This window comes from Pan troglodytes, chromosome 3 (assembly GCF_028858775.2).
Source record: "Pan troglodytes isolate AG18354 chromosome 3, NHGRI_mPanTro3-v2.0_pri, whole genome shotgun sequence".
Classification (NCBI taxonomy): Eukaryota; Metazoa; Chordata; class Mammalia; order Primates; family Hominidae; genus Pan; species Pan troglodytes.
This window is the reverse complement of record NC_072401.2, coordinates 177178379-178267425: the sequence shown is the minus strand read 5'-3', so window position 1 is coordinate 178267425 and position 1089047 is coordinate 177178379. Positions and strand designations below refer to the sequence as shown.

General features: G+C 36.4%; 5 protein-coding genes, 3 long non-coding RNA genes and 1 pseudogene across 29 annotated transcripts; 5 read left to right on the top strand and 4 right to left on the bottom strand.

Annotated features, from left to right (window-relative positions):
• Positions 1-295163: 295163 nt before the first annotated feature.
• SPCS3 (signal peptidase complex subunit 3) lies at positions 295164-308852 on the bottom strand. The gene is made up of 5 exons (XM_001159544.8): positions 307294-308852; positions 305263-305336; positions 303244-303320; positions 300136-300251; positions 295164-299214 (listed from the first exon to the last, which is right to left on the bottom strand). The coding sequence occupies exons 1-5, from the start codon at positions 307434-307436 to the stop codon at positions 299082-299084; spliced, it is 543 nt and encodes a 180-aa protein (XP_001159544.2). The 5' UTR covers positions 307437-308852; the 3' UTR covers positions 295164-299081.
• Positions 308853-318212: 9360 nt separating this feature from the next.
• Positions 318213-327492, top strand: LOC134809934 (uncharacterized). The gene is made up of 3 exons (XR_010156758.1): positions 318213-319763; positions 323879-324004; positions 327087-327492. It is a non-coding gene; the product is annotated as an uncharacterized LOC134809934 (long non-coding RNA).
• Positions 327493-350198: 22706 nt separating this feature from the next.
• Positions 350199-413776, top strand: ASB5 (ankyrin repeat and SOCS box containing 5). Of its 3 annotated transcripts, XM_009448600.4 has the most exons (9): positions 350199-350298; positions 351620-351730; positions 358957-359241; positions 403410-403489; positions 406328-406435; positions 407148-407298; positions 407459-407593; positions 410433-410624; positions 411715-413776. In XM_009448600.4, the coding sequence occupies exons 3-9, from the start codon at positions 359046-359048 to the stop codon at positions 411840-411842; spliced, it is 990 nt and encodes a 329-aa protein (XP_009446875.2). In that variant the 5' UTR covers positions 350199-350298; positions 351620-351730; positions 358957-359045; the 3' UTR covers positions 411843-413776. The 3 variants fall into 3 exon arrangements, with proteins under 3 accessions (XP_009446875.2, XP_054539481.2, XP_009446876.2); XM_054683506.2 differs by lacking the exons at positions 350199-350298; positions 351620-351730 and adding an exon at positions 354481-354534; XM_009448601.4 differs by lacking the exons at positions 350199-350298; positions 351620-351730; positions 358957-359241 and adding an exon at positions 397105-397617.
• Positions 413777-431733: 17957 nt separating this feature from the next.
• On the top strand, positions 431734-442787 carry SPATA4 (spermatogenesis associated 4). Of its 2 annotated transcripts, XM_016950964.3 has the most exons (7): positions 431766-432060; positions 433816-433945; positions 434322-434440; positions 434551-434771; positions 439184-439300; positions 441508-441578; positions 442533-442765. In XM_016950964.3, exons 1-7 carry the CDS (start codon positions 431843-431845, stop codon positions 442539-442541), a joined length of 885 nt encoding a protein of 294 aa, XP_016806453.1. In that variant the 5' UTR covers positions 431766-431842; the 3' UTR covers positions 442542-442765. The 2 variants fall into 2 exon arrangements, with proteins under 2 accessions (NP_001008990.1, XP_016806453.1); NM_001008990.1 differs by lacking the exon at positions 441508-441578 and having other exon boundaries at positions 431734-432060; positions 442533-442787.
• A 1-nt stretch (position 442788) lies between these two features.
• WDR17 (WD repeat domain 17) lies at positions 442789-561554 on the bottom strand. Of its 14 annotated transcripts, XR_010156754.1 has the most exons (33): positions 561316-561401; positions 529909-530031; positions 514786-514914; positions 510515-510698; positions 506398-506628; positions 501122-501373; positions 497617-497739; positions 494736-494920; positions 491755-491923; positions 489427-489518; positions 487066-487148; positions 484976-485062; positions 480882-481046; positions 478692-478894; positions 477071-477220; positions 476854-476984; positions 476437-476562; positions 475063-475218; positions 470895-470959; positions 466937-467069; positions 466055-466146; positions 464882-464981; positions 463763-463902; positions 460908-460928; positions 458586-458697; positions 454850-454991; positions 453997-454099; positions 452994-453170; positions 452648-452749; positions 450237-450335; positions 449739-449922; positions 447787-447958; positions 442789-443930 (listed from the first exon to the last, which is right to left on the bottom strand). XR_010156754.1 is itself a non-coding variant. In XM_009448593.5 (31 exons), exons 2-31 carry the CDS (start codon positions 529972-529974, stop codon positions 447839-447841), a joined length of 3945 nt encoding a protein of 1314 aa, XP_009446868.2. In that variant the 5' UTR covers positions 529975-530031; positions 561316-561554; the 3' UTR covers positions 444605-447838. The 14 variants fall into 14 exon arrangements, 6 of the variants coding, with proteins under 6 accessions (XP_009446868.2, XP_009446870.2, XP_003310622.2 ...); XR_679916.5 differs by lacking the exon at positions 452994-453170; XR_010156755.1 differs by lacking the exon at positions 460908-460928.
• Positions 528230-528352, bottom strand: LOC112209109 (small nucleolar RNA SNORA51; annotated as a pseudogene).
• A 78-nt stretch (positions 561555-561632) lies between the features above and the next one.
• On the top strand, positions 561633-612347 carry LOC107974487 (uncharacterized). The gene is made up of 2 exons (XR_001717299.4): positions 561633-561836; positions 611548-612347. It is a non-coding gene; the product is annotated as an uncharacterized LOC107974487 (long non-coding RNA).
• Positions 612348-615517: 3170 nt separating this feature from the next.
• GPM6A (glycoprotein M6A) lies at positions 615518-984949 on the top strand. Of its 4 annotated transcripts, none has more exons than XM_009448592.3 (7): positions 615518-615768; positions 916111-916303; positions 944008-944164; positions 965878-966031; positions 977025-977101; positions 977660-977725; positions 982828-984949. In XM_009448592.3, the coding sequence occupies exons 1-7, from the start codon at positions 615765-615767 to the stop codon at positions 982978-982980; spliced, it is 804 nt and encodes a 267-aa protein (XP_009446867.1). In that variant the 5' UTR covers positions 615518-615764; the 3' UTR covers positions 982981-984949. The 4 variants fall into 4 exon arrangements, with proteins under 4 accessions (XP_009446867.1, XP_009446866.2, XP_016808018.1 ...); XM_009448591.5 differs by lacking the exon at positions 615518-615768 and adding an exon at positions 617526-617548; XM_016952529.3 differs by lacking the exon at positions 615518-615768 and adding an exon at positions 725550-725797.
• On the bottom strand, positions 775670-827550 carry LOC107974486 (uncharacterized). Of its 3 annotated transcripts, none has more exons than XR_008547665.1 (7): positions 827418-827550; positions 821872-821964; positions 811943-812096; positions 811051-811157; positions 784094-784417; positions 782318-782354; positions 775670-775800 (listed from the first exon to the last, which is right to left on the bottom strand). It is a non-coding gene; the product is annotated as an uncharacterized LOC107974486 (long non-coding RNA). The 3 variants fall into 3 exon arrangements; XR_010156751.1 differs by lacking the exon at positions 827418-827550 and adding an exon at positions 823992-824402; XR_008547664.1 differs by lacking the exons at positions 775670-775800; positions 782318-782354; positions 784094-784417 and adding an exon at positions 805799-806157 and having other exon boundaries at positions 827418-827532.
• Positions 984950-1089047: the final 104098 nt, after the last annotated feature.

Here is a 1089047-nt window from a genome sequence, read left to right as displayed (position 1 = left end):
TGCCTCCACCCAACCTAAAGGCAATCAATATCCTGACACCCTTGTTTTTATGTGGCTTTATGATATATAGAGACATGCAAATAGGCTCCTAAATGGATATTTAAAAAGTATACTTATTTTTGGCTAGGCACCGTGGCTCACACCTGTAATCCCAGCACTTTGGGAGGCCAAAGCAGGTGGATGACCTGAGGCCAGGAGTTCGAGACTAGCCTGACCAACATGGTGAAACCCTGTCCCTACTAAATACAAAAAGGTAGCCCAGTGTGGTGGTACATGCCTGTAATCCCAGCTACTTGGGAGGCTGAGGCAGGAGAATCACTTGAACCCAGAGGTGGAGGTTTCAGGGAGCCGAGATTGCGCCACTGCACTCCAGCCTGGGAAACAGAGTGAAACTCAGTATCAAAACTAAAATAAAATAAAATAAAAATTACACTCATGTTTAACTTTTGACTTTAATAAGATACAGCTTAAGATGAATCCTTAGTATCAATGCCAGGCACTGTCTTTTTTTTCTGTGCTGCATAATTATCTTTTATGTGCTATTTATCCACTCTCCTGTTGAAGAACATCAGGCTGTTTCTAGGTTTGGGGTCTGTGTACAGCATTGCACATGCATGTCTTTTTTTTTTTTTTCCCCCATTCTATAAGATGCTGGTAATAGGTTGGGATTCTTTGTTAAGGAGAAGATGACATAAATTCTCTTTACACATTTTCTTTCCATGTAGGTTTTAAAAACACTTATTTTAATCCAAGTGATCTATCTTTTCACACTGATCATTGATCCTTAATTTACAAATTACCTGTGTTTATATAACATGAAAACAATATGTCATTTTGCCTAATTCAAACTATGGGTTAACTCAGTGGAAAATAAATCACTCCTACAAGTTATTTGGATTAACCAGTCTAATGAGTGCAAATAGCACATACAGAAGCCCCATAAATCCTCAATAATGGTAGGCTTGATTATTTCTTCCAACTCGTAGATAAGAAGCTGGTAGCTAAATGTACTCCTAAACCTTAAGACACCCTGATCTTGGAGAACACACTAATCTACAGTCAGTCAGCTAAAGCCAAAATCAATGATGCTAAATATACTCCTAACTATTCAGACTCTCTGAACTTGGAGAAGACACTAGTCCACAGTCAGTCAGCTAAAGCCGAAATCAAGGATGCACACCTGTTGCAAGAAGAAAAAATGTTGCTCATGTATTTTGAAGCATGAGCATTAGCATAGTCATTGCTATGCTGTGAGGATTTCTCCTCCAACACACCTCCCCAACGTCTTAAGCAATCAGACCCCTCTGTAGCCTTCCTGACCTGGCTGTATCTGTATCAGATACAACTGGACAATGCTGGTTGGGGTTATTGCCCAAGGGAATTGCACAGATTGGGAAATGAGGTCTTACATGCTTTCAACAAGATACCACCTTCAAATCTTGCAGACTTGACTAGCATTTCACAAGTGGCACGGAATCCAAAAGGATTTCACGAGTGGAGCCATTGATGTTTGGGCCCATTCACTACACTGGGAAGAAAGAAAGTAGGTGGGTATAGCTTTGGGGATGAGCATAAGCTCCATTGATTCCAGCTGACTTTATCAATCTTCTATTTCTAGAATTTCTGTCTCAACAAACTTTGAATAACAAATTCAAAGGGCTTTTTTTCTAATCTTTTCATTTTCTATAATCTCTCCAGGATTTTTTTCTCTCTTTTTTAGCAGATTATATAGCACCCATTTTATTCTCTCATTCGACAAGTAATTATTGAGTTAGAATTAGATGCCAGCTACTCTATTAGATACCAGAGACATAATGATAAGAAAAAGAGACTATGGGACTTGCCTTAAAGGAGTGTATTAGGTTGATGCAAAAGTAATTGCAGTTTTTGTCATCAAAAGTAATCAAAAGCTGCAATTACTTTTGCCCAAACCTAATAATTAATCACACTGTGATAAGTGTTATGAAGGAGAAGGTGGTGCTCACTGATTTATTCTGGGCAGCGTATGACAGAGAAATCCTTGGTAAGGAAGTGAAACTATGTTAAAGTGAGACCTGAATATGGGCCAGCAGCTATCTATGGAAAATGTATTTTCTATTCCACCTCCTCTTTCCATCTCTCCTGTTGCCACTCTCATTCAGAACATATCTGCCCTTTGAACACTTCATTGCCCAGATAGGAGCCCAGTTTTCCCTCTTCCAGCCTGCCCAGTCCAATCTATTCTTTTCTCAGATACCCTTCTAAGTACTTCACATATAGCCACTCATTTAATCTGCACAACAATCCTAGGCATGACTGTCATTCCTCTTTCACAGGTCAGCGAGCTGAGACACAGTTTCAATAACTTGTCTAGGGACAGAGCCAATAAGAGGCAGATCTAGGATCCATATCTAGGTATATTTGCTCTAAAATCTGTGTTATTAGCTAGTGCACTTGACTGCCTCTTGAAGATTAATCATGTGCCTCTTGTTTACACATGCTATCTCTTTAATCCTAACATCAACGCTGTGAGTTAAAAACTATTACAGAAAGAAGATAAGAAAACAAAGACAAATATACAGTGAGGAAACTGAAGCAAAATGATAAAGTGACATATGCAAGGTTACAACGCCAATTAGTAGAAGAAATCATTTTTCTAGTCAAATGTTTGACCCCTGAGCCAAATCTCTTTCAAATATTCCTCAACTATCTCCCTCCTGTGCGTGGACTGAATTCAGGTGGGTTCATCCAGCTGCAAAGCAAAGTTTCCAGTCAAAGATGAAACATAATCTCATATTTACAACATAATCAGGATCATGGAATTTTAGTGAGGTCGTATTTTTTCTATGCAAATTATATGTATGCAACAAAACTGGATGAATGACTCTTATGCAAGTAGCGTTACGTTTCTGCCTTCCTTTTCTTTTATTATTGTCAATGATAAAAATTTCTATGCCAGCCATTCATTTATAGTTCAGGACACTTACATGGTGATTTAATGAATATATAATAAAATATTGAAGCAGCTTATGTCATCTGGGGTGTAAACCCGTGGTTCATCGTCACGTGGTGGCCAAGAAAGAATTCAGAACATGGACACACAGGAGGAGTTTAAGACTGGAGGTTTAATAGGTAGAAGAGAAGAGAAAGAGAAACAGCTTCCTCTATAGCAGAAGGGGTCTCCCAGCAGAAAGGAGTGGCTGGCATCCAATGCCCCGAGTTTTATCGTCCAGTTTGAGGAGGTGGTGTCTAATTTACCTAGGGCTCACAGATTGGTTCAATCAGGTATGACCTTTATATAGTGCATGAGGAAGGCTGGTCGCCCCACCCTAATCTTTTTATGCAAATGGCCTTTCCAGTTGATGGGCGCCATCTTGTCTGCTCCTTACAATACATGTGGCTGGCGGAGAAGGGAAGATGGAGCCACCGTTTTGAAAATGTCTAGTCCTTAGTTCCTGCCAGCATTCACCAGTGCAAGCTCCCAGCTTGCAGGCTGCTATTTGTTAGAAAATGATTTGGGGCTGCTTATCATTAAAAAGAAAAAGCCTTACCGAGGACTCCTATGGTCCTTACTATCTAAGTACTTCCTTTTTAACTCCTGTATCCACATGTCTAACCCATTGGCTTAGGATATGCAAAACAGAAAGAAGATGATCTAGCTATACATTGCTGAGAATCTAAGCCTTAACTAGGCAAAGACTGAGCAGTCACCTGGGGCAGTTTAACAAGGCTTGTCATTAGCTAAAACCCATTCTACTGAGAGGTGACAGCGTGCTGGCAATCCTCACAGCCCTCGCTTGCTCTCGGCGCCTCCTCTGCCTGGGCTCCCACTTTGGCAGCACTTGAGCCCTTCAGCCCGCCACTGTGCTGTGGGAGCCCCTTTCTGGGCTGGCCAAGGCCGGAGCCGGCTCCCTCAGCTTGCAGGGAGGTGTGGAGGGAGAGGCGCGAGCAGGAACCGGGGCTGTGCTTGGCGCTTGCGGACCAGCTGGAGTTCCGGGTGGGCGTGGGCTTGGCGGGCCCGCACTCGGAGCACCCAGCCGGCCCTGTCGCCCCAGGCAATGAGGGGCTTAGCACCCGGGCCAGTGGCTGCGGAGGGTGTACCGGGTCCCCCAACAGTGCCAGCCCACCGGCGCTGTGCTCGATTTCTCACCGGGCCTTAGCTGCCTTTCCGCGGGGGAGGGCTCGGGACCTGCAGCCCGCCATGCCTGAGCCTCCCACCCCCTCCGTGGACTCCTTTGCGGCCCGAGCCTCCCTGATGAGTGCCGCCCCCTGCTCCAAGGCGCCCAGTCCCATCAACCACCCAAGGGCTGAGGGGTGCGGAGTCACGGCGCGGGACTGGCAGGCCAGCTCCACCTGCATCCCTGGTGTGGGATCCACGGGGTGAAGCAAGCTGGGCTCCTGAATCTGGTGGGGACATGGAGAACCTTTATGTCTAGCTCAGGGATTGTAAATACACCAATCAGCACCCTGTGTCTAGCTCAGGGTTTGTGAATGCACCAATAGCTACTCTGGTGGGGACGTGGAGAACCTTTATGTCTAGCTCAGGGATTGTAAATACACCAATCAGCACTCTGTATCTAGCTCAAGGTTTGTAAACACACCAATCAGCACCCTGTGTCTAGCTCAGGATTTGTGAATGCAACAATCGACACTCTGCATCTAGCTACTCTGGTGGGGACTTGGAGAACCTTAGTGTCCACACTCTGTATCTAATTAATCTGGTGGGGAAGTGGAGAACCTTTGTGTCTAGCTCAGGGATTATAAACGCACCAATCAGCGCCCTGTCAAAACAGACCACTCCACTCTACCAGTCAGCAGGACATGGGTGGGGCCAGATAACAGAATAAAAGCAGACTGCCTGAGCCAGCAGTGGCAACACGCTCGGGTCCCCTTCCACACTGTGGAAGCTTTGTTCTGTTACTATTTGCAATAAATCTTGCTGCTGCTCACTCTTTGGGTCCACACTGTTTTTATGAGCTGTAACACTCACCGCGAAGGTCTGCAGCTTCACTCCTGAAGCCAGCGAGACCACGAGCCCATCCGGAGGAAGGAACAACTCCAGACGCACCACCTTAAGAGCTGTAACACTCACCGCGAAGGTCTGCAGCTTCACTCCTGAGCCAGCGAGACCACGAACCCACCAGAAGGAAGAAATTCCAAACACATCCGAACATCAGAAGGAACAAACTCCAGACGCGCCACCTTAAGAGCTGTAACACTCACCACGAGGGTCCGAGGCTTCATTCTTGAAGTCAGCGAGACCAAGAACCCACCAATTCCGGACACACTGCTATTCTCCATACTTTTAGAATTCTCGTTTTGTGAATGGAAGGGGAGTAATCTTGTGAACCTGACTAAACAATCAGAAATCCCAAGCCCACCCCTACATGGCTTTAAGGCTGCTTAATCAGGAATGAAGGGCCCTCTGGTGCACGTTGCCTTTTCGTGAACGATGGTGTAAGCCAGCCATAGCAAATTCACCACTGATTAAAGAAACAAAGCAGATGATATTATTTGCTTCAGACGAGCCCCACATACACTGTTCCTCCTTATCTTTTTTATTTTTTCTACCATTTTCACTCTCTCTTTCTCTCTCTCTCTCTCTATATAAAATAATATATATATATTTGAGATGGAGTTTAACTCTTGTCACCTAGGCTGGAGTGCAATGGCGTGATCTTGGCTCACTGCAAACCTTTGCCTCCCAGGTTCAAGTGATTCTCCTGCCTCAGCCTCCCGCGTAGCTGAGATTACAGGCACCTGCCACCACACCCAGCTAATTTTTTTTTGTATTTTTAGTAGAGACGGGGTTTTGCCATGTTGGCCAGCCTGGTCTCCAACTCATGACTTCAGGTGATCCTCAGCCTCCCAAAGTGCTGGGATTAGAGGAGTGAGCCACCACACCTGGCCCACTGTCTATAATTTCTCCTAGAATTAACTCACATTCTATAGGTTGCTTTAATAATTCGAAATATTTCAAAGTACTGTTCAAATGTTTATGGATATACATTCATCTGCTTGTTTTAAAACAGTTCTTAGGCATGATTGTTGACTTAAAAACATATTTCTTTCAGATAATTACATATAATTATAAAGATGGGCTTGGTTTTGGACACTGTGCAATATAATATCTAATGCATTAAAAAAGACATTACAAATAATTAACATTAGCTAAATGGGCAGCTGTGAAGTGTATTTCTTAGCAGATATTTTTTTAATAGACTAGATTCCCATCTGCCCAGCACAGTTGCTGAGAAGCTGCCTAGATGCCTAGAAGCAAATACAAGAAAAAATATCTTTTAAAAATTCATATTCCGCTTGCTTCAAGGATAAGTAATCAGTCTGCTAGGACAAAACTTATATTTTCCAAAAGTTTTCTGGTTTCCTGAGGAAAGTCTAAGGAAGTTATGACAATAGAAAGCAATGCTGATTTTATAAATGTGAGTTTTCACTTAAAAACATGAGATTTGTTGAGGTTTGCCTGACAAATATTTCAGGTTATATCCTTGGAGAAGCTCTGATTCTCTACCTGCTGATGACACACATACTTAAACTTTGTTCAACCAATCCAGAAATAATGAGCCCACATCCTAGGGTGAGCTACAGAGTTTGACAGTAGCACAATGAAAACACACATTGGAAACATCCTTAAGGAAGAGGTCTGGACGGCTGGCAGAGCCTAAAGACAGTCTGTTAGTTGAAAAAGAGAAGGTCAAGCAGTATTATTTACATTGCACAATTCTCTCTTGTGTTTATCTTGGACAAATCCCTCAAATCCTCTATTTTCTTGTAGTATTGACTGACCAGATAGAAGCCTTTCTACTAAGGCTTGCAGTTTATTTTCAGTCCTGTCATCTTTTTTTAGTGGCTCCATAAAAGATATAAGCACAAGGTGCCAAAGAATATAATTCAGTGATTGCAACTCACCAAGGAGTTTACTCTGTTTCCCTATGGCGTATTCTGTAATTCTTTCTCTCTTTTAAGAAACTGATGGAGTTGTACCTGTCAGGAATAGCAGGCTGCTATGCTTGGCATTTCCCCAAGTTGTGCTAACAAGACCTTGAATTTGACTTTGTTATCTTAGCTTGAAATATTTCAACCCTACTATAAAATGGGACAAACCAGCCAAATAAGTGGGGAGAGGAGTATATATATGTTTTGGAAGAGGAAGATGGAGTCTTATCTTCTGCAATGTGTCACCAGCTAAGATTTTTAACTGAAAGTACAAAGTTTGAGTTCACGCCAGTCATTACTTCTTAAAATTTATGGCTTATTGATGCATAGAAAATGCCAACAACTTACAGAAACAATATTGCTTTTTATTTTTTGCTATCTCTTGGGTCTCATAGTTAGGAATATGTTTCCAAATTCCATAACTACGTGTATTATTAAACCATTCCTATACCCCTTTGAAATCATTAAAAGAGGTATGTAATAGAAATCACATTCCCTTATTACATAATAAATGCATTTTTTCAATATTTCTGCATGTTAATTCTGTGTGCAAGAGTTGTATTGACGAGAAACGACTTATCTGAAATGAATGTTGAAGGAGTTGCCTTTCCCTTCTGCATTGCAATAGATACTTCAGCTCTGAGAGCCAGTTGGAGGTTTTTTTCTAGGTAAGCATTGTTCCTGGCTGCATCCATTCAACACATTGGAACTCACAGAACCTCAGCTGAGAACATTCTGGGGCTAAGTTACAGGAAACCAAAAATTAACACAGATGTATTTGAAATTTTGTGAGCCAATGAACACTTGATAGACTAACTGCATACAATGAACCTTGTCTGTACAAAAAATTAAAGAGGGGCCAGGCATGGTGGCTCACACCTGTAATCCTAAGATTTTGGGAGGCAAAAGTGGGAGAATTGCTCAAGTTCAGGAGTTCAAGACCAGCCCTGGCAATACAGCGAGACTTTGTCTTTACAATTTTTTTATTTTTATTTTTTAATTGTACATGTAGGTAGTCCCAGTTACTTGGGAGGCAAGAGGCTGAGGTGGGAGGACTGCTTGAGCTTGGGAGGTCAAGGCTGCAGTGAGCCGTGGTCATGCCTCACTCACTGCATTCTAGCTTGAGCAACAGATCAATATCCTGTCTCAAAGAAAAAAAAAGTAAAAAAATAAAAATACGAAAATGAAAATAAAAATTTAGCTAGTCATGCTGGCTTACGCTACTCAGGAGGCTGAGGTGGAAGGATTGCTGGAGCCCAGGAGTTCAAGGCTTCAGTGAGGTATGATTGCATCACTGCACTCCAGCCTGGGTAACAGAGTCGAACTTTGTCTCTCCCAGAATAAAGTTTCTATACGAATGAAGTACCTAATAGTTTGGGAAGTTGTGAAGGAAGTTTAGCACTGGATGAATTAAAATCAAAGGGTACAATCAATGACTACATTGAGTACATCAAGGCAACTCTTTGAAAAATATTTTAAATTTGTGTCATTTTACTGTCAAATTTATTTTATTTCATTTTATTTTATTTTTTATTTACTTCAAATTTATTTTAAAACTTTTTTTTCAAATGACAAACATATAAGCTTTCTTTGCAACAAATTGAACTTCGATAGTAATTATAGTTGAGTAAATTTCAGTCACCATCTGTTTCACCTTACTGAAATGGATTTGGGTTCCACACAGCACCTATATTTGGGATTTGTTTTTCACCAAGTAATCTATAGCCTGACAGATTGCATAATTTGGCAGTAAAATGTATTGGTGTGTATGTGTATACCTACACAATATTCTCTTAAAATATACATTTGAATCATTTCCTGCTACTGTGTTATTTTAGTGTTGAGGTCTAACCAGGTCAATGTGCTCACTTAAAAAGCAACATTCACATTTTATTTCATTTTCCACTTGCAGGTTATTGTTACTCCCAAGTTACTGTTTCTAGGCTGGGGACGTAGTTTGGAAAAAAGCCTTCCCTTAGTTCTTTTGGATCAAGTGAGACTCACAAAGTAGCTTTCCTAACATATTTCTTCACGTCTCATAGAAAACTAACTACAAAGAATGGCATCAAGTCCTTATGCACCGCTATGCCACGACCAGGAATAAGAGAGTCACCCATTGCTGATGGTGCTGGCTTCCCAGCTTCATTGCCACTCAGGGGCATCAGAGTCTAAATGATGCTTTTTCTGTGTACTCATTCTTAGAACCCTGTGCGGAGGAAGGCTGCAGAAGAGGATACAAGATTGGGTGCCCCCTGGGGAGGAGGAGCTCAAGCTCCAGCCTGAGGAGCTAGTGGGGGTGGAGAGGGTGTTCTCAAGTGCCAGTCATTGAATTCCAAACTTCTAAGGAGGCAAGATAATAAAGCAATGGGGTTAAGTAACGAGAAATAAAAATGCAATTCTACACCCCCCCAACCAATGGAAAGAAGCCCCTCTTGGCCAAGGGGACCCCAGAAAAAACTTGAAAACTGAGTTTCCGGCCATGATAGGCACGTCTCACTATACCCTCACCCTCTCTAACCACCATTAGGCTTACTACCCCAAAGTCTAAAGAGAAGCCAGCCCTTTGGAAAGACTGGCTCCACCGCTGATTTCAACCAAAGGCCTGACTGCTGCTCTTCCCTTTTGTGGTTTCTGTACAACATCTGACCAGCATGCCTTTCTGGTAAGAGACCACCGACCATGGAGTGGTTCTGGCCAATCTAGGGAGGATGCAAAGACAGGGCTTTTATGTCCTCTGCTTCACTTTTTGACATCTGAGGGCTGAAAACTCCACCCTAGAATTATGCTAATGCCACCATTTTTTGGACATGGGTCCCACGAAGAGGCATGAAGCTGCATTGTGTATGTGTGTGCTCTTGCTTTATGAATATTCAGAACTCCCCCCAGTTCATTGAATATGTATAGTCACCCCACAAACACATGAATTCCTGTTCTCTTTGCCCCTCCCTCCAGGTGTCTGTTTTTGGCTTCTGACCAGAGGCTGTGCTTCCCAGCCTGTAAGAATGGCCACGCTGTAGGCTGCAATCCTTTATGAAAAATGAAGCTCTGTTTTCCAAATTTATGAACATTGCCATTCATCAGTGGACAATAAATTGGGAACAGTGAGGCTAACTGGGAATGGGAAAACAAATACATCTCTGAATTCAAGCACAGATAATTAAGAAACCAGTGCTACTCTATACCCAACTCTGTAGTCTCATACTGTGTTTCTACCCCTTTCTTCTTCTTTACATAAAGCTTCTATAGGCATCAAATTATTTGAGTTTCCAACACAACACTTGATAACTCTCCGGTTAAACCAGTCATCACTGGAATCCATCAGGACAATGGAAACAGGTATTGAGCTGATTCTCATTTACCATTTTGTGGCTACATGGGCTGTTTTGTTTGTTCCTCAAAGCAACCCAGTGAGACAGGTCCCATTATCTTCTTTGTCCAATTAGATTAGAGAATAAGAAGGATTAAGTAACTAGTCCAAAGACACAGCTATCAACTCCCAAGACAGTTTGACCCCAAACTTCATTCTTTCTTTTCTCTTTTCAGTTGTGGAATATTCACACAGAGTACCCAGGTGATCTCGATCCCACCTGAATTTCTGTTTGCCTTCAGAAGTGGCAAACTGGCAACCCCTAGATCCATTAATATTCAGACCACAGAATGACTCTGTGTGAAGCATTTGCAAATTTGGGATTAGTTGCAAATATTTAAAATGAAAGATAATAACATCAAAATATAAATTTCCAGCTTCTCTTGAAAAACTTCTATACCCATTCATAGACTGTAAATTAAGTCCCTGTTAGGAGTCCATAGAACTAAGGCTAATCCCCATCTAATAGCAACTTATGAATAGTACCTGGATATGCAAAGCCAAATAGAAAAATGTAGGTACCTAGAAGGAAAAATTATACTAACTAACTAGTATCTACTATAAACTGAGAGGGAGAGCAGACCTGATGGTGAAATGGGAGACAAGCTCTGAAATGGCTTAGGAGCTACTTAATCTTCACTTGACAAATACAATCTGAAGTGTTAGATATTGCTAAGCAGTCATTGCTGAAGTGTGGTCTTTAGAGTCTCTGTGTAATAACATTTATTACTTCTTCTGCCCAGGCAGCAAAATCCACCTGAGAGTCTCAAAGGTCTTTTCTATCTAAGATCTATGGGCTAAATCTATGCTTCTTACTGAGACAAAATACCCATTGAGCACTTCTGCACTTGGCAGAAGCTTTAAAATATGATTCTTTGGTTCCATAAATGTCCAAATGCTAGAACTTATCTGATGATTAAGAAGCTTGTCTCTGTGTCAAAGGGAGGTGCATTTTCTATAAGCAAACTTGGTGGGCAGGAAGGTATCATTTATAATCCTGTATTTAAGCATACAAAACTGAATAAATGTTGTAGGAGTGTCTACCGAATTAAAAATAAAGATGTTTCCTTTGGTCTGTCTGATAAGTGTTACGAATTATCTATAAATCCATGTTCTGACCCCACCTTCCATCTTTTTCTGTTGTTTATTTCTGTCTTCTGTTTTTTATATCCTGAACTTCTTTTTTTTTTTTCTTTTAGACAGAGTCTCACTCTGTCATCCAGGCTGGAGTGCAGTGGTGTGAGCAGAGCTCATTGCAGCCTCAACCTCCTGGGCTTAAGTTATCCTCCTGCCTTGATTTCCCATGTAGCTGTGGCCATTTTTATTTTTTATTTTGTATTTGTCATAAAAGATAAAAAAATATTATTTTTATTTTTGTAGAGATGAGATCTCACTTTGTTGTCCAGACTGGTCTTGAACTCCTAGGCTGAAGTGATCCTCACACCATGGCTTCCCAAAGTACTGGGATTACAGGTGTGAGCCACCACACCCAGCCATGAACCTCTGTGTTTCCTCAAGATTTCTTCCCAGTTTATTTCATGAAGCTCATGTTCCTCCCATAGGACATGATTTATTGGTATCCCTGAAATCTTTGTTCCTTTTCTTGCATTTAGTTATCAGAGGTGGAATGATGTAGTGTTTAAGAACCCTGGGTCTGAGGCAGACAAATCTGAGACTATTTTTAGCTGGGTGAATGTGGATAAACACCTTCCATATATGTGAGATGCCTGAATCTGTAAAATGGGAATAGCACTTACCTCATTTGTTTCTGGTGAAAATCAAATAAGATAACACATTAAAAAAAAAACTTGCCAGGTTGTCTGGAAACTGTTGCTCATTAAATGCTCTTTTATAACTATAAAGAATATATTGAGTTCTGTGATTCAAGTTGAAGTAGAAAATTAAAATTATAAAATTAAAAAAAGTTTGTCACTTACCTTACAGCAAAAGGCTCCTATTTTCTACCTCTTCAATTTTTATACAATAATGTGAAAAAACATACCAAAAAAATTAAGCACTGCTTTAGCTTTGTGTAAAATTTTCTTTGCCCTTTTTTCCTAACCTGTAAAATATTTTTAAAGTGAAATCAAAACTGAGTCTTTAAGAATCCAAGTTAAATAAAATATTTTGTGGATTACTACATTTAGTTCAATAGATTTTCTTCAATTTTTTTTTCAACAAAGCCTTCGGTGAAAGAGCTTATACTTGAGAAAATATCTGAAAAATAAAATAGAAGTTAGCATTACATACTCTACATGCTCTGAGTGAATAACTGAACCAAAATGAGAAGTAAATTACTCACAAACAACCCTTTGAGGAATCATAATTTACAGAAGTAGAAAGTTAAGGTGAAGAGGTTAAGTACTTGCCTGAGGCCATGCAATTAGTATTCTGTCAAGGTAAGCAGTTGAGGCAGGTTTAGAATCCAATCCTGTCTGGCTCCAAAGCTAGGGTTCTTTCCACTCTAGCACATTGTTTCTGCAATTTCCCACTGGATCTTAAAGACCCATGTCCTCTGTATCACAAAGTGAAATCTGAGGCAATGAACCAGAATGCAATTATTTTTAATTCACAACACACTACAAATATCTTCATATCTTTATTTTAAAATATCAATACTCTAGGGCAGTGCTTCTCAACTAAGGAGAATTGTGCTTCCCAGGGGCTAATTGGCAATGTCTGGAGACATTTTTTATTGTCATGATTGTGGGGGCGAGGAGGGTGCCACTGACATCTAGTTGGTAGAAGCCAGAGACATTGCTAAATGTCTACATTGCACAGTACAGTGCCCTCAAACAAAGAATTGTCCAGCCCAAAATGTTAATGGTACTAAGAATGCAAAACCCTGATCTAAGGACTTCTGACTCATGGCAAGGAAGATCATTTGAACTAACCTTCCCATTGAGGACAAATTTTATAAGTCAATAAAATATACATGATTAAAAAAAACACTGAAATAACAGTAAAGAATTGTGGGTCTGAAATCTGAAAAAAATGCAATACTCTTGAGATGTAAGCCTACTACATAAAAAAACTCTGTGCTGTGGACTTTTATTCATCAGGAGAAACAGCTACCAAGCTAACAGCTGGCTATGTTGGCCTTTCAGGAAGAATAGAACAAACGCCAGGCACCACTTAATGTGGAAAATCAATTTACATCCTCCTCCAATTTAAGCTAGGAGCCAATGACTATACACCCAGAGTTGCTCTGAACTAGAAATTAATTAGCTCTTGTGCAAACTTGCAGCCCAAGTGTGTGTCCTCTGGATAGTCCAGGGGACCTGAAGCTTTACTCTTTATTAAGATGTTCTCAGACTGGTAGTGCCCCAAGGTGCTTAGCAGAAGCTAATGCAAAATTTCTCTTAAAAAATGATACAGTTATATTAGGTCTCAAAGTTTCTTAAAAATAATTTTGTAACTACAATGACCATCACACCATCAAAAATAACCTGACACATAAGTAAACAAATCCCCGTGATAAAATGCTCTGGAAATCACAGCCAACAGAAACATCTGCAAGAACTGAACATGTTAGTATAAGTAGATACAAACTATAAGACCCCTGTGCTCACTACGGCTGGTGAGCATCCTACAGTCCACCAGTATCTGTGATGGATATCCTGCTTCCAGCATGGGAGAGGATCGCAGTTCTTCATCTCTGAATTCAGGCAAGGCCAATACCTTCTTTTTGTCATGGCTCTTTATAGTGCAGTTTCAGCTGTCTTTGCATCCAGAAATGTTGTTACAGACCCACTTCCACTTCACTTTAAAAATTACTATGGTAATCTGAAATAATTCCACCTTTGCATTCAGGGGCAATACACTATTAACCAGGTCATAAAGAAAATGACTTTATGGATAGGAGGTACTCTAGTTCTCAGATTGCCAGGGTGTTTAATCCTGGAAACACCAGGAAGTTATTCCTAGCCTCAGACCTGTCTGTCTTCAGGCACTCAGCTCATCTGCCTCACAGGATCTACAAACAACCTTGCATGTGGCTGAATAACATGACTGTACAGTTCTGGCACCAATATAATGTGATATTTTGATATTTGTATTTCTTATATCCTCAAACTATAACCCCACGAGCAGAAACTACTCATGGCTCAGGCTATTTATTCTATAGTTCTTGGCATGGTGCCCAGCCTCTCTTAGATAATATACATTGGAGGTGAGATTGTGGATAAGTGAACAAATCCTCAAAGAATTTATCACATAATGTTCCCAATAGTAATAATCCAACCATTTAGATAAATATTTGTAAGTTGACACTTTATGATAAAAACCAACACTACAGTTTTAGGGCCTCAAATATTTACCTCTATAGAGATTAAGGAAAGTGAGCCTCTTATATATAACCCCTATTTTGGGCCTTTGTTATTTAGTAGAAAGTCTTTGCCACTAAGAACATTATTAAAATGATAACATTCTCTTAAAAGTATCCTTAACCTTGGCCTGGCTTAGATCTCCATAGAAAAGAGTATTGTATAAATAGAGCTGAAAATGATCTGTTTTGTTTGACCAGATTTGTTCAGGGACATACACCTCATAGTGTGAAAAGAATATAGAACCATTTAGGGGAAGAAAACAAATGTTGTATCTTGAAATATTGTAACTGTGAATGTCTGCTTGAGAAATGTTCACTTATTGATGAAACTTTTCTTTTGAAATATATTTAAGAATCTTGTGTATATGCTGTCTTTCACGTGAACTTTCTCTCATTTAAAGGTGGGTTATTTTGCAGTTTAATGTGCTGAATGTATTAATTATATGAGGTTTAATTCATCTTGAATCATAGAAGATCACTATGCTTGGATAATTAGTGCCTCACTACAAATAATAGGGAATGATGTTGTATGTAATTAATATCTAGAAATAGAGATACTGCTAAATATATGAAATGTTGGACTCACTTTTTCCTTTCTCAGCTAGGGAAAGGCCTTACCATTTGTAAAAGAGAGATCTTTCCTTCAGGGTATGTGCTGGAATCAGGCATTGATACACATCTAGCTGCAGGGAAAAACTGCTCCTTGCTGAGAACAACCTAAGGGGCTTCCTGCATCAGAGCTTTTGCTAAAGGTACAGCAACCGTGCCTGGAGGTAGTCATCTTATCTTCTCCCTTGAGCCTTCTTTCCAGGAGGAATATCTGGAACAATGTAAAATGCGATAGCCATACATGGACAACACAGTGGTGGTTTGTCCATTGTCCAATGGTGGACACACAGTGGTAGTTTGGGGAAGGTCATTGATTTCTCCCTTTAACTTAAACTCATCTAAGACACTCCTGTATTAGTTTTTTTTTTAAGGCTGTTATAACAAAAGACTACAAACCGGGTGGCTTAAAGCCAGAAATGTATTGTTCCACAGTTCTGGAAGCTGGACATGTGAAATTAAGGTGTTGGCAGGGCCATGCTCTCTTCAAAGTCTCTAGGAGAGGAAACTTCCTTACCTCTTCCAGCTTCGGGTATCCCTAGGTGTTCCTTGACTTGTGGCAGCATCACTCCAATCTATGTCTCTGTCTTCATATCTTCATATGGAGTTCTCTGTGTCTCTTCCAAATTCCCCACTTCATAGAAGGACACTAGTCATATTGAATTAAGGGCCCATCCTACTCCAGCATGATCTCATGCAATTGCAGCCGAAGAGACCCCAATCCCAAATAAGGTCACATTCTGAGGTACCATGGGTTAAAATTTTAGCCCATCTTTCAGGGAGACACAATTCAACCCCAATACAGTAACAACTCCCAATTAATAGCAAAGCAGAGTCAGGCTGAATTGCCTTTGTTCTTTGAATTTTCTGAACATCAAAGAGTTCCTCTTTAATTTCCTCATAGAACTGGCTCATGCTTGGCTACAACCAGAGGGCAGAGAGGGAGCCACAGTTCAGTAGGACACTGAGGCCAACAGGAGAACACCTCTGTCCACCTTCAACTTGGGTGGAAAAAGCTTTCCACAGAGAGCAATTACCTGAAACAAATACAGGAGAAAAGTTCTTGAGGTGAAGGTGGCTCTAACCTTGAGAGAACAGAGACAGCTGCCCCAACCCATCCAAGCTGAGCTCTAACAGGCAAGCAAAAAGAGTTCTCATCCCAGCCCCAGCCACTTCTCTCATGCACAAACTCACAGGTATGCATACTTTCACTGCCCTCCATCATCCAGTCTACAGCATCCAGGGTTCCTTCTGGGATTTCATGCCTAGAAACTCCTCAGAGGCTCTGCCGTAATAGGGTTGCCTAAGTCTAATAGCAGAATAGGCAGATCAGAGGGAGACAGAGGTTGGTGGGGGATAATCTTCTCCCATAAAAATAGTCAAGCAAATGCCAAAGAGGTTAGAAGGGAAAATTCCATTCATTAAGGTATGGTTCATATGTTCTATCATTTAATTATCACAATAAGGAAGTTCACTTTAGGATTATACAATTTACCCAGTGGAATGGCCCTTGCACATATTGCAGGCAGTGTCTAACAGGAACTAATGGGCAGGTGCAGTGGTTCACGCCTGTAATCCCAGCACTTTGGGAGGCTGAGAAGGGTGGATTATGAGGTCAAGAGATCGAGACCATCCTGGCCAACATGGTGAAACCTCGTCTCTACCAAAAATACAAAAATTAGCTGGGTGTGGTGGTATGCACCTATAATCCCAGCTACTCAGGAGGCTGAGGCAGGAGAATCACTTGAACCCAGGAGGCGGAGATTGCAGTGAGCCAAGATCACACCACTGCACTCCAGCCTGGGCAACAGAGGGAGACTCTGTGTCAAACACACACACACACACACACACACACACACACACACACACACACACACACACAAACACACACAACCCCCCCCCAAAACAGAAACAAAAACAAAAGCAAAAACAAAACAAAGCAAAAAACAGGAATTACTATCCGGCTATTTATGGCCATTCTTGTCTCTACTGAAGTTTGGTGGAGGGTGTGTGGGATTGAAGGGTTGATTCATGCAGTAAACCTACTCAGTTAAAGAGAACATAGGAAACTGTGGTTTCAGAGACTTCCCAAATCTGGCTTTTTGCTACTAGGGCCAGTCACTGTGTAAGATGTGCAATGGCTTGCTTTAAGTGTCACATCAATGATTTGCACCCTTTCATTGCTTTTTTATGTTGTTGTTCTCCCAAAGGAGGACTGATCTATTGTTTTTATTCTCCTCTGTCATAATTCTTAATTTCACTTGCATATCTTTATTGAAAATGCTATTGCTTTGTCTTTGCTGGAGAGTCAGTTCAAATCCACCACTCCTCCACTTAAGTTTTGGATGAGTTACATGGAAACTTCCTTCTCAGAAGCATGTGCAAAGTGTGTTTGTAACATTCAAGTTCTGAAGAGCAAATGCATCAATGTCTTTTCTAGAACAACGACAACAAAAGAATAACTGGAAAAAAGAGCAAGTGTGGTAAAATATATTTTAATTTACTATGAATGACAAACGTTGCAATACTTTTAAGTTAGAGTACAGAATGAGTATGTTACTTGCCAGGTCACATTTAAATAGTTAGTTCATAGCTAGAGGATTATCCAAGCTATCACTGACATTGGCAATAAGACAAGAGTAACATTGTTTAAAAGGATTAAATGTTCTTGAAAAATATCTCAAAGGAATCAGATGTGGCTTCACTACTTTCATCATTATCCATATTTCTTTGCCTATTTCTCTTCTTCAGGCAAAAAATAGGGAGTCTTTCAAAATAAAAGTAGAAAAAATGTCATCTCTAATTCCATGTCTTGGATTACTGCTGGTACTTAATACAGTCATCATGGAAATAATTTTCTGAAGAAGTGCAAATATTTTATTTCTCTTTATGTCAAATGATAGCAAAAGACAGTAAATTAAGAACAGGGAAAGATGCAAAATTCTGAACTGAATCTAGATAGAAGTCAGATCCTTGGAACAATTGTGTGTGTGTGTGTTTATTTTAGTGTCAGGGATACCACAGACCAATCCTTATTCACACACACAAAAAAGATTTTATGAAATGAAATGAAACAATGAATCAGTCAATTACTCCATTAATGAATAAATGTATAAAGAAGAATATATAAAAAATAAAAATGCATTTAATGCTGTAATTTTTCCCTTTGTAGATTACATCCTAAGTTTTAGGGATTGAAATTTAATATTTTTAATGAAATAATGGCAATATCAGATGGTAGTTGCATTCTAAATATCATTTCCTGGAAGAATAAAAGCTTAGAAATTGTAAGGTCCCCATAGACATTTTTTGTTTGGTTTTGTTTTGTTTTCAACTGACAAGTTATTTGTGAAATTCAGGAAATCATGTGACTGTCATCAGTGAGTTGACTGCTCTGGGTCTTTGTTGATGTAGCCACTTTCATGAAAAAAGAAATGTAGTTTATTTTGCGCAAGAAATGTTATAGGTAATCACGAAGCAGATTGTAGACTGCTTTGCTACACTGAGCTCCATTCAGTTACTCAGAATGAATAATTGCTTTAAAGGAGGCTTATTTGAATAAATGAAGCCACTGGATGACCCTGAGTAGAAAAAATAAAAACAATGAGGCACAGAGATACTGTTTCAACCATTTGGATTGTGGAGATTACCATAGGATCTATACAAATTGGGAGACTTTACCTCATTATTGGGATTGTAGAAGGGTAAATAAAGGGTAGGAGAGCTTATGAAAATAAAGATGGATTCTTCAGATTAAATGTCTCCTTCAAGTGTCCCACAATACAAATTCATCCCAAAACTATATTTGCTGAATATTTATGGAGTTCCTATTATGGGCCAGACATGTTGCCACAAGGTGCCTGAAATCAGAAGTAAAAAAGCCAAGTCCTTGATTTTATAGAGTTTCTATCCCAGTGACTAAGAACAGCCTGGCACCTCCCTGTGAAATTTTAGCACATCAAGAATAAAGCAAAGATCCTAGATGATCCCCAAAAGGAAAAAAAAAAGGCAATCATCTCAATGGCTCCCAAATTCTTATCAACAACCCAGAGTGACAGAAGGTTTTGGAGAAATACCTTCAAAATTCTGAGGGAAAATTTTGAACTAAGAATTTATGACTAGCTAAAATATCAACGAAATGATAAACCTTGAAATTGGGAACACAAGGCACAAAATGTTTATTGTTCCTTTTTGTTGCCTTTCACATTCAGTCAGAGGGATTGCCTGTGATTGCCCCTAGAAAATACTAGAAAGTGATTTCCTAGGGCTTCCCTTTCACATATTAAAGAAGAGTCTCATCTTTGGGCATGAACATTTTCAGTCATATTGTGTTGTATCAAGCTTACAAACTTCTCTCTCCTCTATCCTCTTCCTACCCTCCAACACACACACACACACACATGCTGTATACACACACACACACATATACACACACAATTCATTTCTGACTCAGGTTTGGAGCTAGAAGTAGGAGGGGGAAGGAATAATATCTTCTTTTCCTCTCTTTCATTCTATCTCCTGCTCCAAACACTTCTACTGTATCTGGAAACGCTCAGTTGAGCAAAGATACCCTGAGTGGAGGGATATTGCCTGGTAAAAATACATGCAGCTGCCTGAATCCACACAGACTTTCCCTCTGTTCGCATAACTTAAGGTAACAATATTTACATATGTTATTATGAAGGGAATCAGATCATTCATTTTGTTTGACGAACTTAACTACTTTACCCCCACAACACGTCAGAACAACACTTTCTGGTGCTGGGCATTACGATTTAAAAGAGCGTTCCCATTTGCACTCTCATTTGAATTTTACATCCCTGTGAAATGCACAGGCCAGATATTTTCATTTCTATATTACGCAACAGACAACTGAGCTTTAGCAGGCTCTGTGGCCTGCTCATGGCCGCAGGTAAATAGCAGAGCAGAAATTTAGCTCTGCATTTTGGACTGCAAATTGTTCTTCGTATTTCATAAATTCCCTGTCTTTTCACTTCGTAGACACAGTATCACATCAATGTTTTCCTTTATTTTGGTGTATTAGGGACTCTCTAAGCAGGCTTACCACTTGCATTCAAATCCAAGAGAAAAGTAAACGTTCATCTCTGCCATCTTTCTTCTTTCCTAGTTTCAGTAAGTGCCTGAAAACCTCACGCCCATGCACTAGAGCATGACATGTTCTTCTAAGTGCAAAATGTGATTTTCATGTCATGTACTACCTGTTTGTGCTCTTATTCAATGTGTACTTGGGTGGCAACATTTATTGTGGTTACAAAGCACAGTTTTAAAAACTTTACCTGAGTAACTCATTAATCTTTACAATAAGAAACTGTATAAGGTACTATTAACATTCTCATCTTACAGATAAGACTGAGGTAAGATACAGAAGATAAGTAACATTCCCACAGTCACAAAACTAGTATGTGGCAGTGTCCACAGCCTAGTCTTAACTGGTTCCACTTAGTCAGGGCTTAGCTTGTGCCTTGCTAAGACTGTGTCTACACATTCAATTAGACAGCTGTGAAACCTATCTTGCTAATTCATCTGACTTGCTGATGGATTATTAAGGGACTTTGTGAAATTGTAAAATGAAGTTTGCTCTTTTGAATTTCCTTACATCTCCAGGCTCTTTACATCACTGTCACCTTTCCCCACTTGCCACTAACGCCAGAAACTCACAGAAACAGAGTCTGTGAGTCAAAGGGAATTAGAGACATTATTCAGCTCAACATCGTCCAATCGAATGAATCTTTACTGCAACTTTCCTATAACATTTGGCTGCTGCTGCTGTGGTGCTCCGGAAGCGCAGAGAGATCTCTCATTGCAGAGGTAGATTGTTTCCTGGCTAGACTGTGCTAATTATCAAAAAAATGTCCTAGAGTTGTCATTTTTCTCTCTGTAACTTCTACCACTCTTCCTAGTTCTATCCTTTGGATACGCAAAAATAAGTATATTCTGTTTTTCACCATACAATATAACAAATGAAGCCTATGATGGCCTAGCTTCCAGATGTTTTCATTTTCCTTTGAAATCTACCCAGTATGATCCTCAATGGCCAGGAAGCCCAATCAGCACCGTTCTCCAGATGTGATGAGATCTGTTTTGTGCAAAGTAACACCAGACTGTTATCTACCTAATTTTAGGTATTGGTTCTCAATTAAGATTCTAACATTAAGCTAGGCCAACCATGGTTGTAATTTCAAACTTGTAATTTCAGCACTTTTGGAGACTGAGGCGGGCATATCACTGGAGGCCAGGAGTTCGAGACCAGCCTGACCAACATGGCGAAATCCTGTTTCCATGAAAAATACAAAAATTAGCCGGGCACAGTGGCTCACGCTGTAATCCCATCTACTCAGGAGGCTAAGGCACGAGAATTACTTGACCCATGAGGCGAACGGTGTAGTGAGTTGAGATTGTGCCACTGCACTCCCACCTGGGTGGCAAAGTGAGATTCTGACTCAAAAAAAAAAAAAAAAAAAAAAAAATTCCAACATTAAGTTATTTAGTGGCCACAATTCCCCACTGACTAATGTCGGTCAATCTCAGGGTGTAGCTTTGAGAATGAAATGGTTTAATGACTTCTAAAGAATGATCTCAGCACCTAACAAATAATAAGCACTCAGTAACTAATAATGAATGTTATTATTACCTACATTTCATAATTTGGAATTTGGTCTATTAATGGTGATCCTTCAACATATTAGTTTGTTCTTGAGCTTTGTCATTCTTAAATTTCAAAAGTATGCTTTAATGGCTTTGTCTGAGGTCAAAATTAAAACGTTGAATGTGTCAGGGTTAATAAAACGCCAAGGCCTGCTCTCTGGGAGGAGTCTCACCGCACAGTGCTTCTGTTTTGCCAGCATCGTTGGTTATGTACCCTTCATTTCATTTTTGCATGTCCAATTTCTGCATGTCATGGGCACGTGTATTTCATTAGATAATTCAGCCCTGTCCTTCTCATTAGGATTGTTAATGATTATGTCAACATTTCATTTTATAAAGATTCCCATAGTTCCCTGTGAGATACCGATGGTCCTGGAAATACTATCTGGATCTTTACCTGTATCAGTTTTCTAGGGCTGTCATAAAAACTTATTACAAACTTTGTGGCTTAAAACCAAAGCGATGCATTTTCTCACAGTTCCAGAAGCCAGAAACCTGAAACCAAGGCGTCGGCGAGGAAATGCTCTGTGAGAAGGTGGAGCCTTTTCAACTTCTAGTGGCTGTCGCTGTTGTTCTGTGGCTGGTGGCTGCATAAATCCAGCCTCTCTCTCCATCTTCACATAGCCTTCGCTGTGTCTGTATCTTTTCCTCTTCTGTCGTTTAAGACAATTGTCATTGGGTTTAAGGCACGGGATAATCTAGATGATGTCACCTTAAGATCCTTAACTTAATTACATCTTCAAAGAGGCTTTTTTCCAAACAAGGTCCACATCCGCAGGTTCAGGAGTTGGAACAAGCCCCTTCCTTCCAGTGAAAGCCCTTCATCCTGTGACCCTCCCGCCGGTCCCCTCACCCGTATATCGGCATACCAAATCATCTCACCTCTTCTAGGCAGAACCACAATTAAATCATCCTTGGGAGAATCTTATCTATTTTATTTTAAAGGAGAAAAAGAGACTCTATAACATTTATCGATAAGACATTCCAATAAATTTCCTCAGTTGTTGTATTATTCCATTATTTAACTTAAATGTTCCAACTTTTTATTCAAATCCTTTCCAGTTGAAAAGTCTTCCGTGGCAGTAGCTCCAAAGGATCCTCTTTTCTTTGACTAAGAGGATATCTAGGTTACAGACCATTATTAAAATGCCTTATAATACTGTTATAAAAGAAAAATGAATACAGAATCCTTCAGAATTTCTTCATTTGTCTTATATTCTCACGTAAAGTTGTTATTTTAACCACTTCTGAACTCTTCACAGAATCTCCAGAAACCTTTGCATTACAAGACAATGTAATCTTAGAGTCAAATTTTCTAGGTTTAAATTTTGCCTACTCTGCCTGGTCTAGGACCTTGGGAAAGTCACAAAATCTTGCTCAGTTTTCTCATCTGTAAAATAAGAGTAGAAAATAATTCTGACCTCATACATTTCATGAGGACTGAACAGGGTGATGTCAGTAACATCCTTAGCACAGTATTTGGCACACTGAAGTGCTCAATAACAACTGGCTGTCCTTTTCATTACTATCGAATTCAGAAATAGACAGAATATCACCTGTCCAGGGACAAGTTCAATAGTCTAATTTGATGCTTAGCTAAAGGTTATTGCATTTTGTGCTATTAGAAATGTCTCCTATGACAGGCTTCTTCCTTTCTTCCTACATTCCTTTCTCCTTTTTCTTTTCTTCCCTCCTCCCTTCCTTCCTCCTTTTCTTCCCTCCTTACTGCGGAGCTCTATTGTTGGTTCCTGACCTGCTTATTATCCCAATATGATACCTTCGTTCTAATTGCCTCATTCTTTGATTCTAGAGAACTGGACTATTCCTTTTCATTTCCCCTGACAGGGGATTTTGTCCAGGCATCCGGTGCTTCAGAAAATTAACTGTCCTCTCTGACCCTGAAATAAAGTATCTCTATTCTCGTATACAGCTATCCCACGTGTGTGGTAGTGTTGTTGTACAATTTACTGGAAATACTTTGGTCAGAATAGTCAAAACAGTTATACCAACAGATTTTTCTAGGCATGTGAGATTAATTTTAGGCTTCTTTTCTGAGACCAGGCTGGTTTTAATAATACTTTCTTGCAGCATCTGGAACCGAGAGAAACTCAATATTTTACTCAGCTTAGCAATTGCCAATCATTTTTATGTATCAAAAACATAATTGTATGTTTTATAGAATTGGGGAAGCTTCCAGTTATGAACAAATTTGTGAACTAATATGAGCCATGTCCTCCAACCTTGGAACCCAATTGAAGAGATGTCACAGAAGCAAGAGGGAAGCTAATGCAACATCTGTCTTGACACAAAACAGCAGGAACCTCTGCGAGACACATAAACTAGTGGTTGTGTCCCTGCAAGAAAGAAGAACAGCATCCTGTAAAAAGAGAGGACCAGGACAAGGTGCCACAAATATGGGGCTCAGCTTGGGGAAGACATTCTAGTGGTGCATTAGTCTCCTTCACATTGTTCTGTTCCTAACATGTTATAAAGGATAGGCAGGATAGCAGCAGTGCCCACAGTGCCATGCACAGGGCTGGGTGATGTCTCTCCAGCACCAGAATCAGCTGTGCTAGAGACAGATATAATGTCTGGAAACAAGCTGGTCAATGCCTCGGTAATTTCTAACCAACTCCCACCTTCTGGGCCAGACAACTGCAGGTGACATTATCATCTCTTGGAAAAGAATGGTGACTGGAGCAGAGGAAACCACAGGTTTCCCGTAGAGCGTAACATTACCTGAGATGGGGTGCAATGGCAAAAGCTAAAGCTTCAATTTCAAGGCCAAGGCTTTCTGTCCTGAGACAGGCCTCCAACCCTTGCTCCTAAACTCATGAAAATGGGAACAAACTGGGGTTTTTACTTACTCCTCCTCCAGGCCTACAGACATGAAAGACAGACAACAAATTGAAGAGCCTCTTCAAAAAGAAGAATTTATAGTCCTGCAAAACAAGAAATTTAAGAAAGAATAATAAGTATTCTCAGATATGTAGGAGAAGATGATAAAAACATAGGAAAATGATTTAAGAAAAAATCAATGGAAGATATTGGGTTTGAAAGTGTAACTGCTAAAATAGAATCTAACATATGGGTTGCAGAGCAGACTACAACTGAGCCTTGAACAGCACAGGTTGGAGCTGCAAGGGTCCATTACACATGGATGTTTTTCAATACACGTTACACTGAGTGTGCCTGCCTCTTCTGCCTCCCCTTCCAACTCCTCCACCTCTTCTATCTCTGCCATTCCTGAGACAACAAGACCAACCCTTTCATTTCCTCCTCCTTCTCAGCCTACTCAACATGAAGACAATGAGGATGAAGACATTTATAATAATTCGCTTCCCCTTAATGAATACTAAATATTGTTGTTCTCCCTTAAGATTTTTTTTTTTTTGAGTCAGAGTCTCGCTCTGTCACCCAGGTTTGCTCACTGCAACCTCCGCCTCCCGGGTTCAAGTGATTCTCCTGCCTCAGCCTCCTGAGTAGTTGGGATTACAGGAGCCCACCACCATGCCTGGCTAATTTTTGTAGTTTTAGTAGAGACGGGGTTTCACCACATTGGCCAGGCTAGTCTTAAACTCTTGACATCAGGTGATCCACTCACCTTGGCCTCCCAAGGTGCTGGGATTACAGGCGTGAGCCACCATATCCAGCCAACCTTATTATTTTCTTAATAACGTTTTCTTTTCTATAGCTTGCTTTATTGTAAGAATATAGTATGTAATACAAACAACATACAAAATATAGTTAATCAAATGTTTGTATTATCAATAAGGCTTCCAGTGAGCTGTAGACTATTAGTTAAGTTTTGGGGGAGTCAAAAGTTAAATGTGTATTTTTGACTGTACAAGGCGTCAACCCCTACATTGTTCAAGGTTCAACTGTATGCACAGATTACAAACAAATCAGTAAGCTGGAATATTTGAGCAAAGATCTCTTCTAATGGGCACAGGAAATGTAAGAGATGAAAAAATAAGATGGAAAAGATATGAGTACAAGTATTTCACCCTTCTAAAACTAGTTCAAGAAGAAGAGGAAAAAGTAAAATGAAATTTAAAAAATAATGGAAGACAAAATAGTCCAGAATTTCTCATAATGAAAGAAAAGATGCAAGACTTCAGAATAAAATAGAATATTGAAAAAGAAACATAAACTTAGTGAAAATTTGGAAAGTATTTGCATATACTTGCAAGACATGGTTATTACAAGATCTAAATGACAGATGAGTGTTAATAAGAGTAATCTACAGACAAATAAAGATAGAAATTGTAACTCTCAAAACAAAAACCAAAAATTAATCTAGGAGATAGGGAAGGTAGGGAAGAAAAAAAAATCCTGATTGATATAAAACAGAAAACAAAATGGTAGAACAAAAACTGAAAAAAATGCCATTTTCAGTAAAAATATGATCTCATTGATCAAGACAGACTCTCAGCTTGGGTTTCCTTAATCCCTTTCAGGCCATAAGCGACTTATGAGAGACATGTTTTAAATGACCATTTTCTCATTTAAAATATTTTTTCTTTTGATACATGCTAATAATTGCCAACTGCTAAAGAAGACATAAAGTAAAAAAAAAAAAAGATAAAAAATATGCCAGGTAAATATAAACAAAGCTGTCTTTAAAAATATATTGAAATTTTAATATTAAAACCAGACATTTCATGTTAAAACACATTAAACAAATTTCTAAAGGACAATTATATGCTGGTAGAAAAGCACTCTTAAACCAAGTGGGTATACCTTATATACGTACATATACACATACCAATTTTAAATCAAAATATATAAAAATAATTAGAAAATTTATGAAGATAAAATTTAAATTGGCCTACTTTTTTTTTTTGAGATGGAGTCTCACTCTGTCGCCCAGGCTGGAGTGCAATGGCACGATCTCAGCTCACTGCAAGCTCCATCTCCCGGGTTCACGCCATTCTCCTGCCTCAGCCTCCCAAGTAGCTGGGACTACAGCCGTCCGTCACCACGCCCAGCTAATCTTTTTGTATTTTTAGTAGAGATGGGGTTTCACCGTGTTAGCCAAGATGGTCTCTATCTCCTGACCTCGTGATTTGCCTGCCTCGGCCTCCCAAAGTGCTGGGATTACAGGCGTGAGCCACTGCACCTGGCCCAAAATTGGCATATTTTAAGTATTCTTTAAAAAATTCTAAATTAAAATATAAAAATACACATAAACATACCAACTATTCTTTAAAAAATTCTAAATTGCATTATGAAAATACACATATACACATATATACATACCAATTTTAAGTCAAAATATATAAAAATAATTAGAAAATTTATGAAGAGAAATTTTTAAAATTGGCATATTTTAAGTATTCTTTAAAAAATTCAAAATTGAAATATAAAAATAGGCAAAGCCGTGAAAGATCTGAGCAATACAATAAATAAGCTTGAATTAGTATTCATATATATAGATTTACATTTAACAAAGGTATGATATCCTTTCTTTTAAGCCATAAAAAGCAAATTTATACTGGGTCACAAAGGAAGACTCTATAAATTCCAAAGAATCAACTTCATATAAACTATGATGCAAACCATAATGCTACAAAATTAGAAATTGATAACAAAAAGATAGCTAAAATATTCCCATATGTTTGCAAACTAAAAAAAAAAGGACTACTAAATTACTCATGGGTTAAAAAGGCATTTGCAAGGTAAATTGTAAGAAACACAGGCAGGGTTGAATGACTGTGAGACCACCACGTATTAAAATTTATGTGAAAAACCTAAAGCAATATTTGGAGAAAAATTTAGAGCTTTCAATATATGTGTATATGCCTATGGGTAAGTGTGTGTGTGTGTGTTTGTGTGTGTGTAGACATATTAGAAAGCAAAAAATATTGAAAACAAATGACCTAAGATTCAACTCAAAAGTTAGACGATAAGCAACAGAATAAACAAATAGAAAAAAGGAAAACAACAAAGAAAAAGACAAAGGGAATGAAATGGAATAAACAGAGATGAGAACTGGATCAGCCCGGCAGGCTCCCTGAGACACCAAGAAACTCTAAGTCTGCTTGCTTTCTTAATGGGGAGGTTTGTGGTCTGGGGCAAGTTCTCAGCCCTAGTCACCAGCTGCCTGGAAATAGACTAGATGCTGATGTGGGCGCATGGTGGGAGTGAGACCATCCTTTAGGACTGCGGGCTGCGTGGGAGCAGGGTAAGGACTGTGACTGCCGGTTTTCCCCGACTTCCCTGGTGACCGGTATGACTCAACAGAAATAGTCATAATCCCCCAGGGAATATAACTCCATTGGACTGGGAACCGCACCAGCATCCCCTACAGCAGCCGTAGCAAGCCGCACCCATGGAGAGGCTGAGCTCAGACATACTTATCCCTGGCCCTTCCTGGTGTCTTTCTCTACCTGCCCTGGTAGCTGAAGACAAAGGTCATAATCTCTTGGAAGCTCTATGGCCCTGCTCACTGCCTGAAGAACCTGAATACTTTACCAGGTGTCCCTAGGGCAAGTTTGCATCCTCCTTATAGGATCGTAGCTGATGTACTCTTGAAAGCACCACCTCCTGACTGGAGGTTAACCAACACAAAACCAATGCACTGAACAAAAACACAGCCAAGGATCCTCATAGAGTTTACTTCACTCCCCTGCTACCTCCACCAAAGCAGGTGCTGGTATCTATGGCTGCAAGACTTGAAGAGAAATCACATCTCAGGACTCTTTGCAGACACTCCCCAGTACCAGCCCAGAGCCTGGTAGCTCTGTGGGGTGGCTAGACCTAGAAGAGAAAAAACAATCACTACAGTTCGGTTCTCAGGAAGCCCTATTCTTAGGGGAACGAGGAGAACACCATATCAAGGGAGCACCCTGTGGGACAAAAGGATCTGAACAACAGCCCTTGAATCCTAAATCTTCCTTCTAACATAGTTTACCCAAATGAGAAGGGACCAGAAAAATGATTCTGGTAATATGACAAAACAAGGTTCTTTAACACCCCCAAAAGATCATACCAGTTCACCAGCAATGGACCCAAACCAAGATAAAATCTCTGAATTGCCAGAAAAACAATTCAGAAGGTGGATTATTAAGCTAATTAAGAAGCCATCAAAAAAAGGTGAAGTCCAACTTAAAGAAATAAAAAGCATGACAGGATATGAAAAGAAAATTCTTCAGTGAAATGGCATAAATAAAAAATAATAACAACTTCTGGAAATCAAGGACAGACTTAGAGAAATGCAAAATGCACTGGAAATTCTCACCAATAGAATCAACCAAGCAGAAGAAAGAACTTTAGAGTTTGAAGATAAGGCTTTTGAATTAACCCAATCTGTCAAAGACAAAGAAAAAAAAATTTTTTTAAATGAACAAAGGCTCCAAGAAATTTGGAACTATGGTGTCTATATATATATAGACACCATAGAATATATATATATCTATACACACACCATATATATATACACACATATATACACACATATATATACACATATATATACACACCATATATATATACACACACCATAGAATATATATATATATATATATATATATACACACACACACACACATACACACACACTATAGAATACTGGCATATATATATATACCATAAAATACTAGTCAGTCATAAAAAGAAATGAAATAATGACATTCACAGCAATCTGGATGGAACTGGAGACTATTATTCTAAGTGAAGTAACTCAGCAATGAAAAACCAAACATCATATGCTCTCACTCATATGTGGGAGCTAAGCTATGAGGATGCAAAGGTATAAGCGTCATACATTGGACTTTGGGGACTTGGGGTAATGGGTGAAAGGTGGCGAGGGATAAAAGACTACACATTAAGTATAGTGCACTTCTTAGGTGATGGGTGCACCAAAATCTCAGAAATCATCAATAAAGAACTTATTCATGTAACCAAACACTGCCTGTTCCCCAAAAACCTATTGAAATAAAAAATTAAAAATGAAAAACAAATATTAAAATAATACTATGTACGGCTATACACAAATGAATAGGGTAAATCAGATGAAATTGTTAAATATTAGTAACATAAATTGACAAAACTATCAAAATAGAACATTTTGTAAACAATAATCATTATGGAATCAAAAAGTAATTAATATTTCCCCTAAAAAAACCACAGAGATAATTTAACACATGACCTGTAACAAACTTCAAAGAAGCACGTTATCCCTAGTTTAAACATGGCTCATTCCAGAAAATGATTTTGAAAACCAGAAAACCTGTACAAGGTTTTATATATCTTTAATTCATTACCAGATAATACTAGTACAAAACAAGAAATTATATAGCTCAAAATTAAAATATGATTATTATATATTATAAATTATATTTGAAATTACATGAACCCTTAAACAAAATGCTATCTAATTTAATTCAGCTGTGTGTTAAAAATATAATACATCGTGATCAAGTAGTATTTACCCTAGGGTTATAAAATAATTTAGCGCAAGGAAATATATCAAGGTAAATCATCACAGATCTAAAAGAAAGATCACTGATCTTTTCAATAGTTGCAGAAAATGCCTTTGAAGTAAAAGCTCTTGTGAAACTAGAAAAGACAAGCCTGTCTTTAGTTTGTAAAGGCTATATGTTAAAACACTCACCATATAATACTCGAATAAACATTAGAAGTATTCCTTTTTAGTTCTGGGAAGAGTAATATGCCTCCCATCACTGCTATTTTCAGTGAAGTACAGGAAATTGTAGATAATGTAATAAGACAAGAGAAAGAATTAAGGAGTACATGCATTAACTAAAACAGTCATTATTTGCAAATAATCATTCCATGAGAACCAGAAGAAAAACTATAGCGTTAACAAGAGTTTTGAAATTTCCAAAGTTTGTGATCAAAATAAATTCCAGTTCCTCCTTCTGTGTCTCAATTATTCCTCCTTTTCTTCCAGACTTTCTAGTGTTAGAGCATTCCAGGGCTTACTTCTTATTCCTTTCCTCTATGAACAGTGGAAATTTCAAACTTTCTCGTGGCTTGAAATACTGCCTGTGTATACCCAAGTTTGTATCTCTATCCCACACCTGTCTCCCATCTCCTCCAACTCTGGAGACTATGTTTCCACTTGAAGTCTACTTGACATCCCAAACTTAAGACATTCAAAACTTAACTCATTTTCTTCCCTAAACCTACTTCACCAGCATCATCCTCATCTCAGTAAAAAGCAGTCACATTCTTGAAATTGCTCAAATAAAAATCCTTGAAGCTATCATTGTCTTCCATTTCTACATCCTACATCCAATCCATCTATACATCCTAGTGTCTCCTTCATTAGAAATTATTCAGAATATGATACCTTGAACCATTTCTATCACTACAGCCCTTTCTCAGGCAATAACACCAGTCCTTGGAATTAATGAAATAGCCTCCAAACATCTACTCTTACCTCTTCATAATCTATTGTCAGCATTATACCAGAGTTCTCCTTATAAACTATAGGTCAGATCATGCCACTCCTGTGCTCAAAGGTCCTCAATGTCTTCCCTTTCATTCATAGTAGAAGCTACAATCCTTACAAGGGTCTACAGGCCCTACATGATCTGCTCCCCCAAACCCTCAGCTCTTCAGAATTTTCTCCAATTGCTCTTTTCTCTTACTTAACTCCTTTCCAGCCCCACTGGCCTTTGTGCTGTTCTTTGGGTTTTGTGCTGCTTTGATTTATTTTTGCTGTTCTGTTTGCCTTTTTGTTGTTCTTGCTGAAGCTGTTCCTTCTCTCTAGAAATCTCTTTTACTTCCAGACACCTGTTTGTCTAGCTCTCCTTCCTCTTTCAAGTCTTTGTTCAAATCTCACTGCTTCAGTGAGGTTTATCTTGACCACCCTATTTAATCCTGCAAACTCTCCCCTCACAATACTCCTGATTCTCCTGACCACATTCTAATTTGTCTCTTGTCCATAGAAATTATCACTATATACAAAATAAAATTCCTATGAAAACTCAAGTAGAATTTTTAGAAGAAATTTAGGAAACTAATTCTAAATATATATTTAAAATATAGTTACATAAAATATACTTGTATATATAAGTATATAGTATTTATAAGTATATAAACAAGTATATATAGTATTTACATATAAATATTATATATTATGTAAGTATAAAAATATACATTGTATATATAGCACTGAATAAAATTACTTAAAAACCTAAGAAATTTTAGAATATAAAAACAAAGCCAAGTAAATGAACAAATGCCTAATTTTATTTAACTATAAATAGTGATGTTACAATTTTCCACTCAACAGTATGGTGAAAACTCAATATTCACTCACACGCATGGCAAAGCTAAGAAAATGCAGTGTAAGATCGGTAAACTGGGGCAGCCATCCTAGAAGTAATTTGCCAATGTTAGATAATTAATGTGTTTATATCCTTTATCAGCCCTCCTTCCCTGGATTTACCCAACATTTTGTTGGGTAAATTTCATCCAGGTCTATGAAGAGACTTGATAAAATTTCATCCAGGTCTATGAAGAGACTTGATAAAAGAAGTTCACCAGGGTGTTATTTAAGATACCGAGAGATGAAGTCAGCCTAAACTTGTAATAACTAGTGGGAATATGGTAGACTGATTGCTCTTCACCAATATCGGATTTCTCTCCCTACGACAGAAGCAAGGATTCACAGGCAGTCTGGAGAACCCACCTAAGAACTAGAGAGAAACAAATGGAACTTCCGTGGTTAATTCCAGAGCTGGGTCATATCACCAGATCAGCTTTGTTCCAAAGCTGCCATTGGCCCCACCACACTGGGCATTTAACCCAACACCACTGGATTCTTGTGTTTTGCTGCTGCCACTAGGCTTGCGAGAGCTCTGCTGGTGCCCTCTATACTTTCTCCAAATCTCCGGGTCATTTTTCATGTCTCCAAAAGTGAATGATAGTAGCTCCACATCCTCTTTGACTGCCTGGAGAGAGGGATAGGGGAAGGGGTGTCTTCCTATTTTGCTTTCTGCACGCTGAAAGATGGAAACTGCTTACACCAAATCTCACAATCTGTGGGGAAAGGGAGAGTTTCTTACACAAGGAGAAGGGACAGGTGCAGGACAGACTGCACATGACAAATGTCTAGTTACTCTGCCTTTATGACAGTTCATTATCCCATATCTGATTTATCCCATAGTTATGCTTCACAAAAATGGTTCCTGCCTGTAATACAATAATGTATTGCACTAAGACACAAACCACATTTACATCCTCTCACAGAGAGACAACTCCAAAATTGTGAGTTACTGCACCTGACTCAGATTCCACACAACTGCGTAATGTCAATTCCTCCTCAAATTCTGTTGCGTTCTCCTTTTGGTAATCTGCATTTTAGATTAATTGTATCATTTTTGTAATACTGAGGGAATTTAGAAGAAGTAAAAAGAAAAATAATTAAAATATGTAAATAAATATATATCTTAGCATGAAAAATAGGACGAGGATCTTATTTGTACAATTGACCATGAATTCTTTTATGCAAATAAGACCAGAATCATTTGCACAGTTGACCATGAACCCATTTATAACATCTCCTCACTCCCAATTCAAAATTCCCTTTGCCTATACCCAAAGCCTTAAGTTTTTGGAGGTACTTTAACTTATAGTATCACCTAAATATTCTCTCATAATGGATCTAAGCTCTTGTTTGTCCTGTCTTTATAGAATTGCATTAGACTTCCATTAACTGTTATGAATGATTTTGGTAACATGATGAGGAGTGTCCTTCCTTCCCCATATAATACAGAAAGGCCCATAAATACTGGGATTCTTTTTTTAGTGGTAAGAATAAACACACAAAAAAATCCTATTAGCCTGGAGGAGGTTAGCTTACATGCTAAATCTGACTGGATTTAGCATTGCGTTTTATACTGTTGTATTTTACTATTTTTATCTTCCGCTTGGTGGTATGTATGGCTCTTACCGAGGCATCTGGGATATCTATCACTTCCTGCTCTTTAGGGCATATCTATAGAATGCTATAAGTGCAGTGGAAGTCATGCTAAACCTTGAGATAATGAGATTATCAAGGTTCCTAAAGACTAAACAAAACTCAGAGCTAGAGGATTGGCACAGCCCTGAGATTAGATGGTGAAATTCTACATATGCCCTTTCATATGCAAAGATAACTGTTTCTGGTGCTCTTAGCTTGGTGGAATAGAGGAAAAAAATCCATGAGTTTCTAAGAGCTATGTTATTTTGCTCCTGTATTAAATTAATGCCTGTTATAATAACTGCAATTGAATGCAACATGTTTTTAATTACCTTCCTGCAAGATATGGTATTGATTTATAATTACAATTTTGGTTGAGAGAGCAGTCTTTATTCTAGAGATCAAATTATGTGTGTTTATGTGTATGTGTGTGTGTGTGTGTGTGTGTGTATAGACATAGATAGTTAGATAGATAGTAAGATAGACAGACAGATAGATAGATAGATAGATACAAGGATAGAGAGAGAGAGAGATGATAGATAGATGATAGGTAGGTAGATAGATAAATATGAATAACTAGATAGTTATAGATATTAAGATACATATTATATATATCTAAATCTTCATCTATATCTATATTTAGATATTTGTAGATAAGAACCTCTATTCTAAAATTTTACTCAGGTTCAGTAGTACAACTTGGACCAAAATCCGTCAGTCATTTGATCTTTGGAAACTCTCCCTCTGACCAATGGACTGAACAGTCTTTCTAGGTCCCCATATACTGTCTAAGTTCAAAGTCAATGTCCACTGAAACATTTGGGTAGATCTAATTTTCCAGGGCACAGATTGATGGGTAAAGAGATTAGTATTTCTTTGGAAAAGTCTAGGAGGAACACTGTTTATATGTAGTTATGATTTTTGTTACTGGGTCGCTCCTACAAGACAGGGCTTTCAGCCTGTTTGACATCATGGCATGCATAGAAAATAATATGTCTATGGTATACCAGAGTAAATGGAGAAGTCAGCAAAACTGGTTGTACTTGGCCTGGAATCTCTAGCTGCCCACATGCCATCCATTTATTTCAGGCTGAGGAAAACAGTTATCTCAGCAAGCTGTAACCCCTGCAGTCACACCAGTGTGTTGTGACCACCAATTAGGAGATTCTGCTCTGAAGTACCTGATCTACTCTTTATTCAGCTCTGGGTCTGTGAACCAGCTTAGATATGGAAATCAAATGTGCAAGTCATTCATGGTGACTTATGCTGGGCTTCTGCTCACTAGAAGGAGGGTGTTTTTAGGTTAAAAAATATTTTATTCACTTAATAGACTGCCCAATCTTTTCAAACACAGGGATCCCATGTAAATTAGCCACAATAAAAAACGTCGTCAGGCCAGACCCTTCTGATGAACACCCTGCCTTGCTGTTTATTTAGGGCAGCCACACCTGCTTTGCTCTTGATTTAGTTTCTACTACGTTGCTAGGATACCCTAAGATCACCCTGTGTCAGTCTGCTAGGACTGCTATAACAAAATACCATGTGCTGGGTGGTTTAAATAATAAACATTTGTTTCTCACAGTTCTGAAGGCTGGGAAGTCCAAGATCAAAATGCAGGCTAATTGGGTTTCTGGTGAGGGCTCTCTTCCTGGCTTGCAGATTGCCACCTTCTTGTTGTGTCCACACATGGTAGAGATAGAAAGAGAGAGAAAGCTCTCTGGTCTCTTCTTATAAAAACACTAATCTCACCATGAAGACCCTACCCTTAGGACCTCCTTTAAGCCTAATTACCTCGTAAAGACCCCTTTCCAAAAACCATCATGTTGGGGGTTAGAGCTTCAACAGATGAATTTTGGGAGGACATAATTCAATACATAACACTTCCCATGGTAGTTTTATTTAAGGAACTCATTCCCACTGTGAGGTCTCCTAACAGTCTCAATGCCTTTGAGGAACTTTCCAAGATACTGACCCTCCCCTTACCAGCATATTTCTCAAGGCCTGGATGAAGGGAAAATCTGTGCCCTCTTGAGAGAATATATTTAGGGAATAGGCAGGGAGTTCATACACACTAAATTCACTTTCAAGTTCATATCTCCCAAAGTATTTGGATTGTTTCCTTACTTTAACAGGGTAATTCTGCTATCTCAACTTTGTTTACGGTGGTCTGACATTGATTCCAGACTTCTGTCAGCTGTTTGAGTAAACAATTGAAACAAGACCCAGTTGCTCAAACCAGCACTCAAAATTCAGAATCTCTGATGAGTTCACACACATTGATAAATTGAGCCCGATTCTCTTTCCTTGGATAAATATCCTAAGAATCCATACCCTAAAGGATACACATTTTTGTTGATATAAGTGAACAAAGACCTGTAAAGTAATTTTGTATATTAAGTACATAAAGCTTAACTTGCTGAGACATGTTGAGCTCTGGCTTTAGTCATAAGTCTGGAAATGATGAGGTACATATGGAGAACTGGTTTAATATTACAAGGTAATGGAGATAGGTATGGCATATACCAGGGAGGGAGAAATAGATTTCTAAAAAGAGAAATAGGTGCTCCAGTTAGCAATGCAAATTCAGCTGAGATTGAGGGCTTGGGAAATTCTGATTACTCCAGATCTTACCATAAGTCTCCCAAACTATCATTTGTATCCTACTATTTCCCTCCTGCCACCCCCCACCCCAAATGCTCTGACATTCACTGTAAGAGATCCGGCATGGCTGTGAATCCAACTGACACTGTAATTTGGTAGCCAACAAAATCAAAGTATGTGTCTTGATTTTGGCTATATCAGTCTTTTGGTAGGATTTGTAAAGTCTATATGCTTGGTCTTAGAAGTTCCCTGGGACTGGATCTTTTCCTTGAGTTGAGAATTTAGGGATTTGAGCTATCCATTTTATTATTGTTGTCATTAAAATTATTTGAGACAGGGTCTTACTCTGTCACCCAGGCTGGAGTACAGTGGTGTGATTATGACTCACTGCAGCCTCAACTCCCTGAGCTCAAGTGATCCTCCCACTTCAGCCCTAAGTATCTGAGACTAAAGAAGCATGCCACCATGCCTGGCTAATTTTTAAAATTTTTGTAGATATGGGGTCTCACTATGCTTTCCAGGCTAATCCTGAACTCCTGGGCTCAAGTGGCCTCCCATCTTGGGCTCCCAAAGTGCTAGGATTACAGGTGTGAACCTCCATGCCCAGCCTCTATTCTTTTTCTTTATGTTATCCTGTACCATTGGAAATAGTCACTTTACATCAAGTGTTGGAATTCCTCATGTCCTTCATATTCTTCTATGACAGTAACAGTAGCTTCTCTCAAAAAGTTGCTTGAAGTGAGCACCTCACTCCAGATGATAATGTAAGTGGTGGTTTCACCTCAGTGTGTTATGTGCAGCAACATTTTCTTCCATAGCTAACAATATTTTTGTGGTTCTTTAGCCTCACCTAAGCTCCCTCAAGCCCCAAAATCTCAAGCCCCCCTGCCACCTTCATTGTCACCCTGAGGGATATTGCCTCTCCCTGCACTAGTTTCTATATTCAGAGCATTTGAGGTGTCAGAGCATTTGGGGTGGGGATAGTAGGATACAAATGACATATTCAACCCCACTCCCTGTACTAATTTCTATATTAGGCAGAATTCTTGTTACAAACTAAATAAAATAACTCTAGCTAATTTAAGCAAAAGTTGATTACTGGCATAATATCAGATCACTATGAAAAACTGGAAAATCAACCTTAAGTAATTGGCATGAACCAAGAGAGGACACAAAACCAAGATTACACCTCAGGAACAGTTTGATTGGAATGATAACCTTGTACACTCAAGGGCAGATCTCTGATTTTGTTGTTGTTGTTGTTCAGTTCATGTCTTTATCCCTTTGTTTTAGTCACCAAGGAAAAGGGGAAAAGTTGCTCTCCCTGCTTTGTCTGAATGGAGGATTTATGGACCCTGACTCCAAGCAAGATTCACACAAGTCTCTAAATATATAACAGGGGATTGAATGACAAAGACTATACCTGTATTTCTTCATTTAGTTTTGTACTGTACCAAAGTGTCACTGGAGTAAAGCTTATTTTCATGTAAGTATTCTCAGCTTCTCTACCCCCTTTCTGGGATATTTTTCTTTTCATCTTCTAGTTTCTTAGAGACTTGCTGAAGTCTCTTAGGTTAATAGCTGAAGGGAAGAATTTAAAGATGCCAAGAAGTAAATTGATTTGGTAAAGAAATAACTAAAGAGCTGATAAGAGACTTAATAGGCTGCTTTTTTTTTCCCCCTTTGGGAAATGTGTGAGAGAGAGAGATTTGATATTTTGGAAGAGAAAAAAAAAAGGCAACTAGCATGATAAAGAATCTTTAGCCTGCCTAGGATATATTTCCCCCTTTTCAAGAGACTGTATAAGTCAGTTATTTATTATGTTTTCTGTTTGTGCTGAGAATTGCAGTTATGTGTATTTTTATGAGATAACAATAGACCGAGTTTTATTAAGAATAAAATTTAAATACTCTTGGCTTGGTGGCTCATGTCCAGCATTTTGGGAGGCCAAGGCGTGTGGATCGCTTGAGGCCAGGAATTCGAGATCAGCCTGGCCAACATGGTGAAGCCCCATCTTTACAAAAAAAAAAAAAAAAAAAAAAAAAAAAGATACAAAAAATTAGCCGGGCTTGGTGGCATGTGCCTGGACTGTAATCCCAGCTAGTTGGAAGGCTGAGGCATGAGAATTGCCTGAACCCAGGAGGCAGAGGTTGCAGTGAGCTGAGATTTTGCCACTGCACTCCAGCCTGGGCAACAGAGCAAATATAAAAAGTAAAAATAAATGAATAAATAAATAAATATCAAAATAGAAAGTAAAATTTTTTATCAAACATAAAAAGTAAAACTAAATGAATGAATAACTAAATACTGTTAGTTCTATTTAATTCTTTTGGAGTTGATTTCTACGTCTGAAATTTTATTTTATTTTTACAGGTGTCATATCTTCTTGTATTCTATTGACATTTCCATAGCCTTTTCTGATTGATGGTATTTGTTTGTTCCAGAAGGATGCTATTCCTCTGGACTTTCAGGTTGCTGTTCAATTTCTATGGCAATATAGTACTTTTTATTGACCTGTTGTTTTGTTTCACTTTGTTCAGTCTCAAACCAAAGTAAATGTATCCACACTACAAACAAAGGTGAAACTTATACTACAATTGCTGTCTCAATTGGTGACAGTATGAACTAATAGAAGTCTTGAAAAAGCACAGTCCTCCACTTTACTGCTACTATCAGCCCCACCCGGAGAGTTTTCCTTATACAGACTATTATGTGCATGCAGTAAACTACAATCAATTATCATTTTATTTGACCTAATTTTGACAGTCGCATTTGCCAAATAATTTTTAAAAGAGAGCTGCATAGGAATGGGAAGGGGGCATTATCTGATGAGGAGCAAATATTGAAATTTTCTAATTACCTCAGTGTGCAGGCAGTGGTGGATAAATAAAAATTACACTAAACATTTTTAAAGCCAGGAAGTTCACTGTATTTCAAATTATAAAGCACTACAGCCCTCCAATCATACAGATCAATCCACCACTATTGAATTTATAGTTAATTGAAAAACCTTCAAGATTCTTACACTAGTTTGATTGCGATTTTTAGTTTTTGATACTATGAATTCTTTGTCTTCATAAGTAATTTAATCTATCTTCTTCATAAGTAATTTTCTTCAGAAGAGACTGCATTGGCTTCACTGATGAAATGGCTTCACTGATGATCTATTTACATGTCTCCCTTCCCTTAAATAGAAAGTGAACTCATTGAGGATCAGGATTGTATCGTATTTTTTGTTGCAGTTTCAGCTATAATAATATATGGCATATAGAGCATGTTCAATAAATATTTTAGTGTACACTAAACGTGTTCACCAGCAAATTTCTGAACAGAACTTTTCATTCTCCATTTCTCCACGTCGCTGTGAATCTTCCCACTACTACCTGATGTTGGTCCTTGCCTCTCCAATGGCACAGCTCTGAAAGGACACCAAGTGCCTTCCTCATTGCCAAATCCAGGATCCACTTCACAGCTCTCATGGACTTGAGGTTGCTGTAATGACTGAATTTGATGACTAGTCTCCACGTTCAAAGAACCTTTGCTTGGTTCTCCTTTTATCTCCCCTTTTCCCTCCAATGATATCTCTTCTTAGTCACTTAATCTTAGGGTTTCCTAGGATTTCATGCTTAGCCCACTTCTTCTTCTGCACTCCCTTCCTTCTGCTCTGTACTCTTTCCCCAGGTATTTTCTTCCCATGTCTTCAGCTCTTCTCAAGCAGAGGTTGTAATAGATGATAATAATCTTTCAAATCTGTATCTACAGGGTCTGTCTCTCTCCTTAACTCTAGACATGTATTTCTCATTTTTTAAAACTTATATGCTTCCTTAGAACTGCACGCTCAGTATGTCCAAAACCAAATGCATCCCTCTTTCTTTTTCTCCTCACCAATTTTCCAGAACTCCTTTCCTACAGATGTCCTCAAACCAATTAATGACATTTCTGCATTCCCATAGGTTTCTGAACTAGAAATTGAGATTATCTTTATTCCTTCCTCTTTCTCCTTCTACTAGCATCCCCACATTTAATTTACTTCTGAACTTAGTCAAGTGTACAAAGTTTTTCTCAGATAAGCTTCTTATATTTCCTCTCCACTCTTGCTGCTATCATTAAAACCCATCCATGTCTTTTATCTATGTGTATAATCCATCACTCTGTCAATCACATCCACTTTACGTGCCATCAAAACATGATTTTGATCATGTTTCCTCTCCTATAGCATGCAGTCTAAAACTTCTAGCATGACATCAAAAGCTGTTTATAATATCTTGCAATGTATCTGATATGGTTTGGCTTTGTGTCCCTACCCAAGCCTTATCTTGAATTGTAATCCCATAATCTCCACCTTTTGTGTGAGGGATGCGGTGGGAGGTAATTGAATCATGGGGGTGGTTTCCCCCATGCTGTTCTCGTGACAGTAAGTTCTCATGAGATCTGATGGGTTTATAAGCATCTGGCATTTCTCCTGCTGGCACTCAATCTCTCTCCTGGTGCCCTGTGAAGAGGTGCCTTCTGCCATGATTGTAAGTTTCCTGAGCCCTCCCCAGCCATGCGGAGCTGAGTCAATTAAACCTCTTTTCTTTATAAATTACCCAGTCTTGGGGAATTCTTCATAGCAGCATGAGAATGGACTAATACAATATCTTACCAACTTTCCCACTTCCTCTACCCTATTGGTCTCCAGTCTCACCCAGCTCTGCTTATTCTGTGTTTTTCAGTGTCCCAGTGGCTTGGCTAATACCATTTTCTCCACCTAAATGGACTTAATTTTGTCCCTTTTTTCCTCTACTCACTTGCATACCCAATCTGAAATTATTCTACAGCCTTGGCCTTGACCTCCCCCATAATTCATGATTTCTCCACATCTTGCTATCTTTTTTTAAAGTTGTTGGCAACGATTTCAACATGAGTCTGTATTTCCAGCATAGCATTGCAACATGCATCGTTCTGTGGCTAGCTCTGAAACACTGTGGGTATGTGAGAAAGTGAAGGAAGCATTGTAAAGATTTCAACACAGTAAATTTTTATAGCAATATTTGCCACAGCTCTACACCTTAATTTATTGACTGGACATTATTTCAGGGAAGAAAACAATTCTTATTAGAAGTTACACAGAGTACTTTCCTTAGAACTTTTAGTCTAACAATTCTTATGCAAAATGAAGAATGAACTCCATTGGGAACCCTGGATTCTAGACTTAAGTTTATCTTGATGTGGACTTCAGCCTTCTTGTCTAAAGAAAGTATGTTAATAATATCTCTTATTTGCCTCCACATGGAATCTTTCTTGGAGGAAATATACATACAAATGAATGGTATAATACACTAAAGCAAATACAATAATTATATTTAATGTTTACACCTGAAAAATAAAATCACAGACACACACTCATAGTATTTCAAGATACTATTCAAAATTCCTAAACTCCACCTAAAATTAATCATAGAATATCTGTGTCATATGAGTACTAAAAATTTTTAAGAGGTAATATACACTTTCAATCTGTGATTTCAAAAAGACTTTAAATGAAACTAACCTGGAAAATATGGCTTATTAATTTCATATTAATTTATAAATGGCTGGTCTTGAGTCCTTCCAGAGAACAGGTTTTAGTATAGAAAAGCAGAGAATGTGGGAGGGGTTGGGGTCATTGATATAGGTGGGGTGACTTGAGGGTAGAGAATATCCTATGAGAAGGAAATTAGGAGAATGCGCTTTGATCCAAAGAACTTCTGCTGTAGACCTTGTCATTATGTATGGCCAGTGGTTTTATCTACAGTGGCATAAACTCCAGGAGATTGAATGGAAAAGTTTCTGGCACATTCCCCACATTGACCACATCACTACCAGATGATAAGTTAAGACTGTCAGTAGGTGTTCCCTTTCTCATTCAGAGACTGTTCACAATTTTACAAATATGCCTAATGTCACTCTGAAACTCACCTGTTGGCTGCATCCACACAACACCAGTATCACCACACTGGATTTTAACTGGGTAAAAGTTAATTTTTGACAAGTGTTCTCCAAGAAAGGGAAAAAAATCCAATCTTTTCATTGTTTTATCATACTGGATAATATTTATCATAAGTTACATCCTAGTTCAATTATGACTCAACTTCTTCAGGCTTCGACAATGCATTGATACTAGTGTTTCTTCAATTCTGCTTAAGCTCAAAGCTCCAGTCTGGAAACTTGTAATCACTGGGTTTCCCAAAGTTTCCTTTTTTTCCCAAAAAAAGGATGCGTCTAAATTTAAAACGTAATGCTTCTTTGATAACTTTGACCCACAGGGAATCTCTAGCTTTTATAGTGTTGCCTAGGATTTAATTCAAATCCTAAGACTATTACAGGGTTAAAATAAGGGTCTCATAGATGAATGTGGGTCATACCACTCCTGCAGTTATCTTCTTAACACTTATTTTGGAAATACTAAAGCAATTAGCAAATCAGAAGACATTAAATTGTTAAGTTGGCTAAAGTTTCAAACCAGTCAATATTTGCCAGAAATCTATTGGTAGAGTCTATGCTCATTGTTTTTTATCTTAGTTGTTTTATATTACATAAGAAGAGTAAAGAAGACACAGACTGAATAAAATCTGAATATGCCACCTGTGAAGATTATCCAATCGATACTTAATTTAAACATTACTAGCAATATTTGCTATCTGGCAAGAGCAAATTCTATGCAGGCGATCTTTCTACTACCCCACGTATTCTAACATGTTGGCTGGAAGCAACCAATGTCCTTGTTTAGTATTTCATTGGATTTGAATCATTTCTTATTCATCTCATACTTTGATACAATTGGCTTTTAACTGGCATCTCATGTCTTCAAGGACCACTACAGCACTCTGTCTATAAGCTTTGAAATGACGAAGTAATTCGTTTCTTTTTCTTTTTGAAAATTATGTGGTTTGCTTATTTTCTAAACTTTAAAAATAATTCCAAAGAACTCTAATGTAATATCTATCTGTTAAATAATACTGCATTCTAGGCTTGTGAAAATGCAAAGTTAAATTGATATTATAACTTTGAAATAAACACTGCACAAATACGGCTTATTTTGTTTTAGTCTTCATGCTACAACAAAGGATAAAGATTTCTATCAACTAAAAAGAATGTATAATTTTTGTAGAGAAACACATTTACATTAACCATTGAAAATTAGTTCATGGTTTATGTTAAATATCTGTCTATCCATCTTTGGACACAATATCCATATGTTTTTCTTTCACTACATCTTATCTCTAAACTCCCATTCCAGAACCACACAATCTGAACACGGTATTTCCACAATAACCCAAATGGTTCACATTCCTCAACCTGCAGAAGAATAAGGCACTTTCGTGATCACTGAGCAGTCATTGTCTACACACACTTTCTCTTCCCATCAATCATCAGTGGTACTCCCTCTCCTAGTCAACAGAATAACCAAAGGTACGTGGGCTTGAAATGATGGGTGCTTATCAGGTGTAGTCAATGACTCTGTATCAGAAAAACTGGGTCCATTGGAAGCTAGTGAGGCATTAGTGTAACTCATACTTACACAGAAACACGGATCTCAGGTTCTAGTGAGCTCCACCACTTTAACTAAATGACTCTCTGATCAACCACTTAAATACTCTGGGCCTCAGCATAAAATGAGGAGTTTCGTATGATCAATGGTTCTTTATCATCATGGGTATTACTCAGAGAGCTATTCAATATATGCACATTAATAAATAAACAAACAGATCAATGGAATAAATGGAGGATGCATAAACAGACCCAAATAACTGCATGTGTTTATTTGATGAAATAAGCAGCATTGCCTAACAGTGGGGGAAAAGAGGGTATCTGATAAATTATATTTAGGTAATTGGTACCCTCTGAAAAAATTAAATTGCACCCCCAGCTTACTTCCTATGCCAAAATAAATTCCAGATGGGCCACAAATGTAAATACATAAAAAAGCAAAACCATAAAATTCTAGAGGAAAACATAAGAGAAGGATTTTATCACATCTCTATGAAGAAACCCTTTCTAAGTCACAAAACTACTATGATTTCATAGGACAGATTGATATATTTAATATATTAATTTTAAAATTCCTGAATAAAATCACAGATAAACTTGAAGACAAAATAAAGAAAAAATTGGGATAAACATTTGCTAAACTTATCATGTAGGGTTAATTTCTTTAACATATGAAGAGATCTGATAAATCAGTAAAAGTTAAGTACCTTATTTTTAAGTGGTTAAATATGAAGATACAGTATATAGAAAATAATATACGAATGATTTTAAAATACAAAATATACTCAATCTCACTGAAATTTTTAGACATCACCTTTGGAAATTAGAATTGAAGCACTATGATCTATTTTTAAAAGAGATTTCATTGATTGACTAACTTGAAAACCACTGAGCTAGATATTGCCTGAGATCCACTAATCTCTGAAGGTACCTGTGATCACCCTGTCTTTATCAATCTGTGATTCTAGCTATTGTCTCATGTCACTTTCCCTACCGTTGATAGGGAATAGTGCGGCATTTATAGTGCCATGCTTCCTGCAGCCACCCCACACTGCAGCAACCATATACACAGCCCTCTGCATTTCTTTAGCTAAGGGCCTGGGTGTGGGTAGGAGGAAATCATACACATATCGCATTGGGATGTTTTGAGAGTCATGCTTTCCCAATATGGGGCTTCAGTTATATTCTTCAAGACGTTTCTCATTGTTGGTCTTTCCCTCTCACATTCACTAAGCTGTATCATCCTGCAAAATTTCGACTTCCTTAGTCTTCTCACTGAGCTGCTGCTGCTTGTTCATTTTTACCAGATGACCTCATCTCATTAATTCAGAGGGAAAAAAAGTTATTTCTTCGTTTCTTGACCAATCTTCCAGACCACAGTGTGAATGTCCTAGCATTTCTGTGCTCTTTTTCTCTCTAATTTTGGAGTCAGAGGAAGATATGTCTGTTCTGTACAAAGGAAGCACCTTTATCTGTGATTTGGATCCCCGTGCCTCTGACTACTTCAGTGGATTCTGCATTATTTTTCCCTTCTCTGTCTTATATCTTCAATCTCTTCCATTTTCTTCTTGTCTAGTGTTTCTCAACCAGGAACAACGTGCCTCCCTCCCTCAGGAGATGTTTGGCGATGTCTGCAGATATTTTTGATTGTTGCGACTGGGGTGCTACTGAGTCCAGTGGGTAGAGGACATGCATCCTGAAAAACACCTACAATGGACAAGACACTCCCCGCATCCCATGCTCATTATCATGACGTATTACCTGGTTCCAAATGTCAGCAGTATCAAGGCTGAGAGACCTGTTAGCTTATAAACATGTGCCTGCCTTCCTTCTCTCTTCCCCATACACACCAATTATATTTTAAAAACCCTTTTCTTGACCCTTCATCCCCCTTTAGCTATTCTTACCTTTCCCTTCCTTCTTTTCCCAGCCAAAGCTTCTTGAGAAAAAAGAGCAAAACCCATTGTTCTCACTTGCTTTTATCTCAACTATATAAGGCAATGTGGTTTCAGCCCAGGCTATGCCACTGAAATCACCCTAAGAAGGGTCACCGAGAATTCGACGTTGCCATATCCTAAAACAAGACTCAGTCTTATCTCAGAATACTTCTCTGTGGCGTTTGGCTTTTTTCTTTCTTTTAACAAATGTCTCCTTAAAATTCTCTCATTCTCTGTCTTCCACACCTTGATTTATTAGATCTTGGAATGATAACTTTTTCATTCTCCTTTTTAGGATCCCATATCTTTATTTTAATACGATGATATTCCTTATTATTCTGTCTCTTGGAGTCTTCTAAGACTATACTATATCCTCTATGTCAAGCTTATGGTATCCACCACCTAAAAGCTGATGATTTGTAAATATATAACATTAAACAAAATAGTTCTATGGAAGTCAAGGTGAATATAATGGATCACCTGTGTTAGGGCCTCATCCTGTATATCTCCAAGGCACTTAAAATTTTATATACAAGAAACAAACATATTTACACTTCAAAATGACATTCATTCTCTTGTATTTCCTATCTCGTCATAAACACCATTATCCAACCAATCTTATAAACCAGAAGCCACACAGCTGGGAGTCATCTGTTCCATTCCGTTGCTATAACAAGTATTATTAAATCTGCATCATCTATACAAATGTTTTTTGACTTATGATGGGGTCATGTCCCAATAAATCCAACCTAACTTGAAAATATTCTAAGTTTAAAATGCACTTAATATACCTCAACTACTGAATGTCATATCTCAGCCCAACCCACCTTAGGCATGCTCAGAACACTTCAATTGGCCTATAGTTGAGCAAAAATCATCAACACAAAGCCTGTTTTATAATAAAGTGTTGAATACCTCACGTACTTTATTGAATACTGTACTGAAAGTCAAATCAGAATGGTTGTATGGTGCATTAGTCCATTCTCACACAGATATAAAGAATACCTGAGACTGGGTAATTTATAAAGAAAAGAGGTTTAATTGGCTCATGGTTCTGCAGGTTGTACAAGGAGTATAGTGGCTTCTGCTTCCACGGAGGCCTCAGAAAACTTACAATCATGGCAGAAGGTGAATGGAAACAGGCACGTGTTACATAGTCAGAGCAGGAGGAAGAGAGAGAGGTGGGAGGTACTGTACACTTTTAAACAACCAGAGCTCATGAAAACTCACTCACTATACAGTACCAAGGGGGGATGGTGCTAAACCATTCATGAGAACCCTGCCCCCTTTATCCAGTCACCTCCCACCAGGCCCCACCTCCAGCATTGGGGATTATATTTTAACATGAGATTTGGGTGGGGACACAGACGTAAACCATATCACATGGGTACCTGAAGTATGGTTTCTACTGAATGTGTTTGGCTTTTACACCATCATAAAGTCAAAAAATTATAATCAAAGTATCAGAAGTTGAGGACCATCTTATTTCAAATATGACTCCTCCCATCCAAATATGTCACCATGAGTGCCATGACTTAGTTACCCATCATGTCTCACTTGGATTGTTATAATACTTACTAATTGATGTCCCTATCACTAGCCTCTCTACACTGCTTCAAAGGTCAACTTTTAAGACCAGGTTTTATCACAGCTCTCCTCTTTTTAAAATCCTTTCAGAATTCTTTATTGCCTGAGCCAGATTCTGAGTTGTTTTACAAAGCACATAAAGCTTTAATAAAGTGACACTTGCCAAGCTCTTAAGCCTTATATCTTTCTCCTTTGCTCCTTCCACTTTATGTTCCAATAATATGGAACTGCTTAGACTTTCCCACACTCAACAAAATGTTCCCTATCTCCTCAGCTTTGACATTTTTAATCTTAGTGCCAGAATCAACCAGCATGTTCTGTCTAGCAAACTTCTATTCTGCTTTCAAGACTCAGATAGGTGTCTGTCAAGAAAACATTCCCTGGCACGCTTTGAAGATTAGTTGCTCTCTTTCATCCTCATTGCCTTTTTGCTTTGTATTTGTGTTCAAGGTTACATTTGCCCCATTGTATTGCAATTTAAAAATACATATTTACTTCCCCTACTTAATCATGACTTGTTTAGGAAGGATCTCTGTCTTAGTGGTCAATGATATAGCACCAGAGCCTAGAAAAATGCTTGGGACTTGGCACTCAGTGAATGTTTGTTAAAGAAAGGAGAAAAGAAAAGAGGTAAAGAATGAGGCAGCCATAAATTCTTTACTAATTGGCTACAAAAAAAGTTCTAAAAACCTTTAACTCCAGCATCCAAAGCATTTGTGAAACATCTCTATGTTCTTGGTAGTATACTGAGTACCATACAAAGCCAATTAATTTAATTGGTAAAATATGCTCTCAAACAAATATAAAACTACTAACTAATCCTTAATATGACTGAACCTGATGCAATTGTACCATTCCAGTAGCACACATGAGTGAATAACACTAGCTGCGAGGTTTCCTCACTTTAGTGTCTCAGTGAATATTTACTTTCTCAGTTAATTTTAATTCCTTAACAATAAAAACTAAATTTCTCAAAGTGTGTCCCAAGGAACCTGGTCCCTTGAGATTTTCTCACATAAAAGAGTCCTATGGTCCATCATGACTGTACAACATACATGTCATATCTCTCTACTCAAGCTGGAGAATGCTCTATTAAAAGTGGATTAAAAACTGTGAGAAAACATCATAGTAAGGAAGTCCATTTACATTTGCTGTATCTACCAACCCACAAACTCATTTAATCATGGAACCTTTTTCATGCCTTCCCTATAACATCTCATGATGCTAGTGTTCTGTAAAACAAACTTTAGGAAACACTGGTCAGAAGCGTAGTTTTAAAAGCATTAAAACTTTAGCCCTCCCTCACTCTACTGGCTCAGGTCAGGGATGAGGCTGGGAGTGACGCTGCAGGGATGGATATTCAACTGTGGAACCCCAAATCAATTTCATATTTATTCCAAATAGTTTCACCAAAAATTTTTTAAGTGGAAACTGTCCATTACTAAAAAACCTAACATCACTTTTCTGTAAAATTATTAATATATTATAGAACCAAAATTATATTACTATTTTGATATAAGAATTAGGATGCAAATAAAAGTAAAATTATAAAAGATCTTTCTTCAAAACAATTATCTGAAAATAAAACAAATAAAAAGGTGAAAGATCTTATTTCATAATTAGACAGTATGACATGAGCTTTTCCTATTTCATAAAAAATGTGTACTATAGTTACAAAGAATCATAGTGCTAAAAAAAAGATGTCGAGATTACTTAACCCAGTTGCTTAATTTTGCTAGTGAGGACTTTGAGGCCCAGAGATGACAAGTGACTTATCAAATATTACCTGAATACTTAGAGGGGTTGCAGACATAAGGCTCGTGATTTCCATTTCAGTGCTTCTCCATTTCCTGCTAATGGACTTAAGTCTAGGAATAGTGTTCAGGATTGGAATCAAATAAAATGTACATCAATACTAATCTGTTACATATTCAGTTCAACGTGGCTTGTAAAGTGCTCTTATTCATTGTCACAGTTGACAGTCACATCAGCATTGTAAGGTGAATTGGGCCGTCCTTACCTCCTTCATCACCGAGATTTGCAACCTAGTCCTAAGTGAAAAGTTCCCTGCGCCTGGGAGATAATACCTTGTTAAAAATGTAGAAAAACTCAGTTTTGCTTTCCAGAGACAGGTCCAGGAATAGCCCAGCAACAGCTTAGACTGAAGATGACATTGATACACTTTAGTGGAAACTAGAGTTCTGAGAAATCTGCAGCTAATCAGAGGTTGTATTTGTCTATGTTTTGCTGTTGGAATTTCAATCTCTTAAATGGTTAAAAATACACATTTTCAGGAATCCAAAGTGTTTAACTTGAATCAAATCTAAAGTAAAAGACAAACAGTCTGGTACATGGGGAGCTCTTCTAAAACCACTCTTCCGAAAACAAAAGAAAACAAGGTTGGTATTGAAGTGGAGCCATTTTCTAAATAGCTCTATCAACCAAAACTGAGGCCTCACTAAATACAAACGATTAGAGCGTCATGGAAGATTAGCAAACATTCTACTGCAAACAGCACTCCCAGATCCACAGAAACCAGGTCACTACTATGTAAACATTTTGCACCACTTCGTAAACAGATAAAAATATCAAGTCAGTTTGGTGTAAACAGACCAACAGCAGGAGAAGCCAGCATCCTTCTTAGATGGGACTCTGCCTACAAGCAGAGACACATTATCAACTGATTTAGGATTGCATTTCATGGTTTCCATTTAAGTAATTACGTTTTCTGAAATCTGGACCATTTGTTGAGAAGACAGTGACAGGGTAACAACAAATTCAGGGTGTCCCACTGCAGGCTCCAGATATTACTCCATAACTTATATCTCTGCTCATACCACTTCTGAAACCAACAACGATTTTATGCCATAATTTAAAATATGAGCTGAACATGGAAGATATGAAAATAACAAAAGACTGTGTGCTCATAGGCTGACTTTGAGGATAAGAGACAGGAAAACTAGGGGAGAGAAACAAGTCCTGCATGTGAGTTAACCCCATACATGGGGGCTGGGACACATAATTTACAAAGTATCTAGCATATTTTGGCAAAGTATTTAATTCTCTCTCATTCTACCGTAATATCCTACCTGGCCCATTCTAGCACCCATTGCTTCTTTCTGCCTTCACAACTATCAGAAGAAAAAGGAAAGTAAATAGTGAAGAGAGAAAGGGTTTAATCTCCTAAACATGTCTGACATTGAAAAAACCAAGCAGACTGGATTTACATTAGCTGTCTTTGAAGATCGTTTTCATGAACACCTTTACTAAATATTTATGGAGCTCCTTTTGTTGCCTGTCCCTCTACTACACATATGATGGTAAAATGGATAAAATATGGCTTCTGCTCTCAAAGAGCACATTTTATATATTCAAATATATTTTAAACTTGTGGGACATTTAAGAATATATGGCTATTTATAATCCCTTCAGGCAGATAAAATACATACTCAAATTAATACAGCATTCACCTTCACTAACCCATATGTGACTCAGGTGCTAAGCTTTTGACATTTTTTAAGAATTGTGGATCTGACACCTCTTGTGTCCTGCTCCAAGTTCCCTTGGCCTCACATTCAGCTCTGGGTGCAGTGACGAGTTCTATGTGGGCTGGCTTTGCACAGGTGTAACCTGGCAGTGCCTCATCCCAGGCATTTGCTGTTAACTCTAGTGTCCTTTCCAGTAATTTTTCTGACCAGGTGGCAAGGGAAACCTTCATGAACCATTAGCATTCATGAAGCACAACCCAAAATTATAGAAGAGCTACCACTTTGTGGGACAATCCTTGAAAAGTGAAGGAAAGAAATGGATAGAAAAGTGCTTTTCTCTTTCTTCCTTCAGATGGACAGTTCCGAGATGCATTCCACAAAGGTTCTCAGAAGGTCATGGTGAAATCAAGCATCTGTCATATGCAGACATAGGTGATCAGTTGCATAGCATACCTTGTTTTGATATTGCCTCCCTAATTTCACTCCCTTGGTCCCTGACTTCTACTCCCTGGGAATATGTTCAATATAAACTCCCTGCCTGCAAGCTTTATCTCAGGTCTGCTCTGGGGGAGACCATAAGACAATGTGAATTGTCCCTCAATGTGTGAGTTTTTTAATGATGTTCAATGCAACTGAAATTTTTTGCATTTCTTTTTGTGATTCTTCCTTTAGATGTAATTTTAGGAGTCTAACAAAGATTTCACCTACATATTAATCAGTATCTTTTTCAAAGCTTCTCCCTTAAATGACACCTTCATTATGTACAATGAGCTGTATCTAAGCATTGAGAAAGGAAGAAAGGAAAAAAAGAAAGAAAGGAAGGAAGAAAGGAAAAAAAGAAAGAAAGGAAGAAAGAAAGAAAGAAAAAAGAAAGAAAGAAAGAGAAAGAAATCAGAGCCGATTTTTAAACTGCTTGACAGAATCTGAGAATCCACGGCATTTGTGAAAGACCATTTCTAATGATTAAGTTTTTGCAACCACAAATAATGCCAATATGTTACCTATAATTCTACTTTGTTTATATATATATATTTTTTTTGTTGTCTCTTTTTCTAATTCCTAACATTCTTCTTTCTGGTCAATTGAGTGGTGGGAAATACAGCAGAGAATGTGCAATGATACAGAAGGAAGGTATTCAAGTCTGAGTCCATCTGAGAGATGACCCAGATATCCACTGTGGAGCAATGGACACAGAAAATAAAATTACAGCCACATGCTACAGAGAAAATAAGACTTTATCTTGTACACGATTAGAAAACTCATTAATGGAACACATACGATATATCCTGCAAATTCAAGTTTTCACTTGCTATTTATGAAACCTTTGCATATCTACTTTATTCTCTTGAAAAGCAAGCACATACTCCATCCTGTAAATATGCTACAATGTATTTGGTCATTTTTCCTACTGTTGGATATTTTACCCTCTTTGGATATACATCAAACTGACAGTAGTAATTTCTGGGAAAGGGACTAGGATTGGCTTGGTAATCAAAGGGGATTAACCTGCATCCATAAATTTTAATGCCTTAAAGGAGGGTATATTCATGTATTATTTGAAAAACTTGAAAGTAATAATTTTAGAAAATCTCCCATGTCTTAGTTTATATAAAAAGAAAGGCCAACAGGCTATAAAGGCAAATGCCATTTCTACTTTAATACACTCCACAGATCACTTGCTGTGCTTTTGTGACAATTCTCCCTTTCTTGTACCTCCCTTTGCGCCCAACATCTGTATCTCGTTTTTGATGTCAATTATATCCTGATTTTATGTGTGTCAAATGTTAATGGGGAAAACATCATTGCTTCTACCTGGGTGTCTATGTTGCTTATTTACCTGGTGCCTCTAGTTCCATGCCTGCCCCTCTCTGTTCTGCTTAGAGTTTCTGGGGCTGCTAGTCTGCAAGCTACATTTCCACACTCCCTTCCCTGTTGGCTTCTCATTCAGTTCTGTCATTTCAAAGTGCTGCCAGGAGATCAGAAAGTGGGAGAAACTGAGGCATTTCTTCCTTGTGGTTCAGATCCCAATGGCCATTGCTGACAGTTGTTGGTTGTTGCTACAAGAGCAGCAGGGAGGGGCTGCCTGAAGGCTCCACAGCCCCTGGAAGCAGTAGCCACTCACTTAGGTGCTGATTGCTCTAGAAATGTCAGAATTTCCAGAGAACGCTGAAGAAGCTGGTTCCAGGGAGCTTGGCTCAGGGGGATAGCACAAGAGTCTTAATCTCCACCCATCACTCCTTCCTTTTTTGGTCCCTTGATACTCCTTTCTCTTTTTCCTTGAGTTCCTCTAGTCCTTGTAGGTCCTTTGTATCCAATTTCCTTCTACCTAAAATGCTTAGCATGATTTTGTTTTCCTGACTGGTTGTTGACTGATCCACTACTTTTAGCTCTAACAATGTTCAAGGTTGCTTTTTGGTACAGAAGTATTTACCCAAACTACTTAATTTATCTTTTACTCCACTTCAAGCCTTGACTTAGACAAAGAGTAATACAGTCTCAATTCATTCAACCCCTGCCATAATACCTGAGGTTGATTGAACTTCAGAAAGCAATCATCCGGACTTCAAAGCAGAGAATCCGGTTTTATAAATGCACATAGTGAGCATGTCAGTAAAATGCTAAAACATCAAGACATCAAGTGGAGGTTTAAGTCCATCATCCAGAGGTTTCATACCAATGATGCAAAGCATCCAAGCATTAGAAAACACCTAGATGACTGTCTAAAACTTTCCAGGTAGCTTGACATTATGTAGCCAAAGCTTTGAAAGGCACTCAGACAGTTGCAACCATTTTTAACGTTGTGCTTTTAGCATATGAAAGCAAATTGCCTAAAATACAGCATATTCCCATCATGTGGATCTCTGTGGCTATCAGCCCATTACAATCCTTTTAAGGAGGACATTGATGAGTCCTCTGTGGTTTCAGAGATGAGAGGTCAGCAGCAGAGACTGTCAGAATCACATGGCACCAATAGTAGACAAATAAAGAATGTTCAGAATACATGTATTAATATGCCAGTTAATATTTCTGCACAGTTTGTTTTCTCAGCAGTATTTTGCTATCTAGGGACAAAAAAAAATGTGTTTTGCTTTACAAGTGTGACATGATTGATGCTTTACTAGGAGAGACTTTTCATAACAAAACAGATGTCTCCTGACAAGAAAGTTATTGGTACAAGCAAACTACATCATTGCAATAATGTTATGGTTCAGACTCAAGCAAAAGATAGTAAGAGAGTGTGGGGGAGGATGGTGGGGAGAAAGAGAAAGCAAGCATGAGGCAGTGAGATACAAGGGAGTGAGATATAGTTTGTTAGAAATCTATATCCTTAACCTACCACATGGGCTTGATCTGTGATGAATTGAGACAGGGTAGAGCTCTCAGAAGGCTAACATATGCAAGCTTTAAAAAGCCAATCTCTGCACGTATTCATTTGTCAATATCTTAGCAGTAAGCACTTCTGGTTTTCCAAAAACTCTTAAGTTTATGATATCAAAATGTCATTATGTGCAAATTAAAGGTGATAATGTCCTTAATCCATCATGACAGATTCACAGAATCATAAAATATATAGAATATTGGATCATTTGGAATTTTGTTCTAGTTTTTAATTTACTTGTAATGTTTTTCATTATTATCAATTCATATAGGACATAAGTCTATAGAATTAAGAGAACAGGTTTTAGATCTAACGGGCCTTCTGAAGAAAGGCAAAGGAGGGTAAAGCTATGTGTCTCCATAGGAAAGGAAAGTTTTATACTTAAAAACCAACCAAACAAAAAACAAACAAAACCTAAGAGTTCAGGATGTAAGCTAAAGTCACAGTTTTAAGTGGAATTTATTTTGTAAACTTGATTTAACAGTTTCATAATTTGCTTTTCTTCAACTTCCCAAACACAATTATTAAGATCCTTAATATCTAGCAATGAATCCTATTCAAGTATTTCACCTATATATGTATATGGTTTCAGTAGAAAAGATGATGATGTCTTCCATCATCTACGAAGCATTTTCCTTGGACTGTAAGCATTTTCAGAATATTTTTCAACAACCTAACACTGTTTGCATCTCTGACTTTTAGATTCATGCTCTGAAGATGCTCATGAAAAGTCATCTGTCCCCGACACCTTTTTTCCAGGTTGATTGTTACTTGCTACTGTTCTTTCTTAGTTACTTATCCATATTAAGTGTTTTTGAGGCTGCCTTTTAAGGAAACTTGAAAGCACTTTTTTCTTCACATCTGGCTTCCGACTATCTCACTTCTCATTACAGAGCAGAGCTTCAGGATAACCTGCTGTCAATCAGTCTTCTGCAGGTGTCCTGCCAGGCCAAGAAGCACATGACAAGGGTGGCTTCAGTGATACCTAGGTGGTCTTGTATTGCAATGCAATACTGAGTGATAAACATACTTGCCAAACAAACACATACAAATATTCCCATCAATGGTTTGATTAGGTGTTTTATAATCAAAACTATGCAGTCGTTTCATGGTTTAGACTTGCTCAATATTAATAGACATTCAGTTATCTGGGAAATAGATGTCAGAATCTCAGGCACTCAATAAGGCATTTGGAATCCATGATGTGTCTTTCTACTTTCGGGTTTATTAGAAGATTTTAGCAGAGATCTTGATGGTGAACTTGGATCTAGTTTCTCTTTTTTTTGGACATGAACTATTAATACATAGCAGATTCTGAAAATCTCTCAAGGAGTTTTTATAATTGTCGTAGGATATCGACTCAAGCATTTTTCCTCCTAGAGGAATGTAAATGTGATATACAACAAAATTTAGATAGATTAGAGAATAGATAGTAATGTTTCTTGCAGATGTCCTACTATGGACATGTGACTGGAACTTGCTTGTGTCTGTAAAATAAACAAATAACAAAAAACAATTGCACCTTTAAGACTTGGAAACATAAGCAATGTGCAGAATTAAAATACATAATCAAGCATTGCTCTTGTGATTCATAGGACATCAAGGTTCAGCTTTAGAAATAATGGTAAGCCACACTGTCATGAGCAAAAATGCAGGAAAAAAATGTAAAAATATGTCAGGGAGTCCCCGGAACCATATTGCTAACAGGAGGCACTTTAAATTGTGTAAAAGAGAAGGTACTTAATACAGTAGGATTTATTCTTGACAAATTGCACTTTGAGCCACGGGGAACTCTTCCTATGAGAAAATGCAGACTGTAACCTTCCTCTTTGCTTCAGTGAGACAGGCAATTCAAATAGAGCTAAGAATGAAGTTCACGGAGGCAGAGTCCTTGGACTACAGCCATTCCCATGATAACATTCCTGATCTGGCACCCAGTACTCTCCAGGGCACTTTAAATTTGTATAAAAAGTTATTTAAGACAGATTTAATATTTGAAGTTAACGTTGAACAACCGCATCAACAGAGATGGAAAATCTGAAAATAGTTCTAAGGACTCTGGGTGCTAGCAGGCTAGCATGTCAGTTGTGGAACACAGAGAAGAGCCAGTGGGACATGCGAGAAGATGCTAGCCCTGAACAGGGCTGTTCTCTCAGTCATGGGGACAAGTGCTAACACAAGTTCCCAGGAGGAGAAAATGCAAATGGAACCTTCTATCAGAATCATACAGTGTATCCATTTGGTTCTTTTTCTAGGGTGTACAGATATTCTCAATGTTTCTTCAAATATTTTTCCATAAGCCCATGTTTGAACCCTTTGAGTCAGGAACCTGAAAATACCTGTTCAGATAGATCCTGTGAGCCAGGGAGTGCCCTTTATGTCCTTGAGAGCATCTTTACCAAATAAAATACATTTTAGTTTAATTTGATTTCTAAAATTAATATTTGGTTTATTAAAATCAAATGTAAAAAATCTAAACTTTCCTAAATTTTTAAAATTCAACTAATACGTCATTTTTTTTCTATTCAGCAATCTGGTAAATTTTGGCAAGCATTGAGAGAGACGCTTTTAGTAAACATGTTAAATTTAGTAAATTGCATATATCAATTTACTGTATTTGATTTCTTTGAAATACTTCAAATGATTCTTACAACCAAAACCTAAGTACTTAACCATCCTTATAAGTCTATAATACTTTTGATTTACAAATACAGTGACTCACAAGTTTTTCTGAACTCCTAACACAGTTTACTATCAGTACTATTTCCTCATACTTTTTAACTTAAAATCATGAATCTAAATTAATTTTCTTTCTTTTTTTTTTTTTTGAGACGGGGTGTCTCTCTGTCACCCAGGCTGGAGTGCGGTGATGTGATCCTGGCTCACTGCAAGCTCCACCTCCCGGGTTCACGCCATTCTCCTGCATCAGCCTCCAGAGTAGCTGGGACCACAGGCGCCCGCCGCCACCTCACCCGGCTAAATTTTTTTTTTTTTTTTTTTTTGTATTTTTAGTAGAGACGGGGTTTCACTGTGTTAGCCAGGATGGTCTCAATCTCCTGACCTCATGATCCACCCGCCTCGGCCTCCCGAAGTGCTGGGATTACAGGCGTGAGCCACTGCACCCAGCCAATTAATTTTCAATTATATTATAAATTTGAACATAAGTCAAATCTCTTATACTCTCTAAAATGCCAAATTTATTACAAATACTGAAATATTACATAATTAAGATAATTTCCAAACAACAAAAACAAACTTTGAATTATTTTATTATTTCTATACTTATATCTGACTGGAGTTAAACTATATGGCCAACATATTAATTACACAATAGATAAAATTGATATTCAACTGGAATTCTCTAGAGTACGAGAAATTGTTGTTCACAGCTGGTTTCTAGTCTCACTATCTTAGCATTCATTCCGATTGGTTGGTTCCAGTGGGGGTGTGGTAAACCAGCTCTCCGGAACAAAATGCCCTGATTTGTAGCATATGCCAGCATTTAACAACTCATTCTCATGAGCCAGTTTGAGCAGACTTCTGAATACCATTGCTTGATCCCATATGTACCCATTGTTACAGGTTTTGCATATCACTCTGGTAGAGGCTTAGTTCCAGCAATAAAAGGAGTTGCAAACAAATTTGCTATATGTACACTATTCGTGGAAATGTGAAATGCAGCTACTTTGGAAAACAGTTGGGCAATTTCTCAACATGTTAAACATAGTTACCATGTGGCACTGCAATTTCACACCTAGGTATGTAGCCAAGAAAAATGAAGACACACATCCATGCAAAAGCTTGTATACTAATGTTCATGGTTCATAATAGCCCCAAACTGGAAGTAACCCAAATATCTATCAACGGATGAACGAATGAACAAAATGTGGCATGTCTATACAGTGGAATATTATTTGGCAGTAAAATGTGATAAAGTTATGATACATGCTACGAAATGGATGAACCTGAAAAACATGCTGCATGAAGGAAGCCAATCACAAAGGCCACATATTATACAATTTATATAAATATCCAGAATAGGCAAATCTATGGAGATAGAAAGTAGGTTAGTGGTTTTGCAGAACTGGAGAAGCGCTGCTGAATGAGGGCTTGGGGGTTAGGTAGTAACTACCAATGGATGCAGGGTTTCTGAGGGGAGTGATTCAAGTGTTTCTAAATTAAATTATGGCACAACCTTGCCAATATACTAAAAGCCATTGAATGGTTCACTTTAAAGAGGTGGCATGTAAATTATATCTCAATAAAGCTGTTAAAATATTCATATGCTTGAACAAGTTATAATTTTATTTCTTTCTCATGTAGGAGTTTAGGCCAGGCATGGTGGCTCACGCTTGTAACCCAGCACTTTGGCAGGCCGAGGCAGGTGGATCACCAGAGCTCAGGAGTTTGAGACCAGCCTGGCCAACATGGTGAAACCCCGTCTCTACTAAAAATACAAAAATTAGCTGGATGTGGTGGCATGTGCCTATAATCCCAGCTACTTGAGAGGCTGAGGCAGGAGAATCACTTGAACCTGGGAGGCAGAGGTTGCAGTGAGCTGAGATTGTGCCACTGCACTCCAGGCTGGGCAACAGAGTGAGACTCTGTCTCAAAAAAAAAAAGAAAGAAAGAAAGAAAGAAAGAAAGAAAGAAAGAAAGAAAGAAAGAAAGAAAGAAAGAAAGAAAGGGAGAGTTAAGAGGTAGGTGAGTAGTAGAATGTTTCTTCACCTACTCTGGATTGACTAGATGGATTTTTCCATCTCCAAAATGTCGCTTATATTTTCAAGTCCAAAGTCGTTACTTCCATATACACAATCTCCCACCCAACAGGAAGGAAGAAAAAGCCAGGGTAGTACACACTCAAATTATCTTAATGGAAAGACCAGGAGAGGGTGTAACAAACTTCTGTTTACAATGTAGTCATATGGCTACAACTATAGGGGAGTCTGACAAGTGTAATCTCTAGATGGATAGACATGTGCTCCACTCAATCTCAGCAGGTCCAATTATGAAAAAAAAGAGAAAATGTATATTTTGTTCACCAGGTGCATCTGCAGTACCGCTAATGAAGTAGCTCTACCTTTCCAAGATAATTTGGGGTAATTATCCTAAGAAAATTGGGATTAACTTCTCAGTAAATGAGGTTTCATTCTTATAGAGAGGTTTTTTTTGTGGGTTTGTTTGTTTTTCTGGATCAATAATATTTGAAAGTGCATACACCAGGACAGTTTTTCTTGGATCTTAAATAATGAGTTGAGCCTTTTAGTCAGCTGCAATGCCAGCAAGGACTCATGCCTTCTAAATGGGTGCTCTTGAAGGCTTTGTCTTTGGAGTCTGGTAACACATAATACCCTATTTTCTAGCATAATTTGAATCTGTAATCCTCTCATATAAATGACTTTACAGCCAGATTAGACTCAACTAATTTACTTATTGATTCTATTTAGAATTTGTATTCATCCTCCCTGGTTGTCCCTCAACTTTTATTTTGATATTTAAATAGCATTGAGTTTTGTTTCACATATCTCTAGGATCTGCATTTGGGTCTTCTGAGTGCAAATGATACGGTCACTCAAATAACAATGATTATCAGAGTCCAGATCTTATTCCCCAAGTGTGCAAAACCAGATAAGAAAGATCTTAGCAAGTGCTGGCTTGGAGCTTATGTTGTCCTCTGTAGGCTAGAGTCAAGATCTTTGTGTTTTCAGTAAGAACAAAACAAGTTAATTGACAAAAATCAAAATTAGTCATGCTTACCTGGTGCCTTCCTATCTTATCTTTGTCGCCAGTAGGTATGAAAAATCCTTTATAAGTACCTATAGTTTCTTCAAGAATTATTCCATCTCATTTATATCTACAGCTATAATGGGAAGTGTATGCATTACTGACAATATCCTCCTTCTTTTATTCTAGGATTGTGCAGTTACTAGAAAGCTGTTTATACTCTTTGTCCACTACTAATAATATGTTTGACCTGATTGCATCCTACTCCCCCAAGGCTTCCTCAGTCAAACGGAGAAAATAAGAGTATGACATAAGGTGGTTTTCAGTTTTAAGATATAAAATATTGAGCACACAGTAAATTCTCAAAAATGTTTGCAGTTACTATTTTAAGTGTCACTTTGCATAGTCTTAGACAACTATAAATATCTGTCAAATTACAGAAGGATTCATTTATCAAGAAAAAACACTCTCTTTTCAGAAAACCGACAAAAACTCTGATACATGATTTTTCTTCATATGTATAGTGATCCTTCCTCCATACAGAATAATTACATTTGTACTGTATGTGGCAATAACATCATCTTTATCTCAATTCCTGCCCTTTTTCCTGGTGTCCGATAATATGGCATTCATTTTCTCTGTGTGGAGTAGGGTTCTCCTAGTTCTTCTCCACTGACCATGGTTTGATAAAGGCAGAAGATGATTTAGGACATTTTTTAAATCTCTCTCTCATGTGAGTGACTACTGGGCCTGAGTAGGAAACAGGGACTTACAACATTGCAAGGCCTTCTGTGTCCAAAGTTGCACCGTGGTTGGCTGTATTTGGTGTGCTATCGGCAGAGGGCATGTGTTTTAGGACTCACCTGTAAGTAATCATACTTCTGGGGAGGTAATTTGCACATCAGATGAGATATTCTCTTGTGGCTTCTACATTAAAAAAGCCTGTCCTTTGCTCATCGCATATGTCAGTGTAGACCAAGGCAGCCCCATCAGCAGGACAAATGCTTTGCTCCATGAAAATCCCTGGTCTAGAGGGAATTATCTGAAAATTAACATGTGTGAGTGAGAGAATATCTATCATCTGCCTATTTATTTTCCTGTCTGTCTCCACATATATTCGCATATGTAAAACATACCTTTATTAGCACAAACATAAATGGATGTACATTTGTATATATAAGTGTAAGTGTGTATTTGATGCCTGGCTATAGGCAGACTTCAGGAGAAACTTTGAAAAGTTTTAAAGAAAATTAAGAACTATATTCTATTTTTCAGGGACTGAAGTCTAGGTGTTTTCCTGCTCTGCAGATTTTATGGTGTGTTTTTACCTTTATCCGTTAACTCTGTGTAGCTAGTCTGTCCTTTCCTTAATATCTGAAGAGTGAAAACATCAAAATAGTTTCAAACCAAGTAGACTGAATATGTGAACAAGAACTACAAATTTCCTTTAATCAGCAATACAATTTGATACAAATCCTACAGTTAAAACAAATTCAGAAACTCATCTCCCCCCCAGAATTGCTTTATCTCCCCAGTGTCAAACCCATGACTTAGTCAGCCAAGGAATGGGTTAGATTCGCATGAATTGGGATCTTGAAAGCTGACAAATCTGTGACTGTGAGAGACACAGACACCTAGGCTGCATGACGTCCTTCCAGAATTCGGGGAACCAATGTTAGAAGTTGGTCAGCAATGTCTGCAAAGCATCTGAAAAGTGGGAAGACCGTGGTGATGATGAGCAGGAAACATTACTCCAAAATATGACACTTTGGCATATTCAGTATGTTAAGCTGGAGGAAATTAACAAACGTGCAAAAGCAGAAAGGGCTCTCTGACCTTTTCTTTCTTTTTCCTGACCTTCTCCCACCTTTCTTACCTAACACCATAAAAATAATTGTATGACCTATCTCCTCTGGAAGTAAATCATAGGATGCTGACTCCAAAGAGGTCCTGCCCTACATTCTGAAGCCAAGAAGAATTGGAAGAAACTGGCCTTGCTAAGTTCCCCCCAGTTTATTACCATTAGCTCATACTCCCTTTGGTCCAACTACTTATTCTTTATCAAAACTAAGCATAAAAATATACAGCTTTTGCTTTGTCATTGAGTCTTCATTTCTAAAGTTTCCCATGTCATATAAAACTTAAATAAATTTGTTATACTTTTCTCTTGTTAATCTGTCTTTGTTTCAGGGGTATCAACCATAAGTCTTACAATGAGTGAGTTAAAATATTACTTTTCCTCCCATACAAGGGAAGCAGGTAAGAGGTAAAACTCTTATTATGTAAGCAGTGGAGATCCAGGTGGTTGTGTCTAGACTTTAGAGAAACAGCTGTAAGGTGTGAGATCCTGACTACGATGGTTAAATGTGGGATTGGGTCCTAATCCCCAGAAGTCCATGCTAAGGGAAGTAATATAAAGATTAGTCATCAGAACAGGAACTCTTACAAAGAAAAGCAATCTATGAACGAGTTACAGGAACTAGAATAAATGATCCTATTTGGACTTCGCATAAGACAAACACAAGGCTAAGGCTTTGTGTTCTGAATGAACAGTTGAGACATCTGGGGGTGGGTATGAGCCCTGCAATTTCAGCAATAGTACTTGGAAGACAATTTAAAGAAGTCAAGAGGCGGGTTATTGACAACCAAGAATCTGAATGTCCTTTTTGATTAAGCCAGAAATATAAATACAGTCAAATGGGTCATTTAATTAGCAATCTCAAAAAAACACACAGCCTAGTAAATTATGAATGAAAGATCAAATGCTGTTATTACATAGGTCATGGCTTTCTTATTTCATAATTTGTAAATATCAGAAGGGAAATCAACAAATGTCTAAAATAATGACTGCATATGCATATGGACACCAAAATAAATGTTGGAATTCTAATAGTGAGTAAAATCCATATTGCAGTCTGTATTTTCCTGATATGTTATATTCCACAATCTGCAAAAAAAGAAAATTATAACTGAAAAAGAGGTTAATGGACATGAATGCTAACTAGGGGAGCTCCAGTAAAGCAGAATTAGACCTGAACATGAAGTCAGGAAACCTGGGCTATAGATGCATCTATCCAATAAGTGACTATGTGACTGAGGAAAAGAAGAAAACTGGTATGTATGGAGCACTTTTTTACAACTCTCAGCAGGAGGCATTGTATATGCTATGCCATTTAATAATCACGAAACCTCTGTGTGTTAGATAAATTACTACTATTTTATAGCTGAAAAAGTGAGGCTCAGAAAGTTCACGTGGTTATTGTCTGTTTTGAAAGAGAATCAGTGAACAGATTTCTCAATTACTATATATTTTTTGATGAACATAAAATATTTTCATCTAGGGCCGGGCACAGTGGCTCATGCCTGTAATCCCAGCACTTTGGGAAGCCAAGGTGGGTGGATCCCTTGAGGCCAGGAGTTTGAGACCAACCTGGGCAACATGGTGAATCCCCGTCTCTACTAAAAACACAAAAATTTGTCTGGTGTGGTGGCACGTGCCTGTAATTCCAGCTGCTCTATAGGCTGTGGCATGAGAATTGCTTGAACCTGGGAGGCGGAGGTTGCAGTGAGCTGAGATCGCCCCACTGCACTCCAGCCTGGATGACAGAGTAAGACTCTGTCAAAAAAAAAAAAAAAAAAAAAAAAAGAAAGAAAGAAAGAAAGGAAGGAAGGAAGGAAGGAATTTTCATCTCAATCTTATCCAATAATGAGGTGTTTAATATTGTCATTTTATGATAATTTCTAATACATTGATGTCCATCTTGATCACAGACTTGCTAGAAACTAAAAAAGACAAATATATTTTATTTTTCATGTTGAAGTTAAAACTTACGTTAGGAATCTAGGTCCCTTGGAGAGTGGTGTGAAAATTGGTGTTTTAGATCTTTGATTTAGAAATTCTATGTGTAAGCAGAAAAATAACTGATGGAATGTTTTAAGATGAGATAATATATAAATGGCTCTTGGGCTATAAAACAAGGAAATATATTAATAGTGTTAGCAATTAGTAAATGTTCTCAAATCATTAAGATGCTTATTTTAAACTTCTAGGCAAATCAGAGTAGACACTTACGTGTCACACTAGGCTGTCTTCTGACCTGAGAATAAAGGTAAAATCAAATCACAATTATATAAACAGTCCTCTAAGATGCTGTGTCCTGTTTGCATTATCAGAATGACCTCTTATGTGAACCAATTCATTTCCAATGGCCTTTATGGGTCATCAGTTGTGTATGAGTCATAGATGGCATATTCAAAAGGGGTTATTTCAGAGAGTTTAATAACAGGACAGAGTTAAGGAAAACAGACAGTGAAACATCCAAAGTTATCACCCATGGCTTGAAGGAGCAAAGAAACGGAGCCAGATACCAGATACCTGTGGCCTTCTGGGGAAGAATACAGTTGGGCCAACTCATGACTTGGCTCAGATGGAGAAGGAAAAATAAATACCTCTACACTTTTTTTCTTATCTTCATATTTCTTGTGGTGCTTCCCATTGGCCACACCAGCTGGAGGCCAAGGGGCATGGCTGGTTGATGGAATCCACAGAGGTCTGCTTCTCATGGTTCGGAGCAATGTGATGGAACTTGGAGGGCAAACAGCGATATCCAGAACAAAAGCTTTTCTAACAGGAATTTATTTTTTCATTCTTTTATTCCTGCCTTGTATGCATATTGCTGAGCACCAATTACATTCAAGATGCAGTACTTCTTATAAAGGTTTCTAGAGGAAGGAAAAAGAGAAAATATGCATATGAATTTATCTGTGTTCTCAAGGTGCTTACAGTATAGTAAGAAAAGTATACAACAGTGCAAGGCAGAATATAATATGCATAAGAGAAATACAAAGAGTTGTTATGAGAATTAAGAGTAAAGAAGGAGGTTGGGCGCAGTAGCTCACGCCTGTAATCCCAACACTTTGAGAGGCCAAGGCGGGCGGATCACGAGGTCAGGAGATCGAGACCATCCTGGCTAACAAGGTGAAACCCCATCTCTACTAAAAATACATAAAATTAGTCTGGCATGGTGGCATGCACCTGTAGGCCCAGCTACTCGGGAGGCTGAAGCAGGAGAATCATTTGAACCTAGGAGGCGAAGGTTGCAGTGAGCCGAGATCGTGCCACTGCACTCCAGCCTGGGTGACAGAGCAAGACTCCATCTCAAAAAAAAAAAAAAAAGTAAACAAGGAATGATTGAGGTAATCAGAAAGGTTTCATGAAAGGCATGACATTCAAAATTGGTCTGATAGGCTAGGCAAGGTCTGGACAGAAACAGATGGTAGATCTATCTCACTTGGAGGAACAAAGTGTGGGAGACAAGATGGTGTGAAGATGGAAGCTGTGTCTAGGATTATTCCAGTCGCATTGGAACATAGTGCACCTGTAAGGAAATAATGGGAGATAAAAATCAGAAACAAATCAGATAAAACCAGAATACCTATCCCATATAAACACATGTAAGCATTCATGTTCTCACTGGCACACACATTTATTAAAACAATGTTGTCATAGCACAGAACTTCAGCAAATCATTTTTTCAGGTAAATATAAACGCTGCGAAAGTGAATCGTACACTGATATTAGTGTATCCCCTAGTGTAAGACAAAATTCCATATGCACACTGGGCTTTCCTTCATTCCAGCTTTGACACAAGCACTGTTTAAATGCGTGATTTTGCTGCTAGGATCACAGCACCATCTAGTGTGTTCTTTTTCGTTACGAAGCTCAAGGACTTCTGATCTGTTTCTAATCCTATTAGAATAATCATAAAGGTACAAAAAAACCCCACAAAAACCCGAACTGCCATCCATTTTTGTCTTTAAAACATGCAGTTTAATAGATGGAAATTTGTTGGGATTTATTTCTAAAGAATCCCCAGAGAGAAAATTGTTCCGTCTCCTCAGTAACTCAGATGAAGAATGTGTAAAAAGTAGTTTCTTGTCATGTTCCCGGTTTGCCAAATCTGGCTACTATAATGTAAAAAAAAAAGTTTTTTCCATTAAAGACAAATGCCAATATTATTTCTAAGTACATGTTTTAACACTTAAACAATGCATATCCTTACACATTAAACATCAATGATGACTGTGTAGTTATATAACATAAAACAACATAAAAACCATAAATACTGTTTACTTTAGTCATTGGAATATGACGATGAAGCTTTCAGCCATATATAATAAACCAACACGGAAAAATAATCAGATCATGCAACAGAGTAACTGACATGCCAGAGAATCAGTCTCATTTGTCTTGCTGTTGGCTGGCTTAACAGAAGACAAAGAGAATGATGGAAAGAGAAGAAGACAAGAGTCACCGAGTCACAGACAGAAGAGAAAGCAAAGAACAGGATGCAGAAAAGGGGAGTGGGAATTTGGGAAGAATGAAAACCACTCATTTTATTTCCCCACTTTCCATCTTTGAGAATTTTAAATTTCAACATCGGACTTGCAATCCTACCACGTTTTAAAATGAAGCCAATAATTTCCTATTTATCATTATCAAAAAGTGTAACAAAATGAAATAACTAAAAAGAATACGCCTAAGCAAATGATACTCAACAGGGACAATACTCATGCCTCTCCTAAGCGTATTGCAATGTACCCAGACAACATTTAAAGAGAGAATGCAGCCCACGCTTTGGTGCTGCAATTAAGCCACTTTCCTATTTAACTTTTTATCTGTTGATACATCTGAAAAGAGCTGATACTAGCTCAAATGAAAGCAAATCCAGCGTTTCCTGATTGGAATATTTCATGTGGAGAATATGTAGGTTGAATGTTAACAAAGAGCCAGTGTATTGAGACGATGTTTCCCATTGCTTTATACGTCGGTGCTTTCAGAACCACAGCTATGGGCAAGAACTTGCCCTTCAATTAGAGTCAGCTGCTACCCCGTAGGCGGTGGCTTGGCATGGTTATGGCCTCCTATGGCCATGTCTTGTTACAGGCTGAATTAACCGGGAGGAAATTTACACTATCTCCATCAAATATGCTCGAAGTAAATATGCTTTCAAGATCACAAAAACCTATATTAAACACATTTTTACTATAGGGGGTCTGGTTCTCCAGCTTCCGCAGACATAGCAATCTCCCGGGGTGTTTAGAAATGGATAGCCCAGCGACTCACCCTCAGGCCAACTGAATCAGAATTTCTCTGGGGAGGGTCAGGAATTTGGCATTTTCAACAAGCTCACCAGGTGATTTTGAGATGGATCATAAAAATAGGCTTTTATGAAAGCAACATGAATTCCCCTATATTTCTTATTGACCAATAGAAGGCTTTTCTCTGTATACTTTTCATAACCATTGTAGTTTGTCCTTTGAACAAGGGGTCGCATGTATTGATAGATTTATACTGCATCATGTTTTAGCAACTGTGATCCTTATAGTTTCTGATGCATCTACTCTAATTACAAGTTCGAAGTTTCACAATCTTGATCTTCCATTCAAAATTATGAAAGCATATTTTGTTTACTGAAGACTGAATAAAGTTTAAAGTTTACTGAAGATACAAAACAGTTTGTTCAAGGTCCACTATACACTTCTACAAGACACACTCTTTCATTTCCTTCCTTTTCATTCTCTTTCTTACTGGAAGCCCCTCATGATTACGTCTCATCCTCTGTCCCACCTTCTTGCTGACCCAATCACCAGGAAAAATGCTCCACCTGCTCTCAACATCTTATTTAATTCCTCTGTGTCTCTGTTCTTCTTTCTGCCTCTGAATGTTCCTTTTTCCTAGGAAACTTCAACATGTTTTTCAAGACACAGATTAAATGTCACTCCCTTGTGAATCCCTCTTCCACCTCATCGCCTCGCCTGCACTCTATGCACCTCACAACACACGGAACATTGAATCACGTCTCTGTGCTTACATGCCTCTCCACTGACCAAGCAGTAAGCCCTTTCAGAGAGGATAGTTTCTTACTTTACTGTCCAGACCCAACCCAGAGTACAGAGACAGTCAAAAATTGTTTATAGATTAAATGTGTGACCAGTTCTAAGCGCTTGTTCATCTGGAAATCTGGAGTAGATGCAAGTATTCTAAAGCAAGACTTTGAAGAAACATTTTAAATAGTTTGATATCATCAATAGTGAAATACCAAAGACCCCTTTTGCCCTCAACTTATTTTATTTGAGGGTAGTTCCTTATTTCTTAATCTACTCCACAGGAAAAAAAGGATATGTATTTGAGGTAAATAAAAATGTGTGTGGAATGATAGAGAATGTAGAGGCAGCAGTTATAAATACTGGTCTGAGACTCTTTGCGATGCTTTATTTTGTTTTTCCTCTGGCTAGATAATAAAGTAGTGTGTACAGAGGTGTTGCTATTTGGGAATAAGGACATCTGTGAAACACTATTCATCATTTCGCAGTCAGTTACAGAAACCCCCAGAATTCTTCAGTATTTCTTAGAAAAAGAGGACATAGGGAAGGGAACATATAACACGCAGGGGCCTGTCAGGGGGGTGGGGGACAAGGGGAGGGAGAGCATTAGGACTAACACCTAATGCATGAGGGACTGAAAACCTAGATGACGGACTGATGAGTGCAGCGAACCACCATGACACACGTATACCTATGTAACAAACCTGCACATTCTGCACATGTATCCTGGAACTTAAAAGTAAAATAAAAATTAAAAAATAACTATTTTTTAAAAAGAAAATAAGAGGAGCAGTCTATCAAGAGCATGAGTAGATCTCAACATGACGGGCCCGGCAGAGCACCTTCCATATCACAGGTTCTCAAGAGGGTTGTGAAATAAACCTAAAATCCTTGTGAAAGTGAAGGTGTATTTGTTACAGATTAGTGCCAGTAAGATTTTCTATACTGCAAAGCACCATGAGTACTCTTAGTAGAAAATGTAATCACTAACAAATACTAACCATTAATAAAAATAAACACTACTCAGATGATCTAACATACTGATGTACGCTACAATACCTTTCTATATTTGTAGGTACTACATGTTTATTTTAGTATTAGTATCAATTGAAAGAGAATTTTAAAACGCACATATCTTCCTTCATCTTTTAACACGGGAAATTCCATTGAGCAGAAAGTGAAAATATAGCTGTCTGCACCTTATATTTTGTCAAGAATAAAATGATTACCACTTTCTTAATTTCAGAATTGGACTTACTACAGCAAAAACATATGGACTCTATCATCTGTTTATCTCAAGATACACTTATACTCTATAACTGCAAATTAAGAACATACATCTGAAATAAAGATACCTGTTCCATAGAATTTTTTTAGTAGTACAGAAAAGTGTGCTATAATCACCAGTGGAATTCACACATATCTATGTTGAACAATCACTATAGAGCTTAATTTAATCAACGCTAATCAACTTAAAGAAAGAAAAGGTAAAGTTAGTAATTTTATGATGAATAAGGTTAGCATTCTGATGTTGTATTATTACTCTTCTGATGTTCTTAAAGGGAAATCTTTGGGAAAACATTCACATTTAGGATATGTGTACTGTAAATGTAGTTAGGTTAAAAGATTTTAAATCCATTTTTAGTGCTTCTTGATTGTGAACACATTGGAAAAATGTCCCATACACGAAAAAAGGAAGATTTGAAAAGAGTAATTCCTTGAATAAGAAGTGCATCAGTGACATTTATATTAGAAAATAACAGTCACAATTCAATAGCTGAAAAAGAACTATAGAGCAGTAAGACCAGTGGTTAAAAAGATATATACTTACATGTTTTTAAGTATGCAGAACATCATGTGCCTTCTTTATTTTTTTCACTTGCCTCTGATAAAGTGTATTACTTGAAGTTCTGCTTGTATGCATCATTACAGAGCACATATTTATCCCTACAACTCCAGTGGCCGGTTCTGACATCTGGTTTGTGAAGCTAGGTTTCCAGGTTAAGATTGGGTGAAAAGATGCAACAGATTTGTTTACTAGAGCAAGTGGGAGCAATTCAGGCCAGGGAAATCAGTGATGTTATGTTATTGAGCTCCTGAGTTCTTGTTTGATAAGTGAAGGACCTGAATCAAATCATAATTTATTGCTTCACAGCTGTTATTTTATATCCATAGTTGTGTGCCAATTCCCAACATGTTAGCAATAGACTATAGATTTCACTAAGGACTATCTGTTAAATAATTTGAATTCAATGGAGAATTATATATATAAGATAATGTTATCATAATAAAATATTTGGAAGTTTTTTTAAAAGTTCATTAGTTTTTTTTCTGTGAAATAGCTCCTATCACTAAACTTGTCCCCCAAATTAGTACCTTTATTTATTTATTTATTTATAAATTACAACTATAAATATTTGTCAGTAAGTATGAAAAGCAGTAAATCAATCAAATCAGATTGAAGCCAAATAGCCACAAACAGCTTTGTAATCAAAATTGAATGAGAGCCCACTTTTTATTCAAGATAAATCACATGCAGGCACATAATGAGCTCCAAGAATTCATTCCTAAGACAGAAGAGCTAAACTTTGAAACAGACGTTTAGTACAAGATAACACTTAAAATTATAAGTGACTTTGTGATACTCTAGGGTTAAAAAGAATGTATATCCTTTCAGAAAATTGGCTATTCTATTTATATGACAGTAAACTTAGGCTCGGATTCAAAATCTGTCTGCAGCTCCTGATTCCAACAAGTGTTTGGCAATTCCCAGGCCTGACAGTTTCCAAGTGCACTGTATTATAATGGTATGTTTCAGCCTAACCCAAACCAAAAATTTCCCATGTAAACTTAAATTTATGTTATTTGTCCTGATTTCATTTATAGACGCCAACTATCTTTTGAGCAAGAATTAGCATATCCACTTTATAAAAGACATTCATACATGATAAAATATAGCCTTCCACAGAAATTAGTCACAACGTTTAACATATCACTCTGACAGAGGATTATTCTTATCCATATGTCAAATGGTCCAATTTTGAACAAATTTTCTAATAGGACTTGGATTAAAGGAAAGGGTGAACAAAAGTCAATAATCTTGAGGTGCTGGAAACATCAACCTCTTTAAGATATTAATATTTGCCAGTACTTGATGAGGACACAGATTCATTCTTTATTAAAAATAAAAATATTTCATTTAGTAAACTCAGCTTTTAATTTAGAGATGAAAAAAGACATATCACATATGAAATACAGTTATTTGATATTTTAAGGTAATCGATTTTCTGAAAATTAATGAGAATTAAATTCAATAAAAATGTATTAAGCAATAACTTTTAGTTGCCAGTCATCTGGAATTAGGGATATACCAAAATAAACAAAACAAAGCAGTTCTCAAATTTCCTTCATTTAAAGGAAGAAAATTTGTCATATTGTCCCATACATTCCTAAGCCTTTGTTTTTCTTCATTGTTTTTCCTCATTGTTTTTTCTCTCTGTTGCTAAAATAAAATAATTTCTCTTTACCTGTAATCAAGTTTACTTACTCTTTTTTCCATCTTAAATCTGGTCTTAAGCCCTTAAAAGTCTTCTTATTTCTGTTACTGTATTTGTTTTATTTCAGCATTTTCAGTTGATTCTTATTTCATAGTTTTCATTTTTCTGTAGGGATCCCCATTCTCTCACTCATTAAGACTATAATTTCCCTTTTAAGATAAATTTATGTTAGTGGCTTTAAGGTCTTTCCCTGTTTAAGTTCAACAAGTAGGCCATCTAAGGTTTGGTTTCCATTAATCACTTTTTTCTTGACTAAGGATCAAATTTTTCTGTCTCTTTGATTGCCTTGTGATTTTTTTAAATGAAAATACTGGACATTTTGAATAATACATTGTTAAGCCTCTAGATTTTAAAAATCTTCTTCTGAAAACTGTTCGTTCTTGTTTTAGAAGGTAGGCTAATTATTGACTGATCATGTTGATCTTACTTGGACTTGAACTTTCGCTTCGCTAGTACAGATCTGGATGAAGCCCAGATATTGCTGGGGCCTCATTTTATGCTTTGCTAGGGTAGACCTATAGTAGAAATTAGGGAGATTGGTCCTCAAACCTAATGTGAAGATTTTATGGTGTCTAGCTAATGCCAGGGATTTCTTTCTATTGTGATAGCAGAATGCCAAAGGTAAGAAGGAGGTAGATGTCAAGACATACTCCAAAGTATGTCTAGACCTGCTCTTCTCCAGCACTGCTCATTTTATAGTATTTCTATTGCACTGTTAATCCCGTAGTACTTTAACCTGGTAAGCACCATGTGGTCTTTCCCTATCTGTGGACAACCCATCCCCTAACCACTGAGGATGACTCGGCATTGTTGTGCATAAGCTTTTGGAGTCACCTCTCTTGCCAATTTCCCTTGTCTTTCATGCCCTACTCTATCCTGCCTAAGCTGCCCTCAACTCTGATCTCTGTCTCTTCGGTTTCTCTCAGTACCACATTCTCTCCTCAGACTGGGGCTCCTTGCACCATAGTCAGGGAATTGGCTGTCAGAAAGCTGGGCAATCATGGGAGCATAGGGAGAGATTCCCTTCTGTCAGTGTGCACAGTCTTGCACTGCTGTTGGCTGCTGCCTGAAAATGTTTGCTTCACATATTTTTCCAGTTTTAAAGTTGTTTATGGCAGGACTGCTGGTATATTACCAGTCACCCCATCTAACACATATTATTTTATTCATTTACATTTACACACTGAATTTATATAACTCATTTCATTTTTCTAGGTATGTTCATGCTAAATAACTTTTTATTTAAAAACAAACAAACAAAACACTTTTAACAGTTTCCCACAAGGGTCTTTTAAGACATTTTCAATCATTAATTATAGAGTCCTAAAATAAAAATATGACAGTTTATCTCTTTTTAAAAGTAATTTTCCTTTGCATTGTGTTGTTAATAGATATATTATTTCCAGGTTTATTGAAAACCCACAATGAAAAAGATGCTACAGAGATTATGAAGAGAAATCAGATAAAGAATATTTTTTAAGGAATTTATAAGCAGATAAAAAGTTACTTAAAGTACCATGATACAATGTCAAAAGGAACAGGGGCATTGAAGCATCAGATAAAATATTAGGAGTATGTGGAAGAGAGAGAATATTTCAGAGGGGAGGAATGTAAAACAAAAGTTTAAGAAGCCAACACTTGAGATAGGTCTTGAACTAGTCGTATTCGTTTATGAATAAATGAGTAAGGAATGAATACCTCCACATTAAGGACACAAGGATTAACAAAAGCAACAAGGTTAGAAAACTACGGGTAGCTACAAGAAACGATAAGCACGTCAATTTGTTTGGAGTTTAAGGTAAGCTAAGAAGAAATAAAGGAAAATTTTAAAAGTACTCTAGAGGCAAGTCTTAGAGCATGAATACCAAGAAGGGGTTTGTACTTTATTCTTCAGAGAGTAGAAAATCTTTGAAGATTGTTTAGGCAGAAAATGTTTACAATGAATGAATGTTAATGTGTTATGAATGAATACGTACCTTCAAATGATTCAGAATATTATCTAATCTGCCATGAAAGCTTAACACATTTGACAGCTATTTATTCTTAGAGCAGTCTAAACATAGTATATTTTGCAGCTATCAGTAATTATTAGTTTTGACTTAAAATCTTAGAAGTCAAAGGAAATTCTAGCTCATTAAAAAAAAATTAAAATTCAAAGGGGAAACCTATAAACAAAATAAGTTTACTCATTTGTAAACTTAACTGTTGTTCTGAAATGTGAAATAATTAGATCAATTATTATTTCTTTGCCAGAGATCAAACTTAAGAGCTGATGATATGTGCAAAGTGATTTTCCTCCAGAGGAAAGACAGACTGGTTAAAGCAAAAAAACCTGGCTTCTGATCTGGTCTCTGCCTTTAATGAGTGTGTCTCAGTACTTTTGTATGTAAATTAAATAGGCTATTTTTCAAAGTCCCTTGCAGCTCTAAAATTCTATACAGAGAAGTGCTTGCTACTATCTTGGTAAAAGTTTCCAAGTCATCTTTTCTAATTATTGAAAAGTGATATGAGCTAGAAAGAATTTCTCCTGTCCAAACAATATTGGTATTCTCTTTTAAAAATTTATTTGTTTGTATTGAACAAATTTTTACTGAGCACTTACTATGTGTAAAGAAATATAATGAGCTCTTGAGATGTACTGTTGACTAAGCCAGACAAGATCCCTACCTCCAAAAAAGGTGTGAGCCCAAGTCTGTATCAGATTGCAGGGGAATCACTGAAGAAGTTACACCAAACTTTATATGACAGACTTCTTTTCTGAGGAGCAGGTTAACCGGAAATGCAAATGAAAGAATGTCAGCACTGTGGACTTACTAGCACCTTCCAGCTCTGTCAGAACACTGTTTCTACCATGGGTCAGCGGTGTTGTTCCTGAAAATTTGAGAAAATCAACCACAGTCTTCAAAACATGTTGTTTCCAAGAATGCCTATCTCTGTTAGCGGGAAAGAGAAGAAATTAGAAAGGAATAATTCCAATGAGCAAGCCCCTAATTTGGGCATTTATAGAGATTCAAGTTTAAAACAGTAGGAATTTTCTTAATTACTTTCCTATTTAGGAGCCACATGATTTCGCTCTTCCCCTACAGTATCAACCCCTCCACAGACAAAGACAAAAATAGTGACCTATTAAGGCATTAGAAGATTTACAGGTAATTCAATAACAGAAATAAACAGTGAAATAATTTTGGCCAATAAAATACAAGCAACACTTAAAAATGAAAATACTCATTTTCAACATGGATGAAGCATAAGAGATTCCATTAACATGCTATAAAAATATGACTTGAGGCCGGGCGCGGTGGCTCACGCCTGTAATCCCAGCACTTTGGGAGGCCGAGGCGGGCGGATCACGAGGTCAGGAGGTTGAGACCATCCTGGCTAACACGGTGAAACCCCGTCTCTACTAAAAACACAAAAAATTAGCCGGGCGTGGTGGCGGGCGCCTGTAATCCCAGCTACTCTGGAGGCTGAGGCAGGAGAATGGCGTGAAACAGAGAGGCGGAGCTTGCAGTGAGCCGAGATCGCACCACTGCACTCCAGCCTGGGCGACAGAGCAAGATTCCGTCTCAACAACAACAACAACAAAAATATGACTTGATACAAGACTTTGGGATAGCAATTTTATAAGGCTTATGAAGAAACACAAATATTCATATCTGTATCGGTAAATATGGTGGGAAGATCTAACTTTGTATTGTAGTAAAAAATCACATAACGAGATCTACCTTCTTATAAAAATGTTTAAGTGTGCAATATGATATTGTTATATTATCATATAACAAGTGTGCAATATTATATTAACTATAGCACAATGTTGTATAGCAGATCACTAGATGTTTTTTCATCTTGCATGACTGAAACTTTATACCCATTAAACAGAAGTTTCCCATTTCCAGCTCCCTCAACCCTCAAAATAGCACACACCATTCTATTTTCTGCTTTGATGAGTTTAAAGATACCTCTTATAAATGGAATCATGCAGCATTTGTTTTTCTTTGACTGACATTTCATGTAGCATAATGTCCCAAGTTTCATCCATGTAGCATATTACAGAATTTCCTTCTTCATTCTGGCGGAGTAATATTCATTCTATGTTTATACACATATTCTTTCATCCATTCAGCTGTTGATGGGCATTTAGGTTGTTTCCACCTCTTGGCAATCGTGAATAAAATTGCAATGAACATGGGAGTGCAAATATTTCTTTGAGATCCTGATTTTAATTATTTTTAATAAGTACCCAATAGTGGAATTGCTGGATTATATAGTAGTTCTATATTTAATTATTTGACAAACCTCCATATTGATTTCCATAGTGGCTGCACCATTTTACATTTCCACCAACAGTGTACAAGGATTCCAATTTCTTCACATCATCACCTACACTTGTTATTTTCTGTTTTTGTTTTTATAATGGCCATCCAAACAGGTATGAGGTAATACATCATTGTGGTTTTGATTTGCATTTCCTTAATGGCTAATGATGTTGAGAATCTTCCCATATACTTGGCCATGTGTATGTCATCTTTGGAGAAATATCTGTTCAAGCCCCTTGCCATTTTTAAATTGGATTACTCATTTTGTTTGTTGTTGAGTTGTTTGAATTTCTTATATATTTTGGATATTAACTCCTCATCAGCTATATAGTGTGCAAAAATTTTATCCTATTCAGTAGGTAATCTTTTCATTCTGTTGGTTGCCTTTTTATTCCTCTGTTGTGTAGATGCTTTTTAGTTTGATGCAGCCCCACTTGTCTACTTTTGCTTTTGTTGCCTGTGCTTTTGATGTCATATTCAAAAAATTATTGCCAAGTCCAACGTCAGGAAGACGCTCCTATGTTTTTTTCCTAAAAGTTTAACAGTTACAGGTCTTATGTGTAAGCCTGTAATCCATTTTGAGTTGATTTTTTGTGTATGATATAAAGTCAGGGTTCAATTTCATTTTTTTGTGCATGGATATCCTGTTTTCCTAACCCTATTTGTTGATGAGATGAGATTATCCTTTCTCCGTCATATATTCTGTGCACCCTTATTGAAGATCAGCTGCCCATATATGCATGAGTTTATTTCTGGGCTTTCGATTGTATTGCTTTGATCTATATATCTACCCTTATGCCAGCATCATACCCTTTTGATTACTGTAGCTTTGTAATATATTTTGAATTCAGCAAATTTGTAAGGCTTCCAGCTTTGTTCTTTGTCAAGATTGTTTTGGCTCTTCCAGGCCCTTTGTGGTTCCACATAAATTTTAGAATTTTTTTCTATATCTTTAGGATTTTGGTGGGGATTCTATTGAATCTGTATATTGCTTTGGGTATTCTGGCCATTTTAACAATATTGAGTTTTCCCATCCATGAACACGAAATGCCTTTCTATTTATTTGTGCCTTCTTCAATTTCTTTTAGCAGTTTTACAGTTTACAATGCACAAGTCTCTCACCTCTTTGGTTATTTCCTAAATATTGTATTCTTTTAATGCTATCACAAATAAAATTATCTTATTAGAGTGTTTGTTCTTAGTGTATAGAAATGCAATTAATTTTGTATGGTGATTTTATGTTCTGTAACTTTACTGAATTAATTTATTAGTGGAAACATTTTTTGTATGGAATTTTTAGGGTTTTCTACATGCAAGACTATGTTATTTATGAACACAGATAATTTTACTTTTTCTTTTCCAATTTAGGTGCTTCTTTTCTTTTCTTATCTAATGGCTCTGACTAGTACTTCCACTACTATTTTGAATAGAAGTGACAAGAGTGGCCATCCTTGTCTTAGAGAAAAAGCTTTCAGTTTTTCACTATTAAGTGTAATGTTAGCTGTGGGCTTTTCATATGTGGTCTTTATTATGTTGAGGTAATTTCCTTTTATTCCTGGTTTGTTGAGTGTTTTTATCATGAAAGGGTACTGAATTTTGTGAAATGTTTTTCTGCATCTATTTGTACAACCATTTGATTTTTATCCTTAATTCTGTTGATGCGGTGTATTAAATTGATTGATTCTCTGTGTTGAACCATCCTTACACAGAGATAATTCCCACTTGGTCATGGTCTACGATCCTTTAAATGTGCTCTTGGAATCTGTTTTTGAGTATTTTGTTAAGGATTTTTGAATCAAAATCTATCAGAGATATTGGCCTATAGATTTATTTCTCCATTTCTACATGAAAGCTTTTCTGAATTCCTTTTCAGGTAATTCGTTTACCTCCATTTCTAAATTATCAGTTTCTGGAGATTGTTATTGTTTCTTTCTTTGATTGGGCCATACTTTCTATTTCTTTGTGTTCCTCATAACTTTGTGTTAGTGTCTATGCATTTGATGTATATGCTGGTGTTGTGGTAGGGGGAGGGACTATGGCAAAAGAGTTTTCTCTTTAATTTTTCTGCCAGCTTTGATGCAGTTGGTTTTGTGTTTGCCTAGGGTACAAGAGCATCTTAACTGGTCCCTGGATTTTTCGCAAAGGGAATTGATCTGTGCGCTGTTGTTAAATCAGTGTTTCCGAGAGGAAAGAAGGTCTGGGGTTTCCTATTCAGCTATCTTGCTGACATCCTGAGGAGATTTCATTTTTATTAGTTGGCATGGTCTCAGGCTTGCAATAGTATTCAAACTGAAACTAGCGTAAGCTAAAATAACTAAAAAACTAGAGCAAATACCTGAAAAGTTAGTGACATGGAGTACATTTTAGGCAAGGCAAAACTTAAATGATGTAGTTCAAAGCTCTTTTTGTCCATTATTCAGGCAGATTCCCTCAAACAATGAACAAAATTACTAGTTTAGCAGCTTGAATGAAAATTCCAGCCAAAGAGTCCTGGAAAAGACTGATTGTCCTGGCTTAGGTCATATGCCTTTCTCTGAGCCATTGACAGTTTCCAGAAAAATGTAGTACTCTGAAGATCATGCCCACATGTGCTCCACTGCATGGCTAATATTGATTTCAATAAGGTAATGGAATGCAATCCCCTCAGGAAGTGGGAATCTGTTTCTGTGAGCTAGGAGAACATGCAGACAGCAAAAACAATAGATTTTCTCTCCCTATCCTACTCATGAAGAAAAGTTTTTGGAAACAAAGCTTAAGAAATTATTAATCATAGCTTAAACCTTAACACAAAGAATAAGGGAATGGTTAATGTGATGATATATCCACATGATGAACTATTTTGAAACTGATAAATGTTATTTATAAAAGATTTATTTACATGAAAAATTTGTTATAATGTTAAATGACAAAATAAGGACACAACTCTCTAGTGCCCTATTTATCTGATCATAACTATAAAAAGTTTGTAAAACACATAGAAAAAATCTAGGAATGTTACAATATGAACAACAGGTCTTTGGGGATGATAAAATAATTTTTTCCTCTTTTTTGTATTTTTAAATTTTTATATAATGAGAAGGGATTTCATATTTTGAAAATAATCACAATTTTATTTGAAATAGTAACAGAAAGTCTCATCTTTGCTAGCATTTATATTTGGGGGTAGGTCTTACAATGAGGACATCAGAAGCAGAGGAGAAAGTATGGGTATACTAGCTGTGTAAGATCAGAGATTTAAATGGACAAATTGTGCTTTAACCAAGTGGATAGAGTTTTCATTTATTTTGAGGCACTTGGAACAGTTCGGATACATGACACTGAGATGCCTTCCTTAATTTTCTCCAAAAGTCGTGTAGGGCATATTGGCACCTTGCTTAAGAATCTGAGAAGTGTTCACTGTGAAATAGCCTACAGTCAAGTTTTACTAAAGCTAGAAAAGGATGCTTTTGTTCATTAACTTAACAGGGCTCACATTGGGCCTAAAACTTCAATAAAGCCAAGAAATAAATGAGACTGTGAAACAGAACCCCATGAACACTATCTGTTGATTACCTGTACTAAATAAAGTAGGGTTTCTTTTAACTGTACCTGTCTCTAAGAAAAGTTGGAACTGATGATTCTCAGGGTATGTGAGACCTATAGTAATTTCAGAAAACGCTGTCCATCTGGACTCTTGCTGTAACTGTTCTTGCTACTTTAATTAAAAAATCTTATGTTGATCTATTTACTTATTATAACTAGCAGTTACATTTCAGATTTAATTTTTAACATTTTAATTACACCACTGTCACCGTATTGCCTCCCACATTTTCTCTGTTCTTCATGGGCAAGCTAACATGGCCAGCTGCTGTTAACAGGCCATGGATTTCCTTGCACAGTACCATCGAAATATTAAAGAGGCAAATACTTATCAAAACATAAGCTAACTTGGTGAAAGAGTAGAATCCACAATCTTAAAACCCTAACTTAGAAGGTTATTAGAGTTACAAGTTCATTTCCTTATGTGTTTTCTAATCATCCACTATGGCCATACTAGATATGGTGACTAAGTTCGAAGAATTAGTCATGGTCCCTGCTTTTAAGGAGCTTAAAACGTTGTTGCAGGCATGAACACGTAAACCACTGTTATGAGGTTAAATATAAATATTATGTATATACATGAATGTATACACGCACGAGGACAGTAAGATAAAATTTGTCAATCAAGTAGAAAAGAAAAGAATTTTCGTTCATATTTGCAGCATGAAAAGCTTAGAGAATTTCAGGCTGAGAGTTTTTTTTTCCTTTTCTTTTTTTGCCAAAAAGTCATGTGTGTATGAAAGTGCACTCAGGGACAGTGAAAAGTCCAGCATGCCTGCAGCCTAAGTGTGTGAGCAAGAAAGCAAGTTGTAAGCATATTATTAAAAGCCCTGGCTACCATGCTAGGGACTGAACATTATTTTGTGGACTAACAGGAGCCACTAGGGTATTAAAGCAGCAGAGTGTGGCATGAATAGGTCTGGGCTATCATAAGGTAAAGTTTGTGACAGTAGAAATGATGGATTTAAAGGGTGAGAAACTATAAACAAAGAAACTAGTCAGATGCAATAATTCACATGAGGAAAGGAAATAAATTAAGGTAATGGCAGCAGATATAAAAGAAGGGCACATAATTTAAAGACAATCCAGAGTTACAACAAACACTGTAATAACAGGTAAATATCAGATTTCTCTGCGTCCACCGGTGTATTAAGGACTCCATGCACATTTATCTCATTAAATCTTCCTTAACAGCCCTGTGAGGTGCATTCTGCTTACTATGTCTGTTTTACAGATAAGGGAAGGGATGGGAATTCGGTAGCTTGCTGAAGATCACATAGCTGGTAATTGCAGAGCTGGGCCTGAACCTAGATCTAACTAATTCCAGAGCATGACAAATCTCTAAGATAGGCTTCAATGTGACTATGTGACCAGGCAATTTCTGACCTCAGTGACTTAAGAATGAGGATCTGATTGACTGAGGAAATTAATATATAAAGGAAAGCAGGTTCTGATAAAAAAAAATTAGTGTTGGACATATTTACTTTGAATATTGAAAATACATGTATGTTCTGTAGAAAGTTGAGAGTTTCATTTACGGCCGAGTTACTTTCATGGGGATTGTTGTAGAAACCACGGCCAAAAGTACATTGCCAAGGTAAAAAGTCTACAACTAGATGCCAACAGAGCTGGGGGCAGACACCTAAGGAATTACTTTGTTCAAGGAGTGCACAAAGGATGATGTCTTAGAGGAGGAGAAAGGAGAGGAGCTTTCAGAGGTCCAGCTAACGACCCTGGAGAATGCAGGGTTAAGGAAGCCAAGGAAGATGAGAGTTTTGAAAAAGAGGCATTGAAAACGATTTCCAAAAGCATAGTTTCAGATATCAAAGAGCAATCACGTTGGAGGAGAACTGGGAAATGTTTGCTGGATTTGGCCCTCAGGAGATCGCTGTTGACATTGAAGAAAGATGGTTTAGGGAAGGAAAGGGGTCTGAAGTCAGATCACTGTGAGGTGCACTGCAGAGGGCAGGTGTGGAGGAAGAGCAGATTCCTCTAACAAAATTCTCTCTGTCCTGGTGAACGTGTTTATCTCTTCCCCAAATTCCACAGTGGAAATATTTTAGTGTTACATAGCAATAGCTACACTTGCACAAGAATACTCAACCTTCTCCTAGGGTAAAAAATGCTTTGCTCCTTTAAGTCTCCGTTATAAGCCTAAAAGAGCCTCTCAGTCACGTAGCTAAAAGACAAAACTTTCTCCTCACTCCTGATGTTTTCTTTCTATGGAGGGTATTCAATTAGTGTAACGTACTCCGCACTTCTTCCTGCACTTTCCCTAAATCAAACACAACCACATTGGAGTATCTTTTCTAGTTGGTAAGTTTGGGAAGATAAATGGGGCGTGTTCAGCTCAGCTGCTTTCCGTTCATCTCCTTGGGGCTCAGCCTTTGGCAGAAAGAGCACAGTCACCACTGCTTTCTGCAGGTAGGTCTGCCATCATTAGGGGGACCTGCAATTTTGAGGGATTACCTTAAAGGAAACAACATTTGGTGTATTTTGATGGGAATACTGCCAAATAAGATGCAATGAGCAAAGCTGAGGAGAAAAAGAAAATAACACATGGAGAGACTTTTAATTGGGGCAAAGACATGTGGTTTGGAGTCTTCATCGGGTTTTGCAGCAGAATATTTTGAAGTTTGTTATGGCATATACTGAACCAGCTTTTAAATATCATGGCAAGGGCCAGCACCTTTAAGACGCAGGGCACCCAATATTCTGATCTGGATCTATGAATATAGATTATGGTGTATTTCTCTATGACAAAATATTTCTCTATGACTTATGGAGCTAAGTCTAGAAGGTCCTTGACAAAGATGCTCAAGGCAGTGAAAGCCTTTCACAGGCACAGGCAGCCTGGAGCTTGTTGCTTCCTGACCCTGAAATACAGTTGCATATGTTATGTAGACAGCAAAAACCACAACAGATGTCAGTGGCTGCAGAGGTCTTAGAGCTCAAGGGCAGCTGAGGCAAGAATTAAACTATAAAGAGAACAAGTTTTTCTGTACAATTGTAGACCTTGATATCGTTGTTTTTAAACTACAAGGCAGCTGGGTTTCGTGTGTGCTCTGTGCTACTTCTGACATTCTGTCTTTAAATGGTTAGTGTCAGGCTTGGGTAGGCAGCAATAGATCAGCAATTAACAGCCCCTAATTACTCTCTCTATTCGGGGCCAAGAAAATGATGGTGAATTTATGAGACTCATTCAGAGACTCAAGTGGAAACTGCTCAAAAGAAATACTAGATGTGTTTCAAGGTGATACAGTTGTTGTAGGGGAACTTTCACTGGTTTCCTTTATTATGAAGGAAACTGACTGAGAAACTTTAGACTTCACAAGCAGTGAAGAGACAGTGCCCTGAGGAGCACACGGAAGGGATCTTGGGCCACATCACAGCCCAAGGAACACTGGCTTCAGAACCACCTATGCTAGTTTCATCTCAGGAATATGTTGCAAAAGTTTTTCTGGTTGAAATAGATATGGAGACAAGATAAAAACCATCACTAAAAAGCAAATTTCTTAGGTCTAAGCAGTTCTCTAATAAGAGGCCGTGGAATTAGCTACGATGGCACGGGAATAAAAATGCCTTTCTACAAGATACGAGGTAGCTATGTGACCCAACAGAGCTCGTTGCCTATACAGAGCAGAAGTACCCAGAACACAGAGGTCCCAGAGGAGATGGACACTAAAAGCTGTGCGTGGGCAGATTTTTCTCTAAGAGATGGTAGTGAACTGTACTAAACTTTTTGCTGAAGATTTCCCTCTATTAAATTTAAATGATCAAATCATAGATTCTGCTTAATTTGTACCAACCAACCAGTGGCATCCTGGTGAGGGTAAAAATTACGATTTTTTTTGCCATCACCTCTTTTGGAAGCCAGTCCCTAAGATGGTCCCCAGGGTTCCTTGCCTCTAGGTATTTAAGCCCTTGTGTAATGCTTTCCATTGAAGGTATCATGGGACTTAGTGACGCATTCCTAAGAACTAGAGGAAGGCAGAAGAAATGGTGTATGACTCAGAAACTAGGACATAAATGACAGCGTGACATCACTGTTTTGCTTTCCTTCTCTCTCAAATCACTGCTATGAGGGAAGCCAGCTGCCATGCCATGAGAAGTCAAGAGTCTCACGTGTTAAGGAACTGAGGTCTCTCTCCAATGGTGAAAAACTGTAGGCTGCCTACATGGGTAAGGGTGGGAATGAACCTTACAGGTGTCAGATGACAACAGCCCTTGAGGACAACTGGACTGCGATCCCAGGAGGGACCCTGAACGAGAACCAACCAGAAAAAAAACGTGCTCCCCAATTCCTAAAATACAGAAAATGCAAGAGAATATATGCTTGTTTTATTAAGCTAAGAAATTTTGGGGTGCTGCATCACACAGCAGTAGAGAATTAATATGCCTTCTTTTACTTAGAAATATAACTGAGCTTTTACTACAGTTTCAGTCAATATTAAATAATGGCTTCAGGAATTTTTACCTGGGAAATTGTCCTAAACCCTTTTTTGTAAAGTTGGTATATGTGGGGACAGTGTCGTTATAATCTCCTGTGTCCCGTTAATTCTTTGGATTCTAAAAAGAGAGACTTATCAGATACCTGTGTTAAAATAATAAAATGTATGAGGTCCTAAAGAAATATCAGCCATTCTTATGCATCTAAATAATTGAGAAAACCTCTAGTATAGACTAAGCAGAATTTTCTAAAAATGAGAATTTCTTTAATTTCTAACTTTTAACTCATATTATCTAAAAATGAATTTTAAACATTAATTTCCTTTAAATGTTAATAGGCATAGCCTTTACTTTCTCCCTCTGAATCTGACAGCAGAAGAGGGCTTCTATGAAAGTTTTCTGGCATTTTATTATTATAGAATTTATGTATTTTATTCTATTCACTAATGTCATTAAATCTTATTACAGGATCAATGACATGTTACACAGGAAAGCATGCTTGGACATAATTTGGGATGGGAAAGAGAATAGGGAGTAAATTTGGAAGCTTAAGTAAAGTAGCGCTGGAGTAAATTTAATTAATGGAGTAGAAGACTCATTTCAGAGTCTTCTTGGGGCAACATGTGTCTTTCCCATGAGAGGTTCCAAGAGTCTCCTAAAGGGCTAGTTTTTCATCCTTGCGGGGAGGCAAGCAATCCCCCTGTGCATGTGGTAGGCAGTCTGTCCTGGACTGCTGATCTCCCACAGAGGGAGATCTAACCAGAGGCTTGGAAGCTACACCCAGCGAGGTACAAGAGAATGTGAGAAAGAGAGCTGAAATTTTCTTCTTCTGAAGGCAGTTCTATTGCTGTAAAACCCACCCTTTCTTCACCCCTTTACTCTGCTCTCTGGGAGTGAGGTGATTTATCTGATCGACACATTTCAAAAAAAAGAGCCGGGTACCATTTTCCTTGTGAGAGCTCTTGGCTCTGGGGTATAGACTTTACCTGTTGTTCTTGGGAGCAGGCTGTTCCCAACACTGGTGGCTGCCAGTGCCTTGACCAGGTAAGTTAAGTCTGACTAATTCTGTGGTTTATTTACCAAACCTCTTTGGCCCTCACAACTTGGCCTTTATTAGTTAAAACAACAACAACAACAACAACAACGACAACATTTTCTGTTTTCCATATACCTTACCCTCCATCTTATTTCTCAACTTGTTTAGGACCTGCACAAGAAGAAGTGTGTTACATCCCAGGGGAACCAATACTTCTATCAAAAATCAAGTAACTGCAAGGATTTAGTCTGAAGTATCCAAAGGAATTCATACAAAATTTTTCCTTTTAATTGTACACTTTTGTCATGAATAATTCGATATGTGATTCAAGTGTTGATAAGATGCCCCCTTGGGATATATATTTTCTTGGTTAATGGAACAACAAATAACATGAGAAAAGGTATAACTAATAAGCAAATGTATCCTGGGCTCAAAAAATTGAGTTTTTGTAGCCAAGCAGATATGGATTCTAATCCCAAGTCTAGCAAATCACTTAACTTCATTGGGGGCTGTTTCTTCATTCGTTTCTTCACCTTCATTTGTATAATTAGGAGTAGCAGCAATGATGGAGGGCTAATGTATGGATCAAGTGGGATAACGCAGGCAAGGTGAAGCACAGCATCTGATATCGGTGGGAACCCAGTGTACAGAAACTGTTAATATTGGGTCCTAAAGTCTATTTTGTTTTACTGTGTAATAGTTGATTAGGTGTAGAATTTCACACTATGTTTTACCCACAAGATAGCTACATCATAAAGAAATTTCCTTAAGATATTTTTATTCCCATGAACAATTTTTCTGTCAAGCTTGCAATTAGTGAGTATATTACTTTAGGCAAGTGTCGGGTCATCTTCTCGCCTACTTTAAATTCAGAATATGCCATTTTAAGGTAATTCAAACGTCTTGTCAGCTTTCACTACTTAATTTGTGTGAATTTTGGATCTAGGGGCAAAGTGAAGTCAAGGAATAAAGGTCCCTGTGGACGCTGTTGTTTAAAAAAAAAAAAAACCTCAACATTCTTATTAGATTTGCTTGTAGAATGTCCGTGGTACAATTTAATAAATTCTGGTTTTATCGCCTTAGAAAAAAGTTTCTTATATCAGTCCTTAAGGAATTATTTTGGACTCTCTTTCTTGGTTAAATTATCCCATTAACTGAAGTGTCCACTGTTGAGGGACTCAGTTTTGCAAATAGAACTTCAATAACTTTAAGTGTCTGCAATGGATCTTTCTCCGAGCATTTAGCTGTACTCCTGCCAAGCTGTAAAAGATCCTTACCCCATATCATATGCTCCAGGGGATTATTTTAAGCTCAACTTTCCAAACTGGCTCACAGATACTCTGTAAGAAACTTTACTTGGGCTTCTGTGTGTGCCCTGTCTAATTTTATAGACTTACCTTTTCAGACATTTCCTAGCTTCCAGCCTATGCTCCTTTTACCCTCAGATCTCTGTTTCTCTTTGTTCTGGGCCCCAAATCCTCAGGCAACACCAATCACTTCCAAGACTAGTTACAGTTCCCTGGGACCACATTCAATGTGGATGGAGAACTGCTTGTAGAAACCATAAAAGCAGTTACTAATGAAAAAAAGATTGTGTTTCTATCAACATAATTTCAGTATAGTACACTTAAAAATGACAATAGTATTCAAACATAGATTCTATTTTAATGGAGTAGCTTGTATTTGTATATTTTTTAATTTCAAAAAATTATTGTTATGTGGAATATAACAATAATTACATCTATAACTTTAGGAGATGAACATTCTCTTTTCAAGAAGGAAAATCAAAAAAAGGTTAAACATTAAACAGAATGTTTAAAAGGAAGCATACCTGAGTACTATAATTTTAGGGCATTTCTTACATTCAGTTCACTATAACACAAACAAATTCAATACTTCCCTAGCAAAAGTAACGAAATGTGTTTGGACACTGAGAACAACTCATTGCCAGAGATAAACTTACTCATTGGTAGGAACTGGCTATGTAATTATACCTAATATTTAAAGGAAGCATTTATTAACAGAGCTGAGAATACTGAAACTTCAGTTTAAATTTCATTTAATAGCTAAAATAAGATATGGTTATAAATGTTGATATGAAGGGTATGCTAATCGTCCAAGTTCTGTTTTCTTTTCTTTTTTTTCTTTTTTTTTGGACATACCAGGTGACCCAAACAATAGGAATAGTAGATTGCTTATAGAGACAGGGTGATTAAGGTGAGGAGGAGTCCTGGGTCCAGTTTATATTTCTATTTACTAACTATGTGACCAGAAGCAAACGGCAACTTCTCAGTTTTCTCATTACTAAAAGAGAATTAAAAATAATTTCTATCTTGTTAGGTTGCTGTGAAAATTAACAAAGAAAACGCGCAACGTAATTCGTGCAATAGCTGGGCTATAGAAAAAGGGCTCCGTAAACATTAGCTCTTATCATCAGAGAAAAGGAATGAATACATATTCAATAAAAGTTTCTGATATAGACATTCTGTTCTAACTGTCTAATATACTCATGTATTGGCTATATTAAAAGAATTTTTTCTCAGTTTAATATCCATTTAACACAGTTAGTCTACAAGCTCAAACATGTACAGTGAATTCTTTCTGACATTTTATTTAACGTTACATTCCTTGGGCTACACAGCAGGTTTTTAATCTCAGAGAGTTCTTCTTTTCTCAATCACCTTAAAATACTTACTGAAACTAGAATAAAGAAACGAATGTAGCAACCCTAACATGCTTTAGATCAAGGATTTCACCCCACGCAATATGGGAAAATTTTTTTTATCAGACCATGTTCTCCCCAAGGTAAAGTTGGAAGCACATTGATTTATTTTGGAGCAGTCCGAACAGTTTCTTTGATAATAAATTCAATCTGCGCTCAACTTTTTAAACAGTAATCAATGACACTATCAATGTTTCACTAGTACTTTACGAATATTTTAATTCTAACCACTTTTTAGTGCTCAAAATCTTGGGCCCCACAGGAAAAAAAAATTTGTTTTATGTTTTGGGGTGTGTGTATGTGTGTGTGTATTGTTTTGTTGTTTTTCTTTGCTTTTATTTCAAACAACTACTCTTTCTTCCCTGTGAAATAGACATCCATTTTAATTTTAGTATTTCTCTTATCTTCATTCAGGAATTCTTTAATTTCATAAAAGAAGTCCTTTTATATACTCTCCTTTTAATTTTTAAGTAATCAGAACCCACCACTCTTGTCAACCTACCAGAAGATTCATTCATTAGTCTTTTCTCTCAACTCCAAGTAAATGTGAATTACCTTGTGAAGTATTGTCACTGTCACTGTAATCTATTACCACTTTAGAAGTGAATCATTTCCTTTTAGGTTTCCTCTCTATGTTCCTCTTCAATCTACCAGCAGAGAATAATTACCATCACTTTATATTTCTGGAGTGCTTTATTTAAATCTCTAAATAAGCTCCTAATACCTATGATCTAGTATTACAATTATTGAATCCAAGCTCCTAGCACATGGTTTGAACATAATAAGCATTTATTTAATGTTAATTGAATTGAATTGCCTCTTTGAAATGATTATTAGTGATTCAGTCACTTATATTTCTTGGCCAACATTGTGCCAACCACTCTGACGCCTAACAGTGGTGCTCCCACAGTGGACTTGCAGGCGTCAACAAAACAGGGATGTTCATTGACCTCACATAGCTGAGTGGGCTTCTACTCTATGCCTGTCTTTATTCAAAGTATTATTGCAATTTTGATAAGTGACTTAAATAATTAAAAGAATTATATCAGGGATTATACAGTCCAATTTTGCTTCTGCCAAAAATATTCCACTCTATTTCTTTTTTTTTTTTTTTTTTTTGAGACAGAGTCTCATTCTGTTGCCAGGCTGGAGTGCAGTGGCACGATCTCGGCTTATTGCAACCTCCACCTCACAGGTTCAAGCGATTCTCCTGACTCAGCCTCCTGAGTAGCTGGGATTACAGGTACCCGCCACTAGGCCCAGCTAATTTTTTGTATTTTTAGTAGAGAGGGGATTTCACCATGTTGGCCAGGCTGGTCTTGAACTCCTGACCTCGTGATTCGCCCACCTCGGCCTCCCAAAGTGCTGAGCCACTGCGCTCGACCGTCCCACTCTATTTCTAGTCTTTTTTTGTAGCTAAGACTGGTCGTATGGTACAATTCTAGATAGGAAATATAAGTTGATAGATGCAGGGGAGAGTCTATACATTCTTGAAAAAAAAATTAGTTATTAATGATACCATTTCTTTACTCCATCACCAGGCTTGAACAAAGATGTGATACCTGGAGCTGTGGCAGATAATCTGGTAAAGTGGAGGAAAGGAGACAAAACTCTCAGGGCAGCCGGCCCTGTTAGCTGGAGTGCTGAACCGATGCCAAGGCTGACCAGCTCCTGACTTCTAGTTATGCTACAAAACTAAACCCTTGCATCTTTATGCTACTCTTTCTTGAAGCTCATTCCTCTTTCACAGAAGGGCACTCTTTTCCTGTTTTTTTTTTTTTTTAAAAAAAGAAAAGAAAAAAGTGACTCAGAGCAGCTAATGTGCCCAAGGCCAATCATTTGTTATATGGTGTTAGCAAAGCTTAAGAAATGCAGTTTGACTTCTCCACAAACCTCTCTATTCAAGTGTTCTAGATGATAAGACTGATACTCTGAACACTATGTATACATGTCTACCCGTTGTAGTTTTTGTAGGCAATGGACGTCATAATCACTCTTACTATTCAGTCTTACCTTTAAATCTTTCACTTGTAATGTTATTATATTTTATTTCTTGCTAACTTTTAAAATAATGTGGCTAAGCAATGAGTATTAGAAATGAATTTCTTTCACTTTGCATATTGTTTGTCCTAGTTAAAATAAAGGCAAAGTGGAAAGCTGACCCACTAATGGAAAATCATGATGCTTGTTCTGGAAACTTCCCTTTCAAATAGCAAAAACCAATGTGTTAAAACAAAGGGTGGACATAACTCCGTAGATAAGGCCTTGCTATACAAAATGCTGTGCACTAATTTATCTGCAGCCAAAATGTTGGTTTTCACTCTTGAAAATGCTGCCCCAAATTCCAATCATCTGAAAAACAATTAACCTGTCAAGTTTAAAGTTTTCATTCATAATTTGGACTGTATCCTGCCATTGATATTTATTTTAATCTTCTATTGATTTCTGTGGGAATTCTTCACGTAGAATGAAGGCAGGATATAGCCCTAAAGGAATTTCTGTAAGAAGGTTCCCACTTTCATCTCTTTGTGTTTGATTTTTATTAAGTTTAGGACATGACGTTTTACAGCTAAAAATAGCTCTACAGTCTAAAACTGTGACAAAGTCTTCTATTTTTTTTTTTTTTTTTTGCATTCAGGCTGAAAGGTCAATGAGAATGGTAAAGTCTCACAGAGAAGAATTATATTATAAATGATTTTTAACCCTATGTTTTTGTTGCCTTTTCTATAAAAAGGAAAGTCATTTTATTACTAAAAAAAAGTCTTTTTTACTTCCCCAAATGCCTGTGTACCAGGAAATTCATTTTTAAAAAAATACCCATTCAAACCATGTTTAAAGTATCTTTTAAGACACCAGATATCATATAATACAGTCGTTTAAAATTAAAGTAATGATGACTATGGAATTCCGTGGATCTTGGAAAATTCTTTGGGAGGCTGTTAAGTTTAAAAAGGCAAAACTGAAAATAATGTATACAAATATTTTTCTACTGGGGAAGAATTGTCCTGACTCTATTCTTAGAAACTGCCTCATCATTCTATTTCATTACCAGGCCACACTTTTTCAGGATGACCTCAGGTGATGACTGAGCAAGGCTGAGGTACAAACTCTTCTCTATTTCTTCCCAACTCAGAACCTCTCTAACAGGTCGACCTTGCCCTGGAGCTCCTCATTGGTCTGGCAAACATTTTGTCCTATCTGCCTCATAGGCTAACAATTCCTTCCACACAATCCTGCTTCCTTCCTTTTCCTTTCACAAAAATCTTTTTTCAGTTTTTTATCCCTGGCCCAGTATCTGTTTCCCAGAGAACACAACCGACACCAATAGTAGTCCGAGAAATTAGGCAGTAAAGATGCAGTTCCAGGACTGAATTTCTGGCCACTCCTCTGATGATGAAGACATCATTCCATGTGGTATGTGAGTCATGAATAGTCAGTCCCTGGCACAAGGAGGCAGAGTCATTTCTAGCCATTCACTGGTAGCCACTTGGGAAACTATTCTTATAGAAGGAAACAATTTGGTGCTTCTAAAAGTACAGAAACAATGCATAGAGAGTGGAACTGGCTTGCTGTCATTAAGTCATATCAATGCTCTTCCTAATGAAAACTTAATGGCCCTTAATAAACAATTGAAATCCAAGTGTAAAGGGCAGAGTGCCTCCTTCGTAGCAGAAAAGAAGTCCTTCTTCTATCATGGGCGAGCCAAAAAATTTAAGACAAAACTTAGGTTGTAGAATTATAGTAACTAATCTTTAAAGACAACTGAAGGCTTAGCTGAAGCCAGTTTGTTCTGTCAACCTCAGGGCCCTGGTTGTGGACCCTGACACTTGCAATGCAGAAATGTTGGTAGATACCCCTTAAGATTTTGATTCCCCAGGCTCTTTTTTATTAATAAACTTTATTTTTTAGAGTAGTTTTGGACTCACAGCAAAATTGAGCAGTCACTACAAAGTTCCCATATACCAACTGTCCCCACACACAGGCAATGTCCTTCCCTATAGGGGACCCCCTGTTAAGAGTGGAAGCCTATAAGGTTCAAGTAATAAATGAAGGTGTGGACAAAATCCAGGTTACAGTGGGACTGCTTGGTCTTGCTTGGTCTTGCTTGGTCTATAGATCCCCACAATGGTCTTTTTCAAAGTTCGCAAATGTATAATTATGATTGACTTACTTGAAAATTGGGCTCTTGGCCTGTATGGTCATTGTCCCCCTCCAAATCTGGCAATTAAATAGAAAATATTATATGCCAGAAAGGATGACAGAGATTAATAACACTCTTAAAGATCTAAATAGGCTGGGCACAGTGGCTCATGCCTATAATCTCAGCACCTGGGGAGGCCGAGGCAGAAGGATCACTTGAGCTCAGTGTGGGTGACAAAGCAACACGCTGTCTGAAAAAAAAATGTTTCTAAATAATAGAGGGTTGGTGGTGTGTCTATTATAGCTCCAATATATTTGTGAGTCTGGCCCCTGCCAGAAATGACTAGACTTGAAGGATGAGTATAGATGACTTCAAGTAGCAGGCTGATCAGCTGCCATGATAGAGGTGGTATCCTTGCTAGAGCAGATACATATGGCTGCAGCTACATGGCATTACAGCTAGTTATTTATCTAGCACATACTTCTCTTTCCCCGTTAACAAAGACAATCAGAAACCACTGGTCTTCACTTAGAAAGGAAATCAATACACATTCCCAGTTTGCCCAGGGCTTTCTTAAATATCTCACTCTCAGTTGTAATATCTCAATCTCAGTTGTAATATAGTCTCCAAAGAGATCTGGACTGTCTATGCATTCCACAAAGCATCGCACTGATCCACTTTATGCATGGGATCATGCTAATCTGGCAGAATGAGCAGGAAGGCCCTGTTAAGACTATGAAGATACCTAGACCTGCCACTTCAGGAGGGGTTTTACAGCTCCAGCTTCGAGGATATGCTGGAACTCTCCCTTCAGAGTAGAAGGCAAATTATTGCATCTTGAGTTCCCTATCACAGAGAGGAAAGCACAATTCTTGGCAGCTCTCAAGGTTATGGAGACAACACATTCCATACACTGGGAAAACTGCTCTGACCCATCCATGCAGTGAATGAGGACTAGATCAGGAAGGTGTTCTGCAAGCATTGGAATAAACAACAGAAAGCACAGCTTAAGTGCCAGCTCGAGAGTAATAATACTCTGTGAGGATGGGAACCCATCTTCCAGGATGCATTATATAAAATGAATTAGAAAATTTTATATGGTACTATGGCCTCTAGTATGAAGAATACATCAATTTGGGTGCAGTAGAAGCAGGAGTGAATCATCATCATTCCTAATCATCCATCAGGAGACTTTGTGCTTCCTGGCCCTGCAGCTCTGGGTTCTGCAGGGTTACAGGTCCTGTTCCACAAAGGACAGATTCTATTGTTCTAAAAAGAACGATAGCCCTAAATAAAATAAGCATTACTAAGTGCCAGACACTACATGCACTAATCCATTGAATGCCCTAACGACATTGAGAGATATTTATTATCATTAACCTCTAGTTAATGTGGAAACAAAAACCAGAAAAGAAACTTACTGGCTGGGTGCAGTGGCTCATGTCTATAATCCCAGCACTTTGGGAGGCCAAGGTGGGAAGATTGCTTGAAGCCAGGAGTTCAAGACCAGCCTGGGCAACATAGTGAGACCCCCATCTCTACAAAAACTATTTTTTAAAAAATTAGCCAGGCATGGTAGTGCATATTTGCAGTACTAGCTACTCAGGATGCTAAGGTAGGAGGATCACTTGAGCCCAGGAGTTCGAGGCAGCAGTGAGCTATGATTGTACCGCTGCATTCCAGCTTGGGCAATAAAGTGAGACCCTGTTTCAAAAAAGGGAAGGGAAGGGAAGAAACTTATCCAAGTTCACATATTTACTAAACATAAAACTAAACCACTACATATATCAGAATTTATAACACAATGAGTCAGATAATATTGAGTTGACATTGGACAGCTATGGTCTCATGGTCATGTGAGATCTTTGACTTAAGCATTCACTGTTTGTTGATTCTATTTCTTTCAAAACTAAGGTGATCTTCTAAAAATTTCATTTTGAAGGGGACATACTTAGATCACGAGACCGTTATCAACCTTGTGGAAGTACAGCTTCCTGCACCTTTGGAGCATTTGTTTTCCAGACCACTGCATCTGGTTGTCTTATCAAGGTAATAGGGACTCTGCTGTGTTTTCTGTCTACATGGTGTCATTAGCAAAGTGTCCAGTGTATTGTCCTGGGTGTTCACACATAGTTACTTGACCCTGATGAATGACATGCGGACACAGAACTGGAGAGTTGAAATAACCCAGAGGCAAGTGAGTGAAGATGTACTACTATCTCTCACACATGAAAAACAAACTTCCCATGCTATTTCCTGCTTTGGGGGACAGATCAAAGGGCATTTTTCAAATCAATGTATACTTACCAAGGGCTATATGATTTGCTCCAATGAAAAGACTACATCTTCTACAAAACTGCAATATTGAATATCTACTTAATTATACTTCTGCTAATCTCTTGTCATTCTCTGTGGTAACTCTGTCTTTCATCGCCAGCCAAACTGAGCAATATATTAACTCACCTAACCTCACAACAGCCCTAAGAGGTAGACGATATTATCATTCAACTTTATGTGGTCAAGGAACCGATGTGAATTTCTGTCTTTTGATGGAAACATCTACAGTCGATGCCCGTTATTTGTGGTAGTTCTGTTTCATAAAGTGCCAACACCAAATTATTGGAGATTGAATAATTGCTCTTAGGGAAAATATGCATGTACGTATCTAACAGAGATTATAATCTTAAATTCTAGAAACAACTCATCCTGATAGATTCTGTTGTCTTTATTTTACAAAAGCAAAAACAAGGTTTAAAACTAAGAGACTTGCCTAAGACAACAGGTTACAGAGTTGAGATACAAACTTTCAACTAACTGTCCCCAGAGACATAGCTTCTGGCACTACTCTGCCCTGCCCCCCACCATCTCCACCATCTGGTCAACTCTGTATGAGCTCAAATAAGGAGGCAGAGCATCAGCTGGTCAGACCACAGCTGGGAATGTGCGTGATGGGTGACTCAATTTTTTGCTGCTCTGCAAATCCATGAGTGACCACGAAAATCCTGCCAGTATTGATTTCCAAGTTACAAATAAATTTTAGTAAGCAGAAAATTTGCAATACAGATCTTTGACTAGTAAGGATTGGCTGTATTTTAATTTTGCATTCAGTAACTGATAAAATAATTATGAGCTAGATTGTCAACTCTTGTCAAAATTCTATTATCACATGACCCTCATTAACTCCACTCATGTTAGACCTGTAATCACTGGAGTTCTGTATCTCAGGGATTAGTAAAAAGCAAGTATTGGATAAACCATTGTCAAACAAGTAAGGGCAAAGGATCTAATAGCATATATACTAGGTCTTCTGAGATGGCATTTATTGGAGAAATGCACAGAGACAAAAGCAAGTGTATGATCATCTGTGGCTCTTTTAATTCTAGAACAATGCAGATGGACCTTTTAGGATGCAACATTTGACTCAGAGAAGCATCCTAACCTTTGGCTTTCAAGACTTTTAAGCTGCATGATTGGAGAATTGCCACCTCCTCCCCTGGGATGATCAAAAATTAAGGGTCAAGTCTTACATTTAAACTAGTAAAACAAAGCAAATTCTTGGTCTCCAAGTTTTTCCTCTAGTTTGATCAGGGGCTTGGAATCAAGAACCTGTATCCTAAGTACACTCTCTCAGTATTCTACTGGCCTTGAATGTTTATTATAAACATGTGGCTATAGCAGTTTCTACGGAGATTTGCAGTCAGCTAGCCTGAAGGAAGAAACCTTAGGCACATTAAAACTAATCTTTTGACCGTAAAGGTCTGAGTGTTTCCCTTTCCCTTTGCATAGTCATTAAAAAATAATAATAATAACCACAGAGCCCAGAGAACATTATTGGGCTGCTATTGCAATTTTTTTCCCTTATATCTGGACTCTTCTTCACTCAAAAGGCTTTGGAAATTGAATGAGGGGTTACCACTATTGCAGTGTCCAAAGCAGACCTTTATTCACCTGACTTGTCCTTTCCTAGTTATACAAATCAAGTAGGACATTAATGGGCTCACCATCTGTTTTCATCCTAGAGATCCCAAATTGTCTATCCACCATAAAAGGTCTTGCAGATCAGAACAGACCTCTCTGATTATGACACGGTGCCTCATGTCAATTGTAACAATCACATCCATCTTGCTTTTGGTGATAGAGTGTAATCACTTGGCTTCTGTCACCCCAGGAACTTCCCTTATCCATTGAAATCAGGGAGTCATTTCAACTGCAACATCTCCTCCAGCAGCTCTAGCTCATAAACAGCCAGGAAAGATCTCTGACATGCTGGCACTTCTCTCAGCAGGATAGTTATCATGGCATTGATGAATGTTCTGTCTTCAGGGCCCTCTCTGGGTCAAAGTGAGGGTTAGGGGGAGAAGTCAACCACATATGTTAAATTTACTCCATCACATTTTATCTCCCAATATCTTTGGATTCCTTTACTGGTGTTATGCCAAAAAGCTTTTGCCTTCCCAGTTGGACTTAGCAAGAGCCACCTGAGACCATATTTTAGTCACTGAACCAAACAATTATCATTACTTCCAGCTGTTGAAGTCACATTGAACCCAGAATTCTGGCTCTCATCTAGATAAATTCAGCCCAATTTAAAATCACGGTGTTTTTTTCCTTTTTGCTCTAGAAAGCACAGCTATATTCCCCAGATTTTTGCTGATATGAATTAGAAAATTACTCCAGTTCTTTTGGTGGGTAAGTCATATCCTACTAGTCTTGACTTTGTAATTTCTCTCCCCCACCCCCACCCCCAGAGTATTATGAGATCTAATTTAGTTATAGATTTGGATACAAAACATTATGATGGGGTTAACAGGTTTCCCACTGAAATGTAATTCCCTCCAGCCAGTGATATTATGAGTCTGTAAGCAAGGCAAGAACAGCTCCTTAGAAAGTGGAAAGGGGTTACTTTAGCTGACATAGAAAGTTCCCTGGAGTTAAATAACTGGGTTACTTTTAGTCCTCTATGTCATCCTAAGTAACTCCATTCCAGTTCTGAGAGTTCTGTTATTACCAACCGTTGCCCTAACTTTTTCATAAGTTTTCTGCTGAGGTTATAAAGTCATTTGGTGTGGAAATCCACACTCCGCAGAAACATAAAGTACATTTGCTTTTTAGCTATTTCAATTCTGCAATTGAAAAGATGAGGATTCATTTAGCAGTCATAGGAAGCGCTTGATGTTTAGTCTGTCCAAGCTCATTGTGGTCTCTAATCTATTCAGTGTGAACAGAAGCAGCTATCTATCCCATGAACTTTAGGCTGTTCCTTGGCAGTGGCTACTCAGTCCCTTCAGCCCTTGCTTTTGACTGATACCTTGGATGATATTTGATTTAGCTGTTTCCTGTGGCATGCCATGGACAGCTATACCCCCATACCTCAATACTATATGGATGCTACTGCTTCAACTCCAGATGACCAAATCATCTATCTCAAATACCTTCCAGTTTCCTGGGAGCTTTAACTGAACCTACTGTTAATATCAATTTCTATTCCATTAACATATTTGTGTCTAAAAGAAACAGGAACCCCTATAACATTGGTTCATGGTATCTCAAATACAAGAAAACCCATGGGGAGTACAGGCTTCAGAATCATTTAATCTCACAAAACAAAGATGTCTGTAAGGTCTGAGATGATTTGTGTTTCTTTTGCTTTACACTGTGTTGGATTCATCCTAATGTGATTTCACCTCAAGGCTCTAGGAAGGACAACAATAAACGCAGGTCAAGTGGGAGAAACAGGGTTGCTTTCCATGACTGTGTCATGAGCTAGGAATATCTCCTGGAAGCCTCTAGCAGATTTATTTATGTCTTTTTGCCATGTGAATGACTTTAAGCCTTTAATGTACATTCATAATTGTGGGTTCTGCTTAAAAATAATATTTTATATTTGAAACAACATCCTGGAGTAGGAATTTCTATCTCTTTTCTTTCTCAATTCTTTACTTTGTTATTATCACACAGCCAAGTTAGAGTAAGCCTCATTAAGGCAGGCACTTGACTTTATAATTTTTTTCATTGTGATATTTCTAGTGTTCAGTAGATACTCAATAAGTACAGATGGAATGAATGACAAAAACTACTGCTTGAGAATCTGGCCCTTTTAGCACCCAGAAATGCCAAAGGATGGATCATTCAAGCTGATATCTGCTATCCTCTTGATTTTAGAGTATAAAACGTCCTCATTCTCTTGGTGTAATTTTTGTTAGGTTTATTTCCTTTGCCTCTTGTGATCCGAGTGGGTTGTTGGTGGCCAAGGTTTGAATGTAGATGAAAAGGAAGGAGTAAATAGAGACTACTTTAAGTCTAGACCTTATTCTGCCTCATCTGCACAAATGAAGTTACCTTGACTCTCGTGTTTTTAGCAAGTGAGAAGTCGATCCTATATGGGAGGGCTATTAAGAGAAAGACTCCAAGATGCCCCAAATCCCCTGATTCCTGCCTTGCCTGGCAACACTTCCTCCTCAAAAGGCCCTGTATACACAATTGTGGCTGAGTACAAAATATAGTATTTTTCTGTTAGCTGGGTTTTGTGCCAAAGCAGAACTCCAATGAGCTAGGTTGCACCATGTGGAAGGATTTTATTTTTCTGTGGTAGTTAGATCTAAATATTCCTCAATCAGGGAAGCTGTAATGCCTGCTCTTTTTCTCCCAAAGCTCAAACCAGGTCTTGGAAATCACCATAGAATGAAATGTAAAGTCTCACCTGCCCAGATCAAAAACGGAGAATGTTTCTTCACATATAAGTCACTACCCCTAGCAAAAGTGGCTTCAATTAGCACTCTGGAATCTGAACAATCCCAACCCTTGCCTTTCTTCCTTAGGGAAAAGATGAGAGTGAAGAAAATAAAAGGGTATCTATCTACCAGAAGCCAGCACAGCTCAGCTGACAAGATCCAAGAGCTCCACACAGGATTCGAGGCCAAAGACCCAAGATAATTAACACAATTTTTTGTATTGTTTCTTCTTTATATTTTGGTGCACTCAGAACTACTTTGGGCAACTGATAGAGAATTTAGAGTTTCAGGGTGCCAGCCATACATCTTTTCTCTTTCTTTGTGGAGTCACATCTAATAGGAGATATAAATGCCCATTAAAATGAGTGTAAAAACACATGGTCATATATTTGGAAATAGAATGAAATAGCTTAAGATAACAATTAAATGCCATGTAGTTTATCTATCTCCCTGCTTCTGAGAGAACACCCCTCAAGTCACTTTAAAAGCATTTTTACATATAATTTTTGCTACAGCTCTTCAGAAGAGGAGAGTGTTTTAGTTTAGGGTTTGGCCAGAAACAGAAACTGAGAAAAGGATGAAAAGGGAAAGTTGTGGATTTGGGAGGTGATCTCAGGAAAGAACTGTAAAGCATAGAGAAATGAAACAGAAAACGGAAAGATGTTAATATAGGGCATGATAATAAAAAAGTTACTTCTTCAGACCTCTGGGAGACAGTATAAAAAAGTGGAGAAAAGGGAATGCTTACACACTCTTGGTAGATTGTAAATTAGTTAAGTCACTATGGAGAACTATATGGAGGTTCCTCAAAAAATTAAAAGTAGATCCTCAATATAATCCAGCAATCTTACTGTTGGGTATACACCCAAAGGAAATGAAATCAGTATGTTGAAAAACTATTTGTACTTTCATATTTATTGCTTCACTCTTCACAATAGCCAAGATATGGAATCAACCAAAGAGTCCAACAATGAAAACATGAATAAAGAAAATGTGGTATATATACAAAATGGAACACTATTCAGCCACAGTAAATTATGAAATAATAATGAAATCCTGCCATCTGTGACAATATAGATAGAACTGAAATAAATCAGGCACTATCATACCACTTTATCTCACTTGTATATGGACTGTGAAAAAAAAATTGGTATCATAGAAACTGAGAGTAGAACAGTGGTTACCAGAGAGATGAGGGAGGAGAGGATGAAGAGAGGTTGATCAATGGGTACAAAGTTTCAATTAGATAGAATCTGGCATTCTATTGCACAGTTGGGTAAAGATGATTAACAGTGAGGTATACTGCAACATTGCTAGAAAAGGGGCTTTTGAATGTTCTCACCACAAAGAAATGATACATTTGATTTGATCATTATATAACATAGATGTCAAAATATCAAACTGTACCCTATAAATATGTACATTATAATATAATCATTTTTAAAAAGTAATTAATTTATAAAAGAAAGAAATGAACATAAATGATTTTATGCCAGAGATGAGGAAGCTGGATTATTTATTCCAATCTCCTATCCATCATCACCTAGGGTCTGCTCCAGGGGCATCAGCTATCCAGACCTAGACATGCCAGTAAAAGCCTTTGCGCAGAGATTCTCATGAGACCATGGTAGGAAGGCTCCAAGACGTAGGTAGGAACTCCAGTAGCTCCTGCTGCAATATATAAACCACCTTTTGGTAAAGTTATCTTGGATTAACACTCTACCAGGAGAACATCTCCCTAAGATCTAACTTAAGTCCTTTTTGATAACTTTATGAGAGCATCTCCCTAAGATCTAACTTAAGTCCTTTTTGATAACTTTATAAGACTCTTAAAATGAAAGTTATGTTTTTCAGTTTCATCAATAGATATAGTAACATTTCTTTATATACAGTTCTTGAAGAATATTATAAAGTCTGTCATCCTTGAAACATATATAAACTATGTAATAAGGACCATGTTTTTTCTTGCACCTGTATTATTTTAAAACAGTTTTTGGAAGTATGCCATGTTTCTATCCCCTTTTTTGGAAAAAAGTATTAGATAACATAAATTGAAAGTTTACTATGTTCCCGGTACTAAGTGCATCAATCATTTTAATCACTAAATCATAACAATAATCTTGTCAAGTAGGCACTATTACTATACCTAGTTTACTGATGAGGAAAACAAGGATATGAGGGGCTAATTCACTTGGCCTTGGCCACGGAGCAGGTAAAGCAGAGAACCCATCCAGACAGGCTGGCCTCAGAGCCTGCAGTCTTATTCTCTGGGCTATACTGCCAATAGAGGCATAGTGCTACACAGTTTGCACCCTATTCTTTGTATCAAGTGTTCCAGTAGGAGTATTTTTTTGTTACTCCCCAAAATTGCAAATTAGCCTTTCCGTGAATGTGGGCCACAGAGACCTGTATCTTCTGCTGACCGTGAAGCTTCAGCCCTGACACTGATTGTATTTGTGCAGCTTGGTGCACAGCAATTGACCTTTCACTTGTTCTTTTTGATCTGTATTCTGTTTATATTTGCCAAGATCGTCACCACCCAATCTCTTTCAGCTGACTTAAAAAAAAAGTTACACATTAGGTCTTTCTGTTCTGTGATAAAAAATTAACAGGACTGGAGAGTCTTCTCTCACTATATTAAGTGCTCTTAGAATGCATAGTGCTGATATCTTGGCCCATTTCCTTTAGATGATAAGAGGGGTGCAATATTTACCAAATTGCTATTTCGTTCTTATGGATAAGTCCCAGGATTAGAAATGGTTTAGGGATCCACGGGAAATAAAAAGCATTATAAATCCCCACATTCAAAGAAAGATAATTGATACAAGACACAATATCATGATCTAAAAAGTTTTTGAACTATTGCATATGAAAAACTGGGATTGCATATAAAAAATCAAGGTGTCACCAATAATATATAGAGAGTTTCTCCTCAGGAATCGTGTGCTCATTATATTTCATAAAATTTATTTTTTTTCTTGATCATATTACTCATACTATATCAAAAAACAAAATTGAATGTTTGAAAAATCAAGTTTAATTTAAAATGTATATGATCCTATCCACTAATCTATTTCTGCATTCTAATAATAAAATTTGTAAACGTTATGGGAAGTACCAGGATTTTCAAATTTCAAATCTTTTCATGGGATGCCTTTGAAGCATTCTAAAATACTAAATACTGTCAGCATCCTTTTGTTTCCAAATGTTTTTGTTTGGCCTCCCTTTTAGACCAAAGAAGTTTATTAAAACCGATCACTCTTTTACTTTTTTAACAAAATGAGAAAATTTTAAAAGTTTTAATGGTTATGGAACAGAGTAGTAGTACAGTATTTTTCCTTTTGTGACCATTTTCTAAGTATAACTGGAATCAAATTTCTGTTAATTATGGAAAAGAAAATGTGTCAAAAACAATTGCGGTTTGTCTTGGGGAGGAAATCAAGTAAAATTCTGAAAATTAGGGCAGCAACTGCATTTTCAAAATGAACAGTCAAATATCTAGTCAATTTCATTCAGAAATCTTCTGAGAAACTTTCTAATACCACATACTGCTTTGATGAAACAAGTACAAGACAGCTAGGTTTACATACTAAGGTGATTGATTCTCCAAGTTGCAACCTACTGGCAGATCAATTTACACACCAGGTTTGGTTTTGACACAATTGTCTTTGGTGTAGTTCAAGTCTTCTAAATTACCAGCAATTCTTCAGCTGTTCATTAGCTATGATTCATATAATTTATGTTATCATAATTTTCCTTTGTTCTACTTCTAGTAAGTATTTTCACTATTTTCCATTTTAATTTTACCACTCATTTGGACAATTTGTTGTATTTAAAATGACAAGACCCCTAACAATGTTAGTACTAAGAATGATTTCTATAAGGTAGGCAAAGTCTGGAAGAAAGTTTTACCCTCATGGGTAACTCTTCAAATCCCAAGGTCAGCAAGCCAAAGAGCATTCATCAGTACATCTGGAAGGGAACAGGAACCTCCACCCACTAGTGTTTGACAGCCATGAATGAATAAATGGGCAACCGGACAAAGGAGAAACTTGCGCAGCCATCCTCGTTACAAACCCGTGAAATCTGAGAACATGACAGATTTTATAACCCTGACAAGCAAAGAACTTGAGATGTCAGTAGAAGGAAGGCAAATGGGAACAAGGATTTACTCCCTCCTCCACTTCAAGCATCCTGTAAATATTTTGGTGTAATTTTCATACAGTGTTTAGTTTGTTTCTGTACCCAGAGGACAAGAAGATATTTGGTAATATTAGATCTTGTTCATAGCAAATATCAAAACCTCAGTAATTGATTTAGAATCTAATGACATATAGAGAAAAGGCTTTTATTTCCTCTTGATAATTCTTCTCAATAAAAATAAATTGACTCATCTATCTACCTGTCTGCATTGTTTAGCACTTTATTGCCACATTTTTATTAAGATTTGTTTCCAACCAACCAACATTTTTTTTAGTTGGTTTTAGGTTTTCTGGCAGTGGGAGATAGCCTCCTTTACTTTTTTTTCTGGTTTCATTTTGTAAGACATTGCATCGCTCCAAGTCAAAATAAAAAATAAACTTATTTAGAGAATTCTAGCTGCCATCCCTGCCTCTTAATCCCTGTTTTCTCCCTCCCCACATAGGTGAATATTTTTATTAGCTTTTGGATTGACTGTCTATTGTTTCTTTCTGACAATATAAGCAAGTTTACATACTCAAATATGTGTACACACAGATACATATAAACTGATTACATCATAAATACTATTCTGAACTCTGCTTTTTCTCATTAACAATGCATCTTGCAATTCCACATAGCAGTATATAAAGATATCCTTTATTCCATTTTATAACTGCTTAGTACACCACTGCGTGGATGCATCATAATTTATTCAGCCATTCTCATAATATAGATATTTGGGTTGTTTCTTGTATTTTGCTATTATCATTTATACTGCAAAGAATAGCCTGTGCATGTTATATTTTCCATTAATTTTCTGCCAGTTCTGACTTCTTTTAAAGAGATAAACACCAATTCACATGAAAACCAGGTGATTTGCAATTTATCTATCAGAATGACCTCCACAAACCTAATGGAAACATTTCGGGACTGGGGGAAGGGATTTCGTGTGAAGCCACAGAAGGCCTGTCCCACATGAGAAAAGTGAAAACAATGAACCAAGTGTAGGAAAGTAACCAAACTCTGCATGGTTTTCCTTGCTGGATAATAAACCCTGTGAAAAATGCATCATTGATAGCAAGCTGAACACTCTGAAGATCAAATAAGCAGTAAAAATAAGTATGCCAACGCAGATGCTGAAAAGCCGTGTTGTAATATGATTTTTTTTAAATTCACCTCACAGCAAAAATTGGGAAGTCAAACTGTGGTTTCTCTGATATAATGAAAACTAGATCGAGAGTATGGATTTAGGGAAGAGTGGTGATTTTTAGGACAGACTTTCAGTAGACCCATTTCATCATCATGTTTCATTTTTACTCAGTACCACATAAAATAGTCTTTCAAAGAAAATAACATGAACCTAGATGGTGCTGCTGGCTCTGTGTTTGGAACTCTCTAAAGCTTTTGCTTTAATTTCAGGCCTTATGCATTTTAAAGGATGGAGATTTTAAAATGTTAAATGACATCTAATAACTTGGTTTTAAAAGCTTTGGAAAATGCTATAAATTGTTCTCTCCACTCCATTTCTCTGCTTCCTTTATTTTTAATGTCATGTGTTTGTCATTCAAGAGAATATATGCGTGTAAAATGGCAACAGATTACACAAGCAGGACAGCTATGAAAAGCTGTGTAGTAATTAAACACAACTTATAGATGAGCCAATCTGCCCCATAATTTCTGTGAGTCAATACAGTGGAAAAATTATGAGCGTGGGCTCTCGAGCAGTAGTTACTGACGTCTCAAGGTGAAGACCTCCAATCACAATTTGAGTGACCTTTACCAAGTTACTTAACATTTTGGTATCTCAGTTTCCTCATCTATAAAATGAAAATAATAGTAGTGCTACCTCATGTTTGTTTTGGCAGTTAAATGCGCTAATATTTAAAGCATTTGTTCTTGGCACATAGAAAGTGCTCAATAGATTTTAGCTACTGGGATGTCTACATTATTATTATGCTTAGGCTCACATAGGAAACAGAAATTGGTAGGTTCAATTATGATCTTTATAGCTTCCCACCTTTCAGCATTTCCTGGTGGAAACAATAGTCCCCAATACCAAGGTAGGCATGTAGACGGCTAAAGACATAATGAGAAATTTCCTCAGGAAATAGTGCCAGAACATAACAATGCATTTTTGAAAAGAAAATAGATGCTACAGACTCTTTTAAATTGCCCAACACATAAGATAGCCAAAATTACTTTGGGCCAGAAAATTATAAAACAGTGGTTTTGAATAACAAAGAAATCAAATGGAACTGCCATAATAAATTAACAATAAAAATAGATTAAGTATCCTTCGGTAACCTTTTTTTCTACTATTTCCCTCTACACCCCCTCCTACAAACTTAACAAATTTTTCTATTACGTAATTCAGCATCAATGCACTTATAATATCATTTTATCAGTGCTCTGGTGATACTATTTTTATTTCTCATTCTTCTTTTCTGGATTAAAAGATCAATGAAAACAGAAATATTTATTTAGCTCACCAGTATTTTCTTCATTTTCTATTACCTACAGCAGTTATCAAATAAAAGACTTGATATCGACCAATGTAATTTTGGAGAATGTTTACAAAAAAGGGGCTTGGAGTTATCAAATAATTATTATTCAAGTATTTTTTGCTGACAATATTTAAATACTAGGATCAATTTTATTTTGTGACCCATCTGGATTTGTGATGATAAAATTGTATCATCAAAATAATGGACAACCTAATTACCTGTTCTTTGGATACACGTGGAAAATATTTAAAAGGCATCTAATAATTAATATAACTTCATAAAATAAAGGAATCAGAAAATGCTTTTTAAAAAAATAAATCAAATCTGATGTCAAATTATTAAGAGAATTTCTCTTGTCAGCTGTGACTCCTGGTGATACTAAGTAAAGAATTCTTGTTAAGCTCATGGGGTTGATACATTACATAATTTACAGAATAAAAAGGAAAATTATAGAAAATTCAAATTAAGCTGCAAATGTCCTTTTTCTGATAAATATAATCAGATAGTATTCTATAATATTAATTTCTGCACAAAATTATAGTTTAGCAGTGTTCAATAATGTGGCTATTCCTGAAGCATGTCTGCTTTTAGTGTAAAATATTAGACTAAGAAAATAAGACCTGCAATATATTATTATATATTAATGTATAGTGTATTAAATGAGACTTTTCCTGTCTTAGAATTGCATCTGAGGATAACACATGTTTAAGCACATCATAGTCTTACAAAGATTGCTAAACCTATCTGCAAGATTTTCTTAAAAAGAGCAAAAAGTTACATAATCTATACCCTACCTCCAGGATAGGTACCATTAGCTACTTTTAGTTTCTATGCAAGAAATGGATCTGATGTGAGGAAGACAGCTATTGATTGATTGTGTAAAGCTGCTTATTTAACCCCCTTCCCCATGTAAGGGGAGCATGAGCGAAATCACTCAGCCAGTGGATTTGCTACTGCAGGATTTGTCACGTCCCTGGGTGGATACTTGCTGAACTAGAGTAGCAAGGAGGTCTTGTGCTGTGCAGAAGCAGAGTGAGCTGTGAGTTCTTTTTTCTTTTTCTTTTTTGGTTACAGTTGTATTGAGTCGTAATTCGCATATCATAAAATTCACCTATTTAGACAGTACCACTTAATGACATTTTTAGAGTTGTGCAACTATCACCACACAATTTTAGAACATGTTATCACCTCAAAAAGGAGTCGCACAACCTTTCCCTGTCACACTCCAAGCTCCCCATATCCCCAGGCTTAAGCAACCAAGAATCTACTTCCGTATCTATATATTTGTCTATTCTGGACATTTCATACAAATGGCATTATATGTGGCTTTTTTGAGACTGGTTTCTTTCATTTCACTTACTGTTTTCAAAATTCATTCATATTGTAGTATGTGCTAGCACTTCATTCCTTTTTATGGCTGAATAATATTCCATTGAAGGGATATAATACATTTTGCTTCTCCATTCATTGTTGATGGACACTTGGGTTCTTTGCATCTGTTGGCTATCGTGAAATATGCTGCAATGAACATTGGTGCAAAAGTGTCTATGTGGGTACCAGTTTCCATTATTTGGGATATATACCTAGGAGTGGAAATTCTAGGTCATATAGTGGCTCTGTTTAACTTTTTGAGAACTGCCAGAGTGTTTTCCAAAGTGGCTGCACTGTTTTCCATTCCCACGAACACAGTATGAGGGTTCTGATTTTCTACATTCTCACTAACACTTGCGATTCTCTGAATGTTTTATTATGGCCACCAAAGGGGTGGGCAGTGGTATCTAATTACTTTGATTTACATTTTCTTGAATACTAATGATGTTGGGCATCTTTTCATGTGCTAATTATACATTTATGTATCTTATTTGAAAAATGTCTATTTAATTCTTTTGAAAAATGCATTAAGATTTTTAACTGGGGCGTCCTTGTATTATTGAGTAGTAATGGTTCTTTATATATTCTAGATGCAAGTCTTTTATGATATATACAATTTGCAAATATTTTCTCCCAATCCGTGGGTTGTCTTTTCACTTTTTTGATAGTTTTCTTTGAAGCACATATGTTTTTAATGTTGATAAAGTACAATTTATCCAATTTTAATTTGTTGCTTATGTTTATAGTATCATAGTTAAGAATCTATCACCAATTCAGAGGTCATGAAGATTTATCTGTATGTTTTCTTTTAAGAGTTTTATAATTTGGGCTCTTACTTTTAGATCTTTGATCCATTTTGAGTTAATTTTTCACATGGCTTGAGGTGGGGTCCAACTTCCTTCTTGGCTATCTAGTCTTCCCATCATGGTACAAGTTCTTGAGTGAACTTGAACCATATATTCCTAAGGGTTTGAGAATAGAGTTTATTCCTGATTGCCATCTGGAAAAGTCTAAAGATAACTGTCTGGCATGAAGAACTGTGAAGTATCTGAGATTTTACCCAGCTTGCAAACTAACAGTCTAGCCCGCCTCAGCTTAATAGATTCTGGCAAAAGACAGAACACTTCTGGGTTGGTGACAAAGAACTTTATTACTTATGGAATACAAGACAGCATGACCTTCATAACCTTCATGACTGCACCAGTTCTCAGTTCTCCATGCCCACAAATCCCACAAGGATGATGAAGAGCCAAGGAACCCAGAGCATATAAAATCCAGTCTTTTCTAGTGGGGTGCAGGCAAATAGGCCCACCCTTTTCCCTCTAGGAAGGTATCTATATTACACTGACCAGAAGACAAATTTCTCCTCTGCTCTGGTGGGAGACACCATGTCTACCCTTCAGTGCTGTTCACCATATGAATATCCTTGGAAAGATAGTCTGAAGCAAAGATCGTTAGAGCCTCTCCTCACAACAAATGCAGGAACACAAGAGACTCGAGGACAGTTGTCTCCCAACAGCTGAATGGTGTTGTCCCTCATGCAGGAGGAGGTGTCAAAAGCTGAGAAGTCAAAAAATGTTTAATTTTGATTGTCAGGATCAAGACAAAGCAGACATTGAATATGTTTAGCATGAAGTTGATTTTCCTAAGTGGTACGAGTTGTATCATTTCCAATTCCTGCATTAAAGATACAAAGCTTCCCAAAGATGGCCTGTTCTCCAGTTTCCAATAGGAGATATGAGAAAATGGAAGATTGTGGCAGTGGTTTTATTTTCAAGCCAATATAAAAGGATCTTTTTCTACCAAAATATTTCTTTGATAAACAATTTAAAGCTTCATTCTACAAGATTTGAAACATCAACAGGCAATTCTCTTAGTTGAGTTTTTTGGATTTGAGATATCTCTCTGAGAGACAGAAAGGAAATCTTTGATTTTTATTATTTTTAGAGACAGGGTCTCACTCTGTCACCCAGGCTGGAGTGCAATCATAGCTCACTGCTCCCTCGAACTCCTGGGCTCAAGCGATCCTCCCACCCCTGCCTCCCAAGTGACTAGTACTGCAGGTGCATGCCACCACACCCAGCTAATTTTTAAAAATTTTTTGTTGACACAGGGTGTTGCTATGTTGCCCGAGCTGGTCTCAAACTCCTTGCTTCAAGCAATTTTCCTGCCTTAATCTCTCAAAGTGCTGGGATTACAGGCCTGAGCCACTGGGGAAATATTTGAAAGAAGGATAATGTGATGGAAACCCATTTTGAAATGCAGAACAGCTGAGAGAAAGCCATGGGTGATATGAGGGCCCTGGGCACTAAAGGGCCAAGGGAAGACAGGAAACAGGGAGAGACCCACTGCAAACCAGGCAAGATTTTTGTTTGTTTGTTTGTTTGTTTTTTGCTACCTCTTGGCCTTTCCTTTTCTTTTTCCAAAGACAATGAACAATTCCATCCCAAGCAAGAGCAGTTACTCAGTTTTATTTTCAGGTCCTTAGCAAAAAGTGAGGAAAGTGAAAATTTAGTCCATATAGACGTTGTGGCGCCAGTCCTTTATCTACACCCATAAGGTGGCTTGTTAGTGATGCTAAACTGGTTTTCCATGAACCTGAAAAACAAACATTATCACTGGAGTTTATAGAAAACTTTTCAGAATTAACTGTGTCATAGCAGACCTCTGTCTGAGGCTAATTTATAGTATGCCCAAGTGTGCACACACACACACACACACACACACACACACACACTGGAAGACCCTAAGCTCCTTTCATCTGGCCTCCATGAAAAGTGTTGTTTCTTTCAGATGTGATTCCTTCATCAGCAACCCCTATTTTTTGAAACAAAACAGCTTTTTACTTGTTACAGCTCATGCCTTTCTTGTCACGTATACTAAGTCTAGGATAATCCTGCTTGCTGTCTCTTTTCGTGTGTCTTACATGAGGACAATTGCTGCGAATGTGAGGTGTAGCCTCAGGTCTCACACTTGGACAAACACCAAGACCACAGGAACAAGCAAGATGCAGGACAGAATTCCTCAAATACTTCCTTCTGAAAAAGAGAAGGTAAAAAGAAAAGGAGAATAGAAAAAATGTAAAGGAAAATGTATGGTGTTTTGAGGGAAGGAGGAATATATGTTAATGGCAGAAGGAAATTTGCTAGTAATCGAGGAATTATATTTCACATTTCATATTTGTATACAGAGTTCATGATAGATGCAACTGCAAAATTTAATAAAAGAGGTAACTTGATTCATGCACTCAGAGTTCCTAATCTAGTTGAAAAGCAAGCTTTGTTTTTATTTATTTATTTATTTATTTATTTATTTATTTATGTAGAAAAGGGGTCTCACTCTGTCGCCCAGGCTGGTCTTGAACTTGACTCAAGCAAACCTCCCACCTCAGTCTCAAGTAGATGGGACTATAGGAATGAGCCACCATGCCCAGCTGAAAGGCAAACTTTTGATACACGCAATTTCCATAAATAGACTCAAATCACCGAGAATCAAACCCACAAGCTCTGTTGAAAGAAAATAGGGTCAGACACCTTTAATCAAATAAATATTTTTGAAAAATATACACTTCACATGGCTCCAGAAAAGCATGAAATTGGAATCTGAATTTAGAAATGAATTGGAAACAATTTCAAGTGGTAGGAAATTCCTAAGTGCAGAAAAGCTCTGACTTAAGAGTACCCCTCTGACTTTCATCATCTCTGTTTCCCTCTAATTGTTCCCTAAATAGCTGTGCATACCTGACAATACCACCTGGCTGTTCAGGGATTACAAGCAAAATGCAATCATTTCCTCCTTTATAAGTGTATTCACAGAATTTTAGATAATTTTTGCTTAATATGTTATATGTCTCAACTTCCGCTTCTGCTTTTTATGTGGTCTTCTGAAGACAATTTGTCTTTTAGGTGAACCTAATGGAAGGATTACAGCATGGGGCCAGGCTGATAGGAACTGTGTCTCAGAAGGCAGGATGGAGTACATCTCCCATTTCACCTCTTCTGCCTGTGTGTGGTCAACCTCTGAGGTTATGATTGTACATAAATGGGATCAGGCAATTATAACAACATGTGCTTATTGAAAATCAAAGCCAACCATTAAGTAAATATTAGTAGAAATGTTAACAAATCATTCTATGAAAAATGGAGAAAACAAACAGTCAAAATTTAGATGATCTCACCTTTTTTCCAACATGTTTAAAATGTATCTTATTGGAATATTATAGTTTAAATTGTAACAACCATGAATATTAGATAACAATGACCATTTCTCTTGGGACACTGAGGGTGTCCTCTGTTATCACTCTCATGTTAACAAAAGCATAATTTCAACTTTCATCATGATGAAAAAACAAAGCTAAGACAACCCTAGCTCCCAGATCCGTAATGGACCTTTGAATTAACTTAATAATCAAGTCACAAAAATTGACCCTTATAGAAAGCCAAGTCTTCTTAGCATTACAATTCAATTTTGCCTGCTTTGTTCTTCATTTAAGTGGAGTTTACTTTTTGACATTTTACCCTCAAAACTTTCTTTAGGGAAATTGTTTTTCTGATATTGTATACACTGTTATTGTCACTACAGGAATATACTACATAGATATAAATCATCATCCTATGCAAACATTACTTACACTCAGCTCTGTCAAGAGAAGAGTTCCCAAGTCAAATACTTCAATAGTAGCAGGTAAGAGTTGATTAAATGTGTAGTAGAAGTAGTAAATTTGTACCTATCCTCCTGATATAACCTCACTGGCTAAACTCATCTCACTGATGAGAGAGGGGGAATCACAACTCCCAGTGGACACATTCTCTGAGCGTCAAATATCCATTATAATTTGGAATCATGTTTTCAAGCAATGTATATTAGAAAAAAACATTCACCTACATTTTCAGGATATCCATACCTAGAATAGTTTTTCTTTCAAGTCCACTATATTATACAATCAAAATCAAAATCAAATTAGGATTCAATCTATTTTTAGTTAAAGATGCTTACAATGTGTTCATGAAGATATTGGTCTTTCTATTGTTATGTCTTGATCAGGTTTAATATTAGAGTTATGTTGGGCTCCATGCAATCAACTGGTGAATGTTCTCTTTTCCTCTGTTTTCTCAAAAAGTTTATGTAGTATGGGTATTGTTTTCTTCTAGCATGTTTAATAGAATTCACCAGTCAGTGAAGCTATCATGGCCTGAAGTTCATTGTGGAACTGTTTTTATTTATGAATTCAATTGATTTCATGGATATAGGCTTTCTCTGATTTTTCATTTCTTTATGTCACAATTTTGTCTTTCAAAGAATTTGTCAATGTTTTCTAAGTCATCATATTTATTGATATAAAGTTGCTTATAATATTTTCTTATTTTCTTTCTATAGAACTGGTATTATCTATTGCTGAATAAACAAAACCTTAGATGTTTAACAAATATTTAAAAGCTCAGTCAATGCGTCAGGAACTGAAGGGTAGATTATATGAGTGGTCTGGCTCAGGATCACTCATGAAGTTGTCATCAAGATGTCAGCTAGGGCTGCAGTCATCTGAAGGGCTGACTGGAAGGAGGGTCAGCTAGGGCTGCAGCCATCTGAAGGGCTGACTGGAAGAAGCCTTAGCTTCTTGTTTGTGGTAAGGACATGACAGTTGGCTTCTCCCAGAGTGAGTGATCCAGTGGAAAACATCTTTAAGGCCTAATGTTGGAAGCGACACTTGGTTATTTCCACAGTATCTTTTTGGTTATATTTCTTCTCTCTCTCAATGTGGAGTGGAATACACAAAGGCATGCATACCAAGAAGTGGGAATCACTGAGGTCATCTTAGCTACCACAGAATCTACAGTGATGTCCACTTCTCTCATTCCTGATATTTGTAATTTGTGCTTTGTGTGTGTGTGTGTGTGTGTGTGTGCTTAACTGGTCTAGTTAAAAGTATTTTTAATTTTATTGATGTTTGGAATGAGACATATTTTAGCTTTATTAATTTTCTCTATGGTTTATCTGTTTTCTATTTTACTGATTTCTTTTCTTTATTACTTTTATGTTTATTTCAGCTGCTTTGTCTAACTTTTTTAGATGGCAATGTACATCACTGATTTGAGAACTTTCTTATTTTCTAATATACACATTCAAAATTCTAAATTGTTTTAAGGATGCTTTAGCTGCATCCCCCAAATTTTGTCATGCTGTGTCTTTATGCTCATTCACTTCAAAATATATTCTGATTTTCCTTATTATTAGTTAACTGATTTATTGGTTATTTAAAAATGTATTACTCAATGTCCAAATATTTGGGGATTTTTACAGATATCTTTTTATTATTTATTTCCAATTTAATTTCATTGTAGTCAGAAAACAGTCTGTAATATTTAAGTCATTAGATTTCTAGAGACTTGGTGAATTTACCATGTACACCTGAAAAGAATACATATTCTACTCTTGTTGAGTAACTTGTTCTATAAACATCACATGTCAAGTTGTTTGATAGTATTGTTTAGGTCTTTTATATTCTTCCTGGTATTTTTGGCCACTTGTATCATTTACTAAAAGAGGATTGTTGAAATCTCCAGTTATAATTGTTGATTTTCTATATTTTCAGTTGATGTATTTTGAAGCTCTGTTATTTAGCACATACTTATTTAGGAGTTGTTACTGCTTCTTAATGAATTGACTCATTTATCATTATGAAATGTCCCACTTTATGTCTGGCAATAATGCTTGTCCTGGGCCTACATTTTCTGGATGCTAATATAGCCACTCCTATTTCTTCATAAATAGTCCTTGCCTGCTACATCTTTTTCTATCTTTTAAATATGTCTTTATATTTAAGTAGGTTTCTTATGGACAGAAATAGTGAGTTCTTTTTTTCCAGTCTGACAACCTCTGGATTTTATTCAATTAGAGCCATGTCTTTATTAAAGAAAGATAGAGGCCAGGTGCAGTGGCTCACACCTGTAATCTCAGCACTTTGGGAGGCTAAGGTGGGCGGATCACTTGAGGCCAAGAGTTCGAGGTCAGTATAGGCAACATGGCAAAACCCTATCTCTACTGAAAACACAAAAATTAGCCGGATATGGTGATGCGGCCTGTAATTCCAGCTACTCGGGAGGCTGAGGCACGAGGATCACTTGCACCCAGGAGGTGGAGGTTGCAGTGAGCCGAGATCATACTGTAATTTCAGCTACTCAGGATGCTGAGGCAGGAGGATCACTTGCACCCAGGAGGTGGAAGCTGCAGTGTAGTGAGCCGAGATCATACCACTACACTCCAGCCTGGGTGACAGAGCAAGACTCTTTCTCAGAAAGAGAGAGAGAGAGTGAGAGAGAGAGAGGAGCTAAACTTGCAAACTTGGCAAACAAGAAGCAAAATGCTGCCCACATGGGGGCTCTGCCTCAAGAGATTTAGGAGCGGGCTGATGGTCCAAGAGAAGTCAAGGAGGTCAGGACCTTGCAACATCTCAAAAGGGTTTAATGTGAGATTTCAGGCCCTGAGCCACCAGCAGCTTGGCAAAGGGTGCAGCAAGTGTGGAGATGCCCCAGGGTTTCCTTGAGGCAACTTTTTTTCCTTCCCTCTATACCAGGAAGCTGCAAATTTTTCTGTAAAGGGCCAGAGAGTAAACATCTTAGATTTTATGGGCTGGATTGGACCCATGGAACCTAGTTACTGACACCTGTCCTAGATTATTCCCTGGTCCTGGCCCAGTTATTGGCCTTCCCTGTCTACTGTATTATCTTCTCCCTCATCAAGAGATTCATTATAATTGTTCATCTTATGCATATCTTGCATATTGCAAATCCTCCTTGCAAACCTTATAACCTTCACCATCTATTTCCTCCCTATCACTGTAATACTTACTGGTGGTACTGGTAGTTCCAGTGGTGCTTGTGACGCGGTAGAGAACTTGTAAATCCTGCAGATCTCCCTTCACAATGGGCTTTTTAATAGACATGACATTACTATTTCTACAAATCTCTAAAGCCAGGTTGGTGGCTGCTATTTCTCCTACTGTAGCTCTGTCTCATGCACTTAAATTTGATTCAGATTAAACCACAGCATATCAGTGATATGAGGGAAAAGTGGGGAAAACAAAGTTAATATGACTCCTGGAGCTCTGGGAGATAATACAGTCTACGGCAGTTACCTATCTGCCTTTTAACTATAGTATTTAGGCCATTTATATTTAATTGATTATCAGTATGGTTGGACTTCAATCTATTATCTTGCTATTTATTTTCTATTTGTCACGCTTTTTATTTGTTTCTTGTGCTTCTGCCTTTTTTGCGTTCAGCATATTTGCATATTATATTATACTTTTTCTCCATCATTGAATTATTAGCTGTTCTATTTCTAATTTTTGTAGTGATTGCTTTAGAGTTCACAATAAGCATCTTTAACTTATAACTGCCTGCATTCAAATAATATCATACCACATTATGTGTAATAAAAAAGCTTTACAACAAAATACTTTCATTTTTCATCTTCTATCCTTGTGTTAGTGCTTCTAGCGCATACTTTTACTTCTACATGTGTTATAAATTTCAACATACTTTTTAAAATTTAGACATTTAATTATATATTTTTAAATGTCAATATTTACCCACATATTTACTATTTGTGGTGGCCTTCCAAGTTTCTATTTGTTCTTATTTTTCTTCTACCTGAGGAAAACTTTAATATTTCTTACAGTACACATTACTGACAGTAAATCTCTCAGGTTTCTTTGTCTGAAAATATTTATTTCTCCCTTATTTCTAAAAAATATTTTTATTAGATGTAGAATTTCACATTGAATTTTTTTATTTCAGAACTTTAAAATTATTACTTCACTAAACTCTGGCTTCCATTGTTTTCTTAAGAGCATGTGGTTAATTTTAACTTTACTTGCCTGTAGGTAATATGTCCATCTTTTTTACTCTGCTTCTTTAAGATTGTCTCTTATCTCTAGTTTTTAGCCTTTTGATTGTGATGTGACTCACTGTTATTTTATTTCCTTATTATATTTGAGATTATTTAGCTTCATGGGACTATAAGCTTGCAGTTATTATTTCTTCAATTTTTTTTCAATTCCACTTTACTTCTGGATCTCTTTTTTTTGTTTGTTTGTTTTTTTGTTTTTGTTTTGGTTTTTTGACACAGAGTCTCACTCTGTTGCCCAAGCTGGAATGCAGTGGTGCAACCTCGGCTTACTTCAACCTCCACCTTCTGGGTTTAAGCGATTCTCCTGCCTCAGCCTCTGGAGTAGCTGGGACTACAGGTGCATGCCACCACACCTGGCTAATTTTTTGTATTTTCAGTACAGATAGTGTTTCCCCCCATGTTGGCCAGGCTGGTATCAAACTCCAGACTGCAAGTGATCCACCTGCCTTGGCCTCCCAAAGTGCTGGGATTACAGGCGTGATCCACTGCGCCTGGCCTGTGGATCTCCATGTTCTACCATTTGATGTCACAAGTCATCGAGACTTAGTCACTTTTTTAAAATCTGTTTCTCTCTGTTTTCATTTCAGAATTATTCTCTTGTCATATCTTCAGTTTTACTGTTTTTTACTTTTCCAATGTCTAATCTTCTATGAAGCCAATACAATTAATTTTTCATTTCAAACATTGTGTTTTTCTTTTCTAGAAATTCCACTGATTTAAAACGATGTCTTTCATTTCTCTTCTTATCTGTATTTTTTTTCTGGAAATCCTTAACCATATTGTAATATTGTGATATTATATATATATATATATATTTGGTTTCTGCCCCCAGTTCCTGACATAGAGCTTCAAAAACCCTTGTCGATAGGGGTGCTAGGACAATCTTTTGTTTTAATATTTGGTCTTTGATTCCAGTTCCTGATGCAGAGCTCCTAAATCCCTTGAAATTTGCTGGGTGATAGAAGCATCTTTTGTTCTAATGAGGTGACTTTTGGCAGGCTCCAGGATAGCTCAGAATAGGGCCTGACCTCTGGGGAAGAGAGAATGGCTGAAGGTTAGGTTGATAACTCACGTTAGTGATGTAACCAATTACATCCATGCAATTAAACCTCCATAAAAACCCAAAAGGGGCCGGGTGCGCTGGCTCACGCCCGTAATCCCAGCACTTTGGGAGCCCAAGGCGGGAGGATCACAAGGTCAGGAGATCATCCTGGCTAACACGGTGAAACCCCGTCTCTACTAAAAATACAAAAAATTAGCCGGGCGTGGTGGCGGGCACCTGTAGTCCCAGCTACTCTGGAGGCTGAGCCAGGAGAATGGCGTGAACCCGGGAGGCTGAGCTTGCAGTGAGCCGAGATCGCGCCACTGCACTTTAGCCTGGGAGACAGAGCGAGACTTGGTCTCAAAAAAAAAAAAAAAAAGAGTGGGGTTTGGGGAGCCTCTGGACAGCTGAACACTTGGAGGTGTCTGGAGGGTGGCGCACCTAGAGAGGGCTTGTAAGTTCTGGGTCCCTTCCCACATGTCTTGTCCTATGGATCTTTTCCCTCTAGCTGTTCTTCCGTATCCTTTGTAACATCCCTTGTAATACATCAGTAAACATAAGTGAAGTCTTTCCCTAAATTTTGTGAGGCACTCTAGCAAAGTAATTGAACCCAAGAAGCGGTTTCTGGGAACGCAAAGGTTATGGATGGCTTGTGATTGGCATCTGAAGTAGGGACAGTTTTGTGGAACCAAAACCTTCACCTGTGGAATCTGACACAGTCTCCAGGTAGGTAGTATCAGAATTGAATTAAATTATAGGACATCCGGTTAGTGTCCGCTGGAGAATTGCTTGGTGTGTAGGGAGAACTCCCAACACGTATTTTGATGACCAGAGGGGAAGTATTGTATTGAGTGGTGCAGGACATTTGTTTTTCTTCTTTTATTTGTGCACAATAGCTCTTGTAAAGTCCCTGTCTGCCACTTCCTGTATCTCTGTTATCTCGGGACCTGTTTCTGCAGAATTTTTCTCCTGATTATGGTTCATATTTTCCTTCTTCTGTACATGTCTAGACAATTTTGATTGAATTATATGTATTATTGGTAAAATAATAGTGGGAATCTAATTTTTTTAGTCTTTTTTAAAGTGTGATGAATTTCATATTGCAGGCCAATGAGTGCTTTTGAGCAGAAAGCAGGAGGAATTGTTGAGCATACCTCATTTGTCCTTTTCTCAGATCACAGATACTATCCATTGTCGAATATCTAAAAAACAGCTCTTTTTTCTATATTTTTTCCAGTTTTCTAGTTGCTTGTGGTGGGAGGTCAAGTCCTATACCAGTCACTTTACTATAGTCCAAAGCAAAAGTCCTAAATCCACGATTGAATTACAATATGAGAAAATAAAACCAATCTAGAAGTCTGGCTTAATATTTATATATATATTTACATATACATATATATACACACACTCTGAAGTTTGAAGATACTGCTTCATGATTTTTTAAAATCTGTATGCAATGAGAATTAAAAGTTCCATTTGTGTCTTGTAACTTCCATTCAGTCAGCTATATGGCAACAATGGCACAATGGTTAAGCATATAACTTTTGAGCCAGGGCATCTTGGTTAGAGACCCATTTCTGGCACTTATTACCTGCATGACCTTGCTTAAATTACTTAATTTCTCTATGCTCTAGTTTTCCATCTGTTAGCCTGGAATAATTATAGCGCATATTTCAAAGAATCGTTTTGAGAATTAACAATGTCATGGGGATGAGTGTCAACATACAAAGTGGCTAGGAAGATTAAAAGCTTCATATCTTAGTCACCCATCTGTGAAACTGTGATATCATATTACCTATATCATAGGGGTATGTTGAGGGTTAAATTTTACTTATTAAAAGCATTCATATTTCTTGGAACTTTGTGAGTCTTTTCCAATTTGAGAATTTATTTATTCAATTCTGAGATGAATTTTTCTCTCTTCTGGTATTTCTGATAGTATAACTTTGGGGTCTATTTTTACATCTCATTAACCTTTATCCTACTGTCTTCTTTTTAAAGTTTTTCCGTAATTTGTTTTCTAAAAACTTATGCTTAGTCTTCTAGGTCACTAACTTACTCTTCAGTGGTATCCATCCTCCTTTTCCAGCTCTTTGGTGCTTTTGTATTCTTTAACTCCCCACTTACATATTTCTAAGCTCCAATTTGGTGGGGTCATGATGCTCAGGGTTCAGATTGGATGATCTGCTTCTCAGAAGATGGCATTAGGAAGCAATGATAACAAAGAACCAGACCGACATACTCTCCTACTCTCTGCCCACTGTCTCTATGTTATATATTCCCCTGTACCCGTTGCCTATTACCAAAATAACATTGCATAGCAAATAACCATAAGCTCTCCATGGATACAATGATAAACATCTATTGTTTACTTTTTTCTGGACTTTTTTTTACTTGTCTTGAAATCAGCTGGCTGTGAGTTGAAGCACCGGAGGTGACTTGGCTCTGTTTCACATGTTTCTTATTTTCTACTGTTTCTACTGCCATGAGAATATGGCTGAGTAGCAGAGGAAGAAGAGAGGATAAGCCTAGTCACTTGAGGACTTTCCATTTCTTTCTGTCATGTCTGCTAATATCCCACTGATCAAAAAAGTCACAGAGCTGTGTCCGGAGGAGAAATACACGCCATCACAGTCGGAAATACGCTGTAAAGTTATATGGCAGAGGGCAAGGATACAGAAAGGGTGAAGAGTTAGAACCATGGTTATCAATCTAGCATAGCCTTGAGAACAATGATTAAACTATCAAATAAAGAAGAGGACAAACTTTGAATTGGCTCTTTTTCTAAAACTAAACAGGATTCTGCAAACAGGAAAAAGAAAATACAAGGGAGAATTTAATTCGGTTATAGAAAGAAAAGAAAATTAATTCTTGAACACCTTGATATGAAAATTGACAAAGACATATCTGTTCCTATTGAATATGTACAGCTCTTGTCTATAGAGGGTATCAGTTAAGAGCGTGGGCTGTAAAAATCAGAATGTATGGTTTCAAATCCATATTGCTCATGTGACATTGAGAACTTAAAGTATTTAATGTTTAAGCTACAATTTTTAATCTCCAAAATGTGGGTAATATGGTAGTTACCACAATGGACGTTGGTACACTAACTACAGTAGTGTTCAAAAAGTGTTTACTTCCATGTATGCGACATTAATGTAGGCTACATACCTACTGTCCTAGCTATAGGGACATTTATGTAAAGTAACAGATATAAAATATTTCACACTTTGGAAGCCATAGGGTCTCGGTCTCTGTTGTAACTATTTAACACTGCTGTTGAAGTGTAAAAGCAGGCACAGACAACATATAAATGAATGGGCAGGGCTGTGCTCCAATCAAACTTTATTCACAAAAACAGGCAGTGGGCTAGATTTGGTTCGTGGGCCATAATTTGACAACCCATTCTTAACAATAATTCGTGTATCTATCACCTCCAATTCCATTTTACGTTCCTGGAGTTCAGAAACCATGTCCTTATTTTCCTTGTATTTCGTATCTCCTAACCAGTGCTTAGCATATATTAGGTCCTTACTAAATGATTTTTTAAGAATAAAATTATATATTGAACTCCTATCAAGCACCAAAGCACCAGTATAATGCCTTGCTTATCTACTGAGGTCATTTCTGCCCACTCTTGCTTTTCTGCTCAAAGAGTCAAAAGGAAATGCTACCTATGAGTTAGAAAAGAATGAGCCTGTTATTATAATATAAACAATCCTTCTGCTACTAAGCTGTGTTTTCTTCTAGGATTTGGATCATTCATGTTTCCTTTGCACCTTGCAGTAGTACTTTAACCTCTTCACAGTGCCACCAGGCCATTTTTTAATCTTCATTATCCGGCTACATTATCTATCTAGACAGGACATTACAAGTTTCCTTGTGTAATCATTTTCCTTTGAACCTAATGGAAGGGTGGGTTCAGTTTATGGTCCTCTAAGTGTCTGGGCCAGGATAATTTGTGTGACTCTGCCACGATAATGATGAGAAAAGCAATGTATAATGTTGATGAAGAGGATATCCTGCCCTGCCCTGTCCCCTTCTCTGCCTTCACACACCCAGCACGCAACTCTGCTTACCTCAATGCATACACCCCAACAGAATTTATGTTCCCAGGGTTCAACCTTTATCATAGGCTTCTATTAAGTTCTTCACCAGGACGTTTTAGAGGGCATAGTAGAAAGTTATCCTCATATTTAATTCTCCTTACAGATCAAGTAAGGTAATTATCATCTTATATAACGATCTTATTACGCAAGTCAGGAGAAAGAAGGCGTCAACGCAAAACACCAAATTAGTTCCATTACTATCCTTGCCAATAAAGCAAAGGCTTTTTAACCCACAGAAATTTTTCTGTGCATGTTCCTTAGGGGAAAAAATATAGATGCCTACATCACAAACACTAAAGGCCCAGTGTCTAGAAGTGTGTGTGTTTGCTTGTGCATGAGAGTGAGAGAAGCTAGAATATAAACACACTTAAAAACCAACCCATTTAAATTGAGGCAGGGCTGGCACCCTTTAACTGATTTGGACCACATGGTAAAAATGACTGCTTGCCTTGTTTAAAGTCAGCGCTTCTGATACTGGCTGTCGATGCAGATTCCACCCCAAGAAGCCAAAACAATGACCTGACAGCTGAGACATTAGGGATGGGTGTTGATGGGAAGATTTCCTTGTATTATTTTCATTAGGTTTCCTGCTTGCCTCATCAATGCTTGACAGATTTGGATGCCAAAAAGTAGAGATTACTTTTATGGAGCATCTCGTAGATTTATTTCCTCTAAAACTTGATGAGGTTTCACCTCAGTGATATAACAGATCCTGGTCTTTATTGCAATTAGCAACAGATGGGCCGGGATGTGCGTAATCACCAAATGCCCTGGGGAAGGTAGTTTGAGGCAAGCTGAGATAAGCTCCTGATCATCTGTGGTCATTGTCTTCCAAGTTCACGCACGATGCCACCCACCACTGTGTTGATATTCCTGTTATCCGTGTTCCGAAGATAGCAATCTTTGTTCCAGGATGTGAATAGGACTTTTTTCTCTTTCATATGGGTAGCCCATGTCTTCAAGTTCTCTCTGTTTGAGCTGTGCTTTTTACTCTTGCCCTCATCCTGACACCTGTGCAGATCTATGTGTTAGAGCTCAACCTCAGCATTTCTGACATTTGAGCCAGACAATTTTTCGTTGTGGTGGTGGTTCATGCCTGTAATCCCAGCTAATCAGGAGGGAGGCTGAGGCAAGAGAATTGCTTGAACCCGGGAGGTGGAGGTTGCAGTGAGCCGAGATGGCGCCATTGCACTCCAGCTTGGGCAACAAGAGTGAAACTCCGTATCAAAAACAAAACAAAACAAAACAAAACAAAACAAAACAAAACAAAACAAAATGTTAACATATTTAAAGCACTAAGAATAGTTCCTACAATCACTACAAGATGTTATCAGTTAGATTATTGGCTTAAAATGATCATTCTTACTGCTGAGTATGGAATAGATTGGCAGAGGGGATGCAATGATAGAAACAGAAAAGATAGGAATCTGTTACAATAATGCGGAATCTTGGGCCACGACGTTAAAAAAGAGGTTTGGAGAAAGGGCCTGAGTATTCTGGATATAGTTTAAAGACAACATCAATACAATTACAGATTGCTTGGATGTGGGGTTTAAGAGAAAAATGAAAAGACAAGGATGACAACAAGTTCTTTAACCTAAATACTAGAAGAACAGAATCACCAATAACTAAGTTCGGAAAGACTAGGAAAGTAACTAGTTTGGGGTATTAAGGATGAATGTTTGAAATCCAGATAAAGATGTTGAATAACCATTTTGGTTTGTAAACCAGAGGTTGGAGGTCAGAAGAGAAAACTGAGCTGGACATAAAATTTTGGAAGTTATCAGCACACAAAAATTCTTTTAAACCATGAAACAAGGTGTAATGAGTGTGGATAGAAGAGGAGGGTGGGGAATGAGCCTAATAAATCAGCATTTATAAGTTAGCAAGATAAGGAGAAGCTGCAAAGGAGAGAGAGAGAGAAAGGGGTAAGGTAAGAGCTTTGAAAAAGTGGACCGCATGTTCTCACTCAAAGGTGGGAATTGAACAATGAGAACACTTGGACACAGGAAGGGGAACATCACACACCAGGGCCTGTCGTGGAGTTGGGGGAGCGGGGAGGGATAGCATTAGGAGATGTATCTAATGTAAATGATGAGTTAATGGGTGCAGCACACCAACATGGCACATGTATACATGTGTAACAAACCTGCATGTTGTGCACAAGTACCCTAGAACTTAAAGTAAAAAAAAAAAAAAAGAAAGAAAGAAAAAGTGAAGTGCTTCTCTAGAGCTCAACAGAAGAAAGAGTCCCAAGGCCTGCAAGGACTTCAAATTCTAATGGTAGACTACACGTGTAAATGAGAACAACCTTACCTCTGAGAAAAACTCAAAAGATAAAACAAAACAAAACTAACAAACAAACAAAACTGTCTTCTTGGGCATCAAAAAGCTAAAATGAAAAGGATAATTGTTTAATCTGAATAGATACTTGGAGTCTCATTGTATTCTTCTTTTTCATTCTGAATGTTGGAATCTTTTTTTTAAATTACTGAACCATAGTCTGGGAAGAGACAAGAACCCTAAATAATGAGCCCAGAAGCTGAGACTTCTTTTATCCTGGGAATATGTGCAGATTCTGGAGAAGGTGGCTGAGAGGTTAAAAAGCTGAATAGAATAGAATTATTGGAAATTTACATGCCTAGTAAGATACAAGCAGGAGTTCAGAGCTATACATATGGGAATCAGGATGCAGAGAGAGTCTCCGTGTTTAGACTGGCATCCAATGAGCCACATTCTAAAAGTTAGTATGAACCTCCACCAGGAATTTTCTCAATTTCTAAGACAACTCTCAATTTATTGTTATATTTAAAAAATACCATATTTGGCACACAATAAAAAATAACCTAGTTCCTGAAAGTATAACATTTTATAAAGAGCAGAATTAAATGACAGTAGAAACAGACCCATGGTGGTTGTGATACCGAATTTAAAGTAATTATGCTTCTTATGTTCCAGTAAACAAAAGATAGAAATGAGAGAATAGACAGATAATGGAAACATATAAAGAAGGGAAGGCAGAACGAAAAAGAAACCATAATAGCAATACTAAGAAACTAATAGATGAGTTAATAGCAGATTAGTAAGAGTTAGAATTAGTGAATCAAAGGATAGTTCAGAAGAAACTATCCAGGAGGAAACACAAAGACACAAAAGATTGAAAGTATGGAAGAGAAGGTAGCAGACATAGAGAATACAGTGAATAGGTCTAATGAATAGATATGGTAATTCCAGTGGGGAAGGAGAGAATAAAGCAGAAGAAATTTTGAAAATAAAATGTCTAAAAATTCCAAAACTGATGAAACACATAAAAGAGATTCAAGCAGGAAACACATATACAAGTTTTTTTATGTATGTATAGGAATATTACACAATTTTTAAAATAGGATACAAATTATCCTATTTTTATTGTATTTATTAAAATATTAAAAGCAGCATGAGAAAAAAATTGTCTTTTTTATTTTATCCTTTTGAAAAAGGATAAAATATTCAAGGCAGCATGAGAAAAAAAGGCAATTTACCTTCAAACGAGCAAAAGTTAAACCAAGAGCTGACTTCTCAAAAGACAAAATAAAAGCCAGAGAAAGAAGCAATGCTGAAATTAAATGACTGACAACCCATAACTTTTCAGTGAAGAAATCCTTCAAGAATAAGGATAAGTAAATACAGAGAATTTATCACCAGTGAAGGAAGTACACTAAAGTAATACTAAAATGAATTAATCAAGAGAAAAAGAAAATATAAGAAAGAATACAGAACAAGTCAAAGAATAATTATGTTGTAAATAACAATATTAATTGTATAAAACACTAATTGTAATATGTTGTAGAGTTTTATACGTGTATTATTAAAATACTCTTTTAAATGTGTACAATTTGGAAGCAGTAAATGAAATCAAAGACACGAAAAGTCCTACCTTGTGCACAAAAGGGGTAAAAATACAAGTGGAATTTCACTTTGATTAGTCAGGAATGTATCTTGTAGTCTCTAGGTGGCCCTAAGAAATAATTAAATATTATATAACTGAGATTTTTACCTAATGAAAAATTTTAAAACGAAACTATTCCCCCACTTCCCCAATCTTCCATTTCCTAGCCAATTCTCACTCAACCTTTCCACTAATAAAAGTGTTTCCAAAAGAAAGTTGTGATCAACTGTTCCAGATTAGGCAACTGTGTGAGTAGATAAAGATCAAGAAATGACCATTGGATCTGATAATTTAGAAGTCACTGACAGGAGCTGTTTTAATGGCATAGTGGGTGCTAAAATTTTAATCGGAGTGTATTCAAGAGAGAATGGAAGGAAAGACAAAGGATGCCACAGATGCAGACAACTTTTGAGGGGAAATTTCTCAGAAAAGGGGAAAAACATGAAAATATAGCTAGAGTTGAATGCCAGATCAATGAAATTATTTCTTTATTTTTGCTGTGGGGGACACTGCAGTATGTTTTTGTATTGACAAAAATGCTTCTACAGAGAGAAAACTTAATTAGATGGAGAGGGTGGGAGGGGGAATTTCTGAGCAATGACTTTGATTATGAGCAGCGATGTAATGGAGTTCACAAGGAAAAGGCTCAGCCTTGGATAGGAAGAGACAACTCATCCATCAAAACTGGAGTGAAGACAGATGGCTGAAGAGACAAGCAAGTTAGCAGAAGTGGGTGGTACCATGGATGTTCTTTTCTGCCTGTTTTTATTTTTGTGGTCAAATAGAAAGGAAACAAGCAGAATTGTTAGCTAGCACTAAAGGTTCATCAATATAGAGTAAGGCAAGCCAACAATATCACATGTTTTTCAACAGCCTGAATGCAGGTGTAGCAGAGAGGTGGCATTAAGCAGGTTTGGAATTATTTCTCACAGAAGGGAAAGGATGGAATGGCTATATTATATAATATAAGGTAGGCAAGAAGAGAAGTGAGAACATCAGAGTGGTGATGGATGATGAAAGGCTGGTAGAATCAATAGATTATTGATCCTGATGACATCAAAGATCACTGGGGTGCAGGTGCTTAAAGTAATTACCCAGAAACATATGAAGTGATGCAGGGATAGTAGGACCCTTAATAGGAAACTATAGCAAGAATGTAGCTAATCCTAACGCTAGAGGTGGAGTATGGGAATCAGTAGGTGGCAAATCAATCAATCAATCACTCGCAGAATTAATCAACTCATATTCATTTAACAGGTTTCAAATCATTGTAAAATTCAAACTTGATCATGCCATTATTGAAAATCCTTTAAACTCTACTTCTCCCAATCCCTGCACTAATGTTCAACATAAAATTCAACCACAAGAAAACAGCATGAACATCCTTTTATTATCTGCTTTGTTATTCTTTCTCCAGCATCAGAAATAACTTCATCACCCACATACCCTTTGAGTATTTACTCTTAGCAAAGTGTATCTCAGAAGCTGCTTTCACTAAAACAAAAACCTGACAACCACACCCCATTAAATTGGGGTTAGAAAGAAGATCTGAGTTTGAATATTTATATCTACGATTGCACTTATGTTGCAATTTCATTATTTAGTGGCTTCCCACAATGTGGAAACTCTTTGAAGATGTGTAATTATTAATCTGTAACCCCGGATCTCTTTGCAAAAAAAAAAAAAAGATTTACTATTTCTTTGTTTCTTCAAGAAAAATGGAGAAAATGAGAAATACAGACTCCACTATCGCTTTTGTATATATGTAATTGAATTATTACATGAATGATTACATAAATGAATTAATAAATGTGCCTCGTACCTGAGGCAGAAACCAAGCTAACAACTTAGTCTTGAGGCTCCAGTTAGAGACATAGATTATATGGTGAGGAGGTGTCTATGAAAGAAAAATAATCACACTTGTAGGAAGAAAATAACTTATCAGTGAATCCTTTTTCTTAAGAACGTAGTAAATAACATGTTAGTAACCCAAGACCAGTGAATACAATTGAAAATTTATGGGTTAATTTCAAAAAAATTTTACACTTCAAGTTAAAGAAGAGCTAGAAGATGGTTTCAGGATGGAGATTCTGTACAAATGCCAGTCATCTCTGATAGCTGTGCCAACAACTGGATGATTTAACACTTCTGTTAATTTTTTCCTTAATCTTAAAATGGCTGTATTATCATCTCAGTTGTTTATATAAAAAAAGTCATTAATACTTGACAAGTAGCTGGAAACAATGACGCTCAGTTGTAGCTTTAGTTAAGTTCTGCTAAACAACTTTGGTTTCTATGTTCAGCTGTTTATTGGTATCTAGGTACTTATTTAATTAGCTACTTGTTTAATGAAGTCATTTATTACTGTCAAGATAGCCATAATCAAGAGTATAATACAAATAAAGTATTAAAAAGATTAAAATAGATTCATCAGCCAAATACAAGCTTCTATACAATAGAGACACATAATTGTTTCAGGTCTGGTACTGAGATTAGCCTGATTGACTTTCTGGCTTTGATTCAATAATCTATTATCTCATTTTGAAATGAAATAAGTCTGGTAACAAATAGTCATTGTATCATGTGTTGTGCAGGCACAATCAAAGAAAGGTATGTTCATTTACCTACCACATCACCTGGCAAAACAAAATACTGAAGCAAGATAGATTGTACTATTGTTTTTACTCATTAAGCTTCATTCTATACTAAGTGTCTGTGCATCCAGGTTTTAGGAAGTGCAGACTTTGTCTGAGAATGTTACTTAGATACAAGGTGATTTCCTTTACATTATGGCACACCCTAGAAAACCATGATGCTTTGGAAAATGCTTACCTATAAGTTGCAGGAGTAAGATTTACTCTTTTTTTTTTTTTTTTTTCAAAAAGTAAAGACAGAAATACACTGAAAAGTTGCAGGAGTAAGATTTACTCTTTTTTTTTCCAAAAAATAAAGATGGAAATACACTGAAATAAATTAAAATATTACAGTTTTTTTGTCTTTTACAAGACTCAAACTAATATAGCACACAAACAATCATGATGCCTATATTTAAATAACGGATACTTTAGCAAATAATTTTAAAGTTAAAGCAAAGTTATTTCTATATCTCTGGCTTCCCATCACCTGCAAGATAAAGTCAGACCTCCTTCCCATGACATCGGTGCTTGTGTTTCTTTTCAACAATCCTTCTCAATATTTTTGCCCCTCTGGGCATGCAAAGCACTCCAAACCCTCCATCCCGTGTCAGGCATCTTCTACGACAGGACTGGCTTCTACTTCCCCCACTCAGAATCTAAGTCAGTTTTTAAGAAGAAAATGCCGTTCCTAAGGAAGAAAAGCATATGAGTGGTAGCAGAAGTAATTAAGAAATAGAAGTACATGTGGAGAAATGATTCGCACACGCTTTAGTTGGAAACTAAATGGCAAAACTCAAAGGCGTTTAATTTGATTTTAGGAAATTTTATTTTATGTCATTTTCTTAATCAGAAAAATTTGATACCTGGATATATAGTGTTATAAAAATCAAATTATGTAGCATAACCTAAGGCTTGGTGAACTCAGAGCGACTATTTTTCACATATATAGAAAACTGTTGTCTTTTTATCTATTGCAAATGTAGGTAGACAATTAAGTGTTCACCCCATGTATAGTTAGATTAGTTTGCTAAATTTAGTGTAAAATAATGTCACTTATTTGGAGATGATTGGGTTTTCCTGGTGGTAATTTTCAGTAAACTGTTAGACCAAGGCATAAGTCTAACCAGATGATTGGATTGACAGTGTTGAATCTCAGGCTTTTATTTTCTGGTAATGGTCTTGGAAATGAAGAATATTCCACAAATTCTGTCAGGAAAATTTGTAGCAGATTGATACCTTTACATGGCATGTTTTTATAATCATAGTCTCACACAGCTGCTATAAAAGTGAGGCAGCTCACCGTTTTATGTCTTTCTAGCCCATTTAAGCCATTTTCAAAACTCAAGTAACTGAATTTCATTCAAAATATAATATGTGTTACCAGAAAATCTCATTTATTCAGATATATTGTTGTATGACAACTTAGTAGGTGAGGATAGGCAAACCTATATTTTCCATAAAAACCATTGAACAAAATAGAAAAGTAATTGATTTTTATATTTGACTTTTACATTTAAGATAATTTATTTCACAGTCATTTAAGTTTTCATTGATACTTACCAGCTGAGAAAGCTGCCCCAAAGTAAGTGCTGCAAAGTTTTGCTACAGAAGTACTTCAATTACATCCAACTAGACTTTATGGAGCAACTGTTTTGTGCTGAGCCCAGCGCAGGATACTCTGGAACAATACTAGAAAAATCACAAGCCTGGCTCCCACCCTCAAAGATTTGTTATCTAATTGGAAAGACAAAAACACATATATGTAGCTGGGCATGGTGGCTCACACCTATAATCTCAGCACTTTGGGATTATAGGTGGGCGGATCACCTGAGATCAGGAGTTCAAGACCAGCCTGGCCAACCTGGTGGAACCCCGTCTCTACTAAAAATACAAAAATTAGCTGGGCGTGGTGGTGGGTGTCTGTAATCCCAGCTACTCGAGTGGCTGAGGCAGGAGAATCGCTTGAACCCGGACAGCAGAGGTTTCAGTGAGCCACGATAGCCCCAGTGCAGTCCAGCCTAGGCAAAAATGAAATAAATTAAAAAATATATGTATATGTATATATATATATATGTGTGTGTGTGTGTGTGTGATTATATTTTGTATGTTTTATGTATTCGGCACCACGTATGCTGCTGTAACATAAATTCATGTAATGCTATGCTTCAATGGAGGGTAAATGGACAGGAATTAATTTAAACCTGGGGGAATTGTTAACCGAAGAAAAGAGAGTTATGATTATTAAAAATATAAACCATAAAATAAAGTGCTCTATTTTTCAAAATTATAAGAGATTAGTCAAAACCAAAATAAAACTAGTCAAGAAAATGGCATGGCAGCTCCAGAAATTAAGAACATGCCACCAAAATAAATTTGTATATGTCAGCACATGAGGGTAAAATTATGGGTGTAATAAAATCATGCATTACTGATCTTGAGATGGGTAAATCTGAAAAATATATACGATCTTAACTATTAGGAGAAAGAAAGTTTATTTTGGAAAACAAAACACGGAGGATTGCATCATTTTACTATGCTATGATTTGCACTCATAAAACATGCTGAAAAAATGTTGCTTCTCTTAAAAATCCCTTTGTTTCCACTCACTAAGTAAGAATGTCATATTTCAGTGACTTTATTTGATGAGTCAGAATGAGATGTCCTATAAATGATTGTTTTTAGAAAAAGAGGCAAAAGAACACCCAGAGATCCTAGTTGTTTGGAGAATTGAAAAGATGTTATAGAAGGGAAAGAAATATATGGCCAAATACAGACTTATTAAATCAGAAAATTCAGAGTTTTCAACTTAGACTCATAGGTATAATAATAATAATGTCTATTATTATTCTCATATATATGATTCTAATATTCTATTACATATTTACTATTTTTTCTATAATATACAATTTATAAGATTTATGTCAGGAAATAATTTTAATGAATAATGAATTAATACATTTAATCCTAAATATTATATTAACATTGTATATTAATCTAGTTAATCAGTAATATATTATTTTATCATTATGAATGTATACTATCTACACTGTAACTCTCTGAGATAAGTCTTACACTTACCCCATTTACAGTGAGGGAATGAAGCCTAGAAATGAGAAGCGAAGTGCCCAAGGTTACACGGCTGGTGAGTGGTGGAGCTGGGATTGGAATCCAGGCAATCTGGCTCCAGAAAATGTGCTTTTAACATGTGCAGTCTCTCTCTCTGCACAGCAAACAGTCTCTGATAAAATGATCATTCTCACCAGCTTGCATCATGAAGTCAATGATACTCATGCCCTTCCTCTTACCGGAACTGTGGGCCCAACCCCGTTTATCACCAATTGACATCTATTTATTTTTCATATCTCAGGTCAAGTTTCATGTCAGGCATTCCCCAAACCCCGGTCTAAGCCTCTTTCCTCTGTTATATCTTACATAGTCAATTATTTTTCCTCCGAACACAGATCAGCTCATAGTAAGTCATGTGATCATTTGAATAATGTCTGTCTTCAACTCCAGATTCCATGATCCACTTGGGTAGCTCCTACCAACATAACTGGTACATAGTAGGAATCCCAAAGTATTTGTTCAATAAATCAATGGAAGAATAAATAAATAATGCATAGATTAAACAGAGTAACTGAGCATACTTAAGTCCACTCATTCTTTAAAGTTTTGTAACTTTTCCAGGATGCTCTCTGTGGTTTCCCCAGTTGGAATCGATCATGTGGTCTCTCCTGAGCCCTCATTGCCCTTGTACCTGTATTTCCATTGTTCTCAGAGTCTGCTTTCTAGGACCTTTAATTCATCCATGTCCACCTCCCTTACAATAATATAAACCTCTGGAAGTCATGAGTGATGTCTTACTTGCCTTTCCGTTTTCCACAATGTCTACCTGGTATATTGAACACCAAAAATACTGAGATTTTTACCGAACTGAATTAGATAAGACTGAATTAGCATTACATGGTACCCTTCCTGTTTAATCTATCCCTTTTGGAGCCCAAACTTGGAAAGAGCTATGCTGGAGTGCCTAGAAAGAACTTTGTGCTTTGTTATAGCCAATTCAAAACAATGAAGTTCTGAATGTGCTTTGCCTGCACATGCTGTTCTACCATGTCAAATGTCCCATTTAACAGGGAAAATCTCTAAGGAAAAAGTGTTCAGATATACAGACTAAATGCACTGTCTTATGTCTCTAAAATACAAACCACATGCTTTTTATGTTCTAACAGACTCTGGACTCCATCAGCAACTTTCAATACAGTGAACTTAAGTACCCTCAGTTTTGGAATTTAAAATTCATTGTTGCTCATATGCATGTCTTGATCCATACTAGGAATTCTGCTTTACCAGGAGCGATGAAGGGGTTTCATGATTAGTCTACACCTTCTCACCTCATCCCTTTGTGGGTAAAAGCATCTGGGAGATAACCATTTAGTTGTGCCTGCAGCCTGTGGCCATGGAACAAAAGTACCATCTACTGTTCCACTTGCAGGCAGAGGCCAAACCCACCCCCTGGGTCTCATTAGCACCATGTCCTTAACAACTGGACCAACCCATCCACACTTAGTTTATTCTGCTATCAACACCAAATACCATGTTGGAACATAAGCTCCTTGAAATCCCAAAAGGAGGCTGGAAATTATTGGCAGACCCTAATTTAAAATTACAATTTGAAATTATGGAATTAAGATAGCAAATGGTATGCCATATGCTGTTAAAAGTAGTGTTTTCAAAAGATAACTTCTTTTTCATTTTAATATCTAATTGCATAACATCAAAAATGAAAGCGGCTTGGTCATTGAATGCCTACTATCCAAGGAGCCAAGGACCACAGCCTGCACTAAGTCCCTTGTTGTTTCAGAGCCTTTTGGATGGAATCCACTGGTGGATTCATCCTCAAGTGCTATGACTGAGAGAATTTCATCCCATTCATTTCATTGCAATCTGTGATCCCATATTCTCTTTTTTTTTAGATTTTTATTTATTTTTCTTCTCTATTACATTTTTTTTTATTATTATACTTTAAGTTCTGGGATACATGTGCAGAATGTGCAGGTTTGTTACATAGGTATACACATGCCATGGTGGTTTGCTGCACCCATCAACCTATCATCTACATTAAGTATTTCTCCTAATGCTATCCCTCCCCTAGCCCCGATCCCCTTACAGGCCCTGGTGTGTGATGTTCACCTCTCTGTGTCCATGTGTTCTCACTGTTCAACTCTCACTTATGAGTGACAACATGCAGTGTTTGGTTTTCTGTTCTTGTGTTAGTTTGCTGAGAATGGTGGTTTCCAGTTTTATCCATGTCCCTGCAAAGGAAATAAACTCATCCTTTTTCAAGGCTACATAGTATTCCATGGTATATATGTGTCACATTTTCTTTATCCAGTCTATCATTGATGTGCATTTGGATTGGTTCCAAGTCTTTGCTGTTGTGAACAGTGCTGCAATAAACGTATGTGTGCATGTGTCTTTACAGTAGAATGATTTCTAATCCTTTGGGTATATACCCAGAAATGAGATTGCTGGGTCAAATGGTATTTCTGCTTCTAGATCCTTGAGGAATCACCACACTGTCTTCCACAATGGTTAAACTAATTTATACTCCCACCAACAGCGCAAAAGGATTCCTATTTCTCCACATCCTCTCCAGCATCTGTTGTTTCTTGTCTTTTTAATGATTACCCTTCTAACTGGAGTGAAATGGTATCTCATTGTGGTTTTGATTTGCATTTCTCTAATGACCAGTGATGATGACCGTTTTTTCATGTTTGTTGGCTGCATAAATGTCTTCTTTTGAGAAGTGTCTGTTCATATCCTTTGCCCACTTTTTGATGGGGTTGTTTGTTTTTTCTTGTAAATTTGTTTCAGTTCCTTGTAGATTCTGGATATTAGCCCTTTGTCAGATGAGTAGATTGCAAAAATTTTCTCCCATTCTGTAGGTTGCCTGTTCACTCTAATGATAGTTTCTTTTGCTGTGCAGAAGCTCTTCAGTTTAATTAGATCCCATTTGTCAATTTTGGCTTTTGTTGCCATTGCTTTTGGTGTTTTAGTCATGAAGCCTTTGCCCATGCCTATGTCTTGAATGGTATTGCCTAGGTTTTCTTCTAGAGTTTTTATGGTTTTAGGTCTTACATTTAAGTCTTTAATCCATCTTGAGTTAATGTTTGTGTAAGGTGTAAGGAAGGGGACCAGTTTCCGCTTTCTGTATATGGCTAGCCAGTTTTCCCAACATCATATATTAAATAGATCCTTTCCTCATGGCTTGTTTTTGTCAGGTTTGTCAAAGATCAGATGGTTGTAGATGTGTGGCATTATTTCTGAGGCCTCTCTTCTGTTCCATTGGTCTATATATTTGTTTTGATACTAGTACCATGCTGTTTTGGTTACTGTAGCCTTCTAGTATAGTTTGAAGTTAGGTAGCATAATGCCTCCAGCTTTGTTCTTTTTGCTCAGGATTATCTTGGCTATATGGGCTCTTTTTTGGTTCCATATGAAATTTAAAGTAGTCTTTTTCTAATTCTGTGAAGAAAGTCAATGGTAGCTTGGTGGGGAGAGCATTGAATCTATAAATTACTTTGGGCAGTATGGCCATTTTCACAATATTGATTCTTCCTATCCATGAGCATAAGTGTTTTCCCATTTGTTTGTGTCCTCTCTTATTTCCTTGAGCAGTTGTTTGTAGTTCTCTTTGAAGAGGTCCTTCACATCCCTTGTAAGTTTTCTTCCTAGGTATATTATTCTCTTTGTAGTGATATGTGTATTGCCTCAACGGTCGTGATGGCATCATGAGTTTGGCACATGTTCAAACTCATTAGATATATGCACTAAATATGTCTAGTTCTGTGTATTTCAATTATACTTCAATAAAGCAACTAAAATAAAAAATAACTAAAATTAAAAATAAATTAAAATTATTAATGGCATCAGTTTTCTTGAACAAGGTTTATCTTTAGGCTTAAAAGTTTTTAGATTTCAGTGTTACTAGGATTCAGATAAACTGGATACAATTTTCTGATACTGCTTGTAGGAGCAAAAAATGTGTGGCAAATACATCTTTTTTTAAAGTTTAAAAGTGCTCATAGTATTTGAATAATTGTACTTTCCATTAGCTATATTTATATTAGTTGCAATGTAGCATTGCCTTTAGTGAGTCCTGGCTGGCAAACAAAAGATATTCAAGTTACATTTTTAAATTCTCACCAACGATGTACAAGGGTCTCAATCTCTAGCAGATACCAAGTGGGAGAACAGGGCTCAGAACTCAGATTTTTCTCATTCCTGGACTCCCTGTTAAAACTGTGCTACTTTTTGTAACATGTTTACATAAGTAACTGCCTAGTAAATAAAAATCAAGTGAACTTCTGAGCATTTACTAATAATATAGAAAGATATATTGTTTTCAGCTGGCTTTATAGTTGAGGAAAAACAAAATTCCATGAGGCACTAAACCTATCACCTTATTCCTGTGGGCAGCATTCCTAACTCTCTTTGCAAAAGGAAACACCAGACAGGCCTCCATTTTTCCCATCTTTTCTTTTCCTTATGGAAGTTGTAAAACAATAAAGATAGAGCAAAGAGTTTTGATAAAAGAAAAACTTCAGCTGAATTAAATTTAAAGGCGTCTAATTGAGCAATGAACTATTTGTAGATGGGTCAGCCCCCAGAATCACAGCAGATTCAGAGAGACTCCAGAGCAGCCACATGGTGGAAGAAGATTTATGGACAGCAAAAGGAAAATGAGGTACAGAAACAGCTGGAGTGGTTACAGCTCAGCATTTGCCTTATTTGAACACGGTTCTAAGGGTTGGCTACATTTGATTGGCCAAAACTCAGTGACTGGCACAGGTGTAGGCTACAGTGGGTTACATCTCCACTTGTTATAGTTCACCATGTACAGAATAAACTTTAGGTCGAACTTAAATATGTAAGGAGGCAGCTTTAGGCTAAACTTGATTTAACAAATTTGTAGGACAATTTGGTAATTTAGGAAATCCTCCTTAAGGATTATGTTCTGCTTTCTGGTTCTCCTCTCTTCTTTCTTCAATGGTTCTAAGGCACACCTAACTTTTCCTCTTTTTTTGGTAATACTCATGAAATAAGCAAACAAAAAAAACAAAGAAAAAAGATGTAAAGGAGGAGAGGGAAATAGAATATAATACACAAATATTTCTGTGCTCATTTTCTTTTTTAATCAAGCGTAAGCACAAGAGGTAGTCTGTGTTTTCACCATATTAGCACAACTTGTTCAAAGTGAAAATTTCAATCACATAATTCACATAACACACACAAGTGGTCTGGTTGGTTTTTGTTTTGTGCTTTTTGTTTCTTTGTTTGTTTTGAGACAAAGTTTTACTCTGTCACCCAGGCTAGAGTGCAGTGGCGCGATCTCAGCTCATTGCAATCTCCATCTCCCAGGCTCAAGCAATTGCTCGTCCTCCCCAGTAGCTGAGACTACAGGTGTGCACCACCATGCCTGGCTAGTTTTGGTATTCTTTGTAGAGATGGTGTTTTGCCATGCTATTTTTAATCTAACTAACCAGTGGATTTTCCTGTGTTCCCCATGTATTTTTCTACAGGGATACATAATAAGCTGTCACTATTAATAATTTACAATGTTGAATTACTTTTTTCATTATGTTACTTTTCCTGGAGTTCACTTTATCTTTACTTGGCTACATATTTTTTTCTCTCTTTCTGTTTTAAATTCCTCACCACAAATATAACCCTACTTATAACAATAGGTAGAGTTTATTCTATTTGACAAATTTCACCATGGTCGAATCAGGCAAAACTATTTTTGTTTATTTATAAATATGTCAATAATTGATGTTGGTCTGATTCATTTTGAAAAAAAATCATATTACTATAAAAAAATTGTTATGTGTTATCACTTTGGCATAAAACTCACCCAATTGGGAAATTGCTTATGATGTCATAGATTCTTTAATCTATTAATTCAGCAAGAACAATTCCTACTTGTTACACATCCAACATTTGAACATACTTCTTTTTGAGGCTTGAGAAAGATAAAAGTAATCAAACTTCTTTGAGTTTAAAAAAAAAGGAAAGCCATGTCAGTACATTTAGATAGTGAAAGCAATTAGTAACAAATTGTCACTCTGCAGTGGAGCAGGAAGGTGAAACTGAAAACAGCCTTTATAAACACTCTATGGACACATTGCTGAGAACTTTTCAAGCTTTACTGGTCACGTTGCTATTTAAAGTAAATCTGCCCTTAACATTGACTCAAACATCTAAAAAAAAAGGGGGGGGGACAATTCTTCATAACATCAAATCATCCTGATTTTTAAAACAAAAGTTGCCATTGTAATTTCTCCTTAAGCAACGGAGTAGAGATAACACTGAAAATCTTTTCCAAAGAAATGAGATTTCCTCTTATTGTGAGGATGAAACACTCCCTCTTAGTCACAGTGAGTGGAGGAAAAAAATCAGTCATTTGATTGTTTCTTGGTTTTAGGTGTGCCTTCTAAATTGGATGACATTCACAGACACTCAGGATGCAAGACAAGGACTTTCCCTAAACAGTTCATAAATACTAAGCTAATGTAGATCTCAGAACTCACATTGGGTCCTACTGAATTAAAAGATTTATGGACATAAACTACACCCACAGTCAGAATCAATGCTTCCAGTTCATTACAAATTCACTCCCAAAATGAAACATAGTTCTGGATACATGTGTTGGGAGAATCAACCCGCATACCTGAATGTTCTCCAAATTACTTTCCGCAGAGAATACAATTCCTTATTAAAGAAGACATTTAGAAACTGCTAAGACACCTCCCTATTTTATTACAACTCAACAGTAACTGTATCAATTTTTCAGAACTTAGAGCATAATTTTTTGCACAAGATGACTTTTATCACAGATAGTATCTAACACTGCTTGTGTTTGGTGATAATAAAAAGTAGACTCAAAAAAAAAGATTTATGGTAAGGAGTAATAAGATGTAAAGTGGCTCCTGATTGTTCATAAGAGAAATCAGCTAATACAACTAGTCCCAAATGACCAAACTGAATTTTAGTATTCTAAGGAAGTAAGCTAAGTGACAGTATCAGTAAACTAGCATTTTAGTTTTAAAATAAGGTACAAGGTATCTTTGAAGTAGAAAGGGAATTTCTTTCAGAATACAAATAAGTGCTCTAATGGCAGTGGAGAAATATCTCAATTTTAAAGAATAAATGATACAAGTATCATTTCCTAAGCACAAAACTCTAGGTTTACTTTCTGAAGAATCACAGAATATGCTTTAGAAGTGTTTAATCTTAGATATCTGTTCATTTGATGAAGAGTTGAGATGAAATGGCAAGATATGATTCTGTTTCAAACTTTAGAAAACTGGAACACCTGAGAAAGTTCAAGTATATATTTTGTTTTTCTAAAATAACAATTTTTTTCCTAACTCACAACATTGAGCAGTATAGACTCGTTAAAAATAGGGACCATTGATTAACAGCAGCTTAGTGATCAATTTTAAGTGGTAATATTTATTTTACCTATTAGATGATTTGAAATAATCATATTCTCCAGTTTTTGAAAGGCAGCCTAGAGTCATTGAGAGAACATCAATTTATGTGGCAGAAGCCCTGAATCCTGGATGTGGCTCTCCTGCTTATTAGCTGTGTAACCTTGGGCAAGTCCGTAACAACTCGGTGTCAATCTATTGAGCTACCCAATGAGTCTAACTACACATGCCTGACTTGTTCTGAGGAGCAAATGGCATACATGTGGAGAAATTTTTGAGCTAGTCCAACTTCACAGGCTTATCCAGGTTCAAAGACTGCTAGAAATAATAACTTGGATTTGTCTAAAGTTACTTTCCTTTTGATTTACCATGAAGCCGCAAACCAAAAGACCTAGATGACAAGGATGAGATCAAGAATGCACAGTGGTGTGATTGGATGAGGCAGGATCTTAACAGCCTTCCTGGAATGAGGGATCCACCATATCAGAGAATCACAGAGCTGTGGACCAGAACCAGAGGATGGCAGAGGTAACCAGGGATATATATATCAACATTCAAGGCTCTATCTCAAAACCATTAAGAATTTTTACTGTTCCTCACTAATATATTAATGCATCATGTCTTATTTCTCCCTGTATAATTAGGGCCATTCAGTGTTTCAGTGATGACTGCTGCAACATTGAAAATTATAACGCGATCGCACAATATTTACCAATAAGTGGCAAATAAGAGCTACTAAGTGATTCTCAATGGATTTAATTCTATCATTTTCAAGAAATTCTGTATACTTGTTTTTCAATCTATGGGGTTTTCTAACAATTAGCACTTTTTCCAACACTGCTAGAGGTTGCCCTATAATATATTCATTATATTTTTCTTACTTCTTAATATAATGAAGGGAGTCACATGAAGGAATTCAATGATCTATCTATCCATCCATCCATCTATTCATTCAGGAAATAGAGTACCTACATATATTAGATACTCTATATTATATATTATCGCCTCTGCCTGTGTTACAGAAAAAACATTTGTGCCTAAACTCCTTTGAAGAAATGTTAACGTGAAAGGGAAGTTTCTTCCACAATGTTAGGGATAAAAAATAAATCAGAAACCGACTAAGAAGAAGTAAGTGTCCCAGCCATGCTTGAGCCTTGGTTACACAAAAATAGGGATATAAATTGTGCGTTAGATTTCTTCTTTACCTTAAATATCTGAATGTGGGAATAACCAATTCTTGAGACAGTTGGAATATTTTCTTTTTTCAACACAGGACTTTTTATATGAAATATTTAAATTATATAAGGCATATAACAGTTTTTAAATCTATCTTGATGGTTTTATTCTTATCGTTTTCTCTGTATGAAATTAATTTTTCCTACATATTTATTGGTCATACATACTTTAAATCCTAATTCCATGTCCATCTGGGAAAGCAACCCAGACAGTGCCAGTGCCTACCCTAATGCTTTGTACATAGGCTGTGTATTATATACATCCCGTCCCCAACACCCCATGACAATTCAACTTAAGTATAAAGTCCTTGAAGGCAGGGAGGGAAATATACTATATTTCTTTGGTATCTCCGTAGCAGACCCACCCCTTTTTACAGGTGCAGGAAGTACCCTTTACATGTATTCTCTGTTAATTGTTCTTCCTGAATTGTGCCATATATAGTCTGAACAGCCATACATGGCAGCCTGAGCACATGTTAGGGAAATTGTTCTTAATGAAAAGAAAGATCTTATCAAGAAAATGATACCTTCTGTGATCTGCCTTTATTTTGCATATCATCTTCCTATTGAAAGATACTTCATATAACAGAAAATTCACCCTTTTAAATAAGTAATTTAGTGTTTTATTGTATTCATAAAGTTGTACAATAATGACTGCTATTAATATATTGTTCTAGAGTATTTTTAGCCCCTAATAAGGAAACCGCATACCCATTAGTAGTCACTCCCTGTGATAGGCAGAATAACAGCCTCCCAGAGACACCCATGTCCTGATCCCTGGAACTTGTGAATATGTGGCTTTACATGGAATTAAAGAATTAAAATAACAGATGTAATTAAGATTACTAGTCAGTGACCTTAAAGTAAGGGGATTGTTCTGGACTATCCAAGTGGGCCCAATGTAATCACCACAAATGTTAAATGCAAAATGGAGAAGCAGAAGAGTCAGTGCCAGAGTGGTGCAATGGGAAAAAGACTAAACCAGTCATGGGTGATCTAATGATGGCAAAGCGGGCCACGGACCAAGGAATGCAGCCCCTAGAAGATGGTAAAGGGAAGAAAGTGGATCTCCCTAGAATGTGGTCCTGCTGACATATTGACTTTAGCCCACTCAGACCTATCTCAGACCTTGAAACTTCAGAGCTGTAAGATAATAAATGTGTGCTCTTTTAAGCCATGAAGTTTATAATAATTTGTTACAGCAGAAATAGAAAACTAATACACTGTCAATTCTCTCCCTACCCCCAGGCCCTGGCTACTTTCTATCCCTATGGATTTGCCCATTGGGAACATTTCAGGTAGATGGAATCATGCAATCTGTAGCCCTTTGTGTCCAACCTCTTTCACTTAGAATAATGTTTTCAAGGCTCAAGCATGTTGTAGCATGTATTAGTACTTCATTCCTTTTAATGGATGAACGGCCTTTCATTGTATGGATAGACCACATTTTTGTTCACTCATTCAGTTGGCGGATATTTAGGTTGTTTCTATTTTTTGGCTATTAGGATTAATGCTTCTATAAACATTTGTGTACAAGTTGTTGTGTGGATCTATGCTTTCAGTTCTTTTAGATATATGTTTAGGAGTGAAATTACTGGGTCAAAGGTTGGTTCTCTGTTTAATTTTTTGAGAAATTGCCAAACTACAGATGCTTCTTGATTTAGGTTGGAGTTACACCTGGATAACCCCATTGTAAAATCCAAAAATTACAAGTTGAACCATCATAAGTCAAGGGCCATCTGTATTTTCTGAACTGGCAGCACCATTTTACGTTTCCACTAGAAGATCCCAATTTCTCAACAGTCTTACAAATACCTTTTATTGTCTGTCTTTTTGATTATAGACATCCTGGTATGTGTGAAGTGTTGTCTCACATTCGCTTTTATTTGCAGTTCACTGTTGACTAATTGTGAGCATCTTTTCACATACTTCTTGGCCATTTGTAAATCCCTTTGGAAAAAATGTCTATTCAAATCATTTGTCATTTTTTAATTGGGTTATTGTTTTTTAGTATTGAGTCATTAAAAGTTCTTTACATATTCTGATGCAAACCTTTAATCAGTTATATAATTTGCAAGTATTTTCTCTAATTTGTGGGTTGCCTTTCCACTTTTTTGGTAATGTCATTTGAAATGACAAAAGTTTTTAATTTTAATGAAGTTCAGTTTATCCATTTTTGTGTTTTGTTGCTTGTATTATTAGTGTCATATCTAAGAAGCCATTGCTAAATCCAAGGTCATGCAAATTTACATGTGTGCTCTCTTCTGTGAGTTTTATAGCTTTAGGTTTTACATTAAAATTTTTTGTTAATTTTTGTATATGGTGTGAGATAGGGACCAATATTCATTCTTTCAGTGTGGATATCCAGTTGTATCAGGATCTTTTGTTAGGCTCTTCTTTCCCTATTGAATGATCTTGCTTCGTGTTGAAAATCAGTTGATCATAGATGTATGGGTTTATTTCTGAACTCCCAACGCTATCCATTGACATATGTTTAGGCTTCTGCCAGTGCTATACAGTCTTGATTTACTTAGTTTTGTAGCCAGCTTTGAAATCAAGAACTGTAATTTCTCTAACTTTGTGCTGCATTTTCAACATTGTTTTCATTATTGTGGATCCCTTACATTCTGATATAAATTTTAGAAGCAGTTTGTCAATTTCTGCAAAAAAAAAAAAGCAGCTGCAATTTTGGTATGGACTGCTTTGAATCTATATCAATTTGTGAATTCAAGTGATCAATTTGAAGATTATTGCTCTGTTAATAATATAAAATCTTCCAATCCATGAACACAGGATGACTTTCCATTTATTTAGATCTTCTTTCATTTCCTTCAACAATGCTTAGTATTTTTCCATATATAAGACTTGCAGGTCTTTGATTTATTGTTTCCTAATTATTTAATCCTTTCTTTTTTTTCTGAGACAGGGTCTCGCTCTGTCTCCCAGGCTGGAGTGCCATGGCAAGATCTCAGCTTACTGAAACCTCTACCTCCTGGGTTTAAGCGATTCTTGTGCCTTAGCCTCCCAGGTAGCTGGGATTACAGGTGTGTGCCGCCATGCTCAGCTAATTTTTAGTAGATACAGGGTTTTGCCATGTTGGCCAGGTTGGTCTCTAACTCCTGGCCTCAAGCAATCCACCCACCTCAATCTCCCAAAGTGCTGGGATACAAGTATGAGCCACTGAGCCCAGTCTATTTTATTCTATTTAATAATATATAAAGACAGAAGAGTGTTTAATTTTATTTTTGGATTGTTCATTGCTAACATACAGGAATGCAATTGATTTTTTACATTGATCTTATATTCTGCAACCTTGCTAAACTCATTTCTTAGATTTCATAATTGTGTGTGTGTGTGTGTGTGCATGTGTGTGTATTATTATACTTAGGATTGTCTATATACAAGATAAATGTCTTCTCTCCTTTTTTGCCTGATCAGTCTACCTAAAAGTTTGTTGATGTTGTTAACCTTTTCAAAGAACAAACTTTTGAGTTAATTTTTGTATATAGTGTAAGAGAGGTTTTCTGCACTATTTTTCTATTCTTCATCTTATTAGTTTCTATTCTAATATTTATTATTTCTTTTGTTGGGTTAGTTCATTATTCTCATTTTAGTTTCATTTTTTCTTTTCCTTTTTTTTTTTTTTTTTTTTTTGAGATGGAGTTTCACTGTATCTCCCAGGCTGGAGTTCATGCAGTGGCCCGATCTCGGCTTACTAAAACCTGTGCCACCCGGGTTCAAGCGATTCTCCTGCCTCAGCCTCCCGAGTAGCTGGGATTACAGGTACGCACCATCATGCCTGGCTAATTTTGTATTTTTAGTGGAGACAGGGTTTCACCATGTTAGCCAGGCTGGTCTCGAACTCCTAACCTCTGGTGATCCACCCACCTCGGCCTCCCAAAGTGCTGGGATTACAGGCGTGAGCCACCATGCCCAGCCCAATGTCTACAAATTTTTGATTTCCCAAATATTCTTCTGTTGATGATTTCTAATTTAATTCCATTGTAGTCAGAAAACATACTTTGTATGCTTTCAATCTTTATGCATTTTTTAAACTTTTTTATGGCCTAACATATCATGATCCTGGACAATGATTCATGTGCACTTGAAGAGAATGTGGATTCTGTTGTCAGGTGCAGAGCTTTATAGATCTTTATTAGTCTGAGCACTTCTCTGAATATATGTTAGATTTTCATAAAAAACAAAAATTTAAGAGCAAGAAAGGAGACAACACTGGTATTTCAATATTCAGAAAAATGTTTAATCTTGTTAATAAAAAATGAAAATTTAAACTAGATAACTATTCTTGCCTTTTAATTAGCAAGATTTTTGCTAATTTCATAAGAAAACTCAGTCCTGCTGGAGTCCAGCAAAACAGTCACACTCACACATTGCTGGTGGAAGTACCTTGGTACAAGTCTTACAAAAATAAAATTTGACGCCCAATAGTTTTACTTTGGGTACAAAAATATATTAGAGTGTATTTTATAAAAGCAAAAAATAGAAATAATCATTATTAACCATTTACAGTGATGTTTATGAAAAGTTCACAAACCATCGAAAGTAGTCAACAACTTATTTCAAAAGAAACCAATGAATGAAGAAAACAAAGAATTAGAAAATACACTCACACACACATAAATGCACAACAATTAAATAGAGTTCACTGGAAATGTAATGATACCTCAACTTCAGAAATCCTCTCCATATAACTTACCGTACTGAAGACTGGCATTACTATGACAGAATATTTTTAAATGCTTAAATATTTAATTTTAGTGAACTTGACTTGTGACATAATGTACCAAGAGAAATGGATGGTCTAATAATTTCCCTCTCCTTGGGGCCTAAACTACATATTGAGCAAGGTCATTGAGCCGATAAAGTAGGGTTGTGGTCCAACCTACGCTTATGTGCATGCGTACTCATTCTTTCTTGCATAAAGCCTTAGCAAATAACAGTCACGCACATGGCCTTAAATAACCTTTAAGGCCATGATGCGTAAAAAGCATTTGACGAATCTCTCTGCGTACTTATCATTTTAAAAAAGCTCGGAATAGAAACGTGTTTGGTTATATTGATACTTCAGTACTCCTGGTAGATACTGCAAATTGGCTCACTTAACATCTATTCAAATCCATTCTAGTAGAACTCTTTGAACTTTCAAGGTAAGAAAGCTGAAAACTACATTGTCTGTATTTTTATTACAGCTAGGATTCTGTGTGAGACCAGGTTTGAGCCAATCAGACATACTTAACGCGAGACTGGAGATAGAATGGTAGAGAGATGGGCTTGTGGTATTGGAGATATGGTTCTTCTGAGGAAGCTAAGGCAGATTTCAGAGCATCTGGTCTCAAAATACATAGGTGCCGAGTGGCAGCAGCAACAGTGCTGGGTGAGGTCAGAAACTTCCCATTATAGATCTCTTCCTGATTATGTAGTATCCAAGTATGGATGTCTGACTTTCTTGGAGATAATACATTCTTTAAATACAAAATCTTTCTCTGCTTAAATCAGCTAGAGTCAAATCTATGATCTGTCACAGAGAACTATAAATAACCTAGTAATTAATCAAAAACATCAGCAAACAACATAATTAATGGAAGAATATTAGGCTTAGCCAATTTTAATACTGGATGTATACTAAGCAACAACAAAATAGCCCTAAACAGAAAAAGTGAAAAAGAAATGGAAAATAGTAAAACGTTGATAAAGACTTGTAGTCATCTATGTAAACTAAAAATTCATAGACATACACACAGGCACAAACACAATTTCATTATGACACATACTTTCAGCGGCGTATATCAAGTATGTCACCAACTGAAGGAGGTAGGGAGAATGTGATTTCACAAGAATAAAAACAAATGGATAGGTAAATGAGAGAAAGGCAGAGAGGGCATCAGTCACCTCTTTGGTGCCTCTTCGGGTCCTCTCAGCCTTACGAGTTTGGGGGCTTTGGGTCACTTTGTTCTGCCCCTGGTGCTGCTGCAGAGTTTGACTGTGTGACACACTGACCACCCTCACACAGGCACAGCCTGCTAGTTCCTCGTGGCATGTCCACCATGCGCATCTCTAAACTCCTGTCAACACATAGCCAAACAAAATGTTGCAAAACCCAAGGAAGGGTGTAACACCACAGAGGATAAATCTTTGACCCATGGGAAATGTGAACCGGGGGATCAGATCTTTCCTTTGTTCCCCCACATGAAACGTCCTGAGAAGTAACCAATTACACAGCGCCTTGGAAGATATATTCTACAAGATCAACCAGTCAGCCTCCCTTGATATGGATTCTTCCTCCTTTCCTGCCTCATTCCCCTTTATTCTGACTTCTGTTCCTAGAGATTGCATATGTTAATAACATTTTAGTGCAATGCCTTTTCCTCAGGCCCTGTTTTCTGGAGAACCTGGCAAGACAGGCAGATGAACAAAGGAGACTTGTGAGGCTCAGTGTTCATGTGTGCATTGACCTCAGAAACACAATGAACTCTATTCCTTGAATGGAGTTAAAAAATATTGCCAAAACAAAAGGCTTTGTCTTTCAAAAAACTAACAAGATAAACAAATCTCTAGCAAGACAGATAAATAAAAGAAAAAAAGAAAATGGAATAAATAATGACATATAAAACAGTTATTTTTAACATTTAAAAAGTTATTGCACATAACTACACACCCCTAAATTTGAAAGTTCAAATAAAAAGAATGCCATCTCTGAAAAGACTTTTAAAATATCAATAATCTAAAGAAGAAAGAGAAAAGTTGAACTCAAAATAATTATTAAGTAAATGGAAATAAAAATTAAAAATGTCTACTGTTTACACATACCCCAAAATGACCTCTAAATCCAGATAAGAGTTCTGTAATTGGTCACTAACATTTGAGAACAACAACAAAAAAAAAATCCCTAACTTATAGAAATAAAGAATACAAGGGGAAAAAGAGAATTCCCTTTATCAATCCATGAGGTTAGTACAGCTTTCATAACAATACAGATAATACAAACACACACACAAAAATAACATTAATTTATCTCATTTGAAATCAAAATCCTAAGTAAGTTGTTAATTATGCAACTTAAATAATATTTGAAGTGTAATATATTAATTTAGTTATTTTTATGTTAAATAAAGAGATTTAGTAGCAGAAAATTTGCCAATGCAATTTACTGCTTAATTGACTAAATGAGAACAACTATGTTACCATCTAAATACTGAAAAGAAATGTGTTTGATAAAATTCAGTACCCATTTATGATAACAATTCTAACAAATAGACACAGAAGGGAACTTTCTTTCCTTGCTGTAGACTATGTGCAAAGTGAATCACGAAATATCACCATATTCAATGAAAAAACTTTTAATCATTTTTCTTTAAGGTCAAGATCAAATCAGAAACACCAGTTATCACTGTTATTGCACAATACATTATTGGATATCTTGGATAATGATTGAGGGCAAGGAAACATAGAAATGTGATTTGATTTAGTTAGAAAAAGATTGAATTGTCCTATTTCAAGTGATGTCATTGCCAAAGAAATTACACACACTCCTGAGTTTTTCAACAAATAAACTTTTAGATTTAATTAATGTAATAAACAGTTTAACTGCAATTTTTGATGTTTGAGTGCTGACAACTTCTGTTTTTAGTATTATTCTTAATTGGCAAATAATTGGTTGCAAGGTGACATTTTGCTATATGTCTACAATGTGGAATGAATAAATCAGGCTAACTTTTAAATCCATCACCTGACATAGTGTACTTGTCATTTTGCCTAACCCCCAGCCTTTTTCCCTTGTGCCCACTTATAGATATTATTTCTGTAATAATTGCTAAATTAATATATTTCATTTCTAATATTATTTAAATTGCATAATTAAGAAATACAATAAAGCCTGGTACTCCCTCCTTGGGTGCTGGTGGGAGATCCAAATCAAGCAAGCCCCTGCCCATGTGTGAGAACCTTCAACCCAATCCCACCCCTTAAACACAATTATTAAAACCCTAGCCAGCCTCCTTCCCTTGCTTTCTCTATCCCTATTGGAGCTGCTCATAAAGCCTGCCTTGCTTTCCCCAGAGACCTTGATTTCATCTTCTCTTGCTGTGTATATGGTATTATCAGTCTAGGCATTTGAACCAAATTTGGAGTGAAGGGTCCATCTTATATCTTGAAAGTGGTCACAATAAGTGAGATTGACAAATACAAGATCATTTTACTAAAATTAATAGTGACCCTTTGCACCAGCAACTGTAGATAATGAAACAGAAAATAAGATGAACAAAAAAAGTATAGAATATCAATCAATTAAATTTAAAGGATGCATACAATTTTTGAAGAAAATACAAAAAATCTTTTTTTTTTTTTTTTTGAGACAGAGTCTCACTCTGTCACGAGGCTGGAGTGCAATGGCGTGATCTCGGCTCACTGCAACCTCTGCCTCCCGGGTTCAAGCAATTCTCCTGCCTCAGCCGCCCTAGTAGCTGGGACTACAGGCATGTGCCACCACACCCAGCTAATTTTTGTATTTTTAGAAGAGATGGGGTTTCACCATGTTGGCCAGGATGGTCTCGATCTCTTGACCTTGTGATCCGCCCACCTCGGCCTCCCAAAGTGTTGGGATTACAGGCGTGAGCCACTGCACCTGGCTGAAATTTCTTTTTAAAATATAAAAGATCATGGTATACGGATAAGTACTTTTTGTTTGGTGCCATTCTATTTGCCTAATCGTAACAGGTGTTACCCCTACCACATGCAATGTGAATGCTGCTCCATAGAGGTGGGTTAAGTGTGAGTCCTGATCCTGTTCATAGATGAGATTAAAGATATTAATTCTTACTAAATCTAGAAATTAAATGCAATTCACATAAAAATCCCTGCAGGATATTGAGGAGGGATATAATGAAATTATCGCAAATTTAATGTGGGAAAATAAAACTACAAATGGAAGTCTGGGACTGCATAAAATGGGACACTGCCATTATAATTAAAATGGCAGAAGAGTTCTTCCATTTCAGCTCAAGATAGAGTAACAGAGAACAAATTTAGCTTTCTGCCTGACACAAGTATAAAAGGCAAAATATATGAAATAGTGGTTTTCACATCATTGGACATCAGGCACTAAATCTCTAAGAGTTGGCAACAAATTAACACTAATTTCTCCAGCTTACTGTCCTGAGAGTGTCCAGTCCAGGGTAAAAGGAAGGGTAGCCCCGGTTGAGCCCAGCATTCTTCAGATTGAGAACACAGAGCTGGGAGTCCCAGAGGCCAAGGCAGCTGGCATTTCAGGGCATAATACCAGAAAGGAGAATGCTACACAGATAGAACTCCCAAGTTCTGCAAAGCATTGCCTTTCATATTCAGCTCAGTAAGTAACATCCTGTTTGTGTGAGGAAGCTCTCTAAATCCAGGGAAAGATCATCCAATGGAATTAGAAGGAACCATACCTGGGGCTGGAGGCAGAGCCTATTCTCATCAGCCCGAATGGAAACTTCATAATTCATAGGGTTTTCAGGAGAGAACTCAAAAGAGTCTTGCCTAAGTAGCAGGAAATCATTAGCCCTAGACTAAATGTCACTCTGCTTCCACCCAAAATATTATAAAAGCAAGGCCTGAAAAAGGTCACTTTCTGCTAACTTAGCTACATTCCATAAAAAAGGGTAAAAAATTGATATCAGGGAAGAGGACTTTCTAATACTAATGAGAATTAGATTTATCCCATTAGTCCCAGAATTCAATTTATCCCATTAGTCACCAGCAAGCCTGGAACATTGCAACTTCCGAGGTACACACAGTAGCTCTTCCACAACCTAGAGCAGTATCTTAGACCTAGCCTGCATAAGAATCACCTTAAACATTCGCAAATCATTACACTGCCCAGTATTCTGGCATTACACCAATATTCTGGCTCAGTAGACTTTTGGTGGGGCCCCCAGGTGTGGATTTTTATCAAGATTGGTAGTGCTAATGCTGCCTTCAGCAGAGCACTCTTTGAGAAGCACTGGACATTTTCTCTAAGCTAGCAGCTGTGACCCTAACCAGACATGCAGGTAAAGGGCCAGGATGGCTATGGGCACTTTTTCCTTCCAAATGCTTCTATCTAGGGTGAGAGAGAAGTTAGTGAGTGCAGGGAGAAAGGCCATGCAAACAGTTCTTTCTTTGTGAAAGAGAACGACAAAATTGGAAAAGAAGTGTCATTTAAACATGATCCAGCTTTTGGTTCTCTTAATCCTTTTGGCTTCACCATTAAGCTGATGGCCAATCTGAAGCAAGACTTTCTCGCACATGGGATGGAAATAGCTGCCCATTAAGACTGCCCCCACCCACCCACCCCCAGCAAGTGGATTTCCTGACACCATACTGATTCATATATTCTCCAGACGTGTTTCATTTAAAAAAGAAAAAGAATCCGCATTTTGCCCAAACAGGACTCTAGAATGCGTCAGAACAGTATGTCCAGTAAATTCACTTCAAATCCAATCTGTTTCCCAAACCAAAAGGTCATTCCCTCTGTTATGTCCAAAGTATGTACAGCCACATTTTCCAGCATAACCTTTCAGAAAGGGTAACCAATCGTTTCAGTTTGCCTGGGACTGACAGTTTCTGAAATGTGGGGCTTTCCATTTTAAAACCAGGGCAGTCCCAGGTAAACTGGGACAAATTAGTCACCTTCTGCAATATAGCAAATGACAACAGTAAAATGAACATGCCTCTAATTTGAATATAAATCTGCTCAATCAACATGGAGGAAAAATTTAAGTCAAAAAATGAAATTAGTTGTTAGGGCCTACAGAAAGTGCAAAGTAAAAAAAAAAACAGGCTGAAATAATAATAATTCTTCTTCTTCCTCTTCTTCTTCTTCTTCCTCTTCCTCCTCTTCCTCCTATTCCTCTTTCTCTTCTTCCTTCACAAGTTAAAAGTTTAAGAAAACTAAAATTCAAAAGGTATCTCTACCAAAATTTCATTCTGCCCCAGGCTGAAATTTCATTTCAGCCAGAGGAGTTCTCAGTGAAGCTGTCATTTCCTCAGTAAATATATGCTGGGAAGCCTCCCACTGGAAAGAATGCTCTTCTTTCAGGGCTTCAGAAGTCATAGTATTAGTTCTGTGCTAAGGCTCTCCTGAGGCTCACTTGTAAGGAATCCAGAGTTACTGGGATTCACATGATTCTTCATAAGTATCATAACTATCACCTCACACCTATAACATTTAGAAAATGAGATAATCCTCAGACTCAAAAACAATTATCCAAATAAAAAATCATATTCCCAGAACCCATGATATTTCTTTGATGAACACCATAGCAGAATCCCAGGCTTACTCTAGGCAAGCATTAAAGCCAAGCCCACTCTGTGGGACCGCATAAAGGAAGGTATATGAAGAAAATCTCAGTTTTAGTTATTCCAGAAGGCCAGTCATTCTACATCAGCTGCCCAGAATCCATGATCTGTGAACTTTAACTTTACATGGAGGACTCTCTGAGCAAGAGGAAAATTCTGGCAGTCTATCCTGATCATCTCCCTAGGTTAAAATCTACATATGCTTACTGCCTTCCCTCTCAGAACAAAGGAGGCCATTGCTGCCATCTTGAAAAGTTTAGAAATTTACAAAGGAGGAAGTACAGTCACCTGTTCTTATTTGAGGGACCTTTCTTTCACATGCATTGCATTAAAAATTGCTTAATTTCAGTTTCCCTCCGAGTCCAATGTTTCTGGCACCCCAATGGTATCAGCATCCACATTCTTCTTACAGTATTTTTCAGACCTGTGCCATATGAGCTATTTGCACTGCCTCATGGTGCTATTGCTGAAGCCTAAGCAAGCTGTCTTTGGGATGATTACTCCCTCACATGCAATCCATTGTCTATCTTTAATTTGAGAGCACACAACAAGGCCTGACTCTAGAGCCACTGTGTAGCCACACGAAGCTGATGCTTTCTTCTTCACAGCCCCCTCCCTGACCCTACGTGCAGAATACATTTTGTTACAGCTAATCTGGCACTGCTTACCTAAACCTGGCTCTGGTAATTTAAAACTAAAACCTCACAAAGGCTTTGTTCCGTGAAGGTCTGGTTTCTGCAGTTCTCTCTGTAAAACAGACACTTTCCTGTGGACAAAGCTGTCATAAACTGCAGTCACTTGCCAAGATCAAAATCTTACATAGCTTCGGAATGAAAACCATGCACCCAGGCTTCTGCTTACAAGAAGCCAATCTCAGCACTGCAGATACAAAGTTGCACTGCAGAGAAATGCACTCCAGTAAAACCCCTGGTTCAGCACTCAGTCCAGGCCAATGCCCCGGGCTACTTTGCTCCCTGATTTCCTCCCATCTACTTCTCCAGGTCTCCTGCCCCAAATCCAGGAAATCCTACCAGTTTCCTGAATTGAATATACCCCTCAAAAAGCTGTGAGCTCACCCAGAGTGTCTATCACTGTGAAGTTTACTGCTTAGAGAAGCAGAGCAGAACCAGGAAAGAAAAGGTGCAAAAATATTTTATTGACCTCAAATGGAAAAGTATTTCTTTCAAATGACCCAGACTGTCACCTGAGGAAAGTGAAAAGAGAATTTAAGGAGGGGAAAAAAACAACGAAGGAGCTACATCTTTTTTCCCCCAACTTCATTGAAAAAATTGACAATTAAAAGTTATATATATTCAAGGTATACAATATGGTGTTTTTATATTTATATATACATTGTGAAATGGTTACCAAAATCAAGCTGATTAGCATATCTAACACTTCCTTTAGCTACTGTGCCGTGTGTTTGTGTGTGTGTGTGTGTGTGTGTGTGTGGTGAGAAGACTTAAGATCTACCCTCTTATCAAATTTCAAGTATATAATGTTAACCATATTCACATTGTTGTACATTAGATATCCAGAGATTATTTATCTTCTATATCTAAAACTTGCACCTCTTAACCAACATCTCCTCACATCCCCTTCCCCAGCTCCTGGTAGCTACCATTCTACTCTTCAGTTCTATGAGTTTGACATTTTTAGATTCCACATATAAGTGAGATCATGCAGTATTTATCCTTCGATGTCTGGCTTATTTCGCTAAGCATAATGTCCTCCAGGTTTATCCATGCTGTCTCAAATAGCAGGATTTCTTTCTTTTTAAAGTCTGAATAATATTCCATAGAGTGTGTGTGTGTGTGTATATATGTGTAATATATGGAATATTATATGTATATATACACTACAGCTTCTTTATTCATTCATTAATATTTAGGTTGTTTCCATATCTTGGCTATTGTTAATAGTGCTGAAATGAGCATAGGAGTGCAGGTATTTCTTCGAGATACTGATTTCAATTCCTTTGGATAAATACTCAGAAGTGGCATTGCAGGACTGTGGGCCCTTGGTAGTCCTATTTTTAGGTCTAGTTTGAAGGAACCATTTTTAGTTTCACATGGTTTCACATAATAGCTGTATCAATTTATATTCCCACCAACAGCATATACAAATTTCTTTTTCTCTACATTCCAGACAACACGTTATCTTTTGTCTTTCTGATCACAGCCATCTTAACAGGTGTGAGGTGATGTTTCATTGTGGAATTGATTTGCACTTTTGTGGTGAGTAGTGAAAGTGAGAGATGAAGCCAGCTGGACTTCCTGGGTCTAGTACTTGGAGAACTTTTCTGCCTAGCTAAAGGATTGTAAATGCACCAATCAGCGCTCTGTGTCTAGCTAAAGGATTGTAAATGCACCAATCAGCACCCTGTAAAAACGCACCAATCGGAACTCTGTGTCTAGCTAAAGGATTGTAAACACACCAATGAGCACTGTGTAAAAACGCACCAATCAGCAGTCTGTGTCTAGCTAAAGGATTGTAAACGCACCAATCAGAACTCTGTGTCTAGCTAAAGGATTGTAAATGCACCAATCAGCACTATTTGTCTAGCTAAAGGATTGTAAATGCACCAATCAGCACTCTGTAAAAACGCACCAATCAGCGCTCTGTGTCTAGCTAAAGGATTGTAAATGCACCAATCAGCGCTCTGTAAAATGGACCAATCAGCACTCTGTAAAATGGACCAATCAGCTCTCTGTAAAATGGACCAATCAGCAGGATGTGGGCAGGGCCAAATAAGGGAATAAAAGCTGGCCACCTGAGCCAGCAGCAGCAATCCGCTGGAGTCCCCTTACGCACTGTGGAAGCTTTGTTCTTTCGCTCTTATAAATCTTGCTGCTGCTCACTCTTTAGGTTTGTACTACCTTTATGAGCTGTAACACTCACTGCGAGGGTCTCCCGCATCACTCCTGAAGTCAGCAAGACCACAAAACCACCTGGAGGAACAAACAACTCCGGACACACCATCTTTAAGAGCTTTAACACTCACTGTGAAGGTCTGTGGCTTCACTCCTGAAGTCAGCGAGACCACAAACCCATGGAAGGAAGCAACCCCAGACACATCTGAACATTTCAAGGAACAAATTCCAGACACATCATTTTTAAGAACTGTAACACTCACTGTGAGGGTTTGCGGCTTCATTCTTGAAGTCAGCGAGACCAAGAACCAAACGGAAGGAATAAATTCCAGACACAAAAGCATCTTTTCCCATACCTATTAGCAATTTGCATGCCTTCTTTTGAGAACTGTCTATTCAGGTCCTTAACCTATTTTTTCATTGGGTTATTTGTTGCTTTTTTTCTTTTTTACTATGAAGTTGCAGGAGTTACTCACGTACTTTACGTATTAGTCCCTTTTCAGATATATACTGTTGGAGAAAATGTTTGCCCATCCCATAGGTTGTCTTTTCATTCTGCTTATTGTTTCCTTTGTGGTGCAGAAGCTTTTCAGTTTGGTGCAATCTTATATGTCTATTTTTGCTTTTGTTTCGTGTGCTTTGGGGGTCATATCCAAAAAAATCATTGCCTAGACCAGTGTCATAAAACTTTTTGTATATTATCTTCCATTAGTTTTATGATTTTAGGTCTTTAAGTCTTTTTAGTTGATTTTTGTAAATGTTGTATGATGCATGTATATGGTATGAGATAAGGGTTCAATTTAATTCCTCTGCATATGGCTATCTGGTTTTCCCATCACTGTTTACCAAAGAGACTCTCTTTCCACATTATGTGTTTTTGGCATTCTTGTTGAAAATCAGTTGACCATAGATGTGTGGATTTATTCCTGGCCTCTCCGTTATCTTTGATCTACATAACTGTTTTTATGCCAGGAGCATACTGTTTTGAATACTGTAGCTGTGTAATAGATTTTGAAATCCGAGACTAGGATGTGTCCAGTTTTGTTGTTCTTGCTCAAAATAGCTTTGGCTAATTGAGGTCTTTTGTGGTTCCATATCCCATACGAATCTGAGGACTAGTTTCAGTAAAGAATACCATGGTGGTTTTCATAGGGATTACATCAAATCTGCTGATCACTTTGGGTAATATGAACAATTTAATGGTATTAATTATTCCAATCCATGAACATGAAATTTCTTTCCATTTATTTATGTCTTCTTTAATATCCTTCATCAATGTCTTACAATTTTCAGTATACCTCTTTGGTTTAGGTTCTACCTCTTTGGTCTAAATATTTGATTATTTTGTTGCTGTTATGAATAATATTGTTTTCTTGATTTCCTTTTTGAATAGTTCATTGTTTGTGTATGGAAATGTGACTTATTTGACTCACACCTGTAATCTAAGCACTTTGGGAGGCCAAGGCAGGCGAATCACCAAGTCAAGAAATCGAGACCATCCTGGCCAACATGGTGAAACCCCATCTCTACTAAAAATACGAAACTCAGCTGGGCATGGTGGTGTGTGCCTGTAGTCCCAGCTACTCAGGAGGCTGAGGCAGGAGAATTGCTTGAACCTGGGAGGTGGAGGTTGCAGTGAGCCAAGATTGTGCCACTGTACTCCAGCCTGGGCAAAAGAGTGAGACCCCATCTCAAGAAAAAAAAAAGAAATGTGATTTTTTATGTAGATTTTTTTAATCCTGCAAATTTACTAAACTTGTTTATTCTAATAGGCATTTTGTTGTTGTTGAGTCTTTAGGGTTTTCTATGTATCTGATCATATCATCTGCAAATAGACTTAATTTTACTTCTTCCTTTCTGATTTGGATTCCTTTTATTTCTTTTTCTTGTCTAATAGCTCTGATTAGGATTTCCAGTAGTATGTTAAAGAAATGGCAAGAGTGGGCACCCTTGCCTTTTATCAGATCTTAGAAGAAAATCTTTCAGGTGTTCTTCAGTGATTATGATGTTAGCTGTGGACTTGTCATATATGACTTTTATTGTATTGAGACTTTAATCATGAATGAATGTCAAACTTTGACAAATGGTATTTCTGCATCTACTGAGATACTCATGAGTTTTTCTGAATTATATATTTTGTTAAAATAACAGTAAATTGTTAATGTAAGCTTTTTAAAATGCAGACTTACATTAAGCTTACTTAGAAGTGATAATTAAAATACCTAAACATCTTCAGTTTATTGATCAAATGATTAAAGCATAAAAGAATGAATATATATATATATATATATCTTATGTTGACTGGAAAATGATAATCTGAATTCAACTGAGCAGAGTTTAGTTGGCTTTATATGTGTTTCAATAACTGGAAAGAATGGGGAAATAATCTAAATGAGAAAGACTGGTCTGACGCCTATCATTTCTCTCAGAAGATGAACAACAAGAATAGTTATCAGGGTCTAGATTGACCAGAATTAGATGAAGCAGGCAATAATTTACAAGTCATTGAGAGAAGAAAAGGAAGAAGAAAAAAGCCTACAATGGAATAAAGAACAATGGCATCTTTAGGGTTTGGATTAAGAAAGCTTCATGGCAACATTCCAAAATTGAAAGAATTTATGAGTTAATAGTTCTAAAGATAATGTTTTTGCCCCTTTACCAGTGTTAACCCAATTTAAAACTGTGTCTTACAGGACTCTACTCCAGCCTATGAGTAGCTTTGTCTAGGGCAGTCTTACGTCATCTGAGGCAATAACCATCGGCATGAACATTTTTCACATGTGTATGAAGCAGTGGTAGAATAGGCAATGGAAACAATAAATGTATTAAATAAAAATATTTCACTGAACTTCTTTTGATAGCATAGATTTTGAAATGTTGTAAAGCTCTTAGCATAGAACAAACAGGTAAGAACTATTTTCCCTTTTTCAGTAGAAAAAATAATTAATTTTAGGTCTTGGGACACTGGATAAAATACTGAAACAAACTGTTTAATTGGCTGACATCTTAATCTCTTTTACTGCTATACCTCTGTGATGTCTTCAGAATTGATCTACCAAGTTTTATTTTTTTTAATTTCTTATTGCTGTACTTTATTGATCACTTGTCAATGTTCCAGGCATACATGAGCTTGTACTAGAGAATGCCCTGAATTGGATGGCTTTGAAAGCTGTATGCTTGCTAATGTTTATCTTTTAAAGTAAACATGCCTTTTGAACATGGAACCATATACAATACATATTCTAGAAAGGGAGCAACTGAGAATAGGAAATGGGATTAGGCAAGAAATAGAGCTGAAACAATTGACTGTTAATAAGGAAAAAAATTAAATACCTACATCACACCATAGATGTGATGGTTAATATGGAGTGTCAACTTGACTGGATTGAAGGATACAAAGTATTGATCCTGGGTGTGTCTGAAAGTGTATTACCAAAGGGGATTAACATTTGAGACAGTGGGCTGGGAAAGTCAGACCTACCCTTCATCTGGGTGGGCACTATCTAATCAGCTGCCAGTGTGGCCAGGATATAAAAGAGGCAGAAAAACGTGGAAAGACTAGATTGGCCTAGCTTCTCAGCCTACATCTTTCTCCTGTGCTGGATGCTTGCTGCCTTCAAACATCAGACTCAAAGTCCTTCAGTTTTGGGACTTGGACTGGCTCTGCTCACTCCACAGCTTGCAGACGGCCTATTGTGGGACCTTGTGATTATGTGAGTTAATACTTAATAAACTCTGCTTTATATAAATATATATAATATAAATAAATAAATATATATATATATATATATATATATATATATATATATATCTCCTATTAGTTCTGTCCCTCTAGGGAACCCTAATACAATACGCAAAATAAATCCCAGGGAAACTAAAGACTTAAATGCACAAAGCAAAATTGAAATATTTTAAAATATAGGACAGTATTGTCATTCTTTAAAAGAAAGATTTATTAGATAAGATATGACATTTTAAATGAAAAAAAGACGAGTAAATCTGATTAAGTCTTTAAAATTTTAAAAATTGCCACACATATAGCTGACGAAATATTGACAACTAAAATTATTAAGCTGTGAATACTAAAATTTAAAAATACAAGTGAAAAGAGAAAACTTTTAAAGGCTATAAACAGAGATGCTATAGAAGAGGAAACCCAAATGGCCAATAAACATATAAACAGATGCTCCAATTTGGAAAATACCAAATACTGGCAAAAAATGGGGGAAAGGAACTCACAGACAACTGGCAAAGTGTGAATTGGTATAACTATTTAGGGAAGCCAATTTTTAGTATTCTTAATTAAAATTTTAAAATTTTCATTCAGTAAAGTTGAAGACATAGGTCCCCTAGAACCTAGAAACCCACTTCTTCAACTATACACTCTAGAGAAATTAGATATATGTGCCAAAGGGAATATGTAGGAAGATGTTCAATACAACATAATTTCTGTGAAAAAAATGGGAGAAAATTAAATAGCCATCAATAGAAAATAAATAAACATATATTTATACAATGCTACTCTCTATAATGAATTTTTGCTTTCTGTAGCTATAAAAATTAAACTGATTTACCCCTATTGATAACCAACTTGGCTAGATTTCTCTAGAATAGTGTTGAGTTAAAAAAAAAAAAGTTGCCAAATGAAACATTCAGTACAATACCTATTTAAATTGCAATCTGCAAACAATAACTTTTATTTATGTATATAAATTATTAATAGTACTAAAACATAAATATGAAGATATTAACTTTAGAATAATTATTTCTAGTGAGGAACTGCTGAAAATATAATTAGAGAAGTGCAAAAGTTTTATTTAATCAATAAAGTATTATTTTTTAAATTATAGGTTCAAAACAAAAAAAGATAGATTAATGATTACTAAATATGGGTGTTCAATATATGCATATATCTTTACTATATGCTCGAATTTTTAGGGTATTTTAAAATTCTCATACTAAAAAGAGTGGATGTTGAAATTCTAACAATTCTATGGTGCTTTAATCTTAATGGGAAAAAGCAGGACATTGAGTATATTGTATGATCTCAACAATGTAAAACAGCAATGGTCAACTGGCTGCCAACGGTCTGATAAGGACCCCAGCCTGTTTTGTTTGGCCGTGCTATAAAGTTGGCCCACATACTGTTTAAAAAAAACAAAAGTGAAGGATTTACTAGCACTTAAAAATTGGGATATAGCAGAGAAAAATCCTTATTTCTGGCTTCTCTTGCAAAATCAAGATATCTGGCAACATGGGCACCGCAACTGTGTAGGGTAAAATGGATGGAGCTGCCAGCTCCTGTGAATGGGGCAAGTGTTGTCCAGTGACTGCCTCCAGCACTGCCCACTCAGGACCTAATCGGAGTCTTTGCTGTGATTTACCATTGCACTTGCTCTTTTCTCTTAGACCAAGAGGAAAGCTAAATATTTCACCTGGCCTACTTCATTCATTTTCATTATCTGCCTGCTTTTTTTGCCATCTAAGTTTATAATCTCTGAATTTTTTTTTTTTTTTTTTGAGAGGGTCTTGCTCTGTCGCCCAGGCTGGAGTGCAGTGGTGCGATCTCGGCTCACTGCAAACTCCGCCTCCCGGGTTCCCGCCATTCTCCTGCCTCAGCCTCCTGAGTAGCTGGGACTACAGGCGCCCGCCACCACTCCCGGCTAATTTTTTGTATTTTTAGTAGAGATGAGGTTTCATCGTGTTAGCCAGGATGGTCTGGATCTCCTGACCTTGTGATCCGCCCACCTCGGCCTCCCAAAGTGCTGGGATTACAGGCGTGAGTCACCGCGCCCGGCCTATAATCCCTGATTTTTAAAAATAATTATTTGAAAAGGATTGGAAGGAAATTAAAAAATATATTTTTCCCTGCTGCCTGTGGGTTATTGGATGGTCAGTGTTCAAAGGTTAAAAAGCAATGTGTAAAACTGCAAAAAGAGCTAAACTAAAAAGAATCTTCCATATTACTATGTCAGGTGCTTCTAGGATTATTCTGTGCTCCAACCTTTAACTACTTGCAGCTCTTATCATAGCAAAGTTCCTGTCATAGTTCCCAAGTACATAAACCTTTTAAGATCCACAGCTTTTTTTTCTGAGGCCATTTCTTTAAAAATAATTCCTATCCTTCATTTCTATAATTCGAGCACCTACTCATCTTTCAAATATTTTACTTGTAAGTTCAAAACCTAAGTCCTCTGTGAGGCTTTTCCTGGTTTCCTCCAATTATAAAATGTTTCTCTTTGCTCACACACCCAGTAATTCTTTCTGTCTCTTGCAGCAATTACCAATGGGCACAAACATCATCTATTTGTCTGTGTCACTATACAGAGGGGAGGACAGATCTCACACACCTCTTCCTTAAAAGGCAGAGACCAGAAAATATTAGACACTCAAAAATATTAAATGAAATACAATTTTTAAATCATCGTTCTAGATATACTATATTTATGAAATAGAGGCAACTAAGTTGAATCCACACTTTCTATGATATGTCATGAAAGTTTCTTTTTTGATTAAACAATAGCATGTACTTGTTTATTACATAAATCCAAGTAATGTAAAAAATAAGATCATAATGAAGTAAACATGAAAATATTCTTACTCTATAGTTTCCAGACAAGTGAAATTTATTTCATTGTATTGCATTTTCAATTTTTTTACCATATTTATTTATTTATTTTATTATACTTTAAGTTCTAGGGTACATGTGCACAACCTGCAGGTTTGTTACATATGTATACATGTACCATGCTGGTGTGCTGCACACATTAACTTCTCATTTGCATTAGGTGTATCTCCTAATGCTATCCCTCACCCCTCCCCCCACCCCATGACAGGCCATAGTGTGCGATGTTCCCCTTCCTGTGTCCATGTGTTCTCATTGTTCAATTCCCACCTATGAGTGAGAACATGTGGAGTCTGGTTTTCTGTCCTTGCAATAGTTTGCTGAGAATGATGGTTTCCAGCTTCATCCATGTCCCTACAAAGGACATGAACTTATCCTTTTTAGGGCTGCATAGTATACCATAGTGTGTATGTGACACATTTTCTTAATCCAGTCTATCATTGATGGACATTTGGGTTGGTTCCAGGTCTTTGCTATTGTGAATAGTGCAGCAATAAACATACGTGTGCACGTGTCTTTACAGCAGCATGATTTATAATCCTCTGGGTATATACCCAGTAATGAGATGGCTAGGTCAAATGGTATTTCTAGTTCTAGATCCTTGAGGAATCGCCACACTGACTTCCACAATGGTTGAACTAGTTTACAGTCCCACCAACAGTGTAAAAGTGTTCCTATTTCTCCACATCCTCTCCAGCACCTGTTGTTTCCTGACTTTTTAATGATTGCCATTCTAACTGGTGTGAGATGGTATCTCATTGTGGTTTTGATTTGCATTTCTCTGATGGCCAGTGATGATGAGCATTTTTCTAAGTGTCTGTTGGTTGCATAAATGTCTTCTTTTGAGAAGTGTCTGTTCATATCCTTTGCCCACTTTTTGATGTGATTGTTTGATTTTTTTCTTGTAAATTTGTTTAAGTTATTTGTAGATTCTGGATATTAGCCCTTTGTCAGATGGGTAGATTGAAAAATTTTCTCCTATTCTGTAGATTGCCTGTTCACTCTGATGGTAGTTTCTTTTGTTGTGCAGACTCTCTTTAGTTTAATTAGATCCCATTTGTCAATTTTGGCTTTTGTTGCCATTGCTTTTGGTGTTTTAGACATGAAGTCCTTGCCCATGTCTATGTCCTGAATGGTATTGCTCAGGTTTTCTTCTAAGGTTTTTATGGTTTTAGGTCTAACATTTAAGTCTTTAATCCATCTTGAATTAGTTTTTGTATAAGGTGTAAGGAAGAGATCCAGTTTCAGCTTTCTTCAATCTAGTAAAAGGTATTTACTCTAATTTCTTTAAATTCTCATTAAGGGCTTCTAAATTTATAAAGTTGGACATACTATGGAGTGAAAATTAGATTACTTCTTGCCCACCGTATTCAGTGAGTTTTAAGAAAACTGCCCAAGTGAAATATACAGCAACACATATTTCAGCATCTATAGTTTTTCCAAATCTCTTTTAGATGCAACTTAAAGGACTGATTTCTGTACATTTTCCTACCATGAGGCAGTTTCTTCTAATTGCCCTTCATGAAGATTAAAGAGTGCCATTTTATGTACTCTCTAAACTCAAATAACCTGTCATGGAATTCTCTCTCCACCTAGTATCAGTGGCTGTTGTCACTACTGACTTCTTTTTAATAGCTGAGTTGTTTCAGTTTCTCAAGACACATTTTACAGAGAATTTATCTGTTTAGCAAGCAATGTGGACAAGAAGGGATAGAAGACTGGATAAAAACCAGTAAAACTACAGTTTTATCTTTGACCACATGGGAATGATGGCACTTTCCCCTTCCTTTTCGTATCATCGGAGGCTTGACAGACATGGACTCTTACCTTTAAGTTTACGTTATTTAAAACCTTTAGAATTTAATACTAAGCAACTTTCATTACAGTTGCTTTAAATCTGGCAAAGGAAAAATAAGACCTATTTAATTCTCACTGATTGCCTACCAGTATAAAGACATTTTGCTCACATTTTGCAGCTCTCAGGAATTCATTGTAAAGCAACCTTACCGGAACATGGCAGATGCCTTGCTAATGAGCATTCTTCTTGAAACCGGATTCTAAAATGTTACAAATATAGCTAGAAGAATGCTATGCCTGACCTCAAAAGCCAAAGATGATCACTATGCGGGCCAAAAATTGTAGAACTAGCATCTATGTTGCATGAACCAAGTATGGTCCCTGGCGAGCATCCCAGGGTAAAATTCTCTACCATGACTGAAGCAAAACATAGAGTAACTCAAAACCTGGAGCATTTGTTATTAAAGGAGGGAAAAACGCATTTCACCAAATGTGGCAACGACACTGATGAATGATTTACACTCAAACATCTTCTAATCTGAAATACCATCTTCATACCAACAAGAGTGAGGGGGAAAACACAGTCATTCAGGGATCGCTCTTGCAAGTTACTGACTTTTAAATAACATGTTGGGTACACAGACTATGCTGATTCAAAATTTTTCAACTAACTTTTTGATATTTTTTTCCTATATTTATTGAGTTATCATTGACATACAAAATTGTATATATTCTAGGTGACTTTATATATGCATGTATTGTATAGTGACTACCAGAGTCAAATTAATTAACATATCCCTCATCACCCATGGTTACCATGGGACAGTCTTGTGGGGAGGGAGCTGAGGACACTTAAAATAGGCTTTCATCAAATTTCCAGTAAACAATACAGTACCGTAGTATTAACTGTAGTCACAGTGCTATACATTAGGTCCCCAAAACTTATTTATTTTCTAACTGAAAGTAAAACTTCTTTTTGAAAGTGTGATAATTCTTAGTTGTCCTCCAAAAATGGGGTGCTGTTAGTTAATAACACTCTTGATAATCTTAACTATCTAAAAGTTATATGAAATATCATGCAGCTGGCATGCTTTTTACATTGGCAGCATTCTCTTGTCTTCTGTTTAATATACTAGGGCAGAAGTGCCTAGTGAACAAATACATATGAACAAGTGATATGGACCACAGGACATCTGAAAACCAACAGTCTCATATTCGTAGAGTATTCAGAAGACAGTGAGAACTAACAGCTCAGTTCTGGAACCAGATTCCTTGGTTTCAAATTCTGGTTCTGATACTTCTTTGCTGTGCTGTCTTAAGCGAGTTATGTGTTTGGCACAACATCAAAATAAACAAATGTTCAATTGAATCCTATACAAATAATAGGCTAAAATTATGTATTTTAAAATATAAAACTCAAAAATATGTCATAAGCTAAAAAATGTTTGAGATTTAGATTCTTTTCATTTATAAAAAAATTATATTGATACAAAAATTTCTAATAAATAATCATAAATTTTATCAAATATGATATATATTTTTATATATTATATTTATTTCATCTATTGCTTAGCTGGTCATATAAAATATATAACTTAGCTGGTCATATATTAAATAAAATCCTGACACCAAATAATTTTATAAACAAATTTTAAGACTATTCCACAGCAGAAATATTGCTTTTAATGTAGGATATGGAAATATTTCAATATGGTTTGGTTTATATGATGGGAATTATGGACTCTAAAATTAAGCCTGCCTAAAGCTTATGAATGTCTTACAATGGTTTGAGGGAAGATTCGTTGAAAAATAGTTGCAGGAATCCAGGTGAGAATGATAGTTACTGGCCAAAGGTGATGATGACAGAGAGAAAGAATTCAACAGGTGAAGATATATTTTGGATATAGAAACACGGAATTTCATTAATGCTGCACTGAATTTCAGGAGTAAAGGAAATGCTAAATGAAATATGAATTCCTCATTTCCAGACAAGGCAATAAGTAGACAGGGATGCCATTTACTGGAAACAGAGAAAACTAGGATGAAAGACAAGTTCCGTTTGAGATGAATTGTCTGCAGTTCATAAAATTTCCAAAGCAAAGGTCAAGTGGGGAGTGAAAAATGGGAATCTGATGCCTAGAAGAGGAACCTGAGCAAGACTTGGAGATCAACAGCCTATGGATGTAGCATAAAATGATGGAGTTAATAAAATCATGTAGGGAGAGAACAAAGAGAGAAGAAGGTAAATGCATTAATAACTATGTAAGGAAGATTAAATCTGAGGCAGAAAAGGAGCTGCTAGGGAAGAAGGCCGAGGAGGAGCTAATGAGGTAACAGTATTTCAAAAAGGAAGAGTAGTCAAAAGTTTTACTGTTGATAAAGAGGAACACTATGAAAACAGAAATTAACTTCAGATTAACCAACGTGAATATTAGTTTTAGACTTTTAACAATGGCAGTTTCCACTGAGTGAAGGGCTCAGAGCAAGATTAAAGAGATTTGGAGAATAAATTGGTTATAAAGAATTTGCAACACCTGTAGGCAACTCTTCAGCAGTATCAGTGTAAGAGGGAACAGAGAAAAGAGGGGGTGGTTGCAAGGCGATCTGAGGTCCTGATAAGTAATTTCTGTTTCATTTTGTTTTAAGGTGAGAAGTATTACAGTACTTTTGGTTCTAATATCTTTAAGCAAATGTAACTAAAAATTTAAGTTTTCATGCCTTCAGATGAGAGGTGAAAACAAAAACTATATTGTCCAGCTGCTACATGGCTGTTCAGTCCTAAGACTTTAAATTCCATTAGGACAGAAACTTTTATTTTGCCTTCCTTTATATACCCTCAATTTAGTAAAATTTTGAGAATAGAATAAATGCTTAATTAATAAAATATAGGTTTTATAAGTATTAAGAACATAATGCAGTGATACTTGTGAATAGTCAAGATCAGCCTACAAAGCTCCCATACCTAATCTCTGAGAACCTTCTAGGGCAGGAGTCCCTAACCCCTAGAAACCGGGCCACACAGCAAGAGGTGAGCAGAAGGCAGGTGAGCATTGCTGCCTCGACTCCACCTCCCGTCACATCAGCATTAGATTCTCATAGGAACACGAACTCTATTGTGAACTGTACCTGCAAAAGATCTAGGCTGTGCACTCCTTATGAGAATCTAATAATGCCTCATGATCTGAGGGGGAGCAGTTTCATCCCGAAACCATCCTCCTGCTCCCACATCTGGGGGAAAATTGTCTTCCAAGAAACTGGTCCCTGGTGCCACAAAGGTTGGGGACCGCTGTTCTAGGGTGTGAAAGAAATACCTAGAACTCCAAAAAGAAATAATGGCAAGTAGAGAGAAGCATTTTATCACTGAATTTTAAAAACTAACTAAATCCGTAATTAATTCAGTTTTCCTAGGTTTTTACGGTATATGCTTTTTCTGTTAAATGTTCCCACTCAAGAAACCATATCACATTTAGTCGGTATGTCGTCTTAGGCAACTCTTGCCTGTGATGGTCTCTCAGCCATTCCTTGTTTTTCCTTTCCTCATTTTACCTTGTGTCAGCCTTTCAAGGCCTTGGCAGTTTTTGAGGACTACTGGTCAGGCATTTTGTAGAATTTCTATTGAGATTTGTTTGATCATGATTAGACAGGGGTATGGGTTTGGGGGAGAGGATACCAGAGGTAAAAATGCCATTTTCATCACATATTAAAGGTATATATCATCAACATGACCAGTCAATTTCGATGTTGACAAAGATCAACTGGCTGAGGTGTTTGTCAGTTCTCTTAGTCTTTTTCCCGCGTTTTCACACTGTAGTCTTTAGAAGGAAGTCACTATGTTCAGCCCACATGTAAGGAGTTGGGAATTATACTCCACTTTCTAGAGGGTTGAGTATCTACAAAAAATATTTGGAATTCTTCTGCAAAAGAGATGTTCCACTCTCCCCCAATTTGTAAGAACATACATTTCCAAGTCAGGTGGATAATTACCTAGGAACATGATTGCTGGATATACGGTAAGACTATGTTTACCTTTATAAGAAACAGCCAAACTGTCTTCCAGACAGCCTGTACCACTTTGTGTCCTATCAGCAATGAATTATAACAGCGGCTGCTGCCTCCCAACCTCACCACCAATTGATATTGTCATTATTTTTCCCATTTTAGCCCTGCGACACACTTGCATCTTAATTAATTTTTAATTTAAAAATCTCATTGTTGGCCGGGCGCAGTGGCTTATGCCTGTAATCCCAGCACTTTGGGAGGCCGAGGCGGGCGGATCACGAGGTCAGGAGATCCAGACCATCCTGGCTAACACGATGAAACCCCGTCTCTACTAAAAATACAAAAAAATTAGCCCGGCATGGTGGTGGGCACCTGTAGTCCCAGCTACTCCGGAGGCTGAGGCAGGAGAATGGCGTGAATCCAGGAGGTTGAACTTGTAGTGAGCCGAGATCGCGCCACTGCACTCCAGCCTGGGCGACAGAGCGAGACTCCGTCTTTAAAAAAAAAGAAAAAAAAATCTCATTGTTGTTTTAATTTGTAATTCTCTAATGAGAAATGTTTAGCATCTTTTCATATGATTATCTTCCATTTGTAGTATTTAATAAGGTGTCTGTTCAGATCATTTGCCCATTTTTTAATTCAGTTGTTTGCTTTCCTTTTGTTCAGTGTTAAGACTTCTTTGGATATTTTGGACACAAGTTCTTTATCAGATACGTGTTTTGCAAATATTTTCTCCCAATCTCTGGCTTGCCTTTTTATTCTCTTAACAGTTTCTTTAATGGAGAAAAACAGTTTTTAATTTTTATGTAGTCCAACATACCGATTTTTCTTTCATTGTGCTTTTGCTGTCATCACTAAAAATCATCACCAGATGCAAGTCATGTCAAATTCATGCTGTATCTTTTTTAAAATTTTTATTATAGGTTCAGGGTGTATGTGTGCAGATTTGTTACAAAGGCATATTATGTGATGCTGAGGTTTGCAGTACAATCCATCTCCCAGGTAGTGAGCATAGTAGTACCCAATAGATAGTTTTTCAGCCCTTGGTCCCCTCTTCTCCCTCCTCCGTCTTGCATGTCCCGGTGTCTATTGTTCTCATCTTGGTGTCCTGTGTATTCAGTATTTAGTTCCCACTTGTAAGTGAGAACATGCAGTATTTGGTTTTCTGTTTCCGCATTGATTCGCTAAGTATAATGACCACCAGTTGCATCCATATTGCTGCAAAGTACATGATTTCATTCTTTCTCATGGCTACGTAGTATTCCAGGGTGTATATGTACATATTTTCTTTTCTTTTCTTTTCTTTTTTTTTTTTTGAGACAGAGTCTCACTCTGCGGCCCAGGCTGGAGTGCGGTGGCGCGATCTCAGCTCACTGCAAGCTCCGCCTCCCAGGTTCACGCCATTCTCCCGCCTCAGCCTCCCCAGTAGCTGGGACTACAGGCACCTGCCACCACGCCGGGCTAATTTTTTTAATTTTTTAGTAGAGACAGGGTTTCACCGTGTTAGCCAGGATGGTCTCGATCTCCTGACCTCGTGATGCCCCCGCCTCGGCCTCCCAAAGTGCTAGGATTATAGGCGTGAGCCACCGCGCCCGGCCTATATGTACCATATTTTCGTATCCAATTCAGAGTTGATGGGCACCTGGGTTGATTTCATGTCTTTGCTATTGTGAATAGTGCTGCGATGAACATACAGATGCATGTGTCTTTTTGGTAGAATAAATTCTTTTCCTTTGGCCACATACCTAGTTATGGAATTGCTAGGTTGAATGGTAATGCAGCTTTTCGTTCTTTGAGAAATCTCCAAACTGCTCTGCACAGTGAGTGGACTAATTTACATTCTCACCAGCAGTGCATAAATGTTTCCCTTTCTCCACAGCCTCATCAGCATCTGTTGTTTTTATACTTTTTACTGAAGGCGGTTTTTGACTGGTGTGAAATGGTATCTCATTGTGGTTTTGATTTGAATTTCTCTGATTAGTACTGATAAGCATTTTTATATATTTGTTAGCTGCATGTATGTCTTCCTTTGAGAAGTGTCTGTTATGTCTTTGGCCCATTTTTTAATGCAGTTGCTTTTTGCTTGTTGATTTGTTTGTAAGTTCCTTATAGATTCTGGATACTAGACCTTTGTTGGATGCACAGTTTGCTAATATTTTCTTTAATCCTATAGGTTGCCTCTGTTGATAGTGTCTTTCGCTGTGCAGAATCTCTTTAGTTTAATTAAGTCCCATTTGTCAATTTTTGTTTTTGTTGCAATTGCTTTTGAGGACTTGGCCATAAATTATTTGCCAAGACTGATATTGAAAACGGTACTTTATAAGTTTTCTTCTAGGATTTTTATAGTTTAAGGTCAAACATTTAAGTCTGTAATCCATTTTGCGTTAACTTTTATACATGGTGATAGGTAGGGGTGCCATTTCATTCTGCATATGACTAGCCAGTTGTCCCAGCACCATTTATTGAATATGGAGTCTTTCTATATTGCTTATTTTTGTTGACTTTGTTGAAGATCTGACGCTTGCAGGTGTGTGGCTTAATTTCTGTGTTCTCTATTCTGTTCCACTTGTCTACATGTTTGTTTTTGTAGCAGGATTATACTGTTTTAGTTGCAGTAGCCTTGTAGTATATTTCGAAGGCAGGTAATGTGATGCCTCCAGATTTGTTCTTTTTGCTTAGGATGGCTTTGGCTATTCCTGCCTCTTTTTTGGCTCCATTTGAATTTTAGAATAATGTCTTTTTAAATCTGTGAAAAAAAGACAATGGGTACTGATAGCAATAGCACTGAAACTGTACATTGTTTTCAGCACTGTGGCCATTTTAACAATATTGATTATTTGTATCTATGAGCATGGGATTTTTTTTCATTTGTTTGTGTCATCTCTGATTTCTTTCAGCAGTGTTTTATAATTCTCCTTGTAGAGCACTTTCATCTTCTTGGTTAGCTGTTTTCTTAGGTATTTCATTTTTCTGTGTGGCTATTGTAAATAGGATTGTGTTCTTGATTTGGCTCTCAGTTTGAATGTTATTGGTATATAGAAATGCTACTGATTCTTTGCATTGATTTTGTATCCTGAAACTTTACTAAACTTATTTATCAGTTCTAAAAGTTTTATAGTGGTCCATTTTAAATTTAAGTCTATGATATATTGTCATGTGTAAGGTCTGTGTCTAGGTTCATTTTTTCTGGGACGTACAATTTTCCTAGCACCATTTGTTGAAAATTCTATCCTTTCTCCATTAAATTGCCATTTCTTCTTGGTCAGAGATCATTTGATTCTGTTCCACTGATAAATTCTCTGTTCTTTCATCAGTACTACACTATCTTGATTACTCTTGCTTTACAATAAGTCTTGAAATTGGGTAGTGTGTCTTCCAACTTTGTTCATTTTCATCAGTATTGTGTTGACTATTCTAGGTCTTTTGACTTTCCATATAAAATTTAGAATTTGTTTTTTAACATCTATAAGAAAGCTAAGCTGTTATTGTGGTTGGGATTGCATTGAATTTCTTCATTAATTTCAGAAGAATTGGCATCTTAACATTTTGACTCTACTGATTCAGGTAAAAGGAAAATACTTCCATTTATTTAGATGTTTTAAAATTTATTTCATCAGAGTTTTGTACTTTCCCACATATAGATACTGTACATATGCATCTAGATTTATATCTAAGTATGTCATCTTGGGGGATGCTATTGCAAAGTGCATTGTTTTAATTTCAAATTCCAATTGTTTGCTGCAGGTATATAGAAAAACAATTGACTTCTGTATATTAACCTTGTATCCTGTGACCTTCCTATACTTACTTGTTAGTTTGAGGAAATTTTTTATTTGTAGATTTGTTCAAATTTTCTACATAGATAATTTTTTTGCCATCTGTCAATAAAAACCATTTCATTTCTTCCTTTTCAATCTGCACAAATTACAATTCCTGTTGTAGTACAGTAGCTAAGACTTCCAGTATGATGTTGAATAGAAGTAGTGAGAAAGGACATACTTGCCTTATTCCAGGTTTTAGGAGAAAATATCTAGTCCTCATTTCTATGTCTATGTGTAGCTGTTGATTTCTTGTAGATGATCTGTATTAAGTTAACGATGTTTCCCTCTATTGCTAATTTGCTGTGAGATTTTAAAACGAATGGGTGTTGGATTTTTTTCAAATGCTCTTTCTACATCAGTTGATATGATTACATGTTTTGTCTCTTTTAGGATAGAGATGTGGTGGATTACATGATTGATTTCAAGTTTTGAATCAGCCTCGCATACCTGGAATGAATCCCACTTAATTGTGGTGTAAAATTATTTTCATGCATTCTTGAGCTTGATTTGCTAATATTTTGTTGAGGATTTTTGCATCTATGTTGATAGATATTTGTCTTTAGTTTTCTGTTCTTGTACTACCTTTATCTGATTTTGGTATTAGGAGAATGCTATTCTCATAACACTTAAAGTCAACTGTATCCTTATCAGTTTTCTAATTCTCAATCTATCAATTATTGAAAGAGGAGTGTTGAAGTCTCCAACTAGGGCAGTGGATTTGTTTCTTTTCCTTTCAGTTCCATAAGTTTTTCCTTATGTATTTTGACACCTATTATTAGGTGAATATGCTTTAAGGATTGTTGTGTCTTCTTGGAAAATTAACAGTTCTATCATTATGTAATTCTTCTCTTTAACCTTTGATAATTTTCCCTCTTCTGAAGTCTGCTTTTTGTTAAACTGATACAGCTACTTCATCCTTTTTTAATTAGCGTTAGTAAGGTATACCTTTTTTGCTTTTTATAACCTGAGTTATGCTTAAGTTGGATTTCCTATAGAAAATATATAATTAGTCTTTTATCTAACCCCATTTTGATATTCTCTGACTTTTAATTTATATATTAAGACAGTTAACATTAAAAGTGACTATAAAAACACTTGGTTTAATATCTACCAGATTTGCAACTATTTCTTTTTCTTTATTTTTTCCTTCCCCTCTCTATTTCTGCCTTCTGTAGTTTTAATTGAATATTTTATAAAATTCTATTTTAATTATGTCATATCAATTATACTTCTTTCATTAAGAGTTTTTAGTGGTTGCCCTACATTTTCCAATATATCTTTAATCTAAGTCAAACTTCAGGTAACACTCTACTGCTTCAATTGTAGTGCCATTCACTTGGAGTATTTCTATTTCCTTCCTCCTGTCTTCTATTATGTTACTGTCATTTATTTGATTTATCCATAATTCACAATCACAAACCCATTGTTAATGCCATTACTTTATATAAACATTTTCTTTTAAGTCGATTAAGAGTTTAAAAAGTGACATTATTTTGCCTTCATGTATTTCTTCTCTAATTCTATTTGTTTCTTTATGTGGATCTGAGTTTCTCACTTATATAATTTTCATTCTTCCTGAAGAACTTTTTCTAACATTTCTTTTAGGGAAGGCCTCTGGCAAAGTTTCTCAGTTTTTTGTATATTTGAGAAGGTTTTTGTTCTCCTTCTGTTTTAAAGGATAATTTCACTGTATATTGAATTCTAGTTAGTGAGTTCTTTTCTTTCAATACTTTAAATATTTCTCACCACTCTCTTCTTGCTTGCATAGTTTCTGACAGTAACTCCACTAGAAATCTTGTTCTTGTTTCTATATAAATAAGGTGATTTTTCTCCCTCTGGCTTCTCTTAAGATTTTCTCTTTGTTTTTTGCAGTTTGAATATGATATACCTGGTGTCATTGCTTTTTGTTGTTGTTTGTGTGTGTGTTTTATTATCCTGCTTTTTGTTCTCTGGCTTCCTGGATCTGTGGTTTTATACCTCGTAATTTTAGAATGTTCTTGGTTATAAGTATTTCAAATATTTCTGCTGCTACTTTCATTCTTCTCCTTCTAGTACTCCAATTACATCTGTATTATAAGCTTGGTAACTTATCTGAGTTCTTTTCCACTTTTTTCATTATTGTTTCCTATGTATTTCAGTTGGAATGTTTCTATTGATCTCTCTTCAGATGATTTTAGTGATTCTTTCCTCAGCTGTGTCTGGTCTGCTGATGAGCCTATCAAAGGTATTCTTCAATTATGTTACAATTACTTTTTAAATTTTCTAGTATTTTCTCTTTTTAAATTTTTTATTTTAGTTTAGATTTAGGAGGTGCATGTATGTTTGTTACATGCATATGTTGCATAATGGTGAATTTGGGGCTTCTAGTATATCCATCACCCAAATAATGAACATTGTACCTAATAGATAATTTTTCAACCTTCACTCCCCTCAAGACTTCCCCCTTTTTAGAGTCCCTATTGTCATTTATTTCTATTTTTATGTCTATGTGTACCTATTGTTTAGCTCCCACTTATAGGTGAGAACATGTGATATTTGATTTTCTGTTTCTGAGTTATATATTCTAGGATAGTGAACTCCAGTTCCATCCATGCTGCTGCAAAAGACATGATTTTATTCTTTTTATGGCTGTGTAGTATTCCATGGTGTATATATAGTACATTTTCCTTATCCAATCAATTGTTGATGGACACAGGTTGGTTCCATAACACTGCTAATTTGAATAGTGCTGTAATAAACGTAAGAGTCCAGGTGTTTTTTTATGTATGATTTTTTTTCCTTTGGGATTCCTGAGTCGAATGGTAGCTCAATTTTTAGTTCTTTGATAAATTTTCATACCTTTTTCCATTGAAATTAAACTAATTTAGGTTCCCACCAACAGTGTATAAACAGTCCATTTTCTCTGTATCCACGCCAATGTCTATTGTTTTTTTGACTTTTTAATAATAGCCATTCTGACAGATGTGAGATGGTATCTCATTGTGGTTTTAATTTGCATTTCTCTGATGATGAATGATGTTGAACATTTTTTCATTTGTTTTTTGGCTTTTTGTATGTCTTCTTTTGAGAAATGACTTTTTGCCTTTACCCACTTTTTAATGAGGTTGTTTTTTTTCTTTCTGAACTGTTTGAGCTCCTTATAGATTCTGGGTATTAGTTCTTTGTTCAAAACATAATTTGCAAATATTTTCTCCTATTCTGTTCATTGTCTGTCTACTCTGGTGATTATATTTTTGGTGTGCAGAAGCTTTTTAGTTTAAGTTCTATTTGCCGGTTTTTGTTTTTGTTGCATTAACTTTTGAGGTCTTAGACATAAATCATTTGCCTAGGTCAATGTCCAAAAGTGTTTTTTTTTCTAAGTTTTTGTCTAGATTTTTTATATTATCAGGTCTGATGTTTAAATCTTTAATCCATCTTGAATTAATTTTTCTATATGGTGAGAGATAGGTGTCCAGTTTCACTCTTCTACATATGGCTAGCCAATTTTCACAGCACCATTTGTTGAATAGGGAGTCCTTTCCCCATTGCTTATTTTTGTTGACTTTGTTGAAGATCAATTGGTTGTAGGAATGTGGTTTTATTTCTGGGTTTTCTATTCTGTTCCATTGATCTATGTGTCTACTTTTGTCAAAGTACCATAACGTTTTAGTTACTATAGCCTTGTAAAATAATTTGAAGTCAGGTAATGTGATGTCCCCAGATTTGTTCTTTTTGCTTAGGATTACTTTGGCTATTCCAGGCTCTTCTTTTATTCCATGTGAACTTCAAGATTGTTTCTTCTAATTCTGTGAAAAGTGATGTTAGTACTTTGATAGGAATTGCACTGAATCCATAAATTGCTTTGGGAAATATGGACATTTTAATTATATTGATTCTTTTAGTTCTCCTTGTAGAGACCGTTCACCTCATTGGGTAAATGTGCTCCTAGATACACTTTTGTGGCTATTGTAAATGGGATTAAGTTCCCGATTGGATTCTCATTACTGTTACTGGTATTTAGAAACGCTACTTATTTTGTACACTGATTTTATACCCTGAAGGTTTACTGAAGTTGATTATCAAGTCTAGGAGTCTTTTGGAGTGGTTTTATGGGTTTTATAGATATACAATCATGCCATCAGCAAACAAAGATAATTTGACTTCCTCTTTTCCAATGTGAATGCCATATATTTCTTTCTGTTGCCTGATTACTCTGGATTTTCACTCCTAGGATTCTCACTTCTATGTTGAACAAGAGTGGTGAGAGTGTACCTTCTTGTCCTGTCTTAGCTCATAGGGGGAATGCTTTCAACTTTGTCCTAGGTGGCTCTTATTATTTAGAGGTATGTTCCTTCGATGTCTAGTTTGTTGAGGTTTTTTATCATGAAGGGGTGTTGCATTTTATCAGTTTTTTCCCACATCTATTGAGATAATCATATGGTTTCTGTTTTCAGTTCTGTTAACGTGGTGAATCATATTTATAGATTTGTGTGTGTTGAACCATTTTTGCATCCCCGGGTTAAAACCCACTGGATAGTGATAGTTATCTTCTTGATATGCTGTTGGATGGGATTTGTTGGTATTGCATTGAGGCTTTTTCCAGTTGTATGCACCAGGGATATTGGCCTGTAGTTTTCTTTTTTTGTTGTGTTCTTGTTTGATTTTGGTAGCAAGGTGATACTAGTTTCATAAAATGCTTTAAGGAGGAATCCCTCATCTTCGGTTTTTTGAAATAGTTTCAGTAATATTGGTACCAGCTCTTCTTTGTATATCTGGTGAAATTTAGCTATGAATCTCTCTGGTCCTGGGCTTTTTTTGTTGTTGTTATTTTTGTTAGAAGACTTTATTACTGATTTGATTTTATTACTCATTATTGGTCTGTTGAGGATTTTTATTTCTTCCTGGTTCAATCAGGGGAGGTTGTATGTTTCCAGGAATTTTTCCAGTTCCTCTAGGTTTTCTAGTTCAGGAGCATAAAGATATTCATAGCAGTCTCTAATAATCTTTTGTATTTCTGTGATATCAGTTATAAGGTCACCTTTATCATTTCTGATTGTGCTTATTTGAATCTTCCCTCTTGTTTTCTTGGTTAATCTACCTAGTAGTCTACCAATTTTGTTTATTCTTTCAAGGAATTAACTTTTTATTTCATTTATCGTCTGTAGTATTTTTGGGGGTCTCTATCTGATTTAGTTTTTCTCTCATTTTGTTATTTCTTTTCTTCTGCTACCTTTGTGTTTGGTTTGTTCTTGTTTTTCTAGCTCCTTTATGTGTGATGTTAGGTTTTTAATTTGATATTTTCTTATCTTTCTGATATAGGCATTTACTGCTATAAATTTTCCTCCTTGCATTGCCTTCACAGAGGTTTGGGTATGTTGTGTCTCCATTTTCATTCATCTTAGATAATTTTTTATTTCTGCCCTAATTTTATTGTTTACCTAAAAGTCATTCCAGAGCAAGTTGTTTAGTTTCCATGTATTTGTATAATTCTAAGAGTTTATCTTGGTTTTGATTTCTAATTGTATTCCACTGTGGTCTGAAAAGACACTTGATATAATTTCAATTTTTTCCAGTTTGTTGACACTTGCTTTATGGTCAATTCTGGAGGTTGTTCTATGCACAGATGAAAAAAATGTATATTTACAGTTGTTGGTAACATGTTCTATAAATGTCTATTAGGTCCATTTGGTCTAGAGTCCAGTTTAAGTCCAGAGTTTCTTTGTTTATTTTCTACCTCAATGATCTGCCTAGTGTTGTAAGTGGAGTCCTTCTCTTCAAACATTATTTAACTTTTCTTGAATGTTCTTTACCATAGTTATGTAAATTTTCTTGCCTTACAATTCCAACACTTGTGTTCTGAGTCTGGTTCTAGTGCTTACATGGTTTCTTCAGATTATGGGGTTTTCTTCCATTTATCATGCTTTACAATTTGACGCATTGGGTAATTAAAACTGAGGTAAATGGGCCTTTAATGTGAAGATTTACATTCATGTGGCTAGAAGCTGGGCTTTGTTTAATGTTTGCTGTTGTTCTGGTGCCAGAGGCTGCAGCTATTATCCTTGATTTTGTCTCTCCTCTTGCTTTGGGCTCCTCTAAAAACCCTTCCTTAGACAGACTGCGTGTCTTCCAACTCTTTCAGCTGTAATTCATTCTTATTATTCATTCATATATTATGTTGGTGCGGTGGTCAGGTGAGTTGTGGGGGAAGCATTCTATAATCTTATGATTAAATCTCAATCTGTCTGCATCTCTGGGCTGTGACCTTCACAAGTGTTTTTCCAGTAATATATCTTGTTTTCCCAACTGACATGAGACTGAAGGCTAGAAAGAGTAAGAGTAGGAGGAAAGTCCTTCTCTGTGGGATGAGACTTAGGTAAAGTTTTTTTCTCCTGGAGAGTAGGTCTGCTTTATACAGAACATTCTGGGAGCATTTCACAATGTTTTCTCTTCCCCTTCCCCTGCCAAAACTGTAACAGGAATTTTTTTGGATTATCATCATGAGAAGCTGACAAAATTTCTAGAAGTAAACCTAGGACAGTTTGGGAGTTTCCTCAGATTGTAGCCCCCAGGAGTTTCTCACTCTCAAGTTAGTCTACTCTTGGCCTCCAGCAATTCATTAGAAATGCCATTTCAGTGTTCCTCCCAGCTTATGGATCTGGCTGCTTCTGCTCTGTGTAAATAGATCTCACCTGTGACTCTCTAGACTTACTGCTTTCTCTGGTTTTCAAAGTAGCAATTTGCCCTGCAAATCCAATTCTCTACTAAGGCCAAGAAAAGCCATTGATTTTCCTTTGTTCAATTTTTTTCTTGTTTTAAGTATGGAAGTGACAACTTCCAAGCTCTTTAAGTGTTGGGACTGAAACTGGATGTCTCCATTCAATGTTTTAGAGAAAATTTTCAACACCAATTTGACCAACATAGTTTTGTTTTGTTTTTGAGACAGACTCTGGCTCTGTCGCCCAGGCTGGAGTGCAATGGCATGATCTCGGTGCTCTGCAACCTCCGCCTCCTGGGTTCAAGTGATTCTCCTGCCTCAGCCTCCTGAGTAGTTGGGATTACAAGTGTGCACCACCAGGCCTGGCTAATTTTTGTATTTTTAGTAGAGACGGGGTTTTGCCATGTTAGCCAGGCTGGTCTCGAACTCCTGACCTCAGTTGATCTGCCTCCCTCAGCCTCCCAAAGTGCTGGAATTACAGGCATGAGCCACTGAGCCTGGCCTGACCAATGTCTTCTTAACCTGTAGTCCATAGATCATCTGAAACTGCAAGCAAATTTGTACAGCATACATATGTGTATTTCTCATAGGTGTCTAGAACTTTTATTAGATTCTCAAAGTAGCTGATGACTTTAGAAAGCTGAGAACAATGTAATAGAAAATAATCCTTTTGTTCTGTGTGTAAAAATACAGCTCAAGTCCCCAAGACAGGAGTAACAAGTAGACATAAGGCACATCACTTATGCTTTCACTAGGATATCTTTGATTAATGAATGTAAATTCTAAAATAAAAGGCAGTATCTGCCCTACATGTTTAGCTTGTGAAAAGTTACCTTTTCATCAAATAATTTTAACAGTACAATTTGCAATTTTGTTTTAAGTAAATTTATCCGAACAGAGGCAAAATATGTTTTTTTAAGATATGGCATTTGAAAAGCAAACTTGTGTAGATGTAGGACTAATGCATGATCTAAGACAAAGAACGATGATTTTTAAAGAACCTTTCTAAGAGACAAAGACTTAGCTGCTTCTGTTCACATAACAGAGGAAGCTAACAATTAATTTCAGATTTGATGCTGGAAGTATCTCTCATGCTATATGCTATATGCTATACAAATACTATTAGCAATAAAGCATCAAGATAAAAGATTACTTTTAATTTTGTACCACTGTGTAAATCATTGTACTTATTTTCCAGGCTGATTAGATAGCATTGTGAGAGAAGGTGAAAAAGAAGCCTATAGGTGAACATTAAATTAAAGTAACTTTTTTTGTAAAAAGAACATTATGGTGGTAATATTACATCCCCAACTGTGCTCTGTCATCTCTAGCAGATAAAAAGGAAAAGAAGTCCCACTGTTTACAGGGAGAAGATCCTGTGGATAGTCCATCACTATTTTGCTTTTGCTTAGTATTTTACATTATCATCAGACTTCCTAACAGTAGTTTCTGAAAGATGAAAGTGGACTCTCACTGAGAATTTCACACAAATGGATTAATTTGCGCCGCCATTTTTGGCACGTTGCCATGGATACAGCCATCCGAAGGCCTCAGTGCAGCTGCGAGTTGATTGACGGTCCATTCACAGTGTAAGGCTTTACAAAACCAGTCACATAAAAGGACACTCATTAGTGGACAAAGCCCTTATATACACATTTTGGTGATGCTTCCAAGGCTGAACATTACCTCTCAGTAAATCTGACTTTCATATCAATATCACCAATGAAAGTTGGAACTATACCATGAAAAATATATATTCAAAAATACTGTGGAGTTAACATATTTATTCAATACATAGCTTTATTTTGCTTTCATTCAAATCTAGCTAAAAGAAGGTGGAACAAAACACAAACCAAAAAGGGTTTGTCTTATAAATTCTATATTTTGTTTTAAAAAAATCAAAGAACAAAAAGTTATTTCTCATTATGAACCTACAGACTGGTGTATGCTTAGATTAACAAAGGGAATAATTTCTGCTATTTACTATGGAATGGGAAAAAAAAGAACAGGCTTTTGACTTCTTTCTGCCTTCTGCATGGCATAGTCCATTGGGAAGTATAATGTTGACATTTTACATTGTCACACACCCAAGTGTGTAAAGATATAACTTTATTCCTCTGTACTTAAACTTAGCCCATGAGACTGTTGGTAATAAAATACCTTCTTCTTATTTATTCAAGGTAATTCTGTCAACTCTGGTAGAACACTCTGGGGTATCTCCTCTACCAATTCAGGATGCATCCCACCTTGTACCTCTGATTTTCTTCTCCCTGGTTGTAATCTGAGTTCCTCAGGTGCCTTACACATTGTTTTGCTATCAAAGTAGAGAAGACTGTCTTCTATGGTCACCGCTGACCCACTGGCCCCTACAAACCTGTTTCTCTGGCCTTGAGCAGTGGCCCCGGTCTTGTTGCATCTTCTGCTGATAGTGATATCCCCACACGGCATCCAGCTGTTAGGTCCATGCTCCGCTGTGATCCTCTGCCTCCATGCCAGACCTCGTGTCTGTCTGCTCAGCCACTTTTCTGCACCTCTCAGAGTGTTCAGGACACCTGTGTGCTTTTCCCCGAAACTCTGGGAGGCTAACCTCAGACTTGCCTGCATAGACATCTCAGCACCTGGGAACAGAGAAAGAAGGCTTTTAGCTAAGTGGACACAGAGAAATTTTGTCAAACTCCACTGAATCATGACTAGCTTTGACTCTTCATATTGTGTCTCACCCAATGAGTAAACTACATGTGAAGTCGATTTTGAGACTTTGGTGTTACTTTAGCTATGAGTCTCTCTTTACTTCTATCAAAGGACCAGAAATAACAACTCTTTCAGAACTCTCATCATTCAAGATTCCTGCTGTTTTCCTTGAATCCAAATCAAAAGACATTGTTTGGCACATAACCCGTGTATAATAAAAGCTAATCCATCAATCTGACAGCATAAATGGAAATGAGACCCTACTGTCCTCTCCATTGCTGATAGATTCAGGAGGATTTACTATTCTTCCTTCTCTTTTTCAGTTAAGTTGGGCCAAAAAATTTTTTAAAAAATCAAAATTTCAAAATTTTGGAACTGCTTACTTAGAAATATTTTAAGACAAGTCAAAATCAAAATTTTAGAACTGCTTACTTAGAAATTTTATGTGAATTAAAACTTTAGCACCTAAACGAATCAGAACACCAATGAACTGTGGAATGAGGAAATATTTGCACACGTTTGTACAGGTGCATCCTACATGGAAATGTTCTTTGTTAACACAGTCTGGTTAATCTCTCCTAAAGCAATGAAACTGGGGAAAAATACAGTGCATTACATATGGGAATAAGTTGTGCAGGTAATATGCGCGGCTGGATGGGATCGTGTCATAAAATAAATCATCACATAAAATCTTTACATTTTGTGTCTATTTTCCATGTCATTATTTGCAAATTATCTATGCTAATTACTTGGGGGTACAGAAAGACCCTGTGAAAGGGCTGAGGGGACACAGCCTAGGAATGTAAGCCATGTAAGCTAGAAGGAAGAACAACTAATAAGGAAAAAATAACAGAGAGCCCCTCAAATGGCAAAATAAAGAAAGATACTTTGTCAAAAGAGAGCAATTACCAGGCAGTTCAGAGAAGTATAGAACTTAGTTTTTAATTGTCTTATTTGTATCTGTTGTAAAGGCCTTTCTAGTTTCCTTTTGGATAATAAAGATAATATTAGATTGACTTTTCTCTATATTTGTATTTGAAATTTAATTGTAGCTAATTTTCAGATGATGCTTTGATCAGGAAGTAATAGAAGTGCCTTTGTATTCAGTTTTCTGTGAAGTCTCAACTCAAAACCTTCAAAAATGAAAAGTAGACAGAAAAAAAATCTAAATTCTCAAGCCTTAAAAGTATTAAATGACAATAAATAAAGGAAAGAATAAGCAAACATCCGTTTGGAAAAAGTCATTTCATTGACAAGAAGTGTTGTTATAGATGGAGCGGTAGTGGCACAGGGCGTTTCTTGGGTCTTATTTGGGCAAATATATGCAATTAGGAAATGAACAAATAACCAAATTGTTCTTAGAAAAGGATTAAGCAGTCTTTCATCTTAGTAAACCCACAGTTTGAAAACATCTATGTGTATCTTTTTAAAATCTTGGTTCCTTTTTCTTTAGTTCTTTTCTTTTATTTTCTTTGGAGACAGCTCTCACTCTTCACTCCTGTCACCAGGCTGGAATGCAGTGGCGCAGTCATGGCTCACTACAGTCTCAACTTCCCCAGGCTCAGGTGATCCTCCCACTTCAGCCTCTCAAGTACCTGAGACTACAGGCATGGGTCACTACACCCAGCTAATTTTTTAAATTTTTTGTAGATACAGGGTTTCACATGTTGCCCAGGCTGGTCTTGATCTCCTGGGTTCAAGTGATTCACCTGCCTTGGCCTCCCAAAATGTTAGGATTATAGGTGAAAGCCACTGCACCCAACAGTCTTAGTTCATTTTTCTATTTAAGCCATAAAAACACTTCAAGCAAAATAATTAAAAAAAAATAAAGTCCTGGGGGAAATGTTACACATTAAAGATAGAAATATATTGATCTAGATTATTGTAAGCATGTGGGTATATAAATACTGATTTTACTTTTGGAAATCTCTGATTCATTTCACCCCCAGTAAAGCAAGATTTTAGTAAATATGTTTTTAGATCTATTTTTCCAAATGAAAGTTATGATACCTCTTTTTCTAAGACCCTGTGTGTCATTTATTAATATAAAACTTATTGGTATCTGGTTGCACTCTCAATCTTGACTCTTCAGCATCATTAATTTATTAAGAATGAACATAACCATGTTACTGGCTGTCATTATAATTTTAGAGAAAATTATAAAATGTTAGCCTGGCTAGATGGCAATACACTCATAATTTAACAGCAAAGTCTAAAAATTTGTGTCAATAATACAATACATTGTAAATTAGCTAATACCACTTTATGGTAACCAATTTTTGTGAAAATCTTTAAGTTAAAAAATTAAAAATAGCGATATTAAAATGCCTTCAGCCTTAAAAAGTTAAGAACAACAAAATCTTCTCAGAAATGCCAAATTTATATTTCAGAGTACAATAATATATACACAACACATATAAGTGGAAAATTTGACATTGATCATTTAAATGTAATTATCTGTAAATAATTTGAATATTTATCTTGGAGTTTATGTTCTATATATAATTCTATTATCTGCCACAATTTATTCTTAATTATTTGGCTTTATAACATTGAATTACATCGTTTATTTTTTTCTATACCAGCTCTGTTTTACTTCTTATTGATACAGTAATTAAAAAACAAACCAGCAAATATATTTAGTCCAGGTATAGTAATATGAGTTAACTTCTCCAGAGTGGTTCCCATATAGCAAGCACTTTGCTACATGCTTTATATTCTTTATCTCATTTAAACCTCACAGCACAACTGTAACTAGGCACTGTTAAGTACCATTTTGCAAATATGCAAACTGAGGTAATAGGTTAAATAATTTTCCCAATGTCTCAAGGCTAATAAATGGCAGCATAAAGACATTAATCCAATTTTGATTATACTCACCACTTTCAGACAGTATTTTTCAATGTTTTTAGAACCTTCTTGTATTTTTTATTTTGTTAATATGGGTTTATTGCTTTTTGATGAAGTTTCCATAAATCTGATTTAGACTAAACTAAATATGAAAGTTGTTTTCTAGTCAATTAAGATCAAAAGGCAGCAAGGAGAATTTTTAAAGAGGTATCAAGTATTTAGGAGCTGAAATTAGAAGAAACGTAAGTGTATAACACTTGGGCTGAGAGTGAACTAAATGACAATGAAGGAAACAAGAGCTTTAAGCTTCTCAGACAAGTTATGTACTGCCTTATGTTACTCGAATCCAGCAAAATTCTTATACCAACCCTCACTGAAGGAACTCTATGACAGTTTGCCCTAAGAAAATAGATACAAAAAAACACAAACATGATGTCAGCCAATAGAAAGTAATAAAATATTTTTAATCATAATAGCAAAAGAAGAGAATGTATTCCAGGAATAAAAAGATAATTCAATACACTAACCTAATTTTGAAAATAGTAACAAAATCAAAAGAAAAAACTCTAGAAGATCATCTTCACAGATTTCACAGAATAAGCCACTGAGAAAATGTAATATTTTCTCATAAAAACTATTAGTAAACAAATTTTAAAAATTTCTGAACATGATTTTTAAAATCTATCTCAAAGCAGCAGAACTATTTTTCTTAAAAATAGAATCCAAGGAATGATGCCATTGAAGTATGAAAAAGACAAGGACCATCACTATACTCACTCTTACCTTAAATTACTCACAATACGCTGGCCAATGCAGAATCAGGAAAAATAAAGGTCACATAAATATTTGAAAGAAGGTGATAAAAAGTATCATCATGTGCGTATTATATTATGTGCTGCCAGGAAAACTCAAGAGAACCCATTGAAAAACTTTCATAAATAACTAAAGAGATTAGCGACCAACAAAAAATTGCATAGAAGTGAATTTTTTTATGCTAATTTATTTAAAAATTGTTCTAAAAATTTAATGGCAAATAGTCCTGATAAAAGTAGTGCCTTAGTTCAATCGAGCTTGTATAACAACATGCCTTAGACTGAGTAATATATAAACAACAGCAATCTATTGCTCACAGTTCTGGTGGCTGGGAAGTCCAAGATCAAGGTGTCAGCAGATGTATTGTCTGATGACAATACGTCTTTTTTGTAGTGACAGGGTTTTCCTGTGTTACCCAGGCTGGTCTCAAACTCCTGGGCTCAAGTGATCCACCCACCTCGGCCTCCGAAAGTGCCGGGATTCAGGTATGTTGTGAGCCATCATGGCCAGCAGTCTTAGTTCATTTTTCTGTCTAAGGTGTCAAAAGTACTTCAAGGAAAAGAATAATTAAAAAACATAAAGTCCTAGAGGAAAAGTTACACCATGTTTTCTCACATATCAGAAGAGAAAAACAAGCTCCCTCAGTCCTCTTTTGTAAGAACACTAATCCCATTCACGAAGGTTCTGCCCTCATGACCTAGTACTCTCCCAAAGACCCCCCACCTCTTAATACCAACATTGGAGATTAGATTTCAACATGAATTTTGGAGGGACACAAGCATTCAGACCATAGCAAGTAGCAACAAGAGATGAAATACGTAAGTAGAAATGTGTAGGACTTAGATGAAGAAAATTAACTTTATGGAGGGATGAAAAATGCATTGAGTAAATAGAAAGACCATGTTTATAAAAAGACAGATCATGTTTATATGTGAAAATATTCAACAGTATAAAAAGGTATGATTCTAGAATTGTAATGCAGTATATGAACTATTAACCTGAGGGTTTTCTGGTATTTTCGTTTGTTTTTGTTTCCTTTCTTTTTATGCCAATTAAAAACACTTGATAATTCTTTGTGGAAGAAATAATTGGACATACATTTATGTGAACTGCTATACAAGAGACTGAGAATAAAATAATAAATAGAAAACATACAGTCCCAGCTCGTGGAGTTTTTCTTTATGGTGTGAGAGAGAAAAATTTAAAAGTATACCAAAAACTTACAGAATGTAATGCATAATGAGATTTCTATTCTAATAGGCCAAATCTAATTAGATAATTAAGGTCTCTCCGGGAAGTAATCCTTAAGCTATAACAAAGACATTTTAAAGATAGATGCCTACATCTGAAAGACTGAAAATCTGCATAACATGAGTGATGAAGGGGATTGATAATGTTTTCCTCTTTAGTCTACATGTATTATTTAAAATTTCTATAATAAAGATATAAATTTCTAAGAAAATAACACATTAAATTAGTTTTTAAAGCAACTTGAAATTAAGGACCATAGCTTAAACATTGGTGAATTTTTCTAGAATGCCCTATATGTATTTAAGCCCTGGGCTTAATCATCTGTGCATTTCTCCAGTGTGAAAAATGTATTCAGTCAGTGAATGAATATAGATAAAGACAATTGAAACATATTTTCTCATAGTCTATGATTAATGTTCCTTTGTTCTTTATTCACAAACATATCCAGAGTACTTTGAGTAAAGAAATAGCTACAATCTTTATTTCAGCAATTTATATAATCATGTTTTATTTATATATAAATGGGATGAAAAATGCAGAACATTACTACTTATCTGACTTTTACAAAATGTTCTATATAACTGCTTGATGTTAGTCCAAAAGTGGTCTCTGATTCAGTCTGCCAGCAGAAGAAATGAGTCAGATTGCTCTCATAATTATAGATAGCTTTTTAAATAAATGTCTGCTGGATAGCATTCCTACTTATGAAGCCACAAACATGCATAGAAAACCTTTTGAATTCATTTCTCTAAAATTTCAGGAAGATATGGTCAGTGGAATAAGCCTTTCACAAATTTGAATACATTAAAAATGAGTATTTATTTCTAATTTTTTGACCAATATGCCCATTTATCTATTTTTTTCCTTTTAAAATATGGAGAATTGAACATATTTCCATGCAAGAAATGAAGATAATTTTAATAAGACTTTTGATACTTAAATATACTTCATACTTTAAAGCTTTACAATGAGTAATCTTAAAATCAGTGTAACTATCAATAGTTTTTTACAATTTACTTAATACACAAAAACATCCTAAATCTGAAAAATATACTTTTGTAAATATTGTATTCTAATGCCCTTCAAAAGGTGTAGTTAAGTGATCGTTTTTACAGATGGTGAATTATTTAGATTTTCATATTATATTAACTCTTCAAATATAATCTCCCATTAAACAGCACATAATGCTTCTAAATGAATTTGGTGGGTAAAATCCGTGAGACGCTACAGATCAAATGAATTTCAGCATTAGAAATGCGCAAGCCCATCAAAGTTCTACTTCAAGGACTGTTCTTAAGAGCAATAATTGGCAAGTGGTATGAAAGTCAATTAGAAGCTTCATGAGCAACTAGGAGCCAAAGCCTTGTGGTTTTGGCTCAGATATCTCCCAATGGAATGTCCATTCCAATCCATCATGAGCAGGATTCAGTTTGTTTTACCTGACACTTGTATACTTCATCAAGGGAAGTGCTAATGAGCAAGCAATCGCTTTTATTTCAAAATCTAATGCTTATAAAGGGTCAGTCACTGGTAGCTCTTCCAAATGATCTCCAGTACACGAAAAGAGAAGCCAGAATAAGCAATACAAACCTGTTGCCCCTCCAATGACCTCTATCTTGAGTTAGAGTTACTTCCTGATGTAGATGTTGGAGATGGCTCAGTTTGTATGTGACTTTAATCCAAACCAGCTCCCTAAAATGAGGTGAAAAAAATGACGCTTTAGATCCCAAAGAACCAAAGGAGGGGTAAGATAGAATGTGTGCTGCTGCTCAATGTGACTCACTAGTACCTTGTGTGGAATTTTAGTTTTCCTCTCTTGTATATCATGGGCTCACCTTCTGATAGTGAAGTAGAGGAAAAGACTACATGCCCTTTATATCCAGAGTCAAATATCTTCCATTCACACTGGCAGTAAGAAAGCTGAACAAGGAGCAACTATTTTAGTGGACAAAAGAATTTTATATATGAAAAATTTACTGCCAGCAGTTATCCCTTAAGGTCTGGAACAAAATGTGTCTTTAAAAATCTTGGTGCCAAATGGGATAGAAGGAAATAGCTGGCAAAATGAGATCACGAGCATACAAGAACTTGCTTGGGGTGTGTTATTAAATTTAGTGATACCTTGGTTTTCATCTATGATATAGATGCCAGCTAGCCTATCTTAGCCAGTGTCCAAATAAATAGATTCTCTGACGGTCCTGGCATACAACTTGTACCTCATCTGCCTAAGCTTTCCAGAACACTGGGAAATTCGACACTAAGCCTTCAACCACAAAGATTCATAGAGGGTGTGAACATAACAGTCATGTCACAGGTATTTGTTCAGTAAATTTGGACCCAAGTTTGTCCCCATTCTATTTTTCATTTCCTCAAAGATCTGATGCAAAAAAAAGAATGGGGATAGGAAAAAATCTCTAGGGGCATTCATTTGAATCATCAAAAATGCTAAGATAATGGAGAAAAATACAAAAATTATAAACCTATCTCAGTCTTTTTTTTAGAAAAAGAAAGGTTTATCACAGTTATTTTATTAAGTGACATATTTTCAAAAGCTATATTCTGAAAGAAGTCACAATTTCTCTTCCTATCCTACATGACAGAAGACTAGCTGTATAGGATAATGAAGAAGTAAATGCTTTGCAAGTATTGTAAAGAACACTTGTAAGCCTGAGAGAAGGTTTCAAAGCAAGAGATGAGTGCTTTCAAAAAATAGCCAGTGAATCCATTTTGATAAAGGAAGGATAGACAAATGTGGACAAGAGTAGTAAAACAGTACAGAGAGCTTGAGGAAAATTTAGAAAGAATGAGAAGCTCTTTAGTAAGTACTATAATAGAAAGTATTAGAGGTTTGTGGAATTTGAGCATTCTCTTAAAAACAACTGAGGAATCGAACTAGATGAATCTGCATTGATCCCTTTCTGTATGCCAGCTGCTCTGCTAGTGTCCATCCCCATGAGGTGTGGATTACTTATTAACCCACCCCGTGAGATGTGGATTTAATTTTCACAACCTCACCGTGATATATGAATTTGTAACCCATTTTACATGTGAGCAGATCAATATTCAGAGTCAGTATCTTGCCAAAAATCATTGTTATTAAAGATTAGATTGATAACCATGTCAGTAATGGCCAAACAAAGCAGTATGGATCCAGAAGAAAGGAAGGTTAAGAAAAATGTGAAGGAGTAGAAGCAGCACCAAAATTTGAATTAAATTAAGGTACTGGGCTCCAATTCAAGTCATGCTGAATTCCCTTCCTTCTCAAGAAAGCACTGTGCTTTCTGGCTTCCGGACTCTCCCTCAGGATTGCTCACCTTGCCTGGAAACCCTGCACCTTGCCACTTTCTCCCATGCAGTTGTCTTTGCCTACTAACTCATACTCACCACTTTCTTCAGAAGGCCTAAGCCAGCGCCCTGAGTAACGTGGAGTTCCCTTAGGCTCCCCCAGCACTCTCTCTATGCTTGTCTCAATCGCCACACTCACGACTCCATGGCTTCATGTCTCCTATGTGTCTATTTATCCCTCTGGGCCATGAGCTTCTTGAGATCAAGAATTGTCTTTTTCACTTTTTTAACTGTGAAGCTTAATGGGGCACCTGGGACATTTCCTCCATGGTTTCCTGGTAACACGATGGCTTTGCCCTTTGAAGGGGAATGGAAAAATATGAAGAAACCAACAGTTCAGGCAAGTTATATTGGGGGCTTGATGACACGGTGAGGTAAGTGAAGAAGTTTTTGAAAGACTGACTGACTGTGCCTCTTAGATCTTATTCATTTGGAAGGGACTTTCCATTACACTTGAAATGAAATCCAAGTTTCTTACCTCCCCTATCTAGCCCTATGTGATCTAGCCCCTGCCTGTCTCTCCAGCCTTATCTACTATTTCTCTTCCTCTCATTATCTGTCTTCCAATCCCAGTGGCCTCCTGGCTATTTCTGGGACATACCAAACTTTTTCCTACCTCAGGCCTTTATAGGGCTGACTTCATTTTAACATTTAGGTTACTGTGTCTCCCAGGAGGAATCCAACAATGACAACAAGTGAAGCGTCTCCTGCCCACCTTCAAGCATTTTCCTGCTCTTTCAATGTCTATTAGTCTCTAAATTTACACCGCTGTTTGTGTGATGATTTACTTTCTTTCATCTCAGTATTGGAATTTTAAGCACTGTGAGGGGAGGTTATGGTCTTTTTACTTTGGAATCCCCAATATCTGGCACATAGTACATGCTCAATAAATATTCCTGAATAAGTGAATACATTGATCAACCACACTGTGCTTTTGCTATGCATTATCAGTGGGAACGGATAAACATGAAAATAATAGCTAATATAATAGTTAATATATATTAATTTACTGTATTCTTAGCACTTTCCTAAGTGTTTCATATGTACTAATATATTTAGTCTTCAGAAAAACCTATCATTATACCAATTTTACACTTAAAAAACTAAGGCACAGATAATCTATGTTGTATAATATGCCATACAATGTAATACAGATAAAATATAATGTGAAGATACATAAATAACAGCCTTTGGTCTTCTAGTTTGTCATCTAGCATATGATGTCATTTCTGAAATTAATTCCCTTTTACTTCCTTTTAGCCTCTCATCTTGTAGGAAATTCTTACTCTTCCTTCTGGATTTAGTGTACATCTTGCAACCACTGAGTAGTTCATGTAAAGTGTCACCTACAATATTAGATGTGCAACCTCGTTGCCCCCACAGAGCTTTCTACATAATTGTGTTAAAGCTCATAGCACATTTAAATTAAAAATGTGTATTTACTTGGCTGTCTCTCTGATTAGACAGAGCTCTTTGAAGGGAGGAATATTGTCTTTCTGCTTCCACTATCATTAATGCCTATCACAGCATCTAATATAGAGTAGATTCTCAGAAACTGTTTATTAAATTAATTGCTACCATTGTTCATATGCTGAGAAATTTTTTAAATTGCTTGTTCCTCTGAGCTTAAGAATCCAAGTTTTTACCAGTTAAATAGGTTTTTTAAATAATTCATCTTGAAATAAATATAGCTTGGTAAAATAATCAGATTAATTCAGACACATGTTTCATATTTTAATCCTGTCAGAAACAAGTGTCCTGCAAACCGTCTATCGGCCTTAGAAATGTACATAAACTCAACTTGTCCTTAGCCATGTTATGAAGACATACCAATTGGGTTTTGGATTCCCTTCACATATAAGCAGTAGCTCACTTGCCTACTACTTAGGTCACTCTGTAATATTCACTTAGTTCATTCTAGATAAGAAAACCTCTAGCAGTTCAGCGTTGGGATTTAATTAAGCAGATAATCTAAAACATTGGATGTTTTATTCAATCTTAACTGAATAATCCCAACCTCTGGAGTCTACTATATATATTGGACTCAAAACTTAGCAGGAGAGGTAGTCTCATAATATTTTTCAACACAATTTCTTTCTGCCTTTAGCCAAAAATAATGTGAAAGAGATCTGTTGACAAATTAAGGTCCAAGCTTGGAGATGAAAAAAAAAAAAAGACAAAGGGGAAAAATAGAAGTCTGAAATTTTAAAAAGTTCCAATTCGGGCTCACAGTTAAAACAACACAACAATAAAACCACAACAAATGTGGTAAACACATTGGATAGTCATGCTTTATTTTAGTATACTATGGTGTGGTTCCCATTCAAATATGAACAGAGCTCGTTCAGTTTTCCCTGCCTCTGGCAAATTCACCTCAACTAAAAGGACTCAGAGATGATGAGAAGATAAGAGTTCCAAGGAGGGCAGCCTATCATAAGAAACACAATAACAGGAAATAGGTGGTGGTCACAGGCATTAAAATGTGCCTTAAGTGTGAACTTAGGGAAAAAAAGTGCAAACAAAGCAATGACTGAAGCCAAGAAGCAGAACAGTGCTTTTGCTATGGAAGAAAGCTTCGCCTGCATCTTAGAATAGGTTGATTTTTCACTGTCAGGCAACTTTAATTGAATCCATGCTCTAGGAGAAGCGCCCCTCCGCCCCCCAAAAAATGTAAGGTACCACCTGGGCTTGAATTTAGAACAAGTTTGCCCACCTGAAGATAATTTAACATTTCCAGAAGCATTTCAAATATTTAATTTATTAATACAGGAGGTTTTTTCTGTTTTTTATTTTCTTCTAGTATTCTTCTGAGGAAAAGCACAATGTAATTATCTTAATTAACTACATTTGATGTAATCAAATACTTGTTTGAAGTGGACCAGAATTCCAGGACGCTTGTGAGATCCAGCTCCAGCTGCACTATTCAGGTACATAATTCCAGGTAAATGAGAGGACAAATAAAAACACAATACATATAGCCTCTATGAGAAAAGAAAAAAGCATGCCAATCTAGAGTCAACCTCTTAAAAGAGTCATTTTCAGAGATTACGGTATTTATTAGCCTTCACATGCTGCAACGTAAAATCCATTTGGAGAAAATCTTTTCCATTTCCATTTATTTTTTTCAACTAAATTGATATCATCTACCATAATCATCTACCTTATTCATTGGGCTATTTCTGTCCTTTGGGCAGCCCCCTAAATTTAAAGTTCACCCTCAAAGAGCAAACTTCTATCACCACAGAAAATATTCAAGACTCAAAGTAATTTTTAAAATGCAGCTCAAAAATCACCTGAGTAGAACAAAATGCATAATATTCCAAGGCAGAGAAGGAGAGTAAAATAACTCTAGAATGTTGCTAGTGAGTGTTTTTATTTTAATTTTTCTTAATCCTCCATATTCACTTTATAATTGTAATGTGGTGTTTATCCCCTCCATTTCTAAATAATTTATTTTCCAGAGTTCCTGAAAATATTTCAAAATGAAACCGAATACAGTTACAAAATGTGCATCTGCACAACTCACGGGCCCATTTGTGAAATATGGTGCTCATTACTGATAGTGGAACTGGTGGGGAATTTGAAACCCATTTAGAAATGTTAGGAATTATCTCAGGAGGAGTAAGAACCTTATTTGGACTGAAGCTGTCTGCAAAAATATGAAAAGAAAGACTCAAAGGCTAGGCTGCTATTTGTGCATCTTAATGTGCTCCAGTCACAGCACAGTTGGGTGGAGATGGCTCATTCTCTTCTCACTGAGGGGAACAAGCAAAAGTTAATTGAGAACAGTGCAGAAATGTTCTACCAGCTGCCTGCCTTTCTTTTCCAGGAGCAGCAGAGAAGGTTAAAAAACCTATTTATGGTTGACGATTCCTTCCCATTCACACTGTACTACAGTTATGGATCCCACAGAAGGGTCGACTGCCATCTTATTTTGAATCCTAGGAGAGTTGGATACAAGAATGAAAGACAAAGACCTATTCCATTGAAGACAGTGAGAAATTTCGGAGATACGGTGCTGCATGGAGCTACTTTCCAAATGTTCAGATCCCTTATTTAAGCAACAGTTAACAAACTAGAGTTTGGGAACTGCTTGAGAGTTCAGGCTGCCATCATGCCAAACCCATGGAAACTGGATATGTTTCTGTGGTGACTTTAATCTGGACCACACATAGGAACAGGTTAAGCCAGATTATATTGGCCATCTGTCCAAGTCACACTAGGATGTGAGGCATCCACTATTTCCTGACCTAACAACAGTTTGGAGATCCCCAGATTGAAAAGTATGTCATTGCAGTCTTGTGGTGTAGACCAAGGCTTAGGACCACCTGACTAATCCATAGCAATCTTTGGACTTTCCCTTTGCTAGAATTGAAGTACCTCTGGGAAGCCTTCCCTAATGGTCATGGTTGTTAAGCCTCACAATGGACAGCGACTGCTCACTTTTCTGAACTTCTGAACCTATTGTGTTCCTCTGGGAATACAATGGTAAGTAAAATCAAGCCAGGACCCTGCACCCAGGGGATGTGAAAGGGAAGGTGAAAGAAAAGGTGAAGGCAAGATGTTAAATAACATCCAGATAATTAATTTCATTACAATTGCAATAAAAGCTACCAAAAAAGGAAGTACAGGATACTGGGACAACAAAGATCATATATTCTCTATCACTCATTCAGCACTTTGTGTCCAACTCTTGCTTGCTTTCTATGGGCAATCTATCACTCTGGTTCTGGTATATCTCTCTAACCTTTCTGGGTAGGTCGTAAGCTCAGGTTAGTCAGGGACACGACCCGAGAGAACACTTATCTAGCAGAAATCGTTGTCAACAGCCATTTAAAAATACATGATGGCTAATTTTTGGGTAATTGAGTCATATCAAAGAACACACTTACGTAGCAAAGGGGAAGGGAGATCATCGCCAAGCTCACCGTGGCTGATGCTTGTGTCGGGTGGGGTTGATGAGGAAGAGAAATTCCTAAATTTCTATGCCATGTTCAGCTACTATCTGAAACCTGTGGGAAAGGAAAATGGAAAGACTCAACTTTCAAATCCTCCCCCTTCTATACCTCCAAAGGTTAGGACATAGAGTGGATAGCTCATTGTGAGGCAGAAACCATTTGTGAGTCTTCAGTGATGCAAAGGTAGCTATGGAGCCAAGAAGAAGGTAGAAAGTTAAATTTTTCGTCAAAATTAAGTGGAGGGAATTAAGTTGGGATCAAGGAATGCTGGAGATGTAGAGAAAGAAGACTTAGTATCCCCACTCTGTATGCTAAACACTGTATGTTTAAGTGATGCTTTGAAGGAAAACAGGATGTGGTTAACATCTAGGGAGTTTCCGTGAAACAAAAATATCCAGATGGCACAATGATGCTGTACACTCCTTACTTCGGTGGAAGTAGGAACTGAGTCAAGGCCGAATTCATCCCACAGTCATGTACGTGGCCCTCCCCTGTGGCCCTCCCTGCTAGCTCCACTGGATCTCCTCACTTAGTCCTGGCCCATCTTTGTACTCTTAACCAAAACTGGCCTCTGTGAGTACCATTCATTCAAGATCCCACTTTCTGAGACTTTATCTGATAAGCTGACTGTTGCTAAGGTAGCAGTGACTAATACACCTCCCAGATAACTCATTTTCATGTTAATAGGAGCATGTCAGATCTTATCTCAGAGGAATGACTATAATGTGATGGATACTGGAAGTGTGGTATTTGATCATGAAGACCTTCTTACACATTCTCAAGTCGTATCACATAAGCCAACACCTGCTCCATCTATAAAATGCCAGCTCTGTCTCATTCACCAAAACTCTGCACTGACATTCCCAGGTTCATGCGGAGCATCTTGGCAAGGCCCCAAATGGTACCTTAAATCCCTGAGCCATCCCAGCTGCTAGAAATAATGCTTCACGTCTCTTCTCCCACAGCATAAAGAAAATTCAGTTCAGGAATCACTGTCAGTGAATACTAACACTTCATGCAAATCAGCCAAATTTATTCTTCACTTTGCTGCTTCTTCAAAAAAACATGACAACCACGACAAGAATTTTCCATTATTCTGCATACAGAGCTCTCCAGAAATAGAGTATCTATTAAGTTGGCTTTCGGAATGTAATATTAGAAAGATCAAGTCTTTTTAAAACCACAAAGATAATAAAGTTGCAGAGTTTGGGATTGTCAGGGCAGACCTCCAGACTCCCCACAAGGTTCAGCCCTGTAGTAATAGTTGTTCTCCTTTTCCAACTTGGCTCAACACTACTAAGACCTTTGCTGAGCACATAATGTTTATCGTTTTTCTCCCCCACTGTTATTCATGATTGAAACTGCTCTAGAAGGCAGGTGTGGGAAATGAAATATTATTGAAATATAAGGTGATGATAACCATTAGATTTCAAGCTAAATTTTCTAACCAGGAATTAAATCATTTAAACTTCATATAATTTTAGAGATCATTTTTTTTTTCTTAAGAGAAAAAGAAAACACCTGGTACATTATTTGGCAGATTCAAACTGAAGGAGCCAGAGGAAATTATCATTGACTGGCCGCAAAGATAAGTGGTTATATATTTTAACTGTGGGATATGACTATTCCTTGTAAATCCTGAATGGCAACTGCTCTCATCTCCCACCATCTTCTGGTAGTCTCTCTCTCGCTCTCTGTCTCTGTCTTTTATGCCCAGATTTAAAAAAATAGAACATATTTCAGTTCTAGCTTGACTTTCTTGGATATAAAATAGAATATAACTATCCCTTGACACACCATCATTACTTGTTAGATAAAATTGGAACAAATGGTTAAGAGTTCCCTGGATGGTTGTGCAAAATAATGGTAACTCTTAGAACATCAATGTCCTCTTTAGTGAGATAAAAATGAACAGGAACACAGAGCAGAAAAACTGAGACCAAGACAGCCAAAGATCTCATTAAAGTAAGAATGTGATCCGTTTGCTTACTTCTTCTCAAAGTAGAGTATCATCTAGAAAGCGAATCAATGTCAGTGAAATAGGATGACCTTGTACACCAAGAACCTGATCATGGCAATCCTAGGTACATTTATGATGGCAGCTACTTAACGTGCATTATTTCTTTGTGGAATCATAGGTTATTAGAAAGAGAAGGAAAATATCAATGGATTTCAAACTGTGCTCTAGGACAACTGCCAGGTTCCAGGCATAGTCCAAGAAGACAAGGTTCCTGCTACTCAATTCTATTTTCACCACATCATCATCTGCTTTGATCCACTTTATATTTCATGCACCAGCACCTTGAACAGTGTCCAGCACATTGTTGGTCCTCAATAAATATTTCTCAAATTACACAATGAATGAATATTTGTGAAAATTTGAAATTCTTAAGGTCACATATTTAAAAGACCACCGCTTTAAAAAAGATGGAAGGAAGGAAGAAAGGAAAGAAGCAAGAAAGGAAGGAAGGAAGGGACGGAGGGAGGGAGGGAGGGAGGAAGGAAGGAAGATAGGAAGGAAGGGAGGGAGGGAGGGAGGGAACAAGGAAGGAAAGGAGGAAGGAAGGAAGGAATGAAAGAAGGAAGGAAGAAGAAAAATAAAAAGCTAGAAGCACTCCAACGGAGTTCAATAGCTGGAGGGGTGAAATATTTTGCCCAAGATGTATAAGAAGTTGCTGTCTAAACTTAATTCCTAATTCCTCTCTCCTTATCCTCAGTTGTTTACAGCAAACCCAGTTGTCCTTCATCTTCTCTTCACATGGCTATAGCTCAGATAATTACAACCCTCTGTCACCTTTGTTTTGCTAAGAAAGCTCCAGATATGCCTATACTGAAATCTGCCAAACTTTGACTCAAGTTGTGTTAAGTTAGTAGGCAAAGAAAGTACCTAAATACAGTTTTTATATATGGCTGTTTGAGGATTATAATCCATAAACTTTTAGTTTACATGAAGCAAGAAGCTCTGAAAAATTAAAATCAGGATTTAACCACATTTCTCTTGTTTTAGCTTCTTTTATCTCTTGATTCTCTAAGTTGTGGAAGCATGGGGCTAAATCCCCAAAAACAGAGCATATCGGGGATATTTTCATCCTGACTCAAACAGGAAATTCCAGAAAAATCATGATGGAGATGGTCCCTGAGAGATTTCTAGCCCAGGTGCCATATCCTAGAGATCAAAATGTGTGGAAAATACTCAGAAGAAAATGAATGATAAATTATGGGGTTTTACTCAAATACATTCCTTTCAAAATAGTTCATTACTAATATTTGGATTTCAGTTAAAAACTATTTGCAATAAACCCTATATCTTTCATTTCTCTATCTCATTTAAAAAAAAATACTTCCTAGTCTTGATTGGGCCATCATTCTTACTAAATGATCTTAAAGTGATTACCACTATACTAATGTAAAATTAGTCATTAATTTGCATAAATTGTTATTAGTGTAATTAGTAACCCATATTGAACATGCTTTTCCTTGGTTACATCTCAAGTTATCACAATGCCAATGCAATTATTAGCAATTGACTTTAATGATTCTAAGAGAAATTGTGTTAAAAAGAAAAAGTTGTCATGACTCTTAAAACTAGAAATTAAGCATTTTTTTAACTGCTAGGAGGTTTAAATGCAGCAATATTTCTTCACAAATGTAATTTTTTTAAAAAAAGGGTCTACTCATGCAAGAAACACTCGCTTTAGTTGGTGCTTCCCAGATTTCTAAATATTCTACAATAAAATAAATTACCCTAGTCTGTAGTTGAAATTATATGAAAATAATATAAAATAGAAATAATGGTAAATATGAATGGGAGCCTAAAAGAAGTAAGGTTTTGGTACTTCAGGACATGAGAAAACAAGTTACTGTCTGAGTATGCACTTCACCAGTGTTCTCATCAAATTCCTCTTGTTCATAGATTGTGTACCTTGGCTAGAAAACTTTTGAGAAAAGGAAACTCCATTTTACCTCTGGATCCAATTTTCCGGTATAATGCGTTAGTACAAAGTATACCAATGTTGACCTCACTCAGTGCCAAGAAGTTAAAATTATGCTATTAAGGTTATGGCAGAAACATTTGAAATTGCTTAGCAAAGGATTCACTTGTTTCTCTTTTTCTTTTCTCAGCAGGAATGAGTACTGCTTCTTGCAAGCTGTTCTCTGAGTTTTTATTAAATATCAACAGAAGTGCAACAATATGAGACAGAACTTCAAACGTAATCACTGCTGTTAGCTAGAATAACAGGAACAACCCAGGAGCTAGACAATAGTTCCCGTGCCAGGTCCTCAAGTAATCTTGATGCAGAGCAGACTGCATGAATATCAGGACAATTACCTCACTGAAAGTTAATATACTTTACCTCTTCAACCCCATCACACACACACAAACAACACACACACGCACAAACACACACGTGCATGCACACACAGTTTGCTTCATTTCCACAGGACTATGAGAACTGAAAGAATTATAAACTCATCTGCAATGAGAAGTTTCTAATATTGATTAACTAAGCATTCCTCAAACAGGCTTATGCTAAGTGCTACAGATATAATAGTGAATAAGGCAGAGTCCAGCCCTTAGACAACCTAGAGTTCTCTCTGTGTGGATGAAATGAGGTTTGTGGGAGAGGGATGCACACTTAATAGTGCAGGGGTAATTCTAGTAAGAGAACAAAGTTACTCAGTTCTAGTTCTAAGAAGAAAGATGGGTGCATGGTAGCATGCGCATGGATTGGAACACTCCACAGGAATGCAACAGCCTAAGAGAGGGTCGAAGGCTAAGAGAAAGCATAGAATTGAAAGTAGCTTAATATGACTACAGGTAGAATAACGCGTATGTGAGAATGTGCTTTGGGAAGGGGAGGAGGACAAAAATACTGACGTGGGAATCAGGGAGCTGCGTGAGTGAGGGCCTTGAATGTTATTTAGGGAGAGTATAGACTTTGTCTTTGGGACTATGAGGTCATTTGTAAGAAAGAAGGATGGCCACATCCGTGTTTGAAAAGATAATTCTAGAGGCAGTATAAGCAAAGATTTGTCTTGCCTATGAGGCCCATTAGGAAACAATTAGGAGAGTGATAATCATTTAGGTAAAGTAAGGTCGAGATAGAAATTTTTAAGAATGGGCCAGTTTAAGATAGACTAAAGATGCATATTCTGACAGAATTTCAGATTACCTGGACATACGGATGATAAAGAAAGAAGGTTAAAGGATAATACCTTAATATATTTCCCAGGCTACCATGCAGATGGGGGTGCCATTCAATGAGATGATGAACATAGGAAAAAGAGCAAATTTGTGGCACAGGAAGTGACAGAAAAGTGGTAGAAAGTGACACATATAAAAGGGCAATTGACACCTTTAGAAAATATGGATAGGATTTAGAGAAATTGCTAAGTCTTTGCTGTCGGTAGAGCAGACAGAGCACATTCATAGTTAAATATTCTAGTCATTTTAATAGTTATAGTCAATTTCTTAAGAACAACGATTTGTTCATAATAAATACTGTTTTCCCCACCTTCACTTTGTTCTTATTTCTATATTCTCAGCACTAATCACTTTGGATCTTTCCTATCATTCCATGATATCTTAAGATCCTCAAAACTCCAGCATAATCACCTGTTCAGATATGCAGAAATATATCATATATTTTGGCTTCTAAAATGTTTCAAAGGGTTACATTTATGCAAAATAGAATGGTGTGGTCAATAATTTTCTTGTCTTATATCTTAGCATCCATTGAAATCTTCTTGCCTCAGTAGTGGGCTACTGACTAGAGAGACAGAATCTATTACATAGGGGTTTAGGAAGAAACCAAGCCTAGTAAACTTCAGTTGTTACTAGCATCATGTATAAGCACAGTGCTAGGTCCTCTGGAAAACGAGGCATGAGAAGCAATCTCTAAATAATCAGGGTCTACTATCTTTTTATGGATCAAGATAGATATAGATAAGATATAGATACATATCAAAAGACAACAATACAAGTTAGAAGCTTTTTAGTGCCTACAAGTTACATAGTGATATGTAAAACACATTTCATGCAACTAGAGAGGAAGTCACTATCTCACTTAGGAGAGTTTGTTCCATTCTCCCACCCATGGTAATAAATTTTAAAATGTATATAAGCAACATATTCAATTTAAATAATATACATATATAGAATGTTTGTTATGTAACAGAGATTCTTCCGGCATGTATGATAAGGAAGAGACATGATTTTGATGTCCATTAAAAATTCAGTGCAGCTGCTACTAACAGGTACCCAGTTTGAGATCTCATGTAAAAGCAGTCCAGGAGTAGGCTTGCCAGGGCAGACCGCACACTCAAAAGAATCTTCCATTGCCCAGGCTTTTTTCTGTATCTTCTCTTCTATCCCTGAAGTCATTGGTTTTCCACTGGAGCTACAGACTTAACATCTGATTTCCAGCCAGGAATAAGGAGAAGGACAAGTGACAAATGTGACACTTCACCCAGCTAAGTCACCTTCTTTCAAGAGTTTCATGAAGTTTAAGGGAGAACTATCCCAGGTTTCTGCTAACGTCTCACTGGCCCTTCCTGTCTGTAACAGCCATGGAGACAAGCTGGTAGGGGAATAACACTTTTAAAATACTAAACAAAAAGAAGCACCCGTGCAAATTCTGAAGTTAGCAAAAATATTATGTAGAAAATCTTAGATGAAGGAAAACTCGGAGACTGTTTCCAACAACCATGCTCTAAAGAAATGGGAAATATCAAAGGGAAATGATACCAAGGGGAAACCTGGACCTTCAGGAATTATGTCAGTCTTTTGGGGCTGCTATCACAAAATATCATGGACTAGGCGGCTTATAAACAAGAGCAATTTATTTCTCACACTTCTGGAGGTTGGAAATCCAAGATCAATGTGCCGTCAGATTCAGTGTCTGCTGAGGACTCGCTTTTGGGCTCGTAGAAGGTGTCTTCTCAATGCACCCTCACCTGGCAGAAGGGAAAAGGCATTTCTCTGGGCTCTCTGAGGTCTCTTTTATTAGGCCACCAACCCCATTCATGAGGGTTCCACCTCCATGACCTAATCACCTTCAAAAGTCCTCAGCTCCTACCGCCATCACATTGGATCTGAGGAGGACACAGCATTCAGCTCAAAGCAGAAATGAAGAAATCACCACAGAAATGATAAATATCTGCATAAATATAACAAATTTTCACTTTTTGGTTCTTTAAAATATGTATGATGATTGAAAACAAAAACTGTAACACTGTCTGATGGAGTTTTCTATGTATATAGTTGTAACACATTTGGCAACTACAACATGAAAGACAGAAGGTAAGGAGCCTACGTGGTGGAAAGACTTCCATAGTCGAGTGCTGAAAAATTAATTCTAAGTAGATTGGGAAAGTCACATGTGTAAAACCCCAATAGAAACAACTAAAACAGTAAATATCTTAATAGATAAATTAAAATGAAGTCCCTGAAAAATATTAAGTTTAGTTTATATTATGTATTGTTTTGTCTTCTGAAATATTTGGTGAAATTCTTTTTGTATTCTCTAGTGTCTGGTCAAATTTGGGTTTTGAGCTGAATGAAAGTAGGCTAACCTCTACTTAAACAAGTTCAAACTAAATTATGCATACAGCAAAGAAGTTAATGGAGTTCAAGGGGTCATTCCTTATAACTAAGGTTTACAACCTGTGTTACCCAGAACTGGATCCATGTTTCTGCCTATTTTCATACATGACTGTAGCAAAGAAAATATGATTGATGCATTTGGTATTTGGTTGATTTGTTTTCTCATGGCATAGCTCTAAAATTCTACATAATTTGGGGAATCACAGATATTAAGCCTATTACTGATGGAATAATCTTAATAAGCTCCAGAAATCGGTTCAATGAAATGCTCCATCTTCTAAGGATGCCTTCTCCATGCCTTTCCTCCTTCTCAAACTGACTCTCATCCTGTAACTCCTAGCTAGAACATGTTAAATCCTCAGTGATTCTTTCCTAATCCTATCCCAATATCAGGGCCTTTTGTTGGTAGAATGCATTCTTATTGCTAATCGTAATTATTGGGTTTACTTTTCTAGGATCTTCATTTTAATCTGACTTTTACTAGAATAAAAGATCCATTAGAACAGGAACCAAGTATGTCTTTTTCTCCCTTTATCCTGAAACAACACAGAGGGTAGCACTTAGTAACACATATATTTGCCAAAAAAAAAAAAAAAACTCATTGAATTTTAACATTAAAATATGGATCTGACATTCTTTTACATGGAATTATTATAATCATATTAATCACTATGCTTTTAACTTTATATAAATTAGATATTCTTGCTAATAAGGCATTTCCTTCATTCTCAAACAAGTTAACAAATTTATTTTTCCTAAGATTAAAAAAAATTTATTGAACTCTAAGATATTCAATGGCACAAACTGTGTTTTATTTGTCTCTTTTCAAAGTTTGAAACAGCATCTGACACATAATAGATATGCAATAAACATTTATTAAAAAGACAAAAAACTGCCAAGATGGATTTTAGTTGTACTTCGTTTACTAAGGGTATATTATAGGAAAAAATTTTTTATTTTAGTGACTTATTGATAATTAAAGAATTAATCATTAAAAATACCATTTAATAATGACCAACTAAGCTTTTACTTATAGGGGATTTTTAATCACCAACAATATTTGGATGGGGAAAAATGTGTTTCTGTGCTCAAATGATGACAAAACAATGTTGACATGCTCACAATCAAACAAAAGGTAACTCATGAAAAATAGTGTTCTACTTTCTCTTATTTTATTTTCAAAGAGGTGACATTTCTTAGTATTGAAATGCCTGTCACATTATTTTCAGGATCATTTTAAACTGTTTTGCAATGTTTATCCTCAATTCTTTATTAACCTTTGTCACTAAGCCATTGAAACGCATTTTGGATGCTGAGAGTTAATCCGGCTCTCACAGACTATAACCTACAGTGTCTAATATAGCTTGGAAGTGAGATATCAAATGAAAACATCAATCTTAAGTATCCTCAGGCTCAGTAAATTGGTGCCTCGTTGTCTGCACCTTATGTCAAATTAGGCTGAACATATTGAACTTAACATATGTAGTGAGAAGAGATTCTAGAAAAACGGCACTTTTCTTTACCTAAATCCTTAGAATACCAAAATAACAGTAACGATCACGAAATAATTGTTTATGGCACAATAAATGATAATAAATCCACTTTTGTTATGCTTTAAATTAAGGATTTCAAAGAAATTTACAAAGCCTACGATAATAGCTGTTTTAAGACTGAAAGTTGCGGCCGGGCACAGTGGCTCACGCCTGTAATCTCAGCACTTTGGGAGGCCGAGGCAGGTGGATCACTTGAGGTCAGGAGTTTGAGACCAGCCTGGTCAACATGGTGAAACCTTGTCTTTACTAAAAATACAAAAAATTAGCCAGGCATGGTGGCACGAGCCTGTAATCCCAGCAACTTGGGAAGCTGAGGCAGGAGAATTGCTTGAACCCAGGATTGCGCCACTGCACTCCAGCCTGGGAGACAGAATGAGACCCTGTCTCAGAAAAAAAAACAAAAAACAAAACAAAACTGAAAGTTGCACAGGATCTTCATATTTTAATGAAATCGTGTAGGCAAAGGACTTTGTAAATTATAAATCAAAGTATATTTTATAGTTATCATTTTTACCTCCATTGAGTTTTGAAGGTAAATTTAAGTGTGTACATCTTTATATATCTCTGCCAGAAATTTAGTTTACAATATATTATAATTTCAATTGTGAAGCTAATTAATTGAAGGAATGACATTCTAAATATAGTGAGTTACAGGTCATTACATTTTTCCCCCTGTGGAAAAAAGGATATGTAAATTAACTAATGTACTAATTGGTTTTATCTAAGAATATATTTTTGTAGGCAACTGTATTAATATTGATGTAGCTTACAGTAGCTTGAATTGAAACAAATTAAATTAATTTACTCGGCTTGAGTGGGGCTAGAATAAGTACATGCTGGTGAAGTGAACGTATGTCTCGTGAGTGAAGGAGACTTTCTCTCCTTAAATAATGATTTGGGCTCAACGTCAACAGAGAGGAGTAAGTAAGAAAACTGTACCTTACAAAAGATATGCCACAAAATAGTAGAGTATCATTTTACAAACAGCAAACAGAAGCTGGGAAATTAAATGATTTCCTCAAAGCCACACCTGGTAGAAACAAACTGCCAGAGCTCCTGGCGTCTAGTCGTTTATTTTTCCTTAAGGGAATACCCAGGTTAGAGAATGTTCCATCTGAGAGCCATTAGAAAGGGAAAGGCTGGCACATTTGATCTAATGCTTTCTCCTGGGTCAGTGCATGCCAATTTTTACTGAGGATAGAAAGCACACCGAGATCTTGTCATACAGCAGATTCTAATCCAGTAGGTCTCAGGTAAGGCCTTGAGTTCTGCATCTTGGAGGAGCTCGCAAATAATACAGATGTTGCCTCTCTGTGGAATGTACTTTGAGGGTGAAGTGCCAAGTGAAAGGGAGAGGAAGTCCTATTTCCTCTTTCACAGGTTTCCTTCAATTCCCCGGCTCCCTTTCACTCCCTCAGAGCAGCAGATCAGTAAAGACAACTTCACAATGGCCTAAACACAGAAAAACTTTTGAAAAGGAGGTATAAGATTGACTCCAAGGTGATTCCCAAAGGGAGAATGGAGGTTTATTTTAAAAAACAAAGCACACTCATTGAGACTAAAATAAAAGCACAGCCAGTCTTTTCAGTTAAGCAGTCTGCCTAGCAAAAAATAGCCACCAATTCTATCAGAAGGCAAAACGGCACTGTACCTCAGGTTTGGACTTAATCTTCTTACATCTTGGTGGAGTCCATTTCAGGAGAATACGGTATGATGAAGAATCCTGTTCAAGCCTGAACCCTACCCTCTACCTCCTTCTCTAAATGGTTATTATAACCCTTTCTTTTTTTATTGTTTTTTTATTATTATACTTTAAGTTTTAGGGTACATGTGCACAATGTGCAGGTTAGTTACATATGTATACATGTGACATGCTGGTGCGCTGCACCCACTAACTCGTCATCTAGCATTAGGTATATCTCCCAATGCTATCCCTCCCTCCTCCCCCCACCCCACAACACTCCCCAGAGTGTGATGTTCCCCTTCCTGTGTCCATGTGTTCTCATTGTTCAATTCCCACCTATGAGTGAGAATATGCGGTGTTTGGTTTTTTGTTCTTGTGCTAGTTTACTGAGACTGATGATTTCCAATTTCATCCATGTCCCTACAAAGGACATGAACTCATCATTTTTTATGGCTGCATAATATTCCATGGTGTATATGTGCCACATTTTCTTAATCCAGTCTATCATTGTTGGACATTTGGGTTGGTTCCAAGTCTTTGCTATTGTGAATAATGCCGCAATAAACATACGTGTGCATGTGTCTTTATAGCAGCATGATTTATAGTCCTTTGGGTATATACCCAGTAATGAGATGGCTGGGTCAAGTGGTATTTCTAGCTCTAGCCAAAATTGACAAATGGGATCTAATTAAACTAAAGAGCTTCTGCACAGCAAAAGAAACTACCATCAGAGGGAACAGGCAACCTACAAAATGGGAGAAAATTTTCGCAACCTACTCATCTGACAAAGGGCTAATATCCAGAATCTACAATGAACTCAAACAAATTTACAAGAAAAAAACAACCCCATCAAAAAGTGGGCGAAGGACATGAACAGACACTTCTCAAAAGAAGACATTTATGCAGCCGAAAAACACATGAAAAAATGGCTCATCATCACTGGCCATCAGAGAAATGCAAATCAAAACCACAATGAGATACCATCTCACACCAGTTAGAATGACAATCATTAAAAAGTCAGGAAACAACAGGTGCTGGAGAGGATGTGGAGAAATAGGAACACTTTTACACTGTTGGTGGGACTGTAAACTAGTTCAACCATTGTGGAAGTCAGTGTAACCCTTTCTTATAATCTGAATTTGTATTGCCCAATACTTGCATTCTCTGGAAAGGAAATTCTTCTATTTGATGATCTGTCAAGATTAAAAATTTACTTAGGCATGGAACATGCCAGGATGATACATAGTTATATCAGAACGAATCCTTTGTTGCAGCTGTTTCAAAGTAGTAATGAATACCAGGGACATTTAATTCACACATTTTCCATTGGGTGATGCTTGTTACTTGAAATACGAAAGTAATATTCATTATGCATCATTATTCTTTAAAAGTGTTTTTAAAATCAATTTTCAGACCCTCTTCAAGCCTGCATGTGCAGGTGTTGGATTCCTGGTAGGTAAGCAGATGTATCATGAAGTTCTAAGGTAAATAATTTAATTGAGGATGAACAAAACATGTGCATATTTCCTCAAACAAAATAAAAATCTGATGTGCCATGAATAGTTATATACAAATACTTTTATTTAGACAATTGCAGCAAAAGAAATGTGTGCAATGTAAAAATAAATTGCAGATTGAAGCCATACTTAAGAATTTTATGAAAAAGAGTTTTTATTGCTGTTTCATTACCTTATCTAGCCTATATTTTTAATAGGGGGAAAATGACATAAATTTCTCTGTATGTTGGTCTTTTTAATTTATGTGAACAGTATTCAAAATTCAGAAGAATACCAGGAAATACTAATAGATTTAGCATTTGGTAGGTAGGAAAGCAGACACGCTCGGTAATCACTCCTATGTACCTTAATGTCTGAGCAAGCATTAGACGATGTTTACTTTTTCAGTCAAGTAATTAGGAATCTATTACATGAGGGCATTTTAGAAATGGGAAATTAAGAGTTGTTTTCCTTGCAAGTGGTAGTAAAAAGCACATAGTCAACTGCTGTTGATTAAAGAATCCATAATGATTTTGTCCCCCTTCTTCTAAAAAGTTATCTCAAAGAGATGGCAGGCAACAAGAGCAAAGAATGCCACTTGCTAGATTAACTTGCAGAATGAATCTGGAAAATTTCCAGACCTTAAAAATCACCTGCAACCCTATAAAAACAATATTGATTTCATTAACTTCCATGTAAAAGTTGATAATCACAAATTTCAAAAGAACTATTTAAAGTCTATACTTTCTGACATTAGATGGTGTCCAAAAAATTGAAGTAGACTAAGAATTACTCCATCATATGTTTTAAGATGTTCTGTTCAGCATAACTATTTACAAAGAAAATGTAAAATGAACATCTTGTCTCAGTTATAAATTGCTGTACAACAAAGCACCACAAACTTAAGTGGTTTAGAACAATAATCATTTTGTTTGCTCAGAATTATGAGGGTCAGTAATTTAGGCTGGCTTATGTGGTGGTTTTTCTGCTGTTCTCACCTGGGTTCACTCAAGTAGCTACTGTGATCTCGCTGCTCAGCTGGAACTAAAGTGGCTTTCTTGTCCTATCTGTGGTTGATGGTGGCTATTAGCTGAGTTTTTCATGCCACAAAGTATCTCACCCTCAAGAAAACTGTCCTGGGCTTCTTTATAGTGATCTCAGAGTTCAAACAGGGCAGAGCAGAAGTTCAGTCTTCAGACTGAAAGTGACACAGCAATCCTTCTGCTACATTCTCTTGATCTGAACAAGTCACAAATCCCACACAGATTCAGAAGGTGAGAAATGGACTTCACCTCTTGACAAGAGGACAGACAACATCACATTGCAAAGGGGCACGCATCCAGGGATGAGAGGAGTTACCATATTCGTCCTTGAAAAATTCACAAATATGCCACACAAGAAAGCAACAAATGTTCATGTGTGTATAGTGTGTTTGTGTGTATATATCTCTTGTAAATAATAATTTGAGATGTATGAATTATATGAAGTGGTGGTAGGGAGACATATATATGGTAGGGAATTAGCAAAGCAATTTAGGACAACCCCATAAATTGTATTCATTGCTTCTTTGCTTTGTGTTGGAGAATCTAAGTCAAAATAGAATTCTATTGTACACTCGGTTACAGCATAAGTTATAAGGTAGAGCATAAGTACTCTCTTTCCGAGAGTGATATTTTGTAGCAAGCTATTTGTATTCGTAGCAGGTGCGCGCACACACACACACACACACGCACACGCACACAGAGCCTTTGAAAGAACTGATGAGGTAAGATACCAACTGAATGCTTATGGGCTAATGCTTCTTCCCATAATATGCCCTCTGCCTTTCCAATCTCCAGTTGTTATTAATTTTTCTTTTTTCTTCCTACATATTAAAAGTGGGTGTAGAGCGATGGCCAAGTAAGGAGATCAGCAAATCCTTTTCAAAAAGCAACTATAAAGCGGGACAAAACTGATCCATTGTATGTATGTTGTTTTCATACAACAATCAGAGAAGGATTTATGCTTGAAAAACTGTTGAACTTCAGGTAAAAACAGTAGAGTTCTGTGACATTCTTTCCTGGGGCTTCTCCCGTCTCAGGGCAGAACTTCTGCCAGGATGGAGCAAACCATGAGGACCAGCCTCTTTGCTGTTAAAGAAACTCAGTGTGAAACACAGCAGCATTGTTAACGAAAGTGGCTTCTCGGAGGCTCTGAGTTGAGACAAGCCAAATGCTCTTACCCCAAGGTTGCAGCTGGTTAGGGCAGGCATACTCCTGGCTGAGAAGAGAAAGGCCGCAAGCTATCCACACATTACATACATCCTTAAATTTGCACCAGAACACCTAGCCCCAGGTAAGAACTGATCTGCTTTCTGTCTCTGAAAATTTGCCTTTTCTGGACTTTTCATTAAGTGGAATCATACAATATGTAATCTTTTACATAGATCTCCTTTCACTTAGCATAATGGTTTCTAAGTTCTTCCACATTGTACCATGAGGTGGGAGTTTGTTCTTTTCAATCACTAAATGATTTTCTATTGCATGGGTTATATCACATTTTCTTAATCCATTTACCAATTGATATTCATTTGGAATATTTACAGATTTTTCACTATTATTAATAATGCTTCCATCAAAATTCACATATAAGTCTTTATATGTACATATGTTTGCATTTTTTCCTGATTAGACATTAAGGAGTAGAATTCTTGAGGCATGTAGTAATTCTGTATAATTCCTTTTGAGCAACAGCCAAACTCTTTTTCAAAGTGGCTGTACATTTTACATTCCCACTAGCAATGTGTGAGGATTCCCATTTCTCCACATTCTTGTCACCACTTGTTATTATCCATCTTTTATTCCATTCTAGTGTGTGTATAACGATATCTCATTGTGGTTTTAATTTTCATTTTCCTGAAGACTAATGATACTGAGCATTTTTTTCATGTGCTTCTTGGCCACATATACCTTTTTTGAATGAACTGTCTATTCAAATATTTTGCCCTCTAATTTTTTCATCTTATGACTTAGTGTTAAGTGTGTTTATATATTTTGAAGTCCTTTATTAGACATGTGATTTGCAAATACATTTTTCTGTCTAACACTTGCCTTTCATTTTCTTATCATTGTCTTTTGAAGTGTTAAACTTTTAACTTTTTATGAAGTCCAATGTATCACATTTCTTAAAAAGTGAATTGTGCTTTTCGTATTGTGTCTAAGAATTCTTTGCCCAACCAAAGGTAAGGATTTTCTCCTGTGTTTTCTTCTTGAAATGGTACAGTAATAATTATTACATTTAGGCCTATGATTTATTTAGAGTTTTTTTGTGTGTAGTAGGAGGTAAGGGCTGAAGTTCAAGTTTTTTGTTTGTTTGTTGCATGTGGATACACAATTATTCTAGTGCTAACTGTTGTGAAGGCTATCTTTTTTTGCCTTGATTCGTTTTGATCACTTTGTAAAAAAAAAAAAATCAATTGACTGTAAATATAAGAATTGATTCCTAGATTCTCATTTACGTTCAGTTGAGTCAACTGATCTATCTGCCTATATTTGTGCCAATACCACACTGTCTTGATTACTCTGGACTTTTAGTAAGTTTCAAATTTAAGTGGTATAACTCTTCCACCATTTTTCTTCTTTTTAACAATTGTTTTGGCTATGCTAGCTCCATTGAATTTCCATACTACACATCTATTTCATGCTAGATATTTTCCCACAGGTCTCTGAGGGTCTGTTTATTTTTCTGCAATCTTCTCTCTCTGTGTTCTTCCGACTAGATCATTTCTATTGATCTATTTTCAAGTTTCCTGATTCTTCGATCTGTCCTCTTCAATTTTCACTTATGTACCCTAGTGAAATTTCCATATATAAATTTTTACATATACATACAAATGCATATAATCACTTACTGTGTGTTTTACCCAGCCTACTTTTCACTTTTTATATTTCTTCTCACTATCATTATTCCATATATTCATCTTTAGGTAGTAGTTTTTTTCTCACTTTTTTCATAATCTCCATTGTCTTTGAAATAACAAACTTCTCTTTTATAATACTTTAAGCTTCCTTTCTGAGATTCTTTCCAAATAAACATTTCTTTTGCTTTTATTGTTTAGATGTATACAGCATGATTGCTTTGATATATTTATGCATAGTGAAATTGTTATTATGATCAAGTAAATTAACAAATATTCAGCATCTACCACAATTTCTCTATTCCCCCATCGTCTGTTGACAGACACTAAGGTTGTTTCTATGTCTTGGCTATTGTGAATAATGCCACAATGAACATGGGAGTGCAGGGACCTCTAGAAGGTGCTGATACTACCAGAAAAGGGCTTGTTGTGTCATACAGTAGTTCTATTTTTCATTTTTCAATCTTCTTCCATACTGTTTTCTGTAATGGCTGTACCAGTTTACATTAAAACAGTATAATACTAACATAAAACAGTTACATAGACCAATGAAATAGAAAAAGCAGCCCAGAAATAAACCCAAGCACATAGGGCCAATTAATTTTTGAGAAGGACAGCAAGAAGATACATGGGGAAAAGACAGTCTCCTCAATGAATGATGGGGAAACTGGATTTCCATGTGCAAAAGAATGAAATTGGACCCTTATCTTACATCATACACAAAAATCAGCTCAAAGGCCTAAACACAAGGACTAAGCCCACAACATTTATAGAATAATCCACAGGGGACGAGCTTCTCGACATTAGTATTGGCAAGGATATTTTTTGGATATTACACCAAAAGCTCAAGCAACCAAAGTAAACATTAACAATTTGGACGACATCAACCTAAAAAGCTTCTGCACAGCAAAGGAAACAATCCACAAAGTGAAAAGGTGACCTACAGATTTGGAGAAAATATTTGCAAACCATATTTCTCATCAACAGTTAGCATAGAAATGTATAAGAAGTTCATGCAACTCAATAACAACAACAAAAATAACCTGATTGAAAAATGGGCCGAGGACTTGAATCAACATTGTTTCCTCTGCACTTCCTGATGGACACTTCAGATTTCCAAACCTGCCAAATAAATCTCATCTATCTCGGGAAATAAGCTTACATTTTTGCCATTAATAAGGTTTATTAAAGTATAATACATCAAACTGATGGGGGTCACTAAACATTTTCTAAGGTCTGTAAATGCATTGTTGCCTAATGACTCCACAACTAACAAAAGAACACACAATATGAAATATAATCCTTAATGTTAAAGTAAAAGCAATTTACTATCAATAAGACCACATTTGCTTTGCAATGAGTAAGGAGTTGAGCACTGATAGAAATTTTCAAATGATCTTAATTTGGGACTTAATTTTGTGCACTTCTAGACTCTTGGCACAATGATTCTGTATTGATTCTTCATTGGGAAGCTACTCCCTTTGAGATACTGAGATTCACTGCTGTCTGACCAGCATATGCTAAAAGAGCATTTTCAGATAAGTTTATAGTGAGTGTAATAAAGACATTCTGATGATATCCACATTTTTCTTATTACTTTGAAATAGATTATCTAATTTTGAGATACATGAGTCTAAAAAGCTAATTTATCAAAATTAATATATTTTCCCTTTCTCTATTAACAGCACTTAAAATTCTCACATCTCTCTTTCATTTACTTAAATATTTTCTCAAATTTTCTGTCTTGATGACCAACAATATTTTCTATTTGATGTTTTTGAAATAGGTGATCATTTTTTAACGCTAAAAAATTTAATCATGTAGTATTCCTTTAAAGTTCATTTGCCAATTGTGGAATTGAGTTGTTAGACTGGAAGAAAATATGAAATGCCAGAATTTCTGCAGCCTACCTCCCAAAACATTCATTAGCTAGCACTTTAACTGTACCTGCTCAGATCCTTCTGCAAGTCACAGCTGAATGAATAAGGTTGTCCAATTAAACATCTTTATATCCTATGAAAAACAAAACAAAACACAGTTTTATACCACTCAGCAACTCTTGCACTCAGACACAAGCACTCTAACTTTCATTTTGTATTGCTGAAGTTTGTATTTCTAAAAATCAAAGTGTCAGGGAGGTGCTACACAGAGAACCAGAGAAGCAGCCTGACCCTGAGGAAGCATACCAGGACTCACATGAAGAAAAGCTGACAGACTGTGAGAAAAGCAAGCCTAATAAGCAAACGAACAGACAAGCAGAGTGTTTTTGAAGACTTGCAAAAGGAGTGCATTTGAATAGTAGTCAAAATGGACATATTTAACTATAGCTAAAAATAAGTGAATCATGAGTTCATTAGAAATGTGCTTCTTACTCTATAGTCATATTTAGACAATATCAAATCAATAAAACAGTAGCAACAGCATAGTTTGTGAGAGTCTAAAATTCCTTTATAAATATGGAGAAGGAAAATGGTATAGGAAAATTTTTAGGGGACCGGGTGCGGTGGCTCACACCTGTAACCCCAGCACTTTGGGAGGCCGAGGGGGCAGATCACCTGAGGTCAGGAGTTCAAGACCAGCCTGGCCAACATGGTGAAACCTCATCGCTACTAAAAATACAAAAATTAGCCAAGCATGGTGGCAGGTGCCCATAATTCCAGCTACTATGTAGGCTGAGGTAGGAGAATTGCTTGAACCCAGGAGGCAGAGGTTGCAGTTAATCGAGATCGTGCCACTGCACTCCAGCCTGGGTGACAGAGTGAGATGCCATCTCATTAAAAAAAAGAAAAAAAGAAAAAAATTTTAGAGGACAATATTATCAACAAAACCAGGTAACAAAATATCCCCCTCAAACCCCAGAATATGCATAAATAGAATCAGACTGGGGCTATAGGCTATATGATCAGCAGCTATGCAGAAATAGAAAAATGAAAAGAAATTCAATATTTCAGAAGAAAGGAGTTCTGATGAACCTCTGAGACAGAGTTCAAAAATTGCTTTAAAATATTCATCTCTAAAAGAAAAGGACCACAATCTGAGTCGGAATTTCAGCAAGCAGATTATAGAACCAAATGGTGAAAATGGTAGAAATCTGCACCGACTCCAAATTATGGATTAGTACAAGATCGCAAGATCTCAGAAAAGAAAAGGCTACAGCAAGATCAGAGGATGCCCAAATTCTCAGTAATTAGAAACATACGAGAAAATCATCCTTTCATTAAGACAGTGCCCCTTCTAAGGAAATATCGCTGAAAATGGAATCCAAATTGGGCAAGCAAGAACCCTGGCAGTACAGAAGAGAAAAGGCTTACACACTAGTGAGGGGGAGTTCAGAGGAAGTTGACCTCAGAATGCTTTTTTAGAGGTAGTTACAAAGACTGACATTATTATTCATACTTCATAGGACCCATGATGAGGGAAATTTCGAACACTGAAGGTCAAAATGCATACTGGTTCACTCACAACCATAGATACTAATGCTTCTTTCTAAATATACAGGAAAACCCATCTTATTTAAACACGAGCAACAGAAAATGTTTGTAATTGATTGCTATTCAATGAGAGTGTAAAAATAAACACTCAACCTACCAAAAAAGGATGACCCCAGAAAAATGTATAACTTAGTATTTCAAAATTGGCTCAAAGGAGCTAAGAAATTACAGAAGCTACAAATAAACAGTATGAAGCACAAAAAAGGAAATTCCAAAAATAATAGAACTAGACAAAGGGAGGATATTAAAGAATAGTGGAGAGAGATCAGGAAAGGAATAAAATCACAAATAAAAGCTAGACTAGGCCAGGAGTAGTGTGGCTCACGCCTGTAATCCCAGCACTTTGGGAGGCCGAGGAGGGTGGATCACAAAGTCAGAAGTTCAAGACCAGCCTGACCAAGATGGTGAAACCACGTCTGTACTAAAAATAGAAAAACTAGCTGGATGTGGTGGTGAGTGCCTGTAATCCCAGCTATTTGGGAGGCTGAGGCACAGAATTGCTTGAACCCAGGAGGCGGAGGTTGCAGTGAGCCAAGATTGCGCCACTGCACTCCACCCTGGGCAACAGAGCAAGACTCATTCTCAAAAAGAAAAAAAAAAGACTAGGAGAAACACAAAAACCGAGAAACACTAGAGAGAACACAGTAAGAAAAATGAAACGTAAATAGGAACACATTTTTAAAAAATCAAAAGTATAAGGAAAAACATAGGAAAGGGTTTGTTCAGAAAAAGGTAAATATGGAAGAGAGGCCATGAAGAGACAACATATGTGTAAAAGAAAACTGAAGAATAAAGACGAAGTGCAATAAAGTGAGAAAAGGACACTCTAACCTGGGAAAATCAACTCAGAATCATCAACACCAAGACATTTCAAGTAAATTAATTCAACTTCAGAGAAAGAGAAAGAATCCTTTAGACATCCAAATAAAAAGAACATTAACTTGTAAAAAGAAAATCAGAATAGCCTCACACTGTTTGATATGAACACTTTGTACCAAATGACAATCAAGAAGCATTTTTAAATTCTCAAGGGAAAAAAAAAACACCAAAAACATGGACTTATGATTTTGTAAAAAGCTAACTGACCTTCAATTCTAAATGCCAAAGAAAAATAGTTATAAACGTGCAATAAATTATGGTATATGCACACAATGCTATTAACAGCAGTAAGCAGCAACAAGACAGATAAATCTTAGAACATAAGACGGAGTGGAAAAAGCAAATTGCAATATACTTTAGAAAGTCTGAATCCAGATTTATAAAGCTCAAGAATAAGCAAAACTAAAATATGTTGTGTAGGGATACACATATGTGATAAAGCTACCAAAAGCAACAACAACGAAAATAAGAGAAGAGGAAAAAAACAGTGGTTTCTTCCTATGGGGATGGAGAAAGATGACACAGCAGTGGGGTGGCCAAGTTCTAGCTCTTCACAGCTGGCCATTTTGTTATTGTTTTTGAGGGTTATTGTTCTTTATAGTCTTCCTAAGAAATATGTAGAAAACAAGCCTTATATGGGCAATAAATAACTATAAAAAATACATCATAGACCAGGCATGATGGATCATGCCTGTAATCCCAGCGCTTTGGGAGGCCAAAGCAGGTGGATCGCCTGAGGTCAGAAGTTTGAGGCCAGCCTGCCCAACATGGCAAAACCTCGTCTCTACTAAAAATACAAAAATTAGCCAGGCATGGTGGTGTGCACCTGTAATCCCAGCTACTCGGAAGGCTGAGGCAGGAGAATTGCTTGAACCTGGGAGGCGGAGGTTGCAGTGAGCTGAGATTGTGCCACTGCACTCCAGCCTGGATGACAGAGTGAGACTCCATCTCAAAACAAACAAACAAACAAAAAGGATCATAAACACAGCCTTGAATATATGTAATTTCAGAACATAGATTAATTTGGGAGATAAGGGCAAAATATTTTAAAATTGTACATGCTTTAACAGTGTATATACAACAAAACTAACAAAAATGGAACTCGTGGAGAATACGTAAAGGGTAGAATAAGCTTGGTAATTGCCTCATAAGAATTAGGAGAAATTTTTAAAAATCATATACAAATCAGATAATGGGAGGAAAGAAAAGAATGAGGAATAGGAAGTCACTGGGCATTATCAATATTGATTATTACAGGGAACCAGTAAAGAGTATCTAAAAGAGATGCAACTAAGGATATTATGTAAATGTGTTAGTATAAAAGTAACCATTAGGCAAAAAACCTCATAACTCCAAAATAAGTACAAAAAAGGTAAATTACAAAGAAAATAAACTTATGGTGAAAGGCTTTATATGTCTCTATATTTTACAACTAACATTTAGAAATGTAAACTAAAACCATATAACAAAACTAAGGTCACAGATATAAGTTATATGATTGTATGATCTTATGACCAAGTTTTGTGAGCTGTCATATTAATAACAATATGGTTCTCACTCCTCTATTAAATGAAGGTGAATTTCAGATTAGCCAACAATGTAAACTTCAACTCTATGTTCTTACAAAACAGGTCCATAAAACAGAGACTGAGAAAGGCTAAAAATAAAAGGACAAAGATATACCTGGCAAAAAGCAAATAAAAAAATTAAAAAGCATTAATCAAATGAGGGAGTACCTATTTCAATGTTAAAGGCTGTAATTCATAATAATAATATAATAAAATGTAAGAATGAACCAAGAAAAAGAAAACTTAGAATTCAGGAAACAGGAGATCAAAGCCAGAAGAGAAGAGTATTGCCTGAGTAGCGGTGAAATAATGTCCCAGAATGACGAAGTTGCAGCAGACGTAAAAGGTAATGAGGGAAGATAGAGGAAGACAGAAAAAACATGAAACTGGTACCTACCCTACCTCAATATACAGAATTATATTTGGAGGGAATTTATAATTTAAAGTATTTGGAAATATTTGGGAATACATACTTAGAAAAGTTAGCAAATGAAAAAATTAGGCAATGAAGTCCTTGAGAAGAAAAATATATATACACACACACATATATATATACACACAAGACTGAAAATGTGATCACAGTGCACTAGATGTCTCTCCTATGAAAAATACTGACAGTCACAGTAATGTGAAAATTTAATATTCATTCATCATAAACGGTACTGTAACTAAAATGAGAATATGGGCAGATAGAAAATGTGAGTATGGCAGTGAGGAGTGAAAACATAAGGGACTGTATCATGTCACAGGAGAAAATCAAAATATTGCATAAAATTGATTTTAAAAAGAAATAGCAGCTTAAGCATATGACTTAGAAAGTCAATGAAGTACAATTTTACAGTTCTTTGGGGTTGACTTGTTCCAGCTTTATTCCAATCCCTGGAATAGTGAGTAACAGAGAAGTCCCAGCCTGCATACAGCTAACTTTCTTGCGGGGCAGACAGGCAATAAATAAATAAAAATTAAATGTATAGAATGATAGTTTTATGTGTCAACATGGCTAGACTGTTAATTCAGTAATAGTCCCCAGGTATTGAATTAACCACTAATTATCGGTTTTGCTGTGCAGGTATTTCTTAGATGAACTAAAGTACATGTCAGTTGGCTAAGTGAGGAATGTCACCCTAGATAATCTGATTCAATCAGGTGAAAGGCCTTAAGAGCATAACTGAGGCATCCCTGAGGAAGAAGAAATCCCCCTGTGGACTGCAGGCTTCAGCACCAGCCCCAGAGTAGCAACCTAACCTTCCTGGAGCCTTCCTGTGGACTTCTAGCCTGCTTGGCCATCCTCCCCAATCACATAAGACAACTCTGCAATAAATGTCAACATATATCTCCTAGTGGTTCAGTTTCTCGATTGAACCATGACTGACACATATAAGGATGCCAGATACAGATATAAAAGCAACGCTGGATAAGAGTGATAAGAATGTGTGTGAGGGGAGGATGCTGTTTTATATTGGGTGGTCAGGAAGGACTCACTGAAAGGATGCTTGGCTGATTGATGGCATCACTGCTCTCATTCTTCACTCCTCTTTTATCCAGGCCTTTTGCCATGGGACTTTGCATCACTTTTCACCAAAAGCAGGATCTATTTCTTTTCAACTGCTAAATCTAGACAGATTCAGAGGCATGTGAAATCGTGGCAGGACTTTCTCAAGCTTCTGTGTGAGCCTCATCTATCAATATCTCACTTCCCCAAAACAAGCTTTTTTACAGATGAGGCTCATGCAGAAGCTTGAGAAAATCATAAAGCTTTTTTGAGAAAGTCCTCCCACAATTTCACATGCGTCTTGTTCCTTGACCACAACCATAAGAATATGCCAGGGCTAGCCTGCTGGAGGGTGAACGAGATGACAGCTCCAGTCATCCCTGCTGAGGCTATACTGGATCATCCAGTACCCAGCTGACCCTCAGATATATCAGTCTGGCCATTCAAGATCAGCAAGAGGTGACTTGCTGACCCACAGCTGAAGGTGGACATATGAGTGAGCCCATACATGACCAGCCAAGTCCTGCCCAGCTTAGCTGAAACTCATCACTAAATATTTATTCTTGGAGTGCCACTGATGTTTGGCCATTGCTTGCTCTGCAGCTTTGTTGTAGCAATAGGTAACTGTATGGAATAGGCCTGAAAGAAGCAGAGGACCAGGCTATACTAAAGGAACAACACTGCTGCAGTGGAAAGGACAGGCTCAAATGCGCTAAGGCAGGAGTATGCTTGGCATGCCTACGGGGCAGCAAATGGGCTTGTGTGGCAGGAGTACAAAGAGATGGAAGGGTATCAGGAGGCAAAATAAGTTGAGTGGCAGCAGATGAAACATGTAAGGCCTTGTAAACCACAATAAGGATGGAGTGACACAGGAACTCAATGGATGCTTTCAAACCAATTAGTATAAGGACTCTTGAACATGCACATTGGCTGCTGTATGAAGAATGAGCTCCAGGGAGGCAACTGCAAAGTAGGAAGGCTGTTCCATCCTCCAGTAAAAGTTCTCAGTGAAAATGGAAAGTGATTGTTGCTTTGATCAGGTTACAGCAGAAGAGGTGGTAAGAAGTGTTCAGATTCTGCATATTTTGTTAATAGAATGCCAAAAGGATTTTTAGATGGATGGGATATGAAAGAAAGAAAAACATTAAAGGATGATTCCAAAGCTTTGGTTTGAACAATTGAAGAACAGAGTTGCCATTTATTTAGTTGAGGAAAAATTTTGGAGGAGCAGGTTTGGGGATAGGTAGCAGGAGTTGAGTTTTGAACATGTTAATTTTGAAATGGCACTAGGTACACAAGTGAAGATGTTGTGTGATCAATTATACAGAGATAGAGACAGAAATATGAATCTGGGAATCACTTATAAGAGACATATAGCACAAAATTGAAATCCCAGAAGGAATTTCTAGCAAAACATAAATGATCCAAATTGAACCAAGAAAAATAATGCAAGACTTTAATACACCAATTAAAAAAGAAAAGTTTGGAGAGTGATTAAAGACCTACCATTGAAAAAGGCACACAGACCAATGGTTTCAGCAACCAAGCTAACCAAGTGTGCTGCAGAATACCATAAGAAACAGTTTAGAGAATTGAAAGTGACCTTCTCTGGAAAGTGGAAATTAGGGGTTGGTAGAATTGAGACAGGGAGCTGCTGTTTTTCCTTTTAAAATTTGTACTTCTGTATAACGATTTAAATTGCATATAGGTATTGTATTGACTAAACTTATTGAAATAATATGGCAGGGAGGCGCAAAAATAGAACCAGCGGTTGTAGACAAATCTTCCCAGATATTTGGTTATGTGTAGGGAGCAGAGGAATGGGCCAGTGTTATGGTTAGGTAGTGGGAAGTAGAAGGGCTATGAAAGTTTAAACGTGGGTTCCCATAGAGATGAAATGACCAAACAAAGTCAGATGAATGATAGAGTGAGGAAGAACTGAAAGAACATAGCTTTCCCCAGGCGAGAATGGTTACAATATAGAATACAAATGAAAGGACTGTTCATGGCCGGGCTCAGTGGTAATCCCAGCACTTTGGGAGGCCGAGGCGGGCGGATCACGAGGTCAGAAGATCGAGACCATCCTGGCTAACATGGTGAAAACCCGTCTCTACTAAAACAAAAAACCAAACAAAAAAAAATACAAAAAATTAGTTCGGCGTGGTGGCGGGAGCCTGTAGTCCCAGCTACTCGGGAGGTTGAGGCAGGAGAATGGTGTGAACCCGGGAGGCGGAGGTTGCGGTGAGCCGAGATCGCGCCACTGCACTCCAGCCTGGGCGACAGAGCGAGACTCCGTCTCAAAAAAAAAAAAAAAAAGGAAAGAAAGAAAGAAAGGACTGTTCTTTGTTAAAAGAAGGTGTCTTAGTCAGTTCAGGCTGTATAACATGCTACCATAGACTAGTGGCTTATCGACAGCAGAAAGTGATTTCTCACTGTTCTGGAAGCTGGAAGTTCAAGATCCCCGAGGGTATCAGCATCATCTGGTTCTGGCGGGGGCCCTCTCCCTAGGTGAAGACTACCATCTTGTATTGTATTCTCACACAGCTGAAAAAGAGCTAGCTAGCTCTCCGGTCTCTAAAAGGCACTAATCTCATTCACAAACTCCAACCCATTCACCAACTCCAATCATGACTTAGTTACCTCCCGAAGACTCCACGTCCTAACACCACCACCGTGGAATGAGGGTGCCAACATGAACGGTGAGCAGTTACAGTCAGTCCATGACAGCGGGATTGTTGCCTTTGCTTGAAGGGAAGAGAAGGAAAATGGATCCTGTTGCTGAGAGGTTTGTGGATTTGGTGACAGAAACGGAGAGGGAATTGCCGCCGAATGGTTTCTGGTTTTGGAGTATTTCTAACACTTTTCTTTTTTCTAACACTGTTTGGGTTTCAGTGAAGTAGGAAAGGAGGTTTTTTGATGAAAACAGGAGTTAGAGAAGGTTCCAAGAGAGGAAAGAGTACATGAAAAGTCATCTTTGGTATAGAGGGAAGAGAGTATGAGAGAGACACAAATCAGCAAACAATGTTTTGCTGCAGTGTTGAGGGCTCTTCGAAATTTGTATTTATGAATTTAAAAGATCTCCATAGAATCGCACCCACCTGGGCACTGCATCCATCAGGAGTGGCTGTGGGTGTCATCAGTGACCCACACGAGGAGCAGGGGAGCAGGCTGGAGTTTAGGGAAGAAAGTGAGATGCCCTTGAGTGATTTCCTGGACTATTTTGGAGAGGTAAGAAGGAGACGTCTACAAATTTTGCAGGTTGGAACTGAACCGAAGAGAATATTTTACTATTGAAACCCTGTTATATTCCACAAGCTGGGATGGAGTTGAGAAGAGGGGGTGGGAGTACATCTTCTTATTTGATATTTGACAGTGTGAAGAATGTGTAACTATTGGGATTATTCCCATTTTACAGTTGAGAAGATGAGTCATTGGAAAGTGAGTTGTGAGGACAGAATTGGAATATGGAACTCCTATCTTCTGTTAAGAAAGCAAAATTTGACCTCTGCCTTGTTAGGATTTTTGGTTGGGCCTAAGAATTACATTGACATAAGATACATTAACAAGAGAAAGCATACAAGTTTGTAAAAGTTTCATGTGACATGGGAGACTTTATAAGGAAATAAGGACCTGAAGAAGTGGCAAAATCTAAATGCTTTTATACTAGGTTGAACAAAGGGAGGCATTTGTGGAAAAGCAACCACATTTTGTAGGGAGGCTAATGGAAGATAATAATTCTTTTAAAAAGGTCTGTCTGTACAGACCTCTCCTACAGAATTCTCTTGGCTATGACTCCCTGTTGAAGAATGTGGGTTTTTTTGTTTTTCTTTTTTTTTTTTTTTTCCTCTGGGGCTGGGAGGGCATCTCTCACATGGGAATTTTCATCTCCTGTTTCCAAGAAGAAAAAGGGGAGAATAGAGTATCCCTCTTGTATCTGTTGTTTTTAAATGCCTTTAGCTCAAAATTGTCCCTCTGCCAAAGTGGCCTATTTTGGAGTGTTCTGCCACACTCCACTTCCAATTTTTCTTTTCATTTTGCTTTACTGTACTGTCATATTGTCTCAAATCTAGTAGGGAGATATTTGAAATGGATTCTTATTTTAGCTCATGCTGTACCTTTCGCACATAAAATCTGAATGTCTGCCATCTTTACCAAAGAAGAGACAATCTATGGCACTGATTTTAGATTCTCCAACATCAATTAAAGGCAATTTGGAAAATTCTGTGTCCCCTATAAAAGACCAAGAGTTATATTATTCAGCTTCACCCACTTAGAAGTGAAAGGCCTTGGAAAGAAAAGGCAGTTATTTTTTAAATCATAAATTTTTCCAAATCTGAATTCTAAAAAACTTTTTTAACTTAGACAATTTTCCTTCCTGGCTCCACCTTCAATGAAGTCCTGCCAGTTTTTACACTAAGGACAATCCATTGAAGTGTGATTCTTGAAAAAGTTGACATATTCCAGGAGAATTAGCAGCTCATTTTTATCAATACTTAAATATTTAATTCAATACCACAAAGCCCTAAAGGGTTGTTGCAGGAAGATATTAAAACCTGAAACCCAAAATTTGCTTTGAATATTACTCAGCCACTGAAAAAGAATTTTCAATAAACTCTAAGGATACTTAAATTAACAATTACTTATCAATTCTGGTAATTGGACACCCGATCCTACTTATGCTGCTGGCATTCCTGACAGATCGGAGCTGCCACTCACCGTCTTTTTCTGAAATCTTACTCTACAGCTAAAAAGCATGGTATTTCTCATAAAGACCTTTTAAAATTCTCTCAGGAAGTAGCTATCAGCAGAAACATTCGTTAAATTTGGTTGTCCATTTTCCTGTCACTTATCCAGGAAGATTATTTTAACTCTCAGATTTTCAGCCTAACAGAAAATGGCTGACTATACTGTGGTCCCAGAGGAAATTTCTTCTGGAAGAAATAGAAGGCGAACTCTAATGTCAGAGCAGACATTACCCTCACCAGTGGGTGAACAACACCAGTAGGGCTTCAACTCTTGAAATCCAGAATCAGTTCTTGAAACCCAAAATGGATGAATACAATCTTACATCTTTATTTTTCAACTTAAGTGTCACTGTAAGCCAATCATTTACAGTTTCTTGGAAAATAACTTTGGCCTAGTTAAATAAATTATTTCTTTAAAAAAATGTGTAAGGTTTTGTAGGGCCAGTCCTTTAAAGCATGTTAACATGCTTCATACTAAAATATCTTTAACTGCATCCTCTTCAAGTTTACCTATAATCACAGTACACTTAAATTGCTAGAAAATCCTTATAAGTATTTACACATGCCAACCTAATGTTATTTTTATCTAAGTAGATTTCTATTTAATCAAGGAAGTTATCTGCCATCTAGTGCATAAACCCTCTGCTTTTTAAATTTAAGCTGGTTTTTTAAATAAAAATTAAGTAAAACTGTTATGTGTATACAAGTTAGTGTTTATGAAACTCTTTTAATTGCTAAACCACTTGAAGTAACTTCAAAATAAGGCAAAGTTTAGTTTAGTAGGTATGTCTTTATTTATTCTTAGAGATTATATGTGTCTTTTTGAGAAAACCAGAGAAAAGAGACTTTAAGTTGGAAAAGATTAGTTAATGAAAACTAATGGATTGTCTGATATTCTTAGGTAAAAAACAAACATTAAATAATAAAAAATAATGTAAGGGCCATTTCAGGAAAAACAGGCAAACTAATCCAGAGTGTTGCTAAGAATTCTTAGGTAAATTTAATTTTGAGCGGGTGGCGGGAAGGGATCAACTCATACCTGGCAATATTATGACCACATGGTGGCATTCATTAACTGACAGCTTCTGATATATGGGACTCTATATGGGAAATTAAGCCAGATAAATGGATTCTTTGTATTTAGCACTCACACAAATAGCCAAACATCCATTTTTTGGACTTCAAGGGCAAAAACGATCTTGGGTTTCAAGAGTTGAAGCATTTTGTTGTGGCCTTATGAATATTGTCTGACTTGGCCCTTTCAAACACAGACTTGATGTGATAGGCTCACAAGTATTAGAGATGGCTCTTTGGGAGCAACTCCTAGACATTTTTAATTTCTGAATCTTAACACTGTCAAAGACTTTAAGGATTCTTTACCAGTTACCTAAAAACATACCACTTACATTTAATTCTAACTGTAGGCCATCCGAGAGCAAACAGTGTTAGTGTTGTGTGTTTTCTTATCTCAGCCCCTTGTTTAAGATATGTAAGAACATAGATTTTCATGGACAAAACTGTCTGAATCACCTTAAAGTTATAACCTAGTTATTGATATGAAGTTGGAAATAATTGATCTATGGGCAACGCTGTCTTTAAAAAATCAAATGATATAGTTACCATCCTTACAGTATAAGTAATTTCAATGAACGAAGGCAGTTGCTTTATTATTTAATTAGTTCTAAGCAAAAATACTACTTGAAACAATATAAAGGAAATAATCTTTAAAGTAGTTTTAGAGTGTCAGCCTTCATTTTGATGCATTAGATGGATTCATTTCCAAAAATTATTACTAAAGCAAATATTTTTGCAATGTCAGCTCTAAATCTGATGTCCCTTTCTTTCCTTTTGAAGTTAATGAATATTTTTGTTTTTGTATGTTTGTTTCTTTTGTTTTGTTTCTTTGCACAGTTTGGGCTAGGTGTACTGTAGCAGCAAATAAGACTATGACATTTTGTGTGTATGTGTGCGTATGTTTATCTCTGTGTCTACATGCATACACAGGAAAAGCAGGGAAGCAAATGTGCAAGAAATAAATAAAAGAACTATTATAAATGAACATTAATAATATTTACTTTTAATTTTCATTCTGAAAAATAATTTTAATCAATAGAGGCTTTGGTCTTAAATAGATTTAATTATTACCATTTTATTTCAAAAGATTGCTGTAAGACTTGAAGAACATGTGTTATTCGCTTACAGTTTATCATTTGTATTTAATAGTGTAGTGGTGCTAAGTGGTCAATAACTATCAAAGTAGGGATTAACAGAGGTACTGCAGGGATCAGCAAGTTTTTTTTCTGTAGAGTCACATATAGAAACAAGTTGCAGGGCTGGTGCAGGGCAAAGGACGTTAAGTACAGCAAGCCACAGCTCTGAGTTTGAGCTCTCCACTGCTACTAAGTGAGGTTGCTTCCTGGCCTTTGCTTCTTCAGCTATAAAACGAGGGAGTTGAAAAGTCCCTTTCAGTTTTAACATCCAGTGATTTTGGTGGGGTCATCACCCCGCAGTGATAATTATTATTATTGATAAGATATACAATGATATTTTGTAGTTTGCAAAGTGCATTTGTATATTATCCCATTTAATCATGAAGATTTTCTGTGAGATGGGATAATTTTGCCAAGTTTTTGGAAAAGAAAACTGAGGACCTGAGTGTTTAAAAAGTATTCCTAAGGTTAGCCAGGTGCAGTGGCTCACACCTGTAATCCCAGCACTCTGGGAGGCCAAGGCGGGTGGATCATGAGGTCAGGAGATCGAGACCATCCTGGCTAACACAGTGAAACCCTGTCTCTACCAAAAATACAAAAAAAAAAATTAGCCGGGTGTGGTGGCGGGCACCTGTAGTCCGAGCTACTTGGGAGGCTGAGGCAGGAGAATGATGTGAACCCGGGAGGCAGAGTTTGCAGTAAGCTGAGATCGCACCACTGCACTCCAGCCTGGGTGACAGAGTGAGACTTTGTCTCAAAAAAAAAAAAATTCCTGAGGTCACACAGCTATCAACAACAAACTCTCATCCAGAACCTAAATGATCAGACCACATCAAGTTCCCATCACATTTCTAATACTTTGAGAAAGTTATCCTTAAAAATAACTCTTTAAAATATTTAATGCTCATGTTCTCAGTATTTTGATCACTGTGAAAACCTAATTGAAAAGCTTTCAACCAAAATTACCACACTTGTCTTATCTTCCCCAAGATACAGGCTATAATTCTGAGAAGCAGCTAATGATGTCTATGGAAAGAAAGGGAAAATTAACTGGAATAGGTAATAGAACATCTGTGTCTCTTCTACATATCTTGTAAAGTTGAGAAACTGGTGGCTGACACTTACATTTCAAGGTAATAAGCATTACGTTTAATTTTATACCCTCATAAATGCAATGCCTATTTTCAATTTGCCTACCAACATAATGGGCTATATTCTTTATGTAAAGATGGTATCATCACTACACAGAAATATCAAGTCTCTAAGAATTTATTACTGAGTTGACTAAAGAAAATCTTCATTTTAGACCCTTCCTCCATCCTTGATCCTTCTTCGACCTTCAAAAACTTACAAACTTTCTGTAGGCCTTTGTTCAGTCACTAAATTCTAAGAATAAAAGAAATTTTTAAAATATTTTAATAATTTGGGATGTGGATCTAGAATAACTGAAGAAAGTAAACTAATAATATCTCAAATTTCTCATGATATAAAGAGTAGATCATGTCGCCTTTACAGAATTATGTACATTCATTCAGAAATCATTTTGAGTGACTATTGTGTGCCAAGTACTTTTCCGGGCCTTAGGGATACAGCAATGAACAAAACACAATTTATTCCCTTGTGAAGCTCACATTTAGTTGAAGGAGACAGATACACAAATAAATAAATGAATATGTCATTTTTCTGGGTGCGAATTAGGGATATAATGAAAATCAAAATAGAATAAAAAAGAAAAGACTGATAGAGGGGGTGCTTGACAGAGAGGTCATAGAAGACCAGGTACAGAGGTCTGGAGGCACAGTAGGCTGAGTTGGTTCAAGGCACAGCAAAGAGGCCCATATGGCTGGATCAGAGGGAGCAGAGAGGCCAGTAAAAGGAAATGAGGCCGGAGATTGTTCACCCTGATTGTGGTGAAGAGCCCTGAAGTCTTTTCTACAGAAAAGAGTCATGATCTGACTTATGTTTCAAAAGGATCACTCTGTTATGTGTGAAGAATTCTCTGTTAGGGAGCAAGATGAGAAGCAAAGATAATAAGAAACAATAGCAAAAGTCCAAGTAAGAACATGTGAGTTGGGAAAGGGTCATAGTAGTGTAATAAGTGGTGGTCAGACTCTTCTAGACATATGTCAAAGGAAAAGCTATCAGAGTTTACGGATGTTTTCCTGTGAAGAGTGAGAGGAGTCAAGGATAACTGAGAATTTTTCCCTGAGAAACTAGAGGATGAATGGGCCTTTCAATAAGATGTCGAGAGGGTGAGTGTATCAGACTAATGTAAGTGGGGGTGTGTGTGCAGACTGAGCTTGTTTGGGACATGTTAAATTTACAAAGCTTATTAAATATCCAGATGGATGTCAACTAAGTACTTCGATGTGTGAGGTCTGAGTTCAGCAGAGGCTGGAGGTATCAACTTGGCCATTAAATGACTAGTCCACCTAGGAAGTAGGGGAAGCTAGAGAAGAGATACAAGGGTTACCTCCTGTGGTTTCCACAAATGTTGGAAAGGTGAGGAGAAGAGCAAAAGAGACTGAAAAGAGGAATTCAAGGAGCAGTAGGAGGACAGAGAAAGAAGTGTTCTGGAAGCCGGGTAAAGAAAATGTTTTAAAAAGCGCACGCACTATGTCAAATGCTGCTTGTAGGCTGCGGTAGATGACAACAAAAATGAAAATATTGACCAGGGAGCTGGTCATGCAAATGCAACTCTTAAACTATTATGAGCTGTTTCAGTGCAGTGATCAAGACAAGAACTTTATTGGGGCTGCTTCAAGAGGAAAGAGGAGTAAAGGAAGTGGATAGCCTGGGTATAGTTAACACTCTTGAGGAGATTGCTGCAAAGAGATCAGAGAATTGGGGCAGTAAGTATAAGGGCTCTTGGTATCATCAGAGGGTAATTTTAAGATGGAAGCAATTCTAATGTGGTTGTATAGCAAAAAATGTTAATGCAGGAATGATGGGGAGAAATTTAAAGAAAGCGATTCTAGAGCAGATGATAGAGATGGGACACAATGCATAAGAAGGGTGGAGGTGGCCAAGATGACAGACAGTTCAATCATGGTAATAAGAAAGAAGATGATAAGGTGCTGATAGAGATAGATTGGCAGATGTGGTGGTGAGAACATGTGGAAGATCTCTTCTGATTGCTTCAAATTCCTCAGAAAAATAGGGAGCAAGGTCATCAGTAGAGACTAATTGGGGAAGTTTTGGAAAGATAAGTTATGGACTAACGGCCTAACATAATAAGGGAACAGAGGAATTAAGGAAATGTAATATTTTTCCTGGCAATATCGAGTTGACTTAGGATTAGTCACAATTCATATATTTTTTAAAGCAGTCATGATTGTGTACTTTCTTCCAACTACAGTCAGCTTCCTAGGTCCAAGCTACAGGAAGATTTAAGAAAGCATTGACGGTTTTCTGGGAGAGCATTATAGAGGTGGTAGAGTCAGTGAATTGGAGATGCCTATGAGACCGAGTTGTTTGTGTCTTAGACATTTAGAGGAAATAAATAGGAAAGATAAGATACAGTTTTCATAGAATGGGATACTTGTAGTAGAGATTAAGACAGGTGATAAAGATGTTGGTAATAACAAATTCTGTGCTGTGACCATGTGTGTGGGTGACTGAGAAATGATGGAGAAACAGATTGTTGAAGATCGAGGAACTGAGAGTCTACGTCTCTCCAGTGATATCTAGGGCAGTGCCACGGCTGGCAGACAGGAGATGTCACCAGGAGTAAGGAAAATCTGTGGAATTCTTCATCTGTCCTACTAATCATATGAGGCCCTGCAGAGAGAGTTACTGTCATGTCAATAGCAGATTCAGACACATGGAACCCTGTGGATAGCTCCTGACAGCTGCAGCAATGGGAGTAAATCTATAGTTAAAATGGAAAAATACACTGTATCCTAGCTATACAACTCTGTACCTTAAGATGGCCCAAAAAATTCTCTCCTCTGACACATTTGGTGGCCTTTCTCAGGGAAAAGCCATGGTATGCATTATGGTCATCAAAGACACACAATAATGTCAGAAGAGGGTCAACATTGCCTCTACTTCCTGATACTTTATTTCCCTTGCCCGCTTTAGAACAATAAAGTCAGTCTGGATGTTCCTGCAGTACTGCAGCCTTCATTTCCAGAATTACACACAGAGCTAGGTTGAAATGTGAGGGAAAAGCAGGAAATGGACTGCTCAGAAAAAAGTATACTCTATACGTTAGGGAATAGGAGAAAAAGTTTCTCCTGTGCAGCCTACCTCCTGGGGTAGGTAACCTAGTTAAAAGTTAGAACTGAGATCATTTTGGATGTCTTTCAGACGCTCCTGTCTTTATTTAACATGATGCCATAAGTTGTTTTGTTAAGGCAAAATAACTTGGAAATATATCATTTTAATTATTATGGTATGTCATAATTTGGTCCTACTACAACAGACATAATCAATTCTCTTATCATAAACTATTGAAGTTTAATTTCATTATTATAAATGACACTGAAGAGAGAAACATATTTACATCAGTAGGCATCTATCGCTCATCATTTGTGTTGGATCAATTCTGGAAGGAAAGAAAATTAACTATTTTAATGAGCTTTTTCTCTCTAACACACACAGACACACACACACACACACACACACACAGAGAGAGAGAGAGGGACTCAAATTTGCTCTCCAATCAGACTATGGCGTTAACAGTATTTCATCAGAAATATATAAGAAATATCTCTTCACTATTTTGATATACCTGTAACAACCCCAAATTTTAATTTAAAAGATATATTTTGGTTTTTAAGAGTGTAGAACTTCAATTTAAAAAAACAGGTATGGTGAGTTGGAAGTTAGTGGGTGTAATTATACATCCATTAGAAAGTAATGAAGTTATGTGAGAAAGCAAAATATTACAGTTCATTTGGGTAAAGCTAAAAGAAGGGAGAAGCAGATGATAAAGCTGACACAGAATTAATATATAGCAGGGATGGGAAACTTCATCCCTTCAAAGAGCTAACAAAACTCATTAGCTTAAAGTAGAACACCTGTCAAGTTTTGACCTTGCCGATATTTTCACTGATCTGAAATTAGAAGCAGGGAAAAAGACTGTCACACCAGAATTAATTCCAATCAACAGGGAGGAATACATTGGCAATGAAAAAACTATTGTCAGAAAAAAAATGAGTAAGTAATACTAGAAATGGAGAAAACTTCCTTTGTATAATTCTTTGAGACAGACTTTAAATACAAAGGCAAGGATTTCATTCTATTTTCTGGATCTCTCTTAACAAAGATGGATTAAGAGAGTTTGAAAGCTCTAAAAATGTAATTATCTAGGCAATAACTAATTATTCCAACGAGGTAGAAAAATGAAGGGCAAATTAAGAAATAAATGAGTTCCACAGAGTGTTCTCAGTGAATTTAGATGGTAATAGATGTGTACAACAGCAGGAAGAATGAGCACACAGCCAAGGACAGATGTAGGATGCTGGCTTGGATGAATCATGAAGGTGAAATCCATAAGTCAGCCGAGGGCTTCCTAATAAACAGTAAGGAAAAACCAAACAAAGAAACAAGAAAGGGAAAGACCCCATTTGAGATGGATGTTTGAATGTTAACAGACGGTGGGAAGAAATTAAAAACACTATGCTAGATTTTTATTTTATTCGCCTGTTCTCTCACTTTGATAATGACATTCAGACTGAAAATAACAAAAAAAAAATTAATTTATTCAAGCATACACGCTAAAACCATTAGGTTGAGAGATGTTGGAAAACAGGATATTTGCAAATTTCCAAGGGTTGACACAGGTTATTCACTAACTCAAAGGGGAAAACTACATTTATATTTAAGAGATCTAGTATTCAGGCCTTAACAAAGAGACTGATTTTAGTATTGTGGGACATCCTGATATTATGTGTCTAATGATATGTTCAATAAAAAGTATTCTTGTCAAAAATGTTTAACCTGAATCTAATTAAAGTTTTAGACCTAATTTTCAATTAACAGAAAGTACTAGGGTGAAATGCAAGAAGGCAGAATAGGAAGCTCTAGGGTCATACTCTCTACCAAAGAAACTGTTAAGCTGGAAAGGGCAATTGAAATCAATTAATTTGGAACACTAAAACCTAATTGGACATGTATGGCAACCAGGGGAGTGCTTGATAAAGGGAGAGGCTGCTACATTTTCTAAGTGAGCTACATATGCAAAACAATGATCACCTGCCCCATTCTTCAGCCCCATTACAGCTGCGGGGGTTGCAGCCCGTGTTCTTGAAGCAGATGTCTGGTACCAGGTGGGCAATGGAGACTTTGGTCTCCAAAAATTTTATGTAATGTGATTGGTTGGTCTGGCAGTGCACCGAGAGACAGGCATATGTGCTTGCCTTGGTTTCAGTCCTTTCAGTAGCAAAGAGATTCCACTGAAAAAGTGAAAGCACAGAATGTTTTCCCCGTTTCTTTGAAGGCAGACATTTTAAGGAAATCTTTATCAGGTCACTGAATGACTGCAGAGATAATGGAACAGAAATTTCAGTAACCACACACAACAAAGAATAGATACTTTGCAAAAATAGTGTGGAAATGTCTCAGATGGATGTCTCTAGCCCTCAAAAAGCAAAAATCAGCAATCCCTGAGAAGTGGGAGAGTCAGATTTCCAGAGTCACCACATTATAATACTAAGAATGTCAGGTTCTCAATTAAAAAAACTAAAATATACAAAGAAACAGGAAAGGATAGCCTACTCATAGGAAAAAGAATTTGACAGGAGCCATCCCTGAAGAAGCCTGGATATTGGAATTACTAGCCAAAGATATTAAATCAACTGTTTTGAATATGTTCAATGAGCTAAAAGAAGCCATTGACAAAGAACTAAAAGAATTCAGGAAAACAAACAAAATGAGAATATTGGAACCCAGGAGTTTGAGAGCAGCCTGGGCAACATAGCAAGACCTCATTTCTTTAAAAAAAAAAATCAATAAAGAGCTATAAATTATATAAAGAAACCAATCAATAATTCTGGAGCTGAAAAGAACAATAACTTAAGACAAAAGTTCACCGGGGCACCAGAGGATTCAACAGCAGATTTGAGCAGGCAGATAAACAAAATATGACATATGCATCTGTGCATGTGTGTGTGTCTACACACACGCATATACGCACACACACATTCAGTCATAAAAATAGTTCTGATACATACTGGAAGACATACATACATCTGATATGTAACTGAAAGAACCTTGAAAAAGTATGCTAAGTAAAATAAGACAAACACAAAAGGACAAATGTTGCATGATTTCCCTTATAGGAGATGCCTAAAACAGGCAAATTCATAGAGACAGGAAGTAGAATACAGTTTGCGTATACCTTATCTGAAATGCTTGGGAATAGAAGTGCTTTGAATTTCAAATCATTTTGGATTTTGTAATATTTGCATGTATATAATGAGATATCTTGGGGATGGGACCCAAAATAAACACAACATTTATTTATGTTTCATATGCATCTTACAGACACAGCCTGAAGGTAATTTTATACAATATTTTTAATAATTGTATGCATGAAGCAACGCTGGTGTACATAAGGTCAGATGTGGAATTTTCCACTTGTGGCATCATGTCAGAGCTCAAAAAATTTTGGATTTTGGAGCATTTCAGATTTTAGATTTTCAAATTAGAGATGCTCAACTTGTAGAGGATACCAGGAGCTCTGGGTAGGGAGAAATGGTAACTTATTACTTCAGTGGTATAGAGTTTCTGTTTGGAATGATAAAAAAGTTCTGAAAATAGTAGTGGTGATTGAGTAATACTGTAAATGTACTTAATACCACTAAATTGCGTACTTTAAAATGGTTAAAATTGTAAGTGTTATGTATATTTTACCATAACAAAAAATAAAAGTTTAAAACATTTTTAAATTAGTTTGATATTTTTGAAAATGAGCTATATGTTAGGTCATATTAAAATTAATGTTCTTAACTGTAACAATTATAATTTCATTAGGGAGAAAATCATTGGTGTGAAGAGTCATGAAATTTCAGCTTTCAAATGGTTCAGGCAAAAATACATACGTCAACAAACAGATAAAAAGATAAATCAAATATAGCAAATTATTAATAACCATGGAATACAAGTATTAGGTATATCTGAAAATGTTATATTAAAAGTTAGAAAAAATACTAACTGAAATCCAAAGTACATGAGATAGTATTATACAACTTAGATGTTAAAATTATCAAGCCTTCTCATTCTAATTAATTAGTTCCTAATATGTTCATGAAACAACTAGTGCTCTTTGAGGAATCAAGAAAAATACCAAGGAAAGATAGAAGTTAAAACATGTAGTTTCAATTGCCCAAAAGTGAGGGCGCAAGGGAGGAGTTAATGTCTGTAAACTATGTACTACCAAATTGACATGGATCTTGATCACTTCACAAAATGAGTGATAAAGGGTAAAACAGAAATACTTTAAAGAAGTGATGATAACCAAGACTCAACAGTTCCACTAAAAAGAGGTGTGTCAAATCAATCATTTCTGATTTTGACAGATTAATAGATTATGAAGTTGATTAAGAAAGTTCTGTAGATATACTATATCTGAATTTAAGTAGGGCATTTGATAAAGATTTATCATTCTAATTTTGTAGACCCTGGGTTGGTAAACTAAATCCAGCTGCCACCGTTTTTGAAAATAAAGTTTTAGTAGAATGCTCCCTGCTTCATTTATTTATGTATCATCTGTGTCTACTTTTGTGCTACAACACTAGAGTTTAGCCCTAGTTGCAACAGAGACCAAAATATTTATCTTTGTTCCTTTACCGAAAAAGTTTTCTCATTTCTGTTGTGGCCAAGTGGGGAATTATAGACTATAGATAAAAATATAGTATATAATTAAGCATATCAATTATTAATTTACCATAATGGAGATAACATTATGAGATTAATAAGAACTTTAATGAAAAGATATTCAAGCATACCTCAGAGATATTGTGGGTTCAGTTCCAGATCACTGCAATAATGTGAGTCACACAAATTTTTTGGTTTCCCAGTGCATATAAAAGTTCTGTTTACACTATATTGTCATCGACTAAGTATGAAATAGCATTACATCTAAAAAATGTACATAACTTAATTTTTAAAAATGTTCTTCCTAAAAATTGCTAATGGACATGTGAGCCTTCAGTGGGTCCAAATCTTTTTGCTGATGGAGAGTCTTACCTTGAAGTTGATGGCTCCTGACTAACTACTGTGATAGTTGCTGAAGGCTGGGGTAGTTGTGGCAATTTCTTAAAATAAGACAATAAAGGTTGCTGCATCAACTGACTCATCTTTTCACAGAAGATTTTTCTTGTGGCATGTAATGCTGTTTGATAGCATTTTACCCACAGTAGAACTTCTTCAAAAGTGGAGGCCATCCTGTTAACCCTTGCTGCTGCTTCATTAACTAAGTATATGTAATATTCTAAATCCTTTGTTGTCATTTCAACAATTTTCACAGCATTTTCACCAGGAGTAAATTCCATCTTAAGAAACCACTTCCTTTGTTCATCCACAAGCAGCAATTGAGATTGCAGCAATTCAGTCGCTTCTTCGGGCTCTACTTCTAGTTCTAGTTCTCTTGCTATTTCCATCACATCTTCAGTTACTTTCTCCCTTGAAGTCTTAAAGTCCTCAAAGTCATCCATGAGGGTTGGAAACAACATCTTCCAAACTCCTGTTAATGTTGATATTTTGACCTCCTCCCATGAATCATGAATGTTCTTAATGACATGTAGAATGGTGAATCCTTTACAGAAGATTTTCGATTTACTTTACTAAGATCCATCAGAGGAATAATTATCTATGGCTGCTATAGTTTTGTGAAATATATCTCTTAAATAAGAAGACCTGAAAGTCAGAATTACTCCTTGATCCATAGGGCTGCAGAATGAATGTTGTTAGCAGACATGAAAACAACACTAATCTCGTATATCTCCTTCAGAGCTCTTGGGTGATCAGGTGCATTGTCAATGAATATATTTTGAAAGCAGTCTTTTATTCTGAGCAGTAGGTCTCAGCAGTGGGCTCAAAATATTCAGTCAATCATGCTGTAGTAAATGTGTTGTCACCCAGGCTTTGCTGTTCCATTCCTAGAGCACTGGCAGTTTATTTAGCATGATTCTTTAGCATGATTCTCAAGGTCTCTAGGATTTTTGGAATGGTAAAGGAGCAGTGGCTTCAACTTCAAGTTAACAAAAGCCCCTAACTAGGCCCCTAACAAGAGTCAGCCTAGCCTTTGAAAATTTGAAGGCAGACATTGACTTTTCCTCTCTAGCTATGAAGGCCCTAGATGGCATCTTCTTCCAATAGAAGCCTGTTGTCCTACACTGAAAATCAGTTGTTTCACATGGCCACATTCATCAAATCTCTTAGCTAGATCTTCTGGATAACTTGCCATCAGCACTTGCCTCTTCACATTACACTGTTATGTTATGGCAATGGCTTCTTAAACTTCAAGAACCAATCTCTGTTAGCTTCACACTTTTCTTCCGCAGCTTTCTCACCTCTCTCAGGCTTCACAGAATTGAACAGAGTTAGGGCCTTGCTCTGGATTAGGCTCTGACTTAAGGAAATGTGGTGGCTGGCTTGATATTCTATCCAGACCACTAAATTATTTTCCATGTCAGTAATAAAGTGGTTTCACTTTCTTATCATTCGTGGCTTCACTGGAGTAGCACTTTCTATTTTCTTCAATAACTTTTCCTTTGCATTCATAACTTGGCTATCTGTTTTGCACAAGAGGTCTACCTTTCAGCCTCTTTTGGCTTTGGACCTGCCTTTCTAAGATTAATTATTTCTAGCTTTAGATTTAAAGTGAGAGTGGTGTGACTCTTCCTTTCATTTGAACACTTAGAGGCCAATGTAGGGTTATTAGCTGGCTTATGTTCAATATTGTTTTTCAGAGAAGGCCCAAAGAGAGAAAGAGAGACTGGGGAATGGGTGGTCAATGGAGCAGTCAGAACACACATAACATTTATGGATTAAGTTCATCATTTCATGTAAGTGTGGTTCATGGCACGCAAAACAATTACATTAGTAACAACAAAGATCACTGATCACAGATGACCATAGCAGATATAATAATAATGAATCATCAAATGTGACACAGAGACACAAAGTGAGCACATGCTGTTGGAAAAATGGCACCGATAGACTTGGCTTCACGCAAGGTTGCCACAAGCCTTCAATTTGTAAAAAGCATATTGTGAAAGGCAATAAAGCAAAGCACAATGAAATGAGGTATGCCTGTAATTTATGTAATGGAAATCAGTGTTTACTGTGCTCCAATATGATGTGTTCATCAATTATTTCAGAAGATGTATTATAGTTGAAATATTTATTAAAATTGCAATTACGATGAATTTGGAAGTGATAAATATAAACTGGCGCCGAAAATATGAAAAGAGGCTGGGCACAGTGGCTCATGCCTATAATCCAAGCACTTTGGGAAGCCGAGGAGGGTGGATCACCTGAGGTCAGTAGTTCGAGACCAGCCTGGCCAGCATGGTGAAACCCTGTCTTTACTAAAAATACAAAAATTAGCTGGGCGTGGTGGTGGGTGCCTGTAACTCAAGCTACTTGGGAAGCTGAGGCAAGACAATCGCTTGAACCCAGGAGGCGGAGGTTGCAGTGAGCTGAGATCGTGCCACTGCACTCCAGCCTGGGTGACAGAGACTCCATCTCAAATAAAAAGAAAATATGAAAAGAGATGGACAAACTCATTAATAATTAAAACATGCAAATTAAAATCTGAGATATTTTACAATCACAGATTGGCCAAATTTAAAAGCCTGAAAATACTAAATACTGACAAGGAGGTAAAGCAATAGAAACTCATAAGCTGAAGTGAATGTTTAGATTGGTACAAACACTTTGGCAAACAATTTTTCTCTAGCAAAATTAAAGATGTACATGCCCTAACTGGCAATGATTCCACTCCTTAGAGAACGTTACATAAATTTGTAACCAAATGTGTCCAGAAATATTTACAGTAACATTGTTCATAAGAGTTCAGAGAATAGAAGGAAGTGAAGGACAGAGTCCTAGGACACTCTAGCATTTAGAAATCCAACAGAAGCAGAGATACCAGCTAAAGAATCCAAAAAGGAGTATTGCATGGATTAAAAAAAAAAAAAAGTAAAAAGAGTCATGGAAGAAGCAAAGAATTTCAAGTAGGAGAGTGGAGAACAATTGTTTCAAAAGCTCCTGAAAAGGCTTGTAAGATGCAAATAAGAGTCAAATTAATAAAGATTTCCAAGATGGTGGTCATTGGTGACCTTAATATAAACCATTTCTCCAGAGTGGTAAGATCAATTGTCCAAGAGTAATGGGTTGAAGTGAGATGAGAAAGGAAAGAGGAGAAGTAGAGATAAATATAAATAACTCCTTTAAAGCATTGACCTAAAAACAAACGGATTTGGGGAAGAACTATTTTTAGTATTGGTTTTTTTGGTAAGTGTACTTGAGGAATGTTAACATGCTAATGGAAATGATTCATTAGAGACAGAGAAATCAATGCTGTCAATTAGAAAGGGAATGAGTATAGGAACAAAGTCCATATAAGCCAAGAAGGAATGGGATGCAGAATGTGAAAGGAGAATTTAATATAAATACCAATTGTACCAAGAAGGAAGGCAGAGCATGAGGGAAAGGACAAATGTATGTTGGTGGGTTTAGTAATGGGAAGATAAGAGTTTTAAATCGTATTTATTTTTTAAGTAAGCATGAAACTAAGTCCTTAGTTTAAAATGGGGAAAGAGGATAGAAGTAATTGAATGTGAGAGGGAAACTAAAGAAGTTGTCAAATAATTGTCTCAGAGAGCGGGAAAGTTAATTTAATAGATAAATATAATGGCCTTGTTGGGTGCTTATTTGAAATTTTTGTTCATATATTTAAATTAAGATGTGGGCATGCAGATGTATAATTCCCTTCCATCCCTTCACTCAACACATAACTACTGATAATCATCTCCTACCTTTCAGGCACTGTAAATAAAGCAGTAAAGAAAACTGAAAATATTCCTTGTTCTTATGGAGTTTTCATTACAGTGGGAAAAAGGAAAAAAACAGGCAAAATAAATAAGTAAACAATACATATGTAACAAGTGTTTAAGTAATAAGGAAAAAAGGGTTTCGGAATGGAGATAATGAATATAACTATGAGTAAGGTAAGCAGCTCAAGCTTCACTTAGAAGATGTGATGTGACCGAGGCTGGCAGAGCATGAGGTCAGGAGATCGAGACCATCCTGGCCAACATGGTGAAACCCCGTCTCTACTAAAAATACAAAAATTAGCTGGGTATAGTGGTGTGTGCTATAATCCCAGCTACTTGGGAGGCTGAGGAAGGAGAATCGCTTGAGCCCAGGAGGCAGAGGCTGCAGTAAGCCAAGATGGTGCCACTGCACTCCAGCCTGGAGACAGAGCAAGACTCTGTCTCAAAAAAAAAAAAAAAAAGATGTGACGTGAGCAGAGACTTGCAGGTGAGAAAGCCACATAGATAGTTGGGAAGTGCATTCCCAGAAGAGGGCAAAGCCAGTGCAAAGACCCTGAGGTAGAAATAAGTCTGGTATGGTCAAGGAGCAATGTGGAGGTCAGTGTGAAAGCAGAGCAAAGAAGGGGAAGGCTAGGAGAAGATGAGTGACTTCAGTGCTGGAGCAGCACAGACAAATCTTTGACCAGGTAGTTTGGCAACAAGAACAATGCAGAAAGGGACAGGTGGGAATGAGTTAAGTACTGAGCTATGGAAGCTAAGCATGTAAGGAGCAGGGTGATACCATCATGGAAATGAAATACAGTAAAACAGTGGTTGGAACAAAGAATTGGAGACTCCTATAGGGCTGAAGAATAGACAGCGTAGGATAACAGAATAAATGGGGCCGGGCACAGTGGCTCATGCCTGTAATCCCAGCACTTTGGGAGGCTGAGACAGGTGGATCTCCTGAGGTTGGGAGTTCGAGACCAGCCTGACCAACATGGAGAAACCCCGTCTCTACTAATGGTGCACCATTGCACTCCAGCCTGGGCAACAAGAGTGAAACTCCATCTCAAAAAAAAAAAAAAAAGAATAAATGAAAAAAATGAATGGGGAAGCATAGCAATTAACAGACAGGTAATGAAATGTTTAAAACTGAGAGTTTGGAGGTGGCACAGTTGTTGGTGTTGATAATGTCTGTGATTGAGTCACTGAGCTGGTGCAGAGGAGAAAATTGTTAGAGTCGAAGAGATCAAGGTACTAAGAAGCTAGGATAAATAATATGTATGGATGTTGAAGATACCAGGAATGATGACAGGAGAAGTTGGTGGGGAAAACAAAAGGGTGAGCCAGATACTAAAGGTATAAAAGAGTATAAAGTTATCAAAAATTTATAGTTATGTATAAGAAGATATATTAAAAAAAGATTTACAAAGTTATAAAAGGCAGTGTTAGAGGCTTTCCACTTCCAGGCATGATGGAGTAACAGATGCTAGACTAGCCCTCCTGCCATAAGGAATTTTGAAGCCAGACCAAATATATGAGGTAACTGTGTTCAGTCATTGAACAAGAGGCATGCAAAACTGAAATTTCTGAGAGAAGAGAAATCCATCAGATAGGCCCCACAATTACCTCTACTATTTGCCTGGGGACAATTTCCCAATCATAATGCACAGATTAAAGAGCAAAAAGAGCATGGTGGTCCCACAGAACTGAGAGCAAAGCAAAACTACCTTCATATCCATGGTGAAATAAAATGCATTTACAAATAAACAAAAGTCAAGAGAATTTGTTGCCAGCCTACCTGCCCTACAAGGTATGCCAAAGGATGTTTTTCAGGCTGAAGGGAGATGGTACCAGATGAAAATTTGGGTCTAGATGATAAAGGAATGAAGATCACATGAAATGGTAAATAAGTAAGCAAATATAAAAGATTCTTTTTCCTTCTTAATTTCTTTAAAAGACAAGCATGTTTACAAGAAGAGTCACATCTGGAAGATAGCAAGATAGTGGATGCTAAAGATTAATCACATTAATGTCAAAGGAACGGTAGTTTTGAAAGAGAAGTAACAAAAATTGACTTGGAATTTACAATGAGGAAAAGAAGAGTAGCTCTATCTGCTTTTCCAATAGAAAGCTTTGCTAGTGCTGGGCGCGGTGGCTCATGCCTGTAATCCCAGCACTTTGGGAGGCCAAGGCAGGTGGATCACAAGGTCAGGAGTTCAAGATCAGCTTGGCCAAGATGGTGAAACCCCATCTCTACTAAAAATACAAACATTAGCCAGGCATGGTGGCGGGCTCCTGTAATCCCAGCTACTCAGGAGGCTGAGGCACAGAATGGCTTGAACCCGGGAGGCGGAGGTTGCAGTGAGCCAAGATCATGCCACTGCACTCCAGCCTGGGCGGCAGAGCAAGACTCTGTCTCAAAAAAAAGCTTTGTTAGTGCCAGTGGGTGCTTTCACTAATGTTATTAGAGACATTATTACACCACAAAACACTGAGTAAATAAAGTCTCAAATTTAGAGCTAACCCAGACTTGATAATCAAATACAAGTAAACTAGTTCAACCATTGTGGAAGTCAGTGTGGCGATTCCTCAGGGATCTAGAACTAGAAATACCATTTGACCCAGCCATCCCATTACTGGGTATATACCCAAATGACTATAAATCATGCTGCTATAAAGACACATGCACACGTATGTTTATTGTGGCACTATTCACAATAGCAAAGACTTGGAACCAACCCAAATATCCAACAATGATAGACTGGATTAAGAAAATGTGGCACATATACACCATGGAATACTATGCAGCCATAAAAAATGATGAGTTCATGTCCTTTGTAGGGACATGGATGAAATTGGAAATCATCATTCTCAGTAAACTATCGCAAGAACAAAAAACCAAACACCGCATATTCTCACTCATAGGTGGGAGTTGAACAATGAGATCACATGGACACAGGAAGGGGAATATCACACTCTGGGGACTGTTGTGGGGTGGGGGGAGGGGGGAGGGATAGCATTGGGAGATATACCTAATGCTAGATGACGAGTTAGTGGGTGCAGCGCACCAGCATGGCACATGTATACATATGTAACTAACCTGCACAATGTGCACATGTACCCTAAAACTTAAAGTATAATAAAAAAATTAAAAAAACTAGATATTTATGTAATATTTAAACAACAAAATCTCTACCTTCAATTTTTACATGATATAGGAATAGAGAGAATAATAGACTTTAAAGTGAATATTGAATAGTATAGTATGGAAGCTGTTTTTTTCCTTAAATTCGGAAATAATTTAGCTTAAATACACTAGCCATAGAGCCATTTTAAGTGCATTTCCCCTCCCTAAATTTTCCAATTTCTTTAATGATTATCATTTTACTTAAATTTTTCCTTTGTCTTTAGTCAATCATGATAATTTGTTTTTTCTCTAAAATTAACTGTTGAATCAAAGTTTTCAAATGGATTACATTCAACTTTATGTTACCCTTATTTTCCATTTTTTTATTTCAGGTTTTTCTCCTTTTTGTTTCTTTTTAGATATTTCTTATTTACTTTTTCAAGAACTTCCTTCTTAATTAGATATTCTTGATTGTCATTTTCGAAGAGCCTGATCTTAGATTGACTTATAAATTCTGCTCTGAAAAATCTTTTTAATTTTTTTATTTGTTTTTTTCTTTAATGTTTTCTTCCCCTTGCTTTCCTCAGATTTGCTCTTTTTTGTTTATTTAAAATATTTGATTTAAATGCTTAGCTTAATTATTTTTGTTCGTATTTATGAACGCTTGTGATAAATTTACTTCTTAACAGAGCTATGGCAATATTTCACCCATTTTCTTATATACTGTTGAAATCTGTATCTGCTGCCAAGATGGAATGATAGGTGGATAGAAAACACAAAGATGTTAGTAATGGTTATTGCCATGTAGATAGGATTATGGCCTCTTTTAATAGTGCTGTCCTTTCACCACAGCATACCAGGGTGTGGGGTGGTGCTCACCAAACACAGGCAGCAGGGACCTGCCTGGGCTTCTAGGCTGCTGTGGGGCCCTGACAATGGCTGGTGCTTGTGGTGGAGGCGGGAAGATCCTAGTTGTCACTCTATTCTGTACAGTCCCTCCTGGTTCACAAAGCCCGCTGACAATCCTTTCATTACATTCCTTCCTGCTCTCGTCCTCTCAGATTTAGAGGATTCTTTCTAGTCTGGGATGGGAGGAGATGTTTTGTGAATTTTATTCTTATTTATTAGAATTCTCCCACATCTGTTATTTTAGCCCCTGAGAGCCAGACTTCTGAAGTATAAAAGTCAGTAATTTAATCCTGTTGTTTATACTTTCACTGTACTCAATGTATTCAATGGGGAAGGGCTAAATGGAGGAATAAAATACTGTAAACAAAAAAATACATTGGTTAACATTGCAGCTACCTTTCCTAACCACACTATTTTAAGTCACCTCCCCAATTGGATGTCACAGGCTACAGCTTTGAATATAGTATTTCACAGCTTGTTGAATTCAGAACTTTTGTTTCATAACACTTACAGTATTTTAACTGTTTGTAGAACTTTACCACTTTGCAATCTGTTTGGTTTACAAAGGCATCGTAGTTGGAAGTCTCTCAATGATGAAAATGGTATTTTTATAGAATTAAGACTCTCTGAAGCACAGGATGAAAATAATTTCTGATTCTCATAATCCAGTTCAACAAATTTAGGTAAATACCCAGCATTCGTCAATTACATCTTCCTTTATGATATCATTTAGGAAGTGTTAAAACCTTTTAAAATCTTCTATAGTCGCCTAAGCTTAACAGGTGAATTTCCTTGTCTTTGAGGTGTGCTCTAATATATGCAGATGCCAAGGAGTTTTCAAAAATTTGAGAGGCTTAACTTTATTGAACAAGGAACAAATTTTACTTCACAAATTATAATTCTATTGTATCTACTTTTCCTCATACGTACTTTCCTTAACACTATAATCTATCAGACACCCACAAACAGCTCTCTGTACCTTTCTCTACCTGGGCTTAGGACTTGGCCTCAATGTGACATTATAACTGATCTTGTATAACAAAAGTCTCCATAAGTTAAAGGGCAAATGATGGACTGGAAGAAAATATTTGCAATGTATGTACTTAGTACACTAACTTGCACTTATAGTACCCTCAAAAATATTTGACGATGTTATATCAAGAATGAAATTGGAAATCATCATTCTCAGTAAACTATCGCAAGAACAAAAAACCAAACACCGCATATTCTCACTCATAGGTGGGAATTGAACAATGAGATCACATGGACACAGGAAGGGGAACATCACACTCTGGGGCCTGTGGTGGGGTGGGGGGAGGGGGGAGGGATAGCATTGGGAGATATACCTAATGCTAGATGACGAGTTAGTGGGTGCAGCGCACCAGCATGGCACATGTATACATATGTAACTAACCTGCACAATGTGCACATGTACCCTAAAACTTAAAGTATAATAAAAAATTAATTAATTAATTTAAAAAAAAGAATTGCATTCTTAAGAACCTGCACCTACAGCAAGTCCATTTAAATGTTATACGGAATGTATTTTTAATGTATTTCAAAATGGGAAAAGATAAAAGTCCAAACAGAAACAAACATAGCAGTTCATCCTTTCAATAACATTTGAATGTGGGGGTTCCAAAGCGAAGAAGCTTTGCGTTAAGGAGATAATACTATAGCAGCAAATGCAAGGTACATTTTCTTTATAGTTACTGGATCAAAGAAGATGCAATCAGCCTATCAGCTGAAGGCTGATTTTTTTGTTTCCCCACACGCGGAAGGTGGTTTCTAGGCTGCAAACACCACTCTCAGTCTTTAGAATTAACTGGTTCCCATATTCATGAGTTGCAGATCATTAAAGTTATCTTCCTTTATTAATGACAAATTATCAGATTAGTAGAAAGTCACCTAACAATATTCTCTTGGTTAAAATTTGGCCATCTACCCACTCTTCCATCTTTTACCCAATAAATAAATACCAAATTCCTTAGTTTGGTATATATGGCCCTCCAGGGTTTGGCCCCATTTGCCACAACTTCCTAATATCCACTCTAGTCCCAGTATCCCGTCAATATCACCTTCTCTTTTGACCTTTATATATAGCTTCTTCTGCCTGAAATGGCTTGGTCTTCCCATGCCTCCTTCAAGCGCAACTTAATTACTGCTGATGTGAAGCCTTTCCTTACCCGCTTGCCTTGCCTTTATCAAGGTATAGTCACTAACAATAGTTATAATAATGGTGTAATGTGCTCTTACTATGTGTCAGGAAATGTACTTTTCCTTAGAAGGAAGTAAAGAATAGTGGTTAAAATTAGAAATGCTGGAGTCAAACTACTTGGGTTGTGATCTTAGTTCCATTATTCCCTATGAATAAGGTACTTTCAGTACTTTAAGTAATCTCCCTGTGCTTTCAGTTCCCTCTGTACAGTGGAGCTAATAATAGTTCCTCATGATGTTGTCATTACATCCAAAGAGCTTGCACATAGTAAGGGCTACACTAACATATGTGTTTTCTCAATACAATCTGCTTCCCAGATAAAATAAATTAAGGCTTATGAGTAAGTAACTGAAACTAGTAAGTGGTAGAATTGGGAATTAAACAGAGATCTCTGAATACGAAGCCCATCCACTTAACCACTGCATTATCCTGCATCCAGAAATTTGTTCAATTCTTTCAGATACCAAAGTGTCTCAAATGTTTCTTTATTAGCACTTACCATAAGCCATGAAATTATGTCCTTAAATATGGAGCACCTTGAGAATGGGATCTGTTCTCTTTTATCTCTTTGGTGAACTGCCCAGCACCCAGCATGATACCTGGCACAATACAGATGCCCCATAATTGTGTGCTGAGGAAGAATTAACTTGTTATTAAGGATATAGAGGCAATATCTAAAAAAATTCTCTACTTTGTTTGCCAGAGCCTCAAAAGCAGTAATTAACTTGAAAGCTGAATATGGCCTGCAGATGGAATTGATATTTGGGACAGGATATCTTGCTCCTAAATAACATCATTTGTGTAGCCATTTATTATGTCTATTTCATTTAGATTCCCAAATTAAAAGTGATTTAAGCAGCACCCTTACCTTATGACTGTTACTTTGTTTTTGTATATTCCCAACTATTCTCAACACAGACTGTGATACAAGTAACAAGGATTCAAGTAACTAGTACCCTGTCCTGGGCCCTGTGTTTCCCTGGCCATGTCTTCACAAGAACTGAGGAGCTCATATGACCAAGGAGACATTATCCCCTCCCCACATGGAGCCCACACTAACCCTTCAAGACTTTGCTATCGATATACCAGTCCCCCAACTCCCTGCCCACATAGCTCTAAGCCTGTTTCCAGGATTGTTTTGGACTCTTCCCTCCAAAGGTGAGTATGCGTAGGTGTCTGCACTCTTAGGCCCTAGGGGTGGCCAAGCAGCCGCCGTTTGTTGAATGAGGGAGGTATGGATGGAGCTTAGAAACGCATCTAGGCGGCCAGGCGCGGTGGCTCATGCCTATAATTCCAGCACTTTGGGAGGCCAAGGCGGGTGGATCACCTGAGGTCGGAAGTTCAAGACCAGTCTGACCAACATAGAGAAACCCTTTCTCTACTAAAAATACAAAATTAGCCAGGTGTGGTGCTGCATGCCTGTAATCCCAGCTACTCAGGAGGGTGAAGCAGGAGAATCGCTTGAACCCAGGAGGCAGAGGCTGTGGTGAGCTGAGATCGTGCCATTGCACTCCAGCCTGGGTGATAGAGTGAGACTCCATCTCAAAAATAAATAAATAAATAAAAAATAAAGAAAGAAATGCATCCAGGCTGGGCGTCCACACCTGTGCATGTGGGGCCTCTCATGGCGAGGGGCAGAGCTGAGGGTGGGAAAGGAAAATGTCAAGTCATATGCCTGAAGCCAGCTCCAAGTCTACCAGCACATCCCAGCTCAGGACTTGGAATGGTCCAGGAAGTTTGAATTCAGACCTATACTTCCAAGTCATCATGAAAAGAAATGTGTTAAGATAGGAAAATAGGACAGATTTTTTAAACTTTCTGTTGGCTTGATTTATAATTGCTAGATATTTAGCCAAATATTATGGGGTTTACATTTGTACTTTTGCTCCAGATCCTGCTAAGGTTAGTGGCAGGTTCGCAAACAATAATATGCTTACGGTTAAAACCACAGTCATTTCTCTCTTTTCCTAGAAAGAATTAAGGAGTTTAGTAAGAAAGCATCAACATATTAATGAGAAAATGCCTGGGTACATCTGTTTCCTTCTTGATGGTAGATTTAACCAATGTGGATAGGCAGCCTTGCTTGTAAGTCTCCGTAATCACCAACAAATGACTAACATGAGATTATTTTTGAAAACCTCTACTTTTTAGCATGACGGTTACGATATTTATTAGAAAATAAATGTCTCCAATGTTATGATTTTTCCTAACGAGATCCACATGCAAAAAGGAGAGAAGGTTAGCAATAGAAAAAAAGAAATATGTTTGTCAAAATCTAGATTCCCAAGAAGAAAGCCTCTTTTCATTTTATAGCAGAGGGAAGTTTTCACTTTATCATCAGTAAAAATGCTTGTTAGCCAGATTAAAATTTCAGAGACTTGATGGTGGAAAACCCTCGTAAACAGAATGTGCAGCTGTGTTTCCAAAGCAGTGAGGAAAAGCCACCTGCCAGTGTAAACTCAGGCTACATTGTTTTAAAGCAGTGGCTGCCTCTCTTATCAGAAATGTGCACGTCAGAGAAGAAAGTGGGGAGGTCTCAGAAGCCCACCTAAGTTCAGCACATCAAACGCCGTGTCAGACTGGTTCCCGTTATTAGGATGGACATTGTGAGTTATAGTAAATCCAAGAGGTACCTTTGCTTTTTAAGGAAAGGAAAGGAAAGGGAACTGTGGGACTTTGTAGGAAAGGAAACTGCCAGTGAATCCAATCTACACAGAAATCAATTTCACACGGCCATAATTCAAGGAAATGGGGCAGTATGTAATGACGTGGACATTCATTTTGCTTTTTAAAATTCAAACATTCTTCTTGGCTACTACAGTATTTTTGAAAACAGCTTGGGCTTTTTTCCCTCTCATCTCCCTCTACAAGCATTTTTGCTGTACATGGGAATCTATGAAACAGAGCCTTGCACTGTGACTCAACCCATTGTTTCTTTTAACTTTTCTCACCATCTCCTCCTGCATCATTTCCCTTTCTCAGGACTAAAAAACAGTCACGGAAAAAAATCAATGTTTTAAAATATACATTCAACAAATAGTGGGAAATATAATAAAATGAATTCACTAATTTGGCTTTGACTTTCACTAGTGCATACTTTGAAGTTCATACACAACTCACATTCTAGGACAGAATTGTATTCCTTGCATCATAACATAATTGGTAAATTTATATTTCTTTTTCCCCTTCTTGTCGGGCTGGGGAAAGAGGGCTATAACTTTGTTCTAATTTCTACCTCTACTGAAGGTATGTTCTTGAGTATTTGTGTATGATATCTGCTATGAAGATAATGTTTTAACACATTTTAAATAACAATGGTAATAATAGCATTAATATATTTAAAAATATGTCCAGGACCTGAAGAGATGGAAATTTGTTTATTTGACTCCATACATTATGACAGCTATGACTTGAAGACTGGCCAATAAATAATGATGCTCAGGTTAGATTTTTTTTTAAATAAAGATACTAATACTGTAATGTCACCTTTTAAAAAAAATTCAGAGGCAAAGACATGGCACTTTAAACCATATGATGGAAAACAGAGAAAAAGTGTCATATTCTAGTTATCTCTAACAGAAGGAGGACATCATGATGGGAAGTAGCTATATACAGTTTATATTGGGGAGGAAGAATTGAGTACATTGTAGAAAACAAACTCGGAGTGCAGTAATTAAAAAAAGGCATAGAATCCAGCCCCCACCATTGCCAACATGGACTTCAGAAATCAGCAATCTGATAATCTCATCTGCCAAATGAGGAGGCCAACACTCAAGGTTTGTGGCATCTCAACCAGGTCACACCAAAAGGGCAAGATTTCTTAGACGAAATCTCAAGATTCCAAATAAAAGACCTGTGTCTCTTACTCCCTGCCTTTAATGCTAATAACACCTTCATCCAGAATCAATTTTTTAACAACAAAAACTTAGAGTTAATAACTTTACTAATGATGCTGAATAGATACACTTTTTCTTGAGGTAGAGAATATATAAACATAAACTAGCATTGAGTCTCATTCATTGATCCTGTCACTATTGTGTTTCCAGCATAATGGCAGCATCTTGTAGAAGAAAATAAGCATGGACATTGGCGCAAGAAAGATCTCACGACTGCCAATGTACTGGTCTTTTATGCATGACAAAATTACTCCAACTTTCTGAGATTCATTTTTATCTTGTATACCTCATGATAAATACTGCATGACTCACGAGCCTTTGTGAAAGTTAAATTATATGACATAAATGAAAATACCAAGTATTCTGCCTGCCACCTAGGAAACGCAGAATATAATACCTGATGAAGAAGGATTAATACCTAAAAATTAGATGGGGATACAATTGAACCCTTTTTTTTTAAGAAAAAATAAATAACTAGAGAATAATTCGAAGTTGTTTGTTGAACAAGTATTTATATTTTAGTAGTGTGACAGACAAAAGCAATGAAATAGGGGCTGAAGAATTCATGAACCAGCAAGAACAACAGCAAAAAGAATCGGTGTGAGGGGCAGGGCAGTGGCTGCACAGAGACGATATCTTTAGCTGAGTTTGAAAAGAAAAAGAATAGCTTGATAGGTGGAGTTGACAGTCAAAGATGTTCTAAGAACAGTATGAAAGGCTGGAGCTGAGAAGGAACTGTCATGTACAAAAGATATAGAGCAGGAGTGTCCAATCTTTTGGTTTCTGTATTCCACACTGGAAGAAGAAAAATTTTCTTGGGCCAACATAAAATACACTAACGATAGCTGATGATCTAAAAAACAAAACGGCAAAAAAATCTCATAATGTTTTAAGAAAGTTTACAAATTTGTGTTGAGCCACATTCAAAGCCACCCCGGGCCTCATGTGGCCATGGGCCTTGGGTTGTACAAGCTTGATTGAGCATCATTGGCTTAGGAAAATCCGAGAAAACTTTGTAAGAAATAGTAAAATATGGATAAATAAACTGAAGCCCATCAAACAAAGGCCTTACATGCTCACCTGAGTGGCTCGAGTTTGTTATAAAAATAATACATACTAGATTCCAAAGTAGAGGAACGATACAGTGATTTAGTGATCTAGTGATTTCGAAGCAAGCAATCTGGCAATGAAGAGCATGATGGATCATGCTGGAAAGAAACTTCAGAGAAGTGAAGAGCATGGATAAAAGTACTTTTAATAATACCAAAATGAGGTGATGGAGGCCTGAAAGGAGACAGTGGTGAGGAGTCCAGCTCCTAGCCAAAAACCTATAATCATCTTTCAAACCCTACCACAGACAATTGCAAAGGATTTACCTGGCAGGCTTCACAGGGGAAAATTGTCCTCCCCACACCAGACTGTGCGCAGCCAGTAAACTGCAGTCTCTGAAGGGAGCTGCAGTCAAGGGCTCAGGCACTCCAACCTCAGCACCATGCGCTTACGCATATCTGCATCTCTAGCCCTCCCTGCATTCAGAGAGAGGAGGTCTCTTCATCGGGCCATTGTGCGGAGGCCTCCTCACTGGGGAGGACACTTGAAGCCTCTTTTTTCTCTCTGACTCAATATTCACTGTTTCCCACACCTAGTCCTCCCCTCTCCAGCTCACCCCCATCCCCACCCCTGGGTCCATAAAATGGCCAGAGCCTTTTGTTCGGGCTCCCGTACGTAGGTGGTGAGATAATTCCCCGCCCCACTCCCCCGTGTGCACTGATACATTGGACCTTCACCCAGTGACCTTCTGTGGAGAAAAAAGGAACATTAAAATGGTTAAGCTTTTTCCTCTTGCCTATTCTACTACCTTAGAAAGTCATTAAAGGCTTGGCTGTTACTTTCACTTTGGCTTGTTGTCTTAATTGACCACTCCAACTACGGGCATCTCAGCTCTCTCCAGCTCAGCTCAGCTCTTGACAGGTGGCAGAGCGAATTTTGAAAAATGTTGAATATAGTAGACACCCTAGTTCTGATCTCCATTATTGTTTTAAGAAAATCTCCTACACTCTCAGTCCTCAGAACTATAAACTACAATTGTAAAACATTTCTAAGAGAAAAACTTATAATATTTAAATACTAGTTTTAAATTATTTAAACAAAGATCATGACAGTGTTTCAATTTCAAATTTACAATATAATATGCTAAAAGTCCATACTTCATGGTCTAGACTAATTTGAATGAAATTTTTGTATCACCAGCATTTGTAATGTAAATCCAAGAGTCGAGAGATCTTTAAATTATTGCATTTCAAAAACATTACTGGAAAATGATAAACTATAGGGACCTAAAGTCTCAAACAACTATGATAGTGATTGAATACCTGACAATCTTTAAAAGTAGGGATGTGAGGAAATGAGAAGGAGACGATTTATTTGCCTCCATTGTACTCATCTCTAACATTAAATATTCAAGTTCATGGAAAAAGCAATGTGTTTATTTTACGGTGCTCTGATACTGTGATAACTACTGTGACTTCTTATGGGAATATTGCTGCATAGCAATTGCCAGAGAAGCTCATCAATCTGTGTTTCTCAAATGTGAGCAGCTCATTAGTACAATCTCCACCCAGGGAACACACAGAGCTCCCTTCTCTGCTTCATCCTGCGATTTCCATCATGTCCCTGGACCATCATTACTATTTGTATTTGTAAAATCCTTCTCTTGCCTCTTCCTTTCTGTTATCATTTGATCACTTTACCCTAAAAGCTGGATAACTGAGTACTCGGTCACTTCTTTTTTTTTTTGAGATGGAGTCTTGCTCTGTTGCCCAGGCTGGAGTGCAGTGGCATGATCTCCACTCACTGCAACTTCTGCCTCCCAGGTTCAAGCGATTCTCCTGCCTCAGCCTCCCAAGTAGCTGGGATTACAGGCGTCTGCCACAATGCCTGGCTAATTTTTGTATTTTTAGTAGAGAAGGGGTTTTGCCATGTTGGCCAGGCTGGTCTAGAACTCCTGACCTCAGGTGATCCACCTGCCTCAGCCTCCCAAAGTGTTGGGATTACAGGCGTGAGCCACCACCTTCTCAGTCACATCTAAAGGGGACAATGTGTGAATCAATGACAGACATGAGTATTGCTCTCTTCTTTTACTTTGTAAATTCCTATATATGCATTCCTATATATGCGTTGATAATAAAACATTTAAGGTTTTACAGAGGTTTTTGAGGAAAAGGCCTAGTACAAAAAGTTTTAAATCTAGTATAGAAACTACCGTTAAGTTAGAAAACTAAGAGTTTTCTGCATACAAGATTTTCAAAATGATAGCATATTTCCCTTCTCAAATATTAAACTGTACTGTTTTTCTTAAAATTATTAAATAGTTGTTTAGTATTAAACTATGTTTCTTCTTTTCCTAGCTTTTCTCTAGTATGGTATCTTTTGTCCTGACAAATAACCACTGTTTAATATACATTCCTTAAAACTAGCTTTTGTATTTAAAAGGTATGTAAATTATATACAAAGTCAAAAAATCTTCAATAAATAAAATAAAGAGAAACATGGTAATTTTTATTTCGCCTGGTTGCAAATGGCCTGCAGACAATGAGGATCTATCTAAGGGGCAGGAGCAGGTTAAGGTGCGATCCCTGACAAGCATTCTAGCTCTATGTCCCTCCTTCAGCAAGAGCCACCAGATATGAGCAGAAATTTCTATACTTAAATACAGCACTCAGCCAGGCTGTTTCAATGAACTGATTTGAAATACAAGAATCACAAAACAAATGAAGAGACATCATCAGTTTCCCCACAATGAATTCGAGATTTGTTGAGAAAAACTGGTACTATTGTTCCCTTTTAAGGAACTATTCCTTGAGGATAAATGATTAATTCCTATTAAAAGGAGAAAGTAGATTTAAAACACAAAGATAGTTTGAGAAACATCCAAGGATTCATTGACTTTTGCATTTACTACATTTTCTTTAAAAAGGTACTCTCTCACTTTTAGAAAAAACTCAATTTACGCAAATTAAGCTTGTTTTACCCAGGTTTTATAAAATCTGCCCTTACCTGACAAGCCCTGTGCTAGGATCAATGGCTAGACATAATGATTGTTTGTGATTGTAGCAGGAATGATTAAAAAGCACATTGTTTCACCCACATCTGCATGAATATATATCATACTACATGACATTTTAAAATTCTAAACTATGAGTAAAATCATAACCGTACATTGACATCAAGGAGTGATTTGTCTTCTCCTACGCAAGTGCAGATTATTTTACCACAAGTGCAAATTTAAATTCTCTGCATGTCTTCTCTGGCTTCTCATTTATTTTCTAGTTACACATTTTGGAAACTGAGATGGAGATTTTTTAAATAATTAAATGAGATAATAAAAATTCATCATTGTTTGAATGCAAAATGGCTCAAGTCCCTGATAGGTTAATAGGGAGCATTATTATTGTTACAGTTCAACAAACATGTCACTTTGACATAACTAAAGGTGATTTCCCTTCAGCTGGTCATAGGCAGGTGAGAATAAATGGAGATTATTTAAAGAGAATGACTGACATCTGCTGGAATACAAGAGAAATGAAAAGAAAACAATGCAAGCATATAAATGCTTACAGTTAACAGTTTCAGAATACATCAATGTTTACAATCTGTAACAGAACAATGTTAGCATAAATCCTCAAAAACAGGAATAATGGGGTGTAATGGAAAGGGGCATCTTGTGTAATTCTGTTCTGTTGCACTATGCTGAGTCCAGTCAAGATGGCTTCACCCTAGAGCAGTTATACAATCTCTAAAAATAGTGCATTTCTGTTGCCTGTGATTTTTCTACATGTTATCGTTGATTTCTATAGGCTGTGGGTTCCTGTACCTTGACTCTGGCCACGTCTGTGCAATCAACTAAACGGGCTTTACAAATCTACAACCAAGGAATTAATTAGAATTGATCATTTGGAGGGTCAGAACACAATTTAGCCCCAAAATAGACAGATCCATGCCATCAAACATTGCTGATCTATGCCTTAAATTGGGCTTTAACGTAGTTCCCATTTTAAAAATGATTTCTTAATGAGGCAAGGGGAGAATGATTTCTTGAGAGCTTACTAAGTTATTCCATTTAGGATATCCTATAATTTCACGTGGTAGGTATTTTTAACTCCATTTTGTAAATGAGAAGATTTAATGCAGAGAGGTGCAGAAATGGGCCCAACGTTACACAGATTGTAAGTGACAGAGCTGAAATTCATTACTTAATTCTACCTGATTCCACGGTTGGTGCTTTTCACCATACAATTTAATTCAAGGTACTTTTGTATTTTCCAGTGTCAATACCATTTTATGCTACTTTTTAACTGTATACCTTTCTAATGAAAAATATTAGGGACTGTCCTGAAGAGTATCATGATCTGGTCCTGCTTTTGGATATTCTCTGCAAGCAAGTAATTGGTAAAGATCTGTAAATCAGTAAGAGAGTACTCAACAGAGTCAATGGAACCCATCTTTCCTTTTTTTCTCCAGAACAGTTTAAAAAGCAGTCACAGTCCTCAGTTTCTTCATTAGTACAATGATGGAGATGGACTAGATAACTCCTAATATATCTTCCAGGGGTGCATCTGGTTAGGAATACAGCAAAGGAAAACAGGTTCATTCAGTTCATTATTATTCTGCAATAACACACTAACATAATCAGGGCAATTAGCTACATATTGTACTCATCATTCATTAATTGCAAAAGTGTTTTTTTTTAAATTTTTGTCTTTGTTTATAATGCCTCATGGAAATTGAAGTGAAAATATGTACTCGAAGATAGTCTATTTTTACACACAAACACACCTGCTCAAGAGCCTATCTTTCCTGACAGAAATATTTGAAAAAATATATATTTTCATGTCATTTTTCTCTTACTCTTTCCACAGACTAAAAACGAAATCTACATTTTGCCTGAAAAAGAAAATGACTATGATCAGAATTTAAAACACATGCAAAAATTATTTAAAAAGCAGTTTCATAATAAAAGATTATTTCTATGAATTACAATACAATATATCTAATATTGCACCAGCTTCTTAAGAAGTTTTCAAATTTCCAGAAGTTGTTTTTTAAAAAAATTCCAACATGCATAAACATAGTCTGAATATGGTTTCAAATGTTAACATAGATGGTAAAAGTAACACAATACAAATGTCTTCTGTAATTTATCAAATTTCTGCATTAAAATATATAGCAGGTTGAATCTTGAATTCAATACTACCATCTAGTGGAAATCAACCAAAAATGCAGCAGATAATGCTACTTTTGTTTTTTCACAAGCACAACTGCTATTCTTCCCATTGTCTTGCAATAACTAATCCAGTGGTCAAAGGACTGATGAGAACCTCTTTGAAATAAGTATTTTCTTGTAACAAAAACATTATTTGTTTTATTAGGTAACACGCTTATGGAATATACTAAACAATCTGACTGATTATAAAAATATAAATATAAAGTATCTAATCATGAGCTTATTCTTGACAACCAATCTCTCATACAAGACGTTTATATATATATATATATATATACACATGTGCTTTTACATAAACATGTGTAAGACATTTTATATATATAATATATTATCTATTATATATGACATTTATGTATATTGATTGTGCTTTTGGATGCAATTTCCTAGTAATTTTTGAGGATTTTTGCATGTATATCCATCAGGGGTATACATATAATTATATATTATATATATTACAATATATTTTATATATATAATTTTAAGGAAAAGCAGAGAGTTTATTCAGTGATTTAACTTCCTTAAAGCAAGCCCTTTTGAAATTCTTTTTGCTTTGTAAATACATAAACCAGTAAGACAGTTGCTTATTATCATTATAAAGCATCATGTACTTTACATAATTTTATTTATATTTAGGAAATACAGGTGCAAGTATCTTATGTGCATATATTGCCCTGTGGTGAAGTCTGGGCTCTTAGTGTACCGTCACCCAAACAGTGAACATTGTACCCAATAGGTAATTTTTCAACTCTTACTCCCTGACCCCTCCCCATGTTTGGAGTCCCCAGTGCCTGTTATACTCATCTGTATGTTTATGTGTACCCATTGTTTAGCTCCCACTTATAAGTGAAAACATGCAATTTTTTACTCTCTGTTTCTCAGTTATTTCCCTTACGATAGTGGCCTCCAGTTCCAACTATCCATACTGCTGCAAAAGACATAGTTTCTTTCTTTTTTTTGGCTAAGTAGTATTCCATGGTGTATATATACCACATTTTCTTCATCCATTCCTCCATTGATTGAGACTTAGGTTGATTTCATGTCTTTAATATTGAGAGTAGTGCTGTGATAAACATATGAGTATAGCTGTTTTTTTAAATACAGTGATTTATTTTCCTTTAGGTAGAAACCTACAAGAAGAAGGATTGCTGGACTGAATGATAGCTCTTTTTTAGTTCTTTGAGAGCTCTCCATACTGTTTTCCATAGAGTTTGTACTAATTTACATTCTGACCAAGAGCATTTAAGTGTTCCCTTTTCTCCTCATCCATGCCAACATCTGCTAGTTTTTGACTTTTTAATAACAGCCATTCTAACTAAGGTAAGATGATATCTCATTGTGGTTTAAATTTGCATTTCTCTGATGATCAGTAATGTTGATAATTTTATAATATGTTTGTTGGCTGCTTGTATGTCTTTTTTTTGAAAAATTTCTGTTCATGTCCTTTGCCACTTTTTAGTGGGGTTGTTTTTCTTGTTAATTTGTTTGAGTTTCTTATAGAATCTGCAACTTAGTCTTTTTCAGATGCAGACTTTGCAAATATTTTCCCTCTTTCTGTAGGATATCTGTTTACTCTGTTGATTGCTTCTTTTGCTGTGCCGAAGCTTTTTAGTTTAATTAAGTCCTCTTTGTTTATTTTTGGTTTTTTATTTTGCATTTGCTTTTGAGGACTTGGTCATAAATTATGTATCTAGGCCAATGTCCAGAAGAGTTTTTTCTAAGTTTTCTTCCAGAGTTTTTATGGTTTTGGTTCTTACATTTAAGTCTAATCCATTTTGAGTTAATTGCTGTATTTGGTGAGAGGTATGAGTCCAGTTTCATCCTTCTACATATGGCTATCCAATGTGCCCAGCACCATTTATGGAATAGGATGTCATTTCCCCAGTGTATATTTTTGCAGACTTTGTCAAATATCAGTTGGTTTTAAGTATACAGCTTTATTTCTGAACTCTTCTGTTCCATTGATCTATGTGTTTATTTTCATATCAGTACCATGCTGTTTTGGTTACTATAGCCTTATAGTATAGTTTGAAGTCAGGCAATGTGATGCCTAAGCCTTTGTTCTGTTTCCTTAGGATTGCTTTAGTTATTTGAGCTCTTTTTTGATTCCATATAAATGTTATGATTCATTTTTCTAATTCTGTGAAAAATGGTATTCCTAATTTGATAGGGATTGCACTGAATCTATAGGTTGCTTTGGGCAATATGGTCATTTTACCAATACTGATTCTTCCAATCCTTGAGCATGGGATGTGTTTCCCTTTGGTTGTATCATCTATGATTTCTTTCCTCTGTGTTTTGTAGTTCTCTTTACATAAATTATTCTCCTCCGTGGTTAAATATATTCCTATGTATTTTTTTGGTATTGTAAATGGGATTGAATTCTTGATTGGGGCCTCAGCTAGATTATTATGGATGTATAGTAATGCTACTAATTTCTGTACATTAATTTTGTATCCTAAAACTTTACTAAATTTGCTTATCAAATCTAAGTGTTTTGGTGCAATAGTTTTCTAGATATAAGATCATATCATCCATGAACAGACATAATTTGAATTTCTCTTTTCCAATTTGGATGCCTTTTATTTTTCTTCTCTTGTCTGATTGCTCTGGTGAGGACTTCCAGTACTATGCTGAATAAGAATGGTTAAAGTGGGCATCCTTGTCTTGCCCCAGTTGTTAGAGGAAAGGCTTTCAACTTTTCCACATTAAGTGTGATGTTGGCTGTAGGCTTGTTGTATATGGTCTTTATTATGTTGAGATATGTTCCTTCTATGCCTAGTTTGTGGAGGATTTTTATCATGGAGTGATGCTGAATGTTATTGAATGCTTATTCTGCATCTACTGAAATGATCACATGGTTTTATCCTTAATTTGGTTGAAGTTGTATATGTTAAACGTCATTGGCTGGGTGCAGTGGCTCACGCCTGTAATCCTAGCACTTTGGGAGGCCAAGGCGGGTGTATCACAAGGCCAGGCTTTCAAGACCAGCCTGGCCAACATAGTGAAACCTTGTCTCCACTAAAATTACAAAAAATTAGCCAGGCGTGGTGGCAGGCACCTGTAATCCCAGCTACTCAGGAGGCTGAGGCAGGAGAATTGCTTGAACCTGGTAGCCAGAGGTTACAGTGAGCTGAGATCACGCCATTGCACTCCAGTCCATGTGACAGTGCAAGGCTCTGTCTCAAAAAAAAAATCCTTGCATCCCTTGGATAAATCCCAGCTGATCATGATGTGTTATCTTTTGGGGGTGATTTTGGATGTGATTTGCCAGTATTTTGTTGAGGATTTTTCAATGTATATTCATCAACGATATTGGTCTGTAGTTTTCTTTTTTTGTTATGTCCTTGTCTGGTTTTGGTATCAAGGTGATACTGGCCTTGTAGAAAGAATTAAGGACAATTCCCTCCTCCTCAAAATTTTTTGGAATAGTTTCAGGAGGATTGGTATTAGTTCTTTATCGTGTGTTTTGTAGAATTTGGCTATGAATGCATTTGGTCCTGGGCGTCTTTTTGTTGGGGGATTATTATTGATTCAATCTTGCTACTCTTTATTGGTCTGGTTGAGAGTTCTGTTTCTCTCTTGTTCAATCTTAGGAACTTGTGTGTTTCCAGGACTTTATCCATTCCCTCTAAGTTTTCTAGTGTGTGACTCTATAATTGTTCATAATAGTCTCTGACGATCTTTTGTACTTCTGTAGTATCAGTTGTAATGTCCTTTTTTCATTTCTGATTATGTTTATTTGGACCTTCTCTCTTCTTCTCTTGGGTAGTCTAACTAGTGGTTCATCAAAACACCTTACCCCTAAAGACACAAATAGTAAAGGGATGGAGAAGATATTCCATGCAAACAGAAACCAAAAGCAAGCAGGAATAGCCTGTACTTACATTAGATAAAACAGATTTTAAATAAAAAACATTAAAAAAAAAGACAAGATCGTTATATAATGATAACAGGATCAATTCAGCAAGAGGATATAACAATCCTAACTACATATGCACCCAATATCAAAGCACCCAAATTCACAAAACAAAAATTACTAGACCTAAAGAAATAGACAACAATTCAATAATAGTGAGAGACTTTAACATCCCATTCACAGCACTAGACAAGACATCATCAAGATAGAAAATTAACAAAGAAACATTGGACTTAAATTGAACTTTAAATGGACTTAACAGACATTTACAGAACATTTTACCCAAAAATTACAGAATATACACTCTTTTCATCAGCACATGAAACATTCTCCAATACACCACATATTAGTCCACAAAACTAGTGTTAACAAATTTTTTAAAATCAAAATCACGTCAAGGATCTTCTCAGACCATGTTGAGAAAAAGCTAGAAGTCAATACCAAGAGAAACCTTGGAAACTATATAAATACATGGAAATTGAACAGCATGCTCTTGAACAACCACTGGATCAATGAAGCAATTAAGACAGAAATTAAACATTTTTTGAAATGAATGAAAATGAAAGCATCTCATACCAGAACCTGTGGGATATCATAAAAGCAGTGCTAAGAGGAAAGTTTATAGCATTAAATATCTACATCAAAAAGGTAGAAAGATCACGAATTAACACCCTAACATCACACCTCAAGGAACTAAAAAACTAAGAGCAAATAAACCCAAAGTTAGCAGGAGAAAAAGAAATAACAAAGATCAGAGTGGAACTAAATGATATATGTTATTTAGCTAAGAAGTGGCCTAGATGAAATAATACCTCTCAGTAAAAAATAGAAAGACCATGATCTATAGAATCAAATATATTTGGACTGGCATCTCAGCACCATCACTTACTAGCCAAGAAACACTGGGTTTCAGTTCTCTCATCTGAAATATAAAATAGTACTTAATTCTGGGGGGAGGTTATAAAGAGTTAAATTGTATATATGTGTGCACACATGTGTATGTGTTTGTGTGTATCACACATTCACTCACTTATTAGCAATTGTTCTTATTCTTAATTCCTAATTTCTTTTATTTTGTACTTCTGCCACTATGTGTATATCCATGGTAGTCTTGCATAAACTCCTGTAGTCTGCTTAATCTTCTGTTGATAGACACTAAACTAAATCCCTGTGTTACACCAACTTCCTCTGACTATTTCTACTAGTGTCACTTTCTAAATTATCCTGGCCACCTGATTCTTGCTGTACTTACTTCTATACAGTCCTATTCTTGATACTGTATTAAAAAGATGCCCCCTTTTTGCAGGGTAGTTGTGAAATTCTCTTCTAGTTAATTCTGGGCAATGGTAAAGTCAAGTTAGTGAAGGTTAAATAACTGGTTTTTTGGTAGAAAGTCACCAGAAAGAACACTTCCTCCAGGAAGAAACAGACTTGTTATTTATTCCTGACCGCAACCATTGTCAAGATAAAAGAGAATATAGGCCTATGGATGTTTCAGAACTGAAAGATGGCTGATAATCCTGCACTGTTCTCATTGTGTAGATTATAAATAGTCTTTCTACTCAAAGATGATCTAAAAGGCTGGCATTGTCTGATTCACCATACTCTTTTTAAAATTTTTAATGTATTTTCCAGCTTCAGAAATCCTGGAAGTTTGTGCTGAGATTGAGTCTCCAGTTGCCTAGATCAGGGGTTCTGATTACAAAGGTCAGAGCCTCTGCAAACGTCTTAGACATGTATCACAAGTAACAAAATAAACATGTACTGTTATTAAGCCATTGAAATTTAGAGACTCTTCACATTTGCAGCACAACCCAGCTAATTCTGATGAAAAAAATTGGTTAGTTAAATGTAAAATATATAAAGCAACTCATAAATCCATTTAGCTGAATGCAGAGAACTACATTTTAATAGGCTGAAAGCAAACAAGTGAGGTTATTCCCCAGTCCCTCTGCATTTTCGATTCCTACATTCTCTGAGGATAGTGTATATGTTTTATGTGACCTCTGACTTGCTGACATCAATTGAACAAAGATCCCAGGGTCAGGATATTTACCCTCTCTGTTCACAACTGCTTCACCTGTAAAATGATGTTAATACTTCTTGCCTGCCTAAAAGTAGCCATAATGACTATCAGGGTCCCTTTCAACCATAAAATTTATAATTCTATAGACAAAATGGTAGGTAAATTTCCTCACTATTAATGCATGGCCATGATAGAGCTGTTTCTCTATGATAGAAGGCACATGAAGTGGGTTCCCAAGAGGACAAAGCCATCTAAGGAATTCATGGCTAAAGAAATAGGGTGCTGGGGTTAAATCCTGATTTGATTCTGCTAAACTGCTCGGAGGATACAAACCATTTAATTTCAACCTTTTCAGTTACTTCCTCCTAAGATCCTTGGTGGTCCTCTTCTTTCATCTTTGTCTCACCATCACCCAACTCTACAGGCCCCAAATCTGAGTGGTAACTTACTGCAGAGTTTCCCAAGTGTTTAGCTACAGACATGGGATGTAGGGAAGTGAAGTAGGAATGGTAGAAAGGAAACATTAGTTGAACAGCTATATATCAGACACTCTGATCGAAAATTTAAATATATTATTTTTCTTAATCTTCATAATAATATTATATAGTGGGTATTATCATTGTAAAAAAAATAAGAAAACTGAGACTATGATTAATTCATAAGTAATAAGTGCAAAATCCCAAGATATTTTCCAATATATAAGAGGAAAAGAACAATTTTTTTTTTTAATTTAAACAAAAGGGTTTTTTTTTCCAAGATGGTGGATTTAGAGGCTTTTGATGTTCCTCAGCCACTTGGAAATAGCAAGATAGTACATAGATATCAACTCTGTGAGCTTCAATTCAAGAAAGAAAATGGGAATCCACTAAATTGTGAAGGACACCCCAGATCCTAGGGAGAAGACCATGGGGCAAACAGTCTCTGTGACAGTGTCCAGTGATAAAAGTAAGTGAAGTCCCAGTATGTGAGAAGGCCAGAGACCCTCCCTCTGTGACTCAACTTTTCACCAGGAATCTGAGCAATTCACGCACTTTGTTTCTCCCAAGCCCTGGAGCTAACTTGGGGAGCGGCTTGGAGACACTGAGAGAGAAAGACACCAGGAAAAAGCTGCAGGCAATTTCCCAGACCCGGGACTGAGAGCAAGACACTATTTTTAATGTCAGCACATACAAAGTCATTCTTTGGCCACCTGGCACTGTGGCCATGCAGGCATTTCAGTCTCAGGCCACATTTTGGAGGTCATGCTCTGGAGCAGGGTAGGGGCCTCCACAGCCAGAATTGTAGAAAGCACCTCAGCAGTAGGCACTGGAATTGTGCTCTCCTCCATCGCAGGCCTGGGGTGGGAGGAGATCTGCTATAACAATGGTTTCTACGAGGGACAACACTTGCAGGCAGGGCCAGCTTGGTGACCTGGAAGTGGTCTGCATGTGCTATTGCAGAGTGCCCCAGAGCCTGCCTCCCCTGAGATCGTGGTGTAGCGGGAACCTCTCCACTCCACCTGCAGGCATATCTCCAGGCATTTGGAGCACCCACTTGCCCAGATTGGCAGCCTGAGTTGCTCCATCCTTCCTGTGGAGAGATCTAAGTGCAGGGAGGCCCTCTCTGCTTCATGCCCAGGAAGATTTCCAGGTATCTGAAGCACCTGCTCACCTGGTTCAAAAGCCTGAGTTGCCCACCCTTTCTGTGCAGGGATCACAGTACAGCTAGGTCATCTCTGCTCCATGCCCAGGCATAAGTCCACGCATTCAGGAGCACATGCTTGCCCAGACCAGCAGCCTGACTTGCCTCACCCTTCCTACACGGAGATAGCGCCTCTCCACTCCATGCCCTGGCAGATCTCCAGGTATTCAGAGCACCTGTTTGCCTGAATTAACATCCTGAGCATTTCCACCCTTCCTCTGCAGAGATTGTGGTGCTGGGGAGCCGTCTACACAGCACACCCAGGCAGATCTCCTGACATCTGGAGCACTCACTCTCCTGGATTAGGAGTTTAGGCCAGCACCTTCAAAACCCTCTCCCTCCCCCACCGCATGGAGAACTTGGGGCTGAGGAGGTTTCCCAGTTCCATGCCTAGGCACGCAGCTGGTGCTTGGTGGCCACCCATTGAATTTTCCTTTGGTGCTGGTTCTTGTGCCTACCACTGGGAGACTTGCAGGCAGGCAGGCCTGCCCAGTCTGGCCCCACCCATTTGGCTCCCTGCTAGGACTAAGCAGGGAGCTCAGATCACTGTGCACTCCATGATCAGCCCATTGCCTGAGACAATAGGAGCTTCTCCCAGTAAACAAGGATCTAGTACATACCTGGCCACATTGGCCACTGCCAGCTCTCACCCATAAGTGTTAGCTACTGGCTTGTCAGTCAAACTGCACAGTGCAAAATAAAACCTCCCAACTGAAATGTGTAAAGCTGTGGAAGCAAAGCAAAAAGATTCCACCGAACATTTGCTACAGTCACACCCCCTAGAAATGGGGGAAAAGGGCAGGAGAAAAAACAATAATGTTATAGGGAAAGAAAGAAAGAAAAATTCTGTCTGCACTAAAATTACAAAAATTAGAAATGCCAGAACCTTCAGATGTTAAGGAACCTGTGTAAGAATTCTGATTACCATGAAAGATCCGAATGTATTGACATCACCAAAGGATAACACTAGGTCTCCAGCAATGGTCATTAAACAAAATGGAAATTTAGTAATGACAGATAAAGAATTCAAAGCATGGATTGCAAAGAACCTCAGTGAGATCCAAGAAAGGTTGAAAATCAATACAAAGAAACTTCTAAAGGAATCCAGGAAATGAAAGAAAAGATAAACATCTTAAAAAGAAATCAATCACAGCTTCTGGAGTTGAAAACCTCACTTAAGAAACTTCAAAATACAATTAAAAGCTTAATCAATAGACTAGACCAATCAGAAGAAAGAATATCAGAGCTTGAAGACTGGATTTTTGAACTAACACAGTCAGACAAAAATAAAGAGTTTTTTTTAAAAAAATGAACACACACTTCAAGAAATATGGTATTATGTAAAGCAAGCAAACCAATGAATTATTTACATTCCTGAGAGAGAAGGAGAAAAAGTAAACAAACTGGAAAATATATTTGAGAGGAGAATTTGAGAAAATTTCCCTAACCTTGCTAGAGATGTGAATATCAAGATAAAGAAAACCCAAAGAACACCTGTAAGATACTATACAAAAAGAACATCACCAAGATGTAAAGTCAGCAAACTGTCCAAAGTCAATGCTAAAGAAAAGGCAGCCAGAGAAAAAGGTCAGATCACATATGAAGGGAACCCTATCAGGCTAACTGCAGACTTAAAAGCTAGGAGAGATTGGGGCCGTATTTTCAGGCTTCTTAAAGAAAAGAAATTCCAACCAAGAATTTAATATCCTGCCAAGCTAAGCTTCATAAGCAAAGGAGAAATAAAATATTTTCCAGACAAGAAAGCACTAAGGGAATTCATTACCACTATATCAGCCTTACGAGAGACTCTTAAGGGAGTTCTAAACATGGAAATGAAAGAATGATACCTATTACCACAAAAACACACTTAAGTACATAGCCCACACATCCTATAAAGTAATTATACAATTGAACTCCAAAGCAACCAGCTAACAACTTCACAATAGAATCAAAACCTCACATATCAATATTGACCTTGAATGTAAACAGTCTAAATCCTCAACTTAAAAGACAGAGAGCAGCAAGTTGAAGAGAAAAACAAGACCCGTCCGTCTGCTGTCTTCATGAGACCCACCTCACATGTGACAACACTCACAGGCTCAAAGTAAAGGGATGGAGAGAGATCTATCACACAAACAGGAAACAAAAGAAAGCAGGGGTCACTATACTTACATCAGATAAAACAGACTTTAAAGCAATAACAGTAAAAAAGGAGAAAGAAAGGCCTTTACCATTACATAATGATAAAGTGTTCAACATGAAGATTTAACTTCCTAAATATATATGGAACCAACATTGGAGCACCCAGAAACAAATACTTCTAGAGCTGTGAGAAGGCATAGACAGCCACGCAATAATCATGGGTGACTTCAATATCCCATTGAAAACATTAGACAGATTATCGAAGCAGAAAACTAACAAAGAAATTCTGGACTTGTATTCAATGCTTGATCAATTGAACCTAGTAAACATCTACAGAATTCTCTATTCATCAATCTCTGAATATATATTCTTCTAATCTGCACATGGAATATAACTCTAAGATCAACCACATGCCCAGCCATAAAGTAAATCTCAATAAATTTTTTTAAAAAATCAAAATCATGCCAAACATATTACTGGACTGCAGTGGAATGAAAACAGAAATCAATACCAAGAGGATCTCTCTAAACCACACAGTTACATGAAAAATTAAATGACTTGCTCCTGAATAACTTTTGTGCAAACAATAAAATTAAGGCAGAAATCAAAAAGTTCTCTAAATAAATGAAATCAGAGACACAGCATGCCAAAATCTCTGGGATACAGCAAAAACAGTGTTAAGAGTAAAGTTTATAGTGCTATATGCCTACATAAAAAAATTAGAAAGATCTTATATTCATGATCTAACCTCACACCTAGAGGAGCTGGAAAAACAAGAACATACTAATCCCAAAGCCAGCAGAAGAAAATAAATAACTAAAATCAAAGCAGAACTGAATGAAATGGAGACTCAAAAATCCATACAAAGAATCAACAAGCCCAAAATTTAGTTCTCTGAAAGGGTAAACAAAATTGATAGAACACTAGCTGGAGTAACAAAGGAAAAAAGAGAGACGATCCAAATAAGCACAATCAAAAATGACAAAGGTCACAATACAACTGATCCTGCAGAAATACAAAAGATCCTCAGAGACTATTATGAACAGCTGTATACAAAAACTAGAAAATTTAGAGGAAATGGATAAATTCCCAGAAACATACATCCTCCCAAGATTGAATCACGAAGAAACTGAAAACCTGAGTAGACCAATATTAAGTTCTGAAACTGAATCAGTAATAAGAAAACCTACCAATCCAAAAAAAGCCACAGACCAGATGGATTCATGGCTGAATTCTACTAGATGTACAAGGAGGAGGTGGCACCAATTCTACTAGAACTATTCTGAAAAATCAAGGAGGAGGACTCCACTTCATTCTATAAGGCCAGCATCACCTTGATACCAAAACCTGGCAAAGACGCACCAGAAACAACTGAACAAAAACTATAGGCCAATATCCCTGATGAACATAGATGCAAATATCCTCAGCAAAATACTGTTTACCATGATCACGTAGGCTTTACTCCTGGGATGCAAGGTTGGTTCAACATATGCAAATCAGAAAATATGATTCACCACATAAACAGAATTAAAAACAAAAAGCATATGATCATCTCAATAGATGTAGAAAAAGCTTCGGATAAAATCCAACAACGTTTCCTGGCAAAATCTCTCAAGAAACTAGGAATTGAATAAACATACCACAAAATAATGGGAGCCATCTATGACAAACTCACAGCCAACATCATACTGAACAGGGAAAAGCTGCACACATTCCACTTAAGAATCAGGACAAAACAAGGATGCCCACTCTTGCCACTCCCATTCAACATAGTCCTCGCTACAGTAATCCCACAAGGGAAAAAATTAAAAGGCATCAAAAGAGGAAAAGAAGAAATCAAATTATCTCTCTTAACTGCCAATATGATTCTATATCTGAAAAATCCTAAAAACTCTGCCAGAAGGCTCCTAGAACTGATAAATGACTTTAGAAAAGTTTCAGGATACAAAATCTAAGTACAAAAATCGGTAGCATTTCTATACACCTATAATGTTCAAGCTGAGAGCCAAATCAAGAATGTGATGTCAATTACAATGTGCACAAAAAATAAAATAAAATATCTAGGAATACACCTAACCAAAGAGGTAAAAGATCCCTACAAGGAGAACTACAACACACTGCTGAAAGAAATTATAGATGGCACAAACAAATGGAAAAACATTCCATGCACATGGATTGGAAGAATCACTATCATTAAAATGGCCATACGCCCAAAGCAATCTAAAGATTCAACACCATTCCATTCAAACTACCAATGTCATTTTTCACAGAATTAAAAAAATCTATTCCAAGATTCATATGGAATAAAAAACAGAGCCATAAAGGCAAAGGAATCATAAGCAATAAGAACAAAGTAGGAGGTATCATATTATCCATTTTTCAACTGTACTTCAAGGCTACAGTAAGCAAAACAGCACGATACTAGTTCAAAAGCAGACACATAGATCAATGGAACAGAAGAGAGAATGCAGAAATAAAGCTATACACCTGCAGTCATCTGATGTTTGACAAAGTTGACAAAAAATAAGCAATGGGGAAATAATTCATTAGCCACATGCAGAAGAATGAAACTGGAGCCCTGCCTTTCACCATATATACAGATTATATCAAGACAGATTACAGATTTAAATGTAAGACCTTAAATAAGAATCCTGAAAGAAAATCTAGTAAATTGTGGACATCTGCCTTGGAGAAGAATTCATGACTAAATCCTCAAAAGCAATTGCACCAAACAAAAATTGGGAAGTGGGACCTAATTAAAGAGCTTCTGCACAGCAACAGAAACTACCAACAGAGTAAACAGACAACCTGCAGAAGGGCAGAAGATACTTGAAAACTATGCCTCTGCCAAAGGTCTGATATCCAACATCTATAAGGATCTTAAAGAATTCAACAAGCAAAAAACAAATTACCCCATTAAAAAGTGGGCAAAAGACATGACAGACACTTCTCAAGAGAAGACATTTAAGCAGCCAATAAACAAATGAAAAAATGCTCAATCTCACTAAGCATCAGAGAAATGCAAATCAAAACCACAAGAAGATATCAACTCACTCCGGTCAGAATGGCTATTGTTAAAAAGTCAAAAAAGAACAGATTGCTGGTGAGACTGCAGAGAAAAGGAAATGCTTATATAGTATTGGTAGGAATGTAAATTAGTTCAGCCCCTGTGGAAAGCAGCTTAGAGATTTCTCAAATAACTACCATTTAACCCAGCAGTCTCATTAATCAGTATATACTCAAAGTAAAAGAAATCCCTCTACCAAATGAGTACTTGTATGTTCATCACAGCACTATTCACAAGAGTAAAGACATGGAATCAAGCTAGATGCCCATCAACAGTGGACTGGATGAAGAAAATGTAGTGCATATACCCTGAGGCACTACATGGCCATAAAAAAGAACAAAATCATGTCCATTACAACAACATGGACTGACCTGGAGCTCATTATTCTAAGCGAATTACCGCAGAAACAGAAAACAAAATACCACATGTTCTCACTTGTAAGTGAGAGCTAAGCACTGGGTACACATAAATATAAACATGACAACAGACACTGGGGACTACTAGAGAGGGGAGAAGGAGAAGGGAGATAGGGCTAAGAAACTACTTGTTAGGTACTAAGCCCAAACCTCAGTATTACACAATAGGCTCATTTAACAAGTCTTCACATGTCTCCCCTGAATCTAAAATTAGTTGAAATTATTTTTAAGGCCAGACGCAGTGGCTCACACCTGTAATCCCAGCACTTTGGGAGGCCAAGGCGGGCGGGTCACAAGGTCAGGAGATCCAGACCATGCTGGTTAACACGGTGAAACCTCATCTCTACTAAAAAAATACAAAAAATTAGCTGGGCATGGTGGCGGGTGCCTGTAGTCCCAGCTACTTGGGAGGTTGAGGCAGGAGAATGGCGTGAAGCCGGGAGGCAGAGCTTGCAGTGAGCTGAGATCGTGCCACTGCACTCCAGCCTGGGCGACAGAGTGGGACTCCATCTCAAAAAAAAAAAAATTTTTTTTTAAAAAGAAAAAGATTTTAAGATCATGGGACAATATTAGTAAATGACATGATAAAGCAATTTACCAAGAAGAAACGCAAAGAGAAAAGAAACATTAAATCATTTCAATCTCAAAAGAATCAAACATATAAAATTTAAAATTAGGTAAATGTTTTTTCACCAACAAATTGGAAATTTTTAAGAAAATAATAAAATCTAGTTTTGGTGAGCTTTCAAAGACATGGAAACCCCCATAAATTGTCAGGTGACTTAAAAAATGCCCTAACCCCTTCAGAAGTCAGTCTGGCAATACATAATACAAAAAATTCATAAAATATTCAGCTGGGTGCGGTGGCTCATACTTGTAATCCTAGCACTTTGGGAGGCTGAGGCGGGCAGATCACCTGAGGTGTGGAGCTCAAGACCAGCCTGGCCAATATGGCGAAACCCTATCTCTACTAAAAAATACAAAAATTAGCTGGGTGTGGTGGCAGTTGCCTGTAATCCCAGCTACTCGGAAGACGGAGGCAGGGAGAATTGCTTGAACCCAGAAGGCGGAGGTTGCAGTGAGCCGAGATCACACCACTGCACTCCAACCTGGGAGACAGAGCAAGACTCCATCTCAAAAAAAAAAAAAAAAAAAAAAAAAATTCTATTAACCCATCAATTTCTGTGTAGGGATTTTCCTAGGGAAATCATCAAAAATATATGCTAACATATGCAAATACTTATAGCTAAGATACTTGTTGAAATGTTTTTAATATTAGACTTCAAAAATCTCAGATGTCAAACAATAGACTGATTTAGTTCATATTGGTAATTATAAATTGATGTTGTAGAAGAATATTTAACAACAGTAAAATTTTCATTATGTAGAATAAAATACAGGCTAGAAAATATTAAATTTTTAATATATCTAGAATACATATCTACATAAAATTTTAAATTTATATTTTATGGAAGCATAAACTATAACATAATAGACAGTATAAATATGCATGTGTGTTTGTATATGTGTGTATCCAAATGATAAATTCTCCATTCTCTGACAATCAATTTTGGGGGAGTGGGATTAGGCCATAACATGCCTCCTCAGGATCAAGCTGTTCACTATTGCTCTTCCAGGTTGCACAGTGGGTACCACTTCCAGGTATTTCTGGTTATAACCTGGAGATCATGAACTGTAGTTACTTTTAAAACAAGGTTCATACACATAGCAACCTTGTTTTAGAAGTAACCACAGTTCATGTGCTTCAGGTGAACTCATTTATCTTTAGAGGCCAATCTCTCATCTCTTGACAATACTGGATTAGAGTATCTGTCAGTAACTGTGTACAGTCCCATATATAATATTGTCCAGTGTTTGGTGTTTTTCATTTCAAACAATGTAATCTGCTCTACTTTAGGAGAAAGGGATTATAAAGGGCTATCTAAATAGTACACAGAACTGGTGGATGAGTTAAAAGAAGTCTTTAGGCTAAGTTTGCAGAAACAATTTCCCAAATGACACCATCAAACTGGACAAAGAATGAAGTTTTTGTCTCTGCCATGGTCAGAGTGCCAGTGCTATAGCAGTTAATTCAGAAATACATCTTAATTTGCTGACATAATTCGTGTCAGGAAAATGGGTGCCCCACATTTTGCCTCTGTCCTCTGGTGACTCATGTTCTGAATCAATCTCAAATGAGTACATTTGCTTTGTGGAACCTAAATCACTAGCTGCAATATCTTATTTTTCTTTGATAATTAAGGCAAATGTACTAGTCAAAGGAGTCTGCAGAAAGGCATGGGGGGAGGGTGGGGAGATTTGGAACTCCCATGTTAAGCCACAGCCTCTGGAAACATTTAATGTTTCCAGGTCAGAACAACAAACTGGGCCGAGGCAGAGCAAATGCAAATTCTTGTTAGAAAAGTCACCAGTTTCAGCACTCAGCCTTTTTACTATAAGTCATACCAGATGTAGGCTCCCAATGTTTTTTAAATCACCAATACACAAGAAATAAACTATTGTAAATGATAGTCGGCAGGTAAAATAAAAGGTCTTTAGATACAAGAATGATAAGAATTTTCAGATACAAAATTTTTCTAGGGCAATGTATAAAATGTTCAAAAATAAAACTTGGAACTAAATTAATAGGCAAGGACCAAGAAAGTCAAAAAAGTTCATGAAAATTTTAAGAGAATCAAGTAGAATTTTAAGAACTAATAGAATAATAATTGTACGGGAGGATTAAGCAAAAACTAAGAGCACTACCACCAGACATTATTCATCGAAGAAGTATTTAATATGTGGACTTCAAAAAAGACATGGAAAGCAAGAAGTAATGGTGAGTTAAGAAAATGGTAAATATTTAAGTAAATCTCAACAAAGACGTTTGCTTGTAGTGATTATGACGATGTGAAAGGAAAATAAATCTTGGGGCCTTAAAATCACCAAGCTAAAGGGAAAAGTCAAGCTGGGAACTGCTTAGGGCAAACCTGCTTCCTATTCTGTTTAAAGTCAACCCTCTGCTCACTGAGATAAATGCATACCTGATTGCCTCCTTTGGAGAGGCTAATCAGAAACTCAACAGAATGCAGCCATTTGTCTCTTATCTACCTATGACCTGGAAGCCCCCTCCCCAATTCAAGTTGTCCCAACTTTGCTTTGAGTTGTCCCACCTTTGCTTTGAGTTGTCCCGCCTTTCCCAATCAAACCAATGTTTGTCTTATGTATATTGATTGATGTCTGTCTCCCTAAAATGTATAAAACCAAGCTGTGCTCGGATCACCTTGGGCACATGTTGTCAGGACCCCTGAGGCTGTGTCCTTAACTTTGGGTATGCATCCTTAACTTTGGCAAAATAAACTTCCTAAATTGACTGAGATCTGTCTCAGATATTCAGGGTTCATATTTTGGTAACCATGAAGGGATTCTGAGTGGAGATACCCCTGACCTTTGACAAATCTCCTATCAGTGCTTGGTACCAGCTCGAGTTATCTTTATGGCTCAAACCAACAGGACAATTTGCTGAGGCCTGGAAGCCTCTCCCTCCAGAGGATCCCTGGTCTCCCCAAATTTGTTTGAGATATGAAGTTTATTTTGCTGTACAACTGTTTTTTTTTTTTTTTTTTGAGTTTTACTGACTTCCAACAAGGAGGGAGGGCAAGTTGTCCTGCTTCCATGGTGATGGAAGGCAGGTAACTCCTTTCTGGAGTTTGAAATCACTCCCAACAGGGAAAGCAAGTTTGAATTTTTTTCCTGCTTCTAGGAAGATAGAGAGCAATCTTCAGCCTGAGACCCACCCCAAGGTAAGTAACTGAATTGGGGTTTGTCTTGGCTAAAGTTAAGATTAACAACCAGCTGGTCTTAATTTTTCCTTACCATTAGAGAGCTCAGTAATGGTATAAGTTGTGCAATCATTTGTTTGTTTTGCTTAACTGCTTTTTCGTTGTTTGTTTTGTTCCTGTTTTTGTTGTTGTTTCAGTCTTTTCCCTATTGGGTTTGACCAGCTCTATCCAATTTGATCAAATCTAAAGGAAAGTTCCAAATTATGGGAAACAAGGCCTCTGAAGTGGCTAAATTGCTACAAAAACAAAAACAAACAACAACAACAAAAAGGTGTGGTGGGGGAGAAAAACAACCACTAAAAAGAAAAAAAAAAGTAAAGTTTTTTTTTATTTTGACTACTTAAGGAGCTTTATTTACATAACAATGCCACCTTTTTGCTCTTTCAGGTCAAACTGAAAGAGCAATGGTTGTGGCCCTATGCTGCAGTTCCATAGCTAAGTTTCTGCCTTCTTTTTTTTCACTATGACAGCCTGGGTTTTGTTTCTAAATCAAGCCCTTTCTGGTTTGATGCTTGATGTCAGAGGTGTTTGAATCAGAGCAACTCCATCCTGAATAGGGGCTGTGTGAAATGAGGCTGAGTACTGGGCTGCATTCCTAGACGTTCTAAATCACTGGATGAGATAGGAGGTCAACACAAGATACAGGTCATAAAGACCTTGCTAATAAAACAGCATCCAGTAAAAAGCCGGCCAAAACCCACCAAAATCAAAATGCCAATGAGAATGACCTCTGGTTGTCCTCACTGCTACACTCATGACAGTTTACACAAGCCACGGCAACATCAGGAAGTTGCTCCATATGGTTTAATAAGGGGAAGCATGAATCAGATCTACCCCTTGTTTCACATGTAATCAAGAAATAACTATCAGCAGCCATCAGGAGGGCTGCTCTGCCTATGGAGTAGCCAGCCATTCTTTTGTTTCTTAACTTCTCTAATAAACTTGCCTTCACTTTACTGTATGGATTCTCCTTGAATTCTTTCTTGTGTGAAATCCAAAAACCCTCTATTGGGGTCTGGATCAGGACTCCTTTCCATTAATATTTGTACTTCTAAAATAGCAGCAATTTGACCTCGCTGAAATATGGTAATAAGACTTTAAAAGATTTTTTTAAAGGAGTTCAATGGTTAAAAGTCAACTTAATTGAAAGCTAACATCCAAGCTGTGTTTGTGTATGTCTATGTGTGCGTGTATTTGTATTTAAAAGGCGTGTTTTGTTTTGTTTTTCTCTCTCCTAGGACCTTGTCTTTTTTGAGCAAAAGTTTTTTTCTTCTCAGTTGACTGAATTCTGTTTTCTTCATTTACGTCTGCTGTCTCTCCTTTCTCTTGAACCCTGTGCTGCATGAGGGACCTAAAATAGTTTATAATAGCCTGGGGTTCTTTAAAGAAAATGGAGAAGGTGCCAGACTTCCTTGTGGGAAAAAGCCACTGTTTTTCCTTATGGAACTCCAAGAGTGTAAACAGGCAAGTTCGTCTCAGCTCTTAAACTCCTTGCTTTTGTACTGTGTTACCTGATTTTTTGACTAAAATAGTTACTGCAACAGAGGCTACTCTTGGGTTTTTAAGGAAGAATGTCTTTGTTTAAAAAATGAAATGTCTTTGTTTAAAAAAAATTTTTTTTAGTGCACTGTACAAGCATCGCATGTTCTAGCCTCATAATAATTCTCCCTTTTTGGAGACCCAAGATTCTGTATGGGCTCTGCCCAGAGCTCAGAGATCTAGTTAAGTGACAAGTAGTCCCTATCTAAATTAAATTAGTCTCCTTATACAATACTATGATAGATTTCTGTATATTTTTACGTTTGATTTGGCATCCATCTTTAATTTCCCTCTAGCACCAACAGACATTTTCCCTCTGTACCTTGGGTTGTAAACTTTGCTATTTGATTTTTCACCTAAGAGTTGTTTCCTTCAATACGCAGATTTAGGGCTATTTACCTGACAACTGCCAGCATAATGAAACAGGTTTTCAAGAATTTGCATGTCTTAAATAGGGGGAAAAAAGGAGGTGTTATGAATCTATAAGGTGTACTTTTATTGATATGCCTAATGCATCTATGTATTTATGTGTTGTGTACACAATGTTTCACTATTAAAAATATATGAAAGAGCTCTAAGTAATTGGCTTAAAGAAAAATAAAAGTGCTTAAATCAAATACTTTATTAGAAAAAAGGAAAGACTAGTCAAATGCTTTTTCAAATTCAAGTTTTTCAAGACCTAAGTAAAATCATTAATAAATAAGCTAACTTTAAAATTTTGGGTAAAGTAATATTAGAAATGTCTTAAGAGTTTCCAGCATACATTTTTGTTTGTATTTATTAATCAAGCATTTTCATACTTACCCCTGCCAAATACTATCAGTTCTCAAAATTTGGCATAGGGGTTACAAAACTGTAAAGCCCAGTGCAAAACAGAATGATCTTTGTTTATGTAGCTTTTGATAAATAAGACGTTAATATTGGTTTAATGACAATAGCTAAATCTTGAATTATTTAGTAAAATAACCATAACTTCTAATCTTCTAGCTTTAGGCAGTTTAGTCCCCAGGCAGGAAGGGGGTTTGTTTTGGGAGAGGACTGTTATTGTCTTTGTTTCAAAGCTAAATTATAACCTAAATTCCTCCAAAAGTTAGTTCGGCCCATGCCCAGGAATGAACAAGGACAGCTTGGAGATTAGAAGCAAGATGGAGTCAGTTAGGTCAGATGATTTTCACTGTCTCAATTATAATTTTGCAATGGCAGTTTCATAACTTTAAGTGATGACTATTGCAGTTTTCATAATCTAGGTAAACAATTAAAATGAAATAATTAGGTAAATGTATGGGGTAAATACTTGTAGACAAACTTTTCATAATTTAGAATCTAAAGTTATATTAAATAATAGCTATTTCATTACTTGGGTATTTTCCAATTAAAATATATTGTAGGAAAACATTCTTTCTAAAAATACAATATGTGTCCTTTTTAAAAAGGTGAATAATTTTTGTCTAATTCAAAGCTTATTTCAAGGTTATGTATAAAACAAGGTAAAAGATACCAGGAAATAAACAGAGATGTAAAGAAAGTTATAGAAATAAAGAGGTATTTTTTGGTAAGAAGGTTAAAGAGAAATAATTTTATATGAGAAGGAATCTTGTATGGTAAACTTTGTCCTAAAATAAAACGTCTGGTTGTTTAAAAAAGAGGGATGCTCATGACAAACAAGAATGTCCAAGCATGTTGTGAATGGTCTGTGTAAGACACAATAAGAGGATTTATTTAAAAGGAAAACTTTTTTATGATCATTTTGTCTATAATTTTAATTATCAATTATCTAGAGATTGTGTTTAATTATTTAAAAAAACTACTTATACCCTAAATAATTGGTTCAAAGTATGCCATGTTCTTAAGTTGTTGCTTTACTCTTTTTTGTTTTGTTTTTTTTTTTTTTGACACACAGTCTCACTCTATCACCAAAGCTGGAGTGCAGTGGCATGATCTCATCTCACTGTAAACTCCGCCTCCTTGATTCAAGTGATTCTGCTGCCTCAGGCTCCTGAGTAGCTGGGATTACAGGTGTGCGCCACCATGCCCAGCTAATTTTTGTATTTTTAGGAGAGATGAGGTTTCACCATGTTGGCCAAGCTTGTCTTGAACTGCTAACCTCAAGTGATCCACCCACCTTGACCTCCCAAAGTGCTGGGATTACAGACGTGAGCCACCATGCCCAGCTCTAATTGCTTTACTCATAATAAATTAAAAGACATTATAATTTTTTATGCAAAGTCCAACTTTTATTGCATTTTGCTGTTTTTGGCTTTCTCTCCCTTTTTAAAAGGCTTGAAATAATAACTCTATGTTCAACTCATTTTTAGCTCCTGCAAGTTAATTTTTTTCCAGTTCTAACTGTTGTGGCCTGATGCAAAAACAAAACAAAACAAAAAACAATTTCATCTTAAAGGTCTAAAGGAAATGTTTCCTTCCAACAGAATATTCCCCATAGGGAACAGCAGTCACATTGCAGAAGATCTTTTCTCTTGCCTTGGGTAACTGGCCTAATAAACAGATCTTGTGCTTCACTGAAATAATTCCTATATCATTATTACTATGTCTGGTTTACTTAGAAAAAAACTGAGATTAAAAACAATTTTTTAAAACTACACTTACTACATCCTTATAACTTTCTGTTATGTGCTTTTAAAGTCCTTGTGCCAATAAGATACAGGGCTTTGACTCCTGGGTCTAAAAGGACACCAAGTTCTGCTGAATCTTATCACTGACAGCAATTAAAGCCTCTCTTCAGACGCCATAGAAGATACCAATCAAAATAAACTGTGTTTGTGAGACACAGGGCCAGAAATTAAAGCCATTCAACTCCTCAAGGCCCAGGAATTATTGTGGAAGTGGCCAGCACATGAGATTGTAAGGGCCAATTTTGAGAGATAAAGTAAGTTCAGTTTCTCTATAAAGTAACCATTAATGTCAAAGGCACATTGATGCAAGCACAGCATATGGGCCCCAGTATCAGATTTACAAGGTTTTCCTGAAGCATTAGCCAACTCCTTAATAAAGGTTATAAAAGACTTACGGAAATTATATCTTACGTCAAGATGATTAAAATTTTATAGATTGTTTATAAAATTTTGAAAACAAATTTAACTGGCTTCACGATGTTTTATTGTACTTATTTTTTGAAAAAGTAAGTCTCCTCTCTCAAAGAATGAAGATTTTCATCTTTTTTTGAAATCCTTATTACTTTGGTTAAATGAATGACTTATTTTACAACGACCTGTGATCCTATTTTGTAATATCAACTGTTTTAAACTTTTGATATTTGACCAACTTTCCAAAATCAAATTATAAATTATGTCTTTTTCTGACCTAATTAATCTTTCATGGTATTAGGTTCACTAAAGTCAAAAAATGACATATTTGGCTTACTTGGCATAAAAATCATACAGGAAGCATTGTCAAATATGAAATGTTATTTGGCCTTCTTTGGGCTATAGTCCTATAAATATGCTACTGGTAGGAGTTCCAACATTATGGGAAACTGCTATAATTCTGGTATGACTTAGTGCACATTATCAGTCATAACTATAATTGTTATGTTAAATTATCGTGTGCCACAGAGGTAAAAAATTTCCTTGTCAAGTGTGTCTTTGACTATGGCTGCCTTAAAACTTTTTGTCATTGATAAACAATTGTCTTGTTTTGGTCCTTTTTAGAAGGTGGCTTTATAATCATCTATAAAACTCTAACAGGTGTTCTTCAACACAGGTTTATGATAACTTTGGAGATTGTGACATTAAAATAGAGGAAAACTTTCAGGACTCTTATGGTGAGATGGAATGTCCATGAATATCATGCAGAACAGGAGCTAACTGTATGGACTGAACTAATAGAAGACTGAATTAATCTTTTGACTTTTTGCTTAAAACATTGCTGATCCTTTGTTTTGTTTTTCAGAAACAAGAAAACTTTTCCTTTGAGCTATTTACAGTTTGTAGCAATTGAGTAAAGTATACTCCTGTGAACAAAATTTGGAGCATATCTGTTTCTACCTGAATTCTCCAGAATTTGTAAACTTTTGTGAGTATTCTTAATTTACAGCAATATAGTTATTTGCATAAGTGCAAATAATACTTTCTTTTGCAACAGGACATCATTGGATAAACTGGTTATTTTACCAAGGCTTTGACTGGAATGGTGTGCTTTCCTTTAAGGAATCAAGCTTGACTTATAGAACCAATAAAAGCCTCTTGGGAAAACTGGCCTCATACCTTGCCTACACAGTTTCTGTACAGGGTTCCTGACCTGTGGTAAGTAAAGAATGTCACTTTCTGACAGGAGCAGGAGTCCCAAGTTTTCTTGGGACCTCAAGAGGAGAGGAATTTACCCAACTCATAGATATTTGATGGTACAAATCCATGGCTGGGCTTTTAAAAAGTCTTATCTGAGATTCTTTCTATGAAACAAAGCTCCATTTAATTAATAAATTGATGATTAATGATTAATTATAATTAATAATAAATTATTAATTAACAAAGCAAAATTAAAAAGCCTTTGTGAAAAATAATTATTCCTGCTGCATGTTGTACAAATAATCTGGCCAAGTATAATAAAACAAATCACTCCTACCATGATTTGTCTTTGGTAAAAATGGCAAACTGGAGAGAGAAAAATTCAAAAACTATAGTACACCCATTGTTAGATTCTAGTCTAGCCTAATGTTTTTCTATTTTTATTATTTTCTACAGTTTGGACTGAATTATATTTTTTCCTGGCTATAATGAATAATGTCTCCAAAATAATGTTTTCAATGTGTTTCTTCTTTCTTTTCCTTTTTACCCCTATTTTTCCCAAGTTGAAATTGTTGAAAACTAAGCTGTGTTTACTTAAAGCCCTGTGAACTAAAGCTAGGCAACTTAAACTTCAGAAGAAAATAACAGAAACCTATTTACATACATAAGCCACTTTCATACCTGCCTACTAATGTATGGACTTCAGAGTAATGTGGCCTATATCGATCTTCCAGGATTGCTCTTTTGTTTGTTGTTTTCTCCCTTCTTCCCCCTATTTTCTCTTCATAGGACATGAGACTTCACCACCTGTTAAAATGAGCTTTCCTAATAACTCAGGACCTTCCTGTCTAGGAATAAACCATCCTAGCCATGAGAGATCAGACAAAACCTGAGACCAAAGATTCATTTTCTTTTAAAATACTTCCTCCAAAAAGATTTTTAAAAGAAAAACAGGGGAAATGTGAAAGAAAAATAAGTCTTCGGGTCTTACAATCACTAAGCTAAAGGGAAAAGTCCAGCTGGGAACTGCTTAGGGCAAACGTGCCTCCTACTCTATTCAAAGTCATCCTTCTGCTCACTGAGATAAATGCATATCTGATTGCCTCCTTTGGAAAAACTAATCAGAAATTCAAAAGAATGCAAACATTTGTCTCTTATCTACCTATGACCTGGAAGCCCCCTTCCCACTTCAAGTTGTCCCACCTTTCTTTGAGGTGTCCCACCTTTTCAGACCAAATCAATGTTCATTTTACATATATTGATTGATGTCTCATGTCTCCCTAAAATGTACAAAACCAAGCTGTGTTTGGATCACCTTGGGCACATGGTATCAAAACCTCCTGAGGCTTTCTCACGGGTGTGCATCCTTAACTTTGACAAAATAAACTTCCTAAATTGGCTGAGACATGTCTCAGATATTCAGGGTTCACAATGAGAATGATGTCCAACTTTTGTTAAGTCTAAGGAAGAAGTAAAATAATGGACAACAGCAGCATTAGGTCATGAGCAGGTGAATGTGGCTAAGATGTTCTGAGGTGCATTTATTGCCCAGAAGTTTTCTAGGTGCTGGTGATGGCAGCAGTGGCCCATCTGGAGCAGCCACTGTGAAAACACCAGCTGCAGTGGGGGAGGCGTGGACAGGGCTCTGTGCTCCACAGATCCAGCAGGAGCCAGGAACAGGCAGAAGGCTCGCCCACTTCTGATTTTGAGGAGTAGGAGCCCCTCCCTCCAGGGTGCAGCTGCAGCTGCTCAGCCAGGGCTGCGGACCCAGGCATCCCTGTGTGCCGAGACCAGCTCAGTCATGGAGACCCTAACCCAGTGGTGCTAGAGGAATTATAAAGACACACATACAGAAACATAGCACGTGGAGTGGGAAATCAGGGGTCTCGCAGCCTTCAAAGCTGAGAGCCTTGAACAGAGATTTACCCACATATTTATTGACAACAAGCCAGTGATAAACATTGTTTCTATAGATTATAGATTAACTAACAGTATTCCTTATGGGAAAGAAAGGGATGGGCTGAAATAAAGGGATGGGTCTGGCTAGTTATCTGCAGCAGGAACATGTCCTTAAGGCACAGATCGCTCATGCTATTGCTTGTGGTTTAAGAATGCCTTTAAGTGGTTTTCCGCCCTGGGTGGGCCAGGTGTTCTTTGCCCTCATTTCAGTAAACCCACAACCTTCAGCATGGGCATCATGGCCAAGATGAACAGGTCACAGTGCTGCAGAGATTTTGTTTATGGCCAGTTTTGGGGCCAGTTTATGGCCAGATTTTGGGGGCCTGTTCCCAACATGTCCCCATTCTTTGTTTTGTAAAGCGATAAAAGCAAAGGCAGCTTTGTCCCAATGAGCTAATTCTCACAGGAATCGGGATCCTCATCTGCAGACTATACAAAGACAAAAAACACAGATTAAAAGCACAATCATCACTGAAATCACAGAGCTTCCAAGTGTTTTTATCCATTTTAATGAGTTACTAGCTGCTAATCTGTCTGCAGCTCCTTCAAGCACTCCAGTTCCTGGCATTTAGGTCAGGTGTGACTGGGATGCTTTAAATATTTGTTCTTTTAATTTTGCAATATTCAAAGACAAGTTTGTAGAGTGTCCTTCTAGATGCTTTTTTATTCTTTCATAAATTTTGATCTTATTAAGAGCTATTAATAGTTTCCACAAATCCTTATGTTTAGCTCCTAGAGCGGGCCATATCATTTGAGATTGAGGTGCCACTATACCGCCATGTTTCCACATAATAGGAACTCTTGCCATATTTCTTACTATTTCTACCATCTGATCATTTTGTTCAGACCAGCTAAACATAGTGTGGCCGTGGCATGCAGACTGAGAGGTGCAATTCAAGCTAAACGTCCCCTTAGGGGACCAATTAATAATGATTCCATAGGAATTGTTGCATAGCACCTCTGTATGTTCTGCAATGCAATCTTCCCAAACAAGTACGTTCATTACTTCTGGCCAGGTCCAATCCTGTTTACAAATAGGTTTTTGAGGGTTGTATGCCTCAATTATAGGAGCAGATTTATTATAGTAAACACTAAGATCAGAAAGCATGTGTAACTGTGTCATAGAGTGATTACATCCAGGCATTATTGCCAGCCAAGATTGATAAATATGCCCAGTATGTATAATTGCTCTCTGTGTCAGCCCTTGTTGAAGGAATACTCACAGCAATGGTGATCACCACTATCATAGCTACCATTAAATTACTCATTGTGACTGGCTGTCCGGCTTTCCTCAGGTTTTCTTCCGCCATCTGTGATAGCTTCTTGATCTGTCCCCAGGTGGGTGGCTGTGTTCAATGGGTGTTGCCCGTAACAGTTGGGGTCCTCCTCAGCATCAGTCTTGACATGGCTGCAATTGGGGGGGTCCTCGGGATCCTCCCAGAATCTCTTCCTCGGCATCTGGCTCATTATAAGGTTTCAGGTGTCTTCATGGTATCCAAATCAGCTGTTGATTTGGTCCTGGAGGAACACAAGCATAACCTCTACCCCAAGTTGTTGTTTTACCTATTTCCCAACTTTTTGTTATCAGATCTCTCCACCAAACCAGTTGTTCTGCTTCTGTCTTTGTAGCTGATTTCTGTAGATGCTGTTCAGCTGCTGATAACATCTGGCCTTTAGGCAGGCTCAAAAAACTTAAAGTTAATAATGCTAGATTCAGTTGCATATGGGGTGTCCTGTAGTCCCTGTTTCTCTCCCTTTTTTTGTTTTTGCCACTGCTGTTTCAGGGAGAGATTCATTCTTTCCACTATGGCTTGTCCTTGAGAATTATATGGGATATCAGTAATGTGTTTAATATTCCATATGGAGAAAAATGTAGCTAGAGCTTGGCTAGTATAGCCTGGGGCATTATCTGTTTTAACAGAAGCTGGAATGTCCATCACCACAAAACACTGCAAAAGGTGACATTTATCACAGGCAGAAGACTATCCTGATTGGCATGTAGCCCAGAAAAAGTGAGTAAAGGTGTCCACACATACATGTACATAAGCTAGTCTCCCAAACGAGGGAACATGTGTGAGATCCATTTGCCAAGGAGAATTAGGTTCCAATCCTCAAGGATTAACTCCTCCAGTAAAAGATGAGGAATGCACCATTTGGCAAATTGGGCATCGCTGGATAATAGCTTTAGCTTCTTTCCAGGTAATGTTGTATCTGCGTTTGAGACCAGAGGCATTAACATGGGTTAAATTGTTAAAGCGTCTAGCATTAGATATTGCATTAGCAACTGGTGATCAGCCATTTGATTCCCTGCAGTCAAAGGTCCTGGAAGAGGTATATGAGCCCTAATGTGAGTGATGTAAAAGGAGTACATTCTACTCCTAACCGCTGTTTGCAATTGCATAAATAAAGTCATCAGTTGTTCATCTGTATGAAATCGTAACTGAGCACTTTCAATTAATCGTGTGGAATGAACCACGTATGAAGAATCAGGAATTGCATTAATAGGCATAATAAAAGCATTCAATGTCTGAAGTACAGCTATAAGCTCCACTTTTTGAGCTGAAGTATAAGGCATCTGAAAAACTTTACCTTTCAAGCCAGAATAAGCTTTACCATTACCAGACCCATCTGTAAAAACATTCTCAGCACCTTCAATTGGTTTAAATTTAGTTATCTTAGCGAGAATTCAATTAGTTAATTTCAAAAATGGAAACAGTTTCATTTTAGGAAAATGATTATCGAGAATACCCACAAAGTCAGCTAAATGGGTTTTCCAAGTAAGACTATTTATAAAAGCTTACTGTATTTGTGCCTTTGTGAGAGGGATAATAATTTTTTCCAGGATCATATCCATGTAATTTAACAATCCAAGTTCTCTCATTTCCTATCATAGTAGCGATTTGATCCAAATAAAGAGGTAGAGTCTGTGAATTAGTATGTGGAAGAAAAAGCCATTCTACTAAGCCCTGTTCTTGGACAATAACACCAGTAGGTGAATGCTGAGTTGGAAAAATTAGCAAATCTAGAGTCTTCTCTGGATCTATTCTATTTATTTGAGCTTTAAGGACTTGCTTTTCGATTAGCTGCAGCTCTGCCTTAGCTTCTTTTGTTAATTGCCAAGGGCTAGTGAGACTAGGATCTCCTCTAAGGATAGAAAATAGATAACTCATGGCATAGGTAGGAATGCCTACAGCAGGTTGTATCCAATTAATGTCCCCTAGTAATTTTTGAAAGTCATTTAATGTTTTCAATTGATCCCTACGTATGGCTACCTTCTGAGGCACAATGGTAATGTCATTTACTAAGGTCTCCAAGTAGGAGTAAGGAGTAGTCTGAATTTTGTCAGGAGCTATAATTAAACTAGCACAAGAAATCTAACTTTGCAAGTGATCATTACATTGAAGTAATATTTCTCCAGTGGGGGCAGCACAAAGTATATCATCCATATAATGAATAATGTAACACTGTGAAAATTTTTTACGAGTAGGTTCAATTGCTTCCCCTACCTACGTCTGGCAAATTGTTGGACTGTTTAACATGCCTTGTGGCAACACTTTCCAGTGAAAATACTTAGCAGGCTGCAGGATGTTTACTGCAGGAATTGTAAATGCAAACCATTCATAGTCCTGCTCAGCTAAGGGGATAGTAAAAAAAAAAAAAAAAAAAGTCTTTTAAATCTATGACTATTAAAGGCCAGTTTTTTGGAATCATGGCAGGAGAAGGCAATCCTGGCTGTAATGCTCCCATAGGTTGTATAACTGAATTAACGGAGCTCTTAAATCAGTTAACATTCTCCATTTACCTGATTTTTTCTTAATTATGAAAACTGCAGAATTGCAAGGGGAAAATGTTGGAGCTATGTGTCCTTTTTCTAATTGTTCAGTAATGAAGTCCTCTAAAGCCTCCAGTTTCTCTTTACTCAGCGGCCATTGTTCTATCCAAATTGGCTTATCTGTTAACCATTTTAAAGGTATAGGTTCTGGAGGCTTAACAATGGCCACCATCAAATCCTAAACCTTGGAGGGAACTTTGTCTTTCTGCTTGAAGCGGTTCCTTCAAAACTTGCAAATGTTTTCCTAGTCCCATACCAGGGACATACCCGATTTCATCCATCATATATTGACTTTGAGGGTTAAATAATTATTCTGGAATTAGAATTTGTGCTCCTCATTGTTGTAATAAATCTCTTCCCCATAAATTTATAGGTACAGAAGTTATAATTGGTTGAATAGTCCCAGGTTGTCCATCGGGCCCTTCACAATGCAAAATATAACTACTTTGATATACTTCAGGGGCTTTACCAACTCCAACTATGTTAAATTGAGCAGATGGAATTGGCCACATGGATGGCCAGTGCTGTAGAGAAATGATTGAAATGTCCACTCCTGTAACTACTAAACCTTTAAATTTCTTTCCCTGAATAGTTATTTCACAGGTAGGACATTTATCAGTAATTTGACCTACCCAATAAGCTGCTTTGCTTGTTTATTTGTGCTTCCAAATCCTTGTTCATTTAATTTCACTTTTCCCCATTTCCACATACAGCACAATCAGGAGCTGTGCTATACACTCTCCTGGCTCTGCTTTCCAGGGAACATAAGTAGATATAACAATTTGAATTTCCCCAATGTAATCTGAATCAATGACTCCTGTTTCTACTTGTACCCCTTTTAAATTTAAACTAGACCTGCCTAGAAGTAATCCTATCATCCCCGCTGGCAAGGGTCCACAGTCCCCTGTTGTAACTTTTTGCAGGGGTTCCCCGAGCAGAAGGCTCACAGCTTTTGTGCAGCATAAATCTACTGCAGCACTACTGGCTGTGGCAGGGGACAGACATTGTACAGTGGTGAGGGAATGGTCTGAGCCGGAATGCCCTGGTTTAGAACGGGGCCCAGGAGGGACCCCTCATGGCGTTTCCTGAAATCGGGTTCCCATCTTTATCAAATTTAGAGTGACACTGATTAGTCCAGTGTTTTCCTCTTTTACATTTTGGACATATTTCAGGCTCAGCAGTTTTCTTTTCTCCCTATTTGGCAGCCTGACTCGCTGATTTTTTTCTACATTCTTTTTTGGTATGATCATGCTTCCCATAGTTAAAACAAGCTCCAGGAAACGGAGTATTTCCTTTATCCACTCTCAGTCCTGCCATTGCCTGGGCTAGCAGAGTAGCCTTATGCAGATTACCTCCGATACCATCACAGGCATTGATAAAATCAACTAAATGTGCTTTCCCTCTAATAGGTCACAGAGCAGCCTGGCAATTGGGATTAGCATTGTCGAAAGCTAATAACCACAACACTATATCCTGAGCAGCTGAATCTGCAATCACCTTTTTAAGAGACTCCTGTAACTGCGCTATAAAATCTGCATATGGTTCTTTTGGTCCCTGTTTGACAGAACTAAAGGGAGGGTATTGTTCTCCTCCTGAAGTGATTTTTTTCCCAAGCTCTAATGCACACTCCTCTAAGCTGCTCTATGGCATCATCCTGCATGACCACTTGTGCATCTAAACCAGCCCAGCCACCAACCTCTAAAAGTTGGTCTGCAGTTATATTAATCCGAGGTTGGGCCTAGGCATTACAAGCAGCCTGAATGGAAACTTCATCTGCCCACAAAGTTTTAAATTGTAAGAACTGAGTAAGAGTTAGACAAGCTTGAGCAAGAGCATCCCAGTCAGTAGGAATCATCTGACTGGAAACAGCAACATTCTTTAACAGTTCCATTACAAAAGGAGAACCTGGTCCATATTGATTAACAGCTTGTTTAGATTCTTTGAGTAATTTAAAAGGAAAAGGCTCAAATGTAGCTATAATATTTCCCTGTTGATCTGGGGGATGTATTCTAATAGGGAACTGCCAAGCCTCTAAATCACCCTCTCTTCTAGCTTGCTGAATTCCTGCCTGAATAGAACTGAGAGCGATCGCTTGAGGCGCTGCTTGAACAGTCACTGGGACAATCACTTTTTGCCCAGCATCCTCCAGAAAAGAAAGATCTGGAGGGTCAGGCCACTCTTTTTCTTCAAAATAAGGAGGGGGTGCAGAAGGATAGGGATAAACCTCTCCCTCCTTTGCCACTTTAGCTTTAGCAGGCAAACAAACTTGCTCTGTTACTTCTTCTGTTACTTCATTATACTCCTTCCTCCTCATCATCAGTGTGAAAAGGTTCCAAGGTGGAACGAACCAGAGCCCACACTTGTCCCATTGTTACACTGATGCTTCCGAGCTCCCCTTCTTACTCACCATAGGGATTGCTTAAGAGTACTCAGGTGTCCTCCAGCATAGTTCCACATTCTCCAACCGTCGCTCCGGGGACCCTTTGACCTGGTTTCAAACCTCCCATATTGGGCGCCACTTGCCGAGACCAGCTCAGGCGTGGAGACCTAATCCAGCAGCGCTAGAGGAATTAAAGACACACACACAGAAATACAGCATGTGGAGTGGGAAATCAGGGATCTCACAGCCTTCAGAGCTGAGAGTCTCAAACAGAGATTTACCCACACATTTATTGACAGCAAGCCAGTGATAAACATTGTTACTATAGTTTATATATTAATTAAAAGTATTCCTTATGGGAAACAAAGGTATGGGCCAAAATAAAGGGATGGGCCTTGCTAGTTATCTGTAGCAGGAACATGTCCTTAAGGCACAGATTGCTCATGCTATTGTCTGTGGCTTAGGAATGCCTTTAAGTGGTTTTCCACCCAGGGCAGGCCAGGTGTTCCTTGCCCTCATTCCAGTAAACCCACGACCTTCAGCATGGGTGTCATGGCCATCATGAACATGCCACAGTGCTGCAGAGATTTTGTTTATGGTCAGTTTAGTGGCCAGTTTATGGCCGGATTTTGGGGGCCTGTTCCCAACACCTGTGCTCTCCAGAGCCCAGGAAACCCTCCTGCCCCCTCAGGCTTGGAATTGCCTGCTCCCAATGCCTGGCCTCTCCCTGCTTCTGGCGTCCACTCCTATTCTGTAGTAAAGTTGAGGATGAGCCTGGGTGCTGTCACAACCTAGCTGGGCGTGTGTGTGCTTGAGGCAGTGCTGACATGCCAGGCCCCTGCCACCTCAGCCCCCACCCGACTTTGGGCACTGACAAGCACAGGAGGGAGGCTGAGGTGGGGGCTGACAGCAGCTCAGTGCAGGGCCTACAGGCACCCCTTGGCACAAACAGCCTGGGCACTGTGCGTGGCAGGTTGATGGTGGCAGGAGGTAGACACACTCCTGGGCACAAAGGAGCAGGTCACCCAGCGAAGCCCCACCTTCAAGCCAGGGACAGAGTGAAGCCTGGGGGCCAGGTTATCAGTTCTGCAGACTGGATAGAGAACTTATGGTGCTTTTTCTGGGCCTGCCCACGGCTGCCCACGGACCAGTCAGCATGCAGTATCTCCCCTCTAAAGCCCATAAAACCCCCAGACTCAGCCAGGCTTGGGTAGAGGATGGGACAACTTGCCTGTGGATAGGAGCTACCAACTCTGGGCCTCCTCGCCACTGAGGGCTGCAGAGAACAGGCTGACCTGGCTGCAGAGAGGAGCTACCTCTGTGGTCTCCTCTGAGCTGCTCTGTCGCTCAATTAAGCATCTCTTTGCCTTGCTCACTCTCCACTTGTCCACATACCTCATTCTTTCTGGACATGGGACAAGAACTCAGGAACTGCCAAATATGGCAGGGCTGAAAGAGCTGTAACACAAGCAGGGCTGAAACATGCCCCTTGCTCACCACATTGCAGGCAACAAGAAGGAAAGAAGAGAGAAAAAGAGAAGACCTGCAGCCTTTCGAGGAGCCCAGATCTAGGAGCTCCCAAGCCAGGGCTGTGAGGCCCTCATTGGGGGTCTGCAGTTCCTGGCATCTCCAAGCTTGTGGACACCACCATGTTCCCCCGTGCCAGCCATGGAAGATGCTTGTGGTATGCCTGGTCCAGCCACAGTCTAGCAGGGAGCCAGCACCCTTGCCAACACCTGGAGCTGTCCACCCCACCACAGCTGGCGTACCTCAGTGTGTGCAGTGACTGAACCCCACACTTGCTTGCTCACACACCACTCAATACTCTGCACTGGGGTTGCCCTTGGCAGGTGAGGGATCCAGGCCAGTAACGCGAGTCGAGCACAGCCTGCCAGGCTAAGTGGGCAGAATGAGCCCAGCAGGCCTGAGCAAAACTTGGGCAAAGGCACCAGCAGCCACAGAGGTTTCTGGCTGGAAAAGCGACAACACCCCAAGGATCCTGTGACTCTGGGAATACAGCAATGGACAAAGACAAAAATCCCAGCTCTCATGGAGCTCACATTCTTAATACTTTACATTTTTAACTAGTAAGAATCATTAGCTTAAGAATTTATTAAATCTGCATGACAGTATTTCAAGGTTAACATAAAATTTTTTAAATCAATGAATACAAAATAATAAAATAAAGACAAAGATTCAATTAATTCAAAATAAAACAATATGAACAAAACAAGTATAAAAATACATTATATACGAATAAGAGGGGCAAAACAAGCCCAACTACATTATTAATCACTATAACCACCAATTTAAATTTAAATAGCTTACCAGATTGGATTTTAAAAATCCAGCTCTATGCTATTTAAAAGAGACATATCTATGAGGACATGAGGACAAGGAAAATATTTCCATAGTTTTAATGATAGAAAATCATGTAGTGTAGGGCCATGCTGTTTCCTGTTGTCAGCCAATTTGTAGTTCAGATTGCCCAGAAAAATACCATGCTTTCTGTCAGTGGGTTATTCACCATGTTTAATTTATTTGCCTTGTTTCAATGAAAGGAGATTTATTGGCAATCTGCACAGAGAAGTGGTAAGACTGATTTATTTGTTAGTCTATTAGAAATTTAAAAATTTTGTTCTTTGCCACTGATTAGCATAGTCTCAGTTTATGAAGTTAGACATTGCTGCTGGGTGCAGTGGATCACATCTGTAAATCCCAGCACTTCGGGAGGCTGAGGTGGGTGGATCACTTGAGCTCAGGAGTTCAACACCAGCCCAGGCAACATAGTGAAATCTCATCTCTACAAATACAAAAATTAGCAGGGCGGGGTGGCGCGTTCCTGTGTTCCCAGCTACTCAAGGAGCTGAGGTGGGAGGATTGCTGGAGCCTGGGAGGTCCAGGCCAGAGTGAGTGCAGATTACATCACTACACTGCAGCCTGGGTGACAGAGTGAGAAGGTGTCTCATGTTCTAAAAACTAAAAAAAAAACAAACAAAAAAACCCCACAAAGTTAGAGATTACTTTCTCTTACATTACCACTCTCAACTCAAAGCTTTTAGCAATTTTTATGTGAGGCAAGACTAAATAAACTGATAAGTGTACAATTATTCTTGTGGGTAATTTTTCTTTATGCATTTTGGTGTTGTAAATTGTGTACATTAGATGGCAATACTATATAGTGTGAGAGAGAGAATTAGCGATCTAGTACTTGTTTTCATCAGCTGTATCACCAGAGGGCACCAAAGGACCAGTTATGAGCAAAAAAAAAAAAAAAAAAAAAAAAAAAAACCCATTTGGGAAAAAACCACTTTAATGATTGCACTGTTTTTACCCAACCTTTTCACAAGCACATATCTGGCCAGTGTGAAGACTTTCCACCTCATAAAGGTAACATGAAATACAAAGCTTCAGGGTATCACGTCTACACAGTGCATAATGCCATGCCAAAGGCTCTCTGGTGCTATCACTTTTTATCATAAAGAAAGAAATTTTTAAATCAAGAAACTGGAAAAGTTACTTTCCTCTCTAGTGACTTTACTGCTTACACTAGATTAAAAAATATTTCATTTATAGTGAAAATGATTCTCCAGTGCTATCTCACTAATCATTTAATTAATTGAAACAGTAATGCACTAGACATATTTGCCTCTTATTAATGTTTGGAAAGCTTGTAGTCCTGAGTGTATTTCTTTTGTTGACAATTTCCTTTGAAATGTGATTTCTAGCAGGGGTAATTTGACTCTTTTAGTTAACCAGAAAACGTTAGATGGCCATCAAATATTTAGAGCAAGAGTTTGGATAATGACACACAGTAGATGAGCAGTCACTAGCACATGTGGTTATTTGTAAAAGTGCACTGACTTTGGAGTCAGCTAGACCTGTGTTCACGACCCTCTAAGTCTGACCCTGAGCTCAATGTCCTGAGTCTATTGTTTTGCATTTGAATCATAACTCCACTGTCCTATCCTTTGAATTCTCCAATACGTGTCTTGCCTCAAGGTCTGGCTCTTGCTACACCTTCAGCCAGGATTTCTCTTCCATCCAATATCCCTGCGGCTTTCTCTCTCATCTCCTTCAGATATCACCTTGTGAAAGAAGTCTGCCATGACCATCTTACTTAAACTAGCATCCCAGTACTCCTTATCTCCCTTCCCTAATTATTTATCTTCATAGTACTTACATCCTATGACATGAAATATGATTACTTTCTCATGTGTCTGTTAAACATTTCTCCCTGCTAGACTGTAAATTCAATTAGCGAATTTTTTTTTTCTTCCTGCTTTGGTCACTGCTCTGTCAACTAGAACAATGCCTAGCAAATAGGAGCACAATAACTATGTGTTGAATGAATGAATCCCAAGAATGTTATGACTGGTCATTTTCTTGGAAAATCACCTACCACATAATAGGTAGCCAGTAAATTGTAGCTCTTATTATGAAAACTTTTAGGCTCTTATTATCATTACTTTTAATGGCAAAAACCGCAATTACTTTTGCACCAACCTAACAATTCTTACTACTGTTTGAACTGACTTTTCTTTTAAACAACGGTCCTGAAATTGATTTACCAGGTAATAACCACCAATTTTTTAAAAAATGATATGAAAGAATAAATAAGCATATCCCCATAAGTGTATGTATTTTGTGAAACTTTAATTGTAATTTTGTGTGTGTGTTATGAATGTGTTATAAAAGCACAGAAGATACTGACAGACCTTTCATAGGTTTTCCTGGAGATCGCATACCTCTTAAATAATGGATCTTCCTTGCTGGAAGGAAAATGACCAACACAGAGACTTAGATTTGAAAGGACTGATCCGCCTGGCCAAATTTGTCAATTCCAACCAGGTAGTGATGTTCCTTATTGTTTTCACTCATGGCAAAGATTCTCAGCTATCTAGGAACTTAAGCTTCCTAGGCCTTTGCATCCGTCAGGAGAATTCTAACTAGCTGGCTCAATGTGACAAGCGACATGTTATTCCCCTGCCTCCAACTCACTTTAATATATTTATTCTTTAATTAATATTCACTGCAGTTGGAATACTTTAATTCTTGACTCTCTAAGACAAGTGGAGAAATCTTAAAGGCAGGTTTGAGAATTGAGGCCACATTACAAAACAAAACAAAACAAAACACCTCCCAAGAAAGTGTAAAGTGTTTTGAAGAACTGTCTGTATCACCACATTCCATTCCAGAGTATAAGCAATGTCTGGCGCATTAAAGATACTAACACACACAAATGAACAATGTAAAATGGATGAAATCTGAATAGTCTATTAACTGTACCAACATCAATTTCCATGTTTTGATACTGAACTATAGTGTCACCATGAGGGAGAACTAGGTGAAGGGTACAGGGGACCTCTTTGTGCTAGTTTTCAACTTCCAGTAAATCTATAAAAGGATCAATAAAGGCCTTTAAACAATATAGTCTCCTTACCATCCATGACCCTTTTCAAAACTGAAATTATTGTTAGACTACTTCCCAGAAATGTATTTCTAGTTAGTAGGGATGGGTAGACAAAGGAAAAATCTTAGAACCTGTCAATGGTTTTATAGGATCATTTCACTATGGGAAAGATCATCAAAGATTGTTAAGTAGATAAACGACCAATGGAGTTATTAATATAATGCACTGATTTCAAGTTAAAATTAAAATAAAGAACTTGCTAGAAAAAAAAAGATGCTGAGCAAATATTTAATTGAATTTCTTGATTTACAATCAAGTGCGAAGAGCTGGTCGGTGGCCAGTGAACTATCCGTCTTTAAGTTAAAGTTATAAATCATTTTGGATTTTGGGTTCCTCATCTCTTTGGGGGATTAGGCTCCTGATTAGGTTTGTTACACATTTGCTTTGACCATTGTGACTGCCTGGATACTGACCCATATCCTTGCTGTTACAGTAGAGGATTCCGTATTTTTCTTAGCTTTCCTAAAGGCAGTGACATTGTTGAAAATTTCCAGAGCCCTGTGCTCCCAGGAAAAAGCAATGGTTTTAAAAAAAAACCTTTTATGTTGTGAGAAACAGTTAACTTCAAGGAACCAACTCCCTTGGCATATCCAAGAACTGACCCCCCCATCCTTCCCCTTGACTCCCTTGTTTACCTGCCTCTATAAAACCCCAAGCCTCCTTCATTTCTTTGACACATTCTGCTGCAGAAATGAAAATTCTCCCTATTATAATATCTAAAGCAAAATTATCTTTATTGCCTGGTGCATTTTGTCTTTCACGCCAACTTCCATTCAAAGCTTTATTATTTGTTTTCTCTGGCCCTTTTTAGGCCACATGGTTAAAATGAGGGTATATTTTCCTATACGCTTCAAGATCATTAAGAAATTAATCTATATGATTGAGCTAAGAAATTGATTTTTTTCTATTCTTACCAGAAAAATACTAAGTCTGTTGTTCAGAGAACATCTGTCTCCTACATCAAAGATACTGAAGAAAGACTCATTGTTCTGAACAAGGTAAAAGAATTATTCAATTTGCTCTACAATTATCTGTAAAAAAAAAAAATACATATGACTTTGCAAAGAGACTTTAATGTTTGTGTTCTGTTCGGTTCTGTTTCCTCAACTCCCCTACATTTCACAGAAGTAACAAAAACCTGCTATGTACTAAAAATGCTGGGAAGTCCTTTCCCATACATATTTTTTTGCTCACAGTAATTCTAAAAGAAAGGTATTCTCATTCCCATGTTTCTGAGGAAGAAGCACAGTCTGTATGGAGGAGAGTTCAGGCTCTAGTGCAGGTGCCAGGCTTTGAATATTGGCTTTACCACTACCTACCATACTGACCTGGAGCAAGTTACTCACCTATCTTGATCTCAGCTTCTTTTTCTTTAAAATGGGAATGATAATAGTACCTACCTCGTAGGGTTGTTGTGAGCATTCAGTTTAATATATGCAAAGCACACATAATAATGCCAGGCACAAACCATGAATATCAAACATAAGGCTTAGACAACTTACTCTAGTGAGCATTGCTTAGCCAATTTCACATTGCTAGAAAGTGGCTATACCAGAATCCAAACCCAGATATTGCTGACTTCAAAACTAAGAGACTTTCTATTTCATAATACTGAAGAAGCTGGGAGAAAGGTTAAAAGAGCATTATTCAATGAAAGAAAAGCCTGATACATTTGATTATATTAAGAAGCTTGATTGATCAAAAGGAACCATGAAAAAGTGAAGGGGTAAGCTAGCAGACTCAAACTGAGAGTATATAAAGAAATCCTACAAATCAATAAGACAAATAGAAAATGGGCAAAATTTGAACAGGCACCTTACAAAAGAAATCCAAATGAACAATAAACATGAATAGAAGTTTCTCATTTTAGCAAACAGAGAAATATAATTTACAACCAAAATAAGATACCATTGGATATTCACCAGCTTGGCAAAAACTAAAGTCTGCAAACCCAAATTTAGGCAAAGAGAACTCACACTTGGAAAAACCACTTTGGGAAAGTTTGGTAATATATAGTAAAGATGTTGATATGAATTCCATAAGACTTAGGAATTTCCAATCTTAGGTGTGTATGCTAGAGCAGTGGTCTTCGATTAGGAGGAACATGGAACTTTGTGCATGGTGACAGAGAGCTGTATGGAAATCAGCTCTGCTCTCACGTGTACTTCTAAAGTGATCTGGCTGGTAATGCGCCCAGGCTTGAGGTTCTTTCCCTCCATCATCCCTTTCACAAAGAAAGCCTCACCTCATCCAGAATCTTGCTATGGTGTATTGCCACAAGGCATCAAACCTTGGGGACAAAGAAATAATTTAATAATTCCCTTAATGAAAGCAACGTAAATTATCCCCTCCCATATCTAATTCCATCTCATCAAGAGTTACGATTATCTATCACATTTCTAATACACTTCTTGTTTTGATCAACTGTGTACTATTGATAACTGCAGAATTAACTTACTCCAGAATAACTTTTACACCCTTAGAACTTAGAATATTGGGGTCAGAGGAAATTGTAAAAGATAAATTTCAATTTACATGCACATTTTTGTTACAAAGAAATGTGGTACAGTTATCAATAAAAGACTTGAAAATAGCACTCTCTAGAGTATTACCCATTAGGACAAAATTTTGCTAGAGGCATGTAAATATAATTTGAAAAAGAAATGATAAGAACTTTGACCACTAAGGAAGAATTTGTTCATTGGAAAATGAATGATTCCATCAAATCATATAAATACCATATTCCACTGGATACATTTAGATGCATTTTTAAAGTAATGCAAAAAAAAGTAATGTGCAGTTGGTACTTTAAAATGTTAATACTTGCAATGTGCCAAAAATTACATTCTATGACAAGATGAAAATTTTTCAGTATTTAAGAAAGTTTAAAAAAAACCTTTGATGTGCTATACAAGCAACAAAATGTGAAGATCCCTTTCCTAGAGAAACACATACACCAGGCTACCTGTACAAGAACATTCAGAGCACATGTCTGTCAACAGAACAGGTAAATAAATTATGCCTACTCCGGATGCCTACTATGGATGACTATATTACAATGAATTACTGCCTAACAATGAAAATGAACTACACCTTCACACAAAAACATAAATGATTCTCTTAAAGTTAATGCTAAGCCAAAGCAGCAAGACCAAAAATTCTTATGGTAAGATTACATTTATGTTCATAACCAAACCAAACCAAACTGTATCGCTTAGGAATGTGTGATAGCTTATATTACATTTCTAAGAATTCCCTCCTCCTTTCCTGTAAGAGTATTACTCAGTGCCATGTGACCTTCCCTATGGAATCTAGCTCCCCAACCCTTCAACTCCTTGGCTTTGCCATGTGACATGCTTGAGTCAATTAAAGGAGTAGACTGATGCTCATCACCTTCAATCAGAGGCTCCAAGAGTTTCCAACAGTTCTAACTGCCCTTTGGAATCCCAAAAGGAACTGTTCTCTCAATGTGGAATCTGGAATGAAGAGATGTGAGGAGTATATCCTAAGCCCCTATTGATGCAAGAAATACACATTTGTTTTTGTAAGCCACTGAGATGTTCCTATTGTCCGTGATGGCAGTAAAGCTGACAGGATGCAACAGAGGTAGTAAACTTTTCAAGCAAGGCAAGAAAATGGCTAACACAAAACTGAAGACCGCAGAAAGGTAACAGGTTGTGATCCAGAAGAAGTATAGGGAGGGAGGCATGGAGTAATAGTATTGTTCCAACTGCTGATCTGAGTAGTAGTTACAAAGGCACATGCTTTATATTATTCAGTAAACTATATACAAATATCTCATAAACTTTTCCACATTTCCTTTTTTCCATTGCAAATGTAAAAAAAAAGGTGAAAGACATTAATTCACAAGGACTTATGATTGTCCTTAGCCTAATACTTTTCAAATATAAGTTACTCCATATACCTCCCTTTACCATTAAACATTTATCACTGAGATACTACTAGGAGATAGATAACATTTTACAGTAAAAACCCAGTTCATTTATCCTCTGAAAATCTGTCATGGAATGTCCTGAAATGCCTACCTTACATGAGACAAAACACCTGTGTAAGCCAATATAACTAAAATTAATCACACATTTTTTGCTTTTAATTCAATTTACTCAGTAAATATGTAGTGTCTTATAGTAAAATGAACAAGATAAACATAGCCTTCTTGCTCATGAAACTGACAAACATGAAACATATATATGTATATATGTGTGTGTGTGTGTGTATATATATATATATATATTCCCAAGGGCAGCAAGAGCTATAAATGCTGCTGCAAAGTAAGGAAATAATGTTCCAGGAAAAAAAAAATTAAGTACTGATGATTAGGCTAGAGATTAGATCAGGTAACTCATGCCTGATAAGTGCTTTAAAATCTAACCCTTAACATCTAATATGCTCACCTTCAGAAAATCCTTAATGCACTACAGACAAGACACAAAAAGATAAATAAATGTTGACTATAATAAACTGATATTCCCTGCTGGGATATAACAGGGGTTGGTCAGCTTAAGCTGGTGAGCATAAGCAGAAAGTGATAGAATGACTATGTGAGAAAGATTTATGCTTCCCATCCACCACACAGTTGTTCCTGAGAAGTGATTACCCAACTAAAGATTGTACTTCCCAGATGCCCCTTGCTTATCTGCACAGGGACGTGCAATTCGTTTTCACCCCTGGAATGCGAGTTGGTGGTGTGATACTCTGGGCGAAGCTAATTAAGCAGGTGGGCCTTCTCCACTCTTTTCCTCAATCCCAGACTGCCAACTTCAAGTGAAGTCTTGTCAACCCTGGGGTGGCAGTCACAAGCTGGAAGACACCTGGGTCCTTCAGTCACACCATGTGGAAAGCTGCCTCAATACCCACATTGGTTCCTTGTAAAAACAAGAAATAAACTTTTGTTTTCTTTTGAGATGGAGTCTCACTCTGTAGCCCAGGCTGGAGTGCAGTGGAGCTCTTGGCTCACTGCAACTTCCGCCTCCCAGGTCCAGGTTCAAGCAATTCTCCTGCCTCAGCCTCCCCAGTAGCTGGGATTACAGGCACATGCCACCATGCCCAGCTAATCTTTGTATTTTTAGTAGAGATGGGGTTTCACCATGTTGGCTAGGCTAGTCTTGAACTCCTGACGTCGTGATCTATCCCCCTCAGCCTCCCAAAGTGCTGGGATTAAGCTGGGATTACAGGCGTGAGCCACCGTGCCCAGCCAAACTTTTTCTTATGCTAACAAAAGTTTGATGTTACCTATCATAGCACTTGGTGTTATTTTAACTAACAGAATGTTTAATCAGACTTTCAAATGTTGAGATGAGAGCAAGAGTCAGGTAGCAATCAATCTCTCTCTTAATCTCAATTAAGTGTGATTCCCAGTTAGACTTTTAGTCATCCTGGGTTGTCGGTGCACCTGCAGAGAATTAACAGCATTTAGAGATTCTTAAAGCAGCAGCAGAGGCTGCAGCAGCTGGACAAGCCATGGACTTCTCAAATAAATTTGAGCGAGACCCACACAACCTTGAGCAGACTTATAAGATGAATTTGTTTCAGATTCCTCAGCGCATGTCAGAAACCACTTCCTCCCCACTCACATCTGTTAGATTCCTTCCCACCCTTTGTACTCACTCACTAGGGAGCTTGCAGCCATTCCAAGCTACTCACAAGCAAGCATAGGGCTTAGGAGCACAAACATGGTACCTTTTAGAAGAAATGCACAGAGGCTTTGTCTCCAGTATAGTACTAATCAGTCCCTTTACTTCTCAACTCTTAGGTGCCTATTTCCAACTATACTCAACAGATACACAAGTGGAATGTGTATAAATTATGCACATGAAAAGGGAACACTTCAAAGCTCCTTCAAGCTTGAGGTTTATTTGGATATAAAGGTATACTTATTAAAGTGGTAAGTTTTCTTTTGGTCATGGCAACTCATTAATCAGGCAACAATTTACTGAACTCCGAATTCTTAACACTTCACTGGGAGAGAGGGAAAAGGACAAGAGAGTATGAGGAAAAACGTTTAAAAGAGAAAGTTCTGGTATACACTTGCCCAGGTTGAGAGAAAACAAAATAAAATGTAGCTGACCTCTTTTATCATTCCTGGTAACATACACTTAGGTTAAAATCCCTTACCCTCTAAATGCAATGATTTTCTGTTGTTTTGAGGGAGTATTTCTGTTTTGACTGTCTGAATTCACTAGTAAATAAACGTTCCCTTAGTGAGCCAGACCAGCCAATGTGCCCAAGAAGCTGGTGGAGGATCAGCCAACACCCTGGCCTTTCAAAGAGTCAGCTATTTGCTTTAACCCATTTCTTCCTGAGCTATACTTTAAACATGCATCCTGAGATTTTTTTTTTTCTTGATCAGGTCTACGGTAGGGTTTTCCAGTGTTATTTCAAAGTAAAGCAATTTATGTATCAATCTTATCACTAGCCACTATCACTTGGCTCTCTTAGCAAGTCAGAAAGAACATAGGTCACAGCAACTAGAGCAAGAGCAGCATTTACCTTTACTGAACTGTCCAACTGCCCCTGATAAGATCTAATGTCATTAGGAGCTCAAGAATGAAAAAAAAAAAAACAGCACTTACAAAGGAGGACAGTATTAATGACAAAGAATCCCCATGGTTTGGTCACATTAGAAACACAACGCCTTCATTCTTCATCAATATTTATTGGGCGCCTATTATGTGCAAGGCACTACACTAGGCGCTGGGGAAGATACAAAGATAAATCTGACAGACTGCCCTCAAAGAGCTTACAGTCTAGTATAGGAGCATACAGTCTCTGGAGAAGATATTTTAAGTGTAACTAACCTCCCCCATCCCACCCCCACAAAAAAAAGAAAAAACCTACTAGACTTGGTTTCTTCCATTTACTTTTAGTTTAGCAGCTTCACGTAAAAAGCATAAATCTGAAAGTCTTTTAAAATGCATACTTTTACTGGTAAACAAAATTCATTTTCATTAGAAAAAATGCTGTTTATTGCAATTAAGAAAAATCTTCGGCCGGGCACGGTGGCTCACACCTGTTATCCTAGCACTTTGGGAGGCCAAGGCAGGTGGATCACTTGAGGTCAGGAGTTTGAGACCAGCCTGGCCAACATAGCGAAACCCCGTCTCTACTGAAAATACAAAAATTAGCCGGACGTGGTGGCGGGCGCCTGTAATCCCAGCTACTCCGGAGGCTGAGGCAGGAGAATAGCTTGAACCTGGAGGGTGGAGGTTGCAGTGAGCCAAGATCGCGCCACTTCACTCTAGCCTGGGCGTAAGAGCAGATCTCCGTCTCGAAAAAATAAAAAAATAAAGGAAAAGAAAAATCCTCAAATATATGTTCAGTATTTTCATGAATTTTTTTATGAATGACTACATTGTGAAGTAAACAATTTCCCAAATTGCATCAAAAACATGCAACAATTTTTTGAAACATCTCTTTAAACTACTGAAAGTCACACATGTAACATATACAGGCTTCTCTCTGCCAAAAGCAAGGAAAGCTTTGAAATGAATATATGCTTGTTTGCTACCAATGTTCACAGCTTATGGTTTTCCCCCATGAACCCACTTCATGTCAATGCAAAGTACTATAAAATAATACTTTGCGTTGACATATACCCCAAAGATCCAAAGCTCTAGATTTCTAAGCTTCAGATAGAAAAAAAAATAGTGAAAAATGTTCATTATCAATTAATAGCTGGGCTTTAAGATTATCATCTTAGAGAAAAAGCCCAGCTTTTCATCTCTAAGATGAAATCTTTAAAAAGCCCATCTATCATCTCTAAGATGATAATCTTAAAGCCCAGCTATGAATTGGCTGACGAGACCCACCAAAGAACTGTAAAATAATTCCAGGAAAGGAAACTCAAAACCCACTTTCTTATTACACCCTTAGGAATTTCTGAAGTTTGTTATTTTCCTTTCAGAATAAAGAAACCAAATGTAATCAATCAGGGGAATAAAAAAACACTGATACAGATGTTTGTCTAGGTTAAACTGTTAGAGAAAGGGATATGTGAACACATTTTTAAATTAATTCATTTCTAACCATAATTACTTTTAAATAAGTGTCTTCAAATTATTCTCTTTGCTCAGAATCATTTCTGGGCTCAGGTATTTCTAATCATACTCAGTTTTGTATAAGCCTGAAGCTTTGTGTCTTTGTAGAACATTATGAGACTTCTTTAAAACACTGAGACTAAAGCAAATGAACTGGTTATCAAACTGAACACAAGTCAATTTTTTAAATGTAGAAACTGCACCCAAAAATGAGTTCCTGAGACTGCAGGTCCTTATTCCCATGTTGGAGCATTCTTTTTCTGAGCAATTTCCCTTAGTCAAGCAAACAGAAAACTTTCTCCACATTGTACTAGTTGGGCATTTTTACTTATCTTCCTCACCAAACTCCAAAAAAAGTGGGCTTGTCAAATAACTGTAATTCAAGTAAATTTCAACATTAATCTCTACCAGACTAACAGATCCACTCATCACAGAAGTATAATGAACTGTTAAACTGGTACCAGGTCTGGTTAAGACTGCAGGCTTATCGCACATGCCTTCTTTAAAGAGGACACACCTGATTTTTAAGCTTTGACACCTGCACATTTTAAGTTTCCATGTCTAGTATTTGTACAAACTAAATGAGGTGAAATTTTCAGAGCGTAAAATCTAACAGAAATAAAGTAAATCAATATGAGTTATGTGTTAGACTTTCATTCGTTTTCCTGTCTTCATATTACTAACGTGCTTTTTTGTTCAATCTCTTTGCTGAACAGATAAATTTTATCAACTTGTGTGGTGTAAAAGGATCGCCATTAAAGTTAACTGGTCCAACTCTGTCATTTTACAGATAAAGAAACCAAGACCCTGAAAAGTTTAATGAAAAAGCTGGGAGCCAGGCAGTTTAGCATTCAGGTACCTTTGACCTTTCTGCTGGTTTGAAAAACCCATACCCACGGGCTTTTGCATGAACTATACAACTCCACACAACAGATGTTAAAATTAATGTAATTAAATAGTGATGTATTTCACATAAGGTAAATATAACAAATGTCTGTAATTTAAACTATTCTTAGAAAATATTAGCCCTTTTTGGTCACTGCTAATAGTGTAACTACAGTGTTTGGTCTTGCTTTTCTAAGGGTAACTGATTTGCAGTTGCTACTTTGAGGATGTTTATTTGTCCACTGCCGAAAAAAAAAAAAAACATGTTAAATACGATCATGTATTCAATCATGTATTATGTACTGAATTTCTAAGTTATTTTTACATACATGTAGATTTCCTTATGCTTTTAATATAAGTGAAATGAATTTATTCAGAGAATAAAATATTACCTCGATATAAGTTGTTGGCAGCTTGAAAATTAGTCACTTCCATATAAAATGGGAAACCTTTTCTAGAATAGAAAGGGTGTCCAGGGTAACAAAAATATCAGGAAGGTTTTAAGTGAAATTTGATTAGTCTGCAATCTGAGGTATAAGAGAAAGGATGAGCTCAGAAAATTAGAAGATCTGAGTTCAAGTTTTAATTCCACTCCTTGCTGGCTAGGTAACAATGGAGCAATTCAATAAACTTCTGGGTTTCAGTTTCTTATCTGCAAAGAGCTAACACTTATACTACTTACCTCATTAGATTATTGAGGATGACATACACTAAAGTATATGAGTGGTTTGTAAATGGAAAGCATACCACAATTATTATTATCCCAATAATTATTAAAATATAGACCTACAAAAAGTAGTAAATAATTCACTTAGTGACAGCAGGCATGCTCACTAGAAGAAACGTAACTCAGAGGGTCAACCATGCAAACATTTTAACTTTCAATGGCAACGCTAAAAAAAAAGTACAAAGCTATAAAGGAACGTTTTTAGAGAAAGCACTGAAGACACACATTTTGTTGACCTAAAAGATTTTAAAATGAATTAGAATAATTTACATCATATAAAGAGGTATTTAGTCTTTAAGTGGAGAAAGTTGCTAGTCACATGTAAGAAAAACAAGTATTCTGGGCCTTCCTAAGACAAATGGAATAAATTCCATCACTTTTGGCTTTTTTATAAACCAGACTTCTAACAAATAACCATATTAATTTTCCAGTAATCAAACATATCCTAAAAGAGGAAAAAGATAATGTCTACTTTTAAATCACATCCAATGTGAATTTGCGTGAATGCAAGGCATAAAATACAGAGTTATTATGACTCTACAGGCACCTGAAAGTTTTAACTACCTTTCATGCTTACTTTATATTCCATAAAGAATAATGGAAATACAGGGAATACTTCAAATATGTATTTTTTACAAATCTGTTTTATGTAGTTCTTATTCTTGTAAGATAATATTCCACTGTGGCAGCCTTGTTTTTTTGTTTTATTCATAATATTTAGTAGCCCATTAACTTTTCCCTTTAAACAGGCCTTTTGATGTTAGTTCTTATACCAAAAAAAAACAAAAAAAAAACAAAACCAAAAACCAAAAAACAAACCAACAATAAATGAAGATGTAAGGGAAGAGATTAATGAGATACAATTCATTAAGTATAAAAATATGTTGTTTCAAATTCAGAATAATTTAATAACTCTTCGTTATTTCATATGTATCTGGAAATGGGACAGATACGTGTCCTGATCCTGTCACAAGAGGTAGAATTCCAGCATTTGGTACGACGTTCCAAGACAGGGTCAAAGTGACATTCCTGTTTCCCCTATAAAAAGATATAATAAACACAAGTCATCAGAGACACTAGTAGTTCAAAAAAAATTTTTAAGACAAACACTGAGATGTCAAATACTTTATTTATAACCATCTATTCCTAACAGAAATCCTAATATGTTAATCTGCAAAAAGAACTATTTTCTCATGTCACTTAAAATCCAAGGACAATGCTAGAAGACAGGGGCACTACATTTACTGATATCCCAGGATGACCCATCTAAACTCACAGCTGCAGTTAGAACCATCAACCGAAAAGTTTAAATGATTAAAACAGTAAATGTAAAAAGAGACGAGCTAAGAATCAGAGCAATGATTTGAAGCCTAACTCTGTCAATTATCTAGATGGACAAACCTTAACAAAATTCTCATGTTCTGAAATTTTCATTGCAAATACAGACGTTTGGCTTGGTCGAAATAGCTTTCTTCTAAAATTATTTCCAATGTTTACCACTAGACTCTAAGAGGTAAAAATAACCTGAGAGATCAATCACACTGAGTAAACTGAGCTTTAGAGAAGTCACGTTTGGAGAACCAATACTACTTCTTTTAACTATTATCAACTCCTAGACCCAACATGCTGCTTCTAAGGTTTCCCGAGTCACGCTCAGAAAGGAGCCCTTTAATTTGACAACCACAGCCCTACCGCATCTGAACAAGCCCGTATTCCTTGTACACGCTTAGGATAGAAGCTTTATTAGTTTGACTATGACATTTCACAAACTGCAAGAGAATTGCTTATCTTAGATCTCACTTTGCATTTCCACCCAATCTTTCAGTTCAGATATGCATAAATACTTCTTTCCCAATTTTTCTCCTTTTACTCTCAAGTATTTTTCTTTAAAATAAAAATACATCTTTCTCTCTTTTTCACCTCTTATTAAATGTAAAAAAATGACCAAGAATTGCTCACTTGAGACCATTTCCATCGTCAAAGAAAAAATATTTTGTTTTCATATCTTTCAGCAGCAGCTTCGGATTATCACCTCTCAAAACAATCTTGTCCCATAGGACAACTTGGTTCAGAGCCTATATTAAAATGAAAATTAATTAGATAACTCACCAGAAATACCATCTTATCACTTCAAATTAAAAGTATTAGTAAGCAAAGAGTTTGACATGTTAATGAATTCAACTTTGAGGAGCTTGCTGAAATCTTAATGCATACAAATGATAGCAAAGAGAGAGATACAAAAAAGGGGCAAACTTTTCTCAGAGAGAAGAATGACAATTCCCTGAAGGAATTGATTCCTTCTGCTAACTCAACTGTATTACTTAGTGCCTTCGTAACTTAATGCAAAGTTTTTGATCTATAAGATCTCCAAAAAGTGAGGCCTTTGGAGGAACAGATGAATTAAATCCCTAGAAGGGAAATATTCTTTTAAATCACTTTTCCCTATAAAATTTCTAAGACCCTCCAGCTCAGCATGGATCCTAAATGGTGCCAGGAAAACAGACAGAGCCAATCCCTGTTCCATCACACTGCTAATACAGGTTACTGCTGATTAATTATGTCATGAAAATTTATAAGAAATCTTCTCCAAGATTTCTTTACAAAAGCTTTAAGAAATCACTAAAGAAATGAAGCCTTTTAAAGATCTTTTTTCCCTTTAATTAAGAAAATACATGCATTGTTGTCTCATCAAGGCAAAATTCTAGAGGTCAGACAATTCTTTTAAGCTACTCTTTCAACATATTACAGATAAGTTCCATTTAGAAAATTAAAAGTATGAAATGGAAATAAAAAAAATTTGTGGCCACTACTAAATCCCAAGGAATTTGCTCTTATTAAGTTAGCATCTATTTGCTTTTAAGGCCAATTACTCAGCATATGATGACTACATTAACTAAAAAGAAATGTAGAGCAGTTATTTCTTCCTTTTTTTTTTTTTTTTTTTGGAGATAGAGTCTTGCTCTGTCAACCAGGGTGGAGTACAATGGCACAATCTCAGCTCACTGCAACCTCCACCTCCCAGGTTCATGCCATTCTCCTGCCTCAGCCTCCCAAGTAGCTAGGATTACAGGCGCGCACCACTACGCCTGGCTAATTTTTTGTATTTTTAGCAGAGATGGGGTTTCACCATGTTGGCCAGGCTGGTCTGGAACTCCTGACCTCAGGTGGTCCACCTGCCTCAGCCTCCCAAAGTGCTGGGATTACAGGTGTGAGCCACCGTGCCCAGCCTGAACTAGTTTTTTAAATCACAAATTATAATTCATAATAAGTTTTATAATTAAAAGCTATTAAACCATTATATCAAAACCTATTAAAACTATTAGTTTATGATTGAAAGTTATTAGCGTGGTGGTGGGAGCCTGTAATCCCAGCTACTTGGGGGGCTGAGGCAGGGGAATCACTTGAACCGAGGATGTGGAGGTTGCAGTGAGCCGAGATCATACTACTGTACTCTAGCCTGGACAACAAGAGTGAAACTCCGTGTTAAAAATAAATACATAAAAACAACAACAACAACAAAAAACCAGTTCAAGTACTCAGATACTCAGATTAATGAATCCCATGCAACCCTAAAACAAAGGCAAATTGTTCTCAATAGGTAAGGATATTAATTAATTGTAGCTATATGGCTTAATGAGACTACCAAAAACACCTTGCACCATTTTTTTTTTTTTTTAAAGAAAGGTATCTGGTACTAAGATGGATTTTAAAATAATCTCAGAAGGTTCGAAAATTATTAACAATCGTTACAGCTTTTGATTATATATCGTCATAATGAGAATTATAATCACAGGTCTCAAATTTTGTTGATTCAAGTAAGTCACCATGCAGCTCTCTAATTGCAGCTGTGGAGAGAGAATATTTTAGCTTAAAGAGTAAACAACGGCCGGGCGCGGTGGCTTATGCCTGTAATCCTAGCACTTTGGGAGGACGAGACATGCGGATGACCTGAGGTTAGGAGTTCGAGACCAGCCTAGCCAACATGGTGAAACCGTCTCTACTAAAAATACAAAAATTAGCTGGGAATGGTGGCAGGCGCCTGTAATCCCAGCTACTCAGGAGGCTGAGGCAGGAGAACTGCTTGAATCTAGGAGGCAAAGGTTGCAGTGAGCCGAGATTGATGGCGCTACTGTACTCCAGCCCGGGCTACAAGCGCGAGACTCTGTCTTAAAAAAAAAAAAAAAGAAAGAAAGAAAAAAAAGGAAACAGCTGAGTGGTGGCAATACTACCGGCTACCCACTCCATTTCCTAGTTGATAGTTCAGCAATATCTTTCGATCTTACTATTGAAAGTGGTCTCCAACAGTTTTTGGATCACGAATCCTCAAAATACGTGTTATTATAAATGATGTAGGTAATACATATGCACTATTGTTAATTAATATCATTGACAGTGTCTCAGCCAACTTATCAGATCTATCTAGGTTGTCTTTGTGTTTTTTTAATCCTTCAGTGTGACACAGCAGCTCAGAAGAGGAATACAAGTATGAGCTCCACCATTTTCCTACTGTTTACATATGTATGGATTATTAGCATTATCTTCAATCTGTGATTTCTTCGCAGAAATCTTTTTAAGCCACTTTTCCATTTTGAAAGGATTGGCTAAAATTTTATAGTATAATCCACTTATGTATTGCATATACTGCAATAGTTTACAACATGCTGAAAGCAAATGAATAAATACTAGGTAGCATGGTGAACTTCCTGACCTACAGAATTCCTCCTTTCCTCCAGAATATCTGCATATTGTAGAAGGCATGTGCCCATCTATCTGACTTAAGGGCTGAATATGAACATTAACATCAGTTCATACAGCAAGTCTCCATTCTGGAGACCCCAATGCTAGAGAGCTAAATAGAACAAACAGAAAACAAACGAACAAACAACAACAACAACAAAAAGGCTCCCAAAAGATCAAACGTTTTCATAACACAGCTACCTCCACAGGCTTGTGATGTTTTGCTAGGTAACTCAGGTCAGATATTTTAAATATATAAAAATGTGTATTCTTTCGTAAAGAGTAAGACTTTAAATAGCTATTAAAATACTTCTAATTAGATATACTTACATTATTTTTTGTTGAATATTCTGCTGATAAATAAAGAAATAACTGCTTAACATTCCAATCAAATATATTCTCTAGATGTAAGTAAATTAAGGAAAATATAAATTTATGAGCAGTGTATCACTTTTAAATAGATCTTAATTATTCTTAGGTTATTTATCCATAACAGTAATACTAAAGTAGAAAAGAGAGAGGTGGCCCAGAAACATAATGTGCCACTAATTTAATAAAAATATGCAGAAGATAAATACATTGTGAAATCCAGCTTATTCCAAAACAAAAAAATGTCAGTATGAGATTACTGGCATCCTCCCATACTCCTCCAAGGATTACTAGCTGAGATAGTTTGATTAGTAAGAAAAGAACAAATCCAAAATTTGGTTTTCTGTAACATCAACTAAGTTAAAAAAAAAAAAAAAGAGGACTCGATATTTCAAGCAAATACAATTCCACTGGAGCTCTAAAGTATAAACAATCACCACCATTTAAATTTAACAATATGCAAACATAAACAAGGCTCAATAATTAACCAAGTATAATAAATTGTACATGTCACTTTCGGTCACATGCAAGTAGACATTAAAATGTCTCTCAAAGATGCAAATGACACCAATGTGCCTCAATTCAGTTTCCCAAAGAGGACAAGAACTTCACCAGAATTAACAAGACTGGTGCCAATACCAAGAAATAAGCGGAGTTAATATTTGGATTTTTAAGTATTATGTTAATTGTTAAGTTAACTCATTTTACTATATGAGTTTCCATGCTGGTAGTAACACATTTGTTACATTCCATTATTAATTATGTGTAACCACTAAGAATCACTCCTTTAGAACTAAGTCTAGGACTGCTGTTTACAAGAACAGGAACAATTTCAAGTAGTAGTAGCAGCAGCATTAAGAAAATCTGAAGAAACTACAAATAATGAGATTGGTAATATATAAATACCATAGATACCAGGAAATTTCACTAGAATTCTCTGGATACATAAAATTACTACTCTCACAGTAGACCTAAATTCCCTTGAGTAGATTTTTAAAAATTACACAAAGACTTAAAAATACACATGAAATTCAGCATAAGACTCTTCCGATGGTACACTCTATTTCCTAAAAAGGTACCTACAGAACTAATTCTTAGCCTATTTCTAAATCCAATAATTACCAAAACTTAAGCTAAAAGTAAATTTCATGGTCATAGAAAGGCAAATTAGATAAATTCCCCAAGTATATGATCAGCTTTAACTGTTCAGACAGGTACTTTCACACAAGTTCAGATTGTTCAATCTCCACAACCATTTAAATCATGGGGTATTAAAAAGGCAGATGAAATCAGGCTAGAAATGGCAGAGAACATTGCCAAGATATTAACCTAAGAAAGACCCTAAAAAAGACTAGCCTGGCCAAAATGATCAGAGTTGTCAAAAGATAGAAACTGAATGTCAAGAGAAAATATTTAAATATCACCACCAAAGAAACTCTTATAATTGTTAATATTTTCTGACTTTTATAAAAGTCCTTATAAAAAGAGTTATGATGGCAAAAAGCAACCACAGGTTACCAATAATTTTGATATGACCTTTTCAAATCATAACACACGTAATTCACTTTTTAAACATATGTTTCTCTCTGCTATAATAAAATATGGATATATTATTTGAAATTGTACATGAAATATTCATAGGCAGGCTGAGCATTGGTAATATTTTTCCTTCTTATCCAAATGATCTAATTTTATTTTTTCTTTCTAAAATACAGATTCAAACTTTCTTATGTAGTTTTCAATCAATTTAATGTTTCGGTTAAGAATTTAAAGTATGTTCACACAACTACTCATGAATGTATGAAGTTTTCTCCAAGTGTGATGGGGAGGTATTAACATTATTTTACTGATGAAAAAGGCGGAATTTCCAAGGTTTGGCTGATTCAATGAGATAGTCACACTGTATCCCAAATCATTAAACAACACATATCTCATTATAAAACTATAGAAAACGCAACGAAATATTTTCTTAAAGGATATCAGCAGTTATATCAAATGTGATAAATCCCAGATCACTTCTTTCTCTAGGTCCAGTGAAATCTTCTACATTTTTTCTAGGAATAAAGATAAAAGTTTTACCATCCTTCCAACAGAACATACACAATTCACGTAACTTCTTAAAGAGAAAGAATACAGGTGTGTGCACAGGTGAAACTGCAATCCCACAAAGAAACGAGTAAACACCAGAGAAACCTGTAAGTGTGAAAACAGGAGAAACATTCTAATCCAATATTAAAGTAGGTCTTCAGCTAATTGCATATACCTCAAGAGAATCCCTAACAAAGCTCACAAGGGGATAAAAACTGCTAAAAGGAATAGTAAATACTTGATGTAAAGCAATTTTGCAGAATGGGTAGAAGAAAGCTACACATGACTACAAGGTGATACGAATACTAACAGATGGCATATTAAAGGATGATAACAGTAATCACCCCCTTATCCGAGGTTTCACTTTCCGGTTTCAATTATCCGCGGTCAATCTGGTGTGAAAATAGGTGAGTCCAGTAAAATAAGTTATTTTGAGAGAAGGGGAAAGAGATCATATTCACATAACTTTTATTATAGTATATTGTTACAGTTCTATTATGTTATTGTTAATCTCTTATTGTGCTTAACTTGTAAGTTTTATCATAGGTAGGTATGTATGTACGGTATAGGAAAAAAACAAGTATATATAGGGTTTAGTGCTATCCGTGGTTTCAGCCATCCACTGGGGGTCTTGGAACGTATACCTACCCCATTAAGGGGATACTACTGTAACCAGCTGCTATTTACTGTTTACTACGGCTCAGACCCACTGACAATATTTTTCACATTTCAAATAATTCTCACAACCTACCAATTAGGTATTACTTCCATCTTAAACAAAAAGAAATTAAGGCCCAGAATGGTAAGAAAACTTGCTCAAGACAACAACAGCTAACATCTGTTCAGTGTTTAATATGCACCAAGCTCTTCTAACCCTCATAGGGCTGACAATGGCAGTGCTGATTTCCACCCCAGGTCTATTCGAACAATATCTAACAAACATCAGTACAGTAATTTAAAAAAAAAAAAAAAAAGGTGAGGGGAGAAGGCTCGCTATTTGATGACTGGCTTCTTGGCGATTCTGACAAAGAAATAAACTAAGGTTAAAGAACTTGTGGAAGATGGAAATAGAGTAGAAGAGTATGAGAACAAGAGATGGAAAAATAAATACGACGATTAAAGACAAAAGTGCCAGAGGATAAAATCAAGGACAAAATAGGCAATAGCGAAATGGCACTGTCATTTCGAACTGCATTTTTTGGCGTTTTCGCAGACTTCTTCAAGTGGTTGGCAAAAGAAAAAGAAAGAAAGAAACCCAACAAAACAAAAATCTCGCTGTATCAGAAGGCTAAGATGCTTAATTCTCTCAGTGCCCAACATCTCTGGCCAACTTCAAAGCAGCTCCAACTGTTTACTGCCTTCTGAAGGTGCAAAGGCAACAACTGTAAAGGGAATGTCAAACAGGGCAAACTCGGGTGATGAATGACACAAAGACAACCCCGTCCTGTGGCCTCCAGAGCCGCCAGGAAACCCCACGGAAGCCCGACCCAGAGCGCGGCGGCAGCGCCTGGAGGGCCTCGCATGCGGACCACGAGCAGCACCGGACGCGCGGGAGGCGCCAGCCCAGGCGGGCGGCGGCGCCGGCTCTGCTGTTGTGTTGCTCCCTCATTGGCCAGGCGTGGGTGGAGGGAAGTGAGGAACAGGAAGCAAGCGGAGGCACCGACCTGAGGAAGGCTCAAAATTAAAATTTAAGAGCAAGCCCGGGAATTTACGGTGGAGGGGTGCAAGTTCCGAGGGGACGCCGGAAAAGCCTGCGACGTCCACCCCTTGACGACCGCCCTCGGGGGCGAACTGCCGCTCAGGAGGGCGATCCGGACGCCCTGCCCGCGGCCCCGGCACGGCAGCCCCGGCGCGGCGGCCCGGCTTCGGCTTCCGCCCCAGCCCGGTCCCGGCGTCCTGCACCGCCAGCCCGGCCTCACTCACAGCATGATCCGCGAGACGTGCAGCCGCACCGGGACGCTCCTGTCTTTGAAGGCGGTGGTGATGAAGCAGCCGAAGGTGAGCGCCGCCATCACGCTCAGCGAGAAGGCGAACAGTGAGTTCGCCCGCGACAGCACCGTGTTCATCGCGATCGTCTCCCACGAGTCCCGACTCCACACGCACACCCAGGCTCCCGTTCCGGCGGCGGACCGGCTCCCTGCGATCCCCGCCGTCTGCGGTGCGCGCGTTCCGGGAGCGCGCGCCGCCGCGGCCCCGCCTCCTTTCCGGTCCTCCGACGCGAGCGCGCGCGCGCCCGCTTCCCGAAACACACCCACAGCGCGCACGGGGCGGCGCGGAAAGGGAGAAACTCAGCCGCGGGCCCGCCCCTCCGTCGCGGCCTAAGGCCGCCACCAATCAGCGACGAGTGAGGGAGGGGCGGGGTTTGTCGTGGAAGACCCACCCCCTCCTCTTCTAAATTGCTTCCCGACCCTTGGGTTCAGAGAATTGGGAACCGGTCTTACGCTGTCCTTTTTCGGTTCTTTGGTCAGAGGTCTGGGACTGCGACTTCTTGATTACTTATGTACCATTTATTTTCACTTGAAACCGGCAGCAAGTTAAGGTGGTTTAGAATCTGTCCTGACGGGTGGCGTTTGGAAGCAGCACTTTACAAAACGCCTGGTCCTCTCCTTTCTTTGTCAAACCTGGTCAAAGTTAGGACTTGAGCCTTTTTTGGAGGATCTGAGGAGCAGTGGGGAGTGGGGAATTAGCCGCCCAAGTCCTTAAAGCTGTCACGTGCATCAGTATTTCCACCTCCAACGTCAGTCCAATTCCTGTTAATGCTTTGCTTTGTATGGATAGCTAAAGATGTTGTAGAAGATAAGGGTTGAGGCTACCAATCCTAAGTATTTGCATTTTAACATGGTGATTTCTGATAAATAAAAGGATAACCTTTCTGGGTTCTTAGGAGCAAAGAAGATAATGGCTGCGGAATTGCTCTACCGCATAATGTATAAGAATTTCGTTGGGTCATTAATAAATAATGCAATTATTTTATCACATTTTCAATATCCTGAAGGGCATTAGGGTTCAAACCGAGCCAATCCTGACTCTGATTATACTATCTGCCAAAACCTTCGTTCCTTTCACAGCTAAGGGTTTTTATAAAAATGGATTCAGGGTCTGCTGAAATAAATTTTTTTTAAAAATTTCAGTCCATAAACCAAACAAAAACATCTGTCCTGGAATGTGATCAGGAACAAACCAGAAAATTGTGAACATCTGATCTTGATACTGGCTTATGTTGTCTCTTGTTAAGCTTTTGCTTCTTTGCATTATTCATGACCATTCAATTAATTTTTGTATAGCCATACAGGTAGGATTATTACCAAGTGCCTACCGTGTACCAGGAATAGTTCTAAGCCTTGAGAATACAGCACTAATAAGGCAGACTCCCTGCTCAAATGGAATAGAGCCAACTAATGAAAAATCGATAAAATAGAGACTAAAGAGAGATCCTTAGTTGCGTTTAAAATCTTAGTTTTTAACTTCCAGGCTGGCACAGTTTGTTTAAAAAAAAAAAAAAGGATTTTTATTGAATGCCATCTATACTGCAAGTGATACAGAGATTGTACTGATCACTTTCTACACTCAAAAGTATATAATCAGGTAGAGTTAGTAAAATAAAAACAAATCTGAAATGTAAAACAAAAAAATACCCTGGGAAGTTACATAGCAAAGGAGGAAGGAATCACAGCCCTGGTAATGTGGGACAACGCAGTGTGCAAATTATTTAACACAAAGCCTAAACAAGACACATTATTATTATAGCACGTTTTAGGGAAATAATTCTTGTTGTTGAACTGCAAGTACAGGTATATCTAAGAGATACTCAGAAGGCTGGTCCTGATAAACGATGCATGTATAAAAGAGTAAGCAGAAATAAGCCTGGAAAGGTAAGTTATGGTAGAAAACCAGGTCAAGAAGTTGACTTTATATCAGGGAAATTACATGTAAAACAAGCATCGCTACACAGGCAACCATTTACCAGTTATATGTGGAGAGTGAGTGATGGACCCAAAAGGAAGACTGATAGGAGGAGCATTTCAGAAACAAACTCTATGTTACTTAGCAACTGCCTAAATAAGAGTGGGGCTCTGCAAAGCATAGAGTGAATGCAGATTGTGAACACTCAAATGAAACTAGTATTATTATTATGACACCATAGTTTTTAACTTGATTTACTGGTAGTGCTAAAAACACATAAAAGTCCGCAAAAAGAGCAGGAGAGGGATGGGATAGGGAATTTTCTTATTCTGTTTTATTTTTCCAAGTGTTTCTTTAGATTTTCTAGACATTTAATCATATCACCTACATTAGATATCATTTTGCCTTTTCCGTTCCAATTATTATATTTCCAATTGTTTATTCATTTCAGTAGCTAATATTTCCAACATGATATTCAGTCAGATGGGGACAACTGATATCTTTTTGTTCCTGATTTGAGCAGGAAATTTCCTTTCATTTCTCCATCAAGTAAGATGTTGGCTTTGAGATGGAAATTGTGTGTGTGTGTACATGTATCATTATATAATATATATTGCATATTGATAGGAAATATGTATTCCTATTGGGAAATTTTAAAAAATATAAACAAGTGCTAAATTGTTTTCAGATGCATTTTCCCTATCTTATTTCCTCTACTTCTTTCCTCTATCTTATTTCCTCTGCTTATTTAATGGGTTATATGAATAGATTTTATAATATTGGCCCACTAAGCATTCCTGGAATAAACTCCACCTGGTCATGATGAATTAGTTTTTAATATGCTCTTGTGCTTTCTTTGCTAATTTTGGGGTTTTTTGTTTTTTAGTTTGTGTAATCAATATTCATAGTGAAACTGATGTGTTTTTATTTTTTGATTGTAATATTATACTCAAATTAGAAAATATATATTTCTAATATAACAAGGAAAATAAGCTTTCCTTAGTTTTCTGTGCACTGGGATATTTTAAGTAGCATTTGGATCTGGTCTTTAAAAATTTGATAGAAAATTTGGTAGAAATTCCCAAGGGAGTCTATTCTTCTATTTTTAATTATTAATTGTTAATTCTAATTATGTATACTTGTGCTTTCTACCTTTTTCATTTATTGTTTTAATTTGTATTTTTTCTTGTTTTCTTTCAAAGCACTTCTGCATTTACTAATTAACTCTACTGTTTTCTAACTCATTAATTTTTGGTTTTAACATTATCAACTTTTTTCATTCCACTTTTTTTATTAGCTTTGGAAATTGGATATTTAGTTGGTATATTTTTCATGTTTATTGTTATGGTAACTGCTTTAGCTGTATCCTAAAATTTCTGACTATGAATTCCCAAGAGAAAGTACCATTTTTCCTTTTGATTGCTTTAAATTAATGTCTGATTTTAAATCATGTAGACAGAGAATGCTGTTTGTATATTTGTATTCTTTGGATTATTGAGGTCTTCTTTGTGGCCTAAAATGTCACTTTTGTGAAAATTCAATGTGCAACTTGAAAGAAGGTATTTCCTCTTAATAGTATATAGAATTTGATAGATACCTATGAGATCTGCCTTATTGATTATGTTATTTATGTCTTTTACATCTGTAGTAATATTTGTTACCTTCATTTTCTTGGATTCTGAGAGATTTGTTAAAATCTCCAATACTGTGTTTTGTCTGTTTATTCTCACATCTCCTATAGTTTCTCCTTCACAAAAATTGTTGATATATTATTTGGTAAGCAAGTATTAATAATAGTTACATTTTCATTATGAATGGTAGTCTTCAACATTGTAACGTGTTATTTTATTTTTAATGCTTTTTGATGCAAATACTACTAGTGAAACACTGAGGTTGTACTGAAGGAAACTGAGGCTGTTTATCTGAAATAGTATTACAGACCTTAAATTAATACGTAGCATTTTTAAACTAAGTGTCTTGTACTCTTTAATGATTTCAGCTCAGAACCTAGTGGCAGTAATGGGGGGAGCAATTGGCATGCTTTGTCAGCGCTTGAGTAAATAGTGATCAGCTGGGAAAGACATGCCTAACTGTATTTCTGAAGGATAGAAAGAAACCTAGAATAAATGTAAAGTTTTGATCTTCATATTTGCAAATAATTATTCTTCTGTAACACCAAGCTAAGAAGAGGTAAGAACAATAAATCACTTTATAAGGAAATCTTTAAATAAAGCTGTGTGCACATGGCCAGATAATGCTTTTTAAAAAGGGGATAAACTGAAAGATATAATAAAAGCCTTCTTTTTTTTTTTGAGATGGAATTTCGCTCTTGTTGCCCAGGCTGGAGTGCAATGGCGCGATCTCAGCTCACTGCAACCTCCACCTCCCAGGTTCAAGTGATTCTCCTGCCTCAGCCTCCCGAGTTGCTGGGATTACAGGCGCCCGCCACCACGCCCAGCTGTTTTTTTGTATTTTTTGTGGAGACAGGGTTTCACCATGTTGGCCAGGCTGGTCTTGAACTCCCGACCTCAGCTGATCCGCCCGCCAAGGCCTCACAAAGTGCCGGGATTATGGGCATGAGCCACCGCGCCCGGCCAACAAAAACGTTCTAATTAAATATGGTGTTATTGGGAATATCCAAAGAGTCCACAAAGCACCAAGCTCCCCAGGGAAGTTCCTGCAATGGAGCATGTTATAGATCTAGCACATTAAGGACTCAAATGGTTTTCAGAAAGTGACTATGAATGATGTTGTTCATCATAGAGAGTGGGGATCAGGTCTTGTTCATTTTTCTATCCCTTTCAGTGCCCAGGACACTGAGCCTTGCACGTAGTAGATGGTCAAAAAAATTCTTATTGAATTGAGATACCTTGAAATCATAGATCATGATATTTTTGAAAGAATTCTCATGTAAAGCATATATGTCACACACAGGTAACGAACAGTTAAAGTGTAAATGGGTAAAATGGTAAAGTGTAAAGCTAAATTGAATATGTAGGCCAAGGACAAATTGTAAAAGGCTTGAGTGCCAGGCTAATAAGTTTGATCATAATTCAGGAGACAATAACGAACTTTTGAGGATTTTAGATCAGTTGAGTGTCATGGCCATGTAGGCTCTCAGTAGATAAGTAATTTCTTTGAGACGGATGCGACTGCCAGTTTGTAGACCAGGCCAGAAGTTATTGCAGTAGGTTTTTGTTATAGTTGTTGTTTTGAAGATACTTGCTTGGTTAATCGAAAGATATAATCAGTCAAGCTGGTAAGTAGACTATTCCAGTGTGATAATTCCAGGAGTGCTATGTTTGTGAATCTCTTTAAAGAGGAAAAAAAAAAGTTCAGAAGGAAAACCAGTTTTTGCCTAGCAGGTACCCAAATTCCAGACTCCCAAAAGGAAAGGTGGGACATTATGTGAAGATGTTTGGCATAAACCACATTGTGGACAGTTAGTCACAGCGAGCCACTCTTATCACTTAGGGAAAGTTTCCTATCAGTGCGGGGAACTGTTTACCAGCCATGTTCCCAGACACCAGCCAAGGGCCAACCTTGCATACAGGTTTTTCTAAGGATCGATATCTCAGGCCTGTTGCAGTAGTTTTAAAACATTGCTTTCAGGTCATTTTATTTGTGTTGAAAGCTTTTTTGAGAATGATTCCTATAGCACATAAGAAAATTTAAGAATGTATTTAAATTTTTATTATAGTATATTTCCTTCATTTATTTTCTTTTTTTTAATACTAAGTTTGCCTACTCAGCTCAGATCCCTTCAAACAGAACTATTTTATTCACTCAGTAGACCATGGAGAACTTATAAAAAGCCCATTGTCCGCCACAGACCTCTAAGGATAGTATTTCTCCAAGCAGCTTCTCTTCCTTTTGTTCTCCCATCACTGTCACTCTTTTGCGTCTTGGCTTTTCACTCTAATTCTTCATTCCCATCTCAGGCCCTCCTTTCTCAGACTTGCTATTTGAACCTAGCTGTTGAACCATGTTTCTAGCCCACCTGTAGGCACTTGACCCTGAGCTTGCTTGAGCAGTTAGCTCATGTATTCATAGCTGCCTGGCCCACATGCACATGTCAGAATCATTTATTGTGCATCGTTAAGAGCAGAACCAGATAGCATACCAGAGATCATTGGTTTCCGAGAATCTGTACCTCACCCTCCCAAGGAAAATGGACAAGAAGCCCTTCCATATTCTCTAGACAGTCAAGGACGTCCAAAAGTTATTGGGATTCTTTGAACAGTTTTAGCAGTTAATATTCAGCTTCTCTGCTTATATTATCTGGACAACTATCCTTTTCAGGAAAGTGAGAGAGTTTGCTTGGCTCCTTGTGAAGCCTGTAGCATTCTCGTAGTTAATGAACCTAGTAAATTTTTCTGTCTTCTTGGCCTTTTCTGACTCACCCACAAACTCACTGCTGAAAGTATATCTCTAATATGCTATCGTGAACATCTGGTCACCAGAGAACCTAGGTTGTAATTTGTATCACTGCATTTTCATTCTAAAGAAACTAGTCCCAGCTGAGGTTAATGGACCTGTGAAATCACTACCAATATAAATGCTGGCTTTAGGGAAATACCTGCTACTTGAAGTCAGGCTAATCCCCATTTATGATACATTAAGACAACTAAAGCTCTAGAATAAATAAGGTCCTATATGGTGAGTTAATTATTTAACTTGAGTTTTTTTGATTATAGGAAAGTTTCTGGATTCCCATTTGCAAACAAAAGCAGCTATATCTGAAAAGGAAACAAAGAGGGAAAATTATTGTGGGAACTGTGTAGAAAGGAGTTAACAGACCTGAGGCTTCTGTTCTTAAAAAAGACCTGCTTGCAAGGTTGGCTCTTGGCTGGTGTTGGATAACTTGGCTGATAAACAGTTTCCTACACTGATATAAAACTTTCCCTAAATGATAAGAATGGCCTAAACTGTTTGTAGAAACAGTGCGGTTTATGCTAAACACCTGCCTTCCTTCTGGGAGTCTGGAATTTTGGTATGTGTTAGGCAGAGGGTGCTTACATTGCCACCCCTCAATGAAAACCTTGAGCACTGGTTAATGAGCTCTTTTGGCTGATAACTTCACATAAATCTGTTACTGGAAGAACTGAGCACATCCTGTGAGACTCCATTAGGACTCTTGGAAGTGTGGCCTGGTTTCTTCCAAACTTCTCCTCATGCACCTTTTCCCTTTGCTGATTTTGTTTTATATCCTTTAACTGTAATACCCCTAACTGTGAATATGATTATATATATTTAATCCTGTGAGCCCTGCTGGTGGGTTGGTCTTGGGAACCCTAAACACAAGGACTACCTCCCATTTCATACATTTTCATATTCAGAATGTCGTAAGGATTTCTGCAGAGCCAAGGGAAACTTAGCCCCATCCTTTTCTGTAATGGGAGGGGTATTATTATTATCTTTTTATCCTAAGTCCTATGAGTCATCTCAGTCTTTTGTTCTGGATGCCATACTGCTCACACGTTTTGACGTGCTGTACCTCAGTTTTATTCCCCCTGACACTTAGAATCCTTGTCTTCTGCCCTCTAGTTCCCAGTTACCATCTGAGGCTCTACCCGTCATGTTAACTCACATGGACCCATTTCCCTAGGTTTTTGACCTCGAGTTATTTAATAGCTGCTCAGTCTTGATTTTCAGTGTTCTGCTTGCACACATATACCCAGAATTGCAAGGGAGTATGCTTTCACCTCTTGTTCTTAACCACTGAGGCACTCAATGTCTTCATCAGCTTATCTGACCTCCATGTAAAGGGAATAAATCAGGCAAAATCCACTATTAAAGGTCCGTTCTTTCTGTGGACCTATTGCCACTTTCATGCTCCTTACTTATATATATAAAGCTGAAAAGAATTTAAAATCAGTATATGAAAGAGAAGGTTAGATGAGCCGTGCACACGTTTTTATCACTGAGAATACCTACAGAGTTAAAAATTCATATGCAACTCTATGATTCCACTTGGTAACTTAAAAAATGTATAAGGAAATGTCCGAATCTTTCATGGTTTCCTTTGAAAGGTCTATTCTGGAAAAAAAATGTTTTAAAAGAATTCATTCGTTTTAGATTGTGGGTGCTGGAGAATATGGTTTGTTTTTTTTTTTTTTTTCTCATATTACACTCTGGGAACCCTTATATTGGAAGAAAGTAAAAAGTACCATTCAAGTGATGTGGATATACTACTAAAACTGAGATTTTTGAAGCAGAAATTCTGCTTCAGTGATTGAAACGTGTCAGATTGTGGGACTATCATAAGGTATATGATATTCTAGGAGTGGGTAGGGAAGAAAAGAACTCATAGCCTGGCATGCAATCTGGTCATAGATGCTAAGAAAATGATCTTGGGCACACTGATTTTATCATATAGACAGGCAAGATTCAGTGCCCAAGAGTGGTGCAGGGCAGTTGTAATTTTGGCAGTAATCAGCATCTGAGGTAAGTTATGCGTGAACCCTGCAGATATCTTTCTGCATTTATGTCATTCATTTGTGTGAGTCATGCTTCACTGTAAGTTACCATATTTAAAAGATGGTCAGTTTTGCGACAGTTTTCCTGGAGGTGATTCCAAATGATTCTTGACATGATTATCCTCAGAAAAAAAACCCAGTAAATCAATCATTTCTTCCTTATTTTCTCAAACAGGGATAAAGAAGAAATAACCTTTAGTCGACCCACCAATTACATTTCTCCATTTTCAGTGTTCATTGAGCCATTGGATATAAATGTGAATACAGAGAGGTACATACATGACACTCGCACTTCTCTGTTTAACACCTTAGAGTTTACTTACAGTCCTTCTACCAAGCCTAGAATCAATATTTTTAAGGCAAGAATCTTTTTTTTGTATGTTATATAATATAAAAGTTATTTAAAGGTTTAGGGAGAGAGTTGTTAGAATAAAACACATAGATGATGGAGATCTGGAAATACATCTCGACCATTTCCATTAAGTCTTAGAGAAATAATTCTTAGTAAATCTTTTCTCCAGAGTTGCATTTTCTAGGCACATAACCTTGACATACTACATGCTCTGATTGGGCTTAGTTTTCTGATCATAAGAGAAGAAACCAGTGTTGAGAAACTTACAGTAGAGACAATATCCAGGCATTAGGCAAGTGAAGGCTAATGTGTGTCCATAGAGGGTATAGGGTATTAGTAGGTATTCGGGGCAAGACTCCCAGGGTAGTAAGTTGAATAATCTGGCTGAATTTAGAAGTAGAGACCATGGCAGACTCTCAATTCAATATAAGGTGGGGATGACAGCAATGGGAAAGAAAAGTTGCACTTTATGAGCACACATGGCTACTCACTGAGGAGACTCAAGGAGCAAAGCTGTCATAGCTGGGCTCCCAGATTCCAGTGAAGGATCGTTAATTAATTATGCTGAACTCTAGAGCACGAGGGCATTGATGCTGTTGATATCTGCCTTGTGATAGTCAGGATAGACTAAACAGCTAGAAGATGGAAGCTTTAGTTAGAGGGAGAAGTCAGGAAGTCATGGATCGTAACCATCAGAAGCTGAGAAACAGAGGATCAGGGGGAGAAGATACCAGGGTGGGAGAGCAGAGATTAAATGCCTATTTTTATTTCCATTTTAAGACAAAGTATCCATGATTAGGTGAGGTGAGTGAATTAAATCTCAGAAATTGTAAAAATAGGGATATTTATAAATCTAAAAAATAAATAAATAAAAAGATGAGTTGCTTTTAACCCTCCCAATTATTCTGTGAACTTTATCAAATTTTAAAAATGTATTTTCAATCTGTGTGTGTATGAATTTTTAGTTACTCTATAATTCAGTGAGTAACATCTAATTGCAAATGATAATTTAAAATGTTTTAAATTCAGATAATTTCCTATTATTGAACCATTCCAACTATTCATTCTGTATAACATAGAGCAGCTTGTAGTATAACCCTTGGCCCACTGATTAAATGCATACTTTTTCTGCTTACATTATATAAACGATCTATCATAATACCTGGAATAGTGTAGGGACTCAATAAATGATACCTATTTAGTATTACCATTGCTAAAAGTTAAAAAAAAATCTGAACAAAGTTTTTGAAAGTGAAGACTTATATATTTTACCAATGATCAATGCCATGGTTACACTTTTTTTCCTAAGCACCTTATGTAGTAATTAATCACATTTAGATAGAATGGAGAACTGAGATAAATAATACAGTCATGCATTGGTTAGCAACAAAGATATGTTATGACAACTGCATTGTCAGGCAATGCCATCATTGTGTAAACATGATAGAGGGTTCTTGCAGAAACCTATATGCATAGCCTAACACATATCTAGCCTATATGGTATGGCCTATTGCTCCTAGGTTACAAACCTGTACAGCATGTGACTGTACTCAATATTGTAGGCTACTGTAACACAATGGTAAGTATTTGTGTATCTATATATCAAAACATAGGAAAGGTACAGTAAGAATACAGTATTATATATGTAATCTTATATATTACATATATGTAGTCTGTCCTTGACTGAAACATCATTTGTGGCACATTACTGTAATTAAAAATTAATGTCCTAGGTATATAAACAAACAGTAGATGAGACAGAAATGACATTAGAAGCACACCTCAACGTGGAATAAAAAGACTTTAGAGATTACCTGTAGATATAAACATATTATTTAAATTATTAAAATGACAGGTTTTGGGGCTTTGGGAAGAGGGTATAAAAAGGAAAACTTATCAAGAAACATGCCCTCAGGAAGAAAACTGTGTGCCTAAAAGCTAGACATGAATAGGATTGCCATCTGCAGATGAGAAGGCAAGGCCTCCAGTGTTTGGGAAGACATCACTTCAATATTGTAGTGTGACAGAAGAGACTGAGAACTATTCTAGTCACATTTATGTAGTCACCACTCCTGTGATATCTGAGTGAAAGTAACAGCATGACCGCTGATGCTGCAGCTGTGACTGTCACCTGGGCACTCAGCTCTGCAGTCGTTCCTTTTAAGACCAAGCTATAGCTCAAAGTAGTCCAATATTCAAATTTGAGGTCACACCAAAACTATAAAATAGATCTTTGATGTAGTTGAAATAATGAGTAGTATATGACAAAATCCTGCAGAATAAAAGAGAAAATGACTCCCCAAACTGTCTTTCATTACTTCATGTGGCTTCAATGCTACCTTTAAGGAGAAGTGATCTCTTTGAATGAGCAAGGCTTATTAGTCAAACATCATTTTTATCATAGCTACCATTTACTTACACACCTACTGTGTGCCAAGCATCGTGCCAGCCATTTTGTTTCGTTCACCAGGTATACAATAAATTACAAAACAAATCTAGACCCAAAGGTCATGGCTCACAGCCTAGCAGAGGACATAAACTTCAAGCAAGTAACAAATAAATTATTCAAAATTATAATGAAGGCTATAAAGGGAAAGAAGAGGTTACTAAGTTAAATTATAACAGATGGAGTGTGTAGGGCACCTGTAGGGAATTTCGTTAACATGCTTTCAGCTACAAGGAGAAGAAACTCTGAACCAAAGTGGCCTGCGCAATAAAGAAGTTTCTTTATTGCCATGGAGAGCTGGTGGTTTCAGTGGCTCAACCATATTATCAGGTGCCTGGGTTCTTGTTTTGGCTCTGCTGTCCACAGTATCAATTTCCTTTTAAGCCTGAGTCTTTTTATGGTTATAAGAAGTCTCAAAAAAAATTAGATGTTTATTTTTCTCTCACTTAAATAGTTGCAACTTGGATTTCTTGTCTTCTTGGTCATGTCCAGCAGGAGAGGGAAGGAGGAGTATGCTAGGACTGAGTCCTTCCCTTCGGGCTAATTGGTGCACCGTGGCAGAAAGACTGCTAGTTTTGCATCAAGATCCATGATCCTAAGTTTTCAGTGGGGCACAGAGCCACCTGGAACAAAGATTACATTTCCCAGCTTTCCTAAGAACCAGGTGTGCCCTTTTGACTGTTTTGGCAATAGAGGTAAGTGGAAGTGATTTCTGGGCTATATTCTTACAAGGAAGGGGTGTACCCTTCCCTGTCCCTTCGTGCTTCCTGCTGCTGCAATGTGAATATGATCTGAAGATCTACAGCCACATGTGAAGGTAACAAGGCAATATGGACCCTGAGTGCTTGACAGCTATAACACCATCCCGGCCCCCGGCTGTCTCCTTCCTCACTTCTTTTAAATGAGGGACAGAAATGAATTTCTGTTTCATTCAAACCACTAATTAGGAGAGTTTTCTGCCATGTGAAGCTCCAAACTAATATATTTTCCTTAAGTCATTGCCCAGGCAAGGCTGGGTACAGTGGATCACACCTGTAATCTCAGTGCTTTCCGAGGCTGAAGCAGGAGGATCGCTTGAGCCCATGAGTTTGAGGCTGCAGTGAGCTATGATGGCACCTCTGTACACCAACCTGAGCAACAGAGCAAGACCCTATCTCTGAAAACTAAGGTTGTTGGCAGACAGAGGAATGCCACGGCTGACCGACTTCTTCCTGTGAGTATTCTTCCCTGGACTAAGGTTGTAGTTACAGAGTTTCTCAAGTGACAGAGGGTGTGTGAGGGACAGCTGGGCAAAATCCAGGTACAATTGAGAAAAAAGTAGGGAAGGGTTGCTGTGTAACTGGCCTACAGAGTGTGATCACTACAGAGATTATTAGTTAACCAGGCAAAGAGAGAAGAGCTGAACAAGATAGACTGAAAGTATGTGTTGGGTCCCTGAGCAAGAATGAGCTTAGCAGTGGGTATGTTCAAAGAACTGGAAGAAAGTCAGTAGGATCAGTGAATGGGGAAAATTGAACAAGATGTGGTCAGATGATGCAGGGCCTTCATTTATCGCCAAGGTAACTGTATATACATGTTTGCCCAGAGCTGTCCTAGTTTAACCATATTTTCCTGGAAAAATTGTAATAGCACTCCCTTTGACTTCAAAAAATGTCCTGGATTGGTTAATAAATTACAGCATTATACCACAAAGATAGTCCATGTTAAGGAATTTGAACTGTATTCTAAACACAGTGGGAAGTAGTCTTTTTCCTTATTTTCTATTAGCGGATATCTTACTGTCTCAAACTTTAGCTACTCTTTCATTTCTTTCCCTAGGTGAACCTCTAGAAAGTTCTTCCTAAATTGGCCCCAAAGGTTATCCAGCCTCAAAAGAACAGATAAAAGCCTATTTCTGCCTTTTCTGAGTCACATGATGTTCTCTATAAGATGGCTTCTCTCTGCCTGAATTTCTCATCCAGCAATCCAGTTAGGCTGTAAGCAATCTTGCTATGTTATTATAAACTCTACTCTGTGTATTAAATATTCTTGCTTATGGCACTTCTTTTCAAATCTTTTCTAACTTATTTCGACTGATCTTATAGCCATCCAGTCTGCTGAAAATCTGCCGGCTGCTTCATGACCTTGAGCAAGTTTCTGAACCTTTCCTTGGCCTCTTTTCTTATTTGTAAAATTGAGCTACCACAGACTGAGTGGCTTAAACAACAGAAATTAATTTGCCACATTTCTAGAAGTCCAAGATCAGGATGCCCTCAGGACTGGTTTCTAGTGAGGCCTCTCTTCCTGGTTTGTGGAGGGCTGCCTTCTCACTGAATCTTCAGAGGGCCTTTTCTCCATGTGCACTCAGGGAGAGAGAGGCCTCTTAGGTCTCTTCCTTGTTTTATGAGGACACTAGTCATACTGGATTAAGACTCACTCTTGCTGGGCGTGGTGGCTCGTGCCTGTAATCCCAGCACTTTGGGAGGCCGAGGCAGGCGGATCACGAGGTCAGGAGTTCGAGACCAGCCTGGCTAACATGGTGAAACCTCGTCTCAACTAAAAATACAGAAATTAGCTGGGCCTGGTGGCATGTGCCTGTAATCCCAGCTACTCGGGAGGCTGAGGCAGGAGAATTGCTTGAATTTGGGAGGCGGAGGTTGCAGTCAGCTGAGATCACATCACTGCATTCCAGCCTGGGTGACAGAGTGAGACTCCGTCTCAGAAAAAAAAAAAAAAGACTCACTTTTGTGACTCAACCTTTACTACCTTTTTATAGGCCATACTCCAAATACAATCACACTGAGGGTTAGAGCTTCAACGTATGAATTTGGGGGGGTGGGGACACAGTTCAGTTGATAACGGGGTATTATGGGTAATAAATGAGAAACTGCATGAAAAGCACTTTTAGAGTTTTATATTCTTTATTTCTATATATAAGATATTCATTGGAGAATTAAAATAGCATTTAACTACAAGTGCAGCTACTATTTAAAACCTAAAGATGATGAATAATATGAATATAATTTATAATAAAATAGCAAAATTGCATATATCTTAACTGTTTTTTTTTTGTCTGAAAAAAAACTTGCAATATGAGTTGGTTGCTTTATTATGCCAGAGTGTAGGGGGATATTACTTTATACAAAATGACTTGGAAGAAAACAATATCTTTGACACAAGGAATACTAAGTATATTTGAAAGAATAATCTAATACAAACAATAATGTGTGATTATTGTCATTATCTGTCAATTCAGAAAAGAAAAATAACTTAATTTCTAGTGCCTTCACCACAGCTGACACAGTTGTGATCTATTCAATCTCGCTATTTTATTATAAACTAGATTTATCTTATACATCGTCTCTAGGTTGTAAATAAATGCACATGAGCAACAGCTCATGGACACTAACATGCAGAACCAGGTGACACTCCATCATATTTCATCATAACTCCTGATTTTCTTGAAACCTAAGAATTTCACAGAAAAGAACTTGAATCTTGCCCATAATTGTGGTTTATAGACAGTAAGGAGAATGCAGAAGATATTGATGAACATTATAGCCAGAGAGAACAAGGATCCTGACAGGGCAGAAATTGTCACTTTAAGTGAAGAGGCACTGAGCACAAGACACTACCACCGCTTCCCACCCTGGTCTGAGGAGAAAGCTATGGATATGGAAAGCCTTTTAAAAAATGATAGAAACAGGCCAGGCACAGTGACTCACGCCTGTAATCTCTGCACTTTGGAAGGCCGAGGTGGGCGAATCACCTGAGGTCAGGAGTTCTAGACCAGCCTGGCCAGCATGGTGAAACCCCATCTCTACTAAAAAAACACAAAAATTAGCCGGGTGTGGTGGTGCATGCCTGTAATTCCAGCTACTTGGGAGGCTGAGGCAGGAGAATTGCGGAGGTTGCAGTCAGCCAGGATTGCACTACCGCACTCCAGCCTGGGCGACAAGAGTGAGACTCCGTCTCAAAAAAATAAAAAAAAAATAAAGACAGAAACAAAACAAACCACCACCACCAAAACATCTTTACTAGTGTGAACCCCAAATATCTGAGATGGTCTCAATTACTTTAGAAAGTTTATTTTGCCAAGGTTGAGGATGCACACCCATGACATAGCCTCAGAAGGTCCTGAGGACACGTGCCCAAGGTGGTCGAGGCACAGCTTGGTTTTATACATTTTAGGGAGACATGACACATCAATCAATATATATATAAGAAGTACATTGGTTCAGTCCAGAAAGGAGGAGACAATTCGAAGCAGGGAGGGTACTTGCAGGTCACAAGTAGGTGAGAGACATGGTTGCATTCTTTGATTTTCTGATAAGCCTTTCCAAAGGAGGCAATCAGATCTGCATCTATCTCAGTGAGCAGAGGGATGACTGAATAGAATGGGAGGCAGGTTTGCCCTGAGCAGTTCCCAGCTTGAGTTTTCCCTTTAGCTTAGCAATTTTGGGGTTCCAAGATTTTCCTTTCACACTAGCAATTCAAATAATTCCATTCTGAGAAAAGGACACAGACTCTCCAGTGGAAATAACACTTTCCTGGTTTTCCCGGTATTCCTATGAGAAGCCCTAGTCTCCTAAGGCAAGGAGATGAGTCTGATATGCAGATAGGGAGTGTTTGCTTTGACTTCCCCTGAAGCATTTTACTGGTCATATACTAGAAGTAGTTCTATTTCTGATTTGAAAAGATAACACTTTTCCTGTCTTCCTGAGAGCCAAATGGTTACAGCTAGACTAGGTCCCTAAGTAATGTCCCAAGGTATCAGGAGGACTGGAACACTATCTTCTAGGTATTTACATAGCAAAAGAGATGAATCCTGAATTTAGGAGATGCCTTTAGATGATAAAAGCCAGGATCTGCGTTTATCTAGAAAGACATTTACATTCCCAAAGGTTAGGGTGAGAACCCAGCATTCCTTCCATTCCATTTCTTTCTTTTTCTTTTTTTCCTTTTTCTCTCTCATTCTTTCTTTCTCTCTCTCTCTCTCTCTTTTTTTTTTTCCAAGTTCTCCTTCTGTCACCCAAGCAGGAATGCAGTGGCACAAACTTGGCTTACTGCAGCCTCTGCCTCCTGGGCTCAAGCAATCCTCTCATCTCAGCCTCCCAAATATCTAGGACTACAGGCATGTGGCACCACACGCGGCTTATTTTTTAACTTTTTTGTAGATATGAGGTCTCACTATATTACCCAGACTGGTCTTGAAACTCCTGGGCTCAAGCGATCCTCCCACCTCGGCCACTCAAAGTGCTGGGATTATGGGCCTGAGCCACCATGCCCAGCCTCCATCCTATTTCTAAGGAACAAATATTTTGGTTTTGTTCTTCTCTCTCCTCTTAGGAAATGAGTAGCAGGCCATCTCTCTTAAGTATGTAAAAGAAAATGTGTTGTTCTCTTTTTCTTATCTGGGGAGTGTCTGGCCACTCATGAAGATGTTTCCAGCTGCTTTCATCCCTTTGTTCCAAGGTAAGTTTTGGGGAAATGGTCCAATAATTTTATTATTTACTGTAAACTAATTAATAACAAAGCTGTCTTGGATTTAGAATACCCATGTGCACATTCAAGATGAATTAACCAAAATAAATATTAAGAACCCAACATCGCCGCTATTCTGCCTTGCCAAGAATGGCACTTAAAGTGTTTTCCTACTTCATGGTGACAGTAGTGAATACAGATGACTAAATCTAGAGGCAGATGTGGCCAGGGCCATAGGGTACAGGTGCAGACATAGAGAGAAGATGACCAAAAGGTACCAGAGCAAGAGGGCATCCATGCCACTCTATGGGAGATCTAAGCCACAGGATGAGTGTACCATGAACTAGAGTGTCCCAGACTGGTTCTATAGTATATGGGCTAACAGAGCTTTCAGAGAGAGAATTGCTGACAGTGTTTAAATTATTCTGGGATATCTAGAAGGATGTAAGAAATGGGATGGAGGAGGCCCATTACTATGCAGATGAGAGCTATTTTTAGGAACTAGCTCTTAGAGGTAATAAACTTACCAGTAATCTATACAGATGAAACCTAGGGGACCTCTTTGCTGGTTCCTTCTAGCTGAAAACTATTTACATTTTTATACCAAGGATATGAAGAAACAAAAAGAGGTAAGATGGTGAAGAAAAATCTCAGAAGGAAAGGTTCAGAAGAGGAAGCTGAATGAATGAGGTAAATGCTAGAATAGCTGGTTTTTACACCTATAGCTTGACAAATAAATGCACTAAACTGAAGTTCTATATAAAGCTCAACAGCTTTGTGGCACAATGAAAAAGAGTAGGCACAATCAAAGCATATAAATTCTTCATATAAACTTACAGAATATCTGTATGGAATGCTTATTTAGAGTCCAGAGAAATACTCCCAGGTAAGAGGTAGTAGAGATAGATGTTTACTTTGTCATTTGTTGTATACTACCATTAATCTTTTAAAGTGAAGGTTTGGCTTCTTCGTATGTTTACCATTTTGTGAGTCATTTTGCTGCCTGCACTCATAATGCATTCTGAGATGTTGACTCAGCTCTGCTATTTTAAGTAGAGCTATTTAGTAGAGACCTCCAAAGAAGAATTATCTGTTACGGAATGTCATTATTGCCTAAGTAAAAGTAAAATATTTAATGATTGCAAATGATTGAAGGTAACTTTTTAGATAATGTAGTATTAGAATCTAAATGGCCATTTTTATTTGTAGTCTACATTCAGCCCATGCAATGCTTTTGTTCACTCACTGTGTTACAAGAATTAAATAAGATAATACACTTTAGATTTAGAAACATATATATATATGCTAATAGAATTATTATTCATAAGTGCAATAGTATTAGACTGGGCAAAACAAAAACTAACCATTTTTCAATTAAGCCAACCATGTTAAAGAGTAGGAGTCTGTTGTGTAGGCCACGAAACACTGGTACAACGTTTCCATTGAATTTTTTCTTTAGATCTGATTTAGGGTCATTATGCTAAAGGGATTTTGTCTCTGTAAAAGATTGCTTTGATGAAGACTTGTTCACCATCTGTTGTATTGCTGCCTAACACAAAGACTCTTGGTAATAAAGAAGAGAAGCTGTTAAAAGAAAGTTGAACAAGAGCAGGCAAAATCTCTACAACTTTTGGAAGGATTCAAATAGAGCCTTGTACTGGAAACTCTAGTAGATACTCTATTCAAAAACTTGCTTTGGAAGATACCGGAAGGACTGATGCCAGTCCACCTAATTCTGAAATTCACATGCTAACAAATTAACTGTAGAAACAAAATAGAAAACCCTGAACTCCAGCACACTGAGCTTGCTGACCATGGATGGTGCCCAGACACATCCAATGAAAAGATTTCTCGCTGTCTCTGATTAATCTTGGAGTGAGTTATTTGAGGACCCTGTGGAATTATTAAAGTACTATCAGACAGTTTTAGATCTAACATGCTATAAATAAGTCTCTTAAGCAGCAACCCTATCTGGTGAGCTCAAATAATCAATTATAGTTTTGTTGAAAATCTTTTTAATATCTGACTTTGCTAAAAACGGGGTAGTTGATTCATTACTGAAGATATTAATGCAGATTTCAATACTCATTATTCATGAAGAACATTCTAAATCAAGCGTATACAATTCTTTGGTTCCTAAATTTTTCTAAAAATTATTTCAGTGGTCAGTATGTATTATCCAGTGGAAAATGGGGTATATTAATGATATTAATAGAACTTAACCATGAGTGAAGATTTTGAAATGGGCCGGGTGCAGTGGCTTACGCCTGTAATCCCAGCACTTTGAGAGGCCAAGGCGGGCAGATCGCGAGTTAAGGGGATCGAGGCCATCCTGGCCAACACAGTGAAACCCCGTCTCTACTAAAAATATAAAAATTAGCTGGGCGTGGTTGTGCGTGCCTGTAATCCCAGCTACTTGGGAGGCTGAGGCAGCAGAATTGCTTGAACCAGGGAGTCAGAGGTTGCAGTGAGCCGAGATAGCACCATTGCACTCCAGCCTGGTGACAGAGTGAGACTCCATCTCAAAAAAAAAAAAAAAAAAAAAAAAAAAAAAATTGGAATATTAACTATGATGGACCTCTGTCATTCATGTCTATTATTTGTGGAAGATTTTTTTCTCAATGCTTTCTCCATGTGGTGATAGTTCCCCACATTGTGCATTGTGCCTCTCCCAGCACAACTTGCTGTTAAGAGTACAAACATGTGACAGAGTTCACCAATCAGATACAGCTTAATGAGGCTTTGATTTGATCAACTGCTTGGCAAAATAGTGCCATGACATCCATATTTGCAAGCATGGGTGTTTCTGAGTTTAAGGGTAAGTGAAGTGCTTCTGGAATCACAGCAGAAGCAGCATAGTTTGGGTGGTCATTGGTGGCAATGGTTCTTTCTAGATTAAGGTAGAAGCAGCGTAAGTTTAAAGTCAGATGAGTTAGCCTCTCCCCCAACAGGTAATTTCTATTATTTGGTCTTGGGAGCAGTTCCTAGGTCAACCTAGGTTTGCCCCACCTGTACTTTCAGTGATTGGACAACTTCCTAACGTCTCTTAATAAATCCCTTTCTGCTTAAACAGGCATGGATTCTAATCTCTATAACCAGTAACATTCATTGGCAAAGTATACACTGTCAGGCCTCTGAGCCCAAGCTAAGCTATCATATCCCCTGTGACCTGCACGTACACATCCAGATGGCCGGTTCCTGCCTTAACTGATGACATTCCACCACAAAAGAAGTGAAAATGGCCTGTTCCTGCCTTAACTGATGATATTACCTTGTGAAATTCCTTCTCCTGGCTCATCGTGGCTGAAAACCTCCCCTGCTGAGCACCTTGTGAACCCCCCGACCCCTGCCCGCCAGAGAACCCCCCTTTTTCCTTTACCTACCCAAATCTTATAAAACAGCCCCACCCCTATCTCCCTTCACTCTTTTCGGACTCAGCCCGCCTGCACCCAGGTGAAATAAACAGCCTTGTTGCTCACACAAAGCCTGTTTGGTGGTCTCTTCACATGGACGCACGTGAAATTTGGTGCCATGACTCGGATCGGGGGACCTCCCTTGGGAGATCAATCCCCTGTCCTCCTGCTCTTTGCTGCATGAGAAAGATCCACTTACGACCTCGGGTCCTCAGACCGACCAGCCCAAGGAACATCTCACCAATTTTAAATCCGGTAAGCAGCCTCTTTTTACTCTCTTCTCCAACCTCTCTATCCCTCAACCTCTTTCTCCTTTCAATCTTGGTGCCACACTTCAATCTCTCCCTTCTCTTAATTTCAGTTCTTTTTCTTTTCTGGTAGAGACAAAGGAGACGCATTTTATCCATGGACCCAAAAACTCCGGCACTGGTCACAGACTCGGGAAGACAGTCTTCCCTTGGTGTTTAATCACGCGGGGATGCCTGACTGATTATTCACCCACATTTCAGAGGTGTCTGACCACGTGGGGACGCCTGCCTTGGTCCTTCACCCTTAGCGGCAAGTACCGCTTTTCTGGGGGGCAAGAACCCTCCGACCCCTTCTCTCCCTGTCTCTACCCCTTCTCCACTTTTCTAGGGGGCAAGAACCCCCCCGGCCCCTTCACTCCATGTCTCTACCCCTTCTCCACTTTCCTGGGGGGCAAACACTCCCCACCCCTTCTCTCCATGTCTCTACCCTCTCTTTTCTCTGGACTTGCCTCCTTCACTATAGGCAACCTTCCACCCTCCATTCCTCCTTCTCCCTTAGCCTGTGTTGTCAAAGACTTAATACCTCTTCAACTCACACCTGACCTAAAACCTAAACACCTTATTTTCTTCTGCAATGCCACTTGACCCCAATACAAACTCGACAGTGGTTCCAAATAGCCAGAACACGTTCAATTTTTCCATCCTACAAGATCTAAATAATTCTTGTCATAAAATGGGCAAATGGTCTGAGGTGCCTGATGTCCAGGCATTCTTTTACACATCAGTCCCTCCCTAGTCTCTGTTTCCAATGCAGCTCATCCCAAATCTTCCTTCTTTCCCTCCTGCCTGTCCTCTCGTCCCAACCCCAAGCATCACTGAGTCTTTCCTCTTTCCAATCTTCCTTTTCTACAGACCCATCTGACCGCTCCCCTCCTCCCCAGGCTGCTCCTTGCCAGGCCGAGCTAGGTCAGAGCCTCCGCTCCTCCACCCTATAATCCTTTTATCACATCCCCTCCTCACACCTGGTCCGACTTACAGTTTCGTTCCACGACTAGTCCTCCCCCACCTGCCCAGCAGTTTCCTCTTAAAAAGGTGGCTGGAGCTAAAGGCGTAGTCAAGGTTAATGCTCCTTTATCTTAATCCCAAATCAGATAGCTTTTAGGCTCTTTTTCATCAAATAAAAAATGCAGCCCAGTTCATGGCTCGTTTGGCAGCAATGCTGAGACAGCCCTAGACCCTAAAAGGTCAAAAGGCCGTCTTATTCTCAATATACATTTTATTACCCAGTCCACTCCCGACATTAAACTCCAAAAATTAAATTCCAGCCCTCAAACCCCACAACAGGACTTAATTAACCTCGCCTTCAAGGTGTACAACAATAAACTAGAGGCAGCCAAGTAGCAATGTATTTCTGAGTTGCAATTCCTTGCCTCCACTGTGAGACAAACCCCAGCCACATCTCCAGCACACAAGAACTCCAAACGCCTGAACCGCAGCTGCCAGGGTTTCCTCCAGAACCTCCTCCCCCAGGAGCTTGCTACAAGTGCTGGAAATCTGGCCACTGAGCCAAGGAATGCCCACAGCCCAGGATTCCTCCGAAGCCATGTCCCATCTGTGCAGGACCCCACTGAAAATTGGACTGTTCAACTCACCCGGCAGCCACTCCCAGAGCCCCTGGAACTCTGGCCCAAGGCTCTCTGACTGACTCCTTCCCCAATCTTCTCAGCTTACCAACTGAAGATTGATGCTGCCTGATCGCCTCGGAAGCCCCCTAGACTATCACAGATGCCGATCTTTAGGTAACTCTCACAGTGGAGGGTAAGTCTGTCCCCTTCTTAATCAATACAGAGGCTACCCACTCCATATTACCTTCTTTTCAAGGGCCTGTTTCCCTTGCCTCCATAACTGTTGTGGGTATTGATGGCCAGGCTTCTAAACCTCTTAAAACTCCCCAACTCTGGTGCCAACTTAGACAATACTCTTTTAAGCACTCCTTTTAGTTATCCCCACCTGCCCAGTTCCCTTATTAGGCCGAGATATTTTAACTAAATTATCTGCTTCCCTGACTATTCCTGGGCTACAGCCACACCTCATTGCCACCTTTTCCCCCAGTTCAAAGCCTCCTTCACATCCTCCCCTTGTATCTCCCCACCTTAGCCCACAAGTATAGGACACCTCTACTCCCTCCTTGGTGACCGATCATGCACCCCTTACCATCTCATTAAAACCTAATCACCCTTACCTCGCTCAACGCCAATATCCCATCCCACAGCACACTTTAAAAGGATTAAAGCCTGTTATCACTCACCTGCTACAGCATGGCCTTTTAAAGCCTATAAACTCTCCTTACAATTCCCCCATTTTACCTGTCCTAAAACCAGACAAGCCTTATAGGTTAGTTCAGGATCTGCGCCTTATCAACCAAATTGTTTTGCCTATCCACCCGATGGTGCCAAACCCATACACTCTCCTATCCTCAATACCTCCCTCTACAACCCATTATTTTGTTCTAGATCTCAAACATGCTTTCTTTACTATTCCTTTGCACCCTTCATCCCAGCCTCTCTTTGCTTTCACTTGGACTGACCCTGACACCCACTAGGCTCAGCAAATTACCTGGGCTGTACTGCCTCAAGACTTCACAGACAGCCCCCATTACTTCAGTCAGCCCAAATTTTTTCCTCATCTGTTACCCATCTCGACATAATCTCATAAAAACACACGTGCTCTCCCTGCTGATCGTGTCCAACTCATCTCCCAAACCCCAATCCCTTCTACAAAACAACAACTCCTTTCCTTCCTAGGGATGGCTAGTGTGGTCAGAATTCTTACACAAGAGCCAGGACCACGCCCTGTAGCCTTTCTGTCCAAACAACTTGACCTTACTGTTTTAGCCTAGCCCTCGTGTCTGCGTGCAGTGGCTGCCGCTGCCTTAATACTTTTAGAGGCCCTTAAAATCACAAATTATGCTCAACTCACTCTCTACAGTTCTCATAACTTCCAAAATCTATTTTCTTCCTCACAACTGATGCATATACTTTCTGATCCCCGGCTCCTTCAGCTGTACTCACTCTTTGTTGAGTCTCCCACAATTACCATTGTTCCTGGCCCGACTTCAATCCGGCCTCCCACATTATTCTGGATACCACACCTGATCCTCATGACTGTATCGCTCTGATCCACCTGACATTCACCCCATTTCCCCATATTTCCTTCTTCCCTATTCTTCACCCTGATCACATTTGGTTTATTGATAGTAGTTCCACCAGGCCTAATCACCACACACCAGCAAAGGCAGGCTATGCTATAATGCAAGCCACCAGCCCGCTTTTTAGAACCTCTCATTTCCTTTCCCTTGTGGGAATCTATCCTCAAGGAAATAACTTCTCAGTGTTCCATCTGCTATTCTACTACTCCTCAGGGATTATTCAGGCCCCCTCCCTTCCCTACACATCAAGCTCGAGGATTTGCCCACCCACCCCCCACCCAGGACTGGCAACTCTTAACTCCCTCTTAAAGTGGATAGATGATCTTTGCTGGCAGGGGACCCTCCAATACTTTCACCCTGATGAAGTTCTATTCTTTACTTTTATACTCACTCTTATTCTCATTCCCATTCTTATGCCACCCTCTACCTCTCCCCAGCTATCTCCACTACACTATCGACCTTACTATCCTCTCCTAGCCATTTCTAATCCTTCCTTAGCTAACAACCGCTGGCTTTGCATTTCCCTTTCTTCCAGCGCCTACACAGCTGTCCCCACTTACATGCAGACTAGGCAACATCTCCTGTCTCCCTACACCTCTGAACTTCCTTTAACAGCCCTCACCTTTACCCTCCTGAAGAACTCATTTACTTTCTAGACGGGTCCAGCAAGACCTTCCCAGACATTTCACATCAGCAAGCTGCCGCCCTCCTCCGCACTTACTTAAAAAAACCTTTCTCCTCATATCAACTGTACTCCCCCCATATTTGGACCTCTCACAACACAAACTACTATTCCTGTGGCCACTGGAATTCCCCTGGGTAACCTTTCACCTTCTCGATGTTCCTTTCCTCTTCATCTCCAAAGCCCTCTTCTTGTTTACTTATACCCAGCCCTGTAAATAACCGTGAAAGGTTGCTCGTAGATACTCAACGTTTTCTCATACACCATGAAAATCGAACCTCCTCCTCTGTGCAGTTACCTCATCAGTCCCCATTACAACCTCTGACGGCTGCCGCCCTAGCTGCAACCCCAGGAGTCTGGGTACAAGACACCCCTTTCAGCACTCCTTCTCATCTTTTTACTTTGCATCTCCAGTTTTGCCTCGCACAAGGTGTCTTCTTCCTCTGTGTATCCTCTACCTACATGTGTCTACCTGCTAATTGGACAGGCACATGCACACTAGTTTTCCTTACTCCCAAAATTCAATTTGCAAATAGGACCGAAGAGCTCCCTGTTCCCCTCATGACACTGACACGACAAAAAAGAGTTATTCCATTAATTCCCTTGCTTGTCAGTTTAAGACTTTCTGCCTTCACTATTGCTCTCGGTACTGGAATAGCAGGCATTTCAACCTCTGTCACGACCTTCCGTAGCCTGTCTCATGACTTCTCTGCTAGCATCACAGACATATCACAACTTTATCAGTCCTCCAGGCCCAAGTTGACTCTTTAGCTGCAGTTGTCCTCCAAAACCGCCAAGGCCTTGACTTACTGCTGAAAAAGGAGGACTCTGTATATTCTTAAATGAAGAGTGTTCTTTTTACCTAAATCAATCTGGCCTGGTGTATGACAACATAAAAAACTCAAGGATAGAGCCCAAAAGCTTGCCAACCAAGCAAGTAATTACGCTGCACCCCCTTGGGCACTCTCTAATTAGATGTCCTAGGTCCTCCCAATTCTTAGTCCTTTAATACCTGTTTTTCTCCTTCTCTTATTCCATTTAGTTTTTCAATTCATACAAAACCGTATCCAGGCTATCACCAATAATTCTACACAACAAATGTTTCTTCTAACAACCCCACAGTATCACCCCTTACCACAAAATCTTCCTTCAGCTTAATCTCTCCCACTCTAGGTTCCCACGCCGCCCATAATCCCTCTCAAAGGAGCCCTGAGAAACATCGCCCATTATCTCTCCATACCACCCCCCAAAATTTTTGCCGCCCCAACACTTCAACACTATTTTGTTTTATTTTTCTTATTAATATAAGAAGACAGGAATGTCAGGCCTCTGAGCCCAAGCTAAGCCATCATATAACCCCTGTGACCTGCACGTACACATCCAGATGGCCCGTTCCTTCCTTAACTGACGACATTCCACCACAAAAGACATGAAAATGGCATGTTCCTGCCTTAACTGATGACATTACCTTGTGAAATTCCTTCTCCTGGCTCATCCTGGCTCAAAAGCTCCCTTACTAAGATCTTGTGATCCCCCCACCCCTGCCCGCCAGAGAACAACCCCCTTTTTTCCTTTACCTACCCAAATCTTATAAAACGGCCCCACCCCTATCTCCCTTCGCTGACTCTCTTTTCGGACTCAGCCCGCCTGCACCCAGGTGAAATAAACAGCCTTGTTGCTCACACAAAGCCTGTTTGGTGATCTCTTCACACGGATGCGCGTGAAATACACAATATGTTAGATCAGGAATCTGAGTGAAAAATAACTGTTAAACGAGGCTTTATTTTATTTTATTTTAAAAAAATCTTAGGTTAGTGCAAACCTACTCTAAAAATAACTCCTAATTTTTCTGGAGCTATTTAATTTCTACTCTCTTTTATTCCACAGTCATTCACAAATGCTGACTTTGTATAATACCTATTTAAAAATGATTTTGTGGCCTTAGACTTAACAGTACAAGTCTGTTTTCTGGAATATCAAGCCATTATTGACTTCTGAGACCAAGCTAATGCATCATAAGAACCGTGAACCATGTTCTCTTACGTTCATTAATTCAGTTTACAATATTTAAGCTCAGCTTAGCTACAAAGTGCCAGATAGTGATGAATTTGCAATTATTTGTTTTCAAACACCATTGAGTATAAAAAACTACAATATATAACATAATCATTTGTGGCCATGGTTTTTAATTCATGCTGATCACACATTTCTTTGGGGATAATTTCTAAGATGAACCCAAAATATTATTTCACAGAATGTTAAGCATGGGTCTTTCTCAGTACTTATTCAAGCTTCACAAAGCAGTATTGAATTCAGGTGCCCTACATTTTCTGCTGCTGCACATCTGAAATTTTGTTGCACTATACCTTTGGTGTTATTCTTTGGTACTTCTTTTCTCTCGCTAGCCAATCACCAATTCTACCCCTAAATGTATCTTATATTTATCCACTTTTCTCAGTTTCTACTCCCATTACCCTAGTTCCAGCCATCATCATCTCGCTGGGATTACTGCAATAGCTTCCTAACCAGTCATCTGATTCTCTTCTGCCCTAATTCTACACATATCAGGCAAAGTGATCCTCGCTTGCTTTTATTAAAGCCTTGCCATAGCTTCACACTTAACTTAGTGTAAAATCCCATGTACTTACTGTGGTATTGCAGTTTGGGTTCCTCAAGAAGTCTTTGAGAGGTTGATTAGGGCCATGAAAGGCAAAGAGGACAGCTGAAGGAAGTCAGCAGGCAGCACCACTAGCAGCTGGGAGAATAAATGCTTCAGTTCTGTGGGGAAATCTGGGTGGTGCATCACAGGATCACATGTGGCCCAAAACAGTGGGCCCTGCCCACTTCTCAAGCACCTTCCCTCACTCACACTTCAGGCATACTGGCCTTCTGTATGTCAGTTCCTAGGAAACTCAAATCCTTTACTGCCACAGGATCTTTGCACTGTCTGTCCTGTGCCTGGAATGCTCTTCCCCAGCTCTTTATTTGGCTGGCACTCTGTCTCTGAGTCTTCAGGTCTCTGCTTAAATATTGCTTCCTCCAAAAATATGTCCTTGCTTCCTTAATTGTGGGTCAGCACTGTTATTTATTTATTGCAACACTGCATTTACTTCCTACATGTCAATCATCAGTCTTTATCTTTCAAATCATTATTATATGACTTCTTCACAAGGATATAAGGTCCATGAAAAAAGGGAAACCTGTTTTACTGACACTTGTCCTTCTGATGTCTAATATAGTTCTGGCACAGAGTAGATGCTTGATAAGTCTATATTGAATGAAGTAATAAAAATCTTCACTGTGCTTTTGCATTATGGGAGCTTCATGATCACCCAGTTCAGATAGATCAGGTTGATTATGCATTGGTCATACTGTGGCAATTACATAATTAATACTAATACATAACTAAGATGAATAATGTATCAAAGCAAGCTTAATGTAGTTATTAAAAGGACAGTAATTGTTACAGCAACTGTCTTACTGGAAAAGCACAACATTATTACCTTTAATATAATAATAATAAGTAAATCAAAAACAGGTACCAATGTGTTGCTCAGGGACAAGAATAGAAAAACAACAAAAAAATGGATTACAAAGAAAGTCTAAGTGTGTGGTTATTGGAAAGGGTATCTGGTTGAAGTAAATTTAAATGATAATCACCTTAGAAGGTCACCTCACACAATTATACAGGGCCCATAACATAAATTTCATTAGCAGACTTCGCCAGAAGGTTACTGATGACACAAATCAACACTCCATTAAGACTAAATGTGTCCTGGCCAAGCTGGAAGTTAATTAATAAAGTAGATTATCATGAGATAAAACTGAGCAAGCAAAAAGCCACAAGACCTTAAAATAAAAAAGTTTCCAAATGTTGTGCGATTATGTATTCCAATTAAACTACCATTGAACAAAGCTGCCTCTTGCTGACTAAGACCTGATATTATGGCAATTCCTTGCTGTATCTACACATAGCATATAAAAGAGAAAAATGAGTTAGCAATAATGCATATGATTCATAACTAACCAATATAGGTCATTTTTACTTGTCATTGTAGTTCCAGGAATTCAAAGGCTACTCTTTGTCTTTTCATTTTTTTTACAAGTAATATTTGGGTTTTTTGCTTATCATTGGGAGAAGTGTGGGTAAAAACTTGAATATAATTTCCTTTCAGTATATGAGCCTTTTGAATTCCTTTTGTTTTAAGATGCAGGAATGTAAATCCTGTAAAGACAAAAACTGTGTTGCTTATCATTGTATTCTCAGTTAAGCATAGAAGGTCCTTAATGCATATTTTTTGACTGAATAGTGAATGTCACAGAGATTTGAGAATGGAATTAGATCAGAATTCTTCTATAACAGTAGAGGATAATTTCATTAAAGAATTTTATCTACTTTGTTTATTTTTAGTGCTACTAATCAACAGAAACTCAAGTGCAAGGAATTATTTTCTTCTTATGTATACTATAATTGTTTACTGAACTCTACCAGGAATGAATGCCTATTCTTCTAGTACATGTATTGAAAAAAAAATACTGCAAAGTTTTTAATCACCTTTCTTTTTATAAGATTTAGGCATAGCCATTTCAATAAGTATTGTTGGTTTATTGAGTATAAGACATAAAACTGTAGTTTCATTCATTCATTCTTCTGCTTGTAGAAGACACTTAAAATGTCAAAATGATGTTGAACATAATTCCTGTCCTATTCTGACCGTCGTTTGAGTGCCTCTAAATGTTCTTACCATTTAACATGGCCTCTTTTCAGAGGAATGCATCTTCTGAGCTGATGCTTTTCCTAGGCATAAAGACTCAATTGGTGTCTCTCTCCACTACTTTATTGACTTCCTCTCTTTCCTGACCCCAACATCAAGTGACTTTTGTGCCAGATCCCCATTGACTTCAATAGGGATAGCACTATGTTTGAGAGGCTGAAAAAGAAACCCAGAGTCAGTGAATGAGATGTAGGGTTTATTGAAGGGATTTACACACAGGTTGGACCAGTGGGGGCAGGCTGGACAGGAGAAGTGCAGCCACTTGTGAAAAGCATGCGATTTTTACAGCATTTTCACCCATCACCCTCTCTTTAGCAGTCTCCTCCTGGCAACCTTCATTCAACACAAAACAAAAGGCCTCCATCTCCTGTACAGCCCGCACTCCATGGAATGGGCCAGGGATTCAAATGTTCTTCATAGATAAGACACAAGAGTTCTTACCTCAGACCATAGGGTCATTCTCAGGGTATGCTTAACTTATTGCTGTCAGATGCATCTGTCACACAGTGATTAATCTGATTGACAAGTCTTTGGAGAACAACATGGATATGCTCACCTCAGCTTCTCCATTTCATATTTTCTCTTGTAGGAGCTAGATTCTTATCAGGAAGGAGCATTCTCTGCTGTTTCTGCAGGAACAAACATTTCTGTGCCTTCCGGAGCAATCTGCTTCAGTCCAGCATTGCCTGCGACTGGGGGATACATGTCCCAACTTTTTTTTTCTTTTTTTGAGATGGAATTTCACTCTTGTTGCCCAGGCTGGAGTGCAGTGGCTTGATCTCGGCTCACTGCTACCTCTGCCTCCTGGGTTCAAGCAATTCTCTTGCCTCAGCCTCCCAAGTAGCTGGAATTACAGGTGCCTGCTACCACACCAGGCTAATTTTTTTGTATTTTTAGTAGACAGGGTTTCACCATGTTGGCCAGGCTGGTCTTGAACTACTGACTTCAGGTGATCCACCTGCCTTGGCCTCCCAAAGTGCTGGGATTACAGGCATAAGCCACTGTGCCTGGCCTTCCCAATTATACAATAAACGTAGGAGTCAAATGGATGGTATTCTTCACCCTAGCATATATTAGTAATAAAGGTGATATTTTGATTCTCATCTTATTTGCCTTCTTTCTGTGGGAGTGTCAAGGTGTTATTTATTCAGTTCCCTCAGAACATCACCATTTTGTTACATTGGCCAGGCTCACTGAGAAATACGTTATAAAGAACAAAACTCCATGTGGAGTGATTAATGCCTGGGCTTCAGGCTTAGACTTTCATGTGAGCAGGGCATGTTGACCTGGCGCTGGGGCTGACTTAATCTGTAGTCACAGTAGGCGTAATGCCGAAGGCCCATTACAAAGGACACTTTCAGGGGCCCACAAAAAGGTTTTCATGTCTTTAAACTCTGAAGAAAAGAAATACATATAATCCAGCTTGGGTGTGTTCTTTATACCAATGCAAATGTAAAACGTAACTTTTAGTATTTTTAAATAGCTTCTTAGAATTTTTCATGAAAGGAGCTTTGAAAGGCAAAAGTGCACAGGGCCCACAAAAGTCATACTTGCATTCCTGCTTGATGCCCTGTGGAGGCTTTTATTAGTCTGGTCAGCCATTTACCGTGGTGCAGTCGGCTTTTAACTGCTCTGACCTTAGTAAAGTGGTTCACGTGGATGTTGGTCTGATGGGTGCATGCACCTTATGGGCACTCTGCTGTGTCCATGGGTGAGTGGCCGCTGCTAATGAAGGTTGAATTACAAGCGTGAGAAGCTCTAAGCGAACAGCACGTGTACAGCATCTTTCTGAAACAGAGCTGTAAGGGTATCAGCAAGGTTGCTCAGGGCACAGGTTGCTACTGCTTCCCCTTAGGGTACACTTGGCAAACATTTCCAGAGCGAAGGGCCTCAATAGGTGCTAGTGTGACACAAGAGGGAACGAGGAATTCATTATAGGGGAAGGTCTTTCTGTATACAGACCTTTTAGATGTTAGGACACAGAATGTATCTGCTGCTTTTACAGGACAGGATAGCTGACAGCTTTGTTCCTACCAAACAATAGCAAAATAAGATTCCACACTTAAAATTGGGATGCCCCAGATTCTGCACTGAGGTGCAAGATGCACTGTGGAACAATAACCTTGAATTCATGTGGCTGATCTGTGGGATCAAATATAAAAATACTGGAAGAATCAATAGATAAACTGTGAAGTGACATAGAGGGAATGAACCAAGCTGCTGGTCAAACTTGCACCACCCAGATTGAAGGAACATCCTTCAGATGATTGTAGAATTCAAAAGTGGTGAAAAGATAGTAGCTGGAGAAATTTACACCGGCCTCCCCAGGGCTCTCAGGGAGCAGGCATTAAAATTCCCCAATGCAGCTTCAGTTCAGGAGTTTGTTGAGGGCAATTTTCTAGGTGAACCAAAGGCGGAGAACTTGGTGAACACTTCCTCTCAATACTAGTTTCTTAAACCTAAGCAGTTCCGTAAGAAAAGACAGTGGCAGGAACTTCTGAGGCACAAGACTAAAAATGATTGGTTACCAGATTCTCAGGAGGCCATATTACCTTCTAGAGCTCACACATAAAGCTTTAGTATCAGAAATAGAGGCTCAAAAGGGAAATAGAAATTATGATGTTTTACTGGTTGGGAAGTAAAATATTTAGAAGGGCATGGGGCTCATGCCTGTAATCCCAACACAGGGAGGATCGCTTGAGCCCAGGAGTCCAAGACCAGCCTGGCCAACATAGGGAGGCCTCGTCTTTGCAAAAAATGCAAAGATTAGCCAGGCATGGTGGTGCATGCCTGTAGTCCTAGCTACTGAGGAGACTGAATTGGGAGGATTACTGGCACCCAGGAGGTCAAGACAGCAGTGAGCTGTGTTTGGGCCACTGCCACTCCAGCCTGGGTGACACAGCAAGACCTTATCAAGCAAGCAAGCAAGAAAGAAAGAAGAGAAAGAAAGGAAAGAAAGGAAGAGAAAAGAAAGAGGAAAGAAAAAGAAGGAAGGTAGGGGAAGGGGGAAGGGAAGGGGAAGGGAGGGAGGAAGGAAGGAAGGAACTTTAAACAAGACTGGTGACTGGAACTGTCTTCATTGCATTCAAATCTCTGCAAAAAGACTTTAGTCACAAACACCACTCTCTGAAAGAGGAAAGATTATGTACAGGTGGGCTTTCTTTTCCAGATATGGTAAATTTATAGTACTCGAATTAAGCTCTTGCTGAGAAATTTCTTCCCTTTAAGTTCACAATTGTAGATGCTGTACAATTTGGCATCTTTTGACAGACAATCTGGTGAAGATACAACCCAGATTTTGTTTTTTGTGTATCCACCCTCCTACACTTGATACTACTGAGTTTCTGCCTTGGCTTTTGGCAACACTGATACTGGGTGGTAGGAATGTAATTTTTCCTGGGATAATTGCCATCAGCAGAGGATTGGCTTGTTTTCTGCATTTGTTGGGTATGGGGCCAGGGCTGCTGATAATCTTATATGTCCTGTATCTCTTTGGACACTTTGATAAATGAGGAACACAAGAGACCTGGCATTGAGTGAATGCAGCTTTTGATGCCCTAATGGTATTACAGTCATTCAAATGAGAAAAAGGATGGGAAGGCTGCAGGAATTCCAACTCTTTCCATTTCCTGAGAATCCCTCAGATGGAACCTGAGCAGAATAAGAAATTAGGAAAATCATATTTGGATCTTAATTTAGCTTAAGATTTATTTGACTCTGGTAACTCACAAGATCAAGTGAATTTCATTTTGGACTCTAACTCCTTTATATGTTAACATGCTAAGGGATTCATCCCCTTTAAGAAATTTTGAAAGTTAACAATATATTGAAATATGCACAAAACAAGTATATATCTTAGCAAATTATTATAAAGTGATCATTCAAGTTTAAGAAATAGGGCATGGCCCCCTCCCTGTCATACCTCCTGACCTCCAAAGATAATCACTAACCTGGTAAACACTAGAATGGTTTTTAGCACCAAAATATGTATCCCTAAACACAATGGTTCACTTTTACCTTTATTGAACTTTATAAATGAAATTCTATGGTATTCTTTTTTGGTATGAGGAAACCATTTTCTTAACATGATGTTTGTAAAAGTCATATTTGTGTAGCTATAGTTTATTTTCATAATCAACTAAGTGCCTGGGCCTGGTTCACTGACAGTTTGGCTAAACACAAACCATATGGCATCCGTTGGGCTGCCTGGGCTGTTCAGCCTCAGTGCCAATGGTGCAAAACAGAAAATGAACGTGGTTACTCCATTCGATGGGTATAATTCAGTTCCATTCTCATAACTCTGGCCAGGACAGGATGGCCCTCCCCTGGATGAAGCTATTTTTACTGATTCTTGAGCTGTTGCCAATAGCCTAGCTGTTTGGTCTGCCCCTTGGAAAACTGCATACTGGCAAATTAAAGATACTCGTTTAGGGGCCACAAACTATGGAAACAAATCACAAATAACAAATAAACCATCTGGGTCACTCATGGGCCTGTAAGGGCCCATCCTGATGAGACCAGTAAGATGAAACCAACTCAAGCTGCTGACTGAATCTGCACCACTCAGTTTTCCTAGATTCATTATCACACTGAACATGGCAACATTAGACTGCTGCCATCAGAGAATGGGGACTGTGATGCAGAGGCTACCACTGCCTCATACGTGGGACTCCTATCAGAAGGTGTCTAATTTGTCTCCCATAAGTAAGGCTGCATGGTGTGCGGCATGGCCCTACATACTCTTGGCAGACTATGTCAGAGCTTTGACCCTCTCCTGGAGCTATCAGTGGTGCCTCACCACCATTAACATTTTCTATTTGTGAAATGTTTTTTCCAATCTATCTTAGTCCATTGCCCATTTTTGCTATTACAACAGAATACCACAAACTGGGTAATTTATAATGAACAGAAATGTATATCTCACAGTTCTAGGGGCTGGGCAGTTCAAGACCAAGGCATTGGCAAGTTTGGAGTCTGGTGAAGGCCCCATTTCTATTTCCAAGATTGTGTCTTGAACACTGTGTCCTCCAGAGGGGAGAAATGCTACTTATCATGTGGCAGAAGGTAGAAGGACCAAGAGAGGGAGCCCACTCCTGAAAGCTTTTATATTAAGGTGTTAAACCCACCAATGACGGGGAGCTCTTGGAGCCTAATCACCTTTGAAAGGCCTCACCTCCCAACCTCATTACATTGGCAATTAAATTTCAACATGAGTTTTGGGAGGGACAAACATTCAAACCATAGCACAATCCAGTCAGCTAACCATTGTGGCCCTTGAAGCTAATCTATGCCCTGTGTTCAGCTTTCTGGATTATTTTCAGTCTGACAGTGGTGTGCTTTTTATCAAAGCTCCTCAGCAGTGCATGGATAGTCAAGGCACTTGACAGACCTTCCATGCTTCCACGCGTCGGATATTGTTGAGCTTTGGAACAGCTCCCTCAAAAAATAAAAATAAAAGTAAAAAAAGACTTCTGACTTTATCTCCCTCCTCTCCTCCTGATCCACTGTGGTATGGCAGATTGGTCACTGAATGTGGCTATTTCCAAAAAAGGGACATCCACATCTGCCTTCTGGGTAATGATCAGAATGAAAGGGGTGGGGAGTGACATAGATGTGTTTTGAAAGCTGGGGATTCTGCCCTGAGCATTTCTGGGCATAATGCACCTTTCTTTTCCCATAATAGCAATCCAGGCCAACCTGGTAAGTACACCTTTCTGCTGGCAGCCAAGTCAAAAAGGGCTCCTGGTGATTTAAATTTAAGCCACATGGGTTAATTTTGGGGAGGATTGGCATGTTCATAGATCATGAGGAATCCTGTAATTTGGACTTTTGTCCCCTCCAAACCTCATGTGGAAACTGATCCCCAATGTTGGAGGTGGAGCCTAACGAGGTATTTGGGTCATAGGCTGGATTCCTTATGAATGGATTAATGCCTTCCCGGTTGCAGGGAGTGTGGGGAAAGGGGTGAGTGAGTTCTCAATCTAATAGTTCCCAGGAAAGCTCGTTGTTAAAAAGAGTCTGGCATCTCACACCCTTTCTTGCCTCCTCTCTTCTCTGCCATGAGTGGAAGCAGCCTGAGGCCCTCAGCAGAAGCAGATGCTCATGCCAGCTTCTTGCACAGTCTGTAGAACATGAGCCAAATAAATCTCTTTTCTTTATAAATTACCTAGGTATTCTATTATAGCAACACAATCAGACTATGACAAGAATAATGATGACTCTTTGTGAACACTGCTTGTCAAGTCCCACTACAATGGCCCACAGAGGCTAAACTTGAAGATATAATGGGTCTCCCTGTTTTATAAAAATCCCTTTCTATCTATTGCATCAGACCCTTCTGGACAAAAGGTCTGAGTGTATGTAGTGGATAATTGGAAAAAAGGTAAAGATTGAGCTATTGGAATAGCTGCAACCTGGAAACATGAAGAGTGAACACCTTAGACCCTGGGAGGTATAGGAAGAGAGAGACATTAATGATCTTTCCCCTTCAGATCTGCCCTGAGTGCCTTCCTTATGAAGGAAAGGCCTGTTGCAGAAGAAAAAGAAAAATGGCCTGTTGCAGACTTTTCAAACCGTAGTAGGCAGCTTTCAGTTTAATAGGTCTGGCATCTCCAGCCTAAGGGCTCTAACCACAATTTGACCACCATTCTCCTTAACCATATCATAAATTCTGTTGGAAACAGCAGGAGATGGCTCAGTTCCTGCCTCCTTGTCAATGTCTCCAGATGTCTTCTGCACTCCCCACACTGAGCCATCAAGCAGTTTTTCCATGGAGTGGGCAAATGTCACCAGCTATGGTATGGATAAACTGGACAAGTTGCACTGACTGCTCTCAGGCAGTCCCTTCCAAAATAAGGACTAGATTCAATTATAAAATTAAACTGGGAAGCCTAACGCCACTAGGAAGCCACATTAGAGGCACTGTCAACCTGTGTTCCTCCATCCCCATATAATGTACCTATCACTTAGAGTGGCCCAACAGTTTGAACAATACTTTCTGAGGACACCATGAGAATTCATGGGGTTGCACAGTTTGTTTGGAAGCCATTCATAACCTTGCCTTCCTCCTGAAAACTAAGAGGATTGTACCTAAAGAATGATTTAGAAAAATACCACCAATAGATTATGTATCCCTCAGATGACTGCAAAGATCTCTCCAAAATGAAGCTATTCTTGATTACCTGAAATTTCTCCCCAGAGCAATTTTGCATACTCCGAGGGTAATTTTTCTCATTATTTATGCATATCTGAGGGTAACTATTTCTACAATGAGAGTCCTCCAATTAGAAAGGGTGATGCAAAATTTGCCCCGAACTTTAGCTAAAGTGATCAATGAAACCTCAGCACTGGAAGGCAGGTTTGTGGGAATTTGTTTGTGGGAATTGTTCAGCTGATGGGGTCCAGAACTCTGGGAGGAATGGTTAAAATCAATACTCTAGGCTGTCCTCATCCTATTGCTTGGAGTCCTGTTAACAGTAGTCTTCATTATGTTCTGTAGAAAACAAATTGAATATATTTGATCTTAGCTTCTGTTGATCAGATTAGTCACAAAAGTTGATACATCAGTGGACATAATGGGAAAATTTATTACAAGCCAAGATGGTGTAAAAAGGAGTGAATAAGATTGGCAGACAGTTCTCCGTGGGTCTCGTATGCCTGTGCTTTTTTTTGTGTGTGTGAAAGGGGGCTTGCTGCCTTTTTTATATAGGCTTATCCTTTCAAGGATATTTGTATAGCATATAGCTTGGAAGATGGAGGTAAATGTCTTTGGATCAGAGGGTGGGCTTGTTTTGTTTACCATTCAGTATAATAAGCGTAGTGATCTTCCTCCAGGGTAAAGTGTAGGTAAGCTTACTGCCCACTATAAAAGATCTGGGTTCCTAAATCTTGGAGTTCCTGAACCATGACATGAAACTACTGCATGCATGGCACATACAATAGTTTCATCCCTTTGTTGTTGCCCTGTGGGCAAGAGGAACTGATGCAAACACTATACTCTTGCTGCTTGCTGTGCCATGAATAATAAAGTCCTGTGACTTGAAATAAAGTGGCTGACCTAGCAGGCTAATGTGTTTTGTTAACAGCCACAAAATTATGGCAGCCTAACTTACTAGATTACAAATAGTGTAAAGTCTCACATTCTTCACAGTTCTTGACGAGGAAGATTTTTATTGTTTATTTTTATTTTTTCTTTATTTCTTCTAAAAAAAAAAAGGGATCCATGTGCAGAGCATGCAGGTTTGTTACATAGGTATACGTGTGACATGGTGGTTTGCTGTACCCATTGACCTGTCCTCTGAGTTCCCTCCCCTCACCCCCCCACCCCCTAACAGGCCCTGGTGTGTGTTGTTTCCCACTCTGTGTTCCTGTGTTCTCAATGTTCAACTCCCACTTGTGAGTGAGAACATGTGGTGTTTGGTTTTCTGTTCCTGTGTTACTTTGCTGAGGATGATCACTTCCAGCTTCATCCATGTCTCTGTAATGGACGTAATTTCATTCCTTTTTATGGCTGCATAGTATTCCATGGTGTATATGTACCACATTTTCTTTATCCAGGCTATCATTGATGGGTATTTGGGTTGGAGTGGATCACCTGTGGTCAGGAGTTCAAGAACAGCCTGACCAACATGGTGAAACCCCGTCTCTACAAATACAAAAAATTAGCTGGGTGTGGTGGCAGGCACCTGTAATCCCAGCTATTTGGGAGGATGGTGCAGGAGAATCACTTGAACCCTAACCTTCTCTCCGTGGGTCATGCCAGCCTTCTAGTCAGTTTTGATGAGAGAACCTGGATACCTTGGTTGCCAGTGAAGGCTTCACACACTTATTATGCCTTTTTTTTTTTTTTCTATAGGAGCCCCCCACAGCCTCTGCTTCTAGTTGGCCATCTTAGCCCCGCCTCCTCAGCATATGTCAGATTTTTATTTTTTATTTATTTATTTATTTTTGAGACGGAGTCTTGCTCTGTCACCCAGGCTACAGTGCAGTGGCACTGTCTTGACTCACTGCAACCTCTGCCTCCCAGGTTCAAGCGATTCTCCTGACTCAGCCTCCCGGGTAGCTGGGATTACAGGCACCCACCACTGTGCCTGGCTAATTTTTGTATTTTTAGTAGAGATAGCATTTCACCATCTTGGCCAGGCTGGTTTCGAACTCCTGACCTCGTGATCCACCCGCCTCAGCCTCCCAAAGTGCTGGGATTACAGGCGTGAGCCACTGCCCCCAACCCAGATTTTTATTTTTATTTATTTTTATTTATTTATTTTTGAGATACAGTCTCGCTCTTTCACCAGGCTGGAGTGCAGTGGCACGATCTCAGCTCGCTGCAACCTCTGCCTTCTGGATTCACGTGATTCTTCTGCCTCAAACTCCGGAGTAGCTCCAACTACAGGTAAGCACCACCATGCCCAGCTAATTTTTGTATTTTTTTTTTTAGTAGAGAAGGGGTTTCACCATGTTGGCCAGAAAGGTCTCAATCTCTTGACCTCATGATCCACCCGCCTCGGCCTCCCAAAGTGCTGGGATTACAGGCCTGAGCCACCACGCCTGGCCCAGATTTTTATTTTTAATTAGCTTGCTTGGGAGTCACTGGGCTTCTTCAATGTGTGGATTGATACCTTTCATTAGATTTGCAAAATTCTCAGCCATTACATTAGCAAATTTTGCTGTTGGCCATTTTTTAAATCTATGACCTCTATTAAATATAAGTTAGGTTTTCTAATTATATCCTCAATTCCTCCTGTTCTTGCTTCCGTCTCTTTCATCTTGGGTAGTTTCTCCTGACATCTTCAGAGGTGCTAACTATGAGTTACATCTATCTGCTGATGATACACCCAACCATTGAGTTACTAATTTTAGATACTATGTTTTCTAGTTCTAGGGTTTCTCTTTTTCTTTTCATTTTCATTTTTTTCTTTTGCTTTAAATCTGTGATGTTCTTTTTAAAGATTCCACTTTTCTGCTGAAATGTTAAAATTTGACCTCTATCTTTGTCAGCTTAATAAAATACTCAATACATTTATCTTCACTATCTGAAATACCTATGGGTCTATATCTGTTTGTGCTAGTTCTCATTCATATTGATATGTCTTTCTGTGTGTTTCCTTATTATTTTTGAATGAATCCTAACCCTGTTTGAAAAATATGTATAGAAAAATTTAGGCCCTAGAACATTACCTTCCTCCAGAGAGCATTGTTTCTTTTTGTTAGGTGCCTATGGGCACTAGCAATCTTGAATCACCTTAATCCAATTTCAGGGATTAAAATTTTATTGCCCATGCAGACATTGAAGGGGCTCATGTACTTCTGGCTTACTCATTCTTACTGCTAGATTTCAGCTCTTCTGGATGTCAAGTCTAAGTGTTCAGCATTCCATTTGCTATGGTCCTCAATCTTGGTAGGCCTGTTTCTTCAACTTTTATTTCCGCTTTCCTGAAGAGACTGTATGAGGATTGCTTTATCTCCCTGCCATCTCTTCCTCATAGCAAATGTTCCTGGAGCAAAAGTGGTCTCAGCAAAAACAAGCAATGGGAAAAGGATTCCCTATTTAATAAACGGTGCTGGGAAAACTGGCTAGCCATATGCAGAAAACTGAAATTGGACCCCTTCCTTACACCTTATACAAAAATTAACTCGAGATGGATTAAAGACTTAAATGTAAAGCCCAAAACCATAAAAACCCTAGAAGAAAACCTAGGCAATACCATTCAGGACATGGGCATGGGCAAAGACTTCATGACAAAAATGCCAAAAGCAATTGCAACAAAAGCCAAAATTGACAAATGGGATCTAACTAGAATAAAGAGCTTCTGCACAGCAAAAGAAACTATCATCAAAGTGAACAGGCAACCTACAGAAAGGGGGAAAATTTTTGCAATCTACTCATCTGACAAAGGTCTAGTATCCAGAATTTACAAGGAACTTAAACATATTCACAGGAAAAAAACAACCCCATCAAAAAGGAGGCAAGGGATATGAACAGACATTTCTCAAAAGAAGACATTTATGCGGCCAACAAACATATGAAAAAAGTTCAACATCACTGATCATTAGAGAAATACAAATCAAAACCACAATGAGATACCATCTCACACTAGTCAGAATGGTGATTATTAAAAAGTCAAGAAATAATAGATGCTGGTGAGGCTGCGGAGAAATAGGAACACTTTTACACTTTTGGTGGAAATTTAAATTAGTTCAACCATTGTGGAAGACAGTGTGGTGATTCCTCAAGGATCTAGAACCAGAAATACCATTTGACCCAGCAATCCCATTACTGGGTATATACCCAAAGGAATATAAATCATTCTACTATAAAGAACATGCACATGGATGTTTATTGCAGCACTATTTACAATAGCAAAGACTTGGAACCAACCCAAATGCCCATCAATGATAGACTGGATAAGGAAAATGTGGTACATAAACACCATGGAATACTATACAGCCATAAAAAGGAATGAGATAATGTCCTTTGCAGGGCCATGGTTGAAGCTGGAAGCATCATCCTCAGCAAATGAACACAGGAACAGAAAACCAAACACCTCATGTTCTCACTCATAAGTGGGAGTTGAACAATGTGAACACATGGACACAGGGAGGGGAATATCACACACCGGGGCCAGTGGGGGGTTGGAGGGTGAGGGAATGAGAGCATTAGGACAAATAGCTAATGCATGTGGGACCTAAAACCTAGATGATGGGTTGACAGGTGCAGCAAACCACAATGGCACACGTATACTTATGTAAAAGAAACCTACACGTTCTACACTTGTATCCCAGAACTTAAAATAAAATAAATAATAATAATAAAAATAAAAAAGTAAAATCAAAAGGCACCTGAAAAAAAAAAGTGGTCCCAGAGTCCATGCTCTCCTCTTCGGATTTTCTATTTGTCCTGGATTCTTGGTCTGATGCTTTCTCATTTTCTTTATAGCTTTTAGATGCAACTAGAAGCATGGTTTAATGTTTCATCTAGAAATCATTGTCTCCAATGGGAGGTTTGTTCTGAATTAACTAGCCTGCCATTACCAGAACTGAAGATTTATTTATCTTTGCAATATAGTTTTTATTTAATTGCAGTATAATTTACACAGTGTAGAATTGCACACATCTTAAATAAAAATTTGTTGAGGGTTTTTTCCCCCAAATGTGTATTCCCATGTTACCATCACTGAAAGACAGATGATGTTCCAATATTCCTGGAAAGTTACCACATTTCCTCTTCTAGTCAAATCTACAACTCATCCTACCCCCTGCAGCAATGTCCTTTAATTTCAATAGTCATATATTTATGTTGTTGACTTTAAACTTCATATAAAATAAATCATATAACGTAGTCTTGCTCAAAGTAAGTTTTTGAGATTCATCTACATTTTGCACATATTCGTAGCTTATTCCTTTTATTGTTCTACTGTATTATGTTATGTAAATGTACCAGAGTTAGTTTGTTTCCTCTTGATGAAAATTTGAGTTGTTTTCAGTTTTGGTTAATATGAATATATCTTTTATAAACATGCTCAGGATTCCTTTGAATTTTAATTTCTTGTGGGTAATGAGAGGCCATTCATATTTAAACTTAGGATATAGCTATGTTATTGGAGTTTCTTACACCAAGCTACGTACCAGGCTTCATCTTCCAACTTGGTCTTCAACAGTTGGTTTTACTTGTCATATATTTTGTTATTTCAAAACTTATTTATTTAACAAATTTTTATAAAGCACTTAGTATGTGCTAGACATTATTCCAAATACTTTTAAGTACTGACATATTTAATATTTAATCATTCTGACAACCTATTGAGATAGTTATTATTAGTATTCGCATTTTACGAATTATGAAATGGAGGCATAGAAAGGTTAATTAACTTCCCGAGGTCACAGGAGGAAAAGTGGGAGAGTTAAGATTCAAACCAAGGTGCTCCTCCTCCAGAGGCAATGCTGCCTTTCTAGAGATGTTCATATGTGGCAAGGAATGCCTCCAACATAATATCATATAACCTTAGAATAAATGACCAGGCCCCTTTCATATGCTGCAAATGTTCTTTATAGTAAACCATTGCACAAAAATTAGGTACATATAAAATGTGCTCATTTGAGTAGCAAGGTTGGTAAACTGAAGAGACTCTCCACAAGTCAAATATGGGCAAAGCGTGCTTACCTGTTGACCCCATTCGGTTCCTCACGAATGTTTCCTCACTTGTTCGGGGAGCGAGTTTTCATTCTCTCCGTGTATGAGTTGCCAAATTCATGTGATAAATATGCAAGAGGCTGAAGAGTTCAGTCCCTTCAGTGTTCTTGTGCAGTCTGCCTTCCCTTGCCATTCACAAAAAAAATCTGATCTTGGTTTCATGGACCTCAGTGTAATGATGTTCATCTTTGTTGGTCTTTGCAAAACACTGCCAAAGCCCACTACTGCCTTTGGTGATATTACAGACAGAGGCCAGGCGGGGGAGCTCCCCAAAGGACTCTACATAGAAAGTGTGACCAAGCCAAGCTCGGAGGCAGTTACCATTAAAAAAAAAAAAAAATGAAGCCAGAATGTAACTGGAAAGCAAAATAGAGGCTTGAGAATTGTCCAAGTGAGAAAGACAAGGAGAGAATATAAACATTAAACTAATGCTGAGGTCGGTGGACAAATAAAGGCTTCACTCGACTTTTTATTGATTTGACATTCTGGTACTAGATAAAGGAAAGAGCAAAACAAAGTGCAGGATCGAGAGAAAATCGATTGCTTGAAAGACTGGGTATTTTACTTGCTGCAAGTCCCGACTGTGTCAGCTGATGAGTTTAACACTATGAGAGCACAGTCCTCAGCTGCCTGCTCGCTGCTGCAATCCCCACGCTGCTGTGTGCCCTATAGCACCTGGCACACGGGAACCGCTCGAGAGATGTGTGTGAATGAAGGAGCCACATCTTGACTTGCGACGCAGAGCAGTAAGCTGCAGTTATTTGGTAGCGGTAAGCTGGAGTTTGAAAAATTACTCTGGGGCAGGTTTGTTTACTGTTTTTGAAAAGGATAAAATCAGGGGCTCACCAGTTGCGGGGCTGCCTTTAAAAGGAAATTAAAAATGCAGGGCATATTCTCATACACCCTTCCAATGGGCCTGTAATATAACTATTTTCCTGTTTTCATAGTTGAGAAAACAGGGTCAGAGGGATTAAGGAACTTGCCCGAGTTCACACGGCTCATAACTAGAGCAACTAGTTCTTCTGAAGACCTTGCCCTGCCTGCCTACCACTTTCTGCTGACTTATCCTGATTTTCCTGGGACATACAGCATGTCAGCTGCTAGATGCTCATCAGAGCAAATGTCGAGGCTTTAAGGTGGCCGTGTAGTTTTTGTTGTCTTCATTTCCCTACTGGTACAACTTCAGTTAATTCACGGGTTGCGTTAGGGTTACAGTAATATACAACAAGATGTATTTGCTGTTACTATTCTTATTATCATTGCCACGATCACATCTTCAGGTAAGAGTTCCCAGTTCCAGAGCCTTGATTTCTTAAATCAGGAGCCATGGATGCCAGTGTGGGATATGTTTTATTTCTAAAACCCAAAATATCTGCTGTCTTCCCAGGATATATCAAACCATTGAGTGACTTTGTTATGGAGCCTGGGAAGATGAAATTACTCAGAATATTTGTGATGTCTACATTTCTTAAGAAGTTACAGCTATCTCTCATACCATGGAGAAAAAATACATCATTTGTTTTATATATAATATTGGTTATGAATTCTGATTATAGAAATGGACATATTTCCTAACACCAGAGGGGGGCTGATTGATTTCCTTTATATAGCTACATGTCTACAGTAGGCAGTGAGTATAGTACTATTGGAAGTTGGACATTTCACTAGACAAGCACACAGTAAAATTTCAGTGCCTGGCATGCAACAGATTCTAATTTAACTTAAATAACAAAGTAATAGTAATAATTACAATGTAGCTAATATTTGTTGAGCTCTTACAGTGCAGGCGAGTGTGTGCTTCATATGAATTATTGCATTTAAACCTCCCAACATGTGAAGTAGATACTTTTATCATGGAACTCTTTACAGGTAAGGAAGTGGAGGTGCAGAGAGGGTTACCAGATCGTCCAAGATTACACATCTATGGTAGAGGCAATACTTGAACTTAGTTTATGTTTTACTACACTGGGTAAGATATTTGAAATTAGAGCAAGGTTGAATATGTAGTATCCTTTTCACATATTATTTTATCCCATTAAGCTTAACAAGGAAAAGATGAAGCCCAGCTCATTTTCTGTCTTCTGTACACAGGTGGAAGAATAAATTCTACCTCCTGCTTGCCTCGCTGCAGTGGGCATGAGGGAGAGGGGACTCAGCCAGATGCTGAATTCCCCGGAGAGCTGACAGGTTCCCAATTTCCAGGTTTGTATTATTGCCTGCAAGTATGAAGATGGGAATATTACCAGCTAGTGCATGACTAGTGCTTATCTTCCTTCCTCCAGGATAGAAGCACCAGAGGCTAGCAGGGACTAGCCCGAGGCTGAGTGGTGGTCACCAGAGTGACTCCTGCAGCCCCAGCAGACATGTGCTGAGGCTCCCCTTTGCTCATATTCTATGGGATCGTAGGGAGCTGGGAGATGGAAGCATGAAGAGTACTAAGTTGACTGTGTAAACTGCTGGAGAAAGGTGAACTATGTACTAGTATTGCTCATGTTATATAAAAAGTATTAAATTTATAAGTCTAATAAGAACATGTTTAAAATATAATTTTTTTCTCTAAAATTCATAACTGGAGTTAAAATAGATTTGAAATGCATGCACACAAGGCAGTACTTATGTTGTTAAAGAAACTGTAATCTTAGAATCCTAAACAGGGTCCTCCTAGACCCCAATTTTATTAGCCAATTGGCCATGTTCCAGGGTAAATGATATATTTTACCTCAAGAAATGATCATTATTAATTCATACACGTGTATAAGAATGCTGATGAAATTGCTATGCAGGGCCTGATGCGGAGGCTTATGCCTGTAATCCCAGCACTTTGGGAGGCCGAGACGGGCGGATCACCTGAGGTCAGGAGTTCGAGACCAGCCTGGCCAACATGGTGAAACCCTGTCTCTATTAAAAAATACAAAATTAGCCAGGCATGGTGGCATGCGCCTGTAATCCCAGCTACTCAGGAGGCTGAGGCAGGAGAATCGCTTGAACCTGGGAGGTGGAGACTGCAGTGAGCCCAGATAGTGCCACTGCACTCCAGCCTGGGCGACAGAGTAAGACTCCATCTCAAAAAAAAAAAAAAAAAAAAATTGCTATGCTGGAAGTACTGGAAAGATCACTGTGGCATCATTTCACTTCTAATGTGGTCCCACGCTTTGGATCTTCAAAATGATGTCATTGAAAGTTTTCCCTTTCAATAGTCTTTTAAATATGTGGTTAGTTAAAATGAGATGGTTAGAACAAATTCTTAATCATAGAAGATTTGGGTGAGGCACATCAGCTTTGGCCCAGTGACATACTCCACTATTTAGCCAAAGGCTATTTATAACCTACACAGGGCACAAATGTACACTGTAGATCACAGGGTGTGGCTACCTCAGAGGACAGTGGTTAAACCAGGCAATTATCCATGTTTCAACACTAACATCTGAATAATAACCTGAGAGGCACTGCAGGGCAAAAAACCTGGGTGGGAATCTCAGTACTTCCACTTCAAGATGTATAATCTTGTGCAAATTCCTTACCTTCTTTCAGTCTCTGTTTCTTCATCTGTTGTACAGAAGGGATAATGATACCCACTTCATAATTTCTCTTTACAAGGACTCCAGAAAATATAAATATATCAGGGTTTTTTTTCCGTACAAGTGAGAGAAGCCCTCAATTCAAATTGATTTGATTAACAACAGCAAAAATGACTTTATTACTTCATATTACTGTCAAATCTATATTACTGTCAGATCAGCTACTTCAGGTGCAACTAACTAGATCCAGGTGCTCCAATGGAGGTACCGTGATGCTGCCTTTTCAAATCTCAGCTGTGCGTTTCTTTTTATTGGCTGAATTCCTAGGCGAGCTATTTCTTTACTGTCAGTTATACCTCCAGCATCTTTAAGCTTAGATCTTGCTATCTTAGCCTCCCCCTGCAGAGGAAGAGCACTTTTTCCAAAACTCCAGCAGAAGTCCCAGAAATATCTTTCTTGGTTAGTTTTGGTCAAGTAACCTTCTCGAGAGCCAGGAGATAAGTACATGGACTTAGGTTGGGCAAGATATGATCCATTAAAGAAATGCTGGGCTTATAAGAAAACAAAAAACCAATTTCCTAACATTTCATTCTAATAAACTGTGTAGAAAATTTCTTGGCATATAGTAAGAATTTTAATGATTTTAAGAAATCTATTTTTTAAACTCTTATATATGCAGAACTACCAGCTTTCAGCCAAGTTTTTCTGGACAACATATATATATGAATAGAGCTCATTTAACCTAAAGCAATTTCTAGTTAGGGCAGATCTCAATATGTGATGTTTGATGTAACTCAATTTTTAGGATAAAGGCTGTTCTGTGTTCTGGGGAAAGCTAGTGATCTTCTCCAAAGAACCTGGATGCAATCTAAGTTAATGACCCTTTTTGTGGCTAAATATCTTTTTGATGGATTATCACAATGCTAGCAGAAATTACTCTTTTGTTCCATCATACTAGTAGTATGGCAAGAGACCAAATGAACATCTAAGGGCTTCATTTGCCTTTATTTTTTTTTCTCACGAGATTTCACAAAACAAAAAAAAATGAGGATTATGTTTTCAGTAGTGTTTTAAATGCAATAGTGAATATATTACCGTGACAACTTGCATACTTTTCTCTCTTTCCCTTTATCAGCCATCATTGGCCTTCAAATTTATGGGTATATGACTTTTCTTAGTTTGTATTCACTGTATACAAATTCCCCCCCAGTAGGATAGTCCAACAAAATAGCTCTCACCCAAACTTTCCCCAGCCAATACTATAAATAATAATTATGTGATAATTACAATCTCTAAGCGAGCTTATCCTTCATCAATAATTATGGATCTCTCATAGAAACCTGAGACATGAGTGCCTGTGATTCTGCTGTGAATATATTAATTGTCTATGACAGAAGCATTATGTCATAATATCTAAGTTTGCATCAGGAGTTATGAAAATGTGTTTTGCCTTTATAAAGTATCCATTTCCATTAGTGCAGCTTGGGGGTAAGTGAAGATAAACAGGATCTACTGAATGGAGATAAGGCTAAATTCGGTTTTTCTTTCCCTCTAAAGAATTTAACTTGAAGTGTAAACATTGCTGTTTTTATTTCAAATTCCCATGTATTCTGAACATCTAAGGGCTTCATTTGCCTTTATTTTTTTTCTCATGAGATTTCACAGAACAAAAAAAATGAGGATTATGTTTTCAGTAGTGTTTTAAATGCAATAGTGAATATATTACCTTGACAACTTGCATAATTTTTTCTCTTTCCTTTTATCAGCCATCATTGGCCTTCAAATTTCTGGGTAAATGACTTTTCTTAGTTTGTGTTCACTGTATACAAATAATCCTCAACAACCCTGTTCTAGGGCTAGGAACATGTCGCCATTATGCTGAACATTGGCAACCTTGCTGTTTGAATGTATCCCTGTGGTTTTGTTTTTTGGAATATTAGGAATAAAAAAAGTCAATTAGAGCCTTTAGATGTCTACCAGACATTTTTTTAAAGGGCTGGGCACAGTGGCTCATGCCTGTAGTCCCAGCTACTACAGTGGCTGAGGTGGGAGGACTGCTTGAGCCTGGGAGGTCGAGGCTGCAGTGAGCTGTCATCATGACACTGCACTCTCCAGCCTGGGTGACAGAGCAAGACCCTGTCTCAAGAAAAAAAAAAAAAAAAAAAGGTCATCGAAGGTGGGTCAATATATTTCCCTCCTGTTAAGATTTAGCAACTGGAAAGCACTAGAAACACGCAATTTTTATTATATCCCATTGATATTTTCAATCTAATAGCTTGGATCAATACTGTAGCTAAGTCAAAACAGTTTAGCCCCATAATCTCTAGATGCAAAATTCCCTCTTTTATGAGAATTTAAAGGCTAATCTGGTTATATTTGAAAGTCATTTTCCTATTCAACTTCTGAGTGACATGAAGCGAAGTCCCTAAAACACAGCAACAATTCGTGTAGTACTCTGGGACACTGAAGGAGAAGAGTGAGCAAGAGACTCGAAAGGAGGAAGGTGGGGAGTCCTAGGGGTCGGCTGTACAGTCTGTCCTCTGATACCTGCATGGAGGTGAGAAAAAGAGGCAGTTCCTAGAAAGGTGACAGCAGGAGGAAAGCCAGGGAGCCTTTCTTCTTCAGGAGCTGCTGTAAGGATCATCCCCTGAACACTGATGTCCTGATTCCCACTCCATTATTTTATTAAAATACTGAGTTGAAGGTCATCAGTGAACTTCTTCTGGCCAGACTCAACATCCTTTCCTTTATCCTCATCCTTTTGTTAGGTTGGTGAAAAAATAACTGCGATTTTTGCCATTAAAAGCAGTTGCAAAAACCGCAATTACTTTTACACCAACCTAATAGTTCTTAATCATTGGACCCTACCTTGAACGCTCAATGTTTTTTAATGTACTAACTCTCAAGTACCTTACTTGGCTTTCTGTTGTTTTAGTGGAAACCACTCACCAACACTTAGCTTTGAAGAGTCCAACAGTATTAGCCCCTCTTTCTTTATTCCCGCTTAGTAAGCGCACATAAAGTTCCATCTTATTTAATCATCGTAGCATGTATGCAGCTTACTGGAGTAATTTAGGTTCCTGATTACATATAATCTTGTATGATCTCTTCTGTGTGTGTCGTGGGTGGGGGCAGTATGTGTATGTGTCTGTGAATCTGTGTGACTCTGTCTCAATCTCTGTATGTATGAGTCGTATTTGCTCAATCAGATTGTAAGTGCTTAAAAATAGAAAATTTTAGAGGCAACTTGAGCATGTATTTTAGTTAGAACTATGTTCAAATAGTGTTGTTCTTTATAATTAACTTTTATGGGTCTCTAAAGCTCTCTGAGCCCAACTTTTCTCATTTTTAAAATGTGAATAATAATATTCACCCCCTAAGATGAAATAAATTCATAAATAAATAAATATATGCATGTAGCATCCAATGTACCCTCAATAAATGATTTTTCCTATGTTTTAACTTTTCTCACATCATTCATTCTAGTACTACAATGTTGAGTTCAGTTTCAACACTTTAGTTTGACTGATTGATCGAAGCTAACAAAATTAGGAAAGTTGAGATATACTGAGCTAATCAACTAGACCTTGCTACCACAGTCTCTCAACATGGTATATTATAAAAACATTTATCTCAGTAAGTCACTTCAATGACTAATCAATATTTTATTTTCCTGACGAAATGAACATGCCAGGAAAATAGATGCACAATACTTTTAATGTGGTTATGTGTCTTTTAAGTATTAACAGAGTTGTTCATAGTGTTATTTGGAAGCGTTTATAATATGAAAAATACAGCATCTAATTTCCACTTGAAGAATTCATATGCTATGAGTCATTTTATTTGGGCTTAATTTTTATTTAGTAATTAACAGACTCAGAGATGGTGAAATTTGCTGAGGGAAAGTATACCAACAGAACATACAAATGGGAATCAAGTAATTCATAAAAACAAAACCTGATATCTTGACATAAAATCCTAAATATTATACTGTAGTTTTTTGTATTAGTAAAACTAGAAGGATTTAAACTTAATGCACCGATGATTCCAGCCTTAGTGAAATGAAAATGTTTCTTAACCCCAAAGAATCCAGGCTCCTGATTAGCTCATGCGAAGACAATTATTTATGATAGCACTTACTGGTAAAGAGAAAGGACTGAAACCTTAGATGGGCACTTAGACGTGACTAAGGCGGGTTTTATTTCTGATCCCGAAGCACTGAAGGGGAAGTCTGCAGTGACTCAGAGCACTGTGATGGCCCAGCTGTCCACGGGCATACCTCTCTAGTGTGGAGTCAGGCATCATCATGCCAGAGGGAAGACTCACCATAGAAGAATCAGCATGTATTGACTCAACTGACACAGTCTTACCAGTAGTGAAAGAGAGGAACATTTTGTTAATCTTCTATTTGAAGTTAATTTTCACTGACTCCCAAAGCACATATGAAATGGCACACTGGGTCTAATTAATGTCTGCCTAGCCAGTATTCTGCCTCTGAAAATGATACCAGGGGCCATTTTCATAAGAAGCTTGGTAATTTCTTTCTAATATATAGATCTAACTATTATTATTATTATTTTCTGAGAGCCATTCATTCATTGGGGAAAGAAGCAGCCTGCTTTATTTGACATATTTATTTTACAGTCATTTCTCCTGTGTTGGAATGTGTCAGGTAAATCTGTCCAGTCAGTTAAGATACTCAGCATAAAATGGATACACCAAGGGAGAGAAGCACACAACACTTACTAGTATGACCAGTCATGGGTATGCTCCTTATTCCAAGAATGGCCACTTCTATTTTCTTATGTTTGTTTTTTGTTATTTTGGAACTTCTCAAATGAATTAGGAAGCAAGTACCACAATCAACAGGCCCCAAACCCAGTCATAGAAATATGTAACTAAGCTCCCTGTAAGAAATGATATTTTGTATTTTGGCATATCATTTTTGGCTTAAATGCCAAAATATTGCTGCTGTATGTCATTTTCTTAATAATTTATTCTATTTCTCTTTTAAAATATAAGTTGCCTAAGGATACCTATATACAGATGCATTTCATTAATGAATAAAACATATTTGGGTTAACAAAGATTATAGGCCTAAAATGTATATTGTTTTCCTTGGTTTTGGACAGTCTTGATGAAATGCATATGTTTACTTGATAATTCTTTTGGATATGTCTTTTCTGACACCTCCCTCCCAGGTTTACATGCTTCCTCTTTGTGCTCCCTTAATACCTGTTTTTACCTTCTTTATATTTACCTGATTTCTTTTCCATTTCCTCCACTAGACTCTAAGTTCCTTGTGGCAGGGACCATTCTACTTGTCTTTGTCACTTCAAAATCTAGCAAAGGGTTTGACACATACCAAGTTCTTAAAAAGTGTCCATTGGATGAAGGAACCATGTTAAGTTATTAATCTGTGATGTTCCAGTGTAACGACTTGTAAGAAAAATGTTTTTTTCTTAATCAGTAAAAATAACATAATTGGTTAATTTGATGGGTAGTCATTAAAATACAAGCCATGGACTGTGTACTGATTTAGCTCATGGTCTACAAATAGTACAGTGCCATTTTAAAGCCTTAAATGATAGACAACTTTACTTGATATGAATATCATTTACATTAACAATGGGAACCCCATACACTGTCTTCAAATTGTTCTTGATAACTAAATATATAAAATGGAAAGGATATGCATATATATTTCAATATCTGGATTTTGAAATTTGGAGCACAGAGGTGGAGTGTCATTTTATATTGAGAATGGAAAGTCAGGAGACTTGCGACACGTGATGCAATTGCTTCCATGGAATATTTTCAGACCAATAGGAGTTTGCGAAGAACTTTTATGGAGTGTATAAATATTTTGAGCTGTAGGCATCACTACCAGCTGATATTTTCTTTCCTCAGGACCAGCTGTTCAGGAGCATCCCGGACGAGAGCCAGGCACATTTGAGACTTGGATCCAACTAAAGACCGCCGCAGATTCTTCTGCAGCAATGTCGGTGTTAGAAGAAAATCGGCCGTTTGCTCAACAATTATCCAATGTCTACTTTACAATACTTTCGCTGTTCTGTTTTAAGCTTTTTGTGAAAATCAGCCTTGCCATCCTCAGTCATTTCTACATAGTGAAAGGCAACCGCAAGGAAGCGGCAAGGATAGCAGCTGAATTTTATGGAGTAACCCAAGGACAAGGTATGTTTATGATAATCCTCTCTTGTTTCAAGTGGAGTTTAACTTTCATCTGATCCACAATTACATGTTTTCTTTTTAGACTGCTTCAAGGTAAATATTTTATAAACTTTTGTTAAGGGAAATACTTGTAACTCACTTCGTGGCTTTATAAAAAGGAAAATTACTTTTTTAATGTAAATGTTTGGCTTAAAATCAAGGTATCACTGCAAAAGAGATTAAGGAAGGCATACTATATATATAATAGGAATATATATATGTAATAGAAATATATCTATTCCTATTAAGAAACATTTTAAAAAGTTAAACATTTGATCTGCCAAGTCATAGTATTAGAGATTAGTTTTAGAAGTAATTGACTGCACTTCAGTCATCCTCTAATGTGTACCTGGATTGTATAATTTTAAATTAAATCTTTAGTTATGTGTAAAATAATTGTTATTAAAAAGAGGGGATTTCAAGATTTGGTTTCTCACAACTTTAATAAGATAACCGTTTGACTCTAAAATAAAGCACACACACAAAGAAGATTGACGGCATGTGTTTTTCTGATGGAATTGTTACTGCTCAGCTCAGTTTGTAAAAAATTGGTTATAAAAGGATAGAAACATAATTAATACACTTTATATGTGTGCAGCCAAGTGCATCCATGTTCTTTAGAAGAAATTGTGGTATGAAACCAAATGAGAAACAATATTACCCATAGACTTCAGAAGGTTGTAAAACCATTTAGGTTCTATTGGGTCGGTACTCTAAAAAATAAAAATGACTCATATGGCAGGCTTTAAAGTGCCATTTTTAAATTCTCATAGTCTTCAGATTCATTTCTGATTTGAAAATCAACAGGCATGCATGAATATTTATAGCCCAAATACCTCCAAAACAACTTAAATTGTCAGCATTGAAATTTACTATCACACAATTTAAACATGTAAACTTGAAAGAAAAGTCTCTTAGAGTAGAAAGCTTGCCTTCTTAAAATCCATGTTCCTACATTTTTCAATGTGGGATGCGACTCATTTTAAAATCTAGGTTACTCTATTAGTACATGGAAAGTTGAGTGAAGGTGGAAAATCTTTTTTAGTGTGTGAGGTAGATAGTGAGTACATGTTTCCTGAGGAAGACTGCAATTTGCAACATGAGGAATTGATGTTCTTATTCAAAATGAGGAAAATTTAAATGTTCATAAGAATCTCTTTAGGGAAAGATAAAATCTCAAGTAAATAGGCTGTATTTAACCCTTTACCTACCACCTCTGCCTTAGAACAGAGAGAACTATATTTTATACATTTATGGAGACTGGGGCTAACATTATCGCCCAGGCTGGAGTGTAGTGGAGTGTAGTGGCTCAATTCTCACTGTATCCTTGAACTCCTAGGCTCAAGGGATCATCCTGCCTTAGCCTCCTAAGTAGCTAGGACACACAACCATGCCTGACTAATTTTATTCTTTGTAGAGACAGAGTCTCAACATTGTCCGCCTAAGGTGGTCTCAAACTCCTGGGCTCAAGGGATCCTCCTGCCTCAGCCTCTGAAAGCTCTGGAATTACAGGTGTGAGCCTCCGTGCCAGGCCTGAACTATATCAAAATGTGACATATACACTATGTGATTAATCTGTACATAAAAAATTTAGTTGGCAAATGGAATATTTGTGTACAAAACAGCAAACATAGAAAACTAAATTTTAAAACAAAAGCCATATTTGCAGATACACGAGTAAACAGCTTACATGATCATAAAGTGGTAAAATTTACCCTCATGGGCGGCCTGTAGCACATTACTTCATAATCAGATCTTGTCTATGTATTATGAGAATTTCTCTACATTAACACATGAAATATTGCCTAAACAGAAGAAACTTTTTTGTGGGTTGAAAAGAGTTTTAGAGGAGGCCATGGAAGCTCCTTTTTGTACATATTTTCAAATAAAAAGAAACACTCATCCCCTCATTAGACTGATCTTAGTGTGCTTATGCTGGGAAATCATGGGAATATATGCAATGGTTTCCACATTCCCATATACTTTTAGGATTCTGTTTTAAATTAAATTAGAATTCTAGGATTTTTTGTCTCAAGAAGGAAAGAAAAAAGGAAATTAATATCAATAGGAAACACTTTTCCTGGAAATATAAAATGGAAGCAAAGTTTTTACAAATTTTGTTTTGTGTTATTTTTAATGTTAGATGTATTTAACAAAAATTTCCCCTCTAATATCATGCATTAATCTGTATATGAAACAATAGAATATAGTATTATAATTTTAATTCAATATAAGCATAATTTGTTTCTAATTTTATTTTAACATTAAGAGAGCAAATCAGGTACCTTATAAAACTCTTTCTTAATCTTCTAAGCATTCATTCTTTCTTGCCCAGGAAAATTATTACTTTCTACATTTTAACATAGCTTTTTCTTTTATTTACTATAAGTAAACTATTTTTTATTTTGTTTGTGTCTTTATAAGTCACTAATTAGGCTTAATTATCTCTGTTTAATCCAGCAATTTCCTCCTTCCTGGGAGAGATTATCACCTTCATTCCACTTTGAATTGGGTTTCTCATTCCTACTTTCAAGGCTTAGCCAGACTGCTCCCCAACATTTCTGATGTGGAGTTGCCAAATTCCATGAAATAAGAGATGGCGTGTATTATTTTCATGTCTTTCATAATCACTGAAGACCCTGTTGACAACATGCTGGATGCCCTCCCCATGAGCAGTAGTACTTTGGTGTGAAATAAAAGCAACTGTTAATTTTCTTAGATATTATTGCAAATCAGCTGATTGTATTAGACAAATATCTGGTGTTTTTTTTTTAAAGCTCTTTCCTATCAGACTTGAGACCAAGGTATGATTACCCATGAGAATGCTGAAAAGCTAAATGGTATCTAAAAATAGCTTAAGATATTTCCTTCTGGATCCTTTTGCTATTTCATTAAACTTTACAAATCTATCTTTTCATCTCTAAAGACTTTTATCACCCTCATCATCATACTGCAGGGGCCTATTCTTTGCTTTGCTTTTTTGTATAACTACCTCCTGTATCATCCTTCCTGCTAAGTGTCCTGATTACAATCTTTATGTATCAGAGGCCTAGTCTATTCTTGAAGCTAGCTCTTTACTTTGAAACCAACAGGGAGACTACCAGGCTTTCAAGACTACACTGAAATATTACACAGTATACAGAGAGAATGAGGATGTGGAGAAATGTGTTAATTTGGTGAAATCATACCAAAGGCCTAGAAGAAGCCATAAACTTCTTGACTCCCAAAGATACTTCAAGAGGCAGCTCTTCTCTTCTGTTAAGGGCAATACTTTTTAAGTTCTGTGTTAGACTCTGAAGAAGTTTAGCAGTTTTTGCTACAAATGGACAAGACAAGTTCTAAGCATTGATTTTTTGAGCACCCATGATATCAAGACACTGAGGATACGGTATACATAAAAGACAAAATGTATTATTGTTCTCATCCTTAAGTTTACATTCTAATTGAGGAGATAGGCTATCTACAGATAATAGTCACTTTCCAGAACACTCACTGCCAAATGACTCTAAAGAATGAATGGGTCATTTTCTAATCTGTACTTTTAGAGATACCTTCAAAGAGGAAGCAGAGCTTGAGGTGACTCCAGGAATGAGCAAGGCATGGATTTATGGGCGCACATGGACTGTTGGGAGTCAGTAGATTTGGCTGGAGTGGAGAGTTCATGCAGTAGAAAAGTTAACAATAAGTTGGGCCCAGATGTGAAGGAATTTGAATGCCATGCTAAACAATTCAGACTTAACTTTGAAGGCAGTAGGAGTCATTGAAAGTTTTTGGTATGAAAGAAGGTGGGAAAATAAAAAAGGGTATGTATTAAACCATAATTTAAAGTAGATTTATATAGTAATATTCTGTGGAGTTGGACGAGAGAGATTTGAAATAAGTTGACCAGTTACGACCTTGCCATGAGGAGATGAGGACCTAGACTAGTTTGGTAATAGTGGTACGGACAGAAAACATAGAATGACAACAAAAAATAAAGGCAAAGAAAAGAAAGAAAGAAAGAATCTGATGATGCCTGTAAATAGCATTCAAATAGCCTTTAAATTGGCAGAAAGAGAAAATGTTACCTTAGAGTAACATTTTCACATATTACTTTTTTCATTTTAACATAGCTTTTTCTCCCAGAGTTAGATACTAACATGTCAATCAGAAGACTGATTAGCCACACAGGTCAAGTCTGCAGGCAGCCTCCAGCCAAGGCCACCCCTTGAAAGTGGACCCTTAGAGCTTGGTGAGTCTGGTAGGTTACATACCTATCCCTACTGGGAAATATCAAAGTAAATCAGGAAGTAATGGAGTTAGAATCTGAATTCTAGTCTTGCATTTGATTTATTTAATGTATTCTTTTCATTCCAATTTATATTTTTAAACACCAAGGCTTCTGATTGTGACTTGGCTCCCATCTTGATCTGCCCACAGAAAGAAAATGTGCCAGCTTGCCCTCAGGACTGTTTTAGTCCATCTGGCATTTATAGGTCTTATTGCAAATTAATATATTTGCATCTTGATATCAATCAACAGTATTTTGTGTTCGTTGAGTTGTAAGTCCACTTCTGAGATGTAAATTTACTCCAGCTTTGCTGACAGATTTCTGAGCCTGCAAGGCCATGGACCAAATTTTGGATTGTGGAAAATTCATCAGGATAACGTGTCTCTGTGAGGCTGCTTGAGAAACAATCTGGTGACACTCAAGCTCTTCAGGCACTCCTTTCACGGTTGAGATTTTATGTAGAATACACAATGTATGTAGAATCATCATATAGAATATTTATGCTTGTGATTTCATAAGTTTTGTTTTAGGGTTGCCATTAATCATGCAATTTTTTTTTTTTGTCAAGTCTGTGGTAGACACTTGGAAATAGGACATAGTATAAATGTGTGACCTTAAGCTGAATGGCAGGTGAACTTGGCATTTTGGAGAATAGTGTAACCTGGATAGGAAAAGCGGTAAGAATTTGATGTAATATCTTTTTTTTCTCCATTAATAAACTCCATCCTAGGTTTAAAAGCAACTTTAGGAATTTAGCTTTACAGCAAATGCTAGCAATAGAAGCAGTAGTATTCTTTATACCTGTTTCTGAGGAGCAACTTGTTTCCTGTGACTTTTGGTGCTGCTGGTTACCTCTGCATGAGATTAGTTATCTTAGGGACATTCTGAGAATCTCAGCAAAGAATCTGTAGCAAATCTGTAGGATGACTTCTTAATAATATCTTTATTATATAAAGGTAAATATTCTCAATATGTGGAAGTTTTTGGACCATTTTCTATACGTAGGTGGAACAACTCCACAGAAGAATAACTGGAATCGATAGAACTGCTCTTGTATGACAAAATACATGACATTATACTCAAAAGTGCTACTATTTTTTTTTTCAAGGAGGTTTTAATTTTGTCCAAGCTCTACTTTTTCAGAAATGCCTAAACACTTTTGTGGAAGAAACCATTATAATCCTGCAAATCAAAAATGAAATCTGGGAACAAACTTACAAGTTTAGAAAAGACTCTGTCAAATTTTAATGTATTAATGCTTTTCCTCTCCTTCTGTTTCTTATTCATTTTGTGTTACTATAAAGGAATAGCTGAGGCTGGGGAAAGAAAACAGGTTTATTTAGCTCATGATTCTGGTGCCTGCTGAGGGCCTCAGGCTGTTTCCACTCATGACTAAAGGGAAGGGGAGCCAGCATGTGCAGAGATCACATGGTAAGACTCAAGAGAGTGGGGGCAGGTGTGTGTGCTTTTCAACAACCAGAACTCTCCGAAACTAATAGAGTGAGAACTCACTCAGCATCAAGGGAGGGAGGGCAAGCATTAATCTATCCATGAGAGATCCATCCCCATAACCCAAACATCTTCCATTAGACTATACACCTCCAACATTGAGCATCAAATTTCCACATGAGGTTTGGAGGGGACAAATATCAAAACCATAGCACTTAATAACTTTAGATTTGGAGAAATGCATAAATTTTTTAAGTTAAAAAATTGACATAGGTGGTGATAGTTTAGGAGGGATCAGTTTTCCTAGGAATATTCTTATATCTTTTGTTCATCTCTTCCTTCCTTTAATCATTCAGTTAGTTGCTCATTTATTACTTACAACATAATGTACTTGCCCAACACTTATTTATGTATCTACCAGGTCAAAGGCATTGTGCTAGGCCCTAAGGATAAACTATAGAAACTAACCACTGTCTTTCCCAACAGTGTACACAGTTTAGTGGAAGAAAGATGGATAGGCAAGTAATTTTAAAACATGGAAATTGCTATTTTACAAGATTAAAGAAGGTGCTATGGGAAGGTGCTATACAGAGAAATGTATGTAGAGCTAAGAATGGTTCTGCCTAGGATATGCCAGTTACACAGAAGCCATACTAACAATACACACATTCTCTCACACAACTAAGCATGCATCCTTATTCACAATGCTCAAAAACTTGCCAAGTCCCCACCTTCACTTCCTACCAACTTTTTCACTTCTCAATTTGTTATTTCTGACTCATATATATCTTACCTAAAGCTTTATCTTAGGCTCAGAGTTCTGTTGTTAAAAAAATTTATTTTTAGGAAGGACACAAGTATGCTTTGTGAAAAATGAAAAATATTTTGATGAAAAAATTTCAAAATGGAATTTGTGTACTTTGATAGGGGACGTTGATATTGTCAACGTTTTAAAATTTTTTACATAGTAAAGATAGAAAAGGAATGAAAACTAGGTCTTAACTTTCTGCTTCTCAATTTACTATCTCTTTTAGAAGACAGTGAATTATTAAAATAAGCTATTTTTCTTATTCATTGCCATAACTGCTATAGCTTTGAATGTAGCTTAGTTGAATAAATACTGGGATATCTACTCTCTTCCCGGCACAATGTTGTGTACTACATGCACATATACCAACATATCTATAATATATATAGTATTTAATAACTATAATATGTAATACATAACTAATATATAACATAAAATGCATACTATATCATGTATATAATTTCTGTATTATATATATGTATATGTTTGCCATGTGTGATATATGAGTAAAAGCAGAAGACTTGGATGAGCGGAGCCAAACATTGCAGAAGTAAGACAACCTAAACAGCAAGGAGGTAGAAAACCATATGGCGCTAAAAGGAAAACAGTCAAGTTTTGCAATTGATGTTCTCCTGTAAGTCAGAAAGGGAAGAGATTGAGGTCATCTGAGACTGTAAGCACTTCATAAATAAAGCAGAGCTTAAGGCAGAAATCCAAAGGCAGAACATATTTGGTTATGTAGATGTGGAGATGAAACCAAGCTAAATATAAAGAAAAAAAGAGGAAAAGTTTAGAATGTGGAGCCAAACAAGGCTGTCTCATCTGGAGCAAAGGTGGAAGTATAAATGTCAGGGATGAAGAAACGTAAGTTGAGTGGTTGATGCTAATGGGAAAAATAAACACACATTTCGAAGCATATATCTAAAAGTCAGAAGTTCTGTTAAGAACTTTCTAATACCTTTACAGGATTCAGCATATGAAAAAGGGTCGCTAGCTAATGACGGAAATAATTACCACCATAAATATTTTACAAAATACTTGGTATAATGATTTAATATGTCATTATGTGTGTTTCATGAAGTACATCTCAGAGAAGATGGAATACCTCCCCAACACTGACTCAGCACTGCGCATCCTCAGAGTGGTTCCATGGTAATTCTGTGGACTTGGGCAACAATTTTAGCAATTAAGCCCATTTTCTAAACTGCAGAGGAGAGAAGAACAATTATCCCCAGTGACAGATAAACCATGCCATTAAAAGCAGGTGAAGTATTTGGAACACCTCTTCCTCCAAAGCCACCCTCAAATAATTTTTAAAAATTAAAAAGACAGAAAGCATTTGCTTACTAGTGATGTAGAACTTTTCGCATTTCTTGCCGACGTGGTGGCTCACGCCTGTAACCCCAGCACTTTGGGAGGCTGAGGTAGGTGGATCACGAGGTCAGGAGATTGAGACCATCTTGGCCAGCAAGGTGAAACCCCATCTCTACTAAAAATACAAGAATTAGCTGGGTGTTGCAGCACGTGCCTGTAATCCCAGCTACTCGGGAGGCTGAGGAAGGAGAATCCTTGAACCTGGGAGGCGGAAGTTGCAGTGAGCCGAGATTGCGCCACTGAACTCTAGCCTGGCAACAGAGCTAGACTCCGTCTCAAAAAAACAAAACAAACAAACAAAAACAAACAACAGCAACAACAAAACAAAACATTATCAGCTGCATAGGGAACAAGTCATTTATTCTTTCCAGCCTTCCCTCAGCAATGCTACAAAGCAGACCACTGGCTTTTTAGACTGGAAATGCCCAAAGAATATCATGTCAGGGAGGGAGAGGCTTAAGGAGTATCATAAATTGTTAAATGAATACTGAAAGAATCTTCCAGGTAGTCTGTGATTAAACAAGTCCACTCTGTGAAATTTAGGTTAAAGGTGAACATATATTAGATGATTTTTTTCTCAATCCTCATTCTACAATTCCTCATTGGTTACCATGGAAAAGGATTTTAAAAATCTGTCTTACAGATTTAAGATAGATGAATATCCCATATTTAAGGTAGATTTAAGATTTTTCTAGAAGGCCGTCAGGGGCTCAGAAGCTAGGGTGGTGTGAGGGGGCAAGGTCCCCATGGGTCCCCTTCCCCCTTTTGAACAGAACAACTCTACTTTCATAAATCTTCATAAGTTGGGCTTTAAAATAGTAATAATTTTTTCTTCAAAGAAAGGGATAAAATAATATTTAAAACTAGACTGTCCCAGTTTATGGAAAATATTATTTGTTACACATATCTTTACAGAACCTAACCATCTGATAATATGAGTCATAGCTGAATATCCTTTGGAAATTCTTTCCTAGGGATTAGATGAGCAGCAAATATTTGAGGCCTGTCAGGCATGTACATAACTATGTGAAATGTCAGGAAGGCATCCTCTCTCTATCAGGGCAGCTAAAATTTCCATGCCACCAGTACCCACTGAGTAAAATAGAAACCTTCAGAAATACACATACTCTTTCCAGAAGGCTTATAGTCTTAAACTACGGGTAGAGTACAAACAAACTGAAATTTAACACCAAAATGCCATTCATGTTTTTAAATAGAAGCACTGGCTCACCTCAACTGTCAAGTGTGCAGTGTGATTTAAATGAAAGCTGACAATGATAAAATTTAAGTGAAGGCCCATCCATTGGAAATCTGCTCTTCACCATCATAATGCCGCAAAGTCCCTTGTGAATTGAATCAGGTAAGGCTGTCAAAGTGAGAAAGGAAGCAATCCTTCTTCTAAAGCAGTCTCAAGACTTCTTCTAAAGCAGACTCAATGCACTACAAGAGCTGTTAAATAATGACCATGGAAACAGCGGTGACTTTGGTAGTGACTCAACCCCTCACTAGCAACCAAATACATCTTTGATTAGCCACTGAGGAGATTTATGTGCACTTATGTTTTCCAAATTCTACTTCATTCACTAGAGAAATGGTGTTTCCATCATTCATCAAGTAAAAGTAATAGTTCATTTTTAGAATGAAATGATGCACCTAATGAATTCTTGAATTTGGAAGTTTTGTGTCTTACTTCTATCTTGACCTGTGATCTAGAATCATGAATTTGGAAAAGGAAAAAGTGCTAATTCTTTAGAGCTCAAATACACAGGTCGCAGATCTGTTGCATCCAGGAAAGAATAAATACTTCATTGTAACTCCAAGAACTAAAAGAAAAGGAGTAAAATGAAACTGTAAGCATCTCTCTCCTTCTCTCTCTCTCCTACCCACCATAGTTATGATGAAAATGCCCAAGTAGAATCTAGTATAGGGGCTAAGTTTTCTGGCTACTTACCATTACTCAGATAAACCAACAAAACAAGACTGGCTCTGGTTGGAGAAAAAAAACCTTTACTGAACATTAAGTCCCAAAACAATAGTTGCATATCTAATTGGTGTGACATTCCAAGAATGTGAAAAGAAATCTGTTTAAGTAAGCTTAGTATTTGGAGTCTACTGAAACTGATGATACTATTTTTTTGAAAAAGCATTTTTATTTTTATTTATGAAACTTAATTGAATTCAGTGATCGAGATTTTGTAGGTTTAAAGCTCCATTTTAGAAAGCATGTACAAAATGACTACAAACCTGGTTCTATAGCATTATAATGAATATTCCATTACTTTTGAAAGACAATGTTTTTAAGTAGAAGAAAAAAAACTATGTACTTTATAATTAACCTAAGGCTCATGAGACAAACCTGTGATTCTTGCCAAATACTTGACTAGAGACTGAATTTTAACGGGCTACAAGAAAAGTAGATCAGTCAAAACTGCTTTTATTATGGAGAAGAAAATTTCAATTTCCTAGACCAAAGTCACTTGGTCCTTGAAATAACTCTCAATGGCATGCAGGAAAAACACTGCTTTGGATATTGAAGAAAGTCAGCAAATGGTTGTAGAATGAATAAAAGACCTTAAAAAAAGAGAAAATGGAGGTTAAAAACCCCTTGCATATTGCACAATGTTTGACCCAGACATAAATTGTTCTGTCATGGTTGTAGCGTTTTCTAGCTGTGTGATCTCAGGAAAGTTGCTTAACGTCTGTAGATCTCAGTTTAATGGAGGTATTGATACTACTTGAGCGGATTCATAGAAATCTTACATGAAATATAATTTATTACCTTAATCACTTGCCACAGTGTCTGGCGTAAAGTCAACACTCTATAGATGTTAGCTTTCTATATCATACTTTTTTAAAAAATTCAAAAACAGGATAGAATTGCCTATAATTTAGTAACACAGGAAAGCATCAGTAGGAAAAGATAGTAACATTAACATTCTAATAAATTAACTATGTTTGCCAAACGGTTACTACAAGCACATAATATAATACCAGGACCTGTCTACTAAGCAGGTGTTCTACCCCAGGATCATATTAGCTCTTTGGTTAGATCGTTTCAGAGGTCAGCTTGATTTATCTGCCAATGTAACAATTCACTGAAGCTCTAAAGAGCATAGTAAGTTGTCAGTTTTTTCGGGTAGTAACTAACTAGAAGAAGCAGAATTCCAACCCAGATTCCTCTTCCACTCCACGGTCTTTCTCACCGAATAAACACGGGGTGAGTGGCAAAATCAAAGCCTCGTGTGCATGAGGTCTCTGTGCCATCCATGCGCCTTGTCGACTGGCCCTTTCTATATAAAAGGAAAGATATTGGAGAACTATAACTATTTTAAAAGACAGAAAATACAAAGCTTGCCAAAAGTAAGCCATTTATTTTATGCCTTTAAGACTCAAGGTATGTTTTTGCAGGTACTCCCTCTGATACAAAGGAAAGTAAGACATTCTGAGCTGTTCCATAGGATTGGAGCAAAGTAATGCAGAGTTTGGCTAGTGTGACCAGGACCTAGGCAGAATGTTAAGGTTGGGAAGGCTAGTTCAGAGTTGGGAGTTTTAAAATTACTTGCAGAAATTTCTTCTACAATCTTATTCTGTCCAAGAAACTTTTCTTGACAGAAATTCTTCAAACAGAAATGTTTTCCTGGGCGCATTTGGTCAAATACCTGGTCATGGTTGTGCTGTGGGAAAGCCTGGGTTGCTCTGAAAGAACTCTTTGATGAGTTACATAACAGCATGTAACAATGGCAAGTCTTGGCAAATTCTTGGCTCTCCATTATAGTCAGTGCCACAGAAAGAGTCAAAGCTGCTTAACCTCCAGCACACAACAAAGCACCAGATAGTAACGTCCTTTGCCAAACCATCCTTCTTAAAAGCCTCTTGTCCTTTTATTTTATTTTCTCATAATCTCTGGCAGCTGATAGCGAAAGACAAAATCTAATGACAACATTCACAACAAAGAACTGAGTCAGCTAGTTCAGGGATTTGGCTTTTTTCCTTTATTTTCTCTGCTCCTTTCTGCCAGCTGGTCTCTTCAGGAAGTGACCAAAACATAGTTTTTCTTTTCTTTTTTTCTTGGAGTGCAGTGGTGCGATATTGGCTCACTGCAACCTCTGCCTCAGGCTCAAGCAATCCTCCCGCCTCGGCCCCCCATGTAGCTGGGACTACAGGTGCAAGCAACCATGCCCAGCTACTTTTTGTAATTTTTGTAGAGACGGGGTTTCACCATGTTGCCCAGGCTGGTCTCAGACTCCCGAGGTCAAGCCTTCCACCTGCTTTGGCCTCCCTAAGAGCTAGGATTACAGGCATGAGCCACCATGCCTGGCAAAACATAGTTTTCCTTGTCATATCTTACAGAAAGTTTTTTTCCTTATGAGAAAAAAGAAAAACAAACCATTTAAAAATAAGCAGAGTATATTTGGAAATGAAGATATGGAATTATCTCATAGAATCATTGAAAGACCTCAAACTTGAATTCATATTTTGAATTATCTGGAGCCTTATGCACAGGTTTAGAAAGTATCGATCCTAAAACTGAGCTTTCCAGGAACCCTTGCCCCTTTACCAGGCCACTGCAAAGCCTGTCTGAAGGTGGCTAAGCCTCCAATGAGAAAATAATAAAACGCAAAGAATGATTTTTGTATTCTTTCTTTGCTATGAGACCATTATACCATAAATGTTAACAATAGGGAACAAAATTATAATAAAAACAGTGGGAAAATTAATGCTCTTAGTTGCAAGATCTGAGATGCTAGCTTTCTCCTATGTGATGTAGGCAGGTGTGAATCTCAGCCTCAAGTCAGAAATGAGTTTTTACTACTCAAAGCTTGGCAGGAATATGATGAAGGACAAAGAACTCTCTCAAAATGGAATATCTTATGGTGAACTGCAAACTTGAGAGTAACATTTTTGAATAACACAGCCATATATGACAGCCCCTAAAAGTTTCAGGACATAGCTCAGTCTTGCTAGTCTCTAATAGACTTTTAAGGAATAATGCTAATAATACAATAATGACCTTTTGTTCTCTGAGATTATAGAAATCCAGTTCTGTGTGATAATACCAGAATAGTAGTATTGTAACATAATTGCTATTTTTCTTTCTTTTTAAAAATAATTTCAACCTTTATTTTAGATTCAGGAGATACAGGTTTGTTACCTGGGTATGTTGTATGATGCTGAGGTTTGGGTTACAATTGATCTCATCACCCAGGTACTGAGCATAATACCCAGTAGTTAGTTTTTCAACCCGTACCCCCATCTCTGCCTCCCTCTCTAGTAGTCCCCTGTGTCTACTGCTGCCATCTTTATGTCCATGAGTACACATTGTTTAGCTCCCACTTATAAGTGACAACACGCAGCATTTAGTTTTCTGTTCCTACATTAAGTTGCTTAGGATAATGGCTTCCAGCTGCATCCACGTTGCTGCAAAGGACATGATTTTGTTCTTTTATGGCTGTGTAGTATTCCATGGTGTGTATATACCATATACTCTTTATCCAATCCACTGTTGATGAGCATCTAGGTTGAATCCACATATTTACTCTTGTGAATAGTGCTGTGATGAATATACAAGTGCACGTGCCTTTTTGTTAGAACAGTTTCTTTTAGGTATATACCCAGTAATGGGATTGCTAGTTTGAATGGTAGTTCAACTCTTAGTTCCTTGAGAAATCTCCAAACTGCTTTCCACAGCAGTTGAATTAATTTACATTCCCACCAATGTTGTATGACCATTCCCATTTCTCCGCAGCTTCCCCAGCATCTGTTGTTTTTTCTTTTTAATAACAACTGTTCTGACCAATGTGAGATGGTATCTCATTGTGGTTTTTTGTTTGTTTGTTTGTTTGTTTGAAGACGGAGTCTTGCTCTGCCACCCAGGCTGGAGTGCAGTGGCATGATCTTGGCTCACTGCAACCTCCACCTTCCGGGTTCAAGTGATTCTCCTGCCTCAGCCTCCTGAGTAGCTGGGATTACAGGCACGCGCCACCATGCCTGGCTAATTTTTGTATTTTTAGTAGAGATGGGGTTTCACCATGTTGGTCAGGCTGGTCTCAAACGCCTGACCTCGTGATCCACTCGCCTCGGCCTCCCAAAGTGCTGGGATTACAGGCATGAGCCACCGCACCTGGCCCTCATTGTGGTTTTGATTTGCATTTCTCCAGTGATTAGTGATGTAGAGCATTTTTTCATATATTTGTTGGTCACTTGTATGTCTTCTTTTGAGAAGTGTCTTTTCATGTCTTTTGCCCATTTTCTAATGGGGTTGTTTTTTGCTTGTTGAATTAAGTTCCTTATAGATTCTGGACATTAGGCCTTTTTGTTAGATGCAAAGTTTGTGAATATCTTCTTCCATTCTGTAGGTCACTTGTTTACTCTGTTAATAGTTTCTTCTGCTGTGCAAAACTTTAATTAGGTTCCATTTGTCATTTTTTTTTTTTTTTTTGCAATTGCTTTTGAGGGCTTAGTCATAAAGTCTTTCATAAGGCTGATGTCCAGAATGGTGTTTCCTAGGTTTTATTCTAGGATTCTTATAGTTTGAGGATCTACATTTAAATATTTAATCTATTTTGAATTAATTTTTGTATGTGGTGTAAGGAAGGGGTCCAGTTTCATTTTCTGCATATAGCTAGCCAGCTATTCCAGAATCATTTATTGAATGGGGAGTCCTTTCCCCACTGTTATTTTTGTCAACTTTGTTGAAGATCAGGGGGCCGTAGGTCTGCAGCATTTCTGCACTCTCTATTCTGTTCCATTGGTCTATGTATTTGTTTTTGCACCACTACCACGCTGTTTCAGTTACTGTAGCCTTAGAGTATAGTTTGGATTCTGGTAATGTGATGCCTCTGGCTTTGTTCTGTTTGCTTAGGATTGTTGTGGCTCTTCAGGCTCTTTTTTGGTTCCATAGTTCCATCTTACTTTTATAATAGGTTTTTCTAGTTCTGTGAAAAATGATGTTCCTGGTTTGGCAGAAGTAACACTGAATCTGTAAACTTCTATGGGCAGTATGGCCATTTTAATGATACTGATTTTTCGAATCCACGAGCATGGAAATTTTTTGTTTGGATCATCTATGATGACTTTTACACTGTTTTGTGGTTCTCCTCATAGAGATCTTTCACCCTCTGGGTTAGATACATTCATAGGTATTTTGTTGTTGTTGTTGCAGCTATTGTAAATGTAAAATGCAAGCTATTGTAAATCAAGATTGTGTTCTTGATTGGGCTCTCAGCTTCAGTGTTATTGGTGTATAGAAATGCTGATGATTTTTGTACATTAATTTTGTATCCTGAAACTTTACTGAAGGTGTTTATCAGTTCCAGGAGACCTTTGCTAGAGTTCTTAGAGTTTTCTAAGTAAAGAATCACATCATCAGCAAAAAGAGATAGTTCAATGATTTCTATTTGGATGCTTTTTATTTCTTTCTCTTGCCTGATTGCTCTGGCAAGGACTTTCAATATTATAGGAACAGGAGTAATGAGAGTGGGCATCATTGTCTTGTTCCAGTTCTCAGCAGGAATGCTTCCAGTTTTTGCCTGTTTAGTATGAACTATTTTTCAAAATAGCTAAATCCTAGGTTCTTTAAAAGCTATGTTTGAAACTTGGTAAAATACCAGTCAAAAAGTTTACCAGAATGTGTGCACTGTTGTGCTTTATAAACTGTGTATAAAAGAACTTTTAGTAAATCACTGAATTTTGTCCTTTGGAAATAAACAATCTGTTTTATAAATGTACATTTTTTAGACTACATTTTTAAAAATTGAGGTATATCTGTGAGTTGTTTTTCCAGTATATATTATGTGATTAATATTTGAAGACAGGAGACAATGAGAAATGGAAAAAAGTAAACATCCTCTTCAACATAAAGTAAGTCTCATGTTTCTCAAAGTTTTGTAATTGGACTTAGTACATGTGTATAGTCAGTCTCTTTTGACGTTTTCTTTTCCTAGGCTTTGACCTGAACATGCCCTACCTCACACTTTAATGTAATGATAATACATTATATTTTTGTTATAATTCACAAACTTTCACGCATGCCATAATCCTCATAACTGTGCCCTCATAAGGTAATGGTATTATGTTATGCTTCCTTTGTAGAGAAGAAAAAAGGCTTTAAACTGCAGAGGCATTTGCTCAAGGTTATTGATCTTAGAGGAAAGTAAAAATGTGAGCCCTAGTCTTCTGACATTGCTTCTGACATCATGCATTCTTACCATTTGTGAGATTTTGTTTCTTTATATTATGAAACAGGCAGTGTCCTTTGTCTAGAGCTAATATCTGTATTGGATTGCAATCTGTCTTTCAGAGTCTTTGTACCAACCCCAGCAAGACATGGATTATCTTAATATTTTCCGTGTGGCTTTTTCCCCATCTTCATGACAGCCTAAACAAACTCAATACTGACCATCTCATCAAGTCAATATCATTACTAGCTTGTATGCCATATGAAGACAGGTTCACTTCATCTTCGGAATTTAGACAAATGCCAGCACATGGCAGGTTCTTAATGAATATTAATGGAAGGAAGAAAGGGAAAGAGGAAGGGAGAAAGTGAGGGGACTCAAACTTAAGTGAATGGAATTTGTTACCCTTTTCAATGCAGGATGGTACCTGTTCTAACTGTCCCTAGCTGAATGTTGTGGGTGCATGTGCACTGAATACGTGTTAATGGATATTGATTCTGGAAGTTAATTTTCAAACAACAAGTGAAGACAGAAAATCAATACTGTCCGAAGTTGAATCTATAAGTAATGCCTTCCATTCCTTCTTCTTAATCAGACATATTGTCCCTTTTCCCGATTTCTTTTAACCTCAAAAAGTGGCATTAGAACAGCACCCCTGCACACTCCGCCAAATAAAAATATTTTATATGCGTGTCTTTTTCTTTTCTTTTTTTTTTTTTTTGAGACAAGGTCTTGCTCTGTCACCCAGACTGGAGTACAGTGCTGTGATCATAGCTCACTGCAGCCTCAAGCTCCTGGACTCAATCCATCCTCCTGCCTCAACCTCCTGAGTAGCTGGGTCTACAGGTGTGTACCACCATGCCTGGCTAATTTTTGTATTTTTTGTGGAGATGGGGTCTAGCCATGTTGCTTGCCCAGGGTGGTCTCGAACTCCTGGGCTTAAGTGATCCTCCTGCCTCCGCCTAATGCTGGGATTATAGGCGTGAGCAATCATGCTGGTCCTATGTGTTTCTCTTTAACTAGAATCAGTTAATGGCTGCTAATGTATTCAAGTATTTTTTCATGTCTTATTAACTCAAAGATCGTTTTCCTTTAAGTAAAGAACACTGCTTGTTCACCTTTTGATTCTCCATTTTTAATTGAATACATTTTTATTCTTAATCTTTTAAGCTTTCTGAGCCAATCTTGAAACAATTTTTTTTTTTTTTTTTTAATGAGACAGAGTCTCACTGTGTTGCCCAGGCTGGAGTGCAGTGGCGCGATCCTGGTTCACTGCAACCTCTGCCTCCTGGGTTCAAGCGATTCTCCTGCCTCAACCTCCTGAGTAGCTGGGATTACAGGCACGCGCCACCGTGCCCGGCTAATTTTTTGTATTTTTAGTAGAGCTGGGGTTTCCCCATGTTGGCCAGGCTGGTTTCAAACTCCTGACCTCAAGTGATCCGTCTGCCTCAGCCTCCCAAAATGCTGGGATTACAGGCATGACCCACTGCAACCGGCCGGAACATTATTAAACATTGTTTGTGTATTTAAGATTGAATGCTCAATATGGTACTTCAAAGTGTGTGTGGCAAAGAGAAAACATCACAGACACCAGGTATGGGAACTATAACTGACAAGGAGATTACTCGCTTTTTTCTCTCAAGCAGACCAGAAAATTATCAAGTGTTAGATGGTGTCACAGGAAGGGCTACGGTTGATATAAAACTGAGAATCGGTACCTGCTAAAAACAGCCACTCTGGACTTTAGATCTTCACCCTTCCAGGTACTCTGCATTGATGCTTGTGTCCTAAATCCTTTTGTATCTGTTTTAGTTAACAAAGGTAAGAATGATTAAACAAACAAGAAATAGAAATCTTACTTTTGCGCATGCACACAACTGGCTTATTCATACATAGGCTGCTAGAAGATTCCGATGGGAGGGATGATCTGTCTCCAGCGATGGGAAATCTATTTTCCTGCAGTCACTGTAAAGCAAGGGAAAGAGAAGGAAGCAGCTCCCATAGTGAGCGAGGTCTCCTGTTTGGAGATAGTTGGACAAAGGCACAGTATCTGCAGGACACCCGCTGTCCTGCCAGCATGGACAGGATGCCACCTTGGCATGTAAAACTGGAGTTGAGACCAGCACATCTGCGACTCCTGACTTTCTGTGCTTTCTGCTCTTAAGATACACTTCTGCAAATACGTTTGATTTTCATTAAAAGTATCAACATAAAACGTCCCAACTGCTGTCAGAAGCTAAACCTCCCATGAGCACATGGTTAAGCGGTGATAAAACTATCTGTGGCTAGAGCCATGGGGAGGAGAAGGTTTATGTGTAAAATGGTTCTTACATGAAGTCCTTGTCCATGGTGCAGATCAGATTTTCTCCTCGGCAGCTGTTGAGCTCAGACTAGAGAACACAGATTGTTGATTTTATTCCTTGTATGGATTTGCGACCCTTTGAAAATTTCAAGCTGGCAGTTGGTAGATAAAACAGTGTGTGAACAAAGTGGGTAAAAAGAATGAAAGGACCAGAAAAGTGTCATTTTATAAGAATGGTAAATGCCCAGTTCTTATGTACATGCCAGGAACTGCTCTAAACAAGTACCATTATAAACGCGTTTAATCTTTATGAAAACCTTATGATGTAGGTGCTGGTGATGAGAGATCTGTTTCTGTCTTCCTTGTTTTATATTCACTGGTTTAGATTTGTTCGCACGTGGCGTTAACTAGCAATCTAGTACATTGGAAAGAGTCCAAGTCAGAAGCAGACGATCTCTGTTCCTGTCTTGTTTTGCTGACAGCCCTATGAGCCGCTTTGAGAATACCACCTCCCCTCTCTCGACCTGTTTCTTTATCTGCAAATTGAAGGAGTTAGACGGGATCACTGGTTTTTGAATCTTTTCTAAAGCCATTGGGCCTTTCTTTTGTGATCTGGAAGGTCATTTTGTAAAGCTGAGAGTGGAAGCTACCCTGATGGGAGACAGCCCACACTTTGCCAGCACACTCTGAGGTACTTTATTGAACTCCTCGGGCTCTTTGAAGCCATTTGTAAATGGCTAAAGAAAATGATTTCTACGTCCACTTTTAGCTCTGAATGCTAAATAATGCTATGCACATTTATTTTGACTTTTGGTGAATCAGTTTCCTGGCCAGAGAAACTTTTAGCACAAAGAACCCAAGCTACCTTTTGTGAATTTATCACGCCCGTGACCTCAGCCACCCTATTCCAGAACGTAAATGTACTTGACCGAACGCAGAACAGCTGCACTGAGTCACCAAATAATCTGTAATCATCATTATTTTAGGACACTCCCTGTGGCCTTGCAGGTGATATTTCACTTAACTCACTTTTTTTTTTTTTTTTTTTTTTTTGAGACGGAGTCTCACTCTGTCGCCCAGGCTGGAGTGCAGTGGCGCGATCTCGGCTCACTGCAAGCTCCGCCTCCCGGGTTCACGCCATTCTCCTGCCTCAGCCTCCCGAGTAGCTGGGACTACAGGCGCCCACCACCACGCCTGGCTAATTTTTTGTATTTTTAGTAGAGATGGGGTTTCACTGTGTTAGCCAGGATGGTCTCCATCTCCTGACCTCGTGATTCGCCCGCCTCGGCCTCCCAAAGTGGGGGGATTACAGGCGTGAGCCACCGCGCCCGGCCAACTCACTTTCTTTTAAGGATCGCCTAAGGTCACTTAAAGAATGCTGTCGGAAATTTTGCTTCCCCAGCCCTCTGGAGCACTCATCTAACTCCATGTTTTCTCATCCTCTCCACCAAGCACAGTTTCATATGAGGAGAAATTTCCTAGGTCTTCTCGGATGCCCTGTTACTTCTCAGCACCAATGGGAGAAGAACTGAAGTCTCTTATTACCCTCAGTGGTAGAGCAGACATTCAGCAGATCTGCTCTCCCAATCAGGGAGAGCAGAGAGTCCCACTAAGACTGCAGGTTGGAATAAAGAACAGCAGGGTAAGAAGAGCCAAGTGTTTACTCTTCTCTTCTCATATTGGGAGTGTCGCATTTTCTGTTAACCTCTGCCTCTATTTTAAAATCTTTTTACCTGGGATCTTTTTGTTAATTAGTATTTTCTTGATCATAAAATATGCCGCAACTGGGAAAAATGGTCAGAGCTTTGTTTACAGAGTTTAATACAAGATTTTGAAACACAAAACTGTATAGGCCAGATGCGGTGGCTCACGCCTGTAATCCCAACACTTTGGGAGGCTGCGGCGGGCAGATTACTTGAAGTCAGAAGTTCAAGACCAGCCTGGCCAAGATGGCGAAACCCTGTCTCTACTAAAAATACAAAAATTAGTCGGGTGTGGTGGCCCACGCCTGTCATCCCAGCTACTCAGTAGGCTGAGGCAGGAGAATCGTTGGAACCCGGGAAGCAGAGGTTTCAGGGAGCCAAGATCACACCACTGTACTCTAGCCTGGGCGACAGAACAAGACTCTGTCTCAAGAAAGCAAAACAAAACAAACAAAATGTAAATCTGTATAACCACCATTCAAGTCATGAAATAGAACCCCAGAAGCCTTCATGTATCTCTTTTCAAACACAATACCTTCTCCTTCTCCCATCAAGACCGAGTGACTAGTTTTTATAGTAATCATTTTCTTGCCTTTCTTTAGTTTCAGCTCCTATGCATACATCTCATATTGATATGGTTTAACCTATTTTTGAACCCTATATTAATTGAATCATTCTCTAAATATTCTTTTGTTATTTACTTTTACAATGAACAGTATGATATAATTGCCTACATATATCTAGGTTCATTCATTTTCAATAATGGAAATTCCATTACCAATTTGGGGCAATTATGAACAATATTTCTATAAACATCTAGTATAAATAAGTTTTTATAGCTCTAGAAGTGAAATTTCCAGGTCATAGGGCCTGTGTATCTCCAGTTTCTAAGACAGTATTGCCCTGTTTTCCAATGTGGCTGTATCTGTGGTGAAACCCCAGCAGGTTATGAGAATTCACATATTGTCAGTACTCTTAATATTTGCCAATGTGGGCTGGGTACAGTGGCTCACACCTGTAATCCTAGCTCTTTGGTAGGTCGAGGTGGGTGGATCACTTGAGCTCAGGAGACCAGCTTGGGCAATGTGGCAAAACCCCATCTGTACAAAAAATACAAAAGTTAGCCAGGCATGGTGGTGTGCACCTGTAGACCCAGTTACTTAAGAGGCTGAGGAGGGAGACCCACCAGAGCCTGGGGAGGGTGAGGCTGCAGTGAGCCATGATCGTGCTGCTGCACTCCAGCCTGCATGACAGAGTGACTCAATCTCAAAAAAATGAAAAGATAAAAAATAAAAAATTGCTAATATGGTGGGCATGTGGGAGTATATTATGGTTTAATTTTCATTTCCCTGACTAATAATGCCATTTTGATTTTTGTTGACCATTTGTACTTCTTCCTTTGCAATGTGCTTGCCAAATATTTTGCCTTCTATTCTATCAGGCCATCTGTCTTCCCCCTTTTTAAAATTGAGTTTTAGAAGTTATTTTGTATCCTAAAATTGTTAAGAAAATGAAAACATTTAGAAGAACTATTTACAAATATCTTCTGTGGCTTGACTTTTCACTTTTTATTGGTGTTTCTACTGGTGAACAGAAACTCTTAATTTAAAAATAGTCAAATTTACAAATCTTTTCCACTTTGATTAAGACTTTTTGTGGAATTCATCTTAAAAATCTTTTGGCACTTCAAGGTAATGGAAGTATTTCTTCCATATACTTAAAGCATTCCTTTGAAATTCATCCACTTGAATTTAATTTTTTGTATGGTGTAAGTCCATTTTTCACCAAATGCATGGTCAATTATATTCACACCATGTATTGGAAAGTGGGTTCTATATTTCATAATCTATAGTCACTACAGTGCCCAGTTTGTGTAAGTCTAGTGTTTATTCATGCATGAGTCTGCTTACGGGCTCTTATCAATTACATTGCTCTGGACCTATACTACACTAAACTGATTTCTGTAGCTTTAGAATAGGTCTTCATAGACAGAACAAGATCTCCCACATTCTTCTATTTTTTCATAGTTTTGGCTATTCTTGGTAATTTGAAATTCTATGTATCAATTTTAGAAGTAATTTCTGTGGTTCGCTCAATACTTGTTGCATTTTTGTTGGAATTCATTGAACCTATAAATCATTTATTTGAAGGAGAATCTACAACTTTGTAATACTTGGCTTTTCAATCATAAATGTAATATAGTTTCTCATTTATATAGGTTTTATTGAATATCTCCCAATAATGTTTTATTATCATCTCCTGGGGAGATCTTACATATATTTGTTGAATTTATTCATAGGTAACAAATTGTTTTATGCTACCATAAATAATATCTTAATAAATTTTTACATTTTCAACCTGTTTGTCAAGGGCAGAGAGAAATACATTAATTTTTGTATATTAATTTCATACCAAAGAACTTTTCTAAGCTCTCTTATTAATTCTAATAGGAATCTATGTGTTCTATAGGGATTTTTTATGTGAGAAGTTATATTATTTGTGAACAATGAGAGTTTTGTTTCCTTTCTAAATGTTGTACCATTTTTATTTCTTCTTCTTTCTTTATTCTATGGATTAAACCTCTTGTATGATGTTGAATAGATTGGTGGTAGGGAGTGTTCATTTTTGTTTTTCAATTGAGAGGGAAAGCCTTCAACATTCTGTCATTAACCATCACGTCTTCTGAAGGTTTTCTGTTTTGTTTTTGTAGCTACCCCTTACCATTCTTAAGGAAGTATCTCACTTTGAGCTGTGTACACATCTAGACATTCAGTATACTGAGGAGAGTTTGCTTCTGCAAATGCATTTTTAAAAAAGCATTCCCCATATCATTATTGGTGTAGTTCATGTTTCAGCTTTAATATCTGGAGAAACAGTTCACAGCACCTGAACTCACTAAATAAGCAACTGCACTGTGGTGTGGACTGTCTACACTCATATTCTGTGGTCATGGCTAGTGCTGTGATACTGGTTTAAGTGAAATTATCTTTCAGAGTCCATTCCTTACATCCTGAATACATGTACTGCATGTATCTGATAGATGGTCTGAAAGGTTCTTCTTTTTCTTAAGATAAGATTTTAAAAAAACTTTATAGAAGATTGCCTCAGAAAAATCTCATCGAATACCATCATTCTTCCTTTTTCCCTATTATCTCTTGACCCATAAATAGTCTTATAGTAGCTGTAAAAGCCTTCCTCCTTATGGTTAAAATTAAATACAGTAAAACATTTTCCCCCACTTCTTCCAATTCTGATATTTTAACAGCAACACAGCAAGTTCTAATTAGCCTAAGTTAAATAACCATTACTAATTTTACACCAAGATCAATATGGGGGATTTCTTTTTTTTTATCTGTGTAATTTTTTTAATATACTTTAAGTTCTAGGGTACACGTGCACAACATGTAGGTTTGTTACATATGTATACAAGTGCCATGTTGGTTTGCTGCACCCATTAACTCATCATTTACATTAGGTATTTCTCCTAATGTTATCCCTCCCCCAGTCCCCACCCCACGACAGGCCCCAGTGTGTGATGTTCCTCGCCCTGTATTCAAGTGTTCTCATTGTTCAATTCCCACCTAAGAATAAGAATATGCAGTGTTTGGTTTTTCTGTCTTTGTGATAGTTTGCTCAGAATGATGGTTTCCAGCTTCATCCATGTCGCTACAAAGGACATGAACTCATCCTTTTTTATGGCCGCATAGTATTCCATGGTGTATATGTGCCACATTTTCTTAATCCAGTCTATCATTGATGGACATTTGGGTTGGTTCCAAGTCTTTGCTATTGTGAATAGTGCCACAATAAACATACGTATGCATGTGTCTTTATAGTAGCATGATTTATAATCCTTTGGGTATATACCCAGTAATGAGATGGCTGCGTCAAACGGTATATCTAGTTCTAGATCCTTGAGGAATCGCCACACTGTCTTCCACAATGGTTGAACTAGTTTACACTCCCACCAACAGTGTAAAAGCATTCCTATTTCTCCACATCCTCTCCAGCATCTGTTGTTTCCTGACTTTTTAATGATCGCCATTCTAACTGGTGTGAGATGATACCTCACTGTGGTTTTGATTTGCATTTCTCTGATGACCAGTGATGATGAACATTTTTTCATGTGTCTGTTGGCTGCATAAATGTCTTCTTTTGAAAAGTGTCTGTTCATATCCTCTCCCCACTTTTTGATGGGGTTGTTTGATTTTTTCTCATAAATTTGTTTAAGTTCTTTGTAGATTCTGGATATTAGCCCTTTGTCAATATGGGGGGATTTCTTTGTGTTTCATTATGTTTGCATAGCTTCATAACGTATCTCATCACTTCCTGGTAATGAATAATTAAGTTTATCTGGAAACTCCTGAAGAGCTGGCTTTAGGGGACAGCTTATAAAGAGGGTGGTGACTGAAGTGAGGCCTGGGTCATCTTTTTTGTTATTGTTGCTGTTGTTGTTGAGATAGGATCTCTGTTGCCCAGGTGAGAGCACAGTGGTGCAATCATAGCTCACTGCAGCCTTGAACTCCTGGGCTCAAGTGATCCTCCCCACTTGAACCTGTAGTGTGCCTGTAGTCCCAGCTACTCAGGATAAGCCCCGACATCCTGAGTATCTGGGGTTATAGGCACATGTCACCATGCCCAGCTAATTTTTAAATTATTTTTTTGTAGAGATGGGGGTCTTGCTATGTTGCCCAGGCTGATCTCAAACTACTGGCCCCAAGCAATTCTCCCACCTCCTCGGTCTCCAAAAGTGTTAGGATTATAGGTGTGAACCACCAGGCCCAACCCCTGGGTCAACTTAACTCAAGTGACTGTTTACAGTTTGGCTATTTTCACTTGGTCGTAGGATAAAATTGAGATTTATCAAAGAGATAGCCACTGTTAGAGGAAGAGTCAGTGCCTCCCTGTACTAGATGTGAGGTCGTGTTTTTAAACAGCTGTTCCAGATTTAAATCATACATAGCAATTGAAGTAGTAATTGGCCTATTAAAAACAGCAGTATTTTTATTCAGTGCTATAGGTGTATGTAGCTGTGGATGTAAATGCGGTTTATGTGGTATGCCCTGTACATCAATGAATTTGTGCTTTGGTGTATGAAGCATGTACCACCCCAAACTTATACTTGAAAGATGTCACTTCTGTAGACAAGATTATGGCTATAATTTTATTCTAGCTCTCCTTAATGCTTGAGTCTGAATAAAATTTTAGGCACAGTGTTTTAAAAATCATAAATATAATATATACCATTCAGAGTAGAAGCGAAAAATATGGGATTATAAAAAAATTTAAAAGAACAAAAGAAAGTGAGCAAAGAAACATAGAAATGGTGAGTCAAATACAAAGCACCAAACTAATGTGGGAAAAATAAATCCAAATACATCGGCGATTAAATAGCTATAAATTGAATGGTTTTTCCAGTTAAAAGATTACAATGTTCAGACTGAATTTTTGTAATATCCAGCAATATATTTTTAGAAATGTCCTGTCTAAAACATAAGGATTCAGAAAGGTTGAAAATAAAAGGATCAAGAAAGATGTGCCCAAGGGAAATACTAACTAAAAGTGCTGTTGCTATATTAATATGAGAAAAATAAGACTTTAAGGGAAAAAATTGCCTGCGTAGTGGCTCATGCCTGTAATACCAGCATTTTGGGAGGCCAAGGCAGGCAGATTGCTTGAGCTCAGCGGTTCGAGACCAGCCTGGGCAACATGGTGAAACCCCGTTTCTACCAAAAATACAAAAAATTAGCCAGGCATAGTGGCGCATGCCTGTAATCCCAGCTACTCAGGAGGCTGAGGTGGGAGGATCATTTGAACCTGGGAGACGGAGGTTGCAGTGAGCCGAGATTGTGCCATCACACTCCAGCCTGGGCAACAGAGTAAGACCTGTCTCCAAAAAAATAAAAAATAAAAATAAAGGAAAAAACCTACTAGATGCCACTATATAATAAGAGGTTGAATTTACTAAAAAGCTGTAATAATTCTTATTCACATAATAAAATTGCTTTACAATATAAAATTCAAAAATTTACCTAATTTTTAAGGAGAAAAATTTTAATCAAATTATCTTAGTAATTGATTGGTTATGCAGACAAACATCTTCATTATATAAACATGTAGAAGAATTTAAAAAGATAGACCTAATTGATATATGGAACTTCACATCCACATTCTTTTCATGGACATTTTGAACATTTATAAGAATTAAGTATACACAGGACTGTAAAGTATGTCTCAGTAAATTTTAAATGACTAATATTATAAAGTCCAGAGGTTGGCAAACTTTTCCTGTAAAAGATTAAAGAGTAAATATTTTAGTCTCCTGGGTCAATTTTGTTGGACTAGTTGAGTACAGTTTCAACTTTGATGTTATGTAAAAGAAAATATAGATAATATATAAACAATTGAGTTTAGTTCTGTTACAATAAAACTTTATTTACAAAAACAGATGATAGGCTAAATTTGGCCTATGAGCCATAGTTGGCTGACCTCTGATAGGGAACATATAACTGGCCTCAGTAATTTTAATGTAGAAATCATTAACAAAATGTAATTAGAAAAAAAATTATTTGGAAGTTAAGAAAAAATATTTTAAAGTAACTCATAGGTCAAGAAATCAAAATTATGTAAAGAATAAAACACTCACTTTCCACAAATTGATGAAGAAAATAAGAAAGCTGCAAGCAGAAATTAATAAAGTGAAAAATGAAGACAGGAAGAATCAACAAAGCCAAAAGCTGGTTCTTTGGACAGACAACCTCTGTCCAAACTTGTCGTTGTTACAGAGGTGCAAATAAACAACAGCTGGATTGAGGAAGAGACTATAATAGCAGATACCGCTGACATTTTTACCATAAGTGGTTATTATATAACAACATAATGCCAATAATTTTGAATATTAAGACAAAATGGACAATTTTCTAAATAACACAACTGATCTAAGCTGAGTTTAGAAGAGAGAACTTAAATAGTTGTAAATTAAAATATGTATATGTATAAGTAGTTTTTAAAATTCCTCAGAAGAACTCCAATAGCAGATAATTTTACTAGTGACTTCTACCAAGCATTACAGGTGGAAATATTTCTAGTATGTGAACCACAATAATAGAGAAAACAAGAGACTAGTCCCAAACTCCTGTCATGAAGTCAAGTATAAGTAACCTTGTCATCTGTGGTGGCTCCGTGTTGTGTCAGCTTGGTTATGTTGGATCTGTTTCCCTTTTTTGTGTTGTTCCAAGTGAGATTGGAAGAAGAGATAATGTAAGAGTTGGATGGCAGTGTGAGGAAGCTGCAGCTGGGATTCTGAATTTTGCTGTAGGGTACCAGGTGCCGTGGGTGTTTGCACACGTCACTGGTCATTTAGCAACATGCGGAGGTAAAGCTTGTCCTCCTGTCACCGGATCTTCCCCTTTGACCCTTCCGCGTCCCAGGTGTATGTGCAGTTTGTGGTGAAGGCCACCCTTTTCTCCTTAGGTCATCTACGTCATTGAGGACAAAGATGGTGATAGACAGACACGTTCATGATTTTTTTCCCCATAGCTTCCAGATCACCACTCCATTCTCTCCTATAGGAGAGGAGATATCACTCACCACAAGATTGACGTCTGTAGTTTCCCAGCAACCTTTATACAATAAATGAATGACCTTTGGAACAAAGGTTAACTGTTGGATAACAACTACTCAATTTTTTTTCCAAGATGCTTATGTCAGGCTTACTCTCAGACCTCATCTGCCCTCACTCACTATCACTAGGCCAACAGATTTAGGTACTCATGTTTAAGTAAAGTAGAATAAAAAATAAAATGGAGCAAGAACTGGGCTCAGATATGACTCCTAAAGGTTGTATGAGGGCACGGCCTTGTAAAGAAACCCAAAGCAGCACAGCCTCTGAGAACTGAATAATGGCCCCTTCCAGATGCCTCTTTGCAATGGTGGAAATTTGGCAGTAACAGGTAAAAGAAAACCTTAGGATTTCTCTGTGATGATTTAAGGAGGTTTTATTTTTTTACTTAGTGAGCCCTTAATAGTAATTTTGGAGTAAACATTCATTTTTTTTCTAAGGATGGGAAACTTACACTTTTAAAAAGACGTTCAGAAATAAAAAGATTATCACAGACTTTTGTCCTGAGATAAAGGACTTAAAAGTTATATCAACTTAAGTATCATTATTGAAGGCAGTTTGTGAACTGAGCTGCTTTTCAGAAAATAAAAATTATCAACCTGTGTTTGTTAATATTATAGTATTGCTGTTTTTGCGATTATGATATTGCGGTTATAATTATAAAGAATACTCATCGTTTGGAGATAATACTAAAATATTTATGGATGAAATTATATACTGAGATTGGCTTCAAAATAATCCTAGGAGTTTTTGTGGGAAAGTGGGTGAGTTATAGTTGAAACAAGACTAACCGTAAGTTGATAATTGTTGACACTGTGCATGGACGTGCATATATGTTTGAAATTTTTGTAGTAAAAAATGGGGAAAACTGCCAACCCAGATCCAAGTAGGAATATATTTATCCTGATGTTCTTTTTCTGACAATGGAGGAACAATTACTTTTAAGTCCCCAAACTCAGGAATATACCCTCAAAAATCCATATCTGTGGATCACTCATTTGTTAATTTATCTAAATACCACTTCTTGGAAGCAGTGAGCTCTTTAAGTTTGTAATTGGTTGTGTAAGCCAAAAAAGCTAAATTTGTGTCCCCAAGTTTTTAGCTTTAAAAATTGTCAGAAGGTGATCTTGCTTTCTCGTTTTTCAGAATTTCTTGAAAACGTTTACTCACTCTTAACTATGCCTTTCATAATTATGTAGCTTTCTGTCATAATGCCTCTTCGATTTCAACCTTCCAGTTTGAAACATCTGTAAGTATTAAGATTTCCCTGCTGCAGAAGTGTCTTCATGTCTTTGATGGTTTCCAGTGCCCTTCTTTGAAACTTTCCAGCTTTAACATCACTTTCCCACTGAGGATTAGTGACCAAACCAGACACAGGTCCCCATGTTTTCAGGGACATTAGCACTGGTTAAAATGGAAATACAATAGTTCCTGGAGATAGAATTGCCTTTGTTTCATATCCTATAAGGTTTAACATTTTATTTTAGTCCCTGTCGGTAGTAACGTTAGGCCATCATTCATCTATGGTATATCTTAGATGCTTTTTCTGAGCCATAATAATTCAGAGTCCATTATCTTCTATAGATTATAATTTTTATTATTTTCCTAGTGTTTTATCTGATACTGGCTCTCTTTAAAACTTCTGCCCACTCATATGGCTTAATGTTCTTCTAGATATCTCGAGATTTCACAGTGCTCTCTTACAGGTACAATCACAGATATCCAGCATTTAAACAATTCTGTCCCTAATGCGTTCACTCACTGTGCATTTCTTTTTGTGAATCCATACAGCTGAGCACACAGAATGTACACTGAGCACACTCAATCTATTCACTCTTCTGTTCTTTGTTATTTTCTAGTGAATTAACCATATCATTTTCCTCCAATTCCATGGAGTCATTTTTAAAAATTACTTTTGCTTTTGATCCATTTTTAATTTTTAAAAGAATTAAGTATTGATAGGTTCTCCTTAGTTCACCTTCAGTGCAGCACATCTCCCAGTTCAGTAAGTGTGAGTTATACTCAAATCCAATGGCTTCTTTTTCCCCCCACTGCCCTGGAAATTTGTTTACTACCATCGAGGACTACAGAAAGCCTTCTTAAAGCATTCTAGGAAATTCCGTATTCAAATTGCTCTTTAACAACTCTTTTAGTGCCCACGGCTTAAGAGGTCCAGTACTTAGACCTGTGCAATAACAGCTGTATAGACTCAGTCTCTGTGATCAGAGTGCACAACTAAGTGGGGGAGACGCAGAGAAATAGATCATTATAACATACGGTGTCTAAAATTGTTTTCAGAACAAAAATTGTCACAGTACTTATGATAAAACAAAAATTGTCACAATACTTACGATAAAACTTCCTACATTTATTCTGTAGGAATATTATTGTGCATTATTATGCATTCTGTAGGAATATGCATTATTCAAAAGCATAAAGCTTTTGTTGTTACAGAATAATAAATATAAGCTTAAAATGGAAATTTCTTTTAATTAATGTAATTTTAAACAAAAATTAAAATTTACTTTTACTGTATGGTTTGTGTAGATTACCGTACTCCCCTTATGAGTACAAACCAGGTGACAAAGAGCCAGTGGTGAATGACAATTGCTTCATGTAAATATGCTGGACTGAATAGGCCCCTTCAGTCTTTCCTAACTTCACCTAGGAATGTGCCACCCATACAAATAGCCTGGGCCAAGCTGGCTCTGAGTTTCAGTTTCATTGGGAATATCTAGCCTCTTCTGTGCTAATATAATATGTCTACAGCTCACGCACTCTCTTACCCTTTGTGTGTTAGTCATAGAATCTGGTCTTATCCAAGCTCCTCATTTTATAGAGAAGGAAACTATGGTGTCATTAAGCTACTCGCTCCAGGTCACACAAACAGCTGGTAGGATTAGAACTTAATTCAAGATAAGGAAAAGATATGTGTGGTATTCATTAGTGATAACTTGAGGTAAACACTGGCAATGTAATATGGCAGCAAATGTCCACAGGGTAGTGCATAGGACAGAATTATAGTCATAATTTTTTTTTTCTCTTACTTGGCTTGTTACATGAAGACAATAACCCCAGTAATTTTTTTTCCTTTTATATACTAGCAGAAGGTAGAGCCTTAAAAATACTGATGAAAAAAAGATAGATAACAGAATCTGTCACCATATTTCAGCAAGACAGATTTCAGTATGTTAATACTCTGTAACGTGATCACCAGCTCACTTAATCCTTGGAGTCCTATCATAGTTCGGTCGCTGCTCTTGATTCCATCATAGACTCTGTGCCTTTTTCAACTTTATAGGCCAGCAAAAAATACCAGGCACATGTTTGGTTTTTCCTCTCATCCTGCCAACTACCCTTTCCTCTGCCTTTTAGGGTGAAAAATCTCAGCTGTACTTAAATTGACTGCTGACGTCTTTTGATTTAGAGATGACCTCTAGAAAAATCACAATAGTGAGCTGTGCCTATATAAATAAGAGGACTGTGATTTTGTATTGAAGCCAATTCTAAACTTAGATCCTTGCAAAATGAAAACATGAGCTGGCTACCAGCTGACCGTAATGCACTTTTTTTTTTTTTTTTTTTTTTTGAGACGGAGTCTCCTTCTGTCGCCCAGGCTGGAGTGCAGTGGTACAATCTCTGTCTCCCGGGTTCAAGTGATTCTCCCGCCTCAGCCTTCTGAGTAGCTGGGACTACAGGCGCCCCGTCCCTATGTCCAGCTAATTTTTGTATTTTTAGTAGAGACGGGGTTTCACCACGTTGGCCAGGCTGGTCTCTAACCCCTGACCTCAGGTGATCTGCCTGCCTCGGCCTCCCAAGGTGCTGGGATTACAGGCGTGAGCCACCATGCCCAGTCCTAAGGCACATCTCATACTTACTCCTGAGGATGAAGGAGAAAGGCTAACCTAGTCACTGATCACGACTGAGCTTTCTGGCTGCAATATTCTGTCTGCAGTCATTATCAACAGGCAATTTTACATTTGATTGATTTGTAGGTTCTTTAAATAGGCTTTTATCTTGTAACGATAGAGCTCATTTCTATTCGTTTCGACTAGGAAAAGCAATTATACCCACTTTTTACTTTCTATATCACACAAATAGTTAAAGACTTCCGGCTGCAGCATGTCTCTGCTTTAAAAATAGAAAATGCTCCAGCATTTCTGGCCCATCCTCCACATTGCACCTACCAGCCCTGATCCAAGTGTTTCTGAATAGAGTTCAATGTTGAAGACATTCTCAAGTTAGCACACAGGAACCTTTGTGAAAGTCTGAAGGGAAGGAAAAAATAGTTAGAAATCCAGACGCTGATATTTCTTCTTGCTAGAGAATTTGCACTGATGACACCTGGTTGTCACAGACAAAAAACGTCAACCAAACTATGTCCGCAGATATTGCTGTTGAAATGAACTGCATTAAGCAGGTCCTCACGAAAAGAGGGCTAGCAAGTATAGAGGAATGTTCTTCTAAACAAAAAGCTAGCTGGGGTATTCTGACCAGTCAAGGTTAGTATAGCAGCCATTTCAAATATGTCGGTGTCCTGAAATAAACCATATTGGCCTGTTTTTGCAAATACTAACTTTAAACTGCGGGTGCTTTCCAGAATGCGGATTGAAATGTACATGTATGGCATGGCAAAGGACTGCTCTGTATTCTTGCCTTTTCGTGTATGGAAACTGCATCGGCTGACTCATTTTTGTGACTGTATATTAAACATGACTGCAAACTCTTAGACTCTGGTTTGTTTACCTTTCTGTTTCAGCAGGTGTTTCTAAGTTGGTATGGAAACAAGGAAAGATGCTATTAAGCAGGAAAAGACTGTTTACAGGCAATATGGAAATTTTAAATCATGTAAATTAGACATCAAGTAGGAGGATGATTTAGGCAAGAAAATGAGTAGAGCAACTTCCTAAAAGTGTTCTGACACGAAGTCATTAATTATAATGATAGAAAACTATGAAAGATAGAAAGGAGAATGAGCACAGTACCAAAGAGGAGGAATTATTTTTAAAAAGGAATATCCATACATTTGCATAAGTTTTAGTAGAACACCAGTATGATAGATGATAAATTTAAGTGTCGAAAATGCAGATTCAGAGATAAAACGTCTCTTGCCCCCCAAGATTGTAAGAGTTATATTTACTATGTAATAGCTGGAGCTTGAAGAATGTTATTATAAATGATTATGTTTTTCAAACATACAAAGCATATTTTCAAATAGGTTAAAACACTATAATTTCTTTCAAAGTTTGAGAAAGCAACTGGATCCCTACTCCCCACCCCAATACACATTTCCTTTTTATTACTTTTTAACAACATAATTAACAACAAAATTGAGAAATATACCAGCAAGGAAAAAAGTGGTTGACTACAAAGAAGACAATTCAACAATTCAACAAATGCCTATCCAGTGTTAACTGTGTGCTAGACACTGTGCTAGAGGTGGGGAGCAGCAATAAGTAGTCTCATCATTTCATGGTCCTTAAAGTCCAGAAGGAATGCAATTATTAAAGAAATAAAGACAATCCTGTCATTTCTTAAATGAAGGGTAAGTTACCTAACTATGCACTAAACCGCAGGCATTAGCAACATAATAGAACTGTGTCAATGGCAAAAATTAAAAAAAAAAATTAAGTAAACTAATTCACCTGGATGAGTCTCACATATCTTCAATGCAGATAGAGACTCTAAAGGAAGTTGAAAATAAGCTATCGTTTTATGTTAAAAATCTAATTTTCTATACAATTTTTTTTTCGACATGCCTTAAATATACTGAAAATATAGAGCCAGGCCCAGTGGCACATACCTGTTATTCCAGTGACTCAGAAGGCTGAGGCAGGAGGATTGCTTGAGCCTGATTTGAAGGCTGCAGTGAGCGATGCATCACTGCCCTCCAGTCTGGATGACAGAGCAAGATTCTGTCTCTGAAAAAAAAGGAGAAGAAAAAATATATAATAAAAAAAATGCCCCCATGCTATGATTTAAAATAAAAAAAAAAGACAAGTCTTAGCAAACTTTCACTAGATTTAGCTTTACATTTTCCCAGTGCTGTTAATGAGAATGTAAATAGGATCAGTCTTGCTGGAGGTAATTTGATGGTATGTGTCAAAATTTTAGGAATTTACCCTAAGCAGATAATTATTCACAAAGGTAAGTAATAATATTTGATTTCCCAAAACTAAAAGCCACCCAAACATCATTTGATAGATAAATAAATAAATAAATACACACATAATGCTCTAGCTATATGATTAAATACATATCAATATATCATAATCACTTGTGGTAGAACTATATTTTTTCACATAGAACAATGACCATGAGATATCTTAAATGAAAACAAATCAGTTAAAAACCTTACAAACACTATGATTGTATCTTGATTAAAAAATGTGTGTTTCTAGAAAAAAGTTGGAAAGATACACCCTAAAATGTTTATAATGGTTGTATTTAGAAATAAGCACTATGATTTCTTGTGTATGTCAAATTTCACTTATTTAATGTACAACTTTTATAATCAATAAGGTATTACAGTTAATAGTACTGTATTGCTGTGTTTTGCTACTATTTCAAATATACTATTATTATATGAAAATGTAGAAAACACAATTCCACAATTCTTCCTTTTATTGAAGTAACTCTTCACTTGTCTAGTCTGTTAGTTATATTTATTATGGACTCATTATGGAATAACAGTCCACCAAGTGCCCTATGAGTTCTAAGGTTGAAAAGAATATTGTACCCTAAAATTTCAACTGGACATTCAAAAGAACGGAGTTTGCTTCCTGGCTTTGTCAGTTATTGTTTATAACTTGAGGCAAGTTATTTAATTCCCCTAAGTCCTAATGCAATGGAAATCATAACATTGACTTTCTTAAGAACACACTTTGTGTTGGACACTTCTCATGTCCATGTAACCCTTAGAACAACTAGAATATGTAAGTATGATTGCCCCCATTTTATAGTGAGGAAACTGAAACTTAGCAATGTAAAAAACAGAGTGAGCCAATACGTGATAGAGTCAGGAGTCCAATTCGGATATGCCTCCTTTCACAGCCCTTGATTTTAACCCCATTACAAAGCTCCATACGGCCGCTCAGACAAGGTTCTAATGAAGCTGGGTGTGATCATGTGACTTTGAGCACTCATTCATGCAACAAACATTCACTGATGTGCTAGGTATTGAGGATATGGTAATGAATGAAATCAACTGAGTCTCGCTTTCTAAGGTCTAACATTCTAGTAATAAGTGCTGAGAAGAAAAGTAGAGCAGGGAAAGGAGACAAAGCATGAATGTTGGGGAAGGGACAGGGAGGATTTTTTAATAGAAGGTTGTCAAGAAGGCCTCTCTGATAAGGTGATATTTCAGAGAGCACTAAACTCAGAGAACAAGTGATGTGGGTCTCAGAAAGGAGTACTTCAGAAAGAGCAAACAGAAGGTTGTGTAAGGAAAAGTAAGGAGGCCAGTATGGCTGGATGAAGATGATGGGCCTAGGAAAAAGTGGGTAGAACCCGAGATCAGAGCCTGGAGAGTTCATAGGTCATGACAAAGACTTTGGATTTTATTCCAGGTGAGAAGGGAAGCCATGGGATTCTTTCTAACTTCCAAAGGATTGCTTTGGCTCCCATGTTTAGTACAGACTACTGGAAGGGCATGGGCAGAAACACACTGACTAGTTAGGAGACTTTTGCAATACATCAGATGAGAATAATGGTGGCTTGGACTAGGGTATAGTGGTGGAGGTTGAGATACAAAGTTTGGATACATTTAAATGATAGAGGCAAAATGACTTCCTGGTGTGGGCCTGGTGGGTGTGAGAAACAGAAACTAAGGATTATGCAGAGGGTTTTGGCCTTGAAGCACCTGAATGAGTGCAGTTGCCATTTGCGGATCGGGAGAAGTTAGCAGTAAGGAATCAAGGGTTCAGTTTGGGACATGTTAAGTTGTATTACCTATTTAGATATTCAAGTGGAGAAGTTGAATAGCCAAACCTAAAATTGGGGTAATCAATATGTGGATAATATTTATGTTCATGGCACTAGAAGGGAGCTCCTGAAGAGTTAATGTAGATAGAGGCAAAGACTGAGCTTGGATGATGAGGACTCAAGGTGGGAAAAGAAACTACAACAACAGTGGAAAAAAACACTGGGCCAAAAACAACTGACTCCTTTCAAAGAAGCACACGAAACACTCAATATATAAAGTTTCCTTGACAATTATTGCGGTTAAATTTGAGACCATATTATTATTACTAGGTGATGGAGGGAAATGGTAACACTGTTTAAACCAATAGAGAAATGAAAAAAGAATAGCTAATTTTAAGAGAAAGATGTTGGCTTTTAGAAATGTATTGAGATGCCAGGAAAATATCTAGGTGAATCCCCAGAAGTAAATTTTAACATGTGGCACTGAAATTTGTGGGAGAGATCAGCGTGGGAGCTATGTAGATTAGAGTAATCCATATGCATGTAATAATTGTTACTAAATTTTGACAATATCTATTTTTATCTCCTACAGATATATAGCCAAGAGGAATAAGATGAGATAAAGCATCTTTATCTTAAATAAGTTATCCTTCCTTCTGTTTAGAAGATGTAGTTAAAAGCTGATGGGGAAGATATATGAAAGTAATTGTTTAAAATGAAATTTGGGTTGTATTTGTGATGTTTCAAATGCATTTAGTACTGTGCTAAGTACTTTACATTCATTACAATTCAGTGAGGCAGGTAGACTCATCCTTGTTTTTACAGTTGAGAAAACTGGGTTTCAAGATGTTAACTTCCAAAGGTTACATAACTAGTAAATATCTATGCTGGAATTTGAACTCAGGTCTATCTTATAGTTAAATCCAGCATGCTCTATCCATGACCAGTGATCAGTAATAGTTAATTGAGATAGCTGATAGCTTGAAAATTATTGTGCTTAAATTTGAGACCATATGATTATTACCAGGTGATGGAGGGAAATGGTAACACTGTTTAAACCAATAGAGAAGTGAAAAAGGAATAGCTAGTCTTAAGAGAAAGATGTTGGCTTTTAGAAATGCATTGAGATGCCAGACATTATTTCCCTTGAAACCATGTTTCAAGGATTTCTGTGGCTCTGTGGTTGTCTGAAAGTATACAATAAAGGCTAGTAAATGCCTGGTGATTTTTAATTTGCTTATAAACTTGTGAGTAGAGATGGGATACATGTTGTCAAGTCTGAAGCTTATACTGTATACACTTTGGGGGCTCCTTTAAGAAAAGTAACATGAAATTAGGGACAGAGTCTTAGAAGGGGAGTCTGTGCAGGTTAAGGGTTTCACTGGCTTCATGGTAAATCCACCTCCATTGTGAAGACGATTGTTGGTTTAATATTTTACAGGGGCCAGGCTCAGTGGCTCACATCTATTCCAGCACTTTGGGAGGCCGAGGCGGGTGGATCATCTGAGGTCAGGAGTTTGAGACCAGCCTGACTAACATGGTGAAACCCCCATCTTTACTAAAAATACAAAAATCAGATGGGTGTGTTGGCACATGTCTGTAATCCTAGCTACTTGGGTGGCTGAGGCAGGGGAATCACTGGAACCTGGGAGGTGGAGGTTGCAGTGAGCCGAGATCGCACCATTGCACTCCAGCCTGGGTGACAAGAGCAAAACTCCAACTCAAAAAAAAAAAAAAAAAAAATATATATATATATATATATATATATATATATAAAATAGGTAAGAGATCTGAAAAAGGTATTGCCATTTTTTACTGAAATGAACATGTTATATGAAATGTCATTGCTTATTCCCTCTCCTTATAATTAATTCCCTAATTTTCCTATTTTGAGAACACTGAGGAAGAGCAGGTGTGGCTAAACTCTGCACCATTGCTAAGCTAGCTCTCTATTGAGTCCACATCCTGCTTCTGCTGATGGGATGTTCTAAGATTGGGAGCAGGTAAAGACTTTTTTGTTTATTTGTTTTGTTTTGAGACAGAGTCTCACTCTGTTGCCCAAGCTGGAGTGCAGTATTGGGAACACAGCTCACTGCAGCCTCAAACTCGGGCTCTAGCAATCTTCTCATCTCAGGACTTCCCTAGTAGCTGGCATTTACAGGGACATGCCACCATGCCCAGATAATTTTTTTAAATTTACATTTTTTTTTTTTTTTTTGCAGAGACAAGTTCTCACTATGTTGCCCAGGCTGATCTCAAACTCCTGGGCTCAAATGATCCTTCAGCCTCAGCCTCCAGAGCAGCTGGGGTTACAGGCATAAGCCACCCACCCCCAGCCACAAAGACATTTATAACAATAATATGGTTTTTCCATGGCCATGGACAGAGGTCTAATTGTAGTGCTTTTATTTCAATTCAGGGCACATACTGTAAGGAGAAAAAATAAGTTAGGACCAGCAGTTTCTCAAATAAAGAGGAGTGATCAATAAGAAAAAGCAATTTTGGAAATAAATCACCTTTTCAAAAGCTGTTTTTCTTTTTGGAGGCCGACGGTCATATTACAAGGAGCTTGGAGCTCCTTAAAATGGCCGAACAGAACTGGCAAATGACAAGTGATTTTTTCTTTTCTTGCTGATAAAAAAAAAAAAAATTATGAGTCGGATTTACCTCGACAGTGGCTGGTGTGAAGTGCCGTGGGGAGATGGTGATTTAGGTATGGTATCAAACCTTACAAAATCGCATAGATATAAAAATGTGAGTGTTTTTCTCTAGCAATGTGGTGTTTACAAAACAGGGCAGGCTCTCTCCCTGTAAATTATATACCAGATGTCTGGGAACAAGAGTTGCTTCTAAATATAGGCAAAGCCACCTCCTGTGTAGCTACAGAGAGAGAATAACTAGGAATTTGATTAGCATGGTGAAAGTTACAGACACTTTGTAAAACAATTTCACACTGAATAATTTATCCTAAAGAGTTAAATTACATATTTTTTAAAGTAAGGGTTGCATTGCTTTTATCTTAGACACTCAATGAAAGTCTAACACAATTATAAAATTACTAAATAGTTGCACATAAAGATATTTATATCTTGTTTGGTCTTGAGGTGGCTCATAAATCTCTCTGATATAAAGCATATTGATATTGTAAGATAAGATATTTAATATTAAATATGTTTGAATAGAAATACGTAGTTGCTAAATTTCGGATTTTGAAGGGGAAGAACAAGGTGTGAAAACTTAGTTCATACAGAAATTGGAATGTGATATACATTGTAGTATCCTTTGATTCTCATATGTTATTAGATTAATTACATAAATTCTTCTAAGGGATTACAAGAAAATAAATAACAGGGACATAAATACAGAGTTCAAAACAAATAAAAAGATGTTTTTTCATTGAGTGGTATACATGTTCTAGAAATTACTTCTTTAATAGATTGATATAGCTTCATTTCTTATTTCAGAAAGAAAAAATATAACAGCAGTTGTTGGTTGCTGGCTTATATATATTTATAAATCACTCAATTGTTTTATGTCATTTAATTAAGGTGACAGCACACAAAAATATTTTAGTCAATAAATGATGTTGTTTATTACTTTAGTTTCCCTATCTTGGGGGAAAAGATTGTTCCCTAAAACTCATCTTAAAATCTCCCCCATTTACCAGCTTATGTTTAGCCAATAATGCTAGTTATTATTTATTGTGCATTTAGAGAGCAGGCACTTAACATTCTCATTTCTAATCCTCCCTCAATCCTGCTTCATGGATTGTGCTTTTCTCATTTGATGAGGAAACAAAACCTCAGGGAGGTTAGAGGACTTTATAAAGGCCACTGTCCTGAGCTGGGGTGCCAATCCAGGCCTTTCCAGCCCCTCAGCTTTTTTCCTACACCCAATCCCATTTCTCACTTCCTCCTGCTCTCTATTTTCTTCTCCTCCTTCTGCTCTCCACTCCCACCCCCTTCTTCAAGGAATAGTGAGAGATTGCAAGGCCCTTTGCAGGCGAGCAGAGCTCAGTTCATGAAATGATAGCATGTGCCTTGTTCCTGCAAGATGGGCCAAGGGCTCCCTCATCCAACATTCAAAACTCATTTCTGAGAATGACAATGACATTAAACTTTTTCATGCCAAAGTAGGTCCTATTAATAGAATAATAGCAAGTGCACATACGTAATATCTGGCTTCAGTTTTTTTTTTCCTGTCCCCATCTTGATGGACTTAAGTTTGGATGGTAAAGAAAATGGCAGTGGGGACAGAAAGCTAAGCGACAGCCTGGGAGGAAACAGGGGGATGGGATTTGGATACTTATGTTTCTTTGTTTTGTCCCTTATGTGGCCTGCTTTCTAAATAATCCTGTCCTTCTCTCTCTCTCTCAACCCTAGCAAGTAATGCTGAAATTGTTCAGAAGACTAATACAATCATTTTGATGAACAAACACATTAGTATGCAAGGGAGAAGAGCTGGCTGGAAGGAATATCAAGTACCCTTCAGCTACAAATATTGTTAGCTTTACTTCCCCTTAAAGGTCATCATAGTATACTAGAAAGGAATGAGTCCAGAATGAATCCCAAAGGCCACGTCTCTAGGCCTTTACCATTCCCAACAATATCTGGTTAATTGTCCTGTTAACTAGTGACAATGGAAAAATAGGCAGGGATAATGGGTCGGCATCATATAATTCAGCACCTGTGTTTAAGAGATAAATTAAGGATAATGAAATATACTATTATACAAGAGGGAAACTGATCATTATAAATATTATAAGTGGTTATTTAAATTTAAACACATTTAGGCATTGATTACTAAAATTTTTATTAATTTATTATTGCTTTGCTGATTGAACTGAACAAAGTGGCTTCACATATGCAATCTGTTTGCAAAGTTAGTATTATAATTTTCATATTTTCTTAAATATTTAAGTATTCACAAAAAATTGATATATGTTCTGAAGTTCTGCAGAATTTCATTCTGCAATCTTGTTGTTTAATGATCATACAAACAGATGCCTGTGATTTTTAAAGCATCAGATTTCATCTTAGAAGCTGGAACTGGCAAAATGCTTTCCCCAAAAGAACATTATTTATGATGATAACATTTGCGTATTACCTAATGATAACACAATGTTCCAATTTCCTGTAAGTTATGACCTTGCCACCAATTTTTGTCCTACCAAAAAATATTTGTTGGTGTGCATTATTGCAATTCTGCCTTGAATATATAATAGAACTGTCTGTCACACACAGTAGAAAGAAGTAATACATAAAAGCTAATCACAGTAACTTGTTGCAAATGAAAACTCAAAAGAATTATGTGTCTGGCTTACTAATTTTTCTAGATAAGCAAGAAATAACACTAGATGGAAACTTATATCTGTTATTGAGAGAGAAAGCATACATTAGTCTTCTTTTGGGAGTTGTAATGTCTTTAATTGTAAACCTCAATTATCGTTATTCTGTAATTCAAGATAAACACCCATGCAAGAAACTGGCTGGGAGTTCTATCATTTCAGGGACGTATTCAAGGAATTGCTTTTCTTCTTATAACTATGTGATAAGACTTAATTGTCATTGTCTTTTTTTCTCTTGAAATCAGGGAGCAGAAGAAATTTGCTGAAAGGGAATCAGAATGAAACAGACTATATATTAAAATAGTAAGAGATGATTAATAAAGACTGTGTAGACAATAGAAATTCCCTGACTATCTAAGAAACAGAACCCAATATGAGAAAAGTACTTTTAATTTTCATCCCACTAAATTAAAAAGATCTTGCTAAAACTTAGAATCATAGTTAGCCTTTGCCTCCCTAATTTGTTTACTTACAATTTAGCATGGATTACAACATTCCTGCACTATTGCTATAGTATCTTGTTGCAGTAAACTTTATCTTGTCAAGCAACAGCCTACTTTTGCCGAGAATAAAATGAAATAAAACTTCTCTTTAGACTGAAGGGTTTTATTTTGGAGGGGGTGTTAGAAGGAAAAATATAGTAATGAAATCAATGACAGGAACAAAATGTCCCAGAGAGATGTATGCTGTTACCACTGGCTAAAATGTTTCACAGACTCTGTGCGTGAGAGAGAGTGTGTGTGTATTGAGAGATAGGATTGCTATCTCTCAACAAGTGAAAAGTGTTGTCACTGCAGGTGGGAGGCTGCAGTTTGAATTTTACATCCACCCCTTTCTAGCTGTGTGACCTTAGGCAAGTTATTTAACTTCTGCGTGTCTCAGTTTCCTCACCTGGAAAACAGAGATAATAATAGCGCCAACCTCAAAGGATCAGGGTGAGGATAAAACAAGTAAATTTATGCCCAGCAACCAGGGCAGGACGTGGCATATGGTGAGGACTGTGTAAGCGTTCTCTGCTTTTATTTAGGCAATCAGGTTATCATTAAATAAGTTGGTTTTTCTCAATGTTAAGATTGTTGTTACTCCAGCCTGGTGCAGAGGGCAGAAGTCATTTACCAGTCATCAATCCCTTTGTATCTGGTAATATTACAGAATTTTCTCAGAAATACAAATCCTAAGGGAAAGCAGGCAGAGTCTCTCTTCTCTCTGTTGACTTACAAGTAATGGTAATAGCAGGTAATGTTGAATGGTGTTTACTATGTGTGTACACTAGTCTAAGCACAATGTATACTATCTGATTTAGTTTCTCATATCTCCTTGAGGTATATACAATTATTATTTCCATCCTCAACTAGAGGAAATGAAATCTAGATGAAATGTAATGATTTAGAGAGTCATATGGTCTAACTCCAGAGCTGATGCTCCTAGCCCTGACTGCCATGACCACTCATTGTCTTCTTTGTTTTGCCTTTTGGTTTATGCAGAGTGATTTTACTGCAGGGGAGATAACTAGCTGTCTTGGAAGTCTTTCCTTACCACAATGGTGATACCCGTTTTATAGCAACAGGCAATAGAATGCTTAAGCACTAGGACACTGTTGAGAGTCATTCAGGAGAGCTTGGGTGCAGAAGCAGGGCTCATGCTTCACTTCAGACGCGGGGCTCAGCTACTTGCCCTCCATGGCAACATGTTGCAGCCCCTACACCGCAGAGCCCAGGCAAGCTGGGGTGGGGGACCACAGGAAATAGCAGAAGGAGCTGGGATTGTGGCGAGGTGGGCATTCAAGCTGCTATTCCTGCTAAAGGGACAAAACAAAATTGAGAGGAGGGGTTCAATGTGAAAAAACATGAAACATAACTTTTTTGTGGCTGATCTGGTGACCTTAATTCTCTTTTTCTCTGTCAGGTGTATTAGTCAGGGTTCTCCAGAGAGACAGAACCAACAGCTGATAGATGAGCTATATGAGAGGAGATTAGGGGAATTGGCTCACATGACTATGGAGGCTGAGAAGTCCCTCAACAGGCTGTCTGCAAGCTGGAGACCCTGGGATGAGGTAGCGTGGCTCAGTCCAACTACAAAAGCCTCAGAACCAGGAAAGCCAATATAATTCTCAGTCAGAGGTCAAAGGCCTGAGAATCCAGGGGGCCACTGAAGTCCTAGAGTCTCAAGGTCAGAGAAAGCCTGGAGTTCTGATGTCCAAGGGCAGGAGGAGGAGAGTGTCCCAACTCGAGGAGAGTGTTCCAACACCAGGAGAGGTTTTTTTGTTCTCTCCAGGCCCCCAGCCATATGATGGTGCCCATCCATACTGCAAGCAGCTCTCTCCACTCAGCCACCTACTCACAAGACAATCTCCTCTGGAAACACCCTCACAGACACACTCATAAGCAATGCTTTACCCGTTCTCTAGGTGTTCTTTAATTCAGTCAGGTTGACACCTGAAATTTACCATCACTAATCCACCCCTTGTCAACGTGGCACCTATATGCATCTTCTTAAGCTATACTTAATCTCCAAAATAAATGCAGCAACAAGGTAATGGTTGGAAGAAATATGTTGCTAGTGAGTCACTAGGGGTAATAGTGAGTGCAGATAATTCAAAAGGCATAGTAAGCCGGGGGCGGTGGCTCACGCCTGTAATCCCAGCACTTTGGGAGACCGAGGCAGGTGGATCACTTGAGGTCAGGACTTCAAGACCAGCCTGGCCAACATGGTGAAACCCTGTCTCTACTAAAAATACAAAAATGATCCGGGCGTGGTGGTGTGCGCCTGTAGTCCCTGCTACTCGAGAAACTGAGGTGGGATAATCTCTTGACATGGGAGACAGAGGTTGTACTGAGCTGAGATCATGCCACTGCACTCCAGCCTGGGCAACAGGGCGAGACTCCATCTATTAAATAAAATAAAAAAATTTAAAAAGGCACGGTAAGTCTGGGGTGGGTCAATTCCAGAGCATGCATCATGGCTCATGTTCGGAACTGCCTATCTGGTTCCTGCAATAAGAGTCAAATTTCCTAATATACAGTATAAGTATCTGGCTCACCCTGTTGAACACTGAGTGTGAATAATTTATGTGACCTTGGTATTGACTGTGTCTACTGGGATTCACTTTGACTCTTGGATTTTTGTTTTCTTTTCTTTCTTTTTTTCTCTTTTGACAGGTTCCTGGGCAGATCGATCACCACTACATGAAGCAGCAAGTCAAGGTCGCCTTCTTGCTCTGAGAACATTATTATCACAGGTAATATATTACATATAGTTTAAAATATACCCCCTTTCCATGTGCACAGAACATGGTCAAAACCAATCAATCCAAATATGATAAAACCACTTACATTTTACTTCTGCCCTTTTATTTTAACTCATGTCAGAGAAGTCAATAGTTTCTCACTTATCTTTGAAACTTCTTTTATAAATATTTTGATATAATTGTATGTCTTAGTATTTCAGATTTCTCAGACAGCATATTTGTTCATCGATAGACATTTAAAGAAGTAATGATTGGATTTATGTGTTATTGATTGAGCTTTCTAAATATGCTTAACTCTGCACAATATGTGCAGCTAATTACAGACTTAGTTCAATAATAACATATCCAAAAAGAAGTCACCAGTTCAGATGCCAAAGCAATCTTTTTTAACATTGTGGTGATCTGTAATATGCTATGGGCAATTGCCTAACAAAGCTACAGGACAATCATTTCTATATTTGCCTGTTCATCAGACTCACCAGAGGAAAAATAAAAAACACAAATCCTTATTGAAACAGAAAACACTCTGGCTTGGGTATTTTTTTTAAAACTTCTGATATAATTCAAATGCACAGCTAGGCTGGCACAATGGCTCACGCCTGTGATTCCAGCACTTTGGGAGGCGGAGGCAGGTGGATCACCTGAGGTCAGGAGTTCGAGACCAGCCTGGCCAACATGGTGAAACTCCATCTCTACTACAAATTAAAAAAAAATTAGCTGGGCACAGTGGCTCACGCCTGTAATTCCAACACTTTGGGAGGTGGAGGCATGTGGATCACCTGAGGTCAGGAGTTTGAGACCAGCCTGGCCAACGTGGTGAAACCCCATCTCTACTAAAACTACAAAAATGATCCGGGCACGGTGGCTTGCACCTGTAGTCCCAGCTACTTGGGAGGCTGAGGCAGGAGAATCAATTGAACCTGGGAGGCAGAGGTTGCAAGTTCACGTGAGCCAAGTTCACGCCATTGCACTCCAGCCTAGGCGACAGAGCAAGTGAGACTCCGTCTCAAAAAAAAAAAAAAAAAAAAAAAAAATCAAATGCACATCCAGATCTGGAAGTCATGCGCTACTGTTTCCCAGTCTCAAGGAGAAAGAACATTCTCAGATGGCTACGAAGAAAGGAAAGGTCATGTTGCCCAATTTAAAAAGCATTGCCTGGGTCTCAAGACCTGGATCCTAGGCTGGCACTTGAGGTGAATCACAACCTACCTGAGCCTCCTTTTCTCATCTGTAGAGTGAGACACTTCCTTAGGGCCTTCCAGTTCTGTGATAAACACGTGACTGTTTTGTTTTGTTCATCACTTGATGGGAGGAAAATAAACACTAAAAAGGAGTCAACAATTTCTAAAGGGTAATTTCTCAGAAAGGGCCGTGTGGTTCTTTGAAGAGCAGTCTTAGGACATTTTTCAGTGTGTGTCTCTAATCCACTGACAGTTCAGCCAAGAATCACGAGAGGCTGTCCCCAGAGCCCGACGTGAAAGGGAGTCTTGGCCTTCTCAGGTGCTTCTGACATCTGGTCCCTCTAGTGTGTGGCAGTGTGGGATTAGCTTCCCAGGTCTGACTGCTGGCTAGCCAACTCGAAGTCTTTGAAAGGATTATGTTTTCTTGCCTTCATTTAAAAATTCTTCATGTCTATATTGGTGTTACAGATTTTGGTGATCTGTAATATGTTATGAAGATTTGGCTTTGAGGTTCTTCCTGTTACAGTGCTTAGTATGATTTTCAATAGACAATGAAATACCAAAGATATCAAGAAGGCAAACAATCTCACATCCTAATAGTATTTAATTATTTTAGTGTGATATTTTGAGTTTGATTGGAATACAGTGAAAAAGTGTTTACTTAGTTTTGATTGAATAATTACAATAAAATGATGTCTTCATATGCTGGGCATTATAATGATAATTGCTTTACATGCATGATCTCATTTAATTGTCATGATAATCTTCAAATTTAGAGGTTAAGGTATTTGTCCAAATTAAAACTATTCGTGATGGAGCCACACTTCAAACCCAAGTCTAATTGACTTGGTCAGAGTTCTTAACCAGTAGTGCACAACTTCATCATACCTATTTAGGGACAAAAGTTCACAAAACTGTTTACTATAGTTTAGAGTATTTTTCTCCCATTCTTGGCTGACCTATAATTTTATAGCCTCAATCAAAACAAGTTGGCTGGGCGCGGTGGCTCACACCTGTAATTCCAGCACTTTGGGAGGCCGAGGTGGGTGGATCACGAGGTCAGGAGATCAAGACCATCCTGGCTAACACAGTGCAACCCCGTGTCTACTAAAAATACAAAAAAATTAGCCCGGCCTTGTGGTGGGCGCCTGTAGTCCCAGCTACTCGGGAGGCTGAGGCAGGAGAATGGCGTGAACCCGGGAGGCGGAGCTTGCAGTGAGCCGAGATTGCGCCACTGCACTCCAGCTTGGGTGACAGAGTGAGGCTCCATCTCAAAACAAAAACAAAAACAAAACAACAAGTCTTTAGTTCTACAAAACGAGTGTTTAGTTCTACAGAACAAAGTACAAAATAAGGACAAAAAAATATTAAGAAAGCAACATTTAAAGAAAATGTGCCAGAATCTATTGAACCAAATACTTAAGGCATTATTGGGTCCAGACATGAGGGTGCCACAATAATAGGGCTAAGGAGTCTGGACAACGGATTGACCCTATGGCATTTGAACTGGCCTATCCTGCTAAACTGGAAACTCGTTTGCCTGAGATTCTTTGATCTCTAAAATATATCACTCTCTAGTGACATCCATATAGATGATTTTTTAAGTATATAACTCTTTGCTCACCTTTCAAAATTATGCCACATTTAGGGTTATAATGTAAATGCAGTAACCTTAGACCATGTCACCCCATTGCACGAAGCCTGCCTTGGAGATCACGTGGCATGTGCCAGAACTCTGCTGGAAGCAGGAGCTAATGTAAGTACCTTTCAAAACATTAATCATTTAACATCTACTGACGGAGAGAATCCAACAGAGTTCTCATTTTACTTTTCTTTCCTTCATTCTCGGTAGTTTTCAAAAATAGCAGAATAAAAATAAAGCTCTTGAATTCCTTAGTCTTCTTATTGCACTCTAAAAAGCATTTCCAATCATTGCATAAATGGGTAGCATGCTGCATCATAATATAGACTATTCTGTAGGTTATTTCCTGCTTTCATGACTGTAAATAGCAATCGATGAACATCTTTAGGTCTATAACATTTGCCCATCTTTTGGATGATTTTCCTTAAATAAAGTCTCAGAAATAGAATTACCAATTTTACCACTTTAAACTAGCAATGTGGCTTCATTACAACTTCATCATCATTACACTTTTTTCTTCATTTTTACTCTTACTGAAAAGTATCTAATCATTGAATTAGATCTTATTTGCCATTTGAGCATGCATTTTTTCATGATTTCCACTAGTTTTATGCCCATTCCAGTAAATTATCTGCCATATCATATTTCTGTCTGTTTTACAGCTTTTCTTGTTAATGCATAAGAGCAAAGTATACTTTGTCATATTTACTGTGCACATTTTCCTACGTATTTCTGTTAGCAAATCACATACCTTTTGACAATGCCTAAGTCGGTTACTCATGTATGACTTATGAATCTTATTTTTGGGTATTTTGGTTTGGTTTAGGTAAATGCAATCACGATAGATGGCGTGACTCCGTTATTCAACGCATGCTCCCAAGGCAGTCCAAGCTGTGCAGAGCTGCTTCTGGAGTATGGTGCCAAAGCCCAGCTGGAGTCATGTCTTCCATCCCCAATGCATGAGGCCGCCAGTAAAGGTAACTTAGTTCTGGAATTAAGTGACAAGGGGAGAAAGTTTCTTTAGCAACCTGCAGTGCTCTGTTGATCTTTCAATGAATGACACCACAAGGGAAGCCTGGGGTGAGGTGTGTGGGATGGATGGGCATTAAGTTAAACTCCTCTACTTTGTGTTGGCAGGTCACCATGAATGTCTTGACATCCTGATATCCTGGGGCATAGATGTTGACCAAGAAATTCCTCATTTGGGAACTCCTCTCTATGTAGCTTGTATGTCACAGCAATTCCATTGCATCTGGAAGCTTCTTTATGCTGGTATTTTCCTTTAAAACATCTTCCATTCTGTCCATACACACAAGCAGTTATTTATTTCTCTAAATGAGCATCTTTAAAAATTAGATCTCATTGCTAAAAAATGTTCTTATTTTAAGCATTTTCACACATGAATAGAGAACCAATAAAAAAGAACCTCATTCTTGATCAGCAATAAAAAAGAACCTCGTTCTTGATAAGTCGGCTTCCTAGCTCACAGATAGGTACATAATCTCTATATTTTGCATGCACTGCATTAGCAGACATTTGGGTATGTAATGGATTCTGAAAGCTCTACTTTTATCATAAAATTAGGATCCTCAAGATTGAATATGATGTTGCCAAGTATGTATATGTCTTGGAACAAATCCATCAAAAGAAATTTTCAGGATAGTAACTGCTTGGACAACCTCGTCTTCTGCTAACCTTAAAAACTCATGCACTTTTCTAGACTTTGTACTTTCTCTCCTGCTTACTTGAAAAGACTTACTGCCCTTTTCCACTTACTTGAAACAAATCAATTCCTCAAGGTTTGTTTCAAGTAAATTCAGCTTTAGTCCCCTGAAAAACATTCCTAACCCACTGAGACCATAGTGGTCCCACTTACCATAGGACTCAGAGTCCCCTTACGATTTGGATCATACCTTTTTTTCCCATCCCTCTTTTCTCTAGCATCGTTCCTCTCTCTCATCCTCTCATCTGATAGATGTTTAGAATATAAATAAAATGAGTAAATGGAGTTCTATGCTATTTATTGTTTATGACAATCATTTGATCCCTGATAAATGCTGACCTTTATTTTTAGTAGCCCTTTTATGCACTACTCACGTTATCTTAGCTAGCTGAGAAACTTCTTGCAAGCAGGGTCTACATCTACTATTTCATTCTCATTACACCTACTCAGTCTTAGACATGAGTTCTGTTAATAGTCATTGACAGACTGTTATTTTTTGGCTATGTTCTCCCTCCCATGAATTTTGTATGATCAATAGAGTTTATGCTTTCTAGCAAGCTTGTCCAACCTGCGGCCTGTGGGCCCCATGCGGCCCAGGATGGCTTTGAATGCAGCCCAATCAAAATTCATAAACTTTCTTAAAACATTATAAGTTGTTTTTTTTTTTTTTTTTTTTTAGCTCATCAGCTATCATTAGTGTTAGTGTATTATATGTGTGGCCCAAGACAATTCTTCTTCCAGTGTGGCCAAGGGAAACCAAACGATTGGACACCCCTGCTTTAGAGCCTTTCATTCCTTTGCTAGGAATATTATTCTTTCCACCAAACATTTTATACTGGGTTTTAAAATATATGGGCCTGTAATCCCAGCACTTTGGAAGGCCTAGGCAAGTGGATCACTTGAGGTCAGGAGTTTGAGACCAGCCTGGCCAACATAGTGAAACCCTGTCTCTACTAAAAATACAAAAATTAGCTAGGCATGGTGGCAGGTGCCAGTAGTCCCAGCTACTCGAGAGGCTGAGGCAACTTGAACCCGGGAGGTGGAGGTAACAGTGAGCCAAGACCATGCCACTGTACTCCAGCCTATATATATATATATATATATATATATAATATATATATTTTTATATATATATTTATATATCATACAAATATATATATTTATATATCATACAAATATATATATATTTATATATCATACATATATATTTATATATCATACAAATATATATATTTATATATCATATATAAATATATATCATACATATATATATATATAAAGTACTGTTAGTAATTGTTGATCGATTGTTATTTTCAGACCCTTTTCTTCCATAAAATTGACATAACCAACAAAGTTTATGCTTTCTCTATGGAAATTTTGTTATGGAATATAATTTTTTCACGAAACATTTTATATTTGTTTTAAGAATATTGAAAATGATTACATTTATTGAAATTTGAAAGGAGCAGAAGGGCCATAAAGGGACACTTAAACTGTACTGCTTCATTAAGACATCATTAGTTTTAAAGATAGTATCAGAAAACAGAGTTGAAAAGAACTTATGCATTTTTATTGGTAGACATTTCTGGTGTTGTAACCGTTTATGTACCAGAAAATGGGATGGTTATTTTTAACAGTACTAAACAGCATTTATTTATTGCAAATGCATTTAATGACCAGCATGTGCCAGGCTTTGCACTGGGATAAAGTAAGTATGCAGTAGGTAATTTAGCATGTACGCTGTATTTTAATGTAAGCATTTTTAAAAGCTTTCCTTTCATGCAGATATCATCAATGTGCCTTTTGATTTAAAAGGCTCAATATCTTTATATACTTACTGACTTAAACTACATAAGTGAGAAATGGCAGGAAAATCTATATACATTTTACCTAAATAGCTCACATATTCATGAGTTTCCCAAGAAAACCAAAGAGCTTCATTGCCTTAAATAGATGAAAAGAATAATAGAAATAAGCAGCTGAAAAATTCTAAAAGCTATCAACCATGATGAAAATAAAAATGAGTGAACTTAATTGTGCACTCTTTATAATAGTCGTTAATATGGTTACTTTTGGAATCATTTAAAAGTTAAAAAGAATTTTATTATGATAGTTCAAGCATACAGAAAAGTATCAGAGAGTCACATAACAAATGTATGTACCCTCTGCTATTAAGATGTGCCCAGTTTATATATATGTATATGTACATATGAGGCATATATGTGTATGTAGATACTGTATATATATAAAGAAATAACTCATAACAAATAGAGTTGAAGTCCCCTTCATAACCTTCCTCTATTGCCTTTCCTTTTCTATCCCCACTGAGGCAGCTGGCTTATTTAACAATTTTTATTTATATTTATCTTCACTTTGTATTACATGTAGGTGCTGATGTACAGAAAGGCAAATATTGGGATACTCCATTACATGCTGCTGCTCAACAATCCAGCACAGAAATTGTAAACTTACTGCTAGAATTTGGAGCAGATATCAATGCCAAAAATACAGAGCTTCTGCGACCTATAGATGTAGCTACGTCTAGCAGTATGGTGGAAAGAATATTGCTTCAACATGAAGGTAAGAAAAATACATGTGGAAACTTACAAAAACAAAATATATTTGCCTAAAATAGATGAAAGTGAGAGAGTTTTTGTTGGCATGGAAAGTAACAATGGCATAAAATGTGGAACATTATTTGTGAAAGTAGATGATTTTTAACTTAGGTTTTATCTATAAAGAAGATATCAGCCGAGTGTGGTGGCTCACACCTGTAATCCCAGCACTTTGGGAGGCCAAGGCGGGTGGATCACAAGGTCAAGAGATCAAGGCCATCCTGGCCAACATGGTGAAACCCTGTCTCTACTAAAAACACAAAAATTAGCTGGGCGTGGTGGTGCGTGCCTGTAATCTCAGCTACTCAGGAGGCTGAGGAAGGAGAATCACTTGAACCCGGGAGGCGGAGGTTGCAGTGAGCCAGGATTACGCCACTGCACTCCAACCTGGCAACAGAGTGAGACTCCATCTAAAAAAAAGAAAAAAAATGATAATTTTAATTTTCTCTTTCATCTTACCTAAACCCTCATATATTTTTGGTTAAATATATTCAATTAGTTTCAGTAATGCATTATATGCACTTCTGGTATAATATCTGCTGATTTATATTTGGAGCATGCCCCATTTTATAAGGACATGAACCTTCTATAACATATTATAGAAATAAAATTAGTAAATATTTTTACATTTGAGACTTTTGTTCTAAAATAGGATTTCTTAATCCTAGTCCAGGGACTATAATATTTCTTTTAGGGTAAATATTAAACTTAATTTAAAAATTTCCCCTTTTAGTGCATAATACTTCTCAGGACTTTTGATTTATATCTCCTTCAAAAAGCAGACTTTGTTTCTGAGGCTTTAAATTCAACAATTATTTCCTAAGCCTGAGGATTATAATGTTTTAAGGAATGTATATGGAATATATCTCAATTATAATAAGATCTTATAAATAAAAGCAATATAACTGCTTACATAAATTTCCCTGGTATAGTGGTCATGCTATCCTAGGTTTACTACAAAGCATTGTAGTTTTTATGGTTTTATGTTATGTACCTTACAACATAAAAAATTCATTTCTATTTTAATTAACAAATAGATTCATGTCTTCTTGTAGCTACCCCAAGCTCTCTTTACCAACTTTGCCGACTCTGTATCCGAAGCTACATAGGAAAACCAAGATTGCACCTTATCCCACAACTCCAGCTGCCAACGTTACTGAAGAATTTCTTACAGTATCGATAAAACAGTAAAGTAATTCTAAATACCTTGAAAATCAAAATTTCTATTTCTTTTGCTTAAGGAATGTTCATATAAAAATATGCTAAAGATAGGATAAAAGTGAGTGTGAGATCACCCAGGGAAGCAGTAAAATATCAATTTTCATTTTAAGTGTATTAGTACTATTGTTTTATCATTTATGCTGTCTTTGGATTATAGCATATTTATAATACCTATTTTTTGTTATTTCAATATACCCTCTTGTTTATTCAGGAAAAAATAATAAAGTCACTATCTTATGTTTTCTTTTGGATTGGAAAGAAATAAAGCTCCTAGTTAACTTATTCATATTATATTTAAAAAGGTCTATGTTCTTCAACTAATGGGTTAACTTTTTAATTTTGGCTATTGTAATTGGCTAACTTGTTATTGATATTGACATAAAATATGAATATGCTTAGCAAAGAGCAACTAATATGCTTTCTGAAACCAAGATGATGCTCATTCAGGAAATCCACTATGTTGAATGTCCACTGGTCATTAGAATGACTACTTCATAAAGATAAATTGCCCCCCCACCCCCACCCCCCCGCTTACCCCTGGCAAAGGACTCACAAGTCACTTCTCTTCTCCATAGTACATGGACTTGTTACAGAAAAGTGATAGGATGAAAGGTCAATACTGCCCTCTCACCCTGAGATATTTAGAGCATTACACACCTTCTAAGGCTATGTTAAGACTGCCTCCTTCTCAGGAGTAGCCCCTGATGATCTCTTATCAAGGCGGTTATATGCATATTACTCCAGCCTTCTTCCATTTCAGAAATTGTCAATAGCTAGTGATACTTGGACTTAAGAAAATGAACTATATATCTAATTAATGAACAGGCCCTGGATCATATTCCGGGGATCATCAAATCAGTCCAAGGATATAAAAAAATGGAAGATTAAAAACTCAAATTGTGGAGTTTTTAAAGAGTGGGTGCCACTTAACACATTGGAGACCTTTAAAAATGTATATAGAGAACTTAATCGCACTGTTTCTAATTCTTTTTACACAAAACAAGGGCTTAGAGTATACTGTATTTGCAAGTAATAGCAAGAGAGTATTGTATAAAAGAAGATATTACTAAGCTAGTCCTCTGCAAGGGTAAATACTATGTTTATTCTCTTCAGCTTTAACTATACTTGAGTGCAATAAAAAACTTAATAAAATTTTATGCCTGTTTTGTAATTCAGGGCCTATTATGATTTTAGAAATAAGATAATCAACATACAACTCTTTGTAAAACAAAAGCAACTTTGGGTGAGTTTTATAGATTTATTAAATTTTGATAAAGTAAATATTTTGACCACTATTTTCAACAACCCAGGGCTTATTTTCTTCTGACTTCTTGGCTAACTTCCAGACTATGGGAAAATAAATTATGATTGTATGTGACCCCCAGATCACTAAGCTTGCATTTTGGCAGAAAGAAAAAAAATCAGTTGTGATTTAAAACATTTGTTGAGATTTTCAAACATAGAAATAAAGCTGTAGCATATTCACTAAACAATGTTTTATATGAGGATAGGGACCTTTAAATATGTGTTTTATAGAATATCTCACACATTTGTAATGGATAACGTGCATTAAAATGGAGTTCTTATTATAGAATAACCTGGTTAAACAGATATTAAAGCTGCTTTTGGGTAAAACAGGTTTCCACCAGTATTTTCCCTGAGCTAGAGGAGAAGTCTTAGATTTTAAGAGTAATAAAACCCATCTATCTTATTAGTCTTGTGCCAATAAGAGAAGTAAATATCAAACATTAAAATGGTCACTTTACAATTTCAGTATGTCTGTACCTTGTATCTTAGCTTGAGTATGATTGTCTTATCAAAGTAGTGTTCTAACTTTAATGTATTGTATGTTTGTTATTATATTAAAGTGTGATTATTATTCATTGGAATAAAACACTTTGTGTTCGTCTCATTATTTTATTTTATAATGAAAGGTCATGGAGTGACTCAGTTGCACTAATTTTTTTCACCACCAGTTTCCAAATCACTGAATCATCAGCATTAAGATAGAGTAGCACAGAATAAAAAATAGATACCTCAAAGACCTTCTAATCCAAGACATATTTTATATATATGTGACATATAATACATATAATATATGTGATATTTAATACATATAATATACATATATATATGTATACACACACATTAAAGTTCAAGGACAAAATTTCACAAAGTAAAAGAAACAAAATAGTTACTATGTGACATAAGATTTAATAAATTTAGTAAAACAATAACTGTAGATAGACACTGTTGAAACAATTTTTTGGATTAAAAAAGTAATTAAATTCTATTGTTTTAATAACCACAGCATATATTTGGTGTTTCTGAGAAAGTAAATAGATATGTAGTAGAAAAGAAAGGCCTCTTCAGAGTAGAAAGTTTTCTTTGTTCCATCATAGCACTGAGCTCAACTGACTAGTGATCCAGCTACAAAATAACTTAAAAATTATCCTTTCCCTTGGATTATTCCCACTTTTTTACTTCAGTTTCTCTATTATTCTTATTATCATTTAGAATTTACTTTATTTTAAGGTTAGCCCTTTCTCTTAAAAACCTAACTGAACTTTCTCACAGTTTCAAGATTGATGGAAGAAAATTTATTAAGAAAATTCAGTGCAATACTAGCTCTTCATCTGCCCCATGACCTTAAGCAAATCATTTCATTTCAGCTGTGTAGGTCTCTATTGGGGGAATCTGCCCCAATATTTCAATGTAGGTTCTTTCTATTTTCCATAAGTATCGGCCAGCTGAGGAATAAAGAGAGACACTACAAAGAGAGGAATTTTACAGCTGGGCCTCCAGGGGTGACATCATATATTGGTAGGACTGTGATGCTCGCCTGAGTCTCAGACCAGCAAGTTTTTATTAAGGGTTTCAAGAGGGGAGGGGGTGTAAGAACAGGGAGTAGATCACATGTTTCAAAGGGCAAAAAGGAGAACTACTGTTAAGGGTCTAACAAAGATCACAAGGCAAAGGGCAAAAGCAGAACTACTGATTAGGGTCTGTGTTCAGTGGTGCACATATTGTCATGATAAACATCTTAAACAACAGAAAACAGAGTTCGAGAGCAGAGAACCAGTCTGACCACAAATTTACCATGGCGGAGCTTTTCCCCACCCTAGTAAGCTTGAGGGTACTGCAGGAGACCAGAGTGTATTTCAGTCCTTATCTCAACTGCATAAGACAGACATTCCCAGAGCGGCCATTTATAGACCTCCCCCCAGGAATGCATTCCTTTCCCAGGGTATTAATATTAATACTCCTTGCTAGGAAAAGAATTTAGCGGTATCTTCCCTACTTGCTCATCTGTTTATAGTCTCTCTGCAAGAAGAAAAATATGGCTCTTTTTGCCTGACCCCGCAGGCAGTCAGACCTTATAGTTGTCTTCCCTTGTTCCCTAAAAATCGTTGTTATTCTGTTCTTTTTCAAGGGGTACTGATCTCATTTTGTTCAAACACATGTTTTACAATCAATTTGTACAGTTAACACAATTATCACAGTGGTCCTGAGGTGACGTACACCCTCAGCTTATGAAGATAACAGGATTAAGAGATTAAAGTAAAGACAGGCAAAAGAAATTATAAAAGTATTATTTGGGAAATGATAAATGTCCACGAAATCTTCACAATTTATGTTCCTCTGCTGCGGCTCCAGTCAGTCCCTCCATTTGGGGTCCCTGACTTCCCACAACGCGTCTCAGTTTTCTCTTTTTTTTTTTTTTTTGAGACAGAGTCTGAAATCTCAGCTCACTGCAACCTCTGCCTCTTGGGTTCAAGCGATTGTCCTGCCTCAACCTCCTGAGTAGCTGGGATTACAGGTGTGTGTCACCACACTTGGCTACTTTTTGTATGTTTTGTAGAGACAGGGTTTCACTATGTTGGCCAGGCTGGTCTTGGACTCCTGACCTCAAGTAATCCACCTGCCTTGGCCTCCCAAAATGCTGGGATGGCAGGCATGAGCCACCGCATCCAGCCAGTTTTCACATTTTTTAAATGATAGGTTTCCTTCCCATTTTCAGTTCTGTGTTCAATTTCATTGAGTCTTTTAATAAGGGTGAGGGAGTTCAAACATATTTTAAAAATTATTTTTTGGTTTATGAAAAACATATTGCATGTACAAATTTTATAAATTACATGTTCAGGTTTGCACAAAAGTTTGTTTCATTATTCTGAACAGAATTTAATTTTTACTCCAAGCTTCCTTTTCACCAAGTGAAATCAGGAAATTCCTGGATAAACTCAGTCAATTCAGTGTTTTCTCAGACTCTTCAAGTAAACTTTTCAGTCAATTCAAAGCTCTGCCCACCCCACCCCCCACCCCCCCCAACCCCTGTGCCATTTCTTCCTGGAATGACATCTAAATTCCAGAAGACGTCTGTGAAATCCAATTTCTGGTGGGAGCATGCATATGCTCTTGTCCTCTGGGAGACTCGAGTGTGTCAGGAGAGTTAGGCGGGTGATATGGGGCAGTGATTAGGTGACAGATCACAGAGGGCTTTTGCACTGATTTAAGAAAGCTCCTGCTGGGCGTGGTGTGCACCTGTAGTCCCAGCTACACAGGAGGAATGAGGCAGGAGGATCACTTGAGCCCAGGAGTTGAGGCTGCAGTGAGCTATGACCACATCACTGCACGCCAGCGTAAGACCCTGTCTCAAATAGAAAGAAAGAAAGAACAAGAAAGAAGAAAGAACGAATGACTAAATAAATAAGAGAGAAAGAAAGGAAAGAGGAAAGAAAGAAGAAAGAAACGAAAGAGAAAGGAAAGAAGCAGGAGAGAAAGAAGAAAAAGAAAGAAGAGAAAGAAAGAAAGGGAAGGTAAGGGAAGAAAGGAAGAAAGAAAGAAAGAAGGAAAGTTCCTAATGTGAAAGTCAAAACACAGACTAGATCCTCCCAGAGCTCATTTTCCCCCTTTGCCACTGCAAATCCTATTCCCTCTGCCTGGAACACATCCTTCTCCATGGTCTGTCTTAATAACTGCTGCATTACCACCAACAATTAGCTAAAAAATCACTCTTCCAAGAAACCTTCCTCACCCTCCTCCCAGCCAAACCTTCCTCACCATCCCCCAGTCTGGGTTGCATATCCATCTATTCTCTTTGGGACCTTGTGCAGGCCTCTTCTAATCACATCCCTAGTACTATAGAACAAATTTTTATTTGCTTGTCTGCCTCCTGCGTAGGCTGTGAGTTTACTGTAGGTGGAACTGTGTCATGTTCACAACTCCCTCCTCATCAGTCAAAGATTCATCTACATTTCCTTCCCCTTAAAGGCCATCACATGCTTCTTCAATTAGCTTGAAACACAAAAGTTCTTTTCTTCTCTGCCCACAAGGGATGTGTGTGATTGTATGCGGAAAGATAGCACCCTTTCTCCTAGAGTGGGAACAAGAGAAAGGAGATGTTAAACTAATTCAGCGGCTTTGGCTTCCTTGATCAGTCTCCCTACTGCAAAGATTGAAGTTAAGTCTTCGTGGGTAAAGAGAGTGGCTCTATTATTTGGAGTGGAGACATCTGTGGAGTTAGGAACCCAGATCCAGGTCCTTTGGGACAGTTACCACTGAGCTCTCCCTCAATCCCCCTCCACTGGGCAATGTTAGATGACAATCCCTTCCACAATGGGTGGAATCTGGGACTTAGGGTTAGAATGCAACCCAAATTCTACAATCAGACAAGACCGGCTTTCTCAAACACACTAATAAAAAGAAATCCACCCAAAAGTTACTCATCTTTACTGAACAAAATATGTCTTAAAAATCTGTCACACCTACAGCCACTGCCAAGTCCAGCACATGCAATGTGAATCATGTACCACCCGCTTCATAGATGCTTGGGCATCTCCCCCAAGAGCAGACGACAGGCAGGCAGGTGGCTTGTGGTGTGTGGCAGGGGTTTGAAAGACAAGCTGGGACAAGGAGGTGCTCTGATGTAAAGTGCTGAAAAATTAAATATCCCATAAAGCACTTACCAGAGAGATATGAGACATAACAAATGATATGAAATGGAAATGCCATAACAATAAGATTGTGGAGGCATGAGAAAGAAAGAGACCCAGAGAGCCACAGATGTATGCCAAAGGCATAGAAAGTGGAACTGCTGTCTCTAAGGACAGATTTTTCAAAGACTTTTCTTGTTCACCTGCCTGACCCTCCACCCGTCTGAAGCAGCCCAACCTGAGGCCAATTGCCACAGCAGCAGAAGTAGGAGGATCACAGAACTTTCAGAATCATGGAGAATCATGGAACTTTCAGAGCTGGCAGGATATCCGAAGAGATGAGCACTAAACATGAACTCTTTGGCACTTCATTCAGATAACACACAATTCCCTCCAATTATGATAAAGAATATCAGCGAGTTTCTACTGGATGAAACAAAAAGAGATAACTAAAATATACAAGTAATTGGCCAGGCATGGTGGCTTATGCTTGTAATCCCAGCACTTTGAGAAGCCGAGGCGGGCAGATTACGAGGTCAAGAGATCGAGACCATCCTGGCTAACATGGTGAAACCCCATCTCTAGTAAAAATACAAAAATTAGCCAGGCGTGGTGGCACGCACCTGTAGTCCCAGCTACTCAGGAGGCTGAGGCAGAAGAACTGCTTGAATTCGGGAGGTGGAGGTTGCAGTGAGTGGCATCAAACCAAATCATATTCCCTTAAGGCCTGAAGGAAACAGAGGAACAGGAGTAGATCGCTTGCAACATATTGACAATAATTCCTCCCGTGCAGTCTTTTGCAATGTCACTTGCCTTCTCCTCCCAACAAGAGGAGCGGGCACGTTACCCATGTCTTGCATTTGGATGGGTCCTGTCTCTTTCTGAGACTAAGACATGGAGTAGCGTGATGTTGGGTTAATTTCAAGCCTAGGCCTCAAGAGACCTTGAAGCTTCTAATTTTATCTTCGTGGAAGACTGAGGTACATCTGCTAAGATACACCTGCTTAACTGGTCTTAAGCCAGCAAAAAATTATCAACAGAGATAGAAAGGCTCAATCTCTCTATTGTCATTGTCCTTGTCAGACTGGACCCTAGACAACCAGGTCTAAGAACAGAGTGAGCCACCATGCCTGGGTAGATGGTCATTTTTAGCATGTCCAAAATATCTGTACTAAAGATGGGAGAAAGCAGGAATAAAAACATGATATAACCTATTACAGAAATATTTATCTTGGGAAGGAAATTAATGCTTTTCTCCTGTGCTAATCCCACATGGTCCCTCCTATAAAGGCAAATTCATGGATATCTAAAGGAATAGCCCAGAGGGAAGACATGCTCCCATTGTGCAAACACTATTTTGGGATTCATTACCTGCTTCACGAGCTCTGGCATGGAGGTTCCTTTTATGGGTTATATAGAACAATTTACAATAACTAATTAAAATATTTAAAAGGAATTTCATAAGTCCAAGCAGCCAAAGTGCGTCTTGATGGGGAATGTAAGCACTGAGGTGAATCGCGTGCCCTAGGAAGGGAGCTGGCAGCTATGCCTCTGCAGTTGATGCAAATAAGGGTAACCCAGCAACTCTTACTGCCAACACTCATTATCTTTATAGCTCCAGAGATAAGGCAATTAAAAGCTTGAATCTGGTGAGGTCAGAGCTCTAAAATCTCTGTCTCTTGCAGGCCAGTGATGTAACTTTTTTTTTTTTTTTTAAGACTGGATCTTGATCTGTCTCCCAGGCTGGAGTGCAAAGGTGCAATCTCTGCTCACTGCAACCTTCACCTCCCGGGTTCAAGTGATTCTCCTGACTCAGCCTCCTGAGTAGCTGGGATTACAAGTGCCTGCCACGGTGTACAGCTAATTTTTGTATTTTTTAGAAGAGATGGGGTTTTGCCATGTTGGCCAGGCTGGTCTAGATCTCTTACTCTTAGGTGATCCACCCACCTTGGCCTCACAAAGTGCTGGGATTACCGGTGTGAGCCACCATGCCCAGCCCAGTAGTGTAACTTTTTAAAGCCAATATATCAGGATCTTTACTTTTGATATCCTCTCAAAGGAATTGCTCCAGAGAGAACTTTAGAGACTATAAATGCCCTACACAAACAGAAGAAAACATCCAGTGGAATTGCTGTCCTAAGTGGATTCATGCAGGCTGCATGATGAAGGGCTGTGACTGGCTGCTCATTCGTTCCAATCACAAGGTGGGTGGGATAGCAACTTTCTTCCATTTTTCTTCTTCCATATGGAGGGAGCTCCACAAGCACAGCATCCCCAGGCTCTGTCCTCACTCCCCCAGTCCTTGTCCTCCATCCCTGCCACCTGCAGCACCCCTCACCTCACAACAGAGGGGATGGATGAATGGAATTGGTTAACTGGAAGAAGGGAGCATGCATAGCCCCTTCTTCTCCCTACCTGATCTGAGCTACCCAAGGGGGGCAAGTAAAACTGATGCAGTCCAGTTCCTAAAAACCAGAGGTATTAGTGTTTTTGTGCCAGAACACTAACAGCATGCTAGAGAACTAACCAATGAAGATTCCCAAAGACTCAAGGAAGAAAAGGATGGGGGTTTTGGTGGGCATAAGACTTGACATCAAACAGGAGAGGATCGAGAGGATCAGAAAAGAGATCCCTTATTGATCCAGAGTAGAAGAAGTAGTCAGTCAGGATATTCGATATTAGGACAGGTTTCTACAGGGAGGACCCTGTAAAAATATTCAACATGAGTAGTGTAGGGAGAGAATATGTGAAATGAGAGGAATGAGGAACAAGGCTGCTTCCCTGCAGGAGTAGCCCAGGGTATATCATACGGCAGGAAAGACCTTCAGACTTGCTTTATCATGGCATAAGCATACCTGATAGAACAAAGGGAATAAAGACTTGGAGAAAATAGTGTTTTCCAAGCTCCCTTTACCGATATACAAGATGGAATTAACCACACCAGGCTTTTAAAAAGAAAGAATTGGGTTTTATGGAGGTGCTGGGGGATACTGTGGAAGGAAGCAGGGACTCCATCTCTCCCTCTCCCATACTTGTGCTTAGGCTGGATTCTTAGTCACTTCTTTCCCCTAAATGGATGAAGCTAGCCTTCTGGACATGATTCGTCACCTTTTGGGCCCCTAACTTCAGTTGGTCATTAAAGAGGAGTTTTGAAAATGAAGCCAGTGCACCTTAGCAGTTCCATATATGGCAAAGATTTCTTCATCTTCTAGTTGCTCCTCCCTCAACCCCATTCTCCTCTGTTCTCATGATAATAAGGAGGAGCTTCATCATGCTGGGTCCCCTATCTCCAAAGGCAGTAGCTGACTGCACACTGATCCTGTCTGCAAGGCGGGCAGGATGGCATCTTTCTCCCGTTCCTATTTTACTCTCCCATGTGTAGGGAGCCCCACTAGCACATTACTCCAGGGCTCTGTCCTCACTCCCCCAGCCCCATCCTCCATAACTGCCACCTGCAGCAGTCCCCAACCCTACAAGAGAGGGAGCCACTGAATGGGATTGGTTAACTGGAAGGAGAACTGAGCGTGCATAGCCCCTTCCTCTCCCTACCTGGTCTGAGCTGCCACAGGGAGCAAATGCTCTGTTCTGCTTCTCTATAACCATGTATTTGACAGCAGCTGATTCTGCCTGCATCCAGGTCCCACAAGCCTGTGACTAGGAGAGGCTTCATTCTACACCTGGAGTTGAATATTAGGAAGATGCTTGCCCATGGACATAAGCACCTTCTCAAATAACAACTCCATCAGTGACAGATTTGAGGGTTTTTTTTTTCCAACTGCTTTGATCTTTTGTCTTACTGAGAATTGTTTCAGATCTCAGGAGGGAAGGGAGCATGTTTTTGAGACTCTTTATAGTTCAACAGAGTAGCTTACTCCTAAGACCTGTTCATGATAAGCGGGGCCAGCTTTGTATTAACTCTGTCATCTAGCTGCAGTGATGGTTAGTAACAGCAGGAAGTAAAATATTCATAAGGTCTGCAACTATGTGTATAATTTCAACCTTTGCTTATCACAGTTCACACTGTCCATAAATGTACATGCTGTTTGTTCTCCTTTCTCCACCTCCCGAGGTGGGATAAGTGTCTGTGGAGCTCAGTTCTAACGTTGCCTGCCCATCCCCCACCTTCCATCCTTAGGTATGTGAGGGCCGCCCTCTTCCTTTCATTGTGTTCTCCTTGGAGACTTCACAGGAATCCACACCATCTGCTCACAGCCCCATCCTCACCTTGGAGTCCCCATCTCCCACTTAGCAGTACACTTTTGCAAGTTTGAGTTAATCCAAAACAGAATATCTCAACCTCCACATTGTGGACATTTGGAACCAGATACTTCTCATTGTGTGAGACTGTCCAGTGCACTGTCGGATGTCCAGCAGCGGCCCTGGCCTTCACCCACCAGATATCAGCAATCTGCTCCCTCCCCCAAGTTGTCAGCACCCCACCCTGTCCCCTCTCCCTCCAGTCGTGACAAACAAGGTGTCCCTAGACATTGTCAAATGTCCCTTGGGGCCAAATTTACCCCACTGAGAGCCACAAATGTAGAGTAATCTTTCAGTGACTTCATTAGAACAGATATGCAAACAACTGAGGACATATTTGCTGTGTGCAGACAGGTATTAAAGGAAGTGTGGATTTACAGTATCACTGAAGAATGGGGCCAACTATATAACTGGTTCCAAGCATGGACCCCCTCTAGGCAATGAGCTTCCCAGGCTGCACAGCTTGCACACCTCAGAGACCAGGCCTGCAAGCCTGGGTTGGACTTAGACATTCAGAAGCTGGTGGGGCTTGTGACCTCCCTGCCAGTGTGACAATAAGAAATATTTTCCTAACTACCTTATAATTTTTGAGGTATCTCTCTCAAAGTGAAGTCAGTACTTCTCATCATTATGTTTCAAATTATTCTGTAGAACCATATTCATTATGTACATAATGACACATTGGCTAAGGTAAAACATTACTCCTTGTAAGGAAGAACTCAATTTAATTGTCAGCCAAATGGTCCCTGTCTAGGGAAATGAAAGACAGTAATTTTACCCTTTGAGTCACATTCTCTCTGAAAACAACAACAACAACAACAACAAAAAAAAGGATTATTTTTTTAAATCTCACAAACTTTCTTCTTGAGTTGTATAGGACAAATTATATGATCAACATGCTTTTTTTCCATGCCTCTTTATTAACACTTGAGCTGGGGACTCAGCTGCAAGGCCCCACACTTAGAGAAGCCCCATGCTTGCTTTTACGGATCCGCTATCATCTTGAAATTCTTAATTTTTGATCAAGAAGCCCACATTTTTATTTTGCACTTTGCCTTACAAATTACATAGCTAGTCTTATTCTGTTGTGCATGCACCAGCTCATACACTGGTACGTGACATCCATCTGGAGGGAAGTTGTCCTCTTTGGTTAAATCAGATGGAAATGACTTAGGTAATTCCTTTACCCTATCCTGGGACTTAACACAGCTAGAGGGAAAAGGTCACACTTGGAAGGCAAAAAGCAGCAAGAAAAAAGCTAACTTTTCTCCTTGAGAATGTAACTTCTCCCTCTACTCTCTTGAATCCTTTGTGGGAAAATTACCTACATCAAACCAAATCATATTCCATTAAGACTTGAAGGAAACAGAGGAACAGGAGTAGATCGCTTGCAAAATATTGACAATAATTCCTCCTGTGCAGTCTTTTGCAATGTCACTTGCCTTCTCCTCCCAACAAGAGGAGCGGGCATGTTACCCATGTCTTGCATTTGGATGGGTCCTGTCTCTTTCTGTGACTAAGACATGGAGTAGCGTGATGTTGGGTTAATTTCGAGGCTAGCCCTCAAGAGACCTTGCAGCTTCTGATTTCATCCTTGTGGAAGCCTGAGACCACCATGTGAAAAAGGGATGAGAAACCATGTGGAGTGAGAAGCCCACCAACAGCCAGCACCATCTGCCAAAGATATGAGTGAGACCCTCCTAGACGGCGCAGCCCAGGTTGAGTCCCAGAGAAGTGAAGCCTCATGAGGGACCTCAAGCACAACCAGCAGAACTGCCTGAGTTCAGCCCAAATGCTGTCCCACATCATTGTGAGAAACAAAATTTGTTGCTGAATGATTGATGCCACTATGTTTTTGAATGATTCAACAATGGATAACCAATAAGAAACAGATACTTTCTACTGCAGTGTTATGAATATTTTTCCAACTTATTTCTTCTTTTCACTCCTCAGTTCCTGCATTTCCTGGTCTTGTAAGGAAGTGAAAGGGACCCCCTACGTTTCTGTGTGGGATATTCAACATCTGTGATTGGCGGCTATATTGACTGAAGGTAGGAGGACAGCCTTCCCATTAGCAAGAAGTGTTTTTAATGTAACCCCTTTATTCTTCCAGTTACATACGATCAAAATTCTGAGTTAACAAACCAGGCAAGAAAAGAGCAAAAGTATAAAGAAATGCAGTTACTGAAGATAAAATATTCCCTACCTAGAATCCCCCAAGTTGAGTGTATGGTTGAATTTTCAAGGAAAAGCTAAAGGAAGTTTTTCTTATCTCCTCACATGCTGCACATCCAAAAGGATGAGCCCCCTTTTAAAAAGAGGTTTCTAATCACAGCTGAGATGACTCACACCCACGCTTTCTAAATATCCCACGTGCCCTCTGCTTTCCTAGGACTCTCACACAGGTAGGATGAGACTTCATGATGGACAAGAGTGGAAGTGACATGTGTCCCCTGCAGCCTAGGAGACTTAAGAGCCAGTGTATATCCTCCATCTCCCTTCAAAACAGCAACTGCAGAGGCCACATGTTCTGGGCAGTGCTGTCTGCACCAGCCTAGATTCCTGCAGGTGGAAAACTCCCCTCCTCACTGCCCCAGAGTAGGCGGGCAATGTCAGGAATAGATAAACCCATGACGTGTTAAGCCACTGAGATTTCTGAGTTTGTTTGTTTTAGTTATGATTACATGCCTTGACTAATATATTAATTTTTTTATGTTTTAACTTTTTTGGGTTTTTTTTTTTTTTTTCAGACTGAGTCTCACTCTTGTCACCCAGGCTGGCGTGCAATGGCACGATCTCAGCTTACTGTAACCTCTGCCTCCCTAGTTCAAGCAATTCTCCTGCCTCAGCCCCCTGAGTAGCTGAGATTACAGATGCCCGAACCACACCCAGCTGATTTTTGTATTTTTAGTAAAGACAGGGTTTCACTATGTTGGCCAGGCTGGTCTCGAACTCCTGACCTCAGGTGATCTGCTCTCCTTGGCCTCCCAAAGTGCTGGGATTTCAGGCATGAGCCACCGTGCCCGGCCTATGTTTTAATTTTCTATGGTCATTATACAAGATCCAGTGGCCTCACACATTGCCCATCACTTCATCGCTTTGTAGCTCTTAGATTCATCCCTATACAAACTCACAGTATAATCAGAAAGGTTTAATTTTATCTCTGTGTATTTGTGGAGAGAGAAAGATATCTGTTCCTATCAGTTTTCATTTGTAAAGTGACATTATAGCTCACTATAGTTATTATTAATTGTAACCGACTTGACCTTTAGCTGAAGTTACAATTATATTAGTGAACATTATCAACAGTTTCATCTATACAGATAGAGACATGAAGTTGCCAAATACATTTTTAATACATTATTGAGGAAAATGCTTCTAATATGCACCTCGCTTGAATCTGATAGAGTAAATTACAGTAAGTGGAGATAAACAACCAAGACTCTACATTACTTAGCTTCAAAATCAGTCAAATCAGAGTTTAAGGGCTGGGCGCCATGGCTCACACCTTTAATCCCAGTGCTTTGGGAGGCCAAGGCAGGAGGATGGCTTGAGGCTAGGAGTATAAGACCATCCTGGGCAACATAGTGAGACCCTGTCTTTACAGAAAATTTTCAAAATTTACCACGCATGGTGGTATGCACCTGTAGTCCCAGCTACTCAGGAGGCTGAGGCAGGAGGATTGTTTGAATTCAGGAATTCAAGGTTACAATGAACTATGATATGATTGTGCCACTGTACTCCAGCCTGGGTGACAGAACGAGACCCTGTCTCTAAAAAACAAAAATAAAAATGAAGTTTAACATCTGAGATATCAAGACATTTAAGTAAATGATTGAATCTTGTAGTCATTTTTTTTTTTTGAGACAGGGTCTCACTATGTTGCCCCAGCTGGAACATAGTGGCACAATTATGGTTCACTGCAGTCTCAACTTCCCAGGCTGTAGCGATCCTCCCTCCTTAGTCTCCCAAGTAGCTGAGACTACAGGTGTGCACCACCATGCCTGGTTAATTTTTTTTCAATTTTTTGTAGAGAGGGAGGTCTCACTATGTTGCCTAGGTTAGCCTCAAACTCCTGGGTTCAGGTGGTCCTCCTGCCTCGGCCTCCCAACATGCTGGGATTAAAGGTGTGAGCCATCGCACTTGGCCTTGTAGTCACTTTTTAAGAATTTGATACCAATATTGAGTATAAAATATTTAAATAGTAATTTAAGTAGATGTAGTCTTATTTAAGTTTATAGTTATGATTGCCTAAATATCGACCATATTTTCAATTCATATGTTTAGTGTACTGCATTCTTATTGCTATGCCTTTCAACTTAGAAAAACTGTTCAGAGGTGGTATGAGTGTTAAAATTATTTCCTCCATCAGGAGTGCCTTAGAATCTGGGCCAGAGCCTCTCAGTGTAGCCACTTCTGAAAAACCACAGTCTGATGATAATTATGAAATACTATTTTGCTCTATGATGAGACTCCTCAAGAAGTTAAGCTTAAATACAGATGAAGACAGAAGCAGTTCAATGCTGCAACCAAAACGGGGAGTAAAGATCAGGAAACAGAAATGGATTTGTAATGCTTTTTGGTATACCCATCCATTTTGAGTTGTTTGCATTTCTGCGCATCTTGCAAGCAGATGCCCTGGCAGCTTTTGTTTCAGAATATCTTTTTAAAGATGTTCATATAGTGAACAGTGTTAAAAAATATAGTATCTTCCTTCAGAGGAGACTGCAGGTTTGTTTACTGACCAGTATCGTAAGAACAATGTTTCCCTCCAGGGCAAAGATTTGGCAGTTTTCCTTGCAGCCCATTATAAAAGACTGGGCTTCCCTAAGGTTGGGATTCCTCAGCTGTGATATAAACCCATGGTGTGTGAGGCTTCCACCTCAGCCTCTTCACGTCATCCCGAGACACCTGTGGGCAAGAGGTACTAGCATGAACAGAGCTCATGCTGCTTCCTATGCTGTGAGCTGTAAAGTCTGTTTGGCTTATGCAGGTTAGAGGAATCCTAATGAATGAGTGTGGATTACTGTAGACTTAATTAACTCCAATTACAGCTGCTTTTCCATTGGAAGTGTCTTTTTTTTTATTTTTTATTTTTATTTTTTAGATGGAGTCTCACTCTATCACCCAGACTGGAGTGCAGTGGCATGATCTTGGCTCACTGCAACCTCCACCTTCCAGGTTCAAGCAATTCTCCTACCTCAGCCTCCCGAGTAGCTGGGACCACAGGTGCATGCCACCACACTTGGATAATTTTTGTATTTTTAGTAGAGAAGGGGGTTTCACCATGTTGGCCAGGCTGGTCTCAAACTCCTGACCTCAAATGATCCACCCGCCTCGGCCTCCCAAAGGGCTAAATTATAGGCGTGAGCCACCTCACCTGGCCTGAAGTGTCTTTACTGGAATGAATTTCTACAGTCCCCAGCAAACGTTATTCTGCTGTTAATCTGGAAGGTACTTTTTCCTCTCCATAACAGTCTGCAAAAACCACCAAAAGCAGTTTGCTTTTATCTATCAGGATCTATAGCACACATTCAAGCTCTTGCCTTAGGTTCAGATCAATTTTCTTGCTCTTTGCCACAAGATTGGCAGAGATTTTTGAGTGTCTTAACATGTCATAGAACATCACACTAGTCCACTATATTGATGATATCCTGCTGAGTCGACCTGATGAACAGGAAGAAGCAAGTTCCTTAGATACTTTAGAAAGATGCAGGTGAGCTAGTGGTAGAGAAAAACCTCACTCCAGGTACCAAGCAATATGTCATTCAGCATCCAATCAGGAAAACAGAACTAATTCCAGGTATTCAACAGCAAGAATTTTAACAGCTGATCCTTGAACAATATTAAGATTAGGGGGACCGACGTCCTGCATGGTAGAAAACCCAACTGTAGACTCCCCAAAGACATAACTATTAATAGCCTACTGTTGGAAGTCTTACCAATAACATAAACATCAATTAACACATATTTTGTGTGATATATATTATGTACTGTATTCTTACAATAAAGTAAGCTAGAGAAAAGAAAATGTTATTAAGAAAATCATAAAGAAGCGAAAATATATTAACTATTCATTAAGTGGAAGTGGATCGTCAGAAAGGTCTTCATCCTTGTCTTCACACTGAGTAGGCTAAGGAGAAGGAGGAAGAGGAGGGATTGGTCCTGCTGTCTTGGGGTTGGCAGAGGTGGAAGAAAATCCACATATTAGTGGACCCGTGCAGTTCCAAATCCTGTTGTTCAAACCTGCATCAGCTTTATAAGGAACTGGTGGTGTTGAAGAACCGAAAAACTAAAATGGGACCATCAAATTAACACAGAGCTAGACACTTCAGGAAGCAATTACCACCCCCAGGGAAGAAGTTGGAGTTATAAGAACGTAAGAGTTGGAGGCTTAAGAGCCTCAAGACTTAGACTTCTGAGGATGGGGCGTACACAGCTGGTGCTAATACTTCAGGAGCTCACATGAGCAGTCCGAGAGTAAAATTGGGTCTCAGACTTCCAAGGAGGGCCACTTCTTGGTGGTTGCTAAAACCTCGGAGAGAGTATGATGAAACTTGCTCCAGGAGTGCTAAACCAACCAACCAACCAACCATACTGGAGACTGGAACCAATTGCCCCGGCCAGGTGAAGCTTTGTTGCCATGGTGACACAGGGGCTTGAACAGCAAGCAGAGAAATAGCAAATCCCTGCTCCCCACCTCCTGGCCACTCTCTCACTCCCCATATTGGCAGAATTTACCATCCACCCAGCAAAGGAGAAAATGCCGCAGCGTTCCAACTCCGGCATCACAGAACTGAGAACAGAGAAGGGAGTGTTTCTAACAGGGATGTATTTGCTTAACAATTGGCTCACTGATTACAGGAAGATTTCCAACTCTTTAGCAAAACTGTTTACAATTAAGCCCCAATCTAGTTGGGCGTGGTGGCTCATGCCTGTAATTGCTGCACTTTGGAAGGCCAAGGCTGGAGGATTGATTCCTCAAGCCCACAAGTTCAAGACCCGTCTCTATAAAAAATTTAAAAACTGACCAATCATTGTGGTTTGCACCTGTAGTCCCAGCTACTTGGGAGGCTGAGATGAGAGGATGGGGTGGGAGGTTCACTTGAGTCCAGGAGGTCAAGGCTGCAGTGAGCCCTGAGCACGCCACCGCACTCCAGCCGGGCAACAGCATGGGTCTGTCTCAAAAACAAAAACAAATAAACCCTAACCTATAGATCTAACCTACCTCTCTAGCCATTATCATCTAAACCTTTGGTTGACAATGTCTCTTTGGTTGATAATGCCTAAACACTTTCTCTAACCCTAATGGGTTCTGTTCTTTCCTAAAACTCATTTAAAAAACCCCTCATATTTCTATGCAATTGCTCCCATTAGTCACTCTGTGTGAGATTGCCCCTTCATCATCCAAATAAATTTCCAAGATCACCTTTAAAGCAATCATCTATGCTTACTGAGCACTACGTGCTGCACATTGTTTTAGGCTCTTTATAGATTTCACTTATTTAATCTCTACAGCTCTGTGGTGTATCCTATTTATTTCCATATTTTACAAATACAAATGTTAAATAACTTGCCCAAAGTCATATAGCTAATAAAAGGTAGTGTGAACCCAGAAACTCTGAGACAGGTCTCAGTTAATTTAGAAAGTTTATTTTGCCAAGGTTGAGGATGAGCACCCGTGACACAGCCTTAGGAGGTCCTGACATGTACCCAAGGTGGTCAGGGCAGTTTGGTTTTATACATTTTAGGGAGACATGAGACTTCAGTCGACATGTGGAAGATGAACATTGATTTGGTCTGGAAAAGGTGGGACAACTAGAAGCAAAGGCAGGACAACTCAAGCAGGGAGGGGGCTTCCAGGTCATAGGTAGATGGGAGACAAATGGTTGCATTCTGTTGAGTTTCTGATGAGCCTTTCCAGAGTAGGCAATCAGGTATGCATTTAGCTCAGTGAGCTAAGCGGTGACTTTGAATAGAATAGGAGGCAGGTTTGCCCTAAGCAGTTCCCACTTTGACTTTTCCCTTTAGCTTAGTGATTTGGGGGAGGTGGGGGGGGTCCCAAGATTTAATTTCCTTTCACAGTAGAAATGGCTATTCAAAGCTTTCATCTTAATCAGCTTAAAATACCACCTTCTAAGATCCAAATTAATGGTCATCTCTTTTGAGAGGACTTCTTACACTCTCCCAGGCCAAAGTATTTGCTTCCTTTCTGGTGCTAACATATTTTTACCATGGCAGAGCTTTTCAGTGTATGTAATCTTTTCACTGATATTTCTATCTCTGAATCTCTTATAAATGATCTGCCGCACAGAGCTGTCCAATCGAAATTCCTGTAGTGATGGAACAGTGCTGTGTCTGTCCTACCCAACATGGCAGCTACTAGCTACATATGGCTATTGAGCAGGTGAAATGTAGCCAGTGGAACTGAGTTTATTTAAATTTAAGTTTAAATAGCCACATGTGCCTAGTGGCTACCATATGGTAAAGATCTAGCACATACTCCAGGATAGTTCCTCAGAAAAGGTTTACAGAATGAATGAATCATTCATTACAACTTTTTTAGCCTAACAGAAAACACTTACATAGCTTCAGTTTTGGTTTTCTTTTTTAACCACATACAGAACACATTGGTTTACTTTATTAATAAGCATGTATATGAATAAACATTAAAAATATTACATAGTATCATTATCAAGATCTATCCCATATTTTACCATGTGTATGTATCCACAGGGCCTGTCACCTGGCTCTCTGCAGCCTCAAGTTCCTGAGCTCAAGCAATCCTCCCACCTCAGCATCTGGAGTACTTGAGAGTACAGGTGTGCACCACCACACCTAGCTATTTTGTTTGTTTGTTTGTTTGTTTTGTAGCGAAAGTCTCTCCACCTTGTGTTGCCCAGGCTGGTCTTGAACTCCTGAGCTCAAACGATCCTCCCGCCTCCACCACCCAAAGTGCTGGGATTACAGGCATGACCCACTGTGCCCTGCCAAGCAAAAAAAAAAAAAAAAAAAAAAATTGTGGTTGTAAAAATTTTTAATGGATTTTAATAATTAAGCTTACATATTTATAATTGCCTATGCCAACTTTGCAGTTGTTTTCTTTGTGTTCAGATAGATCCCAAGTGACTAGATGAATGCGTGGCACATAATATGGACTCAATACATATTTGTTGAATTAATGAAGGAATTATGCCTACTAGGAGATTTTAATTGTGAAAATCTAACCTACACATCGTTTTCAAATATTAATGTTTACAAATACTTAATGCAATAATTAAGGAAATAGTTATGTTAAATTTTGTGGACATTCATTTCCATTTCAAAGATTTTTTTCCCCCATCTCTTCCAATTCCCAAACAAAAACTGTCCTTGGCCTCTGGAGTCTTCTCACACCACTCCTCAAACTAGAGGACTGAAAATAGGCCTTTGGCTGGGCAGAAACCAACAATATTTAAAATACAAAACTTATGAACGATGACATAAGAAAAAAAAAGCTCTAAATAGGTTAACAGTGAGGCCAACTAAATCTGAGATTGAAAGCGCTCCCCAGACCGCAGCCACACCACTGGGACCACAGCTTTGCCTCCCTCAATATCCGGCCCCGCGCTCCAAAATCTGAGTAAAGCGGAAATACGGGCGGCTGCTGCAGCGCTTGCGCAGGCGCTGAGGTCTCGCCCCATAAGACTCCGCCCCGCCCCACGAGGCCGCCCCGCCAGCTTTAAGGCCCAGCCCCGCCTTCTGCTGTTGCCGCAGCAACCCAGAAAGCGCCATGGCTGCCGCCGGCCGGGAAAAAGGGTATGTGACACAGACTGCGGCAGCCCTAGACAAGTCACCGTCACTTTCGCCACAGCTAGCAGCTCCCATCCGAGGGAGGCCTAAGAAGTGTCTGGTCTATCCGCATGCGCCGAAGAGCTCCCGCTTGTCTCGTTCCGTTCTGCGTTGGCTTCAGGGTCTGGATCTCAGCTTCTTCCCCAGGAACATCAACAGGTGCTTGAGTAAGCCAGTCCTAGGCACCCCCGGTGGGCGCCCCGCCTGCTTTCCGCCGCCTGCCAGGCCTCAGATTGCCTACCCTGGCCTGGCTTATGTTTCAAATCAAGACCCCCCCACCCACGCACACACACGAAAACACTATTAGGGAACAAGGCTTTAACAAAATACCACGAAACATCTTGTTTATTCAATTAATCAACCAATCATTAAATTGTAGACAATATAGAATGCTTTGGTGACTACAAAAATATTAAAATAGTCAAAGCTTTTTCTTTAGTGATATTGGGCATTAATACTGGTAAGGACGGCCGGGCACAGTTGCTCATGCCTGTAATCCCAGCATTTTGGGAGCCGAGGCAGGCGGATCACCTGAGGTCAGGAGTTGAGTAACAGCCTGACCAACACGGTGAAACCCCGTCTCTACTAAAAAATACAAAAAATTAGCCCAGTGTGGTGGCGGGTGCCTGTAATCCCAGCTACTGGGGAGGCTGCAGGCAGGAGAATGCTTGAACCCGGGAGGCGGAGGTTGCTGTGAGTCGAGATTATGCCGCTGCACTCCAGCCTAGGTGGCAGGGTAAGACTCTGTCTCAAAAAAAAAAAAAAAAAAAAAATACTGCTAAGGATCAGTTTACCCTTTGTCGGAGATGGCATCTAGTTTGAGAGTTACCAACAAGTTTTTAAAGTTGCTGCTTAATTGTAGGCACTTTGTATGTAACTGGCAGCTAATATTTGCTCTGGGAATGCAAACTAAATTCTATAAAAAGGCGATGAATCTTTTGCAGAACTCTGGTTTAAAGTAGTCTCTCCTTATCAGAGAGGTATAGGTTCCAAGATCCCCAGTGGATGCCTGGAACTGTGGATACTACAGAACCCTCTGTCAGAACACATTTCTGTTTATGTCTTCCATCCACAAATTTAATGCCTTTTTAAAAATCTTAACTAAGCACTTATCACACTGTGGCTGAAAGTTTTTCAGTTTGAGGTGTGATGGCGAAACTATCAAGAATTTCTTTTTCTTCATATTTCAGGAATATGATTCATTCCTACCATTGTAACCATTCTTACAACTTTCTATTAAGTCAAGAACTTTCATCTTTTCACCTAAAGGAATAATTTTATGGTTTCTCTCTGGCATATCTGAATCACCAGCATCACTGCTCTTGCACTTTGCACACAAGCGCACCACACTGTACAGTTGATCTGATGACTAAAAGGTGACTGATGTCTACAACGTGGAGACTCTGGACAAAGGGAGGACTCACATCCTAGGCAACACAGAGCAGGCAGGGAGGTTTCATCAGACTGCCCAGAACAGAGTACAATTTAAAAGTTACAAATTATTTCTTGAATTTTCCATTTAATATTTTCCGACTGTGATTGACCCAAGGTAACTGAAACTGCAGAAAGCAAAACTGCAGATAAGCGGGGGACTAGTTTACTAATTTGTCTTCAGTATTCCTTACAACCATGCCTCTGAAATTTTAAAGTGCATATGAATCACCTGGGGATCTCGTTGAAATGCGGATTCAATACAAATTAACAGTTTGGGTTCATCAAAAGAACACCAAAACCTTTGAAACGTAGATAATCTTAGCAAAATTCCACAGTAGGTACTCCTTAGAGCAACGATCCAACAACACTCACTTTACAAGATACTTTTAGTATGGAATATTAGACTAGTATTAATTATAAAATAATACAAACTGCATAATTAACTACACTTTATTTCATTTCCTAATTGCCACGGATCAGAGACTTTTCAAATGGCTTCCTAATTGCAGAAATATTCTGTATATATTACCCCTGGGAACTTGAATTATCATCCTTTGAAAACGGGACCTCTTTAAAAGTCAAGTTGGGTAACTGGGCACAGTTGGAGAAGGTACGTTAGCAATCATTTACACTTTTAACTGTTAAGATGTTTGTTTTAAAGTGTGCCATGCTAATTTCCTGGATCTCTACGTGTATGTGTGTGACTGTGTGATACTGAGTTGGCAGCTTGTTCCTGTGTATTACAAAGTTTATTAAATTCCAACTGTTTATGTCATGAGTCACCTATGAAGCTGAGCATAATTATTTCCATTAGCATCATATATACTGATTGGTTTTCCTGCTGAATATTATCTTTTAATAACTAACGTGTTAAACACAAAAATTACTTCAAAGGTAAATAAAAGGGAGATTAAAGTGAATTCATAGTACTTGGAGATTTTTATAAAATTTCTTATGATAAAAACATTTTCTTTCTACTATTAAAGTTCCTGGCAAGAAAAAAATTTAAATTACCTAAAGAACTAATCCATGGAACAATTCATTGTAAAGCTGGAGTGCCTGAAATATTGATAGAAGAGGTTTACACTTTATTAACACATCGAGAGTAAGTTCTTTGTAATTTCCTAGTAACACAATTTAATGTGAAACTTTTGATAATATAAAACTCATTGCTAAAATGTTGCTTGTCAACAGTATTTTATTTTTTATTTCCAGAATTAAAAGTATCCAGGATGACTTTGTGAATTTCACGGACTATAGTTACCAGATGCGTTTACCCCTGGTTTCCAGGTCTACAGTTTCGAAGTCTATTAAAGATAACATTAGGTTATCAGAATTACTAAGCAATCCCAACATGCTGACCAATGAACTTAAAGCGGAGTTCCTCATCCTTTTACATATGTTGCAAAGAAAATTAGGCAGAAAATTGAATCCAGGTAAGTTTTCCTTGGAAACAGCTGAGTTCTTCCAAGCTCTATCAGGCTATTCTTGAGCACAGATGAAAGAAATGTCGGCACTGGCCCATTTTGCTATCTTCTGTAACTGGTTTAAAGGGAAATTACTTCTTTAATGCTAGCAGTGAAATGATTTATTAGCATTGGAGTGGTTTATAAATCAATCTTTTTGGTGAAGGCATAAGTTAACACAGTATACAGACACTTCTTTTTAGAAACGTATATGTGTATGAAAAATTCTTGTAACCTTTCACAAACAAGTTCATATATCAAGTAACTAAGGAGTTTAAGAGTTAAGCAGGACACTCATCCCTTGGGAAAAGCCTGGATTACTATGATTCACTGTGGATGCTTTCTACAGTGTGGACAATGTTATCCTTTCCATAGTAGGCTTGTTCGGATGTAGATGGTAGAGCAGATTGGGGCAATCATGGCAACTTTCCAGACGTATCACTGAAATCATTCTCTAAGTACCCAAACAAAGCATTTGCCATCTGCATTTGCCAGAGTCACGGGCAGGTTGCAGAGTAATTGAACTTTCACTCTACATGTTTTTGTTTGTTTTTCTGGCAGTTTACTCAGGATACCACTCATGTATTGAAATTTTATTTCACTTGATTCCAGACATCTAGAGACCGCATCATTTCTGTGGCACCCAAACATTCGGGAAAAGAGGCAGATGTAGGTCATTAGGATTTCTCTCCCCTGTGAACTTTTTCTGAAGAAAACCATTTTCTCTCTGGTTTCTAGCCAGAGAGGAAAGCACCAATTTTAACATCTCCTAAAATTGTGAGATGGATATTTTAGGTTTTGTCCTTCCTTACTCTTGTCCATTCTTCCATCTCTTATATTTTGTTTTCTCTTCCTTGATTTTTCTCATCTCTGGCTTTACTCATAAATTCATGAATAAAGACATGATTCAGGTTATTAATGAGAAGAGTTTTATCTTGAAACATTTTGCATGTTTTTAAACATTAAAATTTTGCTGTGATATTTATCACACATGCACGTATATAATGTATATGTACAATTTAAAGAAGATGACTAACGATGAAAACACATTTTGTATATCCCTACACAGGTTAAGAAATAGAACATTACTAATCCCTTTACCTTCCCCTTTGTGTCCTCGGACTGCATTCTCCACATTCCCTTCCAAGAGTAACTATCATCCTGCTGCCTTTGTTTATAATTTCCTTGACTTAAAAATCTAGGCCGGGCGCGGTGGCTCACGCCTGTAATCCCAGCACTTTGGGAGGCCAAGGCAGGCGGATCACGAGGTCAAAAGTTTGAGACCAGCCTGACCAACATGGTGAAATCCCGTCTCTACTAAAAACACAAAAATTAGCTGGGCATGGTGGCATGTGCCTGTAATCCCAGCTACTGGGGAGGCTGAAGCAGGAGAATGGCTTGAACCCAGGAGGCTTAGGTTGCAGTGAGCCGAGATTGTGCCACTGCACTCCAGCCTGGGCGATAAAGTGAGACTCTGTCTCAAAAAAAAAAAAAATCTATACATACTATTTATATATTATTCTTTATTTCATTTACCTACACATACTATTTAAATATTATTTTTTATTTCACTCATATATATTTTTAAGTTTAGTTGATTTTATGAAACTCTGTAGTAGGCAGAATGAGCCCCCCTGCTATCCATGTCCTAATCCCTGAAACCTGTGAATATGATACTTTACATGGCAAAGAGACTTTGCAGATGTAAAGTTATGGACCCCAAGATAGGGTGTGTATGCTGGCTTATTCAGGCAGACCTGATCTAATCACACAAACCCTTAGAAGCAGAGATCTTTCTTCAACTGGAATCAAGACACATGTAGCAGAAGGAGAAGTAAGAGATCTGGAGTGTGATAGGCTCTCAACCTGCTATTGCTACAAGGGACAACATGGAAAGCATGAGAAGGTATGTGGTGCAGCTTCCAGGAGCAAAGAATTACCTTGGGCTGACAGCCAGGCAATAAACAGGGGCCTTAGTCCTGCAAACATAAGAAAGTGCATTCTGCCAAAGAGCTGAGTGAGCCTGGGAGAAGATTCATCCCCAGAACTTCCAGAAAGGAATGCAGCCCTGCCAATACCTTGCTTTCAGCCTCGTGAGACTCTAAATAGAGGACACAGACTTCTGTACCATGAGATAAAAATGGCTGTTTTAAGTCATGATATTTGTGGTAATTTGTTATGGCAGGAATGAAAATCAAATACAAGCTTCATAGTTAACACTGTTCCCATAATGAGATTATAAATATATCCTCCTATATTTAAATTGATTAAAGTGAAACCTTTTAAGGTTTAAATTGATTAAAGTGAAAACCTGTAATCTGTTAAGGGAGGAGACCACCCCCCATATCGTCTTATGCCCAATTTTGCCTCCAAAGAAAGAAGAAGTAAAAACTAAAAGGCAGAAATGAAATCCACAGGCAGACAGCCCAGTGCCGCGCCCTGGGCCTGGTAGTTAAAGGTCGACCCCTGACCTAATCGGTTGTGTTATCTGTAGATTATAGACATTGTAAAGAAAAGCACTGTGAAGATCCCCTGTCCTGTTCTGTTCCATTCTAATTACCGGTGCATGCAGCCCCCAGTCACGTACCCGCTGTTTGCTCAATCCATCAGGACCCTCTCACGTGCACCCCCTTAGAGTTGTGAGCCCTTAAAAGGGACAGGAATTGCTCACTCAGAGAGCTCAGCTCTTGAGACAGGGGTCTTGCTGAAGCTCCCGGACGAATAAACTGCTTCCTTCTTTAACTTGGTGTCTGAGGGGTTTTGTCTGCGGCTTGTCCTGCTACACTGTTACTTCATCTGCAATCCACATGAAGAACCAATTGCCTCAGCTGCATGTTTTGAGTAGTCTGTTCTTTTCCCACTTATTTGTAATGCCCTCTCATGTTTCAGTTTGCATGTATGTATGGGTCTGTTTCTGAACCTTCTGTTCCAGTTTGTCTACATGTGTGTCACTTCAGCATCTTGTCTTAATTATTATTGCTTTATAATTAGTGTTGATACTTTGTAAAGTCCTAAAATTTGTTCTTCTATGAAGTATTGTTTCTATTTCATTTACAGTGATTTATTGTTATGAATTTATTAATACTGCCCGTTGTTATATGTATTCATATCTAACATACTATTTTGAGTTTTTTTTTTCTCTTTTTCTGTTTCTTCTTTTCATCTTACCTATCTTTTCTTCTTTTGGACTAAGTTTTTTTCCGAAGATTTTTTTTTCCCACTAATTTTGAACATTTTAAATCTCTACTCTTTTTAGTGCTAATCTATACATTTTAGCATGCATATTTATCTTAGTCTAAAATTAATCTTTACTCTCTTCCTGAAACTGCAAGGACCTTAGAACACTATGACACTGATCCCTCGCTGCCACCCCTTCACCTCCTTTCAGTTCTTTTGTTGTCTAGCATTTCAGTTCTGTCCAGTTATATTTTAACACCACAAATCAGGCATCATTGACTTTTCTGTTTAAAAGTCTATCTTTGTAGAAAACTAACCTGTATCTCTGTTGTCTTTTGAACACATTTTTTCTTTAGCTACAGATCATCTAAACCCTTCAAATTCTTGAGCAGTGCTCTTTTTCCAGTCTTGATTCCTGAGACTGCTGATTTTAAACATTTCTCATTTGTGGCCAAAGTAATTAATTGTGATAACTATAGTTCTGGCAGTGTTACTGGCCAGAGTTGTGTTTAGTGTTGACAGAGCATGACTGGTGAGTAGGAATTAACTTAGCAACTTCTTCAAGCCTCAGTGAAGGATGAGTTGCAGAGGAGGAAGTGATCTTTAGAAGCACAAGGAAATTGCTCAAGTATTTCAGTTTACAGGATTAGTTAAAAAGAAATATGGGAAACATGGAAATAATTTTAATTCACAATTTTTATAGTACAAGATATGTGCAAAATGAAAGATACTGTATGATTTTATCAAATATAAAAATACATAAAACTAACCTATAATGATAGAAGTCAGGATAGCATTTTCCTTTTAGAATACTGTCTTGGAAAGACATGAGGGGGCTTTGGGGTACTGGTAACACATCATTTCTTGATCTGGATGATGGTACCCTAAGTGTATTCACTCACAAATTCATTGGAGTGAATTACACTTACTGTTTGTTTACCTTTTTGTATATACATTATAATTGAATAAAAACTTACCAAAGACTAACAGGAACATAAATATATTACCTTTAAAGTAACTATTTTGTGTATTAAATATATTGTGAGCAATGTGGGGAGGGACTATTAACCTAGGTATTCACACTACTCAGGAATATGATAAACAGAAATTTAAATAATTTACTTAATTTTTAAATTATGGCATCTTATTTTGACAATGGCCATTATGGCTTTTTAAGAAATAACTTTTGTGTTCATATTTTATAGAATGGTTTGATGTGAAACCAACAGTGGGAGAAGTTACTCTCAATCACCTTCCTGCCCAAGCCTCTGGGCGCAGATATAATTTAAAAGTTAAAAGAGGAAGAGTTGTCCCTGTTTTACGTAAGTTTTAACTCTTTGCTTCTTAAAATTGATTTTTTTTTTGCTTGACTTTCTTCAATTAAAGTTTTAAAAAACGGTTAAATAGTTAAAATGTTGGTATAGGTCAACATTCAGTCCTACACTGTCAATTACACTGGTATGCAGTTCTTTATGATAAGTGAAGGGAACATGTCGTCTGCTAAGTCGCTGCCCCCTCCCTAGCCTGCTACAATCAGATCCACTGAGTTCTGATTTATGCTTAAATAGGTGAGTTGGAAACACGTCAGGCTCATTAGAGTTCAAAGCTCAGTTCTTCAGTAGTCAGAGGATGAGTCAGTCAGTCCTGAGACAGATATAGATACTTGCATACTAAGAATTCTCAATCAGTTGTATTACAAGAAGTCACTTGATTAAACCCTGTTAATTCAAAAAGCATTTATACTACAGGAAACTGTAGCCCATGGTCCAAATTCAGCCTGTTGCCTGTTTTTGTATAGTTCACAAGTTAAAAATAGTTTTTACTTTTTTTCTTTTTTGGAGACGGAGTCTCACTCTGTCACCCAGGCTGGAGTGCAGTGGTGCGATCTCGGCTCACTGCAACTTCCACCTCCTGGGTTCAAGCGATTCTCCTGACTCAGCCTCCTGAGTAGCTGGGACTACAACGCACGGTGCCACGCCTGGCTAATTTTTTGTATTTTAGTAGAGATGGGGTTTCACCGTGTTGCCCAGGCTGGTCTTGAACTCCTGAGCTCAGGCAGTCCACCCTCCTTGGCCTCCCAAACTGCTAGGATTTCATGGTTAAAAAAAAAAATCAAAAGAAAAATAGTAATTCCTGACACATAAAAATGCTATGAAATTCAAGTTCCCGTGCTCATAAATAACAGGGAACAGAGCCACTCCTGCTCATTTTATGCCTTGCTTACGGCTGCTTTGACCCTTCAACAGTTGGGTTGAGTAGTTGCCAAGGTGACTGTCTAGTCTAGAAAGTTGAGTTGCCAGATTTAGCAAACAAAAACACAGGGCAATGCAACAAATACCTCTGAGGACATATTTAGGACACGCTTTTACTAAAAATTATTCATTATTTATCTGAAATTCAAATTTAACTAGGTGTCCTATATTTTATCTGGCAACCCTACCACAAAGCCTAAAATATTTACTCTCCAGCCCTTTACAGAAAATGTGTGTGGACTTCTGCTACAGATTATGTTTCCTGACGTGTTGAGGGATTTCGCCGGGGATAAAAGTTATTCGTATACATAGAGTCTTTGAGAGCAGTGCCAATGTTCCTTTTTTTAAAAAAACAAAAAAAAAACTTATGATTTCTCAGAACCTTTAATATGCTAATATGCATTGTAAATATTAAAGGGGAGAGAAGCAGAATGAAGTGTTTTCCAAACTCTATTTGATCACACATCACTATTTGGTTTTGCTTTGTTTGGTGGCCTTGTAGAACTAGTGTTCCTCATAGCACACTTTTTAATGTCCAAACATCAGGCCAGCCCATCAAAATCCCTTTAACTCTTCATCCACCTGAGGCATAGTAAACATAATAGAATCCAACGGAAGTGGATAACAATGTTTCCATGAATAAAATGCATCCATAGTTCCACCTTTAGATTCTAGGAATATATCCTCTCCTTCAGCCTGCCTCAACCTTCTTCTGTTGGTGACATTTGTGGTGAAAGTTCCAGCAGGGAGGGAGGTGAAGCCACAGTGGTAGGGTGAGCATAGGAGGAGGGGATCAGGAGGTATGGAAAGGAAACTGCAGGTAAGTTTTGTTTTTGTGTTTAACTTGCTTGCCTCGTTCCCCTTATGATTAACTGAATTTCACTGGGAAAGGGAAAGAGCAGGGTCACCTGCTTTGGGACCTGCAGTGAAAAGGTAGAAAAGAGTAGTAATGAGTCACAGCACGGCTTCCTTCCAGTATAAGAAAGAGATGCAAATAGGCCAGAGACAAAAACTGATGCCTGCTGATATTTGAATTGCTAAAGAGTATTTCTCATTTTTGTTATCTTTTTTGAAAATCTTCAAGGTTCACATATGAGTTTTTAGAAAAACTACATGGTATCGTTACTTCAGATCAGGATTCCAAGTAAAATGAATTTTTGCTTTTACAATTTTAATAATGTATAAGTGGCCATAAATAACTCCTCCCACTTTATTCTCTACTGCTCTTTTTTATGATTCTCTGGATGCTCTTTTATGATTCGCTTTCATCTCAACAGTCTTGCTCTCTTTGGAAAAAGAGATGGGTTTATGGAAGCCTTCATTGGACAAGGTAGATCAGGATGGGAAGGTGAACATACATTTATTTTTTTTTTACTTGTCTCAATCCTGTTCCAGATAATATACTTGGATTCTCTTAATCTAGGCACATAGTAAATTAATGAATGATGTGGATTCAGCTTTGGTAATTATATGGATGAGAACTATTAAGTGTTAAATAATTTTTTCTAAATTTGTTCAAAGGACTTCATTTCAGTTTCTGATAAGAGAGTAGAGTAAATAGTTCAGGTCTGCTACCATAGTTTGATAGTTAATGGAAGGAGGAGAAGCAAAAACACTAGACTGTAGGAACGTAACTCTGTTTTACCATCTAAGATTTCATATAATGGCACTGAAATCACAGGCTGTTCACCTGAAAATCTTCTAATTATCAAACAGGGGGGCCAAAATTAATTGTAAGTTAGGTTGTTACCTTTGCTTTTTTCTTTTTATAACACTCAAGTTCCTCTACTTGTTTACCAAAATTTAGTATCTAGCAAAATTATGGGCCAATGGAATATAGATGTCTTAGTTGCCACTGGCCCCTCCCATTAGAACTGAGTGACCTACAGAGTCTGGGTGGCTAGCTGGAATGCCTCAGTGTAATCAGAGCTCCATAAACTGTATTATGAATCATGGACGTTTGTCAAATCTAAGTATAAAATTGTGCTACTGTTGCCTCAGCTGCTTTCTGAAGCAATATCTAAGAATAGTTGGGTCATATTCAGTATCAGATGCACCAAAATAAGCCCTGGAGATTTTTAGGCTGATGACTTTTGGAAGTGGCTGACATTCAGACTTTTTTTAATCCATGAGTACTATAATGCGTGATTTAAATATTCTTGTTTACCAGGCATTTAGATTAACTGTGCTTGACCTCTTGCCAATCATTCTGCATATATTTGATACATTAGACATGTTGATGCTTGTATGAATATTTAGTAACCATGAATTGATTTTAATTTTGCTTATTTAAATGTCCCAGCAAATATAGGTAGTGGTGGCAGTTCACATAGAGAAATACATGTGAAGCAAGCTGGACAACATTCTTATTACTCTGCTATGAAACCTATCAGAAACATGGACAAGAAACCTTGAAAAGCACCTGTCAAATGGCTTTGAAGAAGTGATGCCACCATCTCTAGCCATAATAAAGAAACAGAATCACCTAGTATTGGATGTATTTCAATAATAAATAGAGTGGTGTCTTTTCCATAATTGTGTTAAAGAACATTTCTTTTCCATTCAATTTGTTTATTAAACTCCTATGCCAGGCATTGTTGAAAATACAAAATTAAATAAATTAGTACAGAATGAGCAAAAATAATTTTAAAGGTATAAACATAATTCACCATGATGAATAAAGAGTTCTTTCTCATAATTTTGTAGGAATGGTGAATCTACTTTTTCATATGTTTTCCTTATTAGAAATTAAAGGTTACTGCTTTGCCTATTATATAGTTACACATCACATTCATTAATTAAATCGTGTTCTGAATGATTATTATACTTTGGCCCATAGAACATCTTGATCATCTCTAAGAACAGCCTGAACTTAAACCATTAAAAAAAAACAGGTGTCCCTTCTATTGAAAACAAGTTGTGGGGAAAGAAAATCATCCTTTTCTTGGAATTTGATTCGGTGTTTAGCAATACATTTAGTTCAATTTAAAAGTTCCCACTGGTTGCTGCTATGCCCCATATTTTAACTGAAGGGAAACAAAAGCAGACTGATGTCCTGAAAAATTAATAATCTTTTATATATACATGGTAATTTTATATTTTATATGTGGAAAATTTTCAACTGGTATTATTTATGTTTGATACTAGCTCATTAATAGTCTCATTTGACTCCCAAGATGAATATTACTAATGTCAATTTTCAGTTAAACTTACCAGATTTTCTGCATTTTTGAAAGTTCAGACTGTTTTATTAGCAATTCTACCTCCAGAGACTTCCTTGTTAAATTTTGCATTTTTAGAGAGATAATATTTAAGAAGACTAATAAAGCCCGGATAATACAGATAACTTACTGGGAATGTGTTCAAAATCCAGTTTTATCTGAGGTAAGAGATCTAGGTCAAATGCATATCTTAATCAGCTATAAGTAATGTATCTGTTGTCTTGCATTCTCATGGGACAATCTAAAGTACAAAATTATGAGAATAACTTTTAACCTATATACTTCCTTTGGAAAAGGTTTGAGAAACAAGTCTCTGAAGCTCAGCCATGAAAAAGATCCAGAGAAGAGGATTAATTTTGGGTAGAGTCAAATAGTAAGTTTCTTTGTCCTCTTGGTGCTGTGTTCAATCTCCTGAAAGAGCTCATCACTCATGGCCCGACTGTGGTAAGTTCCCAAGAATCCTGAGGGACCTATAGAGACTGGAAAATAGGAAATAGTCTGTAGGCTTCATTACATAGTGATTATGTAAATGAAGATACAGGATGGTCAAAGTGGGTAACCTCAAGAGTTTCTTGAGGATGAATTGTGCAACAGAAGCCAACACTACAGGCATATCTTAGACCATTTACTTCAAAAAGAATCTTTGACAGAAGGAAGCAATGAAATTTTCTAGGAGCTATAGCAGCTGCTATAGGAATAAAACATTTTCTTTTCTGTTTTGTTTTGTTTTTATTTTTGGTTTTTGAGACCTAGTCTTGCTCTGTTGCCCAGGCTGGAGTGCAGTGGCGCAATCTCAGCTCACTGCAAGCTCCGCCTCCCGGGTTCACGCTATTCTCCTGCCTCAGCCTCCCGAGTAGCTTATGGGAATAGAAGCTACTATGACATAGCATTTGTATTAATGAGTAAGCACTTTCTCCATTTTTATAGTAATTTTGGGGTATACTGTAGTCAGTGTTTCTATAGTGAAGAATCAGCCTCTGGAACAATTCAATGAAGTGATTTTCGTAGGTTACTGAGTAGGGTAACAACTCAGTTGGACAGCTTAGCCCTTTCACACCTCTGATGACTCTGATCCAAGCATTTATGGAGAAACACTTGTCTTTCAAAGGTGTCTGGGGAAAGAAACAACTACTCAGCCGGTAACTATGTCACATCAGGATTTAACTGTAATATTTATTAAAATTTAAAGGACCTGAAATACGTACATACATATAAATCTAGATAATGACATGCCAAATTATAGCACAGTCATGATATATTTTAGCATGAAAGTACATATTTCATTTATGTACAAATATCTCAAAGATTTGGTACAATAAGCATTAATTAAGAGTTGACTATAAAGATGTCTTCTATATTACTGATATACTAAATATGAACTACTAAATTTTACAAATAATTTGTGAGGCTTTTATTATATTTAGAATACCTTTTGACTTAAAACTGAAATAATATAAATGTTATAAGGACAACAAAATACAGTCATTGCTCTAATGCAATCATGTTCCTGAACACATCTGGACAATTTCATAGAAATATATATATATATATATATACACACACACACACGCACATATATATATTTCATATATACATGTATATATATACACATACATATATATTTCATTTGTCTTGATTGACATAAAAATCATATATTTTCACAAGATGTAACTATTTTGATGTTGTAATTTTGTGAACCACCTAGTTACTAACTTTTACAGGCAAAATATTTTTCCAATGCTTTAAAAATCATTGTCTAATGAGACTCTTCCTTTACAGAGGCATATTTAAACCTGCAAAGTAATTTGTCCACATTATTGGTAATATGAACATTTTCAAATAGTAAAATAAATTCATATAATTTGCTTGGGTTTCATGCATATGAAATCTAATAAAAATACTTTTATGAATTAAAAAATTTGTTTTTCATATTAAGGTACAATATATACAGATTGACATAGTCAAATGACATTTATAATTCTATGAAAAATTAATAGAGGTAATAAGATATAGACATTGTAGAAATCAAAGATAATAGAATGATGGTCAAATCCATCCAATTTAGATTTCAGACAGAAATTGGGTGGCTATTCTGTTGTATTTATGTGCTTAAAGACTTGCAAAATTTTTTCTTCATCTTTTATACATAAAAATATTATTTTCCTGCATTCATTAAAAATACAGAAGTAATGATTGTTTATATACTTAATGATATCCTTTTAAGTATGTAAGCACAAAAAGATAGGCTTATTTATTTATTTTAAAATAAAAAGAATGACAGTAGGATTGAGACTGCCATTTTCAAGTGAGGGGTTTTTAGTACATATGTGCCAGTTAATAATCCTCCTCACCTAAGAAAAATTTGAGTTACAGATATCTCTAAGAGTTTAAAAAAATACATCTCAGGTACTCTTTTTATATGATCCATTGCATCTCTGAGTTGTGTATATTCTCTTCCATAATATTAATTATTTTTATATATATAATTTTTGGAGATGGTGGTCTTGCTCTGTCGCCCAGGCTGGAGTGCAGTAGTGCGATCTCAGCCCACTGCAACCTCCGCCTCCTGGATTCAAGCGATTCTCCTGCCTTAGCTTCCTGGGTAGCTGGGACGACAGGTACATGCCACCACACCCAGCTAATTTTTGTATTTTTAGTAGAGACGGGGTTTCACCATGTTGGCCAGGATGGTCTCCATCTACCGACCTCAAGATCTGCCCATCTCGGCCTCCCGAAGTGCTGGGATTACAGGCAATTTTTTTTTTTTTAAATAAAATGGAATTTAAGCCTGTAATGTCTTTTTAAGGAATCAAAAGTGGTCATGTGATAAATATGATACATAGATACATAATATATATTTTTTCCAGTTTTAAGAAGTTTTGTTAAGAAGGTTTTAAAAATATTTTAAATGCAACAAGTTTAAAGATAATAAAAGCCACAAGTATTCTAGTTATATGAGATTATTCTTTCATCAAACAAAAACATCTATATTATAAATCTTGTGAAACAACTTGAGTATCAAAGTACTTCCAGTATGCATTAATTTAATAAGTTTCAAAGTCAGAATTCTAGTCCAACTGAAATATCTGTAGTCACATTATCAGGCTTTTCATAGCTTCACACTTTTAAAAAACATTTTAAAAGTTAAATCAACATAATATATCCAAAAATTCAACCAATATCTATTTACAAACATTTACTTAAAACTAATTTTCATCAAATCAATTGTGGTTTTTGTTTGTTTGTTTTTTGAGGCAGAGTTTCGCTCTTTGTTGCCCAGGCTGGAGTGCAGTGGTGCGATCTTGGCTCACTGGAACCTCTGCCTCCCAGGTTCAAGGGATTCTCCTGCCTCAGCTTCCCAAGTAACTGGGATTACAGGTGCCCGCCACCATGCCTGGCTAATTTTTGTATTTTCAGTGGAGACAGGGTTTTACCATGCTGGCCAGGCTGGTCATGAACTCCTGACCTCAGGTGATCCACCTGCCTTGGCCTCCCAAAGTGCTGGGATTACAGGTGTGAGCCACCGTGCCCGGCCAAATAAATTGTGTTTTAAATAAAGTTAACATAAATTGACTAGAGTATACTGTATAAATTATTATACACATTAATCAAAACTAATATCCATGCATGCTGAATCTCTTAAAATAGTCACTTTATCACCTAATGCAAGCTTTCATACATATTCGACTGCATTTTGTGATTTTTACCCGCCAATTTTTTTCATGCCTATATAACTTACACCTTTACAATGGGACAGTTAAACTTCAGATAAAAAAACTGGTAACATTTTCTTTTTTTTTAAAGTATTTTGAATGTGTATCCATTTATTAATATTTACTAAACTTATAACTGAAAACTTTTATTAAAACAGCTAACGTTAGTGGTTTACTATGCATTTTATAAAGGAGAACGTAAGTGTTTGTTAAGTTGAAGATCACTGTGCACACCTTACATTTCAACATTTCAAGATATTCAATCATTCAAATATCCATTAAGTACTTACTGTATGTCTAGCACTATTCTAGGTGTTGCACAATTTAATATGTTTCAATATTTCAACCATATGATATTTTGGTATCTTTTATGCTGTGTGAAACTTTTATATGCTTTTTAGATTATTCAGTCCTTTATAATTTAAATGATTCCTCCTTCCCAAACGTAGCTATTACTGTTTATAAAGGAGGCACCTATTTTTCCTTTAAATTTTATATATATATACACACACATATTTTGAAGTTAATGAATAAATTTCACTGCTATTTCCCACCTCTCCCAATCTGCAATCCTTCTCCCAACCTCTGGCACTTGAGCAACAAAGATTAAGGTAATACTAACCCATGAAAGTTTTTCTTTAAAAAAAAAATCAAGCATGGACAAAAATCTTCTATCAGAATGGATTGAGTCGTATTCCAGTCCCTAAAGGTGAGAATGGATTCACCTTTGCCCACATCAAAGCATCATTCAAGGAGATAGCAGATTTCCCGTCTTCAAGGAAAAACACAGGGCCCTGCACAGTGAGAGTTGAGGAAAGAGAAGATGAGATTATAAATTTGCAAAGTATTTTTAAACTTTCAGAAAGAGAATCACTGCAATAAAAAAAACATGATATTTAGGCAAAGCTAATAAAAAAATGAAGACTATGAGAAAATTAGTTTTTTTGAGCTGGACCCAAATATAGAAACATTTTCAAATGTCTTAACATTACATCATTATACCCTAATATCTGTCAAAATAGAATTGTTTACAATTTAAATTCTTTAAATACAATAGTAATGCCAATGACAAATATGTTTTGTTAATCTGGTAACTGCCACAGTTTACTTATTCTATAAAAGCATATATGTCTAGTAATAGGCTTAAATATATTTCAGTATTTTACTCATGTAGCCTATGTCGATACAGCTGGGGAAATTATTTAAGCCAGAAACTTTATATGTGCTCTCCAGAAGATGATGAATATTGTTCTATATTGTATATATCGTTTAAAATACGTTTAGCCATGTGATTTTCTTGCTTATTTATAATTTAGTTGCATCAGTTATGATATATGCCAGGGTAGTGATAAAGAACTAAACGTGAAACGTTTTCAATCTATATTACCTAGCTCTGATAAGGAAAAGCATAATTTCAAAAACAGAAGATTCATACAAATTATGTTTTCTTAATTAGGTTCTAAAGCTGTTGAGTCTGGGGTCTGATTTCAAATGATACAACTTGTTGTTAGCAAATTATTTCTAGATAATGGAAAGCTCATCATAGGAGTATGTAAAGTAGACAGCTCCTATTAGTAGGCACTAGAAATTTCACAATTATAACCCAAACACGTCAACTTTCTGTTGAAACAGAAATATCCTGGCAGAACAGTACTCCATCTATACCAGTCATGTGGGCCTCGGTGTATATGAGATAATTAGTAGCTCTTTCCCTGGATGCAGGTTTGGCTACAGAGAGGTTAGATAGTGTCTTTTAGGTCAAGGTCAGATGGAGAAAAGAAACCTTAAGAAAAGGAGGAAAGAAACCTGAAGGTACCACGTACTAGAAATGGTATACAAAGGGCAGAGAATGGCAATGATGGCATACTCCAAATATTTCATAATGTTTCTTGCTCTTTACTAAAAGTTATTTAATTTCCTGACTTGGTTCTCTATTTGTGAGCATAAATGGATAATAAAGGTGTATACAACTATATGTCCTGTCTTTTGGAAGATACTGGTTATGTTTTGAGACTAAACTAGCTTGCAGTGGCAAGCTAAGCTACAGTTAAGGTTTACATCAGTATCCAGCTACTTCATTTATTTTGGGTGGCTATGACAAAACCTGCCTTCTTCATTGGCCTAGCATGGAAGCATTAGAAATGTGACTTTTCACATTATATTAGAAATACATAAGAATCTGCTCAATAAGTTGTGTATATTATTGGGTAGTGGGATCTTTTTTTTTTTTTTTTTTTTTTGAGACGGAGTTTCACTCTTGTTGCCCAGGCTGGAGTGCAATGGCTCGATCTCGGCTCACCAAAACCTCCCGGTTTAAACTTTCATGCAAGTATACATATTACATGAATTGCTTCTGTGGTAAGAGTCAGTACAATGATTGTATCTGAATTTATTTTAGGCAGAAAGAGGCCACTTGTACTAACTATGGAAGCACTAGAGGTAATATTTCCTTACTGGGCCCCAGTCCTAAATTACCTACTTTTATCCAAATTAGGCTTATTTTAAGATATCATTTCAAAAAGTAAACACGTAAAATGGTGAAATGCACATGTTATGTCTGATGTTAGGCTTTACCTGGATTTTTAATCCCGTAAGACAAGAAATGTGAATATCAGAATGACTTGGAAGATTTGATCCAGTCACATAATCTGGTCCAATAATTCCTTTCAGTGACTCTTCTTTTAGTCTCTTTAATAAAGTTGCATAAATCATTCTTTGTGAATCAGAAGGGGGTGTATACGGAGAGTCTTCTAATGATCTATGTTTTCAACAGATGTCAAAATTTCATTTTGTCGAATCACAGAATTTTTGATGTTTAGATTAGAAATTATCCCTGATGATTATTTAGTTCCCCTTTATTGATGGAGACAAATCCCTTTAGACTTAATTTATAGTAAAACAAAGGACTAAATGGCAGAAAAGTACGGTATTGTAAATTATTACTGCATATATGCCAAACAAATCAAGATTCATTATTCTGCTAAAATTAATGAGACCACACATACGTCCAACAAGTTTGTCTATAACATCAAATACCTTCTGCATTCCAATTTTTATATCATATTTGCTCACCTGTTGGTGGACTGTGTGCAAGCTCTCCATGCATCCAATTCCTCAGAAAGATATTCAATTTTTAAAGGTACTGACACCTCCCGACGTTTTAATAGCTGACTGAACGTGTGAAAAGGAAATTAACATCTGATACCAAAAACTAAGATATCAGAAAAAGCAAACAAACTTTAAATGTGATTTTAGATTTATATATTTCTGTATACAGACATTATACATTATATATAATATACATATAGAATATTTTCTAGTATATGCGTATATATGCTCACCTGTATATTTAGCACAGTCCCTGGCAAGTCAAAGTTATTCAATAAACATTGGGTGGATGAGTAAATGAGTGAGTGGATAAATAAATGAACTGCATAATGTATGAAGAATGGTTGGACAAGTTAAGTGATGTTAAATAATAGCCGCAGTGAGAGAGAACACTTAACCATGACCCTGATCATTTAATCTTGAATGACGGAAAGAGAACACAGGAGAAGGAGATTTGAGAAGAAAGATGATTTGAATTCTGAGCATACTGACTTTAGGCTGGAGTTTAGCAAGCTGCTGAATATACACATAGGAGTTTGAAGAGTAGGCTATGCCTGAATATAAGACACTGAGTTACCTCCATAGAGGTGATAGGTGAAGCTGAAAAGTGGTGAGGTTTCTGAAGGACACCGTATAGAAAGGAGACGGGAGGGAGTGGAGCCGTGGGAGGAGAGTGGGATGGAGAGGAGGAAAAAGGGAAGCAGAGGACGAGAGAATGAAACTTTGGGGACTCACATATTTAGTGGGTCAAGAAAATAATTATAAGCAGCAAGACAACAAAGATGGAATTGTCAGAGACGATACATTCTTTAATATTAGGAAATTATTAATTTCTCTTTCTAAGCTAACACATTCCCTAAACTTAGTCACATTCTCTCAAGTCTCTCCTGCCCTTGCAAATAAAAACCGTTCTTTTTCTTTTTGATATTAATTTAATGCTTAATTAAAAATTTTTCTCTTTACTTTTATCATTATATATAGCTGAACATATTAAACATTATTTTACATCTATGTGATATATCCTACTGCTCCTATAATATTTTTTAATACTGTTAAATGTTGCTTTCCAATTTTGGTTATGCTACCTATGTAGAAAGAGATTTTTCCCTGAGCATGCTGATAGTATTAATTCCATATTATTCCTTATTTGTACTAGGTGACAGCTAGTGCTTCACCTACGCAATAGGGAGAAGTTAGGAATGAGAAAACCTGTTTCTCTTAGAATCCTCTGCCACATATGAACTCAGAAAAACTGCTTAACCGGCCGGGCATGGTGGCTCACGCCTGTAATCCCAGCACTTTGGGAGGCCGAGGCAGGCAGATCACGAGGTCAGGAGATCGAGACCATCCTGGCTAACATGGTGAAACCCCGTCTCTACTAAAAAAATACAAAAAACTAGCCGGGCGTGGTGGCGGGCACCTGTAGTCCCAGCTACTCGGGAGGCTGAGGCAGGAGAATGGTGTGAACTTGGGAGGCGGAGGTTGCAGTGGGCTGAGATTGTGCCACTGCACTCCAGCCTGGGAGACAGAGAGAGACTCCATCTCAAAAACAAACAAACAAACAAACAAACAAACAAAAGACTGCTTAACCACAGACCCTCTGCATTTGTTAAAATGGTCACCTACTAAGCCATTTAGCTAACTACTAGACTCGGAAGAAGGTTTTTATGGAAGGCACCGTGAATTTTATTTTATAGTATAAGAAGTTTTAAGTACAAGGGCTGAAGTTAAACAAGTTGTTATAAAATGTAGGAGTATGGCTAACAGGTTATGCCTGAATATAAAATATTAAAATAGTAACCTGCTACTTACAAACTCCCTTTACTCTGCCTTTTCTGCTGTAGAGATTGAAAAGCTAAAATATTCAGTTTCCTATTTTCTTTTAGTGAGATGTGGGCATAAAACCCTAAGGAGGACTTTCCTTCCTGAATAAAATGGTCTTGCCAGGAGAAAGTCCTTTGTGGTCTCTTTCACTCTTACCTCTTTCCTACTCAGAATGTAGTCGTAATTCATGGAGGGCTAGCATCTATCTTCTAACCATGGGATACTCAAGCAAGAGGAAATAATCCAAAAATGTCATAGTGGAAAGAAGGGAGTATCAGGTCCTTGAAGAAATCACTGCACGGCAGTAAAAGCCTTAGAATGCCTGTCTCAAGTGTCTTGACATGAAAGATCAATAAACCCTAGGAGTTTAAGCTAGTATTCAAATTATTATTATTTACAGCCCAATGCATCCCTAATTTATGTGCTGCTTTATTATAAAGCACACGCTGAGTAATAATATATTTGATACTTTGTATAATCCACTTAGAGACTATCCATCTTAGCAAGAGAAATTGCTCTAATGTCATGATGGAGGAAAAAACCTTTTTTACCTTGTGTACTCATAAAGTGCTGGAACAATGCTTTGGTACTGTCTTCTGATAGCCAGTAATGCACCAATGTAACCACATAATATCAGCAACTCATTTCGAGCTCTAAAAGAGAATATATTTATTTTTATAAATTCCACAATTTGAGGCATAGAACATTACTGATACACACAGTTCATGTACTTTATATCTTCTGAAAGGTGACATTTATAGCAATATATGTTTAGAAAATTTTCTAAACTTAAGGAAAATTATTCACCAGTTCTTAATTCCTATTCAGATATTTATGCTATACCATCAATTAGACTATAAAATAAGCACATTTAAATAGTATTTCACTGTTGCCTACTTGCTGTTCTGTATTTCCTGGCTGTTTCTTCATGTAATTTATCCCTAAATAGCTCCTTTGGTCAGGTGGAGGGAGTCCTGGAATACCGTGTAGACTCACAGTAAAGAACGTCTTCTGCATTCTTGCTGAGGGAGTTAGCCAGTCTCCCAGGCTGCTGCATCATTTTTTCCATTTAGGCTTTAAAACAAAAAGAGCCCAAAGCCTCTCTTGTAAATTATACAAGAGTCTCTGAGGGCTTTAGTTATATAGATAATAATGTCTTTTAATAGTACCTGAATCCAGGGATGATGTCTATTTTGTACTTTCCAGCAATTTTACTTCTTTCCCACAAGCTCAGTATGGTGCTTTGCATACAATGGATATTTAACAAATATGACCATGAGTTTCTTAAGGACTTGAGGTCCAAAAGCTTTGAACTTGCTTTCTTTAAACCAGGTGTGCATGTGTGTGTACATATATAAACATACACATACTAGATATTATTAAGTGGGACCACTAATATTTAATACTCTGTTTCAAGTTGACCTCTACATTTTTTTTCTTAAAAACATAACAAACGGCCAGGCGCAGTGGCTCATGCCTGTAATCCCAGCACTTTGGGAGGCCGAGGTGGGTGGATCACGAGGTCAGGAGATCGAGACCATCCTGGCCAACATGGTAAAACCCCGTCTCTACTAAAAATACAAAAATTAGCCAGGCATGGTGGCGGGCGCCTGTAGTACCAGCTACGCGGGAGGCTGAGGCAGGAGAATGGCGTGAACCCAGGAGGTGGAGCTTGCAGTGAGCTGAGATCACGCCACTGCACTCCAGCCTGGGTGACAGAGCAAGACCTCGTCTCAAAACAAAGAAAAAAAATATATAACAAACAAAAATATAATATTTCTACAAGTGTAGCTACCTGTCCAAGATAATCCTATTTCCCGATCTGAATACCAAAAACAATGGAGCCACTTTAAAATTATCAAACAGATTCACTTATATATTTTGCAGAAAAAATACTCACTCAGTACATGTATGCAAGAGTAATTTTTCAGTACGAATATAGCTCAGTAGGTCAAGAACAGGGTATATGGTATCCAAAGTCCAGTCTGAGCTACTGATGTATTCTGGAAAAATTAAACCAGATGGAAGATTCATTAAATAACAGTCTCAAAATTTATTCATCCATTTTTAACTTATATAATTAATTTTCTGTCAGTCAGTCCTACTTACCTCTTTATTTTCTAGATCACAAGTATTTTCCTATTTATCCTCTCTCAGGTCCCCATACCATAAAATCAGAAGAGATGCCATATTTCACATCAGGATCACTCTCCTTTTTAAATTTAGGATGACTAGTTCTTGATTTTAAGTTGATCATTGATATAGTTTGGATGTTCGTTCTCTCTAGAGCTCATGTTGAAATGCAATCCCCAATGTTGGAGTAGGGAGGTGTTTGGATTATGGAGGTGGATTCCTCATGAATGGCTTAGTGCAATCCCCTTGGTGATGAGTGAATTCTTGTTCTGAGTCCACACGAGATCTGAGTGTTTAAGAGCGTGGCACCTCCCTTCCTCTCTCTCTTCATCCCTTCTCTCTGCCCCTGCTCTCACCAAGTGATATGCCTGCTCCTGCACCACCTTCTGCCATGACTAAAAGTTTCCTGAGGCCTCACCTGAAGCTGAGCAGATACCAGTGCCATGCTTCCGGTACAGCCTGCAGAACCATGAGCCAATAAATCTACTTTCTTTATAAATTACCCAGCCTCAGGTATTTCTTTATAGCAATGCAAAAATGAATTAAAACAATCATCAATATGAAAACAAAGATCAAATAAATGAGTATATTTAAAATTCTACTACCAACTAATTACTTACCTTTAACAAAGCTAATACCAATAGGAAGGGCTTTTTCAGGTTCTTGACTTAACAAGTAATATTTTACAGTTTCAAATATATTGTCATCTGCATGGGCTGTCTCAGCTAACTGCATACATTCTTCCACTGTGGGTAGCTTACACTAGAAAATAATTGATTTGAAAACAATGTTACTAAAATTCAAACGGATAAAAGCAATAGTGTAAGTACAAAATACTTTCAGCTTTCCTAGTATGGTTTTCTTATTAAAGTTATCTAAAATAGATGTAAATGAAATTATTTGAATTAAGAGAATATATTTATGGAAATACCTTTAAGATCTAAAAACAGTAAGAGGGGATATTAGTTAATGAGTTAGTAGTTTTCCATCACACAAATACCTAATAGAAGAAATAGAAGTAAATTGTCCTGATTGTGATACTGGAATTAGTACCCACAAATGCCATTTAGCACCCAAATGATGAAATTAATTATGTTAGAAAAAATATACTGACCATAACGGCGCAAAAACGACATTAAATGCACCAAACATAAAGGGTGTGCATTATTACATGTCCTCTACACTGTAATTTAACGTCACTTGGCTTTTGAAACAAAGCAACCTTATTTCAGAGACACAAAAAATGTAGAAGCTCTAAAAGTTTTTAGCTTTGACATTTTGAAATGCCATGAAATGGAGATTTTTTCATCCATGAAATTTCATTACTATAAAATAAAAAGCCACATTCCTCATTCAAAAAAAATTCTTTTTCTGTTAAAACTGAGAGTCTGATCCTCTCTCAAGTAAGTTGGTCTGCTTCCTTATAATGTAGGTAAGCATTAAGTTACCTTTTATATCAAATTCTGATGTGTTTATAATTGTTGAAGCTTAAATGTTCAAGTTTGTTGCTAAACAATGTGGATAAAATAGTTTCATGGTTTGTTTCAATTTATTTATTAATACATTCAATTAATCCTTTCAAATTTCTTATTTAAAAATTAGGTAAAATGAACATTTTACATCTCAATCTCTCTCTCAAACAAATTACAACAAACTGAATTAACGGGGCTCTCATATATATAACGTTTGATATTGTTTCCCCATCCTTATTCATGAAATGCCAGTTATTTACAAAGCAGCTACTATAGGGTAGGTACTGTGCTTGGCTAGATAGAGACATAGGTTCTTCACCTTGATATATGCTCATGGCATAGAGGAAATAAGAAATCACTCCCATTTAAATATCATTTTAAAATAGACTATAAGAAGAAGAAAGAGTAAGATGATCATCCTTGTGATTTTTATCCTATTTTAAAATTCTAAAAGTTATATAAGTACCTCATATGTGAATATATAGTTTTTCGTGTTACAGACAGTCCCCAACTTATGTTTTGACTTTATGGTAGTGTAAAAGCAACATGCATTCAGTAGAAACTGTACTGTGAGTACACACACCACCATTCTGTTTTTCACTTTTTGTACGGTATTCATTAAATTACATGAGACATTATTATGAAATAGGCTTTGTGTTAGATGACTTTGTCCAACTGTAGCCTAATGTAAGTGCTCTGAGCACGTTTAAGGAAGGCTAGGTTAAGCTATGATGTTTGGTAGGTTAGGTGTGTTAAATGTATTTTTGACTTAGAATATTTTTGACTTATGATAGATTTACCCATTGTAACCCCATGGTAAGTCGAGGAGCATCTGTACTTGTGAAATTGTTCAGTTATTAACACTTTTACACATACTCACTAGTCTTTCTAAAAAGATATTAATGAAGTCTGAACAGAAAGTCTAATTATATCCTTTTAGAATGTGTGATGAAAAGACGAGGTGAATAATATTCTAGCCCTATCATTAAAAGCGGTCTTAGCTAACTGCCTATATTCTTCTACTGTGTGTAGCTTGCACTAGAAAATAATTGATTTGGCCGGGCGTGGTGGCTCATGTCTGTAATGCCAACACTTTGGGAGGCTGAGGCAGGTGGATCACCTGAGGTCAGGAGTTTGAGACTAGGCTGACCAACATGGTGAAACCCTGTCTCTACTAAAAATACAAAATTAGCTGGGTGTGATGGTGCATGCCTGTAATCCCAGCTACTTGGGAGGGTGGGGCAGGAGAATCGCTTGAACCCAGCAGGCAGAGGTTGCACTGATCCGAGCTCGTGCCATTGCACTCCAGCCTGGGCAACAAGAGTGAAATTCGATGTCAAAAAAAAAAAAAAAAGAAAAAATAATTGATTTGACAACAATGTTAGTAAAGTTTATAGGAATAAAAAAATAGTACATACACTAAATTTTTCCTATTACTAGTGTGGTTTTCTTATTAAAGTTGTCCTAAATGATATAAATAAAATTATTTGAATTAAGAGCATATATTTATGGAAACATCTTTAAAATCTGAAAATAATAAGTGAGGTCATTAGTTTAAGTCTTAAAGCTTAGACAAGCCATTTAGCCTCTCTGAGTCTTGATATTAACATCTGCACCTTCTGCCTCAGAGGATAGCTGTTAGTGTACATTCAAACACTACCAGTTAATGTATAATTAAAAAACTCCTACTTTCTTTCATATGCATTTTAATTTCAATGTAAAATAGCTTTTAGTTGTCATGTTAAAAAAACAAAGCACTGCTTTTAAAAAAAATAATTCACAGACTACAAAGTGTATAAAGTAGTTAAAATATCCCATCATCTCACAACCCACTGGTAATTTTGGACATTTATCCTTTCACAAGTATTTTCCGCGTCTCTACACAAACACATTCACATACACATATCCACCCACACGTTGTCATTCACACACACACTTTTGGCCAGTCTGTATTAATACAATACTCAGAAAATATCTGTTGCTTAATGAATAGGGATACTCACCCACTAGGGATAAAAAAATCACGGTTCAAATAAGTGAAAAACTTCATTATTTTAGAAGTTCAAGATGAGAAAATATTGTACTTATATCTTATCATTTTCTTAAAAGAAACTGTATCCTCCTAAATATCTATAAACATAAATAAATACGTACATTCACATTTATTTTCAAACCAAAATCATATGGCATATGCATAGTTTTGTGATCTGCTTTCTATTTAACTGTTTCATAGCCATGTATCATGCCAATAAAAATAGAGCTTCATGATTTTTAATGGATTAATAGCACTGAAATATAGAAAAGTACTGTAATTTGATATAAATAATCTTCCTATTGAACATTTTGGTTGTTTTTGTATATAATATTGATGCATAGATTCCTATATTCTGCAGATGAGTATTTTTAAAGCACTTTGGAAAAATGCATGTAAATTTCATTATATTTCATTAATTCTTTTAAGGATTCTAAGTTGTCTATTTTAAAAATTTATCTTACAACATACTTCAATATGCAAAGTGTACAGTGGAAAACATTTGGGATTTGGAGTTAGACTTGCTGAAGTTGAAATTCTCACTCCACCGCTAACTAATTTGGGCAAATTCCTTACCTTCTCTGAGTTTTCTTTGTATAATTATCCCATGCTTTTCAAAGTTTTATGAGAATGAAGATACAAATACATGTAAAGATTTACAATAGTGCCAAGCACATAGCAGAAGTTCAGTAAATGTTACCTCCTATTGTACAACACTTTTGTTGTACTTGTAGGTACCCCAAAGGGACCACACATTTGTTTCTCTGCATGCATCTCTATTTGCTTGAACCTACAATTAATTAAATCATAGCACTGCATTCCAAACCAGAATATTTAACATCATCAGCATACCTTATCATGAAGGTCATTTATCTCTTCAGTACATCCTGGGTAGAAAGCACAGAGTTTTATTAAATGTAGTTCATTATCAGGAATCATCAGAAGAAGATCGGCTGCCAAATTCCTGTTAATGTAACAAAAGGGGACACTTCACTGAGGAGAAGATTTAAAAATAACATTCATAACTATCTCAAAGAAGGGCAATTCATATAATATACCACTCTTGCTTTTCAATTTACACAAACAGTATTAATAGCCTACTTAATTTTGAAACTACTGTAAATGCAGATTACCCAAACCAAAGGTCATGAACAACAAATGTATTTATAAATTCCTAAATATTAAAAACTAAACTTTACATACATAAGTCTTAACATACTTATAATTAATTTTATCATTACAGAATAATTCTCTAATCTAAGTAGTTTTGAATATGTTCTTTGGAGTGAATTATAAAGCAAACATTGTGAAAGTTAACTCTCGTCAACTTTTGTTATGCTTGTCAATATTGATAAATTGTATCAGCCAGATCAGTGAAACCAGTAGAATATTGAGTTAAGTTCATAATTTTGGGTATCCCACATATTTCTTAAATGATAAGTGGAAATTAAAGATAGTTTTCTTATTTCCCTTTTTTTTTCTTTTGAGGCATAGTCTCATTCCCTCTGTCGCCCAGGCTGGAGTGCAGTGGTGCAATCTCAGCTCACTGCAACCTTTGCCTCCTGGGTTCAAGCAATTTTTGTGCCTCAGCCTCCTGAGTAGCTGGGATTACAGGCGCGTGCCACCATGCCCGGGCAATTTTTGTATTTTTAGTAGAGACAGGGTTTCACCATGTTGGCCAGGCTGATCTCAAACTCCTGGCTTCCAGTGATCCACCCACCTTGGCCTCCCAAAGTGTTGGGATTACAGGCATGAGCCACCGAGACTGGCCTATTTACTTATTAAAGATCCAATCAGTGGACTAAAGCAACTGAGGGTTTTAAAAATATAAAATGGTATGTACTTAGAAGATTTATATTAAAATATTTTCTGTAAAATCCTCTTCAAATCACTAGGTGAGGAGTAAATGGATGCATACATCATAACTGAGAAAACACTTAACTTTCAATAATTCAAGATATTGTTTTTAAAAAATTGATATATAGCCATACAGAAGAGGTGACATTAGAATAGGAGATATTTCACATAAGAATTTATAAGGCTGTGTGCTGGGGCCTCTGGGAGTAAAACCCTACACTTCATCTTCTTTGTGAAAACGTCAGTAAAATCTACATTAGTCATTTAAGTAAATCAATTCTTTTTTAAAACTTAAGAGGTGCTTAATTAAGAATATAATGAATATAGAATAGGAATAAAGACAATTGGCAAGCTCTGGTGTGAAATCCAAAGTTTTACTAAAAGTAAAAAATACACACACGTCACAAACTATCAGGACAGTAACATTTTCAATTAGGCTTACTTTAATGTTTTTAGAATAAGAAAAACTTTAGTGAAGTTTTTTACATAAAATATTTTGATAAATCATCATTTTACTAATAAATAGTTTTCTAGATAATGTCAAAAGAGAATTGATAAAAGATTACAATAATTTTTCCTATTATTTTCCTCTAGCCATTAAAAATTACACATAATATCTTTCCAAACTGCCACATTTTCTATTACATTGGGCAGGTTCCAAGTTAGAGTAGTTTAGCTGTTCATGCTAAAATGTATGAATGATGTCATGTGTTTCCTCTTATCAAAATTTCATAGTTTTAAATAACGTCCATGAAAATATAGAAATTATCATTTGTTTTTACTGTGTATAAAATAGCTGTGCTAAAATTCTATTCAAACTTCATTGAACTATAGACAAAATTTGACTTTCTTAATGTAGAATTACATCTTCATACAGTGAAATTTTAGCAAGGCCAGCTAATTTCCTTCAATGTTAATCAAATTCACTCTTTTTTGAAAGTTCAGTACACAAATGGGGAAAAATGTACATATAAAAATGATATAGACCAATTGAATGATCTAAAATATAAAATTTCACTATCAGAAGAGATATTTCATTCTGCTTAGCTGAGTTAGCTATTATTTGGTATTGCAGGAAATCACAGTTCATTTATTGTACAACTTTTAAGTATAAAATCATCAGTGATTATAGGAACTTTTCTCATTACTTTGTAGTCAGGTTTCATGTGCTATAAATTACACGTGAATTGGCATACCATAAAACAATGTGAAAATAGTTGATAAATATTTCTTAATACAGAGATAGTATTCAAATAATAAAATAAAGGAGTATATACATTTTAAAGGAATATGTTCTTAAATAAAAGTAGATAATACCTGTATCCAACACATGGAAAGCTAAAGGAAAATATTAAATACGAATACCATGATTATACGATGAATACCACAAAGAAACAGACTTTTACAGTAAATGTAAAAAAAATGAGCTGTTTATAGCTTAAAAATTATGCACATCTTTGTAAATGATGTAGCTATCTTTTAAAAAATCTGTGCAGCTCTACTAATAGCCAGGAGGATTACAGCTTTCTCCTGAAAGTAGAGCTAATCAGTACCACATTTAAACTGTTTCCTAGTTTCTGTTACACTTATCTATGGATATATTAAAAAAGAATTGTTGGGGTGGGGGCGTTACAAGGAAGAAGTTTGTTTTATCTTAAAAGTAATTAAGACATATAGTTAATTGAAAAATGTTTAATCATATTATGTAACATACAATGTTATGAGTTTGAACTGCTCAGTAGGAAGCAGATGTAGATGAAGACCTTTATGATGACCCGCTTCCACTTAATGCATAGTAAATTGATTTCTCTTCCTTACGATTTTCTTAATAACATTTTCTATTCTCCAGTTTACTTTATTGTAAGAATACAGTATATAATACATAAAGGATACAAAATATCTGTTAATTGACTGTTAATGTTATCAGTAAGGCTTCCAGTCAAGAGTAGGCTATTAGTAGTTAAGTTTTGAGGGAGTTAGAAGATATAGATGGATTTTGGACTGCTTGGGGGGTTGGCACCCCTAACCCTCATATTGTTCAAGGGTCAACTGTATACTGTATTTCTCTTTTGCTGCCAAATTTTTTTTTTCCTTGAGACGAAGTTTCACTCTTGTTGCCCAGGCTGGAGTGCAGTGGCATGATCTTGGCTGACTGCAACCTCCATCGCCTGAGTTCAAGTGATTCTCCTGCCTCAGACTCCCAAGTAGATGGTATTACAGGTGCCTGCCACCATGCCTGGCTAATTTTTTTATTTTTTATTTTTGTATTTTTAGTAACGGGTTTTTTTTTTTTTTTTTGTATTTTAGAGATGGGGTTTCACCATGTTGGCCAGGCTGGTCTTGAACTCCTGACCTCAGGTGATCCACCCACCTTGGCCTCACAAAGTGCTGGGATTACAGGCGTGAGCCACTGTGCTTGGCCCTTTTACTGCTTTTTACCTTCACTTTTTAAAAACAAATCCCCTTTCATCTGATGATGACTTTTAGCATGAAATCAGCCACCTTCATGAATAAATAATTTGAATTAGGCTTCATGCTTTGAGACGAAGGCAAGTCCCTAGGTAATTGACTATTATAGCTCTTGATAGAGAGATAACTAGATACTCTCAGAGGAGAGTCACCATTAAGTACACTGAAGTCTGAAACTGATGGTAGGGTACTGCTACATTTTAGTGGGGGAAGGGAGCTCTTACATTACTGTAAGATATATGTAAAAATTAAAACAACTTCGAAATTCCTGATTCACTATAAAACCTTCAGATTCAGACAAAAAAGAAGAACGTAAGTGTTGTTCTTTTCCCGAGTTGGCTGCAGATAAGAAAGTGGTACAGGTTGGGTATCCCTCATCTGAAACGCTTGGGACCAAAGGTGTTTCAGATTTCAGACTTTTTTGGATTTTAGAATATTTGCAAATACATAATAAGATATCTAAGGGATGGGACCCAAGTCTAAATACAAAATGTATTTATGTTTCATATACACCTTATCCACACAGCCTGAAGGTAATTTATAAAATATTTTTAATAATTTGTGCATTAAACAAATTTTTGTGTTAAGTACTTTCATGTGGAATTTTCCACTTATGATTGTCAGGTCAACACCTGAAAGGTTTTGGATATTGGAGCATTTTGGATTTTGGATTTTTGGATTAGGGATGCTCACCCCAAGTAGTCTGACAGCTAAGAATGCAAACTTCAGAGCTGATTTATGTAGCTTTGAATCTTGGCTCTACCACTTACTGTGACCTCAGGAAAATTAAAACCTACCACATAGAACCTAGTGAATTTTTACATATAAAGTACTTAAAATCGTGCTTGGCACAGAGTAAACAGTATAGAAGTGTTAATTAGTATTTATTATTATCATTACCACCTGTGGTGTTCAATAGTTATAGTCATCTGTATAGCTCCACCTCCAGGGTGGTGTGTGTGTGCATGGGACTTGCAATGGGGAAAGGTCATAGTCGTGATAAACAAATTCATTTAGAAACTTCTTGAGATCCTAAGTATTTGAGAGAAAGAAAAGATAAAAATCTAAAATAATCTTTATTCAATAAACATCTAAGGAATGACGGAATCCCGTATTTCCTAATAGAGCCTCCGTAATAATGGATTGTTTGACTTAAGGCCAGGGCTCTGCAGATATGAGCTGGAATTGCTTTGCCCTGGATTTCCGGGCTACCCCAGGTAATTCCCAGGGTCTCTTTCTTTGGGTATTGCCAGAGTCTGGGGGAGGTGTCCTGTTTCAAGTGTCCAGCAAAACCATTTTTTGTTGTTGCTTTATATAAGTGACTTTATTGTACAAATTTAAAATAGGACACAAGATCTGACAAGAAAAAGTGTAGATATGTGGAATTTTAAGATGTGGGAATATGTGTTCTGATCATCTTAAGAAGAGCACATTTGTTGTCTCATGATACTTTAAGTGCTTGAAACACTACGGAATTACAACTGGGCTACTTCAGAATGGATCATGGCAGATTTCATTATACAACCATGATAGTTCTCATCATTATGACATTGTTATATCATTATTTCCTTCCACAATCTTATCCTTTATAAACAAGGTGATCCTATATTCTCCCAATGCATATCTTATCAAATGGAATTTATAATGTTTTAAAAATGTATTCCATCACTATGAAATTATTCTTTGAATTTCAAAATTCTTACCATACTGAAATCATCATGCACTTTCTCGCCAGTAATTCTAAGGCATAGTGGGTTGCTGGTGCTGCAGACTCTCCTAGTACTGTGCCCACACAGACTGCCAACTCCAGTTCATTTCCGCGAATCAGGTATGCCATAGCAAGCTTGCTCAATAAGAAAATAATTTCTTCAGTTGCATAGAAGCTGGGTAGGATCATCATTCCCCTCCAAGCTCATAAAGCAGATAAAGCAGTATTAACCTATAAATCAATTATTCTTATAAAATATTGACTGTAATATTCCTATAAAGTAGCTATGTAAGCGTAATTGCAATTTTCAGAGGGAAAAGTTATTAATGAGACATACAGAAATTTTTTTTAGGTCAGAATTGAAGAGTTTAGAACCCTTGGTTCTATTTTTGTAATTAATTAATAACACTCTATGATATTCTCAATATGTCCTTCAATCTCCATATCAGAAAAAAATGTAAATTTTTAAGAGCTTCTTTAAGATTATATAGTTATCTATCATTTCCTAAAGCAAATATATCTAAAGATAAATGCACAATAGAATCTGTATCTTTAATTAACATTTTCCTTATTAAATTAATGAGTCAAGTGGAAAGTACCTTAAAAATATAACTTGTGAATAATATACTGAAAAATAAGTGCTTTCATTTGTATTTTTTCTTATAATCCTAACAGATATATGTGAAATAGGTAAGGGAGGTATTCATATTTTCATTTTAGAATTGAAGACATTTGAGATTCTGAGGGTTAAATGACGTGCCCAAAGTCAGTATGTGTGAGAAAAGACTCAGATATTTTGTGTCTATGTCCAGTGATTCTTCCCTTTACTACACTGGCGCTTCTCATATATGTTGAAATGTTTAAAACAAGGTTGTTATAAATATGTGTCTTGTGGTAGAAATAAAAGAAAACAAGAGCTCATAGTCTATGTGTGCTTAAAACAAGAGCTCATAGTTTATGTGTGCTAATTAGGAATGTAATTACTTAATTACTCAGGCTTCAAAGACATGCAAAACCAGATCTCACACAGAAAGTCACCATATCTTTTCCTCTCAAACACCGTGACATATCTAAAAAACTTTTCATTCACATAAACCAGTTTTAAATGTCGTACCTCAATATTATCTATGGCAAGATGGCAACATGCGGCTAGTACTGCTCGACCATCTTGAAAATACCATTCTGCCAGTTCTTTACTGACTTTGTGCAGGAGTCTAGAAAGAAAAAAATGTGTATTCTATATAAACACAAGTATTCCATTATAAAAGCAAACCAATACTTTTTAAAAGGTATGATAAAAAGACCAAATAAAATTTAATTTGACATGCTTGCTTTAAAGACTTGTTTTTGGAAAAAATAAATCAGGAAAGTGGTCTTTACAAGTATACGGTCTGATAAGCCTCTATCTCCCTCTATCCCCACAACTGTCAGAAAAGAAGCCTGATTTTAAAAGCTTACCATTCTGCATTGGACAATTTATGATTCAGCCACAGGGGAAGTTAAGCGTAGAAGAATTACAGGTCAAATTGAAATTTTGAGAAATTTAGGTGGTATCCAAAATACAGCTAGCATGTGTTAGCTTTTTAAAATGTCAAGTTTAGAAATGGCAGAGAATGGCAGTAAAGATCCAGGCAAGAATACATTATTCCCAACACATTATTTGCTTAACATTTCATGATCCTCTTCTACTTGATGAGTGTCTTAAAAGTTTAAATATCCTATTTTCTAGCTTAATAATAGGAGCAAATAGAAAGGATGGGGGAAGGCAGACTACTGGATTAAAAAAAGGTTAGAAGGCTGAAAAATTCTCATTTCCATTTCTTTTTTAAAATAACTATCAGGATTTCTTCTTTAAAAGAGGACCAAACATTATTCTAGATACCAATACTGGGGTCATGGGATTATAAACTACGTTACTGTGAACTTACATACACTAACTTTAGAGTAAAACATTAATAAGCAGTCTATCTTATTTTCATCATTGGTCCTCTCCAATAGGTTTGATTAGTTTCTGAGTGTTTAGGTGCCTTACTTGCAATCTCTCTAGTAAAATGCATTTTGCTTTTCTGAAAGCTATATAAAATGTGTATAAACAGAGTCTCCATGGCCTGAAATTTCCCTGTTCATCTAGGAGTAAATGCTGTATGGAACTGGATCATGGTGAGGAATGCGGTTGAGGCAGTCAACTCATCAGTATACAAAGAAGGATGAATTATAGAGACTTCAAAAATTCCTAAAGGGAAGACAACCATAAAACATATGGACCCAGAGCAAATAAATCACTCACTCATTATAGTCTTCCTTGTAGATATCATCAGAATATGAAGCTCCTTTAGGCACAGAAACATGTAAGGGCTGCATATTTCCTTCACAAGCAGCCTAGAATTTAATTAAATGTTGAATTATTCTTTAGCTAATTGTTGATAATTGACACATTTCAGAATATGATTTTGAGCAAAGTATACTTAAATAATGTTTGAAATTTATACTATAATTTGGAGATAATCTTAGAATTTGAGGAGAAATGAGATGTTAATTGTGTGTAGCAAAAAAAGCTTCAAGTGAATTATTACTAAAAATAAGTTGTTCAAATGCATGGTGTATAACATTCGGCAGCATGTGTAAAGTTTAGAGTTCAGAGATGCTTGTATGTTTAAAGATCTAAAATAAGTTCGGCTGTGTGTGGTGGCTCATGCCTGTAATCCCAGAACTTTGGGAGGCTGAGGCGGGAGGATCACCTGAGGTCAGGAGTTTGAGACCAGCCTGGCCAACATGGTGAAACCCCATCTCCACTACAAATACAAATATTAGCTGCGCATGGTGGCGGGTGCCTGTAATCCCAGCTACTCGGGAGGCTGAGGCAGGAGAATCACTTAAACCTGGGAGGTGGAGGTTGTGGTGAGCTGAGATCGTGCCATTGCACTCCAGCCTGGGTGACAGAGCAAGACTCCATCTCAAAAAAATAAATAAATAATAAAATAAAATAAGTGCGCTGTGACCAGAAAATAGTATTTTCTCAAATGTTGAGAAAGAAGGCCAGGGAGGAGGGCAGAAGCCAAGCCCTTTATGACTTTGTCAATTATGTAAGGGTGAGCCAGTCAACACAACCTTCTCCCTTCTACATGCTCACCCATTCATGTATGTGACTGGGGTAGTTCTGTGGTTTTACCTGTGCAACAAGCAGAGCTTCTTTAAGCTGACCTCTTGACATGAAAAAATGGACTAGCTTTTTCACATCACCAATGGCTATGCAGTATGGAATGACATCATCCTTATCTTCCTGGATTAATTGGTCAGCTCTCCTAATAAAATAAGGACAGTTTTTTAAACAATATATTATTTTGAAGGTTTTTAGGTGAATTGAGATTTTCTGAAAGTATGGCTAAAATTTGTAGCAGATTTCATAAAGCCCTTTGGCATACCACTTTTAAAAAAGACATTTTATAATCAAATTACATGTGGAAAGCAGATAAAAGTTGTATGAAATAATAAATACTATAGGTACTTGTTTGTCTTTAGAACATGACATAAAATATGCCTGAACATTTTAGATCTTAAAATCAATGTAGTTTATTAAAATGGGCAATTAATTTATTCAAAAATATGTTTTATACAAGATACGTGTGATAGGATATCAGGTGGATTAAGCAAATATGTGGGTATCTACATTGTTAAAGACAGATAATTTTAATTGTTTTAGGAAGCATAACAATGAATAGAGAGGCTTGAAACTCAAGTAGCTTAAAAATCACTAAGATGGAGAATATAGAAACATAAATATTAACAATAAAGTGTAGAATGTCTTAAGTGCCCTAAGTGAGGAAGATTAAAGAAAAATAATGTTCCAGACATGTGAAGGGAGAAAGGGGATGGTAATCTTAGAGATTGTGAAGGGTGTACATGTGTCTGTTTCTGTAATCTGTCTCTGTCTCTCTGCACCCATTTCTGTCTCTCTCTCTTTCTCTCTCTCTCCATCTGTGTGTGTGTGTGTGTGTGTGTGCGTGTGTGTGTGTGTATCTTCCCATCTAAGTCTCAGGTATTTTCTCAATGACTAACCCCCTAGCTAATTCTGCCCTCAATGTTTAACCTCAGTTTTGTTTAAAAATAACCTGGTCTATTTAATTTATGCTAGCATTTATATTAAACCAGAATTCAATTTTTAATCTTTGGGTAGGGGTAGCAGATATTTTTCATGCTGAAAATGGAAAATACTTTTCATGATATTTGCCAGCTCACTGTTAACAGTCTCCAATTTCATAGAGTCATCGAAGTATTCCTCAACAGCTATGTTTTTACTATGTGACTTTGATTTTCTTGTTATAGCTGTTTAGAAAGAAGCTGGTTAGAAATAATAATCTACTTCCCTGGGCATTTGAAACTATGATTGAGAGACTGCCGATCTGGATGAATGGCTGGATCTATAAAGCATAAATGCAGGAGTTGTGGAGAGACCACTTTCTGGCAGCTACATGGGCTAAGAGGCAGAGAAAATCAGGAGTTGGCTTTCAAAGATAAATGAAATAGAATTGGAAGAGTTTTGTGTATTCTCGTTTGCTTCCTCCTTTTCCTTCCCCACTAAATCTATTCTAATCTTGCTTCAGTCTCCTTCTTTCTACCAAAACAGCTCTTACTAAGATCAACAATAACCTCCATGTGATCCAGATTTCTTCTTTGGGCTACACAATCAAGACTGGCTATTGAACAATGCCACTAAAATCACAAGGAACTTCAAGCTCAACATGTCCAAAGAGAACTAATGATCTTCATGCCATTTGATTCAAATCCTCTTCTAATGGTTTTGCTGTTGTTGTTGTTTTAGTTGTTTGTTTTTAAATCCCAGTGATTAGCAACAGCTTCTATCCAGTTTTTCAAACCTAAAACCTAAAAATTATGTTATACCTTCCTCATCTCTATTACCAAATCCAGTTACTTTTAACTCCTAGATATATCAAATTTGTCTACTTTTCTCAGTCCCCACATGTGGCGTCCACGCTACTGCTGTCTCTTGACTCAGCTATTCTAATTGCCTTCTAACTGGCCTCCTCATATCTGCTATTGACCTTCTCTAATCTGTTCTTGATATTTTAGCTTGTGCGGATATTCTAAATGAAGAATTGATCACATCACTTTCTACCCTATTTAAAATTAAAACCCTTTAATGTCTTGTGTTCCTCTTAGGAAAAAGAAACAATAAAAAAGCTTACTATGTTTACAAGGCCCTAAAATGTCCAGCTTGGGCCTACCTTTTCACTTTCCCTTGGCATCACTTCCCCCTGGCTCCTGCACTCCAGCTACAGCAGCCTCCTTTCACAGAGTTCCTGTACTCTGCTTCCTAAGCCTGGGATGCTTCCTCTAGCCTCTTCACTTGGTTATCTCCTATGTATTCTTTATAGCTCAGTTCATATACACCAATCTTGGTCAGGTTTCCTTTGTTCCAATTTATCTGAGGATACACCACATTTTAAACTCACAGATACCTAACGTAGAAAGCAACGTAGTAGCATATTAATATGACTAGATGCTAATAAAATGTCAATAATCACATAGAATACAAAATATGTTTACTTTTATTCTGCAATATTAACACAGAGTGACTCCACTTTGGTCTTAAATGGAAATCCATTAAGTTTTTGCTGAGATTGAAATAATGTTTTGTGAAATAAATATCCTCTGCTAACTTGACTTTCTTAAGGATTCGGTGAGAGCAATAACATTCACAATTGTGCTGTGAGGGTACAGGGACTTACAGCACTGGGGATTCTTAAAGCTCAGGAGAGGGAGCCTAAAATCTGAGGGCTACAATCAGTCTGTTGCTTAACTTACTGTTGGGAGCAGGTGCTAGGGAACAGTCTACTTTCCCACGGCAAATGTGTTAATCCTTCTGAATTTTATGTTTAGCCTTTGATTGATTTTTACTTGCGTCTATAAGAAGCAGTTGATTTTTTGCCACTAAACCTTGTTGCATAAAAGAAAAATCCAAATTTCTGTTTTTAATGTCAGAAGAAAGGTAATTACATAATAATATATAGTACTCTATAAGATTAGCACAGTGATTGGCATATAGTAGGCATTAATAAATATTTGTTAAATGAATGAATAGCATAGAAGAGAGTAGAATAAAATATAACAGAGAATAATGATACGTTGTAGGTTGCAATGTGTCCCTCAAAACAATATGTTGAAGTCCTAACCCACGATACCTGTGAATGTAACCATATATGGAAATAGGGTCTTAGCCGATGTAATTAGTTGAAGTAATATGCGGTCATACTGGATTAGGGTAGGACCTCAATCCAATATGACTCATGACTTATAAGAAGAGGAAATCTGGGCACAGAGACACACAGGGAATAATGCCATGTGCAGATAAAGGAGAGACTGGAGTGACATGTCAAAAAGCCACAAGATGCCAAGGACTGCACGCAACCAGACACCAAGAGAGAAGCATGGAACTAATTCTTTCTCAGAGCCTCCAGTAGAAACCAACTTTGCTGACAACATGATTTAGACTTCTGGCCTCCAGAACTGTGAGAAAATAAATTTCTGTTGTTTTAGGCCACCCATTTTATGGTAATTTTTTTTTTTTTTTTTTTACGGCAACCCCAGGAAACTAGCCCACTTGAGAAAAAATCTTGTCGGGTTATTGCATTTTAAAACAAGAATGTTTAGTTAATTTCCTCAGTGGTCAGACCCTTCTTTATCAACAGTGCCTCCCTCATATCCATGGGAAGAAATGGCAGGAATTAGTGCCTACAGAGAAAATTTTTGAGATAATTAATAGAATAGTATTTTACGAACCTATGCTAACCTTCAGAAAATCTTGCCACTTATATTTCAATAGCAATTTATTAATCAGTGAGTATGTTTGCTGATCTGTCCTTCTCTCCACTGACATGGGGAAATTTGCCTTCTGCTATCTTCATCAGAGGTCAAGTCAAATCCAAGAACACCAAAATTACTTGTAACTGATTCATTTCATTTACTGTATCAGTAGATACAAAATTTAGTTGTTATTTAAGACAACATAAGAATAAGAAATTTCAAGAGCTACTGCCATATTTATATACTGCTTCTATTCTAACATGATTTTAAAACATCTGTTTTAACACGGACTCTCTCTGCCTTACCTCTGCATTAACTTCTTCCAGTATTTCACAGAGACTCCTGGTGCAATTGACAGGGCTTTGTCCCACTACAATAGAAGGCAAAAAGGGCAGGAGCATATTAATTTTGGTTGCTCTGTGTAATTCTTAAGACACTTAAAAAATAGATTGGTATTTATAATATAGTATTTTTATATTTGAGTTCTTGAGTCCTGATTTGGTACTTTCTGATTTCTTTTTGTTCCGTAGTCTTAAAAAAATCTTTAAAGAGCACTAATTTTACCTCTGTCAATAATATAAAAGAAGCTGGGCATGGTGGCTGATGCCTGTAAAGCCAGTGCTTTGGGAGGCTGAGGTGGGAGGATTGCTTGAGGCTAGGAGTCTGAGACTAGCCTGGGCAATACAGCAAGACCCTCATGTCTACCAAAACATATATATATATATATATTTTAATTAGTCAGGTGTGGTGGTGCACACTTGTAGTTCTAGCTACTTGGGAGGCTGAGTGGACAGGATCGTTTGAGCCCAGGGGTTCAAGGCTGCAGTGAGTTGTGATCACATCACTGCACTCCAGTCTGGGCCACAGAGCAAGACTTCGTCTCCAAAAAAAAAAAAAAACCACAAACAAATAAACAAAAAAACAAAGTAAAAAAGACTGTATTGACATGGTTAAATTCCAAGTACCCCTCGGTTCCTTAGGGAAGGATTAAATGGCTGCTGTCATCACTTACAAAAGTGTCTTGAACTTGATGGAGTTTGAAGAAGTTGAGAAAAATATTTATTTTTTATTGCTATCTTTTAATTCCATTTTCCACAAATTTTTGAAGTCTCTACATATTAAAATATTTTAAAATAAAGTATGTAAAATTCTATTATTTAGGGAAAATCCAGTCCTAAACCTGAGAGAAAGAAAGAGAAAAATGGAAGGAGAGACTGAGGGAGAGAAAGGAAGGGAAGAAAAGAAATAGTGACTAAAATATGTACTTTGAAAAATATGTTGACTCATATTCTAATACAACTCCAGAGTAATTTGTTCCATGGTGTTCAAAATATTAACATTTTTATTTCACTGCTACTTACATGAACAAATATACCATCTATTTCTATTTTATCCTTTCCTACTCATTTTAATAAATTTTACTTATTGTCATTTCTTCATTTAACTGATAATATAATACTTGTCTTCATATTTAAAAATTGGACTTCTATTGAAGAAGCTCATTGTTTAATAAAGGCTGATTGTTACTGTTATATGAAAATATAGATTTCATTGGATTCCAGTCTAGAGTGGAACTGAGAGGAAAATTTTCTGAAATATCACTACATGAATCAAAATTTTATTTTAATTAAGGCTTTTCAAAACACTAGGGTCCTATTGCAATTATCACTAGAAAATTGGTAATTAACCAGAAGATAATACGTTAAATTTTAAACAGGCAATTTTTAATACTACATATTTAAAATCATGTTACCTAAAAGGTATCTTAAAATATGTTTTCAGGGGAAATCTCTCTCTAACAGAAGAAAGAAGTTGCAATGTAGATTAAATTAACTTTGAATTCACCAAGCTCTTTCAATAGAAACATGTCTAATAAATAAGCTTAAAAAAATAAACAACATTCCTAAGAAATGATTACAAACGATTCTATGGACACCCATATTTCTTTTTTCTTTTTTCCTTTTGAGATGGAATTTCACTCTTGTCACCCAGGCTGGAGTGCAATGGTATGATCTTGGCTCACTGCAACCTCCGCCTGCCGGATTCAAGTGATTCTCCTGCCTCAGCCTCCTGAGTAGCTGGGACTACAGGAACCCGCCACCACGCCCAGCTAATTTTTGTATTTTTGGTAGAGACAGGGTTTCACCATGTTGGCAGGGCTGTTCTCAAACTCTTGACCTCAGGTGATCCACCTGCCTCAGCCTCCCAAAGTGCTGGGATTACAGGCGTAAGCCACCGTGCCCGGCTTAGGACACCCATATTTCTAACAACTTGTACAGTTTCATGGATCATTAAGTACATCGATGAACCTGCACAACAATAAAGTTATTAAGCTTCCCAAACAGATACCTGATTGAAATAGGCTTTGAGTTAAAGGCAGTTTAAATTATATTTAATCAAATATAAAACCCAGAAAGCTAAAGAATTACACTGTTGTACCAAAATTTATTAATTCCTTTTCTCCTTGACTTTTGATAGATCTTCTCTGCAGTAATGCTGTTTTAAAAAGCAACTTTTAGTTAAATATTTACTACTTTACAAGGAAAATTTTTACATTGCTCCTAAATTAAATACTTTTAAATTTATAATGCCTTTTTGATAACATTTTAAAATGGCACATTTTATTATTTGGGGTCAAGCAGTAATTCATTGTTTTTCTTGAAGTATATGGAAAGTAAAAAGGTGAGCTAAATTTAGTTTTGATTTATTTTAATGTAACCATATTGCTTAGTTTTACTTTATATAATTTACAAGTACTCTAAATATCATGCTTTGTAGCTACACAATTAACTAACTTAAACTTTTTAAAAGATGATAAGCTATGAGATAAGTCCATGCCATTCTAACGGTTGTTTTGGTGAGGCAGGGAAAGGAAGAATTTTCACTGAACTAAAATGCATATACAGAAAAGGGAAAGGTCCAATAAGTTTACACAAACTGAATATGCCCATGTAATCAACACCCAGGATCAAGAAACAGAAGCCCCATTCTCCCATGTTCCATTGCAGTCACTACCCATCTACTAAAGGGTAGCAAAAGCATAAATTCATCCTAACCTTTTTGTAAAGATCAGTTTTGTTGATTTAGCCCTCCATTAAACAATCATCATCCTTTATCAGATGGTATTCAGCAGAAACCCTTCTTCTGGCCAGTGTGGGATTTAGTTATGACAAGTAGTATTAGCAAGCGGATTCTACTGTGAACAAATTAGCCAACATAGTTTTTTGTTTGTTTGTAAGAAGTTAAGATTCCAGCCTAGGGCGGTAGTTCTCAAACTTCAGCATGCAAGAGAATAACATGGAGGGCTTATGAAAACACAAGATGGCTGGGCTCCAACCCCGCAGTTTCTGATTCTGTAGGTCTGAGGTGAGACATGCATAGGGATCCCAGTGATGCCAATGCTGCTGTCCTGGAACACTTTGATAACTACTCTCCTAACATCTACACTTAATATCAGATTGGTAGAGAATCAATTAGATCTGTAAAAAAATAAGCTCCCTTTTTTTTTTTGAGATGGAGTCTTGCTCTGTCGCCAGGCTGGAGTGCAATGGTGCGATCTCGGCTCCGTGCAACCTCCGCCTCCCAGGTTCAAGCAGTTCTCCTGCCTCAGCCTCCCAAGTAGCTGGGATTACAGGAATACGCCACCATGCTGGGCTAATTTTTATATTTTTAGAAGAGGCGGGGTTTCTCCATGTTGGCTAGGCTGATCTTGAACTCCTGTCCTCAAGTGATCCTTCCGCCTTGGCCTCCTAAAGTGGTAGGGTTACAGGTGTGAAAGTGTGAGCCAGCACGCAGGGTATTTACATTTCTTTCCCTTTTTTTTTTTTTTTTTTTTGAGATGGAGTTACCCAGGCTGGAGTACAGTGGCACGATCTCGGCTCACTGCAACCTCTGCCTCCCAGGTTCAGGCAATTCCCCTGCCTCAGCCTCCCAAGTAGCTGGGACTAGAGGTGCGTGCCACACGCCTGGCTAGTTTTGTTTTTGTTTTTCTGTATTTTAGCAGAGACACGTTTTCCCCATGCTGGCCAGGATGATCTTAATCTCCTGACCTCGTGATCCACCCGACTTGGCCTCCCAAAGTGTTGGGATTACAGGCATGAGCCACCACGCTCAGGCTTTTTTTTTTTTTTTTTTTTTTTTTTTTTTGAGATAGGGTCTCTTTCTGTAGCCCAGGCTGGAGTGCAGTGGTACGATCACAGCTCACTGCAACCTCTGCCTCCTGGGCTCAACTGATCCTCTCATCTTAGCTTCCCAAGTGCACACCACCATGCCTGTCTAATTTTTTGTGTTTTTTGTAGAGGTGGGGTTTTACCGTGTTGCCCAGGCTAGTATCAAACTCCTGGGCTCAAGTGATCCACCCACCTTGGCCTCCAAAGTGCTGAGCTTTTTATTTTTAATACTTAAAATTGAGTATATTCTTAACGTTTAGGCTACTATGTTAAACTCATTAGTTTTACTTTCATAGCACATTACCTCTCCAAGTTCAACCATAAGTTCACAGTATCTCTGAATTTGTCCTAATCTCAAGTGGATTTCAGCAGCTTCCTTCAGTCTTTCCTCTTTAGTAGGTACACCAATACCACCACCAAATTTAGACATCTTGACTGTTGTTAGTTCTTGAGCTTCAGACTGGTTTTAAAAAGAAAATAGAATTTTAAAAAATTTGTCATATTTTGTTTTGTATGTGTCACAATAATTTGTTGCATATTTTGAAATAACTAATAGAGCAGAATTGAAATGTTCCTAACACACAAAAAAAGATAAATGCTTGAGGTGATGGACACCCCAATTACCCTGATTTGATCAATACTCATTGTATGCTTGTATGAAAATATCACATATACCCCATAAACTATTATGCATCCATAATAATTAAAAATTAAAAAAAATTGTTTTACAAGAGTTCATGATAACAGATGATCATATAAACTTTACATGAATACATACTTCAAAAGCATATAGCTCTGGAAAGTAAATATTTAAAAATATTTTTCTCTATAAAATGTGATATGTTTCTAAACATAATATTTTGGGGTGTGTGTGGGGGTGGGACACAGGAGGGGAGAGACTGAATCCCATTGTTCTTAACCCTCTCCAGGTGTTGTAGTTATACAGAACAGATAAAAGGTAATGATAAAGTAATATACAACAGTACAGACAGGCCTCTAGTAAAAACAAAAAGTTACTGGCTTACTTTAATTAGCTCTTCTCCTGTCAAATAGATTTTGTGGTTACAGTCATTAGGTGTTTAGCTTGCGATTAAAGAAAGTAACTTCCTCTTCATGGAAAAAACTGCTCTTTATGAGCATTAGATCGACATCTCTGGCACAACTGTCTCCATGCTCTAACGATTAACTATACATATTTCAGAAAATATACAAGCAATTTTTTCTTTCTGGTGCCAGAATGGGTTTTGTTGTTAGTGCTGTAGATTGCCCCAGGGATGAGGTAACTCGTAGTTTTTACTGAAATTCATTAAGAGCTATAATATGATCATTTTTTATAAAACATATCCCAGAACAGCCTATTAGGCCCTCTGAGACTAAAATTAGAATAGTCCACATGTCACAGTCATCTGCTAATAGGGGAAAGATAAAGCATTTCAAGGAGTTCTGAGTGACCTTGAAGGAATTTCATGAGACTCAACCTATGATAACCATGATTGACTTAATCTGTTCTCAAGTAATTCACTTTTATGATTCATTTTACCCAAGATGGATCTCCTCAGTGTTCATTTATTTAAATCTACCAATCTAATCATATATATTTTAAAAATCATTTTTATATTTTAATAGTGAAAAGGCAAAAAATTTGCTTGAGTACATCATATTTGCATATTTTACTCACTGTTCTAAATTTAATCAGATGTTTCAAGTGCATTATTCCTTTGCAGTAGTTCTGAGGAAGTAAGGTATCATCCTGTCCTTTTATCACAGCAACCAAGTTCCATAAATTGTCACTGCCACCTGGAGGCTAAACAGTTGACAAAAAATAAATATGGAATAGTGAATTAAAAACCTCATATTTTGCATCTTCAAAAATATTATAATGCAGGCATATCTAAATTTAAAAATTAACAAAATAACTATATGTTATCTCATGTATTGTTTCTAGTTTTACATTTGCTTTCTTATAGTGCACAGATTATGGTAAGAGTTACCCAATGAATTAGAATGGTACATGTAAATATGTGAATAAAAATAGTTGTAATGATTCATGTTGGCTAAAGGGAAAATATTCACATTTAATTCCTGTAATACTTACGGAAAAACATTCTGAAAACCATCTTAGTTTTTTCACTTGAGAATTAGCAGTTAGTTTTTCTATTTCCTGTCTAATATCTCTTGACACTTTACCACACAGTAGAGGAGGAGTGCCTGGTTCTATAGCATAATCTGAAGAACAGACATAATTCAGTGAGAAAATATTTCTCATAAAACTTATTTAGAAATAAACTCTAATACATGTATATGTTCCATACCAGTGTTCCCAATAATTTCTTCCCAAGATCTGTCTGCCAGAATATTTATTTGTACAGGAGTGACTAAGGCTGTTAATGACCACAGTCTCACTGTAGAGTCACGGGAGCAAGAGGCCATAGTGAAGGGGCGACTGGAATGGCAGGTTAAACCTGATGAAAATAAAAACCTATTTTAAGTAAAGTGAACATTGAAAAATATTTTTTATTTATATGTGCTTCATAGAACTTCTACAGAATTGAAGCTATGAAGAAATATTGTGAGTAACTGAAAGGTTCTCAGTCAACCTATCTGCATTTAATATACTGGCTGAAAATAATATAAGAATGCAATAAATTATTTTATATATTCTATAAATATGAATATAAAATTGAATAACCATTAGAGGCTGGAAATGGTGGCTCACGCCTGTAATCCCAGCACTTTCCTGGGAGTCTGAGGCGGGTGGATCCCTTGAGCCCAGGAGTTTGAGATCGGCCTGGGCAACATGATGAAATATCATCTCTACCAAAAATACAGAAATTAGCTGGGTGTGGTGGCACGTGATTGTAGTCCCAGCTACTTGGAAGGCTAAGGTGGGAGGATCTCTTGAGCCTGGGAGGTGAAGGTTGACGTGAGCTGTGTTTGCGCCACTGTACACCATCCTGGGCAACAGAGCCAGAGAGAGACTCTGTTTCAAAAAAACAAAATAATAATAAAAAAAAGAAAGAAAGAAAAAAGAAAAAAATTATTAGAAAGCAAATGGTCATGGATGAAAATGTTAAAAGTATATTTCGTGTGGTTAAGCAGCAACAAGTATACTATAAAACCAATAGCATACATAGTATCTGTGAGTTAGTGGATGGGCAGATGATGTTCTAGTTAAAAGATGAAGAGTTGGGGACCTTTCAATTCGAATATCAACAAATATGATTCTCTCCCACACTCAGTCCCGCATTGCCTTGGCTAAAAGGCCATTGTGATCAAGCATATGGATCTGAACCTGATCTAGATTGAGGTTACTTTTCCTAAGAAATCATTTTTGGATTCTTAATCTGCCCATTTACTCCCATCAAAGTTTAAGGATGAGAATAAATACAAACAAGAATGAGAGTGAAGAGATGTGCAAATGGTAAGTAATCTGATTTTCCATAACCAATTAATTATATTAAAAAAACGGGATTATATTAAAAAACAAAACATTGTACTAAACATCCAAGAATAGAGGAATGGTTAAATAAGTGGTATCTACTCTATTACTGATTTCCTGTTAAACAACTTACCTCTGGAGCGATGTCAATGGAAGGGAGAAAAACAAAAGCCATACATGTATATATGCGCATCGCAATATGTGTGCATTGTGTGTGTGTTTGTGTGTACACAGAAACACAGACACACCTGCAGACGGTGGGGAGAAAGACAACACAGTGCTAACAATAGTCATCTTCTGATAATTTTTGTTGACTTTTTCTTCTGCACATTCTGGTATTATAATAATAAACATGTATATTTTCTAATGTGAAAAATGTTATTGTAAAATAAAACACTGTATAACTTCTTCAAAAATACTGTATTCCTCAGAAGTTATAAGCATCATTAGTATGTCAATATAACAAATACAAGAAAGAATGAAAGACACTTTACCATATACATCTGCACCGTGATCATACACAGTATCCACACAAGTTCCTTCTCGAGTGTCCCATACTTTTATAGTATAGTCCCAGCTGCCAGATATGAGCAGATATGGAATCTCAGTATTCCACATTAATCCTCTCACAGGTGCAGTGTGTCCATTAAGAATATTGATGCAAGCATCCTGAGTATAATCCCAGATTCGAACGGTACTGAAAACAGAATATTATGGGTGTGATAACATTCAAGTTATAATGTATCTAGAGTATTAACATATTCTTAATAGAGTATAATAATTATTTGTTAGCTTATCTAGAAGCACTTTATGTCTCAAGATATAAGGTTCTCTTCATTTCATTTTAATTTAAAAAATAATAATTGTATATATTTATGTGATATTTTGATGTATGCTTACAATGTGGAATAATTAAATCAAGCTAATTAACAAATTCATCCCCTCACATACTTTTCTTTATAGTAGATGGAAATGAATATTTAACTAGGCTAGTGCTAGCTTATTTAAACATATTTTCTTTCTTGACTTTTACTCTTATTACTGGTAGTAAACATATTATTTCACAGTTTTTTTTAATTATTATTATACTTTAAGTTTTAGGGTACATGTGCACAATGTGCCGGTTAGTTACATGTGAATAAAATTGCTTTGTTAAAATGAAATACCAAAAACAGCTATAACCAAAGTGGTAAATATGACTAATAATACAGATACAATAATTTAATATATTAAGATTATTTGTAAATTATAAAAGTGTAACATGTATGATGATGGGTATTATTTGAAATGTCACTTGATATTTATGCTTTAATCAATACAGCAAATAATTCCTTCATGTTTTTGTCAGTGATATAAGTTGCTTGGTCAGTGTAGAATAAATCTTAGATCAAGTTAAAAAATTTAAATATAACTGGATTCGTGAAATTACTTGTATCTATTGATTGTACAAATGTTACTGAAATTAAAATTTAACTTACAATCAATTTAAGACCTCCAACGGCTAATTTTGCTTAGACAATTCACAATAATTTTTTAGTCACAGATATATGCCAAACTGACAACAAAATAGTAGTACTTCAAAAGTATTACTATTTTGCATTATATAGGAGATAAATGATATATTCTTATTTCTTAAGGCATATCCCTTTCTGCTTTATATAAAGTTTCATTTCGGCCAGGCGCAGGGGCTCACGTCTGTAATCCCAGCACTTTGGGAGGCTGAGGCGGGCGGATCATGAGGTCAAGAGATCGAGACCATCCTGGCCAACATGGTGAAACCCTGTCTCTACCAAAAATACAAAAATTAGCTGGGCGTGGTGGCGCACACCTGTAGTCCCAGCTACTAGGGAGGCTGAAGCAGGAGAATAGCTTGAACCTGGGAGGCAGAGATTGCAGTGAGCTGAGATCATGCCACTGCACTCCAGCCTGGCGACACATCGAGACTGTCTCAAAAAAAAAATTTTTTTTCATTTCTTCTTTGTCCTCTTAAGCTTGCACACGACAATATATCAAAGTATATTACAATCTAAAAATTTTGTTGCTAATTTCTTATATATGCTAACATTTAAATATTTTACATTTGATATACTTTCATAAATAAGAATACATTAAAGGGATTTGTATCAAAATAACTTAATGTTATTGTAGGGGCCACTAGAACAGGTGTCTTTCCTTTTATGACATGTTAGGTAGTTAGGCTTTGAAGTCCCAATGCATGTTTTTTGGTCAAACCCAAGAAAGGCTTTTATAGGCCCCACTGCAAATGAATGTCTGAGGCTCTCCAGGCTGAAGCGCAGCATCTGTGAGTTCTGCCATGAGTACGGCAGTATAACTGATTTCCCTACCATTCTGACTTATTTCAAGTCATAACCTACAGAAATCTCCTAATTATTTATCTTATTAAATTTGGATTTATGCCAAAAATTCAATGAAAATGCTTAATCATTCAATACTAAATCTGTGGTTCCCAGCTACTCGGGAGGCTGAGGCAGGAGAATCACTTGAACCCGGGAGGTGGAGATTGCAGTAAACCACGATCACGCCACTGCATTCCAGCCTGGGTGACAGAGGGAGACTCTGTATATATCTATATATCTATATATCTCCTATAAATATGTACATTTCTAGGAAAATATAAGCTTATGATTTTAAGGACTAGAAAATTAGAATCCAAAAATACGTACCCATCATCAGAACCACTGCAAAGAATTCCCTCTCTCAGAGGAGACCATTTAACATGAAACACTTTTGCTGTATGCCCACTAAATACTTTCAATGGTTGATCTGAGCTGGTGGCTACATAATAAACACGAACATTTGTGTCTTCACAGCCAGTGGCTATCATGTCTCTGAAATATCATCAATGGAATATTGACATAGGATAAATATGATATATAACTAATAATTAAAGGTATACCATAGTTCTAATTTCTAAAAGTAGAATTTTTGCTTCCTTAGTGAAGTTAGACTAAAAACTTACATATGTAAAAAATCGTGTATAATCACGCTACTGCTCATTTACAGAAACTGCACCAGTATGGTGTGTTTCTTTCTGTGTTTTCTTTTAATTGGTTGAATTTTTATTTTATTTATTTTAGGTCAGAGGTAATGGTATTTCTATTTCTATAAGTTCTTTTTCAAGATGACCAGACTCATAATTTTCTGAATTTTTCTCAAACTTTACATTTTGCAACACTTAGGTCTTAAGAAGCATCCCAAATGGTGAGTGATGACATTTGCTTACTTGCTGGTGGGCAAATTATTATTACATGCCTTAGCCCATTTGTTAGATTGTTTTTGTGGCATGGGTACAAACAACAGTATTCTCACTGAAAGTTTTCTGGAAAAGCTCCCTGCAGACCAGGGTTGTCTGATTGGACAGGAAGTCACAGTCCAGTTTTCCATTCCTTTTTGATGGCTTCCCTTCTTTAAGATGCTTTAACTGTTTGATACAACTATGAAGCCCCTGGAAATAGAATATGATCTTTTAATGTTCTTTGCTCATTATTCTCACAATAGTGAGAATAAGCTAAGCAACTACTTGTACCTTCGTGATCAAACTTGGAATACTGCTAGGAAAGGAATTATGAGTACTAGGCAGACCTGTGGAAATCATGGACCTGCCAGAATAGTCTACTTGAGGAACATCTACTCTAACCATCATATAAACAGTCTCCACATGCTAAACCTAAAGAAAGGCAGTTACACACTGTGGATCACAACTGTCATCAAAACCCTTTCAAAACTTCAAACTGTTGATTTTGTCACATGGGTTATAATACTTATATTTATTTAAGCCCACATGTAGAAATACAGCAGTTTGCAAACTGGCATGCCAATCTGCAAATGTGCAGATTACATCTTCTCAAGATCCACTGATAAACAAGACAGTTTCTACATTTGGGAAAATATAATTTGCATATATATATTTACATGCATATATGAGTATATTTTTATATATATGTATATACAGATACATAAAGTCAGAAATGATATCATAAACATTTAAAGAATGCACATAAAGATATCTAAATTATATGGTCAGAGATACCTTATAAATAAACTTTGGTATGTTCAAGGTTCACTTACCTACTAAGACACTAAGTGGAATATGAATACAGCAATTAAAACATTTTAAAAGGTTTCTAAAATTAAAAATGAAGTTTATTAGATATGCTTGGTAGTAAGCATAATAGTTAAATATAAAGGACTTCCAGTGTCATTTGAAAATATAGCTTTCTTAACTAACTAAACATATTATATTAATATCTAGCTTTTATTTCAACTGGCCAAATGGGTTATTAACTCTATAAAACAGAGAAATAGGATTATGGAACTGTTCTATTAGTCAGATACAAGGTAATTCTATTCATTTGCATATTTAACAAATATTTCTTGAACATCTCCTTTTTTCAAGGCACAGTGAGGGTCAGCAACTGAGTGTTTTGCTAAGAATATGCTGTTTAACACAGATAACATAGTTGGCGATCTCATAGGGCTTACATTTCAGAGGGTGAGACAGCCAATATGCAACCAGCCAACAAATAAAATTTAATTTTATTATATTAAGTGCTCCAAAGGCATATTATATGGGAAACTTACTTCATATGGGGGTCAAGGAATACTTTTCTGTGGTTTTTTTGAGCTGAAAGCTGAAGGATGGATAGCAGTTATCTATCTCCCACCCAGGTAGGGTGTGTGGTGTAAGGTGGGAAACAGAATCCTAGGTAAGGGGGCCAGTATAAGTGAACCTTGGGGTGAAAATCAGATGGCTAGTTCCATAAACTGAAAGTGAGTGTGGTTGGATGCAAGGAGTAAGGGAAAGCAAGCCTGGGAATGAGATTAATAAAATAGGAAAAAGATTATTCAGGGACCTTCTTGTAGTGCTTGCTAAAAGTTTTCATTTTATCCTGCAGTTAATGGGAAAGTATTGAAAGATTTAAGCAGTAGAATGGTGTGCTCAGCTCTGTGTCTTAAATGTTCATTCTGACTGCAACATGGAGAGGTGGGGTAGAGAGAGAGGAGGTGATGATAAAGGGTGTAAACTGTAGAACTGACTTAGAAGGTTTCTGCAAGACTCTTAAAAAAACCCAAATGTTATTGGTTTAGTGGCAAGTTGATTGTTAGGAAAAAAAAGAGTATTATAATTTTTTTCTTTTAAATTTGAAACAGGGTCTGGCTCTATCACCCAGGCTGCAGTGCAGTGGCACAATCATGGCTTACTGCAGCCTCGACCTCCTGGGCTCAACCCATCCTCCCACCTCAGCCTCCCGAGGAGCTGTGACTACAAGTGTGCCCCACCAGTTTGACTAATTTTTTCATTTTTCTTTCTTTTTTCTTTTTTTTTTTTTTAAGAGATGAAGTCTCACTATGTTGCCCAGGCTGGTATTGAACTCCTGAGCTTAAGCGACCCTCTGGCCTCAGCTTCCAAAGTGCTTGAATTAGAGGCATGAGCCACCATACCTGGCCAAGATGAATATTTAGACAGAGAAAATTACAGGAATTGGTGGCTGATTGAAAACAGAAAGTGAGATATAAAAAGGTATAAAAGAAAAGCCTAAGGATTCTGGCTTTAGCAGTTTTCCTTGTTAGCAATATTGGCCACTGAGATAGGAAATACTGGGGATGAGCTGATAGTGAGCTTATTTTGCATATAACCTTAACAGCATGTAAGGCCGGGTGTGGTGGCTCACGCCTGTAATCCCAGCACTTTGGGAGGCCAAGGTGGGTGGATCACCTGAGGTCGGGAATTCGAGACCAGCCTGACCAACATGGAGAAACCCCGTCTCTACTAAAAATACAAAATTATCTGGGCGTGGTGGCGCATGCCTATAATCCCAGCTACTCAGGAGGCTGAGGCCGGAGAATCACTTGAACCCGGGAGGCGGAGGTTGCCGTGAGCCAAGATCGTGCCATTGCACTCTAGCCTGGGCAGCAAGAGCCAAACTCCGTCCTCAAAAAACCCACAAAAACAGTGTTTTTTACATATTCTTCTGCACTCGATGGAGGAAATACATAGGTCTATCATTTTGTAAAACGTGTGATTTGACTCTGAACACAAGTATAATTAGGCTTTAGTACCTTACTCTATATTTCCCACATTTCATACAAAATAACATAATTCACATTGTTTTTGACAATATCTTAAATAACTTCGAATTTTTAGATATAATTTATATCCCATTAAAAGAGGCTTGAAACACAATATTCTAGGAAATGCAATGAGTTAAAGGTCTGATTTTAGTGGAGATTTGACTTGGATGTAATTTTAAATCTAAGCTGATTTTTACATGATAAATACTCGGCTGTCAAACAAGATTGACCTTTTAAAACCAGGCACTTAAGTTCCACATCGTGGAAAATTACCCAGTGCCAGAGGCATTAGCATCGGGTGGGGGACAATGCAAAGTCACAGTGGAACACTGGCATTGCACAGATTCCTAAGTGAGATTAAAAAAAGGGCCACATTTCTATGATAGAAGCCATACATGCAATGGACTCATTTCCATTTTTCATTAGTTAGCATTATTTTTTTTTCCTAAGTATTAGAAAGTTTTTTTGAGAGTAGGAAATCAATATTTGTAAATCATGTAAAAACTTCATGGAATAAAAATAACTAAAATAAATAAGCAATGACAAGGCTGTTTCTCATTTGCTAGGCAAAGGGGATATTGTATAAATAGAGTGATAGATGTATGGAAATAGCACTAAACTTTATGGTTATTTAAAATTTCCAAAATGTAGTTATTATTTATTTCAGGAAAAAAAAACCACTTACTTATTGTTTTGGCTCCAATCACAACCAAACACTGCAGCTGGATGTTTATATTTGTGTAGCACTTTACCATCAATTGTTCGAATAATACTAGAATTAATTATAATATGTTAATAGAAAAACAATATTCTAAATACATTATTCAAGGAAACAAAGTCAGAATTGTAAATTTCAAATAGAAATATTCCAGGATAGAGATTTTGTCTACAAAGCAAAAAGAACATTTGAAAGTACTGTATAAATGTTACCAATTATGAGTATATTTGCAACTCTTAATATTAATTATGGTAACCTGCAATTTATAAGGTAATAAATTTTGATTTAAAAACTATTTTCTTGGCCGGGCACGGTGGCTTATGCCTATAATCCCAGCACTTGGGGAGGTCGAGGCGGGTGGATCACTTGAGGTCGGGGGTTCAAGACCAGCCTGGCCAACATGGTGAAACCCCATCTCTACCAAAAAATACAAAAGAAGTAGCCAGGCGTGGTGGTGCACACCTGTCGTCTCAGCTACTCAGGAGGCTGAGGCAGGAGGATCACTTGAACCCAGGAGGTGAAGGTTGTAGTGAGCTGGGATTGCGCCACTGCACTCCAGCCTGAGCGATGGAAAAACAAAAACCCTTTTTCTTATAGAATTTTTTTAAATTGAGGAAAACATAGTGTAATACATTTTAAAACATAATCATATAACTAACATATACATTAGATTTCTAGCTTCAAAATGAGGTAGTTCAAAATTTATAGAGTTTAAAACAACTATTTATGCAGTTGGTTTATTGTACCATTGCACCAAAACCAAGACATTAAGTTATAACTTTTCATTGTATATTCTCAGTAATATAACTAAAATTCAGAGATGATCCTCCATCCCCTGCCATCAGAAAAGGATTCTATATAATTTAACTGCAAAAATAAAAGCTCTACTATCCTAGTCTATTATTACCACAATGCAAAAGCTACTGATTCCATTAGAAAAAAAGCGTGTACTAATTAATGTATTATGAAGTTTTAGAAGTGTATGGAAAAGACTGTCTTAAATGTTATTAGGCCCACCAACACTTTTGAGGTTACTGGGGAGTGATGGTGACTTATGCTTACAGGTGTTTAGTCACTGAATGTGATATCTGACAAATATATAACGCCCTGAAATACATGGTCAAACTAATTTTGTATCACTTAATCAAAAAACTCTTAGGTGCTTTTGTATTTTGGTATCTATCAATTAGCACATAGTTCCTTTCAAGGAAAAAAAAATCACTAATATTGTTGTTTCTGAAAACTTTAACTTCCCGGTAAGGATCTTTGGTTTCCATAACTACTGTCTTTTCTACTGAAATTAAAAAGTGAGTATGAGAAGACTGGAATGGGTTTAGCAAAACCTAACAACTTCAGAATTCTCAAGAACTATGAATGTCTATACCACCTATCCACCTATCGAAGATGGCTATACCCATAGACAGCTACAGGGGAGGAGCATCTGATTTTAAAAAGTTTTTTAAACCAGGCATTTTTTCCTTACATATTTTTATTTGAAAACTTACTTATTTCTGGAACTTAACAGAATTAAGAAAGCACATACTTCTAAAACACAGGGTCAGTGAAGTTATTTCCTAACAAAAGGCATTTCCCACATGCATGACTTTATTTCTCCTTGCAAAGGCTTTTTATCCCTTTATAAATAAAAGCATCTACACAACTATAAACAAGTTTCTACAGCACTTAATATATGCTGAATCACCTGTGAAACTGAAATACTACTCTCCAAACAATGTGATGATAATTATTAAGACTGTGAAAAGTCCTTAAAGTTTCTTTGAGGCAAAGAAATGAGTCTTTTCATAATAATTCAAGTAGTATTTTCATTGAGAATGCAATTGAATGCCTCATTAAACAAATTTTAAATACACTTGCATTGTTATTTATTAATGATACATCATAGCAATATAATATGTGCCTATATGGGCTTAAAAATAATGCCTCTGAGAGTTGGTAGACCTGTACAAATGAAATCTCACGGATACACAGTTGGAATGATCAAATGAGTGCTTTATAAACAGTGTAATTTCATATCATGTATCATACATAGTACTTACCAGAAACCATCACTGCTGCAGGTTGCTATTCTTTTAGAATCTTTATGACTCCAGGCAACGCAGAATATTCCATTTGTTCCATGCTTCAAAAAATGTAAAATACCTATCAATAAGAAATAATTCACCCCTTTTTTCTCTTATATATTTACTTCTTCTAAGTATTACTTTTCTATTAGGAATGTGCTTTAGATGACACTAACAGAGGCATTACTGTCAAGAGCAGAAACCTGAATATACACTTTAAAAATGTCTAAAGCTGTCACAATCTAAAAGTGTTTTAAGATACCAATATGTTGTTTTAAGACATAAATCAGGTGGCTCCATTTCTTTTTGTTGGATACAAGGTAAAGAGTCAAAATGTCCTTCTTAAGTCATCTGTAGAATTAAGCTCTGCTTAATGCCTTTTCCCATGAGTACCAGTATGGTGATGAAAACAGTTATCTATCTGCTTCCAAACACAGTGCTACTTCAACCACAGTATAAGAAATGTTGCAAGCAGTTATTATTGGTTGTTTCTCTAAGTTTCAAAGTTCTATTTTATAAAGAAATCAGAATAGATTTCATGTTATTCCTATAATAAATCACTTTATATTTGCTTGATTTTCTGCTTTCTAGGACTGAGGAAGGGCCAGGAGATATAGTTAATAGATGGAATTATAAGAATTTTTAAAACTAGAAGGAATATATTACACATGAGAATGTCATTCATCAATGGTGTGATCAGTAAATAAAAGTTGTAATCAACCCATTTCTAAATTTTAATTAAAAACAGTTCTACTTTATATAGTACTTAAATTCCATTAAGAGGAAACTAAAGTGACTTTTTATCTTCTAGCTTAAGGTTGTTGTGTAAATATAGTTTTAACTTCTTAAAGCAATCTCCAGTTTGCTGTTTTACCTCTTTGGGGATCAAGGAGGGTAGGTTTATGCAGGCAGATTTAAAAATGGGACTAGTCCTTTTATTCATTCAGTTTATAGGGTGGAGGCCTTCTGTCAGCTTCATTTATTCCCATGAAAATTGCATTTATGACTCTCTACTATCCCATAATTCTTTTTGTGGAACACACGTAGCTTAGTTAATTAACGCTGGCATTGCTAATTTTTCCCTTATTTATGACATAGGATTTAAGCAATTTCGCTAGTGAATGTTGGGAAAGACATAAAGAAATATAAGACATGTCCTTGATACTAAAATGCTGGGTTTCCACAATCAGGCTGGAAGTGTTTAGGTACTAGTGGGCAGATATGTGAGATTCCAAGTTGCCAAGATGCCATAACAAGAAATCAACTGATCTAATGAGTAAAGATATACAATTTTTGAATCTGGGCCATAAGTTTCATTTTTAGGCTCATCTCTTCTTATAATCCCTATTTATTATGGAATAAATTGTTGTTTTGGTGATGGGAGGGAAGATGGCAGGTTGGGGCTTGCTAAACTGAAAGGGTATTGTGTTATATGTAGAGAAAGGAAAGGATGTAACTTTTATAATCTTTTGTCAAAGTTTCCTTTTTTGAGTGCAAAATTGCTCACAGTGGTCCCTAAAGTTTACCTAAAAGCTCTGCATTTGCTACACTACCACAAGTAGTGGGGGAGCAGGACTACTAAGGAGCATCTTCAAAGGGATAATACTCTCTGTATAAATGTTTTTAAAACCCCAATTATATAAGCAATTTTCAAAGAAATTACATACTTAATAAGCTTCAATAGTAATCATCTAAAATAAAAGAAATTTCAAGACACAGACAATCTTAGATCATTTTCCCCTGATTCATACCTAATATTTTGTAATCAGATCATATGTATTTTTCAAATATTAATGGAACTCAGTAAAATATGGGATAACAATATAACTCCAAGACAAATGAGAAATAAAATATGTGATGCTACAAATACAAGAGAGCAGGTTCTAAGGCTCTTCGCGGAATAATTGAATTTGAAAATTGGAAGAAAATCTAAGAAACTATATAATCCACCTTCATCATTTTTTAGGTGAAGAAACAGGTTTAGGGCAATAAAGTGATTCTCCTTATGTCAAGAGCTAATTAATAACAGAGCCAGGACTATAATTTGGGACTTGCTCTGAGTTTAGTCTTCTTCCTATTATTTAGTATTTGCCCAGATTTTGTGGAGGATGACTCAAAAATTCCTTTGACTCTCTAATGCAACTTCAGGTGACTCAGCTACAATTTTCAGAATTCATTTTAGTATGTGAGTATTCTCTAGGATTTTCTTCTAATTGAGAGAACACACATAACACCTGATTATTAAGAGATATTATATTAAGAAATAAAAATATTTACAAAATAAATACAAAATAGTATAAAACATTAAATTATTCAGTAGCAATAAATAAATCTTACCTCATTAAATCGTTGTATAATTTTGCCCTTTTGAACATTCCAAATAAAAGCACCATTTCGGGAAGTTCCCCCAGCAATACAATTTAAACCACCTTAGGAAACAATTTGTTAGACATTATACTAAATGTTTCCCACAAATGTAATTCTTTTAAAAAATGTAACTTGTGAAAATGTAAGAACTGAGATTTGCAGACTAGTTCTTTAATTTTTTATAATGTAAATTATTAACTGTATAAAAATATAGATAAAATAATAAAGTTAATGTATCCATTACACAGCTTCAACAATTATCAAAATATGGCCAATCTTGTTCTGTCTATAGCATCTGCTGAATTTATTTGGAGTAAATCTCTGACATCATATTATTTCATCCATAAAAACCTCAGTATGCATCTCTAAAAGACAGGGACTTCTTTATTGATCAAGACCAAACTATCATGAATATTAACAATAATTCCTCAATATTATCATATATTCAGTCAGTATTCATATTTCCACGATTATCTAGTAGATTTTAATGGTTATGAAAGTATTTCTATGAACAGATCACAGGAAAAATACAGTTTCTCCATAAAAACATAAACAATGCTTTCTGTTTTAAGAAATAAAAAATATTTGTGAAAATAAAACTACTGCTAAGTGAGTAGATGGTCAAGGACTTAAATAAGTGCCTTTTGCAAGACAGTGAAAGAAGAGGTTTTCTCCATCAGAACAAAGGAGCAGCTGTCATCTGCTATCTAGGAATAAAAATATGGAGAAACTACTTAATGATAAATGATTATACACACTAAAAATGTTCTCATCATATTTCTAACATTTTTATACTGCTCTCCTTTTGGGGTTCTTAAATTATTGGGGATATGTTTCAAAATTTATTTGCATTTTTTTTCTTTTCGTCTGGTATCTACACTAAGATACAGAGGAAATTACGTAATTATCTATATTCTACTCTATTTCCATCCTTGTCAACCCTCATTTATCTTTTAAATATCATCCCCACTTACCTCAAAGTCATGATTCACCAGTAATCACATAACAAAACGACAGAATTTCCATTTTCTAACATTTTTACTTTCTTGATGCAAATTCTCAATGTAGAGAGTGAAAGAATGCTATAAGTCAGATTAGATCTTCTGTGTTATGATTTGAAACAATAGTTTTTACAGTCATAAGTTTTATTTATGTTTTATGTTTCAGACAAATACTTTTGTAGGATGAAGAGTATTCAACTAGTATGAGCTCTAGTGCAAGGTGACTGCACTGGCTGGTCCAATTCCTATATTGCTAGCCAAGGTAACCTACAGTGGAGGTGCATACTGCAATAATCAACAGAATAGGCTCAGTTATGTTCTGCTTAAAGGACAAACATTGTCATTAAGAGTTGTAAGTAAAACCTTTTTCTGTAATTCTCCTCATTGTAGGAGATGAAGGATACATAAAGCAGTGGTCCTTAACCTTTTTCGTATCATGAAACTCTGAAAATCTGAGTACTAAGATACTCTTTGACAGATATAGGCGTATATACACACACACTAAAAATTATTCATAAATTTCTCAGAGATTCCCAAACTCTCTGATGAAATATAAAACCCCTGGAGGCCCAAATATTCAAAGTTAAGAATCCCTGTGTATGAAGAAATAATTTTAAAAATAAGGATGAGCTACATCCACATTACATATAGTTATTGAATTAATATATTACTATTAAGCCAAATAAGTAAACCATTACATATACTTTAAAAAAGAAAAATTCATTTAGGTGTATGAAATTATTTGTTATGGGGAAATAATGTTTTGGGAGAAAATGTCAGAGGTTTCATAGGACATCTCTCCTTTATATGTACAGCAAGTTATAAGGTGGCATCTAAGATCAGAGATAAGATCTTATGATGGCATAAAAGTTCTTCAATACTTCATAGGTGGAATTAATACAGAATTACATGGTTACAAGTGAACTGTTACTTGATATATAACCATAAACAGGATTTACATTAAAACTTTCCAGAAAACTTCTATCATGTAAATTGTATTATACTTCTAAAGGCATAGCTATAGAAATACAACTAATATTAGACAGGTAAAGATAATCCTGATTTACTGTGGTTTTTCTATATGACTTGTTATATAGAGGAAACCAGGAATCAAAGTGCCTCTGCAGATAGACTCTTCTTAAACCTCGCAAAAAGAGAATCAACAAATATGTTCACACTAATTTGCTCTACATTCATTTAGAACAAGATGAGATCAAGAGGAAGAAAGTAACTCAAATGAAAACAAAACTTTAAAAAGCCATTTCATTGTATTCCTAATTTCAATAAAATATCTTACCTGGAGCCCAAGAAAGGGAATAAATAACACCTTCATTACCCGGGGATGTGTACACTGCTGTTAATGTGTTTATATCCCAGACTTTTATAGTGCCATCAAATGAAGCTGTTGCTAAAAGATTAGGATCGTCAGGTTTGAATTTGCAGTCAAAGATAGTTTCCACATGTCCCTAGGAATATGGCATAAAAGAGTCATAATTATTGAGGAAAATTCACATTATTAATAGATGAACCACAATGTCTACTCAAGTCGACACATGTATATGGTTTTCCAAATATTAATGCAAAAATATATAGGCAAGAAAAACAGAAAACTGGAATCACTACAGTGATTGAATGTTCTCTGTGCCATTACTGTATTATTTTGTACAGACCTAGATTTTAGTCAACCACGGTTCCTCAAATCAGCAACTAAACTCAAAGATGTTCAGAAGTCTCACTTTTCAGTTTCAATTCAGTGCAAAAGATATTTTCTATTTTTATTAAACTTACAGGATACTATGCTAGAAATCTATAAAGCAATTAACTCTTAATAGTTACCATATGTCATCTGGCACTATAATAGAAGACCAAGATGAAACTCAAACTAAAAGTCATTTAAGGCAAATATTCCTTTTTTATACTAATAACGTACTCCAAAAGCACCTCATAATTTTGGCAGAAACAGAAGAATCAGGCATAACCCCAATTGTTAATGAGCCTTGTTCCAAAATTTTCTAGCAAGTCTATTCTTTGGAACCTGAATACTTGTTCCCATTACACAATGATTTGGATCCCAAACACCCACAAGACTATAAAGTGGTATATGCAGATACATATAAACATACACCAGTAAAGTAGTGCTTAACTACTGTGGGCCTTTGGGAAAATCCGTTAAGAGTCCAACATAAATAGCCGGAATTACAACTATTCTAAATGCTGGGGAATGGGAATCGAAATTTCTACTTTAAGCAAACGAAACTAACATTTGGGATCTAGAGATGGAGTTGAAGTACAAAGACAGGGTTTTCTAGTCCTCAACAAATAGAATAAGGGTAGAGAAGAAAGTCCTTAAAACTCTCTGTACTTCCATTAATACCAGAAATCACAACCCTTAGGAAACTACAAAAGTACTCGTAAAGTTTCTCCTTTAGGTGGAGGTAAAGGAAAGAAAAATCTCAAGGGGTAGCAAGAAGTAAAAATGTTGTTAGAGCCACTGGTTCACCTGGCTGAAGCTGTCCCATGTGGTCATTTCCAATGTTAGGAACATAATCAAGGCAGGGACTTACATGCAGTTTTAAATGTTATTTCACTGCTATGCCTTAAAATTTTATTTTTTGAAATATGAAAATTCACATAGCAAGAACGAAATTGTAAATGTTTCTTCTGTGTTTTCTTCTTACCAAGAGGAAGGTGGGTAAGACGAGGAAAATTTTGTGGCATTTTTCTTAATTTTAATGGAGCAAATATTCATATGGAAGTACACCTTTTAGAATGTTTATTAATAAGATTTTAAAAATTATGTAAGATTTTAAAAAATATTAATAATATTTTTCTCATCCTATGTAATCTGGAATCTTTGGAGATGCTTCATACATACAGCAGTTCAGAGTTGTTTCTTCTGGTAGCACTTCGAGAAATTTCAAATTTGGATCTGTGTTAAGAAAATTGAAACTATAAGGAAAAAATGACTGCCTCCTTCTGACTGGCAGACATTTTAAAGTGAGAAAAGCAACTGAAATAATTTATAATCAAGCGGCTTTTAGTATTTAGTATTCGGCATTTATTAGAATTATAAATTAACATAGATTTTAAGTAAAACATACTTTAATATGAAGTGTCATAGAAAATTTATTGAATTTAGATTGCATGCCTTCTCTTCTACTAATATAACTTTTTATAGATTTAAGTGAATTCTTATGTGTTTCTCCCTTCCCTTTCATAAATTTGTTTGAAAACAAATGGTAATTTGAAGTATACAAAAAGTTTACCACACTAGGAAAGAGTTTATATAAAAAGAAAAAGTGAGAAGAAAATTAAATCATCTTCAAATGAATATCTACAAAAGGAAAATTAAAAAATAATTAAGCTACAGATTATTTTTAAAATATTTTTGCTATAAATCATTTTTTCATTTGAGGATAAAATTAAATGAGCAGTCTTGAAAAGATACAATATTATTGATTCTTTCTCTCCCTTCAGTTACAAGGACAATTACATCTCTAGATTCTTTTTCTAAGATCAAAGGAAAATAATTAGCATTTAAAGGTTTCTTAAATGTCCAGATTAGTCTAATTCAAACTAGTGGAAAAAGACAGGGGCATTTTTAGAAACTCTAAAGTAGGGAAAATTAAAGAGGATTGTTTCCGACAAATATTAATTACAACACAGTATTTATTATTGCATGTCTTCATTCATTCATTCAACAAAATTTAATAGTCTTGCTATGTGGCAGATACTATATTAAGTAGTGGGGCTGTACCACAGAACACAACCAGACAAAAATGTGGGATCTCAAGGAGGTTGTATTCTATCTTATATAGGCGCTTAATTATCATAAAAACAGAATTCATAGAATCACTTAAGTATCATAGCAATTCAACAATAGAAACAAATCTTAGAAAACATAATCCAACCTTACTCAATTAACAAATGGGAACAATAAGGCTTTGAGTAACTGGCAGAGATCTACTTGTCCTTTCTCTTGAAAGGACATTCTATTCTCATTTTGCTTCCAAAATATACTACAGCTATGTAATTTTCCATTGTACATAAAATATAACTAGACATTAAGACTTCTAAAGTATAGTGGTTAAAAGTTATTTTAGTAGTTTTATCATCATTCTATGCATTTTCTAAAATGTTTCAACCAGCTACAATAAATTTCTAATATATTATTTCTTAGAAAAATAATTTCAAATAATATTCAGACAGGTAAAAGTAAAGATCATGGGTTTACACAAAAAAGTGTTACGTATAATAAAGGAATGACTACATACATACCAAGTCTCTAAGAAAATCCCACTTCTTAGCTCCCATATCATAAAGTCCAACTCCACCATCCAAGAAACAACACACTGCATGACCAGGAGGAAGAGAAAATGCTTGATTCTGTGTCAAAGTTGGGGGTGGAACTGCTTCGCTTGTTGAGGATGTATAATGATTTTTGGTTGGAGATTGGACTGAAACTAAAAATAGAAGAAAAAAATCCTATTGGAATGAAACCACAGAGCTTAATTTAGAAAGATTCTTCATTAAAAAAAAAATCCAGAATCTGTACCAGTAAACCCTTTAGGCAATGATCATATTTTCTCCCACATAAGCAGTTCTTTGGGATTGCCAAAAAATGTAATATAAGCACAAAATTGGATATTATTTTAAAGTACAGATGGAGCAAATAGATGAAAATTAGTGTGTTGAGGAATCACAATCTGTTGTGAATATGTGGTTTCTTATCACCCCATAAATTAAAGCTCAGCATGATTATTTCTGAATTATAAACTTCCTTCAAAATACTGACATAATAGCTTATTCCCTCCTTCCACACACACAAACATATATGCATATAATTTTTTCTTTTAATATAAATAACTCTCTGCCAACAATTTCCAAGCCAGTGAAAATAATTTTTTTGAGATTATGCATAATTCATTTTAATTTATCACAAATTAAGAATCACAACACTATCTGACCTGCACTGGCATCTCAATTTTCTTTCTTCTTCCTAGATGTTTTTTTGTTTGTTTTTTCTTTTTACTGTTTATAGACTTGGATTTCTCCTACTTTCAATTACATAAATATCACTGTGCTTCTTTTTATATATTATTTATCCCATATTTTGTCCTCTTCCAAAAAGCTCTTCCTTAGAATGTGAATCCAAATATTTTCTTGCAAACATAATCCAAAATAATGACACTACAGTAAATTATAAGACCAATCGATTATTAATTATACACTGGAATATGGAAAATATTTCTCAGTATTTTTTTTTTTTTGAGACGGAGTCTCGCTCTGTTGCCCAGGCTGGAGTGCAGTGGCATGATCTCGGCTCACTGCAAGCTCCGCCTCCCGGGTTGACGCCACTCTCTTGCCTCAGCCTCCCCAGTAGCTGGGACTACAGGCTCCTGCCACCACGCCCGGCTAATTTTTTTTGTATTTTTAGTAGAGACAGGGTTTCACTGTGTTAGCCAGGATGGTCTCGATCTCCTGACCTTGTGATCTGCCTGCCTCGGCCTCCTGAAGTGCTGGGATTACAGGCATGAGCCACTGCGCCCGGCCATTTCTCAGTATTTTTAAAATTAAAATACAATTTTTCTTAGTTCATTTATTATGGATAATATTCATTTCTCAGAATCTGAGAATTACAGAAAGTCCAAACTAGAATGAACTACAAATGACAAAAGAGGCATTTGGTAGCAATGAATTTGGTTCACTAAAATTTCGTTGATATTTTGTTTAAAAATTAATATAATCCATCATTGGTTTTCTAACACTTTAATTGACATTATAGGTGGGTTAGACAACTTTTATGCACCAATCTATTTGTAAATCATGCTTTTCAGAATTCAGCGAGTACGTTTATTTTTTAAAATTTCATTTTCACAATTGTTCTTTTTCCATACTTTCTGTTATATTAAATTGAGGGGAAAACCTAGAAGTCAAACAAGAGGTAATCTGAAAGGAATTCCTCGAAAATGACAAGACTGGTATGTTATTCTTTATATTTTCTGACTTTGTCTAATGGACATGGGCTACTTTTATAGTAAGAAAAAAAATGAAAGAAAAGAGTCTGGTATTTCAGACATTCCATGACATGGTAGTTCAAAGCTTCTAAACAAATAAAGGAACTAACAATGACAAAAAAATTCCAAGATCCCTAAACAGTAAGCCAGCATCCAGCATATTACTTCTCTAGTCCTAATATTTCTAGACCCTCCAGTTTCCAGGTTCTACATTTATTAGGGACTTCACAGTTTTGTACAAGGGGTATAGGTTCAAATATAGAGATTTTCTACTACTTGCCATTGCCTACCAATTAGACATCAAAATAACATTACTTTGAATAGCCATTGCTAATTACTTGGTATATTATAAAGATAGAGTAAGAAGGAAACAATCACTCTAAACTTTTCATCACTGAATTCCCTTCCCCATGTTTTTTATGATGTGTTATACAGAATGGGAACACTACCAACCATGCAGAGTAATCATGATAGACTTAACTAGAAGTCTATTACTTTTCCCTTATATTTGAAAAAAATTCTACTTCTAAACCTCCCCCAAATTTCCAGATTTTTCCTTTTTATAAATTAAGTGTATTTTATTTTTTCTTAATTACAGAGGCAATGAATGATACAGAAAATATACACAGAAATAAAGAAGATACAGAAGATCCATAATACTAACTACTAACCCAGTGACAACTGGTATTCAAATATGTAATATGTATTCTAGATCCTATAATTTGAATATTTAGGTTGTTTTAACTTCGTTGTAAACTGTACAGATTTTAAATGAGCCATGTTTAAAACATAAATTCTCCCAGTTCAGATAATCTTATTTAATCCTATCACTCTTAATATTTCTAACTTATTTTCATCAATATCATTGATTCATCTTTTCCATGTAGATAATCTGACTGAAATTATCTAAATATTCTTACTTAGTAGCATTAAAAAATGTAACTTGACTCTAAATATTTTCAATTTAGTAATAGTAGATCTTGTGTAGCTTTGATGGATCCCTGAGCACATATATTATCAAAGCCTTTTTTAAAAATTGCTTTTCAGTGGCATATAGTATTTGATATCTCACTATACCATTTTATTTGATAGAAAATACAATATTTTTTAAAAATTAAAATTTTGATAACATTTTTACTTACACTTTTTTCTTGGAGGAGAATTAAGTACATGTAAGCAGTGAAATCCTGTTTTCTTTAATTTAAGATTATCAATAGGTGTTGTTCTTGAAACATTCCAAATGCGTAACACACCCACTTGAGAATCTAGTCAGATCAGGGAAAAAGCATATTTTAACAAATTTTGTATGAAACTAAAATGCCTAGACATAAAAGTATAACAAAATTTCAACTGGAAATATTTTAGGACTAATTACTGACATCCTTTGAACAACAATACCATACAGTAATACAACCAAACAACTGAAATACTATTTAACCTTTAAATTTTTGGCATGTTTTACTATTTTTTTGCTCCAAAACCTTTTATAGGGTTAGAAACGGCCTGTTTTGGCAGCTTCCTCCAATAAAGACCATTATAATAACTCAACCACAAAAAAAGACCCTATTGACACATGCTTGTTCTAGGAAATGGCCAGCCACAGAAAACTCTCCATTTCTAACCTTAAATAATCAATCTTTCCACCTTTGAAATGTTTATAAACTGCTCCACTGTCCGCTTTTAGCCATTAAGGATTGTCAAATATACCTGAAGACCAATTACAGTCTCCTGTCTTCCAAAATTCCCACCTTAATTACTGCTTTGGAGAAGAGTCTGGCAGTTACACAAACGATTAAATATAGAATTACCATATGACTTAGCAATTCCTCTCCTTGAGAAACACTCAACAGAATTATAAGCAAAGGTCCATACCAAAACTTGTACATACATGTTCATAGCAGCATTATCTATAACAGCAAAAAGGTGGAAACAATATGTATGTCTATCAACAGAAGAATGGATAAACAAAACCTGCCATATCTATATAATGACATATTATTCAGCCATAAAAAGGAATGAAGTACTGATACATGCTATAACATGGATGAACCTTGAAAACTTTATGTTAAGTGAAAGAAGTCAGAAACAAAAGGCAACAGACTGAATGGTTCCATTTATATGAAATGTCCAGAAGAAGCAAGTCCACAGAGATAGAAAGTAATCAGCAGTTTATGCTTGCACATGTGTGTATCTGGGATTGTAGGGAGGCAGTAATGGAGAGTAACTGCTGATGAGTACAGGGTTTGTTGCGGGAATAATGGTATGTTAATTAGATAGTGGTAATAATTGTAGAGCTTTGTGAATATACTAGAAACCACTGAACTGCATGCTTTAAAAATGGTGAATTTTGTATGTGAAGCATATTTCAGTAATAGCAATAAAATACAAAAAAATTTCCATGCCTATTGGGCTGGGCATGATGGCTCATGCCTGTATTCCCAGCACTTTGGGAGGCTGAGGCGGGTGGATCACTTGAGGTTAGGAGTTTGAGACCAGCCTGGCCAACATGGTAAAACACCGTCTCTACTAAAAATAGAAAAATTAGCCAGGTATGGTGGCATGCACCACAGTGCAATCTCAGCTACTTGGGAGGCTGAGGCAGGATAATCACTTGAACCCAGAGGTGGAAGTTGCAGTGAGCCAAGATTGCACCACTGCACTCCAGCCTGGGTGACAGAGCGAGACACTGCCTCAAAAAAAAAAAAAAATTCCATGCCTATTATTAATTATATCCTGAAAAGTTAAAGGCAATTAAGATATATAAATTAAGAATCCATCTACTTTCATGTGCAGTTGCCCCTTGTTATCCATGGGAGATTGGTTCCAGGACCTCCCACGGATAACAAAATCCATGAATGCTCAAGTCTCTTACATAAAGTGGCATATTATTTGCATATAACCTATGCATATTTTCTCGTATACTTTAAATCATTTCCAGATTATTGTATTAGTCTGTTCTCACACTGCTATAAAGACATACCCAAGACTGGGTAATTTATAAAGAAAAGATATTTAATTGACTCACAGTTCTGCATGGCTGGGGAGGCCTCAGGAAACTTACAATCATGGTGGAAGGCAAAGTAGAAGCAGGCACCTTCTTCACAGGGCAGTGGAATGGAGTGAGGGCAAACAGGAGAAATGCCAGACACTTATAAAACCATGAGATCTCATGAGATCTCACTCATTATCACGAGAACAGCATAGGGTAAACTGTGGCCCCCATGATCCCATTAGCTCCAGCTAGGTCCGGCCTTGACAGTTGGGGATCATGGCAATGACAATTCAAGATGAGATTTTTGGTGGAGACACAGTCAAGCCACATCACTTGTTATGCCTAATCCAAAGCCTATACATCACATCATTCACATGGGTTCAACGTAGTACTTGTCACACTGCAAAGTCAGGTTTTGCTTCTTGAAATTTTGTGGAATTTTTTTCCCCTAACATTTATCATTCATAGTTGGTTCAATCCACGGATGCAGAACCCACAGATACAGGGTGGTGTCACTATTATGTTAAGTATTAAAGAAGTGAATAATTTATTTTAAAATTTTGAGAGGATAAAGAGTCTTTGCCTATTATTTTACGCTAAGCAAATATGGGAAGTATTTATACAGTAGCCAAAAATATTCTGTTCTTTCAGAGGTCTCTCTCTCTGAACACAATTAAATGGTAAAAGTAGAGAGTCATTTAGTTTCTAATTATTCCTCAATTCCCCCATCTTCCCATCCCCTATCACTACTTAGCTTTGCTAATTCTCTCATGACCTCTTGACTAGGAAAGCATGAAGGAGTATCCATTCAACCCACGGATCAGTGAGTGCTATAGTTTGAATGCCTCCCACAAAATTCTTGTGTTATAAACTTAATCCCCAATGCAACATTGTTAGGAGATAGGGTCTAATCAGAGGCAGTTAGGTCATGTAGGCTCTACTCTTATGAATGGATTAATATAGACAGTGTAGGAGTGGGTTATTTATTGTGAGAGTGGCTTTGTTATAAAAGCGAGCTAGGTCTCCTCTTGCTTTCATGCTCTTGTCCTCTCCTGCTTTCAGCAGCACAGAGTTCCTCACCAGATGCCTGTGCCATGCTCCTGGGCATCCCAGCCTCCTTACATTAGCCTTAAACTAATCTAAACTAGTTTATAGTTTAGATTACTATAAACTATAAACCTTTTATGGTTTATAGATTACTCAGCTTGTGGTATTCTGTTATAGCAGAATATTCTGTGGTATTCAGTTACAGCAACACAAAATGGACTAAGACAGTGAGGCTAATAAAGCTCCCATCAGGTAATTGTTTCTCTGCTCAGTACCTTCACTGTCATCCTACTATGCCTGAAATGGAACTGTCTTTGTCCTTTGCACATACACAGACATGCTCACATGTGTGCACATATATAATATATTCCAAGGTATTTCCAGAAACCTGGCAGAGTGGACCTTATTTTTCATTTTTATTTGTCATTTCATTTTATCATTAATGACATACAATATAAATAAAAGTACACTAGTAATTTACTACAATAAATAATAATTGAGCTATTAATACATTTTACACAAAATCAACCTATAAAGGACAATTTCCTAAATTCAACGAAAGAATATATACACATATTTAAAACTCTGGGTTATGGGGATTAGCTTACCTCCAGTTATAAACATCCCAGGAGCACTGGGAACCCAGGCTAAGCACTGTACAGAAGCTGCTGCACTGGGAAGATTAAATGTTGTTATGCAAGAAAGTGATTCAGAATCTACCAGGCGAATTCCATAATGCAAATTAACCACTAGAAGATAATCAGTAGATAGTGGGTCCCATTCCAAGGCCGTAACTGGATCCTCTTCATCTGTCCCTTCAAGAGATTCTGGTCTCAAAACATGTTTCTGATTTTTATTACCTGTTAAAATACAGAGATAATTATTTCCAAAAAACTTGCAGAAAAGATCGATAATTTAGATGATGCTAACTTTTTCCTTGTACAATATCTATCTCTGAGGGTATTGAAAATAGAAATGTGGTGCTTATATGCAGAAGGCGTAACTGACATGTGAATGCAGGAAGATCTGTTTGTCCTAATGATGAAAGTCAGGCTCAATGCTCTGTTTTGGCAATTTCCAGTGCCTTGAATGTGTCTCCCATTTGTTACCGAAAAGCAGTAAGAAAATATACAGATAAATAATATACTCTGATCTTGTCAACAATTACAAATTTCACTGGGTTACAGCAGCATAGAAATAGGGAAAGTGCTTATTGAAATGAAGAATATCATATAGTGATTTAAAAGGATAAATGTTAGAGCTGGCTGACTGCCTGGTTCTGATCCTAGTTCTGCTTCTTACTAGCTTTGCTGCCTCAGACAAGATACTTAATCTCCCTGTGCCTCAGTCTTGTGGTTTTTTTCTTTTTTTAATAATGGAGAAGATAACAATACTTATCTCACAGAGTTTTAAAACCGATTAAATGAATTTGATTAAAATGTTTAGAATAGTGGTGCACATTTTAAACAGCATCTTAATATTTACTGTTATTCCTTTCTCATTCGTCTTATCATTTGCCATAATTATAATTCACACCCGACCAATAGTATAAATAGGGAAGCCAGAAAGATAGGGAGTTAAAACAAGACTAATTAAATAAAGCAAAGGATCATCAAACAAACCTCTTGTTCTTTGTAATTTATGTACACAACTGGAAATATGGAAAAAAAAAATTCTGCTGAGATACCACATGGGAACTCCACTGGGCAAGTCCTCTCATTCTCAAGAGAGGCAGTGAAGCATCTAGTTAGAGAGACTGCGGCCTTAACAGAAAGTACCAATTAGTCGTAAGTATCATAAAGGAAGTGTGTTTCTTCTTTAAAAAGCACAATTGAAAGATAATACAACTCTTGCTGCAATCCCATAATTACAGAATTGACACCAGAAATAAATGTCTCTTGTGTGTTTTTAAAGGGGATACTATGATATCGTAAAATATATGTTTGGTTTTCATCCCTGTTTCCTGGCATTACAACTCCTAAAATCCTTGGAATCTCTACAGTGTCTTTTTGTATGCTAATGAGTTGACTAGGTAGCTGGTGGCCACTAGGTGGCTTCACAATGGGGACTGGTCACTGGAAAGACCAAGGCTTGATTAGAGAGTTGGGACCTTCAGCCTCATCCCCCAATGTCCAGGGAGGGAAGAGGGACTGAAGGTTAGGCTGATCGCCAAGGGCCAATGTTTTCATCAATATGCCTATATAATAAAGCTTCTATAAAAACCCAAAAGAAGCAGAATTTGGGAGTTTCCAGAGAGCTGAGCACACGGAGGCTCCTGGAGGGCAGCATGCCTGGAGACAGCACGGAAGCCCCATGTCCTTTCCTATATGCCTTGCCCTTTTCATCTTTTCATTTGTATCCTTGTAATATTCTTTATAATAAGGTAAGAAAGTGTTTCCCTGAGTTTTGTGAGCTACTCTAGCAAACTAATCAAATCCAAGGAGGGGGCCACGGGAACCTCGATTTACAGCCAGTCGTTCAGAAACACAGGCAAAATAAGCTGGGGCTTAACAACTGTCATCAGAAGAGAGGACAGTCACGGGGCCTGATCCCTCAGTGTGTGTGTTGTGACTCTATCTCCAGGTAGTGTCGGAATTGAATTGGAGGACGCTCAGCGAGTGTCTGCTGTAGAGGTGACCGCTTGCTTCATGTGTGGAGAAAGCCTCTCACACATCTAGTGTCAGAACTGTGCTGTGAGAGTACAGCAGGAGAAACTGAGTCTGTTTTTTCCACTAAGTAACAGTTGTATAGAGACAGTGTCATCAACAACATTCCTAAAATAAAACAAGGCAAATTTTATTAAGGCACATTCATGGAGTAATACCAAAATCAATTCAATTTAAACATGATTATAATAAAGATTTTTAAAAAGGTTCTCCGATGAACTTGGCCTGAGAATACAATTTGAGATAGCTAAAGCAGTTTTCCAATTTTTTTGCCCTGGAATCTTCTGTTCATATGAGAATGTTTACAAGAAAATCCAGTAAATAATACAGGATAACATGGTGCTTTTCAGGCTGAAAGGGAGAAGAAGGCTTAAAGCTCAGCTGGATCATCTATGAAGCCCTCCTACCCTCAATACACACACATAAGTATACAAACATAGAAAGCACAGTTTAAAAATTACTGATTTAAAATGATGAACTACATTATCGTGGCTAGTTCTCATGAATATTTATTTTTTCTTCTGAGAAGGACTAGACAACAGAGATATTGAGGTCATAGGTTCCTGCAAGAACCTGGAGGACAGAAATCCTATGTTGTAACATAGGGATAGAACCATCTGTGGTGCCAGTAAGTCATCAAGAAGATAAGGTTAACAACATGAAAAGTAAGAAGCTTAGCTATACTGGTATTAATGCTAACAGTTTCAAACTCACAATCCAGAACGTAGTGTTAGAATTAAAAGGTAGTGATTCCTTCATGATCCATTCCCTCATGTATATGCAAAAGGAAAATACTTATCAGGACTGTATCTTTTATAATGTTTTGTGCACATTAATTGCTAAATAAATCCTACAGAATAAATGAGGTTAACAAGTCTGTATTGGGTTGTTATGGGTTGAACTGTGCTCTCTCAAAAAAGGTGTTAAAGTCCTAAGCCCCAGTACCTGCAAATGTGATCTTATTTGGAATTAGGGCCTTCGCAGATGATCAAACTAAGATGAGGCCCTTAGGGTAGAGCTTAATCCAATATGACTATGTCTTTATAAAAGGGAAAATTTTGTCACAGAGACATGCGTACACACAGCAGGGATGCCACGTGCCATGTGAAGACTGCAGTTATACTGCCACAAGCCAAGGAACAGGAAGCCAGGAGACAGGCCTGGAACAGATCCTTTCTTTGGGCCTTCAGGGGGAGCATGGCCCTCTTGACACCTTATTTTATACTTCTGCCCTCAAGAATTGTGAGATAATAAAATTTATGTTGTTCTAAGCTATCCTGTTTGTGATAGTTTTCTTACATCAGCCCTAGTAAACTAATATATGGGTGGAACAGAAAAATAACACATGCTGACTTGGGTATAGATGGTTTCACTTGGTTTAACAACTGGAAGATTGGGTTATTGAAAAACAATGGTCTCTTCTGGAAGGCACATATCTCAGACTGTTCAAATATTAAACATTCTATCCTCTAAACCTAAGAGAGGGAAAACAAAGGTAGTCTTTTTTCTTTTCTGTTATTTCTATGTCAAAATAAGCATGCACTGTCTCAATGTTTTATATTTAGATACACAATAAAAAGTCTCAATGTCTTATGGCTTGAAACTTTCAAAGATGCCCAATAATAATAAAGCAACAAAAAAGATAACCTCAGTCAATGATAAAGGAGAGGGTAAAAATGACATATCACAAAATATAAAAAATATCTAGAGTGCAATTTAGAATAAAATAAAAACACACTCCTCATATCTTCTTCAGATCTAGTTTGAAAAGAAAGTGTCACAATCCTGATGAAATCTTTGGTTGCAGGCCAGGGAAGAAGTGGAGGAATATCACTAATGACATTTGGTTACATAATGCAGAGAGGTAAGAGGAGGAACCACACAGCATACAGCCATATTTATTATAGATTGCATTCCTGAGACTAAGGAAGACTGCCGGAGACAAAGGTTACAGAGAAAGAAGTTGTATTCACCAGATCAAAACAAAGAAAGCTATGAATTCTATTGCCTAACTATCAGCCTTAATGACCAACTATAAAACAGGATCTGCTTCCAATGCAAGGACAGAACAGATAAGTTGCAGTGCAGGTGCTTGGTACAACAAATCCAGAAAAAGCACCAGTCATTGATCCCTCCTCATACTAATCTTTGACAAATCAATGAAACTGTCCCCACGTAAACCTGGTACAACCAGAAGGAACAACAGAGGACGTGTACAAAGAGCTGAGAGAGAAGCTGGGGAAGAAGCATATGAACATTTATTTTTATCTTTCTTTGAAAGGTAAATAATAGATCCTATTTAAAATGTATTTAGAATATAATGGCCCCAATGTTTCAATGTTTTACACAATCCTTTTTAACTTTAGAAACATTATTTCCTGAAGAAAGATTTGTTTAAATTTTCACAATTTCATTTGTTCAATTTCAATTTCTTTTTTCTATTAATTTCAGATAAATTAAATGTAATTTGTTTTGTGAAAGTAGTTATCGTGTTCCTGAGAAAGCACTTTCATTCATCCATCTAGCCAGCCAGAAGTCACATACATCAACAGAGATACTAGATAGCTAAAAGTATGTTTCCCAAATGTTAAAAATACTTATTTTTGAGGGGAAAGCAAGCAATTCAGGTAATTTTTGATGTTTTAATCATACTTTTGTAAGTGAACATTAATTTCTCAGACCCTTTCATTCAGCCAAATCAATTAACTAACGGGGGTTCAAAGGGTTATCATTTTTCTTTTATGCCAGTTTCAAAGCCTTTGCCAAGGAGCCATGGCATCAGAATGGTATTTTTACAAGCAGATGGGAAAATATTTAGTATTAGTAAACCATCACATCCTCTAGCTGTATGTCCTTGTTCATTCAGGTTGTTTTTTAGTAAATGTACAGAAATAAAGAATTGATTAAAAATACAAATAAGGGAAAATGACTGATTTAGGTTAATTCCAAGTAAAATATTCACAGCTGTGTTGAATGCATTATATATATATATATATATATATATATATATATATATATATATATCTATAACTTCAAATGAATATTTAGACTCAGTACAATACTGGATAACATTTTAACAATAATAATATCAAAATTAAAATTTTGTCACTTTTGGTTTTATTCACAATGGGGACTGGTCACTAGAAAGACCAAGCAAGTACAAAATTATATATAAGAAAAATATACTATTTAAGATACCTTGCTAATTAAATTCTTACCTGGATGAAAAATTGATAGACTTCCATCAATATGACCAAACACAACTTTCCCCTTTTGGTGTGTATGCCATCTGAACATACAGATATCAGACAAGAAGCTATGAGCGTCTTTGTGTACAATCACTCCACTATCTGGTCCTGAGATGGTCCAAATGAACAGTGGGCCTCTGTGGGAAACAAATGCCACCACATCCTCTGCATTCCAGCACCAACTAAGAGAGGCAGGGATCCCTGGAATACATTAAATACAGATACATAATAAAGATACAGCATAAGATTACACCATTAAATATTACTTGCCCTGTTTACATTTCTAAAACAAATTATTATTTTTAAGATACATTACTTTCTTATTTGGGAATTGGATTTATAAAGAAATCCCAAAGACTGCAGGGAACATAGGCAGGGGAAGTCCATGATGAAAGAAAATGTATCTAGTTAGGTTTAAATACTACTTACATGATCATTTGCTTCATATAGTCAAATACATTTATAGACTTTTTAATTTTAGTAGACTATATATTAAAGATTAGAGCAATACATTCTTACTGTGTATTTGTATATAAGACCTCTAGGCATTCTAGGTATACAAGGTAGTGTGGGATAAGATTCCTGCTTTAGAGAATTTTAAATGTGTGTTAGGGAGACAGGGATTAGTGAATAAAAATATAAATGCTACTATAAGGATTTAAAAACAATGGACTTAATGTTATAATCTATGTCTTATCAGGAATTTAGATTCAAATCTAAGCCTTGCCCCAGATAAACAAGTCATTTTATTTCTCTAAATTTCTGTTTCCTCATCTATAAAATGGAGATAACAATAAAAATAGCTGACCACTTATTTCACATGAAAGTCAAGGAAATAAAATCATTTATGTAAAGGTACCTTTACATTCCATCAATAAGATGGAATATAAAAGTTAATTGTTAATATACCTGCTATTGTGATCAAATAAATCATATATAAAATAAGTATCATGAGAAATTTATGAGAGAGATTGCACATCTTCCAACACTGATATATTAGCTGGCTGCATCAAAATCATGAAATGGAATATAACATATCAGATCATGTGGAGTTTGAGCCAAGGAATTTATTTATTCATTTATTTTATAATTATTATTATTTTTTGAGACGGAGTCTTGCTCTGTTGCCCAGGCTGGAGTGCAGTGATGCAATCTCGGCTCACTGCAAGCTCCGCCTCCCGGGTTCATGCCACTCTCCTGCCTCAGCCTCCCGAGTAGCTGGGACTACAGGCGCCCGCCACCATGCCCGGTTAATTTTTTTTTTTGTATTTTTAGTAGAGACGAGGTTTCACAGGAATTTATTTTTAACAAGCTTCATCAAATGATTTTGATATGCAGAAAGGTTTAGAAACCACTGTGCTACTGTCCTGGAAAGAAATTAGATTTGAATTATACCTAGAAGGAGGGGTAGAGTTTAAATACATGGAATGAGCAGTATTTCCCAGGAAGAGAAAATGATATGAACAAAGACACAGAGTGGAAATTTGCTGATTGACAGTAAGTTTAGTTTGTGTTAACAGTCTATGTGCTCCAAGAGGCAAAAACAAAGCCTAATGCCTACTTCAGGGCCTGACCCATAATGAGGACTCCATAAATATTTGCTGAATGAATGAATGTATACATGAAAAACGCCAGTAAAATAGTTGATATGGTTTTAGGATACATTAACAGAAGTAGAATTTACCCAAAAAAGAGATGAGGTACTCTGTATGGATCAAACCACCACAGCACAGTAGAGGAAAGACAATAGAATACTGGCTCTCCGACTGTATATTTAGAGAAAGACAGCAAAGAAAGCGAAAGGACCAGAAACAGTGTCATATAATAATAATAGAAAACACTTTTATAGTGACTTATGTACAAGCACTTTCAAGGAGTGTTGCAATTTAATTCTCCCAACACTATTCTGAGATAGGTAGGTGGTATTATTATCCACTGTTACATAAAGTGACTTTTTCAAGTTGGCGACAATTTTTACATTTTACATTTGGAAAAACTAATATGCGTTTTCGTTTAAATGGATTGTTAGATTATTAGAAACAAAAGGAAGAAGAAGTAAAAATACAGAGGCAAGATCAAATTCAACAACTGTATTTGGAAGTTGAAAAAAAAAGTTCACTTAATGCAAATTTCTACTTTGCTTAAGCTGGATTCTAAAAAGAAAAATAAGCCTAAAACATTTCAAAAGTGTTACTTAAGACGGAAATCACCAAAAATAGTCATAATTTTTTTGCAAATAAAATAGCAAAGCTTTCAATCTTCAAATTAAGAAGACATTTGGATGAGGGAGATATTGATAGCTGAAAATTTTCAAAGAAAGGAAAAACATGAAAAATTTGCCAAAAGCTTTCCACAATTATCTCATCATTCTGGGACTGTTAATTAGAAAGTATTATTTAATTGTATATCCAGTGACAAAAGAAACTATGGTGCATATAGCTGATGAATAAATAAAATCTTCCCCCATGAATGGATGTGATGTATATAGTGTCTGATGATAAATCCATGGATACACTAAGTGATAATAAAATTAATCATTACTTCTGCAAAACATTTAGAATTTATGTTTATTATATGCAGTTATAACCTAACGTTGACTTTGTGTTACATCTTTACGAGAACAATAATATCGTGCAACATTTTAGTTTATGGCACATACAATATGGAAAGAATTTCAAGAAATATTTGTTGTGTTATTTAAAATTAATCTCACACAAAGCTGGATTTAAAGTACTTGGAAATGCATTATCAATCAATATAAACAGTAATGGAGTAACCTATAGAATTTGTGATTGCTGGACAAACAGATATGACCAGAAAACATGGGGAGATATGAAAAGTCTTAATTGAGGCCATCAATCACAATTTATGTATCACAAAGCATTGTGCCAAAATAATTTGTTTTTTTTCTCATGGAAAGCCTTAAGAAAAATTGCTAATTACATTAATGGAAGCTCACCGAATAGCTGACTTTTTACAATATTTTGTTCAGAGATTGGGGCAAACATTACTCACTGTCTAATACATTGGTTGTTCTAAGTAAAAATAAAAAACAGGGTACATAAACTTGGGAATGAGATCCATATACTTCTAGTTGAAAATTAACTTCATTTGACAAATATCTTTAACAGTTGAGTAATAAAATTAATGTATTACACTGATATTTTAAGCATTCTTAATGACCTAAATTTGAAAAGACAAACCAAAATACTAAAAATATCAAATATGTCTAAAAGTTACAAAAGATATTATTTTACTATTATTATGGAAACAAAATTTAAAGATAATTGCCTATAAATTCCCAGTATTTTTGCCTTAGAATATTACAAAGAAATTTGAACAAAATAAGGTTAGTGAGATTGTCATGTCCAGTTTTATATCTCAAATTTATAACAATTATTTTTAGAGAAGAAGCTGAATTGAAAAACATATCTAGCAGTAGCTTTCAAAACCATAATCAATTGAGCTAAATATGGTGCTCAAAAAGAGAGTTAATTATTGTGACACTGAACACAGAATAATTATTACTTAACTTTACCATTATGATGGGATAAGATTAAATGCGAGTTCCCAATTCTAAGTAGAAAGAGTATAATGCTATTATTCCAATTCATAAAGTCCAATTTATGTGAATGAGGATGTTCTACCTTGACCAAATTAAAAATAAAGGCATGAAACCAGCTTAACAATGCATCAAATATATGCATAATACTTTCTTTGTAATTTAAAGGTTGGAATAGAGTAATGAACAGCCAAGGCTTGTTACTTGTCTCAATAACAAAATATTTCTGATTATTATTTTTATATTTATTTTGGAAATTCTTACATTATATTTAAACATTAATAAAATTATTTGGTATTGGCTATGTTTTTAGTCGATCATATGTTCTACGTATAATTATTTCATGAAATTTTGTTTCAGTTTTGTACCTATGGACATGAGTCATTATGTGAAATTTATTTCTTATACAGATTACCATTAAGAAGTTTGAAAACACCATTTTAAAAGCTGAACTAATAATATTGATAGTGCTTGTTGAAATAAAAATATTTTATTCCATAAAATAAATCCCAGTTGTAATTATACCTTTTGTACTGTCGAGTTTAGCAATGACTTTTTGTTCTGCAACATTCCAAATGATCACTAAATTATCAGTACTGCCACTTGCAAACAGATCAGGATTATGTGGACACCAAGAAATTGCTGTGATTGTTTTTTTATGTTCAGACATAATTGCGTGAAGTTTGAATTCATTATAACGGTGATCCAACTAAAACAAAATATATAAATAAAATATTTTAGTGCTCCTTTTTAAGATAATACACTGTTAATAGTCACATTACACAAAACTAAAGCTACATACAGGAAAATTATTTCACCTAATAATAAAGATATGAACATATTTCAAGCCTTGGTCTACATTCAAGTGTATTCAAGAATATTGAACCAGCTAAAAAAAAAACATTAAAAACTGAGAGAATAAAAACATATCCATTTTAAAAACAAGTAAAAATAAATGTTTCACATTTAAATATGCATAATAATTTAGAGCTTTATTATATTTTCCATAGCTATATCTTTTTATGAGAAGAAAAAACCCTTGGTTTTGGAATATTTTTTTCTGCAATTTTTCACTTATACTTGAATCAAGAAAATTTGGGTTAAATACACCAACTGCTCATTATTACACTTTTAAGATGTCCAAAGCTTCCAGAGCAATGATGTCATTCACTCTTTTTATTTTATTGTTTTTTTTGGATGGGACATTATATTGTGTTTTTATATGTAAATAGAAAAAATAAACAGCCTAATTTTTCTTATTTCTTTTGTAAGTGTGCCTCCATTAATTAGTGAATTAATCTCTATCATTTTTAGCATGTTTTGGAATATGTTATTTATGTCCTTTTGTTGTAGTTTCTTCCCCTTTAGCACATAATGAGCCTTTCACAGTGCTATTCTAAGTTTTAAAAATCATTATGATATTAAATATTTATTACATCAAACTTTTTAAAGCTATATGCTTGCAATAAAATCCTAACTGATAAACAGCCTTCAAATCTCTACACGATTGAATCTCTGCTATCTTGCTAAAGTAATTTGAAATCATGTTCCTCCCTGTTCACTCTGAACTTCTCGTTTCTCTATTACAGCCAATCACCTCCACTTGATGGCCTTCTGCTTGCTGCTTCCTTGGCTTCTAAATACTCTATCCACTGATTTGCTCATGGTTATTCATTCTCCTACTGAGGTCTGAGTTTAAATGCACCTCTTCTGAGAGATGTTTTCGGACCATGCTATCTTAATTCGTAACTCTCCCCAGAACCTATCCCATGACTCTATCTTATTATACCTGTTTTTTCAGCCTCTGTAGAGCACACTTCTTTCTGAAAATTTTACCTATTTGTTTACTTATTTATCTTATCACCTTTCCTTACACCTTACAGGAATATAAGTTCCACAAGAAGACTCTGCCTGTTTCTTCACAGTTGCAATCCTGGTACAGAGTAAGGCTTGGTCAATTGAAGAGATTCAGTTAATATTGAAAGAATAAACACTTAAGATCTGTTTAATATTTAAGTAACTTAATTTTTGCCATCGCAGATAATGCTGCAGTGAACATTGTATGTAAAATTTTTGACTAATCACGTATTTCCTAAGGCTTTTTCTTCTATAATTTCTCTCTCTTCCTATAACTTCAACTATTCTTGGACAACTTTGGATTACAACATTAGTAAAGATAACCCAAAACCAATGAAGTTTTCATTTGATTAGCACTGCAGCAATAGCAATTTTAAGTTGACTTATTTAAATACATAATTGTGTTTTCTATACATTTAGGAATAAATAGGTTTTTAAGTTTTAAATTATTCAGCAATTTAAGTCACCTATGGTAGATACAGTGAGTGTATCTAATGTATCCAAAAGAAAAAAACCTACATTATTTAGAAATTCAGTAAAAGAATCTATTAATATAGTAAATGTGTGAAGAAGCTATGCTGCATATCAGTGACCACTGACATTACCATACAAATTATTTACATAGTAACTGTAAGCACACTAGAGAACACTGAACTATTTGCAGGAATTAAACTACTGATGCATTCCTATGATGTTTACAATTCAGTAATATTGAACTGTACAATTACATTGAGATTGACCATAAATTACTCTACTTTTAGGGTACATTAACATATCAGTGCATTACAAAACAACAGTTAAAGAAAAATTCTAATACCATTTCCATTATCATTTAATCATTCAGAAAAATATAATACAAGAGTATCATTATCCAGAGTGTCACCGATTATCAGACTTTGACTACAAATTGGCACTAAGTGTTATTTAATAAATATTTCCTCTGAAAATAATTGTATCATGTTACATTTATGTAGCATAATTTTCAAAGCACTGTAATTGAGATGATAATATTTAAAACAATACTTATTAACATAAATTTCATATTAATGTCACCATTTAATTATGCAATTTTCTATTGGCATACTTTGAAACAAGGTTTTATAGTGGACATTGTAATGAACTGTCCCCTAAGTTTATTTGCATCAGCTTCTAAATTAGGATAATTTTTAGTTTGTTTCAGTCCTTAATGACATGACAACTTTCATGTACATTGTTTATATTACTAATTTTACCTCAATATTTTTAAATATTCATCATAAAATGTCATCACAAAATTTAAGACATAGAAACTTGAAAAAATTAAGTTATGGCTTCATCCACTGAGTTTCTTTACCATCCTTACCTCAGAAGAATAGTTTGACTTGCTTGATAACTTTCTCTTCTTTAGGAGGAAATAAAAGACAAGATAAGGACTTAGGGTTAGGAGAGAAATTGTGTAGGTGGGATTTGGGAGGGACAAGCTTGGGAGTATATAAAGAGTGTAAAGGAGGTAGATGGGAGAAAAAGGCATTTAGAAGTCTTGCTGCTGTGTTGTGTATGAAGGGGGTGAAAATGAAGAAGTGTGAGTTATATTGAAGTTCCATTTTGGTAGCTAGATATTTCTACAGTCTTAAGAAATGGACTACATAAAATCTTACTCTATATCGTGGAAAATGGATTGTTTTATACATTAATGCTATATTTCTTAAATTTTGAATAAAGCATAATGCAATTAGTAATGTACTAATATGTAGTAATGAAAAGAATTTTTACTCTAGAATAAAACAAGATATTCTTAGCCTTAACTGAAATAAGTTGGAGTTTCAAGATTCTTTCCTTCATTCATTTAAGACATTTAATGAATGTCTTCTAAGTGCCAGAAAGTGTGCAAAAATTTGAGAATTAAAAGATGGGAAAGACTCCTAATAAATGAAAGCATGTAGAGAGGCAGTCCATTTTATGAGGTCCTTTACTGCTAAGAAAGAGGGGAAAATAGAATATGGAAAAGAGTTCATACAGGAGCTGAGATTCGAAAGATGAGAAAGTGTTCTCTAGACAGGCAATGTAAGCAAACTGAAAAATTAGTGTAAGCAAAGGCAAGATATGAAAGACTGAGATGTCTTAGAAAAATGTAATTGGTTTGGTATATCTGGAACACAGAGTAAGAGAGAGGCAGGAAGATCACAAAAGCATTTGAATGCCATTTTATGAAGTTTAGATGTTACTATTAGGGAATGAGTAGCAACTGAAAGCTTTAAAATTTAGATTTGCATTACAGACAACTGATCACACTGAACAATAAATTAGTGGGAGCCAAACTAAAAGTAGAGACTATTAAGAGATTATTATAATAGTTTAGGTGAGAAAGATATGAGGAACATATTAGAATCACTCTTGGCTACCAAGGGCACGGGATGTGAGAGGAAGAGGGAGTCAAAGACAACTATCGCATTTCTGGTTTAGATGCATGGTTAGCTGGTGACACTGAGATACTGACTTTGAATTTAAGGAGAATAACTGAACTTTGATTTTAACATGCTTATGGCACTTCTATATGAAGAAATTCAGGTGGTTTTTGGCTCTATAAATTGTGAACTGATAAGGGATATCTGAATGGAGCTAGGACACGAAAAAAAGTTATACAAGTTTTTCTCCCAATAATATCTCACAATATATGTCTGTCCTAATTTTACTATAATGATCTCTAATGGACTACCCAAATTCTTCAACTGAAAAAAGAATTTTCTTATATCAAATTTACTAATAATTTAATAATGTAAGTGTTTTCTAAAGGTTTAACTTTTAAAACCTATATGGTATAAATCACAAAACTTTAAAAATATAAATATAAATGGAATTATAGCATTATGTTTGTCATGTAACAAGGACTTAAAATATGTATTAATCAAATATTAATTTTACCTGATATAATTAAAAATGGAAAAGAATTATTATTTTACCTGATAAATATAGATAGCCAGGGTCGCACAATACGCAAACCTGTCTCCACTGGCAGCACATACATCCTTGTTCCATGGCTGACATCCAGCAGCCAGCAATCCCACTTGCCTTACCTGGGACATGTTTGCCTTGAAAAACAAATTTGAAGAAATGTCAGTGATTTCCATTATTGATAAACTTCCTCATTGTTTTACATCTATCTTCCCCGACCCTTACCTGTATGCCCTGAAAAACATTTTACTAGTACTATTAATTTTGACTTTTATTTTCAGAGAACAGCAGTTGAACTCCCTAAATGTCTGCAGACATCAAGGCAACTAATTTAAATGAGGAAAGCAGGAAATACGATAATGAAGGAACGACAGCTGACATTTGGCCAAGGACTGGGAAACCCATACACAGTGACAGGAACTCTAGTGAAATAGAAATTGCACATGCTATATTAATAGTATCACTGAAGAAGGCCATCCCATGTTGCAAGATTTATGGAACTTCCTAGAAAAACGGAAATACCCAGATTTTTATGTGAAATGTATCCATTTTTCAATACTGGCAATTCATTCAAGGCATCACGTTTAAATTTAAAACACTGTGGGCCAATAATGGAAGGGTTGTGACCTGTGTCATAGAACTTCAGTTTTTACATCGACTCTTCATCCTCACAAAATCTATTTGAGGTGCATAAGACAGGTATATAAGCTAGGTTAACAATACTGTTCACTGTTAGGATCGGGCAGAAAGAAGCTGAAAAGTATCTGAACAGAAATTGTCTATGTGGCAGGACAGAGGATGTTGGAATAGACAACCCCAGAGATGCAGACAACGTAGTGTCGCAGAAGCAGGCCTGGGCTGAGACTTCAGGAAATAAGGAATTAGACCAAGCTTTGCACCACACATAGAGTGTGACTTGGAGTCAAGCATTAAACCTTACGTCTCTATTTCTTGTATCTAAAATACAGCTTCTGAACTATATTTTCTACCAGATTCCTCTCAGGTCAAAAAAATGCTATGAATCTATATGTGAACTCTAAATTCCTCTAAGATACTGGAGAACAGACAGTAAACGGTGAGGCTGTAAGTCTATGATCATAATGAAAACTCATCATAACAAAATCATACTAAGACAAAAAACACATTTGTGCAGGGTATTAAACTATGTGGTTATCTAATAAATGACATTCAAAAAGAAATTATTGACAAAAAATGCTTTTTAAAGGTAGAATCCAAGCCATTATTAGCTATCTTTCCATTATGGTCTAAAATACTGGTCTAAGAATAAAGATAGGCTGGGCGCGGTGGCTCACGCCTGTAATCCCAGCTCTTTGGGAGGCCGAGGAGGGCCGATCACGACGTCAGGAGGCTAACACGGTGAAACCCCGTCTCTATTAAAAGTACAAAAAATGAGCCGGGCGTGGTGGCGGGCACCTGTGGTTCCAGCTACTCAGGAGGCTGAGGCAGGAGAATGGCGTGAACCCGGGGGGCAGAGCTTGCAGTGAGCAGAGATGGCACCACTGCACTCCAGCCTGGGCAACAGAGCGAGACTCTGTCTCAAAAAAAAATAAAAATAAATAAATAAAAAATAAAGATAGGAGCTCCTAATATGAGAGACAATCTTCCATTTACACTACTACAAAGTTACACCAGGTAAATTCAATTTTTCACTGTTGTCAATTTCATATCTGATTTTTAAATAAGGAAAAAATGTAAGTAGTGATTATAATCTTAAATATTTTAGCTTGGAAAATTAAGTAGAAAACTGAGAGCTACAATAAATTTGGTTTTACGTGACTAATATATTGGGTAGTCAATATTTAGTTTATGCTGCTCAAAAGCTTTGCATAATGTTAATGTCAAAACCACAACATGTAAAATATCACACATACAAAACCTACACACATAAATTTATACACATATGATCTACATCTCAAGTCTTATAGAAGCTTGTTCAGTGTACACCCTGAACCTTCCAACTCTTAATCTAATTCTTTTAATGCTCAGCAATTAGTAAATTTTAAATGGTTACATTTTCTCCCATAGATCACTAACTCATATTTATTTACGAAACTACGTTCTTCATTTTATCTTTTCTATTTCATATTTCCACTTCTGAAAAGGATCTACTTTCTTCTCATCTCCTCTTCTCTTCTCCAATTCTTTCTGTCTTCATCTCATTAAATCCCCTTATCTGAGCAGAATTAGTGATAGATTTAGGAAAAAAAGTAAATAAATTACTTGAAGTACAAGCTGGCATGACAAACAAACAGGGCTACCAATCTTGAGTGCTTTTATGTATTCAGAAACTTTCCTCCTCCTCTAATGACACCTGTATTTCCTCAAACATTAGCATTCAGGGTAAATAAAAAAGATATACACTTCTTTTTTTTTTACACTTAGTAATGTTACAGTATCTTTCGCTGAAAATGTACATTATTTCAGCCACAATGTGAGTTACATTGACTTTTGGAGATTATGTGGGGATCTATTAAATTACTATTTATAACATTTGCATCTAAGTAAAAATGTCTTTTGATTTCTGTTTAACCAAATATTGAGTTTATATTTGGAAAAGAAACATAATTAAAGAAAAATCTTTAAACACACATTTAAAATGAAGTTATTTGGCCAAGCACAGGGGCTTATGCCTGTAATCCCAGCACTTTGGGAGGCCAAGATGGGTGGATCACTTGAACCCAGGAGTTCAAGATGAGTCTGGGCAACGTAGGGAGACCCTATCTCTACAAAAATTACAAAAATTAACCAGGGGTTGTGGCACGTGCCTGTAGCCCCAGCTACTTGGGAAGCTGAGGTGGGAAGATTGCTTGAGCCTGGGAGGTGCATGTTGCAGTGAACTGTGATCATGCCACTGCACTCTAGCCTGGGAGACACAGCAAGTCTCAAATAAATAAGTAAACAAAAGTCATTTAAAATTTTTCACTTTCTGGTAATGTTTTTTACACATTTTTAATAATTAACAATTCCTAGAAAAACAGCAAAATTGAGCAATAAGTACAGAGATTTCCCATATACCCCACAGCCTCCCCCACCCCATAACACAAGTTTCCCCACTATTAACACTCAGCACCGGATGGCACATGTTAAAACTGATGAGCCTATGTGACACATCATTATCACTCAAAGTCCACAGTTTACATTAGAGCTCATTCTTGATGTTCTCCATCATACAGGTTTTGACAAATGTGTAATGATAGGTATCCACCATTACAGTATGGGCAAGAGTAGCTTCACGGCTCTAAAAAGTCCTTTGTGCTCTGCCTATTCATCCCTCCCCCTCCCCAATTCCTGGCAACAACTAATCTTTTAATGTTTCCATAGTTTTGCCTTCCCACAATGTCTTATAGTTGGAACTGTACAGTATGTAGCCTTTACAGACTGCCTTCTTTCAGTTAGTAATACACATTTAGTTTGGCTTCATGTCTTTTCATGGCTTGATAGCTAATTTCTTTTCCTTTTCTCCTTTTTTTATTGTGGTAAAATACACATAACATAAAATCTAACTTCTTAACCATTTTTAAGTGTACAATTCAAAGGTATTAAATACATTCATAATGTGCAACCAGGAGTGTAAGGTTGCAGTGCGCTATGACCGTGCTACCGCACTCCAGCCTGGGTGATAGAAAGAGACCCTGTCTTGGGGGATAGGGGAGAGGGAGGCAAGTGGGGAGGGCAGGAGGAAGGGAAGAAGGGTGGAAGGGAGGAAGGAAAGAAAGAAGGAAGGAAGGAAGGAAGGGACAAAAGGGGAAAAAATAAGGAAGGAAGGAAGGAAAAAAGGAAGAAAAAAAGGAAGGAGGGAGGGAAAAAAGGAAGGAAAGAAGGAAAAGGAAGGAAGGAAGAAAAAAAGGAAGGAAGGAAGGAAAGGAAGGAAGGAAGGGAAAAACACTATCAATAGTACCCAAAGAATGGGAAAAAATATTTGTAAACCACGTATCTGTTAAGTTAACATCCCAAATATAGGGAGAATTCCTAAAACTCAAGAGTGACAAAGAAACATGATTTATCTGATTCAAAAATGGGCAAAAGACTTGAATACATAATGTCCTTAAGTTTCATCCATGTTGTAGTGTATGTCAGAATTTCCTTCTGATTTAAAGCTGAATAATATTCCACTGTGCATATATGCCATATTTCCTTATCCACGTGTCTGTGAATTGTCACCTGGATTGCTTCCATGTTTTAGCTATTACAAAAAAATGTTGCTATGAAAACGGATGTACAAATATCTCTTCCACACCCTGCTTTCAATTTTGGAGGGTTTATATGCAGAAGCGGGATACTAGATCAAATAATAATTCTATTTTTACTTTTTTGCAAAACTACCATACTGTTTTCCACAGCAGCAATTCCATTTTACATTACAACAGGGCACAAGTGTTTGGCTAACTCATCCTCACCAACACGTGCTATTTTCTGTTATTTGATAATAGCCGTTCTAATTGGTGTGAGATGGTGTCTTATTGTTCTTTTGATTTGCATTTCCCTAAAGATTAATAATGTTGAGCAACTTTTCATGTGCTTATCAGCCATTTCCGTAACTTCTTTGGTGAAACATCTATTAAAGTATCTTGTCCATTTTTCAATCAGGTAAATCACGTTTCTTTGTAATTGTTGAGTTTTAGGAGTTTTCCCTATATTTGCAGTATTAATCCCATATCAGATATGTGATTTACAAATATTTTCTTTATTCTGTGGGTTGCTGTCCATTTTACTGTTGATAGGGTTTTTCTTTCCTTCTTCTTCTTTTTTCTACAGACAGGTTTCCTTCCGGAGTGTAGTGGCATGATCATAGTTCACTGCAACCTCAAACTCCTAGGCTCACGTGATCCTGCTGCCTCAGACTCCCAAGTAGCTAGGCCTATAGGCATGCGCCATCATGCCTGGCTATTTTCTGTTGTTGTTGAAACAGAGTCTCACCACGCTGCACAGGTTGGTCTCGAACTCCTGGCCTCAAGTGATCATCCTGCCTCAGCCTCCCAAAGTGCCGGGATCACAGATGTGAGCCACCATGCCTGGCCAGTGTTTTTCTTTTGATGCACAAAATTTTTAATTTTCATGAAATCCAATTTGCATGTTTTTTGCTTTTGATGCCTGTGCCTTTGTTATCATATCCCAGATATTGCTGTCAAATCCAATGTTGTGAAGCTTTTGTCCTCTGTTTTCTGCTAAAAGCTTTATAGATATTGGTCTTAACATTTAGTGTCTTTGATCCATTTTAATTTTTTTTATATGGTGTTAGGTAAGAGTCCAATTTCATTCTTTTGCATGTGGATATTTCGTTTTCCCAGCACCATATGTTAAGACTGGCCTTTCTGCATTGAATGGTATTGCCACTCTTGGCAAAATATATTTGGCCATATATGTAAGGGGTTAGTTCTGAAGTCTCTATTTTATATTTATATATAAATTTATATACATTTGCAGGATAAAATATTATATTCCACTGGTCTATATAACTGCCTTTATGCTGGTATGACACTGTTTTGATTACTGTAGTATTGCAACAAGTTTTGAAATTAGAAAATGCGAGTCCCCCAGTTTTGTTATTCAGGGTCTCTTGAGTTTCTATATCAATTTTAGCATGGCTTTTTAAAATTGTTGCATTTGCCCATTTCATCTAGGTTATTGAATTAGTTGGTGTACAATTGTTCCTACTACTATCTTATAATGTTTTTAATTTCTTTATAATCTGTAGAGATGTTCCAACTTTTATTTGTGATTTTAATAATTTGAGTCTTCTCTCTTTTTCTTAGTCTATCCAGCTACAGGTTTGACAATTTCGTTGGTCTTTTTCTCTATTTTTTTTTCTATTCTCTATTTCATTTATCTCTGCTTAGATATTATATCCTTCATTCTAGTTTTGGGTTTAGTTTATTCTTTTGTTAGTTCCTTAAGTTGTAAAAATAGGTTGCTAATTTGAGATCCTATAAATGCTTTAATGAAAGCATTTATAGCTACAAATTTGCCCCCTGGCATTGATTCCACTGCATCCCATAAGTTTTGGTATGTTGTGCTTTTGTTTTCACTCATCTCTAAGAGTTTTCTACTTTCCCTTGTGATTTCTTCTTTCATCCATTGGTTGTTGGAGAGTGTGTTAAGTTCCACAAATTTGCGAATTTTTCAGTTTTCTTTCTGTTATTGATTTCTAACTTTATCCCACAGTGTTCAGAGAAGACATAATGTATGATAACTACTTTTTAAAATCTACTGAGGCTTAATACTTGGCCAAACATATTGTCTATCCTAGAAAACATCTCACGTGCACTTAAGAAGAATGTGTATGCAGTTACTGAGTAGGGTGTTCTGTATATGTCTGTTAGATCTAATTGGATTAATATATTGTTTGAGTCCTCAGTTTCCTTGCTTATTTTCTGTCTGATGTATTCATTATTGAGAATGGGGTATTGAATTATCCAACTATTATTGTAGAACTATCTATCCCTTCAATTCAGTTAGTTTTTGCTTCATATATTTTGATGGTGTTTTTTAGGTGTATAAATGTTATAACTTATATTTTGCTGCATTGAAACTTTATTAATATATAGTGTCCTTCTTTGACATTTCTGAACTTTTTTGACTAAAAATCAATTTCATCTAATATTAATATAGGGCATGCCTGCTTTCTTTTTGCTACTCTGTGCATGGAAAAAAATTTTTTCATCCTTTTACTTTCAATCTATTTGTGTCTTTGGATCTCAAGTGAATCAACTGTAGATGGCATACAGATGGATCTTTTTTTAAATTAATTCTGCCAATCTCTTTTGTTTGAAGAGCTTAATATCCATTTACATTTACAATAATTCCTGATAAAGGACTTACTTCTGTCATTTTGCTATTCATTTCCAATATGCTTCATAGCTTTTTTGTCCTCATTTCCTGCAACGCTTTTGTCTTTTGTGTTTAGTTAATTTTTGCAGTGAAACTTCGAATTCCTTTCTCATTTTCTTCTGTGTATATCCTATAGCTATTTTATTTGTGGCTACCATGGGGATTAAACTTGACATGCTAAAGTTACAAGACTCTAATTTAACTTTATTCCAAATTAGCTTCAATTACATACAAAACCTCAGCTTCTTTAAAACTCCAACCCCACACCTTTAAGTTGTTGATGTCAAAAAATTACATCTTTATATATTGTGTGGCCTGAAACACAAACTAATTAATTATTTTAAATACATTAGTTTTTTAAATTAAGAGAAAACAAAATGTGGAATCACCAACCAAAGTTACAATACTACTACTTGTATACTGAGAATTTTTTAAATATTTTATTCTCTTAAATGATGATGAAAACAAACAATAGCATTGTTTCCAAATACTAGCACTTATAATTGTCCATGTATTTGCCTTTATCGAGATCTTTATTTTTTCATATGGCTTTGAGTTACTGTCTAGTGTCATTTCATTTCACCCTGCAGAACTTCCTTGAGCATTTCTTCCAAAGCAGGTTTAAAGATAATGAACTCCCTCAGTTTTTGTTTACTGGGAAATGTATTAATTCCTCCCTCACTTCTGAAAGACAGTTTTGCAGGATAAAAGATACTTGGTTGACATTCTTTTTTTCTTTTAGCACTTTAAATATATTGGCCCATTTCCTTCCAGTCTCTGAAGTTTCATATCAGAAATCTGCTGTTTATACTATTGAGGATCCCTGTATGTATGTGTTAATCACTTCTTTCTTACTAATTTCAAGATTCACTCTGCTTTTCAAGATGTGATTATGATGTGTCTCCATGTGTGTCTATTTCAGTTCAAATTCTTGGAGCTTGCTGAAACTCTTGGAAATTTACTTCATGTTTTTCATCAAATTTGAGGAGTTTTCTGCCATTATTCCTTCAAATATTCTCTCTTCTCTTCCATCTCTCTCTCTTCTCTTCTGGTACTCCCACATGAGGGCATATTGGTGGGCTTCATAGTGTCCCTTATGTCCCTTCGGTTTTGCTTACTTCTCTTCAATCTCTTTCTGTTCCTCAGACTCAATATTTTCTATTGTCTTATCTTCATATTTGCTAATATTTTCTTCTTAAATATGTCTTTGAATTCTTCTATTTTACTTGTTATTATATTTTTCAGCCCTACAATTCTTTTTTTGGTTTTCTATCTCTATTATTTCCATTTTGTTCATACATTGTTTTCTTGACTTTCTCCATATCTCCTTTAGTTTTTAAGCATCCCAAGACAGTTGTTTTAAAGTCTTTGTCTAGTAGATCTTTCATCAGGTCTTTTTCAGAAAGCATCTGTTTATTTTTTTTTCCACTGAAAGAAACATAATTTTCTGTTTCTTTTTAGGCCTTGTGGCTTTTTGTTGAACCCTGGACACTTGAATCTAGTAATACGGTAACTCTGGAAATCAGAGTCTCCTCCTTCCTCAGGATTTGCTGTTTTTGTTTTTATTTATTGTTTTTGTTTTCAATTGTTGTGGGCTGTCTGTGTCAAGGATCATCCTCAGGTATAAACATAAGGACTACTCAGGGTTATTCTGAACCTGTGTCCTTCTCTGTTCATGCACAGTAACTTCCTAATTTTCTTTGTATAGGCAGTTGCTTTTGAATTGCATAGGCTTTAATGGATGGCTCCCAAAAGGGTAAAAAGAAAAAAATTAAGGGATTCAGCCCTTTAAGTCCCCTTGAAATTGCTTCAGCTGGAGGGGGGAGGAGCTTGTAACATGGAGGTAGGTGCAATAACAATGGCTGCCTGCCTCTTTGTCTGCACTTCTGTGATCAGAAGCAGTAGATCACTGATACATAAAGGACAGAGTGCTTTTTTTCTACCCTGGTTCACATAAGCTGCTTGCAAGATACTTCTGGGATACATGCTCACTTGTCTGCCCTGGGGCTTGAGGTGAGGGATGAGTAGCTGCCACTGTGCTGAGAACTAAAGCTTACTAACTTCAACTTATCATCCAAGCCTTCCCCTGGAAGTTGCAAGCCTTCATAGATTCTGGTATTACAAAATAATTACATCAGACAGACTGTACCAGTGCAATTGTTGTCTAGGTGGGGAAAGAGATTTCTAGTGCCTTTCATGGCTTAATGGCTCATTGCTTTTTAGTGCAGAATAATACTATTTATCTAGATGTAGCACAGTTTATTTATCCACCAGTCTACTGAAGGACATACTTGTTGCTTCTGTGTTGTAGCAATTATGCTTAAAGCTGCTATAAACATCCATGTGCTGCTTTTTGTGTGGACACAGCTGTTTAATTCATTTAGATAAATACCAAGGAACACAACTGCTGGATCATATAGTAAGAATATGTTTAGCTTTGTAAGAACCCATCAAACTGTCTTCCATAAGATCTGTGTCATTTTGTATTCCCATCAGAAATGAGAGTTCCTGTTGCTCCACATCCTTGCCAGCATCTGGTGTTTGGATATTAGCCATGCTAATAGACGTGTAGTGGTATCTAATTGATTTAATTTGCAATTCCCAAAGACAAATGATGTTGAATATCTTTTCACATGCTCACTTGTCATGAATATACATTCTTTGGTGAGGTATCTGTTCAGCTCTTTTGCCCACTTTAAAACCAGGTTGTTCAATCTTCTAGTTACTGAGTTATATAAATTATTTGTATATTTTGGATAACAGATCTTTAGCAGATGTGCAAATATTTTCTTCCATTCTGTGGCTTGCCTTCTTATTCTGTTGATATTGTAAAAATTGAAGATTTTCATTTTAATAAAGTCCAGCTTATCAATTATTTTTCATAAAACATACCTTTTGTATCTAAAAAGTGCTAGCCAAACCCACAGTCATCCAGGTTTTCTCTTATGTTACCTTCTATGAGTTTTACAGTTTTGCATTTTACATGTAGTTCTATGATGCATTTTGGGTTAATTTTTGTAAAATATATAAGGCCTGTGTCTAGATTCTTTTTTTTTAACATTGTATATCCAGTTATTCCAGCCTCATTTGTTGAAAAGACTATCTTTGTTTCACTGTATCGCCTTTGCTCCTTTATCAAATATCAGTTGAGTATATTTATGTGGATCTATTTCTAAGCCCTCTATTCTGTTCCATTGATCTATCTGTCTATCCTTTTGCAGATACCATGGCTATCTTTTTTATTGGAGCTATATAGTAAGTCTTTAAGTTGGGTAGTGTTAGTTATCCCACTTTGTTCTCCTTCAATCCATTCCTGCATGTTGTCTACTTTTACCATTCAAGCTATTAGCAAATTAATTGTAGTTTTTTAAATTCCTTGTCTGATAATACCAACATTTCTGTCGTATCTGACTCTGGTTCTGATGCTTTATCTGTCTCTTCAAACTGTATTTTTTTGCCTTTTGTTTATCATGTAAATGTTTGTGAGGAGCACATGATGAACTACATAAAAGAAAGTGCTGTAAATAGGCCTTTAGTAATGTAGTGGTAAGATATGGGGGTAGAGTGAGCATTCTAAAGTCCTATGATTAGGTCTCAGTCACGTGCCCATGACCAGTGCTTCTCAGTCCCCCCCAGCCCTGCTTAGGTGGGACAGGATGGCTGAAGGGGGCTGATGTTGGGTATTTTCCTTCTCCCAGGTAGGTAAGGCTCTTCTAAAACCCTGGAGGGTTACACTCTGGACAAATAGGTTCTCTTGAGGGTAGGTCTTAAGAACAGAATGCCACAATCCTAAAATTCATATAGAACCAAACAAGAGCACAAATAGCCAATGCAATCCAAAACCAAAGGAATAAAGCTGGAGGCAATGCATTACTTGACTTCAAATTGTATTACAAGACTACGGTAACCAAAATAGCATGGTACTGGTATAAAAAAATAGACATATAGATCAATGGTAGAGAATAGAGATCCCAGAAATAAAGCCACATACCTACAGTGAATTGATCTTTAACAAAGCCAACAAGAACACAGAGTGAGGAAAGGATACCCTTTTCAATAAATAGTGCTGGAAAAATTAGACATCCATATACAGGAGAATAAAACTAGGCCCATAGCTATCACCATATTAAAAAAAACAATTCAAGATGTACTAAACACTTAAATGCAAGATCAGAAACTATAAAAATACTAGAAGAAAACCTAGGGGAAACTCTTATGGACATTCATCTAGGCAAGGTATGTATACTATGACCTCAAAAGCACAGGCAACAAAAACAAAAATAGATAAATGGGACTTAATTAAACTAAAGAGCTCCTGCACAACCAAAGAAATAATCAACAGAGAGAACACACAACCTGCAGAATAGGAGAAATATCTGCAAACTATTCATCCAACAGGGGACTAATATCCAGAATATACAAAGAAACCAAACAACTCAATGACAACAAAAATACAAATAATCCCATTAAAAAGTGGGCAAAGGACATGAGTAGACATTTTTCTAAAGAAGACATACAAATGGCCAAGAGATATATGAAAAAATGCTCAACATCACTGATCATCAGAGAAATGCAAATTAAAACCACAATGAGATATAATCTTCCACCACTCAGAGTGCCTATTACTAAAAAGACAGAAATAATAGATGTTGGTGAGGATATGGGGAAAAGAGAATTCATACACTGTTGGTGGGAATGAAAATTAATACACCTTTTATGGAAAACAGTATGGAGATTTCACAAATAACTAAAATTAGAGCTATTATATGATCCAGTAATCCTACTACTGTGTATCTACCCAAAAGGAAATAGATCATTATAGCAAAAAGATACCTGCACTCCTATGTTTATTGCAGCACTATTTGCAATAGCAAAGCTATAGAATCAACTTAAGTGTCTATCAACAGATGATCAGATAATGAAAATGTGGTATATATACACAGTGGAATACTATTCAGCCATTAAAAATCATGTATTTTGCAGCAACATGCATGCAGCCGGAGGTCATTATCTTAAGTGAAACAAGCCATGCACAGAGAGTCACATATCACATGTTCCCATTCATAACTGGGTAGTAAAAAAAATGTGTACACATGGACGCAAAAGTGGAATGTTAGACAAGGGAGACTCCAAAGTGTGAAGGAGTGGGAGGGGGTGGATGATGAGAAATTACTGAATGGTACAATGTACATTACTCAGGTGATGGATACTCTAAAAGCCCTGATTTGATCACTATGCAATCTATGCATGTAACAAAATTGTACTTGTACTCCATAATTTTATACAAATTATTTTAAAAGTTGGTTAAAAATAAAGAACAGAATGCTCTAGTGTAATTTAAGTGGTTTCTTTTCCTCTCCCCCTGCTGGAAGCAAGAGGATATTCTTCTCTAATATTCACTGTGAGCACCAGTTTAGAGCTCCTGGAAGTAAAACTTACAAAAGCTCCCCCGCCACCCCCATTACTGGGTTCCCGTGAAGTTTTTAACTCTCAGACCTGACCATATTGTGCTTCCATCAATTTATCAGTGACAGTTCAGATTTTCTTACTCTGGCAGTGATGCCCAGGTTAGTTTCTGCTAATTCATTTCTGCTCTGGTAAGTTGCGATTCTCTGTAACTGCATTTCTATCTCAATAATTTTGAGGGCAGTGATTTGCCTTGTGCCCTTACTTCTCAGGTGGATCTAGGAAGAGTTGTTGAGTTTTCAATGCGTTCAATTTTTTATTGGCTAAAATGGAGTAGCAACTTCTAAGCTGCTTACATACTGAACTAGAAACCAGCAGTTTCTCTGCTTATTTATTAAAAACAAAAATAAACTTCTAAATTTATGCCAATACATTTTGACTTTAACTCAGAGTATATCTTGATTTATTATTTTTTAGTTTCCAAAATTAGATAATACAAGCATTTCTATGTTGACATAAAATTTGGTGTACCTTTGTTCTTAAATAGCTTTTACAGGTCTTATAAACCAACACTTAAATCCTTTTAAAATTCAGAGTCAAATAACTTGCTAAACCAGATATTAAAATAATAATTAGGACAAAACAAAATAGCTATTTCAAAACAAAATAGATATTTTTTAAAATCTATGATTCTAAATAAAAGATAAAAAGAATATCATACGTTATTGAACATATATTATTACATTTAAAATCTGAATTACATATTCAAGCAAAGTCTAATATGTGAATTTCTAAATTTTTTTTGCAAAAGGACTAAAAAAGATATGTAATAATTATGCAGTCTTCATTAAATTGTATCTACAGTTGCCAAGGAGATGAAACAAAATGTCCAGAACCTTTTGTTATCTTTGTAGTCAGCATGAATTGTTACTCAATTCATGATTCTGCATTACTAAAAACAGAAAACGGTCCACTGAAGGTCCATTTCAAAATATATATCTATATTTTAAATATAAATCCTACAAAATATGTCACATATAAAGGTAAATAAACATATTTAATTATGACAGGTAATATATTGCAGATAAATGTTTTACAAAGCCTTTATTATCCTTACTTTAGAATGTTTCATTAATATGTGAACCACTCAAGAATTTTCATGTCTACTTCAAAGATTTGTTGCTTCAGAAAATACAGTCTTTTTGGCCCAGGAACAACACACTTCAGTTGGGCTGAAGTGCATATGGGGTAGGTTTATTCTACCTTCTCTTTCTATACAGTCAGTGTAAGAACACAGCCTGTGGTAAGCACCAGGAGGGCATAAGTTGGATTTTTGAAAGAAATTAAGGTCAATATTCATGTGCCAATTTTTTTTCATTCAGAATAGGATCTTTCATTTTCATCTACATATGTATGAGAGCTGGTCAATACTTAAGCCGGAAGCAGCTCAAACTCACAATAATATAGTAATTTTAGGGTCAATCTATTTCTATATTTTAACAACAGCTACACTTTTAATATGTTTCAAAACCAGGCATTCATTTATAAAGGCCCATAGTAGTATAAAGGGCAAGAAGAGGAAGATTTTGAATTCTCATAATCTCCATGAGCTGCTCCAAAGTCATTTTAAAGGAAACACATTTCATTAAAAAGCATTTTTCTTAAAATCAGTTCCCATTCCTGCACACAATACAAACAAGGATATTGGCATTGTGTGTGTGTGTGTGTGTGTGTGTGTGTGTGTGTGTAAGTGGGGCTTGAAGTATTACTATTAAACTCATAAGCTGAAATATTTCCATCATTTATACCTGAAATTGAAACTCAGGATGGAAAACTGCTCATTAACTCTCAACTCCTTTTCTGAAGAATGCTTTAGGATTTACAATATGAGTATTATTCTTCAGAGTTAGATATTTACTGGCTCCAGAGATGTTTACTGGATTTTTTCACAGCTTACAAAAAAAGTATCTGAAAAAAAAGTCCAAAAGGCTTTAAACTGTTGAGGATTTATAATTAAAAAGAAGTAATACTGAGAAAATATCTGTAATTAATGTGCTTAGGATGAGAATCTCAAGAAAAAGAAAGAAAAATAAAGTACTGTATATCTTTGGCAGCCTATGCCCTTGAACAACAGTGGTGAAAAACCTAGTAAAACTGCACATAGTCTGGCTTTTTTGTCCCACTAATTAATGAAATAAAAATACACAAATTGTCTTCATTTAAATAATCAAGAAATTTAAAAAGTGAAAATAATCGAAGAGAAATCATATATTATTCTAGACTAAATCCATTTGACAAAGTACATTTTAAATAGCATTTTTTTCTATTATTGTAATAATAGGTTAGAATACTATTTTCAAAACACTATGCAAATGTTGCCACACTAACAATGCAGTTTGTTTTCAAACATAATCAACTGCCTAAAAATTTATCAGATGCAACATGGCACTCTTCTTCAGAATTGTTTTCATTTCCTTTTAAAATATTTGTTTAATAAGTAGTATCAGCATACATTTATCTTCTGTTTCATTAAATGATTTTCTTTATGGGAAAGACTTGCTTGAAATTGTTGCTATTTTCATATATTAATCTCAATATATAAAATGTTATTTTATATTTAAAGCCTAAGAGAATTTGAAAAGATTAAGAACTCATCTGAAATTAGGATAGAAAAAAATGCCCTTTCTTCACTATATAATTACCCTTATTATATTCTTACTTTTGCTTTAAAACTAGCAAATAAGTGTCTTATTCATGCTCAGAACTTTGCAATGCGAAAATGTCCACAATATAAATGACACAGAAATAAAACTATATGAGAAGCAAAGCAGAAAAAAAATCGCAGGAAATCGTAATTACAAATAAATGTATCTTACTCTTTGTAGTCCTTCATACCAATCATCTTGCTCAAACCAATTTGAAATGTAAGTCATCCAAGCCATAGAATGTTTCTACTTTAATCAAGGCAATTGGAAACTCGGCATCAGAATAGTCAGCACCTAAAGTAACAACAATGTGTTTCAACCAAACAAGATTTACCAAAATCTCCCTTGTGAAATGATGTTCAGTACAAAAGGCTAGAACTGCACAAATATTTCAGCTGAAACAATTTTAATTATTTACAAGTAAATAAGAAAATAAGAAAGAAATCGACAATAATGTTGGATAGTACCAGAGAATGCTATTATCAAATATTTTATTAACCTTTCTGTTTACATTCTTAAAAAACAATCTTAGATTTAACTTTTATAAGAAACAGATCAATGATTTCTAAAAGTTACCAAGTTAAAAATAAGGTATCCATAAAAATCACAAAATGGGCAGCAGAAAATGATTTACATTTTCAACCTCAGGAACTGAAGCTTTCTAAGTTAAAAGGTATACAATGACAAAACCAATCCTATATTTCTGTTTGCTTCCAGCCCCATAGTTGACAGTTAAATCATTTTACATTTAAGTTAATTGCTAACCACCTAACCCGTCAAAAAGTTTAAAGACACCATTTAATACAGTGCTAATATGTTCAACAGAGTCAAAACCACATGAATGTAATTTAATTTTAGTTTTACTCATTTTTAGAAGGAAATATTTACTAGCCATGATGAGTAAGATATTTCTTCCTACACTGGAGAATATTTGGACTTCAAAATATCCTCTGTAATGTTTAGATGCTTAACTCAACATACAACAGGTTCTAAGCGATCTTTCCTTCAACAGAGACAAAATAAAGGAAGGAAGGACAAAGGGCTGAAGGATGGACGGTAGGAAGTGAGGAAAGAAGGAAGGGAAGAGAAAAAGAGAAAATAAGTAAAATAATGAAAAGGGTATTAAGCAACAAAGGAAACGAAGGAAGGAGGGGAGGGGAGGGGGGAAATTACAATTTTTGTAATTTGAGTGTTTCATTCTTCAATATCCAAAAAGTAAGATAGCTTTTGTTCTGGCATAGGAAGATACACAAGTATGAAATATAATTATCACTGCAGCTACTTGAGAACAGCCTTATCTATACTGTGATTCCTTACTCTTTAGAAGTATTTTCAATAATATCTGAGTGAAGCCTCAAGTCATAATGCTTCGGAATAGGTTCTTGCTTCTGCAACAAGCTCCAGGACTGGCAAAATCTCTTGCTTAATTTGTTAACATTTCGATGACTTCCTTGAATCTGTTACCTTGGCTATTCTGCCCTGCTCTTTTAGTTTCCACAAAGCCCCTTGTTCCTGCCTATCTGCTCAGGTTTTTAATCGCCTGCCTTATCCTATCCTCTGGATTTGTCCTCTCTTCATTGTTGTCTCTGGCTTATCGTATTTTGAGTTGCAATTCTTTATCTAAGTCCTGCCATCAGCTTTTTTTTACCCTACTTTGAACTTTTACCTAGTACTGGCCCAACAACTCTACCAACCTTGTCTCTGCTTCAGTGATTCCAGTGTGTCTCCCATAACACAACCTACAGGCCACACCAAGCTCCTAAACTCCATTTCGAGCTACCTGCTGAATCTAGATCTCTCAGCCCTTTACCCGATAATCTCAATATTAACATATTTAAAACCTAATGTATCTCTTTCAAGTAAGGTTTTCCTTTCTACCACCCCAAATATTCTTTCTCTTACATTCTCCATTTCAATGACTATCATTATATTCTAGATAGTAACCTGAGATGAAAATATCAAATCATCTTTGATTATTCCATCAACCTCATCTCCTCCTACTACCACATTTGATTGCCAAGTCTTATCAAATTACTTTGAAAAAGTCTATTCAGAAGGCCCTTATCTTCATTACTAATGCCACTACTTTTAATGAAACCCTTCATTGTGTCCTGTACAAACTAATGCAATAGTTTACTTACTGTTCTCTGCTTTCAATGTATTTCCGAAATATATGTTGTCCTTCTATGTTTTCAAGGCTTTTTGCCTGGAAGCTTTTAAATGTTTTGCCCAGGCTGCCACTTTCACCTTTTCCTGTGAGTAGTGAGCTCTTGCAAGTTTTTCAAGACTCAAATTAAATGTCTCTTTCTTTTGAAGACTTTCTCAAATCCTCAAATCTCTTGTCTGTGCTCCTTCATATCTATATTTGTAGGTATTAGATAGTGATTATTTGTGTAGATATAAATTGTGAGTTCCCCAAAAGACCAAGCCTTAATCATCTTTGTATAGAAGATACAAAATGTATGTTGAGTGAATTGGCACATGCAGGACTATGAAAGTTGGTCACCTAGTGACAGTTCACATGAACTGAAGGCATATATTCCTGAAACTTGGAAAAGATCTAAGGAAATGTATCTAAGTAAAATGGGATTACTATCCAATTCCTTGTGGGGAAGCAGCTAAACAAAATCACTTAAGAAATTGTTTTTGGTGTTTTTTTAAGAGTAAAATAAAACTTGAATTAGTAAAAGTACTTTGTCATCATGCCATCACCAAGTTTGTCTTTATTATACTATTATAAGTCCAGTGTAAATAAAATACCGTATTCATAGAGTATATAATAGTTCTTATTTCTTATGTCCTGATACTTATCCATGAGCACTATTTATTATATTTGCAAGGAATAAGAAAAGCAGGATATTTCACATTATGTAATCTCAGATTAAATGTTATCTTGCATAAAAATACTTTTTTTGTTGTACTCCAGGTATTTTGATTATATGAGAATAGATGGGATCTGGTTCATTTAGTATAAGAATGGTAAATGGGTTTTAACTCTCACCCCTCCCTGGGGTGCAGAGTTGAAACCTTTAGCTGACCTCAGAGGGGAAGCATGTCATGATCACTCAGCAGTAACAGAGGTAAGAAGAAACTTTTGAGGAAATTTAATACACATCTTCGCATCCCTGTATCTATGTCCATGAATCTAATTGATATTTCATTAAAATCACACATTTAACTTATTTTAGTCAGAAAATTCTTATTACCTATTAAAATTAGTGATAGAAATAAATAACAAAAATAAAATATTAAATATCAGTAATTAAAATAAAATAGAAAATGAAGTAAAGTAGTTTTCATTGTCGGAAAACTTATTGCAGGCATTGAATAGTCAAGCACACAAGTACTCTGTGATTTCTCCATTTTTTTCACAAGATGACTTTTGGCTACTCTGGGTCTTTCGTGGTTCCATATAAATTTCAGGACTATTATTTCTATTTCTGTGAAGAATGTCATTGGTATTTTGATGGGGATTGCACTGAATGTGTAGATTGTTTTGGGTAGTACAGACATTTTAACAATACTGATTCTTTCAATCCTTGAACATGGAAGATCTTTCCATTTTGTGTCCTCTTCAGTTTCTTCAATGTTTTATAGTTTTCATTATAGACTCTTTCACTTCTTTGGTTAAGTTTATTCCCAAGTATTTTATTTTATTTGTAGCTGTTATTAATGGGACTACATTCTTGCTTTCTTTTCTTTTCTTTCTTTTTTATTTTGAGACACAGTTTCACTCTGTCACCCAGGCTGGAGTGTAGTGGCACAATCTGGGCTCACTGCTACCTCCGCCTCCCAGGTTCAAGCGATTCTCATGCCTCAACCACCAAAGTAGCTGGGACCACAGGCATGCGCCACCACACCCGGCTAATTTTTGTATTTTTAGTAGAGACAGCTTTTTGCCATGTTGGCCAGGCTGGTCTTGAACTCCTGACCGCTAGTGATCCACCCACTTCACCCTCCCAAAGTGCTGAGATTACAGACGTGAGCCACCACATCAAGCCTTGATTTCCTTTTCAGATTGTTCATTGTTGGCATATAGAAATGCTGCTTATTTTTGTATGTTGATTTTGCATTCTGTGACTTTACTGAATTTATCAGTTTTATTTTTTTTGGTAGAGTCTTTAGGTTTTCCTAAATATAAGATCATATCCTCTGCAAACAAGGATAATTTGATTTCTTTTGTTCCAACTTGGATGCCGTTTATCCCTTTCTCCTGTCTGATTGCTCTAGCTAGGATTTCCAAAACTAAGTTGAATAACAATAGTAAAAATGGGCATCCTTGTATTGTTCCAGATCTTGAGGAAAGGCTTTCAGATTTTTCCCATTCAGTATGTATATGGCTTTTATTGTGTCATGTTATGTTCCTCCTACACCCAGTTTTTTGAAGGTTTTTATCATGAAGGAATGCTGAATTTTCTAAATGCTTTTTCAGCATCAATTGAAATGATCATATGGTTTTTGTCCTTCATCCTGTTGACATGATGTATAATTTGATTTGCATATGTTGAACCATCCTTGCATCCCTGGGATAAACCCCACTTGGTCTTGATGAATGGTCTTTTTTAATATGCTGTTGAATTCAGTCTGCTAGTATTTTGTTGAATATTTTTGCATCGATATTCATCGGAAACACTGGCCTCTAATTTTCTTTTTTTGTTGGGTCTTTTTCTGGTTTTGGTATTAGGGTAATACTGGCCTCAAAGAATGGGTTTGGAAGTATTCTTTCCTCCTCTATTTTATAGAATAATTTGAGGAAATTTGGTACTGGTTTTTCTTTAAATGTTTGGTAAAATTCAGCAGTAAAGCCATTGTGCCCTGAATTTTCCTTGATGGGAGACTTTTTATTATCATTTTGATATCATTACTTGCTATTGGTCTATTCAGGTTTTGGATTTCTTCATGGTTCAGTCTTTGTAGGTTGTGTGTCCTTTTAGGTTTTCTAATTTATTGACATGTAATTGCTAATAGTATTTTTAATGAACCTTTGAATTTCTGTAGTATCAGTTGTAATATCTCTTTTTTCATCTCTGAATTCATTTAGGTCTTTTTTATTATTAGTCTGGCTTACAGTTTGTTGATTTTATTTATCTTTTCTGAAAACCAACTTTTCACTTCATTGATCTTTTGTATTTGTTTCAATTTCATTTATTTCTGCTCTGATATGTATTACTTCTTCTACTAATTCTGGGTTTGGTTTGCTCTTGCTTTTATAGTTCTTTAAGATGCATCATTAGTTTGTTTATTTCAAGTTTTTCCACTTTTTTGATGTAGGAATTTATTGCTGTAAATGTTTATCTTAATACTGCTTTTCATATATCCCACAGGTTTTGGTATGTTGTGTTTCCATTTTCATTTGCCTCAAAAAATTTTCAATTTCTTTAATTTATCCATTAACCCACCAGTCATTCAGGAGCATATTGTTTAATATCCATGTGTTTGTATAGTTTCCAAAGTTTCTCTTGTTACTAATTTCTAGTTTTATTCCATTGTGACCAGAAAAGATATTTCATATGATTTCAACTTTTTTGAATTTTTTAAGACATTTTGTGACCTAACATATGGTCTCCTCTTATAAATGATGCATGTGTTGGGGAGAAAAATGTGTATTCTGCAGCTGTTGGATAAAATGTTCTGTAAATATCTATTAGGTTGCTGAGGATAGGCACCCAAATCTGGCCATAAACTAGCCCCAAAACTGGCCATAAACAACATCTCTGCAGCACCTTGACATGCTTGTGATGGCCATGATGCCCACGCTGGGAGGTTGTTGGTTTACCAGAATGAGGGCAAGGAACACCTGGCCCACCCAGGGCGGAAAACCACTTAAGGCATTCTTAAACCACAAACAACAGCATGAGCAATCTGTACCTTAAGGACATGCTCCTGCTGCAGATAACTAGCCAGAGCCCATCTGTTTATTTCGGCCCATCCCTTTGTTTCCTGTAAGGAATACTTTCAGTTAATCTATAATCTATAGAAACAATGCTTATCACGGGCTTGCTGTCAATAAATATGTGGGTAAATCTCTGTTCGAGGCTCTCAGCTCTGAAGGCTGTGAGACTCCTAATTTCCCACTCCACACTCTATATTTCTGTGTGTGTCTTTAATTCTTCTAGCACCACTAGGGTCTCCCTGACCAAGCTGGTCTTGGCATTGGGTGATAATGATGTCCTTTCAGTGAGGACCATATGGGCCTATATCTTAATAATAAGGAAGAAATGGAAATAGACCATTTCTCACAAAGCCTGAGGCTCAACTTAAGTAAATTCATTTAATGACTAGAATAATGTGACCTGCCTGTCTTCGTCTGTTTGTCTTGCTATAAGGCTGGGTAATTTATAAAGAAAAGAGGTTTATTTGGCTCATGGTTCTACAGGCTGTACAGGAAGCATGACACCAGAATTTGCATCTGGTTAGGGCCTCAGATTACTTCCACTGATTGCAGAGGGGAAGAGGAGCTGGTGTGCGCAGAGATGACATGGAAAGAGAGAGGGAGCAAGAAAACAGGAAGGAGATGCCAGGCTTTTTTTTTTTTTTTAAACAACCAGCTCTAGTAGGAACTAATAGAGCAAGAATTTGCTCATTACTGCAAGGATGACACCAAACAATTCATGAGGGATCTGCCTCCATGATCCAAACACCTCACTATACCCTAACTGCAACATGGGGGATCAAATCTCAACATGGATTTTTCAGGGATAAATATCCAATCTATAGCACTGCCCTACTCTAATATCCTCCATAAGCAAAAGTATATTCTCTCTGGAGGAAGATAACATTAGATTATCAGCATTTAATAAAATAATGACCAGGCAGGCAAAAATACAGAAATTCTGAGTTATGCTTGTTTCCACTTATACATAAATGGAACACCTTCATTTCCAGGAACAATAGAGAAGGAGTAAAAGCAAACCTCATTTGTCTCTGAGGAGGGATAGAAAACTCTCCTTTCTGACCCTAGGAACCAGGGGAAAATCACCAGTTCTAGGAAAAGGGAAGAAGCAAAAGCCGTCATACCCTAGGGAGCAGGCTGGGAAAAATCTTAGTCCCCAGTTCTGTCCAAAAACAAGACATATATCTGCCACTGTTTGAGGAAATGCAAAAAAAGCTCTCTCACTCAACACTCATATATACAACACTCGGCACTCATACATGCAACACTCAGCACTCATATATACAGCACTCAGCACTCATACATACAACACTCGGCACTCATACATGCAACACTCAGCGCTCATACATACAACACTCGGCATTCATACATGCAAAGCAGAGACTGGCTGCCACAGAAAGGGGTTTAGGGGTATAGGAGAGACCCACAAATCTTTGCTAAGAACCAGACTCTCATAAACTGGGGATCAAAATTGTAGTATAATACTACATTAGGGTACTATAAAATAATTAGAATGAACTATGATAATCAAAAGTCAAACATAAAAGGATATATATTGCATGATTCCATTTATAGTAAGTTAAAATAAGCAAAATTAATTCTGTGTTATTAGAAGTTGTGAAAGTTTTGGGGCGGGGGAACAGAAACTGTAAGTAAAAGAAGCCCTGAGGGAGTACAACATTTATTTTATGCTAATTATGCTAATGAGTACATTTTGCGGCTATAAAACATTAGATTACAATTTCTGCTTTCAGGTACGTAATCTAAATAAAAAGAAATTACATACTAAAAATCCACAGCAGTGCTTTCTAATATTAACAAAATTAAAAGGGGAAAATGCAGAAATTAACATGTCCACATAGAGATACAGTGTAATTAGATTATATTTTCTAACTTCACTTGGGCAATTTCATTTCTCCTTTTCACTTTTCCATTAGAGTTTTCTGTCCACCAACCCCAACCGTCAATATTTCAGGACACAGCAACTTAAATCTATCTCTGGGATATAGTACAAATTCTTCTCTAATCCACAAGTATTGTTAGAAGCAATGTCAGGGACAAGCAGATGAAGAAGGCAGAAACCAAAAATAAATAATCCCCATCATGGGACAGGAATGAAAACAGAAGTCTTTCTAAATAAGCTGAAGATGGATTAGATCAAGGAAATGTGTTTGGGATCCAAAGAAATACCAACAGGAAATGTATTGACTTTGCCATAATCATCTCAACCTGCTCATGCCACATCTATAGCAGGTCCTCTACGTCCTTAATTCTTACCATTACCACAGAAAATGTGTACTTGAGCAGATCGCCACTATCATGTTCTGAAAGGCCTGAAGAAATCTACATAGAAAAATATTTCTGATTCAGTATTTCATACTTTGATCAGACATTCCAAGCTCACCCTTTAACAACAAGAAAAAATAGTGCAGCTGACAACACTCTCCAATTATTAGTGATTCCAGTTTGAAATTTTTTTTAAAGAGATAGGGTCTCACTATGTTGCCCAGACTGGCCTCAAAGTTTTGGGCTCAAGCAGTCCTCCCACTTCAGTCATTAAGTAGCTGGGATTACAAGCATGCATCACAGTACCCTCCTGGCTGAGTTTGAAGTTTTTAGTGACAAAGTATATACTGTGCTTCTCTTTAGCTTAGGTCATATACTATCTTTAATGTGCAGTAACAAATAAAGTAAAATAGTTGAAAAAGGAAGTATTTTTACCAGATAATTGGAATATATAAAAATATATAAAAATAAAGGCCAGGGATGGTGGCTCATGCCTGTAATCCCAGCACTTTGGGAAGCCAAGGAGGGCAGATCACTTGAGGCCAAGAGTTTGAGACCAGATTGGCCAACATGGTGAAACCCTGTCTCTACTAAAAATACAAAAATTAGCCGGGTATAGTGGTACACACCTGTAGTCCCAGCTACTCAGAGGGCCGAGGCACAAGAATTGCTTGAACCTGGGAGGGAAAGGTTGCAGTGAGCCGAGATCACGCCACTGCAATCCAGCCTGGGTGACACAGATTCTGTCTCAAAAAAAAAAATTAATTGATTAAAATAAAAATAAAATGAATATTACACTCTAAAACTGAAAAACACAATGGCTGAAATTTATATGTCAATGGATTAGTTTATTAGTTGACTGGATATCCCAAAAGTCACTATTAGTGCAGTGGAACATAAATAAATGGTATAGGCCAAAATCAATGCATAGAGAAAAAGAGAAATAGAACAAAGCATAAGAGACAGATAAGGTATGCTGAAAAGTTAAACATGTATGTAAGAGTAGTATAAGAAGGAGAGGAAAGGGATAATATAGTGAAACCAAAGAGAGATAAAGAATGAGAAATTTCTGAAACTGATTTTAAAACTAAGATTTCTGAAGCTACCAAGCTCCAAGCAGGGTAAGTTAAAGCGATACCTTATCTATGCACATCACACTAAAATGCCAAAAACCACAAAAAGAAAATATTAAATCTTAAAAATGGTCATGTTACAGTCAAAGATCAACAGAAATAATGGAAGTGAGAATGCAAAGAAATTACATTTTAAAGTGCTGAGAAAAAGATAACTAAAAATTCAGTAAACATATTATTTAAAAATGGAAGAATATGAACGTTTTCATTGTAAGTTTTCATACAAACAAAACCTAGTAAATTCATTGCTAGTAGACCCATTCTAGAAAAAAAAAAATGTAAGGGATTTCTTTAGGTAGAAGGATAAGAAACATGAAAATGTTAGAAATATTGAAGATCATCAGAAAGGGAAAATATGTAGGTAAATATAAATAAATATTAACTATACAAAATGATCATTGTAATGTCTTATGAAATTTAAAATATTTGTAGCACTAAATTATATGAAAACAGTAACACAAAAGACAGCAGGATAAATGGAGTTAGTATTAGTATTAAAGAAGAGGTAAAAGTAATCATTTGTATTAAACCATAATGAGTCAAATTTACATGCCGGAATCTCCAGGGTAATTATAAAAAGGAACAGTAAATAAACATACTATCAGCAAGTTAATTGAAGGAAAGTGTAATTAATTAAAAATTATAAATCAGAAAACAAAAACTGTAAATAAGAAAAAGTTTGTATATATAAATAAAATTATAACAGTTACATATTGAATAAGAGAAAATAAAATTACAAATCAAAATAAAATTAGCATCTACATTAAAAAATTCAGCTCTTTACATGGGGCACACTTTAATAAAAGGTTACAGAATGGTTGAAGGTCAAAGATCAGAAAACGATAAACTATACAAATATTAACCAAAAGAAAGATCTTATGTAAATCAAAGATAAAATAGATTTTGAGGCAAGAAATATTACCAAAAAGAGAGGAACGTTGCTTAAAGATAAAGGTGACAATGAGACTGAAATGTATAATAATCCTAAAACTGGTTGCATCCAAATGACATACATAGTTTTCAATTATATAAAGCAAGAATGACAAAAAAAGAATGACACAATTTAAGGAAAACTATGTAAATCTACACTCATAATGGTAGATTTTAAGTAACAAATCTCAATAGCTGATAGAATAAACAGATAAAACCCCATAGGATCTGAACAACATACAGAAAAGGACTCAACTGACATATATATGATACTGTACCCAATAATGATAGAATTCACATTCTTTTCAAATAAACATGGGCTACTTACAAAAATTAACCATGTGCAGAGCTATAAAGAAAATTTAACCAAACTTTAAAACACTGAAATCATTCAGAGTATATTTTAAAATCAGGATAGAATTAAGTCTTAAATCAATAAATAAAACTACAAAATCCACAACTATCTAGAAATTAAAGAATGCATTTCTAAATAATCTTGGAATCAGAAAAGAAATAAAAATGGAAGTTAGAAAATATTTAGCACTAAATAGCAAAGTCTAAACATAGAAATTTGTGGGTTGCAGCTAGATTAATGCTTGAGTGGGGGAGGATTATAGCATCAATTATATTTCACTTTTTTCTAGTAGAAAAGGAAAAGGAAGAAAAGTCAAAGATTTAAGTTTCTATCTTTAAAAACTGGAAAAAGAAAAGCAAATCAAGCCCAAAAAATGTAGAAAAGGAAATCATTCCAAAAAGAGGTGAAAGCAATGAAATAGTTTACAAACATTCAGTAGAGGAAATCAACTAAACCAAACACTGCTTCCCTTATATCAACTCGCAGAAGGACTGATCAAGAAAAATACAGAAAAAACACAAATATCCATATCAGATCCTTATCAGGAATAACAAAATACATCACTATAGAACTTACTGACATAAAAAAATAAGAATACTATATCCACCTTCACACCAATATATTGGATAACTTGGATGAATGGACACATTCTTCAAAAAGAAATACAAGTTACCAAAGTTGATAGAAGAATGAGAAAATCTATTTAGCCTGAATATGAATATAAGTCTACATGTAAAACTTTTCCCATACACAATCTTCCAGGCCCAGATCGTTTCACTGGCGAATTCTTTAAAATAGTTCAAAAAGAAATGTTACACAAACTCTTTGAGAATATAGTAAAAGGAATCACTTCTCACTTCTTTATATCTTCCCCAAACCTGAAAAAGACGTGTAAGAAGGGAACTACACAGCAATGTCTCTCATAAATTAAACATAAAAATCTTAAACAAAAAAGTAAAGATACATCGAGTTAATGAATTAGATTAAATGTGAAAATGTAAATTCTCTCAAAATTAATCTTCAGATTTAATTCAATCCTAATCAAAAATCCTAGCAGATTTTTTTTATGTATGAAAAGTGCCAAGCAAATTCTAAAATGCATATGAAAATGTAAATGCCCAGGAATAGCCAAGGGAGTCTTGAAAAAGACTGAGGTTTTATATGAACAAGCCTAATGTTATACTATCCATTATAAAGCTATTATAATTAAAACAGGGTGGTGGTGATGCAAAGATACACAAACTGACTAATGGAACAGCATGAGTCCAGGATAGATCTCTTCATATACCATTAAGTGATTTATGGTGAAGGTGATAATTCAGTGGGGCACAGAACAGACCTTTCAGTAAATGATTCTGCATAATTGAATGCCCTTATGGAAATATAAGCATGTGTGTATATATATATATATATATATATAATCTCGACAGTAAGCTAACATAATTTTAAAAAGAGAGGATGATTATAAAAGTAAATACAAAAGTAAAGTATTAAAGCTTTAAAAGAAAACTAACGATAACATCTTATCTTAGGGATAGGAAAAGACTCATTAAATAGGACACAAAAAATGCCAATCTCAAGGGAAAACATTGACATATAGGACAATATTATGGTTACAAACTTATTGCTATAATTTGGATGTTTGTCCTCCCTCAAACCTCATGTTGAAATTTGATCACAATGTTGGAGGTGTGATGGATGTAATGGAAAGGTGTTTGTATTATAGAGGCAGCTCTCTTATAAATAGATTAATGCCTTCTCTCAGTAAAAGGGTGAGTTCTCACTCTAGTTCCCAGGAAAGCTGGTTGTTAAAAAGACCCTGGCACCCCCAGCTCCTTGCTGGCTTTCTTGCTGTGTGTTCTTTGCACACACCAGTTCCCTTTCACCTTCTACCATGAGTGGAGGCAGCCTGAGACCCGAACCAAATGCTCAATCTTGAACTTTTCCAGACATTAGAATCATGAGCTTAATAAATCTTTTTTCTTTATAGATTACTTAGCCTTGGGCATTCCTTTATAGCAACACAAAACAGACTAAAACACTTGCATTCATCAAGACATTGTTAAAAGTGTGAAAGGCAAGGGAGAAAATGTTTATAGCACCTATGTTCCACAAAGGACACTTACAACCAAAAACAAAAACAAAAACAAAAACAAAACAAAACAGACTGGCAAACCAATAGAAAAATGGACAAAAGGGAAGATAAATTCAGATCATCCAAATAACTAAGTAGCATATAAACAGTTGCTCAATAACACTAGTCATAAAGGAAATACAAAGTAAAACTGCAAAGAGATACTGCTGCACTCCCAACAGAAGGACTAAAATGCACAATACCACAGATTGGCGACAATGCCGAATAACTGAAACTCATATACTGCTCAGGGGAACGTAAACTGGAGCAAATGCTTTGGACAACTCATTGGCCGAATCCTCTAATGCCGAACAAATACATACCCTATGACCAGCATTTCCACTCCTAAGTGTATAGCCAACAGCAATGGGTAATGTTCATCAAAAGACATGTATTAGAATATTCACAGTATTTCTATTTATAAAGTATAAACTGCTCAAGTATACTTTAATAGTACAATGATACAGTATATTCATACTGTGTGGAAAAGTTCATAATAATGAGAATAAATAACAACTACATGCAACCCTACAGATGAAACTCACAAATAATGAAAGAAGCCAGATATAAAAATAATACTGTATTCCATGAATACAAAGCACAAAAATGTACAATATTTATCTATTCTGCTAGTGGTATCCTTGGTGGTGGTAGTGAGTGCTGATAATGTTCTATTTATGCTTAAAAACAAAAATAAAAACAACCTAAGGGAAGAATTGCCTCTGAATGATATGATTGTGTAGCATGAATCATAATCATCATAGTCAATCAGTTCTTTTTAATGAATTACTCAGCCCCCATCTCCTGAAAATTTAACCAAAATTCCTAGCCAGAATCCCTAATTGTTCTAGTCTAAACATTAAAAAATCACTTGCATTAGGGTAATATAACAAGTCTAAAATGTCCCACATATGCCACAGTGCCTCATGAATAAAATATTATTAATTTTTAGAGGAAAAAATAGACTTATAAGTTAATTGCTATTTAATATAATTTGGTTTTCTAAGAAAATCTATCAAACAGTTTAAGTACTCTTTATTTCTAAGAAATATAAATGTAGTCTTTATTAAAATTCAAAGAAAAACATTTTACTCTTTTATGAAAGTGGCTTGATGCAGCAGAAAAAGAATAATAAGCTTTTCAAAAGTATGTATATTTTTGGATGAGCCTATATTTCCCTGTCTAAAATTCATCTTCATCTTTGCTATTTCCTAAGACTTAAAGTAAATAAATTAAAAATATCCCATGAAAAGCATTTTGTAAAATGCAGATGAATCTAACATTGGAGAAAATAATTTTTAAAATGGAAAGTATCTTAGACACTATATTTCCACAAATTTTTGAAAATAAAAAGCATTGGGATTTATTGTTTGCATTAAGAGAAAAGGCATACCATTTTCAGCTCACTCTTTTTCTTCCATTTGGAACTTGGAAAGTAAGGCTGGCACATTAGCAAATATCTTGGATCATAAGGACAAGGGTTATACCAAAGAATAGTAGAACGGGAACTGGAAGATGTCTCAATCCCGGAAAACCTGGACTTTTAAGCCACTGTAATGTTGCATTTCTCGGTTATGCAGCCAAATCTCAGGTCGACTTTTAGGTTGCCTATTTTCAAATCATATTTTACAAAGCGAAATTCTCAACTAGTCAATAATGTCAATTACTTACAGCCTTCTTCATTTCTTGTCTTTAAATATAATTACCATGTTTCATCACCCCGAGTATACATGGTTATTAAAATTCAGTCATTACTGTCTATAGTAATACAATAAGCAGAATTGGTGTCGTTTTGCCTTACCAAATGTATTATTTGCCTATGTTTCTATCTCATTAATGTGACATATTATTTAGTGAAAAAATTAATCCATATATATCTGTTGCATCATTTTATTTCATTCATTTTGGCAAATAGTATAAATCATGGCCAGGAACTAAAGCCAGTTATTAAAGATACAAAGATAAACAAGAAGTAAACAAAGCAGAAAAAAAAAAGCTGCTTCAAGAAACTTAGAGCAGAAGAGCTAGACACACAGCAGACACATGTTGTCTAATCTACCAACAACCATTCTCACTTGTCTCTTTCCCTGCCAACAGAGCCCCACATTCTTTTGGTACAGGTGGAATTACACTGATCTCAGGGAGGAAAGGCTGTTTATCTATCCTAGGAGGAGAATGATGTTTGGTCTATGTCAGTCATAGTAATTTCATCATCTGGACAATTAGAGGCCTAGGTGTGGGCATCTGATCCAGCTTCAGCTAAGGAGATACAAGTGGAAATCTATGGTGTTATTCTCCTGCCCTTCTGACCGGAACATTGATGTGATGCTGTCGCTGCAGCAGCTGTCTTGCATCCCCGAAGGAAAGGCCAAGAAAACTGCAGAGATGCTGCAATTCTAACACGATTGTTGCACCATCTTCAGGCATCTTGTTATAAGAAAAAAAAGAAGTCTGTTTTAGTTACTGATTTTGTTATTTGCACTTGACTTCATTTCTAATAGACACAAATAAATGTATGAAACAATATGCAATAGCTGCTATAATAGAGAATGAACACATATTTGGAGGAACAGAAAGAAAAATGTGCCTATGATTTAGGTGGCCAAGAAGGCTGTATAAAAAAAAGGTGAGGTTGGAACTTCGAGAGGGAAATTATTTTTCTGTGCCTAAAGTATAATGGCACATAAAAAGGAGTAGTGGAACATGAGAATGAACAGACAGGCGAGACAGAATGATGGAAAGTCATGTAGATCATTGTAAGAACTGTGAATTTTACTTTATAGGGGATGGGGAGTCTCTGAAACATTTTCAACATGCTAACGATATTTTAAAATCACACAGAAATCCCATTTTGTGATTTACTAATATCATCCTGACACTATTTTGAAAAGGCCTCTGGGGGACAGGGTAGCAAAACATGTATAAGTAGATGAGAAAGACAAGGGGCTGAACTAATTAACTGGCAGCAAGGGAGAGGTAGAACTTAAGATTTGTAGACTTCTGCCTGACTGAATAACTTAGCCCCATTCATTGAGAGAGAGAATTCAGTAGGAGCTCCAGGTCTGGGATAAAGCGATAAAGCTCTATTAAAAGATATTGAATGCAAAATGTCAGTGCGACATGTAGGTGGAGATTCTTAAAATTAAAATACAGAGGTCTGGATAAGCATTTCATACACAATTTTGAGCAACACCAATGTCTGAGGGATAAGTACAGGAAAGAAAAAGGAGACTGAAAGACAACTAAGCAAAGAGATACAATAAATAAAAATAATAGAGAAAATAATATGTTAAATGTCAAAGGAGAACGTTCTCAAGCAGGTTAAATATTTCAGACAGGCCAAGTAAAATTAAGACTGAAGTATCCATCCTGCATTTGAGGATTAAGAAGCAGGTTGTTAATTAGCAAAATTAGTAAAACCTCCACTAGTCAATGATCGGTCCTCATTTTACTTGCTACTTTAGCAGCAGTAGCTGCCACGTTGGATCACAGTTGAATCCACCCTCCTGAAACATCTCTTTCACTTACTTTTTAGAAAAGTGTTTTCTTTTGATTCCCCTACTACTTCAGTGCCTTCTCCTCATTGTTTTTTTCAAATCTTTTTGTTTTGATTCCTCATCATCTCCCTGAACTTCAAACTTTAGAACGTCCTAGGGATCAGTCCTTGGATTTCTTCTCCACACCTGTTCTCTCGGTGATCCCATCCAGTTTTAGAAATTTAAATACCATATACATTTACCCCCAAGTTTTTATCTTGAGTCTAATTCATATTTATAATTTCCTGCTTAACATCCCCACATGGATTTTAAATAGAATCTCAAATTTAAGTTATTAAAAAAAACTTATGATGTTCCCCACAAAATATGCTCCTACTTGTTTTTTTCTAATTCAGTAAAGGGCCACCAATCTGACTATAGTAAATAGCTACTGATGACTGCTGCTATGGTTTGACTGCATCCCCTACATTTCATGTGTTGGAAACTTAATCCCCAATGTGGCAGCATTGAAACGTGGGGCCTTTAAAATTGATTAGATCATGAGGGTTCTGCCCTTGTGAACAAATTAATCCATTCATGGATTAATGAATTAGTGGCTCAATGGATTAGCAGGTTATCATGGGAGGGGAAGTGGTGGCATTATAAGAGTAGGAAGAGACCTCAACAAGCATGCTAAGCATGTTAGCATGCTCACCCCCCTCGCCTTGTGATTACCTGTACTGCCTTTGGACTCTTCAGAGTCCCAAACAGCAGGAAGGCTCTTAGGCTTTTACCAGATGTGGCCTCTTGACCTTGGACTTCTTAGCCTCCGTAATGGTAAGAAATAAACTTATTTTCTTTACAAGTTACCCAGTTTCAGGTATTCTTTTGTAAGCACCAGAAAATGTATGAAGACAACATATGTATGTAGGTATAAAGAATAACTGATGTTTCCTTAATTTGATTCAATATGAATCACCTTCTGGTGATAGAGACATTCCATTTGAGATATGTATGAGTGTGTATGTGTATGTTGACATTTTAGTAAAGACTATGTGTAAATTTTTAAAAGCATTAAGAAATAGAGACTATTTGCAGTACTGCTAATAAAAACTGGGTTTTATTTTTTCAATTCTAATACATTTCTTATTAGTTTACATTTCATTACTTACTGATTAAACAGCCCCATGACGAAAGGAAATCAGAACATCCAAAAGATATCTCCACTCCCATGTTTACTGCAGCACTGCAGCACTATGGCCAAAATGTAGGATCAAACTTAAAGTCCATCAGCAGATGAATGGATAAAGAAAATGTGGTATATATACACAATGAAATACCATTGAGCCATAAAAAAATAAAATGCTGCCATTCATGGCAACATAGATAAGCCTGGAAGACATGTTAAGTGAAATAAGCCAAGAACAGAAAGGTAAATACTGTATGTTCTCACTCTTATGCAGAAGCTAAAAAAGTTGGTATCATACAACTAAAGAGTAGAATGCTGCTTATGAGAAGCCACAAAGGGTACAGGGTAGGGGAGATAAGAAAAGATGGATTAAATAATACAAAATTACAGCTATATAGAAGGAATAAGTTCTAGTGTTCTAAGCACTATAGGAAGACTATAGTTAACGATAATTTATTATATATTTTCAAATAGCCAGAGAGAGGACTTTGAATGCTCCCAATACAAGAAATGATAAATATTTGAGGTAACAGATATACTATCCTGATTTGATTACTCTATATTGCATGTATCATAAATATGTGCCCCATAAATACATATAACTGTATTTTAATGAACAAAATAAATTAATTTAAAAATGACAAAAAGCCCATGACAAAGATCAAAATATGAGTAGAATTGGAGAGATAAGCAGCAAAATATAATTTTAATTGAAAATTATTATAGTTTTATATTCCAGTTGAAGAATTTTGTTCCCACAAGTTTCAAGATTCAAAGTTCTATTTTGTTTGTAGGTTCAATATGCCTGAGTCATCTGTGCTATAGAGGCATACAAGTGTTTCAGGTTAAAATAGCATTTCTAGCAGATCCTGACAGAATCTCTTCCAACTTTCCACTTAAACACCATAATGAAGATTTGTTGTTTGCCTCCCCACCACCTCCATTCCCTTCTTTGTGCAATCATTACATTTGTATTTGATGATCCTCTCCTCTGCTTCAGTCCCGGTTTAGGTAAAATTCCAGTCCCTGAACTAGAGCAGGTGATTCCAGTTTATACTCATCACTTCCCTAGCCATTTTAATGGTTCAGTGATGGGAAAAAAATTCAAATGTGTTCATTTATTTATTTATTTATTATAAATGTTCAAACAGATTTATTTATAATAGTCAAAAACTAAAAACAACCCACTATCCATTAGTAGGCAAAGGTATTTAAAAAATGTGTCCATATAATGGAATATTCTGCAGCAATAAGAAGGAATGAACTAGTGATACATGCAACAAATGCATAAATATCAAGATAATTATACTGAGTAGAATAATATAGACAAAAAGAGTGCACAATGTATCATTCTATTTATACAAAGTTCTAGAAAATGCAAACTAATATTTAGTGACAGAAAGCAATCAGTGGTTGCCTGGGTCAAATGTGTTTAATCTTGAAATTTAGGACTTTTATGGGCACTACTAGAAAAAGAAGCTTTCTCTTCTGTGGACTAAACCACAGGTAGTGTGAAATCAGAGATAATATAAGTTATTTTACTATCATGAGGAGATATGTAGAATTGCTTGAGGCTACTACCTGTAGCTTGAAAAGAGCCAGCACAGTAGAGAGGGGCTGAGTCACAATGACATCAATTTAACACTGAAGCTAGTTATGAATGATACATACAATCATCCAACTCTATCCTTAGATTTTTTTTAAGTTACATGAGCTAGTAAAATGAGTGTATTTTCTGTTGCCTACAACTGAAAGAACCCTAATTGGCACTTATCACAGGAAAAATACACCAAAAAACTCATAGTCACATATAAAATAAGGTCTCAGCATCAACGACATTTTAATCTGGGAGGAATTTCCTCTAAACACTAAGGTACTATAATTGGTGTCATAGGTACTACGTGAAAGGAACTACAGAGTGCCATAGATGGACCATCCACAATGCTGCTAGAAATTTTAGAAGCCTTTCTCCCAGGACGTATGTATAAATGTACATTGTCATTGCCTCATTAAATGTCCCCAATTTAGAAAAACAAGATCAATGTCAACCAGAAAGTAACAGAGCTATTAAACCATGCATGGCCTGGGAGCTGTAGTACTGTCTTTCTCATTTCCATCATGTACCTTTTCTATCCTTCTTCACTCAGTCCATGACCCCTGCCCTTATATTTACTCAGTGACTACAGCTCTTAGTGAAAAAAAAAAAAAATTGGGAGAAAAAGTGAGATAAGACAGTAGTACTATACTCTAAGGAAGTGTAGCTCTTTAGCAATATATTATAGGTGGAAGCAAAAAGGTATTTTTATTTTTTTCATGTATTTCCCCATTGATTGAGTCAATGCAGAGGGGAGAAAGTTCCATCTCAGGAAAAAAGAATCTAATACATATAGGTATATTATATTATATACCTATAATACATATAGGTATAGGCATTTTTATTTTTTTCATGTATTTCCCCATTGATTGAGTCAATGTAGAGGGGAGAAAGTTCCATCTCAGGAAAAAAGAATCTAATACATAATAGAAAGTCTGCTAGACAATGCCTATTAGATTAGGATATTGACATAGATTTCTATCCATGTTGATATAAGAAGGAGATTTGACATTGATCAAATAGTGATATAATTGATCCAGTATCCAAGAAGAAAGAGTTTGGGGCCTGCAGAAACCTACACATTCTGTGTTTTGGTAATCAATAGCCTATATGGGCCGCCTCTCATTCAGGAGTAGGAATGAACATACTATCAGCTAAGATAAAGAGGCTGCAGGATGAGATGGCTAAAATAATGATTATGAAAAAAACAAAAGACAACAGCAGAATAAAAATCCACATTAAAGAGCAATAAAGAGCCAAACTGAAATTGCAAAAAAAAAATCATATCAATGATTCAGAGAACAAAGTGAAAAAACTCTTCCAAAACACTGGAAAATAAGAGATTTTTTAAAATTTAGAGAAATTGAAAGATACAGTATACAAGGAATGAAACCTCAAACTAAAATATTAAAAATATTTTTAGAAAAAGCTAAAGCACAAGTAAAACTACAGAAACAAAAACAACAATCTGAGATGCAGCCAAAAAAAAAAAAAAAACCACCAACAACAACTCATTTACTGGGTTTAAAAAAAGACTCTAAATAGGCAGATCAAAAGTGCTTTTGTTTTAAGCAATATACGTATTTTGCTTAAATATATACATACAGATACACATATTTTGCTTACATGTATATATGTGTGTGTGTATATATATATATATGTAAGCATACAGTTAACTATCCATACCTAGGTATATTAAGGCAAATTCAAGGCTAATTTATTTCTTTACACTCTAATGAGCAACTAAGAAGTATTTTGTAAAAATATTATGTACAAGTGGAAAAAAACAGATTGGCATCATTTTTCACCACTGCACAAAATTCCCAAATTCGGTGATATAATAACTTTATTAAACTGAAGAACTATTGTGATCTCATTTTTTTTTCCTTTTTTGAGCCAGGGTCTCGCTGCAACACTCAGGCTGGGGTGCAGTGTCCTGATCATAGCACACTCAAGCCTCAAACTCCTGAGCTCAAGTGATCTTCTTGCCTCAGCCTCCCGAACTGAGACTACAGCACACACTAACACTCCTGGCTAATTTCTTTTTCTTTTTCTTTTTTGTAGACATAGGGCATCACTATGTTGCCCAAGCTGATCTTGAACTATCCTCAAGTGACCCTCCTGCCTCAGCCTCCCAAAATGCTGATCTCACTCCTCTATAATTTGCCAAAGTATCATACATGTGTGAAGGGAAAACGAACAGAAAGACATTCTCATACTGGAAAGATTTAGAAGGCAATTTACACATGTATTCTTCTTAAAAAATTACTTGAATAAAATTACAGTCTTTTTAAAAATGAATCAAAACAAAGAGCTCAAATATGGAAGTTAATGTAATTTTTAAAATGTATTAAGCAAAGAAAATGGAATATGGTTATGAAAATGGAAATGACAAAGTAATGATTGAAAGAGAAGACAGATAACCTAAAATGTTCATTATCAAAACTTTAAAATCTTATATTGTTTTCCTAGGTACTAGAGCTTAGGAGAAGAATAGAAGAAAACAAAGATATGGTAAATTTCTCATTTAACAAAGGTAATCAGTAGAAACAATTTGTTTCCTGATATTTAGGGAAAAATCGACTCACAATATTAGAAATTGACTCGGTCATCTTATAATTAAAAAAGCATGAAATTACAAAAATTATGAAACAAAATCTTGAATTTTTTTTGTTAAAAGATATCATAAGATTGAAAGAAAAAACTGGAAAAAATATCAACATATACATAAAACATCTTAATATGAAAACAGTAGTTATAAATTAATCATTTGATAAATATGTAGTTAATTTAAAAGGCATGTCAGACTTATGTTTCTGCATTTAAAAATTAATATATACCTATATACACATACACATTAAAAACTAAAAGGATATACAGCTCAAGGTAAATATTTAGCTATTTCTAGATGGTAAAATTTGGGGAAGTTTATTATTCCATTGACTTTTTAAACTTTCAGTAATCACTGCACAATTTACTCATCCACTCAATAAATATTTATTGAGCAATAACTATGTGCTAGGCAAGAAGAGCAAAAAAAAAAAAAAAAAAAAAAAGCATTAAAAAAATCCCGCATGCCCAGAGCTTTTATTCTTGCAGCAGGGAATCACAAAATTAGCACACGGGCTCGTGTATTTAATCCCAGTGCTTGGGGAGGATAAGGTTGGAGAATCACTTGAGGCCAGGAGTTCAAGCCCAGCCTGGGCAACACAGCAAGACCCTATATCTACAAAAATACAAAAATTAGCCAGGTGTGGTGCATGCACCTCTAGTCGCAGCTACTCACGAGGCTGAGGTGTGAGGACCACATGAACCCAGGAAATCGAGGCTGCAGTGAGCTATGATTATGCCACTGCACTCTAGCCTGGATGACAAAGTGAGACTCTGTCTTTTTTTAAAAAAAGGAAATTAGCAGAACAAATAAGTAAATTATATATATAAATATATATGTATATGTGTAGTATATATCACAATTATCTTGAGTTATATATATCTCTCAAGATAATCTGTGGAATAGAGAAAAATAAAAATAATGGAGGGAAAAGGGACAAGGAGTTCTGGTGACAGAGCTCACATTGTAATTTTTTTAAAAGATGGCACAGGATGGATTAAAGACTTACATGTTAGACCTAAAACCATAAAAACCCTAGAAGAAAACCTAGGCAATACCATTCAGGACATAGGCATGGGCAAGGACTTCATGTCTAAAACACCAAAAGCAATGGCAACAAAAGCCAAAATTTACAAATGGGATCTAATTAAACTCAAGAGCTTCTGCACAGCAAAAGAAACTACCATCAGAGTGAACAGGCAACCTACAAAATGGGAGAAAATTTTTGCAACCTACTCATCTGACAAAGGGCTAATATCCAGAATCTACAAAGAACTCAAACAAATTTACAAGAAAAAAAGAACCCCATCAAAAAGTGGGTGAAGGATATGAACAGACACTTCTCAAAAGAAGACATTTATGCAGCCAAAAAACACATGAAAAAATGCTCATCATCACTGGCCATCAGAGAAATGCAAATCAAAACCACAATGAGATACCATCTCACACCAGTTAGAATGACAATCATTAAAAAGTCAGGAAACAACAGGTGCTGGAGAGGATGTGGAGAAATAGGAACACTTTTACACTGTTGGTGGGACTGTAAACTAGTTCAACCATTGTGGAAGTCAGTGTGGCGATTCCTCAGGGATCTAGAACTAGAAATACCATTTGACCCAGCCATCCCATTACTGGGTATATACCCAAAGGATTATAAATCATGCTGCTATAAAGACACATGCACACGTATGTTTACTGCGGCACTATTCACAATAGCAAAGACTTGGAACCAATCCAAATGTCCAACAATGATAGACTGGATTAAGAAAATGTGGCACATATACACCATGGAATACTAGGCAGCCATAAAAAATGAAGAGTTCATGTCCTTTGTAGGGACATGGATGAAACTGGAAACGATCATTCTCAGCAAACTATCGCAAGGACAAAAAACCAAACACCGCATGTTCTCACTCATAGGTGGGAATTGAACAATGAGAACACATGGACACAGTAAGGGGAACATCACACTCTGGGGACTGTTGTAGGGTGGGAGAAGAGGGGAGGGAAAGCATTAGGAGATATACCTAATGCTAAATGACAAGTTAATGGGTGCAGCACACCAACATGGCACATGTATACATACGTAACAAACCTGCACATTGTGCACATGTACCCTAAAACTTAAAGTATAATAATAATAAAATAAAAAATAAAAAAAAGATGGCACGGGAAGTCCTCATAGGTGATACTGAGCAGACATTTGAAGGAAAGCAAAATATAAGACATCTGGTGAAAAAATCTTGCTAAAAAGAGGGAGCACAAAAATAAAGACTCAGAGATGAGTTTCTGGGAATGTCTGAGAAATAGTAAGAAAAATCAATAAAAGTACCTTAAAATGTCTATTAAAAGGTCAGTGTTTTATACCAGGATGCAGAGATTCAAGATAGTTTTGTGAAACTCACTTTTATACTCTTCTGAATTGTGTAATTTTTCTGTAATGGAAATGTATTGCCTTTATTACTAAAAAATAAAACCCTAAAAACACGTTGTTGAAATGTCAGTGTTTAAAGTGTAAAACTATGCAAAAAATACGTCTTCTCATATAATCCATAGGTGCTTGCTCTCTGGAAAACATCTGGAAAATGCAGAAAACTGAAAGGAATTTTTAAAAAATCATCCATTGGCCCACTAACTTGAGCTCTTCTTGTATCCATAATTCTAAAAGAGCATTATTCTCATTGTGATAGATAGCATCACACATTATCAAGAATAAATAGGATTTCAAAAATCTCTTAATCAGTGTATCTCAAAGTGTGGTTCTCAAGTATTTCGCATCAGAATTAACTTAGATACTTGCTAAAAATGCAGACTTGTGAATCACATCCCAACTCCAACAAATGAGAACCTTGGAGTGGAGCTTTTCAATATCACTCTCAGACAATTTAAATGCACAGCAAGCCTTAAGAACTACTTGCCTAGTTCAATGTCTATAAAGATGAGTTGGAAGAAAAACTGCCTCTGGTATCTTCTGCTGTCTGAGATTAATCTCTGAAATGTCTAGTTTACCTTTCACATGCTTGAGTTTACCTGAGCATTTCTGAGTTTACCTTTTACATGCTTGGCAGGCAGTGTTATCTAAGCATTCCCAATATATGCCAAATCATGATGTTCTTAAAAGCTTAGAAGACAAAATAGGTCACAAGTACAGTATTAGCCTACATTAAAATCCTGGATTAGGTAGCAAGTAGAGAAGAATAAGGTCATTATGGCAGTTCTACTTTGGACTCACGAAATGATCACTTATACCAGTATGAATTCCATCTTGGTCAACAAAACACAGGAGTTATATCTAAGACCAAATACTGAACATCCAAAGAGCAAGACACCGATTCAAAGATACGGAAAGATGAATGGAGTTACCTTTATTATCTATTTACATATATTTTTATACTTTCCTCCATTTTAGCCATGAAAATGAAAATTATATGGATTTGAATCCTGGAACTAGACTTACCCAGATGCTTAGAGGATTACAGAACGTTTTGTGCTGCAACATGGAAATAATTTTTGATTTGATCAAAGAAGTAATCCACATCTACTTCAACAAGCTCATTCATATACTTTCAATGTGACCATTCTGAGAGAGGTATCCAAAGAATAACAGAAAAGGGAGAGGCCGGGTGTGGTGGCTCACGCCTATAATTCCAGCACTTTGAGAGGCCAAGGTGGGCCGAGGTCAGGAGTTTGAGACCAGCCTGACCAACATGGTGAAACCCCGTCTCTACTAAAAATAGAAAAGTTAGCTGGGCGTAATTGCCTGCGCCTGTAATCCCAGCTACTCAGGAGGCTGAGGCAGGAGAATTGCTTGAATCCGGGAGCTGGAGGTTGCAGTGAGCCTAGATCGTGTCACTGCACTCCAGCCTGGGCGACAGAGTGAGACTCTGTCTCAAAAAAAAAAAAAGAGAGAGAAAAGAAAAAAGGGATAAATCACATATTTTCAATTATAAACTAAGAATTTTTGAAGTAAATATTCCATTGCGAGAACACTATGAAAGGAAATAAGTAAATATTTGTCATAAAAAGATACAAGATTATTTCTTCAACAGGGTGTGGCAAAAAGTATACCCCTATTTTTATAAATAGAATCACTGCTCATTTAAAAAAAAAAAAGACTTGAGGAACTCTGCCATAAATTGCTATGTAATCCCCAGGACCCTCGCTCCCCTTCTAATTAACCTGGTTTGTGAGTTGGGTTTTGTATGTGAGTTTTTGAAGCAGGATGAGCCTTCATGCTTATCTGTCTATCAAACTTAGGATTCCCCATTGGGCAGAAAGTCACTTAATGCTGGCATATTCATGTTCTGGGAAAACGTGTGAAAAATTATTTTGGCAAGTCAGTTTGGGAAAACCAGCAAAGAAAATCAAATGGATGCTTAGAAGCTTGAATATTAAAAAACAAAAACAAAAACAAAAACAGGGCCAGGCACAGAGGCTCATGCATCCCAGGACTTTGGCAGGCCAAGTTGGGTGGATCGCTTGAGCCCAGGAGTTCCAGATCAGCCTGGGCAACATAGTGAGCTGTCTTCTCTACGAAAAGTAAAAAAAAAAAAAAAAAAAATTAGCCAAGAGTGGTGGTGCGTGCCTGTAGTCCCAGCTACTCAGAAGGCTGATATGGGGGGATTGATTGAGCCTGGGAGTTCAAGGTTGCAGTGAGCCATGATCACACCAATGCACTCCAGCAGGAGACCCTGTCTCAGAAGAAAAAAAGAAAAGAAAAAAGAAGTGGAAAAAAAGGGAAAAAAGGATCTACATAAACTAACTAAACTCGAAACTTTCTTCAATATATGCATTCAATATATTGACAGAGGCCTGAAATAAGTCTGATTTTAATTTGCTAAGTAAAGGGCTATATTACCTAAGGTAGGGCCCAGGCACAGATCTGATAGGTTGGTAATCTACATATTAGTCTGCCTAAGTAAAATATTACGCTCTGAGCCAACATAAAATTCCCCCTAAACATGAGCTAATGAATTAATTTTGAAGGTGAGACATTATGCCCAAAAAGCTACTATTGATATATAAATGTTAATGAAATGTATCCACTATTATATTTTCAGGAATAAATTCATTTATATTTAGTAGTTCATGGTACTCCCAAGTAAAGCTTCAGAAGTAGAATAGTACACGAACATTACTAGCTCAAGAGGCGATCAAGTTGCCAAGAGACTTGGTCGCCTGTTGAGCTCATAATGTTCATGTCCCATTCACCTGCATGGCATAAAGTACTCAGTATCAGTACTTCTCAAACTCCACAATGCATAAGAATCACTTGAGGCTTGTTAAAACACAGATTCCTGAGCCCCTCCCTCAGAAATTCTGATTTGGTAGGCACCTGGCCTAAAAATATGCATATCTAACAAAGTCCCAAGAGATGCTGATGCTGCTAGTCTAAGGTACACTTTAAGTAACAGTGCTATAAGTAGCATCTAGTACCAAAGTGGGAGAAAGCCTAAGAAATAAATGTATTCAACCTTATAGTTGTACCTAAGGGTAACCATAATCTAGGCTTCAGATATAACTTCCAAAAGCATCTTATTTCTAATAATCTTAACATTTAATTTTAGGTGTGATGGCTACTTACGTACCACGGAGTGCATTGGGATAAGAAATTTCTAAGGTAACCAGATCTCAAATCAGAAATGACTTTGCAGTAAATCTTGTATTAATAAGCAAACCAATAAATTATATAAGTATTGGGAAAATAATTTTTACTAGTATTTTAAGTAAACTTTCTATATGATGAGACCAAAACACATGCATATTGTTTATTAACTACAACAATTATTTTAACAACACGAAAATGATTTAGACTTTAATTATTTAAACTTTTAACTTAGTCACTTGAAGAAATACAAGAGAAAACCATGTTGGTGATACATTCTGTAGCTCTTTAGAGAGGGAGCACAAGGCTGAGTGTCACAGCCCGAGGTTCTAAGCCAGCTTTTCCCTTATTAATTTTGAGAACATAATTTTTATGCATTTAGTGTCCTCATTAACAAAATAACAGTATTAGAGTAACTGGTCTTAAGGATCCTTCTATCATAAATTCCAAAATGACCCCTTCAAACCTGTTTACCTTAAAAATTAAATGTTGCATAACTCTTTTCATTAAAAGTCATCCATAATGTTTTATCTTAAAGAATCAAACTTAATTAAATGTTAGCTATTTCTTATTAACCAACTATTCATTTTTTTGAGACTCCATGTGGAGCTGTTTGTATTGTAATGAAGGGTTTTTTTAATAGCACATTAAACACGAGTGCTTTGTGTAATAAAAATTATTTTCTACTTTCCGATTTGAAAGTAAGTTTTCTGTGTGCGTGATATGAAATTGAAGTTACTATACATCATTGTAAATGAGTCTGCCTGGGATACTGGTACGTGCTTACAACTAAAAAAAAAATGGTAAGAATCTGGAAGAAGAAAACAATAAACCTAAGCATAAGAAAAATTGTTTAAGGACCTCAATCTTGAGTTCTCCATCTCAGAACATTTGAATATACAAAACAAGTATTGACTGTTATAACATCTTCACTGACACATGGAAATTTATTTCTTACACTTTTGCTACAATTTATCTGAACATGACAATTATCAATCATCCTTATCATAGCAAATAACATTGTTAAATTACCTCCTGTATTATCTTAATTATAGATTTATATTACTGTCTATTTCTACAGTACATTTTTTAAATTAGAATGTAGAATTACAGAATTTTATAAGACAGCTTACTGAACAATACTTTGTAAGTACATTTAACATAATAAAAAGTAAGACTTTTATCAATATATATATAAATTATTTTCCTCAAGTAGCTGATAATGTGACATCTGGAAGGCAGGTGCCAGCTGTGGCTCCAATATCAAGTTCTTTTTTTTTCTTACAAAATCTAGCCTATTTGAAATGTTTGACTAGTCACTGAAATTATACCTGTCTAGTCACTGAAATCAGATGAAAACAACCTGAACTCTGTCTTCTAATGTGACAGCCCATGCTTTAAGCATGGGAACTTTTCAAATCTTTCTAATTAATCGTGATGGGAATTTTTCTTTTACTATACAAAGCTGATCATTTAATATTATTTCTACTAATTTTTATTACCAAAGTTGCAAGTCCTTCGTGAACATTTTAAGTAAACTCAAATAAGAAAAATGTTTTTCTCTAGGTTTTGTTTCCTTATAGAGTAGATCTTTGGGAGAATTTCTAAAATTCTCTTCAGGTATCCGTATCTAATTTCTTGCTCACAAATTTCAAGGAATAGTCTTATCAACAATGAAAGAATAATCACGATACTATTTTAACAGGATAAAGCACAGTCTTGGGTATCAAAAAGTACCAACCAAATCTTGAGTTTCATATGTTTCTGATACAAAAGAAAAGGAGCATGAATTAATAAAAAATTCCTTCCAATATCCTCCTTTTTTTCTTTTTCTTTTCTTTAAATTTTTTTGACGTTGTCTTGCTCTGTCGCCCAGGCTGGTGTGCAGTGGCGCAATCTCGGCTCACTGCAACCTCCGGGCCTCCTGGGTTCAAGAGATTCTCATGCCTCAGCCTCCCAAGTAGCTGGGATTACAGACATGCACCACCACGCCCAGCTAATTTTTGTATTTTTAGTACACATGGGGTTTCACCATGTTGGCCAGACTGGTCTCAAACTCCTGACCTCAGGTGATCCGCTTGCCTCAGCCTCCCAAAGTGCCGAGATTACAGGTATGAGCCACCGCATGCAGCCTATCCTCATATGATTTCTATAAATTAATATAATTTCGATGAAATCTCTGTTCCTGAAGACACACTAGAAGATACATGACTTCGCTTTAATATTTCCATCTGTTCAATGGAACAGGTATACAAAATGTAAAATGAGATAATTCAGCAGTTGTCACAAGTAGCAATGATGCTTCCATATACATAATTATCATGAATAGCTGGGTAAACTCTTAAGTATTCAGTATTACAATTCAGTAATCTGATAAAGTGTAACCTTTCTTGCATATGTTAGATTTCAAATAAATTCTGGAATATAGGATGAAAATATGAATCCTTCAAAACTGTTAGAATTACATTTTAGTCGTCATTAAAGTATGTAGGCAACAAAATCAGGTACTCTGGAGAATTTACACATTTCATTAATAGTGACAACCTAATCATTCATGTTGGACTTCTAGTATCCATCAGGGTAAAACCATAAAACAAACAAACAGAAACCTGTTCTTAAACTTCTCCAAGTAATTAAAAAACTGCCACTGGCCCTGTCCCTCCTTTCCCAGACTAAAGGATACAAGATAGAGTCTGTAGAAAACAGCAACAATAAAAGCAATCTAGCCCTAGTCTCCCCTCTACTGGGAGCATTGTTTTTCTGGCCTAAATTAATTCATGGCTTTCTAATCTATGGAATTATTATGTGACTAATGGGTAACTTAAAAATATTTAGAACACCACTATTTATCATTAGAAATAAGAAGAATAAAGAATGTTAAAACTTTCAAGTAAGCATATTTAACGTCTTCTTCAGATGTCCACAGTTTTTTAAGCAGTTCTATTAATATCAACACAAGAGAAAGTCAGAACAATGTAAACAATAACATTCAACTAGTTATTTTTACATAATTAAGTTTGTGGAACTCAAGAGCTTTACTTTCCGTATATGCCCTTTGAAATAAGTCATTGCTTTAAAACTTCCCAGGAACTCTAAAGCTACCATTTGTAACATTAATCTCCAAACAATCCCGTAAAGGATGTTTCCCAAAATATTAAAGAATTGACAACTTTTCAAAAGCACTTAATAACTATATTTAATTTTAGATCATAGGAGGGGAAAGGTTCTCAGACCACCTATCTCAGATGTCTGCCTTCAAAACAGTTAGATATAACTATATCCATTTTCTTGAACACTTAGGCCAGTGAGGCAGAATCTCAAAAGGATGTAAGAGTGCTTTCTCCATAGAGTTTGTATCACCACCCGCCCAGCATCAGCTCCTGGCAAGCAGGATAATGATAAGGCATAAATCTACAAATAAATTAATGCTTAAACTCTTGTGGAGTTCAAATTTATAAATTCTCATAAATTCATTGTCATTTATTTTCTAATTTTTACAACGCGGAAATGTTATTAGAGTGCTAAGAACGGCAACTATAATCTCACATTGTTGGGCTTTGGCCGTTTCGTATCCTTTTATAACGAACTTGTGTTTTTTTGATAGTTTTCTCTAAAGGGTGTTTATGAAACATTCAGAAATGTAGTATCTCTCTTCAAACCCTTGTTAAATATATATAGTATATATATGTATATATTAATATGCAAAATAATTTATTTTTGATGCATGGTCGGACTTTTCATTACTTTTCATTCAAATCAATTGCTTTTAATTAATATATTTAAAAAGTCTCCTTAAATTGTTTGTTCCTTTCAATCTTTGCAAGCAAAACAAGTCTGATTTTGGAGAGGGGAGGACAGCAAAGATTCTATTTTACGATCTACTTAATACATAGTATACCTGTCTTACATCCAAAACAGTCTTTTTTCTGGAACGCATTTCCTTTTTACTCAAACCTTTCTTAGTACAACCCTACTAATAAGACCATCTTCAAAGGGGTAAATGATCTACACAGAAGTGTCTGGCCGGCGGAGGGATGAGAACAGCAACCTAGGCTCTAGACACATACTTAATAGCCATAAAAATAAAACAATGTCCCTCGAAATGTCCACAGTTTACACTGCAATGGTAGTTTAGATACATAAATATTCGCTGCTTGCTGTGCCTTGTAAGAATCAGGTGTGTGGCTCTAAAACTCAGGTGATTATCTCATCAGGCACCATGGTGTGCAAAGCCCTGCAGGACGTACATCACCCTGGTCCGCGATCACAGGGAGGTCAGAGCCCCTCTCGCATGACGCCGCGACAGTTCCAGCATCACCCACATCAATCCTGAGCTTGCCTTGGTATCTCTGCGGCCCCACCAGCTTCTTACCTGGAGGAGGAGGCGGCTGCAGCGGCGGACAGCGGAAGGTGCTGAAGCCGGCGGGCGCAGCTGCGATGCGAGCACCACCAACGCGCGGACCCGTCCCGCCCTCCCCGCCTGCTCGCCCAGGGCGCCCGGGGGCGGGGCGGCCGGGCCCGCGGGCTCCGAGGGGCGGGAAACGGGCTCCGCAAGCCCCAGCGCGGAGCCACGATGGAAGGCGCCGCGAGCCCGCTCTCCAGGGTCTGCCCTGAGGCCCACGTGACAGCTACACAGGTCGCTGATTGGAGCGCCCGGGAGGGGGAGGCGGAAGTGGCTCGTGACCCCTGGAGACTAGGCTGAGGGAGAAGTGGTTACCTGGCAACAGAGAAAGTGTGCTGAAGGCGCAGCTCCTCCGTACTGGAGCGAGGCTTTGGGCAGAGGGTTTGCACTGAGGCTGAACGTGGAGGAAAACGGTGAACCACCAGCATTCTCACCACCTAACACATTTTATAGCGAGTCTGCACTTTCTAGGAAAATGAGTCAAATATACAGTAAGTCAGTCATCCTGTCTCCTTCTTGAGGGACCTGGAGGAGGGAGTTGAACCATTGCCTGGAATGTGAGTGCAGAATGCTGTCTCGCCTGCACTTCATTATTGTCTAATTGGGCCCAAGAAGGTCTGTGGGAGAGCTCAATGGATAAGATTATTTGTTTATATTAATCGAGTTGTATGTGGTTAATGTATCTGCCTTCACAAAACTGACATTTTCCCTGTGGGATCTGGTTGAATGGAAATGCTGGATGTTGTCATTCCTACTGGATTCTTCACATCTCTGAAATATCTTCACTACCTGTGGCCTTTATCCAACACACTAGAGAGAATAAGCCTCCATGTACACGAAACAAAGTGTATTTAATGACATCTATCGAGAATTAATTATATTCCACTCTAAATAGTTAATAAATGAATGGTCGACCTCAACCAGAGAAAGTCCCTGGGCCTAATTCTTACCCTCCTATGCAGTAGATTTTAATGCTCTTTTTTTCGAAAATATTCTCTGCAGAGACGAGCACCTACCACAGCACTCAATATTCTATATTGTAAATTAAAATTTACTTAAATGTTGGATTTCCATATAAAGAATAAACTTGTTAAAGCTAAAATCAGTTCTTACAACTCAGTCCCCTATATTCTAACAAAGTATCTGATGAATAGCAGGTCTTCAATAAATTCTTGATGGATAGATGGATAAAGAAAGAAAGAAATTAGCACATAATCTACCAGAGAAAGTATAAGGGCAATAACTAAATATAACTCAATGTGTTAAGTACTAAAATAGGGTTACATCAAAGTGCTATGAGATGATTTCAGATGAGGGAGGCAGAACTTTTTCTTCCAAGGTATTCAGGGAAGCTTTCAATATGATTAGTATTTGAGCAGGGACTTATAAATAGGGAGAATTTCACCTGATAAAAAGGGGAAAGTGTATACTATGCAGCAGGAGCAGCATTGCCAAAAGCATGAAGTGGGAAAAAATAAACAATTGATGTAAATAAATTTGATGTTTTTGCCTTCTCCGGAGTTGGGGATGTGAATCCGAAGATAAGAAGGAAGATGGAAATTGGCAAAAGACTGTACTAGAAAAATAAGAAAACTTGATTGGGAAAGATGCAGAATTCTATATATGGGTTAGGCTTTAACCTCTAAACCAAAGGAAGAGATTGAAGTTTATAAAATCAGTGCTTTTTCATCAAGAAAGACACCTTGGAAACATTGGAGATACATGGGATGCAGGAAGATGAAGAACATGGTCTGTTAGGAGAAAAATTCAGTAGTTCATGGGAAAAGATGCTGATGACCTGAGTTAAGACAATGAAAATAAGAATAGCGAAGAGGGAAAATCACAAGAAACATTTCTGTGAAAACAGACTATAGTTTTCGTTTATGACTGATATTTGCTAGGTATAGTGCTGAATAGTCAATGGTGTACATGAAGAGAAAATGTTGAAGATACAACGTCTAGCGTAGTCCATCGGTTGGACGGAAAAAATCTTTTATGTTTATTTTGCTCATAATGGCTCCAGCTCTCCAGTTAAGAAACATGAAACTGGCCGGGCGCGGTGTTTCACTCCTGTAATCCCAGCACTTTGGAAGGCCGAGGTGGGCGGATCACCTGAAGTCAGGAGTTTGAGGGCAGCGTGGTGGTGAAACCCCGTTCCTACTAAAATACAAAATGAGCTGGGCGTGGTGACGGGCACCTGTAGTTCTAGGTCCTCGGCAGGCTGAGGCAGGAGAATGGCGTGAACCCGGAAGGCGGAGATTGCGCCACTGCACTACAGCCTGGGTGACAAGAGTGAGACTCCGGCTCAAAAAAAAAAAAAAAAAAAAAAAAAAAGAAAGAAACATAAAATTGAATGAGACAACTGAAATTATCTAGTTGTGCACTCATAATTTAAAGATGAAGGTGTTTAAATCTCCGGTCATATTAGCAGCAGATTTTGATAGTGATCCCAGTCTCCCAGTTCAGTACTCTTATTCCTTTACCAGAATTTAGTTCATTCCTTTTGAACAGGAGATTTAAATAATCACAACTATAGTTAGATTAGATCTAGAGGAACAAAGTACCTAATTTATAAAACAAAGATCTCTTTACTCTGATTTTTTATTCTTTTATTCAACAAGTATTTAATGTCATACACTCACCTCACAAAGAAAAAATTGTCAGTCACTTAGGCTGACTGACATTTTCAGGGCAATCATTAGTTCTTAGCACTGAGTACCCGGAGTTCTTCATGATTAAATTTAAAAGCAGAGCGATTAGGGAAGCCAAATGACTCCAGTCAAATTCATCTTCAAGGATAGTTAGACATGTTCTATGAGTGCAATGGCTTTGAAAAGGAAGTTCAATGCAATTTAATGTGGCAAATGCCCTTTTAATATGTATTCTGGATGAGAAATCAACAAGAAAAAAACTTCTTAAACTAAAATTTTAGAAAAATTTAGCCAAAAAGACTTTAGATTCACCTAACTGAAAAGCCCTCTCACACTTTTTTAAATGTAAAAATGGTAAGAGAGCAGAAACAAGTATAACAGAAAAAAAAACTTAAACTAATGTGCAGTAGTGAACTAAATACTTAAAAATGTACTTTATGTAAAAACACTTAAAAATTGAAATAGTTTTAAATAGATATATAATCTATTGCCACAATATTGATGATTAAGGTAGATATATTTAAATATATCAAAATATTATTATTTCTATTAAGAAATATATTAGAGGTTATTACTCTTTGGTCTTCTCAAGGTATAAAAATGGCTTAAATTAACCAATAATTTTTGCAGAAAATTGAGATTTTTTCTCTAGATCAATATTGATAGAATTCTTTTATTTTTTAATAATTGCAGAAAATTTGATATTTTTTCTCTAGATCAATATTGATAGAATTCTTTATTTATTATTATTATTATTATTATTTTGAGACAGAGTGTCACTCTGTTGCCCAGGCTAGAGTGTAGTGGCACGTTCTTGGCTTATCACAACCTCTGCCTCCAGGGTTCAAGTGATTCTCCTGTCTTAGCCTCCTGAGTAGCTAGGATTACAGGCGCGTGCCACCACGTCCAGCTAATTTTTTGTATTTTTAGTAGAGACAGGGTTTCGCTATGCTGGCCAGGCTGGTCTCGAAATCCTGACCTCAAGCAATCTGCCCGCCTCAGCCTCTGAAAGTGTTGGGATTACAGGCATGAGCCACTGTGCCCAGCAGGATCAATATTGATAGAATTCTTAAAATTGTTTTTAAATTGTAAAATATTTAAACAGGAAAGTACATACAATAATGCAATAAATATCTATAGTTAATAAATTTTGTTTTTGTCATATTTGTGTTGTCTTTGAAAAAAAAATTGGCTGGATGTGGTGGCTCACACCTGTAATCCCAGCAATTTGGGAGGCCAAGGTGGGCTGATCACGAGGTCAAGAGATCGAGACCATCCTGGCCAACATGGTGAAACCCCGTCTCTACTAAAAATACAAAAAAATTAGCTGGGCGTGGTGGCGAGCTCCTGTAGTCCCAGCTACTCGGGAGGCTGATGCAGGAGAATCATTTGAACCCGGGAGGTGGAGGTTGCAGGGAGCCGAGATTGTGCCACTGCACTCCAGCCTGGGCGACAGAGCAAAACTCTGTCTCAAAAAAAAAAAAAAAAAAGTATAGGTAGTGAAGTTGTCCTTTTTTCTCTTGTCATTTGATTACTCTCTCATTTTAACCAGATGTAGCTAATCTAACAGATAAATATACTTTCTAAATTTGCTTTATTTTCTGTCATTTATTTTAAAATTTTATAATATTGGTACATATAAGTATATATATTTATACGATATATATCTTATATTAGGAATATAAAATATAGCATCATCATTATTTACCTATTGATGAACATATAAGTGTGTGAACTTTTCTCTATTGCAAAAAGTAGTGAAACTCTTTTCCTGCTCCATATCATCAACATCAGAGTTTTATACTTTTTTCAATCTAATGAATGTATAGTAATATCTCTACATTATTTAAATTTGTGCTTTCTGAAATTGTTGGAATGACACATCTTTTTAAGTTTATAAATTGTTCACTACCTTTTTTTTCTGTATTTAACTTTTCCATATTGATTTTTTAGGTTTTAAAATATTCAGGGTGTTTATGTGTTAGATATACCCATTGCAAATATCAGTCCAGATCTTCAGTTGTAAAAATTCTCCATCATTATTTGAATATTTATTCTATTTTTCACTTCTAAAATTTTAGTTGAACCTATATGAGAGTTGTTAATTCTACCCATAATGTATTTATCACTTGTCTTTTCATAGTTTTAATCTCTTTGTCCCTTTGTGCTGAATTCTGTATGACTCACAGTACCATATTTCAATTTATGAATTTTTTTTCTTCAAATAGTTTCAAAGTGATGATCTTGGCTCCTGCCTAGCCTCATATGAGACATTTAGGTTCCATTTTTCAGCTTAGGCTAATTCTCATCTACTCTTACCTATTTCGGATTTGGGATCCAAAGATTTACGGTTTTAGCTTTACACTCATTATATTTAAGCCACAAATGTGCTTATTGAATTTTTGACTGAGACTCAACAACTTTAATATTCAAATTTTCAAAAGCAAAATTCCCCAACCTCCCTGAATGTTAATTTATTCCCGGGAAAATGTTTTTATATCTTTACATAAATTTTGCATATTAATTGAGAGGGATCCTCTTTGAAATTCCCTTAGAATCCACTGACTCTGTAACAAATCCCTACTCTGTTAGTTTCTGTGACACTGTTCTCTTTGTACAACTAAAAATGCCTTGCCTTTGACAGTATATCCATTTTCACAAACTGAGTTTCAGACTAATGCACCCTTTTGATTTTCTCTTTCACTTACCTTTTTTTTTAGTTCAATTGATTTTATGCATAGTAATAAAAAGCATGGTGTTTTCACTCAGTCATCTGCTGAAGCCAGATTGCACTGGTTTGAGAGAAAACTGTTAACATTTTTTAGGAATTTTGCTATTCATTATTAAACACACCTATTCTTAAAATTAAATTATATAAATGTATAATTAAATTAAAAATCAAAGTAATAAATACTCAAAATGTATCACTTCTTAATTATTTACTAGTGTTTTATCTATGCTTTTGAGGTTATATATGTTTATTGTAACTGTATGGTACAAATACTGTATAATAATGTACATTTCTTCCTAACTTGTTCAGTGATGTCACATTGATAGCTTGAAATTGGCCATAGTGGATGTATTTACTATCATGGGTAATCAATGACTATCTAGGCCAGTGGCATTAGGGTAAGAAGAAGTTACCAAGACAGTTGTAGATAAAAAGGCAGATTTATTGGAGAAGGTATGAAAATACTTCGCGAAGGTGCAATGAGCAGACCAGCAATAGAGGAGCTGACTTCAAGGAGTCAAAACTTGCCGGGGATTTTATAGAATGGTGCTTGTGCTGTGTACAGAGAAGGGTTTTGTGCAGTATTTATAATATCAAGGTTGCAGTGAGCTAACTTGCATTTTTCCAGCAGCTGAGGGTCTAGTGATAGCTGGGCACAGAAAGGTTGTGAGTTGTTTGTGCAGGAGGGCTATGCCTCCCGAATCATGAAGAAAGGTAGGCTTATAACTTATCTGCTTTCTCTTTCCTTTCCCTTGGTCCCACCAGCCCGACTCCTTTTCCCTTATTAGGACTCCATATTTACACCTTGAAATTCAGCAAATGTGAGAAATCAGGGCATGATTCGTGGTGTTGTTAACTGTCTCGACCTACCCTGCTTCATAAAGTAGCTACTAGCAAAACATGGTTATTTAAATTTAAAGTGATTAAAATGAAATAACATTAAAAATTCAGCTCTTCAATGATAGTACTTAATAGTTCAAGTACTCAATAGTCTCATGTAGCTAAGTGGCTACTGTATCAAACAGAGCAGGTAAAGAACATTTTCATTATACCAGAAAGTTTTATTGGTAAATGCTGGTTTACTTCAGGAGTCAGAAAACTTTTTCTGTTAGGAGCCAGATACTCAATATTTTGGACTTTAGAGCTATATGGTCTCTGTCACAACTACTCAAATTTGTTATGACAGTGTGAAAGCTGTCATAGCCAATACATAAATGAATGGATGTGGCTGTGTTCCAAAAAAAACTTTATTTACAAAAACAGGAGGCAAGCTGTATTCAACTTAAGGCTATAATAGTTCGGCAGTCTCTGGTATAAACTTAAGAAAATGATGGAGAAACTATTAATAATGCAATTTAACTTTAAAGTTTGTTGTGTCTATTACTGTTACATTAGAAATCGCACAAAAACTGAGGAATTATTCTTTTAATATTCAAAAACTGTTATTCAATCCTGCTAATAAGTTGTTCAGGCCAATGGTGAATGAGTGAAGTTTCTATATATGCCTTCATTGTTTCTTTATTGTCTTACTCATTAACATAAAAAAATCAACATTAATGTCAATTGCAACCATAATTTCAATACGAATACAAGAGTTTGGCAAATATTAATGAAAGTATTCTGTGAAAATCACTTTGCTATATGGAATATAAAATAAAGAAGATAACGTATTATATTATCATACATAAATTGTGTGGGACATATTTTATATCATTAAAATTTATAATAAATTTGTTTACATACATATACGCATACATTGTTTTTTTTAGAGAGCAGGTTGTTAAACGTTTACTACCACATCATAAGAAAGCACCTGAATTTATCTAAAAGTGTGACACACGAATGCTTATGAATCTTGGTGTTTCAAAGCCATCTGTCTATGTATTCATCTACTCTCTCTCTCTCTCTCCCCCCAGTCTCTGTCATGGCCTTCGGAATGTACTACTCATTTCCAGCTGTGGGGATCATAAAGCATAGATGGTCTCAGCTGCTGTGATTTGAATCCACCATCATCACATTTATGCCAAAACCACACTTCACGTATACAAATTTTATCTCAATAGTTATTTTTTGACCTTCACAAAGAACTAATTTTCCCCAGTTAGTATTCAAATATCCCAATAGTATACAATTGGTGCATCAGACTGAAAAAAAATTATGAAACTACTTTTTTTAAAAACATGAAAAACGCTATTTGAACATATATTAGTATTAAATAATGGGAGTTAATAGAAATAATGGCAAAATTAATTACTCTTGTTTATTTGGACAGCCACCTGAGCTTATATCATTAATTTTATCAGACTGATATTAAATAATAATTTATTTTTAGCATGTATATCCCATATGGAAATATTTTTTGGTATAAGGAACATACAACTTTTATTTGAGATAGACATTCTGACTCCCTAAATCTAAAACTCTCCATTATGGGCATTCAATTCATATATGTGTGTGTATGTGTATACTACTATCTGTGCATTTAAATAAAATTTATCAAAGCCTTATAAATAGAATGGAGGAAAGAAGTACATACAATAGACTGAAACCATGCAAAAGACTAAGCCAAACTAAAAATAAAGCAAAGTTCAGATACCTGGTTCTAGAAAATATGACTTAGGCTATTTTGCTATGAAACAAGGCAATATGTTGCTATGAACGGGAGTCCCACATGAGGCAATTTGCTGAAGATATTTCAGAAGACTTTGGGCCCCAAGACACTGGTTTTTATTTCTTTGTTTTAAGGATGCTTGCCAGCACTAATTCTTCATCCAAACTTTTAATCTTTTAGTGACACCAGGTTGAAGGGTAGTTTTCACCTATTTTAAAAAGTGTAAGATCATAAACAATGATAGGTAAAAACCTAGCCTTCATAAAATCCTGTACAAAGAGTGAGCAAATTTTCGTAGCTTTTTAGAAGCAGTTGTAAATCTCAGAGGATTTCCTTTGTGTTATTGTATTCCCAATTCATAGCCATCTTGCCAAAAAGAAAAAAAAAGAAAAACCCCTAAATATATATTTTATGAAATATTGAAGCAATAAGTGTTGCATGGTGTTTTTCTGGATGGCAAGCAATGGATTTTATAACCTAGAATTTTTTCAAGGAGCAGAACAGGTTAAATTAATAAAATTATATTTTCTTACATGTGACCTTCCACATTACCTTGTACCTATGCCATCCTGATCCCACCACTATATTTTACTTTTGTTTTTCTTAGGGGAATGAAAGAGAAATAAGAAAGCAGCTCACCCAAATTTTCTTCTGGAGAAATTAATATTGAAATGTAAAAAAAATTCTCAAAAGGACAGTGTGGCCTCAGTACCTAAGTAAATAAGCAAGTAATTCAATAAATGTCTAATATTTGCCACTCAGATAAATTGCTTTGTTAAATGAATGTTAAAAATGTTAACCTTCTGTTTGATAAATTAATGCTAAGGAGATGATTATATTTAGGTTTTCAAACCTCTACATTAAATAATAATTTATTTTAAAGTTGAAATATAGAGGGAGATCATGAGGAAAGATCCTTAGGGATTAATTTATAAGTATTCTCTAACTCTTTCATTGCTAGAGCATTTTAGTATAGTTGTTTTTGTTACATAAAGGGACTTGTCTCTCCAGTTCATGAAAACATGGTTAAATTTTGAGAGATTTCTTTTTCAATCAATATGTCATTTCCCCAGTTAGAAGCATTTTACACATATATGAGGGAATCAAGCAGATGTTATAAGCAGTTGAAATGAAAATTCCAAACCTCACAAATATGTATGTCATGTAAATGAATATTTGTTTTTATTTATTTATTTATTTATTGAGATGGAGTCTCACTCTGTCGCCCAGGCCGGAGTGCAGTGGCGCAATCTTGGCTCACTGCAACCTCCGCCTCTCGGGTTCAAGGGATTCTCCTGCCTCCGCCTCCCGCGTAGGTGGGACTACAGGCGCCCGCCACCACGCCCTGCCAATTTTTTTTGTATTTTGAGTGGAGAGGGGGTTTCAACGTGTTAGCCACGATGGTCTCGATCTCCTGACCTCATGATCCGCCTGCCTCGGCCTCCCAAAGTGCTGGGATTACAGGCGTGAGCCACCGTGCCTGGCCATAAATGAATATTTAAATGAATTTCAAATGAAGGCAAAAACTGTTTTGGGAGGAGAAGGGGATAAGTCAGTTAAGTCTTTACCACACCGGAAAAATTTAATATATCTATCATATCTACAATTTTAAAAAGGCAAAACAGCTAAAGATCATGTACAGGGCTAGAATCACACAGCAGAAGGGTACGCCATAGTCAGTGCATAGAATTCCATGTCTTTTCAACACGTTATGTTGGCGATGTTTGGGTAGCTAGCTCTGAATACAGAGCATACTCATTGAGTCGGCAAATATGTAGACTTTAAATTTAATTGACTTGATTTTTAACCAACATCACATATAGGTTTACTACATGTAGGGAAATAAAAAGATAATCTTAGGGTATAAGGAGACTGACATAGTTTTCAAGGCTTGGCTTAAAATAGCACATTGGCATGATAATAAACTACAATCATCTTACAGTCTCATAGTTATCAAGACATTAAAAGAGGATTTTAGGGCTGGCTGGCACTGTGGCTCACACCTGTAATCCCAGCACTTTGGGAGGCTGAGGAAGGCAGATAACGAGGTCAGGAGTTCGAGACCACCCTGGCCAACATGGTGAAACCTCGTCTCTACTAAAAATACAAAAAGTTAGCCGGGCATGGTGGCAGGTGCCTGTAATTCCAGCTACTCGGGAGGCTGAGGCAGGAGAACCACTTGAACTCTGGAGCTGGAGCTTGCAGTGAGATTGCATCACTGCACTCCAGCCTGGGTGACAGCAACACTCCATCTCAAAAAAAAAAAAGAGGATTTTAGAGACAGGTTCTTGCTCTGTCACCCAGGTTGGAGTACAGTGATGCAATCATAGCTCACTGTAGCTTCAATCTCCTAGGCTCAAAGGATCCTCCTGCCTCAGTCTCTTGAGTAGCGAGGACTACGGGCACACAATACCACATCTGGCTGTTTTTTTTCTTTTGTTAGAGACAGGATCTTGCTATGCTGCCTAGGCTGGTCTGGAACTCTTGTCTACTAGCGGTTCTCCCACCTCAGCCTCCTGAGCTGGGATTACAGATATGAGGTACTGCACCTGGCCCTAAAATCTCTATTGTCAAATTTATAGTGGTACCTAGCTGAGAGTTTGTTGTTGTTGTTGTTGGAGAGAGGCAGGGAGCAGAGAGGACTATAATGTGATATTCTCTATATAATGGGAAAGATAATAACCTTAATATAAAATATTGGGATAATTACTTGCTTCGTTATGATATAAAAATAGAAGTTCAAAAATAAGGTTTCTGATATTATCTGAAATAGTGTATAGACTTCTTAGCATTACAATCCTAACTTTTCCAATGATTTTGAAGTAACAAACAAATTTCAACTGCCACTAGATGACACTATTTCATCCTTAGAGTAAATGTAGAAGTTGATTTCTCTTCTGTTGGTGGCCGTGAAGGAAATGCAAGTTCTGTCAGGCCAGGCTTGATTCAGAGCCCCTTGATTTGATCCATTTGCTCACTCATAAAGCTCCATTCATACCCACAGTTACAACCTGTTGCTTTTCCAAATCCCAAATGCTGTAGTGATTATGACAGCTATGATTCCATCTCGCTATTAGGAGACAAACCAATGAAACAAAAGCATTAGTCTTCCTCTCTTCCAGAGATCACCTTGCCTGGTGCTGCACCTGTTTGTAAACCAGTGGCTTGGACTTATGTCTCTGCTGGACTGTCTCCCCAGAAATTCTCCTACCATTACTTGCCATTCTACTGAGGCCACCACCTAGAATGTATGGGCATGGTCTCCCTGGTGGAACATTGCTCCTTCTCTGAAAGCGGTAGTGGGAGAGTGAATATGAAGCAGTCATAGCTTTTTTGACCCTTTATACTTTACACCTGCACCATTCAATGCTGAAGGGAACATCAAACTTTCTGAAGGATTGGTGAAACAAAGGATCTATAAGGTAGGAGGGAAGCAACTTTGAACTGCATATTAAATATGCTTTCAGTTATCATCCCAAGGCAAACCACCCATGAACTTAAAAGTTTTAGAAGGTTGGGGATTTGCTTGATGGTTACCTAACTTTGATACTGTTTCCTTAGTAATAGCTACTTCATAAAATTGCTTCTTTTCAAATTCTGCCATTAGACTCTCCACCCACTATCCAGAGAGTCTACCCCTTATGCACAAAGGTTATTTTCATCCATCCTCCTGTTGCCTTAAATTAGAAATACCATTCTAAAATACCACTTCTTTTGGGTACAAGTGCAGAGGTGGGAAGAAAGAGTAAAAGGAGAGGCTGGAATGGCAGAGTCAGTGTGTTAGAGTGGACTTCTGGCATTCTAAGTGTTCTATAATGATGTCAGCCAGAAATAAGTAATCGGGTCTGATCTCTCTAATGTTTCCCAGTACAGCCACTTGCAGGCGTACTCTTTTCCTCATATTGTCAAATGGATAACTGAGAAATTAAACATGGACTTACAACATACATCTGCGTATTTGGAAGATATATGCATACCTCTAACAATGGAGGACAGCAGAATGTAAATAGAGCTTGCAAACTGGTCAGGCCATTTCTGAACAACATTTATGTTATGTTTGGCTTAAAGCCTACACAATCTGTTTCACAATGAGCCAACATTTAAAAATCAGGAGATTTCGCCATAAAACTTCATTATTCCAGCTTTTCCATACTAAACCAGGAGCCCTGGAAATATGGGACCTTATCCCAATGCAAGTAATTAGCTAGAGGTGAGTAGTCATTGACTCTCTAGATGCGGCAGATGATCCTCTTTGACAGTCACTGTTTCTCTCTTTCTTTCTTCATTTTTTTTTCTTATGAGACAGTCTCACTCTGTGGCCCAAGCTGGAGTGCAGTGGCACAGTCTCGGCTCACTGCAACTTTTGCCTCTGGGGCTCAAGCAACTCTCCTGCCTCAGCCTTCCAAGTAGCTGGGGCTACAGGTGCGCACCATCACGCCTGGTTATTTTATTTTATATTATTTTATTTTGTACTTTTAGTAGGGACGGGGTTTCACCATGTTGCTCTGGGTGGTCTCAAACTCCTGAGCTCAGGCAATCCACCTGCCTCGGCCTCCCAAAATGCTGGGATTACAGGCGTGAGGCACTGCGCCCAGCTTCTCTCTTGCTTTTTACATTCTACTACCTTAGCCTGTTGACAATAGTTGCTTGACAACTGTAGATATTTAGGTTTGCAAACCCTGATCTAAACTGTTAAGGAGAAAAAAGGGACATTTTTCCAAATTGGAAGGCCTCTTCTGTCACAATCCCAATAGAGTTAGTACTTTACATTGTATATTTTGTAAAGCACTATTGGCTCTTTTCTTTTATTCCCCCCACCCCCACCCTTCTCATTCCTACAAACTGGACCTCTGTTTCAGTTTTTATGTGATGCTTTGCCAGAATGGGTTGATGTCATAGCACCGTTGCCATGTGACTATTCCAGACATTGTCAGGAGTGACCATTTCCTTAAGTCATTGACTTTGGACATCTTTTCCCTGCCACTTGTCACGTGACTATTACCAACGTCTTTTCACAATAAAATGAAACATAAGGCCACTGCTTAGCACTTCTGATGTATTTCTGAAGGTTATTCTCTTAGTTACATGCACATCCTGTGAATATCAAAGCAAAAGTGAAAAGGGGAAGTTTTATGGCTGTGTGGTTTTACAGGCATACATCTCTGTGATCTTCGATAAGTTAGCAAGCTTTCTAAATGATGTCTTCTCATCTACAAAGTGGTACATTACATCTTACTTATACTTGGATTCAGAAATAAATGGACTTTTAGAAAACTGGCCCACTGCAGGAAGAGCTTCTTGAGAAACATTCTGAGGAAGGAAAGTTCAAGCCCACAGCCTTGGCCTAATTGTAAAGTTGTTTGTTAATCAGGAGAAATGACTGTAATTACGGGATTTGGAAGTAATTTGAGTGTCTGTTGCACTCATGGAAATAGAATTCAAGGAAGAGAGAGAAACAAGTAAAACCTATGATATGGCTAATTAATAGCCCTGTAAAACTTATGGGCCCTGCCTGCTTTGCAATCCATATACTTCGTAGAGCAAAGCAATATCCTCATTTCTGGTGAGAACGCAAGACAGCAATCCATATGGAGGATATTAACACACTCATAGTGTTAACATCCTTCAGCTCAGCATGATTGCTTTTGCACAAAGAGGCCAATTAATTTCAGCCAGGCTTTGGCACGATGTAGCTTCAGCCTTAGGTGTTACTAAGGAGAGCAACATCAGTGGGTTATCTTACTGTAGCATTGCTGGTGGCTCCAGCAGCAACCAACATTATTGGAGGCTGAAGCCAGAGAATGAGAAAAGGAAAAAAGTAAAAGCCAAGTGATAGCTGAGAAGAGTATATTTAATAGTTCCAACGAGACTATGCAAGACCATAGGTAGGCCTGTCCCCTCTTGGAACCTCTCAGGAAAGCCATTTCTTCATGCCAAGTGTGCAGAGTTGCAGGCAAGCTGTACTGAGTACCAGTATATTGTTGAGTAGAAAAGTAAACACAAAAGTAAAAGCTCAGGAATCTGCTCTTCCCTTTATTCGATTTCATCACCAACACCTTGATGGTTGTGCTGGTATTTATACAGTTTTCTTTGTTCCGTTAGACCACCGTTCTCATCCTTTGTAGTTTTATGACTCTCCTTCTGCAACATTAAGACTGACGTGCCTTTGGCTTTGTAAGGTATCGGAGATGATAACTACTGCCATTTGGCTTTCCATCCAACTTTAGAAAACTTCTCAAGTATCACAGAGTTTAGTCTTATCTCATATTTGGAAGAACAAAAAGATTGATAAAATTGTTTTGGCCTCAAGAAATTTGAAATGAATAGTAGTATTCAAAACTCATTCCTTTTTTGTGGGGAAGGTTGGTCTACGTTATAGAATATCAGAAGGAGATGCAACAGAAACTTCTATTCCCTTTGTTGACTGGCGAAATAGGGGCAAAATCAGAAGGATTTCAGGTAGACCCTTTAAGAAGGGGCTAGTAGAAAACGTCTCAGCTTTCTGTGATGTGCTTCGAGATGACTGGTTAACACATTAGCATTGCTGTTCTGCAGTAGCTATAGCCATTGTCAGGAGTGACTGTCTCTTTAGTCACCAGCTATTTTTTTGGATTACACCAAATAAAAGAAAATCTATTTCCTATATTGATTATTCCGAAAACCATCTCAAGGAACTGATATAGGAAGATATTCATGTTCTCCCACAATAATCGGTAGAAACTTTAAAGTAAAAGAGCTGGAAAACCTGGCTTTGTAAAATTATATAATAATAATGAAAAATATAGAGGAAAAAAACTCCAGAGTAACCTCTTGCTTATTTTAAATATGTCAAGCAAAATACATTGTTTCTAATCTATACTGACTTCATACTGTCATATTCATTCTTTCATTCTTCATTTCACGAAACTCTTTCGATGAGTGACTCTGTGATATAGGCCTATGCTTGGTTCTGGGATAATAATCGCAGAAAGGCTAATTTTCTGGGTTTAAGAATGTCACAGTCTAATGGAAACCCTGAAAAACAACTCTAATAAAATGTGATAAGTGTTATAATAGAGTGAGTTTGCAGAGTTTCAGAAATGGAGGGGGACTAGGGGAGTCAGGGATATCATCACAGAGAAAAGTTATTCAAGCTGTGGTTGGAAAAATTGTTAGGAATTCATCAAACAGGCAAGGGTACAAGAGTATTCCAAACCCAGGTAATAACATGGCTAAATTATGACCATGGTAGGGCATGATATGATCAGGGTCCATGAGGGTAGCAAGGAAATAATCCTGTTTTTAAAAACCAATATCTACGTTTCTAACAAATAGTCCTAGAGTGATCTCCATCTTCATTTGATGCATCTTTTTTCCAGTTGAAATTATACATTTTTTTTTTTGAGACAGAGTCTCGCTTTGTCATCCAGGCTGGAGTGCAGTAGCTCGACTGTGGCTCTCTGCAAACTCCGCCCCCAGGTTCAAGCAACTCTCCTGCCTCAGCCTCCCACGTAGCTGGGATTGCAGGTGCCTGCCATCACTCCCGGCTAATTTTTGTATTTTTAGTAGAGATGGGGTTTCACCATGTAGGTCAGGCTGGTCTCAAACTCCTGACCTCAAGCAATCCACCTGCCTCAGCCTCCCAAAGTGTTGGGACTACAGCTATGAGCCACTGCATCCAGCTGAAATTATACGTTATAATGATTTGTAAATGATTACTACATGTCCAATTATTTCCTTTTAATTCTGTTTACAAATGAATATCACTATCTTTGTATCATTTGTCTAGTTTTCTTTTCTATTAATAAACTGAATTAAAACTTCTTATGTCATTTTGCATCACTGTAAATATTATATTCCTGCAAATCTTTGTGAACCTGTGTCTACAGGCACAAGTGCTTTAATGCAATCATTTTTTAAAATGGCATCCAAGTGGTTTTTAGTAGCTAAAGCAGCTTTGAAACCAGAGTGTACATTGTGGAAGTTTCAACTTTATAATAGAAATTCATGAGAATTTCACATTCTACACCATAAAATATATCCATAAGTTTAATACAAAATACATTTTCAATAAAAATGCGTATTATTAAGCAAATTTGATGTGTCCGGAAGATGCTTCTTGTTAATTTTTGGTCTTGAATATATACCTACGGTGACTCACCAGAATGGTTTGCCTAGAACTTCAGAGTTTTCTAAGATACAGAATTATCAGTACTAAAACCAGAACTGCTCTGGCCAAATTGGCTCAGTTAGTTGACTTTTATGTGACTTTGAGAAGCATAGACTAAGGACAGGGCTTAACCATGTCTCACAGTGGTGAGCTGATTCTTGCCTAGCATCCCTTCCTTCCTATTATGGAAATTGTGTCCTGCTTTTTTGTTTGTGATCCTCCTCTTTCACTTCAGTATGGATGCATGAGTTCATTTGTCCTACTAGAGCATCCTGACCTCTCCTCATACCATGAAGAATCACAGACCTTGTTAATAAGAGCTCCTTATTTCTTGAACACAGAGATTGCTACAAACAGGGTCAGAGTTTCCGGAAAAGACTTGCAGATATTTAGATACCATCAGACAGAGGCTTTTTAAAAATATGATTGCTGAATTAGGAGGACATTAATCCATGTTGAAAAGAATGATCTTGCCTTACATGAAAGAAAAAAAATCCTTCTGTGAAGAATGAAAACAAGATTCATCCATATCCAAGAAATCCAGAATCTGATGATGCTATTTGAGCTCCTGAATCACAATACACCTAAAGCTAAACCCCTTTATAGACTCTTAACCCTATAAGCCAACAAATTACTGTTTTGCTTACGCTAATATAATCAGATTTATATAACTAGCAATTAAAATAATCTGACGTGCTAAATATTTTTCTTCAATTTATTTTAAATGCTTATTTTACAGAAACAAATATTAAATATAGTTTCCTGAAGATTCAGACTTCACTAGCATAGCATACATATCATTCATCATTGAATCAAGGCAGTGTTCCTTCAAGGAGACAGGGATAGGCGGGAAAGAATCAAAGCATGTGAAGACTAACACGAACTGAGATTTGAGGGGGTGTACAGTGAGCAACACATGTCAGGGAGGGCTTGGAAATCTCCCTAATTCAGCAGGTGATTGGCATCAGTTGAATCAAACAAAAGTAGCCGAGTGTGCCAACTGTGGGAGCCAAATGGCTAAAAGGAAATGAAACATGTATTACCTGGAAGATGTGCTTACGGGGAAGAGGGCCCTAACTGAATTAGCACTTTCGCCCTTGAGAATAAACTTAGTCTTCAGGGAAGACTGAGAAATCTAGCCAGTCTACTGGGTTATGACTTTAGAATGTGGATGAAGATAGAAACTCAGCCTTGTGACCTGTGAACAAGTTGGTGAGGAATGGGTCCAGAAAATCTGTTGAAGAAGCTCCAGAAAATCTGTTGGAAAATCTGTTGGAGAAGCTCAAAGAGCAGAAGAGAATAATCCCAGGGAAGGCAAAGTAGGAATGTGAGACACTCTCTTTCCTCGAGGAAAGATTTTTTGGGAATTGAATGGGGTAAGCCCAGTGACTGGAGCTCTGAGAAGCTGGAGAAAGCAAAGATCTAGAGTTGCAAAATATGCAAAGGTTAGCTTTATTTATAGCTTCCTAAATTTTCAGTTTCCAGGGAAATTTTATTTTTACAATGGAATTCTCATTCTAATGATTTTCATAAAAATAACTTTTTGTCTATATCATGACCCCCAATCTGGACCATCTATTCAAGAACGTGTACATTTATTAGAAATTTATAATTTCATTTTCAAATTTATTTTTATAAATCCTGGGTTTCCAACTCAAAAAGTCCCTCTTCTCCTGTGTTTTCTTTAGCAAGAAAACACCCTCAGTTCACAGAGCAGTGAAACATGAAAGGAACAAGCTCAATTACTGTTGAATACACATAGCAACATAAACAACATAAACAAGTTATTTCAAGCATTCTTATCCCTTGAGTTTTTCATGCTATTCTAGAAGTCAGACTTGTATGTATATAATATTACTGTCATGTGAAAATTTAATTATTTTATAAATGTTTTAATAAAATGAAACGGTATCTAAGAATAAAGGAAGCATAAAATGTTTTAGTTCCATCTTTCTGGCTTTTAAATAACAAATATGCAAGTCTAATTTATTTTATGTCATTAAAGTGAGAAGTTATCCATTGACCCTCTCCTCCCTGATTCTCGCATTGACAGCCACACAGGTAGCATCTTTACTAGCTACAACACTATGTGTCTTCCTTTTCTCTTTTCCTTTCCTCTCCCCACCCTCATCCTGATAGTCTTAGTGCTGTGGGAACAAAGATGAATATACTGGCATTCTTGACTTTCTGGACCACATATTCTCTTGGAGGAGAAAATGATGTGAACCAAAACATCTGCTTTTGGAAGCTTTTTGCCCTCTGTTTATATGGCCATCTAGCTTTCATACATCAGTATTCCTCTCAGTGCTTTCATTTGTTGAAGAGTTCAGCTTCTGGCACAAGGTCGTTCTCTGTAACCCTGCTTCTGCAACCAATGATGCTACATCATTATGGATAACCTGTCTAGCAGTCAGGACTCTCAGTTCATCTTCATCTTCAGTATTTTGCTCTACTACACTCAGCTTTTCATTCCACGAATCTTGTGATCATCAGTCTTAAACCTGGAAGTGTGAAGAGTCTAAGATGTTACCCCACCTACAAGCTAAAAAACTACCTGTCTGTGTGTGTGTGCGCGCATGCACACACAAACAGAAACATGAAACCTCTGGATCAGGGAACAAAGCTTTTGTTTACTCACAGAATACCTTTTCTCCATGCCCCAGTTCCTCATGGAGAGACATGACAAGAGTTATATGTACCTGATGGGGTTAGCATCATAGGAGAGGAACTCTGAAATTATTAAAACCCAGAGCTTATGTTGGAACTGCTGGCATATCCTCAGAGAGAGGGAGAGAGATTGACTTGACTGTCTTTTACTCTGGAATGTAAACATATCCTCTTTTGGGGAAAGATGGGAAGTCCTTTTACCCTGGAATGTAAGCAATTTGTTCTGGGGAAGATTAGAAAGCTAAGTTTAGATTTTGCTATCAAAAATATGACAAATTAGGGGAGAGGAGACATTCTCTATCTTCATATTGTGTTAATTTCCATTGCTCTGAAGATACTCACCAGGTAGCAACAGGAAGAAACCCAGGGACCATTATCTTGCTGCAATCAATACCTACACAACCTCTAAAACAGCGGCGTTCAATCTTTTGGCTTCTCTGGGCCACATTGGAAGAAGAAGAATTGTCTTGGGCCACACATAAAATACATTAACAGTAACAATAGCTGATGAGCTAAAAAAAAATCACCCACAAAATCTCATAATGTTTTAAGAAAAGTTTACAAATTTGTGTTGGGCCACATTTGAAGCCAGCATGGGCTGCGGGTTGGACAACCCAATGGGCCATGGGTTGGACAAGCATGCTCTAAAATCTCTATTTTACGCATCCCACTTTCTAATCGCTTGCTCGTATATTTCTAACTCATTCATTCTAGTACCCAGACTCCAACAATTCTTACCTCCTTCAAGTTGTCTAATTCACTGGGATGCTTGTTTGTTTTTATCTTTCAAGTTTTTTTTTTTTTAACTATCCAATCCATCATCTGCTACCTTCACTTCCCTTTTAACTCAACCCCAAAATAATGTCTCATCATTATAATTTCTCACTTATCAATGTCTCCAATTCCATTGTTTCTCTCTGCATGCCAGAAACACCTCAATCCCACCCTCTACTTGCTTATGCTCAAGTGTTGGAATGTTGTTTGGAGAAAAAAAAATCACACAAAGGCACTAAGTGGTCTCACTTTAATTCATGACTGTAAACCTTTCATAGAAATAAATGTAGCATTCCTCCACAAAACTGTAGGCTTCTCTAGGATATAGATATTTAATATTTGTAATTATAGAGCTTGTTCCACAGAACTTGATAGCTTCCTGTCCATTTGCCAATGAGACCACAGTTATTCCAAGTGTGGTGCTTAATTTTTGGTGTCAACTTGACTGGATTAACTATACATAGATAACTGGTAAAGTATTACTTCTGTAAGGGTGTTTCCAGAGGAGATTGGCATGTGAGTCAGTGGGCTGGGTAGGGCAGATCTGCCCTTAATGTGGGCAAGCATGATGCAAATGGCTGGGGGCTCAGATAGAACAAAAAGGCAGAGGAAGGCAAGTTCTCTGTCCCTCTCTCTTGTAGAGTTGGGCCTCCCTTCTTCTCCTGCCCTTGGGCATCATAACTCCAGGTTCTTCAAGAGTTATGATGAGCTTTGGATTCAGGACTTGCACTAGCAGGCTTCCAGGTTCTGTGGCCTTTGGACTCAAACTAAGAGTTACATTATCAGCTCCCCTAGTTCTGAGGCTTTCGGGCTTGGACCAAGCCACACTACCAGTATCCCTGATTCTGATGCTTGCATGTGGCCTATAGTGGGACTGCATAGTCTCCATAATCATGTGAGTCAGTTCCCCTAATAAATCCCCTCTCATCTGTCTGTCTATCTATCTATCTATCTATCTATCTATCTATCTATCTATCTATCTATCCTTCCTAGTGGTTGTGTCTCGCTAGAGAACTCTGGCTAATACACTATGGCAAGGTCCCTGAGTCTAGATGGTTCCATTTTCAGGAAAGCTGAAGTTTGATTTTCTGCTAGCTCAATCTATCTTTGATTGCTGACTTTTGACTCTAATCTTCTTTGTGGCTGACTTTCTTACATCAATATTTTGTTTGACTGTAAGCTTAATTTTTGATGCTTTTTCCCTGTTTCCTCTCTTTTAAGTGACATTAACCCAGTGGTCTACAGCAGCAGTTCTCACGGCGTTGTTCTTTTTTTTTTTTTTCTGCTTTCTCATTCTCAATATGTAATATAATCATGGTCTTGTTCTTACAGCCTTTTACATTCTTAAAATTTATTGAGGAGAGACACCAAGATAGCCAACTAGACACAGCCAGTTGGAACAGCTGCCACTAAGGGACTGAGACAATTGGCACACTTCTGACAGATCTTCAGAGGGAAGGCACGAAGAGTGGACAGAAGGAAGATACAGAAGCTGGACTGAAGGGAGAGGAAGCTGGGAACCCTGCCTGGGGCTAGCATGCACCAGGACTTTTTCCTGGCCCCCAGTGACCCTGGGGGAACAAGTGAGTTGAACTGGCAAGGAGCAACCCACTGTTCCCATGCTCCTCTGGAATCCTGGCAGGAGAAGAATCTTCAATCACTATGGAAACTCGAGTAGGCAGAGAGAGCTGCTTAGAGAAGTGGTAGGGGCAGCATGCCAGCTGAAGTGAAGCCCAGAGGGTTTGCAGGAATGTCTGTAGCAGAGCACAACAAGGGAAGCCCATCTCCCTAGGCTTAATTTGCTCCCATAGGAGATGTTAGTCCTAAGAGAACTGCGGGCCCTGAATTCTGCAGGGCAGTCTTGCCCATCAGACTTGGCTGGTCCAACCTGAGCACCCCTTGGTCTACTGGGCCCCAGCCTGGCTACATCTTCTTGCAGGGCAGTCTCAGTTACCCAAGGGACTTGCATCATAGCTCCTGCACTGGCAGACTGTGCCTGACCAGCAGAGAGCTCCAGCGGGTCAGCCCCCATGGCCACACACCAGCCTACCCATGTCTTCCCCATGCTGCAGCTTTCCTGGGGCCCACACCAAACCTCCACATCACTTTGCTGGCACCTGTGGGAGTGGACAGGTTTTGTTTTCCTTGCACTGCTAGCACACATGTGGGCATGCACCCTGCCCTGTGACTGCTGCAGTGGGCATGCCCTCTACCCCTTCTCCCCCCACTGGACTACCTTTGAAGTCAGAACTTTGGCAGTAATAGAGCCAGCCAGCCTTGCTCCCACCAGCTCCTCGCTCTTGCACCAGCACTGCCATGATAGTGAAACTAGACACAGAGAACAGCAAACCCTTCTGTACCCTGAGTGACCACCCTTGTCTACGGTCACAGAGAATACACGCAGACCTGCACCCACCAGAGCCCCACCCTACCAGTGTGACTGTGCACTGTCAACAGCAAGCACCCCCCCAACCAGCTGTGTTGCCTCCACTACTGTGATGGACACCTGCATGGAAGCAGGCACCTCTGCATCTGCTAGCACCCTGCCACAGCTGAGAGTGTGAACCCCTTGCTACAGCTACTGTTGCTGCTGACAAGTGCAAATGAGGACAGATCCTGCTGCCATTGCACTATGAAATGCTTTGGCTGACACCACCCATCAGAGTCTAGTGACTAGTACCAGCAGTCCAGGATCACCTCACCTCCCACCCAGCACAATAGAGTCCTAACTTTGAGGAGCCTGAGAACGAAGTCAGGGCTGATACAAGTCCCCCCACCTCAACCCTAGAGATAGCGCATGCAGTCCAGGAATTGGGAGCTGAGCAGTGGCCCCCTAAAATCTTCCAGAAATGAAGCCAGTTGGCTGAATCCTTATACAACAATCAAACCTTCAAGGTCAGGAAATAAATAGGATAAAGTAAAAAAAAAATCCAGAGGTGACAACTTAAAAGACTAAAGAAACATCAGCCCACAAAGATGAGAAAGAAACAATGCAAGGACTCTGACAACTCCAAAAGCCAGACTTCCTTCTTTCCTCCAAATGACTGCATCAGCTCTTCAGCAAGGGTTCTGAACCAGGTCAAGATGGCTGAAATGACAGAAATAGAATTCAGAATATGGATTGAAACAATAATCATTGAGATGCCGGAGTACACTGAAACCCAATCCAACGAAGCTAAGAATCACAATAAAATGGTATAGGAGCTGAAAGACAAAGTAGCCAGTATAGAAAAGGTGGTAGCTGACCTGATATAGCTGAAAAACACACTACAAGAGTTTCACAATCCAATCACAAGTATTAATCGCAGAATACACCAAGCTGAGGAAAGAATCTCAGAGCTTGAAGATTGGCTTTCTGAAATAAGACAGTCAACAAGAATAGAGAAAAGAGAATGAAAAAGAATAAACAAAACCTTTGAGAAATATGAGATTATGTAAAAAGACTAAATCTATGATTCATTGGTGTCCCTGAAAGAGATGGGGAGAGTACAAGCAACTTGGAAAACATATTTTAAGATATCATTCATGAGAACTTCCCTAACCTAGCTAGAGAGACCAACATTTAAATTCAGGAAATTCAGAAAATCCCAGTAAGAGACTTCACAAGATCATTTCCAAGACATATAATCATCAGATTCTCCAAGAATTAATAAAATGTTAAAGGCAGCTAGAGAGAAAAATCAGGTCACCTGCAAAGGGAAGCCCATCAGATTAACAGTGAATATCTCAGCAGAAACCCTAAAGTCAGAAATGATTGGGGGCCAATATTCAACATTTTAAAGAAAAGAAATTCAACACAGAATTTCATATCTGGCCAAACTAAGCTTCATAAGCAAAGGAAAAATAAGTTCCTTTGCAGACAGGCAAATGCTGAGGGAATTTGTTACCACCAGACTTGCTTTGAAGAGCTCCCAAAGGAAGCACTAAATATGCAAAGAAAAGACCAGTATCAGCCACTACAAAAACACACTTAAGTACACAGACCAGTGACACTAGAAAGCAACCACACAAACAGGTCTGCATAATACCCAGCTAACATCATGATGACAGGATCAAATCCACATGTATTAATACTAACCTTGAATGTAAACAGGCATTTAGCCTAAATGCCCAATTAATGGGAACAGAGTGGCAAGATGGATAAAGAACTAAGACCCATTGGTATACTGTCTTCAAGAGAACCATCTCACATTCAGTGACACACATAGGCTTGAAATAAAGAGATGGAGAAAACTCTTCCAAGCAAATGGAAAACAGAAAAAAAGCAGGGGTTGCAATCCTGATTTCCAAAAAACAGATTTTAAACCAACAAAGATCAAAAAAGATAAAGAAGGACATTATATAATAGTAAAAGGTTCAATCCAACAAGGAAAACTAACTCTCCTAAATATATATACATATATATGTGTGTGTGTGTGTATGTGTGTGTGTGTATATATACATATATATATATATATATATGCATCCAACACAGGATCACCCGGATTCATAAAGCAAGTTCTTAGAGACCTTCAAAGAGACTTAGTCTCCCATTCAATAATAGTGGTAGACTTCAACACCCCACTGACAGTATTAGATCATTGAGGCAGAAAATTCACAGATATTCAGCACCTGAACTCAGCACTGGATCAAATGGACCTGATAGACATCTACAGAATTCTCCACTCAAATGCAACATAATATACATTCTTCTCACTGCCACATGGCACGTAACTCTAAAATTGACCAGATAATGAAATATGAAATGCTTCTCAGCAAATGCAGAATAACTGAAATCGTAGCAACCACTCTCTTGAACCAGAGCACAATAAATTAGAAATCAAGACAAAGAAATTTGCTCAAAACCATACAATTACATGGAAATTGAATAACATATTCCTGAATTACTTTTTTGGTAAATAATGAAAGTAAGGCAGAAATCAAGAATTTCTCTGAACCTTATGGGGACAAAGATACAATATACCACAATCTCTGGGACACAGCTAAATCAGTGTTAAGAGGGAAATTTATAGCACTAAATGGCCACATAAAAAAGTTAGAAAGATGTTAATTTGACAACCTAGTGTCACAACTAAAAGAATTAGAGAACCAAGAATAAATTGACCATAAATCAAGCAGAAGACAAGAAGTAACCAAAATCAGAGTTGAACTGAGGGAGAACTGAATCATTCAAAAGAGCAATGAATCCAGGAGTTGTTATTTTTTTAATTAGTAAAATAGATAGATTAATAAAGAAGAAAAGACTGAAGATCCAAATAAACACAGTTAGAAATGACAAAAGTAATATTACCATTAACCCCACAAATACAAATAACCATCAGAGAATATTATGAACACCTATATGCCCATAAACTAGAAAATGTAGAAGAAATGAATAAATTCCTGGACACATACCTCTTTCCAATACTGAGCCAAGAAGAAATTGAATCCCTGAACAGATAAAAAATTATCTCCAAAATTGTATCAGTAATAAACAGCCTACCAACAACAACAACAAAAAGCCCAGGACCAGACAGATTCACAGTTGAAATTCTACCAGATGTACAAAAAAGAGCTGGTACAATTCCTGCTAAAGCTATTTCAAAAAATTTGGGAGAAGGGACTCCTCTTAACTCATTCTATGAGGCCAGCATCATCCTGATACCAAAACTTGGCAGAGACACAACAAAAAAGAAAATGTCATGCCAATATCCTGGATTAACATCAATGCAAAAATACTCCACAAAACATGGGCAAACCCAATCCAGCAGCACATCAAAAAGCATATCTACCACCCTCAAATAGACATTATCCCTGGGATGTAAGTTTGGTTCCACATAAATCAATAAATGTGATTCATCACATAAGCAGAACTAAAGATAAAAAATCACATGATTATCTCGATGGATGCAAAAAAGGCTTTCAACGAAATTCAACAACCCTTCATGTTAAAAATTTTCAATAAACTAGGTATTAAAGGAGCATACTTCAAAATAATAAGAGCCATCTATGAAAAAACCACAGCCAACATCATACTGAACGGACAAAAGCTGGAAGCATTCCCCTTAAAAACCAGCACAATACAAGGATGCCCTCTCTCACTACTCCTATTCAACATAGTATTGTAAGTCCTGGCTAGAGCAATCAGGCGAGAGAAAGAAAGAAAGGGCATCCAAATAGGAAGAGAGGAAGTCAAACTATCCCTATTTTCTGGTGACATGATCTTGTATCTAGAAAACTCCATAGTCTTGGCCCAAAAGCTCTTAAAGCTGATAAACAACTTTAGCAACATCTCAGGATACAAAATTAATGTACAAAACCTGCTAGCATTCCTATACACCAAGAATAGTCAAGCTGAGAGCCAAATCAGGAATGCAATCCCATTTACAATTGCCACAAAAGGATAAAATACCTAGGAATACAGCTAAACAGGTGGGGGTGAAATATCTCTGCAATGAGAACTACAAAACACTGCTCAAATAAATCAGAGATGACAGAAACAAATGGAAAAACATTTCATGCTCATGGATAGAGAGATAAAACATTGTTAAAATGGCCATACTGCCTAAAGAAATTTATAGATTCAATGCTATTCCTATCAAACTACCAATGATAGTTCACTAAAAGCTAGACAAAAAAAAAAAAAATTCATATGGAACCAACAAAGAGCTCAAATAGCCAAAGCAAGCCTAAGCAAAAAGAAAAAGCTGGAGGATCATGCCACCTGAATTCAAACTATATCACAGGGCTACAGTAACCAAAACGGCATGGTACTTGTATAAAAACAGACACATAGACATACAGACCAATGGAACAGAATAGAGAGCCCATAAATAAGGCTGCACACTTACAACTCTCTGATCCTTGACAAAGTCAATACAAACAAGCAATGGGGAAAGGACTCCCTACTCAATAAGTAGTACTGGGATAACTGGCTAGCCATATGCAAAAGATTGAAATTGGACTCCTTCTTTACACCATTTAAAGAAATTAACTCATGATGGATTAAAGACTTACATGTAAAACCCAAAACTGTGAACATCCTGGAAGACAACCTAGGCAATACCATTGTGGACATAGGAATGGGCAAAGATTTCATGATGAAGATGCTAACAGCAATTGCCATAAAAGCAAAAATAGACAACTGGGATCTAATTAAACTAAAGAGCTTCTGCACAGCAACAAAACACAACAAACAAACAAAACAAATATCAACAGGGTAAACAGACAACCTACAGAATGGGAGAAAATTTTTGCAAACTATGCATTTGGCAAAGGTCCAGCATCTATTAATATAGGAAACTTAAACAAATTTACAAGAGAAAAATTAACAACCTCATTAAAAAGTGGCCAAAAGACATGAACAGACGCTTTTCAAAAAGAGACACACATGTGGCCAACAGTCATATGAAGAAAAGCTAAATATCACTGAATATTAGAGAAATGCAAATTAAAACCACAATGAGATACTATCTCACATGAGTCAGAATGGCTATTACTAAAACGTCAAAAAATAACAGGTGATGGCAAGGTTGTGGAGAAAAAGGAATGAATATACACTGTTGGCGGAAGTGTAAATTAGTTCGCCCACTGCGGAAGACAATACGGCAATTCCTCAAACACCTAAAACAGAACTACCATTCAACCCAGCAATTCCCTTACTGGGAATATACCCAAAAGAATATAAATTGTTCAACCATAAAAGTACATGAATCCCTATGTTCATTGCAGCACTATTCCCAATAGCAAAGACACGGACTCAACCTAAATGCCCATCAGTGATAGACTGGATAAATAAAGTGTATTACATATACACCATGGAATACTATGCAGCCAGAAAAAAAGAATGATATCATGTCCTTTGTAGGAACATAGATGGAGCTGGAGGCCATTATCCTTAGCAAACTAATGCAGGAACAGAAAACCAATTACCACATGTTCTCACTTATAAGTGGGAGCTAAATGATAAGAACACATGAACACATAGAGGAGAAAAACAGACACTGGAACATTCTTGAGGGTGGAGGGAGGGAAGAGGGAGAGAATCAGGAAAAATAACTAAGGGGGTATTAGCCTTAATACGTGGGTAATAAAATAATCTGTACAACAAACCTTCATGACACACGTTTACCTATATAACAAACCTGCACATGTACCCCTGAACTTAAAAGTTAAAGAAAAAATTTAAAAATAGAGTAAAATAAGAACTCTACAATTAAAGGATTCACAATTCAACAGGAGCAATAATCTATTAGGTTGGTGCAAAAGTAATTGTGGTTTCTGCCATTATCTTTAATTAATTTTGCCATTAAAGATAATGGCAAAAAACACAATTACTTTTGCACCAATTTAATAAAAATGGATGTTGGTACAATTATAAGGCTGTTGTAATGGATAAGTGACTTTGGGCTGGGACTTGAACTGAAAATAAGAGTGTTCCAGGAATAAGTGCATCTGTATGTATGTGTGTGACATGTGTACACGTGTGTGTCTGCATGTGGGAGTGAGGAACATGGGGAGAGAAGAGAAAGACAGAATGATAGATAGAGAGACGGAGATATTGATTGATTCATGATGATGTTACTAAATCACGTTATGGAAGCCGGAGAATAGAGCAGAAGATGGGGACATGTTGAGTCACAGATAACTTCAGAGGGAGAATATCCACTTGATAGAAGATGGCTTAGCATTCGAGCAAGAAGTTAAGGCTGGGGATATTTGCCCATTTATTTGTTCACTCAATAATTATTATTGGGTGTTAACTGTGCCTCAGGCATTGTAATAGAGATTCTGTTAGGGAAGTAAACACATGGATGAAACAACATGGACTATTTCTTCAGGAAATTTATGGTCCATCGAGGGGGAAGACATGTAAGCAAACATAATTTAATTATTAAGAGAATTATATTATAACAAACAATTAGATGAAAAAGCAGATATAATTAAAAGGTATGATTTACAATTTAAAAAATTATTGAGGACCCCAAAGAGCTTGGGTTTATTTGGGTAATATTGAAATTTATGGCATTAGAAATTAAAACTAATAATTTAAAAATTTTACTAAATCTCTATAAAAACAACACTAATTAACTCATTGCAAGTAAACGTAAATAACACGTTTTCTAGGAAAAATACCTGTATTTGCCAAAATAAAAAACATTAGTGAGAAGAGCAATGTTATTTAACATTTTTGAAATCTCTCTAATGAATGGCTTAATGGAAAATCACTGCTGAAGTCTCTTATCTGCTCTGCATTCAATCTATGGTGATATCACGCACATGAGCCCTCTAGAAAACTATAGTGAAAGAGTAAGAGAAAAACACAGGCAAATGATGCCTTAGTATTTTTATGTGAAAAAATGTGATGTTATGTAAATGATCTCTGGAAGCCCAGCAATTCGTGGGTCTCACTTTACACACCACTAGTCTACTGTGTAGACTTGTCCTGTCACCACTCTCAACCCAACTCTTCAGCCTGCTCCCAAAAGCATCCATCAAATCCGTGCCCACTTCAAATCGAAGGTCTCAAACACTAGGTGCTCTGTGAACAGAATCAACTGGCAGTAAATCCCTTAATACCAAAAGCTTAGTGTGCTGATTTTCATAGAAAGTGAGGGGCAGAAGAGGCTCTGTCTCACTCTCTAGCTGGGCTTGTGGGAAGAAAAACCACAGAGAGAATTACAAAAAAAAACCCATACCCCTGCAAGAGGAGGAAACACAGACAACAGGCCTACACTTCCCAGGTGCCTGTGACTTACAAATGAAAGTCCAGTGGTGGTGGGGAATGCAGAGTATTATGTCCTTAGCTCTCCTCTGAGAGTTTGAAAAACTCTCAGTGTACATACAGAGGTTAGTTGCATGGTTAAAACAGATAAAATATTATGTTTCCAGATTTCCATTTCATAGAGAAATAAACTCACGTACAATGTAAAATATGGTGACTCTCTGAGCCATAATGTAACTGGACAGGACTAACGTAAATTTTCTAGTCCAAGAGTGAGTGGAGTAGAGCCTCAACCTAGTGAAAATAGAAAGTAGATTAAAATCAGAATTGGAGAGTATTACAGCTAAGTATAATATAAAGTGGGAGGCAAGGAGAATTGTGACCTAAAAAATGAAAGAGAGATTTTGGATGGAGTAGTCAACTATGAGAGACAGACTCCAAGGAGGAGTCCACTGGCACTTCCTTCCTAGTTTAGACCCACTTGGTGAGACTGCAGTCCTTCAATCCATGGGCCAATCCTAACTGGATAATAGTCCACATTATCACCCCAAACTAACTTAGATCTGACTCAGCACAGTCTTAAACCCAATTTTTTATCTGTAGGCCTAATAATGAGATAATTTATAACTCAAATCTGAAATCTCAAAGGTGACAGCACTTGGACTTAAGTCAATGGAGAACAACAAATGAGCGAGTTTGAGAGTTTGGCTTGAAGCTTTTGCTCAGAGGTAGAGAATCTGTATCTGGTTATTTCTGCTGGGAAAAATATTTCAAGGATTCACTTTGTAAGTAACGAGGATGGCCTCTGTAACTTCTCCACAAATGCCTGGGGAGAGACACACTGAAAAATGTAAAAAGGGTAAAGTCTGGAGATGCCATGGTTGTTTCAGAAAAAAGAAAATGAATTTTAAGGCATAGACATATGTTTGGGCTCCAGGTTGTCACTTTCTAGGCTTGTGGTGCAAGAAATTTACTTAACTTCTTTGAGCTACAGTATCCTAATTTGTGAAGTGTGAAAAATGGTACCTATTTTACGGAGTTATTTTAAGGATTAAATTAGGAAAGGATGTAAATGTGCTAGGACACAGCTAGTGTATGGTAGGCAATCAATAATCATTATTATGATTATAATTTAATATACACTTTATATAACTGAGTTTTATTTCTAAAGGGTGGATAAAATATGTATTTTTATAAATAACTCAGTTTAATAGGGGATAAATAATTTCTTCATTATGAAGTAAAAGCAATTTTTTTGGGAAAAGATAAAATAAGGTTATAGTAATATATTGTTCTGTTTAGTTAGTATTTAATATGTGTGTTTCTCTTCTTAGGCTAATATAAGATATCCCCCCTTTCAGATAATTTAAATAGGAAATCTTGTAACCAGTGTTTTTGAAACAAGGTCTATTTGTACCCAAATTGTCAAGGAGCTTGTTAAAAATTCAGTTTCCTATACCTTCTGAATCGGAACTCTGTGTTGCCCGGTTGTCTAAGTTAAAAAACAAAAATCTGACTAAACGCAAACGCTTAAGTCACTCCAATAGAGTGAACAGCTGCTCCTGATTAGCTCAGGACTTTCCTGGTTCCAGTACTGAAAGGCTCACCTCCCTGCTCCTTGGAAATCCCTCAGTCCCGCTAAGAAAATGTGGGTGCCAATAGCAACAGTGGGTAAAATTTTCTCCACTATGTGAGTACATAACATGGCCTCACAGTGTGGTAAGGTACATTTACAACATAATTACAGAGAGCCTCCTGCACATGTTTAATGCCAAAGGAGAAACTTTAAGTGAAGTATATTTCATTACAAATAGAAAAGGAAAATTTACCCGAAGAAAAATCGGATTCACTTAAAGGATCTGCTCAAACCATGATGGTTTGTCACCCAAGTAGCTAGTTACTACAAAACAACATAAAGAAATAAAGAGATTTAAGCCACAATTTCATTAGCATTATATTTTGTAAAAAATCAACACCAATTTGCTTTGCCAATTAACAATTCATTCCTGTGGTTAGGCTGACCTCTGGTGGGAATGTGATTTCAACTACTATTATTTGAGAGCAGATTCTTCAAGTGAATCAGAATTTTCTTTAGGGTTTTAAATCTTCATTTTCTATAAGAAATGAAATATGCTTCACTTAAAGTTTCTCTTTGGCATTAAACATGTGGAGGGGGCTCTCTGCAACGCTGTAGATGTATCTTCTCATGCTGTGGGGCCTACCGGGTATTCATATCGTGGGAAAAATGTTATCCACTGCTGCTATAGGCACCCACATTTTCTTAGTTATTACTAGAGAATATCTTCTTTACATGAAATCCATAACAAGATAGGTAATTTAAAATTTAGTCTCTAAGCACTGGTCTTATTTGGTGTGCCCTTGCCCCTAACATACCTTTCTCCCAGATTTCTATGTGTGTTTTTCTTTTCTTTTTCATTTTTTAAATTTTACTTTAAGTTCTGGGATACATGTGCAGAACGTGCAGGTTTGTTACCAAGGTATACATGTGCCATGGTGGTTTGCTGCACCTATCAACCCATCATCTAGGTTTTAAGCCCCACATACATGCATGCATTAGATATTTGTCCTAATGCTCTCCCTTCCCTTACCCCCGCAACCCACGACAGGCCCCCGTGTGTGATGTTCCCCTCCCTGTGTCTATGTGTTCTCATTGTTCAACTCCCACTTATGAGTGAGAATGTGCAGTGTTTGGTTTTCTGTTCTTGTGTTAGTTTGCTGAGAAGGATGGCTTCCAGCTTCATCCATGTTTCTGCAAAGGACATGATCTCATTCTTTTTTATGGCTGCGTAGTATTCCATGGTGTACATGTACCACATTTTCTTTATCCAGTCTATCACTGATGAGCATTTAGGCTGGTCCAAGTCTTTGCTGCTATAAATAGTGTTGCAATAAACATACATGTACATGTGTCTTTATAGTAGAATGATTTATAATCCTTTGGGTATATACTCAGAAAGGGGTTTGCTGGGTCAAATGGTATTTCTGGTTCTAGATCCTTGAGGAATCGCCACGCTGTCTTCCACAATGGTTGAACCAATTTACACTCCCACTCCCACCAACAGTGTGAAAGTGTTCCTATTTCTCTACAGCCTCGCTAGCATCTGTTGTTTCCTGACTTTTTAATAATTGCCATTCTAACTGGCGTGAGATGGTATCTCATTGTGGTTTTGATTTGCATTTCTCTAATGACCAGTGATGATGAGCTTTTTTTTTAATGTTTGTTGGCTGCATAAATGTCTTCTTTTGAGAAGTGTCTGTTCATATCCTTCACCCACTTTTTAATGGGTTTTTTTTTCTTGTAAATTTGTTTAAGTTACTTGTAGATTCTGGATATTAGCCCTTTGTCAGATGGATAGATTGCAAAAATTTTCTCCCATTCTGTAGGTTGCCTGTTTACTCTGATGATAGTTTTTTTTTTTTTGCTGTGTGGAAGCTCATGTGTTTTTCTTTTGCTTCCTTCAGGTCTCTGATGAAATGTTGTCTTATCAAAGAGATGTTCCTGACCACACTATATGGAATAGCAACTCTTTCCCTGCTACTTTCTATTGTTTTTATCCTGTTTTAGTTCTCTTTTGCAGCAGTCAACAACACTTGATATATATCTGTTTACCTATCTTCCTATCATATCACATCTATCTATCTATCTATCTATCATCTAACTATCCATTCCTCCACCCATTCATCTAATCTGTTATTTGTCTATCCATCTCATCTATTATCTATGTGTCTATCCACCCACCCATCTATCCATCCATCTAATCTGTTACCTAACTGTCCATCTATCCAATCTATATTATTCATCTGTCAATATATCTAACCTATTATTCTATCCATTCATGTAATCTATTATCTTTGTATCTATCTATCCACCCACCCATCCATCTAATCTATTAGCTAACTATCCTTCTATCGAATCTAATCTGTATCTATCCATCCACCTAATCTATTTTCTTTTTCTTTCTTCCTTTCTTTTCTATTATCTATCTATCTATCCATCTATCTATCATCTATCTATTCATCCATCCATACATCCATGCATCCATCCATCCATCCATCCAATCTAGTATCTCTCTATCCATCCATCTAATCTGTTTTCTATCATCATCCATTTCTCTCCTATTTCTCTTTCATTTATCTATCTTCTATCTATCTACCTATCTCATCTGTCTATTTCTCACTATTCCTACTAGAATATAAGGCAGGGACTTTGTTTATATTGTTTACTGTTATATCCACAGCATTTAGGACTGGATTTCTAGTATGTACTTATTGATGCACAAGACATATTTATTAAATGAATGAATGTCCTTTTTAAATTAACATAATACCCATAATATCCAATCTCTGAAAGACAAAGAGCAGCCAAATACAATACTTGAGTCCTCGCAAAGAAATTTTTAGTTAAAAGAAATCACACTACAGACAGTCCTTTCACAAGTAAATGACCCAGTTACCTAATTTCATGAAGTAGAAATAGAGTAGTAATAACATGTGTCATTCACAGGCCTGGGCAAGCGAGCAGCAATGCTGGTTGTGATGATTGTATAAGGCCCCGGGCACGAGGGAGGATGTGTTAAAGTATCTCTCCAGAGTAGCCTCAGGCTGCATATAAATTGGGTTGAACAGGGAATCAGGAGATCAGGGCTACAGAAGCTGCATTAATCTTCAGGTTGACTGGATGACATAAACAGGAAAAAAGGATATAAGGTGAGTGTCAGGAAGATTAGAAACTACTCAGAATACCAAGTGCTGTGTTGGTTTGGACAAATTAGAGAAGCACTTCTGTAGTAGAAGTTGCTTAAGGACTTATTAGCAATGTTAATGTGACCAAGCTACCTCTTGCTTCATAATTACACTTCATAAATAGATGAGAATTTAATCCATTGTAAAGTCATACATCCCATGGTAAGCACTTAGTATGTGTTAACGGTGGTTTGTTTTTTTTATTGCCGTTTTTGTTTGTTTGTTTGTTTTTGTGAGACAGGTTCTTGCTCTGTTGCCCAGACCGCAGTGCAGTGGTGCAAGCAATGCTCACTGCAGCCTCGACCTATTAAGCCCAAGCGATCCTCCCACCTCAGCCTCCCCAAGTAGCTGGGACCACAGGTGTGCACCACCAAGCCCAGCAAACTTTTTATTTTTATTTTTATTTTGTAGTTATGGGGTTATCCTATGTTGCCCAGGCTGGTGTCAATATCCTGGGCTCAAGTAATCCCCCCGGCTTGGCCTCCCAAAGTGCTGGGGTTACAGGCATGAGTCACTGTGCCCAGCCTTGTTTTTGTTGTTGTTGTTGCATACAAATGGTCCTGTTACATTAAAATATCACATATGATTGGTATAATTCATGATGTCAGAGCTTTAGTTAAAAATGAATCCATTCTGTATGTGCCTCACTGCACTTTCTAAATAAAACCTCCACTCTAAACATTCGGAACACTAACTTAGTCATTCTCATTCTTCTCTGATGTTTCTATATCCCATTTTTGTCCACTACCTTAACAATTGCCAGATAAACAAAGACCAGCATGGGATAAAAATGATTCCCCAACAACTTCAGGACACTATAAGATTCCTAGATTGGTTTCATTTATTAATTGAATATAGTATTAGTTATGTTATGAGATATACAGACTTTATCATTTTACTACCTGTCACTGATTTCTTTAAAAAGAATAGGGAATCGATGTGTATTTTTTTATCTTTCAATTATTAAAAATCAAAACACCATCATAAAATTAGCTAGATGTTTTTCTTACCTCATAATCTACAGATATATTTTTTGCCATTTGAATGAAAGTTAATAGAATATTCTCTATACTACTCATCACCAATTACGTTGATTACTTAGTTTTAAAGTGACATAGAAAACTGCTTTTCAGTCCATCAATACTTTATCATTTCTTTATGCTGCGCTAATCACAGTAACATAAACTGTATCTACAGCTAAGACTGTAGCCAAGAATCAGAAAATAATACTATAAATGATTCTGTGTCATCTGAAGTTATAAGCACTAGAACTAGCACAATTTTATTTTGAATCAAAGGACTACAGACCAGCTTTAGAGCATACTAATTCTTCATTGTCAGCAATTCTAACGATCATGTGAATTACCAAATTCTGGCTCATTTGAAGTACTCAGAAAAAGGGAAGGCTGAAAGAATAAATAAATTGAACATCATAGGTAAGAAAAATCCTAGGAACTAAACCTCCTCTGTTCCTGAAGAGAACAAGAAATAATATTCATGAATGGCCCTACATCTGGTATTAAATCAAATAATGCCTTTGGAGATATTTTAAGCAGCAATTGCTAAAACTTATTTTGATGAACCAAGTATCAATTACCTTGAATATCAGTTTAAAAAGAAAAATCTCATGTATCAATAAAGATATGTAAATGAAGCAATATTTCTTTTTTCATAATTAAAAAAAGTTTATATACATATTTGTATTTGATATGTTTCAGGCATACATTTTACCTCAATCAATTGGAAAGTTCATTAAGAGCAAGATATATTCATCTTTTTTGTACTGTTAGGGCTCTGAATGCAGCTGTGTTCATGAAACAGAGTTTTTGCTGTTGTTGTTATTTTTCTTCTCTAAATCAAGGTGCCCCATAATTTCAGGGCAGTAAAATATTCTTCTCTCATTTATCCATTGACATTAAGTCAATATTACAGCTTTTTAGTAGCCTAAAAAATTACAAGCACATATATTTTGCTATTCAAAACATGGTTACCTCAGATAGGTTAATAATACTATCCTTCTATATTGCAGCTATTTGCCACTTACCCATTTCAAAAACTACCAGGTGCTTAGACATGAGGACATGCAAACAGAATTTAGAGTAATACATATCACAGGCTTCCAACATTGCACAAAAATAACTATTTTCTTGTTAATATTCTTTGATTAAATGGAAATGACCTATAAAATTTTGGATTTTTGACTGAAAATATATTTGGCAAGATCATAACAACAGATAGTATTTGAAAGTGACAAAAAATCATGCTTCATTCTTTTTTCAGCTTTTACTTTGACATAATTTCAGACTGATGGGAAGATGGTAAGAATATGAAACAAACCTTCTAGATTCCCTAAATGTTAACATTTGCTGCCTTTGTTTTGCTTTACTGCTCTTTCTCTCTTTTATGTATGTATATATGTAATATTACACACATACATATAACACACACACAGTACAATTTTCCCTTTACATACTCTTTTGTCTTTGAAATTAAGTAGCAGACTTGATGATCCTTTACTCCTAAATATTTTAGTGAATATTTTCTAAAATCAAAGACATTTTGTCATAGAACTAAAGTATAATTATCTAGCCAGGTGCAGTGGTATGTGCCTGGAGTCACAGCTACTCAGGAAGCTGAGGCAGGAACATCCTTTGAGCCCAGGAGTTCCAATACAAGCTGGGCAACATTAGTGAGACCCCTATTTCCAAAAAATGAATAAATAAGTAAAATAAATTAGAATGATCAAAATCAGGAAAATAACATTGATATTATTATCTCATCTAAAGACATTCCCATTTTGCCAATTGTCCCAATAATGTCCTTTGTAGGAAAAGAAATTGTTGGATCATAAGTGGTTCTCAGTTGCACGTCTTTTTGGTTTGCTAGAGTATGCAACATTCCCCAGGGTTTTTTGTTGGTTTGTTTTCATAATCTTTATACTTTTGAAGAATATACAGTAGGCAAGCTAGTTCAGAGAACGTCCTTAAACATGCTTTCTGAGGCACTTCAACATGACTAGATTCAACTCATGGATTTTTGGCAGGAACATTGCAGAAGCATGTTGTGTTTCCCATGCTTCCCATCAGGAGGTGCATAATGTCGGATTGTCCAATTGCCAGTGATATTAACTTTGATCGCTTCATTAATTTGGTGTCCTTCTTTGTCCCCATGTAAAGTTGTATTGTTTCTTTTGTAATTAATGAGTGCATTCTGAGAGATCATTTGAAACTAAAGTACATAAATATTCTATTACTCATCTGACTTTCATCCAGTTAGTTTTAGCATATGCTGATGATTCTTTTGGAATCAATTATTACTGTGATGGTTGCCAAATTATAATGATCTAATTTCATAATAGTTCTGCTTTAATCAGAAATAAGATATATTCTATAATTGTTTTTATCTTTCCCTAGTTTAATTATTTTCTTAATGGATTTTTATGTTCTCATTTTTTTCTCCACTGCTAGTTTTATCTAAAAGTTCTCTAAAATTTGCATAGATAATTTGGTAAAAAGCTACTGATTTTATAGTTCATTTCCATCTTATAGTAAGCAATTATTTGCATTAGTCATATATTTAAAAATAATTTTAAATGTGCTGAATATTTTAAGAGTGTGACTCTTTTCTTTATATGGAATGGGATATTCCTAAGACAGATGAATGTTTTTCCATTTGCTGACTTGGGGTTAGATTTCTTTACTAAAGCTTAAATTCGCCATGTCTGGGTCAGTTTTTTGGCAGTACCCTGATATTAGCAGCAAAGATTAGGAGCTGTAGACATTTTTTTTTAAATCACAAATTATGTTTATTTTAATTTATCTTTGTTCCTAACTATATGGCACCATATAGTTGGTATTACACAATACAGCGAAGAGTTTTCTATAACTTTTGCATTATGAATCTTAGCTTAAGGAAAATGTCACTTTAGTGACAACACTACTGTGAGAAAAATTAAAAAATTATATGATTGGGTAGTCTTGATACTGGCAGTTTTATAATTTACCAGCCTGAGTAGATATGTAAATCAACATACTTGTATTCTAGGGGGTTTTCTTAATTGCTAAATTGTAGTGGCCCAGTTAAAAGGAATGAAGAAGGTCTTCATCTTTTAAAAATGATATATATTGATGATAATACAAAAAATTTTAAAAATTATCTGGGTCACGTGGCTCAGACCTGTAATCCCAGCACTTTGGGAAGCCAAGGCAGGAGGATTGCTTGAGTCCAGGAGTTTGAGACTAATCTGGGCAATATAGTGAGACCCTATCTCTCTCTCTCTAAAAAGAAATCACTGAGCATGATGGCATATGCCTGTAGTTCCGGCTACATAAGAGGTTGAGGTGGGAAGACTGCTTGAACCCTGGAGGTCAAGCCTGCAGTGAGCTGTGATCACACCACAGTACTCCAGCATGGGTGACAGAATGGGATCTTATCTCAATAATAATAATAATAATAATAATAAAATAAAACTTATTTTGTGATAAAATTGGAAATAAAATTGAGAAACTCTGGAAGGGCATTTATTGATGGTTTGCTGAGAATCAAGGATAGTGCTGATTTTATTATTAACTCTATCTTTAAGCAATGCCCATATGAGGGCTTGATTAATGCTTTCTTATCTGTCCTTTTAGACCTATAATTTGTTGTTGTAGTTCTGGACCTATACTTTGTTATTACCGTAAATGTGCTCTTCATATTTGCTCACTGGGATAATTTATAATACCATATACATACATTCCATGGTGTTTGATAATTCAAATTTAACTTACTTTTTTGTTTGTCTCTTCTTATTTTGCTTTTCAAAGCTTAAGGAAATAAGTTTATTGAAAGAATGTTAACATTGGTTTTTATCCAAGATGAGATTGAATGACACCACAATGAAGTAACAGAATTTGTAGCAAAGAGGGCAAATCATAATGTTGTGAAGAGAGAAATCATGTATACACACCTCTCCCTTGCTTTATAGCTTTATCTTTTATTAACCTTTATAATTACCCCATCCCATCTATTCTCACCTCCACATTTGCTCTATTCTCATTCTTTTTCCCAGTCTCTAACCATTCTTGACCTGATCTTTTTGTAGTTTAACTAGAACTAGTTTTTCCCCTATTTATTAAAAATTGTGGTAAAATACACATAACATAAAATTGTGGTAAAATACACATAAACATAAAATTTACCATATTACCCATTTTTAGGTGTGCAATTCAGTGGTTTTAAATACATTTATAACATTGTGTAACCATTGCCATCATCCATCTCCAGAACTCTTTTAAACTTGTAAAAATGAAACTCTATACACATTAAACTATAAATCCTCATTGCATCCTCCCCGCAATATCTGGGAACCATCATTCTACTTGCTGTCCCTATGATTTTGACTACTCTAAGTATTTCCTACCAGTGGAATCATACAGTATTTGTCTTTTTGTGACTGGCCTATTTTACTTAGCATAATATCCTCAAGTTTTATGCATGTTGTAGCATGTGTCAGAGTTTCCTTCTGTTTTAAGGCGGAATAATATGCCATTGTACGTGTATACTACATTTTCCCTATCCATTCATCCGTCGATGGACACCTATGTTGCTTCTGTGGTTAGCCATTGCTAATAATGTTGCTATGAACACGGTTATACAAATATCTCTTCCATATCCTGTTTTTAATTCTTTTGGGCATATACCCAGAAGTGGAATTGCTGGATCATATAGTAATTTTATTTTTAATTATTTGAGAAACTGCCAAACTGTTTTCCACAGTGGCTGTACCATTATTCATTCCCATTCACAATGCACAAGAGTCCCAATGACTCCATATCCTTGCTCACTTGTTTTTTTTTTTTTTTTTTTGAGACGGAGTCTCACTCTGTCGCCCAGGCTGGAGTGCAGCAGCGCGATCTCGGCTCACTGCAAGCTCCACCTCCTGGGTTCACGCTATTCTCCTGCCTCAGCCTCCCGAGTAGCTGGGACTACAGGCGCCCGCCACCACGCCCGGCTAATTTTTTTGTATTTTTAGTAGAGACGGAGTTTCACCGTGTTAGCCAGGATGGTCTGGATCTCCTGACCTCGTGATCCGCCCGCCTCGGCCTCCCAAAGTGCTGGGATTACAGGCGTGAGCCACAGCGCCCGGCCACTTGTATTTTTTTTTTAAATAGTAGCCATCCCAATAGGTATGAGTTGTTATTTTATTGTTGCTTTGATTTGCATTGTCCTAATGATTAGTGAAATTGAGCATCTCTCCATGTGCTCATGGGGTATTTGCATATCTTCTTTGGGGAAATGTCTATTTATGTCCTTTGCCCATTTTTGAAGCAGGTTGTTTGTTTTGTTCTTGAGTTTTAGGAGTTCTCTATATTCAGGATATTAATCCCTTATGTGATATATAATTTGCAAATATTTTCTCCTATTCTGTGGGTTGCTTTTTTATTCTGTTGATTAACTAGGACCAGTTTTATTTTCAGAGATGGATGTTTAAATTATGTAATTTTCACAGATTGAATGTAATTACAGAGTAGACTACTGAGACTTTATTGTAATCATCAAGAACTTTTCAAAATTGACCAAAAAAACTTAAGTATATTTAAGTGTAAGGATTCAAAATATTCTATTTTTAACGTCACATTTTCCAAACTCTGAACAATCTTAGCCTTAGTATATTACTGTCCCTGAAATGAACATGGCCTTTCATATATAAAAGTTATTTAATACGTTAATTGCTATTCTTTAGTCAATGTAATTTTTAACATCATTACAGCCAACAGATAAGACATCTCTCATTCTTTGAAGTGATTCATTAGTAAAGCTTGAAGCTTTTTTTCATATAATTTAAGGATTAATGAAGCAAAAGAGAAATAATGATGATAACAGAGGTTTAAACTTCCCAACTGTCTTTTAATTTTATTTATTTGCTGTAAGATAAACCACCATATAATTTTAGCAGTTGACTGTGACCAGTACAAATAATCAAATCAGTTTTACAATGTTTGTCACACTACAGTCCAGTTTCTTTTCCTTGAAAGATTTCTGTCTCCTATTAGCTCTCTAATTTATTCTTTTGTCAGAATCTAAATTGCCTATGGACCTTTTTGTCCAATTCTATTCACACTTAGCAAGTGTATATGCTTTTCTGAATATTAAGGCACAATTTTTTGGATGACAGTGAACCATAGTGGTAAGAGCACTGAATTAGGAGACAGAGGCCAGGGTGCTTACAAGTAGAGTGGGTTGATAAACAGCACTAAGGCTGCTGGTTTTCTCCTTCTCCTTTTAGCAGGTGACAGGTTTTGTGTTTCCTCATCTTGTGGAGTTTTCCCTCAGAGGGTAAAACAGTATATCAGTTGCATTTTGATGTGTAACCACCCCAAAACTTGTTGACTTAAAATAATAGTGACTTACTATTTCTCAGAACTGATTGGCTGGATAGTTGTTCCTCTCGCCATGTGGGGTTGGCTGGGGTCTGTAATGACTGCACTCAGTTGATAACTACTGAGCTGGGAGGTCCAAGCAGGCCTCTCTCACTTTTGGGGCCTTAATTCTGAGTCACTTCATTCTCTACATGGTGTGTAATTCCACATAGCTCCTCTATCAGGATGTCCTGGATATTTTACCTAGAGGCTCAAGGATTTAAGAGAGCTCTGAAGTTTGAGGATTAGCCCTTAATAAGCCCGAAAGCTCCCACTTGGGCTACCTGTGCTGCATTCTATTAGGCAAAGCAAGTCACAAAGCCAGCCTTATTCAAAGGGAGGGGAAATGGACTCCGCCTCTTGATGGGATGAGTAGCATGTGCACCCAGGGAAGAGAGGAACTGTTGGCACCTAATTATTGAAACTATCTGTAAGAAAATACATTATTTTTATATGCAATCTAGATTAATTTCTCCCATTTTCAGTAATCACATTCATTTTTCCTCAGGACACTATTCCCCTCTCAGCCCATATGCTTCGGGTAACTCCCATCCCCAGCTTCAGTGTAAAGTATGGGACCTGGATTTAACTCACTCAGTGCATCATATTACCTTGGTCATTGAGCTCAGGGGTGAAAACGTGATCCAATCGAAGTCAAATAAGTGCCAATAAAGTTCATTTTTATGGTTGTTCTAGAAAGGAGACTCATTCTCTTCCTTAATGGACTTGAAGCTAAGATGGCGGTGTAACTGGAGATAATGATTGGAGAATCGCTCAGAGAATAAATTCAGTAAGAAGAATGAAGCCAAAACCCATAGAGGAAAACCCAACCCTGATGACCTAATTTGAGCCCTGAAACCCAGCTTGCTGGGTTTCACCAAGGTGAAATTGGTGTGGCACATTTTCACTGGGAAAGAGGTGGCTGCAAAGACCATCAGTAAGACTCAGCAGAACTCCCCCAGCCTCCTGTGACTGTTCCAGAAAAACCAAATCAAGAAGGCCTTGAATCACCCCACCATAGTGAAATTATCTGAAGTGATTGACATTAAGAAAATCCTCTACAGTACTGTGGAGTATGTTGGTGGAGGAGGGGGTGTTCCATTACCTGGTGGCTGATGGCAGCATGAAAGAGAAAAAAGCACAAGGCGAATTTTGCCATGAAGTGCCTATTGTGCAGTGTTACCACCAGAGGTGTATGGTCCTCAGAGACCTGTGGGCAGAATGTCTGCACAGCTGACCTTGTAGGCTAGCTTCACAACAAATTCACCTTTGGCAACAAGCTAGCTGCCCTCTGTGGCAGCCCTCTTTATATTGCCCCACAGCTCTTCCAGGTCCCAAAGTACAACAGCTGCTAGTGAATGAGTAAAGACTGGCAGTTATCCTCTATCGGCTGCTCAGTGTGCCCCTGCTGCCTTGTGATAGACAGAACTTCAAGGAGTTGCCAGAGTAGATATTGAGAAGAATATCTGGTATTTCTTGCTATATGCCCATGGAGTGTGAAAACCTGCTCAAGAAATTTCTTGTCCTCAACTCTGGCAGGAGAGGCACTTTAGAGGAAATCATGAAGCATCCATGGATGAACATGGACCACGAGGAGGAACTGAAATCTAAACTCTTACATTGACCACTTCCTGCTTTTAAGAATCCCTGACAGACTGAGATAATGCCCATGGCTTATACGTGGGAAGAGATTCAGAGCTTGTTAATGGGTCAGAAGTATGCCAAAGCAATGACCATCCATCTGCTCCTGGGCTACGAGAGATCTGAGATGGAGCACTACCCCATTATCCTCAAGCCTCGGCTTCAGCTCATCCCACCAACAGCTGTACTCCTTCCTCACTTGCAAGGTATAGCATGAGATCTCTGCCACCTCAAAGCAGCAGAGTTTCAATGAGCCTGCCATTCCCACCTTTAATTCTTACTCTAAGAATAGCAAAGACATGGAAGCAGCCTAGATGCTCATCAGTGGTGAATAGGTTAAATAAAATGTGCTACATATACACTAGAATACTATGCAGCTGCAAAAAATGAAATCATGTCCTTTGCAGCAACATGGATACAGCTGGAGGCCGTTATACTAGGCAAATTAATGCAGGAACAGAAGACCAAGTATCACATGTTGTCACTTGTAAGTGAGAGCTAAGCATTGGGTACACATGGACATAAAGATGGGTATAGTAGACAGGTACTAGAGGGGAAAGGGCTGAAAAAATATATATATATTATATATTTATATGTATAATGTTTATATATATAGTAGACATATATTAGAGGCAAAAGGGCTGAAAACCATCTATTGGGTACTGTGCTCACTACCTGGACAACAGGATCATTCATAGCCCAAACCTCAGCATCACACAATATACCGGTGTAACACGCCTGCACATGTACTCCTGAATCTAAAATAAAAGTTGAATTTATTTTAAAAGTCCCCTTATGACCCCTTCTGTGGGGCACTGAACCACTTGTGATCTGCTGCTACCCAATCCATGAATCACTGAGTATTCACATGAACTCATTAAATTTTTTCAAAAATGTAGTCAGAGTGCCACAAGAATTCAGTGGTCCGGGCAGAACCAGGAGTCACAGAGGAAGGCCAGTGGCTCTGTGAAAGTGCCTGCTGGTCACCTAATCTGCCTAGAGGTGAAGACCACCTCCTTACAGCATAGCCCTCCAGTATGGCCCTGTGGCCTCCCTCTCTACCCACAATGCTGGCAGCATTGGTGGAGCCCAAGTTGAAACTGATTTCCTCCAGGGTCTCTCCTCCAGATGAAACTCCCTTCACTCTGGGCAGTTTGGAAAGGTGCACAACCAGCAAAATATGCTTGAGGATGAGACCCTCAGCCTCTTCTGATAACAGCCAGACCCTGTAGTGGGGCACTGGGAGGTTCCTCACCATTGATCTGCAGATATGTATGTTTCCAGTTGGCCAGAAACATAACAGCATAAAGCTGAAAGCAGTGCATATCAGACATAACAAGATGGGCAGCAGAGGCAGGAGAGGCAGTGATAAAATCAAGAAAGAATATCAGGAGTTCAAGCTGTGCTCCCTGATTTTACCTGGAGAATGAAGACCGTGAGCTCCGTGGAGCCCACCGAGATGCCAGAGATCAGCCAGGTGCCTGGTCAAGAGAGCTTTGTGCAGTGAAGAATGGAGGTGTCCAAACTCTTTCTGTGGGGTTCAAATTAAGATGATATTCAGCACCTTTGAGGCTTTCAAAAGCATTATCTCCAGAATAACTGGTAAGCCTGGGGAACTGCCAGTATTCATCAGAGAGACAAGAGGAGAGACCTCTGGCCCTAGTCATAGGCCTGGCACTCTGCCCCACCTGGTGAAACTTTAGAGACTGGACTGCTTCGAGAACATGGTTCTGTAAACATAAAACACACACACACACACACACACACACACACACACAATTTAAAACAACATATGCTAATTATTGCATTTAAATGTTAAGGAAAATCATTCTGCTTTATTGCTATAGCTGTCACAAGACACTTACCTACAGCTTTGCAACGGGGAGGCTCAAAACCCTTCAAAATTCTCTTGTGACTCAACTGCAAACCACAAAAGAAAATCACTTTCCTCAAGGGAAACCAAAGCCCAGTGAGGCCATCCTAGGAATAGAACAAAAATTAATGAATTGTAAAGGAGACTGCATTTGGAAGCTGTTGTGTTGGTGTTTCTGGCTGGGAAAATAAGGCCTGAGGGTCCTATCTGTACAATATATATTTTGTGAAACAACCACTTCAGTCTTTGTAAAACTGAAACAAATGAGCAAAAACGAATCCAAACCAAAACAAAAAGCAAACACAAAAAAGATCTGAGTCTTGTAGATGGAACCTCCACTCCCTGGAAAATCAGCCTGATCTCCCCATCTTTTTTATCATTGGTTACCCTGCTCAAGGATCCATGGTTTCCTCTTGGTCCTTACTCGTATATAAATTATGAAAATTTATGCTTCATATTTATGGTATACATAGACTGTTTTCATTTGTTCCCTTCAGCAATTTTCATAGTTGCAGCTAACATTTTTATAACTGTTTAAAATTTTCAGCCTTTCTAATGCGTTATCTTATTTAAATTGGACTTTGACATTTTTTTCTTTCTTTGCAATCCGTATAATCACTGTGGTGTACTGTAGTATCCCTATTAATAATTCTTCCAGCACCTGTCTTCAAAGACTTGCCTCAATAGCAGGAACTGTCACTTCTGCTGAACTTTACAAATCTAATCTTTAGTCTTTCCCTGGATCTCTCTACACTCCAAATTTCTCAGCCTCTGAAATATTAAGGTCTAATACAGCAATAGCTGAACAACAACTTTTGTCTATCCCCATCTTTCAAGCTTTATTTATGCCAAATCTGCTCTTAAACTTCCTTTATCTTTTCAGTACTGTGTCCCCTTCTTCTCTCACAGTCCATAGCTACTGTCCTGGGGTCTTCTTTCTTCCTGTTCTAATTTAGACCCAAGATGAATTAACTCATTTTGTAGTTTTTGCCATCAGCCTTACCTCCTTCTTCTTCCTACCACTCTACCATTACACTCACAAATGCTCTCAGTTTTCTTTAAATTCAGCTTTCTGTTTTATCCTCTCCTATAGCCAAGTTATAGATTGGTGTCTGTATAAATTTAGATTCAGTCTCTGCTTGGACTTCAATGTTACTTGATGTTTCTTTATTATACCGTGGTCACCTCCCTCTCCCCTTCACTACAGCAGCTGTAACAAACTTCATTAATTTTCTTAAGTGGAGCTGCAGCCCCAATTTGTTCTCTCTCAGCACATCTCCTTCCTAGTACGTACCTACGGAATACTGAGGTTATCAGGCCTCCACGAGGTCCTGAGGTTATCAGCCCTCTGCTCCAAAGCTCCATACTGAAATAAAAATCTTTCTTCTTTTTTCTTTACACTCACTTTCTCTACTTCTTTTTCTATCTCAGAGGATTAGGCAATTTTGCCTGTTCTCTCTGGCTTATTCCTCCTCCTGTGTTCCAGATAATATCTCTTCATTCTACTCTAAGAAGTAGATGTCTAAGATTGAAACCTATATATGCATTAACATATGAAACATACAGTTCTTTTTCTTTCATAAATAAACTTTCTCTGACACTTATTGCCCACTCTGCCTTCCTTCACTGTGAACTGTAAATAGGTTGTCCACACTCTTTTTCTACCACCCGTTTCCTTATTCTTTATCTCTCTGCTCTTCACTTTTCCATAATACTCTTGCTACTGTTTCACCAGTGACTTCATAACCACCAATCCGAAGGGAACTTGCCAGTCCTCGTCTTCTTCACTCTTTCTGTTTTATCTAGTTGACACTTCTTTCTTGTTGAAACGTTCTCTACAGGACTTTCTCTGGATTATTTTCCTAGCCTAAGATTATTTTTTGCACTCCTCTGCATGAACTCCTTTTGTCCACAGTTATTAAATGTTTGTGTGTTCCCATTCTCCATCGTCAGTGTTCCTTTCCTCTTATTGAACATTCTCCCTCAGTGAATTAAAAATCATTGGCAACGTAGAAATGATATTTGGCTGGAACATAAAATGCTCATTCAATGACCCATAGTCACTCATGCCTAGATTAAATCCCAGTGCTTTTCAAGGTCATGTGACATGAGAAATCTTTGGTAAATAAAACTGGCTTAAAAACTGTTAGTAAAATACAATTAGAATGTCTTCAGAATTGTAGGTATTACATATAATTCACACATTTTTGCCTGGATCTATTGGACAGACAAATTTATACTGTCTCTTCTAGATGTTTTTAAGGCCAAAAAATGGTTTCTTCTGTGATATATTTGATACTTGCTTAATTTGTCTGTGAGCTTATTTCTTTGGTTTTGAGTCTTTAGATTCTAGGGTTTAGACACTTGGTCACAGTGAGGGCTAGGGCACAGCACTTGAACCCCATCCTACCCGACCCAGCTGTGCCTCATGGCCATGCAGGGAGGAGTTGGATTCATTAGACATTGTCTGGAAAGGTCTTTCCTCCTTGAAAGAAGTTGGATTCACCAGGAATTGTCTTGAAAGGTCCTGGGCACTGTGTCTGGTATATAACAATTAAAATTGCTAACTTCTAAGGTTTTTCCCTGAAAATTAGGGTTACTAAGAGTTAACATTGTAATTAGTATATAAAATTAAAACTACCAGATATGAGAAACATTTCTGTATGAAAAATGTATAAGGAAAGTTCAATGTGTTTTGGGTGGGGAAGGTTATAACAAAGGTATGAGAATGTGGTTTTGTTAAAGAAAAGGTAAATTAATTTTTGTCTAGTTCAGAGGCCATATAAATGTTCTTTAAAATTGAAGGGAAAAAATAATAGATAAAATTAAATGGATATAGAAAGTTGGGGAAAGAAAAAGAATGAAAAAATTTTTGTTATAAAAGTTTTATACAAATCTTATGTGGTCAAAACTGATTGAGATTAAATGGAACTATTTATAGTATTTTATTAAATTAGCTCTAACATTAACAACGCTGATGCAAAGATATATTTTAGTTTTCTCTTTTGAATATGATTTTCATGTAGTATTGGCAAGAGATAGTATAATGGAAGATTTTTGTTCACCTTTTGAATAAACTGCAAAAAATAAGAAGTAGCAAGGAGAGTTTGACTCATGCTGTCTTTATTAGGTACTTTGATTGGAAAACTGAGCCTCCTCTCTATCAAAGAGTGAAGTGTTTTGCTTTTGAAATCTTTTAATTATGAATTTGGCTAAATGAATAACTTATTTACAGTGACCTGTGATCCTATTTTGATCAAATATTTTAACACTTTCTTTTTTTAATATAAAGTGTTTTAAACCTTTGATATTTGACAAACTTCCAATACCAAATTTTAAATTCTAAAATTAAGTCTTTTTGACCTCAAACTGACTTTTGGATATTCCATAAAGAACCCCTGGAAGTCCAAGAGAGACATATGAGGCTTATGTGATGTGTAAAAATCATACAGAAATATTGTCAAATAAGAAATTGTGCTTAACTCTTCTTTGAGTTATAATTGTATAAATGTGTTATTAACGTCTTCCAAAATTGTATGAAATTCCTAAAATTCTGATATATCTTGGTACATGATATCAGTTATGATTATAATTATTATGTTAAATTGCAGTATGCCACAAAAATAACCAAATTTCCTTGTCAATTGCTTCTTTAACCATGGCTATTCTGTATCTTTTGTCATCCTCAGACAATGATTGTTTTACTTTGAGTCTTCTCAAAAAGTAGTTTACAACTGGCTACAGTACAAAATGTGCTTATTTTTAATTGGTTACAGTCCAAAATGTACTTATTTTTCAAAGAAATTCATGGAAAGGACATTGCCAAATATTCTCAGAAATACAGGTTTCTGAGAACTTTGGAGGTCGTACCATTAGACTAGGTAAAAACTTCCAGAAGTCTAATGAAAAAACTAATGAGTTCATGAAGATTGCTAACCCAACATCAAGCAGAACAAACGTTAGTCATGTAAGACTTAACTGATAGAGAACTGAATGATTTTTCTATGATTTTTAAAATTTGAAATACAGCTGATGGTTTTTGTTTTGTTTTCTAGAGTCAAGAAAACTCTTTTTTTCTTTTGAACTATTTATAGCTTACAGTAATTGGTAAAGTACACTTTTGTGAGCAAAGTGGAAACATTTACCATTTTCTCTACCTGGTGTCACTAGAATTTAGAAACTATTTGTGAGTAGTCTTATTTTATGGCAACATAGTAATTTGCATAAATTAAATAAGAATCTGTTTTCTTCCAAAATAATACACAATTGTAGACACTATTTTACCAAGGCTGTGGATGGAATGACATATTTTCAGATATTACTACTTTGAGGAATTGAGGTTGACTTTCTAGAGCTGATTAAAAAAAAAAAAAAAAACCCCTTGTAAATACTGGCCTGGAAGCTTGTCTATATGGTTCTCTTACAAGGTTCCTGACTTTGCAGCAAGTAGAATGTCACTATTTGGCAGCTTCAGGAACCTCAAGATATTTTGGAATCCTTGAGAAAAGAGGAATGTACCCAGTTCATACAGGTATTGGGTACAGTCTCATAGCAAATCCATGGTTTGGCTTCCCAGCCTTGGGAGGTTTTTAAAAATCGAATGTGAGATTCCTTATGTAAAAGTTCCAGCAAAGCCAACTTTAAAAAAGGTCATATAGCCAATCACTGTTCTTACTGCATTTTGTGCAAATAATTAGGCCAATTACAATAGGAGTAAAACTTATTTTGCAAATAAATTGGTCTTACTATGTCTTATCTTTGGTAGACCTAGGGGACTAGAGAGAGAAACAGATGTTTCAGAAGAAAACTATAGTATGCCTGTTATTGGATTTTAGCCTTGTCCACTGTTTTTAAGTTTTTATTATTTGCCTACAATTTGGACTGCATTCTGAATTATTTTCTGGCTACAAGTCTTTAAGGTTTTCAAATTTTTCTCTCATTTTTCTAACTTGAAATCACTAGAAATTAAAAACATGTTTTTTTTTTTAAAGCTCTGCAAACTAAAACTAGATAACATGATATAAACTTTCAGGGAAATCACTAGAGAAACTTACATACAAACAGTCTTCATGCCTATTGATGTCTGGACTCTGCCGAACGTTCATTTGAATACCTGATTCGAACTACAATCCAGAAAAATCTGTCAGATTGCCATCTAAATATGCTTCAGAGATGCTAGAAAAATTCTTTTATAGACTACTCCAGACATTAATCTTTGTTTTTTTTATGTTTCTACAGAAATGCCTCTTACTAAAGATCTGTTTGTCTGCACCGTATATGGAGGTCAAGCCCATCTGCCATGCCGCCTCCTGGAATGGGACCCTGCTGTTTAACTCAACTGAACTTTTCTCAGGACTAAGAGGCTGATTCGAGAAGATATGAGATAACATATTTAAATTTGTTCTTTTCTGCTTATCCTAACTTGTTTTTCTCCTCCTTTGCCTGCCTCCTAAATAGCAACCTTTAACTCACATCTTTCCAAAGTTATCAACCTTGCCTTTAATAAGTGAAACTTTCTTAAAGAAAAACTTCCAAAGGGGAACAGAAGGAAACTAAAATATTTCCTCTCCAAATATATTATCTTGACATATTTCAAGAAAACTATTCAGAAAAGCTGGAAATTCAAGAATAGCTGAAAAGCTGCCTTTTGTGGGGGGAGATTCGCATCAGTAGAGAAAACCTGCATTGATGCAGCCAGGCCCTCTCTGAGACCTTCCTTTGTCTGGATGTAGGAAAGATTAACTGAGAGTCTGACACCTTTAAAAGTCTGAAAGAAACATTCATCTTGTGTTCTTGGTGTGGGCTGAGCCCTGCAAGGTTTCATCTGCATAGAAAGACCAGCTTTGCAAGCCCGGGCTCCTCTTCTCCCCCTCCCATAAGCTGTCTTGCCACCGTATCCTATTTTGCCATGATAAAAGCCCCAATTCTTTCTGTAACCTCAAGATGGAATATGTAAGATTCGCTACCCCACTGGGGGTTGAGGTAATCACTCTATGGTTCTCTGTGCTCATTAATAAATTTGTATGCCATTTCCCCTATTTATCCATCTTTGCTCAGTTGATTTTCAGTGAACTTTCAGAGAGTAAAGGGGAAGTCTTCCCTTGGCCCCAACAAGGTTATGTCATGAAAAATTTCTAGCCAGGCACGGTGGCTTATGCCAGCACTTTGGGAGGCAGAGGTGGGTGGATCACCAGAGGTCAGGAGTTTGAGACCAGCCTTGCTAACATGGTGAAACCCCGTCTCTACTAAAAAATGCCTGTAATCCCAGCTACTCAGGAGGCTGAGGCAGGAGAATCGCTTGAACCTGGGAGGCAGAGGTTGCAGTCAGCCAAGATCATGCCATTGCACTCCAGCCAGGGCAACAAAAGCGAGACTCCATCTCAAAAAAAAAAAAAAGAAAAGAAAAGAAAAGAAAAATTTATATTCATCTCAGAATTTTACAAGTTTAGCTAAAGCCTTAATTTTGAGTCCCATGGTTGGTAAGTATCTCCGTTTTTAAAAAGAAGTGTTAGTTATATTTCCACAGGACTTGCTAAAAGGTGGTCTAGGCAATGAAACTGAAGATGAGGGATGAATGGGAAGAATATTTTGGAAACAGAACCTTAAGACTTGATGGACAATTAGGTGACAGGAATGAGAAAGCAGAAATACCGGATAATTAGAGTAAAAAAATAATGTACTAAGTAAGATAATGAATTAATTTATATGTTTATTGAATCCCATATAAAATTATGTAACTTGTTAGATTTCAGGGGAGACAATGGCCTCTCTATACCTGAGATCTAGGATACTGACACCATTTACATCATCACTGTAAGATAAATGAATTAAACATCAACATTTTGATCTATTCACTTATAATAAGGCAAAGGAAAGAAAACATCATGATTCTGATTATTAAAAGCCAGTATATGATGATTTGTATCTTTAGTGTATTCTAAATTTCATATATTTTACTGGGAATGTTAAAAATATTTATGAATTAGGCCAGGCATGGTGGCTCACGCCTGTAATCCCAGCACTTTGGGAGGCCGAGGTGGGTGGGTGACGAGGTCAGGAGATCGAGACCATCCTGGCTAACACAGTGAAACCCCATCTCTACTAAAAATACAAAAAAAAAAAAAAAAAAAAAATTAGCCGGGCGTGGTGGCGGGCACCTGTAGTCCCAGCTACTCGGGAGGCTGAGGCAGGAGAATGGCATGAACCCGGGAGGTGGAGCTTGCAGTGAGCCGAGATGGCACCATTGCACTCTAGCCTGGGTGACTGAGCCAGACTCTGTCTCAAAAAAAAAAAAAAAAAAAACTTATGAATTATATTTATTGTTGGAAGATATCACCATCTTTCTCAAGCATGTGGCAAACCAGTTGGATACTGAGAAACAATGTGGTTAACTGACTAAGATCATGAACTCTGGAGTATTTTGTCCCGGGTATGAATTTTGCATTCCCATTTATTATGAGAATTTGGGCAAGTGTTTAATCTCTTTGTGGATTAATTCCCTCATCTGTAAAGTGGGGATAACAGTATTTTCCTTTTTTAGTGAGAATTATATTAGCTAATATGAAGCCCTTAGTACAATGCCTGACACTTAGCACACTGTACTCAGTTTATGTTATAATTATTATTTTGTATTTCAGGATTATCATAGAATCCGATGGGAAAAAAACAAAAAATAGTTCTAATTTTTAGAATTCAAATATTATTTTGAATAAGTCTTCAGGAGATAGATTGTAAGTTGCTTGTGGTGATCCTAAAACTGAGCTTATGAATCAATCTCCAAAATCTATCACTTATCTTTTTTTTTTTTTTGAGACAGGGTCTCACTCTGTTGTCCAGGCTGAAGTGCAGTGGTGCAGTCTTGGCTCACTGCAGCCTTAACCTCCCAGGATAAAGTGATCCTTCCACCTCAGCCTCCCAAGTAGCTGGGACTACAGGCGTGTGCCACCACACCCAGCTAATTTTTGGTTTATTTTTTTGGAGAGACGAGGTCTCACTATGTTGCCCAGGCTGATCTCAAACTCCTGAGCTTCAGCGATATACCTGCCTCAGGCTCTGGAAGTGACAGAAGTACAAGTGTGAGCCAGCAACTTATATTTATTGAACAAATGTGATAGTGTTATGCTTTGCTACAGTCACAGTTCATGTTAGTCAATTTCTAGAAGGGTGATGCATTTCTGAATGATATGTTGAACACTTTTAATTTTTATTGACTACTTCCTTTCCCCTCCCATAAGAATAACTGTATTCCCATGTAACTGAAGTGCATTTACAACACCCCTGCCAGGAGTATACCTCTTCCATTACGTGAGAAAGAGCTGTGCAGATGTTTATGTGGCATTTGAATGATATGCTCTGCATTTATCCATGCATTCTGCTAAAAATATTGTTATTTATTTTTCATATCACCTTTTCCCCATTAGATAGCAATGTTCCTCAAGGTAAGTAATCATATCCATTTTATTTTATTCTTCCACTTGCTCACAGCATAGATATGTATACTTTTGGGTGTGCTTTGCATGAAAAAGCTGTGTACACCTTGGGGACTGACTTACTGAAATAACTTCTCCAGTATGACTCTTGAAAGAACTAGGTCAATAACCCATAGAGTTATATAATTTTTTTTTTTTTTAGCTTGAGGAGACCTTAGAGATCACTTTTTCCAGATCCTTCATTTTACAAATTAGGAAATGAGCCAGGATTACAACTCATCCTCTCAACTGTCAAGCCCTGTGCTCTTTCAGCCTCATCAACTGCCTCTTGGATTGAATTGTTTATTTTCCAGGTGATTTCTGCATATTATGATGTGTGTGTGTGTGTGTCAGGGTGTGTGCATGTGTGTTTGAGTGTATGGTTTTTAGAACTTTATAACCTTGTCCAATTACAGAAACATATTTTATGTAGAAGAAAGAGGAGATGACAAAGGATAAATTAAAGGGAGAATTTTCTCTTCCTCTTGTCTTTATTAATGTTATTATCATTAAGAAACAAAATGGTACACAGAAGACAAGGGAACATAAAATTATCATACGAAACCTGTCTTTTGGAATAATCTATTTCCAGACTCCACTTAGAGATCATTATCTTGGCTACCGAGTCGGTTGTGGGGTGCTGAGACAACGTGTGTGTCTGTAATGTGCATTCAATGTGTTTAGGAGAGAGACTTTGCACGTGTCTCTAATGAAAGTGAAAGGGGGCAGGGTGGGGGCCTCTGGGGAGGAGACCCACAGTGAAGGGGAGGAAAACGGGCTTCTCGCAGAGGAGGCAGGTGGAAAGAGGGAGGGGTCTGTGCGCCCGCAGAGTCGCCAGGCGCCCTGCGAGTTGTCTCCGCTGGGAGGGGCGAGGCTGTCACTTGCCAGGGCGCGAGGAGCCTCAGCGCGGCTTGGAGAACTTGGCCCCGCGCAGCGTCTGGTCACTCGCTCTCCTCTGGGGACTGCAGAGAAGCAGGACCTCGGGCCATGGGTGAGTGCGCGGGCGGGCGCGTACACCTCGCCCAAAGGCTCGGCCTCGGGAATGGGCATTATAGAAAGAAAATGAATGTTCCTCGGCCTCAGACTGCGTCCTTCCCAGCTCTGTTCCCCCCGCGCCCGGCGTCCCCCGCCCCCCGCCCTCTTGTCTCCGGACTTTTTTTTCTGGGAGAGAGGCGATGGCGATGGGGTGGCACCTGGAGGCGAGGGAGGGTGCCCGACTGTTTACAGTGGGTCGGGAGGGTGGGGGGCTGCGCTTGGGCGCTGATCCTCTGCGCCGGCCCCAGGACCCAAGCCTGGGGGTCCGGTCTACCGTGCTGGGGGCGGTATTTGGGAAATAAAGAAAGACTAAGAGACCCAGGATCCGAATAGCGAGGGGATTACAGGGAGATCTCTGTCCTCCCGAGTTCCACGTTTTCATGTTCTCTTTGGGGAGCAAGTTGAAACGGGGCACGAGAAATGGAAACTTCCTAAAACTTCCACTTTGTACAGGTTTGAGCAGAGGAAGGTGCTGGGGCAGGGCCAGACTGGGGACAATTTCTAGTCCCTTTCCAAACGAAGTGCCCATTTGCACAAAAGGTTTGAGGTTGAGGCTGAAGGCTGATTCTTCCTAAATTCCACCTGGGTAAACAGCGTGGTTAAAAGGGCGTCCACACTGGCTCGGGTCACTGGACGGTGGAGTTCGGCGCAGTTCAGCTTCGCTCAAGTTTCCAGGCAGGGTCCGCTTATTCGGTGCTTAGCGGAGGCAGCTTGGAATAGCTCCAGGAATGTGACTGTGTGTGGCGGAGGGGAGGAAGAACTGGGTGTGAAATAGCCGATTCAAACCCAGCACTAGGACGCAGGGTCCCACGAGTCACCTCGGAGAGCGAGGGACAAGCTGGGGAGGAGAAAGCACTCGCCATCCCTGGACTGGCGTATCCACAGGCGCGGGGGAGATGCTGCTCTCCCGCGGTTGCCGACTGCGTTCAGCCCGCAGCCCGAGTTACTCTTCCAACCCCAGCCCGCTCACTTCTTCCAGCCAAGTCCACTGGGCGCCCCTCCCCCTTGCTTCTCCCTTGTCCTTTGTTGTGAGGGATTTCTCCAAGAGTAAAGGAGGCCTTGAGGACTGACGTGCTCGGGTTGAAATTCCTGTATTCCCACAGGCTCAAGGGTTAGGGGATGGTTTGACTACTAATCACTGGAGTTTATAGACAGTAGCCAACTTGGAAGAAAGGAAAAAAGAGAAAGCTGAGGACATTTTTGCCTATGAATGTTAGCTGTGATCAAGACTTTCATAGTCTCTTCTTGCTTGACCCTTGGAAGTGTCTTAGAAGGACCCATTTTTAGGGCCTTTGTATAAACAGTGTTGGAAATGGTCTTAGGAAGGACTGTCTTTAAATGTTTTCTGAAAAGGAAGGAGTATTTTCAGGTTAAAAAAGAAAGATAAAACATTTTCCCAAGTGTGGCAGAGAGTATTTCAGGCTCTTTTTTTTAATTTGGTTGTTAAGTGTTGTGTTCCATTGGAAAGACAGGTCCGGAATATTTTAAATTTTTCTCCTAAACACAACACTTGCTGTTCTACTTGACCACTTGAGCCTATAAACTCTTGTTTCTATGCTCACACAGGAGAAAAGCTGTCAGAAATGGAAAGTCAAAATAATTGACTTGATGTAGTCTATTCATTAGCTGTATTAAAAGCATTAAAATGCCATTTCGATCCAACATAATAAAATGTCTAGAAAGAATTACATTATTTACCCTTGTAACCTCAAGCTCGAGAGGACTGGATATCAAAGGTAAGGTATTCATAATTTCAAACTTAATTATTTTTAATTTCCATTTCCTTACTATAGTGAAAACAATTTGTCCTGGATTTTGCTTCAGTGCCCATGGATAATTATCAATCATCCCTAATTATAGGAAGATTTTGTTGTGGGGGATGGTGTGGAGTTAACAGCTGAGTTGTCAGGATCCAAAGCTTGGTCTGTAACTCTTAGAAGTTCTCTTTCCTGTCTGTAATCTGACAGATACCTAAAATTTGTTTGTTCCTTCTACTGCCAGAAGTGGATTACATTTTTCCTGTTGTAATTGAGGTCACCAAAAACTTATGTAGTCAGGGGCCTAGTAGGACAGATTAAAAATATTCCTGAACTCTCTTTAGATGGAAGTAGAGGAAGCAAGTGAGGAAGCCAGAGGTGAGCGAAATAGAGAAAAGAGCAGGCCTGTAGCAGGGGAGAGTGACAGCATGAAGCCAGAACTCAGGACAGAGATTCAAGTATGCAGTCCAGAGACTAGGAAGAGCCAATAAGAGGGGCAAAGTGGGGAAAGCAGGAAGGAATTGCATAGGGGAAATAGAAAACATTTGGCCACTTAAGGCCATATCTCTCCTCTTTCTTTTAATTTACTTATGAAAAATAAAACTTCACTACTCAGAACCTCTTCTATTTAGTGGTAGTAGGGATGGTAGGGAGTTTAGCATTAGAGTCCAAATGGCTAGGATAAGAGGGAAAAACAGCGTAGGAGAATGCTGGATTGTGCCAACAAATGGAATTCAGTTTTTTTGTTTTGTTTTGTTTTTGTTTTTTTTCCTGGTATCATGAAAACCAAAATTTATCACTTAAAGAAAGGAAGATAGTATTCTGGGGATGAATGTAGCAATCAATTCTCATTTGTCTTAGAAGAAGAAATCTGAACTCTAGCACTGTGGAAGAATGAGAGTAATTGGTTAATCAAACATTCTGAATAATTTATAGTCCTTCATATCCATAATGCACAAGGCTGATTGTAAAAAAAAAAGTTATTTGCAAAGTAGGCAAATTGCAATTTTGGCATCTCTTCCTTTTATTGTTTGATTTCCTCATTGATGTCCTCGGCTTCTCTAGGTATGCAGCAGGGCTATCCCTCCACTGCAAAATTTCACTCTGCAGAAAGGATGCAACAAAATAGTTGATACTAAAAAAACTGCAGGGCTAACACATTGCTAAGAGTATTTACATTTTAACTTTAAGATGAACTTTAACCTGCAAATCTCTAATTGTGGAATTTCAGGCCCCATTGGAAAGATAGGTCAGGAATATTTTTAAATTTTCTCCTGAACACAACACTTACTGTTCTACTTGACTACATGTATATCACTATGAGACTACATGTATATCACTATGAGACCATTGATTACTGTTTTGTTTAAAAATGATGTTGAATATGATTTAGTTTGACAGATGTTATGAAAAGTTTAATGGGAGTGGTACTGAACCTGTCTTGGAGGAATGTGAAACATTTGGAAGGGAAGTGGTTCTAGATAGAATAAGGAGCTCCTTCTCATGGCAGTAAGGAGGTGTGTTTGGGGAACAGTAAGACATGGAGCTGGATTGACAGGATGGGATTTGATTTTGGAGAGCTTTTAAAAGCAATGAGAGGAATTTAGAATTTACATGATAGGAGGTAGGGTGTCATGGAAGGTTTTTGAGCAGGGAAGACATAATGAGATTAGTGAAAATGTTGTTTAAAACAGAATTAGTTGGAGAAGACAGATCCAGTTGTCACAGTAATCCTGGGATAATATGATATATGCCTAAACCAGTTTGGGAATAATATTATATGATATATATGATATGGTAATAATAGAATATGATACATGTCTAAGCCAGTGGAACCGGAGAGCAAAAGATTGATGAGAGATACGTCAAGTGAAAAATCTATAAAATTAGGAAATGGAGCAATAAGAGAATGAATAGAAGATTTTGTCTAGAAATTTGAAATCTTGAAGACTGGGGAAGCAGTGGGTTCCTTGATAGAATATTTAAAGGATAAACCCAATGGTTTACTTTCTGCATGTTTTGGACAAGAAATTAATTTCATTTTTGAAATGTTATTAAGAAGTGATAGCAAGGCCGGGTGCGGTGGCTCACGCCTGTAATCTCAGCACTTTGAGAGGCAGGACGAGCTGGGTGGATCAGTTGAAGCCAGGTGTTTGAGACCAACCTGAGCAACATAGTGAGACCGTCTCTACTAAAATTACAAACAGTAGCCGGGTGTGGTGGCACACGCCTGTAATCCCAGCTACTCGGGAAGCTGAAGCACGAGAATCGCTTGAACCCATGAGGCAGAGGTTGCAGTGAGCCGAGATCATGCCACTACACTCCAGCCTGGACAACAGAGAGACTCAGTCTCAAACAAAAAGGAAAAAAAAAAGAGGTAATAGCAAGACATCTAAACACAAATATTTAGTATGTTAGGAACACATAATGAGAATTTAATCAGAACACAGGAACAAAAAGGAAAACAAAGATGAAAGGGTTACCAACCTTTAGTGAGAGGAAAACCCATGAAATGAATTATCTATTTGAAAGTGTGAGTATAAGGAGTACTGGATGAGGGACAGGGAGGGAAAGGATAAATCCTGTTTGATTGAAGAAGGACGCCAACTACATGATACGTACTAAATGCCCCAACATAAGAACAGTGAAATGTGACAACTTAAACATTCCACATTAGATTTAAGAGTATACACATTTTGACAAGAGAAAAATATCCAATGGAAATATTTTGCTCTTACTCAATTTGAGTAACAATGGAGTTGGTTAAGTATCTGTAAAATTGTTTGCAAATTTAGACAAAAAATAATGACACACAGTATTGTCTTGAGCTCATACCTTTTTTTTCAGGAAAACTATGACACCCTCGAGACAGTTATGAACAAGGTACAAGAGCCAAGGTTTGAAATAGGAGAAGCAGATGATAATCCCTTATGTCTTTGAATGGGTCCTATAAATCTCTGGGATCCTGTTTCCTCATTTGTTTGATGAGAAGATTGGGCAAGGTTCTATAAATTTATGTAGCTCAGCTCTTGATCCAGTAACTATTAGAGAAAAAAAAAACATGTAGAGAAGATAAGATTAAGCTATTTCCATTAAGCAAATCAAGAACACTTTTATGATGCTAGAGTACTGGATAATACTTTTGATCATTTGGCTTCTAGTGTGTTATTTTCCTTAGAAAATCACAAAGTCTGATAAGAGTCCCAACCTCAGCGGAAGAAGATAAAAGTCATGTTCTAAGCATTTATTGCTGCATAAAATGATCTCCCAAACTAGTGGATTAAAACAACAATTTATTATTTTCATTCACGGTTCTGAGGGCTGACTGTCTGCTGAGCAATCCTCATTTGAAGTCTCTGCCTTGGAAGCCTGATGACAGCAGGGGATTCAGCCATCTGAAGACAGGATTGGACTGGTCGTCCAAGAGAGCTCACACATATATAGCTGGCAGTTGATGCCAGCTGTTGACTACGAGTTTATCTCGGGCTGTCCTGAAGTGGCTTGGGTTTTCCACAAAATGGTGGCTAGGTTTCAAGAGGCAGCATCCCAAGAATGAATGTTCCAAAAAACCCAAGCAGAAGCTGCAAAGATTCTTATGATCTAGCATCAGAAATCCCAGGACATCGCTTTTCCTTGATGTGAGGAGCAGCCAGCTCATACGAGGAAAGGAGAAATTGAGGGTAGCCGACTAATTGATCTAATTCCTAAAAGAGCTGTCTTGTTAAGTGTGCTTCACATTGGGTTTACAACTGAAAACTCAGCACAAGTCCTGAGAAAAACATGATTAAAGACTAAATTTTTAATTAGAAACATGAAGAAATCTAAACAGTCACACTAAAATTTCACAGCAAAACATTTGAGTGTGGAAATTCATGCCTGGGTGGAAATGTGTTGGTAGAATACTGGGATAAGCTCCACTCAAAATAGTTTCAAATAAAATCAGCTAATCTTCCTTATTTTCCCTTGAGTCTGAAGTTTCTAAGGCTATTGTAAGGTACTGTTCATTTTATTTAGAATGGAGTTGGTCATAAATTGGAATGTAGGTCAATTAGCATAAATCCTTTGCTCAATATCCTCTTGTCACAATCAACTAGATGCTTTGTAGTGAACTGTTTAGGAGCTTGCTTTATTTTTCAAGAATGTGTTAGCTTTACAAAGTACAAAATTTGAATTGGTATAGTGTCACTAGGGGTTTCACCATACTTTTCTTTTGAAGAGATGTATTTAACTAAGGTTCCACTTAACAAAACTCTTCATGTAAATCTCCTTTTATTATTAATACTTTTATCTGGCAAAGTTAGAGCTGTCTCTGTGATTACAAAAAATCGAGGCCTTTCTCCCAGACATTTGAAAAACAAAGAAAAATTAGGGTAAATGAGATGGGTTGAAACTCCAGGACAGAGTTAGTTTCAACCTAGAAATTTAGAGGCCTTAAAAAATATTAGCTCATTATTGTGTTTCAGCTTATTTAAGTTGAGGTCATTCTACTTTCAACTGTTTGACAAGAGGTGAGGAGACAAGGGTAAATATTGCAAAGCTGTATACTCGATGCTTATTATCCATGCTATAGCAAGCAAACAAAACCACATCCCAATGAGAAATGAAGCCTTGACCTGTATGAACGACATAACCAGAATAATGTGTTAATTCTAGAAAGCAGTATGATAAAACAAATTCTTTTTCAGTTTAAGATATTCGCTATTTATTTTAAGATATATAAGGTATGCTTAAATAAGATACAGTAATAACAAAATAAATATCTCTTGCTAGTTGTATAAACTTTCTTATTGTAGAACCTCTAATTTTATTGCCTAGCTAAAATACCTTAAAGCATATATTAAATACTGATTCCTGGGTCCCAACTCCCAAGACTCGGATTCAGAAGGCTTGGGCTTGAGAGCTGGACCTGCAATTTTAACGTGTAATCCGACTGATGATAAGGCAGGAAGTCTGGGGCACGTAACGAGAAAAACTGACTCCAGAATGCCTTTCTTTCAAGCTGACTTAGCCACTCATGACAGCTGTTATTCCTTCACTTGTATCGCTAATCGCTAATATACAGGCATACCCTGTCTTGTTGCACTTCACTGTATTGTGCTTCGTAGATACTGTGCTTTTTTTTTTTTTTTTTTTACAAACTGAAAGGATCAAGCAGCAATTTCCACTTCCAAGTCTTATTATTTAAGAACTATATTTCACAAGGCAATAGCTGCCATACATAGTGATTCCTCTAATGGATCCGGACAAAGTCAATTGAAAACCTTCTGGAAAGAATTCACCATTCTAGATGCCCTTAAGAACATTCACGATTCGTAGGAGGAGATCAAATATCAGTATTAATAGGAGTTTGGAATAGATTGATTCCAGTCTTCATGGATAACCTTGAGGGGCTTAAGCCTTCAGTGGAGGAAGTAACTGCAGATGTGGTAGAAATAGCAAGAGAACTAGAATTAGAAGTGGAGCCTGAAGATGTGACTGAATTGCTGCAATGTCATGATGAAACTTGAATGGATGAGAAGTTGCTTTCTATGGATGAATAATGAAAGTGATTCCTTAAAATGGAATTTACTTCTGGTAAAGATGCAGTGATATTGTTGAAATGACAACAAAGGTTTTAGAGTATTACATAAACTTAGTTGATAAAGCAGCGGTAGGATTTACTCCAATTTTGAAAGTTCTACTGTGAGTAAAATGCTAACCAACAGCATCACATGCTACAGAGAAATCTTTCATGAAAGGAAGAGTCAGTTGATGCAGCAATTATATTGCCTTAAAATAAGACAAATGCAATTCATTATCTTATTGTAAGAAATTGCCCAACCACCTTCAGCACCCACCACCCTGATCAGTCAGCAGCCATCAACAGGGAGGCAAGGCCCTCCATCAGCAAAAAGATTATGACTTGCTGAAGGCTCAGATGATTATAAGCATTTTTCTAGCAATAAAGTATTTTAAAATTAAGGTATATACATTGGGTTTTTTTTTTAGACATAATGCTATTGCACACTTTATAGAATTTAGCATAGTGTAAACATAACTTTTATATGCACTGGGAAATAAAAAAATTCATGTGACTTGCTTTATTGTGATGTTGGCTTTATTGCAGTTGTTTAGAATGCAACCCCAAATACCTCTAAGGCATGCCTGCGTTATTTTTATTTTCTAATCCTGGTCCTAATATTACCAAGAGCTACCTCTTGGAATTACTATAACATTTCTGTTTCATTTCACTACTAAACTTACTAAGTTTCTATAGTTGCTGTCTCCTCTTTTTCATCAGTCACTAATCAACCTTCTTGGGTGATGTTCTCCAGAGTTCACTGAAACCCCTCCCCTGAAAGTTACTAATAACCTCCTGTCTCATAGCTTCAGTGTCATTTATACTTATGTATCTCTCAAATGCATATCTATGCCTGTCAGCTGTCTTCACCTAGCTGTCCCTTTGGTCCTTCAGCCTCAATAGGTTCAAAACTCTCCTTTCTCTCTAATATCTATCTTGGAAAGATGTTTGTAGAAAATGAAGGGATATTGGAAAAGGAATGTGAATATAATAAATATTTCATATATTATTACATTTGTACACATTGCTAGGAAAATGTGGTAAAGCTACAAGTATGTTGCACAAATGTCTGGAGTTCAGTAAACACTGCATCTGATGAAAGTCTACCTTTCTTTTCTGTCTTTCTGTGTCTGGTATGTCAGCTGCTTCCTCCTTGCATTATAGTTATTTGTGAATGTGTATTGTTTCCTTCATTATTTGGGGTCATGTCCAGACTTTGAAGGCAACAACATTTAGATAATTGACAAAGAAACCAACAAATACTCTTATCATCAAGCTATTTGCCTATGACTGCCTACTTTGCTAACTCAGAAAGATACAAAAATACAAAATTTAAAAAGTATAATGTATTTAATATTGGTCATTGCAGGAGACAGGAAAGAAGGCAAAACTGTGGAATGAGTGTATCTGTTCAGAACAGGGTATAGAAAACAGTTGTGGGAGGGAGTTAACATTAGACCAAAGGCCCTTGTGAAAGAAACACTAAGGCAAGAAGGATCTAGAACATTAAGGCAAGAAGGACTTTTCAGCTGAAAAGTAGATGAGACAGAGTTAGTGCACATTCAGAAGAATCAAAGAAAAAAAAAGAGTTTTAAGAAGTGAGTGACCTACAGTATTCAGTGCAACAGAAAGAACAGAAAGGAATACAATATATTTTGTTTTAAGGGTTTTTTCATTTATATCAGATATTGAAATCAAAGCATTTTTAATAAAGGAGTGAAGATACAAGTCTGCTCTCATAGACCAGATTACAAGGACTAGGAAAAAAAAAAAGGAAGAAAAGTAAGGAAGAAAGAGGGGAGGGAGAGAGGGGAGGGAAACAGGAAAGGAGGGAGGGTGGGAGGAAATTTGGATGGGTCCAAGGTCAAGCAAAGATTTTTGTTGGGTAGGAAAGAACTGTTTCATGATTTCAGAAGGGGAATGATCTAAGAGAAAGGCAGACACTGAAAATGCCGTGGAATAGCAGAATCCCTCAGCAAGTTACTACAAAATGATCTAATGATATACATTTATTATTTAAATATAACTTTTAAAGTTAAACAAACTGTCTAAGAATGTTTGATGGCATTTGAGTTTTTTAAATGATAAGATATGCTTCTTGACTGTTTTAAATTGTGATATAATACAGTATGTCTTGTGAAGTTGGTGTTAATGCATCTGTTCTGAAAACTGTATTGTGTTCATTTTTCTTGTATTTTATTTATAGAGACTATTTATACCTTCATGTATTTAGGAATATATAGATAAATACATGACCTATATTCAAACTGTGAAATGAATCAACAGAGATGAAGCATATTGTGCTTAAATAATCACTACACTAGGAGTCAGGAGTTAATTGATCTTATCCCCAAAACTCAGCTGTTACTGATCTGTGCTACCTTGGTCCTGTAAGATTTCACTCAGCTCTAGATGCCTATAAACTAGTCAATCAATCAATTATATTGAGCCCCACATCCTCACCAAATTATGAAGATGATGCTCCCATAGCAGCATTTCTCAAAGCTGACAGATCTTTCCTTGTTAGTAATTCTTCTGTGTTTTCAACCCTGACTTTCTGACAGAGAAGACACCTAAGGCTTCAACCAGATTTGGGTATTTTTCTTTCTTCACGTCTTTAGATATTTTTTTCCCTTTGTTAAGTGAGGATAAGAAAAAAATGGAAACAAAACAAATACCAAATATACAATATTACCAGGAATTATCTGAGACTTCCTTAGGCTACACTCACATTACTTGTAACTCATTATATATTATTAATTAGTGAGGGAACTAGTTGATAAATTTTAACATGTAAGTTTATATGTTTTATGCTAACAACTCTAAACTTTTAGATTGCTATTTACATCTCTGTGTGTGTGTGTGTGTGTGTGTGTGCGTGCGTGCATGTGTGTTTGAGTGTAGGGGGTTCCTGTTTTTTTTCATTTTGATTGATTTGTTTCGTTTTTATATATGTGAGTGCAAGATAGTGTTTTGTGTGGCTGTTATGATGGAATCATTTTACAAGTCCTAGAAATGATTCATTTAAAAGGAATCATTTTACAAGTTCTAGAAATGATGTTTGCTCCATTGGCAATGTTATCTCCAGGTAAAAATGACCATCATGGTTAAATCCTAGTCTATACATCCGAAACAAATATATTGTGTTTTTTTAAAAGAAATATCAGGGCATGGAACAGATCATATCTGATAAAATATAACTCAGTGTTTGCTTATTCCTTCTGGGTATAGTATTTTTTGTTTGTTATTTTATTAAGAAAAATACATAAATACATAAAAGAAAAGTGCTGAAATGGAATTGTGCTTTCAAAATATTTTGAAGACACATTATATTTAGTAGATAGTTTTTATTAACGTAAGTCAACTATCTGTTTCCATCTAGATTTGAAGTGCAAATAATGAACTTCAACACTGGATACTCAGGGAATTTTCTGCATTCTTTTTTTCAGTTTTCTTACTAAATAGTATAAAAGGATAAATATTCATAGAGATGTACTTGAGATATGAGATATGTTTGACTAGGTTATACATTTTGTCGCTATTTTACATATTTTTTCCTATCTAAAGAAAGATTTAGGCCAGGCGCAGTGGCTATGCCTGTAATCCAAGTACTTTGGGAGGCCGAGGCGGATGGATCACTTGAGGTCAGGAGTTCGAGACCAGCCTGGCCAACATGGTGAAACTCCGTCTCTACTAAGTATACAAAAAAAAAAAAATTAGCTGGGAGTGGTGGCGGGCACCTGTAATCCCAGCTACTTGGGAGGCTGAGGCAGGAGAATCGTTTGAACCCAGGAGGCAGAAGTTGCAGTGAGATCATGCTACTGCACTCCAGCCTGGGCTACAAGAGTGAAATTATGTCAAAAAAAAAAAAAAAAAAAAAAAAAAGAAAGATAAAGAAAGATTTAAAAAGAAGAATGAAATTTTATTTGTTAATTGTATATAAGAAAGCAAATTCCTCTAAAGAGAAAAAAGGCAGAGCAACTATTAATACAAGTATACGATTTGTAAGTAGTTGGTTCCTTAGGTAAAAAAGGCATAGAAATACCTACAAAAATTAGTGTTATTAAATAATTTCATTCATTTCACAGCAGTTACCTTAAGAGAAATCCCCTTACATCATATGATGAATACATCCTGGTTTAAATCAGCTGACAGGTAAAGGGATACTCAACTCAAGAAATGTCAAATATTTAAAAATTCCAATGATAATTCACATATCTCATTATATCATCTTAAGATCATTGTTGTGGGAGAATTTTTGTTTGTAGGATCACCAACAATTCCCTGGTTAAAAAAAAAAAAAAAACTACTTCACTCCCAAAAGCAGCCTTTTAAATTTATTTTAGTGTTGACCCGATTGAACAAGTATTTCTTAGGGGTCTACTGAAGGGTCTATCCCATGCCCACCCTTGCTCTGCACATAATGACATAATGAAGGATGCAGGGTAAGTATAATTTCTGATTCTAAAGGACTTATGCTTTCATTGGAGATAAAAACTTGCACACAGGAAACTATTTAAAAATCTGTAAGACACAGAGATCTAGATTAAATATAATCATGGGTAAAACCACTGGTCAGGAATGGAGGACATCAGTGGAGGCTACAGTCATCAAGAGAAGCTTTCTGAATGAGTACCTTGACGAGCAGCTGGGTGGTTTGTGACTTTGTCAGGAAGTAGGAGTAGTCACAGTGTGGGAATAGCCCAAGAAAAGCATGAAGAAAGCTATGGAGGAGGACAAGCATGCTCTGGGACCCATTGGAGTCAGCTTCCCCTCCAGATGTCTTACAGTGAATTCTTTTTATGCCCCATGATCTCTGGAATGGGATACGGAGCCACACCCTAATAGAAATTGTAGAAACAATGTGAATACTAGTGCCTTGGTGGTGAGCAACATAGGGGTTCTGCTAGCCCCCACATCTTATCCTTCCAGTCCCCTGACCCTGTTACTCCAACTCTAAACCTCATTGTCCTCACAGGGCCCTTAGAGACTGGTCCCACTTGCTTTCTCTCTACTTCAACCAATCATTATTTCTTTCTATTCAATCTAGACTATGTGGTTCAGAGATCCAACCATTCTTATGAAAATATTTTTGACTCCCTAGGCCTTTTGTCCAAATGAGTCTGGGTTATTGCAGTATAGATCAGAGAAAGGCTTGATATAAGGATTATGAAAATCGTCCTACTGCATGATCATGCAATTGCAGCATTTCCTACAGGGAGTGATGGAGATCCAAGCAGATTTGGTTACAGATGTAATAAAAAGGAAGAAAATATGTGGGATAACAAGAAGGAAAAACATCTTTTTATTTGTTTGAATACACACCAGGAGAAGTTGGTATTCTGAAGACAGGAAGGAGTCATCAAGAACAAGCACAAACAAATGAAAAGTATTCACAATTCTGGTAACTTCCAATTAATTATAAATAACTGTGTATATCAAAACCCGTGTTATTATGTAGGAGGATGATCTGGTATGACTTCTGTCAACCCAGTGATTCAGGATTGCTTTGTTGATCTACTTGTCCAGAGAGATAGATGTTACACCACTTCTTGCTACCCTACATGGCCTTCGTTGGAAGCTATGCAAGAGGATGACTCTTACAGATGACAGAAACATTTATGATTATTCAGTTGGTTTCACTCCTTAACTAAACAGAACCCCAAGACAAGGCTTTAAGATTCTATTTCCCACTTATTGCCATGATATAATCAGAAATTTATAAAATTTTACCCAAAGACCTAAAGAGATCTGATTCACTATAAAGGAAATAATTTAACATATTTGACTATAGATTATAACATAGTGGACTATTACAATGATCAAACTAAGTTATAAAATTAAAAATTAGAAACTTTAGCTATCAGAAAATGTATAGTTAAGTGTTGGTAATGGCAGGATACCAACAGCTTTTTTAAAAAAAGATCACATGATTTAGCATTATTAAAATTTATTTTCATATTTTTAATACTTTAATACTTGTATGACTTAATTGAGATGAAGGGCAAAGAAGAAAGATCCCTTTCTTGTAATACCTTGTATTTCACATTATTGTCTGTAGGTGTCCATAATTCTGGGGCTCTCTTCCATGTCTTCCCCTTTGCCCCCTATTTTTCCCCTTTCTTGCTTTTTCTTGGCTTTTAAAGCTCAAATGATGAATGTTTAAAGAGGCTATTATCCTTGGGTTGAAAGACTCATTCAGTTCTCTCTTATCTTTTACATCAAGGACGGATTCAAAACAACATAATTAAAATAAAATACAGCATAATTAAAACAAAGCATTCTGAATAGTAATTTTTTTAAAGCTAATAGGATATTTGTAATTATGTCTTTTCATTTTTCAGTAAAGCCTTCTTTAATTGATATGTGGTGCTATGTGCAGATGAATTTTTAGATGCAAATGTGTATAAGAAGTATTGCTCTACTGGTAGGCATGGCTTGAATATGATCTTCCAATTCCTCCAAGGACTACAGAATTGGGGTACAAGTAGCTGTTTGCTCTGCTCAAGTTGAGTCCTTCTGTTTTCTTTGTCCCTGGCTTTCTTCTTCTGTCCCAATGGCTGTAGCTCACTGTTTATTTATTAGCTGTTTAGTATGAAAAAACATCTACTTTTTTAACATTGACAACAAATCAGAGTAATGAGCCTGCCCCTCACGCTACATTGGGTATAATCTTTGCCAATTAGGTTCTTGGCTGGTTTTGATGCACTTTACCATCCTGAAAGTTTGAGAAATCTGACTGCTTTGTTGGTTGTTGTTTTCCTATTCTTATTAGCACTTGCCAAATCTTTTGTCATGCATCTTTAGACCAATGACAGCTTCTAGGTCAAATTTCAGTTTTGATCACTGCATCTTTAGAAGTAAAGCTAAGGACTGAAATAGCCAGTTCCTTTTCAGTGACTGCAATGGATGCTGATTAGCTGCATGCTGGTTGTTGAAGTCATAGCAACAAGTCCTACTTATTATCTTTTGGGCATCTCAAATAACGTTCTTTAGTCTTTGAATATATGACTACAAAAAGTTTCATCTCCTAGTGAAAATGAATATGTTCTTTCATAGGACAACAATTTCATAGAGTTGATTAAGCATTCTTGTCTAATGTTCATTTCTGAACAAGTAAGCTGAAATTATTTGCACTCCTTTCTTTCTTTCTTTGTCCAGTTTTCATAATTAGGCTTTCAGTGGACTTAATCTTTTAATTTTAAAATGATTAATTGCCAAGTTGTTGGGTGCCATTGCTTAGGTTACTAAGCTAAACATAGCCAGCAATAACAAAGAGAAGTGCATTGAAGTGGGCTATAGTGGCAACAAATATTTACAAAAAGTTCATTTTCAACAATGACTCAGGATATTTTGTAGTCAATAATGTTGTTTAGAGAGGAGAGAGCTATGGTTGTTTTATTTTTCTAGATAAAGGTAGATTTGGGAAGATAATCTTGTTTTGTATTAAATTCTACTACTATATAATTTATACATACAAATGGATTTTTTCTCTTTTCACAACTAACAACTAATTCTAATTTCTGCCTACATAAAACCTCTTTTGGTGGTATGGAATTATAAAGTTTAGACTTTTTCAGTCAGGTTAATGGGTGAAAAAAGGTTATATTATTTTACTTTATACATCATTTGAAATAAAGTTTTATATCATTCAATTAATTAATTTCTAAGCAACCTGAAACAAAACATTCTTCCTTGGCAAATTCATGACAGTTTCATGGCAATTTTTGATTTAGAACAATCTGTTCTCAACTTCTAGATCCACTAAATTGGAGAAAGGATCTAATATCCCTAAGTTTAGTTATGTTATTTGTAGGCCTAATAAAAATAATATATAATCGTGGAGTTGTTGAGATGAATAAATGAGGGAAAATAAGTCAAATAGCTTAACAAAGTCACCAGGAGAAAGTATTCAATTAATATAAAGACACACACACACACACACACACACACACAAACACACTTTAGTACGAAAGTAAGTTTGTTTTAACTAAGTTTTAAGTCTTAATTTCTTTTTAAATCTATCATAAAGAGAACTTTAGATTTGTAATTTAAGACAAACTTCAATCAAATGAGAGGTTATTTTTCTAAACCAATACACACTGTAGTCATGTGTTTTCTTAGGAATAAGCTGATCATTTAAAGCTTTTATGGATATTGTTAGGAAGAAGCTAGAATTAAGAGCCAGGTGTTGGTCAAAAGACACTTAGAGATGGTCCTAAAAATCAGAGCTTGCTAAGTCTATCTGTGTAATTCATTCATCAAGTAATTTTTAAACTTGCTATTTGCTAGACAGAATGCTTAGTGCTACACATTTCTAAAAAAAGATAAAATATGGTACTTGGTATAATAATAAAACCGTAGGAATTATATGGCATAACAGATGTTGAGGTGGGACTTTATATGGTGTATATGGGCAGAAGACAGTAGTTGAAATTCCTCTTAAAATGTCAGTAAAGGATTCAGAGACAGGCTAGAGCTAATCCATAAAACTTTGAAATGATTTGCCTGACTTATGAATCAAGGAAAAGGCCTTCTAGCCAGAGGAGTAGTATGAATAAAATATTGAAATGAAAAAAGCATGAGGTATTCAATGAATTGTAAGCAGCTCAGTTGGCTGGAGTATAGAAATGTGAGAGATGTGCATTGATCAACAAGAGCTCAATTAGGGGGTGGGGCTCTTGCATGACATGTTAGATGGTTGGCCTTTTGAGCAGTAAGTGTGTAGATGCACTGTTGGGTATTTGCTGGGGAAATAAGATACATAGTTGTTCACTTAAAACGATCATTCTAGCAGCAATGGAGATGAAAAATATGATACATGGGAGATTATAAACAACAGGAAAATATAAGAAAGGTTTTGTTTGAGAATAGAGGTAAATACGTCAATGAAGTACTGCAAAAATTTAAAAGTCTCTTTTTCTTGTTTGTAGAGGTGGAGTCTCACTCTGTTGCCCAGGCTGGAGTGGCAGTGGCACAATACTAGCTCACTGTAGCCTGGTGGGCAGAATGCAGACTCTTCTGGGCTCAAGCAATCCTTCCGACTCAGCCTCCTGGGTAGCTGGGACTATACCCACAGCCACTGCACCCAACTTATTTAAATTTTTTTTTATAGTGATAGGGTCTCACTATATTGCCCAGGCTGGTCTCAAACTTTTGGCCTCAAGCAATTCTCTCATCTTGACCTCCCACAGTGCTGGAATTACAAGCATGAGGCATCCCACCTGGCCTAAAAGTGTCCTAAAAATAATTCTTTCCAAATAACACTTATTGGAATGGAGGGATGGTTAAAGAGCTGAAATTTCATTTTCAATGTTTGAAGGAAAAAAACCATATGATCATCTCAGTAAACATAAAAAACGCATTTAATAAAATGTAGGCCAGGTGCAGTGGCTCATGCCTTTGGGACCCTGCACTTTGGGAGGCTGAGGTGGGCAGATCGCAAGGTCAAGAGTTCGAGACCAGCCTGGTCAACATGGTGAAACCCTATCTCTACTAAGAATACAAAAATTAGCTGGGTATGGTGGCATGTGCCTGTAATCCCAGCTACTTGGGAGGCTGAGGCAGGAGAATCACTTAAAACTGGGAGATGGATGTTGCAGTGAGCTGAGATTGCACCACTGCACTCCAGCCTTAGTGACAGAGCAAGACTCCATCTCATAAAAAAAATTATAAATAAATAAAAGAAAACATATTTAATAAAATTTAACATTAACTTACGATAAAAATTATAAGTAAATTAGGAATAGAATAGAATGGTTATAAACTGATCTGGGACATCCTGCAAAAACTGTAAGTAACATTATATTTAATGGTGAAACACTAGAAACATTCCCAATAACGTCAAGTACAGGAAAAGGACACTCACTCTTGCCATTGCTATTCAGCGCTGACTTTGTTTTCCTAATCAGAGCAATCAGAAAAGAAAACATATAAGTGGAAAGGTTGGAAAGATGGAGGCAAATTTGGCATTAATCAAGACAATGCACTTGTCTATATAATAAAGACATTCTACAAGAATTAAAAATAATAAGAGATCAGCAGGAATGCTTGGCATAGGTCAACATGTATTACCAAGAGCATTTCAGTATCTCAACAATACCAAAACAGGGTAATTAAAATCTAATTCACAATAGCAAAGAGTTTTATACTAATCCCAGCAGTAAATTTACCAAAAATATATGAGATTTTAATGGCAGAAAGCAAATGTGAACACATGATAAGATAGATCTGGTTAGCAGATATGCAATCTCATTATCACATCTCTTTCAAATATGTGTGTGTACATATATAGATATAGATATACATATATTTTCAAATGCAATTTCAAGAACATTTTCAAAAAAGTTTTCATGGAATCTACAAACTGATTCTAAAATTCTGTAAGGAAAAGAGATGTTCTATAAATTGACATAATTCTGAAAAAGAAAAAGAAGGTGGGAGAATTAAGCCTTCTAAATATCTAGACTTATTCTTAAACTACAGTAATTACAACTGTGGTTTAGCACTAAATAAATACATAGATGACTATAACCCAATATAGGTCAAAAATAGTTCAGCTTTCTGTGTCCTTGATATATAATAGGGGAGGAATTACTAATCAATGTAGGACTACTCAAAAAATGGTGATGGGACAACAGGTTTATGCAGACAATGAATAAATTATTTTACTGCCTCACACATATCCCTATCTTACCCTACACATGAAAATAAATTCTGGATGCATCTGATAAGAGTTACCTAATAAAGATCTAATTGTAAAAAACAATAAAATATAGGAAAGTATCTTTATTACACTAGGGCAGGGAAGGATTTTAAAAATTTAGAGGAAAAGTAGTAATAAAAAATACTGACAAATTTTACCATATCAAAATGTAAAGCACTTCTATGAAGCAATAAAATATTGAAAAACAGGTTGGATTTTTTTTAAGTGTTAAGAATATATAAATAACTTACATATCACTAAGAAAAAAGACAAATGATACAATAGAAAATGAGCAAATAAAAGAACAGGAGAGGGCCGGGCGCAGTGGCTCATGCCTGTTATCCCAGCACTTTGGGAGGCCAAGGCGGGTAGATCACAAGGTCCGGAGATCAAGACCATCCTGGCTGACACGGTGAAACCTCGTCTCTACTAAAAATACAAAAAAATTAGCCGGGCATGGTGGAAAGCACCTGTAGTCCCAGCTACTCAGAAGGCTGAGGCGGGAGAATCTCTTGAACCTGGGAGGCAGAGGTTGCAGTGAGCTGAGATCATGCCACTGCCTTCTAGCTTGGGTGACAGAGCAAGACTCCGTCTCAATAAATACATAAATAAATAAATAAAAATAAAAAATAATAGAACAATATAATTTCATGGAATAAGTAATCATGGATGTCCAATAAATGTATCAAGAAATGCTCTGATCTCTGGTAACTAGAGAAAATCAGGTGTATGTCTGTGTGTGTGTGTGTGTGTGAGAGAGAGAGAGAGAGAGACAGAGAGAGAGAGAGAGAGAGAGACAGAGAGAGAGATCACAATAGGTAACTGGAGTCCTCCTATATGCATTAAATAAACTGAGTTAATAGTTGTAAAGCTTGCAACAAAGAAAACTCCAGATGCTTCCTTGGGGAGTCTGACCCGCCATTTAAGGAAAATATAATAGCAGCAGTTCTATCACAAAACCTTCCAGAAAGAAAGAATAACGAAAATCATTCCCAACCCATTTTATGAAGCCAGCATTCCCTGATGCCAAAAGCAGACAAAAATAAAATAACACTCTAGACTAATATATCTCAGGAGCATAGATGCAAACTTCCTCAAGGAAATTTTAAGCAAATTGAAACCAATATGTAACATGAATAGGCCAAGTGGGCTTTATTCTAAGAAAGCAAGGAAATGGTTTCAAATGGTTTAACATTTGAAATTTAATTAGTGTAATTCACCATAAGAACAGATTAAAAAAGAAAAACCTTATAATCACCACAATAGACATAGAAAAAGCATTAGACAAAGTTTTAGCATCCATTCACGATAAATTTCTTTAACTAGGAATAGAAGTAAACTTCCTTAACCTGATAAAGGACATTTTAAAAATCACAGAGGGGGATGGAATTTTGTCTGCTGAGACAGGACCTTCAAAATAGAAAGCTCTGCATGGTATATAAAGAGCTCCAAAGAAGCATGAGAAATACAGTGCAACTGCGTTATCACCATGAAATTAAGGCATTGTTTAAAATATTTGTTAAGCCACTTTCCATTCTATGTATCTGTCTGATACGTTATGCAATAATCACAGCCACATGAAGAGTTGGAGGTCCTTTAAAATCTGATTATAGATTATCTGTCCTCATAGCTTTCCTCCTTCGTTTTGGTCCTTTAAATTCTCCCCTCCCCATCTTTGAGGCACCTTGTGCTATATTGATTTATTATTTAACTTGATACCAGGGATGCAGCTTGCAATAAAAGGCACTTGACAAAATAAAATTGCGTTATGTTCTATGACTCCCACAAAAAATGAAAACCATTTACGAATAGCACCAAAATATATAAAATAGGTATAAACCAAACACAATACGTACATGCCGTTTATGCAGAAAAATACAAAATAGCCATGAAAGAAAACAAAGACCTAAATAGAAAGATACACCACATTAATTGATTGGAGGACTCAATATTAAATTGTCAATTCTCTCTAAACCTATCTATAGATTCAATGCAACCTCAATAAAAATACCGCCAAGAAGTTTTATAGGTTGATTCTCAAATTCATATGGAAAGGCAAAGGAAGTAGAATAGCCAAAGCAATTTTAAAAATGAACAGAATCGGAGAAGTCATGCTAATTCATTTTAAGACTTATTCTACAGCCATCATAATCAAAACTGTGTGGCATTGGTGAGAGGATAGATATATACATTAATGGAATAGAGAACAAACTCTAGAGATAAACCCACATCACAATTTCAGTTTATTTTTGACAAAGATACATAGAGTATTAAGTGGAGAAAAGCAAAGTATTTTAAACAAATGATACTGGAAGAATTAGACACCATGTATAAAGAAATGAACCTTGAACTTTGACCTAACTTGTACATTATAAAGACATTAACTCAAAATGGATATAAAACATAACTGTAAAACATTAACTTACAAAGCTTTCAGGAGAAAGCAAAGGAGAAAATCTTTTTGACCTTATGTTAAGCAAATATTTCCTAGGACAAACACAAAAAGTCTCGTTTTGAAAGAAAAAGTTGATATCCATCAAAATGGAAGACACTTATGTTGTGTCTTATTTTGTGACACATTAAGGAAATGAAATGACAAACCGTATACTGGGGGAAATCATTTGCGAAACATATACCTGATAAGAGACTGATATCCTAAATATATAAAGAATAATAAAAACCCACTAATAAGAAAACAGAGGGCAAACAACTTACATAGACACTTCACTAAGAAAGATATACAGGTGGCAAATAGACATAAAAATACATAAAATATTATTAGTCAGTAGAGAAATGCAAATCAAACTGACAATGAGATAACACAATACACCTATGGGAATAGTTTTTTTAAAAAAAGGAAAACAGAACAAAAATCCAAGCAAAGAACACCAAAAAAAAACCTGACAATACCAAGTCCTGACAGTGGACAACTGGAATTCTCAAACATCGTTGTGGGACTGCTAAATGGTACAACCACTTTGAAAAATGGCTTGGCTGTTTTTTATAAAGTCAAAAATACACTTAAAATGTTCCAGCAAGCCCTCCCTTATGTATTTACCCGAGATAAATAAAAATGTATGTTGACTCAAAAATCTGTTAAGTGCAGGTTTATAATGGTTTTATCTGTAGTCATTAAAAATTGGGAATAATCCGTGACCTTCAGCTGCTGAATGGGCAAACTCTGGAGCAGCCATAGATGGAATTCTATTCAGCAGTAAAGAATGAAGAAACTCTCAATAACATAGGACATGGATGAATTTTAAATGCATGCTCAGTGAAAGAAGCCAGACTCTAAAGGTTATCAATCAATTTATGTGACACTCTCAAAAGGCAATCAAGATAAAAAACAAAGCAGTGCTTAAGAGTGGTTGGAAGTGAGGCAAGTGGTTGACTACAGATGGACAAGACAATTTATGAAAAATTGTTCTATCTCTTAATTACAATGATGTTTATGTGACTGCATACATTTTCCAAAATTTTTAGAATTTTATTCTAAAAAGGGTGAGTTTTCTGTGCAACAAGTTATATCCCTTTAAAAGCTAGATGAAATCTGATATAACTAAACATTGCCCTTGGTTGATTTTGAGTGGTAGGTCATTTTTGTTAATTATATTATTTTTATGCTTTTTTCCACCAAATAAAAATAAAATAAAAACTATTTCCCCAGTTTTTAAAAGATTAAAAATAAGTACCTCTAGATAACACTTTCCCTATTCCTGCTTCAAACCGTAAAATCCTGTATTTGTAATCTTTCTTTTATTCCCTTCATTTCCTTCAGTTTCATACAATGTACAAAATCTTTAAGTGTTAGACATAGTCGAAGTGAGAATTTCTGTAAGCTACTTTTGATTAAAATCATTCAATTAAGCCAACCATTATGCATGAGATAATATGTTTCACTTATTTTATATTAAAAATTGAATGCATCTTAAATGGCAAAATATGCTAACAAACAAACATCAAACCCTACGCCTGCTGAGCTGGTGTACTGATTGAGAGGAAGCCTTAGGATTCCTAACTCTTGAGAAGTGACCTGTACATAAATCTTTTCAGTCGTCACATCACTATTATTAATTGCCAAGATAAATATTTCATACATTTTTTCAAATTTGAGAAACATACTTTCAAAAACCTGTCTTGATTCTACCCAGCAGAATTTGGAAACAAATATTATTATAATCCATCAAACTAATTCAATCCTCATTTTAAGAACCCCAATTTATTTAGGAAGAACATTCACAAATTTCCTAGAATATTCCAGTTAGTAGGCATTGATCTTACACATATGAAAACTAATAATAAGGCCCGTGTCAGAAAGCAAGCTAAATAGTCATACTTCTAGGGTTCAAATCCTGTTGTCAGTACATTCAAAACAACTTTAAAAATTTAAATGATCTTACTGTGAGGCCTCAAGGTTTTTGTTTTGTTTTGTTTTTTTGAGACAGGGTCTTGCTCTGTTGCCCAGGGTGGAGTGCAGTGGCACGATCTGGGCTCACTGCAACCTCCATCCCTGTGGCTCAAGCGATCCTCCCACTTCAGCTTCTGGAGAAGCTGGGACTGCAGATGCATGCCACCACGCCCAGCTATTTCTTTCTGTGGTTTTTGTAGAGTCTTGCTATGTTGCCCAGGCTGGTCTCCAACTAGTGGGCTCAAGCAATCCACCTGCCTGAGCCCCCCAAACTGCTGCTTTTTTAACTTTTGTAAAATGATAATATTACTTAATTCAAGGTTTGTTGTATGGATTGAAGATATGTAAACTATCTCACACAGTACCCAGACCTTAGCAGATCTTCAAAATTAGCTGTTATAAATTTCATTACTGGATGAAATAATACTCTTAATTATAGTCAGGGCAAAATAGTAAACCAGATCAGTATACTTGACTGCAGAGGAGTAGATGTAAAACTCACAAAACAAGAAGCAAATAGCTCTATTAGCATTACTACTGTTGCTAGTTATTACTATTATTATTTAGTTTTAATTAACTTAGTGGTAAATAGAATAAAGCTATCAATTACAAATTTGTGGTTGGAAAATAAGTAATTGATATTTTCAGCATCATAGCCTAAGTGAAAATTCATTTTCTTCTTCCTGTCTTTTCCTGTGAACTTTTGCCATGGTTCCAGGTCTATAAGCCTGATCTCAGAAACTCAGGAGCTCTCCATATAAAGTTTTTTTATATGTATTTTTTTTATTATACTTTAAGTCCTAGGGTACATGTGCACAACATGCAGATTTGTTGCATGGATGAAGCTGGAAACCATCATTCTCAGCAAACTATCGCAAGGACAAAAAAACAAACACCACATGTTGTCACTCATAGGTGGGAATTGAACAATGGGAACACTTGGCATATGCATATCAAATTTTAATATGAGTGATATTTACTTTTGACTCTGCTTTAGTAATAGGCTGCTGAACTTAAGAACGGAATAATTGACTCAGTTGATGTGACAGTTTTTGCTCATCCTATACCACCTGGAAAAGTTGTGTTTAAATAACCTTTCGGGCAGTATGGTGATTAAATATTCAGTAATATAAATTGATGTTTGCTTGAAAAACAAGTCGTTAGTTTATGGAATTGAAATAGAATCCAAGTAGTCTTCAGTGTTGTTAAACTTACACCTCATGAAACTGTAGTCAGTCTTTACATTGTTGTGGCAGTTGTTTCTTGGTAAAAACGAGCTTCTATTCTGACCAGATATTTATTTTAATTAAGAGAAAGCTAACATTTGCCTGAAGTTGAGGAATAAATGGAACAATTGTGAAATATTTATTGGAATTTTAAAGTAAAGTTTCCAGAATTCAATTTGGATTTTTTTTTTTTTTTGCTTTAAATGGACAGTTTTAGGCTTTACATGGGCTTTGATAAAATAGATACAACACTGCAAAGATACCACCTTTACTACGATTGAGTTAATGCAGCTCCACGATTAGCAGCGGTTCTTAACTCTCACTAATGCATCAGACTCACTTAGAGAGCTTTTAAAAACTAGGGCTATTTGGCTTACCTATTGAGATAGAGTTTCAGTTGATTCAGATTAAAACTCAGATATTGGTATTTTTTGAAAAACCTATAGTACTTGAATCCAATATGCAGCTAAGCCTGAATACCTGGTTGAAAGTACTTGAATTAGACACTATGGTTGCTTATTGCCATATTATTTGCTTTTTCAGCATTGACTCATTGTAAAAAATAATAATAATACATCTCAGTGGCTCACACAAGTAATTTATTTCTCTCTTAAGTCACAGTCTGGCCTGAGTGGGAAGAAGGTATGTGGAGGCAAGAGGGGAAGGGACTGATCTTTTTTTGGGTACTCTAAAAGAAAATAGTAAATGATAGCTTATATGGTTTGGCTCTGTGTCCGCACCCAAATCTCATCTCAAATTTTGTTAGCCCCACCTGTCGAGGAAGGGAGGTGTTTGATCAGGCAATTGGTTTTCCCCATGCTGTTCTCATGATAGTTAGTGAGTTCTCACGAGATCTGATAGTTTTATAAGTGTTTGGAAGTCTCCCTTCTATTACTTCTCTCTCCTGCCTCCTCGTGAAGAAGGTGCCTGCTTCCCTTTCACCTTCTGCCATGATTGTAAGTTTCCTGAGGCTTCCCCAGCCCTGTGGAACTGTGAGTCAATTAAACCTATTTCTTTTATAAATTACCCAGTCTTGGGTAGTATCTTTATAGCAGGGTGAAAACAGGCTAATACAATAGCACATCAAAAATGGTATTATTTCTTAAAACTTTGTTTAGCATCTTGAAAAAAGTAACAATACGTATTTACTTTTAAATGTTTGGAAAATTTGGAGAAACCTTTGAACCTGACAGCATTGAAGTAGGACCACATAGTATTTGGAGGGTTAAGTGGTGCGCATGCGAAGGGAGACTACTGAGCAGAAGTGTTTAGGAATTCAAGAAGGTTAAAAAGAGTTCAGTTGGGAGTCACACTTTCTTTCTGCCATTTGATTCTAAAATATCACCTCTTAAGAAGAACCAGGAATCTCTACTTGCATTTAAGCATAATGTTACTGCATCACGTAGACATTGAATATGGTTTTATACACTTTTCCTGATAATGTGTAGTTAATAGCCTCACTGTAAGGCTAATGATATGGGAAGGAAGAAGAGAATTATTAAGATTGTCTTTAACTTTTTGTATAAATATTATTTTGTATGAATACAAGTTTGTAATCACAAGGTATTTTTGGTAAGAATTTGATTTAAGATATGTATCAAATAATGTATTACTATTTTTAGATATTAGGAAGAATATAGTATGTTTCCATTCACTAGGAATATCTAGGTTTTTCTAACAGGTATGAAGAGCTTATGTAAATTAAAACCCATATTTCAAGATATTATTAGAGCAAGAAGAGTTTTATTTTCCCTAAAAGACAAAATATTGAAAAAAAAGTTGTTCATTTTTTGTAGTATTTGTCAGCATGCTGACAAGAAAGTACTAAATAAAATACAGCTAAACTTTGGGCGTACATGACTGTTTTATCCATTGTAGGAATATTAAAGGTGTGAACACTGACTTTCAATTTGTGATAGGAATTTCCATTATTAGGACATAAAAAATAAGTCTGGCTACTTTACAGTCATGTCATATTCCAAAGTCTAACTTTGATGAATTCTTGTCTCAGATATGTTGTCTTTTGGAGACCAGTTGTTCACACTGTTCTATTTCTTTGATTTGCCTATTAATTATTTATTTAAGAATACAATGTTTCGACCTTATTTGAATGAGTTTATTAACATATTAGCTTGTAGAACATTTATATAATTTTAAAAGATCTGGATAGTTTCCAATAGCTTAATTATGCAAATTCACCTATACTTCTTATATCCAACACCATTATGGAATGCAGGGTTTTCTATTTGTTTTATTTTTCTTGATTTATTCAATTCTGTCCTTTTATGCTTAAATTTAGGCATTCTACTTACTTGTTATGCAATTTGTGTGTTTTACTTGAGTTCTCTGCTGTCATTTCTCTGTGTGGGTGGTTCTACCTCACTTGTACCGTTACAATGATGGTCAGAAGCAGAGAGCTCCACGGGACTGCCTTAGTCCCTGACACAAGGCAGGGCCTGGCCAATGGAGCTTTCTATTAGAGGACCGTTCATCTGTGTACCCATTTCCACAGAGTCAAGCCTTGGTGGCACTTTGCCCTCTTTGTTGTAGACCTTCACTTAATGAGAATGCATGGTACCTACCGTTGGTTCTGAACCACATTGTTACACTATAATATTATGTTTATTTAGCAATTGCCTGTGGTAAGGAAAAAGGACAGTTTTAATAATAAAAAAGGGGTTTGAAAGACAACATATTGGCTGGGCGTGGTGGCTCACGCCTGTAATCCCAGCACTTTGGGAGGCCGAGGCAGGAGGATCACAGGGTCAGGAGATCAAGACCATCCTGGTTAACATGGTGAAACCCCGTCTCTACTAAAAATACGAAAAAAAAAAAAAAAATTAGCCGGGCGTGGTGGCGGGCGCCTGCAGTCCCAGCTACTTGGGAGGCTGAGACAGGAGAATGGCGTGAACTTGGGAGGCGGAGCTTGCAGTGAGCCGAGATCGCACCACTGCACTCCAGCCTGGGCGACACAGGAAGACTCCGTCTCAAGAAAAAAAAAAAAAAAAAAAGACAACATATTTAAGCCACAAATGTGTTAAAAATTGTGAAGTAATAAAACCTGGTAAAAACATCACTGTGAAGCCTGGTAGGTGACTTATTAAAACTGGGTAACACAAGGCCAAATTAGAAGACAGTCTAAATCACTGAATTTTCAAACACAAATAGCATAGTTTTTTTATTCCTAGCATACCAAAAGCCTTGAAAGCCACTATTACTATGGTTTTGGAAAGAAAAATCTTATCTTTTTAACGGTATAAGCAGATGAAAATCATTTAAAATGACCTCAGCACCTTTTACAGAGAAATTAATTTAGTGTTATTTTTGGATGCTTTTTCTTGATAGATAACTAATAAACTAATTTTCACACTGAAGATTCTATGATTACATTTACAGTACTTTATCTTTGATTAATAAATCTTTTCTGTTGAACAAAGATACATTTAAACCTATGATAGATTAAGTTATCTAATACTAAATCAGTGCAATAAGAACTAATAATGTTTTAGAATAAGGTGTAAGTGTTTAAATATTTCTAAAAATTAGTTAGGAACTGGTGAGAAATGCAATTCTAGAGGCATTAATGCAATGCTGAGAAGTCTGGATTTTTTGGTTGTTTTGTGCCCATTCATTTACTCGCTAAATAAATTTTGATTGAATGACCATCATATACCTACTATGTTCCAGATAAACTGTTAGATGCTGAAAATATAATCATGATCAAGGTAAACATGGTTAGTTATATCACAGATGTTTACAGGCTAATGGGGAAGAAAGGCAAGTAGAAAACTGCAACTCAGGCATTGGTATTCCACAGGACCCAACAAATAATCTTGTTACTCACCCAAGTTTGGATCGTAGACAAACACTCTGGCAGATGGAGCTAAAAATGTTAGCTGCTTTTACTGATAAGGAGTTTTGAAGAAAAGAACTTTAGTTAGTCTTTCCAAGGGGGCTTATTAATGCTTCAGCTTGGAGTTGGACAGATTTACCTGTATACAGGCAAAGTGCACGAGAGGCTGCTGCTCAGAGCCTGTCCCCTAATCATGTATGGCACAGACGAGCAGAGAATGCAGGCAGGCACTAGCTTGTTGTATTAGAGATGCATGTGTGAAGGCTGAAAGTGGAGAGGTAGGAGATTATGGACTTGAGGGAATTCAAAGTAGTTCAGATTGGCTGATGTATAGGCCAGGTGCGGTGGCTCATGCCTGTAATCCCAGCAGTTTGGGAGGCTGAGGCAGGCAGATCACCTGAGCCCAGGAGTTTGAGACCAGCCTGGGCAATATAGGGAGACCCCTGTCTCTACAAAAAATACCAAAATTAGCTGGACATGGTGGCATGTGCCTGTAGTCCCAGCTACTCAGGAGGCTGATGCTGGAGGATAGCTTGACCTTGGAATGTTGAGGCTGCCATGAGCCAAGACTGTGCTACTGCACTCCAGCCTGAGTCACAGGGTGAGATCCTGTCTCAAAAATAAAATAAAATAAAGGAAAGGTACCAGGAGAGGTGTCTGGAGGACATAAATAGGATTCTTATGTACATGGCCTTGTGGTCATGTTGAATAGTTTCGATTTTATCCTAGCAGCTTGGAGCTGTTGATTTTAAACAGACAGTTGACATAGTCACATTGCCCTTTAAGTGTCATTTAGGGCTGGGCATGGTGGCTCACGCCTGTAATCCCAGCTACTCAGGAGGCTGAGGCTGGAGAATCGCTTGAACCCGGGAGGTGGAGGCTGCAGTGAACTGACATGGGGCAACTGTCCTCTAGCCTGGGTGACAGAGTTAGACCCTGTCTCAAAACAAACAATCGATCAAACAAACAAACAAGGCATTTAGGAAGCTTTTTTCAGGGTGGATCTGAAAGGGACAAAACTGAACAAAGGATCTACCATACAGGCTGTTTATTTTTATTTTTATTTATTTATTTATTTATTTAGAGACAAAGTCTCACTCTGTCTCCCAGGCTGGAGTGGAGTAGCATGATCTCAGCTCACTGCAACCTCCACTTCACAGGTTCAAGCAATTCTTCTGCCTTAGCTTCCCAAGTAGTTGGGATTACAGGTGTTTCTATATTGTTATAGAAACAGCCCAGCTGTTTTCTATATTTTTAGTAGAGATGGGGTTTCACTATGTTGACCAGGCTGGTCTCAAATTGCTGACCTCAGGTGATCTACCTGCCTCGGCCTCCCAAAATGCTGGGATTATAGGCATGAACCACTGTGCCAGGCCAGGCTGTTTTAATAATACAAATTATTATTAAACCAAAAATGATGAGTTAAAAACTGTGAAGCAATAAAAGCTGGTGAAAAAAAGTCAGCATAAAGCATCATATGATAATTTATTAAAAGCGGATAAGACAAGTGGCGGTGGCGCAGTTGTGTACCAGAGTAATGAGAGTCTGGGTGAATAGGTTGGAAAACATTTGCTATTTTATCTTTCTAGACCCTTCTTAGCCATTTCACTGCTCATTAGCACCTCCACTGAGAGGCTAGCTAGGGGAGCTGAGTCAGATCTTTCTAATATTCTTTCAGAACAGTGTTTTTGAAGAATGCTTAGTAATTTTTAAAATTGCAATCGATAGTCATGATGTGGTTTGGGATTAACTGAAAATTTCATTTATTCATCCTGTCCCAAGATCTCATTAGCATGTATGACTGAGTTGGAAGTGAATTTAATTATGTAGTTGACCCTTTTAATTACCTCACTTTGCATGTGATAATTTGTAAGCTTTCTGCAAAATTTTAATTTGACCACCTCAAAGGAGTCACAGCTTTCATAAGATGGACCTTACTGAAAACAACAGTATGTTAAACAGCAAAACCATGTTCTAAAGCTTTGTGAAGTTCATTTTGGGATTAGATAAAAAGCTAAATAATTTCTTGGGTCATGCTTGTTTTTAAGAATAAACTTTTCCTCATTGTGTAAACTCTGTTGACGTGGACTGCTTTTGGTTTGAAGACCTAGAGTAGACACTGAATGCCCCAAGGCTCAATATTCACGATATTATCTAATGTTTGACTTTAGAAGATGTTGCATCTATAAAGTTAAATCCTCTGGACCTTTTCATGTCTATTTCTTTAAACTTCTGGTTTATGATTTGCCATAAATCATCTCTTTTCAGGTGGGTGTTCACTGTTATGGACACACTTTGTTTTCATTGACATAGCATTGTGAGATTATCAATGGACATAGATGATCGTCATGTGATCATCCATTCATTTCCACCAACACTTAGTGAGCACTCAGTTTATGCTCATCACTGTTGACTGCCCCATGGATCTGAATTTAATAATATAGAAAGATAATAGATATAACTGCTCATGAGAAATATGAATAGAGATATACATTGTCACAGCATAGAAAAGAGAGTAACTAATTTTCCCTTCATAATCAAGAAAGGAAACTTTGCATAACAATGGAAAGGAGTGTTTCAAACCACTAAAAAGCATGCATCAAACAGAGGTATTCACATATGCAAAGAAACAAGCCCAAAACAAAGGTAATGGGATATTTTATATTTTATTTTTCTCTTTGTTAACAAAGAATATTCTCTAAATTTTAAATAATAGGCTATACATATGAAGATCCTAGCACCGTAAATTACCATTTCAGATTTTATTCTTAAACATCTTGTTTTATAGTGTGGAGCCTGAGGCCAAGACAAGTGAATTGGCTTGTCCAAGGTAGTATGGTTGATCAAAGGCAGAGCAAGTCTGCAAGTGAAAACGCTTGCATTTAAGATCAGTTTTAAAATGCCGTGTTCAGGATTGTTTTGTTGTTTTTATCTATAAGTCTCTTTAGAAATAATTACTGGCATGAATTTAACAATCGTCCGTGATTTTGCATTTTAATGTAAACAAAATCTTTTGAGCAAAATAAATAATTAGGATTTTTATATGGATACACTGGAATATTGTATTCTTCTTAAATGTATATACATCACAAATTTTTTTAAAAAAATCTTCTATTGCTTTTAGTAGCTGACTTTGACACAAATTTTCTTTTTTAAATAAATTTTAGAGCTACGCGGGGGTTCTTTGAGTGAACTGATGAATAATAAAGTATATGCAAAGAATCATAATGTGAAGGGAAGGGAAGAATGAATAGTAGCACCATGGAGAATTTAGGTCAAAGACACTGCACGTGACTCTTCTGACTGGAAATACTTTTCAAGTAGACAACGGCGGAGAGCAATGTATTCAGCTGCATGCCCCAGCAGTGAGACAGCCTGTGTCAGGCCAAGGAAATAACTGTTTCCACCCTCCCAAAAGCAAGAGATCCCATCACTGACTTTCACAAGGTGTGATTTTTATCTCTACTGGTTTCTCTTTCTAAAACCAAACAGCTAGAAATTATGCAGACTGTAGCCAATCCTTATTGGTGATTTCAACATCTCTATCGTACTTTCATTTTTCTGGAAAAAAAAAATATGAAATACTTTATTTCAAAACCTGTAATACAGAAAGACAGCTCCAGCAGAAACTTCAAAACCACTGTTTCTTCTACCATCTCTCTATTCACTGCACACCTCCTTCTCTCCTTTGGTTTGGTTTTCTTGATAGCTCAGTTGGCTCCCCTGATGCCGCCCGCTTCCCAATAGGGGAATATAGTAGAGTTGGAAAGAGATATGAAGGAGAGGGAGGGGGCTAATTTAGGGAGAGGAGTTACTGGATGTCATTCTGTTGAATGTGTTTCGTTCTAATTTTTACGTGAAAAAGATGAATGAGGTTTTTAAAGAAAATTACGTGCACGCAATATTTTTGGTATATTAAGCACCTACTTTACTTCCTCGTTTGATTGCAGCTGTGAAAATAAATATGACTCAGAAAATATGCTTTATGTTGGTTTTGATGCATAGTAACCTAAAGGCAGGTACCAGCTCCTTTTCAGAATTTTTTTTTTTTTTTCACGGAAGATAAAGAGAACACTAATGACAGGTTTCCCAGGAGCGCAGCAGCAGCAGAGTTAACCTTGCAGCCTACAGTTTTAATCCAAACCACTAAGATATTAGGGCTCTAGAAAATCTAAATATGTTCTGTATTTTAAAATAGAGTTAATAAAAAATGTTTGAAGGTGGTTGATGCTGCAGACAAACAGACTTTGTCAGGGAATTGGACCTTTTCTGGGGTCTGTATCCTTTACTTTCCTAACTGAGGCTGTATTGTATTTGCAACTTTCACTGAATTCCCCAGGAGCGCTCTGCGCTGCTCAAGCACAGGCTCTGGCTTCCATCTCTGTACCGCACCCTGTGTTCTTCAGTTGGGGAAAAAAAGGGTCTGTCGGCATCGAGTGATGCCTACACTTGGTAAGAGCAGTGGATCTAACAATCGGAAGATTTCTTCTTCTGACAGCTTAGTAATTTAGTAGAAGCGGTGACAAAGCAAAATAAAATCTTGCTTTTCTTTTAGTTGCAATTCCTTCCTTTTAATGTGACCTTTTATTTCAACATAAGAAGTTTGTTGTGGCTTCGAAGATATAGCTTGCTTCAATTCCCTTCTCCCTTTTCCTTTTTTCACTCGTGACTGTGTTAAGCTTCACAACCCTGCATATGACCCTTTAAATCTAATTTGAATGAGGAAAGAAATAAGCTTAGAAAGAATTTGTCTTCCAAAGACAGCAAGAACTCTGTCCAACTCTTTCTGTGTATTCCTTCTAGCCCTCTATTTTATAAACGTTTGTCAGTAAATACATATGTTAAAACACACACACACGAACAAACCAAACTGTATTACAAAGTCTATTGTTATTGTTTACCAGTAACTTTTTTTTCATTTCCTCTGCTTTTTGAATTTTGTTCTTTTCCATGGAAGTTCACTTTACTGTGTCTCTGAAAACTGTAGGGCATTTGGCTGCTGTGAGGGGTTCATGTGTTTGCTGCAATGAGAGTCTGACCTTCAACCCTCAGTTTCCTTCTCTGTTACAAAGCACAAGTCTGGTGTGTTTCTGTTTAAAAGCCAAAAAATCAGATTTCCGGTGAAAACAAACTTGTTTATTGAGAGGTGGCAAAGTGCAAGGGCAAAATAGTTTTATTTCCAGATAATTTGCCAAATATTTTTCAGTAGGAGAAGTTTTCTTTGATGAAAAATGTTTTTAGAAAGGAGAAAGGAAGGACACAGTGGAATATTTCGGCGTCATTGTGTTTTAAGGAACAATAATATCTGAAAGTAATTGCTGAATTGGTCCTGAAAGTAAAAGTAGTTAAATAGCTTTATTTTTGTGCTTCATAATTACTCATTTTCAAAAGATGACTGTATGCGTTTTGGTGGTTTTTTAAAAATTAATAGACATTATTTTTAGAGCCATTTTAGATTAATAGAAAATTGAATTGAAAGTACATAGAGTTCTATTTACCCTGCATCCCTCCACACACACTTTCCGGTATTACTAATATTTTGCCCTGTTGCGATACATTTGTTGTAACTGATCAGTCAATGTTGATATATTGTTGTTGTTATTATTATTATTATTTGAGCAGAGTTTTGCTTTGTTGCCCTGGCTGGAGTGCAGTGGCATGATCTCTGCTCACTACAACCTTTGCCTCCCGGGTTCAAGAGATTCTCCTGCCTCAGCCTCCCAAGTAGCTGGGATTACAAGTGCCCACCACCATGCCCAGATAACTTTTTCTTTTTTTCAGTAGAGAGGGGCTTTCACCATGTTGGCCAGGCTGGCTTCGAACTCCTGACCTCAAATGATCTTCTCGCTTCAGCTTCCCAAAGTGCTGGGATTACAGGCATGAGCCACCTTGCCTGACCTGATATATTACTATTAATGTCCATAGTTTACATTTGGGGTCAATCAATCTTGTTGCACATTCTTTGAGTTTTGACAAATGTATGATGACACCTATCTACTATTAGAGTATCATACAGAATAGTCTCACTGCCCTAAGAATCCCCTGTGCTCTGCCTTCCCTCCCTCCTTGTACTAGACCTCAGCCACCACTGATCACTTTATTGTCTCTATAGACATTTTGTCTTTTCCAAAATGTCATATAGTTGCAGTCATATAGTACGTAGCCTTTTCAATTAGCTTCTTTTACCTAATAATGTGTATTTAAGATTCCTTATCTTTTCATGGCTTGATAGCTCATTACTTTTTATTGTTGTAAAACATTACATTGCATGGAAGTGCTACAATTTATCTATTCGCCTAGTGAAGGATATATTGGTTGTTTCCAAGTTATTTGCAATTATGAATGAAACTGCCATAAATATCCACAATTTTTGTGTAGTCTTAAGTTTTTAATTCATGTAGGTAAATACCTAGAATCATATGCCAAATGTATTTTTAGTTTTATAAAATACTGCCAAACTGTTTTCTAAAATGGCTGTACCATTTTGCATCTCCACCAGCCCATCAATGAATGAGAACTCCTATTTCTCTACATCCTTGCCAGCATCTGATATTGTCAGTGTTTTGGATTTTTGCCATTCTCACAAGTGTGTAAACGTATCTTATTCTTTTATCCTTCAGTTGTTTAAGTGACATATGATGTGCAGTGTTTTTTCATATGATAATCTGTAATCTCTATGTCATCTTTGGTGAGATGTTAGGTCAGATTTATTGTCCATGTTTTAATTGGGTTATCTGTTCTATTACTGTAGATATTTAAGAAATCTTGATATATTTTGGATGCCAGTCATTAATCAAATATGTGTTTTGCAAAGATTTTTCTCCCAGCTGGTGGTCTGTCTTTTAATTCTCTTTACAGCATCTTTTGCCAAGCAGCAATGATTAATTTTAATGAAGTCCATCTTATCAATATTTTCTTTCATGAGTCATATGTTTGGTAATCTGTCTAAAAATTCATCACTAAACCTAAAATCACTTACATTTTTCTCCTATGTTATCCTCTAAGATATTTACAGTTTTGTGGTTTACATTTAGGTCTATGATGTCCTTTGTGTTTATTTCTGTGAAAGCTATAATAGCTCCTTCTGTATTCGTTCTTTTTTTGCCTATGGATGTCTACTTGTTCCAGCATCTTTGGTTTAAAAGGCTGTTTTTTTTTCATTGAGTTGCTTTTGCTCCTTTGCCAAAGATCAATTGACTGTGTTTGTGCAGTTCTATTACTACGCTCTCGATTCCGTTCCATTGATTTATTTGTCTATTCTTTTGCCAGTATTATGCTGTCTTGATTGCTATAACTTTGTGGTAAGTCTTAAAGTCAGGTGATATCAGTCCTCCAACTTTGTTCTTCTCCTTCAACATCGTGCTGACTATTCTGTATTTTTTCTGTTTCTTTCCATATAAAATTTAGAATCAATTTATTGATAACTTGAAAATAATTGGCTGAGATTTAGATTGGGATTACATTGCATCTATAGACCTAATTGGGAAGAACCGACATCTTGACAATATTGACTCTTTCTATCCATGTACATGGGGTACCTCCATTTATGTAGATCTTGTCTGACTTCATTAATCAGAATTTTGTAGTTTTTCATATAGTTCTTGTGTATATTTTGTTAGATTTATACCTAGGTATTTCATTTCTCTAATGGTAATGTAAATGACATTTTGTTTTTTATTTCAAATTCCAAATGCTCATTGCTGGCATATAAGAAAGTGATTGACTATTATATATTAACCTGGTATCCTGCAGACTGAAAATAATATTTTATTAATTTAGTAATTTGTTGATTCTTTGAGATTTCCCACATAGACAATTATGCCATCTGCAAATGAAGTTTTACTTCTTCCTTCCTAATATTAATACCTTTTATTTCCTTTTCTTGTCTTATTGCTTTAGCTGGAATTTCCATTACAATATTGAAAACGAGTGATGAGCAGGGACATCCTCCTCACCATAGCAGGAAAGCTTCTAGTTAATTGTCATTAAGTGTGATATTAAGTGTAGATTTTTCTTAGCTATTCTTTACCAAGTTGAGAAAGTTCACCTCGATCCCTAGTTTGCTGAAAGTTTTTATCATTAATGGGTTGTCAAATGTTTTTTCTGCATCTGTTGTCATAATCGTGATTTTTATTCTTTGGCTTTGTGATGTGATGGATTACATTAATTGATTTTTGAATATTTAACTAGATTTTCATACACTAATAAATCACTTTTGGTCATGATGTATAATTCTTTTTATACATTGTTGGATTTGATTTGCTAATATTTTATTGAAGATTTTTGTATCTAGGTTTGATATTTGTTGTAGTTTTCTCTTGTGTTGTCTTTGTATGGTTCTGGTATTAAGGTAATACTGGACTTGTAAAATAAATTAGGAAATATTCCCTCCACTCCTATTTTCTGTAAGAGATTTTAAAGAATTGGTTTCTTTCTTAAATATTTGGTAGAATTCAATAGTAGACCCATCTTCATTTGCTGCTTTCTGTTTTGGAAGGTTATTTATTATTGATTTAATTTCTTTTATAGATGTAAGATATCATAATCAGTTCAGGCTACTACACAAATTACCACAGACTGAATGACTTAAACAACAAGCATTCATTTCTTGGTGTTTTGGAGGTTAAATATCCTAAATCAGGATGCCAGCATGGTTTGGTTCTTGGTGAGTGTCCTCTTCTTCATTTAGAGAGGGTGGTCTTCTTGCTTGTCCTCACATTGCAGAAAGAGAGCTGCCTAGCTCTCTGGCCTCTTGTTATAAGGGCACTAATTCCATTCATGAGAACTCCACCTTCATAATCTAACTGTTCCCAAAGGCCCCACCTCCACACCTCCAAAGACCCTCATACTGGGATTAGGTTCTGAATATATATATATAATATTTTGAAATATATATATATATTATATTGTTATTGTTATTATTTGAGACAGAATCTTGCTCTGTGGCCCCAGGCTGAAATGCAGAAGCTCCATCTCAGCTCACTGCAACCTTCACCTCATGGGCTCAAGAGATTCTCTCACGTCAGCCTCCTGAGTAGCTATGACTACAGGCACATGCCACTATGCCTGGCTAGTTTTTGTGTTTTTAGTAGAGACAGAACTTCACCATATTTTCCAGGCTTGAACTCCTGAGTTCAAGCAATCCTCCCACCTCTGCCTCCAAAAGTGCTGGGATTACAGGCATAAGCCACTGCAACGAGCCTGAAAATATAAATTTTAAGGGCACAAAAATGTTCATTTCATTGCAAAGGTCTATTTAGACTATTAGTTTTTCTATGTGTAAGTTTTGGTGGATTGTATCTTAAGGAATTGTTCCATTTCATTTTGGTTATCAAATTTGTGGGCAGATAGAGTTGTTTGTAATATTCCCTTGTTAGCTTTTAAATGTCTATGGATTCAATAGAAATAGCCCCTCTTGGCCAGGCGTGGTGGCTCACGCCTGTAATCCCAGCACTTTGGGAGGCTGAGGTGGGCAGATCACAAGGTCAGGAGTTCGAGACCAGCCTGGCCAACATGGTGAAACCCCGTCTCTACTAACAATACAAAAGTTAGCTGGGAGTGGTACCACACGCCTGTAATCCCAGCTACTAGGGAGGCTGAGGCAGGAGAATCTCTTGAACCTGGGAGGCAGAGGTTGCAGTGAGCCAAGATTGCACCACTGCGCTCCAGCCTGGGAGACAGGGTGAAACTCTGTCTTGGAAAAAAAAAAAAAGAGAGAGAGAAATAGTCCCTCTTTCATTTCTGATATTCTAATTTGTTTCTTTTCTCTTTTTTCCTTAGTTAACCTAACTAGAGGTGTATCAGTTTTATTGATCTTTTGAAAGAACCATTCTATGGTTTCATTGATTTTTCTCCTTTGATTTCCTGTTTTCAATGTCTTGTATTCTACTTTAATTAATATTATTTTTTTCTGCTGCTTACTTTAGAGTTAGTTTGCTCTTTTTTTTCTAGTTTTCTTGGGTAGAAGCTTAGATGATTGAATTTTCTATCTTTCTTTTTTTCTAATATATGCATTCAATTATGTAAATTTTTGTCTAAGTACCAATGGTCTGTCTTTATGATTTATAGCTTTCTGTCCTTGATTTCTAGTTTGTATCCATTGTGGTCTGAGAGCATACTTTGCTTTCTATTCTTTTAAATTTATTAAGATGTGTTTTAGGACACGAAATGTGGTCTATCTTGGTGAATGTTCTGCGTGAGATTGAGAAGAATGGGTATTCTGCTGTTGTTAGATGAAGTAGTCCATAAACGTCAATAAGATTCAATTGATTGTGCTCTTTTCTTCACTGCTTTTCTGCCTGCTCTATAACTTTCAATTGCAGATTGAGCAGTGTTTAAGTCTGCAACTGTAGTAGTGGATTCATCTGTTTATCCTTGCAGTTCTTTGAGTTTTTGCCTCACGTATATTGCTAATCTATTGTTAAGTACATGCTTATTAAGGATTGTTTTGTTTTCTTGAGAATTGACTCCTTTATCATTATGTAGTGCCTCTCTTTATCCGTGATAACCTTCCTTGCTCTGATGTCTGTACTGTCTGAAACTAATATAGCTACTGCAACCTGCTTTTGATTTGTGTTAACAACGTAATGGACTGAATTGTGTGCCCCAAATTCAGAATGTGTCTGTATTTGGAGAGAGGGTCTTTAAGGATGTAATTAAGGTAAAATGAGGTCATTAGGGTGGCCCTAATCCAATATGACTGTTGTCTTTATAAAATAGGAAATTAGGACACAGGCACACACAGAGGCAAGATCATGTAACGATACAAAGAGAAGAAAGTGGCCATCTTCAAGCCAAGGAGAAAGGACTCAGAACAAACCAACCCTGCTGGCACTTTGATCTTGAACTTCCAGAATTGTGGGAAAATAAATTTCTGTTGTTTAAGCCACCCAGTCAATGTGGCTTTGTTATGATAGCCCCTGCGAACTAATATAGTATAGTAATGGTATTTCTTTCTTCATTCATTTACTTTTATCTATTTGTCTCTATAGCTGGGTGGGTTTTGTTGTTGTTGTTGTTGTTGTTCATTTGTTTGTTTTTGGACAACATAGAGTTTGGTGTAGTTTTATGCACTTAGTCTCTCTCTTGTTTTTGAGTGTATTTATACCATTGGCATTTAAAGTGATTATTGATATAGTTAGATCATTATCTATCATGTTTGTTACTGTGCTATTGTTTTCTACTTGTTGCCCCTGCTCTTTGTTTCTTTCTCTCTCTCTCTTTTTTTTGTCTTCTACTGTTTTTCTGTCTTTTCTGGTTTTAATTGAGCATTTAATGTGATTTTTTTTTCTTCTCTCTTACCATATCAATTATATTTTTAAAACTTTTTCTGAGTGGTTGCCATTGAGTTTAAATATATATTTTCAATTAATTTCAGTTTATTTTCAGAAGACACTCTACCACTTGGCAATACTATATTACCACAGATAGGACAAGTCCCTTGTAACTGATTATTCCAAATTCCTCCCTCTTATCTCTTATAACATTGGTGTCAGTCATTTCATTCATCCATGAGATAAAATCATCGAATACATTGTTGTTATTATTTTGAACCAGCTGCTATCTGCTATGTCAATTAAAAGTAAGAAAAATAAAAGATATCATTTTACCCTTATTTATTCCTTTTTTAAAGCTCTTCATTTCTCTATGTAGATCCAGGTTTCTGATCTATATCATTTTCCTTCTTTCTGAAGAACCTCTTTTAAAGAAGCGTCTACCAGCACAAACATCCTCAATTGTCATTTTTCCTGATAAAGACTTCACTTTTGAAAAACAATTTTTTCTAGGTGGGTGGGTTTTTCCTTTTAACAGTTTAAATATTTTCTACAGTATCTATTTTGCTTGCATGGTTGTAGAGAGAAGTCTGATATCATTATTTTTACTTCTCTCTGGGTAGGCTCACCCACTCTCCACCCCAACCCAGCTTCTTTCAAGATTTTCTCTGTGTTTTTGATTTTCTGCAGTTTGAATATGGTTTGCCTAGATTTCATTTTTTATTTTGTTTTGTATTTATCCTACTTGGTGTTCTCCGAGATTCTTAGATTGGAGGTTTGGTGTCTGTTATTAGTTTTGGGAAATTCTCAGTCATTATTGCTTCAAGTATTTTTTTCTGTTCTTTTCTCTCCCTCCTTCTTGAATTCTCATTATAAATATGTTACAACTTTTGTAATTGTCCCACGTTTCTTTGATACTCTATTTCATTCATTTTCTTCTTTTTAAATTTCTTTTTTGATGTTTCCATTGACTTTTTTTTCAAGCTTACTGAGTTTTTGCTTGCCTCTATTCAATCTATTGATGAGCTTATCAAAGGTAGACTTCATTTCTGTCACTGTTTTTGATTTCTAGCACTCTTCAGATTTTTTTCTTAGTTTCTGTATTTCTGCTTACATTACCCATCTGTTCTTACATGCTATCTGCTTTATCCATTAGAGTCGTTATTAATCGTAGTTGTTTTAAATTCATAATCTGATAATTCTAAAATCTCAACCATATCTGAGTCTGATTCTGATGCTTGCCCTGTCTCTTAAATTTTGTTTATCTTTTAGTATGCCTTTCAATTTTTGTTGAAAGTAGGACATTAGATACTGGGTAAAAATAAATGAGGTAAATAGGTCTTTAGTGTGGGTTTTTTTGGTCTGTCTGGCTAGGAATTAGGCCGTGTTTACTAGTTTCCTTTGCTGTAGGTGCCATAGGCTAAAATATCCTCAGGTGTCCGTGTTTCTATCACCTCAGTTGTCTTCATGTTTCCCTAGAAACCAAAGTAGTAATGAGTACAGGAGGCTGCAGAGCAGAGAGTACAGGGATGTCCTTTCTTATAGTCAGTCACTGCTGGGAAGTGATAGGCAGCTGTGACTTCACTTGCGCATTGGAGAAGCAAAAAAGGTTGCCTTATTGTCCTAGGTTGGTGGCAGGCTTGCTTTTGCTCCCACTTGGGAGTGTTCTTGGTGAGGGTGGAATGGTTTCTCAGCAACAAGGAGCTAGATGAAGGAGTCTTAAGAAGCTGATGTTCAGGAGTGGCCACAGGACCCAGTAAACTCACTTTTACATCTGGTGTCTGTGGTGTTGAAAAGGCATTTGAGTTTTCAATGACGTATAGGAGGTCAATGTTCTCTTGCTCCACCATCATGAACTGACTCCAATACTCCAGGGGCAAAGAAAGCAGGTGCTCGATCACCTTGGGTTGATGCTTGATGTCTGTAACATTGTCGCTGGGTCCGTATGGTGCATAGCATGGGCTACTATTGTAGGGCCAAAGACTTTAACCAGATTGGCAACATCTGGTTCCCTAGAAATTTCTTAAGTAAGGCCTGAGACGTGAACATTTTCAGTTGTGCTCCCCTGTTAATATACAAGAGCCCTATTGCTGTGGTGGTAAGGTTGGGTGAGGGGCAGCACTGTCCTGTCCTGTAATTAGGACTCAGTTTTTTACTGAACCTGTGCCCTTGGGCTGTAACTTTGCAGGTACCTTCCCTGCTTAGGTGAAACAGGAAGGCTAGAGTGGGCTGAAATTGAGCCTTTCTCTTCTTCGAGGTTGGGTAGGCACTGGCAGAATATTTTCCCTTGAGGGTAGGTCTTGCTGAGAACAGAAAGCTCTGGTGTTTTTCGAAAGAGCTACTCTCTCACTCTCCACCCACTCACACATTGGAAGCTATAGGCGATTTTTCTCTGATCTTCTCTGTGAGAACCTGGTAGGGCTCCTGAAGGTAGAACTCCGAAAAGTGTGGGGACCTCCTAGGAAGGCCCCACTGGGAGATTTTAATTCTCAAACCTGTCCAAACTGAGTCTCCAGCAATTCATAAATTACAGCTTTAGATTTCAACTCCAGTACTAGTTCCAGCAGAGATTTCTGCTCCAGGGAATTGGATTTCTGTGTCTGCTTATCTGTCTCTCCAGTTTTTGGGGGGTGTCCATTTGTCTCAAGACCTCAATTCTCTCATGGACCTAAGAAGAGCTGTTGATTTTTAATTTATTCAGCTTTCTATTTGTTTTTAGAATGCAGTAGTGACTTCTGAACTCCTATATGCTGGCCAAAAAAAGAAAATCAGTTTTATTTTGATTTTTGTTGAATGAACATTCTTCTTTAAAAGTAATCTAAAGGTGAGTTTTGTAAGCATTTTGAAAATTTGCATATTTCAAGAGGATGATAAGTTTCCAATAAAGGGATTTGTATGCAACTGATGAGTGATAACCAGATAATAATGTTTGCAACTGACAGTCCATTAGCTCAAAATGTGTTTTGTATTGTCAGCTACATTTGAAGAAAGTTTCGGTTAATAAAGTTTCAGAAATTAGCACATTGGTATGCTGAATATTATTGTGTAACATAGACATTCTTGTGCATTAAACAGTATGTCCTCATCAAATTACATTATTTGCTTTTGTCCCTAATTCATAATGGAAAAGTAGCTATGTCTTGGAAGCAACTATCATTCTTCCAAAATTGAAACAACTTCATATTTTAAAATACCATGAATTTTGTATATCCTGATGTAGCATGTTGTGGGATTAGTCATTGCATCACAGAATTTTAGAATTTGAAGAGATCTTGTGTAATTTTGTTTTCATATTTTACAGATCATGTCTACAGAAGGTAAGTGTCTTATTTAGGGTCAGAAGCTAGTATGTGGGATAATTATATTAGGATAGCTTAAAATGTGACTATCAGTCTTGGTCTTAATACAGATTTAGCTGAACAATGAGAATATGTGGACACAGGGAAGGGAACAACACACACAGGGTTGGGGAATGGAGGAGACATCAGGATAAATAGCTAACGGATCTGGCGCTTAATACCTACGTGATGAGTTGATAGGTAAGGCAAACCACCATGTCACATGTTTATCTATGTAACAAACCTGCACATCCTACACGTGTCCCAGAACTTAAAATAAAATAAAATACAAATGTAAAAAATGGGACAGATTTAGCCCATCTTGTTCTTATTTACTTCATCAGGGGATTATCCTATAGTGGAATTTAGAATTATGAGCTTGAAACTCTGAAGGATCTCAAAGCAATATCTGACTCACCACAAAACAGCTAAATTCTATGCCTAGAATCCTAGTTTAATTTTTTTATTTGCTTATATAACAATTATTTGAAAATTGACTCCAAGTATGTCAAGTTTATTTTAAAAAGTTTAATTCAAACACATTGGTCCCAATTGATGTGACTTAACAGGAGCTTATTTAAGAAAACAAGTCAGGACATTTGTAAATTCCAAAGTAGAATATTTGACTATGATTTGGTCCTATTCAATGAGGATGCTACTTAGTGACGATGTAACCATGGTTAATTTACTTAACCTCTTTGTGCCTCAATTTTCTTGCTTGTAAAGTGGGATGTGGATAATAGTTTCTTTCTCATAGGGTTATTTTGAGGATTAAATACATTTAATGTATAAATTGCTTAGAACAATGTCAGACAGTAATTTCCTAATTAATATTAGTTACTATAATTAAAGAGAACAGATACTCAGACTCTTAGGATTTGCATTTTCAGACCTCCTCTATTTATAACCCTTTGTAAAACCATCCTGGACAGATGATTGGCCATTTCTATATTACCTCTAAAATAGTTCCTTTCACTCTACTAATTTCATATCAATATGTTTGCATGTGTGTGGAGCGGGGCAGGCAGTGGTGGAGAGGCAGGAATGCGTCCAATGAATTTCAATAATTGACTCTTTTGTCACACAGGGTAGCAAAGCCTAGTCTTAAAATTTATTGTGCATACATCTCTAGTGAGTGAAGTAGCACAATCCCCACATCCCAGTTCTCCTAAAGCTCTGATGCTCTTCTCATCCTTTCTGTTATCTTCTTCTTAGGTAATTTTAAGTAAGCCTCTGTAATTGCAGCAGTCACTGAACTGTGCGTATGTGGGGTGTGTGTGTGTGTGTGTGTGTGTGTGTGCGTGCATGTGTGTACGTGTGTATTCAGGATCATTTCTAGATGCATGAGAGGTTATTAGATGGCAAGCATGCAAGGATCATGTGCAGTACCTGAATCATAATGTGTGAAGCTGGCTGTTCCCTGAACTCTCATAATGTGTATAACGTTAAGCTGTGCAGAATGAAGATGGGGGCATGACTGTTTATAAAATGTGAATATAGAGAGTTCTCATGAATTCCTGGCCCCATCTACCCAGCGATTTTGAGGATAGTTACTTTTATAATTGTTTTGGGTTTCCTTTAAATTCTTGGCAAAATCTCTGTTTTTAGTCACTATTTCTTGAATTGATTTTGTAGAATAATTTAGTTTTCCTTCCGTCTACTATTCCTACCTGTATTGTAACTATAGGGTTTTTAAGTGTTTTTGACAGATTCAGTGGAAACTGTTTTTTAAAAAAACCTGGGATTCCAGGCAATTTTATTGTATATTCAGACGCTCATTATGTTCTTCATTCATTTTTTACATTTGCAGGTAGGTGAAAGTCAGCCTTCATTTGAAGACAACAAATTCCGGTTATGTTTGGTGGGAATGGAAATGGATCTGAGTAGCTTTTTGTAAAGGCAGCAGTAAGAGAGTAAACTGTGATTTTGTTGAGTGAAACCAAAAAGGTTTCTTTTAGTGTAAACTATGCCTCCTTTTGGAAACCTTAGTGCTGTGGCAATGTAGATAACACAGATGTGAGTAGATCACACCCTAGTTTATTTCAAGATGTGATCTAGATTCAGGCTTAATGGACTGCTAATATACACTCAAAGTGTCTAGAGGCAAGCATTCTCCAGAGACCTCCAGAGATCTGAGGAAACTTGTCCTCCTGGTCAATGAATGGGGGGAACACCAATACCTTTGTTTAGAATACAGTTTTAGCCATTTTTACATGTCACCCTATCAGTTAGCAATTGAATTTAGAGACAGATGTTGAAAGTGGCTTTATGGTTCTCAAGGGTAGTGGCTTTGAAAATACACTTCAAATACAATCATAATTTGCACGTCTGTAACCTAATGCTACAGAGTGGAACAGTAAACATGCCTCTGACTCAACGGTGGTTTCCTAAACTTTGTGGAGATTTTATTCTTTCATTGGCTACCATTTAAAACGTACTTTGAAGGTGAATGATGCCATTCAAGTATTTTATATGGCCCAACTAATATTTTACAGGAAAGCAAAATAGGCAATGCTCTCCAGCATTCACAATTACTTGGAAACAGGCTGGGCATGGTGGCTCATGCCTGTAATCCCAACATTTTGGGAGGTTGAGGTGGGCGGGTCACTTGAAGTCAGGAGTTCGAGACGGGCCTGGCCAATATGGTGAAACCCCATCTCTAGTGAAAACACAAAAATTAGCTAGGCATGGTTGTGGGTGCCTGGAATCCCAGCTACTCGGGAGGCTGAGGCAGGAGAATTGTTTGAACCCGGGAAGTGGAGGTTGCAGTGAGCCAGGATTGCACCATTGCACTCCAGCCTGGGTGTTGCAGTGAGACTCTGTCTCAAAAAAACAAAAAACAAACAACAAAACAAAACAAAGCAATTACTCAGAAACTGTGAAATATTGGTGATATGTTAGGATTACAAGTTACATTAATGTTACAAAGGTAGGCACAAACAAAAATTATGTTGTTTTTATAACTTTATTTTTTTTCTTTATTTACTTATTTTTTATGAGAACCTACTATTGATTTTTTAAATATATATACTTTAAATTCTGGGATACATGTGCAGAACGTGCAGGTTTGTTACATAGATATACACGTGCCATGGTGGTTTGCTGCACCCATCAACCGGTCATCTACATTAGGTATTTCTCCTAATGCTATCACTCCCCTACCCACCCACCCCCCGACAGACTCTGCTGTGTGATGTTCCCCTCCCTGTGTCCATGTGTTCTCATTGTTCAACTCCCACTAATGAGTGAGAACATGTGGCATTTGGTTTTCTGTCCTTGTGTTAGTTTGCTGAGAATGATGGTACTGTAATCATCTTGCTGCATGCCTGGTACATAAATACATGGTAGGGACTTACCTATGAATTTGTTCAATTAAAATGTAAAATAATTAATGGACTTGAGAGCAGGTACCCTGGTCGTATATGGCTTTTTTATCTGCCTTTGCTCTTAGCTTAGTGTGAAGCACAGAATTTTTGTTCAGTAAGTGGTGTGGGTGGAGAAGAACTGATAGAAACCCACTGAGATAAGAGGCTGTAATCATGGGTAAAACACACCTGTTCATGTGTTGTAACTTCATTTGCCAGCCTGCTTTTAAGCCTGAGCATTCAGTCTGAACATTTCCAAGGTGCACATTCCGAAAAACTAAGGGTGTTTTTGGAAGCTGTTCTAGTAAAAAAATATATTTTTCTGCCTTTTTCCCTATGCTTATATGAACAATTGCTAAATATATTTTGATAGGCTGTATTTTGATAGAGAATATTGAGTAATTTCTGTTTACTTTCCCATTGAAATATTGTGAAGTAATCTCTGACTATATGTACTCTAGAATACATAGTTTATTTTATTCTCATGTTTATATTAGAGAATAATGAATGCCTTGACATTCTTACTTGCACCAAATTGTCCTTATTGTCCACCTCTATTTAAAAATGTATTTTTCTTTCTTAAAATACAATTGGGATTAAAATTACATTAAATTGTTCAGGGACATAGTATTCAGTTGAAATGAATACTTAAAAATTTACAAATTAGAATTAGAGGCGGGATTAATCAACTTTCTTTTGTACCTTCCAATTGAGCTGAATCAATTGAACACCTCTGTGTACTTTTTAACTGGTAGATGGCTTCTTATCTCATTGAATCTTCAACTAAGTACTTCAAAAATTTTTATTTGAGTGAGAAATCATTTGGAATTTGACAGAACCAAATTAAAACAGCTTAACTATTGGTTTAAAACTTACTGTAAAACTGTACTTACCAGAGATAACATAAATTTGAGTATAAACAAATAAAAAGAAGAGATTAAAAATAGAAATAGTGATATGAATTCGAGCAAAGGAAATATAAGTAGAAAAATTAGGTGACGCTTTGGTGAGATTCTTACACAGAATTTGTATTGTTAAGCCCTACATTTTATTTATTGATGGCTCAAAAATTATCTATAATTTCTCTAACATTCATCAAAAGAGGGAAAGTCTGTTGTCCATAGGATAAAATGAAGACAGAACATGTGTCTTTCTGGTATCTCCAAGAGAAATTTGGCTAATGGCTCCTCTAGAACAGGAATTTTTAAATTTTGATGACCAATATCCTCAAGAGGTTCTTCTAATGTATATTGTAGAGCATTCGGTTTTGTACGACGCACGTGCACTATGGCGCCCGTCCATGGAATTCTGTGGGACCTATTTGGGGTTGCCCTAGAAGCATGTTGGTATTTTACAACTGGGTCTCTGGTGAGGGTTCAGCCCTTACCCGAGTATTTGTCTATTTTCAAGGTGTAACTATTTCCACAAAAGCTAATTTTAACGTCACTGAAGGCAGAGCTGGAAAGAGATACACACAATGGGCTCTCCATAGACCATGAGAGCCAGCTCCAGCATACTACCATGTCCCCAGTCACAGCTCTCCAAAACCCTGCTTCATACAACACTGGATCTAGATGTTCAGGAATGGATCGTTTACTCATTACAGTGATTGAAGCAAGCTCCATCAGTAGAAACAGATGGAGCCAAACAGCTTTGTTTTGGCTGTTGTTACTGCTTGGAATGAAGTTATTCCTTATTACTGATTAAGAATAGAGCCAAATGATTTCACAGTCAGGTGAACCAGAGATAGATTGGATAGTCATAAATAAAACTGAAAACCTGAAAATAAATCTTCCTGAAAAGATTTTGCCTTACCTCTGTACTGATGAAAATATATGATAGCTAACATTGTATTTGAACATGTGATACATACTGGACGCTATTTTTAATGCTTTACATGTATTAGCTTGTTCCAGTCCTATTAAAATCCCAAGAAGTGAGTATTTAAGCTAGAAACTTATGCAGCTGGGATTTAAATGTGAGTTTCCTGGTTCCATAGTCTACCATTTTCAATTTTTGTAAACATATTCTATATTTGCTATTGAATATTTGTTGAATAAAGCAAAGGACACCGCATATTGAAATAAGCTACCCCTTCAAATGAACTTACTAGATTTTCCTTTCTCCCATGGACCCCAGGAACAGGTGTGGTATGTGGGCTTGTTGGAACAGATGGAATTGCTTCTCATCTCCAGCACTGGCTTGAAAAGTCCAGAGGTCAAGTGCAGGCTTTGTCCAGCCATGGATTATCTATGTGGCAAAGGCCGAGGGACTTTTCTTCCAGGTATTGTGTTTTGGAGAATAGGGTGATTCATCTCTACTTCTCAGGACTCTTACGAAAAATCATGGAATTTGTTTTGGATTCTCAAGTAGACACAGGGTGTTTTATCTGTGTTTGAGGTCATTGTCTGGTCCTTTGACTTAAGTATTATTAGGCCCTCACAGCGCCTGTAGTACCTTCTCAGCACTGCTGTTAATTTACTGTAGTCCCTGGCTATCTCTCTTTTGTTCCATTACTACAAGGTTTGGCTGTTTGCCATCAGGCAGCCAGGGTAAGGTTCTACTCTTGCCCTAGGTATGTAGAAAATACTCCGAGTCCAAATCATGTTTAAGACCCATGGAAAGGACAGATATGAGGCCCTGTGAAAGGGATGTAGCTGGACTACAAAGGCTAAGACACGGGTGCAACCTCACTGAAAGGAAAACAGAAATGATGACTTCCATGTCTCTCCAGAGATGGTCTGACTCATCATCTCAGATTCACTCCTCTTTAGACCTCTTAAGACTTTTGCTTTGGCTTGACTCTTCGGGTGGAAAAATGATAGACAAAACTCAGTGTGGTATATATTATTTGCTAGCCACTGTCCTCAGTACTCTACACATTTTAATTAAAACTCTAATAGTGTTTTCATTTTTCAGGTGAGGAAACTGGGGCACAGAAAGACAAGGAAACTCATTTAAGCTTACACAGTTCTAAAGTGCTTGAGCCGGGTTTCACACTGATACAACCTAGCCACGGGGGCCACACCCTTAGCCACTAGAGCTGTGCTGTCCAGTAGAACTCATGGAGATGATGAAAACGTTCTAAATCTCTGTTGTACAATACCAGAGCCTTAGCCACAAGTGACTGTTGAGCACCTGGATTGTGAACAGCACAACTGAGCAAAGGCATTTACATTTCATCTAATTTTAGTTTATTCAAATTGAAATAGCCACATGTGACTAGTGTCTACCTTCTCAGACAGCTCAGCCCTAGACTATACTGCCCTCTAGGAAAAGTCAAGGTATAGAGCGGGCCAGGAAGAAAAGCTAAGGACATGTAATTGAACAAATTTCTATCACCCAGTGATGAGTGCTGTCAGCATTTCTCAGGACTGTAAAAAAAAGATGTTTTTTAAACCAACTGGGTTAACATTTCTAACTCAATTTTAATAGTTCCCATGGTAGTTATTTTATTTTATTTTATTTTTTGATATGGAGTTTTGCTCTTGTTGCCCAGGCTGGAGTGCAATGGCATGATCTCGGCTCATCACAACCCCCACCTCCCGGGTTCAAGCAATTCTCCTGCCACAGTCTCCGAAGTAGCTGGGACTACAGTCATGTGCCACCATGCCTGGCTAATTTTGTATTTTTAGTAGAGACGGGGTTTCTCCATGTTGGTCAGGCTGGTCTCGATCCCGACCTTAGGTGATCCGCCCACCTCGGCCTCCCAAAGTGCTGGAATTGCAGGCGTGAGCCACCACGCCCGACCTCCATGGTAGTTTTTATATACATTATAAGTCTGCCATGTGTCCTGCAGAACTCAAAGTTGTGTAATGTGTCATAATAAACAAAGCAATAATACTATATTAACTAAAAATAATGACATGCAAATATCAATTAAATCCCTGCCATACACTGCTTTACAGGCAATTGGCTACTCTTTTTGTGGCTAGAAAGTGCATTCTTCCTAATTCTTTGTACTACATATCTTAAAATGGATACAGTTTAGGTCTCTGCAAATGCTATTTCCGGAGTCATTTTCACATCTATTACACAAATTACTTTCCCTTAGACTACTTCTCTGTGGAAAATTGTCATGATACAGCCGAGGTTCCAACACAGTGTATTTATAGGTTTTTCAGCTTCAAAAACTATCAAATTCTTGGAACAGTTTGATATAGAATAAAATTTCCCTGCCCTTTGATTTCTTTATTTGTTTTATAAAATTTAGGATTTTAGATATGTAGAATGCATGCTCTATTCTTGAATCAAAGTAGAACATTCCCATTATTTAACTTTTAAGGCAAGGGGATTTCTGTTTTTCTTTTCTTTTTCTCTCCTTTTTTTTTTTAAAACAGGGTCTCGTTCTGTCGCCCACACTGGAGAGCAGTAGTGTGATCTTGGCTCACTGCAGCCTCTACCCACTGGGGTCAAGCAATCCCAAGTAGCCAGGACCACAGTCATGCGCCACCATGCCTAGCAAATTTTTATATTTTTAGTGGAAATGGGGTTTTGCCATGTTGCTCAGGCTGGTCTTGATCTGCGGGGCTCAAGGGATCCTCCCATCTCAGCCTCCCAAAGTGCTGAGATTACAGGCCCAAGTTCCCATGCCCCCACCGGATTTCTGCTTTCTTTGGGCATTGTAATACACCAGGACTGGACTCATTGGTGGACAGGATGGCTCATTATCTATTTTATTATATGATTTTGTGGGCTCTGGGACAAAATGTATTACAAAAATTTTCAGGAAAGAGGTACACAAAAATATCTCTGGAATGAGTGAATGGATTAATGCTTTCTAATATTCCTAGTTACATGTTGCTTAAATGGAAGAATTTAAAATTTTTTCTTACAACAATCCTTACCCTAAGAAGGTGGAGGTACTGTAGCCTCCGCTCCTTGTTACAATGGGCAACTGGGAAAATAACTGAATAATATGTTAATTCCATTCCTTTGGGGACATCCATTCTGAGATCACTACCTTAAGCTACAATCCATCATGGAAGTCCATTATGCAGCTTAGAACTCCACTAGACTCCTTGGACATCTAGCTTTGAAGTGTACATAGAAACGAACTTCTCCTAGCTTCTTAAGGAATATAGTATCTTAACTTGAATATTTCAAACATAAAAGAATGTTCTCAAAAGTCAAAGACTCTCAAGAGTCAAACAGATTTTTGACTCTTGAAAAGGAGAGTTTAGTTACTTGTCTCTGAGGTATTTGTTTTAGTTACTTGTCTCTGAGATATTTGGTCACCTGGGCCTTGTAATATCACTGTATTAGTCAGGGTTCTGCAGAGAAAGAGAATCAGCAGAACGTGTGTCTGTGTGGAAGGAGATTTATCATAAGGAATTGACTCACATGATTATGGAGGCTGGTGAGTCCAAAGTCTGCAGCATGGCTGCCAGCAGGCTGCAAGCCCAGGAGAGCCAATGGTGCAGGTAAAGTTGGAAGGTAGACTGCTGGAGAATTCCCTCTTGTTCAGAGAGGCTGGTCTTTTTTTTTTTCTATTCAGGCCTTCAAGTGATTGAATGGGGCCCACCTCATTATGCAGGGCAATCTGCTTATGAAAAGTTTACCAATTTAAGTCTTATCTCATTCACAAACACGCTCCGCATTAACCAATACCATTAACTACCTAGGTAATATAAATGTGAAGAGGCCTTGACTTGTATAAAGCTATATAATTCTGGGATAAATCCAGATATTTTTTCAGAAAATTGTTGCAATTCATTCATATTTCTTATTAGCTATTACTTATTAACTGTGCATATTCTAGTTGCTTTAAATGCCCAAAGCCTCATTGCTTCAACAGCCTTTCAAGGTAGATGGTATTCCCCTCATTTTTAGTTAAGGACACTGAAGCCTCAAGAGATTATTTGGCCGTCAGAGGTAATGAGGATGGAATCCAGAAATTTCGGACTTATAGGCCAGTGCTTGTCCAACTCTATCCTCTCTCTTTCCTTTTCTGTCTGTTCATGGCCTAATCATATGGACATCATGGGAATCAATATCTATTTTTATTGTTTTATCTCCATCTTCACTTCTATATCCACAGATTTAAAAAATCATAATGTATGGTTCTTCCACCCATTTTTCCTACTAAAAATAGTATTTTCACATGAAATACTATTTATAAAGAAAAATGGCTTGTTACAGGGTCAGTTGGGCAGATAAGCATCTTGAGAAGGTGACATTTTTCATTCCAGGGGGAGTTCAGTAGGCAGGATGATAGATGAAGCTTTCCAATTATTTATCGACGTGTTGTATTTAAGAGTAGTAATTTCTAGGTTGCAGAGATGAAATCCCCTTTCCTAGTGGTCACTTGGAATGGGTGGCATTCGGTATAACAGAAGCCTGAAATAACCAAAAAGGCTTTCTAAATATTCATGGGAGAGAAAAAAAAGTCTTACAAATACTATATTTTAATATTTAGTATTATCTCTGCTCCTGTAAGTATTTTTAGTTTCAGAGCTCTACTTTCTTACTCAACTAAATATTTTTGATAATTCAGAAATTAACATTGTTGAAATTATGGCTGATAATTTCTGCAGGAATAATAGAATTCTTGCTATTAATCATTTAAGGTGACAAGAAATATCATGACATTTAGAACTATTGTGTGTCATTTAAAAATACTTTCATGAAAATAATACATTTCTCTAAATGTAAGTGAGGACTTTGCCCCCTCGTTTCCCCTGCCAGCACACTCAGGCACAGCAAAAAATAGCACTGCCCAATCTGTTGACTGCAGCAGATTGTCCTAGGTTCTTTTGAGAGTAAAGTTAAATGTAAAAACTCCCCCAAAGCTACTTTTTTCCACTTTTGAAGCACGTTTCAATAACCAGACATCATCTTGCAATTCCTTTCCTGGAAAGTCATGGTTAAACCTGGAATATTTAAATTTTGTTGAAAGTTGGAAATAATTCACAAGTATTATATTCTTATTTTCACATTTCAAAATTATATCTAGTTGTATAGAACATATTATGTGCTTGGAATGTCTTGTCTTAGGAATCAATGGCACTTTTGTAATTATTTTAATTAATAAAGCCATTAAAATAATGTAAAAAAATTGAATAAAAATAAACATCTATTATGTATCATTGAGACTCTGTTAGACCCATAGCTAATAAAGTTTTATTTATTCTTTTCTAATGATGTAACTACACATCTGCATTTGGATGGGCCATAGAGTTCTTAAAATATCACAATACAGTAGAAAGAAATATATTAACTTTGTCAAAGTGTATATAATTTTGTTTCCCTTTATATTCATTGCAAAATGAATTGCTTTCTTAATGGAGAACTTTGTGTGCTTTTAGGATTTTTTGAGGGTGTCCTTACTTTATTTTCTTTACAAAAATGTTTGTGATCCATTGGTGTTTATACATTGTCTGATTACTAAGAACTTTATCTTTCTTCACTCATGAACTTGTAAAATTTATTGAAAATATGTGGTGAGAACTCATAAGGCTACAGTGTTTATTTTCTATTTGGTTTCATGAATTGTCATCCAAACAACTTAGCGCAGATATCAGACAATTTTTAAACAAGCTGTTGGCAATACCATCTATTCAAGGAATGTACTAAATGTGAAGAATGAACAAGACTGTAAAGCCTGTCGGTTCAGCTTTATCTTTTTCATGAGTTTAAAATCAAACTTCTGAGGACTCTGAAAGTATCAGCCAAAGACAACCTCATTTATTTACTGGTTTGAAGGAATCTTTACTAAAGTTAGCTCTTGATAAGAAGATGCAAGGAGTATTAGCTATGGTTCAGCTTAACAGCCCTTGATTATTTAGTTTCTTAGATAAAAAATCAAACAAACTCATATTTGTTTTACATAAAATATATGCCAAACACAGTTAATGATGATTTTAAGATGTAATGTAAAATTTATATTACTTTGACTTTTGGCCAGGTGTTGTGGTTAAGGTCTGTAATCCTAGCACTTTGGGAGGCTGAGGCAGGAGGGTCACTTGCGGTTAAGAGTTCAAAGCCAGGAGTTCAAGACTAGCCTGGGCAACACAGCCATAAGACCCTGTCTCTACCACCACCACCAATAACAACAACAAAAATAAACAAACTTGACTTTCAGTGAAAAAACTTTCCCAATTGTTAAAAAAGGATATACATATTTTCATTGCAAACAAATGAGAAATTACATAAAAACATAAAAAGAACATTAAAATTACTTTTTATCACACTACCCATGGATAACTCCTTTTGATATTTCTGAGTATTTCTTTTAAAAATATTTTGTGAATGTTTAAGTTAGCTACTCATTTTAGGAGCTTTTTTTGATTTCTTAGTTGCATGGAAGGGAATTCAACCGTGGGAAAAGAGATACCCAAATCTACCTCATCCCTCCACCACATCCCCCCAACACACACACACACACTTACCACCAAATGCAGCCTTGTTGGTAGAATAAGAAAACTATCTCATCTTTATCAGGAAATTATCGCTTGTTTTCAAGGATCTATGGCATTTTAATGATTGTTCTTTGCTCATTCTAGTAACAATTGATAGTAAGTTAGTATTAACATTGTTATTTTACTGCCTGGGGGCAAGAGTCCATAGCATAACTTTGTGGCCAGTGTTTCAGGATTCCTGCAAAAGGAAAATACAGAATCACAATTATAATTCTTCTCACTTCCAGTTAGCATTTTCTGATTTCTTATGTGGTTGTATTAACCCATATGATATATTTGTGTTTTTGAGTTACAATAATGAATTATATAAAGTTTGATGGATTGATCATAATTTTAGAGTTCAAATATTCAAAAGTCAAACAATGTAAAGGAGGTAGAATCAGATGTGGCATCTTAGTTTGGACTGCTGTAACACAATACAATAGACTGTGGGGCTTAAACAACAAACCTTTATTTCTCAGAGTTCTGGGTGCTGGGGGTCCAAAATCAGGGTGTGAGCATGGTCAGGTTCTCGGCGAGGGCCCTCCTCCTGGCCCACAGATGGCCATCTTCTCATTGTATTCTTCTATGAAGGAAAGAAAAATCATTTCTCTCATGTCTTTTCTTATGGAAACTAATTCTATTTATGAGAGCTCCACCCTCATGACCTAATTACCTCCCAAAGGTCTCACCTCTTAATACCATCACTTTGAGGGTTAGGATTTCAACATGTGAACTTTCAGGGGGACACATCCTGTCTATAACATGTGGGTATCATAATATTGGAGCAAAAATCACAAAAACATGTCCTCTCTGTAGCACTTATTAAGCTGCAAGTATTATCTTCAGGTGTCCTCTGCATTTACTAACTCTGAAATGGGATGTGTTTGGAAAACACACTGCTATTGCTATTGCTATTGCTAGGTGCTATGTTGGCATATACTGTTGCATAGAAAAAGAGTAGGGCTTTGTTCCTTCATTCATCTTTTTATTCATATATGAATGCACGCATACATTCACTAATTATCAAGTGCCTACTGTGTTCTAGGTATTTTACTAAAAAATCTAGAATATGATGAGAAAATTGAGAATACAATATTTTCATATTTTCTCTGAAAAAAGTAGTGAGGAGAGAACATTATGTACTTGAAAAATATACTCAGCCCTCAGTAGTAATATTGATTGTGCAATTAAATTGTCGGGTGTCTTTGGTTAAATTATTTGTGTTTTTTTATTTTAGCTGAGTGATTATAGTTCCTGCTCTATTAGCCATTCATCTGGAGAAACAAATGAGGTAATGAATGCAAGAACATTTGCAGAATACATATTACAACACAAATGCTCATTATTATCAGGAATAATTTGAAAATGCATGTGGGATTTATGATGTGCTTTTATAATATTTTATCTTGAAGACATCATTATTTTTGAGTTCTTCAGACTTAAGAAATATTATTCTTAAGAATATTACACTTAATAAATATTATTCTTAAGAATATTAGACTTAAATATTATTCTTAAGAATATTATACTTAAGAAATATTATACTTAATATTGTACTTAAGAAATATTATTAAGATAGTGTCTTTGAATGACTTTCTTCAGTCGAAGTTTTCCCTCTAGTGGTTGCTGTGGAAATCACATGAAGATTTTCTAATGCTAAATGTTCAAATGGAAAATAAACACATAAGAATTGAAAAACGAATAGCCAGAATTATTGAGGAAATTCGAGCTAGTGTTGTTTTTTTTTTAAAGACTCTGCAGTTAGATTTTAAAATTATATAACAGCACTCAGTTTCTGAAAATTAGAAAGAAAATTATTTGGTCCTTTTATGGCATCACATGGATTTTAATGAAGATGATGATTAATATATCTAGGCTTGAAGAAAGCAATAGGAAAGCCACACACACTTCATTTCATCCTATAAATGAAGCATTTTCAAATGCAGGCTCTTAAATGATTTTGCTTTCTTTTTTGATCTGGTTTCCAGTACAGCAGTAATCTCCAGTTTTGGCTTCCTCTCAGGAAGTTGAGCAGAAGTTGTGCGTGAATAAGCATATTTTGGTTTTTCTTAAAGGCACCTTTCTTACAAATCACTCCCCAAATCAGAAACACTGAAATTTGATGGTAGGATAAAGGCATTTTAAAAATCCAAGCCCCAGAATGCTCTACCAGGCCCCGATTGTCTGTCCTCTGCCCACCTCTGTAGCCTGGCATCGTCCTGCCCTGCCCTTGCCCACAGTGCTTGGGCTGCTGCCATCTTTATCCCTCGGACACTCCACAGCTGTGCTTGCGGTTCCCTGTTCTTGACATGCTCTGCCTCACATCGCTGGCTTCTATGGGCCACCTGCCTCAAAAACGTCTTCCCTGACCCACCTAGAAAAGTAGGCTTTGACAGTTCATCTTCATCACATCACCCATTTATTCACTCCAGAACTCTTACCATCATCTAAATAGTGTAATTTATTTTCTACTAGTTTTTGTCTGTCTCCCTTAGAAGAATGGAAGCTACACGACACAGAGATTTATGCATCTTTTCATGATTGTGACCCAGACCCTAGAACAGTGCTTCACACAAGGCAGGTGCTTGATATTGGTTGGCACAATGAATAAATGAATGGAAGATGATAGTAACATTAACTAATTGGTGTTATTTGTTTAAAAATTTTCCTGAAACACTCAGTTGTTTTTGGTGCCTTGTCTTAGTTGATACTCAATTTGTAATCTTTGAAATAATTTAACTTCCTCATTAACTTTACATTCAAATGAAGTTTAATTTTTTTAATTTTTATAAATTTATAGATTTTTTATAGATTTAGGGGGTACAAGTACTGTTTTGTTATGTGGATATACTGCATAGTGGTGAAGTCTGGGCTTCTAATGTAACTATCATCCAAATAGCGTACATTACACATTTAGCCTTCTGAGTCTCCAATGTCTATTATTTCACTCTCTATGTCCATTACTTATATGTGGGAACTAAGTAATATGCACCCATATTACTTAGTTATAAGTAATATGCACCCGTATTACTGAGTTGTAAGTAATATGCACCCGTATTACTGAGTTGTAAGTAATATGCACCCGTATTACTGAGTTGTAAGTAATATGCACCCGTATTACTGAGTTGTAAGTAATATGCACCCGTATTACTTAATTATAAGTAATATAACTTACAAGTAATATAAGTATGATAACTTATATTACTTGTAAGTTATATTACTTGCAACTTATATAACATGTTTCTTTTAGTTATATTACAACTAAATAATATGGGTGCATATTACTTACAACTAAGTAATATGGGTGCGTATTACTTACAACTAAGTAATATGGGTGTGTATTACTTACAACTAAGTAATATGGGTGCGTATTACTTACAACTATATAATATGGGTGTGTATTATTTACAACTAAGTAATATGGGTGCGTATTACTTAGTTCCCACTTATAATTGATACCATGTGGTATTTATTTCTGTTTCAGATGGGGTTTTAAAAGGTTTTACAATTCTTTATAGAGAAACTCTACTATAGAAACACTAAATTAAATATTTGTTTGTACTAAACAAGAACATGATGCTTGTTTATCTTCTTTAATAAATTCAATTAGATTATACAGCTTATTTAGTGATATGAGAAGTTTCTTATATCTGTACAGTAAGAAGTTATTCCAGAAATTAAGGTTGTTTTTCTGAAATTTATATTGTTTCATTTTGCTTTGTTTTCCGTAATGAGATAATTGCTGTTCACACTCACATACTTGGCTTCATCACAGAGTCTTTTCTAGCCTCAATGAATAATTTTTTTTAAAAAAACACCCTTTTCTCAAAAGGCTTACTTTTTAAACCTTTAATCAGTTTTGATTGATCTTCTCCTTTGAAACTGCTCTAATTATTTCTCATACCACTTGATGGTTTGGGGACCAAAAACAAAAAACAAAAAACAAAAAACAAAAAAATGTACATGAAGACTAATGATTCGAGGTCTCTGAAACTGAGACGTCTGTATTTATGTCTGTTGAAGACTGCAGTGGGTAAAGCCTACAAAACACATTATTAGGAATAGTGTTGCGCTGGCTTCCTTTGTATTCATGTCTGTTGCCTGCTAATATGAATTTGTCATCCATGCCACTAAGAGTCAAGCAGTTTTGCTGAAAATTTGTGGCCAAAAGGCAAAAGCCAGAAACTGTAGATTTCTTACTTGAGTGTTCTGCTCCGTCATTTTCTTCATACAGCCCTATGAAAATGAGGGAGCTGTGCATAGATTGTAATGGTATTCCCCTGATAATATTGTTAAGAGCTGTATGCTCTCCATATGTGGTAATAATCTGTGTCTGTTCTGTCTTGTATGTGTGTGTGTATGTTCAAGGAATAATGTATTTTAATCTATTGTAAATGAGTGATAAGAATTGGAATAAAAATCAGTATGCATTTTATAGATAGTTCTGTTTATTACAAAGACTTAAAAAGAAAGATGAAATACAGCTTATCCCTGACTTACTCGGGCTCTTTCCTTTTGCACTCATGCTTTCCTGCTCTCGTTACCATAGTTACTGGTTTAATCATGATGCACAGAACAACTTCTAATTACAGTATATGCCAGCACAAAATTTAATTCTTTGCATATCTTAGGCCACAAACAGCTTGTAGCTTGTTTTTTGGCACTTTATTACCACATATAATGAAAAAGACATTGGTACATAATTTTAAATCTATTATTGTCTGCTACTTGTTATCGAAATGAAAATAAGCTTCTAGAAATGGTTAAATTTCTGAACATTCCTCTCAAGACTAAACCAGGAAGAAGTCAAATCCATGAATAGACCAATAACAAGTTCTGAAATTGAGGCAGTAATTAATAGCCTGCCAACCAAGAAAAGCCCAGGACCAGACGGATTCATATCCGAATTCTACCAGAGGTGCAAAGAGGAGCTGGTACCATTCTTTCTAAAACTGTTCCAAACAATAGAAAAAGAGGGACTCCTCTCTAACTCATTTTATGAGGCCGGCATCATCCTCATACCAAAACCTGGCAGAGACACAACAAAAAAAGAAAATCTCAGGCCAATATCCCTGATGAACATTGATGCGAAAACCCTTAATAAAATACTGGCAAACCGAATCCAGCAGCACATCAAAAAGCTCATCCACCACAATCACATTGGCTTCATCCCTGGGATGTAAGGCTGGTTCAACATATGCAAATCAATACACGTCATCCATCACATAAACAGAACCAATGACAAAAACCACATGATTATCTCAATGGATGCAGAAAAGGCCTTCGATAAAATTCAACATCTCTTCATGCTAAAATCTTTGAATAAACTAGGTACTGATGGAATGTATCTCAAAATAATAAGAGCTACTTATGACAAACTCACAGCCAATATCATTCTGAATGCGCAAAAGCTGGAAGCATTCCCTTTGAAAACCGGCACAAGACAGGCATACCCTCTCACACCACTCCTATTCAAGAATAGTATTGGAAGTTCTGGCCAGGGCAATCAGGTAAGAGAAAGAAATAAAAGGTATTCAAATAGGAATAGAGGAAGTCAAATTGTCTCTTTGCAGATTACATGATTGCATATTTAGAAAACCCCACTGTCTCAGCCCCAAATCTCCTTAAGCTGATAAGCAACTTCAGCAAAGTCTCAGGATACAAAATCAATGTACAAAAATCACAAGCATTCATATACACCAATGACAGACAAACAGAGAGCCAAATCATGAGTGAGCTCCCATTCACAATTGCTACAAAGAGAATACAATACCTAGGAATACAGCTTACAAGGGATGTGAAGAAGCTCTTTAAGGAGAACTACAAACCACTTCTCAAGGAAGTAAGAGAGGACACAAACAAATGGAAAAACACTCCATGTTAATGGATAGGAAGAATCTATATAATGAAAATGGCCAAACTGCCCAAAGTAATCTATAGATTCAATGCTATCTCCATTAAGATACCATTAACTTTCTTCACAGAATTAGAAAAAAAACTACTTTAAATTTCATATAGTACCAAAAAAGAACCTGTACAGCCAAGACAATCCTAAGCAAAAAGATCAAAGCTGGAGGCATCACGCTACCTGACTTCAAACTATACTACAAGGCTACAGTAACCAAAATAGCATGGTACTGGTACCAAAACAGATATATAGACCAAGGGAACAGAACAGAGCCCTCAGAAATAATGCCATACTTCTACAACCATCTGATCTTTGAAAAACCTGACAAAAAACAAGCAATGGGGAGTGGATTCCCTATTTAATAAATGGTGTTGGGAAAACTGGCTAGCCATACACAGAAAACTGAAACTGGACCCCTTCCTTACACCTTATACAAAAATTAACTGAAGATGGATTAAAGACTTAAACATAAGACCTAAAACCTCAAGAACTCTAGAAGAAAACCTAGGCAATACCATTCAGGACATAGGCATGGGCAAATACTTCATGACTAAAACACCAAAAGCAATGGCAACAAAAGCCAAAACTGGCAAGTGGGAGCTAATTAAACTAAATAGCTTCTGCACAGCAAAAGAAACTATCATCAGAGTGAACAGGCAACCTACAGAATGGGAGAAAATTTTTGCAATCTCTCCATCTGACAAAGGGATAATATCCAGAATCTACAAGGAACTGAAACAAATTTAGAAGAAAAAAACAACCCCATCAAAGAGTGGGCAAAGGATAAGAACAGACACTTCTCAAAAGAAGACATTTATGTGGCCAACAAACATATTTAAAAAAGCTCATCATCACTGGCCATCAGAGAAATGCAAATCAAAACCACAATGAGATACCATCTCATGCCAGTTAGAATGGCGATCATTAAAATGTCAGGAAACAACAGATGCTGGAGAAGATGTGGAGAAATAGAAACACTTTTACATTGTTGGTGGGAGTGTAAATTAGTTCAACCGTTGTGGAAGACAGTGTGGCGATTCCTCAAGGATCTAGAACCAGAAATACCGTTTGACCCAGAAATCCCATTACTGGGTATATACCCAAAGGATTATAAATCATTCTTCTATAAACATGCACACGTATGTTTATTGCAGCACTGTTCACAATAGCAAAGACTTGGAACCAACCCAAATGCCCATCAGTGACAGACTGGATAAAGAAAATGTGGCACATGTACACCATTGAATACTATGCAGCCATAAAAAAGATGAGTTCATGTCCTTTGCAGGGACATGGATGAAACCATCATTCTCAGCAAACTAACACAGGAACAGAAAACCAAACACTGCATGTTCTCACTCATAAGGGGGAATTGAACAATGAGAACACATGGACACACAGAGGGGAACATCACACACCGGGGCCTGTTGCGGGAGGAGGTGCGGTTAGGGGAGGGATAGCATTTGGAGAAATACCTAATGTAGATGACAGGTTGATGGGTGCAGCAAACCACCATGGTATGTGTATACCCATGTGATAAACCTGCATGTTCTACACATGTATCACAGAACTTAAAGTATAATTTTTAAAAGAAAGAAAATAAGCTTCTAAAGTGGATTGATGTTAAAATAACTAATAAATTTATTTTAAAAGATGAAGGCTTATTACAAATGAGACGTCTCTAGTATTATCCCTAACATATTAATTAATATGCAATTAACAATTTTTTCTCTCCAAAAACATTATTAAAATCATGTTCATTATTTAGAAACCAAAATTGTTAGATTTCTGTGACTAAGCAGTTGAGCCAGAAACCAGTATTTGAGCACTCACATTTTCCAAACTATGGATAAAATAAACATTAAAATTCCCTGTGTTGAAAGTTTGAAGAATCTTTTATATCACTTAGTAAAAAACAGTATTTCTTAATGTTTGTTAAGCTCCTGTACGCCAGGGACACTAGTAATTTCTCCCAACATCCTGCCATGAAATGGAAGACCAGCCAGAGTTTAATCAGGCTTTTTAGCTCCTATTCCAGTATTTCTAACTTAACTGTGCCAACGTAGTTAAAGAAGATATACCTGGGCACAGTGGCTCACGCCTGTAATCCCAGCACTTTGGGAAGCTGAGGCTGGTGGATCACAAGGTCAAGAGTTCGAGACTAGCCTGGCCAACATGGGCAAACCCTGTCTCTACTAAGAATACAAAAATTAGCTGGGTGTGGTGGCATGTGCCTGTAATCCCATCTACTCAGGAGGCTGAGGCAGGAGAATCGCTTGAATCTAGGAGGCGGAGGTTGCAGTGAGCCGAGATCGCACCACTGCACTCTCCAGCCTGGGTGACAGAGTGAGACTCCATCTCGGGGGGACGTGGGGGAAGAAATAAAGAAGATATAAAAAATGTTATAGGTATTTCAATTCACTTTTACTATAATTTCATAGCAGAGCAGCTGTTATAAATGAAATATCAACAAATTTTTAATCAACAATAGAACTTTTAGAGTATTAGAAATTTTTAAACTTTTCTTTGCATTTTGATTAATATGATAGTGCTATTATTACTATTCTTAAATAAAATATATTTTACTATCTTTCTGCCTAAGTAAAATATTTGATAATAAACTTAAAAATGCATTATTTTTCTCATAAAATTACAGTATAACACTTCCCAAACCTATAGGTAAAAGTTTTCTGTGGGACTGTTAAAAGTAATTTTTATTGTAGATTGTTGTGATGCTGCTCCCAAACATATCTGAATCATATTTACGTTGGCTAACATGAGAAGATACACACATTTTCAAAAAGAATCAATGTACGATGCTTTTATGACTCACCTGATTCCAAGTCACCTTACCTATTTTATTATTGCTAGTCTACCAGGCATTTTTAATTTCATTGGTAAAACCAGTCCTGATACAAAATATATTTGTATTATAAAGTAATAAATGAACTAGTGCATCACTATTTAATCACTATTTATGTTTCTCTCTTTCTTCCTTAACTGGTACAGATCTTCATGGCATGTATGCATTTTCTCAGAAATATTATATGTAGTCTGGAACCAGGCGCTATGGTTCTATTTGTGCTTATGGAAAAACTTATGATTGCCAAATGTCAGGTTTTTTTTCTGCTTATTAAGAGTGAAGCAGATAAATGCAAAATAAAAACTTGAAAAATTTCCTGCTATTAGGACTTAACTTTTTCTTGTTGCTTCTGTTGAAAGTCATCATGCCCTAGTTCTAGGTCACCATATACATTCATTCATATGTAGTTTATTACAAAATACATTTTAACTTCTAGCTGAATTTTCTTCTAACTTTTTCCATCTGGTAGGCTTATATTACAGTTAATGGACACATATAATGGTTATATTATGTTGTTAACTGAAACAGCTATAAAATTAGTGAACTATTTAATTGCCATTTAAATTGGTGGAGTGGCCTCTCTTTAATTGGGGAAGATGTATTTATTGGCTTCTTATTTAGTAGTTTTAACTTGTCTGGCAGCAAATGTAAATCAGCCAGGAAAGCATAATTCTATTAAATGTAGCTGTACTGCTTTAAGAGATACAAAAATCTCTTAATTCAGATAACAGATTTTACATCAGGAAGTGTACAGATTACTAAATTATTCACAGTTCTAAATACTCCAGGAATGAAACTGTAGACGAAGATTTGAAGACTGCTACACGAGCTTGCCTATTGTTTTACCCCCTCAGGGCTCTTTGGCCCTGCAGCAGCTGAGTAGTATTTATTGTATTTGCTGGAACAATATTGGGTCTTCCTTGCATTCATTCTGAATTCTAACTCTAGTCCAGAGGTGTGATCGATATAATTTAGACTTCTATGCAGATACCCTTAATTGGCAATTATAAACAGGATTCACATCTTTAGGTATGGCATATTTCAAAACCATTTTTCACCCTTTTTTGTTTATTTATATTTAGCATTATTCTTTTGGTTACTAGATAGCATTTAAATTACAGAATGAATTAAGGAAAAGATTCATTATGGATTTTGGCAAAAGCTGTAACACTGTTTGGTGAAACCTTAGAATGTAATTTGTTTCTAAAATCACAGTTGACTTTAGTCTTTTTCCCATTTCTTATTGATACATAATATTTTACATATTTATGAGGTACATGTGTTTGTTCCATGCATAGAGTGTGTAATGATAAAGCCAGTAAAGCCAGGGTACTTGGAATATCTATCACCTTGAGTATTTGTCATTTCTTCTTTTTTTTTTTTTACTTTAAAAAAATTTTTATTTTACTTTAAGTATCTGACAAAGGTCTAATATCCAGAATCTACAATCTGTTATTATGTATCCTTACATAATTAAGGATTATGTACAAGAAATAAACAAATTTACAAGAAAAAAACAAACAACCCCACCAAAAAGTGGGTGAAGGATATGAACAGACACTTCTCAAAGGAAGACATTTATGCAGCCCACAAACAGAAAAAAAAGCTCATCATCACTGGTCATTAGAGAAATGCAAATCAAAACCACAATGAGATACCATCTGAAGCCAGTTAGAATGGCGATCATTAAAAAGTCAGGAAACAACAGATGCTGGCGAGGCTGTGGAGAAATAGGAACGCTTTTACACTCTTGGTGGGAGTGTAATTAATTCAACCATTGTGGAAGACAGTGTGGCAATTCCTCAAGGATCTAGAACCAGAAATACCATTTGACTCAGCAATACCATTATGGAGTATTTGTTATTTCTATGTGTTGGGAATATTTCAAATCCTCTCTTTTAGTTACTTTGACATGTACAAAATATTATTGCTATGTATAGTCACCCTATTCTGCTATCAAACATTAGAACTTATTTCTTTTCTTTATGTTTGTACCTATTGACCCATGTCAAAATCATTTTAATAATGTAATAAATTATTTATCTAAAAAATATTGAGAGTAAGCCTAAGATATAGAAAGTTAACACTCAAACTCTATGTAATCCATTCACTTGAGGTCACGTCCATATAAATAACTGACTATCAACTTTAGAATTAAATAGGGTGGTAGAAAGTCACCTTACTAGCCTAATTACATTATTTTATTTCAGCTTTTGATCTAAGTGGCACTTGTAATTTAGATGCATTTTTTTCATTGTAAAAATGGACTATTCATTTAGCTTAACTTTGCTCTCAACTTTGTGTTTTTACTTTAATATTTTTCTAATAGCCAGATCTTTTTTATATTTTAATTTATATTAATTTTAAATTCAACATTGTGAATGCAACTTGTTTAAAAAATTCAAGTAAATATATAAAATAAAATAGAATAGTCTCCTTCATATCCTTACAACATTTCACCTCTCCCATTGTACTCTCCAACTCATAGGTGATCACTGTTTTCAACATGCTGGATACTTTAAGGTTTCATTCTATTTATTCATTGACTTGTTCATTCATTAATCAAACATTTTAAATACTATGTTTCATGCAGAGTATCAGCTCCATTTGTACATGTCGGAAACTTTTGTATACTTTTATGACATGAATTGAGTCACACTATGCAGCTTGTTCTGTAACTTAGTTTTAGATTTATATTTTCAGTAAGTTTTTTCATAGAGGTACATATTAATAGAACTCATTTGCATCTTAAATGCGTTAAAGTGCATTAAAGACTGCATAGACAACATAATATGTATGTAAACTAGTGTATTTAATTGAGGGGCATTTGAGTTGATTCCTTTTAATTTACTATTTACAAAGAATGCTACAATGAAAAGTTTGCCCTTGAGTGCACATATGTCAGTATTTCCATAGAGTAAGTAGACTTCTAAAAGTGAAATTTCTAAGTCAAAGAAGAAGCACATTAATAATTTTAATATTTTGATAAATTGCCATCCCCCAAAACTACTCCCATTTTTAATTCTAATAAAAGAAATAGTGGTTTCTGTTGTCTGTACCCTTGACAGTGCTGGAAAACATCAATCTTAATTATAGGTATCTGAGGAAAAGATATAATTTACATTTTTTTTATTTTGATGTGATCTTCCATCTCTCTAAACTCCACAATAGTCAAGATGAAGGAAAAATTTTCACATATTACTGGACATTTTTATTTTTTGTGACTTCTTTGTTTATATTGTTTCCTTATTTTATTATTTACTTACTTGCCTTTTTATTATTTATTTTTAAGAGTTCTAAATATATTATGGATATGAACCCCCCACTACAATTTACCACGTAGTTTCTCTGAGTCTTGTGCTTATCTTTTAGCTTTATGGTATTTTTACTCTACAGATGCTTTACATTTTTATGGGTTTTTTTTCTTCAATTTTTAAAAAGTATTGCTTCTGGTTTGATATCTTGTTAGGTTATACTTACATATCCTGACATTCTGAAATATTCTTTTATAAATGTTGCTAAATCTCTTAAGTGTGCTTTAACATTTAGTTATTTATGAATTCATAAAATACCTATTGAATGCCTGCAGGCTGCTAGGATTTGTGTCAGATGCAATGTAGAGCAATCCCAACTGCTCTCTGGGTAACTATGTTCTAGTGGGCTAAAGGACTGGCATCACATATGCAGTTTAATGCATGTAGTTACACATTGAGGAAAGTGCAATGAAGGAAAGGTATGCCTGGAAATTATTTTAATTTTATTATATAACAGGAATGTATAGATTTTAATATTTTTTATTTTATTGTATAACAGGAATGTATAGTTTTTTTTTTTTTTTTTTTTGGAGACAGAGTCTCGCTCTGTCGCCCAGGCTGGAGTGCAGTGGCGCGATCTTGGCTCACTGCAAGCTCCGCCTCCCGGGTTTACGCCATTCTCCTGCCTCAGCCTCCTGAGTAGCTGGAACTACAGGCGCCCGCCACCAAGCCCAGCTAATTTCTTGTAATTTTTAGTAGAGACGGGGTTTCACCATGTTAGCCAGGATGGTCTCGATCACCTGACCTCATGATCCACCCCCCACGGCCTCCCAAAGTGCTGGGATTACAGGCGTGAGCCACCGTGCCCGGCCGTTTTTAAATTTTTTAAATTTTTTTTTACTAAATATTTAGTCATTATATTCTATTCAAGTTATTGCATAGTGTTTCATGGTTGATTGATTTTAAAACTCAAACAATTGCTGTAACAAATTAACATCTTAATTTTATTAAATCAATATCCCCTCTCCTTGCACTTTTTGATTATTATTCTTTGGCAGTCTAGAACACTTACTCTTGAACATCCACTATAAATTTGCTTGTTATGTTTTACAAAACTTATAAAATTATAAAATTTTTATTGGGTTATATTGAATTGATAGATTAACTAGGGGAGAACTGATATCTTTATATTAATGAGTCCTTGAATTCAGGAATATGATATTTATTCAAATCATTTTATTCTTTGTATTAAATGTATTTTCTCTTTTGTATTTTTCTTCATAAGGAATATATTTGATTTTAGTATGTTGGTATTGAAAATGGGGATTTTTTTAAATTCCAATTTTTCTGAGTATTTCTTTTGTTCCAGTAGTGGTTTTAGAAATCTAAGTCTTTTAATGGGTTAGAGGTGGCAGTAGAGAAAGCACAGAATATTCAGCTGGGCAGGACTTCTTTACTATTTTTGGGTAACTTCTTTTTTGGACATTGACAGTCTGTACTTTTGGCTGCTGTAAATTTCCTTAAACAGTGTCCTGCCTCTCTTTCCTCAAAGTTGAGTGAGAAGTTCCTGACAGCTGAGATAACCAAATTCAATGGGTCTAAGGGACCTGCCACCTAAGAGTTCAGAGGCAGAGAGGTGGGAAGGTGAAGTGAAGGCTCTTTTGAAGCAGTAGAACAGGTAATTCCAGATTGATGAGTCACACTGTCCAAACATCAGGTTTTGCTATTGGAACTCAGAATAAAATCACATTACTGTACTCTAAAGTGCAATACCTAGAGTAGAGGGTATTTTAGTAATGATATCATCCACATTAAAGTAGTCAAGATATGCATAGGGAATTAAATAAGACTGAGAGATTATTATTCCTTCTTAAATAACAAACAGTTCTTAATATTAACTTTCGAATTCTGTGCTTGGTTGTGACCTTTGAACATAAGGTAGGGATTTGAACAACAATTTAATTTTATCATTATTGTTTTTAAGGATATACATGCTGGCTTAGCTAGTTGTAGGTGGCAATTTCAAAAATGGGGCTACACTTTTAAGCTAACCTAGTCAGTATGAAGAAATTGATTTGTTATACAATTTGTTGTTATGACTGGAGGCATAAATGAGAGCTTCAGCATTATAAATGGAAGGAAAATAAATTAAATGTGATTGTTTTATTACCCTCCTGTTCTGTGAAAGAGTATCTGAAACCATTTATAGAAAGTTAATTTCTTTTTTATATTTATTTTTATTGAGCTAGTTAATTTCAAACACCCCATAAATTTTAGAACCAAAAACAAACACTGTCACATGCCCTGGAACAAAATACATTTTAGTGTTAGAACATTATCACTCGAAAATTATAGTGCCAACATTTATTGAAATGAATATGTAATTTTTCCTACCTCTTCAGATTTGGGTTATATTTTAGAGTGTTCGAGTCACTATAACTTCAAATTAATAACTTAAGTAAATGATTTCGTTTTTAACCAGTAGGTAAATTATTTATTTGAGGTATATAGGCATTTGGCTAATGTATGGTTTCTGAGATTCATGGCTATAATCCCTTTTCTCTTAAGCGTTAATTGATGAAAGTTGGGGAATCACTGGTTTACAAAAGAGAGTAAATGTTTTAAAATTAACATTTAAAGTAGTCGACTTTAAGGAGGAAAAATTTACCCACAATGGAATGCAACCATTTTAAGCATAGCGTTTGATGAATTTTGACAAATGTGAAACCCATGTAATCATCATCATCCCTCAGAAAAACCCTTTTATTCTTTGCTGGTCAATCCACCCCAACCCTCAACTACAGATTGGTTTTGCCTGCTGTAGAATTTAATATAAATGGAGGTAACTTTTGATATGTGGTTTCTTTTGCTCCGCATAAAGCTTTTGAAATTCATACATGTTATTCTACGTTTTAATAGCCCATTTCTTTTAAAAGATGAAAAGTATCCCATTGTATGGATTCACAGTGTGTTTTTCCACTCATCTGTTAATGGACATTTGAGTTGTTTCTGTTCTGTGACTTCTATGAATAAAACTTCTGGCCGGGCGCGGTGGCTCACGCCTGTAATCCCAGCACTTTGGGAGGCCGAGGATGGCAGCTCACGAGGTTAGGAGAGCGAGACCATCCTGGCTAGCACGGTGAAACCCTGTCTCCACTAAAAATACAAAAACAATTAGCCGGGCATGGTGGCGGGCGCCTGTAGTCCCAGCTATTTGGGAGGCTGAGGCAGGAGAATGGCGTGAACTCGGGAGGCGGAGCTTGCAGTGAGCCAAGATCGCGAAAAAACAAACAAACAAACAAATAAAAAACTTCTAAGAACTTCTAAGAACATTACGTGTAAGTCTTTGTGTAGTCATAAATTTTCATTTTTATTCACTATCGACACAGGAGAGGAGTGTAATTGCTAATCATATGGTAAGTCTATGTTTTACTTTTTAAGAAACTGCTGCACTGTTTTCCAAAATTGTATCATTGTACATCCTCACCAGCAGTGTATGAGACTTAGTGTTACTCTAATATCTTCACTTACAGGAAGTGTTGTCAACTTTTGAATTTTAATCATTTTAGAGGGTGTTTAGTGGTATCTCACTCTGGTTTTAATTTGAATTTCTCTGAAGATTGGAGATATTGAGTGTCTTTTTATGAGCTTGTTGATCATTTGAAGTATCCCATCCTTTTGCCCATTTTTAATGGAGTTTTTTTTTGAAGTATTCCATCCTTTTGCCCATTTTTAATGGAGTTGTTGGTTTTTTTATGATTAGTATTTGCTTGGTGTATCTTTTCCAATCTTTCACTCTTATTTATTTCTTTATATAAAGACATATCTTGTACAAAGTATATAGTTGTGTGGTGCTTTTTTATAGACTGACAATTTACATTTTTATTTGTGGTCTTCATGCAATGAATGTGACTGTAATTGATAGTATAAGTCCTCCCTCTTGTTTATTTTATGTAGGTCTCATCTATTTTTTCTTTATTATATACTTATCTCCTGACTTTTAGGTTAATTAGGTATTTTTACCATTCTCTTATTTTCTTATCAACCATATTTTATTTTTAGTTTTAGTTTTTTAGTAGTTGCTCCAGAATTCCAAATATTCATTTTATTACAGTCTACCTTCACTTAATATATATCTTCATGTATGATATAAGAACCATAAAAGAGTGTTCTTCTATTCTACTTCCTTCTCTTTGTAAAATTGTTACCATGTATTTTCTTTCTATACATGTTATAAATCCAGAATATTTTGCTATTATTTTTGTTTTAAACCACCAATTATCTCATCAATAAATATTTTGAAATGAGAAAATGCCTTTAAGATATTGTCTTAACTTGTTTGTATAGCCATAAAAGAATATTTCGAACTGGGCAATTTATAAAGAATGGAAATTTATTTTCTCGCGGTAACGGAGGATGGAAAGTCCGAGATCAAAGCGCTCACAGGTTCGGTGTCTGGTGAGGGCTGCCCTTTGTTTCCAAGATGGCGCCTTGATGCTCCATCGTCTGGAGGGAAGAAATGCTGAGTCCTCGCCTGGCAGAAGATGGAAGGCAAGAGGGCAGAGCATTGTGTGCAGCCTTGTTTATAAGAACCTTAATCCCCTTCATGATGGAAGAGTCCTCAGGGTTTAATTACTTCTTAAAGGCCCCATCTCCTAATACTATAGCACTGGCAACACCTGCATTTTGGAAGGGACACATCCAAACAATAGCAGATATACTTACATACTTATCATTCCTAGCACTTTTTTCTTTCCTTTTTTTTCTTTTCTTTTTTTTTCCTAGAGGCAAGATCTCACTCTGTCTCGCAGGCTGGAGTGCAGTGGCACAATCATAGCTCACTGAAGCCTTGAATTCCTGGGTTCAAGTGATTGGGCTCCTGCCTGAGCTTCCAAAGTAGCTAGGACTACAGGCATGCACCACCATACCTGGATAATTAATATTTATTTATTATTTTTTGTAGCTGAGGTCTTGTTATGTTGCCCAGACTGGTCCTGAACTCCCAGCCTCAAGTGAACCTCCCATCTTGGCCTCCCAAAATGCTGGGATTATAGGGATAAGCCACCATGTCCAGCCCATTTTTAGTACTTTTTATTCCATTATGTAGACATGCAGATTTGAGTTTATCTGCTCTCATTGCATAATTCTGCTATATATATACATATATATGTGAGTGTATATATATATTTTGTAACACATGTCTGTCAGAAATGGACTCTTTAAGCTTTTGTGTATCTGGAAAAGTTTTTATTTTGCCTTGATTCTTTAAATATATATTTCCCTGGACATAGCATTTGAGATTGACAGTTTTTTTATTTCTTCAACATTTTAAAAATAATGTTTTGTTTTCTCTTGGATTCAACTAATAGTAAAATATAGAGAGAAAAGTGCAAGTCATCTGAATTATCATCTATAATATATTTAGAATTCAAAATATGTGTTTGCTCACTGGCCAAAATTCTACACTGCAAGGCAAAAAGTGTCAAAAAGTGTTTTAGAAAAACCTTTGGTGAATGTAAAATATAGAGAGCATCTGGGAATGTGAGGTTGTAGGATTTAATTTCTGTGGCTTAGACTTTAGTAGGGTTTATCTAATATTTATTGAATATTTTTCTAGGTCTTAGTTTCTTCATGCGTAAAATGGGCACAATAATAGTTATTATTCATGGGACCACTGCAAAGATTGAGATATGAGAAATAAGTTCTTAGAACTGTGTCTGTCTCAATCTCAGTTCCCAGTTAATATTCACTATGATGTTGATGACAGTAATAATGATTACCATACAGAGACACTGTGATTATTAATATCACTTGTTATGTTGCTTTTAAAATTAGATATGATTTCCTGTCTCAAGAATTTGGCACTTTGCTAGGAAGAGCTAAATGCCATCTTCTTAGCAAATCCTAATAATGGATAATTATCCTAAATAATAGATAATTAATTTATGTACATGTTTATGCCAGGTATCGTGTAAATGTCATACATAGTGCCACATATTTATAAAAATGTCAATGATTTAATAATATATTGTGCCAAAATTATGTAATATTAACTGAGAAGAAATAAAATCTGTGTTTAGAAAACAATTATATCGCCTTCACTGTTTGGTATGTGGGAAGAAAGGAATGCTCATTTTATCTGCAGGAAAAATGCCAGGATTCTTGATAGAAGTCTTCAAATTATTTGAATAGCTTTTATCCTTAAGAATTCAAAGGGATTAAAATGAGGATCAGCTTTTGAGGCTCGAAAGAACCTCACCAAGCAAAAAAAGGTTCTTATAAAACTGAAATTCAGAGTTGAGTATAATTGTCTAAATTTAGCTTGTGAAATGCATAAAATAAGCTGTATAATACCCAAAATGCTCCTTAGAAAGATGAGTTCATGTTGAAACTTAAAAACAAACAAACAAACAAACAAACAAAAAAAACAGATGAAAAGCCTCTAAAGATTTTTTTTTAAGTTTAAGCTTATGTTATGCTTTTCGTTGTTGCTCTGGTCTCAGCTAAAATTTTTCTCTTTAAAAAGAAGAATATTAACATGGAAGTAATCTTGACTATAAAATAAACTTCCCTGGCAGTTTTGTTTTGAAACTGCTAATGCTGTTTCCAAGCATTTTCAAAAAGCACAATTTTTACAGAATGTTTTTATTAACGAAAGAAGATGCCTTGTTTGAGAGCGACTTAATGTTATATCTATGTTTGATGACTAACATTATTCATCTCTGGAGCTTGCATGGCATGTCAAATAAAATAAAACAACTGTTGACTGTGTTGAGAACAAAAAGAACCAGAGAAAAGAAAGTTAAGATTAATGATTTTTAGCTTTTCCTTTAGCTATAGGGAATATATAAGTTCTTTGGAGACAGGAATGAGACAGAACTAACTCTTCATATTAAAATATTGTTTGGTTTAAATAGTCCCAAGACAGGTACTGAGAGATCATATTTCTTCTACCATTGTTGGATATCTTCATTATCCTCCTTCTTTGTGTGTTTCTATCTCTGAAGGGCTTATCACATGATGCTTTATAATTTAATAGTTTATATACTTCTCCCACTTACTAAACTGAAAGCATCAACATGTTAGGAGTGTTGTTTTGTTTATATTTACAGCTATTGGATTAACTAATATGCCCAAAGCCCTGTGTACATTTTTTGAGGGGGAATCATTGACTCATAACAGCATGATCTCATTCTATTTCAAAGGGAAACATTTGAGGAGTGAAGGAGAGCAGCAAGGATAGATTTAGGAAGGAGTAATATTACACCTGGCAAGTCATATACATGCCTCATCCAATCAATATGGGTCAGGACAGTTTTACAAATGCAGAACCGTATTACTTTATTTGTATTTTAATCACTGAGTTTATCTTTGTTTTACACATCTTTCCACCAGTGGGAATGTATTCTTCAGAGAGTAACAACAGAGCAATAGACCTGTAACAACGGCCCCTATAACTTCCAAAGTACAAAGTACTCCTGGCGTTGAGCATGAACTAATGAGGTTTCATTATGAGGCTTAGTTTTCAAAATATTTTGACTGAGATAGGTGATATCAGGCATATAAAGATGTTCCTTTCTGCTTATGAAAGTGTTTAAATACAGAAAAAGGTAATTAGAGTTCTAAAATTGAAGCCTGCTATTTTGTTCCTTGTCATAGGGCGGTAAACTTAAAATTCACTGGTTTTTCTGAGCTTTTAAAACTTTGTTTCTTTCTTTTACTTCATCACAGCTCTGAATCTATTGAAAGATAATGTGTACTTATTTATTCCACATAAACCTTAGATTTACAGCATGAGGTAGTCTCATCTGAGTTTCTTTTGCATCTGTCACTTAATAAAGTAAGTGTTCCTCAAGATATGAATATTGTTGAAATGTGCTTAAAATGTATTCTCAGACAACTCTATCCATGCAAATTAATCAAGAATATAACCAAGTCTTTTCAGTAGAGCTTCATTACTTTAGTTTTCAGAGTTTAATACTAAGTAGAAATGTCTATGATAAACCTGAGTTCTTTGGCCAAACTATAGTATAAAACCAAGTAGAGCAAAATGTGATGAATAAAGATTCGACATCTGTTTATATTCTACCTCTTTTGCATATTATAATCTAAACAGAAAAACAAAATAGCCAAAAGTTTCATACTGTGTTTCTTGGTGCATTTTCAGTTCTCTGCACTGCCCACCACATGCCAGCCAGGCCTACTGCAGCACCCACTTCGTTGGGCAGTAAATATTTTCTTTCTGAAATGACTCTGCAATACACTCCTCTTTTGTGCCAAACCCTTATGGATGATATTTCAATTTCCATTACTTATTTTTGGCTGGATAAGTGGTAGTGGAAGTGGGGAGTAATGTTGCAGTCTTATAAGCTTGTAATGCTTGTTATGAAACCATTTAGCCAAGGCACCACGTGTGGACAAGAAAAAGAGAAAACAGCTAGATAATTTTCCCAGGTAAAGGCTTGTATCGCTAGAGCAAGCTTTTCCCACATAGGAAATTTTCCAGACTAATGCCTTTAAAACTGTAATATTTCATTCCATTTATTGCAACATTCTTGTCCTAAGTCTCATCGTGTTAATGAGCAGGTTTATATTATTAGAAGGCATTCTGTAAACTTTTTTGCAATAAGTCAGTCTTTTCAAGCCTTCAGGATTCATAAAAGAGAAAAATGCTCACTTCCGGACACTTATTTTATAAAGGAAAGTATAAGTGTATGAAAAATAAAAATCTCTTCTGTTTTATTAATCTATTTTCTCTCTAGAAACCACTGCAGTTTCATGTCCTCCTTAAAAAATAAGAATAATTTGCTAAATAACAATGACCCTCTAACTCCAAAACCAGTTAAACTAAAGGCAAGAAGAGTCTTTAACATTTAGAAAAAAATCCAGTAGAAAGAAAGAAGGTTCGTTAGCATGAGATGAGTTATATCTTTATTCTTTTTTTTCTTTTTGAGACAGAGTCTTGCTCTATGGTCCAGGCTAGAGTTCAGAGGCGCGATCTCAGCTCATTGCAACCTCCGCCTCGCAGGTTCAAGCAATTCTCCCACCGCAGCCTCCGGAGTAGCTGGGATTACAGGCGTGCACCACCACGCTCTGCTAATTTTTCTATTTTTTATAGAGATGGTGTTTCACCATGTTGTCCAGGCTCGTCTCGAGCGCCTGACCTCAAGTGATCCACCCACCACGGCCTCCCAAAGTGCTGGGATTACAGGTGTGAGCCACCGCGCCTGGCCGAATTATACCTTCATTCTTAACCAGCACTCTATTAAGTAGAGCTAACTATGAACAAGGCATCCAGTACAGTTTGGGATAAAGCATGAGGATATGTGTTGGGAGACGTAGGTCTAGCTCGGCCACTGCACAACATTGTGCAAGGCCACAGGCCTCAGCTTTCTTTTTCAGGGAATCATATGTCTCTTCTAGCTATTAAAAAAATGCCATAATCTGTATTTAACATGTACTAGCTACTCTTGGACTTCTGTTTGTAGTGAAAACGCAGCTCACAGTGACTGTGGAAACCACATTCCTTGTCTGTATTTGAACTGTGGTCAGTGAATAGTTCAGTGCTTTCAGAAATGACTGGACATTTCTTAATAGAAAGAATCATTTTCTCAAAGCCATGTTCTTCCGTCCTAATAGGCAGTGTCAGAAGACAAGCTATACATTTCTCGTGTTGGTCTCCAAACTTAATTTTTTGTGCACTCTATGAGTAAAAACATTTTCCACATGCATATCCAATAGGTGTACACTTATTTTAAATGATACACATTTATGTGGATTATTAAAAATAACAAAAACCAAATTAGAAAAGCATTAGATAAAGTGAACAATATTTTAAATAGTATTTTATTAACAGCATGGGCACCTATTTGGTTTTACTAAAGTACTATTGTAAGTACACTTTTAATTGAAAGCGAAGTGACTAAATAAGCTTCTGCATACAGGAATGGTTAAGGCACTGATTAGACGATCTGACTCTACGTTCAGTTTATTTTATTATATAGTTATTAAAATCAAAATTAGTACTCTTTCAATTTGCATTTCCCTATGAAAAATAATGTTTTTGAATTGTCAATCATCACTTTCTACATGTTGAGGTTCCTGTAAGCTTAGAGAAAATTTTGCTAAAAGGAACATATTCTTCTAATATTTTCAGGTTGGAAAATAATAAATATTTCAGCTAAAATATTTTACAAATACTATCTTTGTGCCTTGATTCAGAGTAATTTTCTTGGACAAAAATTTTCAGATTATTAGATTAGAAAATTGTCATATTTAAATTTGTCAAAACTTGATTATTTTGTCAAATTTCAACACCAAGTAATTGTAGGTCATCTCAATGTTATTTTAATCTTATACAGAGTGTAAAATTATCCAATGAAAAATATAAGCCCTATTGAAAGATTCTTCCCACAATCCAATATATTTCTAAATACAGAGAATTTAAATATTACATCTTGAGGCACATTCGATCTTCCAATTTCCTTGATCTTGTGCGTGTTTTTCTGTTCTAGCCTATTCCTAGTAATTGCAATTGACCCCAAACTGTAAAAGCCAGTGTATTTTTTGGCATTCCTTTTATTGGATACTTTGAATAAACATTTGCCAGTGTTTTTGAATGTTGTTAATTTTTTAGTGTTTCCATGTTTTAAATGTGTTTGAATTTAAAATATAGAGAATTTGTGGCCAGGCGCGGTGGCTCACGCCTGTAATCCCAACACTTTGGGAGGCCAAGGCGGGCAGATCATTTGAAGTCAGGAGTTTGAGACCAGCCTGGCCAATAAGGCAAAACTCCATCTCTTCTACAAATATAAACATTAGCCGGGTGTGGTGGCAGGCACCTTTAATTCTAGCTGCTTGGGAGGCTGGGGCAGGAGAATTGCTTGAACCTGGAAGGCAGAGGTTACAGTGAACTGACCTCACGCCACTGCACTTCAGCCTGGATGACAGAGTAAGACTCTGAGACTCTCTCTCAAAGAAAAAAAAAAAAGAAAAGAAAAGAAAAAAAAGAGAATCTGTGTATAAATACATACACATACACATTTGTAAATTTTGACAACTACAGCTGTATTTTGATTACTACAATATTAGTACAATATTGAAACTAGAAACTAGTTTGGATGCAGTTATGAATTCTAATTCATCTTAGCCACTTCCAAATACATGTATTAAGAACATTGATTTTATTCCAAAGCTATACTACAATAAGACTTGTATTCACATTATCACCATAAAAGCAAATAATTTTTTGTCAATGATGAACATTTTAACTACATTTACGATAGTGTTTACCATTATATCACGTTTCAGTTTCAGCAGAATGAGCTTGTAAGAGCTTTATTTTAAATATGTAAATTAGATTTAAAATTCAAATCATTTTAAGAATTAAATTTAACTAATTTTATATTTTTATTTCTATGCTTCTACTTGAAGCATTTATGACACAGGATTATTTAACTGCTTTTGAAGATCATTTGCTAAATGGAAGTAACAAATTTATAGCTCTTCGTATGTTCACAAGAAAACTTGGAATAGAATAATGCATAAAATTAATCTAGAAGTCAGGCACTTGATGTAAATGCAAAGTCGCACTCCACAGAGTGATGTGTAAACACCCATTTCCAGTTTCACATTGTAAATCATTGTATTCCGTTACCATCTTCATAATATAACTGCCAGACTTTTTAAAAGTTGCTGATTCTTCCTCAGCGGTTGTGTGTTTCTGATTTTCATGTGATCAGGTATAGTAATTATTATGATCCCTGGTTGACAAACACTTTGAAAACTTACATATTCATTATTAATTTCTCTCAGATGATAAATGGAAGTGTGGTATTAATATTTTCATTAAACATGAACTTAAGAACTAATGTTCTTTACAAAATTAAAAAGCTTTCCCAAAATAAATTGTATAAATAATTGTAGATTTGCACCACACAATAAATGACAAAACCACTGTAGCACAAGTATTTCAGACTTCTCTCCCTCTTTTTTTTTTTTTTTGAGACAGATTTTCACTCTGTTGCCTAGGCTGGAGTGCAGTAGTGTTATCTCCACTCACTGCAAACTCTGCCTCCTAGGTTCAAGTGATTCTCCTGCCTCAGCCTCCCAAGTAGCTGGAATTACAGGCGTGGGTCACCATGACTGACTAATTTTTGTATTTTTAGTAGAGACGGGGTTTTGCCATTTTGGCCAGGCTGGTCTCGAACCCCTGACCTCAGGTGATCCGTGTGCCTTGGCCTCCCAAAGTACTGGGATTACAGGCTTGAGCCATCCCACTTGGCCTCAGGCTTCTCTTGATTCATTCTCAGGCAGAAGCACTCAGCCTTGATTTCCCTCATATTTTTCATATACACCTCACCTATCCTTTCCCATATTCCTTACTTATCTCTCTGACTAGTGGCCTGTCTGCTGTGTTCCTTTCACAGTCTTTAGCAAGGGCCACAGCACCTTTGGGGGTTACAACGTGTGGTCGGAATGGCAGGAGCATCAAAGCATTCTCCCACTCCCGCTTTGGTCTGTTCCTAGAAACTGGTGTCTGGTGTACTTCATTTTGTCTTTAATTATACTGCCTGCTGTTTCTGTAAGGTGACTTGAGTAATATTTCATTTGGCGAACGTCAGCAATAAAGACAGGTCACTGCTAACCTTTAGATTTAAGCATGTGTTAAAATGAGAGCTCTAATTGCTGCATAAGATTCCCACACGCTACTAATATGGTCGTGTCAGAAACAGGAAGCAGGAAGTAGAAAGTAGAGAGCTACCAAATGCATCTTTGCTTATTTGAGTGCAACTATTAATAATGATTATTTATTTGAAAGGAAATACCTAGGACAAATACTCGAATAGGACTATTCTAGGCAAACCTAGATGATCCCAGGCAAATCAGGAATGATGACCATTTTTAGTCTTCATGCTTGTTGTCTTATGATATCAAGATGGCTGAGGCAATGCCAGCCATGAGGACTTGATTCAAAAGCAGAAAGATGAGATTGGGCATGATGGCTCACAGCTGTAATCCCAGCACTTTGGGAGGCTGAGGCAGGAGGATCTCTTGAGCTCAGGAGTTGGATACCAGCCTGAGCAACATGATGAGACCCTGTGTCTACAAAAAATACAAAAATTAGCTGGGCATGGTGGTGCATGCCTGTGGTCTCAGCTACTTGGGAGGCTGAAGTGGGAGGATGACTTGAGCATGGGAGGCAGAGGCTGCAGTGAGCCAAGCTCACGCCACTGCACTCCAGCCTGGGCAAGAGAGCCAGATCTTGTCTTAAAAACAAACAACAACAACAAAAAAAACACAAAGCAACAAAAAAAACCCCAAAACTGCAGGAAGGTGAGCATGGAGTATTGGAGGCTTGGAATCTTCCCCTCCATCACCGACTTCTGCTCACACTTCATCTGCTGATGAGGCAGGTGTATGCTTGCCTCTCACTATTCAATGTGTGTTAGTTTCCCAGGTATCTCGTAGCCAGAACTTGAACTCTAAATTCAGTGTGCTCATACACATTCCCATGACTCTCTTCCTTTGCAGTAAAATATTATTCTAAAGAAAAAACACTCTCAAGTTGTTAATCTTTTCACTTGTATGGTGTATATATATATATATATATATAAATCATGTTATAAAATGTCAGGGACTATAAAGATTGTCTTTGACAAAGTTTGTAGTAACTGTTTAACCTATACCTTAGCAAAGATTCGGCATTTATATTTTCTAGGTAAAGATTTATAAATCAATTTTTATATGAATAATAACACAGTATCTATGTATGAAGTCATGTTATTATGATATCCTAGACAAATAACAAGTGTGGATTATATTTTAGTTACCAGTACAGATAAAAATGAGCTACAAGATGTACTGATTAAATTATAGGGCAATTGTAGTGGGCAATGATGTGTTTCTGTTTATAACTGCTAATACAGTATCTCTTTTCATCAGTTAATGAAATGAAGAAAAGATAGGAAAAGAAAAGTTGAAAGCTTTTTCATATTCAATTAAATTTTATGTTAGGTAGATTTAAAATTACCAGTAGCTAGAGATTTTTGCTTTAGAGTTTGTCAGAGTTTTATAATGTAAGTGTTACTGTAAGCCCCAAATAAACTCATCTTTTTCCAGACTTTGACTTCATTCCACTAGAAGGGAAATCAAATGAGCTAGTTTCATCTATGTAGAGATGTTCAAATTGGGCTTCTTGAATTGCTCTCTTCCTTTTATTTCATTATACCACCTTGGAAAAGTTTTCATTTCTCCAATATCAGATTTCTTCTTTTTGGTGTGAGTTTCAGAGCAGAGGTAAGTCTGGAAGCCTTTGGGAACCTTTCCAGTTTGGCTTCTATCTACATACAAGAATAAGGTAATTTGTACTTCCTGACTAATACCTTAGGATCTTTGAGGGCTCTGAGATAATTATGGAGCTGGACTAATATCAGGCTGAAGAGTCCAAGGGAACTTTTAGCATAAAGATGTGGAGGAGGTAAAAGTCTATTAATGTGGACTGATTGCTGATATCAGGATACTCAAGAAGACCATTGTGGGACTTATAGGACATTTGGGTATCATTATGTATTAATAGAAATTCCCTCAACACTGCTTTAGCTTGGAGAGGAAGCTAACATGAATTGAGGGTCTAACATGTGTCAGGCATTTCACATTACCTTTTCTCTTACAATCTTCACATTAACCCTTCACATTAATCCTGATGTATTAGAAGCTCCATTTTACATAAGCATATTTTACCCCACATTATGCATCATGTAAGTATTAGGTAGGCAAGCAGGATTTAAGCTCATCTCTCTTGGTCTTCAAGGCTTGTGTTCAGTTACCACACAAACTGGGTCTTCTATTACTCCCTTAGAAGCAGATTACCCTCCCATTCTAGTTCTAGTGACCTGGATTATTGCCCAAGAGAAATGAAGTACTGAAGAAGGACAGCCATCCTATATAGACTTCCTGTACCAGCTGTATAAGACCAATATAATTTGTGTTGCCATTTTTGTTAGCTGTTTTTGGAAATATGGTACACTCCAATAAGTAAATGTAAAATTCCACTCCAAAAACAAAGGCAAGAAAGCTAGTGCAGCAAACAAGATGATGGCTCATGGTCAGGATTTGAATACTTTCTGTGGTGTAAAATCCATCTCACTCTATTCTTGCATACAAAACTGGATTTTCAAAATGCATTAAATTTACTGAATAAACAAAATGAAGGCATAATTCTATTTTTTCTTAGGAATTATTTGATGCCTTTGCTATTTCATCTTATTTAGCAGGTTATGATTAGGTAATCTTATTTATATTTCATTTTTTTTCTTTGGGAATGATGGTCCATGATTTTTTTTGGCAGGATCATGCGTGGATTTACTTAAAGACTCTGATTAAAATACTGAAATTCTCTATCCATATATGAACAAAATTATATTTCCACTGTCTTTTTCAGTGCTCTAATGAATTGGAAAAAGTGCATACAGAGTGTATAAGAAACAAAGCCAAATTTGACATTTAAGTGAATTTGAGATTAAGTGATTGAGATGGAATATTATTTTTTGAGATTAGATAATTGAAGATTGGAGATGATTTTTTAAAAATAGATCACACTGAATATTAAAAAGGAAGATTCTGAATCTTTTGTTATTGAAAGTTATTAATTAAGTTGACACTATAAAGATTTCAGTGTTAAAATTAAGTTGACATTATAAAGATTTCAGTGTGAAATTCCAAGTAATGTGAAATATCACATTAAACATATAAACAGATTGGTTAAAGATAATCCTAATTTTCTTCATGGTGGAAATTATTTTCTTATTTATAAATATACTACTACTATTGGAGTTATGTTTCCTCACCGATTGTAGAAGCATAGCTTTGACAATGTTCTGATGCAAGAACATATTTATAATTGATCACCCATGTCAATATAATTCAATAAAGAGTAATAATATTTCAGAGACTTTTAGAGTATATTCAAAGCATTTTTTTTTTTTTTTGAGACAGATTCTCGCTCTGTTGCCCAGGCTGGAGTGCAGTGGCACAAGTGAGCCACCACCGCCTCCCGAGTTCAAGTGATTCTCCTGCCTCAGCCGCCTGAGTAGCTAGGATTACAGGCACGCACCACCGCACCTGGCTAGTTTTTTGCATTTTAGTAAAGACGGGGTTTCATCATGTTGCCCAGGCTAGTCTCGAACTCCTGAGCTCAGGCAATCCACCTGCCTCGGCCTCCCAAAGTGCTAGTATTACAGGCATAAGCCGCCACGCCCAGCCGTATAATTCTTATGAACAGTAGTTTAACTATTGTTTCTGTGAACATAGTTTGAACTCAGTAAGTGACTAAATAACCAAATGATATCATCATCTAGATTAACACTACCAGTGATATTAGTTACTAACATTCTTCGAGTGCTTGCTGTATGCATGGAACAGTTCTCAGTTCTTTATTTTTTTTGTGTCATTTTATAAGACCATTTAAAAAAGTAATTAACCCTTTTATACTGGTAAGAGAATTAAGCACAAGAGAGGATAAGTGACTTGTTTGGGCTAACACAACTGGTAGCAGAGGTGGGATCAATTAAACATTATGTCCTAAATTCCTGCCAGACATGTAGGATCCCAGTGGCAATAATAATATCAGTAGTAATTAATACTGATTCCATTGTATGTTGCCTTCCTGGAAAGGACAATTTCCCCTTCTGTTCACAAGCATAGAAACACACATACACAGACATAAGATAAAACATGTGATGTGCTGTTGTTTCACAAATTGTTAAAAAAATTTTAAATATGCATTTCTGCATTTCAGACATCCTACTGGAAACACATGTTTTTGACAAAAAGAATTAAGAAACATGATACGCAGTTTTCTTAGGAAACTCCAGCAAACTAAATTAACAGCTTTTCAGCCAAAGATCTTAGACTAAGGAAATGCTATCTTTAGTTCCAAGCATTCTATTGTCTTGCTAAACTGTCTTCCACAGGAAAATGGGAAACAATAATTTAAGATATTTTCCAGAATTCATTTGTAGCTTTTGTTGTTGTTGTTGTTAAGGACAGGAACCGTATCTGCACCTTCTTGATGAATACTAATTTTTCTTAAAACCTATTGCGATGTTATTTTGTGTGCCTCATTTCTTTTCCCTAAAGATTTTTCTTTTCCAATTCTATGTTTTCCCCTAAAGCCTCTTCCCCATGTAACTCAACAGCTGCTGCCCGCTTTATCAGCTCCATTACCTAAGCAAAACTTTGCATATCCTTAAAATCTGACAAATTCCTAGCATATATTTTTGTAGTTTCTCCAATGTTTTTTAAAAACATTCATAGCTTGCACATATGGTTATCATCAAGATTGTCTGAAATATGCCTTCATTATAAAGTTTCTTTTTTTTTCATTTTTCTGTCCACGTTCAATCTCAGGTTTTTAAGTTATGCGTGTAAAATATGCTCTCTATAGAAATTTTCATTGTGGGAATCAAGATTTATATAATATGTTAGGAAAAGAATTTTGGTAATTTACTCTTTTATCTTGATGGGATTTATTACTAAAGCAGCTATTTCAGTTACTATTTGAAATGAGATAGACTTTTTAAAAACTGTTTTAAATTTTACTAAATAGGGAACCGGGAAAGAAGGATTCAGTTATTTAAAAATTATTATAATAGTATATAATCTCTTACAAATTACACATTGACACTTATAAGGCTACTTAACATTGTTGTCTCTCTAGTGTTTTCTTTAGAAAGCTTTTTTTCTCCTTAAGTTGAGATTTCTTAAGCCATTTGGTATTATTTTTCCATTGTCTTTTTATGTGTTTTTTGCACCGACTCATTCCTCCCACATACCAGATCTCACGCATTTTAACATGTCCATCCTGGATTATTCTGACACCCCCCTCCCCTTTTGGTGAATGTTGTATCAAGGAGGATGAATGAAGACTAATCATCTGTTAGATGGATTTTTAATAGCCACCCACACTACTATGGTAACGTACATGGACAGATGTATAATCCAGTCAGCCTGTTTCTGCCTTCTTTGTTCTTGTTAGGTCATATGTTACCTTTTTTTGATAGGAATTCTTTTGCTATCTCAAGCCCTTCGTTTCATTGTTTTGCTTATTTGTTGCTAATATTCCTTGTCTTGCAACATTAAATCAGCAGCAGCATCTGTAGCAGGGTCCTTCAATGCAGGCAAGGGGCAGTGCTTGGGAAAGAAGATGGCTCTTATAAGGAATGTTAAAATGGGGAGAGCATCTGAAATTTCAGGATGCTTAAAGATAAAAAAACAAAACAAAACAAAACTGTGATTGTGTGGAGGGAGGAGTGTAAGAAGCTGCCTTGGGACCCATTCGCTTGCTTTACCAAGGTGATGCCTTCTTGCTACCCCCACCCGCTGGAGGAAAGGTAGCAAGGCCAGTGACCTGCTCCAGCCTCCCTGTTCAATGGACTTCTATAGACGGATGATATTTGTCAGGACTTAATCGCATCAGCAGGATCCTTTTAACAGGATATCCTTAGCTAAAAGAATGCTTATAGTAAATCAACCTGGGTCTATGGATTTAAGAGGTAGGAGAATGCCCATAAACAGCAAAACACTTTGGGGGTATAAAAAGATGTTTCATAACTTAAAAATTCTCTTTTATGTGAGTAATAATCTGCAGAACCTCTCCCGCACCTCACCTGTTATTCTTGGCCAGGAAAACTATGTTTTTAATGTGGAAGGAGGGGCTTGGGGAGTGTCATGGGATCTAGACTTGGTTACCTGAAACGCTTGACTGCTCCTATCCTTGAAAATGTTAGTAAAGCTTGAAACTATGTGAGACCTCTGATTGATTGCATCTGATTCTATAATTAGAAAGTGTGTGTTAGCTCAGATTATTATATTTCCCCCCATAATGTATACACTCTTCAGGCCAGCCTCCTGGGTTATTTTCTCTCACAGGGATGCCCATGGTGTGATACAGAATGAAGGAAATAAAATATAAATTTAGCACTAGTCTCAAGAACTCTGATTCATATGATCTACAGTTAGCATTTTTTAACAAGTTCTCATAACTTCCCTCTGAAACAGTAGGTACAGAAAAAAAAGAAAAACCAAAATTCTAAACTACTGAAAAGCAAAACTTCACATTTTGCTAAAATATGGGATAATTTTGATTTAGCTCCAAAGCTGATGGAATTAAGTAGCTTGTATACGTTAGATCCTTTAATCCACCTTTGCCCTTGGCTAAGAGAGTCAGGGGATGCACTAAACAGAAAGTTAGACTTTTGTATTTGTATAGCATGGATGGTATTCTTAAACCCAAGCTCTCCGCTGTATATTGCAACTCACAGAAAACAAATAGGGAAGAAGTGGCATGCGGGAAAGGGAGGGACAGATGTGGTTTCTATCGGGGACCCTGGGGGCCTGCATAGCGGGGGCCTGTGAAGACTGTTGTTTTGCATGTGTCTACTTTATATGGTGAGACTATCAGAGAACTTGGCTGTGGAGATAGGAGAATAACACACTTTGATCCAATAAAAACAGGCTGAGTGAGAGATAATGGTGAGCATGACACATCAGCCTTCCCTTCAGCATTCAATCTGAGAAGGGAGATGGATGGATGACCCAGTCCCCGTGTGCACGCAAGTAGCAGAGGATGACAAATGTAAGGTCCACATGGCTACATTCACATTTGGAGATGCACAAACAACAAAGCAAAACAACAAACCCCCAAATAACCAAAGCAACTACCAAGGACAACACAAAAAGACTAACATATCACCAGACAGCGTTGTCTGGTTTCTCATACCCTTTTTTTCCCCATACCCTGGGTATTGCCAGTGAGGTGGATGAAAAATAATATTGTTGTACTGATTTGCATTTATCAAATTGTGCCTAGCTCCTTATATTTTTGTTGATCATTTTTATTACTTCATCTGTGAAATTGCCTGTTTGTCAGTTTTTCTACAGGGTGATTGGTCTTTTTCTTACTGACTTATAGCACTTTGGGAGGCCAAGGGGCAGATCACCTTGAGGTCAGGAGTTCGAGACCAGCTTGGCCAAGATGAGGAAACCCTATCTCTATTAAAAACCCTATCTCTATGTAAAAATACAAAAACTAGCCGCATGTGCTGGTGGGTGCCTGTAATCCCAGATACTCAGGAGGCTGAGGCAGGAGAATTGCTTGAACACGGGAGGCAGAGGTTGCAGTGAGCTGAGATCACACCACTGCACTCCAGCCTGGGCGACAGAGTGAGACTCCATGTCAAAAAAAAAAAAAAAAAATCCTTTTTAATTAAGGAAGGATAGCCTCCTGTCTGGTATAGATGTTCCAAATACTTCTCCATAGTTGATTATTTGCCTTTTGGTTTCAGACAAATATTTTAAATTGTAATATGATTAAATTTGTCAGTATTTTCTTTTTTAAATAACATTTGATTTTCATAACTTGCATTATAAGCTTTCTTTTACTCAGTGCTATTGTGGTTTTATTTTGTGTATTTTTCTCTCTCTTTGGGAAAGAAATAACAGTCAAAAAAGCTTTAGAAGGCCAATTTGGCAATATCTTTCAACATTTAAAATCAATATTAATTAAAATTTGTGCAAAAATATTTATTGAGCATGTGCGCTGTGCCAGTCACTTTTCTAGGTTCTTGATTGTTATTTGCTTGGGGTGTGTCTTGTGAAAGGAAAATAAAATGTTGGGGCCGCAAACACTATGGCAAAGGGAAACGTTAAGCTTGAAAACTGAGCCATACAAAAAACTACCTTTCCTTTTGTTCTTAAACAGATAGCTCCAAGATAGAAGGCTACGGATCTCCCCAAGCGGCCCCCCCTCACTCTGACAATGTAAACTAACTGCTTATCTTCACTGGCACTAGACAAGACAAATGCATATTTGACTTCTTTCTTTACCTTATGTTTACTTTATCTTATGTAAAATGCAGATTTGCAGGCGGACGCGGTGGCTCACGCCTGTAATTCCAGCACTTTGGGAGGCCAAGGCGGGCAGATCACTTGAGATCAGGAGTTCCAGAGCAGCCAGGCCAACATGATGAAACCCTGTCTCTACTCAAAATACAAAAATTAACTGGTCGTGGTGGCATGTGCCGGTAGTCCCAGCTACTCAGGAGGCGGAAGCAGGAGAAATCACTTGAACCCGGGAGGCAGAGGTTGCAGTGAGCCGAGATCGCACCACTGCACTCCAGCCTGGGCGATAGAGTGAGACTCTGTCTCAAAAACAAAACAAAACAAAACAAAATGCTGATTTGCTGAGCATGAAACAAATGCATGATTGACTGTTCCTTTACCCCTTCTTTCCACATGCAACATGTGGATTCAGGATTAAGTGAACACTAATCAAAGCCTCACAAAAATGTGGCAACTCACCTCACTGCATATCCCTACCCCCCCACACATGTTTTTTTTCCTTTTCTCTTTCCCCTCCTGCCCACTTTTTCCTCCCTTAAATGTGGAAGCCCTAAAAACCCTCTTAGGGAAAATGTGGGGCACAAATCCTATGGTGACTTGTGTCTCTGTGGCTTTTTCCTAGGCAGGCCTTCAACCTTGGCAAAATAATCCTGTAAATTGATTGAGACCTGTCTCAGACACTTCTTTGGTTTACAGTCACGTGGAATTGATGACGTCAATGGTGAGAGGGAAGAGTAAAATATGCTTCATAAACAAGGGTGTTTTATATTCTGTTACCAGGTGATAGGTATGATGGAGAAAGGAAGAAGAGCAGGTGAAGGAAGTTGGTTGGAGAATTCCATGCTATCCGGGTGGGTTTACAATCCTAAATATAGTGGTCAGAGTAGGCCTCATTGAGAAAGTGACCTTTTGGCAAAGGCTTGAAGGAGATGAAGGGATGGGGCAGGGCAAGAGCACCAAGCAAATACAACAGCTCGTGCAAGCATCTTGAGGCAGGAACAGGCCTGGTCTGTTCTAGGAGAAGCAAGTTCGCTGATGTGGCCGGATTGAATAGGTGGATGAGTAGTGGGAGATGGGGCTGATGATGTAAGGGTATCAAATCATTCAGCACTTTGGGCTAGTGCAAGGATTGGACTTTCATTCTGAATGAAATGGGAACCTTTGCAGGGTTGTGAGCAAAGGCATGATCAATCTGTTCACATCTTAAAGGATTACCCACTACTACTTTGGGAAAGGGAGCAAGTTACTGAACAGAAGTACATGACCTTATGTGTATAACACAGTGTCTTTACATAGATGCATTCTTGTTCCATATATAAGTATTAAAACACATGAATATATACGCATAGACAAAATTCTTGGAGGACACAGTGGGTGATTCTGTTTGTTTACAAATCATCTTTTTATAGATGTGAATTTTCCTGTAGTAAACACTTGTCTTGAAGGTTCAGATTGTTATTATAAAGCATATGGTCAACTTGAAATGACACCAGAACAATGCATAAAAAGAAATTCAGGAATATATTTTGCACTTATTTGCAATGACATATGTCTATAATCTTACTCATGCAGAAGAGTTAGTAAATTTTCTACAGAAAATGCTAGGAGTTTGTTTCCATTAGAACCAGTTTGCCATATACGTATGTATATATAAAGTAAATTTTAGGGAAAAATGCAATTAAAAAATTATATGGTACTTTAGTAAGGAGAGAAAAGTGTGTTTGCTCTCATTTTATTGATAATGAACATGATAATGATACCTAACATTTATTTATCACCTACAAGGTGACAGGTATTATGCTCTTGCCTTATTTGCATTACCTCATTTAACTCTCACCATCATTCTAGGGTGCAGGTGCGGTATCCACTATCATTGTGAATATGAGGAGATAAGGCTGAGACAGTTGATGTGAATTTCCAGGTAGACAATATGGTCTTTTGAAATCAAACTGGTACTGACACCTTTATTCTTTGTTGTTGTTGTATTTGAGATGGAGTCTCACTCTGTCTCCCAGGCTAGAGTGTAATGGTGTGATCTTGGCTTACTGCAACCTCTGCCTCCCAAGTTCAAGCCATTCTCCTGCCTCTGAATCCCAAGTAGCTGGGACTACAGGCATGCACCACCACATCCAGCTAATTTTTGTATTTTTAGTAGAGACAGTGTTTCACCACGTTGGCCTGGCTGGTCTCGAACTCCTGACCTCAGGTGATCCACCTGCCTCAACCTCCCAAAGTGCTGGGATTACAGGTATGAGCCACCATGCCCAGCAAGACCTTTATGCTTGAACCATGAGTTGATACTCAGAAGTGGTATATAAATCAAATCTTACTACTTTACATAAAAGAGTATTTCTCATCTTCCTTGTATATTGAATACAAATATTTAAACATGTTTAAAAATTGGCTTTAAGGAACTTTTTTGTCCTTATCGAATTAAAAACTTTACTTATTCCCCAAAATTTCATATAAAGTTAATAAAAAATAAACTCAATTTGTTTACTTGTTTATTTTTATTTCTTTTTCCTACTCCTGGCTGGGAGCATTTCCAAACTTCTCTCTCTTTTCTGTATTCCTTTGCTGTGTGAACTTCCCTGTTTCTGCATGGTATCATCTACTTGTTTAGCTTTCAAAATCTGTATAGATATAGCCACAGCTTAGCATAAAAGATCAGTTTGATGTTTTAAAATGACCTCAAATTATGCCTGTCCTGAATAGAATTCATCATCTTTGTCACTCCGTTTCCTGCCCTTCTTGATTTGCTTATTTTTGTCATTTTTTTGACATCTAAACTTGAAAGGGGAGAAAAGTTTACTCACTCTTCTTTCATTTCCTGCAATCAGTCACCTTCAGATGTTTGGTCTCTCTTACATATTCCCACTTTTGTCACCATCTTCATACATATAATCCTAGTTTGGGTTATTACATTATCTGTAAGAACCTTCTAATTAATTTCCCTGCTGTCAGAATATCTCCTGATTTTCAATACAACCAGTTCTTAACTGAACTTATGTTTTCTTAAAGAGTAGTTTTCTTGTGTCACTCATCACTTTTCACCCTAACTACTTTATTGTTCCTCCATCAATAGAGTTAAAAATCACTTTATTTGGGATACATGGCTTATTATGTCAATGATCTATGCCAATACTCCTATTAAACCTTTTACACAGAGTGCTAAAATGGAAGTTTGAGCTGAAAAGCAGGGGATAATAGCTAACATATTCCAAGGTGGTACTGGGCCTTAAGTAGTATTTTCAAACTAGGGGATGAAAAACCTCTTGCCAATGTTTAGGACATGAAACGTATTATATTTTTGAGATGGAGAGAGGAGTTTTGAGGATTTTTTTAAGTGTATATTTTGTATTATGAGTCTCATTCTCCTCACCCCTTCATCTGCCCCCAAAACTGGTAATAAACCTTTTGTCCAAGTCAAAAGAGAAGGATCCTAACGTCATCTGAAAAGCTTAATATATGTCCCTATCATTTGGAGGGCTGGATAGACTGGTGTCTAAGACACCTGAGAAATCTAAGTGATTTCTGGCCTAGGCAGCCCAAGATTTGGGAGGTTATTTCACCACCCTGGTTTATCGGGGCATAGGATGTGTAAGCATTTGCAATGGACTGTGTGTAAGAGTGAGTCAGCAAGGGTCATAATACATGTTATTTAAGGCTGTCTGAGGGAGAGGTTGGCATGCCAAGACCTCGGGCCAAACCCCATTGCCTTTTTGTAGATTTTGGAGCACAGCCATGCTCATTCATTTATGGATTGCATATGGCTGCTTCGGGCTATAGGAGTAGAGTAGTTGCTACAGAGACCATCTGGCCAATAAAGCCTAAAATATTTATTATCTGGCCTTGTACAGAAAAAGTTGTTGAACTCTGGTTTAGAGAGGTAGGCAGATTTCAGCAGAAAAAGTGTGGAATTATTGTTTGATTTCTTAGGACAGAGAAAGGAGAAAGCAAAATATCTAGAATAGAGAAGCAATCATCCTGATTATGGGAGGTCATGTAGAAGGGTGCTAAAGACAGAAATTTCAGAAGCCTAGTTAATATGAAAAGAGCACACCTGCTTTATATATATTCCATGTCCTGTGGTTATAACACCAGCTCATCATAGTCTCAGTCAAGCAGTGCTTGTTGGGCCCCTTTCTTCTTCCTTTCCATTCACCAGCCCAGTAAGGCTGAGAGAGTGAATTATGTACCCGACTAAGAAGAGGAGTAACAGCAGGAGGGGACGAAGAAGATAAGCTGGGAGCACCTGCACCCCTGCCCAGCTTCAAAGCAGGTTCAAAGCTTTTATTATTACATGAGTTTCATCATTTTTATTATTAAAAGGAGATAGTGTTTTGCAACTTAGAGACTTTGAAATTTATGTAGCCTAAGAATAGCCAGAGAAGACATATGGTAGAAACACATTTTTTCAAGGGTCAGGGAAACCAGTGGTGTGCTGTAGCAGAATTCCACTGGCTTGAGAGAGATGGTTGTTAAATATTCAGGAACACTGCGATCCTGTGATTAGAACATCTGTAGCTTGAAATTGGCCACCATGGACATATTTATGCCACAGAAACTGGTAAATGCTGCCAATCAGAACTGTTTCCCCCCAGAAAGTCAGGGTCAGTTTACTAGCACACCACTGGACCATAACATGCCCCAGGGACTACTCTGAAACTGTAGTGACAGTGGAAAATAGGTGGGCTTTTTATTACACTCCATGAACTCTTCATGTTTAATACAAGGGTAGTACTTGGTTTCTCTTTTTTTAATTTATATTTTGATGTCATTCTCACTGTACTGTAAATACACTTATGATTATTTCTCATTAAATATGTTGTTTAACCTGTTTTGTTCAAAGAAATGTTTATCTCTCTCTGTTTGCCCTATGCAAATCCTGCCAACTTTTGTGATTCACCATGGACTGTACCTTTTTCTTGAATCTTTTCCAGATTACTGTAGCTTAAATTGAATTCTCGTTATTGCTCTTCCTTTAGTACTTATGTTTCATTGTGTAAAACCATAAGTAATATGCCACATGGTGTTAAAATGTTTTTGTCCTCTGTGTTTTCTTCCTTCACCTATATTGTATGCTGATGGAAGGTAGGAATCACGGCTTCTTTCATTCTTCTATCATGTCAGTTCCATGTTCATAGTTACCATTAAGGAATTTATTTATAAACAAATATATTAATAACAGTTTACTCATGAATAAATATGGTAAACTTACTCTATATTTACACTGGCATTTCTCTACCTTCCTAGATTATCGGGATGATTAAATCTGATAATACACGTGAAATTTTGAAAAGTATGACTACTTATCCAAATGCGCCAGTTGGAGAAAGGATCTGAAAACATTTGGACTGTCTTAGCAACCGCTGATATGTGTTTGACTAAAGCTAAATTTGCCTTTTTCAGTCAAGGCACCTCTTTTCTCTGTTATCACATAATCATTGATGACTACTAGCTAATTGGTGATATTTTCTGACCTATCTTTCCTGATAATAAAAGAACCTGTATTAACAGCATTTTTTTTCTTTCAGTTACTATTTCTGAGTTATAGTAAGACCTGATTAAGTTGGTTATGAGCTAGTTGCCCACCCCCCCCCCAACCCCCGCCCTTTTTTTTTTTGTCTGCCTCTAGTGGCAAAATGCAGTGATCAGGATAACACAGGGAGCATCCTGGTTCAAGAGCGATGGGAAAACAGAAAATCATTGTGTGCTTTTACGGATAGGGTATATAAGAGAACAAATCAGTAAAGCTAGCTCACTCTCTTTTTCTAGTAATTATTCTTGCAAAGACAAAGTCCAATACAATATGAGAAAAACAATCTTTTCTTATATGGTTCATAACAAATTTATTTGAATTGTTTTCACACAGTCTATTTTTAGTTGATGTGAAATAAAGCCTCAGTGATAGTTCTACATAAAAATAGCCTTTAATTTTTTGTTGAAATATCCTTCCTTTGTTGAGATCTTCTTCTTTATCCTTGTAGGAATATAAAGATTCTATTTGCTGGAACCAGCTAAGGCAACTTTCCTATAAAAGCCCCTTTGATGATACAAACTTCTTCTTCCTCAAAGTTTATCCCTAGATCAGGTATCTTTTCTTTTAAACTGTCTTTTTTTTAACTTTGGAAAACTTGAGGATTTTCAGTCTATGTTTGATCATTTTTGTTTATGTGTTCAAATTAAAGCCAGGGGAATGAGTAACACTAGCCTGTAGAGACTGGTAGGATATTGGCAGTCTTCTAATCAATTTCACTTTGCAGATGAGGATATAGAAGACACAGGGATCTGAAGAATCTAGGCATGTTCAAGGTCAGATAAGTTAGAAATAGACTGCCCCATTCATAGGCATGACATCATTAGTATGTTGGGATTTGTGTATAAGTGGTAATAGGGCATCTGCTGTGGACAAATTATTTAGAATCTCTAGTTTGTTTAAAATAGATTGCATTTTAAAAAATTATCACTAGACGAATGGAGACTTGACACGTTTTCATAAATTACATAGTAATAAGTGATATTATATATAACATGATAACTATGGCCAAATAGTTATTTCGTTAATATATTCTTTTTTCTACATTTACTGTTTTTCTCTGCTCACATTCAGTCTTTACATTCACTTCTTCCCTGCTTCCTCTTAACCCTAAAAATCCTTTACTATTCAACAGTGTAGGAGACGAAGAATATATTTCTCTTACCCATCGTAGGTTTATGGCTGAGGCCCCTATAACAAAAGACAGAATAAGGAGGAAAAAGCATACGAACTTATTTAATACACCTTTTATGTGACATGGGAGCCTTCATAAGTAAACGAAGACCCAAAGAAATAGATAAACATGTTTATCTTTTGTGCTAGGTTTGATGAAGAAGTAAATAGTCATAAAGATTGGATATAAAGTGTGATCTAATAGTAATAAACCAGAAGAAACATAGCAAGCCTGTTGGTTCAGTTTTCTTTCTTTGCCCCTGTGCCTTCAGATAAGAGGATATTCCTTTCTCACAGGAGGGTTTTATGACCTGTTTCAGGACAGAAGGGCAAGAGAAGGTGAGAGTGACTTTCCTGCTTCTGCTGTTTTCGCAAATGCCAAGGTGTCATATTTGGGGGTAGCATGTCCTCAACTCCTATCCACAGTTTTGATTTTTGATGCAGAGGCTGGGACTGACTGTGCATGAATATTCAATAGACTTAGGATTCGTGGAACATCAGAGGACACAGATGTAGATGCAAGCTCATTTGAACTATGTCTAGAAGTTCTGCTACTTCAAACAGATGCAGTTTTGAGACCAGCAATTTAATGAGAGACAAGGAGAGTCTAGGAATAAAGTGGATTTAGTTGGGATTGAGATTGGAAAAGAGCACAATTAAAACTAGAGGACTCTCTTGGGAACAAGTAGTCCTCTTGGGTGTATGCATGTGTACGTGAATCTGATTGGAGGTGGAAGAATGGCATGTAGGAGAGAAAAACCAGTGTTCTGAGGCAGCAGGTGTTCTGTAAGACAGACCAGGAAGAGGTAGTAAGGCAGCCAGAAAGATACCATGGTACACCAGAGAAGCCAAATTATTCTTGAGGTACCCACTGAGCTTGTCAGCTGCAATGGCTAAGAGGTAAGTTGTACTTATGAGGTTTAAGGAGAAATGCTAGCTCTTTTAACTGGAATGGCCACAGGTCATTTGTTCTTGTGGCAGATGGCTGGTCTGCTGTGACTCTGAAGGTAATTTTACCTATTAACAGAATCTGAAAGAAAAAATTTGCTTTCAGTGATGTCATAAATGCTCTTCACTTTCATCTATTTCAGTGGCTGATAATGTTCCTTACTTCTGTAGCTGAGATTTCCCAACTTAATTTGGGTTCTCATCAGGGTAGAATTCCATCCAAGTCAATCGCAGCATCTGCACCCACAGCTCTGAGAAGGGAAAGATGTGCTTGGTGGTGGCCCCAAGTTTGCAGTATCGGATTGGACTCATTAGAATTACAAGGAAATGAAATAAAGAAAGGTAAAACTGGATTTCAAAGAGTCTAAGTGTGGCTGCTGTCGTGCGGAGGTGGTGACATGCAGACATGCAAGCTTGGAAGCTATGCAAGAAACAGAGCTGTGTGTCTGAATATCACCATGGTTACAGTCTATAAAAAATAATGAGGAGAGAAAAATAAGAGCACTGGAGTTTGAAGGCTTGTTTTCTAAAATTGGTTTTTATCTATTTGTCTGATAAAAATGAAAAGATCCTGTGGCTTGCATTATCTTGACTAAATCAAAAGCCAAAACCAAATTATAAATTTCTCCTTAAGTGCTCACTGCTAAACATTCAAGAATGTTTGTGCTGTCTTTCCCTCCCCTTGACATCATGAATCTTAGGTTTAATGAATCATTGTGAGATATCAAGTCATCCTCTAATCTGATGCTGAGCTACAATCAAAATTCAGTGATGACTTTCTATCTTTCACCCACTACTTCTTAGGCTTGTTGTCACTGATGCAGTGACATCGTTCTTGAATTTCAATGCTTCTTGCATCCAGCTGTGGCCATTGATTCACTCATTGAATTTGATGGTGTTAAGCACAATAAGAAAGATGACTTAATGGGCCTTAAATGTTCACTCTTATTGAAACCATTCTGCAATTTTCATTACCAAGAGAAGTCCCTGCTGCAATGTTATTCTGTTGACTTCCCAAATGCTTCTGGTAAGCAAAGATACAGGGAAATGCGGTCCACACCAGCTGTTTCAATCTAATTGAGAAAGAAACTAAGTGCTGATATTTAGTAAAAGTCTACTAAAATGCTCTTTTTTTCTTAAAGACGAAAGGACAAAAGGCATTGCATCTTCACAATTAAAGGAAAGCATGAACATTGGCGGTTTTCCAAAATTAGCATTCTTAGACAATATGAAGACCCGTATTTTTAGATGATTCCTTAATATTAGAAAATATATACTGAAAGGGATCAGAGTATGCCACCCCAAAATATAGCACTTTGGCATAAGGATTATTTTGAGCCGAAGGCAACTGAGAAACAGTAAACATTGAAAAGACTTCTACCCTCCTGTATTTGGCTAAAATCAGGTCATAAATTTCCCTTCGTGAAGGTGCCCCACCTGCTCCCTTCTCTTGTGCCAGGAAAGGGAGAATGGTTTGTAATCACCAGAGATGATCTCCAGGGGTGTCCAATCTTTTGGCTTCCCTGGGCCACAGTGGAAGAAGAAGAATTGTCTTGGGCCACACATAAAATACACTAACACTAACACGAACAATAGCTGATGAGAAAAAAAAATCACAAAAAAACTTAGAACCTTTTAAGAAAGTTTATGAATTTGTGTTGGGCTGCATTCAAGGCCATTCTGGGCCACATGTAGCCCACCGGCAGTGGATTGGACAAGCTTGACCTAGGCTCAGCCCAGAGACAGCACCTGAGAGGAATCTGAATAACAGACCTTACTAAACAACCCTTATCTTTCATTAGTTTCTCCTACAGATTTACCTTCCCACAATTAACCACCCTTAAAAGCCTAATCCTGTTTTCCTTCATCTTGTCACTTCCACAGTTTGTTGCTCTATGTTAAAATGCTGTGTACCCCTGGGTTTAACTGCTTTTTTGGGTCTTTGCTTTTTTTCTATGAAGGACTTCATATGCATATGTGATAAATGATTTTTCCTGTTAATCTCCCTTTTGTAGGTTTAACTTGCAAGGCACCAGCCACTGAACTTAGGAGGGTAGAGGAAAAAATTTCCCTTTCTTACAATATCCGTCTGGTTTAAGGTGAACTAAGAAATGGCAAATTTTAAAATTGATGTACCTTCTGAAGATGCTGAAAATAACTTCTTTGGTTACTTTTGATGTATCTTACATGAGTAATTCAGGAAATATTTAATAACAACCAGCACTAAGCCCAAGACTAGACAAAAGCACTCAGGAATTATGCAATTAGTTATTTATTTTTTCCATAAATTGTAGGAGCTTTGTGGTCAGGAGAGGGCATTATCTTTTTCAAGATATTATACCTTCACGTTCAGATATAATAAACCAAAAAATCTCCAAACGTTCATCCTTTCAGGGTTACCAGTGTTGAGTGCCAAGTGGTGGTAGTCTACTTTTGACTATTCTGGAGGTCTTATTTCTTTAGAAAAATCTCAAAAAATAGAATGTTTACTTTAAATGTGTGCATTTTGTATGTGTTTATGAACATGTATGTGTGTGTATATATATGTATGTGTATATGTATACATATGTATGTAGACACATGTGTACATGTATCTGTAAAATATCAAAGTCAAATATCTTTTATGTTAGCTCAAGTCTAAGAATGCTTGACACTTTACTGAAAGCAGATATTTTAAATGAAATTTGACTTTTCTTTGTCTTCTTTATAATTTCTAATAATATCGGTTGCCTGTCATAAACTGAAAAACACATTTGCTATCTTAGGCAGAATAATAAATATGGGTTGTAAATAGTGTCTTTCATGGATAATTAAACTTTTTTTATTAAGAATGATAATAGAGATTACTGTAAATGTGGCTATCTTCCCATTACTTATATTTTTGAATGTCATTGGAAACATTGAAAAAAATAGTGTGCTACTCTCTAACTTTACTTCTTTTACTCCATCCACATAGAATATAGTAGAAATCTCTTCAAGTTTTGTTTTCTATTATTTTGAGAAAAATATTCTCTTCACATGTATTTCCCCAGAAGGACATTCTCTGACATAACTATAGTACAATGATCCCATTTTGGCGTGTGATATTGATACTACATATCACGTTATCCATGGTCCATATTCGCTTTGGCTGGCTGTCCCAATTTTTTCCTTGGTTCCTCACTCACTCCAGGACCCTCCACTGGACTTGTTATCATGGTTCTCTAGATTACTTCAATCTGAAAGAGTTTCTCAACCATTGTTTTTAATCTTGAGATTTAAAAAAATTATAGGACACTTATTTTATGGAATGTCCCTCAGTGTGGGTTTGTTTGCTGATTCCTCAAGATTAAATTCCGGTTTTGCTTTTTCTGCAGGAATACCACAGGAACACATGGTGCTATTCCCAGTGCATCACATCAGGAGGCACGTTGTTATTCGTCCTAAAATTGCAGGTGTTAATGTTGATTGGTTGATTAAAGCTTCTCCAGTGTGAAGTTATTCCTTTTCCCCTTTGTAATTAGTAAGTAGTTTGTGGGGAGATACTTTGAGATGATATATAAATTTTTTTCTCATCAAATATTCACCTAATTAGCTTTAGCTTCAAGTAATTCAATATTTTCTTACTTCATCATTCCCTCTATATTTACTAGTGTACATTCCCCTTTAAGGGAGACTTTTTCTATTTATTTATCTATTAATTTCCTCATTGATTCTTTTTTTTTTCAATGAATTACAATCTATTAGAGTTATTTATTTTGATAGTCAAATGACATGAGTTTGGCCAATGAGAGCCTCCTGGGTCTTTTGGATAGGATTCCATCATTATTTGAAAACTTTTGTCACTCTCTGTTGCAACAAGAGATTCCAGCTTATCATTATTTCCCTTCATCAACCCCAGAATCAATCATTTCTCTAAGGAGCCGTGGTTTCTTTTAGTGAAGATTAATATTCAGAAACCAAGATCTGGGTTATAGATTTACTTACTGTTATTAGCGTGTTGTTGCTTCTCAGCTCTCTCTAGAAAACGTATGTACATATTTAGATATCTTTATTTCTATATTTATTTATCATAGATTAGCTGTTATTCTAGAGCTTTATAAAAATGGAATCATAACGGAAGCTGTGTCGTTCATCTGGGGTAATAGCTGAGTTTCGTTTTCCCATTGCCACGGAAAACTAGGACGCAAACACACCAGCGTGACGTTAAGAGCAGAAGTTTAATAGGTGAAAGAAAGAGAAGAGCTCTCTCTGCTGCAGAGAGAGGGGTCCCGGAGAAAAATGGGTTGCTGGTTCCTTCTCGAAATGCACGGGGTTTTATAGATGAGCTTGAGGAGGCGGTGTCTGATTTACATAGGACAAACAAGATTGGTTGGACCAGGTGAGCCATTTGTATAGCGAGGAAGAATCTGGCCACCCCACCCAAATCTTTTATTTTGCAGATGGTTCTCTACCTGTCCGATGCCATGTTGCCTATTCCTTACTGTACATATGGTGACAAAGAAAGGAAAGATGGAGCCTGCATGTTGAACATGTCTGGCCCCCAGGTAGCCTTTTCCTATTGGCACAGCTGCTGACATTCATCCATGCAAGCTTCCAACTTGCTTATCTATGTCTACAGCTTAATTTTTCAGGCTGCTCTTTTTTAGGAAATAAATGATTTGGAGGCTGCTTTTTATTAAAAGGGAACCCTTACCAATGAATCTCTTACCCTCACTAACTACCTAAATAAGTTCTTTTTAGCTCCCATATCATAACCATGTATTCTTTTTGTTCAGCTTTTTTCATTCAGCGTAATGGTTATGAAAGGCATCCAGGTTGTTCCCCATATCAGTAATTTGTTCTTTTTTATTCCAGAGTAGCATCTTGTATGAGAATACTTCAAATTTTTATCCATCCTTTTGCTGATGGACTTTTGGATTGTTTCTAGTTTTAGACTACTACAAAAAAAGGTGCTACACACATTCTTGTCCACATCTTTTTGTTTCCATTTATTTTCATTTCTATTGGATAAAAACCTAAAAGTGGAGTTATTGGGTTGAGGAATATTTTACCCTTTAATTTAACTTTTTAAGAAAATTATAGGCTGGGCATGGTGGCTCACACCTGTAATCTCAGCACTTTCGGAGGCTGAGGTGGGTGGATCACCTTAGGTCAGGGGTTCAAGACTAGCCTGGCCAACATGGTGAAAGCTCATCTCTACTAAAAAATACAAAAATTAGCTGGGCGTGGTGGCGGGTGCCTGTAATCCCAGCTACTTGGGAGGCTGAGATAGGAGAATTGCTTGAACCCAGGAGGCAGAGGTTGCATTACACCACTGCACTCCAGCCTGGGAGACAGAGTGAGTCTTTGTCCAAAAAAAAAAAAAAAAAAAGAAAAAGAAAAAAAAAAAGAAAAAGAAAAAAAAGAAAATTATAAAGCTTTTTCTAAAATAGTTATAAATTTACACTCCCACCAAAAAATATATGAGAGTTCTGATAATTCTGTATCCTAGCTAACCTTTGGTGTTTTATTCTTTTTAATGGTAGCTACTCTAATGTTATAATCCTATCTCATTTTATTTTTAATTTTTCTATTTTTAATATTTGTGAGTACATAGTAGGTGTATGTATTTATGGGGTACATGAAATATTTTGATACAGGCATGCAATATAAAATAAGCACATCATGGAGAATGAGGTATTCATCCTCTCGAGCATTTATCCTTTGAGTTACAAACAACTCAATTACATTCTTAAGTTATTTTAAAATATGCAATTAAATTACTATTGACTGTAGTTACTCTGTGGTTCTATCAAATACTATGTCTTTTTCATTCTTTCTAATGCTTTTTTGTACCTGTTAACCACCCCCACTTCTGCTGCCCCCAACTTCGCCCTCAGCCCCCCACTATCCCTCCCAGCCTCTGGTAATCATTCTCCACTCTCTATGTCCATGAGTTCAATTGTTTTGATTTTTAGATCCCACAGATAGGTAAGGACATATGATATTTGTATTTCTGTGCCTGGCTTATTTCACTTAACATAGTAATCTCCAGCTCTATCCATGCTGTTGCAAATGACTGGATCTCATTCTTTTTTATGGCTGAATAGTACTCCATTGTGTATCTATACCACATTTTCTTTATCCATTCATCTGTTGATGGACATGTAGGTTGCTTCCAAATATTAGCTATTGTAAACAGTGCTGCAACAAACATAGGAGTGCAGCTATCTCTTTGATATACTGATTTCCTTTATTTGGGGTATCTACCAAGCAGTGGGATTGTTGGATCATATGGCAGCTCTATTTTTAGGTTTCTGAGGAAGCTCTTAACGGTTTTCCATAGTGGTTGTACTAGTGTACATTCCCACCAACAGTGTACAAGGGCTCCCTTTTCTCCACATCCTTGCCAGCATTTGTTATTGCCTATCTTTTGGATAAAAGCCATTTTAACTGGGGTGAGATGATATCTCATTGCAGTTTTGATTTGCATTTCTCTGATGATCAATGATGTTGAGCACTTTTTCACATGCTTTTTTTTTTTTTTTGCCATTTGTATGTCTTCTTTTGAGATGGGTTTGTTCATATTTTTTGCCCATTTTTTGACCGGATTATTAGATTTTCTCCTATAGAGCTTCTTATATATTCTGGCTTTTTCCTTTCCTTTCCTTTCCTTTCCTTTCCTTCTTTTCTTTTCTTCTCTTTTTTTTTTTTTTTTTTTTTAAGACAGAGTCTTGCTCTTGTCACCCAGACTGGAGTGCAGTGGTGCGATCTTGGCTCACTGCAACCTCCGCCTCCTGGGTTCAAGAGATTCTTCTGCCTCAGCCTCCCAAGTAGCTGGGATTACAGGTGCCCACCACCACGCCTGACTAACTTTTTTGTATTTTTACTAGAGACAGGGTTTCACCAGGCTGATCTTGAACTCCTGATCTCAGGTGATCCGCCTGCCTCGGCCTCCCAACGTGCTGGGATTACAGGTGTGAGTCACTGTGCCTGGCCATATTCTGGTTATTAATCCTGTGTCAGATGGGTAATTTGCAAATATCTTCTCCCATTCTGTGGGTTTTCTCTTCACTTTGTTGATTAGATCCTTTGCTGTGCAGAAGCTTTTTAACTTGATGTGATCTCATTTGTCCATTTTTGCTTTGGTTGCCTGTGCTTGTGAGGTATTGCTCAAGAAATTTTGCTGAGATCAATGTCCTGTAGATTTTCCCCATTTTTTTTGTGTGTGGTAGATTCATTGTCGGAGGTTTTAGATTTAAGTCTTTAATCTATTTTGATTTGATTTTTGTATATGGCGAGAGATAGGGGTGTAGTAAGGTTTCATTCTTCTGCATATGCATATCCAATTTTGCCAGCATCATTTATTAAAGAGACTCTCTTCCCCAAGTGTATGTTCTTGGCACCTTTGTTTAAAATGAGTTCACTATAGATGTGTGGATTTATTTCTGTGTTCTTTACTCTGTTCCATTGGTCTGTGTGTTTGTTTTTATGCCAGTATCATGCTGTTTTGGTTATCATAACTCTGTAGTATAATTTGAAATTAGCTAATGTTATTCCTCCACTGTCTTATTTTTAAATGATTTTATTTGTATTTCCCTACTTACTAATGATGCTTAGCACTTATCATGTATTTATTGTCTATTTATATATCTTTCTTTGTGAAGTGCCTCTTCAAAGGCTTTTTTCATTTAAAAAATTGTTTTGTACTATTTAATTGTAGAACTATTTTATATTGTCTTTATGCAAGTTCTTTATCTCTGCCTTAATGGGACTAGGAGAATACTACAGGAAAAGCAAATAAATACAAAATTACATAATACAGTTTTAAGTTGTTTAGTAGAAACATGAATTCTGTGCAATAGAAGGGAGAGGAAGAAGCAAATAATTCATCTGTGGGTGTGGAAGAATATGTGGCATCTAAACATGGACTGAAAAGTGACTAAGGTTTTGCTTAACAAAAGAAGCAGTACAGTATCTAAGGAAGGAAAGGTGTGAAACAGCATAGAAAGTCAGTTCCATGAGCATGGAAACCTGTCTGTTTATTCATTATTTAGACTCTAGTACTGAGAACGGTACCTGGCAAACTCTTAGGTGTTGGACAAATAGTGTTGAAGAATGAATAATCGAATCCTTGTGACCTATAGGTTCATGGACAGCATCAGCAATGTTACTAGAGAGAAATGACATGATCTTATTTATTTATTTTGAAGCATAACTTTGATGGCTATTTGTATAATTAATGTCAGAAGGGAGAGAATAGAAGTCAGTTTGGAATATTTTGGTAGTATTTAGTCTTTCATTTAGCACATATTGTTTGAGGGCCATTGTGTGCCTCACATAATTGGTAGTTTTACCAAGGAAGAATAAGGTGTGAATCCTGCTCCCAAGGGGTTCTCAGAATGTTTGAGAGGTAGAAATAGAAACAGACAGTCACATCACAGTGCAAGCATTACAATGGTGAACATATTCCCCGAGGGCCTGTGTTTGCAAGGTCATTCTTGGGCATTAGAATCCCTTACTGGAGCTGAATCTACATGGGTATCAACCAGAAGAGGGAAATCAGACAAATGTTTCCATAAAAGATGTACCATAAACAAACCCTCTGAGACCCAGTGAATATAGTAAGTAAGAAGCAGCTTGGAATTCATAGAGGTTCAAGGTCAAAAACAGAAGTAGGTCAGAGGTAGTTGGGTGTCAGGTCTCGGGGAACTTGTAATTATATATGGAAATGTTTGAGTTTTATCCGTTCAGTGATGAACCACTGAAGTGATATAGGCAGAGGAATGACATAATCAAATTTACATTTTATATAGATCATTTTAAAATTTATGTGATAGATGAAAGAAGACAGGATTGGTATGGAGAAATCAGTTGCACTGGTTTAAGGGGTAAATGATTAAGGCAGCTAGAAGGTTTCTCTCAGAGTGATAGCTTTTATTTATCAAAATTAGCTTATAATACCAAACTACCATGGTATAATTCTGATTTAAGGTATTGTTATCTTGCCTGTCTCTCATTATTTACAATTTGAAATTGAGAAGAGAGGCTTAGTGTTGTGTTACTTGCCAACTTTAGTAAAATATAACAGGTATCATTAATGTTGCCAAGAGAAGAGGGATTCTAATTTAAGTAAAGTCAATGTTTAGAATCACTAGCTTGTACAGAGGACCTGATTCTTCAGTTCTGAAATCTAGGCTGATTTTATTCTTTAACCAAAGTAGCTCAATTGACCCAATTAACAATGCATTTCTAGCCACATTTTAAAATTTCTGGGAGAGATTTTAGAATAAAAAGAAATGTAGAGTCTAGTACTAAACTCTTCTTTCTTAAGTTCTCAAGTGCATGCCTCCCTAATCTTAAATATTTTATATTCCAAAGAATGCGTCTCTAACGTTTTTACAGTTTAAGCAAGAAATAAACTCACTAAAGGAATCCAGGGGTAGTAGAAACATTGTGCAATAAATGAGTAGAATCCTGTCCTATGTTGTATTGAGAATTCTTAAATATGCTGGTCTCTGGACTGCATGCAGGAAGGTCCATTCCTCACCTCTCCCCTTCTCAATATACAAGAGACCTGACCTCTGCAGACCGCATTTCACAGGCTTTCCTGTCAGCTGGCTTCCTTTCAGCTGGATTCCATCAGTGGGAGGCACTGGAGTGAGACTGGAGAGTGGGAAGTAAGGAGAAGCCAGGGTATTTATTATCCTTGTTCTCTGACTTCAGTGGCACCTCTCAAATGCAGCTCCTCTGAGGCTCTAGCTTCCAATGTAAGCCCATCCTGGTTTCAGCCACTTGCACTGACCCTGGACACCACAAGCATCACCTCCTCCCTCCAGCCCAGGTGGGACACCAGCTTCCTACATTTCCTAATCCCGAGGATGTCTCCCTGTCTTCTGTGTGGCTTCTTGGCTCTTCTGTCCCCTATTCATCTTATTCCCTGTATTAACTTTTTTTATTTAAATGCTTAGAATGCTTTTTGTTTTCTATGTTGGGCCCTGACTGATTCATGAGGCAAGCGAGATCTTTAAGTGCTTGAGTTAATCATCTTGAATTAAACATTTTCAGTGAATATAATCATTTTCCCTGATACACTATTCAAATGAAAGATGCCACCTCAAAGAAGAGGATTTCTGGGTGATTTGAAACAAACAAATGAACCAAAAGTCCTGTCAAACATCAATGTCTTTTCATTGACTAATACAGAATATGGCCTTGAATAACAAATGTGATGGCAAGTTGCTTTACCAAGATATTATTTTATGTATTTCTCCCCAGATTCTACCCTGTCTCCTGCCCCCACCCCAAGAAGATAGACAGGGCCTGTGGTGCCTATCTAATGGGGAGATTTTTGCAAGGCAGAAAACAGAAGCAGAAGACAGAAACAGAAGCAGAAAACAGAAACAGAAGCCTTTTGGAGTTAAAGGCTTTTTGAATTTTCTTAAACTCTTTAAAGAAATAGTGTTGGGTCCATAACTGGGGTAGAGTGAAGACAGAATTCGAAGTAATAAGGCTTTTGAAGAGTTAGATCAAGGCTTAAGGCTTCAAAGGGGGCAGAGATCTCTGGATCTCAGGAATAGCTGAACTCACATCAGAATCCCAGGCACCTCCCCGAGCAGGTTGAATGATCTCAGAGGATAATTTTCTGGTGCATTTAGGGAGGCAGGATGCTAGGTACCTGTGACCCTAAAAAGTTTGTCATAGAGACCCCAGAACTTTGTGGCCTGAGGAACTATATGGATTGGGCTAAATGTCCGTGGTCACCAAAGCAGACCGATGTGGGATCTTACCATCTACCTTGAGTCCCCAAAAACCCCCTGAGACTTCATCATCCTGAAATGTAAAGCTTCCCCAAAAGATAAAAGTCTTATTTCCTGCCACTCTTCCAGGATGGAAACTAGTGAGTTTACTGACTCATATTTATAAATCCTTTGAAAAAGTAATAATATGTGGTTCATGCTTTTTTATTTACAAAGCTACTACAAATTATATTTTAACAACCAGATGTTAACAGCAACTTTGCTTAGTAAAGGTCATAGGAAAAGGCCACAGATGGAGAGATTCAGGATTAATAAAAGCCAATGTAATAGAAAACATAATAAAATAAAAAGCAAAGTAGATCAAATATTTCAGGGTTTATGCCAAGGTATGATTATGAAGAGTTACTACAGAAGCTGTTAGGAAATATTTTAACTTGAGGTAATTATAAAAAATGCACTATTATACCCATACATCATATACAGTATACTTAATACAGAATTTGGAAAATATTGCAAACCAAATAAATATTCCATTTTCAACAATTTCTATGTTATTAAGTACTTGTGACATTGATTAATTGTATCTTCTACAGTTGAGACTTTACCAATATCCTACTGTTACTATATTAATAGGTTGATTTGGAATTTTAACTTGTTCATAACATGTCATCTGTTTAAATTTATTAGTAACTATATATCTCTTGGTGATATACATACCTGTAGATATTATTTTTCCTCATCTGTGTTTTCAAAATTTTCTGCAAAGAACATGTAACACTTTTGAAATGTTAGTTACCTTCCAAGTTCTTAGTTTTTTTCCAATTGGCAATAAGAAAAGTTAACTTATTCACCATTTTTTTTTGAAAAGATAGGATGCATTGTTTATATCAGTATTACTTTAATTGAAATTAACCTAAATTTATTCTGAGAAAAATATAAATAGGATTTTGAATCACGTATTCTTTATAGCAACCAAATGGAGTCATTTAGTTTATTCCAGCCCTTATAGAAGCTTACCAAACAGAGCAAAATGGGTCACATATTTAAAAGCAAGTTGGCTACACTGGTGGCATCTCAAGTCATTCACTGGCATACTGAATCACAAGATGATTTCGTTCTAAAGATCAAAGAAGATTTTGTTTTGCCTTTAAGTATTTGAGTTTGCTTTAAAGTTCACTGATTCATGGTTTCTCACTCTATCGCATTCTGGGTCCCCTGAAACACAAAGTAACACAGTAAAAAAAGGGATGGTAAGACACCAGTTGTAACATGTCTTATCAATACTGTATGCTGATTTGGGAAGCAGTGTGTTACAGTAATAGTGTTTTGACTTTTAGAAACAGAGAATGGGTTTAAAACTTGGACCTGCCACTTAGTAGATGCATGATATGATACTTAATCTCTTTTTGAACTTCGAAGACCCTTATATAAGAAAATGGGGTCATGTATTCTTTGTATAATATTTTGTGTATGAATTTTCCTCCTAAATGATACTAGAGTGTGTTTGAAATTAATTAGCTAAAATGATTTAACCACTCCCCTTTTGACAGATTTTTGAGGAGTTTCTGTTGTTTTACTATTAAAAATATATACTACTAACATTAAAATCCTTGTATTCTGGTTGTTTGTGCAGGTTACTCTGGATTAGGAATGATGAAAGGTAGAAGGGTAGAAAATGTAGTCTCATTATTAACTAGAAGACATTATTAACCATGGAACACACTCTTTTTGCATGCATAAAAATCTCTTTCTTTTCATGAAAAGCAATTGTGGGCAGAATGGAGCAGCTATTTCCTCAGAGGGGAGTCACTCTATCAGACAGAGTTAGTCTTTTATATTTTGTGACTCTGTCTTTCGAGCTAAGGCAGAGCAATTGTTCTTTAGCACCCCTTCCTCGCTTTTTCGCTATATACAGAAGTATCTTCGTATAGATTAGATACAGATGATTTCCCACTTGGACTTAGTAGTTGCTGAGAACACTTAATTTGGTCTATCACTTTTCCTTTTTTTTCTGAGCAAAAGTATCTTCAAAGAACTAAAAAAAAAATGTAATTCTAACATGAGGACGGTCTGCTATCTTATCTTCTGTTTTCCAATTATATCTGCCATCTCAGTTTTAAGATCAACAAAGAAGGTGGATAAAGCACTTGTGAAATTATCAGCCACACCGAGACAACAGTATTCTCAGAGGTAGGAGTTAAGGGGTCTCTGAAATAAGAGATTAATTTATTTTTAATCTCTGTCTTTTTTAAGGATTGGATTTTTGACCAATCCATTTCAACAGGAATGATCTCAGAGATATAATGTGAGGTGTGCAGCTCTCTCAAATGTGGATCATTATATTTTATATCATTTTGTTAATTAATTTATATTGCTGTTTCTTACCGAGTTTTAGCATCTTCATGTCCTACAAGGAGATGAGTTGATAGATATCAGGTTATCTTAGACTACACATTCCTAGAATAAACTTATATTCTTCAGTGAACTTCTGTTTTTACTTAGGAAGGTTAGGAAACGTAACTAGATTATGCAAATCTGATCTGAACAAAGATTTGAAGATATAAAACTAATGAGGTTAGTTATCATCCCCACCTGTCTTATAAGACATTAAGAAGGAATATTATCTATTCAGGGGGGTAGTTTAAGAAAAACTGGCCAAGGAAAGAGAGGAGGACCCCATGAAGGTGCTGGAGGATCAGGAGGAAGAATAGACCAAGAGGAAAAAGGCAGTCAGCTTAAGGGAGGCCAGGAGGGAGGCTGATCAGAGTAAGGTCAGGAGAAAGGGAGAAGTGTTTAACTTAGGATTTTAGGTACTCCATGCTTTTATTACCTTTTCTAAGGAGTTCTTAAGGGAATCAGTTTTAGAAATTTCTTAAGTTGTAGAGGCTACTTCAAAAAACGCTGATCATTGAATAGTTGAAATTTTGAAACTTCTCCTTTCCTACGGCATATCACAAAGGATTGTTTTCTTCATATTCCAAGTTTTTCTAGTATCATCAATAAAGTTCAAAGTTGTTCTTAATAAAAGCCTGCCACAGTTTAAGAAGCTGGATAGCAGCCCACAAGTACATTGATTCAAAATAAGAGAACCTGAGCATCAGGCTCGTAGGTTTACCATCACTGTCTCCAATGCCTGTCTTACCCATGGGGGAGACCCATTAAGTAGCGAAACAGTGCAAATGAAAAAGCTTACACCAAGGACAATTAAGATGGAAGAATAAAAGCTTAGATAGTGCTTTCAAGCAAAGGGAGCAGAACAGTGGTCAGGAGCAGGACCAGCCCAACTGTCCAGTCACTGGGACTCCAAAGAGAGGAGACATCAACAGAGTGTCTGGCATGATGAAATGCCAAGCACCCGAAAACACAGTCCTGATCTGAGTCTTGACATTGAAACCCTGGAAGAAAATCAGTCAGAACAATATAGGTAAAAATCTGGAAGATGGAGCTTTTATTGAGTTTAGCAAGAGGAAGTAGTTGAAGTTCACCTAGTTAGGGGAATAGTTGCTCAAAGATGATTCTTGTATATTCACTGCCATTGTTTGAGGAATTTGGATTATGTCAACAGGGTGAGAAGGGGCAATTGGGTGAAGGTCATGTGCCAGAGGGGATGGGAGGAAGAGACAGCTGCAGGGATCAAGCAAATGAAAGCCGTAGTGGAAAATTTAGTCCTTCACTCTCTCTTACAAAGCGGATGAAAATATTTATTGAATAAAGGAATGAAAGAATGAACAATAAGTATAAGAAGTAAAAATAGAGTGCAACAGGATTTCACAGTAGTGACCATTACTCCAGTTGGGGCTGCTTACGAATTCATGAAATAGTTGACACATGAATTACAAGTTGAAGGATAGACAGTATTGGACATTTGAGAGAGAAGAAAGCACAAATAATGACCAAGAAGTGAGAAAAAGTAGGGAAGGGATAGGGAACAATAAGTAGCAGATTGTTTTTCTAGATGTATTTTTTAAGGTTAATGAAGTAAGTTCGAATGAAATAAGAGGGTATCTTGAGTCCCTATTTAAGGATTTTAATTATGCAAATAATAAATGACTGTGATATTATCTCTCAATTAGGTAGGATTCATATGAGCAAGATGCCATTTGGTTAATTTTGTTCTTGAGAATGTAAATTGTAGTTCGCTTTAGTTACCAAAAGGTGGCAAAGTTACATGCTTGATAGTAGTTTTAAAGTACTAGACTGCTTCCCAAACAAGTCCTCTGATTTTTATTGAGTCTGTGTCAACACACATACAACATGCAAGATAACAACGGGCAAAAGCCACATTGAAGTTTGCTGTACTGCTTGTTGATCTCTGTTCCTGGCAATCCTGCAGCATCACAGCTTGCAATATTATGAATCATAGCCTTGCCTTTTCATTTTATTCTTTATTTAGTACTATAATTATCTAAATGAGCTTTGAAATTATGAGTTGAAGCTTCAGACTAGTCTCTGATTCTGCTATTCCAAGTATAAATTTGGTTCAATACTTTACATGTCTTAAAAGAGCAATGCAGTTTTTAAGAGGCAGTTCAAATTCTCACCACCTTCTTTTCTCCCTTACAGCTTCTCAAGGAATAACTACTGTCCTGAAATTAGAATGACTTTTTTCTGTATGTTTCTGTTTTAATTACTTATTCTGGTTAATGCCTCCTAACAAAGATCATCAGGAAATCTGTATTTGAATAAGTTCGGTACATTTCGGTGATGGAGAATGCACATCATAAGAAAGCGTGGAGCACCTCAGTAAGAGGGTGTTAGAAAGGATTTATTACAGATTTGGACTTGCATTAGGTAAGTCTGGGAGGACTCAAGGAAGTGGGACTTTGCTCCAAAATGTTTACTGTTAGGGAGCAGAAGTAATTCTATTATTGAATGTCTTATCAAATCTTACCTAAAAGAAGGGAAGAATAGGATAAAACTAAAGCTGTAACCGGTAGAGAAGCAACAATCACTCGTATTAGCTGGGAAGAGGAAATGACATTCAGAGAGAAGAAAGCATAAATAGAGGAGATTTGGTCATACTTGTGGTTTGGATAATATTCCTGGTTTGCCTTCGTTTAATATGAATTCAGACTTGTTTTTATTTTGGCCTATAATGATCACAAGGTGGCTTTGTCTGATGTTGATGTAAAATTACTTATGTTAAGTAGAAGAATATTAAGCCTAGGTCATCAGTCTCATAAAGGTGAGTTCCAGGCCAGACCCTAGTTGTTAGTGTTAGCTTTGCTCACACATGTCAAGGGCTGCTTTTTGCATATATTTATATATCTACATCTAGTTGCATATACTCTATATCATTTGGGCTATGTATCATTTTTTGTGCTTAAATGTATATAAATGTTATCATACTGCATGCGTGATCTCTAATAATTTGATTCTTAAAATGTTCATTCTTAGAGGGGTGTGATGGCTCATGCCTGTAATCCCAGCACTTTGGGAGACCAAAGTGGAAGGATCACTTGAGGTCAGGGGTTTGAGACCAGTCTGGGCAACACAGCAAGACCCCATCTCTACAATATAAAAATAAAGATTAGCTGGGTTTGATTGCATGCAATTGTAGTCCTAGCTACTTGGGAGGATCACTTAAGCCCAGCAGTTAGAGGCTGCGGTGGGCCATGATTGCACCACTGCACTCCAGCCTGGGCAACAGAGCAAGACTCTGTCTCAATAAAATAATAAAATAATAAAATAAAATAAAATAAAATAAAATAAAATAAAAACATAGCATAAAATAAAATAAAATAAAATTGCTCTAAACATATTCAGTTTGCTTCTTTTTGACTGTGTGTATGGTTTTCCATTATACAAAAAGCCTCCTAAATATACGTGGACATTCAATTTCATTATGCTGTTTTGCTATTATAGGTAGTGCTGTCAAGAACTATAACTATGAATATATTTTTCATACATACATATGGAGTTCTTTAGGGTGTTTATTCTAAAATGAAATTACCAGATTCTATAGGATGGACATTTCAACTTTACTAAATATTGTCAAGTTGGTCTCCAAAAATTGATTGTATAAGTTTTTACTTTGTCCTGCATTGTTGCAGAGTTTGTTTTCCTGTATCTTTCAACAGTACTTGTTATCAAATTTTCTCAGTCTTCTGGGTATGCAGTAGAGTCTCATTGTTATTTTCATGTGCTTTTATCTAATTATTAGTGAGCCTGCCTATTTTGTTATATAACTTTTGGCCATTTGGTATTTCCAATTTCGTGCATGGCTTGTTTATATTATTTGGTTATTTTTCCATTGAATGTAGGTGTTTTGCTTGTTGATTTGTGGTGTGTTTTCACATGTTTTGGGTTCCTATTAATTGTAGTCAGTGACTTATCTTTTCCTTTTTTCATGGCCTCTTCTTTTCTTTTCTTTGCTTGTTTTTCTTTCTTTCTTTCTTTTTTGTTTTGTTTTGTTTTGTTTGAGACGGAGTCTCGCTCTGTCACCCAGGCTGGAGTGCAGTGGCGCGATCTCGGCTCACTGCAAGCTCCGCCTCCCGGGTTCACGCCATTCTCCTGCCTCAGCCTCCCGAGTAGCTGGGACTACAGGCGCCCGCCACCACGCCCAGCTAAGTTTTTGTATTTTTAGTAGAGACGGGGTTTCACCGGGTTAGCCAATGGCCTCAATCTCCTGACGTTGTGATCCACCCGCCTCGGCCTCCCAAAGTGCTGGGATTACAGGCGCGAGCCACTGCGCCAGGCCTTTTTTTTTTTTTTTTTTTTTTTTTTTTTTTTCTGGAGACAGGGTTTTTCTCTGTCACTCAGGCTGGAGTGCAGTGGTGTAAACACTGCAGTTGTGACCTACTGAACTCAAGTCATCCTCCTGCCATAGCCTCCAGAGTATGTGGGACTACTGGCACACACCATCATGCCTGGCTAATTTTAAAATTTTTTTGTAGTGGCAGGGTCTCACCATATTGCTCAGTCTGGTTTTATGGCATTTTCTAACCCAGAATTTTTAAACTTTCATGTGATCAAATTTATCAGTCTTAAAAAAATTGTTTGTATTATTTGTCGCTTAAAAATACTATTCTATTCTAATGACAAAATTATTCTCTTTTTGTTCTAAAAGTTATAAAGTTTTATTTTTCACATCAGATCTTTAGTTCATCTAATTTTGTGTATGTGTTTGTGTATGTGTGCATAATTTGAATAGGAATTTATTTTTCCATTTTAACCATATAGTTTGTCAGTTGTCCAACACTTTTTTCCCATCTGATTTATAATGTTACCTAATTCCTAAGTGTAGTTCTTATAATTACAGGGATCTATTTCTAGGCTCTATATTTAATTACATTCTTCAATTTGCTTAGCACTATGGCAGTATCATAATATTCAATTGTACTTTTTCCTTCTGTTTCTTGGCCAAAGCTGACTTAGCTTTTTGTAGCTCTTTATGTTACCGTATTACTTTATGTTGACTATATTATCCTTGGAATCCTTGGAATCCTTTTGGGAATTCAATAAGTGTTGCATTTAGTTTATACAATTATAGGGAAAATATCTACCTTTAAGCATTGAAATTTTTTATTAGTGAACATGGTCTGTTATCTTCTTTTATTTAAGACATTTCTGTTCTTCAATGATTTAAAAATTTTCTCAGTAAAGTCTTACAGATTGTTTTAGACTTAGATCAAAGCACAGTTATTAAATATGTTACATATTATCTTTATTTTCATATATTGATCTTATATTCAGCAACCTTGCAGAAGTCTCACATTTGCTAATGTATAATGTGTGTTCTTTCAGATTTGCTATAATAGATTAACTATCTTTGTGAGTGATGACAGCTTTGTTCTTTTCTAGTTCTTGTATATTTAATTTCTGTTTTGATTTACAGAAGCAAACACTCTAGCTTATTCCTGAATTAAAAGGAAATGCTTCTTATGATTTACTCTGTAGTATGCTGTTTCTTATAAAATAAATAATCATTAAGAGATTAGGACAATTTTAATCGATTTCTGGTTTGCTTAAAGCCTTTATTCTTCATGAAAGCATACTGAATTTATCAATTTATTTTATTGCACAAATACCTTGTTCAATAAGTTTTTGCCTTAAATCTGTATGATGTATTAAAATAAGATTTTCTAATTTTAAGCTATCTTTGTACTCAGATGTTAAACCATCCTTGAATTGTGATTGGTTATTATGTATTTTCCATTTTAAATTAGATTTTAAAATTTTAGTTTGTAAATAAAATCAACCTTAAATTTTTTTTTTGATGATGTCCTTACCTGTCTTTGGTATTAAGATTTATGTAGTAATATAGCATTAAGTTGCAAAATGTGCTCCTTCTATTCTGCAACAACTTGTACAAAATAGAAATTATCTCTCCTTAAAGCTTTAATGGGGCCCTTATTTAATAATATCTGGGCCTGGCTATTGATCAGTGGGCAAATTTTTAACTATTGGTTATTGAAATTATTATTATGCAGTTCAGGCTTGCTATTTCATTTTGAAACACTTAAAATATGAATTTCATCAACATTTTCAACAAACTTAAGAAATTATTTTTAGTGTTTTTTATCTTTTTTCAAAATTTTTATCATGGTTATATTTTTATTGTGTCTAATACTTTACCTTTCCTCCTTTGTTCTTGATAACACTTGCAGTGGTTTGTCAAACGTATTAGCTTCTAGATCTAGAACACCAGGTTTGAAAATGTTCTTTCTCGTATTCTTGATTTCTAAAATTCTATTAATTACTCTTTTCATCTTTATTGCTTCTTGTGATCAGTGTTTTTCCTTGTATTTTGTTCTTTTAAGAGAATAAGTGAATTTGTTTGAATGTTTTTCTTTCTAAAATATGTATATAAGGCTCTAAATTTTCCAGTACTGTTTAATCTGCATTCCTGTACATTTTGATGGATAATTTTTTTCACTGAAGTTCAGTTGTATTTTGTCAAGTTTATTATTAATTTTTCTTTAACCCACACATGATTTAGAAGTTTTTAACTTAAATTGTGTTTAATGACCTTTTCATCATTCTTTCCTTATTTACCTGCATTTTGATCATGTGACATTATGAACATTATATAAATTTTTTGGCAGCTGTTGTGACTTAGTTTATGGCTTGATAATTGATTGGTGTTTATAAATGTTTTATGTATACTGTATTTGATAAACCATGTATTTACTTTAATTATTGGGTACCAGGTTTTATATATGTCCATTGGATAAACTTTTTGTCTTGTTTTTGTATTCTATAACAATGACTTTTGTCTGGAAATATTTTGTTGTGATATTAATTTTTGATTAGTGATATTAAATTAGCTATCAACTTTTCCTTGATTAGTATTTACCTGGCATATATACTTTTCCATTTATTTAGTTTCATTTCTTTCAATTTATTTTTTCATTTTTTTGGTTTCCACAATTCTATCTTATAAGTTGACATAGACAGATTTCCAAAATTCAGTTAGAAGCAAGTTTAATCTTATAACACTTATTTAGATTTCTGAGAATTTGGCTTTATTTCTGTCGTCTTATTGGTGTGTGTGTGTTTACTGAGTTTTACCTTTACCATTTTCCTCTTTTTTTCCTCTGTTGTATTTCGTTGATCAAATGTTTTTAACTCTCTTTTTGTCTTTTTATTATATGAAGTTCTTATACCTTTACATTTTTAACATGCACAAATGATGTGACGCAGTCTTAATTTAATCAATATCTCCATTTGATTCTGGACCATAGAAGGACCTTTTGGTTCAGTGACTTCATCATACTTGTGTAGTTATTTCAGTAAGGTTCTGTGAGTTAGGAACTCCTTCAGGGTTGGTTAGTCTATAAATGTTTCACACTCTTTCTTGAAAGGCAATTTAGCCTGCTTTAAGGTTCTAGCTTGACAGTTATTTTCTCCCAACATTTTACAGACATTATGTCACTTTCTGTTGGATTACATTGCTGCTTTGTAAGTCTTCTTTCAGTCTAATTATAATGCTCTTATGGATACTGTGAATTTTTTCTTTAGTTGCTTTTAAGGTCGTTTTGATATCTAGTAATTTCCTATAACGAGTACAGTTGTAGAAACCCTTTTATTCACCCTGTTATTGGTACACTGTTCTTCCTGCATCTGAGACAGTGTGTTTTATTAGACAGGTGAAAGTCTAAGCTTTTATTCCCTTTGATATTGCCTTAACTCAGCCTCTACATTTTCTCATTTTGGAACTTCTGCTAGCTATATATAGAATCTCTTTATTCTGACCTCCATGTCTCTTAATGCTGTTTTTGTATTTTACGTTTTATCTTTTCATGCTGTATTCTGAGTGATTTCCTCAGATCTTTCAACTCCCTTAAATTTCTTATGTGGTCTGTGTAAATTGCTGTTTCATAGATTTATTAAGACTGTTAAAAAACAGTAAAACTCAAAACATACATATCTAAAATGTGCAAATCCTAAGTGTAATAATTACAGACCAATTAGTTTTCACCATTTGAACACATCCATGTAACCACCACCCCGATTAAGACTAGAATTTTATAAGCAACTGCTACAATGAACATGGTGATGCAAATGTCTTTTAGAGATTCAGCTTTCAATTATTTTGGATATATACCAAGGAGTGGGATTACTAGATTAAGTAATTTTTTTCTTTTTTGAGGCAGGGTGTTCCTCTGTCACCTAGGCTGGAGTTCAATGGTGCAATCATGCATCATTGCAGCCTTGCCCTCTCAGGCTCAAGCCATCTGCCCACCTCAGCCTCCCAAGTAACTGAGACTACAGGTGTGCTCCACCACACCTGGATAATTTTTAAAATATTTTGTAGAAATGGGGTCTCACTATGTTATCCAAGTTGGTCTCCAATTCCTGGGCTCAAGAGATCATCCAGCAAGAGGTGTCCCTCATAGACATCCCAGCCCATCCTCCTTAATTTAAACACTATCTATTCCTATCTGCATCAATTACTTTTGTCTGTTTTTGAACCTTTTATAAATGTAAAGTGTGTACTCGCTGTGTCTGGTTTCCATCACTTAACATAATCCTTGTGAGACTCATCCATTTTGTTACAGGTAGTTCTGGTTCAGTAATGATCATCATTTTATAGTATTTCACTCTATGGTTATGCCACAATTTATTTTTCATTCTCTCATTAATGGCTGTGTTGTGTTCAGATTTTGAATACTATAAAGAGTGCTACTTTGAACACTTTTGATGCACATACATATGTACATTCTGAAAGGTATCTTCCTATAGAGCGGAATTGCTAATCATAAGATTTGCATGAGAGTTCCAGTTGCTCTATATTCTCACCAGCACTTAGTATTGGCTATCTCTGCCATGTTACCATTTTGTCTCAAAGAACTTCCAAATTTGCAAAGAAATTTGAAAACAGTAGATTTTTAAAAACACTTTTAATATGTCAAAGAAATATTTCATTTAGAGATAAAAATAATTGGCCTGGCACGGTGGCTAACCCCTGTAATCCCAGCACTTTGGGAAGCCTAGGCAGGCAGATCACCTGAGGTCAGGAGTTCGAGACCAACCTGACCAACATGGTGAAACCCTGTCTCTACTAAAAATACAAAAAAAAATTAGCCGGGCTCTTGGTGGGCACTGGTAGTCCCAGCTACTCGAGAGGCTGAGGCACGAGAATTGCTTGAACCCAGGAGGTGGAGCTTGCAGTGAGCTGAGATTGCACCAATGCACTCCAACCTGGGCAACAGAGTGAGACTCCATATCAATAATAATTATAATTATAATTTTGGTCACAGTAAATGATGCTTTACAAATATGAGTTCAAATGTTGGATTTATTGGAATTTTAAAATAAGAGTGGTCTTTGCCTTATTGCTTTGTTCTATTGTATGAAACAGTCTGACACTATTTGTACTTAGTTTCCTAAAGGAAATTGTATGAAAGAACCATGAATATAGTTGCTAAAACTGTTCAGAATATATGTGTAAATGATGTGAATCATCACTAGTATGTGAAAATGTTGAAAGAAAAAGAAGACAATGAATCTAATGATCTTGCGTTCTTTGTCAATGCTTGTTGGTTGAGTCATAGAAGAGTTTTACGAAGATTTATAGTTCTATTAACCCAAATTGAAGAATTTTAAAACAAAAGTAATGCTTGACAAATATTCAATAACCAGGGACAAAAATAGCCCTGTGACGTATGTTTTATCAGCAAAGTCACGCTGCTCTACACATGAATTTAAAGCTCCAAGGAAAAGGAAAAGCTTATTTTTGAGGTAGCCAGGCAGATATGAGATTTGGCTTTGAAATTGAAATTTTTCATAATACTAATCAGTAACATCAATTTTATACATTTTCAAATATGAATCAATGTATAAGACATTATAATTGTAATCAACTGTATTATGCAAATTGGTTGTAAAAACTAGAGGAAAATTTTCAATAACATTTCTGCATTGGTAAATTTAGAATTGTTTTCAGTTTGTGTAATACCTTAGTGAATTTAATGTCAATATTGAGTTAACACAAAAGTGAATTTGCTTATCTGAGACAGATGTACTTTTGAGACACAGTTTTGAAACTGACACGTTCTTGCTTAAAAACCAAATCTATTGTTCTAAAAAAAAGATGAACAGAGTTGTCAATATTGCAGATATTAAAGGAAGATGATTTTTGATATTCAATTCAGTTATTAGGAAACTTTCAAGTAAGTCTGTAATAACTTGGGAAGATGCATCTATTTTCTTACTGTAAATTATATGTAGTATAAATACAGATCAAGTACTTCTGATTAAAATTTAGCATCCAAAAGGAGATGTGCTATAAGTATAAAATGCTTACTGGATTTTGAAGACTCAGGGAAAAAGTTATGTGAACTACTATCTTCTTAATTTTTTATATTGATTGGATATTGCAAGATAATATTTGGTTTTGAATATTTGGTTAAAGTATTTATTAAAATAAATTTCTTCTGTTTTTGTAATGTGGTTACTAGAAAATTTAAAATTACATATATGGCTCACATTATATTTCTATTGTACAGTGATAGTCTAGAGCAGTAGCTTACATGTGCATATTTTCAGAAGAAGCAATCTCAAACCAGTATGTTACAAAGCAAATTGGGTTAATTACCTGTGTTTAAATCTAGTAGTTTCCCATTAGCTTACTTCCATCAAGAAGTAAGATAAATTCCTTAGGGTACTGCAGACTCTGTGGTCAAATATTTGGCTCTTATTTCAGCCATGTGAGCTACTCTTCTCTCCATTGTACTTTAGTGTGTCCAAAGAAATGAATTCTTTTTTCTATTTTTGATGATGCCATTCAATTTCATGAGTTTTAAAAATTTACATCAATTATTCCTGCTACTTAGAATGCCTTTATCATCTTGACTGCTTGGTGAATTTCTATCAATTTTTCCAAGACCTTATTCTTATTTGTTCCTGTTCAATAATTTTCTTGAGTTTTCTCACTGGAAGATTAATCACTGCTTACCTCATCTGTATTACCACTGTGTTTTCCACACACCCCTTATCAACTTTTATCAAAATATTTTTGTTTGAAAGATTTATTTTCTTACCACCTGTAAATTCTTTTTGGTCTTGTTCCCTACAGTTTTTTACATGTCTGGCATAGCACCTGGTTTATACTATATATATATGAATATTTTTTAAATGTATGAAAGACGAAAACTAAAGTAAGGTAAAACATCTGACTTGAAAAATAGGATAAAATAAATAAAGGGAAAGTTAAACATTTAAACATTTCTTAAAAATGGTAGTCCAGGTCCATATAGAAATTTTCTTAGCTGTAATGGAAGAATAAATTATTTGTGAAAAATCTGAAATAGTACAAAAAAGATGATTTTCATTTTTATTTAGTAGGAAATAAGGTATTTTAATTTAATATATTATTATTGAAGACTTATTCCTTACTGACAGTTTTCTTAATCATCCAACAGCATAAAATAATTTTATTGCTCACTTGTGCATTAAATTACTAGCTCTGTCAGCTACCATTAAATATTTTAATAAGTACATATTAGAGCTTACAGAAAATATTAAAGAAAATTTATGCGACTAAAAATAGTAATTGATATTTTTAGAGGCACGCTACCTCAGGCACAATGGAAAACAATTATGTCTTTCTTGACTTATATTAAATGGAAACAGTGGAAATAGCTAAAATTGATTAATTGATTACAATGATGATAAACTATGGACAAACAAATGCATAACAAATAATTAATCTAAACAATTATATGAAAATCATTCTAATCAATTTCTCCCCTTTTTTAAAATTTATTTTTATTTATTATATTTTTTATTATATTTTAACTTCTAGGGTACATGTGCACAACCTGCAAGTTTATTACATATGTATACATGTGCCATGTTGATGTGCTGCACCCATTATCTTGTCATTTACATTAGATATATCTCTTAATGCTATCCCTCCCCCCTCCTCCCACCCTGCAACAGGCCCCAGTGTGTGATGTTCCCCTTCCTGTGTCCAAGTGTTCTCATTGTTCAATTCCCACCTATGATTGAGAACATGCGTTTGGTTTTTTGTCCTTGTGATAGCTTGCTGAGAATGATGGTGTCCAGCTTCATCCATGTCCCTAAAAAGGACATGAACTCATCGTTTTTTATGGCTGCATAGTATTCCATGGTGTATATGTGCCACATTTTCTTAATCCCGTCTATCATTGTTGGACATTTGGGTTGGTTCCAAGTCTTTGCTATTGTGAGTAGTGCCGCAATAAATATATGTGTGCATGTGTCTTTATAGCAGCATGATTTATATTCCTTTGGGTATATACCCAGTAATGGGATGGCTGGGTCAAATGGTATTTCTAGTTCTAGATCCCTGAGGAATTGCTACACTGTCTTCCACAATGTTTGAACTAGTTTACAGTCCCACCAACAGTGTAAAAGTGTTCCTATTTCTCCACATCCTCTCTAGCACCTGTTGTTTCCTGACTTTTTAATGATTGCCATTCTAACTGGTGTGAGATGATATCTCACTGTGGTTTTGATTTGCATTTCTCTGATGGCCAGTGATGATGAGCATTTTTTCATGTGTCTGTTGGCTGCATTAATGTCTTCTTTTGAGAAATGTCTTTTCATATCCTTCATCCACTTTTTGGTGGGGTTGTTTGTTTTTTTCTTGTAAATTTGTTTGAGTTCTTTGTAGATTCTGGATCTTAGCTCTTTGTCAGATGAGTAGATTGCAAAAATTTTCTCCCATTCTGTAGGTTGCCTGTTCACTCTGATGGTAGTTTCTTTTGCTGTGCAGGAGCTCTTTAGTTTAATTAGATCCCATTTGTCAGTTTTGGCTTTTGTTGCCACTGGCACAAGACAGGGATGCCCTCTGTCACCACTCCTATTCAACATAGTGTTGGACGTTCTGGCCAGGGCAATCAGACAAGAGAAAGAAATAAAGGGTATTCAATTAGGAAAAGAGGAAGTCAAATTGTCCCTGTTTGCAGAAGACATGATTGTATATCTAGAAAACCCCATCGTCTCAGCCCAAAATCTCCTTAAGCTGATAAGCAACTTCAGCAGTCTCAGGATACAAAATCAATGTGCAAAAATCACAAGCAGTCTTATACACCAATAACAGACAAACAGAGAGCCAAATCATGAGTGAACTCCCATTCACAATTGCTTCAAAGACAATAAAATACTTAGGAATCCAACTTGCAAGGGATGTGAAGGCCCTCTTCCAGGAGAACTGCAAACCACTACTCAACAAAATAAAAGAGGACACAAACAAATGGAAGAACATTCTATGCTCATGGATAGGAAGAATCAATATCATGAAAATGGCCATACTGCCCAAGGTAATTTATAGATTCAATGCCATCCCCATCAAGCTAACAATGACTTTCTTCACAGAATTGGAAAAAACTACTTTAAAGTTCATATGGAACCAAAAAATAGCCCACATTGCCAAGTCAATCCTAAGCCAAAAGAACAAAGCTGGAGGCATCACACTACCTGACTTCAAACTATACTACAAGGCTACAGTAACCAAAACAGCATAGTACTGGTACCAAAACAGAGATATAGACCAATGGAACAGAACAGAGCCCTCAGAAATAATACCACACATCTACAACTACCTGATCTTTGACAAACATGACAAAAATAAGAAATGAGGAAAGGATTCCCTATTTAACAAATTGTGCTGGGAAAACTGGCTAGCCATATGTAGAAAGCTGAAACTGGACCCCTTCCTTATACCTTATACAAAAATTAATTCAAGATGGATTAAAGACTTAAATATTAGACCTAAAACCATAAAATCCCTAGAAGAAAACCTAGGCAATACCACTCAGGACATAGGCATGGGCAAGGACTTCATGTCCCCTGTTTTTTAAAATGCTTTTGACTGCAAATTATGTGTTGATTCTTGCTTAACATGGTGGGTGTTTAATTGGGCTTCTTCAATATTATTTTATTATTATTGTTTTCTCAAACATTCAATAATAGCATAACATTCTTTTCTAACCAAATAATATACTAAAATATTTAGAAAAAATATCCATGTCTACTACATAATAATTAGTGGAGGGAAGAAGGCCATTTTGCCTACTATTTTGATGTTGCTATATAAAGGTGCTTGATATGGTTTGGTTCTGTGTCCTCAATTAAATCTCACCTTGAATTGTAATAATCCTCATGTGTCAAGGGTGGGAACAGGTGGAGACAATTGAATTATGGGGACAGTTTCCCCCATACTGTTCTCATGATAGTGAATGAGTTCTCATGAGATCTGATACTTTTATGAGGTGCTTCCCCTTTCACTTGACACTCATTCTCTCTCCTGCCGCCCTGTGAAGAGTTAGCTACCACCATGATTGTAAGTTTCCTGAGGCCTCCCCCTCCATGAGGAACTGTGAGTCAATTACATGTCTGTTATTTATAAATTACACAGTCTTGGGCATTTGTTCATAGCAGTATGAGAAGGGACTAATACAGTAAATTGGCACCAGGAGTGGGGTGCTGCTGTGAAGTTACCTGAAAATGTGGAAGCAACTTTGGAACTGGGCAACAGGCAGAGGTTGGAACAGTTTGAAGTGGTCAGAAGAAAACAGGAAGACATGGGAAAGTTTGCTACTTCCTAGAGACTTGGTGAATGGCTTTGACCAAAATGCTAATAATGATATGGGCAATGAAATTCAGACTGAGGGGGTCTCAGATGGAGATGAGAAATTTGTTGGGAACTGGAATAAAGGTGTCTCTTGCTATGCTTTAGCAAAAGACTGTCAGCATTTTGCCCCTGTCCTATAGATCTATGGCAATTTGAACTTGAGAGAGATGATTTAGAGTATCTGGCAGAAGAAATTTCTAAGCAGCAAAGCATTCAAGGGGTGACTTGGGTGCTGTTAAAAGCATTCAGCTTTTTGTAATCACAAAGATATGGTTTGGAATTGAAACTTATGTTTAAAAGGAAAGCAAAGCATAAAAGTTTGGAAAATTTTCTGCCTGGTGATATGATAGAAAAGAAAAACCCATTTTCTGAGGAGAAATTCAAGGTGGCTGCAGAAATTTGCACAAGTAATGAGGAGACAAATGTTAACCACCCAGACCATGGGGAAAATGCTCCCAGGGCATGTCAGAAACCTTCAAGGCAGCCCATCCCGTCATAGGCCCAGAGGCCTATGAGGAAAAAATGATTTTTTGAGCCAGGCCCAGGACCTTGTTGCTTTGTGCAGTCTTGGGACTTGGTGCCCTGTCCCAGCTGTGGCTAAAAGAGGCCAAGATACAACTCAGGTCATTGCTTCAGAAGTTGAAAGCCCCAAGCCTTGGCAGCTTACATGTGGTGTTGGGCCTGTGGTTGCATAGAAGTCAAGAATTGAGGTTTGGGAACCTCCACCTTGATTTCAGAGAATGTATGGAAATGTCTGGATATCTAAGCAGATGTCTGCTACAGGGGTGGGGCACTCACAGAGAACCTCTGCTAGGGCAATTTGGAAAGGAAATGTGGGATCAGAGCCCCAACATGGAGTCTCCACTGGGGCACTGACTAGTGGATCTGTGAGAAGAGGGCCACCATCCTCCAGACCCCAGAATGGTAGATCCACTGACGGCTTGTACCATGTACCTGGAAAAGCTGTAGACATTCAATACCAGGCCATGAAAACAGCCAGGAGGGAGGCTGTACCCTGCAAAACTACAGGGGCAGAGCTGCCAAGGTTGTGGGAGCCCACCTCTTGCACCAGTGTGATGTGGATGGGAGACATGGAGTCAAAGGAGATCATTTCAGAGCTTTAATATTTGACTGCTCTGTTGGATTTTGGACTTGCTGGGGCCTGTAGCCCCCTTTTTTGGCCAATTTCTCCCATTTCGAGTGAGTGTTTTTACCAGTGCCTTTACCCCATTGTATATAGGAAGTAACTAACTTGCTTTGATTTTACAGGCTCATAGGTGGAAGGGACTTGCCTTGTCGTAGAGGAGACTTTGGATTTTGACTTTTGAGTTAATTCTGGAATGAGTTAACAATTTAGGGGATTATTGGAAGGGCATGGTTGTGTTTTGAAATGTGAGGACATAAGATTTGGGAGGGGCCGGGGCAGAATGATATGGTTTGGCTCTGTGTCCCCACCCAAATCTCACCTTGAATTGTAATAATCTCCATGTGTCAAGGGTGGGACCAGGTGGAGATAACTGAATCATGGAGATGGTTTCCCCCGTGCTGTTCTGATGTGTGAATGAGTTCTCACAAGATTTGATGGTTTTATAAGGGTCTTCCCCTTTCACTCAAGACTAATTCTCTCTCCTGCTGCCCTGTGAAGAGGTACCTTCCACCATGATTATAAGTTTCTTGAGGCCTCGCCAGCCATGAAGAACTGTGAGTCAATTAAACCTCTTTCATTTATAAATTACCTAGTCTTGGGTATTTCTTCATAGCAGGGTGAGAATGGACTAATACTATGCTTAACTGCCTTTGCTTGCTTTGAGTCTAGAACACTGTAACAGGCTTGCTGTCCTTGTACATCTAGAATTACTTTTATTTAGATAGTCATATAAAAATGACTCAGATTTGCTGTCCCTTGCTTCTTACCTACCACTGAGGCAGGGACAAAACTTCATCCCTGGAATCAGGTGCAGAGGATTGTGCCACACTGTGCCCACACATGAATCTGCTGTCTGCATTCACCTCAGGACAAATATCACTTCCCTATTGAACCTCACCACTGGACATCCTCTGACTTTCATTTCCCTGATGGCAGGGAATCATCAGGCATATTTCTTCCAATTATGTTTCCAGAGCCTCCAAAGCTGGGGAGCTGGTTTCTGCCAGAGGAGGGATAAGTGACCGCATGGACTTTGAGGCACACTCTGTTTATGCAGAATCCTGTCTGTTACGACAGTGTCACCAGTCTCTTGACCCTTCTTATCTCTTAGCTATAATCTTGTTGTTTCTGGCCTTTGTGTTTTCTAGCCTCAATACAGAGAACCAGATGAGGGACAAATACTAGACTGTGACTTAATGGTGAGAAAGTAGCCAGGAAAAAAATTTTAAAAAGACTCGGGTTGTTCGGAGCAATGGCAAAAATTGCTGGATTGGTTGAATCCTGTTTCTCCTCCTCATTCTTGGCATTTCGTTTGGACTAACACTGAGAAATTTTCCCACTTTCATGTTAAAGCATACCCTTTCAGGTCTCTTTAGTGTGATCTTCTTAGGTGGCATTTTCAAATGTCTTAAATTGCGCATCCCACAGGACAGATTTGACTGGAAGGATGTGGTTACCATGGTACTCAAAAGACAGCTTCCAGAAAGAAATGTATCTCCTCCACAAACAGAAGTAAAAACTGAAAATAGATAGAGTGGCATATTTTCTCTCCAGAAATTGAGGACAAAAAGTACAGTATATGTTAGTAAAATGCAAAGTCTAATTTTGGTTTTTAAAACTTCCTTATTACTTTAAATCTAATGCATTTAATGAATTTTAATTATGACTATGGCCATTGCATGAGTCATATTATTACTCCTCTAGCACAGTCTGGTAGGGGGTCAGTATTCTGGAAATCTAATATGAGCTACTTCATGAAACTGCTCATCTGAAACTCATGGGATTGTCACCACACTCCTCTTAGGTTTCTACCCACAGTAATACTATTTTTAGATCTGAGTACCATATGGGAATCAAACTACATAGAGGAATCACAGTGCAGATTCTAGAAGGTTTGAGCTGCATTAAAATTTTGTCTAACATTCTCAATTTACAGATGAAGAAAGTAAGTGACAAAAAAGGTTATCTGACTTATCCAGTCAAGCAAGTGGTTAGAAATAAAACCAGTGCTTGCTTTTACTTTTCTTATTTTATTTTATTTTTTACAGTTTCTGGATTTCTTCTTGCTTGCTTTTTAATTACCAAGACAAGATTTACATCAAGGGTTAGTCTACCAAAGGGAAATCGTAGCTCTCAAAGATAGGTGATCCACCATACCGTTTGCACTTAATAACAAAAGTAATATTTTTGTTTCCAAGGCTTCTGTTCTTAAAAGAATTTAAGGGACCAAGGAAGGATTCAGAATGATCTTCTGTATTTTATAGGTTGCTGAGTCGGGAAAAACGTCATGTTATAAGCAACATGAAAATTTAGTCTGCATGTTTAGTTGGCATATGAGATGGTATTTGTAGGGATGAGATGCTCAGTGGTTTTACCAGTAACCAGCATCTCGACTGTCCAACTTTTGGAAATTATCATAGTTTGTTATAAAAAAGTAAAATGTGGAAAATAGTCATCATGTAGTTCATTACACTTGGCCATTATAAAACTGTTTGTGTCATTTAAATTTAAATGGGTTCTCAGTGCTACTAGTGATTCTTTATCACCTCAAATTGACTCTAATTATCCCATGATCACTATTACAAATGCTTCCTCTCCCATCAGTCTTCCAACTCTGTCTGTTACGCTTGTGTGTAAATTGGGGAGAGTGGTGAAAGAAATAAAATCACTCGTGACTAATTTAAGCAAAAGAAAATTTAGTGGCTTGATATTAAAAGCTCATGGCATTGCAAAAAGAATAGAGGAACAGACATGAAGAGGACAAGACAAAGCCAGCTCCAGAAGCCAGAAACTGGGAGCTGTGGGAATCATTCTTCGGCAGAAACCTGTCAGGGCACAGCTGCTAGGCAGTGTAGACTCCCATCCTTATCGTATTCTTGCATCAAGGTTCAAAGTCCCAGGAGTAAATTTTCTGTCTAAGCTTAGGACACATTTCTGCCTCTTGGATGTACTGGGAGGTGAGAAGCACGAATTATCCTCTACAGCTTTTGTAATTGGAGGCAGGCACATAGATTTCTTGTTGCAGTATACACACACACACCTTGGGGCTAAGGTAACTTCACAAAACGAAACTGAGGTGTGTTAAGCAGTAAGAAAGGGTACAGTGTAGAAAACAATTGTTCAGTTATCTTTTATATTTTCCTTCTCTGCAGATGGCCACAGCCTTGGCTTAATTAAAAAGATGTATGCCAATTGAAATGAACTGTATAAATTTTCCTCTTCTCCCATTTTCCATCTATTTCACATCAAGGATCCCTCATTCTCGGTGCCATCTACCTTTCTGGAAATTCTATATCTCATACACTTTCTTTCTTGTCTTCAGTCTCATTATTACAGCCTCTCTTTTCTCATGACTTTAAACTATTCGCCTTCTCATTTCCAAATATTAAAAACCTTCCATTGACCTTTTTCTCACCTTAAGGTACCATTAAATGTCTCCAATTTCTCTGTGAAAGTTTCAAAAGCATATGCCACACCCTTTGGCTCTGCTCCCTCAGTGTTTACTCCTCCCTCCCCTCCACACCACAGTACTGAACCTGCTCTCTCAAGTCCCCAGGGAACTCTCCCAATATCAACAGTCCTCTGCCCATCCGCAGCCTCACTGAGCGTCCAGAACCCCGTTGGCTGTAGGTCTTTTCTTGAAAAATAGTTCCTTTTTCAGCTTTTGCAGCATTACATTCAATTTTTAAAATGTCTCTGACTTCTTGTTTTCTGTATTTCTCCTGGAACTTTTTCTTTCTCTAACAAATTACATGTGGGTGCTCATCAATGATAGCATCCTTAGATTTGTCATTACTTCTATTTCTTTATTCCACAATCTTTATTGACCTGCGGAACATGAAGATGTGCGGCTGAGATTCCACCTGCCGTAAGGAATATGGTGCTCCGTGTTTCCCTGGTGCTGCCTCACGTCTCTTTTATGAAAGTTACCATTTTCTTTTTACACTAGCTAGTCATGTATTTTTCTCTAGTTTTCTATGGGTTGCAATTTTCTGGAGTTTATGGGACTCTTTTATTACTTTGTTTAATATATGACAGGTGCTCAGTCAATAATTGTTAAATTAATAAGTTACTACAGGGGAAAATAGACACCCTAATAAAAGTCTGTAGAAAGATGGACTATAATATAAACAAAGATAATTAAGCATAACTTTATGACACACTAAAGTTTTATGACTGTAACCACAATTATTTACTGAGCTTCCTGAATACAAATATTTGGATTTGTTTCCATATTGACAGTCTGTAATAGTGAGGAGACCAAGAGATAATTTTACATATTGTTATCTCTTTTAAATATTGGGGATTCATTTTAAAATTACGCATCCTGAAAATAATGGGAGAACAAAGTTTTTTGTAACAGAAATTAAGTGCCTTTTTTGGAAAAAGTAAAATTAATTCATTAATAATTGTTAGTCGTCTATGAGAAAAAAACAGGGCCAGTCTTTTAAATCTTTGATTTGTCATAATTACTCTATTTATAGTTTGGCTATATTTTTTATCAAAATATATTTCCCATTGATTTGTGGAAAATATAATAACATAGCTGAATAGCAAATAAATGATTACATATTTTTAAAGTGTGAACATCTGCACTTGGAACATTCACACATAGAAGAAAATGTGATTGTTTTCTGTAATTATAATTTAAATAATATTTAATACAAAATGTTTACAGTGTTTTTTTTTCACAAGGCACTTGTCTTTCAGTCTTGCTGATAAATTTTCTAGACCTAAAATTAGAAATGACAAAGTACTTAATGTAATAAAGGAATGCCTGTGTGTGACATTTAAATCTGAGCACCAGGTAAATGATTTTTTTAGGACCTACTTATGTTACTTCATTAAACTGAGAAAAGAACACACATTGTCCTTCATTACATCTGAAAATTAACATATCTATCTATCTAATCAATTGAACATAGCTAAAACACACACAGACCCAGATAAATAAAAATAAAATTGTATTATTTTATTTAATATCTTATTCTTCTTCCCCCAAATACCTTAAATAAAATCAGCAGGTATCTACTTGCTCAGTGAACAATTCCATTTCTTTTGATCCCTTTATGAAGGTTAATTAGTATTTATCTGTAAACCCAGAGGGTATAGTTTAATTCATCCTAATAAGACCTGTTAGAAAGAACTCTGATGATCACATTTTGGTTTCACAGAAGTGTAAATTTTAGAATTTTATTTTCACAGGAGGGTTATACCATCTGTCTACATGTTAATTTATTGCTTCAAATGCATTAACTTCTTTGCACCTTTTATTTGTCACATAAATTTCGGCATCGTTTACATGTTAATCCTTGGGTTCCTAGGCTAGCATTGGAGAAACTTTACTGTAAGTACTCAAAATAATAACTCAACTTTAAAGATGGGAGTATTTATTAATATTATATTCACTATGATCAAAGGAATTTATAATGTTTCTTCTAATTCTCAAAGAAAGCCAAGTAAAGAGAGTTTATTATACAACCTTTTGAAATATCTTAATTTCTTTCTTTGCCTTAGTTATGCATACTTCAATTTGCATGGCAACTCATCATACCCACATTATAGGAATATTTTAGTGTGTCCTGGGTTGAAGCCAAGATGGCTGATGCCTCAGACAGAAAGACACACATCAAAGAAGCCCTGGAAGCAATTTTAGGAAGTTCCTGGAAATAGAGGAGAAGGGTGTAAGTCTGGAGTAGAGTAGTGAAGGAGGAGGTGGAGACAAGTGTTCAGGGTGACACCACGGTGCAGATTTGGTTCCAGAGAGCTTGCAGAGGTGTGTAGAACTGAAAGGCATGAGCCACACCCTGGTAAATATAGACCTCTGTAAACTGTGCAAAAATGAGAGAGATAAAAACATGTTACTTCTAGTATTGATTTAAAATGCTGGCTTGGCTAATTAGCCAGGAGGAGAAGGAAAGGCCAATAGAAGTAAAATAATAAATATGTGTAATCTCTGAGGTGAAGAAAAGAAAAAAACCATAGAGAAATTGTGTTTTATGAGCCATAATTGTAAATTCCCAGTGGAATGAGTCAGACATTTTCTCTGGAATGTATATGTCAGAGATAAAAATAATGTGTTAGTTGAGCTTTAGTAATAAAATGATCTATGATCTCCTTGGGAATATCTGGAAGGAAAAAAAGAAATAAAATTTTTTATTTCTGCAGCAAAAATTGCGAGCAGATCACAGCTATTCTCATACAAAATGGTCACTAGAGATTGTATTAGTCCAAGGTTAAAGAGTCATAATGCTATTAATTTTGCACAAAGACTATGAAATAGGCAATATTCCTATACGGGAGAAGTAACAGCATAGATAACCCTGGGATAGAAGAAGTCAGAATAACCCAAAAATGTTGTGTTGGTGAATGAATATAGGGGATAGTGTCATTACTTGCTAATCAAGGTAATGAGTAGAAAAGAGAGAAAGCTATTGTGACCAGGGTTAAAGGGAAGGCTGAAAAATATTCAGAAATCAGGAGGAAAGGCAGCTACTTGTTAGTAAGATTGAATTCTTTCTTTATTTTTATTTTTTTTGAGATGGAGTCTTACTCTGTCGCCCAGGCTGGAGTGCAGTGGTGCAATCTCGGATCACTGCAACCTCCGCTTCCTGGGTTCAAGTGATTCTCCTGCCTCAGCTTTCCAAGTAGCTTGAATTACAGGCATCCACTACCACATCTGGCTAATTTTTGTATTTTTAGTAGCGATGGGGTTTCGCCATGTTGGGCCAGGCTGGTCTCAAGCTCCTGACCTCAGGTGATTCGTCTGCCTCAGCAACCCAGAGTGCTGGGATTACAGGCCTGAGCCACTGCGCCTGGCAGACTGAATTCTTTTGAAGACAAAAATTCCAAAATTTTGGTTCGAACTGTTTGCTCAAGGTAAAGTGAGAAAGATAAATAAGGAAAGACTGGAGAAGCACCAGAATACTCCAGCATACAAATAAACCAAGCAGGAGGCATGGGATTAAGAAGATGAATGGTTCTAAAGATGCCCTAGAAATATGATATTAACATGATTAAGATAATAGGTACTCACATTTATTGAATCTTTCCTATTTGTTTGTCATAAATGTTTTGTGTGATGGGTGCTTTTATTTCATTCTTACAACATCTCTTTAAAAAGATACTTTTTCTAATCCCTGTTTTATAGAGAGGACTTCGAGGCTTTGAAAGACCAAAGTAGTTGTTCAGGATTAAAGCTAGTTAATAAGGGAAACAGGCTCCCAACTTAGCTGTCTAACCATAGGAGAACCCTAGGAAACAGAGTTATACACAGAAGAAAAGAGAGATAGTTTTCCCAATGAGCAAATTTTCACCATGACATAGGGTGTGGGAACAAGGAGAAGTTAAAGGAGAGAAGCGATGTAGTGTAAGAGAATATATTTAAAAGAGGAAATTCTCAGGGTTCTAGATAGCAGTCCATAAGGAGAGCCATGAGATTTAGAATGTAAAGTAAAAACTTAAGAAGCTTTTAATTGCAAAAATAAATATTTTATATACATTATTTTTATTGTTGTATCCTCTGTATTTGGCATAGTGCCTGTCACATAGTAGGTACGTAATAACATTTTGAGTGAATAAAGGAAACCTGATGGTTGAATGTTCAGTGTCAACAAGGTAGCCTAAGATGCTGAATTAAAAGGCTTAGGATAGCTTACTTACACAGGGACTTTTTAATAATACATTGTTGTTTGATATTTGAGGAATTGAATTACTGCCCTGAAAAAATTGAAAAAAAATTGACTTGGTTCAAGAAAAAAGCAGATCTTGTATTTTAAAGTGAAGTTTAGATGCTGTACTCTGGCTCAAGGAAACTAATAATTAAGGTCAATGACAAGACACATCAAAGTGTTGTATATTATTTGGAATAATAGCACTAATCACACTATACTACTATGGCAATTCAGTTTGTTAATTAATTGGTGAATAAAGGAAAGTAAATAACATGCCTAATCATGGAGATGAATAAGTCAGAGCACAGAATCTGGAACCAGATAGCTTGGGTTCAAATCCCAGTGCTGCAAATTATTAGCTATGTGACCTTGTGGAAATTTTTTAAAGCCTATGCTATTTCCTCACTTGTAAATGGAGGTAATGATTGCACTTGCATCATAGACTTGGTAGGAAGATTAAAAGTAAAAGATCTAGAACTTGTGAATTGTTTAGAAAAATACTTGGCACAAATAAGTGCTGTGTTAGTGTTTTGTTTTGTTTTTGTTTTTGTTTTTGTTTCTGTTTTTTTTGAGACAGAGTCTTGTTCTGTCACCCAGGCTGGAGTGCAGTGGCATGATCTCGGCTCACTGCAACCTATGCCTCCTGGGTTCAAGCGATTCTCCTACCTCAGCCTCCTGAATAGTTGAGACTACAGGCGCGCACCACCATGCCCAGATAATTTTTGTATTGTTGGTAGAGACAAGGTTTAACCATGTTGGTCAGGCTGGTCTCGAACTCCTGACCTTGTGATCTGCCCTCCTCGGCCTCCCAAAGTGCTGGGATTACAGACATGAGCCACCATGCCCAGATGTAGTTTTTTTTTTTTTTTAAATAAATAAATGTGATATATCTGTAAGTGATTAACTTACTTCCTGGGTATATGTGCTCCCTTTTTATTTTGTGTGTCCTATACACAGAATCACATATTATTATAAAGAAAAGACTTTTGAAGTCATTTACATTTAGCTAGCAGATCAACATAATATTAGGAAAATAAACAAGATATACTTTATTTCATATAATCTGTATAAAGTATGATTACAACTGTGAAAAAATGCATAGATAAAAGGTAAGATGAAAATACAATAAGCCATTGGCATTTATGGGTTTGAATAGCGAGATTTTTGACAAATTGAGAGTAGCTTTGGAAATCTGTGAAATGTAATTGTTTGTGATTTTGTTAGGCATGATAGTGTTTCGAAGTAAGCCATTAGTGACTAAGTCAAGTCAAATGCCTGGAATCAGCATTTAGAATACTATGCATTTATTGAATTGTAATCACAGCATGTGAAACTGAAAGGTACCTAGGAATTAGTGTAGACCAACTCAAGTCATCAATAATACAAGCAATTGTACAATAGTAAGTCATCAATAGCACAAGATCAAGCTGAACTGACACTTTCCTGAAGTCATGCAACAAATGAGAACAGAAAAGGATGAAGGAAACTTCCAGAGAAGTGGATCATTCATTCATTGTTTCATCAAGTAAGGATTCAACGTTTACAAAAATTGTTACTGAGTAATAATGAGATATAACAGGCAGGTCATATTCTGGACCATAAAATAAGTCACAGTATATTTGAAATGATTGAAATGATACATAACATGTTCCTGCATGAAACAAAATTAAATTAGCAATCTGTAACAGAAAGATAACTGGAAAATCCTCAAACATTTGGAAACTGATCTCAACATATTTTTGAATAACAAATTAAGGAAAATACAAGAAAAAATTGAAACAGTTTGAAATTGAATGAAAAGAAAAACATTTGTCAAAATGTGTCAGATGCAGGTAAAGCTCTACTTAGAGGGAACTTTATAGCATTAAGTGCATAAATTGAGAATAATGAATTAGTGAAGGAAGAATTGTCCAAAACAAGTTAATGACATAGAAAACAGGACTGACAAAGGGTGTTTCACTACAGATACTACAGACATTAAAATAACAATAAAGGACTGGGTTCCAGTTCCACATGTAAGGAGTTTGGAAATCACCATTACTTCCTAACAACAAATAACAAGCTGAACAGATTGAAAAATCAACACTCTGGATCTAGATGACACAGGGCAAACTGCTGCCTCCAACACTGGAGAGACAGACAGGTGAAAGCAGGGAGTTAGCCTTGCCAGATCAAAGACTCATGAGGATAAGAAAACCTGAACAAATTGCTGGAGGCTTGATGTGGACAACTCTGGGGACCAAAAGCTCGAGAGAAACTGAGTCACGGGGACAAGGCACAATATTCACCTTCACAAGTTCAACCAGATGGACCTGGTTCCCACAGTAAATATCAGAGAAAAATTCCATTGCTCTTCTGGCAGGGAGAGGGGAAAATGAACCATTTTGAAATACATGAGAGCACTTTGTTCTTAACAAGATATTTCCTAAGGAGAAACTATTTAACCAGAACCAAATGTGCTGGGATATGATCAGAACCTAACTGATCTGGGGGAAGGGAAATACCCCACTTCAATCGGCTGTAGCCTTTCATGTGGGATAAGGAAAATACCAACCACAATAGCCAATACATCACTTTGAAGGAAAAGAATAAAACTGCAGGACTGACCCCTGACTTCAACACTTACTACAATGCAACACTAATCAAGACAATGCAATATTGGCTAAAGAATAGATCAGTAGATCTATGGAAATAGAAATAGATCAATGGCAACAAATAGTTTAATGGAACAGAATAGAGAGCCCAGAAATAGCCCCACATAAATATTGTCAACTATATTTGAATAAAGGAGCAAAGGCAATATAATGGAGCAAAGATTTTTTTTTTCAACAAATGTGCTGGAACAACTGTACATCCCCAGGTAAAACAGTCTAGGCACAGATCTTACATTATTCACAAAAACGAACTCAAACTGGATCACAGACCTAAATGTTAAATGCAAAGCTATAATAATCCTGGAAATTTATGAAAGAAACAAATGATAAACTGGGGTTTATTAAAATTAAAATCTTCTGCCCTGTGAAAGACAACGTCAAGAGAAAGAGAAGACAAGACACAGATTGAGAGAAAATATTTGCAAATGATATATCCAATGACTGTTACCTGAAATACACCAAGGACTCTTAAAACTCGACAGGAAGAAATTTAAAAATCCCTGTTAAAAAGTAGGCCAAAGACCTTAACAGACCCCTTATCAAATAAGATATGCAGATGGAAAAGAAGCATATGAAAATATGCTCTACACTTCATGTCATCAGGGAAATGAGTATTAAAACAACAATGCATACCTGGTAGAATGTCCAAAATCTGGAATACTGACAACACCAAATGCAGATGAAGATATGGAGCATCCAAAACACTCATTCATTGCTGGTGGGAATGCAAAATGGTATAACCGCTTTGGAAGACAGTTTGGTGGTTTCTTACAAAAGTAAACATGCTTCTGTCTTATGATTCAGCAGTCACACTCCTTGATATTTTCCCAAAGAAGTTGGGAACATGTCTACACAAAATCATGCACATGGATCTTTATAGCAGCTTTATCCTTAATTTCCAAAATTTGAAAGCAGCCAAGATGTTCCTTAGTAGGTGAATGGATTAACAAACCTGGTACATCCAGACAATTAAACATTATTCATTACTAAAAAGAAATAAACCATCAAGCCATGCAAAAACACGGGGAATCCTTAAATGTATATAATTATGTATTAGAAGCCAATTTGTAAAGGCTACATACTCCATGATTCTAACTATATGACATTCTGGAAAAGGCAGAATGGTGATAGTAAAAAGATCTTTGTTGTCAGGGGTTGAGGGATGGAGAGGTGGAGCACAGAGGATTTCCGAGGCAGTGAAAATGCTCTGTATGATACTCTAATGATAGGTATGTGTCTTTATACATTTGTCCAAATCTTAACATGTGCCACACCAAGAGCAAACCCTAAGGCAAACTATGGACTTTGGATGATTATGATGTGTTAATGTGGGCTCATCAGTTGTAATGAGCATGCCATTCTGGTGGGAAATGTTGGTAGTGGGGGAGGCTATGCATGTGTCGGCATAAGGGGAAATCTCTGTACCTTCCTTTTAATTTGCCTGGGAATTTAAAACCACTCTAAAATATAGTTGTTAAAAATGAATATTGCAAACATTATGGCAATAGATTAAATAACTTGGATAACATTTTAAATTCTGTGAAAGACTTAAACTACTAAAGTTCACTGAAGAAAACATATAAATTGTAATAGCACTATAGCTATTAAAGAAATTGAGTTTTCAATTAAAAATTTTTCCATAGTGAAAATTATAGTTTCAAATGGTTTCAATGGTGAATTCTGCCAAATATTTAAGGAGGATGTAACGCCAGTTCCACACAAACTGTTTCTTTTAATAGTGGTTTCCTATCAAATCACTCTTCTACTGATAACAAAATCAAAGAAAATCCAAAGAAATAAAACTACAGACAAATATTCCTCAGCAGAATAGACAAAAATATTCTATATGCCAGCAAATACAATCAGAAATTAAAAGTAAGAAAAAAATCTCAAAAACTACCAATTGTAATAGCATCACAAAATATGAAATGTTAATGGATAAATTTGACAAAAATATTTAAGATGTGCATGTAGAAAGATAAAAGATTTATGAAAGAAAGTAAAGAAGAACTAAGTAAATGAAGAAATATATCATGTTCATGGATTGGAAAACTCAATATTGTTAAGATGTTGATTCTCTTCAAATTGATCTATAGATTCAATGAAATACCAATCAAGAACCCACTCAGATTTTTTGTAGAAATATTCTAACTAATTCTTAAATTTACACAAAAATCCAAATGACCTAGAATAGCTAAAACAATTGTGAAAAAGAAGAGCATAATTAGGTAATTTACACTATCTGACAACAATACTTATCATTAATCAAGGCATTTGGTATTGCCATAATGTTAGAATACAGAACAGTGGAGAACACTAGAGAGCCCAGGGATGGAGCCACATCTATACAGCCAGTTGATTTTCAACAGTGTTTCCAAGGTAATTCAATAGTGAAATGATCATCTTTTTAACAATTGTGCTAAAACGATATCCACATGCAAAAAAGTACTCTTTCATTATTACCTCATACTATATTAAAAATATGAGACCTGGCACAGTGACTCACGCCTGTAATCCCAGCACTTTGGGAGGCCGAGGCAGGTGGCTCATTTGAGGTCATGAGTTCAAGGCCATTCTGGCCAACATGGTGAAACCCTGCCTCTACTAAGAATACAAAAATTAGCCCGGTGGTAGTGGTGTGCCTGTAATCCCAGCTGCTGGGGAGGCTGAGGCAGGAGAATTGCTTGAGCCTAGGCGCAGAGGTTGCAGTGAGCTGAGATCACACCACTGCACTCCAGTCTGGGTGAAAGAAAAAAAAGAAAAGAAGAAAAAAGAAAAAAATGAAATAAAAAAATGAAAATTATAAAGTAAGAACACCAATAGAAACTTCTAGAAGAAAACGCAGAAGAAAATCTCAGTGATCTTGAATTAGGCAAAGATTACATGAATAGTATGCACCCACAAAGACACAAACTATAAAACAAAATATAATGAATTGGAATTAATCAAATTTAAAAATGTTTGCTGTTCAAAGGACACTTGAAGTAGTGAAAAGTTTAGCCATAGAAAACATATTTGTAAATATTTATAAAAAATATTGTATCCAGGATAGTAGAATAACCCTTACAACCCATCAATGAGAAGAAAAACAACCCTACTCAAAAATTAGCAAAAAGCTGGGCATGGTAGACCATGCCTGTAATCCCAGCACTTTGGAAGTTGGAGGCAAATGTGGGCAGACTGCTTGAGTCCGGGAGTTTGAGGCTAGCTTGGGCAAACTGGTGAAACCCTGTCTCTACAAAAAATACAAAAAATTAACTGAGCATGGTGACATGCACCTGTAGTCTCAGCTACTTGGGAGGCTGACATAGGAGGATCATCTAAGCCCAGAAGGTCAAGGCTGCAGTGAGCCATTACCGTGCCACTTCATTACAACCTGGGCCACAGTCAGGCCCTTTCTCAAACAACAAAAACAAAAACAAATGGCACATGAAAACTTGTTCAACTTAATTTTATTAGGGAGATGCAAATGTAAACCACAATGAGTATCTCTGTAAACCCACTAGAAGGTCAACATTTAAAAAGTCTCAGCACAGCATGTTGGCAATGGTATTGATAAAATGGAATTTTTTTTTTCTTTTTTTTCGGAGACAAGGTCTCTCTCTGTTGTCCAGGCTGGAGTGCAGTGGTGCAACCACAGCTCACTGCAGCCTAGAATTCCTGGACTCAAGGGATCCTCCCGCCTCAGCCTCCCCAGTAGGTGGGATTACAGGCATCTGCCACCACAGCTGACTAATTTTTTATTTTCTCTAGAGACAGGGTTTCACTTTGTTGGCCAGGCTGGTCTTGAACTCTTGGGCTCGAAGAGTCCTCCCACCTCGGCATCCCAAAGTATTGGGATTACAGATGTGAGCCACTGTGCCTGGCCAAGAAAATGGAACTTTTATACATTGCTGGTGACAACATAAATTTGTTCAATTTTGGAAAATAATTTTGAAGTTTCTTATGAAATTTAACATGTGCTTTCATAAACCAGTAATGTCACTCCTGGATATTGATTCAAGAAAAATGTGAAGGCATATGCTCACGCCAAGACTCATAAACAAGTGTTTACAGCCTCTTTATTTGTATCATCCCAAAACTAAAAAAAAACAAAGTCCATTAATAAATGAATTGATAAACATATTGTGGCGTATTAGTTCAATGGAATGCTATTCACCAATAAAAAGTAATGGATTATTGATATGTACAGTGTCATTGATAAATTTTAAAATAATTATACTGAGTGAAAAAAATCCACAAAAACTATGCATAGTATAGGATTTTATTTATATAAAATTCTAGACAATGCAAACTAAACAATAATGTCAAAGAAGAGATCTCGTGCTGCCGGGGGATGATATGGAGGAAACTATGGATCACAAAGAGGCATGAGGAAACTTGGAAGAGTGTGATGGAAATGTTATCTATAGTGTGGTGATTTTTTAATGTATGCATACACATTTGAAGTCTCATGAAATTTTATACTTTGAATTTATGCAGATTATTGTATTTCAATTAACCTTTAATACAGCTCTCAAAAATGTCTACTCAGTACAATCACCAGAATCAGTGAAATGGAGAAAAGGAAGGAAGAGAGAGAGAGGAGATGAGGTGTAGAGAGAAAGACGACAAACAGAAAATCGTATTTGCAAAAACTCACATGCTGATATTCATGGTGCGGGTATAATTGGTCCAGTGACTTTGGAAAAACACAAAGCTGAGATGACCCTATTCGCAACAGCAACCAAAGCTTTCAACACGAGACATAAAATTTATTTTTTAAATGCAAAATTTGCATGAAATATTCACTGGATATACCTGCCAGAATTGCTCGAATGAAAATGGAGACTCATAGAAAAGAAAAAAAAAGACAAAAACATGAAACCTTGTGCTTTGAGTAAATGGAATGCTAATGTAATACTGATGGGGATTTAGATTGGTTACTAAAGCTGAACATTGCCACGTGCTCCAAAGCAATGTGTGTATTGTTTACGAAAGTACTTGTACAAGAAAGTTCAAACAGCACTGTCTTTAATAGTCAATACCAGAAAGTATATAGATGTTCACAGCAATAGATTGGATTAATAAATTGTTCTAAATTAACACAATGAGAACACTGCTCAGCAGCAAGAATAAATGACCTATAACTACAGGGACAGATCTCACAAACATAATGTTGAGCAAAAATAAATTAAAAAGAATGTATTAATAGTGTATGATTCAGTTTCTATAAAATCCAGAAACAGGGAGTCTACTACTATACTGTTAGAAGACAGGGACGGTTACCCTTGATGGAAAGGGGTGACCTCAAGGGGTCTGGCAGAGTCATCTGGCACTGAAATAATCTTCTGGGTGCTGTTTACATGGATATATGCAGCTTGTGAAAATTCACTGGGCTTTACTCTTGCAAAGTGCACACTTTTCTCTACGTATGAGATACTTATGAAAAAGTTTTTAAGGGAACTTATAGCCTCAGCCAAAAAGTTAATCTATGGAAGTTATAAATTAGACATAAATACAAAACTATGCTTTGGATAGGAAGACTTAAAAATGTAAAACTGTGAATTCTGCCTTGAATTAATGTACACGCTATGTCAGTTACAAATGGTAATTTTAGATTAACAGAGTAAACATGTGAATATTTAATACTTTTTTATAGAAAATATGCTACTTTCATCTTATTTATTCCCCCATCTAGTTATTTATTTTATTTCTATTTTATAGAAGATATAATACATTATAAATTTGGAAAACAACCTTAAATTTATATTAGGGATAGTGAAAAATAAAATGTCTTTAAACTCACCTCTAGCAATCAGATTTATGTATACATGTTCTTTTTTTTTTTTTTTTTTTTCAGAGTCTCTTTCTCTCTCTCACCCAGCCTGGAGTGCATGGTACCATCTTGGCTCACTGTAATCTCTGCCTTCCAGATTCAAGTGATTCTCATGCCTCAGCCTCCCCAGTAACTGGGATTACAGTGTGGGCCACCACGTACAGTTAATTTTTGTATTTTTAGTGGAGATGGAGTTTTGCCATGTTGCCCAGGCTGGTCTCAAACTCTTGACCTCAAGTGATTTGCCTGCCTCGGCTTCTGAAATTGCTTGGATTACAGGCGTGAACCACTGTGCCTGGCCAGTATATATCTGATTCAAAGTTTTTTTTTTTTTTAGTTTGAATTAAAATTATTGAACTTGTTTCTCTGAGTCATTTAAATGAGAGAGGACTAGAGTTATAGATGCTTAGCTATATAATTTATATATAAAGTTATTTTTATATTTTTATCCTTTTTATTTATCCTTTATTTGCCCTTTTTATCCTCATTTTTGTATTTTTATCCTTTATCTAAATATATATTTATAATTTATATGTATTTGTCTTTTCTCTCTTTCACTCACCTTATACAAGCTCCAATATTGTATTTGTGCCTTTAATTTCTTTATAAAGAGTAAACTTGAAATATCCTTTGACCACGCTAGAGGATTCCATTATATTCCTGTTTTATATATGCATGTTATTAGCAACTTTTGGAAATGCTTATTTTCATGGATCTAAATTCATTTAGGATGATACAGATTGATGAAGAAAGTTGGTGCTGTTCTCTGGCCTAGTGTTTTTTTTTTTGTTACAGGCCTTTTCACATGGATGAGATATTTATGTGAGGAAATTTCTAGGAAATGAGGTATTTTTCCTAGAATTCACCATATGCTTTACACATAAAGAGTAGCCTTAACATTCACTTAACTTTCCTCTCAAAAGGATTGAAATACTCATGGCCAAAAAATAGCCATCTGCTTAAACATAGTAGCTGACCATTAAGGAAAGATTTTCCTGGTTCTACTCCTAGAGGCACTGCATGGGAGGAAGAGGCCATGAAGTGATGAGTGATCTTTACTGTTGGTGTTTAAGCTGGGGGTTCTGCTTGCTTCTCACCGAAGTAACTAATAGGAAAATGGTCAGTATAAATTGACAGCATAGACCATAATATTTGGCTTCTAGAGATATTATCATTCTGTGCTACGCTTCCCTCTCATCTTTGCTTTTGGAATATTTTAAATTATGGATTCAATTTCTCTAACAAATATAGTGCTATTCAGATTGCCTATGTCTCCTTGAGTGAATTTTGGTAATTTGTGTCTTTCATGGAATTGGTCCATTTTATCTAAGTTATCAACTTTGCAGGCATAGAATTGTTCATAGAATCTAGTATATTCTTTTAATGTTCATAGCCTAAGTAGTGATGATCCCTCCTTAATTTCTAATATTGGTAATTTGTGTATTTTCCTTCTTTTATTCTTAATCAGACTGCCTAAAGTTTGTTAATTTTATCGATTTTTTTTTCAAAGACTCAGCTTTCAGTTTCATTGATTTTTCTCTATTGTTTCACTCTTTTCAATTTCATTTACTTTTACTTGTATTGTTATCTTCTCGCTTCTGCTTGTGTTGGGCTTAATTGGCTCTTCTTTTTCTAGTGTCTCAAGACAGCAGCTTAGTTTATTTATTTTAGATCTTTCTTCTTTTTTAATATATGAATTTAAAGTTAGAAATTTCCCTCTAAGCACTCCTATCCCTGCATTCCATAAATTTCAATAAGTTGTATATTCACTTTTATTTATGTCAAAATAGTTTAAAATGGTCTCAAAATGTCATTTTTGACCCATGTGTCCTTTAGAAATGTATAGATTATTTTTTAAATATTTGGTATTTAGCAGCTATTTTGTGTTGTCTACTTTTTACATTAGAGCCCTTGACATATTACTCATGGTTATTTTAAATTCCTGGAGACACAGCATGGATGGTTTTGTTTTGGGGGCATCTAGTTCCTAGCTGTTTGAAGTTTCATGATATAGGATATTATTTAGGAAAACCCCAGGGCACTTCATCTGTATTCCTGTCACATCTGTCTTGGTGTCAGGAATCTAACAAGAAGTAGGAATCAAGTGAGTGGGGAGTGGGGAGAGAATCTTGTCTGGATATTATTTCTCCGGGTTCATTTGGCTCTTTCTTCTGTAGCACGGAAGGACATTCACCTTTCTGTACTTCCGCTACACAGTAAACATAGACTTCATAGAAGCGTATGGATATATTTTCTCTAGGACAGGAATTTCATGGAACAAATTATACTGAATTAAAAGTGAATGACACAAACTGAGTTTCGTGTTGCTTAACTAGTTTGGCACTAATTTAGAAGATTACATTGCCTCTACCTTTTGTTCTTTGTCGCTTAAATGCACAGACACACCATTGATTCCCAGACTTTAAGGCTCCAGCCTCTGAAGTTTTTGCAGGTTTAAGTTAAATTTCTTTGGATTTCTTTTTTAGTATATTTCTTTGTGACTAGTCATATTTTTAACAGCTTTATTGAAAGATGATTGACATACAACAACTACACATATTAAACATGTATAATTTGACATTTCAACATATTTATACATCCATGAAACCATAACCACAGTTAAGACATTTAACATGTATACATCCTTCCTCAGCTTTCTTCATGCCTCTTGGGAATTCTTTCTACCTGAACAACCCCATCTCCTCCTTCCATCCCCAGGCAATCACTAATCTTCCTTCTATCACCATAGATTAGTTTGCATTTTCTAGAATCTCAGATAAATGAAATCATACAGTATGTACCCTTTTTTGCTTCTTTCATGCAGCATAATTATTTTAAGAGTCATCATATTGTAGTGTGTTTCAAGAATTTCTTCCATTTTACTATCAAATAGAATTCCCTTTCATGCATATATTAGATTTGTTTATTTGTTCACTCGTTCATAGACATTTGAGTTTCTTTTAGTCTTTAACTCTTACAAATAAAGCTGTTATAAACATTCTTATAAGAGTCATAATATGGACACACACCTTCGTTTCTCTTGGGTATACACCTAGATGTGGAGTGGATCGATCATATGGTTGATATATTTTTAAGTTTCAATAAATTTCCTAAATGTTTTCCAAAGTTTCTTTTACCATTTTGCATTTCCACCAGCAGTGTTTGAAAGTTCCACTTCCTTCATATCCTCACCAGCACTTGGTTATGTTCACCTTTCTTTAGCTTTTCTTTTTTTTTTTTTTTTTAAACAGAGTTTCTCTCTCAGTCGCCCAGGCTGGAGTGCAACAGCATGGTCTCAGATCACTGCAACCTCCTCCTCCTGGGTTCAAGCGATTATCCTGCCTCAGCCTCCCGAGTAGCTGAGATTATAGGCACCCACCACCACACCCAGCTAATTTTTGTATTTTTAGTAGAGACGGGGTTTCTTTGTGTTGGCCAAGCTGGTGTCAAACTCCTGACCTCAGGCGATCTGCTCACCTCAGCCTCTCAAAGTGCTGGGATTACAGGCAAGAGCCGCAGCATCCAACCCTTTTTAGCTTTTCTAATAAGTGTGTAGCGATGTCACATTGTGATTTTAATATTCATTTCCTTAATAACTTATAATGTTGAGCTCTATTTATATGCTCATTTACCATTCATATATTTATTTGGTGAAATGTTTGCTTAAATCTTTGACCGACCTATTTACATAGCCTACCTCTCCAGTGATCTAAGTCTTTAATTTCTCTCGGCAATAGTTTGTAGTTTTCAAGTGTGTGGTTCTAGACCATTTTTTTCAGATTTATCCCTACATATTTTAAGTTTTTGATGCTATTATAAATGGTATTTTTAAAATTTCAATTTCTAATTATTTCTAATTGGCATCTGCAAAAACATAGGTTGCTATTTTTTTAATCTTTCTTCCACTATTTAGAACCTCTAGTATATTCATGAATATACGTGGTAAAGGCAAACATCCTTGTTTTGTTTCTGATCTTAGGTGGAAAACAATCAGTCTTTTATCATTAAGTATGGTGTTAGATTTAGCTTTTTTTCTTTTTTTTTTCAGAAAATCTTTATCAGCTTGAGAGAGTTTCTTTTTATTCCTAATTTGCAGAGAGTTTCTAAAAACAACAATGGATATTGCATTCCCTCAAATGGCTTTCCCTGAAAGTATTACGGAATTCAGACCACATGCATCTAATGTTATTACTGATATGGTTAGGTTTACATCTGTCATTTTGCTATTTTAATTTTGTGTTTATTTCTTCTTTGTTCCATTTTCACTTCCTGTTTTTAATTGATTTTTATGCTTGCATTTTATATCTTTTCTATGCTTGTTAGCTATAACTACTTTGTTATTGTCGTGGATATTTTAATGTTTATATATTTTAACTTATCAGAATCTACCTTCAAGTGGTTTTGTACTTCTTCACATATATTGTAAGAATCTTGTAATTCTTTGCTTCATTTCTCTCCTCTCAGTCAGTACTGAAATGTATTGTACTGAAATATTCTGTACTCATACATTTTACTTTTCGCATATTTGTATATCACATGCTATATATTGCTTGTGATATAATTGCTTGTGCTTATTTTTGTTTATTGAATCAATTACATTTTAAAATATTTATGTTAATCTTTACAACAGCTTTAAGTTTATAGAAAAATTGAGAAGATAGTACAGAGAATTGCCATACTATTTGCACATAGTTTCCCCGATTATTAGCATCTTACATAAGTATTGATACAGACAGGAAGCAGGGAAATACTGGGTAGAAGAGGGCAGGGTCCTGGGTGAGGGCTCCACCCACAAGCCTGGACCTCAGGCCCTAAATAAGAATATGCATTCCTGTTTTCCTGCCCGAATGCTACCTTTTACAAAACAACCCTGGCCTGCCATGCCCCCTCCAAAACCACTCTGACCTCCCATGCCCCCAACTCTGTACCCATAAAAACCCCAAGTTCCACTGGCAGAGGAGCAGAGCAGTACAGCAGAGGAGAGAAGAGAAGAAGCATCTGAATGTTGAGAGGAGTTCAACTGGGAATGGCCGAACTCCAGGCGAAGATTATCTTCCCACTCCATCCCCTTTCCAGGTCCCCATCCTGCTTCCATCGCTCAGTAAAAATCCTCTGCATACACCACCCTTCAATCCGTTCATGTAACCTGATTCTTCCTGGATGCTGGAGAAGAATTTGGGATGCACTGTGTGCAGGAACCCAAAAAGGCTATCATACTGACTCTTCACTGAGCTGTTTGACACTTAAGCCATCAGCAGACAGCAAAGCAAAAACTGTTTGTAACACATGCCCTCTGGGGCTCCAGAGGTCGTGGGCAACCCCTAGATGCTGCTGTGCGCTGGTATGGGGTTCTTTCCTGCTGGTGCCCAAAAGCACTTGCCCTGGCTCCTGCACCCACTCACCTATGTGCTCCCCCTCCCACAAGCAGTTTGAGCAAATGAGCCAGGGGCTGAGTAAAGGAGTCACACCCTGTTGCAAGTCCCACAAAGGAATCAAGGGAACTCTCCCATCTCAGTATGGTATATTTGTTATAATTAATGAAGTAATACTTTGTTTTTAATCAAACTGCATATTTTACTCTGACTGTCTTAGTTTTTTACCCAGTGATTTTTCTTAGTTTTTTACCTTAAAAAATCCCTTTTACCCAGGAAAACCACATAAACATTAATTTATCAATATATTTTTCCTTTTTTGAATAATTCCTTTTTTTCTTGAACTAAAAGATGTTCCAGATTTATCTTGTTTATATCTCATCCCAGTCCTAGAATCAGTCATTTGTCCAATGATCTCTGTTTCCTTCTGTTGGTGAGTGGCATTAAAAAGCAAGAGCGAGCTCTAGGCTCTTATGTGCTCCTGTTTGCTAGTTAGGTGTTTTCATTGTTGCCGGAGTGTCATTGCTTCCTCTCAGTTGAGAGAGAAAAGAAATATATATGTGTATATTAACCTATAATATGTACATATTTATAAATATTTCCATGTGTAATCATCAGTATTATATTAACATAAGTTCTTAAATCTTCAACTCTAATCCATTATCAAATGGATCATTCTAGCCTCCTTCCCTTGCTGATTTATAAATTTCCACTCCAATAGTGAGAAACCTCAATTGCATCATCTGTCATCTATTTACTTAATTGTTCAATTCCAGTACATTAATCTAGTACTATTAGAATTGTTATCCTCTACCCCAGTAGAAAACAATTTTGTTGACTAGAATAGAGTGCTTATGTTCAGTTCCTTTTGCCTTATGTCTCATAGACACCATTCATTTCCACAGTTATTTCGTTCAGCACCTTACTCTCAACCTCTTAAGTTTTTTTCATACATTTGTAATACAGTTAGATTCTCTTGTAACAGTCTGCATTCTTTCCTGGGATCCTCTGTCCTAATATATTATTTGCATACATTTGTTGTACTGTTTGTGTCATAAAGTTTTATAAGTTTTGCAAATGCAAACTGAACTTTTGAACATTTGGTCTATAGTTGTAATAACTGTTTTAATATTATTGCCTGCTAAGTATCATATTTAGTTGAGATCTGGTTCTGTTTAGAGAGATTATTTTCTTTCTTTTTGAGAGTATATTTTCCTACTTCATTGTATGCATAGTAATTTTTGATTGCCTGCTAGAAATTTTGAAATTTTTCTTTTTTAGAAAAAATACTGTGGAACTATGTTCCAGGATGCAGTTAATTACTTGGATATAATGTAATCTTTTCAAAGATTCCTTTTAAGTTTGTTGGTTGGGACCAGAGCAGTGTTTTGTCAAATTATTTTAACTACTGAGGCAAAACTCTTCTCAATGTCTACCCTGTGACTTGAGAATTATGAGATGTTCTACCCTTACTGGTAGAAACAAACACTACTATTTCTAGCTCTGTGTGAGCAACTGGTGCTATTCCTTTTAATCCTTTCGGGTGGTTCTTTCTTGAGGTTTCTTTATGTGCATTTGTGAATCAGTGCTCTGCTAAATACTGAAGGCAAACCTTCTGTGGATCTCCACACTTCTCTCTTTGTGCAGCTCTATTCCCTCGGCTACTCTGTTCTTTTAACTGCTGCTGTCTAGGTCTCTCCGTATTCTCCGTTCAATCTTTCAACTCACGGAGTTCAGCACTCCGCCTGGGTTTTTCTTTTTTGCACCACTGCCTGGAAATTCCTTCAGGGCAGTAACAAGGCAATTATAGGGCTCATTTCATTTGTATTCCCTCTTTCAGAGATCTTTGTATTTTATTACATACTGCCCTTTGTCTTGGAAACAATTGTTTCATACATTTTGTTCAATCTTTTGTTGTTTCAGGTGTAAAGGTAAATCCAGTCCTAGTTATTCAATCTTGGCCTGAAGTAATAGTCCATCCACCAGTCATTCATTAGACTATTTTTTTCTCTTGAGTCCTAGGATTTTCACCTTTCTAAGCTTTCATTGCTATCAGATAAAAAGAGTTCTTGATGAAACAGACTCTGACTTTATTCCTCTTTTAGTTCGAGCCTTCATGTAATTTCTGGATGAGACACCTCTACTCTGTCCTCATATCCTTACTTTCTTACTGTTTCTTCTTATTTGTTTGCCTTTTATTCTTTTCCTAAGAAATTGATGGTGTCAGTATCTTTATTCTAGATACGCTTATCTTCTGCTATCTTGTGCTGACACATATTTATTTCCAAAGTGCCTCTGCTAAAATCAAAACTATATCCTCAGAACTTTCAGAAATTTCAGTTTACCTGCCCAAGTCAGAAATGTGCTTCCCTTGTGCTTTTTCCTATTTCTCCTTTTATAGGAGTCCCTTTGTTTTAACCTTGTGAGATATTTAAGTCAACTGGCAGCCTGCATTTAGTTTCAAGGTAAAGTGGGTATCTATAGTTCAAATTAATGTGGAACAATTATAAAACATATTGTATAAATACTCTTTGATAGTGAAATAGTTAAGAGTGTTTAGGCTTACAACAATTGTTTGAACTTGCTAAGAAGGCTTAAAGTTTTTATTTTTGGTAACTGAGTGATATTAATATCATAATATCTTCACACAAAAGTACTACTTAGAAATAAAACCTCAGAGTCATGTGAGTTCTCAAGTTGCCACAACTCTTATTTGTTGGGTATTTTCCTTTCCTTTTTTGTTTTGAATTCCTTGGAACATAACCCCTTACATAAAAGCATAGAACGACTCCACTGGTAATCTTATTAATTCTTTGTAAAGAGTAATGAAGATTTCCTGATTTTCTTACTTCTTGATCTCATTGTTTCTGTGGCTTTGCAAAGCTAAAAAAAAAAAAAAAAGAACTTCTTTGAATTCCCAATTATTGTCTGATTTGTGTTGCACTATTATTTAATACTTCCTTAATATTGTGATAAGCTTCAACTCAAGATTTTAGCCAAGATTTTAGTTAAGGTAAAAAGGAATAAAAGAAAACCTAAAGCGTCTTTTGTTAGTACTTTCCTGTAAACTTAGCTCTAGAGTATTTTATTAAATAATCTTTTTTGATATCATGCCAAAAAAGCCTTATTTCAATAATATTTTTGAGTTGAATTGAAATAATCACTCTAAATATGTATTAGTTATTAAGGATAGAAGCAGCAAATTATTCATAAAGTATTTTAATCTCTTTGAACCAAAATGGTTTGAAATTTTTTCTTTAAATTATAAATAATAGGAGAAAAAATGAGGCAATCAATTGTAACATTCGATAGTGTTCTGTAGTCCTGTATAATCAGGTTTTTGTGGGATTCAAGTTCCCTAAAGGAGAGGACGTTAGATCTAAGAAGAAGCATGATATTGGCAATAACTGGAAGACCCATTTGGGGTACAATGTTAATGAAAAAAATATATTTATTGCGCATCGATTGAGACATTTTGCTGGACATTGCATAATCTATTCGTTGCTTTGAACAAGGTGATATATCTTTTCTGATTTACATATTGCTGTAAGGATGTGTGAAATGTTTTATTTTATTAGCATTTTGACATTTTCATTGAAGTTTCAAGATTTTTTTTTCCTTCCTGTTTCCCTGACAGCAGATGGAAAAGGACTTTCCTCTTTATATTTTAAAGGCAGCAGAGTATTAAACAAAGGAGGGAAATTAAGTGCTATCTATTGGTACTCTGAAATTATTTTCCAAACCCCATTCCTTTTGTTTTTAAAAATAAGGCCAAATACATTTTCAAATTTGGGAGTGTAAATACTTATTACTAATATAAGCTCTAAGAGCCTCCAGACTGAAAAGGCTTGGAATGCAGATCAAACATGACACAATAAAGGGCTAGTTCACTTTTTCTTTGCCCTCTCCAATAAAGTGGAAATGTATTAGAATTTTCACTAGAATGAAGAATGAAACAAGAATGAAGATAGGTCTTTGCTCTGAAAGAAGACTTAAATTTTTAAAGCCAATCTTTATTTGGTCTCTGGCGATTCATTTATCTCCATAAGTATCCATTGGTTCTTATCAGTTCATTTTCTCATTACTCCTTTTTAAAAATGTAAGCCTTCCAAAATTTCCTTTTTTTTCTTATTCTCTTTACTCTCAATATTTTCTCCCCCAGGTTCTCACACATTTCCACTTATTTATTTATTCATTCCAAACTGTTGGAGTATCTGTTACATCCTAGGAATAATGCCAAATGCTAAAAATGAAAAGATTTCACTTTCTGGTCTCATCCTTTTATTTCACAGCTAGTAAGATGGCCAAAGCCCCAATTCCAAGTATTATGGGGAGTTCAATACCCTCCCCTGGGAGCTTATTTTCTTGTGTTTGTCTCTAACTCTGAATTCCTGCTCTGACTGATCTTTTAATATCCAGTCACTTCCTGGGGCTAACATCTTCTTTCCATATTGCTTCACCCAGTGTGTGGCCACTGCCCTCTTTTTTTTGTTTCTTAAGGCACCACCGACATGTGTCTGTTGCATAAAACAGGTTTTACTGCAAACTAAGTGATAATGGAGGATGATAATAGTGCAATACAGAATAGAAAATTATTTAAATTCATTATTAAACTGCAAACCAAACAAAACATGGAATGCAAATTATATTTTCATAATGCGTGAACTGGACTTGCCAATCACAACTGATTTGCATATTGTGCCACCTGTTGGTGCAGCAAACTGTGTGGGTCTGAAGGGAAATAGATTGACAGGCTTTCTCCTCCTTACTCCAAAGTTGCTGTTTCCACGATCCCCATTTTACACTAGAGAACTAGGTACTCTTCCCTCTTCAATGTAACCTGAATATTATTCCCTCTCATTGAACATTAAGAGTGTTTGGACACTCATTTGGAGACTACAGTCTTTTTTTTTTTTTTTTTTTTGAGACGGAGTCTCACCCTGTCACCCGGGCTGGAGTGCAATGGCACGATCTCGGCCCACTGCAACCTCTGCCTCCTGAATTCAAATGATTCTCCTCCCTCAGCCTCCAGAGTAGCTGGGATTACTGGCGCCCACCACCATGCTCAGCTAATTTTTGTATTTTTAGTAGAGACGGGGTTTCACCATGTTGGCCAGGCTGGTCTCGAATTCCTGACCTTGTGATCCGCCCACCTTGGCCTCTCAAAGGGATTACAGGCGCCCGCCACCACACCCAGCTAATTTTTGTATTTTTAGTAGAGACGGGGTTTCACCATGTTGGCCAGGCTGGTCTCAAACTCCTGACCTTGTGATCTGCCCACCTCGGTCCCCCAAAGTGCTGGGATTACAGGCATGAGCCACCATGCCCAGCTGGAGGCTACAGTCTTCAGAAAACAAAGTGTCAGGCAAAAGGAGAGAATGGGCTGCAGTGATATGCTGTATCCTAGGAAGAATATTTCTAGTAAGAAAAATTGTTGAAAGTAGGAAGAACACATGCATGATACGGAAATCAGTTTTTAACATATATAATATAGATATGCATATTTTATGTTACAAATAAATATATAGTATCATATGTGAAATTATATATAAACATATATAATATTGTATTTATATAATACATACGAAAAATGTAAATACATACAATTTTATATATGCAATATATATGTAAAATGAATATCCCCATTCTGTAGGTGCCCTTCCTACATATATGTTTCATATATATTTACATACTTATTTATTTTACAAATATATATATTTCTTGCAATGCATCAGATAAACAGATATTGGGGTCTAAAAAAATTCCACCTGAGATTATTTATGGTGAAATAGTTCAGACTATTTTTGCTGTCAGGCATGTGTCACCCAGACTGTTTCCTGAATTCCAAACCTACTTTTATCTTCTTCCCACATGGTGTATCAGTATATCAAAGCCAACAAGTCCAAAATCAAATTGCCTCACCCCACCCCTGTTTGTGGTCTTATTTTTGTTTTTCCTAACATCATCCTTTAATCATCCTGGTTTCTATCTCCTCTCTTCCCGTTGCCCTCACATCCACGATTTTGTTTTCCTAAACTTCTTGTGTCTGCACTCACAAAATGTTCCATTTTTTCCTCTGTCTTGCATTTCCATTGTTACTCCCTTGTCACACTAATTTCTTTTCTTATTAAATCCCCTGGTGGTGATTGTAATAAACTTCTAATAGGCATGTCTCTGTTCCCTCTCTTTATAGCTTAGGGTTCTAAAGTAGAGTTTAGAATCATGTTTTTCTCCTGATATCTCTAAGGAATTTGGAAAGAATGAAAGAAGGTTGTCTTCTTTCGTGCTGAGTAAAGCTTCCATGTCTCTTCAGATCTTTCCTTTAATAACTTTCTTGAAGGTACTCTTATTTTTTATAGAAGCACATGAGGGTGGATGTCAACTCTGTGTTGTTTAGTTACAGCCTTTACTCCGTCCATACTCAACAAGTCACTATTCTCTATTTATGATTTTGCTCATGCTAGTCTCTCTCCCAGAATACTCCCCATTATTTCATTACCATGTCTTGCTCATCCTCACATGTCTAATACATCCAATTCTTCCAGACTCAAATGAGATAATATCTCTTCCCAGAAATCTAGTAGGACCAATATTCCTTTCCTCAGAATTAATTTAACACTCTATGTTTTACTATAAATATTTCTGTCTTCTCTTTCATATCAGACAATGACTTACTTTGGGGAGGAAAGTGCTTCAACACAATAAGTTCCAATATATATTTATCAAATAAAAGTTATAAGATTGGCAAATATTAAAAATAAAGGCAATTATAAAGAAATGATTATTAGTATAGTACAACTCTTTTCATCTTTTTGTCAATGAAACCATTTCCATGTTAATCTGGGCAGTCTAGATTATGCTGCAGTAACAAATTAACTCCCATATCTTTGTGACTTAACATGTCCATGGATTATTTTTGGTGGTGCTACATGTCCAGTGTGGATCATCAAATGAACTCTGCCCTCCATTGCTATTCAAGGCACTGGGTCAACCTCTACGTTGGCTACGTTGGCTAAACCTCTACGATACTGCATTCGCCAAAGGTAGATGAGCATCCACGTTCTCATGTCTATCATCCAGGCTTTTGCTTAGAAGTGACACACATGTACTCTGTTGTTAATCCATTGGCCAGAATTAGTCACAAGGCCCCATCCAACTAAAAGGGGGCTGGGAGAATTGGGAAGTACATGGATATTGAATAATTGAATATTTGGTACAATGTCTTTATTACACTTCTCTACCAGATTAATTAGTACTGTACTTACCTTTGGAGAGGAAACATACCTTATATGTCTGGATAAGAAACATTTTTACACTCTTAAATCTATACAAATTTATAAAATGAATTACATATTTTGAAATTAATACATTTCACATGCAGAAATAAATATCAAGCAATGAAATTTCAGGCAGTTCAATACCATTTCCTTGTTAAAGAATCAGTCAACAACAAAATCTAAAATTAAAATTTATCACTTTTCCTCATATGAATCTAAATTGTATATATCTGTTTTCTTACTCTTCCTTTTATTTGCACACAGAGATTTTTAAAAATTCCAAAATTGTAATAGCTCATTTGCTTTATGGCATCAATAATAGTATTTATTAGACATTTATGTTTGTTAGTTAAAAATAACAGTATTTATTATTGTGTACTAAAAACATGTGTCAAGAATGATGTATACATTATCTCTTGAAATTTCAGAACATCATTGCTCGGTTGTAGGCAAATTGTTAATATTCTCATTTTACGTGTACAGGATTGAAACCAAAATGGAATTATAATTTTCCAAAATTACCAGTTAGTGCAAGGTAAAGCCAGAATTTGATCTTCATTATGTGTAACTCTAGTCTCTAAATTATAATCTGTTTTCAGGTAAATTACTAAAGGCATCTATTACAACTGAGTTTGGCTCTTTACCTCCAGAATTTTCGGTAATGTATTGATTTTAAACACTGTAAGACAGTTGGATATTTTTCAAATGTAGGTATAAAATAAAAAGGAAACTCTAGGGCCTCCCATTTAAGAACTCTGTCATCTGATGAGTCCCAGAAGGAATGAAATAGTTTTATTTCATTGACTTTCAGAGGTAAATGGAAAGATAGTTATGTTGGAAAAGGCTTTTCATTAGGGGCTGCTATTCTCAAAACTAGGAAGACAAGACAGCTACAAAATATGCTGTCATTTAAAATTATACATTATTGCAAATGTTCAAGAAAAAAGCTTGAGCGCTAGAATGCGGAGAGTCACTAGATTATAGCCTTGGTGTTTTGACAACTAGTCAAGAAAGGGAACTCTGAGCTTTTTGCCAATTAACAATGGAAAAGAGCTAGGGGCTAAGGGTAGGCAAAGAGAAATGAAGATATGAACTTGGGAGAGAATTAAAGAATTTGATATCTTTTGCAGAACATTGTCCTTTGTTAGGAAACTATAGCAGTTCCCCCTTATTCGTGGGGATACATTCCAAGACCCTCCAGTGGATGATAGTGCCATACCTGGTTGACGTTGATCAGAGCACGTTTCTGTTCACATCTTCCATCCACAAATTTAATGGCTTTTACATCTTAAAGCATTTATCACGTGCTACAGCTGTAACTTTTGCAGTTTGAAGTGAGATAAGCAAAACTAGCATAAATTTTTTTTTCCTTCTTCACAATTTCATGGATAGAAGATGTCTCCTTATCATAGATCTTAACCTCAACTATAATTTTTGTCTTTTTTAAATTAAATAAAGAACTTCCATCTTTTCACTTAAAGGAAGTATTTTATGGCTTCTCTTTGGCATATCCAAATTGCCAGCATCACTCCTATTGTGCTTTGGGCCATTATTAAGTAAAATAAGGGTGACTTGAACACAAGCACTGATACTGTGACAATAGATCTGATAACCAGGAAGGCTACTAAGTGACTGAGTGGTGGGTAGCATCCACAGCATGGAGAGGCTGATCAAAGGGGGAGGCACGTCCTAGGCAGAATGGAATAAGAAGGTGCAAGATTTCATTACACTACTCAGAACACAGCACGATTTAAAACTTATGAATTGTGTGTTTCTGGAATTTTCCATTTAATATTTTTGGACTGCGGTTGACCCTGGGTCACAGAAAGAGCAGAAAGCAATAATGCATATAAGTGAAATTACTGTACTCTGAGCATCTTAAGGAAAGGAATTTGCTTCAATGGGCATGTGAACAAGTAGAAACTTTGTTTCTAGACTGAAAGAAAGGAGGACCATCCAGTGGGTAGTTTCAAAGATGTGTTGAATGGCATATTCTATGTTTTCCTTTATTACACCAAACTGCTTTCTACTTCTAGCCTGAGTTACTTTTTTGGCTTGGTAACTTTCTGCATTACTTCTTTTTCTATATGTTTTAGTATTGTTTGAGCTAAAAAGGGAGATTCATTGATTCTTGGCTCTTACTTATACAGCACATGTTGACAACAAAAATATTCTAAAATTCTTATTTGTTTTTGACCTCAAAATGAGGCCATGTAAGACAAATGCATTAAACAGCTCATCTTCATTATTTCATTCTGACTAAGTCACATTGAGATACACATCTCACAGTTAACGAAGATTGAATAAGCAGGAGCAAGATCTGTATATTTTTATTAAAGTACTTAATATAATTGCTACATTCTATATCTCAATTTCTTGATATTTGGAGTAAAATCCTATTATAAGAGCTTTTGCACGTTTATGAAAATTGGCAGAATCAGTGAAATAGCGTAGGAGACCTTATTCTTCGGTATAGACATTTCTTTAATTGCTAAGAAAAAATCATATTTTTCCACATATTAAAAGTTATACAGATGTAACCAAATTTGCACCATATAATATTCTTTTGAAAGTGAAATTATAATCACTCACTTGGTATCTAATTAATCCAGAGTGCCTCTCACGTTAAAGGCTTTACAACCTGGGCAAAGGGAATATTGGCCTGGGGCTACAAAGATAAATGAGCCAGTGACTCTGGGGACTTCTCTCTATAAACTTCTTCAGGGAAGAATCAATATTTGAAGTTTCTTTTCAATATTCAAGAGGTTTATAAACTGAAGTTTTAGGATCTTAAAATAGGATTTCATGTTGAGCCTCATAAAACAGCAAAAACGTGTACAAAATTTGGTAAGTTTTCAAATATTCATTTGTCGGGTGATAGAATAGAAGGTGTAAAGCTTTTATCAGATTATCAAATAAGCCTATATGTACAAAAAATGAGCATTATTGAAATAATAGTTTCTTTCTCTTGTTTTCAATATAAGGCAAACTGGAATAATGAACTAAGGGCAAAATTGAGAGTAGAGACACGATGTTATGACACATTAGGGCTTGAAAAGAACAATTCTTATAGGGGTGGAGGGTGTTATGAACTTGAGGGTGACTAATATTTGGAAAAGTGAAATAGAGGAAATGGCAGTGAGTGAAAACACATGGTCAGTACTTTGGGGACAGCATTTTTAAATCTACTTTTAAGTATGACAAAAGGTGTAGTACAACTTACATTTGAAGGCAGCTTGGAGGCAGATTCATATATTCTATCATTCAAATAATGGAGAGACAGTCAACGTTTTTTAGCATGGGAACAACGTGATTAAAAAATACCTGCTTATGGTGATTGTCTTGACAATACTAAAAAGGAGAGCTCTTGAATTATCAAAATTAATTGGTATCTGATTGTAATGATCCAGATAAGGATTACTAAAAGTAGAAATTGTGAAAATAGAAAGATACAAATTATTGCAGAAATTTCAAGATGAGAAATTTTCTTGATGAGGAAAGGGGAAAGATAAATCTGAACTGGAACCTGCATATTTAGTTCTGTTCCTTGTTTCAAGAAGATTTAAATGTAGTTATACTCACTAAGGGAATAAATGAGCTCATAAGCACAATGGTAACTCTATATATGCATAGATGCCTACATTGTTAGGTGAACATTTAGGAAGAATGAGAAGTTACTAATCCAACATATCCTTTACTCAAGAATGTGAAATAATATAATGGTGGGTTCCATGTCTGTTAGGGAAACGTCGAAATCAATGCTAGGAACCTCATGTTATCCCTGTAAGTAAAAAATTTACATTCCAAGTTAATAATGTGTGTCACACCATTGTCTACTATGGCAACTTGTGTGTATTTATCGTAATTATAAACTCTATGCTGAGAAGCTGTTGGAAACAAAATCCTATATCTCATTTACATAGATCCACCACTAGGAAAGAAAATTTTAGGAAATCACACAGTTTTTGTAATTAACTAATAAAATATGTTTAATTGACTACTGTCACAAAATAAAAATATGTTTCTCTTTTTTTTGTAGTCAATTTTAAAGCAGTAAGTCAAGACAATGGAATTATTAAAGGTGTTAGCTGACTTTAGAAAAAGAAGAGGGCTGAATTAAGCTGGTATAGATCAAAAACAAATGCAAATATTATGCAAAATATAATACAGCTCCTTTCTCTAGCCATTATAGCTGAAAAAAGTGCTTAACATATTTATCACCTACGCCCCTCTTCATCCCTCTCCTTAGGAAGTAGCAATTGTCTAAACAGAGTTTTAAAGAAAATAAATTCAATACCTGGAACCCAAGAGATACTTATAAAATCTTGACAGTGATAAGGAAATCTGACATAATTATTTAAAAGAAAGCTAAGAGGCATTGGAGGAATTCTTAATTAATTTTAGAAAACTTGGTTTTTGTTTGAGCTACAAGACTTCTTTAACCTTCTTTTCATCATTTGTAGAGTCAGAAAGTTGGACAGTGATCACTAAGGTCTTCCTGAGCTCTAATAATATTGGATTTTAAAGAATGAAAGAAAAGCAAACATGCAATAGTTTTATGTGTGAGAATAGGCATCTATAATCTGCATAGAGAGAACACTGTTCTATTATTGAAACCTAAAATGAACAAATCAACAGAAAACCAATATCAAAAGAAGACCTAGGAAGATATTTCATATCCTTGGTTTCATACAGTGACAAGGAACCATGTCACCGTTGGAATAAATGTATTGTTGACAGAGAGTAAAGCAGGTTTGAGATAATTCAGTCTTGTGGCAGAAGGAATTGGAAAGACTGCCTTGTCTTCTCAACTAACATTGGAGATCTCATGACATCTGTGTTTGAGGTGAGGGTTTTGTTCAGAAAAAAGAACATAAACTCACAATTTTATATTTCTCATGTTAAAGACAAATTATTTTGACATTTGTTAAAATGGCATTGAAGGTTTTATTAAAAGCTTTTGCAATGAGGATCAAGACTATTGCCATAGTGAAGAGAGATTAGGCTCAACTCTGGATACAACAAAGAGAACTTGGGATTTACAGCCAAGGAGCAGAGTGATGTGGTCAGTGGATGAGAAATTACCAAGAAGAGACATTAAGGGTAGCTGCTAATTGTAGCTAAGGACTTATGTATCAAAGGTGGGGGATGAGGAACTTGCAGACAGCAAAGGTGGGGTGGATTCTCTCCGGACTGATTTATCAAGATGCCTGCTAAAACTAGGCTAACCAGATTGAGAACGGAGCACAAGGATGAGGCATCCTCAAAAGGAGGGCCCAGAGAAGCCTGTCTAAATTTTTATCAAGAAGGGAGTCGTCATTAGTCATGACTGTATCCAGTCACCTTATTTTACAAGGGAAATTGCTTCTAAGCGATTATCTCAAGAAGTGGCTACATAATTTTGGCCTCAGTATAAAATGAAAATGTGGAACCCTTGTACAAAAATTAAGATTTTCAAGACGAGGACAGCAGAACATCAAATCAAGTGGTGGTTTCTTCCAAGCATAGCACCTAGTTCAGCTCCACAGGTTGCCTGCCTATGAAGCTGGCCTGGGTCCCAAACTCCTTCAGAGTAGGATTTATGGCTCACATATCTGCCAAAGACCTGAATAAATGTGTTGAAACAGAAACCCAGTAGGTTTAAATAACTTCGTGAGGGTCACTCGGCATTTCAGTCATGGAACTAGGATTACAAATGAGATGGTCGGAGGCAGTGAACTTGTCTCCTCATTGTTTTGTGCTCTGAAGGCAGGGGCCTCTGTTCAGTAGATTTACATTTAGCTTAAGCATGTTCCTGTCAAGAAAAAAATGAATGTAAAAGGAAAGACATTTATATTGGAGAAACCAAAGTTAATGATATTGTTTGTAAATTCCTCCCTATTTTAGGTGAAATTAGTCTTTATATTCTGTATTTTCTTACATGCTCTTCATCTAGGAAATCCTGCTTCTTCTTTTTGGCAAGCAAATATTTTCCTTGTGCTCATGGGTATAGATCAATAGACCTCTTTAGTTTAGAAATTCAGAGATTGGGTATATCCCTGAAAGATTTCCTGCTTGAAGTTTGATATATCTACCTAACTACCTACATACATATATGTACATATAAAATATGTAATGTGTTTATACAGAAAATATATATGTAATTTATATATTTTACATATATAAAATTAAAGAAAAATTGTGCATCAATTATTAATAAGGAATTATCATTTTTGTAATTAGGTAAGCAAGGATTGGGATTAATAATGCTTTCTTTTTTCTTTTCTCCATAGAGCCATTAATTCAATTCATATTAAAGTATAACTAAATTGACCTATAAGGTCAATATTTAATCTTCTAAATTAACTGTGGTATATAGCATCATAGAGCAGAAAAAAGATGGCCATGGAAATGTAAAGAACTATGTTTATTCTCTCTGTTTTTAAAATTTTTTTAGACACAGGATCTCACTCAATCACTCACGCTGGAGCACAGTAGCAGGAAGGTCAAGGCTCACTGAAGCATTGAACTCCTAGGCTCAGCCTTCAGGGTGGCTGGAGGTGTCTGTCACCATGTTCAGCTAATTTTTATTTTTTGTAGAGACAAGATATCCCTATGTTGCCCAGGCTGGTCTCAAACTCCTGGACTCAAGCAGGTCTCCCGCCTCAGTGTTGGGATCACAAGTGTGAACCAACATGGCCAGCCTGTTTATTTTTCCTATGGCCACTTACCATGTAATGTGTGTGAGCATCAAATACCTCACTTGTTAAAAAAAACTGATAACAGTATCTGCCCTTTCCTCACTACACAGGATTGTTATGAGGGCCAAAGTCATTTACATAGTAACACCTTTAAAATCTGTAATATATATATTGTTTAAAATAGCAGAGTCAAAATTATTTTACATACGTTAATGCTAAATTTGCTTTTGGAGAATCATTTAAATTTAGGAAGCCTTAAAAACATAATAGGAAGAAGGAATTCTGTACAAAAAAATTGCTGTTACCATAGGGAAATTAAAAAAGCTATCTTTTTCAAAATATTTTTAAATGTTTTATCTATGCAACACCAAAAAGAACTAAATTTTAATACCCAGAATTATGAATGTAAATCTATCTCACATCATTAAATAATAGTGATTCTTTTAAATGAAAAAATTATTTTGGCTACATGTATATTCATGAAGGAGCACCCTATATTATCTTAAAATAATATGATGAACTGGATGTTTCTAAAACAATAAATGGAATGACAGCTATGGAAACTAGAAAACTCATTTTCTGTAAGCAATGACAGATCATATCTTATATTTTACTTCTCCATTTTTCAGAATCAGTAGAAAAGATGTTAAATCTCTTCATGATAATTTTAAAAATCAGCCTTATAATCCCTCCATTTATAAAAATGTTATGTTATATAACAGGCTAACATTTTTTCCTATGTTAATATGTAGTTATAATTTAGCATGGATATGAAAGGTTATTCCTTTTATTGAAAATGTTTTATTTGACTGAATGTTTCAACAACAACACATTGCAGAAGTGTGCTGGCCCTTTAATGCTCTGTTTCTGTTGTCATGGAAATAAGATTTTCAAGTAGGTTTATCTGCTGGGCTTTGCTTTTTATAGACTTCCTATCATTTTAAGTTGGTTTTAGACAAGCATCCTTATCCTTCAAATAAAAACACTAATCTTTATTTTACCATATTTCTTAATATTTTTCCCAGTAGGATTTCTCAAGATCCTGGAGGGTGGGGGACGTTCGAATTTCCAGGCGCGTACATTAAATATGAATGTTCAGCTCCTGGTTCTAAAAACAAAGATTTAAAAAAAAATTGTTATGATGACAAAGAATTCCAGAATCCATTTCCAATTTTAAGCTTATAAAATGTATGTTACTCTCAAATTACTGTTAATTATATAAACACAATTTATATATGCAAATATTTTGTAACATGAACAGAATCATGTAACTTACTCATGTTGCTTATCTAAATGCAACCTTGGCCTACATATTCCTTCATAATTTAGCAGCCACTTATCTTTAGAATTCATTTTTATAGAGAGACAGATTAGGTTAGGATCTGTTTGCTACTAATTAGTTGTGTGACTTTGACAAATTAGTTCAACTATATCTTTTTCAATATCCTTCTCTGTAAAATGGGGATAATAAGTAAGTAATAAGCAGAGTTATTGTGACAATTACATGTGTTACTATATGTTAAGGACTTAAAAAAGTAATTTGAGCCCAACGGGAACTCAATTAATGTTATATTTGCCAATGTTTTGCTATTATTGTCTTTCACTATTTTCTACCGTTCTCCCGTTCATTCTTCAAGTGCATTAAAACTTTTGCTGCCTTATGACTTAGCCCTTTGGATATATCATTGAATTATCATTAACATTTTTCTCTTTCATGCTGGATTCTTCACTTCCTTGCCTCTATAACGCTTGGAAATTCTGTATTTATTTATTTATTTTTGAGATGGAGTTTCGCTCTTGTTGCCTCCAGCTGGAGTGCAATGGCACGATCTTGGCTCACTGAAACCTCCGCCTCCTGGGTTCAAGCGATTCTCCTGCCTCAGCCTCCCGAGTAGCTGGGATTACAGGCGTGCGTCACAAGGCTACTTTTTTGTATTTTTAGTAGAAAAGATGTTTCGCCATGTTAGCCAGGCTGGTCTCAAACTCCTGACCTCAGGTGATCCGTCCGCCTCGGTCTCCCAAAGTGCTGGGATTACAGGCGTGAGCCACCGCACCCGGACTGCATTGATTTTATTACTCATTTACTCTCTATTCTTCCACATGCAAAGAGATTCAATATGCACTTATTAATGTAATGAATAATGGAGAAAATTTCTTTAAATTGGCATAGACATTTCCCCTTTTTTCTAACTCACTAAGTAAATACTTTAAAGATTGAAATCACCCCCAGATTTTCAAATGAGGCACTTTCCTATGTCCTGAAAAAATTATGATGGGTTAGGTTTTACGCTAATTATGAGAAACTCTTTTCTATTCTATGGTCAGTTGTAGCCATAGCTGTCTTCTAATGTCTATCAATAAAGCTAACGAAATTATTTTTCTCCCAGTCATATTGGAAATAGCTGTTTGTTCTTGATTAATTGGTTTTAACAATCTCATTACTGAAGAATTTAATTGGGATGGCTCTACTTTAGACGTAAGTTACATTGGTCTCTCTCACTTCAGGAATTATAATTTTCAATTTTAAATTCCTAATTTTAATTATACATTAATCTCTAAAGATGTCATGGTAGAGTAATATTATTAGCTAGGATCTCCTATAAATTCTTTTGATAAGTTTGTGTATCTTTTGATGGCAATAAAGACATCAAGAAACTCTTTGGAATTATAATATATGAACAAGCTAAATGGGAATTAACAATGATTAATAACTTCAATTATAAAGTATTTTTCTTGAAATCTAGTGTTCAAGACTAGTCTATTCCCACAGTGAAAATGTTTAGGTGGTACCTACTATGTTGGTAAAATGTCTGTTTCTGTTCAAATTATATTTTCTCATTTTTAAAAAAAGTGTTTTTTATTTTTGAATTGGGTTTATTATATATTCAACATGCAAGTTCATTATCAAATAATATAAGTACTGCTCTCAGTCTGTCATGGCTTGACTTTAGATTTTCTTGAAGTGTCTTTCAAAAAGAGAATGTTTTACTTTTGGTGAAGTCCAAACTATTTCTTCCAGGTTTCCATTTGTATTTCATTTTGCTTAATTTTTATGCAAAGGGTTTTTAAAAATTTTAATGTAGTAGAATATTTTAATCCTCTTCGTTATTGCCTGTGGAATGTTAGTCTTAGTTAGAAATGTTTTTCCCTTTATCCAGTTGACAAAGGAATTCGTTCATGTTTTCTTTAGCACTTGTTTGATTCTATTTATTTGTTTTCTTCTGGTTCATCAGGAGTTTATTCTAGTGTATAATTTGAAGTGTTGAGTCAAATTCTTCTTTTTCAAAATGGCTGTCTTGAACCAATACCATTTATTTAAGTCTGGCTTTTTAAATAGGCTATTAATGCTTACTTTATATTGGATAATCTTAAATGAAAAGACACTAGCAATATTAAGACCAAAGTAATAGCAGAGAATATCTCCTCAAATAGGTGTTTATTTTGATTATTCCTGAAGTCAGATCCATTATCATATATAGATTAAAATTTTCAGTTAGGCACGGTGGCTCACACCAGTAATCCCAGCACTTTGGGAGGCTGAGGTGGGCCTGAGGTCAGGATCACCTGAGGTCAGGAATTCGAAACCAGCCTGGCCAACATGGTGAAACCCCATCTTTACTGAAAATATAAAAAATTAGCCGGGTGTGGTGTTGTGGGCCTGCAGTCCCAGGTACTCGGGAGGCTGAGGCACGAGAATCGCCTGAATCAGGAGGTAAAGGTTCTGGTGAGCCGAAATTGCACCACAGCACTCTAGCCTGGGTGATAGAACAAGACCCTGTCTCAAAAAAAAAAAAAAAATTTCACTGCTAGAAACCACCATATCCTTTGTTCACATAAAGTTTTCCTAATGGCCAGGAAGGGGTAACAGATTAAATGTGAATGGGGATGTAGTAACAACACTTATATTTGTTTATATTCAGTACTGCTTTATTGGAGTAGACTACTGACTTTGTTGCAGGGAACTAGCATTTAGTGCAGTAGACAGAAAAAAAGTTGCAGCTTTCCTTATTTAGGGTAGAAATAGATATATACATCACCCTATCATCCAAGCGTCAGACAGTAAAACTGTTTGAACTTGAAATGCATCATGAGTTTCAAGTTCAAACAGTTTTACTGTCTGACGCTTGGATGATAGGGTGATGTTTATTTCTATTTTTCCATGAGGGTAAGAGAAAATCTCAAATTAAATGGTAAAATTCTCATGAATAGATCAAGAAGTGCTTTACTTTCTTTCTCTCAATCCCTTTTCTTGGAAAACTCAAGCAGAACTGATGATGTAAGTCATTATTACAGGGGTGCGTGTGTGTGTGTGTGTGTCTGTGTGTGTGTGTGTGTGTGTGTGTGTGTGTGTGTGTGTGTGTTTTAACCAAGGCCCACTGAACGGCTATTCTTTATTAGGAGCTGTGGTAGGTGCTTTGGAGAACTAAAGAACATAGAAATTTGGTGTTTTCTCTGACTGCAGATATTCCTTTTGTTAAAAGCAGATTTTATTCAAAAGTTGTACCATTATTGTGGTTTGGTCATAGGTTGGATAGCCACCCTTTTATTCTTGCATAATTTTGTACTTAACAAAGTTCTTAAGCTAAAAATGTAGAAAAACACAGAAAAAAATAGAGATCTCCAAACTTGTAATCTAGCCACAAAGGCAGATGAGGACATGGATGACTATCTAATAAATGTCAAATAAAATAATCAAATCCTATAAATGTCACAGAGAAGAGGGATCATTGGTTTTTTTTCCATAAATGAGGTCCTCTTGCCGTTGTCCCTGTCTCATCTGATAGCAACTCTCTGTCAGTGCTCAGGCTTAGAACCCTGGTGCCAGCCTTAACTCTTTCTCACCTACCTCACAGGCGGGCTTTTAGGAAATTCTATCAGTATGGTCTTCAAAATATTGCCAAAATTTGTCCATTTCTCATAACCCCACAGCCCCTCTTTTGGTTGGATCCATCATTCTCTCCCTTCTGGGTTACTGTAGTAGCTTTCTAGCAGGTCTCCCTGCTTCCGTTCTTGCTCCCGGCTATTCTCAACAGCGCAGCCTGCTGTATTAGTTTCCTATTGCTGCTGTAACAAATTACCATCAATTTAGCTTAAAACATCACATGCATTGCCTTACAGTTCCAGTGGTCAGAGGTCTGAAAGGAGTCTCGCTGGGCTAAAATTAGGGTGTAGGCAGGTTGGTTCTTTCTGGAGGCTCTAGGAGAGAATCTGTTCTCTTGCCTTCTCCACTTTCTAGAGGTTCCCTGTATTCCTTGGCTCCTGGCCCTTTCCTTCATCTTCAAAGCCAGAAGCATAGCATCTTTCACTCTCTCTCTCTCTCTCTCTTGCTCTTGTTCTTACTCTGTTTGTCACATGGTTCTTCTCTGACTCTGATCCACCTCTCTCTTTTGATGTCCTTTATGATTACATTGGGTTCATGTAGATAACCCAAGATAATCCTCCCATATCAGGATCCTCAACTTAATCACATCTACAAAATCCCTCTTGCTATGTGAAGTAATATATTTACATGTTCTGAGGATTAGAACATGGACATCCTGGGGGAGTTGTTATTCTCCCTGCTATGCCTGGTGAAGCCATTTTAAAACAGATAACATCATGTCACTCCTTGGTTTCAAGTCATCTAATAGTTCTAATCTCATGTTCCATAAAAGCCAAAATTCTGTGATCTACAAAGCTGGACATAATATACCCCATTGTCATTGTAACATCATATTCTACTTTCCCTTCTATTTTTTTTTTTGCTCAAGCTGTGCTGATGTTCATGCTGTTTGGGGGGCATTTTCTAACATATTCCTGCCTTAGGAAATTTGCATTGGTTCTTTTTATTCTGCACTTTTTCAAAGTTTTTACTTAAATTCATGTTCTCATTGTTGTCTTCCTTGACCAACCTGTCTAAAACCTTTACCCTACTTCTGGAAATTTTATACTTTTCCTCTGTGGTTTTTTATTTATCTCTTCAGAACATACCACTATGTATCATACAATGTGGTTTACTTATTAAACATTTTGTTTATTTGTCCAAGTATGTAATCTCCAAGAGGGCAGATATTTTGTCCCTTTAGTTTACTCTTTGCTCTCCATCACCTAAAAAAATTTCTGACATGTGGTACACCTCAAAAGACATTAGTTGAGTGAAAGAATCTACGAAAGGAATAGGATCTGAGGAGCAGAAGAAAATGGAACCGAGACAGAAGAAAAATTAGGCTTGCTGTATATATAGAAGTGCACTCCAGGTTGAGAGAGGATGGTGATTAGAAACACAGAGGGAATCAAGTGTTCAGGGAATATCAGTAACAGAGCATAATTGGGTAGAGAGGTAGAGAAAGCCAGATATTCGCCAAAGATTCCTACTCTGTCTTTATAATGTGGAGCTGTTCCTGGGAAGTGGCTGCCAGGCTGAGGACCACATTTCTCAGCCCCCTATAATTAGACATAGTCACATGATGGAGATCTAGCCAATGGAATGTCAGTGGAACCACGGGCATCTCTTCCAGGCCAGACCTACAAAAAACTTTCCACGTTCTACACCTTTATGCTCTTCTCTTTCTGGCTTTTGGGTAAATGTTCTGCAAGCCCCTATTTTTCAAGCACATGCATATAAAAATATTTATAATATATAAATTATGTATTATAATATATATAACAGGTTTATAAAGTATATATTATATATGCTTTATTATATAATGTTAGTAAATATAATTATTTGAAAAAATAATATATAGTTAATATGTACTGTAAAGTATATATTATATATAGTTAATATGTACTGTAAAGTATATATTATATATATTTATAAAGTATATATTATATATTATACACAAATATACAAGCATATATATATATATATATATATACACACACACACACTCACACACACATATACTTGGGTATGCTAAAAGGGGTTGAAGTACACACACCAGGAGTCAATATTGGCGCCTCTTGGCAGTATAGTGGTGGTTAGAAATGGAGAAGGACAGAGAAGGTTTTTAATTTTAAATATATTTTTGTATTTCATCCTCCAGATTTTCTGGTTCACTAGGTATAGAGTAAGTTTTGGGATCTATGTTTTCTTAAAATCTTCTCAGATGATCAAAATATACAGTCAGGTTTAGAAGACGATCTCTGTCTGGTTCCCCAAGACAGCCATATTCTTGAAGAGGTAAGCTTTTTGAGAAAGATGGTATACTAAAGTTAACAAAAGTAAGCAAGTCAATTTCCACTATGAGATAAAATGTATGTTTCCTAATCATTTAGATTAGTCTTAGTGTATGATATTCTCATGTGCTGTTTATATATCGATAGGGTCCAAAGGAGAAACACGGTATAGTAAAAAGACCTGGGCTATGCTGTCTTATTGGGGATTTCTGAACTCCCAATAATTGGCAATTTTTAACAAGCGCCCAAGATAATCTGGTAAAGTTCGGCAGCACTGTCTTCTCAAGGCATGAATGCACAATGAGATCTCATGGTGAGCTCAGCAGGAGAAGCTGGAGAAAAGATAAAGAAAGGGAAGAATAAAGGCAGCGTAGTTAGTTCTAGGACAGAAAGAGTAGGTGCCATGTGGCTGGTAAGGGAGCTCTTGACTCAATGTAAATACCAGGGATGAAAAGAAATACACTTACCAGTAATCAATCTTTATGCTTCTTTGTTCTTCTCTTCCTTTGGGAGAGATATCAGATGCAAAAGATTAAGGAAAGCTTTAATAAAATTAAGAAGAGATGTATTTTTGTTTTCTAATAGTAGTGATGGTAATAATACTTGGAAGATTGGTTATAATTATCATTTTTATGACTCAGGCTCTCTCAGCTCTTGTTAGTCTAAACTTATAAACAGTTTTTTTTTTTTAATTCTTGGTAAGGGAAAAGTGCACAGGTGAGAGAATGCTGATAGTTTAATCCGTTCCATGCAGGATTAGAAATATAGTGGAGACATTGTGTACATACTCAAGCAATGTGAGTTTACAGCACACATTCAATACAAAAGGAGTAAAGAAGAGAAAATCAGTCTGTGAAGGTCAGAGATGCAAACTGTGAATAGGCTAGTGGACTGCATCCTTGAGTCAGGGTACTGAAAATTCTGCACTCTTTTTCACTTTTTAAAGATTTTGTAACCACCCATGCAAACAAGCAAGCCAAGAATAAAACAAACTAAAAAAAGCAGCCGAACAATTCTAAGGGATGGTGGAGTCTTTTGTCCTTTTGTGGAAGCATATACTTGCCCTCCCTCACTGCCAGGCTCGAAGCCAGAATTGAGGCGTAGGGACATTCTATAGCAGATTTTTGCATGGTTTTATGAAAGCCAGGCCATCATTTTCAGATTAAAGGCCTGGCAAATAAACAGTTGAGTAAATCGTAACACACCTCTCTCGGTTGGGTAGTCACGGCCTCTTTGGCAGTGCTGCCTCTCCTTTCCTCTGAAGTCACTGCAGGTGTCAGTCTCTCTGATATCTAGTAGGGTAGCTACACAAAACCTAATAGGACCAACTTTTTCTGAAACGCACTAGCTCAGAGACGGCGTTACAGCACTTCTCTGGAAGGACTTGGGAATTTTTTAGCCCAGTTTCTTCACTTACAATTCAAGAAATCGTGGTCTCAATCTTACTGACTCATGTAAGGGCTTATCAGACTGATTTTCTCTCTGCTCTCTTCTCTCTCAGACCTAGTAACTGCTGCTTGGTTTGATGCCCTGGGTATAGCTGATTTGAGGTTCCCACCAGGGACCCAAAATAATTTGTGACTGGTGGTTAGGCAGAAAAGTTCAGATGACTGCAAGGAATCACAGTTTCTGCTATGACTCATCTACTGTCAGGGCATACTGTTTAAACATTTTGTCCTTTAATTTCCATATTAGTTAAATAGGAAAATAATATATCTTAATTACTCTACTGGGAACAACACGAAGCTGAATTAGACTTCACCAAAAATATTTATTTGTTTTCATGTTTATACCTTGCCTTATTCCAAAAAAGTTACCTGTTATCTAGGAAGATATAAAAGCATGAAGGATTGAAGATTGCTCTATGAACTGGATTACGGATGTGGTAAAGGGATTTAAAAACAAAACATAACAAAACAAACGGACTAGCATTCAGCTGCGTCTCTGCATGCTTCTACAGAGTCCTACAGGTGGTAAGGAGGAGGAGCTGGGAGAAAGGGTCCACCTTGTTTCACGTTCTATAATTTTTGCTATGGAAATCTGCCTTTGTCACTGATTTCTGTTTTTCATCATTCTGTCTTCTTTCTTTAGCCCACCCACCCCCAGGAGTCTTTATCCATACTAATAATTTTCACCAGAATTTCTTACTGATGATATTTTTGCTTTTTGTTAAGAGCCTCTCCAGAGAAGACATTTATCATGCCCTACTCAGCTCCTCCCATATTCTGAGAAAGCAATCTTACCTTTTGGGGGAAATACTCCTTACAATCAATCCTTCCCTCGATGGAAATGCTTCTTCTTTCTGGTGTTGCTTTGAGGTATGAAGCTAGCTGCTGTTGGCAATTGTATTTCCTGCTTAGTGGGAAAGTCTGAAATGGAGATGATGGCTTCACAGTGCAGAAATAGTAGAGGCTGGAAACCATCCTTATTGTCTTTGGGAACCGGCATTCTTGTGATCCAGATGTTCCCCTGTCCTGACATGTCCACTTTGTGGATGTGCACCATGAAACTCCCCATTTGATTTTAGCTGGTTGTAGCTGGTTTTCTTTCTCTTGCATTAAAAGAGCCTTCAATAATATAACAGATCAATATAATACTTGTATGTGAATAGAATAGAAATCTTGCATGGTTTGGGGGAATTAGAAAATAGAGATCAAGACATAAAACATTCTACTATTTGTCAAGTATGTGAAAATTTTCTAGGACAATAAAATAATACCCAAGTTAATGCTTCCTTCCTGTTGGTCCAGCTATCACTAATTCCTTCTGCCAGATTCTAAACAGACTTTAAGCTCCTGTGGGTAGATACGTTTACTTCATTTCTATGTTTTTAGTACCTACCACAATTTATGATGCATAATAAAAACTATATCAGGAACTTTGAATATAAATAAATATAACATATTGTCTTAAAAGAAAAATCCTTAAAATAGCAAGTATTTCACATAACATTATATTCTACATTATTTTGCTTTATCCTCCTTGTCTTTATAAAGAAAAAAATACTACTTTCTTGTTTAGTTGAAGTTGAGGTTTAAATCTCAAACACTTTTGAAAAATCAAGATTAGAAAATAATTTTGGAGTCACCTGGCTGAAGAATAATAGTTTGTTATTTGTTTGTTTGTTTGTTACTAAATGAGTTCCTGAATTCTTTGAGAAAGGAAATAGGAAAGTTAGAGAGCCAGAATTTTAAGAACCAAACAAAGAGCCAGGGAGTTGGCAATCCGAGGAAAGATCAAGGGGGCTCTGATCTAGATAAGGGAGTATCAGGGAAGGTACTTCCAGCATTAAGAAGTCAAGTAGAATTAAGATGGTTAGGCCAGGCACGGTGGCTCACGCCTGTCAGCCCAGCACTTTGGCAAGCCGAGGAGGGTGGATCACCTGAGGTCAGGAGTTCAAGACCAACCTGGTCAACATGGTGAAATCCCGTCTCTACTAAAAATACAAAAATTAGCCGGGTGTGGTGGCACATGTCTGCAGTCCCAGCTACTCGGGAGGCTGAGGCAGGAGAATCACTTGAACCCAGGAGGAGGAGCTTGCAGAGCCAAGAGCTCAGATAGCGCACTCCAGCCTGGGCGACAAGAGTGAAACTCCGTCAAAAAAAAAAAAAAAAAAAAAAGATGGCTAAATGGGCCTTAAAAAGTTCTATTTGTGACCTTTGAGAAAACAATATTGGGGAAATGAACTGAAGGGAAATCAAATTGCAGGGGACTTCCTAGGAGGTGGAGAAGGGTGGGAGTAGCCTGTCAATGAATCTAATTAAGCACGGATTTGTTTTGCAAAACAGAAAAAGATGTTACTTTCTTGACATGGGGCCCATCAATGGAGTATTTTAAATTTCATGCTAGGAAATTTGTGTTTGAAGCATTGGGAGATTGGTCTGTTCAAAATAAATTACTGTCTATAGTCAGGCATAAAGTAATTTAGACTTCGAAAATGTAAGCTTAGTGTTTTGAGCTTTTATTTAAGAAAATGTACCGAAGAAGTCAATGTTACAATAAGCAGAGCACAGCCATTCAAAGGTACTTTCAATTTTGACTAATAATTCTACCTTGCCCTTTCTTGGTGTCTTCAGGCTAAAGTATGTAATCTATTAGATTCAAATTCTTTTTTTTCTATCCAGTGAGTTTAATTTATCCAGAGTGTAGCTCTGCAGGGATTTGCAGTAATTAAATAAAGGGCATTTCTACCACTCCATGTGTTTTGATAAAACTCTGGCTTTAATTTCTAGTTGACAATAAAAGACAAGTAGAAATAGATGCTAATAATAGATATTACTCCCAATGAAAAGGAATTGTATTTTTTAAAAATAGACAAATAAATGAGATAAAGGAGTCAAATAAACTCAGCAATTTAGGTTTCTTTTCCAGTTTAGGGGATAAATAAAAATTGTCCAATTAAATCAAAGTTGTTCCACTTACTTTTTTTTCCCCCAACCCAGTTAGTATAGGGGTATATATGGAGATACAGGCAAAAGTGAGTCAGGATATATAAACGAACAAATCAATATGAAAAAGAACAGAAATAATGGAGATTCTACCAATGAACCTGAACAAACACATTGAGTGAAATCAGTAAGTACAGAATGGCGGCATGCATACATGACATATATAGTAAGAAACTTCTATTTTATTTATACACTCTTTATTCAAAACGGATGAAAGATATGGACGCTGAAGAAACCTACTTGCTTTGAATCTCAACTCTGCCATTTATTGCCACTTATGAGTGATATGATCTTGGTAAAATCACTTAAATCCTTTATGCCTTAGTTTTTATATGAAAACAATGGGCGTAATATTAGTGACCACCTAATAGAGGTATGGTGAAGATTAAATGGGATGATATATGTGTGAAGAGCAGTGTCCGGTGCATAAAAATGGCTTATATAAGCATTAGCTATTATTACATCATCATTATTTTATATACACTTTGGCCTACATAGTTATATAAAGCTGTGAATATCATTCGTGCATTTATGTGTCTAAAAAATGTGATGTAGCAAACGTGCCCAAGTTTAATGCAATCAGACTGTGGCATTTAACACAACCTCACTGAATGATGCTCAATAAAAATAAAAAACGAAGTGATTTTCATCACTGCTAGCTCATGGGCCCCAAACTCACATGACCAGCTCAAACATCACCACCCAACGATAGATCTTTGTTGATTCTCATGCCCCCACCTCTCCATATTCATGTGCATTTTCCTCCCTTCTGTCTCATTCTCTCTTTCTCTCCTTTCTCTGGTCCTCTGTTCCCTGCCTCAAATCAGTGGCAGTGGATCTATTAAACTCAGAGGATGGATGTCCACTTCATGCAGAGCCAACTACTATGCCTAGACACTGGGCTTAGTTTGACCTCTTTTGCCCAGATTACAGCAATTATAAGAAGTTGATCTTATAGTATCCAAATCTGAGATTAATATGTATTACATAAAACTATTTGTGGCAGATTTTGCATTAGGTTTTCTAGTAACCTGCATTTAGTTTTATGGTCACAAAATGTCATGTCCTCCATTTAGTTTTATAGTAACTTCCCAGATTCTCCAAGAAAAATGAGTAAGATATATATATCTATATATATATCTTATATATTTCCTATATATACATATATATGTAATATATATACATATATGTAATATATATATGTTTTATATGTATATATATATATTACATAAATGACTTATTTTGGTAGTTTTTCTGAAATAAGGTTATTGAAGTGTCCACATGCAAAACCTGGAAACTGCTAAAAACCCCCAGCGGACAGCTCTCCAAGTAAAATAGTGAGAAAAACACGTTTTCACTTGGCATCCAACTATACCACTGACTTCACTGTTTAACTGACTTTAATATTTTATTTAACTTAATAGGTTACAATTTCCCCAACACAGTGTCTTTAACAAATTATTGTTGGTATTAAAATAGAGAGTTGTATTTTTTAATCATATAATTTAATCTAAACGGATATTACTAAATAATCTTTCGACTTGAAACTTTCCCCCTGTCTTGATATGATTATGGTTATAACTAAACTTATATCGAGTCCATTTTCTATTTATTTTAGATATATAAAAAGTTTAACATTCTTGGCCAGGCCCAGTGGCTCATGCCTGGTGGCTCCCAGCACTTTGGAAGGCCAAGGCAGGTGGGTTGCTTGAGCTCAGGATTTCGAGACCAGCCTGGGCAACATGGCAAAATCCAGTCTACAAAAAATACAAAAAATTAGCCAGACATGCTGCACGCTGGCACATGCTTGTAGTTCCAGCTACTTGGGAGGCTGAGGTGGGAAGATTGATTTAGCTGGGGAGGTGGAGGTTGCAGTGAGCCAAGACGGTGCCACTGCACTCCAGCCTGGACAACTGAAATCAAACGCTGTCTCAAAAAAAAAAAAAAAAGATTAACACTATTTATAATTTTAAAATTTGAAATGTTTTTAATGCCAATATAAATTTACAGTGTTTCTATTTATATAAATATATTTTATATCATTAAAAGATAAAGTTTATTGTAATTAAAATTTACTTTGCAAATGTGAATTTCTAAATCATTTTGATAATTCATAAGATCTATGGGTTCTATAAGTCTATTTATAATTACCGCCTTTGTTATTATTATTTTGCTCATTGTATTTCAAATGTTCATCCACAGATTCGAATTTAGAAATCTGTTAGGGCCACAAAAGTAAAAAGATTTTAAGCAATTAAGCTAATTTTATTAACGTAATTAAAAAGTCTTTGCATTAGGGGATTAAAGAGCATTTGTAATATGAATACTCTTACAAACAAATATTTTGTTTGTAAATAGCAGAATCACTCTGTAAAGAATAACAATTGTCTTCAAACAACACAGCAAGATTGTCATCTTCTTAGTTTTTTTCTATTTCAGGAACAATTAAAATACCATTTAAAAATCAGGCCATGGAACCATCTAAAGTTCAAACACATAACAAATTCAAAATATGCCCCCTGCTAAATTTTTGAAACAATTAACAATTTGAAAAACTCACATGCTTTCAAATATTTCCATGTGGTTTCTTAGCAGGCTGTATCTTGCCTTCTACCCTGACTAATAACTGTTACAAGACAATTCTACTTGGTGATGAAATTTGTTTTGGCAGAACTGTGGCATAAGCAAGTATAGAACTGACCCAGGAATTGCCAAGCCAGATCAGTCCACTAGTTTTTCAAATTGCGTATACTGACCTCTGAGAAATCAGTATATGAATATACAATGTTTCAGGGAAAAAGACCTATTTATAAATACTCAGGATAACATTATTTTCACAAAAGCACATTACTTCATCACTCAGAACAATATACAGTTGATTTAAAACCTGATATTTCATGACCTGAGGCCTTTCTCTTATCTTTTCCTAGTTTATGGGAGAATAAATTATTTGAACTGACACCACGTTTGAGGCCAGAGGAAGAAGCAGACTAATGTTTACTGAGTGCCAACCATGTCTGTGCCAAAATTTGTGCGGAATGCATTTGATCCTCACTAAATCCCTGATGAATAGGTATTCTTTTCCTCATTTACGAATGGGAAACAGAACCTTAAAGAGGTCATGGAGGATGAACAGGGCTGGCTGAGCTGCCATTTGAAACTCTGATTGCTCCTTACAGAACATCATGCGGACCAAACCAACAGAGCCTAGAGAATGGCCCGAAGGCTTGTGCGCAATGAGAAATAATCCAGCTATTTGTTCTCTAAGCCTGTTGAATAAATAGCTAATTGGTTTGCACCCTTTCCAGCCTGCTTCATAGAAGCAGTGTTATGATGAAGAGCGCAGGTTTAAGAACCAGACCTTCTGGGTTCTAGTCCCAGCTCTGCCGTTTACTAGCTGTTACCTGGAACAAGTCACTTGTTCTGTTTCTGTGTTTCTTTAGCTGTGAAGTGGGGATAATAATACTATGTACCTCACAGGGTTATTTTGAAGATTAATGAATTAAAGTGAGGACATAAATGCTAAGACCTGTGGTTGGCATATATAAGCTCTAACTAAACGTTTTGTATTATTACATGAGTTATATCGGGTGGTCTTACTGAGCTACTAAGTATAGTTGACATTTTTTTCTACAGCATACATGCTTCACTGTTTCCTGTTTAAAATGGCTATAATTACATCATTTTTGTATAGCATTTTATATTATTCAAAGAAATTTTTCATCTTCTGTCATTAGAGAATCTACTTTTCTGAAACCCCATTTTCCTCGTCTGTAAAATAGCTTTAATTAATGATACTTACTTCATGGGCATCTTGGAGGGATAAAATGAGATCTTGTATCTAAAACATTTAGTGCAGTGACTTCACCTTGTGAAGTCAATGAGACAAGTGTTAAATTCATTCTGTATTTGAGGAAGTAGATAAAAAACATCTTCGCCTAAAGTCGTGTAATGAGTTAGTGGTACATCTTCACACACAGTGGAGTAAACCGACAGATTACTTGTTAATAAAGAAATAAATCAACATTAGAACTCTTTTTTTTTTCCTAAAACGCTAGTGATCTCTCCATTTTCTTTTGCTGCCTGACTTGGAATACATGGGCATGCTGGTTGTAACATGAGTTTATTAATAAAAAACTCAGGAAGCTCTCTTTTCTGAGCCATGAGAAACTTGTTTTTGTTGACTTACAAAAGGTGTTTTAAATTTCACTGCACAAATTGCATGTTTCTGTATTCACTTCTTTGTGAACCACTCAGAGAAGGCTGATTATTAGCACCCTCTTCTACCACCCCAGTTTTCCGTTCCATCTTTCATTTTATGCATAGCAATATTTACCTCCTTTAGTGAACGTAATCAAAAGTCAACCTAATGTTGAAACTACTATATTAACAACTCGGAAATGTGCAATGACCACATAATAGTATTACATTTAAAAAGCAGTGTTTTATAATGGAAAGTGTGATAGCTTTGGAGTCACACACACTTGCGTCTCAATCTTGTCCCTAATTCACGATACTCACACACACACACACACACACATACACACACACACACACGTGTGCGCCACTGAGCAGGGGAGGAGGGGGGAGAGAGAGAGAGAGAGAGAAAGAGAGATTAATTTCTGCATTAGGTAATATGTTAAGGTCTTCCAAGCCTTATGGTACAGATCAGTGGCCAATGGTTTTTGAGACTGAATGATAAGAGACAGTTTTTTGTTTGTTTGTTTGTTTTGAGATGGTGTCTCCCTTTGGTACCCAGGCTGGAATATATTGACATGAACATGGCTCACTACAGCCTGGAACTCAACTCATCCTCCTGCCTCAGTCCCCCAAGTAACTGGGACCAGAGGTTCACTCCACCATGCCCTCTAATTTTTTGAGATGGGGTTTTGCTATGTTGTCCAGGCTGGTCTTGAACTCCTGGGCTCAAGCAATCTGCCCTCCTCGGACTCCCAAAATTCTGAGATTACACTTGTGAGCCACCGCACCCAGCCAAGACATTTTTTTTTTTAACTAAAAGTTTGCGAATCTCTTCAACTTGACTTGAAAATGTTCAACTTGAAAATGTTGTGTTGTACCACATAAAAATAATTACAAAAGATCCCATCTGGACAAAAAGCACATTCATGACCACTGCTGATTGCTCAAGCTCATTGTCTTCTTTCCTTTCTAACGAACAATAAAATTCTATTAATGACCATTTCATAGTAGAGATTTTGACATATTTTTATTATTTTGGCTATGGATGATGTTAAAGATTGCCATCATCTTTAGGTTGACAACACAAGCTAACAGAGCCTCTAAAACACTCTTCACTGCCTCATTCTGATATATTTTCATCATTGCCCATGTAAGAACCTGACATTAGCTCCTTAACGTATTTGTTTATTTGGCCTCTTATCTTCCTCTTCTGAAATCTAAAGACCATGGGAGCAAGGACCCAGTATATGTGTTCATGGACTTGCCCTACAAATTAGATTTACCTCTGGGCAATGGTAAACACTCAATATATAATCAATGAATTAATGACTGAAAGACTAGCCTTGGGCAGGATTTCTTTGAGCATATTGCATTTCCTCTTAAATCAATTATTATAGGTTCTGTCTGATACTACTCCCATGAAATATACTTTTGCTGTTAAGATTACTGCACCCCAAGGTAACCTAGTAAAATTATCTGTAAAACCTTGGCTTGTGTGACTTTAACATTCACTCTGTTTTTTAAGGATAATGGTTTTTAAATTTTAAATTGATTTTAAATTTACAATTCAATTTATATTCAAGATTCTTTATGGGCTACAAGAGATATACAAGAAGAGATGCCTCAAAAAGTATCTAGAAATTTATACTGGCATCCTACCCATTTAGCTACAAGCGTTAAGACTTAAATAAAGACATCTTTTGAAGATATATTTACATCACTTTTGCAGGAATTGATTAGTCAACATCTGTTTACTTTTTGTTTACTGAGTCATTTAATGTACTGGAAACAGTGAACTTTTGAGAGACTTTTGTATTCAAATTTTGCTTCCTCGTAGTTGTAGAACTTGTGAAAATCATTTGCTTGTCTAAATTTCAGACTCATACCTTGTAAAATAGAAATACCACTTACTCTCAGGGTTGTAAATAATAAGAAAAAAATATGTGCCTAGCATACAGTGGATACCACACAAATATTTGTTAAATATTACTGAATAAGAAGAGCTGAACCTAGTCCCTGGAAAGCTGGGCACCTCGCAATAGGTTCAACGTCAGTCTCACTTTATGAATGGTAAGGGAGAAACAAGTGTAGCTCGTGGTTTCTGACCACAATGACAGGCGGGGAAAATGGATATCAGACATATTGAAATATTAAAAATAAAAAATGTATGATATCTGGCAAATACGAGCTACAGACAAATGATATTGAAATTCAGGAAGTCAGAGAGAGGAAATAAATCACATCTACCTTAATATTTGCAATAGTAAATGCCGAAAACAGCTTTGCATTTTGTCCAGGACAATGGCAGCGGGTTGCTTACTGCTTACTTGAGCACATCGCTGAAAACCGTGAAGAACACTTGTAAGTGGACGGAGTGTGTGTCTGCCGCACAAGCAGAGTGGAGTCAAGTGGTGTCTGCAGGTTCATTCGAAAATAACAGTGTGCACATTGCAGCAGAGGAACTTCTAGAATGTAAATTACTTGAGTGTATCAGTCTTCCTGGAGCCATGGTCTGGCCAAATATCTATCCAAAGAGACCATATGTCAGGGCCAATAAAACATCCTTGAGAAAATGTTTTCTGGGTGTTTCTGGAACACCCAGGATGTGAGCCTATTTGTTTTCTCCTTAATGGAGAGTAGATCACAATCTAAGGCCTCTTGCTCAGAACTGACAAACTCTCTAAAGATTTCAGATACCTAACTCACAAAAAAAGGAACAATGTGTAAAATCATACCTTTCTCTCAGAAGTAAGAAAGGAAGGGCCTTTCACCTTGATTGCCCATTGGGAGAAGCCCAGGCTCCCGGCCTTTTTAGTCATTAGTTCAGATGTGTTGGGCAAGGCACTTTAAAGAATGAGAAAAGTTGTCAGTCTGAGTTTTCTTTTTTGAGATAAGAATTTTTAGGTTACCTAAAGTGATCTCTGGAAATGTAAGAGTACACTTTAATGTATTTTTTTCATCCACAGAGGACTTGCAATCTAACGTATAAGCAAAAATACCAAAACGCTTATGATAAAGCTGAGAAAACTTGAGTCTTGTTTTTCCTCATCAGTTCTCTATGCACCATATAGTGTAATCAGCTTTTTCAGAGGATATCTCCTACCATCTGCATCTGCAGTGAGATTCAAAGCAACAATTTAAAATCACTGTTTCAAAATTCAGGACTTATGACAAGCCACTCGTTTTGCATAAAGTTGTATTTACACCCCTCCCCCTTGTCTGTCTTTTTCTTTCTCTCTTGCACTTATCTATTTATTTTTGCAAGACTGTCATTTGCAATATCCAATATGATATGTAAGTTTAGGCTTAACTGACGTATCTTAATTGTTAAATATTGGTTCAAGTGAATGGAGCAAAAAAAAATCATCCACTTTTCAGATAAGTTATAACCTATGTTCATTGTCGTTAATATAGCACTAAGCCTTTACTCAAAACTGAAGAAAAGCTAACATGTGTTGGCTAACAACTGTGTTAATCAAGTACTGAATGACTTATCTTTTGAGTGATATAAGTTTAGTATTAGGGAAACCAAAATTCAAATCTCAGTTCCTCATTCACCAGCTGCGTAGCCTTGAGAAATTTGCTTAACCTTTGAAAGCCTCAATTTTCTCACATGAAAGAAAGCTATCTTGCAGAGGTGTTACGAATGTTAGAAAAAAAATTATAAAAATCGCCAGCCCAATGTCTATAACATTTTAGCTGCAGTTAGTGGTAACCAACTTATTATTGTCAGTTTTGTAAAATTATTAAGTTTTCTGATAATTAAAATAATATTGTACCTATATAAAAAGTATCAAAAAGCATGTAAAGAGATGACAGCACATGGACACAGGGAGGGGAACATCACACACCGGGGCCTGCCAGAGGCTGGGGGCAAGGGGAGGGAGAACACTAGGACAAATACCTAATGCATGCAGGTCTTAAAGCCTAGATGATGAGTTGATAGATGCAGCATATCACCATGGCACATGTATACCTATGTAACAAACCTGCAGTTCTGCACATGTATCCCAGAACTTAAAGTACAATGTTTTCAAAAAAAACAAAAAAAAAGCATGAAAAGAATTAAATAAATTATCTCAAATACCACTTTCTAGAAATAAGCACTCTTAACATTTTCCAATAGATCTGTATAGGTTTGTTTCAATGCATATGTTTATGAACATTTTAAAATACAAAAGGATACTATTTATACTGTTGTTATATACTTCTATCACTTTATTGTGAACAGCTTTTCATTGTTAATACAGACAACTTATGTAATCATTAACTGCTATACAGTATTCCCATTTTTGGATGTACCAAAAATTTTAATAAACAATTCTCCTAAAGTGGACAGCTTTTTAAAAAAGCATTATGTATGTTTAGAGAAAAATAGATAGAAAAGGATAAGATTTCCAATTAAAAGAAGTTTTCAAAATATTAAATTGAAATTAAAGCAATTACATATCATGACCAATTCTCTGTTTGGGAATGCAAACAGAGTTTAACATCAGAAAATCTACAAATGCAATTCTTACTTTAATATATTAATGGATGCAATTTGTATAATCATCTTACTTGATGGAGAATAAAACATTTTTTCTGATTCAATACTTTATAATAAATGAACCTCAGAAATGTGTACTAGAAGGGAACTTATTTAAACAGATAAAAAATGTCTACGCAAACCTACTACAAATAACACATAATAGTGAAACCATAGAATCATTTCTTTTAAAATCACTGCTCAATTCAACACTGCGTTGGGGACCCTAGAATGCACAGTAAAACAGAGGAAATAAATAAAAATATATAGATTGGACAGTTAGACTCATATTTGTTTTAATTCAAATATGTGAATTTCTACATAGAAATTTCAAGACCTATGCATTATTAGAACTATAGGAGAGTTTAGCAAATTTGCTTCTTATAGGACTAATTTTTAAAATCCAATAATGTGTTCCTTTGCTTCAGTCAAAAAAAGGCTTGAGAGATTTAGTATAAAATACCTCTAAAAGAAATAAAAATACTTAGGAATAAAAACAAAAAAAAATATGCAAACCTCCTAGGGAGAACATTTTAAAACATTCTTAAAATATATGAAAAAAAGTTCTCAACATATGGAAAGAGATCTCATGTTCATGGAAAGAGATTCAATTTTGTAAAAATGTTAATTATGTCTCATTAATCTATGATGTTAATTTAAGTTCAATAAATATAAGTTCACCTCCCCCTCATTATATTTGAAAGCTGATTCTAAAATGTATATAGATGACCAAAAATCAAGATTAACTAAGGCACTGTAAAAATATATATGTTAGACATTTAATTGCTATGGAATTAGTATTCAGAACTTACAAATAACATCTATAGAATAATACCAAAAAGCAAACGATACTGTGGGAAAATGAGTGAAGGGCATGAATATACATTTCTCAAAACAGGAAAATCATTGGCTAATTGCATGAAAATGTTCTCTACTTTATGAGATACTGAAGGAAATCATTTTAAGATATATAATTAATACTCATGTAAATTAAAAGATTTATCTTTGTTAACATTTAAAAATTACTAAGTATAGAAGACGTAGGGCAGTAGGATTCTCAGATAGTTCTTAGGGAAATTTATTTATTTATTCATTTATTTATTTTTATTTTTTATTTTTTATTATACTTTAAGTTTTAGGGTACATGTGCACATTGTGCAGGTTAGTTACATATGTATACATGTGCCATGCTGGTGCGCTGCACCCACTAACTCGTCATCTAGCATTAGGTATATCTCCCAATGCTATCCCTCCTCCCTCCCCCCTCCCCACCACAGTCCCCAGAGTGTGATATTCCCCTTCCTGTGTCCATGTGATCTCATTGTTCAATTCCCACCTATGAGTGAGAATATGCGGTGTTTGGTTTTTTGTTCTTGCGATAGTTTACTGAGAATGATGGTTTCCAGTTTCATCCATGTCCCTACAAAGGACATGAACTCATCATTTTTTATGGCTGCATAGTATTCCATGGTGTATATGTGCCACATTTTCTTAATCGAGTCTATCATTGTTGGGCATTTGGGTTGGTTCCAAGTCTTTGCTATTGTGAATAATGCCGCAATAAACATACATGTGCATGTGTCTTTATAGCAGCATGATTTATAGTCATTTGGGTATATACCCAGTAATGGGATGGCTGGGTCAAATGGTATTTCTAGTTCTAGATCCCTGAGGAATCGCCACACTGACTTCCACAATGGTTGAACTAGTTTACAGTCCCACCAACAGTGTAAAAGTGTTCCTATTTCTCCACATCCTCTCAAGCACCTGTTGTTTCCTGACTTTTTAATGATTGCCATTCTAACTGGTGTGAGATGATATTTCATAGTGGTTTTGATTTGCATTTCTCTGATGGCCAGTGATGATGAGCATTTTTTCATGTGTTTTTTGGCTGCATAAATGTCTTCTTTTGAGAAGTGTCTGTTTTTAAATTGGCACAAGCACTTTGAAGGGCTTTTTAACACATGTATTATTGAAGACACACATACTCTCCTACCCAATGATTCCACACATACACACACCTCAGATTTCTAGGGAAAATTTTAAATGTATGCACTAAACATATATAAAAATATTCTTGTAATTTTTTACAGTTGTTTAGAAATTAGAAACAATATTAAATGTTTATCAACAGATCCGCATATATCATTAAAAGATTGAGGAAGAAGTTGTGAAAAGAGACATATAAGAAGATATTCTTGATATCTACTCAAAACCTACAAAACAGGCCGGGTGTGGTGGCTCATGCCTGTAATCCCAGCACTTTGGGAGGCTGAGGTAGGTGGATCACTTGAGGTCAGAAGTTTGAGACCAGACGGCCAACATGGTGAAACCCTGTCACTACTGAAAATATAAAAATTAGCTGGGCGTGGTGGTGCATGCCTGTAATCCCAGCTACTTGGGAGGCTGAGGCAGGAGAATCACTTGAACCCAGGAAGGGGAGGTTGCAGTGAGCAGAGATTGCACCACTGCACTCCAGCCTGGGCAACAGAGCAAGACTCCATCTCAAAAAAAAAAAAAAAAACGAAAAAGAAAAAAGAAAACCTACAAAACAATACTAACTATGGTGTGTATATATAGCTGTATACACACACACACACACACACACATGCACGCAAACACATATTAAATAAGGACAACATACAGGAATAAAAACTCTCCAGTCCTGAGTGATTATTAACAGGAGGTAGGGCTGAAGAAGATATAAGGAAAGGAATGCAGTTAGAGAACACGTATAATCGGCTTTATACTTTATTTTCTATGTTGGGTGGTAGTACAAGTGTCTATCATTTTGGTCTGAAGAGCTAATTTAAAAAAAGAAAATAAGAAGGAATAATAACTGTGCATAAAGTCCTAATGGCTAAATTATGGCATTGAATAGAGTTTGAAGATCAGAGATACGTCCACTGAGTAAAAGTCTCCATATTTCTGCTAAACCGCTTAGATGATAATTGCATTTGTTGACGAAAGCTATCAAGCATATTAGAAATCTTAAAGAACGTTCTCTATTTCAACTCCCTATAGTAGTTTTACTCTGAAATCACACTTTTGTTGATTTATTGCTGTTTAAACTGAGTATTAATATTTTTAACTTCAATCGTAAGTTCTTTGAGTATGAGAATCATTTCTTCAACTTTTTTATGTGTCTCTCACAGCATCTGGCAACATGTGGGGCATATGGGAAGCAGTTAAATGTTTTTGTTTTTGGATGAATACAAATATTCATGTTGTAATAAGACTTTACAATCAGGGCCTTTTCCTACATTAAATGTCTTTGGGTCTACTACTTACATAAGTGTAGGCGGATATCCAGGTGGTTCCAAGAATGGGCTTTGGGGTCAGAATGCCTATGTTTAAATCCCATCTTCCCCACCCTGTTACTTGCTACAAAGAATTTAATCTTTTTGTTTCGATTTCCTCCTCTATCAAAATGGGGACAATAGTAATTACCTGACAGGGCTGTTGTGGTGAAGGTTAAATGGGATATACACTTTTTAGAAACTTAGAACAATGCCTCACACATGTGACATGCTGAGTATAATTGTCATTAATATTAATATAATTGCACCTATCATACTTTGTTCCAATTGTTTGTCTCTCTCTTCCATCTTTGCTATTAGCTCTGTTAGAGCAGGAAACTACATCTGTCCTGTTCACCTGGCTCAGCTTCAGATACCTAGTAGTCATTGAATAAATGCAACTTGAGTGACAGAGTGAGCTATGAAGTTTATTCTTTGGTGAGCTCAATTTAAAGTAGAATTTTTGTGACCACAGAGAATCAGCTTGGGCCAATTTTTGGGATCTCTTTCTCAATTAGTAGTAGTGTTTGGATTTTGAGTAAACAGAGGCCACTGCTGCTTACCCATTGCATAGTTTTTAACCCCTCATGCTTTCTGCCATGTTTTATGGGAAACATAATTACCAAAAAGAGATTTGGATTACTCTTGCTTTCTGGCATTTTGGAGAAAACAAAACTGTTTAGAAGTTTTAAAATTTGGATCACCTTTATGGTTATAGGAATGCATAAGTACTTAGAACGGATCTTTCTATAAAAGGGTAAGTTTGGCCCAAATAGTGTCACCCTTGAATTTTTCTGTCTCCCCTTACTGTAATCAGCATTTATGACAATACACCTTTCCCTTCCCAGAGGAAAGATGAAACACAATTAATATTTCCCAGCTCCCTTTTTGTTTTGCTGGTTGCTCTTTGAAATATCTCATTATCATTTTGCCTTCAACTGCTGGGGAATGACATTTGTTACATATGAACATGATATGTATCTCCCCAAGTTATTGTAAATTATGTTCACCCTCTAAAATATTTTGTGGAAGCAGATAAACATAAGATAAGGTATGTGTAAGCCACTGAGTTTGTTCGTTCACTTATTTGTACATCATTATTCATTTATTCATTCATTCATGCGTGCATGCATGCATTCAACAAGTATCTATTGAAAGCTTACCATGTGCTTGTCTTGTGTGAGGGGGAAAGATAGAGGCCATTATCTCATGGAGCTTATAGGCCGCAGGCCAGTGGGGAAGATACATATATATAGAACTGACTCTCTCTCTCTATATATATATTGCAGACTATATCTATATGTATATTGCAGACTTTGAGGAATAGCTCTGTAATGGCATGTGATATGAATACTAAAAGAGGCCTATGCTCTTGAAAAAGTTTTGCCTGAGGATAACACTTTCCAGCTGAGATCTGAGTAGATCTAGCTATCTGAGGGTGGAAGGAAAAGTGTTTTAGGAAGAAGAAACAACGTTCACAAATGGACAATTTTAAGAAATTAGGAGATGAATGAATGAACAGCAGGGGGACGTTATGCCGAAGAGGTGAGCTCCTGCCAGGTCATGTCCAATCTTTCCAGCCAGTTCTATCCTAAGAACACTGGAAAAGCATTCACCAGTTGTAAACAGGCCTATGACATACTCATGACTAGAGTCCTGGTAATTATGTGAAAATACAATATTAATAGATTGGAGAGGAAAGGTCTTGGTAAGAAAGAGCCTAAGATACCCGAAAGGTAATTTCTTAGGGGTAAATATTAACGGGTTTGCCATTGTCTACCTTTAGGCTCCAAACTTATGGAGTACAAGCTAGGTCTTAGGAGCGTCTTCTTCTTCAGTACTCTAAAAAAACTAAGGAGCAAGTCTCAGAATTGGATATTCCAGCACGGGACTACTGAATACCTTGGGGGTACAATGTCTAATAAATAGTAAAAGAGAGTTTCTGCCCATGCAGCCAGATGTTAGTCTATTACGTGTTCTCAGCAGAGTATGTCTCCCCCTCCATAGGCCTTCATGTATTCTCTTTCAACTGTTCAGAATATCTTTTCTTTCTCCCCAACAATCTGCCTCCCCCTTTTTTCCCATCTAATTTCATCTCCTTTGGGTGAAAGGTCACCTGCTTTGATCAGGTCAGATCAAACTGTACCTTCTAGGAAACCAGGAAAACTTTTCCAACTATCAAAACTAAATATAGGTTAGATATCCTTGAGGTAGGCTCATGTGCCATCTAATGCATCTTTATTTTTATTTGGTAGCACTTGTCATTCAGCGTTGTGATATTTGGTCTGTCCTACGCTACTAGGCTACAGGCCTAATTAGGGCAGGAATTTGTCTCCTTAGTATCTATCCCTTTTGCCTACATCAATTTCCTGTAAGAATGCTTAGTAAACACTTTTACAATTCAGAATAAAAGGAAATGGGGTAATGATACTACTGTGAACACCATGATCATTCTGTGAATTGACTGCTTTCTATGATTATATAACTCTGAAGAATGTTATGGTCATTTTATAATGGACTGAAAACATTGCAGTGTTTGTGGTGGTTTTGACTTTCTTTAAGAAAATGTTGGCCGCGGAGCGGTGGCTCACGCCTGTAATCCCAGCACTTTGGGAGGCCGAGGCGGGCGGATCACGAAGTCAGGAGATCGAGACCATCCTGGCTAACACGGTGAAACCGCATCTCTACTACAAATACAAAAAAAAAAAAAAAAATAGCCGGGCATGGTGGCGGGGTGTAGTCCCAGCTACTCGGGAGGCTGAGGCAGGAGAATGGCGTGAACCTGGGAGGCGGAGCTTGCAGTGAGCCGAGACCACGCCACTGCACTCCAGCCTGGGCTTAGAGCGAGACTCCGTCTCAAAAAAAAAAAGAAAAGAAAATGTTATGAAAGTCAGTTTCTGACCTGCAGCTTAAAGCAGCAGACAAAGGGGTCCTTTTTCTCTGTCAAAATATAAGAAGATCCCAACTAAGACATTTCATTCTAGAGATAATGTTAATTCTGTGTCTGAAACATTTGACGTAGAATAAAAGGCAGTTTCTAAACCGTGTTCCTGCCTGTTAGTCCTATGCACTGGGCTAGATTTTCATGATCTGCTTTTCCACATCTCCTCTCTGTTCTCTGACCCAGGTACTGCGAACATTTTCCCCCCTCACTTTTTATAGTTAATGCGATATTTGGAACCACAACTTCTTTAATCTGTTAACTCTCCTTACTTGTCTATATTATGAACATTGTATCACAAAGATGACTGCATTACATAATAGAGGAATATGTCGATATTTACTTATTGTATATAATAATGTGTTTATCCATAAAGACAAGATGAAGTGTTAAAGGAAGCTCCAAATTAAGATTAAGAAAAATGAAAGAGAATTATAATGGTTTTGGATTGAGTGAGCTCACATAAGAAAAAAGTAATATACATTATAAACATTTCTTAGACAGTATTTGAAAGGGAAATCTGACTTGATAAAAATATAATCATATTTTTAACCACCTAGTTACCTTATGTTTGTTTTATTTGATTTTTTAGAGGCAGGGTCCTACCCTGTGGCCCAGGCTGCAGTGCGGTGATGTGAGCATAGCTCACTGCAGCCTCAACCTCCCGGGCTCCCGTGATTCCCCTGCCTCAGCCTCCCCAGTAGCTGGGACTATAGGTGTGCACCACCATGGCTGGATAATTTGTTTTTTAAAATGTCCGTAATGGCCAGGTGTGGTGGCTCACGCCTGTAATCCCAGCACTTTGGGAGGCCGAGGCGGGCGGATCACCTGAGGTTGGGAGTTCAAGACCAGCCTGACCAACATGGAGAAACCCCGTCTCTGCTAAAAATACAAAATTAACTGGGCATGGTGGCACATGCCTGTAATCCTCGATACTTGGGAGGCTGAGGCAGGAGAATGGCTTGAATCCGGGAGGCAGAGGTTCTAGTGAGCTGAGATCGTGCCATTGCACTCCAGCCTGGTCAACAAGAGCAAAACTCCATCTCAAAAAAAAAAAAGAAAAAGAGTAGAAAATATTTGTAGTGATGAGGACTGTCTATGTTGCCTAGGCTGGTCTCAAACTCCTGGCTTCAAAATGTGTTTTGATTACAGGCATGAGCCACTGCCTACAGCCCATATATTTTAAATAAATGACTAAGAGTAGAGTGGGGCAAATACAATACGATACAATGGAAAGAGTATTAGATGAGGCATTTCAGTCCCCATGAGGACACATCATTGCTAGTTATTAAGCTTTATATAGTATATTTTATAATTAATAAAGCAAATCTACTATAATGTGAAACGATTTTCTTTTCTAACTAGTTTAAGATACTGGAGGTTCAAAATATTTTTACTTCCAATGAGATCCAAATTTTAAAAAATAATCTTAAAATCACCATTAGCAACAACAACTTGGCTGGGCTTGGTGGCTCACGCCTGTAATCCCAGCACTCTGGGAGGCCGAGGTGGGTGGATCACCTGAGGTCAGGAATTCGACACCAGCCTGGCCAACATGGTGAAACCAACCCGGTCTCCACTAAAAATACAAAAACTAACTGGGTGTGGTGGTGCATACCTGAAATCCCAGCTGCTCGGGAGGCTGAGGCAGGAGAATTGCTCAAACCCTGGAGGCAGAAGTTGCAGTGAGCTGAGATCATGCCACTGCACTCTGGCCTGGGCAAAAGAACGAGACGCCATCTCAAAAAAAAAGAGAAAATCATCAACAACTCAACTGCCATCAAACAGGAGGAAGGGGAAAGGAGCAGTGCGTTTTTAGTGGGCACAGAGTTTCAGTTTGTGGAGATGAAAAAGTCCTGGAGATAGCTGGTGGCCATGGTTACAGAATGATGTGAATGTACCTAATGCCACTGAACTACAGATTTAAAAATGATCAAAATGGCAAATTTTTCTTGTATATTTTACCCCAATAAATACTGAAAGCCTACTGACAGGTGATTGCTGTGAGGAGGCTATGTATGTGTATGCATCTCTCTTAATTCATTTGACGAGTCCATTTGGACTGGCTCTGAGGACTTTTTTGTATATTTTAAAAATTGGTACAAGTTGATATTGACTTATGTTGGTAACAATTGTCACATGAAAAAGCCTGTTTTAGACAAAAAGTGAATGGTTATATGAGTGTATTCTGCTGCAAAATTTCCAGAAGAAAAAGAAATCATGAATATTTTTAAAATTTCCTTTCCCTCTCATTTCCCTCTTTTGCTTTATATGTGTGGTGAAAAAGAAAGCTATGAACTGAGGCTGATTTCTGAAGATGCTGAAGATACTCATAAAGGAACAGAGTAGGAAGGAAAATTAGCTTCTAAGATCAGAACATTAGGCAAGAAATCAACAGACATGGGTTCTAAGACTTACTTGGTCATTTATTAGCCCAGTCTCTAGGTGTCCCTGAGCATCCGTGTTTTTTGTTTTTTGTTTTCATCATAAAGTGGGGAAAATTATGCTTTTCCCATTTGACTTACAACAGGTTAATGTATGTAATCATGTTTTATAGATTGTAAAGTGTTCTAAAAATTTAAGGTGGCATTATTGTATCTACTGGCACTACAATAAACAATTGCTTTCACTAATGATTTCCATGGTATAAAACGAATGAAGGATCTAAATGAGGAGCGTTGCTCCGTTCTGTGTTGATTATATGCCAGGTTATGTCAGCCTAGGGATGAGTTGAAGCAGAAAGGCTGCTACAATTTGGCTTTTTGATTTCCCTTATGGTTTCTCTCTCTCAATCTGTGCACTGAGCAAGCAGCTCTCTCAAAAACCCTTGAATACACATTGATATATATTCCAAAGAGATAGGTTTTGAGTTGTTTGAACTCCAGTTATTTTTGGACAAAATTCATTTGAAAAGAGAAAATAATAACAAATGATTATACAAGTAAGAGGACTAAACATTCATTTATGAGAAATAAAGTGGAATGCAGTAATTGTGTTTCCTCTAAATAGCTGCTTTTGTAATATTTAGAGGGTGATGTGCAGCATGCTACCGGCCTGCTTTAAAGAATGCAGGTGAAATACAAGCTATAATGCAAGAAACGTATGCTATGGATAATGAGGATGTGAGCTATTTTTCATTAAAGGCGAAGAGTTACAGTTATGTCTGTGTGTGTGTCCTTGTGTGTGTGTGTGCCTCTCTGTGTGTGTGCTTGTGTGTGTCTTTCTGTCCCTCTGTGTGTGTTTCTGTCCCTGTGTGTGTGTGTGCTGGCTGATTTGGAGATGAAGACAGAGGCAAGGATCCTTTCTTTCTACTCTAGGAAAGGTTTATGCTCCTTGAAAGAGATACTGTTTATTTTCTTGCTATACCTTTTGTGAAGTATTGAGACTCTTGGACTGTGCCCTGTCACTCAGTAGGCTGAAGTACAAATGCTAATTATCGCCAGACTGCAGCATTGTGATTTGCATTCCAAATCAGCTTGCAGATTCCCATTATAAATTGCTATCCTCTTGTTTCTTATCTAAAATTTGTTCCTCCCTTACATCACTCTTCTCATTCCCTAACACTGACCTTTAAAGAAATTCCCTTTCCAGAGATTCTCATTGGAAATCAGCAGCTTTCGTGGGCTATAATCATAACAATAAATAACAAAGACATCAATAGGGTTTTTCCTTCCAGTGGTTTTCTCCCTTTTACTTAAGAGTCATATGGCACTAAGTAAAATAATTACTTAAAACATGTATCTCTCAGGCTTAGAGCTTTATACTCACTCCTTTGACAGCCACGCTTCTATTTCTTTTTAAATCTCAAAGGTGTGGGATTACAAGTCCTGTCTTAGTAATAAACTTTTGCAGATAAACCCTGAGATGGTATAACTGCATCCTTTCTTGGCACCTTAAATCAAATTAACTAAATACTTAGTGAGGAGAGAAAAGGAAAACACAGTTTTTTGCAACGTATCTGACTGGGTGAGAAGCCACTGCTGCAGCATAAAGAACCGACGGGAATCTGGGCTTTCCCACTCTGGAAGCGAAGGGGGGAATTATGGGTTGGTGGTCGGCTTCATGTTAGGAGGACACCCCTCCCTCTGTTCACAGCTCAGCCTGTTTCCAATTTAAAGCCCAGATTTCAATACAAACCTCAATTTCTTTTCCCCATTTTAAATGCAAAGCAAGACTTGTGAATCATAGTGTCTCTGCTCCTGGGATTCAGACCAAATTTCCCCCCAAAATTCTCAGGCTATTTGTTTGAATACCTGCTTACAGTGGTACACAATGGGCAGCTTTGAGAAGAAAAATTGATAATCTTCACGGAAGAGTAATTTGAATGAAATTACACTTGACAGCCCGTCTCCAAGCAAACAAGAGGAACGAGGGAGCCTGAGCTAAGCTCTGAGGACTTGCCCAAGCCACTGCTGTTGGAGCTTCCCAGGAAAAAAAAAAAAAAAAAACACACCAGTTTTTCCAACATCTAATTGAGCTTTTGATTAATTCCGTGTACCAGATTCTACTGAAGAAAGGTAGCCATGGAAGAGAATATGGAAGAGGGACAGACACAAAAAGGTACTGTACTAAAAGCGTTTATTTGTAACTAAGTAATTATTTTGCAGTTTCCTTGTTTGCTTTAGACACTTGCCAGTAAGGCTAATGAATGTTTCTCTCTTGGAAGGCATTTTGTTCCTTCCTCTCCTTTAGTCTGTTCCTCACTTGCAGTAATGTCTGGCACGAATGTTGTCATTATTTGCAAATCTTTCAGATATAAGTACCGAAATGCAGAGTCGAGTATTAGTGAGAAGAGCATTGCGGTATTGTAGTGAACTATTCCTTAGACCAGTCTTTGTTAACCTTCATTTATTTCGTGATTTCACACTTGCCGAGCTGGGTCAAGGGATGCCTAGTGTGAGCCACAAATACAATATTTGGAGTTAGTTAAAAATTTGGTGATGGAACCATTATCCATATCTTTGCATGGACATCTGATAGAACAAAGACCAAGACCATTAATTATCTTTTGATTGGTGCACCTTTTTAAAACAATCTTTAAAAAATAAAAACTAAAAACGAGGATGCAATATAGGTTTAAGCAGATGGAGCAAAAGTTCATAAATTTTCAGGGTGTATGGAAGCGTTAAGATTTTCCTTTCTATATAGTTGACTGTAATCAACTTCTGAGTAATAACGCTAAAGGAAATTTTTTTATGTGTTTTTAAAGCTTGTCTAGGTATATCTGGCTGTATGAGTTAAAGTGAAATTGCCATTTTTGAAGGTTGAAATGGTCAAATATTGGTAATTTGGAATGATTCAATCAACTCGAGAATTGTTTTAATGTGTCAAATGGTAGCTTCAGAGGGAGCTAGCTTTCACCCCAGATAGGCAGCGTTTCTCTCGTCTGCTGTCGGGCTTATGTAATGTCAGAGAAAATGGTCTCATTTTCTTAGTACTGAAGCAGTAACACAGGTAATACTACATAAAGGTAATATTCAAGAGTAGTGTTGAAAAAGATTCAGCTGTCAAAGTTAATTTCAAATGTATATAAAGGCACTTAGCATAAAAAACTGTATTTTATGTGATAAAATATATAGGGTGGAAGCACAGTATAGTTACCATATTTTTAGCCATTTAGCTATGCTGGGTTTCTTCTCTTAATGTACACACACATACTTTGAGGCATATGTGGTGCATACACACACACACACAGACACACACACACACGTAATAAAGGACCATCGGTATTAAATATATGAAGGTTTTATATAAGCAAGAGATAATAGATAAGTTGATTTCCCAATTTTAGTCCTTAGTACCCTTATTAATGATAATCTGTAATAGAAACACAAAAATCTACATTAATAGCATGTGATCTATTTTTAAATTAAAAAACCTCAGCTCCCTTTATTATATGCACAAATAGCCCAAGTTTTCATCAGTGATTGTAAATGGGACATTTTAATGGTAATTTCTGTTCTTACAAGGCATCTCAGTGGACTATTTTAACTTAGAATAAAATACCTTATGACAACATCTTTTTTGTAATACCTAATAATGATATTTATTGGCCGATCAATTTGCTTAAGGAAAGATAAACAGCATTTTAAATAGAGGAATGATATTCATTACACTAAATAAAACCTTGAGTTAAATCATGGATTGTGGTAACAGGTTGAATGTGTCTGAGCAAGCCTTGGTAGATGCAGGAACCAAGAAAAATGATGTAATTAGTTGTGATGTTTTTTTCTCAGGTAACACTGAAAAGCTTTCTTTTATGGGGGTGGAGGTGGCTATGCCGTGAGGGGAAGATTTCTGTCACAGTGGGTTTTTCCTCATTAATATATGCACCAGCAGCAGTGGTGGAAGGCAGTTTTAAATCAGAAAAAATGTTTAGTGGTCTATCAGTTTGTAAATGTATATGAATACAATATTTATGATTTAGGTTTTTTTCTTAATTGAGAAAAGAAGATTTAATCTTCTTCACTCTTGATCTTCTGTTCCTCTCAATTACGCCTATGACACCTTTTCTATATAAGTTTGTTGTTAGAAAGTTACATTTGAATCGAAATCCTCTGTCGATATGTGCGTGGGTTGTAACTGTGAAATTACTGGAGGAGCAATTTGACAAGCAGACAAAATCGTTACAGATTTTTCAAGAGTTTAGGTGGAGAGACTTAATGATCTGTCTAAAGAAAAGCAGCATTTTGTGATAGTTCTTATCCTGTTTTTCATAAACTGCATAGGATTTTCTTAAACAATAATTCAGACAGCACAGAGTTTTCTTCCATTTGCAAGAAGTAAGTGGCTTTTCAGTCTTTTCTTAAAATTTAGAGCTTGTCTTTCCTGTTACATGTCACCAAGACTTAAAATTCACATCAGTGTTTACTCATATGACCTTGCAAATTCAACTAGAATGTAAAATTCAGTGGATTCATTCATTAATTGCAATTTGATATGTTCGAAAATATATATACTTGGTGTTTAAGCACTTAAAAAGATCATCCGTAAGAAATATATTTTTCTTCGTAGTGAGAGCCCACTCCCCTCTCAAGCTTTAAAAGACAATTGAGAATAGTCCTAACTTTTATCCTAACTTAAGCATATGCATTCAGTCAGAGAGAGAGGATAATTTAACAGTATGGGGGACTTCACCCACCAGCCATTGTGTTCAATGAGCCCATGCCTGATGTGAAACTGAAATGGGGATCATTAATCTGTTGCTCCAGCAATTTCTGACACCCTCCCCAAAGGTGAGTATCTCATTATGCTGAGGGGAGTCTAGTATTTTAAGAAACATATTTTTTGGTAAAACATGGCCTCTAAATGAAAGCCACTTACTTCATCTTGTGTGCAGCCAAAACAATGATATTCTAGTATAGAAAAAAAAAAAGGAAAAAAAGAAAAGAGTGTTTTGAATTTGGTCTTTACTATGGCCATAATAAACCTAGCATCATCTGTCACCAAAATCAAGAGCCATTGTCACAAAATCATGGCAACAAGGACCCCAATTACTACAGAGGGGTTGAGCAAAGTGAATAAAGATATTTTGATGAAGATTTAACAGGTACGCATTTATGACTTGTAGCCATGCAACTGTTTCTAGAACATTTTGCCAAATCTTACGAGAAAATACGTAAATGATTTTTGGGTTTCTAATTAGGAGTGAATTGATGAATACACATTCGGGTGGCCAGACAAGTGGGTGACCATCTCTTCATGGACAGCCCTAATGAAGGCCTTGCTGAATTAGGAGGGGTTTACAGAGGAAGGCTGATGAATCAGTAAGTAAAGGGAGCAACAAAACTGTATAGAGATAAAAAGAAAACAGCAATGGACAGAAAGAGCCAGCAGGTTGGAGTCTTCATAAATTGGCTGAACTGTTCCAAACAGCCAAAACCCTGATGGCTTTAATTTCTGAACATGAACATTTTATGAAACAGGTCTCAAAATTACATGGAGTATACCAGAAAGTTTTGATCAGCACAAAAGATAACAGCCACAGTGTCACTCACCATATTTTTCTAGTGTAATAAACCAGCAGCTTATGTGAGTCTGTGCTGTCAATATCAACCAATGACTTTTCCAACACCAAAGCCCCACCTGCCATCGCCTCAGTGGAATCAATTCTTGGTGACTCTCAGGGACTGGGTCACTAGCAGATGTAGATGATCAAGCTGAATGTGATCCAATGACCAGTTCCATCATTTCAAACAGCAATATACAGCCAAAGTTCAATGGTCATTGTTCATCCTTAGCTCAATAGCACTAACCTATTTGTCATTTCAGCATATCTTTAATTTATTAAAACCAACAAGAATACATAAATGAAAGGAGAGGGTACAGGTTTATTTTCTATGTTTTTCATATCAATGTTAATGTTGATCTATCTCATTATTTAAAATACTGTACAATTATTGTTGACAAGAGACCCCTTCATCATATACTTTATACATTTATACACACATATTACTATAAAGGAATCTATGCACACAAGGATATACTGTATATTGTACTTAATATAAAGTATATTTAATATACAGTACAGCTTATAGGCTGACTAAAAGTCTCTCCAGACATTTTGTGTGTGTGTAAGATTATTTTTATCTTGAAAGATGACTCTAGAACCTCACCTTTCCTTAAGCAGACATCATCCCTGAAGAAGAGGCACCACTATAATCAACGAAAAAAAGAGGCAGCTTTGGCTGTTGGAGACTAGGAAATATTGGCCAACCTATACTGCCCGGTGATTTCAGTGCCAGACACTGGCCTAAGGACTTTACCTAAATGAACTCATTGGCTCTTCACAATAACCTTAAGTGGTACTAATGTTGAGGAAAATAAATATCAAATAGATTAATTGACTAGACCAAAGTCACATCATAGTAAATAGTAGAGCTGGGCTCAATGCAATCAGAATGAGTCCAGGTTCTGAACTTTCGACCCCACTCTCTACACTAGATGTCCACAGCTGCCTGCCTGGCAGCCACACTCCTTCGAAGGACTGCCTCCCCCACATGCTTCCATTGCAGTCATCAGCTATGATCTGGAATTTATGGTTGTGTTCCTTACCACCAACTCTGGCTTCTTTTCTTTGCCAGATATGAAAACTTTTTCAAAGGCAGCCAATCTGTAAGTGCACTAGCAATCTACGACTTGTAAGTCATGAATTGAATCCAAAAAGATGAATTGGTTCAATTGGCCTTCTTTCTTGAGAACGGGGAAAAGATGACTCTCAGTATGCTCTGAGGATCTCTTTATCCCATGGCAAATTTTAATAATAACTATGCTGCCCCATCTTTCAGCTACTCTGGGTGAATCTCTATTCTTTGCAATCGAAAGACCTCTAAATAAAACAAATGTTCAGATCCTTTTAGGAGTCTTACATAAAGAGGCTTAGTGCTAAGAAATTTTCCCTGAGTTTAACCTGGTGAGTCGAAGCTGAATCAACTGTATATTTAATGTATTAAATTTCAACTTTGACACCACTCTTTAGTGTATTCTTGATGATTTTGATTTTTTTCCCTCACTGATCTTTGATTTTTTACAATTTAAATAAATTCGTCCCTAAATCATTGCCTACCAGTAAGTATTGGTAGTATAATATTTGGAGAACTATTGCAAAGAAATTAAAGAGACAGAATGTGTCTGGTTTATTAATAGATTTATAATCCTTAATATGTCATTGAATTCTGTAGACTAGTGGCTAAGAAAATAACAAAAACAACATCAAAAATCTTTAAGCAGTCATTTAAGTGTAAGAATTAATAATTTGCTTCTTAGCTGTTGGCTACTTACAGACCTATGAAAAGGGAACTGGTTTTATCCATCTAGTGGACAGACTTCGTCTCAGCAAATACTGTCACAAATCATCTCTTCAGCTGCCACTTCTGCATTTGGATAACAAGGCTAAAAGAAACATAGAGAATCAGATTTTATAAAGCATATAGGAAAAATCTGTCCTAAGATTTCACAGCTGTGCTTTTACTAGCATTGTGCTTAACCTGAAGTGTCCTCCTGGGAATAAGAAATTACTTTTACCCCTTGGTATTTTCAAATATAGTTCTACAACATCTGTCAGTAGGGAAAATTAGTTATATTTTTAATAAAGTTCAATAGATATTCATAGAACTTCTGCATTGTTGTGGTTATTATGTCTGCTGTGGTTTAGATATAACATTTTAGAATTTTGTCATTTTATATTTTCCTTGGATCAGTTGCTAATTATGGTTTCTTTTAGTGTCTGTGGTACTGTTTATCTCAGAGGTCCAAAATATCAATAACACATTTCTAACATCTTGTTCGGATGAAGGAGATGAATAGATTTTTCACAATGTCATTAAAATGAGTGAATTCACCTTTTCAAATGAAAGTGCTTGATATAGTTACTTCATTAATTCCTTGAATTAAAGTTTAAATATTTAAAGAGACTAAATGAGAAGTACAGCATGACAGATAGATAGATATTGATAGTATCCTTGGAGTGATGACTTCTAAGACATGATTTTTAGAAATTAATTATTCCTTAATTCATCAGAAGACAATGGCTCATGAGAGATTCATAGGATACAGGAGATAACTTCTAGTTTGTCCATTGCGAACTCCATTTTCCCCCAAGCAAAAACCCCTCCCCACCATTCAAAATGTTTGACAGTTTTCTTTTTCATACATAGAAGGCAGACTGCCTGGCTTACTTTCAAAAATCCTTTTGGATAGCATCCATACTAACAGGTGGCACAGCTGTGGATTAGCTGACATTATAAAAATAATTCATGTTTTTCCATGTGCTTTCAAGTTGTGACCATTGTCTTGGATATTCTTAATCCAACAGTAACTTACTTCTTTGTACTGTGAACAACATAAAGAAAGAAAAACAGAAGATAACTGATTTTTTTTTCAAATTGTGAGTGGGAAATATAACTTTGGTCAAAGATGAGAGTCAGTTCTTATTGGAGTCTGTTTATAGAGTTTACTAGGGAATTAAGTTATAATATGAGGAAATCTGAGGTCAGAGAAAAAAGGAAGAATGACTGTTGGCTTTTAAATGATGTGTATTAAGAGATGTCAACATGTTAGAACATTAACTGCAGTATATATCCAGATTGATTTCCCAAAGAAAGAAAGACACTTTCTCACATTGTTTAAATTGTTTAATGTTTTTGGACTTAAATTTTTATCATATGAGAAATGATGAGTTTTACTTTACTTACCTCCATCAAAGAGAGGAATTGGGTGAAATCTATCCCTGAGAATGATGCTAGAAACATAAAAGAGATTGTTCATATTGTCTCCTAAAAGGGGGTGGTCATGCTTTTTCTTGGCTATCAAGTAAAAGTGAGGCAATTAAAGTATTTTGCTAATTAGCATTCTTCATTGATTTATAATAGAACTTTCAATGTCTGGGAAACTATTTTCTACATTTTTATGGTTGCAATTAATATTCCCCATTAGAAAGGTTATTTGAATGGTGAATTACCTATTTTTTCTTAACAAAAATAAAATATGGGAGAAAAACTTTACACCTGTATTTATTCCGATTGTTGTTTTATGCAACAAAGTTTAGTAAATAATTCAAATAAAGAACTAGTACACGGCCAAATTACCTTCCCCCCAAAACTTGACAGCTTTTTTTTTTTTGAAAAAAAATTTTTTTGAGATTCTTCTACACATTTCCTGTGTTGGTGGATATCCACTTTCATTTTGTTTTTGTTTTGTTTTGTTTTTGTTTTTTTGAGACGGAGTCTCGCTCATCGCCCAGGCTGGAGTGCAGTGGGCTATCTCGGCTCACTGCAAGCTCCGCCTCCCAGGTTCACGCCATTCTCCTGCCTCAGCCTCCCGAATAGCTGGGACTACAGGCGCCCGCCACCACACCCAGCTAATATTTTGTATTTTTAGTAGAGACAGCGTTTCACTGTGTTAGCCAGGATGGTCTCGATCTCCTGACCTCGTGATCCGCCCGCCTCTGCCTCCCAAAGTGCTGGGATTATAGGCGTGAGCCACCGAGCCCGGCCCACTTTCATTTTTAACAGCCTATACCATATCAGTTTTTCTGTTCAGTTTCGTTATTGAACATCAGAAACATAATTAAGCACTTTTACTAGCATGATTTATTTGTCAAGGAAAATATTAATAATAATAGCTAATATTTAATAATCCAGGCACTGTTCTAAGCATTTCATATGCAGTGTCTAATGTCAATATATCTTAACACTAGTTAAGATATATTGACTACAGTTTTTTAATAAATATCAAATGTTCTTTGACTTTACGGTCACACTATTTAGTCAAGGGCCATTGGGTTCAAACTCTACAGGAAACTAAGAGAAAACCTCACACAAACATCCAGAGAAAAAAAGAATTGTCATGTAACAAAATGAGGTAGTCTTCCATTTCAGTTCCAAGAAAGATTATGAGGTAGGCAGAAGGGAGAATGAGCCAAATGATTTCTCCATTTTTCTAGTTAAAAATTTATTTTTCCCATAATAAGGGCATTTAAATTCAAATTTTTGGAACCACAGACTGTACATTTGAGTGGCAGTAAGGAATTATATTTATTTTTCTTCAAACACCTTTCAATATTTCAATATTCAATAATAGAATTCATTATTAAAATAAGGATTGAGCAATGTTTGAACAATGGAACTCTTAGATATGACACTGAATGTGGTTTGTCCATTTAAAACCAACCATAGGTTTGAGAATCTCTGTTTTAAATAGTACCAATGTATTACCAAAGCCAGATTCATTTAGTGGTTTATTGTCTCAGAGACGTTATTTTAGTTTTTCATCAAGTTAACAAAAAACCGTTTTACAGTGAAAAGAATGCTTTGAATATTAGTCAGAATAATTGAACTTAAAGCATTTTAAATCTCTGCTCAACCATTCACAGTAGAAAGTTGTAATTGAGTCATAAGATCTAGAATTGAGAAACCACCCACTCAAAGATTGTCTCCATGAATTTTAAATATGTATAAGGGCCAGGAGTTTTTCAATTGACCATCATAATGAGTGGCCAATTGACTTTTGGTTTCCCAATCAGGTGACTTGTGTTAAAGCCCTGGCTCCTTTTCTCCACCTTCATTTTCTCTGTAACTTAATCTGTGTTATTCAACCGTATTTTTTTCAAAATCTCCATTTTGAGAATTAATTTTCTCTACCATTATCTTTGGGTTTAGGTCTGTTTAATGTGAGTTAGATGTAATAAAGACTAGGTAAAAGCGCCTATTACAATTCCTGGAACATATTAGGAGTTGAGTAAATGCAGATTCCTTCTCCATGTTTCCTTTCCTCTCATCTTAACACACTGTGCCCATTTAAAAAGGTGACCAAGCAATTTTCCTTGAGTCAGAGAGTCAGAATTAAAGGACTAATAACTTTTTCGAATTGTTGTAACAGTTATTTCTTAAATGTTTGTCACTTACTATATGGCATATCTTACTGTTTTTTCTTATGTATGTGTTATGCTGTAGCTCCATTCTCAAAGTACAAATTCCTGAAGGGTAAAGATTTTATCATTTGTTCATGAACCCAACCTGCAAAGTGCTCTGAATACAAACCCATTCATAGCTGATGATGATGATGATGATGATGATGATGATGATGATGATGATGAAACGAGAACAGGAGGAGAAAGAGAAGGAAGAGGGGAGGGGAAGAAAAAGAAGAGGATAAAGAGGAAGAAGAAGAGGTCAATTGTGCAGACTAAAGAAAGAATAAAACACAATTTTCCCCCTAAATAGAGACAGATCTAACAGAGCAGCTAAACCTGGCTTGGGAGAATGCAGCAAGGACTCCATTTTATGTCATTAGATTTGAATTAAAAATAATTCTTTTATTCTTTGACCTGAAATATATTCAGTAGTTTGGTAGCAGCTTTCTTGAAAATGAATAGATTTTCTTTTTTTATTATTAAAGAGCCCACACATATTTTTAGCATTGTGATTCTGGCAATGAAGTCAAATACATTAAACTGTCAGATTCAGCAAATGGTTACTGAAACTTGGAAAATTATGTCTTATAATATTTTATAATACGCTGTTAAAATTTAACAAAGTAGTTTACAAATTTGCTGACACTAGGCTTACTGTGTTCATTCGTAAGTATTGATCAAAGAAAACAAAATTACATAAGAAATAACAGTTTGAAATCATTGAGGACAGTTTAATAAGATAAGACCTTTTCTAGGATATGTTTAGTAATGTTCAAGGTAATGAATTTAAAAAATAGCATGCAATGAGTAATCAATTTTCTTTTGCCTTCTTTTACGCTTTATTTTAGTTTTTGTATTTTAATTGGTATATAGTCTCACACAGTTGGCTTATATTTTAGATGGGATCAAGACAGTGTCTGAAAACAGGGCATTTGAGCTCTGATCAATGGTATCGGAAGAGTATTTCCATCTAACCTTTCAATGCTCATCATATTCTCTCTACAATTTTGGTGTACTAAGTTTTTTGATGTATTAATCACTAATTTGTGTTTTGAGATGAACTTGTGATACCATTATTTGGTGGAATTGAGAATGAATTCTTGTTAAACAACTGAAATAACTTCATGTTTTATAGGCCAGTTGTATAGCCAGGCTGAAAAGTATAATCTTGAAGATAAGCTTATTTATTTATGTGTTACTTTTACATAGTAACTTTTTTTTGCAACACTGCATGAAAATTTAATTCACAAAGAGACAGCAAGCATGTATTTCCATGATTGATCTCTACAACACTGTTTAGCAACTTTGAGCCCCCTCCCAAATGATTGGGATCTGCTTATTATACTTATGCGGAGTGTAGTATGCTTACCAAAGGTCTAAAAGGAGCTACTGATTTATGATACATGTGGTTCTTTCATATCATCTGTGTATCAAGAGCGACCACTATTTTACATAAATATCAAAAATATTTTTGCCCATTGTTTCTGCTAAATTGGAAGGAAACTTTGTGTCATACTTACAGTTATATAATCATTGCAATATTTGGCCTTAACTCTGCTACTCTATCTTCTTTTAAATTCTGCAGTAATGCAAAAGCAACACCACTGTAACCTAATGATGATGAGGTCTTTTCAGGCAACTGTATTACCCATGCCTGTGTCCCCGCAGGCATTCCATAGTCTTTAAAGTATTAAAAAACATAGTGTATTTATTTATCTGACATGCTCAATTTTTAAAAAATGTATCATATCCACTGGTCATTTCATTCCATCTCTATCAAATTCCTGGAAAATTCTCTCCTATTAACTGACAAATGTATTTTGCTTCAGCCTTTAGGTATTAATAGATTTATTTCTTAAAGTCTACTGAGTGGTCTATTACTTATTTGTCTATATTATAGATGTATTAGTTTGAACCACGTCAAATTACCAATATTAAACACTTTTTATCTACAAAATGGCTATTCAATATACCTATAATATTAATACCTATTAATTAATACCTATAATATTAATATACCTATAATATTAATGTGCTACATTTATAAAAGTTTTTAACGTGATCCTGATTTCAATGTACAAAATAGAAATATATGATGTGAAATGATTAGGATCTGCATATTATACTTATGTGGAGTGTAGTAAACTTACCCAGCATTCTCCAAAATCCTTGTGAGGTATTAATTCACTGCTTAATTTTCCCTGTTAGCAAAAAATGGCAAACTATTTGAAGACTTTATTGTTTGACACATTTAAATTTCATGAAAAAGCTAACATTGATCTCATGTCTTAGGTTTCTTGAGTTCAATACTTGGGAGGCTTGTTAAACATAGTGCTAAGATTAACAAGTGTTTAAGACTTACCCTGCTTGTCTTAATGTAGACAGAATGTCCTTTAATCTTGAAAGTGGAAAATTTGCTTTGTTTTTCCTTAGATAGAATAACACTCCAAAAATCATTTTCCATACATGTGGCATGACTCAGTGGAGTCTCAGAGCCCGCAAGCTGGGAATGCCATTCTGTTATGAGGGGGTTCTCTTTTAGATCCTCTAGGATGAGTTTACAAGGCTGTTTTGTGGTCCTTAAGGGAAAATGAGTTATATACCATTTCAGTATTGAATGTAACCCAGGCATTAACCTGACCATTATTACCTCTCTGGTAATTTTGAAGTTTTATTTTGCAAGAAACAGAAGCCTTCATTGAATGGGTTTTATGATCTGTGTTTTAGAAATATGATGAAGCCATGATTTAGGCCTCAGAGTGGACAATAATGCAGTATTATGTAGGTATATAACTTTAGCTATTATTTATTAAGTGTTGGTATGGGAAACAAGTGGGGATGGCTGGGAAAGAATTTGATGCGCCCGATCTTACTATAGGACAGATTAAATTGTTTTAGACAAGATTTGGCCTAGAGGTTGGAGGGTCTTTTCTTTGGCTTGGATAATTTGCATTCAGTGAAATTAAAATGATATTGATATTATCTAAAATGGACTTATATACACAGGGTTAGCATACATTGATTAAGTAAAACAATCTATACCTCTACCTAGATTTGGGTATATGCTATATAATTTTGGGTTTTTTATATTTTGTATATTCTTTTAAGCTATTTATTTTTACTTTGCACATTCTTAAATAAGATTGCTCTTCAGTTTAGCCCTCAACCACAACATAAAGCCCTCAACCACAAATTATACAGTTATTGGAATTATTTATTGACTTCCTAACCACTTTGGAATCCATATACTTTTTAAAAATATTGTACTCTCAGGATCATTCTATTTGAAATTACAATTTTGAAGCATCTTTATAATTCAGTATTAAAAATCCCATTTAAGGGTCCACAAGAAGTTGAATGAAAAAAAGAGATAAACTTCAAAAAATATCTGAATTGTATCCTTATCAATAGTGTTTTATATTAAGCCTCTTGCTCAAGGATATTCTGTTTGTTTTTGAAAACACTTGCTACTTTTAGGGTGACAAATGTAGTCATTTGGAGTTGTCTGTTATACCTCAGTCTTCTCCTTGACTCCAATATTTCCATTTTTACTTTTGTACATAAAAATAGCAATACTACTTCTGTGCCTCATATGCTTTTACTTTCTTGCACTAATATCAATCTCTATTCTTATAAGTTAAGTTAGCAAAACTGTTCTTCAATTGACTCTTAGATTCCTAGATACTTAGATTCAAGCAGTTCTTAGTGTGAGAGGGGAACATTAAAGACTATGAGCTCAGTGCCTCTTGTTTTGGAAGAGGTCATTGAATGCTACTGCCCCACAGTGAGTCAAAATGAGTGGTCCAGAGTCAAAAATTAAAGAACTGCATGTATTTTTTGGCCAAAAAGGAAATGATGTATATTATAGAAAGGGTTGATGCCTGTGATACTCTAGGAAAGGCAGCTGACTGGAGCTCCCTAAGACAGATGAGCAAAGGGAGACTGTGAGTGCTGCCTAAGACATCCTGGGGCAGGAAAACAAGATTGGAAGAGCTATTTAAAGCCACGTTGGGAAAGAGCAATGTTGTTTCTCATTTTGCAAAATGAAAAAAGGAAAAAAGGAAAGGAGAGGGTAGACTCGTATATTTTAAGCACTACGTATCAAGCCACTGAAATCTTTGAACTCATTGCTCATAACTAGCCTCTGGCAAGGATTTCCAATTGCCTTCCTTTTGCTTTCATGTGCAATACAGCAGAGGACATGCCAGACAAAAACTGAATACCTCTTTTGGTGCAATATAAAAAATGCATTTTACATTTCCCTTGGTAAAATTGCTTTCCTGAGGAAATCCACCGTATTCTACGGAGAAAATGGGACACTAAGAAATAAATATCTTTACATTTCAATTGTGGGTTACATTTGTTCTGAAAAAGAATCGACTCAGGATTAAGAGACTAACAGAAAAGACATATTTGAGAACAGTGGTAACATTCAAAACTTACCTATCTGTGATAGTAAAAGAGTTATGTTGCCTCTCCTTCCGCCACCAAGAAATATAATAATTAGAAAGTTAGTACAAAGTTTGTATGTGTATTTTTGATAATGTGATTCTGGTAAATATGCAAGACATGCAACATAAATTTACCACATTGCTCATTGTTAAATCTAAGTTAAGTGTCTCAAATTTTCCTCATTCCGTAACCTAGCTTTTCAGTTTTGCTCTTTAAATGAGGCAATTATGTAAAGGAAATATTTATTTGTCTTGAATAACTGGATTGTAAGTGTCATAAACAGAGTTTTCTTAGCCTTAAATAGGTGAATTGAGTGCTTTTAGGATAATCTGGGTACATGGTAATCTTAACGTCAAGTTTAAATAACTCAGCTTCATTAAAAGTTATTAAATGATGTAACAGCAACCTTTGTGAAAGGTGGAGTGATTATGCGTTAGATCGTTATAAATGAATAACTTAGAAGAGTGACTATTAACTTTACTTTGCAATGAACATGTTATGTTTGTGATTTGAGGTTTATTTGTCTTTGTAAGTTACACAAGTGTAACGGTACCATATTCTGAGTAGCTCTTCAACATTAGTTTGCTTTAGCAAGCATCACCTATTTTTGATGATTACAGCACTTCATTTCCCCAACTCAAGTTTCTGATTCGGTGAGTAAGGAGTGGGGCCCAGGAATCTGCATTTCTAGTACTTTCTCAGGTAATTCTATTTTTGTGGATCCTGGAACCACACTTAGAGTCTTGTAGATTATTGGTTAAAAACCCTGGTAGCTTTCCGAATTGTGGTTCATAATTTATATATCAAGATAAAGATATTATGGATTTGAAATCCCAAAATTTGAGAGGAAATAACATTCAGAGATTGCGATCATTTAAAATGAGAACTTTAAGGGTGTTCTGGACAACACCTCTATAATTTTGCCTTTGAAAATAAAAAGAACTTCGAAGCCTACAATCATGTACATAAGCCCTTGACTACTTCAAAAAGTATTGCAAAATGATTGGGAGGATGTGGTGGGCAGATCACTTGAGGCCGGGAGTTAAATGATATATAGTCTTTAATCTGGATTATTCAATAGGCATAGAAGAAAATTGCAATCATGGGATGATGGGGGAAATTGATTGAGATAGCCTACGGTTATTGAAAATGCTAATGCATGTAACAATAGAACAGTTACCATGTATTCCATATACATGGGAGCTCAATTATTTGAGGACGGGGATGCAAACATTGATATCACATCACACATCATTGCTGGTATTAATACTATTGTCAATCTCAACAGCTACCTACCCAAACATCATTAATAAATAAATTTTATGAACAAGATTATGAAAGGCCCAATGAACACTAACTCTTAATATTAATAGTTAAAATAGTTGGTTATCAATATTGTGACTAAGATCATAGAACATCTTTCATCCACAAATAAAATGAATAAAATGAAAGTAAAAAGTGTAACTATCGGTATCCCAGCTATTACCATGTGCTGTTGAATTATGTATTTGGTTTCCGGCATTATTTGGTTCAATTTTACATGTGTTAGTTATCTAGGAGAACTAAAATGACTAGCAGCTTTTCATACATTGGTATGGAATATGATATTAAATTTGCCAGTATTTTTTTAGAGAAGAGAATCCTTAGTAATCTGAGACAATTGGGTACTTACTAAAAACAACAAAGAATGGCATAGGATTAACACACAGAAAAAAAAAAACAATTCAGGACTTATCAGAAACGTCTGAAAATACTGTTTTGGGTCAGAACAATTTTAAAAGCATGTTCAGACAGGAAAGAAATTGTGAGGTTTAATTCCTGGGGGTAGCACTGAGAGGAAGGTAGTCTTCAAGCTCCTTCATTGGTGCATGCTGTTTGCTTCTTTGTTTTTGAACTAATGAATATATAATGAGTTCCCATAGGAATTAAACTTCACAACTTCTTCCAGAATTCCCAGATGTAAATATCACTCCTAAATTATAATCCAAATTTGGTAAAACAACATAAAAGTATTGTGAATGCAATCAAATAGGGTGAGTGGTTTGTATTTTAGCTTTTACATACTTATAATGAAAAACACTAAAGTACCAGAGGGAAGGTAGTGTAAATAAACAGAAGCATTCAAACATAACTGTATATTCTAACTCTGCTATATACTGGTTGTGTTTTTAGGCAGGTGACTTAGCTTCTTATCAAGAGACTTAATTTTCTCATCCATGAAGTAGGAAGAAAAGTATCTATATGTTGGAATTGTTGAGATATTTAGAAATCATTGAATGCACTGATTGGTAAATTAGAGATGATAAAAACAGATTTTTATTCATCTTTGAGATTATATTATTATCTTCATTCATCATGTTATATCGCCTCCTTGTCCATGCTAAAAGCCATTTACTTCCAATGTTTGTGATTATATGTAACACAAATATAACTCTTATTGATAAAAGATAAGTAGATAATAAGTTTAGAGTGACTAGTTGCTAGCCATTCTTCTAAGTGTCACTGTGCAAGGCAGACTACATTATAAAGCTTTTGATGTAGAAGTGGTGGAGACAGAGAGCAACTAAAACAGCATCCAAACATAGATAAATAGATATTTGAGAAAATATCAGTGATACAGTTTGAGAAAAACAGGGTGGCCTGTTAGAAAGTGACAAGATTGCAATTAAGCTGTTAGTTACAGCTGCAGTCTCATATGAAGGTTCAGTTGGGGTGGGGGGAGTAATCTGCTTAGTGGCTCACTCAAGTGATGCTGCAGGCCTGGTCCTGTACCACATGAACCTCTCCACAGGGCTGCCTCATGCCATGGTGCCTGGCTTCTCCAGAGCAAAGGATCTAAGGTAGATGGGGAGAGAGATTCCATGTAAGTTGGAAGCCACGGTACTTTTACTTATTTTATTTTATCATATTTCATTTTATTTTGAGACAGGGTCTTGCTCTGTCACTCAAGCTGGAGTAAAGTAATGATTATGACTCACTGCAGCCTCAAACTCCTGGGCTCAAGTGATCCTCCCACCTCTGCCTCCTCCCAGCTGGGACCACAGGTGTCTCCCACCATGCCCAGCTAACTTTTAAAAAGTTTTTGTAGAGATAGGGTCTCAGTATGTTGTGCAGACTGTTCTCAAACTCCTGGTCTCAAGCAATCCTCCCTCCTTGGCCACCTAAAATGTTGAGATTATAGGCATGAACCACCATGCCCAGCCCACAGTGCTTTTATAATGTAATCTTGGAAGGAACATTTCCTTGCTTCTGCCATATTCTATTCATTAGAAGCAAGTCAAAAAGTGCAGCCCTTACTCAGGTGGAGCAGATTTCAGAAAGACATGAATACTACTAGAAAGGGATTATTGAGTGCCCTCGAAGAGGCTGCCTGCCTCAGATAGCCATAGGTACCTCAAATGCAATATGTCCAAAATGGAATTTATCAACTGACTGTTGAATCAATTCTACATCCTTGGTTCTTGACTTCCATCACATCTGTCATCATTTATGTACACTGTGTCCCAAGCTAGAAGTTTACAGGTCATTACTAATGCCTTTCACACTTTCCTCTATATTTAATGGGTTATCAAATGCTTTCACTTCAGAAATGTCTCCTAATTCCAGATTCTCATCTTCAGGTACTCAGTAATGTAATCGACTATTTCCTTAAGCTGAGGTTGTCTTTATTATGCTTCTCTTCATCCAATTTCTATTCACTTTAATTAGAATAATTTCTCTCAAACAAAATATATTCATGGATTCTGTTGCGTAAAGGCTTCCATTGTTTCTACTGCCTATAAAATTAAATCCATTAGCTTTATTTTGGCATATCAAGCCCTTTATAATATGGCCCAAAGCACAGTTTCTAGGCCTACTACCCAATCTTATCATTCAGCATTGAAATAGTCTCTCGGCATGCCCTCACGTGATGTGTACAGGCCCATCCTGATTTATTTTCCATCTTCTTTCTTACCAACCATGCCTCAATCAGTGCTTCATTAGGAAGCTTTTTCCAGGCTTCCATATTCATCATAAGTCATTCAATTCCCCAGGTTCCAGTACATTTCTATAATGTCATGCAGCTCCTTGAATTATCAGCTTCATTTTTTCTATTTCTATGCTATGCTTTTAGAATAACTTCCGAGCAATATTAATCTTGAATTCAAAGTTGTGAACAGAATAGTATAGTGATTGACAATAAATACTGAGTGAATAAACAATTCCTTGTTTAAGTTATTGTGTGTAATTGCACTGTATCTTTGAAAGGAAATATTTAAACTACAGAAGATCCAAAGAAGGGCTATGAACAAGTAAACATTTGATTATGGTTTCTATTAAGGACTCACATATGTAAATCTAAAGAAATTATATGAATATTTAACACTTGTTGAGATAACATCATTTGCTAAGCACTGTTTCAAGTGCATTATATTTATTAATTTACATAATCCTCACAATAACTATACAAATAAGATACTTTTATTACTCTTATTTTATGGATGAAGATGCTAAGACCCAGAGATTTTTGATAATTTTTCCAAGGTCACTCAGTAGTAAGTGGTGAAGTTGCTTCTTAGGCCTGTCAATGTAGATCCAGATACTCTGTATTACTCTAGAAGGAAAATGGTTTCCAAAGATGCATCCAAATCAAGATGTCATAAATTGACAAAGGTTAAAAAGTAAAATGAATCCAAATCAAGATGACATAAATTGACAAAGGTTAAAAAGTAAAATGAGCAAAGACTAAAAGTCAAAAGACTAATTAGGATAAATGGATGAAATTATATTTGTGAACCAAGAGGATCAGAATTTACAATATCATAAAAAAGTATTTTAAAATATTTTCCCTCTAAATACCAGGAAGAATTTTGGCAGCTTACCAGAGTTTAAAGAGGAAAAGAACTCCTATTATCATAAACAATGGGAAATGCATTTCTGGAAGTCAAGACATCAGATGATCCAAGTAAAAAGTATAAGTAGTGTCTGATGTGCAGAAGAATTCATGGATCTTGGCCGGGTACAGTGGTTCACACTTGTAATCCCAGCAATTTGGGAGGCCAAGGCAGGCGAATCAACTGAGGTCAGGAGTTTGAGACCAGCCTGGCCAACATAGCGAAACCCTTTCTCTAATAGAAATACAAAATTAGCTGGATGTGGTGGTGCATGCCTATATTCCCAGCTACTCAGGAGGCCAAGGCAGGAGAATCACTTGAACCTGGGAGGCAGAGGTTGCAGTGAGCCGAGATGGCGCCACTGCACTCCAGCCTGAGGGACAGAGCGAAACACCATCTCTAAATAAATAATAGAATAGAATAGAATAGAATAGAATAGAATAGAATAGAATAGAATAGAATAGAATAGAATAGAATACATGGATCTCTTACAGACTATTCCAGAATGTTCTTAATTGCTGTGAGATAGGGATGGTGGGTATCCAGGCAACCTCCACCAACAGGGTCCTGGATAGCTCAGAGGAAGAGCATTCATATTGTATGAAGCCATAGAACCTCTTTCAGAAGGGCAGTTATTATTAATTTTTTGGAGGAGTTCTATCAAAAATACATAATATAGTCCATAATAGTAGGCTCATCTGTACTAGCTAAAGAATGTATTAGCATGGATAACTTTTTAAGATATAATGGTAAATGAAAAACCTGGGACCACAAGCACAGACCACCATGCCTGGCTGATTTTTGTATTTTTTATAGAAATGGGGTTTCACCATGTTGGCCAGGGTGGTCTGAAACTCCTGGCCTTAAGTGATCTGCCCGCCTCAGCCTCCTAAAGTGCTGGGATTACAGGCATGCGTCACCATGGTCGGCCACATTGTCAACTTTATCATTGCTTGTTATATTATTTGTTTTATGTTTGAAAGATTTCTTAATATAAATATTTAAAAGTAAAGGCATTATGAATACAATAACATGAGAATCCCATATGTATTTCTGTCTTTAATTTCAATATTTCCTTGGAAATTGGCAAATAAACTTTCTGATCAGATGTCAAAGAATTATAAGTTAAATTCCAAAATAAAGAGTTTTACATTGTATTTTAAAATATAAACTTATTAGTCAAAATGGAATTTAACATCTCAAATTTTACTAAAATTCATCAATTATAATTATCAGTGGATGTATTCTAAGTAAACTTAGTTGTTATTTTGAAAAATAATGCCATTCTCAATTTTATAGAGTATCTTTACAAGAAAGCATGCATTTCCCAAGTCCATTAAAAATAAATGTATTCCCAGGGCAGTAAAAAAAATATAGGATTGCCTCTTCTTTTTGGCTATTTTCTTCATTTAATTATTTTCTAGTTTTATTTTTTACTTTTGAAAGTACTTGAAAGAGTAGACACCAAATATCCAGTGTAAAACTTTAGAATAAAATAAAAATGGTATAACCCACACTGTGAGCTTATTACTTTCTACACATTTGACTTAACTTTTTATTGGCATGGCAATTTCAATCCAATGCATAACCAGAAGAAATAAACACGATATGTTACTAGCAGTAAACAGAGGGATTAAACATATGAGCTTAAAATTTTTTAGCACATATGAGTTGGAAATTAAAGAGACTGAAATGTATTTTTATAATAAGATCAAATTACTTAAACCAGAGTCAATAACTGTTATACTATAAACAAATACAATCACTTATTTGTAGCTTTATAAATTATTTTATGTCAATGCTAATTTTACTGATGACTGTTTAGGGCTTATGAGGACTCCTCAGGTTATATGATTAATAACTAAATATGACCACAGGTTATGGTATCAAAGCAACAATTTGATTTAAAAAATAGGCTCCCCATAAATATTTTAATATATGGAAGTATTTCTGGGAGTGTAGAAGGACAATATGTCAATTTTCAGAAGGCATAAAAGCCACAAAATATTTGGAAACTAGTTTGCTCTTGTTACAGGAAAGTGTGTGACTGTGTGTGTGTGCGTGTGTGTGTGAATAAACGGGTAAAATATGAATGTCTCTATTTTGTAATAAATATTGCTTCTGTATGTTTTAGATGAGTGCTTTCATTCTGATACAATCATTTTGTTAGTAGTCTCCATCTATTAAGTAAGAGAAAATTGAATCTCTTCTCTGTTATGTGGATGAAGATGGTGACTGCAATCAATTTCTGAGTTCAATTTTAAATATGCAAATTTAACCTTTTATAAATTGCTCTTACTTTACATATAGGGACATTTATAACAATACATCCAACAGTCTACAAATTAATGTCAAATAATGAAGCAAGCTCCAAATTGTGTGACTGCCACCAGTTGACTGGGTGGCATATGGCAAGTCACTTAACCTCTGAGACCTTAATTTTCCTATTTGCAATGCTAAGGAGTGGTGCTAGAGTTCCATGTCTATGCTTCTACTAATTTTAGATGCATTTCTTAAAACTGATATTTTCAAGAGTAATGTAAAAACATTATTAAATTCTTGTCATCTTGCTAGAACAAGAATATCTTTTCTATCTATACATTTTATTTATCTCTACTTGTTTTAATAAAGCCCATCTGCCATCTGATTTATTTATTAAATAAACTCATCTGAGAATCAATTTTATTTTACCTAATAGATAGAGCCTATGCATAACATGATTATAAATTGTGAAAAAAATGGAACTCTAGTCCAAAAGACATAGGAAAAGGATTGGCCAGAAAATAGGTACATTCATATTGTATTTATTATTTCTTTTTTTCTTTATTCTCTCTCTCTCATACACACAACGACTCCCCATTAAAGCAAACTTTAATTGTAAATATAGTAAATACCCAAGTGAAGCTAAAACATTTTGTATGTTATATATCTAAAGGATTAGTTTAAATATTTGTTTCAACCTAGTGCTAACATTTATGCTCTCTTTTTTTCTCCCTAAAAGAATGAACAAAATATTTTTTAGGCAATGAATATATAATTTCATCACGTTGCAAAGTCCTTTAATTCATGGCATTTGTGGTTCTTGGTTTTCAAATGAAGACTTTTTAAAACAATAACCAAAAGGATATACAACTTTCCCTATGCCTTCATAAATTTCCATTGTACAATATAAAATTAAAATCGTGTTGAGATAGAGTGACTTCCATTTTGGAGAATATGGTATCCTTATATCATGTACACCACAGTGTCATTTGCTTTTGTAGTGAAAGAGAAGCTAAAATATATTGACTTCAGGCATTTTTGATAGAAAATACACTCATAAAGATAACAGTAACTAAGGCAGAGGATAAAAAGAATCATACTTGTGATACTTAATAGCATTTTAGTTATTTTAAAAACTGATGGTGATCTTACTGCAAGCATCTCTACATGGCAGTCTCAGGAAATCTCATTAATGTGTTAGCCCCTTTATTTTGCTGGTGAATTTGTTGACAGAAAGTAATTGGGTCACTGTATTGAAATGCCCCATGTAAGCTCAGAATTCTCTGTGTTGGTTGGCATGACAACCATAGTGGTCGATTAAACATGCTCAGAAATTGGGAACCTGGGCTTCTCAGAAGCTGTTAACTAGATGGGGAATAAAAAACTGTGTAGATAATGGCAAATTGGGCAGAAATTTCTAAGAATTGCCTTGAATGTGCTATTACACATTTATTTATGTAGTGCTAACAAGATAAATATATGTGTAAAAAGCTAGATATTTAAAAATTCACTTAGATGTTTACAAAATACAGTTTTGATTTGATGTGTATTTTAATAAGAAAAGGTTGAAACAGCCTTACAGTATTAAGGATGTTATTGGAGATAATTCTGATATTACTCAGAACAAATATATTTGCTATCAATGGCAATTTCTATTTAGCTCTTTCTCCTTGTAAATGATTTTGTGAGGTGCCTGGCAGATGATATCCACAGATGGCATACAAAGGCACATTGGCACACAGGAACAGCCTTTGCTGGCCAGTTCTGCCATAGCCAAATTTAGGGAGCAGGAAGATGGTAAAATGACAAATCATTAAGGAGAGAAATAGAGAGTTGGTTTGATGGTATGACTTACTAATATCTTTTTTCTTCTATATTTTAACTCCCTTCCTTTGGCCGGTAGATAACTGTTAACATAAAGACAAAATTTGGAGATAGAAAATTAAAGCAAGTTATCATGTCCTAGGACACAATTCATGTTTTTTTTGTTATTCATGTTCCCTGATTTCTCATACCTCAGAAGATATTTAGCCTAGGAGAAGGAATTGACTTTCTAGGAAGTATTATTTTTTAAAGTCAGCCTGCTTTTATCAGGATAATAAAATAATAAAAACAAGATAAATTGAACATAATGGATTTACAGCTTCTGCAATGAGTTTAGTTGCCAAGACAATCAATATGTGAGATCAATGAAGGGGACATGTTTTAATTTTATTATTTCTTATTAGTATGCTGGTATTAAAATTCAAACATGGATGTTTTGATTAATCAAGAAGCTGAATATGGATATCAACTATAAAAATAAATATTTTAAATAGAACACATTTATTCCAAAAGTCTATTGTTGAAATAAATTTTAAAAATCATTATTCATTATAGCACTTTTAAAAAGAAGACGTATTAAAGATCATCTTTGTTCTGCAAAAGTAAATTAACTGTGTAAGATTAGGAACTAATTAGTGATAGAACTGGGCCTAAAACCCTGCTGGCCTCATTCAAATGCAGACTCTTGTTACAGCACCATGGTGCCTTCTAATCCCACTACCAAGCACACTGTGGTCAAAACACGTTAACTTCCTCCTTCCAGGAGATGTTCATTTAGTGTAAATGAAACCAACAGTGTTTCATTTTCATATTCCTCATTTTCTTTCTTTATCATAGTTCCTTGTATGGAGCTATGGCTCTAATTTATTACATTATGAACCAGTTTTTGTTTGCTTAAATTTTTAGATAGCCTTATTAATGTCTTCATTCTATTTATATGTCTGATTTGTTCATTAAGAACTATTAAGGGGTGGATAGGTTTAAGTATTTGCCCATCATTGGCTGGTATTTTAAAATTTACTTCTGAAACAAAATCCACTTCTGAAATTCCCCTGTAACATTATAGATGCATGATTCTGTAAAATTTTGATTTTCTGCTATGCAAATAATTAACAGTAATAAAATCTAGTTTCAGTTTAGTTTATAACTGTCTCTTACATTAAATTTTCTAGGTTTGGGGATAAGGGTTTTGTCTGTGTTGTATTTGCACCTGTATGATGCTTTGATTGCTTTGATTAAAGCTTTTCAAGTATTGGGATTCAAAACTGTTATTTAAAAAAATCAGTAGTCTGTATATTTCTACTTTTATTTCTATTAATAAAACAGACTGAATATACCTTGCCAATTTAAAGAAATTTCTTTGAGAAACAACTGACTGTTTTCCTTGATTTCAGGATTGAAAATACATGTATCTCTTACTGTTCCTTTTGTTTTTCTTGACATATCAGTTAAAAATCTTTGCTTTCATCCTCCTTTGTTTATTCTTTAAATCTATTTTCAGACGTTTCTCCTTTTCCTTTCTGTTGTTTGGTCTCTTCTCTGTCTTGCTCTTCCCTATTCAGACACATCCTCTCTCTCCCCTTTCCATTTGCTTTGACTAGACTAACACATATTAATGAATATCCACAAAGGGACAAAAAGAGGCTGGAGGAGCAGGGTGAGATGGAGAAGCGAGGTGCTAGCAAAATCAAATCTGAAATAAAGGATGAGAAGAGTGTAGATGGAAAAAATGGAAAAAATGGGGAAGAAAAGATGAAACAATGGAAAAGTGTAATTTTCATAACTTAAAACTTCAGAGTATATATGTATGACTTTTTTCATCTTCATGAGATTGATTTGTTCATTCATTCAACATTTAATAAATATATAACAAGCACCCAGTGTGGGCCAGCTGTAATCAAATTGCTGGGAAGATAGCAATTAAAAACAAGCTAACAAGCCAAAACCAGCCTTCATGGAGCCTATATTCTGGTAGGTAAAGCTGTCATTTTAAAATGGTGCTTTATATTGCTTGTGAATATTCTTGTTTCAGAAGTGAGAGCAAAAGGAACAGATTTTTCAAAGAAAATTATGTCTTGCATATATTAAATTTGTCTGACTAGGAAGAGTTATGTCAGTAAAGCAATTAGATACATGGGTTGTGATTTGGGGAAAAAAGCTGAATTAGAAATCTGTACTTGTAAATCATCAACAAGTATGCAATCATTGGTGATGTTGATACTGATGAAATCAACCTAAAGGTGGAACAAAAAGGACCAAAAATAGTGACTTAAAAAAACAATTTAGAAAAAATCTCAGAACACGAAACAGAATGTTAAATTGTCACAGGAGAGAGCTTATGCCCTTGAATCAAGGGAAAATAGAGTTCACAGGAGCCAGTGGCCGGCAGTGTCACACTTTTATGACAGACCTGGAAGGTAACGTCAAGGGTGACTTTGGTGGCAGTATTATCAGTGAAACTATTGAGAAAATCATTTCTGCTTTATTCTCTGTAGTGCATGCCTCATTAAATACATTATTAAAGCTTTAAGATGAATTTTATTAATTGGCATGTCACATCCAATGAAAAGGATGCTAGTTTTTTGTGTTGTTTGATCTTTCATAAGGATTTGAACAGTCATATGTATCAAGAGTAAAAAACAAAAACAACAACAACGAAAAGAACAGAGGGAGAAATAGAAAAACAAAGGAAAACAAACAAACAAACACCGAGATTATAGGCTAAAGGAAAACTCACAGAGGGAGGTCAATTGGGGGAGGGAATGCCGTCCAGCAAGTGGCTGGAAAGGTTAATAAACACTTTCAAAGAAGACCACACATATTTTTCTTTCTCTTTAAAGAATAGAGTTTAGCCTTGTTCCTCGAACTCAAAGAAAGAAAGTTTGGGTAAGTCTCATTTTGTATGTGCTCGGTTTTACACTTCTGTTGGAGAAAGAATTGTGGTGAAATTAGTCTGGAGGTTTTGTGCAGAATGGATTAGAGAGTGAGACTGGAGGTGGATGATGATAGAGGCCAGACCAAGGGAAAAGCCACAGAATGAAAGGGTGCAACTGACTCAAGGGAACATGGACAAGAAGAACTGATAAGGCACACATATCATATTAGTTCTGAGGGAGAAGGGAACGTCTAGACTCAAGGTGCTTTCATGTGCTTGAGTGATAAAGAGAATAGAGAAACAGGAACGGCAGGAGAAGGTGCTGGGTAAAGGAAAAAATGTCTTATTTTAGACATTTTGAGTTTGAAGTGACACTAAGACACCATATGGGGATGAAAATAGACAATCAGAAGTGAGGGACTGAAATAAGTAGAGAGGGCAAAGGTTCAGCACGGGAGCTTTGTAGATGCCCAAATTGATGTAATTGGAGGGAGGAGAGTCAGAAAAAGGGAGAGAAGAAGGGTAATTTGGATCAAATGCTACCTGCTAACTGAATACCTGCTATTCATTTTTCAAAAAAAAAAAAAAAACCTTTCCTGACCTTCAAAAAAGATGGTGTTATTTGTAAGTGTCTCTACCTGAGATTTTAAACATTCTCAATTCGTGGTGTTTGTAGTGTCCCAGTAATTTCTCCTCATGGTGTCTCCAAGTCAAAAGAAACACCTAGCACTTTTAAGTTAATGGATGTCACTGTGTTTTCTGTTGAAAGTTTAAAATATCCAGCAATATCCTGTGAGTTTGCTGCCGCTCTGTGAGATGCCTTGGGTCACAGCTTGGAAACTATAGGTTTATGCGATGCTCTCTCATATTTTTTTTTCTTTTTTCTCTATTGAAGTGTTTATGGCACTCTATTATAATTGCTTCTGTAATTATCTGTCTTTCTGATTGGACTGAGTCTGCAAACTACACAAGGAAAGAACCATTTCCATCTTGTTCCTCATTGAATCTGCCTTGCCCAGCCATGGCGAATGGCTTGTGGCATGTGTTCTGTAACTAGCTGTTGAATTAATTCCAGTTATGAGGGGAGTAATCTTATTTGTCTTTATATACAGTGCTGATTTATCTGCATCTATTTTTCAAATCCTAAATTATTTTCTGGCATATTTCTTTTAGTAGAATTATTCTAATGATCTATGTGAAATGTGTTGACAACATATGAGTAGTATGAATGCAAATGCTAAAAGGGGGTTTCTTCTTTAGTTCTGCCTAAGAGGGGAAAGGGTTTAAAAGAATAATCAGTTTGGGTAACTGTTAAGGGTGATTTAGAGGAGATGAGAATAATAACTATAACAATAGTTAATGTTAATATAATGTGGTTACTAATTCTATTCTCCCAACAGCTGTAGGAGGCATGATGCGTAACCAAATACCACAAAGTTAGTAGCTTAAGACAGTCATTTATTATTTTTCACAGTTATGTGGGTTGTCTGATTCATTCTTCTGTTCTATGTGATGCTGGCTGCAAGATGCTGGGACATCTGCAGTCTCCTCAGAGCTTGATTGGGCTGGAATGTCTAAGAGGGCTCAGTTGATGCTGGGTGATGGCTGTGAGCTTAGCTGAGACTCCGCGCCAGAATTCCCAGGTGTGGCCTCTGCATGGAATTTGAACTTTTCATAGCATGGCGATTGGACTTGGTCAGGGGACATCCCCAGAGCAAGTGATCTTAGAGATTAAGGCAACAGTCACAAAGTTTCTTATGATCTAGCTTCGGAAATGGGAGAAATTCACTTCTGTTACATTGTACTTGCAAAGCCAAGTCACTCAAGCTAGCCCAGCTTCAAGGAGGGGGAATTAGATTCTATGTTTCCATGTAATAGGCAGCATGCATATACAGAAAGGGGATGAATTGAGATCTTTGACTATTACCAAATGTAGGTACTATTACTTTTCTTACTAGGATTGAGGCAATTGATTTACAGAGAGGCTAGTAACTTAATTTGATAGTGGATAAGTGCAATGGCCAGTATTAGTACTTAGAGAATTTGCTCCCAAGAGTTTGTGTCTTTAATCACAACCAAGTATTGCCTCAGCCTCTAGCAATACTGTTCATTCTCATATATGATTACACAAACACACACACACACATACACACACACTTAGCATATTTAGAGGTCATGATGCTAATGATGATATTGACTATAATCATCATAATTTGTTTTTGACGAGTTCATTAGAATTCACATTCATTATTTTATTTACTCATGAGATGAATTTCTCCTTCAATTGTTTAATTTTGAAATAATTTTACATTTACAAAAGCATTGCAAAGATAGTACAGAAACTTGGATTGTACACTTAAACCAGCTTCCTCTAATGTTTACATAACCATCATACATTAATCAAAATTAATACATTAACATAGATATAATAATCTCCAATTAACTACAGACTTTACTTGGATTTGCTAATGTTACCTACTAATTATCTGCTAATGTCACTTAATGTTCTAGGATACAATCCAAGAAACTACTGTTGCATTAGTTTCCTACAAGCTGTGACAGTGTTTCCATATTTCTTTGTTTTACATGATCTGACACTTTTGAAGAATACTAGTCATGTATTTTGTAGAATTGCCCTCATTTTGTGTTTGTCTGATATTCTCTCATGATTAGAATGGGATTATAGATTTGGGGGAAGACTAGGACAAAAGTGATGTGCCTCTCTCATCACTTCATATCCAGAAGCACATATTATCCACCTTATTTATTACTGGGAATATTAATATTGATCACTTGGCTAAGGTGTTGTCTACTAGGTTACTTCACTATGAAGTTACTATTTTTCCCGTTTCAAACTATGTATGTTAAAAAAGTGAAACATTCTGTCTATACTACACTTTTAAAGGAGGTGATAAGCTCCACTTCCTAGAAGAAGGGATATCAAAAAATTTGTGGACATATGTTAATACTACCATTGTAATTGGTAGATATTTCAGAGAGATACTCTGAGGCTATGCAAATAGAATGATTCTCATAAAATGAATTTGAGTCTTTATTTTTCTCCTCTGATTTGAAGTTTTTGTTACAAAATTTATTTTTCTTTTTTTTGTCTGTAAATATTGTGATATAATGTGACAAAATGGAAATCCATAAAATATTGCCAATAATTCTTATCAATCTATATAAATTCAAATACAATCCGTTTCCCAATTAAAGTATAAAACATTTAAATGAGACAATTCATTTATTCCATTTACTAGCTCTGCCTTAAGGAATTGAATCAAAGTATGCATTCATTTTATTTAATTATATCAAAGCATATAATTTGGCACAAATAAATAATAGGCTTTAATATTATGCTTTGAAAATTTTGCATCGTTTTAAGTTGTATGTTAAGCTCCTTTCATATTATTTAACTTGGTATTCCACAAATACTGAATTTCCTCACTAATTTAATTTATGAAATATTGAAGTCAAAAGGATTAAAAGAATTTCTGATGAAAATGGAGAAAAATATAACATCATGAATAATTCACAATTGTTCTATTCCTTTATCCATTACTTTTAAAAAAATTATTGGCAAAATTAATGTGACTTAATAGGAAACAAATTCTATTAGAGTTAAGTTTCTTATGTAGATGAAAATAGGGTGACAAGGCAGTGCCCGATTATTTAATAATTTATGTGTATGTTTAGAATCCTTACTATTATGACAAAGGCAAAAAATTTTTTAAATTACTTTTTTAAAAAAGTTAATTCAAAACATTTCTCATTTTGATAAACAAAACAAGGTCAGAAGCAAATTAAATAAACTATCATTAAACTGGAACATTTTGAAAATAATTTAATAGCATTACTTTATGAGTTTTGCTCCATCGTTGCTAATAACTTATGACAATAAATTTTTTTCAGATTTCTAGTACAGATATAGATATTACCATGTCTGTGTTAATTTTACTCAGTGTATTGACAACAAAATAATCTTAAATATTTATTTTAAAATGATGGTATATAAAGAGTATTTTAGTAGTTCAAACGGTAACATCGTATATTAAAGAAAGAAATGAGAATAATTATTTTCACTACTTAATTTTGACATTTATTTATTAATAAGATCTATTTATTAAGCTATGTCCAATAAATAATGTAATTTATACTACTTATGGAATGTAAGTAGTTTAAATGTATAAGGTAGTAACAACTTATCTATAATTTCCATGACTTGTCTTTCTACTAGTTAATCGGATGTAATAAACTGACATAAACTGGAGAGTATAGCTGCATTTGAGTTTTATTAATTTGCTGCATTGTATTAAAAAGGACCATCAAGAAAACAATGATGAACAAAGCATTATTTCCATCTTTGAAAAACATATTAGAGATATGTAAGGGGAGGAAGACATGACGTAGCACCTTTACTTTACAGGGCTGAGTATAATTTCCTTTGTATTCTTTCAGTTGAGATTTTAGAGAGATTCTGCATAAAGGTGACTTTTTTGTAGGAACCTTCAAGGATGATTAAGATTTTGAAGGGTGAAAGTAGTTGATGTGATATTCCATAATGAAAAATAGCCCCAGCAAAAGCCTAGGTGGGTGAGGGAAAAAAATCGTTGAGAAACACAGAGATATTCTCCTTGTTTATCCTAGAGTATATGGAAGAATGGTCTGTGAAATAAAATTGGGGTTAGATAATGGGAAAATTTTAGCCTAAACTTTTTAGAGTTTAGCAGAAAATTGATAATAATAACAATGCTGTGATTATTATAGCCAACACTTATAGAGCCTTACCATGATTCAGTCTTGCAAGAATCCAATGAGATAGACACCATTATTATTTTTACATTTTATGGTTGAGAAACCTGAGGTTTCAAGATATTTTAGGACTTACCCTTTCTGCTCATGATCACTGTGCTAGACGACCTTTGAATCTTTATGAAAATGTGTTATATTATAAAACCGCGCTTTAAAAAGGGATCCAGAAATGTATACTGGAGGAAATATTTGTGGTAATTGAATATTATAATGAAGGTCTCATGAGTATACATTCAAAGGTAAACTTTTAGACAGGACATTTGCAGAGGACTTTGGCACAGGAGAGTCATCCCAATGGCCATGTTATATAGCATGCCCAAAGTTCCACAGCCTTTAGAAATGTGAAATAAATCTCAAATGAATGATCAAGATTGTGAACTTTTAAAATGTGAATAATCTGCATAGAGACACTAGTTAAAGCTTTCAAGTGCAGGAAATCAGAGGCAAAAAGAAATCATTGAGGTAATGACCGAATGAAGTGAATGCCCATAGTTAGAAGGCAAAGGAAGGAAAAGATCAAAAGTATCAGAGAACTGTATGGAAGATCACTTGGTGCTGTGAAGTAGAAGTTCAAAAAGGAAGGGGTTTTAGGAAGCTTGACATGGTTGAAGTTGAGAGGGAAGTAATTTCAGATCCAGAAGTAGGGATGTCATTAATGATATATGAAATCTGTTTCCTTCTCTGGCTGCATCTTTTTTGGTCAATGCTACAACAGAAGAGCTCTGGGCGCCCCTCCCTGACACCCCCTTCCCTTCATTTCTTCAGGGCATCCAAACAGACCACTTGGGATTCCTCAGTCCGCCTGGGCCTCTGATAGAAGCATTTGTGTGCTTGTATGATCTTATTTTCGCATGGTGGGTGTTGTTTGAGTCGTGTTATTAAAACCAAAGAAATTAATGTGAACGTTATCTTTTTTGTTCTATTTTTTTTTTATTACTGTGCCTGAGGCCCTTTGCTTCATTTATAGGCTGCTTTTATTCATCTCTGAGTTATTTGGTCTTGTTGGTGATGAACTATGTATTTCATTTCCTGCCTCTCCTGATACCTTGCCCTTCTAATTGATGGATCATATACTTTCTAAGGCTCCTAAATTCCTCCACCACAAGTTTATCTTTTCTACACCTTTTATCATTTAACCTGAATAATCTGAGTAGACAGAATTCAGGATTTGGCTTAATCCTACCATTAGGAAGTTTCTATATTCATCCAATAAAATATAATATTATTATAGATGGGTGATCACAAATTCACTTATTTTGGAGATAGAGAACACACTGGGGACCGATTGTTAAATTAGTTTTCTTGCTTCTCTAAAGCACTGTAGTGTCCAGATATTTTAGGTATTATTCAGAAAACACTGGCTAATTTGTGTAGTGGAAATTCAAATTGTCATAAACATTAAGATACATTTTAAAATAAGTTACATGGTTATTGAGACACATGAAATCATTAAGCGAAAACTATAAAATAGGTAAATATAGGTTTGAATATGCATGTGTTGAACGTGACGCACTGTGTTATGCTATTTAAGTGTCTCCATAACTGCATGATAGCCGTTCATGAATTCCACAGATATTTGTTGAGTGTCTACTCTGTGCCAAGCACTTGGGATGAACAAAAGAGACAGAAAACTGTGCTCTTGTACATATGCACTTCCTTTTGCGGAGCAAGAAATCAGAAGCTCATGCAAGTGATTTATTAAAAGTTAATGCCTGGGCCCGGCATAGTGGCTCATGCCTCCAATCCCAGCACTTTGAGAGGCCGAGGCAGGTGGATCACCTGAGGTCAGGAGTTCCAGACCAGCCTGGCCAATATGGAAAAACCCCATCTGAACTAAAAATACAAAAATCAGCTGGGCGTGGGGGCAGGCACCTGTAATCCCAGCTACTTGGGAGGCTGAGGCAAGAGAATCCCTTGAACCTGGGAGGTGGAGGTTGCAGTGAGCCGAGATCACGCCATGCCACTTCAGTCCAGCCTGGGCAACAGAGCAAGACTCCATTTCAAAAAAAAAAAAAGTTAACACATGAATTAAAATACTAATTTTTTCTGACTTTAAACTATTTTTTTTTCACTGAGCATACTGCTACCTCCGAGTTACTGTAAATTATTATAGTTATATTACCCTTTTCAAAATGAATACATGTGTATTATCTTCTCTGGACAAAGTCATTCTTTTCATAAAGCACATTAATTTTGAACTTATAGTTATTATTCTCTTATCTCCTTTTAATATTTTACCCTCATATTTCCTTACTCAGGATATACGTAGTGCTAACCTTTTAGGTAACAATCACGCTACCAACAGGTGGGCGTATCTGTTGCCAAAGGGAAAAACTAAGTGCAGATATGTTAATTTTTATTGTGCTTCATAGAAAAGCTTTTTGCTATTATTATTTTTAATGTGTTAACTGACCTTCAGTGTTTGCCTCTAGAGATGCGTGGAGCAGACTGTCCCTAATTTTGCTTGGTGATAGTAGAGCATATTCTTCAGAGCCATGAAACCTGAAAAGCTGTGGTAGAACAGTACCAAGAAGGCAAACACATGTTCATGTTGCCCCATACGAAACCCGCTGACTGAACTGGAAACCACGTGAATGCTATTCATTACACTCACTATTCAATATTGACAGTATAGCCTAAGTTCTTCTGTGAAATATAACGTGCTTTGGAAAAGAATGACGTAAATCTGCGTTGATTGAGGAGGATGTCTAGTATACATTATAAAGCTGAAACAAAATGGAAATTGCTCTAGACATGCATGAGAGTTTTAAAATATTTTTATTGGTCAGATGATATTCATAAAGACTTCCACATCAAATGGGTAACGATGATTGCATCAAGCAGGGTGAGATTTAAACAGGCACTATGGTGAGAAACTGCAGTGCTCACAGGATAGATAAAGAACAAGAGTGGGTGAGGCAGAATAAAGAAAGCATGGAGCCACTCTCTCATCATTTCCATAAGCATTTCTGGGAACTGGATAGCTTACTAGCAATTATTCTTTTTTTTCTGGAATATCATTTTGTAATACATATTTTACCTCAATTACCAACAAATGTTATACAATAAATTTGTAAAAAATTAGTAAATTTTATTCCAACTGTATAATTGATATATATGCTTATGTATTATACTTATATGTATAATTATATAGTAATTCACAAGCTATCAATATGTGATTATATTATTGATATATCCATATATTACAATTACATAATATGTAATGTTTTATTGTATATAGTAATTATGTTATTTTATATATTTAGTAGATATACATGTTATTAAGGAGATAAAGTCATTAGGTAATTATAGTCATCTATGTCATAGGCAGTAGAAAAATTTGAGGTATCTTTAATAAGGAAAAAACTATGTTGTTTGAGTTTTCTTCTATCCTACAGAGTTTTCTTTTTCTTTCTTTTTTTGTTGGATACAGAGTCTTGCTCTGTTGCCAGGCTGGAGTGCAGTGCTGCGATCTCCCCTCACTGCAACCTCCACCTCCCAGGTTCAAGCGATTCTCCTGCCTCAGCCTCCCAAGTAGCTGGGACTACAGGTGCACGCCACCACGCCCAGCTAATTTTTGTATTTTTAGTAGAGACGGGGCTTCACCTTGTCGGCCAGGATGGTTTCAATCTCTTGACCTTGTGATCTGCCTGCCTCAGCCTCCCAAAGTGGGAGGCATGAGCCACCGCACCCAGGTCCCCTACAGAGTTTTCTTTGTCATCATGGACCTGGGCTATTAGATGAATGCCAGTGACAGAAACCAAACTTGAATTTTAAATAGTAGTACCCAACTCTATTAATATCAGTCTAATATTTGTAGCCTAGATCTAAATGCTTCAGCCTTCCTTAGGATAATTTTTCCCACAGAAAACATTAATCCCATAAGAAAACAGAATTCTGGTGGGCCCAACCTAGTAGTCTTCAAGTTCTACTCTGATATTTTTTAATAAGCATTGTAGAGAGTCGGAGTTGGGAAATGGTGAAAGGTAAGCAGATTACATGCAAATCTGTGCTCCATTATGCTGTGAAATAAATGAGTGATAAATTCTAAAAAAAGTAGTTTGCAGAGTTTCTGCTCTATGAATAGCAAGTGGACTAATTAAAAATATTACTTTAAATGCCAAACTGTTCTTTATGGTTTGATATGTAAATGTTATCAAGGAAAAATAATTCCTATCATATAATCTGAGGGAGTAAAAAAAAATTTTTATTAGTGATTTTTTACAATTGAATAAATTACTATGGTCTTCATAACCTATAGATAACATATTGGGCACATTGTTGATTTCTAATAACATTGAAGAGAAGTTTGAAAATTATAGTTTCTCAAATTCATTTATGCTAATTTAATATCCTGTTAGTAAATTAATTATGTTTAAGATTTGGTGTGTTTTGATATTTTCTAGTTAAAAATCGACTGCATTACTAATTATAAAATATAAAGGCTAATCCCATATCTTATAAGTAGATATAACACATTCATTTGTGGACTCTTGTAGAGAATATTTTTATCTTTTTTTTACTAAGTTAATAAAGAAGAGAATGTTCTCTATCTCACAATTACATGTTATATGAAGAGATAACTGCATGTTTAGTATAAATTAATATTAAAAATATTCTACCATTTGTTGAGTACCTTACAATAGGATAAGGACTAAGATATGTAATTTTTTTACTGTCTACTCTGTATTATAATAATAATAAATAGATAATAATAAACAGGTGTGCCAAGGTTCTGAAAGGCTGAGTGCTATTTTTCATGAAGACAGTAAATAAAACCTATGATCTTTATTATCTCTAGTTAATATGTCAGGACCTTACTCACAATGGTCCCATAGCTAGTTATTGCCAGAACTGGGATTCAAACACCAAATTATTCTCCTCCAAAGCCTATGTACGTTTGCGTAACAACAGTATACCTCACTATCTTGCATTTACTTACTATCTTCCCTACTACAATCTTCCTTTGCACATGCATTCTTAATAATTATTTCAGTGGTCTAAAATTAAATTTGGAATTTATAAATGTCTGTTATTAAAATACGTGCACACACCCATGTGTGTATAAAATGTTTGTTTCTTTGCTTTTTGCAAAGATTGTATTTTCTTTATACAGGGCTTGCTGTTGGACTTTGATTTGCATACGTAGGCCTTGACACTATGAGATTTGGAGACTTACCTCACTATTGGTTTCGCCGTTTCAATGTATATGAATTTATTTTCCCTTTGTTCTCAGGGGCTCCACTTATTTTATACACCTCTTCCTTTGTATATATTAAAATGTAACAGGGTATTTCAAAAATCATGGTGGGGGTTCGATAAATAATGTGTAAGTGTGAAATTGAATAATAACATTTAGTAGGGACATTAAAACTTCGCTAGGAAAAACATATGAAACTAAATATTATTTAAGTAGGGATTCTTACTTTGCCTGTTCATGAAACTGATTTCCCGGGGCAGCTTCTTCGTTGTTGCTAACCCTTGTCATGCTTCCAAGATCAATGGTTGAATATATTAGAGACTGAACAAGTTAAAATATGCCCAGAGATCCCTTGCACACCTGACTTTTTTGGCAGCAGCTCAAGTTTTGACATCATGAATCAGCACAGTTTGCTCTTTCAGTCTGAGCTTCTGTTCCTCCTTCCTGATTCCCTTCCTCATGTCAAGGTTGTGGCTAGGCCTTTGTTTGGAAGCCAAGTGGCAAGATGCACTTGCTCTTACTGTCAGTTACATGAAAAAGGCACATTAACCTAATTTTCCATAGAATTTACATATAAATTGACTTAACACAGGGGGTAAGTCAGTTAAAAATGGGAGACATTTAGGATAGACTCAGTATAATATTGAATTGAAATTTTTCTCTAAGAAAGTTTTATTAAGGGTCTTGCCATAGATCTCTTTTTGAAAAAGTCTTTGCTCATCGATGTGTTATCTCTTTTATTGTCCCTTTAAAAAAATCTGGTTTCAAGTTCTTGCAATTTTTATGGAAATTCTCACACCACAAATTAATAGTGATGTCAGGTATATTGTGTCCTTGGCTTTTTATAATCGAAGGTTTTCCAGAATTTAGTGTCTTTTGAAATTTTTGTTTTTTTCTCAAGGTTTCCTGTTTCATATTCTAGTCAACACAGAATAAAATACAACCTCCCCTTTTGTGCTTTCATTCCATTGGGCTGATTTATAGATTATAACTTGGATTTCCGCAGCATGTTGATTCAAGGTGGTAGAGAAAAATGGCTCTGCTGTAATAAACATTTAATTGGCTTATCTGAAAAGAGTAGACTATTTTTGGAGTATATTTATATGACTTGCTTTATATTAATTTGTGGACTTGTTTATACCACCAGAAATTTTCCTGATTTCTTCCTTTTAATGGTTTTGACAATTAGTAGGTAGTCCTTTAAGGGAATATGAAAGCAAGGCATTTGGAAGGAAGCTGCCATTTTTCCCTTCTGCTCTATCAAATTTGCCATTTTTTTTACTTGATTTTGAAATGCAAAATAACTAATAGTGGATAGGTAAGGATTAAAAATTATTAGCAGAATGAAACAACATTTGAGTTAATGGAAAAATCTAGGGTTTTTAGTGAAATTCTGAATATATATGCTAAACAACATTCCTCACATCCGTTTTGTTGGGCATGACTTTGGAGAAACACCACTATAGAAACGTTCTTTTTATATCTTCAAAACAGAGAAAACACTTTGTCCTTTCCCATTTGTGTCTTTCAGCCCTACAAAATATCTGGGATCTTCATCAGATCTGTGTTTTATACCGGACTGAGTCTAGATTTTTTAATTTTCTGAAATTTTATTAGGTTAAAATTGTTTATTTGATACGGAGATATTGCTCTCAACTGCAAACATTTTGGAGATGCTTCTTCTATATAGCCTTGCAGTATTCTAGAGCAATTATAAATACTTCCAAAGATTTCTGCCTAAATTTACACTGATATGGTTGTGAACCTTCTAAGCCATGGTAGATTTTACACACTAAAAATAAAAATGTTAGCACTACATACATCTGTTCACCTTATATCCTGATATTATTGTACATCCATATTGACTAATATTTTAGTCAAAATTTTGGGATCATCTGGTTTATTTAGAAACAAAAAGTATTTTATGGAAATTCTTTAAAAACAATGAATGGACACACAAAATGTTTAAGAATTTTTTTTATATAGCATCAGTATTATGAAGTGAGAGATAGAAAATAACTGTTTTGCTTAAGTTTTTATAGTGATTTGTTAAGTTTCCCAGGAAAAATGTCCTTCATTAGACAGCCATGACTGAGTTTTTAACTGATTAATTGTAGTTTAATGATGTAATGTTGACATTAACATGTATTCTTTGCTCTGTTGTTCAATTGTGACAAGGATCTTACCATTATATACAAGACTCTTCATTGAATAAAATATTTGTGAAATTCACTTATGACTTATTTTATCTAATAAACTCAGTGGCTGATTGTTTTTAGTTTCTCTTAAGAATGTATGTATTGTTGGATTCTATGCCAAAATAAAATATTGGAAGTTTTTCGTAAAACAGAGGTGAGTTTGATTGTTTTATTATTTTACTGAGTTAAATTAATATCCTCATACTTCAACGTTAGTATTAAAGATTAGAGGGGAGAGGAATCTAATGACTTACAGTATTTGAAGGATTTAGATTTTATACAAATAAGATTAATATGCTTATTAATATTTTTAAATAATTAGCAGGATGAGTTACATTAGATATGATGTTATTAATCTAAGAGTTAATTACTGAGCATTTTAGAGACCTTTGGTTCGGAAGACAGAAACAAAAAATAAATTCAAATACAAATTTGCTTCTCACTGGACTTGATACACATTAAAGTCTCACTGGACTTGATAGACACTTCATACTTTTACTGAACAAACATCTAAGGTAAAAGCAGCGATATTAACAGAACAGTGGTCTATGAAACTTGATTGTCCTTAATGGACACTAGAGAACTGGGATTTTGAATTTTCCTGATGAATCTCAAGCTGTCTTGGGTAAAAAACTTGATAGAACTGGGTTTTATGAATTTGATGTGTTGATTAATGAAATAGAATTTTATTTACTCTTCCATTTAATTTATTTGGAAGGATGTATTTTTTTAATATTTATGAAATGGTATATCATTTTGGTTTGACAGTTTGTGTATTGAAAATTTTCCTTTCTATTTTTAAAAACAGTCTTTGTTCTTAAGACTTTGCATATACTGAAATGAGAGCTCGGGCAAGCCTTTTGTCTGGAGATGCCTATAGCTTCTACACTAGCTATTGCTGTGTTTCTATAGAAACTGTGCAGGACTCTGAGGTATACAGGTTTTATGTACAGTGATAGCCAATCCTTTTCTCTCCCCATTCAAATTGTTAACATATAATTGTGCTTCTGTTATTTACTAAAGAATACAAATAAAATTTCATTACTTTCTCTCACAAGTGTGCTAATATATACATGTCATTTTGTATCAAAGTAGTATTATTTAGCATTATTCTTATTATTTTTAAAGAGTTTGATAGAAAATCAATATTTATCTTAAGAATCATCCTTTTTTAGCTCTGATTGAGATATTTCTTTAAGTTTGAATGTTGAGATTTTATTTCTTTTTCAATTTCAACCAATCTATGCCAATTAGGTTTTCTTATTTTCTGTTTTTACTGTAAAGATGCAACAGTGAATTCTGGAAATAATTTCAGAGCTAAGCATGTGACCTATTTAAGGCTTTGAGTATATAAGAATAGAGATTTTTCTCCACTGAATCCTGAATGGAATATGCCGATCTTACTCCATGACAGGTCAAAGTGATTTTGGTAATTAAGAAGCCTCACATATAGAAAGTTGTTCCTCTGAAAAACCATTCAACTGTTTTTTAATACGCACTGCAGCCTGTAAACATTAGGCTGGGAAACTTATGTAAACTGATGTTGGATATTTATAAGGGTAGAAGGAATCACCACCAAAACATCATTGGATGAGGTTTTTCAAAACGAAGATTACACAAATTGAAAGGGATTGGTTAATTAAATAATCATAAAAGGCTTTTAGTATGCTGATTTATTCCAATGGCCCTGGCCAAGACCTAAGGTGAATTATTGACCAAGGGGGTCCAGAGGAAATTTTAAATGCTTTGGGTTTTAAGCATGTTACTTTATATTGATTGGACTTGCCCTGCTTCCATTTGATTTCTAAATACTAGATGATTAAGGTTTTTACTCTGTAATGAGTATCTTTCTCTCTCTGTCTCTCTTTGTATTTTGGTGTAAAAAATGTAGGTAGAAAAAGTATGGAAGCCCATGGATGATTGTAATAGATAGAGACAAGGAAGATGGATGCTGAACCCAAGAGAATGTGGAAAGTGAGACTAGAGTGTTCAGTGTGATGTCTCTGCCTTTCCTTTTAATTTTTTTTTCCTCTTTCCTCCAGAGGGAGTGGATAGAAGCCAGTTAGGAAGACCTGAGGCTCAAAACTCAGCAGAATGACAGGAAGGAAGGTTTCCCAGTCTAAAAAGGGATAATGTGAAAATTGGGGTAGTCTCAAGCTCCTTCTTCTGTGATCGATTTGTGACATTTCTGGATGAAACACTGGTAACATTGGATGCGACAGAGCTCTTTGTCAGTGATGCACTCTTGCAAGCATGCAACATTCTTCTCTCACATTGCTCTTCATCCTCCTAACCTCCTAGGACTTCAGCCTTTCCTGAGGCTTTTACTCTAACCAAAGCCTCTTTCAAAGTGGCATGTTCTCGGGATTCCTTCTCTTTCCAATTTCAAAATGCTATTTACTGGAGGATAAAAATAGGAGCAGTATCCTATTTGAAATTACTGATAATAAATTGTGATTGACAGATACACTGGCCTCATATTAAGGTGTTTGTGGGACAGAATAAATCTATTTACAATAAGAAGGTGTGTAGGAAACATTCCTAAGATACCCTTGTCCTTCCCCTTGTGACTGACCTGGGAGGATCAGCAAATGCGCACTGAGCAGGAGAATGATGGAAGGGGCAATTCCTAGAAATGCACAGGAGAAACTGACAGGACCGAGGGTCAGAAATAAGTCTGTTGGCCTCTCGTATCAAGAAAAATTAATTCAGATTACTGACAAGCAAAATAAAATTCTATACTAAAGCAAGGAAGGTATGGTTTTCACAGAGATTTAGTCAGTGGATTTGATCAGACTATGGCAAGGCAAAGCAGCCCATTGATTGAGAAGAATAAAAGCAGGGATCCTGCCTGCTTTGTTCACCACCCATTGCACATCATTTGCTCGCTCCATGCCTGATGCAGTAATAAACATTTCTGAATTAATGAATAAATAAAATGAGCCATCTATCTGGCTAGTTGTGAGGTAATCATTGGCATTTTACTTTTGTTTTATCTGACTTTTATTTGGATCTTAACTGGATTTTTTATGCTTTTATTCTGTTTTACGTCTTCTAAACATCAAATATAACGTTTATGAAAATTATTATTATTATTTTTTTTTTTTTTTGAGACAGAGTCTCACTCTGTCGCCCAGGCTGGAGTGCAATGCAGCCTCTGCCTCCCGGGTTCAAGTGATTCTCCCGCCTCAGCCTCCTCAGTAGCTGGGACACAGGCGAGTGCCACCATGCCTGGCTAATTTTTGTATTTTTAGTAGAGACGGGGTTTCACCATGTTGGCCAGGAAGGTCTCAATCTCTTGACCTCATGATCCCCCTGTCTCGGCCTCCCAAAGTGCTGGGATTACAGGCAAGAGCCACCGCGCCTGGCCATGAAAATTCTTAAAACTGAAAGTGAAAGCATGGAACGCACTAAAACAGCTGAAGCAGTGGGAGCGACAAAATCCAATTAGAATGTGTCAAAGATTATATGTTCATATTGCAGGGTTGGTAATGGGCAAAAGTCAAGGAAGCAGGAGCTAGGACACTGTGGCCATAATGAAGGTGAGATAGGTTAGGATAGAGAAAATATTTCCTAAAATACCCCATTCTCCCCGCTACAGACATACAGAGGAACGAAGAGGCATTACATATTTGTGACAGGTAACTTCAAAAACCTTGATATTTTCAATAAGTACTTTTCTTGTTATCTGTTTTATTCTCAGAAGGTGCAGGAAGCCACTCTCAGATTAATACTAGTGAATAAGGGATGCACCAAGGATGAAGTAATCATGTTGGCAGAAATCGGCTAGGTTGTTGTGAGTGATCTCTTCTGGGAAGCCTGTGTAGAGATAGTAAAAACAGTCCACACAGGTACCATCGAAGTATATCTGGATATTATGGCCGATTAACCAGTAGAAAGATGTTAGAGATGCTGCTGAGGAAATTGCACTGTGAGGTCATCCATGAGGCGGCAAGATCAGGGCTGGCAGAGATGTTGGAATTCAGTCTTCAGAGACTGGACCCACATGGGAAAATTTTGAAAAGGAAAGTTGCACAAATATAGCACATGTGCAATGCTGAAGGAAGATAACTTGAAGTAGAACAAACAGAAGAAAGTGTGAGAAAGAAGGCTGGACAGTCAAGCAACGGGCAGATCGAACTGGAAGTTATAAGCCTGAAATTCATTCTGAGGCATAAAAAGCCTCTCTGAAAATGTATTACTAACACGAATTATATGGTAAAGTTAGCATTTTGGAAATGTCATTCTGGCTGACAAGAGATGTAATTAAGAGCTAAGAGATTAAAGGTGAGCCAGACTGGCAGCCACAGAGCTGTTAAAAGAATCTAGGTATCGGCCAGGTGCAGTGGCTCACGCGTGTAACCCCAGCACTTTGGGAGGCCAAGGTGGGTGGATCATCTGAGGTCAGGAGTTCGAGACCAGCCTGGCCAACATGGTGAAACCCTGTCTCTACTAAGTACAAAAAACTAGCTGGGCGTGGTGGCACATGCCTGTAATACCAGCTACTTGGGAGGCTGAGGCAGGAGAATTGCTTGAACCTGGGAGGCAGAGGTTGCAGTGAGCTGAGATTGCACTCCAGCCTGGGCAACAAGAGGGAAAACTTCATCTCAAAAAGCAAAACAAAGCAAAAAACTAGGTATCTCTTTTACAATACTGTAACTAAAAGTCATTATAATAGGTCAAACATGCAAAAATAATGATATTATTCACCTTGCTATTCTTCTTCCTGAATATTTTAGTGGAATGTCACATAGGAATAGAATTTAGCCATTTGATGAGACTGCTAATCAATTGAGACTATCTATGATTAGTCTTAACTTTATTCCATGTTTTAATATTTTCTGGACATTAACTTTTCCAATGGAACAAAAGCTAAGAAATATATAATGGAATGAAAGCAGTTAGCAGGCAAGTTTAGCATTTACTGTAAGGGTAGTAAGACATAGACAGAAAGAAATAAGATGTGGGAATATATCATTTATTTGGTAGATAGTAGACTCTTGAGTATCATCCTGGCTCCTCTCGCAATCTAATGGTGTAAAAGTTGGCTGGCATACAACCCTGGGTTCCTAGGCCTGGCAGAGACCTCATTCGGGGGTGTTTGGATCATTGACCATGGAGCGCATATGAGTCACAGGGGGGCCCTGGGCAGAAGGGTCCATTGATTTGTATCCCTGACATGAGGAGTCACAGGGAGGCCCTGGGCAAAAGGGTCCATTGATTTGTTTCCCTGAACTCACCTGGATATTTTGCACAAAGTTTTTGCTAATCTGATTGCTCATTTTCTCCCAACTTCAAACCCAGATAGGCCTTTGTGTTTAAATCAATTATACATCCTAGAATTGTTTCTGGGCATTTTTTTTCATTTAATAATATAGAGTAAGGTAAATTAGGCCTGTTTTCTCAATGGGGCTTAGAAAGATTATGTGGTTTATCCATATTCACATTGCTACTCATTTGAAATCTTTCATTGAAAAGTCAAGATTTAAACCCAAGGTTGTTTGAACTAATATGCAACTGTGGTTAATAAACTACCTTTCAATTGACATTTTATTATTGAGGGTGAAAATAGATATTCCTAAAAACTAAGTTTCAGATAGTACCTATTTATTTATTTATTTATTTTGAGACAGAGTCTCACTCTGTTGCCCAGGCTGGAGTGCAGTGGTGGAATCTCGGCTCTCTGCAACCTCCGCCTCCCGGGTTCAAGCGATTCTCCTGCCTCAGCCTCCTGAATAGCTGGGATTACAGGCGCCCACCACCACGCCCAGCTAATTTTGGTGTTTTTGTAGAGATGGAGTTTCACCTTGTTGGCCAGGCTGGTCTTGAACTTCTGACCTCCAGTGATCCACCCACCTCGACCTCCCAAACTGCTGAGATTACAGATGTGAGCCACCGTACCCGGCCAGGATAGTACCTTATTTTCTAATCTTGCACTACACATTAATGTCTATATTTATCTTTAAATATTTATGTTCAGAATGATACATAGTGCCAGATATTTCAATTCAACTTTGGTGATACATGTGAAGTATAGCCTATTATATAATAAAAACTAAAAATGTATAAACTACTCTTATAAGGAGCAAATGAACTTTCTAGGCAATGCATCATTTTTTCCTTTTTTTAACTTAACCTTCACTATTTCTCCTCATCTTGCTTGAGTTAGTCACTATACTGAATTATTATTATTTTTTTAGTTTTTATTCTCTTTTCTGTTTGCTCTAACAATCCCTAAGCTCCCAAGAAACACCTTGAATCTCTCCAACAAGCTACGTCATTTTCCCGTATTTGTAATAAATGGCATCCAAGACATCTTCTATGGAAAGAATCTATTCTTTCAGTGAAAGAAATGTAGATGGCATAATCTGTCTAATCAGTGACACAAAACTGATATATTTCCTTCTTAGAATGCTTTGCACTCTCTTATACAATATTCACAGTCTAAAACTAGAGTTTTAAAAAAATCCCTTGGAACATTTCATATAATTTCCCTATCTTAATCAGGTGAAAGCTTTTTCTTAGAATTTTAGTTGTCAAATTGAGCATCATCATGTTGTAATTAAGTAGTAATTCAAAATCAGAGGTAATTAAAACAAATTCTTCCCCTTTCTAGATAAACATGAACCATATTGTTCTTAATAGAAGTTCCAATTTCGTTGTGTTTTCTCCTCAGTTTTAGGGGTGAACTACTATCTGTTTTGATAAATGCTAAACTAAATGCAGCAGCCTCTAAATCTCTGAAGAATATGTTATCTGCTTGAATCTCCCAAGCAGGCAACCTGATTTTTCAGTGTAGGTATCTGTAATATGTGGCATCTAAGACATCTTCTATATAAAGAATTTATAGTTTCTCCCAGTGCCAGAAACCTGGAGGCCTTGGGATGTTCTAGAGTGAAACCACCCACTCAACATCCGCATTATAACTCTGACTTCATAGGTGACAATCCTGTGTCTGCTGAATATATTTAAGGAAATTCAAACTCTCTAGCTAGTAATGGAATGCAGACAGGAGAAAAAATGTTTATAAAACTCCTAAAATGCATTACTGCCCAGTGGCTGAAGCCATAACTACAGCCACATATTTTATTAGATGGTGCACAATTGGTGTGTAGTTACTTTTATTAAAAGTCTCCTAAAAAAAGTGAAATGTGAAAAAACTTTCCTCTAAAAAAATCTGTTTTCTAAAACATGCTGGATTTCTGGTTAAAACAATGGACAAAGAATTCATCAAGGATTTCTCCACGTTTTAATGGTAAAGCTGCCCAGTCAGGGGTTTCTGAATTTGGCAAAGATTTGCTGTACGTAGTGCAATCACATTTTCTTTGGCCAGGTTACAAGCAGTTTTCATGTATAGAGAAATCATCTTCCTGTCCCCCACAGGAGTGTCACCTTCTCACAACATATGTAGCTCTACTCTGCCAAAAATGGGGCAGATTTTGAATCTTGGCTTTCAAGAGCTATTCCATCTGTGGCTCATGATCTTTTCTATAAACTCTCTAACTTCTTTGAAAAGAATAGTATGTATCTTCAGGAGAACTGATGTGCCCACTGAATATTTAAACAGGACTGATAGCTTTTATTTCAGGAAAATGCGCTAGACTCATTAATAATAAAATGGAAGAAGTGAAAGAGCAGTAGTCCTTACGTTTTACTGCATACCCTTTCATGTCCTGAAAGGCAATGGCTGAAACAAAGGATTGGCTCATTAACTGCCGAAAAGTTTATGATTAGAGGGGAAACTCAGAGGTAAAGAGTAAGTGGAGGCCAGGCGTGGTGGCTTACACCTGCAAACCCAGCACTTTAGGAGGCCGAGGCAGGCAGATCATCTGAGGTCAGGAGTTCAAGACCAGCCTGGCCAAAATGGTGAAACCCTGTTCCTACTAAAAATGCAAAAATTAGCCGGGCATGGTGGCAGTCGCCTGTAATTCCAGCTACTCGGGAGGATGAGGCAGGAGAATTGCTTGAACCTGGGAGGTGGAGGTTGCAGTGAGCAGAGATCATGCTACTGCACTCCAGCCTGGGTGACAGAGTGAGACTCTGTCTCAAAAAAAAAAAAAAAAAAAAAAAAAGAGTAAGTGGAGGCACTGATCTTCTAACACATCATTAGACAATGTGCTCTGCAGAGAGCACTGCATCAATGATAGGTATATTAGATCAATCTAAATCCATTTTATTTATAAGTTAATATATCAAAGGCAATCAGGCACAAAAACAAAAGCAAAATGAAGCTAGTGATCAAAACTTAACTGACTAGTGTAAATTGAAATTGCTTTAATTGGAATCACTCATTTAATCTGGATTGACATTTCTTCAGGTTTTTTCCTCCAGATAAAGGCTTATTTTACTGAGTGAATGTTTTCCTAACATGATTAGAGCTGCTGCATTTCAGAATCATTTACCTTTCTAACCCTTTTGTGTTCTTCATCTATAAAACTTAAGGGATAAAGTTGATTTAATTACTAGTCCTAATTTCTAGTATTTTATGAAAATTTTAATTACATGAACTATTCTAGAGATCAAAGAATAACATTGACTTAAGTGCCATATGAACTTTCTACTTAAACGAAGAATATTTATCTCTTACTGTGAAAACCCCCAATGGGCTTACAGTCTCATGTAGGACTGAGTAGTTATACTAATAAGCAGCCCCAAACAATGCAGAATAATGAATCATAAAGAATCAAATTATTTCCGTTCATTTCAAAGGACACCCTAATGTTGGGGCACACTGATTTGTATTGGAAGGTGATTTGGAGAATATGACATATGAATAGAGGACTGAACAATGAGCAGGACGTTGTTAAATGGAGAATGGTTAGGTGTGTGTGGGGGACACACACACATTAAGACAGCATTTGAGAAGGTTCTAGAACAGTGTGGTGCAGATAAGATGTGAAAAAGGTTGATTTCACTGGGGCAATATGAAAAGAGAGCCAGGAAATGAATTTGGGGAGCAAGTCTGAGATCAGATCATACAGAGACTAATAGGTCATAGTGAGGATTGGGTTTTTATTTTAATAGTAGCAGGAAGTCTCTAAAAGATTTGAAACAGAGGTGACATATGGGTATAAAAATACTGCTAGATTGAAGAAATAAATTCTAATATTTAATAGGACAGTAGGGAAATTATAGTTAACAATTATTTATTACATATTTCACAATGTTTAGAAGAGAAGACTTGTAATGTTGTCAAAACAAAGAAAAGAGAAATGTTTGAGGCGATGGATATCCTAATTATCTTGATTTGATCTTTACGGGTCATATCCACATATCAAAATATCACACGTACCCACAAAATACATACAACTACAATATATCAATAAAAATAAATTCTTAAGAGATTCCCTCCACTGTTTTTGGTGGAGAATAAACTTAAGATGGTCAAGGCAAGAAGGAAGAGTCCAAGTAAAATGGTGGTTTGGTTTAGTGCAATGCCAGTGATAATAAAGAAAAGTGGGAGAGGTCAAGCTGTTTGCATACGATTTGAAGATGGACTTTACATTGGTAGGGAGGAAAGGAGTGTGCTAAGAATGGCTACCAGGCAGCCAGGTGCAGTGGCTCAAGTCTGTAATCCCAACACTTTGTGGGGACCGAGGTGGGTGGATCACCTGAGGTCAGGAGTTCGAGACCAGCCTGGCCAACATAGAAAAAACACATCTCTGCTAAAAATACAAAAATTAGCTGGGCATGGTGATGTGCGCCTGTAATCCCAGCTATTCAGGAGGCTGAGGCAGGAGAATCACTTGAACCCGGGAGGCAGAGTTTGCAGTGAGCTGAGATGGCACCATTGCACTCCAACCTGGGCAACAAGAGTGAAACTCTGTATCAAAATAATAATAATAATAATAATAATAATAATAATGCCTTTGGGTTGAGTCACTAGAATGGAGCTATTGGAGAAGGTTAAAGAAAAATTTAATATGGATGTGCAAATAAAATAATTCAGTCTGGGACATATTAACTTTGAGATGTATACCAGATATCCAAATCAATATGTCAAGGAGGTAGTTGGCTATCAATTCTGATGTTTTTATTATGTTTTTGAAACAGTGAGTTTCATAGTTCATTGAGGATATACATTTTATCTTTGGATATGGAGGATGAGTTCTATACTGGAAAGGTATTTGTCCTGTTTAGAATGAAAACAGTTTTCCCCAAATCTTGTATTCTTATTTTCTTAATTTTTATTTGGAAAGGAAGCCTATCACATGACATACGTTATCTAGAAAAGCAAGCCAAATGTACTGCTAAAATCATAGCCACAAAGTAGAAACAAACCAAATGTCCATCACCTGATGAATGAATAAGCAAAATGTGGTATATCCATACAATGGAATAACATTCAAGCATAAGAAAAATGAAGTACTGATACATGCTACAACATGGATAAATCTTGAAAACGTGTTGCTAAATTAAAGAAGTCAGGCATAAAAGCATGTGTGTAGCATGATTCCCTTTATATAAAATACTCGGGATAGGCAAATCCTTAGCGATAAAGCAGATGAGTCACTGGTAGGTGCTCTAGGGAGGCAGGAACTGAGGCAGGACTGCTTAATGGATACAAAATTTTCTTTTGGGATGATGAAAACGTTCTGGAATTAGATAGTGGTGACGGTTATACAACATCATGAATGCACCAATTATATTGAATTGTACACTTCAAAATGGTGAACTTTATGTCTGTGTATTTTACCTCAGTACAAAAGGGACCAAAAAATATTTTATTTGATCTTGTTACTTATTGACTAAAACAACATTTCCAAAATCATGTTTCTGATAACTGCATAAAAAGTACTCAGAAAATAAGTCTGATAACAGTAACTGCAGAACTTCACAAAGATGTTGTTATGATCTATTAATATCAGCAGTAGTTTAGGATTTAAAACATTGAAAATTTTTCGCTGGAGAATAAAAGCAAATTTAAATTAAATTATGTTCTTTGGATATATAGAAGACTGTTTTTTAAAAAAAGCCTGTTTTCTGATAGTAGATCTAATTCCATAAGAAATCACTGTTATTACTCCGTTTATTACTGGGACACGTACAATGTTCTATTCCACATTGTTAAATAAACAGCCTACTATTAAATAATCTGGGGTTATTCTTTATCATTGCATTTTTCCCTAGATAAACTGCATTTAATGAGGACCTATTACATAAAAGAATTTGACCTATCAATAAGTGGAAAATAAAATTAATTTTCATTGGTCCTTAAGTGGGTTTATGCTTATTTAAAACCTCAAAATTTTAGTAAATTAGTCAAAGGAATCTGATTCATAAAAATAATATTACCATTAAAAGACAAAATACTTGATGGCAATCACAGGATGGAAACTAATTTTATGAGTTCATTGATGTTCATCCAGAAGGGAAAGATTGGCTTTTAAAGATGCATTTCTGGGCCAGGCACAGTGGCTCATGCCTGTAATCCCAGCACTTTGGGAGGCCTAGGCAGGTGGATCATAAGGTCAGGAGTTCGAGACCAGCCTGGCCAATATGGTGAAACTACATCTTTACTAAAAATATAAAAATTAGCCGGGCGTGGTGGCAGGCGCCTGTAGTCCCAGCTACTTGGGAGGCTGAGGCAGGAGAATCACTTGAACCCGGCAGGCGGAGGTTGCAGTGAACAGAGATCACGCCACTGCACTCCAGCCTGGGCGACAGCAGAGTGAGGCTCCGTTTCAAAAAAAAAAAAAAAAAGCATTTCTGGAAATGGAGATAGCTCTGAAATACTTTTCAAAAATAAAAATAATTGAAAATGTATTGAAAAGTAGTTATTGTTAATGAAAAAACTAGCAGCATCTATTTTTTAACAACTTTATAGATATATATTTTACATATAACATTCACCCAATTAATGTTTACAATTCAGTGGTTTTTAGAACACAGGCAGCATTGTGAAACCATTACCACAATCTAATTTTAGAACATTTTTATTACTCCAGAGAAAAACCTCCTACCTATTAGCAGTCATTCCTCATTTCCCTTCCCTCTCTCCCAGTCCCGCGCAACCACGAGTCAATCTACTTTCTGTCTCTATAGATCGGCTGCATCTACTTTAATCCATTTTGTTTCTTATTTCTGTTTTTCTTAGTGTTTGAATTAGAGACTCACCCTGGGGGTTGTGGGGAAAGAAGAAGCAATCATCTGCACTGGCCCTTGAGACATGCATTTTCACGTGTGGCCAATTGCACAGATGCGCATATGTTCTTGTTTTGTTTTGTTTACCCACTGGGAATCACTTTCCCATAATTTTTTTTAATCGAATGCCTTTTTATAATATTCATGAATAATATTTTGTCTGTCTAGAAGTGAATACATAGATTCGGACATTTAAATCCTTTGTCTGCTGTCTTTTATTGATTTCAGTCAGAGTTTAAATACATTTCATACTAAACATAGCAATACTCGATAAAAGACTAGCAAGCTGATGCTAAATATAGTGAATTTACCCCCATGGCTTCAATATTTGACGTATTGTGAATGTTAGTGCTAGTCTAAATGTTGTTTAGTGAATGAATGAAAGAATAAATAAATGAGTGAATAAAAATGTGGCAAACATGTTTTATGAGCAATAGAGCAATATATTATTAATACCAATTATAGATGTTCTTGGCTGAATTTCTTTTGTGTTTGTTGATAATATTAAGTGGCATCCCTGCACTATATTAAAAACTTAGCAAACTGTCATAAAATGCATACTAAGTGTCAAGTGAGCGTAGAATGACCAAGGGAATTCAAAGCACATTAGACGAGGACACTTGCATCTGAAGAACTCCTAATCTTTTCAGACATTGAAAGCTTATTATGGCCCAGCGCAGTGGCTCTCGCCTATAATCCCAGCACTTTGGGAAGCCGAGGTGGCTGGATTACCTGAGGTCAAGAGTTCGAGACCAGCCTGACCCATATAGTGAAACCTCATTTCTACTAAAAATACAAAATTAGGCAGGTTTGGTGGTGCATGCCTGTAATTGTAACTACTTGGAAGGCTGAGGCAGGAGAATTGCTTGAACCTGGGAGGCAAAGGTTGGAGTGAGCCGTGATCATGCCATTGCATTCCAGCCTGGGCAACAAGAGTGAAACTCAATCGCAAAAAAAAAAAAGTTTATTATTTGGCTGGTAAGAAACTGTTGATGTTATTTATCATGTTCCTAGACTAGAAATGGTCAATTAATTTAGATTTTATGATTTTTATTTTTATTTTTTTGTCAATGGAGAGATATTACTCAGATGAGTTTTATTACTTTAAAAAACCTTTTAGTATATTATTAATTATTAAATTATAGATGTCCAAATAATTATATCCTACATTTTAAATCTGTTACTTAACTATTTAATTGCAGCAAAATAGATTAAAAACAATTGTGGGTCAATGTCTATTTGAAATATTGGTAGAAGGACACCTGCTGTATTTTATAGCATTACATTATAGTAACATTGTGACATCATTCAACACATATTTATGGAGATCATATTGTATGCAGCAGTGTAGCGATTAGAATTTTTGCACTAGGCTGGGCCCGGTGGCTCATGCCTGTAATCCCAGCACTTTGGGAGGCTGAGGCGGGTGGATCATGAGGTAAGGAGTTTGAGACCAGCCTGGCCAACATGGTGAAACCCTGTCTCTACTAAAAATACAAAAACAGGTAGACATGGTGGTGTGAGGTAGGAGAATCTCTTGAACCCAGGAGGCAGAGGTTGCAGTGAACTCCAGCCTGGGAGACAGAGCAAGATCCATCTTGAAAACAAAAATTTTTGCGCTAAAGCAAGTACTCACTTCTAGCTCAGTGTAGATCTTGACTAGTGACTCTGAGACTATGTCATTGCTTCTCAAAGTGACACATAACTTTCTCCCTCAGTAACTCTGGGATAAGAACAGCACTTCCCTTAGAAGTTTTTATGAGAATTACATAAAACAGTAAATAAAAGACCTTAATAGCAGGCTTAGTATAAAATACAATTTCAATAATTGTTAGCTGTTATTCTAATGTCACAGTCATTCTGTGGTCATCAAGATGTTTTTTGATTGTCTATTATTACTGTTTATATTTCAGATGTACCCAGACAAACATTTCTCATTCTAAGAGTCCTATTTTCTGTTGTTTTATCCTTAAGCAGGAACATCTCGGTGTATATCTCTGTATCTATTTCTCTCTCTCTCTCTCTCTACCTGCATCCATTTAACGACTGAATAATTCACTACTCATGGAGCTCTAGTTTTATAAATATTCCCTATGGTTTTCAGTTTATATGAAGAGTATTTATTCTTTTCCCATGATTTTCATGTAATTTATAATCGTCATTGGAATCTTGATTTAATCTTTATAATCTGCATTTGAATATATCTTAAACCTCTAAAACATATTTCCTCAACATGAGAGTCTTTTGAGCATATATTCATAAAATGTCCTAGAGTTTTATAATGTGAAGAGATATAAGAGATAAAAATAGTCCCCCAAGGTTGTTGTGTTGCTTGTCTCCTCATCTTTTCTCAGATGCCTTCTTATACATCTTATACACCTGCTTCTTATACATCTTATACACCTGCTTCTTCATTTTGAATTTCACAAATATTTATTTCCATAAACACCTACCTATTCTTGGGAATCACTTGGGAACTGTCAAAAATTTAGAAGTACACACATGGATCAATTCGATTGGAGGAGAAAGCGTTTTAGATGTATTTATTTAGATTTATTTTATTTTATTATTATTTTTGTTGAGACAGAGTCTCACTCTGCTACCCAGGCTGGAGTATAGCGGAGTGATCTCCGCTCACTGCAACCTCCACCTCCCAGTAGCGATTCTCTTGCCTCAGCCTCCAGAGTAGCCGTGATTACAGGCATGCACCATCACACCCGGCTAATTTTTGTATTTTTAGTAGAGACTGGATTTCACCATGTTGGCCAGGCTGGTCTCTAAATCCTGACCTCAGGTGATCTGCCTGTCTCGGCTTCCCAAAGTGCTAGGATTACATGCGTGAGCCACGGCACCCAGCCAGATTTAGATTAAAACATAACATTCTTGTATTCTTTCTGGTAATAGTCTATAAAAGATAATCTCTTTCTTATGAAGGAGAAAATTGCTATATCCCCTCATTAATACATAATTCCTCATATTTTAGAGATTAAATTTTTACTATAAAGTGATACATAATCATGGTAAAATTTCAAAAGCTATGGGATGGTATAAAAACAAATTAACAGTCCCAATTTAGCCCTTCACAAACCCCAGTGTTCATTTCTGGGATAACCATCATTCATAGATTTGTATCTTCCTCTACATTTTCAATTCAAATACATGATATGAGTTTAAACTCATAATCTATCATTAAATAAACTGAATTGCTTGTTGGAGTTGCATAGGTTGATTGCCAGCATAGGTTTGGAAGTCTTTTTTAAGGAAAAGGAAAAGACCCTTGAAATTCATAACAAAAATTACTTAGCAAGCTATGTACAAAAGGGAGAAAAAGGGTAAAGAAAATTTTATGCCTTTTACAGTTTAACCTCTTATTGTCTTGATATTTGATTTTTAATGCTAAGTTGTCTTGAAGAATTATCTACGTATAATTGAAATCACTATTTTCTCTTGCCCCCCTGTATTCCTTAAACCCCTGTTTAGTTTAGTTTCCCTTTATCAAAATCACAAAACCATCATCATGAGGCAGATAACCACTTATGAAAAACCCATACAGCTACACACAGCAAATAACTGGACACTGTATTCAGACACCAACAGTGAGATTTGCGGGCTCAGAAATGCCTTCGGGAGCATCTGTACCCTGACTTGCTGGCACTCAATGGACACTTAATAGTTTTTGAATGGCTGATTGCATGAACTAAAGATTTAATTTTGCACAATATTGTTTTTTAGAATAGTATAACTGTGTGCTGCATGCTAGACACTGCAAACAGCTCAGATCTCAAGGAGAGTAGATTCTAGCAATTTTTGTGACTTCATTTTGCCACAAAATGGAAGAGGCTGTCTGCCTTGCATAAATTAGCATGAATTTGGAAATAAAACTTGATGTTGCAATCCCTTTTAAAAACAAAATTGAAAGCTGACCGCCTCCTGGGCACTGGAGGTAAACTGCATGTTCAGTGTGTGATTTTGTATCCCCTGCTGTGCCTCAGTAGAGGACAGCGGGATGTAGTCAGCATCTTGTATTTATTTTTATGTACTAGGACTTTCCTACTGTTACAACCCCAGGAACAATCTTGGAAAAACATTCTTTGTTTCTGTAAATCTAAATAAATTTTCTCAATGTTCCTTTTAGCATCTATAAAAAACAGTCATTTTTAGATTTAATTTGCTATTTACTCACTGGTGGATCAATTGATACTCTCTGCCAGTGTCTCCTAAATAACACTCCACATTTAGGCAGTGCATTACAGTTAGAAAGCTATTTTACATACATAATCATATGCTTGGAATTGGTGAAGCCAACAGATTTCATTGAATCTGGCTAAACTTACGACTTTCATCATATCACTTGCTATTCCTTATTGACGTCTTAAAAGTTGTTATCCATTTTCTTAAAAATGCTACTGATGAGAAAGCAAAATACCTTGATTTTCTTATGGCACTTTATATTTTTTCCAATTTTTAAAAAAGAAATGGAATAAACAAGAGAATATATTGCTTACTAAGCATTTTTTTTGTCCCAGCCCTGTGTTGTATGTTTTAAAATAAGTAATACAAATGTTAATTCTTACAGTAACTCTTACAGATGACTCTGGTTAATTTAGGAAACAGAGATTTGGAGAGGTTCAATGGGTTACTTTGGATCACTCCCTGGGGAAGTGAAGGGCCACAACTGGCAGAGGCCTTTCCTACTCCAGGAGCTGAACTTCTTCCATTGTGTGATGGCACTTACTTCTCCATTCTTCTGCTTTGGTTGTAAATGTTAGATTACATAACATATTTACAATTATGTCACTGCAGTTTTATTTTATCATGATATTAGGCTTTTAACCTACTTTTAATTCCATTTCTTGGCTAATCTGTTCAAACATGTTATTATCTGTACATTTTTATACTTATTCGGGTTCTATGAATGGTTCTTTGTTCAGTCAACCAAGTGTTACCCTTCTTCCTTCTTGGATACAGGGCTGCTCCCTCTCTTTGGTCTTGTGGTAATGCTTTCTAATGAGCATATGATTCTCTCAGATAATCTTCTCATTACATGTCTTTTTCCTTGAACTTTAAAATTGTCTTAAAAACCAATTTACCCAATCTCTGATTGTGTAAATGATGGGTTGTTACATTCCTTGCTAAGAAATACACTTTATGTTGAGAACATTCATTTTGAACCTAGTCTTTGCTAAAAGCACTAGTGGAACTATGTATATTCCCCATTTGAGTAACTGATCATGATTGTGCTTGTTAGTTACTTATCCAGGCGTAATACATTTTAGTGACATAAAGCAACAACGAACATTTTTATATCCCACGATTACTGTGGGCCGGGAATTTGGGAGTGGCTTGGCTAGACGGTTCTGAATTGGGGTCCTTAATGAGACTGAAATAAAATGTGAATGGTGGCTGTAGTCATAGGCAGTTCTGGCAGGGTTGGAGCATCCACTTCCAAGGTGATTCATTCACCTGCTCATGGCTGGTGCTGGCTCTCAGGGGGAGTCCTCAGTTTCTCTCCATGTGTGTGTTTAGACAGGAATGCCTGTGCCTCCTCATAGCTTCGCTCTGACTTCTCCTAGGGTGACTGAAGCAGCACTCCCCTGTATAACCTGGCCTCAGGAGGGGCACACTGTCACCTCTGTCACATCCAATTGGTCACACAGATAACACCTAATGCAATGCTGGAGGAGACTATCTAAGGGCATGAATACCCCAAGCATCCCTGGGAGTCATCGTGGAGACTGGCTGCTACACATTCCCAGAGGTAGCCTCCAGTTCGCCTTCTTAAACCCACCCATTGCCCCATATTTGCCTTCATTACCTAGCTACTCTTTCTCCATAAGATAACTAATATTCTCTTTATCCCCAGAGTTTCCTTGTCTGCTTACAATCTCAATTTACTTTGAGATGTCAGTATTTTATCAAAGGGGCAATTGATTTTACTTGTCCTTCTATTGCTTATCACCTAGAGTATTTTTAATACTAATTCGAAGTGCATGACTATTAATGATTGCATATATTATTTAGTGTGTTTATTCCACCGTGTACAGGTGTTTTATAAGTTCATATACCTAGTTCTGAGATTTTCTTCTAGATTACACATCATTCTGCCCATTAGATATGTCTGCTTTTACGTCCCAGTGACAGCTCAAATTTATGTCTGTCTGTGCTTTTCCTTCTACTGGCTCCATGTCCTATCCTGTCAAACTCAATGAATGGTTCCACCATATCTTAGTCTCATAAACCAAGTACTGTCAGTAATTTGGAGTTCTTTTCTTCCCTCACACACAACATGAAACCAGCCAGACTGTTTCATGGAGTCTAACTTTTAAAACCTTTCAAGATTGCCATATATTCTGCCTCGCCATTGCTACAGCCGTAACTCAACTCTTGTCATTCCTTTACTGAACTGTGTTGCTAATCTCTATGTTTTCACCATTCTTTCCATCACTCCATCAGAAACCCATCCTTCAGAGAGCTTCCAGAGCATTCTTCCCAAAATGCAAGTGTGAGCATATGCCTCCTATGCTTAGGATCCTTCAGTGGCTCCTTACTACCTTGCAACATAACCCTACTCTCTCTTCTTTCCTTAAGTCTTACCACTCCCTCCACCACCACATCTAACACCTTCCAGAACATGCTAGATCTTAATCACCTAAACAACTTGAAATTCCTAACACATCAGACCTTAGCTCCTATAGTGATATGATCAGCCTTGAAATCTTCTCTCCTCCTCTTCTTTCTTACCTACTGAACAGCAACTAATTTTTCAAGGCTCAATACAAAGCTTGCCTTTTTTGGTTTGCCTTTCTGTCTTCAGTTTTCTCTCCTCATAGTCTGCAGGTCTTGTGATGTCAATGACTATGACTTACTCTTTCCAAATCTCCTGAGATCATTGTAGTCACTGACACACAGAAGCCATCAAGGAAAATGCTGATGAATGGAGATAGAAATTCATTCATTTGACCTAGGTAGGTGGATTACATGAATATTTGACTCATCCAGGAACACTACATAATTACCTACAACACAGGTTGTGTGTGAATGCTATTCCCAGGCAATTGTCTGTTGGGCTTGCAGAGAAGTAAGTACTACTAACGTAATTGGAGAAAACTTTTTAATGCAATTTTGAAATAGAAGCAAATTTATACTTTCTTTACCACTAGATTGAAGTTTTACATTAAGGAAAATGAGTTAGTTTTTCTTATTTCCTATTTAATGTGTTAGAACATAAATAAACATTTCGGCTACCCTGAACCTTAATTCTTGAAAATATTATTATTGATTGCATGATTACAGAGATTCATTTTAGAATTGAAAAATCTCTTTTGCTTCTTGAAAGCTGTAAGGTAAATTTTATGTTTAGTCTTTCTGACTGCATTTGAAACCTTAAAATGTTAATTCTGTAGCATTCATGTAATTACAGAGAAGAAAATAGAAGTTATTTTAGGTATAGCTAAGGATACCATATTTGTTTATTTTTTTCATTTAAGACATCTTTTAGTACAGTTATCACATTGTCAACCAGAAATGCCACATTGTTTCTACATTATTATTATTATTCTCTTTTTTCTTCTGTAACAACAACCAGTTATATTTCCTTGGGTCTTTATGTTGTTATGATACAAGTGTGAAAGTGTTTGAATTAAGAAAGGTTAAATGTTTTATTTTTCCCTTATGATATTATAATGTTCAAATTACACAAAAAATTTTTTTGAAGATTTTTTTCTTTAATTCTTGAGACATAGTTGAAAAGTGCCTACAAAATGTGTAATTGAGTGCATGTGTGTTGTGGGGGGAGTAGACAGACGGAGAGAGGAAGGAAGGAAGGGACGCAGAAATTGAGATGTATTTGCTTTAGAGCAACAGGAATATCAAATCAATGAATATTTCACTTTGTTGTTGGAATAGAATGGTTGGTTACTGACATCTGGAATAAATAGCTGAGAAGATGAAGGCAGAAGAATTATCTCTATTTTAATTAGACAAATAATTTACAGCTCTACACTAGCCTTGTCTGTGTCCCTGGATTATGCATTCTATTTGTCGGTAAAACAAATGTGAATGTACTTCTAGATACTGGCCTTGCTTATCATTCCTCCTTTAGTTTGAGTGTTATTGTGCTTAGAAGTAAATAACCATGAACTTTGAAAGAAAGTACCTACAAACAATGTAGTCCTAAAGTTTAACATTGAACATTTTGGAATTATTATTCCTACTTAGGTTAGACCTTTGCAATTGAACACAATGTGTTTAAATTATGTAAATAGAAATACAAATTTAACATGAACCCATTTGTATATAGAGAGTTAGAAGTTTGGGATATTTTTATCCTTAGATGTTCTTTTATCTTTTTTTGCTGAGAAGTTACTTTTGGGATCAAAAGGATCTACTTTTCATGTGTTTAACATCTATCTTTCAATACCTTAATCCCTCTCCCTTAAACCAAGGATCTTGTTATTGTTGTTGTTGTTGTTATTGTCACTTAAGCCAATTAACTTGAGCATATCAAGGACACTGTTGATTCAGCCAGCCAGGCACATACCCATGCATCTAGCCAATAGTCATTATTTTCAACCACAGTTCACTCAGTGTTTTAGTGGGAATTAGCAGTGAGTGGGAAGGGATTAGGACTAAGAAGTCATTGAAATATTTACTTATTAAGATATGTTGAAAAATAGTGATTTGGTAATACTTTTAATAGGTGAATTAGGAACAAGTGAATTGATAGACTGGAGCATAGATTTTTCTAGTTGGAGTAATTGACATAAGTAAAACTCTGAGGAGAAAATGCTCTCTCCCTTTATGAAGATTGGACCTACCTGGTGCGTTGGTATGTGTTGGGGTACCATTGCTAAGGGAACAGTAGATGATGGAGTACCTAAAGGCTGATGCTTGATGCAGAAGGCACACCATGATCAAATTGTTGGACATTAACATAGGTCCTTACAAAGTAACTTGTATTTTAGTTGATTCATACACTAAAAATGGAAATAGGATTTCTAGAAAAATATGTCAAAATTGTGTGCATGCTGGGTTGGAAAGTAAAGAAAGCAGAATTTGGAAGACCATTAAGGAGGCTGTTAGTTTAAAATATGAGGGGGCAAATAATTTGCTGGAATATAAAGAAGAATTAGAATATAAATGCCAAAGAATACAATTTCCCATGTAGTGAAGGGAGGGTGATAACTGGGACCTCAACTAGGGAACTTTATGAAGGTAAAAACACATTGTTTCAGAGTTTATCAATTCAGCTACAACTGTTTACTTGTTGGATTCCTTTTAAAATTGCATTCCTATTTTCATCCATAAAACGTCATTATCTGCAGTCCATTTTGCTTTGATATTTTTATTTGCAATCTAAGTTAATAATATGCCTATGCTTTCTCTATACATATGTGACTTTTATTAACCTGACTGTGTTAGTATCTTTATAATTTCTTTCTGATCATTTTGAACAGCTTTCTCATAATAAATATGAAACATCACTAAGTATTATTTTTAGCTTATGTAGATATATGTTTCATGGTAAAATTAAACTCTTTTTCTGGTTAAGAATAACTAAAGTATATCGAACATGGAACATCAAATATTAATGATGTTGAAAATCTCTGGGATTGTTTCATGTATTGTAACAGACAAAACGATAAAGTTGCAGATCTCTGGAAATGAATTCATCCCTGTGGGTTTTAACTCTGTGTCCCATATGGGAAATGTAGACACTATGTTTTAGCGCATGGGAATACTAATGGAATTGATTAAATGATTCTTTCTAAAACTAGAGAACATTCTGTCTTTAGTTGTTCGCACGTTGTCAAGCATGACGCTTTCCTTTCGAACCATTGGACAGAGTCGGCTCACTCTCTGCAGATGGAGCCTTAACACAGCTTCATGAAGTAAGCTGTTGCCTTGTCTCACTATTCAGATTATGCCCCAAATCCCTTTTAAGAGAGGAAGATGGCATAACCAACTTGGAGATGCTCCAGAACACAGTTTAAAAGGCAGGAAGAGGTCTTTGTCCTTTAATTTCATGTAAGAGATATATAAGCAAATAGAAGAAGATAGAAATAAAGGCTGCTTTGCTTTATTATGTGTCAAAAGTGGATATTCTTCGCAGTCAAGGACTTGAAACCAACCTTCAAACTCTGGAAAATGTCTTCTTGTAGGCTTTTTCTTTGGCATAATTCTTCCTTCTTGGAGCTGACTTTTTTAGAGCATAGAGGGGGGATCACCACATTTTGCTTGAGGAAGATGAAGGGACCAAGTGTGACTGGTTTGAAAGACCAGGAGACAATAATTAGGCAAACATGGGAGAGTTCCAAGTAGAAAGGACAGCGTGGAAGAAGGCTCGGGCTTGCAGATACACTTCCTAAATCAGGGAACTGTTTAGTGTGCTGTCCACCAACAGGCTTAGATTATAACATCAGGGTCACAGGAAGGCCAAAAGGACACTAAAGAGCTCCACAAAGACAGAGATTTGAAAATATTTCACTTTCAAACCATCATCTTGGACTAGTTAGAAGGCAACACTCTATGCAAGAAATGATGATAGAAGGAATGATCTTCCTAAGTAAGAAATGATCCACAATTATATAAAATTACTAGGTAGACCAGACTGAATTAGTATGTGGAAATGTTGAAAAAAGAGAAAAACAGGAAGGCTCCGTAGTTTTCAGCAATTAGGTACTTCCTGGTACCATTAGACAAGACTGGAACCCAGGATAAAAAATGCCAGGGAAGAACGAGCTAACATCAATTGACTCCTGTTTTGTTTGTTTGTTTTGTTTTAACAATGCTCTCAAAAATAGAGCAAATTCTGTCAGCCATTATTTGTAAGGATAACATTTACTTTAACTTGCTCCCTCAATTATATTTTCTCCAATGTTTAAAAATTTTCCTTTTTTTCCCCTCCATGATGAAATACAATTTCATTTTCCTTGAACTGTAAAACAAACAAACAAACCAAAAAACAAACAACAACAACAACAAAAAAACAGGTGCATCGTGTGACTCCGGGTCATTCTCTATCAACTGTCCATGGTATAACCACATGTAATACTACATTAGCTCTCAGTTTTCCAGAATGATCTGTCATATAGTTTGCACAGAATAGATTCGGCTTTTTGGCAAGTCGGCTGGAAAAAGCTCCTCTCTCTCTCCAGAAATCCCAAGTTAATACAGGTGTTCTTATTATAGATAGCATCATTTAACCCTGTGGAGTCTAAGAAATTTGCTGAATATAAACATGTTCAATATTACAGTAATATATGGTTAGTTTATACAGTTAAATTATCATAAGATTAGTGACAAAAAATAAACAAAAGAATATTTTTTCTACAGTATCCTTGGGAAAATAAGTTGCCATTCTAGGTATTAAGGAGAAATTTAAGAAAATAATTTTACTGATTGACTGTAATTTCCATGATTTTCATTTCATATGTCCTAAATGTAATTATTTTATGCAATCAGTTTTCTGTCTATATTTTATATTTTATGATATTTCATGTCTTCTACATTCTCTATGATACTAAATGCTATCATATCCTCATATTCATTTTTATGACTCTTTAAAGCATTTTATTTTGCTGTATTTGAATTTTTGTTAGTGTATTCAGACATTTAGAATATAAATTGTATACAAGATTATGCACATCTTTTTTCCCCCTTCTGCTGATCATATCATCTCAAGTCTCACATTTGCAATGTATTACAATTTAATCTATGATGTTTATTACTGAGGAGGCAATACACATACTTTATCTGCGAATAAACGAATTTCCCTGAAGATTATAATTATAATGATACTTTGCTTTGGATTTCATCTGGAACTATTTTAAAAGCTTTAGTTAAGAGGCTGTAGTAAAATAGCCTCAGCGTGGTGACTCATGCCTGTAATCCCAATACTTTGGGAGACCGAGGTGGGCAGATCATTTGAGGTCAGGAGTTGAGACCAGCCCGGCCAACATGGAGAAACTATATCTCTACTAAAAATACAGGAAATTAGCTGGGCATGGTAGCACATGCCTATAATCCTAGCTACTCAGGAGGCTGAGGCTGGAGAATCTCTTGAACCCGGGAGGTGGAGGTTGCAGTGAGCCAAGATTGGTCCACCACACTCTAGCCTTGGCGACAGAGCCAGACCCCTGTCAAAAAAGAAGAAGATAAAATAGAAAAACCCAACTCTTAACTCTTAATATACATACACTTTCTTTTATAACCTCCTCCATGTTACCATGTTAACTTTGTCTCTAGAATTTCTCAGGAAATCCTCTACTTTTCAATCTAAGAGTGCTCTGGTACACATTAAAGTCTGGGCCCCTAGACATCATTACCCTCATTAGTCTCAAGGTCCATGCTTTGGTTTAGAAATAGGCTCACTTTGGGCCAGGTGCGGTGGCTCACACCTGTAATCCCAACTCTTTAAGAGGCCAAGGCGGGTGGATCACCTGAGGTCAAGAGTTCCAGACTAGCCTGGCCAGCATGGTGAAACCCCATCTCTAATAAAAATACAAAATTAGCAGGGTGTGGTGGCATGCGCCTGTAATCCCAGCTACTGGGAGTACTGAGGCAGGAGAATCGGTTGAACCTGGGAGGCAGAGGTTGCAGTGAGCCGAGATTGCTACACTGCCCTCCAGCCTAGGCAACAAAGTGAGACTCCATCTCAAAAAAAAAAAGCAATAGGTTCTCTTCGAATAAAGATTAGAGGATATTTTTAACAGAATGCAGTTGTGGAATCTGATCTTTATGTACAAAATGAAATGGTTAAAGCTTTGGGAACATTGCACATAGGCCAAGTGTGAAATGGCAGGACCTGGAGGACGTAGTTAGACCATAAAGGACACAGAAGGCATAGATGATGTGGGGGCAGCTTTTCCATTCTCTTGACAACTCATGCTGGCCTATCAGTTGTGGGGAAGTTGTCATAAAATAGTTCTCAGAAGGATGTCTAAAGAGGAACTCACACCCTGATTATCATGACATTTTATGTAAATATAAAAAAGTAAGGGTGATTTGATGACATCCATCGCTTTTTACATATGCATTCTTCGTAAGTGGTGTCCTACAGAAATGTGTGGTTATGGGGGTCAAGATATAATGTTATACCCTGCATTCGATATTTGAGCAGAGAAATGAAACATGTCAAAATGTAAGTTATATAAACAATACCAAAGAACACATTACTATACATTTTAAAGCTATCTTCTGTATGCTTTAAAGTATTACATTTATTTACACATGCAGACTTCATCTTATTTTATTATGCTTAACTTAATAACCTTTGCAGATAGTGCATTTTTTATAAATTGAAGGTTTGTGGCAACCGTGTCCAGCAAGTCTGTTAACACCATTTTTCCAACAGCTCACTGTTGACATGTGCTCACTTCATGTCTTGGTATTACATTTGGTATTTCTCACAATATTTCACACTTTTTCATTATTATTGTATTTGTTATGGTGATCTGCAATCAGTGATTATCGCAGTTATTAGGTTAATGCAAAAGTTATTGCAGTTTTTGCCATTACTTTTTTTTGGCAAAAACTGCAATTACTTTTGCACCAATCTAATACTATATTATTTTAAGGTGCCATAAACTATACTCATATAAGACAGCATAGTTAATAAAAGTTGTATGTGTTCTCACTGCTTCAGCCATTTTCCTATCCAACTCCCAAAGAGAGGCTCTAACTTTCTTTAATTCTGTGAAGGCTGATTGAGGTGGGGGGAAGTTAAAGAAGAGAAGATGGAAATAGCAGATCTTCGTTTATGAGGTTTAAGAAAAGAAGCCATTTCCATAAAAATTGTAAGGTGAAGCAACAAGTACTAATGTAGAAGCTGCAGTGGGTTATCCAGAAGATCTAGCTAAGAACATTGATGAAGGTGGCTACACTAAACAACAGATTTTCAATAGACAAAACATCCTTATATTGCCTTATATTGGAAGATGTCCTGTAGGACTTTCATAGCTGTAGAGGAGAAGTCAATGCCTGGCTTCAAAGTTTCAAAGGACAGGCTGACTCTCTTGTTAGGGACTAATGCAGCTGGTAACTTTAATGTTTATTTATCACTCCAAAAATCTTGGGGCCCTGAAGAACTATGCTGAATCTACTCTGTCTGTGCTCTATAAACAGAATAACAAAGCCTGGGTGACAGCACATCTGTTTATGGCATGGTTTACTGGATATTTTAAGCCCACTGTTGACACCTACTGCTCAGAAAAAAATGATGTATTTTAAAATATTACTACTCACTGACAATGTACTTTGTCACCCAAGTGCTCTGAGGTAGAAGTACAAGGCAATTAATGTTTTCATGCCTGCTAATACAACATCTGCTTTGAAACCCGTGGATCAAGGAGTAATTTCAACTTTCAAACCTTATTATTTAAGAAATACATTTTGTAAGACTGTAGTTGCTGTAGATAGAGATTTCTCTCATATATCTGGGCAACATCAATTAAAAAGTTTCAGGAGAGTATTCGCCAATCTAGGTGCCATTAAGAACATTTTCATTATTCACGGGAGGAGATCAAAACATCGACATTAACAGGACTTTGGAAGAAGTTGATTCCAACCCTCGTGGATGACTTTGAGGGGTTCAAGACTTCAGTGCAGAAGTAACTGCTGATATAGAGGAAAGAACAAGATAACTAGAATCAGAAATGGAGCCTGAAGATGTGATTGAATTGCTACAATCTCATGATAAAATTTGAGTGGATGAAGAGTTGCTTCTTATGAATGAAAAAAGTTTTCTTGAGATAGAATCTATTCTTGGCAAAGATATTGTAAAAATTTAGAATATTATTTAAATTTAGTTGATAAAGTAGCAGCAGGGTTTGAGAGGATTGACTCCAATTTTGAAAGAAGTTTGATGGGTAAAATGCTATCAAACAGTATCATGTGCTACAGAGAAATCTTTTGTGAAAGGAATAGTTAATCAATGTGGCAAACCTCACTGTTGTCTTATTTTAAGAAATTGACACAGCCACCCTAACCTTCAGCAACAACCACCCTGATCTGTTAGCAGCCGTGAACATCTAAGCAAGCCCCTCCACCAGCAAAAAGATTAAGACTTGCTGAAGGCTCAGATGATCGCTAGCAGTTTTTAGGAAGGATTTTTAAATTAAAGTATATACATTGTTTTTTAGACATAATGCTATTGCATATTTTATAGACTACAGGATAGTGTAAACATAACATATTCACTGAGAACTCAAAAAATATGTGTGTGACTCACTTTATTACAATATTCACATTATTGTAATGGGCTGGAATGGAACCCACAATATCTTGGAATATGTTTGAAAGATATTTAGAGCTATTTAAAGCATAGTGCATACTACTGTATGTATAGCAGTATTCCTGTATTTCATACTCCCTCATAATGATGTGATATTTAATTCAGTCTTATTATGACAGCAATGAAAAATACTATGTCTTAGGGTTCCTTCCTTTTTTTTTTTTTTTTTTTTTTTGGAGGTGGAGCCTTGCTCTGTCACCAAGCTGGAGTGCAGTGACACAATCTCGGCTAACTGCAACTTCTGCCTCCTCGGTTCAAGCGATTCTCCTGCGTCAGCCTCCCAAGTAGCTGGGATTACAGGCACATGTCACCACGCCCAGCTAATTTTTGCATTTTTAGTAGAGACGGGGTTACACCATGTTGGCCAGGATGGTCTCGACCTCCTGACCTTGTGATCCACCCACCTCAGCCTCCTAAAGTGCTGGGATTACAGGCGTGAGCCACCATGCCAACCTAGGTTTCTTTCTTTAAAAATGTATTTGAGTATTGCAGTGTGTGCATGACAAGAGATTTAGACTATCTTCTTAATGGGTTACAATTTTCCAAATTATAGTACTTGCTAATCATCACACAAAGCAACAAGGTTCACTTCCCGATTTTTAGTTCAGTTATTATATTGATAATCCACAGAGATAAACACACATCAGTTTGTGAAGCCTGAACTCTCCTTATGTCTAATATTTAAGGTTTTCAGAAGATAGCCTTATCATCTAGTTGATCTAAGAAACTCTTTGTTTTTTTAAGACCAAATCAGATTTGGCATAGGTTTAGAAATACAAAATCAAAGTCCTTGGACAAAAATGATCCATTCTCTAAAGGGTAGAGATATTTGAATCTACTCATTTTGGGTACGAGGAGCTTGATTCTAATTATGATGGGTTACACACTTCAGAAACTTACCTATAAGAATTCCAAATGCCATTTTTTGCTGCAGATTTTGATCTTTAAATTTAAAAAAATTAGATTTTAAATCTGGTCTTTTAAAAGAACACACAAAGCATTGGTGCAGAATAATTGAACATAATTTTGTACATTTATATACAGGTTAATGTATTGGCAACCCAAGATGTGCAAAATGAAGTTAACATCATAACTTTTAATACTTTTTTACTACAGAATTAACAAAACTCCTAGTCAAGAGGAGCTGCAGAAAGTGATTCCACAATGCCCCTGTTTAGATCATGTTTCTTGTTTTTCATAATGTTTCCCCCATCACATACTAATTCTCTCCCTTTTAGCAATCTAGAATGCATACTTTCTGAATCGGAATGTATGGTTTTTGGGGAAAGCTGTTGTTCATATGAATTACATAGAAATTTTAGCCTTTTTGTCTGGAAGTGCTCAAAATGTCCACTTTCAGTTTAGCAGATGATGAATTGATTTTCTTTTATTTATTCTTGCCACTCATTCTAAGGTCCTAATGAGAACCCTGGTCATCTCTGGTTTGGGCTATTAAAGGTGACACCTTATTTCTTTGCCTGAAGCCTTGTCCCAGCTTAAATCCACATTCACACTATAAACAGCGTGATCTCTCTAAAATATAAATCTGACTATGCCACTCTGAATAAATAAAACTCAAACATGTTCACATGAAGAATTCCTCCCAACTTGACCCCCATCTCCTTCTCCAGCCTCAGATAACATTTTTTCTTACTTTGCAACGTACACCTTGGTAATATCAGTGGTGATGTTATTTCTCTCCCCACAGCATGTTGAATATTTTGTGTATTTGGTTATTTTGCACTTTCTGCCAATCTTATCTTTCCATAGTTGAGTGATTCTTATGCATCCTAGGAATAATTATAATGTTCTCGTTATGAGGATTTCTGTGAACCACACATTTGTGTCATCCTGGTTGGAAGACTTGGCAGCCTCCCTGCCAAGTACACTAGGTCTTTTGAGGCAGGGACTTGCTCTCATTCATCTGGGTTCTTCTAGCATCCAGCCCAATGCTTGGCACATGGTGGGCAACAAATGTTTGTTTAACTGAACAGAACAAAGCTCATGTTTTTTATCTTTCTCAATTGCTAATTTGCAAATTAAACATGCAAAGTAAGTACAATGGCAGCTGCAGCCAACTCACATATGGAGGAACTGGCCCAAGAAAACACTTTCATCTGCTTAATTTTTCACTGAAATTTGTTAAGCTACTGCTGAATAATATTCTCAGGTCTCCAAAATGAACCCAATACCTGTAGTCTCAGGCCATGTTTAAAAAGCAGACACTTAATGTATGTCAGGATAACAGATTTACATTTAGCGCATGAATATTTTGTGTGTGCTGTAAAAAAATCTGGTATTTCATGTTTTTTTTTCTGATTTTTTATCATGACACTCTCAGAGTATTTCTTTCTTATCTTCATCTTTATGACTCCTGCGGTAGATAAGACAGTGTCACAAAAAGGAAAACGATTTGCCCTTTCCTTTCAGAGAAAAGGAATATTGAAAAGACGAATTGAGCACCTGGCAAATTGCTTACTTTCCTGTCCTTTTTCTTTTTATTATTTTTAACAATTTATATTTCCTGCAATAAATACACATAATTCCTATCCATTCCTTCTCAGCCTCCCTGATACTTCCAGTACAAATTAAAAAGTAATATCAGAACATTGGACCCAGAAGTGGGAGATGTATTTTAATTTCAGAGAAAAAGAAGGTTTCTTTCTACTAGAGTGTTTTGTATTGATGGACAGCTAACGTTGAAGGTTTCAATGTTTATCTGCTAGGGAAAAGTGAATGGGAGACAAACTAAAATCTTTTGAGTACACGGTATGTGCCAGGGACTGTTGAAGCCTTTTACATGTATTATTATTTTTTCTTCCCAAACTCCAGAAAGTCAATTGATATTGGGCTATTTTTTAAAAAAGAAAAATCTAAAGGAGCTAATCCAATATTAATTGTTTTAAAAATAGCATTACATATTTTTAAATTTTGAGTTTTAAATTTTTATATTATATTGATTGTCCATCTTATTTTTATTATTCTCTTTCTTCTAATTTCTTGAAGTGGATGCTTAGATCATTAACTTGTAGTCTTTCTTATTTTAAAATTTATGTATTTATGACTATGAATTTCCCTGGAACACAGATTTAGTACATATCAGAAGTTTGGAGCTATACCCTCTTTTTATTATTATTTAATTCAAAGTACATTCTAATTTTCTTTTTTATTTCTTTTTGACCCATAAGTGATTTGTAAATACATTGCTTAAATTGAACGTATTTGGATATTCCCCCTCCTTTTAAAAATTTTATTTGTAACTTAATTCCACTTTGGTGAGGAAACATTGTATATTTCAAACATTTTGACATTTGTTTATTACTTACTCTATGGCCTATTTTGGTAAATATTCTGTGTGCATTTGATAAGAATGTATATTCTGCAACTCGTGGTTGCAGTTTTAAATGAATGTCAATTTGGTCAGTTTGTTAATCTTTTTGTTCATCTCTTCTATAGCCTTCTTGAACTTTTGTGTTTTTTTTTTTTGTCCTGTTAGATATTGATGTACAACTGCTAAACTCTTCAACTATGACTTTACATTTGTTCATTTTCCTTTCAATTCTGATAGTTATTACATTATATACTTGATGTTGTTTAATTAGGTGCCTACAAATTTAAAAGTGTTCTTTCTCTTGAATTAAGCCTGTCAATGAAATGTCCTTCTTTATTTTTGGCAATTATTTTTGTCTTAATGTTTACTTTGATATCAGAATACTTACAGAATTTTCTAGTGTTTAGTATTTGCATGCTAAGCCATTTTTCTGCTTTATTTTTTCATCTTTTTGTGTCCTTATATTTAATGCATTTTTTAAATTGTAAAAGTTATTTTTAAATTGTTTTTATTTCAGACACATTTGTCTTTTAATTGAAGTATTTAGTGCATTTATATTTAGTTTAATTAATAATAATCGAGGTCCATGCCTACCTTTTTAGTTTGTACTTGTATTTTTCTTGTATGGTTTTCATTCATTTTTTTCTTCTTGTAGCTTATTTTGGATTAATTGTATCTTTTGTATTTCCTCTTTATTAGTTTGTTAGTATTAATTCCTTTATAAAATGTTCTTAGTGGTTCCCCAAGAGATCACAAATGAATTTTTAAATTATTTGTGTTGACTTTAAATAAAATGTGCTAATTTCCAGACTTTATACTGGAATCTACACTACTTTAACTCTGTCTACCTACCTCATCATGAACTATTATGGACATTTATTTTAATTGTACTTATATTTTGAACCACGTACGTTATTTTTTTTAATCAGTGTTAATCTAGATCTGCTCACAGATTTAGCCCTTTTGAGGATTTTCATTTTCCCTTCCTTGTCCTTCTTTCTGGCATTATTTTCTATTTATGTTTTTCTTTCTAAAGAAAAAAAGAATATTTTGTTGTCTTTATTTCTGCTCTTGTTCTTGCAAAATATTTTAACACTTGAAATAATTATTATTAATTAATTTTTTCTTTTTGTGGTGAATGGGGTCTTACAATGTTGCCCAGGCAAGTCTCAAATTCCTGGTCTCAAGTTATCCTCCCACATCTGCCTACCTAAGTGCTGGGATTACAGGCATGCGCCGCCATGCCTGGCTAAATAATTAATTATTTAAGGAGATCATGTCTTTGACTTTCATTGTTTGTATTCTCAACATATTTAGGGCTCTCCTTGATTCTCTTTTCAGGAGCTTGGCCCCTCATGTCAAGCGTGCGTTGATTCCTCTTCGAAATCACTTCTGCTCTTGTGTATGTTCTAGTATATAGCTAGCTTTGAAATTCCTGAAATTGTTTTCTGCAGGAAATTTATTCTAAGAAACAGTTTTTGTACTGAATGTGAAAAACCCAGTAACTGAGCCTTAAATGTACATGACTCTAAATGTCCATTTTCTAATGTGTACTTCTGTATTCTTTTCTAAATAATAGAGTTTGTTAATACAGTGAAATTCAATAGAAAGAGGATGAAATAAAGTAATAAAAAGTAAACAGTATAATTCGGTTTTTGGTAATGCACATTTTGAAAAGTCACTGATAAGCCCATGTATTATTGCTCTATTCTGTATGTGGCATCTCAGTCTTATAAATGCTGCTGGGTAATTAGTTTACATTTTAAGCAGGCGAGCCATTTTGCAAACTGATCTAATCCATGATGTAATAGAGAATTCACAGCTACTCTAGAATTCTCTAGAACAACCCACCATAAAGGAGAAGGCATTATTTTACATTTTGGATGATATAGCTTAGGAATCAGAATAGACTTCCTGTCCCACATTGCAATATGAGTATTTGGGTACTAACTTAGGGAAATAATTACCCTTTCAATTTCATCCACTTAAGAGGAAAAGTTTAATAATTTTTTTCCCAAATATTTTATTTTCAAATCTTTCTAAATTATTTTCTGTAAAATAATGGATATAAAATATTTTTATCAGTTGGTTCCATAAACACATTTAATTTTAGTTAGAATAATTTAATTCTTACCTTTAACTCTCATTTTTTCTCTTCCTTCCATAAATGCATAGCTTTGACTCTAGGTTACCCTTGATTGCAAGATCTGTCATTAATTTACCAAAACATTTTCAAGGAAAAAAGAAGACATTTTGCTCTAAATTATACAATAGTTATAAGACATCCCAGAAACATTAAGTTGTGAAAAAACGCATTATGAAATTGAGAAATTATGGAATATAATAGTGCCAACTAAATGCTAATTACCATGCTAAGCAGTGAAGACAAGTAGATAAATGAGACATATATCCTGGGTTGCAAGAGTCTAGAATCTAGGTTAGTCATTAACAATGCAAACCCACAAGTGTAAGTGTGATGTTTGTTGATAGAAATGTAAAGTAGTGTGTAGAACTGATTTATTTGGTAAATTTTAAGGAGCTTGCTATGTTTTGATATTCCACAAGATCCTGACAGAAGATGAGGTATTAGATACAGTCTGATGATGAAGGGTCGTGCATTCCATATGAAGATATTTTGGGATGTCTTCCATTAGCAATTATATCCTCAGATACATACGTTAAAACTAAGAATGGTGGCAATGTGAAAAAATAGACTGGAAGAGATCAATCAGTTTTGTGGTTATAATAAATGCAGAAGATTCTTAATGCTCTGAATTAAGATGGTAGGGATGAAGAGGCAGAATAGACAGTGGTTTTAAAAGTAATTCATGAAATTCAAATAAACAGAGCCTAGTAACTAGGGATGGGAAAGATACAGAGAGAAAAGGGAAACATTTCATATTTCTTATGTGTGGTATTGTGTTTCTAAACTTAGTGGTTGTTGAGCCCTATCAGCTTTTACAAGGTAATGCAAAAATAAGTCATTTTTTATTATGCTGAATTTGAGGTGCCTGTGAATACATTGGAGAACCAATTAGACAGTTCCGATTCTTAGGAGACAATCTACACTACAGAGGAATTTGAAAAATATAAGCCTGTAATTTTCAAAATCATGATAATGGGTATGATTACAGAGAAAAGGGATGCAACATGCATTTCTGAACACCAGAACTAGGATAAAGTTAGCAGCCGGATCTTTATGCACTGATCTACCCAAACCTTCATGGAATATATTTACTGGTGACATTCAGAGCCCTGCTTGAAAAATGCCTTTCATCCATTTTCTTTAGTGTTACTTAAAATGCTACCCTTTTAGTTTATCTTAGATGCTCTTTACATTTTGCAACTTTTTGTGAGAAGCACAAGCATGAAATAATCTCTTCTAAAAACTAAAAGAGGTAAACTCAATTATGATAAAATGAAACAAAAATATTTTCTAATCTAATAACTATTCATCTCGCTACTTGATGAATGTATATACATGAAGCAAATTTTACCTACCTCCAATCTATTTTCAGAGCTCAAAATGTATCACTATTAAGATATATTCAATTAATTTTTCTTTCTGTTGGGAGGCACTCGTGGGAAGATACTGTAAGAAAATAGAAAATGAGAGGTTTTTCTCCACTGAAAAAGTCCACAATGACATTTGCTGGTCTTTAACATTAGCTTCCACAAATGAATTACTTTTAATGGTTTTAAATAATAATGTTAGGTTATTTAAATTTTATTCATAATTTGCATGTAATGCTGATTCTTCCTAAATTTAAATAAATACAAGTTATCATCCAAAATATCATCCAGTTATCTGCTATATCGTGGCAGAAAACATTTTGAGTCAACTTTCTATGCATTTTCATTTTTATCATATAGCTAGTAATTTTAATACAATTTCTATATTGGACTACATATATTTTCAGATAGAATATGATTTCAGTGCTTATGATTTTTGAGTATGTAATTAAATCAAGTGAGACAAATATATATAATATGCTAGCCTAAATTTAGTATATGTTTCTTCATAATTCCTTAACATTTAACTAAGCTAGCTTTAAAAAATAGTTTTAGAGACAATATTGTCTACACGCTTGTCTTAGCAAAGTATTGGTCAAATACTATTTACTTTTTTAAAGTCATTTTTGAAGGTTTTTTATATTTTCTATTTTCCAGAATATTTTTATGTAATTTTCACTTTTGTGGAATAAAATGATCATCGACAAAACTCTTATTTTTTATGAAAGTAAGGCATAAATAATTTAGTAATTTCTAAACGTTAACTTCTTAATAGATAAAGCTGAATTAGCATTTTTCAGAAGAAAATCTTAAGAGATTATGGTGGCTCAGCACATTAAGAGAAGCCAAGTGACTCAGGATTCTAATGGTTCACCAAAATATTTTCAAAACGTCACTTTTGCCCCTGAACCTTAAGAATTTGAGGTTTGCTATTATAGAATAATTTAGTTATAAAAATGTGACTCATGAATGGAATTTATGAAGAAAAAAGTCTCTATGTTTACAAAACAGCTTAGCCATTCTACCAATCTTTGCATTTTATATGTAGGTAATTTCCCTAATGCATGTAGTTAGTAACTTTCAACAACACTTAATTTTTGCTCATTATTAACTCTCAAATTGGGAATTACCAGTATTAAGCTACAGGCATTAGTCATTTGTAGGCTTAGAAAGAACATTTGTTTCTAGCAATAGAGACTTTTGTTTTTGGTGGAAAATATGGCAGATCTCACGTCTGAAACCTGTTAGAAACAACTTCCATCTATAGGTATTTGACAAAATGCATCTAATTTATTATTATTGACGATTGAATTTATATTTCTTTGGCAAAAATACACATGCCAGATGACTAAATGTCCTAACATGAGATTTTGGGAGAAGAATCGGGTAAATAGAATAACAAACATACCAATTTTTAAAATTCAGGCGAAGAACTTAATGAGAACAATTAGGAACTTACTCTGTCAGATGAAAACTAAAATAAAGTATCTTCTATTCAACACCTTGTCAGCCACAGCTGTAGTTTTCTTTAATGCTTGCTTTAGACTTATACCAAATGCTTGCTAGTTTCTTAGAACACGATATGACCACCTCCACAAATTATGTCAGTTTTGTACTTAAATGTTTTTTTCATGAAAGCAAAGACTACTAGCCTTCAAAACTAAGCTGTGAGTTTTAAAAACTGAGGTTTTAAAATTCTGCCTGATATCCACGCCACCTATAACTTTGTATATCTCAAGCAAATAGCAGATGGTGTGTAGGGAGGGTGGAGAGCAGCATGCAGCTAAAATGAAAACTCATGGAATTTGTTGGACTTAATCAAATTATCTGCACATTAAATTGTTTACAGTATGAACACATTGTTCCTTTAGAAATTGAGAATTATATTTTTAAAAATTATCTTTGCATTTTGTTTATCAAAGCTTAGAGATTTTTCAAATTTCTATAAAAATTTTTTTCATCCTTAAATCACTGAACATTTCACTTCTGAGCCCTCTATTTTTCCCATTCATTTTGACCCCATTCTGCCCTTTTCTCTGTCTCCCTACCTAACTCACCCAGAGATACTGTGAAGTATGTGGATGAGTTGAGTCCTTTGCTTGCCAATTTAGTGTTTGTATTTAGCTTGCTTGGGATGGTTTTAAGAAAACATATTAAGAATATTTTCTCAAATTAGTGCCACCAAGAGAAGCAAAATGGTAGTACTGACCATAAGGCATACTGACATTTTCTGAAGAGTTCTGCGTGATTGGCCACAATGAGCAGTGAACAAAGTAGCTTTATTTTGATGTTGGGTGGCTGACATGGTTTGAACGTTTGGTCCCTCCAAATTTCATGTTGAAAAGTAATCCCCAGTGTTAGAAGTGGGACCAGCCAGACGCGGTAGCTCATGTCTGTGATCCCAGCACATTGGGAGGCCGAGGCAGGCAAATCACCTGAGGGCAGAAGTTCGAGACCAGCCTGGCCAACAGGGTGAAAACCCCACCTCTACTAAAAATACAAAATTTAGCCAGGCGTGGTGGCACGAGCCTGTGGTCCCAGCTATTCGGGAGGCTGAGGCAGGAGAATCGCTTGAATCCAGGAGGTGGAGGTTGCAGTGAGCTGAGATTGCGCCATTGCACTCCAGCCTGGGCAACAAGAACGAAATTCCGCTTCAAAAAAAAAAAAAAATGGGACCTAGTGGGAGATGTTTAGATGCCCTCATCTCATGGAAGTGAATCCCTCATGAATGGCTTGGTGCCCTCTCCAAGGTAATTGGTGAATTCTTGCTCTATTAGTTCATACAAGAGCTGGTTGTTTAAAAAGAACCTGGTACCTCTCTTGTTCCTTCTCTTACCTTATGATACATCTGCTCCCCTTCGCCCTCCATCATGACTCAGATATTCCTAAGGCCTCACTTGAAGAAGATTCTGGTACCATGCTTGTACCATGCTTTGTTCTGAACAAAGATAAATATGGTTTCATGACATTTACAAAGTAAGTATTCAATAATTGTTCATTGTCTTATTGGAAAACACATGTAATGTGGAAAGTTCTTATAAATAAGTCATTTTCAAAGGCATAAAAGAGCTCAGAATAAGGAATAAATTATCTGAAGTAAATATTACAGCATTTTTTTTTTCTTGTCACCCAGACTGGAGTGCAATGGCACAATCTCGGCTCACTGGAACCTTCACTTCCCAGGTTCAAGCGATTCTCCTGCCTCGGCCTCCTGAGTAGCTGGGATTACAGGCATGCAGGATTACAGGCGTGCAGGATTACAGGCGTGCAGGATTACAGGCGTACAGGATTGTATGACCTGAAGAATCATGAGCCACATAAACCTCTTTTCTTTATAGATTGCCCAGTCTCAGGAATTCCTTTATAGCAATGCTAAACAGACTAATACAGTGACCAAGAGGTGCTTTGGGTTTTGAGTGTTCAAAAGCAGAGATCATCTTTTACTTCACACCGTGCTCTGTAAATGGTGGGTGCCCAAGTGAATTCTACTATTGACATGACTAACCTAGAGTTCTTTAAAAGTCAGGAATATAGTAAATACATAAACCAGTAACATAGTCATTTATTATCATTGCCAAGTGTTATGCACTGTACATAATTGTTTATAATATACTTTTACACTACTGGTGGTCCAATAGGCTTGTTTACACCAGCATCAGCACAGATATGTGACTAATGCATTGTGCTATGACATTATAATGCCTATGATGTCATTACGTGATAGAATTTTTTCAGCTACATTATAATCTTACTGATCTACAGTCATATATGCTGTCTCTTGGTGACCAAAACATGGTGATGCTCTGCATCAATGTAATATAATTGGCATTTATATTAAGACTTGTTTTTATTTTATTACTACTAATTAATAACTATCTTTTAAAGAGAGCTTTTATACAAATATGCCAGTAAGCATCCTTGTTAAAATAAATCTGAAGGCTATATTTCACTAGAAGTTTTTACTCAGTAAATTTAGCTATTTTGAGATATTATTTATTTCTGTTTCAGCAACGTAAAGCCAATATTATTGAGAACAAAAATGATTATCTTCTTTATAGAGAATTGCAATTATTTTCAAATTTTTTTAAAGAAAACCTTGATATCGTTAATATTTTGTGCACAAAGATAAAATAACTTGGTAATGAGATGGTCATTCTTTAAAACAGGTGGCATGGATCCTCGGAGGTCAAGACTCTATGTTAGTTTATTCACATTTTCATACATGCCTCCTTCTAAGAATCCTTTCTACAAGAAAACTTTTTTTTATGCCATGTGCTGTGGGTCGCGCTATAATCCCAGTGCTTTGGAAGGATGAGGTAGGAGAATTGCTCGAGGCCAGGAGTTGCAGACCAGCCTGAGAAACATAGCAAGATGCCATCTCTACACATAAAGAAAAAATTAGGCATGGTGGTGCATGCCTGTGACTAATTGGAAGGCTGAGGTTGGAGGATACCTTGAGCCCAGAAGTTCAAGACTGCAGTAAGCTATGATTGCACCACTGCATTCCAGCCTGGGCAATAGAGTGAGATCCTGTTTCTAAAAAATGTAAACAAATAAAAATAAAAGAAAGCATTGTTTTAGTCTCACAGACCTTGTGGATGAAACCGAATTTAGAAAGGTTTGTGACTGCCTTTATATTTTTATGTAGGTCTATTTCTAAATAACTCTAGACATATGACGTTTATCTTCCAAATCTATTTGTGTTTTAAGATTCATAAATAGACCGGGGGCAGTGGTTCCAGCCCTTTGGGAGGCCCAGCACTTTGGGAGGCTGAGGAGGGCAGATCATGAGGTCAGGAGTTTGAGATCAGCCTGACCAACATGGTGAAACCCAGTCTCCACTAAAAATACAAAAAAGTTAGCCGGGCGTGGTGGCACATGCCTGTAATCCCAGCTACTCAGGAGGCTGAGGCCGGAGAATCACTTGAACCCTGGAGTTGGAGGTTGCAATGAGCTGAGATCACACCACTGCACTCCAGCCTAGGTGACAGAGCAAGACTCTGCCTCAAAAAAAAAAAAAAAAAAAAAAAAGATTCATAAATAGTTCTAATGGTTGTTTGCAATAGAGGCTCATAATTTGTATTCTACTTTTGATTAATGATTTTGTTTGTGAAAAAAATTTTACAGTGATATCATCTATGCATTCATTACATTTCACAGCCTGATTAGTGTATTTGTCCTTCTCAGAGACTAAGAATGGACCACTTAATAACAATAATTAGGAATAGCAATTCCTTCTTGCTTCCCAAATTAGGCAGAATTTAGGATCAAATCTTAATATAACTATAATCAGTTTTCTCTTTATATGACCCCAGGATTTTAAACTCCTAAAATCTAGGGCCATTTGTTTCTAGCTTTCCTATAAAATTTCCACACTAATTCTTCACCCTGTTAGAGCTTGAGAGAGATTTTTTGCCAGAAGAAAAAAGTATTAACTCTGTATTTCACAGATCTAATTTAGGCCTAAGTAAGGAAAACTCAAGAAGGATGTACTTTGAAAACTATTATAAGTTGCACCAAATGCCACATATAAAATATACAATATAAAGCACTGTTCTGAACAAAGACAAATATGGTTTCATGACATTTATAAAGTAAGCATTCAATAATTGTTCATTGTCTTATTGGAAAACACTTGTAGTGTGGAGGGTTCTTATAAATAAGTCATTCTCAAGGGTATAAAAGGGCTCAAATAAGGAATAAGTTACGTAAAGTAAATATTATAGCATTTATTTTTCTTGTCTCCCAGGCTGGAGTGCGATGGCTCAATCTCGGCTCACTGCAACCTTCACTTCCCAGGTTCAAGCGATTCTCTTGCCTCCGCCTCCCGAGTAGCTGGGATTACAGGCATCTGCCACCACACCCAGCTAACTTTTTGTATTTTTAGTAGAGACAGGGTTTCACAGTGTTAGCCAGGATGGTCTTAATCTCCTGACCTCATGATCTGCACGCCTCAGCCTCCCAAAGTGCTGTGATTACAGGCATGAGCCACCACACCCAGCCTATTATATAGAATTTTTTTAAAAAAAGTAAAGGACTGATTACATTTGAAATAAATTAACATAAACTGAGAAACCTTGAAACTAGCAAAGAAGACTGAGACCAAACGTTCAAACCATGTCAGCCACCTAACATCAAAATAAAGCTACTTTGTTCACTACTCATTGTGGCCAATCATGCAGAACTCTTCAGAAAATGTCAGTATGTCTTAATAATTATTGCACAGAGATCTACTGAATGTTTTTTACAGGGAAATGATCAAGTGACAGTAGTGAGCCAATTTAATTGAGGGCCTTTTGGGTGCAAATTAGAAAAGAGAACAGCTAAAGACAAGGGAGCAGAATCTGGTTCTGAACCTTTAATACAAGTACAAATTGAAGAGTTGCAAGTAAGAAGAGCAGCACTGGCAATCAGATGTTGAAATTAAAATATATATATATATGGCAAAAATTAAAACAACCTGGTTTCAGATTGAATATAGGCAGTAAGAGAGATAGATTTAATTAAAATGCACTTTAATTTTTCAAGCTTTGATCATGGAAGTCAAATTGAAAGAGATGAAAGTTCAGGTTTGGAAGTTTTGAGTAGAACAAAGCATTAAATTGGGCATGCTCTGTAGGAGTTACCATGTTTGGGACAAAAGTTTAAATAGGAATGCCAGAAATATGGTGATAATTCATAATGGCATTTTAATTTTCTAAATAAGCTATTGTTAAATTATCGTTAAAAGACCATTTTAGAGATGATTATGCTAGCTTTTAAAGCAGGGCTAAGCACCTATGCTGTGGGCCCACTACTCGCAGGCATACAATCAAGCTTGAAAACAGGATTGTTTTCCTCTATCTTTGTGTTTTATTCTTTTCATGGTCTCTTAGAGATAGAATGAATGAGTTAGATCTCAGGTACATAAAATAAAGAGCACATGTTGACTTGGAAAAAAACACTTTTTTTTTAAGTGGAAGAATGTTATGAAGTTAGTCAAACCTCCAATAAGGACACATTTCTCCTCACATAGGTAAAATAACAGCAACAACAAAGCGCAATTGAGTTTAGTTTGCTTGTTTATTCATTTATTTATTTTGAGACAGAGTCTTGCTCTGTCACCTAGGCTGTAGTGCAGTGGCGCAATCTTGGCTCACTGCAACTTCCGTCTCCCAGGTTCAAGTGATTCTCCTGCCTCAGCCTCCCGAGTAGCTTGGACTATAGGCGGTGCCACCATGCCTGGATAATCTTTTTGTATTTTTAGTAGTGACAGGATTTCACTGTGTTAGCCAGGATGGTCTCCATCTCTTGACCTCATGATCCACCTGCCTCAGCCTCCTGAAGTGCTGGGATTACAGGCGTGAGCCACTGCACACTGCCGAGTTTATTTTTTAACCATAGTTTGAACTGCTTAGGCTTATTTCTCAGAGTTTATTTATTTATTTGTCTTGCATCTTCACAAGGACTGTCTTTAAAAAAAAAGTGATTTTGTACAGTAAAAAGACATTTCACTACTGGGCTAAAAACTTCATGAGGAAAGTAACATGTCCATTTCACTCGTTATTATATTGTCTGTCCCTAACTTAGGCCCCACACTCGGTGGTTGTGGCTTATAGCTTAACTCTGCTACTGTAATTTGTGTGGACTTAGGCAAATAAATTAATATTCTATGTCTCAGTTTCCTCAGATTATGAAATACAGTTAATAACACAGAAATTCTTGCCTAATAATTGGCTTAATAGGTGTTAAATCTCCTCAAAATTTAAACCCCCATATAAATGTAAATCTTAGCATTATATCATAATATTTCTCTGAGGTAAATGAAAATTTGATGATAACCTTCGATGTATGAAGAAGTATCATAAGAAGCTACAATAAGCTTTTCTAGTATCGCATACTACAAGGTAGCCTTAAGTTATGGCATTAAGTATTTGAGTTAGTTATAGAAAGGTGATATTTTCATCTCAAAGAATTCTCATTATTTGTACATTTTTAAAGACATAAGATGAAATCTTTGTTACCTGGTTTAATATAATTGTATCACTTACAGAAATAAATATTAGTCTTCCAAAATCCCATGCTTTTCCAGATTATATAGATAAGTTTAATGAAAAACATGATGTATATATACATCCATATACACACATACTCATAGAAAAAAGTCTTTCATCTTTTAAAAGTTACACAGATCTGGAATTTAACTAGCATACTAGAAGGCAATAATTAATATAGAAGAAAAAGAGACCAAGGAATAGGGAACACCAGAGGGTTTTGGACAAGGTCAGAGAAATGTGTGCTACTGTAGCAATAACGCTTGAACAAAGAAGTGAGGAAGTGGGCTGGGTGCAATGGCTCACGCCTGTAATCTCAGCACTGTGGGAGGCCGAGGCGGGCGGATCACGAGGTCAGGAGATCGAGACCATCCTGGCCAACAAGGTGAAATCCTGTCTCTACTAAAAATACAAAAATTAGCTGGGCATGGTGGCACACACTTGTAGTCCCAGCTATTAGGGAGGCTGAGGCAGGCGAATCGCTTGAACCCAGGAGGCAGAGTTTGCAGTAAGCTGAGATTGAGCCACTGCACTCCAGCCTGGGTGACAGAGCAACACTCTGTCACGAAAAAAAAAAAAAAAAAATGAAATGAGGAAGTGAAAGAAGAAGTCGTGTTCCCTACCTGAGGGAAGAACATTACAGGTACAAGGAACAGCCAGTGCAAAAATCTTGAGGCAAGAGCATCCCTGTCATGCATGAGGAGCGGCAAGGCTAGCAGGGCTGGAACTCAGCAAAGATAAGGTCAGAGAGGTAGCAAGTGGTGAAACTGTGAAGCCTTTATATAGCTAGGACTAGGGTATCGCCCTGAGTATACTTAGGGTCTATCAAAGTGTTTTAAGAAAGGAAGTGATGTCATCTAACTTTTAAAAAAAGTTATTCAGGCTGCTTCCTAGAGAATAAAACTAAGTTGTAATAATGAACAATTTATTTTCTACAGAGTGCTTTTCAGATGCTTTAACTGTTCATGCCACAAATATTTATAGAGCCTGGCCTGTGCCAGATATTGTGCTGGGCACTGTGTAGAGGACACTGAGCAAAAACCTGCTGCGCCTTACCCTTGTGGAGAGCGACATTCCTTAAAGAATCAGACATGATTGAGGTCAGATTCTCCGTGGAATGACATTGTCAGGAAGATCAGGGGAAGTTGTCTCAGGAAGTAATTGTTGCAGAAGTGTAGAAGTTCAGTAAGTCAAAATGAAGGTGTGGCGCAGGTGTGGTTTGGGAGCGCATTGCAGGCACTGGGGTGCTGCAGTACACGGACCGGCTGTGCGTCAGGGAGGACCTCAAGGATTCCAGTCTATCGGCTGCAGCGAGAGATGAAACTCCAGCTAAGCAGGGGCCACAGAACAAAGAGTTTTGAAACCCAGGCTGAGAGTTTGTCTTTATTCTAACTAATCTAAGATGTGCCATGGTATCTTTTTATAATTAGCAAGTAAGCATAAATTGGAGAAATAACAAATTGATATTCAACGTCTTCTGATAGAAATGGGCCAGTGGAGATGCAATCAGACCCACTAAGTTCCCTTTGAATGGTCGACAAAAAAAGGATGGTCCGACAGACTGCCAGGAGGTTGGTGGAAAAAGATAGAGGCAAAGGAGTAGAGGAAGAGACGCCAAGAGACCAGAAAACTGATGGATCTTTTGACCCAAGTAAAAGCAGTGTCAAGAAAAATGGAGGGGTCATTAGTGGGCAGTTTAGATGAGAATTGAATCATGTACTTTGGTGAACATGGGAAACCATGAGAATGGTTTGTGTGTGGTAAGAGATCGAGACCGGCCAGCCGCGGTGGCTCACACCTGGAATCTCAGCACTTTGGGAGGCCGAGGCGGGTGAATCACTTGAGGTCAGGAGATCGAGACCATCCTGGCTAACACGGTGAAACCCCGTCTCTACTAAAAATATTTAAAAAATTAGCCGCGCGTGGTGGCGGGCACCTGTAGTCCCAGCTACTCAGGAGGCTGGGGCAGGAGAATGGCGCGAACCCGGGAGGCGGAGCTTGCAGTGAGCCGAGATCGCGCCACTGCACTCCAGCCTGGGCGACAGAGCGAGACTCCTTCTCAAAAAGAAAAAAAAAAAGAAGAGATCGAGACCATCCTGGCCAACATCGTGAAACCTCGTCTGTACTAAAAATACAAAAATTAGCTGGGCGTGGTGACACATGCCTGTAGTCCCAGCTACTCGGGAGGCTGAGGCAGGCGAATCGCTTGAACCCGGGAGGCAGAGGTTGCAGGGAGCTGAGATCTCGCCACTGCACTCCAGCCTGGGCGAGAGAGCAGGACTTTGTCTCAAAAAATAAATAAATAAATAAAAGAAAATGACAAAAAGATGTAAAAATACAAGCAGCAATTAGAAGCAGTTTGGCTACGAAGAGAAATAAACCAGGACAGCAGCTTATACTTAAGCTGCCAGAAGGGCATGCAGAGTAAAGGAGAGTTTTATATTTATTTGTAAAATTTTTAAAAAAGGTTCAATAATAGTTGGAAGCCAATGTGAAAATCCAGTTGAGAAAGTTGGGTATGCATGAAAGGCAGCATGACTGACTGTACAAGGATCTTTAGATATCAGGAGAGAAGTTGACTTTATATATATATATATATATACACATAAATTTTTATTATATATTAATATATAATATAATATATAATAAGATATTGTAAATAATATAATAGATAATATATACTATATATTAATTTTTAATTTTGTTTGGATACATAGTGAGTGTATACATTTATTTACATGAGCTATTTTGATGCAGGCATGCAATGGATAACCATCACATCAGGGTAAGTAGGGTAACCATCACCTCAAGTATTTATCCTTTTTGTTCCAAACAATCCACTTATACTCTTTTAGTTATTTTTAAATGAACAATGAAATTATTTTTTACTGTAGTCATCCTTTTGTGCTAGCAAATACTAGTTCTTATTTATTTTTTCCAACTATTTTTTTGTATCCACGAGAAACTGACTTTAAATAGACAGGGAGATCTTCCCACTTGTCAATAGTGAAGGGATTTTCACTTGGAACATAGAGGAGACTCTGAATGGGTCAAGGTGCATTTCCTGGCAGATCTGCGTACTTGCCACCAGGGAGAGAGGGGCATTCTAATCTGATGGTTTCTATAATCCCTAGAGTAGGATGACCATGTAATTTGTCACTGAAACGGGAACACTTTGGAGAATGAAAATAGGCACTATTAATAATGAAGCTAGGATTGTTTTAGCAAACTGGAACTTGTGGTCACTATCTTAAGTTGAATTCCCCCAGAAACTGTTCTGGTACAGAGATTTGAGTTTTGGTATTAGATCTGATAGATGAGGAAAACATCAGTAGGGGAGTAGGAAATTAATATGGCTAATACAATTTGGGGAAATAAGGAAACCAGTAAAGCACACATTACAAGCCATGTATCACTTTGAGCAGTTGGAACCACATCCACCTGGGGAACCACTTAGAGCCAGTGTAGATCATACACCTTAAGAGTTCTGTCACCCCAAGAGAGAAGCTCAGATATTTATACTCAGCTCCTGTGAGTCACTGGATGAGGGGTGCTCTTAGATGGGCATTAATTTCCCTGCACTTGCCTCAGTAGCAGAAAAAGTATTTGTGAGGCTGAAGACACCTTCAGACAAAGAAATGCAAAGGCTGCAGATTGAAAGGAAACTATCAGATAACTAGGGAAGGGCTAGGGGAAATGCAACAGGGAGAGGGCACCAACAGCTTTCAGCCTAAGTTTCAGAGTAAGTTACAGTGCAACTGAAGGTGATCTGAGAGTCAAGGGATAGGTGGGAAGTTGAAAGGAAATTTTATGAGCATGGAAAAAATAGAAACAATTATATGAGAAAACATGATTACTTAGCAGTACTGAGACCTCTGCACCACAGCTAGGAATATTCTAATAGTCCTTGAAATAATTATTTGTATCTTTATCTACAGAAAAGGAACTGGCATGATGGGAAAGTAAATATACAAGGTCACAAAAACAATAAACACAAAGGTTGGAAAACAAAATCATGTACTCCGGCTTCAGATACTCTATGTTCTTTTCAAAATAACATCTGACAAAGATGTGTTCGATGAAGTCTTTTTGTTTTGTTTTGAATTTAGTTTTTTTAATTTTTAAATTTTATTTGGTGATGGATCATTTTTAGTTTGTGTTTTTAAGGGAAAAGACTTCATTGTTTCTCTTAGATTCTTTCAGGAAAATGGCTACAAACCATTTGCATGTGTTCAAAATATTTATGTTTCATTCTCTCTAATATTTCTAAGTTCCTCCTTAAAATTTAATATTATAACCTTATGATGATTAATACTAATCAAATGAGTGTACAGTTGCTCCATTGTTACCAGAAGTATGTAAGAAGTGAGATGATCTGAAATTGTTAAGGATATTTTCTAGAAACACCGGTAAGTTTTTTTTTTTTTTTTTTGAAACGGAGTCTCGCTCTGTCACCCAGGCTGAAGTGCAGTGGCACAATCTTGGCTCACTGTAACATTGGTCTCCCAGGTTCCAGCAATTCTCCTGCCTCAGCCTCCCAAGTATCTGGGACTACAGGCATGCGCCACCATGCCCAACTGATTTTTGTATTTTTAGTAGAGATGGGGTTTCACCATGTTGGTCAGGCTGGTCGCAAACTCCTGACCTCAGGTGATCCACCCACCTAGGCCTCCCAAAGTGCTGGGATTACAGGTGTGAGCCACCATGCCCAGCCCACACCGTAAGTTTTTATAATTGTATAATTACATTAGTGGAATAAATGAATGGATAATTGGTAACATTCAGGCAGTGTATTTAGGTGATGAGTTTTCTAATCAGTTAACTACGAGACACAAATCCATGGCAAATCAGACCACATTAGTATAGCATTTTCCCCATGGATCTACTCAATACTCTGGCAAATTAAGTATTTAATTAAAAAGACCAGAAATTGTCCAATTTCTTATCTCACTAACAGATTTGTGACTAAAAGTTAAGGATATTGAATGAATACAGACAAGATGAATTTGTTTTTCCCATGTTGCATTCTCCATTAAATTTAGTATTTTTTTTCCATTTGCAACTTTAGATGAGTATTTGCTATTCTTCAACTTTTACACTGTACACGTTCTGATATGAGTGAACTAACTGCCGTGGTAGAACTTTGTTTTCAAGTCTACTAGGTTGCTTTTGTGAAGCCTAGTACTGCTTCTATTTTTGTAAATAAATAATTATTTGAAAGTGTGTTTCAAAGATTTCAAACATGTTGTCTTTTGGTAATACCGATGACATAATGTCAATTAGTGCTATTTTCCTTTCCTTCGGTGAAATGTAGTATAGAATTTCTGCAATTTGACCATTTTCAATTTGACTATTTTTTCCTTTGGGGTATTAAAATTTAGAAGGTCATGGGAGATCTTTCTCTTCTAGAAAATTTTAAGTTTTATTTATTTATGTATTGAGACAGAGTCTCACTCTGTCACCCAGGCTGGAGTGCAGTGGCATGATCTTGGCTTACCGTAACCTCCGTCTCCTGGGTTCAAGTGATTCCACTGCCTCAGCCTCCCGAATCGCTGGAATTACAGGTGCACATCAACACACCCGGCTAATTTTTGTATTTTTAGTAGAGACGGGGTTTCACCATGTTGGCTGGGCTATTCTCAAACTCCTGACCTCTAGTGATCCTCCTGCCTCGGCCTCCCCACATGCTGGGATTAAAGATGTGAACCTTTTATAAAAAGTTAAAGTAACATTTTTGCATTTCAGTTTTTGTGTCTTTTAGCTTCTCTGCATTATAATTATAATAATGCTTTGGAATTTCATAATGGGAACAAAATTCTAATCAATCCTAGAATACAGATAATGAACATAGAGTGAAGATTATAAAATATAAAGCTTCAGCATAGTTTCCATTAAGGAAAGATTAGCTATTTAGATGTATAATGTGCTTTTGAAATAATGTCAAAAACATAAACACAAAAATAGTCATTAGAATTTATTCAGAATGTATTTTCTACAATATGGAGACAACAGTTTTTGGTAAAGGAAACACAATTCTTAGGAGTTTTTCTAAGAGACTTTCAGAAGAATTTTTTATAGATTCAGATAAATAAATGATTCAAATGAACTCTAGTTGCATTAGTAAAGAAACAAGGTAGGCTGGGTGCGGTGGCTCACGCCTGTAATCCCAGCACTTTGGGAGGCCGAGGCAGGCGGATCACAAGGTCAGGAGATCGAGACCATTCTGGCTAACACGGTGAAACCCTGTCTCTACTAAAAATACAAAAAAAAAATTAGCTGGTCGTGGTGGTGGGCACCTGTAGTCCCAGCTACTTGGGAGGCTGAGGCAGGAGAATGGCAGGAACCTGGGAGGCGAAGCTTGCAGTGAGCCGAGATCGCGCCACTGCACTCCAGCCTGGGCAGCAGTGAGACTCCGTCTTAAAAAAAAAAAAGAAACAGGGTATTTGGAAAACATTGTATGATACATGAAAATAAATTTGATATGTCTGTGAAGTATCTTGCTATAGAAGTTAATTATTTTTATCTTTCATGTTGTCAAATTGAATTATGATTTATGGTTTGCATCTACTCCAATGAACTGCAAAGCATTCATTTCATGTAAATTATTAAAATGCAAAATAGCATACAAATTTTTTCTATATTGATTCAAGACATTGGACTATCCTGTATGATAGAAGACAGATTTACCTTTTATTTATACTGTACTCATTGATACTGTTTTTATTGTTTTTGAAATACAGGCTGATCATTTACGTTTGAATGAAAATGTGATGGGAAACAAAAATATACACTAATATAACACTCCTCATTTGGCATAAGAAAATGGGGTTAGGTGTGGTGGCTCACACCTGTAATCTCAGCACTTTGGGTGGCTGAGATGGGAGGATCTCTTGAGGCAGGAGTTCTAGACCAGGCTGGGCAATATAGTGAGACCTCATCTCTACAAAAAATTAAAAATTTAGCCAGGTGTGGTGGTGCATGCCTGCTACTCCCAGCTACTTGGGAGGCTGAAGTGGTAAGATCACTTGAGCCCAAGAGGTGGAGGCTGCAGTGAGCCATGATGGCACCACTGCACTCCAGCCTGGGTGACAGAGCAAGACTCTGTTGCAAAACAAACAAACAAACAAACAAACAAACAAAAAAACATAACGCATTAAAAGACAATATAGCTCTATCCTTTTGGGGCTAATAATAAGAGCTTATATTTGTTTAGCTCTTATTATGTGCAAGATCCTCTTCTAATTACTATACATGTATTTTATCACTAAAATAAAATATTAATTGAGCAACAACTATGTATGAGCAGGTAAATGAGTATCCAGAGTTTACATTATGGACCTGAGTAGAGCAAGATGCAATTTGTAGAGCAGTCAGGATACAATTTGAGCAAAATCTTGAAGGCAAATGAAGAGGTTAGTTCAGGAGATATGTAAGGGAAGAATGTTTGCAGTAGAGGGCCTCGCCAGGGAGAATGCCCAAGGGCCAGTGTGTGCTGGGTGTTAGTGACACAGCAAGGAGGAGAGTGTGGCAGAGTGAGGGAGAGAGAGTGAAGTAGAAGGTGAGGTCGGAGCAGTTACGAGGGACAACATCATGCACGGTCTTGGCAATCTGTTGTAGGGATTCTGTGTTTACTCCAAAGGAAATGAGAAGCTACTGCAGGTTTTAGAGAAAAGCACTCTTCTCTCAAGGCCTGATTCTATTCTCATCTGACTCTCAAGCTATCTCAGTTTTATTGCCATGCATATTTATTATTCATTAACAAATAACATATATAATGCACAGTTCATTTTTTCTACCAGCGTCTCCCTACTCTGCCCACCCCCAGCGTCTGTAAGTGCCATTCTACTCTCTGATTCTATAAGTTAAAAAAAAATTTTTTTTTGAGATGGAATCTCACTCTGTCCTCCAGGCTGGACTGCAGTGGCACAGTCTCGGCTCACTGCAACCTCCGCCTTCTGGGTTCAAGCGATTCCCCCCACCTTAGCCTCCCGAGTAGCTGGGATTACAGGCATCCACCATCATGCCCGGCTAATTTTTGTGTTTTTGTCGAGATGGGGTTTCACCATGTTGGCCAGGCTGGTCTTGAACTCCTGACGTCAGGTGATCTGCCCGCCTTGGCCTCCCAAAGTGCTGGGATTATAGGCGTGAGCCACCACACCTGGCTGAGTTCAACTTTTTTACATTCCACATATGAGTAAGATCACAAGATATTTGTCTTTCTGCACCTGGCTTATTTCCCTTAACATAGTGGCCTTGAGGTTCATCCATGTCGTTGCAAATGACAGAATTTCCTTCTTTTTTAAGGCTGAATGCTATTCCATTGTGTATGTACACCATATCCTTTTTATCTGTTCATCCTTTGATGATTAATCCCATATCTTGGTTGTTGTGAATAATGCTATAATGAACATGGAACTGAAGGAATCTCATAGGTATACTGATTTCCTTTCCTATGAGTATATACCCAGTAGTGGGATTGCTGGATCATATGATAGGTCTATTTTTAATTGTAATAAACAACAAATAACATTAACAAATGACATGTATAATATATTATACATTTTTAATAAAATTTTTAAAATATGAGAGTCCTAAAAGTTATGGGGTTAATGTATCAACTGATGATAATGTTCCATTAGTTTATCTATTATTTGCCCGGTAAAAGATTCAATATTTAGTATAACTTAATATGTCTTTATAAATGATAAGACCAGCTCCTTCCCTTATTACTCTTAATTTTCAAATGCAACAAGGCTATAAGATGAACATTCCGTTCCATATTGTTTCTTAATTTAGGTAATAAAGAATTGAAACACAGTAAGTTTATGAGTTCAATTTCTGGAACTTTTTGGTGAAAATATAGTATTCTAGCCAAACTCCCCCAGAAATACCCTTTTGCCCGCCTTTTAGTATTACAGCATCTGTTGAATTTTCAAACTGGCATCCTCTTGATTAGTCAGCTACATCTAAGGAGTTTAAAAATCAAATAAAAAAATAAAAATAAAAATAAAATAAATGGTTGAAATGGGAGTCAAGATAATGCTGAGAAAATAGGGAGAAAACCCTAACACACAATGGTGGTCACTTTTATTTAACTTTTTTCTGGGACCAAAGATAAATGGAATCCAAGTCCCTCAGGGACATTTGCTTCCTAGTCCTGAGATGGTCAAGCTTGTTTCTGTCACATTTGTGTTCTGGATTTTGCTCATTCAGTCATAATTACAAATTACTCCAGGTCTTGTGACTTGTCAAGTGAAAGAAAAATAATACTAGAAAAATATATAGCTTTTGTAACTAAAAAGCAGTAAGTGTAGGCCGTATTTAGAATCTCATTATGAGAGCAAACCATTGGAGCTACCACAAACCTTTTGTCTCAATATTTTAGACGGGGTCTCTGTCACCCAGGCTGGAGTGCAGTGACACAATCATGGCTCACTGCAGCCTCCACCTCCCAGGCTCAAGTAATCCTCCCACTTGAGCTTTCTGAGCTGCTGGGATTACAGGTGTGCACCACCATGCCCAGCTCATTTTTTTTTTTTTTTAATTTCTTTGTAAAGACAGTTTTGCCATGTTGGCCAGACTGACCTCGAACTCCTGGGCTCAAGCGATTCACCCGCCTTAGCCTCCCAAAGGGCTGGGATTACAGGTATGAGCCACCACGACTGGTCAAATAAAGAATTTTTAAACATATTGCTGGTTTTAATAGTAAAAAGAAAATTATACATATTGTACATCATGCACAACATAATGTTTTTTGAGGCAGGGTCTCACTCTGTTACCTGCCGGGTGAGGTGTCAGAGACCCCACACCAGAAAAAGGTCCACTCACAGGTTGGTAAAAGTAAATTATGGACACCAGTATAGGTGTGAAAAAGGAAAGCTTATTAGAAAGGAAGAAAGCTGCAAAAGGGTGCAGCCGCGATCCGTGGTGGATTTTCCTCAGGGGTATTTATGGATCTTACTGCGGGAGCTTAAGGTTGCAAAATGAGTTTCAGCATGGCATTCTGGAGATGCATAAAAACTTTAGTTACTTATAAAAGTTGAAAGAGGCTGGAACCAGATGTGACCAGGGGGTCTTTATTCCCTTCTAAATTCCTCAGATAAGGAGTTTTTCTCTTCGGTGGTCTGTTTGAGGGTCACTAGACGACTTCCACTCTCTCATCACCCAGCTGGAGTGCAGTGGTGAGATCACAGCTCATGCAGTCTTTAAAATATACCTGGGCTCAAGGGATCCTCCTGCCTCAACTTCCTAAGTAGCTGGGACTACAAGTGCACACCCCCGCACCAGGCTAATTTTTGTACTTTTTATAAAATTGGGGTCTTATTTTGTTGCCCAGGCTGGTCTCAAACTCCTGGACTCAAGCAATTCTCCTGCCTCAGCCTCTCAAAGTTCTGGAATTTTGGGCATGGGACATTGCACCTGGCGCATAATATAATTTTATAAATTATTGCATGTAACTTGGCCACACTTGAGAACAAAAGGAAAATAGTGAAAGTTACTACAGATCACTGGAATACATTTTTCTCTGTCATTAGTTAAAACCACTGTGAATGTCTTTCACTCCAATTACTTTCAATTCCAAGTTCAGTCTTAATATGAATATTATCAGATGTTGGGTAAAAATAATCTTTTCAATTATCTAAATTTGCTCACCATCAAATGTATATACCTTGTGAATACCTATTATCTACCTATTGAAGCCACATGAAGTGTCAACAGTTTTTCATCGAGAATACAGAATATTTATTGTCTTCTATATTTTAATTCCAAATAATGTTATTTATGTAGTAAGAAGTGTCTTTAAGAATTAGCTCCCATGGCTTTCCAGTGGTTTGAGGAAAACATTAAACTATTAAGTTTGTACAGCAGCTGTACAGATAATAAAACCAGTCCTTCGCCCCTTACCACCTCTTAATGAAGTTGTTAAATTAGATCTTGCTTTTTTTTTTTTCCTTGAGACGGAGTCTCACTCTGTCACCCAGACTAGAGTGCAGTGGTGTGATCTCGACTCACTGCAACCTCTGCCTCCTGGGTTCAAGCGATTCTCCTGCCTCAGCCTCCCGAATAGCTGGGACTACAGGCACGCACCACCACACTCGGCTAATTTTTGTATTTTTAGTAAAGACGGGGTTTCACCATGTTGGCCAGGCTGGTCTCGATCTCCTGACCTCAGATGATCCGCCCACTTTGGCCTCCCAGAGTGCTGGGATTACAGGCATGAGCCACTGTGCCTGGCCTAGATCTTGCCTTTTAAAAAATAGAAAAAAATATATATATATAATAATATATATATATTAGAATATATATATATTCTTTTTAAAAATAGAAAATATATATACTAGAAACATATACTAGAAAAGCTAAAGTAATATATATATACTAGTATGTATACTAGAAAAGCTAAAGTAACTACTAGTTGTTGGAAAAATACCCATGAAACAGAAACAGCATAGTTCTGATATTACTTTCTCTATAGTCTTTTCATCACACCTCAGCAGCGACCAGTTACAACCAAATGCAGAAATGACTATCTTTCTTTACATTGTGAAATACATTTCTAAGGTTTCTTCAGTTCAAGATCCATCTTTTGGTTCTCTTGCTGTGAATTCAGTATATATTTTTCCAATATAATTTGACTGGACATCATGTTGAAACTGAAGGGTAGACATTTTAGTGGGTGAACTTGACTTATCCTTCTTGTACAAAAGATAACCAAAGGAATAAAAACACATCAGAAAATAGAAGTAGAAGATCAGTCATTGGGGTTCTTCAGTGCTGTGTCCATGAGCCAAACTCTGTATGAAATGCAGGATGTATAAAGCTACATGAAACGTATTCCTTAGTCTTGAGAACTAGTTATTAATCTCATGTGGCCCACAGTACAGGAGTGCTGTACTTCAGTGTAGAGCATATTCTAGAAATAATAAAGATCTAATGTTTTATTTAGCATTTCTGCCTTTTCAGATATTCCATGGACATTCTTCTATTTTGCAGTATTCTTATTTTCACTTCACAGTCACCAGAGGTGACTGATAGGAATTGAAAATGAGCTTTGTGTGTATTCATAAAATTCTGGGGATTAGTAACATGAAATAAAAAGATTTATGTGAAGTGCAGGTTTTCATATGTAGGCTGAGCCCTCTTAAGGATGTGTCTTGTGGTGAGCAGAATACAAAAACAGCTAAAAGGCATATTCTGTTATCATATGTTCATAGTCCTTTTAACCTCTCTGGAAACCTTTATTTTCAGCCTCTACCGTCTAAAAGTCATATGAGATATAATCAAAAGAAGCAAAGGACATTAAGTATTTAGGTGATGGGATAAATTAGTCAAGACTGAATTTGCTGTAAGAAAAAACAGTGCATCCGTATTTTGTTATCAGGGTGCTCAGGCAGATTGTAATAGAAGCAACAAAATGACAGGCTCATGCTTGGTTCAAATAAAATCGACGTTTCTTCTATAACATTTAAAAAGATTTATGAGGGACTTTGAACTAATATTTCCCTGGCCTTAGGGAGCAAAGCATATGCCAGTAGCTGCTTTAATGAAAGAGAGGGAGGGAGAGAGAAGGAAAATATTATTCTTTTGATTTAAAAAATACGTTTTAGCTTTTTAAAGTCTCTGATGCCTGAGAAAAGATACTGCTTGCAGAAGTGACATATCTACTTTGAAGTACGGCCATTTGTCTCTCTATTTCCAAATGTACCTTAGACAATTCAAGCTCTCTAGACAGCACTTCAGGACTCCAGAAGAGTTTTCCTTTTAACAAACGGTGGCAATTTGTTTCTGACATTGTAACAAATTAATTGTTACATACCCATTTTGAACATTCTGCTAATGTTTATGATACAAAACGGCATACTGTGATTATCAGGAGAGAATTTGTTTTGTTCTCTAGTCCATACATATTTTGAAATAACATTTTGATGTAGGAAATATTTGAGAATATGGCTTAAAATTTTGTGTTATACGAGGTCAAGGGATCAAGACCATCCTGGCCAACATGGTGAAACCCCGTCTCTACTAAAAATACAAAAAATTAGCCAGGCATGGTGGCAGGCACCTGTAGTCCCAGCTACTTGGGAGGCTGAGGCAGGAGAATCACTTGAACCCAGGAGGCAGAGGTTGCGGTGAACCGAGATTGCGCCACTGCACTCCAGCCTGGTGACAGAGCGAGACTCCTTCTAAAAAAAAAAAAAAAAAGTTGTGTTATACCCAATTTTGGTATGTTGTAGTAACTATGAGATAGAATTTTAAAAATATGTACTTCTTAAAAAATGTTTTTTTAAATTTGGAATAAATATATAAATTCTAAAAAGCCAGATTGCATTAAAAATCTATCATTATGTTTTTAGTAAGATGGTTGTATCTGCAAATGTCTTAGTGAGTTTCTATGAACTAAATTAAAGAAACTGTCTATAAGTAATTCATGTTCTCTTTTTTAAAGAGAATTTGAATTTTTTTAATTTCTAATTTTTCTTTCACAACTTGAATTCATAATCAGTATTTATTTTATAGTTATTTTAGTCACTTGGTTTTAAAGTTATATTTTTATTTTTAAGAATGGCTTCAAATGTCTCAACTGTATTTTAAGTATGCTCCAATTCTGTTAAAATGATTTGTATTTAATCATGTAGTGGAGTGTGCTGGTAGATGATCCCATCTTTGCCTTTTTACACTGGTGCTTTGAACAAACCTGTTTCATACATTCCTGGTCTATGTGTGTGTGTCATATGGTTTAAGCATTCACCAATTTAATTGTAGTAATGTAAATATTTCATTATATTTTTTTTTCGACAGAGTCTTAGTCTGTCACCCAAGCTGGAGTGCAGTGGCGCAATCTCGGCTCACTGCAACCGCCGTCTCCCGGGCTCAAGCGATTCTCCTACCTCAGCCTCCCAAGTAGCTGAGACTACAGGTGCCCACCATGACACCCAGCTATTTTTTGTATTTTTAGTAGAGACGGGGTTTCACCATGTTGGCCAGGCTTGTTTCCAACTCCTGACCTCAACTGATCCTCCCACCTCAGCCTCCCAAAGTGCTGGGATTACAGGTGTGAGCCACCACACCCAGCCTAATGTAAATATTTCTTTTTCTAGATTAGTTTATAAAGTTTTATTTGTTCTTTTATTGTTTTTAAAGTAACAATATAGTAAGATATAAATGAAAATATTTTTGATTAGTTAATTCTTGTGTAGGGGATTCTGTTCTCTTTAAAAGCCAGATGAATTCATTTCATTATAAAAAGCAAAGATACATATAAACACTAATTTTATAAAAACAAATCTACAGAATATCTGGCGTAACATAAGCTATTGCCATTTTTGCAGCTGTTATTTTTGTTTTAAGAAAATTTCTCAATAACCATAATAATGAAAGCATCTTAAAATTGCTCTGGTCATGAGGGCACATTTATGCTATACTGAATTGGTGCAATTTTACAAAATTTTATATGCTGTTTAAAGTTAAAAAGTGACTTCATATGCCATGTTGCTTCACTAAATAACACATAATACTTATTTAGCAACACAAAATGCCTTATTTATGCTGAAAACTCTTGGCAATTATAACAGCTTTTCCATGATATCCACAAGACATTAGAAAAATTATAATACATTCTTTATCATATTAACCAAGAACAAAACATGAAGACTAAATTGTGTAATTCTCATAAGTTTGAGATATTTTTGTCTAATGCAGCATATTCCAACTTTTTCCTAGAGGACCAATCTTATCAACTGGTCCTCTCTTCTTTAATTGTCTTTAAAAAGTTGTCTATCTAAGAAGAATCAATCTTAAGTAATGACTGTTTATCTTTTATTACTCATGTCTATGTCTATATGTGGAAATAGCATTTTATACCAGTGCTACCATACAATGTTATAAAATTCCAACTGCAGCAAAAATTTTGGCAATCTGTGAAGTCTCATCACTGTGAGTGATGAGATTAGGCAGAAAAATGCATAATTAAAAAATAAGCTTCTATGATTAAATTATGGAATTGAATGGATATTATGATCAAGAGAATTCTACATGACCACCAATGAATACCAGATTTTCACTAGTCATTGTTAAATATTGAAAATAAGTAGTGTTCTCTTTCATGGACAGTAAAGGGATTCTCTCTAAGGAAGAGATATTTAAGCTGTAAGCAAGAAGGAGCCTAGCATGGGAAGAGCATCAGGTCATCAAGGCAGAGGAAACAGGAAGAGCGTAAAGGCTGGTTTGCAACGAATTGAAAGGTGGCCAATGTAGCTGGTGTGCAGTGAGCCAAGTGGGCCGCAGTGGGAAATGATGCTGGCGAGATCACACACAGCATCCTAGAGTAGAAGGAGTGTGTGGAAAGAATAATGGTAAGTTAATGTAAAGGAAAGTTGAGGAAAGATCTTAAGCAGGAGGCTGACATACTCCAGGTCATACTTTGAAATAATTCCTTCAGTTGCTGAATTGATGTTGTGTGAGATAAGATAAAATATAGACAAATCTCTTTCCACAAGACACATATCCCAGGAATTGCATTATTTTGGAGCAATACTTAACAAATTATTTTCAAAATCATGGAAAATTTTATTAAATACTAGTAAATAACTTGTGATCATAAATTCCTTTAAGAAAAACTCTATCTTCTTTTCCTGAATTAGTTTGCTTAAGAGGCTGATTATTTTTACATTTATTGGCAATGTCTTCAGCTTGCCCTGTTTGGAATTTAATAGTTCTGAAGGTCTCAGGGTCTTCTGTAACTCTCTGTTGTTGTTTTGTGTGTTTGTGTTTTTATTTTGAGTTTGGTGGAGAGTCATACTGATAATCTTCAACATTGTGTCCTTAACAAAACAGAAGTTTAGAGATGAATACATTCAATACAAGTCCAAGTTTGCCAGGTACTTTGTTGCATTCTATTGTATGATATGCACAACAACAGTTTCTTCTTCTACAAATTTAAGATTATAGTATAATACAGGAAGACTTTTGAATTACCTCTCCAGCAAACCTACATAAACACTCTTTACCAGTTACTCAGAAAGAAAAACAGGCTCACTTTTTTAAAGAGTTATAAGAGGAAAACACAAAATTGTGTGGTAGCTAACCATTCATTGCCCATATTTCTCATTCTTAATCCCAAAGTAGAAAATTATCATGATTCTGATATTTCTCTGCAAGCTGGACATGGTGGAGGGTTTGAAGCTAATGACCACTTTTGGATCTGTCTTAGCTGGTTGTTGAGACATATTTTTCAACTGGATTATTTATTCAACAAATATTAACTGAGCACCTACTACGTGTCAGATATTGTGCTAGGGCATGGGCATATAGAAATGAACAAAATACAAATTCTTTTTTGTTTTAATGGAGTTTTGCTCTTATTGCCCAGTCTGGAGTGCAGTGGTGTGATCTCAGCTCACTGCAACCTCCTCCTACCAGGTTCAAGCTATTCTCCTGCCTCAGCCTCCCACGCAGCTGTGATTACAGGCATGTGCCACCACACCCAGCTAATTTTGTATATTTAGTAGAGATGGGGTTTCTCCATGTTGGTCAGGCTGGTCTCAAACTCCTGACCTCAGGTTATCTGCCCGCCTTGGCCTCCCAAAGTGCTGGGATTACAGTATGAGCCACCATGCCCGGACAGAAAATACAAATTCTTGACCTCGTAGCTTTCATAGTTTAGTGAAGAGATTCAAAAAAAAAAAAAAAAAAGTCAATAGTAAGATAAACAGTACATTGCATGGTGATAAGTGTTATGGAAAAAAAGAAAGCAGTCATTTGGGTGGAAATTTCAATTTTAAAATAGATCAGCTTGTGTCAGACTAAACATGGCTGCAGATTCTACCCCACTCCCATTTAGTCTTCAACTCTTCCTCCCATCCCCTCTCCCAGCTGAATCTGAGCTGCCTGTGATTACTTTGATAAAAAAATGTGGCAAAATTATGCAAGTTCTCAGCAGTTCGAGGCATGCTAGCTGAGGTGCCGTACGTGCAAGGAAGAAACCATCCTGGACATCCAGCCCAGTCAAGCATTCAGATGACCGCAGACCTATTCACTTTCTGGCTGCATCTGCCTGAACAATCCCGAGTGAAAGCTGCCCAGCTGAGACCAATAAACCCATGGAGATGTGGGAAATTATAATAAATTGCTGCTTTAAGCTAGTACATCTTGGGAATGGCTTGTGAGGCAGCAATAAATGGCAAACACACACGTGAAAGAAATGAATGAATGAGTATTTTGAGCAAAGTTTTGAAGATTGTGAGAGAGCAAATCATGTGGACATTTAGGGGAGGAACATTTATGTTAATTAGTCCATTTATTACAGAGAAAATGAGGGTTTTAACTGGATTTCCAGACATTATCTGAACAAGCAGGGTACGGGATATCAAAACCCCACAGGTGTATGGAATTCAAGCTAGTTTTTTTTTTTTTTTCTTCCAGGGATTGTTTTTCTACATCAGAAACGTGTCTCCACCTGACTGTTCCCTTACCCTAGGGGCTTATGTATCACAGTCAGAAGAGTATGGTTCTACTCATAATAGAAGCAATTAACTTCTCTGCCTTAGGGAACAAGTTTAATTAATCAAAACAGTTTTGCTAAGTCATGTTGACCAGTACAGAATGTTCTGTAATTAGTAATATATTTCTTAAAAAAACGGTCTGAATATTAAATATTAATCTTAATAAACACTTTCATGATAGCATTTTAAAAATAAAAATGTCACCATTCTTCTGAAAAATTCATAATAAATAGGCTTTCATGTACTCTGGCAGTATCTACTGTCAATAACCACTTGAGAAATTGCCTGACTATAATTATAGCTCTTTCATATGAGCTGTGGAAACCACACCAGGCAATGCATTGAAAGTCTTGGTGACCAGGTATGGTGGCTCTCCCCTATAATCCCAACACTTTGGGAGGCTGAGGCAGGAGTATCCCTTGAGTCCTGGAGGTCAAGCCTTCAGTGAGCTACGATCACACCACTGCACTCCAGCCTGGGCACAGACTGAAACCCTGCCTCTAAAATATAAAAATAAAAACAAAAAAATAAAAAAGTCTTGATATTGTTTCTGATGCCTTGGAACTGTTAAAAAAATTCTTGTTGATATAGTTATAAACTGTATATGTTGTTTAATCATTCGTTCAAATTTCTTAGAGTAATTCCTTATCTTTGTATTAACAGGCATATCCTGGTTTATCAAATACTTTTAAAGGATTCAGGGCATCTAATGTGATTTTATAGAATACTGCGTGGCTTGCATATCTTGTAGTATCAGAATGAACTGAAGAACTTGATAAAAACCCACAAGATTCTCAACAGAGGACATCCAAAAATCTATTTTTGACAGCACCCCTGGTGATTTTGATACCCATCCACAAATAGGTAACTACCAAAAAAATTAAAAGATATTATTAAATAGAAATATGATAGCAGAAGTTTAAATTTTCACAGAAGGACTAAAAGACAAAAAAAAAATCTATGACAAAGTAGAACAAACAGACAAAAGATGGAAATTGGAGAGAAAAGATAAGCAACTTAGAAGATCAGACAAGGAAAACCAACAACCGCTATCAAATATAATGAGATTCAGCAAAAAATGCAGTGAAAATGCTCCTCCATTTTGTACTAGAGGATACAAAAATGCCTTTGAACGCTGCGAATTTTTTCCTGTTTAAAGATGTTTCTTTTAAAATTAGTAACTGATTTGTTTAAGCAGAGTATTATAGCCATGACTACAATGTTTAAGATAAAAACCTGTCATTTGAGTTTATTTTTGGTAGTGCCTCTGTGTTCTTAATGATTCAAATATTTACTTTGTGCTCTTTTTAGGCCAGGACATATTTAAATAAGATGTTAATAAAAATTTAACAATATTTAAGGATTATTTGAGCTATATTCTAAAAGGCTTTAAAAATAGAGACTATCAGGCAGGGCTCTGTGGCTCACGCCTGTAATCCCAGCACTTTGGGAGGCTGAGACAGGCGGATCACAAGGTCAGGAGTTCAAGACCAGCCTGACCAATATGATGAAACCCTGTCTCTACTAAATTAGCCAGGTGTTGTGATGTGCACCTGTAGTCCCAGCTAATCTGGAGGCTGAGGCAGGAGAATGGCTTGAAATCGGGAGGCAGAGGTTGCAGTGAGCCAAGATCCTGCCATCGCATTCTGGCCTGGGCGACAGAGTGAGACTCCCTCTTAAAAAATACAAATAAAAATAGATTATCATGTCATTCATTAAAGGGTTAACTATTAAAGAGTGTGTTTGCTAAACATTTTACAGTATAAAGCCTTCCTCAGAAGCCCAATTTTGAAATATCCTTACTCATCTTTATGGCATGTTAGACTTTATGCCAGGGAGCTTTTTAGTCTACTATTCTTTGGATAATTTTGAACTCCAAGCCCAGGGTCACTAATGCTGATGTGCTGATGAACACTGCAATCCTGGCTACACCAACTGGACACTAAAGATATCACAATACTGGATGTTTTCATAGGATGTTTTTGGGAATTTTTCTAAAAGGTGCCAGAACTTTCTAATTTTATTTCTCACTGGTATATAGGCTCAAACAGAGTAGAGACCATATTTTTTGATCACTTCTGTATACACAGTGTGTAGAAGAAACAGGTGCTCAAGAAACATTCTCTGAAGATTAACGTAGTGATTCCGTGCCCATGCTGCTAGCATAGGCATAGAAAAAAGGAGTGAGCATGTGAAATAAACTTATTACAGTCAGGTCTTGATTTAATTGTTCTCTTATTTCTACCCAAGGGACATGTTTCCCTCAACGTTAGGATAAGAGAAAGTCAGGTTGGCCTCACTCCACTAATATTTCCATGGACACAAAAAGGTCTTAAAGCTAACTTAGAATTGTTACAAGTTTTCAGAAATAGTCCTCTAAATAAAAGCATTTGCTTTAAATTTAGTTGAAAGCACTTCTTGTTCCCCTTCTCTGATGATGACTTTTTCTAAGACATTTATTGTCCATGACTCCAATTGCTCTAGCTCTTCTTTATTAATTTGGAGCACTCTGGGGGCACCACGAGCCAGCATCAGGCCTCCTGGTTCTGCCATAATGTGGCCGCAGGGCAGCAGGAGGTAGTGGGGGCTGTAAGAGCTACAGGAAGGGAGGAATTCAGCCCCGGAAGCAAACTCAGTGAGTCCTACCAATCTACAGACTCATGCCCTTAACTCTAGGAAACCGTTTTATATTAATTATTTGGTAATTTGCTAATCTTCATTTTCACTGCTTTATTGATGAATCTCATTATATTCAATTGTGGTGGTTGTTCTTCCTTGTCTGATCTCCTTGTCTGATCTTCTAAGTTGTTTATCTTTTCTCTCCAATTTCCATCTTTTTGTTCTACTTTGTCATAGATTTCTTTGTGTGTGTGTGTGTCTTTAAACTGTGAAAATGTAAACTTCTGCTATATTTCCATTTAATAATAGCTTTTAATTTTATTGCAGTTGCCTATTTAGAGCATCTATTTATTGTAGGAAAAAACTGTTCTTGTCACATGACCAGGAAAGATTAGGCTCGCAGACACATATAAGGGTGATGAGTGGAATTCATTGAGCGAAAAGGAAAAAGGAAATACAACTCAGCAAAGTGAGATGGAGTCCTGCTAACAGGCTCTCTACTTCACCAACTGAATCCCAGGTTACTACACAGGGACAGAAGAGGCCAGCCTCCCCATCCCCCACCCAAACTAGCGAGAACTTCTCCAGGCCCAACTCCATCCTCCGAATGCACAAGACAGCTGGGGATTCTCTGGGGAGCCCTTTTAACTTGGCTGTCTCAAATTCCTATTTTAGGTAAAAAGAAATACATCCATTTTGTTTAGAATGCAATATATTTTGTAATATTCTAAATAAATATATAAATATATACATACATATATGTATTTATATATACAAATATATAAATATATTATATTTATATATACATGTATGTATATAAGTGTGTGTGTGTGTATATATATATATTTGGTGTGCCAGTGTGCCCTTTTTAAACTCTCTTCAGCTGCCTGCTTTATCTTTTATTTCTTGGAATTTCTTTTTTGCTTATTTATTTCTGTTTCCGTCTTCCAAGTTGGAGGCATTCCTCAAATACCTAGTGGTTGTCTCTTTCTAATTAAGAGTGAATTACCAGTAGTATGGTAGATTAAATAGCAAGAAAACCTTTTTTGTTCCCAAACAATTGAAGTTTTGAAACAAATATGCTTGTGTATTTAAAATATGCTCATTTAAAATATAGGTACAATTAAAATATAATTACTTATATATGTACACATGTATGTACACATTGATGTACTGTCAAGAGAGTATGCAGAACCCTCAGAGGCCAACAATAAAGTTAAAGGAGAAGTTCAGGGAGCTAAGCAAGAAAGGACTGCAGACAGCAGCAGGTCCTGGGTCGTTTTCATATTCCTGGTCTCTTTGGGCTTCACATTGGGTGTCCTGATAATACAGGTTAGGAAACAGAGCTGAGTTCAGCCTGAGACTGGAGGTCAAGTTGGAACACACAGCATAAGGGTCAGGACTCTAAAGGACTCCATGAAAGGCTGAGACAGGAAAACAAAATTAAACAAAGCAAAAAATTACAGAACAATAATAGTAACAAAAGTTGTGTGTAAGGCAGAAAGGAAAATTTACATCTTTTATACCTTGAGTGAGTTGAGGGGGAAAATATGTCTCCTGAGAATTTGGTACCACAAGCCAGCTCTCCTGTGAGTTGGTGATGAAAATTTCTGCTACTTTCAGAAACCGAAAAACTCAAGTCTTGGATTTTATTTAAAGGAAGTCACTATAAATTTCAGAGGATTGGCATCCTATAGACCATATTCCCTAACAATAATGCAATAAATATACAAACAGATAACATACAGAAAATTTAAAAAGCTTTCATATTTGAAAACGAAAATAGATAATCCAAGAAAAAAATGACTTATATGTCAAAAAGAGATCTCAATAAACTTTAGAGAATACTTAAAACTGAACAACAATGAAAAGTTTGCATATCAGAACTTGTGGAATTCACTCAAATCAGAATTAGAAGGTAACTTTATAGGGTTAAATACTTTTATTAGAGAAAAGTCCAAAGAGCAATGAGCTCAGCATCCATCTTTCCACATTAAAACATTGGAACATATATAGGAAAATTTACCCAAAGAAAATAAAAATAAAGAAAAAAATTAATCTAAAAATAGAAATTAATGAAACAAAATAATCATACCAAAAAAAGTTTATTTGAAAAGAATAATAATGTTGGAAAACCTTCAGCTTTACTTATTATGATAGTCATTAGTGCTGTTTGCTAAGTTTTGTGGCTCCCTGTCTTCTGGAAACATAGCAGAGTTGCACTTTTTGGTCTTTGTGTTTGAAGGAGAGGCAAGTGACTCTTTCTACCCATTAGGCTGGTGTAGAAATGGCATGTGCTACCTAGAGTCTAGAATACTAGATTGCCAAAGTGAGATTTCCCTGGTGTTTTTTATTCTGATATCATGACTAGCAGTGTTCAAGATGGTTTTCCTTTATCAACCTGAGCTTCTGAATGGCTATAATGGGAAGAGATCCCTAATATGAAGCTGGGAAGGAAATATTCTAGACTTATTGAAAAACAAAATGTGATGTTTTAAGTCATTGAAATTTTTTTTTTTTTTTTTTTTTTTTTTGAGATGGAGTCTTGCTCTGTCACCCAGGCTGGAGTGCAATGGCACGATCTCGGCTCACTGAAACTTCCACCTCCCGGGTTCAAGCGATTCTCCTGCCTCAGCCTCCTGAGTAGCTGGGATTACAAGTGAGCGCCACCACGCTCGGCTAATTTTTGTATTTTTATTAGAGATGGGGTTTCACCATGTTGGCCAGGCTGGTCTGGAACGCCTGACCTCATGATCCACTCACCTCGGCCTCCTAAAGTTCTGGGATTACAGGCTTGAGCCACCGTGACCAGCCTGTTTATTTTAATAGCAAACATAAAGTGTAAAACATAGGTTGTCCTGGCCAATGCTCTTTAAGAAGAGAGAAAGGAAGAAAAGAAAGACAGACAGAGAGAGAGAGGGAAAGAGAGAGAGAGAGGCCCACATAGAGAGAGAGGCCCACATAGAGAGAGAGAGAGACAGAGAGAGAAAGGGGGCAGAGGGAGGAAAAGGGAAAGAAAAAAGGAGGAGAGAGGAGGAGAAGAGGGAGGAAGGAAAGAAGGAATCAGATAAAAAAGGAAGAATTAAAATCATTGGAGAAGACCAAAGGAAATACGTTCAGATGACGAATGCATTAAAAATATTATTTAAAATGTTATATACAACTTAATGAGAAAATGAATATCTTTTATTAAGTTTATGTATGCTTACAGAAATTGAATTTAGCAAACAGATTTAAGAAGAAATAGAATACTTGAATCACTCTATAAACATCAGCATATTAGATCAGTAGTTTAAATTCTTCCCATAAAGTACACAAGTGGACTGGATAGTTTTACTGGTTGTTCTACCAAATATTTACTGTGCAGGTAATTACAACTTCATGCAGACTCTCCCAGGGCATTGAAAAAGGGGATCACTTTACAAGGCTGGTATAAACTTCACTAGAAAACAAGAAAGCAAAAATTTGTTGTCAAAGACATTCATTAACAAATTGATGTCCCTATACCTTCACCTATTATATTTTAACCTCTCCTGTGTTCCTTTGTCTCTATCTCAATCTATTTTGCCACCACTGGTCTCTTAAATTTTCCTTAGATACTCTAGACACACACCTGCCTCAAGACATTGACATTTAGTTTCCCTCTGTTTGAAACCTTCTCCCAGGAGTTCGAGACTAGCCAGGACAGCATAGTGAAACCCCATCTCTACTAAAAGTACAAAAAATTAGCTGGGTGTGGTGGCGGGCAGCTGTAATACCAGCTACTAGGGAGGCTGAGGCAGGAGAATCGCTTGAACCCAGGAGGCGGAGGTTGCAGTGAGCCAAGATTGCGTCATTGCACTCCAGCCTGGGCAACAAGAGTGAAACTCCATCTCAAATAAATAAATAAATAAATAAATAAATAAATAAAATAAACCTTCTCCCAGATAGCCTCTTGGATGATCCCTTTACCTCCTCCAGACCATTTCACAAATGTCATCACAGTTATTCCTTCCCTGGTCTCTTTATCAGAAATTGAAACTGATATTCCAGTACTCCCTACCCCACCTCTTTGTTTAGATTTCCTTCCTTGAACTTTTCACAATCTCACCTATATTTCTTCAGTATCTTGTTTATAATCTTGCTTGCACCTCTACAATGAAAGCAGAGATTTTCATTGATTTTGTTTACTTCTAAGGTCTCAGCAATTAGCATAGTGTCTGACACCTGGTAAGGGCTCAATAACTGTTGGATACATTGATAAATGCAAAAGTATTGAACAAAGTTAGCATGACAAATTTAGTGATGTATTTTTAAAAACCCAGTGACACCATTTTTTTTCTCATGAATGCAAGTTTCACTTACATTAGAAAAATTTATTGAAATGGTAGATAAAAAGAAGAAAAAAAATTATTTTACCAGATGGGAAGCATATGATAGAATTTAAAACAAGAGACCATCTTTAACCAATAAAACAACAGCAAGCATCAAACTTAATGGTAAAAGCATAAGTATCAGGTAAAAGCATAAGTATCGACAATATCAGGATCACAAAAGATACCTTTTCACATTACTTTTAATTTCCTCTCTGTATTTTATCCAATAGCCTAAGACAATAAGAAGATAAATTAAAAGGCACATATTTTGAAAAAAAAGAAATAAAGCCCAAAATTTTCACAGATGGTATGATTATCAACAAATTTAAAATAATCCACAAACTCAAAATAATTCACAGAATCAATGAAAGAATTTTAAAGTTTGTGGATAAAAAATTAATATCTAAATTACATAAATAATTTATACAAATGCAAAAAGACCAATCAGAATCCCAATGAGTTAATTTGTGTAATCAGACAAACTGTTTTTAAAATTGATTGGTAAAGTAAAAGGGCAATGAATAGCCATGACATTCATGAAGAAAATGCATTGGTTGAGGCAATTTCCTCCACAAATCAAAACATACTATAAGGCAGTGTGGTATTGGCCCAGCTGTTACTGGAAAGGGGTCCCCATCCAGACCCCAAGAGAGGGTTCTTGGAACTTGAGCAAGAAGAAGTTCAGGGCAAGCCCATAGAGTAAGGTGAAAGGAAGTTTATTAAGAAAGTAAAGGGATAAAGAATGGCTATTCCATAGACAGAGCAGCAGCTTGAGCTGCTTTACCAAGGACTCTTACTGTTACTTCTTGATTATATGCTAAACAAGAGTGGATAATTCACGAGTTTTTGGGGAAAGGGGTGAGCAATTTTTGGAACTGATGGTTCCTCCCCTTTTTAGACCATGTAGGGTAACCTCGTGACTTTGCCATGGCATTTGTAAACTGTCATAGCACTGGTGGGAGTGCCTTATAGCATGCTAATGCATTATAATTAGCATATAGTGACCCATGAGGATGACCAGAGGTCACTCTTGTTGCGATCTTGGTTTTTGGGTTTTAGCTGGCTTCTTTACTACACCCTGTTTTATCAGCAAGGTCTTCATGACCTGTATCTTATGCTGACCTACTCTCTCATCCTGTGACTTAGAATACCTAACCCACTGCATATGCAGCCCAGCAGGTCTCAGCCTTATTTCACCCAGCCCCTATTCAAGATGGAGTTGCTTTGGTTTAAACACCTCTGACACAGGGATAGACAAATAGACTAATGGGACAGAATAGACAGCCCTCAAACAGACCTATACCTCTCTGGACACTTGATAATGACAAAAATGACGTAGGTCAGGAGAAGAGCAATCAGCTGCCTGGTAAATAATATTAGGAAAAATTTATCAATGAGTCAATTGTCAGTCTATTGTAAATCTCACTTCTCAACCTCTCCTGTCAATCACTTTTCCAGAATCCACAATTCTGTTGGCCTCTCTTCTTTGTTGTCTGTCTCTCCTGGTCTTTTTCTTATTGGTTTAGGTTCTTTTCCCTTTATTTGTTTTGATGCAGTTTGTGGAGTAAGCAAAAGCAAAGGCATGTATTTGACTTCACAATGTTTAAATGGAAATAAATTAATCAATGTCTTTTTAAAAATGTCAGTATCTTTTTTTAAAGATAACATATCTTCACAGCATCTATTTTCTTTTTCTATTTCTTCTATTTTCTTTTTCTATTTCTTCTATTTTCTTTGAAATTTTGAAGTTATTTCTTGTATTAGTACAAGTCAATCTATAACTTCACTAATCTTTGGGCAAATGCTAATGTTTCAGAGGGTGTGTTGAACATCTCATAATTCTTTTAATATTTGTTTTCATGTTAAAGCTGAAGGCACAGTATTATTTCATTTTGCAAAGTATAACCAGAAAATGGATGTGAGAAATACCTCTTTGTGTATATAGGTAGTGACTAGAACATGTAAATTCAGTATTCCCTATTTGAGCCATCTGTTCTATTTGAGAATTAATGGGCCTATTTTTATTATAATATCTAGTATTGAAAATGTTTCCTGTTCAAAGTAATCTTTATCATTTTACTAGAGAGTTTCTCAAGAAAAAAATATCTTCTCCAGCACCAGCACTCCACTTCGTATGCCTTCACTAATATTCATTTAATACAGTGGCTTTTCATTTGCAGTTCAGTGAAAACGTGGTACTGGGGGCAGCAAGATCCGCAGCCTTAAAGGGTGATTGTTGGGAACCTATCCGGGGCCCAGGGGCAGGGTTGCTATGACAACTCTGCTGCTCTGCCAAGGCTGTTCCTCTCTGTGGGTGGAAAGAAGCTCCCCTGCCAGCAACTACGTGGGATCCTGGCAGCTGGAGAGAATACTGAAATAATGCGCTGCTTCCCCAGATGGGAGTTCTGAGAGTCTTCTTTTAAAACGAATAGGCAACTCAGGCTCTGTGGAAGAGTGGGGATAGTTAGGATCTAGCCCATTACAAGTGCGAAATGTGTATGATGAAATACTTAAGGTTTCTTCCTTTGAATAGAAGTTTCGCGGATGATCGGGTCTTAAATCAAAAGATTTTAGCTTAACTTCACAGTAGTGCAAGTTTAGAGGAATTTGTATTTGCCATAAAGGTAATATGCTTCTGAGAGATTTAAATAATACTGTTTACATAGAGTAAAAAGACCTCACACTCATTTGGAAATGCACGTTATCTCAGAGTTGTCAATTTGGGTTGACCCAATTTTGGAATTTATCTCGGGCTTTTCTTTCTAAATTTGAAAGCCACTACTCAGTTGAATTTATACTTGATGATCTGATGCAGCAACTCCAGTATCCCCCTTGCAGCTGTAGAGCATAGTGTGGAGGCTAGAACTGGTCCATTTAAAGTAGAGTGGAGAAAATGAGAAATAAGTGAAACTGACCCTGAATTAATACTTAATCAGAAGTCCCCAGAAGTGGTTTTGGTGATCAGTCATGAGCTTACCACTTCATCTGCTCCTGAGCTCTCCTGATTCTGATTTTGTCTTTGCTCAGTTATTAACTTTAGGCTCTAGGATCCAGCAAAGGCAATTCCCACCTATGCATTCAGTGTTTGAACTCTTCATATATGAACTTATTCTACCTTGAACAGTTTTGTGAAACATGTTCATCTATCTGGTTTTCATACTTCTGATTGTCTGCAGTAGAAATCTCCCACAACCACATCAAATCCTTCGAGAACAGTGAAAGACAGAAATCACAGATGAATAGGATTTAAAATCATGAGGCTATGTGGTATACTTGCCAAAAATAGGGATAGCTCTACATTGGGCTGGCACTAATTTTTTTATGATTATTATTTTTAAATAATCAGTGAGGTGGAAATTGTAGAACATCAAGAGACAGAATAGTTGAAAGATTTTTCTGCTGCCCTGTTAATCTCCACCCAAAACTGTGTTCAGTGACATTCAGACACTACACACATTGTTTTTAGCCATCTGCTGGTGAAATCTCTTCCTATTACATGAAATTTCAAGCTGTTCTAACCTTTTCTACTTCCCCACATTGTGTGTGTGTGGGGTGGGGGGGCGCGCACACGTGCACGTGTGTGTGTGTGTGTGAGAGAGAAAGAGAGAGATGTGTGTTGGGGGAGGAATGTTCAAGAAACAATTTTGCCTGCACAAACAACAGCTACTGAAGTGGGAAGGTGTTCAGACTCCTTTTTTTAACCTCCTCTGGGGCAGATGGGATGGACTAGAATTGTCAAGAAGGCCAGTTCAGTGAGCAGCATTAAAAATAGCAGACTAGCTCAATCTCTCAATATAAACTTAGTTCTCACAGGAACTTTGCAATTATCACATGCTTCATATGTTGCTATATGCATCTATGCCTTCTAGATAAAGTGCACACAGATCTTCCTATGACTTAAGCACAATAATAATCCATTTTAAAATCTTGTTTGTCATTTGTTTCTGAAGAAAAAGGAAAAGTCATTATCTGAGGGGCTTCAGCATTACAAAGACAGATTTGATCAAGGATTTTCATAAGGAGGAAATCTTTGGAATGAGGATATGTGTGTGTATCTGAGGGGTGGGGTGGCTAGAGGTGGGTACATATGGAACCTAGGTCATCCTTGCAAGTACCCTTAGCCTGTCAGCTCTCTTATCTAAACTCTCCTTTATCAGCTGTGGCTGGCACATAGTGCCTCACCAGTATTTCCTCTTGCAAAACAGATATACTTAAGCATTTCTAGTTAATTTCTTAGAAGATATCTAGCAACAGCCTCGGAAATTGTGATCTTTATTTTGAATATTTACCATCATTTTCTGATGTCTCAGTTTAAATGCTTAAAGCAGTGTTTTAATAAGTAAAAGTGATGAGACTTCAAAAAGCAAAAGTGACCATGATGGCCAAAGAATTTTTGACAACCACATGACAGCACAGTAATAGTTCATATGAATAATAGTTAAATTAGGCCGGGTGTGGTGGCTCATGCTTGTAATCCCAGCACTTTGGGAGGCTGGGGTGGATGGATCACTTGAGGTCAAGGTTTGAGATCAGCCTGGCCAACATGGCGAAACCCCGTCTCTACTAAAAATAAAAAATTAGCCAGGTGTGGTGACGCGTGCCAGTAGTCCCAGCTACTCGGGAGGCTGAGGCAGGAGAATCATTTAAACCCAGGAGGCAGAGGTTGCAGTGAGCCGAGATCGCACTACGGCAGTCCAGCCTGGGTGACAGAGTGAGACTCCATCCTCCACCCCCCAAAAAAGTAATAATAGTTAAGTTACATCTAATAATGACAGACAACATGTAGTGAGTAGTTACTCTATGTCAAGCACTATTTTTTTATATTAACTCATTTAATGCTCATGAGAACCATATGAGAGAAATTATCTTATTGTCACATTTTTAAAGATAATAAGCTCAAAAGAATAAATTTGGCAAAAACCACACAGGGATTGGTGTGTCCAATGTGCTCTCATTTGCTGTGCCAGTGTCTTTCTCATTTTTTCAAACCATGAATGATAGCAAGAAGTAGATTTTCATTATGAGTCACCACTCAAATATCATATAGGAGTACTGAAGTCAAAAGAGTCAAAAATAATTTCCCTTACAACATAACATGAATTCAGATATTGTCTCCTCCAGTCTCTGCCACTTTTAATATTTGCTGGTCAAAGTTCACTGAGTTTTGAGGTCAAGAGTTCGAGACCAGCCTGACCAACATGGTGAAACCCTGTCTCTACTAAAAATACAAAAAAATTAGTGGGGCATGGAGGTGTGTGCCTGTAGCTCTAGCTACTTGGGAGGCTAAGGCAGGAGAATCTCTTGAACTTGGGAGGCAGAGATTGCAGTGAGCTGAGATTGTTCCACTGCACTCCAACCTGGGCAACAGAGCCAGACTCTGTCTCAATAAAGAAAAAAAAACAGTTCACTAGGTTAACTTCACAACGTACTAACAGGCTTCAACTTACTGTCTGAAAAATTGGTTAATGGGTACAAAAACACACTTGCGTAAAAAGAATAAGTTCTAGTATTCGATAGCATAGTAGGGAAATTATAGTTTAAAATAATCTATTGTATATTTCAAAATAGCTAGAAGAGAAGAATCTTAATGTTCCGACACAAAGAAAACATAAATATTTTAGGTGGTGGATATCCCAATTACCCCGATTTTATCCTCATACATTATAAACATGTATCAAAATATCTCCTGGATCCCCAAAACTTGTACAACTATGACACATCAATAAAAAAATCTGTTACAAAAAAAGAAAAATGCAGATACACGGAGTGCAAAAGAATAAATACCATTGAAATAAAACCATAAGCATGTGACATTTGAGAGCAATAAATTCAAGATGGAATGATATGCATGCATGTATGGTGAAGATTAATTATTATAGAAAGTCTGGGTTGGGAAGGAAGGGCTTCTCTAGGTTTTGCGGTAGATGAGGAAGACATCAGTCATAGCAAACATTCTCTTATTTGTGGAGGATGGGTTTATAATTAAGGAATTTAATCTTAGTATCCTTCAATGCACTCTAGGACTTCATTTGTATGGTTGACCTGGTATTATCAGTGCAAATATACTTTCCCATAGTGCTGAAGTTTGAAAAAAAAATTAAATTAGGTTAACAAAAATATGAATTTCTCCCTTTGTGATCTTCTACAGGGTGTTTTGAATGCTGTATCAAATGCCTGGGGGGCATTCCCTATGCCTCTCTGATTGCCACCATCCTGCTCTATGCGGGTGTTGCCCTGTTCTGTGGCTGCGGTCATGAAGCGCTTTCTGGAACTGTCAACATTCTGCAAACCTACTTTGAGATGGCAAGAACTGCTGGAGACACACTGGATGTTTTTACCATGTAAGTCACTCTAGTATTTCTTGTTATTTTCCATATATATATTTACACTTCTATGTGTTAAATGATTAGGGGCCTACAGTTAGATGAGGTGATAATATATACGAAACAGCACTTTTAGGGTATACCTGATTCAAAAGGGTAATCATGATTCATGATTGCCTTTACAGTCAATAGAAGGCACGTAGCACAGGATCAGAGGCCAACTTAATCAGGACTTAACCAATGCTTTAAATGTAAAGTTGTATTCGAAATTTGGTTACCATTAAGTGGAATTCTGGGACTTCCCTTGCTCTTCTCATTTGAACAGAGGCTGTTCTATTAGAATAGTGCCAGGTACAAATCTGGCCCTTGCTACTAATTTTAGGAAAATCAGCAAAGCTCCATGGGTGCTCCCACCTTTAAAAGAAATAAACTCAGCCCTGGGTATGGTATCTTACTGTTGCTGCCTCACAGAAATGATGTAAATATTGTGCAAAGTTCTTATTGTCTTCTGTAAAAGAGTAAATCATAAGAAATCAAGCAACCTTTTTTTTCAAACATCAATTATACTTTTCTCTCATAAAATGTAAAACTCCTAAGATCACTATGATTATGTTCAAATAACTTTTTTAGAAAAGTAACTTAAACAGTCTGAAAATTAAAGTTTGCTGTTGAAATTTCAGCTCCTTATTGCATAATATAGAGAACAAAGGTTTGGGATTGAATTCTAGAAACGTTTATTGCTAAATAAGTTACTAATTCAGATAATTTATTCAGTGATTTTTATGCCCATGAAAAGAAAATAATTTATTAGTTTGTGTGTAATCCCAGCTGATAATAAACTTGTCTCCTGAGCCCTTATAGCTTTTGTTATATTTATAACTTCTTGTGTTTATTTCATGCTGTTTGATACCTGTGTTTGTAATCTTCTTCACGTTCCTTTATTTTGTCATTCTAAATAAACTCAAACATTCTTAATGTATATACATTTTTAACTAATATGATGCTTTTAGATTTACAAACCTGAGTGAGTATCTGGATGGTTAGTGTAGCTTTGCTTTTTAATCTTATCATTCCATCTAAGAGAGGTTGATCACAATTCTCATTTATGCAGGGCAATTCCTGTTGAACTGGTATAATTTTAACCTAAGATCCTACTCTGAAAAAACACTTGGTCAACCCAGACAACTTTTTAGGTAGAAGACAACTTTTCTCCAACTACAGTATCAGGAATATATCATACTGCTAAATTTCTCATACTCCATCAGGTTTAGGCAGATTATCTTGAACAAGGTATTTTTCAAAGTAATCTTCGTAAATTGTTTTTCATAAAAGTATATTTCAAAGTGTTTTTTATAAATATCATAAATTTTTTTTTATTTATTAAAGTTACTAATTTCCCCTGAAAATGAAAAGAGAATAGAGTTGTGGGCCGGGTGTGGTGGCTCATGCCTGTAATCCCAGCACTTTGGGAGGCTGAGGTAGGCAGATCACTTGAGGCCAGGAGTTCGAGACCAGCCTGAGCAACATGGTGAAATCCCGTCTCTACTAAAAATGCAAAGATTACCTGGGCATGGTGGCACAAGCCTGTAATCCCAGCTACTAGGGAGACTGAGGTATGAGAATCGCTTGAGCCCAGAAGGCAGCTCCAGCCTTCGCAACAGAGTGAAACTCTCTCTCAAAAAATAAAAATTTAAAAAAATAAGAATAGAGTTATACATTTCTATCAGGTAACAGAGCAAGAATGCTCTGTTTTGGGGGGTGGGTGGACAACATATACCCCTGGACAGAGTACATAGCAAAATTTTTAGTAAAAGCAAAGCTGAAATATTTGTTTATTTAAAACCTGTTGATACTTAAAACCTAGAGAAAGACTGATAAGAAAATAAGACATAAAATGAGGAAAATGAGATTGAGAAAACCCCGTCCCCCCCACCCCCCACACATACATGGGGATTAGAAGAATGGAATTGATTAGCTACTAAATTAAGAAGTGAAATTATTATAAAAATATAGTCCATAACTCTGTAGTATCAAGTGAGAGCTTCGCCAAGGTCATGACAAATGGGAATGAAGAATTAATAGCAAGTTGAAAGTTGCATAGTATATTCCCCAATGTAAATTTATTTTACTAATTAGTTCTGAAAAATTGACGTTATCCATTAAATTGAATCCTTTAAGCATTAGTAGACAGTTTATCAATTTTCATCAAACTAAATACAAACCTATGTATGAAACCAAAATTCAATAGCTATCAATGCCTTAGATTCAAATAGCATGAATCAACCCTTTAAAGATTATAAGTCATATTCATCATTTGGAATATAATTAAAATGCTCTAGATTATTGCAGGTTAGCTTTTAGAGAGTCTTAAGAAAATGATTGCATGGATATATTTTAATGTGATAAAACTGACATTTTCTAGATTTATCTCAGCCTACCCTGGACAAAATATGTTCTCACTGTGCATTATTTTAAACCATCACAGATGTCCTTAACATCTACAGATTCTCTCTATGTAAACTACATCCAAATTGCTAAATTTACTTATAGAATTACAAGTTTGTAAGAAATCATAAGCCTAATGAATGGCAATAGATGCTTATGTACATCTATCAGCAATTATTTGTTAAGATATTTGATATTTAAACAACAAACTTTCATATATTGTAGAGATCTACTAAAGCTGTAAAGGCAGTGTATGTAGGGGTGAGGGGAGTTTAGAAGAAAGATTGGAGATTATATGCTTAATTTGGTAGTTTTACCTTTGCTCTGTTATATTATGTATTAAATGTGAAACCAATAATGCATGTTTGGAATGGGAAGAATACCATTTTGATTGGAATAAAAGTAAATGTCAAAATTATCTCTGTTTTCATATTTCACATTACTAAAATTCCTTATACAGGCCCTGCAGAGCTAACAAAGTATTTGAGACTCTCTCCCTACCAACAAATAGTTCATGAAAACACAGAGGGAAAATATATACTGTAAACCTCTTAATACGATTAGTGCCAAGTGATAAATTTAAAGATTACATAAAGGTTTCGAGGAGGTAGATATTACTCTATGCAGGGCTGCCTTATAGGGTATCAGAGGAATGGAAAAAGTGCTGGGGAAACAGAAGATGTAAAATAAGCAAACAGAAGGCAGAGGAGGCTGAATGATTCGTTTGCAGGCCATACATCTCCTTGGAAATCAACTAAGGTAGGTTTGGAAAAGAATGTGTAAGAGCATAATTGTGGAGAAAAGACTTACCTAATTTTAGTAATTTACAGAGTCTATTTCTTTTCTCCATAGTTCTCATACTTAGTTCAATCAAATTCATCACTCCTACATTATATACTTGGAAAAGAAGCTTGTTTACTGGATGTGTGAACTAAAAGATAAAACCAGTTCCAGTTGCCCAAGCCCTGAATCTTCCATCTGTGGTCCTCAGGATTTGAGGAGTTACCTACTTCTTTATCTCAGGGACCACAAAATTTCTCTCTCCCTCTCTTTTCCTCTCTCCACCTCTTTTCCTCTCTCCACTATCTCCCTTCTCTTAAATACATACACTTATCTCAACATGATCAATATTTCCAAGTCCAGAGGGAGACATGAAAGGCAACAGCAAACGCAATGACGTGTGACTATTCTGTTTCACTAATCACTTGTCCAGAATGCAAACCATACTGACCATAAATGAGCTTGCAAATAATCCTCATTCTTATGTAATCTATATTTTAGACATATAATCCTAAATACTATCAGCCCCTGCCAGTGGGAGCTGGCCTGAAGTCGAGCTCCTAAACTCTCAGCTGATATCACCCATTATACTGTTTTGTCCCATTACATTTGAAGTGTGGCAACCTCCAGAGAGAGAGAAGAATGTATTTCTCAAAGAATTTCTCAAAGATTTTGTTACTCATTTATATAACTCATTTATAGTCATTTGTATAACTTTTAGTACCTCTCTGTCTCTTGTCTATTTTGTTCCCCAGAAGCTTTTAATCCCTTAATTTTCAGCTTAGTTTCTCAAAGCCAGGTCATTTGTTAGTTCCAAACTGTTTTGATAAGAAGTGTGCAACTTCTTATCCATTAGGAGTTATTTCTGCACTCTAATCACAACTTCTGTTGGTTTAGCATTGCCATTTAGGCCCACTCAGCACTCAGAACAGCTCTGCCGCTTTCTGCTATGTGATGAGGAGGACATTTTTTTCTGATACTTGTGATTCAGACTTTCTCTTCTGAGAGACATTTGGAAAGGTGTTATTACTGTGCTTCATAAGTCATTTGACAAACTAAGTAAGAAGTAGGGTAGGTATTTTGCTTCTGTGAAGCAGATTCATTTGGGACAATAAAATATGGAGACTGTTAGAAAATTAGATATCATACAGAAATCCAAACCACTAATTTTGCTAAGTGACTTGGCTTTTTGAATAGCTCTCCTAAGGACTGGGCAAGGAACAGTCTTACTCATAAGCATGCCCTCCTGTAGCTTATAAGATAAAGACTGTATTTGGGTGGTCTTCCAGAGTGAATATTTTATTTTCAAAATTTTATTTATTTTTTAATTGACTGTAATTTCAAGTTAACACATCAAAAACTGAGTTCACTACCTAGTGAATTCTTTAATATTGCATGCACATATAAAATAGTTCCTATTTACCTAAAACAAAATAAATCAGTAAGCTCAGACAAAATAGATATATAGATTTTGTTCTCAACTAACTTTGGGTGGGTTTACATCTCTAAGTTTGCTTGTAGTTTACGTTTACTCCTTGGAAGTTAATGAAGTAGGAAACAGTTGTTAGCAGCTTAATGGATGAGTGTAAGAAGGGAAAACTGTGAATTAATAGCAAGAAAAAACAAAGTTTCAGAGGCTAACATGAATCACAGTACTGTGCAAACTGCCTGTGCTGAACTAGGTTGTTGACAATTAAACCAAATTGCTGAAGAATTCTACTCACAACAATGGTTGAAGATCTGCCAAATTTGTATTGATGTATGATTATTGATTAGTCTTGGGGAGTCAAACATAATGTAAGTCATAACTAGAACTCATGTTAGAAAACCATACTGAATTCCTAACTTTTGAAATAATAAATAGTGTGCATTTCATTAGGCAATATTTCAGCCAGGTTAGTACTCCTCAAATGGGTGTTTTTAAAAACCTCAAAACACCAATATGAAATAACAACAAGAACAAAACCAAATACTTGAACCATGAGGAATTTCGATAGACAAGATAGTGTGGTGGATAAGATTTTGGAGTCAAACTCCCCCGAGCTTGTTCCATATTGTCTCTGCTTCTTTCCAGCTTTCTTACCTTGGAAAAGTTACTTAACCTCTTTGCCTTAGTAACTCATCCGTAAAAGGGATGTATTAATGCTGCTTACATTCTAGAGTTGTATGACAATAAAATTAGTTGATAATTAGTCAATATTTCAAAACAATAATAACATGGCTGGCACAGAGTAAGCACTATACAAGTGTTTATTATTATGATGTGATAGTGGGGGTGATAGTGGTTATGATAATAATGACATCTACTCTGAAACTGACTCACAGTTTTGATACCTACTTTCATGCTTCCTTAAGTCTGTTTGTCCCTGAACATACCCTAAACAACCAGTTATTGTGAATTATCTCACAATAACTCACTCAATTTCCAGAGCAGCACTGAGGAGATGGTGCTAAACCATTCATGAGAAACCACCCCTATGATCCAATCACTTCCCACCAGTCCCCACAATAGGGATTATAATTGAACATGAGATTTGAGTGGGGACCAGATCCAAATCATATCATTCTGCCCTAGGCCTCTCCCAAATCTCATGTCCTTCTCAAGTTGCCAAATACAATTATGTTTCCCCTAAGTTCCCCCAAATTCTTAATTCATTCCAGTATTAATTCAAAAATCCAAAGTCCAAAGTCTCATCTGAGATGAGGCAAGTTCCTTTCACCTATGAGCCTATAAAATAAAAAACAAGTCAGTTACTCCCAAGATACAATTGAGTTACAGGCATTGGGTAAATACTCCAATTTCAAAAGGGAGAAAAGCTGAAAGAAAGGGGCTATAAGCCCCCATGCAAGTCCAAAATCTAGCAGGGTAGTCATTAAATATTAAAGCTCCATAATAATTTCCTTTGACTTCGTGTCTCACATCTTGGGCACACTGGTGCAAAGGTTGGGCTCCCAAGGCTTTGGGAAGCTTTGCCCCTGTGACTTTTCAGGGTTCAGTCCTTGTGGCTGTTCTCATGGGCTGCTGTTGAATGCCTATGGCTTTTCCAGGCACAAAAGACAAGCTGCTGGTGGATCTACCATTCTGGGGTCTGGAGGATGGTAGCCCTCTTTCACAGCTCTACTAGCTAGTACCCCAATGGGGACTCTGTGTGGGAGCTCCAACCTCACATTTCCCCTCCATAGTGCTCTAGTAGAGGTTCTCTGTGAGAGCTCCAACTCTGAAGCAGGCTTATGCCTGGACATCTAGGCTTTTCTGTACATCTTCTGAAATCTAGGCAGAGGCTTCCAAACCTCAACTCTTGCCCTCTGCTCCCCTGCAGGCTTAACACTACAAGGAAAGCTGCCAAGGCTTATGGTTTGCACCCTCTGAAGCAGTGGCCCGAGTTGTATACTTGGGGGTCTTTTAGCCATGGCTGGAGTGGGAGTAGCTGGGATGCAGGAAGCAGTGTCCTGAGGCTGTGCAGAGTAGCATGGACCTCAGGCCAGACCCTTGAAACCATTCTTTCCTCCTACACCTCTGGGCCTGTGATGGGAGGGGCTGCCGCAAAGGTCTCTGAAATGCCTTTGAGGCCTATTCCCCATTGTCTTGGATATTAGCACTTGGCTTCTTTTTACTTATGTAAATTTCTGCAGCCTGCTTGAATTCCACCACTGAAAATGGGCTTTTCTTTACTACCACATGGCTAGGCTGAGAAGGTTTCACTTGTACGCTCTGCTTCCCCTTTAAATATAAGTTCCATTTTTATGTCCTTTCTTTGGTTGTGAATATGAACACAAGCTTGTTAGAAACAGCCAGGTCACATCTTGAATGCTTTGATGCTTAGAAATTTCTTCCACTAGATACCTTAAATCATCTAGATCTCTAGAGCAGGGATATAATGTGGCCAACCTCTTTGCTAATGCATAACAAAAGTGACCTTTGCTCCAGTTCCCAGTAAGTTCCTTATTTCCATCTAAGAACTCCTCAGCCTAGACTTCACTGTACATAATCACTATCAGCATTTTGGTCACAACAATTTAACAGGTGTCTAGAAAGTTCCAAACTTTCCCTCATCTTCCTGCCTTCTTCTGAGCCCTGCAAACTGTTCCAGGCTCTGCCTACTACCCAGTTCCAAAGAAGTTTCCACATTTTCAGGTATCTTTATAGCAATGCCCCACTCCTTGGTACCAGTTTTCTGTATTAGTCCATTCTCACACTGCTATAAAGAAATAGTTGAAACTGGGTAATTTAGAAAGAAGAGATTAATTGACTCACAGTTCTGCAGACTGTACATAAAGCATCATGCTGGCATCTGCTTGGCTTCTAGGGAGGCCTCAGGAAACTCACAATTATGGTGGAAGGCAAAAGGGAAACAGGCATATCTTACATGGCCAGAGCAGGAGCAAGAGAGAGTAGGGGGAGGTGCTGCACACTTTCAACAACCACATCTCACCGTAACTCACTCACTCACTTTCACAAGAATAGCACTGAGGGGATAGTGCTAAACCATTCATGAGAAACTGCCCCTATGATCCAACCACCTCCCACCAGGCTCCACCTCTGACATTCGGGATTACAATTAAACATTAGATTTGGGTGGGGACACAGATATAAACCACATCATAGCAACTTTAGGGAAACATATCTATAAATAAGAACACGATAGTTTCATTCAAATAATATTTGAACAGTTATCAGATAGAAGAAAACTTGCTTTGTTCTTTATGGTTCAGAGAGAAAGAGACTTAAGCCAAAGTATTTCAATTTATAGAGAAATACTTTCTTTGGCATCATATAAAGAACTTTCCAAAAATCTTTTCAAAAAAGAATACATAGACTACCTTGAAATGAGGTGATTTGCTTATCAATTAAAGTGTTTAGGCAAGGATGGTAATGAACTTGTAGTTCTGAAATGCTTACAGTCTGTAAGTCACTTAGTCTTGTTAACTCAAGAATAGCTATCTTAGTAATAGTTCATATTTCACAAATTGAGCAATCATGAATTTCAAGTATGAAAATATATTTTAAAATATTTGTATTTATTATACTTCTATAATACTCCTGTTTCCAAATATATATATGCTTATATATGTATATTTTATATATATACTTATATATATGTATATTATATATGTATATATGTATGCATATGTGTATATGTATATATTCAGGCTAATCTTATGTCTGATTAATCTTTTAATGAATGTACTCATTCAGAAAAAAACTTAGGTGATACTACGTGCCACTCACTGTGCTCATCTTTAGAAATGCATAGCAGAGCAAGACAAATTCCTTGTCTTCGAGCACTGAAATATGAAAGGTATGTGAGCAAAGCGCCATCCACATCAGTTAATCAGATACAAATAAAGAATGGTAGAGCTAGTACTTTAACTGAGTTATAGGTTTCATCAAGCTAAACAAATACAGGGAATTAAGAAGCTGCAGTAATTAATATTTTACTATATGGTATTTTGCACAGACATAGAAAAATATATAAAATGGAGCAGAATATAAAGGTAAAAAGAGACCCAAGTCCATGTAAGTACTCATAAATACACATGAAACTATGTTCCTACTTTATATTTTACCAAAATTTTTCAGGTGCATTAAAAATTAGAATTTAAAGGTAAGCTAATTTGTAAAAGCTAGGCAAATACATAAATTAGGGTTTTCTTTATCATGGGGTAAGAAGGATACAAGCAATATAGTAAATCACAAAAGAAAATATTTATGTATTTGACATACTATAAATTAAAATTGTATTCATTGAAGTGTTATAAAAACATTAAAATGTATTTTAAAAAACTGAGAAAAATATTTGCAGCTTACATGAAAAGAGCTCCTAATTTTATAAAAGAAAAATTGCTACATCTACAGCAAAATATGTCACTAAAAACAGGGAAAATATAAAAACAGGTATACTAAAAACTACAAAAGCTTAATAGCTTATAAGGATATGTTCATCCTCACTAGTAAACTCAGAAAAGTAATTTTAAATGATACCATTATTTATAACCTATCAATTTATCATAAAAAAATAAATTATAATACCTAGCACTAGGGAACAAAGAGAGAGTAAGACCTTTGCTTTTTATTAATGCGTCTTCATTTTGGCACAAACTTTCTGGACACCATTTTGACCACATGTACATTGATTTTTTTCTAGGAATTTATCCCAGGGAAGAAATCTAGACTGAGAACAAATATTACATAATATTATCATTATTGCCATGCTGTTTTTAATAACAAGTTCTAACTTACCGTTGCTGCTGCAAAAAAGAATTACCACAAATATGGTTACTTAAAACAAAATGTATTGTCTTAGAGTCCCGGAGGTCACAAGTATGAAATGGGTCTTACTGGGCTAACTGAAATGAGCTAAAATCAAGGTGTTGGCAGAACTGTGCTCCATCTGGAGGCTCTCAGGGAGAAGCCGTACTCTTGCTTGTCCTGGCTTCCAGAGGCCACCTGCATCCCTTGGCTCATGGTCCCTGTCCATCTTCAAAGCCAGCAGTGTGGCATCTTCAAATCTCACTCTGAACTTGACCCTGTCTCTCTCGCCTCTCTCTTTTACTTTTAAGGATTCTAGTGATTACAACGGGGCTACCCAGATAATCCAGGGTAATCTCCTCACCTCAATATCATTAATTTAATCACATCTCCAAATCCTTTTTGGCATATGAGATGACATATTTACAGGTTATGGAGATAATGATGTGAGCATCACTGGGGCCCTTCAGTCTTCCTACCACTGAACAAAAGTAGACAATTGGTAAAATCGATCATGATATCTTCAAGTGACAGAATGTGTCATATTCTAAACATTGTTTAAAAAGGTATATAATAGTTTAAAATATTCATAATATATTGATTTAAAAGGAAGTTTTCAAAGTGGTATATAGTAAGCATAGCTTTGTGGAATTAATTAAAATAAATTAAAAACTGGTAGTATAAACAGTGAATAATCTGCATTTTTCTGATATGCTTTTTAAAAAAATTTACAATGCTTATATATTGCTTTTACAATTAGTAAAACAGTTGTGTAACAAAGTCTGAAAGTCTACATTTAGGAAGGAGGTAAAGTATGTGAATTAATCCCTTAAGAAGTAGGATAATATGGATGGTTGTTTTGGAAGGCAAAAGTAGTGAATATAAAACTTCTTCACTATTTCTCTATTTCATCCTTCTGTGACTTCATAATCAGTGACTTCTTCGTCAGAGGGTTATTTATGCATCTTGTGATATATCACTGACAAAAATTCATCCTCGTGTAGATAAGTAAGAGTTTAATTTTCCTAATTTAATATTTGAAGTTATGTATTCTATTAACTTTATATATTGCATGTTGATAAAAGGACACTTTTGTGACAAAGAAGAGAATTAAGTCAGTAAGATACCTCAGGTTTATTATAATTTAAATGTTTGATGATTTAAAATTTTGAAATGGATTTTGGAATGTAACATTAGCACATGTCCATCACCACATTGTTTGAAGAAAAACTTTACCTAAGAATATTTGAATGTCAAGGAATTAGCATTCAACTTCAATGAAGTCTATAGCTTGTGACAGGCTGATAATGGCCCCCAATATTATAATCCTTGTAACATCATATGTTACCTTTTATGGCAAAACAGACTTTGAAGTTGTGATTACATTCAGGATCCTGAGGTGAGCAGATCCTCCTGGATTGTCTGGATGGGCCCCAAATCCCAACACAAGTGTCCTTATGAGAGGGGAACAGAGAGCCACTTGACCAGAGAAGAAGGCAGGGTTACTTCTAAAACAAGATGCTACCTGCTGGCTTTGAAGAAGGAGAAGGGGCCACTAGCCAAGGAAAGTCCAGAATGGAGTACTCTGAAAGTTGGAAAGTGCAAGGGAAGTTTCTCCGAGTCTTTAGAGGGAGTAGGGCTCTGCCAATACCTTGATGTCAGCCCAGTGAAACTGATTTCAAACTTCTGACCTCCAGAACATAAGAATGTGTCTTTTTTAAAAAGCCACCAAGTTTGTGGTAATTTGATAAAACAGTCATAGGAAATTAACACATAACTTAGGCTAATTTATTGCAGCATTTCCTGCTAGGTATTTTTACAGAGTGTTTGAGTTAAAGTTTGAAAAGATAAAATCAAAAGGTTTATATTTGCTATAATTGCCACCAATAATTTACAATTATACTTCTAGCATAGATGCCACACCTTGCAGTCTCATATGTTTCAATTGAACAAAATATGAATTTGAGATAAATGATGTCAGCAAGTTGGTGGACTTGTATGTCCCAGCCCTTGTCCCCCATAAAACATTAATTCAACAATAATTTACAGACCAATACCTTTATGAGATTTCCAGAATCCCCTTAAGAGTTTGCAGTACTCCAGGTGAGCACAAAGCCCGTAACAGCCATGTTGAAACAGGGGACAAGAGCAATCTTATTTATCCCACATCAGCCCCTCTTCCAAGCTAGCTCACCTCAGCACTGGGAGAAAAAGAGACCAGAAGAGTAGGACACACACCCAGTGCTCTGGCTTTTTGGAGGGTTGGTTGAGGGACTGGTTTCTGTCTCACCTCATTCTAAGCAGTGACAGAACTAGCCTAGTGTAGACACCTGGTGGCTTCTGAGAACATCTCAGTGAAATTGGGAGAAGGCTCACAAACATTGTTCTGCAAACACTGACAGACCCGAAGGGAGAAATTAATAACGACACAATCATAGTAGGAGATTTCAATACCTCACTTTCAAGAATGGATAGAATATCCAGACAGGTAACAGAGACTTGAATTACACCATAGAACAATGGCATAACAGCATGTACAGAACATGCCACCCAGTGGAGTAGAGTACATATTCTTTCCAAGTGCAGCTGGAACATTCACCAGGAAATATCACGTCAGCTCATTAAACAAGGCTTAAAAAATTTAAGAGGGTTGAACTTATATTTCTACAACTCCATTTACAATAGCTTCAAAAATAAAAATAAAAACCCTACAAAAAAACTTAACCAAGGAGGTAAAAGGCTTGTACACTGGAAATTGTAAAACATTCTTGAAAGAAATTAAAGACACAAATAGATGGAAAGACTTCCCATATAATGCACTGAAAAACTTAATATTGTTAAAATGTTCTTATGAACCAAGGCAATTTGTGGATTAATGCTATATTTATCAAAATCACAATGGTATATTTTGCAGAAATAGAGTAAATCCTAAAATTTATATGGAATCACAAAGGGCTCCAAATAGTCAAAACAATCTTGAGAAAGAAGAATAAAAGTGAAACTTCACACTTCTTCACTGCAAAACAATATAAATTGACAGTAATCAAAACAATCTTGGCCAGGCATTGTGGCTCATGACTGTAATCCCAGTGCGTTCGGAGGCCAAGGCTGAAGAGATCACTTGAGATCAGGAATTTGAAACCAGCCTGGGCAACATAGTGAGACCCTATCTCTACAAAAAAAGTAGAATAATTAGCCAGACATGGTGGTGCCTGCCTGTAGTCCAAGCTGCTCAGGAGGCTGAGACAGGAGGATCTCTTGAGCCCAGAGGTTTGAGGCTGTGGTGAGCTATGATTGCACCCCTACACTTCAGCCTAGGTGACAGAGTGAGACCCTGTCTCTAAAAAACAAACCAACAAACAAAAAACAGAAAACAACAAAAACCAACAGTCTGATATGTATGTATATATGTATGTATGTATTTATTGGTACATAATTACACGTATTTGTGGGGTGCATGTGGTATTTTGATATAGGCTTACAATGTGTAATGATCTAATCAAGGTAATTAGGATACCCATTGTCTCAAATTTTTATCATTTCTTTGTTCTGGAGATGTTTCAAATATTCTTTTCTAGCTATCTTGAAATATACTTAAATTATTTTGAACTACAGTCACTCTACTGTCTTGAACCCTAGAGTCTGGTATTGACATAAAGACAGACATATAAACCACCATAGCACAGTAGACAACCCAGAAATAAACTCAAGCATAGACCATCACCGAATTTTCACCAAGAAGACACAATGACAAATAGGTAGTCTCTTCAATAAAGGATGCTGGAAAAACTGGATCTCCATATGCAATATGATGAAATTGAATGCTTATATTACACCACACACAAAAATAAACTCAAAATGAATTAAACTTTAAATGTAAGACCTAAAATTATAAAACTGCTAGAAGAAAACATAGGAGAAAAGTTCATACCTTTGATCTTTGTGATGATTTCTTGGATATGACACAAAAGTCATAGGTCACAAAAGCAAAAATAATAGACAAGTGTGACTAGATGGAGCTAAAAAGCTTCTGTGCAGAAAAGGAAACAGTCAACAGAGTGAAAGGGCAGCCTACAGAATTAGATAAAATATTTACAAACTGTTTATCTGGTAAGGAATTAATATCCAAAAAATATAAGTAACTCCTACAACTCAATAGCAAAAAAGCAAAAACAAAAATACTCAATTAAAAAATAGGCAAATGAGGACTTGAATAGGTATTTCTCCAAAGAAGACTTACAATTGGCTGACAGGTATATGAAAAGATGTTCCAAATCACTAACCATCTGGGAAATGCAAATCAAAACCATAATGAGCTGTCACCTCACACTTATTAGGATGCCCATTACAAACAACAAAATAAGACAGAAAATAACAAGTGTGGGTGAGTATGGGAATAAATTGGAACCCTAGTGTGCACTGATGCTAAGAATGTAAAATTGTGCAGCCGCTATGGAAAACAGTTTGGCAGGTCCTTGGAAAATTAAAATTAGCAATGCTATGTGATCCAGCAATCCCATTTCCGGGTATTAATACAAAAGAGTTCATATCAGGATCTTGAAGAGGTACATATACTCTCAAGTTTACTGCAGCATAATTCACAGTATTCAAGATGTGGAAACAGACAAAATGTACATGGATAGATGAATGCATAAAGAAAATACAGTATATACATACAGTGTAATCTTATTTGGCCACAAAAAAGGAGGAAATCCTGTCATTATGATACTAGATGGAAGAAGTTCAAGGACATTACACTAAGTAAAATAAGCCAGTCACAGAAGGATAGTGCTGCACGATTTTATTTATATGAACTATCTAAAATGGTCAAAATTATAGAAGCAGAAGATAGAATGGTGGTTGTCAGGGCTGTGGCCTGGGGAATATGGGGAGTGGCTGTTCAATGAGTGTGGAGTTTCAGTTTTGTAGGATGAAAACGTTTGAATGATCTGCTATACAACGTTGTGCTTATACTTGACAATGCTGTATTGTACACTTAAAAATATGTTGAGAGTAAATCCCATATTATGTGTTATTTACTGCAATAAAAAATAATGAAACATGACTTTCCTTTATCACAACCCTAAACATTCTAAAGTAGCTTCAATATAGCCTGCAAAATTGCGGATACTCTGTTCTGAAGCCTGGTAGAGAAGCAACTGGAAACATCAACTTCAATATATCTATACACTAGACTAGAAAAGCTACTCATTTTTACTCAGGAATGTTTGGTTTTCAGTGCTTAGGAAGAAGCAGGCATTTCTTACTTTTTAAAATTGCCATTTTCCAGCTCTAAAGAAATATTGCATACTCTAGCAACTTGTGTGTCAAACCACTGTGTTCTAATAAATGACTTGTAACATACAAGTGCATTAGACAATGTCAGAATTTGTTTCAAGCAATCTTTACATACAGAACAAAAAGATGTAATAATTAATTAGTCAACCATATTAGTTCACTGTGACTGCCATAACATATAACCACAAACTGTTGGCTTAAAACAGCAGAAATGTATTCTCTCATAGTTGGAGAGGCCAGACACCTGAAGTCAAAGCGTCAGCAAGGGTGGCCTCTTCCCGGAGATTGGTAGGGGAAATTCTACTCCTTGCTTGTTCCTGACTCTGGTGGTTGCGGGCCTTCCTTGGCTTGAGGCCACAGCACTCTAATCTCTGCCTCCGTCTTCACATTACCTTCTTTTCTTCCGTGTGTCTCTCTGAACCCCCTCCCTGTATCTCATAAGGAAACATGAGCTTGCATTGAGGCCCCACCTGAATAATGCAGAATAAGCTTCTCCTGTCAAGATTTTCAATCACAATTTATGCCATGAAAGTTAATATTCACTCCTTTGCCATGTTAAGTAATATTCATAGGTGTCAGGGATTAGGAAGTATTTGGTGCAAAGTTATTGCATTGAAAGTAATGGTTAAAACTGCAATTACTTTTGCACCAATCTAAATAAATGTATGAAGTGGGGTTTTTTATAGCTGACCACAGTAATCAAGGTTCATTTTCGCTCTTGCAATAATTGCTGCCTGTGACAACTTTTTGTAAGAATTGAAATGTTAGAAACTTTTGGAAATGCACAAACAAAGTAAGCCTGCCTGTGTAGTTTTACTGGAGGCACATCTGATTTCCTGCTTTTTGCCATGGGAAGAATCCACGTGAGCATAAGCAGCATCTTGGAACATTGGAATATGTGGACGAGACAAAAAGAAAGCATATTTCTAAGCTCATTCCTGAAACAAAAACAAATGTGTGTGCGTGCACACACACACACACACACACACTTTTAATGATCATTTTTACTTCAATCTAGAAGTTATGTTTGTAAAAATGCTGCTTGCCAATAAGCTTTTGGGAAGATAGGAAGAGATGTATGATATGTGTAGGGGGGGGGTGTATAAAAATGTCACAACTCTAAACCCAGAATATTACACAATGAGACACTCCCACTGAAGTCAAGAACAAAGAAGGCTAGAATCTCTGCCTTTCATTCTCCTCCTCTTCTCTGAATCTCTGCTTAAACCATTGTTCTAAACAGAAAACATGATAATTGGCAAACAAGAAATAAAACTCCCTCTATTTCCAGATAACAGGGTGAGATACTTGAAAAATGTTAGGACCAATGATTAAGCCAATTCCAATAATAATAGAATTCAGCAACATAGTAGGATATAAAATTTACATGTAAAAATCAGGAACATTTGTATAGCTACAGAAGAATTTTTAAAGGTAAAGGTAAACTTGATTTATAGTAGCCAAAAAAGTAAATTAAGGACCTTAACAAGAAATGTTCAAAACTTACATGAAGTTGGCTGTGAAACACTCCTCAAAGATGTAAAAGTAGATTTGAACAAATGAAAAGGTATTCTTCATTCTCGTTGAGGATTATCAAAATGTTAATTCTCTCAAAATTAATGAATAGATTCAGTATACCCTAATAAAACTTCAATGGACATTTTAATAGTGCTACAAAGGAACATCCTAAAGTTCATGTGTAAAAATAAACACACATAGGCCAGGCGCGGTGGCTCACGTCTGTAATCCCGGCACTTTGGGAGGCCGAGGCAGGTGGATCATGAGGTCAGGAGATCGAGACCATCCTGGCTTATGTGGTGAAACCCCGTCTCTACTAAAAAATACAAAAAATTAGCCGGGCGTGGTGGCGGGCCCCTGTAGTCCCAGCTACTCGGGAGGCTGAGACAGGAGAATGGCGTGAACCTGGAGGCAGAGCTTGTAGTGAGCCGAGATCGCACCACTGTACTCCAGCCTGGGCGACAGAGCGAGACTCCGTCTCAAAAAATAATAATAATAAAACAAAACAAAACAAAACAAAACAAAACACACACACACACAAATAGTTAAGAAAATACAAAGAAGGGAGAGCTATGAGAGATCTAATCTTACAAGATATTAAGACATACGTAAAGCCCCTCTGATTAAAACAATGTGTTACTGGCACACAAATGAACAGATTTATAGAACAGAATGGAAAGGACCGAACAGATAAATCTAGATATAGAAATTCATTGTATGACAGAAGAAGACCTAAAAATCATTGCAGCAAAGATGATCTTTTGAATAAATGATGTTGGAACAACTGGACAGCCATTTTGAAAAAAAGATAAAGTTAGATTTTATCTAATTTTATCTAATTTATCTGATTGTATCTAATTTGATAAAATTAGATTTTATCAATTCTTGTGCCACCCAAAGAAAAAATGGTAAATTGATCCAATGTCTAAATATAATAAAATGAAACTGGACACATGCTAGAAGAAGGCATGGGTGAATTCCTCTGGGTGTAGGTAAAGGCTTCTTACTGTGATAAAATCCCAGATGAGATGTAATAAAAATAAACACTAATAACATTGACAGCATATAATTTCTTTTTTTAAAGTTGCATAGTAAAATGCCATAAGCAAAGCCAAAAGACAAATGGCAAACTAGAAGAAAATATTTGTAACATCTGTCACTTGTGTCTTAGCCCTCTCTTACATTGCTATAAAGAAATAACTAAGACTGAATAATGTATATGTATTAAAAATTGTAAGGCCGGGTGCAGTGGCTCATGCCTGTAATACCAGCATTTTGGGAGGCCGAGGCAGGTGGATCACACGAGGTCAGGAGTTTGAGACCAGCCTGGCCAAAATGGTGAAACTCCATCTTTACTAAAAATACAAAAATTAGCTGGTGTGGTGGTGCACGGCTGTAATCCCAGCTACTCGGGAGGCTGAGACAGGAGAATTGCTTGAACCCAGGAGGTGGAGGTTGCAGTGAGCCGAGATCACATCACTGCACTCCAACCTGGAAGACAAGAGCAAAACTCCGTCTCAAAAAAAAAAAAGTATATGTATATATGTTTAATTGGCTTATGTTTCTGCACACTATAGAAGAAGTATAGTGGCATCTGTTACTGGGCAGGCCTCAGGAATCTTCCTATCATAGTGGGAGGCAAAGAGGGAGCAGGCACCTCACATGGCCAGAGCAGGAGCAAGAGAGGGAGAGAGTTAAAGGGGAGGTGCCACACACTTACACACTTTTAAGATAGCACCAAGCCATGAGAGATCCACCCCCAAGACCCAAATGCCTCCCATCAGGCCCTACCTTCATTACTGGGGATTATAATACAACATGAGATGTAAGCAGGGACAAATATCCTAACTATATCACTCCACTCCTGGACTCTCCCAAATCTCATGTCCTTCTCATGTTGCAAAATATAATCATGCCTTCCCAACAGTCACCCAAAGTCTTAACTCTTTCCAGCATTAACTCAAAAGTCCAAAGTCTCATCTTAGACAAGCCAAATCCCTTCTACTTGTGAGCCTGAAAAATCAAAAACAAGTTAATTCCTTCCAAGATACAATGGAGACACAGACAGTAGGTAAATATTCCCATTCCAAAAGGGAGAAATTGACTGACATAAAGGATATTATAGGCCCCATGCAAGTTCAAAATACAGCAGGGCAGTCATTAAATATTAAAGCTCCGAAATAATCTTTACTCTGTGTCCCACTATCCAGGCCACACTGATGGAAGGGATGGGCCCTCAAGGCCTTCAGCATCTCTACCCTTGTGACTTTGCAGGGTTTAACTCCTGTGGCTGCTCTCACAGGATTTAAGTGCCTGCATCTTTTTGAGGCACAGAGTGCAAGCTACCCGTGGATCCACTATTCTGGGGTCTGGAGATCAGTGACCCACTTCTCACAGTTCCACTAGGCAGTGCCCTGGTGGGGACTCTGTGTAGGAGCTCCAAACTCTTTTTCTGCTTGGAATTGCATCTAGCAGAGGTTCTTGTGAGGCCTCCACTCTTGCAGCAGACTTCCTCCTGGGCACCCAGGCTTTCTCATACATCCTCTGAAATCTAGGCAGGGGCTGCCAAGTGTTCTTCACTCTTGCATTCTGTGTATCTACTGGCTTAGCACACCATGGAAGCTGACAGGGCTTATGGCTTGCACCCTCTGAAGCAGCAGCCCAAGCTGTATCTGGTGCCTTTTGAGCCATGGTTGGAGCATGAGCAGTTGGGATGTGAAGAACAGTGTCCCAAGGCTGCATAGGATAGTGGGGCCCTGGACTTGTCCCCTGAAACCATTCTTTCCTTCTAGGCCTCTGGGCCTGTGATGGGAGAGGCTACCACAAAGGTCTCTGAAAGGCCTTCAAGGCCTGTTCTCCATTGTCTTGGATATTAGTACTTTGCTCTTTTTCAGTTATGCATATTTCTCTAGCAAGAGATTGCTCCATGTCCTGCTTGAATTCTTGAATTCCTCTCCAGAAAACTTTTTTTTTCCTCTCTGCCACATGGCCAGGCTGTAAATTCCCCAAACTTTTATGCTATGCTTCCTGTTTAAATATTATTTCAAATTTAAAGTTATTTATTTCTTCCCACATCTGAGCTTTGGCTGTTAGAAGCAGCCATGCAAATGCTTAGCTGCTTAGAAATTTCTTCTGCCAGATACCCTAAATCATCACTTTGAAGTTCAAACTTCCACAGAGGCCTAGGACATGGACAAAATGCAGCCAAGTTCTTCAATAAGGCATAACATGTGTGACCTTTGCTCCAGTGCCCTGTAAGTTTCTCATTTTCATCTGAGACCTTGTCAGCCTTGACTTCACTGTCGATGTCACTATCAGCATGTTGGTCACAATCATTTAATCAGTGTCTAAGAAGTTCCAAAGTTTCCCTCATATTCCTCTTTTCTTCTGAGCGCTCCAAACTCTCTCAAACTCTGCCTGCTACCCAATCCAAACCTGCTTTCACATTTTCATGTATCTTTATAGCAATGTCCCACTCTTCAGTACCAATCTTCTCTGTTAGACCATTCTTGCATTACTATAAAGAAATACCTGAAACTGGGTAATTAGTAAAGAGATTTAATTGGCTCATGGTTCTGCAGGCTTTACAGGAAGCATGGTGCTGGCATCTGCTTGGTTTCTAAGGAGGCCTCAGGAATCTTGCCATCATAGCAGAAGGTGAAGGGGGAGCAGGCACATCACATGGCCAGAGTGGGAGCAAGAGAGAGTTGGAGGGGAGGTGCTACACCCTCTTAAGTCAGCACCAAGCCAGGAGGGATATGTTCTCATGACCCAAACACCTTCCACTGGGCCCCACCTCCAGCATTGTGGATTACAATCAACATGAAGTTTAGGCAAGGACAAATATCTAAACTATCAACAGACAAAAGTATAATATCCCTTATTTATAGAGATCTTTTAAAAATTATGGGGTGTAGAGAGGACCACAAATCTTATGGTAAAATGGCAAACACATGAATAGACAATTCACAAAAAGATATATAGTGCCCATAATCATATTAAAAGATGTTGAATTTCATGAATACCTAAGATAAATAAAGCAATACCAGGATACCACTCATCACCCATCAGATTAGCAACAATTTAAAAGCTTAACAATGCTTTCTTCTGTAGAGGATGGGCAGAAACAGACATTCTAATATACTGCTGGTTGGAACACAAAATGGTACAAGACCTATAGAGAGGAATCGGCAATATGTAACAAAACTACATATGTCTTCAATTTCCAACTCAACAATCCTCCCATCCTAATTCTAAAGATACATCTTCAATTATTTGAAAATACATATGAACAAAGTTATTCATTGCTGCAATATTCTAACTGTAAGATATCAATAACCATATAAGTAAGCATTGGAGATTTTGTGAATAAATGATAGTGTGTAAATACACATGGAGTAGTATGCAAGTTAAAAAGAATGAGAACAATCTCTATGAATTTGTATAGAGAAATTTTCAGAGACTATTGTTCATTGATCAAAGTACAAATGTATGAATATATGGAGTATATATGAAGAATATATGGAGTATGCACATTTCATGTAAAAAGAAGGGAAAATAGACACATACACAAACATGCACACGCTTGCCTTTACATAAAAACACAGTAAAGATAATCAAGGATCCAATGAAATGGGTTACCTACAAGGAACAGGACGGACAGGATAGAAAAGTCTTGCCACTTTTCTGGATATGTCTTTTGTATAGATTTGACTTTAAGAAGCATGTTAATGTCCTGTATATCCAAAAATGAAACTAAGTCAATATGGATGAGATGGACAACGTGAAACTGAAACAAACAGTTGCATTAACATGGCCACAATGAAGGGAAGAAAAAATACACTAATCCATGTAACTTAGAAACACAGTATATTGACTATATAGTCTCAGTCTTGGGCAAGGTGTGGGAAGGATTGCAAACCACAAGAACTCTTTCTAGGTAGACATGATTTTTGTAATGAGGTGAATAAGTAATTCTGAAATAATTTTATATTTATTATGGAATTAAACAAAAGAATAAATGTGTTAATATTCTTGGGAGTCAGTATTTTCATTATGGAAGAAAGACATACAAATATCAGAGGAAAGCAATAAAAATCCCTGTAGCAATAGACTAGATTTGGAGGTATCACTGTGTACTCAATATTTCTAAAATATGTGTATATTTGTTATGCAGTTACATGTTCACATGTATATATGTATATATGAACACATATACATGTACACATATATAGATATGTGTGTGTATACATACATGTGTTTCTTACCTTGATACAATAAAAAGACCTAAAGGTAAAGACACAACATTTGCAGTGAGCACATACAGCACCACATCTTGGTCCCGATTACCATTGCTCTTTAATAGGACAAGAGTTTCTCAAAGAGATGCCTGTTTCTGAGGTTGAAAGAGGTGTGTGCAAGGTGAGCCTGGAGCATCTTGTTATGTGAGAAAGCAAGGAGTATTCTTACAAATTGCTAGGCACATGTCACAAAGATACAAGAACCAGCTTGAAGGGATTCCTATTGCTCAAGTCTAGAAAAACTTGAGCACCAAAATAATGAGCTATTGTAATGACATTTAAACCTTGAGAAAAATATCAGATACCATTAGTCCATGTCACTAATAAATAGACAAATCAATAAATGGGGGAAAAGGGTGGGCGCTTCTTGAATCAGAATACCTAGTGCTATTTGCAAATGTGGAGCTGGTAATGGAGTTAGGAAATCATCATTTTGCAAACATGATAGGAAGATTGGGTCTGGCAATACTCATCACTGGATGGGGTGCTAACACTGGGGAGAAGTTTTGACCAGGAGCAAGATGTTTGCTTAGTCTTAAAGTATCTCCTCACAGTACAGAAATCAGACATTATCTTAACTAGATGATGAAAATTAAAATTAGTACTGAGGGGCAGGACTTCGTGTGAGTGAGGAAGTGATAACCTGACAGGAGCACAATATCGCTTGTATAGTATTCTAGCCAAGAATGAGTAACCCGTATCTAACCATGAGGAAACATCAGACAAACTCAAAAGGAACATTAGTTCAAAAAGGGCAGAATAGAGGTATATTCTTCAACAACATAAATGTCATTAAGACACAGAAAGACAGTGGAAGTGTTCCAGATTAAAGAACACCAGAGACACAGCAAATGGGTACCATAGTAGCCCCTAGATTGGATCCGGTATCAGGCAAGAAAGAAATCCCACAAAGTTCATCATTGAGTTGGTTGATGAAATTGAAATACAAATAAAGATTTGACATAAGTATGTCAATGATATATTTCCTGAGGTCAATAACTATATACTGTGAAGATGTTCTCTATGTTCAGATATATCATCCAGAGAAAACAATCAAGTAAATGAGATAAAATGTTACAGAGAAAGGATGTAAAGTTGCTCCACATACTACTTGTTTTATTCAACTTTTTCTGTAAATTTGAAATTATTTCCAAATAAAAAATTAAAATATGTTTGGAAAACATGCCATTTTCACCAAAAGAATTGTATAGAATAGCCCATGAAACACTCTTTAAAGTGTTCTTGATGTCAAATTTGATCTGTAAGTTGACATCCTCAGATTCTTTCAAATGCACGACAGGTTTACACAGTTCACATCATCTGCCTCATTGCCTTTGACAAATAGATTTGTGCAATAGTTAGACTTTCAGGCAGTGAAAGTCAGCCACTAAACAATTGCTCTGGGACATTACCATTACCAAGTTCTTCTCTCTCTCTCATCTTATATGCAGCAAATCCTATTTCATGCATTCTTTCAAAAATATTGTCACAGCATCTCTAGATTTCTATCAGCATAATCAAGCTTTCTATCCCCTCATTTTGCTCTTGTATATAATCACAGGATGTCTCCATCACTTAATGCCACCCCTATCCATTCTAGTCATACTCTAATTAAGAAAATAAATTCAAGCTTGAGAATGTGAAATAAACAACAATTTGTTAATAAAACAGTATCAAGGCTGCAGAAATAGACCTTTAGCTAATATATGTACTTCTCCACACACCATGACCCCTTCTTCCCTTCAGTAAAACTCCTACTCCCAGAAGATTCTTTCTCTTTTCTCCAATACCATTGACAGTTCTCCTCCAGATGTTCCATATGTTCTTTGCCTTATCAGTGTGAAGTCATATGTGTGAGTGTGTCTCTGCGTGTGTCTGTATGGCCTGGAGTGGGGAATTTGAAATATTAATTGACTGCTTCCACATGATGAACTCAAGATGCATACTCTGTTTTTTCCATATATATAAAATACATGTGCTAAAGGAAGCAATATTGTTGAGGTCCAATAATTTAATAGAGATAGCTATATCCTAACCATCATGTGACTGACTTAGGCGAAAACTTTTTTGCTCGATTGTTTCCTGTGTTGAAAGAATTATTCAATGGACTAGCAATCTGTGACCACGTTTTTCATGACTAGTACCTTTGGATATGGTGATATGCTTATATCCGGATTTCTTTAATATAGGTTCTTGCTTTTTATTTATAAGTTCTTTGCTAAAAAATTTATTCAGCAGATATTATCTAGTTCTTTGAGAGTGTAATGCTTTTGTTTAATTACATCAGAAAATTTTTAGAATCAGAATGATCGGAAAAAGATTTTCTGAGCAATAATTAGTTTTTAGAGATTAAAATGGATTTCCCTCAATAATTCATTTCATATAAAAACTAGGAAAATTATTGAAAGCACTTTTTTTGGCCAAATTCTTCCCATTTAGCATGTTTGCAATTTTTTCAGTTCTATGCCTTAAATTTCTTTTTTTCTTCCCCCCCATTCATTTGTACTTTTGTCTACCAAACAAATCCTCTACAAGAAAATCATTCCCTACTTTAGAGGTTTTTGTCTTATGCCAACAAATTCTCTTAGCCTTTTTTGTTTATGTGTTAGCACATAGAAAAGTAGAGAAAACCTATTTACCAAGAGGGAGGAAGATGTTAAACCCCTCACTTCCCCAAAATGGTACCAAAACATAACATTTCAGGCCAAATTTATAGCCTAAACATTAGTTACACAATGAAAATGTATTCCTTATCATAGCAAAAATGTGTTCATTCTTCACACATTATAGAATATTCATTCCTTATGTACATATTTAATAACATATTCCTATGTTATTAAAAACAACAACAAATGCAGTTTTTTGAGCTATGAAATTTAAGCAAATTAGAAATGATTAAAATTACATCGATGAATCTTGAAGTTGATCTACAAAATTACTGTTGAAAATAAATAGGGTACTGGTATGCTGAAATTTACTTAAATAATTTGACAAGTTAAGTTTGAACCACAAAGGATATATATGTGACCAGTTTTAATTGGGAAAAAAATCATGGGATAGATATTTAAATAGATCTGGAGGATTCCAGTCAAATTTATTTTCTAAGAAAATGATAGCTAAGAATTAAGAGGCTTTTGATAGACACTTCTCTCATTCATTAGCTCTTTTGTGATACTCATTAAACATACATTAATTTAAGAATTAAATTACTTCCTTTTTTTTCCTTTCACATTTTTTACATTTAGATAGGTTCTCACTTTGTTTCTCAGGCTGGAGTGCAGTGGTGTGATCGTAGCGCATTGCAGCATTGACCTCCTCAACACAAACAATACTCCAGCTTTAGCCTCCCACGTAGCTAGGACTACAGCCTTCTGCCAGCAAGACTGTCTAGTTTTTAAATTTTTGTAGAGATGGGGTGTCTCTATGTTGACCAGGCTGGTTTCGAACTATGGTTCAAGTGATCCTCTCACCTCAGCCTCTCGAAGTGGTGGGATTGCAGGCCTGAGCCACTGCCCCCACCCAATTCAGTCTTTTATCCAGCATTGTCAGATATCATTCTAGTGGAAGATACAGTAGTTGATATAAATGATCAAAACTTCTGTCTTTATGAAACTTATATTCTAGTAGAGATGTCAAAAATTAAAGGGAGGCTGGGTGTAGTGGCTCACACATGTAATCCTAGCGCTTTGGGAGGCCAAGGCTGGCAGATCCTGTATTAGTCCATTCTCAGGCTGCTATAAAAGACATACCTGAGACTGGGTAATTTATAAAAGAAAGAGGTTTAATTGACTCACAGTTCAGCCAACTGGAGAGGCCTCAGGAAACTTACAACCATGGTGGAAGGGGAAGCAAACACGTTTTTCACATAGCAGCAAGAGAGAGAAGTGCAGTGAGAAGCAGCAGGAAAGCATCTTAGAAAACCATCAGATCTCATGAGAACTCACTCACTATCACAAGAGCAACATGGAGGTAACCGCCCCCATGATTCACCTACCTCCCGCTGGGTCTCTCCCATGACACATGGGGATTATGGGAACTACAATTCGAGATGAGATTTGGGTGGGGACACAGCCAAACCATATCAGATCCCTTTGAGCCCAGGAGTTCAGATCCCTTCAGACCAGTCTGAGCAGCATGGCAAAACCCCGTCTCTACAAAAAAAAAAACAAAGAAATTTGCAGGGCATGGTGGTGCACACCTCTAGTCTCTACTACTTGGGAGGCTGAGGCGAGAGGATCACTTGAGTCCAGGAGGTTGAGGCTGCAGTGAGCCATGCTCGTGTCACTGCACTCCAGTCAGGGTGACAGAGGGAGACCATGTCTTGAAAAATAAATAAATAAATGGAAATCATACTAAGAAAAATCATTAAAAATCTTAATTATGAAGGAAATTAGAAGTTCAAAGGAAGATTAGTGGGTTTATTGAAAGTGTAAATTTATTTCATACTCACTGAATTCACCCAGCAGTCTCAAGGAAATATTTAACATCAACAAGTACTTATATATTGGTGCTGTATTAACTTTTAATTAGAAAGTCATGGTCTCTATCCAAAGAAATGTATATAGTTAATACATTCCCAGTGTTAAATATAACCTGTTTTTTAGGTTAAGCAACTATTGCATAGCATTCAGTTGGTGTTATTGCCACATCTGCATTTAACTGGCTGTTTCTACAACTCTTACTACGTTGAATATAAAAGCTCACTGATCATGCAGATATATATATAATATATATACATATATACATATAAAATAAATAAATCCTAATGGAGTATTTAACTCTAGCTACACCTAGGACTATGAATATTCCTACAGATTTAAAAGATATTATTTGGAGCATATGTATGGAATGAATGTTTTCAAAACATGGGAATGCAAATGATCTTAATTCATAAATGAACTAATTGTTCTTCTTAATGTTATTGAATATCATTTCCTAGTTACAGAGCTGGGGAAAAGAATTAAATCTATCTATCCATATATCCATCTGTTATTATGTATCAGTTCTGGCTGTGCACATTTTTATATTTTCTAGATAAATGTTTTATTTTAGCCACAATGGTGTTTTTTTCTTTTAAAAAAAAAAGCAAAACTGGGTAATCAATTGTGAGAAAATGAAAAGGACCTTCCCATGCCACTATAAAAGTATGCCATATCTTGGCTCAGATCAAATTCTGCTGAATATTCATTAGTGAGTATACCTAAATGGCTTCATTGTCAATGTTTATCTATAAAACCATATCTTTTTCATTATTCGCATTATCATTAACAAATTGTATGATGAGTACGAAATAGAATACAACTATAATTGACTATCTGTAACGCAAAAATATGGAATTTGTATCATTTTATGTAAAACTACTGCATCATTAAGTATAAAGCTTCCTTCCCTTTTAACGTAAGTTTTAAAAACCAGTGTTACATACACAAATCTTTGCATTTGGTATTTTGTCCTAATTAGAGAAATCATATGATAATTACCCTACTTAACAAATGAATAGGCCAGGAGTAGTGGCTCAGCCTGAAATCCTAGCACTTTGGAAGCCAAGGTGGTGGATTGCCTGAGCTCAGGAGTTTGAACCAGCCTGGCCAACATGGTGAAACCCTGTCTTTTCTAAAAAGACAAAATTATCTGGGCATGGTGGCACATGCCTGTAATCCCAGCTACTTGGGAGGCTGAGGCAGGAGAATCACTTGAAGACGGGAGGCAGAAGTTGCAGAGAACCAAGATCGCACCACTGTACTCCAGACTGGGCAACAGAGCAGGCTCTGTCTCAAAATAAGTAAATAAATAAATAAAAATAAGGAGCAAATTCCTTTAGAAGTATAATTTTTTGCTTATTCCAGCTTACTTTGGTGTGAACCAGGGAAGAGGAGAAGTTAGAAAAGAAGAAGAAACTGACAAACATGAAAACCCTAAATCTCTTGTCAACAAATATTGGAAGTGGCAGCAAAAAAATTGTATATAAACATTAGATATATGAAGCAAACATGTTTTTAAATCCAACCTTCATTATGAATATAAATATTCTATAACTTTCATTCCAAAAGAATCATGAGCATGTGAGAGTCAATTTCTGCACAGCAGCAATGAAAAGTTATTGAAATAAATCACTTTGTCTTTTCTCTCAGGATTGACATCTTTAAGTATGTGATCTACGGCATCGCAGCTGCGTTCTTTGTGTATGGCATTTTGCTGATGGTGGAAGGTTTCTTCACAACTGGGGCCATCAAAGATCTCTATGGGGATTTCAAAATCACCACTTGTGGCAGATGTGTGAGCGCTTGGGTATGTTAGTTCTCTACATTCAGTATTTAATGTGGATTGATTTCAATAGCACACAGGTGTTTGCATTCATCTCCCAAGAATTAAAGTATTTTTTTTTTCACACAGTAACGTTTCCTTCTGTGATGCTATCTTAAATCTTGATAACATTATTTTTGAAATTAAGATTATTCCTTGTGAAAATTCAGTTTCAAATACTCAGATTCTATGTAGCACAACTGGTTTTGTTTCTAGAGGTAGCAACACTGTTGATTGATGTATGTTTTTTTTTTTTCCAAAGGGCTCTGTGATTCTCTTGAGAATCACACAAAAATTCATCTCCAATTTATAAGCAATACATGTGCCTGTCTCCTGTTAAACATATGTCTCTGTATTTTACTGTAAATTTGAGGACAGCTATATCATGTGATTTCTGTTTTCTATTAACTTAAGAATTCTATTAATTTCAGCATTAAATTTTAATTTATATAATATTTAATGGCAAATCAAACTTATAGTCTTACTCTAGAGTTTTGTAATACAGACAATGCGTATCTATCTATTAATGCATAAGAGTGGTGAAAATGAAAAATAATAAGGTCGAAAGTACTTTTGCACTTTTATACAGAATAATTTTTCTAGAATGCAATGTTGAAGCTTCCATTCTTGACAGACATATTTTCCTTTTTTCTAATGTTATGTAACAACATGTGTCTGATTATAGCATATAATTCATGTTAAGTAAGCTGTCTCTAATAAGGACTGATGTAAATTACTTCAATCTCACAGAAATGTTCAAAAATACCTGTTTACCAGCAAGCCTTTTTTATTTTAAGCTGTTTCTAACACAATTTATTATGCTTCTTCGTGTCAACAGCAACAATAATCTGATAAGATAGTTTGCCTGAGTTGTGGGTATTTGTAGTGGTCTCTAGAATTATTTCTTATAAGAATCACCTGTTTTTAGTTTGGGACAAAACTTATTGTAACACCCAAAGAGATAAAATATATGAATAGGAGTAAAACTGGAATCCCAATAATGTGACTAAGGGGCTTTAAATTGTGCCTTATTATTGAAATTATTTAAATCAGTAATAGCAAATTATAGATCCAGGGAAACTTAGTTACAGAGAGATATTGGATTGATGAAAAAATAAAATATGACTAATTCGTGGTCCAATTTTCAGTGATGCCGAAGCAATTTCTCTAGTAAAAAGGCAACTTCTGATTTTAAGATTCATTTCCCTTCTGTCAATAGAGTATAGTGAATTGAGTTATATAGTAATTGGCTTTTTATTACAATTGGAACAGTAACATTGTAATGCCACTGGTGTGCCTTGGCAAGTTATTTACCTTTTATGGATCACAATTTCCTCATTTACAAACTGAGGATCATTTCTAAAGCTTATTCCAGCTCAACGAGTCTGTGATTCTAAAACCCTAGCGAAAAAATAAAGAGATAAGGGGGTCTGAAAGCACGTCTTTACCATAAGGTAATAATCTTCTGCCAGGAAGAGTGCAGTCAATTGTGCTATTTCATTCAGAATCTGAAAATAACTTCATAATAAAAAGAAAAAGCAATCAAAGAAGAATTGCATATCTATATACAGAGAGAGATGCACTTGGTTATCCGCCTGCCATTCAAGCATCTTAAAGGTATTTCAAATAGGAATTTTCGAAGCAAAACATGAGCCACGTTTTCTTTTCTTTCTTTTATTTCTTTTTCTATAATGGTAACAATTGTGTCACCAGTCCCACCCAACAGACCAGAAGGGTGGCAGCAGCTGCGTGGGCTCCTCCAGAGGCAATGCAGCAGGGTGTCAGCTCAGCAAGATGCCCCGCCCGCTCCTGTAACACCTCCCTGCCACCCCGGAATGAGCATAGCAGAGACAGGAGTAGGGGCTGCATTCTCCTGCGTTCTGCAGAGACAGCAGAGCAGCGGGTGAGGCTCTGAGCCATACCCTGGCTGTCCCAACACTGCCTTCACGAAGAGGGCTAGCTCCACGACTGAGAAGTAAACAGTGGCGGCTGCAGCCAGCGCTGCAGAACCCTGCCTCCCTTCCCCTCTGCCAACCATTCCTCCACACCCCCACCTCAGCTTGCATATCACGCAGGACTTGTAGCTCCATGAAATCGAGGGGAAAAGAAAGATTTATCGTCCACCCTCTCCTGCTACTTATTTCCACTCTACTGATGCTGCTTTTTTTTTTTTTTTTTTTCACTGGTAGGCAGATTGTATCTGACGGTCTACCTTATTATGTTCAAAGTGAACCTGTTAACCTGTTTGGCCTGTGTTCCGTAGCTGTGAATGAGTCTGTGCTTTTGAAGGTACTATATCAATGCAGCTGTAGTTGGAACACTGAATAATACTAAAAAGTGGATTTTTCTTTTTGGAACAAGTATATAAAACTCTTCCTTAGTTAATACTAACAAACAGAAATTTGTTATTCTATCCCTGTTTCTCTCTGCTGCATAAAAAGTAAATGGTTACTAATTGAAATTACATCAGCACAAATGCAATTAATTTTGAAGCAGCAGGCCGGGCGTGGTGGCTCACACCTGTAATCCTAGCACTTTGGGAGGCCGAGGCGGGAGGATCATGAGGTTAGGAGTTTGTAGACCAGCATGGTCAACATAGTGAAACCCTGTCTCTACTAAAAATAAAAAAATTAGCCGGGCGTGGTGGCGGGCGCCTGTAATTCCAGCTACTTGGGAGGCTGAGGCAGGAGAATCGCTTGAACCCAGGAGGCAGAGGTTGCAGTGAGCCCAGATCGCACCACTGCACTCCAGCCTGGGTGACGGAGCAAGACTTCGTCTCAAAAAAAAAAAAAAAAAAAATTGAAGCAGCATTGTATCACTGAATGGAGAGTGATAATCAATATTCCCTTTACTTAATGAATGCCTTTGAAAGCATAACTTGATCTGCATTCTGTGTTTCCTCTCGTGCAGTATCAGGGCCAATTCAAGTTCATTACAATATTTTAATGCTATCTATCATTCAAAATCCAGAATTTGAGGCATGTAAAACCACAATATTAAATTTTGGGGGTGAAAATCATTATTAACGACTTTATTAAAACATTGTACGAAAAGTTATTAAAGTATTTTAAGTAACAAAATTTATTTACCTTAAATATTAAATGGCACCAAATTGAGTACAAATACATGTTATTGACTACAGTGAACATGACCTTATTAAGTTTAATGTAGAAGTATTTATTTTCTTTAACCATATTTTCTTATTAAAGTTTAAGCCAAAACATATTTATTCCGCTACAAATTAGGAGACCTTCGGTGTGTCACATTTTCAAATCTTGAGATATTTTTTGCACCCATCCCCAATTTTCTTATTTCTACAAATTTCCAATTGCTACTGTGACATCATTATGGATCTCAGAATTTATCTATACTTCTTCTGAAATTTAGATTTTTAAATGCAACACTTTCGAAGTAATAGATTTCCCAAATGTACTCAACTCTATGGAATTTTCAATAAATGTATTTTCCATAAATCTACCTGCTCTAAGAGTTAAATAAAACAATAATAACTTTTGGAAGTGTGTTTACTAGTTTGCTAGGGCTACCACAACAAAGTACTATGAAGTGGATGGCTTAAACAACAGAAATTCATTGTCTCACAGTTCAGGAAGCTAGAAGTTTGAGACCAAAGTGTCACCGGGTTGATTTTTTTTTTTCCTGAGGGCTGTAAAGAACATCCAGTTCCATGTTTCTCCCCTACCTTCTGGTTGGCTGCTGGTAATTTTTGGCATCCAGTGGTTTATAGAAGTTTCACCCATCACTGCCTTCACACTCATATGATGTTCTTCCTGCCTGAAAAGCTATGTCCAAATTTCCCCTTTTTTTATAAGGACAGCAGTCATATGGGAATAGAGCCCACCCTAGTGACCTAATTTTTTACTTTTTCAACTCAGTAAAGAGCAATAAGGTCAATCTCTGAGATACTGGTGGTAGAATTTCATCATATGAATTTTGTGAGGACACAATTCAACTCATAACAGTCTTATGATAACAGTAATGTTCTTCCATATATAAGTTTTAAAGAAACAAAATTAACTAATTGCTATTGTTACCCTCTTTCAGAGATAAAGAAACATAAAAGGTTGAGTATCCTAATCTGAAAATCCCAAATCTGAAATGCTCCAAAATGTGAAACTTTTTGAGCGTCAACGTGATGCTCAAAGGAAATGTTCACTGGAGCATTGCAGATTTGGGGTATTTGGATTTGGGATGTTCCACTGGTAAGTTAATGCAAATATTACAAAACCTAAAAAAAATTTGAAATTCAAAACACTTCTGGCCCTAAGCATTTCAGACAAAGGATATTCAACCCTTATTCTATTTGTTTAGTTTAAAACATCTGTCTTATTAGCCTCAGGTGTTTGTAGATTTGGCCACAGCATATTAGATTAGTATTTTTAAGACATACTCTGTATAATTATCTTAAAATCTATTCTGTATAACTCACAGCTCTGTTTCATATCTTAAAATCAAATTTTAGTACTAATATTAAGTTTAGTAATAATAATGGGAAATATTTGTTAGGCACTTATATATGTCCATACTATACCTACTATACTTAATTGTAGGACACTGAATCCTCTGATAAACTATGTCATGTAGATACTAGAATTATCCTCATTTCAGAGATGAAGAAGCTGCCTCCTGGAGAGGATGACTGACTTGCCTGGGGTACATGGTGGGTGATGAAGCCAGATTTGAATTCAAGCATCTGGCACAGAGTCCATGCCGCTAACCTCATGATTAGGGCTTCCCTACCATTTTATGGTTTATTTGAGTTAATTTAACAGGATGGTTATCTGTTTACGAGGGTCTTTTATAACTCAGCAGTCATTTTCTGTTTTGCATCTTAGTAAGATCATTCATTGGTCATTGGAAAGCTCCTTCATTACAGAGATGTCCTCATTTTAATCTTTGCTTTTATCAACAATCACGAATTGTCTCTTTTCACAAATACAAGAATGCTCTGCAGGATGTGAGAGAACTTGGTAGTCTAAGATGCTTTTCTGTGACTAACATACTTTTTGATGACTAGCTATGAGGAGGCCTAAGATGAATTTCTAAGTATTGTAAAGAAACTCTGCATTCTAGACTATCCCTAAACTTTAGTGCCTTTTAAAATAAAACACACACACACACACACACACACACACACACACACACACATAAACGTTTGAATCCTAAACTGTGGAAATAGAATTCCTAGAACAAAGCCTTGCCTCTTTCTACAAACTTAAGACAACATCATTTTTTTTTTCCAGATTTTAACTGGTTTCTCAGCAAGGAAGATTTGGGGGGTGGGGTGTAGGAGGTGTAGACTCCTTCGAACATAGGGGTGATATTTTAAAATAATGTTTGAAAAACCGTGGCATTGAGGAAGAAGGGCCAGGATTTTATTTGCTGCAAGTATCCGAAGTAGATCTCGTATATCGCTTCAGAACTGAACTCTAAATACTAGGACAGTGGACCAATCTCAGAGTAACTGTTGAGATATTAACTATGCTAGTACATAAATTGTAGGAAGAAATAAATAAGAAAAAATAAAGTCCTTATTTTTTCTGATGTCTAATGTAAAAGTTGAAAGAAATTTTCTGCTAGTCTCATAAGGTGGCATTGATAAAATAGAAAACCGTGTAAAGCATCTAGTTTAGATTTTAAAATACAAGAGACTTACAACAGCCAGAAATGGAAAATTGATAAAAAGTTTGCAACATGTGGATGCTTCTCAGATCACCATAAGTTGTGACTGAAATTCAATTAAAATAAAAATAACTTCTCAAAATGTTCAACATTTTATTTTGTTTATATCTGTTTTTGATTTTTTAGATTATTCAAGTCATGATATATACTCTTTGGCCAAAACTTAAAAAAAAATTGTATATTCTCCTATCAGATTGTTCTAGGATATAATGCTATATAATTTGTGATTGCCTACATTTTTATAATCCTAAAGTAATTTTTAAATAAACATTTTATTTTGGAATAATTTTAGATTTACAGAAAGGTAAAGACGGTACAGTTTCCATATATGCCAAACCTAGTCTGCCCTGTGACTGACACTCTACTTTAATATGGTATATTTGCTACAATTAATGAACCAATAGTGATACACTATTGTTAACTAAAAGTCCATGCTTCTTTCTGATTTCCTTAGTTTTTGTAAAATGTTCTTTTCCTGTTTCAGTATCCCTTTCGGGATACCATATTACATTTAATTGTCTCTCCTTAGACTACTGAGAACTACAACATTTTCTAAGACTTTCATTGTTTTCAAAGGCCTTGGCAGTTTTAAGGAGTATTAGCTGAGTAACACATTTTGTAAATGCACTTTGGCTGTAATTTGATGTTTTTCTCATGATTAGATTGGGGTTTTGAGTTATGAGGAGGAAGGTTACAGAGATAAAGTATCTTTCTCATCACATCATATCAAGGGTGTCTAAAATACTTTTACTGAAAAAGAAAAACTAAACACATGAAATGACACATTATCTGACCCATGCTTTCCTAAACAAAGTAGTTCTATTAAAAATAATTACATAAAGAATTTATTTTATGACAAACATCCTGTATATAGAAGGTTAATACTCTATGGCTCTCTATTTTCTTTTTACAGAATACTTAAAACCTTGAAGTTTCTAACTTTGTTAATATAAAATTAAATTGTAGAATGTGATGCCCTCTAAAAAGTTTAGGGAAATACCTCCATAACGTATGAATTTCTAATTTCTACTTACAAATATACTATAGTTTAAATGAAGGCATCTGCAGGTTTAGGTTTTTCAATCAAATTTTGCAATAAAGCCAGGAATTAATCTCAAGGATAGCAAATACTCATCCCCAACTTTTTAGACTTGATGGCTCCCAAGGCAACAATCTGGATACATTCATTCACATTAACTGTTGTCGTCAATGTGATTAGCTCAATATTACACATTCAGGTGACACTTGACAAGGAAAACATGGTTGTAAAATTGGCTAATTCCAGCTCAAATACCCTTTCAGTATGCCAAATAGTTTCAAACATGTAATAGTTATTATTAAAATAGACCACTAGAGTAAGGATGAAATAATAACCACAGACTATTAATGGTCTTTTAAAGAATTGATAGGTTGATGAGTGCCTCTATTTTTCAACCAGAAATTGTAGGCCTACTGTACTGGGAAAAATCTTTATGCAAAGATATTTAAAAATTATTTTCAGAAAAAACTCAAGAGCTACATTTTTTTTTGACTCTGCCTTTCAATCAATAACATTTTACAAAAGATATTGCTTCACAACATATTGAGACTCCATTTCTTTATCTCTGTTTCTCATTTTGAGATTAACCACTACTATAGTTTATATTTTAAGGTTGCTTTATGGGGAAACTAAGTATTTGGAGGGTATTAAAGTTAAATGTTCACTGAAGAATTAGTAAGACTAGCATTATTGTATTGGGAACACGGGTCAAAAGTACATTTCTCAATCCGGGCACAGTGGCTCACGCATGTAATCCCAGCATTCTGGGAGACCGAGGCAGGTGGATCACCTAAGGGCTGGAGTTCGAGACCAGCCTGGCCAACATGGTGAAACCCCGTCTCTACTAAAAAATACGAAAATTAGCCAGGCGTGGTGGCGGGCACCTGTAATCCCAGCTACTCGGGAAGCTAAGGCAGGAGACTTGCTTGAACCTGGGAGGTGGAGGTTGCAGTGAACCGAGATCATGCCATTGCACTCCAGCCTGGGTGACTGAGTGAGACTCTGTCTCAAAAAAAAAAAAAAAAGTACATTTCTCAGACATTTACAGTATCACTGATATTAAAATTATATTATATTGTTAGTACTCACCAAATAGAAATTTCCTTTGCAGTAATATTTGCTGAAAAAATGTATATTCTACTAAGACGATGCCTTTTTTTTTTTTTAAATGGAGTTTTGCTCTTGTTGCCCAGGCTGGAGTGCAGTGGCATGATCTCTGCTCACTGTCACCTCCACCTCCTGGGTTCAAACGATTCTCCTGCTTCAGCCTCCTGAGTAGCTGGGATCATAGGCGCACCACCACACCAGGCTAACCTTTGTGTTTTTGGTAGACATAGGGTTTCATCATGTTGGTCAGGCTGGTCTCAAACACCTCCTGCCCTCAGGTGATCTGCCCGCCTCAGTCTCCCAAAGTGCTGGGATTACAGGCTTGAGCCACCACCACGGCCGTCCAATGCTTTTATTTTTATATAATTTGACTTTATTTGAATTTTGTTTTCAATTGAAAAAATAAAATCTCTGGCTCGATTTTATTTTTTTTAAGGATATGTTACAAGGATTGATGTGTCATCCTGAGTTCTGAGGATTCATCAAGAAACAAAACAGAATCCCTGTTCCTGGGGAGTCCCTAGTATAGTCAGAATACATGGGAGACTTGTACATGAAGACATGCATGCTAAACATATTGATGAACATGCAAATAGCTTACAGTGTTTGCACGGAGAGAAGGGATTAAAGTCTGTGATAAAGAAGTGTTGACGAGTAGACACCTAAGGCCTAGTACAGTACACATTGTGGGCACACAGAACATTTTAATTACAGTGATGCACCCCCTAATGTGTTCATCAGTGCTGAACCACGTGTCGGAGGGTGGTCCTGTAGGCTTTCAATACCATATTTTTACTGTACTTTTTCTATGGTTAGATATGTTTAGAGACACAAATACTTACCATCATGTTACAGTTGCCTCCAGCATTTGGTATAGTAACATGCTGTGTAGATTTATGGCCTGAGAACAATAGGCTATACCATGTAGCATAGGTTTGCAGTAGGCTACACATCTAGGTTTGTGTAAGTATATATTAGGATGTTTATACAAAGACTAAATTGCCTAATGATGAATTTCTCAAAATGAATTCCCTTCTTTAAAGGATGTATAACTCTATTAACAAATTAGTGAGTAAAAGGGGCTCTTGATCTTGGGTTGGGAGGATAAAACGAACTTCTACAAGTAACCCAGAAGGTGTGAAGTAGAATGAAATACATAGAGGACTGCAGTCATCCGTGTGCTAGATCAGGATGGAGAGGTTAAGTAGATGCAAAATTCTGATGCGTCATGTAAATCTTGAAGTATATGAACATGATTTGTTGAGTGGATGAGACCAATGCAAGATAATAAAGAGGAAAGTATTGCAGTTAGTTTTTAAAAGTTGACTTTATTTTTTAGAGCAATTTTAGATTGGCAGCAATATTGAACAGAAGGTACATAGGCTCACATATACTCCTTTTTCTTACATATGTGCAGCCTCCCCTCCTATTAAAATCCCTCACCAGAGTGGTACATTTGTTACAATCAACAAACCTACATTGACACATCATCACCCAAAGTCCACAGTTTAAATCAGGGTTTATTCTTGGTGTTGTACATTCTATGGGTTTGGACAAACGTATAGTGTTGTGTATCAACCATTATAGTATCACACAGAGTGTTTCACTGCCCTGAAAATCCTCTGTGTTCCACCCATTCATCCCTCCCTCACCCCCAACCGCTATAGACAGCTGATTCTTTTACTGTCTCCACAGTTTTGTCTTTCCCAGAAAGTCATAGTTGGAATCATGTAGAATATAGCTTTTTCAGATTGGCTTCTTTCACTTAGCAGTATGCATTTAAGGTTCTTCCACGTCATTTCATGGCTTTATGGCACAATTTGTTCTTTTTAAAAATATTTATATTTTGGCTGGGCGCGGTGGCTCATGCCTGTACTCCCAGCACTTTGGGAGGCTGAGGTGGGTGGATCACAAGGTCAGGAGATCGAGACCATCCTGGCTAACACAGTGAAACCCCATCTCTACTAAGAATACAAAAATTAGCCAGGCGTGGTGGCTGAGGCAGGAGAATGGCGTGAACCCAGGATGTGGAGCTTGCAGTGAGCCGAGACTGCGCCACTGCACTCCAGCCTGGGCGACAAAGCGAGACTCCATCTCAAAAAAAAAAAAAAAAATTATATTTCACCGATTGATTGATTGATTTAAATTGACAAGTAAAAGTTGTATATATTTATTTTGTACCACATATTGGTTTGAAATATGTATACATTGTGGAAAGGCTAAATCAAGCTAATTGATAAACGCATTACCTCACATGGTTTTTTGTATTGAGAACACTTAAAACCTACTCTCTTAACCATTTTCAAGAATACAACACACTGTTATTAACTATAGTGACCATGTTGTACAATAGACCTCTTAACTTATTCCTTCTAACTGAAACCTTGTGTGCGTTGACCAGTATCTCTCCCCAAACCTCATCACCTCCAGCTCATTTCTTTTTAGCATGGACTAACATTCCATTGTCTAGATATACCAAGGTTTATGTAACCATTCACCTACTGAGAAACACCTTGGTTACTTCCAAGTTTTGGCAGTTAGCAAAATGCTTTAAACGTCTGTGTGCAGGTTTTTCTGTGGACATCAGTTTTCAACTCATTCAAGTAAATATCAGAGAGTTGATGGCAGGGTTATATGGCAACAGTATGGTTAGTTTTGTAATGCATTGCCAAAGCTGCTGTACCATTTTGCATTCCCATCAAAAATATGTGAGAGATCCTACATTGCAATTAGTTTTGTGCTTTAGAAAAATTCTTCTGATTAAAAGTAAAGGCTGGATTGAAGAGGAAAAATGTTTGAGGTAGGGAAAATTTATATTTTTTACTCTGTCACTTATGTTCTTATTACTTAATGATTTTATATATAGTTATTTCACTGCCATGTTTGCTTCCAATTGTATGAGCAGTGATTTTTTTTTAAACTTTCTACATTTTAATTTGGCCATGTCATTTCTAAATTAATATGATTTGTTTTCTAGCTGCTATTTTGGGTGCCCCATTTAGAAATCATCCTGATAGAATCGTCTTGGGTTTTTCATATCTATCTATCCATATATCTATATCTATATCTATAGATATATATCTGTTTATTGCTCTTCCTACCTGTTTGTTAGATAGGTAAATGTGTAAATATTTACCTAATAACCTAAATATCTAAATGCCTGCTAAATGTGTTTTTTTTGTTTGGTTTTGTTTTTGGGTTTTTTTGAGACAGTCTCCTTCTGTTGCCCAGGCTGGAGTGCAGTGGTGCAATCTCGGCTCACTGCAATCTCCGCCTCCCAGGTTCAAGTGATTCTCCTGCCTCAGCCTCCCTAGTAGTTGGGATTACAGACACAAACCACCATGCCTGGCTAATTTTTGTATTTTAAGTAGAGATGGGGTTTCACCATGTTGGCCAGGCTGGTCTTGAACTCCTGACCTCAGGTGATCCACCCACCTCAGCCTCCGAAAGTGCCGGGAGTACAGGTGTGAGCCACCGAGCCTGGCCTAGCTAAATATGGTTTTAAGTGAGAAAGAAAGCAAAGCACTAGTTGAAAATGTGTGCGAGCTGGTATGCAGGCAAGAGGGTGTGCTCCTGTAATCACTCCCTTCCCTCAAAACCCCCAGTATATTATACAGGGAGGTAGAATCACACTGTGGCATATATTTAGATATTTTCTTTGGTATGCCTCATTCCACTGAGAATCATAATAATATTAAATATACCTGTCATTGTTTTGTTTAATTGCTTTCTGTGGTTCTTTAAAATTTTTCCTATCACAAATCTGGATGTAATTTTTTAAAAAAAATTTATCATTTCAGTCTATATAGTTCTGTTTTATTTCTATTGAATGCGCCAAAAAGTATTCAAGTAGCATTTTTTTAACATTTTTAAATATTTGAAGTTCTGACTCAATGATAATCTCTCAGCAGATTGACACACGTATATGATACCTGTGGTGTTCTCCTGGATTTTGATAAAGCTTATAATTTCATTTACATGATCAATTTTAAGAGCTATTTTTGTGTTATAATTTCACATATAAATTATACCCTGTATGTTGTCATTTGGTAGAAAAACAGACATATTCTCAATGGTCTGAAACATATCTCACTTCATCCCAGGACAATGATATGAAGAGATGTACCAATATTTATTTCCAAGACTTTTTCTTGTCTTGCACAACTTTCTGAAGGAAGGTCACAATGGAGGGGCTGATTTAAAGAGCAAAAACTCACATGCTGGTTTAGGGATCATATGCTTTCAAACAATGGAAACACCTTTAAAACAATAATTACATTTTAGCATGGCCTTCTTCATTGCTCCTTTTCAAGTTTAAAAATGAAAACTAACATCCTCAGTGACTTTCAGTGACTTTTTTTTTTTTTTTTTTCGAGACAGAGTCTCACTCTGTCATCCAGGCTGGAGTGCAATGGTGTGATCTCAGCTCACTGAAACCTCCACCTCCTGGGTTCAAGTGATTCTCTTGGCTCAGCCTCCCAAGTAGCTGGAATTACAGGAGCCCTGCTACCACACCCGGCTAATTTCTATGTTTTTAGTAGAGACAGGGTTTCGCCATTTCATCTGAAATTAAATGTCCGTTAAGGAATGCATACTGGTTATCACTCACTTCTAATGAAATTATATTTTTCTTTGATATTGAGATATATTCAATGTGTCAACGTTGTTTAAATTCTCCATCTGACTTAGAAAGATAACATTCTAGTGTTTTTGTCAGCGTTATATATAAATTTATTATGTATATACTAAGTATATACTGATTGCACAATTAAATGTATTCAGGGTTTGCCTGTAAATCTGATATCTTAATTTTTTTGGTTACTTAGCCAAATATTTTAAAATGAAAGTTAGAATAACCAAGGTAGAAAAGTCCATAATAATCGTTCATCAGTGGCAGAATTAACTTACTTGCAGGGGTGGTAGTAAAAAGTGTCACACTGTTCACCTAAGTGAGAAAATATAGCCATAGCTAGAATTTTTCTTCCACATAAATCAGACCAGCATATGCATTCAATGACAGTTTACTTGATTTTTTTTGCTTCTTCATTCTAATTTTTGTTAATTTTAATTTGAGGAAGAAGAAGCAAGACCCTTGTTAACAGGGGAATTTGAGTAGTTTTAGCTCACCCGTGGTTACCCTGTTTTATTAAGTAATAGCAACACTTTCTTTTTGTGTTTTTTAAAAAATTGTGATTATATTAGTGTACACTTTTTCCAGCAATATTTTTGTTATTTTTTTAGCAACATATTTCCTTTATTCAGCATTATATTTCTAAGAAAATATTTACAAGCCAAGAGTATGTCTAGTGTTTCTATTTTTTCACATAATAGATTAAAATTTTAAACACATGAATTCATATATTTATCATTAGTGCCACACTTGGTTGTAGACAACTTTTATGTCCATATACTTCTTTTTTTTTTTTTTTGAGATGGAGTCTTGCTCTCTCACCCAGGCTGGAGTGCAATGGCACGATCTCTGCTCACTGAAACCTCTGCCTCCCAGATTCAAGTGATTCTCCTGCCTCAGCCTCCTGAGTAGCTGGGATTACATGCCCGGCTAATTTTTGTATTTTTAGTAGAGACGGGGTTTCAACATGTTGGTCAGGTTGGTCTTGAACTCCTGACCTCGTGATCCACCTGCCTCGGCCTCCCAAATTGCTGGGATTACAGGTGTGAACCACTGCACCCGGCCTATATACTTTTTTTAAATTTTGCTCTCCCCCAAAATCTTTCACTTGTCCTCATCTTTTCCAACAAATGAGGAATCATCATCTTGTAAAATCTTGAGATTTGTCAGTTTAAAAATGACATTTAACTGTCAATACTGTATTATTGTGAACAGTTGCCTTTTATTTGTCATATTTTTATTTTTAGTTATCAGGTTAATGTATCAAAACCCAATAAATCATAATGATAAACACATGGTAAGATATATTTCCTCACAAGACAAACCTTACATTCACACCATTGTTCATTCAACAGATGTTTGTTGAGTGTCTACTGTGTCCCAGGCACTATTTTGAGCGTTAGAGATAAGCAGTAAGTAAAACAGACAGAAAGTTGAATATGTTTCCCCATCTAAGCACAAGAGCTCATGCTCTGATTTCTATTAATTTTAACTGGTAATAAAATAACTCTGGATAATATGACATGATAAACTTATCAAGAGTGTGCTTGCCTTTCTAGTGCAATTTTCATGACTATCATTTTGTGGCTTTAGACATTATGTAAACCTGTTCCATTTAAAAAATAAATTTATGGAACATAATAATTAGTTTTGGTTATGTTATTTTTCTCTTAACTATTTTTTAAAAAGGACATTGAATACTTTCAATACTCTTTTACCTTCTGCAAAGTAACAATACATAGTAATACTGTATTTGTTATTTCAATGGGCTATTTTTATTTTACTGTTTAAAAAAAGGTATCTCCGCCGAGTGCAGTGGCTTACTCCTGTAATCCCAGAACTTTTGGAGGCCAAGGTGGGCGGATTGCCTGAGCTCACGAGTTTGTGACCAGCCTGGGCAACATGGTGAAACCGCGTCTCTACTACACAAAAAATTAGCCACGTGCGGCGGCGTGGCACCTGTAGTCCCAGCTACTCTAGAGGCTGAGGCAAAAGAGTCGCTTGAACCCGGGAGGAGGAGGTTGCAGTGAGCCGAGATCATGCCAACTGCACTCCAGCCTGGGCCACAGAGTGAGACTTTGTCTCAAAAAAAAAAAAAAAAAAAAAAGGAAAACAAAAACAAAAACAATGTATCTCATATGACAGGATTTAAGATTTTCTTCCTCTGTATCTAAGGTAACATATTTTCAGCCCTTACACTCACTGCCTGAAGATTCTCTGTAGCTTTATCTCTGTAGTTCAGTGTAGGAAACCAGACTGTTTCACGGATCATTTTATTCTGATGAAATCATCTTTGCCAATTGAGATTGAAGTATTTAATCATTTCACAGTGACACTGGTGATTTTTATGAACCAAACCACACAGTGAACACTTAGATCATATTAGCATTTCACATATGCTCATGAATAAATTCCTCAAATCATTTTTTGTTATATAAATAGATTTTATTTTTTAGAACCGTTTTAGGTTTCACAGCAAAATTGAGGAGAAAGTACAGGGATTTCTTACATAGCCCCCTCCCCAACAAGTGGATAGACTCCCGTTATCAACACCCCACCACCACCAGAATGGCACATTTGCAATTGATGTATCTACATTGACACATCACAATTGCCCAAAGTCTACAATTTAGATCAGGATTTTCTCTGGGTGTTGCACATTCTTTGGGTTTTGCCAAATGTATAATGACACGTATCCACCATTATACTTTCATACAGAATAGTTTCACGGTTCTACAAATCCTCTGTGCTCCACCTATTCAGCCCTCTCACCCCCCTCTACGCTTGGCAACCACTGATCTTTTTACTGTCTCCATACTTTTTCTTTTTCCAGAATGTCATAGAGCTGAAACTACACAGTAAGTGAATGACCTTTTCAGATTGTTTTTTTTTTTCACTTAGTCTTATGCATTTAAAATTTCTCCATGTCTTTTCATAGCTTGATAGCTCATTTCTTTTTAGTGCTGATTAATATACCATCGTTTATCTAGATGTGCTGGGGTTTATATATCTGTTTATCTACTGAAGGACATTTTGGCTTCTTCCAAGTTTGGGCAATTTTGAATAAAGTTGTTATAAGTGTAACAAATCACTTAAAAATAATTTTCCGATCACAACTTGAGCATAGGTAGTTTTGGGCTATAATGCTGACAACGATGATGACGATGATGACTGCATATTTTTGAGTAATTTACATAATGATTTAGTAATTTTCTCTGCATTAAGCTATACACTGTGTAATTTCCAGAGCCTACTTGATTGTAATGTTTTTTCCCTTTGCAGTTGTGGTGATATTATGTTCAGGTGTTCATTTTCTTCCCTTTGTCTTGGTGTTCTCCTGCCTTAGTGCTGTGGTTTATAGCCAAGAGCTATTTTCCCCTCAGGAAAATTGAGACATTTTGATTGCACAACCGACATCTGACATCTAGTGGTTAGAGGCCAGGGATATTGTTAAATGTCCTATATTATACAGGACAGTCCCCTTAACAAAGAATGATCTGGCCTCAAGTTCAGTAGTGACAAATTCGAGACACTCGGATTTAGATATCTGGCTCATGTCCGGTACCCCACTCATTCATGCCTTTGGCTATTTTATTGACATTAGTAGGTGTGTCTGGCTTATCATCTCATTGTTTTTTTAAACATTAGGAATAGTACCCTGTCAGAGTCTAAAGTTGAAGATCAAATAAGTCTTCACAACACATGTACTCCTGAGATCTCCTTTGATTCCAATATAGAAGGAGTTCTTAACACTGGATATCTATCAGAATCACCTGCAGTTATTTTAAAAGTATAGATACAATTAGCATGAGAGAGGCCTGAGCTTCTTTTTCTCTCTCACGTTAACCAGATGATCCTAACGTCTGGCCATGGTGAAAACCATTATTAGAAGTTGCATTCCCTCAGCTATTGTCTATCTATTGAATCTTTGTTTAAAATCATGGGATTATTAAACTCTGAACTATTTCTGCCTTTGATAAAATTTAAAGATACTTCCTTTGTTGTTAAAGTGGGAAACATGATTGGATTGCTACTCTTTAAATTCATTCCAAGATGAGAAAATACTACCAGAATATATCACTGTGAAATATAAGGTTCTGAGCTAAGACTTAGCAAACTATTTTTATATCCTGTGCCTTGAAACAGTGAGAAACAATGACCTGAGTTCAATCTGATAGAATATTTTTGGTTATAAAGAGACTTTGGATACATCAGAACATCCATTTTATTCATTTCACTAAAGTTTAAATGTGCCTCATATCTGAAACTCTTCATTATATCATAACATTCCATTCAATATGTGGCATATGTTTTCGTCACTTAGTTCAGAGACTCAGAGACTTGTGCAATCAGAGTCAGCTGGCTTCTTTTCATCAATGCTGCTGACTTCCAAGGTGTTATTTTTACCTCTACTGGTGCACATCTGCTGAAGTTGCCACAGAAAGTCTAGACCTCAACAGGGTGTGATTTTCTTAGACATTAAGTCTAAGTTCATAGGAGTTCAGATGAAAAACCAATTACATTTTACAAGTTATTTTCAAGTTAAATACACTGCAATCTCAATGGCTACATAATCAGGAAGCAATAATACGCCGCCTTTTTCTATAGAACATGAAACCTTGCCTCTTGTAGTTCTGTTTCAATTTCTCTACCAGATTTCTAAAAGTGATTAGAATATCCAGATTGACATCAAAACAATAATTACATGTGGTTTTATTTAATTTCAAGCGATAAAGAAATAATTCATAACAATTTTGTTGAATCAAATGCTAACATGTGGTAGGATCTCAAGAAATTTATATTGAGTAAAAACAAAAATCAAGCAGGAAATATAGTAGGAGGATGCTTGTTTTGCCAGACATTTGCATGTTCTGATGAAATGCTACTAAAATGATTATGGGATAATGGAATATGTCAGATATTAATTAAATATATAGCACACAATCTTTATCATTTTATACCAATTTTACTATCAAAGATCAATGAATTAACTAATTCAAATTAAGGAAGTTTTACTGAATTTTTTTTTGTGGGTCAAGAGGATTTAGTCAGCATTTTACTATATGTGAGTGATCCTAAATAATGACCAAAATGAGAAAGGCCAATGAGGCCACTTTATTTATGTAATTTCTACAGAACTTATCTTCCCTTCCTAGAATTACTATAAATTAAAATTCAGTGTCTGTTCAAAGCAATAAATACCAAATGGGACAGAAATAGTTTCCTTATGTCCATACCTACCCTTTGAAAGTACAAAGTAATACATTTTTATTAAATCAGACTATCTCCTCTCTTTGAGTTACTGCTTACATTTCCTGCTAAGTGACTTTATATAGAACCTTCCCCTTGTTTACATCATAGCCCTATGAGAAAATTATCATAATTTCCAGCTCGCAAATTACAAAAGTGACTATGAGGGATTAAGTGATATGTCAAACTAGTGACTAGATCATCTGATTTCAAGTTCAGTAGTACTTTTATCATTTTTTTTCATTTTTCCACCATGTTTCCCAAACAGATATTATGAAGATGATTTCAGAAAGTGTTTAATCAAAAAACAGAAATTAATAAAGGCACACATATACAAAAATGGTTTTTAAAATCAGAAAAATTTTTCACATTCTCAGAGTTTATTCTAACAAAAGTAAGAGCAGCTTATTAATTTATTTAACATTCAGATGACAAAATATATATATCCATGATATGCCTCAAAATGTGAAGTTAGAAATAAATTTATAATTATGGAATATTTTATTTATTACATAAAAAGATTTTCTATGTAGGATTACGCATAATCAATTTGAATAATTCTTCAATTTTAGTAATCATCAGATTCTGAAATAGAACACAAAATGGAAAGATCAAATTATATTTTAGCTTCTTTAAATACTTCAGTGAATACTTTAGTGAACGGCTACACCCTGAAATGCCACTAGTTTACATTCAAAATTAGAAAATAAAGACTTTTGCATTTTTCTAGAACAAAACTTATGCATTAATAGTAATGAAAATATTTTCTCACCGCACTGATTTACTCTATATCATCCAGCTTTGTTAATTTGCTGTAACATAGCTCAGAGTAGAAAGAAGATGTAAGTCAGTCCTGTGGTTTCAGAAGTTAGACCTTTTATTGCCTTGTAAAGTAGCAGTAACAACACACTTCAAAGTGTTCCAAGCTACTTTGAATCTAAACCTATTGAATTATAAGTCCCATTCTACAGTGAACAGCATCTTCAAAAGAAGCTTTAGAAAGATCCCTAAGGGTAGAACAAATGAAAAATAAGATAGAAAGGATGCAACCACAAGGATGCTGATTACTCTTCCATGGATTTCAGAGTTGCTTTCAGTCCTCCAAAGCAATGTGCTTCAGGCTGCCATATCATGTTTATTGTTCTAGAGACTATACATTAGCCTTGAGATCTACAATTGCAAATAATGAAAATGTTAATAAAAAAGATTTTTTCCCCCAAAGGTGTTCTTTTAAGAAGATTTCTTCACTTTCAGGGTGGTTTCCAAGAATTTCTGGAGGCTTTTTTCTAGAGAGAGAGCTCATTTTGAATAACTTTCCCTGACTCAAGAACTCATCATTCTTTTAATTTATCCAAACATGAAATGAAATCTAATTCCTTTATTCTATAAGACTATATAGAATTACATAATTACATAGTATGTACAAAATATATGTAGCAACAGTAGTAATCACATTGATATTTTCAATGATAAAAATAGCTAATATTTTTGTCAGAGCTTCTTATGTAACAAGTTTCAACGCTAAATGCTTTTCATGCATTATCTCATCTCAGGCTCACTTAAGCATGTGAAGCCAATTTAGAGTTATTTCCATTTTACAGAAGCAGAAACAGAAGTATAAAGAGCAGACTACACTCAAGCCAGCTGAAAAGCCTGTGCCTTTCATCAGTGTGCCTGAAGACCCCCTTTTATTGCTAAATGCACGTGATATTTAGTTTAGGATCACAGTAAGTGGTATGCCAGTGGTTGTTAAATAAACGGAGAGATAGGTTTCTACCTCTTGCATATTAGAATCCAATGGCAAAAGATGGAAGATGACCTGCATTATATCATAGAGTTTATTAGTGTTAGAGGTGAATGGGTATTGCCACTTGGAGTATGCTTATCCATGTTCAGAGGCTTAGCTGACCATTGTCACTTAGCCTGGGTGCCTAAGCAATGATGTGATAGGGTAGGGAAGGCTTTGAGAGGGGAGAAATTCTGAGCTGACCCCTCCACTGTTCTGTGAGCTTCATCTATTGATATGCTTCATTCCACGTTCCAGAAAGAAAGGATAAAGACCACTTAAAAATATTAATATTATCCTTTCACTCTGGGGAAGATGAGTAAAATGTTTACCATATACAGTCAAGTGTGTCTAAAGACCAAATATTCTCTAAATTTCCACCTGGGCTATTTTATTCTTTTAATCAGTAAAATAAGGGGGAAGTGTTATTGCCTTATGTGACTGAAATCCTGCCATTAATCTTTATGCATATTTTGCCTCATAAGTGTTTGTTCAGCAAGACTAAAATAATTCTAAAAGGAATGTAAACTTTGATATTATTTTAAAAAAGAATATCTTTTTTATGATAGTTACTCTCCTTCCTTCGGTGACTTAAATAAATTAATATTCAGCAAATTTTATTTGCTAATATTCTTAAGGCAGGGTTTGTTTCATCTTAGATGTATAAAGTATAAATATGTCTGCCAAATCTTAGTTTAAGGACATTGTTGAGACAGATGTTGACCCCAACTATTAGCATGTCATAGTAGAGACAAAAAGGAAGTAAGAGTTGAGATGAGATAAAACAATATTATTAGAAAACATGTGTTTGAGAATGCTCTGGGTTTCTGAAGTACTGGGGCATTTAGTAACTGCTATTTAATAAAAAGGTTTGATCTCCTGCCTCTCTTTATATTTGTCATATAAATTCCTTGCTATCCTTAATCCCAGTAAGCTCTATGTTAATCGCAATATAACTTTAATATACGTGCATAAGTTCTATCATGGGATTGATTCCCATTTTACTATTTTGCAAAAGTGCTAATTTTAGTATATATTATGAGGGTTATTGAATAAGTTTGACTTGTTTGAGATTTCACCTAAATCGTGGGGTAAAATCTAGCTAATAACTCATCACAAAAGGGATGAATAGGGTTGAATAAGAGGTCTAGTTTCATTCAGTATATTTATTATATGCTGTACTGCTATTTTGAAAATGTGAATACTTGAGGTGTTAAAAGTTTAGCCAGAATGCACTAGTGAATCTATTCCAGTCTTTGATCAAAGTGTACTTCTGAAATTCAGAAGAACCAAATATCTACAGAAATGTAGATTTTGGCATCCAGGGGCTATATTTCAGACAGTTTTCTGTCTAATGTCTATCATCCATCCACTAATTCATACATCTACATGTCCTTTTATCCAGCATTTACCATGTGTGAACTAAAGCTTCATGTAAATCCATGCTTAAACCAAGTATTTTATTCAATTCTATCTAGGATACATGAACACCTTGTATACACTTTATAAATATTAAAAATTGTTTCTGAAATGTATTTTTAAAGCTTGGGTATTTTCAAAATTAAAATAATATTTTACCATATATATATAAGTATATATACTATATATAAAATATGTATATTAACATGCATAAAACAAAACAGACTTAAGTTTATAAAAATGTTATAAAAGAAGAGTACACACTAATATTATATACTAATGTGATTTGAGAATTGCCATATTTGTTAATGCAAACATGATTAAATAGCTTAAATATTTGTGACATGACATGATGACAGTTTAGTCCTACAGAAATTTATTGACAGACTTTTAATTCTCCTGAATTCCTTTTGCAAAGTGAATACTTTCTAAATACCCAGGAATATTTTCTAAAGTTTAAAAAAAAAATCTGTGGTGAGATTTGAAGGTTAAATACATGGATGAAAAGGCATGATAATGCAGATGGATTATTTTTTTCTTTGTACATCAGAACTTCTGCCAAGACATGATTTTCCAGCAGGTTTATTCACTTAACCCATTATGCACACTATTTCTCAACCTTCTGTGCTGCAAATCAACAGTGTTATGATACTGACTTATGTACTGTATCCCATAAACTTCCTATAATGGAGCTTTGCAGATTAAACACAAAATTCTTCTTTTTTGGTAGATTACATTTTCTCTCTCCATTTCTTTCTCTTTTGCAGTTCATTATGCTGACATATCTTTTCATGTTGGCCTGGCTGGGAGTCACGGCTTTCACCTCACTGCCAGTTTACATGTACTTCAATCTGTGGACCATCTGCCGGAACACCACATTAGTGGAGGGAGCAAATCTCTGCTTGGACCTTCGTCAGTTTGGTAAGTGGATATTGGATCTCTTAACTGTAAAACACCATCCCATATTGTGTTACCTACATAGCTGCCTCTAAAATATTATAGATCACTTTGGAATTATCAGTACCTTTTCTACCACAGAGATAAATTTATCAGAGTATTACTGCTAAGGCTATTCTCTTTAAATTTAAAGTAGAAAGTCAAGGGTGAATGGATGTTAATATCACAACATATACACATGTATATTGACCAGGATGTCAGATCACATTACCTGATATTGACAGGTTAGAAGTGTGGTTTCCTTTTCTTGATTCCTTTGCTCTTTTCCAAACTCAACGTGATGTCTGCATTCTACTTTTATCCTCCCATGATAAACTGCACAAAATGTCAAGTCTACAGTAAAGATCACCTAAGAAGGACACAGTTCATTGTCTTCTGAAATGGGAGGGCAGCATCTTAATTAGCATTTAATAATAATAAAAACAAAAAAAAAACGCTAACTAAATTAGCAGTCTGCTTTGGTTATTTTCATTTAGGGATAAAATCTCATGTAGTAATAATACTCATATGTATATGGGTTTACCATGTATAGACCCTATTTTAAGTATTTCACATGTGTCACATTGTTTACTTCTCATGACTCTATATAGTAGGCCATACTGTTTTCTTCTTTTGTAGATGACAAAACTGAGGCACAGTGGGGTTGTTCAGTGACTTATCCAAGTTTATACAGCTAGCAACTGACAGAGATAGGATTCAAACACGGGCAACGCAGGTTGAATCAGAGGCTGTGTTCTTGCTCATAAGTCAACTGCCTTTCATATTAAAACTTAGTACTGAGCTGGAAGTGGAAGGGTAGAGTATAATCTCAGCCTATTTGAGATTCTATGTTATCATGTGTAACATTATGGGAGCTACAGAATTTATAAAAGACATGCAAATCCGTATTTGCAAATGGATTATTTTTTCTCTGAACAGACATTAAAAGCCAACCTACTAACACCTGGGGACACTGAGCATTTTTCTCTAATGAGGTTTCCTCATACTTCAGAAAAGTAGGAGACATTTCACTTAGATGGGGTATGAAGGGCTTGTGGCTTTACGGTTATGCTGTAAGTAGATTATAGGGTAGCCAACTAGCTGTGTGTTCAGAACAGTGGCTCACCCACCATCCTACAAGATGAAGCCTTCAGTCCCCGTGTAGTGTGATCCACTACAGTACACTAGTTCGCATTTAATAATAATGAAATCAATCAGGCGGGGCGTGGTGACTCATGCCTGTAATCCCAGCACTTTGGGAGACTAAGGCAGGCACAGCACCTAAGGTCAGGAGTTCGAGACCAGCGTGGCCAACATAGTGAAATCCTGTCTGTACTAAAAATTAAAAAATTAGGCAGGCATGGTGGCACATGCCTGTAGTCCCAGCTATGCGGGAGGCTGAGGCAGGAGAATTTCTTGAACCCAGGAGGCAGAGGTTGTAGTGAGCTGAGATGGTGCCACTGCATTCCAGACTGGGCAACAGAGTGAGACTCCATCTCAAAATAAATAAATAAATAAATAAAATAATGAAATCAAAGAGTGCCAAATAAGTGAGCAGTCCTCTTTGTTTTATTTTAGTTAGGGCGAAAATCTCACGTAATAATAGTACTCATATGTACATGCGTATGGGGGGAAAGCAGAATAATATGCTCTATGGGTGACGTTCTTGGCAAGAGGGAATATGGACATTGGGCAGGATTTACTCTCAAAATCAAATCCCCTGTAAATATTGGAAAAGGAGCCCACAGCAAATGCTACTGGAGGTCACTGCAGAACAGCTGCTTAGAAAGCCGTGGCTCTGCTCTCTGCCCCTTGTCCTAAATGTCTTCCTTTTATTCTGCTGATCCTAAAAGTTAAATTTGGAAAATATGTGATTAGCCTCTCAAATAGGGTTGCCAGGTTAAAATACAGGGCACCCAGTTAAATTTGAGTTTCAGATAAACAAGCTATATTTTTTATTACAAGTATGGTACCAAATATTGTATGGGATATAGTTATACTAAAATGATTTGTTCTTTATCTGAAATTCAGGTTTAACTAAGGGAAACTGAGATTGCTTTCACTGTTAAATCTGTTAACCCTACTCTCAGAGCTTCGGTTTAATCTTAAGAAAGTGTTACCACAGGAAAACATGAGGGTCGGATTCTCTTGTATGTGATGGTTTATACTTTCAGAAATACACGAGAGATTAGCATTCTCTGATTAGGAAAATTTCATTTCTTTTAGGATAATAAATGCAAATAGTTAAGTAGGTGATTATAAGGTCTTTGGTATTATCAAACCAGATTCTAAACTGAAAAAACATTGCGAGACTCTAGAAAAACAATATTTAAAATTTCCCCAAGTTTGTTTTCTAAAGGACAGAAAGAATAATCCTTTGTAAAAGATAAATAGACCTTCTTAATATTTTCAACTTTAAAAAGAGAAAAACTTATTAATTCTCAATGCATTCAAGTGCTTGTGATCCCCAAATTAACCTAATTTCACTGAAAGTATTGAGGCTTATACCACTAAGTATATAGGATTCCTTATGACATTAAGCACAGAATATGTCTTAGAGCCATAGAATTTTATAAATGGACTTCATTTGTCAGCAGTCTAGCTGTCTGGTCTAAAAGAAATGGAGCCCTAAGAAATGAAATAATTTTCCAGGGATATAGCTACCCAGCAGGCCGTGCTGGGATTGAAAGGGGAGTGTCCTGAATCTTAGCACAATTATTTTCTACTCGACAGCTTTTCCAATATAATTTTTAGCAAAACAGCTTTTTTCAACTATAGTCTTAAATAAACCATTAGTCTATTAAGTAGACAGAATAAAGGATCCTCAGAGATGTACACATTCCGATTCCTGAAACATATACATATGTGAGATTACTTTCAATGGGGAATTAGGGTTGCTAGTCAACTGATCTTAAAATGGGGAGATTATCCTGGATTAGCCAGATGGGCCCAGTGTAATCACAAGGATCCTTCAAAGTGGAAGAGAGAGTCAGAAGAGAAGAGTCAGTCAGAGATAGACAGACTATGGAAAAAAGGCAGAAAGATGCAGTGTTGCTGGCTTTAAAGATGGAGAAAAGGGGCCAAGAGCCAAGGCATGTGGGTGGCCTGGAGAAACTGGAATAGGAAAGGAAGATGCTCCTGCTTCTAGAACCTCCAGAGAAGTGCAGCCCTCCCTGATGACCTTTTGGTTTTAGCTTTGTCTTCCAGAACTGTAAGAGACAAACTTGTGTTGCTTTAAGCCACTACATTTATGACAATCTGTTACAGCAGCAATAGGAGACAGATATAGTATCGAAAGCCAAGGTCAATTTTTTTCCCAAACTGCTTACTGTTTTTGTGATCTCCTACATTTACTTGATCATGATGGCAGTCCATTTTCTGTCAAAGCCAGCAAAGTTGCCCCTCCCTGACAATTCTGCAAGCTTAATTCCCCTTCACGGCTTACTCCAACACAGGTACAAGTTCCGGAGTTAAGGATGTGAACATCTATGGGAGGCTATTTTTTGCCTACTGCAGTCTACTCTCTGGCCACCAAAGATACCCATCCATTTCTTTGTGTGAGATACATTCAACCTACCCCAAGTTCCAAAGGTTTCATCCCATTATGGCATCAACTCAAAGTCAAAAACCTTATTTCAATCTCATTAGTTCATACCTCTGATTGTCTTTTTTAAAAAAAAAAAAAAGAATGTGCTATATTATTTCTTTCCATATTATGTAAAGCATAAATATGTGGTTAAAATTATTCTTTGAAGCTTACCAATGTTTACAACATATTTATCAATATTTATCCAAATGTACCTTTTCTTTTATGGATTTGAAAGAAAGAGAAGGCACTTTTTAGATGTCATGCAGCCTTTACATGAGCTATTAAGACGTTCTGTTTAGCTCTTAATATAAAATCTATTGCTGTATAGTATTTATTTGCCCTCCAGATTATATGTCCTGATAAGACTCCTGAATGTATGTATATAACCACATTATTATCAAGAAGCATCAGAAGAGAACCATTCCTCAAACATTGTATTAGGATCAATTCAGAATTTACTAATATTCATCAAAAAGACAATTGCATAGATAAGAATATACTTTAATTTCCCTTGTTGCAGAGTTGTCTCCTTAGTATATAGACGCTATCTTTTATTTTACAGGAGACTAGGTATTTAATATGTAATAGGAACTCTCAGCCTATAATGGCCATTATACCTACTTAGTGGAGGTATGCATCTCACTCTTCATTCCCATGCATGTAATAAATTTATGCATTTCGAACAGTTCTAATGGCACACGGAGACATTACTTGATATAGTTGGAGGATTTATAGATAGCATATCATATTAGGATTTGCTGTATTTCAAACTGCATCATGAAATAATTTTATTTGTATTTTTGATGCTTTTATTATGATTTCTGTTATCCTCCAATTATATATTCTGTGATTCAATTACATTGGATGTATTAGATGTTTATCCCCATAACTTTATGTGAGGAAATGTTGAAACTGATCCTCATTACATCATCTAGATGTAAGGTTTAAAACTTTCCTCCATTACAACCTGAAGACTTGATAAAACTTAAGAGCCAACACAGAGAGAAAGTAGGTGGGGCTTCTTTTAGACTTTTAGCCAATCCTACCTCTTATTCAGCACACCCACACATGTTAGCGAGAGCAGCTTGTTTTTATCTTATTTCCATAAAGCACTTCTCAGTAGGATTTCATTTCATTTATTTGCTCACACTATTTTTGTTGCTGAAAGCAGGGATTCGATCTAGGTCGCAGTGCTCGCCACACAGAAAGCCAGTCACTGAGACAGAAAGTATTGCCAGGAAGGAAGGCTTTTTCAGGCACTGCAGCCGAGGTGGATGGGAGATCAGTCTCAAATCTGTCTCCCTACCACTAAAATTGGTGGTGGGGTCATATAGTGAATAAGGAATGTAAAACAGGAATTAGGGGATAAGGAGGTAACCATGAATGAGAGTCTGGCATCTCATTGTCTAGATGTGGTGATCTGGTGAGCTTCAGTCCCTTGCCTGATGGTGAGTTTCCTGAGGGAGGAACTCAGATGAGACAAATGTAAATTTCAAGTTTTAAGACCAGCAGGGTTAATTTCTATGTTTGCTCAAAAACCCACAAATATCATTTCCATGGGACAATTGGGTTGGTTTCATTTTCAACAAATATTTAAGGAAAAATTGTGTCATGTGCTAGTACTGCTCAATTTTGAAAGAAAAATATCTTCATGACAAAAATATAAAGTGAAGTTTGACACTTACATCATGAACCTGGCTCATCATACTTTCTCTAGAGAAGTCAGCCGAGACCTAGGAATATTCCATTATTTGTCCAAGATGTAACAGAAGATAGAGTTGAAACTAGAAATAAATAGCGCTTTTAACCTAAGTGTGTGCTATTCAAAAGGACACTTTATGTTTGCATAAAAATTAGATACATATACTCCTAATAGGAATTCTTTTGTATGTCTAGCTATGTGTCATTGCTAATTACTGAACTATATTCATTTCTGCTAAATAATTCAATAATTCATTTGGTAAAATATTGGTTATATTTCTCTTGTGTAGGCTAAGCCTCTGTTTGGTATTCCCATGTTAGGTGACATGTCAAGGGGGAATTGAAGTCACAGATGGAATTAAGGTTGCTAATCAACTGATTTTAAGAAAGTAACGAGCCTGAATTATCCAGGTGGCATCAATGTAATCAGAAGCATCCTTAAAAATGAAAAATAGGGCCAAAGGAGAGGAGTCATTCAGAGGCAGATGGACTATAGAGGAAGGGTATGAAAAGATCCATTGTTGCTGACTTTGAAAATAAAGAAAACCCCCCTAGAGCCAGGGGAAGTGGGTGGTCTCTAGAATCTGCAAAAGGACATGCTGGTATTTTATCATCTTTAAAATTAGCAACGTAAATGATAAATTATTTTTAAATTTAAGCATTTATATTTCATAGTAGGGAGTTAATTCCTATCATGCTATCAGACCTCAGAGTGTCATAAGTATCTGCTCATTCTGCTTAACTCCAACTCTCACTTACAATTTTTGTTTGTTTGTTTGTTTGTTTTTTGAGATGGAGTCTTGCTCTGTCGCCCAGGCTGGAGTGCAGTGGTGCGATCTCGGTTCACTGAAACCTCTGCCTCCCAGGTTCAAGCCATTCTCCTGCCTCAGCCTCCTGAGGAGCTGGGATTACAGGCGTGTGCCACCATGCCTGGCTAATTTTTGTTTTTTTAGTAGAGACGGGGTTTTACCATGTTGGCCAGGCTGGTCTCGAACTCCTGACCTCAAATGATCCACCTGCCTTGGCCTCCCGAAGTGCTGGGATTACAGGCGTGAGCCACCGCACCCGGCCTACAATTTTCTTAAGAGGAATTTACAACCCTAGGAGTCGCACTTCAACTGTCCAGTAAGCACCAAAGGTTTTTATTGCCTTAGTGATGAAAGTCATAGGAACTGTGTACACACATTACGCATCATTTTCTCTGAAGTTGTTCATATTTCAGGTACAAATAATTCTCACAATGCCAGAAATATATTACTTGTGTTTAGCTAGCATGAAAAATATAAGGTACTAAAGAAGCCCGTTACTGCAACTTTCATGCATCAAGTCCTCCCTGTTCTCCCCAATTCTCTTTGCACCCAGTTCTTAATGCTTCTCTTGCCTAGTTTTAGCTTATTATTTTTATTATTTTTGAGACAATCTCACTCTGTCGCCCAGGCTGGAGTGCAGTGGCGTGATCTCATCTCACTGCAACATCCACCTCCCGGGTTCAAGCGATTCTCCTGCCTTAGCCTCCCAAGTAGCTGGTGCCCACCACCAAGCCTGGCTAATTTTTGTATTTTTTTAGTAGAGATGGGGTTTCACCATGTTGGCCAGGCTGGTCTTGAACTCCTGACCTCAGCTGATTCGCCTGCCTCAGCCTCCTAAAGTGCTGGGATTACAGGCATGAGCCACTGCGCCTGGCCACTCTTGCTTATAACTTGCCTTTTCTCCTAATTGCTTTGAAGAAACTGAAAATATCAGTCTGCACCTTTCAGCTAAAAACTTTTCCATAGGTAATAAATATATATATTCAATATTTAGAAAAATTGATATAAATTTGAATAATGTTCTTAATTTTTGGTGAGAACAATTTGGCCATTCATAGACAGATATATAAGAATCAAAATAATCAGGTTTTCAAATTTACACTGCAGCTCATCCTCCACATGCTCACTTCTAGAGCTTCATATTATTCACATGTTGATTTTTAAACTACAGTTAATTTTTAATATATATTATATCTATTTGTTATATATGGTATACTTATCACAAAAACTTTATTTTATGTGTGCGTGTGTGTGTATATATACACATATACATGTAGCATCAGGAGTACTGGAGGTTCAGTAATGATGTTAGCAGTGGTACATCCATATGGGCCTGCAGCAACCTCACTTCTTGCCTCCTCAGAAGGAAGAATTCAACTGAGGGGCATAAGGCAGAGTAAGATACCGGGGCAAGTTTCAGAGCAGGAGTGAAAGTCTATTAAAAAGTTTTAGAGCAGGCTGAGGCAGGAGAATGGCGTGAACCCGGGAAGCGGAGCTTGCAGTGAGCCGAGATAGCGCCACTGCAGTCTGGCCTGGGCAAAAGAGCGAGACTCCATCTCAAAAACAAACAAACAAACAAACAAACAAACGGAAAAGTTTTAGAGCAGAAATGAAAGAAAGTAGAGTTGGAAAAGGGCCAAGCGGGAGACTTGAGAGATCAAGTACCCTGTTTGATCTTTTGACTTGAGGTTTTATACATTGGCTTTCTTCTAGGGTCTTGCATACTTCTCACCTGGTTCTTCCCTTGAGGTGGGCTGTCCGCATGTGCAGTGGGTGGCCAGCACTTGGGAGGGACCGTATGTGCACTGTGTTTTCTGGAGTTGCACACATGCGCATTTGAGTGTTCCTAGAGGAAGGTTATATATCAGTTACACTCTGCCATTTTGCCTCTTAGTATGCAGGCTTGAGCCCGCTTCTCCAACTCCTGAGTTCAGATCAAGAAGCTGCCGATCACCAGCTACAGGTGTTTCTTTATTAGGAGCCAGCTGTGACCAATTATTATTTTAGAAAGACAGTTAACAACTACCTGACTGTCACCTGATGGTGGCCTGACATCCTTGGTGGGCGGTGAGTTGGGGGACTCTCTTGCTCTGCTCATGTCTGACTACCTACTGTAACAATAGTATTTTTTTTTAATGATGTAGAAAAATTGCACTGAGTAGTTGTCATTTGAAGAACAGGAGGAGCTCAGCTCTGGGAATATTCTTGTCAGAGAGAAGAGCCGGTGCTAAGTTACCAAGCCAATATGATACCTGGTTTCTCAGGAAACAACAGGGAAGTCAATGTGTCTGAAGTAGAACAAGACAGTAGGACAAAAGACTGAGATGAAGTCTATGAGTTCCCATGATGTACCATCTTGATGAATGCATTACAGAACATTATAGGTGTGGGGTTTTATTCTGAGGGGAGTAGAGAGTCATTACAGATTTTGGCAGAGGAAGGAGATGGTCTGACTAATAATAGAAGGATTACTCTAGCTGCTACTTGAAGAATGGTTTGTAGGAAGGGTAGAAGCAAGGAAGCCAGTTAGCAAATGATTGTATTAATCCAAGTGGGAGATTTTGGTGGCTTGGATGAGGAGATGGCAAGGGAGGTGGGAAGAATCGGTCTGATTATGGATGTATTATGAACATAGAGGCAGCAGAATTTCCTGATAGATTGCATGTAGGGTTTGGTGGGGGAAAAAAGAGAATTCAAGGAGGAATTTCTTTTGACTGAGCAAATGGTAAGATTTGCTATCAAGAAAGATAGGAAAGGCTATGAGAAGTGTTTGCTTGGGAGTGGAGCCAGCAAAGGAGAAGAGCAGAAGTTTTTTTAAAATGCTTATTAGAAATCCAAATAGAATGGTCAGATGACAAATTGGATATATGAATCCTGATTTCAGAAGAGAGATATGGGATGGCCACATAGATTTAGGAGTTGTTGACAATATTTAAATATCTGGGACTGGATGAGATATGCATGGGAGAAAAAAGGCTGAGGAGTGAAGGGTGGGAAGCTGCAACTTAAGAGGTCAGAGAGAAGAGGAGGCAACAGACAAAAATATGAGAAGAAGGAGCCAATGAGATCAGAAAGGCAGAAACTGAAAACTGTAGATTTTAGAAGCCAAATGAAGAGAGCATGAAGGAAAAGGTGGGCATCAACTGTGTTTAATACTGTCAACTTGCAAGAAGATGAAAACTGAGAATTAATCCTTGGAGGTCATTATGATCTTTATAAGAAAAGTTTCCATGGAGGGGGGTTGGGGCAAAATCTGACTTGAGAGGATTTAAGTAGAAATGAAAGGAAAGGAATTGCAGTGAGCTTAGGCAACACTTTCTAGGTGTTTTGCTGAAAACGTGAATTGAGAAATGAATAAGGAAATGTAAGCACAACATAAATATTCCACAAAATAAAGTCTGTAGTGGATTACTATGAAGACAGAGAGCCTTGACCGGAAGCTTTTTCAACAATGGTGATTTTTTAGGGAGGAAATCTCACGAGAGAACCCTTTTAAATTTTTACCCACTCTTAGAACCATCTTGGCAGAAAGGAAAGGCTGTAGAGAGGGATCTCTGTGTTTGTTTACTGCAAATAGATTTTTCACACTGAAATAGATTTCACAAACTATTGGCAAAGGAGAAACTAATAGCAGCAGCTCTGTAAGAGAGGGAGAGTTGATGACACCCCATAAAGCTAAGAATATGTAAATACATATACATATTAAAACTAAATAAAGAAGGCCTGGCACCGTGGCTCATACCTGTAATTCTGGCACTTTGGGAGGCTGAGGCGGGCAGATCACTTGGGGTCAGAAGTCTGATACCAGTTTGGTGAACATGGTGAAACTCATCTCTACTAAAAACAGAAAAATTAGCTGGGTGTGGTGGCGGGCACCTGTAATCCCAGCTACTCTGGAGGCTGAGGCATGAGAATTACTTGAACCCAGGAGGCGTAGGTTGCAATTAGCTGAGATTGCACCACTATACTCCAGCCTGGGTGACAGAGTGAGACTCCGTCTCAAACAAAACAAAACAAACCATGAAAATAAAACAACCATAACAAAAACAACTAAAGAGCAGCAAATGCTAAAATCTTAGGTATTAGAATGTCCTGAATATGTTTTATCATGCCTGTATGTGTTTAGCACTTCAAGAGTTCAGAAAATAAAATTAAAGAGCCATGCTCAGATGAACTTGTTTACTTTTGCTCTCTAAGATGAGACAAAGAGACGTGCCAGTGAATTGCCTCTGTGCTCGTTTTAAAAATGCAGTGTTCTAGGCCTAATATTCATAGATTCCCATCTATCAGTTTTGTGTTAGAGTCTAAAAATACATATTTTTGACAATTTCCTAGGTGATTCTAATGCTGTTGGTCTATGAACCAACTGGAACAAGGGTAAATAGAAGTGAAATGGCAACTTTTCATTTCCTGTTACTAATAGCATTGTTTGCAATATTGGCAGAAAAAAAAGTACTCCTTTGGGCAGTATGCTTTTAGAGATTAACAGAAGCACTGCACCAGCTGAACAAATTTAGATCCTGACTTCAGCACAGTCTGGGGCATAGTTAACAAAATAATTGTGATGCCTATGCTATCACATTAATGGGCCAAACCAATAAACTGGCTATAATTGAGTCTGGAAATTCTGGTGGTGAGATTCAATTGAATTCAGATTGAAATTATTTAAATTGCTTGAGGGCTAAATAGTCTTGCATATTATATTCATAATTCTATGCATAGTTATTATCCACAATGAAAGCTAGATTATCTTTCCACTGTAACATAACATAATATAAAATGGAATTTGCTTAGATTTGATTAGCAAAAACTCATTTTTTTCTCTCTTGGCTCTTCAAAACATTTATACTGCTAAACTGTCATTTTCCACACATTGTAGGAATTGTGACAATTGGAGAGGAAAAGAAAATTTGTACTGTCTCTGAGAATTTCTTGAGGATGTGCGAATCTACTGAGGTGAGTGTTTTTACAGCCTTTAATTTTGTCAGAATTTTAGCATTCATTTTTTATTATTTGGATAATGTATTAAAACTAAATCTATATTGACTTTTCCCTTTATTCTATCAGAGGCAATTTTATATGAAGTAGTGTTATTCAGGAGGAGTAGAGGATAAATAGGAATTAGATGCTCTGCATATTTCTATAAAAATTATAATAACTATTTCTAATTTTCTGGAAACTCATTTTAATGAAGGCTGAAAACATGATGAAGTTATTTTTAAAGAGAGCATAGCCCTCCTTATATTGTTATAATGTTACTGATGAAAACCATCATTATTAATCATTGTCTCATCTTTATAATGAAATTATGTTATAATGATGAAGTTGAAAGGATTTAAATGATTTGCAGGGGAAAATATATTGTAATAATCTGTTTTAATCAGGTGGGTGATTTATCACAGGCTCGCTTTTATTTAAGATGTACAAAGTCTTGTTTATAAGACAGTAGCAATCTTGACTTCTCTTCTACCTATAACTCTGACACCTTTTGATTCTCTGTGGTTTCCATTGCAGCTGAACATGACCTTCCACTTGTTTATTGTGGCACTTGCTGGAGCTGGGGCAGCAGTCATTGCTATGGTAAGACCTCAAAGCGCTGGTGCTTGGTTTTCAATGTGAATTCCAAAGCTATTTGCTTGTAGAGATGATAAACTATCTCTAAAGTTTGAAGTCCATGTAAAACACATTTATTTCATCAGATTAAAAAAAGTAGGGAAAACAATGGGTAAGTAAGTCAACAACAAGGCTAAACTCCAAGAAATATTATTATTACCATATTGAGAACATTAACAAAAATAGTAATTCATTAGGATTTTAGATATTAGATTACTATAAATATAAAAATTATTTCTGTAGCATATATGTACATACCAATGTGACATTGTGAGTAATCTAATCAATTCCTTGATTTACTTTTGTTTTCCTTAGCTAAGAACATTAAAAAGCCATATAGAGTCATTTATGAAAAACAAATTAGGTTATTATAAAAAACAAATGTCAATAGTTTCAAGTCATGTCTTCTATATCTAATTTGCTTCAGAAATATTAAGAGCCAGTCTTTAGATCTTCTTTTAAGACATCAAGCTTTTACACAATGAGGAGGATCTACCACGTGCCAGGGCCAGTCTCCCCCTTTCTAACTTGGCATGAGTTCCAGTATGCCCACTGGAATGCCAAATATCAACCCTGAGCAAGTGCTCTGAGTGTCAGTAATAGCTTTTGCAGCCAATATCTTCAGTCTTTGTTTGTATCCTTGAGGATGAGTAGTCTAGAGCCCTAGAAAGACTCCCAGTAACCTCACAACTGTGACAGCCGAGTCAATATGTAAAGATGGTGAATGAATTGGAATTTATTTAATTATTTTCCTCATGGTGCCAATATCTATCTAATGTATTGGTGAAAGGAACACTTTCATAAAAAAAAGTTTTTCTCTTGTCAGAGACTACAAATAAGAATGATGAGAAAATACTAATGTGCTAATTAGCCATGTCAGAGTGGTTATTTTACTGATTTCATAAATATTTTGTATTTAATTTGTTTTATTAAAAATGACTTACATATATATTCAATAAAACTGACTATGTCAGTACTAACATGAATTTTCGATGTTTTGTTACTTTAGCGTTGCTCAACATTTTTGATACAGTGACAATAAACCTCTATATAGAAATTTTGTTTCAGAATGTGAGACACTTGATAAGGATCATGTTGGTTGTTTAATTGGGGCGATCAAAATAGAACAAAAGCAAAGGCCTTATATTCTCAACCTAAAATTAATGCTAAACTATGCCCTGGGGAAGAATCAGCAAGTTCTGGCCAATGATATACCAAACATTATTGTCCTTAGGAGAAAACATGCTGGTTGTGATATCAGAGGAAACATATGTACCCTTGTGTTCATACAACCATTCCTGTGCTGTCAAAAACTTTAATGACACGGGTATGTACAAGCAATATATACCCAGGTACAAGAAGTCTGTGAAGGTATCTTTTAAAAAGTGGACTATAATAAATATTTGTTTGCATTTGCTACATATATGTGCATATAAAATTCTGTCTAAAAATACAGGTATACACTAGTGAAAAACACCTATTTAGACAAATGTTATTTAAATGTCCCTGAAAATGCTTACTCTCAAAACAAATCAACAGATTTTCAGATGATAGAAATTTATATATTATGTATTTCTTAAGCAATCTATGCTTTGCATATACTTAAAGCTATACATACATTTTATTTAAAACAGAAAGCTTAGAAGATTATTTTTTCAAGTACTAAGCATTATTTGGGGGTTATTTTCTCTGTCTAGAGTCATCACAAAACCCCATACTAGCTGAAATGATTGACCTAAGTATTTCTAATTTATTAGCTCTGATAATGATGTAGGTCTTGGGAGACAGGTAAAATATAACTACTGCTACTGTTCCTGGTACTAATGCTGCTAGTACCAGGAATAATAAAGCAGGGACTTTATTATTAATAATATTTCTTAAAAACTTAATATTAAAAATTGAGAATAGAAATTGTAATGTTATTAATAATATTTCTTAAGAACTTACTCTGTTCTACTCTACTCCATTATTTGTAGAGAAGTTAGGAAGTCCTACATGCTGACAAAGTAAATCAGCTTAGCATTGGACCAGATTTCAGTAATCACTGTTCACCTACCGAGGGACAGTAATAAGCCCTGCAGCTTGGGTTCCCCTTAAGGCCAGAGGAAATGCCTGTAAGAACCATGAGGAAGCACCTGTTTCTGAATTGGAGTGACCTTGAATTTCAGTATTTCATTCATGCATATATGTATATATATATCTATAATATATAAATATTATAGATATACAATATATAAATATAAATATATAAATATATTATATATTTTTATATTATATATTATATATAAATAGATTATATATTTTATATTATATATTATATAAAAATAGATTATATATTTTATATTATATATTATATATTTTAATATATAAATAGATTATATATTTTTATATTATATATTATATATAGATTATATATTTTCATATTATATATTATATATAGATTATATATTTTCATATTATATATTATATATTTTATATAATAGATAATATATAATATATTTTTATATAATATATAATATATTTTTATATAATATATAATATATTTTTATATAATATATAATATATTTTTATATAATATATAATATATTTTTATATAATATATAATATATTTTTATATAATATATAATATATTTTTATATAATATATAATATATTTTTATATAATATATAATATATTTTTATATAATATATAATATATTGTATTTTTTTATATATATAAAAATATATATATAAAGGTTTTATATATATATATAAAGGTCATATATATATGAGGTTACTGGGAGTCCTTCTAGGGCTCTCTATATATTTTTATATATATAATTATACATTTTTATATATATACTATATTATATTATTATATATTATATAATATATTATATATATTATATGTGATATATAATATATCATATATGATATATTATATATTATATGTGATATATAATATATCATATATGATATATGATATATTATATGTGACATATAATATATCATATATTATATATGATATATGTCACATATAATATATTATATATTATATTATATGTTATATATTTTTACATTACAAATATTTTATATATAAATATATTATATATTTTTGTATTATATATTTTTTATATATAAACATATTATATTTTTATCTTATATATATTTACAGATAAATATATTATATATAAATACATATATATATATATATATATATATATGCATGAGTGAAATACTGAAAAGAAATTCAAGATCACTCCAATTCAGAAACAGGTGCTTCCTCATGTATGTAAAATATATATAATATAAAAATATATATTTTATATATAATATATATTATGTAAATATATATATGTATTTTTTTGAGACAGAGTCTACTCTGTTGCCCAGGCTAGAGGAGAGTATCATGATCTCAGCTCACTGCAACCTCTGCCTCCCAGGTTCAATCCATTCTCCTGCCTCATCCTCCCGAGTAGCTGGGATTACAGGCACGTGCCACCACACCCAGCCATGTTTTGTACTTTTAGTAGAGATGGGGTTTCACTATGTTGGCCAGACTGGTCTTGGACTCCTGACCTCAAGTGATCAACCCGCCTTGGCCTCCCAAAGTGCTGGGATTACAGGCGTGAGCCACCGCACATGGCCTCATTTATACATATTTAATAATAATTTGGGGGCCACATTTTCTCAGATATTATGAAAAGTTTTTGAAGATTGAAAAATACATTCATTTATTTGGCAAATATTTTGTGTATCTGCTATGTACTAAGCACTCTCCACAGCACTTGATATTTTACAGCAACAAAATACTGCATAAACTTCATTACATGTATAAGCCTTTATTTAATCCATATATATATATATATATATATATATATACACACACACAGTGATTATGCTTTCACTATGTAAATGCCATAATGTACAAGAATATAACTCACAGCCCCTGCTTTCAGGTGGCTTACAATGTTCCTTAAACAAAATGCTAAACTTCAGAGGAAACAGAAAATTCTAAAAATAGGTTATTTATAGTAGTATGCATCTTTTCCCCTACATCCCATGTCAAAATTATTTTGTTTTTTGCTGTTTGTTGACTAACTGAACACACCACAATATTCATTATTTAGAATTGACATTGCATTCTTTATATCCATCTGTACTTTTCTAGGACCAGCCCACCTCCTCTTTCAATGTACTGTTTACTAATTATCAAAATCTTAGTTTTCAATTTTTCTGAATGTTGGATTAAAATATTGCCCACCCTTTAAAACTCAGAGAATGTAAATAACTGTCAACTTAGTTTCTCTTCCCTATTCATCAAAATTCATCATGTGGAAAGCTGCTTTATCTCCCCTGTGGACCAAGAGGGAAGAAAGAAAAAAACAAATAAGCGGTCTCATTGCTGGGTAAACTCAAGTCAAATAAAGGAGCTTTATTTCTCCAGCAACTTCATTACTCAAGACAAACCAGGAGCTTCCTTTTTGAACATGGCACTATTCTAGTTTTTGTGAATGTATATACATATAAAAAATCCATGTAACACAATATTTTATCTCCTGTAGTTTATAACAGAAAAGAAACTACAAAATTCATCATATGCAAAATTAACCTGATAATCAAATCCACAGGTATATTTGGGGGTTTCCATGATCTCTCTTTAATTGGGGTAATAGAACCTCCAATTAATTCAAGTCAGTTAGACACAAACGGTATGTGAAAATATTTCTGATTATGGATTATAAAACATAGATACATGAACATGAAATGAATCATCTATTGTTTGGGCAAATGAGGACACATTGGGCAGGAAACATCCTATAAAGATTAAGAATTAGTTTTGGATTACTTCCAAGAATTGAAAAGGAGAAAGAGATACTGAAAGAAACGGTGCCAAGAATATGGTGGGATATAGTTGGAGGAATGAAAATATATTTTATATTGTTTCTGTTACCAAAGAAATTTTGTTTCCATTTTATATGTGAACATTTCCTATAAAGAGCCATAATTCGAAGACTTCTTTCGAGATAGCAAGGTGTAATGAAGACACTGAACAAACTTCCAATATAAATTATTTTTCTCTTTGATTAGGTTCACTACCTTATGGTTCTGTCTGCCAACTGGGCCTATGTGAAAGACGCCTGCCGGATGCAGAAGTATGAAGACATCAAGTCGAAGGAAGAGCAAGAGCTTCATGACATCCACTCTACTCGCTCCAAAGAGCGGCTCAATGCATACACATAAATGCATCTTCCTGTTCTTTCTACCATTTGAATGCATTGGTGTTTAACTAAGGGCCATCCAACCATCCAACCTTTAAAAAACAAAACGAAAGTGCTTCTCATCAATGATATGTAAGGTGACTTATGAATCACCTGAGTACAATTCTTTGTTGTTTAGCACTTAAATTTCCCAATTTATTAAATTGATGTAAATCAGATCTTTTCTACAAGCTCCTATCCAGCCTTTTTTTTGAAATTTCTCAAACTCATTTACTAGTTCTGTAAAATCAAAGATACTAACATTGTCAAATGCAAAGATTTGTTTGATTTTTAACCACTTCCCATGTGTTATACATAACACCTTTTGCATTATTTCTTATGTTTTGAAAAGAAAATAGCTTTTTATACTTTTTAGTTTTGATTTCGGTAACTAGTTTAACTACAGGTAACCTTCAAAGGGACCATTGTACATTATGAACAATAGATAGAGATGACATCATGATGACTCTTGAAATATGGAAATTTTGTCTGAAGATCAGTGGCCATATTACTGTAGGCCCTGGTTCATGTTTTCATCAATCTAAGGTGCAATTTCTAAATTTGTAAGAGTAGGTTTAAAAAAAAAAAGTGCTTCTTATCTTTGTTAACATTGTACTTTTCCTTGATGTTCTTAAAAGGTATTTCCCTCAGATTACTCATGTTTATGTTGTGAGCATGTAGAAACAGTAATGCTAATGCATGGCTAGTTGCCTTTTTAAGATTGTGACACCAGGCTTACCTTTTAAAGTTTAGTATATAGAGACAATTTTAATGGAAATAACTACTGTAGACTATTGAAGAATGATCTCTTTGTGATTTAAGAAGTGGCTGGATTGGAACTTTGAATATGCTAATGTGGAAAATTAATTACCTTTATGAAGGTGGTTTATTACAAATAAGCACACTAACCCCTCGGAAGTTGTTTTACCTACCTTAAAAGTTTTAATGGATTGCACCTCTGTAAACTATTCCTAAAATGTGTATGATATATTTGAAAAGGCTTCCATTAATATAATAGCTTTGCTTGCAGCCTTCCAATCTATGTTGGTTTACCTGTAGTGTTTTCTAAAGTGTGGTCAGAGGCCCCTATAGAATGTATTGTTTGAAAGTGTAGTGATATATTTGTGTTTTTATTTCAAGTAAGTCATTTTAACCGAATGTTCATTCATATTCATTTATAAAAAGTACCTGTATCAAAGGAATTTTAACAAAGAGCAATCGGTATTATTGGACCAAATTTGGTGTTTGTTTTCACCTTGACTCTCTTCTTTTCATTATTTCTAATGCTACAAGAATGCTGTAAAGTGTCTTCTAAAATGATGTAGCCTGACAAGACATTTTTTTCAGTGTATAAAACTAGGTAGTATTGTGCACTGATTTGACCATTGTGAAATCCTTTCTCAGTGTAACTGCATTTCTAATAAAAATTTATTGAGTGAAACAATCTTTGTACAATGACTAGTCATGCATCATCAGTAATTTTACAAGTTCTTGTAGTAGGTAGGGGGTACTACTAGGGATATCTGTGGCATGATTATGCATTCCGTAGTATTATTTAATTAATTTGGGGTTCATTTTGCTTCCTTTTCTTTATGCTTAGATTATCTTACTGGTTCAACATTTTTCTGATATATGCAGTATTACAGATATTCAGCAAAAGTATTAATGGGCTTCTTTAAATTCTATATTATAGTATTTCAGTTCCGTGTCTTAACAGTTTGTGATAATTTCTAAAACTGTCTTTTCAACTTATGTAATGATGTTGACACTTTTGGCTTTTATTTCTGGTATTAGAGTTTGTATTTTCACAGAGTGCTTTGTAGCAGGCATTACAATTAATCTGTTTTGTACATAAATGTGCCAACAGCTTGATGGTGGCGTTTTTGAAATGTAGAACAAAGTGCTTGCAAAATGTAATAAATACACTTGTGTACTTTGTGTACTTATTATTAGCTTCTGCAGTGTATCTGTTTTTTTCTTTGTTGTTTTGTTTATTCCTCTTTCCTGTGTGTGTGAATTCTTTTCAAGTACAATAGATGCCATCCCCTTATGATTCTACTTCAGCTGAGCTGAACTAACACGTCAAAATTCAATGACAATTCTGTGCGTAAATATTCAATATCAGAATGCTGGACAGAGGGAGTAAAGACTTTGGAGGTTATTTTATTTAGAAAATGATAACTTTTTCAGAGTGCTGCCATTTTCTTGTCTGATCTCTACTGTTTTGTGTTTCCTTTAGTACTTCACAAACAAACAGAGAAAAAAAAGCCTAATGCAATTCAGAAAGAAAAATGCTTTCTTGGTTTGCTTCAAAATACAAAGGTGAGAGCAATGAAATTTAAATGTATTTACATTTTTTCTAGGCTTTGTATGTTTTAGATCTGATTTCTTCTGGCCAAACTAGAAGTTATGGCAAGTTAAAAATAATAAGATAGTTATCAATAAAAATACTAACTTTCACAAGGCTTAAGGAATTATATTAGTCTCTACTTACATATTACTTTGAATGGGAACATGAAAACCTCATGAACTTATGTTAGAAATGTCTACAATAATTATAAGTAGATGTAGACAAAGGATTTTAATTATGTTTTTAAAAGTTACTTTTAAGAAAATAAAATTATTTTCTACCTATATCTTATTAAATGATAATTCTTACTTCCAGTGTTTATTAAATTCTTATAATAGCTGCAACATAATAATTGTATACTACACAATATGAATATGAACAACAATTTTATAATATATGCTTTACAAAAAGTGGATTATTATAAGATTATTATAATTTTTGAAAACTGAAAAGTCAATTTCTCTTTGTAAAAATGTGCATTTTATCCTTAAAGCAAGTAATTTCCTTTTGAGAATTTTAAGGTTAATATTAAGCCTAAGGAAATTACTTACTTTGAGAATAAGATGTGTGTAGATCAGCTCTAACTTGCATGTAAATAGTTTCATTCTTTATGTTAAAACAAAAATATCAGATTTCTTCAAAGAACAAGTAGATCTTTGTTTTATTTATTTATTTGCCTTAGACAAAATAGAAACAGGTGATTTTAAAATATATTTCATTTAGGCAACCTGGTAGCAGAAATATAATGATCACCATGAAATTTAAATTATACTATAATATCTTGAAGAAATTCTCTTTGGTTTCCTGTGAGGTTTTCAGATAAAAGATTGTTTTAAGTCAATGGAGTCAAATCTGTATAAAATGCTTCTAGCTCAAATGTGAGTGTTTTTATTTTCTTAAATAAGCCCAGGACCTTGAGTTTCTTCTTACAAAAAACATTTTACCTTTCTGATCATTTTAGGTTATTTGGCTCTTTACCACAAAAACCCATCACAGGTTAGCAATATAAAATTGAAAACAACTTAAAAATGAGAGAAATCAATTCTTTAACTCATTATTAAATGAATAATGAAATAAAATATTAAATGAAATAATATCATTTTGACCACTGTATTGCTAATCTGTGGAATCTTTTATACATAGTTGGAAATACCAAACAAAATTTACAAAAATAAACAAGCAATTGGAAAATTAAAAAATAGAAAGGAGAAGAGCCGGTAAGTGTAAATCCAACTAATTCTGTTATTATTCTTTGAGTAAGAGAGAGAAAGAAAAGAGCAATGTTATCGGAAGCAATGTATTTCATGTAGGAACAATTTTAAAAAGTCAAAACTACAAAAACCCCAAATTAGACCAAGAAATAATAGCCTATTAAGTAAAAAATATGCAAAAAATAGAGACTGCATATGCTGTTTTCTTCAGGGTTCTTTGCCCTCCACTCTAGGTTCTTGAGCAAGTATTCATTGCTCAGGTGTTGGAACACTAAAGAGAACACTCTTTAGTCTCCGAGAACCTGGAACCCACTGACAGAGGAGCTGATCCCATCCAGCTACCCAACACCGCTGCTCTGATTTTAAACATGGGAACTATTTTTGTCTTTAGAGAAGTGTTGCAATGTTGGCTTTTTTACTTTTTTCAACAATTATTTTTGTCTCTTGAGAGCCATCTGAATAGAAATATAATATTCGAAGATAAATCTAACTGTGTGAGTCAAATTCTCCAAACCATTTCATGTATATTGGAAAGAACAATAATCAAAAAATATTGCACCAAAAGATGGAGCAGAGGTGCTTTTTTGGTATCACTTAGGATACTAACTATGTGTGTGTAAGCACCAGATTTTAAGCACCAGATTTATTGTTTTTTCTCTCTCTCCACATTTTTTGGTGTGTCTCAAAGATACTGGTATGTCTTTTCTCTGAAATATTTATACAACTTGTCATAAATAAATTAACATTACCATTTTGGCCAATATATTAGTTGACATGCCGGTAAAGGCTTACCCATATGATCCACTAAAAATCCACTATGAAGTTCTTTTGTGTTTTCTAGTAAATGAGCATTGAGAATTAGCAAATTTTTTTTCTGGTCTTTTAAAATTATTTAACTCTGACGTCTATTTTTTTTTATAGAAACCTGTTCACCTATTAACTAATCTATTAATCACCTTTCGCAAAAGAAAAGATGATGTCATTCTAGCCTTTTGATATATAAAGAAGATTCCCAGAAACAAGGAGTGAGTTTTAAGAAATACTAACAACACTTCAAGGAATGTGTGAATAACTCAGCCAATTACTTTAACACAAGAATGAAACTTAACAGGACAATAATTTTACCAAATGACACCTCCGTGACTTAAAAGTAATTATGTTTTCTAAGCCAGCTAGATCATAACTTGTAAGTAGTACACAAAGTAGGTTAGAGCTAACAATGTGATAAATGCAAATGGTAGAAAAATCACATTTTTGGCCAGGCACGGTGGCTCACGCCTGTAATCCCAACACTTTGGGAGGCCGAGGTGGGCGGATCACGAGGTCAAGAAATCGAGACCATCCTGGCCAACTTGGTGAAATCCCGTCTGTACTAAAAATACAAAAATTAGCCAGGTGTGGTGGCGGGCGCCTGTAGTCCCAGCTACTCGGGAGCCGGAGGCAGGAGAATCGTTTGAACCCAGGAGGCGGAGGTTGCAGTGAGCCAAGATGGTGCCACTGCACTCCAGCCTGGGCAACAGGCTCAAAAAAAAAAAAAAATACATTTTTAACATCGAAGTTATCCTGTTTATACAAGTTGACACAAATAACTTAAGACTTTTTCCCTTGGTTTCTTAACATCTACTAACTAACACCCAAGCATCATCAGGTACCATTCACATTTCTCTGAATAGAATACCTATTGATTTATATAAGTGTAAAATTAATGCTTGAAGTAACAAGAGAGGTTTCTGGTAAGCCAAGAGGAGACTTCAGTTATTAATATAAATATCTTGACAAGTCAGTTGCAAAGGCTGGTATTTGTTTCTTCTCCTCCAATGGTTTTGACCCCATCCCACCCTAGCCACTGAAATCCTAAAAACTCACAATTTCTAATAATTGCAAACCATGCATAATCTAATTTTTAGGTATCTAATTTCCATCTTCCATCTGCTGTTTCCAGCTTTCTTACTCCATGAGGACCTATCTATTAATCTCCTACAGTCCTTCAGTCCCCTTATGTCCTTAATTTCCCCAGTAACTAGCTCATACTGCAAGTTCATCATTGTAAAATCTTCCTTGTCAAATACTCAGCTCCTTTGACCCTCTATTTTCCTTAAACAAGCATGGTGAGATGCCAACCTTGATTTAATTCAGCTGTCTGCCTATTCCTCCACACTTGAGCCTGCATAGCATAATGTGGCTGGAGTAAAACGCATGCTGAGACTCACCTAAGTTGAGGTGAGCACTCAGAACCCCCAATAAACCTACTCCATTTTTCTAGAACAGGGTTGGCAATCTTTTTTCTGTAAATGACCAAACAGCAAAAATGTGAGTTTTTTCTTTTCTTTTCAAGATGGAGGTCTAACTATGTTGCTCAATCTGGTCTCAAACTCCTGGGCTCAAGTGATCCTCCTGCCTCAGCCTCCCAAGTAGTTGGGATTACAGGTGTGGGCCATTGCACTAGCTGGGATTATAGGTATGAGCTACTGCACATGGCCAAATCTGTGAAGTTTTATGTGCCATGAGGTTTCTGTTGCAACCACTTAACTCTACCTTCATAGTGCAAGAACAATAATAGAAATATGTAAATAAATGCCCATTACTTACATATTCTGTGTTCCAATAAAACTTTATTTACAAAAAACCCATGAGGGCCTAGATTTAGCCTGAGAGCCACAATTTGCTGGCTTACAGTCTGGAACATTCACTATTCTACATCCCCTGGTTGGTTACTATATCATAACTCTTATCAATCTTCCAACACTATTTCTATCCATAGAGTTAAAAATTGCTTCCTATTTTAGGGAGAAATTAGAAATAATCAGAAGTGCATTTCTGTAAATTTCCATTATTCATCTATCAACCTCTCTGCATCAACATGCATAATCCCTGCTTTTTCTCTTTTTATTGTGGATGAAGTGCCCATTTTTCTTAGGCCAAAGCATTTGGTGTCTTCTAGATCATAGGCTCCTCACCTCCTTGAGGGAAGGTTATCACTCCAAAATTTTTTTCTCTCTAATCTCTTCTGAATCAGCATTTTTTCCCTTTCAAATGGTTTATCCCAATCTTAAAATAATCAAACAAGAATAAAAATAAAAACAAACACCTTCACTTAATTCTACATTGATCTACAGCAAGCCTATTTATTGCTTTCCTCTACAGCATATTTATGTAAAAGAGATGTATAATCATCTCCAGTTACTCTCCTATTTTATCTTAAATCCCATGTAATCAGCTCCCGTACTCAATACTCCATGGAAATTAGTCATGGCAGAGTAACAAATGCTTTCCAGATTGCTAAATCCAGTGCTTAGTTCTCGTTCATTTTGTATCACGTGATTTTGAGACCCTACTACAGTTATCTTCTAGACACTAGGATCTAGCAGTGAATGTAATAGGTAAAAATCTAGTGTAGTTTGTATTCTGATGCAGGGAGATAGATACTAATTAGATACATAAATAGAATATAAGGTATTTTTGAAGCGAGACATGCTATGGAGAATTATTAATCATGTGAGATACTCCAGGAATGTTGCAGGGTTGGGCTGGGGTGGTAAATTTTCAGGGGAGGCCTTCCTGAGAAGGTAACATTTTTGTTAAAACTTGAAAGAGTTGAGGAAGTAAGTCATGTAAGTTATATGGGGGAGAAACATTCCAGGCAAATGGGACAGTAAAGAAAAGGTTTTTACCTGAAATGACAGTTGAACCAGTGTGGATGAACGAAAGAAAAGTCATTAAATGAGGTAAAGAGGCCAAAAATGAGAGATCATTAGGCATGGTCTTGCAAGCCATTGGATCCTTACTCAATTTGTGAGCAATATTTGATATAGTCAGTCATTCCCTCCTTTCTGCCACACATTCTTCCCTTGGATTTCAGGAGGCCCTCCTGAAAACCCCCTCATGGTTTTCCTATCAACTCCCTGGCTGTGCCTTTCTAAATCTCCTTGCTCATTCTTGTTCAGCCATGTAATCTTTTACCATTCTAATTCCTTGTCCTTAACTTTCTTTGTAAATAACGTCTAATCTCATGGTTGAAAATATCAATAAGCTAATGACTTCAAATTCATCTCTCCAGTCTAGAATCTTCCTCTGAACTAATCCAGACTCATTTATCCTAAGGATATTCAACATGTTTTTGAGGCCTCTCACATATCACACTGCTGTTGTCTCAGTAAGCTGCACCTTCTACAGTCTTCTCCACCTCCATAAAAAACAAATCCATACTTTAACTTCCGCAGACCCAGATACGTGAATCATTCTTGATTGTCTTTGTTTCTCACATCCCCTATTAGCTATTTGAATATTCAAAAATATTCCCAGAATAAGTCCTTCATGATTTCCTCTCCTTGAGACACAATTATCTTCTATCCTGATTGCTGGAGGCCTGTACTAACTGGTGTTCCTGCTTCCATTCTTTTTTTTCTTTTTGAGATGGAATCTTGCTCTGTCACCAGGCTGGAGTGCAGTGGCATGATCTCGGCTCACTGCAACCTCCGCCTCCTGGGCTAAAGTGATTCTCCTGCCTCAGCCTCCCAAGTAACTGGGACTACAGGCACATGCCACCACAACTGGCTAATTTTTGTATTTTTAGTAGAGACAGGGTTTCACCATGTTGGCCAGGATGGTCTCGATCTCTTGACCTTGTGATCCACCAACCTCGGCCGCCGAAAGTGCTGGGATTACAGGCATGAGCCACCACTCCCAGCCCCCTGCTTCCATTCTTAAACCTCCTGTTTCAACCATCTTTTCTCAACTCAACAGCCAAAATAATCCTCTTAGAAAGTAAGGGAAATCAGATCACAGTTTTGTATGCAACCTCCTAAAACTCCCTGTCACATTCAGGAGTTAATGCAAAGTCTATACTATGGCTTACAAAACACAATTTTATCTTGCCACTCAATACCGTATACTTCTTCTAACCCATTTCCTCTCACCCTTTCTAAATTTGCCCCAGCCATTGTTGTTTGTGTATGTCAGCAACTCTGCCCTTTCTGGGCCTTTGCACTTGCCATTCACTCTTCCTGGAATGCTTTTCCTCAAAATACCTGTGAGCCTCATCCTTTTTCTTGTTTGCTCGAAATGTCTCAGTTAGTTTTCCTGTACAACCTATCTATAGAATGGCTTATACCTTATATCTGCTCTTTTCTTTCTTTCTTTCTTTCTTTCTTTCTTTCTTTCTTTCTTTCTTTCTCTTTCTTTCTTTCTTTCTCTCTCTCTCTTTCTCTCTCTCTTTCTTTCTTTCGTCTGTTTTTCTAGGCAGAGTCTTGCTCTGTCGCAGGCTGGAGTGCAGTGGGGTGGTCTCTGCTCACTGCAACCTCCACCTCCCGGAGCAGCTGGGACTACAGGGGTGTGCCACCGCACTCAGCTGATTTTTTTGTATTTTTAGTAGAGACGAGGTTTTACCATGTTGACCAGGCTGGTCTGGAACTCCTGACCTCAGGCAATTCGCTCGCCTCGGCCTCCCAAAATGCTGGGATTACAGGAGTGAACTATTTTTCATAGAGAACTTTCTACCATTTGACCTACTATCTGCATTTACAAATTTATCTTTATTGTCTAGTTTCCTTCACTAAAATGTAAGTCCATGGAGATTTAGATTTATTCCTTATTACATGGCACATACCAAGCAATAAATGTTTACTAAACTAGTTATCAATTAAAAGAGTTACATGACCACAGCATTGAAGTAAGTTTGCTTCTAAAATGCAGTGATAATTTATTAAAGACCAATTATAAAAAGAGTTCTAATATTTTTTTTCTATTCTATGGCACTCTTACAGACATGAACTCATTATTTTTGTTCTACATGTTTTAGAGAGAACAAGTGATATTTATCTTTTTCTAAATTTGAAGCACTGAAACCTGAAGTGTCTGTGATATGTATAATAAGACAGCCTTCTTTCCAATTTCATTTTTTTCTCCAATATATTTCCATTCATTCTTCCTTCTGTGGTCCTAGGAGAAGTAATTATGGCACAAAGAATTTGTCTGGTATTGGCTTGGCTAGAACTAAAACATTAAGAACACATTTTTCTTCTACATTTTCTTACGTTTTCCAAAACACTGTTTTGTTGAATGCTATTTTAAGGTGAGAGATGAGGTTTCTGGAAAAAAATCAATACCACAGTTTGGTGAAACTTAAACTGGTCAGAAGACTTTTCACAACGCTATTGGCACAGGGATTACAGGAGCAGCAGCAGAAGGGCAGTGGAGAGGAATCAGATTTCTGGGTTGATAATAAAAGAACATCACTAAATATTGAATTTCAGGCACTGAAAAGTTTCATCACCACCAATAAGGAAATCAGAATAGCCTCTGTGAATAGATAAGAGAGGCATCCAGAAAGTGAGATTTCATCTATTCAATTTAACATAAAATCTCCATTATTAAAAAAATCAAACTAGTGTACTGGGAGAAAATGGGGCAGTTCTTTAAAATTCAGATTTTGGAGTGTGTGTGAGAAATATGTTTGTCTTGTGAGTTTTTTAGGAGGATTAAATGAGGTATTGTATTGCATGAGGATTAAATGAGATATTGTTATTGCATATAAATTGATGGTGCTGTAAATAGCAGCAATGCTAATCAATGGTGGGTGAGTATTTATTTTTAATAAAATAATACATCTGCCAAAGTATTAATACTATGATTTGATAACCAAATTGAGATTATGTGATGCTTCTCTATTGTCTCAATCATATTTCTTTGGGAATGGTGGGGAGTGCCTGTGTCTGAAAGATTAAAATATAGAGCACTTACGTTTCCCATAGGAGGGAATATGGTATTCACTGCGCTTAGATACTTCAGGACTAAATGGTTTGCAACGTCCTTCTCTGGGTTATTGCAGTGGATGTGTTCCTCCTTATGTCTGAGACCAGAACTTCTCTATTTGCATAGCTGCTCTCTTGCCTTTGTTAGTAATTTATACTTTTTAATAGTCTATAACTTCAAACTGCTTCTCTATAGGAATATACCATTCAGCTTTTGATTCTGCTCAAGTTGCCTGATCTTATGTAACAAAAACATGAGCAAAAATAAAACTCTCCCTTACCTCATTTCAACATATATCCACTTTTCTTTCACGGTCAAAATTATCAAAGGACTTGTCTGTTCTCCCTCTGTAGTTCTTTACTTCACCAATCTTAAATTGCTAAATCAAAGCTAAATTCTGACTTCCATTATCTCTCATTTGACCAAAATAACTATCACTAATAATTCACCACTGGCACCTATGTTGTCACATCCAATAGACGCTATTTGGTTTTCATCGTACTGTTGTTACATTTTGTTTTGGATTATTTGTTTAAATGTAATCCAGCTCACATTTTTTTTTTTGGCAATACAAATACAAGAGTTCAATAGGCTTCCACTCTGTGTCCTAGTAACAATATCGAAAGTTCTTCTAACATATTGTTCTAATGCTTCCTCACTTCCACGGCTTTCACTCCTAACAGCAGCCACCTTAAGAAGATCCGAAACAACTGTGTGGAAGATAAACTATAGTTGGATCTTTATCACCAGACTGAATATCGAAGGGATTTTATCAGGCACAACCCTTCCTCCACTTTTTCTGTTTGGAATCTATATGGCAACAGTCAGCTTTTTGAACTTAGTGAGACCCCACATTTCTAGACTCTCTTTTTAGTTCTTTGAAAACTAACTCATCTTTACTAATCTCAATTATTTCTTGTAATACCTACCCAAACCTGGCCAACAGGAGCCAAAACACACTATTAACGTTTTTTTCAACTTCTTTCCCTAGGGCTATAGGTTTAGTAGGTTACAAAAGATAATAATTTTACCAAATATTTTAATCATGTACCCAAAAGGCCACCATTTTTAAAAAGTCTACAACAGTTTTCTTATTTTTGACCTCTCAAGATTGTGACTTCTTATTTTTTGACTGAAAGTGTGGTGCTTCTATAAAAAAGCAAAAGAACATGCAAATACACACTCTCTCTCTCTCTCTCTCTCACACACACACACACACACACACACACACACATATATGCATTTATGAGTATTATGTGAGTTCATTTGTATTTTGTTTTGCTTTTTTTTCAGAAGCACCACACTTTCAGTATCAATTTCTCCATTAGGTAAGGTAAACTAATAGCTGTGAAAACAATCCTGAAGTCTCAGTGGCTTAGGCTTCTACCGTGCATTTTTGTTTCTCATTTACTTTGCAGCACACTAGGAATCATTAGAGGGAGCTCTGCCCCTTGCAGTCACTGAGGGCAGGCTGCTATCCCGTCACACTCAAGCCTCCACTCATCTTCCTCAGTCAGTGACCAGAAACAGAGGGGAAAGGACTGTGCAGCAGTTATGAACCAGGCTTCCGCCCAGATTCTACAATTCAGCCGCATAGCTGTACCTAACTTCAGAAAACCCCAAGAAATGGGGGTAGCTCTGTTCCCAGAAAAAAAAAAAAGGGGGACAGTGATTTGTCAGTTAACCAGCCAGTGTGGGCCTCAATCTCTCTTCTCAACATCCCACTGGAAGCTTCACAGTTACTGAGGCAACTAAATGTGGAATCTCATCTCTGTTTTCTCCATATTCCCTATCTTAATTAGCAGCATCAATACATACCCACAGTACCAGCTGGAAGGGTTTTACTCAACAGTTTCTCTACAACACAAACGTATCTATTCAACATTATTTTCTAAATATCTCCCAAAATCATCTATTACATGCCATCTCCACACAATCAATCAATTTCAAGACAGCAATTTTCCCTTCCTGAATTTCTATAATAGCTTCTTCTTTGGTCTACATGCAGCTGTGTGACTTGCCTCACAAACCATTGTCTGCATTGCAGCCAGAGAGATTACAACATGAACAACATGTAATTGATCCTGTCCCTCCTCTGCTTAAAACTATTCAGTGCCTTTCCTTGTTTTTAGGAGGAAAATAAATTTTAATAACATACTTTATAAAGCTCTGCAGGATCTTGTCCCTACTGAGGTCCAGCTGATTATCTACTGACTGTTAGAACTCCAGACACTGGGATCTTTTGATCTTCACATTCATCCTTCTTTTTTTAACCACTCGACTTTAAGATATTCTTAGTCTCTGCTTAGAATACTCCTCTCCTCTTCTTCTTCAATTCATTTCTATGGATCTTATAGATAGCAGTTCGAACTGTTTGGTCTCAGAGAAACAGTTCAGTTATTCTCTTACATCTGTGCTCAGGATGCTGTAATCCATCTTTAGAGCAATTGTCATTCATTATAATTAAGTGATTTGGGGGAAATTGTGTTGTGTCTGTTTCCATCCAGGAAAGTGCAAGCCTGAAGAGACCACTATCTTATCCTCTGCCTTTTATTCCCAGCACATTGTAGTGTCAGACAGCAGGTTTTCAGTAAATATTTGCAGAATAGATTAATTTGTTGGGGAAAGAAGAATTGTATAAATAACAATGCAGAGCAGTTTGTGGTATGGTAAAGCAATATTGGTTTTATTAAACTGAATTTGAGCTGTGATGTTTAAGATAAAATAAATATATTTTCTTAGGATAAGTTCAATCTACAGATTAAAGTAACATCACAAATCTCATGAAACACAGAAAGATGTGTTCGTTTTTATTAGTTTCTACTTATTAAATAATTATACTTTAATTGATGAAATTGGCTTGTGTAAAGGAGGTGGTCTGTATTTGGTATTGTAGCTCTTATACAGAGGCAGTTTGGATGAAAATAATTGTATTTAATGTAATTCTCAGCACACTGGTAACTTTTGGGAAGGAAAAGAAATCCAAAATCTAGCTTAATTGAAAGAAGTTTCTGTAATAATTTTTAGGGGTCTAGTTTGCATACGTTTAAACTTTTTAATTAAAGGATAACATATATACAAAGAAGTACACAGGTCATAAGTATATACTTCATGATTTTTCACAAACTTAATATATGAAGAACCAAAACATTCCCAGGACCTCAGAAGCCCCTCTTTTGCCCATTCATTTATTAACTTAAAGGTAGCCACTATCCTGAAATTTACATCACAGACTCTATAAATGGAATTGTACATACACTTTGTGTCTGGCTTTATTTTTATGAGACTCATTCATACTGTTGCAAATATTCGTAGTAGATTTTTTGCTCATTGAGGTGTAGATGTCCACTGTTGTTTATATTACAAGTTTTTTTTGTTTTGGTTTGCTTTGGATTTAATTCATTCCATTTGAGTTGCTTCTAGTTTTTAACTATTCTAAATAGTGCTGCTTTGAACATTTTTGTTGTCTTTTGATAAACATATATGTGTATCTCTCAATAGAAATGAATATATAAGAATATATAGAATATGAATATATATGTATATATGTATATTCATTTCTATTGAGTGTATATCTAGAATTAAATTGTTGGGTCATATATGATGGATATGTTGAATTTTAGCAGTACTGCCCACTAGTTGTTTAAAATGGTTGTACCAATTTACATTTGCACCAAGACTTTCATGATAGTCTAGTTATTCTACATATTTACCAATATTTAGTGTTGTCTGTCTGTCATTTTGACCATTCTAGTGGATGTGTACTGCTATGCAATCACAAAGGAATTTTAATTTTCATCTCCATTATAACTAATGAAATGGAGGTCACTTCACATGTTTGCTGGGTGTTTGAATATCCTTTTATGAAGTAACTATTTAGTCTTTCACTCACTTTTTTCCATTAGATTTTCTGCTTGTTTAAAATCAATTTTTAAGCACTGTGGATACAAGTTTTTTATGGAATATATACATTGCAAATATCTTCTCCCATTCTGTGGATTGCCTCCTCACTTTTCCTAACGGTATGTTTTGATAGACAGATGTCCTTAGAATCAATCTCAACACATTATCCTTTTTAAGAAAATGTATGATTAACACATTGGAAATCTTTGAAATTTCTTTTTTTAAATAAGGACAACCAATTGTTCCAGAAACATTTCTGAAACCACATTTTTTATAGCTCTATAAAAATTTTAATATATGCCAATATGAATGCATCTTTTTTTCTACTTTTCAAGAATTCAGGACTATTCTTGGTCTTTTGTATGTCCACTAACATTTTATAATTAGCTTGTTGCTTTCTACCAGAAAAAATCCACTGGATTTCAAGGGGAGGTATGTCAAATATATTGATAATTTTAGAAAGAATTGACATGTTTGAAACAGTGAGTTTTTAAATCTTGAATATGGTATAGTCTTGTCTTAATTTAGGACTTCTTTAATTTTCATTTGCAATATTTTATATTCTTCACTGAAAAAATCTTGAACATGTTCCATTACATGTTTCCTAGGTATTTAATATATATTAAATGCTTTTCTCAATATTTTTAAATTTTATTTTGCATTATGTTTTATAGAAACATGATTGATGTTTGAATATTGTCCTTGGACAAGTGATTTGTAAAAATATGCTTATTGATTCTCACATTCTGTTGACTTGCTCAGATTTTCTATGTACATAGTCATATCATCTGAGAATGCTGGGAGTTTTATTTCTTTCTTTATAATCCATGTGTCCTTAGTTTTATTTATTTACTTATTTATTTTTGCTTCACTGCACTTACTAAGATCTCTAGTTCAACACTAAATTGCATTGAGGTTGGAAGCCATCCTTTTTTGTTTCTAGAAACAAAGATGCAAAATTTCACCAATAAACATATTTTTGTGTAGTTTTTGGTAAACATATTTTAGCAGATTAAGGAAATCCATTCTATTCATACAGAGTTCTTCACAAATGTGTGTTAATGTTTATCAAATGCTTTTTCAGAGTCTACGGAGATGACCATGTGGCATTTTTCTTCTTTGTTCACAAACAGAACTTCATTTATTGAGTTTTTGAAGGTTAAACCACTTTGCCTACTTGGATGAGCCCAACTTCATTATACATAAATAATGATTATGTATTATATATAATCTTTCCTTATATACAACTAGATTTAATTTACAAGAAGTTTATTAGAATTTTTCCATCATGTTGATGAGTGGTGATTGGCCTGCCATCTCTTTTTTCTTGTGACATTCTTGTTGGGCTATGATAGCCTTATGAATGGGCTGAGAAACACACCCTTGCCTCCCCTTCTACTCTCTGGAAGAGTTTGTACAGGACTGTGTTATTTTTTACTTAAAAGTTCAATATAATTCATTAATAAATCTCTCTGGTCCTGGGATTGTCTTCTGGAAAAGTTGTAAAAAATGGATGGGATTTCTTTAAAAGGTAACCATATATTTACGTGTTAGTTGTGTTCTACAGAAGATATTTCTGATGTAGACTTAGGAATGTGAGAGTTAATCCATTCAGGAATTAATGCCTGTGAAACATAAAATGGAGAAGAAACAAGATTGATGAGGGAGAGCCTTGAGGTCTTGATGCAAATATGACAGTCTCAGCCAACCTAATGGCTACTCCAATGAAAAATTGCCTCTTAGAAGAGTTCCACATTTGGAAGAAGAGTCTAGGCTCTACCCCTGTTGTGCTCACTTATTGACTGGGGCTGCCTGAGAAGAGTATGGTCTCATTCTCCAAGGTGAAATGGATACTTAAGTTGCTATCAGCTAGATTGCTTACTACATTACTTGCTGCCAAATGGCAAGGGTTTTCTTAATGTGAAATCAAAGCAGTACATCTCCATACTGCCAAAATTCATGTTTTGCTATCCCTTCTTCTGTCATTTTAGTATGTATGTTTTTGGAGGAGTTTATATACATTAGCAAATATTTTTGTGTAATGTTTTTGTAATATCTCCTGTGGTTTTTTTTTTTTTTTTTTTTTTTTGCTTGTAGGTTCTACAAACATGAATCCTTTACATTCTGGTTTGGTTATTTGTGTTATGTCTTTTCTTTTACTTTCTTGTTTAATTTTGCTGGTGATCTATCATTTATGCTGGTTATTTTTAAAGATCCAGTATTTGACTTTGTTGATTTCCTTTATTGCACGTTGCTTTCTATTTCATTTATTTATGCTCTTATTTTTATTCATTCCTCCCTTCCACTTTGCGTTTAATTTGCTGTTCTTCAAATGGTTTCTTTGACCCAAATCTTTGACATTCAATTCTTTTCTTTTCTATGAATTTTCCTTTGAACACTATTTCTGCAGCACTCTACCGGTTTTAATGTAGTGTATCTTTGTATCTTTCCATTTAAAATGTTGCTTAATACTCATTGTGATTTTTTATTTGAATAATGGTTTTAAAATGCAGTATTTGATTTCTAAGCAGTGGGGGACATTTATAATTACTTATTTTATTAATTTTTAGCTTAATTTAACCATGGTCAGTGAAAATACTCTGCATGATTTTCATCTTTGGAAATATGTTGAGATGTTCTTTTGGCCCAACATATAATCAATATTGGTAAACGTTTCAAGTGAACTTGAAAAGATTGTAAATTATTTTGTTGTGGCAGCTATGCCACTTTTCTTTTGGTTAAAGTTAGTATAGCACTATTTATACTCTATTCCTACCATTAAATTTCTGTTTGAGTTTTGATGAGTGTCTAAAGTAATCAACATATTTTTTCCAGTCTGACAATCTTAGTCTTTTACAAAAAATGTGTAATCAATTTAATTTCATGTGATATAGTTGGGTGTATATCTATAATCTACTGACTGTTTTCTATTAGCTCTTTGTTTTTTGTCTACTTCCCTGTCATTTTCCCTTGGATTAATTCATTTTTTAAAAAATTTTCTGGTATTAACTTAAGTACATATTTTTACTAGTTTTTCATTGTTATTTTAGTAACTATAATTTGCATCCTAGATTATCACAGTCGAATAAGAAAATTACTCTTATTCCTTTCACAATCATAGTAGAAATTAAGGACATTTTAGCTTCCTTTACTGCTTTCCCACCTTTTAGTCTTAATCGTGCTCTTCATTCCTCTTCATAAGTCCGCATCTCCAAGTATGTAATTCACTTCTTCCTACAGAACTACATCGAGTATTTATTTTCCTTTGACCTGCTTAGGAAATGTTCTCTCAGTTATTGTTTTACTGTAAACATCTTTATTTTTTACAGGATATTTTCATTGACTTACTCTATTTTACATTGTCATTTTAAAAATGTTATTCCATTTTCTTCTGGCTTTCATTGTTTTCTTGTGGTCTTCATTGTCATTTCTTTGAAATAAATGTGTTTATTCTTGCTGGTTTGGTTCAAGATTTTTTCTCATTTATTTTCAGCATATTGACTATGATATAACTATGTATGTTCTTAAATTATATATATATTTTGTTGTTGTTGTTGTTTTCTTTTTTTTTTTTTTTTTTTGAGAAGTAGTCTCACACTGTCACCTGGGCTGGGGTGCAATGGCACTGTCTCGGCTCACTGCAACCTCTGCCTCCCGGGTTCAAGCGATTGATACTCCTGCCTCAGCCTCCCAAATATCTGGGATTACAGATGCCTGCCACCACGCCAAGCTAATTTTTTTGTATTTTTAGTAGAAACGGGGTTTCACTATGTTGTCCAGGCTGGTCTCGAACTCCTGACCTCGTGATCCTCCCGCCTCGGCCTCCCAAAGTGCTGAGATTACAGGTGTCAGCCACTGCACCCGGCCAAATTATATTTAAGTCTGATCAGTGTTTGCAAAGATTCCTGAATTAGTAAATTCATATACTGGCTTAAGTTTGGAAAATTCAGTTATCTTTTTGAATTTTTCTTAGTCCTATTTCCTCTTTTCTCTTTCCAGAACTTCAATTTTATACATTAAACTTTTCCACTGTGTCCCATGTATCTCGAAGGCTCTTATCTGTTTATATTTTCGATTCATGTTACTAAAATGTGGCCTGTAAAGATTTCAACTGAACAGGTGATGGTTTCAGTTCATCAACTTTAAGAAACCAAGCCTCTTTTTTTCAAAAAATTTTCACTTGTTTCTTTAGTCTCCTATAGAGCTCAGCATTAGAATTTAGTAACCAAACGTCATATGTTCTCACTCATAAGTGGTACCTAAGCTATGAGGATGCAAAAGCATAAGAATGATACAATGGACTTTGAAGACTCAGGGGAAAGGATGAGAGCGGGGTGAAGGATAAAAGACTACAAATTGGCTTCAGTGCGTACTGCTCAGGTGATGGGTGCATCAAAATCTCACAAATCACCACCAAAGAACTTACTCATGTAACCGAATACCACCTGCTCCCCAAAAACCTATGGAAATACTTTTTTTTAAAAAAGAGGGGAGATCTAGCTTTCTACATGAGGAATTCAATTCTCCAATTTTGTCTCTCCAGTTTTGCATAACAAACCAAAATTTGCACATGTATTTATTATACAGCAATGGGCCTCTGCTTAGACCAAGCCATGCCTTCAGCCTTTTAACTGTGTTTAGAGTTAGCAAATTTCTTCAGTGAAAACACACTTACAGATTTTCAGGTCAAATTTAGAATGTTCTGCCTTCTCTAGAATTGTAATTCTCCTAATCCTCACTGCTTTCACAGATCTCCAATGTCACTTTAAACATGATTATGCTATTCACGCAGTTATCATGTCTGTTCTCAGCAAGAACATTGATCTGCTATAAAAGATTTCATCTTCTCTTGTAGTTAAATTCTTCTGGAAAGTGTCCATATGTGGGTGAACAAAAAAAAAGATTTACTTTTTTGTTCTTAAATTATTTGAAATTAAATTGTTCGTGCAAAAATAATAGCAATATAGTTTACTGAATATATGTGTGTATGTACACAGATATGTATATCAACAGTAGGTTGTTATATATAACAAGAAGAAATGTAAACTACATAATATTTTTGTAAGGTTTGTAAGGTTCTTACAATATACATAGAGGTGGTATTGTGTGAACTCAAGATAGACTGTAATACATTGAGTGTATGTATTTTAACTGACAGAGTAAGTAAATACAAAGAATACCTGAAAAAAACAAGGTAAATTTACAAGAAATTACTAAAAATACTAAGCTCAAATAGAAAGAAGAGGCATAGTCTGAAGAAGCTAGCGGACAAAAGGAAGATAGATACATGATAATGATACAGGAGTTAAGAAGAAATTACTTAGGCAGATAGTTAGGGTAAGGAAGTCCTCAGTAAGGTTTTCCTTTTATTGAAAAGCAGCCCCAAATTATTTTTCTTTCTAACAAAGAGCAGCCTGTAAAATCGAACTGCAGACATAGATGCTGGCAGTTGCATGAGGCTCCATCTTCCCTTCTCTTTGTCAGCCACGGGTACAGTAAGGAACAGACAAGATGGCAGCCGGCCAAGGGGAAAGTTCATTTGCATAATAAGATTGGCGTGGGGAGGCCAGCCTTCCTGGCACTATGTAAAGGTCATACCTGATCGAACCAATCTTTGAGCTCTGTGTAAATCAGACACCACCTCCTCATGCCTGACCATGAAATCTGGCACATCCCCCCAATGCGGGGGGAGGCTTTTCTTCTCGGAAGTCCCCTCTCTCACTAAAGAGAGAGCTGTCTTCCTTTTTCTTTCTTTCTCTCTCTTTGCCTATTAAGCCTCTACTCCTAAACTCCTTATGTGTGTCCATGTCTTAAATTTTCTTGAAATGAGACGACAAACCTCAGGTATTTACCCCAGACGAGGTAGCCGCTTCAATAAGATGGTAGATTTAAGTCCAAGCTGATCAATATTTACATTAAAATAAAGTGACTCTCTGCCTGCCGGGTGCAGTGGCTCATGCCTGTAGTCCCAGCACTTTAAGAGGCTGAAGCAGCGGATTGCTGGAGCTCAGAAGTTTGGAGGCCAGCCTGGGCAACACAGTGGAAACCCCATCTCTACAAAAAATATAAAAATTAGCTGGACATGGTGGTATGCGCCTGTAGTTACAACTACTCAGGAAGCTGAGGTGGGAGGATGGCTTGAACCCGGGAGGCAGAGGTTGCAGTAAGCAGAGATTGGGCCGCTGAACTCCAGCCTAGGTGACAGAGCAAGACCCTGTCTCAAAAAAAAAAAAAAAAAAAAAAAAGATAAAAAGTAGGAAAGGAATTCTCAATTCCAATTTAAAAACAGAAGTTGTTACACTAATGAAGAGCAAAACTCAGTTTTATCCTGCTTACAAGAGATGCAAAATGAAAACACACATAAGAAGGCTGATGCTACTATATTGATATCAGAACGGTAGACTTCAAACCAATAAATATTACCAGAGACACAGAGAAATATTTTCTAATGATATGTCATTTTTAAAAGAACATTTTCAATGTGTAAATGTGTGTGCATCTAATAACAGGTCTTCAGATAGATGAAACTATATTTATAAAACTAAAGAGAAAAATAGAAAAATTCACAAACACAGACAAATATTACAGCACACAGTTCTGAGTAGTGAATAGAAAAAGCGGAAAATAAATCACTGAGCCTAATGGAAGGTTACAATGCTATCAATTAAGTGGACTTAACTGACATTTATAAAACATAATAACTACACATTGAACAACACTATACTCATTTCAAGTGCATGTCGAACATTTTCCTTGATAGATCAAATTCTGGAAATGAGTTAAGAAAGTATTCTCCCATGAATTCTGTTAAATATCATACCTCTTAGGGGTTCTTACTTATTGCAATATGGCAAGAAAAAGAAATACAACACACATGGATCAGCACAAAAATGAATAAAATGGTTCTATTTATATATGACATACTAACATAGGAAATCCTTATAAATATATGAAAATGCCCTACTATAACTAATAAGCAAGTTTAGCAATGTCATAAGTTAATGTTAAAATGTCTACTGCATTTCTATATACCTACTAGAGATGTTGGAAATAAAATTTAAATAATTATATCTTAGCATCACAAAATATAAAATACTTAAGAATACATTTAATAAAATGTGTTATTTCTTTAGTAAAACCTCAGAACATTGTAGGGAGAAAGTTAAAAAGGCCTACACAAATGAAGGCATATACCATGTTCAAGAACAAGATGGGTCAATGTTTTTAATAAGTCAATTTTCCCAAAATTGATCTATAGATTGAAAAACAACTCATTCAAATTTCCAGCAGATTTTTGAGCAGAAAATTTGAAACTAGTTCTAAAATATATATAGAAATGCACTGGGCTTATAATTGTCATTACACTCTTGAAACAAAAAGTAAAGTTGGAACATTTACAGCACTTTATTTTAAGACTTATTGGAAAGCTCTAGTAATGGAAGCAACGTAATTTTGGATTAGCTACAGACAAATATGGCAATTCAACAGGATAAAAGATATGATAATAGACTTAGACATGCACAGTCAAGGGACTATTGACAAAGGTTCCAAAGCAACCCAATGGAAAATATTTTTAGCAAATAGTTAAGAAACAACCAGATATCCACTGTAGGGGTTTGAGGGAAGAGTGAGGGGGATAAACATTGACTCTACTACCTCACATCATGCTCAAAAATTAATGTAAAATGGATCATAGAACTAATTATCAATGCTAAAATTATTAAGCTTCTAGAAGGAAATACCTTGGTGGAATACTTTAGTAGAGGCAAAAATCTTTAGACATGTTGTAAAAGCCCAAACTCTAAAATGAGCCACTGATGAATTGGATTTTATCAAAATTAAAATTTTGATTTTATCAGCTTATCGAAATGTAAATAAATGAAAACAAAAGACACAGACTAGAAGAAAGTATTTGTGATACATGTATTTGACAAACGACAAAGGAAATATATCCAGAATGTATAATTTATTTTAATCAATAAGGAAAAGAAAATCCAATACAGTTGAAAAGAAACTTAACCAATAAGATGTGCAAATGGCTAATAGGCACCTGAAAAGTTACTTAAAATCATTAATTATAAGATAAATTGAACATAAATCCATGATAGATGCTACTTGACACCATTAGAATACCTAAAACTTTAAAAAAGTGACAGCAGGATATGTCCAAGAAGTGGTGCAGCTGGAATTCTCATACATTACTAATATAAATACAATTCGGTAATGCTCCATAAATCCTAGATTAGAACAATTTAACTCCTAGATATTACTCAAGACAAACGAGCTCGCAGGTCCAAAGAAAGACTGTACAAGACTGTCCAGAGCATATTTAGTATCAGCAAAGAGGAAAGCAACCCCTGACTGTTGCAGCTTGGAGCTAGCTGGTTGGTGGTGTGAGATTGTCTCTTGCAGAATATAAACAATTTCAAAATACACCACATCAGAAACATGACCGTAATAGAACAAGGCCAAAGCAACTCCATTCCAGCATTATGTATGGGCAGAAACTGAAACAAGAAAATCACCCAAACCATAGTCTATTTTGTCCCTCTCATTGCTAACTTAAGTGACCACTGATTTTTTGCCACTTGACTTTTAACACCACCTTGTCCTTTCTGCCTTTCAGATAAACACCTTTAAGATATCCAGTCATAGAGTTTCCCTCACTTTTGGATAGCATTCAATCCAGAGAAAAGCATCTTTGGGCCTTGCCCCAAATATTCCAGATCAATTGCAAATCTTATGACGAGCCTGTTATCATGGTATTCGTTATCAATTGCTGCCTGCCAAATTACCCAAACATATAGTGGCTTAAAACTACTTTGTAATCTCAGCCTCAGTTGGTCAGCAATCTGAGTACAGCTAGTCTAGATTATCTAGATCATCTGGCTCCATATCTGTAACATTGGAAGGATCTGCTTGGTAGCACACTTATACAGTCGTTGGCAGGATTCAGTTACCTGTGGGCTGAGCATTGACATCCCCTTTCTTCATAAACTGTTAACAAAACTTCCTGATACTCTGTATCTTTATTGGTGTAGTGGTTATATGAGTTCATACAGTTGTCAAAACTCATGAACCTGTACATTAGTCTATAAACTTAATTTTATGTACATTCTATATAATAATATGTCAATTTTAAAAGTCAGATTAAACAAAATCAAAGATAGAAGGAAAATGCATATTTTTGAGATCGTTTCTCTGGGTTCATATCCTAGTCCTGCCATTGTAATCTTGGATGCATTTTAAATCACGTTTGTGTCAGTTTCCATATCTGTAAAACTGAAATTGGGATAAAATAGTTTCTACTTCAAAAAGTTTTGCAAGATAATCCATTTTAAGTAACTGACAGATGGTGAGACCATTATATTACTGTATGTCTGAAATAGTTAATTATGTCAGCAAAATTATTAGATTTGGGGATTAAAAAGAACTTTAGAGATAATGTTCTCATTTTTTATTTATGAATAAATAAATTCAGAAACATGACAATTATCTGAGACTATACTAATTTATTTCTCAAGCTCAAATGCCAAGTTTTTTAAAACTATGATTCAAATGATTTGGGCGGGTCCCTGGAGTGGATGACCTCATACTATATTTTCTTTGCTTCTGGGATTTCCATAGGGACTGTAAGCTGAATATTTCATAGAAAACATGAGGCATAAAAAATTAAAGGCATAATAGAAATAAATATATTAAAGGATGATAGCTTTTTTCATATATTAATAATTTTCACAATCATCTGCTCAGTTGATAATTTTAGCAATTTACTATTTTCCCATCTTTTTCCTGAAAAAGGAATCTATTTTTTATGTTAAAAATCACAATAATTGGCCTTCTATTGCAATCTTTGTAAAATCAGTGATTTTATTTTACTTTTTAGTTTATTTTTTGAGACAGAGTCTGGCTCTGTTGCCCAGGCTGGAGTGCAGTGGAGCGATGAATCAGTGATTTTAAAATGTCATGTTTAAAATGACCGAGTTTTTTACATAAAAAATAGAACTATTCAGTACTGAAGGAAAGTTTTTTTGTTATTTGGTACTTTCAACAATAATATTCTGTAAGTTTATAATCACAACTGATAACTACCAATTGTGGCTGATTAATTTATAAGTGATTGTATGCCAAAGAGTATATTTTAATTTTTTTATAAATAGTATTGTTGGGAACAAGCCCCCCAAAATCTGGCCATAAAGTGGCCCCAAAACTGGCCATAAACAAAATCTCTGCAGCACTGTGACATGTTCATGATGGCCATAAAGCCCATGCTGGAAGGTTGTGGGTTTACCGGAATGAGGACATGGAACACCTGGCCGCCCAGGGCAGAAAACCGCTTAAAGGCATTCTTAAGCCACAAACAATAGCATGAGCGATCTGTGCCTTAAGGACATGCTCCTGCTGCAGTTAACTAGCCCAACCTATTCCTTTAATTCGGTCCATTCCTTTGTTTCCCATAAGGGATACTTTTAGTTAATTTAATATCTATAGAAACAATGCTAATGACTGGCTTGCTGTTAATAAATACGTGGGTAAATCTCTGTTTGGGGCTCTCAGCTCTGAAGGCTGTGAGACCCCTGATTTCCCACTTCAAACCTCTATATTTCTGTGTGTGTGTCTTTAATTCCTCTAGCACCACTGGGTTAGGGTCTCCCCAACCAAGCTGGTCTCCGCACAGCATCTTGTGTTTTAATTCCTAGAATCACAAAAGCTTTGGAAAAGTCTTATGTCTTGGATTGAAAACCTTTGTGTACTTAATGTCCTTATAATCTGAGATTTTTCAGAATAAACGTATAGTTTAAACTTTAAAACAAAGATTTCCAGCAATGAGTGAATTAAAATATAAATGACTTAACATGTGATCTGCCATTGTGAATATAAGCTAATTTTAAATGGAAGTTCATTTTTTTGACCTTATCTATTCTTCATACTTTAAGATGCCACTAAAGAATCCCTACTAGAACCCAGTGACAGAGTAGGTTTGTGAAACCTACTCTATTATTTGAAAAAAGCTCATGATCTCTTTTGGTCATTTCACTACAATGGTTCAACCTCTCTGTGCAATAACATATGTGTGTTTCTACATTGTCATCATGTCTGATACTTTTATAACTCCTTTCAGTTTTAAAGTATTTAGATAATTTTCATCACTTTTCTGCATAGTTATTATTTTGTATAACTTTGAGGAACCTGAGATCGGTGTCTTTAAATGACCTGCCATAGGGTAGTTTTGTAACTGATTGGCAAATGCCAGTCTGATGTACCAGGTTAATAGGCTATTTCATTTTAGTGTGACTTTTGTCTCATTATTTTTAATTAAAATTGTGATTGAGAGAGTCCTTGCTGTGGCATCTTAGTTTGCTTTGGTGTACTTTGCAGCAGTTACTTGAGGAATGACAACCAACCAGAATGTCAAGCCGCCAGGGTAAATTCATGGTCTGATGTACATTTTTATTTATCTCAGGATTGGTAAATAAGCTGCCCAAGAAAGTGTCAGAGAGTAAGCTGCCCATGAAACCACAGAGTAGGTCTGTGGTTCATAACAGCAGAAATATTTGGAATTGTCTGCCTTTTGGTAAAGCTTTGTTTTGGCCAATGATGATAGCTGTGAGGGCGTATTTGTCTACTAGCTTTCTGAATATATGTTGTCTTACCTATTTTACTTTTAAATGTTCATAGTTTGCTTGCTTGATAAGAGGTGGGATCTATCCAAAATATTGTTGAGTGTTGTGTACATCTTGATTTTGTTTTATTACTTTAAGGAAACATCTCTAATTAGATGAATTTGATTACAACTTTCAACTATATTAATGTTTTATGTTAATGAAAATTTTTATGAACAGGAGAGCATCTCCTACTGTGGGCCAATATATCTTATCTTGAAATTGCCCATGTAGCAGTGTAAAATAATCCTGTAAAAATTCTGTAAATTTTCCCCCAATAATTGCATTTATTCTCTACTGTGATGATACCAATGGGCACAGCAGTCCTAGATAGAAGGTAAATTAAACTCTTGAATCACAGGAGTCTCTGAGAGACCCTGAATAGACTACCAATAATGTTAAGGTTTGTATTGAGTCAGTATGAAGAGACTGATTATAAGAGATCAGCTAACCAATCTTGTTTGATTGAATAAGCAATGAGCTAGGATGAATACGGCAAACAAATTGTGAAATTGTTTACCATGTTGCTCATCTATAAGAATGATGACAGTATCAACCTCAGAGTTTTAGTAAGGAGTAAATTTATATATCTATTATACATACATGTTAAAGGCTGGGCACAGTGGCTCACACCTGTAGCACCAGCACCTTGCAAGTCTAAGGCGGGCAGATTGCTTGAGCCCAGGAGTTTGATACCAGCCTGGGCAACATGGTGAAACCCATCTTTACAAAAGTTACCTGGGCACAGCGGTGTGTGCCTGTAGTCCCAGCTACTCACAAGGCTGAGGTGAGAGGATCACCTGAGCCCAGGAAGCCAAGGCTGCAGTGAGTCATGATCACACCACTACACTCCAGTATGGACAGCAGAGCAAGATCCTGTCTCACAAACAACAGAAAACAACAAAAAAGTGTTAGTTATGCAGTCATTTATTCACAAATATTTATTGAATATTTTATATGTACCAGGTACTGTTTTCAATGGTTTCAAATCACTATAGAAAGAGACTAAGATTATAGCCCTTTTGTAGATTGAATTCTAGCAGTGGATACAGATTATTGCCTTAATTTAGGCAAGAGCTGATATTCCTGACCACTGTGATAACAATAAGGGGTAACATGAAAGGGCCAGATTTTGGATATATAGTCAAGGTAGAGCCAGGAGGATTTCCTGAAAAATTGAGAAAGGTCAGAAAGAAAGAGAGGAGGCAAAGTTGATTTCATATTCTTCGGATTGAGAAATGTAAAGGATGAGGTTATTATCAAATGAGGTACTAAAGGCTGCAAAAGACATAGCTATGGGAAGGAAGATCAAGATTTCAGTACTGGACATATATTGAAGATGCCTATTAGATATCTAATGGAAGTTTTTGAATAGGCAGTTGCACATAAAATGTGGCAGGTCTGAACCGAAGGTAAAAAAAATGGTGTTATTGATATTTAAAAAGTACTATTTAAAACAATGAGACTGAATGGCTTCCCTAGAGGAATGAGGGTAAAGAGAGAAGTAGATCAAACATTGATATCCTGGACACTCCAACATTAAATAGACAGGGTAAAGCTTTAGTGTTGAGTAAAGTGGAGTAAACACACTCTACCAAGTCTCACCTGAAGAATGCAGCTATAAAACCTGAAAAGAATGCAAGGAATGGTGATTTGAGGACACTGAAAATTAAATACTAAAAGGCTGACTATGGAGGGAGAAGAGAATTTGAAATATCCCTGAGTTAGTGATGAGTTTACCATTTTTTTTCATCCATTATCTCTGGCCTCAACTCAATGCAGCCCAAAATTTGGGAGTGGCATCAGAGTAGAAAGATATAATGCTCCTGGAGAAACGCTTTCATTCTTGCTTTAGAAGAATTAAATAGATCTTCTAACACTCACAGTGGGGGATATATCCTGTTTATTTTATTTTCTCTGTGATCTCATTTCCAGCTTCCTAGCAATACTGTTTCAATGACGGAGGTAGTAACAGCAGTGACAAAGGCATTATTTGTTCAGAGTACTAGAACTGTTGTCTTAAGAGGATGGCCTGAGCCGCTATTGCATTTTTTAAAAACTTTCTGCCCTCTTGCTGCTCAGCACCAATGCTGGTGCCCTGATCTTGGACTTTTCAGCCCCCAGAACTGTGAAAAATAAATTTCTATTAATTGTAAATCACCTAGTATGTGGTATATTGTTATGGTAGCACAAACATACCATGAAAATATTAATTTTTGTGTAGAATATAGAGGCTTAAAACAATATTTGTCTTCAGAGAATGTGTATAAAATTGAATGATCATTTTCTCAATAAAACATCACTCTATAAATTCCAGGTTAATCTTTTTTATGACGAACTTCTCGGAAATAGTTTCCATCCAGATAACAATATATTCCATGATTAAATTATATATATATGCCTCATAACAAGCCAGATTTTACAAGAATACTCTTTCTTACCATGACCTTTCCTAATAAATTCAGTTACCGTAATTCCCAAAGGCTTTCTGTATATGTTCAAAGATCCAAACCGGAGTAAGATGCTAATCAACTGCTAATCAAATTCAGAAGATTTTATTTTCTACTAGAACCTAAAATATCAGCTGTTTTATAACATCAGGGTAACTAGACTGACCCTGAATATGTATGCACATAGCTCTCTCTGAAAATAGAAATTGCAAAGTTATTATTAAAAAAGAAATTAAGAAATAAGCCTGAAGTTCAAGAGGTGGAGAAAGAGAATAAAGTAAAATGTAATTTATGCAATTCCATGTGCTAAAGGTGAGAGTCATCCAAAATCTAACTTCTACAGCTTTAGGCATCATTACTTCAAACAGAATCAGTAGCCACTGAACTCCAAAACACGGAGTTAGAAGAATACAAGAGGCTGGTGGGATAGTGCTTAATGTCTTCTCTGAGCTTTCATGCCTTTAATAAACTGTTTTGAATTGCTTTTCCCTCTACTTAATTCATTTATCTGGATTCCCCTGTTCATTTTCTCATACTTTTTTTCTTCTTCTTTCCTTTGATTCTCAGAAAGCAAAATGCCTGGAAGGCAAAAGAATACGTCTCAGCATTAGCGTGACAAAGGAAGAACTATAATCCCTTGGATAAATTTTTAGATAAATTCAAGATATAATAAAGTCAAGAAAACAGTAGAAGTATCATAGATGCTGATAATAAACTTAGTTATACTTGTCTCTCTATTTCTACCAGGTGGGGATTGGTTCCAGAACACCCATAGATATAATTTTAAATTTACTGATGGTCAAATTAAGGTAATTCTGGAACAAGCAGGTGAGAGTGTCTGATATGAAATTCTAAACAAGGACATAAAACTTATAGTTGGTGGTAAACTATAAATGCCATTAAAAATTTAATTTATTATTAAAATCACTAATTTTCAAAGTGCTTACTTTTTAAAAAGATTGTAAGTAGTTTGTAACATTTTTATGCATATGTTCCTATTTCTAGGGATCATCTTTTTAATAGTCTAATATTTGATGCTTGTTTTTTAATTAAAATCAACCTAACTGTAGAATGTGTATATAGACCAAAAAAAAAAAAAAAGTTTTTAAAGAAATTTAGGGAGGAGCCAAGATGGCCGTATAGGAACAGCTCCGGTCTACAGCTCCCAGTGTGAGTGAAACAGAAGACGGGTGATTTCTGCATTTCCATCTGAGACACCGCGCTGATACCCAGGCAAACAGGGTCTGGAGTGGACCTCTAGTAAACTCCAACAGACCTGCAGCTGAGGGTCCTGTCTGTTAGAAGGAAAACTAACAAACAGAAAGGACATCCACACCAAAAACCCATCTGTACATCACCATCATCAAAGACCAAAAGTAGATAAAACCACAAAGATGGGGAAAAAACAGAGCAGAAAAACTCGAAACTCTAAAAAGCAGAGCGCCTCTCCTCCTCCAAAGGAATGCAGTTCCTCACCAGCAACGGAACAAAGCTGGACGGAGAATGACTTTGACGAGTTGAGAGAAGAAGTCTTCAGACGATCAAACAACTCCGAGCTACAGGAGGAAATTCAAACCAAAGGCAAAGAAGTTGAAAACTTTGAAAAAAATTTAGACGAATGTAAAACTAGAATAACCAATACAGAGAAGTGCTTAAAGGAGCTGATGGAGCTGAAAGCCAAGGCTCAAGAACTACATGAAGAATGCAGAAGCCTCAGGAGCTGATGCGATCAACTGGAAGACAGGGTATCAGTGATGGAAGATGAAATGAATGAAATGAAGAGAGAAGGGAAGTTTAGAGAAAAAAGAATAAAAAGAAATGAATAAAGCCTCCAAGAAATATGATACTATGTGAAAAGACCAAATCTACGTCTGACTGGTGTACCTGAAAGTGATGGGGAGAATGGAACCAAGTTGGAAAACACTCTGCAGGATATTATCCAGGAGAACTTCCCCAATCTAGCAAGGCAGGCCAACATTCAGATTCAGGAATTACAGAGAACGCCACAAAGTTACTCCTCGAGAAGAGCAACTCCAAGACACATAATTGTCAGATTCACCAAAGTTGAAATGAAGGAAAAAATGTTAAGGGCAGCCAGAGAGAAAGGTCGGGTTACCCACAAAGGGAAGCCCATCAGACTAACAGTTGGTCTCTCGGCAGAAACTCTGCAAGCCAGAAGAGAGTTGAGGCCAATGTTCAACATTCTTAAAGAAGAGAATTTTCAACCCAGAATTTCGTATCCAGCCAAACTAAGCTTCATAAGTGAAGGAGAAATAAAATACTTTACAGACAAGCAAATGCTGAGAGATTTTGTCACCACCAGGCCTGCCCTAAAAGAGCTCCTGAAGGAAGCACTAAACATGGAAAGGAACAACCGGTACCAGCCACTGCAAAATCATGCCAAAATGTAAAGACCATCGAGGCTAAGAAGAAACTGCATCAACTAACGAGCAAAATAACCAGCTAACATCATAATGACATGATCAAATTCACACATAACAATATTAACTTTAAATGTAAATGGACTAAATGCTCCAATTAAAAGACACAGACTGGCAAATTGGATAAAGAGTCAAGACCCATCAGTGTGCTATATTCAGGAAACCCATCTCATGTGCAGTGACACACATAGGCTCAAAATAAAAGGATGGAGGAAGATCTACCAAGCAAATGGAAAGCAAAAAAATGTAGGGGTTGCAATCCTAGTCTCTGATAAAACACACTTTAAACCAACAAAGATCAAAAGAGACAAAGAAGGCCATTACATAATGGTAAAGGGATCAATTCAACAAGAAGAGCTAACTATCCTAAATATATATGCACCCAATACAGGAGCACCCAGATTCATAAAGCAAGTCCTTAGAGACCTGCAAAGAGACTTAGACTCCCCCACAATAATAATGGAAGATTTTAACACCCCACTGTCAACATTAGACAGATCAACCAGACAGAAAGTTAACAAGGATATCCAGGACTTGAACTCAGCTCTGCACCAAGCAGACCTAATAGACATCTACAGAACCCTCCACCTCAAATCAACAGAATATACATTCTTCTTAGCAGCACATCGCTCTTATTCCAAAACTGACCACATAGTTGGAAGTAAAGCACTCCTCAGCAAATGTAAAAGAACAGAAATCACAACAAACTGTCTCTCAGACCACAGTGCAATCAAATTAGAACTCAGGATTAAGAAACTCACTCAAAACCGCACAACTACATGGAAACTGAACAACCCACTCCTGAATGACTATTGGGTGCATAACGAAACGAAGTCAGAAATAAAGATGTTCTTTGAAAACAATGAGAACAAAGACACAAAATACCAGAATCTCTGGGACACATTCAAAGCAGTGTGTAGAGGGAAATTTATAGCACTAAATGCCCACAAGAGAAAGCAGAAAAGATCTAAAATTGACATGCTAACATCACAATTAAAAGAACTAGAGAAGCAAGAGCAAACACATTCAAAAGCTAGGAGAAGGCAAGAAATAACTAAGATCAGAGCAGAACTGAAGGAAATAGAGACGCAAAAAAACCCTTCAAAAAATCAATGAATCCAGGAGCTGGTTTTTTGAAAAGATCAACAAAATTGATAGACCACTAACAAGACTAATAAAGAATAAAAGAGGGAAGAATCAAATAGATGCAATAAAAAATGATAAAGGACATATCACCATCTATCCCACAGTAATACAAACTACCATCAGAGAATACTATAAACACCTCTATGCAAATAAACTAGAAAATCTAGAAGAAATTGATAAATTCCTTGACACATACACCCTCCCAAGACTAAACCAGGAAGAAGTTGAATCCCTAAATAGATCAATAACAGGCTCTGAAATTGAGGCAATAATTAAGAGCCTACCAACCAAAAAACGTCCAGGACCAGATGGATTCACAGTCGAATTCTACCAGAGGTACAAAGAGGAGCTGGTACCATTCCTTCTGAAACTATTCCCATCAATAGAAAAAGAGGGAATCCTTCCTAACTCGTTTTATGAGGCCAATATCATCCTGATACCAAAACCTGGCACAGACACAACAACAAAAAAAGAGAATTTTAGACGAATATCCCTGATGAACATCAATGCAAAAATCCTCAACAAAATACTGGCAAACTGAATCCAGCAGCACATCAAAAATCTTATCCACCAAGATAAAGTTGGCTTCATCCCTGGGGTGCAAGGCCGGTTCAACGTATGCAAATCAATAAATGTAGTCCATCACATAAACAGAACCAAAGACAAAAACCACATGATTATCTCAATAGATGCAGAAAAGGCCTTTGACAAAATTCAACATCCCTTCATGCTAAAAACTCTTAATAAACTAGGTATTGATGGAACGTTTCTCAAAATAATAAGAGCTATTCATGACAAACCCACAGCCAGTATCATACTGAATGGGCAAAAACTGGAAGCATTCCCTTTGAAAAGGGGCACAAGATGGTGATGGCCTCTCTCACCACTCCTATTCAACATAGTGTTGGAAGTTCTGGAGAGGGCAATCAGACAAGATAAAGAAATAAAGAGTATTCAATTAGGAAATGAGGAAGTCAAATTGTCCCTGTTTGCAGACGACATGATTGTAAATTTAGAAAACCCCATCGTCTCAATCCAAAATCTCCTTAAGCAGATAAGCAACTTCAGCAAAGTTTCAGGGTACAAAATCAATGTGCAAAAATCACAAGCATTCCTATACACCAATAACAGACAAACAGAGAGGCAAATCATGAGTGAACTCCCATTCACAATTGCTACAAAGAGAATAAAATACCTAAGAATCCAAGTTACAATGGATGTGAAGGACCTCTTCAAGGAGAACTACAAACCACAGCTCAACGAAATAAAAGAGGACACAAACAAATGGAAGAACATTCCATGCTCATGGACAGGAAGAATCAATATCATGAAAATGGCCATACTGCCCAAGGTAATTTATAGATTCAATGCCATCCCCATCAAGCTACCAATGACTTTCCTCACAGAATTGGAAAAAAACTACTTTAAAGTTCATATGGAACCAAAAAAGAGCCTGAATTGCCAAGACAATCCTAAGCAAAAGCAAAAAAGCTGGAGGCATCATGTTACCTGACTTCAAACTATACTATAAGGCTACAGTAACCAAAACAGCATAGTACTGGTACCAAAACAGAGATATAGACCAATGGAACAGAACAGAGCCCTCAGAAATAACACCACACACCTACAACCATCTGATCTTTGACAAACCTGACAAAAACAAGAAATGGTGAAAGGATTCCCTATTTAATAAATGGTGCTGGGAAAACTGGCTAGCCATATGTAGAAAGCTGAAACTGGATCCCCTCCTTACACCTTATACAAAAATTAATTCAAGATGGATTAAAGACTTAAGTGTTAGACCTAAAACCATAAAATCCCTAGAAGAAAACCTAGGCAATACCATTCAGGACATAGGCATGGGCAAGGACTTCATGACTAAAACCCCAAAAGCAATGGCAACAAAAGCCAAAATTGGCAAATGGGATCTAAATAAACTAAAGAGCTTCTGCACAGCAAAAGAAACCACCATCAAAGTGAACAGGCAACCTACAGAATGGGAGAAAATTTTTGCAATCCACCCATCTGACAGAGGGCTAATATCCAGAATCTACAAAGAACTGAAACAAATTTACAAGAAAAAATCAAACAACCCCATAAAAACGTGGGCAAAGCATATGAACAGACACTTTTCAAAAGAAGACATTCATGCAGCCAACAGACACATGAAAAATGCTCATCATCACTGGTCATCAGAGAAATGCAAATCAAAACCACAATGAGATACCATCTCACACCACTTAAAATGGAGATCATTAAAAAGTCAGGAAACAACAGGTGCTGGAGAGGATGTGGAGAAATAGGAACACTTTTACACTATTGGTGAGACTGTAAACTATTTCAACCATTGTGGAAAACAGTGTGGTGATTCCTCAAGGATCTGGAACTAGAAATACCATTTGACCCAGCCATCCCATTACTGGGTATATACCCAAAGGAATATAAATCATGCTACTTTAAAGACACATGCACACATATGTTTATTGAGGCACTATTCGCAATAGCAAAGACTTGGAACCAACACAAATGTCCATCAGTGATGAACTGGATTAAGAAAATGTGGCACATATACACCATGGAATACTGCGCAGCCATAAAAAATGATGAGTTCATGTCCTTTGTAGCGACATGGATGAAGCTGGAAACCATCATTCTGCGCAAGCTATTCCAAGAATAGAAAACTAAACACTGCATGTTATCATTCTGAGCAAACTATTGCAAGGACAGAAAACCAAACACCACGTGTTCTCACTCATAGGTGGGAATTGAACAATGAGAACACTTGGACAAGGGGCAGGGAACATCACACACCAGGGCCTGTCATGGGGTGGGGGGGATGGGGGAGTAATAGCATTAGGAGGAAAACCTAATGTAAATGATAAGTTAATGGGTGCAGCAAACCAACACCGCACATGTATACATATGTAACAAACCTGCACGTTGTGCACATGTACCCTAGAACTTAAAGTATAATAAAAAAATTTTTTTTAAAACTAGTTACAGATCTGTTACCCTATGAAGGTCTTATCCTTCTCTTGAGCTTTCTAGTTACATATACCAGTACTCTCCCTGTAAAATAGTCATTGCCAAAAGCTGACAAGACCAACTAAATTTTTTGTTAACAAGAATCCCAGTGGATCTGACACTTACATCAGTGTTATTGTCTAGGACTAGAATAATTAAAACATGCTTGTCATAAAATAATAAGAAGAAACAAAAACACCGTAACCACCAAGCTACAACAAATATGCTAATTTAAAGACAAAGAAAGCACATCACAGTGTAAATTGATCCACTTGAGATGCACCTATTTAGCTAACAAGAAATGGAATATGAAGAGGACGTCTGTCATTTTGTGTGGATGATATAGTACCAATCTCTTTACAACTGAGTCAAAGGACATTAGACATCTGAACTCAACTTCAGTTGAAGCAGAAAATAAAATTGTACTTTTGCAGATATATTGTATTTAATGTATTTTAAATTGATGGTAATAACCGCCTTTGGTAAAATGATTCCAAAGAATGGCTACAATTATAAACATTCATAGTAATTAACAAGCTAGAATTAACACTGGAAAAACTGTGATCTACAAGAAGTAAACAGCTAGAGATCAAAAACTAATGAAATCTTTTTCAGAAATCATCACCAATTGTGTTTTAAAGGACATTTATATAGAACTAAACATCTTGCATTTTAAATATTGCCAGTGAAAATTTTAATCACTAATACTTACATTTCTGTAAGTACAATATACTTACAAGATCTGTAAATACAATAAAAATGGTTCAAAAAATCAAAAATATTTTTTCTTTTCATATTTATTTCCAATGACAAAAAGTGGATATATTTACAAAATAAAACAAGATGTTTTAATATATATACACATTGTGGATTGGTTAAATCAAGTTAACTAACATAGGTATTACCTACTTATCATTTTTCATATAAAATACATTGTTCTTAACTATAATTATGTTTTACAATAGATCTCTTGAATTTATTCCTCCTGTCAAAATGAAAATTTATATTCTTTGACTAATGTCTTTCCAAGTCTCCCACCTTCGCGCCTGGTAAAGACCATTCTACTCTATGCTTCTGAGTTCATGTTTTATAGAATCCACATGCAAAGGAGATCATTTACCTTTCTGTGCCTGTCTTATTTCACTAAACCTGATGTCCTGCAGGTTCATTTGTGTTGTCGCAAATGACAGGCTTCCTTCATTTTTAAGTCTGATTACTATTGCATTGTGTATGTACAATACAATTTCTTTATCCGTTCATCTGTTTATGAACATAGGTTGATTCTGTATCTCGCCTATTTTGAATAAAGCTGCAATGAACATGGGAGTGTAGGTATCTCTTTGACAAATTGATTTTTTTCTTTTGGATATATACTCAGAGGAGGAATTACTAAATCATATGGTAATTCTATTTTTAATTTTTTGAGGAGTCTTCAAGCTGATTTTCATAAAGGTTGTACAAATTTACATTCCCACCAACATTATAGCAAGATTCCCTTTTCTTTACATCCTTGTCAACACTTATCTATTATCTTTTTGATAATAGCTATTCTCACAGGTGTCCAATGGTATCTCATTGAAGTTTTAATTGGCATTTCCCTGATGATTGGTGATGCTGAGCATTTTTTTTCTTATATTTGTTGGCCATTTATATGTTTTCTTTTGAGAAATGTCAATTTCTGTACCTAAATATTTATATCTTTTTTCCAGATTTGTAAGGTTTTCAATTTTTGTCTCTTTAAATAAGCCTTCTGTCACTCTTTTTCCTCTTTCTTCTACTTCTTTAACTCCCGTTATGTGAAAGCTAGCACTCTTGTTGCAATCCCATAGATCCTGGGGGCTTTCCTTATTCATTTTTGTTCTTATTTCTCTTTTCTGTATATTTTCAAGGAAACTGTCTTCAACTTTACAGATTCACCATTTAATTAATTATTCTGCTCATGTTCTCTTTTACATTTTTTACCGCATTCATTGCATTTTTCCGATTCGGCTTTTCTAGTCCTTTTTGTTGTAATTTCAATCTCTGTGACATTTCTTATTTTGTTTATTTATGTTTTTTTCTGGTTTCATTGAGTTTTTTCTCTGTATTTTCTTGAAGTTTGCTGAGCTTCTTTAAAACAATTATTTGAATTTTTTGCCAGGCGTTTTGTAAATTTCCCTTTCTTTGAGATCAGCTTCTTGAAAATTATTGTGTCCGCTGGGTGCGGTGGCTCATGCCTGTAATCCCAGAACTCTGAGAGGCCAAGGCAGGCGGATCACTTGAGGATAGGAGTTCAAGACCAGCCTGGCCAATATGGTGAAACTCTGTCTCTACTAAAAATACAAAAATTAACCAGGCTGGTGGCTTGCATCTGTAATCCCAGCTTCTTGGGAGGTTTAGGCAGGAGAATCATTTGAACCTGAGATGCAGAGGTTGCAGTGAGCTGAGATCACGCCACTGCACTCCAGTGACAGAGCGAGACTGCATCTCAAAAAAAAAAAAAAAGAAAGAAAGAAAGAAAAGAAAGAAAATTATTGTGTTGTTTTGGTGATATGTCTGCCTGGTTTTCGTGTTTCCAGTTGGCTTATATTGATGTCTGTGCAGTTGGTGATGCAATCATCTCTTCTAGATGTCACAGGATGATTTTGATGGCAAAGAGCCTGCTATAGGAGTATGTGAAAGTGCAACAGTATGATGTTTATTCAGCTCTGTCAACTAAGGTCAGCGTGATGAAGATTGCAGGGATCCTCAGAGGCCAACATTTTAGCTATTTGCAGCAGTGGTAATCATTAGTAATGGCTGTTAGGGTCCTTCCAATGTCTATTTCTTTCACTGGGAAAGTCAATGTCAAGGGCATCCTTCTTGACACCAGTGATAACTTGGGAGCTTGTTTGCAGTGACAGTAACACTGCCATCTGACAATTGGCATCTGTGGAGCAGCCACCAAGCCAAATCCTGAATCCTAGGCACACATGTAAGGACTTCAGCTCTGGAATCTGGAGTAGCTATGGCTCCAGTGCCTGGGACACAGCCATCTTCTCTACTGCATTGGTAATTGTGCAAGGTGCTTGAGCTTGTGAAACAACCAGAAAGCCAAGGACAGGAGCACAGGCATGAGAAGAGCTCCAGTGACTCTGGGATTGAGTGTGTAGCTGAGCTCTCTTTGGCAGCTGAATTGGTATCTAGAGCACAGATATGTATAGAAAAACTTTGAATCCCAGGCCAAGGATGTGAACTAGCTTGCTATGGCAGTGGCTCCTCTGTATGAGGCATAAGTGTGAGCTGTGGAGCCACAGAGAGGTGTCTGAAGTGTGGACACTTGCAGAGCAGCTGTGGCTCAGGTCTCACGGACAGGTGTAGGAAGAGGTAGCTCTAGTCCTGGAGCATCACAACAGCAGCTGATTATTAGGGCAGGGGGTGTGGCTGCATCTCCTCTCTGTGTTTCCTGACAGGAATGACTGTTGGTTACCTCAGTGGCAAAACACGCTCGTGTCGTCTGTGGACCAGGCAGCTGCACTCCATGGCTGTTCCCCCTGCATAAACTAGTACTGATAGCATCCACTTTTTTTCTTAGTCCTCGATCATCTCCTAGCATCTCAGTTATTCTGTTATCACCAAAAATCCATTCTGTGTAGATGTTCTCTTTTTTGCTCCACTTTGTTGCTGCAGATTTTTATTTTATTTTATAATGGAAACAAATTTATCTCTTGCAGTTCTAGAGGCTGGGAAATTGAAGGGTGTGGCACTGGCATCTGGTGAAGGCCTTCTTGCGCAGTCCTAACATGGTGGAAGGCATCACATGGTGAGAAAACAAGTGTGTGCTAGCTCAGGTCTCTTCCTCTTCGTGTAAGGCTACTAGTCCCATCCTGGTGATCCCAACCTGATAACCTTATCTAATCCCAATTACCTCCCAAAGGCCCCACCTCCAAATACAATCAACATATGCATTTGGGGATTAGGTTTCCTACACATGAAATATGGGGACACATTCAAACCATAACATCCCCCTCTCTTTTTTTTCCTCATGACATTGACTTCTTGAAGAATCCAGCAAAGTTGTTTTCTTCTGACACTGGTAACTTTTATCCATCCATTTAATTTAACACATTCAATTAAATCAATGTATTTGTATTAGGCTGTTCTTGCATTGCTATAAGGAAATACCTGAGGCTGGGTAATTTATAAAGAAAAGAGGTTTAATTGGCCCACAGTTCTGCAACCTGTAAAAGAATGGCACCGCTATCTTCTCAGCTTCTGGGAAGGCCTCAGGGAGCCTTTACTCATGGCAAAAGGTGAAGCAGGAACAGATACATCAAAGGGGCAATGAGGAGGTGCATTGCGGGATCTGGCCAGCAGCCCTCAATACAACGGGGCTCTCTCTTTGTTCCTAGGCAGATCAGCAGGTTGAGAAATAATAGACACACACAAGATAGTGAAAGCTGGGTCCAGGGGGGTCATAGCCTTCTGGTCCTGTGGTGCTAACAATGCACTGGATATACCAGCATTTATTATTAAGTTTAGTGAGGGCAGGGGTAGGTTAGTGAGGGATTTAGGGTCATTTGGTGATGAAGTGAGATGGTCACATGGGGATGAAGTAATTCTTTAACATAACATTTGTATGTAGAAGTACAGTACATTTGTATGTAGAAGTACAGTATACAGAGATAAGAATTTACAATATAGTGTGTGCATCAGTAATTTCTAACAGAGCCTTAAAACAGAAACACAATCTTTCCATAGCCTATGATTAGCAAGATATTAATCAGCAGTAACAGTTGCAGCAAAAGCTGGTTACAAACAATCCATAGAAACAGGACGTGAAGCTAGACAACAGGTTAGACCAGAAATTCTCAGAAGGGAGTATGCCTTAACCCTAAAGAGGCCCAGAAGAGCCGTGGCAAGATGAGGGCGTTTATAGCCCTATCTTATCCATAAGGACAGGCACCCCCCAATGCGTCCGTTTATAGGCTCTCCACAAGGGTCGCATCCCATTCCTAGAGCTATGAACATCTGCTTTTCTGGGATAGGAATCTTGGTGATGTGCAACCTCCCTGACTGCACATCCGTTCATAGGCTCTCTGCAGGAGGAAGCACATCACGCACTGTTGGCTCGTTCTGGCAGTCCAACCTGGCATTGTCTTTACACAATCCTGCATGCAATCTTGTATTTACAATAATCAGGAGCATTTCATCTTTTATTCTGTAGCAATAGTTTCAGGGCATCTCCCTACAGAGGTGGGGTGTCACACACTTTTAAACAACCATATCCCATGAGAAGTCAGTTACTATTGAGAAGACAGCATCATGCCATGAGAGATCCACCCCCATAACCCAAATGCCTCCCAGTTAGAATATAAATAGAAACAAAAATTATTTTGTTTTCAGGTTTTTTCATAACAGAAACAGTTATCTAAGGAAATATAATTATTAAACATTGTTTGAAACAGAAAAAAGTAAAGATAGCCTAATTTGCTATATTATGTCAAATATAAGACCATGTGTTATTTTAAAAACTGTATGGCTGGGCACAGTGGCTGACACCTGCAACCCCAACACTTTAGGAGGGCAAGACAGGAGGACTGCCCAAGCCCAGGAGATTGAGACCATTGCTGCATATTTTTAAATGGGTTCTTTGGCTCGCCCAGGACTATTTTGTTTGTGGTTAGATGTCTTTATTTGTTTTATTGTGGGGGATAGAATATGCTATGTCTTACTCTTCCATATTGGTGACTTCATTACTCTCCCAAAAATAATTCTTAATAATTGTAACTAAAGACATATGTGAAAAACCAATCATAGCCCTCTACTTATTAGAAATGAATGGGCTGCCTGAATCTTCAGAGAAGCCATTTTTTTCTTCTTTAGATGGAGCAGAGAGCAGACCCAGTGAAGGTCTGATTAATGTTTCTTCTTACTCCTACATGGACAGAAATTGATGGAACAACAAAGTTATTTAAAAATGATGTCTCCAAAGTGATATTTTAAGCCTATTCATAATACAGATAAACAAGAGTGAAGAAAGAGCTTTCTGTTGATCTGTTTGTTCAGAAAATTCGGGAAGGTTGTTATAGAGGGCAATAAATCATGTGCCAAATCAATTATCATTTATGAAGTCCAGTGTTCATAATGTATTTCATTATTATTGATCTAAAAGAGAAACACGTTATCTATTGTGTGTGTGTGTGTGTGTGTGTGTGTGTGTGTGTGTGTGTGTGTGTGTGAAGAAAGGAAAAACATAGCTTTACCTAACATGAAAATATACAATAGTTTTTCATATTTGGCACTGCTGATTTTAAAGCATTGTTATGTATATGGAACAACGAATTTTAAGATGTATACAATTCAGTTCTTAATGGATTTATATATATGTTTAAATAGTCAATTCAATCAAGTTTACACTTTATGGAGAGTCAGTATTGTGGTAAGAATGTAATCTGGAGCCAGATTTCCTGGGCTAATTGCCTTAGATAAACGTGCAGCAATGTTTCCAACTGTATAACAGAGACCTTATGAGAATTAAGAGTTAATACATGAGTCATGCTCAAAACAGTGGTTAACACAAATAAGTGTTGTCTATTGTCATTGTTACTATGACTAGTATTACCACCAATATATGTAAAGCACTGAATACCGTGAACACAAAGTCATGGTATTACAAATGGAGCGATTCTGCAGTGCTAAGATAAGTTCATCACCCTCTTTTAAAAAATACGGTTTTGGAGGTATTTATATATGGGTATATTTTCCTAGGTAGTGCCTTTAAGCCACAAAAAATAGCACATTTATTTAGAGATTTAGAAAAAATTTATGCAAAAAATAAAAATACAAGTAAATATACCTCAATGAGATGAAACTTTTACTGAATGAGACACGTACAGGGGTTGAGGAAGCAACAGTCAGTGCAGCTCCAGAAAACTTCATGGAGTGGGAAAAATCTGTGCTTAATTTTGCTAGAGCAGCTAGAGCAGCCTTTAAAAGAATGAATCATAGTTAAATACCAGTAAGGAGGGAAAGGAAGAAAGCTTCTGGTAAGAGGAATGACTTAATGTACAAACGAAATGATGAGAAGAATGCTAAAGTCTATTTTTCAGATTAGTATCTGTATAGTGTGAGGCTAGATTTCAATACATTTCAAGATCTGATATAAAGCATGTTTACTTTGTCCTAACCAAAATAGGTGAGAATCTAATATTTCTAAATAGGAGATATCATAATGAAAATGCCTCTGAAACAAGGTCAATTAGGCAGTAACATCTGATTCCTGTTGCAGAGTATTGAAAATGGAGAGACATGACCAGTAAAGATGATAGTCTAAGATGTGACCGATAAAGATGATAGTCTAATAATTACTGCATGAGGTAAAATATGATTTGCTTCTTTGAGTATTTTCCAAGGAAATTGTGTATAGAAAATCAGAAGAGTAAGGTTTAGTAAAGTTGTATAGTGAATAAACTTTGACCTTTAGGAGCTGAACTTGCACACTTGGTATGCACATCTGATTTTTGCTCTTTTCATAAAGCGTGTGGATAAAAATATAAATAGCAGGTCTTTAAATAAACACAATTATAAAACAGGGCAATTTACACTTTATCAAATTTTGAGGTCTTATATAGAGAAAACTTTTTCATATTTATTTCTCTATATAGCTTAATCGACTTGTGTTTATGTATTTCATCTAATAATTTAGAAATGATTAAAGATTTTGGGATAAAGCAAGACAATTGCACGTTGACATGTTCAATAAGCCAGTGATAACTACAATATTGATTTCCAGTGAAGGCAGGCATGTCTTTCACCAGGGAGGCACAAAGGAAAAATAAAATCATTTTTCCATGTATATAATTGTGTACGACACCATCCTCTCGTACTCTAATGGGAAGCAGAGCTCAGTCTTGTTTTATATCCATACTTTCTTCTTCTCTCATCTTCCTAACAAAATAGAATATAAGTTATTCTAGGTCAGAAAAGTAGAGGTGGTTTTTCCTTCTTTTCTAATTAGATAGTTCATGATCGGATGAGCCAGATATTTGACGCATCTATAGTAAGTCCTCATTTAGTGTTGTTGATAGGTTCTTGGAAACTCTGACTTTAAGCAAAATGATGTGCTGTATGCCATAGCAACTTAACTCTTGTTTATATCAATTAGCCTATCGTAAAATTGGTTTCATTTCACAGTATATCGTTTCACTTAAATTTGCAGTTTTCAAGAAACTATCAATGACATCAGATGAGGACTTACTACATTTCAAATGAAATGCCATTTTGAATCACTTCATGCTTATTCCTGAATACATAATTTATACAATATAGCAGACATTTCCCTGATAATCAAGAAAATTTGGCTATATTATTTGAGGCATTTCAGATATCAAAATTTTGAGAAAGATGCCCTCACTACTAGCATATATGTTTTATTAGCTTTATTTTGTCTCTCATTTTTCTATCTTTTTTCAGTAGCTATTTTATATTAATAAATGTTAATGTTTCATGATTAAAATCTAAAATATATATGAATAAGAAAATACAAAGTATCTACTGACATGTATAAAATGATTATAAAATGACAATTTTGAAATAAAAAGATAATTTAAAAAATATATTAGCAGCACAGCATGCTTTAATGAACATAGATAAAAACAAATGAAATAATAACATCATTTTCAAGCCTACTGATTCATATATTTAAATGTGTAGTCTATTCAAGACAGATGCTTATTCCAATTTTCACAGCTTTATTGAATTCATTTTTAATTAGTCATCCTGCTGACTCCCCCAGGCCTCAATTTAGTCTACAAATTTGTGGATTGTTAGTTTTGAGCCAAGTTGATTTTTTTTTTGGTTATTTATTTTAGGAAGAATTATCCCTGCAGCAATTTTCTTCTACCTGCTATGAGCAGAGATTCCTTAGCTCTTATATTTTAACTATGTATTTATTTCAATCAATTTTCTCTTCTTAAGATATTTATATATGAAGTGTGTGTGTACCTACAGACTGGAAGAAAATACTTACAAATAATATATCTGTAAAGGACTTGTATTCAGAATATCTAATAAATTCTTATAACTTGTTAATAGGAAGCCAAAACCCATAAAATGGACAAAAGATTTGTGTAGACATTCAGTAAAGATCTATGAATGGCTTAAAGGCTTATGAAAAGGTTTTCAACATTATTAGTCATTAGGGAAATGTAAATTTAAACCAGAAAGAAATACCACTATATGTACAAGGAAAACTATTGTAAAATAAAAAGACAATACTGACTTTTGATGAAGATGTGAAAAAGCAAGGTATTACATGTTGCTTGTGGAAATGTAATATGTTATAGACAATTTCAGAAATAGTGTGCTTGTTTTTATAAAAATTTGAACATAAATTTTCCATGTGACCTAAGAGAAATAAAAACATATAACCACACAAAGATATGTACTTGATGATTATAGAGAGATTTTACATAAGAGCCAAAACCTGAAAATAATACATTGTTTATCAACTGGTAAATGGATAACCAAAACTTGGCACAGCCATATAATGAAATACTACATAGAACAACTAGAGAAAAAATTATTAAAGAAATAGGTATTCTTAAAACCTCTGTCATGCAGTATGACCAAATGTATACTTGAAACAATACACCTAACAGAGGCAGAAAACTCATGGCACATGGTACATGCTCAGTGTGAGATCATGTACAGCATTAAGAAACAACTCTAAATACTTAAAAAAAGAAATCACACTTACTATATTGATTGATAACAATAAAATTAATGTTTAAATATATAATAATAATATATTATGAGATGCAATAATTTGTAAACTAAACAACTTCTAAATAATCCATGCATAAAGAAGTAATCACAATATAAGTTACTGAATATTTCAAACTAAAGGATACAGAAAAAAAGGAACAGAATAAGTTTATCATTTCAAACAGCAGGAAAATGGGTAAAAACCTAGGTGGATCAATCAAGAAAAAACTAAGTGAATGGAAATGATCAATATCAAGAACAGCAGAGAGATTATTCCTGTAAATTCTGTAGACATATAATAGCTCAAAAAATAGTATAAACATGTTTATGACACCTTTATGATAACTTAAGTATAATTAATAAATTTAAAAAAAACACATTAACAAAGTGACACAAGATGAAACAGAAAATACAAATAGTTCTATATTGGCTTCATTTTCAACAACCTTTCTACAGAGAAACTCAGCACAATATTGTTTCACTGGTGAATTTCGTAAAACAAAAATCTGGTTTGGTATCTACACAAACTAGTTCTGGAAATACAGATGGAAACTGAATACACACTGGAAACAAAAAGGAGTTTTTTAAAAGGTAGAAATTTTCTTAAGTGTTTTTAAAGCCTAAAACATATTAGCAGAAATTAATGCTTTTGAAGAGGTAGTCAGTAAACTCAAGTGAGGAAAGAATAACTGACCTTGAAGACAAGTCTATAGTAACTTCTCAGCTGTAACACAAAAAGAAAAAAAAAAGATAAAGAAATAAACATTCAAGAACACTCAGGAATTGTGGAACAATATCAAAAGAGTAACATATATGTAATGGGAATACTAGAGGGAAAGAAACTAGAAAGTAATAATGACCAAAATTGAGGACACGAAAATAATCCACAGATCAGGATGCTCAGAAAACACCAACTATGGTAAAGATTAAACACACACACACACACACACACCCCACATAAAAACATTGTACTAAAACTGTGGAGGGGAAAAAAAGACAAATAGAAAGTCTGGAAGGAAGCTGCTGGATGAGAGGTACTTACAGAACCCTTAGGATAAGAACGACAGCCAATTCTTTACTGAAATAATGGAAACAAGAAGATAATAGAGACAAATCTTTAAAGTATTGAAAAATAAATCCTACCAATCTAGAATTTTATGTCTACATATTATACTTTAGAAATGAATGATAAATAATGTCATTCTTAAGCCCAAACTGAGGATATTTATTGACAACAGACCTCCCATGCAGGAAACACTTAAAGTTTTTCAGGAGGAAGGAGAATGGGATAAGTCAGAATCCTGAATTTCCATGAAAAAGAATATCAAAGAAAGAATGATTTAAAGTAAAGTAAAAATCTCTTTTTATTTTTCTTAATTGAGTTAATATCTGTTTGCTTAAAGCAATGATACCAATATATTGGATGATTATAGAATATGGATAACTAAGGTAATGAAAACAATATCAGAAGAGAACAATCCTAAATTGTTATTTAGGATTAACAATTGTTAATTGTTAATCCTAAATAAATGGAAAGGTATTCTATGTTCATGAATCAGAAGACAGAAGGGAGAATATGAAACACACTACTACATGATCTCTACATTATGTGTTATTTCAAGATGAACTAAGATTATTTAACAACATGTAATGCAAACCAAGTTTCATCAAAAGAATGTAAAAAAAAAAGAGTATAACTGATATACCAAATAAAATGGAATCATATAAAATTCCTAATTAAAAACCAGACAAGGTAGAAAAGAGCTGGAAAACAAGTAACAAAGAACAAGTTTAATGAATAGAAAAATATTATAAATAAGTGTAGTACATTGCAATCCAACTATATCAATAATCACTTTGAATATGAGTGTTCTAACAATTATAGTTATTGTCAGACTGGATAAAAATACAAGCCCCAACTATATCTGTCAGCAATAAACCCACTTTAAATATAAAAATTCTTACAGTTTCAAGTTAAAAGCATGGAGAAAGTTACCATGCTAACGCTAAGCAAAAGAAAGCTGTAACAAATGTATTTTAGATAAAGTAACATTTTGAAGAAAGAAAATTATCATGGATAAAGAGGTCCACTGCATAATGATAAAGAGGTCAGTTCTCCAAAAAGAATACAATTCTAGCTTGTATGTACCTAACAACAAAGCTTCAAACTACTTGAGGCTAAAGCTGATGAAAATGAAATTTGAAAGTGACAAATCCATAATCATAATTGTAGAACTTAATATCCCTTCCCCTGTCTCACATCCGTAATTGATAGGTAAAGCAGGCAGAAAACCAACAAGGATATAGATACCTGAAAATAAATAATCCATTTGATCTAAATAACATCTATAGAACATCCCATCCCAAAACAGTAGTATACATATTTCTCAATTTTTCATTGATATTCACCAAGGTAGATCACAGTTAAGTGCCATAAAATACATCTGAAAAAATTTAAAAGAAGAGAAATCATGCAACATATTTTTCTCTGGATGCAATGGAATTAATCTGGAAAAGAATAATAAAAAAACGACTAGAAATATCCAAATAGTTGGAAAGTAATCAACACACTTCCAAATAATATATGAGTCAAAGAAGCCTCAAGAGAAATTTAAAAATATTTTGAATTAAATGAGAATGAAAATAACATGAAAATTTGGTTGATGTAGCAAGAGCAGTACCTATGAGGGAAATTTATACCAGTAAGTGCACATATAAAAAAGAAAATAAAGTTAATGGTTTAAAAACTTAAATTAGAATTAATTACTTAATTCAATTAATAACTTCCTAAATTCTACCTTAGAAAAGTGCAGAAGTAATAGCATATTAAAGTTAAATTAACCATAAAAATAATACAAAATATAGCAGAAATAAATGGAATTCAAATTTTTAAAAATAGAAAAAATTATGAAAACCCAAAACTGATTATTCAAAAAAAAATTAATAATATTAAGAAACTTCTAGTCAGGCTAATTGGGAAAAAAATGGAAAGGACACAAATTGACAACATCAGTCATGAAACAGGTTTCATTAGTGCTGATTCAACAGACACTAAAAGGATAACAAAGGAATACTTTGAAAAACTATATGCCATGAATTTTATTACTTAGATCGTACAAATTTCACAGAAGACACAAACTGCTAAACTTGCTTAAGAAAAAAATATATAACTGGAATAGTTCCATATCTATAAAAGCTATACAATTCAGAGTTAAACACTTCTAAAAATAAAACACAATCACAGGTAGTTTTAATAGGGGAATTCATTACAAAAATGCAGACTGATTAAACATATGTAAACCAGTCTTTGTAGTTCAGAATAACTGCATGGCTATTTCTGTAAATGTAGAAAAAATAGACAATATTAGCATCCTTTAAAATCACAAAATTCTCAAAAATATAAGAACAAAAGAAAAACAAGTAAATTCCTGAATGTAATAAATGGTATATATGAAAAATTTATAGCTACCACTATATTTAATGGTTAAAGATGAAATACTTTCTCTCTAACATCATGAACTGGGCAAAATATCCTCTTCTGAGATCCTTCTTCAACATTATATTGGACATCTTAGCTTGTGCAATAAGCCAGGCCAATAAGATATAAGGTCTATATATTGGAAGGAAAAAAATAAATCTGTGAATTTGCAGATGACATGATGTCTATGTAATTACCTTCAAAGTATCCTAAAAAATCCTAGAACTAGTAAGCCAGCATAACTAGGTCATATGAAACAATATTAATTTACAAAAGTTAATTTTTTATTTATATATCAACAATGTAAAAGTGGAGTTGTTTAATGCAATTTTAAATTTTATAAAAAATGGAAGTACTTGGGCAAAAATCTTCCAAAATATGTACAAGTGTACAGGATTTACATATGGAAAGGTATAAAACACTGATTGAAAAAATTAAAGACCTAAATAAATGGAAAGGTATTCTATGTTCGTGAATCAGAAGACTTATTATTAAGAAGTTAATTTGTCAGAGTGATCTGTAGATTCAGTACAATCACAGTCAAAATCTCAATAAGGTTTTTAGAGATACTGACATCCTGGTTCTTAGCTGGATACAGAAGCAAAGAACCTGAAACAGCCAACACAATTCTGAAAAAGAACAAAAATAGAAGACCCACATGACCCAATTTTCCGATTATCATAAAGCTACTTTAGTCAAGACAGAAGGATTCTGGTGAGAGAATAAATACATTGATCAGTGAAATCGAATAGAGAGATCAGAAAGAGAGATGAATCCATGTAAATATATTCAACCAATTTTGACAAAGGCAAAATGACATTTTGATGGAGAATGGCTAAAATTTTTGCTGGAACAATTGGATGTCTATATGAAAAGAATCTAAAATAAATTCTTATACAATCATCTCAAAATGAGTCATAGGCATCAATGTAAAATGAAAAATTATAACACTTTTTGGTGAAAACATGGGAAAAAATCTACAGAGGATGGGATTGGTAATGAATTCTTAGATTCAATAAAAAAATATAATCTATGAATAGAAACATTGTTAAACTTTACATTAAAACATTTTTGTTCTAAGACTGTATTATTAAGAAATACAAGTTTCAAACTGGACAAAAACTTTTGTAAATCAAGTATTTGGTAAAAGACTTATTATGAATCTATACAAAGAGCTCTTACAACTCAGTAATAAGAAAGAAAAACCCCAATTAGAAAGAAAACATAGATCCAAACAGATGACACCTCACCAAAGAAGATAAATGAACTATAAATAAAATATGAAAAAAATGCATATATTTGTTACTGGGGAAATGCAAATTAAAAACAATAAATGAGAAACCACTATACAGTTGTTAAACTGGCTAAAACCTCAAAACTATAAAATCCAAATTGTGCAGAGAATGCAGAGCAAGAACTCTTTTTCATTGCTGCTATGAATGCAAAATAGTCCAACCATTTTCAAAGACAGTTTGGCACTTTCTTATAAAGCTAGATATAGTCTTACTACGAGATCCAGAAATCTTTCTATGTATTTATACAGTGGAATTGTAAACATGTCTACACAAAACCTGCATAAAAATGTTTGGATCAGCGCTCAACTGCCCACCCCTTAACTTTGGGACATACACAGTGACTTATTTCCAATGGTGACAGTATGGAAATGAGGAAGGGAGAGTCACATTACAGTAGAGAAATCTGAGAAAGACTACCTAAGCCAAGTGACAAAGGCTAGCCTCATCATAGATATGTCATGTTGACATCATGCACCCTAGACATGGTGTGATAAAAACGGTACTTTACTTCTGTCATTTTCCTCCTTCATACTCAAAACTCTGTTTAACCTCAAAAAGAAAACCCCCAATTAGAGAAACTTTTACAAAACACCTGAGCAACATTCCTCAATTATATCAAGGCCATCAAAAATCAGGAAAGCCTGCAAAATAGTCACAGCCAAGAAGAGCCTAAGAAGACACGACCACCTGTAATGTGGTCTCCCAGATGGGACTCTACTACAGAAAAAGAACTGTGGGGGAAAAAAAAAAATCTGTACAAAGTATGGACTTTATACCTCACCAAAACTGTTTTAAAATAATTTTTTAATGTTATTGAACTCAGAGCCAACATGATACATAAATTGGAGAGGTAATATACACTGCTTGCCTGCATTTAAATCAAGATAATTTAAAAATAACTAAGGGAATTGTGTTTTATGCTACATTTCTTTCCCAAGTCAATATTTCCTATTATTTCAAAATACTGGTGCTATTAATTAATGATGAGCAAGTTTTTTTACATATTTAATCTGTTTCCTGTGCACTCTGTAGTATAGTTTCCTATCTATCTATAATTAGATGACTTTCGTTTTGTACAGTAATTTTCCTGACTCAACTTTTTACTTAGATTGTTAGTTTTATTTCTTAAACCTCTCATTTTATATTAAAAATATGCTATGGACTAAAACAGATACATCTCCACCTACCATAATTAAACATATATTTGGGTACTGAATTTTAGAAGTATATTTCAGAAGGCATGACTTGTTTCTACACCCAAATAAGGGAAAAACCTAATGTAGTTAAGGTTGGCTGAGAAGTACATAGGAAAAGGTTTCTGAAGGTCTTGTTTTTGAAACTTACATTTTTTGTTACCTAATTCTTTCTGTGCTTTATATTATTAAAAATTGCATGTAAATAAAATATGTATACTTTGTGTTGCTTCCCCTTTTTAACCCCTCTGCAAGAATAAATTCTATCCTCAGTTTTAACAGCATAGATTACTTTCACCTGTTTTTTGCTTTATCTAAGTGGAATAATGTAATATGTATGTACTATTTTGTAGCTGATTTATTTCATTCATTTTCTGGTAAGTTTATCCATGTTGTAGCAAACATTTGTAGAGCATTCTTTCTTATTCCTTTATACTATTTCAGCATGTGAATATGCCGTAAGTTATTGATCTAGGCTAACACTGATGAGCATTTATATGGTGGGTGCCAGTTTTCAGCTACCATGATGCATATTTCTATGAACATATTAGTTCATGTCCCTCAGTAAAAATATGGAGGCACTTATGTCTAGCCTATAACTCAGATTGCAATTCATCGGAATACATGACGTGCTCATGTTTAGCAGACATATCAAAGCAATTATCCAATGTTTTTCGACCAATTTCCACAACTAACACCAACATAATAGAGTTCTAATTAATCCATATCCTTGCTAACCTTTGATATATTCCAAAATTTTAATTTTAGCCATACGGTTTGGAAAATATTATCAAATTGCAGATTAAATTTCCATTTCTCTGATAATTAAAAAGTTGATTGCCTTTTCATATTCCCATGGGCCACTAGCTACTCTCTTTGGAGAAGTGACGGATTTCTTTGCCCAATTTTCTGTAGGTTTGTCTTTCTCTAACCTTAATATTTTGAAGGAGTTGTCTTAGTCAGTTCAGGGCTGCTATTGCAAAATACCATAAACTGAGTGGTTTATAAACAATCGAAGTATATCTCTGTCAGTTCTGGAGGCTGAGAAATTGAGGATCAGGACACTGGTAGATTTAGTGCCTGGTGCAGGCCCAAGTCCTGGTTCATATACATCCAACTCCTAGCTGTGTCCTATGTAGCAGAAGGAAGTCAGGGAAATCTCCAGGGTCTCTTTCCTAAGGCCCCCAGTCTCATGAGGATTCCACCCTCATGACCTAATCACCTCCCAAAGGCCATGTCTCCTAATACCATCACATTTAGGATTAGGGTTTCAGTATATTAATTTGGGGAGAACACAAACATTCATTCTACAGCAAGTCCTATATATTTCGCACTGTATGTGAATCTTTTCCCATAGAAGCATTTTGCAAATATATTCTCCAAATAAATAAAGGATTTGTGTTTTTATTCTTTTAATGGTGTTTTTGGAAGAGTAGACGCTCTTATTTTTAATGTCTTATATATCAAATATTTTTAACTTATTCAATTTTTAAAGTAAGTTTGCCGATTCTGTGGTCACACGTCATCTCTCTGTGTTTTCCTTTAATAGATCTATTGATATCTCTTTGACATTGACATCTTAAATCAATCTGAAATTGGCTTTAGGGTACAGTTTGAGGTAGTGATAAAGATACATCATTTTTACATGGGTATCAATGGACCAAACAAAAGCTACTGAAAAGGTGATTTGGCCTCTCTATTCTACTTCACTGCTTAGTATCTGACTATTTTAATTTCCATAGCTTTATAATAGGCTTGAAAATCTGATAGTGTTTTTCTTCTCCTTCAAAATACCACATTTTTCTTTTTCTTCAAAATGCCATGGGGATGGGAGTTTCAGAGTGACTATATGAGGAGCTTGACAGACCCTTTTCTCCACACAACAACAATTCAAATGATGAAAAATTTAAAAATGTTTAATGTTGCTGACGATTGTCCTAAGATCATACAACAATTGGAGAAATATTTACCGGAACAAATCTTCTAAATCTTGGTAGAAGAGAAAAAAATCTGTGGCACTTGACCTTTATCCATGATACTGTCTATATTCTGTACAGATGAGACCAGGAAAAAGAGGGTTCACTCATCCCCAAGCTCTGAGGCTAGTGCGATGGATTCACCTGAATAAGAACAAATATCAGACTTACCTAATTCCATCTCCAGCTTCCTGTCATAAAAACTATATTTTGTGTTACCATGAACCAGGTCAACCACCCAGCTTCCACTCATAGGGTGAGAGTTCTTCCCCAGGCACAACACGCCTAGATTACTGAGTCCTCTGTTTTCCTTGCCCCAGTGTGCTTATAGATCAGAGGTTCTATGCCAGGAGGAGCAAGCCAAGAAGACCATGGTCTACTATCTTCATTCCATACCCTCTTGTAGAAAGGAGATATCACTCCAGTAGAGTGGTTCACTGTTCCCAGTTCCAACTCCTGTATAGTGTCACAGATGTTCTACTCAGAAGGACCAAGAGGTCTTAGCTCTGACTGAGGAGACTGACCTTATTTACTAGAAAATGAAGAAGTTCATGAATAAGGACATTGATGAAAATAGTGGAGGTTCTATTCATGATAGCAAAGACTTGGAACCAATCCAAATGTCCAACAATGATAGACTGGATTAAGAAAATGTGGCACATATACACCATGGAATACTATGGAGCCATAAAAAATGATGGGTTCATGTCCTTTGTAGGGACATGGATGAAATTGGAAATCATCATTCTCAGTAAACTATCGCAAGGACAAAAAACCAAACACCGCATGTTCTCACTCATAGGTGGGAATTGAACAGAGAACACATGGACACAGGAAGGGGAACATCACAATCTGGGGACTGTTGTGGGGTGGGGGGAGGGGGGAGGGATAGGATTAGGAGATATACCTAATGCTAAATGACGAGTTAATGGGTGCAGCACACCAGCATGGCACATGTATATATATGTAACTAACCTGCACATTGTGCACATGTACCCTAAAACTTAAAGTATAATAATAAAAAACAAAAAGAAAATAGTAGAGGTTGGGTGGCAAGCAATTAATAAAGGGCCAGTAACTTCATGAACTTCAGAGCAATAAGCAAAATGGCAACCTAACCAGAAGTTTAAAAGAGAGAACAAGGTAAAGAGACAGCCAGCAAGATTTCTCCTGGGAAGACAGTCATAACAGAATGTCAGAGGGCTGTGCACATGTGCTACGGTGCACCCATTACAATCAGAGCATGAAATATTACAGACTTGAAGAATTCCTCAGGCCACAGTCAAATCTGTTAGCAAAGTATAGGAGAATCACTGAGTTTAAGGGATTAAGCACAATTTCTGATCAAACACTGGCCATACAAAAAGCAATTCTGAATATCAGTAAAGAGGTAGAAATTGGCCGGGTGCAGTGGCTCACCCCCATAATCCCAGCACTTTGGGAGACTGAGGCAGGTGGATCACGAGGTCAGGAGTTTGAGACCAGCCTGACCAACATGGTGAAACCCCGTCTCTACTAAAATACAAAAATTAGCCGGGCATGTTGGTGGGTGCCTGTAATCCCAAGTACTCAGGAGGCGGAGGCAGGAGAATGGCTTGAAACCGGGAGGTGGAGGGTGCAGTGAGCTGAGATCGCACCACTGCACTCCAGCCTGGGTGACCGAGTGAGACTCTGTCTTAAAAAAAAAAAAAGCTATAAATTATATAAAAGAATCAAATTTAAGTTTTTAAGGTAAAAAGTATGATAATTAAAATAAATAATTTTATAGAGGAAATAAACAGAAGATTTGAGCAAACAGAAGAAAGAATAAACAAACTTGAAGACAGATTATTAGCAAGCAGAAATCTCTCTGAAGAAAATAAACAAGAAAAAAATATTGTTAATGCCCCTGAGAAGTATGTGACCTGGTTTGAAGCAGTGGGTTGAAACCTTTCTTTCCTTTAAAAGATTTTTTAAAAACAGCTCTTTGAATATTATCTCTATTTAATTATCTCTTTATGCTTTCTCTGGAACTCCAATATTATGAATGTGGGAACTTTTTGTATATTCTGTACGCCTCTTACTTTCTTACTTTTATGCTTTTTTGTGTGCTTCAGTGTAGGAATTTTTCCATTGACCTACTTGTCTTTCAGTTGAGTGATTCTGTAATCTGATCCAGTCTACTGTTTAACCCATCTACTGAGTTCTTATAATGTACTGTAATTTTAGTTCTAAAATATTTACTTGATAATGTCCAATTCAATGTAAAGAGATATTCTACATTCTTTCTTATATTTTATACATTTTTCTCCTTCTTTGAAACATTAATCATAGTCATTTTTTAAATGTACTCTTGGTCCACTGTTTGGATTATCTTGACCACACTTATAGTTTCTCCTTCTGTTTCTTTATTTTCTTCTGCTTTGTTTATTATCTAATACAAGGTTATAATTTTTTTACTCTTAGCATGTATGGAAATATTTTATTGTATGCTAGTAATTATGTAAAAAGCAACCATAGGAGCTCCAGGTGGCTCCACTGAAGATTTGTTCATCTTTCTTCTGTTAGAAAGATAGGCTGAGGACTTGATTACCTAAATGAATCACAGGAGTTTTTGGTAAATCTTGGACTAATTCTCATTTGTTTATATTGCTCAGGTCTGAGCCTGCTAGACTTTCAATTGGGAGTTTATGTGGCTCTATTTCCTCAGCTCTGAAAGATTATGGGGATTAATCTCCATCATTTAAGGGTCCAGAAGCCAGCTCTCCAGCCTCTTGCCACATGCAAGTTCAAAGTCAAATAAATGTCTTAGGAAGAGACACACTTGTGCTTGAGACAAGCCCTGTATCACCATGACTAATGTCCAAAATATGACATGATTTCAGGAAACTATTCTTTTTTGAAATTTCAAATTAACTCACCAGCATCCCACGAAGCCTTCAAATATAGCAAATGTGATTTAGGGGAAATTCATTATGAATTGAAGGCTCCAAAATGTCTAATTTATGAATCTGATTCTGTGTAGTAACTAAGAGGATTGGTGGTTTCTCTTTTTCTCAGCAGAGGTCTCCTAACTGGGTCAAGCCTAATCCTCAATTCACATTCAGCATCTGCAAGTGCTCCAGAGGGAAACATGGCTGCAAATTTAACTTATTTCAGAATTGCATTCCATGCCTAACATTTTCATTCACTTAGTCCTCATTCCTTACACAGCCCTCTGACAGCCTGAAAATATGACTGGTTAATTGGGATTTTCTAGACTTTTTTTTCCCCAAAGAAACCAAGATTTCATACATCCTACATAGAATTCTAAGTATCTTCTTTATCCTATTTTATAAGCAATATTACAAAGAAGTTTAGTGGTGTTATCATCTTCTCATTTCAGATTTTGAAGAAATTCTATCTAACTTTAAATCATTTCCCCAAAATGGTCAAAGGTGGTACTAAGAAAAGTTCAAAACGCTCTTAGTCTGTTCTCATGCTGAATAAGGACATACCCAAGACTGGGTAATTTATAAAGGAAAATGGTTTAATGGACTCACAGTTCTACATGGCTAGGGAGGCCTCACAATCATAGCAGAAGGCAAATGAGGAGCAAAGTCACATCTTATATGGCAGCAGGCAAGAGAGAGCATGTACAGGGAAACTCCCCTTTATCAAACTGTCAGATCTAGTGAGACTTATTCACTACCATGAGAACACTACAGGAAAAACCCACCCCCATGATTCAATTACCTCCCATTAGGTCCCTCCCATGACACATGGGAATTGTGGGAGCTACAATTCAAGATGAGATTTGGGTGGAGACACAGCCAAACCATATCAAAAACCTTCTGTTGTCTAGCTTCTTCCTGGGTCCTCCATTGTACCTAGGTTAGTACTATGTCACTTAGAGTTCTCACAAAATGAGAAACCACACCCTGAGATAATCACAAGCATTAACAAGATGTAGCTATCACTATTAGAAGTAGAGATCAAAGGGAAGGGGTTGGGGTTCCTGGAACCTACACAGTTGGAATAGGTCTTGTTGTTCTAGGGCTCCAACCACTGAGGAGAGAGCAGAGCCAACCTGCTGCTGAAACCTTTGGAATTTGGTGGAGGGCTCAATGACCTAGGAATTCTGAAGGTAAGTTGCTTGGTAGCTGTGCTGGTATCTCTGGGAATGAAAATACTGTTGGATCCAGAAGTTACTAAATATATATAGCATTAAATTTAATTAAAATTTTCCTAAAGCTGCCTCCCTACTTTAACTCCCTATGTAGAAAACTGCAGCCTAACTTAGTGTATAAACAAACTGCAGCCTAACTTAAGAGTATAATCCTGTAACAAATATCTAAGTCCCAGTCAATTACAGCAGCTGAGCTTTAATTAATCATACGTGGCTGATATGGTTTGACTCTGCGACCTCACCCAGATCTCATCTCAAATTGTAATCCTTAATTCCCCACATGTAGAGGAAGGGACCTGTAATCCCCATGTGTTGAGGGAGGGAGGTGATTGGATCATGGGGGTGGTTTCTCCCGTGCTGTTCTCATGATAGTGAGTTAGTTCTAACAAGATCTGGTGGTTTTATAAGTCTTTGACAGTGCCTTCTTCACACATACTCACACTCTCTCACCTGCCATCATGTAAGATGTACCTTGCTTCCTGTCTACCATGATTGTAAGTTTCCTGAGGCCTCCCCAGCCATGCAGAAATGTGAGTCAATTAAACCTCTTTGCTTTATAAATTACCCAGTCTTGGGTAGTATCTTTATAGCAGTGTGAAAATGGACTAATACAGCAGCCAACTGATCAGAACATGTCCATATATGGCAACTGTCTCACCGTCTCATGCCCAAATAAGGCCAATGCCCAGCTGAGATCAATCAGGTTGTTATGGTACATCATGTTAATTTTCTGTCTATAGGTACTACCTGCCCCCACTGCTGAGTGGAGCTCTTTGAACTTCTGTTTCTGAGTGCTGCCCAATTTATGAGCTGCACTTTATGTAAACAAACTCTACTAAATTTAATTTTCCCAAAGTTTTTCTTCTAACAATATTAATAACATGCAGACTGAAAGCTACTGATGCTGTCAAGGTGAAAGCTGTTACTGAGGAAACACGGACATAAACATCCATCAAACAGTTCTCTCAGCTTTCCAGTCTCCCTCTAGCTCCATTCGTTGGCAGATACTAATAAGGGGAGGACTGACAAAGAAGATACGGGATTTTTAGTTTCCCATTTTCCCTGTGACAAAGGAGAGTAAATAGAGGAAGAAAGTTGGAATTGAGAGATAGCAACACACACACATACACACACACATGCACACTCACATACACAGGCACACATGCACACATGAACACATGTCACTGCCACTCATGAGCTGTGCCTTTGCTTGGGATACACAAGAAGACTAATTCCATGGAAAGTAAATCAGAAAATATGCTTAAAATAATGAAAAGCAGAGATGTAATAGAAATGCCCTTTATTTAATGGCTAATGTTTATGATCCTTTAATAGATCTCTGGGATTTTCTTTCAATGGTCTCTGGCATATATGCTAAATATACACTAACATTTCTACTTCCAGGACACGTAATTAACATGGGGAAATTTCATTAAGGATTGAGTTTATGTTCTGAAATTGTAAATTTTTGCTATTCTTTGCAAAAATTCTTTGCACTCTTGACCTTTTGCCAAAAGTTTGTCTGCGCCATTTATCATGGATATTGCATCTCTTTTTTATAGTAGCCTCCGATCACGCAAGGAACCCTGTCCTGCACATACACATCTTCTGGACAATTATGCAAGTTCTGTTTCACTGCTCTGGAAGATCACATTCATTGTCCTGTTCTCTACACACCTTACCTGATGGGATGAACTGCAACGAAGCCCCAAAGCACAAGCAGCCCCAGGTTTCAGAGTGCAGTTCGCCAAACCACGTGAATCTTTTTTACACAACTGTAAAGAAGCACCGTCATAATCCTCATTTTCTTCAACCACACCTTTCACACAGCATGGCTTTTTGAAGATGACCTCAGGATTTGGTGAATTGTATAAGTACCTCTTTAATTTTTTTTTAACAGTGGTGGCCACTAACTTAGCATAACTGTAACTGCAACTGCTATACCTACTTTCATATGTTACTATTTCAAACATTATGTATCATTTTTTGTCCTCATGGACTTTGGTTTTGTTATTGTACTCCATTCCCAAATTATAACCAAGTGCATGTAACACAATCAATGCAAAAAAAAGAAAATGTGTCACCTATGAAACTACTAATTCCACAATTAAGAGGAAGACTGCATATTGTTCCAACATAATAAATCTAAGCCAAGATATTTAGGGTATCTGTGTCTTACAAAAACATGTGCAGCATTATGGTGTATGCAGTAATTAAAGCTGGTTTTTTTTATTCTCAAAATTGTCCCAGAAATGGATTTTTTTCTGCAGAGACAGGGGTGGCATTCCAGATCTCAGTTCCAAGTAAAACCACATCAATGTCCAATGTGGTTAAATAAGCACTTATTTCATGGACAACCATGACTACTTCCTCCTGAACTTTTCAGATATGACTTTGCTGATAGAAGAATTGTTTATAGTCTACCACCACTGCCAGTTCATGGATCTATTTGTGACTCCACCAGCCCTCATATCCACTTTGCATGAAAGGGAAATTATCACTATCTTGAAACTTGGTCTTGCTATTTCTCCTTCTGTTAATCCGCATTTCATGGGTGGGAACATACCAGATGTTCAAATGTGGTAGAAAGTCTTTTGGGCTTAATTTCATAAACAATGACATTTACCTATTTATCAAATACCTTTATCTCAATACGAGGGCTTTGCTAAGAGCAACCAGGGATTCGGGGTTCCCTTCCACATAACCATGATAGCAGCAGTCATTCTGGACAAAAACCTCAAGGAGAATACCCTGCTCTGTGTAGGTGAACACTTGTGGGTGTTTAGAAGTTAAAGACTTCTTGACCTTGATTTGGACAGTGTGTCTCTGGCCCCCAAATTTCAGACTATAGGAGAACCAACCTGGGGTTTCCATGACTCCACAAGTGCCAGTTACCTTTAGAAGTATCGCCACTTCTGGGGGGCTGTGGTGTTGAAAGTGCCTAATGGGGCCATCCAGAAAGAAAAAAAAACACCTGCAGCCACAACAGCAGAAGGGTGATCTTCACATGCACCAGGTGTTCTCCTATAGCCTTTATGGAGCCACGACTATGAATCTATGGGTGACAGCAAAGGAGGGGCAGACAGGAGGTATAGCTGGTCTATCTCATCCCTTTGAGTTGACTGTATGCCCCACTGACTTTAATGGTCTGTCTTGTGGCATACTCAGGCTATTAGAGCAGTACAACTAGAAGAAAAAATAAAAAGAAGGGCAGAGACTCAGGTGGCATTATGAGCAGGCCAGGGTAGAGGAGAAAGGGCAGGGTATGGGTGAAAATGGATTCGCGTTTGGATCAAGACATGACTCAATACACTGCATTGGGTTGGGGTTTACTCCTGACTATTGGTGAGGCAGCCAGGTTGTGGGTGTACAAAAGAATAACAAGTGGCCACAGGTTGGTAATGACTGAACCTAGATGACGGACACATGGATTCACTATGCTGTTTTCTAAAAATATGCATATGTATCAACATTTCCCCAATAAATATATAAAACAAAAGGGTCTTCATGGAAAGGTGAACGTATATCATGTTTTGATGAAGAAATCTGGATTTATAAATATGAACTTTGGATAAATAACCATAGTCACTCCTTTTCATTTCAAATGGTAAATTGTTTAGTTATATTACTGAGAACAGCTATGTATCTGTCCTGAGTAATATCTCCTATATAGGAGATACTCAAATCCATACAGTTTTCAGGGTCCTTCAATATACTTCCACACAAAAAAAATCATTACTTATCTTCATCTCATCCTGTCAAACAGCAAAGTGTTAAAGCATCAATTGTCCAAAAATAGTTGTACCTGCTGCAGTGAATACCTTTGTTCAATAAAAGAATAAACAATAGTGGAATTGGCAGGAGAGGACCTTGGGTTGACAGATGTTACTTGAAGTTGTTTATATTTGATTCTGCTCCTAAGAAAAATATTTTTCAAAGCGTCTGATCGTGTAAAATGGAAATAAAATCAAACCAGCAGGGAAAATACCAGTTGGAGAATACTAAAGGCAAATTATGTTAGTGCTGCAATTGGTTTGTTCTTGTTTTTCTACTTCCTTGAGTTGCAACAACATTTGGTTGTTAATTTGAGATCTTTCTATCTTTTTGATGTGGGTATTTAACGCTATAAACTTTCTTCTCAGCAATGTTCTTGCTGCATACTAGAAGTTTTGCTATGTAGTGTTGGTATTTTCATTTGTTTCAAAAAAACTAGTTTCTGCCTTAATTTCCTTTGCCCAAAGATTATTTAGGAGCAGTTTGTTTAATTTCCATGTACTTTTATAGTTTTGAGAGTTCCTCTTGGTGTCAATTTCTAGTTTTATTCCACCATGGCCTGAGAAGAATAACATAAATTAGTATAATTTCTATGGAAAACAGTATGAATATTTCTCAAATAACTAAAAATAGAGCTACCATTAGATCCAGCAATTGCACTACTGGGTAACTACTCAGAGTTCCTCTATAAACCACTATATCAAAAATACATACCTGCACTTGTGTGTTTATCATAGCACTCTTCACAATAGCAAAGTCATAAAATCAACCTAAATGTCCATCAATGGATGATTAAATAAGAAAATGTGGTATACATATGCCATGGAATACAATGCCACCATAAAAAGAATGAAAACATGTCTTTTGATGCAATGAGAATGAAGCTGGAGACTATTATCTTAAGTAAAATAATTCAGAATCAGAAAGTCAAATACTGCTTGTTCTCACTTATAAGTAGGAGCTAAACAATGGGTACCTGTGGACACGCAGAAAGAAATAATAGACATTAGATATTCCAAAAAAAATGGGAGGACAGGAGAGGGGTGTCAGTTGAAAATTGACGTTATTGGGGCCGGACACGGTGGCTCACGCCTGTAATCCCAGCACTTTGGGAGGCTGAGGCAGGTGGATCACCTGAGGTCAGGAGTTTGAGACCAGCCTGGCCAACATGGTAAAAACCTATCTCTACTAAAAATACGAAAATTGGCTGGGCATGGTAGTGGGCGCCTGTAATCCCAGCTACTCAGGAGGCTGAGGCAGGGAAAATTGTTTGAACTCGGGGGACGGAGGTTGCAGTGAACCAAGATCGCGCCACTGTACTCCAGCCTGGGTGATAGAGTGAGACTCCATCTCAAAAATAAATAGATAAATAAATAAATAAAATACAAAATAAAAAAAGAAAAAAGAAAATTTATATATTGGGTACAATGTTCATTACTGGGGAAACGGATACACTAAAAGCCCAGACTTCACCACTACAAAATATATCCATGTGAGAAAACTGCACTTGCACCTGCTAAATCTATATCTACAGATTTAGCACCTGCTAAATCTATATCTACAGATTGAGCACCTGCTAAATCTATATCTACAGATTGAGCACCTGCTAAATCTATAGCAGATAGAATCTATAGACCTACCTCCATAAGTATTTATATCATGTATGAGAATGCATTTATATATCTTCTATAAAAATACAAATACAAAAAATTATCTCAGTAATACAAATATATTATCACATATTTGTGTAAATGAAAAATCTGGTACTAGAACCATGCCTGGTTGAAATGCTAATTTGTTGCTTTGTTCTTGAATAACACATTAATTAAACCACATAATGTGTAGGCACTACATGTAGAAACATAAATGAATGATACAGGTCTAGAGCATGAATTTTGTCAGAATGTGTGGGGCAAAGATATACTTTAGAAATTTGTAAAATTACATTCAATATTTTACATTTAAATACCTTTTTAAATTTAGCTGCTGTGAGCCTCCACAGTCTTTCTCAGATCATTAAATTAATTAAATTATTAAAGCAATGAGACTAGGAACTACTAGCCCATTTTGTTAAAAAAAAAAAGATAGGGGAGAAAGAGAAATTTGCTATGAAGAAACTAAAATACACTGATCAAATACCACTTCCCATGGTTAGTAATGCAAAATGAAAGATCCCAGTTTCAGCACCTATCATCTCCTGGATTCTGATACATTTCTCTTTAATTTTTCCTTTACCTTGATTCTAAGTATTTCTACCTTTTTTCTTTGGAATCATATTCCTATCATTTATGAAACCTTCCTTTGATAAAAGCCATGACAATCTCTTCCCCGTTTACATGTATTTATGGAGAGCTCTTTATTTCTACGAAAGATTACAAATACTACATCTCAACAATGTAAAACCCAGCAGATAGGGAGCTTCCCCTTCTCAGAATCTCCATGTGCCCTACAGACCAGATGTTTGGGCATAATTTGCCACTTCCAAGTTACTAAACTGGCAGCCATCTCGTTATATCATTATTTACCTTTCTTCCTTGATCTTATAACCACACCCCAAATCAATCCTGAACAAACTACAGAGAACTGGGTGTCCAATACTACTTTCTTCTCTGCCAGTAATCTTACCCATATTCTCACTGTGTTTAGCAAGCATGTGAACAATCCATAGAGCACTCAGGGTTTTCTTTGTTTTTACCCTTACAACTCATCCACAATGATCTTTAGCCATTGACCTATGGCCATGACCTGTATCATATTATCACCCTCAACCATCCTGGCTCTTATACTTTAAATAGTTAACCATAACTTTTATTCTTAATTAAAATTTGCTCATCAAATTTATAGAGGATCCAAATCACTTTTCTTTCCCTTCTTCCCATTTTTCAAGTTTCTCTCCTTGTGCCTTTCATCCCCAGAGCCTAGCTCTAAACTCCATCAATTCAACCATTGTTGACCACAATCCTTAAGCCAGTCTAGATTAATCCCTTTCTCTGCTTTTGCCACTCCTACAGCACACTGCTGACATTCTGGCATAATAAATCAGAGTATATTTAGGGGATATTAAAAAGGGAGAAACACACAGAATTAGGTTAAGATCAGCCTAAAACTTCAGCCTAAAGGATGAAGTTATGAATAGGTATTTATTTCAAACACTCCTATACTTTTAGTAAGTTTTCTTTTGTTGTCCACATTGTTCCTTAACTTGCTGATTTTCTAAGTTTCCTCATGAATATAGAAGACCCTTAGGTGAAAATCAATACTGCCTTTACTTTTGCAAGTTGTTACTAGTACTGAATTTCAATAATGGTAGTTTAAATAGTAAAACAAACAATTCCTCGTTTAATATTTGTTTAATACAGGATCAGATCTTTTTCTTAGTCTTTTGTTTTGTCATTGCAAATCAGTGGCAGGGGACTTGTTTCAGTCTGAGCATTATACTCCTCATTAAAGTGAGGAGAGTGGCTTGATTGCTTGGGTAAAGTAATCAAGTGCAATAAAGGGGAAACTTACCTTACAAAATTTTAAGAGCATAAAAGAAGCAAGCAAGATCAGTAGGAAAAATTGTTGAGGACAACACCTCTAAATTGTGAGTAAAATCCTGATATGCTGATTTGCTCTCCATGTCTCTTTTTGATATATAGTTGTTAATTATTATTGCGTGTAAATTTTTGTTGTGGTGGAAAACGATTATTTAAAAATAATATAGCCCTGTTGATAGTGAATTTGACCAATATAAATCTGTCAGAAGTATATTCCTAAGACCTCACCTTGCAAGCACGTCATAGAAAGACTCTAAGGAACTTTTGAGCCAGACTATCTTTGCATTCTTTACATTATTTTATACAGGTGACATCTCCTGAGAGAATATAACATTTTCACTAATTATGTGCTATAGTGCCATAGTAGTGTAGACACTTCAAGGTACATCACCATATATCATCTTTTATAAATTCTGTTTTCTTCTTCCCACAGTTTCATCAAATTCATCAAACTCTGTATTCTAATTACCACTTCTTTTCTCACTTTCATTTATAACTTAATTCATGTTTTTAAACTATGAGTGACAACACATTAAACACAACATAGAAGCTCTGAACCAAATAAATCTAGTAGAATAAGAAATAATACAGAGTATAGATACTCCTCCAGATCTGAACATATGACAAAGAATCAGGCTGTGTGTGTGTGTGCATGTGTGTGTGTGTGTGTGTGTGTGTTGATTCATGCCTGCATAAATACTGATGCTTCTCTACTTCAGAGTTAAACTTTTGTATGACTTACAAACTGATGAATTGATGATTCCCATGGTCCTAGTTATAGCCTAATTCATTGTTTGTTTGTACCACCCATTTCTCTGAACAAAATTTTTAATTTAAGACCTCACACGACAAGGAGAAAGAGAAACCTCCTCCTTCAATTATCTCTCATTTAAGGTCCAGATTTACCTGGCTAGCAACAAAAGTCTCTCATTTTCATGACAAGTGGCTAAGAGTCCTACCTACGCTGGCTCCACTATCTCCACCAAATTTTATTTGTAATTACTCTTCAATGTGAATAAATCTGATTTCCTTACCCCATTTTATGTGCTCCCTGCATATAGCATAACCATTTAGCCCTTTGTACTTTTGTTCATACCATTAACCTGATCCCAGATTAATTTTCCTTAACATTGAACCACATCATAGAATACTAAGAAATTCCAAAATGAGTTCAGCCTCATTAAAACAATTTTTTTTCTAAGGGATCCAGATGTCAGTAATTGTTTATATCTTTCTTTTTAATGTCACTGAATAACTCAGAGACATTTCATATCTGCACATAAATATGCTTTCTCTATTGCAGAGAAGTGTTTTCAGTAAGAATAGGAAAAAAACAAAATTTAGAAGAAAAGAGAGATGAATAAAGTAACAGTGTGGGAATAAATTTCATAAGTAAATTGACTAGTTGGCAGTTTAAGAATACCAATCTGAGAAGATTGCATTTAGCATGCTGGCTGGGGGGAAACCATGGAAACAAGATCAGTTATATTTTATCCTTGAGAGTTTACCTGTGGGAAAAAAGGAGGTTGATAATATCTGCCAGTGCCTTTCCATTGCCCCTCCATCTTAGGAAGTCAAGTTCTATATCTTTCCTTCATTGGACTTTTTCACTTTCTCTCCAGCTTTGATCACAATTTATTCTTAAAGAAACAGATTTGAACATGGCTTTCTTCTCTGTTTTAGCTTACCAAGCCTGCCATAACAAGGTAACAGAAAATGAATGGCTTCAGCAATAGAAATGTATTGTCTCACAATTCTGAAAACTAGAAGTACAATATCATGGTGTTCTCAGGGCCGAAATAGGTTCCAGGGAAAGATCTATTTCAGGCTCCTATTATAGCTTGTTGGTTTGTGGCTGCATACCTCCAATCTTCATCTGCTGATTTCTCTGTGTCCACAGTTTCCTGTTTTACAGGGACACTTATTTATATCAGATAATACAGACTTTTAGTTAAAAACTGTTAAAAGAGACAAAGAAGGCTATTATATAATGACAAAAAGTCATTTCATTACAAAGACATATAAAAATAATAGCTATATGTGTACCCAACATCAGAGCACCTAAATATATGAAACAAACATTGACAGACCTGAAGAGAGAAATAGAAAGCATTTCAATAGTAGTAGGAGACTTCAGTACTCCTTCAATAATGGATGCAACATCCAGACTGAAAGTCAGTAAGTAAACAACAGATTTGAACAAAACTATAGAACAAATGGATAAATCAGACATATGCAGAACATGCCACCCAACAGCAGTAGAATACATATTCTTCTTAAGTGTGCACAGATTACTCTCCAGGATAGGTTACATATTTCATCACAAAGCAAGTCTTAATACATTAGAGAAGACTGAAATCATACCAAGTATCAATTAGTAATCAATAACAAAAGAAAAACTGGATAAATTCACAGATATGTGAAAAGTATTCCATACACTCTCGAACAACCAAGAAGTCGAAGATGGAATTGAAAGATAAATTTAAAAATATCTCAAGACAAAGAAAAATGGAAACAGAGCATTTTAAAACTCACTGAATGGAGCAAAAGCAGTACTAAGAGGAAAGTTGATAGTGATAAACACCTACTATGCAAAAGAAGAAAGATTTAAAATAAAGAAGTTAACTCTACATCTTGAGCAACTAAAAGAAAAAGAAAAAAAACTAAGCCCAAATTTAGCAGAAGAAAGAAAATAACAAAGATTAGAGCAGAAATGAATAAAAGGAAAAAAATAAAATCAATGAAACAAGATTTGGTTTCTCTGAAAAGATAAAGGATAAACTCTTAGCTACAGTAAGAAAAAGAGACAAGACTCAAATAAGTAAAATTAGAAATGAAACAAGAAAAATCCATATGAATAGTCATATGCCACTTGAAAGGGAATCGATTGTCTTCCACCAAACAGAAATCTTTAAATGAATGTACCGTGATGCCAACGTACATGTTCAAACAGCACATTTTATTATCAATATCTCAGTGAAACCTCCAGATATATTTCAAGAATAACTGAAAGACTAATATAAGACTCCAATCAGATATTTAAAGTAGACGTTGGTAGAGGGAATCTTAGGGAGATTCTTGTTCAGCAATCAAGGGAGTCATCCCTCCACTTTGCTGGGCATAAAATTAACTAAGAGTTTTGTTGTCTTTTATTTTGCATTTTTCATGTAAATAATCATGTTTTCCGAAAGCACAATTTCATTACTTTCTTCTTAATCTGTACATCTTTTATTTCCTTTTCTTGCCTTATTGTATGAGCTCAGATTTCCAGTACAACATTGAAAAAGAGTGGTTGTCTTGTTCCCGATCTTAGTAGGAAAGTTTTGCATTTTTCGCCATTAAGTATGACGTAAGCTGTAATCTTTTTTGAAGATGTGCTTTACGACTGTCCATGTATATAACTGTAAAGGATCTGTAAATAAGCTTTATTAGTCAGGGTTCTCTAGCAGAATCAATAGGGTATTTGTGTTTGTGTGTGTGTGTGTGCATGTGTGTATGTGTATTTTTTTGTTATAAGGAGTTGGCTCATGTGTTTATGGAGGCTGACAAGTCCCAAGATCTGCATGGTGAGTTGGCAAGCTGGAGAGCCAGGATAGCTGATGGTTTAGTTCTAGTCTAGGCCTGAAGGCCTGAGAACCAGGAGAGTCTATGGAATAGTATCTGTCCAAACATTGGCAGGCACAAGACCTAGGAAGAGCTCATGTTTCAGCTCAAGTCTGAAGGCAGAAAAAATGTCAATGTCCCAGTTAAAAGTCCACTAGCATCAAGCCGGAAAAATTCTTACTTGGAGGAGGGTTAGCCTTTGTGTTCTAGTCAAGCCTTCAACTGATTGAGTGAGGCCCACCCATATTAGGGAGGGTAATCTTTACTAAATCTACTGATTTAAATGTTAATGCCATCCAAGAACACTTTCACAGAAACAGCCAGAATAATGTTTGGCCAAATATCTGGACACTCTGTGGCCCAGTCAAGTTGACACATAAAATTAACAATCACATAAGCCAATAGAACTAAGTGTATTGAGCAAGGTTGCAGTTTTGAAAGTCAGTATACAAAAATTAATTAAAATTCTGTATATTAGGAATAATCAGAAGAAAAATAAAATAAAATAATATGATAGCATAATAATCTAACAATATTTAGGTATGTATTTTAAAGTGAATATAACACCTATACACTGAAAACTATAAACATTGCTGAGTAATAATTTACAAGATCTAAATAAATGGAGAGCTATACCTTGTTCATGGCTATGAAAACTCAGTGTAGTTAGATATCAACCTCCATAAATTGATTTGTTAATAAAATATAATCTCAATCAAAATCCCACCAGACTATTATTTTCTAGAAATTGGCACATTGATTTGAAATGAAACTACAAAGGGCTAGATCAGACAACTACAAAAGACTTTTAAACCATTTTGCAAAGTAGTAACATTGCTTATCTTACACTACTTGAGTTCATGACTTACTGTACAGCTTTACTAATTATGATAATGCAGTTTCTGATACCAGTGAAACAGAATACAGAGTTTGGGTATAGATTGATACTTATACATCAACTGATTTTTTTTTACAAAGGTGCTAATGTAATTCAATGAGGAAAGAATAAGCATCTGAACAAATGGTTCTGTAACAATTGTCTATCCCTATACAAGAAATGAACCTTGACCCTTACCTCACGCATAACCTAAAATTAACATCATGCATGTAAATGTTGAAACTAAATCTATGAAAGATGTAGAAAGGAACCAAAAATAAACCTTTGTGACCTTGGGTTAGTAAAGCATTTCTTAAATAAAACATAAAAATTAGCACAAAAGATAAAATTAATAAATTGGACTACATAAAAACTTTTTCTCATAAGACACAACAATAAAAGAAAAATAAGACTTGTATCCAAAACATAACCCATAGCTCATCTGTCAGAAGACAAACAACTCAATACAATTATGAGCAAAATGTATATTAATAAATAGGTCACCAAAAATATGTAAATGGAATCTAACTTATGAAAACATGCTCGACATTATTAGTCATTAGGGAATTGCAAATTGAAACTTCAGTGAGATGGCAATTCACATACACCAGGATGGCTATAATCAGGAAGACAGATAATAACAAGTATTGATGAGGATGTGAGAAATTGGAACCCTCGCATGCTGTAGACAGGAATGTAAAATAGTGCAGGGACTTTGGGAAGAAGACTGTCAGTTCCTCAAAAAATTAACCATAGAGTTACCATATGACCCACCAATTCCACTCCTGGGTATATAACCAAGAAAAAATGAAAACATATTTATACACAAATCAACAAACCTGAATGTTCATAGTGACCTATGCATTATGGCCCAAAGTTTCACACAACCAAAATGCCCGTTCATCAGTGAACACAGAAATCAACTTGGATACCTCATTTAATGGAACACTACATAGCAATATAAAGAACAAACTTCTAAAATGTGCAAAAACATGGATGACTCCCAAAAGCATTATATAAATGAAAGAAACTAGTCAGAAAAGATGACATACTGTATGTTTTCATTTATATGACCTTCAAGGAAAAGCCAACTGTGGTGACAGAGGTAGATCAGTATTTGTTGGAGCCAGATATCTGAAGATGGTAATTGAGTATAAAACAAAAACAAAACAAAACACACTTGGAACCTTTCTTCATTGCCTCTTGGTATTGTATACAAACAAACTTTTTGTTAGGAAATGTGTTCAGTAATGCCTAGCTGATGGATTGGTTGTAAATGAGCACTTGTATTAGCTTTTTAATATTGATGTAACAAGTTGTCCAAATTTGGTAGCTTAAAACAATAGAAAATTATGCTTTCATAGTTCCAGAAGCAAGAAGTTTCAAGGCAAGGTATCAACAGGGTTGGTTTATTTTGGAGATTCTGAAGGAGAGTTCATTTAATGCCTTCTTCTAGCTTTTGGTGCCAGCATTTCTTAGTGTTTCCTGGCTCATAGATGTATCACCCCAACCTCTGTCTCCATCTTCATATTACCTTCCCCTCTGTGTGTCTTCTTGCCTTCTCTTCTTTTATAAGGACATTTGCCATTTGATTATGGCCCACTGTTATCCAGGATAATATCCTCTTGAAATCCTTAACTGTTACATCTGCCAAGAACATATTTCCAAATGAGATCACATTCACAGCTTCTGGGTGGACATATATTTTGGGGAATGTATTAGTCTTCTCCTGCTGCCATAACAAAATAGCACAGAATGGGTGGCTAACAAACTATACATATTTATTTTCTCATAGTTGTAGGGGCTGGAAGTTGAGATCAGGATGCCAGCATGTCTGTGTCATGGTAAGGGTTCTCTTCCTGCCTATGCAAATGACTGTCTTCTTGCTGCATTCTTTTGTGGCAGGGAGGGTGCCCTGGTGTCTCTTCCTCTTCTTATAAGGACATTAATTCCATAGGATCTATAAGGGCTGCACCCTTATGATTTCACTTAACCTTAATCACATTCTTAAAGGCCACATCTCCAATACAGTCCCTTGTATGTGATTAAGGTTAGGGCTTCAACCTATGAATTTTGTGGTGATACAATTCAGTCCATTGCAGGGGTCACTATTTAACCCACTACAGAACGATTCCTTCATTCTTCCTTTACTGTCACAGCCACAGCTTAGACAATTACCTGGCAAAAAGGGAAGAGGAAGAAAATAGCACCAAATAAGACAGATGTCATTTCTTCCTTTCCCTTCTATATCTCATTTCCTACAATTCCTTTTAGACAGAAGACATTGATCATTAAGTGTAAATTATAAAGATGAAATCTAGTGGCTTTGGAAATAATTTTTTGACTTATTTATTTATTTTACTCTCTGGGAAAGCTCATTTAGATACAAACACAGTAATCACTCATTACGTTTGGTAAATTCGTTGGCTTATTCCCCTGAATTTTCAGTCCCTAGATCTTTGTGGGGCCTCTAGGAGCTACGAAATTGAAGGTCAGTGAGATACTTAAAACTGGTATATTGAAATATTATTATTGGAAAAGGATAAACAACTCTAAGAAATCTTATTATCTATATATGTCAAAGCTTTTTTTTTCCTACAATGACAAGTAATTTATTTTCTTCTGTAAATACCATTTCTTTCCATTGTCTGAGAGTTTTTACAGGACACAGGTAAAATGAACAGTGTCACAGGCTTTACTGTCTTCGAGTCAGTCCCTGTTCAGTGTAATTTATTATTCCAGCTCGGTAACTGATTGGTTAGTTACTTGTCCTTAAATTTATAGCTATCATTTTTCTACAGTTTAATTTTGCTCATTTTTAACAGCATTTCATCTAGATTTTATTAAATAATAGGTATATATATATACACACATATATAATACACTTTTCATTATATTACCAGTAATCACCCATATCCGACATCTTCTCAATAACATGTTCAAAAATATACATACATAAAACAAAATTTAAACTACAAAATTCTGCTTTCAGCCTTTCATGCACAACCCCGGGAAGTCTGTGATTTGTTTTTTAGGCTACCTGAAGAGCTATTGTTTGATTAAGATAAAAGTTTGTGAGGCAATTCAATGCAGCATTCAGTTAAGAAACCAGACATTTTCACAAAATCATAAATACAGTGCGAAGGCAGATTGAAAATGAAATGCCTGTTGTGTATGTTCTCCACACAGCTCCTCAGGGCTGCCTGTATGTAGAAATTTTCTCACTCCATCTGTTCCCTCTGCCTGAGTGACAGGTCTGCTTCTGCCAGCACTCCCTTCACCAGCAAGAGACGGAAAATGTTTCCAGGTGCACATGGACACACCTGATCTCTTGCCTCATCATCCTTTTAGCGTATTTACTAAAGAGTGAATAGATCGAGAGGAAATAGGTAAAAATGGGAAAAACCTTCAATTTAATAGATTTGAAGTAAAAAGAGAAATTCATCTGACATATTCTTCTGAGATAGCTGAAATAAAGTCTCTTCCACTAAATATTTGGTGTCCAGGAGCCATCGTGCAACATTGTTGTATTAACAGTGCCACTGAATGAAGACATACTCATGAATTCATGTTTGCTGTTGTACCTATTGCTTAAATTGTTTTCAATCAAGATTTTACAGGCATTAGAACTGAACACCAGCAGCATGCTAGTGAAGATGGTTATGTAATCTCAGCTCACTCCATAGCCTGAAGCAAACAATTTCTTCTAAGTATTTCAATTACTTCATCTAAAAAAAGTCAACTGCTAAGATTTGATTTTTTGTGTGTGTTAAATGCACCAATGAGAATTTTTTGGTAAGATGATTCAATGTCCTCTGACTAATTGTGCTATATGGGTTTGAAGTACCAATCACTCATGGAATATTAAGACTATAAAGGATTGTAATTTTTTTAGATGATTCATTTTAAACTCTTGGAATAGGGACTGTTTTGAATATATCTTTGTATCCCCCCACAGAACCTAATACAGTGCCTCACAGAGAGTTGGGATGAATAGATTTTTGTTAAGTGAATGGATTTTACAGTCTCAGTCTGTAGCTACAATTTCCCAGAGAAAAGGAGAGACCTTGTTTTAGAATTGGGATTGAAAGAAGGATCTCACAGCTAAGACTTGAAGGATAAATGCAGCCAAACTGTGGCGAGTTCACAACAGAAAACCATTGCATAACCAGTCTTTAGGACCTTTGTGTTAATGTTCCCCAGGTCCACCATCTGTGCCCCTTACACATACATAGCCTTTGCAAAATATTCCATTGTCAACTGCAGCAAAGGGCTTTGGTAGATGTCACTTGATTGTATCTGCCATCACAGTTGGAATGAAGACAGAGTCTCCCTCTCTCTCTTTCTCTGGCTGCCCTCCTCTACAAAATTAGGTGTTGAGAAAAAGTGATATTAGGAGAAAGGCAAACAGCAATTTCCCAGTTATTATTTAAAGATACTTAATATCTGTAGTCTAAGGAAATTTAATGATATTCATTCTCCAGAATGACTTCTTCAAAACTCATGGGCTGGCTTAAGAGATATAACTTGCTTTAAAAATTATTTCCCTACAATGAGTTAAGTAACTCATGTGTTAATTCATTCACAAAGTCACTGATTTTACCCAGCACATATGATGGACAAGATACCATTTTATCCCTCAAGGAAACAGATCTGCAGAGGTGTGGAGATATAGTATCCAAAAATATCCACACTAAAGGTAGAAAGGATGAAATCTGCAATAGAATAAAAACAAGAAAGAGAACTTCAGATGTCTTCATTATTTCCTGTGATGTGGCAGATGAAATGCTCTCTTGAAGGAAGAAAGGAAACACTTGTTGAGGGCTTAAGGAGGTAAAAAATGTTTTAAGCAGTTTCTTCTTGTATAGTGGCAATGCACATTACATATGTGGGTATACATGTACATGCATATATGCATGTATATGTATATATGTGTGTATATATACATATACACAAACACACAGAAGCTGATATTTTTATTCATATCTGCTTAACATATCATAAAACTCGTAACTGTAAAAATAGTAACATCAAATTAATTGTTTATCTTCTTACAAGTAATATGAGTATTTTAAAAGGTATGGAATTTCTGGTTCACTTTCATTTAGATGAAGAAAATGGCTGAACAGAAAGTCTGTCGCAGAAATAAAAAGCCAGCATGTGTGTTTTTCATAGAATTATCAGATGCTGACATCTAGTGGCTCTCAAAATCCATAATTATGAAGGACTTTTAACAACAGGACATACTTTCCATGTACTGCAGATATGCACAGATGGATATATTTTATTTATATGTTCTATTATGGTTCTTTATACATAAAACAGTTGACACTTAGAATGAAAAAACTGTGGCTAACTGGACATGTTGTGATCAGCTACACTCCACATTTTGCATATAGCTGAAGAAAGTCCTCTCTTATGTTTCTGTCTCTCTCTCTCTCTTTCTCTTTTCTTTCTTTTGTTCTTTCTTTTCTTTCTTCTTTCTTTTTTTTCCCTCCCTCCCTCCCCCTTCCTTCCTTCCTCTCTCTTTTTTATTCTTTCTTCTTTCTTACTCTTTGTTTCTTTCTTTCTTTCTTCTTCCTTTCTTCTTTCTCACTCTTTATTTCTTTGTTTCCTTTCTCTCCTTTGTTTCTCCTTTATTTTCTTCCTTTCCTTATTTCTTTGCTTCCTTTTACCTTTCCTTTCCTTTTTTTATTTATTGTGCAGAATAAAGTCTTTATAAATGGCCTTGCCACCTCTTGGACTTTGGACCTTTTGTAATCTGAAAGAAACCTCTTATGCATTAAATTCTTCTGAAATTTTAAAGTGCTTCTCCCTATATTTCCTGTCTTTGCCCTGCTTTACCACAAAAGTTGATGTTATTCATGCAAAATTATGGCCCCGTAAGACTTCTCATTCCTGTTTTGCTTTGTGTATTTGGCATGTTCTATTAACATTACATAGTTTGTTTTAAAATATATATGTAGCTATTCTGTCGAATTCATTTTATTTTCCTCTGCCTTCTTTCCCTCCCTCCCTCTTTCTCTTTCTATCATTCTGTCTCTTACTTTCTTCATTTTCTACACCTTATAATTTTAGTACAATAGTTATTGCTAGTACACTTCTTCAAGGCTTATCTAATTTTATTTCATTGATGAATATACATAGTTAAAAAAACCTTATTATGCAAAGCAGATTACATTGAATGCTTTCTTGATTTTTTTCAGTTATAGCTTCTCTCCTTGATCCCTTTCCAAAAGCCATGGATTTAATGAGTTTAAAAAGAGCTTTCTGAGTATGAACTTCCTTCCTTGTGGAATTTGCATTCATTTTTCCACAAAACTTCTCAGGCAATTGTTGTGTGGCAGGAAATGCAAGGTAATCAGCTTGGTACCCTTATTCGTGAGTTCAGTCAAGTTAAGCTGTCAGAAACCCAGAAAATGAGAGAAAAAATGCGTAAATAGATAGATTATAGCTCTCTTGGGTAGTGAAGAGTTTGCGTCCTCGGTGAACCTGTAACAAGCTGTAAGGATTAGTTTAGAGGCTTGCTTGAAAATTGGAAATGGGCTAAGGGTATATCAGAGAACACCTAAAGGAAGGAAGTCCAGAATTCCTCCGAGTCGTATGTGCTTCTCCCTCCCACTTCGACTCTGTCTTGCTCCTACTCCTTCGCAAATACACTCTGCTCCTACACCTTAAGTTGATTTTGGAATATGGCCAAAATAGAAAGTTATTCTTGAATAACTTCAGAAGATCTTGATAAATTGAGTGAACTGAGAATAGGTTTGCTAGAATCCTCTAAAGGCAAAATTTTTCTGCAAATTATCAGTGTTATAGGAGACTGTTTCAACTCGATTCCATCTAAAGATTCAGTAGGCCTGATTACCTTTGTATCATTTTCAAAATCTGTTCACTACTCTTAAGCTGCTTTTTAGATTACAAAAGACTCCAAACAACCACAGCAATCTTGAGAAAGAAAAATTAAGTTGGAGGCATTCCACTACCGGATTTCAAATAATATTACAAAAACAAAGTGTGGTACTGGCATAAAAACGTACACATAGACCACTGTAACAGAATAGAGAGCCTAAAAATAAACTCAAGCATTCATGATCAACTAATTTCCTTTTTTTTTTTTTTTTTTTTTTTGTTTGTTTGAGATGGAGTCTCGCTCTTTCGCCCAGGCTGGAGTGCAGCAGCACAATCTCGGCTCACTGCAAGCTCCGCCTCCCGGGTTCACGCCATTCTCCTGCCTCAGCCTCCCGAGTAGCTGGGACTACAGGCGCCCACCATGGCACCCAGCTCATTTTTTGTACTTTTAGTAGAGATGGGATTTCACTGTGTTAGCCAGAATGGTCTAGATCTCCTGACCTCGTGATCTGCCCGCCTCGGCCTCCCAAAGTGCTGGGATTACAGGCGTGAACCACTGCGCCCGGGCCATGATCAACTAATTTCTATCAAGGGCAGCAAGAGAATACAGTGGGGAAAGGATAGTATCTCCAATAAAAGGTGCTGGAAAATCTGAATACTCATATGTAAAAAAACTGAAATTAGATGTTTATCTTACCTCATACATAAAATTCAAATCAAAACGGATCAAAGACCTAAGAGTAAGGCCTGAAACTGTAAAACTCCAAGGAGAAAACAGGGAAAAAGCTCCTTGACATTGCCCTTGGACATTTTTTGGCTATCTCACCAATGGCTCAGGTAACAAAGGCAAAAATAAAACAGTGGAGCTGGAGCTACATTAAACAAATGATTCAGCACAGCAAAGAAAACAACAGAGTGAAAAGACAGCCTATAGACTTGAAGAAAATATTAGTGAACCACATATATAATAAGCACTTAATATCGAAAATATGAGGCTCACACTAAGCAAGAGCAAAAATCAAACAAACCAATTAAAAAGTGGACAAAGGGCCGGGTGCGGTGGCTCACGCCTGTAATCCCAACACTTTGGCAGGCCGAGGTGGGTGGATCACTTGAGGTCAGGAGTTTGAGACCAGCCTGGCCAACAAGGGGTGAAACTCCATCTCTACTAAAATATAAAAAATGAGCTGGGAGTGGTGGTGTGCTCCTGTAATCCCAGCTACTCAGGAGGCTGAGGCAGGAGAATCGCTTGAACCTGGGAGGCGGAGGTTGCAGTGAGATCGCGCCACTGCACTCCAGCCTAGGCAAGAAAGACTCTGTCTCAAAAAATAAAAAGTAGATAAATAAATAAATAAGCAGGCAAAGGACTTGAATAAGTATTTCTTCAAAGAAGAGACAAAAATAGCCAACAGGTATATGAAAGGTACTTAACATCACTAATCATCAGGGAAATTCCAGTCAAAACCACATTGAGATACCACCTCGCTACTGTTAGGATGGCTATTATCAAAAAGACAAGAGAAAACAACTATTGGCAAGAAAAGGGAACCCTTGTACAATGTTAATAGGAATGTAAATTGGTGCAGCCATTATGGGAAATAATACGGAGGCTCTTCAAAAAAATTAAAAACAGAACTACCATGTGACCCAGGAATCCTTCTGAGTGTATATCCAATGGAAATAAAATTGCATCTCACAGAGATATCTGTTCCCCCATGTTCATTGCAGCATTATTCACAATAGCCAAGATATGGGAACTTCTAAGTGTTTATTGATGAATGAATCGATAAGGAAATTGTCATATACAGGATATAGGATGCAATATTATTCGGCCTTAAAAATTGAGGAGATCCTGCCATTTGCAATAATGTGGATTAACATTGAGAACATTATGTAAAATAAGCCAAATACAGAAAGACAATTACTACATGATTTCACTTATATATGGAATCTAAGCAAACAAAACAAAAAAGCTAAATTCATAGAAACAGAATAGAACAGTAGTTACCAAAGGTGAGTGGGAAATAGAGCAATGTATGTCAAAGGGTCCAAAGTTGTGGTGGTTATAAAGGATGAGTAAGTCTAGAGATTTAATGTACAGCATAAGGACTATAGTTAATATTTGTATTATATACTGGAAATTTGCTAAGGGACCAGATTTCCGGTGCTCTTTACACACATATATAAAAAGGCAACTATGTCAGATGATGGATATATTAAATTGCTTGACTGTAGTAATAATTTCACCGTATATGTGTATATCAGAACATCATGTTGTGCACCTTAAATATATACAATCAAAAATTTGAAATGAATAGAAGTCATCACTGGTTCCATAGTTTTTAAAAAAGAAAAAAAAACAGTTCTATTATGTTTCTATTTTGTCAGTGAAACTGTTTTGCTTTTATAGACTATACTTCTAGTGAATAATGCATTAGAAATCTAAAGACAGTTTTCTCTGAATGTTTGTTATTCAGTATTCCACGCCAAAGTCCAGCTTTGCTGAGAAAGAGGTCATCGTTCCCTTTTTAACAATTACTACAGGTACTTGTGATAAGCCAAATTAGGTGGAGTACTGTCCCATTTGGCCAAATTTCTGCTCATTTCTCAATGGAGGATTTGTCTGCAGATGTTACTTGAGTATTGTGGCTATTCCAGGGACACCCCACTGCCAATTTGTGCTGGATGTGAATGGCATGTGGTACTCGAACTGTGCAGTGGCCTTGGACTGTTCTTACCTAGATGTTGCTCTTCCTCCTCTAACACTCACTCAGTCTTCTTTCAGAAACCAGGAATCTGGTGCTACTGGGACCCAATCCCCCTAATGCACACCTCTTCTGGAGCTCAAAATTGGCCTCATGAGTGCTCTGCCAATCATACAGATCAAACAATCCCACTATTAATCCAAAGGAAAGGAAATCAGTATATCAAAGGGATACTTCCACACCCACCCCCATGTTTATTGCAACACTATTTACAGTGATGTGGAATCAACCTATATATCCATTAGTGCATGAATGGATAAATAAAATGTGGTACCTCCACACAATGGAATACAGTTCAGCCATAAAAATGAAAAACATTATGTCATTTGCTGCAACATGGGGGAACTGGAGGTCATTATGTTATGCAAAATCATACAGGCACCAAAAGACAAATAGCACATATTCTTACTCATATGGGGGAGCTTAAAAATTGGATCTCATGAAGATATAGTATGGAATGATAGATACCAAAGACAGGGAAGGTGTGTGGGTAGGAGCGGGGTGATGAATGGATGTTAGTTAATGGATGCAAACTGTTCAATAGAAGAAATAAGTTCTAATATTCTGCAGCAGAGTGCAGTGACTATAGTTAACAACAATGTATTGTATATTTTTAAAAAGCTGGAAAAGATGACTTGAAATGTTCCCAACACATAAAAATAATAAATACTCAGGGTAGTGGATACCCTGAATATTCTGACTTGATCATTACACATTCTATGCATGTAACAAAATAACACATGTACCCCACTGTGTTAGTCCATTCTCATGCTGTTGTAAAGAACTGCCCAAAACTGGGTAATTTATAAAAGAAAGAGGTTTAATTGACTCATAATTCTGCATGGCTGGGGAGGCCTCAGGAAATTTACAATCATGGCAGAAGCGGAAACAAACACTTTCTTTTTCATATGATGGCAGGAAGGAGAAGAGCCGAGCAAAGAGGAAAAAGCCCCTTATAAAACCATCAAATCTCGTGAGAACTCACTGACTACCACAAGAACAGCAGTATGGGGATAATCGCCCCTGGGATTCAATTACCTCCCACTGGCTGCTCCCATGACATGTGGGGATTATGGAAACTATAACATGAGATTTGGGAGAGGACACAGTCAAACCATATTACCTACACATATGTACAAATACAAATATCAATAAAATAATAGTGTGGGAATGGGGAGAAAATGAGAAGACAAAGGTCAAAGGGCACAAACTAGCAGTTATGTATTATGAATAAGTCTAAAGATATAAAGTCAATGTAATATGAATAAGTCTAAAGATATAAAGTCAATACAGTAGAAGATTATAGTTAAAAATACTGTATTGTATATTGAAAATTTGCTAACAGAGTAGACTTGAGGCACTCTTTGACAAAAAAAGGAACTAACTATAGAAAGTGATGGAGATGTTAATTTGTTTACCTAAAGTAAGCATTTATTATGTACCTGTATAACAAAACATCATGTCGTATGTCCTAAATACAGACAATAAGAATAATAAATAATTTGAAAAACAAAAAGGAATTAACAGCTATTATGAATAGAAGTGCATCATTTTATCTGTATTTTAATAGACTTTTAGTACATATGGATATATTTCAGTGTATTACATATTTTATGCAGCTTGCTTTTTTTTAACATTGTTTTGAAGATACAGCCACTTTAATATATAGCTTTATGTAATTAACCATAAGTATATTTAACCAGGTAGTTATAGAGCTTCAATTCATCCTAGTATTTGGTACATAACATACCGTGATTATAAGCATAGTCTACCTATTATAAGTTATATGTCATATAAAAGTATATTATGACATATATCTTCTTTCTTTACTAAGGGTTTAGGTTTACAAATTTTTCTCTTCTGAACACTGTTACAGTGAACATAGTTTACATGTCTCCTTGTGCACATGCACAATGACTACTTCGAGATGCATAGTCAATAGCAGAATTCTTCTGTCATGAAGTTGTAAAAAGATGCATGTTTACTAGCTATTTTATTGATTGAAATTCCGATAATAAAGTATAACAGTGACCTTTTCTCCACATAATGTGCTACATATTTGATTGTCAGTGTTCTCCATTTTTGCCAATGTTACAGAAGTAAAATGGCATGTAATGATGGATCACATTTGCATTTCTCTGGAAAATATATGCTTATGAAATATTTTTCATCTGTTAGTTGACCCTTTGGAATTCTTTTGACATACATTGCCTGTTTTTATCTTATATTCATTCTACTGCTGGTAGGAAAGGATGAAACAATCAGAAGATAAATGATAACTTCCCTAAAAAATGAAAAGTAACAAAATTTTATTTTTGGAGAAAATTTTAAAATGCTTTGAGATTTAATACTCAACGTAAAGAGTTCATGAAAAATTTAGTAAGCTGAAACATTACAGAACAAAAACAGGTCCTCCGAAGCCACATGTTCTGCTGTTATTGTTCCTTTGCATTCATTTATGAAAAAACATATCCTAATTTTCAGAACTGGTAAATTTTCACTACATAATTTTTACTATATAAATATATATTGAAAACTTTCTTTACAAATATATAGTGAATATATATTATTAATATATATTTATATGATGTATATTTCATATATACATTTCTATATATAGTTAATACATAGTAATGTATATGTCCACATACACACACACTTAAGGAAAACCATATTTATTAAAGAAGCAAAATCTAGTTTATTAATTATCAAAATAATATTATATTTCTAGTAGCATATATTTTAAATGAAAGCCTTAAACTGATAATTTTCTCTGTGGAAAATGCTTAACAAGTAATTATTAAGTTTCAGAATAAGTTTTCATCTTAAATTATGGCACTTAAAGGAACTGCAAAGCACTGTTAATATCAAGAAGAACCTAGCATAGCTTAAGTATAAAATGGCAAGATATCTGACAGTAAAAGAAAAGTATCATAATTATATCATACAAACGTGTTTGTGTCCATTTTAAACACATTTTCCCAAAGTGTATTACTATATTACTCTGGTTTCTCTAAAAAATATGCCTATGTTACTTAGCTTATTAAATCCCCTCCCGGCTCATGCCTGTAATCCCAGCACTTTGAGAGGCGGAGGCGGGTGGATTACGAGGTCAGGAGATCGAGACCATCCTGGCTAACACGGTGAAACCCCATCTCCACTAAAAATACAAAAAATTCTCAGGGCGTGGTGGCGGGCGCCTGTAGTTCCAGCTACTCGGGAGGCTGAGGCAGGAGAATGGCGTGAACCCGGGAGGCGGAGCTTGCAGTGAGCCAAGATGGCGCCACTGCACTCCAGCCTGGGAGACAGAACGAGACTCCGCCTCAAAAAAAAAAAAAACCCTCCCATTGATTGTTATTTATTTTAATTTCCAGTATGTAGTCTAAGGTTACTATTTGAAGTTTCTCTAATCATTTAATTTGTGAAAGGCAGACTTGAGATTTTTACTCCAGCAGCCCGACTCCTGAATGCATAACTCTACTGGTCTCTTATCATGTAACACGACAAGGGAGCTGCATCTTAACATGTATGCCCATCAGTGATGGTGCTTTGCCCTGTCTTGTTATCATGGTATCGCTAAGCCATATCCTTAATAACCTGAAGCACTGTTGGTGAAATAGTCCACAGTCTCTTGAGGCACTGAAGGACAACCAAAACCTCTTTAGATGATCTGGGGCTGCAGAAAACACAGCTGACCAAGCTGAGTATCTTCAACATGGGTCACAACCAGTAAGGAAGAATTCCATGTCCCTATTTGACTTTTTTGTATCTCTAGTAATAGACAATGAAGAGACTTTTTGTTGTTTTCGTTGTTATTATTTTCTCCTAGAATGTCTTTGTGCCTGTATCACAATAGAAGATGAGGCAGAATGCTATTGGAGGTAGATTTGACACAGACAAAATGTGGAATCCTCTAATTGGTTTGATTTGGGAGAAGCTGAAAGGCCTATTCTCCTAAAATACCTCCAAACCTGTCAACAGATGTCTGAGGTCCCATCATTAATGTTCTATGCCACTGTCTAATTTACTTTAATCCTCATTACCAAGAATATTTGGTTTACTTCCTCTAACAAATGCTGAAGGGGAAAGATCTGAGTCATCATTCTGCTTCTGTCACCAAGTAGCTGGGAAAGCCTGTAAGAATTTATCAGCTTTTTTTTTTTTTAAACGAGGGCATTGGACTGTGTATTTAATTCAATACTTTCCACTCATGCTAAATCTTAATATCTACATCAGCAGTTCTCAAACTATGGCATGGGGACCTCTGAAGGGTGAGTGAAACCCTTTGTGGGATCTACAAATCAGAATAATTTTCATAATAACGCTAAGACACTATCTGCCTTTTAAAATTCTCATTCCCTTGAGGGAATTTTTAAGAGATCATAAGATGTACCATTTCATAACAGATTGTGTGCAGAAGCATTCTTCTGTGAAGTTAGACATTAAAGGGATTTGCTAAAATGTACAACAGTGATACTCTTTTCACCTTTTCTTCTAAAATACTTATTTTTCATAGAAGTGTTACTTATGTTAACCTGAAATAGGTTTATTATTTCTATTTTTAAATAGCCTAATAAATAAATATTTTAACACATCTTCAGTTTTCATTTCTAACGTGTGTCAATAGATCTAACCATAAATAGATTTAACCCACATAAACAAAAGCTCTTTGCCATACTCAAAAATTTTTAAGAGTGTAATCAGTTTCCAAGACCAAAAAATTCAAGAACTGCTTATTTACTCCTTAGTGGGAAGAGCTTATTACTTACACCGTATCGGGGAGAGCTTATTTTTTCCTACATACAGACCTTGGCGGTGGGATAGGGTTTTGAGGATAATAGGATTGGGAAAGAGAAACATTATAAAAATAGTGATTTTGGAACAGCTAATTAATGAACTCACTATAGAGTCACAGATGATGGTTGCCTCATTTAACTATTTGGAAACTGGAGAGTAGAGTTGCAATCCCTGATACAGAGGTTAGGCTTTTGCGATGAAGAGAAAACAAACAGCAAGCAGAAAATGAATTATTTCACAATTATAAAGAGATTATTTGCATTAGATTTAACAAAATTAGGCAATAAAACATCTACTTTGTATCGGTCTATAAAAGAATTGTACAGTAAGTTTGTACTTCTAAAAGTATTGCTTTGTAATAATATTATTTCCAACAGACTTAACAAGTGTTGGTTTGAAAATCTGAAAATACATGGTACTACCCAGGTGATATGTTTTATTTACAGAACTGTCCTCTCATCTATGTTATGTTGTAAGATACTACACAGTGTAAGAAATACAACTTATTTTAGAGATAAATAAAAATTGGTAGCTATTATTTGTCTCCTAGAGTATTTCAGAGTGTTTTGTGTAACTGTAGTGACAGCAAAATGGAGAGAAAATGGGACAGAGAAAATATTAAAGAGATCAGTGGCATGACTTTTCCTAAAACGATGAGAAATGCAACATACAGATTGGCAGGATAAAAATAAAGAAAATACATTTAGGTGTATATTAGTCAAACTGTTGAAAATTAAAGATAAAGAGAAAATTCTAAACCCTCTAGAGTGGGGGTTTGGAAACGTGATAGCATCAAAAGAGCAACAATAAAACTTTCAGCTTCCTTTGCACACAAATAATGCAAATTAGCATATAGCTTACCAGTCTTGGAAAAATGGTCAACCTAGAGTTCGTCACTAAGTAAAATACCTTCCAAAAATAAAGGCAAAAGGAAGCCTTTTCTTTTCAGATAAACACAAACTGAGAGAATTTGTTTCCATTACAATTGCGCTACAAGAATATATTCTCTAGGTGGAAGAAAAATGATTCCAAATGAAAATACAGAACTTCAGGCATAAATCAAGGATGCTGAAAAGGGCACATATGTGAGAAAATAAGAAAGAACAGCGACTACTTAAAGAAACATTAATTTCTGTGTTAAAAGTTATGCCTGTGGTTTTATAAAATGTGAAGGTAAATAGATATAACAACAGAACAAAGGGCAAGGGGATAACTCAAGTTAAAACGTGGTAAGATTTATTTTAAGGAAAGTGATAATATTCTAATTTGAGTCGGGCTGTAATAAGTCACCAATACCTAGTCACTAAAATAATAGTATAAAAGCTATAAAAAAGAGTTAAGAGAGGATATTAAATGGAATATAAAAGGAAACACTTCAATAATCCAAAAGAAGGTAGGAAAGGGGCATAAAGAAAATAAAGAACAATTGGACTAAGAGAACAAAGAAGACAGTAGACTTAAACCCAATTGAATCAATAATGACAATGAGTACAGAGTATATACTAAAATAACATAAAATATTTTCATACTGAAATTCTTAGAAGAATAGTAAGACCCTATTACATGTGGGTTTTTTTTGTTTTTGTTTGTTTGTTTGTTTGAGACAAAGTCTGCCTCTTGTCATCCAGGCTGGAGTGCAGTGACGCCATCTTGGCTCACTGCAACATCCACCTCCTGGGTTCAAGCGATTCCCCTACCTCAGCCTCCCGAGTAGCTGGGATTACAGACGCATGCTACCACGCCCAGCTGATTTTTTTACTTTTAGTAGAGATGGGGCTTCACCATGTTGGCCAGGCTGGTCTTGAACTCCTGACCTTGTGATCTACACACCTCGGCCTCCCAAAGTACATGATATTTTTAAAGATATATTTTAAATATAAAGACACAGATACATTGAAAGTGAAACCATCAAACAAAATATACCATGCAAGCCTAAATAAAAGAAAGTGATGTCACTATTTAAATATTAGACAAAGTAGATTTTAAGCTAGACTAAAACAAGGATAGTTCACAATGGTAAAAGGGTTAATTCAATAGGAAGATATAGTAGTCTTAAATGTCTGTGCACCTAATAACATAGCCTCAGCTTTCAAATTTATCATTCTGTCTTTCTTCACTTTAGACATGCAGATAATTTTCTTTTTTTTTGAACTATGACATGTACTAAATCTTAGGTGTTATATTTTACCTGTGACGTCTCTGCATGTATACAGAAAAGAGGACTTTTACCTCCACCTGCCATGTTTTTATAGCTTTATGTATAGACAGTGTTTCAAAAGGTATTACAAGATGCTTCACATGTGAAGGCATTCTAGGAGAGTAAAGCAGGGTCAAAGACCTAGTGAAGACAATATGAGGAATTCCATAGTGCCATTACATGAAAAATATTATATAGTTTTATCAGTATTGTTAATGAATTCTGTGTATTTCTCCTAGTATCCTGACAGGCAGAGTCAAACAGGGAGTCTTCATGTTTTAGGAAAAGTTTATGACTGAGAATGACTCAAGTAATAGGTGCCATTTGTGGTGCATGGTTAAAGCCGTGCATGAGCTAGAGATGACAGGACAGCGAAGTATAAACTCCAGTGGAAGTGCTGGCTTCTAAGCTCATGTGCCTCTTAGGAAAAAGCATTCTGTGGATGCTTTTAGAATACAGCTGCTAACCTAATTAAACTCCCGCTAATGAAACAGTTATCATTTAACTGTTACAATATTCTGTCCCCAGGCAAATTTTATTACAAATTACTGAGAGAGAAACTGGACATCAATATATCAACCAAATAAACTCTATAGGTTGATTAAATCTGATGATCACTGCAAAGTTATGGCTTGATAGAATTACCCTAATATCTATATAATAATTTTGGGGTGCCCTCATGATACTGTTAATGTAAAAACATTCATCACCACAATTTGATTTAATAAGTCACAAACATGTAATACATTGATCATCAGAAGATACATCTTTTGTAAATCTTGATAAGTCTGGTTTCAGAAATAAACAAGGACTATTGAATTGTATAAATTAATTAAGAATTTTTTCTTCAAAATAAATCGAGAGCCTATACTTTTCTATGTCCTCTGTTTTCATTTAAGATACTAGATTTCACAACACAAAGTAATTATTTTAACTATCAGGTGGTAAATGTGAACTGTATCCTTGCAAAATATTTGTTTCAATTTTTAGAGCTTCTCTAGTTTTAGCTCATACTCATCTGCAATTATCTTATATTTGAGTAAGTTTAAAAGGCTAAAAATAGTGGCTCTGCTTTCATTGATAGATGTGGTTTAATAAACTGGGTAGCAGTAAATATTACTTGAAAAATTTGCTTAATTTTAATCCATTGAAGTCAGAGTGTTATTTAGTCATATTTATTTTGCTATTTAAAAATGCATGGCAACTTAGCTAGAATTGAGTTAATTTTTCACATCGTGACATATTTAGGAGTGACAGTATGTCCTTAGTTGCTTTATTGCTGCCAGAATTAATAAGTCATAATTGGTGTTAAGATATAAATATCTGCTTATGTAATTAAAGGCAGGGTTCCTCAAACATGTCAGACAAGCAAATGTATCCTTTGGTAAATAGTTATTTCCCTTGCCATAAATCTGTCAGATATGACTGCCAGAGGTCTAAAGAATTCATAAGATCACATGCACCACTAAATTATTGTTTCTATGAAATAAATGCGGGCCTCCTTCTGTTGAATTTATTAGCCACAGTATGCATACACATATCTAGAAATCTAACGTTTACATGAAAAGAGTGGAACTTTTTCAGACTGAAATTTCAGACTGAAATTCTTAGAAGAATAGTAAGACCCTATTATATAGTTGTTTTTGTTTTTGTTTTTGTTTTTGTTTTGAGATGGAGTCTTGCTCTGTCACCCAGGCTGGAGTGCAATGGCACCATCTTGGCTCACTGCAGCCTCTGCCTCCCAGGTTCATGCAGGTCCCCTGTCTCAGCCTCAGCCTCAGTTATACTTTTAATTTTTGATCCCTATGGTTATGATATCCTGGGCTACAAAGATAGCTCAAATGATGTAATACATCTAAGGCACAGAAATAAAAAGGAACGTTTTTATCCAGAACAGTTTTATTAGTGTGGTGAAGGCAAAAGCTGGATTTTAAAGGAGAAAACAAGTTAAAACCTTGGTGTGAACCACACTTAGTTCAATTCTTATCTGAACTACTACAACCATGCCTCAAAAAAAAATTTCTGTAGATACTCTGTTCACTCCAGAGTCAAAGATAAATCTATTATTTTTTACTTGTTTTTCTTTACCATAATATGTCTTGAAATGACAGTTTCAACTTCTTTTTATTATGTCTTGAAATCTGTCTTTAGATACCAACTGAAATCTTCACTCTTAAGGGTCATCAATAGTCTCCCAGTTTTCAAAGACAATAGCAAATCCATCTCCTTGAAAAATTGGTCATTTTGTTTAATCCACCTTCACTACTCCTTCCCTCTTCTCCTGTGACACATAAAATTATTGCTTATGCTTCAACTTCTCTGATATGTTTCTTCTCCTCAATGTCTAAAAATGGATGTTTTACAATATCCTTTCTCTGGTGTCTTTTCCCTGTACAATATTTTATTCAAGAATCTTAACTATTGCAATGTATTTAACTAACTCTTTATTCAGAAGTAGCCAAATTTAGTTGAACAGGTCCTCAATGCTATTTTGATTTTGCTCTCAAAGTTTCACATTATAATAAGCATTTGGTACACAACTTTATGCATATAATTTCATACCTATTTTTAACATTTTCTTAGATCAAATATTTAAGTATAGACTCCAAAATCCCTTCTAGCTTCCTGCCTGTGCAAAACTGAGAAAATAATGTTACTTTCTCAAGACACATTTTCTACATTTCTCAGGAGAATAATAATCATATCTAACTCATAGGGTAGGGTTGTTTTAAAGATTAAACAAGATGGTAAATGTAAGACACATTACACCATGTCTGAAACATGACAACAGACAAAATTTAGCTACAGGCATTATAATATTTATCACGTAATTTTACTAGTATTCTTTCAAGTGTATTATTTAATTTTCCATCAGCAAAATTACAGCAACTTATGCTCTGCCAGCAGTATTTGAGGGCATCCACTTTTTGACATTTTGATAGGAAGTGTCATCCTCAGAATGTCTCTTTTCGTATGAGTCCTTTAATCATTGGAGGAAACCCTCATTTGAAACTCTAACCATGCTTATGCTCAGGTCTCATTGGTCGGTTTGTACAACAGTTCCATGCTTAAACCTCCAGTGGCACAAGGAATGAAACAATTGGTTAGCTGATATTAGAATTCATTCTTCCCCCTCTCTTACCCAGTTGAGGCCCTGGTCCTGGGATCTCTCTCTATGGGCATATATTTGCATAATTACTTCTCTCTCCTGAAAGTCTTTGCCCTTTCCAATCATGCCTACCCCGAATACCTGTTTAAAATTGCGATGATCCTTCCTGGAACCGCAAGTCAGCTGTGATATTATTTTCTTTTTTTCCAACAGCACTTTTACCTTTATCAAGTGAGAGCATTTACCTATTTATTATTTTTAAATTTATTTTCTATCTAATTTCGTTATACTATGAGCTCTAAGGAGGCTGATATTTTTGTCTACTATATTCACTGATATATTCCAATGACCCTTTACTCTCCCCGCTGTATATTAGGCCCTTAAATGATATTTACAGGAGGAAATTAATAGAACATGTCAGATCATACAGCACATCACCTGGAACCAAACTGTCTTGTGTTACTCTCTCAAGACACATTTTCTTCATTTCTCAGGAGAATAATAATCATATCTAACTCATAGAGTTGTTACTATACTAAAGTCTAAAGTTCTAGAACCAAGCACTGCTAAAAACTATTCATGAGATTATCTAGTGGTGTGATAGTTGGGTTTGCAAGGTTATTGGGTGGTACTAAGGAATTGCAAGTAAATGTTTTAGTGTGATAACAGAATTGTGGTAGTGTTGAATGAAAGAGTTGTTTCCTTTAAGATCTTTACATACAAATATTAAACAATGAAATAGGAATCTTTAGGGTTTGTTTTACAGTAATTGTGTAGGGGGGAAGGTAGAAGGTAAGGGTATAGATGAAACCAGAATGGCCTAGAGTTGCAGCCTGTTGTCACTGACTAATAGATCCATGGGGTTTGATTGTATTATTTGTTCTGCTTTTGTGGATATTTGAGATTTTTTTGAAATAAGAACATAAAAACCTATGGATATTAAAAAAAATACCTGCCCTTCTGATATGGTAAATAAAAGAGATGTTCTTAGCAATATAAAATGTAGCCTATATTTGACTATTCAGAAACTTCATGCCTCAAGAGTGAAAATGAGCACTGCTTATTTTTACTCTATGCATGAATGTAAACAGAGTTCTAATTGGTACAAAGCAGACCTAGAAAAGTTATATTAAACAATGAAAGAAAACACTAGGCAAGACAAGATGCTGATTTTTTAAAATTTCAACTAGTGCATTGACCCTGAAAAGAATCCTGTTCTTTGGAGTGTTTCATTTTTTGCCTTTAAGATTCTTTGAATGAGATAATGTAGATAGATAAATATTTTATTTGAAATTGGAATGAAGTGTCTTCTAGCTCCACTCAACTCACCACTAGACATATGGTACACTGAAATCAGGGCCGGGGTGGAATTGCAAGCCATCTTTTCAGGGCTACTTTGGGAAAGTAAGCCCTGGAAAGCCAGTTCACAGAAGTTTGCATGTTATTAGCAGTCCCAGCTTCATTTTCCTCTAGAACTGTTATGCTAACCAAACCTGATGAGCACATTTGCCAAACTGCAGTAATTTTTTATATGGATCTATACAGAGAACTGAGATTGTCCCACTCTTTTCATCTATACTAAAGCTAGACCATATCCTTTTAGTCATTCTTCAAAAATGATGTACCTTTGTCTATGTTATACTACACATTTGGAACACATCCTCCTGTAACTTTCATTCTAGTTAAACATTATAAAAAATAAAAGGCACGGATAGTAAAATGTTATCTTCTGTTATGATCGGAGGGAATTGGCCTTCATAGAAAAAAACACATATATCAACCTCACTGAAAGGTAGAAGGAATGGAACGTATTATAGTGTATCTACAGGTTTGTTGAGAAGAATCAGAAACCAACAATGTTGCTTAGTAGTCTGGTGGAATAAAAGCAGACTTGGATTTTTGATCTGCTTCTTGTCTGGAGTTTGTAAGATGTCTTGCTTATTTGTTCTGTGGTGTACTCCTTATGAGGAACTCAAGAAAGAATTCATATGTAGTATTAAGACTGATAATATTTGTGTTTTTCCTGAGCAATTAGTTTAATTGGTTGTTTAAAATGCAGAAACAGTAACTTTTTGTTATTTATCTTTAAGAAAACATATAGTGCCAAAGTCATGGGCAATTTTAAGCAAGATATTTATCTTTATGGTATTGCAATTTTTACCCTCGTTTCTCAACGTTTTGCGATTCTGCTCTTGCTTTACAATCTTCACGTTTTTATCTTGTATTCTATCTAACCTTATCAACCACCACAAATCCTTAAGCAAACTCTTTGTCTTTTTAGAGTCTATGGTTTCTTTATCTGTAAAGTGACATTTGATGGTTGTATGTTTGTGGAGATGTGTGTTTTACACATCTTATCAAATCAGAATGGCCACCATTTTTTTTTTGGTATTGCTCAAAAGGAAAAGATAAAAAGGGTTATAACTATATTGCCTAATGGTACTTATTACATAGGCAAAATAGTGAAAAATTACACTGGTATTGAATGAAAATTTTGTGTAGTTTTATTTGGAATTGTTCTGAAATTCTAAAAAAGCAAGAAAACTGGTATAATTCATAAACTTAATGAACAGAAATGGACTTTGTTTATGGTTGGGAATCACATATATTTGTAAAATGATTTCATTGCATATGTTAAGGCTACCTGAAGAATCTATATTAAAAATCCCTTATCATTGGAAGAAACTATTTCTGCAATAAACTTCAAATATATTAAGGGGAAGATGTAACTGTAACATCAACTTAAAATTGTACCCCTATATCTTATCTAGAATTAACATTCTACTTTTCTCTTTATATTCTGCTGAATGAGAAACAGATTAATCTGATCTATAGCTACTATACTATGAGAATAAAAGCTTGTCAATTTGAAATAAGTGGGCATGTACCATAATATATTTTCAGACTTACAGAAACAGATGTTCTATTCTTACCCATTCCCTGGCAATATAAAAACCTATTGAAAGGAACTACATAATTCTTTTTGAAAATATTAGACTATTAAATGTGCAGCTACGCATGAGTCATGATTTTCATAAATGTCAGTTAACAACCAGATGAAAGTGCTGTGGGAGAAGGCATGCTAATTTGTTCTAATTTAATGGCATTAATGCACAGTTTACTGAACAGTTCAGCAAAGCAGAATCAACAGCTGCTGTGGAAATGAGATTATTTAAAACAAGCAGGGGGAGCACATTTATGCCCAGGGTCAGAGCCTGAATACTGCTCTCTAAGTGGTGCTTGGAGAGTCAGCATAGTATTTTGGCAGGAGAGAAATGGAAATTGGATGAAATCCAAGAAAAACCAATGCATATGAGGCTCCAAATAAATATAGTACTGTCACATTTAGCAAAAATCCACTGACCCTACTTGCAATTCATGACAATAATAGCATGACCAGGAAACCAGGCGGCCCTATTATCATAAAGAAAGCCAGGCCCTGCATGATAAATTAGACCTAAAATATAGTAGGAACATAACTAAGAAAAGGGTTTCAGCATGTTTAGCAGGGAGCAGTTCTGTTGAGCAGAGGTAATTCCTGAAACTTCCTAGACATATGAATCAGAAATAGGGTTGCTAGATTTAGCAAATAAAATACAGGATACTCAGTGAAATTTGGTTTCAGATATATTGAATAATTTTTAGTAAGTGTTAAATATTAAACATACTTATACTAAAGAATTGATTGTTTATCTGAAATTTATATGTATTTAGACATCCTGTATTTTATCTGGCAACCCTAATGAGAAATATTCACTGAAACACTGGAGTTAACTGAGTTGAATCTTCCTATCCCTAGTGCTCACCTTAGTATATCAAAGCCTCTCAGTTAATTTTTGTGTTGGTTTTCTATTACTGCCGCAACAAATTTCCACAAACTCAGTGGCTTAACAGCAACACAAATGTATTATTTTAGAGCCCTGTGGGGTAGAAATCTAACATGAGTCTTACTGGGGTAAAATCAAGATGTTGTCAATGTCGTGTTCCTTCTCAAGGCTGAAGCTGAGAATCCGTTTCCTAGCCTTTACCAGTTTGTAGAGACCACCTACATTCCTCGGTTTACACTGCCCTTCCTACATCTTCTAAGCCAGATAAGGCCGCTGAGTCCCCACAATGCAGCATTCTGACCATCTTCCAAGGCACATTTTCTGCTGACTCTCTTCTAGCTCCATTTTCCACTTAAAAGGACCCTCGTTATTACAGTGGAAACCCATGGATAATCCAGGATAATCTCTCTATTTTAAGGGCAGTCACTTAGCAACCTGAATTCCCTTTTGCCACGTAACCTATCATATTCACAGCTTCCAGTGATTAAGACATAGCTATCTTGGGAGCGTGAGGGAGGGCATTATACTGCCTATCACAATGATGAAAACATATTTGTCTTGAATTAGGCAATTACTTTAAAGCTGCCTCATCCCAGGTGATTTGGTCTCATCCTCTCCTAATTGGCTAATTATGTTCATTCTTTAATAGGATGCAAAGGAAGCAGATTCCATTTGACTGAGAAATCAAACATTCTATCGGGGGTGGGGGTTGGAAAAAGGCAGTTCAAGACTACACAGAGATGTTGGTGGCGGGGTTGGAAAAAGGCCATTCAAGACTATACAAAGATGTTAGTGAGGAAAAGCCCCAACATACCAAAACCAAGCAATTTTATTTGTTCTTTTAGCATCATTGTCTTAATGAAGGAACATGGAATCCCTGTGATAGTGACAGGAGGCAGAGAAATTCTAGGCAGACCGGGGTGAGTCCCTGGCAAAACCTTACCTTAGAGCCAAAAAGCCAGAAATCTGTGGCCCAAAGTGAGAACTTCCTTCTCTGTGTGCCTGCTCTCTCCCAATTGGTTCTTTCTGAATAATGTCTTTTTACTAATCGAATGTTGCCATTTCCAAGATTACCTATGGCCTACTCTGCTCCCTATCCTGTGCCTATGAAGACCCCTGACTCAGCCGGTGGAGAGGAAAAGTAGATGGATGTTGGAAAGAGGCAACTTGACTTCAGAAGAGAGAGGCAGAGAAGTGGCCTGACTTCAGGGGAGAGTGACCTGCCCTCCCCATCCCCTTTCTAGCTCCCCTCTTCCCTGAGAGCCACTTTCATTGCTTAGTAAAATTCTCCACATTCACCATCCTTCAGTTTGTCATGACCTGATTCCTCTTGGACACTAAACAAGAATTCGGGAAACACCAAGTGCAGATACCCAAAAAGGCTGTCACACTGGCCCTTTGCCCTTGCTGGCAGAAGATAGCTGCCCCACGCGATGAGACAAAGGGCCCACTGAGCTAATAACATGCTGCTATCTGCATGACAGTGGAGCTAAGAGAGCCTTGTAGCATGCTCTCTGGGGCATTGTGGTCACAGGCACCCCTACCTGGACGCTGCCACAGGGCCTGCACAGTTTGCTCCTGCTGGGGCTAAAGCAGCCTGCCGGTTCCTACACTCACTCATTTTGGTTCACACACTCATTCTCTCGCTCACTCCCTCCTGCAAGGGGTTGAGTGGGGTGGGCTGAGTAAATAGCACCCCTGCCACTAGTCCCACGAAGGGGTCAGAAAAATATCCTGCATCTCCTAGACTGTATCCATTCATGAGACTAGTATATAAAATGTAAGCAACAATTCTACAAATATGAAACTTAAGAAGAAAATAGTTAAAACAAATGAACAGTATGGACAAAATTCTAATTTTTTTATTTATTATTTATTACAAAGCTTTATTTCTAGATAGACCCCAAACACACACACACAGACACACGGACACACACAAACACACACACACTCTTGGGTCACGTATAAGTTTACAAGTTTGAATGGAAAATTACCTGAAGAAATTCCATTCTTATGACTCTGTTATATTGATATGACTCACTAGCTAAAGACATTCTATATATGTCAGGATATTCCCTATCAGCATCTGGAAAGATCTACATCTGTTTGACATAGAAGAAATGATTATCATTTTCTTGTTTAAACAGTGTGGCAATTAGAGAAAAAAAAGTTTTCAAAGTTTTTGATCTAGACAGGTGTACATATCAGGTAATTAAAATTTCAGCTAAAGATTCCCTTTAGATAAGCAAACTTAGGTGATGAAGACATTTTAAAAATGATTCATTCCCTTTTTACAGCCGCTGTTTGTAAGTTCAATGATAAATTTCCATGTTATGTAATCTTCCTTAAATTAAAACTCTTAATGACAATAAAAACTATTGCAATTATTGGTCACTCACTAAAAGCCACATTTTATTTTAGGTTCTATCCGTATTCTATGGTGAACTGTGGCATATTTAAAAGAGTTTTTAAAGTTTGAGGATTTTAAAAATTTTAATAGAATAACTCAATATAAATTAAATATAACTTCAAAGAAACAGATTGGTTTAAATTACTGAAATTGATAGGAACTTCATTAACCAGATTCAGTCTTTATTGAATCTTTGTTTTGTTTTGATTGAAATGGATTAGTAAGAGAAAGAGAGATGGTCCAAATCAAACAGACACCAAGGGTTCATTTCAAAATACCATTTCTAGAGCTGTGTATAAATACCAATTTATTTATTTAACCTTTGGCATTTATGTCTATCCTCCTATTACATAACTGGCGTGCACCATTGTAAATGTGATGCTGTTTAAGAGTTTTTCCATTTAAATTGGAAATTTAAAGTCAAGTCTTCAGGGAGCATTTGAGTGTTTCAAGCACTGATGACTTTTATTGCAGCTTTATCCTTGCCCAGTCTTTGAAAATTTTTTTCTCTATTCTATTTAGTATAAACAAGATCCACTTTGTGTCAGCACTCTGGAGATACAGATGAGTTAATGTAATTTTTCTACTTTAAGGTAAATGAAGTTAGAATTGTCTACTTTACTGTGAAAAATTCCAGTTTATCCATTTTCAAGCTCCTCTAAACCATCTAATCCCATTAATTAGAGTACTAAATCCTACATTTTTATGCTCAAGAATTTTGGAAAACATTTTAAACCTTTTTATTTTTAGTTTAACACTTTCCACCCCCACCCCCCACACCCCAACTGCTCAGTTAATCCTAAATTCCCCAGGCTCCACAGAGTAAATACAGTAATTTGTGGGATTTGTGGCTCTTTCAAATATCAGGTGAATTAAAAATATATATTTAAAAATCAAGCAAATTAAATGAAAGTTCCTTAGAGGATATTTTGAGCACTTGATGACATGCCTTGGAGCAATGTAAGATATCGTGGTAGGGCAAAACGACTTAGAATGTAATATTCAGTTTTATTTTTCTCAGACGCAGCATTTCATTTGTTAAATGATCGTGATATCTGGAGAATCAAAACATGATTGTTCCCTAGAAGCCCAAGACTTCCAAGTGGAATATAGGAACTGGTTCCTTTTAAATGCCCTCTTTGTTCCCCTCAACAAACAATTTATAAGCAATAGAATGGTGGTCTTCTGGCCAAAGCTTTACCAGAAAGCTAACTGAATCTTGGAATTCTTGAAAAATACATGTATTGCTTAAATACATTTAAGCCTCTAGAAGTTTATGGATGCTGAGTAGCTTGTCTGAGGTCTCCTGTTTGAACCATGACTGGCATCCATCTCTGAACTGTCTCCAAGCTGGGTAACCAATGGTGTTTCCCTCTCCTTTTGAATCAGGATAGCAGCCTTTAGAAAATTGCCTGCGTTTGAATCCTAGAACTGCCACTTACTAGCTCTGCAACCCTGGGGGAGATACTTAATCAATGCCGCAGTTGTCCCACCTATAAAATGGGGATAGTATCTACCACATACATACAGGCTTTTGAAGTGAAAATGTAGTTAAATCATGTAAAGCACTCAGAACACTGCGTTTTATGCAGTAAGTTTTCCATAGGCGCTAGCTATAATTACTCATTTCATCCTTTATTATTTTAATTTGTTTTCCTAACCAGCTGGCTCCACCAAGATTTGAGGTAGTTTACAATAAAGTCATAGATCTAATGGACAAAGAGAAAAATTCAAAACTCAAAGGATGAGGAGATGTTTTTTCTCAGGGAATGGTTCTGAGAAGCATTCATATGATTTTGACCAGAAGCAGTATCATAAGACAACTGGATCTCGACAAACATGGGAAAATCTACATGACTCTCACTTATCCCCAGCTACTTCTAGATACAAAATATAATGACTAGTTTTCAAAACGTCCTATTTATTTTAATACTTCCTGTGAGAAAATGATGGCTTTTAATAGGTCTCCTAAATAATGATTTGGCATATAAAAATGCCTTAAATCCAGACTGAGAAATTAATGAGGTCATGAAAAAACAGTGTCTTTGTCTTTAGTCTTTTAGTATTTTGAGTAAATATGATGGGACCTTCGGTGTTTATGACAGACGACACAACTGTTTGAAGAAAAGTTAATGATTGTGGGCACGGTGGCTCATGCCTGTAATCTTAGCACTTTGGTAGGCCATGGTGAGCGGATCACTTGAGGTCAGGAGTTTGAGACCAACCTGGCCAACATGGTGAAACCCCGTCTCTACTAAAAAACAAACAAACAAGAAAACAAAACAAAACAAAAACTAGCCAGGTGTGGTGGCACATGCCTGTAGCCCCAGCTACTTGGGAGGCCACGGCAGGAGAGTTGCTTGAACCTGGGAGGCAGAGATTGCAGTTAGCCAAGATCATGCCACTGTACTCCAGCCTGGGTGACAAATCAAGAGTCCAACTCAAAAAAAAAAGAAAAAAAAGATTACATTTTTCCCTTTTGCTGTATGTTTTTGAGTCTTGATCAAAGGACTATGACTTAGAAATTATTTTTTTTGGGTGCTTCAGGTATAAGCATTGTGATAATGGTTTCTATTAGCTGAATCATGAAGCTGTAGGAAGTACTCGGGTTGTCAGTTTATCCAATTTACCAATATACATTTATACTAAATAATGGATACATTACTAGAAACTAAAATGCTCATTTGTAATTTGTTGTTATGATTTTATTTTAGGTGGTTAGTTTTGAATCACATTAAATGTTACTTTTATAGGAAAAAGAAACCAGAGCTATTCAAATCAATTTTATTTTTAAATCTAATTTCATTAGCATACAAACTGAATATGTATGTTCAATTTTATTATATATTTATAATTCTTTTATCTAATGCTGTGTATTCATCTAGAAAGGCTACAACTTCGTATCAAGCCTTGGAAACTCAAAATTGTCAAAAATGGAAGAAGGTTTTTAGCCACAAGGTGTCGTTGTTTGTCTTTTCTTTAGTGAGGTAACTGTGGCAACTTAGGTTCTCTAAAGGCTTATTGAATTAGGAAGCAGAATTTGTTTACGGACAATAACTTAGATTGTTGTCTTAACTCCTCTCATTCCATATATGATACAATTTCCAAAATTGTTTGCCAATTCTGTGTTTAATGAGCACAAGAGTCTAAAACAATACATGTTCTATGATGAGCTGCTTTATGGTTTAAAGTTTTTAAAATTTGAGATTTTTTTCCTCAGATATTTAATAAAATGACTCAATATGAATTAAACATAACTTCATAAAAAAACCAAATTGGTTCGATTTATTAAAATCAAATAGGGACTTCGTTAACCAGATTCATTTCTTTTTGAATCTTTATTTTGATGAAATTGTAAAGAAAAAAATTATAACAAATCAAATGGCATCAAGGTTTCACTTCAAAATGCCATTTCTAGAGATTTGTATAAACATCTTTTCTCCTCAACCTTTGGCATTTATCTCTAGACCTTGTAGTACATAGCTGGTTCTCAGTATTGCAAACAGGAAGCTCCTCAGTTAGAAAGAGTATCTTAATAATTATGGCTACACAAAAGTTAATCAAAACATTTATACTCATAAAAAATTCCACAGTGTCCTAGATTATTTCTCAATGTCTGATATTTTGGTTATCTGAGGAAATTTCAATGTAGATATATTGACCCAACCTTGATGTAAAGTAAAATAAGAAGTATTGGAGGTTTTGTTAAAATTCTAAAATCAGCTTATCTTCCATTAACAAAAAGAGAACATCAATATCCAAGTATATCTATATAAATTGTAATATAATGGAAAAAATTTTAATAGCACATTTCCCAAGTACTGGACTTGTTAAATATGTCCAAACCAGCTACTTCTAAACTATATTACATACAAAAATCATGTTATGGGTTGAATTGTGTCCCACTAAATTTTATATGTTGAAGTGCTTACCACTAGTACCTCAGAAAGTGATCTTATTTAGAAATAGGGCTGTTATAGTTTGAAGTCAGGTAGTGTGATGCCTCCAGCTTTGTTCTTTTGGCTTAGGATTGACTTGGTGATGCGGGCTCCTTTTTGGTTCCATATGAACTTTAAAGTAGTTTTTTCCAATTCTGTGAAGAAAGTCATTGGTAGCTTGATGGGGATGGCATTGAATCTATAAATTACCTTGGGCAGTATGGCCATTTTCATGATATTGATTCTTCCTACCCATGAGCATGGAATGTTCTTCCATTTGTTTGTATCCTCTTTTATTTCATTGAGCAGTGGTTTGTAGTTCTCCTTGAAGAGGTCCTTCACGTCCCTTGTAAGTTGGATTCCTAGGTATTTTATTCTCTTCGTAGCAATTGTGAATGGGAGTTCACTCATGATTTGGCTCTCTGTTTGTCTGTTATTGGTGTATAAGAATGCTTGTGATTTTTGTACATTAATTTTGTATCCTGAGACTTTGCTGAAGTTGCTTATCAGCTTAAGGAGATTTTGGGCTGAGACAATGGGGTTTTCTAGATACACAATCATGTCATCTGCAAACAGGGACAATTTGACTTCCTCTTTTCCTAATTGAATACTCTTTATTTCCTTCTCCTGCCTAATTGCCCTGGCCAGAACTTCCAACACTATGTTGAATAGGAGTGGTGAGAGAGGGCATCCCTGTCTTCTGCCAGTTTCCAAAGCGAATGCTTCCAGTTTTTGCCCATTCAGTATGATATTGGCTGTGGGTTTGTCATAGATAGCTCTTATTATTTTGAGATACGTCCCATCAATACCTAATTTATTGAGAGTTTTTAGCATGAAGAGTTGTTGAATTTTGTCAAAGGCCTTTTCTGCATCTATTGAGATAATCATGTGGTTTTTGTCTTTGGTTCTGTTTATATGCTGGATTACATTTATTGATTTGCGTATATTGAACCAGCCTTGCATCCCAGGGATGAAGCCCACTTGATCATGGGGATAAGCTTTTTGATGTGCTGCTGAATTCGGTTTGCCAGTATTTTATTGAGGATTTTTGCATCAAATGTTCATCAAGCATATTGGTCTAAAATTCTCTTTTTTGGTTGTGTCTCTGCCCAGCTTTGGTATCAGGATGATGCTGGCCTCATAAAATGAGTTAGGGAGGATTCCCTCTTTTTCTATTGATTGGAATAGTTTCAGAAGGAATGGTACCAGTTCCTCCTTCTACCTCTGGTAGAATTCGGCTGTGAATCCATCTGGTCCTGTACTCTTTTTGGTTGGTAAGCTATTGATTATTGCCACAATTTCAGAGCCTGTTATTGGTCTATTCAGAGATTCAACTTCTTCCTGGTTTAGTCTTGGTTTAGTTAGTGTCGAGGAATTTATCCATTTCTTCTAGATTTTCTAGTTTATTTGTGTAGAGGTGTTTGCATTCTCTGATGGTAGTTTGTATTTCTGTGGGATCGGTGGTGATATCCCCTTTATCATTTTTTATTGCGTCTATTTGATTCTTCTCTCTTTTTTTCTTTATTAGTCTTGCTAGCGGTCTATCCATTTTGTTGATCCTATCAAAAAACCAGCTCCTGGATTCATTAATTTTTTGAAGGTTTTTTTGTGTCTCTATTTCCTTCAGTTCTGCTCTGATTTTAGTTATTTCTTGCCTTCTGCTAGCTTTTGAATGTGTTTGCTCTTGCTTTTCTAGTTCTTTTAATTGCGATGTTAGGGTGTCAATTTTGGATCTTTCCTGCTTTCTCTTGTGGGCATTTAGTGCTATAAATTTCCCTCTACACACTGCTTTGAATGTGTCCCAGAGATTCTGGTATGTTGTGTCTTTGTTCTCGTTGGTTTCAAAGAACATCTTTATTTCTGCCTTCATTTCGTTATGTACCCAGTAGTCATTCAGGAGCAGGCTGTTCATTTTCCATGTAGCTGAGTGGTTTTGAGTGAGTTTCTTAATCCTGAGTTCTAGTTTGATTGCACTGTGGTCTGAGAGACAGTTTGTTATAATTTCTGATCTTTTACATTTGCTGAGGAGAGCTTTACTTCCAATTATGTAACCAAGACAGCATGGTACTGGTACCAAAACAGAGATATAGATCAATGGAACAGAACAGAGCACTCGGAAATAATGCCGCATATCTACAACTATCTGATCTTTGACAAACCTGAGAAAAACAAGCAATGGGGAAAGGATTCCCTATTTAATAAATGGTGCTGGGGAAACTGGCTAGCCGTATGTAGAAAGCTGAAACTGGATGCCTTCCTTACACCTTATACAAAAATTAATTCAAGATGGATTAAAGACTTAAATGTTAGACCTAAAACCATAAAAACCCTAGAAGAAAACCTAGCCATTACCATTCAGGACATAGGCATGGGCAAGGACTTCATGTCTAAAACACCAAAAGCAATGGCAACAAAAGCCAAAATTGACAAATGGGATCTAATTAAACTCAAGAGCTTCTGCACAGCTAAAGAAACTACCATCACAGTGAACAGGCAACCTACAAAATGGGAGAAAATTTTTGCAACCTACTCATCTGACAAAGGGCTAATATCCAGAATCTACAATGAACTCAAACAAATTTACAAGAAAAAAACAAACAACCCCATCAAAAAGTGGGTGAAGGACATGAACAGACACTTCTCAAAAGAAGACATTTATGCGGCCAAAAAACACATGAAAAAATGCTCACCATCACTGGCCATCAGAGAAATGCAAATCAAAACCACAATGAGATACCATCTCACACAAGTTAGAATGGCAATCATTAAAAAGTCAGGAAACAACAGGTGCTGGAGAGGATGTGGAGAAATAGGAACACTTTTATACTGTTGATGGGACTGTAAACTAGTTCAACCCTTGTGGAAGTCAGTGTGGCGATTCCTCAAGGATCTAGAACTAGAAATACCATTTGACCCAGCCATCCCATTGCTGGGTATATACCCAAAGGAATATAAATCATGCTGCTATAAAGACACATGCACACATATGTTTATTGTGGCACTATTCAAAATAGCAAAGACGTGGAACCAACCCAAATGTCCAACAATGATAGACTGGATTAAGAAAATGTGGCACATATACACCATGGAATACTATGCAGCCATAAAAAAGGATGAGTTCATGTCCTTTGTAGGGACATGGATGAAATTGGAAATCATCATTCTCAGTAAACTATCGCAAGAACAAAAAACCAAACACTGCATATTCTCACTCATAGGTGGGAATTGAACAATGAGAACACATGGACACAGGAAGGGGAACATCACACTCTGGGGACTGTTGTGGGGTGGGGGGAGGGGGGAGGGATAGCTTTAGGAGATATACCTAATGCTAAATGACGAGTTAATGGGTGCAGCACACCAGCATGGCACATGTATATATATGTAACTAACCTGCACATTGTGCACATGTACCCTAAAACTTAAAGTATAATAAAATAAAATAAAATAAAATAAAATAATTTCTAGTAACAATAAAAAAAAAGAAATAGGGCTGTTAGGGGGAAACTTATGATGAGGTCATGCTGGACCTTCTTCCCTATCCAACATGGCTGCTGTCCTTCTATAAAGGGGGAATTTTGGACAGACACACTGGGAGAATACTAAGAATGGATGAAAGCAGACCTTGAGTGATGCATTGCAAGCCAAGGAACACAATTCCAGAAAACCACCAGAAGCTATAAAAAAGACATGGAACAGATTCTCCCTCGCAGCCTCAGAAGCAGTCAACCCTGCTGACACCTCGATATTGGACTTCCAGCCTCCAATACTGTAAGACAAAAAATTTCTGTTGTTTAAGCCACTCAGTTTGTAGTACTTTATTACAGCAGCCCTAGAAAACTAATACAACTAGAAACTAGGGGTTAATAGATATGTCATAGGATTTTTTTTTAAGCTAGTTACTTCCTCTTTCTTAAAACTTCCTTCTTAACTTTTCTTTTGACACTACCTAATTTTATTTTTTTCTCAGTTACCTTTGCTGAATCTTCTTTGTCTTCCTGACCCCTAAACAAGGTAATGTCCCAGGTTTTTATCCAAGGACCTCTGGTTTGTCTAATAATCACTAAGTATCATATCTTTGAATACTTGCTGCTTCCCAAATGCATATCGTCATAGTGACCCATGGCTAATTCCAAGTTTCTATGTATATTGATTTACCTAATATTAGCATGTCCACAGGCATCTCAAGCTTCACTCACCTAACACTGAGTTTCTGGTCTGCAAACCAATTGCAGTTGATGTCATCTCCATCTCCTTAATTGGGCAAAACGCTTAAGAGACATCTTTGATGCTTCTGTCTCTTATCTACTTTCAGTTAATTGGAACATTTTGTTACTCTAATATATTTTACTCTTTAAAATACATTAGAAATTCAGTCAATTTTTAACACAACTTCCACTACCACCCAAGCTTCTGTTGTTTCTGTGATTCAATTCTTCTTCAAGCTCCTCAGTGTATTTTCACAGCCGCAAGAGTGACCTTTCTATAAAAATATTAGATGAGTCACTCTGCTGCTCAAATCCATCCAAAGCTTTCTTATTATATTCAGAATGAAATTCAAAGCCTTTACTGTCTTCTACAAAGCCAGACTTGATTTACCTCTGATTATCTCTCTGGCCATTTTTTTTTTTTTTTTTTTTTTTACTATCAAACCCTATTTAGTGACCATGGCCCCTTTTTAGTCCTTTAGCACTGAAGACCTTAGGACTATTCTTTTCCTTCTCCTAGAAATTTGTATGGCTCAAGCCTTCGCTTCATTCAGGGTACCACACGAGTTCAGTTCTCAGAAACCCCATCCCTGATAATACATATGTGAAACAACATCCTTTCACTTTTGTTTCCTTAACAGATTTTTTAAATAGCACTTATATGTATATTTTATAATACTTATAGAGGCATACCTCATTTTATTGCGTTTTGCGTAATTGAAATTTTCAGGCGTTGGATTTTTTACAAGTTGAACATTCCTAGCAACCCTGCGTTGAGCAAGTCTTCAGAGCCGTATTGCCAACAATATGTGCTCACTTTGTTTCTCACTGTCACATTTTGGTAGTTCTCATAGTATTTGAAACTTTTTCATTATTGTCATATCTGTTACATGGTCTGTGATCAGTGGTGATCTTTGCTGTTACCAGTGTAATTGGGGGCACCAAGAACTGTGCCCATGTAAGATGGTAAACTTAATTGAAAAATGTTTTTATTGATTGCTTCATTGGCTGGCCACTTCCTCTTTTCTCTCCCTAGCCTCAGGCCTCTCCGTTGGAGAAACAACAGTATTGATATTAGGCCTATTACTATTTCTACACTAGAGTCTAAATATTCAAGTGAAAGAAAGATCTGAATGTTTCTCACTTTAACTCAAATTCATTCTTTGATTTCTTTCTCTCCCAAAAATGTAGGAATGTGAGTAGGAATGTAATGTAAGAATATAAGTTCCATGTGAGTAGAAAATTATGTTGCTTGCTGCTGAATTTTCTATTTCTTGAACTGTTTTGAGGTTGAGAGTTAAGAATGTTTTTTAAAATTTTAGGTTGTTGTAAATCAAACAAGTAAACAAAACTAAGACACATGAAAGAGACCGTATGAGACTGACAAAGCCTAAAATCTTTACTCTCTGACCCTTTATAGAAAAAATTATTTGCCAACCCAGCATCTATTATGCACTCAGTAATGTATATTTATTACACTAGTAATATTTATTATTTTTGTCTATATATTAAACCATATATTTTAACATATAATAATACATATTCAAATCTCTGAGACGTCCTGAATAAAGTTGAAAGTTGAATTAATTCAGGACTTCTCAGAGCTCTTAATAGGCTGGTATTTATTGCTTATGTCTAAGAGTTGAATTTGGGGATGCTGTGGTTCTCAGATATGTATAGCTACGACCTAGGTTTCATGGCATCTTATTAACATCTTCTGGAACACAGTAACATCCTTCAGAAAATAATTTAGAAAATGCTGTTTAAAACATTAGTAATGTAAGATCTAGATGAAAAGTGATAAACTCTGAAGCTAATTCACCAGAAGTCTCATAGTAACTAGCAAGAAACTTAGTGGTAAGTGTCCACCTGTGCCCCTAGAATAAAGGATTCCAGCCACGTCTCCTTCAGCATTCAGAGGGAGGATATCGCTCTGTGAAACACATCTGGTCTTACTTTGAGATCTTTTCTGCCACTGGGTACACAATCCTTACAGTGTCAGAAAAGGTACTCTTTCTGTCTGGGCCAAACTCTATAGGAAGGGGCCATTCTGTTTCCAGTGCCCACTGTTTCCTCTCCAGCCAGTCATTTGGAAACCTTCTGTTGAGTTGCCCATTTTCAGATTGTGTCATTTTCTGGCTTTTTGTTGTACACAAAATCAATGACAATATGCTCTGCCTCATTGGTGATAGGCAGTAGTTAAGTTATCATGGTCCATCCCCTGTAGCAATACAAACTAAAAAACATTCTAGTTTTTACTCATCTGAAATCATGTATTGATTTAGCAGTTTAGATAATTCACAGTGTGGCAAGTTTCAAATGCCAGCTGCAAATAAGACACAATTTCTGTCCTCAAGATGCTCATACTCTGGGGGGAATGGTATACATTTTTAAAAATACCTGAAGTGGTGATTCACAACCTGTGTGATGAGGCATCCTAGTGCTCCCCAGTGAAGTCATAAGGGATACATGATGTATTGTAAAACTTCAAGGAAAAGACAGATGTTCAATATTTGTTGAATACTGCTCAAACTACTCACTCAAGGTGCTTCACAATTTCTATATGATATCCTGCTATATTCCTTTCATTGATGTCAGACCTTGCTCGGTTGGGTCTTCACAGTGTGCTGTGATAAAAATCAAGAACTGCATAGGAAATCAATATGGAACAGAAAAGAAAGGTGGCATTGTTCAATCCGATTCTAATATTTGAGAAGTTGTTCAGTGCCCAATAGGCAAACACATGCCATTCAAAAGTAATTTTGTTGTTTAAAAGTTAAATTAAAATACTACTTTTTCTTTCCATTTATGTCATTGTTTTGGTTACTATGTTATCAGGGCATAGATACTTCTTAAGTGATTTGGATCTAATTACTTAATAAGCACAACTATCAGGCATTTCTTTTGGTCCAGGGGTGCTATGAAAATAATTATGAGGCATGAAAGTTTCCATGAATTGAGAACATTCAGGAGCCTCTGAACTAAATTCAAATTGGTGAATACCTCAGGAAAAGTATGTGCAATGGTGCATAGAAACACGAAGGAGAGAGATTGGTTTGGTTTGTGAGATGCCATTTGGGGAGCTTAAGAGGGAAGGCTAAACAGAAGTATAGCAATCGAATAATCCTGTAAGGAGTACCTGGAATTTTGTCTAGTGAAAAATAAGGAGTGATAAGAGGAATTGCACTACATTATAATAGCCTATTATTTTAATATTTCATGGAGCTTGTACTTCACTTTCACTCTTTAATTTGCTTTACCAAAGCACCACTGTCTCATTTGGCTGTTTTCTGAATATGATGCTTCATTTCTAAGTGGGTTTGACCATTTCGAAAATCACCTTTCTCCCCTTATCTTAGATGCCCAACACCAACACAAAATATTAAAAGTGTTAAAGTGTTTTC

Excerpts from the sequence above, each read along its gene's own strand:
- SPCS3 (XM_001159544.8), bottom strand. The coding sequence starts at position 307,436 with ATGAACACGGTGCTGTCGCGGGCGAACTCACTGTTCGCCTTCTCGCTG. Across the intron at positions 305,337-307,293 it reads CACGTCTCGCGGATCATGCT|AAAAAATGTAGAAGATTTCA; the intron begins GTGAGTGAGGCC and ends CTTTATTCCTAG. Across the intron at positions 300,252-303,243 it reads AATATTCAACAAAAAATAAT|GCTCTGAACCAAGTTGTCCT; the intron begins GTAAGTATATCT and ends ATTTTAATATAG.
- ASB5 (XM_054683506.2), top strand. The coding sequence starts at position 354,486 with ATGTGTTTTGCCTTTATAAAGTATCCATTTCCATTAGTGCAGCTTGGG. Across the intron at positions 359,242-403,409 it reads TGGAGTAACCCAAGGACAAG|GTTCCTGGGCAGATCGATCA; the intron begins GTATGTTTATGA and ends CTCTTTTGACAG. Across the intron at positions 410,625-411,714 it reads AATATTGCTTCAACATGAAG|CTACCCCAAGCTCTCTTTAC; the intron begins GTAAGAAAAATA and ends GTCTTCTTGTAG.
- SPATA4 (NM_001008990.1), top strand. The coding sequence starts at position 431,843 with ATGGCTGCCGCCGGCCGGGAAAAAGGGTATGTGACACAGACTGCGGCA. Across the intron at positions 434,441-434,550 it reads ACTTTATTAACACATCGAGA|AATTAAAAGTATCCAGGATG; the intron begins GTAAGTTCTTTG and ends TTTTATTTCCAG. Across the intron at positions 439,301-442,532 it reads AAGAGTTGTCCCTGTTTTAC|CAAATATAGGTAGTGGTGGC; the intron begins GTAAGTTTTAAC and ends TAAATGTCCCAG.
- WDR17 (XM_009448593.5), bottom strand. The coding sequence starts at position 529,974 with ATGGCTTGGATGACTTACATTTCAAATTGGTTTGAGCAAGATGATTGG. Across the intron at positions 467,070-470,894 it reads TGGAAGAAGTTAATGCAGAG|GAGAGCTGACCAATTAATCC; the intron begins GTAAGGCAGAGA and ends TTATTTTATTAG. Across the intron at positions 454,992-458,585 it reads TAAATGACCTTCATGATAAG|TGTAAGCTACCCACAGTGGA; the intron begins GTATGCTGATGA and ends ATTATTTTCTAG.
- GPM6A (XM_001159289.7), top strand. The coding sequence starts at position 805,790 with ATGGAAGAGAATATGGAAGAGGGACAGACACAAAAAG. Across the intron at positions 916,304-944,007 it reads ACACTGGATGTTTTTACCAT|GATTGACATCTTTAAGTATG; the intron begins GTAAGTCACTCT and ends CTTTTCTCTCAG. Across the intron at positions 966,032-977,024 it reads CTTGGACCTTCGTCAGTTTG|GAATTGTGACAATTGGAGAG; the intron begins GTAAGTGGATAT and ends CACACATTGTAG.